The 1,153,433-nt window shown below is 43.7% G+C and overlaps 2 protein-coding genes and 1 long non-coding RNA gene across 4 annotated transcripts; 2 read left to right on the top strand and 1 right to left on the bottom strand.

Moving 5' to 3' along the window:
- Positions 1-218,302: 218,302 nt before the first annotated feature.
- LOC126195608 (two pore potassium channel protein sup-9-like) lies at positions 218,303-241,918 on the top strand. Its single transcript, XM_049934233.1, has 2 exons — positions 218,303-218,845; positions 241,625-241,918. Exons 1-2 carry the CDS (start codon positions 218,303-218,305, stop codon positions 241,916-241,918), a joined length of 837 nt encoding a protein of 278 aa, XP_049790190.1.
- A 112,949-nt stretch (positions 241,919-354,867) lies between these two features.
- LOC126194863 (histone acetyltransferase KAT7) lies at positions 354,868-958,866 on the top strand. Of its 2 annotated transcripts, XM_049933208.1 has the most exons (11): positions 354,868-354,985; positions 374,961-375,750; positions 387,256-387,516; positions 390,685-390,956; positions 393,554-393,835; positions 395,856-396,082; positions 396,771-396,957; positions 765,461-765,554; positions 943,325-943,471; positions 953,936-954,042; positions 955,998-958,866. In XM_049933208.1, the coding sequence occupies exons 1-11, from the start codon at positions 354,968-354,970 to the stop codon at positions 956,121-956,123; spliced, it is 2,511 nt and encodes an 836-aa protein (XP_049789165.1). In that variant the 5' UTR covers positions 354,868-354,967; the 3' UTR covers positions 956,124-958,866. The 2 variants fall into 2 exon arrangements, with proteins under 2 accessions (XP_049789165.1, XP_049789166.1); XM_049933209.1 differs by lacking the exons at positions 765,461-765,554; positions 943,325-943,471; positions 953,936-954,042; positions 955,998-958,866 and adding an exon at positions 412,896-413,011.
- LOC126194864 (uncharacterized) lies at positions 739,747-746,638 on the bottom strand. Its single transcript, XR_007538517.1, has 3 exons — positions 746,520-746,638; positions 741,139-741,288; positions 739,747-739,884 (listed from the first exon to the last, which is right to left on the bottom strand). It is a non-coding gene; the product is annotated as an uncharacterized LOC126194864 (long non-coding RNA).
- Positions 958,867-1,153,433: the final 194,567 nt, after the last annotated feature.

The raw sequence follows: 1,153,433 nt of genomic DNA, 5'->3' as shown, positions 1-1,153,433 counted from the left end.
GTAATGGATCCCCCACCTTCGGTGCGGATGCACAGTTACGTCCGACCTCCTTCCGGAACCCAGAACTAGCGAACACGGAGGAATTATACAGGGACTGCTTATATGTGGTGCTGGGTGCGAGTGTGAGTCGGCCGGGCGGAGTACCGAGGTGCACAGCGCGTTTGCGGTAAACGATGTGTCCGGATGGCGTAGTGGTTAACGCAACTGCGTAGTGCGCATGAGATCCCGGTTTCGAGTTACGGTCAAGTACACATTTTCACGCGTCGCTGCTGATTCCGCATAAAGTCTCGATCTAGCTGATATCATCAGCTTTCCTTTCCTTTCTCCCAATTCCACCTTTAATTTACATAAGCTTATAAAATTTCGCTAAATCGAACATACTCACTCGTGACAGAGAGCACACTTATATTTACTTATATCGAATATTACAGAAATCTCCTTCTATAAAAGACGCGAGATTAAAAAAAAAATACCAGGGTGGGACGCGAAATCAGCAGCGTTTACCCTCGTTCCGTAACACATCGCATCTGCTAACTATGCTACACTGAAAAACCTGTAATTAGCGACCTTGTATCAAATGTTACGGTTTTGTAAAGGTACTGATCACAGAAATAAATCCTAACAAGAACGACAGGTTTCCCATGAATCTTCAATGTGCCATTCCCTTAAAAGGCTTAATTTCATAGCACGCGAGTTATAACGCGAAAAATAAGTAAATACGAAAATTCTTTAGCTAGCCATACGTCGTTTCCTTTCATTTTATTATAACAAGTCGTGTCAATAATGATTCGTTCTGGTGCTTATAAACAGTACATATTCATAGGTTGTAACATAAAACGCACCGAACATGGATCCTGCTTCACACGACGTACACGCAGGTGACAAACGGCATGGGATAACGTTAAGTACATATACAGATAGTGGCAGTATCGCGTACACAAGGTATAAAACGGCAGTGCTCTGGCGGAACTGTCTTTTGTACTCGGGTGCTACATGTGAAAATGTTTCCGACATGATTATGGACGCATGGCGGAATTAACATACCTTTAACGCGAAGTGGTATCTGGAGCTAGACGGTTGGGCCATTCCTTTTCGGAAATCGTTAGGGAATTCAGTATTTAGAGACCCACAATCTCATGAGTGTACCGAGAATACCACATTTCAGGCATCACTTCTCACCATGAACAACGCAGTGACCGACGACCTGCACTCAACGATCGAGAGTGTAGAGTTGTCAGTGCTAACAGACAAGCAACACTGCATTAAATAATGGCAGAAATCAATGTGGGACTTACGACGAAATTTTCCGTTAGGATAATAAGTTGAAATTTCGTGTTAAGGGGCTATGGCATCAGGTAACCTAACAGAGTGTCTTTGCTAACAGGATGACAGGACCCTACACGACTGGAAAACCGTGACCTGATCAGATGAATCCCGATGAGCTGATGGCAGGGTTCGAGTGTGGCGCAGACCCCACGAAGTCATCGACCCAAGTTGTCAACAAGGCACTATCCAAGCTGGTGGTGGCTCCATAATGGTGTGCCCTGTGTTTATATGGGATGGTCCGGGTCCTCTGGTCCAACTGAGCCGACCGTTGGTGGGAAATCTTTATGTTCGGCCACTTGGAGGCCATTTGCAGCCATTGATTCACTTCATGTTCACAGACACCATGATATTTTTATTTATGACGATAGTCCATATCATCCGGCCTTAGTTGTTTGCGACTGGTTTTAAGACCGTTCTGGACAATTCGAGCGTATAATTTTTGTCACCCATCGAACATTTATGGGACATAATCGAGCAGTCTGTTCATGCACAAAATCCAACACTGGCCACATTTTAGCAGTTATGTACAGCTTTAGTGGTAATATGGCTCAGTACTTCTGCAGGAGACTTCCAGTGACTTGAGTCCATGCCACTTCGAGTTGCTCGTCCGACACGGTATTACGAGGTATCCCATGCCTTTTGTAACCTCATTGTACACAAAATGGCTTCTCGGTCTCCGCTTGTGACGTAGGCAGCCTTCTTGTTTCCTATTGATTCTGCTTTACTTACCATGTTGCCGAAAGATCGTAGAGCTCATTTTGTGTTTCATGCTTGCAGATATCATACGGGAAGATGGAGCTAGAAACATATTTTTTACGTTACTTTGAATCCGGATCCGCCATATTAGATGCCCCAAAACATTAGATGAAAACTGTTTACCAACGCTTCTTGTTCTTAATTTCTGTGATATGCCCACAACAATTGTTTGAAGTAGTAAATTTTACAGTCTTTTCGTGAATAACAGCTTCGGGAAGGAATTTTCATACGCCCTTCTGGTCTGAAATATGCGTTTGATCCACTAATACGACGCATTTAGTTTCGTTAATGTAACTTTGTTTTTTGGTATGTTTAGAATAACCAGTGCTTTTTTTCTAAAAAAAGTTTGAGGGTACTACGAGATTGGATATAATGCAGCGAAAATTACTTATAACTGAAGCATGCTTTTAGCCATGAAGTCATCAACATGTCGAACTCCAAAAAAGAAATGGTATCGGACTCTCCAGTTGACTCATCTCAAATGAAGCAGGTGATACCGAGAAACACCCAAACATACAAGAGAATGTGGTATCGCACACTTCAGTTTACATCACCTCAAATGAAGCACAGTTTGTTAGTTTTCTGCTCATCTCTCACGTCCAACTTAGCTTACAAGTTGCAACGAAAGACAGGGCACACTGTAAAACTTCGCGCAACCGACAAGAACGGAACAGCAAGCGCAAACGAATAAAGAACAACAAAACGAAGACGGCACTGAATCGCGAAGGATCATGGTAGCAGGACCGTAGAGACATCTATCGGTAGCTCGGCGTTTGAGCGTACGCATATCCGTTTAGGACTACCATCGCCCACTATTAGCGGGTGAGGACACTACACGCTTGTCGAACTGGCTGCCAGCGATTTTGATGTCGAGAACGGTTGCCGCAGCTTCGAAATTCTTGAAACAGTCAATGACATCGCTTTTCCCACCAAAAACTGCACTGGTATCGTTCCGTATTGCAATTACCAACACGAAAAAATGAAATAAAAAATTTACGTCCGTGAAATAAATCTTTGGCGCTCTTCCAAGTTTTAAACAACGTAAAAAATTACTTCGTCGACGAAAAAGTTTAGGGGTACGCATCCCCCAGCGTTCCCCCAGAAAAACAGCACTGAGAATAACCAAGAAGATGGGTATTTGATGTAAAAAGGCTGCTCACGTAATTCAGAATTTTTTTTTAATAACGGCTGACGACACTGATGTTCGGTCTGTCTTCTCTTCGGAAAATGCTGAGAACACGTTCTATTAAGTTTGGTAGGTTTCCAATTTTATTTTATTTTTTTCTTGACACGGCAATCACCCACAGAACTTTTCAAGTTGGACTAATAGGAAATTTAAAGTGAGATGACAAATAAAACGAGTACAACAAAAGTAAATAGCGGAACCAAACTTCTTGTACATAGAAGAAAATATTGCTTGAACAAGTCCACCTTTTCTGAAATACGATTCCTTTAAAATTTCACTATATTCAGAATGATAAGTTCTCCCGTAAATGACGTAAGCTGGCTTTTTTTATCAGAATCCTTCTGCCAGGAGCTAACGTTTAGGGTAACTAACATGCCAGGCTGTCGGCTTCAAATCTCCATTACTTGATGTTGAAATACTTCCATGGCAGAGGCAGGCGACGATTAAGATTTGACACAATTTCGAAATATAGAAAGGACTTGATGGCACAGTCGTTTATTAAGCGCTACGAGTTTCAAAATTTCATCGTCAGACTGAACCTGTGGAACGAAGTGTACAAGAAATAAGTTATAGAAGTATGCATAAGTGTCCATCTAAGTATTCCAATACACAGAAATTTCAAATAGTGTAATTATATAAAAACCAAACTTTAGTACAAAGCTCAGGAAAGTGAGTATATAAACTGAATACAATACAAATCTCATCTCATGTAGGTGTATTTGACAGTGCCGTCGTCTGTTCAAATAGAACCAGTGGCAAACTGAAGGTGGCGATTGAACTATCAGAGGTGTGCCAGTAGGTAGCACTGCCATTGACCACAGAGAGCAAATCAAGGAGTAGCTTTACAACCTTCATACACTGCGATACAGTACATGTCAGCAACTCGTGAACAAATTTGACAAAAACATTTATGCTTATGAAAGAGAAACTGATACTAACACGATGAAAGTGCATCATTAGGTAACACCGCAAAGAGCATTACAGAGATAGTCTTTAGTCAATAATCAAAACAGCCGGCCGGTGTGGCCGTCCGGTTGTAGGCGCTTCAGTCTGGAACCGCGTGACTTCTACGGTCTCAGGTTCGAATCCTGCCTCGGGCATGGATGTGTGTAATGTCCTTAGGTTAGTTAGGTTTAAGTAGCTCTAAGTTCTAGGGGACTGACGACCACAGATGTTAAGTCCCATAGTGCTCAGAGCCATTTGAGCCAATAATCAAAACACAAAACAATTGCAACCAATAACTGGTGTGGTACAGTATAAACAAAAAACTTATATGAAGAATAAGTAAAATACGACCATCAGAAAATAAAACATACATAAGTATCAGAATACGTATTCAAAGTACAATAGGAGAACATGTAATAAATGACATAACAGAAGCATTTAGATGACCCCAGATTGGTGACAACTTGAAATGAAAGAACTATTATACGATAATACGGGCATTGTTGTGGTCTTCAGTCTTGAGACTGGTTTGATGCAGCTTTCTATGCTACTCTATCCTGTGCAAGCTTCTTCATCTCCCAGTACCTACTGCAACCTACACCCTTCTGAATCTGCTTACTGTATTCATATCTTGGTCTCCATCTACGATTTTTACCCCCCACGCTGCTTCAGTACCTCCTCATTAGTTATGTCATCTACCCATCCAATCTTCAGCATTCTTCTGTAGCACCACATCTCGAAAGCTTCTATTCTCTTCTTGTCCAAACTATTTATCGTCCATGTTTCACTTCCATATATATATATATATATATATATATATATATATATATACTCTTTAACTAATTATTAGATTGTGTAACTCCCGAGCTGTTGTCAATTTATAACCATCACAGAAAGAAATGTTAAATGAGTATGACCAACTGTAATCATAACACCAGTACAAAAAACAATGGATGAGATACAGCATTACCGTTAACGTAAAGCTAAATGAGTGTTAACATTTTAAAATAAAATATGACAATTTTTCTTAATATGATATTAAAAACGTAAAGGTATAAAGCACTACTTGACAGTTCTGTATATTGGAATACTGCGCTGCACAATTAGGTGAAGTGTATGTACACTTCATTCCATAGCTTCAGTCTGATGATGAAATTTTGAAAGACGTAGCGCTTAGTAAAGGCTTCAAATCTGTGACGTCTTGAGAACTCCCCTTATTATATATCCATGGTTTCATGTAACGAAATGGCAAGTGAAACAGCAGGAAGTGACGTCACAAAACTCGCAGAGCGCCACGTGCACGGTGGCTAACTTGTGCCGTGTCACGGCGGTTTAACTGTCCTTTCCTCATTTAAAGTTCGCATCTTCAAGTATGGGGTCGGAGTGCCTTGTGAGGGTGTTGGTGGCGATGGTGGTGGTGCGTGCGGCGGGGGCTGCCCGGTGCGTGGTGTGCGTGACGTGCGGCGCGCGGCGCGGGGGCGTCGCCCGCATTGCGGCACCGCCGCACGGCTCGACCACTGCGGACCTGCGGCTGCCGCGTTACGATCAAACTTCCGCCGCTGCCACCGCCGCCGCCGCCGTTTATACGCTCCCGTGCTGCTGCCGGTGCCTCTTATTGCCGACTCGCGCAGATACGGAACCCACTTCAATCTCCAGCGACCGCCGCTCGAGCCACATCGTTTCTTGGGCTGGAGAAGTTACTCTCATTGTTTTTAAAGCCTACGGCGCTACCGCCCCCTCTTTAAACACTTTCCAGCAGTGGACGTCGGGGCAGTGTGTGTTCTCGAGCGAAAACTCTGGTCCGATCTCCGTCTTACGAGCGACCACTCACGCGTGTAGAATTTCACTGTATTGTGGAACAAATAAGTTTCAAAACACTGACTGGTTTCAGTTTTCTGTATTTATACTGAATAAACAGCCACGAGTTCTTAAGCATCCGTAATGGTTAAGCTTCATTTAAAGTAAAATTTGGGGAACTTAATGGATATATCCGTCTGCTGTCAATATAACATTTTTACTACTTTATAAGCTTCATCATCAGTACTTCTGTTGTTGTGTAAGGACCTTCACTGCAGTGTCAACACGCCAGAAACGCCTATCAGTCAATTACATTTGAATACATTATGGGAGTGGCAGTGATCAATGTGTTACAAGTATTTACTATTAAAAACAGTCTCGATGACGATTTATTTATCAAGGTGACCGTTTTCGACCACTGCTGTGGTCATCTTCAGACCATTGAGTAGGAACCTCTTTCTGTTGGAGAATCACTAGTGATAAATAAATCGTCATCAAGACTGTTTTTAATAGTAAATGCTTATCAGTCAGTTTTGTTTACTTGTTTTGCACCAGTGCATATTGTCCCCATCACGATTTTTTAACTCCTTGAGTCCCAAGAATACAAAAAATTATACAATTCTAAAATTTTTCACAAAATTAACCTTTATTATTATTGTAAGCAACAAATACAACAACCGATTGTTCACTTTGCAACCACTGGGACATACAGTTATCAACCTCCTATCATTTCCTATAGAAACAAACTCAGAAACATTTCCACGGGATATTCACAGCTTGCACCAGCGTTTGGGCTAACCTCTTGAGAGAAGTCATGCATAAATGCCAATTTGTACGATATAAACAATGTGATTTGTGAATTTGTCATAGCAGGCTCAGTTTCACTCTCGTCATCAGCATCGTCGTGAACTGCAAGCGGGCTGAAGTTCCGGATGTCCCTGCCTGATGGAGAGTACTCGCAGAAGCGTACTGATTAGATCAGATGCCTCTAAGCACTATGGGACTTTAACCTAACTAACCTAATGACACCACACACATCCATGCGCGAGGCAGGATTCGAAGCTGCGAACGTAGCACCAGCGCGGTTCCGGACTGAAGTGCCTAGAAGCGTACTCAGGTCACTTCATGCGTCAGATGTCTCTCAAACGCTTAGATCATGGGTGACCTCTCGAAACTTCCATGACCTCATAACGCTTAAAACAAATTCTAGTCCTAAATAAAAAGCTAAAAACGAGCCTAAAATTTAATAAACTTACGTCCAGTTACAAAATTAATTATAAGACTACGTACGGCTCCAGTGGTTTCATGTCGAAAGCAGTCATACAAGCTGTAGTACAAATTCATATTTATGTTACAGGAAACTTTAGATTTGCTTACTTTCACTATCAATGATCTCCTCAGTAGCATCACTATACAAAAACCACACGTCAAGTAAATTATGTAACAAAAATTAACAGGCACAAATCTCCTACAGTCACGTAGCAAACACTCCTCCCCAAGTGTTGCTTTGAATCCCCTAAGCGACTGTTGCATTACAAGACTTTCGTAGAAGTTCCTCAGTGTACTTCTCTGCCTTGAAGTAGCATCCGTGCTTTCGCGCGAAAGTCGCCAGTACTTACAAAAAGCGGTAATAAGATGCTGGTTTGAGGCAGAAACCACTGAGGCTCAAAGGGCTAAAGAATCGAACTTCCACGTATAAAACATCTCCAAACGTCCGATCACTTTACAGATGAGTTAATGAGTTAAATATTTGACATTAAGTATGTAGAACCTTGGTAGTTGAAAACGCAAAACCCTAATAGAAGACACTGGTGCAATGACCAGATATGGACACTATCGGCGGAAAATTAGATTTTTCTGGTCTGAACATTGCTCAGTCTTATGGTGCAAGAATGTGACTTGTCCATGGGACCAGTTCAGAATAATATAGCTAATGAATCTGACGACGTCGGCTATTTGGAGCCAGAACCAGACCTCAGATTTTCCGTCTCATGGAGAAGAACATATCGCAGCCGTCGTCACATCTCTGAGTACGGAAGATCATGCTTAAGCAAAAGTCATATATTTATTTTATTAAATTAAAGTAACATAGCTCTGGTTGATGTTACGCATGATCAATTTTTATACTTCTCGTTCCACTTAAAAGAAGCTCTTCGTTCTGACATTAAGAGTCCTGATAATGAGACGTTTACTAATCCAAAGTACGAAAATTTTACTGTCATAGGCGACTGGAATTCGATAGGAAAAGGAAGAGAAGGAAAACTAGTAGATGAGTATGGAATGGAGGTAAGGTACGAAAGAGGAAGCCGCCTGGTAGAATTTCACACAGAGCATAACTTAATCGTAGCTAACACTTGGTTTGAGAATCACGAAAGAAGTTTTTGTACGTGGAAGAGGCCTGGAGACACTGGAAGGTTTCAGAAAGATTATATAATGGTAAGCCAGAGATTTACGAACCATGTTTTAAATTGTAAGACATTATCAGATGAACATGTGGACTCTGACCACAATCTTTTGGTTATGAACTGTAGATTAAAACTGAAGAAACTGCAAAAAAAAGTGGGAATTTAAGGAGATGGGACCTGGATAAACTGACTAAACCAGAGGGTGTAGAGTGTCTCAGGGAGAGCATTAGGAAACAATCGACAAGAATTGGTAGCTCTGAGAGATGAAATAGAGAAGGCAGCAGAGGATCAAGTAGGTACAAAGATGAGGGCTAGTAGAAATCCTTGGGTAACAGAAGAGATATTGAAATGAGAAAATATAAAAATGCAGTTAATGAAGCAGGTAAAAAGAAATACAAACGTCTCAAAAATGAGATCGATAGGAAGTGCAAAATGGCTAAGCCGGGATGAATAGATATCAAATGTAAAGATGTAGAGGCATATATCACTATGGGTAAGATACACTCCTGGAAATGGAAAAAAGAACACATTGACACCGGTGTGTCAGACCCACCATACTTGCTCCGGACACTGCGAGAGGGCTGTACAAGCAATGATCACACGCACGGCACAGCGGACACACCAGGAACCGCGGTGTTGGCCGTCGAATGGCGCTAGCTGCGCAGCATTTGTGCACCGCCGCCGTCAGTGTCAGCCAGTTTGCCGTGGCATACGGAGCTCCATCGCAGTCTTTAACACTGGTAGCATGCCGCGACAGCGTGGACGTGAACCGTATGTGCAGTTGACGGACTTTGAGCGAGGGCGTATAGTGGGCATGCGAGAGGCCGGGTGGACGTACCGTCGAATTGCTCAACACGTGGGGCGTGAGGTCTCCACAGTACATCGATGTTGTCGCCAGTGGTCGGCGGAAGGTGCACGTGCCCGTCGACCTGGGACCGGACCGCAGCGACGCACGGATGCACGCCAAGACCGTAGGATCCTACGCAGTGCCGTAGGGGACCGCACCGCCACTTCCCAGCAAATTAGGGACACTGTTGCTCCTGGGGTATCGGCGAGGACCATTCGCAACCGTCTCCATGAAGCTGGGCTACGGTCCCGCACACCGTTAGGCCGTCTTCCGCTCACGCCCCAACATCGTGCAGCCCGCCTCCAGTGGTGTCGCGACAGGCGTGAATGGAGGGACGAATGGAGACGTGTCGTCTTCAGCGATGAGAGTCGCTTCTGCCTTGGTGCCAATGATGGTCGTATGCGTGTTTGGCGCCGTGCAGGTGAGCGCCACAATCAGGACTGCATACGACCGAGGCACACAGGGCCAACACCCGGCATCATGGTGTGGGGAGCGATCTCCTACACTGGCCGTACACCACTGGTGATCGTCGAGGGGACACTGAATAGTGCACGGTACATCCAAACCGTCATCGAACCCATCGTTCTACCATTCCTAGACCGGCAAGGGAACTTGCTGTTCCAACAGGACAATGCACGTCCGCATGTATCCCGTGCCACCCAACGTGCTCTAGAAGGTGTAAGTCAACTACCCTGGCCAGCAAGATCTCCGGATCTGTCCCCCATTGAGCATGTTTGGGACTGGATGAAGCGTCGTCTCACGCGGTCTGCACGTCCAGCACGAACGCTGGTCCAACTGAGGCGCCAGGTGGAAATGGCATGGCAAGCCGTTCCACAGGACTACATCCAGCATCTCTACGATCGTCTCCATGGGAGAATAGCAGCCTGCATTGCTGCGAAAGGTGGATATACACTGTACTAGTGCCGACATTGTGCATGCTCTGTTGCCTGTGTCTATGTGCCTGTGGTTCTGTCAGTGTGATCATGTGATGTATCTGACCCCAGGAATGTGTCAATAAAGTTTCCCCTTCCTGGGACAATGAATTCACGGTGTTCTTATTTCAATTTCCAGGAGTGTATATACTGCCTACAGGAAAATTAAAGAGGCCTTTCCAGAAAAGAGAACCACCTGTATGAATATGAAGAGCTCAGACTGAAAACCAGTTCTAAGCAAAGAAGGGAAGGCAGAAAGGTTAAAGCAGTATATAGAGGATCTATACAAAGGCGATGTACTTGAGGGTAATATTGTGGAAATCGAAGAGAACGTAGATGATGAAATGGGAGATATGATACTACGTGAAGAGTTTGACAGAGCACTGAAAGACCTAAGTCAAAACAAGGCCCCGGGAGTAGATAACATTCCGTCAGAACTACTGATAGCCTTGGGAGACAAAACTTTACCATCTGGTGAGCAACATGTATGAGACAGACGAAATACCCTCAGACTTCATGAAGAATATAATAATTCCAATCCCAAAGAAAGCAGGTGTTAATAGGTGTAAAAATTACCGAACTATCAGTTTAATAAGTCACAGCTGTAAAATACGAACACGAATTCTTTACAGATGATTGCAAAAACTGGTAGAAAGCGACCTCGGGGAAGATCAGTTTGGATTCCGTAGAAATGTTGGAACACGTGAGGCAATAGTGAGCCTACGACTTATCTTAGAAGATAGGTTAAGGAAAGGCAAACCTACGTATCTAGCATTTGTAGACTTAGAGAAAGCTTTTGACAGTGTTGACTATAATACTCTCTTTCAAATTCTAAAGGAGACAGGGGTCAAATACAAGGAGTGAAAGGCTATCCACAATTCATACAGAAACCAGACGGCAGATGTGAGAGTCGAGGGAGGAAAGCGAATCAGTGGTTGAGAAGGGAGTGAGACAGGGTTGTAGCCTATCTCCGATGTTATTTAAACTGTATTCTGAGCAGGCAGTAAAGGAAACAAAAGAAGAATTTGGAGTAGGAATTAAAACCCATGGAAAAGAAATAAAAATTTTGAGGCTTGCCGACGACATTGTAATTCTGTCAAAGACAGCGTAGGACCTGGAAGAGCAGTTGAACGGAATGGACTGTGTCTTGAAAGGAGGGTATAAGATAAAAATCAACGAAAGCAAAACGAGGATAATGGAATGTAGACGAATTAAATGAGTGATACTGAGGGAATAAGTTTAGAAAATGAGTCACTGAAAGAAGTAGATGAGTTTTACTATTTGGGGAGCAAAATAACTGATGAAGGCCACCATGAATCAAGAACTAAAGACGTTAGCTGCCAGTGAGCATTAATTTATATCGATGTGTCAAGTTGGAAACTTTTAACAGAGCAGGATTCGAACCCACATCTCCTGCTTACTGGGAGGGAGCGAGGTGGCGCCATGATTAGCACACTGGATTCACTTGCGGAAGGACGACGGTTCAAACCCACGTCAAGCCATCCAGATTTTGATTCTCCGTGATTTCCCTAAATCGCTCCAGGCAAATGCCGGGATGGTTTCTTTGTAAAGTCCAATTTCCTTCTCCATGCTTGACACAATCCCAGATTATACTCTCTAATGACCACGATGCTGACCGGATGTCAAACACAATCTTCCTTCCTTCTTACTAGGTAGATGCGCTTACCACTATGCCATGAATACACAGTGGTCACCACAAACGCATGGACTACACCAACACGCCTTCCGTCAGACCCAAATTCTCAACTTATACCACACACTTCTGATGTAATTCCCCTGCTCATTAGCCTCATTATTCTGGGCATCTTCCCGGTTCTCGTAATAGTTCGAGCTTGGCGTGCATCTGCACTGAAAAGTTCATTGGCCATCATCACATTAATTGATATACATGGTTTCTGTTCTTTTGGATATGCCCTACGGGTTCGGCGAGATGCTACGAGTAATTAATAAGCAGGGCCACTACATCAGAGGTGTGTCGTATAAGTTGAGAATTTGGGTCTGACGGAAGGCGATCTATGGTAGTTCGTACGGATGTGACTACTTCGTCCAGGCGGTGTAGGACAGCGCATCTGCCTAATAAGCAGGAGACTTGGGTTCGAATCTAGGTCCGGCATAAATTTTCAGCTAGCCCCATTGATATAAATCAATGCTCAGAGACATCTAACGTCTTTGATTTCCTCGTGTATTGAATATTATAAATGTTTTCCGGACCTGTTTTATTTTTCCCGTTCTGTATTACAGGTCACGCTCAGTTTAATTCTTATTCGGCTCGACTAAAAACAACCTGCTTGGTATCGTAATATAGGTAAGATTTCAGTAATCTGAATGATCCAACTTTTAGCGGCAGCATTTACGAAATGTGGCATCAGCAAATGATAATCAGTATGCTTGTCCATAGGAACATTGCATCGGAAAAACACAGCCACTGCAATATCGTATTTATCTGCCGACACTAGGAAAGCGACCTCCAAGTAAAATGTCTCGCTTCTGTGGGAATATACATAATGGATGTACGAGTACAGGCCGTAGACGTATGGCTGACAACATGTAGAAATTTGCTTCTGACCGTGAGTCGTGCTCGGATAGCCTAATGGTTTAATAGTTTTAGTTCTAGGTCTCTGTCTGGACTGAAGATGCTATTGTCAGTTTAAAATTTTTGTTATGTTTTATAAGCATAAAAATGGCACTTAGTATGTTGAAATGTGTTCTTAAGTCTATTGTGGGACATAATTTGTGTTGAAACAGTTGCAGTAATTCATTATTTGATTGTTTAAAAAAATGGTAAGGCGACCGCAGGCGATAAGTTGGAAATCCGGATTCGAGTTCCTATCCGTCAAAAATTTTCACCGACCTCATTCCATTATACAACTGATGATTGTCCATATTCGCAATTGCGAATACATTTAATGTATTCCATAACGGCTGCAGTCGCATACATATCCAAAGGAACGTCGCGCCGTAATTTGGAATAACACAGCCTCTGTAGTATCGTATTCTCTACCGTTACATCCTTGAATAGCACGCGGAATACCGAATACTTAAAAATAATGAACATTTAATCTTTCTTTTATTAGGATGATCATTTCACGCTATGTAGCTTGGCCTCAAAAAAATATTTTCGCAGTCGCAGAAGCAGGTTAATGATGGAAATTTTGTGAGAAGAACGCTCTTGTTTTAATGGTTGCGTATATTATGCGTGGCACACTCTCCCCTATTTCACAGTAATACGAAACGTGTTGCCCTACTTTGCAATTTTTCGATGTCCTCCGTTAATCCTATATTGTACAGATCCCATACGGTGCAGCAAGACCCCAGCAGACGATAGCTAAGAGCAATGAGGCAGTCTCTTTAATAGACCTGTTGCATTCTTTTCTGCCAACAAAACGCAGTCATTGGCTCGCCTTTTCCACAACGTGATCTATACTATGCGATCAAAAGTAACCGGACATCCCCAAAAACATACGTTTTTCATATTACGTGCATGCACTGCCACCTACTGATAGGTACTCCATATCAGCGAGCTCAGTAGTCATTAGAATCGTGAGAAAGCAGAATGGGGCGCTCCGCGGAACTCACGGACTTCGAACGTGGTCAAGTGATTGGGTGTCACTTGTGTCATACGTCTGTACGCGAGATTTCCACACTCCCAAACATCCCTAGGTCCACTGTTTCCGATGTGATAGTGAAGTGGAAACGTGAAGGGACACGCACAGCACAAAAGCGTACAGGCCGACCTCATCTGTTGACTGACAGAGACCGCCGACACTTGAAGAGGGTCGTAATGTGTAATAAGCAGACATCTATCCAGACCGTCACACAGGAATTCCAAACTGCATCAGGATCCACTGCAAGAACTATGACAGTTAGGCGGGAGGTGAGAAAACTTGCATTTCATTGTCGATCGGCTGTTTATAAGCCACACGTTACGCCGGTAAATGCCAAACTGACGCCTCGCTTGGTGTAAGGAGCGTAAACATTGGACTACTGAACAGTGTAAAAACGTTCTGTGGAGTGACGAATGACGGTACACAATGTGGCGATCCGATGGCAGGGTGTGAGTATGGCGAATGCCCGGTGAACGTCGCCAGCGTGTGTAGTGCCAACAGTAAAATTCGATGGCGGTGGCGTTATGGTGTGGTCGTGTTTTCCATGGACAGGGCTTGCACCCCTTGTTGTTATGCTTGGCACTATCACAGCACAGGCCTACATTGATGCTTTAAGCACCTTCTAGCTTCCCACTGTCAAAGAGCAATTCGCAGATTGTGACTGCATCTTTCAACACGATCGAGCACCTGTTCATAATGCACGGCCTATGGCGGAGTGGTTACATGACAATAACATCCCTGTAATGGACTGGCTTGCACAGAGTTCTGACCTGAATCGTATAAAACACCTTTGGGATGTTTTGGAACGCCGCGCCAGGCCTCACCGACAGACGTCCATACCTCTGCTCAGTACAGCACTCCGTGAAGAAGGCTGTCATTCCCCAAGAAACATTCCGCAGCTGATTGAACGTATGCCTGAGAGAGTGGAAGCTGTCATCAAGGCTAAGGGTAGGCCAACAACATATTGAATTTCAGCATTACCAGTCGAGGGAGCCACGAACTTCTAAGTCATTTTCAGCCAGGTATCCGGATACTTTTTATGTAATCGTTCGAATTTAAATTGTAATCACTATGCATTTAGTTGAATTAACAGCTTTTAAATTTTCGTGCAACCGCAATTCAACGAATTTCTTTTAGTTCTCCTGTTGATAATCTCACACTTTTGCCGCCATACAGATATCTTGTCTAAATAATTTTACAATTCATTTTGATCTTCCGATGACTTCATTAGACGGTAAACGACAGCGTAATGTGCAAACAATTTAAGAAGACTGCTCAGATTGTTTGTTAAATCGTTTATATAGATTACGTACAGTTGAGATCTTGGGGAACACCAGGTATGTCTTCTGTCTTACTCTGTGACTGTCCATCGGTTACTACGAACTGTGATTTTTCTCACAGAAAATCACGAATGCATTCGCACAACTGAGGCGATACGCCATAGGCACAAAGTTTGATTAGAAGCCGCTTGTGACAAACGGTGTCAAAAGCCTTTTGGAAATTTAGAAATGCGGCATCGGTTACAGACCTCCGCGTGACACCACTCATTACTTCGTGTGGATAAAGAGCTAGTAGTGTTTCACAAGAAAGATATATTCTGAATCCGTGCTTATTGTGTATGTCAATAGTCGTTATGTTCGAGCACACTACATGTTCCAAAATCGACGGCAGTGACATTGGACTGTAATTTAGCAAGTTATTCCTGTTCATTTCTTGAGTATTGATGTGACCTACAGAACTTTCCATTCTTTAAATACGGATCTTTCGTCGAGGGTGCGATTGTATATGATTGTTAAGTATGGAGCACTTAAATTAACATACTCTGAGAGGAACCTAATTGGTATATAATATGGATCGGAACACTTGCCATTGTTAAGTCATTTAAGATGCTTCGCTACACCGAGGATATATTCTTCTAAGTTACTCATGTTGGCGTTTGTTCTTGAATGGAATTCTGGAATATTTACTTAGTCTTCTTTGCTGATGGAATATCGGAAGACCGTGTTTAGTAAGTCCGCTTTAGTGGCACTGTCATCGAAACATTAGCATTGCTACCAAGTAGAGAAGGTATCTTACCGGTGATGCACTTTACATATGATCAGAATCTGTTTGGATTTTCTGCCAGATTTAGAGACCGAGTTTCACTGTGGAAACTGTTAAAAGCATCTCACATTGGAGTTCGCGATAAGTTTCGATTTTAAGTAAAACATCTCCAATCTTCGAAATCTTGCTTTCTTATAAATTTCAGATGCTTTTCTCCTTGCTTCTGCAACACTGCTCTGACCTTTTTTGTGTACCACGATGAATCTGTACCATCTCTTATTAATTTATTTGGTGTATACATGTCAACTGTCGTCGACACCGTTTATTTGAATTTAAACCGTGTCTGGTCTACTCTTACATAGCTGTTTGCAGATGATGCTGTCATTTACTGTCTTTGCTGATGGAATATCGGAAGACCGTGTTTAGTAAGTCCGCTATAGTGGCACTGTCATCGAAACAGAAAATTCATCAGAAGATCAAAACAAATTGTTAAATGAAACTTCCTGGCAGATTAAAACTGTGTGCCCGACCGAGACTCGAACTCGGGACCTGTGCCTTTCGCGGGCAAGTGCTCTACCAACTGAGCTACCGAAGCACGACTCACGCCCGGTACTCACAGCTTTACTTCTGCCAGTACCTCGTCTCCTACCTTCCAAACTTTACAGAAGCTCTCCTGCGAACCTTGCAGAACTAGCACTCCTGAAAGAAAGGATATTGCGGAGACATGGCTTAGCCACAGCCTGGGGGATGTTTCCAGAATGAGATTTTCACTCTGCAGCGGAGTTTGCGCTGATATGAAACTTCCTGGCAAAGGCAAAGGCAAAGGCAATGGTCCCGAGTTCGAGTCTCGGTCGGGCACACAGTTTTAATCTGCCAGGAAGTTTCATATCAGCGCACACTCCGCTGCAGAGTGAAAATCTCATTCTGGAAACATCCCCCAGGCTGTGGCTAAGCCATGTCTCCGCAATATCCTTTCTTTCAGGAGTGCTAGTTCTGCAAGGTTCGCAGTAGAGCTTCTGTAAAGTTTGGAAGGTAGGAGACGAGGTACTGGCAGAAGTAAAGCTGTGAGTACCGGGCGTGAGTCGTGCTTCGGTAGCTCAGTTGGTAGAGCACTTGCCCGCGAAAGGCAAAGGCCCGAGTTCGAGTCTCGGTCGGGCACACAGTTTTAATCTGCCAGGAAGTTTCATATCAGCGCACACTCCGCTGCAGAGTGAAAATCTCATTCTGGAAATTGTAAAATGATTTACACAAGATATCTGAATGGAGCAAAAAGTGAAGTTATCAACAGGAGCATTAAAAGAAATCCGTTAAATTTCGCTTATGCTATAAGTCACACAAATTTAAAGGCTGTTAATTCAACTAAATATACAGGGATTACAAATACGAACAACTTAAAAGCTAATGACTGTTCTTTCACGGAACAAGAGAATTAGGTTACGTGTCTATTGACACATCTCGTGTTCGCGGTGCTTAATGGAGCTTCTGAGGCCTCCTTGTTTCCAGATTTCTCCAACGAAATATTTCACGCAGCGTTAGAGTGACAACAGTCACTTTATACTTTAAAATTACGCGCCTCAGCCTGCACGAAAGCTGCCGTCTTTCTGGGCTGATGCGCGAACATTACTTCGAAAAAAGCTGGTTTTTCACTGACGAGCCTCTCAACGAAAGCGGGAAAAGCAGCGTATCCATTGTTATAATTAGCGACGACGAGTTTTGCTATACACTCGCTTGTTTCACAGCGTAGGTAATCTGCAGGCAGCTGGCTTTGCGAGAGGCAGCCACGATCATTACTCCCCATCCACACCACGACAGTGCAGCCGACGGCAAATACATCTCGTATGCAGTGTGCGGCTGGGCTGTCACGAGTGTTGTAAGCTGGCTGAGCCCTTGTGTATCTCGCAACACCTAGATCCAGACGTGCAGAAGAAAGAGTTATTTTCTCCACATTCTGTACTGTGTGACACTATAACAGGAGCGTGTACTATTCAGAGCACAGGAAAATTTAGACAGTATGTAACCACGTTATAGCCCTTTGCTTGGTAGAAAGCGACGGGATGGGAGTGTGTCCTATCCGCGGGAAATTTGATTATGATTTGAGGTCTCTGTCACGACATCGTCACGTAATCAAGTTTGTCGCTACTTGCAGGGGAGTTTTAAACTGAATAAATGAGAGACTGAGGTGGGCAGGGATTACAATACGCAAAGAAAAGAGTTATCATTAAAATATTCATACATTAGGAACATCACCTAAACGGAATGGATGGTGTCTTGAAAGGAGGATATAAGATGAACATCAACAAAAGCAAAACTAGGATAATGGAATGTAATCGAATTAAGTCGGGTGATGCTGAGGGAATTAGATTAGGAAATGAAACATTTAAAGTAGTAAAGGAGTTTTGATATTTGGGGAGCAAAATAACTGATGATAGTCGAAGTAGAGAGGATATAAAATGTAGACTGGCAATGACAAGGAAAGCGTTTCTGAAGAAGAGAAATTTGTTAACATCGAGTATAGGTTTAAGTGACAGGAAGTCGTTTCTGAAAATATTTGTATGGAGTGTGGCCATGTATGGAAGTAAAACATGGACGATATCTAGTTTGGACAAGGAGAGAATAGAAGCTTTCGAAATGTGGTGCTACAGAAGAATACTGAAGATTAGATGGGTAGATCACATAACTAATGAGGAGGTATTGCATAGAATTGGGGAGAAGAGAAGTTTGTGGCACAACTTAAGAAGGGATCGGTTGGTAGTACATGTTCTGAGGCATCAAGGGATCTCCAATTTAGTATTGGAGGGCAGCGTGGAGGGTAAAAATCGTAGAGGGAGACCAAGAGATGAATACACTAAACAGATACAGAAGGATGTAGGGTGCAGTAGGTACTGGGAGATGAAGAAGCTTGCACAGGATACAGTAGCATGGAGAGCTGCATCATACCAGTCTCAGGACTGAAGACCACAACAACAACAGGAACATCACCTCTCACAGTGTCGACTACAGCCTTTACAGAAGTACAGTTACACCCAAGAATTCACTGCAGACACCATAAAGTGAAATGCACGGTCCAGTCACATTAACATGACCTTCTCCTGAAACGCCGTGCTAAACCCGCAGGACAGGACAGGTAGTTTAAGTTGTGGAAAGGGGCCAAAATAAGCGACTATCAGTTACACTCGAATATACAACCTTTTATTTGATCAAATATTACAAGAGCTAAGAAAATTTTTTTTAAAAAAGAAACACAACTTTAGTTTTGGAACTTAATTAGCGGCTGAATGCGCCGTACAATCTCATGCCTTGTCCGCCCCTGGTAGCTGAGTGGTCAGCGCGAAGGAATGTCATACCTAACAGCCCGGGCTCGATTCCGGGCTGGGTCGGAGATTTTCTCCGCTCAAAAATTGTTCAAATGGCTCTGAACAGTATGGGACTTAACATCTGAGGTCATCAGTCCCCTAGAACTTAGAACTACGTAAATGTAACCAACCTAAGGACATCACACACATTCTTACCCGATGCAGGATTCGAACCTGCGACCGTAGCAGTCTCGCGGTTCCGGACTGAAGCGCGTAGAACCGCACGGCCACCGCGGCCGGCTTCTCTGCTCAGGGACTGGGTGTTGTGTTGTCCTTATCATCATCATTTCTTCCCCATCGACACGCAAGTCGCCGAAGTGGCATCAACTCGAAAGACTTGCACCAGGCGAACGGTCTATCCGACGGGAGGCTCTAGCCACACGGCATTTCCATCTCCATCTCATGCCTTAAGGGTAAGACCACTTTAATTTAAAAACGGCTGAGAGACAATAACTTAAAGGTCAACCGAAATCAGAAATTTAAAAGGCAAAGCCTTATCTTAAACAGTTCCTTAATTAGGCTGAAGGCCCAAAGAATCTGACACTTTAAGAGCAAACAAATTCAAAATCAGCTGAAGGCCCAACACTTAAGACGCGATAACATTAATTTTAAAAATGCAAAAGGCTTTACGTAAAGCAGTTCTTAAATTAAGCTGAAGGCCCAAACCATCTGACGCCTTAACGACAAAACAATCATAATCTAAAAATCGGTGAGAAGCCTTACAAGTACAAACAATAAGAAGAAACAAGAAAAAGCAGTACACCCAAGGGCGCTAAGAAGTTCCGAGGGTCAGCCTGGAATTCAAACACTAACGCTCGCTTAGGTGAGACAGGCAGTCGGCCCAACCAATGTCGATCCGACGACAACCCAACGGACAGACAGTCAACGGACCCACCGGCAAGATAACCTCCGCTCCATCCGACCAGCACACAACAGGGAGTTCAATGGAACAACGGAGAAGGTATCGGCGCCCACAACGAATTACAAACGTCACAATGTCAACAGTTGGGGCTGGCTGGTAGATTAAGTAAAGGCTCAACTTTCATGTCGGTGATCGGTGAGCCACGGACCTCGTAGCAATGGGAACAGCCCCTCGACTGTCACCGCGATTGGACGCCACAGGACCCCGGCCAGACACGCGCCACGGAGGCTTCCTCGCTGCTTCACACCAACCGACAAACTGCAGGCCCGGAAACCGTGAAAGGACCAAATATACGTCGGTCGATGAGACGACCAACAGAACGACCAACAGAACGACCAACCAACGGTCGTCCCGCTCCAGTCTCCCTCCGTCGGACAGTTCATGTGTGTCACCAGCGGTCGGTGAGCACTGGCTGTCGGCGCCTCACCGGCGCTCCGTCCCCGACTCCACTGCTGCTGCGTCCCGACTGCACAGCTGGCCCGTCTCCTACTGACTGCCAGACACACGACGACCCGGAAATACTATCAGTCGCTCCAGAGGTGGTACTACAGTACACTTATCGATACGCGCCGCTGCTGCCGCTCTCAGGCAAGTAAGGCAGGAAGTTAGTGACGCCAGTAAATAGAATAAGAAAACGAGGCGGCAGTACCGTATTAGAAGACGACAAACAATAAATGGGATAAACGCGAGCCGCGCACGACTCACCGCCCATGTACGACGTCATAGTGCAATGGTCACTCACAGACAGTAGGTGTCGGTATTGGCAGTGCAAAGTGTGTAAAACGTATCATGGATGGGGGCAGGGTGGAGAGGGGGGAAGCGGAAAATAGTACAGTCGTAATGCGTAAATAAGAGTGATTTATCTTAAGTCCAAAAAGGTTTGTTCATTGGCTTCGGGGCAAGGGTGGAAACATTTCCGAAGCGCCGCCATGGTTTAAGTTTACTGAGCATGGCAAAAAAGCGCCATGCAAAATCGGCGCCGAGGCAACTGTGGTTCACCACAGGCCATCGATGACAGGGGTGAACAACGGCTGTGGAGATATGTATGGGCGAAAAGATGTGCAACTGTGCAGCAGCTGACAGCCAGATGAACAAAGGGCCTACCAACAGTGTCACCTTGTAAGACGTCGTGGTCTCCTGACCTTCATTGCTTACATATTCCGCCCTCATATTCATATTCCGCACATCAAGACGCTTCATTCGAACCCGAACTCGATAAGATAAAGTCAGTGTTTATGAATTCGTGTAAACGACATGCAAACAACTAGTAAATCGCCAATGTGCACCGTGGTTGAAATACTCGAGGCTGGCGTACACACATACATTCCAGACACGACGGTCACAGGAGCTTTTAGTTCGAGAGAGGCAACCGCACGCCAGGAGGCCAGTCCCAACCCCTCTACGTCGGCCGGTGGCCGCCCGTGGAGCGGACAGCATTCGCCCGAGGGAAAGGAGGAACGACCCCGTGTTCGGCTTAAAAGCAAATTCCGCTACATTGTGTGGGAGCGGCCAGCCTACGCATTCTATACACATAGCACGCAGTTTCATAGATTTTCACAGGGAGACAGCAAACGCCAAATGCCGATACTACAGGTTTCCGGATTGGTCGCCTTAAACGACACGTCATTCTCCCGTTTTAGAAGAGCAATGCTGATTTGCAGACGATATTTCTGATGCCTCGAGCTGAAGGAGTAATGGAAGAGACCAAAAGAAATACCCCTTCACGTCTGGCGTGGAGAGGTGCCGTTGCGTTGTCGTTCTTGGAGCGAGGAACAAGTCTCTCCTCAGTACTTCACTGGGAGAGCACCTCTGTCGAGAGCGACTCTCTATATTGAGTCCTTGCGATTAAGCGTTGTTCACTGTGTTGGCCGACACACTTATTGTGCAGTGTGAATGGACAGAGTTATAGTTAAACGCCTGCGAGCGAATTTTTGAGTGGCATCGCGGTGGACTGGTTATGTGACCGGTGTACCACGCCAATAGTTAGACTAGGTGCGAATAGGAGTCCTTGACTTCATCAAGGCGTAGGGAGAGTTTGATGGGCGAAGGTGAGTCCAGATAGAACGAGAGTTATCTTATTTGTCAGCAGCGAGCGGCGCAGACAGCACTCATCGCATCTTACGGTATTGTGCGCTACAGCTCTTGCGAGCCCCATATTTCCTCCACAACAGTAAACTTCACTGCATTTCACATGCGACAGCCTCGACCATACCTAGCAACATTCTTACGGATAATTATTCAAGTTGAGTAGGCACGGCTCTCAGCCATTCTTCCAAGTCAATAATAATCTTAAACTTTGTATAGAAATTTCATGAGCGAATCCTATCCTTTAGAGGTAACTTAACATTCCGAAAAGAACCAGGATATAACTTGTTCAATTCATAACTAAAAGTGCCATTGTGATTTCTCAGAATTTTTGCAAAATAAATAATAATTTTCGTTAGTTTCATGTTTTTCTTACACTAACTAGCACTACTCCAGTACCCAAGTATCCCACTAGTTACGTAAGAAATTTTGTGAATTTTTGTGTTTCCTTACAGCGGACGACTCCAGAAGATATTTATTGCTGAAAGTTTTTCAGGCATTACTCTTTAAAGCGTTAGGAGCGTCTGTCTGACTTCTGCAGTAGTGTGGGGGTGGAAATTGCATCTTGCAGGAGCCACAGGGTAAAGGGTATATCTCAGATTAATCCGTTGCGCAAAATAACAGAATAGCCACCCCACGCTCACAACCTTGAAGACCATCAGCGATCGTTGTTTTATATGGGCCTCTGCAGCAGGCCTCTGTTTCATGCAACCATGCTGACCGCTGTTCATCGGCGTCGAAGGCTGGCTTTTGCATCCCAATTCCGCACCGCAGGTAGAAGTCCACTGGGTGGCGACAAGTGGCCTTTTTAGATGAATAACACTGTATGCCCCATCGGATAGATGGCTGTTGTCGTGTATGGTGCCATACTTATGAAAACAAGGACCCTGCAACAATTCTGGTCTGGGAGAAGTCTTCATGGCGTTCCCTCGGTAATCTCTTCATTCTGCAAAGCACAGTGGATGAACACAAGTGTGCATCTATCCTTGGGTAGCATTTCCACCCCTACATACAGTCTGTTTTCTCCTCGGCGTGATAGCGTCTACCAGCAGGACAGTGCAACCTGTCTCGCAGCTCGCGGTGTACGTGAGTGGTTCGAAGAGCACCATGATGACTTCTTTAATCTAAAGCTTTGGAAGCTGATGTCTGACGTGTAAAGAAGTATGTGTTAGGGGATGAAGGTTTCTGTGTAAATATCACTACAAGAACTCAAAACGGACGATTAACAAAGATTACATCTCCCAGAACTGCTTTTTGGCCAGTACTACATTCGGAAAATGCATGCTTCTATGGCCTTAGTCATCATGAAAAGTTTAGAAGATGTAGCAATTTGTAACAAAAATTCAATTAAAGAAAAGTAAAAATAATCTGTGCAGAGCACACAGTCTACACGAGCGAAGCAACGGACTCTAAGATAGTCAAGGGTATATTCCTCACAAGCCCTCAGTGGCTGTATCACCTGTAATCTCGGCTTTGACCACTAACAGTCTGTCGGTGACGTCATGTTTTCTGTTCGACTTCTTTGTGGGTGTGGGGAGGAGCTGGGAGAGGGTTCTCGGTCTCTGCACAGCCAGACAGCGGCGGCGGTGCGGGTAATCCTGCTCGGGCAAGTTTATCGCCGTCTGCGCCAGTTTCCGCCGGTCAGATAATGTGAATAAGTAAACGCCGCGGCTTGGCTGCCGCACCCCACTACCTCCCCCTCCTCTGTCACTCCCAACCCACCCACCCCCCCCACCCCCCGTCCCCACACTCCCTTATCCGATATACCGACCACCGTGTCAGGTCTGCTTCACAACTGCAGCGACAGATCTCTTCGCGAGTGGGAACTCGCCTTTCGCCATAGCCAGTCTTGTGACAGCAGGGACTGTGCAGCACCTGCAGGCTTTGCTGCGAGCGGTAACATCTACATACTGTAAGATTAAAGCTGAAAATTGACGTTGCTGTAGATCCCCTGGCAGCAACATCTGTACTGGATTCAGGTTATTGGGGAAATCTTGGGGGAAAGAAAACTCCCAAGGAACCAGCACTGAAGTTCAGTCTTCTTCTCCTTCACTTCATGTTTTAGGCGTATTGCCTATTACAGTATTCCGTCTCTTCTAGTGTTGCGCTCGACCAAAACTACGGTTCAGTAGTTTTGGCACACTGCATCAGTGACGTAGTAAGTTGAAGGATTACTAGTAACATAAGTGGCGTTGATAGGGAAAAAACACAAAAAAATTTGTAACAGAGAAACGACTTTTCTTTGTTTTTTTTTTTTTGTTGTTGTTTGTTTTACACATAATTAGAACCGCACATCATTCAGTGTTAGTTCATCGGGTATTTTATATATCATTACAGAACATAAATCGCATTTTTGTCAGTAATATAATTTATTTGATGGCAAAATTTCTAAATTTTCATGTAACCAAAGCAATTAATGTTGATGCAAGAACAGTTTACAAGCAAAAACATAAAATATATACATAATTATTGTTGTTATTTTGTATTCAATAGAACATTCTTTATCATGACCATAGGCAAGAATTTCCTGTTATTATTGATATCTGCGACATAGTTTAAGAATAATGTAACATAACGACGAACTATTGAAGCGATGTTTGATATATTAGTGTATTTTTATTTTACCTTTTGTTGAATAAATTGCTTTTTCTAGCGCTGTATGGTAAATCTCAATTCTTTTATTTATTTTTACTACAGCATCCCTCTGTTTCATGTTCCAAATCAACGTTTTTCGAATGAAACGTCAATTATACGTCGACAACTTCAGTTTCGCTATACTGTTTACTTTTAAGTAACAAACAGGAAAATAGCTATGGAAAACAAAAATGTTCTGTTGGTTACCCCAACATGCGGTTCACTACTTCCGGTTTTTAGAGGAATCGAGCAAAACATTGATTGCATATGTAAAGGATGTGATCGTTGTGAGGTAACACCCAGTGGATATGCAACACACCTAACTACAGGTAACACGGGTGCGGCGTTAACTGACCAAAGATACTAGGAAAACTACCGCTGTCTAATCTTACATATGATAGTCTACTATAGCTTACTGTAGTTTTACAACTTTAGTCCCTTGTATGGCTTCTGCCAGCGCATTTATAACTGAGAGCCTTTACCGGGAATCTTTCACCACCCACACCTACACGGTCACCCTGCAGGCCCGATATGTCCCGTCATTGGTTTCAATACGCCCAGCGGAAGAAATTCGTGGGAGTGAGTGTGACGCGCTCGCTTTGTACTCCGGCCGGGACGCATTTTTCGGATATTTTCGCCGACAGTTGACTCACCTCGGGTTTGCAATCATGCCGCAGCCCAGTGAAAGTTTTGCTTACTATACGCATGGGCAATGCCATTTCGCTACCGCTAGATTTGAACCACGAAGAAAAACTCGTTTTTAGTCTGAGATCTTAATTTATCCGGTGCAAGAGAAATAACGCAAGCCTACGCAGTCCGTCATGAGAATTATTTTTGGACAAATATTTAAAAATGCTTGCTAATACTGTTTGTGGGTGAGTAAACACTAAATCTCAAACACTCGAATGATCTTGCTGTGGCCAAAATACGCGGTTACTCCTAATGGCTTGTCTTCGCCGTATTTTGTTGTCGTATACTTTCTCTTACTAACATTAGTACATAATTTCGCGTTCGTTGAGAACGTATTAGAACACCACAACCGTTGAAATAGAAGGTGATCTATAAACACCACAAAATTGCTATTATCGGAACATAAAAAAGGAGAATATGTACTTGTTCATTTTAAAAACTCGGACTCAGAATGGAGGAGCTAGTACCCCACTTTTATGTCCGTCAGCACGTTTAAAAATTTCCCAATAATTTTGGAATGTAAGCATATTGGCGTACATTTTTTAAAATGTAGCTACTCTCGAACTCCCACAAGCTCCTCTAACTGTAACTCACTTACATCCGCTTGTCCATCGCTGTAAATCGTTCATACCCACCCACTACCAGTTTAGGGTGTAGAAAAATGTCCGCTCCCAGTCACAATAATTGTCACAGAGTTCAACAGCATCCACTATGGATAAAATTCAGTAGCAGTTTCCCTTTCTCACTCACTCATTGAGTCCAACTCATTGTCACTACCTCTTTGTATCTCTCTGTCACTGTGTCACAACCTCACAGCCATAGTTCCCTCTGTTCTGTCCTACTACTGCAGTCTCCTCTCATTGTCTGTCTCCCCCCCACCTTCTCTCTCTCTTTCTCTCTCTCACTGCTAATATCTCATCATTCCTTCCTTCATACTGCTGCCGTCTCTTCTCACTATCTCTCTCTCTCCCTCCCTCGTCGATATCGTTATATACCCTGTCTCTCATTATCAGTGGCTCTCACCCATTCCACTTTCTCTTCCTCTTTCTCTTTGTTCCTCCCCCTGGAACTGTTCCTTCACTCTTTTCCTAGCACTATTCTGTCACTGTAAACTACGTTCCACTTCCACTGTGTCCGTCTCTTTTTCTCACACTGAAGTTGTCTCCTTCCCTCTTCCCGTAATACAACCACTGTCCGCTGTCCTCCAGTATACATTACTATTCCGTCTATTTGCACTGCCACTGTAGTCTTCTCTTCCAGCATAAAAAAAGGCTAATATATTCTGGGCCAAACTTTTGGGAAAGCTTTTTAAAGGCCCCAAGGAATGTAGAATGAGGCAGCTGGTACCCCCCTTTTCAGTTAGTCTTTTAAATTAGCAGGACCGATAGGAGCATTTTGCCTGCAGTTCCCAGCTGCAGAAGGCCATATAACTCAGACAAAAAGAAATGTATTGGTCAGTAAAATTTAGATGAAACCGAAATAACGCACAACAAGCTTTATGTCTCAGACTGGATTTTATGTGCAAAGAAATTTGCATGAGGGCAGCACTATGACATGTGGTTCAAAGATGATAATGCAGACATTTTACTGTGTATTTCTCCGTGCTACGTCACTTTATAAACTATGGTTTTGCCTCACACCGGATTTTACCTGGTATTTTATGCGTAAAAGTAGGATGACTTTGAACCACTTTATCTTTGAAACAGATAAAGATATAAAAAAACGTTTTCTAGTTTATTCAAGATCGAAATCCTAGAAATACATTGTAAAAATCACAGCCTTTTTCAGTCAATAGGAGTCTCGGAATCTGCGGCTGGGTTTTGGTACGCATAAAACAAGTTTCCAGGATGTTTCTCGATAACGGCTCTTCTAGGTAAATGCTTAGAGAATACACCGTTAAAATTTGAGCAATTTCCTGTCGTTGTTTACCATTTACATTTCGCCTCATACCAGACTTTACGTGTAGAAGGATGACTTTGAATCTCTGTATCCTAGAAAGGGATAAAGATATGAAGAAAATTTTCAATGTTGCTCGTGGTCTGGGCCTCAGGAATATTTTGTAAAAATTTCAGCCTTTTGCTGTGCATAGCCGTCTTCAAATCCTCACTGGGTTTTGGTCCAAATATAGTAAAATGGCAACTTTTGGGGTGTTTTCCGTATAACAGCTGTCGCGTGCATACCGATGAACTAGCTGCAACCAGTTGCTTTTGTAGGCATTTTAAGAAAGTTATTTCAAAACTTCGAAAGTAAAGAAAATATGTTCAGAAAACGTAAAAATACGAACACGGGGTGAACATCAAATGAATGTACATTCAAAAAGGCGTGCTTTGAGGATTAATTAGTTGGAGTGGCAAATGAGGAACGGGTTAAATTTAATATAGGTACTTCACGACAAAAATATTGACGTCACGGACGCTATAATTTCATGCGCTAGGAGCGCAAATGTCGCGTTACGTGGCGAGGCGGCCCGCAAGATAAATAAGTATATGAAGCAGGCCCGCGGGTCACCAGTGGTTGCCCATGCCCGGTCTACAAGTTCCTTCCACTTTCTCCTATTCTCTTTTTTTTTGTTTAAATTGTATGTTTGTAAATCTTTGGATACATGCTTATTTCTTTTAAGTTCCTCTCTTGTAATTCATTTCTCGGGACTGTATTATACTTTTTTGTAGTGTTTTGGTCAGCCGTGCTTGACATCCACAAGTATGGACTTATACGGCAGTGGTTTTGTATAACTTCAGCTGGGTTTTTTCTTGGCTTTATTCTGCAAATTTTTTACTGTCGTTCCACATACTGGAAGTTAAATTATTTAATTTTTGGTACTCGTCATGGTTTTATTAACATGTGATATTAAATCATAAATATTTATGATAACCTTGCTCCAAGATTTTATTATTCAAGGGCGTTTTGATCTTACTGGTAGTATGCCCAGAAAGACCATCACCTTCGTCATATCTGGAGACGGTTGTAGGCTGTATTCGTTCCCTGCTGCAACTTACAGAGTCCCATTTGAAGATTATCTTCATTCTTACAATCAGTATTAGGTAATCTGCGTAAAGGATTGAATTTAATCATGATCTAAAAATTCTCATTTTATATTCACAATTCTCATTTATTGATCACTTCCTCTATGTGTATATTGAAGTGTGTCGGAGAAACACAGTATACGTCCAGAATTAGATTTTCACTCTGCAGTGTATTGTGCATTGATATGAAACTTCCTGGCAGATTAAATCTGTGTGCCAGACCGAGACTCGAACTCGGGACGTTTGCCTTTTCAAGTTCGGTGGTTGATCCTTCCACTCAGTTTTTTATTACAGGGGCCAACCGGCTCTCTGGCCAAACACGCTGAGCTACCGTGCCGGCGAGCCGTCCTCACAGCTTCAATTCTGCCAGTACCTCGTATCCCACATTCCAAACTTCACAGAAGCTCTTCTGCTCTTCAGATGAGGTCTTTGCTTGGTGTGATGATGGGATGGGCTGCACTCAGCCTCGTGGTGTCAATTGAGGCGCTACTTGACCGAACAGTAGTCGCTCCAGGTCACAAAAACTGACAACAGCTGGGAGAGTGGTGGTCAGACGCCAAGCCCCACCGTGTCACATCCAGTGACGCCATTGTCTGAGGATGACAAGGCGGTCGGTTGGTTCCGATAAGTCACCCAGAGACTGTGGACGGAGTTTGTGTTTACATTTGGTGCTATTTATTTCCATAAATGAACTGGGCACTTGTCAAATCCAAGCCACGCAGAATTACTGCTGCATTACTTTCCGTATATGGACCAACACGGTATTAAGCAAGTGGTCATAATCTTTTGGGTCATTAGTGCTTATTCTTTGAAGCAGACATGCAGATTTTCGCCAAACAGTACCTCATTTCTGACTTGTGAATCTGCTGGTCGTAATTGTCAGTTCCATTGTCATGGGTATTCAATGACCAATCTTTACATTGTCCGCCTCGGGAGCTGCAGCGTCTGTGTGACTGGATGCGAACCAAAGGGGCTCGGGTCCGACTCTCGGCCAGGCCGAGGATTTTCTCTGCTCGGGGACTAGGGCTTGTGTTGTCCCCATCATCTTTCATCATCGCTAACTAACAAGTCGCCTAAGTTGAGTCAACTAAAAGAACTTACACCCGGCAGCGACCAGCCGCCACAAGCTAGAGAGAGAATCTTCAGATTCGTTAACCTCCAAACATTGTAAAAATGGTTCAAATGGCTCTGAGCACTATGGGACTTAATATCTGAGGTCATCAGTCCCCTAGAACTTAAAACTACTTAAACCTAACTAACCTAAGGAAATCACACAGGCCGGCCGGAGTGGCCGAGCGGTTCTAGGCACTTCAGTCAGGAACCGCGCTACCGCTACGGTCGCAGGTTCGAATCCTGCCTCGGGCATGGATGTGTGTGATGTCCTTAGGTTGGTTAGATTTAACTAGTTCTAAGTTCTAGGGGACTGATGACCTCAGCTGTTAAGTCCCATAGTGCTCAGAGCCATTTTTTGACATCACCCACATCCATACCCGAGGCAGGATTCGAACCTACGACCGTAGCAGTCGCGCGGTTCCGGACTGAACCGCCTAGAACCGCTCGGCCACCGCGGTAAATGACCTGATGAGCTACAGAAAAAATATATATCCATTTTTTAAGATCATTTTTATTCCATTTAAGTGGGGGAGGGGTGTTGTTTACGAAAAACACACACTACAGTATTTAAGAGATGCATCAGATCCACAATTTTGAACATACGGCAATGATACCTTGCTTTATATTACATTCAGACGTTTAATCTTACGTTCCCTGGACTGTATGTATTTAACGTATTTTTATGGAATTTAAAAATTTTATTTTCAAAAAATTATATACGGACCTTTCTCTCAGAAACTTTTCAAGAGATTTCTATAAAATTTTCTCTGACCTCCTTGCATATAGTAAGCTTCTCTCGTGATTCTGTTTGAATATGTCGAATAGGAAAACTTTAATAATTTTTTTAATTTTAGTTTTGTAAGTATAATGTAAAGTTCATACAAAATTCCAAACACTTTGTCCATATCTTACTTTACACTAAGTATTCAAAATATACTCTTGAGACAACATGTATTGGGTATATAGAAATAAGTGTGCAAAATTTGATAATTCTAGTCTTCATAGATTAGGAGGGAAAAGATACATAAACTTTATAAAACATAATTTCCAGAAAATGCAATTTAAGGCTCAACGCTTTTTTCTAATTTGTACTTACGGTCATCTTTGCATACAAGACCTCTTCTGGTTCCCTGTTTTCTGCCTTCTTTGCTACACCAGATGTTGACTTTTTAACTGCAGAGAGCCGCAATAAAGCCATTTTTCTCAAGATGTCTTGAGTGAAATTTCCTACCTTGAAGCCAGTTCCCTCCAATACCTTCATCCTCCCTATGTCCCCATCATTAAATACAAAATTGCACCATCAGTTGGAATGCTGACAATTGTAGCGGATGAAAATGTGATTTTAGGGCAACGTTTCCATTAGAACGAATTTAGAGACTCATTTGGATTCTGGGTTTTGTCGTAAACAAGCCTCTTTAGAACCTGTAATTTGGTTTGACAACATCCAGGGTACAATTTGGAAGTCTCTCCTCGTGAATGTTGGCCTTGATCCCTCTGAACCTGTAGGTATTCAAGTTTTGCTGAGAAAAGTGGGCGTGGCAGAAGGGTCGCGCTAAACTTTTAGTTACTTTTTAGGCACTTCGGGCGCTATTTCATCAGTGAGGTTTTGGGAACATATTGTCCATGAGTTCCATTAATAAATAAAATGTAAACTGAGAACTGACGTTGTTCTATCGATAGTAACGATGCCACATAGTTTCTCAAGTTGGCACTACGAGGGACACAGACGACAGCGCCCTCTAACAGGTGCTGTCGAGGTCTACGAGCTCCGCGACTGCTTGAGCCCATTTCATCAGGTGCAGCCAGCCAGGACACTTCGCTTCAGCTTCGCCCCTCATTCCATGTTATGTATTCTTATTGCCTGAGTAAAGGGGATTTAAATTCATACAGCAGTACGGACGTGTTGTACCTCTTCCCGATCAACCCACGCGCCGCCTTCCAGGCGGGATACAAAAGACATTTTCTGTCACTTCACGAGCGTCCCCCTTAGGCCTTTCAACCTGGCGGACGTGTCGTGTTAGAGGACTGTGTTTCACTGTGCAGCACTTCATTTCAACGCCCACGAGCCTGAGAGCAACGTGTCCGCTGTTTTGCGACGGCAGCGACTGTGTCTCGCTCTTCTGAGAGGATACCCTCCAACGCAAGCAAGTCCCCACTTCGCTGAATTCTGAATGCGCCAGTAAACGCGCTCAACCGGCGCCCGAAGCGTCAGGATTACGACCGAGTGCTGTCTGAATAGTTGGCGAATGGCGGAAGCAGCTCCCGGCAGGACTCGATTATACACGTGCCGATGGCCGGCCCTCATCCCTTCGCAACTTAGCGACCGCTCGAGCTGCGTAATTTTCCACTTCCGCTTAAGCGCCCACCGGCGTCCCCAATCTGGCCATTAGCTGCCCATTCCGACTAAGGGCGTGTTCATCAGAGACAAGAACTGTTCCCCTCCACGCGATGAGTTCGCGTCAGTTTCGCTCGAAGCGACTTCGATATTAACAGTCCAGCCAGGCTACAAACTACCCGCTTTGCGGTATCACGTATAATCCCTGCAGCTTGACTGTGAACGTTATTTCATGAATTTCGTTACTGTTACTACGTTACCTACAAATCCCAGTATAAACTGGACGAGGACAACAAGTACTAGAATCGATTTCGCAGAAACTTCGCCCAGTGGAAGAGCAGCTAAAGTAAGCGAACAAGTGTCTCGACTTATCAGTAGATACTCGAACGTTCAGGAGAAAACGATCGAATGTTTCGACGTACTAGATATGCCTTTTAGAGAGCGATTATCTCTAACCAACTAGTGGTATAGTGGCTACAGTTTTGCGTCCCGTGTTCGAAACTCGATTATTGTATTCATTTATTTTCTTTCACTTTTTTAATCTTTCTACCATTTCCGTAGAATGTTACCACACGAATGTTTCTTATCAAGTTAGGGGATACAAGGGCGTTATATTAATTGTCTAATAACCGCTGGATTTCACAGTAAGTGTCATACATTTATTGTATAATACACGTGTTTATAGTATTTTAAATTCTTGTACTTTTCTAGTTTATTCTTATATCAATTTTTATAATTTATTCTTATTTTTGTTCTTCAGGAAGATTCGGTGCATTCCCTTGAATGATACCGATCGTAGAAACGTTCGAAACCTAGAAATTCCTAGCACCACGAGCATCGCGCGAAGGCACGTTTGCCACACAGTCATTTCTTCGTGTGAATCCCACTCGGGACACAAACGTCGTTAACATTGCTGAAGATTTCACACGTTGTCAGTAGCTTCGTGGCAAACCACGCATAACGGATCACTTTTCCGAAATTGGCGCTTGCATGTGATTATGAACCAAGATACACTACAGGAATGTCAGGAATTTCATCGAAAACAATTTCAAATAAATTTTCCATTCATTTATAGCTTTTTAATTTACCAGGTGCACAGTTAGTACACGTATGACAACTTTTTCCAGTATGCACTGGAAAACATTTGAGTAATGCTTTTTGGTAGGTAAAGGAAAAGCAAAAATAATAATAATAATAATAATAATAATAATGTTCTGCCAGTCGTAAAAGGCGACGAAAAGAACAAACGACTAATAGGGCTAACCCCCCTTTTAGTCTGATTACTTGGTTCAGGACAGAACTAAAGAAGCCTCGGACAAGCGCCGTCATGGTCGGGGACGACGCTTGAACCCTATGCCCGCCCACAATGGTAACGACACTGCTAGCCAACTGGAAAATGATTTAAATCCAAATAGAGGTGTTTTGCAGGATATGCTTCCTGCAACCACCCTAGAAGGAAAACAAAGACAGAGGATGAGATGGTCAGATGAAGTTAATCGACACCTCATGTTCTGTTATTACCAAGCAACAAACCTAGGAACCAACACAACTGGATACAGATCACAAGTATACACAACATTTATTACCAGATACCCAGAATTAAAATTTTTAACAGAACAACGACTAGCTGATCAGATCCGTGTAATAATCAAAAATAACAGGATACCCCATTCATAATTAGAAAACATCAAACAACAAGTACAACAAATACTGGAACAAAATAATGTGCAATCAGAAGAAGAAGAAAATACAGTAATGGACTCAAACATCCCAGAGCAAACAAACAAAGAACAACACGCACCAATTAAACAATCAGAGGAAAACGAAATCTTAAGACAGCCACCAGAACAAGTACAAATAGAACACGAAGTGACACACATGTTAGATATAGAAGAAAAATTTCAGCTGACATATATAGAATACAAAGACACAAATACAGACATTAGACCATGATTGCATAGACCGCCAAATAACCCACAAGTCGAAACAACAATAAAAACTATCAACACAATCATACACAACAAAATAAATGAAAACACAACTATGGAAGAGTTACAACTACTGATTTATATAGGAGCACTCAATACACTAAATATACACACTAGGCAGAGATCAGAACCAACCAACACACAGAAGAAACCCACAAAACCAGCATGGCAACACAGGCTACAGATCAGAATAGAAAAACTGAGAAAAGACATCAGACAGCTAACACAATTTATAAGAAATGAAATGTCAGAAAAAAAAGGTTAGGTAAAATCTCAAAATAAGAAGCGATAGAGCAATTAGATGAAAAGTATCAGAAATTACAAGCATTGCCCAAACGACTTAGAAGATACAAAAAAAGTGAAAATAGAAGGAAACAAAACCAAACATTCAACACAAACCAAAAGAAATTTTACCAGACAATAGATAACACACACATTAAAATAGACAATCCATCAAACATAACAGAAATGGAACACTTTTGGAGCACCATATGGTCAAACCCAGTACAACATAACAGTCATGCATGGTGGATACAAGCAGAAACAGGCACATACAAGTTGATACCACAAATGCCTGAAGCAAAAATTTTGCAACATGAAGTCACCCAAGCAATTAATTCTACTCACAATTGGAAAGCCCCTGGAAAAGATAAAATAGCAAATTTCTGGCTAAAGAAGTTCACCTCAACACATTCACGTCTAACTAAATTATTTAACAGTTACATTGCAGACCCATACACATTCCCTGATACACTTACACATGGAATAACTTATCCGAAACCTAAAGATGAAGCAGACACAGCAAACCCAGCTAAATATCACCCCATAACATGCCTACCAACAATATACAAAATATTAACTTCAGTCATTACACAGAAATTATTGACACATACAACACAGAACAAAATTATAAATGAAGAACAAAAAGACTGTGGCAAAGGAGCACGAGGATGTAAAGAGCAACTGATAATAGATGCAGAGGTGACATATCAAGCTAAAACTAAAGAATGGTCGCTACACTACGCATACATTGATTACCAAAAAGCTTTTGATAGTGTACCCCACTCATGGTTACTACAAATATTGGAAATATACAAAGTAGATCCTAAATTGATACAGTTCCTAAACATAGTAATGAAAAATTGGAAAACCACACTTAATATCCAAGCAAATTCAAATAGTATCACATCACAGCCAATACAGATTAAGCATGGAATATACCAAGGAGACTCATTAAGTCCCTTCTGGTTCTGCCTTGCTCTGAACCCACTATCCAACATGCTAAATAATACAAATTATGGATACAATATTTCTGGAACATACCAACACAAAATCACACATTTGCTATACATGGATGATATAAAACTACTGGCAGCAACAAATCAACAACTCAACCAATTACTAAAGATAACAGAAGTATTCAGCAATGATATAAATATGGCTTTTGGAACAGACAAATGTAAGAAAAATAGCACTGTCAAGGGAAAACACACTAAACAAGAAGATTACATATTGGATAACCACAGCGACTGCATAGAAGCGATGGAAAAAACAGATGCCTATAAATATCTAGGATACAGACAAAAAATAGGAATAGATAATACATATATTAAAGAAGAACTAAAAGAAAAATATAGACAAAGACTAACAAAAATACTGAAAACAGAATTGACAGCAAGACACAAGACAAAAGCTATAAATACTTATGCTATACCAATATTGACCTACTCATTTGGAGTAGTGAAATGGAGTAACACAGACCTAGAAGCACTCAATACACTTACACGATCACAATGCCACAAATATAGAATACATCACATACGTTCAGCAACAGAAAGATTCACATTAAGCAGAAAGGAAGGAAGAAGGGGATTTATCGATATAAAAAACCTACATTATGGACAGGTAGACAATTTAAGAAAATTCTTTCTAGAACGAGCAGAAACCAGCAAAATACACAAATCAATCACTCATATAAATACATCGGCTACACCACTGCAATTTCATAACCACTTCTACAACCCTTTAGATCACATAACATCAACAGATACGAAGAAAGTAAATTGGAAAAAGAAAACACTACATGGCAAGCACCCGTATCATCTAACACAGCCACACATCGATAAAGACACATCCAACACATGGCTAAGAAAAGGCAATATATACAGTGAGACGGAAGGATTCATGATTGCAATACAGGATCAAACAATAAACACCAGATATTACAGCAAGCATATTATTAAAGATCCCAATACCACAAGAGATAAATGCAGACTTTGCAAACAACAAATAGACAGTAGATCACACCACAAGCGGATGTACAATACTAGCAAATACCGAATACCCCAGAAGACATGACAATGTAGCAAAAATAATACATCAACAGCTTGCCTTACAACATAAACTTATAAAACAACACGTTCCCACATGCAAGTATGCACCACAAAATGTACTGGAGAATGATGAATACAAATTATACTGGAACAGAACCATTATAACAGATAAAATAACACCACATAACAAACCTGACATCATACTCACCAATAAAAAGAAGAAATTAACACAACTAATCGAAATATCCATACCCAATACAACGAATATACAAAAGAATACAGGAGAAAAAATTGAAAAATACATCCAACTGCCTGAGGAAGTCAAGGACATGTGGCATCAGGATAAAGTTGACATTATACCAATTATACTATCAACTACAGGAATCATACCACACAATATCCACCAGAACATCAATGCAATACAGCTACATCCAAACTTATATATACAACTACAGAAATCCGTAATTATTGATACATGTTCAATTACCCGAAAGTTCCTAAATGCAATATAACATATACCGTACAGTTAAAAGGAAGAAACGCTTGATCAAGGTCCGCGTCACTTTCCATTTTTGACCAGACATAACGTCTGGGAAAAGAAAGAAATAATAATAATAATCGGGTTTCGAACACGGAGTACAAAAGTCTGAAGCCGCAACGCTAGCCACTGTGCTCCGCTCCCGTAGATAAATTACTTCGAAACCTTTGATCGTCATTTTCTCGGAAACGGTTGAATATCTACGATTAAGCCGAGACATGTGTTAGATTATTTTCACCCTTCTACCGCTGAACTGTTTCTCGAAAGTCGGGTTATAGCACTTGCCGTTTCCTCCTCGTGAAACTTTTCCTGGATATGTTGCAACACACACAGTACAGAAACCTCAGTGAACGTTTTGTCTTGCGCTGACAAAGAAATACCGAATTATTCAATCAAAATATAGGCCAACTGCAGATTCGTATAGAACGGGGACGTAATGAATCCAGTGACCGCAACCGCAGGTCGATTACATCATATCGAATGAGTTGGTAACTTAAACATAAAAATTTTTCCTGTAAAATCAGTTTCACTCTTGATTCTGGACTCACCGATACGTTACTGTAGCACCATTGAACGATAACATCAAGATAATGTTGATACTCGTAAAGCGTAATATTAAAAAAAAAAGTCCAAGTTGGCGTGGAAAAGTGCCGTTTAATTCGAATTGGCCATGCTGGTGCAGGAATTCTGGCTCTCAAATCACCGCACGGGAAGGCAGCCCGCCAGGCAACCGAAAAGGTGAGTGCTGGTCAGTGTGTTGGAGCTCAGTTGAGAAAAACCTTGCTCGTTAATCATGAGCGGAGCCATTTCCATTGGTTGAAGCTCAAATGCACAGATTTTGTTTGGAGCAGAGATGAAATGTAGAATTTGCAGGACACTCTTGCTAAAGGTTGAGGGAGGGTTTTCAGTAGAGATGCAGAGGCGGAATTGCTGTCTACGTAGAGACATCTCCAAAAGAACAACCACCACTCGGAATCCGCAGCTGTGTTACATATTATGAAAATTAAAGGCGGAGGGGGGAGAAAGGAAAGGGAAGGGAGGGCATTAATGACATCAATGTTAATTATAGTCCGTCTTGATTGCAAAATGTTTATCCATATGACCGGTTTCGGTTCCTCTAGAACCATCTTCAGATCTGATACTTCGGTTACAGGAGTAACCCTTCCATACACAGCAACTTTCACATACTGCGTGTTAATTTATTTTTTATGTGACGTAGCATGCTGTGTTTGGACGGGCTACTCATTAACCGAAATATCAGATCTGAAGATGGTCCTAGAGGAACCGAAACCGATCATATGAATAAACATTTTGCAATCAAGACGGACTATAAGTAACATGGTAAACCACTGATTGCGGCTATGCTATCAGACGTTGTCTGTTTTTTGCAAAATTAATTATATCACCTGCATCAGGATTTTACGCAGAATCAGCGACAAGGTGTGAAAATGTGTGCTGGACCGGGATTTGAACCTGGGATCTCCTGCTTATAAGGCACTGCGCCACCCAGACACAGAGTTTATTGCAGATGGGCCTTTATTTCGGGACGCTGCTCATGAGGACATGAACGAGGACGGCGCATAGATGGCGCTAACTGAGAGCTTGGGTCGGCCTGGGAGCATGCAGATATGTCCGCGCATTTCCAATAAACACTGTGCAAGCAGGAGATCCCCCCACCCCCGGCATACGTTTTCTCTCGTCGCCGCTGATTCTGCGTAAAGTCCTGATGTAGCTGATATCATAATTTCCTTTCCTCCATTCCCTTTCCTTTCATTTCTCCCCTTTCCACCTTCAATTTACGTAATATGCATCACAGCTCCAGATTCCGAATGGTGTCTGTTCTTTCGCACATGTTCGAAAGAAGAGACACCACGCATCCATATAATTGATTTGTCTCAATGGGCAATGAATCTGAAACTAGCGAGCTTGGAGGACATTGACATGGACAGGGACTGTGGATAAATGGCGCAAACTGGGAGTGTGGATCGGGTGCAGCTGCAGTAAGCAACTCGTTCGTGTGGCGCAGTAGTTAATTCAACTCCATAGTAAGAAGGAGATCTCGGGTTCGAGTCGCAGTCGGACAAACATTTTCACTCATCCCCGCTGGATCTGCATAAAGTCGCGATACAGTTGATATCATTAATTCCTTCCGCTCCTTTCTTATTGATTGTGAAACTAACGTGAGAAGATTTGGGTCGCCACCGACGCTAACCATAAACCTAATCAAAGGTTTGGCCGAGCCGGAAAATAAATTGATTTGATCATGGACCAAAAACTCATAAAAGTGCACACGTTGTGATATCGCTCATAGGGGATGCGATGTAATTGACAGTATTGCCTGTGCACTGTTCACGAGAACCAAACATTCAAAATAAAATAGAAAGTACATGAACACTGTGCATAAGATCAGGTTCCAGCAACCCACATGATAATAAGGCTTAATGTAAAGCATTTGTTTTAAAATAAAAGGGGAAACTAATCACTGAACCTGTGCGTAAGGAAACGCGTTCGATGTGCTAACGGGAAAGCTAGGAGCTGAGTGGCTTAGGTGGAAAAAGGAAACCTCGGAATACAAGAGAAAATTTTGGATACAATCATTTATTTCTAAGACATGGATATGAAGCATGTACACAATTCCTGATAACATTGCCGGCCGAAGTGGCCGCGCGGTTCTGGCGCTGCAGTCTTGAACCGCGAGACCGCTACGGTCGCAGGTTCGAATCCTGCCTCGGGCATGGATGTATGTGATGTCCTTAGGTTAGTTAGGTTTAACTAGTTCTAAGTTCTAGGGGACTAATAACCTCAGCAGTTGAGTCCCATAGTGCTCAGAGCCATTTGAACCATTTTGGACCTGATAACATTAATTCTTAAAACATTAAAGAAAAGCATCGATAGATTCATCATCTATACCTAAAATCATTGGTGCAAAGGCTCGTGAAACAGTACACTTTCCGCAGTACACCCGCGTGCCCACGTGGTTTGTGGACACGCAATTCCTAGGTGTCGTGGCCAAGTTGCACCTATATCACATCACGCAATCATGAACAGTCAACATTCTTTAAAACACACATGAGATCGGACAGTTAGTGATGACGGTAGCCCAACAAACTCTGATGTTCAACCACGTGATTGGCTCCCCACTGATGAAAGATACATAAAGCAAGGAAAATTTACGAGAAGGCAAAGCTATTAATATTTAGAAAAATAAAAGCGTATCCAGGCACAGCTGAAGGCAAACAGACATTCATACAGAAGCGAGGGCTCACTTCTTATAGATGCGCCACTGTGTGGCGCTCTTCCAGTGGATCCAAGTCTGCTATAGAAATTTACTAAAAGAAAAATCTGCCAAAGTTCTGTATTCCTTGCTGCGACAAGGTAAAGCAGTCTTTCAGAATTGAAAAGTGAGACCAAAAGCTAACAGCTCTCCTCTCGCCAAGTAACAACGGGCCAAGGGGTCAGTGTAACTCACCCTTCTTCGACTGGAGCACAGCTGTGGACGCTTCTCGTACCTGCGGCAGACTGCCCCGCTTTTTCTACTCCAGCCTCTTCCACGTTCCGCGTGGCCCGGAAAACCCAAAGATGCCATTTTCGCCACCAACATAACGCAGGTAGATTTCTCACAAGTAGCGCAAACCTCTTTGCCTACTTGACCACTTTGAGACTTGGCTATTCTGTACAACTGCTGCTGAATCTGTATGACTATCGCAGACTTTCTGCAGCAGACTACGCCACTCCGTCTAGCAACGTGACACACGACCACATTCATTCAATCAGTTATGAAAAAAGAGAAACAAGGAAAAGAAAGAGAAATGCCACTGAAAGTGAGGTACTGGAGTAATGAAAGGTGGCTACAGGAACCTTTCAACGTGTCACATGAATCAGCTGAGGTCAAATTACAACTCCTGCAATGCACTGCCCTTTTATACGTTGTGTACGCGGTATGACTGCAATCTGTATATATGCATAGCGCTATGCCACGGCACATCAGTGTACATCAGCGCTGAAAGGTGGTGGAGCCGCTGGCACCAGTTCACACCAACTTCAGCGCTCCAAAGCAAACATTGCGCTCTTTGAACGTAGTGACTCTATTTCCGGTGAGTGTATTTCCTTCCCTCTTTTTGTGACAGTAAATTTGCTGAGGAAGTTGGTGCTTAGATAGAAAAATAAGTGAATCCGCTCTGTGGTTGTTTAACGGCCAACATAGGCCGCAGGAGTTCTCACATTGGGGAGGCAGTTCTCTGGCGTCTTTCTGCAGTTACGGCGGTCAATCACTGTGAGTGCTCTAACGCGGCCGTCTTCCGAGCGCTTTAGTACGTGTTCTGCGCTATTTCAGGAGGCTAGAAGTGTACTGGTGCTGCAGCACTGCCATAAAAGGACACTCTGGAAGCTTCCAGTGGCCGTCACAACAGCTACGGACGGGCGCGTCCAAAGCTGTTACTCGCCAAGCTAGATTTTACTATCTGTAACTTAACACTCAGTTCGTCATGCGTAAACTACTTCTGCAAGGGTTAAAGGTTTAGCTATCACCTCGGATACTTTATCTGCGACAGTTAAACATATCGATAGTGTCGCTTATTTACTTACACATCCTTCAGTATGATTCATTGTTCCCAACGGTGGATGACTTGGCGGAGTCCAAGGATGTAGAACTCTGCAGTTTGGCTCTTCAGGAAACGTTCAGCCTCGAAAGTCATCTCGTCGTCAATCTCGAAATGCTTGTCACGCAATCTTCGTCATAGAACATCTGCTTGCTACCACTACGCGGGACTGCTACGGTCGCAGGTTCGAATCCTGCCTCGGGCATGGGTGTATGTGATGTCCTTAGGTTAGTTAGGTTTAAGTAGTTCTAAGTTCTAGGGGACTTATGACCTAAGATGTTAAGTCCCATAGTGCTCAGAGCCATTTTTTTTTTTGCTACCACTACAAAATTACTGCACTGACGAAACAGAAATCACGAGAAAGCGGTAAGATGGAAGTAGCATCATATATTCAAGGTATAAAAGGGCTGTGCATTGGCGAAACTGTCGATTGTACTCAGGTGATTCATTTGAAAAGATGTCCGACACGATTAAGGCCGCACCACGAGAATTAACAGACTTTGAACGTGAAATGGTAGATGGAGGTAGACCCATGAGCCATTCCCTTTTCGAAATTGTTATGGAATTCAGTATTCCAAAATCAACAGCGTCAACAGTGTGCCGAGAATACCACATTTCAGGCATTACCTCTCGCCACGGACAACGCAGTGGCCGACGGCCTTCACTTAACGACATAGAGCAGCGGCGTTTGCTTAGAGTTTGTCATTGCTATCAGACAAGCAACACTGCTTTAATTAACGGCAGAAGTCAATGTGGAACATACGACGAACATACCCTCGACGAATGGAAAACTGTGGTCAGATGAGTCCCGATATCAGCTGGTAAGAGTCGATGGTAAGGTTCGAGTGTAGCGCAGGCGCCACGAAGCAATCAGCGCAAGTTGTCAACAAAGCACTGTGCAAGCTGGTGTTGACTACATAACGGTTGGGCTGTGTTTACATGGAATGACTGGGTCCTCCGGTGCAACTAAACCGATCATTGGCTGGAAATGGTTATGTTCGGCTGCTTAGGGAACTTTGCACTCATTTATTGATTTCATGTTATCAAACAGCGATGGAATTTTTGTGGATGACAATACGCCAAGTCACCGGGGAATTATTCACGAATGGGTTGAAGAACATTCTGGACAATTCAAGCGAATGATTTGGCCATCCAGATCGCCCGACATGAATCGAGTCGAATATTTATGGGATATAATCGAGAGGTCATTTTGTGGACAAAATCCTACACCGGCAATACTTCCTCAATCATGCTATAGAGGCAGCATGACTCAGAATTTCTGCAGGGGACTTCCAACGACTTGTTGAGTCCATGCCATGTCGAATTTCTGCACTACGCCTGCTAAAAGGAGGTCGGATGCGGTATTAGGAGATACTATGCGACATTCGTCACCTCGATGTATTGACCCATTAACACATTGTGGATGATGCCACTGCATTCGCAGTTAGTCAGGCTGACGGCGCCCGAGTCTTACTCGATCTGTGTGCAAAAATTAGTAGCTAACATTGCGCGTTTTACCCTTTATTCGTAGCCATGTAGACTGCGCAATAAACGGTCTCTGCATTGCCCTGCCAAGCAGTTTTCGATTTCTGAACTGTGTGAACTCCGCAAAAGCGCTGCGCTTTGAGGTGCCCGAGCGGTTCTAGGAGCTTCAGTCGGGAACCACCCGGCTGATACGGTCGCAGGTTCGAATCCTGCCTCGGGCATGGATGTTTGTGATGTCCTTGGGTTAGTTAGGTTTAAATAGTTCTAAGTCTAGGGTACTGATGACCTCAGATGTTAAGTTGGGGTTGGGGTTCTTTGGGGAAGGAGACCAGACAGCGAGGTCATCGGTCTCATCGGATTAGGGAAGGACGGGGAAGGAAGTCGGCCGTGCCCTTTCAAAGGAACCATCCCGGCATTTGCCTGGAGTGATTTAGGGAAATCACGGAAAACCTAAATCAGGATGGCCGAACGCGGGATTGAACCGTCGTCCCTCAGATGTTAAGTTCCATAGTTCTTAGAGCCATTTGAACCATTTGATTAATAGAGGGGATAAATAGAGTGGGTACCATGCGGCGCTCCCAGCAAGGTGACGTAAGGTCGTCGAAGGGCATTACGTTGCCAAAAAATTTTGTAGCCAAAAGAGTGCGAATAATGTTGGGTCTTGCCCATTCGTCTCTTACAGGCTGCGTAAGGGATGATGCATCCACGTATAGGCTGCCTAAGGGATGCTGCATCCACGTATAGGCTGCGTAAGGGATGATGCATCCACATATAGGCTGCCTAAGGGATGATGCATCCAGGAATAGGCTGCGTAAGGGATGCTGAATCCACGTATAGGCTGTGTAAGGGATGATGCATCCGCGTATAGGCTGCCTAAGGGATGCTGCATCCACGTATAGGCTGCGTAAGGGATGCTGCATCCACGTATAGGCTGCCTAAGGGATGCTGCATCCATGTATAGGCTGCGTAAGGGATGCTGCGTCCACGTATAGGCTGCCTAAGGGATGCTGCATCCACGTATAGGCTGCCTAAGGGATGCTGCATCCACGTATAGGCTGCCTAAGGGATGCTGCATCCACGTATAGGCTGTGTAAGGGATGCTGCATCCACGTATAGGCTGTGTAAGGGATGCTGCATCCACGTATAGGCTGCCTAAGGGATTATGCATCCACGGAATGCTATACAACAATTCAATCATATAACATTAGTTGTTTTATTTCTATAAAGCAGATTGACAATACTTAACTTTAATGTACAAAAGTGTCGCAAGTGATGGGCAACATGCAAGCAGTAAATGATCTTCGCTATAGACAAAGTCCAAGTGATCACTTGATACGGATCACTTCTAACAGTTCCTGTAGCACTCTCTTCTGGGCCGCGGTATGCTCCGCGAATATGTTTCACTAAAGTCCGGCCGAGGCTCGCAGGAGCGGCGCTTCTATTCACTTCTTGCAGGTGTCGCTCTTGTCGTGGCGCGGCCCTAACCATTGCACCATTGGCCAATGTTGTTTCACCGCCTTCTGTGGTCTTTCGTTCTTCGTTTTCGTTCCGGCGCTTGTGGTTACGCCAGAACAAATAGTATAATCTATTCTAATCCTGAAACTTCCTGGCAGATTAAAACTGTGCGCCCGACCGAAACTCGAACTTTGGACCTTTCCCTTTCGCGGGCAAGTGATCTACCATCTGAGCTACCCAAGTATGACTCACGACCCGTCCTCACAGCTTCAATTCTGCCAGTACCTCGTCTCCTACCTTCCACACTTCACAGAAGTTCTTCTGCGGACATTGCAGAACTAGCATTCCTGGAAGAAAGGACATTGCGGAGACATGGCTTAGCCACAGCCTGGGCGTGAGTCGTGCTTGGGTAGCTCATATTGTAAACCTGATTAAAATGAAACTGCTTTCAGTAAAAGATGTGTTGTTATACTTATTGAACACCCCTCATATATTTTGAGACTAAAGCTGTCGGAAACGAACAAAAATTCTCATTTTCTATAGAGTTAAAATTTTTGAAACATTAACGGAATTTAGTTAATTTGCAAAATCAATGTCATCATAGTAAAAGATCTCTTTTTGTTTCAAGGTACAAGATGATGCACGGCGAACGAAGCGTAACTACACTGAAGCGCCAAAGAAACTGGTACAGGCATTCGTATTCAGATACAGAGTTATGTAAACAGGCAGAATATGACCTTACGGTCGGCAACGCCTGTATATGACAAGTGTCTGGCGCAGTTGTTACATCAGTTAATGCTGCTACAATGGCAGGTTATCAAAATTTACGTGAGTTTGAACGTGGTATTACAGTTGCGCACGAGCGATGGGACACAGCATCTGCAAGGTGGCGATGAATTGGGGATTTTCCCGTACGACTATTTCACGAGTGTACCGTGAATATCAGGAATCCGGCAAAACATCAAATCTCTGACTTTTCTGCTGCCGGAAAAAGATCCTGCAAGAACGAGACCATCGACGACTGAAGAGAATCGTTCAACGTAACGGAGGTGCAACCCCTCCGGAAATTGTTGCATATTCCAATGCTGGACCACCAACAAGTGTTAGTTTGCGAATCATTCAACGAAACATCATCGATATTTGCTTCCAGACCCGAAGGCCAACTCGTGTTCCCTTGATGGCTGCAAGACACAAAGCTTCACGCCTCACCTGGGTCCGTCAACACCGACAATGGACTGTGGATGACTGGAAACATGTTGCCTGGTCGAACGAGTCTCGTTTCAAATTGTATCGAGCGGATGGACGCGTATGGGTATGGAGAAAACGTCATGAATCCTTGGACCCTACATGTCAGCAGGGGACTCTTCCGGCTGGTGGAGGCTCTGAAATGGTGTGGGGCGTGTGCAGTTGTAGTGATATCAGACCCATGATACGTCTAGGCACGTCTCTGACATGTAACACGTACGAAAGTATCCTGTCTGATTATCTGCACCCATTCATGTCCATTGTGCATTCCGACGGACTTGGGCAATTCCAGCAGGACAACACGACACCTACACGTCCAGAATTGGTACAGAAGGGGTTCAGGAACACTTAGTTTAGACACTTCCGCAGGCCGCCAAACTCCACAAACATGAACATTATTGAGCATATGTGGGATGCCTTGCAACGAACTGTTCAGAAGAGATCTCCAACCCGTCGTCCTTTTACGGATTTATGGACAGTCCCGCAGATTCATTGTCTCAGTTCCGTCCAGCAATACTTCAGACATTAGTGAAGTCCATGCCACGTCGTTTTGCGGTACTTCTGCGTGTTTGCCGGGGCCCTAAACGATATTAGGCTGGTATACCACTTACCTCGGCTCATCAGTGTATTGACATGCTATAAAAATTGTTATAAAAATATATTATATTTTACTCTCGCTAAAATTCTGTACCTGAAGAATTGACAATGTGTTACAAACAGCTTAAAATATGCTACGTTATATAAATGTACAGAACGCAAAATTTTTCAAAGGCTGCACAAAACATAACGTTACGTCTAACAGTAGATGATGACAGAAGCTGCTTAAGGAGATCTCTGGAGCTCATACCTTCTTGTGTTTATAAAGTCAGTAACTGGACTCAAGTACCGATGCGAAAACATCAAGTGTTCCTTGGTACATCATCCTTTAGGTACAACACCTTCTCGAAATAAAAAGTACAACTCGTACCGAGTCGTTTACTAATCGGGAATCGCACGACTAAATTACAATCCCGTCCCGACAGTTACGTCTCACCAGGCGGAAATGTAGACGAGGTATAGTGACAAAGAAAAAGATGTAAACACACCGAGAAAGTACACAGAGCGCTGCGGTAAGAAAACACCAAAGTTATCCCATTATTTAAACTGGAACGTCGCCGCTATTTAACTCCGAAAACATTTTAACACGCCTTAATGAAGTACAGTCGACGGGCAGAGTATCGCGAACAAATTGCGTTACGAAACACTAGAGCTCATCGGGAAGTTTTCCTGGCCTGGACGCTAGTCTTGAATTCGGTTCGGGTGAAGTTCCCCGGGAATGCGTCATTGTTCCCTGGAGAGGAGCGCTCCGCATTCCGATCTCGGGTATCAACCGCAACAGGTGTATATCTGCCAGCTCCTGGCTGTGCGAGACTGCGAAGAGCTCCTTTCAAACTAACCAGATACTCCTTACCTATCGCAGCCAGGTGACGAAGCTCCCTTACCAACTAACAACTTGGAACACGTCCGTCTTAACAAACTTCATTAAAATATTATATTCTCAAGAAGAGTAGCACTGCTAATCCGAAACAAGAGCACCCGAAAAGCAAAGACCACGACTTCGAGCGGAGTTTTAATCTGTCAGGAAGTTTCATACTTAATATAAGTGTGCGTTTCAAAAGGGTCTCCCCAAAGATCGTGCAATATTTCAGTTCACGAATCAGATTATAAAAAATTTAAATGTCAAAGTATGGCGACCTAATTTTTTTTCTGTGACTAGTCGAAAGCATTTGATTCTTCAGTTTACAGTATTCTCTTCTAGAAGTGCAAATATTACGGTATTCGAGATCGTGCTGGTGGCTGGCTTTAATCATAATTAACTAGAAGGCTGAAGACTGTCATGTTAAGTAAACCAGTAGTTTACTCAATGAAAACCATGTTACGAGTGAGGAATAGCCACCACAAGAGTACCACAGGCTCGATGTTAGGTCCAGTCTTATTCTTATTAAGTATGCTTGCGCAATGGCGAAAAAGAAATTAATGTAAAGCAATGAAGTTTCGGAAATACATTTGTCTAGTTAATATATGTAAGTGTTTACCATTTCAAGATCAGAGATTAATGTAAGTGGGAAATAAGCCATTGCGAATGTGAAATGCTGGTACATTAATAACCTGTGTGATGCAAGCATGCAAATGTGCATGCATAGTGTTATGCAGGTGCCGGATGTCAGTTTGTGGGATACAGTTACATGCCAGTTGCCCTTGGTCGGTCAATACAGAGACGAATAATGCTGTTTGTGGATGACGCTGGAGTTCTCGAAAATGGTTCAAATGGCTCTGAGCACTATGGGACTTACCTTCTGAGGTCATCAGTCTCCTACAACTTAGAACTACTTAAACCTCACTAACCTAAGGACGTCACACACATCCATGCCCGAGGCAGGATTCGAACCTGCGACCGTAGTGGTCGCGAGGTTCCAGACTGTAGCGCCTAGAACGCTCCGCGACACGGCCGGCTGTCTGATTCTGATCACCTGCATCAGTTCATGTCCATTGTGCATTCCGTTGGACTAGGGAAATTCCAGCAGGACAATGCCACATCCCACACGTCCAGAATTGCTCCAGAAACACTCTTCTGAGCTTAAACACTTCCACTGGCCACCAAACTCCGCAGACAAGAACATTATTGAGCATACCTGGGATGCCTTGCAACGTTCTGTTCAGGAAAGATGTCCACCCCCTTGTACTCTTATGAATTTATGGACAGCCCTGCAGGATTCATGGTGTCAATTACTTCCATCAATACTTCAGACATTATTCAAGTGCATGCCACGTCGTGTTGCGGCACTTCTGCGTGGTCCCGGGGGCCCTACAAGATATTATGCAGGTGTTCCAGTTTCTTTGGCTCTTCAGTAAATATCTGCTTCATGATGGAATGCCTGTCATTTCATTGATAATAATTAATCATTTACAATCATAGTTATTCTGATATATTCGTTTTAGTAAGACCAGTGCAAAATATGAAAAAGTTTGCGATGAAAAACAGGAATCGCTTTGACTTTGTGTTTGGTGCATATTGTATTATATGTTGCCGTGTATGGGATTTAACTAATGTACTGAATTTTTCTTTAAAATTGGTGGAGATCTCCAACCGGTCACCAAATTCATTTTATGTAGCACACTCATTTGAGATCACGAACGCCAGCGATAAATCGAGAATGAAATATCCATAACATTCCTAATATCTCACAACCAGTTTGAGATATCGGAACGAGATGCTGGCAAATGATAGCATGCAAAGAGGGGAGTATTATGCCATGTGGTTAATATGCGAAACTTCATTATCTACCGTGTTATTCCACTAACTTCAGACTTCTTCGATGAAACGATGAAATTTTTAACGGTCGTTGATAGATGGTGAAACGAAAATTGCTGTGGGTTTTGGAACAAAATAAAGGAAGAAATCACACATTTGTCTTTGTTCCGAGGATATGCTTTTTCATAATGTATTGACCTTACTTACTCTCAGTTCCTGACTTAATAAACTTGATAAACCACTGTTGAGGATTCTCCGGTAATTGCGCCTGCTCAGCATCTCAGTGAGATGACACGTTCAGACTCTTCTGTGCTTTGGGAAAAGAAGTAAATTTTAACATAGCAACAAGAGAAATGTAGATTTTGCTGAAATTTCGCCAATCATGATGCCTCTTCGAAAGTTGCAAATGATAAAAGTCAGGTGGAAATAAATTGCTGGTTTTGTTTCCTTATCAGCAGAATTTTTTTTAGATATCAACCAAAGCAGTGGTGACAGTATATCCCTTCAGATAGTTCACCATGCAATCTCCAAAAAAATATGAACATAGGCTTCAGTTTAGAATGGCAGTTCCCCTACACCGCATCGGCATTTCCTCTAAAGCACGTACCTGCAACCCCCAGCGCTACCACTTTCACCATGCCTGGTCAGCCGACTGCGTATCTAGAAGCCATATTATTCTGTGCACACTCTGCCTTCTGACTCTGTAGATCACTGAGCATCTCTGTGATGCTTTCCTGTCTGATTAACAAGCATTCCGACTTCAGGCCGCAAGTGGTCCATCGGGACCATCCTACCGCCGTATCATCCTCAGCTGAGGATGTGGATAGGAGGGGCCTGTGGTCAGCGCACCGTTCTCCCGGTCGTTATGATGGTTTTCTTTGACCGGAGCCGCTACTATTCAGTCGAGTAGCTTCTCAATTGGCATCACGGGGCTGAGTGCACCCCAAAAAATGGCAACAGCGCATGATGGCCCAGATGGTCACCCATCGAAGTGCTGGCCACGCCCGACAGCGCTTAACGTCGGTGATCTGACGGGTACCGTTGTATCCACTGCGGCAACGCCGTTGCTTCTAATTAACAAAATCTTCACAAAATGTCACTCCCTTCTCTGGGTCTTTCCAATTTCGTCAACTGACACACACAGCGATGGCCTCACAATGATGAACAGTATTCAAGATTCGACCAAAAGGTGATTTTGGAAGCTGCCCCTCTGTCGACGAATTCTATTTACTGTGGGTTTATCCATTAAATGTCAGTCTGGTATCTGACTTTCCGTAACTACTTTTACGTAGTAGTTCCACTTTCAGTGGTGCATGCGAAATGATGACTGCGGTGGAAACTCTGTGTCTAGGGGCTTCATAATACACCAGAATAAAACATGTTCCAAAACTTAACAATAGAATGACAACCTTGATACAGATCTAAAGCTACTTGCATTTGTTTGACGCGCCTTCTTAACTCTTTCAGACCCTTTGGTCTCTATTGTGTACATTAAATTTTACTGCCTCTTAGTTTCAACAGAAATATTCTTCCACAGTGGAAAGCTTATTTACACATTCGTGGTTGCCCCATCTTCTTATCATGTAAAAGTACTGCAAACTGTTGGGCTTCCCTGTAAAAATGTCAACAAATCATTGTAGCAGTGACTACCAGCTTGTGACCGCCAGAATACACGGAAGTGATTGCTTATTTATATTTCACTGTATAAATGAACATTATTAGTAATGTTATTTTGAATGGTGATTACTGAACGACCTCTGAATCATCAATTTACTTATTACAACAGCGAATATTTCAAAATTAGTTATTTTAATCCAGAAGAACAAGCCAAGTGTATGAAGTATATTTTGAAAACGCGTACATATTATTGTATACATCTTGCATTAAAAATCATTAAAAAATCACCTAATAGCATTACAGAATAAAGAAAAATTTTCCTTCCACCATAAATAACTCAGGTCTGAAAGGGTTAGAAACTGTGACGACCTGCACGTTTTCCGAATCGTTCAGAATACTCGTTACACCATTTACCATATTTGGTACCTACGCAGTTGCATTCCGTCACAACAAAGAACACCCCATTACAGTCTACCTCCAACAGTCAAAATAATCTTGAGGAAAAATCATAGAAGAGCGTGAAAGTTCCTTTCAAAAAATAGTTTAAATGGCTGTGAACACTATGGGACTTAACTGCTGTGGTCATCAGTCCCCTAGAACTTAGAACTACTTAAACCTAACCAACCTAAGGAAATCACACACATCCATGCCCGAGGCAGGATTCTAACCTGCGACCGTAGCGGACACGCGGTTCCAGACTGTAGCGCCTAGAACCGCACGGCCACTCCGGCAGGCCACAGTTCCTTTCAGTGTACCCCAAAAGCAATATATGATGGTTACTGTTTCCAACAAAGTATTTGATAAAAAGTATCTGGATAGCTATTAACACACATTAACTGAATTGACACTTGATTTGACATCTTAGATGATAATTGATTCGATTTTTTACTGAAGTTAGTTGGCTTCGAAAAATGCATGATACAAGCTGTGTTGTTTTACAGTACTTTTACTCACTACAGATTCAGTCATGGACCATCTTCCCAGCGTTAGCAGAAAATGTAAACAAAGTGAAAACTGTGAATCTCAACGCGAATTACATTTTCTTGACAATTATTAGTAAAAAAATTAAGTGAACTTAACAAAAATAGCTGTTGTGACAACTTCACACGGCACACATGCTATTTAACGGGAAAAATATACACTAATGTTGACCTGAAAAGGTAAAAAAAAATGATACTTAGTGCCGTAATACAGGCCTCACCAGTCAGAAAACGGCGTTGAAAACATGAAAGGATGTGAGAGCAGAAATTTCACAGCATCATTGCTCTGGAACAAAAAGAGCCCGTAGCCCAACACACAAGAGTTGACCAAAGAAGCTAAAAGCCAAATTCAAAGGTCATAGGTCACATGATGTTACGTAACATGATAAAAGAAACCAACCATTTGGCAAGAAAATATACATACACATGTTATGTCAAACAATTATATGAGACAATCCAACTACCACAAATCATTCAGACTAGCAGCAGCTAAACAACTAGAAAGTCAAAGCAATATCCGAGGTTTGAGGATACCAATAGTGAAGCCAAATGAGAAACTGCAGTCTGCATACAGTATTATGTAATGTAATAATCACATTATACTATTTAAAAATCCAGTGATACTACAATGTCGCATAATAACAACAACAAACCAACCATTCGATGAGAACTTCATCATAAGAAAAAGATAGATAGACACTTAATGTCGAAACACTAAAAGAGGCAATACCACTAGAAACAAAGTGCATAAAAACTAAATAACAGCCAAAAAATTTCTATGTCGAGTCCATATCAGAAGTTTGAGGATACATATAGTATAACCAGCTCGGACACCAAACCTATAATCACTTCTGATAGTCATACAGGAACTTTAATTATTCATATTACTACAACATGTATGATGCTACTATAAATCACTAACCAATTTTATTGAATTAATTTACCAGTAATCTGGACCTGGCATAGGCCCAATACTTCTTATATTATCTAGCAGCATCAGTATAAAAAAATCTAATAGGGAATTTAACTATCAGAAAATATGTGCACATTACATATGATCCCAGGTGTGAAATTATTCCTACATCATAAAAGTGTAAGAGTTTAAAAAGGAGGGTGGGGGAAACAGAGATGTGAGTAATATAATCTATGCCTCCAGGCCCTATCCCATGATATATATATTATTTAATATTCATACCATATGTGCTGATTCATTATAGTATTAGGTCTAATGACAATGAAAGATACACATTAAAAGCAGTTAAAAACATTCCTACATCATGGAAATGTAAAAGTTTAAAAAGAAGGGGGAGGGGGTAGAGGCGTGAGTAAAATAAACTCATGATATTCAAGGCATAACTAATGGTATATGTACTATTAAATATTTACAACAGGCGTGCAGAACCAGTCTAGAATCAGATTCCTAATAACAGAAAAGGTACACATTTAATGTGATGTATCTCACCCTGAATAAGATACAGTAAACAAACTCTCTCGTAACACATTATGTAGATACCAATGGGATCAGTAATGTGGCTAAATGCTGATACCAGCTTCTACCTGGATATTTTTTGGACATTTAGTCACGTTTTAATAATATTGAAATAGACACATATTATTCTATATTACTGATAAAACGAAATCCCTACTTTGTTGAATAAATATCACACTATTTGAAATTCCCAAATTGTTGTAAAAGTCAGGTGCAGAAGTCTTCTTTGGAAAGCAGAAAAGCCTGGTGATGCAGGACTGTTACAATTTAAAGGACAATGTAATAAATGTTTTGCATAATACTAGCAATGATAATAAGACCGTGTATAAAGAAAATTAGACTGCCGACTAATATGGCGAAAATGTGATGAAGTGCAAACATCACATCACCAGACCGACCACTTCCAATGGTTTGATTAGCTGCAAACATATAAATAGCTCACTAATAGTAGGACAGGTATACAGTAATTATGATAACGATTACCAGTTATTGCCGCGTGGTTAAAAGCGTCATATGACTGACTGCACGGCCCCTCCCACCGGAGGTTCGAGTCCTCCTTCGGGCATGTGTGTGTGTGTGTGTGTGTGTGTGTGTGTGTGTGTGTGTGTGTGTGTGTGTGTGGTGTTCCTAGTATAAGTTAGTTGAGGTTAGTTTAAATAGTGTGTAAGTCTAGGAACCGATGACCTCAGCAGTTTGGTCCCTTAGGATTTCACACACATTTAAACATTTTTTTTACCAATTATTAACTACGTCACAAATTAAATATAGAACGTCTTTCTCTGGACATCTATTTGAGAGAGTGAACAAGGAGCGAAAGACAGGAGTTGAAGCAAGAGTAAATCATGCTTCAATGTTTTTAAACTGATGATTCATGTATCTTACTCTGATTTTATCATGGTGATATACTATCTGGACATTATTTTGTCCTTTACTTTAAACAATTAATCATTATATAGTATGAGTGGATACTTCTAGATAAGCTCAAGTACTATGGTATGAATGGGACAGCGCTCAAATGGTTTAAGTCATACCTAACTGGAAGACAGCAGAAAGTTGAAATAAACAGTTCATATAATATGCAAAAAACTGGTGATTACTCAAACTGTGGAACAATCAAGAACGAGGTGCCGCAGGTTCGGTCCTGGATCCTCTGGTGTTCTTAATATATATTAATGACTTGCCATTCTACATTCACGAAGATGCAAAGCTGGTACTTTTTGCCGATGATACAAGTGTAGCTATCACACCCAACAGACAAGAATTAATTCATGAAATTGTAAAAGATGTTTTTCAGAAAATCATTAAGTGGTTCTCTGCAAATGGGCTCTCATTAAAGTTTGTCGAACTACAGTATATACAGTTCCACACGGTAAATGGAATGACACCATTAATAAATATAGACTTCAATCAGAAATCGGTAGTTAAGGTAGAATATTCAAAATTTCTAGGGGTATGCATTGATGAGGGGTTGAACTGGAAAAAACTCACTAAAGATCTGCTGAAACATTTGAATTCAGCTTCTTATGCTATTGGGGTCATTGCAAATTTTGGCGATATGCATTTCAGTAAATTAGCTTACCACGCCTATTTTTATTCTCTGCATTCGTATGGCATCATATTCTGGGGTAACTACTCATTGAATAAAAGAGTGTTCATTGCACAAAATCGTGTAATCAAAATAATTGCTGGAGCTCATCCAAGATCACCCTGCAGACACTTACTTAAAGATCTATGGATCTTCACTGTAGCCTCACAATATATATATTCACTTATTAAATTTATTATTAACAATCCGAACGAATTCAAAAGTAATAGCAGTGTACATGGATACAACACTAGAAGAAAGGATGATCTTCACTACTCAAGGTTAAATCTAACTTTGGCTCAGAAGGGGATATTTGTAATGCTCACTTACCTAATAGCATAAAAAGTCCGACAGGTAGCCATATAGCATTTAAAAGGAAATTAAAAGAATTTCTTAATGGCAAATCCTTCTAATCATTAGATGAATTATTGGATATAGTAAGTGGGTAATTTCCCCACCACCACCACCACCCCCCCCCACCCCCCACCCAAAAAAAATTGTCATGTAATATTTTTTGTAATGTAATATCTTGTATAGACACCTTTTATTAATCTGACACGTTCCACATCATTGCGAAGTGTCGTATTCAGCCGGCCGATGTGGCCGAGCGGTTCTAGACGCTTCAGTCTGGAACCGCGCGACCACTACGGTCGCAGGTTCGAATCCTGCCTCGGGCATGGATGTGTGTGATGTCCTTAGGTTAGTTAGGTTTAAGTAGTTATAAGTTCTAGGGGACTGATGACCTCAGCAGTTAAGTCTCATAGTGCTCAGAGCCATTTTTTGTCGTATTCATGATCTGTGGAACAAGTACTAATTTAATCTAATCCAATCTCTGTTGACCAGTGGAGTAGCCTGCCTGATAACTGTGGCAGCAGCCGCAGCCACTCAACTGCCTTCTTATGTACACATCACTCTGGCAGAGCAGTGTGTGTTGTCATGTTGGCAGGATGGTGGTAGTGTGAGCAGACAAATAGTGGGCAGTGAAGTGGGCAGCATGACAGCCATAGCAGTGGCAGCAGCATCACCGACTTAGCTGCCTCCCTACTAGCACACCACTCTAGCAGAGCCGTGTGCTGTCGTGTTGGCAGGATGGTGGTAGCGCGAGCGGACGGGTGGCGGGCGCCGGAGCGGCCGGCCTGATAGCCATGGCAGCAGCAGCAGCAGCAGCCGCCGCTCAGCCGCCAGCATGGTGCGCCCCGGACGATGAAGAAGCAAAACGTCCGGACACTCTCGCTGATCGTCTGCACGTTCACCTACCTCCTCGTCGGAGCTGCTGTCTTTGACGCCCTTGAGTCGGAGACTGAGAAGAAGCGTTGGGAAACTCTTGAAGGTTAGTGCCCCACCACTTCTTCCCACCTCTTGAGTTGGTCCTCATACAGTTAAAGTTCTCTCAATTACTTTATATACCTAAATACATTTTTCTCTCACAACTTTTGCACATCGCATGTTCTTCAAGATGGAGTCATAAAAAAAAATTATCCACTTCCATAGCTGTGTGGTCAGCATGTCTGACTGCCATTCAGAAGACCCAAGTTCAATTCCCAATACTGCTAAGGTATCCCATGGGGATGTAATTAAGTTGATATACAAACATGCTCATAAATTAAGGATAATTGCAGAATATGGTGCCACACAACTGGGCACTACACAAAACTGGCGCTAATATCATAGGCACATAGGGAACACACACGACACAGATCTGTAAGTCCACGGTATTGGTGATAAGTTGGGAAAACCGTCCCGTAACACATGTGCTACAAAACGCCCCTGTTTCCTATGCATGTATCCCGGCATCAATATGGGATATGATCACTATACACACGTTCACAAGCCGCACAACGGGTGGGCATACTCTGGATCAGGTGGTGAAGCAGCTGCTGTGGTATAGCCTCCCATTCTTGCACCAGTGCCTGTCGGAGCTACTGAAGTGTCGTAGGGGTTTGAAGACGTACAGCGATACGTCGACCGACAACATCCCAGACGTGCTCGATGGGGTTCAGGTCTGGAGAACAGGCAGGCCACTCCATTCGCCTGATATCTTGTTTCAAGGTACTCCTCCACGATGGCAGCTCGGTGGAGCGGTGCGTTATCATCCATCAGGAGGAAGGTGGGACCCACTGAACCTCTGAAAAGGCGGACATACTGGTGCAAATTGACGTCCCGATACACCTGACCTGTTACAGATCCTCTGTCAAAGACATGCAGGGGTGTACGTGCACCAATCATAATCCCACCCCACACCATCAAACCATGACCTCCAGGTCCCTTTCAAGGACAATTAGTGGTTGGTTTCTGGTTCCTGGTTCACGCCAGATGAAAACCCGGTGAGAATCACTGTTCAGACTATACCTGGACTCGTCCTTGAACATAGCCGGCGACCACTGTTCCAATGACGATATACTGTGTTCTTGGCACCAGACTTTACGGGCTCTCCTATGACCAGGGGTCAGTGGAATGCACCTTGCAGGTCTCCGGGCGAATAAGCCATGTCTCTTCAGTCGTTTGTAGACTGTGTGTCTGGAGACAACTTTTCCAATGACTGCGGTCAGGTCCCGAGCAAGGGTACCTGCAGTACTCCGTGGCCGTCTACGGGCACTGATGGTGAGATATGTCTTCTTGTGGTGTTGTACACTGGGGATGTCCCGTACTCTAGCGCCTGGACACGTTTCCTGTCTGCCGCAATCGTTGCCATAATCTTGAGATCACACTTTGTTGCACACGGAGGACCCGTGCTACGACCTGCTGTGTTTCACCAGCCTCCAGTCACCCTAGTATTCTACTCCCCATAACGTCATCAATATGTGTTCCTTGAGCCATTTTCAACACACAGTCACCATTAGCAGGTCTGAAAACGTCTGCCCACTTACTTGCTGCACCGTACTCTGACATGCACAAACACGTCTCTGCGTACGCGACTGCTGCCAGCGCCACCGCGCGATCGCATGGTCATAAAATTTACGATGTGTGTGAGAAAATGACCCAGATTCCTAGCGAGCAGCACCGTTCTACAATGAGGCAGTTAGCTAAGAGACAATTAGTAATGCAATAAGCGTTTAGAAGGGATATGATGCAATTACGGTGCTTTTAATGCTCCGAGGGACTCATTATTGTGAGGTAACAAAATGTTACAATGAAAGTTCATTTTATTATTTTTTAATTAAACAGTAATTTAGCTCATAAAATACAATGTGCACAACTTTGCGTTTGCCTTTTGCCGATAGGTGGCGACATGGGTAAGTAGCGGTCGAAAGAAACAGATCGCAGACGTCAGGCAGTTGACTTGGACCTCGGTCAACATAACCTCATTCAAACATTAGTCGATTTGTGTCTGCATCATAAAGTTGTTCTTGATTGAAAATGTCAGTTTACGAGCCTAGTTCTTGTCATTTGCGGGAGGTGTTACTGTTTTGTTTCAATATGAAGAAAACAGTGGATAAGTCTCGTCGAATGCTCTCAAGTACGTATGGTAAAGACGTTATTAGTGAAACTGTGGTGTCACCGCCAGACACCACACTTGCTAGGTGGTAGCTTAAATCGGCCGCGGTCCATTAGTACATGTCGGACCCGCGTGTCGCCACTGTCAGGATCGCAGACCGAGCGCCACCACAAGGCAGGTCTCGAGAGACGTACTAGCACTCGCCCCAGTTGTACGACGACGTTGCTAGCGACTACACTGACGAAGCCTTCCTCTCATTTGCCGAGAGACAGTTAGAATAGCCTTCAGCTAAGTTAATGGCTACGACCTAGCAAGGCGCCATTTGTACCATTGCATGTATCTCAAGATAGTCTCACTTGAATGCTGTATACCAAAGGACGATATAAAAGTTAAGTGTTCTAGTAGCTACGTTCTTTTCTTTATCACATTCATTACGAATCCTGTTCCAGACTTCGCGCCAGTCGGCGTGTGTGTACGTGTGCCCTTTCGGCTACCCGTCTCTGTGGACTGGCTGCCTTGTCAGTCCACTACAGAAACAACGTGTCGTGAGTGGTTTCAGCGCTTCAATAACGGTGATTTTAACGTCGTAGACCGGCATAGTGGTGGAAGAGAGAATGTTTTCGAATATGGAGAATTGGAGAGATTGCTGAGTGACGACTCGCGTCAAACTTAAGAAGAATTGGCACGATTAATAGGAGTGACACAGCAAGCTATTTCAACACGTCTCAGGACTATGGGCATGAATTAGAAAGGAGCTTTGGTTCCGCAAAAAACGGAAAGGATTTCTGCATCGCATTGTGACCGGGAACGAAAAATTGGTTCATTGCGATAACCCTAAATGCAAAAACTCAGGGGGGATATCCCGGCCATGCCTCCACATCGACGACGAAACCACATATTCACTGCTCCAAGATCATACTCTGCATTTGGTGGGACCAGCTCGGCGTCGTGTACTATGAGGTGTTAAATCAGGTGTAACAATCACAGGTGCTCATTATCAAACGCAATTAATGCTTTTGAGCAGAGCATTAAAAGACAAACGGCCGCAATACAGCGAGAGGCACGATAAAGTGATTTTGTAACACGACAACACTCTACCCCACGTTGCATAAGAGGTCAAAACGTACTTGGAAACGTTAAAATGGGAAGTCCTATCCCACCCGCCGTTTTCTCCAGACATTGCTCCCTCTGACTATCACCTGTTTAGATCAATGGCGCATGGCCTGGCTGACCTACACTTCCGATCTCATGAAGAAGTCACAAATTGGATCGATTCGTGTATCGCTTCAAAAGAGGGATAATGTTTTCAAAGCGGGATTCGTACACTACCATAAAGATGGGAGAAAGTAGTGGCCAGTGATTTAAAATACATGTGTAACCAATTTGCTTCATCAAACCCTCAAATGTTGGGAAAAAATCGGCGGAAGCAAAGTTGTACACCTTGTATAAGTTTATTTTAATGTTTATTCTAATTGAACTGAGAGTAAACAGCGATTTTGCGCATACGTGCTCATACATGTTTACCTTGGTAACATATAGACTGCTATTCTTAACATGGGTACGAAGTACACCGCGCACCCGCTCGTGTTACGAAAGTAGGCACTCGCGTACGTGTGTTAAATAAGTGTGTGTGTGTGTGTGTGTGTGTGTGTGTTTGTTTGTGTGTCACCGTCAGTACCATATGCTCCATGCCTGGGGATGGGCAGTATTATAACATGGGTTTACCCATTTGTACGGCAGACAGTCTAAGTAAGATGATCAGCCCGCATCTTTGTTTATGATAAATAATTTGATTGGAGGGATATGAGATTGGCTCTGACAATATAAGAGTTTTGATGTATTAGTGAAATTACAGTAATTGTAGCACACTTATGTTCAGAAAAAAAAACACATCAGCTTCAGTGACTAGAGATAGGACATTCACATTCACAGGACATTTACATTAGCATTTGAACTACGTCAGCCCGCGGGTTAAAGGTCGACATCGATATCGCGGCGCAACACCACTTACCGGTAAAATGTTCCTGCGACTCTTGTTGTCGCTATAAACCGAAGGTAATGTATCAGTGTGATTTGAGAAGATGTACAGGATCCCTGTCAGACCTATGCGCGAATCGTACCGTCAGATCAGTGAGTTTGAAAGGGGGAGCTTTATTGGCAAGAGAGAATGCGACGCATCCATTCGAGAAATTGCTGATCGTATGGGACGATGTGTTTCGGCAGTGCAACGGGTTTGTGCACAATGGTACACGAAAGGCTGTAGAACACAACCAGATGGGTCAAGTCGCTCCACCCCAGGCCGATAGCTTCATGTTTCTAAATCTCATGGGTAATTCTACATTTGTACCTTTTGTGATTTCAAGACCGATTCAGGTGCATTTTCATTTTAATGCTTTTTTTTTGTAATGAACTAAAGATTTCATTTAAATCTTGCTTTTATCGTCACTTTTAATATATTTTATGATAATATGCAAAGTCTGCACCTTAACATTCGTCCTAGTGCCACAATATTTCATAGCGTTAATCAATCTGTTTGTAGACAATAATGCAACATTGGTTCTCAGGGATATATCTGTCAAGATTAATTGATATTCAGTTATATTCATTTACACACACACACACACACACACACACACAGGGTTTTGATTGGTGACCTAGCCAGATAATAGCTGCAAGCGTCACTATGTATAAAGTTAGGCAAATAGAACTGTGCTACCGTATACAGACTAGTGTATTTGTAACCCACAACTGGTGATCCAGATGCTGAAATGAAAGCGTTACATGAGACAAGTACAGACCATCCACGAGACGTGAGTACAGACAATCTGCAATACGCGATGTTAGCACCTCTCGCATTTTATCAGTATAAATGTTTTATTTTCATTGTACACTTAAGAGCCAAAGGAACTGGTACACCTGCGTAATATCACGCAGAAGTGCCTGAACACGACGTGGCATGCACTAGGCTAATATCTGAAGTAGTGCTGGAGAGAACTGACACAGTTAATCCAGCAGGACTGTCCATAAATCCGTAAGAGTACAAGGGGGTGGGGATCTCTTCTGAACAGCAGATGACGAGGCGTCCTAGATATGCTCAATAATATTCATATCTGGGGAGTTTGGTGGCCAGCGAAAGTGTTTAAACTCCGAACAATGTTTCTGGAGCCACTCTGCAGTGTTTAAACTCCGAACAATGTTTCTGGAGCCACTCTGCAGCAATTCTGGACATGTGAGGTATCGCATTGTCTCGCTGGAACTGCCGTAGTCCGTCGGAATGCACAACGGACAGCCGGCCGGTGTGGCCGTGCGGTTCTAGGCGCTTTAGTCTGGAACCGCGTGACCGCTACGGTCGCAGGTTCGAATCCTGCCTCGGGCATGGATGTGTGTGATGTCCTTAGATTGGTTAGGTTTAAGTAGTTCTAAGTGTAGGGGACTGATGACCACAGATGTTAAGTCCCATAGTGCTCAGAGCCACTTGAACCAGCCACCAGCCTGTCAGAGTCGTATGTAGACGTATCAGGGGTCCCATATCACTCCAGCTGCACACGCCCCAAGCCATTACAGAGCCTCCACCAGCTTGCACAGTCCCCTGCTGACATGCAGCGTCCATGGATTCATGAGGTTGTCTCCATACCCGTACACGTCCATCCACTCGATACAATTTGAAAAGATACTCGTTCGACCAGGAAACATGTTTCCACACATCAACAATCCAAAGTCATTGTTGACGGGCCCAGGCGAGGCGTTAAGTTTCGTGTCGTGCACTCACCAAGGGTAGACGAGTGATCCTGCGGCTCCGAAAGCCCATATTGATGATGTTTAGTTGGATAGTTCGCACACTGACACTTTTTGATGGCCCAGCACTGAAGTCTGCAGCAATTTTCGGAAGGGTTGCACTTCTGTCACGTGGAACGATTCTCTTCAGTCGTCGTTGGTCCCGTTCTTGCAGGATATTTTTCCGGCCACAGCGCTGTAGGAGATTTGATTTTTAACGGATTTCTGATATTCACGGTATACTCTTGAAATGGTCGTACGGGAAAATTCCCACTTCATCGCTACCTCGGAGATGCTGTGCCTCATCGCTCGTGGCCGTCTATAAAACCATTGTAGCAGCAGTAAGCGATCTAACACCTGCGCCAGACACTTGTCTTATATAGGCGTTGTCGACCGCAGCGGCCTTATCTGCCTGTTTACATATCTCTGTATTTGAATACGCATATCTATACCAGTAGCTTTGGCGCTTCAGTGTAGTACTTGGCTGTGTTTGCTATGCCTATACATGACACACTAAGGAATTAAATATGCAGGGTGGATATTTTCACTGAAGTCAAATCAAAGCACGACTCCGTTTATATCAATCACTCATCTTTCAAATTTTATAGGCTGCAATTGTTTACCCCCTCTACAACACATCGTGTCTGAAACCGTTAAGCAGCAAGGAGAGTTCCGAATAATGTGTTACGGACTCGAAAATACGCTCGAGTATGTTGTGAAAATCTTAAATAGAAATAACAAATTGCACTCTACATTTAATATTATTAATCACACGTGCGTGATCAGAGCTAGCTCTTGATTGTAAGTACAGAATTTTTTTTTGCGACCAAGTACTGCAATAAAGTTTATAAGTATTGGTGTTGTATTGTCAGTAAACACGTCTGTACACAAGAAGTACACTTCTCTTTAGTAATGTTACTGATGTTTCTCAGTGATAAAGCCGCAGATATCTTGACATTAATTCATGTTAGCGCGTTTATTAACATTAACAGCTAAAACACTTCCCATATCTTAGCGGATGCAGTACACACCTACAAGAAAACTAGTAAAGCAAAGACTTTTTAAAGACATACAACATACGTGGCGGAGCCACAACGGGTTTCTAGTCCAGTCACTGTCACAAATGTCCGCCCCCGTTTGCTGAGTGAGTGGTTTAGCCGGCACGGTAGCTCAGCGTATTCGGTCAGAGGGTTTAGCTACCCTCTGTAACAAAAAAACTGAGTCAACGAATCAACGAACAACCTGAACGGGTGTCATCGGACGTCCGTCACGAACAAATTCAATGATCACTATAGAACAAAGAAAAAAAAAGTTGTCAGCGCGGCGGAATGACACGCCAAGGGACCCGGGTTCGATTCCCGGTTGTGGCAGGAGATTTTCTCCGCTCAGGGATTGGGGGTTGTCTTGTTCTCATCATCATTTCATCCATATCTCCAACGCGCAAGTCGCCCAATGTGGCGTCGAATGCAATAAGTACTTGCCCTCGGCGCCGAACTTCCCCGAATGGGGGACTCCCGTCCCACAATGCCGTACACTCATTTCATTTCCATTTCCATTACAAATAAAGAGAACCAAATACAGTGAATTTCGTAATTTCAACCACGGATTTTTGTTGCCTACATAATTCCCAATTCCTTGATAGTAATCGTAAATTTGTCTGCTAATTAATTAAAGCCATTCAAGAAAATCGGAACACATGTAGGATTAATATAAAAGGGGACACACGCTATGATATGGCACCCCAGTTTACAAAGGCACAAGGAGACTCGCCGAGCCAATTTTGTTAAGCCTATTTTGTTACAGATCCTGAATGTCTTCTCATCGCGGATAGTAGTAAGTTACTGCCATTTTGATTCACAAACTATGTCTTCCATTACCCTGGAAGCAGCCTTGTGCAAAGTCAGTCTGATTTAATTAGCATGTTTCGTAATAAGACTCTTGCAGCAACTACGTTGGTTGCTACCTGGCGATCATCGAGCATTACGACTCCACCGATGGAAATACAGTAAACTTCATCGTGCTGCCCCAAGTCGGATTCATGGCTGTCATCTTCCCTTTTCTTGGTTCATCTCGAATAAGCAATTTTCACTCTTTTTAGGGACTGAATGCATTCTTATTTAGTTCCTATTGTCTCTGGATGTATTATTTATCAACATATTGCGAGTTAAACTGCTGGCTAATGCAGTGTATAACGCTACTGGCGGCACGGGCGTTTGCTATCTGTGTCCTAATAACCGAACTTCTGTCACAGGAAAGCCCAGTACAACGCTACCGCTGAATGTAAAGTGCTAAATGTAACCTTAACATGCAGCGATACCCTCTGGGAGGAATTCTGAAAAATTTGACCGTACATTAACCTAACGGGTAGAGGGTATCGAACGTGAACTTCGTATATTGGTAATTAGTAGTAGCAGAAAGACTATAATTTAGTAAATAATGAAAATAGTGAAAATTTGCGTTAATGAAACAAGAAAAACTGTCGCCAGCCTAATTAGGCATAATAATGTTGAAACACGTATGTAATGTAGCAGCGATGGCGAGGCATGACAGAATCTCTGACCAGAGGGTTATTTATCGTTGCTAGTCTGCGCTTGACCGCGCGAGAGTTCTGTTGCATGTAGGGAGTCAGTAGTAGCAGTTGCTAGTAGCACTCAGTCAGTGCTAGTAGCGGGCGAGAGACAGTCGTGTTGTGTGTGAGGAGTCGGCGGGCGTCGACATGGGACTCTGGTCAAGATACAGGACGAGGTATATTTTTAAAATAAGGTAATGAAGCAGCATTGCGCTCATCTGATAATGTAATGCATCTTAAGTGTAATTAATTTGTCCAAGAATCGCCCCAATAATAATTTTGTTTTCAAAGCAATTTTTTAAGAAAACAACATTTTATTGAAAGAAAGTTTCCCATGTATTTCCTTAAAGAAAAAAATTTACTTAAGTTCAAAGAATTTTTACGATGCATTTCCTCCAAGCTATGGCGAAAAATAAGAGCAGATGCAGTTTTACTGAGGTAAGAATTTGAGTTTAATTAGGGCCTAAGATCGACATTTCGGTCTATTTGCGTTTTCATTGTCACTGAGATTTCATTTTTTATTGAATTGACTTTCATTTATATGGGGAGCTTACACATGGCTCAGATTGCTATTTATCATTTAATTGTCTTTGTCCATAAATTATTTTTATTGCTGGGAGGTTACACTTAGCTCGATGTCTATTCTCATTTAAAAATTATCTTTCATTTTTGCTAGAAAGTTACACTTGGGTCTATTCCCATTAACATTTAAAATATTGTCTTTCAAAATTTTGCGGGGAGGTTACACTTGGCGACATCCGGCCAGGATCGTATTTCTTCGGGAATCTTCTAAGAAACAGTCAGATATCTGCTCTTATTTGCTTAAATATAATTAGCATTTGGCGCAACGCTTTTACTAATTTTATGACTTTCTTTTCTCAGATCATCGGCAATTCGTTGCTCTGTTGTATTTGTGTGTTGTTTTTGCATTGTGCTTATTTGTTTTGTGAATAATTTGGACTATTGTAAAAATGCCGCGAAAGACTGAATAGTGTATCGCGAGGTATTATGAATGAAATTACCGACTTAAACAACGTGACCGATAGTAATTGTGACACGCAGTGTAATGATGACATTCCTGCGTTCACCGACAATCAGTGCGTTCCAACCTCTAATGATGCTTATTATCTTACTGATGAACAAACGAACTCAATTGTCTCCTCTGTTAATTTGACGACAATTGATGACGCGGGGCGTTCTGTTGGAATGAGCGCTGCCCAGCTTAATACACCCGGTTTGGAAAATTCAAATAATGTACAGACAAATTTTTCTAATGAAAATGGACAATGTACTGAAAGTACGACGGATTTATTTAATTCCGAAATAGTGTCTGACAGTGTACATCCGACTGATAAACCACACAAATGGTCACACAAAACGCGACAATTGCAAATACATCGTCAAACAGTACAGAGAATGGAGTAGGTAATGTTATTTTGGATCAAATTATGGCAATATTGCTACAAGATAGCGAAGATAACAAACAATTTAAAGAAAGTTTCAAACAACAGAGTGAAAATTCCAAACAAATTAAAGAAGATTTCAGACAACTTAGAGAACAGAACAAACAAGATAACGAAAATCTCAAACAACACTTAAATGAAAAATTAGACAACAATTCCAGACAGTTAAATGAAAAATTAGACAACAATTTCAGACAGCTTAGTGAACAAATTAGAGACGTTGCTGCGCAATGTCATGATACTAAGGAACAGTTGCGCGAGGAAATTGAGGCTTGTTCAAGAAAAAGTAGCGAAGAAATTAGGTCTGTTGCTCAGGAATTAAGGGAAACGCAAACAGCTGCAACAGAAACACTTAGAGAGGAAATTAGCTGAGTCGCTAAACAATGTTCTGAAAAAGCTACACAATTACGCGACGAGTTTAAAGCAATGACATGAGAACTTTCGCGGGCAATGGATGCTAAGATAGACGCGAAATTCGACCAACAGAACTCTCGCGCGGTCAAGCGCAGACTAGCAACGATAAATAACCCTCTGGTCAGAGATTCTGTCATGCCTCGCCATCGCTGCTACATAACATACGTGTTTCAATGTGCAAATATTATTCTCAGTGGATTTGTATATACTCTTGCAAAAGGAACTTTCATAACTTCTTTCTTAGTAAGATGCAATGAACACCTACAACAAACAGACGAACTACACAGTGGGTAGCAGTAGTTATCAACAGCATAGGCTAGCAATCACAGAATGTGAAAGAGACTTCACCCCTGTTAACTACAATCATCACCTCAACCTTTAACTAATTCAGCACAAAAAATGTTCCCAAAGACAACACGAGACAAAGTGGCACCTGACAAACGTTCAAGTTTGATTAACACACGTATACACATCACAGATGCAATAACACTAAAATAACACATTTCATATTCGTTCCACAGTGGTAATGTTTCAGATTCATGAACAAAAAAATCAGATTAAAATTTTCTCCTGTTGGCAAAAAATTAAAGTGGGGGCTCTTAAACTGTTCCTTCCTTTACCATCAACTATGCACACCTTACAGAAACACTTTTCATTACAACAATACTGATTTCCAGTCCCACTTGACCTTCATTATCTTGCAATGCTCCATAATCAATTGCACTGACAATATACTTAATTAACTTCAAAATGATTTCATCTAAGAGCTAAATTTCAAATAGATCAAAATTAAGTGCCTTATAACACCACTTGTGAAGCGAGTGATTTTAATTAACCACATTTATGTTCATTAGTACTAAAACTTTGGAATTTTCAAAGTAAAAGCAGTTCATAGCAAATTAAAGCTTTTCATTAGTTCAATAATATGTGCCTCTTTTATTACTTGTGAAGCAAGTAGTTTTAACTAACAACATTTAGGCTCTTTAGCACTGAAACTTAGGCACATATAAATTTAAAAAATAAATTATTATTTCTTCTCAAACAGGATACTCGGTCTTTAGAACTTTTAGGATAGGATCCTGCTTGCTACCATGAAAAGGACAAATTCAAAAGGACAAACACAGATTTTGCAACACTTGAATTATTACTGCAAAGACACACACACACACAGCACACTGGTTCATACTGGTATACATATCTGTTTTTCAAAGTAGTTGAAGCAGTGCCGCAATAGCGGTGGCATACACATGGCAGCCATCTGGTCTCTTCTCTGGCAACGCTCTATTTCATTTCTTCTTGGAGGCGAGTTAATCATTTTTTTAGAGCAATTCCAAATGCGACAGCACCATTTTACAGCCGGAACCACATCTTAGGCCATTCCATCATAGATTTGGTTACAGAATGCCTCACTTGGCACCTGCGGTGTTGACTAGGCGACTGCTGGCCACTGGCTGCCTCACGTGCTATCTCTCTTGCCGCCGAGATAGACCGCCACTTCCAGCTTTTCTTGCGCGCCAAGCCCCTTCCGTAGTGGAGAGGGTTCCCAACGCCTTTTAAGTTACATCATATAATTTCCCTAAGTATGAACCAGTTATTTAAATATAATTTTGTTTTAACAAACAGACATTTATGAAAATTCCATTGTTTAATTACACTGTTAAGTTAAACAAATTATACATCATAAAGTTCCATTTCCCTCCAACAATTCAAAGATCTTAACTAGTAAAGAATAAATACTCCATAGTTACATACAATTAATTACACTGTACCAATTACAATGGATAATGGTATTACAAGTGGTTAAGATAGTGTAAATCTCTGATTTTTCTTACTTCTATTCAGGGTAAAGGTTGGTAGATCGAAGTGAATCACATGCTTGGACGCTGAACTTCCTGAATTCGACTGTTTTACATTTTTTTTCTAGAGTCACGTGAGGAGCCTTCTTTAGGGAAACACGGCACACTGTTTGTATGCTAATGCGTGGATGAAGCCCAACTAGATTGGTACTGGAGCAGTTTCCGGATGAAACCGATCCTCAGGTCTGACTAATTACTGATTGTTGCCGTTTAATAAACAAAAACAATTTTCCGTCGTGGATTCTTCTTATTTACTATACTCTTTCCTATTGTATCATATGCGGAGCAGTCAAATGGAAATGAGACCAATGGAAAAAAGTAAGTAAACTGTTTATGCCCGCCCGGCTAGCCGTGCGATCTAACGCACTGATTTCCGGGCGGGAAAACATGCCGGTCTCCGGCACGAATCCGCCCCGCGGATTAGTGTCGAGGTCCGGTGTGCCGGCTAGTCTGTGAATGTTTTTTTAGGCGCTTTTCCATCTGCCTCGGCGAATGCCGGCTGGTTCCCCTTATTCCGCCTTAGTAACACTATGTCGGCGATTGCTGTTCAAACACCGCCTCCACATAAGCACGCACCATAATTACTCTTTACTCTACCACGAAAACATTTTCGGTTTCACTCGTCTGGTATGAGACGTTCCCGGATTGGGGGGGGGGGGGGGTCCACTGGGAGCCGAACCGCACAATAACCCTGGGTTCGGTGTGGTGCGGCGGTGGGGTGAGTGGACTGCTGTATCCTGTTCTGGGGTTGTGGACCACTGCGGGCTACGGCGGGGACGAAGCCTCTCCATCGTTTCTAGATCCCCAGTTTAATATGATACAATACAACAAACTCCAAAATGAGATTTTCACTCTGCAGCGGAGTGTGCGCTGATATGAAACTTCCTGGCAGATTAAAACTGTGCGCCGGACCGAGACTCGAACTCGGGACCATTGCCTTTCGCGGGCAAGTGCTCTACCATCTGAGCTACCCAAGCACGACTCACGCCCCGTCCTCACAGCTTTACTTCTGCCTGTACCTCGTCTCCTACCTTCCAAACTTTACAGAAGCTCTCCTGCGAACCTTAAAGACTCCTGAAAGTTCATGTCTCGGTCCGGCACACAGTTTTAATCTGCCAGGAAGTGTCACAATACAAACTGTTTATTATTCGAAAAGTAATCGGCATAAATGTTAATATACCTCGGTCGATGCCCTCTTGGAAAAATGTTTGCGATTGTCTACGGAACCGTGATTGTACACAGGCGTGCACCTCATCGTCCGAAGCAAATCGTCGGTCGCGAATGCCTTACTTCAGGCCTCCAGAATATGGCAATCGCGTGGTGAGAGATCAGGAGTATATGGAGGATGTGTAAGGGCTTCCCAGCGAAACTTCTGCAGCGTACTCGAAACACCCTCGGCAACACGTGGCCCGCTTTCTTCTGCTTTGATGCCTGCCCCAATTTACTGTCGTGGTCGATGTTCCCGCATGTGGGTTCCTGTCTTCGATTTATCACCAAATGGCTAATACAATTGCCCAGTCACCCAAATTCAACTGATTACTGACTTCCGAGGGGAAAAGAGTTTGATTTTAATAATTTCGTATAATTATTGACGCAATTTAAAAGTTTTAAATGTCATAATCTAGTCATTAAGAGGAATAACCTTACGCTCACCGTTTAACATAATAAGTTAAGTATTAAAGTTACATTGTGTATACGTCTTGAGGCTGTAACTCACAGTGTGGAAGTAACCCAGTCCGTAAAGGCACCTGAGAGGCAGTTCTGACGTTGCAGTTGATGGTGGGAGCAAGACTAAAGAAAAATCAAGACATGTTCATACGATTTGTCGACCTGAAAAAACATTCGAGAATATAAAATGGTACAAGATGTTCGAAATTCTTAGAAAAATAGGGGTAAGCTGCAGGGGGACATGCGTAATATACAATATGTACAAGAACCAAGAGGGAATAATAAAAGTGGACGACCAAAAAAGAAGTGCTCGGATAAAAAGGGTGTGAGATAGGGATGTAGTCTTTCGCCCCTACTGTTCAATTCATACATCAAAGAAGCAATGACGGAAATGAAAGAAAGTTTGAGCGAAATTAAAATTGAAGGTGAAATCATCTCAATGATACGATTCGATGACGACATTGCTATACTGAGTGAAATTGAAGAAGAAATACATGTTTGTTGAGTGGAATGAACTGTCTAATCAGTACTGAATATGGATTGAGAGTATATCGAAGAAAGACAAAAGTAATGAGAAGTAGCAGAAATGAGAATTGCGATAAACTTAACATCAAATTGATGGCCACGAAGTAGATGAAGTTAAGGAATTCTGCTACCTAGGCAGCAAACTAAGCAATGATTGACAGAGCAAGGAGGACATCAAAAGAAAACTAGCACTGGCAAAAAGGCTCTTCATGGCCAAGAGAAGTCTGCTATTATTAAGCATAGGCCTTAATTTGAGGAAAAAATTTCTGATAATGTAATTTTGGTACTTTTGGAAAACAGCATTGTGTGGTAGTGAAACATGGACTGTGGGAAAAGAGGAGCAGAGGAGAATCGAAGCATTTGAGATGTGGTACTGCAGACTAATGTTGAAAATTGGGTGGACTGAAAAGGTAAGGAGTTTCGGGGCAGAATCGGAGAGGAAAGGAATATGTGGAAAACACTGACAAGGAGAAGGACAGAATGATACGACATGTATCTAGACAACAGGGAGTAACTTTCATGGTACTAGAGGGAGCTGTAGAAGGCAAAAACTGTAGAGAAACACAGAGACTGCAGTACATCCAGCAACCAATTGAAGATGTAGCCTACAAGTGCTTCTCTGAGATGAAGAGATTGGCCCAGGAGAGGAATTCGTTGCGAGCCGTATCAAACTAGTCGGAAGACCGATAACATAGAAAAAAAGGAAGAGCTACTACCTCTATACGCTACCCAGTTTCCAGACAGAGTCCAATGTTGGACGCTATTTTTTTCATATGACCATAGCACATAGGCCTTCGATTACCGAAATAAAAAAAATTGATGAGAGTCTCTTGCAATTGACACTGGACTTCGTAAACAAAATGAAATACTATTGATGCATTTAGCAAAGAATTTACACAACCTATCGTTTGTAGCGGAACTGTTGTTAGTATTTCAGAATAATTCAGCGTCCATCGAATATTATTTTTTGTTACGGATTTTATGTTACTACTTCCGATTACTTTGTCCCCCCGAATACCGATAGCGACTAATCGTAATAACTAACACCCACATCGGTTCAAAAAAAAAAAATCAAATGTGTGTGACATCTTATGGGACTTAACTGCTAAGGTCATCAGTCCCTAAGCTTACACACTACTTAACCTGAAGTATGCTACGGACAAACACACACACCCATGCCCGAGGGAGGACTCGAACCTCCGCCGGGACCAGCCGCACAGTCCATGACTGCAGCGCCACAGACTGCTCGATTAATCCCGCGCGGCTCACATCGGTTCCTCACGATCATGAAAATCATATTAAAACCCATGTAATTAGAGTTTTGCGTCTTCAACCATACTTTACACAAAAAGTCACCTGTAAAGTAATCAGACGACTGGGGCTTTGGAGCTGTTTTAGGCCGCTACGGTCGCAGGTTCGAATCCTGCCTCGGGCATGGATGTGTGTGATGTCCTTAGGTTAGTTAAGTTTAAGTAGTTCTAAGTTCTAGGGGACTGATGACCTCAGCTGTTAAGTCCCATAGTGCTCAGAGTCATTTGAAGCATTTGAGCTGTTTTATGAGAGTTAGATTCGTTAAAGAATCAGGTTGGTGGGGGAGGGGGGGGGCTGGAGGAGGGGTAGGATGTTACCGGTTGTCAACTATTCTTTCAAACCTGATTCACTATTTCTCTACCTGGGCTTTCCTAGATGCAAATGTTTTGAGTCCCTCTACGAGATTTCTTACCTTGCTTACTTTCCTGCATGTAGAAAAGAGAATTGGCTCTGAGCACTATGGGACTCAACTGCTGAGGTCATTAGTCCCCTAGAACTTAGAACTAGTTAAACCTAACTAACCTAAGGACACCACAAACATCCATGCCCGAGGCAGGATTCGAACCTGCGACCGTAGCGGTCTTGCGGTTCCAGACTGCAGCGCCTTTAACCGCACGGCCACTTCGGCCGGCAAAAGAGAATTATGAAACCCCCAATATATTGGTGAAATGTGTTGGAGTGTCAGTATATCGTCAGTTTAATATCGATTTACGAATATTAACAGCCTTTCTGCAAAATATAAATATTTCCGATACAGTGGTATGTCATAGGCATTTCTACTTCCAGCCTCCAGTAGGAAGTGTCTAGTCTTGCCACGGTCCCCATGTGACATCGAATGGCTAGAGCAGCGGTACCGCCCCACTAGTTGGTTGGTTGGTTGGTTGGGTGGGTGGTTGATTTGGGGGATGGAACCAAACTGCGAAGTCATCGGTTCCATCGGATTACGGAAGGATGAGGAAGGAAGTCGGCCATGTCCCTTCAAAGGAAGGGATTTGGGGAAATCACGGAGAACCTAAATTAGGATGGCCGGACACGGGTTTGAATCGTCGTCCTCCCGAATGCGAGTGCAGTGTGCTAACCACTGCGCTACCTACCTCGGTCGCCACCAGTGGGAGCAGCACAGTGCTTTTGGACCAAAGTGGAAACACTCCACTAGGCTCCGGGAGTGCTGCGCGGGTTGTCGCCATGCAGGGCTCTGGCACGAGCAGCTTTTCCATTCGTGTAGCGTTAGCAGCCCTGCTGGCGGACAGCCGCTATCACCCTTTACACGACAGGAAAGCGTGCGGACGTCGTCCCTTCAGAGGGCCGGCCGGCACCTTTTCCTGATAGTGGGGGCCGGCTACATACGCCGCTTGGCCGGATACAGGGCGCCTTTCTCGGCAGCAGCGATCCGTCCAGCAACAGGTGGAGGTGCGGGTGCGGGGGAGGAACAGAGCAGCGACCGGCTGCCGGGTACATTCCCAACGCAGGCCACGTAATCGAGCAGGCCCGCTGTCGGCTGGAGTGTGCGCTACTGTACGTCTTCCTCCGCCGGTTGGCAACTCACTCCTGGAAACGAGCTAGGCTGCTTTACTCGTCTCCAACAAAGCACGCAATATAGGAATCTAAACAGTTTCGAGATGCTGTCTTCACAACAAATTACACACTACTGGACCGTAGTTATAATGTTCTTTTATTTATTTCACCAGGTAAGGTTCAGGCATTCAGATCCTTATTTCTAAACAGACGACCTTACGGAATCAACTTTGCAGTATCCTTAGCACATAGGTAGTACATACTACTACTACTACTACTACTACTACTACTGCTAATAATAATAATAATAATAATAATATAATAATTCCAATCCCAAAGAAAGCAGGTGTTGACAGATGTGAAAATTACCGAACTATCAGTTTAATAAGTCACGGCTGCAAAATACTAACGCGAATTCCTTACAGACGAATGGAAAAACTAGTAGAAGCCGATCTCGGGGAAGATCTTTTCGGATTCCGTAGAAATATCGGAACACGTAAGGCAATACTGACCCTACGACTTATCTTAGAAGCTAGATTAAGGAAAGACAAACCTACGTTTCTAGCATTTGTAGACTAAGAGAAAGCTTTTGACAGTGTTGACTGGAATACTCTCTTTCAAATTCTGAAGGTGGCAGGGGTCAAATACCGGGAGCGAAAGGCTATTTACAATTTGTACAGAAACCAGATGGCAGTTATAAGAGTCGAGGGACATCAAAGGGAAGCAGTGGTTGGGAAGGGAGTGAGACAGGGTTGTAGCCTCTCCCCGATGTTATTCAATCTCTATATTGAGCAAGCAGTAAAGGAAACAAAAGAAAAGTTCAGAGTAGGTATTAAAATCCATGGAGAAGAAATAAAAACTTTGAGGTTCGCCGATGACATTGTAATTCTGTCAGAGACAGCAAAGGACTTGGAAGAGCAGTTGAATGGAATGGACAGTGTCTTGAAAGGAGGGTATAAGATGAACATCAACAACAGCAAAACAAGAATAATGGAATGTAGTCGAATTAAGTCGGGTGATGCTGAAGCAATTAGATAAGGAAATGAGACACTTAAAGTAGTAAAGGAGTTTTGCTATTTGGGGATCAAAATAACTGAGGATGGTCGAAGTAGAAAGGATATAAAATGTAGACTGGCAATGGCAAGGAAAGCATTTCTGAAGAAGAGAAATTCTTTAATTCGAGTATAGGTTTAAGTTCAGGAAGTCGTTTCTGAAAGTACACTCCTGGAAATGGAAAAAAGGACACATTGACACCGGTGTGTCAGACCCACCATACTTGCTCCGGACACTGCGAGAGGGCTGTACAAGCAATGATCACACGCACGGCACAGCGGACACACCTGGAACCGCGGTGTTGGCCGTCGAATGGCGCTAGCTGCGCAGCATTTGTGCACCGCCGCCGTCAGTGTCAGCCAGTTTGCCGTGGCATACGGAGCTCCATCGCAGTCTTTAACACTGGTAGCATGCCGCGACAGCGTGGACGTGAACCGTATGTGCAGTTGACGGACTTTGAGCGAGGGCGTATAGCGGGCATGCGGGAGGCCGGGTGGACGTACCGCCGAATTGCTCAACACGTGGGGCGTGAGGTCTCCACAGTACATCGATGTTGTCGCCAGTGGTCGGCGGAAGGTGCACGTGCCCGTCGACCTGGGACCGGACCGCAGCGACGCACGGATGCACGCCAAGACCGTAGGATCCTACGCAGTGCCGTAGGGGACCGCACCGCCACTTCCCAGCAAATTAGGGACACTGTTGCTCCTGGGGTATCGGCGAGGACCATTCGCAACCGTCTCCATGAAGCTGGGCTACGGTCCCGCACACCGTTAGGCCGTCTTCCGCTCACGCCCCAACATCGTGCAGCCCGCCTCCAGTGGTGTCGCGACAGGCGTGAATGGAGGGACGAATGGAGACGTGTCGTCTTCAGCGATGAGAGTCGCTTCTGCCTTGGTGCCAATGATGGTCGTATGCGTGTTTGGCGCCGTGCAGGTGAGCGCCACAATCAGGACTGCATACGACCGAGGCACACAGGGCCAACACCCGGCATCATGGTGTGGGGAGCGATCTCCTACACTGGCCGTACACCACTGGTGATCGTCGAGGGGACACTGAATAGTGCACGGTACATCCAAACCGTCATCGAACCCATCGTTCTACCATTCCTAGACCGGCAAGGGAACTTGCTGTTCCAACAGGACAATGCACGTCCGCATGTATCCCGTGCCACCCAACGAGCTCTAGAAGGTGTAAGTCAACTACCCTGGCCAGCAAGATCTCCGGATCTGTCCCCCATTGAGCATGTTTGGGACTGGATGAAGCGTCGTCTCACGCAGTCTGCACGTCCAGCACGAACGCTGGTCCAACTGAGGCGCCAGGTGGAAATGGCATGGCAAGCCGTTCCACAGGACTACATCCAGCATCTCTACGATCGTCTCCATGGGAGAATAGCAGCCTGCATTGCTGCGAAAGGTGGATATACACTGTACTAGTGCCGACATTGTGCATGCTCTGTTGCCTGTGTCTATGTGCCTGTGGTTCTGTCAGTGTGATCATGTGATGTATCTGACCCCAGGAATGTGTCAATAAAGTTTCCCCTTCCTGGGACAATGAATTCACGGTGTTCTTATTTCAATTTCCAGGAGTGTAGTTGCTACCCCGAAGCAGCATGCCTCAAATCAGCCACTTAAGTGTGAATTGTATTTTAGTCATGTAGTTGTAGATATAGATGCAGATAACATGAAGAGCGTTCAGTCTACGTTACCAGAACATATAGGGTGGCGCAGAAACCACTCGACACTGTGCAATGATTTAAACAAAAGAATGAATTTATGTTTCATTACAAAAAAATTTACTATTATTTTTTACGTTCAAACTGTTTTCCTTCTTCAGTAACACATCTCTGAAGTGTTTTGGTAAACTGTTACATACTCCACGGCATAGTGTGGTACCGAGCGAGGTGTCCCAGTGGTTAGCACACTGGACTCGCATTCGGGAGGACGACGGTTCAAATCCGCGTCCAGCCATCCTGATTTAGGTTTTCCGTAATTTCCCCAAATTGCGTCAGGCAAATGCCGGTATGGTTCCTTTGAAAGGGCGCGGCTGATTTCCTTTCCCATCCTTCCCTAATCCGATGGGAAGTATAACCTCGCTGTTTGGTCTCCTCCCTCAAATCAACCAACAACCATTGTGTGGAATCATTGTCAGAATCATGAAATACATCGTGTATGTAGTCTTTTAATTTAGCAATGGTCTGACGATTTTGAGAATTAAGTCCTTGACGACACGCCATAGGAAAAAATCCGTGGGCGTGATACCTTTTCTTCGGAAAGTTTCGTCCAAATAATAGTGGAAGGCAGTGGCATAATGTGGTGAAGCACCTTCATGCTGAAAGTAAATTTCTTGAAAGTCACGTCATAAGTCCTGGTACCATTAATTCTGAAGCATATCCAAATAACTATCTCCTGTCGCTGTTCCTTCATAAAAATATGGTCCAAGTACACCAAATGGTAATATTGCCCGCTGCCCCCCCTCTAATACTCACACCAGGTTGATTTAGTGATATTGTCAGTATAGTGTGATTGTCAGTATACCATAAAGTGCAGTTATGTCGGTTAACTTTTCCGCTTGACTTAAAACTGGCCTCGTCAGACCACACAGCTTTATTCAGTAGTTTAGGATCATGTTTCTATTAGTCAAGCATCAATTTACAGAACTGAAGACGTCGGTCTGGATCATTTTCAAGTAACTCAAACGTGGAAAGTAAACTTTAAACTTCTGTTTGTGTAACGTTCTGTGAATTGGCCTTCGTGATAAATCCAGCTCAGCTGGGTAGATTATCGCTGACTTTGGATCACAGCTAAACACATCCGCAATTTTTTTCCTCAGTTGTGACTGTTGTTGGGCGGCCAGATCTTGGTACTTCCATAACAAATCCATGTTCTTCAAATCTATCTCGTATGTCGTACACTGTTTGTCTAGACAGTGGTTTTCATCTAAAGTGTCTTCTCCATTCATTAACAACTGCAGTAGCACCTCTTTTATAAACTGTTTTTGACGCAAATATCCTTTCTTCTTTCGGTAAGATCGTAAAATTCGGAAAACTACAGCTGCAAACACATCTCATAGATCACGCTTTCAACAATTCTCGATTTCGATTGTTGTGTTTATTTTGTTTGTCACTGCATTGTATGGCAACTTCATAAGGCGTGATTATCATCATTTGGAACAGCAACCAAACGGGTTAAAAGTTCCTACTGTATCACGTCCTACTGTTACTTTTGTTTTCTTTTAACCAACTGTCCAGTTACTTTTGCGCCACCCTGTATTTAACTCAGTGACATCTATGTACATTATAGATTAAAGTCATCACCGCTTTTAACACTCTGCATGTGAACGCTTATCTCAGGAACTACTGTAGGGATAGTGATACGGTTTTCAGCAATAGACTGATTCACGAAGAAGGTTTGTGTATGTAATTTATTACCATTACGCCAGACAAGTCATTCCGTCGGAGATACTTACCTACTTGTGCGGAGTCGGAACAGCTGGCTAGTTCGATACATGGTACTCACCTGAACCGCCCATATTTTGATTATTGTAAAATCACTTAATTCTCCACGTCTACTCCAGAGGAAGGTGGCAGGAAGGTATAGAAGACGTACCCTGTTCAACAGTGTAACCTTTTAAATAAAAAGTAAAGATAATAGTTGTTGCAATAATAATAATACATTAGAACGACGACAGATCCATTTTTGGGTCACTAGTATTCTTAATGGTTCGATGCGACTCGTCACGAGTTCCTCTCCTGTGACAACCTCTTCACCTCAGAGTAGCAGTTGCAATCTACGTCCTCATTTATTTGCTGAATGTATTCCAATCTCTGTCTTCTTCTACAGTTTTCACTCTCTACAGTTCCCTCTCGTACTATGGAAGTTATGCCGTGACGTCTTAACAGATGTCCTATCATCCTAACCCTCCTTCTTAACAGTGTCTTTCATACATTCCTTTCCTCGCCAATTCCGCTCTGTAGCACTATACCTCAAATGGTTCGTGTCTCTTCTTTTCCAGTTTTCCCAACGACCACGATTCATTGCTACCATGCTGAGCTCCAAACGTATACTCTCAGAAATTTCAGCCTCAGATTAAGGCCTATGTCTGGGTGTGCTAATCTGTTTTCTGTGATCTCCTTGCTTTATCGTCATGTTTTATTTCACTACCAAAATAGCAGAATTCTTTAACTTCTTCTACTTTGTGGACCCCACTTTTTACTTTACGTTTAGCGCTAATTTCATGTCTGCTGCTCCTTTTTAGTTTCGTCTTTCTTCTGTTTATAGTCGTTCCATACTGCATACGAGTAAGATTGTTCATTCTATTCAACATGTCCTGCAATTCACTTTCACTGAGGATAGCAATGTGATTGTCGAATCATATCTTTGGAATCCTAAATTTTAAACTCACTCTTGAATCTTTATCCCCGTCTTTGTTTCGTCAATGAATAGACTGAGCAATAGTGGCGAAAGACTACATCCCTTCTTAATCTGAACTTTTCATATTCTTGGTATTTCCTTATCATCGTTCTCTCTTGTCCCTTGTACGTATTGTATATTATCCGACCTTCCCTATAACACTCCCATTTGTCTCAAATTTCGAACATATGCATCATTTTACATCATCGCACGCTTTGTACAGCTCGACAAATCCTTTGAACGTGTCTTGTTTCTATTATAATCGCAATGTCAAAATTGCTTACCTTTTCCGAAAGTCGAACTGATCGTCATCTGCCAGTTCCTGAGTTTTCTTTTTCATTATGTTTCTATATCTTTCGACGTACCAGCTTTCATGTCTCCTCTGCAAATAAACTTCCGCCAGTCTGTCCCAGCCCCTAATGGCAGAGCGCAGCGGTTTCTTTCTTGCGGCGAAACGTCGTTCTCCCAGTCACTTCCTCATCTCCGGGAAAGGGTGGAAGTCGCTCGGGCCCAAATTTGGCCTGTGGGACGGTAGCAAAGTGATCGATTGCCTCCCATCTGCATCGACGTTGTTGCGTTGTTGAGCTGGTGCGGCATCGTGTTGTCTGGCATTGTCGTTCAGAAAGCAACAACTGGCAGCAGCCTGCATTTTCGTTTGCTTGCAGTTGGACCAGCTGTTGTGATGGGAGGGCTTCCTTATCAGTGACGTAATGTACCGCGTACCACATGATCAACCAGTAAACCACGATGTTTTGAACTGTCGAATTATAGCGCAAGTTGTCTATTTTTCGTCGTGTTACTTTAGATTTCTTTCTCTAATCGTTGTATGTCCTCTTTAAATTTTTTAAATGTGATAAGATGGACTGAAATTGGAGTTAAACAAGTCCCATTTGTTCACTGCGTTATTTCCGAGAAAGTCTGTGTGTTCATCTTTTGAAATGAAATGTTTTGGTGCGTTGTTATGCAGAGAAAGCTCCATATCGTTGCAACTCATCCAAATTTAGCCTGATAGGGCCAGTATCAGAATAATAAATGTAGTTAAATATATAAACATAGTTGGGCTCTTTTTTACAAAAATCACGTTCGCCGTTGAGTTTAAAAATTACACTCCTGGAAATTGAAATAAGAACACCGTGAATTCATTGTCCCAGGAAGGGGAAACTTTATTGACACATTCCTGGGGTCAGATACATCACATGATCACACTGACAGAACCACAGGCACATAGACACAGACAACAGAGCATGCACAATGTCGGCACTAGTACAGTGTATATCCACCTTTCGCAGCAATGCAGGCTGCTATTCTCCCATGGAGACGATCGTAGAGATGCTGGATGTAGTCCTGTGGAACGGCTTGCCATGCCATTTCCACCTGGCGCCTCAGTTGGACCAGCGTTCGTGCTGGACGTGCAGACCGCGTGAGACGACGCTTCATCCAGTCCCAAACATGCTCAATGGGGGACAGATCCGGAGATCTTGCTGGCCAGGGTAGTTGACTTACACCTTCTAGAGCACGTTGGGTGGCACGGGATACATGCGGACGTGCATTGTCCTGTTGGAACAGCAAGTTCCCTTGCCGGTCTAGGAATGGTAGAACGATGGGTTCGATGACGGTTTGGATGTACCGTGCACTATTCAGTGTCCCCTCGACGAACACCAGTGGTGTACGGCCAGTGTAGGAGATCGCTCCCCACACCATGATGCCGGGTGTTGGCCCCGTGTGCCTCGGTCGTATGCAGTCCTGATTGTGGCGCTCACCTGCACGGCGCCAAACACGCATACGACCATCATTGGCACCAAGGCAGAAGCGACTCTCATCGCTGAAGACGACACGTCTCCATTCGTCCCTCCATTCACGCCTGTCGCGACACCACTGGAGGCGGGCTGCACGATGTTGGGGCGTGAGCGGAAGACGGCCTAACGGTGTGCGGGACCGTAGCCCAGCTTCATGGAGACGGTTGCGAATGGTCCTCGCCGATACCCCAGGAGCAACAGTGTCCCTAATTTGCTGGGAAGTGGCGGTGCGGTCCCCTACGGCACTGCGTAGGATCCTACGGTCTTGGCGTGCATCCGTGCGTCGCTGCGGTCCGGTCCCAGGTCGACGGGCACGTGCACCTTCCGCCGACCACTGGCGACAACATCGATGTACTGTGGAGACCTCACGCCCCACGTGTTGAGCAATTCGGCGGTACGTCCACCCGGCCTCCCGCATGCCCACTATACGCCCTCGCTCAAAGTCCGTCAACTGCACATACGGTTCACGTCCACGCTGTCGCGGCATGCTACCAGTGTTAAAGACTGCGATGGAGCTCCGTATGCCACGGCAAACTGGCTGACACTGACGGCGGCGGTGCACAAATGCTGCGCAGCTAGCGCCATTCGACGGCCAACACCGCGGTTCCTGGTGTGTCCGCTGTGCCGTGCGTGTGATCATTGCTTCTACAGCCCTCTCGCAGTGTCCGGAGCAAGTATGGTGGGTCTGACACACCGGTGTCAATGTGTTCTTTTTTCCATTTCCAGGAGTGTATTTATTTCACTTCACTATTGCAATTTCGGTCTTTGGGCCATTACAAGTGATACTGCGAAAGCCAAAAAATATACAGAAAATGAAGAACAGAGTGTACGTATATACAGAGCCGCGCAAACAAACCGTTAGATAATATCATCTCACAAAAAAATTATGAAAATAACATCACTTACGTCTTTCCTCAGCACATATCAGACTTTTAAAATCTTCCGACACGTATACATGTCATCGTTCACTGTATGAATACAGTAATATCAAACAATTCCAAAGCTCTGTACATCGCGAAATGACGTAAATTACGTAAGCTGTTACCAATGTTAACTAACATACTTAACGCAAGTCGCCACAAATCAATGTTGTAACACACTGCTTACATGATTTGTGTTAAGGGTGTTAACGTTGATAACAGTTTACGTCATTTACTTCGTTTCAGGTTGTACAGAACATCGTGCTCGTTTGGTATTACTGTATTCCTGCAGTGAAAAGTCTTAGCTTTGACGATGACGGTGTACACGAGTCGGAAGTTTTTAAAAGTGTGATGTATGCTCAATAAAAATTTATTTTCATAATTTTTTGTAAGGCGCTACTGTTTAAGGGCATGTTTGTGCGGCTCTATACCTACAAACTGTGCTTCATTTTTTGTAATTTTTTAGCTTTTGCAGCACCAATTAACAATGGTCAAAAGGTCGAAATCGCAATAGTGGAGTGAAATAAATAATTTTCCACAGTCAACTCCGAACATAACGTCTTTCAAAAAATTTTACATGACTGTAAACCCCATACACGAAAAGTTAATCATAGTAGGACCCCTTTCCGTGCAGTCTCCTTCAGTTCTGCACAACTGCCGCAGCGTACGTCCACTGAACATGGTTACAGTGGTCACTACTTGGCGATTACCTTCCCCTCCCCCCTCCACCACAGTCACACAATTCCCTTCATCACCATAGCGGCAATTCGGTGATGTCTCAGGATGTGTCACATGAAGTTACTCCCTTTTAGTCAAACTGAGCCGCAATTTTCGTTTCGCCCCTGATAGTTTCAGAATTTCTTTCCAGTTCGATTCAGAACCTCACCATTACGACTGTAGCCGATCGGTTGCCGGCACGGTAGCTCAGCGCTAACGGTCGGAGGGCTGGCTGTCCTCTGCCATAAAAACTGTGAGAAGAAAAAAAAAAGTTTGCGTCGCTACCTGTAGTGCAGAAGGACCCGGGTTTGAGTCCTAGTATCTCCTCAGATTTTTCTGGTACAGGGCCCACTGAGCCACTGTGAGGCCAAATGATACTTAGAACTGGAGGCATTGTCGACATGCTGACCACCTGTCCCACGATCATAGATCGCTTCTCGTACTGTCTTGTAGGTAACAGTCGGCCCGTCGGAACAGACCTAACCTGTGAGTGATGTTTACGTTTCACATCTATATTACTAACCTGATCAAGCCCTCTGATCTTTAGCACTCTTCTGTAGCAGCACATTTCAAAATTTCTATTCTAGTTGTTCAAAGGTTTGGTTGGCCTTATCCACATATGGGCATTGAAATGTATCAACGGTAACAGTGTAAAGGGGTCATGTCATTTTGATTTTTGCATGTTATCCATGTGCACGTCCGAGAGAAAGAGCAAGGTCTTGTCTGGCACACTCTTTGCCTATGCGCAGTCTCATACATTCTTTGTTGAAGTGTGGTGGGTTATGGACGTATTCAGTAGTGCGATGTTGACTTGTGATTGTTTCTTTTAGATGAAGAAAGATTTATTGTTAAGGACACCAAGGATGAATATTATGTATATACTGAAAGGTGAAGGGAATTTGAAGAGAAGTAGTTTGAGATGAGATTGCAGCACTGTGCACCTCATTTTTAGAAATGATTTTTTCATTCGCTCAGAGTTTAGAAAAAGACCACCCAACTTCCCTGAATCTTGCTTAAGATATTATCTGATTAAAGCACTCACTCACTCCGTCATCAGGCCACAAGTGGCCCATCGGGACCATCCGACCGCCGTGTCATCCTCAGTTGAGGATGCGGATAGGAGGGGCGTGTGGTCAGCACACCGCTCTCCCAGTCGTTACGATGGTTTTCTTTGACCAGAGCCGCTACTATTCGCTCGAGTAGCTCCTCAGTTGGCATCACGAGGCTGAGTGCACCCCGAAAAAAACGCATGGCGGCCCTGATGGTCACCCATCCAAGTGCCGGACACGCCCGACAGCTCTTAACTTCGATGATCTGACGGGAACAGGTGTATCCATTGCGGTAAGGCCGTTGCCATTAACTGATTAAGCTGTTTGATTTTTATAGAAATTCTCAGCTAACATTGTACCTTAATCATTGTTCACTTTGTTAAGCATAGTATTGTTCAGATCAATGTTATGTGTGAAGATGACGCGAAATTTTATTCTGTCTTTTTGAAAACATACTTCATTCCAAAGTCGTTGTCTTGGAACATAATTTCATATGTATACATACTCTCCCAATCCCACGCACCGTATGGTATGCAAGAGTGTGAAAATTGTTTGGAAATTTTATTTAAAAATACAAATCTAGCTTAGCCGCTATCTGCTTGCTGTTTGCTGTTTGCTGTTGTGCTTTCGAGGAATCTGCAAGACGGGAGAGAAGTGGAAATTTTTATGAAGCACAGATAACTGTTTTGCTTAAGTTGCGCATTTAATAAGGACGAGTCGTATTCAGACCAGTTACAGTTCAATTCAAATTAGATTCTGTTTAGTCAAAGGTACGCAAACGAGTTTAAATTTGATAACAGTTTGTGGGTACATAGTTTCGGTAATACGTAGACTTTTATAGAATGGGAGGTGAATTTATTTGGGCTAAATTTCAAATAGACACAAATATATTGGGGATGTTACGTATGTAAAATGGCAATGTCATTTTGATTTTTGTATGTTCTCGATGAGCACGTCAGAGATACACTCCTGGAAATGGAAAAAAGAACACATTGACACCGGTGTGTCAGACCCACCATACTTGCTCCAGACACTGCGAGAGGGCTGTACAAGCAATGATCACACGCACGGCACAGCGGACACACCAGGAACCGCGGTGTTGGCCGTCGAATGGCGCTAGCTGCGCAGCATTTGTGCACCGCCGCCGTCAGTGTCAGCCAGTTTGCCGTGGCATACGGAGCTCCATCGCAGTCTTTAACACTGGTAGCATGCCGCGACAGCGTGGACGTGAACCGTATGTGCAGTTGACGGACTTTGAGCGAGGGCGTATAGTGGGCATGCGGGAGGCCGGGTGGACGTACCGCCGAATTGCTCAACACGTGGGGCGTGAGGTCTCCACAGTACATCGATGTTGTCGCCAGTGGTCGGCGGAAGGTGCACGTGCCCGTCGACCTGGGACCGGACCGCAGCGACGCACGGATGCACGCCAAGACCGTAGGATCTTACGCAGTGCCGTAGGGGAGCGCACCGCCACTTCCCAGCAAATTAGGGACACTGTTGCTCCTGGGGTATCGGCGAGGACCATTCGCAACCGTCTCCATGAAGCTGGGCTACGATCCCGCACACCGTTAGGCCGTCTTCCGCTCACGCCCCAACATCGTGCAGCCCGCCTCCAGTGGTGTTGCGACAGGCGTGAATGGAGGGACGAATGGAGACGTGTCGTCTTCAGCGATGAGAGTCGCTTCTTCCTTGGTGCCAATGATGGTCGTATGCGTGTTTGGCGCCGTGCAGGTGAGCGCCACAATCAGGACTGCATACGACCGAGGCACACAGGGCCAACACCCGGCATCATGGTGTGGGGAGCGATCTCCTACACTGGCCGTACACCACTGGTGATCGTCGAGGGGACACTGAATAGTGCACGGTACATCCAAACCGTCATCGAACCCATCGTTCTACCATTCCTAGACCGGCAAGGGAACTTGTTGTTCCAACAGGACAATGCACGTCCGCATGTATCCCGTGCCACCCAACGTGCTCTAGAAGGTGTAAGTCAACTACCCTGGCCAGCAAGATCTCCGGATCTGTCCCCCATTGAGCATGTTTGGGACTGGATGAAGCGTCGTCTCACGCAGTCTGCACGTCCAGCACGAACGCTGGTCCAACTGAGGCGCCAGGTGGAAATGGCATGGCAAGCCGTTCCACAGGACTACATCCAGCATCTCTACGATCGTCTCCATGGGAGAACAGCAGCCTGCATAGCTGCGAAAGGTGGATATACACTGTACTAGTGCCGACATTGTGCATGCTCTGTTGCCTGTGTCTATGTGCCTGTGGTTCTGTCAGTGTGATCATGTGATGTATCTGACCCCAGGAATGTGTCAATAAAGTTTCCCCTTCCTGGGACAATGAATTCACGGTGTTCTTATTTCAATTTCCAGGAGTGTAGATCAAGTTACGTTACTGTTAAACAGTCTTTGTTCTCGTTGTGGCAGTCTTTGGTAGGGACTGTGGTGCATGAGCGGACCCAACTCTTACTGAGCAAGTTCACTTCTAATTTCTGATAATTGTTAACTTCTATTATTAAAGATATATCTTACTGTTTGATGGGGCTCTTGATACTAGATATTTTATAAAAATCGACACGATTTGAAGTAATTAATTACCGATACAAAGTGAGTTTCACAATTTCAGCTGGTTCAAATGGTTCAAATGGCTCTGAGCACTAAGGGACTTAACAAAAAAAATGGTTCTGAGCACTATGGGACTTAACTTCTAAGGTCATCAGTCCCCTAGAACTTAGAACTACTTAAACCTAACTAACCTAAGGACATCACACACATCCATGCCCGAGGCAGGATTCGAACCTGCGACCGTAGCAGTCCCACGGTTCCGGAGTGCAGCGCCTAGAACCGTAAGACCACCGCGGCCGGCGTCAGCTAGTTAAATACGCTCCCTGAAGTTATTATGAACCAGCGGAATCAGTAAGAGGGGGTAGGCGTTTATTAATGTCCAAAACCTAATTACTACGATTCACGTTCCGTAATTACTCTGAATTAGATTTCTTTAACCTCTCAATTTATTCACTTCTCTCAACTGTTATTGATTATTGAAATTTTATGCACTGACTGGGAAGAAGGGGAGATTATTCTACCACTTCAATAGCAACACTTGATTCTTTGCCGACAAGCAAATTTTATTACAGCAGTAGCAATTTCTGTATCAGGTACATTTACACTTTCCGATGATTCATATATATCTGCAGAATTACCACCAGTGATTCCCAGTTGGAATTACTTGCGGTACGCTACGAATATAATAAATTGTGTCACACTACAAGATAGCGGAAATGTTTTACTGAATGTGATTTCGTATCTGGAAACAACATTGCATCCACATTGGGATGCCGAAATACGTACTGATCACCGTAACTACAGCATTGTATGAATGCATTAGAAAAGCAAAGCCTAATAGAGGCTATAAGATCAGCCTCGTGAAGTACGTTCATTTGCTTACTACTATTAATTGAAATTACCAAAATTGGCATGCCATATGGGGCTGATGAGTGTTAAGAATTTGGTGTTAAGAATTTACCGTGGCGCTCTGCAAAATTAATTAGCACAAGGCTGTGTTTCAGTTGAAATCAGATAAAGAGCCATCACATTGTCAAGATTTTACTGAGGTCCAAACCTATTAAAACTAAGTAAAATTCCTCACACAAAAATGACTTCATACCCAACTACAGCAGCTAAAAATCCATGAGTCAATTTATCACTTCTAAAGCCTCTCAGAGACGTATAATAGATCACATTCACACATGCTAGACAATGTGGCTCCCCCATCAGTCACCAAGAAATCAACTAAAATATTCATTATAAGTCAATAAAGCTACGCTCACCTTGCTTCCGTTTTCATTGGAAATTGTTTAACGGTGAGAAAACACCCACCAAATCCTTATTGCTAATCGCTACGTGCTACTCCAAAAAATTGGCAGATGAAGTACAAAGATAAAGACTCCAAATGCACAGCACACCACCTAAAAATTAATTTAAACCAGTCATTATTCCTGCAGCAAGTATTCAGAAATGATAGACCAGCGTAACAATCACACAATATGCGCGAACTTGTGTTCATCCTCAAACCGAAGGAAGACCAAAGAATTTCGAAAATGGTCGATAAAAGCATCCTAACTAGCTGTTTTTATTTGTAGCAATCTCTAAACATCGATAAACGTTCGTGAACTTTGAATTTACTTGCTTAAGGCTCACTTACACCTTTGGCGCGAACATGTGCTCGGCACCAAGACACAAAGAAATGGCCATTACAATTAAATAAAATTCATTTGAGTAGTTACTTTCACAAAAGAGGTGCTGAGCTAATGGCCAAAACAAGGTTCCTATGAATGTGACAGCATCTACAACAACCACTTAATTTGTCAGAACTAGGAGAATTACCACTTCTTCTAACATCTCCCTATCTGTGTTGACTTAAAACAATACATTTTGCACAGGATAGGCGAGCGTAGAGATGAATCAAACCAGTCCTCGGACTGAAGACCACCACAGGGTCTACGATAATGTAACTCATTTTACACCCGTTTTTCTTACCATACCAGAAATCCTGTCATGAAGACGTCCTGACGCCTGGTCCTCCTGCCGAATAATAACTAAGTACGACGCAACCAGGGACAGCTTCTCTCAGCTCAAACTACTGGGAAGGGGGAAGCCTCTTATTGGCTGAATCAACTGATGCCCCCTAAACTATCGACACCTTGTGAAAACCTCTGCAAATGAAGGAAGTGTGGCAGCTAAAAAGTAAAACACAGTTGTAAACATGCTTAGATCCAACAGCCATGGTATGTGAAAATTGAGTACTCTCTGTACTACATAAAACTCCGATGATCGACGCAGTGACCCTTTCATGATATTAGCCACTAGGGCTTCATTGGAGTGTACTAACAGTACCGCTTCATAATGACATACTCACAACTGCCATCCAAACTCAGTATGACTAGATACCCTGTTGGATATCTGAGCGGATTACGTTAGGATATGGGCACTGAGGATAGTTTTACTAATTGGGCAGCAAAATAACAGGTAGAAAGGATATAAAACACGGACTACCAGTAGTAAGAAAAGCGATTCTTAGAAAAAGGAATTTCTTGGTATCTAATATAGATTTATTGGGAAGTCTTTACCGAAGATAGCCGTGAGTATAGCCTTGCGGAAGTTAAACGTGGACGATAAGCAGTTGAGAAAAGATGAGAATAGAAGCTTTTGAAATGTGGTACTACAGAAAAATGTTTAAGATTAGATGGGCAGATAAAATAACTAATGAGGAGGCACTAAGTCGAACTGAGGAGGAAAGAAATTTGTGGCACAACTTGTGTCCTGTCAGTTGATGGGACACATCCCGACGCACGAGGAATAGTCAGTTTGGTAATGCGCGAAAGCTTAGTGGTAAATATTATAGAACTAGGCACGAATACAGTCGACAGGTTCAGATGGATGTAGCGTGCAGTAGTTATTCAGAGATGAAGAGGCTTGCACAGGATAGGCGAGCGTAGAGATGTATCAAACCAGTCTTCGGACTGAAGACCACCATAGCTGGGTCGCTATCGGGTTCCATCACCGCGTACGCAAATCAGCGTCCCGTTATTTACGCCAATTACGTGACCCGTGCGTAGACATCGAAAGCCACATACCTCCTGAAACCTACCAATAAACTGTCGGATCACTGATACGCAGAATCAACGATGTATTTCGTTCCGAAGACGGACAAACAAGCTATTAAGTAGGTGGTCATTATGTTTTGGCTGATCAGTCTAGATATGCAACATTTCTGGACTCAGCTCACCGTGCAAGATAATAGTCAAGGGGAAATCCCTTACCTTGATTAGCTGATTTCATTAGACGTGGCCCAAATTAGGTATGACATACAGAAAAAGATACGAACAATCCTCATTCTTATAAGCCGGCTACCTTCAGGTCGTTACTGCGTCGTCTTCCGTCTAGCCATGAAGCCTTCCATAGGGAATTAAAAGTCATTCAGTACACTGGCATAACAATAGTTACAAAGCCATTCTTGCAACATACTGGAAAAAAACTTTGTGTTCTGCCTTAAGGTAGGTCTTGACATGGGGTAAGCGTCGTCAGAAAGATCCACCGCATGAGCGTCTAGGGAAGTGATTCCAGTGGTGGTTTCCCGTTGCCTTCCACTGGTGATGATTAAATGATAATGAGGACAACACAACACCCAGTCCCTGAGCGGAGAAAGTATCCGACCCAGCCGGGAATCGAACCCGGGCCCCTTGGCGTAACAGACCGCTAGTTTCTGTTGTCTGTGCTATGGTGCCAGAAATAAATGACGTGCAGCAACATAAAAGCTCAACAAAACTTCCGACAATCTTTTCCTGTGTTAGTGGTGACACTCAACCTGTTACCTCCGCCGGTTTTTCAGCTGTTGTCATCAGTCTGTCCGTCTCAGCTAGTCGAGAAATCCAACGATACTCTCATGGTGCTTCCTTCTGGAATGCCGATGTCTACTCCTCTTGCTGCCCTGACTCCATCACACCACCACTCATTCTGCAGTCGTTGCACTAGTGTCTGTATGATCTGTTGGTATGATTATCTGAAGTTCCTCATATCAATGATTCGATCTTGAGTCGGAAACACGGCAAAAAGCTCTTCACTGTATTTATGGTCTGCACAATATATTGAAAAATCTGTTGTTGTTGTTGTGGTCTTCAGTCCTGAGACTGGTTTGATGCAGCTCTCCATGCTACTCTATCCTGTGCAAGCTTCTTCATCTCCCAGTACCTACTGCAACCTACATCCTTCTGAATCTGCTTGGTGTATTGATCTCTTGGTCTCCCTCTACGATTTTTACCCTCCACGCTGCCCTCCAATGCTAAATTTGTGATCCCTTGATGCCTCAAAACATATCCTACCAACCGATCCCTTCTTCTAGTGAAGTTGTGCCACAAACTTCTCTTCTCCCCAATCCTATTCAATACCTCCTCATTAGTTACGTGATCTACCCACCTTATCTTCAGCATTCTTCTGTAGCACCACATTTCGAAAGCTTCTATTCTCTTCTTGTCCAAACTGGTTATCGTCCATGTTTCACTTCCATACATGGCTACACTCCATACAAATACTTTCAGAAACGACTTCCTGACACTTAAATCTATACTAGATGTTAACAAATTTCTCTTCTTCAGAAACGCCATCTGGTTTCTGTACAAATTGTAAATAGCCTTTCGCTCCTTGTATTTTACCCCTGCCACCTTCAGAATTTGAAAGAGAGTATTCCAGTTAACGTTGTCAAAAGCTTTCTCTAAGTCTACAAATGCTAGAAACGTAGGTTTGCCTTTTCTTAATCTTTCTTCTAAGATAAGTCGTAAGGTTAGTATTGCCTCACGTGTTCCAACATTTCTACGGAATCCAAACTGATCTTCCCCGAGGTCCGCTTCTACCAGTTTTTCCATTCGTCTGTAAAGAATTCGCGTTAGTATTTTGCAGCTGTGACTTATTAAACTGATAGTTCGGTAATTTTCACATCTGTCAACACCTGCTTTCTTTGGGATTGGAATTATTATATTCTTCTTGAAGTCTGTGGGTATTTCGCCTGTCTCATACATCTTGCTCACCAGATGGTTGAGTTTTGTCACGACTGGCTCTCCCAAGGCCATCAGTAGTTCTAATGGAATGTTGTCTACTCCTGGGGCCTTGTTTCGACTCAGGTCTTTCAGTGCTCTGTCAAACTCTTCACGCAGTATCTTATCTCCCATTTTATCATCATCTACATCCTCTTCCATTTCCATAATATTGTCCTCAAGTACATCGCCCTTGTATAAACCCTCTATATACTCCTTCCACCTCTCTGCCTTCCCTTCTTTGCTTAGAACTGGGTTGCCATCTGAGCTCTTGATATTCATACAAGTGGTTCTCTTCTCTCCAAAGGTCTCTTTAATTTTCCTGTAGGCAGTATCTATCTTACCCCTAGTGAGACAAGCCTCTACATCCTTACATTTGTCCTCTAGCCATCCCTGCTTAGCCATTTTGCACTTCCTGTCGATCTCATTTTTGAGACGTTTGTATTCCTTTTTGCCTACTTCATTTACTGCATTTTAATATTTTCTCCTTTCATCAATTAAATTCAATATTTCTTCTGTTACCCAAGGATTTCTATTAGCCCTCGTCTTTTTACCTACTTGATCCTCTGCTGCCTTCACTACTTCTTCCCTCAGAGCTACCCATTCTTCTTCTACTGTATTTCTTTCCCCCATTCCTGTCAATTGTTCCCTTATGCTCTCCCTGAAACTCTGTACAACCTCTGGTTCTTTCAGTTTATCCAGGTCCCATCTCCTTAAATTCCCACCTTTTTGCAGTTTCTTCAGTTTCAATCTGCAGTTCATAACCAATAGATTGTGGTCAGAATCCACATCTGCCCCTGGAAATGTCTTACAATTTAAAACCTGGTTCCTAAATCTCTGTCTTACCATTATATAATCTATGGTTCAAATGGCTCTGAGCACTATGGGACTCAACTGCTGTGGTTATCAGTCCCCTAGAACTTAGAACTACTTAAACCTAACTAACCTAAAGACATCACACACATCCATGCCCGAGGCAGGATTCGAACCTGCGACCGTAGCAGTCCCATATATAATCTATCTGATACCTTTTAGTATCTCCAGGATTCTTCCAGGTATACAACCTTCTTTTATGATTCTTGAACCAAGTGTTAGCTATGATTAAGTTATGCTCTGTGCAAAATTCTACAAGGCGGCTTCCTCTTTCATTTCTTCCCCCCCAATCCATATTCACCTACTATGTTTCCTTCTCTCCCTTTTTCTACTGACGAATTCCAGTCACCCATGACTATTAAATTTTCGTCTCCCTTCACTACCTGAATAATTTCTTTTATCTCGTCATACATTTCATCAATTTCTTCATCATCTGCAGAGCTAGTTGGCATATAAACTTGTACTACTGTAGTAGGTGTGGGCTTTGTGTCTATCTTGGCCACAATAATGCGTTCACTATGCTGTTTGTAGTAGCTAACCCGCACTCCTATTTTTTTATTCATTATTAAACCTACTCCTGCATTACCCCTATTTGATTTTGTATTTATAACCCTGTAATCACCTGACCAAAAGTCTTGTTTGTCCTGCCACCGAACTTCACTAATTCCCACTATATCTAACTTTAACCTATCCATTTCCCTTTTTAAATTTTCTAACCTACCTGCCCGATTAAGGGATCTGACATTCCACGCTCCGATCCGTAGAATGCCAGTTTTCTTTCTCCTGATAACGACGTCCTCTTGAGTAGTCCCCGCCCGGAGATCCGAATGGGGGACTATTTTACCTCCGGAATATTTTACCCAAGAGGACGCCATCATCATTTAATCATACAGTAAAGCTGCATGTCCTCGGGAAAAATTACGGCTGTAGTTTCCCCTTGCTTTCAGCCGTTATCTGCAGACCTTAAAAATTATAGTCGCTCTCTCAGTATATGGTAAACGCCGCTTGAGTTTGAAACTGTGAACCTGACTCAGAAATTTAATTAGGAGACGTACACACCTTTAAGATTGTATCTGAAAAACTGTGCACAAACAGATTAACTAACGCAATGATGGTTAACGCCCTAGCTATGGATCATATAGTGCAAAACTGCGCGATATTGAAAATGAGATTAATGGAAGGTGTCAACAGAAACAACTTTTGAATCGACACATTAATTTATTCAAATAAAACACCAACATGAAACGCGTCTGTCCATTTGAAAATACCAAGTTAATATCACAAAACTACTCTATATGGTCTGCGCAACGCGAAGCCGCTGGTTCCCATAGTTACTTTAATGATGTGAGAACATGCCATAAAGACGCAGCTGATGTTCTGAAATGTAAAAGGAGTTTCTATCTGAAGGAATACAGTGACTGTGTCCCTGCCTGTTAGATTGAGAAACGCATGCATCTATAAATGCACTGGTAGACACAGGACAGATAACAGCAGTGATTCTGACCAAGGACCGTCCTAACGTGCCGGTGCTGTTAATGATTTTCATTGTAAATTATTACCAAGGGACGTGCAGTGTCGCCGTCTCGACTTGCTCTTTGAAGTACAGGGCGAGGGTCATGCTTCCGGTGACACCAACTCTTCATGCCCAACCAGCTGCTAGAGTGGTGAGCGCAGTCCACAGGCATGCCTTCAGTAGGAAGACCTACACCAAACTCCCAGTTTTCTAATCTGAATCATAATGCCTGCTCTTTCCTTCCAACAAAGCAATGCATGACTCCCAATCGTTGTTTAGGAAATCTCTGTTTGCCAATGGCATAACTGCATCTTCTGCAAAAACTCACCAAGAAAAACATATCACGTTAAAACTTCAATGACTTTTCGATTTACCCCTTTTACCAAAAACCTTCTCTCTCTGATTCATCCTCCTGACGTCACAAGCATTTTTACCAATAATACCTTTATCACCCAACAGCTAGCCTCGCATCACAGGTCCAAAGAAAGTAAAAATCTGCACTCGGGGTCGGTTTTTATTTTGCAGAATCCCATGCTTCTTTTGGAAAGCACGAGGCCGGCCGCGGTGGTCTCGCGGTTCTAGGCGCGCAGTCCGGAACCGTGCGACTGCTACGGTCGCAGGTTCGAATCCTGCCTCGGGCATGGATGTGTGTGATGTCCTTAGGTTAGTTAGGTTTAAGTAGTTCTAAGTTCTAGGGGACTTATGACCACAGCAGTTGAGTCCCATAGTGCTCAGAGCCATTTGAACCACCATTTGAAAGCACGAGATTATCTGCTGAGGACACAATTCTGAAAACGGGTGAGGGCAGGTCTCATATTGATAAAATTCTTTCCCTGGGCACTGCACGGCTGCTAGGCTGAAGACGTGTCGTAAGTGAAAAATTGAAAACTAGCCCCGCCCCCGATGACTCGCCCGGCAACACAGCTTTCACACACAACACCTCACACTACCTGCCCTGTTTTCTGAGTCCAGAGTCCGCGTTGGCTACTCAGGCCATTTATTTACGTCAGATACTACCTTGCCTGTCACAAATGTAGTGTCTGCTCTGTTGCCAGGCACTCTCATAAAGCAAAGGAAAATGAGACCTACACCATGTTGAATGTAATTAAGACATGAAGTGAATACATACAGTCACTGCAGCCCAATTTGCTTTTTTAAACTATTATTCTACCCCCTTATTTTCCTCCTAAGTGGATTTAATTATCATATTAAATGAAAAGCGACGCTCCAAATGGATTTCACCATGTAAGAGTAGTATTGCGCAATAAACAGCAGTTCCTGTAGAGACATTCAATTGAGAGAAATTCAATTCGCTCTGAACGCATTTTCGCAAAGAACTAAAAATGTTAATGAAAGAACATCATGTGGTATTTTGAGAAATGAAATTCCTGTAAGGAAACGCCAGATACCTCGTTCTGTACAACAGCAAGCATACAGAAGATCATGGTGTGATAACAGTAAACAGAAATGTTTATTTCTATTTGTAGCTGTTTTCAGAATTGGCAAATGAGGTCAGCGGTCCAGTGGCATATATGTTTTTTTGTTTTTTTTTTTTGCAACAGTTGTCAGTAACCAGTAAATAGTTTTTTTATTTCGTTTGGAACAGTTGCTACAGTAAAGATGTACACAGAAAAGAGCAAATTTACACTATAAATTACACAGTTAACTTGTTTAATTCGTAATTAGTTGTTGAGGTCTACGAATCTATGTTACAGTGAATGGGGCCTCAGCCCACTGAAATGTTTGCTGGAAGCTTTTTAGACTTGTTCTGCGTATTCTACATAATTTCTGTTTTGAAAGGCAAGTACCTCACTCACAATAAATACAGGTTTCACATTGTCAAGTGTCGATATGTTTGCTACAGAGGCAGAGGCTGATGTGTTCCAGGCATAATATTGCACAATAATATTGTGCCATTCTTCACCTCACATTTTCGTGGAATATATTGATACAATTAGCCCTTTCTTATTCGCTTCATCTGCAGATAAGTTCAACACATACATTGAATACACTTCCTCTTCTTCTCTGTGTTCACCTCTTCCTCTCTCTGTCTGTCCACCTCATCCTCTCACCTCTCTTTGAGACTCTCTCTGTCTCTTCATCTCTTCCACCCCCTCTCTTTGTTCATTTCCTCCTCCCCTTGCTCTGTCCATTCCCTCTTCACTCTGTCTCAAGCTGTCCCCAGCAATACTCATTGGCACTCATAGCTCCTGGAATACAGTTGTAGTTTGATGCTACCCCCACAACACACCTGTCATCCAAGGCAAGCTACACAAATCAGGGACTTTAAAATCATTTATTTGCCCCTGATATACAGGCCGCCATCTATAGCAGGTGGATAAAGCAGACTGATACTCTGCAATGTAACACACCCGTCATGCAGTGCAGCCTACATCTCATGGCATGAAAAACCATTTCCTGCCCCTGACATGTCGGCTGCTCTGCAAAGCAGGGTGATTCGATACTGTTTCCACACAAAATGTCTCTCTTGCAAGATAGTGTACATGCCAGGGACTGGAAAAACACTTCTTTGCCCATATCTCTGCTCCTATTGCAGCTGTTATAAGCCCCATTGTGCTGAAATTCGTAAGGGTTGCTGTTTCTGTGCAAAACATGCTGAAATAGATACATGGGTCTCAGAGGAGATCATAGACATTCACACATACATACATACTGCTTTATATATATAATTGTACAATACTGAGCTGTGAGAGCCTCTTAAGAAAAGAAATGTGGAGGTACAGAGAGGAAAGGCGATAGGAACTGTGAAAAGTTTTAATCAGACTTGCAGCTCTTGGATGCTCAGGGTAGAACCATAGTCCTGGCTTGACTAACCTGAGAACTATCCGAGTGCTACCAGAAAATCAGCAGCCAGACACCTGTGATTGACAGTTGTGTGATGTCAGTGCCTAATTGTTACAGATATGGAGCAGAAGGTGATCCGCAAGTACAACATCAGTGCGGACGACTTCCGCATCATGGAGGCGGTGGTGCTCAAGACAGAGCCCCACAAGGCCGGGAAGCAATGGAAATTCGCCGGGGCCTTCTACTACGCCACCACCGTCCTCACCACTATTGGTCAGTGTTTCTCATACATAATCTTCTGTCTCTTTTTCTTTCTCTCTCTCTCTCTCTCTCTCTCTCTCTCTCTCTCTCACTCACTTTTACCAGCAGAGTAGTCTTGAGGTTATGAAATCACGGACGTTTGTCATTAATGAGAAATAGAAACTTGTGAAACATGTAGTCACGTTAATGTCATTAACTAAGATGTGAATCCATCGACCCTGATCTGAAACTTCGGTGAGGGTTCTGCAGATTTATTAAGATCAGGGAGAGGATAAACCAGTTGTCACAGAGGCGAGCTCAGCTGGAAAAAATCCCATACTGCGACCTTACATCCTTGTTCAGTTATTACTTGCTCGCGAGCTTGAGGGCGAGGAACTGATTGCACGATGACTTTCGTTAGTCTGTGCCCCATTTATCTATCACACATCAGTGCAAAGCAGTTCCAATGCAATACATAGTTGATAAAGTTCACTACAGAATACTGACGGCATAAAAGTATGAAATTGTAGATGAAGTATTTTGGATTGATAACCACGCAATAACCAGAAGCAACAAAATAACTGGGTTCTGCAACCAGTAAGTGAGAGCTCATTTACTGTCTTATTATAGCTCAGAATTGATGCCCATTCCTAAGCCACTATACAGTCCTACAAGCAAGGTACCTAACTAAGACCATAACTGTGCTTCATTCCCAAAATTTCTGCGCATCGTAAATGTGTACACTTGCAACTTTATGCCGCCCAGAAAAAGTAACAATAAGTCCTAAATATCTTCAACGTATCGTGACCGTAACGAGACTCCTCCCACAAGGCATCTGAAACGCAACTCCCTACACTACACCTAGCCAAACATTGTCTCAGTGCACTCGCTTCTCATCGGTTGCAACTTCCACTGCTCCCCTCCTTAGCACTACAATCATCAGTGACGTCAGTCACTATAAATTATATGCAGTTCACAACTTTAAACAATATATCACTTTAAAATAATAAAGTGACGTTAGGTGTACGAACATTTGATATAAAACATGACATAGTTATCTTAATTCTTATTCTTGATGATAAATTTAATATTTACAATTTTGTGCATATTGAGTCGTCGAAGATAGCGTCTACAATAACGATCCCACAAGTACACACAACCTTTATTTTATATCTATTCGTCACTCTGTTTCGTCTGATGCTAGAAAAATTGCATCATCTTGCACCATTCGCTTCTTACTCAGTAAATTAAGATATTTGTATTGCACGACCAACTAATTGCAACAAGATTTAACTTGACCTGATTTCGACATCGACAGTGGGAGTCTTCATCATAACACTTTCTGATGAAGACACCTCTAGTCCGTGACGAAATTAGTTAAATTTTGTTGCAACCTGTTAGTTGTGTTGTACAAATCATATTCTTGTGCAGGTGCTGGCTCACAGCCATGTATAAAATTGTTAATTAAGGTAATTATATTAACTTCTAACATGGACTAGTCATTGGATGTCGCCGGAGTAAAGAATCCATCAGGAATATTTCAACTCTTCTAATGCTACCCAAGCCAACTGCTGGTGATGTGACTGTAGCGGAACGACCACAGTTAAACCAAGAGCAGACAGACCTCACGTACATACGGACAGCGACAGCCGAGCATCGCAGCGGGTGGTTGTAAAAAATCGCGTGAAATCAGCGAAAGGCATCACTAGTCAGTTCAAAAGTGCCATCAGGAGTCCAGCCAGCCCAATGACTACGCGTATGGAGTTAAAAAAAAAAGAGAGCAGGTTAAAATGGTCCAGCAGCTCCTCATCAGCCACACATTTGTGTAGCCAGTGCTAGGCGACGCTTGATGTGGTGCAATGAGTGACCCCACTGGACGATGGGCGAATGTAAAGAGTGATCTGTTGTAATGAATCACGCTATACTGTTTGGCAAACTCATGGAATCGTTTGGGTCTGCTGAAAACTTGGAAAGCGTTATCTTGTATCACGTGCAGTGCCAACAATGGAGCACAGAGGAGGTGATGTTACGGTACAGGACTGTTTTCGTGGTTACGGTGTGGTCCCCCTCATTGCATTTACGAAAACTGCGGAAGGATATAACACATTTTAAAGCACTGTGTTCTGCATATAATAGAGTAACAGTTCGAACAGTGACTGTATCAACATTGCAGTACATCGTAAGACAAAATAACATCTGAAAGGCAATAGTTTGTGTACAGTAATGAACTGGCCTCCTACAGTCTCAATCCAGCAAATTTGGTATAAGGTAGAACTTCGACGCTGTCGCTCCTGTGGCATAGGGGTAGCGTTTCTGATTAGTTATATAAATAGCAAGGGTCCACGTTAGAACACATCCATTCCTTAAGTGGCGCCCGAACACGTCCAGCATAAGACATACGATACTGTAGTGCGTGTGTTAATCTGAGTATGATGCAAAGTTGCTTTGGACATGCATGCATGCCCACAGGAACAGGCACTGTGGTGACTGCAGCCATTATGAAATACATTAAATGAGTTCTCAATTGCGAAGGAGGACAATCATCAGATGTAGAATGGAATGGCGAGAATGAAAATTTGTGCCGGACTGGGATTCAAACCCCGATTTCCGCTTATCCCGAAAGGTCGCCTTACCATTTCGCTATCCGTGTACAACCCACTGCCAGACCCAAAGTCCATTTTGCATCGTAATCAGATTAACACAGGCACTGCAGTATCGGATTTCTCTGCCGATAACAGGCAAGCGACTTTAAGGTGCAGTGTCTGACTTGTAAGGGAATATACATAATGCGTGTACAAGTCCACGTCGTAGACGCATGGTTGTCGATATATGAAAGTTTGGGTCTGGCATTGGGTCGTGCACGGATAGCCAAATGGTAAGGCGACCGTTCGGGATAAGCGGGAAATACGGGTTCGGGTCCAAGTCCAGCACAAATTTTCATTGTCATCATTCCATTCTACAGCTGATGGTTGTCATTAATCGCAACTGCCAATACACTCAATGTATTCCACCCTAAGAAGTTATCCTCGCTCGGCCTATGGCCTTGTCAAAGAGAGCGGAGGAGCAGACATACCAGTCTCTTGCTCTTAGGGTGTAAAACTGTCTCTAAAAGGCGGAAGAATCAGCAACGATCAACGGCATGAGTATGCAAAAGGCAATGCAAACTACTACATTAAAAACACATATTATGTATCCATAGGACATCTGACCTGTAATTGAGAAAGATCTTTCTATTAGCAAAAAATTCCTCGTTAGTTTCCCATTCGGATCTCAGAAAGGAAACTGCCAAAGGAGAGGTGACCATTAGTAAAAGATGAAATGACCAACGAAGGGATACCATTCAACGAGTCGGATCGTGGAATGCCAGAAGTTTAGAAGCTTGAACGTAGTAGGAGAGCTACAAAACCTAAAATGAAAAGTGCAAAGGCACAATCTAGATAAAGTGGAGGTCGATGAAGTGAAATAGAAAAAAGATAAGATATTTATAGTAATATCAATAGTATCAGAAAATGGTATAACAAAAATATGATTCGTTATGAATAAGTAGGTATGACGTAGGCTGTATTACTGTGAGCAGTTGAGTGATAGTTTTGTTCTCATTAGAATCAATAGTAAATAATTGCCGATAGCAATAGCTCAATTATACATGCCGATGTCGCAAGCAGAAGACGAAGAGACAAAGTATATGGGGATACTTAATGGATAACTCAATACGTAAAGGCAGATGAAAAATTAATAATCATGGGGAATTGAAAAGCGGCGGTAGGGGAAGAAACAGAAGAAAGAATTACGGGAGAATACGGGCTTGGCATTGGGAATGAGAGAGGAGAAAGACTGAGTTCTGCAATAAATTCCGGATGGTAACAGCAAATTTTCTGTTCAAGAAACATAAGAGGAGGAGGCATATTTGGAAAGGCCCGGGAACACGTGAAGATTACAGCTGGATACCTCATAGCCAGATAGAGATTCTGAAGAGAAACATTGGATTGTATGGCATGCACAGGAGCAGATGCAGCCTCAGATCAATGTCTTTGAGTCATCAATCTTGTGGCTGGTTTGATGCAACCCGCCGCAAATTCCTCTCCTGTGCCAACTATTTCACCTCAGAGTAGCACTTGCAACCTACGTCCTCAATTACTTGTTGGGTGTATCCATAATATGTATCTCAGTTGTCTTCTACATTTCGTGCCCTCTACAACTCCCTCTAGTAACATGGAAGTCATTCCCTGATGCCTTAACACATGCCCTATCATCCTGACCTTCATCCTGTTCTTTCTCCTTGTCAGTGTTTTCCACATATTCCTTTCCTCTCCAGTTCTGCGGAGAACCTCCTCATTCCTTACCTTGTCGGTCCACTTAATTTTCAAGATTCGTCTGTAGCACTACATCTCAAATGCTGCGATTCCATTCTGTTCCCGTTTTCCTATGTTTTTTCATGTTTGACTGTCACCCAAACCTGTCCACAAAATATACATTCTAAGGCATTTCTTCCTCAAATTAAAGCCTACTGTTGGCTGGGAATGCCTTCTTTTCCAGTGCTAGTCTGCTTTCTATGTTCTCCTTGCTCCGTCTGTCATGGGTTATTTTGCAGCCTACGTACCAAAATTCCTTAACTACTTCTACTTCTTGATCACCAGTCCTCACGTTTATTTTCTCGCTGTTCTCATTTCGGCTACTTTTCATTACTTTCGTCTCTCTTCGATTTACTCTCTATCCACAACCTGTACTCATTAGACAATTCATTCTATTCAGAATATCATATAGTTCTTCTTCACTTTTACTCAGAATAGCAACGTCATCACCCAATCGTATCATTGACATCCTTCCACTTTGAAATTTAATCAAACTCCTTAACGTTTTATTTTGTTTCTGTCATTGCTTCTTCGATGTACAGACTGAATAGTAGGAGCGAAAGACTCCTCTCTATCGTACACCCTTTTTAATTCCAGCACTTTGTTCTTGGTCTCCCAGTCTTATTTACCCTCTTTGTTCTTGTATATATTGTATATTACTCGACTCTCCCTATGGCTTATACATATTTTTCTCAGAATTTGGAACGTCTTACACCATTTTACAATGTCGAACGCTTCTTCGGAATTGTGTGGATGATGTTTTACCGGAAGTCTGATGGTATAACGCCAGTCTCATACATTCCACACAACAACGTGAATAGCCGGTTTGTTGCCACTTTCCACAATGATTTTAGAAATTCCGATGGAATGTTATCTATTCCTTCTACCGTATATGATCTTAAGTAATACAATTAAATTCTAATACCGAGTCCCCTACCTCTACCCTATCGACTACGTTTCTTCTTCTGTCACGTGTTCAGACAAGTCCTCCCCCTCATGGCGGTTTTCACTATTCTCTTTTCACCTGTCCACTCTCTCCTCTGCATTTAACAGCTGAACTTCCATTAGACTCATCTTCACTACTCTCTTTTCACCTGTCCACTCTCTCCTCTGCATTTAACAGCTAAATTTCCATTACACTCATAATGTTACCGTCTCTGCTTTTAATTTCCTCTAAGGTTGTTTTGACTTTTCTGTAGGTTCAGTCAGTCCTTCCGACAATCGTTCTTTTTCGATTTCCTCACGTTGCTCATGGAGCCACTTCGCCTTAGCTTCCCCGCACTTGCTGTTAACTTTAATCTTAAGTGACTTGTATTTCTGCATTACTGAATTTCCCTGGACTTTTTTGTACTTCCTTCTTCGTCAATCAATGGAAATATTTCTTTTGTTAGTCATAGTTTCTTCGAGGTAACCTTAGGGGCTGTACCAAACCATAACTTAGTAATAATGAAGAGTAGTCCAAGGTTTAAAAGATTCGTAGGGAAGTATGAGTGTGGACGGAAATGGGATATTGATGTACAGGGGACTTATGAGACGCGTTTGAAGATCGCTAAGGGTGTGGTTACTACGACAAGGAATATCACAGTAGGCAGATCACTTGAAGAGGAATGAACATGACTAAAAATGCCATTTACGGATGTTGGACATTCAGGCATAGGCAAAAGGAAGATAACCCTGATGAAAACTTGGATAACATAAAAAAATGCTACTGTTGATACACGAAATGATGAAAAGTAAAATGTTCAGGGAAAGACGGGAATACTACAATACAAATCCATTAAGAATGAAATAAATAGCAATTGTAGGGCATACAAGGCGAATTGGCTGCAGGAAAAATGTTAAAAAAAGCGAAAAATAAATTATAGTCAAAAGGAATAACTCACTATACATAAAAGTCAAAACCACCTTCAGTGAAATTAAAAGCAAGGATGGTAACATTAAGAGTGCTATGGGAATTCCACTGCTAAACGCAGTGGGAGTCCATATGGAAGAAGTGTAGTATTACAGTAAGAATTTAAAAGAGCTTTGATATACTTGAGATCAAATAAGGCAAAGGGAAAAGTAAACATTCTACCGCAATCTCTGAAATCATACTATTCAAATTGGTGTGTAAAGTATATGAGACTGGCGACGTAGGCCTACCACCAGACTTTCGGAAAAATACCGTCCACATAATTCAGAAGATAGAAAGGGAAAATAGGTGCAAAATCTGCTTGTCTCGTGCATCCAACCTACTTACTAGAGTAATATACAGATAGGAAAAGAAAACTGAAGATCTGTTACACGACAGTTTGAATTTAGGAAAGGTAAAGGTACCAGAGGCAGTTATGACTTTCCACTTGACAATGAAAGCAAGACTGAAGGAAAATTAGCATACGCTCATAGGATCTATAAACCTAGGAAGTCCGTTCGACAGTGTGGGATGGTGGAAGATGTTCGAAATTCTGAGCAAAATATAGGTAAACTGTAAGGAAAGACGGGTTTTATAGAATTTGTACAAGAACCAAGAGAGGACAATAAGATTGGAAGACCAAGAACGAAGTGCTCGGTTTAAAAATGATGTAAGACAGGGAGGTAGTTTTTCATACATACTGTTCAATCTGTACATCGAAGAAGCAATGACGTAAATAAAACAATGGTTGAAGAGTGAGATTAAAATTCGAGGTGAAAGAACATCAGTGATAAGATTCGCTGATGACATTGCTATCCTCAGTGAAGGTGAAGAAGAATTACAGGACCTGTTAAAACAATCTACTGGGTCCAGAATAAGGCTTGAGAGTAAACCGGTAAAAGACAAAAGAAATGAGGAGTAGCTGAAATGAGAAGAGCGAGAATAACAACATCAAAACTCGTGGTAAGCTTAGGAATTCTGGTATCTTAGATGCGAAATGAACCATAAACGACGAAGCAAGGAGGACACAGAAAACAGACTAGCGTAGCAAAGAGGGCATTCCTGACCAGGAGAAGTCTTCTGTTTTCAATTTGAGAAAGAAATTTCTGAGAATGTACGTTTGGAACATAGCATTGTATAGTAGTAAATCACGGACAGTTGAAAAACCGGAATCGAGGCGTTTAAGATGTGGTGCTACAGAAGAATTTTGATAATTAGGTGGAGTGATAACATAACGAATGCGGAGGCGAAGAAAGGGAATATGAAAAACAATGTAAAGAAGAAGGGACAGGATGGTAGGACTTGTGCTAAGGCATCAGGTAATAAACGCCGTGGTGTTAGTGGGAGTTGCAGAGAGTAAAAACTGTAGAGAGAGACTGGAATACATCCAGCAAATAATTGAAGACATAGTTCCAAGTGCTACTCTGAGATGTTGACGTAGGAGAGGAAATCGAAGCGGGCCGCATCAAATCGGGCAGTAGACTGATGACTGAAAGAGCCTCGATTTCGCCCCACACCACAGCTTTCCATATCACTGACTTCTCTGGTTTTTGCTATTGAGAAAGAGTGGGTTTAGATTCCTCCTGAGACAGTCAGACACCTCATTAAAAATGTCCAAAACAGAGATCAAGCCGGCATAAAGGTGAAGGGTAGACATATCCCATATTAATGTCAACTAAGAGGTGCCTGTAAACTTTTAATCATATAGTGTAGCTGTAAATGTAGTCTGTTGTATACTGCTTAAAGTAGCTACTATGAATGACATAAGACTTCTACAGAATTACGAGGCATATCTGCAGGTGTATATAAGGAGAACCTGAAGTGTTCATTGTGAAATTTCATAGTTTGGAGTATAAACCACATGTTTTATTCTCTTCCTGGCATATTTTCCGTTCTGATGAGATATTTTATTTCTTCGTAAACATGAGTTTCCTCTACTTCCGCCAACAGAATCGATATAACACGCTGATAAAACAACGTACAGCGATCGGAAGCACCGCTAGGTCATCATTGCTGGCGCGTAGCCAGTTAGAGATAGGAATCTACTCGGCCCGGAAATAATTTCAGGTACCGCCGCTGCAAGTCAAAACAGCGTAATTATCTGCCGGATTATATACAGAACTCGGTAGTAGATGTTCCAAAGCTGAACTGACGATAAACAAGCAATTGCCATTACGATAATTGGATGTACATTCGATGCTTGCATTTCTGTATTTTTAATTACTAATGGAACACAAAACACGTGGATTTTCTGTTGCAAAACATGCAAGTTATTTCTTCTACCAGCAAAAATACTCTTTTAAACACCTTTTTTTTATATTTCTGTAAATAAATTACAGTGTAACGCCAGTTACGTGGAATTTCTAGCTGATACTGGCGTCCATCTTCATGAAAGTAGACGAATCTGTTTGTGTGTTGTCATTATTTTGTAAATAAACTGACATGAAGCATTAACTATTAAATTGTTGAAGGTAGTTGAAATCCGTCTTAGCAACTTCAAGAAAATGCTTGTTTTTGTCGCCAAATGCGTTTTGTTTTATTTCAGTCAAATTATTTTGCAAAGACGGACCCAAAGTACCTTCAATAATTACACAGTCAGGAAAAAAAACAACACCCTCAAGGACTGCGTTCAGTGACACCGGAGTATAATATGTGCGCACTGACAAGGGATCCTCCCCATCGCACCCCCCTCAGATTTAGTTATAATTTGGCACAGTGGATAGGCCTTGAAAAACTGTCACAGATCAGTCGAGAAAACAGGAAGAAGTTGTGTAGAACTATGAAAAAATAAGCAAAATATACAAACTGAGTAGTCCATGGGCAACATATGCAACATCAAGGCATGTCTAGGCACAGGAGCGCCGTGGTCCCGTTGTTAGCGTGAGCAGCTGCGGACTGAAAGGTCCTTGGTTCAAGTCTACCCTTGGGCGAGAAATTTAATTACTTTGTTTTTGCAAGTTATTCTCTATCCGTTCGTTCATTGACGTCTCTATTCACTGTAATAAGTTTAGGGCCTGTGTTTTGCGACGGCACCGCAAGACCGTGCGATTAGTAGACGAAAGGACGTGCCTCTCCAATGGGAACCGAAAACATTTGATCCAGGAAAACACGTCTGATATATTCTATACAACACTGGCGACGGCATGTGCGTCACATGACAGGAATATGTTGCCGACCCACCTAACTTGCACACTTGGCGAATGGGTAAAAAGATTCTTCTACCTTGCCCGATTTAGGTTTTCTTGTGGATGTGATAATCACTCCCAAAAACGTGATGAAAACATAAGAGTGTGTCACATAAACTGCAACAAATGAATGCAACAGTTTCACAGTCGCACAGTTTTCTCTGTGCTCTATCAAAACATATGTTTTTAACGTTTTCAAATTTTTCCCTGTGTAGACCGTCAAATCCTGCATATGTCCAAGCAAATCTGAACACGTCCTGGAGGTTTGGAGAGCGAAATTGATTATGTGTGAGTGCCTGAACTCTGATAATTGTCTGGAAATAAAAATTAAAACTTTTTACTGGAGGGAAGACTTGAACGAAGGACCTCTAGGTCCGTAGCTGTTCACGCTAACCACGGGACCACGGTGCTGCTGGGCTCAAATTGTCCTTGATGTTGCATATGTTGCCCACGGACTACTCTGTTTGTATATTTTCCTTATTTTTTCATAGTTCCACACAACTTCTTCCTGTTTTCTCGATTGATCTGTGTTCAGTTTTTCAAGGCCTATCCACTGTGCCAACTTATAACTAAATCTGAGGGGGGTGCGATGGGGAGGTTCCCTTGTGAGGAGTTACAGTGTTAGTGACTCAGTTGACACGGTTAACAGTCAGACAGTGCTCGGGAGGCCTGTCTCTGCACCCTCAGCTTTGACCCTGCAGGCAGTCACTGTGCCGCGTTTAGAGGTCAAGAGTGTTTGCAACATCACTGTGTGGCACAATCACACCCTACCGACGAGTTTGTACTCCTGTTGAAAAGCCTCAGCCATTTGGATGGGCTCGCATTGTGGGTCTGCAGGAAACTGGATAGACGTATCGACGGATTGCTGAACTGGATGGGCACAATGCATGGGGTGATGCATCGCTGCTTTTAGCTGTGGTCTGTCGAACGTTTCCATACCTGTAGACCAGAGACCGGACGTCCGTGTAGTAGTACACCAACACATCAAATTTTGAAAATTTGTGGTAAGGTCTTATGGGACCAAACTGCTGAGGTATCGGTCCCAGAGTTTACACACTATTTATCTAACTTAAAATAACTTACGCTAAGGACGACGAGGGGGGGGGGGGGGGGACTCGAACCCCCGACGGAGGGAGCTGCGCGGACCGTGACAAGACGCCTGAGACTGCGCGGCTACCCCGCGCGGCAAACATGTCAAGATCGACGTATTGTGCTAGCAGTGGTGCTCGGCCGAACTTCATCCGGGGACAAAATCCGGTGATGTCTTGCACTTGCTATGTTCTCAGGGAATATTGGGAACCTACTGTTTGCAGCAGAATTAAGATCACATGTGCCTCTGGTTAGGGGACCACCGGCATCACGACACCGCCGAGCACGGGAACTGTGCTGCCGTGCAAGAGATGAGAGTAGGTTGTGTCTGTGTGCGAGTGATGGACTTGTACTCATATGGATAAAATCTGGTGATCTGCCTTTTCCAGAATGCTTTCACGCATGACACCCTGGTTCCATTCCACACTTCCTGTTGTGGAGGGGCCCGCATCTCGTGGTCGTGCGGTAGCGTTCTCGCTTCCCACGCCCGGGTTCCCGGGTTCGATTCCCGGCGGGGTCAGGGATTTTCTCTGCCTCGTGATGGCTGGGTGTTGTGTGCTGTCCTTAGGTTAGTTAGGTTTAAGTAGTTCTAAGTTCTAGGGGACTGATGACCATAGATGTTAAGTCCCATAGTGCTCAGAGCCATTTGCACCATTTTTGTTGTGGAGGGGACCCATCAGTTAGAAACCGCGGTCACGTTAGGTGTTTCTGAAGGGTGAAGTAACAAGTGCTCGCCAAATTTGGGCAGATTGTTATCTCCGTGCTACTGCCATTTCTTGGACAGGAGGGCCATGTGTTTTTCAGCAGGACAATGCAACTACGCATACGACTGCTGCGACGCAACGCGATCTCAGCCGTGTACAACAACTGACCTGGCGAGCAGCATTACCAGATATCTCGCCAATTCCATACGTATGGGACATGATAAAGCGGGAACTTACTCGTTCTCCTAGAACTGTAAAAACCATTGGCGAATTGCCACAGAATGCGCAAGATTCTTGGGGCAATCTTCAGCTTGATGCCGTTCGACACTTTTATGATCATTTGCATGTGGGGATACAAGCCTACATTGCCACTAGAGGTGGATGCACTATGTGCTGATATGATTGTTTGGGAACTCCTTCTCGTGACATGTATGTTTCTTTTGGTGTTTATTTGTCATAGACTCTTACAATGATGAACTATCTGTCACATCACTTTTCAGTAAAATTACCTTGCCATTGAAGGTGTAAAAAGTGTAAAAAGCAATTGCGGACAATATGGCCACACGAGTGAAGAACTATTAAATGAGTTTACTTCTGCAATTTGTCGTATGGTACGTATGTTGAAGCAAAAAGTTATTTTAAGCTATCTAGATAACATTTTGACTGACTGTTTATGAAAAAGGTGACCACAACACAAATTATTTTTTGTTCTTCCTTTCCATTCTACATCAGTTTCCAATTCTTGTTTTTGCGTAGACGTAATATCGTGTACGGCGATCCTACTCTTTCGCATATTGTCGATAGTCTTGTGCAAAGTATGTATGCCAGTAATACACACACATCAAAAAAAGTTTTGCAACACGCAGGTTCCCAGGACTCCTGAGGACAGACGTTGACTGTGGATATTCTATCACAGGCACAGTTCTTTGACTCTTGAAAGATGTCACTAAACCAGCCCAGATGTGTAAACAACCATCCTTGAGCAGCGCCTATTAGACGGAGAGGGTCAGACAGCCGATTAGTTCCAGTCATTCTCCCAGGAAGGAAGTACACGGCTCGTGTTGTCTGTAGCTCAACCGTGCCTAGACGGTCAGGACCGCGGTTCTGTCGCGTCCACATTGTTACTTTGTGCGAGGAACGACTCTACAAGGTAAGTGTCCAGGCGTCTCGGAGTGAACCAACGCGATGATCTTCGGACTTGTAGGAGATACAGAGACAGGAACTGTCGATCACATGCCTTGCTCAGACCGCCCAAAGGCTACTACTGCAGTGGATGACCGCTACTTACGGATAATGGGACGGAGCAATCCTGACAGCACCGCCACCATGTTGAATAATGGTTTTCGTGCAGCCACAGGACGTCGTGTTACGACTCAAACCGAGCGCAATAGGCTGCATGATGCGCAACTTCACTCCCGACGTCCATGGCGAGGTCCATTTGTGCAACCACGACACCATGCAGCGCGGTACAGATGGGCGCAACAACATTTCGAATGGACCACTCAGTATAGGCATCACGTTCTCTTCACCGATGAGTGTCGCATATGGCTTCGACCAGACAGTCATCGGAGACTTGTTTGGAGGCAACCCGGTCAGGATGAACGCCTTAGACACACTGTCCAGCGAGTGCTGGTGTTTTGGAGTGGCGTTATGTGGGGCCGACGTATGACGCTGGCGTTCAAGGAAGGCGCCGTAACGGCTGTACGATACTTGAATACCATCCTCCGACCGATGGTACAACAATATCGGCAGCATATTGGCGAGGCATTCGTCTTCATGGACGACAGTTCGCGCCTCCACCGTGCACATCTTGTGAATGACTTCTTTCAGGATAACGAGATCGCTCGACTAGAGTGGCCAGCTTGTTCTCCAGACAGGAACCCTATCGAACATGCCTGGGATCGATTGAAAATGGCTGTTTATGGACGACGTGACCCACCAACCACTCTGAGAAATCTATACCGAATCGTCGTTGAAGAGTGGAACAAAAAATGGCTCTGAGCACTATGGGACTTAACTACTGAGGTCATCAGTCCCCTAGAACTTAGAACTACTTAAACCTAACTAACCTAAGGACATCACACACATCCATGCCCGAGACAGGATTTGAACCTGCGACCGTAGCTGTCACGCGGTTCCAAACTGACGCGCTTAGAACCGCACGGCCACACCGGCCGGCCAAGAGTGGAACAATCTGGACCAACAGTGCCCTGGTGAACTTGTACATAGCATGCCACGACGAATACAGGCATGCGTCATTGCAAGAGGATGTGCTACTGGGTATTAGAGGTACCGGTGTGTAAAGCAATCTGGACCACCACCTCTGAAGGTCTCGCCGTATGGTGGTACAACATGCAATGTGTGGTTTTCGTAAGCAATAAAAAGGGCGGATATAATGTTTATGTTCATCTCTATTCCAATTTTCTGTACAGGTTCCGGAACTCTCAGAAACGAGGCGATGCAAAAACTATTTTTTATGTTTGTAAATTGTTAGATGTTCATTACCATCAAAGAGAGCCGGGAGATAAATTTCCCCCAAAATTAAGTCCACAGATGACTACTAAGAAAAATGATACTACACAGTTAGAATTATGATAAAGTAATCAATAACTGAAAAATTTAACTACGAGCTCATAGATGTTGTGAAACACACTAACGTGGTTAATAGATCATAATTCCAGTGACATTAATGTGACCACCACCTGTGTTCGACGTCAAAGTGGAAAGCCCGCTCACAGACGGTAGGTGGTAGCACTAGCTGTGCAGAGTACGTAAAGCCGGCCGGAGTGGCCGAGCGGTTCTAGGCGTTACAGTCTGGAACCGCGCGACCGCTACGGTCGCAGGTTCGAATCCTGCCTCGGGCATGGATGTGTGTGTTGTCCTTAGGTTAGTTAGGTTTAAGTATTTCTGAGTTCTAGGGGACTGATGATCTCAGAAGTTAAGTCCCATAGTGCTCAGAACCATTTGAAACATTTTTTGAGTACGTAAAGCTTGTCGTGGGGGGGGGGGGGGGAGGGGGGGGGCAAGGGTGGAAGCATTTACGAAATGGCTACGTTTCTAAACGGTTCATGTGCAGCCGTGGTTAAAGCATACCGTGTGTGGCAAAATGTTGTTGTTGTTGTTGTGGTCTTCAGTCCTGAGACTGGTTTGATGCAGCTCTCCATGCTACTCTATCCTGTGCAAGCCTCTTCATCTCCCAGTACCTACTGCAGCCTACATCCGGTGATCCCTTGATGCCTCAGAACATGTCCTACCAACCGATCCCTTCTTCTCGTCAAGTTGTGCCACAAACTTCTCTTCTCCCCAATTCTATTCAATACCTCCTCATTAGTTATGTGATCTACCCATCTAATCTTCAGCATTCTTCTGTAGCACCACATTTCGAAAGCATCTGTTCTCTTCTTGTCTAAACTATTTATTGTCCATGGCTACACTCCACACAAATACTTTCAGAAACGACTTCCTGACACTTAAATCAATAATCGATGTTAACAAATTTCTCTTCTTCGGAAACGCTTTCCTTGCCATTGCCAGTCTACATTTTATATCCTCTCTACTTCGACCATCATCAGTTATTTTGCTCCCCAAATAGCAAATCTCCTTTACCACTTTAAGTGTCTCATTTCCTAATCTAAATCCCGCAGCATCACCCGACTTAATTCGACTACATTCCATTATCCTCGTTTTGCTTTTGTTGATGTTCATCTTATATCCTCCTTTCAAGACTGTGTCCATTCCGTTCAACTGCTCTCCTCCAAGTCCTTTGCTGTCTTTGACAGAATTACAATGTCATCGGCGAACCTCAACATTTTTATTTCTTCTCCATGGATTTTAATACCTACTCCGAGCTTTTCTTTCGTTTCCTTTACTGCTTGCTCAATATACAGATTGAATAACATCGGGGAGAGGCTACAACCCTGTCCCACTCCTTTCCCAACCACTGCTTCCCTTTGATGCCCCTCGACTCTTATAACTGCCATCTGGTTTCTGTACAAATTGTAAATAGCCTTTCGCTCCCTGTATTTGACCCCTGCCACTTACAGAATTTGAATGAGAGTATTCCAGTCAACATTGTCAAAAGCTTTCTCTAAGTCTACAAATGCTAGAACGTAGGTTTGCCTTTCCTTAATCTTACTTCTAAGATAATTCGTAGGGTCAGTATTACCTCACGTGTTCCAACATTTCTACGGAATCCTAACTGATCTTCCCCGAGGTCGGCTTCTACCAGTTTTTCCATTCGTCTGTAAAGAATACGCGTTAGTATTTTGCAGCCGTGTTATTATTAAATTGGTAGTTCGGTAATTTTCACACCTTCTACACCTGCGTTCTTTGGGATTGGAATTATTATATTCTTCCTTAAGGCTGAGAGAATTTCGCCTGTCTCATAAATCTTGATCACCAGATGGTAGAGTTTTGTCAGGACTGGCTCTCCCAAGGATGTCAGTAGTTCTAATGGAACGTTTTCTACTCCCTGGGCCTTGTTTCGCCTCAGGTCTTTCAGTGCTCTGTCAAACTCTTCACGCAGTATCATATCTCCCATTTCATCTTCATCTACCTCCTCTTCCATTTCCATAATATTGTCCTCAAGAACAACACCCCTGTATAGACCCTCTATATACTCCTTCCACCTTTCTGCTTTCCCTTCTTTGCTTAGAACTGGGTCTCCATCTGAGCTCTTGATATTCATACAAGTGGTTCTCTTTTCTCCAAAGGTCTCTCTAATTTTCCTTTAGGCAGTTATCTATCCTACCCCTCATGAGATAAGCCTCTACATCCTTACATTTGTCCATTTGCTTAGCCATTTTTCACTTCCTGTCGATTTCATTTTTGAGACGTTTGTATTCCTTTTTGCCTGCTTCACTTGCTGCATTTTTATATTTTCTTCTTTCATCAATTAAATTCAATATTTCCTTTGTTACCCAAGGATTTCTACTAGCCCTCGTCTTTTTACCTAATTGATCCTCTGCTGCCTGCACTACTTCATCCCTCAAAGCTACCCATTCTTCTTCTACTGTATTTCTTTCACCCATTCCTGTCAATTGTTCCCTTATGCTCTCCCTGAAACTCTGTACAACCTTTGGTTCTTTCAGTTTATCCAGGTCCCATCTCCTTAAATTCCCACCTTTTTGCAGTTTATTCATTTTTAATCTACAGTTCATAACCAATAGATTGTGGTCAGAGTCCACATCTGCCCCTGGAAATGTCTTACAATTTAAAACGTGGTTCCTAAATCTCTGTCTTACCATTTTATGGTTCAAATGGCTCTGAGCACTATGGGACTTAAGATCTCAGGTCATCAGTCCCCTGAACTTAGAACTACTTAAACCTAACTAACCTAAGGACGTCACACACATCCATGCCCGATCAGGATTCGAACCTGCGACCGTAGAGGTCCCGCGGTTCCAGACTGAAGCGCCTAGAACCGCTCGGCCACAGCGGCCGGCTTACCATTATATAATCTATCTGAAACCTTCTAGTATCTCCAGGGTTCTTCCATGTATACAACCTTCTTTCATGATTCTTGAACCAAGTGTTAGCTATAATTAAGTTATGCTCTGTGCAAAATTCTACCAGGCGGCTTCCTCTTTCATTTCTTAGCCCCAATCCATATTCACCTACTACGTTTCCCTCTTTTCCTTTTCCTACTGTCGAATTCCAGTCATCCATGACTATTAAATTTTCGTCTCCCTTCGCTACCTGAATAATTTCTTTTATTTCATCATATATTTCATCAATTTCTTCATCATCTGCAGAGCTAGTTGGCATATAAACTTGTACTACTGTAGTAGGCGTGGGCTTCGTGTCTATCTTGACCACAATAATGCGTTCACTATGCTGTTTGTAGTAGCTTACCTGCACTCCTATTTTTTATTCATTACTAAACCTACTCCTGCATTACCCCTATTTGTATTTATAACCCTGTAGTCACCTGACCAGGAGTCTTGCTCCTCCTGCCACCGAACTTCACTAATTCCCACTATATCTAACTTTAACCTATTCATTTCCCTTTTTAAATTTTCTAACTTACCTGCCCGACTAAGGGATCTGACATTCCACTGTCCGATCCGTAGAACGCCAGATTTCTTTCTCCTGATAACGACGTCCTCTTGAGTAGTCTCCGCCCGGAGATCCGAAAGGGGGACTATTTTACCTCCGGAATATTTTACCCAAGAGGACGCCATCATCATTTAATCATACAGTATAGCTGCATGCCCTCGGGAAAAATTACGGCTGTAGTTTCCCCTTGCTTTCAGCCGTTCGGAGTATCACAACAGCAAGACCGTTTTGGTTAATGTTACAGGGCCAGATCAGTCAATCATCCAGACTGTTGCCCCTGCAACTACTGAAAAGGCTGCTGCCCCTCTTCAGGAACTACACGTTTGTCTGTCAACAGATACCCCTCCGTTGTGATTGCACCTACGGTACGGCTATCTGTATCGTTGAGGCATGCAAGCCTCCCCACCAACGGAGGGTCCATGGTTCATGAGGGGGGGGGGGTGAATTGTGAGTTTTAGATCTGACAAAAATCGTAACCTTTGCAAGGTGTAGCTCTTTAGGTTGCATTTTAGAGCCCATGTTTACCGGACATTTTTTTTCTTCTTTCGGTCAGTACTAATGCCTCTGAAAGTTTCCGATCCAACAATCTTAGCAACAACAGCTCCGATACATGTCAGTGTCAGAGGTTGCAGAACGATTTATCAGTTATAATTTCCGTCGCGATCGTTTCCGTACCAGTTTCTCTTACATCAATTTGATACATTTACCCATCTCCATCATCTCTGAAAGTTTGTAACGCCATGGAATCAACTTGCATAACCAATATATCAGTTTAAATCTCTATTTCAGGATATCAATAAATAAAATAGACGCAAAAAGCACCTATGTCAGATTGGATGGATGATGAAGTCCCATAGTCCGTAACAGAGCGTATGGGACAATGTGGGTGACCCGCACCACCGTACTAGGCAAGGTCCTAGTGGAGATGGTTTGCCATTGCCTTCCTCCGACCGTAATGGGGATGAATTATGATAATGAAGACGACACAACAACACCCAGTCATCTCAAGGCAGGTGAATATCCCTGACCCCGCCGGGAATCGAACGCGGGACCCCGTGCTCGGGAAGTGAGAACGTTACCGCGATACCACGACCTGCTGACTGTGTCACATTGATAAGGGCTAATTAAATAATCGAAAAAATTTACTAAATAAATAACTCCGTAATGTTACCATTGTTGTTGTGGTCTTCAGTCCTGAGACTGGTTTGATGCAGCTCTCCATGCTACTCTATCCTGTGCAAGCTTCTTCATCTCCCAGTACCTACTGCAACCTACATCCTTCTGAATCTGCTTAGTGTATTGATCTCTTGGTCTCCCTCTACGATTTTTACCCTCCACACTGCCCTCCAATGCTAAATTTGTGATCCCTTGATGCCTCAAAACATGTCCTACCAACCGATCCCTTCTTCTTGTCAAGTTGTGCCACAAACTTCTCTTCTCCCCAATCCTATTCAATACCTCCTCATTAGTTACGTGATCTACCCACCTTATCCTCAGCATTCTTCTGTAGCACCACATTTCGAAAGCTTCTATTCTCTTCTTGTCCAAACTGGTTATCGTCCATGTTTCACTTCCATACATGGCTACACTCCATACAAATACTTTCAAAAACGACTTCCTGACACTTAAATCTATACTCGATTTTAACAAATTTCTCTTCTTCAGAAACGATTTCCTTGCCATTGCCAGTCTACATTTTATATCCTCTCTACTTCGACCATCATCAGTTATTTTACTCCCTAAATAGCAAAACTCCTTCACTACTTTAAGTGTCTCATTTCCTAATCTAATCCCCTCAGCATCACCCGATTTAATTTGACTACATTCCATTATCCTCGTTTTGTTTTTGTTGATGTTCATCTTATATCCTCCTTTCAAGACACTATCCATTCCGTTCAACTGCTCTTCCAAGTCCTTTGCTGTCTCTGACAGAATTACAATGTCATCGGCGAACCTCAAAGTTTTTACTTCTTCTCCATGAATTTTAATACCTACTCCGAAGTTTTCTTTTGTTTCCTTTACTGCTTGCTCAATATACAGATTGAATAACATCGGGGAGAGGCTACAACCCTGTCTCACTCCTTTCCCAACCACTGCTTCCCTTTCATGCCCCTCGACTCTTATAACTGCCATCTGGTTTCTGTACAAATTGTAAATAGCTTTTCGCTCCCTGTATTTTACCCCTGCCACCATCAGAATTTGAAAGAGAGTATTCCAGTTAACATTGTCAAAAGCTTTCTCTAAGTCTACAAATGCTAGAAACGTAGGTTTGCCTTTTCTTAATCTTTCTTCTAAGATAAGTCGTAAGGTTAGTATTGCCTCACGTGTTCCAACATTTCTACGGAATCCAAACTGACCTTCCCCGAGGTCCGCTTCTACCAGTTTTTCCATTCGTCTGTAAAGAATTCGCGTTAGTATTTTGCAGCTGTGACTTATTAAACTGATAGTTCGGTAATTTTCACATCTGTCAACACCTGCTTTCTTTGGTATTGGAATTATTATATTCTTCTTGAAGTCTGTGGGTATTTCGCCTGTCTCATACATCTTAATCACCAGATGGTAGAGTTTTGTCATGACTGGCTCTCCCAAGGCCATCAGTAGTTCTAATGGAATGTTGTCTACTCCCGGGGCCTTGTTTCGACTCAGGTCTTTCAGTGCTCTGTCAAACTCTTCACGCAGTATCTTATCTCCCATTTCATCTTCATCTACATCCTCTTCCATTTCCATAATACTGTCCTCAAGTACATCGCCCTTGTATAAACCCTCTATATACTCCTTCCACCTTTCTGCCTTCCCTTCTTTGCTTAGAACTGGGTTGCCATCTGAGCTCTTGATATTCATACAAGTGGTTCTCTTCTCTCCAAATGTCTCTTTAATTTTCCTATAGGCAGTATCTATCTTACCCCTAGTGAGACAAGCCTCTACATCCTTACATTTGTCCTCTATCCATCCCTGCTTAGCCATTTTGCACTTTCTGTCGATCTCATTTTTGAGACGTTTGTATTCCTTTTTGCCTTCTTCATTTACTGCATTTTTATATTTTCTCCTTTCATCAATTAAATTCAATATTTCTTCTGCTACCCAAGGATTTCTATTAGCCCTCGTCTTTTTACCTACTTTATCCTCTGCTGCCTTCACTACTTCATCCCTCAGAGCTACCCATTCTTCTTCTACTGTATTTCTTTCCCCCATTCCTGTCAATTGTTCCCTTATGCTCTCCCTGAAACTCTCTACAACCTCTGGTTCTTTCAGTTTATCCAGGTCCCATCTCCTTAAATTCCCACCTTTTTGCAGTTTCTTCAGTTTCAATCTGCAATTCATAACCAATAGATTGTGGTCAGAATCCACATCTGCCCCTGGAAATGTCTTACAATTTAAAACCTGGTTCCTAAATCTCTGTCTTACCATTATGTAATCTATCTGATACCTATTAGTATCTCCAGGATTCTTCCAGGTATACAACCTTCTTTTATGATTCTTGAACCAAGTGTTAGCTATGATTAAGTTATGCTCTGTGCAAAATTCTACAAGGCGGCTTCCTCTTTCATTTCTTCCCCCCAATCCATATTCACCTACTATGTTTCCTTCTCTCCCTTTTCCTACTGACGAATTCCAGTCACCCATGACTATTAAATTTTCGTCTCCCTTCACTACCTGAATAATTTCTTTTATCTCGTCATACATTTCATCAATTTCTTCATCATCTGCAGAGCTAGTTGGCATATAAACTTGTACTACTGTAGTAGGCATGGGCTTTGTGTCTATCTTGGCCACAAAAATGCGTTCACTATGCTGTTTGTAGTAGCTAACCCGCACTCCTATTTTTTTATTCATTATTAAACCTACTCCTGCATTACCCCTATTTGATTTTGTATTTATAACCCTGTATTCACCTGACCAAAAGTCTTGTTCCTCCTGCCACCGAACTTCACTAATTCCCACTATATCTAACTTTAACCTATCCATTTCCCTTTTTAAATTTTCTAACCTACCTGCCCGATTAAGGGATCTGACATTCCACGCTCCGATCCGTAGAATGCCAGTTTTCTTTCTCCTGATAACGACGTCCTCTTGAGTAGTCCCCGCCCGGAGATCCGAATGGGGGACTATTTTACCTCCGGAATATTTTACCCAAGAGGACGCCATCATCATTTAATCATACAGTAAAGCTGCATGTCCTCGGGAAAAATTACGGCTGTAGTTTCCCCTTGCTTTCAGCCGTTCGCAGTACCAGCACAGCAAGGCCGTTTGGGTTAATGTTACAAGGCCAGATCAGTCAATCATCCAGACTGTTGCCCCTGCAACTACTGAAAAGGCTGCTGCCCCTCTTCAGGAACCACATGTTTGTCTGGCCTCTCAACAGATACCCCTCCGTTGTGGTTGCACCTACGGTACGGCCATCTGTATCGCTGAGGCACGCAAGCCTCCCCACCAACGGCAAGGTCCATGGTTCATGGGGGACGATGTTACCATTAGAACCCGATTATTTAAATGATACGCCGTCCACAGTGTGTGTCAGTGTCTGACTGCAAATCCAGCGTTTCGAGACCAAAACCCGAGTTCCTCCTTTGCTATCTTCTGTCTCTAATCGTATCTTTAACCTAAGGAAATAATTTGTCTTTGTGAAAAATGCCGAGTCTTCGTTGCTCGAAATTCACGATAAGCTACTGGTCCCCCCTTAACTGCGTACTAAGTCGGTTCAGAGTGTAAGTTTCCCACTCCTTTTGTAACTGTATCTGTGTGTTAGTGTAAGGTGATGAACCCGATTTATACCCTGGAATAAACCCCCAGACACTGAATCTGACGCAGACACTGAATCTGACCAATTAATAACGGAACCTGACTACGAAAACCTAGTTGGGATATGACAGAGCTTACGCACAGCGCAACGAATGAGGGATATTACTCGGAAGTAACACAACTAAGAACTGAACTCGAACATCAATTGTAAACCTCATTCGCTATTGCCTCAAGGTGTAGTAAATTGTGCTCTGCCGCCACGACGAATGTTTTCGCCATGTGTTGGCTACGCTATCTAATAAAAAAAAATGGTTCAAATGGCTCTGAGCACTATGGGACTCAACTGCTGAGGTCATTAGTCCCCTAGAACTTAGAACTAGTTAAACCTAACCAACCTAAGGACATCACAAACATCCATGCCCGAGGCAGGATTCGAACCCGCGACCGTAGCGGTCTCGCGGTTCCATACTGCAGCGCCTTTAACCGCACGGCCACTTCGGCCGGCGCGATCTAATAACCTGAAAATAGTGAAATCGTGTGGCGAAAGAAGCTGTTTACGATGACGCAGTCTCCACCGCTGCTATCACGTGAACTTACCTGGAATGCTGAAATTTCTTACGAAAAATAAATGCAAACGTGACAAGTATATATGTGACGTAGTCCCTGACCAAAATGCAACGTAAAGCTGCGTTTGCATCTCAAACTTTTCTTCTGAAATATATTTCGAGTGTCCGACAGAAAATCGTTTCGACTGTTCACATGCTGACATAAATCACCAGGAATTCGGGAAAAATTGACTACTGACGAAATGCTGTAATCTGTGATTAATGTACGGCCCGCTTGGATACGTTTTCAGCTGACAGGTATTCCATCACACCAGGGTTGACTGAAAAGTAATGCCTCTACCTTCGTTAATCTTGAACAGTTGACAGCATTGGTATGCGGCAGGTACTCGCTTGTTCCGTAGCCTCTTCCCTACAACTCCAGTTGTGTTGTTACAGTGTAAAGTATGGAACCCTGCGCAGACGGTCGGTCAGTGCGATTTAAGCAACGTGTAATCATTGAATTCTTGACAGCAGAAGGTGTCACCCCAAAGGAGATTCATCAAAGAATGAATACAGTTTATGGTGATTGTGTCGATGTGAATATTGTGCGTCGTTGGGCGAGTAAGTTTAAAGATGTTGAGGCGGGACCGTCTGACCTGCGTGACAAACAGAGTTGGACGTCCTGTGACAGCAGCCACCGAGTTTCACAAGCAAAATGTTGACAGATTGATTCAGGACTATCGTCGTATCACTCAGAGAGAAATTGCAACCCCAGTCGGCATTTTACAAGAACGTGTGGGTCACATGATTGCTTTGCTTGGTTATCGGTAGATTACACGATGGGTACCCCAGATGCTGACTCCAGAAATGAAATAAAAGCGCAGAGACTTGAATCTCACCACCGTGTGGCATTGTCCATACAGTCCAAATTTAGCACTGACTTCCATCTGGTCCCGATAATGAAATACGATCTGCGGAGACATCAGTATGCTTCTGACGAGGACGTTGAGGAATCTGTGAGACTGTGGTTGCGGAAATAGAGTGTCGACTTCTTGCGCGACGGCTTCAGAAAACTTGTTCATCACTGGCAGAAATGTATCCAGTTGGCTGTTGATTATGTGTAAAAGTGAATATTGGCAATTAAAGATCACAGATTTATTAAAATATTCCCATCCAAACTCATTTAACGAAGGTCGAGGGATTACTTTTCATTCAACCCTCGTACATACAAATTCTGCTTGCCATGACGAAACCATAGAAACGCAAAGTGGCAGTCTGTGTAATTACGTCAAGATGTTAGAGAAGAAGAGTAAACGTTCTGTGTGCGTTCGAGACTGGATTTTGAGACCTGAAAATTTCAGTGCCTGCGGTCAGTTTATGTCTGAGCTCCGTATTGAGGAACAAGCGCAGATTTCGAATTTTTTCAGAACAAAACCAGCTAAACTCGAAAAGTTTGCTTGTAAAATTGTTCCACTTATATCAAAGCAAGAGACCATGGGAAAATTTTCTTCTGCCGGTTTGCACGCTCAGCCTCCTTACGTTAATAACAGCGAATTATACCGCGGTCAATTTAATTCACGGAAGTGCTCTGTGCCCTGGCCGGATTTGATCTTTGCGCTTTTGTTAAATTTCTTTAGTCAGTACTGCCATTAGACTGTTTTTTATTTATTTATTTATTTATTTAAAAACAGTCTAATGGAGGTACTGACTTTAAAGAAATATATTATGACTGTGGCTACACATTATAAAATATTATTTGTAAATTTACTGTAAAATTGATTTCTTTAGTTACGAATTTTTCTTTGAACTATTTCTAAAGTTTTCTGTGGTACTTTTTAATCAATTCTTCAACTTCAACTTTTAACCACTGTTTGTTTTCAGCCATATTCACTTGACACTTGCTGCTCAGTGCCAGAAAAATAGACGAACAGCCCCTTGGGCTATATCTGTCGGACGTGTTTTATCTTGCAAGTAAATAGTGTTTACATCTGTTGGTATAGATGTGAAACAAATATCGCTGGCGGCAGAAATATATATCTCTGGCACAAATTCTTCACTGTTTACATTACACGCAATTGACTTCTGACATAAATATCCATGGAGGTATAGTAAGAGGAGGTGGCGCCACAGACTTACGCTGTACAGTGCATTGAAGTCGGCGCCTCCATATCAGCAGCCCCTAAGCATTAGCAGACCACTATAATAGCTTCTTGTAGTTAATTTCTGTTGTTTCCACGTAACAGCGGGCTAGTTTTAAACAGTAAACATTACAGCGCTTTCGTGAATAACATAGTGTCAAGAACGCATTTTCAAACGTTTTTCTGGTCGTAAAGGCATATTTGATCCAGTAATACAACGCATTTGGCTTTGTTAATGAAGCTTTCTTTTTGTGACACTTTTCGAAAAACCAAGAAGCGAAGATTGTGATGTGAAAAGACTGCTTCCGTAATCCAGCATTTTCTTTAACACTGAGTGGCGAAACTGATGTTCCTTCCATGTCCCTCTCCCGACAACTCTGAGAATATATTGAGCTATGTTTGGAGGGTATGTTCTATTTCCTTCTCACATCGTTCAACTAGAGCGATCTTCGAGTTGTGTCGATAGGAAATCTAAAGTCGAACTACAGAAGAAAAACCACCACAGTGTAAGTAACCAGCTCAGTAAAATTCATATAGGAAAGAATATTTTGCTTCAACGAGTCCGCTTACGAATGAAATGTGATTCCTTTACACTTTAGGTTATAATCAGAATGACCAGTACAACTGTACATAAAGCAAGCTGGCATTATTTTATCGAACACTTCCACCAGAAATTAATGTTTGTGGTTAGTAACATGGCGGACGTCGACTTCAAGTTTGTCACGTCGTGACAACTTCCCGTATTATACGTCCATCTAAATATGATGCAACAACTATCAGACGTAAACGTAACTTACGAGCCATGCGCACCGGCTCCGCGGCCAGGGTAGTGCCTCTCTGGTTATTGATGGTCGTCCGTGGTTCAGTCGTCCGATCAGAAACGCTGGTCTGTGGGTTTTTGGCTGGAAGACTACTTAAGCGCGCGCAGCCTGTCGGTTGCTGATGATGACTTTTGGTTTGTGGGGCTCTCAACAGCGTGGTTATCAGCGCCCGTACGAATTTCCAATCTTTGCACTTTCCAGTTCCGCCAATTTCAGAGCGATGATGAAGTGATCAGAACAACACAAACACCTAGTCCCAGGCCGGAAATCGATTCCGGGACCCCGTGATCCAGAGGCAGCAACACTAACCACTACACGACGAGCTGCGGACTGTCGGTTGCTCTCGAGTCCCTCAGGTTTGGTACTACGGTGATCCGAAGATACTCCTCTATGATTGTGAGGGAGCCGGCGTGGTCGCTGAGTACGAGTGCGACGAGAGTACTGTACTCGATTCTGAGGGTCCAATTTGCAAATGGTTCAAATGGCTCTGAGCACTATGGGAGTTAACATCTGAGGTCATCAGTCCCCTAGAACTTAGAACTACTTAAACCTAACTAACCTAAGGACATCACACACATCCATGCCCGAGGCAGGATTCGAACCTGCAACCGTAGCGGTAGCGCGGTTCCGGAATGAAGCGCCTAGAACCACTCGGCGCCAATTTGCACTGGTGTTCACAAACAGTGGTAACTGTTTATTGGTTTGATGGCTAAAGGTTGTTTAAAGCAATAGTGTGTCTCACAGCCCGATTACAGTAGACGTACGAGTACAGTTACGCTATTATATACCATTCCGTGACAGGATTGCACTACCGAGCGTATATGTTATGAAACAGCTGGTTTATATAAGTGATTTGATATTAGTTATTTGCCACATTGCACTGTTTAACTATCTTTCTCCCGTTAAGAAATGTCTTAACTTCTGTTGGCCGTAACTTAGTACGATGTTCGTATCTAAAGAGCTATCATGTGCTGCTGTTGTCTTACAGTACTTCAGATGTTTTGTGCCAGGAAGTTCCTTCTACTCGATCATTATGTTAAAATTAGCTGGGTGGATGATCACTGAATTGTTTATAATTCTAGTGCAATTACGTGGGATGAAACTGTTGTTTCTCGTAAACCGAGGAAATAGCTGTTGATTTACTGAGTGCGTATGCAATACTAGTGACTGGCTTAAACCGTTTACACTGCTGATGATCCGGAATTGTTTCATAAAGTCAAGTGATCTTGTTTGCATTGGTCAAACAGTTGCTTCTTATTGGTATGAGAGGGAGCAATAATCTTTTGGGTTGATCCACAGACGGCTAAATTAAAAGGCTAAAATTAAATAGGTTTGTGGTGTTTAATGCCAAGCGATAATTCTAATACTTGTAATTGCTTTTCATTGTAAATTTTGTTTGCGTGTGTGTGTCGGGGGTAGGGGGGCAGGGTTACGTACGTTCTTTGCCGTTATTAAACATCGTAACTGAGCGCTGTGACTTCTTGCCCATGCCTGGCGCTAATAGGTTTATTTTACAGATCTCATTAACTTATTCCAAGCAGAAGGACCAAGAAGCGGACTATTGTAAAGAGAAAGTCCAGCGAATTCACGGCCATAATTCCCCCCCCCCCCTTTTCCCAAGAGTTCAGTACTGTTGTTTACCCCTTGCTTGTCACTGGTTTCGCAAGTATTGTATCTGTTGTTTAGTTGACTGTCCAGACTGGCTTTTCGAGCCAGCCATTTGTTAAATTGTGAGTTGTAATTATTTGTTTTAAGAAGAAGAATTCATACTTGAAGATTCTTGGAATTCTTTGTACATATTATTTATTGTCAATATTCTTTCACTGTCATCAATCAGAGTTGTAAAGTAAATAATCTTATTTAATGCTGTTTATCAGGCTTTGTTTAAAGTTTTCTGAACTGACCACCCGTGTTCAAGTGTTCAAAAGATCTGAAGAGACTACCAATAAATTTGTTTTTAAGACGTGTTTGTAAAGTGGCATGGCACCTTGCCACTCCCCTCGCGCTCCTACCATTTCACCTGAAGCGAATGGAGTACGTTCTGCATGAAACAAAGATTAAGTATAGGTGGTAGAATTCATCAACAAAGGAAGAGGACCGAGTGGAGACACCTTTGTGTGAAGTCAGGATAGCTATTGGGAACCTGTGAAACGTCAACGACACTAATTATACATTATTAGAGGTAAGTCAGTCATTTATTCACGATGTTCACAAGTCGTCGTTCTTTCGCACCAGCCTCGGTTGTTGCTCCTACAGCTGCGACCGTCGACTCCTCAGCGGTTGGACGCCCTGGAGATGGTGTCAGCGACCCTGGTGCCACGGCGGGCTGACGGAACAGAGCGGCCGTTACCTAGCGCCAAGTGATTCTCGTGCTGACTGCTAGACCGTGTTTGCTCCCACTCCGAATTCTATGATGACTTTTGATGACCCATCCCTGTGTTCCTGCTGTCGATGGTCGTGTGGTCGGTTGATCTCCCTACCCCTAATAGGTGTCCGCAGCCGAAAGCGCCTGTGTGTTGGAATGTGGACTCCCAAGACGCCCTATTGCTGGCTTTCGTGTTGAAATCCACAAATAGCAACACACTGGGGTAATGTTGTCGGAAGACACTCAGTTTCTCCATCAGCAGATAGCAGGCAGCGAGCAGCACGATGTTCATCAGGTGAACGCCATCGTCTAAAGTACATCTTCAGCTAGTTCATAAAATGTACTGGAGCATCTAGAACAAATACTCACTACAATATGGTAATCATGGAATCTAGCGCTATTACTGTGAATCCATCACTCCCAATGATCAACTCACGACGAGAACTGAAATACACTACTGGCCATTAAAATTGATACACCACGAAGATGACGTGGTACAGGCGCGAAATTTAACCAACAGGAAGAAGATGCTGCGATATGCAAATGATAAGCTTTTCAGAGCATTCACACAAGGTTGACGCCGGTGGCGACACCCACAACGCGCTGACATGAGGAAAGTTTCCAACCGACTTCTCATACACAAACAGCAGTTGACCGGCGTTGCCTGGTGAAACGTTGTTGTGATGCCTCGTGTAAGGAGGAGAAATGCGTACCATTACATTTCCGGCTTTGATAAAGGTCGGGTTGTAGCCTAACGCGATTGCGGTTTATCGTATCGCGACATTGCTGCTCGCGTTGATCGAGATTCAATTACTGTTAGCAGAAAATGGAATCGGCGGGTTCAGGAGGGTAATACGGAACGCCATTCTGGATCCCTACTGCCTCGTATCACCAGCAATCGAGATGACAGGCATCTTATCCGCATGGCTGCAACGGATCGTGCAACCCGGTCTCGATCCTTGAGTCAACAGATGGGGACGTTTGCAAGACAACAACCATCTGCACGAACAGTTCCACGACGTTTGCAGCAGCATGGACTGCAGCTCGGAGACCATGGCTGCGGTTACCCTTGACGCTGCATCACAGACAGGAGCGCCTGCGATGGTGTACTCAACGACGGACCTGAGTGCACGAATGGCAAAACGTCATTTTTACTGATGAATGCAGGTTTTGTTTACATCATCATGATAGTCGCATCCGTGTATGGCGACATCGCGGTGAATGCACATTGGAAGCGTGTATTCGTCATCACCATACTGGCGTATCACCCGGCGTGATGGTATGGGGTGCCATTGGTTACACGTCTCGGTCACCTCTTGTTGGCATTGACGACGCTTTGAACAGTGGACGTTACATTTCAGGTGTGTTACGACCCGTGGCTCTACCCTTCATTCGATCCCTGCGAAACCCTACATTTCAGCAGGATAATGCACGACCGCATGTTGCAAGTCTTGTACGGGCGTTTCTGGATACAGAAAATGTTCGACTGCTGCCATGGCCAGCACTTTCTCGAGATCTCTCACCAATGGAAAACGTGTGTTGAATGGTGGCCGAGCAACTGGCTCGTCACAATACGCGGGTTACTACTTTTGATGAACTGTGGTATCGTGTTGATGCAGCATGGGCAGCTGTACCTGTACACGCCATCGAAGCTCTGTTTGACTCAATGCCCAGGCGTATCAAGGCCGTTATTAGGGCCAGAGGTGGTTGTTCTGGGTTTTGATTTCTCAGGATCTATGCACCCAAATTGCGTGAAAATGTAATCTCATGTCAGTTCTAGTATAATATATTTGACAATGAATACCCGTTTATCATCAGCATTTCTTCTTGTGTAGCAATTTTAATGGCCAGTAGTGTATTTAAAGGGATCTAGCCGTGAGGCTATGACGCAAGCCTCGGTTCATAATGTCAGAATGTTTCCTCCTTATTCTGCTATATTCATTTAACAGGCTGTTTGTTAACTTCTCTGTCGGTCTCTCGCTATGTGCTCGTATGAAAGAGACAGTCTCTTGCAAGATCTCACGAGCTAACGAATGTACTTGTCTCGCTTCCTTCGGTCCTCTGCCACAGTCTACTTTCTGCTGAATGCGTATCGTTACATGGTAGACGGTGTCGTAATGGGTTGTTGACCTGACCCACTTGCGGCTTGCTGGCTCGCGTCCTGCTTCCGCCTCGCTCCCTGACATGATAATTTTTTTCTAATTTCTACCCGTTGCTATTCTGTGCCGTAGCAGGTGTGTGTGTGTGTGTGTGTGTGTGTGTGTGTGTGTGTGTGTGTGTGTGAGTGAGTTCTTAAGGGACAAAACTGCTGAGGTCATCGGTCCCTAGAATGACGCACTACTTAAACTAACTTAAACGAACCTGTGCTAGGAACAACGCATACAACCCTGCCCCAGGGAGGACTCGAACCTCCGGCGGGAGGGGCCAAGCAGTCAGTGAGATGGAGCCTTTAACCGCGTGGCCACTCCGCTCGGCTAGCAGCTGTAAGGTAATGAATTTTCTATGCCCAAATGTGAGCCGTTCGGGAAAGGACTGGTTGCCGAATCCTAGGAAGTGTCGCTACAGGTGCTGTTGATGCAGAGGGTTCTCTTTGGACAACGAGGAAATGGACGGCCCCTTGCCTGGTACTTACAAGGGAACCTCCCCACCGCACCCCCTTCACATTTAGTTATAAGTTGGCTCAGTGGATAGGCCTTGAAAAACTGAACACAGATCATTCGAGAAAACAGGAAGAAGTTGTATGGAACAATGAAAAAATAAGCAAAATATACAAACTGAGTAGTCCATGCGCAAGATAGGAAACGACAAGGAGTACGTGAGTGAAGGAGTGCCGTGGTCTCGTGGTTAGTGTGAGCAGCTGCGGAACGAGAGGTTCTTGGTTCAAGTCTTCCCTCGAGTGAAAATTTTACTTTCTTTACTTCCTTTATTTTCGCAAAGTTATGATCTGTCCGTTCGTTCATTGACGTCTCTGTTCACTGTAATAAGTTTAGTGTCTGTGTTTTGCGACCGCACCGCAAAACCGTGCGGTTAGTAGACGAAAGGACATGCATCTCCAATGGGAACCGAAAACATTTGATCGTAAGGTCATAGGTCAACCGATTCCTCCACAGGAAAACACGTCTGATATATTCTATATGACACTGGTGACGGCATGTGCGTCACATGACAGGAATATGTTGTCGACCCACTTAACTTGTACACTTGGCGAATGGGTAAAACGATTTTTCTACCTTGCCCGATTTAGGTTTTCTTGTGGATGTGATAATCACTCCCAAAAAAGTGATGAAAACAAGAGTTTGTCACATAAACTGCAACGAATCAATGCAGGAATACTCTCTCTTCCGTGCGCTGTAGTCGACTGACGTCGGGTGTTTCGATGTTTGTTCATGTGTAGCGTCGCCATACTACTGCGCAGTTATCTCGCATCGGACGGACGGACGGACAGATAATGATTGTCTGAAAATAAAAAATTAAAAGTATTCACTCGAGAAGGCTTGAACCAAAGACCTCTCGATCCGCAGCCGCTCACGCTAACCACGGGACCACGGCGCTCCAGACGTGACATTATCCATGATGTGGCCTATGTTGCGCGAGGACTACTCAGTTTGCATATTTTGCTTATTGTTTTCGTAGTTCCACACAACTTCTTCCTGTTTTGTCGATTGATCTGTGTTCAGCTTTTCAAGGCCTATCCACTGTGCCAACTTATAACTAAATATGAGGGGGGTGCGATGGGGAGATTCCCTTGTTAGTGTCGGCTGTGGGTCAGGTGGTTGACGAGAACGCCAGAGGTGCAACCGCGAAGCGAGGCGAGAAAACAGCAGGGGCAGTCAGCAAGTGGCAGCTCTCTCTCTCTCTCTCTCTCTCTCGCTCGCTGCTGTGTACGGCGGACGGTGCGCTGCTGGTGCAAGCGAAGCATGTCACCTTCTGGTAAGGCTGTACGTGGAAGCGACGGTTATAGCTAGCGTGAGTTTCAGTTGGGCTTGAAAACGGAATTAGCACGCAAGAAGCTACGCAGTGGAATTTATTTGCTAGTTGGCGGTGTTCAACAATATTTGTATTACTGGTAAAAGCTATTCGCTATGTTTGTTGCTCCCGTGAGAGCATAGCAGTGCGACTGGAACGCTACGTTGTGCCTTATCGGGATTTGGGCGGTGTTTATGTTCAAGGAGTTGATTGCTTCGCGGCGTTGTTTTTCTTAGTTGTGGCTGGGTGGTGTCGTTTTTCCGTCTGGTATGAGACTGCCTCTTGCAGGAAAATAGTGTATCGTCAAGCTGTACAGTTTAGTGTATTTGCGTTTATTATAAGTTGAGAGGTTTTCTGGCTTAAGTAAAACTGAAGAATCTTCCTCATCCCCCTGTGCTTATCAATTAGTATTAAGCTTAGTGTTTTTGTAATAGCTACTTGTGTAGCTACGGTGTGCCTTTTGGGTAATATTGAAATAGTGTAATACTTCCCAAAAACATCGTATATTCGAAGTGTTTTTTTTAGTATTTCAAAACTAAATGTTAACACATTTATCCCATTGTCAGACAGGAGGCTCAATGCCTTCATGGTAAAACGCTTGCTGTTGCCTATGGAGTCGTGATAATATCCAGTCATCGTCTCTTAAGTGCTTCTGTTTCGAATTTTCTGAAGCAGTTATTGGAGACCAGCCCATTATTCGCTTAAACGAGTGTGGAAAAACGCCTGAAAACCAAAGACTTGTCTATGTACCAGGCCAGTGGTCGTTAATCCGCCATGTGGATTCTTTGTTTGTGGCTAACTTCCTTACATCTATATTCATTCCCTGGAAAACACCGTGAAGTTCATGGTAGAGGGTTCTTCCTATTGTACCAGTTATCCCGGCTTCAGCTATAGAACGCGGGAATAATGATTGCTTAAACGCGTCTGTGCGCACTGTTATTATTCTAACCTTCTCTTTACACTAGCTACATAAGTTATACATACGGAACTGTAGCGTATTCCTCGATTCATTTCTTAAGGTTGGTTCTTGAAACTTACTAATAGGCTTTCACAGGATAGGTTATGCCTTTCTTCAAATTTTTAAGTTCAGTTCTTTCAGCAAGTCTGCGACGCTCTCCCAGACGTCAGGCAGTCCTGTGAACTGAAATACTCTATCAACTGACGAACGGTAAAATTATAAAAATGCAACAAATAAAGCAGGCAGTGGGGAATACACATGCCTAAAAATGACATACATACAGGGTGTAAATGGCCTAAGCAGATTTGGCTAGAGGACAAACGAAATGAAGTAAAATCACGCGTAACTACGGGAAAGATATGTACTGCCTATAATTAAAGAGACCTTTGGAGGAAAACCGTATGTACGAACATCAATAGCTCAGATGGGAGGTCAGTACCGTAGAACTCGAATTATCCGAACTTCTCAGGACCGGACCTGATTAATAAACAAATATCTAAACTCCGCCCGAAGAGGCCATGAAGACCCAATGGATACCGACCGGCCGCCGTGTCATACTCATCCCACAAGAGTTACTGGATGCAGATGGGAGAGGCATGTGGTCAGCACACCGCTCTCCCGGCCGTGTGTTAGTTTACGAGACCAGAGCCGCTACTTCTCAATCAAATAGCTCCTCAGTATGCCTCACAAGGGCTGAGTGCATCCCGCTTGCCAGCAGTGCTCTGCAGACCAGATGGTCACCCATCTAAGTGCCAGCCCAGCCCGACCGCCCTTAACTTCGGTGATCTGACGGGAACCGGTGTTACCACTGCGGCAAGGCCATTGGCTACAACAATCGGAATAACTGAATAAAACAGGTCATTTACTTTTTTTAAAAAAAGCTAAATTTGTGGATACATACTACTGTAATATTATTTTAATGACTACTGAATTTAGAATTCGTACAGTACTGTACTTCCACACAGCGTCAGTTCTTGAACATATCAGTCACAGCCAGTTGTTTTGCTTTATCCAATCGTTTTCGTGCTGCCAAGTCTTGCCTCCGCTTGAGGGTGAGTATCTGTATATAGTCACAGGCTGCTGCTCCATACACGTTAGCGTAGTGTCAAGGCAAGCAAACGCCTCACTAGCTGACGGTCCCACATCTGGTTCAGCGACAATCTCATCCACCTGGCCATCAGTTTCTTCTCTCATACTGTGAATGATTTCATCGTCACTGAGAATTTGGCCTCGAGGTCCGAAGAATCAGAAGCAAGCCACTCACCTATATCCTTAGTCTGAACTTCCATGATATTTCAGAAGGATTTTTCTTATCTCTTCAAGTGCTATTTCATCCTCTGCTACTTTTCACGCTGTTTATTTTCTTCTTCATCTTTCTGTACCTCATCTTTAGCTGGAATGTCTTTCAGTTTATATCAAGCTCTTTTTAATGTGACTGTCTTCACAAAATCTCATGCTTCAGCCACCAAGTAAGAGATCTTTTAAATTCAGTGTCTGCTGGTGAGGCATAGTGCCTTCTTCATTTCCATCTTCTATCAAACGTTCCTCAACAGTTTTTTTGGAAAGTCGCTACATAATTTTGATAACCGATTGGTCCTCCGGCTGCAGCGAACTCGTTGCGTTTAGTGCCAGGAAGAGTGTTTAGAAACGTCCATCTTCCCTATCAAAAAGACTTTCTGTGGGGTGGGTGGGTGCACAGTCCAAAATTAACATCCCCTTACTATCTTTTTACCGACGGCCTTTTGGCACTTGGTTATTTCAGGTATGAAAATTGAAACGAACCATTCACAAACCAAAATAGCAGTCATCCAGGCCATTGGCTGATTCTTGATGGGAAGTTCTTTCACATTTTTGATAGCCTGGGTGTTTTTCGATTTTCCTATCAATAAAAGGGGTATTTTGTGGTCTCCGGTAGAATTAGCCCAGTTCAGAATGGTAACACGGTCTTTGCAAACCTTATGGCCAGGAGCGCTAATTTTCATTTTTGAAGCCAAAGTTGTTTCAAACAGAGCCTTCCAAATGACGCCTGTCCCGTCGTTGTCGTATAAAAATCCAGTGTCATAAGATTCTGCTCAATTTTGAATGTTTTAATAAACTTTTCTGCTGCTTTTGGGTCTGCTAATAGTTTTAGACCACTTACGTCCTCCTCACGAATACCATTCCTTGTCTTGAAATTCCGTAGACAGCCAATGCTCGCTTTAAATGAAGACAAACTGTCTATTTTTCTTGGCTAACTTCTCTTTTCGCGAACAATCGGCCCTGAAAAAGGGTATCCTAATGCTCGCTGCTGCAAAAACCACTTGAATACAGCCTCTTCGAGGTCTTTGTTTTCTGCTGTTTTCAGCGCTTTTTTCAATGAACTCCCGTCTTCATCCTCGAGGACAGACTCAAAGTTTAAAACTGATGACTCCTTTTTCTTTATTTCTGAGATTGTTGACGTCCCCATGCTAAACATCTCAGCTCAGTGCTTACCATCCACGCCTTTGTCTGATTGTTAAAGGACTTTTATTTTGTCTCCCGGCATAAGGCAACGCTGTTCCTATTAGAAGACATAAAGCAAACACCTTCCGAAAAGGCCGCCGTGTCATCCTTAGCCCTTAAGGCGTCACTGGATGCGGATGAGCATGTAGTCAGCACATCGCACTCCCGGCCGTAGTCAGTTTTCGTGGCCGGTGCCGTTGCTTCTCACTCCAGTAGCTCCTCATTTGGCATCACAAGGTCTGAGTTCACTCCACTTGCCAACAGCACTCTGCAAACCCAGACGGTTACCCACCCAAGTGCTAGCCAAGCCCGACTTCGATGATACGACGGGAAGCGGTGTTACCACTGCGGAAGGCCGCTGGCTTCTTAGAAGACATATGCCGCATAGCAAATTAAAACAATCGCGCAAAACGAAACAAAAGACATGGAAGGCAGAACGTAGAGCGACAAATCAGTGTATTTGTAAAGGTCACGACACAGACTGATGTAGGTTGCTCTGAATTACGGGCACCACACACAACAATAAGAGTATTGCGCATACGACAATGCGCGTACTGTATTCATTGTTCACGGGAGGATTTTGCCTTTTAATACATTCACTGTTGATTGATTTTAGAAGGCTAGAGAAACGTGTACTATAGTAACTCTCGGACAAAACCAACAATTTTAGTCATATAGTGCAAATTTCCTTTTCCTTGAAGCAATCCAGATAGTTGGTGATACGTGATCAATATTACGGAAAGGGAAAAGGAAGTAGATAAAGTTGAGATAGGGGAACGACGCTACGAGAAGAATTCAACAGAGAACGGAAAGACTTAGTGGAAACAAGACCCACAGAATTAGATCCTTGAGATAGCCAACTACGGACAGAGCCAATCAACCTGGTAAACAGGGTGGCTCTCCTAAGAGTCTCAGGCGCATTTCCTCTAATGTTTCAGAGATATTTGCAATTCTGATCTTGCTTATGTAGGTGGAGTCACTCCAAACAAATAGTGCTCATCAAGCATTTCATGTGGCACCTATTTTCGATGGAAGGCATCAGTTTCTTTCCAGTTACAAACAAAATTATTTCAAGCGTAATTTTACGTGCCAATTCGATAGAGCGGTCTCAGATTAGTCAAGTGGGATATTGGTTTCATTTGTACCTCATTAACAGAAACAGTAAAACAGAAGAATAGCCAGCGCTCCAGCAGCAATACCTGACTGCTACAGCCAAGCATGCAGAGTAGAACTGCTGATATTTTTTTAAAATATCGGGAATCCGATTTGTCGATATTTAGAGAAGTATTATTGTCAGCAATCAACATATCGAAAAACTATCGATGTACTGGCGGAAAAAATATCGGCGTACTGGAAAAAAAATCGGTTGCACAATCTAAATATACTGCCAGTTTTAAAGCTGTATATTTAAGTATTGATTTATTATTGTATATATTTTGTACATCAACGAGCTAGCAGCTAGTTTAACCCCCTTAGACCAAGAACTGATAGGAATACAATGCGCGTTCATGCTTGCTGATAACCACTTTGCTAACAATGGTAACTGCATGTAAGTAACACAATAAAAGATGTCCGACGGGTCTGTCGTTGATTTTCGTCACGTATCGATTTGTCTGGAACGCTTCGTGTCGTTTTTCCTGTTTTCATTTCTGCAAACGCCAGAGAATTAGCAGTCGTAATGTCAAAACTGTAGTGAAGTTAAGCCGTTGCAGTTTCTTATGGTAGCGCCGAGCGCCGATTACGTTAGCAATTCCCCTCAAACGTCTCCGCCAACTGCAAAACTTTGTTTATCAGTTTCAGCAACTGTTATTGAAGAATACTGATGTGAAGAATTAGCACAAAAAAATGGCTCTGAGCACTATGGGACTTAACATCTATGGTCATCAGTCCCCTAGAACTTAGAACTACGTAAACCTAACTAACCTAAGAAATAGCACACTCGTGTGCCATCTATATTTGTTTCACACAGTCAATGAGAAACACTGGACGCGATGTAACCTCAAGAAGTAGTAAGACTACTTAACACAATGAAAGTAAAATTATGTTCTTCTACAATTTCAAATATTTACCAAAAATTGAGAAAAAAATGTAACGTAAAATAAAAATATCGGCTCTTGATATCCCCATTTTGATATCGATATTTCGGTGGAATAAGTACAACCGATATGCAACGATATCTTTTGGTGTATACCGATTTATCGATATTGTATAACAGCCCTAATGGAGAGCTACTGTGTCCTGCTGGATTGCTGTTTATTCTTAGCGATTTTCTCTCCCTGCCATACATGTCGACAAAACAAATATCGAACTAGACTAATTTTGGAGCGCTCTATCGATTGGGCACGAAAAATTTCGATTTAAAAATAATCTTGTTTGTAATGGGAAAGCAACTGACGCTTTCTTTTGTCGCTGGGCGTCGTAAGAAATACGTGAGCAGCAGTAATTGTTTGGGATGACTACAGGTAGGCAATGCAAAAACGAAATTGCAAATAGCTGCCGAAACACCAGAGAAAATGGGCCTGACAACTGTTAGGAGAGACCCCTGGTATCATAAATAGGCGAAATAAACTCAGACTTAAAGAATATTTCAGTTGTTCCCTTTCCAAAGGAGACCGCTGCCATCAGGTGTGAAAATTAGCGAACAATCAGTTTAATAAGTCACAGCTGCAAAATATTGACATGAATTATGAATATTGGAAAAACTGGTAGTTGAACTCAGAGAAGATCAGTTTGGATTCGGGAGGACTGTCAGAACACGCACGGAAATACTGACCCTACGAATTAGAAGATATTTTGAAGGGGGGAAACCTACATTGAGAGCCTCTTTAGGTTTAGAGAAAGCTTTTCACAATATTCACTATAATACATTCTTTGAAATGGTGACGCAAGCAGGGACGATATACAAGTTACTCACAATCAGTACGAAAAACAGACTGCAGTTATGAAAGTCTAAGGACATGAAAAGTTAGCAGTGATTGAGAAGCGAATGAGACTGGGTTGTAGGCTATCCGTGATGGTTTTCAGTTTATCCATTGAGCGTACAGTAAACAGAAACCATGAAGAAATTTGGAAAGGGAATTAAAATTCAAAGAGAAGAAATAAAAATCTTTCGGTTTGCCAATGACACTGTAATTCTCTGAAACTGTAAGTGACTCGGAAGAGCAGTTGAATGAAATGCAGTGTGTCTTGAAAGACGAACATAAAAAAAAATAAAAGGACGACAATGGAGTGCAGCCGAGTCAAACCAAGTTAAGCTGAAGGACCTACGTTAGGAAATGAGAGGCTCAAAGAAGGAATTATGTTTTGTTATTTGGGCAGAAAAATAACTAATGAGGACCATAGTAAGGAGAATACAAAGTACAACCTGGTTGCAGCAAGAGATGCATTTTTCAGAAAAAGGAATTTGTTAACATCTGATATAAATTTAAGTGTTAGGTGGCGGTTTCTGAAGTTATATGTCTGAACTGTAGCTTTGTACTGATATGAAACGTGAATGACAAGCAGTTCAGACAAGAAGAGAAAAGATATCCGCGGATATTATTCCAATAGAAATAGGAAAATAAAGGTAGGATAACACTCGTGGGAGAAGTATCACCAAAGCTAAAAGTTACATGAATTCATGATTCCATTAATAGATGTGTAAAATTAAGAGAAATCTGGCATTACCAGTGCTCCTATGCCATCAGGAAATATCAACCACTAGGGAAGTCGAACGTAAAAATAAAAGTTATGTATCTGAAATATGGTCATGTAGGAGATTATAGTGAGTAATTAAAGCTTCAATATTAAAACCCTTACATGTAAAACGAGGTTGACCACAACATAGTACCAGAAATCTTCAAATTCCTTGAAAACATAGTTCCACGGCAAGAACTCAGGAAAGACTATCAATCATGGCCCAACACCACGAGTTAGACGTCCTGGAAGATGGATAGACCAAATTGAAAAGAAAACCAAATCAGCTATAGAATAACTGATTCGAGAGGAGCATCTGTGATCGTTGGAGAGAAAAATAAAACTCCTTAATGTGGTGCGCGACTTTTAATATCGAAAGGACGGATTGAAATAAATTTCGTTAAAGTGTTTAAGTATTGGATTAATGGGCAAATCCAATTCAGTCTGTTCTTGTGTTCGTTATTGCTTCAAGTTATCACAGTTTTAGTCTCGGCTTTCTAGATTACCTATTATGTTGTATGGCAACTGCAATTTCGAGGATCATTCAACTGTTGTATCTTTTGTTAATTAAGCGCTACCGAGTTAATCTGTTTGAAGAGGCGTCGAACTTTTAATCCGCGCGGGGAATAACAGGATTTATGCAACGCGCTGAGGCGGGCTTAATTAGTTTCGGATGCAAGCACGGCCTAGGTAAAGGGTAATTACGGAACAGAGCCCCAGAAACGTTACTGAGGTAAGAGTTTCAAATGGTATCGTGCACCTAAATTAAATTTGTAGTTCTTATTTGCACTAACGATTCAAAACTGTGCACACCTTGTTGTACATAAAATCTCAGTACAATAAAGAAATCAGAAAGACTGAATTTTCAGACTGATACGACCATCAGACCGTTAAATCAGTTTTTCAGAAGCGTCAACTAACTGTACTTATTTGTGCACAATTATGAATCAGTCTTATTTGACATGTTCCTGCTGCATCGTTCCACATCCTTTTAATCGTTGCTTTTTATGTTTAGATAACGGTTCCGCTAGCGAGGTAGTATTAACCCACAAACTGAATTATAGTTCAGTATCTGAGGCATCTCCGTGTATTTTGAGATGTCAAAAGTTGTGGGATAGCGATATGCGCATATACAGATGGCGGTAGAATCGCACACACAAGGTGTAAAAGGACAGTGCATTGGCAGAGCGGTAATTTCGAAGAATGATTGCCTATCGAAATCACGGAGTACAAACGATACGTATCGAACGTGTGATTGTAAGTCGATCATGAGACTCTGGTGGCGGGCGTTATGAGTGTGTTACGGTAGGCACTACAGCAACAATAAAAGAAGAGCGTTACAAAAATACTTGTAATTACAAAGGAGATGACTTACCTTACTCGGGTTCGATTCCCGGCGGGGTCAGGGATTTTCTCTGCTTCGTGATGGCTGGGTGTTGTGTGCTGTCCTTAGGTTAGTTAGGTTTAAGTAGTTCTAAGTTCTAGGGGACTGATGACCATAGATGTTAAGTCCCATAGTGCTCAGAGCCATTTGAACCATTTTTTGAACTTACCTTACTCGTCGTCGGTGTTGTCGTCATGTGAGAGTCCATGTGATGTGTACGCTTCAGGGAAATTCCCTTTTTGCCGTAGTCTGGGTAAACTCTGGCAATATCACGCAAGAATATTGGCAGTCAAATGCGTTAACTTTTCCCTGAAAACGTAAGTTGTGGAAATAGAGGTACTGAAATGAGTACAGTTCGTCTCTTTGTCATGGACGTCCTTCTCTTTTAATGGAAGATTTCACAGATTTCCATAGCCGCTCGATGTTCTGCGTGTGCACACTGGGGTCATCCGAAGACACGAACTCCACACAGTGGTTGACGAACTCGTGGTCGAATCCTTCAGCTTTCAGAGTCTTGTAGGACTGAAATCTGTCTGTAATGTCGTTAGTACCAGGCAGTATGAAGTGCTTTATCAGACCCACCAAAATGACCTTGTCTCTGGACAATACTCTCACAATGAAACACTTCCGGGACTCTCTTTCTATTCCAACGAATACCCAAATATGATCGATTTCACTCTTTGAAGGTCGTCCTCTCTGGTTCCTCCTTCTAGCTATTAAGATTCGTCCACTTCCACAATTTTACTCGGTCCATCAATTGGTATACTGTCATTTGTCACTACCACATAACAAACTTCTGCGCTAAACCCGAAATAGTCACACATGGTATTAGCAGAGAAGTCAGTTTCCGATGCTGTTGCTTGCAAGGTCTCGAATTCAGCAAGATAGAAGAATTACGCTGGTGTGGATGGATAATTTGGAAGAGTCGAACCTCGTATTCTTCCTGATACTCGTTCGTTCACCCCACTGCCGCAATGAAATCGTAACGGTAATTCAGCATCTAAACTCCTCTTACGAAGTTTTACACACTTCACACCACCACAATCTACATAGTCCCTCCTTTCCTTGTCCGGTAGTACTCCATATTTGTGACAAAAAGTTCAACAAAAAATGGTTCAATTGGCTCTGAGCCTTCACAGCGGAGGTCATCAGTCCTCTAGAACTTAGAACTACTTAAACCTAACTAACCTAAGGACATCACACACATCCATGCCCGAGGCAGGATTCAAACCTGCGACCGTAGCAGTCGCGCGGTTCCAGACTGAAGCGCCTAGAACCACTCGGCCACTCCGGCCGGCAAAAGTAAACAATTTTCTATGTTGTATAAGCACGGAATCATATTTTTCCACGTGTGAGAATGCGCCGAAGAAATGTCAGGAACACCAGACATCCCACTCACTATTTGGTTTCCCAAGCAACCCACAAATAATTCGCGGAGGTATGTAATTTAAAGCAACTAAAGGAACGACGGAAAACAGATAAAAATGACGATCACAAATAATTGATCATAACACCCGCCACCAGTGACATATGATCGATTTACAATCGCATGATCGATATGTACCGTTTGGACCACGCGACTTCGATAGCCAATCATTTTTGCCGTGTTTACAATGGAATTGACTAGGTTCTCCTGTCCAACTATACCTATTATTGACTAGAACAGGTTATATTTGGGTACACGGAGGCCACTTCCAGACTTCATCGACTTCGTGTTCCCATAACAATGCGACATGTTACTGGGCCACAATTGTTCGCGATTGGTTTCAAGAACATTCTGGACAATTCGAGCTAATTATTTGGTCACCCAGATTGCCCGACATTAATCCCATCGAACATTTATTGGGCATAATGGAGAGGTCAGCTTGTACACAAAATCCTGCATCGGCAACACTTTCGCTATTATCGACGGCTCTATAGGCAGTACGGCTCAATATTTCTGCAGGGCACTGCCACCGTCTAGTTGTCCTTGCCAAGTCGCGTTGCTGCACTACGCCGGGAAAAAGAAGGTCCGACACGATGACTTTTTGTCGCGTCAGTGTATACAGAAGTTTTGGTTTCATGTTAAATCAGTCCAAAGATCAACCCTATCTGTGAGGACGCTCTGGCCGTAATAGGATAACAGCATAACACTGTCTAGTGTTTCGGCCCCCTCTCTGTCATATTCCTTTTTCCAAAAGAGATTCAGTAAAGAAGATCGTATTATACTCATGCTCATAAAATAAGGATACATAGTGAAACAACGCTCTGGTGGGCGGTTTGGGGATTTAAATCACCTCGGGGTATGACCATGCGGTGCTTTTAACCTCCGGCCGTCGCACGGTGGCGTTGGCAGCAGTCCACATACGCAGAGGTGTGTTGGTGCATGTCAGAGGACGGTGCAGCGAGTAAGTGTGCAGACGTTTTCAGACGTGCTAATGGTGACTGTGTGTTGAAACTGGCACAAAGAACACATATTGATGATGTTATGAGGGGAAGAATACTAGGGCGACTGGAGGCTGGTCAAACACAGCAGGTCATAGCACGGGCCCTCCGTTTGCCACAAAGTGTGATCTCAAGATTATGGCAACGATTCCAGCAGACGGGAAACGTGTCCAGGCGCTACAGTACTGGACGTCCACAGTGTACAACACCACAAGAAGGCCGATATCTCACGATCAGTGCTCGCAGATGGCCACGGAGTACTGCCAGTAGCCTTGCTTGGGACCTTACCACAGCCACTGGAACACTTGTCTCCAGATACAAAGTCCACAGACGACTGGAGACATGATTTATTCGCCCGGAGACCTGCAAGGTGCATCCAAATGACTGTAAAACCTGGTGTCAAGAACACAGTACATGGTTATTGGAAGAGTGGTCCCAGGTTATGTTCACGGACGAGTCCAGGAATAGTCTGAACAGTGATGATTCTCGCCGAGTTTTCATCTAGCGTGAACCAGGAACCAGATACCAACCCCTTAATGTCCTTGAAAGACACCTGTATGTAGGTCGTGGTTTGATGATGTGGGGTGGGATTATGATTGGCGCACGTACACCCCTGCACGTCTTTGACAGAGCTACTGTAACAGGGCAGGTGCATCGGAACGTCATTTCTCACCAGTATGTCCATCTTTTCAGAGGTTCAGTGGGTCCCACCTTTCACGTGATGGATGATAACGCACGGCCCAACCGAGCTGCCATCGTGGAGGAGTACCTTGAAACAGAAGATATCAGGCGAATGGAGTGGCCTGCCTGTTCTCTAGACTTAAACCCAATCGAGCACGTCTCGGATGCTCTCGGTCGACGTACCGCTGCACGTCTTCAAACGGCTAGGACACTTCAGGAGCTCCAACAGGCACTGGTGCAAGAATTGGAGGCTATACTCCAGCAGCTGCTTCACCACCTGATCCAGAGTATGCCACTCTGTTGTGCAGCTTGTGGCCCAGAGCCAGAATGAGATCTCAAAGTGCTCCTCCAGGGCATCTAAAACTCCCCTGCTTCCATGGTATCGAGCTCCATCTTATATGAACCACATGTAAGGATGAGCCAGACAGTAGAGGATTTTACCTTATTTTATTAACTTTCAAAAGGTAACTTTATTTTTCTTGTCACGGACAAGCCTCTTCCGGCAGTGTCAGCTGCCTGTAAATTTTCTCGTCCCACAGTCTGGGAACAGAAAAGCCAGCACCAAGGAAGGCTACTTCGATCACGTGCCTCTCTCATGTGCTGACGAACCGTTTGTGTGACGCTGACCAGGTCACGCTCTGGAAATTTCCATGAAGCCCCCACGGGTTCGTCTCCTTCTGACCAATCAGGGCGGAGGAAGCCACGTGGCCGTACTGGATGTACCCTGCCGCCCGCTACCGGGCCTATCTCTCTTGGACGCACTCTCTGTAGCAGTGAAATCTCCCGCTTCTCCAACTGCTGCGGCACTGTGGACTTTGTTTCGCAGCCGGCATGCCACTCGAACTTGCCCGATTGGCAGACGCAACTTTCGTTAGCTTTGCGAACTATGTTTCGCCAAACTCTACACTCTGGCTCACCCTCGCCTCCCTAGGTCTAACTATGTGACCCTTTATAAGGTAAAAGTGGTCAATGAAAGACGTATTACTTGAACTCTTTTAATGAATCCTTCACGCCCACCGCCTTCCCATCCGACCATTTGCATACTCATCTTGTCGAAATCAGGCTCACTTTGGATAATGGGGATGAAACATCTTCCAAAACCTTCACGTACCGCTGGGTTATCACTGTGCCATCAAGGAATATCGCACCTATTAATCCGTGACTGGACATTGCATAACAGACAGTCATCCCTTGAAGGTTAAGAGACTCTCCATCGTGAAATGCGGATTCTCAGTACCCCTAAATGAGCCAGTTTGGCTTATTGACGAACCTATCCAAATGTAAGTGGGCTTTGTCGCTAAACCAAACCATACAGCGCATACTAATTCCCAGCATGCCCCGCGGCCAACCGTGCAGTTTGAACGTCGTAACGCAAACCGTTCGGAAGTTATGACGATTTTATTTCATGTAGTCCAGCCTGTATCATACTACATACCCTCCGCTGCTGGCGCAGTCCACTGCCGTCTGTGAATGATTATTGCACAGTCACTTTTCTTGACGTGTAACAGTTTTGTGTGGAGTCTAATGATTCGGTCTTTCTTACTCTCCACTCGTCTTTCTAATAAGCGAATACTTTTTGCAAATGTGATACCTTTATCTCAAAAAGCGAATGTACAGAAGAATCTTGCCGTTTGTGTCTCAGACGTAACAACAGATGTGAAACTGTTTTCTCCTGCGTTAACAAACAGTTTTCTTGCTTCTGAGTTTTACTATTACGTCTGTGTGGCTTTCCCTTCTGCTATAGTTGTCGTAGCTTACTTGGGACAATAAATAACGTAGGTACTGCGTCCACAGAAGTTTCCTACGTTCCACATTCACTAATTTGACTGAAGGTGTACAGTAGTTAAGAAAACTTCATTTTTTTAGCAGATACGCAACGTCTTTCAGCAAAAGTCTGTTCTTCTGCTGTTCACTAGCCGTCTTTTTTTTTATCTTAAAAGAAAATGACATTCTTCAGTAATTACCTGTATATTACGAGAGAATCGTAAATAATTTTTCGTGTAATGTACCGCTTCGTACCTTCCAGGGTGCTTAGGAAACTACAGAAAGACACATGTAGTGTCAGTTTTTTAGTTTGTGCCAATTTTTATGGCACTGCATGCGCTTCCTATTGTAAAAAGAATGTCACGAATCAAAATAAGCGCTAGTACTCACGCTCATCCGATATCGTATTCAGAATAGTAGCATTCTGTCCGCTTAGGACGCTGCTGTTACAGTGTAGAACAATCATCATCAATACTGTCGTGACTGTATGAGTTAGACTGTGTTTTTACATGTTGAGTTCAGCTGTTCTGCCCGTAGAGGTGGGACATTTTTTTAATGCAGGCAGATGATAAATCTAGAGCCTCAGGTATATTTTACACTGGAAACTTAAATTTTCCAGGGATTTTATTATTTTACCCACCGCATTGAGGTGGTTCACCTGAGATAAACAATAAGAACTAAATTATTACTGAACTTCAGTTTTTGGGATCTGAGCGACAACTACAAAGTTTTATACGCAATTATGTTTTGCGAAGCCATAAAACGCTCATTACGGAATTTTTTTTTAAAGAATTTGAATGGCTGCGTTTCAGCAAGTGTGCACGCAAGAGCTTCAATAGATTTGAAATAACAGCCAACCAGTTGTAAAATACAGGTTTTTTAAACCATGACTATGGCCTCGACCGTTTTAAAACCGTATTCTTCAGAAGATGTTGTTTATTTAATCATATTATCTATAGCCAATGTGGGAGTCGTTGACTCTGTCTAGTCATATAGTCCTCTTAATCACCATTTAAAATACATTAATAAAAGTAGTAGCCGTCTACTGTAGGGATTCTCGTCATAAAACTTTTTAAAATATCGCATATTTGTAACGCTGGATGAAACAACATATAGTACGCCACTTGAAAGATTTTAATAGAAACTGACATTTAAATATGAAACGTGTGATCGGATCCTATAGAGCATAAATAAGAGGGTTGCCTAGAAAGTAATGCACCGCATTTTTTTCTCAGCCCAAAACAATGCGAAACGTTACGTACGTATTACTTCAAGTCTCCTGAGTGAGTGCGCCAAGTTTCCGTCACTTCCGACACGCAGTGTAGCTGCGGGACAGTTTCAGAATAGCGTCGGTAGGTGATGTAAGTTACAAGCAACGTGCCGTAATTGAATTTTTCACTGGAGAAAAAGAAACTGTGGGGAATATTCACAAACGCTCGTGCCAAGTCTGTGGAGCATCTGCTGTCGACAGAAGTACAGTTATGAAATGACAATTAAATCAAGACCCTAAGTTGTCGACAGGCGTTGATACGCATCAATGGGGACAGTTGAAAATGTATGCCCTAACCGGGACTCGAACCCGGGATCTCCAGCTTACATGGCAGACGCCCTATCCATCTGAGCCACTGAAGGCACAAATGATAGTGCGAATGCAGGGATTTATCCCTTGCACGCTCCCCTTGAGACCCACACTCCCAACTTAATGTCCACACACTACATTCGTAGTGCCCCTGCCCATTACACTCATTACTCGCGGCAGACAATCTTACCGAGTTCCGTAAGAGTTCGAGCTATGCATGTGCATCCAGCACAGAAGAAGAAGGTCGATGCCCGGTTAGCCTTAACTACATGAAGATGGTATCTGTTCTTTCGGACATGTCCGAAGAACAGATACCATCTTCATATATGAAGTACAGTTAGTCGCTGGGCAAGGAGCGTGAGGCCATAAGAAGGCAGTTTGGCGGAGCTCCACGATTTGCAGCGGTCTAGGAGACCAGCCAAGGCTGTCACGCCTGACACATCTCACCTAGCCGCCTCGGAGTTCCACTTGTTTGGGCCATTAAAGGATGCCATTCGTGGAAGACATTTTGAGGATGATGAGGAGGTGATTCACACAGTAAAGCACCAGCTCCGCCACCAGGACAAGGATTGGTACCGACAAGGCACACACGCCCTCGTTTCACGCTGGAGGAAGGCCGTAGAACTGGATGGATATTGCGTGGAAAAATAGGGTGTGTGTATAAAACACCATTCTTTCGTGTGTATGATTCTCATTACGTTCAGTAAAGAACCGTTGAAGAAAAAATGCGATGCATTACTTTCTGGGCAACCCTCGTATGTCTACATCTACATCTACATCCATACTCCGCAAGCCACCTGACGGTGTGTGGCGGAGGGTACCCTGAGTACCTCTATCAGTTCTCCCTTCTATTCCAGTCTCGTATTGTTCGTGGAAAGAAGGATTGTCGGTATGCTTCTGTGTGGGCTCTAATCTCTCTGATTTTATGGTCTCTTCGCGAGATATACGTAGGAGGGAGCAATATACTCCTTGACTCCTGGGTGAAGGTATGTTCTCGAAACTTTAACAAAAGCCCGTACCGAGCTACTGAGCGTCTCTCCTGCAGAGTCTTCCACTGGAGTTTATCATCTCCGAAACGCTTTCGCGATTACTAAATGATCCTGTAACGAAGCGCGCTGCTCTCCGTTGGATCTTCTCTATCTCTTCTATCAACCCTATATGGTACGGATCCCACACTGCTGAGCAGTATTCAAGCAGTAGGCGAACAAGCGTACTGTAACCTATTTCCTTTGTTTTCGGATTGCATTTCCTTAGGATTCTTCCAATGAATCTCAGTCTGGCATCTGCTTTACCGACGATCAACTTTATATGATCATTCCATTTTAAATCACTCCTAAAGCGAACTCCCAGATAATTTATGGAATTAACTGCTTCCAGTTGCTGACCTGCTATTTTGTAGCTAAATGATAAGGGATCTATCTTTTTATGTATTCGCAGCACATTACACTTGTCTACATTGAGATTCAATTGCCATTCCCTGCACCATGCGTCAATTCGCTGCAGATCCTCCTGCATTTCAGTACAATTTTCCATTGTTTCAACCTCTCGATACACCACAGCATCATCTGCAAAAAGCCTCAGTGAACTTCCGATGTCATCCACAAGGTCATTTATGTATACTGTGAATAGCAACGGTCCTATGACACTCCCCTGCGGCACACCTGAAATCACTCTTACTTTGGAAGACTTCTCTCCATTGAGAATGGCATGCTGCGTTCTGTTATCTAGGAACTCCTCAATCCAATCACACAATTGGTCTGATAGTCCATATGCTCTTACATTGTTCATTAAACGACTGTGGGGAACTGTATCGAACGCCTTGCGGAAGTCAAGAAACACGGCATCTACCTGTGAACCCGTGCTTATGGCCCTCTGAGTCTCGTGGACGAATAGCGCGAGCTGGGTTTCACACGACCGTCTTTTTCGAAACCCATGCTAATTCCTACAGAGTAGTTTTCTAGTCTCCAGAATAGTCATTATACTCGAACATAATGCGTGTTCCAAAATTCTACAACTGATCGACGTTAGAGATATAGGTCTATAGTTCTGCACATCTGTTCGACGTCCCTTCTTGAAAACGGGGATGACCTGTGCCCTTTTCCAATCCTTTGGAACGCTACGCTCTTCTAGAGACCTACGATACACCGCTGCAAGAAGGGGGGCAAGTTCCTTCGCGTACTCTGTGAAAAATCGAACTGGTATCCCATCAGGTCCAGCGCCCTTCCGTCTTTTGAACGATTTTAATTGTTTCTCCATCCCTCTGTCGTCTCCTCCTCAGGGGACACCGCCTTAACGTAGCACTGTCCGTGTGGGCGAGGAGGTTTGCGTGCTCCGGATCCGGAGGGCTATGCCGGCGGTAGCGTAGCTACCAGCAGGGTCACCCATGCCGGACAGGCCAAAGGGGAGAAGCCAGATAAAGTGTGTCCCACAACGATCTATCGCTCCCCTTTCCTATCCCAAACCTGTCCTCACCATTTCCTTTTCCTGTCATTCACTGGTATATGTACAAAAGGGCAGAAAGGCCTCTATAGGCGTGGAGAAGCCAATCTTTCTACGGGAGAAAACCCCGAATGAAAAATCCTGGTCCTCCAGGTTGGGGGTTGGCGACGGGCTACCAACCCGTCCTGGAAAAAATAATCACCGGTACTAGCATCACAGAAGAGCCTCGGATAGGACTGATCTCTGTAAAACGACCTAAGCAAGAACAAGGACTACGGAAGGAAATACAACTAGGGACCTGGAATGTCAGAAGCCTATACCAACCTGGGGCAGCAAAATGTGTAGTAAGGGAGGCAGATAAGTATCAAATTGATCTATTGGCCCTGCAAGAAACAAGGTGGACAGAAACCGGAGCTACAGAAATGGAAAACTATGTAATATTCCATGGAGCCTCAGAAACAAACCACTCACTAGGAACTGGTTTTGCAGTGAAGAAATCACTCAGTACCACTCTCATAGATTTTAAATCAATCAACCCCAGAATCTCACTCCTAACCATAGACACGGGAAAACACAAACTCACATATATAAATTGTCATGCCCCAACCGAAGAAAGAGCTGACATCAAAAAAGATATTTGCTACGAGGAATTAGAAACGGTTTTAGACAATGTACCAAGTGAACATTACAAAATTATCGTTGGAGATTTTAATGCGAAAATAGGGAAAGAAGCAGCCTTCATGGGGACCATCGGAAAGCACAGTTTACATGATGTGAGCATTGATAACGGCACTAGGCTGGTTAGCTTTGCGACTGCAAAAGGCTTGTTTATAAGTAGTACTGATTTCGACAGGAAGAGAATATATAAAGGAACCTGGGTGTCTCCAGATGGGAAAACAGTGAACCAAATTGACCACCTAATTGTGGAGAAGAGAATAAAGAAGTGGATACAAAATGTTAGAACGGCAAGAGGTGCGGAATGTGGATCAGACCACTTCCTTGTCAGAGGAAGGATGAAAACAATATGGAGAGCCAGGAAGCACAAAAGAATGCAGAGAGTCACTCGATATGACCATGAGAGTCTGACTGAAGATAATATAAGAAGAACTTTCAAGATAGCACTAACAAACCGTTTTGAGGCTTTGAATGAAGAGGAAGGAGATACTGTGGTAGATCAGAACTGGAAGGCGATTGCAGAGACCATTAAAGAAACAGCCCAAGAAGTAATCCCAAAGCGAACTAGGGGGAAAAGAGTGTGGTTCAATGAGGAGTGTGAGGGAGCTATCAGGGAGAGACAACGGGCCAAACTACTGTGGATACAAAGCAATATGCAAGAAGAAGAAAAATCGAAGTTTGAAGAAACACGACGGCAGACCCAAGCCACATTGAGGAAAGCAAAGAGAAAATATGTTAAAAGTATCATGGAGGAAGCTGAACAAGACTCTCATGGAAATAGGTATAAATAACTTTATAGAAAAGTGAAAAGTTTTAAAGGAGGGACATACCATCAACACAGATTTATAAAAGATGCCAATGGAAGAATGTTAACAGAAGATCAAAAAATTGGAAGAAGATGGATGGAATACTTCAGAGAATTACTAAACTCTGATTAACCAACCGAACTACTTGAGTTTGATGAACCAGTAACAGTAGACCCAGAATATCCTCCACCCACCATTGAAGAGATAAGGAACCAGATTAAAAACCTTAAGAATGGTAAAAGTCCAGGTGAGGACGGTATTCCTGCTGAACTTCTCAAGGCTGGAGACGAAATCCTCTGTTTTAAAATCCACAAGCTAATCGAGCAAATTTGGGTAAAACATGAAATACCAGAGGAATGGAAGGTAGCTGTGATATGCCCCATATATAAAAAGAAAGACAAATCCGTATGTGACAACTACAGGGGCATAGCGCTACTCAACACCTGTTATAAGATCTTCTCCAACTGCCTATTAGAACGAATAAAACATATAGCAACAGACATAATTGGAGAATACCAAGGAGGTTTCCAGTCAGGGCGATCACCCACGGACCAGATTTTTGTCCTAAAACAGGTCTGTGAAAAAATGTACGAATACGGACGAGAGATACATCTCCTGTTTGTAGACTTCAAGAAGGCTTACGACAGTATACATAGACCTAGCCTGATTAGAACTATGACAGAGTTTGGTATACCAAAGAAGTTGGTCAAACTGGTAGAGGTATGCCTAAATGACACAAAACTTAAGGTTAAGGTAGGCAATCAAATGACAGAAAGCTTCCAAGTTGTAACAGGATTACGCCAAAGGGGCTATCACCTGTCCTCTTCAACCTGGCACTTGAGAAGGTAATGCGGAATTTCAACAAAGAAAACATCAAGGGCATTCAAATTGGTAATGAACACATTACATATCTGGCCTATGCAGACGACATTGCACTATTAGCATGCACACAAGAAGATCTGAAGAGAAGTATCCGGACCTTGGAGTTATTGGCAGCTAGGATCGGTCTACAAATTAGCTCTGAAAAGACAGAGTATATGACCATAGGAAGAAAGATCCAGAACTCTCAAGATTTAATTGTGAACAACACCAGGTATAAGAGTTAAAATACACTCCTGGAAATTGAAATAAGAACACCGTGAATTCATTGTCCCAGGAAGGGGAAACTTTATTGACACATTCCTGGGGTCAGATACATCACATGATCACACTGACACAACCACAGGCACATAGACACAGGCAACAGAGCATGCACAATGTCGGCACTAGTACAGTGTATATCCACCTTTCGCAGCAATGCAGGCTGCTATTCTCCCATGGAGACGATCGTAGAGATGCTGGATGTAGTCCTGTGGAACGGCTTGCCATGCCATTTCCACCTGGCGCCTCAGTTGGACCAGCGTTCGTGCTGGACGTGCAGACCGCGTGAGACGACGCTTCATCCAGTCCCAAACATGCTCAATGGGGGACAGATCCGGAGATCTTGCTGGCCAGGGTAGTTGACGTGCATTGTCCTGTTGGAACAGCAAGTTCCCTTGCCGGTCTAGGAATGGTAGAACGACGGCTTCGATGACGGTTTGGATGTACCGTGCACTATTCAGTGTCCCCTCGACGATCACCAGTGGTGTACGGCCAGTGTAGGAGATCGCTCCCCACACCATGATGCCGGGTGTTGGCCCTGTGTGCCTCGGTCGTATGCAGTCCTGATTGTGGCGCTCACCTGCACGGCGCCAAACACGCATACGACCATCATTGGCACCAAGGCAGGAGCGACTCTCATCGCTGAAGACGACACGTCTCCATTCGTCCCTCCATTCACGCCTGTCGCGACACCACTGGAGGCGGGCTGCACGATGTTGGGGCGTGAGCGGAAGACGGCCTAACGGTGTGCGGGACCGTAGCCCAGCTTCATGGAGACGGTTGCGAATGGTCCTCGCCGATACCCCAGGAGCAACAGTGTCCCTAATTTGCTGGGAAGTGGCGGTGCGGTCCCCTACGGCACTGCGTAGGATCCTACGGTCTTGGCGTGCATCCGTGCGTCGCTGCGGTCCGGCCCCAGGTCGACGGGCACGTGCACCTTCCGCCGACCACTGGCGACAACATCGATGTACTGTGGAGACCTCACGCCCCACGTGTTGAGCAATTCGGCGGTACGTCCACCCGGCCTCCCGCATGCCCACTATACACCCTCGCTCAAAGTCCGTCAACTGCACATACGGTTCACGTCCACGCTGTCACGGCATGCTACCAGTGTTAAAGACTGCGATGGAGCTCCGTATGCCACGGCAAACTGGCTGACACTGACGGCGGCGGTGCACAAATGCTGCGCAGCTAGCGCCATTCGACGGCCAACACCGCGGTTCCTGGTGTGTCCGCTGTGCCGTGCGTGTAATCATTGCTTGTACAGCCCTGTCGCAGTGTCCGGAGCAAGTATGGTGGGTCTGACACACCGGTGTCAACGTGTTCTTTTTTCCATTTCCAGGAGTGTACCTTGGATCATTTTTTACAGAAGTAACATCAACTGAAGCAGAGATAAAAGCACGACTGCAGGAGGGAAACAGATACTATTACTCTCTAGACCCTATATTAAAATGTAGAAGTGTCTCGCAACAACTAAAGCTACGGTTGTATAAGACATTAATAATGCCAGTAGTACTTTATGGTTCTCAAACCTGGAGCACTCGAAAACAAGACCTTAAGCGACTGCTAACATTTGAAAGGAAAGTCCTCAGGAAAATAATTGGACCAGTCAGAGATCAGACTACTGGAGAATGGAGAAGACGCCATAACACTGAATTAGAAGAGCTGTACAAGGAGCCTAACATCTTGGGAGTGATGAGAAGCAAAAGACTGCCATGGGCTGGACATGTTGTTAGAATGGAGGCAACAAGATGGCCCAAAATCACAATGGACTGGATCCCGTCAGGCAGCAGACCAGTGGGAAGACCTAGAAAGAGGTGGATCGATGGAGTGAGAGAAGACCTGTTGCAGCTGGGAGTCAAGGAAAACTGGAGACAGATAGCAGAAGACAGAGACGGATGGAGAGCTCTAACTGTGGTGGCGCGCGGTCCTCTGGGCCTGATCGCGTGAAGAATGAAGAAGATCCCTCTGTCGTCTATTTCGATATCTACCATTTTGTCATCTGTGCGACAATCTAGAGAAGGAACTACAGTGCAGTCTTCCTCTGTGAAACAGCTTTGGAAAAAGACATTTAGTATTTCGGCCTTTAGTTTGTCATCCTCTGTTTCAGTACCATTTTGGTCACAGAGTGTCTGGACATTTGTTTTGGTCCACCTACCGCTTTGACATAAGACCAAAATTTTTTAGGATTTTCTGCCAAGTCAGTACATAGAACTTTACTTTCGAATTCATTGAAGGCCTCTCGCATAGCCCTCCTCACACTACATTTCGCTTCGCGTAATTTTTGTTTGTCTGCAAGGCTTTGGCTATGTTTGTTTGCTGTGAAGTTCCCTTTGCTTCCGCAGCAGTTTTCTAACTCGGTTGTTGTACCACGGTGGCTCTTTTCCATCTCTTACGATCTTGCTTGGCACATACTCATCTAACGCATATCGTACGATGGTTTTGAACTTTGTCCACTGATCCTCAACACTATCTGTACTTCAGACAAAACTTTTGTGTTGAGCCGTCAGGTACTCTGTAATCTGCTTTTTGTCACTTTTGCTAAACAGAAAAATCTTCCTACCTTTTTTAATATTTCTATTTACGGCTGAAATCGTCGATGCAGTAACCGCTTTATGATCGCTGATTCCCTGTTCTGCAGTAACTGTTTCAAATAGTTCGGATCTCTTTGTCACCAGAAGGTCTAATATGTTATCGCCACGAGTCGGTTCTTTGTTTAACTGCTCAAGGTAGTTTTCAGATAAAGCACTTAAAAAAATTTCACTGAATTCTTTGTCCCTGCCACCCGTTACGAACGTTTGAGTCTCCCAGTCTATATCCGCAAATTAAAATCTCCACCCAGAACTATAACATGGTGGGGAAATCTACTCGAAATATTTTCCAAATTATCATCAGCTCTGAACGTGGCATATTTACGAGCTGTACGATCCAATGCCATGTTTTATATTTAAGTGTCAGTTTTTAAAAAAATCTTTCAAGTGGCATACTATATATTGTTTCATCCAGCATTTCATATGTGATATTTTAAAAAGTATTTGGACAAAGACAATAGTAGACAGCTAGTACTTTTGTAATAATGATAAAGTGGATGTCACGTACTAGACAATGTCTCCGACTTTCTTCTCAAGAAGACAGTTTTAAAAGGGTCGAAACCATTGCCATTGTCTAGGTTAGTAAACCTGTATCTTGCAACTGGTTGGCTGTTATTGCCAGTCCACTGAAAAATGTTTTTCTCTTGTTGTTTTTGTGATAACTCAAACGCGGCCCTGGGAGAAAGTGGCCTGTAAGTTTCCGCGTATATCAGCTGTGCGCCACGTAGCCTGTTGTTGGCTCGGCTCAGGCGCCGGAGGTGAAGCAGTAGCAGTGCTAAGACATCGCCGGCGGCAAACCACTGCCAAAATCTGGGTCGGCTCGCCTGCACTCACACAGATGACGCCGCTCTGAAGATTACTCCACCTAGCTTCTTCCTATCTACAGCCGTGGATGAAGATATTTTTGGTCTTCCAAAGAGCCCACAAAAGCAACTCAGAGTTGACGTAACGCAGTTATACATTCCTTGCACGTATAACATTTACATCTTCGAGAATCGTAATAAAGATCACGACGGCTGTATTTTACAGTCGGCGAGTCACATTGCGGTACGTGCCAGAGAGTACGTCAGGTACAGCTGTCTTTCCACCACTCCTAACCCGCCCTCCCCACAACAGCAACCCCCCCTCCCCCCCCCCCCCCCCCCCCAATCGTCACCAGTCGGAAATGGTATGAGGTAAGAACGACTCTCATTTCTGTGACTTTTCTCGTCGTGCTCATTTCTCGAGACATATCGAAGAAGCAGTGAAGGAAATGAGACGAAAGTAATGAGGAGTACCACGAAGCAGACACAGTTAAATAATTATGCTGCCATAGAAGTAAATTAAAACAGGAAGAACACAAAAAGCAGATTAGTACAGGCAAAAAGAGTATTTCTACCCAAGAGGAGACTGTTAGCATGGCGTTGTATGGTACTAAATCATGGATTGTTGAACAATCGGAACTCAAGAGAATCGAAGCGTTTGAGATCTGATGCTATTGAGGGAGGCTGAAAATTACGTGGACTCATTAGGTAAGGAATGCGGTTCTCCGGAGAATCGGCGAGGAAGGAGCATTTTGAAAACAGTGACAAGAAGAAGGGAGAGGATCATAGGACTTGAGACATCAGGCAATAAAATGCATAGTACTAGAGGGAGCTATAGAGGGTTAGGACTGTAAGGGAACAGAGATTAGAGTATATCCAACAATAATTAAGGACGAACTGTCCAAGTGCTTCTCTGAGATAAAGAGAGGAATTCGTGGCGGTCCGCATGAATCCAGTCAGAGTTATAAGATGACTCGTCTTACCCCTCTCCCCCCGCCCCAAATAAATAAATAAATAAATAAAATACGGCTCTAATTGGAACGTATGCTCTCAGAATTTCGATATTAACCCTCTCCATGATGCAGGACGCCTCTCTTGTAGTGTGTGCCACTGGAGTACATTGAGCATCTACGTAACGATCTCGCGCTTATTAAAAGGTCTCCCAACAAAACGCGCTGCTCTTCGGTGTGCCGTTTCCAACCTAGTAATGATCCCAGACTGATGGCCAATACTCCAGAATCGGTGCTACACGAGTTTTGTAAAATACTTCTTTCGAGGATGAACCAAATTTCCTTAAGATTCTTCCAGTGACTTTCAGTCTGGCATCTGCTTTTCGTAGAATTAGTCACCGCGCTGGATTATCCGAGCGGTCTGGGGCGCTGCAGTCATGGCCTGTGCGGCTGGTCCCGGCGGAGGTTCGAGTCCTCCCTCGTGTGTGTTTGTCCTTAGGATAATTTAAGTTAAGTAGTGTGTAAGCTTAGGGACTGATGACCTTAGCAGTTAAGTCCCATAAGATTTCACACACATTTGAACATTTGAACGGAATTAGTTAATGTGGTCATTTGACTTTAGGTCGCTCACGACGGTTACTCCGAGGCATTTTACGATTGTTACTGTTGTAGTGATATATCGCCAGTGGCGCAATCGAACGGTATTAGATCTAATAGAAGAATACATTGTCCGTTGTAGACTGTAGTGTGCACATTAAAATAGTGCTGTTAGCCGATTTCGACTGTGAGCCATTATCAGGCACATTTGGTATGTCATATATTACATATCATGCTTGATAATAGGTCAAGGCCGAAATTAGCAAATAGCACCATTTTAATGAGCACAATACAGCCTACGACGGACACTGTATTCTATTCTTTTATTGTACTTTTGGTTGCCGTCGATCCCGTCAGAAGCAAAAAGTAATGGATCGCTTCCGTTGTTTATGCACAATAGTGTAAGTTTATTGCCAACGTCCTTCCCGCCAGATCACAGTAGTTAAGCGCTGTCGGGCTTGGCTAGCACTTGGAAGGGTGACCGTCCAGGTCTGCCGAGTGATGTGGGAAAGGTGCTGCACTCAGCCCTTGGGAGGCCAATTGAAAAGGCAATTAATTGAGAAGTAGCGGCACCGATCATGAAAGCTGTCAAAGTCCGCGAGAGCAGTGTGAGGACCACATGGCCCTCTGTATCCGCATCCTGTGACGCCTATCGGCTGAGGATGACATGGCGATTGGTCGGTGCCGTTTTCTTTTTCTTTTTTTTTTAGGTTAAGTTCATTTACATTCAAGGTTAACTGACGGTCACTGCACCAGTCTTCGATGCCCCACGCATATTCCCTACCTTCGCTGCTGTTTTTTTGGCGTTATTCCATTGTTGTGGGCAACAGCCTCATGCCTCCCGGGGAATCAAAAACTCAACACCAACCTGGTAGGAGAAGGAGAAGGAGGAGATTAATGTTCAACATTCCGTCGACAACGAGGCCATTAGAGACGAAACACAAGCTGGGATTAGGGAAGGATGGGGAAGGAAATCTGGCGTGCCCTTCGAAGGAACCATCTCGACATTTTCCTTAAGCGATTTAGGGATACCAAGGAAAACCTAAAGCAGGATGGCCGGACGCGGGTCTGAATCGTCGTCCTCCCGAATGCGAGTCCAGTTTGCTAACCACTGCGGTACTCCGCTTGGTCAATCTGTAAGTCTTTGCCTGAGGTGCTCGAGATTTCATAGAAGACCAGAGCGAGCTGAGCTCCGTAATATCTCTGCTGACGGAATCCATGCTGATTTTTCTTAGAGAAGATTTTCGTTCCCAAAAAAAACAGCGTAATACGTGAACATAAAATGTAATTCTGCAGCAGATTGACGTCACGACGAACGACATAGGTGTATAGTTATGTACATCTGTCTGTCGACCCTTCTTGAAGATGGGAACGACCGGGCTTTTTTTTCCAGTCGCTTGGCACCGTGTGTTGCTCCAGTGAGCTCTGATACACTGCCGCTGCAAGTTCTCTCGCATAATCTCTGTAAAATGTCACAGGTATCTCACCTGGTTCAGATAACTTTCCACTGTTGACTGACTTTATTTGATTGATTTTCTATTCGCGATGGCTTATCCCAGTATCTGTCCTTTCTACGTTTGTGAAATGATTGAAAGGAGGAACCGTATTACGACCCTCTGAAGGGAAACGAAATCGGAAGATCAATTGCAAAAATTTCGAATTTCACTCTACCATCTTCCGCTTCGGTGCCAGTACGGCGAGTGAGCGACTGAATAGATGACTTCGATCCGCTTACTGTATTTTCTATGGACGAAACTTCTTAGGATTTTTAGTCAGAGCGTTTGGCAAAATTTTACTTCCAGTTTCATTGATAGCTTTTGTCATTCACCTTATTACCAATATTCTGGCTTCGTTCCGCTTTTGTTTGTCAACAACTTCGAGGAACTTGTGAGGCTGAATACTAATTTACCCATTTTACTGATTATTGAGCTCCGTGGTTGTAGATTGTATTACTTTAAGAAATACGGCAAGCATTCATTTTTTATGTAAGGTCATCCGGAGGAAAAATTTTTCACCCCAGTGTCTACGCATAAATGAATACTTAAGCCTCTACAACCGGTGCAGTTATCGAGCCATGTGCTCAGCCACGCGATCATTCCCTCTACATGACCACAAGCAAGTAGCGATCAGTGGGACATGAACGTCTCAAGCGGACATTGTTCGTAAACGTGGGTAATTGCAAAGACATGACAAAGTGGCGAAAAGGGGCAATCGCGTACGGCCGTACCGATGCCAGTACAGTGTGTAAAGTTCCTAGATTTGCTGGTGGTTCGCAGCGGACTGCTCAACGTCACTACCAGCATTGGCGTAACACACGTGGGCACGAAACACGTCGTCAGAACTGCACTCGAAGAAAGGTCGAGGAAAGCGTTTCACGGCTTGTGAATCGAAATCGCTCCCAAACACGACGGGAATTGTTGCAGGCACTGAACGGAGGACCTTCTCAACCTATTAGCGAGAGAACACTGTGACGGGAACTGCATGTAATGAACATTTGGAGTCGGTCACCTCACAAGAGGTCATTGATACCCCCTATTTTTCAAGACGCGAACAGCAACGTTTGAAAATTGAAATTTGTGGTAAGGTCTTATGGGACGAAACTGCTGAGGTCACCGGCCCCTAAGCCTACACACTACTTAATCTAACTTAAACTAACTTGCACTATGGACAACACACACACACCCATGCCCGATGGAGGATTCGAATCTCCGACGGGGGAGCCACACGGACCGTGAGAAGGCGCCACAGACAACGCGGCTACTCCGCGCGGCACAGCAACGTACATCGGGCTGGGAGAATGTGTAGCTCTGAACAGTTCCCCACCCTATTACATCTCGACTGGCTTCGAAAAATCACCTGACGTGAACCCCATGCAAAACCTGTGACACATGTTGGAACAGCGGGTAAAACTCCGACATTAGCATCACTGCAATCTCATGGAACTGCTCGATCAAACCCTCAGAGAGTGGCTAACCTGGATGCGACGTAACCGTACAGCCATATGGACTCACTTCCTAGCCGAATCTAGGCGGTTATCAAGTCCAGAAGCGAAATTACACGACATTAAACTATGCTCGTAATACTTTTCTATGGGTGACTAATTTTTCGTCTGGCGGGCTTATTTTTATTTATACTAATTGGCGTTTCGAGCTTTCGCCAATCTTGAAGTGACGCATTACATATGTAAATCGTCAAGAACTAGCACATCGCTGAAAACGTCGACTCCGATTAGGATGCCGTAGCTGCCTTACGGGAAATAGTTAAAAAAATATTACACTTCACGAGTTGTATATTTACAATATATTACTCGTTAGATGCGCTTACTTTTTATTCTACTTGCTATTGCTTGAATTTCCTGCATTTATAAAAATGGTTCAAATGGCTCTGAGCACTATGGGACTCAACTGCTGTGGTCATAAGTCCCCTAGAACTTAGAACTACTTAAACCTAACTAACCTAAGGACAGAACACAACACCCAGCCATCACGAGGCAGAGAAAATCCCTGACCCCGCCGGGAATCGAACCCGGGAACCCGGGCGTGGGAAGCGAGAACGCTACCGCACGACCACGAGATGCGGGCCTTGCATTTATAAGCTTGACACAAACCCATTTTCTTTTATCCGCCATGTTGCCGAATGATTTGTTTGTCTATATCGGGCCGGCCGCTGTGGCCGAGTGGTTCTAAGCGCTTCAGTCCGGAACCGCGCTGCTGCTACGGTCGCAGGTTCGAATCCTGTCTTGGGCATGGATGTGTGTGATGTTCTTAGGTTAGTTAGGTTTAAGTAGTTCTAAGTCTAGGGGACTGATGAACTCAGATGTTAAGTCCCATAGCGCTTAGAGCCATTTGAACCATTTTTGTCTATATCGGGCAATTATACCTGCTATAAAAGCTACATTTTCCCCTTTAAACAAACAAATAAATGGTTCATATGGCTCTGAACACTATAAGATTTAACATCTGAGGTCATCAGTCCCCTAGACTTAGAGCTACTGAAACCTAACTAACCTAACGACATCACACACATCCAAGCCCGAGGCAGGATTCGAACCTGCGACCGTAGCGGCCGCGCGGATCCGGACTGAAGCGCCTAGAACCGCTCGGCCACAACGGCCGGCCCTAAACAAACATGTCATTCGGCAACATTGCAGATACTTCGCTGTTTTTGTGCAACATACAAAGAAAACCTATTTGTGTCACGCTTATAAATGCGGAAAATTGGAGCAATGACAAGCAGAACAAAAAGTGCATCTAAGGGGTAATATATTGAAACATGCAACTCGAGAAGTGTAGTAGTTAAACAAAATGGTTATGTCTCACAGCGTAGCTGCAGCGTCCAAACTGTACCCTTCGTTTTTAATTCAAGTTTTAAACATGTACACTGACGTGCAAAACTTAAGAACGAAAGTAACTTTCACACTAGTTGTCACTGCGAAGTAACGTAACTCGATGAAACTTAGACCACACACGCAATGAGGCGAACAGAAATGACACTTTCATCCAAATACAATAATTACACTGAAATTTCCGTTATTTTTGATGGTCCTCTTGACTTTGCAAAAGGGTGTATGATCACCACGGACGGCAATATATGATCCGCAACGTGTCCCCATGGTTACCATAAGGTTGGTAAGTTCTTCTGGTATTGTGTTCTGTCACAGTAATTGACAGTTGCTGGATGGTTATTGGCGCTTGCGGACGTGATACAGAACGCCTCCTCAACACATACCACATGTGCTCCATGGTACAAATCGGTGGGAATGGGCACTCCATACGCCAAATATCCTCTTACTGCAAGAGCTGCTACGAAGAACAGTCACCTTCCTTACCTCCTCACCACATTTCAAACGCTTCCATTCTCTTCTGTTCCGATTTTCTTAAAATTCACGATTCACTATCATACTATTCTGTACACCAAACGTACATTCTCAGAAATTTCTTCTTCAAATTAACGGCAATGTATTTCACGAGTAGACTTCTCTTGCTCAGAAATGCTCTATTTCCTTGTGGTAGTCTGCTTCTTATGTCATCCTTGCTTTCTCCATTCTTCCAAGTGAGTAGAATTCCTTTAGTTTCATCTACTTCGTGACAATCAATTTTTATGTCAAGTTTCTCGTTATCCAATTTCTGCTACTTCTCATTACTTTCATGTTTTCTTGATTTAGTCTCAATCCATGCCTTGTACTCATTAGACTCCATTCAACAGATCTTGTAATTCTTCTTCACCCTCGGTGAGAATAGCAATGTCATCAGCGAATCTTGTCATTGATACCCCTTCACTCTGAAATTTAATCCCATTCTTTTATTTCCGACGTTACTTCTTCTACGTATACAGGGTGAAAAGTATTTAAACCGACAAACTCTGGGAGGTTGTAGGGGACATCAAAACAAATATTTTTCCCTAATGCCATTTTTTCCTATGAGGAGTATTTAAACCGGTAGAAGATGATTTCTCTGGCTGCAAATTAATTACACCAACAAACACTTTTCCATTTTTTATGACCAAGAGACAACACATTAACACAACCCAATTTCAATTACAGTAGATTTTCAAAAATGCCTCCATTGACACGTAAACAAAGGTTACACCGTCGGATCGTGTTCTGTCTGACACGGGCAAAAACCCCAGGAGTACCCCGAATTGTTCCTGCTGCTGCTGCTACTATCCGGGCAACCAGATCCTCTTCTGATGCAACAGGAGTTGTGTAAACAAGGTTGCGCATCTCTCCCCACACAAAAAAGTCCAGAGGGGACATATCTGGGGACCGAACAGGCCATGGTACAGGACCACCTCTGCCAATCCATGTTTCTGGGAACCCTTCGCTCCAGGAATCGATGCACACGACGACTGAAATGTGCCGGCGCCCCGTCATGTTGGAACCACATGCATTGTCTTGTAGGGAGCGGGACGTCTTCCAGCAATTCTGGCAATGCTCTGGCGAGAAAATTGTAATAGTGCCTGCCATTTAATGGCATAGGTAGCAGATACGGCCCAATTAAACAGTCCCCAACAACACCGACCCCCACATTAACCAAGAACCGCATTTGATGAGCGCTGGTAACTGTGGCATGTGGGTTATCCTCACTCCAAACATGCGAATTGTGCATTTTGAAGATCACGCCCGAACGTTGCTTCATCGGTAAACAACACAGAGGATGGAAATGTAGGATGCATTTCCCACTGTTCCAGGTACCACTACGAAAACTGTGCTCTGGGTGGATAATCAACTGGTTCCAGGTTGTGGACACGCTGTAAGTGAAATGGACGTAAAAATTGCTCTCGAAGGACTGTTCTTACATTCGTCTAATTCGTCCCCATGTTACGTGCAATTGCACGAATGCTGATTGAAGTATCCCGCTCCACATGCTGCAAGACAGCTTCCTCAAATTGCAGCGTTCTGACCGTGCGACGGCGCCCCTGTCCAGGTAATCTGCTAAATGACCCGGTATCACACAGCAGCAAAGGTCGTATGATGCGGGAAAAGGCGATTAGGATATTGTTGTTGATAAACGCTATGCAGCTCGTCCGTTGTGGTGCGCTACGTAGTACGCACCAACCATATCAGTCTGCTCACTCCAGGTGTATCGCTCCATTAGTAAACAGAGATAATGCACTAGTACATTGGTGGACAACAGTTGCCTAACACTGAAGAGCGTAATACGCCCTCTAACAACTGAAGATCTTAATACGGCCTCTAACAACTGAGGAGCATAATACGGCCTCCACCGGTTTAAATAATCCTCATAGGAAAAAATGACATTAGGGAAAAATATTTGTTTTGATGTCCCCTACAACCTCCCAGAGTTTGTCGGTTTAAATACTTTTCACCCTGTAGACTGAAAGTTAAGGGCAGAGGAATGCATCACTGCCGTATACCATTTTTACTCTGAGCACTTCGTTCTTTGTCTTCCAGTCTTATTGTTTCCTATTTGTTCTCGTACATATTGAATGTTATTTGCCTTTCCCTATGGCATAATCCTATTTTTCTCAGGATTTCGAACACCTCGCTCGATTATACATCATTGAAGACTTTTTCTAGATCGACAGATCTCATGAGCGTATGTTGATTTTTCTTCAGGCTTGCTACCATTATCAAGAGCAAAGCCAGAACTGCCTCTCTGGTGCCTTTACTTTCCCGAAAGTCAAGCCGATTGTCGTCTAACTGATCCTTGATTTTGTTTTCCGTTGTTCTACACAGTATTCTTGTCAGCAGTTTGGCTCCATGGGATATTAAGCTGATTATGCGATATTTTTCGCACCTATCTGCCATTTCTGTGGACTATATGAACGTTATTGTGAAAGCCCTGCATTGCTTCATGTTTGACGTCATCCACAACGGCCTTGGGATCTTCCAGGTAACTGCAGCAGAAAGATAGATTCAGATAAATTCCTTCGCAGGACATGATAGTCGACTCAAGTCAATATTTTTGGAAATTTAGGGTAAATTCCTAAGGGACCAAACTGCTGAAGTCATCGGTCCCTAGGCTTACACACTGCTTAATCTAACTTAAACACACACCACACACACACACACACACACACACACACACACCCATGCCCAAGGTAAGACTCGAACCTCCGACGGGGGATCCCATGCGAACCGTGTCAAGACGCCCTAGATCGCGTGGCTCTCGTTAATATCTCTGCTCCAAGATGCACATGGTCTGAAGCTGATGCAGCACATGTGGGATGCTATTGGGAGCCAGTTTGCACCCACAATGCACCAGCTATTGTTACAGGATAAATCCAGTGCCATATACCTTTGCAAACCCATCAACGGCCTATAGAATCTGTGGCATGCAGAATCGCTAATTGCTAATGATACAACCCCTACTGGTTTTCTTTTCACTTGAAACCTACATCCTCAATTAATTGCTATGTGTATTCTAATATCTGTCTTCCTTTGCAGTTTTTACCCTCTACAGCTCCCTCTAGGGCCATAGGCGATATTCTGTGATGTCTTAACTGATTTCCTATCATCCTGTTCCTTCTTCTTGGTGCTTTTCATTCTGCAGAGAACCTCCTCATTCCTTACGTTTGCAGTCGACCTAATTTTTATCATCTTTCTGTAGCACCACATCTCAAATGCTTCAGTTCTCTTCTTTACCAGTTTTTCACAGTCCACTACCATAGAATGCTGTGCTCCAAATGTACTATATCATGAAACAAAAGTGGCGCAATATGCTATTACGCACACATGTCGGGGCCTGGGAAATCGCTGACATGTATGCTGCTTTGCAACACAGATAGACATGGCAGGGTGATACTGTTCCATCACAACATGCCTGTCGCGCAGGGAAGCCTATATCCCAACGTTATAATATTCTGGACCAGAGTATATGTCAAGTTTGTGTCTTTAACAGCTGGGCGTTCGCCAGAGTGCGGCAGCCCCCAGTGGGCAGCGCGGTGCAGCGCAGCGCAGGTTTCATTACAGCCTTTCACAGGGTGCGGCGCTGCCAGAATGAGGCCCCGCCGGCATTAGCTGCGGGACTACAATTAGCGGCGCTTCATCGCAGCCGACCCTCCGAGGAGTGGAGCGGCCAGAAAAAGACGGCTCGTTACCGATTCTCGGCGCGGCCAGACTGCGCTTCTAGCACCTGTCCTTCTAGCACCGCCTCCGGACCAGCCACATAGCTCTGCACTCGAAAAAACTCGCTCACCGCAGCGCTACACCACCGTAATACCGCCCCCACACCGTGAGTGGAAGGTCAACACTCGGTTATGCCCCACGAGTCCAAATGTGGTCCCCACCCCATACTGTCATGTCACATTATTAGGGGGGCGGGGGGGGGGGGGGGTGACAGTAATATATCCGCCGTCCGCAGATAGGAAAATCTCAGAGTGTGAGTTGAAGCGGTTTTATTTAAACTAAAGTCTTTCTTCAAAATTTACAAAACAATATTCGTGAGTTAGGACTGATCCTCCAAGCCTACCAATAACTAAATCAGAGACTATTCCGAACATAAACAGTCTGTAGTAACCACACAACTTCACCAAACCAAGCCCCGGGCGTCTCGTGAAGAGCGGCGCGGAGTCCACGTTGCCGTCACCTGAGTCCGAGGACGAGTAGAGGCCCTGCGAGGATGGCTCCGGTACGCTGGCGGTGGTGGATGATGACGCGGCGGCTAGGATGACACCAGTGGGCTCGCTCGGCGGTAACTGCCTCTCCAGGTTTTTTATTGAGTTTCGATTCCCACTGAAGGGGGCGGGCTGGCAGCAGCTTACTACGCCGCTCTTCAGCCTACAGAATTTGTTTTAAAAAGAGGAAGATAATAAAAAATAACAGTTGGCGATAAAATCGGCGACTTAAAGGTAAAATGGCAGAAAATTCTGGAACTTAAAACATAAAACACAGGGTTGATGATGCTAAGAAAATACTCAGGAAGCAGGAAAATAACAGACAGACAATTAAAAAACACGGCGACAGTCTGGTTTCTGTTCGCAAGAGATATAAAATGCACACCCAGCGATAGCATGATTTCTGTTCGCAACACTGTGGAAAGACACACAACACTGAACACTTACTTAAACACTGCACTAAAAAGTTGGCACAAATATGACATACCACAGCCGAGAACAGGTGGGGGGGGAAACTGGACAGATGATGAGAAAATAAAAAAGGGGGGGAATGAGTGGAAAAGTGAAGGGGGGAGGGGGGAAAGGAGCCAATGGAGAATGAGGACCCATAAGAGGGGTGGGGGGTACTGAGCAGACGTGCCAGGGAGGGGGTGAGAAGGGAGATAGGGAGAGGTTGGGCGGGGAAAAAAAAGGACGGAAGGGGGGAGGAAGAGGGAGCCCAGGGAAAGGACGTAGGAAAGGAGGGGGGTGAGGATCAGAGTTGATAGGAAGGATAAATGGAGGGAGAGAGGGCATCATCCGGGATGGGGAGTTGATGGAAGCCACCTTGGGAAAGGAGATGTAGGGTGTAGAAATGGAGGGTAGGGGGGATACAACAGTGAAGACGTGGCAGGGGGCGGGGATGGGAGAGGAGAGGACAAACCAGGGGGTGAGGGGGTTCAAGGCGGCGGGAGGTGTAGAGGATGCGGATATGTTCGAGGAATAGGAGCAGATGGGGGAAAGGAATGAGATCATAGAGGATCCGCGTGGGAGACGGGAGGTGTATACGGAAGGCGAGGCGGAATGCAAGACGCTCAAGGATCTGGAGGGACATAGAATTTGGGGGGGGGGGGGGGGGGCAAATATCCAGGCAGGACTGGCATAACAGAGGATGGGCCTCTCCAGGCTCCTGCGCCAGCCTAAATACTGCTTGGCGCATGGATATGGCTGGCTCTATTTGCAGTGTCGAGCGGAAGGAAAGAGGTCCGCGGCTGTAGCGACCACTGGCGGCGCTGTGGACGCCTCCTGGTGGTCTCTGGGAAGCGTCTGTGTTTGCGGGACGACCGGCCAGGCTGACCCCTACTCGGTCCGGGGCCCGCTATACCGGTCTGCTTCGCGGGAAGCGAGAGTTGCAGTGTGCACAAAACCGGCGCAGGCAGGAGGAGGGACAACAGTATTTTCGGGGCCTACGCCGTGAACGGCCACCACGCAGCAAGGGATGTGCAGTTCGACAGCTAAGACCTATGCACAAACGTAGGATAGGCGTTCAACTTTTTTTCTCTGCCAGCTTTGGTCTAAAAAAATGCCGAATTTGCTGTGGGACATCGTGGAATATTCCTGCTTCAGCTCTTATAGCTTCACGATTTTCCGATAGGTGTGGCGCTATTGTGTGTCTAACGGAGTTTCATTGCAGAGAGCTTTCAATGAGTTTCCTTTGGCAGAAAACCAGAGCATCGCAGATATTCATAGGCGCTAGCCGAATATCTGTGGAGAGATGGCAATGAACAAAAGCACAGTGAGTCGTTGGGCTAGATGTCTGTCATTATCAAAGCCATGTTGTAAAAACCGGTCTGATCACCAGTATGCTGGGCAGCCATACACACAGCTGGGACTCCTGCAATGTTGGAACGTGCGGACACTCTCATTTCAGGTGAACGGTGTGTCACAACCAAACACCTCTCTCCTCAAATGGACGTCTCTCTTCGTACTGCTGACATACTCGTTGTGGTACTCAAAGGTGTGTGCCCACTGTGTTCATCGCCGCCTAACAGAATGCCATAAAGAGCAACAAAGGATCATCTATGCTGGACTGCTTGCAGGTTACGAGACTGATCGTGGCAATTTTTTGTCGAACATCGTCACAGGTAAAGAAACATGGGTTCGTCACTTCGAATCAGAAACAAAACAGCAGCCCACAAGATGACGCGATACCACTACTCTTCAGAAGAAAAAGCACCCTCAGCCAGTTAAGTCATGGCAACGGTCTTTGGGACTCTGAAGGGGTTATTCTTTTAATGTCGTCCCTCATGCTGCAACGATCAACTCTGAAGAGTATTGTGATACCGTCAGGAAATTGAAGAAACAACTTTAGCATGTTCGTCGCCACAAAAATTCAAACGAAACTCTTCTTCGTGACAACGCACCCAAGACGAGCTTACAAAACATCATTGGACAGTTCTTCTCCCTCCTTCCCCCTACAGCTCGTCGGATCTCGCATCTGTCGACTTCCATCTGTTTGACCCAGCGAAGGCTGCACTCCACAGTAAACAGTACGTGGATGATGGGGAGGTTATTGACGCAGCAAGACATTGGCTCTGACGTCGACCAGTACAGTGCTACCGTGCGAGCAAACAGGCCCTCCCGGAAATGTGGACTAAGGCCGTCGCATTGAACGGAGATTATGTTGAAAAATACGACTTCGTATCCAAAATAATGGGCAATAATATCGTGTATTGGAATGCTGAATAGAACCAACCTGCCTTCAGAAAAAGAATGTGTTGCATTACTTACTGAACGCTCCTCGTGTATCACGCATAACTTCCAAGCCACAGCCAGCTGGTCTTAAAACTATCGGATTAACAGGTTATGCCAGTAGGACGAATATGGTGGCGTTGCTGTCAGGGTTCCTCCGAGCGACAATCCGCAAGTAGTGGTCATCCACTGCAGTAGTAGCCCTTGGGTGGCCTCAGCGAGGCGTGTCATCGACAGTTCCTGTCTCTCTGTCTCTCCTCCATGTCCGAACAACATTGCTTATCTACACTCCGAGACGCCTGGACACGTCCCTTGTTGAGAGCCCTTCCTGGCAAAAAGTAACAATGCGGACGCGATCGAACCGCGATATTGACGGTCTAGGCATGAATGAACTACAGACAACACGAGCCGTGTAGCTCCTTCCTAGTGGAATGACTGGAACTTCAAAAAATGGTTCAAATGGCTCTGAGCACTATGGGACTTAACATCTGTGGTCATCAGTCCCCTAGAACTTAGAACTACTTAAACCTAACTAACCTAAGGACATCACACACATCCATGCCCGAGGCAGGATTCGAACCTGCGACCGTAGCAGTCGCGCGGAATGACTGGAACTGATCGGCTGTCGGACCCCCTCCGTCTAATAAGCGCTGCTCATGCCTGGTGGTTTACATCTTTGAGTGGATTTAGTGACATCTCTAAACAGTCAAAGGCACTATGTTTGTGATACAATGTCTACGGACAACGTCTATCTTCAGGGGTTCTGGGAACAGGGGTGACGTATTTTTTTTTTTTTTTTTTTTTTTTTTTTGACGTGTGTATATGTGGCGGCTTCGGACAAACTTCACACATAATTTGAAATCATTTCGGAGCTGCTTCTCTCTGACGTCTCTTCAAAACAAAAGACAAGTTTATCGCTTACTACATTTTCGCTGTTCATACAGCAAAACTTCAGATACAGGTATAACGGTTTAGTTTATCATTTCTTTAGTACTATCTCTACTCAAATAATTAACACATTAAGTCATTTGTAATCAGGTATTTGAAGCTGTTTTATACAGGGTGTTACAAAAAGGTACGGCCAAATTTTCAGGAAACATTCCTCACACACAAATAAAGAAAAGATGTTGTATGGAGATGTGTCCGGAAACGCTTACTTTCCATGTTAGAGCTAATTGTATGGAGAGTGCTACGGGAGAACCAGTTGTTTCCGTACCATGTCCAGTGTGTGCAGGCACTATCAGTAGCTGATTGGCCTCCACGGGTACACTTCTGCGAATGGTTCATCCAACAATGTGTCAATCCTCATTTCAGAGCAAATGTTCTCTTTACGGATGAGGCTTCATTCCAACGTGATAAAATTGTAAATTTTCACAATCAACATGTATGGGCTGACGAGAATCCGCACGCAATTGTGCAATCACGTCATCAACACAGATTTTCTGTGAACGTTTGGGCAGGCATTGTTGGTGAGGTCTTGACTGGGCCCCATGTTCTTCCACCTACGCTCAATGGAGCACGTTATCATGATTTCATACGGGATACTCTGCCTGTGCTGCTAGAATATGTGCCTTTACAAGTACGACGCATGTGGTTCATGCACGATGGAGCTCCTGCACATTTCAGTCGAAGTGTTCGTACGCTTCTCAACATCAGATTCGGTGACCGATGGATTGGCAGAGGCGGACCAATTCCATGGCCTCCACGCTCTCCTGACCTCAACCCTCTTGACTTTCATTTATGGGGGCATTTGAAAGCTCTTGTCTACGCAACCCCGGTACCAAATGTAGAGACTCTTCGTGCTCGTATTGTGGACGGCTGTGATACAATACGCCATTCTCCAGGGCTGCATCAGCGCATCAGGGATTCCATGCGACGGAGGGTGGATGCATGTATCCTCGCTAACGGAGGACATTTTGAACATTTCCTGTAACAAAGTGTTTGAAGTCACGCTGGTACGTTCTGTGGCTGTGTGTTCCCATTCCATGATTAATGTGATTTGAAGAGAAGTAATAAAATGAGCTCTAACATGGAAAGTAAGCGTTTCCGGACACATGACCATATAACATATTTTCTTTCTTTGTGTGTGGGGAATGTTTCCTGAAAGTTTGGCCGTACCTTTTTGTAACACCCTGTATAAGGGAGTTCGATTGTTTAAACAGTCGGTGAAGGAGGATGGGAGGGGAGATTTTAGCATAACAAGAGAGCCAGTTAGTTAAAGAGATTTCTTCTTTCACCTGTTTCCTGTCAGATTGTACAGTCTTAGACAGAGAGCTTTCGATCTTTGACATCAATACCACACGCCCTCTTCACGTACGTTATCTCCCAAGGATGTCCAAGTGTTTACTGAGAATAATCTCTAATAAAATATTTCCAAGCATTAATTACATTGGAGACGTACACGTAAAACTTAAAATAAAACTTTTTCTTGTAGTTTCGAAAGGATATGACGTAAAGGTGAGAGTACGGAGTCCACAGAAAAAAAGTTAAAGAAGTTTTTGTTTCCGTCTTTGGAGGTGTATTGTAACTCTGCCGACAGTAAGCTCTTGCAGCCCTGTTTCCCCTGCAGGCGAGATTGGGTTATACTGTATTCACTGAAGCCTGACAGGAGAAAGCTGTCCCGTCGGCACAAAGGCCAGGACGACTGCAGTACAGGAGTGCGGGCCACATACGGAAACGAAATAAATTGCCGACTTCAAGGGACGGAAAATAAGCTGTGTCAGGTTGCTAACACAGAACAAAGAGAAAAAGCGAGTGAATAAAACTCCAGAGCCCTATTGCCGGCTTACAGTGCAGATCCGCTGAAGCTACGGCTGTATGGCAGTCGCGTTTTTCCCACATATCGAACCGTACTACACTCACAGTATTGCCCCAGACCAATAGGGAACTACAGCGAGGTGTTCAAGCGATGTAACGTGCAGAGTTCTAAAGAAAATCACATTTTAAAGAAACATGCGCATGTTTGTCTCTGTTTGAAATTTACCTGTGTTGATTTGAAAACGCATGAATACGTGCCCCCATTAATAATTTAGAAACCCAAATCCACAACTCCCTTGGATATAAAGTTTTTTGACATTGTCATTGAGTAGGTCCGTCGTCTGTTGCAATTTATTTATTTAAGTTAGGGATTGAAAACGTATAAAGTGAAGATCGCACAAGAAACATTCTTTATTTGGAGTGATTACTAGTTTCGGCTAACAGACATTCTTGATTAGTGTTCGCGGCCTCACGGCTTCACACATCGTTAAAATCTTTGTTAAAATGACAACGTCCATGCATGACATTATTAAAAACAGCTTTTGATTGTTCATGGCCAGTGTAATCAGTGGCGGATTTACATACAGGTCTACTAGGCACAGTCCTAGGGGAGGCACCTTAAGGGAGGCGACATCTTTTGCTCTGTACTCATTTTAACTTTTTACGTTTTAAAATAACTGCGCTTACATACGACAAAAATTTTTAATACTGTTAAACAACTTGCTTGTTTAAATAAGCCTTAAGAACGAAATTCGACAATACAAGCTCGTAAATATACATAGTTTACTTGGTGATTGATTAGAAAATTAACATTGGGTTTCTGTCTCGTATCATTTCATGATTGTTCAAAATATTTGATGTAAGCTGTCAGGACGCCATTCTGCAATACAATGTTTGAAACGTTATTATTCCGAGAATGTTGTCGGCTTCTACTTAACCCTACCATATTTTCCCCGTGAAAATACCGGGACCCCTGAAAAGCTTTGATAAACTAATCAGCAGTTTTTTAAACACTGTAACATGTGTGGTCCTCAGTATGTAAAACCGGACTATACTTAAGTTTCTTGTAGACATTACGGGGAAGTATCAGTCAGCCCTCCATTACCGTGATTAACGTGCAGGCTCTGTGGTCTTCAATATCTGAGCTTTGATTTAATGAAACCGTTTAACAAAACCTCTTGATATCTAATAATGTGTGAAATACACTTCACAACAGTTTAAAAATTTCATTTAGTTATTTACTTACCTACAATTTTGGCGAAAAAAGAAGACGAGAACAAGCCTGCACGGTATCAAAGTTCCCACTCTGTGCAATCGAATAGTACTTGGCATTGCAAATTTTATAATTAAACTTCTTAAATAAGCTTTTTTTTCTTCGAGGAAAAATTATTTTTATTTTATGCTGGAACAAAAGGTGCATTTGCGTATACAGGGTGTTACAAAAAGGTACGGCCAAACTTTCAGGAAACATTCCCCACACACAAAGAAAGAAAATATGTTATGTGCACATGTGTCCGGAAACGCTTACTTTCCATGTTAGAGCTCATTTTATTACTTCTCTTCAAATCACATTAATCATGGAATGGAAACACACAGCAACAGAACGTACCAGCGTGGCTTCAAACACTTTGTTACAGGAAATGTTCAAAATGTCCTCCGTTAGCGAGGATACATGCATCCACCCTCCGTCGCATGGAATCCCTGATGCGCTGATGCAGCCCTGGAGAATGGCGTATTGTATCACAGCCGTCCACAATACGAGCACGAAGAGTCTCTACATTTGAGACCGGGGTTGCGTAGACAAGAGCTTTCAAATGCCCCCATAAATGAAAGTCAAGAGGGTTGAGGTCAGGAGAGCGTCGAGGCCATGGAATTGGTCCGCCTCTACCAATCCATCGGTCACCGAATCTGCTGTTGAGAAGCGTACGAACACTTCGACTGAAATGTTCAGGAGCTGCATGAACCACATGTTGTGTCGTACTTGTAAAGGCGCGTGTTCTAGCAGCACAGGTAGAGTATCCCGTATGAAATCATGATAACGTGCTCCATTGAGCGTAGGTGGAAGAACATGTGGCCCAATCAAGACATCACCAACAATGCCTGCCCAAACGTTCACAGAAAATCTGTGTTGATGACGTGATTGCACAATTGCGTGCGGATTCTCGTCAGCCCACACATGTTGACTGTAAAAATTTACAATTTGATCACGTTGGAATGAAGCCTCATCCGTATGGAGAACATTTGCACTCAAATGAGGATTGACACATTGTTGGATGAACCATTCGCAGAAGTGTACCCGTGGAGGCCAATCAGTTGCTGATAGTGCCTGCACACGCTGGACATGGTACGGAAACAACTGGTTCTCCCGTAGCACTCTCCATACAGTGACGTGGTCAACGTTACCTTGTACAGCAGCAACTTCTCTAACGCTTACATTAGGGTTATCGTCAACTGCACGAAGAGTTGCCTCGTCCATTGCAGGTGTCCTCGTCGTTCTAGGCCTTCCCCAGTCGCGAGTCATAGGGTGGAATGTTCCGTGCTCCCTAAGACGCCGATCAACTGCTTCGAACCTGTCGGGACACCTTCGTTCTAGAAATCTGTTTCGATACAAACGTACCGCGCCACCGCTATTGCCCCGTGCTAATCCATACATCAAATGGGCATCTGCCATCTCCGCGTTTGTAAACACTGCACTGACTGCAAAACCACGTTCGTGATGAACACTAACCTGTTGATGCTACGTACTAATGTGCTTGATGCAAGTACTGGAGAGCAATGAGTCGCATGTCAACACAAGCACCGAAGTAAACTTTACCTTCCTTCAATTGGGCCAACTGGTGGTGAATCGAGGAAGTACAGTACATACTGACGAAACTAAAATGAGCTCTAACATGGAAATTAAGCGTTTCCGGACACATGTCCACATAACATCTTTTCTTTATTTGTGGGTGAGGAATGTTTCCTGAAAGTTTGGCCGTACCTTTTTGTATCACACTGTAGATACAACAGCAGTATTCACACAAATGACAACACACCACATCAACTACTAACAAGACTAGTTAAAGTTTGTAGTCTGTCTTCTCTACCCACAGAAATCGCTAAAATGTTATAAGAATAAGTGTGATAAGAGTCGATCGAGCACACCTCACTGCAAGAAATTGCAAAACTTATTCGCTTTTAAAATTAGAAAGACAGTGTCAAGAATATTCAGCACATATTTGCATCTCAACTAAAATTCTGGCGACGTGGAAAACAGAAGCCAGAAAAGGGACTGTCGCGTTTTCTTTACGAGACTAATTCCAGCCGGAAGGTGTGCATCTACTGTTCACTGACAACAGATAAACAGGCGACAATGAAATTAAATTATTCTGCATTGCCATTCTTTCAAAACTGTTACGTCCAGTAATCCGAATTGGTCAGTTCATCGACCTGTATTTAAAGTAAAAATCTTTGTGCTCGTGTGGCGTGTTTAAAGGAAAAAGCTTTGTGCTCATGTGAGGTGTAGTGCGATTGGAACTGGATACAGTCTTTCTTTCCTTTCTTTTACAATTTTTTTTCTTTTGTTTTGACTGTTGGTTGACAATTTTGTAAGTGCCTTAACATGAATAACAGCGAAAAAAGCAAACGTGGAAAATTATGTGTGGCGGCATTTTGGAAATCATCGAATAAAAGGCGAGAACGAGAAGCCAATGTTCTAAAGACGCTTCGCAGAGTAGATAAATTTTTCGCAAAAAAAAGTTGCTGGTTCTACTTCGAGTTGAAGTAATACGGACGATATTTCTGGCACTGCAGCTGTTGTAAAAGAAGTAAATACAGGCGAAACGGAAGTTAAAAATGAAGAAAAGAAAATTATTCCTGATTTCGAGTTTTAAGAAAAATTACGTCTCGAGTCAGACATTACAAAAAGAAATAACATCGTTAGTGATGATCTTGCAGAATGGTATGTCAATGAATCAACAATCGATCTTCTCTTACAAGATGGCATAAATCAAAATTGTAACGGTGATTTTTCTAATTCAAGAAGATCAGTGGGCGATAAAACCAGATATTTGAACAAAATGTATTTTACCTTAAACTTTTAAATGGTGAATCAACTTTGCTTGATTTTCTAGTATACTCCTTGTAGCATCGGTGCTGTTTTCTGTGCACTATGTAAATTGTTCGAAGGTAAGGCCGCGATTGCTACTAATGGTAGTGCAGATTGGAAAAATATATCTAACATTTTATCCCATCATAAGAATTCACTTGAACACAAAAATTCTGAGTTATCACTCTTAAAAGAAAAAAGTCAATTGGAACAATAGATAACCATTTGGAGACATATGCTGAGACAAAAAATGTACTGGCGCAGTATGTTGCAAAGGGTGTTTGCAGTAGTGAAGAAGCTAACAAGTTGTGGACTTCCCCTACGTGGACACAGTGAAAGATTCCATTCATTACATAATGGTCAATTTATGATGTCTCTTGAACTTATTGCCGAGTCTGATCCTTTTCTCACAGAGCTCATTGAACAATATGGAGGGAAGGGATATAACAAATTATCTTTCTTCAACAATTTGTGATGAAATAATACAGCTTCTCTCTGAACGAATAAAAAGAATCATCATAAGTGAAATAAAAGAGGCCAAATTTTTCTCTATAATAGTAGATTCTACTGCGGACATTTCACTTATTGATCAATTATCTTTTGTATTAAGATATATGAACGAGAATGGTGAACTGTTAAACGTTTCCTTCTGTTTCTACCAAACCCAAGACACAAGTCCGTAAACTTAGCTGAGGCTGTACTAGAAGTCCTGTCTACAAACTCCATTGATATTATTGACTGTAGAGGCCAGTCATATGACAACGCAAGCAATATGTCAGGAACCTACACTGTGCAGCAGTCGGTACAAGTGCTGCAAGCTGTTGTCGAGAAGCATGTTCATTTTTCAGTGTTGTGCAAAACCTTTATAATTTTTTCTCTGATCCTACACAGCTCTGGGATAAACTTCTTTCTTTCATGAAACCAGGAAGCAAACGGTAAAAGTTTTATTAGAAACACGTTGGTCAGCAAGAGAGGAAGTGTGTGTAGGTCTGTATGAAAACTGGGAGGGCGTTATAAATGCCATCACACATATTGTGAAAAACCTCTTGTGTGAAATGAGGCTTCAGCTTTATTGGATCAACTCAACAGACCAGAAACAGATTCATGATGACAGTTTGGAAGGACATACTCCATAGATTTAACAGCGTAAATCTCAAATTGTAAAGTGTAAATATTAATACTATAATAGTGCATGAATTACATGAATCACTTGTAGGATTTATTGCATCCATTCGTGGCATGTTCGACTGTTACGAAAATAAATCCATGGAGATTGTGGTTTATATAGACTATGAATGCAACTATAAAAGATCACGAAAACCCCCACTTCATGATGACGGAGGAAGTTTTTCTGACTGGAAGGGAAAAATTTAGAGTCGAAACATTTCTCCTAGTACTCGACAACTTGAACGCCGAATTAGTGAGGAGGAAGGAAAGTTATAGAACACTGTTGGACTCCTTCACAGTTTTCAGTAACCTTAGGAACAGTTCATCTGACGATACTGCTGAACGTGCAGCAAAACAAGCGTCATATGACACAGATTTAGAACCTTCCTTCCCTAGTGAATGTGTACATTTCGCTGAACTTTTGAAATTTTCTGGGATTAGTGATATACCAGTCGAAATGAGTAAATTTTTACGAAAAGAGAGGTTACAGTCCGTGTTTCCGAATGTTGACATTGCTCTTAGAATATTTCTATGTATGGCACTTACAAATTGTTCAGCAGAACGCTTACGCTTCTTTTCGGCTCGTAAAAAATTGAAATTTTATTTATGTTCTACGTTGTCTGAGGAGAGATTGAACGCCTTGTCCATTCTTCACACCGAAGCCGACCTTCTACCTGATAACCGTCTGAACTATGAAGATATGATCAACGAGTTTTCTGCCATCAAAGCCAGACGCAAACTTTGCTGACTGGTGAGTTTGTTCATTTATTCATATTAGTTTTAAAAATTTAAGATTATAATTGTTGGGTTGGCAGAAGTGCCAACACCGTGTTACTAGAGGAGGCCGAAATGCACGCATTTTAGCTCACGCAGGCTGGCATGAGGAGGGAAGAACTATACTGATGTGAGGTCTGGAACATGACAAAGAATTAGAATTCAGAAAGCGCACACACCCCCAGGGGGTCCACAGCTCTTTTGTGGATACGTGCGTAGCGAGCACGGGACCCCGAGCTAATGTGGCCCTCCTTCCTTTCTGGGCTGCATACCTTCATATTCCGCATCCTTCCCTATCCCCCATCTTCGCCCCCCTTCCCTCACCTCTGGCTCTTTCATTCCCTTTCTCCCCCTCTGGGAGTATGGTTTGTGCCTACATCTGGAGACGGACGCTCGTAAATGTAACACATTCTTCACCTGCTTTGCTTGCATTTTTTCATCCTTCCTTTGTCCTTCTCTTTTCCTTACCTCTTTATTCTTCTCTCCGCTGCTGCGTTTGATACCTCTCTTCTTTCCTTTCCCTTTCTTTGTTTTTCCCTTTCTCATTCTTCCTCCCTGTGCGTGTCTGAAGGCCGACCCACGCATTTTCATGCGTAGCCAGTGACGGGGTAACGCGTAATTCCCCGCCCCAGGTAGACAGGTAGGACACGTACGTACCCCCTGGTAACGGCCAGGCCCAGGGAGGGGTGATTACCCGAGCTGATACCTTCCGAAAGTGCCGATTGGTCACTCCGTCCGTTTCTCAGGAGGTGTGACCTGAGGTGTGAACAATCACCTAAGGCGGGAGTGCCCTCAGAGAGGGCCCCCACAAGGGAGGAGCGCGCCATCGGAGACGCCGGTAATCATGGGGGATTCTTCCGCAATGGTTTCCTCATCTTCCACTACGTCTGCTCACAAGCGTAAGTTCACTGAGCCACAGACAGTTCTTCCATCGTTGCCACAGTTCCTTGTTGTTTCTCAGTCTGACGAAGGTCACGACTCCTCCACGGTCAACCCTTTCATTATTCAGAAAGGTGTCGACGCAATTGCAGGTCCTGTAAAGTCTTGTTCCAGATTACGAAATGGCACCTTGTTGTTAGAAACAGTCAGTGCCCTCCAGGCACAAAAATTGCTGCGTACTTCACTGCTCCACACCTTCCCTGTCTGGGTGGAAGCGCACCGCACTTTAAATTCCTCACGTGGAGTCGTTTATACACGCTCCCTCGACGGATTGTCTGACGAGGAAATTCAGCACTTCCTGTCTGACCAGGGCGTAACGGCTGTTCATAGAGTTATGAATAGGGTTGACATGAACATCATTCCAACCCATACAGTCTTCTTGACATTTGACAGTTCAACTCCCATCGAAAATAAAAGCGGGCTATGAGATAATTTCCGTTCACCCCTACGTCCCAAACCCTATGCGTTGCTAACGATGCCAGCGGTTCAGTCATACCAGCCAGTCCTGTTCCAACCTGGCCAAATGTGTTACGTGTGGCAAGGATGCCCATGAGGGTGCTTGTCCACCTCCATCCCCTCGTTGCATCAACTGTATGGGTGACCACGCTGCTTCCTCTCGAGATTGCCCCATTTTTAAAGACAAAAAGCTCATTCAGGAAATCAGAGTGAAGGAAAAGGTGTCGATCTTGGCTGTTCGAAAATTATTCGCCATTCGAAAGCCCATGTGCCTCAGACAGGAAAATACAGCACTGTCCTTGCCTCTCCTCAGCCAACAAAGGAGGCGGCCACACAGACTTGTGATCTCACCTTTAGTGCCACAGTCGTCAGATTGGCCAGCGCAAAGATCGCCCGTTCAACCTCCACACTTTCTCCTGCCCTATCAATGGCTCACCCTTCATCGGGTTCTGCTAAATCTCGATCCCAAAAGTCAGACACCCGGACTTCCAAAAAAAAGCATACTCGTGAAGATTTTTTACGTACCCCAACTTCACAACCAGTGGTTCCTCCTTTATCGAAATATGTTTCCAAGAAGGCTAATAAGAAACCCAGTTCCTCTCCTTCTCCGCCACGGCGTGTCTCATCTACAACACCACCTGGCGGTAACCCCCCTCGGCCGTCTTCTGTGTCGCCGAGGCGCACTGCTGGCGGCCGATCAACCGGCCGATCGCTGGTGGCAGGAGCTGCTCCTGAACAATCGATGGATCAGGATCTTCTGCCTTCGGCTGAGTGCCGTTCCACGCAGTCGGTCGCAAGCTCTGAGCAGTTGTTGAGTTGACGGCAACCTTGGTCACATTCTTGCATTTTCTGTCCACCCTATGTCCATTATCCATTGGAATATCCGCAGCATTCGAGCCAATCGGTATGAATTGACGATCCTCTTACGATCCTATTCGCCGGTCATCTTCTGTCTTCAGGAAACAAAGCTGCGTCCCCACGACCGCTTTGTCTTCCACCACCATTTTCAGTCAGTCCGATTTGATCTCCCCTCTGTTGAAGGCACTCCAGCACATGGAGGACTCATGATTCTTCTCCATAATACTCTCCATTATCACCCAATCCCCTTAAACCCTTCCTTCCAAGCAGTCGCTGTCTGTCTTTCCATTTCTGGATACACCTTCTCTCTTTGTACTGTATACATTCCATCGTCCACATCAATGGCACGAGCTGATCTCCTTCATCTTCTTGGTCAGCTTCCACCCCCCTATTTGCTGGTTGGGGACTTCAATGCCCACCACCCAATTTGGGGATCTCCACATCCTTGTCCGCGTGGCTCACTATTGCTAGACGTCTTCCACCAAACGTACCTTGTTTGCCTCAACACTGGGGACCCTACATTTTTGTCTGCCTCCACGACAAATTTCTCTCATTTGGACCTTTCGGTCGGTACTGTTCCGCTAGCTCGGCGCTTCGAATGGTTCGCCCTTGCTGATACACATTCGAGTGACCACTTTCCATTTGTCCTTCGATTGCAGCCACAACTGCCATATATGCGCCCGAGACGCTGGAAGTTTGCCCAAGCTGATTGGACACTTTTTTCGTCTCTAGCGACATTCGATGACCGTCACTTTCCTAGCGTCGGTGATGAGGTAACTCATATTACAGACGTTATTCTTACAGCTGCGGAACGTTCAATACCTCGCACTTCCGACTTGCCCCGGCGCCCCCCAGTTCCTTGGTGGAACGAGGCATGCCGTTACGCAATACGTGAGCGGCGACGTGCTCTTCGCGTTTTCAGACACCATCCTACATTGGCCAACTGTATCCCCTATAAGAAGTTCCGTGCGCGATGTCGTCGCGTCATCCGCGATAGCAAGAAGGCAAGCTGGGACTTCTTTACTAGCTCATTTAACACCTTCACTCCCTCCTCGGAAGTTTGGAGTCTGATTCGACAGTTATCAGGCGCGCCTAGTTTCTCCCCGGTCTCTGGGCTCACTGTCGCGCATGATACATTAGTGGACCACGTCGCAATTTCTAACTCATTGGGTCAACACTTTGCTGAGATTTCGAGCTCTTCAAATTACCCGCCAGCGTTTCTCCCGAAGAAACGTGCAGCGGAAGTACAACCTCTTGCTTTCTTCTCTCAAAATCACGAAAGCTATAATACTGTTTTCTCCATGCGGGAACTCCAACATGTACTCTCTTCTTCTCGCTCCCCCGCCCCAGGACCGGATGGTATCCACATCCAAATGTTGCTGCATTTATCAACCCATAGTCTGCGTTACCTCCTTCGCCTTTATAATCGAATTTGGACCGACAATACTTTTCCCAGACGATGGCGGGAAGCTATCGTCGTTCCTGTTCCGAAACCTGGAAAGGACAAACGTCTTCCCTCTAGCTATCGCCCCACTTCTCTCACGAGTAGTGTATGTAAGGTTTTGGAGCATATGATGAATTGCCGTTTAGCTTGGTGGCTGGAGTCCCGGAGTCTTTTAACACCTGCCCAATGCGGTTTCCGAAAGCATCGTTCTGCAGTTGACCATCTTGTTGCTCTCTCCGTTTATATCGTGAACAATTTTATCCGGAAACGCCAAACAGTAGCAATATTTTTTTTATCTGGAGAGAGCATACGATACCTGTTGGAGGACAGGCATCCTCCGCTCACTGTTCTCTTGGGGCTTTCGCGGTCGGTTGCCCCTTTTTCTTCGCGAATTTATGGCAGAGCGCACATTTAAAGTGCGGGTGAACACTACTCTCTCCCGTACTTTCTCCCAAGAAAACGGGGTACCCCAGGGCTCCGTGCTAAGTGTTGTACTGTTTACCATTGCCATAAATCCTATTATGGATTGTCTCCTTCCTGATGTCTCGGACTCCCTCTTTGTGGACGATTTTGCGATCTACTACAGCTCTCAACAGACCAGCCTTCTTGAACGACGTCTTCAAGGCTGTCTCGATCGCCTCCACTCTCGGAGCATCGAAACAGGCTTCCGCTTTTCTCCCAGTAAGACCGTTTGTGTTAATTTTTGCCGTCGTACGGAGTTTCTTCCACCTTCCTTACATCTAGGACCTGTCAACCTTCCGTTTTCGGACGTCGCTAAATTCTTGGGTATTATGTTTGACAGAAAACTGTGCTGGTCCTCCCACGTTTCCTATCTTTCGGCTCGCTGTCTGCGATACCTCAACACCCTCCATGTCCTGAGTGGTACCTCCTGGGGAGCAGACCGAGTGGTCCTTCTCCGCCTCTATCGCGCCTTAGTGTGCTCGAAATTGGACTATGGAAGCATAGTTTACTCCTCTGCTCGGCCGTCTATTCTTCGTCGTCTCGACTCTATCCAACACCGTGGATTACGTTTAGTGTCTGGAGGTTTTTACACCAGCCCTGTTGAAAGCCTTTATGCTGAGACTGCTGAACCTCCGCTGTCCAATCGGCGAGCTGTCCTTCTGAGTCGTTATGCTAGCCATTTGTCTTCCATGCCTGCTAATCCGGCCCATGACATTTTTTTCGACGCCTCCTTGGATTTAGGGTATGCAGGCCGCCCTTCCTCCCTACTACCACCAGGGGTCCGCTTCCGCCAACTGCTCCATTCTCTTTCCTTCCGCTTTCCTAAAACTTTTTTGACACCTTGGGGTACAGCACCGCCTTGGCTCCGTCCGCAGACCTGCCTGCTCCGTGACCTTTGTCAGTTTCCCAAGGATGGTACCCCTTTACTTGTTTATCGTCGGGCATTTTCTGCTCCATGTGCAGAAATGAAGAAAGCCACATTTATTTACACTGACGACTCAAAAACATCGTTTGGTGTAGGGAGTGCCTATATTGTTGGCGACACCCCAAATCGATTTCGGCTTTCCAACCAGTGTTCGGTTTATGCTGCGGAGCTTTACGCTGTTCTCCAGGCTGTCCAATACATCCGTCGCCATCAGCGGATACAGTATGTTATCTGTTCAGATTCTCTTAGCTCTCTCGTCTCCAAGCTCTCTACCCTGTCCACTGTCTGGTCCATCGGATTCAGGACTGCCTCCACTTGCTCCTCTTGCTCCACTTGGGGGGCGTCTCGGTGGCGTTCCTCTGGATCCCAGGACACGTTGGTATCTGTGGAAATGAGACGGCCGATATAGCGGCCAAGGCTGCAGTCTCTCTTCTTCGGCCAGCTATTCGCACGATTCCCTTCGCCGATCTACGGAGTGTTTTATGTCGTCGTGTTGTTCTTTTATGGCATGCACATTGGTCGACACTTCCCCATAATAAATTGCGGGACGTGAAAGCTCTTCCCTGTGATTGGATCTCTTCCTCCCGAACGCGTCGACGGGAGGAGGTAATTTTAACTAGACTCCGGATAGGGCACTGTCTTTTTAGCCATCGACATCTTTTAAGCGGCGATCCTCCCCCACTCTGTCCCCACGGACCGTGACAAGGTGCCTTATTCCTCAAGAAAGCGAAACACCTGTTCGTCTGGCTCCATATTACAAGATCCACTTCGCACCTGATCGATCATCCAAAGCTGTGTGGCGACAATTTGTTTCAAAATTGCAACCCACCGTTCAATAATGATCTTTTCTCGCATAAAAAAGGGCCAGTAATGCCTCTGTTGCATACCGCAGCCCAAACAGTAAGTTTGGGAGAATACAGTGGTTTCGCTTCACACAAGCAGGGAGTTTCGCAACCCCAAAATCGCCAATTTTGTTTATTCACGCGGCCAACATCAAATCCCTTACTATCAGTCATTGTGAGAATCTGATTCGCAAAGTCAGCTCTCCGTTGCACAGTTAGTGGGTCTGGAATTTCAATGGAAACAAACGTAGGATCTGTCTCACGAGAGAAACGCCCCATCGCATTCCCCACTGGTTTAGTAGTAATATGGCCGTCAAAAACTGAACACAGATCAAGTATGAAACCAGGAAGATGGTGTACTGCACTGTGAAAAAAGAAGCAAAATAGAAACAGTAATTAGTCCAAACTCAAGGTGTGTAACATCGAACGAATTTGAATAGCCATGGTGCCGTGGTTATATAGTCACGGTGTTAGACTGCGAAGGGGCAGATCCGTGTTCAAATCTCCCTAAAATTATGAACTGTCTGTCATCGACGTGTCTGTTTGCTGTATCCAAAGTTGTGTCTGTGTCGTGGTGTAACGTCCGTTTTCAACGGAAGGAACCTCCAGACGTACTCACCTTCTATTTGTTCTGCACGAGTACCACATGTTGTGACTCTTGGGTTTTGTTTTGTAAGTTATGACTCTTGAATTCCTTTGTTTTAACATAGTTCACACCAGTTTGTTTGTTGTTTTCATTTCTGTGAGAGCTGTATGTGGCATCTCACCTGCTCTCACTACTCATCACATTTATTTCCTTCGATAATATCTTCTTACCAAATAACTCATATTCTATAACCAGTGTGTGGTATGACAATTGCCAAGAATACAGAAGATGAAGACACGTCAATGACTGGACGGACAGTTCATAAATTTGTGAAAAAAATGTAGCACGAGGAAGATTTGAACACGCTTTGCAGTCCATCACCATGACCACACAACCACGACGTCGTGGTTCTGGCAATTCTCTCGATGTTGCACATCTTGAGCTTAGATCGTTCACTGTTTCTATTTTGTTCCTTTCTTTAAAGTTCAGTACACCTTCCTCTTGTCTTGTTTTCATGCTTGATGTGCGTTCAGTTTTTGACAGGATATCCACTGCGCCATTTTACCACTAAATATGAGGGGAAGGAGGGGGGGAGGGCGATGGAAAGTTTCCCTTGTCGGTATTTTCTGCGTGCTGGAACACGTAAAATCAGTGTTTGCCGCAATTCTTCGGACAGAATTCGTTGAATTTTGGTGAATAAGTCCAGAACCGTGGCGACATTTTCAGGATTAACTATGGTTTGCCTGGGACCAACATTCCCAGCTAGGTCATCAGAAATGTTGCCTGTCCATTGGAAGTTGGCGTCGAGCTTGTGAATGGTCTTCGCATAGCGTCCTTTTGGAACATAAAATTGTGTTTGAAAACTGCGCCTTGTTGTCGTAGGACTGTGTTCTAACTTCTGGTGTTCCAGCATCAGAAAAACACGTTGTTCAACAAAACACATGATTTCAACCTCTTCCTTTGGTAGGCTAACCTCCTTTTACGTTTCAGCAGTGGAGATAATCGCCCTGGGCTTCAGAGTACTATCTAACGGCATAAAGTATTGCGATGATAGCGCCATCTGTTCACGGCTATTGCTTCGAAATTTCTGTATAAAATTCTTACTACGTTCACAATTAACATAGCCATTTGGTGCAATCGTCAATCGCTCTTAGTTTTCGAAATATTTTAATTTTAAATCAGGAACTACTTTCGTGGATACCCTGTATTTGTTCTCTGACCTGATTTTATCTACATAAATAACGAACTTTGAGTAATATTTGTGTATCGTTGTTCAGTACAATAAAAATACCACAAGGTAGATCCACCTTCACAAAAAGCAAAAACAGTGCGGTGTCATCGTAAAAAATGTGTATACCTGCAACCGTCAAAGCGTCTGCTTGATAACCCTGTCGATATCATGCCACCAACTACGTCACATCTCCCACCATTAGCTGAGGCCGCTTCTTTTATTCTGCGTCAAACAAGCCCTACGTCAGAATTACGACGTATCTCATGAATGCGCTGATAACTATACGGATAATTCAGAGCATCTAAACGACATTCTCAGTCCGTTACAGATTTCGGTAATTTCTGTTAAATTCACATTCAAATCAAACTTATATTGGGTGTTGGAAATGCTGGAAACATACAGCAGCAAAAATCACCAGATAAATTTCAAAATAAAACTCAAAGAAAATGTTACCGCAGGGAAAATGCTGCTGTATGAGCAACAAGACGCCAATGTGTTCCTTTTTAAAAGACTCTGACGGAAAAGTGGGGAACGAGCTGCCGCAATCCTCATTTCGCTTTCCTCGCCAAACATTTTGTCATGTGAACATATTCGCACACTTTTAACACATAACATTCTAAATCTTCTTACCCAGTCTCTATTTGCAGTTAAGCCATCATACTCAGCATCTCCCACTCACTGACACTGTCTATATTTGTCTCTCCCCGTCTCCTTTCTCCCACTGTCTCCTCTCTCACTTACCCTGCCTCCTTTTGTCTTTCTTCCCCACTATCACTATCTCCACCATACCTCGGGAGATCAAAACTTCTTGGTGTCCGCACTTCTTAGTCAAGTGGCTTCACAACTGGCCTCAGAAGGGCTGAGTGCAGCCCGCTTGCCAACAGCGCTCGGCAGATCCGGACGTCACCCTTCCAAGTGCTCGTCAAGCCAAACAGCGCTTAACTTCGGTGATCTGACGGGAACCGGTGTTGCCACTGCGGCAAGGCCGTTGGCAGGCGTAATAAAAGGCTAACACACAATCGTTTAGTTTACATTTTTTCTGGATACTTTGCTCATCGATTGCAATTCATCGACATCGCACGGCTTATGATTGTCTAAATGAACAAAAATATTATTGCAAATATTTTACCGAATTTGCGGTCTTTCAGTTTTACATGGTTTTGGGAAATCACTTTAAGTTCCTTCACGCATGTTAAGACCCTTTCCAGCCGATTTTTGGTCACTGCAGTACCACTTTGGACATATTTGTATGGGCGTGAAGTGTCCATATACACAGACTGCGCTTCATAGCGTTTTATAGGTGAAAAAATGCTGACTGAAAACATAGCAGGTGATCTCAGAACACTTTCAATTGCCCTAGACCCTTGCCATGTGTTGACTACGTCGATTAAAAATTGGGCATGTTTTACGTGCATAAGAATGGTAACTCTGAGTCTCGGTAACGGATAATGATACTGAAGAAAGTTTCAAGCTTCCTCAAGATCGTCATCTTAAATTTTGACGACCTGCCTTGATTGGAAACTATAGAAGTGACAATTCCCACAATAAGTACTTTTCGAACCCAAGGAACGTATTGGTCGCCCAGGGACTGTTTTTGATGTAACTTAAATCAAACGATTGCACTTCAGCAGAGGATTATGAGGGTGTAACTGAATACTGTCTATGTACGATATTACGAGACTTACCGAAGTTCCTTTATGAATGCTTTTATAAATTGATAGCTGTTAAAACATTGACTTTTAAGTAAAACTAGTTATCAGAATCTAGATAGCGCTGGCCTCGTGCTTCGGCTGAAATACATCAACTTCTTTAAAAGGCTTTTCTTTTTAAAACAGGTGTCAAAATTAAGATGGAAAGCGCTCTTCTGTCAGACTCTGCAAGATTAGTTCGTGGAAGCTATCTCCTACAATACCGATAATGTTTATACGAATAAGAGGTGCTTCTGACATCCAACACATGTTAGTAAATCAGGGAATAATTTCTAAAAGATAAAATCAAATACGAAACCTTGAACTACGGAAAGGAAGGTGTGAAAGTGAAAGAATCCGTATGGAAAGTGACGGATAATTTCAAACAACTTTATGTACGAGTAGTGGCCGAAAACGTCTGTTTTGTTAAATTGGACTGGACTTTTGTTACGTAAAGTTGTAGGCTACACTTTACAGAGGAGATCTCATCTGAAATAATAGATATGGAATAGGTCAAGTGGTTACAAACGATCCCAGATATATGAAAACAGAGGCGATTCAATACGGTTATTGGGTGTCGCGTATATTTAGTGTCCTAATGTGTACATGGTTACACATTGCCCCGACCACTGGGTTTATGCAACCTGCAATGCCTTCAAATACCACATGCGAGAGTTTCAACTCCCTCGCTCGTTGTGTAGAAACTATTAGTCCTACAGAAAAAATTCTTTGGACGTTTTTGTAGGAAATTTAATGTAGCTAAATTTTTTACTGACATATATTTTGGCTGGAGGCAAAAGTTTTCGAGTCACTCAACAAAATCGCGTTTAGAGATCACTTTTGTATGTGTCTCTGGAATAATTCGAAAACTATGTCCTCTAGCGAAAACGAACCCCGTACAAAATTTAACTACATTAAATTTCCTTCAGAAAGGTCCTGTTCATTTACACTACTGGCCATTGAATTTGCTACACCACGAAGATGAAGTGCTACAGACGCGAAATTTAACCGACAGGAAGAAGATGCTGTGATATGCAAATGATTAGCTTTTCAGAGCATTCACACAAGGTTGGCGCCGGTGGCGACACCTACAACGTGCTGACATGAGGAAAGTTTCCAACCGATTTCTCATACACAAACAGCAGTTGACCGATTTTGCCTGGTGAAAAGTTGTTGTGATGCCTCGTGTAAGGAGGAAAAATGCGTACCATCACGTTTCCGACTTTGATAAAGGTCGGATTGTAGCCTATCGCGATTGCGGTGTATCGTATCGCTACATTGCTGCTCGCGTTGGTCGAGCTCCAATGACTGTTGGCAGAATATGGAATCGGTGGGTTCAGGAGGGTAATACGGAACGCCGTGCTGGATCCCAACGGCCTCGCATCACCAGCAGTCGAGATGACAGGCTTCTTATTCGCATGGCTGTAACGGATCGTGCAGCCACGTCTCGATCCCTGAGTCAACAGATGGGGACGTTTGCAAGACAACAACCATCTGCACGAACAGTTCGACGACGTTTGCAGCAGCATGGACTATCAGCTCGGAGACCATGACTGGGGTTACCCCTGACGCTGCATCACAGACAGGAGCGCCTGCGATGGTGTACTCAACGACGAACCTGGGTGCACGAATGGCAAAACGTCATTTTTTCGGATGAATCCAGGGTCTGTTTACAGCATCATTATGGTCGCATCGCCCGCATCTCGTGGTCGTGCGGTAGCGTTCTCGCTTCCCACGCCCGGGTTCCCGGGTTCGATTCCCGGCGGGGTCAGGGATTTTCTCTGCTTCGTGATGGCTGGGTGTTGTGTGATGTCCTTAGGGTAGTTAGGTTTCAGTAGTTCTAAGTTCTAGGGGACTGATGACCATAGATGTTAAGTCCCATAGTGCTCAGAGCCTATGGTCGCATCCGTGTTTGGCGACATCGCGGTGAACGCACATTGGAAGCGTGTATTCGCCATCGCCATACTGGCATATCACCCGACATGATAGTATGGGGCGCCATTGGTTACACGCTCGGTCACCTCTTGTTCGCATTGACGGCAATTTGAACAGTGGACGTTACTCACCAATTGAAAACGTCTGATCAATGGTGGCCGAGCAACTGTCTCGTCACAATACGCCAGTCACTACTCTTGATGAACTGTGGTATCGTGTTGAAGCTGCATGGGCAGCTGTACCTGTACACGTCATCCAAACTTTGTTTGACTCAATGCCCAGGCGTATCAAGGCCGTTATTACGGCCAGAGGTGGTTGTTCTGGGTACTAATTTCTCGAGATCTATGCACCCAAATTGCGTGAAAATGTAATCACATGTCAGTTCTAGTATAATATATTTGTCCAATGAATACCAGTTTATCATCTGTATTTCTTCTTGGTGTAGCAATTTTAATGGCCAGTAGTGTATCTGCATGACTAATAGTTTGCACATAGCGAGTGTTGCAGGTTGCATAAAATCCAGATGTTGGGGCAGGTGAATCATCCTGCATATCTAGCACTGTTCAATAAGTCGCAGTATGGGGGGTGAAGGAGTGTGTACGCAAAATGTGGGGAGGGAGGGAGATGGGGAGGGGGATGGGGAGGGCAATAGCGAGCACCTATACTCTCTTGTACAATGGAAACACAGATATTTCATTTGTTGCAAAATACTCCTTTATTTCTGTAAACGACTGTCTGTGGGCAGAAAAGATCAAACAATTGAGAAAGACGTAATCTTGATGTTATTACTAACCACCACTTACACACTTTGTTCAATATGAGCACTGGAGACGTGAACGAGATGCTGTACAGCGCCAGATTCGCAAATGGGGTCAAAATTGGAACTGATTTTGTTCCCAATTTAAATCAGTTCTGCATTAACGCATTATAATATCTACCAACTTTCATTGCCATACCATGATTACAGCTCAACTGAACCTCTACCGTAGCCGCACTTTAATTAGAACTACCTGCTATAAACGAAGGTTTGTGTTTTTTCAACCTGTCTCGTAGAATAAGTCAAAGGTTCAGAACTGCCTCGTGTGTTCCTACATTTCTTCGGGCAATATTATAAAATTATCACATGCGATAACGCTAAATGTTTTTGTTAGCTGTTCTAAGCGTCATAAATCCCTGCAGGCCTAATCATTCACATATCCACCGATACTACAAAGAATGAACTCCCAAACTGCAATTATGGTTGATCATTAGTTGTAGAATATTTCAGAACAAATGAAAATTTGTGCCAGACCGAATTTCCCGCGAGTGGATGCCTTAACCACTTCGGCTGTTCGAGCACACTTCCAGTAGCGGCCCATACCTCAACTTGTGATGGGTACACTCCTTTGTGATCGCACTATTGTAAATGTACATGAAATGAGCGTTTGGCGTCATTGGCCGGGAGGCCCATTGCGGGGCAGGTCCGGCCGTCTTGGTGCAGGTCTTATTACATTCGATGCCACATTGGACGACCTGCGCGCCGAATGGGGATGAATTGATGATGAATAAAGCACAACACCCAGTCCCTGAGTGGAGAAAATCCCCGACCCAGCTGGGAATTGAACCCGGGCGCGTAGGACGGCAATCCGTCTAGCTCACCACTCAGCACTTCTGGTACCAATAGTAAAAGTATACAGGGTTTGGGAAAGGGGAGAGGCGGTTGTTACATATGCCTCGTGACGACAGGGTGCAGGAGGTCAGGATCTCAGAGTGGGCATCCAGGGCTGCCGTTAAATGACAAAACAGGAAATCAGGTACAATGAAGAGGATGTATTTCAATGTACGGTGTACAAGGGGCGCGCCTAAGGTCGGAAGTTACCAGGTTTAGGCCAGTCTAGGAGGTCGAACAATTAATTGAAATGGGCAACGGAAGGGGAAGCTGTTCTTGTTAACATGCCTTGGTGGCCGGTCCTGAAAAGCAGAGCCAGAGGCTCTGCCTTCCAAAATGACGTCTGTTGTGCTCGAGGCCTGGAATACGAGAGAGAGAAGCAAGTGTGTTCTGCACCGCAGACCACTCCACCGTTCCACACACTTGATCGGTATCCCGCGCACGCTATTGGCTACACCCAATGGCGTGAATTCGCTAGCAGTTTCAGTAGAGGGCTCAAGGAGTCTCTTGTCAGCAGCTTTAACTGGACAGAGCTGCCTCTGTTTTGAAGGACAAGCGACTTGGGTCACGTAGGCACGCCGTAAGTTACTCGGGGAGAACACTTGTAAATATTTGACTTTGAAATAAATTTTTTAAACTAATTCCCTAAAATATTCCTTGACTGGCTGTCACCATATACACTATATTCACGATACCCGCACAGGTTGAGACATTGTTTTCTCTCGTTATATTCCCTTGCCATGGCATGAAATACTTTAGAGCAGTGTCTGTATTCTATTACACAGTGCGAAGCAATGTTTCTTCATACATGTACGCATGTTCGAAACACCAGACACCGCACCGACGATCAACAGCCGGATTCCATCGAGAACGAACTAGCAAATTTTGATTATGGTTCAGCATCATCTGTATAATAATTAAGGTGGGAAACCAGAGTTAGAATACGGGTCCGGTTGTTAAGAATATTCTACAGCTGATGCTGAACCATAATCGCATTTTGCGAGTTCATCCTTGACTGAATGCGGCAGTTGACCCTCGACGCGGTGTCTTTTGGACGTACATGAATGTCCGAAGGAACACTGCTTCGCACTATAATGAGGTGACAAAAGTCATGGGGGAGCGATACGCACATATACAGACAGAGGCAGTATCGCGTACACAAGGTATAAAAGTCCGCCCGGGTAGCTGAATGGTCAGCGTGCCGGATACCCGTCCTAAGGGGACCGGGGATTTTCTCCGCTCAGGGCCTGGGTGTGCGTTGTCTTCATCATCATTCCAACCCCATCCGACGCGCAGGTCGTCCAGTGTGGCGTCGAATGTACACTATTAGCCATTAAAATTGCTACACTAAGAACAAATGCAGATGATAAACGGGTATTCATTGGACAAATATATTATACTAGAACTAACATGTGATTACATTTTCACGCAATTTAGGTGCATAGATCCTGAGAAATAAGTACCCAGAACAACCACCTCTGGCCGTAATAACGGCCTTGATACGCCTGGGCATTGAGTCAAACAGAGCTTGGACGGCGTGTACAGGTACAGCTGCCCATGAAGCTTCAACACGATACCACAGTTAATCAAGAGTAGTTCAAAATGGTTCAAATGGCTCTGAGCACTATGGGACTCAACATCTTAGGTCATAAGTCCCCTAGAACTTAGAACTACTTAAACCTAACTAACCTAAGGACATCACACACACCCATGCCCGAGGCAGGATTCGAACCTGAGACCGTAGCAGTCCCGCGGTTCCGGACTGCAGCGCCAGAACCGCTAGACCACCGCGGCCGGCAATCAAGAGTAGTGACTGGCGTATTGTGACGAGCCAGTTGCTCGTCCACCATTGACCAGACGTTTTCAAGTGGTGAGAGATCTGGAGAATGTGCTGGCCAGGACAGCAGTCGAACATTTTCTGTACCCAGAAAGGCCCGTACGGGACCTGCAACATGCGGTCGTGCATTATCCTGATGAAATGTAGGGTTTCGCAGGGATCGAATGAAGGGTAGAGCCACGGGTCGTAATTCATCTGAAATGTAACGTCCACTGTTCACAGTGCCGTCAATGCGAACAAGAGGTGACCGAGACGTGTAACCAATAGCACCCCATACTATCACGCCTGGTGATACGCCAGTATGGCGATGATGAGTACACGCTTCCAATGTGAGTTTACCGCGATGTCGCCAAACACGGATGCGACCATCATGATGCTGTAAAAAGAACCTGAATTCATCCGAAAAAATGACGGTTTGCCATTCGTGCACTCAGGTTCGTCGTTGAGTACACCATCGCAGGTGCTCCTGACAGTGATGCAGCATCAAGGGTGACCGCAGCAATGGTCTCCAAGCTGATAGTCCATGCTGCTGGAAACGTCGTCGAAATGTTCGTGCAGATGGTTGTAGTGTTTCAAACGTCCCCATATGTTGACTCAGGGATCGAGACGTGGCTGCGCGATCCGTTAAAACCATGCAGATAAGATCCCCGTCATCTCGACTGCTGGTGATACGAGGCCGTTGGGATCCAGCATGGCGTTCCGTATCACTCTCCTGAACCCACCGATTCAATGTTCTGCTAACAGTCATTGCATCTCGACCAACGCGAGCAGCAACGTCACGGTACGATAAACCGCAATCGCGATAGGCTACAATCCGACCTTTATCAAAGTCGGAAATTACACGAGGTATCACAACAACGTTTCAACAGGCAACGCCGGTCAACTGCTGTTTGTGTATGAGAAGTCGGTTGGAACCTTTCCTCATGTCAGCACGTTGCAGGTGTCGCCACCGGCGCCAACCTTGTGTGAATGCTCTAAAAAGCTAATCATTTGCATATCACAGAATCTTCTTCCTGTCGGTTAAGTTTCCCGTCTGTAGCACGTCATCTTAGTAGTGTAGTAATTTTAATGGCCAGTAGTGTAATGAGACATGCACCAATGCGGCTGGACCTGCCCCGTAAGGGGCCTCCCGGCCAATGACTCCAAACGCTCATTTCCATTTCAAGGTGTAAAACAGTCGTGCATTGGCGAAGCTCTCATTTCTACTCAGGTGATTCGCGTGAAGAGGTCCCCATCGTAATTATGGCCGCACGACGGGAATTAAGACTTTGAACGCAGGACGGTAGTTGGAACTAGACGCATGGGAGATTCAGTTTCGGAAATCGTTAGGGAATATATTATTCTGTGATCCACAGTGTCCAGTGTGTGCCGATAATGCAGTATTTCAGGCATTACCTCTTACCACGGACAACACAGAGGCCGACGGCCATCACTTAACTACCGAGAGCAGCGGATCTTGCGTAGAGTTGTCAGTGCTAACAGCGAAGCAACACTGTGTGTAATAACAGCAGGATACAATATGGGACATGCTACGAACACATCCGTTAGGACAATGCGAAATTAAGCGTTAATGAGCTATGGCAGCAGACGATCGACGAGAGTGCCTTTGCTTAGAGCACGACGTCGCCTGCAGTGCCTCTCCTAGGCTCGTGGCCATGTCGGTTGAGCTCTAGGTGGTTGGAAAACCGTGGTCTGGTCAGATGAGTGCCGATTTCAGTTGGTAAGAGCTGATGGTAGGGTTCGAGTCTGGCGCAGACCCCACGAAGCCGTGGACCCAAGTTGTCAACCAGGCACTGTGCAAGATGGTGATGGCTCCGTAATGGTGGGGCTGTGTTTACATGGTTCATTGACTGGAAATGTCCGCCCCAGTAGCTGAGTGGTCGGATTGCCGTCCTACGGGTCCGGGTTCGATTCCCGGCTGGGTCGGGGAGTTTCTCCGCCCAGGGACTGGGTGTTGTGTTGTCTTCACCATAATTTCATCCCCATCCGCCGCGCAGGTCGCCCAGTGTGGCGTCGAATGTTGAGACCTGCACCAAGGCGGCCGGACCTGCCCCTTTAGGACCTCCCGGCCAATAGCGCCAAACGTTCATTTCCATTTTCCATTGACTTGAAATGATTATATTCGGCTTTTTGAATACCATTTGCAGAAATTCATGGACTTCGTGTTCCCAAACAATGGTGGAATTTTTATGGCTGTCAATGTGCCATTACAACCGTGCCACAATTGTTTGCGACAGATTAGAACAACATTTTCGACAGTTCGAGCAAATAATTTGGCCACCCATCGAGTATTTATAGGACATAATTGAGAGGTCAGTTCGTGCACAGAATGTTGCACCTGCAACACTTTCGCATTGGCAGGCTAAAGAGGTAGCGTGACTCAATATTGATGCAGGGGACTTCCAACGACTTGATTCCGTGCCACGACGAGGTGCTGTATTGTGTCCGGCAAAAGGAGGTCCGATACGATTCCATGACTTTTGTCACCTCAGTATGGATAGTGCAGCATAGACACTGCACTACGGCACTGATAGTATGTACAGCCACGAAGCAGTATCTACACTCACGCTCATAAATTAAGGATAATGCAAATACATGGTGAAACAACGATCTGGTGGGCAGTTTGTGGGTTTAAATCTCCTGGGGGTATGACCATGCGGTGCATTTGACCTGCGGTTGACGCACGGTGGCGCTGGCAGCAGTCCACATATGCAGAGGTGTGTTGGTGCATGTCCGAGTACGATGCAGCGAGTAAGAGTGCAGACGTTTTCAGACGTGCTTATGGTGACTGTGTGTTGAAAATGTCTCAAAGAACACATATTGATAACGCTATGAGGAGCAGAATACGAGGGTGACTGGAGTCTGGTCAAACACAGCAGGTCATAGCACGGGCCCTCCGTTTGCCACAAAGTGTGATCTCAAGATTGTGGCAACGATTCCACCAGACAGGAAACGTGTCCAGGCGCTACAGTACAGGACGTCCACAAGAAGACCGATATTTCACCATCAGTACCCGCAGACGGCCACGGAGTACTGCTGGTAGCCTTGCTCGCCACCTTACTGCAGCCACTGGAACAGTTGTCTCCAGACACACAGTCTACAGACGACTGAACAGACACGGTTTATTCGCCCAGAGACATGCAAGGTGTGTCCAACTGACCCCTGGTCACAGAAGAGCCCGTAAAGCCTGGTGTCAAGAACACAGTATATAGTCATTGGAACAGTGGTCCCAAGTAATGTTCACGGATGAGTCCAGGTATAGTCTGAACAGTGATTCTCGACGGGTTTTCATTTGGCGTGAACCAGGAATCAGATACCAACCTCTTAATGTCCTTGAAAGGGACCTCTATGGAGGTTAGGGTTTGATGGTGTGGGGTGGGATTATGATTGGTGCACGTACACCCCTGCATGTCTTTGACAGAGGAACTGTAACAGGTCAGGTGTATCGGGACATCATTTTGCACCAGTATGTCCGCCTTTTCAGAGGTGCAGTGGGTCCCACCTTCCTCCCGATGGATGATAACGCACGGCCCCACCGAGCTGCCATCGTGGAGGAGTACCTCGAAACAGATCGGGCGAATGTAGTGGCCTGCCTGTTCTCCAGACCTAAACCCCAGGGCCGGCCGAAGTGGCCGTGCGGTTAAAGGCGCTCCAGTCTGGAGCCGCAAGACCGCTACGGTCGCAGGTTCGAATCCTGCCTCGGGCATGGATGTTTGTGATGTCCTTAGGTTAGTTAGGTTTAACTAGTTCTAAGTTCTAGGGGACTAATGACCTCAGCAGTTGAGTCCCATAGTGCTCAGAGCCTAAACCCCATCGAGCATGTCTGGAATGCTCTCGGTCGACGTGTCGCTGCACGTCTTCAAACCCCTACGACACTTCAGGAGCTCCGACAGGCACTGGTGCAAGAATGGGAGGCAATACCCCAGCAGCTGCTCGACCACCTGATCCAGAGTATGCCAATTCATTGTGCGGCCTGTGTACGTGCGCATGGTGATCATATCCCATATTGATGTCGGGGTACATGCGCAGGAAACAGTGGCGTTTTGTAGCACATGTGCTTGTTGTTGTTGTTGTGGTCTTCAGTCCTGAGACTGGTTTGATGCAGCTCTCCATGCTACTCTATCCTGTGCAAGCTTCTTCATCTCCCAGTACCTACTGCAACCTACATCCTTCTGAATCTGCTTAGGGTATTGATCTCTTGGTCTCCCTCTACGATTTTTACCCTCGACGCTGCCCTCCAATGCTAAATTTGTGATCCCTTGATGCCGCAAAACATGTCCTACCAACCGATCCCTTCTTCTAGTCAAGTTGTGCCACAAACTTCTCTTCTCCCCAATCCTATTCAATACCTCCTCATTAGTTATGTGATCTACCCACCTTATCTTCAGCATTCTTCTGTAGCTCCACATTTCGAAAGCTTCTATTCGATTCTTGTCCAAACTGGTTATCGTCCATGTTTCACTTCCATACATGGCTACACTCCATACAAATACTTTCAGAAACGACTTCCTGACACCTAAATCTATACTCGATGTTAACAAATTTCTCTTCTTGAGAAACGCTTTCCTTGCCATTGCCAGTCTACATTTTATATCCTCTCTACTTCGACCATCATCGGTTATTTTACTCCCTAAATAGCAAAACTCCTTTACTACTTTAAGTGTCTCATTTCCTAATCTAATTCCCTCAGCATCACCCGACTTAATTTGACTACATTCCATTATCCTCGTTTTGCTTTTGTTGATGTTCATCTTATATCCTCCTTTCAAGACACTGTCCATTCCGTTCAACTGCTCTTCCAAGTCCTTTGCTGTCTCTGACAGAATTACAATGTCATCGGCAAACCTCAAAGTTTTTACTTCTTCTCCATGAATTTTAATACCTACTCCGAATTTTTCTTTTGTTTCCTTTACTGCTTGCTCAATATACAGATTGAATAACATCGGGGAGAGGCTACAACCCTGTCTCACTCCCTTCCCAACCACTGCTTCCCTTTCATGCCCCTCGACTCTTATAACTGCCATCTGGTTTCTGTACAAATTGTAAATAGCCTTTCGCTCCCTGTATTTTACCCCTGCCACCTTCAGAATTTGAAAGAGAGTATTCCAGTCAACGTTGTCAAAAGATTTCTCTAAGTCTACAAATGCTAGAAACGTAGGTTTGCCTTTTCTTAATCTTTCTTCCAAGATAAGTCGTAAGGTCAGTATTGCCTCGCGTGTTCCAACATTTCTACGGAATCCAAACTGATCATCCCCGAGGTCGGCTTCTACCAGTTTTTCCATTCGTCTGTAAAGAATTCGCGTTAGTATTTTGCAGCTGTGACTTATTAAACTGATAGTTCGGTAATTTTCACATCTGCCAACACTTGCTTTCTTTGGGATTGGAATTATTATATTCTTCTTGAAGTCTGAGGGTATTTCGCCTGTCTCATACATCTTGCTCACCAGATGGTAGAGTTTTGTCAGGACTGGCTCTCCCAAGGCTGTCAGTAGTTCTAATGGAATGTTGTCTACTCCCGGGGCCTTGTTTCGACTCAGGTCTTTCAGTGCTCTGTCAAACTCTTCACGCAGTATCTTATCTCCCATTTCATCTTCATCTACATCCTCTTCCATTTCCATAATATTTTCCTCAAGTACATCTCCCTTGTATAAACCCTCTATATACTCCTTCCACCTTTCTGCCTTCCCTTCTTTGCTTAGAACTGGGTTTCCATCTGAGCTCTTGATATTCATACAAGTGGTTCTCTTCTCTCCAAAGGTCTCTTTAATTTTCCTGTAGGCAGTATCTATCTTACCCCTAGTGAGACAAGCCTCTACATCCTTACATTTGTCCACATGTGCTTAGGGACGGTTTTCTCAAGTTATCGCCAATACCGTGGACTTACAGATCTGTGTCGTGTGTGTTCCCTATGTGTCTATGCTATAAGCGCCAGTTTTGTGTAGCGCCACGTTGTGTGGCACCACATTCTGCAATTATCCTTAATTTATGAGCATGAGTGTACATCCGACGAATCCGTCCAGATACTTAGCGTTTTTTGTCACTGAGTGCATATCGAACCAATTTTTTTCTCCTGATCTCACACACAGCCGACATCGCATGTATGCCGATACGGGTAAGGCGAGAGTACCTGCAGCCGCTGGCTCCGTGGGGAATTCTCATCGTCGATCGGTGGACGGTTAGCCGCTGATGGCTGGCCGCCAACCTCCGGCTTCATTTGAATAGGCCCACAGTTTAAATTGCGGCGCTCATGAATTGTAAATGTCCCCGAAGCGCAGTCGTCTTCCATTAGTGCCTCGTTAGTGAGGAACTTCTATAATGGTGGCTGTACTGCTGCAGAAGACTGTCTATGACGAGCATCGAAGGGTTTGAATAATGCGGCAAGACACTAAGTAGCCCAAACTGATGGTGCGATGGAAAATTCAAAAAAAAAAAAAAAAAAATCAAACCTGATCCATGTTTTCGATGTTTTAACGTCACATCATTAGCGGTTCGTTCTCTGTGTCAGTGGCATATAATGAAGGCTTTCTAAGTTTTTACGAAAATATTAAAGAAAATCATATGTTTCGCACAAATCGTTGGGTCTCCAGTCATCTGCACTTTTCATTTCCACTGTCTTCTCTCCTGCGCCTTTGCTTCTGTCTCCAGACACCTTCTTTCACCTTTTTCTCTTCCACAGTCATTGTTGCCTCTCTGTTTCTCTTCCACTTGCACTTTCTCCTCTCTCTTTCACCGTCACTGTCTCTCTGCTAATCTCTCTCAGCACAAAAAATCGTGAATGTGTTCGAATCCCAAAATTTAAAGAGGGACATATTCACCTTTTTTATTCTCGGGTGGGAGCATTTTCCAGCAGGTCCCCTTGTTTCTCTTCTGCAGCATGGCATAATGCTTATACAGAACGAATTCTGTAGGTTAGTAGAGTTTTGACTTTTTGACTTTTTGTTTATATACTTTGACACATATAAACTACAAGTAAGTATACATAGTATAAGGTTAACACAAAATCGTCATTCCGTCCATTCATCATCATTTCATCCACATTCACTCGCAAGTCGCCGTAGTGGCGTTAGAGAACTTGTGGAGAGGCGGCCGAACCGCCCCGCGAGGGGTCTCCCGGCCACCAATGCCGTACGCTCATTATTATTATCATTATGCAAAATCCATCCTCAACAGTATCGCGCAGCTGTTCGTTTGTAGCGTAACGACATGCAGATACATGCGCCTTAATGACTCCCCAGAACGAGTTGTCAGATATGGTGAGGTCAGGATGTCTTGGTTACCATTTCGAGGGAGCTGGTGTTGCTGATGAACCACGACCGAGCCACCGTCCTCGAAAATGTTCATTTAGAAACTCGCGCGGTACAAGATGCTACAGGAGGCGCTCGATCTTGCTGCAACCACATGCGTTCTGTGAGGCTCCTTTCCTCGAGCTGATGTGTTATCCATATTTGTAGCATGTGCAAATAACCTGCGCCACTCACAATGCCTTCAAAGAAAGTACGGTTCACACAGATGTGATGTCATCACTGCCCGTATTATTACGTAAGACGGGTTCCTTTCTAACTCGGCTGTCTATATTTTATGGAGTATAAGGCACTGCAGACTATAAAACGCACCTTAATTACTACGCAATTTTTTAAAAAAATGTTTTTACCATTTTTTTATTAAACTGCAAAGCCAGACTAATCAACATTCTTAGCTTATAAAACTTAACTGACTAAATCCCTGAAAATCGTCATCTGAACTTCCTTCTTCTTCTTCTTCTTCTTCTTCTTCTTCTTCCTCTTCGTCGTCATTGTTATCTTCTTCATATACAAGTTGGCCTTCACTGCCATCGAATGCTTTACTTACGCTGCACTTCTCGAAAGATGTAACAATAATGTCCTCTCCCACTCTAGATGACTACTGTTTTATTCATTTACACAGTTAAGTGATTTTACGACATTTTAAAGCTCCTTCGGCGTGAATTCATGTTGGATTTCACCCGACATCCACTTATCTCCAATCCTCTCTCATACTCTCTTTAAATGGTCTATTTATCGAGACATCAAGAGGTGCAATTTTGAAGTAAGTCCTCCTGGAATAACAGAAAGCTCTGCGTTTCCCTGTGTCAGTTTCTCTTTCACAGCATTTTTCAAATGACTGCTAAACTGATTAGTACAAGAAGAGAACTCTTCTTCAATAAAGCACCTTTCCTTATCTCCCACACACTGTTAATCCATAATTTCATGTCAGCCTCGTCCATCCAAGCCTTTTCATGTACGTGAACAAAACCTGGTGGTATTTCAGAACGTTTCGACATTGCTTTGCGCTTGAAAATGATCATCGGATTTCGTTCACCACCGTTAGCATAATATAAAAGGACAACAGTGTAGTGCATTTTTTCATGTCCATTTCTTTTTGAGTTTAGAGTCTTTCATGGCAACTGTTCTGTTACTCGGCACATCAAATGTCAAAGGAGTTTCGTCCATATTCGCTGTTTGGCTCATTTCCACACTGGTTTTCTTTCGACGTTGAATGATAAAGCGATGGAAACAGAATATTTTCTCTTCATTCTCTCGTGGCTTTTTCTGAGACATTTTCCGTGACGCTTCATGGCGCTTCATAAACCTGCAGCACCAATCAATTCCATCCTTAAAGTCTGTTAAGTTCCTCTGTAGCGTTAGCTTACTTGCGTGTATTTGAACCATTTTTGTATTAATTCCAGTGCCATTTTGACTGTTTCCTTGAATCCATTTCAATACTGTCATCCTCTACTTTTGGTCAGTTTTCGTTCAGTGCTCTATTTGCACATTTAGTCTTCCTCATTTTTTTTTCAGTTTTTCTTTACTAGCCCGCCAATCGCGAATGGTTCTTTCTGTTGGTGGAGGGCCGAAATGCCGCTCATCTGCTCTGTTTCTATGTTCTTCTGGGTATGCTATTACTTTCAATTTATAGCCCGGATCATATAAATACCTCTTATTTTTCTATTACGAAACTAATTATTAACAAAAATATTGTACCGTTACCGATAACACAGATCACTGTCAATTCAAATTCACTGGCAGCGTACACTGTAATGACGTGTCATATGGTAGACAGTGTTCTGGGTGTGCGATAGTAGGTCGGGAGGGAGACAGTGCTAGACGGCTTGTGAATCCCCGAGCTCACGTTCGTCGCATCAGTGCACTGCTTCTGCCAGTTGAATCTAAAGTTGCCAGATAGCGGTAGGTAACTCGCAGTATCGAATTTATGGACATTTTTACATTAATTTCTAGTATAAGACGCGCCTAAATGTTGGAAGCATTTTTTCGAAGAAAAAAGTGCATCTTATAATCCGTAAAATACGGTAATGAGGATTCTCTTTGGCACAGACGACAATATTTCTAGCACGTTAACCGCGATATATGGCACATTCATCTGAAAACATATTAGCCTGAAAACATGTTTGGCACGGTTCACCGCATTTGGAAACTGATTTAACGAAGAACGCCATCTGTATCCGATAACTCGTTTACGAACGCCGGTCGGAAAGTCTGACTTTTTGGACTTTTTTCATGTGATCTCACATTGTTGCCCTCCATACACCGAGTTCGGAAGCCTGTTTACGTGTCGACTTCATATGAGATTGTTCAGTCAAAGCAGAGACTCCGACTCACGTTTCCTCTGCGTCCTGTCTTTAACACTGCCAAAATCAAAACCACGTTTTTCCCATTCCATAAGTGTTGCGTTTCGAGATGGAGCCTTTTTAAATCCTTCTTGGAATGCTCCCATAAGCTGTCTCATTGTTCGTCCTGTGTGTTGTGGTTCGTGCACCCACCCTCTTTTCACTAAGCGCTTCTCAATAGTGGAGCTATGAGCGCTCACACCTGTCATCGCTAAAAGTTAAAACTCGACTGCGACTGCGAAAACATGTAAACATTAATTTCAGCAACTGATTCCAGCATTTGAGAAGAAGCAATGTAGCGACCAACCTGCATAACAACATTTGATACTACACAGGGATTGCGGGGGTAAGGGGACGTCTCGCCCACTCTGTAATAAGCGATAAAGCATTTTCCTTCCATTATTTTATTGGTGGTGTGAGGGAGAAAAAGTTTCATAAACGTCTGAAGCTATGTGTAGAGTTTGTTATAAAACGCTAATTTTCTCCTTCTGGAATACTGGATGAATATAGCCTGGGCATTTTCGCGCCTTGAGTTAGTTTGCCTCAATACATAAACGCAGTTTCTAACTTTATTGTGTTAAACCTCTGACTCAATGCCTAGATTTTGCCAGAATTTTAATTTTTTAAATCTGTCAATAATTAAGCGAAATACTGAAAATCAATTTTTTGTTGCCCTTAGAAGCTGCATCTATATTAAGCGCTGTCGGGCGTGGTCCGCACTTGGATAGGTGACCATCCATGCCGCCATGAACTGTTGCCATTTTTCGGGGTGCACTCAGCCTCGTGATGCCAATTGAGGAGCTACTCAACCGAATAGTAGCGGTTTCGGTCAAGAATACCGTCATTACGACCGGGAGAGCGGTGTGCTGACCCCACGCCCCTCCCTTCCGCATCCACCACTGAGTGGTCCCGGTAGGCCACTCGTGGCCTGAAGACGGAGTGTTTTTTTTTTTTTTTTTTTTTTTTGAAGCTGCATCTGGATATTTTTAGTCATTTAGTGATATAGAATTGCCTTTAAAATCTACATGCTTCTGCATTTTTTGTAGGACTCAGCAACTTCTTGAGGCCGCTGTCCACGTGTTGTTCGATATGAGGGAGGAGAGAGATAAACCAGGTGAAAACTGACAATGAGACTATGTTTTTCTCCATCAATAACTAATTGTTTGACGTGATATGTGACAGTGGACATTGTCATGATGAAAGTGATTTGATTGTTTTCCTTGATCGATGACTTGTGCCAAGGTAATTGCTGTGTACCATTCTGCATTAATCGTTGTTCATTGATTCTCTGAACCGTGGCTCCGACGTGTCCAGCGTGACCAAAAAGGCAAGTGATCATTTTCGTCAAAATACTTCGCGAGCGAACGAGTTAGTCGCCTTCACCTCACTTTCAAACACTGAAACAGTTGATTGCTTCTCAGCTTTCGGCTCGTACGAACATATCCAAGTTCCTTCTCCTGTTACGTTGTTATATGGTGATATTGCGTTTCCTCGATTGCATGTTGACATCTCTCCAATAGATTGGCACGCAGAGCCCTTGATGTCTGTTTTGAGGGAGACAAACGTCGTGATGACATGCATCGAAAATACCTTGGTATCACGTTAGGCAGCTCAAAAGCAGAAACGACGTTCTCCATCAGTTTTGTGGCAATAGTGTCGGTCCGTCAGCAGACACTCCTTCAGCATCATCACTCGGTTTGGTATACTCAGCAGCGGAGTACTGTTCATCTGTCTGCTTAATAGTGCTTAATACTGGATTTACATGTAAATAACTTGAAATTAAACAAATATCCTATGGCTGAACCATAAACACACTCTAACACACTATTAGATACATAAACAAATTAAATAAACATATATCAAAGGAATAGCAAGCAAAAGTAGGCCAGTAGCCTAATGTCTCTGTGCTTTCTAAAACACAGTAAATATTTGACCAATTTCTCCATGAACAGTATATATCGGATATAAACAAAGACACATGGCTCTGAGCACTATGGGACTCAACTGCTGTGGTCATAAGTCCCCTAGAACTTAGAACTACTTAAACCTAACTAACCTAAGGACAGCACACAACACCCAGCCATCACGAGGCAGAGAAAATCCCTTACCCCGCCGGGAATCGAACCCGGGAACCCGGGCGTGGGAAGCGAGAACGCTACCGCACGACCACGAGATGCGGGCTAAACAAAGACATAGATGAATAAATATATTTATAAGCATGCTGCTACCGTTTTTTCGTGTAACTGTGAAGTGATTCGGCCTGACGCGATCGATACTAATCGGCCACTTTGACCTCCAATAACCCATGTACCATTCAAGTTACATGCCTGTAATTTATACCAATTTAGGTTTACACTAATAGCTTTCTAAAGCCACGTCGATCACGAAATCGGATGAACCGTTTAGATTTTGGAAATTTGTTGCTGGGTGTTACTTGTATGCTAAACTTTAAACTAATAAAGATATTGAAAATCTGACTATACCATAAGAATCGTCGTGCAAATAATGGTGAAGTACATGTTTCTTTTTAAGGTGTAATGATTCCTCTGGCTACTATTAATTTCTATACGAACTGTGAAATGTCTGCCATGATGGTTTCGCAAAGTCCGCCATCTTTGGCACTCTCGGCATACAAGTCTCTTTCATCGACACAGCGTCACCAAGGAATCCCCAGCCACGTGCTCGGCCTGGACCACGCGCTGGGGCTACCCCTCTTGTCCGGCTAACGTTTGACACCACGTGTTTGCTGCCGGGCCCCGATTTGCCGAGCGACCCGTGCGGCCATGCCAACTCCAAACTTAGAATATTTCCGGGGCGCCACAACTCGCCCGCTACCTAACAACATATTCCTATAACACATTCTGATGACTCAGGATACGTCTCCCAGTAAGACGGTTATCTAAAATAACTGGAACCATGAGTTGGTCGTCAATAATACCACATCACACGGTGACCAAGTACGTCGTTGAAAATTCGTTTCCCCAATAGCGTGCACATTTTTATTTGCTCATACATGAGAGGTGCGCGTGTTGTTGATTCCATTGCAGGTAAATGTTGACTCATCAGCGAACAGAATACGTAGAATTAATCGCCCATTGGCAATGATCCACTGACAGAATTCTTACCTGGCGGCAGCATCTCTTTCATGCAGATGTTGTACACTCTTCCAATGAAATGAATACAGACCGTGCTCATGAACTGTGCGTATCACTCGTGTTTGTGGAATACCACGGTCGGCAGAAACTCTACTAAAGCTAGTAGCAGGGCTGCGTCCCACTACTTGAAGAATGTTCTCAACTTCATTAAGAGTTTGTTCAGAGACAACATTTTCCCTGGGAAGCGTACCGCATTCACGCAATCCGTCAGACACCCTGCTAAACACCCTGCTGTCTGACACTCTGCGATTCGGAAATCGTTGTTGGTATTATCGCACAGCAGCTCTGGAATCCCTATTGACAAACCATAGACAAACACCATGTCACCATACTCTGCAGGTGTGAAGATCCTTGGCGTTTCCACTACACAAAACTGTATTCGTTGATCACGTAACAACACTGTAGTACCGTGCACTACGACAACCACTGTCGGACTGAGACTGTAAACAACTGCACCATGCGCAAGTGAACAGCCTACTGACACGGTTAGTAAGGACGACGCTACACGTTTCCCGTTCCTAGTTGTTTTAATTGGTTTACCCGGAAACGGTTATGTTTATTAGGAGTTTTTTGTTCAGGATCACCGCTAGTATGACCCCTCAAAACAAGTACCTTTCGCCGCTCGGGGTAGCCGCGCGGTCTTAGGCCTCTTGTCGCGGTCCGCTCGGCTGCCCCCGTCGGTCGTTCGAGTCCTCCCTCAGGCATGGGTGTGTGTGTCGTCCATAGCGTAAGTTACTTTAAGTTAGATTAAGTAGTGTGTAAGCTTCTGCAGCGATGACCTCAGCAGTTTGGTCCCATAACACATTACCACCTATCATGTACCTATCATCCTGACTCAGACTCTATACAGGGTGTTACAAAAAGGTACGGCCAAACTTTCAGGAAACATTCCCCACACACAAAGAAAGAAAATATGTTATGTGGACATGTGTCCGGAAACGCTTAATTTCCATGTTTGAGCTCATTTTAGTTTCGTCAGTATGTACTGTACTTCCTCGATGAGGCTTCATTCCAACGTGATCAAATTGTAAATTTTCACAGTCAACATGTGTGGGCTGACGAGAATCCGCACACAATTGTGCAATCATGTCATCAACACAGATTTTCTGTGAACGTTTGGGCAGGCATTGTTGGTGATGTCTTGATTGGGCCCCGTGTTCTTCCACCTACGCTCAATGGAGCACGTTATCATGATTCCATACGGGATACTCTACCTGTGCTGCTAGAACATGTGCCTTTACAAGTACGACACAACATGTGGTTCATGCACGATGGAGCTCCTGCACATTTCAGTCGAAGTGTTCGTACGCTTCTCAACAACAGATTCGGTGACCGATGGATTGGTAGAGGCGGACCAATTCCATGGCCTCCACGCGCTCCTGACCTCAACCCTCTTGACTTTCATTTATGGGGGCATTTGAAAGCTCTTGTCTACGCAACCCCGGTACCAAATGTAGAGACTCTTCGTGCTCGTATTGTGGACGGCTGTGATACAATACGCCATTCTCCAGGGCTGCATCAGCGCATCAGGGATTCCATGCGACGGAGGGTGGATGCATGTATCCTCGCTAACGGAGGACATTTTGAACATTTCCTGTAACAAAGTGTTTGAAGTCACGCTGGTACGTTCTGTGGCTGTGTGTTCCCATTCCATGATTAATCATGATTAATGTGACTTGAAGAGAAGTAATAAAATGAGCTCTAACATGGAAAGTAAGCGTTTCCGGACACATGCCCACATAACATATTTTCTTTCATTGTGTGTGGGGAATGTTTCCTGAAAGTTTGGCCGTACCTTTTTGTAACACCATATATATTGTATATATATATCACGACGGGCCTGTTTCGGCTTGTTGCCGTTATCAAGTGACGTCTAATTGGAAATGACGACCAGACGACCATATTGCATCTACACTAATTTTTTTTTCCGTCATGTCTTGACAAGTACATCACTTTTGTTGTTACGAAACGTAAAACTACGTTTTCGTCAAATAGTTTGACAGTTCAATTTTGATAAAACATTCCACTCTTGTCACAGCCTGGATTCTTACTGAAAACTGTCCTCCACAATGCCCGAAAACATCCAGGAGAAGCCCCTTGGATATGACCAGCTTCGGGCAGTTTGGACTACCGTGGATTGCATACGAAGTGTCATGGAAGACGTGCAGACACACTCCACGAGTTGGTCTAATTTTCATCACTATCTTCTCACTGCGATGCGGAACGACGGACGGTTGCTCATGCTGTATCATGTCTCCCCCTGCCCCTCAGCCCCACCCTTCCGTGCCAGAACAAGTCGTTGACCCGAATATTCTTCTGATTCAAAAACTTTTAATGAATGCCATACGATAAATAAATAAGAAGGTGTTTCAGAGCGCTGGTTAATACTTGTCCCTCATATAACTAGTAGTGGCAAGTTAGCAACTCCGTGAGATTTTGTGAAGTCTATGAAATTCTGTTTTAAAAGGTGTGGAAATAAACCAGTCATTTTTTGAAAAAGAAGAAGGCATGTTATACGGCATACCTTCGACTTCAGGAGGAGTAAATTGTATTATAACAAAGAAAAAATACTTTCCTGAATAAAAAAAGCATTACTCCAGTCTCCTCCTCCCACTCTCTCTCCTGTTTCTCCATCTCCCTAAAAACTGGAAACGCTACGAAATGTGGCTCTCTTTGGTTTCAACCATTTAAACTCGTGGTTTGGAGGGAAGACGAAGGACTTAGAAATGTTGGAAGGAGCATGGTTTGAATGCTACACTTCTGTGCTGTGATTAGAGGAGCCTAATACAGTTTTTTAATTTTTAATTTTCTGTAGTTTTCATATAACGTAATTGTCTTAAATTTCTTGAATTTTATTCCACTATTTTTAATCGAAAGCGACAAGAATATTTCTAACATATTATTACGTCATGTGACGTGATTGGAAATAAAGTCGTTTGACAAAGGACGAAATATTTTGGAAACTTTCTCTCACTGGATACAAAACCTGGACTCTTCAACAGAAAGCGGAAATCGAGGAGTTTGCCAAAGTCACCATTGTTTTCGTGTTGCCTACATTAAAGAATACGGCACTTTCTAACTTATTCCAGTTTGCAGTCTGTTGATGTTCCCCCCTGTTCCTTGATACGCCCGTTTTGGCTGAAATATTCTTAATTATACAAGTACTCATTTCATAATTCTTCCTCTTTAGGTGTTTATTCCTACAATGCGTTTTATTCCACATAAAAAATTTTAAACGATTGTGTTCCAGGGCTGATGGAGCAGCACTTGCGCTAAATTGCTGTAGAACTGAGAACGAACATAAAAAAAAAGCTAAGTGAAGCGCGGAACAAACTCAAAAGAGATTCAGCAGAAGCAGTTAAGGAAGTCTTAATGGCAGCCTGCTAATGGTTTTACGACTTTGAGAATGACTCTGAGACCCTCTTTTGAAGTAAAAACCGTTAGCAGTTACATTGATAGTGGTAACTAATTTCCCGTCTCACTGGCAGAAAAGAACATGCAGTCGAGCCGAAATTTTCCAAACTAAACACCATTTTAATTCCCAAAAACTAATTATACAACAGAATAAATAAACAAAAATGGTATGCCTGTATATCATATTCCTCGACCGTAATATATACCTTATATTAATGAGAGGAATGAAAGTGAATTATTTTTAATAGCAAAGACTAGATGCAGTTATTAGCAAACAGTGGGGTATACAAAATCATCTGTTCTGATTGTGACAAATTTTACATTGGCCAGTCAGGCAGAGACAAATCGACTAGGTTGGCTGAACATGAACGCAGCTGTAGGTTGCAGAATTCAGACTCTGCATTTGCTGAGCATGTACTGAGTGAGGGTCAGAACTACCAGCCAGTGTCCCATGTATTTCACTTAGCAAACAACGGTCATAAACTCAACCTGCTGGAAGCCCTGGAAATTAACCGACATCTTGCTCACAGTCCAGATCTCATCCTAAATGACCAGACACAGCTCAACACTTCCCATCTCCTAAAGTTTATATTATCATCTTTGTTGTTCATTACTTCCCACACTCTCTCTTCTAACATATTCCCATTTTCCTGTATTCATTAAGTTGTTTTGTTTTGTTGAAGTTGTCTTTGTATTCCACATAGACTGTAGTTTCAATATTTACGGCTTTCTTTTAACTGTTACTTGTATTACTGTCCATGTTTAACACCCCTTGTAGTTGTCTCATCAAATACTGTTCATATTTTACTTTGCTCATTTATTTAATATAAACTGTTACACAACCACTGCTTTGATTATAATGTTAATGTTAAAATGCAGTACCACCACACTCTCAAACTGTAGGTTCCTTCAAACACCTCCATTTTCGTACATTTATTTATTTCTGTTTATCTTATTGATATTGCTTAAGTTCCTTATGTATTCTGTAGTTACATTGATAACTGTCTCTTTAATTGGTTGTGTATCACTCTCCATGTTCCATACCTCCTAATGCAGCCTTGTCTAGTACTAATTTTATTTTATTTTATTAGTTTTGTTTATTAATAAAAACTGTTATGTAGGCGTGCTATTCCTATTTTGTGGTAAAGGTTTTCCTGTCTACTCCATTGTTATTTATGTACTGTTCAGTTTTTACTTTTTCATTTCAAAGACGTTACTTACTGTATGTTTCTACTTCAGTCTAGATGTGTTACTTCTCTTCCAATGTTGTTTGCTAACATTTAACTTCTTTGGTGATAATACTCAGTAAATGTCTGAAGATGGCCTACTACGCCGAAAACCGGTTAACAGTAAAAGTAATGTTGTAGAGCAAAAGCAAACTGGTGCTTTTCATTTATTATGATGATGTTCTACCAAGAACCGACGGAAGATTCTGTTAATATTCCAAATGCCTTGTTCTGTAGCTACATTTGTACTCCACAAATACCTTTTCGGGTATGTAGCGGAGAGTAATTTACGGAACTATTAAGCTTAACTCCCTTGTGTTGTTCCACTCGTGAATGGCACCATTCACGCACTCAAAATGAATAACTGTCGACATGCCTCATACGACGTAGAATTTCTTTGATTTTTTCGACAAGATAATTTCGCGAGATATATGTATGAGAGGAAGTAATAATGTGGACCATGACTCTTCTTGGAACGTCCGCTCTCAGAATTTTAAAAGCAAAACCTCTTCACGGTAGCTAACGCCTTCCTGTAGCGTCTGCCACTGAAGTTTCATATCCATCTCCATAATGCTCTCTCACTTACTAAATGTAATATGGTTCCAGCTCACGAACAATACTCAAGAATCAATCGAACGAATGATGAATTACATCTCTTTATGGTTCTTCCAAAGCATTTGTGTGACAGTGGCATTTCATTTTTATGTGCCCGTTCCGTTCCAGGTTGCTCCCAAACGTTTTACGGTTGTTACTGTTTGCAGAGACTTATTGCTAATCGTGTACCCGAACAATTATAGGCCTCTCCGTCAGTTATGCTGAATATATTATACAGGCTGGTCAGAAACAGTCTCAAAAGCTTGCAAAGTTGTTGCAGTGTACAATGTGCTGGGAAACAGCTGTTAAGAAATAAATTTGATACGTTGTGCAGATTTAAGAGGCCCGCCAGACACGCTGTCGCCAAATGTGTACTTCGATACGTTTCCTAAAACTAAGCGATACAAAAATTGGAAATTAGACGGTAGCAAGAGTAGAACCAGACCAAAAGACGGAGCAGTCTCGTGCGCTATCATCTACGCTATGAGAACAGCTAATACTAATTGTATCACAGGCCGCTTGAATTTGCGTTCGCAGCAGTCTGATTGGTTAACTGCTATGCATATTAACTCGGAAACGGAGTGACGTATCGAATTTTTTTCTTAACAATTATTTCTCGACACAACCTACACTGCAACTCCCTTACAAGTTTTTCACACTGTTTCTGACTACCTTGTGTTCATTTGCACAGAGGTGCCCAAAGTTATGGAATAGCGATATCTACATACACAGATGGCGGTAGTATCGAGTAGCGGCCGGCCGGGGTGGTTCAAATGGCTCTGAGCACTATGGGACTTAACATCTATGGTCATCAGTCCCCTAGAACTTAGAACTACTTAAACCTAACTAACCTAAGGACAGCACACAACACCCAGTCATCACGAGGCAGAGAAAATCCCGGACCCCGCCGGGAATCGAACCCGGGAACCCGGGCGTGGGAAGCGAGAACGCTACCGCACGACCACGAGATGCGGACCCGGCCTGGGTGGCTGAGCGGTTCTAGGCACTACAGTCTGGAACCGCGCAACGGTCGCAGGTTCGAATCCTACCTCGGGCATGGATGTGTGTGATGTCCTTAGGTTAGTTAGGTTTAAGTAGTTCTAAGTTCTAGGGGACTGATGACCTCAGCAGTTAAATCCCATAGTACTCAGGGCCATTTTTGAAGTATCGAGTACACAAGGTATAAGAGGGCAGTGTATCGGCGGAGATGTCATTTGTACTCAGGTGGTTCATGTGAAAAGGCTTGCGACGAGATTATAGCCGCACGACAGAAATTAACAGACTTAGAACGGGGAGTAGTAATTGGAACTAGAGGCATGGAACATTCCATTTCGGAAATCGTTAGGGAATTCAATATTCCGAGATCAACAGCGTTAAGAGTGTGCCGAGAATATCACATTTCAGGCATTAGCTCTCACCGCGGACTGCGCAGTGGCCGTCGGCTTCCATTCAACGAAGGAGAGCAGCGGCGTTTGCGTAGAGTTGTCGGTGTTAACAGATAAGCAACACTGACTGAAATCGCCGCCGAAATCAATGTGGGGCGTACGACGTACGCATCTGCAAGGACTGGGGCCGTAATTTGGAGTTAATGAGTTCTGGCAGCAGACTACCGACGCGAACACTTTTGCTGACAACAAGACATCGCCTACAGCGCCTCTCCTAGGCTCGTGATCATATCGGTTGGACCCTAGTTCCGATTTCATATGGTAAGAGCTGATGGTAGGGTTCGAGTGTGGCGCATACCCAACGAAGCCATAGCCGCAAGTTGTGAACAAGGCGCTGTGCAAGCTGGTGGTGGCTCCATAATAGTGTGGACTGTGTATACATGGAATGAACTTGGTAGTTTGCTCCAAGTGAATCGACAATTAACTGGAAATTACTTGGAGACCATTTGCAGCCATTCATACCACGTCATCAGACCGCAACTGTTCGCGATTGGTTTGAAGAACATTCTCGACAATTCCAGAGAATGATTTGGCCGACTAGACCGCCCGAAAAGAATTCCATTCAACAATTACGGGACATAACCAACAGGTCACTTTGTGCACAGCATCTTGCACCGGCAACACTTTCGCAATTCTGGACGGCTACAATGGCAGCTTGGCTCAGTATTTCTGCAGCGAAATTCCTATATCTACAGCTATATCTACGTAATTACTCTGCTATTCACAATAAAGTGCCTGGCAGAGGGTTCAATGAACCACCTTCAAGCTGTCTCTCTACCGTTCCACTCTCGAACGGCGCGCGGGAAAAACGAACACTTAAATTCTTTTGTGCGAGCCTAGATTGCTCTTATTTTATCATGATGATCATTTCTCCCTATGTAGGTGGGTGCCAGGAGAATGTTTTCGCAATCGTAGGAGAAAAATGGTGATTGAAATTTCATGAGAAGATCCCGACGCAACGAAAAACGCCTTTGTTTTAATGATTGCCACTCCAATTCACGTATCATGTCTGTGGCACTATCTCCCCTACTTCACGATAATACAAAACGAGCTGCCCTTCCTTGTACTTTTTCGATGTCATCCGTCAGTCCCACCTGATGCGGATCTCACACCGCACAGCAATACTACAGAATTGGGAGGATAGCCGGCCGCGGTGGCCGTGCGGTTCTAGGCGCTCCACTCCGGAGCCGCGCTGCTGCTACGGTCGCAGGTTTGAATCCTGCCTAGGGCATGGGTGTGTGTGATGTCCTTAGGTTAGTTAGGTTTAAGTAGTTCTAAGTTCTAGGGGACTAATGACCACAACAGTTGAGTCCCATAGTACTCAGAGCCATTTGAACCATTTGAACCCAATTGGGAGGACAAGCGTGGTGTAAGCTGTCTCTTTAGTAGACCTGTTGCACCTTCTAAGTGTTCTGCCAATGAATCGCGGTCTTTAGTTGGCTCTACCCACAACATTATCTATATGATCGTTCCATAGGATATTTGTAATTGTAATCCCTATTTTGTTGAATTTGTGTGACTTATCGCGTAATCGAAATTTAGATGATTTCTTTTAGTACTCATGTGAATAACGTCACACTTTTCAGGGTCAATTGTCGCATTTCTCACCATACAGATATCTTATCTAAATCGTTTTTCAAGTCGTGTTGATCATCTGATGACTTTACAAGACGGTAAATGACAGCATCATCTGCAAACAGTCTAAGACGGGTACTCAGATTGTCTCCTATGTCGTTAATATGGATCAGGAACAATAGAGGGCCTATGACACTTCCTTGGGGAACGCCGGATATTACTTTTGTTTTACTCGATGACTTTCTGCCTATTACTACGAACTGTGACCTTCCTGATAGGAAATCACGAATTCAGTCGCGCAACTGAGGCGATATTTCGTAGGTACGCAGTTTGGCTAGAAGACGCTTGTGAGGAACAGTGTCGAAAGGCTTCTGGAAATCTAAAAATATGGAATCAATTTGACATCCCCTGTCGATAGCACTTATTAGTTCATGAGTATAAAGAGGTAGTTGTGTTTCACAAGAACGATATTTTCTGAATCCGTGCTGACTACGTGTCAATGAATCGTTTTCTTCGAGGCACTTCCTACGAGTTGTTGAGTCTATGCCACGTCGAGTTGATGCCCCACGCCCGATAAAAGAAGCTCCGACGCGATATTAGGAGGTATCCCACGACTTTTTTCACATCAGTGTATGTGAGGGTCAACCAACAGTCCTTGCCTCTGAAGGACCTCCTTCATTACGCTGTAGTATTATGACCTTATATTTTTCTACATCTACATTTATACTCCGCAAGCCACCCAACGGTGTGTGGCGGAGGGCACTTTACGTGCCACTGTCATTGCCTATCTTCCCTGTTTCAGTCGCGTATGGTTCGCGGGAAGAACGACTGCCGGAAAGCCTCCGTGCGCGCTCGAATCCCTCTAATTTTACATTCGTGATCTCCTTGGGAGTTGTAAGTAGGGGGAAACAATATATTCGATACCTCGTCCAGAAACGCACCGTCTCGAAACCTCTCTTGCAGAGTGTGCCACTTGAGTTTGCTAAACATCTCCGTAACGCTATCACGCTTACCAAATAACCCTGTGACGAAACGCACCGCTCTTCTTTGGATCTTCTCTATCTCCTCCGTCAACCCGACCTGGTACGGATCCCACACTGATGAGCAATACTCAAGCATAGGTCGAACGAGTGTTTTGTGACCCACCTCCTTTGTTGATGGATAACATTTTCTAAGGACTCTCCCAATGAATCTCAACCTGGCACCCGCCTTACCAACAATTAATTTTATATGATCATTCCACTTCAAATCGTTCCGCACGCATACTCCCAGATATTTTACAGAAGTAACTGCTATCATTGTTTGTTCCGCTATCATATAATCATACAATAAAGGATCCTTCTTTCTCTGTATTCGCAATACATTACATTTGTCTATGTTAAGGGTCAGTTGCCAGTCCCTGCACCAAGTGCCTATCCGCTGCAGATCTTCCTGCATTTGGCTGCAATATTCTAATGCTGCAACTTCTCTGTATGCTACAGCATCATCCGCGAAAAGCCGCGTGGAACTTCCGACACTATCTACTAGGTCTTTATAACAGCATCATCCACCTACGACACTCCAAAGTGTCGGAGGTTATCCGACAGATAATTTAGTTAGTAATATGTTCGATTGATCAAAATTTGCAGCTTCTCGGTATGATTTGGAACGGGTCAGTTAATTTACAACCAGTAACCCCCTCCACCCCGATCCTTTAAGAGCCGATCTCCCATGTATAAAGTAGATTGGATATCCCTTAAGAAAGGCTAGTTTTTCGCGCATCTCAATATTTATGACGCTATATCTCCTTAACTATATTCCGCAAAGTGATGTGATTTTGTAAGTGTAAATGGAATATGCGGATACTCTGTTTCAAATATGTGTGAACTGAGGTAGTGGCCGGCTACAGTGGCCGAGCGGTTCTAGGCGCTACAGTCTGGAACCGCGCGACCGCTACGGTCGCAGGTTCGAATCCTGCCTCGGGCATGGATGTGTGTGATGTCCTTAGGTTAGGTTTAAGTAGTTCTAAGTTCTAGGGGACTGATAACCTCAGATGTTAAGTCCCATAGTTCTCAGAGACATTTCAACCATCATCAGTCCCCTAGACTTAGAACTACTTAAACCTAACCAATCTAAGGACATCAACACATCCACGCCCGAGGCAGGATTCGAACCTGCGATCGCAGCAGCAGCGCGGTTCCGGACTGAAGCGCCTAGATCCGCTCGGTCACAGCGGCCGGCGTACCAAAGACTTACCGACAGTGTCTCCTCAAAGACAGTTTATTGAATGTTGCTGCTTAGAGGTCTCCACTTCAGGCGCCTGGTTGATGCACCCAAGCTATCTGCTGTTCATAGGAAACAAAGGCTCGAATTTACACGCCAATACTGCAACCGGACGTCCACTGAGTGGTGACAGCTGACCTTCTCAGATGAATCATTTTTTATGTTCCGTCGAACTGATGGCCATTGGCGTTTACGGTCCTGCAACAATCTTCGAAAGGGTCCAGGCCGGAGGAGGGAGGTTTATGGTCTGGGGAATGTTGTCGTTGCATTCCCTGGAAGACCTCGTCATTCTAGAAGACACAATAGATCAACAAAATGCACAATATTCCTGGGGACCATGTCCACCCCTACATGCACTTTGTTCTTTGTTTACCTCAGTATAATAGCATGTACCAGTACTACAATGCGTAGTGGCCGTGCGGTTCTAGGCGCTACAGTCTGGAGCCGAGCGACCGCTACGGTTGCAGGTTCGAATCCTGCCTCGGGCATGGATGTGTGTGATGACCTTAGGTTAGTTAGGTTTAATTAGTTCTAAGTTCTAGGCGACTGATGACCTCAGACGTTAAATCGCATAGTGCTCAGAGCCATTTGAGCCAGTACTACAATTCGATTTGTCACACAGCTCGCAGTCAACGTCCGTCGCTAGAAGGACAGAGAATGAGTCTACCGCATTCCATTCGCCACCACCCTCCTCAGATCTAAACCGTATCGAGAATATACAGGACTATCTTAGAGCCCGCTGTTTCGCTCTTGTAGTCTGTATGCCCAGCATAGAATTTTTGTTTTTCTTTAATTGAATTTTTACGTTATTCACGAATTTCAACACCTTCTAAACTTTGCACGTTAAGGCCGTGGAAGTATGGCCTTTTCCCGATGTACTTCTGACTAAAAAGCGATTCTACACTCCTGGAAATTGAAATAAGAACACCGTGAATTCATTGTCCCAGGAAGGGGAAACTTTATTGACACATTCCTGGGGTCAGATACATCACATGATCACACTGACAGAACCACAGGCACATAGACACAGGCAACAGAGCATGCACAATGTCGGCACTAGTACAGTGTATATCCACCTTTCGCAGCAATGCAGGCTGCTATTCTCCCATGGAGACGATCGTAGAGATGCTGGATGTAGTCCTGTGGAACGGCTTGCCATGCCATTTCCACCTGGCGCCTCAGTTGGACCAGCGTTCGTGCTGGACGTGCAGACCGCGTGAGACGACGCTTCATCCAGTCCCAAACATGCTCAATGGGGGACAGATCCGGAGATCTTGCTGGCCAGGGTAGTTGACTTACACCTTCTAGAGCACGTTGGGTGGCACGGGATACATGTGGACGTGCATTGTCCTGTTGGAACAGCAAGTTCCCTTGCCGGTCTAGGAATGGTAGAACGATGGGTTCGATGACGGTTTGGATGTACCGTGCACTATTCAGTGTCCCCTCGACGATCACCAGTGGTGTACGGCCAGTGTAGGAGATCGCTCCCCACACCATGATGCCGGGTGTTGGCCCTGTGTGCCTCGGTCGTATGCAGTCCTGATTGTGGCGCTCACCTGCACGGCGCCAAACACGCATACGACCATCATTGGCACCAAGGCAGAAGCGACTCTCATCGCTGAAGACGACACGTCTCCATTCGTCCCTCCATTCACGCCTGTCGCGACACCACTGGAGGCGGGCTGCACGATGTTGGGGCGTGAGCGGAAGACGGCCTAACGGTGTGCGGGACCGTAGCCCAGCTTCATGGAGACGGTTGCGAATGGTCCTCGCCGATACCCCAGGAGCAACAGTGTCCCTAATTTGCTGGGAAGTGGCGGTGCGGTCCCCTACGGCACTGCGTAGGATCCTACGGTCTTGGCGTGCATCCGTGCGTCGCTGCGGTCCGGTCCCAGGTCGACGGGCACGTGCACCTTCCGCCGACCACTGGCGACAACATCGATGTACTGTGGAGACCTCACGCCCCACGTGTTGAGCAATTCGGCGGTACGTCCACCCGGCCTCCCGCATGCCCGCTATACGCCCTCGCTCAAAGTCCGTCAAGTGCACATACGGTTCACGTCCACGCTGTCGCGGCATGCTACCAGTGTTAAAGACTGCGATGGAGCTCCGTATGCCACGGCAAACTGGCTGACACTGACGGCGGCGGTGCACAAATGCTGCGCAGCTAGCGCCATTCGACGGCCAACACCGCGGTTCCTGGTGTGTCCGCTGTGCCGTGCGTGTGATCATTGCTTGTACAGCCCTCTCGCAGTGTCCGGAGCAAGTATGGTGGGTCTGACACACCGGTGTCAATGTGTTCTTTTTTCCATTTCCAGGAGTGTATTAGCTGGAGACCATATTCCTTGTTCATCATGTCTCTTGTGTTCTTGTGGAGATATTTCCACAGAAACTGTCATCCCATAATACGTACATATTTCTTTAAATGTAACTGAGAAGTGAAATACCAATTGTCATCACGAGGCAGAGAAAATCCCTGACCCCGACGGGAATCGAACCCGGGAACCCGGGCGTGGGAAGCGAGAACGCTACCGCACGACCACGAGCTGCGGACAAGAGACTGGTTTGATGCAGCTCTCCATGCTACTCTATCCTGTGCAAGCTTCTTCATCTCCCAGTACCTACTGCAACCTACATCCTTCTGAATCTGCTTAGTGTATTCATCTCTTGGTCTCCATCTACGATTTTTACCCTCCACGCTGCCCTCCAATGCTAAATTTGTGATCCCTTGATGCCTCAAAACATGTCCTACCAACCGATCCCTTCTTCTAGTCAAGTTGTGCCACAAAATTCTCTTCTCCCCAATCCTATTCAATTCCTCCTCATTAGTTACGTGATCTACCAACCTTATCTTCAGCATTCTTCTGTAGCACCACATTTCGAAAGCTTCTATTCTCTTCTTGTCCAAACTAGTTATCGTCCATGTTTCACTTCCATACATGGCTACACTCCAGACAAATACTTTCAGAAACGACTTCCTGACATTTAAATCTATACTCGATGTTAACAAATTTCTCTTCTTCAGAAACGATTTTCTTGCCATTGCCAGTCTACATTTTATATCCTCTCTACTTCGACCATCATCAGTTATTTTACTCCCTAAATAGCAAAACTCCTTTACTACTTTAAGTGTCTCATTTCCTAATCTAATTCCCACAGCATCACCCGATTTCATTTGAGTACATTCCATTATCCTCGTTTTGCTTTTGTTGGTGTTCATCTTATATCCTCCTTTCAAGACATTGTCCATTCCGTTCAACTGCTCTTCCAAGTCCTTTGCTGTCTCTGACAGAATTACAATGTCATCGGCGAACCTCAAAGTTTTTACTTCTTCTCCATGAATTTTAATACCTACTCCGAATTTTTCTTTTGTTTCCTTTACTGCTTGCTCAATATACAGATTGAATAACATCGGGGAGAGGCTACAACCCTGTCTCACTCCTTTCCCAACCACTGCTTCCCTTTCATGCCCCTCGACTCTTATAACTGCCATCTGGTTTCTGTACAAATTGTAAATAGCCTTTCGCTCCCTGTATTTTACCCCAGCCACCTTCAGAATTTGAAGGAGAGGATTCCAGTTAACATTGTCAAAAGCTTTCTCTAAGTCTACAAATGCTAGAAACATAGGTATGCCTTTTCTTAATCTTTCTTCCAAGATAAGTCGTAAGGTTAGTATTGCCTCACGTGTTCCAACATTTCTACGGAATCCAAACTGATCTTCCCCGAGGTCGGCTTCTACCAGTTTTTCCATTCGTATGTAAAGAATTTTAACGTTACTGAAGTCACCCTGACACTTATACGTCCCCCAGTTGGAATACGTTATTCTCATTAATTATGTAAATTGTCATGTGATAACCTACCCGTTTCCTAATCTTCTCCTGTGGATACGATAGTATGTCAGGATCAGCCGACAAAATCCAGTTTCCCTTTTAATGAATAAGTTATAAAATGTACACAAGAGACAAGATTAATTGGTACAGGAAAATACTACCTTCTAAAGAATAAATGCCGCAATTTCAACAGATTTATTCATCATAAGAAACAATTTAACGAAACTAAATAATGATTACAAATCTCAGGTTCTCCCTGTATTAATACTGGCCCTTAAACTGTCTGACTCTGCCCTATAATGTACTCGCGATCTGTGATCAGGCTTGGAGTAGCTGACATCCCCCTTTGTACTAAATAGCAAGAAGGAACTACTATCTCAATGAGCAGTGTGAAACCTCAGTGCAGAACGGAGTGGAACACGTGATTCACCAACGTAAATTCTCTTTCCTACACGCCAGTGCATAAGCAAGATAACAGTAATGGTTCAAATGGCTCTAAGCACTATGGGACTTAACATCTGAGGTCATCAGTCCCCTAGACTTAGAACTACTTAAACCTAACTAACCTAAGGACATCACACACATCCATGCCCGAGGCAGGATTCGAACCTGCGACCGTAGCAGGCGCACGGTTCCGTACTGAAGCGCCTAGAACCGCTCGGCTACAACGGCTGGCTTAACAGTAATGATCAGAAGCTACAACCGCAGAATTTCTTGCCTCGGCGAAATAATAGCAAAATTTTACTTCACCAGAATTACAGCCGAAGACGTCCGTCGACTGCCGTGGACCTCCAAGACGACTCTCCAGCTCCACGACCCCGCAACAACTCCCCATTTTACTTCTCTCCTTTTTTCGCTACTCAAAGTCAATGGTGGCCGAGCAACTGACTCGTCACAATAGGCCATTCACTACTCTTGATGAACTGTGGTATCGTGTTGAAGCTGCATGGGCACCTGTACCTGTACACGCCATCCAAGCTCTGTTTGACTCAATGCCCAGGCGTATCAAGGCCGTTATTACGGCCAGAGCTGGTTGTTCTGGGTACTGATTTCTCTGGATCTCCGCACCCAAATTGTGTGAAAATGTAATCACATGTCAGTTCTAGTATAATATATTTGTCCAATGAATACCTGTTTATCATTTGCATTTCTTCTTGGTGTAGCAATTTTAATGGCCAGTAGTGTACATGTTTTTAATGAACGAGCACACACCTGCCCGCATCTCGTGGTCGTGCGGTAGCGTTCTCGCTTCCCACGCCAGGGTTCCCGGGTTCGATTCCCGGCGGGGTCAGGGATTTTCTCTGCCTCGTGATGGCTGGGTGTTGTGTGATGTCCTTGGGTTAGTTAGGTTTAAGTAGTTCTAAGTTCTAGGGGACTGATGACCATAGATGTTAAGTCCCATAGTGCTCAGAGCCATTTGAACCATTTTTTTAGCACACACCTCCTTTTCTATCATTGAAGGGGCTTACTTATGTCGTTTTGGAACCACGGATGAACCATGCGAACCGTGGATGAAGGGTATCAGACGGATGCCATATTCCTTGACTTCCGGAAAGCGTTTGACTCGGTGCCCCACTGCAGACTCCTAACTAAGGTACGAACATATCAAATTGGTTTCCAAATATGTGAATGGCTCGAGTAAGAGACCCAGTACGTTGTCCTCGATGGTGAGTGTTCATCGGAGGTTAGGGTATCATCTGGAGTGCCCCAGGGAAGCGTGGTAGGTCCGCTGTTGTTGTCTATCCACATAAATGATCTTTTGGATTGGGTGGATAGCAATGTGCGCTGTTTGCTGATGATGCTGTGGTGTACGGGAAGGTGTCGTCGTTGAGTGACTGTAGGAGGATACAAGATGACTTGGACAGGATTTCTGATTGGTGTAAAGAATGGCAGCTAACTCTAAATATAGATAAATGTAAATTAATGCAGATGAATAGGAAAAAGAATCCTTTAATGTTTGAATACTCCACTAGTAGTGTAGCGCTTGACACAGTCACGTCGATTAAATATTTGGGCGTAACACTGCAAAGCGATATGAAGTGGGACAAGCATGTAATGGCAGTTGTGGGGAAGGCGGATACTCGTCTTCGGTTCATTGGTAGAATTTTGGGAAGATGTGGTTCATCTGTGAAGGAGACCACTTATAAAACACTTATACGACCTATTCTCGAGTACTGCTCGAGCGTTTGGGATCCCTATCACGTCGGATTGAGGGAGGACATAGAAGCAATTCAGAGGCGGGCTGCTAGATTTGTTACTGGTAGGTTTGATCATCACGCGAGTGTTACGGAAATGCTTCAGGAACTCGGGTGGGAGTCTCTGGAAGAAAGGAGGCGTTCTTTTCGTTAATCGCTACTGAGGAAATTTACAGAACCAGCATTTGAGGCTGACGGCAGTACAATTTTACTGCCGCCAACTTATATTTCGCAGAAAGACCACAAAGATAAGATAAGAGAGATTAGGGCTCGTACAGAGGCATATAGGTAGTCATTTTTCCCTCGTTTGTTTGGGAGTGGAACAGGGAGAGAAGATGCTAGTTGTGGTACGAGGTACCCTCCGTCACGCACCTTGTGGTGGATTGCGGAGTATGTATGTAGATGGAAACGCGGTTTGTAATTTGTGAAATAACGCCACCTTACATGGTGTATCGTGGTTGTAATTAATCAGACTATAAAGCTTTTGGATTCTCTACTTTGAGTTGAAAGCTTAGGTTGATTAAAAATGTGATGTATTATATAAAAATAATCACTTTAGAGTTTGTCCTTAGAGTTTCAGAGCCAGCCTCCAGATGTCTCACATTTTGTTTGGTTGCGTTCTGTTGACAGGTTACGGCCACTCTACGCCCAACACGGTGGGCGGCAAACTGTTCACCATGTGCTACGCCATCGTCGGCATCCCGCTGGGACTCGTCATGTTCCAGAGCATCGGCGAGCGCCTCAACAAGTTCTCTTCGGTGGTGATCCGCAACGTGAAGCGGATGCTGCACTGCAAGAACGAGGAGGCGTCCGAGATCAACCTCATCTTCGTGGTGACGACGCTCAGCAGCCTCACGATCGCGGGCGGCGCGGCCGCCTTCAGCCGCTACGAGGGCTGGACGTACTTCGACTCGGTGTACTACTGCTTCATCACGCTCACCACCATCGGCTTCGGCGACATGGTGGCGCTGCAGAAGGACAAGGCGCTCGAGCGCAAACCCGAGTACGTCGCGTTCGCACTCATCTTCATCCTGTTCGGGCTCGCCATTGTGGCCGCCTCGCTCAACCTGCTCGTGCTGCGGTTCGTCACGATGAACACCGAGGACGAGCGGCGCGACGAGGCGGAAGCTCTGCAGGTAAGGTGCTGTGGCGTTGGGAACGCTGCCGTCTCCACTTACTATGAGGGGCAGGTACCCATCACAACGGGTCCATGAAACTGTTCCATTTAGTGGTAGTCACCACATTTTAAAGCATTTATTCCACTGGGAGACGAGATGATCAGTTCCTGTTTCATGGAACGTGGTCGTCCACTGACGAATCCACAACAGCACCTGTTCTTGCACTTCCTCATCCGACTGAAAGTCACGTCCAAACACGTCTTTCATCAAGTCACCAAATATGTGAAAATCACACGGTGGAAGATCCGGACTGAACGGAGGATGTTGCGGTGTTTCCCAACCAAATCGCTGAAGCGTAGCCTTCGTCCGATTGGCAGTATAGTGGCGGGCGTTACTGGCAACAGGATGATTCCGTCCGACAGTACTCCTGGGCGTTTCGACTTCATGGCGTATCTTCACAGCATTGCACACTTATTGCGATTTCACGCTAGAGGAACTGGACGAGCAGAGGAGCCATCGTGTTGTACGATAACCCTTGCCACCACACTGTCAATTCAACGACACCTATGCTTCCTCTGCTCGTTCAGTTCGTCGAGCGTGAGACCGCAGTCAATGTGCAGAGTTATGCAGTCACTTTGCAGCAACTGCGATGCACCACAAAGTCAAAACACCCAGGAGTGCTATCGGACGGAATTATGCTGTTGCACAATAACGCTCGCCCACCCGCCAGGTTAGCCGAGACCACCAATGCGCTGCTCCCTGGACTCGAGTAGGCCCACCGGCCCCGGATCGAATCCGCCCGGCGGATTAACGACGACGTTCGGTGCCCTGGCCAGCCTGGATGTCGTTTTTAGGCGGTTTTCCACATCCGACTCGGTGAATATCGGACTCGTCCCCACGTCCCGCCTCAGTTACAAAGCTCGCACACATTTGATGAAACTTATTCGTACTATTTCATGATTTACACTCGACACAGACAGTTGGGGTACACTGTTTCCGTCCCGGGGGATATAGGGTGGCGGTAGGAAGGGCATACGGCCACCCCTTCAAATTAATCATGCCACATCCGATTGTAACAATGCCGACCCTGCGAAAACTGCAGGACCAAGGCACAAGCGAAAGCGAAACAATAACGCTCGCCCCCACACCGCCTAGTGGACGAAGGCTACGCTTTGGCGATTTGGTATCTGCTACTTGGTCCCGAATCTTTCACCGTGTGATTTTTACACGTTTGGCGACCTGACGAAAGAAATTCGTAGACGTCGATTTCAGTCGGACAAGAAAGTGCGGTTGTGGATCTGTCAGTAGCCAATCGCATTCTATGAAACAGCAGTGGATCGTCTCGTCTGCCAGTGAAATAAATGTCTTCACGTGTGTGGCGATTAATTTTGAATGGAACCATTCCATGCTCCCATTGTGGCGGCTGTTGAGTTTTCATTATCATATTTAAATACCTCTCCTAATTAGGAGCAATGTCCGTGAGCGTAACGAACTACCCCAACGCCATGTTACAGCAAAAATTTTATAAGCACACATAGTATCAGTACTTTACTTCGATGTGCACAATTTTGAATGCAAAATTAGACCAAAAAAATATTTGGTTCATACGATAACTGGACGGTTGACATAGGCAAAGTCGATGTTTTAGTATACCATAGCATTTCATTTACGTAATAACAATTTTTAAATATGAGTAGAAAATCATTACACACGCTGTCATACAAACCGCAAAATCAATCGTCCAAAAAATAGCACTGAAGGAATATTAAAATAGATTGTGCAATATGCAACTAGTAAGATCCTATGACGTGACAGTAATAGCTTTAAATAAAGAATTTTGTCACGACGAATTTCTGAAGAAAATTAAAATAAATCTTAGTGCCAAATAACATTACTGAAACAAGTTTATCTCTACATTTCAATAGAATAACTAACATTTTCTTATTATGATGAATTTAAAAACGATTAAAAAAGGCAAATTTGCTGAAACCACTTTTAACTTATGGAAGTCGAAAGGTTCAAAAAGAAATTCTTGAGAGCTGCAAAGTTTACTGGTATTTATCTGTGTTGTTGTTGTTGTTGTTGTTGTCTTCAATCCTAAGACTGTTTTGATGCCAAGTTATCTGAGTAGGCGCATTGTTGAATTCGGGGTCATGACTTCAGTCGCATTTGTACCTTTCTTTCTCTATTTCATCGTCTCTGTAACAATTTTATGTAACAGTCCATGACGATAAATATCTTCCTCTGTCATCGCATTACATCAACACCAATCACATATCACGCCACATATTTTCCTGCAGACACCACAAGCGCACACAACCATATTCAACGCGCCTTTACTAACTCGCTGCCAGTAGCAGACTCAACCGTTCGACTCTTTCAATAACAAATAATGTCTTTGAACTATCTACTGCAATTCTCTTTCAAACGTTAACAAAATTTTGCATATATTTTATTATATACTACACATTTTGCTATTTGCAAATTATTTAAGCCTTTAAGAAAACGTATAAAAAATTAAAAATAAAATTACGAGCTTGCATGGACGAAATAAAAGTACTTACGCAAATAGTTTCCCATAGCATTAACAGGTGGCATTACATCACATTACAGAACGCACGTGTATACAGGGTGAATCCGCGATAATGACACAAACTTTTGCGGGTGGTGGAGAAGGGTATATGTATGAATTTGAGGTAATAACCCTGTGTCGGAAACGACAGAGTCGAAAGTTATAAGCGAAAATCGTTATGATACCCCTGACAGTCGAATACATGTAGTGGTACTACTAGCGCACAAGTCGTCGAAGTGGCGCCAACTCAAAAGACTTGCACCAGGCGAACGGTCTACCCGACGAAGGCCCTAGCCACACGGCATTTTCATTGTTGCTAATATTGTTACCATACCTTAAGTTGTTCAGTGGCAGAGATGTGTTTTACAATATAGAAGATAAACAAGTGCTCATAGCTCTTAAGGTATGCATTTTACATCTCATATTCACTACAATTTTTTTCTTGTTTTAATCCATAATTCAGCATCTGAAAGTTGGATAGCTGAAGCTGTGGTCACCAGTCTTCTGCTTTGTTTCATATGGCCGCCAAAATGTCTTCGACAGTACCAGTCTCTTTATCTTAGCAATACTGAGAATATTCAGCCCAGTTGTCAATCGTGTAATTATTGTTAGAACATGTTTCAGGGCAACAGTATCCCATTTTCACGTGCTAAAATGAAGGAAACCAAATAAAACAGTCCTTCTTTTACCGACAGGCATATAAGGATTACAGACTTGAGTCAAAACCAACATTAAATTTTTTTATGCTATTAGGCCTCGTCAGAACTTAAAAACAAAGTGCGAATGTGCATTGTCAATTCAAACCATAAAACATCACGAGCCGGTGCATCCACCGTTCCCCAGGTACAGTTGCTAATTGAAAGCCGCTGCCATCACCTACAAACGATGATGTTTACTTAAAGCCTAATGCTCAGCACCAACAATACTACTGTCTCTGTCGTGGAATCTTTGAGAAATGCCTATCTGGTCCTAGCCCATTCTAACATAAAACTACCTCTACACTGCAATCTAAAAGGAAATAACATGGGTAAATCCTCCTATAATGACTACTGCTTCATCTGGTTTCCTTGTTTTAGCGCTTGAAAATGGGATAATGTTGTCTCGAAAAATGTTGTAGAAATAGTTACACGATTGGCAATTGGACTAGACGCCTTCAATATTGCTTGAATTACAGTTGTGTGATGGCTTCACATCAGTTACCTTCATGTTAGAGTAAAACCTACGCCCACTGTCCTCAATTAGCCGTAGTTGCTGTATGTTTTACAATCCTGTCTTCCTCTACAATTCTTTCACTCCAAGACGCCCTGTAGTACCATGTAAGTTACGACGTGATGTCTTAACACGTCATTCCTTTCTTCTGTACTTGTCCTTTACTACATTTCCTTTCCCTACTGATTTTAATGAGAACCTTATCGTTTCTTATCCTATCAGTTTCAGTCTTAATATTCATTATGTTTCTGTAACACCGTATCATAAACCACTCGAGTCTCCTCTGTTTCCTCACAATCCACCAGCCACTTTCAAAGAATACTATGGTCCAGATGAACATCATCAGAATTTTATCTTTCAGATTGAGGCCTATGTTTGATACTAGTAGAGTTCTTCTGGCGAGAAGTACTCTCTTTGCCTGTGTTAGTCAGTTTCTTCTGCCCTCCTAGCTTTGCTCATCGTGCATTATTTTGCTTCCAAGGCACAGCAGAATTTCTACACTAGATCTACTACTTCGGTCCAGATTTTTCCGTTACGTGCGCCACAAATTTCATTTATGTTGTCCGACCAAAAAGATTTGTGCCTTCGCATGCGGAAAGTTTCAGTGTCCTGTATCTGCAGGAGCGAGTCTGAAGACGTCTGATAGATATAAAAGGCGTGTTTTTAGGGTTCCATACCACAGTCGGTAAAAATAGAACCTTAAAGGATCACTTTGTTGTCTGCCTTTCTGTCTGACCTCTCTTTCTCAGGAACGAGTAGAGGTATCAAATTGAAAGTTATGTCGCGTACTAATGCCTACGATCCCTTGGCGGTGTGAAATTTAAGCTTCTAAGTCAGTGGAATCAAAAGATACTGCAATTTGTGTCACATATTTCAGTATTCGCAAACTCACTTTCAAAGCCTATAGGGTACTTGCCGTTGACATAGAGTCGTGGAATTTGAAAACAAGCAGTTTCACAGTACAAGTAAGTGAAAAATCCTGAAATTGTTAATTTGTAATTATATCAAATAAAAATATTTTTTGCTATTTGTTGTCTGTCTATCTCTCTGTCAAAACTCCCTTTTCTCAGGGATGGGTATACATATCACGTTGAAATTTAGATCAGATACTAAGGTATACAGTTCCTTGTCAGTGTAAAAATTTAAGATTCTAAGTTACTGCAATCAAAGGATTCGGCTATTTATGTCACATATTTTGATACTCGTAAACTAAGTCAGCAAAGCCAATGGCTGAACTACCTATATACGAGGTGCGACAATAAAGTAATGAGACTGATGTGAAAAAAATGTTGCTTACTGTTTTAGTCAAGTTTATTGTTGTCTCCTTCAAAGTAGTTCCCTTCTGTTTGCACACACTTTTTCCAGCGCTTCTGCCATTGATGGTAACATTTCTCGGACTCACCTTCTGTAATATCATCCAAGACCCTCGTCACAGTGTTTTGGACATCTTGTGTTGTTAGAAGATGGTGTCCCTTGACCGCCGTTTTGACTCTTGGAAATAGGAAAAAGTCGCACGGACCGATATCTGGTGAATAAGGTGGCTGTGGTAGTACTGAAATTTGTTTTGAGGTTAAAAATTGCTGTACTGACAGAGCAGTACGAGATGGCACATTATCGTGATGCAGAATCCAGTTATCTGCAATATTGGCACGGACACAAAGAACTCTTTTTATGAAGTCTTTCTAAAATTTCTTTGTAGTAATATTGGTTAACTGTTTGTCCAGGAGGCACCCACTCTTTATGAACAATTCCCTTGGAATCAAAGAAGCACACAAGCATGCATTTCACTTTTGACTTTGACATGCGAGCTTTGTCGTTCTGCCTTCACTAAACTTTTTTTGCCAATGAAAAACTTGAGCTCTTGACATAACCTTCTCTCCAAAAGCCTTCTGAAGCTTACCGTAAGTTGTCGTCGCGTTTTCACCCAATTTAAGGCAAAAAGAAATGGCATACTGTTGCGCAATATTATGCGGTTTCATTTCCGTGACAAGAGACACAAACATGTGTTAACTTATTACAGCACAACTGACGACTCAGTAATTGCATCGATGTGCCGCTTGGACTAGAAGCAGCTTATAGACCAAGGTCAAAGATATTGTGCTTACGCAAGCCTGCAAAGTTGCCACATCTTGCAAAGAAAATCAGTCTCATTACTTTATTGTCGCACCTTGTACATGTCGGGACGGGCGGTCCAACAATGCCGGCTCGGAAGCTCAGCGTATATAGTCAGAGAGCTACCATGGGTAAAACAAAGAAAAATTGAGTGAAGTAGTCAGTGATCAACTTTAACATGCGTCATGTAACGTCCGCCCCGATCAAATGCCGAGAGCCATAATGATCAAAATGAAGAAATGAAAATAGCAAAGCGAGAGCCTGGAAACCGAGAGGTCGTGAGATCGAATATCGGTCGGACTATGAATTATTCAGTTTTCTTTTAACCTAGCTTTCACTTCTCAACAATGTGAGGAGTCGCCGGAAACACCACCTAGTTCGGATTCCACACGAAACTGTAGGTCTGCTTTCCCCGGTTGGATAACTAGGGGTAGGTGAAGGTCACGGAAGTCGCTTGGCGTCTGAAGCAGGTATTACCAACACCGACTCAAAGGAAGGCCTCGGCGCTTGTTGGTGACGTCACGTCAGCTAGGCATGGCAAACGCCAGGTCTTTTGCAGGCAGAAACGCCTGGGAGTGTTTATCACTATAAATCTCTTATTTTTGGACAAAATGTTTGGTATTGTTTTGGATTCTGCAGTTTTATTTAGATGAAAGATTTTCTTACTATCGTAAAGCTACAAATAAAGATCATAGTTCTGTATTACTGAAACGTAGATCAATATGAGAAGATGCTTTGCCCCATTGCAAGATTCGGTAATTTTACATTCAAATAACTATATTTACTTGATCCATTTTGCTATCGAAACTTACCCCAACTCCCTTACAATTAACTCGTTTCTTTTATTTATTTATTTATTTTCGTTTGACATCGTCACTGGAAATATGAACTAATTTATATGTGTAAATGTCCAACTGTTGCCAGTCATTAGATTACAATCGTTTTCAACGAAAGGAATTCTAAACAGGAAACAAAATAGCTTCATACTCGAAAATACTGCTGAGCTTAAACTTCTATAAACATGCACATTAGAAAAGATAAATATTCCCCTCTTGCAACTGAAAGGAGAAACTTTATAAGATAAAAACAATTTATTTGATAAAGCAAGTATCTCTCTTTTGCCTCTTCTTCTGTCCCCTCCCCCCTCCCCCAACGTGTACAATCGCAAGATATTTTATTAACATTCAGTGCTCCTCACCCCATAGTCAACCAAGATACCTAAAGAAGAACACCAATATGTTTACAGTTTCTTGTAAAAGCGACCCAGTACAAACGTAACTGCCTCAGATTTACAAATAAGGTAAAGGAGCACGAATTCTGTTGCTGCTGGACCATGAAGTTATTTTTGTATGTCAGTCCTTAAAACAGGTGGAAATTTAAGCTCAGGAGTATACTATTTGTTAAGAAGTGTAATGAATTGCACAATTAATTGATTGCAGAAACCTCTCACAACAATGTGTGTTGGTCAACTACCGCCAATAGTTTCACATTTTCCTGTGTCAGAGAGGGAGACACCACCATTATGAGTATGCCTGCAACAGACCTAGCGTTCGCAGTGCCTAGCTGACGTGACGTCATAAACAAGTGCCGAGGCCCTCCTTTGAGTCGGTGTTGGTATTACACGACGATTCGCGGCGAATGGTATTGGTCTAGCGCGACAGCCATCTAACGGTACAAAGGGTGAAACTAAGAAAATTAGCAGACACATTATCCGCTCGCCAGAATATAGAGCAGTTCTAAATTGCCGTCAATCCGCGCCTGCGCAGTAGCCAGCGGTAACTCGTGCATGCGCAGAAGGGTGTACCATAGTGCTTTCTGCTTGTTGTTTGGTTACTGTTAGGCGGCTAGTAGCTAATTTCAGATCTTTGTGTTGGGGATTTTTCGCGTTGGGAATCTTCCGCATTTTTTTTTTTCAGTAAGCAGGTTTCATGAATCCAGAAAAGAAACTTTGTAGTAGATTCTTTTAAAATAACTGTTTGTGAAAGGATTTTTTCTGTCGATAGCTTCGTATTCTAGAAACGAAATGGAGCAAAGAGGCGTTAAGCGTCTTAACTCAGGCATACAGCGAGGAAAGGTGTACATGTGACTCGCTTTATCAAGATACGATACATCGCCAATTGTTTCTTTCTGAGTGATAAGCATATAACGCCACACGGTGATTTTAGATTTGTATCGTAATGCCTTAGCTTACGAAAGTTCCATGTCTTGTTTATTTCAGCATGCCAGAAAAGAAACTGGCAGTGATTGGCGACAAAGTCCGTGCAGTTTCGATTCAGATGACTCTAAGCACTATGGGACTTAACATCTGAGGTAATCAGTCCTCTAGACTTAAACCTAACGACATCACACACATCCATGCCCGAGGTAGGATTCGAACCTGCGACCGTAACAGCAGCGCGGTTCCGGACCGAAGAGCCTAGAACCGCTAGACCACAGCGGCCGGCCGTGCAGTTTCGCCCAATGCGATAGACGAGGACTGAAAAACTCGGAGTAGCACTTATATACCGTATATTCAAAACTTGGAAAAATAACACAAGTGCACGTTGAAGTATTGGGCCTTTCAAGTGCTGCAAATTGCAGTGCATACATCCACAACAACTTTTGAAATGGTGGGCTGTGCCAGACTCTTAAAAGATTCCCTATTCGCCAGGAAACGTAATGTTACAACCAGCCTGCAACATAACAGGGCGTTTACCGGTATTTCATCAGTAATCTTGGCTGGTATGATCACAAAACATATAAACATGTAATTCTTACCTTCAAGAAGGTGAGGTAGCCTCCCTCATGACTGTGTCACACTTTCTGATTCCATCTTCTATCATAGACAGCAGCTTCTAGAAACAGTCCATGTCCATCCTAACGATGTTCCGAAATTCTTGCGGATTTCGGACCTCAGTTCTTTCATTAACAGTGAATATATTCCCCTGCCTTTGTCCCTTCTTTTCAGCCAGGGTCGAACCCAGCAACAACTAACTTTTCGTTTTCGTCGCCGTTTTGCTCTAATCCGAAGATTTACTGTCACTGCGAGGGCGATAGCTCCAAAAACAAGTGGATCCTCCATGTGCAATATGCTGTATAAATGTAAATTTCGATACACATATACCTGTGTAACCAAGTGTCGTAATACAAAGCTGTTGAGTCTATAATTCAGAAGAGTATTAACCTACATAACAGAAAAACAATTACTTAATAAATAATGGTAGTTTTTCTGGTTCCGTAGCAGCAGCGTGGTTCATCACTGAAGCGCGTAGAACAGCTCGGCCACAGCGGCCGGCGTCTGAATTCTCTCCACACAAATATCTACTGCCTGAATTGGGCCATTTGCACGAGATGCTCACCTCTGAAATGTTATTTCGTCTTGAGGTAACTCGTTAGATAAGAACGAAATCGTCAAACGTCTGCTTTCTTGAGCTTGTGCATAAATTTTGTGGACCAAATCTTCAGTGATGGTGGATGGACGCCCACTCTACACTTCATCATAAACATTAACACTGCTATCTTTAAATGTTCTAACCCATTTTCTTAGCATTCCATCAACCACAGAATTTTTTTCAAAAAACTTCACTATCCCACTTATCAATTTCAAACGCTTTCAAGTCTTTTACACACAGCAAACGAATCACTGTGCGTATTTTGCACTTGTGTTATTTTTCCAAGTTTTGAATATACGGTATATAAGTGCTACTCCGAGTTTTTCAGTCCTCGTCTATCGCATTGGGCGAAACTGCACGGCCGGCCGCTGTGGTCTAGCGGTTCTAGGCTCTTCAGTCCGGAACCGCGCTGCTGTTACGGTCGCAGGTTCGAATCCTACCTCGGGCATGGATGTGTGTGATGTCGTTAGGTTTAAGTCTAGAGGACTGATTACCTCAGATGTTAAGTCCCATAGTGCTTAGAGCCATCTGAATCGAAAGCACGTTGAAGTATTGGGCCTTTCAAGTGCTGCAAATTGCAGTGCATACATCCACAACAACTTTTGAAATGGTGGGCTGTGCCAGACTCTTAAAAGATTCCCTATTCGCCAGGAAACGTAATGTTACAACCAGCCTGCAACATAACAGGGCGTTTACCGGTATTTCATCAGTGATCTTGGCTGGTATGATCACAAAACATATAAACATGTAATTCTTACCTTCAAGAAGGTGAGGTAGCCTCCCTCATGAGTGTGTCACACTTTCTGATTCCATCTTCTATCATAGACAGCAGCTTCTAGAAACAGTCCATGTCCATCCTAACGATGTTCCGAAATTCTTGCGGATTTCGGACCTCAATTCTTTCATTAACAGTGAATATATTCCCCTGCCTTTGTCCCTTCTTTTCAGCCAGGGTCGAACCCAGCAACAACTAACTTTTCGTTTTCGTCGCCGTTTTGCTCTAATCCGAAGATTTACTGTCACTGCGAGGGCGATAGCTCCAAAAACAATAGGAACCTTGAGCTCACAGAAATAATTGGGATGTATGACGTTCCAGTATATCGTACTGTCACCCTTGAGTTGCGCGCGGTAGAACATCAAGAACTTTACAAGACATCAGACAGTTCTATTTTGTTTTCGCGCGTATCGTCTGCTGCTGCGCATGGGCGCTAGGTATATCTCTCGTGGATGGTGTAAAATAGGTCGAAAGTGAACCAGTCTGTAGTTACAGGTATGCATGTTAGGTGCGCTGGTGCATAGGTGTACGGTTTAGGCGCATCGTGTAATACGGGCTTAATAGAACCAGGGCCTTGAGCGACAAGAAATTATTGTTATTGTCTGGATGATGATGATGATGATGATGATGATGATGATGATGTTTGGTTTGTGGGGCGCTCAACTGCGCGGTCATCAGCGCCCGTACAAAGTCTCAATTTTTACACAATCCAATTTTTTTTACAACGCTACCCCCCAGACCACGAGCTGCGGACTTTATTGCCTGGATAAGTACTTAAGTTTGTACGGAACCCTCCGAGTGCGAAACCTATTCGCATTTGCCCGGTTTTTTAAGAAAGTCTCGTTTTTACTAAGCTAACTCGCATTTTGGCATAAATCTCTTTTTCAACACACTTTCCATCAATATTAAGTTTCTCGAGCAAGTCCCTATCACCGCTTTTAGGCCGCTGATAGCAAAAGCCGAAAAGCGGTTAGTAGGAAGGGCTCGGTATTGACACAGTGGTCGCAGAACCCCGCGCTAATCAAAATAAATTAAAACACTTAACGAAAAATCAGTGTCTGAATTCTAAAAATGGTTCAAATGGCTCTAAGCACTATGGGGCTTAGCATCTGAGGTCATCAGTCCTGGCCGGCCGGTTTGGCCGAGCGGTTCTAGGCGCTATAGCCTGGAACTGCGAGACCGCAACGGTCGCAGGTTCAAATCCTGCCTCGGGCATGGATGTGTGTGATGTCCCTAGGTTAGTTAGGTTTAAGTATTTCTAAGTTCTAGGGGACTGATGACCTCCGAAGTTAAGTGCCATAGTGCTCAGAGCCATTTGAAACATTTTTGAATCATCAGTCCTCTAGACTTAGAACTACTTAAACCTAACTAACCTAAGGACATAACAAACATCCATGGCCGAGGGAGGATTTGAACCTTGCGACCGTAGCAGCAGCGTGGTTCATCACTGAAGCGCCTAGAACAGCTCGGCCACAGCGGCCGGCGTCTGAATTCTCTCCACACAAATATCTACTGCCTGAATTGGGCCATTTGCACGAGATGCTCACCTCTGAAATGTTATTTCGTCTTGAGGTAACTCGTTAGATAAGAACGAAATCGTCAAACGTCTGCTTTCTTGAGCTTGTGCATAAATTTTGTGGACCAAATCTTCAGTGATGGTGGATGGACGCCCACTCTACACTTCATCATAAACATTAACACTGCTATCTTTAAATGTTCTAACCCATTTTCTTAGCATTCCATCAACCACAGAATTTTTTTCAAAAAACTTCACTATCCCACTTATCAATTTCAAACGCTTTCAAGTCTTTTACACACAGCAAACGAATCACTGTGCGTATTTTGCGCTCGGAGGGATTTTCAGTTAACTGAGGCGTTTTAAATAAGGAAATGTAAACTCGGACCAATGAATCCGTTACGGTACTTGTGCTTAACCACAGGCACACCCATGCGAGAATAAACGCGACAGGAATGCGGCAGCGAATCGGTTGTGCATTGTGCTCTGCTCCGCAGCGGAATACTATGCGCTGTTCAATACATTCTTTCATGTCTCCAATTACGTCAGCCTTGTAAGTGTGACTGACTCGGTTAGGGGCAAGTCATGTAAATTACTCCACCTTTTAGGCGTACTTACACTCCATCTACACCTGGGTCCATTTTCTGCAAACAAATGTGAAGGCATGGCAGAAGGAACTTCTCATTGTACCATTTATTATGACTTCTTGTTCCGTTCATGAATGAAGAGTAGGAAGAATGACTGTTTGAATTCCTATGTGTGCCCTGTGATTAATTTAATCTTGTCCTCACTATCCCTACGGGATCGATACGTAGGGACTTACAGTCTATTCCTACATACATCATTTAAAGCTGTGTAAATGGGCTTTCTCGGGACAGTATGCGTCTATCTTTAAGTGACTGCCAGTTCACTTCCTTCAGCATCTCTGGGACACTCTCCCATAGGTCAAACGAACCTGTGACGTTTCGTGCTACCCTCCTTTGTATATGTTCAATGTCCTCCGTTAGGTCTATTTGGAATGCGTCCCACACTCTTAAGTAATACTGTAGGGTGCGTCGCACGAGTGTTTTGTAAGCAATGTCCTTTGTAAACGGAGTGCATTTTCCCAATACTCTACCAGCAAACCGAAGTCAGCCACCTACTTGATCTACGGCTGAGCCTTTGTGATCGTTTCCTTTCATATTCCTACAAAACTGACACAGCACTGTATATATACAGCTGACAGATTCCAGTTATTACTCGTTGATAATGTAGTCAGAGCGTACTAAGTCGGTTTTTTTCTGAATATTTAAACCAGTTGTCGATCTTTACACCAATTTGAAACCTTATCAAGATCCGAGTGAATATTTATGCAGCTTCTTCAGAATGTACTTCATTATAGAGACTCTGTTGTCTGGGAGAATTGTGAGGTTAATTGTAAATTGAAGGGGATCACTGCTGTCAGCTGCAGCGGGACATTACACGGAATCAGTGGCGATGAGTGAAAATTTGTACGGAACCGGGATTCGAACCCACGATCTCCTGCTTAGTGCGCGTTAACCACTGCGCCATCCGGGACAGCGTTATCACAACTGCGCGGACTTTCTCAACACACCTCACGACCAATCCACACTCCCACCGAGTGCCACCTGTAAGCAGTCCCTGCCCATTGACTCCCGTACCGGATAAACTCTCTCCAGGAAGAAATTTGAATTAAGTTCTGAAAACAACAGTTATCACAAGCAGTCCATACAAACAGAGACTGGAAAATGCGGAAAACAAAAGAGCGTAAAAACGAAACAATAATTAGGCCTAAAAGACGTATACAGAATCATGCAACCAAGGAGTCAATTACAGATCAACTCTCGTTTCCTTTAGATGTTTCAGAGGTTCCCAGGCCTTGGTCTTGGTAGGAGTCATGTTTCTGTGGCAGTGATATAAAAGACGACTTGACTCACTGTTTGTTATGTAAAAAGTGGGTTCATGACAAATATGCTAGCGTCAGGAAGTGTTCTTTTGTGAAGCGTCAGGAAGTGTTCTTTTGTGAAAACTTTAATTAAAGTCCGTGTGACCAACGTAAAAAAGTGTAGGACTGTCAAAGTTTTGCTGTGTGTAAACTTAGGCTTAAGTAGACGACTACCAATAAAATTTCAGTAATGGTTTTCATTATATGTTTTCGAATACTTTGTATGTGTCGTGATTTTTTTTTTTTTTATTTACCTACTGTTCCTACGTTTAGCCTGCTACGGTTTGAATACATGTCATTTGGCTTCATATCCGAACTGTTAAAAATAGTATGAAATGTAATTGACAGATCGAGATGTTTATTGCAGCTTACAGCGCTATTGCACAGTAGTCCATTCATGGAAAATACCTGGCCCAATCAAGGAAACACTTCTGTGTCTACTATAGTGAAATGCAAGAGATAATAACTACTTACGCTTAAATGGCTAAAATTCGTCTGGGTATTGTACTGCGTCACTGTATAAAATACTATAACTAAAGAAATTAAAACCAACGTTTCGATCATATTACAGCGGACTTCTTCAGGATAAGACTGGTTTCGATGGCAGAGAGGTGGCTCTATTTACTGCAGATAAGCCATGTCATTACGTCATTTTTTGAAACTTTATTGACCTTAGACTGTAGCGGGCTAATCATGACGGAAGGGGGAGTGTAGGGAAGAAGCTATTCGTGCGCTAGCCGGCTTGTCAGTGATTTGTGACAGTCTGCAAATCAGCGCTTGGCTTTGCTTCTGGCAGAGGTGTGCACATTCCGCTCTTAATCTGCCCATGCTTGTGTGTTAGCCAGGCAAATTATCAGCAGAACGGGCAGGCTGCTTTTCTCGCATCCAATGCAAGCTGTGCCCAACCCCAGCAGGCTACAGGAGTGTTGGTTTCCTGCCCCTCTCCCCGCTGTGCTCCGCTACGTGGCAGTTTATTCTGTATGGTTTCATCGTAGTGTTACAATAGGGTTCGGAAATTGAAGTAAATACCCGAGTATCACAAGACAACGCTCTATAAAACATATATCCATTTTGGATCATTGTAGACCAGAAAATGGTGGATTTTATTTGTTTTTTCGGCGTATTTCGGGCTTATTTTAATTTCGATACGAACAGTTTTCTCTGCAATTTCTCTCTCTTTCGAACAGTATTGGCTGTTCTCAATTCGAACCATCATCAGTTCACGTGTAATACATGATTCCTGTAGTAATGAGAACCATCTCTTAAGCTCGAGAATCTTTGTACCTAAGAACCTGAACATGCCTATTATTCTGCAACACCAATTAAAGAAATATTTTGGGCGGTTGATTCCTATAAATTTAGGGAGTTCCAGTCAAATATGACCCCAGTTACACCAATTTTTAATACTTTTTCCAGGATGTGTAGTACGGGTTTGCTGAATTCAGCTAGCAAAAACGAACGTCGTTTTTCATGTTATGATAATCAAAAAAAGAAGAACATGTTTGAAAGAAGAAGCTTTTCTTTCATACTAAGCTTTTTTCGCACTACGTTGTATACCACCAGAATGTGGTTTTTAATATCCACTGAGCCAAGTTTGATTCCAATTTCAATCAATGTCTGGCCTAAATGTAGAAAGCCTATATACCATTAAATGGCTTCAACTCCTTAGCACACATTTCCATACAGTTGTCAACCAATACGACTATGTTTCCTTTCAAAACATTTATGGAGCGAGGAAACTTCTGATCAAATTTACAAACATGTCAAAAAAAATGTTCAAATGTGTGTGAAATCTTATGGGACTTAACTGATAAGGTCATCAGTCCCTAAGCTTACACACTACTTAACCTAAATTATCCTAAGGACAAACACACAGGCGGCCGGAGTGGACGTGCGGTTCTAGGCGACTGTGCGACTGGTCCCGGCGGAGGTTCGAGTCCTCCCTCGGGTATGGGTGTGTGTGTTTGTCTTTAGGATAATTTAGGTTAAGTAGTGTGTAAGCTTAGGGACTGATGACCTTAGCAGTTAAGTCCCATAAGATTTCGCACACATTTGAAATTTTTGGTTCTAGGCGCTACAGTCTGGAGCCGAGCGACCGCTACGGTCGCAGGTTCGAATCCTGCCTCGGTCATGGATGTGTGTGATGTCCTTAGGTTAGTTAGGTTTAATTAGTTCTAAGTGCTAGGCGACTGATGACCTCAGAAGCTAAGTCGCATAGTGCTCAGAGCCATTGGAACCATTTTTGACAAACACACAACCATGCCCGAGGGAGGACTCGAAGCTCCACCGGGACCAGCCGCACAGTCCACGACTGCAGCGCCTTAGACCGCTTGGCTAATCCCACGCGGCACAAACATGTCGAAACATATTCGAAGTACCCTAATAAATGTACAGAACTTGCTTTCCGAGACGCCTACATATTTGTTTGAAGCTGCCTCATAAACACACGACAGCTTTTCCCCTTCTGGATTTGCGCTCTGTTTCGTGACTGGTACAGTATATATTGCTCAATTCTTAATTTCTCCTCAAGCTCCTTTATGTTTGGTTTGTTCATTTTGCTGCTCCCACAGTAATGGTAAATGAGCAGCAGTGAATGTCCCTAGGCAAACATATTGTATGTATTGTATGTTAACTGGGGGCCTAGAAACGAAGGAGAGGCTCCGTCCCCGCCGCAGCCGCAGTGGTCCACAACCCCACGACGACTACCGCAGTCCACTTCACCCCTCCGCCGCCCCATACCGAACCCAGGTTTACTGTGCAGTTCGGCCCCCGGTGGACCCCCCACCCCCCAGGGAACGTCTCACACCAGATGAGTGTAACCCCTATGTTTGCGTGGTAGAGTAATGTTGGTGTACGCGTATGTGGAGAACTTGTTTGCGCAACAATCGCTGCCATAGTGTAGCTGAGGTGGAATAAGGGGAACCAGCCCGTATTCGGCGAGGCAGATGGAAAACCGCCTAAAAACCATCCACAGACTGGCCGGCTCACCGGACCTCGACACAAGTCCGCCGGGTGGATTCGTGCCGGGGACCTGACACTCCTTCCCGCCCGGAAAGCCGTGCGTAGACCGCACGGCCAACCGGGGAGGCAGGCAAACAAATACTTGATTTGTGACATCGGATGACGAAAATATTCCTCAAATTCAGGATTTTTTTCTCCATACTGGAACGTAAACAAATGGAGTTTGCTGAAATGAATAAAGCATACATTGAAGTTTTTACTGGCATTTTTTATTGAGAAATATTAATATCTTCACTGAGTATTGGGATCGGATAGGAGGTAGATTCACAGTTGTCACTGCAACTCCGATGGCGGTTATCTGAAATATGAAATTAACATACCACCCTAATCCTTACAGACGTAATTTTAGTTCATCGTATCGATTTTTTGGCGCGATTATAGATATTTGAAACAAATGGCCATTTTTGGACCCCTCATTTTTGGCCGAAAAAAATACTAAATATCAACATAAAAAAATTGACTACGATAACAGAAGAGAATTCAATTTGTTTTAAGGGAGACCAAAAATCATTTAAATCGGACGAAAAATTGTAGCGTGGGTGACGACAACTATGCCGAAACACATGGTTTTCAGAAAAACTCGTTTAAAGTTTGACAAGTATTTATGGTACAAAAAAAGGAACAAGGTTTGAAACTTACGGAATATCGTCGATACCTGGTCCTATCGCGCCGATTAGTGAATGGCTGCTTTCTGCCACTTTGGGCTAATAAGCCCTCATTCTCATCCTCAAAGCCATTTTCGTCGCTAAGCTCATCGCCTCTAGCGTCTCTATCTTCACAGAATCGGCGCATTTCATCGCCGATTTTCATTTGAAGGGCATTTGCCACGTGCATTAATGCACTATGCCCTACACTAAATAGCCATACGGCCAAATTTGAAACAATGTTGACAATTTCGCTTCTGCTGGATGTTATTTTTGAAGTGTATCTCCAAATTAGACTATTGAAACTTTCGATCACATTTTGAGTAAAACTGCCCGAACAAAGCTCCAGTAAATCAGATTTACTCAGATCGGTATACATAGGGGTGATGCCATCGATAATGAATTGTGGCAACCGGTTCTCTAAGGCTGAGGCGCGCCATGCACGCTTGGCTTCAAACTGCTCACAGTATCGTCGCGCATAATATTTTGGGGAATAATTCTTCAATGCATTTACGACGGTGAGTCAAATGAAAACCTTAAATATTTTTTTTAAATTTTATTTATTGTGCAGGAGTGGTACAAAGCTGTATCACTTTTCAACATAATCTCCCCCACGCTCAATGCAAGTCCTCCAGTGCTTTTTAAAGTGCATAAATTCGTTTGGAAAAAAATTCCTTTGGCAGTCTATGCAACCACTCATGCACCGATTGGCATACCTCTTCATTATAACAGAACTTCTTTCCTCACACTGAGGCTTTGAATGGTCCAAACATTTGGAAATCTCTTGGGGCAAGGTCTGGTGAGTATGGTGGATGAGGAAGACACTCAAAATGCAGGTCTGTGCCTGATGAAACTGTTGTACGGGCAGTGTGGGGCCTTGCATTGTCATGTTGCAAAAGGACACCTTCTGACAGCAATCCACCTCGCTTAGATTTGATTGCTGGCCGCAGATGATTTTTTAGGAAAAAAATGGTTCAAATGGCTCTGAGCACTATGGGACTCAACTGCTGAGGTCATTAGTCCCCTAGAACTTAGAACTAGTTAAACCTAACTAACCTAAGGACATCACACACATCCATGCCCGAGGCAGGATTCGAACCGGCGACCGTAGCGGTCTCGCGGTTCCAGACTGCAGCGCCAGAACCGCGCGGCCACTTCGGCCGGCTGCTTTTTTAGGAGATCTGTGTATGATGCACGGGTGACAGTGGTCCCTCTAGGCATGTAATGCTCCAAAATGACGCCTTTTTCGTCCCAAAAGAGAGTCAGCATAACCTTCCCTGCTGATACTTCTGTTCGAAACTTCTTTGGTTTTGGTGATGAGGAATGGCGCCATTCCTTGCTCCTTCTCTTCGTCTCCGGTTGGTGGAAGTGAAGCCAGGTTTCGTCCCCAGTAACGATTATTGCAAGGAAGCCATCACCTTCCCGTTCAAAGCGCCGAAAAAATTCTTCACAAGCACCAACACGTCGTTCTCTCATTTCAGGAGTCAGCTGCCTTGGCACCCATCTTGCAGACACTTTGCGAAACTGGAGCACATCATGCACAATGTGGTGTGCTGACCCATGACTAATCTTTAAACATGCTGCAACGTGATTCAGTGTCACTCGGCGGTTTTCCTTCACTATGGCTTCAATTGCTGCAATGTTCTGTGGAGTCACAACTCGTTGTGCCTGACCTGGACGAGGAGCATCTTCCACTGAAGTCACACCATTTGCGACCCTCCTACTCCATTCGTAGACTTGCTGCTGCGACAAACATGCATCACCGTACTGAACCTTCATTCGTCGATGAATTTCAATAGGTTTCACACCTTCCCTATGCAAAAACCGAATAGCAGAACGCTGCTCTTCTCTGGTGCAAGTCACAAGTGGGGCGGCCATCTTTATAGTGATACTACGACGGTATGTGTGCATTTGCACTATGCTGCCACCTACAGGCCATTCTGCACGCTGTTTGTAGCACGCTTACCAACTTACAGGATAACGGCGCGAAATTCCGATTTGTTATTACAAATTTAACGTTTTCATTCGACTCGCCCTCATAGATTCGAACTCCGCCTGTCTCGGGCGGGGAGCAAGTAACTATTTCAGATGAATTTAGTAATTCTTGATTGCTTTTTCAAATAGTTGGAAGTTCTCAATAGCATAACACAAAATTAAGACCTTCATTTAGCACCTTTCCATTCAAATATTGATTTCCTGTGGGTCTTGCACGAGCCGAGCGGTCACGAAGTGTGGCGGACAAGTCGGCTAGTGTGACGTCACAAGTGCGTTGCAGGGCCCTATATGTCGTAGCCCTTATTCCGCAATCACAACATAGTACTATACTCTTGCATTGTGATACGGTCGAAATGTTGGTAGGTTTTTAATTGAAGTTTTTATACAATGACGTGGTACAACACCCAAATAATTTTAACCAGCAAGAGAGAATGTATAACTTACACTCAAAGTACACTACTGGCCATTAAAATTGCTACACCCAGAAGAAATGCAGACGATAAATGGGTAGTCATTGGACAAATATATTACAATAGAACTGACATGTTATTACATTTTCACGCAGTTTGGGTTTGGGTGCATACATCTTGAGAAATCTGTACCCACAACAACCACCTCTGGCCGTAATAACGGCCTTGATACGCCTGGGCATTGAGTCAAACAGAGCTTGGATGGCGTGTACAGGTACAGCTGCTCATGCAGCTCAACACGATACCACAATTCATCAAGAGTAGTGACTGGCGTATTGTGACGAGCCAGTTGCTCGGCCACCATTGACCAGACGTTTTCAGTTGGTGAGAGATCTGGAGAATGTGCTGGCCAGGGCAACAGTCAAACGTTTTCTGTATCCAGAAAGGTCCGTACAGGGCCTGCAACATGCGGTCGTGCATTATCCTGCTGAAATGTAGGGTTTCGCAGGGATCGAATGAAGGGTAGAGCCACGGGTCGTAACACATCTGAAATGTAACGTCCACTGTTCAAACTGCCGTCAATGCCAACAAGAGGTGACCGAGACGTGTAAACAATGGCACCCCATACCATCACGCGGGGTGATACGCCAGTATGGCGATGACGAATATGCGCTTCCAATGTGCGTTCACCGCGATGTTGCCAAACACCGATGCGACCATCATGATTCTACAAACAGAACCTGGAATCATCCGAAAAAATGACGTTTTGCCATTGGTGCACCCAGGTTCGTCGTTGAGTACACCATCGCAGGCGCTCCTGTCTGTGATGGAGCGTCAAGGGTAACCGCAGCCACGGTCTCCAAACTGATAGTCGATGCTGCTGCAAACGTCGTCGAAACTGTTCGTGCAGATGGTTGTTGTCTTGCAAACGTCCCTATCTGTTGACTCAGGGATCGAGATGTGGCTGCACGGTCCGTTACAGCCATGCAGATAAGATGCCTGTCATCTCGACTGCTAGTGATACGAGGCCGTTGGGATCCAGCGCGGCGTTCCTTATTACCCTCCTGAACCCATCGATTCCATATTCTGCTAACACTCATTGGATCTCGACCAACGCGAGCAGCAGCGATACGACAGACCGCAATCGCGAAAGGCTACAATCCGACCTTTATCAAAGTCGGAAACGTGATGGTACGCATTTCTCCTCCTTACACGAGGCATCACAACATTTCACCAGGCAACGCCGGCCAACTGCTGTTTGTGTATGAGAAATCCGTTGGAAACTTTTCTGGTGTCAGCACGTTGTAGGTGTCGCCACCGGCGCCAACCTTGTGTAAATGCTCTGAAAAGCTAATCATTTGCAAATCACAGCATCTTCTTCCTGTCGTTTAAATTTCGCGTCTGTAGCACGTCATCGTCGTGGTGTAGCAATTTTAATAGCCAGTAGTGTAAAATATTTCGTACAAAATCCGAGGATTTTGTTACACATTTTGTTCAGGTGCCCGATCTACATCTACATCTACATAATTACTCTGCAATTCACATTTAAGTGCTTGGCAGAGAATTCATCGAATCACAGTCATACCATCTCTCTACCATTCCACTCCCGAACAGTGCGCGGGAAAAACGAACACCTAAACCTTTCTGTTCGAGCTCTGATTTCTCTTATTTTATTTTGTTGATCATTCCTACCTATGTAGGTTGGTGTCAACAAAATATTTTCGCATTCGGAAGAGAAAGTTGGTGACTGAAATTTCGTAAATAGATCTCGCCGCGACGAAAAACGTCTTTGCTTTAATGATTTCCATCCGAACTCGCGTATCATATCTGCCACACTCTCTCCCCTATTAGTGATAAACCCTTTAGATGTCCTCCGTCAATCCCACCTGGTAAGGATCCCATACCGCGCAGCAATATTCTAACAGGGACGAACGAGTGTAGTGTAAGCTGTCTCTTTAATGGACTTGTTGCATCTTCCAAGTGTCCTGTCAATGAAACGCAACCTTTGGCTCGCCTTCCCCACAATATTATGTATGTGGTCTTTTCGACTGAGTCCGCAGCTCGTGGTCGTGCGGTAGCGTTCTCGCTTCCCACGCCCGGGTTCCCGGGTTCGATTCACAGCGGGGTCAGGGATTTTCTCTGCCTCGTGATGACTGGGTGTTGTGTGATGTCCTTAGGTTAGTTAGGTTTAAGTAGTTCTAAGTTCTAGGGGACTGATGACCATAGATGTTAAGTCCCATAGTGCTCAGAGCCATTTGAACCATTTTTCTTTCCAACTGAAGTTGTTCGTAATTTTAACACCCAGGTACTTAGTTGAATTGACAGCCTTGAGAATTGTACTATTTATCGAGTAATCGAATTCCAACGGATTTCTTTTGGAACTCATATGGATCACCTCACACTTTTCGTTATTTAGCGTCAACTGCCACCTGCCACACCATACAGCAATCTTTTCTAAATCGCTTTGCAACTGATACTGGTCTTCGGATGACCCTACTAGACGGTAAATTACAGCATCATCTGCGAACAACCTAAGAGAACTGCTCAGATTGTCACCCAGGTCAGGAACAGCAGAGGTCCCAGGACGCTTCCCTGGGGAACACCTGATATCACTTCAGTTTTACTCGATGATTTGCCGTCTATTACTACGAACTGCGACCTTCCTGACAGGAAATCACGAATCCAGTCGCACAACTGAGACGATACCCCATAGGCCCGCAGCTTGATTAGAAGTCGCTTGTGAGGAACGGTGTCAAAAGCTTTCCGGAAATCTAGAAATAGGGAATCAACTTGAGATCCCCTGTCGGAAGCGACCATTACTTCGTGCGAATAAAGAGCTAGCTGCGTTGCACAAGAACGATGTTTTCTGAAACCGTGCTGATTACGTATCAATAGATCGTTCCCTTCGAGGTGATTCATAATGTTTGAATACAGTATATGCTCCAAAACCCTATTGCAAACCGACGTCAATGATATAGGTCTGTAGTTCGATGGATTACTCCTACTACCCTTCTTAAACACTGGTGCGATCTGCGCAATTTTCCAATCTGTAGGTACAGATCTATCGGTGAGCGAGCGGTTTTATATGATAGCTAAGTAGGGAGCTATTTTACCAGCGTAATCGATAGCCACCTTCCCTTAACTGTGGTCCCTGAAATCGGAACAGACTTGCGACTTGCGGCGTCAGATCAGCATTTTGACGGCAACCTCGCCCGGTGACTGTGCAGGCGGCGCAAGGCGCGGTGCGGCTGGAGGGCGACGTCATCACGGCGAACGGGTCCATCCTGAGCGGGCAGCTGGGCGGCGGCGGCGACGACTCGAGCTCGGGCGGCGGCGACGCGGCGTCCGTCTGCAGCTGCTCGTGCTACCCGCGCGCCGCGGCGGCGCAGCCCCGCTACACGGTGCGCCGCGCGCCCGGCCGCATCCAGCACCTGCTGCCGCTGCAGCCGCTCGCGCTGGCCACGGGCGCCGTGACGCGCGGCGACCTGCCGCCGCTGCACCCGCACCGCGCCTCTATCTGACAGCCGCCCGCCGACGCCGGCTCCTGGTGCTACCAGCGCGTCAAGAGCCTGTCGCGCCGACGCTGGAACTCGGTGCGCTAGCGCATCTGGCGGCTTCCGTCGGACTCTGGACTGCGCCACTGTCGCTGCGGTTCCGAAGCGAATGAATACGGCGAAATCGGTTACATCTGCTCTCTGTTCGATACTGACAAACCTCAGCAGTTCCGTTGACGCGGAACCGTACGCGTACGTCTCGACTGCAGAGCTATCACTATTTTAGTGGGATGACACCACTTCCGTAAATGGCAACTACAGTTCGGCCAGAATGAAAGAACACTGTTGCCACGCTTATACTGAATAGCTTTACACGAGAGCTTACCCACAAGATCTGAGATATTCGGGAGGATCTCTCATTAATTTCACAGGGAACGGCAAAACGGTTTCGATATTTCGTGACAATTAGTTCTGCGAACACTCGCTACTAGTCGGTAAGCGTTACACGTTCCACTTTTCTTCCAACTGATACCGAATAGTGATTCTTGAAATTTTCCCAGCATAAAGAGTATTCCGTGAAGTTTCGGGACTGCAGCTATACCACGTCAACCTCTTGTCACAGTATTTTGCCTGACAACCGTCCGGCCATCTTCGGGTGCATATTTTGCACTGGAGATTGCCAGTTCACATCGGTAACCTTATAACAAAATTTTGTGCAGAGACGTACGTGCAGATGCAGCTGCTGCACTTGTGACCTCTATCTAGTTTCGTACCCTCTTCAAATATTGCTCCATCTATGGCACGCGGGCACGTGCTTAACGGTACTACTTTGTGCGCCCTCTCCGTCAGAATGCATATTTGTGGAATTGAAATTCAGATGTCGGATTAATAAATTTAAATGTCGCTGCATTGGTCACTACTCGTAAAATGTTTCCTTTCTGTAGATATTAAAGAAATCACTGAATCCTACGCCTTATCCAGCTGAAAACTGCCACCACAATTAATAACATCTTCCGCTAAACGTATTTCCACCAATTCCTTAATAGCTGAGCATTGCATTTTTGCAGGACATTCACATTATTCCGCCACGGAAATCTTGGACTCGACAAGGTCCTTTTCAGATTCGGTGGAAATATGTTTGATGGAAGATTTTATTAATAGTGATGGCAGCTTTCAACTGGTTAAGGTATGTGACCCAGTCATTTCTTTAATATGTACAGAAAGAACACATTTTGTTAGTACTGAGCTATCTAATGACAATTAATTTCATGAATTTGACATCTAAATTTTATCTCAACAAGCCCGCATTTCAGCAGAGAGTGTGCATGCAGTACCAGCACCATTCACGCGCCTGGCACCATAGAAGGAGCAATATCTGAAGAGGACACAAAGCTCGACAGAGGTTGCCCGTGTAGCAGCTGCCTTCACACATGTGTCTCCGCGCCAAGTTTTGGTACAAAGTAAACTAGCAATCTCCAGTGCAAAACACTCTCCTTAAGATGGCTGAATGGTTGTCAACCAAAAAATAATCACAAGAAGTCAACAACATCCAGCTGCAATCCTGAAACTTCATGTTATACTTAACTGAGATGACCAGCTGTAGGGTGGTGGAGGATTTGAGCTTTATTTGTGAATATCATTTTTCCACAGGGGCAGGTGGGGGGAGGGGGGGCAGACCCTCCATGGCTTTATGGCATCATCTGTAATCTGATGTAAATTGCTCGTTACTACGTTAGTTTACACTGAACACAGCAGCAGCTGAGCAGTCAGCGCATCTGGCTGCCATGTGGAGTATGATTTGTGATCAGTTCTTGGTACTTCCACAGATTTTTTGCTTGTTCTTTGGTGGGAGGACCGGACTCAGATGTACACAGCCTTGTCAGGCCAATTAGTATACAGCAAGCTCCTGATACCCATACATCTCTCAAACATTTTCTGAAAAAAATAAAAAAACAAAGTCTGAAATGTAATCAGAACGAATATTTTCATTTAGACTACACTAATCTCCCATGTGACTCACATTTCACTTCCAGAATATGTTGCAAGGTCCAGAAATATTTTTCCATTGTTTCTCATTTCTTTTTCTGTTAAATCAGGTTACTCTGCCCTTATGACATATTTCCAGCTAATTTTCTGTCTGAATGATTGCCTAACAATTCCCCTAGAAACTGAAGGTTGATAATTTCCAACCTGTTGTTTCTGGTGTGTAACACAGAACCACTACAGTGTACTTTCAACTGCGAAATATGGCTTGTTTTGTAAAAACATTAAACAGCAGTTTCTGATAAAAACATGTGTAAATTGGATTATCCAGGTTTTTAGGCTATCCTGCAGCCTTGTGTCCATATTAACATGTATTAACATGGATAATTGGTAACTTGACATACTTGAATGATAAGTAGTGGCTCCAAGGTCTGGAGAGTTTACAATGGATGGGGAGTAGTGTGCTGACACAATACCTCTCCACACCATATCCAAATAATACTTTGTAACAAGGGATGACACAACAGCCAGTCAGCTTCGCATGGTCTGTTGTGCCTGACCATAGAGCCACTTTTTTTAGTTGTCACTGGTTCCTCCAATCAGAGCTCTCAGCATGACAGACAATCTGTTCACCATTGCCAGTTCACCTTACCAGAGCATCAGTTCACTTGCAATGTTTAAGTAATACTGTCTAAACACATAATCCACTATCTGGTATTACCGACACACATTTTTGCTTTTTCACGCTCTGTACAATTATGTATAAGAATCTACAGCTCAATCATTATGGGTTTCCTCATATTTTATGTGTGTGTGCACTTTGTTCCACATTATGTCATAGCTGACAGACTCGGCAAAAATTGCAGAACCAGTTATCCCACCTTCTAAACCATATTCACCATGACTCAACACCTGACAAACTGTTATCTTTCAGGTAGGATGGGACCATTTCCACATGAGTCAACTACTACAGTTTGAGAATACATTGAATGTGATGCTAGTCTCTAAATTAACACTCAATACTACCTCTGTCCTCTATGCCATGTTCAACATTAGTTTATAATCAACATGTCATTACCATTCAGATGCAATGATACCATTTCCATACATGTCAATGAAGTTGCTAGAATGGAAAAGATGTTACTTTTAACTTGTCTGTCTATCTCAAAGTAACTCCAGCAAGTTGCAAATAAGATGTGGAACACCTCAGAAGTGTGATATTGTCAGCACCGTACAGTGTATTAGCTGTTATCTATCTACACTGCCACAAAAATCTGAAACAATGCCTATGAGCTTCTTACTGCACACCTTTGTTTACTGAAAAAAATATGTTTGTGAAAGATGATACCCAAAATTAATTTTAAATTGTTTCAAACTGCAAGAATTGGTATTTTCTTCTGAACTTTCACATTTTTATTTTTATTCTCTTCTTTATAATAAATTACTTACTGTCAGATAAACTAAAATATTATTGCATAGGCACTAAAAGCATTCATTAGTCATATAATGGACACAGTTACTACAACACAAATATCTTGCATTCACATACACTTATTGTTTGGGAGCAGTAGTAGGATCTGAAAAGTATTTTTACATAAGTTCTCACTTCTTCCTGTTGTGCTTCTAGCCGTTTCATATGCTATTAGCTGGTCTTTATCATTTAAGGAAGTACTTATTGAGCATTTTGCAGGTAGAGTGAGAAGTTGATTTTGTAAGTGAACATGCAGGACTGATATAAAACAAAGCTCACCATTTGTCCAAAATAAAAACTTTCACATAGTCTTTATTAATAAATCTCCAAAACTAATCTTTAGTAAAGCTTTTGGTTGTTATTTCTACCTTTTTTTTTTTAAATATTGTCTTCAAGTACGATGGTCTTGTGACAGTTTGAAATCAAACCATTTTAAGAATGTCATCCATTAGGAAAAGTCCAACAACTGAAACTGTGAAGACAACATTTTACTTCCTATTCCCTCACTACTAGTAATGTATTTTTTTCCAAACATAGTTTTCTTCAGTCATGAAACACCATTAATACGCTTTGTTCATAACAAATGTAGCCACCATAAAAAGTGAAACACAAGACTATTCATAACTAAAAACACTTTTATGCCACTGCAGAATTTCATTTATTATTCTCTAAATTGAATCTATGCTCCACTGCTGATTCATTTAAAGTGTAGCAGGAACATCTCTCCGGCAGGATACAACATCATAGTAAGTTACAATATTAAACACACTGAACCCACAGAATAAGCCATAAGGGGATAGCATGTAAAAGTAGTTCCTTCTTCTATATGACTCCAATGCAATGAGTACCTTGTGCTTTTGACAGTATTTATAACTACTCTTATGGTTTGAAAACCAGTACTTACAAGTAGCAGATAAAAATCAAGGCTTTTTACTGTCCTTAAAATTATAACACTGATTTACCTCAGACATTATAAATAACAGGAAGATAGTCAATTTAATGAAAATGTCCACTTTTGAGTACCTAATAGACAAAAGTGATAAGCATCAATACAACTTTTAAGAAATGTTGAGAGTATTACAAATCTACCTTTATCTGAACTAGTAGCTTCACATCTCTTGAAATGAATATTTAAGCTTTTGATTTTGGAGAACAAATCATCTTGTCACCATAAAACATAGTTTGGGACACATACATTAAACTCAGTCATCCCACAAGAAAAAGTATCTTCTCACTTTCTCTTAATGAACACCATAATGTGTGTTCTGGATTGCCATAGCTGTGCCAATGTGCCAAGGATAAGATTTGCATGTATCATGTTTCACAATATTTTCAGTCTTTTGTGATGCAATATCAGTTCTTCAGTTGGCCAATCTATATTAATTTCTGAGAGAGTTTTGTCTGATGTTTCTCAGTTGCTGCATAAGTACTTTCTCACCAACAGTGAAGAAGTGTAAAAATAAATCATTCTTACCATAATGTAAACAAAACTGGTCCTTAGATACTATGAATAACACATTGTTGAAAACCAATTTATGCTGGTGCAAAAGTATGTGGACATTCTTCTGCTAATATCTATTTAGTAACTCAAAAACTCCCTGCTATTATCATTACATAGATACTGCTGTGACATGCACATCCACAGCGAACATGTTTTATCTGTTTTAAGCCCAGTATAAAACACTGAAATGATACATACAGTAAACTACTTTAATTGCACTGTCTACATATTTTTCTTTCTTTTCTTGTATTATTTTTCCTTAGATACAGAGAAGAGTGTAAAGCTTCCTGAACAAATGTAAATTTCTTTAGCTTATTGTTTCCCTAATACCTGGGTAGCTCACAGTAACATTTCAAACACAATCAGATTACTGGAAATTCATTTGCCCTGTGTAAAACATAAACTAGGCTTAACAGTTTATTCATTTCTTATCAGTGACAATAAAAATAAAGAACATGAATGGATTTGTGGAATCAATAATACTAAATGTGTAACATAATAAGTGTTTTACTTCTGTTGTGATACAAGTTTAAAGTGGAGTGGTAACTTTGACCAGTGTTTAATGACTCAGAGCCAGTCTCTGTTTCTGACAGATAATGAACTCCATCATTATGAGTAACATTGAGAGTGAAGTTGATTGTGATTCTTTTTATTGTGAAACTAGGGACTAATTTCTTTATATACGCATCAAACACAACATGCAGGAAGTGTCAGTAGATGTATTTTTTGAGGCTGTGTTGTAAATGAGGTACAACTACTGGTGGCCTTTAATTTGGTGGCATCTGTGACTTTAAATAAAGTGGTGTGTGTGTGTGTGTGTGTGTGTGTGTGTGTGTGTCCTTCTTTGTAATGAAGACTTGTCTGTCTGTGGGAATTTTCAGCTATGATTACTCTTCTTTTTTTCTTTTTGAGGGGTGATGCTGCTTGCATTTGTAAATAAGAATTGTTCCACTGACTCTCTACTCTTGTAATTTTAATATAGACAATTACTTGTTTAATATTTCACATAAATCACTACCTTACTTATTTCTAAGTAAATACTCCATTTAATTTAAATTAATTTATAATGTTTTACATGGCCCTGACCAGTAACAGAATCTGTACCTGCCTAGGAATGCAAAATCTCAATACATAAATAAATCACAACTGTTGTGATAACAGAGTACAGTGATGATTAACATTCATCATCTAATACCTGAATAGATAACAGTAGCTGACAAGATTTGCAATTTTAAACATTGTGTACACAGGTGCACTTTTTTAAGACCATATTTTTCAAAAACAGATACAGTTGATGCTACATGTTAGTGAATTTGTGGCAAGTTTGAGAAATCTTTTCATACAGCTCATGTTTTTGACAATATTTACAATTTCTCAATCAGGAAACACCTGCCAATATAGAGTATAAATGTAGGTGCTCTGGCTTCACATCAATCCCAAAATATCACTAGTATTTTTCAGCAATTAAAAGATGTAAAGCCATGTTTAGTAATAAACACTTTTAATGGTGTTCCACCTGAAATTGTGGCACAATCTGTTAATCCTTTCTTCAGTTCTTAAAACTATCACTTTATTCTATGATTAATACAGTTACTGAAATTTATTTTAATTGTAAACAATTGTTTTTAATATAGCACTTGTAAAAAGAAAATACAACCAGCACCACTTCTGTGTGATTACTGCCTCAGATTTTTCTTTCCTAATGAACCAACAATGACAAAGTAAGTTATTTTATTGGAGATAATTGTCTTAAATTGATTTTTAAAACCATTAAAAAATTTAATTTAATAAACATTGTACTATAACATAAATGGATGTATAAAGACTCAGTGGTCAGCAGGTTTCTTTCAGTTTATTTTTTGACAAAAAATATAAAGTCTTGTCACTTTGGATAAGCTAAATGTGTAATTATTCATAACAGTGTTTCCCCTGCTCTTTAATTTAGTTCTTTCACTTTAAAAAATTCACATTGTGTTTGTCCTCTTTGATTGTGTGCTATGTATTTACATTGATAAATGAAATGAGACTAGAAATTTTGTGATGATACATACTCCCATCCAAAATCACAAAAGTTAAAGGTAAAGATAAGATTTTTAACAATGCACTTAAGACATCAACAGCCTTTCCTTTCTGTTGGAAACATCTTGCTCCTATTCAAGCATCTATTGATGGATTACCAGTGAGAAGATGAAGCAGTGAGCTAAAAATGCAAAGAAAGTACCAGTGCTGAGCATCTGACTCCACAGCATCAGATAAAAATGTCACAGATCCACTGAATAATGAATTTGCTATTACAGGAAGAAATAGCAGAATATTTTATAACTAACTCTAATGTTCTGTTCAAATAGTCACTGCACACTGCTTCACTATCTTCTCCCTGAAGTGTTTTGAATTTTGCATTGTAGGTCGGCTATGTAATTTAAAACTGTTCTCTGTGAAGTTGTGCAGTCCCATCTTCACAAAAATTTGAGTATTTCTCTCTCCTAGCCTCTCTGCATTTTTGTTCCATCTGTGGCTGGAAATTTCACATGAGAAAAGAAAAACATTTCATCATAACAATAAAATACACATGTTATTCTCACAAAATATTCATTCATACAGTCCACAGAACCTGTGTGTCACAAAAATTCAACACATTTGAGTCCTGCTTGCTCATTTAATAGTAATTTGTTACTATTTTTATTGAGGCTTTTGTAAAGTGCAAGAGGTGTTAATATACTTTATCAATGGAATGGAAATTACATTAAAATGGAAAATAATTCCTGTTTTTCATGGTTATAGAACTTTGTTACATTTTCATTACATGCAATGAATAACAGATATTTCCACAATTCTTTATTTTTCAGATATTAATTTTGTATCACTGCACATACAGTACTTAAGAATATTTTCTCAGAAATTCATTCTAAGATCTAAGGAATTTTCAAAGGCATTCTACATAATGCTTAAGTGATGCTCTACATCAAAGTGTTACTTGAAGCTAAGGAAATAAAAATCTTACAAAGTTTCATATCCTACATTTAATTTTTCTGTTATGTTGTGAATTGTGTTTCCTCCTTTTCCATCAAATTCAACTGTGTTTAAACCTAGCTGTTGACTGTCTTTTTGGTGTGCTTCTATGAGTCTGTCAATATATGAGCTTTAAATGATTGAATGACAACTACTTGAACATTCCAATAGGAGCAAACAAGAAATATAAAATATGCTGGCAGAACATATGCATATTGTTTCTTCACAATAATTTCCATTGTTGCTGAGGTATAACACGAAGAAAACAATTCTACAATTGTCACAAGGGAGAAGCTCAGGGACAGAGAAAATAACAATTTATCTTAAAAACAATATGTTCAACAAAGAACTGAAAATGTAAAGCTCATATAGTTGTTAGAATGTTTCTGGCAGTGGAGTTACTTTTTATGAATTGGTAAGTCTCACCTCTATCATGTTTCAACAGTTGTGCATCATTATGCTTTCATATTGCTACTGCTCCAACAAAAATTTGTAGAAGCCCTACCTTATGCTTCAAATTGCTGATTGTCACTTCATTGAGCTTATTATTCTAGAGGGCAACATTTTATCATTTGCCTATGAAGGATTTTGTAGCATGTTAATGCAGTAATATCTTCACAGGTTTCTCATTTGATATGACTGTAGTGAGTGGATGGTTGTATGGTGATGGCCAAATGCCAATTTAAAAAAAAAAAAAATACTACGTCACAATTTGCACAATTTGTCAGTTTGTTTTCCTTATATATGTTACATGTCAGAAGCTGGCATTTAAATCTCACAAAGGCCAGTCCACAACAATGTAAGATCTTCAAAGTTCAATACAATTGGTGATAGAGGTGAGCCAATCAAAGCCCCACCAGGCATTAATTATGATCCTTAACAGTACACCATCCTAATGCTCTTTAGGGATGCTATACAAATGACATGGTGAAGATGCTTCTGTTTTCAATCACTTCATGATGATTTGTGGCAACCTCATGGCACCCAGATTTGTAGCTTTCTTCCTTGTGATGGCAGATCGTAAGCTGGATCATTTGGAGGTTGAGTGGTAGCAAAAATGTGGAATGGTGCCCAACAGATTTCCTCAGCTGCTTCATGTGAAAGTCACCTGATGGCCTGTTCTACTGCACTGATGTTATCTCATTTTGTCAGTGTCCTACGTGTTCAAACAATGTTTATACCTTCGGCAAGAATCAAAGTTGTTGCTGCATTAATTTCTCTTGCATTCAAGTTGACAAGAGCTCCTGATAATTATGATCCTATGGTGCATTGCGTCATAGGGTGCAACATCTGAAACATTCCAAAATGTAAAGCCATTGCTCTCCTCCATTACAGATGGGTTTGTGACATGGTCATTGCAGCACCAGAATGCTGTAGAGGAATGGATGGTGAGACAGGAAGTGCATAGTTGTTTTAGCCACTTCTCTGCAAGTATCTCAGATACATCTCCTAAAGTGAGCCTCACTGGTATCGTAGAAGATGCACTGAGAAGCAGTGGTGTTTTCTGCATGGTGGATCTCAGCAAAGCATCAAATTATATCCCGTCCATGGAAACATTGAAGCAAAGCCACTGTGGAAAGCAATATGGCTTCCTTTATTTGCAGTTTCTCCAGATGATGTAACAAGTTGATGGTGTCCTTCCTATGGAGGTGATTGATGTGTCTCTGAAGATTTTTGAGGGGTGTCAATGCAATAGAATCTTCTAAAGTTTCTTGCTTCACAAGATCACAGTGTGAGTGCAATGTTTAGGAAACACTACTCTCTCTTTCCATCTTCTGGCAAAGTGCCAGTGCATCAATCACCTTCCACTGAGGAGCCAAAACATTATGACCATCTGCTTAATAGCACGTTTCTCCATCTTTGGAATGAAATACATCACTAATTCTATGATCAGGGCTCTGACAGTTTGTTGGTAGATTTTTGGGGTATATGGCATTAGAAGTCTATGCACAGGTTATATAATTCACATAAACAATGGGCCACTGATTTACGTACATGATGATGCCACCCAATAGTGACCCAGATGGGTTCCATAGGATTTACTTCAGGCAAATTTGGTTGTCAAGACATGAACGTTAGTTTACTATAAGCTCCTCTAACCACTATAGCATAGTTAGCACAGGTTATATAATGGACAATTATACTGCTGGAAGATGACAATGACGTAGGGAAAGACATCGTGCATGAAGGGGTGCCGGTCATTTGCAACTGTCGGTGTGAGTTTGATTTCTACCACAGGTCCTATGCAAGTGCAGGAGAATGTCTCCCACAGCATAATACTGCTCCCATCAGCCTGCATCCCTGGCAAACTGCAAGTTTTGAGCCGCTGTTCACCTTGATGACAGCATTTGTGGAGACGACCATCAACCTTGTGTAGCAAAAATGAGATACACCTGAAGAACCAACATATTTCCATTGATCAATGGTCAAATCCCAATGGTCTCATGTCCACTGCAACAGTTGATGATGACACTGGGTCAACATGTGAACACACAGGTGTGGCTTGCTGTGGAGCTCTGTTTTCAACAATGTATGATGAAGGGTATGCTTCAAAACACTTGTGGTTGCACCATTCTCTTTTGACAGAGATGCCAAATTTTATCCCAATTTGCAGAGCAGACAAGCCTCCACCTACATTCTGTGAAGAGCCATGGGCATCCAACCACTCAGTGCCCAGTGGTAGTTCCACTGTCCTTCTACCTCTTTCTGTAGATGCTCTTGGCAGTAGCATGTCAACATTCAACCAGCTCCATTATCTTCAAGATACTCATTCACAGGCTCTGTGCAATAATAATCTGCCCTTTGTCAAAGTCACTTATCTCAATGGATTTCCTCATTTGCAGCACATATCTTCGCTAGGGTGACCCCTGTTCATGTTTGCTACCCTTACATACCTTTGGTACTCTGTTGAGTGTCCACAAGCAACCAGGTGACATACAACATCATGGTGGGCAGTCATGATGTTTTGGATTATCACTGTATATGCCATAGGTTACCAGTTACATAAACAGTTGGTCGGGCCACAGTTAAAATGTTGTACAAGGCTATTATGTGATTCAAATGTCCACCGCTGATACCAAATGCATATAAGGAGATAAAATGTGACACATCAGCATTGCACCATAAGATGAAAGGGTGAGAGTAGTCTTTTCAAAACATCATGCTCACAGTGTGATCTCGTGTAGTTAACTACCCATGAAGATTTTAGAGAATTATCATCTGATTGACATCTGTGTTAATGCATCAACACTGCTAGATATTATTTTAAGTCAAATGTAGATTGAAATATGTTTCACCTCAATGTCAATAGAGATTATCATCATCTTGGACAGTTTCCAGCCTCTGGTCGGGTCTGTTTGGAACATAGGCCACTCCATCATCTGTCTTGCCACCATCTCTCTGTCTTCACCTTGGTCTAATCTTCTCCTTTCTTTTGGATTCATTCCTCCACTTCTTTCAGCCATCTGTCTCTTGGTCTTCCTCTTGGCCTCTTTCCTTCCAGTTTCATCTCGTGTACCCTCCTGGGTATCCTCTTCTCCTCCATTTGCTTAACATGCCCATACCATCTCAGCCTTGGTTTCTCTATCTCCTCCTGCAACAGTTTCACCTTCATTAACTCTCTGATCCTCTCAGTTCTTAACCTGTCTATCTTTGTCACTCCAATACTTTTCCTCAAGAATTTCATCTCACCAGCTTGTACTTTGCTTTTTCTCTTCCTTTCATACCCCAGGTTTTGGATGCATATGTCAGGACTGGGACATAGTGTGACCAGTATATAAGATTTATACTAATTTGGGGTACATCCTTGCTCCATATCAGGCTTCTGACACTCTTCTGAAATGCTTCTGCTTTTCTCCCCTGCACATTTATTTCTCTGTCGTTTTTCCCATCTTCCTGTATCAGGCTTCCTAGGCACTTGATACTCCCCACTCTCCTCAATCATTCCCCACAGTTGTTCCTCTCTCCTCCGTTCTTGTTGTGATAATCATCTCACTCTTACCTATACTACATTTCATCCCATATTCTTGTATTCTTTGTTCCACATACGTCCAACTGCTCTTGTACTTCCTCCTCCTTATTCCCCCCAAATCATCAGATCATCTGCAAGCACCATAGCTTTCATCTTTCCTCCACCAATTACTTGTGCTACTGTATTCATTATATCCTCCAACACTACAATGAAGAGTCATGGTGAAACTGTGCTTCCCTGCCTCAAGCCATTCTTCTATTCAATCTAAGCTGAGCTCTCTGCTCCCACTTTCACACAGCTCACACTTGCATGGCACATTTTCCTTATCTCCCAAATAATCTGTTTTGCAACTCCTCTGTTCTCCAGGACTTTGCACACTTTGCTTTTACGTGCACTATCATACGCTTTTTCAGTGTGCAGGAAGGTCATTAGTAGATCTATTCTATATCCATAGTGCTGTTCTTGCAGTTGTCTTACAGCAAAAATTACATCCACCATGGACCTTCCTGTTCTGAAGCCATGTTGCTCTTATCTCATCCCTCCTTCTAATTTTGCCCATATTCTTCCTTCCAAAATTTTCTCCAAAATCTTTGCACAGTGATTCATCAATGTTATCCAACTATCGTTCTTTCACTCTTTTCTATTGCCCTCCTTAGAGATCGGGACAATTATTCCCTTCTTCCGGTCTTCTTAGATCATCTTCTGTCTCCACACAATTTTCATTACTCAATATAGCCATTGTATCCCCACCTCTCCTGCTGCTCTTGCCATCTGTACACTTAGCTCATCCAGACATGAAGACTTCCGTCCCTTCATCTTGCCCAATGCCTCTTCCACTTCTCCCTGTGTAAGGTCTTTTTTATTTTCTGTTCCTCCTCTTTTTTTCTCCGTGGCTTGTCCCTCCTCATCCAGGAATCCATTTGGGTTCAGGGGTTCCTCAAAATGCTCCTTCCACATATTCTTGAGTTCCTCCTTATTCTCAACATCTTGGCCACTTTTGTTCACCATTCAGGCGTAACCAGTCATACCATTCTTCCTCTTCCTTTTAATCATGCCATATAACACCTTTTTTTGAACCTTCACTATCCTCCTCCATCATTCTGGTCCACTGTTCCATCCACTTTCTTCTCTCCTCCGCCATCACTCTGTTTGCTTCTATCTTTCTTGCTTTATACTCTTCTCTTGTCTCTACTGTTCTCTTCTGGAACCATACCCTAAAGGCTCTATTCTTCTATACCACATCCTTTGTTTTATCATACCACCAGGGTATTTTTTTCTATCTCTTTTTGCTGCTTTCCTCCCACATACTGCTTACACTGCACTTACTAAAGTCCCCTTGAATCTAGCCCATTCCTCTTCTACCATTTTTGGTTTGTCCTTTGGGATGCTTTCCTTTACTACTTGTGGGTACTGTAGCCTGCTTTTGTCCTGATTCAATTTCCATACCCTTATAAGTCTTTCCTGGTTTTCTGTCCCTTTATTATCCTTAGTCCCTCTCAGGTTCATTACGAGCAAATGGTGGTCGCTATCCAAGGCATCTGATGGGATGTTCCTGTTCATCTCACTATCGAACAGGAAGTGGTCAGCTATCAACTTTCTCTTTAAGTCTTGACTGTACAAGGTAATCTTAAGGCTTTCTCTTTTCCTGAACCAAGAGTTCCCAACCAGCAATCATTCCTTTGACAGAACTCCAATAGCCTTTCACCTTCCTCATTTTGGCAGCCCCAATCCTCTGGTCGAAGCACACTTTCACAGCCTTGTCTTTCTCTTCCAATGTGCATGTTTAAATCCCCCATTACTATCATATTTGATGAAAAATATTATTTTAAAGGCAAGAAAACATTTTATCAACTTTATAATTACACCCTGGATACGAAAAAAAACACACATTTACTGAAAAAAAAAACACGGAAGTTACACAAAAGCAAAGAATAAAGATATTGACAGCAGAGTCATGGAGCAGCACATAAACATAGACCTCAAGGAATTTTTTTTCTTTTCTTTTAACACTTCCTCCGAAAGAAAAAAAAATCATGAAATTATTGCTTTCTGAATACAGTCTTTTGCAACCAATCTGGCTTTAAAGCGAGTACCTCCATTGACTGCGACCTTTCACCGTCGAACCCAGTGGTTTTGCAATACTCTGTTGTTCTTCGGATGGTCAACTAGCACCCAGGTATTGTTTTTCTTTAGTGAATGAAGCTCTTCACTGATAGCTTGAATCCATTCTTCCTTCTCGTTTGACTGCAATATTTCTCAAAAACAGTTTAGATCTTTGTATTCAAGTGCATCAACTTTTGTTGCCATACAAAATTCACCACTTTCCATCCAGGTTGGTTTCCTCGTTGTCTTTTATTCTTCTGTTTCTTTTCATTAGAAGATTCAGCAGCTTCTGCTTTTAGAAATTTTGTTAATTCCTTATTTTCATCGGATTCACTCGACTCTTGACTTTCTCTAGAATCGAGAGTGCCAATTTTTTCTTGAGTTCGACTTCCTCCAGAAGTGTACAGCCTAGATTAGATTAGATTAGATTTACTTTCATTCCAATTGATCTGTAGTGAGGAGGTCCTCCAGGATGTGGAACATGTCAGAAAAACAACAATACATGACAAATATTTACAACTAAAACAAATAAGCTAATGTACCATTCCACAGGACCCAAGTGGAATGATCGTCATTTTTTAATGAACACTAAGAGTCATTTTACAAATACTAATGCACTGAATTTAAAATAAAAAAGTTTTTTATTTATTTATAAGGTAATAAACATGTAATACAACTACTGTAATACTTATTTACAATGAACACATTACTGCACTGAAATGGTGCAGAAGTTAGATTATACTTACTCACACACACACATTTTCAATGAACACATTACTGCACTGAAATTGTGCAGAAGATATGTTGTACTTATATACAAATCAGTTGGTTTTACTAAGAAATTCATCAATGGAGTAGAAGGAGTTGGCCACCAATAAATCCTTTAGGCTTTTCTTAAACTGAATTTCATTGGTTGTTAAGCTTTTTATGGCTGCTGGCAAGTTATTGAAAATGTGTGTTCCTGAATAATGCACACCTTTTTGTACAAGACTAAGTGACTTTAAATCCTTGTGAAGATTATTCTTACTTCTAGTATTGATTCCATGAATTGAGCTGTTGGTTTGAAAAAGTGATATATTTTTAATGACACATTTCATTAAGGAATAAATATATTGGGAAGCAGTAGTTAGTATCCCTAGTTCCCTAAACAGGCTTCTGCAGCATTTTCTTGAGTTCACACCACATATAACTCTTACTGCACGTATTTGTGCCCGGAAAACTTTAGCTTGGCTTGATGAATTACCCCAAAAAATAATCCCATATGACATTATGGAATGAAAGTAAGCATAGTATGCCAGCTTTTTCATTTTTATATCCCCTATGTCTGACAAAATTCGCATTGCAAACAGAGATTTGTTAAGACGCTTCAGCAGTTCTGTGGTGTGCTCCTCCCAGTTGAATTTATTATCAAGCTGTAATCCCAAGAATTTAACGCTGTCCACTTCTTCTATCTTCTTGTCATCGTATGTTAGACATATACTCTTGGGACACTCCTTACAAGTTCTGAACTGCATGTAGTGTGTTTTTTCAAAGTTTAGTGACAAAGAATTGGCTAGGAACCAGTGATTAATGTCCACAAATATTTTATTGGCTGATCTTTCTAAGACTACACTTGATTTGCTATTTATTGCAATGTTTGTATCATCGGCAAACAAAACAAACTTGGCATCTGGTAATGTTACTGATGAAAGGTCATTGATATACATAACAAAAAGTAAGGGCCCCAAAATGGAACCTTGTGGGACCCCACATGTAATTAGTTCCCAGTTGGATGATGCCTGATAGCTTGATACATGTCTCTTTCCTAATAACACCCTTTGTTTCCTGCCAGAGATATAAGATTTGAACCATTTTGCAGCATTTCCTGTTACACTATAATATTCTAGTTTACTTAAAAGGATATTGTGATTTACACAGTCAAATGCCTTTGACAGATCACAAAATATACCAGTTGCCTGCAATTTTTTGTCTAATGAATTAAGCACATTTTCACTGTAAGTGTAGATAGCCTTCTCAATATCAGAACCTTTTAGAAATCCAAACTGTGACTTTGACAGTATGTTATTTGAGATAAGATGGTTATAAAGACGACTGTAAATTACTTTTTCGAAAATTTTTGAGAATGCTGGCAACAGTGAAATTGGATGGAAATTTGATGCTATTTCTTTATCTCCCTTCTTAAACAGTGGCTTAACTTCAGCATATTTCAGCCATTCAGGAAATATTCCACTGATAAACGACTGGTTACACAGATAGCTTAATATGTTACTTAGCTCAGAATCACATTCTTTAATTAACTTTGTTGATATTTCATCATATCCACTAGATGTTTTTGATTTTAAAGATTTTATGATGGACATTATTTCTGTTGGGGTAGTGAGGGTCAAATTCATATTATGGAAGTTACTTGAAATGTCTGGTCTAAGGTAATCCATAGCAGCATCTACCGAACCTGACAACCCCATCTTTTCAGTAACAGTTATAAAATGTTTGTTAAAAAGTTCTGCAACACTATACACATCTGTAACCAATGTATCATTTACTCTTAATGCTATTTGTTTCTCTTCTGTCTGGTTCTACCGGTCTCCTCCTTCACTATATCCCATATTGTCTTTATTTTGTTATCTGATATGACTATCTTTTCCTTGTAATATATTTGCTTTGACATCCGTATTACAGTCTTTAATATTTTGCAGTATTTCTTATAATGTGCTATAGCATCAACATTGGAAATGTTTCGGATTGACAGATACAGTTTTCTTTTTGTTTTACAAGATACCTCTATTCCTCGAGTAATCCATGGCTTCTTTGTAGACTTTGCTCTAACCTTGGTAAGTTTTGGGGGAAAGCAGTGTTCGAATAAGGTAAGCACTTTATTAGCAAAAATGTTATATTTTTCGTTCATGCCATGAGCACTGTAAACATCAGTCCAGTGAATGTCTCTGAGGAGTGTCCTAAAATAATCAATTTTTGGCTTACTGATTACCCTCTTGAGCTCAGATTTAACAGATTTTATATCCTGTTCAGTATTAACATTTAACAGAAGGAACTGCATGTCATGGTCTGAGAGGCCATTGACTATTGGTTTTGTAATATAATTTTGTTCATTGGACTTTTCTATAAAGATATTATCAATGGCTGTTTGTGAGCAAGTGGCTATCCTAGTGGGGAACTTTACAGTGGGAATTAAGTTGAATGATAGTGTTACTAACTCAAATAAGTTCTTATTGGGAGAGTCTTTAAGGAAATCTACATTGAAATCACCAGCAACCACTATTTCTTTGTTTTTGGTTGTTAAATGGGCCAGTACAGCTTCAAGGTGGTTTACAAACAGATTAAAGTTACCTGCAGGTGCTCAATATACACTTAATATTATGAAGGATTTTTTGTGAAATTCTAATTCTGTTGCACATGCTTCCATATGCTGTTCTAGGCAAAATTTATGAATGTCTATGTTCTTAAATTTATGACAGTTCCTGATGAATGTGGCAACTCCTCCTTTCTCCATTTCTGATCTACAAAAGTGAGATGCTAACCTAAACCCTGTAACACTTAAAAGTTCTATACCAGTGGTCACATGATGTTCAGAGAGGCAGATTATGTCAGCTGGGTTTGAAGACTCTAATTCATCTATGCAGATAGTTAATTCATTAATTTCATTTCTCAGTCCTCGAATATTTTGATGCAATAAAGATAGCTGACATTTCACATTGACTGAGTTAAAATTGGGTGGAGTTAAAATATCTGCTGACAGTTGAAAATTCTTAACCAATGGCTGTTTATGCTGATGTAATAAGCTGGAATTATGTTTTTTGATTTCTTTCTCAAACTGAAGGTTTGTCTCAGTTCTAACCTCTCTTAAAATTTGCTTTCTTTCTGTCCTCCCTACCCTAAAAAAGGGTCTTTTCTGAATCCTATAACCACTGGTATTTTACCACTCATGACAGTGCCTCCCCCCTTTAACTTTCCTGCTATTTCCCCAGCCAATTTACCCTTCCCCTTCCTGTTGAGGTGAAGGCCATGCCTAGTATAATCCCACCTACTGAGAGAATCAACATGAACCACACCAATGTGTGACCCCGCACCCGACATGAGCAGCCGTTCCAGCTCCAAATTAACTCTCTTGACAGAAGAGTTCAAATGAGGTCGGTCATGGCGCCCAAGAACAGATACAAACTCAACACTAGTATGCTTCGATGCTGATGCAATCTTTGCCAGGTCACACTCTATACTGTACCCAGGATCTCTGTCACTACTGTTACCTGCCCCACCCACTATAACCACAGTGTCTTCCTTAGTGAAATCTTTGCAAAGTGATCCTAAATCCTCTGTCACCTGCTCCAGACCAGCACTAGGTTTAAAAAAATTGGTGACCTGGTATTCTGATCCTAGTTCATCCTGCAAAAGTTGGCCAACACCTCTTCCATGGGAACTACCTAACAACAACACTTTCCTTCTCTTTTACTGATTTCCCTACATTCTTACTTTTCAATTTTCTGCTGAAAGTTTGTTGTGCCCTGTCTACACCTGCAACTGCTTGAGGCTCACCAGCTTCTAACTGAAGCAACAGGTCAAATCTATTTTCCACATTCACCATAAAGCTGTCAGACAAAGTTCTAGGCCTGTTCCTCCTGTTGCCTGTTGCCACTTCCCACTTCTCATTACCCTTCTCCCTCCTTAACCTGTCAAGATCTCCCCTGGCCTTGTCTAACTCAGCCTGAAGGGTGGCAATTTTCCCCTCCTGTTCTAGTATCTTCCTAACTCTACTACAAATCCTACAAAACCACTGATGAGTCTCATTTACTTCCCCTATTCCCACGCCACTACAGTCACCCACATGCAAAAAACTACAGCACCCATCACACCAAAGCCCCGACCTAACAATTCTACGGCAAGTCAAGCACTTTTCACTCATGATAAACGTAATAGTTTATTAAGAATAAGTCAGTTAAATTACAGATAAACACGAAAATATGGTTACACAAATTTGGCCTATACGCAACTGTGTGTAAACAAAAACAAAAGTGCAAACTTTCTGAAACAACAACTTAAACTTTACGCTACTTTCCGGAAATGCTAGTTAAATAATGAAGAGGTACGCTAAGTTAAATTGCTGGAGAGAGCAAGGAACAACTAAACGAAATTCTATAGATTTGCTGCAGCAGAACGTAAACAGAAAATACGACTGTACGGTCTTTTCGTGTTTTCTGCTATATTACGTAAAGAAAAATGAAACCTTTATTGGTACACTTAAACGGCACACTAATACACTTATTTACCACGTAATCAGTACTAATCTGTATGTTTTATAATCTAAAATGACTTATCTTTACAAGAACACCAAAACTCGCGCTAGTTGCCTGGCTGCTAGGAGATTTACATTGGTCATCTTTAGATGAATTCGGATCATTAAATTCTTCCTGAGGGACTTCGAATTCAACATGATCACTATGTAAATCACAAACAATTTCTGGCTTAAATTTCACATCGTGACTCAACACCACTTTTCTTTTAGATGGAATCCAAACTCTAAACCCATCCTTGTCATTAATATATCCAGCAAGTCGTCCAAAAACTGCCTTATCATGAAACTTGGAATGGAATTGTTTGTTAATGTGAACATAGCAGCCTGTGCCAAAAATTCTGAGATGATCAAGTCGTCCTACTGGTCAATTAAACCATAGTTCATAATAGGTTTTATTTTCAATTGAAGATTTTCCAGTATGATTTATTAGGTAGACTGCTCTGTTACATGCCTCTGCCCACAACCCTTTAGGTAATTTACTCAGATTTAGCATTGACCAGGCAGCTTCAACAATGGTCCTATTTTCCCATTCAGCCACACCATTTTGTTCAGGAGTGTAGGGAGGAGGAATCAGAAGCTCTATTCTACTGTCTGCAAGCAGTTCGCTGACATTCTTATTGTTAAATTCTTTGCCACCATCACATGTAAATTGTTTGACAACATGTCCATTAGTTTGTGCTTCATTTAAAAACTGCTTAAGCACAGTACACACTTCACTTTTGTGTCTTAAAAAGAAAATTCAACGAAATTTACTAAAATCGTCTTTGAAACATACATAATAATGATTACCTCCCAAAGATTTCATGCTCATTGGTCCATTGACATCCTCATGGATTAATTCACCAGTACTGGCAGAGCGTATTGTTCATGTTTTGAATGGCAGCCTATGCATCTTTCCAACCACACAGCCATCACAAAATTCACTCTTGTCATCTTCCACATTAATGTTCATTCCTTTTAAAATATTCTTCACATGTTGTTTATTTTGATGACCAGATCTTTCATGGTACACTTGCAATGCTTCGGATGAAGTCATCAAGTCACATGATTCATTTTTGCATTTCTAACACGCATGTTCAACACATAAAGTCAATTTTTCACATAACCAGTCATAACAATATTACCATTGACTTGTTTTTGAACACAGACATTATTATAACTAAAATTAGTACTGTAGCCTCTGCAGTCAATGGCTCTCACAGAGAACAGATTAGCACTTGCATCAGGGACGTACAAAACATTGTCCATTCTAGCATTGTACCATTTATTGTTTCTTCGAATTTGGATGTAAACTGTTCCTTGACCATACGCATACATTTTGACATATTGTTTTCCCAATGAAATTACTTGAGGAGCATCAAATTCACTATACGAAACAAAATGCTGTTTGTTGGGAGTGATATGATTTGTAGCGCCACTGTCACAATACCATTTATTTGGGTCACTGTGATTACTGGTACACACACCCATAAAGTATGAAGTAAATGCAGCGTGTTCACTTTCTTGCTTCTTCTCTTTTCTTTTATTGCTGTCGCGAGTGTTGTGTGGACACTGCTGCCCAGTGACCTAATTTTTTGCATATATTACTCGGAAACTTTTGTTTTAATTGTGACTTCGTCATCTTTACTTGCTGATTACTTGTTTGCCATTTTCTTGTTTCAGAAACGACAAAAGCTGCACTTCCATTAATGTCTTGTTCATGCAGTTCAATAGTTCAGAGTTTTTCAATCAATAAATTCAAGCTTTGCTTTTCTGTCGGTATCGTATCCCAGAGATCCTTAAAATTGTCGTAGTCTTTTCCCAGTGTAGACAAAATTCGACCAGTTAAGATTCTTTCAGATAGCATATTTTCTTATGTTTTGCTACTTCATCGTTCAGGTCCACAAATAACTTTTGCAGTTTGGTCACAGGTGCACTAATATCTTCCATTTCATCACGTTTAACATGGAAAAATATTTCAATCAACATATTGAAATGCTGAGTACTGCTACGTCCAAATCGGGCGCGTTGCTTGTCCCAGATTTCTTTAGCATTCTTGCACATTAAGACGAGTTCTGCAACAGGTTTACTTGCTATAAGACTTGCTGCCTTTGCATCGTCCTTGCGCCATTCCACATACGCTTCTTTTTGTGCACTTGTCGCATATTGCGGCAACTCTACACGTTCATGCGTACCGTTGATAATATCTTCTAGTCCATATGAACGCAGCACCATAGAAATATACCATTTCCATTTGGCCCAGTCCTCAGGTCCTTCAAGCTTATCAATGCTGACCTTATAATCGCCGCTAGCAATCACGTTCCTTTACAGACATAGGCTCAATTCAAATATTGTTTTAGTTAAACTATGTTGTTTGCCTTTACACGTGTACTGGTCCCATAACCTGATGAAAAATATTATTTTAAAGGCAAAAAAACATTTTATTAACTTTATAATTACACCCTGGATATGAAAAAAAAAACACATTTCTTCCTTCCCAACTGCTTCTGCATTTCCTCCTCAAACTCTTGCTTCTCCTCAGAAGTGCCTCCCACTCATGGTGCATACCCTTGTATTACCTGTATGGTCGTCCCCTTGAGCGATATTTTGATCTTCATCATCCTATAACTTATTCTCCTCACTTCCTCTTTTAACCCATCTCTTACTACTATTTCCACTCCATTTATCCTTCCCTCCTCATTTCCACTCCAGTACAGTTGGTAGCCTTTCCTCAGTTCTCTCCTTCCTTCTCCTTTCCATCTCGTTTCAGCTAACCCCAATAGGTCTAACTTCCTTCTTTCTACATCTACATCCATACTCCGCAAGCCACCTGACGGTGTGTGGCGGAGGGTACCTTGAGTACCTCTATCAGTTCTCCCTTCTATTCCAGTCTTGTATTGTTCGTGGAAAGAAGGATTGTCGGTATGCCTCTGTGTGGGCTCTAATCTCTCTGATTTTATCCTCATGGTCTCTTCGCGAGATATACGTAGGAGGGAGCAATATACTGCTTGACTCCTCGGTGAAGGTATGTTCTCAAAACTTCAACAAAAGCCCGTACCGAGCTACTGAGCATATATTATGAATCCCACAAGCTAGGTCTGAGTCTCAACAGATTGCAGCGTGGCAACTGCTTTACGGAGTACAACACCCCACCCGGTACCTAAGTCATCTACAGACGATTCCGAGTCCCGACATTATAATATAGACACCCATGGTCGACCGGCAGAGGCAGGGCAGCACCGGGAACAGATCCCAGACAGATTCCATCATGTCTACCATCTCCTCCACCTTTCCAGTCAATGTTTTGTATATTTAATGCTCCAAATCATAGTCCTTGTTTATAGACAGTTCGTCGTCGATTAAATCCATCCTTTCTGAGGCCTGTTCTATTTTTGGATAGCAGAAATCGTAATCTTCTATTGGCTTGCTGGGCCTATCATAGTTTCACCAGAGCCCCATTAGCCATCACTTTTCAGGGTTCCTGTAGGAACTTCACAGCTACCGTAGTGGTCCCAGGGCACACAAAGTCCCCACTGTACCTTATCTCAAAACTTCAACAAAAGCCCGTACCGAGCTACTGAGCATATATTATGAATCCCACAAGCTAGGGCTGAGTCTCAACAGATTGAATTAGTTGCTGTCACCCAACACAGGTTATATCCACATACAAAGAATATTTTCAGAGAACGTGTTTTTGCAACACAGATATGGTAAAGATCATTGAAATTTTGAAGGACTTCTAAACTTTGATACTTCAGGGACAGTATAGCAGCTGTAGAAGTAATACCTAATTCTAATTTTAATTTTAGAGAATTTACAGCTGCAGAAGTGTCATAATGCACATTTCAGCAGTAATTAAGTGTCAAATAGTTACACTGAATATTGTTACCAAAGACAAACATGTTAAGTACTATAGAGCTACGATGAAACAGCCAGCATTTTTAAAGAACAGTTACCAATTTTTTGTCAATTTATAAGATACAAAATAGTCAAATATGTTCCTTTATTTTACTTCAAAATTTCTGTTCTCGTTATGTAACAAAGTGAAATATGTATGATAAACAGTTCAGCCCAGAAGAGAATAAAAGTTATAGAACAGGAAAGCTGTTATAACCTTTAATCACCAATAATTGCATGGATATTCAAACACACTCACTTAGAAACAATAGCTGGTTACATGATAACAACTCAGTATCTCTCATTCGACTGCCGTACCGTGACATGCGGCTGGCGCCGTTCGTAGCTAGGTGGCGCTCCCGCGCTCAGCCGAGTTGCGGAGCGCCTCTATCGCTGTTTGCACGTACTGTCGTGGCGGCACTGTTAAATGTCGTGGCACTGTCACAACACTTTTCCCCCCTTGAAAAAAAAACACTCACTTCCTTGGAGACACGGACAGTGCGGAGACATCCATGGCCTCTTGTGAGGCCCCGAGAAGATCCCGCGGAGAGACATGAGAGTATGGTCGAAAATGTCCAGCACAGAAGCTCGTGTGTGGAACGTGCCTCCTGGACGAGATGATGGGTGAAAACTCCGGAGCAGCATCCGTAGGTGTCGTAGACCTGGGGATGTGCTCCAGCGAGATGGGTCCCCGAGTACTCGGAAGCGGTAGCGACGTCGGCTGCATCAACACATACGGTAGATCGGCAGCAGCGACAGGACTGGCTTCTCGGGCTGGTGGAGGCGAAGGAAGGGGCGGAGGCACCGGCATGGCCACCACTTGTGGGCACATCTGGTCGTAATGGCGAACAACCATGCCGTCGTCCGTACGTATTTCACAAAGCCGGCGGCCGCAAAGAGCCTTGACCACCCCTGGAATCCATTTAGGGCGAGATCCATACCCTCGTGCCCACACGTCAGCACCCACCGAGCATTTTCCCGCACTAGGGAACACAGCACAAGGCCTGACAGGGTGAAGCAGGTGCAGTAGGGTGCGCGGTTGGCGGCCATGCAAGAGTTCAACAGGGCTGCGATCACCCAGAGGCGTGAAGCGATAAGAACTGAGAAACTGCAGCAGAGCGTCATCTGTGGAAAAATCACTAGGTAATTTTTTCATCTGGCTTTTGAAAGTGCGGACAAGGTGCTCGACCTCCCCATTCGATTGTGGATGGAAGGGCGGTGCTGTAACATGATGAATCCCTTGTCCAGTACAAAAATCACGGAAGGCCTGCGAAGAGAACTGAGGGCCATTGTCTGTGATGATCGTGGATGGAAGACCTTCTAGCGCAAAGATTTTGGACAAAGCCAGTGTCGTCACCACAGTGGTGGGCAACGGACATCGAACAACAAACAGAAACTTTGAGAAGGCGTCAATCAACAGTAGCCAATAAGTACCGAGGAAGGGGCCGGCAAAGTCAGCGTGCACCCGTTCCCATGGCTGTGCTGGATCAGGCCACAGAGAGGGCATTGTACGAGGTGCGGCCCTGTTGTTGAGCACACTGCCACACGCAGCAACAATGTGGGCGATGTCCGAATCAATACCGGGCCAATAAACGTGCCTGCGGGCCAGGGACTTAGTCTGAGAAATCCCCCAATGGCCTTCATGCAACAGTTTGAGGACATCTTTGCGAAGAGAGGCTCGCACCACAACCCGTGGAGATGCGCCATCCGTGGCCAGAAGAACAACACCATCATGAACAGACAGACAGAGGTGCAAGGCATGGTAGTTGCGAAGGGGATCCAATGCCCGGCCCTTGGTCCTGTCCGACCAACCCCGTTGAACAAAACCGATCACCTGACGCAGGACCGGGTCCCGCGCAGTAGCCGACGCAACCTGCGAACCTGTAAGCGGAAAACCCTCGACCGCACGACGTTCTTCCTCATCAATGTGGAAACAGAGTAGTTCATCACAATCGAAAACCAGGTCGGGGCCCATCAGCAATCACGACAATGCGTCAGCGTTGGCGTGCTGGGCCTTGGGGCGATAGTGAATCTCATAGTGAAAACGAGACAAGTATAAGGCCCAACGTTGCAGGCAGTGAGCTGCATTATCCGGAAGCGACGCCGATGGGCTGAACAGAGAGACCAGTGGCTTGTGGTCGGTGATGAGGTGAAACTTAGAACCATACAAAAAAACGCTGAACGTTTCTTCCTTTTCGATTTGAGAGTAACGCCGTTGCGCATCGTTGAGGGTCTTGGAAGCATAGGCGATGGGTCGTTCCGACCCATCCCCATACCGATGGGCGAGAACAGCCCCTAGGCCATACTGTGACGCATCAGTCACCAGAACCAAGTGCTGACCCGGACAGAATTTGGCAAGACAAGGTGCCGACTGCAAATGAGCCTTCAGGCAGACAAAAGCCTGCTCACACTCGTCGGACCAACAGAAAGGGACATTTTTGCGTAACAGCTGATGCAGAGGATGAGCTACCACTGCCGTGGATGGAATGAATATGTGATAATAAGCAATCTTGCCTAGAAACGCCTGAAGTTCTTTGACCGTAGACGGCCGGGGTAGAGCGTTAAAAGCCATAACGTGCTGACGTAGAGGATGTATACCTTCACGGGATAAGTGGAAACCAAGATACACAATGGAGGGTTGGAAGAACTGTGACTTGTCCAGATTGCACTTCAACCCAGCCGAATGCAAAACCCGAAACAGTGAACGCAAATTGCGAAGGTGCTCCTCAGTGGAGGCCCCCGTGACAACAATGTCATCCAGATAGTTGATGCAGCTGGGTACGGAAGCCGTGAGCTGTTCCAAAAACCACTGAAAAATGGCCGGCACGCTAGCGACGCCAAATGGTAACCGCTGGTACTGATACAACCCACAAGGAGTGTTGATGACAAGAAATTCCTTGGAAGAAGCATCCAACGGCAACTGATGGTACGCCTCCGATAAGTCAAGTTTGGAAAAGAACTGACCCCTAGCGAGCTTGGTAAATAACTCCTCAGGATGGGGAAGAGGATAACTGTCAATGAGGCTCTGAGCGTTGACGGTGGCTTTAAAATCACCACACAATCACAGACTTCTGTTTGGTTTAGAAACCACCATGATTGGCGATGCCCATTCACTGGAAGTAACAGGAAGGAGAATCCCTGAAGCTGTTAACCTGTCTATCTCAGCCTTGACAGGTGCACGCAACGCCACTGGAATAGGGCGTGCCCGGAAAAACTTAGGGCGAGCTGTAGGTTTAAGAGTAATGTGGGCTTCAAAATCCTTGGCACGACCCAGACCAGCAGAGAACATGGACGAAAATTCAGAACACAATCCATCCAGCTGTTGATACGGAATATCCTCACATATGAGGTGCACATCATCATCAATGGAGAACCCGAACAACTGGAAAGCATCATAACTGAACAGGTTTTCAGTGCCCGCATGATCCACCACATAAAACGTGAGGGGCCTAACAACAGACTTGTAGGCAGTGGAAGCATCAAACTGGCCAATGATAGGAATTTTCTGTTTATTATAAGTTCTCAGATTTTGCGTGGAGACAAGGGAGGGGAGCCCAACTCCAAATACATGCGAGAATTAATGAGAGTTATTGCAGAGCCAGTGTCCACTTGCATGCGAATGTCTTTATCCAGAATACGAACAGTAACAAACAACTTATTTGTTTGAGAAAGCACACAGTTAACATCCATGTCCGATGCCTCGTCCTCGTCAACAGGAACTTTAGGGGACTGACACACAGAAGCAATGTGGCCTTTTTTCCTACATAAATTACACGTGGCCCAACATTTTAGACACACAGCCCTGTGATGCTGTACGAAACAATGTGGACAAGAAGGAAGTGTGTAACTAACCTGCTTCTGTGGTTGCTGTTTTCGCTGCGAGCGTTGCGGCCCAATGCGACATTGTTTACATGAATGCACGAATGAACCACCACCACATCTTCATTCTCCTGTGAAACAGGCAAATTGTCCATGTCGAAAGCTGACTGTACAGTGCCTACATCACACCACGCATCTATTTGTGCACCAGCAGCGTGAGACACTTCAAAGGATTGAGCGATGCTTATAACTACCGACAACGACAGGTTTGGCAGTTGTAGGGCACGTTGCCGAACTTCTTTATCAGGAGCAAGCCATAGAATAGCATCCCTAACCATTGAATCAGCATAAGACTCATGATGAGTGTCCATGACAAACTGACATTCCCTACTCAGACTGTGTAGTTCCGCTGCCCAAGCCCGGTAAGATTGATGGGGCTGTTTATGACACTGGTAGAACGCCACGCGGGTGGCAATGATCTGGGTGTTTTTGCAGTAATAGTTAGACAATAAGTCACACATTTCTTGGAAGGACAGGGAGGCAGGTTCCCGCAGAGGGGCTAACTGAGATAGCAGCTGATAGATCCGTGGGGAAATCCAAGATAGAAATAATGACTTACACATAGGAGCGTCGACAATGCCAAAAGCCAAGAAGTGTTGCCGCAAACGCTTCTCATAATCCTCCCAGTCTTCAGCGGCCTCGTCGTAAGGAGGGAATGGAGGCGGAGAAGAGGAAGACAGACGATGAGTAAGCAACGTCGACAATGCCTGAATAGCAGCCGTCAGCTGTGTTTGTTGTTCAATGAGCGCTTGCATAAGCTGTTCCATGTGTGCCCTGTCACGAGCACACAAATCCACAACGCAGTGAAAATATCCGACCTCGTCGCCAAAAAGTGTTATAATCTTTAATCACCAATAATTGCGTGAATATTCAAACACACTCACTTAGAAACAATAGCTGGTTACATGATAACAACTCAGTATCTCTCATTCGACTGCCATGCCGTGACATGCGGCCAGCACTGTTCACAGCTAGGTGGCGCTTCCATGCTCAGCTGAGTTAAGGAGCGCCTCTATCGCCGTTTGCGCATACTGTCGTGGCGGCACTGTTAAATGTCGTGGCACTGTCACAACAAAAGCTATACTAGGAGAATGCTGAAAATTAGAGGGGTAGATAAGATAAGTAATAAAAAGCTACTGGTGTGAATGGGAGAGAAGAGAAATTCGTAGTACAATCTGGTTAAAAGAAGGGATCAGATAACAGAACATATCCATGCTGCATTAAGGAACCATCAGTTTGGTAATGGATTGACCTGTGTTCAGTAAAAACTTGTGAGAGGATACCAAGACATGAATACAGTAAACAGTTTAAAGTGGATGTAGATTACAATAGTTGTGCAGAGATGATGAGGCTCACACATGACAAACTAATGTAGAGAGCTACAGCAAATCAGTCTTTGGACTGAAGGGCACAACAGTAGTACATGACACTTAACCTAATTTCAGTATCTGTTGTAGTACCAGTTACACAGAGCACAGAGAAAATATATTTTATAGAAAAAATTTTAGTTCTCAAATATTTAGTTAACTAAGTAATTTTTATAACTCATATGAAGAACACACTGAAAGCTGTGACAACCCATAGTTACAAATATTAATTTTTATTTTTGACAAACTCAATCAATATACCTCTACTGTGTTGTCATTTTACATTGTAGTCCCCATTTCTTTCCATATATTTTTCTATCTATTCTATAAATGTCCTGCAACGTCTCACATTGTTGACCTCACATCTTTTCTTTTACAGAAACTAAAAGACTGTAGATTAAGGGAGCCAAAATAACCTATTTTATCCCAAAGTGACACAAGAACCGGTAAGCCAAATGTTATTTTGCTATAGGATGAATTTCTTCCCAGGGTGGTGCAGTACACTACATAGCTTCAAAAGTGTCTTCAGGATTTGGAGAGGATTTGTGGTTTTTCAAGGCTAAAGAAAATCAACCAGAATACAAGCCTCTGCATCCCACCAAATGTGATCTTTGGTCAAAAAACATGGGCCAAATAGGCACAAACATTTTAATAACCCAAGCTTTAAATCTTTTTTATGCAGTGATGTACATTTTATTGCAAGTTTTGTTATGATTTCATTTACAGGGAGATGCCTGTATCCTCTAATGAAATCATAAGATTTTTCCTTGTTATGTACCATATTTGAGTGCAGTTACTACAAGGCATATTTTGAATGTGCACACTCCCATCTTTAATATGTTTCACCTACCACCTAGCACATATGGTGACCATGCTCACATCTCTATACAACAGTGAAGTCTGACATGAATTTCAGCAGATTTTTCTTTTTTAACAAAGAATTAAAGAGGCTGCATACTGTCAAAACAAAACATCAGTGACAGCCAGTTTGTAAAGATAGCATGCGATCAAATAATAGAATTTAATGAAGTCACAATGAGTCAACACATATTGCAAGATATGTAGATTATGATAATTCAATCATATGATCACACTGCCTGAATTTCAGTTGTTACAAAGGACTGTTCATAACTTTCATGCATGGCTGTCTTCACTTAACCGCTGCAGCTACGAAAGGCGGGTGACCTTGAACGAACTTCGCCTGGCTGCCGCCAGAGCTGGAGGATCGCGCTTAGTTCTAACAGAGCACGATCCGCTGAGAAAAATACATCCGGTGCAGCCAACGCCCATCCGGCCTGCTCTCTGATTGGCTGGCGTGTTCTTATCAGCAGCGGCGTCAGCCGCTGCTGCTACAGAGGCAGCAGAATGCTCATTCGACTCGAGGCAGCCACACAGTACAGACAGCCATGCCTTACCAAAGGAGAAGATATCCAAGAAGAACGAGACTACACATGTTTCTCCCAATTAGTATCACAAGTCAGCCATTTTTGGTTAAATAAAATGGCAAGATGTCACTTAATTGCAATTTTCCATTGAACAGCTATAATTAAATAATCTATCTAGGTTTAACAGCCAGCTGCTGTGGCCAAGCAGTTCTAGGTGCTTCAGTCTGGAACCACATGCCTGCTACGGTTGTAGGTTCGAATCCTGCCTCGGGCATGGATGTGTGTGATGTCCTTAGGTTACTTAGGTTTAAGTAGTTCTACGTCTAGGGGGCTGATGACCTCAGATGTTAAGTCCCATAGTGCATGAGCCATTTAGGCTTAATAAACATGGACATGTGTGGGAACTGCTGCAGAGCACTGAAAAATAGTCGAGAGCATATAGACAGCCAACACTTGTTCATGCAGGCTGTTGTGAAGCAACTTTCCTGCAAGGAGATGTGGTCTGTCTTTGGTACTATAGTAGTTGTGCTTACAGAAGATTTTCCTACTTGGTGTAAGTTCCAGTAATGAAGACAAGACAGCTGTGAATAAAAAATACTTTATGATCTAATGATACAAAGGCATGACTTCACAGTCTTTCTTTATTGCACAAGATATTCATGTTCAGCATCTCTGCTCTCTCTGTCCAGTGACACCTGTGCCTCCAAGCAGTGCCACTGATGTTGATATCCCCACATGCATGTCTTATTGTTAAGAAGGAACAGCTAATCTTTCAAAGTTTCAATGTCAGTAGCACAAACACAATTAAAATAGTTAAAAGCTGCAGTTTGAAGCAGTAAGGTAAGGAATAAAGTAATGACTGGACTGTTGACAAACTTGTCAAATGAGGCAATTGGTTTAAAAACTGCTGAAAATCTGCTAGCCTCATTCTATACATCTCCAACAGATTCACTTAACTAGAGACTGTGGACAGAAGTGTGCAGGGAACGCAGGTATACAGGGACATTACTACAGGTTAAGTGTAAACAGTGTACATTCAGGCAACTAGTAGTCAGAGGATTAAAGTGACCAAGAAGGTCCTTCTGCTAGGCAGCTATGGAGTAGTCATGGGAGGGAAACATCAAAATTAGTTAGAACTCCCTGGGAAGTAGGTACTTGTAACTTCTACTTTTCAGTGAAGAGTGGGGCTCTGTGAAGTCACTGACAATTCAGTTAAAGGTCTGTCTGTACATCTATACCATGATAATGAAGTGCATTACAGAGAGTACATTTTATTCTATAATGTATTAAAGTTTCTCCTCATTCCATTCATAGATGAAGCATGGGAAAAATAATAGCCTGTATGCCTCTGCAAAAGTCGTTATTCATGCAATTTTATCTGCAAGATCTCTATAGGGTAGACAGTATATGGCTGAAAAATACTGACAGATGGTTCTTGATGTTTTCCCAGAATGTTATTGCATAGTATATGGCATTTCCCTTCATGTGTTTATCATTGAAGATTTTTCAACATTCCTGTTACATTCTCTTGTCAAACATGCCTGTGGCTATTAACACCACTCTTCCTTATACATACTCCATATCTCCCTTTAATCTGACCTGACAGGGTTCCAATACAATTGAACATGATTTAAGTAATAGCTACATAAGTGTTTTTGATACAATCTCTTTTATTGACAAATTGCAGTTCTGAATGAATCATAGGCTACAAATTGCTTTAGTTGTAACTGAGCTTTTGTAGCCATTCTCCTTCATATCACTACATTGCTACTCTCAAATATTTGTCTGGACTTGGCAGCCAGAGACTGTGATCATGTGTCTGTGAGTTTCATTTGTGTGTGTGTGTGTGTGTGTGTGTGTGTGTGTGTGATGAAGGCTGTTTCGTCGAAAGCTTATTTGTTTGACAGCCTTTCTGTTGTGCATATCTGTGACTCAGCATCTCCACTCAATAGAGAATACTAATCTATCAATGTCATAACATTGTCAAATGTTTGTATGACATGTCTGAATCTAGTTGTCATGCATCAAACCTGCAGTAAAAGGATATCATGGTTTTATGTTTCATGAAGTGGACAACACTGCATATCTCTGCATTAAGGCACAGGTTCCAGAGTTTTCAGTGGACTGATATTTTGTTGGAATCTAACTGGATGTTAGCGAAATTTTTAGCAGATAGAATTTCATCATAGATAACTATATCATCTTTGAAAAGCCTGGAATTACAACTAATGCTATCCATTAGGTCATTAATATGTAATATGAACAGATGCAGTCCCATACATTTCCTTGGGGTTACCAGATATTACTTCAGTGTCTGTAGATGACTTAGAATCCAGGACAATGTGATGCTTCCTGGCTGTTTGATTTAGTCCTAGTAAGCCTAGTTAAATATTCCATAGGAAAGTATTTTCCTTTGAGTATCTCACTATGGTACTGAATAAAATGTGTTTCAAAAATCTAGTAACACCAAAGCAGCTAGGGCATTCAGAATATTCTGTGTGATAAGCCTGAGTTCACTTCCTCATAATCGATGTTTTTGAAACCCACGCTGATTTTCATGGAGATGGTTAGTATCTTCTAGATACATCAAAATGTTTGAACTCAGAATGTGTCCTAACACACTGCTACAAATAGATGCAAGTGATATAGGATGGTAGTTATGTGAATAAGTTCAATTTCCCTTTTTATAAAGTATATCACCTGCATTCTTTTCCTATCATAGTGAACATATCTCTGCTCAAATGATCTACAGTAAATTACAGTCAAGAGTGGAATTAATCCACTTGGAAAATTTTTTCAAAACCTAACATAGTCTCCACTGGGTCCTAATGTTTCATTGGAATTTAGTAAACTTAACATGCATTTTAACACCACCAGTACTAATCATTATGTCACACTTTTTTAACAGAGATACGACTATGAAATGTAGGCAAAATTCCTTTTTTTTTTTCTTTGTGGAGAAGCATTTGAAGACTGAATTCAACATTTTGGGTTTTATTTTGCTAGCCTATTATAGTTGCTGCCTTATCATACATGTCTGAATATTGATTTTCATGCCACTGACAACCTAGAATTTCTTGGAGTTTTTGCACAGGCCTTGTGATAATATTTTTCTGTAGTAGTTACTGAAGGCACACTTATAGCCTCCCAGGAGCCTTCACCAGCTACATAATAGGATGCACTTTTATGGTTCAACAAGTAGACAATGAAGCAGGATTAGGATTACCACAGGTATCAGTTATGGGAACCATCCCCTACAGTACATACACTGTGGACCTGTCTGCAACATCATGGATATGTCTTGCTATATATATAGATGACACTGTATTCATCTCAAGAAGTAGATGGTGTGAAATATTACAAAGAAGACTACAAGAATTCTGCACTGAGCTGGAGAAGTAGAGAATGCCACCAAATATCAGATATACTACTGTCCAAGAGGTAAGCTTAACATCACCGCAGTCAACTCTTCAACACAAACATAGCTAAATATTAGGAGCCAACAAATGAAAACAAGACAAATGAAAAAGAAGTAAGTAAACTTTATTATTTAAAAAGTAATCACCAAAACTGTTAATAAACTTATCCCAGTGTGAGACAAGATAGTCCATATCTTCATGGAAAAATGTGTGCAGTTGCCTTTAGACCTATGATTGTACCAAGATGTACACCTCTTCATCTGAAGCAAATTAACAGCCACAAATGCCTTTCTTCAGGGATCCAAAAATATGGAAATCATGTGGAAAGAGATCAGGACTGATGTTTATAGGCTTCCATGTGAAACTTCTGCGGCATAGTTGAAACAACCTTGGTAACATGTGGGCCCACCCAATTATCAATCTGTCTTTTGAACAGGGATGCTGTCCTTGTGTGGAAGTCAGACAATGAAGCTCATGATTCAGAAAAAGTCCGAACTCTATTTTAAACACATTTACACCCTAGAGAACTGGTTCCAGTCAAACGGGTTGAAACTGATCCTTGGCAAAGCCCATGTGGTACATTTCAAAACTAAACATTCAAAATATGTGGAGCTTAAAGTAAAACACAACAATCAATTTATGGAAGAAGTTAACATGACTAAATTACTTGAATTAAACAGGGGCAATAACGTAAGGCAGAATACAAATATTGGCATCATATCAATTAAATTAAGCAATTTTGCATTTTGAGTTCAAATACTTATACATGCTACTGACATTACACACAAAAATAGCGTATCATAGTTAATTTGAATATGTTATTAGGTATAGTATAATTATCTGAGGGAGTTCAAATAGCATATCTTGGCTACTGAAACTGTAGAAGAAAATAATCAGTTACACATGCACTGCACAGCTAATAGAATCTTCTTGTCCATTATTTGAGAAACTACAAGCCCTAAGTGTTCCTTCCCTATACATTCACAAAATAATCATCTTCTTACACAGGAGACAAATATTATTTGAGAAGAATTATTTTAGCCACACACACACACACACACACACACACACACACACATATATACATTGTAAGAAAAAAATTTGTGTGTCCCACACACCACTTGACACTATACACAAAGACTCCACTGTATATGGGGAAGAAAATAGATAATGACTTAATAGGCAAATATGTACCTAATATGAAGCTAGATACTTAAAAATACAGATGCAACAAATTCTGTGGGAGAAATGCTACTATTCAGTAGCAGAATTGAGAGAATAAAATGATAATTTAAGCAAGAGGTAATGGAGTATTATATTCATTTATTGTCTTAAATGATGTTTTACTTCAAATTTTTTGGTGTTTTCTGTAATCTTAATCAAATCATTTAGATTATGCATGTTATGAAACTAATAAATCAAAACATAAAAAACATCCTACTCTATGAAAGATTCCATATCATCAGATGCGGATCATGCCTCCTCCACTGCAAGTTTCATTTACACCTCCTGAAGTCAGAGGGTCAGCTGACCAAGCACAGTTACTAACACAGAATATGCTGCCCACCAACCTGAGCTCAATGAGTAGTAGCACTCGGCAATCTGTGGCGGCATGGTACACATTTTGATGTAGGTAAAATTGATTGTTGCAAATCTAGGCTGGTTGTTTATAGTTGTTCCTAATGTAAAAGGTTTGAATGCAAATAAATGGAAAAAATCTCTTGAGTCAAGATTAGAAACTCTGAGAATATTGCCTGTCATTAATGTAGTTCAGTTATCTGCATGATCCATGGTTCATAGCTGCATCACTCATTATGTTGTGGAATGACTCAGTTTACACTCATAACACATTTTCTCAGTAAAATACTTGGCCTCATGCTGCCAATTTAATTGGCTGTCTTTTACTTTAATGTTAAGTAACCCTTTTTTATGTGTTACGTTAATTTATACTTAACTCTACAACCAATATCTTCCCCTCCCCCCCTCTCTCTCTCTCTCCCCCCCCTCTCCCCCTCTACTATCCCTCCCCCCTCTCCCCCCTCCCTCCCCCTCTCTCTGCCCCCAACCCCTCTCTCTCCCCCCCCCACCCCTCTCCCTCTCCTTCTCTTGCCCCAAAGTCCAACACACACAAACAAAACATATTAAAAAATTCTGCTATGGAGCAAGAGTTCTGAACCAGATATGATTTCAGTTTGTGTTTGAAGTCAATGGATTCCACGAAAAAATGACTGAAAACCAACTAAATGTAATAGATGCTTTCCTTCACAAAAATTTAGATGATGGAAGATGAAGAACTTTTCTTTTTGCAAATATTCTATTGCGATCATGCAGAAGAGGTAAGATAAAAAAAATTTGATGAGTTTGTTTACAATTTTAGCATTAAAGGGGATATAGGGGATGGTTGAATAATTTCTACGTCAATATTTTTTACAAAACTTGTGAAAAGATTTGGCCTGAATGAATGTGAGCCAATAAGCACCCCTATGAAATTCAATTTTAAAAAAGCTGACAATGATAACAGACTGCATCGGAAAATGCCTTGCAGAGAATTAATAGTATGCCTGTTTTATGTGACACAAACAACACACCCTAAGCCAGCAATAGATGATAATCAATAGTTGTTTATAGCTTAAATTTTGCTAGTGTGGGCCCACTGAATGAAACTATATCAAAAGCTATGCAGACTCAACTAATACTATGCACAATACAATACTATGCACAATACCTTATAGATTTGATAACCCTGGTGAAAACCACAAGATATTTAAGAGGGACAAATATTTAATGAAAGGAGTTATAGTGACAAACCACATCAAAGTAATCAACGTAAACAGCTTCAATAAAGAGATTTTTCAAGACATGGATTTCACATGGAAAAGATAGAAAAAACTAAGCTCTGTGCAAATTTATTGAAGGTGCTAGCAAACAACAGACCTACTATCAAATGTCTGACCCCTTCCCATCAACATATTCTGTCTCCATGTGCCAATAAATAGAACCATAACCAAAAAAAGATGGGAGCCTCAACAGTTGCTGCAAAACCAAGAGAAGCTGCAGAAGCGTAAATACAGCTGCACTCTCCAAGAAGACATGACTACCACATGCAGAAAAGAAGAAAGTAGTCACAGTAATTACAGAATTTACGTCATCTCTTGCTGAAGTGATACCAAGTGCTTCAAAACAGTGTACTCACATAAATCCTGCAGAAAGTCGTGTAAAGCACATTGCTATCTGTGTCTCAGACAGACCCAAAAATGCCACAGAGAAGTGGCAGGTTTTTTTATAGGGTGCTTCAAGGAAGTCCAATCGAAAACTAACTTAGGATCCAGTGCCACATAAACAATTCTGTGTTCTTTCAAATTGCCCCATAGCATACTAAATCTTCCTCCTTTTAATAATTTCTTCATTTCATTTTTACACTTAAATATTAGGTTCCTAAAATATAAGACTGATGAACTTGGTATTCTTTTGAAAGATAATAGAAGAATGGTATTATGCTGAAATGAACATAGCCTAAAAGAAGAAGACATAAAACTGCATGTTCCACCAGGTTTTCATCTAATTACAAGTTACTGTAGACACAATGAAGGTTATGGGGGTTATGTACAGAAATATACCAAATACATCATGCTAATTTTTGATAATTTAAATACTGATGTTAGAAAAAATACAGTTAAAAATAATAACTCAGCAAATAAATTAATGCTTTGATAACTTCATAGCAAATGTACATAAAAGTGATTTGGAACTAGGACATTTAATATTGGTCACTTATCAGACCATAAATGTGTACTAGGGAAATTGATTACTGAGAAATTAAATGTAGACCAAGAACAAATTCAGTACTGGGATGTTAGATTATTAACTGATAAGAATGTTAACACTCACAGAGAGGAAGACTTCAGCAGAGCCATGAACATTATCTCTAAAAGTTTTAATATCTGTTGCCCAAAGATCTAAAAACGATACAGTAATAAAGTCAGAAGACTCAAGCACCTGACACAAAACAAATCATATATGTCTGACTTAACAGAAACTAAAGCTGCTTCTTCTAGTCTCTCTGAAATTGAATGTGATGAAAGATTACCTTCCTTTGATACTGAAGTTTATATATTTACTGGCAGGGATAAACAAACAAAATGAATGAATACTGATACACATAAAAAGGCATCACAAGTACCAGCAAAAAATATTTTCAAGATTTCTCCAGGCCCTAATATGGTACCAGAAGGTACTGTAGAGGAAATTGAATTGTTCCATAAAATCATCAGTACTGATGTGATAAATGAAACTGTGCATTTTACAAATGTATACATTCACAGAAAAAGCAAGAAGGGACCGTTCCTAGAGGTAAGGATGCTAAGTTGATAGAACGTAATGAAATATGTACAGTATTAGGAATTCTTTATTTGAATGGCCTCACAGATGGATACAGTATAAATGTATATGAACTTTGGTCAAACTATGGAACAGGAGTGACTGTTTCAAGGTACTGCCTGAGTTATAAGAGATTTTTATTCCTTTTCAGGTGTATTAGATTTGATGGTAAAGAAACTAGGATATGAGAGGTGAAACAGACAAGTTTGCTACTACTAGGAGCTTAAGGAGTGAATTTATGAAAAACTGTATGAATTGTTACAATCTTTGAAAATTTGTTACTATTAATGAGAAACTAGAAGCATTCAGAAGTCTTTGCAGCTTCACACAATACATTCCCAACAAACCACCTAAATATGGCATCAAAATATTTGTTCTGTGTGATGCTAAGTTATTCTATACTAGCTTGTTGGAAATTTATTGTGACAAACAGGCAGAAGGATTGTTTTGTGTTTCTAATAAGCCATTTCATGTTGTGTGTAGAATAAATGAGCCAAGGAACAAATAGAAATTTGACAACAGATAACTAATATAATACTCATAGTTATCCAATGGCTCTTTCTCTGCTGCAAAACAAAATCACTTGTATAGGAACCCTAAGTAAGGATAAAAAAATTTCTACCGAAAAGGAAAAGAGAAATTGCTTTGGCAGATTTTGCATACTCGAAAGACATTACCGTGTTATCATATGTAAGTAAATGTAACAAATCTGTTATACTCATTTCCCCAATGCACAACAAAGGAGCCATACATGAGGCCACTAAGAAACCTCATATTATACTACATTATAATAAGACAAATGAGAGGGTTGATACTGTTGACCGAATGCACAATAAATATTCAGCAACCCGAATGACAAGAAGATGGACAATGGCTATATGGCACACATTGTTCAGTGAGGCTATTATCAATGTGCAGGTGTTATTTCAGGCAAATGGAAAGAGTGAGAAACATAAACATCATGTTTTTCTATATAACCTTTCATTTCAGCTTATGAAACCATATCAAATGAAATGTGAAACTGAGTTTACCAGCTGATGTTAGCATGTAGCTGTGTCATTACAAGGTTCAAGAGATGTATGTACAAGCAGGACTAATTAAGAAGAGAGGTGAGTTGGAGAAGAGCAAAAAATAGCTCCACAACAATAAGATGTAGCTCTTATAATAATTTTGTCTGCAACAGTCATTCTCAAACAACAATTCTCTATGAAAAATGCAGAGTTTGTTCACCAGAGGTTGAAGACAATTAATTTGCATGTAATTTTTTCCACTGTAACAAAGTAGCATCTATAACATGTATGGAATTATTGTTAAGTATAAGTTTAAATATCACCTACAATTGCTGATGATGTAATGTAAATTACTGCATTAAATGATAAAGCAAAGGCCACTTATCGTCATTGTGTACATAATACACCACAAACCTGCTCCTGTAATGTTATAGAATGAACCTGCTCTAGAGTTGAAAATCTCAAAATCTATAAAAAAAAATATGCCAGGCTGGCACTGTGTGGTACTGATATTGAGTTACAAGGAGATTTTTTCAGCCTGATACTGTGTTTGTGAATATCACAGTTTCTTTGTAGTCTTCTCCTTCATCAGTGTAACATGCTTTAAAGAATAGGGATGTTAATTTGATACATTAACATGGTGAAGGAAATACATTAAATGATTTGGAAACAGCTTTGATGATTCCCTTATTTCAAGTGCTTTCATTTATTTACATGACACTGTTACATTCTAAAAATGCTGTATGAATTTGTTTGGTAAGCAATATAGATGCTAAATAATTTGCTACATAGAAAACAGATAACTGATACCTTTACAAAAAAAGTCCCCAAACAAAAGTTTTAATTATCCTCTAAAAGATTAGGAATGTGCAAAACTACAGCAAGGTTATGATTTATGGACATGGGGCTGAGTGTTTGAAGTAATAATTCTGTATTATGCATGTTAATGATGTGAGCCAGTAACCATTATTGAGCCATGTTGCAGCTCATGTTGGTGCCGCTGGTAGGATGGCATCGTGTAATAGGGATAGTGGCGTCTCATTTTCTTCTTTTGTTTACTGGCGCCACTACGTTTGGTAGCACTGTCTGTCCACAAGTGGTAGCAGCAACAGTTATCGATATCTAGTACAGTGGTACTATCTTTGGAAGGATGTCAAGTGGGTTTTCCAGGTTGGAGTGTGTCGGGGAATTCAGTTGGGACGGAGCAGCAGTGAGGTCTGGCAGCGCGAGGACATGCCGGGACCACTGGCGGCACACAAGCACTGCTGGATCTAGGGGCTGTATTTGTGAGGACCACAACCTCGTTGTCCACCGGGCCCAGGACGTTTGAGTTGAGTGAACATTAACCCAGTAGTGAAACCTCCACTATTTTGAGATCACGCCATTTGTTCGCACGTTGCTGCTTGCAGGGTCGCTGAGATGAAGAGCAACAAGTGGAGTGTTTAGAGTTGGTGAAATTAATTAGCCATTCTCCACTTCTTATTATTAGTCATTGAATTTTTTGTGTTATTTTGGTGAAGTTCAACCAGCGATATTTTTCTGCCTGGTGGCCGCTAATGCCCCAGTTACCTGCCCTGGAGGTTAGCGTATTTTCGCGGCAGTGTACCTTTCCTCGCCTTGCCGCTGCTGTCCGGTAAGGCATGTAGTTAGACAGCCTCCTTGATTGTGGTTCGGATATTTGTTTCTTTTGGACTACTTTGGTCATAGTGGTCCCTTCTGCTTCTGGATGTTCTAAACACCGGATTCTGAAGACGCAGTGCTGTCCGCCTGTTCTGCCTTGCCTGGGTTATTTCATCATTGCATTGGTTATCAGACATTAGGAAGATTCTGCAAGAGTTTTGGTCTGCATATAAATTGTCACTAGTTTGAGTTGTCATCCAGTTAAGTGAATACAACTCTTGGGTGCTTGTCTCATCGTTTACAAAGTTGAGAAACTTTCCTAGGTCGATCCTTGGAGCACTGTCTGAGGTCCACTTCTCTCTTGATTTGGTCAGATTGTGATTTTTTTTTTAAAATTATTACTGTTTGGGCTTTCAGCTGACAAAAAGTTTGAATTTCTTGTTAATAATGCCTTCATCTTTTGTGTAACTTGTCTTAAGAAATTTTTATAAGACAAAATATCTTAACATTGAAATGTTGAGGATTGTTCTTTAAGTATCTCTCTAATAAGCTTAATTGCTTCTCAAAAATTTGCTATCCAGGTCTTCAGCCATCAAACTGTTTTTTTTTTTAGTTATTACTATTGGGGCCTTCAGCTGACAAATAATTTGAATTTCTTGTCAGTGAGGCCTTCAGCCATGAATGCAATTGGTCTTAAGAATTCTTAATTAGATATTGTCTCTTAATAGGGAAATTTCAATGATTGTCTTTTTTAAAAGATATTTTAGTATCTCTTGAAGAATGTGCTATCCAGGCCTTCAGTCATCAAATTGTGTTTTGAATTATTATTATTGGGGCCTTCAGCTGACAAATAATTTTAATTTCTGGTCAATAAGGCCTTCAGCTGTGAGCGCAATTTGCTTAAGATTTTTTTTTAAATTAGACATTGTGTCTTAACAGTCAAATTGAATAATTGTTCCTTATTGTTAACTTTATTTGCAATTGTTTCCAAACAAAGCGTATGTGACTAAAAAAAGATAAAAAAGAAAAACTGAGCAACAAATGGTAACTGATTACAGCCCTGTCCACACTGAATCCTGCCTTTCCCTAAGTACCGGGTCTCAGTGGTAGCAGAGCATGGTTACGATTGTAATATTGCCATTACAGTTACCGTTGGTTCGAATTGTAACTTTGTCAGTGTTACACGATATTTGTCTTTGCTATTTTGTTGTTTCAGGTGACTAATTCTAATGGTGGTCAGGTAGTGCCCCAGGATTGGCCTGTTGAGGAAGGACCACCTCATTTATGAGCTGGCAATAATGCACCAGCCTATTGAGGGTAGTGTCCCGGACTTAGCTGCCCATTTGATGCTACCATTCTTCAGCCAGTTGATGCCATGCCGGATGTTGTGGGTGAGACAGGAGCAGCCACTGAGATTTTGTTTGAGGCTGTTAGGGGTCTTGAGGACTCCATGGGCTTTTTGGAGGGCACTCAACCCAGTGGCATTCAGTTAGACAGGGTGCGGGCACAGTTAAAACATTTAACCAACCACATAGCAGGTTTAAGGACGTTGGTCTGCAGCTCATGGTCTTGCGGTAGCGTTCTCGCTTCCTGCACACAGGTTCCCAGATTCGATTTCCGGCGGGGTTAGGGATTTTTCCTGCCTCGAGATGACTGGGTGTTTTTGTGTCATCTTCACCTTCATCATTCATTCTCATTATGGTTGGAGGAAAGCAATGACAAACCACCTCCGCTAGGACTGTGCCTAGTACGGCGGTGAGGGTCTCTTGCATCGTCCCCTACGCTCCTCAGAGTGTGGGACCTTATCACCATCATCATCAAAGTTAGAGGATCATTATAGTTGCAAGAAATCAACCGCTGAATTGGGGTCCTTGATTAATGAATTGCAGTTTAAGATTACATGTTTAGAGCTTGATGGGAAGAGGACTGGGGAGCAAGACTTGCTGTCTTCAAGGTGGTGTGCAAGCCAGCCCGGGAATAATGCACTTATATCTCCCAAGAGGTTAGACGCAGCATTTGCTAAATTGCCTAATCCTCTGGTGCATTTCTTTCAGGACATCACAGAATTAGTTATAGACCAATTCAAGCAAATTGAAAGGTTATTATGGTTGTTGGTTCACCTTGAGCAATACACTGATTCCTTTGGCATTTCGCATCAAGTAGTTTTGTCGCTATTGTATCCATTAGCTAGAGGCAAATTGAGGATCCTCGTATCCAGAGCCATGGCAGAGGGGTGTTCCTTGCAGTGGTTGAGGGAGCTTCTAATTAACGAAAGATTGACCATGAGAGTTCGCAAACAGCTTGAGTGACACTACATTTGGCAGGTGCAGCAAGGTAAAGAGGAGTTACATCAATATGTGGAGAGTCAAGAAGGCGTGCTTGGCCTTTTTAGTTGACTTGTGAGAATGGGAGTTAGTTTCTATTGTCCTGATGGGAATGCAAGTGGTGGACAAGTCGCACTTTGTTTTTCGTGGGCGTCCCTCCACCTGGGAAGAACTTTGTGCCACAACTGTAGCGATATCTGCGTTGCCACTCACAGACGATCCATGCTGTGAAGTTAAAGTTCAGCCCGCAGGCATTATGAAGGAGAACTCTGGATTATCTACATTGGCTGAGTCTGCTAAAAGGGAAATGCGGTGTTGCTTCAGGTGTGGTTGGACAGGTCATTTAGTTCGTTCTTGTGTTCAACCATGCCAATAAATGACGCAGGACTGGGCAGCGACCTTGGGACCAAGCCTTTAAACCTTGGTGTGCCTGTGTCACTGATCAATCATCACCTCCCCTGCCTTATATTTGTTCTTGAGTAGGTGGCGAACCTATCTGTGCCCTTTTGGATTCTTGTAGCTCCTTTTCATCATTGAGCTTGGAATCGTTTCTTGAATTTGGTCATCTTCAGTGCAGAGATGTCCAGATGCCAGTGGGCAGGTGTTGCCTCCGCATGGTTGGATCCAAGGGAGTATCTTGGTTGGGGATTTCTCCTGGCCCGTGTCTTTGGCCTTGGTTAAGAAGCTGCCAGTCAATTTGATTTTGGGATGTGATTTTATCAGTAAAACTGGTCTTGTCTTGGATTATTCTGGGTACACCTTCTTCTTTAAGTTTGTTTCTGCTCAGAAGTTTGGGTTCTGTGACTGTGCTAAGCATAAGGCGCATCGAATTGCTGGCATGCTGGCTGTTGATACTAAGGTTAACGAGTTTGATCTCACCCATCTGTCTTCGCAGCAGGCCTCTGAGCTTGGCGATTTGTTGTAGAGGGTCCCCGAGCTTCTCTGTGATAGACCGGGGGTTATTAATGCTCTTGACTACCATATTCGCCTATCTGACCATATTCCCGTCACCACGAAAGATGAAGATACTAAGAGGAAAGATCTCTAAAATGCTCATGCAAGGGGTTATTAGGCCTTCTACATCTGCTTATATTGCCCGCAAATTCCTCCTTCCTAAGGATCAGGGGCGGGATTTTCGGCCTGTTGTTGACTACCGGTGCCTGATAACCAAAGTTGTCCTCAAATCAGTTCCTTCACCTGATCTTCATAACTCTTTTTATTTTGCTTGCCGGCGCTAATTGGTTCACTGTGCTTGATCTGAATCAATCCTGTTATCAGATTCCCTTAGCCGAAGAAAGTAAACACGTTACAGCATTTTGTACTAACTGGAATCTGGTTGAGTTTAACAGGGTTCCCTTTGGTTTGGCAACTGGAGCAGCCATTCTTACTCATTTGTTGGATATTATTCTTGGAGACTTGAAATTGGTCTGTGTTTATAATTGCTTGAACAACTAGGTGATTTATAGCCGTTCGTTTCAAGAGCATTTGGAACATATCCAGCAAGTTTTTGCTAGGTCGCAGGGGGCCAGTTTGACTGTTAAACCCAGTAAGATGACATTAGCCAGGCAGCAGGTATCCTTCTTGGTAACCTAGTATCAGGTGAGAGCATTCACATTGATCAGGAGTGGACTAACGCATTGAGAGCTCTCCCACCACCTGCTGATAAATGCGGGATTGCCAGATTCATAGGCATGGCGAATTATTTTAGGTGTTTTGTCCCTAATTTTGCACAGTTGGCGGCTCCTTTAAATGAATTGTGTTGAAAAGGGGTGCGTTCTGAATGGGGTCCTGCCCAGGGGGCCACGTTTGAACACATTGAAGCAGCTATAGCCAACCCTCCGGTTCTTAGAGTGCCTGATTTTAATAAAAAAATTTAGGAATGGAGCAACCAATGGTACAGCCCCATCCACACTGAATCCTACCTTTCCCTAAGAACCAGGTCTCAATTATATTCCAAGGAGTCAAATGTTACATCCTTGCTGCTAACAATAAATGGTGTAATGTGGCCAAAGGAGCTGCCACCGAGTAATCTGGACAGGCAAGCAAAAGATTAGTTGCCGTCAGTGTGCTTTAAATAAATATAAATTACTCAACTTGTCCAAAATAATTGCTACACTGTTGACAACTTGTGGTAGCAGAGGCCCAACATGGGCATGCATCTACACTATTTGATCAAAAGTATCCAGACACTTAGCTGAAAATGACTTACAACTTCATAGTGCCCTCCATCGGTAATGCTGGAAATCAATGGAGTTGGTCCATCCTTAGCCGTGATGACAGCTTCCACTCTCACAGGCATATGTTCAATCAGGTGCTGGAAGATTTCTTGGGGAATGGCAGCCCATTGTTGACAGAGTGCTGCACTGATGAGAGGTATCAATGTCAGTCGGTGAGGCCTGGTATGAAGTCGGCATTCCCCAAAACATCCAAAAGGTGTTCTGTAGGGTTCAGGTCAGGACTCTGTGCAGGCCAGTCCATTACAGGGATATTATTGTCATGGAACCACCCCACCACAGGCCGTGTGTTATGAACAGGTGCTCGATCGGGTTGAAAGATGTAATCACCATCCCTGAATTACTCTTCAACAGTGGGAAGCAACAAGGTACTTAAAACATCAATGTATGCCTATGATGTGATAGTGTTATGCAAATCAACAAGGGGTGCAAGCTTCCTCCATGAAAAACATAATCACAGCATAACACCACCACCTCCAAATTTTACTGTTGGCACTACACACGCTGGCAGATGATTTTCACCGGGCATTCGTGCATACCCACACCTTGCCATCAGATTTCCACATTGTGTACCATGATTTGTCACTCCACACAATGTTTTTCTGCTGTTCAGTCATCTAATGTTTATGCTCCTTACAGCAAGCAAGGCATTGTTTGGCATTTACCGGCATGATGTTTGAATTACGAGCAGCTGCTAGACCATCCAAGACATTTTTGCTTGTGTCTGTGTATGTGCGGATGGATATGTGTGTGTGTGCGAGTGTATACCTGTCCTTTTTTCCCCCTAAGGTAAGTCTTTCCGCTCCCAGGATTGGAATGACTCCTTACCCTCTCCCTTAAAACCCACATCCTTTCGTCTTTCCCTCTCCTTCCATCTTTCCTGATGAAGTAACTGTTGGTTGCAAAAGCTTGAATTTTGTGTGTATGTTTGTGTTTGTTTGTGTGTCTATCAACCTGCCAGCGCTTTCGTTTGCTAAGTCACATCATCTTTGTTTTTAGATATATTTTTCCCACGTGGAATGTTTCCTTCTATTATACCCCCCAAAGGCCTCACACTTAAAGTTCCCATCTCTGGCTGTAACCCTTCTTTCCATCACTCCCTATACCAGTTCCAAACTGAACAATTCATTGCCCTCACCCACCTAATCCTTCACCTACACATCAACTCAGCCAATGAACACACCCGTCAACTCCTATCCTTAATAAAAGTCCTCAATATTTCCTCTCCCACATCCACACCGGCTGTTCAGAGCATCCTCCTACAGGCCAACTGCAAATTAGAACAGCATGCCACCCTCAAACTCAAAAAACTATCCAATCTCCTGGTTTCCCACCTCCGTAAAGGCAACTCACTCACCCTTCACAACCTTTCCAGCAAACCTCAACCTCCTCTCATTGCACACCAACCCAGTCTCTCCCATCTACTCAATCTCCCACTCCCCCCAAAACATCAAAATTCTAATCAACACAATCTGTAACCACAACACCCTAATTCAGTAATTAACCTTTCCTCCAAACCTCTCTCCCAATCCGAAACCTCTGTCCTATCCAAAGGCCTCACCTTCAGCCCTACTCCTAGATTCAACCAAACAGCTCTTGTCAAATATTTACTGTCCTACACTCGTACTCTCTGCTGGAAATATCACTTTGCCACGAAGAAAAATGATCCTAATCCTACTCCTAATGATCCACCTCCCCAAGACACTATCCAAAATGAACCCTGCCTGAAACAGTTCCATCCTCCGTCACAGTGGGATCCACCTCCTCTTCCTCAAAATCACCCCCTCCAAACCTTCCAGGAATTTCTGACTTCCAGCCTTGCTTCTCAATCCTTCTTAAAAAACCTTAATCCTACTCCCAACATCACCACTGCTGAAGCCCAGGCTATCCGTGATCTGAAGGCTGACCGATCCATCGTCATTCTTCCGGCGGACAAGGGTTCCATGAGCGTGGTACTTGATCATCAGGAGTATGTGGCTGAGGGACTGCGTCAGCATTCGGACAACACTACATACAAAATTTGCCAAGGTAATCCCATTCCTGATGTCCAGGTGGAGCTTCACGGAATCCTCAGAACCTTAGGCCCCCTGCAAAACCTTTCACCTGACTCCATCAACCTCCTGACCCCACCGACACCCCGCACCCCTACCTTCTTCCTAAAATTCACAAACCCAATCATCCCGGCCGCCCCATTGTAGCTGGTTACCAAGCCCCCACAGAACGTATCTCTGCCTACGTAGATCAACACCTTCAACCCATTACATGCAGTCTCCCATCCTTCATCAAAGACACCAACCACTTTCTCGAATGCCTGGAATCCTTACCCAATCTGTTACCCCCGGAAACCATCCTTGTAACCATTGATGCCACTTCCTTATACACACATATTCCACATGTCCAGGGCCTCGCTGCAATGGAGCACTTCCTTTCATGCCGATCACCTGCCACCCTACCTAAAACCTCTTTCCTCATTACCTTAGCCAGCTTCATCCTGACCCACAACTTCTTCACTTTCGAAGGCCAGACATACCAACAATTAAAGGGAACAGCCATGGGTACCAGGATGGCCCCCTCGTACGCCAACCTATTTATGGGTTGCTTAGAGGAAGCCTTCTTGGTTACCCAGGCCTGCCAACCCAAAGTTTGGTACAGATTTATTGATGACATCTTCATGATCTGGGCTCACAGTGAAGAAGAACTCCAGAATTTCCTCTCCAACCTCAACTCCTTTGGATCCTTCAGAGTCACCTGGTCATACTCCAAATCCCATGCCACTTTCCTTGACGTTGACCTCCATCTGTCCAATGGCCAGCTTCACACATCCGTCCACATCAAACCCACCAACAAGCAACAGTACCTCCATTATGACAGCTGCCACCCATTCCACATCAAACGGCCCCTTCCCTACAGCCTAGGTCTTCGTGGCAAACGAATCTGCTCCAGTCCGGAATCCCTGAACCATTACACCAACAACCTGAAAACAGCTTTCGCATCCCACAACTACCCTCCTGACCTGGTACAGAAGCAAATTACCAGAGCCACTTCCTCATCCCCTCAAACCCAGAACCTCCCACAGAAGAACCCCAAAAGTGCCCCACTTGTGACAGGATACTTTCTGGGACTGGATCAGACTCTGAATGTGGCTCTCCAGCAGGGATACGACTTCCTCAAATCCTGCCCTGAAATGAGATCCATCCTTCATGAAATCCTCCCCACTCCACCAAGAGTGTCTTTCCGCCGTCCACCTAACCTTTGTAACCTCTTGGTTCATCCCTATTAAATCCCCAAACCACCTTCCCTACCCTCTGGCTCCTACCCTTGTAACCACCCCCGGTGTAAAACCTGTCCCATGCATTCTCCCACCACCACTTACTCCAGTCCTGTAACCCGGAAGGTGTACACGATCAAAGGCAGAGCCACGTGTGAAAGCACCCACGTGATTTACCAACTGACCTGCCTACACTGTGGAGCTTTCTACGTGAGAATGACCAGTAACAAACTGTCCATTCGCATGAATGGACACAGGCAGACAGTGTTTGTTGGTAACGAGGATCACCCTGTGGCTAAACATGCCTTGGTGCACGGCCAGCACATCTTGGCAGTGTTACACCGTCTGGGTTATCTGGATACTTCCCACTAACACCAACCTGTCAGAACTCCGGAGATGGGAACTTGCCCTTCAGTATATCCTCTATTCCCGTTACCCACCAGGCCTCAACCTCCGCTAATTTCAAGTTGCCGCCGCTCATACCTCACCTGTCATTCAACAACATCTTCGCCTCTGTACTTCCGCCTCGACTGACATCTCTGCCCAAACTCTTTGACTTTACAAATGTCTGCTTGTGTCTGTGTACGATCAGATGGATATGTGTGTGTGTGCGAGTGTATACCTGTCCTTTTTTCCCCCTAAGGTAAGTCTTTCCGCTCCCGGGATTGGAATGACTCCTTACCCTCCCCCTTAAAACCCACATCCTTTTGTCTTTCCCTCTCCTTCCCTCTTTCCTGACAAAGCAACTGTTGGTTGTGAAAGCTTGAATTTTGTGTGTATGTTTGTGTTTGTTTGTGTGTCTATCAACATGCCAGCACTTTCGTTTGGTAAGTTACATCATCCTTGTTTTTGGATATAATTTTCCCACGTGGAATGTTTCCCTCTATTATATAAAACATTAGTGACCTTCACTTGACTTGCATTGGTTTCCTTCATTTCTGTTCCATACTCTTAGGTGCACTGTCTTCAACTCATCTCTGTCTGCAGTTTTATCATTTCAGTAGACTCAGACATCAGTTTCTGAAATTAGATTCATCCTAAGATTAGTTTAGTAGAAAGGTATGACATAATAAAAGGAAAAAATGTCCATAAAAAGAGTGATTTTAAAGAAGATGTGAATTCCAGCAATTATGAAATTAATTACAGATAATTGAGGAAAAGTCTCTGCGTGTAAAAAGTATTGTCTTTACACAGAGCATATTATTTGTAAACATCTCAAAGTGAAGACAATAGGATTTTCTGTTAACTATAAAACTCGTATCATGTTCAAAGGATCCAGGCAATTTCATTTTTGCTTTAGTGGTTCACAGGCATCGCATTGGATAATGTTGTGAAAGTTCCACAACATTTCAATGAGACATGATGTGTTACTGTTGCTGCAGTGGCTCACCAATGTACATCCTGGCTCACTAGAGAAATGCAGGTTCCTGGGTGTCGAGCTATAACATCATCATAGACAAATCATAGAGAATGATGAAAGACAGAGCCCCCTGTGGAGCAGTCAGGCCATGTCTTCACACGCACAATGTGGCAAGAGTGTGGCCACAAATCACAGTCCAGTGTGCAATGGGGCGGCATGTTGGCATCCAATTTAAGTGTGCATACCCTGAGTCCCTATCTGAGTTGACTCTGATTTGTTCATCAGTATCCAACAATGTCTTAGTACCACAAACACGGGTTCCCCTTAAGGTGGTTGCTCGGGTGAGATACACCAAACTACACCTTATAATCAGGAGTTCATTTATTAACGTCTTCATACAAGTAACACTTACACAGAACTGCATGGCAGAACTACACAAAGATAATGTTTTGCTTAGTGCAAAGATGATACTAAGATCGATACTGGTGTCGATCTCATTGGCGCCACATAGCCCGCCCCCCCCCCCTCCTCAGTGCGTAGTACTTCTGAGAGGCTGGGGGGGGGGGGGAGAATGACTAAGGCATCGGCAGAGGAGGTCGCGGGAGCTGGAACACGGTCAGCTCGACAGCGTCGTCGGGGAGCTGTGTGGGTAGCTATCATGAAGGAAGGTCTGACCACCGAACCTGGAAGTCATTGAAGTGCGCCAGGCATCGTACTGGGCATACTGGTCGTGCGGCGACAGGTAGGCCGGCGGTTTGCAGGAGGAACGGAGTGATGACAACAATGCCTCTGGTGGGCGTGGCGAACACACGAAGCATGTCCAGGTCAACGTCGTGTGAGAGGGGAACACATTTCACCCGGTGGCAGGGAATGGCGGAGGTTGTGTCATGAGCACTGGATGAAGGGAAACACACGATAAACAGTGTGTCACCACATATTATTATAGAGATCTCATGGATTATGTCCGGGGAGACAGGCACAAACACCTCAAGCAAAGGCACGTTCAAGATGGGGCGGGAGGGTGGGGAGGGGGGGGCATGAGATACCTCAACAGGCCAAGGCAGGCGACTGGGGAGAGCTTGAAGGGACTGGAGAAGGGCCGGCGGCAAAGGCGTGATCGTAGGGAAGCTCAACGTGGGGAGCATGTGATCACTCGACGGAGTGCGTGAGACCAGAGTAGAGGGCGAGGTCAAAGAAGAGCTCGATGATTGGAGCTGGAAGTCACTCGACTGAGTGAATAAGTCCAACATGGAGGGAGTGGTCAGAGCATTGTGAGCCATGACCTGGCCTGAAGCGGGGTAGAAGCGGGCTCGACATGAGCAGGCTTAAGTCTGTTGAGAGAGACTGTCACAGATGCATCTTTTATCTGGATGTCATAGATGTTGGCTGAGCGGCGGAGAACTTGGTATGGACCGGTATATGGGGGTTGGAGGGGAGCACGGACAGTGTCATCTCGGAGCATGACTTACTCGCAATTGTTCAGAGATTTTGGGACGTGAACCTTAGGGCGGGAATGGCTGGTGGGCGGAAGGATGTGGATGTTGATGAAGTGGTGTCTGACGCGGTCCACAAAGGACTGAGGGAGAGAAGCGACCATCACAAGTTCACCATGGAGAACAATGTTCTGGCCATATACGAACTCGGCTATTGTGCCTTTGAGGTCTTCCTTACAGATCGCACGAATGCCGAGTAGCACAAGGGGAAGGGCCTCCATCCAAAGAGAGTCGTGGCATCAAAGAGCCGCCTTGAAAGTGCGGTTCCAGCGCTCAACTAGCCCGTTAGCTTGCGGGTGATATGCTGTGGTATGGAGGTGCCGGATGCCACAAATGTTACAAATCTCGTTGAACAGGGCTGACTCAAATTGTCTGCCCTGGTCAGTTGTGATGATAGCTGGACATCCGAAACGCGATACCCATGACGCGACGAATGCTCGATCAACAGTTTCTGCCGTGATATTGGGGAGGGGGACCACCTTGACCCAGCGAGTTGTTCAGTCAATAGACGAGAGAACATAAAGAAAGCCGTTAGAGGGGGCGAGAGGGCTGACAATGTCAATGTGAATATGCTGGAAACGCCCAGGAGGGATCGAAAAGGCGCCGAGGGGGGGGGGGGGTTAAGTGTGCTTGTGTACTTTGCAGCATTGGCACACGACACAGGAGCATGCCTATTCCTGACAGTCCCTGTTGACATTTCTCCACACAAAGTGCTCCGCTACGAGGCGGGCGGACGCACGAACACCGGGGTGGGCTAAATTATGCAGTGCGTTGAAGACAGCTCAACGGAGCATGGTTGGGATGAGGAGGTGTAACGTGTCTGTACTGTCGTCACACCAAATCTCACCAGAAATGCCAGGGAAGGTGGTGCGGATGAAGTGTAGTGAAGAGGTAGAGTCTGAAATCAGGTTTTGTGTGTCCTCGTCAGCGGGTTGGAGGTTAGGCAGTTCAGAGAGGTCTAACAGCAAATGAAAGGCGTCGACTCATGAAAGGAAACCAGCAACTATATTGTTGGCACCCTTTATGTGTCTGACATCGGTGGTGAACTGAGATATAAAGTCCATGTATCTGAAGCAGCGAGGAGGCGGGTCAGCTGGCAGGTTTGAAATGGCGGCAGCCAGGAGCTTGTGGTCTGTTAAAACATAGAAAGGGCATCCCTCAACGTCAGTCTTAAAATTCTTGATCGCTTCATAGACAGTGAGCAACTCCCTGTCAAATGCAGAATATTTCCATTGTGCATTGGTGAGCTTGCGCGAGAAGAACTGCAGAGGCAAAGTTTGGCCGTCGACTGTCTGGCTAAGGACAACGCCGATAGCGGTATTGCTCGCGTCTGTGTTGATTAAAAGCTGCGCATTGCAATGAGGATGCGCAATGGTGCAGGCCTCGGCATGAAGATTTTTGAGGGCAGTGAAAGAATCAGTCATAGCAGGGGTCCATGGAACAGGCCGAGATCCAGAAGTCTTGGTGCCTGCCAAGGCATCCGTCAGTGGAGCCTGAATCTCCGCAGCCTGAGGTAGATGACGGCGATATTAATTAACTGTCCCCAGAAACCGCCGGAGCTCTTTGAATGACGAAGGTCTGGGTAGGTTTAGTATTGTTTGTGCTTTGTCAGGGGGCGGTGAAATGCCATCAGCAGAGACCCAAAAACCAAGAAAAGTGACAGCGGGTTGATGTAGCTGCAATTTGTCCTGGTTGGTCTTGATGCCTGCTGCCATGAGTAGTGTCCATAACAGTTTGCACATGTCAAATGTTGTCCTCGATGGAGGAGCTGAACACAATAACGTCATCAAGATATGCAAACAGAATTTTAGTTCGACTAGCACTTCGTTGATGAAGCGTTGCCAGGTATGGGTTGCGTTTTTCACACCGAAGGGCATGAATTGAAATTGAAATAACCTGATTGGGGTGGTGATTGCTGTCTTCTCGATGTCTTCAGGAGCCATGGGGATCTGGTGGTAGGCCCGTTTGCAATCAATGACAGAGAACGTGGTCGCACCTGCGAGGGAACTGGTAAAGTCGGCAATGTTGGGTATGGGGTAGGTGTCCATGATTGTTCATGCGTTTAGTAAACAGTAGTCTCTGCACATGCACCAGGACCCATCTTTCTTGGGTGTCACATGAATGGGCATAGACCAGCTGCTGGCAGAGGGTTTGATGATGCCGGAGCTTAGAAGTTCAGAAATCTGCATTTTAAGGTCGGAAAGGCGCTCGGGACAAAGTCGACGTGGGTTACTGGAGATCAGGGAGCCTGGCGTGAGGCGAAACTTGTGAACCATGCCATTGGTGGCGACAGAAATGTTGCCGGTGGCATGGGAGGCAGTTTGTTTACGAAGTGCGGCGGGCGGGGCAGGTGAGGCGAGGTCGCGGTGTTTGGAGCCACTAGGCGGATCCGACGGGAGCTGAGGCAGCAAAGTGTCCCAGGAGTAAACGTGACAAGATAGCCGCCAGCCCAAAGCAGTGGCACCATGGTCAGGTGAGCTTGGTAGAGCTCGTGAAGCGTTAGTGAGTCCATTGTCTGAGGGCACGGCCTGTGGCAGCATAGTTGCAGGCGAAGTGCTAGGTGCGAGTGCACTGCTTGTGTTGTCTGTGGCGGTCGCACGGCGGTGCACAGGAGCCGAAGTTGCATAGTTTGAGGTGCTGCCCATGAGGGGAGGGGTAGGAGCTGTCAGTTTGGGAACACGTGGCGCTCGTCGCGCATGCGCACTCGTGTCCGGCCGAGTGTCAAATGCTGCCGTGTTAGGGGGATGTGGTCCTGTGGTACTGTCAGTACACGTTTTGGTAGACTTGATAGTACAGTTGTGAGGGGTAGCAGGAGGTAAGCACATGGAGGCTCGATTGCTGGGACTACAAGCAGATTCGGCGCACTTACTGATCTTGCTTTTTCCTTGCTGCAGTGCCTGTAATTCCTTTGCTGCGTCGGATAGCTGGAGCCAAGTATCGTAGAGCTGGATGGAGAGCTCAAAGTTTTCCTTGCATAGGCGAGCGACGTTTTCAAGCTCAACAAGGCACTTGTGCGTTGTTTCTTGTAACGTCATCGACAGAGCCGAGCATGTACGGATGAGATGAGCCCGGACCGACGTGTCACGGGGGGGTTTGCTCAACGGAGCACAGGGGAAGTGAGTTTTGGATGGGTGATGAAACACCATGTTTCACACTAGGTCCAGTGAAAGTTTGTGGTGTCGCAACAAGTCAATGCCTAGTATAGGTTCCTCAATATTGCACACTAAGAAAGTCCACTCAAGTTTGCAGTTTGAGGAGAGTGAGACAACGTGGGAGGTTGAACCCGAGCATTGTAGTTTAGTAGAATTCACAGCTTGCAGTGAAGTATGATAAGGGCAGATGTTCAACGACACTAAGGACGTAGGCAGCAGCGAAACATCGGCACCTGTGTCCACTAGGAAAAAGTGTCCCGACGAAATGTCTTTGATATAAAGTTGTCCGTAATTATCCAATTGTTTCCAGACAGAATGAAGCACTGGGAGGTGCCTGTCATGTTGTGCGCAGGAGGCGGCACCCGAACCTACGTGCAATTGGTGTTTGGGAAGCAGCAGGGTGGTCTGCAGTTCTGTGCCGCCTCACCAAACCTTGTGTGGAAGTAACAGTATGGGTAGTGTGGTTGCATTTCCTGCAGAAAGTTTGTTGCCAGAGGCGGTGGTTGAGGTTCGGTGGCTGCAGCCAGATTGGTTGCAGGAGGGGGTGTGACTGAGGGCAGAGCCGGTGACGTCCCAGTTGGTTGTTTACTGTGTCCCGGAGTGAGAGGAACGGTCAGTACAGTGCGGTCCCGGCCGCATCCGGCCATGGGATGAGGAGCCTATCAGTACAGTGCGGTCCCGGCCGCATCCGGCCATGGGATGAGGAGCCTAAACCTGAGACTTGCCAGGTACGCAGTGGCTGACGAAATAGAGCAGTGAAGCATCATGTAGTTTGTCAGCAATTGTGATTCATTGCTCGACAGGTTCAGGAAACCTCTGAGCCAGAGCAAAGCGGATGTGGAGAGGTAGTTTATCTGTCCAGATGACAAGGAGAGCTGTGTCAGAGAGTAGATCGTCCCTGACCAGGGCCTGTAGCCATCTCCAGAGTTGTGAAGGTTTGTCATTACCTAGTTGCTTGACGTGGAGCACTTGCCATATTGCTGTGTCAGTTGAGCATGCAAGCCGACGTAGAATTGTCTTTTTGGTTAGAATGTGCTGGGTAGCAGAGTCCGGGATGTCAACCAGGTCAGCAATCAAGTCCTCCTGGTCGTGCAGGTGGGTGATAAGGCACAGAAATCTGGTTGATTCGTCGAGTTTGAAATGGTCGAACACTTCGTCCATGATTTTGAACCAGGTTGTTGCCCTGTCAGGATTGAACGGCGGCAGCATCGGTAAGCGTTGTAGGACGTTTGGAAGAACAGGTCGAGTCAAATTCGTCGGGGCGCTGCCTGCCACGAGCTGTTATTGCTGCAGTATTCCAGGAAGTGTGTCTCCAGGGTATGTGGTGATGACGGCTGGTCAGGTGGCAGCGTGGAGGTGACGCGTTGTGGTTGAGCATGATCTGTCATGACACAGAAGGCCGATGAGGGTGAGACACCGTAATGTGTCAATTGCGGTTGCAGAAGTTTGAGTGGAGCCAGCGCGGGAGCAACAGGTGAGAAAAAGTTCAAAGTTTGAAAACGTGTGCCAGTCCACGGAAAACTCGACATGCGGTCAGAGTTGGAGCCACCTGTGTTACAGGGAGGCTGCGGAGCTGTGGTTTGTCCAGAAGCACTGTGAGGAAAATGATGTCGAACGTCGGGCAGAATGTGTGAATGTTCACTGTTCATAGTCACTCCACTCAAAACGGTGTGCGGATAAGGTGAATGTCGTGGCACAAAACACTGAGGCATAGCAGTATGATGGAGATGGATGTCAGGCACAGATAACAAGCCATTGTTCCTGTTGCAGGCCAAGGTATTGAAGCAGGAAGGCATGTGCTGATGCTGAACCGAGGCAGGCACGGGCATGGTCAGATGCTGAGGAGGTGGACCTGTGAACAAAGCAGTTCCGGCCATGTGGCAGGAATCCATGTGGTACTGCATGGATTGTGGCATGGCAAACTGTTGTCCTGGTGGTGGTAGGTTATCCAACGAAGCATTTGCAAAAATCGGTATTGATCCCGACTGCATGGAGATCTGTAAGAGGTAGCTGCACTATCGATGAGGGAGGGCACATGTGGGGGGAACAAAGGCGTCTGATAGCCGGAGTCATGCACACTCCTAACCTCACTTATTGTTGCAGGCATGAAAACATCCGGCGAAATTGGCGTACTCGATGAGTGAGAGGCATCGTGTTGCAGTCCTGGTGGGTGTACATCGCCCGCAACATGATGCATGTCGATCACAAAATCCAGCATTAGGCGTTGGGCCGAAGCCATTGTTCAAATGTTTTGTTGATGTAATACACATGAAAATAACCAACGCGGAGGCTGCGGACACAGTAAAATGGCGAAAACGGAAGACACAACTCGGGGTCACCAGTGAGGTGGTTGCTCGGGTGAGATACACCAAACTACACCCTATAATCAGGAGTTTATTTATTAACGTCTTCACACAAGTAATGCTTGCACAGAACTGCATGGCAGAACTACACAAAGATAATGTTTTGCTTAGTCCAAAGATGATACTAAGATTGATAATGGTATCGAGCTCATCGGCGCAACACCCTATTTGCTACATTGAAATCCTAGTTCTTGATTAATCAGGTAATTACTTATATGTATTTCAACTACTTCTTTGGAGTCCCAGTACATGGCAACAGATGAGAGAGTCATTGTCTCTTCATAGTTCATGCTATGTTCCATGTCAAGACAGCGTTCAGCAACAGCAGACTAGTGTGACATCTCATGTTCAGAGCATCTATCTCTGAGAGTGGAACACATCTGGCCAATATATGATTTCCCATGCTGGCACAGGATTTTATACATCCCCCGTCTCCTCAGTCCTTGGTTTTAACTAACTGAACAAAAAATCATTGTTTTAATGTAATTTTTACAAATTCTAACCGTCCCCCCTCCCCCAGTCTGATGTACACTAGTGTACAGTGTTGCCATGGTACATAACAATAATAAAAGAATGGATACCAAGAAATCCTAAATATGAAACATCTGTTTGTGGCAATCTGCTTTCAATCCTTACATCAAAAATGCTTATTATAAAACATATAAGTATATTTATATAGAATGCTCTCTCTCTCTCTCTCTCCTTTCAGTGTGCATTTATGCTTAAGATTCACTTAATTATCCAAGTATACTGACAAATCATACATGGAGTTTTGTTAAGACAGTAAGAAAATTTCTTCAACCTTTCCAGGATAGAAATGATTTTCAGTAATGTAATTATGCACACAAATCTCGAATTCAAAGGAATTAGCTTAATCCTCTAGCCTATATCAAATGGATACACTGTACAGACAACAAAATATTCTTACACTAAATTGAAAAAAAAAGTAACCTCACTGTGTTGTACCAATATTTTGCCATGCATATTAATTATCTTGTAATCATCAATAATTATTATTGGTTTTTCTTCAGTTACAATTCCTTGTTTTTGTTAGAGCTCAATGTTTTAATTAATGAGTCAGTCAGTTCCCAAGATTTATGCTCTGATGTTAATTATTCATAATCTGCTACACTGTTATAATCATCATTTCATCTTTATCATTCTAGTTATTTTAATAATGACATCACTATATCATTTCTGCAATCTATTCAACCACCATGAGGGGTAGCTGCACAGTCTGAGACACCTTGCCATGGTGCGCGACCGATGACCTCAGCAGTTTGGTCCCATAGGAACTTACCGCAGATTTTCAAATCTATTCAACCACAATCTACATATCACAAATATGTCAGACTATCAGCAGAGAGTAAATGCTGAAAGAAAATCCTCACCTGTTTTAGGTCTAGTAAATCAGCAGCTGAGCAAATATAAACTGCTTTCAAACCTAAACCAAGCCTCAGATGGAAGAATGAATTAAACAGAAGACATGACAGTTCTTCTAGTACCACTTGAAGTAATGTTGGACAAATGCCTGATGCTCACCAAATATACCAGAAGACACTAAATCCTCCCAAAAAGGAACAGCTGAAAATTGGAACACTCAATATCTTCACTCTCACCAACAAATGTGAAGAACTAGTAGAGCTTATGGACAGGAATCAGCTCAGGATATTGGGGTTGAGTGAGACAAAGAGGGAAATCTGTGGGAAGAAACCACTGAGAAATGGATATGCGCTATACTAGAGTGGTAAAAGCAGTGAATCCAAAAATGGAGTTGGCCTTATCCTCCATAAAGATAAGGACGTACAGACAGATGAGTTACAGGATCTTCCAGATGAGACTAAGGGCTGCTAATATACAGCATACTGTTTTGCAAGTATATACACCACCGAAAGAATGCACCGGGGAGGAGAAGGAGCATTTCCTTAATGAACTTGAAGAACAAATAACAGAGGAGAACATGATCTTTATGGATGATCTGAATGCTCAAGTTGGTAAAGAAAGACTATGGTGTGAAAACATCATTGGTCCTCATGGTTATGGGAACATAAACCCAAAAGGAGAGAATCTAATTGATTTCTGTGTGCAAAACAACTTAGCCATAAAGAACATATGGTATCAGAAGAGGGAAAGTCGTAAAAAAAAACGAGATACAGCTGAGATGGTAAGCACAAAACTATGATAGGCTTCATCATCACTGATAGAAAAGCTGGTCAGTATGTTACAGATGTTAAAGTCATACACAGCGAGTGACTAGATAGTGACCACTGCCTATTAACTGCTGACCTAAAAGATGTTCGAGTGCCAAAATTTAAACAAAAGAGAATTCCAAAGATTAAGACTTGGTTGTTGAAGGACATGGAAAAGAAAAGAAAGTATAAAACACAAATAGCAGGCAGATTACCCAAAACAGAGGAAGGGGGAGTACAAGAAGAATGGTCCTTATTCAAAGAAACCATTGTTAGAGAAACCAGAACAAGTGCCACACCAAAAGAGAAGGAAACACCTTGGTGGAATAACTGGATAAAGACAGCAGTAAAACATAGAAATGTACTAAAAAGAAAATTAGATCATGAAAAACAGAAAAGATATGATAGACAAAATGAATTAGCAATTGAACATCTGTCTCAGGAATACTGTAGAAAGAAACTAGCTATGAAAATACTGATCCGGAAAGAAAAGGAAAGGTGCTGGAGACACTTTACTACAAGGCTGAAGAAAGACTGACAGGGAAGTAGGATTGGTTGTTTTGGGGGAAGAGACCAGACAGCGAGGTCATTGGTGTCATCAGATTAGGGAAGGAAGTTGGCCGTGCCCTTTGAAAGGAACCATCCCAGCATTTGCCTGGAGTGATTTAGGGAAATCACGGAAAAACTAAATCAGGATGGCCGGACGTGGGATTGAACCGTCGTCCTCCCGAATGTGAGTCCAGTGTGCTACCACTGCGCCACCTCGCTTGGTTAGGGAAGTAGGAAATTATTATACAAAGTACTAAAAAGTAAATGAAATGAATATGTAAATACCCTTGCACTGGACCCAGATGACGGAAACTTAATGCAAACAGACGAAATGGTCAGGGATGAAATGAAAAAGTACTTCAACATGCTGCTAAATGGAGATGGGGACAACACAACCATCAACAACTGTAGAGTAATTAATGAAGTCCAAACCAACGGACATCCATTAAAATAGCATAAGGTAGAAACAGCATTAAAGAGCTTGTGGAATGGAAAGTCCATAGGCTTTGATGATCTCAGCTCAGACATGATAAAGACAGCTGGAATATTAGGCTTAAATTGGTTATATAGTGTGTTATCAGTGGTTTGGAAAGAAAACAATATCCCAGAAGATTGGAGTAAAGGAGTCATCATCCCTCTGTTCAAAAAAGGAAATGGATGAAAATGTGGAAATTACAGAGGCATCACACTGCTGTCACACACTCTAAAGTTGTTAGGAATGATCATAGAAATAACAATTAAAAAGATAGTAGAACCTTTGCTTGAGGAAGAACAATATGGATTCAGGAAAGACCAAGGTACTATGGATGTTATTTTTGCAGTGAGAATGCTGACAGAAAAGTACTGGTAATATAGAAGAAATCTTGTGATTGTATTTGTGGACATTGAAAAAGCATATGACCGAGTTCCTCAAAACAAGATATGGAAACGTTTGGAAGACCTAAAGGTGCCAGAGTATCTAATCAATAAAGTCAAGATGCTTTACCAAAAGTGTTACAGCTGCATGCAGATAGGCAATGGATGATCAGAATAGTTTGAAACAAAGGGAGGTGTCCAACATGGAAGTGCCCTGTCATCACTCCTGTTTGTAATAGGAATGGACAAGATCATAAAATCTATCAACAAAATAGACAGTAAACCAAATGCCCTGGTTTTTGTTGATGATTTGATAGTATGGGGAGGAACAGAAACTGAAGCAGAGAAGAAACTTAATGACTGGAACAACACATTCAAAAATTTCAGACTAAAAATAAGTAAAACAAACACAGTAGAAATGGCCATCAACAGGCAAGGAACAACATCAAACATATTTCAAGAAGAAGTCAAAGTAGAATATGTTTCACATTTCAAGTACCTAGGAAGCATGATCTCAAAAGACACCACCATTCAGCAGGCAACACTCAGCAGGACACAGAAAACATCCCAATTCTACAGCCAAATCTATGGAATCATAAAATGCCACAAAAAGCAAAAGTTGTTGAATTTTGTATAAATACTATTTAACAATATTAAAGAAAAAATACTTATACTAAGACAAAATTATAAAGCAAATATTAATGCATTATGGGTAACTAGACTAAAACTAACATTCAACAAACAGTAAATTTTAACTTGGATGCAGAAAATGATAAGATAAATGATTGTTCTCTTATACACTTGACTTCCTAAAGTTACTCAATTTTTTGAGAAGTCAATACTACTTTGAAAACAATCTTTTCTGTTTCTTTCATCATAACTGTAAAATACAGTACCACTTGCAATAATATAGATTATGATACCAATTTCACTACCGAAAAATGTGATACCATATCTCAGAAGCAAGTTCTCAGTGCCTTTTTGGCACTACCATGGCTTACAATACCATTTTACATTTTCAATAGTTCATGAAATACTGTGTGCAGCATAGACACTACTAAAACATCAAAGCATTTTATAGAGTTATGTGTGCTACATAAGCACTACTCAGTTCCAGGATACTAGATTATGTGTATAGTAGTTTCAAATATAAGTCTGATGTGCTAACATGGCACAACTTCAGTTGAGGATACCATGTATTGTGTATAAACACACAGCTAAGTTCATTATCAATTTGGTTCAACACATGGCTGAGAATACTATACAACATAAATGAAATAACTTATATTTATAAGCACTATGTTGAAAGTCCACAGAACATGTCATGTAACTAACAATTAAAGTTCAAAAATGAAAATGTCCTTCCCAGATCATGGGGTTCTCTGAAATTTACATACCATTTCTGGTTGAAAATTCACTTAAAACTAGATAGAACTGAAAAATGTCTACTTAGGTAATACACAAAATTATGTGCTGTACACTGATGATATTATGTATCAAAGTTTGGGTAACAAGTGTCCACATATTTCAATAACTCTCTTAATATGTTTTACACACTTTGATGAAGATAGGATTTGTTTGTTGCAGAGCTTTGCATCATAGACATCTACACAAAATTGCATGGTACCATCTGCACTGTTTACAAGTAGTTCAAGGACAAAGAATAGTATACACATATTACTAGTTATCAGGCAGAACCTTCAAGGTATTTACTGAAATGATAAAATATTATGCAGTTTCTCTCTCTCTCTCTCTCTCTCTCTCTCTCTCTCTCTCTCTCTCTCTTTTGTGGGGTGTGGGTATAGTATTCAATGGCAAAGTAGTCTTGTACTGTTAGCATAATTCAAGAATCACTCCACTACTCATAGTTGGTTAAGTAAATAACAAAATATCAAAGAAAAATGCAATAGCACTAAGATATTTACAAGTCATTGTGTGGAATATGGTTGTGTTAAAACACTTAATACCTAGAATTTCTGTACAGATAATTGTTGATCATTACATGTTTCACTAAGTCACTATATGGTTTTAACACTTCATGCACATCAAGCACAAGACAAATTCAGTATAGAGCCTCCCATCTGGAGTAAAATGTTTCAAAAACTTAATACATACCTCATCGTGTATTCAGAAAAGTAACAAAATAACTCTCATCTCTCATTATACTTTCAGAAACAGTAACAAAACAGTTATATGTTTCAAGTATATTGTCTGATACAATAAGAAGTTCAATTCATATAGCCTTTTGAGTACTGAATACGTCAACCATCAAGTGTTCAGATGCATCATCCTGACTTACCTTATATGAATCAAATGAAAGTATAAAAAATTTTGTATGTTCAGAAATAAACAGTTTTCACTTCTCATTACCTTTCAACAGTGTACAAGTACTCGTATGTAGTGGTGTATAGGTATAGTTGATAATTCACTAAAAATATTCTCCAGTTTACTTCTTATTTTCAAGGGTCATGCTCTTCACATTAATTAACAACACTTTTCAGTGTACAGATTACTGATCTGTTTCCTAATTTCAAAAGATGTCACACTCCACATAAAATCAACCTTTCTGCATGAATATAACTGAGTATTTACTTGCATCTGTTACTTCAAATCAAAAACAACTTGCATTACAAACCTTGCTGACTATGTGTGTCTTTCATAAACTTCCTCCACAGTAAGAAAAAAGAGGTTCCCTAACCAGTCCCTAACTAACATCATTCTCCTCATTACATCAAGAATATATCAGTACTTCATTAAATACACCGAATATCTCCTCAGTGCATCAACATAATAACTCCACCTCATATCCTCATAATATCACCTCATTACTCCCCTAAATACTCCATAACAATAATTGCCTACGAAAAATCACCTGCTTCATCTCACACAATTTATCAACCTCACAAAATAGCATCACATAGCAGCAGACCTCACAACTGGTATAGCTTTTCTTCTAAGAATAGAAACAGACAATGCACTATTTACATGTTTTATTATTTTACTGTATGTAATAATCACTGCATTGCTTGCACAACTCATTATTATATATATTCATATTACTTTAACTTAAGAGTCAGAAAGGTAACAATCCCTACAATCACTTCATTACTTTCAAATATGCTTCACTAGGCAACTGTACTTTCACTTGTTACAATTTACAAACACTCTGAAAACTAATGCATGACACTAAATATCTCAGGTGTACTCTTCTACTAATAGCTATATATACCATATACTTCCTCAAAACTTAACAAAAATTGTGTATACACTGTGTACTAATCTCATTACTCCTGCAATTATACAACCTTTTACACTTACATGTTTACTGGTTACTTAGAGTGTTCAACATAATTTGATACACTTGCACATTTTGTAAAATTCCATTACCTTACCTTTTTGGTATAATCAATAAACTTTTTTTTCACTACCTAACTTTTTACAAACTAATGGCAGGATAGGAAGAAGAATAAGTGACATCACCACTGAAGTGCCCCAGACAGATCTTGGGACCCCCTACTTGTCTTCTGCAAATTTTGAAAATTTTGCAAACATAGGAGTTTTCTAGAATTAGGGTATACCAGTCTGTATGCATTGGGGTGAGGATTTCAGGTACTTCAAAGGGCCCATTGTACATATTGAAGAATTTCTTAAGTTCGCAAGTGAGTAATTTTGATTGTTCGTGAGTCTGAACAAGGATCAAGTCACCAAGATTTGTCTGAGTCATTTTTACTTTGTTTTCATATCTCTTTTTTTCTAGCATCACCTTGTTTCTTCATAATGTTTCTAACAATTTCATCTCTTTCCTGGGCCAAAATGGGTGTACAAATTGGGAAATCTATGGATTCATTTATGAAATTTGGTGGCTTCCTATTAAACATAACTCCAAAAGGACAAAAACCTGTACTTGAGTGTTGTAAACTATTTATAACATCTTCAAATTCTGCAATGTGCTCAAACCAAGATGTATGGCTACAGTACGTTCTATACAATCTCCCAATCTCTCGCATGCTTCCCTCTGCTGGGTTACTGGACGGATTATATGCTTACGCTTACGCTTATGCTAACGCTTTACAAACGGGCCTGCCTTGGCCCGAGGTAGCGGAGTTTAAGCTGTTTGAGCTGTTCCTCCTGAAGTCCTCTCGGTTTGGAATGGTTTTCTTCGCATGTTGGTCTGTCCTCTGGTTTCTCTGGATGCAGCAGCTTATCTGCCGGCTGATTCTGGCGGCTTCTTGTTCTTCTTCTTCTTATTACTGCTTCCTGACTGCCCGAATTCTCCGAATTCTATTCTCTTCAGGCGGGACCAGTCAACTGGCGGCGTCTGTGTCCGGATATACTTGACTGCTTCCTCAGTCATGTATTTCCAGTCCTCGTCCGTGAAGATCGGGTGCTTGTTTATGAGCTCCAGATCTCCACGGCTGACGATTGCCCTCCCGCGCAGCTTCTGGTTTAAGGGTTCGCACCCCCAGTGGAAATCGTAAGGTTTGTGAGGAAGGGGAGGGATGTTGTCTACCGTGAACCGGTAGGGATGGTCATGATGGGGGTATCTACCATCTCGCAGGGAATCGGCGATCTTGGTGAGCACCTCCCTCACACAGTTCTTGTTGGGGAGGGGGAGGCACTCGAACGGCTCGTCTTCTTCTTCTCCCTCGGTCTCCATCGGAACTTCATGTGTCGTCTGCGTTTCCGCAGAGACAGGAGTGACGACTGCTTCAGAGGGGGCCGTCTCCTTGTTGTCGGTGGTCTTCCCCGACTGTATGACCACCTCCCTAGCAACCTGCGTTGCCGCGTCGGCCAGGGAGGCGGTCGTTTGTGTTGCCGCGTCTACCCCAATACAGGTGGGGGTCGGTGCCATGCCCGTCTTCGTGCAGGACGCGAGGTGCACGGTGTGCCTTAGTTGAGTCAGCTCCTCGCGAATCTCTTCGAGTTCCGCTCTCAGGGCCGCTCTCTCCTCCGCCATGGCGGATTTGAGCACGGTGATTGCGTCCTCGTTGGCTTCCCGCAGTTCTTGGCGGAAGGCGTCCGCGTCGTCTTGGTGGCGCAGCCCGCTTCCCCTACCAAGGCAGGGGGGTGGGGTGACCACCATTTCTTCTTCTTGGGCCACCTCTCCGTGCGTGGTGGCCAACTTCCGCTGCTTCCATGTCTTCAGGTAACTGCAGCTGCACGCGTTTGCGGCGTGCGAGCCACCGCAGTTTACACACAGCGCTGCAGTACCTCTTGGTTTTGTGCAATTGCGCGTGTCGTGCGGTTTCCTGCACTTAACACACGCAACCACACCGTCGCATTCTTTGGCTATGTGTCCAAGCTTTTGACACTTATAGCACTGTAATTGTGCCACAGGCTTCCGCTTCTTCTTCTTGTTGCCGCAGCTGTTACTCCCGACTGCATTTAGCAGGAGCTCCACAGCAGCAGCAATCTTGCCTCTTCCTCCATTCCTACTTCTCGGCATGGCGATGGGCTAGTGGCGTTGGCGTGTGCGGGCGACGGTAACGATGCGAGCCGCAGCGAGTCGAGCAGCGGAGTGGTGCCGCGTGCGTGTGTGGATGGATTATATGCAGATATTAGAATGTGTTTAATTTTTGTTCTTTGAATCATATATCTACAATTATTTTCAATGAATTGTGACCCATTATCTGATAATATGGCTTCAGGTTTACCTACTGGAGGGATATATTTGTTTTCATCTATTGGTGCAATTGCATGGCTATTGGCTTTCCTAATAGGGTAGAGGTTAATAAATTTTGAGAAGATGTTTACTATCACCATAATGTAGCTATGTCCTCTTTTGATGTGGGAAGGGGTCCATAAAGATTGACAGCCACAAGACTTAATGGTTTTTCAGGTAAAATATTTTGCATCAAACCTCTACTAGTTTGATTACTCACCTTTACACTTTGGAATTTATCATAACTAGCAGTAATTTTCTTAACATGTTTTGACATACTATAAAAATGAACATTTTCCTGTAATTTTTGTAAACATTTTTGTACACCAAAATGTCCATAGCTTTCATGAGTATAACTAACTAATTTTTCAAAAAATTGTTCTGGCCAGCATAATTTCCAAACATCTGAGTCTTCTTTGGTTCTACAAAATAGTATACCTTTGTGTACTTCATAAAATTTTGCTACTTTATCTTCACCTGGCTTTCCTAATAGGCTCTTAACTAGTCTCCAATTGTTATCATGATTTTGGTTCCTTATGATGTCATCACCAATGGTCTCACCTTTTACTCCTTTCATATACATAAGTGTAAACTCTTTCTCTTTCTCTTGGTAATGAATTATTTGGTCATTACCTACAGGTAATCGAGATAATGCATCTTAAATTTTGTTATCTGAACCTTTGATGTACCTAATTTCATAATCAGATTCCCCATCTGGCTAACCGCCTGTGGTACAATCTACATTCCTGCAAGTGACTCAGTGACTTATGGTGAGAAAATACTATTTCTTTGTGGTATAGAATGTAAGTCTTAAATTTTGTAAAAGCCCAATTTATGGCACCAAGTTCCTTTTCAGTCATTGTGTATTTATGCTCATGTTTTAGTAGGATTCTACTCGCAAATGCTATTGCACAACACTTCCTTACTCCATTTTCTTCATGTATTTGAAATAAATGATCTCCTAAGCCATAGTCACTTGAGTCACAATATAAACAAAATGGTAGAGAAAAGCCCAGTCTAAATAGAATTCTACCATTGCATAGGGTTTGTTTGATCTTTTCAAAAGCTTCCTGGAATTCTGATCCCATTTCCAAATTATGTTTTCTTAAGAAGGTTACTGAACATTGTGCATTTAATACTTGGCTGTCTAAAAATTTTTGGTAAAATCCTACCAAACCAAAAAACGATTTCAACTGCTTCCTATTCTGTGGGGCTGGTAACTTAGCAATGGCTTCTATCTTTTCAGCAACAAGCAAAATACCTTCTTCCGAAATGTAATAATCTAAAAATTTTATTCCTTTCATTCCAAAATTACACTTTTCTTGTTTTAAAGTCATACACTCTTCCCTTAATTTTGAAAAAATTTCCTTCAACAACCAGTAATGATCATCCTGATTTGAGTTTCACACCAAAATTTCATCTACATAGATAGCTAATTTAGATCTGAGTTCTTCATCCAGTACACTGTCCAATGCCCTAATGAATTCAGCCAATGACAGTTAAACCACATGATACAATCCAGTACTCATAACACTTACCATTGTACAAGAAGGCAGTATATTTTCTAAATTCTGGTGACACAGGTATTTGATGAAAACCTGATGTTAAATCTAGGGTACTTATTAGCTTTACTCTCATGAATTTATGTAAGAGTTCATCCATATTTTCAGGGTGGTAATTTTCTCTTTGTACATATCTGTTCAGCAGCTGAGAGTCCAGAATAATTCTAATACACCAACATCATTTAGAAATAAGGACTATTGGGTTGTTGTATTCACTCTTACTCCTTTTTATAATCCCAAATCTTTCAAGTTTTTGAAACTCTTTTTCTACTCCTTCTCTCTTAGAAACTGGAACATCATCTGGATTTTTAAAAAATGGGGTATGAGGTTTCATCCTAAGTTCACATTCAAAATTCTAATTTATGCCTGGTACATAACTAAAAATATCACAATACTCATAAAGTAAGGACTTAAGTTCACTTTTCTGCCCATCATCTAGACCATTTGCATTTGTGACTTTTTCATTAACAGTCTGTCTGAAGTCATCATATATACCTCCCTCCCCCACACAGTCTGTTGTAAAAACTTTGTCTTCAATGTAAATTAATTTATTTGCCTTACCTTCCAATGGTGTGTCCTCTTCCTGCAAGAATGGTGCTTGTATAATTTTATCATTATGGCCTAAAATAAACATATATTTTTCTTTCCAGTTAACTACTGCATTTGTTTTATGTAGCCAATCAACCCCCAAAATTACATGCTCATTCAAATCCTGTATGACAAGAAACCTGTGGGTAAATGTAGTGTCACTAATTTGGAAAGATATGTAAGCCTGGACTTTAATTTGTTTACTGCGTCTGCCAGTTGCCCCTCTAACCTTGACTCCCACAACAGGTGCTTCTAAATACTTCGGATTTTGTCCAAGTTCTTCACTCAAAGTTTCTGAAATGCCTGAGAGCTAACTACCATTATCCAAAAGGCATCTTCCTTCTCAGTTCCAAATTTTTAGATTACTGTAAGGAATTTTGATCTGATCATGCATATTATGGTAAGCAGGTTCAGTAGGTAAGCCTTGTTCTATTTTATCAAAGTTATTTAGGTAACCTCCTTATTTATTATCTGTATAGCTGTCAGATTGCTAAGTTTACTTACTTTTTTACTGTTACTATCTAGTTCACATAAATCTAGGATCCCCTCTCTAGCTTCCTTATCATAACATTCTGAGTTTTGTTCTGTACTTTTGCTGTATTTTCCCTCAACATCACTTATGCCTTGAGCACAGCATAACTTGAATGTTCTGCAAAAATCCCCTTTGTACCATTAAGTTCAATTAATTCTGACAATTCTCCATCATTATTATCCCAACACAACTTCACTTCTTCCCTTAAACCAACAAAATATTTCACATCTCTAGCACTACCATCATTAACTTTTGACTCATTATAATCACTAATAGTACAATCAGCATTATCAACATCTGCATCATTCACGTCATTGTCAATAATACTATCATTTACAGAACTGCAAGTTACACCATTACCCTTGGTATTATTATTCTCTTTCAATTCAAATAGATTTTCAAGAATATTATTTTCAGTACAGCTTGAAGGGTCATTCACAAGCTCCTGATTAAACAGATTTTCTAAATCTCCACTCTCTAGACAAAATTCATCGTTTACTTCCTTTGAATTACTCTGATTTATTTTGTGTCCATGCCAAAACTTGTACCAATACTACTCATTTACTGATAATTTATTTACCTGAAAATTATTCCTATTCTGAATCTGTCTTATTTTTTGTCTATTTTCACACTGATATATGAAAGAACGAAATTAGAATTAGATATTAATACCTTCAGCAGCTGATGGGCGTTGATATATATCAACGGGGACAGGTGACAATGTGTGCCCCGACTGGAACTCAAACCCGGGATCTCCTGCTTACATGGCAGATGCTCTAGCCATCTGAGCCACCGAGGGCACAGAGGATAGTGCAACAGCAGGCACTATCTTGCGCATGCCTCATGCAAGAACCACATTCTCACCTTAGATGTCCACACACTACATTCACAGTGTCCTTACCCAACACACTCATTATTCGTGGAAGACATTCTTACCAAGTCCCATAAGAGTTCAGGTAATATTTGTGCATCCACACAGAAGAAGGCAGTCATGGCCGGTATTGCCAGAACTATATATTTATATGGATCTGGTGTCTGTTCTTGTGTTTGGTGGGACCAGAGGAGCACGGTTTATTATGAGCTGTTAAATCCTGGGGAAACAGTTAATACTAAACACTACCAACAACAATTGACTGATTTGAACTATTTGCTGCTAGAGTCAACATAAAGTCATTTTGCTTCATGACAATGCTCCTTCACATAAGGCAAAACCTATCCGTGACACACTGGACGCACTTGGCTGGGAAGTTCTACCCTGTGCAGCTTACTCACCAGACTTTGTTTCTTCCACTTACCACTTCTTTACACCGATAGGTCACACACTTGCTGAGCAGCACATTGGTTTGTATGAAGATGCGAAAAAATGGCTCAATGAATGGTCTGTAGCAAAACGGGAAAATATTTTCTGGCATGTACTCACAAATTACCTTAAAGGTGGGAAAAATATATAACAAACAATGGAGCATACTTTGAATAAAGACTATTTATCATCCTTCTGAATTTAACCATTTTTTTTTAATTAAAAAAATTTGCATTTCATACTTGTATACCGGGTACATTTGTTAGTCAAAATAACATTCTTGATTTTGGATGAATTATTCTCCATTATTTCAAATGGATCAATATAAATGTCCAAAAATTTGCTAATTTCTCCATTAATTGCCCAAGATTTTTCATAGTTTTCATAATAACCAGATCTGCCACATTAAATTCTGCTATTTTCACCCTCCCATCATGTCTCTGCTTCCTAAAATTACACTGTTCCTCCACGTTTTGGCTAACTATCTCTCCTCTTCATTGTACAGTGAGACTTTTGCATGTGCAGAATTCTATCATTTGACTTATTAAATTAGCATGTATCCTCAAAACTATGTATATGTTCAATCCAATATTTGAAAGCTCTTTACTGCAATCAGTTCAACATGGTCTACCAGATTCCCTCAAACATCTTTCAGTTGGGTTGCTTGATGGATTATATGCTGATATTAATATATGCTTTATATATTCCTCCTTTATAAAAATCTTTATGATTTAGAAGGAATCTGAACTCCAAGTTTTATGTCCCAATAAATTGTTTCTTAAGTTACTAAAAGCCAAAAGTACTGCCAACAACTCCTTTTCACTCGCAGTGTACTACTACTCCTGCTTTTGTAATGTTCTGCTTGCAAATGCTATATAATGATGCTCTGTCTAACATTTACTGTTTTCTGTTGAAAACAGTGAATTCCCATTCCACTGTCACTGCATTTCATACTTGTATACCGGGTACATTTGTTAGTCAAAATAACATTCTTGATTTTGGATGAATTATTCTTCATTATTTCAAATGGATCAATATAAATGTCCAAAAATTTGCTAATTTCTCCATTAATTGCCCAAGATAATGCCCAATGATAATGTCAAATCTGGTCTATGTAAAATTGTGGTATCATTTAACTGCCTCTATTTCATCAGAAGCTTGTTGGCATTCTTACTCCATTCCCATATTACATTTTTCTTTAAAATAATATACAAACAAGATGCATCCAAAGCCTAATTCCTTACATATTTCTATAAACACCAGTTAACCCAAAGAATGATTTTCTCTGTTTTTTTTCTTTTATTGACTATGGGGCAAAGAAATTTTGATATGGCTAGAATCTTTTGGTTGTTAGGCAAACTGCCTTCCTCAGTAATGCTGTGAAAAAGAAATTTCAACTGTTTCATGGCAAATTTACAATTTTCAGCTTTAACGGCATACTACATCTTTTAATTTTCTCACCGCTTTTTTCAGTAGTTCTAAATGAAGAAATATTTTTGTAAGCCCCCAATTTCCCATCCTCTGTAATTCTTTTTCTACAGCCTCTCTTCTACAGATGGGTATTCCATAAGATTTAATGAAAATGGATCGTGGTCTTAATTTGAGTTTACACTGGTAACTCCTTACTCTTCCCAGTATCTCAATGGAAACATCCCAACACTCCCATTACATTTCATTAACTCGTATTTGTGACTCTTGTTAAGTTTGTCTGCACCTTCTATGTTGTTTCAACTAAATTATGATAATATTCTAAATCTTCCATCTCAGTTAAACTACATTCTTCTTCAATGTATCCTCTATCATCTATACTCTTTATCCCCTTACTTGAGTACTGCTATTTATGCCTTTCATAATGAACAGTCTTCTTAGAGAAAAAATTCCACTTCTTGGTTCCATAAAGTAGAGTTTCTTATTTGTCCAATGAAATCCTACTTCAGTTTGTACAGTCCAATTCATGCTAAAAATAATTTTCTCACTAAAATCAGGAATAAATAATATGCTATTAATTCTAAATGAAAACATTTATTTATTCACTATTTTACTATGTCTTCCTGTGGCTCCTCTTATCTTAACTCCTATCATACTTAATTCAACAAAATTTGGACTGTGTTTTATTCTATCCTTTTTCAGACACACTATAAACTTTATTCCTTGTATCAATTAGGAAGTTACCTTCCCAATTACAGTTTCAGTCTGAATGTACAGACTTCCCTGTAGATTACTATCATCTTTCTTCTCTGGTTCATCTAAAGCACCACTCTCAATTCCTCTGAGCCCCAAATCTTTTATTTCATCTTTGTTTATTTCTGTTTTTACTATCGGTTGCATGGCACTCATAGGTGTATCAGTTTCTTTCCAAGTTCTCTACATTATTTCTTCTCTCTTCCCACAGCTCTGGATACAGGCTTTCATATACCTTTTCCAGTGTATCTTTCATTCCACAATCACTGCTAAAATGATGCCAGGCTCCCTTTAAAATTTCAATATTTATGCACTTTCCTTTCTCCCACAAGTCCAACCCCTCGTCCAAGTCATGGGAGATGGGCAACGGCACGAAGTAGGGTATTGCCTGTAGGAACAAGGTACAGTGGGGACTGTGTGTGCCCGGGACCGCTACGGTGGCTGTACAGGTACTACAGGAACCCTGGTGAAGCTATGATAGGCCCAGAAAGCCAGTAGTGGATTATGATTTCTGCTTTCAAAAATAGAATGGGCCTCAGAAAGGACAGATTTAATCGACGACGAACTGGCTATAAACAAGGACTAAGATTTAGAGCATTAAATATACAAACATTGACTGGAAAGGTGGAGGAGATGGTAGACATGATGGAAAGAAGGAAGTTAGACTTATTGGGGTTAGCTGAAATGAGATGGAAATGAGGAGGGAAGGAGAGAACTGAGGAAAGGCTACCGACTGTACTGGAGTGGAAATGAGGAGGGAAGGAGAAATGGAGTGGGAATAGTAGTAAGAGACAGATTAAAAGAGGAAGTGAAGAGAATAAGTGATAGGATGATGAAGACCAAAATTTCAGTCAAGGCGATGACCATAGAGGTAATACAAGTGTATGCAACGCAGGTGGGTTGCACTTCTGAGGAGAGGCAAGAGTTTGGGGAGGAAATGCAGAAGCAGATGGGAAGGAAGAATATGATAGTAATGGGGGATTTGAACATGCACATTGGAAGAGAAAGACAAGACTGTGAAAGTGTGCTTGGACCAGAGGGTTGAGGCTGCCAATATGAGGAAGGCGAAAGACTATTGGAGTTCTGTCAAAGGAATGGCTTGCTGGTTGGGAACTCTTGGTTCAGGAAAAGGGAAAGCCACAAGATTACCTGGTACAGTCAAGACTTAAAGAAAAGTCGATAGTGAGATGAATAGGAACATCATTGACATTAAGGTATTACCATCAGAGGCCTTGCATAGCGACCACCATTTGCTGGTAATAAACCTGAGAAGGACTAAGGATAATAAAGGGACAGAAAACCAGGAAAGAAGTATAAGGGCTTGGAAGCTGAAGGAGGAAGAAAGCAGGCTACAGTACCTACAAGCACTAAAGGAAAGCATCCCAAAGAATGAATCAAAAATAGTAGAAGAGGAATGGGTTAGATTCGAGGGAACATTAGTGAGTGCGGCAGAAGCAACATGTGGGAGGACAAGCAACAAAAAGAAATGGAAAGAAACACCCTGGTAGAATGATAAAACGAAGGATATAGTACAAAAGAAGAATAGAGCCTTTAGGGTATGGTTCCAGAAGAGAACAGTAGAGACAAGGAAAGAGTATCAGGCAAGAAAGAAAGAAGCAAAAAGAGTGGTGGTGGAGGAAAGAAGAAAGTGGATGGAACAGTGGACCAGAATGATGGAGGAGCATAGTGAAGGTTCAAAAGAGGTGTTATATGAGATGATTAAAAGTAAGAGGAAGAGCGGTATGACATATTATGCTCGAATAGTGAACAAAAGTGGACAAGATGTAGAGAATAAGGAGGAAATCAAGAATTTGTGGAAGGAGTATTCTGAAGAACTCCTGAACCCGAATGATGACCTGGATGAGGAGGAACAAGCCGAGGAGCAAAAAAAAAGGAGGAACAGCAAATAGAAAAAGACCTTACATGGGGAGAAGTGGAAGACACATTGGGCAAGATGAAGGGAGGGAAGTCACCAGGTCTGGATGAGCTAAGTGTAAAGATGGTGAGAGCAGCAGGAGAGGTGGTGACACAATGGCTATATCGAGTAATGAAAATTGTGTGGAGACAGAAGATGATCCCAGAAGACTGGAAGAAGGGAATAATAGTCCCGATCTTTAAGAAGGGAAACAGAAAAGACTTCAAGAGCTGTTGGGGGATAACACTGATGAGTCATTGTGCAAAGATTTTTGAGAAAATTTTGGAAGCACAAATTCTGGCAAAATTAAAAGGAAGAATGAGGGAAGAGCAATGCAGCTTCAGAAAAAGGAAGGTCCATGGTGGATCTAACATTTGCTGTAATGCAACAGCAGGAAGAGCACTATGAAAATGGAATAGATCTACTAATAACCTTCTTGCACATTGAAAAAGCATATGATAGTGTACGTAGAAGCAAAGTGTGGAAAGCCCTGGAGAACAGAGGAGTAGCAAAGCAGGTTATTTGGAGGATAAGGGAAATGTACCATGGAAATGTGAGCTGTGTGAAAGTGGGAGGAGAGCGATCAGCTTGGATTGAACAGAAGAGTGGCTTGAGGCAGGGAGGTGCACTTTCACCATTACTCTTCACTGTAGTGATGGATGATATAATGAGTACAGTAGCACAAGTAATTGGTGGAACGGAGGTGAAAGCTATGGTGTTTGCACAGGATCTAATGATTTGGGGGAATAAGGAGGATGAAGTACAAGAGTAGTTGGACATATGGGAATGAACAGTAAAAGAATATGGGATGAAATTTAATATAAGTAAGAGTGAAAGGATTATCATAACAAGAAAGAAGGAGAGAGGAACAACTGGAATAACAATTGGTAAGAAATGATTGAGGAGAGTGGTGAGTTTCAAGTAACTAGTAATCCTGATACAGGAAGATGGAGAAAACAACAGAGAAATAAATGAATGGGGAAGAAAATCAGAAGCATTTTGGAAGAGTGTCAGAAGTCTGATATCGAGCAAGGATGTACCCCAAATCAGTAAAAAGGTTATATACTAGTCATTCTATGTCCCAATCCTGACATATGCATCAGAAACCTGGGTTATGAAAAGAAGAGAGAAAAGCAAAGTACAAGCTAGTGAGATGAAATTCTTGAGAAACAGTATTGGAGTGACAAAGATAGACAGGTTAATAAATGAGAGGATCAGAGAGTTAATGAAGGTGGAACCATTACAGGAGGAGATAGAGAAATCAAGGCTGAGATGGTATTGACACGTTAAGAGAATGGAGGAGAAGAGGACACCCAGGAGGATACACAAGATGGAACTGGAAGGAAAGATACCAAGAGGAATACCGAGAGACAGATGGCTGAAAGGAGTAGAGGAACGCATCCAGAAGAAAGGAGAAGACTGGGCCAAGATGATGACGGAGAGATGGTGGCGAGACAGAAGACGATGGAGAGGCCTATGTTCAATACAGACCTAGCCAGAGACTGGAGACTGTCCACGATGATGATGATATACTTTCCGTATTCCCTTTCATCCTCACAATCATTTACTGATTTACTGATATCAGCTGGTAAAACTTCACCCACACAACTCCCTATCACAGTTCTGGATTTCTTAAATATATTCATTACTATCATCAGAAATATCTTCCTCTAACACTTCTACATATATCACCCATCTAAGTCCATCTCACTTCCTATTTTCTCTTCAAAATCTTGTACAATATCTTCACTATTCTCACTATGATTAACAATTACAGCTTCCTTACTAACCTCATTATAATCATCTACTATACCCTCTTCACTATCTTACTACTACTATGTAATATACTTTCTCCACCCTAGGTACTTGATTGACAGTTTCATCAGCTTCAATATTAAAAACAAAAACATTCAACTTTTGTGTCTGCTACATCTTCATTAATTAAGCCAAATTCATCAAAATCATCATTCACTTAATACACTGAAAAGATTTGTTAGATATTGTGCATCTGATTCTACATACTTCCACATTATGAGTAAACTTTCTTTTTTTCACACATACCTAGGTTCACTGCCTCCCAAAAACTCCTATCAAAATTTAATCTATTCAGTCTATTCTGACCATATTTTCGTTTTGTTGCCAATATGGTTCAAAGTTTCTCCATCTCTCATTTTTGTTGAGATAGTTAGTCTAAACTGTCCTGTTTCTCCCCACTCTAAAATGACAGGCTCGCAATAAGGTGATCTTTAAATTACTGGATCATTGCCTTTATTTTCATACAGATTGTGCTTTAATCATCTGTGGTTTCCTTCCCATGGACTCTTTCTATTTTCATGTCTCCTAATTTCTGAAAATTGTTCTGTAATTTCTTCCCTTTATTCTTCCATAACTACCTGCATTATTTTAATTTTGATTCCTTCCCCCCATGCTGCTTCCCACCATTCTCATTCTGATTAAAATTATATCTTTCACTTCTCTCTAATGTCCATCTAGTTTATCAGCATATTTAATAAATTGCTCAGCAGAATCATCTCACCCATAAACGAAACCCCATTTCACGTTCCCTGATAATCTTTAATTCATCTATTTGGGTAAGCTCATCAAATGGTTTATCTGAATGGGTTAACCATCTCAGTTGATTCTCACACAACTTTCCTACTACTATTCCTTCCTCTACAATGTGGCCCATTTAAGAATTCAGTTTTGATTCTAGCTTGTTCAGTTTCTGACCAAAATTTATTTAGAAAGGTTTGGCTCTGTATTAGCATATTGATTAACCTAAGAGAGTGCTTCTCCAACCAGAAACCTTTACAAACTTTATTTCATGCAAATCAGTCATATCACCAAATTATCATGACAGTGTTGTAGAAAATCAACTGAGTGAAGTTTATCATCTCCCGGAAAACTTTTAATTGTTACATTGTCCCACATAACACTATTGTTACTATTGAAATTTTTAGTGGCAAATCTTTCTTCCAACTCAGCTAGTTCTTTTTCCCAAACATTACCTAAATGGCTATTACATGCAGCCACATTGCTATTTACAACTTTTTTCTACCTCAATAATAACAAAGAGTTGGTTTTCTGTTTTGTTTCCAAATTATTAATTTTACATTCAAGATTTTGATTGTTTTGTCCCATCTCTGACCTAAATAAATGGATTTCTTGTTTTGTTACATTGTACATTGTTTCAAAACTTTTACCCAATGTTCTCAATTTTTTCAGTGAAATTTGTTTTATATTCAGTTGCTTCATCTTCCACAGTATCAATCAGTGCATTGTAAGCTGGAACAGGCAGAAGACGTGCTTTGTTGGTGGTGCACATTTTAGTAATTTTGATTGATATAAACTCTCACTGCAATGTTGTTCTTCAGCACACCAGTCCAGAAGCGTGCGCAGAATCAGCGAAGTGAATAATCCATGCAATACACACGTTTATTTATGTATAAAAGCCGACTTAGGAATTTCCATTTGTGCAAGACCACTCATACAAGGTCATGTACCAATTTACAGTTCTAGATTCACAATTTTACTGTTCACATCGTTTCCGCATAATCTCTCATTGGTTGTATCAATATCTGTTTGTATTGTGATATATTGTGAAATTTCAAACATTCATGAATGCCCCAATAAACTCTTACTGTTGTCGTCAATTTTGGCCTTAACTAAATTGTACTCTTTTAAAATTTTTGAGAACAGGCCTCTTCTTATTCAAAACAATCGTTCTCTAATTTCGTTGCACAATTACATGAGAAATAGATTAGTTTCAGATTTTCAGGTGCTTAAAAACTATTTTTGTAACTTACTGGAATGAGTGCTTTGGATTCATAATTTACTTTGTAGTGAATCAGCATTTGTGGTTCACAGTTCTCCCAAAGAATACATTACCCCTGAACTTCATTATATATAAACACGAAAAATGTGCATTTTTTGAGAATTTTCTTAATTGTTGTTTGCATAATCTATGAGTTATTTGTAGCAAATTGGTATTTATGATTTGGTTACTGTAGCAGATTTTCGAACTAAAATACTGTGTTACATCTAGTTGTCTCTTCAAGAGGAGTACCCCTATGTATCACCTGCAATAACTCTGTTTTTGAGTTTGCAAACAACTATAGTTAATAATAAGGTGTTTTAGGAAACTAGTAATTTTTACCACAGCTTTTTGTGTTGCGTTTAGATAAATTTCATTTTGTGTATTTGCTTCCCTTCTTATAGGGAGGTAGAAACTTCTTAACTCAACAAATTAAAAGATAATCTGTGGGCTTAATTTAAAGTTATTTGTTCACTGCCTTGTAATACATTAAACCAGCCAAAATGCAGCCTCCTGTTCCCTCTGCAGAAAGTACATGATCTGACCTTACCCATCTACCTGACTGCAAGTGGCATGTCAATGGTAGATCTAGGCATCATGTACAGAGTAGCCAGGGACCAGGAAGGACTCAGGGTGCTGTACCGATCCACCCAACCAACAAGTTTGAGGTGCTATCTTTCACTTAACTAAAACTGAGCCAGTGGGATTCAATTCACCTGTTTTGGTAAATTTGTTTTGTTCAGTGTCACAGTGTCAGGAGGAGATAAATACAAAAAGAAAGTGGTCTATTTATCATTGGCTAATGATGGTGCCCCTTAGAGAAATGACAGCAAGGGACGGGAAAGGATACCAAGTGCAATCAGTGTGTGTGTCTGGGGGGGGGGGGGGGGGGGGGCTCATTCAACATGTTGAAGAGGCTATTCCGGCAACCACTGAGGGAACAGGGTACAACCAAATGCAGATTGTGGCACATGTTGGGACAAATGATGCCTGTTGTTTGGACTCTGAGGTCATTCTTGGGTCATTCCAGTGACTGGCACAGAAGGTTGAGAGGACCAGCCTTGCATATGTATTCAATGAGGTTCATAATTTACAACATTGTCCCCAAACCTGAGAAGAGTGTAATGACTGAACTAGAGACTTTGAAGGTTCTGTGACAAGCCAGGCTGTGACTTCCTGGACTTGCGCCATAGGATTGAGAACTGTAGGGCCCCCTATATAGGTCAGGTGTGCACTACACATCAGAAGCTGCTACTCAGGAAGCTGACTGTGTGCAGGGCGCACCCAAGGGTTTTTTAGATTAGGTTACTCTCCACCGAATCCAGATAACGACAGCTGCAGGAAACCCAGAAGTATCAGTGTAAGACGGAAAGAAGTGCCTCCCACAGATGAGAGTATTAAAATCTTAATGGTAAACTGCCGAAGTATTTGCAACAAAGTGCTAGAGTTTGAAGTGCTCATGAAAAGCAGTGAAGTTCATATAATACTTCACACAGAAGTTGGTTGAAACCTGAAATTGATAGCATTGGGATTTTTTGGGGAAAATTTAAGTGTGTATCAAAAGGTTAGGCAAATGGGAAATGGAGGTGATTTATTTGTCACAGTAGACAAGAAACTCAAATCCACTGAGATAGAAATTGAAGCTGCATGTAAGAGTGTTTGGGCAAGACTCAGTGTCACGGATGGGCATAAAATGACAATTCAGTCCTTGCATCACCCACCAGGCTCATCTCCTGATGTAACCAAAAATTTATAGAAAACCTCACTTCACTGGAACATAAGATCGCTAGTCATACTTCAAGCACTGGTGGAGACTGAGTAACAGACAGGCACTTTGAAAAAAAGCCTGTTAGATATTGTTAGATATTGGATTAAGTCCTTCATCAGACATAGACAAAACAAAAAACAGACACATTCACATACGCATAACTTACACAAACTTGGCCACTGTTGGCTTCAGGTGCTAAGGGCCACAGCAACTGGGTGATCTAGCTGTCTCCCTGGCCACAACTTGGCGGTGCTCATTTATGTGGACAGAAAGCTTGTTAGTGATCATACCCACATAGAAAGTGGCATAGTGGCTGCAGTTCAGCTGGAAGATCACTTGGCAGCTTTCATAGGTGGTCCTGTCTTTGATGGGGAATGATATGCTTGTGACGGGACTGGAGTGGGTGTTAGTCAAAGAATATACAAGACATGTCGTGCATCTAAGTCTACCACAGAGAAATCTGCTAAGGGTTAAGGGATTGAAGGCAGAGATGGAATAGGGACAGATATGGATATTGTGTGGGTTGGAGAGATGGTAGAATACTTCTGTAGGAGGGATGTGAAGGATATCTCTCATTCCAGGGAACAGCAAGAGGTGGTCAAAACCCTAGCCCAGAATGGGATTCAGTTGCCCCAGTCCTCTGTGGTATTGAGTCACGAGTGGGTTGTTCCTTCAAGCCAAACAATGGGAATTTGGGGAACGGCATGTGACTAGGGAGATATGGGATGGGAGATCTGTTTCTGGCATCATATTCAAAGAGAATTTTGAGAGTTTGTCTTTCAGGTATCAATTGCTACATATTATTATATCAATTTTCTTAAAATGTTTTGTGAACTTTATTATTTACCTGTATTATTTACTAAAGATGTAGTATTGAATATGATGATTCAATTATTGTTAGGAATTTTTATGCAACATAACTGGTTTTGTTCATAAAATCATATGTGAATGAATATGTAACAAAAATTCTATGATTTGTGAAGGTAATTTAAAGTTTTACTAATGAAAAAAAAAAAAAATTATATCGAATGATTATGTTTACTCAGTTCTCTGAATTGGGAAGTGTAGAAATGTTTGAATCATTCTGTAAACTTACATTTAAGCTAAATTATTATGGATAAAAATATAACACATATTAACGGAACTGTTAACAGAAGGGCAATGTCATTAACGCCTGCTGCAATAAGAGCTATACTCAACCCTGCACAAATAAATCCTGACAGTAACAATTGGTAAAGAGCCACAGACAATTTGATTAAGAAAACTGAATAGTCACCATATGGAGAACCCTCATAAAAGAAATGAAATTATGTAAATAACATTATTGTTACTGCCATTTTTACAGCTTTTCATAACTTGCAAACAGTGACAATATATTGTCATTTGTGAAATAGGTCACCTTGTTTTACTCAATGTGCCAAAGGTTGGGGTAATCACTGAAGGAGAGATGCTGAATGGGTCATATGTTTGGAATGGACAAGTGTGTGGAGGGAGCAGAAAAGGAGTTACTTCGAAGAGGTCAGAGGATATGGTTGATGCTCTTGACTGTGGCTGCTGGGCAGCTGTTTATATGAGTTGCATGTGTTTCAGAAGTCACTGCATGGCACAAAGTGTGAGTTCTTCTGAAAGGAAGCAGTATGACAGACACAGTGCTAAGAGTGTTTACCTTTGTGTGGAGCCTTAAGAGCCTCCGTTGAGCATTAACTGATGTGTCCATCATCATCTGATGGATGTGGATATAGGGGCATTGCTTCACTCCTTACCAACATGTTATAGTGAAGTGCACTCCATGCGACTCCACATTTTCAAGGTTTAGTCTGCATATTAAACATTGGTAGTAGTTTATGGGAGTATGTAGGGTACTGAGAGTTGTGGATTCTTTCTATATTGATGCTATCTTGTTACACTAGAATAACTGACTGTTTCACAAATGTCTGCCTTTGCTCTCGCAATGGCGAGCCATTAGTGAGGTACGATATCTTGTCTGAGAGTAGGGGTTGTGAATTTGTGTTGTGAATTAGTGTTGTGAATGCGTGTAAATCAATCATATGAATTGTTCCTAAAGTACTTATGTTCTGCACATGAGTAAGAAAACAATGTTGTTCATGTGTCAAAGGGAGATGGCCATGGATCTGACTTCCTGTCTGTGTGGATAACTGGAAGTAGTAGATCCTGAGCTGTAAACCTTCCAAAGGAAATTCAGAGTAATTTCAGTAAAAGAGAGCTACTACAGATTTGATGCTGATTTGGTTAATCCTTTCAGGGGGTGGAGGGTTTGATTTATAATTAAAAGATAATTCAGAGGCATTGGTCACCATAAATAGTATCTTGATTGTATTGCTTGTATGCGGCTAGCTTACCTTGTTCACTTAAAAAAAAAGAAACATTCTGGTAAATTGGTGATTATAAAGATCTCATCTGTTAACATAACAGGGTAAAATTTCAGCACATTTCTTTATCTTTTTAAAAGTAATTCTGGCAAATTTGTGATAATAAGGAGTGTCAATATTAAAAGAAAAATTAAATATATTGTAATATCTGTGCAGTCTGGGCTTTTCATATCTTAGTCATATGTGTGCAATTGAATCTTTGGACAGTAGAACAGAGGGTGCTCATTTTTGTCACCTGTTGTGTGTGTGTGTGTGTCATTCTCCGAATTGCACTGTTAAACCACTGTGGGTCTTTTCCGTCCGTAACCCACTTTTTCGGCACATACTTGTCCAATGCGTGATTTACAATGTGTTTCAAATTTGCCCATAATTCTTCCACGTCCATCGTACCGGAAGTAAATGAAGTCGATTCATTTACTTAGCGAGATGCTAACAACTGCTTATCTGCTCTTTCTAGTAAGAATACTCTCCTAGCCTTCTTGACCAACTTTTTAACTTTCGTAACCATAGTCGTAATGACATCATCATGATCACTAATCCCTGTCTCAACACTGACACTGTCGATGAGGTCTGGTCTGTTCGTGGCTGCCAGATCTAAAATATTTCCATTACGCATTGGCCGTTGATTTAGCTGCTCAAGACAGTTTCCGGATAATGTGTTCAAAAGTAATCCACACGACGGCTTGTCTGTACCACCTATAATGAATCCATAGACATCCCAGTCTATACTAGTTATGTTGAAGTCGCCTCTGACTAATATAGCGTGATCCGGGTACTTCTGCGATACAGAATGCAGACTCCCTTTGAATGTTTCTAGAACCTGGTGGTCGGTAATAACACCCAACAATTAAATTTATTTCCCCTAGCCCTGTTAAACATGTCCAGATAACTTCACAATCACACTCTACTTCCACCAGCGTCCAGTTAGCCCTGCTGACCAACCATTTCGGTGGCTGCTCTTCACGTATGGCTCAGTAAAATAGGTGAATGCAGAGCGGGAAGTGGTCACTGGATTGGAGGTCGGCACTGACCGCCCACTGAACAGAGTCTCCGAGGGCTGGCGAACAGAAAGAGAGGTCGATGGTGGAGAAGGACCCAGTAGCAGTACAAAAATGAGTGTGAGTACCTGTGTTTAGAATGCACAACTCATGAGATGTCATTGGGCTCTAGCAAAATTCGACCAAGAGGGCAAGTAGAGGTCGAGCCCCACAAAACATGGTGAGCATTGAAATCTCCCAGGAGAAGAAAAGATCAAGGTAGTTGTTCCATGAGAGCTGTAAGAGCCCCAGAGTCAATCACACCTTGTGGAGGGAGATACAGTGGGCAAACAGTGATCATCCGACACCTATAAATTTCGACAGCAACTGCTCACAGGTTGGTAGCCAGGAGGAGAACAGAGGAGTGATGCACTTCATTGACAAACACAGCAACACCACCCTCCGCCCTGTCGTCGGTCAGGTCATCCTTCTGGTAAAGGGTATAGCCATGTAGCACAGGGGAGTCAGTGGCTTTAAAATGTGTTTCTTGGAAACACAGGCACAGAGGGCGTTCCTCTCCTAGGATTTTCAGTTCCTCCACATGTGTCCTGAGCCCATTAATATTCCATTGTAACATGGAAGCCATCTATCATGGGTGTTCTCCTTTGCGGAGGGGCGGGGAGCACTAATGGGTGGAGGCTCAGTCTTTGGGCAAAATGATTGCCCCTGTCTGACATCAAGTTCCATTATTTCTACCGATGAGTGAAGAGAGACGTCAGAGAGGAAGACATCCACATCAGTGGACTGTTTACATCCAAACTCCGGCAGTGGTGGACGCTTGGCTTTTGATTTTTTGCCCTGGGTAGGCTTTAGGCCCAAAATCGTGGCGAGGGTAGTGGCAGCGCTGGACGGTGGCCCAGACTGAGCCTTTGAGGGAATAGGGAGCTCTGCAGTGTCAGCAACAACAGACTTGTCCAATGTTTCGGGAGTGGACTTTGAGGGAATTGCAGCAGCACAAGTACACTGGCAAATGCAGGTGCTAGTGCTGACACTAGCAACCTCTGTTTGGGTAACAGTTTCAGTCTTCACATCTGGTTGTTTCAGAGCAGACACAAAGGATGTAACAAATGCTGGGGGCTGCATGGCCTTATAGATCTTTTTGGCCTCTCCATATGAAATACGTCAAGTCATTTTGATTTCCTGTATCTTCCTTTCTTCAAGGAAGACACAGCAGTCCCTACTCCAGACACGGTGATCACCAAAGCAGTTGACACACTTTGGAGGAGATGCACAACCAACACCATCATGGATGGCCTTACCACATTTGCCACATGTGGCAGCCCCCTTATAACATGAGGTGGTGTGCCCAAAGCGTCGGCAGGTAAAACAGCGCATCGAGCTAGGGAAATAAGGCCACACACCGAGACGGGAGAAACCAGCCGTAATGTACTTACGAAGTTTTGTGCTCCTGAAAGTCAGTATCAATGAGTCCAACTTCACAAGGTCACCATTCACCCATTTCATAATGTTCTGGACATCAACGATTCCTTCCTGATACCAATCAGCTTTCAGTTCTTTTTGGGGAATGTCAACCAGATCCCTGCAAGTCACAACACCTTTGCTGTAGTGTTGTGCAGTTCACTTTCAATTGCATACTCCCCGAGGCACTGAGCTTTCTGGATGTTCTTGACCCATTGAGAATTGGACATTTCGATCAACAGGTTCCCATTCCACAAGCGCTTGACAGTTTTCAGAGTGCCAGCGATTCCCTCTAACCCTTTTTGAATGTAAAAATGTGAAATTTTCTGAAAGCTCCCGTCTCTCTGTTTAATTATAAGAAACACATTCTGGCCACCAGCAGTAGTTCTGTTACTCATGCCTGAAAGAGTCTGTGTAAACTCCAAGTCTGGAGGACTGGCTAAACAAGCCCTCTTGTTTGTTTGGGTATTGGTACCTACCAGCAGCCCACCCTTTCCGCTGGGAAGAGGAAGAGAAGATTTCGAAGGTTCCATCTCAGTCCCACGGCCAGCTAGGGAACTACAAGTCCTCCTAGACAGAGCCCTGTGTGCCTAGGTAATCCTTATACAACTGAGGTCGCTGAAGCATGCCAACAGCTTACGGTGACAGAGGACTGGCAGCGCTTACCAGTCCCCAGCTCAGGAACCTCAGGATTGCCAACCCTGTATCCAACAAATCAAAGCTGAGCCCCTGAGGCGCAGCAGACAAACAGAGAGCCCCCATCGATGGCGATGTGTAGGCGTACTGCCCACATCTCCCCAACCTGCGTCAATTCCAACACCATGGTTTTGCAGTGCACCTCGTCCAGGCCTCCATCGTCTATGGCTGGCCCCATCTTCCTCAGCGCCAGGGGATGAGAGTGTCGGGAGGATTGGCCCCATCCAGTGCCACGATGGAATGCCAAGTCCTCCCTGGCCCAAAGGAGCTGTAAGTAGCCCAGAGGAGTGTCCGCCGGGAGTCGGAACCATCTGCTGATGGCAGTTTGGATGACGATGTCCGCCCACTTCAGAGCAGCAACCCAGGTGCAGCTGAGGGCCAGCTCATGGTACAGGCCAAGCAGAAGCACATTGATGAGCACATAGAGGCACTGTTGCAGCTTCAGTGGAGCTCAGGAGATGATATCCAGCTACTCCTCCAGATGTCATGGAGGGTTCAACAGGCACTGACCCAACATTGATAACTGCAGATCCAGATAGTGGAAGGTCTCATCCACACATAAGGCCAGCACAGTGGTGTTGCCAGCCTTGAAGATGATGTCACCAACCACATTCACTTTCTTGTTGTGGCCCAAAGCAACCGAAACATTTGTGCAGATTGATGTGCAAGCCCCAGATGTGTGAGGGCTGTCACAGCTGCTTCAATGAGGAACAGCTGGCCCCTCTTGGTCGATGAAAACAGCAGAATGTCATCTGCAAAGGCCGCTGCATTGACTCTGCAGCTCGTGATCTGAGCTCCGATATGGGAGAGAAGTTGTTCTAGAACTGGGGGGAGAAAGGGTCCCCATGACATACAACCCAAGACGGCTGTACAAGCACACTCATGCCAGCGCTGCCCGTTATCACAGTCGTGCTGCCCCTGTAGCATCTCTCCAAGTATTCTGTAAATTTATCTGGCAGTCCATTCGCCCTCAGCACAGGACAGAGGGCAGCACGATCTACTGAATCAAACGCCTTAGAAACGTCGATCAAGACGACAAAGACAGAGATTACAGTGTCAAAGAGAGATTGATCAAGGATGAAAGTGTTTTCCAACATCACATCCCGAGAATGAACACCCGCTGATGTTCATCCACCACACACCACACATCAAGTGTGAGGCGAGAACCTTGTGAAAGGATCATGCCAGCACAAAGCAACAGTGAAGGGGGAAAAATCGGCAGGGGATGTTGGTGCAACCGTCTTGGGAAGAAGACAGGTGCATGCACGAAGGAGGTGCTCAGGAAGGGTCCTTGCCAGGAGGAGAAGATTAAGCAGTTTCACTACAACCTCATGCGGCAGGCACCGCAGCTCAATGGGAGTTAGACCATCAAGGCCCGCTGCCAAAACCCAGGGCAGCAAATCGGCTGTGATCACCTCGGCAATGACCAGCCCCCACAAGCACTCCAGAGTGACAGGTTCCAAGTGCGGCAGGAGGCAGTCACGGAAAGCCTGTGATGGAGATGGACTTCCTCATGAAGATATCAGTGCAGAAGTTCAGCAGGCGTTGGCTGATGGCTGCAGGAGGGTGCCGTCCAGGAGGCAACACACGCAATGCATGCACAACCACTGGAAAGCTTTCTGTGTCCGTGTGTACATCCATCGGTGTGTTTGCGCTGCTGCTGTGGTGGCCCTGCAGGCAGCCACTTGGGTGGCGGGCGCAGTTTCTGCTTCCTCAGCTCCTTCTCCTCTCTGGAACCAGCCGATACATACCAAATGTGACATCGGGCTATGTCCCTGGCCCCAGACTGATGGTGTGGTCCAGGGCTGAGAACTGCTGGGCAGAAGTGAGTAGCCCCACCAGGTGTTCCCAGACGGCACCATTGATCAGCTCCCCTGACAGCGACTTGGTGTTGGTAGTCGTGCTGTCCCTTGCAACTTAGTCGACCTGGGTGGCAGTGTCGCCCGCATTGAGCGGGGGTCTTTTCGCCCCCCCAAGTCAGACACCGGCTCTTCTCCCCGACTGTTGTTAAGTGCCTCCATGAATTCATGGGCCCTCTGTTTGCGGACAGGTTTCCGTCTCTGGCACTTAATTGATTAGAGTGTGTGATCAGGGATCATCCTAATTAGTTCTTGATTAACAAAAAAGAACTTGATGTCCCTCTTGAGGAACAGTTCGGCCTCCACATGGGCAAGTGACAGGACTTCCTCTTCTGTCCACCCCATGCAATGTGTATCTGTGACAATCTCTTCATTTGTGGCCACAAGGTGTTGGCGGCGGCAGTGGACCCCGAGACAGTTCTTCATTGTGAATGTGCGGCCGCACTCACTGCAGGTGAGGATCCTCGACTAGGCCGGTTGGCTGAGTGGGTGTTGGGGTGGCACCTTCAGCGGAAGGGTTGTGCTGCTCCCAACTATCTATGTCCATAATGCGGGTACTGTGACGTCATACACTCAAAGATTCTGAACGATGCGCAACATGAAGACAGCACTCTGGACGAGATGATTGCGAGGTCCTACACCTTGAAGCCCAGATTCAGGAGGTCATTCGCGGACTGTGAAGACCACGTTCCACTCCAGTTCAATGTGGTCAATGAATAGCAGACACTCTGGATGCCGGGAAGCAGGTAGAGGACGGCATGCCTGATGGACGGCATGTTTTATTTCATCACCTTCTGCTTGTGGCACCAGCCGAGCCGAAAGTGGTCACCGACTATCTGGGAATTGACTATGTGGGTTGGTCAACTTTGACCATAACGATGTCAGGCTTGTGGAGTCTTTCCGATGTTCAAAGGTGGGACTCTACAGAGACAAAAAGCCCCTTTGCGCGAGTCCACGCGCAAGATACTTCACATGGGACCTGTGCATTTTTCTGCAAACCTGGTTGATGTGGTTGGCAGTTTCAACAGCACTGCAGCCTGCGCAGCATCACTTTTCAGTCACCCACTCCTGACTGCTCCGCACCTTGAAGGGCATGGCATTTACCCGGGTGCAGAGGGCATTGATGTAGTTGCACCCAGACAGGAGTAGAATGGTGTCGGTGACCCACTGATGCTGCCCCAGATGGCGGCAGACTCGGAGAGGGCTACACCATCAAAGGTGACATGTAGGCGAGCCACCCACATTTCCCCAAGTTGCTCCAACATCGTAAGGAGGTGGCCTTCCCACGTCAAGTGCCACTCAAGCACCACAACCTCATGCTGCACCTTGCACAAGTCCGCATCATTCACAGCTGACCCCATCCTATGCAGTGTCAGGAGTCGGGCCCACCATAGGGTAGAGCCCCTAAAGAGGGCAGATGACTGCCGAGTCATCCATGAGTGTAGGAGAGTGGATGTAGCCCAAGGGGGTGTCCACCAGGAAGCGGAACCACCTCTGACACCTGCTGCTTCCACCACCATGTCCGCGGCATTCAGGACACCCATCCGGGTGCGACTGAGGGTCAGCCCATGGAACAGACCTGGCAGCAGCATGTTCACGAGGGCACAGAGGTGCAGCTGTGGCTTCAGGGGAGCCTGGATGATGATGCCCAGCTGCTTCTGCGAGGATGGAACAGGCGCCGACCAGAAGAGAACTGCAGCCCCAGGTAGCAGGTCTCACCCATACATAGCATCGGCATGGTGGCGTTTCCTGCTGTGAAGGTGATCGAGCCGTCCACCTTCACCAACTCCACCTTCAGCCCGAGCATAGAGCAGCATGGTGTAGTGAGTCGAATGCCTTAGACTTGTTGACAGACACAACAAAGATAGAACGGCAGGAGTGGACTGCGTCGAGGGCCTGGCCTAAGATGAATGCGTTTTCCAGCATCCCATCCCGAGGGATGACTGCCCACTAATATTCATCCACAGCACACAGACACATCGGGCACAATGCTAGAACCTTGTGGAAGGTCCTCACAAGTACCGAGCATATGGTGATGGGACGAGTCAGTGGGGGATGATGATGCAGCCATTTTGGGGAGCAAAGTAGTCTGAGCACAGAGGAGGCGACCAGGGAGTGATCACGCAAGGAGGAGGAGATTCATAATCTTGACCACGACGTTGCATGGAAGGCACTGCACCATGGCAGGACAGGCCATTTGGGCCTGGAGCAGAGCTCCTGTGCAGCAGGGAAACAGTGACTTCTTCGGCTGTGACCGGCCTCCACAGGCACTCAAAGTCGACAGGCTGCGAGTGCAGCAGCAGGCAGTCACTAATGTTGCCAACGGTGGACGGCAGCTGCTGCTGCTGGAAGTGGTCAGCCAGGAAGTTGTGCAGGCCAAGATGGTGGCTGGTTGTGTCCCAGGCTTCAAACCAATGATGTGGTCCAGGGCCAAGAATCGCTGTGCAGATGCAGGAAGCCCCGCGAGATGCTTTCAGATGGCTGCGCCAACACCGGCATCTGGCGGCAGTGGCCCTGGTGGTGTCGTGCTGTCTTCTTCCCCATTCAGTGGCGGCAACCTCGCCAACCCTGGGCTGGACCCCAGTCCCTCCTCAACCCTCTCCCGCAGGATGGCCAGAAACTCCTGCACACGCTGACTGTGTGCAGGCTTACACCTCTGGCCCTCGATGGTGGTAAGTGTCCTGTCAGAGGAGCTCCTGCTTGGCGAAGAACCACCGTGCGTCCCTCTGGTTATGAGCTCCCTAATAAGGAACTGGAGGAGATGCAAACGGCTCCATATACTCTAATTACAGAGTGCCCAAGTACCCCATGTGCCAACAACAGGTGGCATAATATCTGGCGGGCAGCTTAGAATCTACTTCCCCTGCAGAATGCTGAGAACACTTGGCTGTTCATATTTCTGCCTTTTAAAAACTTCAGCACGATTGAGGCTCCCAGTATATTCATATGCTATAGTTGTCTGTAGCACTATCCCTTGCCCAGTTCCCGACTTGCCCTCAGTGTCATGTATAACAAGGTCTGAGTGACAGATGGATTGTAATAACCTTGTAATAGCCACTATCCTCTATTTCCTTTCTGACAGCACTACCTACTCGATCGTGCCTATCTATTCTCGCGAAGTAAGTGGGCAACATTGAAGAACATGCTGTAGACTCTCCTGCAAGAACCTCCTGCTCTGCAACTGGCAGCAGAACCTGCAAGAGCCTCTCACTTCTAAACTGATACTCTCATTACTCAGTTTAGCTGCGAGTCCATAGAGGGTGGTGTATGTGATGTACAGTATAACTGGTCAGCATTTCCACCCGGAATTTGCGAGTTTAAGTTGGACCTTCCTTGATCCGCCTTGGTGGGTCGTGTCGTCGGATTTCCTCCTACCTGCGCATGTTGCAGCTCTCGTAAATGTTGTCCTGTACAGAGTCTTCATTGGCGCATTGGATGTCTTTGGCAGTGGAAGCTAATTATCCGAAATTGATGTCACTCAACTTTGGGGTATCTATTTACTCGAAATTAACATTCAGAATGCCGTAATATCACATTTATTCCTATTAGAACAATAATGAAACACTCATAGACAGGAAGAGCTCTTAACACCAACTGCCGACTTTGGCGCGCAGTCCATATCTCTTACTAGTTTCGTCACAGTTCGTGGATTTCCGATCAAGTTCTTACTTATTAAGATATGCATTTGTTAATGAACGGGTGTGAATTTTAATGAGGCAAAATTTGGATAAACAGTTTTAAACATCCAGAGGCTCCTCCTAGTATTCATGTTGTCATAAATGACTTTAATTATTAAATATAAATAAACAAAATCGGTGACTTTGGCGCCAAGATGGCGGTTCTTCCCGTCATGTATATTTCCCAGGCTGACTTTCGTTGCTACGGTCCAGCGCCGAGCCCCACCCCACTACACGCAACACATGGACGCTTCGTCACCTAGCCAGCCAGCATGGAAAATGCTCTCTGACTCATGGCCGGCTATGGACTACAGCACTTCCTGACCATCATGAATACATCAATAAGAGACAATAATTTATTAAAACTGGTAAAAATGTCTTCCTCACGTAAGAGGCACCTTACAAACCTCATATATTTATTACACTTGGAGGCATGCTGACAATACTCCAAGCCGTGGCCTAGTGCAGTATTGTGAAACCGTGTTCACCAATAGCTTGTAACCCAGTCAATTGCTGGGATGACCTCTCCACCTTTCACCCTTAAAATTTTCTTAAGCCTGGCTACAAGCTTGGCCATGGTTCCTGTTTTAGTTATGGCTTGCTGATGTGTGTCATTAATAGAAGGCAGCTGCTGAATTCTTCTGTAGAACACTGAACCAATCAGCAGCCTTAACGCAAGTACTCCCAAGCCACCACCGCACTGCTTAGAGTGGAGGAATTGCATTGGAGTTGTCCTAGGCAGATGGAGAGTTGCCTTGACATACTGAATGATCAGGCGATCCAAGTAACCCAGCTTCTTGGCTATACTATTGCTATTCTGAAGAACATAAACAATCCTGTGTATTAAGTACGTGTGGAGAACAGTTATTTTATGCCATGGCTTAAGAGCTGCTCATATAAGGCAGTCCTACAAGCATGAAAAAAATAGATGGAGGAGGAGTCTGAATTACTTGTTGCTCAAACATGTAGCCAAGGTAGTGCAGCTGCTCCTGTACATTCAAGGCAGGTATTTTTACACCTGGTAACTTAAACAGACTCCTTGTTTCAACTGCACATCACTTGGAGTGTTCCTCTCTAATAAATTAGAAAGCCTTGCTTTTTGAGGGGTTTAATTCATGCACTGTGCTCTCTGTAAATCTCTCAACACAGATTTTGCTGCATACCCTCTTTAGTTGACGAGAGAAGAACAATATCATTGGCGAAGCCAAGAACTGCAAATTTTTCGCAGTTAACCTACACCCCATAGGACTGGTTTACAAGATCCCATAAGCCCATCCATCACCATATTAAAGATAACAGGGCTTAGTGGATCCTCTTGCTTGACTCCCCTATGAAATTCAACTTCACCAAAGCTGTCTTTACCTAGCTGGTAGTTTGTCCTTTATAAGATGATAATATGTAATCCAGAGTCAGCTCATCCACTCCATGCAACCACAGTGCATGAAGGACGGCACTCCAAGATACCTGGTCAAAGGCTTTTGTTAAGTTAAGGGCTACGACAAAAATCGGCTTTCCATGTTCCCTATGCTCTTTGATTATAACACTGAGATACAGTGAGTCACGCCATCAGGACCAGCTGCTGTTCACTTTAACTAATGCATCCATCTCCTCGATTCACTCAAGGAGAAAGGCATGCTCGTCTCCCTGATGGTGTTGGGATTCCTGGGCATCAGTGCAGTCTTCAGGCCATGTTCCTCCTTTGCATAGCAGCTCCTGAAATAATCTACAAGCAGGCTTATATCAGGTCTCATGGTTGTTTCATTGCCTTCAACGCCGTTGAGAATTTCTTTAATTAAATTAGTCCTGCAATTTAACCACTGATACTGGGCATCATGAGATCTATCTTGCTGCCTCACCTTCCGCTGTTCATTCTTGCCACCCTTCCGTAGCATATTGGCAGCTGGCCGTCTCCACACTCTCTTAGGTCTTGAATGTGGCGATGTACTCAATCCTTGAATAATTTCCATGACCTGCTCATTGATGGAGGACCAAGATGATGCACTGTCAAGAACCAAAACAACCAATAATTTCCTGTAAGTGGGAAATAATGTACTCATTGTTTATCCAGCATTGTTGTTCTACTGGAGTGGCAGAAGTAGCAGATTCTATATCCACATCAGGGACCTCAGGAAGGACATCCTCCAACTTGCTTCTCAGATTTCCCAGGATCTGCTTATATTCTGCCAATGCCCTCCGTTTCTTAATACCTTCAGCTGTTCTTCCTAACTGTCTACCAAGATATGAATTTAATTGTACTTGAGTAGACCACTTGCCCTCATATTCCACTTCTAACACCACCATTTCCTCCACCTCAGGGCTACTCCAATTCCCTTTCCACTTACCAGGGGCTTGCACTAGGTTAGCAGCATTAAACTGAACAGGATGTGCTTGTTTCTCATGCAACCGATGGTCAGTCAAGGTCATAAATTCTCGTTCACGGAAGGCACATTTGTGCAAGCCATCCTTGTTGGGTGCATGTATCATGCTGCTACACCTACAGATATTCTGTTTGGGGAGGGGGCGGGGGGCGCATGTTTGCCTACTAATATCCAATCCACATTTAGGACATGTTACGCTATCTGAACTTGGAGAATTAACATTCCTGCCAAGTCTTGTGCCTGTGGTAGCCATATTTGAAAGTTGAGCATCCTGTACATTAGGACCCTCCATACAAGACACCATTGAATTTGATGTCACAATTAAGGCTCTCCCTAGGGAAGAGGGGAGGTAGGCTGGGAACCCAACTCTCCTGCAGCTAATAGGCTTATGAAACCAAGGACTCATCTCGGATACTAGGACAGAGAGATCTGCCCTGACACCTCAAATGACAGCCCTGGAACAGGGACTCATCTTGGATACTAGAACAGAAAGACCTGCCCCGACACCTCAAATGATGGCCCTGTGGCCCTGCCCATTAGCTGCAAACAGGTGTCCCCTTAACTTGCCTCGGCTCCCCAAGAGGCAGCCCATTTGCACCTGACTCACGTCCCGATTAGGCTAGTGCTTGGACTTCACTGGAGAAAGGCTTAAGGCACCACACACCGATTGCAGCCACACGGACATGGGGCACAGTGGGGCTACCTTATATTACGCGTCATGCGGGCAAGAGAGTCATAGTTGTTCTCACCATTAAGAGTGTCACAGTTACTCTTGCCATCCAAGCTGTCAAATTCACACATGTGCAGAGTAGTCTGAGGTGTAGTGGAAAGGGGGGTTCTCTCCACATGACCCGTGTTTACGTTTAATGATTTTTGCAATTTCCTCTTTGTTTACAGCTCTCACATCAAATAAAACCAAAACTGATTTCTGTGGTCAGAAGCTATCAAGTGAATTAAACCTACATAATTATGAAAGGCTAAAATATTTTATTAGTTTCTGTTTTATAATTTTATGTTATTTTCTTGTTTTTGGCAGTTCCAGCCTTTTTGTTGGTTTGCTAAAGAAATTTGGTTTTCATTAACCATTTCCGCAGAGGCAATCAATATATTTGAAACGAAGTGTTTCATTCCACACTATTGGTTGGTTTCAACTGTTCGTTGAATTTCAAGTAGACGTTTTCATCTTCTGTGCAAGTATGGCATTATGCCATAATAAAGAACCAAACATGAAATTATACAGTACCGGTACTCCAAGAAAATTTACATCCCAAAAACCACACTGAAAAGCTTAATATCAGGTAGGGGCCTACTTCATTGTGAATCTGGACATATAAATGTGCACTTTTAGCCGAATTATACGTTTTAGTATTGTTTACGAAATTCCAATGCTCTTTGAGTACCCTCTGATGTCCTGTTTCTTTAATAAGGTAATGTAAGATCTATTAACACCATATACAAAAAAACATACATGCTTCCTACATCATCATAGCTGCGGATGTGCAGTAACCTCTGTTCTCTGGCACTCTCTCATAATTGGTGAAATGAACCTGCTTCTAATAGGTTGTGAGAAAATATTGAGAATGGTGGTTTGACAAAGGTTACTTTGAAAGTAAATTTCCTTTTATGCAAGATGAATTATATTACATCTGAGAATGTGCAATGAATCACAGAGTGTTTTACTGTCATTTCTTTAAAACTTAAACTTTGAGGACCAGTCACTTAGACGAATACACCAGACATTTATATCGTTATTTAAAATTTTACTGGCATATTTGTGATGTAACACAGCAAAAAAGGACCAATATTATATGTGAAAGCTTAGCTTTTTCTGTAGCCAGAGTATGTATATTAATTTAAACCATCAACTTTTTCTATTTGTGTGTTTACGCTACTGAACAGTGATGTTGCTATTGGCTGACTACATCACATGTCCTATGCTCTGAATATCTGCTGTCATCGGCTGCCGAGATCACATGACATGAACTCTAATCAGCTTATAAAAGCACGTCGTAATCTCAATTATAATGCTTCAGAAAGTAATGTGCTGTGTTTGGTGGAATTCAAATTTATACCTTTGTAATATGAAAATGTGCAGCATACATGTTGCGCATCAAAGATTTTTCCAAAATACTGTCACTTAGCAAGGGAAAAGAATATTTTCATCGGGGAAAAAGTGTAATTTTTTTTTTTTAATCGTAAATTTGTGGTAAGGTTCTATGGGACCAAACTGCTGAGGTCATTGGTCCCTAGGCTTACACACTAATTAAACTAACTTATGCTAAGGACAACACACACACCAATGCTTAAGGGAGGACTCGAACCTCCGGCAGGGGCAGCCACGAAAAACCGTGACAAGGCGCCTCACACTGCACGGCTACCCCACGCGGCAGAGTATTTTTAATCGGGAAATCTGGGAATTCTTTTCCTTGTCTGCATATTCACCCTGTTAATGCAAAAAATACTTGGAACTGGTCAAGTTGCCGCTATAAATTACAGCAGAGGTTAATGTATTTCAAAAGAATAAATGAAAATTTTATTTTTTTTAACTAAATTCAATGAGACATTAGCTGTTATGTCCATATTTTACCTTAATCAGCTACTGCCAATAAGGTTTGGTTTCATGATCTCCACACCAAATTGGTCTCTTCCAGAACTGAAGTCATGATTGAGGTACTACACTATTTAACTAACATGTTTGTTATTCATAATTGATGCTATGTAATAGGAACCATAACCCTTTTGTTATAATGAGTAAACAAACACTGTCTGGATCAAAACTGTGTATTTACCAACTACTGTTTTCAACCTGTGATGCAGATTATGTTCAAGTCTAAGTCAGGAAAAAAGGCAATAACAATAATTGTTTTACAGATGTATGATATTACAAACACTTGTCGTATGATCTGTAAAAATAGCAACAAAATATTCAAATATACACTTGCAGTGCAGTGCAGTTGTCAACAGCTGTGTGAAACTAACACAAAAAATGAGGATATGGTGAGGGGAAATAAATTTTGCACAGCCACATAACAAGACCGCAAGTCATAGATAAGTATATTAAAACAATGTAAAGAAATTTTGTCATACATAATTAAAGAAAAAATTGTTATTAATTCATACTGTTTAGGTCAAGGTAAATGAGAGTATTACCTTCCTTTGTTTCTAAAGTAAACTGTATTTTAGGATATATGGTACACATTTCAGTAGGTACTTGCTTCATGTCTTTCTCATTCCCATAAAAAAGAAAAATTATTGTCTCATTGACATACCTCTTATAGTAAAGAATTTGATGTTTAACCATTCATGTTTTTGGAAAAAGTTAATATCAACATCACTGAAAAAGAAATTCTGCAAAATTGCCTGCCAGACTGTTGCCCACAGCCAGACCCTCAATCTCCTGGTATATTTTATCATTAAACACGAAAAAATGGAAGAAAAGTGTTAGCGCCACAAACTCTATCAGTTCGGTAATTTCGCTTCAGTTGGCTTTTTAACATTTTAATTAGTGCAATAATTTCTTTAATTGATACATTTTACACAAACTTTTAACATCAAGTTAAGGTAGTATTGTGTCATGAGGTACATCAAGGTGTTTTAAGTTGATTAAAGAGTTCAAAGCTGTTCTTAACGCAAAATGTTTCAGGGAAAGTGTTCAAAGCACTAAGTTTTTTTGTTCAGCTTTTTATTGAGGAAGTAACAGAGGAATATTACTGAATGTAGGGCAGATACTCTTTTCCATTTTGTGTAGTGTAACTTAGAACTTATAATTCCCGAAAGGCAGGATTCATAACTTTGAAGAGAAACAAAGTCATCTATTTTCTTTCTTCTTTCAGTTTGAAATTCTTTTTGCAGGTCCTTACTTACCTCCGCAACAATATTTTCTGCAAAGAAATTCTCTCTTTTTTCTATTTAATCCCCATTATGGATCAGGACAGCTGTAGTTTCCTTATCAGCTTTGTCCACAATAGCTTGTTGTTCTGTATGTTATTTAAGGGTGTTTTTTTCTTTTTTTAAAATTGCCTGATTCATTGGGTCTACATTTGTGGATGCTCTTTCAAGTTCTAAGAATTTTTAATTTCTACAGCACCAATGAATCATTCAAGCCTGCTACATTTAGTACTGCTACATGCAAATTTTACTTGAGCGATTGTTTCTTTTTCCTGCTTACTGATCAACACAGGTCTTAATAATAAATGAGAAGCATCAGTTTGCTTTTGTTCTACAATTTTACTTTTATTGTGTTAACCGGTTTTCGGCTTACAAGGCCATAGTCAGATGTTCACTGAGTATTGTCAACAAAGAAGTTACAATGTTTGCAAACAACATTGGAAGAGAAGTAACACGTCTAGACTGAAGGACAAACATACAGTAACAAATATCTTTGACAGTGTGGTGGTAGTGCAATGAAAAAGTAAAAAATTGAACAGTAAATAAATAAAAATGGAGTAGACAGAAAAAACTTTAACACGAAATAGGAACAGCATGCCTACATGACAGTTTCTAATAATAAACAAATCTAATAAAAGAAAGTAAAATCAGTTGAAACTAGTCTATATGGAATACACAGACAACATCAATAAAACAAAAGAACTAAATGAATACAGGAAAATAGGAATATGTAGAGACAGACAGTGTGGGAAGTAATGAACAACAGAGATGATTATATGAAGTTTAGGAGAGGGAAAGTGTTGAGCTGTGACTGGTCATTTAGGATTAGATCTGGACAAAAGCAAACTGGTGCTTTTCATTTGTTATAATGTTGTTCTACCAAGAACCAACGGAAGATTCTGTTAATAGGTTTTAAATTATATTATGAGCAGGAAAGTTGCTACTCACCATATAGCAGAGATGCTGAGTTGCAGACTGGCACCACAAAAACTCTTGCAGTTTAAGCTTTTGGCCATTAAAGCCTTCATCATCAACACACACACACAACTGCAGTCTCAGGCAACTGAAACTACACTGCGAGCAGCTGGACCAGTGCACGATGGGAGTGGCGACTGGGTGGAGTAAGGATGAGGCTGGAGTGCGGAGGGGGAGGGATAGTGTGGTGGGGGTGGCGGACACTGAAGTGCTGCAGGTTAGATGGAGGGCAAATGAGAGGTGGGAAGGAGGTGCAGGAAGTAGTGGAAAAAAGAGAGAAATAAAAGGAGAGAAATAAAAAGACTGGGTGTGGTCATGGAATGATGGCTGTCTCATTCACTAGGGACTGAACACTAACTTGGGTGCCACTGACAGCCTTTACATATGACCAGAATTTCTTTGGGTTTTGTGAAAGATCATTTGACAATGTTCTGCCTATTCTGCTAGGGTAGTCATTGAAGGTTTTATACATTGCTCTAACGACAGCCAAATGCATTTCATTCAGTAACATTCTATGTATATTCCTATCTTTGTTTTACACCTATTGTGCAATAATCTTTATTTCCTTATAAATTTCTTTAAAGCGACTGTATAGCACGGAGGGTCCCTCCCATTATGAACTGTTCTACTGGGTACATGTCTGCCCAGTGCATTGTCAGCTATTCTTTTCAACTTGAGCCATAGTTCCTCTACACACTCCTGCCATGTGCTGAAAGTTTCAAGTTCCTTACTGTGATATGAAACTAGTTATTTTTTTAAATATATTTTTAATGAACATATATATCTTTGAGCTTGTTTTAGTTGCCCTTTGTAGTTTGGCAATCACTGTTGCCACAATCACGTCATGATCACCAATACCAATTTTGATGTGGACATTCTCAAATAGGTCAGGTCTATTTGCTGCCATTAGATCTAACATATTTCCATAATGAGTGGGAGTCGAAACTATTTGTTCTAGGTAGTTTTCAGAGAAGGCATTTAGTTATGTTTCACAGGATGTCTTGCCATGCCCACCACTAACAAAACTGTAATTTCCCTAATTGATTATTGTATAATTATGGTCTCCACCAATGATTACAGTATGACTGGGGAACTTATGTACAAGCAAAACGAGGTTTTCTCTAAAGTTTTCAGTTACATCAGGAGATGAGTCTGGTGGACGATAGAAGGATTCAATTAGAGTTTTATGGCCATGTGTGGTACTGAGTCTTGCCCAAGCAATTTCCCATGCAACTTCACTTTCTATATCAGCGGATTTGAGTTTCTTGTCTACTGTGACAAACATACTGCCTCCATTTCCCATTCTTTTGATATGCACTTACATTGTCTCCAAAAAAAACTCACTGCTATCAATTCCAGGTTTCAACCAGCTCCTGCACCTAGTATTATGTGAGCTTCACTGCTTTTCTGGAGTGCTTCGAACTCTGGAACTTTGTTTAAAATGCTTCGGTAGTTAATCACTAGGATTTTAATACTCTCATCTGTGAGAGGCACTTCTTATGATCTTACACTGATACTTCTGGGTTTGCTACAGATTTTGGTATCTGGATTGGACAGAGAGTTATCCAAACTACACAGTACACTACCTGGACAGCAGCCTCTGATGTGTAGTGTACACCTGACCCAAGGAGGGGCAAACTACAGTTCTCAACCCTGTGGTACAAGTCCAGGAAGTTACAGCCTCTCTTGTCACAGAACTTGCGAACTCTTTGGCTCAGTCCTTCCACTTGGTTTAAAACCATGAGAGCATGGCCAATTCTGGGGACAATGCTACAACTTGTGAGCTTCATTGAAACTCTGGCAGAGGAGGAGGAGAAGACCAGTCTTGTGCCCAGCCCCTGGAATAATCCCAAGTATGACCTTGGAGCCCAGATAACATGCATCATTTGTTCCAATGTGCACCGCAATCAGCAGATGCTTGCACCCTGTTCCCTCAATGGCTGCCAAAATAGCCTGTTCAACATGCTGAATGAGGCCCCCAGGCACACACACTGAGTGCACCTGGTGACCTTACCTGTCTCTTGGTGCCATTTTTCTGATGGATTTCATCATTTGCTCTATGTTTGAGCTGCCAGTGATTAGTAGACTCCAACTTTTTTGCATTTGTCTCCCCCCGACACTGGAAAAACAGGTTTCCCCAAAACAGCTGAAGTGAGTCTCACTGGCTCAGTTTTAGTTTAAGTGAAAGACAGCACTTCAAACTTGGGGCATCGGTATAATACCCTGAGGCCTAACCGGCCCCGAACACAATGTACAGGATGCCTAGATCTACCACTGAAACACCACTCGCCCTCAGGTGGACGAGTAATGATATATCCTGTACTTTCTGCAGAGGAGACAGGATCCACAGGAGAGGATGGTACTTGAGGTACCTTTGGTACCGGTACTACAGGTATATGACTCATGGGAGCTTTTCCAACTCACCAATTTCCAGTAGCTGCCAATCATTTGATAGTAATCAGGGCAAGAACAGCATTCCCAGGTTACACATTGCCATGATGATAGTAATAAACAGTGAGGTAAAAGTTCTGTATCATTCTGCTACAATAATATTAGTATTATTGTAAAATACTTCATTTCAAAATATTCAATTTGAAGTGATACACAAATTACTGATTTTTACATGTACTAATGCACAATTGATAGTAGTACAAATGCAATAACTTGATAAGAGCAAATTTTCTTATCTCATAAAGGATGTCAATTTATTTCTTACATTACATTAAAAGATGGGCTCCACATCATTACTGATTCTCCTTGCTTCTTAATTCCCTTAACAATCTAATGGTTTAAAGCCATGAAAACTTCCAGTCCTAGGAAGTGCTTGAAGTTCTGCAAAGTGTTCTGCAAGGTCAGAATGCATGTGATTCACAGACACTTCAGAAATAAAACTTAAGTTCATTGATGTTAACATTACAAAACTGAAAAACACTGATGCCGGTTATATTTGATTTCATTACTCTGTAAACTCTCCTTTCATGCTTATCTTTAACTGTTCTACCTATCTGTCATACCGAGTTTTCCCATGGTTAGTCCCAAAAAAGGAACTGTTCTGACGTGGACAAGGGATTATAAAATAAAATTTATTTTGTTTTGGCCTCCACAGCTATCACTAAAATAATGAAGCTCTTTTAATATTGTATGTAAATATGTTTCTTTGCTGGATTCAATTACAGCTTCTTGAATTATGTGGAGCGTACAAACATGATGTCTCATGTGATCAGATATAACACAAAGAATTTAATTCTTCTTTCACCGTCACAGGTTTTTTTATATTATTATTATTATTATTATTATTTCACTTAAGTAAATTTATACTGAGAAAACTTTACATCAAATGTTTCTTTAAGTATCTTACAATATTTTGATTGTGAGTGTGAAAGTATTTCTTTCCAATTTTGATGAAAGGTCCTCATTGAAGTAAGCAACATTTGCAATACAAGTGATCATTTTTATTTATGAAAAAGGTTTTATATTCATTACAGTTTTCAATTTTTTTTTTTTTTATTCTAAGAAACATTATACAGGTAGTTTCATTTTGGAGGGCATTCATTGTAGTGTCACAGCACACATGCAGAGCAACAGGTTTTCACATAATAGCATTTTTGTGAGATCTTTATAGTTTTCTTCACATGGTACTGTGTCATTAGCAAAATTATGTTCTAATGAATTATGAATTGTGCAATACCAAATGGGTTCTATTAGAACTTACTGAAACAGTACTGAAAAGACTTTAGAAAAACCTACTTTTGCTTCTTGATATTTGCTTTTAAAAATTAAATAAATTTCATGTAAATAGACTTAATTTTTTTAGTTGAGTGACTACAAATTTACATCTAAAAATTCATCTATTGAATAGGAGGCTTTGTCATTCAGAAATACTTTTAATTTGTTTTTGACTGCTGGTTGGCTACATGTCAGACTTTCGATGCTATTCGGCAAGTAACCAAAGACTTTTGTGGCAGCATAATTCACACTCTTCTGTGCCAAAGCTAGATTTAAGCCAGAACAGTGAAGATCAACTTTACTCCTAGTGTTGTGGTGAAGCACATTTCTATTACTTTTGAAGTGGGATGGGTTATTAAGAACAAATTTCACAATGGAATATATGTATTGTGAAGCTACTGGGAATAACCCTAGTTCCTTAAACAAACAGACTGTTCATCACTTTCATAAAAATTTATTAATAATGCAATTACCTCAAGTTTTAGTTCCTTCCCTCAGGTTTGGCACTGCCAAGAAACTTTGCTATGCTGAGTATGTGCGAACTTTGAAAATATTTATACTTTTTTACTGAGACCAGCTCAATGATGCAGGATTAGTCAGCAACTGAATTTGTTGCTTCTTTATAGCTTGCTGTGTAAACTGCTCCGTATCAGCAGCTTTTCATTCTACTGTCTTTTCCAATGTACTTTCTACTTTCTGACACTTCAACATCTAAATCAATTTTCTTTCATAGACTTACCCCTAATATTTGAAGATAAACTTCTGTATCAAATAACTCATGAGGAGGTACTGAATAGAATTGGAGAGAAGAGAAGCTTGTGGCACAACTTGACTAGAAGAAGAGATTGGTCGGTAGGACATGTTCTGAGACATCGAGGGATCACCAATTTAGTATTGGAGGGCAGTGTGGAGGGTAAAAATCGTAGAGGGAGACCAAGAGATGAATACATTAAGCAGATTCAGAAGGATGTAGGCTGCAGTAGGTACTGGGAGATGAAGAAGCTTGCACAGGATAGAATAGCATGGAGAGCTGCATCAAACCAGTCTCAGGACTGAAGACCACAACAACAACAACAACAACAACAACTCTCTTTTGAAGTTCTCACTACAACTAGATCTGTGAAACTAGTATTTACAGACTTCTTTGCTGTTTCTTTTTATAATTCTGTTATTTCTGTGTTCACTCAGCTCGAAGTATTTATCAATAACATCACTGTCATCACTGGTATTAAACCATGTTTTATGATGGAATGCACATAACTTTTCTCTTGGATTAATTTTAATCTTTCTGAAAGAGACACATTAAAAAAAAAAAATGTTTTGAATCACCCCCGTTCCCAGAACTCCCAAAGATAGACATTGAGTGTGGATACTGCATCACAGACACAGTCCCTCTGACTATTCAGAGATGTAGACAATCATGCATGAGCAGCGCCCATCAGATGGAAGGGGTCCGACAGCTGTTCAGTTCCACTCATTCCACCAGGTGTTGTCTGTAGTTCAGCCATACCTAGACAGTCAATACTGCGGTTCGATCGTCTCCGCATTGTCACTTTGTGCCTGGAAGGGCTCTCAACAAGGGAAGTGTCCAGGCATCTCGGAGTGAAACAAAGCGATGTTGTTCGGACATGGAGGAGATACAGAGAGACAGGAACTGTTGATGACATGCCTCGCTCTTGCTGCTCAAGGGCTACTACAGCAGTGGATGACCGCTACCTAAAGATTATGGCTCGGAGGAAACCTGACAGCAATGCCACCATGTTGAATTATGTTTTCGTGCAGCCACAGGACATCGTGTTACAACTAAAACTGTGCGCAATATGCTGCATGATGTGCAACTTCACTTCCAACGTCCACGGCGAGGTCCATCTTTGCAACCAAGACATCATGCAGTGTGGTACAGATGGACCCAAAACATGCCGAAGGGACTGCTTAGCACTGGCATCATGTTCTCTTCACCGACGAATGTCGCATATGCCTTCAACCAGACAATCGTTGGAGACATGTTTTGAGGTGACCCGGTCAGGCTGAATGCTTCATACACACTGTTCAGTGAATGCAGCAAAGTGGAAGTACCCTGCTGTTTTGGGGTGGCATTATGTGGGGCCGACGTACGCCGCTGGTGGTCATGGAAGGCACCATAACGGCTGTATGATACATGAATGCAACCCTCCGACTGATAGTGCAACCATTTCAGCAGCATATTGGCAAGGCATTTGTCTTCATGGACGACAATTCACGCCCCCATTGCGAACATCTTGTGAATGACTTCCTTCGGGATAACGACATCGCTCAACTAGAGTGGCCAGCATGTTCTCCAGACATGAACCCTATCGAACATGCCTGGGATAGATTGGAAAGGGCTGTTTATGGATGATGTGACCCACCAACCACTCTGAGGGATCTACGCCGAATCGCCATTGAGAAGCGGAACAATCTGAATCAACAGTGCCTTGATGAACTTGTGGATAGTACGCTACGAATATAGGCATGCATCAATGCAAAGGGGACATGCTACTGGGTATCAGAGGTAACAGTGAGTACAGCAATCTGCACCACCACTTCTGAAGGTCTCGCTGTATGTAGTACAATATGCAATGTGTGGTCTTCATAAGCAATTAAAAAGGCAGAAATGATTTTTATTTTGATCCCTTCTCTGGTAATGTGTCGCACTCTAAGGTCAAGATGAAGACACCGGTGGCAACCTGATCATCCATCGGACCCTGGTGAATGCACTGGATGAAATGGAACATCTCGCTGCTCTAAACCGGCGCGCGGCTCACCGTCAGACTGCAAAAGAAGGTCCCTGTGAAATATGATACCCTGGACCATATTTAAGCTCTTAAGGGGTGTGATGGAAACAGAAACATCACCCAGCTTCGCACAGGCGAGTAATGCCCATGATTGGGCAGAGGATGCTGTTTTGATCAAGACCGGCCCTGGCCGCATTTTGGACAAGCCCACACCTTCCCAAACTTGTAATCTAAATGCTCCACAAAAAACCGAGGTTTCATTGACATACGAGGTACCAGGGTGAATAAGCTTCACTGCCATCCTTAGCCTGGTGTTCCTCCCATTGTGTGGCCGAGAGGTCGTATTTCTTAGCATTGAGCATTGAAGTTAGACCTTGACCACTCAGAGACTGCTGGTGTTTGACCACCAGCAAGAGATGATGGTGTGTCATCTGCCCTGATACCACTCACTCCAACCAGGGGCCCTCCCCACAGGCGGCATCCTGCTGCGACAAAGGCTACCTGACAGGATGGCCATTGCCAGGAGTCCCGATGCCCCAGGGTGACGGGCATTTACTCCTTGGCGTACACAGGGAGTTAACAGTACAGGCATCAGCAGAGAGATCCCTGTGTGGTTAGGGGGCTATGACCAACAGGGTACATGGTGGCCCCACCATAATGGACTGGCTACCATGCTGGATATCAAGCGCAAATGAGCTAAGAAGTCCATTATCGTCAACAGTACAGAAAGTGATAGTGCACAGAGGATGGATGAAAATGCACCCAGGAGGATGACCTCACCCAAGAGCTGGAGTATGAGCGAAAGTGCAGATCCATGTCAACGAAGGATGCAAGAGGTTTCAGCGCATGATGGACACTATGCGCCACGTAAGGCGCCCTTCCCCAATTGGCTCACCCTTAGGGAAAATTTTGAAAAATGGAGGTCAAACCCTACAGAGGACTATCAAATAAAGGCCAAAACATGTGAGACTCCAATTAGTCGCCTCTTACAACAGGCAGGAATTCCTCAGGCCTATTCTAACCCCCAGATCTGCAGGGGTGTTCTATTTTTAATGATAATTTATTTTCAAAACGTTATCAAGTGTCACTTGGTCACACTGTTAAAAATAACAAAACTTGAAAACTTTGAAGAGCCATGAAATGGAAACAGAAAGAGATAAAATCTTACAATTTATGATGGTTACTTATGATAATAGGGAAAAACAAGTCGGTCTAAAAAAAATTTTCATCAACAATCTCAGATGGTGGAGGGTGGATGACTTAACAAGGTATGATGAGCTGCTGCAATTTGTTTTGTTAGCTTTTTGATATTTAGTGACCAAGAATATTGATGTTTTACAAAACATAGATATGGGTTATCCTCTCATAACCAGATGGCTGTGTCAATGGTGTGGAAGAGGCTGGCTGAACAAGAGGAGCTGACAAATGCAAACCTTCGACCATAGATATTTAGTAGACTGAGCAAGCAACACAGCAGCTATACAACTGCCCTTGTTGTGACACAGAACAATGTGACTGTTGGCAAATCATCAGCAGGTATAAACAACACTTCAGCAGTTTTCAATAAATGTCATTAAAATAAACTAATAATACTTCAAATTAATCATGCCCTGTCTACCAGTACCTAAGGTTGGAAGTTAGCAATTAGAATAAACAGTGCTGTCAGGCTGACACGACATGAAGCCTGGGAACATTGCTGAATTGGTGACTATCAGATCACCTTCCACTAGTCTGTTGCACTCTGATTCCCAATTGATTTAATAGTTTCTGGAGCTTTGGAATACAAGCATTTTGCTGAAATACAGACTTGGGTTATTTAGTGCAGCAAGTACATAATGAGCTTTCTAAAAGCTCATAACATTGTGTGATGTGGACAAGTACTGTAAGTATGTGCATTCAACAGGTTACACCATCTAATTTCTCTTTTTATCCTTTCAACTAAACAATGAACGGCTGTGTCACGACTTGTATTTTAACTATGTACTACTGATATGTACTGCATGCACTCGAGAATCACTACATGGCTAAAACTATGTAGTTTGCGAATGATATGAAATAAAAGGAAGGTTTTATCCTAAAAATAACAACAAATGCAGCAAGCTAATATAATTCAAGAAACACACCGATAAGTTCGTGAATGCTCAAGTGTGGGGAATGGTTTTAAGTTGACCAATACACATATCAGCTATGTAGGCATATACACAGTGAACATAAAACGACTGGCAAGAAAGCCAAGCATCAGGCTGACCTCACTTATGTTGTATGATGATATGCTGATACCATTGCAGTTGTTATTTTTGGTTCTGGTCATGCTGCAACTTACTTTCCAAATAAGCTAATCAAAAGGGCACTAAATAGCAATGTAAAAAGCCATGGAACACTCGAGGGATCGAAGCATATTGTGAAAGGAGAAGAACTGTGACTGATGCTCGAAGAACAGGGAACTAACGTGCATCGAGATTAAAAAATAATGCATTTATAGTGGATAGGCACTAGCCGAAATCTGGATTTATGTAATAAAACCTGCAAGAAAGAAAGGACGACTGATTGCTGTGTTCTATAATTTATAAATCACATAACAGTTGCTGAGTGCACTCACTTTCCTAATGGAAGGTAACCTGAGAAAAAGGGATATGTATCTTTTGGCAAGAACAAATACAGATCTGCAGTAGCTGCACATTATAAAAACTACTCAAAATTATTAAGGAAGGTTATTAAAATATCAAATAACATGCACATAATGTCAGAAATTAGTACTTCCAATGACAGACTTGAGGCTATATGCAATGTAATGAAACAAGAGACAGGAGAACCAGCCACAAAACAAGATAAAATCACTACTGAACAAACTGGAAGGACAATAAATGATGAGTCACATGGAGAAAATGCATTTTATAATCATTTCTAAAATATGATAAAAAGCATAGGGACACAAAATTGCAGTAGTATGTTGAAAACGTAACTTTCATAAAATTCAGTCATATGAATGTATCACCCCCTCCCAGGGGACGCCGCCTTATCGGTGGCACCTTCAGTGCCAGGCGGGAGGGTTTGCATGCTCCGATGAAGTCAAGAGCTGCATCGGCAGTAGCGTAGCCACTGGCAGGGTCACCAAGCCGGCCGGAGTGGTCTTGACAAAGGAGCCACACAAAGTGTGCCCTACAAGAAATGCAATGGATTGGACATGGAGTGCTTGATATGGGAAGCTGTATAATTTTCTACCATGGTTCAGAGAGCCACCATGAATTTGGTACAGGGTTCATGGTAAGACAAAATTTAAGCACCTAGTGAGTGGATTCAGTGAAATAACATCTAGAATCTCACATATGAGATGGAAAACCCGATTCTCAAACTACTCATTGATCAATGTACGTGCATCCACAGAAGTATCAGATGACCAGGATAAAGACACTTTCTGCGAGAATCTCGAGAGAACTTATGACAGATGCCCTGCGTATGACATTAAAATAATTACTGGAGACCTTAATGCACAGATTGGTAAAGAAGACCATTACCTCCAAGCAACAGGAAAGCACAGCCTCCTTGAATACACAAATGACAATGGCCACAGAGTCATAACATGGCTGTAGGTAGAGCCATGTTCCCACACAAAAGGATTCATTACGCAACATGGTGCAGCCCTGATAAGTGTACCTTCAACCAAATTGATCAGGTAATTATTGATGGCAGGCATTCCTCAAACTTACTAGATGTACGTACTTACATAGGAATTAATGTAGATTCAGACCACTACCGTGTAATTGTGAAACTAAGAGTTCGAATATCCAATGCAAGAAAAGTCAAAGGAATACCTCAACATAAGTGTATGGTATCGAAGCTAAGAAATGAAGACATCTCCAAAATGCACTCTGAGAAGGTTGCTGAGAATCTTGCATTATACACCCCCTAGTGTAAGTGATAATCTGGATCAGGAATGGATTGCTTGCAGGGATGCAGTCATTAAGGCAGCAGAACAAGTACTAGGTAAAGAAGGAAGACAACCGAGGAATTCCTTGTTTGATGTAAATGTAAGAGAATAAGTCAGGAGAAAAATCTGGCATACAGGAAAATGCTTGAGAAATCATATACTCATCTAGCAGTAATAAATTATCAAGGTAAAAGGAAAGAAGAGAAGAAACTACATCAGAGAAAGAGAAGGGAATGGGAAAGAAAGCAGATTGAAGAACTGGAGATAATGGGAAAAACAAATTATGTTAGAAAATTTTATCAGAAAATTAATAGTGAAAGAAGAGCATTTATGCCGCATATCAATCTATGTGAACGTAAAAATAGGACACTACTAGCCAATGATCAAGAGGTAATGGAGTGCTGGGTAGAGCATTTCAGTGAACTGTTGGATGCTTCAGAGTCCTCTATTGAAGATATCCCAGTCTCGTCAGAAGATGATGCCATAGTACCTCCCCCTTCCCAAGGGGAACGAACAAAACAATTGCCCGACTGAAGAACAATAAAGCACCAGGGACTGACAATATAACATCTGAACAATTGAAAGCTGGAGGAGTTAAGCTAAAGCTTAGTATCTACAAGACTGTGTGCCTCATCGGAGAAAAGGAAGAGTAGCCAGAAAAATGGAATGTAGGGATAGTGTGTCTGGTGCATAAGAAAGGAGATCTATTTGAATACAGCAATTACAGAGGCATAACACTCTTAAATATTATGTATAAAGTCCTATCAAATATCCTGTTTAGTACACTTTCACCTATAGCAGAAGGCATTATTGGAAGCTATCAACGCGGGTTCAGACCAACTGTAAACCAGATATTTACTATCCGACAAATGGTAGAAAAGTCCAATGGATTCAATGTTGGTGTGCATCATCTTTTCTGGACTTTAAATCTGCATACGACACAATACACTGGGCCAAACTTTATGAGGCAATGCGGGAATTTCGAGTGCCTGTAAAACGTGGGTTTAATAGGTCACCCCGAAGTACCCCCAGTGTACCGTACCATTCGAGTGCAGTCCAGGCTATCACCTCAATTTCCCACTTGAACTGGGCTAAGGCAAGGAGATGGGCTTTCCTGCCTATTTTACAACCTGGCACTTGAAAAAGTGGTACGCAAATCGGGTATTCAGACAAGAGGTACTATCTAATATAGGTCTGTACAATTGCTGGGACATGCAGATAACTTGGATTTAATGAGCAGAACACACAGAGATCTACAAGGCACAAGTTCAGCTCTACAGAGCACAGAGAAGATGGGCCTGAAAATTAATGAAGGAAAGATGAAGTATATGTATAATGGCACTATCCAACCTTTACAGGCCACAATAACCCTTGATGGAATGACATTTGAGAGAGTGAAATGTTTCACCTGTCTGGGATCAAAGATAAAAGCAAATGGCACCACCTTTACTGAAATTATGGCTCGCAGAAGTGCTTCTAACAAATGCTACTTTGGAATGTTGCGACATTTTAAATCCAAGCTTCTATCACGAGGGACTAAGTGCCAACTTTACAAAACACTGATATACCCAGTACTTACTTATGGCTCAGAAACGTGAACAATTACAATGCAGGGCAAAAAGAAACTGAGATCACATGAAAGTAGTATATTGAGGAGGATTTTTGAACCTGTATATGAAAATGGGACCAGGAGAAGGCGAAGGAATCAAGAACTTTATGACTACTATAAGGAGGATGATGTGGTCAAGTTCATAAAGCTGTGTAGACTGAGATGGGCTGGACATATAATGCAACTCGATTAGACAGATCCCGCAAGGAAAGCCTGCTGCAGTGAACCTAGAGGAAGAAGGGCAAGAGGATGACCTCGGTTGAGATGGAGCGATGAGGTTGGACAGGACGCTGCCCGAGTCGGTTACCGTAACTGGAGGTCCACAGCGAAGTCCAGAAAGTAATGGCAGAAAATTATTGAGAACGCCAAATCCCACCCCGGGATGTAGTGCCAATGGAATAAAAGAAGAATGTATCACCAGCTTCTCCTTCTGAAATTAAGAAAATTATACATTCTCTCGAAAATAAAAGCTCACCTGGTTTTGATGGTGCTTCCAATAGAGTACTGAAAAATTGGTCTCATATAATAAACCCAGTCTTATCTGAATCACTCAAAGCATTTTTCCAGAGACTGAAATATGCCACTGCGAAACCCCCCTTTAAGAAAGGTGACGAAGAGGAATGTCAATAACTACTGACCTGTTTAAGCCCGACATCATTCTCCAAAATTCGAGAATGGTATCTCATCTTAGGAACAATAGTATCCTTAGCGAATCACAGTTTGGGTTTCAGAAGGGTTGCTCTGCTGAGAATGCCATTTACACATTCGCTCACCAGTTTTTTCAAGTATTAAATAATAAAATAGTGTCGGTTGGTATTTTCTGCGCCTTTTCCATGGCATTTAACTGTATGAATCACAGTATTCTCCTAGATAATTTAACATTTTGTGGGATTGATGATACGGGCAACCAATGGCTAATGCCACATCTAACCAAAAGAATGCAGGGAGTTGTAGCTAGCCATTCAAGCCATATAGTCCAGGGACAGAATTTTGACTGGAGAGACATCACGTAGGCCTATGGGGTTCCCCAATGTTCACTCTTAGGTCCACTACTGTTATTCATATATGCCAACAATCTTCTGCCTATTATACAACAACCAGAATTTTTTGCAGATGATACTAGTATTGTAATCAATCCAAACATATGTACAGAAACAGAATACATGATAAATAAAGTTCTTAAAAGTATCATTAACAAGTTGTCTGCAAATGGTCTTGCCCTCAATTTTAAAAAGACACAACATGTTCAGTTCTGCACTTCTAGAGGTGCCATAACAAATAATGTGTAGTACATGGTGAGGAAATGATAAATAGGTTGGAGACCACAAAATTCTTAGGAGTCCATACTCATGACAATTTAAATTGGAGAAAAAAAAAAAAAAAAAAAAAAAAAAAAAAAAAAAAAACCTCTTGAGGAGAGGCACATTAGAAAGCTAACATATTTTGTGTATTTTCATTCAGTAATATCGTATGGAATATTGTTCAGGGGTAACTCATCTGTAAGACAGAAAGACTTCATTGTGCAAATGTGCTTTAAGAATAATATGTGGTGCTCACACACAGTAACCTTGTAGACATATGTTTAAGAGATTTGGCATTCTGGCTGCTGCTTCACAGTGTATTTATTCCTCAGGCAGCCTGTTGTAAATAAACCACTGCAGTTCAAAAGGAACAATGAAGCTCATAATTACAATACCAGACGAAAAAGTGACATTCATTACTCCATATTAAGGTTGTCTTTGGCACAAGAAAGGGTGCACAATGCCGCTACAAAATTTTTTGATCCCTTACGTAGTGACATAAAATGACCGACAGATGGAAAGGTAAAATTTGATAACAAACTGAGATACTTTCTCTTTGAGAACTGGCCTATGAGTAAAAAAAAATTAAAAAGGTTCAGAATGTAACTGTATGTACAAATTAATTTGCAATGTGAATGTACGATGACTCGTTCACATCGCTATGATCCATGGCACTTGTAACTAACTAGTAACAGCCTATTGGAATTTGGTCAATAATAATCAAAACAATCAATATTATCAGCTATCAGTATTTGTAATTGTTAAAATATATATTTCTGCTTTATCAATAAAAGTGGAATGTGTGTGCTGAACCTTCCAGACAGGCAAAAATCAAAACAACACACCAACCTGAGTATGGGGTGTAGTTTTTATGCGCCGCCTGTTGTCGGCACAGTTTCCCTTAACATAGTTCTTGACTGTTTCGTACTACTGACGTCTCTGAGCTATCAGAATAGTTGGCAGGAAACAGTGGTACGTTAAATTCACTTCTACCATTGACTGAAAATAGCTCAGGCGACGACATTAATTCTTATTTCATCTGCTGACGATACACAGAATCAAACGCGTTGACTTCTGTTGCTGTCTTGTGCAATCCATAAAGTTAATGTGGACTAACAGAGGATATTCACCTTCTTGGCAGCACATTGCTCACAATAATAATTAGACAAATAACACAATCATGGAGGTCATGAGTCTTTATAAAAATCTGCTGGAAAGTGCTGTAATTATCCAGATTTTGTTCATCCTTTTGTTGTTGGCAGCAAGACATTATTTGTGCTATTTAAAGACATGCTCAGCAGTGTGTAAGTAATATTATCACCTCAGTCGTGGCATCTCGCATGCGTGTTTGAGTATCACGTTGATGAAGAAATACGGGTCAGAATGAATTCAAAGTTAGTTTTCCTAAATTGAAAATAATATTCGAACAACACTTCCACCGGTGACGCTTTCATTGGTGTGTTTGATACCACAAATGTTTCCATGATAAATGCCTTCTTGTACGTAATATTTTTGGGATTGTTTTCTTTCCGTTGACATTTCTGTACACTCTTCAGCTAATTGCACTGCTACAATTAACGACATACGACTTTTGTCAGTTGCCGCCATGTTGAAGAAACAAACAAAACACCGGAAATTACGGCCATGCATGCGCTTTTGTTTACGTTTAGTGGACTCCAAAGGCGATGGTTGGTGGATGTATGTATTAATTTTTCACTGCGTGTGGAAACCCAGTTAAAAAGTTGTTTGACGTTTATGACTTTCACCTCAATATGCCAACAGAAGGTTTCCACAGACAAATTGGTTCACATGAGAGTTTCTACACGTATGCATGTGCAGGCTTTCGGCGTATATGGAAACGTACATATTAATCGTTTGAAATGATTTTGGAACATCGACTATCAATATATCGATAGTCAAAATGGATTTCGTAGAATGGAGTATCTTTGACGAGTAGGTGTTTGCGCGGTTTAATGTGTTGATTGTAGATGTTTTAATGTTTTGACAGATACGCGCTGTTATTGATCATTTGGTGTCGGGTAGGCTGCGGTGAGACATGATTTCAAAAGAAAAGGTAATGTTATGCTGAGCTTGAATACTAATAGAAAATACGCTGACTTAATCGTAACTATGTGTTTATTGACTGTTGTAACGAGCACAGCATCAGTATAAGCTTTAATTTTCAGTCAAAAGTGTAACTTTCAGTAAATCCTTAAGCGAAATATAACAGTTCATGAGCTGCACAGTACAACTAGACATCGAATTTTATACAAAACAATGACTGCCAATCCGGATTTGCTTACAGCTGACTATCTACGCTTCCTGTTTTGTGAAAGTTTGTGTGTATCTAAATGACATTGCTACATTTAGTGGATTAGTTTACGTTTATTGTCGATGCAATATAAAGTGTTTCTTATTAATGTTACTGTGCGTGTAAAATGTAGCTAATACTAAGTATGCTTGCCTTTGTTTACGTATTACGAGGGAGTATGGAAGTAAACATTTGTAGCTTACTGACACACACTGTAGTTCGCTCATTAAAACGTGCTGTTATTGCTTTTGACACATTCATCGTGTTATTGTTTTTGTTTACACCTCATATTTAGTATTCGATTTGCTACTATCAATAGTAAAACATCGAAGGTAAAGTGCGTTGTGTTTTATCTTACTTGTTTACTATCCGAAATCGTGATTAACTGATAGCTGGCTTCTAGCTCCTCAAACTACATTGAAGTCAGTTGGCACTAACCATACGAAACTCGAAATGTGCCAATCATTTTACAAGTTCGTGGTAAACGCCCGTTCAATAATTTTGAATCATTGGATTATCTTTTTCCTAGAATTAGCAAACACTTTCATCAGTTTCATTTCGATAACTGCTGAAGTATCCTGTATTATGTCATATAGCTTCGATGGCATTTTTATCGGCAAAGGCATGTATCACACTGTTGCACAGTTACAACGATATAATCTGAGATACTTGTCCTATGCATTAAGAAGTATTCATCGGTAATACTTCGTTCTTTTGCCCTGTTAGTGAAGGTGTTAATGCATTTTTTTTACGAAGTATCAAGTGTCATGTGGATGACTGTGATGATTGCATGTGCAGCATAATGTTGGATTTGTTATGGATGAAACCTAGCCCCAGCAGGTAGTCAGTGTCTCTTGAATAGCACCAAGGCAGTCGCTGAGCTTATCATCCCCATCCTACAGGCCTATCATCATCAGCAGTGTCACATACCCTCAGTTCGTGATATACTCTAGAGAGGTTTGGAATTTAATCTAGAACGTGCCACTACTTTTCCCCATTTTGCTGGACAAATACTGGTAGTGAAAATTTTCCGCCATGGGGATTTGGACAAGCTTACCTCAAAGTTGAGTGCTACTGTGTATGCTTGCTTTAGTGACTTTCTCTACAGAGCCAGTTGAGCCTAGGTATAGAGGTCCATTTTATACAATGTCATCAGTTTGTTTGTTTATTGTGGTAGGAGATGTTTCATATGAAATGTGAAAACTCTATGATAATGATGATAATCTAAAAGGCTTGTGCCAAAACCATGGCAAGCGACATTTAAAAAGGATTCGAAAGTTTCACTTCTTTGTCAGATTTAGTATCTATGCAGCTCAAATGACTTCACAGTAGGCCTATTAATTGAACATGAAACAATTATAATAAAAAAATAACAAGACAGTTACAACTCAAGATCTCTGTCGTTATGTGTGCCTAACCCACCATCCCCCAAAATATAATATTCACAAATAAACCAAATAACACATCAGTGATATGAATGTAAAAGAAATCCCTAATATCAACTAAACACACATTAGTACATTCACAGTAAAACCCAAAAACAGGATAAGTGCATATTAACAACATGCTTACTACTCAAAAAACAAAATTGTACAAAAATAACTGCTATAGTCTATTGAAAAACAAAACACTGTAATACACTCTTTTTTATCATATGAACTAAGAAATGAATATAACTAAATAATTTCTACCACACCCCCTGTCCTCTGTCAATCCCGTCTGCATACCCCTATGAAATACTCCATGAGAAAAAAGCCCTTGCAAACAGAAAGAAGCATATGAAAGTTAAGTAAATAAGCAAGCTTTCAGAGCCAGTGGCCCCTTCTTCTGGCAGAAGGGTTGAAGGGGAAGGAAGAGGGATGAAGGAAAAAAACGGACATGGTTTATGAAATGGGGAGAGTTTGGAAAAGTCATGTGGAACGCTGGGTCGCGGGAGACTTACCAGACAGAATGAGGAGGACAGACTGATTCTTGGGGACTGCACTTGTCCTGTAAGTCTCCCCTGACATGGGACTTTCCTTAACTCTCCCCATTTCCTAAACTTTGCCAGCCCTTTTCCTTCATTCCTTTTCCTTCCCCAACAACCCTTCTACCAGAGGACAGAGCCACTGGCTCTCTTGCACATTTACTTTATGTTTCTGTACATTTTCTCCTGCTGCTGCTTGGTGAGTAGATTTTTTGTCTAACCAGTTAGATTATATTTTAAAGAATTGATTATTTTTGTTGAAGAAACTTTAAAATATACAGCTCCCCACTCTCGTTTCTGCAAACAATCAATAAATAAATAATTACTCATGGGCATAAATACATACAGCTGATTGACACCAAACATAATAAATAAAATGTATGATATTGTAGATCACCTTGCTAGATTTTATGAACCAAGTTTCCTGTTGAATCAGTTTTCACTTAACAGCTCCCCATAAAAATGGGTTGAAATCATTTTGATAGGCTTTCCACGGTTATGGGATTTTATATGACCCACCAACGGGCCTGTACCAGACTCTGAAGGAAGTCTATAATGCTTGAAATATCATACAATTCTTCTGTCAATGTATGCATGTTGAACTTCACGGTTGAATCCATCACACACAACAAACTCATCCACTTCGCTGCAAGAGAATGCCGTATCAAGCAGCCTACCTATTTCATAATGCTCTCTTCTCACAGGCCGACTTTCAAATACACTGTCCATGTTTGACATTGTAACGTCTAAGTTCAAAAGCCAACAACCAGTCCCAAATGCTTCTGTTGACCCCTGCTCAATGTGCTTGGTGCATTTACTTTGCTTTTCACTCCAGAAAATCTGTTTTAAAGTTTTGCAGCTCAATATTGAGCTACGTCCAGTGTTTCTTGTTGAGCCATATGTCATTAGGGGAACAGCTCATGGGGCAGTTGGAACATTGTAAATTTTCCAAATCCTGGACTTCACCTCAGTCATGTTTGTTGTCTGCTTCAACTTTGAAGCCTCATTTAATGACATATGTTTTGACTGGTGCTACACCGTTCTGTTGTGATTCAATGTTCTCCAAATCTTCCAGCATGATGTTTTGCCTTGGGGCATCTCTTGTGAGGCAGGATTGGCTTTTGGGGGCTTATTTAGCTCATTGCTAAAGAATCTCTTGTGTGAAAAAAGTCTCTCATGTCCATATGAAGCAACATGTAGAGCATTTATGTTAAAATGAATGGTCGAGATCGCAATAATATTTGTTTATTTACTGGTTTTGGCTTATGTTAAACTCATCTTCAGAATTTTGGCTCTCTATGGCTAGTGCTGGTGGCTCTGTGGTTTTCTTGTGATACCACGATTGTACACCGTGCATGATCATGGTATTACTAGAAAACCAAGGAGCTGCCAGTACCTGCCGTAAGGGGGTAAAAAATTCTGAAGATAGCTTTAACGGGAGCCGAAACTGGTAAATAAACAAATATTATTGCAATCTTGACTGATAATTTTAATATAAATATAGCATCAGGTCGCTGCTCTCCATAGACAATGTTGTCTAAATTTATAATGTAGAGCATGGCACTCATCGAAAGTCTGTTGAAATATTTGTGTGTGATCATATACAATTGTTGGGAATTTGGGTCTAAGAATCTGGCCAGTTTGTATAGATTCCCAAGTGGTGTAGGTTTCATGCATCCTGTTCTAACCTGCTTGTGTCATTTAGGCTTGTATTGCTACATTTGTGAAAAGATACTTGATATTAGGTGATTTAAATTAAAACGATATGATATATTCAGTATTATTTGTCTACTTACTACCACATCTTTCATATTGTAACAGTAAGTTTTGTTAAATATTAGCATATCTTATGGTTGCAGGGGCCAGTACTATTGGTAGGTATGTGTAAACTGCAAAAGATAAAAATATTCATAATCCAATCTAAACACCATAACAGCAGCTTATCTCTAAATTTCTGGATTAAATTGCAGTTGTCTAGCCTCTGTAGTGATTTAAGGTGGATAATACTAGCTCAGAGAAAGGCAGAGACCAGATTAGATCATTGGAAGAATGCTAATGAAGTGTAATTCAGCCACAAATGCATTCAGAAACATTTTTATGATGGTTCTGAATGTAAACACTGAAATGAATAAAGATACCAAATTGCCATACAAGGTATCCTAAAATCATTGCAACAATGCTTGAGGGGCTGTATAGGATGTCTTGAGGAGCAAATTAAGTATAGGAACCCATATCTATAAACATCGTCCAATGATGCTACCGAGCATCAAAGTTATGGATGCCAGGTCATGCCACTAGGCCACCCCTTTCTCAGCAAATATTATTTTGTACCCTGACGGACTGTAGGTAGAATGTTTCACGATGTTGTTTGTTATTCAGTGATTGCAGCTGCTTGTCACGATCGCCAATAGAGAAGATTGAGCTAGCAGCTACATAGAAAAACAAGCTTTGTCTCCTGGGAATGAGATGTTCTGTTACCTTGGATGATGGTTTTGGACATGGGTTTCCCATCTACAGTTTATTTTTCTTCTGAAACCCTCTAAAATCTGCAATATTTTTTGGAGTAAAGGAGGAAACTGCAGATGGAAACCTGTGTCAGAAACCATCATCCACCAAGGCAACAGAGCATCGCATTCATAGGAGATGAGGCTTGTCTATGCAGCAGCTAGCTCCATCTTCTGCACTGGCGATCATAGCAATCAGTAATGATCACTGAATAACAAACAACATTGTGGGATGTTCTGCCTCCAATCTGTCAGCATACAAAGTCACATTTCTTGCCAAAGGCTGGACTAGTAGTAGGTACCGGCATCTATAATGTCAACACTCAGTAGCGTTATTGGATGATGTTTCCAGAAACAGGTTCCTAGCCTCGATTTGTTCCTCGAGACAACCTCTACAAACCCTCAAAGTTTGTCGCAACACTTCTGGGACATAGCTGAGCGTACAAACTTGCTTTCTTGTTAAGAGCTCACACAGAGCTACTGTGTCTTGGCTCTGTAGCCAGTGTGATAGTCACATGTCATCCGTCTTACGTGCTTGAAGCAAAAACAATGTCAATTTGAAGAGAGCTAGTGTCCAGAGATTGGAAAATAAAATTCTAATACAAACAGTAATTAAAAATATGCAGTATGTGGCGTACTTCAGACTTCTGTAGGTAGTTATCAACAATAATTAAAAAATTTCATACACATTATTTGCCATGGACATTCATCTCCCTATATTTGCCAAGAACATTTAGGCACCATTGTACTTCAGAAACAGATTAAGTGATACCATCTTGTCTCATGTGGCTGTTTGTTGATTTGATGAGTCTAAATACTCATTCTGACATTCTTTGTTTAAGTATTTAACAGTTAACATTTTACTTACTTTTGAAAATGATTGTTCTCTCCACTTCGTGCATTGGACACAGAAGTACCATTTCTTGCATTGTCTGAATGACAATTATTTCTCAAGTGTGAAAATCTAATAACCATTGGCAGCTTTTTACATTCAGCTGAGTAATTGTTGCTCACCATTTGAGCACTAGAAGCATTGTACGAGCTACACTAGGTGAGTCTCTGCATCATCTCAGTGAATCTACATCTATACTCTGCAAACCACCATGAGCTGCATGGCGGAGGGTACATTCCATTGTACGTCTTATTAGATTTTCTTCCTGTTCCATTCACGTATGCAGTGTGGGAAGAATGATTGTTTGAATGCCTCTGTGTGTGCAGTAATTATCCTAGGAAAATTAAAGAGACCTTTGGAGAAAAGAGAACCACTTGCATGAATATCAAGAGCTCAGATGGAAACCCAGTTCTAAGCAAAGAAGAGAAAGCAGAAAGGTGGAAGGAGTATATAGAGGGTCTATACGAGGGCGATGTACTCGAGGACAATATTATGGAAATGGAAGAGGATGTAGATGAAGATGAAATGGGAGATATGATACTGCGTGAAGAGTTTGACAGAGCACTGAAAGACCTGAGTCGAAACAAGGCCTCCGGAGTAGACAACATTCCACTAGAACTACTGACAGCCTTGGGACAGCCAGTCCTGACAAACCTCTACCATTTGGTGAGCAAGATGTAGGAGACAGGCGAAGTACCGTCAGACTTCAAGAAAAATATAATAATTCCAATCCCAAAGAAAGCAGGTGTTGACAGATGTGAAAATTACCAAACTATCAGTTTAATAAGTCACAGCTGCAAAATACTAACGCGAATTCTTTACAGGCGAATGGAAAAACTGATAGAAGCCGACCTCGGGGAAGATCAGTTTGGATTCCGTAGAAATGTTGGAACACATGAGGCAATATTGACCCTGCGACTTATTTTAGAAGAAAGATTAAGGAAAGGCAAACCTACGTTTCTAGCATTTGTAGACTTAGAGAAAACTTTTGACAATATTGACTGGAATACTCTCTTTCAAATTCTAAAGGTGGCAGGGGTAAAATACAGGGAGCGAAAGGCTATTTACAATTTGTACAGAAAGCAGATGGCAGAGTTCGGAGTAGGTATTAAAATCCATGGAGAAGAAATAAAAACTTTGAGGTTCGCCGATGACATTGTAATTCTGTCAGAGACAGCAAAGGACTTGGAAGAGCAGTTAAATGGAATGGACAGTGTCTTGAAAGGAGGATATAAGATGAACATCAACAAAAGCAAAACGAGGATAATGTAATGTAGTCGAATTAAGTCGGGTGATGCTGAGGGAATTAGATTAGGAAATGAGACACTTAATGTAGTAAAGGACTTTTGCTATTTGGGGAGCAAAATAACTGATGATGGTCAAAGTAGAGAGGATATAAAATGTAGCCTGGCAGTGGCAAGGAAAGCGTTTCTGAAGAAGAGAAATTTGTTAACATCGAGTATAGATTTAAATGTCAGGAAGTCGTTTCTGAAAGTATTTGTATGGAGTGTAGCCATGTATGGAAGTGAAACGTGGACGATAAATAGTTTAGACAAGAAGAGAATAGAAGCTTTTGAAATGTGGTGCTACAGAAGAATGCTGAAGATTAGATGGGTAGACCACATAACTAATGAGGAGGTATTGAATAGAATTGGGGAGAGGAGCAGCTTGTGGCACAACTTGACTAGAAGAAGGGATCGGTTGGTAGGACATGTTCTGAGACATCGAGAGATCACCAATTTAGTATTGGAGGGCAGCGTGGAGGGTAAAAATCGTAGAGGGAGACCAAGAGATGAATACACTAAGCAGATTCAGAAGGATGTAGGCTGCAGTAGGTACTGGGAGATGAAGAAGCTTGCACAGGATAGAGTAGCATGGAGAGCTGCATCAAACCAGTCTCAGGACTGAAGACCACAACAACAACAACAACAACAACATCCTCACAATCCCTATGTTAGCGGTTGTAGGTGGTTGTAGTATTTCCCTAGAGTAATCATTTAAAGCCGGTTCTTGAATCTTTGTTAATAGACGTTCTTGGGATAGTTTACGTATGTCTTCAAGAATCCGCCATTTCAGTTCCTTTAGTATCTCAGTGACACACCCCCGTAGATTAAGCAAATCTGTGACCATTCGTGCTGCTGTCCTTCTCTGCATACTTTCAATATCTCCTGTTAGTCCTGTGTGATACGGGTCCCAAATACCTGAGCAATATTCTAGAACTGGTTGCACAAGTGATTTGCAAGCAATCTCTTTTGTAGACTGATTGCACTTACCCAGTATTCTACCAGTAAACTGAAGTCTACCACCTGCTTTACCCATGACTTGAACCTATGTGGTCATTCCATTTCATGTACCTACGAAGTGTTACACCCAGGTATTTGTATGAGTTGGCAGATTCCAACAGTCACTCATTGATATTATATTAATAGGATACTATGTTTTTTCGTTTTGTGATGTACACAATTTCACATTTCTGAGTATATGGAGCAAGTTGACAATCTCTGCACCATGTTGAAATCTTGTCAAGATCTGACTGAATATTTATGCAGCTTCCCTCAGATAGTACTTCATTATAGATAACTGTATCATCTGCAAAAAGCCTAATTTTACTATTAATACTGTCTGCAAGGTCATTAATATACAACATGAACAGCAAGGGTCCCAACACATTTCTCTGGGGCACACCCAAAGTTACTTTTTCATCTGATGCTCACTCTCCATCCAAGATAACATGCTGCGTCCTCCCTGCCAAAAAGTCCTCAATCCAGTCAGAAATTTCACTTCATATCCCATACGACTGTACTTTTGAGAATAAGTGTAGGTGCAGTACTGAGTCAGATGTTTTTTTAGGAAATCAAGGAACACTGCATCTACCTGGTGGCCTTGATCCAATGCTTTCTGTATGTCATATGAGAAAAGTGCGAGTTGGGTTTCACATGATCGATGTTTTCGGACTCCGTGTTGGTTGGCATTGAGGAGGTCATTCTGTTCAAGATACCTCATTATGTTTGAGCTCAGAATATGTTCTAAGATTCTACAACAAATCAATGTCATGGATATTAGACAGTAGTTTTATGGATCACTTTTACTACTCCTCTTGTAGATGGCTGTGACCTGTGCTTTTTCCAAGAACTGGGCACAATTTATTGTTCTAGGATCTACGATAGAGTATAGCAAGAAGCAGGGCTAACTGAGCCACAAATTGAGTGTAGAATCTGACAGGGATTCCATCAGAGCCTGCAGCTTTGTTAAATTTTTTAACGATTTCAGCTGTTTCTCGATGCCACTGGTGCTAATAATTATTTCATTCCTCTTTTCAGTCATACAAGGATTAAATTGGGGCAATTCTCCTATGTTTTCCTTTGGTAAAGGAACATTTTAAAACAGAGTTAAGCATTTCAGCTTTTGCTTCATTACCCTCAATTTCAGTTCCTGTCTCTTTCGCTAGGGCTCAGACACTATCTTTGGTGTCACAAACAGCCACTACATACAACAATAATTTCATTGGATTTTGTGAAATGTCATTTGACAATATTCTGCTACTGTAGTTATTGAAGGCATCGCTTGCGCCACAGCCTGCAGTTGGTTGCACCCTGTTCCCTCAATGGCTGCCAGGATAGCTCCCAGGCATACACACAGAGTGCACACTTTCCTGTCCCTTGGCACTCAAACGTGTTTCGTTCAGCATCTCTCTGTCTATAGCCACACTCTTTGTTTTATGTGTATTATGCAGTAATCTCTGTTTCTTTAGAAGCTTCTTTACTGTGAATATATACCATGGAGGTTCCCTACCATTATGAACTGTTCTGTCCAGTGCATATTCGACTATTCTTTTAAACTCAAGCTAAGGTTCCTCCACACTGATTTTTTTAAAATCTAGTTTACTGAATATATGTCTCTTTCTGCTTTTTTTAGTTGTCCATTGTACTTTGGTAATCATTGTTGTCTCAACTGCATCATGGTTACTGATACCAGTTTCAAAGTGTACATCCTCAAAAAGGTCAGGTCTATTTGATGCCATTAGATCCAATATATTTCCATCATCCTCTGCGCGCCTGACCTATTTAGTGGGACCGTACAGTTCTCAACCCTATTGTGCAAGTCCAGGAAGTCGCAGCCTATCTTGTCAGAGAACTTTCAATGTCTCTGGTTCAGTCCTTCCACTCAACTCAGAACCATAGGGCCATGATCAGTTCTGGGGACAATTCTGCAAATTGTGAGCTTCATTGAAACTCCACACACAAAGCTGACCTCCTCCATCTTCTCTGCCAGTTGCTGGAATGAACAAAGAATGACTCTGGACCCCAGAAGACAGTTGTCATTTGTTCGAGCTTGCGCCATAGTCTGCAGTTGGTTGCACCCTGTTCCTTCAATGGCTGCCGGGATAACTCCCAGGCATACACACAGAGTGCACACTTTCCTGCCCCTTGCTTCCATTTCGCTAAGGGGTACTATCATTTGCCATACGTTTGAACTGCCGACAATTAATAGACCCCTACCCTTTTGCATTTGCTTCCTTCTGACACCGGACAGAACAGGTTCCCCCACAACAGGTGAAGTGAGTACCATTGGGTCAGTTTCAGTCAAAGACAGCATCTCAAACTTGTTGGTTAGGTGGATCGGTACAACATGCTGAGTGCTCCCTAATCCCCCATCCTCTCTGTACAGGATATCTAGGTCTACCATTGACACACCACTCACAGTCAAGTGAGCAGGTAATGACAGATCCTATACTTTCTGCAGAGGAGACAGGATCCACAGGAGACGATAGAGGGATAGAGAAACAATTAAAATCGCTCAAAAGAGGAAAGGCCGCTGGACCTGATGGGATATCAGTTCAATTTTACACAGAGTACGCGAAGGAACTTGCCCCCCTTCTTGCAGCGGTGTACCATAGGTCTCTAGAAGAGCGTAGCGTTCCAAAGGATTGGAAAAGGGCACAGGTCATCCCCGTTTTCAAGAAGGGACTTCGAACAGATGTGCAGAGCTATAGACCTATATCTCTAACGTCGATCAGTTGTAGAATTTTGGAACACGTATTATGTTCGAGTATAATGACTTTTCTGGAGACTAGAAATCTACTCTGTAGGAATCAGCATGAGTTTCGAAAAAGACGGTCGTGTGAAACCCAGCTTGTGCTATTCGTCCACGAGACTCAGAGGGCCATAGACACGGGTTCACAGGTAGATGCCGTGTTTCTTGACTTCCACAAGGCATTCGATACAGTTCCCCACAGTCGTTTAATGAACAAAGTAAGAGCATATGGACTATCAGACCAATTGTGTGAGTGGATTGAGGAGTTCCTAGATAACAGAACGCAGCATGTCATTCTCAATGGAGTGAAGTCTTCCGAAGTAAGAGTGACTTCAGGTGTGCCGCAGGGGAGTGTCATAGGACCGTTGCTATTCACAATATACATAAATGACCTGGTGGATGACATCAGAAGTTCACTGAGGCCTTTTTGCAGATTATGCTGTGGTGTATCGAGAGGCTGTAACAATGGAAAATTGTACTGAAATGCAGGAGGATCTGCAGCGAATTGACGCATGGTGCAGGGAATGGCAATTGAATCTCAATGTAGACACGTGTAATGTGCTGCGAATACATAGAAAGATAGATACCTTATCATTTAGCTACAAAATATCAGGTCAGCAACTGGAAGCAGTTAATTCCATAAATTATCTGGGAGTACGCATTAGGAGTGATTTAAAATGGAATGATCATATAAAGTTGATCGTCGGTAAAGCAGATGCCAGACAGATTCATTGGAAGGATCCTAAGGAAATGCAATCAGAAAACAAAGGAAGTAGGTTACAGTATGCTTGTTCGCCCACTGCTTGAATACTGCTCAGCAGTGTGGGATCCGTACCAGATAGGGTTGATAGAAGAGATAGAGAAGATCCAACGGAGAGCAGCGCGCTTCGTTACAGGATCATTTAGTAATCGCGAAAGCGTTACAGAGATGATAGATAAACTCCAGTGGAAGACTCTGCTGGAGAGATGCTCAGTAGCTCGGTACGGGCTTTTGTTAAAGTTTCGAGAACATACCTTCACCGAAGAGTCAAGCAGTATATTGCTCCCTCCTACGTATATCTCGCGAAGAGACCATGAGGATAAAATCAGAGAGATTAGAGCCCACGCAGATGCATACCGACAATCCTTCTTTCCACGAACAATACGAGACTGGAATAGAAGGGAGAACCGATAGAGGTACTCAGGGTACCCTCCGCCACACACCGTCAGGTGGCTTGCGGAGTATGGATGTAGATGAAGATGTAGATGTAGATGTAGAGAGGATAGTACTTGAGGCACCTCTGGTACTGGTATCACAGGTTCACAACTGCAATTATATAGCTGTACAAGGTCTGTGAGCAAATGTTCTGTACATTCTGGGTGACTCTCACAATATTGTTCTAATGATCTGACATCTTACAGAAATAAAGCACAATTAATCCTGTAACCTTCCACTCAAATTAAATGAATCAAATCAGAAACCAGCAGACTGATCTATGATTGTATGGTTGATTTGTGTTTGCCTCCCAAAATACCATGATTAGTGAGTGGGTGATAAAAAGCCTCACACAGCTAATTCCAGCAAATGCTAGTGATGGTGGCTTGTCATTGCTTGTCTTTTGCTATAACGTCAACTTAAAAACAAATGGCACTGGATACATAAGCTATCTGGATGGAGGCAAAGTTCAATAAAAGTGAGTGCATGTGGTGTACGATTTAAATAGTCTTCACTTCTTATAACTCTTGTGTGCATAAAAAAGTAAGACACAGTTTAGATTTCTGACCAATTGCTGGTTGAGACAATTACGGCCCTGTATAAAGAAAAACGTGTGCCATATCTACTCGGGCAGACATTATTAAAAAAGAGTACTTGCAACCAGTGTTCCCATTGAGACTTAATTTACTGCTACTACATTTTTTTCCCATTTGTTCCTTTTTCTTTCCTTATTTTCTCACTGAACCAAATCAGAGCAGCTAATATAAGAGTACCTCTTGCCATTGCATTTGGTACTTGCTTTAGCGATGGTATTCACAGTTTCTTTATTAAACCTTGTTGCTGTGGAAATTTTTCTTGTGTGATCTGCAAAATACTAGACTAATCTGTGACAGTTGTAAAACAAAACTGGTTTATGCAAACATGATGAGGTACTGGGTAGCAGCCATTACTGAAAATATCTGCCGATATCTCTGCACCAGTTTTTAGTGGGCATTGTTAATTGTAATTTAGTTTCTGATTGTTGTTGTTGTTGATGGTCGTGGGGGGGGGGGGGGGCTAGAGGTAGTTTTCAAAAGCTGAAGTGCCATCTTTGGTTCCATAAAACTGTTAATATTTTGCACCATGTAGGTCTACAACCTAGTAAATCTTCCTAACAAGTCATCATTGTATAACACACATTTTAACTGCTCTGTTTGCCATTGTGACACATAAATATTATCATTTATTGCTTTCAAACCTTTATTAAAAATGTCAGTTGAAAATGTGTATTAATTAGTGTAGCTGTCAACTTATTATTTATTTATTTATTTATTGAACCTGTAATGCAAATGTGAAGTACTATGTTAATACAAATTGCTCTTAAAACACATCTGTCTTTGGCTAAATTAGCTTGTTACTTAATGTAGTATTTTACACCATTCATTTTTATGTCCTTGAGAATAAGAAATTTGTGTTTTTTGTAATGTACTTGTTGCAGTAATGCCAAATGATGATGTTGGTGTGTGGTGTGCTGTTTTGCATCTTGTCTTATCTATTCCCCTTAACTTGTTGCTGCCTACTGTAATTGCATCTGTGAGATGTTAGAGCAGTTGGTAGGAAAATACAGAGTCACCATTTAATATGACTGACAAACTGCAGGCAAGATTTCCTGACTGGAAAGGAAGGAAAAAAGGTCCAATATACATGTGTCTGAAAGTATATCTTTGCCACATCAGATGGCAGTGATAAGTGAAAGTTCCTCTAACCATGTGCTGTGTTTTCCATGTGTGTTGCAGGCTGTGTGATCTATGCAGCGCACTGTAAGCAGCAGAATGGTCCGGTATTAAGTCGGAAACAAGTCAAGATTGTGGATGGCCAAGCAGATGGAAACGATCATGAGGCAGCAAAACAAGTATACTCATAGACACCAACCACATCACACAACATTTCAAGGCCTCTTCTCATGTAGGACACACATAATCGTATTTTAGTTTACGCCTTGTTGGCGGGCCACTTGCCTGCGTATTGTATTAAGGTTCGTCTCAGTATCCTGTAGAACCTGGTCCTCGAAATCTGGTGTATGCACAGTCTGCCACTTCTCTTCATATCCATGTGTCTGAAAGGACCCATAACCACAGAAATACCCAAAAATGGCTTGAAATATTGTGTGATGTGATCGGAGCCTGTAAGAGTACTTCTTTTGGTATAACCGTGCTGTCTCTTGATCATTTCAATCTGCTCGGGAACACAAAAACAACACTCAGCTTGTTCCCAACATGAATACCAGCCCATTCTGCTGCTTACAGTATGCTGCATCAGTTGCACAGCCTGCAGCTCACAAGGAACACACGTCATGTTGTCGGAGGAAATTTCATTCGTGAGAGCCATCTTCTGTGGCAACAGTTTATTTCCAGACACATGTTCATATGACCTTTTTTCCTCCATTTCCAGTCAGGAATCAGACCCTGCAGTTTTTTTGGTTTTGTTAATATTCACCCTGTATAAGCAGGTACAACTTTATAGCATTAACGTTTCACTTGTGTTATCTATTGAAGATAGTTTTGTGGAATCATTGTTAAACACTTTGACACTCTTGTCTTCAATACAGAAAATAAGAATGCTTTCATTTCCTCAAAAATAATTTCTCCAAAACCATTCTTGCCTTTAAGATAAGATGTAAGTTATATTGGGGGGGGGGGGGGGGGGGGGCTGTGAATGACTGAATCATTGACATCATATTACTACACTGTAGTATTTTGTGTTGCCTTTGCTCTTCTAAGTATTTGACATACACACCAACATATTAGATTCCAAATCCAAATTATTTGAGGTAAGTGCATATTTGAGAAGGCACTCCATATTTTCACGTCTTTGTCATTGGCAGGGTTGTGGTATTCAACCATTTTAGACACCAAAGAATTCAGTCAGCATTTGCCTGATTGCCCACAGCCACAATTTGCATTATATCATGCACGAAAGCAAACTACTCTGTTTGACATGAGTCATGCTTCCTAAATCCACTCTGATTTTTGGAGATACGTTTTTGTCTCTCTAGAAATGACAATGTATTCAAGACCCCAATGGGATCAGTAGTAGCAAGGCAGTATATTTTGTGAAATCAAAGGTTTTCTGTGACATATCTCCTTTGTGCATATTCAGCAATTCGTACTAAGCAATGAAACAACTGTGTTTGATTTCTTATGAACTACTTGATTTAATAGAGTATTGTGAATTTGATATTTTATTTGGCCATACATTGTGAGCCATTGGATTAGAAGCTGCTGCTATGTGGTGTGAGAGATGTGCTACTGATGTGGAGGATGGAATTATGCAGCATGTCTCATGATTAGAGTAATGTTAAACCTTATGCTGTCCATTAGTATATCAGTCAAGCACTCAGGTAGGTAATACACATGGTGTCAATGCATTTGGTCGAGGCTGTGTCATGAATGCCCAATAAATGGATTACTCCACCTCCAAGGTTGTGCTACAACTGGTATTTTCAAATGCCATTGTGTCAGGAGTTTACTATGAATACCTTGATTCAGGGAAAAATACCACTGCCAGAGAAAACATTGTGTTGGGGACTTGCACTTCTCTTGACTGTCTTAGATTGTGGATGGTGTGATTCTTCAACACACTAAGCAATCTTCACCAATGAGAGACTGCTTGATGCAGTGTACTTTTATTTCCTTTCCCTGAAGCTAGTAAGAACCAGTGTTCATATTGAGAGTTATGTAATGATGATAGCATTAATATGCTCGGTACTTCCTCAGTTTACACTTCTTAAAAAAAAAAAAAAAAATGAGTTGCTGCCGTCTGGTGGATGATAAATCACTCTGATATCAAAATTTTGTACAGTTGTAAAAACAATTACATGACAGAACTACTGGCTAGTATTCACATTCAGAATGTGAAATATTCAGTACTGCAGAGAGCCACATATAAAAATACACAATAGGCTATCTTTCAGAAGAAAGCGAGGATGGTGTATGTCCTTTTATGTGTGTCAATTGGCAGTACGTAATTTTTCACTCCATGAAGGGCTGTCTCATAACCATTTTTCCCACAGATGAATTTTCCTTTTGTGCAATTCTTTCACATGTGTATTTCACCATCAGTAGCAAACACACACATTTTTGTGAGATACTATTAGACCCTCTTGGCAGAGGAATTGTAAAACATTTGGTGAACCCACGATGAAGAATTAAGTACAGCAAAGAGCAAATCTATCAGAATTGATTTGTAGATCATTTTAATGTTCATTTTAAAGGCTTATAACTAATTTCTGTAAGTTAAGATTTAAAAGATGATGATTCTCTTTATTTGTCTCTTTTCTGTCACAGGCTGCTTTTGTACACAAGTGTAAATGTAAGTAAGCCCATTTTACTATGGTGTTTAAAAATTAAGATCTCGGCTAGATGAAGGGTCTCTGTTGTAGTTTAGTACTTTTTCTTTTCTAAAACCTGCTGCAATGTCAGAGGCTCCACTGCTCCTTTTGCTATAACTTGGAATGCTGTCAGAGCAGTACTGGTCAATAGTCTGATGTGTGATGATAAAATAAGTTAGTTTTAACATAATATTTTGCTTTATTTTTCTTATGTGAGTTTATCCAACTACTTCAACATAATCCATTAAATATTATATTCAATTCTATATTCTTCCTGTAATACAATTTCTTGTATACAACATGATTTGTTAGGCCACAGTTGTTTATGTGCCCTTATCTGCATTTTTCAGTTATATAGATTTATTTGCAACCAGGTTTGAAGACAGTTTGTGTCATCGTGATTTTTTTCTTTAAGTTCTAAAATGTGCAAGTCAGCCCCCTTCAGTATTACATCAGATATTATGAGAAAAGTGTAAATTGTGACTTGGACATGGATAATGTGCCAAAGACTTTTTTTTTAATATTTGCCCCATAGCAATGTAACAAAGCCAATACAAAGTTTTTTTTCTTAAAAAGACAATCAGCATTAATTTTATAAAACCCTATGATGAAAGACTGTTGTAAGATCCCAATGTAATATATTTGGTAGTGTCGCCCATTGGAAAGCACATCTTTATGTAACATTGATGTGTCACTTGTAATTTTTACACATGTAGGTGAACATCTTATTTTTGTGTGGATGCTTTCAATGAACATATCAAAATTTTGACTTATTAGTGTGAAATGTTGATAGAAATGGCATCATTAACAGTTTTATTATTGTATGCTCAGTTTTCATATTTCACACTGCTAGTTTCTGTTTGCAGATACACCAGTTTTGAAGTATTAACTGTCTTATCCAGTTTGGTTTCATTGTTAAGTTGATATCTACACACACATTTTAATTACTGTTGAGTTCATCTTTCTTGTAGTAGTATAGACAAAGATTATATGGCTATCAGTCACGACACTCTAGGTATTATCCAGTTGCAAAGATATCCCACCTGTAAATATGAGTGAATTAGCAGCTCATAACACATACAAGGCGAGTGGGGTAATTTTTAATGGAGTATGTGTCCATTTCCATTAAGTTTAATGCAAGAGGCCAAAGAAATCTATTAATACCTGCTGGATTCGTTTATGTAGGCCTAGACAGGATAGGGTACACATTTTATTGTTTTCCCAATTGTGTTAGTCATTTACTACCAGTATACTTATAACCCAAACTGTGTGTTTGTGTGTGTGTGTGTGTGTGTGTGTGTGTGTGTGTTTTTTTTCTTGTGGAGACAGTGACATTTCATGTATTTGGATTTAATTAAAAATGGGATTCTGATCTTTTAAAGCTTATATTATTCTCCCCTGAGCAGCAGAAATACAAAAGAATGAGGAACAAATGCGACCCAAACATAAATCACAAATAATTCCAAAATGTAATACTGTCATTTCAAGAACACTCGTTACTGATTAGGTTATGAATTACATTCTTATTTGTAGTGAGGCATAAATACAAAATGTTTTTTACAAATTCTCTCAAGAGGAAATGAATATGAGTTTTAGCTGAATGATTTTTTTGTTACTTGAATGCCTTTGTTTAGCCGCTTATTATTTCAAGTTGACACTGATAACTAATGCACAAGTCAAGTACTTAGACCCATGTGTAAAGAAACATTGCAAGCATTTGAAACTTCCTGGCAGATCAAAACTGTGTGCCGGAATGGTACTTGAACCCAGGGCCTTTACCTTTATTATGAAGCCATCCTCATGGCCTTATTTCCGCCAGTACCCCATCACCTACCTTCAAGACTCTTAATTGAAATTGTATGTTTTAGAAAATCTTGTGCTCTGTAAAAAACATATTTACAACTCTATACATGCACTATACTGAAAAGTTAATAATTTTAATCACATGTTAAAATTATGGACTCAATATCAGTCCTTGGTACTACCAATAAACAGTACTCATTCTCAGTTCTATTCATCCTTATTTTTATTGACCTGGCACAGTCTTTTCGCTTTTTCTCACTCTGCATCTGCATTTATTCTTTTAACTAGTTAACTTACAAATTTGTAAAACCATTGATGTACAATTAAAATAAGTCACTGAGGAGAAACTTTTGTGATGTGTGTTTGATCGAATCTATTTTCTTAGTAACTTGTAGTGCTTTCTATTTTTTTTGTCAGAAGGTTGATATAGAAATCTTTAAAAACAATGTTTTACAACTTAAGTCATTGCTCTGTGAACTGCATAGAGAATTTCTGAATGTAATAATATCAACTTAATCAACTGAAGTATGGTTAACAACATGGTAACAGTATTTTATGATGACATAATAGTTTCACTTTCATTCATTTTGAATCTGAAGCCCTAATTTCTACTTTTACCAGATACAGTTGTACATGCTGCTGTGAAATACCTTGTTGACTGAGTCAGTATTATGTTTCAAATATAAGTATGTATTCACCCAGAATGATTTTTTTATGAATACTGACAAAAAAGAATTTTTAAAAAAGTTAAATGTGGTGGTGATTTCTGCATTTTCCTTCTTTCAAGAGCTCATAAACTTACTATTTTAATGTCTCTCTGTTGCAAAGAAAAATACTGTCGTTACCCAGTGACTCATTTTATCATATCTCAATTTATTTACACCAAGTGTTGGAACATTCCAGTATTTGCCCTGCTTGCAAGCCATCTGAGAAAGTTTAGCCTTGTAGTGGAATCACTGCAACTATGAGTGTAAACTCAAACAGTTTGTTAGCTGTTGCTTGCCACATATTTGCCTTGCAAACAAATTTTTTTCTTCACTTTTTATGACAACTGTAGATATTAAGAGTTTTACAGTATTATACACTTACCAAGAAGAAATATTTCCTGAGATCTCTAGGCTGGCAACATTTCACATCACTTTGCTTACATACTGCATAATCAGTTTTAGTGAATGTGACTCTATTTATCACATAATTAATGTTGTAGCATTAATTTTCAGCTTGACTCTAATTAACATCTGAAAATTGCTTTTAAATTGCATTGCTAGAATTCAGAACTGAGGCCTCCCATTATGTACACATTCTGTCTTAAACTCAGTAGAAGAGCAGTATTTCTGTACTCATTACTCATTAATCTAGTGGTGATACGAACTTAGATAACAAAGAGAGAAATCCCATGTAAAGCATTTTACTTTATGTAGGACTCAAAAAAATTTACCCTTTCCTAGGTTAGTTATTTTTCACATTTACAACAGCTAAGTACATTCAATATTTCTTTCCTTTTCAGCATGCTCTCTAACCAGAGAATAACCCATAAAACTAACAGTTCCAATGAACCTCTGATGTTTTCATTGTAAATGGTAAAAACTTACAAAACAAATTAGAGACATGCTTCATAATGTCAGGTCAGCGTTTGGGTTATTACGGTCTACTGTTATAACAAAACTAATTTTATCAGTCCTGTAAGGTATGTTATTAAGTGTTACTAGTGTGTATTGCTTTTGCATGGCAACACTCGTGTTTGTATAAAACTTCATTTTCTTATCAGCGTTGTTTATGTGACTTTGTTTGTTTCTTTTCTATGTGTATCTGCTTTCAAGACAGTTTACAAATGTCTGTGTAAGTCAGATTTTTGTTTGTATATCTTTCACACACTTCTGTTGTTTAGATTACATTTTTGATAATTTGTGATTGTGATTTTATAATGTGTTGTGTTGTGTCTTTGTGCATAAACCTGATTATGTCTTGCTTTCAGGAAGCAGCATCAAGCTCTGAGGCGTCTAGTTCAAGTAACAGCTCCTCCTCATCTTCGAGTTCATCTTCTTCTAGTGGTTCTGATTCAAGTTCTTCAGACACGGAGAATACGTCGACATCACAGGGTAGTGCGGAGAAGAGTGCAAATGGGTCGACCGATTCGGACACTAGAAAAGTGGCAAAAAAGAAAAACTCACCTGTCAAGAGTAGTAAAAGTGCAACAGTTTCAAATGATACCGAGACTACAAAACCTAAAGAGAAGTCGCAGGTTCCAAATTCAAAAACTAGGCAATCTAAAGCTAATGCCACGGCTGCATGTTCATCAGAATCTGAAGAGTCACCTGTGAAGCCAACTGTGAAGCGGAAAGCTTCAACAAAACCAAAAGCAACTGCCACTGTTACTCCAATTCAGAAGCCTTCTAGAGTTAACACAACAAAAAACAATGCTGGATCAGGACCAAGGGGAGTAAAAGAATCTGGCTCAAATGCCAATGCTAAGTCGGCAGCCGAAAAACCCACTACAAAGTCTGCTGCTGCAAGTAAACAGGCAGATTCCACAACACAGAGGAAACTAAAAACTAAAAGCATATTTAGTCCTGAGAACAGTAGTGAAAGTGATGATCAAGCAACACAGCCACCAAAGTTAAGCCCAGTGAAAAATTCTGCATCAAAAGCAATTGCCCAGACAAGAACTCGGAAAGCTGTTGCTAAACCAGAACCACTGCAGTCACCACCAAGCAAATCTGGCGCAAGCACAGAGACCTCAACAACAGCATCCTCAGCTTCCTCAGGTAAATCAGTTGCATTTTTCAAATATGTGAGCTATATAAAATTGTCTATTTTCCTGTCTTACCAATAGGGAGTTCCATTTATTTTCCTTTAAAAACAGGGAGGGGGGGGGGGGGGGGGGAGAATGTGACTACCATAAGACAATGAATCTTTATGGTACTGTGGTGTTAACAGGCATATCTTTCCTGTTGTATATACTCATGAGGTTCTGGTATTTTCTGTGTGCAACACAGAAACATGCTTGTAGCAAAGCAAAGGGTACCATTATATCAAGGAAACATGCAACAGGAGGTTGTTCTCTAGGGTCAGCAACAGCATAAATTTTTAACTCTATAAGTTGCCTGAAGCAAGGGAAGTGGTGGTGTGTGCATAACGGAATATTATGTTCATTATGCACTGATTCTCTTCATACATATAATCAGACTGTTACTAGACAGAATAAAAACAAGAACTGCTATCTACAGATGATGTGTGTGGCTTTGTGAAAAATTTGAATGAGTTAGTGGAGTAAGTTATGTGACTTGCAGCATGCACATTTTCTCTAAACATCAATAAAACACAGTGCATACAATGTCTGGCAGAGAATTGTCATTAAAGTGACATAATCAAATACACAGTAAAATCAAACATTATAAATACCTGGGACTGAAAGTAGGTAATTATCCACATTATGAATCTTGTGCAGAAACGGGGTGGTTCCAGTTTTTTTATCAGGCCACTTTCCACTATTACTAATAAAATTACAGAATTCAGTTGATACCATTATAAGAAAAGCAGTTTGAAGTTTGATATAGTTTCATTAGCTATTTGGGCAAAAAGATGTGTACTGCACCTAAATTTTGTTTTGATATGACTTCCAGAAAAAAAAAAAACAGACAAATTGAGCAGTAATACTCAGATTTCTGATCTGAGCCAAAAGACTATAGCTGTGTTGTTTAGCATTCCTGGATTTTTCTGTTCAACAAATAGCAGTTGCTTGCATAATAATAATAATAATAATAATAATAATAATAATAATAATAATAATAATAATAATAATAATGTTTGAGAGTTTCATATTAATAAGTGTTTGCAATTTTTAATTACTACTATAACGAAGCTTTCACCAACCATCGGTGAGAGCAGATTGGCTATAGTGGCAGAAAACAGCATATTTTATGAAGCTGAACACCAAAACATTATAGTTCTTGTAGTTCACTTAGCTCTATCTATTTCCACTGAGAGCATGGGAGTCTTCTTACGTGCTATGTGGAACTTTGGAGTAAAAGTTTTATGGTAAACTCTTACATATCACTCTTCATATGCTCAAATCTCTGCCCCTCCCCCTCCCCCCAACCCACTCTTCCCTAGTAAGTTTGACTTTCTTTTCTCTGGTGTTGTTGTATTTCTGTATACATTCAGGTTCACTATTCCCAACATTTGCTCTATACAGTGACAGACAGTTATTTTTTATTTATTTATTTATTGTTCCATGGGACCAAATTAAGGACAAGTCTCCATGGTCATGGAACGAGTCAATACATGAAATTATAACACAATATTAGAAACAGATAAAATTAAATATAAAAAAACATATTCAGGTGACAAGTCGTAAGTTTAAATAAAGAAAATCAACAATGTAACACTGGAATTTCATTACATATTTTTATTGCTGTTATATTACATTTTCTGTCTGACACTGATACAATGCTTAACTGAAGTCATTGAAGCCACCACAAACTACACTGGGCTTAATTTTATTAGGGAACTAAGGTAGTAAGGTTGTTTTGGGTGTTTGTGGGTGCTTGTGTATGTCTGCAGATCTTATCCAGTACCTGCTATTGGGCACTGATGAACCATTTAAGACAATGTCTTTGTACTAGATCGTGAATGGGTAAATAATGGAAGTTGTTGAAAAGCACATTACATGAAAGTAAATCAGTATCTTCATTCTAATTGCATGTAAGTTGGCAGGGTGGCTAAGACCATTCCCTAGCCATTGGATGGTACCATTCTCTTTACTAGTGGCATCTTTTGGCCTTGTCACATCAGTTCACTTTACATTCATCCAACATACATATGGCTGCACCATTCTCTGTTTCAATCAGTAAAGAATGGTATTCTATAATCAGTTTTTGTGATCTGAAGGTGTGCCAGTGGTTCAAATCCACAGAAAGCTTTCAGCATACTACAGGGAGGGTATTTTATCATGACAGTGTTTACTGCTTGATCGGACTAGTCAAAAGTAGCTGAACAATAAAGAAGATCGAGGAAAGAGTTGAATGTCCAGTCACACCCATTACTGATGGTAACACTGGAAAAGTCTGTGACCTGATTTTGAATAACTAAGGAGCAATTTTTGATGAAGTGGCAAACCATAAGCACATTAATCATGTGGTTATACATATGATATCATCCATAACACATCCAACTTTCGCAGTTTGTGTGAGATGGAGGTCAACAAAACACATTGAAGAGCACAAGCACAATGTGTGAGAATCTGTTAGCAGCTGCTGGACTGTCAGGCTAATGAAGAGGAAATGTTTTCGAAATGACACGTCACCACACATGAAAAAATGTTCATGAAGAGTGATACATAAGAGATTGTCATAAAATTTTGGAGTGAAAGTTACCATGTGGCATGTAAGAAGACTCCCATACTCTCAGTGGAAGTAACTAGAGCTAAGTGAATTGCAAGAACTACAATGTTTTGATGTACAGCTTCATAAAAGGTACTGTTGTTTTAATTAATCTGAAAAATGTAGTGCAGTCACGTTCTGACGTACCATCATCTACTCCAAGCCAAAAAGGTTATGCTCACAGGACACTGCTAATGGTTTATAACTTTTAGGAAGTGAATGTTTCTGGGGTATTTACAGTTTACAGCGGTTGAGTTTGTCACAAACGTCTCTGCTCAATAACATTCATCATTTTTCAATTAAAACATGTTGAAATGTATATTGCCTCATTCCTTCAAATCACTGATGATGCTGCAGTCTAAAATGTACTTACGGTCTTCATCTGGATTGGTAACACATTGGTTTTGTTAGCAAGTACTCATTCATGAAGATGATAGTGATGGTGTTGGTATTATAGTACACATTTATGACCATTGATGGACAGAAAGTGTGCATAGTATTGACGATCTCAAGTCATATGAGCTATGGACACTTACAGTAAGAACTGGTGTGGCAGGGACATTGCCATCTACAATGTCAAAACTTGTCTAGTAATAGGCTGTACTCAAATTGGAATGAGCACTTGTTTGTCTTATCACTAACAATTTGTTACAGTAATAACTGCTATCCTTTTAAGCTCAAACTATCAGAAATAATACAGGGTTAATGCTGTATTATTTCTGATTGTCTGAGCTTTCTTAAAAGGATGGCAGTTATTACTGTTAGTGATAAGACAAACAAGTGCTGCCGATACCTTGTCTGTAGTGCTGGTTCTCACATGCACATTAGTGTAAGGTATTTCATATAGCCTTCATCATGTACACTATCAGTCATCCATTGAGTGAAGCTGGACACTTTTGTTTCATACTGGCATCGAATTGTTTCACAAGTATGTATTATCTAATTGATTTGCATTTGTGTACAAACAAGGGTATACATTGTGTCACTGTAAACATAATGCTGGTCGTGTGTGAGATGCTGCATTGTTTTCAGACTTCAGGAATTTATAGTGTCATTTCTGTGCAAGTACATACACACTAATCATCACTTACACGGTTTGCTATGCATACAGAATCAGAAACAACTGAATAAATAAAAGTTATGACTGATAGTCAGTGTTTCAGTTTTAAAATATTGTTTCCTCTGTCTTGTTTTTATTTTATGTATTTAACAATTGTAATGGATAGTGTAGAATTTCTCCCTTCTGTTGTGTTTATTTCCCTTTCACTTCTACTCGGAGATGTGTGATCATATGTAATTCTGCCTGCAATCACTAGCTTGTATCTCTGTCCTTTGCTGTGTTATTGTGTTATGCTTGTATTTTTGGATGTTAAATAGGCTTGTGGTATGTATCTAATAGTATATTTATGTTGTAGATTGAAATTGGAATTTTGCACACAATTTGTAGTAATTGTTAGAATGTGACTCTGACTATTATTAGTATTGTGTTTTGTGTTAAAATATAAATCACTACAAAGTGACTGAATATGATGTAATATTACAGAATTAAGCTATCTTAGCACGAGGCTCACATTAAAGAGTCAGGTTTCACACTTAATCTCTAGGTTATACAAGGAAGTCTTTTGATGAGCAGGAAGGTATTTCAGATAAGTGGTACAATCCATATGCTCCCCCCTTGGTATTTGTGGATTTTGTGCGTCTTAAATACATTATAAATGACAATAAGCACACTAATAGCATTACTATATCTTTAATTTAAACGTTTCACCATTACTGAGAAGGCAGGTTTAGTAACATTTTCTGAAGTCTTAGATATCAGAAATTGACTTCTGTGAGAAACTGCTGCCGCCTCACATGTTATTTCTGCTTTAAAGTGAATTTCATGCTGATTGGTGAGTAATTCCCCATATAATTTTAACTTTTGTGTGAAGGAAGACACTTGGGCATTTAGGTGCTTTGAGTTTGGCAGAATGGTGTTCTCTTTTAATGCTTTCACTATCTCACTTAATGTTGACACAGAAAGTTCACACAAACAGTTACCATATGTATTACTGTTTTCATTTGTTATCATGATGTTGAATAATGGGCTCAACTCTGAAGCTAGTCACATAGTGTTCTTCAGAAACAAAAAATCTGATTGTTTCTCAAGATTACTACATGAATCTAATATTCATAAGACTATTTGTTACAAACCCCCCAAGACTGCTAAGTGCTGTGACATGCACACGGGCACAAGACCGAAAATTAAAACAGGATGAATTGGGTAGTAATCCATAAGTAATAAATCTGGTGACAGACTCAGGAGACCTTGATGATGAACAACTGACCTGTCTCATACATACAATTTTACAGTCACAAATGAAACCACTGAAAAGAGTTCAGGGAGAAAGAAAGATTTGTGATAATGATTCCTGACATACTGAGGAAGCAAAATCTGGAAACTTATATTGGCTTTCGTCATTTTGAGGGGAGTTAATTTATTCTAGTTGGCATCAACCACTAACAATGCTTAAAGTTTTAAACAAGAGTTCCTTGCTCATGTGGCATGTGTCAGAAAAACCCATCATTTAGACAGCTGACACTGCACTTGTTTAGGAGATGAAAAGAAAGTGCTTAGTTTCTATGTCCCAGCAGGCACACTCCAGCCACTTCCCATCCCTCATTGTTCTTCATGTTTATTCTTAGGTTGTGTAACTCCGTTTTTAGTACTTCAGAACCTTTTTCCTATATTACAAATTTGTGCCACCTTTCTCCAGTATCCAAATGGATCGGGGACCCCCTCTGCTTGTGGGAATGTTATCGATGCCTCACACAGTCAGATAATGGATAGCAAACCAAAATAAAATCCCAGTGACCAGTTTATGTTTCTCTAGTCAGAAAACTGTGGGAAGTTCTTTTCATTTATGTCACCTGGGATTATGAGGTCTGTGCCATATGCCTAGGGTGTGGTAGTTCATACTATTTCCATTTACAACAGTATTATGAAAAAGATTGATTCCTACTCGCCGTACAGAGATGATGTTGAGTCAAAGACAGGCACAATGAAAAGACTGCTATATATTTAAGCTTTCATCCAAAAGGTCTTCTTCTGAAATAGAAAATGCACACACATTCGAACAGCTACAACTTTACACACTCGACAACTGTCTGAGGCCATTGTGCCTGGACTGCAGATTGCAACTGCACCTGATGGGAGCAGCAAATTGGCGTGGATAGTGGGAATGAGGAAGAGGCAGAGGGTGCGGAGAGAGAGGGATAGCAGGGTAGGGGTGGGGAGAGATGTAGTCCTGCTTGTGGAACACTAAGGAGAAAACGTACAGCAGCTAGGTGCAGTTGGGAAGCTTGAGAAAAAAGGGGGGGGGGGGGGAGAAGTAGAGAAGGGGAAAAAGAATGTGTGTGTGTGTTGGTGGAATACAAGTGTCTAGTGGAAGGGAAGGAAATAGGTAGGCGCAGGACAGGGACTAGGGAAGTTTTTGTATGTCTATCCTTGTGATTGGAGGTCTGATGAACTTCAGCTGTTCCCTTATGTAATAAAATGGAACATCTACAACTGTCCTTAAGATGTCATTTATTATATGGCTACCAGTTTCAGTTCTTCTTTGCACCCTCTTCAGGCTTTAACTGACACTGAAGGGGTCAATACCATTCGTATACACAATTCATCAGTGGCCAACATTTATAACTGGTTTCTGCAGACTGTAACAGCAGTGTTGTCTCTCCAACCATCAGCTATCAACTAGGAAAGATGGAGCCCAGAAATGTTACAGGAACATAGGATACAGTATATTGCAGGGAGAGCTCCCACCTACGCAATTCAGAAAACCTGGAGTTGCATGAAAGGGCCCAGGTGGCACAAGCCATGAAGCTGTCATTGGAATGAAGCACATCATGTTGGGCAGCATTTTCAGCAGCTGGATGATCCAGCTGTCTCTTGACCACAGTTTGGCAGTAGCCATCCAGGTGGACATCAGCTCGTTTGTTGTCATGCCCACATAATATGCAGCACAGCGGTTGCAGCTTAGTTTGTAGATCACATGGCTTCTTTGAAAGGTATTCCTGCCTTTGACGGGATAAGAGATGGCTGTGACCAGACTAAAGTAGATGGTGGTAGGAGGATGCATGGGACAGGCCTTGTAGGTCTGTTGCAGGGATACTGACCATGAAGCACGGGATTGGGAGCAGGAGTGGAGTAGGAATGGACAAGGATATTGCATAAGTTCGGTGGGCGGCAGAATATCATTGTGAGAGGGGTGGGAAGCACATGGTGAGAGGTAGTCAGATTCCTGGTGGAGGATATGATTCAGTTGCTCCAGTTCTGGGTGGTACTGAGTCACACGAGGAGTGCTGTTTTGTGACTGGACAGTGGGTTTGTGGTAGGTAGTAGAAGGAAGGTGACTGGAGAGACAAAGCATGCGAGATCCGTTTCTGTACAACATGCATGGCTGTGTTCAATTAGCCGTTGCAGCTACGTAAAGCGCGTGACCTTGAACGAGGTTCGCTTGGCTGCCGCTAGAGCCCGCAGGACCGTGCTATAGTTCTAACTAAGCACGGTCCGCTGCGAAAGCTTATTTCCGGCCGCCATGACGGTTTTTCTGCGCGCTACTTCCTGCCGCGCCCAGCTAGCTTCTCATTATCTGCAGGAAGGGTGACGTATGGCGTAGCTCTTATCAGTACTTGCAGGCAGCTGAGCTATGTTTTGACGACTTCTAGTGCCTGTATATTACGAGGCAGCAGCATTTAATTTAACTCGAGGCAACTGCATGTTTTAGACAGCCATTTTATTATTTGCAGTGAGACGCTTGGTACATTGGTTGCTCATCACTACACATGTGATGACCCTCAAGTGTATGAGTTGTATGGAGAAGGACTTCTTGATATGGAATGGGTGGCAGCTGTTGAAATGCAGGAATTTCTGGTGGTTGGCAGGTTTTATATGGATGGAGGTTCCAATGTAATCATCCCAGAGATAGTCTAGTCTCTGTCCTCCATATATTTGTCCCCTTCCCAGCTTCAACTCCAGCACTTCTCTTCTCTTCTCTCTCTCTCTCTCTCTCTCTCTCTCTCTCTCTCTCTCTCTCTCCGTGTGTGTGTCTGTCTCTCTTTCTTTCTTTCCTAGCTTTTGAAACAATTATTTTCTCGGAAAGGAAAGAGGGATAGGGGCGTAAATGTATAGAATGGAGCGATAGGTCACTCAGACCTTAGGGTGACAGGAACCTACAGGTTGTGAGATTGACAGGAAACAAAAATATTTGTAGTTTTATGTGTGCCTTTCATCAGTCCACAGAATCTGGCTTCCCAAATGTAAATAGTGGCCAGCTATTCTGTCTCCTTGTAATATTCTAGTTTTCTCAAGTGAGTTGTACATCGGAGCATTCTAAATACCATTTTATTTAATTAAAGACAAAAGAAATTATCTTCTTCTTCTTCTTCTTCTTCTTCTTCTCCTTCTGTGGCTCTACAGCTCACTGTGGACCTTGACCTCTTTGGGTTTCACGACACATGGTCTGCACCTCAATAGGTCTGGCAAGGGGAAGCTGGCAAAAGCTTATGGGTAACAGTGTAGTGGGTGGTGGTGGGATCACTCACAGAAAAATCCCTGTAGTAGTTGGTGTTACAGCTGCACCTTTTTTTAAGGAATCAGCATATTTCATCAAAATATAGGAGGTATTAGAGACAAAGTTAGTGAACTGCTTATAGATGTTGACTCTGAAATTATTGATATATCAGAGCACCATTTAAATAATTTGACAATTCATAGGTTTCCTTTACCAGGATGCAGATTAGCTGGTGGTTTTGCAAAGAGTTCCTTGCGGGGAGGGGGAGTGGCTATGTACGTAAAAACAGTATTCCATTTGAGTCCATAGACATATCATGGCACTGCACTGAACAGATATTTGAATGTTGTGCAGGGACAGTTGAATTTAGTGAAACAAAACTTCTAATTGTTGTTGTTTATAGGTCCCATAACTCTTGACTTCAGAGTATTTCTGCTCAAGCTAGAGAGGGTTCTTGATTCACTTTGTAGGAAGTACCAGAAATTAGTTATATGTGGTGTCTTCAATATAAATTTTGTATATGATGGTTCAAGAAAAAGGATCCTGGTAGACGTCCTAAATTCATATAATCTGAAGCGGACTGTGTTTTTTCCAATCAGGGTGAAGGGGAAAGTAGCACAGCCATAGACAATATTTTTATTCATTATTAGATGGGCATTCTGTTAGTAAAAGGGTGAATGGCCTTTCAGACCAGGATGCACAAATTTTAACACTAAAAGGCTTCTGTCCTAAAATAAATGTCATGTATAATTACTGACTATGTAGGAAGGTTAATCCAACAGCAATATAGAGATTTTTAAACCTTGTCAAGAAACAAGAGTGCAGGATGTTTATAGTGCTGACAACAAAGATGACAAATACAGGGTGTTTATAAATGAATATCAGTATTTTAACACTTTATAATTTTATTACATTAAACTTACAGTTATAAACGATACGTCAAATGAAAGAGCAGCTCAAACAGATTTACCAAGAACCTTATAAATGTTCAATGCGAGCACCATTTGTCACACGACACACATCAAGTCTATAGCCAAGTGCTGGATAGGCCGCAAGGGGCCTAATGACAGGGCTTGCTTTGCATGGCCTCCAAGTTCAGCCGACCTAACGCCATGCGATTTTTCCTGTGGGGCTTCATCAAGGATCGTGTGTACATGTCTCCGCTACCAGCAGATCTCCCTGAATTAAGAAATTGGATTGAAGCACCTGTTGCTACAATCACTGAAGACACACTTATCAATGTTTGGGAAGAACTCGGCTATAGACTTGATGTGTGCCTTGTGACAAATGGTGCTCACATTGAACATTTATAAGGTTCTTGGTAATACTGTTTGAGTTGCTCTTTCATTTGACCTATCATTTATAAAAGTTAACATAATAAATATTATAAAGCATTAAAACCTCAATATTCATTTATAAACACCCTGTATAATGCTTTGCTGAACACATTTCTCATGCTCTCCGATAGTTGCTTTCCATTAGAACATTCTGAACGGGTTACTAGCAGTAATAGCCAGCCCAGGTGGCTGACTACTGGGATAAGGGTATTATGTAGAATAAAGTGGGAATTATATCAAAATGTTAGAATTAGTCACAATCAAACTGCAGTAGCCCATTACAAACAGTATTGTAAGGTGCTTAAGAATGCTATTAGGAAGGCAAAGAGTATGTGGTATGTAAATAGAATAGCTAATTCACAGAATAAAATTAAAACTATATGGTCAGTTGTGAAAGAAGTGTCTGGTCAGCAGCACAAGGTCAACGATATAAAGTCAGTTCGTAGTAAAAATATTTCTGTTACTGATACATCAGATATATGTACTGTATTTAACAATCATTTTCTGAGCATTGCTGTTGAATTAAATAAAAATTTAGTTTCCACAGGGAATCATAACTTTCATGGCAAATGCCTTTCCGAGATTGATGTCTGAAATACTCCTCTGTGATACAGACGAGAGGGAGATTGAGTCAATAATCAAATCACTGAAGACTAAGGACTCTCATGGATATGATGGAGTGCCTAGCAGAATATTAAAGTACTGTGCTGCACATGTTAGCCCTGTATTTAGCCATATTTGCAATTTTTCCTTTAGGAATGGTCAGTTTCCTGTACAGTTAGTGTATTTAGTAGTAAAGCTGCTTTATAAAAAGGGAGGAAGGAATAATGTAGACAATTTTAGACCTATTTCTATACCATCAGTGTCTGCTAAAGTTATTGGAAAGGCTGCTTAGAAGTCAGCAACTGAAAATGCTATATTCTCTTTTCTCTGTGAGGTGCTGGATGGGTTAAACACAAGGTTTCAAACGCTAGGCATATTTTTTTAATTAGCTAAGGCATTTGATTGCGTTGATAACAAACTATAGCTCCAGAAGTTAAACCATTACGGAATACGGGAAGTAGCTCACAATTGGTTCACCTCTTACTTTAGCAACAGACAGCAAAAGGTCATTATTCACAATGTTTAGAACGACTGTTATGTGGTGTCTGAGTGGGGTACAGTCAAGTGGGGGGTGCCCGAGGAATCTGTGTTGGGGCCACTCCTGTTCCTTATTTATATAAATGATATGCCCTCCAGTATTACGGGTAACTCTAAAATATTTCTGTTTGTTGGTGACACTAGCTTGGCAGTAAAGGATGTTGCGTGCAACATTGGCCCAGTTTCAAATAGTGCAGTTCTTGACCTAAGTTCACGGCTTGTAGAAAATAAACTAGCGCTAAATCACAGTTAGACTCAGTTTTTACAGATTTTCTGCCTTGTGGTTGTCTTTAACAACAACATTGAGAAAAGAATTTTGAATTTTATGTTGAGATAGTTCAGTGAAAAGTTTTGTATTTATTTAAAATTTATATTGTATAACTGATTCACCTAGCCACACTAACCCTTCAATGTATTTTCTTAAATAAAGATATTTATGTATAATAGTGGAGGATAGCTAGAGCCGTTGTTGCATATGAAACCTGTTTCCACACTGAAACATTTTACCGTGTGTATCCAATTAGCAGGCCTTTATCCCAATCATTTAAAACATCTCTGTATTTCATTTTACTTGATTCTTAACTAATAAAATATACTCTTGTCTACATTTCTGTTTAGTATATAGCACTTCATACTAAAGGGGAGATAGGATAGGGCGTAATTCAGAAACACACAGAAATGAAATGAACCTTCATTAGACCTCAAAATTATAAATTGCTGGCTTCTGTCAAAATTATATACAAGAAAATTGAAGAAACATGCAGTCAGTTTATTTTCTTAATTTTTAATGTGCCCTTTCATTAGTCACAATCCTTAAGTTGTTTGTACCTTCTAAACCAGTAATGTTTTCCATACAGATAGCAGTTCAGACAGTGAGTCTTCAGCTGATTCCTCAGCTGCACCAGCTAAAGCTCCACAGAAACGTGGGAATGCTGCAAAGAAGAGAGTAAGACCTCGGCCTCGGGGTCCAACACCTTCTCAGACAAAACCAGCTCAGTCTGAAAGTGATGGAGAGGGGCCAAAGCCAAGTGTAGTCACTCGCAAACAGACTAGGTCGTCTAGTGCCCGGCGAAGTAAACATGTTGTTGCAAAAGCAACTGATACAGAGTCAGAAGCAGGTAAGTATTTTATTCCTGATGTTTGCTAAATACTAAATATGGTGGCTACTTACCTTAATTTTTCAGTGTAACATCTTATAATGGTCATCCACTGCTTTGACAGAATACCCCTCCCCTTTGAGGTCAGCAGGCAATTAATATCATGCACTGATCATTCAACTACAGATTAACCAAATTGTTGACATACAGGATTGCCACATACTACTCGTATTTCATGTGTCTGATGTTGTAGTTATTTAACTGATGTAGTACGTTAATGCCTGCATTGAGGAAAGTATGAATTAGAATTGCTTTTGGGTGTGAATGTTGTCTGATTTGAGTATTCTGTTGTATTGCTTCTGAGGGATTTAAAACTAGACAGAATAGTGTGAGTAGTCATCTTGATCACAGATCGTGTTGCTTACATAGCAGCCATAGCAGGAGTTCCATGATGGTTATTATGTGAACTGTGTCTATCAGTGTCTTCCCCTTACAGCTGTGTTTATCACTTGCCTTCATATTTTGTAGTCAAATTTCATCCAATGGAGCAGTTAAATTTAAACATTGTATATCATTTTACTGTATGTATGTATTTTATTTTAGTTGTTTGTGTTTGGAATGTAATCTGTGAATGTATTCTAAGTCATTTAGCATATGCCATAATGCCATGCACTCTAATTTAGATACAGTAGAAAGACAATTAATAATGCTTTATTAAATGCATGTTTGTGATTATTATTGATATTATGTGAACAGACTATTCTGTTTTCTGATGAGTGTGTGTATATGCTCTGTTACATTGTTTAAACTGTGTTTGGTGTTTGAAACACAGTCATCATCAGTTTCAGTAGGTATATTAAATATTTCAATAATGGTAAACTATCCTATGATTTGTATAATTATATATTCTTTATTACTGATTAGAAGGTGGTGTTATATACTGATGAGCCCAAACATAATGACAACTGAACATTGCAATTTTAGTTGTAAATGTCAGCGACGGAATTAATGCAAACAGCACATCTCACAGAATGTGGCTGTGGAAACAGATGGGAGGATGGTACAGTTATGCCCTGAGGAATTAAACCATTAAGAGAAATCTATTGAGTGATCAGGAGATGTAAAAAGCAAAGATATTTATTCTGCCTGACAAAAAAAGTGAAGCACACAGAAAGGAAGGAAGAAACAAAATGAAATTTCACAAATTCAGAGGTTATGTGATGTTATGTTAGTGATAACATGATTGAGTCAAATGTACAAAACACATTTCAATATGAACCATTGCACTCCCCTCTGGCCTGGATGCACACACTGATTCAGTTGGCAGGGGAGGTCATAAACAGGTTGCATCATCTCCTTAGGCAAGCTGGCTCACCACAGTTGTAGGTAGTCCATGATATCATGGGTGCTGGCACTAAGATGGAGCTGATGTCCTAGCTGGGCCCACACATTTTATCAGTCACAGATCTGCGGATATTGCTGGTCACAGGAGTATCTTGACATAACACAGACAGTTCATAGAGGCACGTGTCCTGTGTGAGTGATAATTCTCCTGTTGGAAAATGTCACCACAACACTGTTATAAGAGGGATAATACAGGACATGACATTGAAGTTCCCTTAGTCACCACCAGCCATGACCTGAAGTCATACCTGATAGCTCCCCACACCACGACAGCAGAAGTAACATCACTCTATCTCTGCAAAACTTTGGAAGGATGGGATCTTTCCCTAGATGCCACCATACTCACCAACAATGGTCATCCAGGGTAGTATTGTACCACAATTCATCAATGGCAGTTATCAACAGGCTATACTTCCCAATTACAGCACCACTATACATGCAGCCAATTGTGTTACGATGTTAAGGGCAGCTCACTCGTGGGACGGTAATTCCCTAGTCTGGCTGCTGCTAATCTCTAACCAATGATGCAAAATCACATAGAATGTTGCAGGGAGTCCATTACTAGTTCTCGAATGACAGGCACAAATGTGAAGCCAGTACAAAGCGTTTGACGCGCAATATGGCGATCCTCCCTTGTAATTGTAAGGCATGATCAACCAGAACCTTGATGATGAGTGTGCCTCCCTGATGTTCCCATGCAATCTGACATCGAGCCACTGTCAATTCCAAATGCTACACAAGTCTGGATATTACTCAATTCAATTAGCCAGCAAAATGGAGATCCCCAGTGAGGCTCCTTTCAGATTGTGTCAGGTGCTGAAAATGCTGTCTCATACAGGCATGTGACATCTCCATGTTCTTCACAGTTATCACTCAATGTCTGGCGATGTTCACACCCCTTGTATACGTACCAGGCCAGGCAACAGCACTACACATGAACATTGCAAACACACTCTTTTGGCCATTCCACCTGTCTCGATGGATTCCAGTTGTGTCAGGCAGTGTATATTCCATAAGGAACAAAACCATTAAGAGAACTGTTTTCAGTGATCAGAGTATGTAAAAAGCAAAGGTATATTCTTACGGAGCCTTTTACATTTATTTGATTGTTGCGAGCTTTATATGTACAGTGTCAACAGAGTAGTTGAGAATCCCGAGTTCTGGGGAATATCACTGGTACAATATTTTGAGGTTATAGTTGTGTCATTTTGAAATAATGTTCCATCAAGTTTCCACGTGTTCAAACATTGCTTCAAAGCTCACTGCTACTTGGTTGCTAACTCAGGAGGCTTTCAGTGACAGAAAAATTACAGAGGGTGGACGAAAGTATGGAAACACCAGAAATGCCTAATATGGCATAGGAAAATTGTTTGCATCCAAAACAGCTTCCAGTAGTCTTGCAGAGGTACCGTTCATGGTCAACAGTGCCACATACTGGCTTGGCTAGAATCTGCATTTATTCGTGAGCAAACATTTCTCATGGTGTTCTCATATTTTAATCCAACCCCTGTATTTGTCAGTTAGTCCTCTATAATAATACTGTCTGCAACAATATAACTAGTTCTGCATTGTTTCTACATACAAAGGAACATCTGGATCTCCTTTGACAGAACATACAATACTCGCACACAGTACTAATGACCAACTTAAAGAGGTGGTTCTTACAGCTGTGGTATTGTTTGCTGTAGTGTGCACATCTGTTTAGACAATCTAAATAAATAATGAAACTGGTTTTTATTTGTTTAATGTCTTCCTAATGTACAAAGTGTCTTTTGTATCTTGCAGAGAGTAAAATGAGCACTGCCAGTAGCAAGTCTCCTGTGAAGAAGCCAGCAGGACCGAAAGCCCCACCAGCTCAACAGCGCAACAAGTCTAAACCGCGAGGCTCTGGAGGGAGTGGTCGTGGTGATGGGGAAACTGGCTCCTTGCAGGAGGAAGAGCGGCAGTGTCCTCTAGAGGGCTGCGACTCTGTGGGTCACCTGGGTGGTCGTCTCGAGAGACATTTTACGATTGAGGCCTGTCCGATGTATCACAATAAGACTGTGCAAGAATGCAAGGTATGTTGTTAACCACGATTTGTAAATAACTCATAAATATAAAACACTATGTTGTCAAGTATTTAACAGACTATTACTGTTTGAGAACATTGCAGCACCCTAGTGAATCTTGGCCATGCATCAAACATTTTTGGTATAAAACTAAGATTTTTTTATGATTCATAGCTTGGTTATAATTAAATTTTTGCTACTTGAGCCATTGTAGACAGGAAACTGTTTACCTTATGGGACCTTAATATATAGGGATGATGTTGAGGCTGTGTGCTGCAGCATTTGCTTTGTTAGTAGTATTAGTGTCACAACTTGCCTTTAGGCACCAGTACTCATACGACAACGTAGGGTTAAACACAAGCATCAGTGTGGACTACAGTTGCAGACAATCAACACAGATCTAGAAAGGTGAGTAGGGTTTTACTTGCAAAGCTGTTTTATCAAACTGAGATCAGTGCTGCTGCTCATTGCAAGTATTGACACACTAAAGAAATCCACACTGATGATGGACATGATTCAAAAGTTCAAATTAACTGACATTTTGGGAATTGCTCGTGATAGAGGCCAACAGCCAATTGTGCCACAAATTGTTGAAAAAGTTACTGTTGCTGTGGCTGAGGGTGCTGTATGCAGTGTGCGATTTTCAAGCTGTGCACGAGCTGTGTCACGGCACTGAACATTCCATGGTCCACCGTGACCGAGCGAGGTGGCGCAGTGGTTAGCACACTGGACTCGCATTCGGGAGGACGACGGTTCAATCCTGTCTCCGGCCATCCTGATTTAGGTTTTCCGTGATTTCCCTAAATCGCTTCAGGCAAATGCCGGGATGGTTCCTTTGAAAGGGCATGGCCGATTTCCTTCCCCATCCTTCCCTCACCCGAGCTTCTGCTCCGTCTCTAATGACCTCGTTGTCGACGGGACGTTAAACACTAATCTCCTCCTCCTCCTCCTCCTCCATGGTCCACGTGCCACAGGAGATGTTTCAGACTTCATTAGAGTTATCTATAGTGTGGTTCCAGGCTGTTGTGGATGCAGATGGTCATCACATATGTAATCTGGAATGTAAACATGGTATGCAATTAACAAATGTTACCCTCCCATGTGGAAATTAAAATATGTTGCTTCAGTAGTTTATTCAGTATTTCTCTTCTGCAAACCCTTAAAAATGTTTCCACAATGTTTCATTGTGCTGTTTTTCATAGGGGCCCTCTCAAGTAATGAAAGTTTGATTATAACACCATCTGTTAAACTCCATTTAATACTATCAAAGCTGTAGGCTTCACTGTGATGAACTGAATGAATTTTCAGGTTTAAAGATAGAGGATTATTTAGTTATCAGATGTATTGGCTGAGTGTTCACTGTCATTGTGCAGCAGCGCAAACGTGGACAGCACAAACGCACTCACAAAATCACAACTGTATGTGGAATAAGACAGATACTATTGTTGTGAAGCTATGACAAATTTTAAAGCACAGTATTCTGTATATGGCAGTGATGCTCTATAAGAAGTAGTGTTGTTGAGCAGTTATTCTGGCATGCATAGAGAATTGTGCAGCTTATTTGTTTACTGTTAGTAAAATCATTGCTTAGCCTCAAGAACAGCTGGAACAAGCTGCAGCAACAAATTTAATAAGTTTGCAGTATGAATTGGTTAATATTGTCTTTTGTTTAAGGTCTGGAAGATTATCAGTATCTTTTAGTGAAGTCAAAGTAAGCACTTCCAGTTTAAAGTAATTGTATAATTAAATTTCAAAGTAATATATCACTTTGTTTTGGCAATGAAAGTTTTTTCGTAGTTCTCTTATTAACAACAATCACATGTAAGATATTTAACTCATTTTTTTATCAGGCTACCATGTTCAGGAAAAATATTGTTATGTGGTTTGATCTCAGAAGCCCCACAGTAAATAAATAATCAGCTTTAGATTCCCCTCAGAGTATCTTGGCAGTCTCTTAACGCAGTGTTTGTAAACAAATTAGTGATAACTTCATCACTAGAGTTTGTGGAAAGGCATCACCTGTACTTGTGTTGGTGTTTCCTTGTTAATCCGTGCAGTGCTATAAAGTATGCCCTTAATACAGCTCTGATGTCCAGAACCAAACATTTCCTGTGTTAATAACCTCTATAGTGTCCATCACTTGTTAGTAATGGGTATAGAATAAGTTACAGTATTAAATATGGTGTCTATAGTTACTGCAGTTTTCTCATCCAAAGCTTAAGTCTTAATGTCACCGAGGTAACGTTATAGGATTTTAATCACTTCTATAACCAAATTTATGTTTGTCACAAATGCTGCTTTAATCAAGCTAACATTTAATGTGTGTGAGTTTTGCGAATGACATCCAAAAAATGATAATACGTCTCTAGTATTATCATTTTTTGGATGTCATTCGCAAAACACACACATTTCATCATCACATTTTATGGAAAAATCATCTAACCTGTTTCTGACATTTCATTTTGGCTGTCCAAAAATAATTATATTCACCAGATTTTGGTACCCCTACTTTTTATTCTTAGCGACAGAATACACCCACCAGTTTGGGAGAAGCATGCATTTTATTTTGTGCATTCAGTATCTGTTTCTCTTGGGTCTCAATGCAGGAAGCATATTTGGAACACCGTAAACGGGAAGAAGAACGGCGCAAGGCACTGGCAGTTCTAGCACGTCGCCCATCGAAAGCACCACCCACAGCAGAGCAGCGACAGTATCAGATGAAAATTCGAGAAATGCGTCGCTCTGGAGAAAAGGATGATGACAAAGGACCCTCAGCCAATAGTAATGGGACTGCAGACGAAAAAGAAAGGGAACCACATCTCACAGGGGTTCCTGAATATGACTTGCGTCTTTTCCATGAGGCCCAAGCCATTGCCAGTGAAAAAATTGTGAGTGTCAGCTTTCTGTAGCAAAAAATGTAAATTTATAACAGAAGTAGCTCTGGATGTATTAAGTAAAACTACCAAAATATAGACTGACTTAGTAAATCAATTACCGTTACATATGTAACTTAATTACGTATTAGATATGTAAAGAGTGTAATAAACACTCAAAGCTTTGCTTCTTCTGCATATGCCAAAACTTGCTTTATCATTCTCATACTGTGTTGAGGTTCCTGCTGATACAGATTGTTTGATGTGCACGACATGCAGACACAAAATCTTCTTTCTTCAGGTGTTTTCAGAATATTACTTGTACTTGCAGCTACTGTATTTACTCGAATCTAAGCCGCACTTTTTTTCCGGTTTTTGTAATCCAAAAAACCGCCTGCGCCTTAGAATCGAGTGCAAAGCAAGCGGAAGTTCTGAAAAATGTTGGTAGGTGCCACTACAACTAACTTCTGCTGTCGAATATATGTAGTGCTACACAGGTATGCTTTGTAGGCACAAAGATAAATACTGCCTCTGCGTCAGTAAATAAATTAAAAAAAAAAAAAAAGGTGGAAGACGAGCTTTTTTTCTCCGCCCCGAGTTTCGACCACTGCATTTTCATACATTATCCAACGAAGTAAATACAAATTCCGTATTGTTCATCTTCGAATGTAGCAGAATTTCAATGTACTACGAAAATCCGACTAGCAAGACTGTTTAGGATGTTTGTCAATATGGCCAACTCTAGGTTCTGAATTTTTTCCTACCTGTGAGAAGAGATGGTTGCTAATAGGAACCTGATGAAATGTGAATCACCTGCAGTATTCTCTTCACCATAAGAATAATACGAATATAAACATTTTGCCATGTATTCTTTCGCGTTTGCTGCTATCTCATTTAAATCCTGTCTGCCTAATAAACTACGAAACTAGAGTGAGACAACAGCAAACGCGGAAGAATATACGTATCGTGTCATGTTTATATTCGTATTATTCTTATGCCTATTAGTGAAACAGTCAGAAATGAAGCACAGCAACTGACTAGATTTTTAAATCTAAGCTGACTCTAATTTCTGTTCAGAATTTGATGTACTAAAGAAGCGGCCGCAAAGATTTTGAAACGGAGAAAAATTTACGCCTAACTCTCGTTCAGAACATGTTCTATCATACACAGTCTATTATTTGGTTCTTGTTGATCATTATCAAAGAAAGCAACAGTGTAAGTAACAACAAATAGCAGTCTCTTGCCATTGTTACAGTAATGCATTTACAGCTTAGAGTGACGTGAACACCTATAACAAAGAAAACAGCACTTATCAGATCAAAGCAAAATAAGCAATCGATTCAAACCAGATGGAGGACGTGAAAAAGGAAGGGTACTCATATAAATACAGACGGAGCGCCTGACGCATAGCAATGGCTACCTGGTAAAGCTTAACTGCTAAGCTTACGACTCGAACCAAACTACTGTCGCTGTATCGTCATTAATTCGACATAAATTGTGTCTCATATTACAATGGAACAACTTTGTTTCGATATGGAGGTGCGGCCTAAAACTTTTCTCTCCCCTTGAATTTCGAGTCGCAAATTTCAGGTGCGGCTTAGATTCGGGAAATTTTTTTTTTCCCTTTATTTCGAGTCTCATTTTTCATGTGCGGCTTAGATTCGAGTGCGGCTTAGATTCGAGTAAATACTTTTCCCACGTAAAATATGGACAGTTGTCATGTACATACCTTAAACATATTATTTTGTATTTTAAATTTTCATTCCATTTCTTTCAGTTTTAATGCAGAAGTTCACTACAACTAAATGAACAAATGCCTTACTTTTAAAATATGCAGTGTACAGAGCAGTCGAGTTTAATATGTTTCAGACAGCTGTTCTGAAAGAATGTGGCATTCTTTTATTTGATTATTTAAGCTTCTTTGTAAAATAACACCCGGTTACATCCATATGTGAGCAACATTATGACATGACATATTCATAATTTTATCAAACAAATGTACTATTTATGTAACAAATAAAAACATTTTTGGCAGGAAGAAGAACTGAGCAACCTCCCTCATGTGAAGGGTACAAAGTATGTAGAAATGGGTAAACATGAAATGGAAGTGTGGTACCAAAGTCCGTACCCTGATGATTATGCTAGAGTACCGAAGCTATACCTTTGTGAATACTGTTTGCGTTATATGAAGACTCGAACGATACTTAAAAGACACATGGTGAAGTGTGTGTGGAGGCATCCACCAGGTGAAGAAGTCTATAGGTATGTCAACAAATGAGCTTATTCTGTTTGTTTGGATACACAACATTTCCATTAGGCCTACTGATATGTAAATTTCAGGTCTAGTATAATGAATGTAGGAGTAAAATGAGTAATCTTTCCACAGTTACCTTAAATTATTTACATTAAATGAAGTAATAAACTCATTCTAGTACACTTCTGGTTTGAATGCCTAGCGTTTATGGAGATTTATTAGTAGTTTATATACACTAAGCATTGAATAATTATTCTTGTGCCAGTCCCCACCCCCAATCCTGAAGAAAAAGCCATTTACCAAAAAGTCATGGCCACACTTGATCTCATTGAAATAATCGAATTTGAGTTACAGTCACAGAAAAGAAATGAATGGATGGTGGAGTTAGTCTCAGTCTGGTACACATTTTGATCAGTCACTACAGAAATAAATAACCATAATATTATCATAAGATACCATGAGTGTCCTATCACCAATTATCAACAAGCATCTGTATACATGCCTATGCCAAAAATATGTATTTAGTTTCCAGCGCTTCTGTGTCCCCCACCCCTTCTCCTCCTCCACACTGTAGGCCATGTGTGTTTTTTCATTCAGTGTATCATTACATTGAATACTTGTGTGAACTATATATTTATTGCAATTGCTTTGAAAACAAGTTCTTATATACTCCACTTATTACTTTTTCATGCACAGGAAGGACAGACTCTCAGTGTGGGAAGTGGACGGCAAGAGATATAAACAATATTGTCAAAATCTCTGCCTATTGGCGAAGTTTTTTCTTGACCATAAAACACTGTACTATGATGTAGAACCATTTCTGTTTTATGTTATGACAATCTGTGACTCTGAAGGCTGCCATACAGTTGGTTACTTCAGTAAGGTAAGTCTCTTATCACTTTATATGTTATTTATTGCCTGTATTACAATGCTACTGGACTTTAGTAAATTTCTTATAGTTGTTAGTATATTGCCTGTTTTACAAATTTAAATAGGAAATTTCTGAATATAAAAATTAATGATGTGTTGTGTTGCACCGAACACAAAATGCAAAATTCTGTAAACATTAACTAACTAAATTGGCCTTCTAACAATTTTATTGATGAGCAATCTTTTGCTGAATACTTACATATGTTCACACATTACTGTGAGGAAGAAGAATGCAAAATGTAGTTGCTATTTTAATTTTTTGCTTACATAAAATAAGTAAGTAAAATATGCTGTGAAATATTGTTGTACAAATCATTACAAAGGTAAGCAGTAGTAGCCTTAATGTTTCATTGTTATACCTATGTATTAATCGATAATGATGTGCCATTCATTAATAAATTTAAAACAAAATCATTTCAGTTATTATCCTAGAACATCAGAGACTTAAGCAGCAAATGTACTGTCAAACCTTGAAATATAAAATTGCCAGAAATGCAGCTGTATAAATAAGTGCTAGATTCCATTTAAAACTGTTATAACCAATTTAATGCAAAGGAGACCATGCGGTGTGCCTATATAGCTTGCTTTACATGTGCACTGCTCACAAAAGTAAAGGATTGCGAATTGAGTCCTATTCCAGTGTACAGCTTCAGTCTGTCAAGAAATTTCATTGTGGCACACTCTGCTGCAGATTAAAGATTCATTCTGGAACCATGCAGCTTATCAGATCATTCGATTGTTAGATCAGTTTACAGCCACTTTGTTTTTCATGTAACTTTGTCCATGTAAAAATTTCTCAGGTTGTCAAATGTTTTCCTGTAGTGCTACCCAGGAGATTGCGAGCTAAGTGCACTTATCCTTCACAATTGTAAAATGTTTATAGATTGTAACTATGCTGTACTAACCATATTTCCACATATTTAGAAGCTAATCGCTTCAGATGCATTTTAACTGCATTTGCATGTTTACGGAGAGTACTGTATTTTGGCTAATGTTCCGGAAGTGATGGGGTGTCTTGCCATATTTTTTAGACCCTTAACAGTTCAGTCTGTTGTTTAATGTGTAACAAGATGCTGCAGTACAGATTTCAGAATAGATTTTTTTTGTTTGGAAGAAATTACTAGTTAGCAACTCTATACAGTATTTTCGTTTGTGGTTTACTGTGTTCAACAAAGTTTGTAGTGATTAATAATACATTATTCTTCACTTTCATTACAGCAAAATGTCCTTGTAACACAGTTTAGGCTTGTTCTTAGCATCTATATCACATACTCTCTGACAGCCAATGAGCATTCAGAAGTGTTCTGAGCACTCTGCTGTGAATGCCGCAGTTAATGCAAGCATTAAACATGATCGTAGTGAGTTGTTCAGAGAATTTCTATACCATTTGTTGGGAGTTATCACTGGTGGCAAGTGATAAATTCTACATGAGCACCCGAGACATAATTTGCAGAAAATGTTTTCTTCAAGCAGAAAGCACGACCTTCCGTGTACCGCCATTGTTCATGGATCGGACTATAGTGAATCCCTTTTTTAACTTAAGCATGTGCCTTTAACTCTTTATGTGAATTGTTCTTGTTTCTATAACTGATTTTTTTTAACTGAGCTTTTTGTTGGAAAAAGGCATACATTATTTACAACAAACTTCACTAAGCAACAAATATGCTGAGAAGCAATAGTTGGTATACCCACTTCCATAAACAGGCCTCTGTAGGGTATCTGTGAATTCACACCATAAATAATGCATATTTCACGATTTTGGATTCTGAAACCATGTGTTTCACTTTAAAATATCATAGCATAAGACATTATGAATGAAAGCAAGCAAAGTATGTCAGCCTTTTTATTTTTGTGTCACCTATGTCTGATAACATGCACATCGCAAGTAAACATTTGTTTAGGCATTTCAGTAGTTCCATGGTATACATTTACCAACTGAATGTATTATCAAGTTGTAATTGCAGAAATTTAGTACTCTGAACCTCTTCTATCTTCAGTTCTTCATGCTGTATGCATTTGCTGAATGGAAACATCTTACATGTTATGAACTGTATTGGTGAGTTTTTCAAAGTTTATTGACTTTGAGCTGGCTATGAACCATTTATTAATGTACATGAAAATGTCATTAGCAGTCGGTTGTAAAACTGTGGCCAACTTGCTGTTATTGCAATACTTATACCACCTGCAAGCGAAATAAACACTGTATCTGGCAATGTAATTAACAAGAGGTCATTCATGTACACAAAAAAAAGCATTGGCCCTAAGATGGATCCTTGTGGAACACTACACATAATTATTTCCAAATCTGGTGATGACTGACAGCTTAATTCTCTGGTCACCACTTGTTTCTTGCTTGAGATATGTCTTGAACCATATTGTTGTATTGCCAGTAACACCATAGTATTCCAAATTAACTTAAAATGATGTGGTTCACACAGTCAAATGTCTTCGACAAATCACAGAAAATACCTCATGGCTTCTAAATTGGAACCTACAAAGTAAGGGATATTTGCTGCAGTTGTTTCCAGAGCTGTTTTAACCCTCAAGTGAACATGCTGTTTTTTCATAAGACAAGCGGGCACGCAGTATGTTTTGCGCAAAAGCAAATAATAGCTGCCTTTTTGTTACCAAGGTAAATATGTATGACAAAGGGCACTACATCAGTAGTGTGTGGATAAATTGAGAATTTGGGGCTGATGGGAGGTGTTCTTGGCTAATTGGTGCAGCTGTGATTACCACTGTGTCCAGATGGCACAGTGGCGGTGCATCTGCTTCGTAACCAGGAGGACAGGGTTTGAATCCCAGTGTCGCACAAATTTTCGATTTTCTCCATTGATTTAAATCAGTGCCTACAGCTGATGTCAGTAATTTCTTTGTTTCTTCATCACATTGTAGGTCCTTGAATACACTGACATTTATCATTGTGGATTAATTTGTTTAAGCAGTCTTCATCAAACCACATCATGAATGTGATGAATCACTAATGGCAAAACCATCCTCCTTAAAACAAGAGAACCATTTTCTTGCCATGCTCCTACCAGAGGTATTATCTCCATACATGACGCCAATCTTCGTGGCTGCCTCTGCTGCTGTTGCCCCCTCTGTTGAACTCAAACAGAAGAATATATTGGAAATGTTCTGATTTCTCCATGTGGCTCTCCATTTTCTAGTGTCCACAATTCCACTTACTATATCAAAATAACAATATGTAAACTCAAATAGCAACATGAGCTACAGATAAAAAATGACAATTGATAAATAAACCCTTAGTAATCGGATTACCAATATGAAAAACAAAAAATCTGTGAATGTCTGCACTAACTTAATAATTCAGTCAGCATCACATGATTTTAATTGACTGTATTTCATAAGTCTTGTTTTACTGTTTCACTTTTGTTGATGTTAATACTACTTTGATGCCTCTGACAAAAAGTTGCATTGTCACTGGAAAAAAATCAGTTTTAATTTCTTCTCCTGTGATTTTCTACACAGTTTTCTCACTTTACAGATTGAAAAATTTTATAGGTAGGGTACAACTCTGTCTCACTCCCTTTTCAACTACAGCTTCACTTCCATTTCCATTGATTGTTAAAACTGCAATGAGGTTTCTGTTTAAGTTTAAGGTAACCATATTTGCTCTCTGTTGCTTTCAGAATTCTGAAGACTGTGTTTCAATTAACATTCTCTAAAGCTGTCTCTAAGTCTATTAATGCTATAAATTTAGGTAAACCTGTCTCGAATCTGTCTTCTGAGCTAAGTCATATGGTCAGTAGCCTCTACCAGTCGTTCCATTCTTTCGTAAATAATTCATGTCAGAATGTTTATTCTAAAAATTAAAAAATCTGGTGGGACAAATGACTCTAATTGACGGTGATAGCACAGTCTAACATACAGTTGTGACAGTCACTGCTGTGAAAGTTGTTACCGTCTCATAGTTGGTACAACAGTAGTGCTCCAAGCAGTGAGAAAGCAGCACTAAGATTAATGTTTTTTTTTTAATAACTTTCCTACATAATTAATGAAATGACCCAAATCTCACAGATTTGGTGACATAAGCTACAACTTATTCATAAACAAAATACGTATAAATGTGCATACAATTGGAGCTTACGCCACTGAAAGCAAAAGAATATAAAAACATACTTCATGCTCGAGCAGCATGTATTTCTGTAGTCCATTTATACTGTGATAGCCACTGTCCTTGACACACAATAGTGTTGTATGAAGTGAAGTGTAATGACTCATACATTTTACGCTTCACTCAACTTTCTGATACATGAATATTTTGTAAGTTTAATTACTTTTGCTTCTAAAATGAATGTTTTGAAAATACTTGCCGTTGTATTCAGTGCATTGAATAATGCAAGCATTGCGTTCAGTACAAGTTTCCTACATTCCACATTCACTGATTTGGCTGGAAGTGTAGAGAAGAAAAACTTCTCGTTACTGAGCATATATACGATGTCGTCCTGCAAAATGTCAAATCTTCCGCCATTTACTAGCAATCCCGAGGTCCTGAGGAAATGTAAAAAAAAATGGCGAATTGGGTGTCTTCTTCTTGTCACTGCAATTTATTGCACTGCTGCTACTTCTGTTCGTAAATAATAATAATAATGATTGTAATAGTAATTCCACAGACCAATATAACAATTAACAGTTGTATTCACTTTCGTAACATCACTTCGAACTCATCATAAGTACAGCTTCCTAACCGCTTGGCGCGCTGCCATCGCAATTGTTTAACAAAAACGAGACTGAGTCACTACGTTTATACTTAACAAAACTTCCGAAAGACGATAACCAAATTTTGGAAACCCCTTTTCCGCCGTCGTGTTTACATGTGAAGGTCTGAAGCGGATTTGCTAGCGCAGTTAAATATGGCGCCTGGAAAACAGCTGTGCCAGTTTCGGATTTAGTCGGTCTTTATATACTCTTAAATGTTAGAGGTAGGCAGTTTTATGCCGAGTGTAATATTTTTGCTTCTCGTTCACTGCACAGTAAGTTATCCCGCCCATATTAGGCGAATATTTTGAAACCAAGAAGCAAGCTGATAATCCAGACACGTTTCAGAAACTGTTGTGCGTTTACATGTGAGCGAAAATCGATTGGGAAGCGGAATCGAATTTACAGAATCGATTTTGGAGAGTGTATGTGACCATCCTGTAATAGTATTGTAAAATCGATTTAGGAAACTCGGGTTTGGGAGCTGATGTAAACATTATGTCTGTTACGTTAGACGTATTCTAGTGGTTCGATCTTTTCCCGCGCAGCTGGCTGAAAGGAAATCGCGCCGCTTTGCGTGAGCGGCCCGCAGTTGACGTGTTGGGCTGGGGCAGGTGAGGTGGCGTAATTAGGCAGACCCGCCGGCCGGCAGATGTTTATCTCGGCAGTTGAGGGGGTCAGGAGCCGCGGGCGTGAGTAATGGCACCCGCGCAGGTCAGTTTGCCCAGACTGCGCCTTCCTGGCGAATAGGGTTTCGGCCGCCCTCAAACGGGTCGCGAAAGCGAGCGTGGGCGTGGTGGTGGACGAGTTGTCACCTCACGACGCAGAAGGGCGGGAGGGCAGGCATGGGCGTACCCAGCGAGGGGAAGGGGTGGGGGGCAGCTGCCCCCCCCCCCCCCTAGAAGATATTCGCAGTGTTTCACTAGTGTACTGTTTTATTTAATAAAAAATGCTGCATGTTTTCTCGGATTGTACAAGTGCATTCTTGTATTTAAAATGTTTATTAAAAGCAGTTTTTCACTGGTTTACTGTTTTATTTAATAAGAAGTGCTGTATGTTGTCTTGAGTCCTTGTTTCCTGAGACTAGTATGACCTCCCCCCCCCCCCCCCAGTTCAGATCCTGGGTACGCCCTTGAGGGGAGGGGAGGCGAAGGCAACGCTGACTCCTTCCTGCAGTGTTGGCACAGTTAGCCATGTTTTGTGCTTATGCGAAAGCAGAGATGACACGCGAGGAAATACTGGCAGCGCTCGGAACCAAATGAATATCTTACAAAAAGTGCTGGCAGTGCCAGTACAAGGAAACATCACCAACTCTATCTCACATTTTAAGGAGGAAAAAAATAAGCACACTTGCAAGATATTAGCCCCAGAAATTCGTCCGCTCAAAAAACTGGACCATAATGCTGAAAGTATGCAGTTATGGCATTTGAATGTACAGCTATTAAATTACGCGTCACTCGCTCCGCCCTTTGCAGCCGGGGGTATTTATTGATTTCCGAAAAGCATTTGACTCAGTACCGCACCTGTGGTTATTGTCGGAAGTACGATCATATGCGGGTGTTAGGTGAAATTTGTGACTGGATTGAGGACTTCTTGGTAGAGAGGGCGCAGCATGCCATCTTGCATGAAGAGTCATTGTCAGATGGTAGAAGTTACTTTGGGTGTACCCCAGGGAAGTGTGTTGGGATCCTTGCTGTTCATGTTATATATTAATGAGCATGTAGACAATATTAGTAGTAACCTCAGACTTTTTGCAGATGATGCAGTTGCCTATAATGAACTACTGTCTGAAAAAGCGGAATAAATATTCAGTCAGATCTCGATAAGTGGTACAAAGATTGGCAACTTACTGTAAATGTTCGAAAATGTAAAATTGTGCACGTCACAAAACGAAAAAACACAGTATCCTATGACTATCACATTAGTCAGTCACTGTTGGAATCGGCCAACCCATACAAATACCTAAGTGTAACTCTTTATAGGGGTATGAAAGGGAATAATCATGTAAGTTCAGTCGTGGGTAAAGTGGGAGGTAGACTTCGCTTTATTTGCAGAATACTGGGGATGTGCCGTCAGTCTACAAATGAGATTGCTTACATGCTTATATATCACTCACGTGACCGGTTGTAGAATATTACTCAAGTGTTTGGAACCCGTATCAGATAGGACTAACAGGGGATACTGAACGTTTGCAGAGAAGGGCAGCACGAATGGCCACAGGTTTGTTTGATCTCTGAGAATGTGTCACTGAAATGTTGAAAGGACTGAACTGGCAGACTTGAAGATAGACGTAAAGTCTTCTAAAACAGTTTCAGGAACCGTCTTTAAATGATGACTCTAGGAACATACTGCAACTCCCTACGTATCAGTCACATGGGGATCGTGAGGATAAGATTAGAATGATTACAGATTCTTCGGTTGCTTAGAATTATTAATTTTGATTTTCAGGCAGATACAGGGTGAATCAGGAGGAATGTTATATAATTTGTGAGGTGATTCTCCATGTGAAAATAAACAATTTCCTATGAACATGTGCCCGATTTTGGATCATACGGAACTGCAACGGTCTGAAGATTACACACGTCCCTGAATGGATATGAAGACAAGTGTGAATATTACTCACCGAAATGCTGCGACAAGCGCTGTAGTGGACTGAATAAAGGTGGGACAGATGACTGATCCATCCGACAAGAGATGTTCAATCTCGTCCCCCACCCATTTCAATGCACTTGCCAACGAGTTGGAGGTTGTGTTGTGTTGCACATCGATCTTCATCTCGCCAGGCTTTAATGTGGACAACAGTATCGGTGATGCCTCGTTAAAAGTTCTTTAAGTGTATCCACCGTTGTAGCGTACACATCCTTCTGTAACCAGCCCCATATACGGACTGATGATCTCAACAGTTTGGTCCCATAGGAACTTGCAACCACCAGCCCCATTTACAGAAGTCCAATGGGGTTTCTATAAGGAAATATGCGCATGCTGCCCCTGTCACGCAGTTTGTCAGAAACACGGGCCCTATCACCTGGTCATCAATCATACCACACAAGACTTTCGCTGGGAACCAAATTTGGAATCTTGTTTCCTTAGTGTTATGTGGGGTCGCCATCGCCCATGTTTGAGAATTGCAGATGTTCGTGATACCATTGCGTGTAAATGTAGACTTTTCTGTAAATAAAGTTTATTGCGCGACGTCTCTTTGTACAGCCAACCATTCGCAAAATTGTTGTCTGCTTACTGAATCATGTGGATGCAGATGTTACACTACCAAAGAAGACGAAGCAAATATTTCGGAATACAAATCAAGTACAAGTAACTCAGAAGTATACAAGGTGGATAGAAACAGCCTGAAAAGCTTGTAAGGGTGTAGCAGGGTAGTGGACGTGTGGCGGTTGTAAGGATCGAACTCGTGCCAAAGGCTGACCAGCCTCGTGCACCATCATTTGCGCTATCACAACATTGTCCCAAGTCATCGACCATTGTGGGACGTCATCTTGTAGGCTACTGGATGCGTCGAATGTTATAGCAGCGCACGGTAATCGCGGGTCGTCGATTTTTTTAAGAACTTCTTCGTCAATACGAAGGCTGTTCTGGAGAAGTGACGCCCCCTTCTTCCCATGCCGTCAACTTCCCGCTGTAACAGTGGTTAGCGCTCAGGCGCTAGCCGGCTGCTGTGGGGCAGAACGAGGGACAACCGGCGTGCGCAAAGTTTGAAATCGTTACACCCAGAGGTCGTAATTGCTTCCTGTTACAACTGTGGCCTAACGTTTCGCCCGAGATCGATTGCTGGTGCTGATATCTTAAACTGTGTCATTTTCTCGTTCAAATACGAGGTCGAGTTAGTGATGTTTCATTTTAACCAAGTCTGCGAGTTCTCTGATAGTGATTCGTCTATACTGCATTACCAGTATTCTCACGCAGTCAGCCTCACCTGCGGGTGCTGAGGGCCTACTTGAACGTGAATCGCTCTCCATTCGTGAGCGGCTATGTTTGAGGCGGTTGTGCCGCTGATTTATCTGCGGGGTACTGATTGCTTCGTCCCCAAAGATTTGTCGAATCTTATGAGTTGTTTCAATTTGAGAATCGCCAGGCTTAAAACAAAATTCGATGCAATAACTTTTTTTGTAATTCTGCCCACAACACAAAATCCGATGACTACCACTTACACGTATTCACATGACAACTGCTAGGTAGCGAGGGATTGTTTCTGCAGTCATGAAAACAATCAGGCATACGCAATACTAATGATCCTGTGGTTTTGCAGTTCTTATGTCCGTGCTTGCTATGAAAATAGAACGAGGAATTGCGCCTTATGTAAGACACCATTTCAGTTTCGTTTTACTCAGACATGTTTCAGCACGTTTTGTGCTATCTCCAGTGGGTTATTTTATTTCCTTACTTACATGAAGCTAATTGGTATTTATGTTGGTAGCTAGTGTGCTACACAATCTACAACTTGTCATGGCTTTGATGCTGTAGTGTTTTCTCATACGTTTTGGCGAAGTGAATACGCTGCTTTCTGTGGTTTATGGTCTGCACATGTTTGAAAATTCGCAGAAAGTGCGTTGTCAAACGACCGTAAATCACAGAAGTCAGCGTATTCACCTCGCCAAAACATACGAGAAAACACAACATCAAAGCCAAGACAAGTTGTAGATTGCGTAGCAGACTAACTACCAACATAAATACCCAATAGCTTCATGTAAGTAATATAAAATACAATAACCCAAAATAAAATAACCCACTGAAGATTAGCACAAAAAGTGCTGAAACATGTCTGGGTAAAACGAAACTGGACTGGATTAGATTGTTAGGTAGAAGAGACAAAACAGCAAGGTCATCGGTCTCATCGGATTAGGGAAGGACGGAAAAGGAAGTCGTCCGTGCCCTTTCAAAGGAATCATCGCAGCATTTACCTGGAGCGATTTAGGGAAATCACGGAAAACCTGAATCAGGATGGCCGGAAAAACGAAACTGAAAAGGTGTCTTTGCATAAGGCGGAAATCCTCGTCCCACGTTCGCAACACGTATGCCTGCAGACATAGAGAGAGCGCGTACCAATACCATTTTTGGTTGCAGACATAGAGAGAGCGCGTACCAATACCATTTTTGGTTGCAGACATAGAGAGAGCGCGTACCAATACCATTTTTGGTTTCATCATTAAAAATTAAGGGATACTTTTTGAAGAACTAAAAAAGGTAATATAAGTCGATATAATTTTTACGAACCATCTTATAGGGCAAAGATTAATCGGTGGCATCATACTCGGCTGTTGGAAAGACAGAAAAAATCGCTGAGTCATACTGCCATTCTCGACAGCCAGAAACCTACTCGTCCGTATTAGAGATATGGCTTTGCATTGAAGTTGTGGGTGTGACACCTCAGCCTCCTTGACTATAGTTGCGGTGTTAATGAAAGGCTCCTCCAAGGGTCCAAGCAGTTACGCAACACGAGCACCGACTCAGATTCTTCATGCAAAACTTAGCATGTGCCGGATCGGGACTCGCCGGGCAGAAGAGAGCAGTCAAAAGAGCTTGCTTCCCCATGCGCCACGCAGTGTTGGGACGTTTACAGACCGCGCGCTGCGTAGCGTGCATTGAACAGGTTCTTGAAGCAGCTCGACCAAACATGCTTTTGAAGAACTTCGTGGAACTGACTCCGGATCCAAACGGAAAGGCAGTTACTGAACCGTTTCCTATAAACTCTGATATCAAAACGAATTCACCATGAGTTTTTTTCTCGGTCGCGTATCCGCTTTTTCATTCTTATCTCTTCAATTCTGGTGTTTCATATAATTTCTCCAGCATGTCAGTTTCCTCATCAGAATACGACTCTGAACTGAGATCCGTGAGTCCAGAAAGAAATGCTGGGCGCCACAGGCTAACAGACTGTGGTCCAGTGACCGAGCGAGGTGGCGCAGTGGTTAGACACTGGACTCGCATTCGGGAGGACGACGGTTCAATCCCGCGTCCGGCCAACCTGATTTAGGTTTTCCGTGATTTCCCTAAATCGCTCCAGGCAAATGCCGGGATGGTTCCTTTCAAAGGGCACGGCCGACTTCCTTCCCCGTCCTTCCCTAATCCGATGAGACCGATGACCTCGCTGTCTGGTCTCCTTCCCCAAAACCAACCAACCAACTGTGGTCCAGTGTGCGCTCATACGTGTCAGGTAGCTTTTCCTGCGCTGCGTCTCGGAGAAAATTGCGATTCACTGTTACATGTTCCCTTTAAGATTCACAAAATCGAACAAACTCGCCCTTGGACGTAAATTGCTTTTATTTAAACATAAAATTAAATACTCCTTTAAGTTAATAAGAAACATCCAGGATCTTTTAGAAAACATGAAACTGGATAAACAAAAATCGTAGAAGCAGCACGCGAACCAGCAACCTTTCAATTCAAAATCCCTGTTTCAGTCCATACCAGAACAATAGACAGATGTTATGCGGTAAAGAACCACACTTTTCTTTCTTTTTTTACACTAATTATTATACGAGGGACGTTCAATAAGTAATGCAACACTTGTTTTCTTCTTAGATTTCGTTGAAAAGATGTGGATTTTGTGTGGGACATAATGAAATATTCCTGCTTCAGCCCGTCCAGTTTCATTAAGTTCTGATATGTGGCGGAGATATACTAGCCTTCAAACTGGCGTGTGTAACGCAAGTGCGTTCCATACAGAGAGCCGGCAATGAGTGTGTTTTGGCGGAAAACCAGAGCATCGCAGATATTCGTAGGCGCTTGCAGTATGTCTACGGAGACCTAGCAGTGAACAAAAGAACGGTGAATGGTAGGGCGGGAGGTATGTCGTCATCGCAGCCAGGTCGCGAAAACTTGTCCGATCTCCAGCATGCCGACAAGCTGCACACACCTGTGATTCCTGCAACATTGGAACGTGAGGACACTCTCATTCGAGGTGATCGATGGATCACAAACACCTCGCTGCTCAAATGGACGTCACAGTTGGTAGTGCTGACACACCATCTGCGCACCCGGGAAGAACTCACAGAACTTCATTCGATTGCTCTTCCTCGTCCACCCTACACCTTGGATCTCGCACCTGCCAACTTTCATCTTTTTGGCCCAATGAAGGATGCCTCCGCATGAAGCAGTACGTGGATGATGGAGAGGTTATTGACGCAGCAACCTGGTCTCCCAGTAGCATGGTCCCGTGCGGGCAAATAGGCTGTCCCAGTAAGGTCATGTTAGACTATCGCATTGAACTGAGATTATGTTGAAAAATTGAGTTTTGTAGCCAGAATTGTGAAGAATAATATGGTGTATTGAAATACCGAACAAAGCGAACCAGCTTTCTGAAAAAAGAGTTGCATTACTTTTTGAACGCCCCTCTCATAAAAAAGAATATAATAATTCCAATCCCAAAGAAAGCAGGTGTTGACAGATGTGAAAATTACCGAACTATCAGTTTAATAAGTCACAGCTGCAAAATACTAACACGAATTCTTTACAGACGAATGGAAAAACTAGTAGAAGCCAACCTCGGGGGAAGATCAGTTTGGATTCCGTAGAAACACTGGAACACGTGAGGCAATAATGACCTTACGACTTATCTTAGAAGAAAGATTAAGGAAAGGCAAACCTACGTTTCTAGCATTTGTAGACTTAGAGAAAGCTTTTGACAATGTTGACTGGAATACTCTCTTTCAAATTCTAAAGGTGGCAGGGGTAAAATACAGGGAGCGAAAGGCTATTTACAATTTGTACAGAAACCAGATGGCAGTTATAAGAGTCGAGGGACATGAAAGGGAAGCAGTGGTTGGGAAGGGAGTAAGACAGTGTTGTAGCCTCTCCCCGATGTTGTTCAATCTGTATATTGAGCAAGCAGTAAAGGAAACAAAAGAAAAATTCGGAGTAGGTATTAAAATTCATGGAGAAGAAATAAAAACTTTGAGGTTCGCCGATGACATTGTAATTCTGTCAGAGACAGCAAAGGACTTCGAAGAGCAGTTGAATGGAATGGACAGTGTCTTGAAAGGAGGATATAAGATGAATATCAACAAAAGCTAAACGAGGATAATGATTCGGGTGATGCTGAGGGAATTAGATTAGGAAATGAGACACTTAAAGTAGTAAAGGAGTTTTGCTATTTGGGGAGCAAAATAACTGATGATGGTCGAAGTAGAGGGATATAAAATGTAGACTGGCAATGGCAAGGAAAGCGTTTCTGAAGAAGAGAAATTTGTTAACATCGAGTATAGATTTAAGTGTCAGGAAATCATTTCTGAAAGTATTTGTATGGAGTGTAGCCATGTATGGAAGTGAAACATGGACGGTAAATAGTTTGGACAAGAAGAGAATAGAAGCTTTCGAAATGTGGTGCTACAGAAGAATGCTGAAGATTAGATGGGTAGATCACATAACTAACGAGGAAGTATTGAATAGGATTGGGGAGAAGAGAAGTTTGTGGCACAACTTGACCAGAAGAAGGGATCTGTTGGTAGGACAGGGGCATCAAGGGATCACCAATTTAGTATTGGAGGGCAGCGTGGAGGGTAAAAATCGTAGAGGGAGACCAAGAGATGAATACACTAAGCAGATTCAGAAGGATGTAGATTGCAGTAGGTACTGGGAGATGAAAAAGCTTGCACAGGATAGAGTAGCATGGAGAGCTGCATCAAACCAGTCTCAGGACTGAAGACCACAACAACAACAACTCTCATAAAAATCATCAAAAATGGTCCTCAACTTCATACGATGTAATCCAGTATGATCTGTAACAAGGAACCGTTCGATCCATTAATTCCATTTTAACGGAACATTTTGACCTCAGGAGGATCTCGGCAAAATTTGTCCCAGATTTGCTAGCATCTGAGCAGAAACAACATCGTTCGGTGATCACAAAAGACGTGGTTGGATTCTGTGAACAGTAGTCCCAACTATCTTAACACAGTGACCACCGGTGATGAGTCCTGGGTTCACGGGCACGACCCAGAATCAAAGTTCCAGTCATCGCAATGGAAGCCTCCGTCGTCCCCGATACCCAAAAGAGCGAGGCACGATCGCGGAACTACGGAAGTCAAGCGGACCGTCATTTTTGGCTCCAATGACATGGTCCATCATGAGTACGTCCTAGAAGGTACTAATGTCAATAAGGAGTCTACCAACAGCTTCTGCGTCGCCTTCGTCGAGCAGTGAGGCGCAAACGGCAGACTTGTGGGCAGCGTGTAGTTGGCAGATTCCCCACGTTCACGCACCCGCTCATCGTTCTCAATTAATTCAGTTTTTATGGCCAAACGCAATACGGCTGTGGTTTGTCAGCCTTCCTGTTACCCTGACCTAACACCGAGTGACTTCTGGCTTTTACATAAATTGAAAAAGGCTCTGAAAGGGAACAAATTCCAAATCAGGGAAGACATAATACAGAATTCGATGGAGCAACTGCACACCGTACCAAAAGAGGCTTAGCGATGCTGCAGTAATGGCAGCAGCGTTGGGAGAGGTGTGTAGAAGTTGGTCTGCTTTGAAGGTGACTGGTGTCAAACAGTTATTGTATGTGAAAGAAGATTGATTTTATAAATGAAAGTGGGGTATTTTTTTTGAACAGCCTTGTTTTGGCGAAGAAGTTCTTTAAAAAAATCGACGACCTGCGATTACTGTGCGCTACAACATCCGACGCATCCAGTAGTGTACAAGATGACGTCCCATATTGGTCGATGAATTGGGACAATGTGCGTAGTAAATGCTCCATGCTAATTACTGAAACTGCCTCCAAGAATGAGAAAACACGCTAGATCAACTTCTGACCAAGGCTATATTGTGAACATCCCCATCGAATCAATAGTAGGTTTCTGTGCAAAAGGCAAATAATCACGTGGAACTGAACAAGTAAGAATCTGGTGCTCATGAATCGTACGGCATCACGTACGTTCGGAGTAATGCACATTTTAAAGCTGAGCTGGTGACATTTCCCAAAACGGACAGCCTTTAACTACGTGAGGCGGTTATCCTTAAAATTTGAACCGACTCCTGATCCCAATTGGTGAGATGTGATGGTGACTCCCCCCCCCCCCCCCCTCACGTGAGATGTAACCCGTAGTCGGGTAAAGATACGTAAAAATGGAAAAATAATTTCTCCTAAACATCTATTAAAACATTTTAATAAAATCAAGTTTTATTTATAAAGTGTATTAAATTGTGTTTTTAACACGTGACTAGTAACACTTTACGTAAAACATGCCAACCCTAAGTAGGGTTCGGCTGGACAGACAGAGGGAAACGGACAAAAAGGCTCGATGAAAATAATAATAATAATAATAATAACCGTTTTGACGGATCCCAAAAAATTTGAACAATTATTGGTAAGTTATGCACAAGAGCCGGCCGCGGTGGTCTCGCGATTCTAGGCCCTCAGTCCGGAGTCGCGCGCCTGCTACGGTCGCAGTTTCGAATCCTGCCTCGGGCATGGATGTGTGTGATATCCTTAGGTTAGTTAGGTTTAAGTAGTTCTAAGTACTAGGAGACTGATAATCACAGATGTTAAGTCCCATAGTGCTCAGATCCATTTGAGCCAATTTTTTTATGCACAAGAACTAAACATTGTACAGACGTCATACATATTGCATTTTGAAGAGAAACTCTGAAAGTTTTTTTACTATCGTTCGATATGCGATCCCTGAATGACCCGGCAGACGTCAATACGGTAATCTAATTCTTGCCATACCCGTCCCAGCATGGCATCGTCGACTGTGACAGTCGCTTCCCGTATTCTCTCCCGGAGCTCTGTGGTAGAGGCGGTGCATAGACCATATTTTTTTAATGTGTCCCCACAGAAAAACGTCACACGGGGTAATATCTGTTGAGGGGGGCCATTTCATGAAACAGCTGTCCCCTTCTGTAGCACGCCCATGTTTGCGACTAGCGCTGACTATCGGCATATTACCAAACTACTATGTGGCGGTATACATGAAAAAAAGAAACTTTCAGGGTTTCTCTTCAAAATGACATATGCATGATATCTCTACAATGTTTGGTTCTTGTACAGTAAATAATTGAAAGTTCTCCCGGACTTCATGTACGCCCCATATATATCTCCCTCAACACTGCCAACCCACACATCCAAGATTTTGTTTTATACATTTCTCGATATAGCATTGGCAAATCATGGCATTCCAGGCAGATTCTAGAATTTGTGTGTTCATTTTTCGGTAGTTCGGCCTCGGAGGTTCCTGAAACAGACGATAGTGTGTTACAAAGATTGCACGTGGCTCAAAGTGCTGGAGCAGCCGTGGAAAGGAGGCGGCTTCATAGCCAGGGCGCGGCCGTACGACAAGATGGCGGCGGTCGCTGCAGCAGGCGGTCAATGGGGGCGCAGCGTACGGCGGGTCGACGACCTCCACGGCTGCTGGCCGCGGCGCCGGCGTCGCGTCGGCGTCGTGAGAGTAGTACGGGAGCAGGGAGGGGGGTGGCGGCAGCGGCGCCGCCGCGATCGATGTGCGGCGTCTGCGTCTGCGGCGAGCGGGCCGCCGGGCGCTGCCATTCATCTGCTGCGCGGGCACCGCACTCGCGCCGATATTGCGGCACGGCCGGCGCACGCACCTCCCCCACCCCCTGCGCCGCCCCCTCCCCTCCCCTGCCACCCTGCCGCCCAGCCCCATCACGCCGCAGCATCTCGGCGCTGTCTGCACCTGCCGCGGGCGCGTCAGCTGCTAAGCGCTGCGGTTCGCCGTGCCTGGCCCTCCGAGCGCAACCGCACCGCTCCACGACGGGGTGACCCGTCGTGCCGTATTTCAGTGGTCGTTCCTTATGTAGCTAAGCCCTGCAGTAGTCCCGTGAATTTCTGTTAGATTATTGCCGCGTGGGTGACAGCTGTCACCAACCATTGTTTTCAATGTTATTTTAACAATGATATCGAATTTAATTATACAGGGTGTTACAAAAAGGTACGGCCAAACTTTCAGGAAACATTCCTCACACACAAAGAAAGAAAATATGTTTATGTGGACATGTGTCCGGAAACGCTTACTTTCCATGTTAGAGCTCATTTTATTACTTCTCTTCAAATCACATTAATCATGGAATGGGAACACACAGCAACAGAACGTACCAGCGTGACTTCAAACACTTTGTTACAGGAAATGTTCAAAATGTCCTCCGTTAGCGAGGATACATGCATTCACCCTTCGTCGGATGGAATCCCTGATGCGCTGATGCAGCCCTGGAGAATGGCGTATTGTATCACAGCCGTCCACAATACGAGCACGAAGAGTCTCTACATTTGGTACCGGGGTTGCGTAGACAAGAGCTTTCAAATGCCCCCATAAATGAAAGTCAAGAGGGTTGAGGTCAGGAGAGCGTGGAGGCCATGGAATTGGTCCGCCTCTACCAATCCATCGGTCACCGAATCTGTTGTTGAGAAGCGTACGAACACTTCGACTGAAATGTGCTGGAGCTGCATGAACTACATGTTGTGTCGTACTTGTAAAGGCACATGTTCTAGCAGCACAGGTAGAGTATCCCGCATGAAATCATGATAACGTGCTCCATTGAGCGTAGGTGGAAGAAGATACTGACGAAACTAAAATGAGCTCTAACATGGAAATTAAGCGTTTCCGGACACATGTCCACATAACATCTTTTCTTTATTTGTGTGTGAGGAATGTTTCCTGAAAGTTTGTCTGTACCTTTTTGTAACACCCTGTATACTCTGCTCCGCACGTGAACACGCTATACTGGGTGCGGCGCTTAAATGTGGACAAATTTCAGTTTGGATTTCCGCCATATCGTAGTTCTGCCAGAGGTAGCGATTGGCGTTCTTGAAATCCATAGGCATCTAGTAGTCGGTCAGAACCTCAAAATGTTACGGGCTAGTGCAGAGTACAACCGAAGAGTCACGATTATCGAAAGTCTTCCCGTGGGGCGTTCGCCCACTAAAATAGTTCGATTCTTCGGATAACCGAGATCATCTGTTTACGATATTGTGGCCAAGTAAAATGCTTCGGAGACGTTTGCGTAAAGTTCCGCTAACCCTGCGAGGAAATCTCATTCGAGGAAATGAGTGTCACGAACTGCAGCAGTCATCGAAAAGGCTCAGGCGCCATTTCGGAGGACCGGACAATCGCTGAGGAAATTGGCAACAGTATTGAATGTCAGAGAGCGAGCAATGCGTCGTATGGCAGAGGACGACGTCATACGAGCCATTTAGTCTAAAGCTGGCTCTCGGATAACATTCTGGCCCCCAAATAGCCCGGATTTGAACCCCCTCGACTACCATGTTTGGAACGTATCCTCTATCGAAGTAAAATTCGCGAATATGGACAGCGCTGTTTTAAAAAGTGGCTGCGATCGCTGCAGGACAAGATTAGAGGCGGTCATTGCGGGTGATGGGGATACATCGAGTAATGTTACTCTTGAAAGATACCACTACTTGTATTTAAAAGGATTTTCATTTGTATTTTGTTTTAATAAATTTGCTTTTAATAAAAGTTTCATTACCCTGGTGTCAGCGCCACACTCTGCATATATCATAAATCCACACATAACCTATTTTAATCCTATTTTAATGAAAACAAACAAAAGTGAACTAATGTTGCTGTAAAAATGAATAAGTGCAGTTAGTGAACCATACGCTTACGTGTAGTGTAAGGTCGGTCAATAGTATGCGTCTGGTAAGAGTTCGCAGTACCATTTTCTCTACATTGGCAACACTGACACATAATGGAGAACTACATTTAGTTGTTGCTTCTACAGCGACGTCATCACATGTAATGTTGAAGAGCTCCGCCAGATTTATTGGTTATAGCAGGTAAATATAAATTTTTTTCGTAAATTATGTAATCTTTAAATTCTTTATCGTAATCAACAAGCAAGGTCGTCACTAGAAAATGAATTGCCGTTCTGTGAGGAACAAACCTCTGCACCAAGTTTGTTTTTAACTGTGTGGCGCATCGGTTAAGAGTATGCTGTTAGATAGCGGGAAGGACTACGCGCGTACCGTACTCTCAATTGCCCCCATCTCCAACCCACCCCCTTCTCCCTCTTCGTTTCTAACGTTTACTAATTCAGAGCCGGCCGGGGTGGCCGAGCGGTTCTAGGGGCTACAGTCTAGAACCGCGCGACTGCTACGGTCGCAGGTTCGAATCCTACCTCGGGCATGGATGTGTGTGGTGTCCTTAGGTTAGTTAGGTTTAAGTAGTTCTCAGTTCCAGGGGACTGATGACCTCAGCAGTTAAGTTTCATAGTGCTCAGAGCCATTTGAACCATTTGAACTAATTCAGAAATACCAATGAGGAAGAGATATGTGAGTGATTCATTTCGAGCTTCATATTCTAAAGTAGCTGCAATCCACACAGCTCAGAAATTCTTCGAGTCAGTGGGAATCTTCCCGTTCAGTCCGCATGTCTTCACAGCAGCAGAAATCACTGAGAGAGCCGAATTTCCAACAGGTGAAGAAGGCAAAGGAGTTAAAGAGGAACCTACGGACAGATGCTGCTCCTCACTGGCTGATGATTTGTCTGTCTGTCAAAAGACAAGACCAAGAACGTGACACAAACGAAGTTAACAGTGTTGATGTACGAGCAGGTGTAGGCCTATCCAGTATTTATACACTGCCAAAACATGATGCACCCACGGCACAGAAGAACATGGCAAAAAAAATCAGAGATTTTGTGTAGGTCTCCGGAACCAGACAAACCCTAGAAGAGACAAAATACGAGTAATGAACAACGCAGTATCGCTAGGGCTAATCTGGACTTAACCGCGCCATCGTCTTCAGGAACAACCAGGTCCAAATCCGAGGTGGGATCTGATGTTTTGAATTGCCCAGGGTGTGGTGAAGTATACAAGGAGCCTATCACGGAAGACTGGATTAAGCGTGATAATTGCTCCCAATGGTGGCATGAAGGATCCGCAGGTTATGAAGAACATGGTGAATTTTCTTATGATTTGTGTTCATACGTGTGTGCGTACTCTTTGATTGCGTGTCGTATGCTCTGTACGATGCGGCTAAGAGTACGAACGAGCGATGTTTTACGTATGTTAACATTTAAGGCTTGTGTTAAAAGTTACGCAGCTGTAACTGATACATGTTGTTCCTAAATAGACCAGCAATATTTTGTTAAAAGAAAAGTTTTTTTAACCCTGTCATCTACAAGATATTAGCGGTTAAATACTGCTCATTTTTCGTTTCTTTTCTCTTGCGGCCTGATTACAGTCTCTTCCATTCCACGCAGTGGAAATCCACGCCTCCTGATCACCTTCGGTGCTTCGCATGTTTCTGTTTGGACCTTTATAAGTTCCCATGCAATATTGTTTGGGAAAGTAGTTATTTTCAGTGCTTTACCTTCATTGTTATTGAATTAAATCCTGAAAAATAAATAACTTATCTATCGAAATGGAAACTTAAATGGCGACACCAATCGTCGCTTGGATGACAATTGTCAACCAGAACACACAATGTGTATAAACCTACTTTTTATATTCCCTAACAATAGTCACATTGAAATAACAGTGATGAAATACTGACCTTTAAAGTTGACCTCGAAGCTATACAAATTCACGTCTGTGGACAACCCGTGTGGGAGACAACATAACCAAAAACAAAATGGGTGTGTGACACATGTCCCCCACGAGACTACTCAAGTGTTAACTCTTGACGGTTATCATACGATTTTGAAACATAACTGATATCATAGTATCTGTCACACTCTAGACGTTTTGTACAATTTGTACAGTATTACCTTATTAATTGCCGGCCGGAGTGGCCGTGCAGTTCTAGGCACTACAGTCTGGAACCGCGTGACCGCTACGGTCGCAGGTTCGAATCCTGCCTCGGGCATGGGTGTGTGTGTTGTCCTTAGGTTAGTTAGGCTTAAGTAGTTCTAAGTTCTAGGGGACTGATGACCTCAGCAGTTGAGTCCCATAGTGCTCAGAGCCATTTGAACCATTTTTGAACCTTATTAATTGTTTATTGACCTCAACTAGCGACAGCATTTGTTTTCCAACATATGACACTGAAATAATACAAAACATATTAATAAGCAAGGAGAAAATACAGAGGAAAGCCCAAGTGATGTCTCGAGAAAGGGGACTCCCCTACTTTTCTTTCCTCAAATATATAGAAATAAAACTTCTAGTTATTAATCCTATTCTATACCAGTCTTTCTTAAATGACCAAGCATCAGAAACAGTTGATGGAAAATTTCAAGGGTAAATTCACATTTTAATGTTAACGTTAGAATTTTTTAGAGGCCATATTGCATGCGTTGTGTAAGTACAATCTGTAACCATATTCCGCCGGTTTTCTTGTCAGGTACATCGTAAATCGACATCAGCCGTGGAAACGCACGAGCATTTCATCAGCGCCCCCTCAGGGGACTCAGCATTTATTTGCTGGGTACGGGCTTGGCGAACCCGGGGTCCCCGAGCTGTGGACTGGTGTGCGCCGCCAGTCCTCTGACACCGTAAGCTCTGGGCATGCTTCAGCGACCACCGTGTGGCGCAACGGTGGAACGTTGTGTGTCGCAGGGACCGGGGATCTTGGCTTGATTGCCTGGATCGCGAGGATGGTGCATACCTCTATAAAAAACCCTTCACTCTTAAGGTGTGCTGCGCGCCGATAAGATGCATGGCTGTTGAGGTGGAACAGTCGCTAGCGGGCGACCTCTGAGGAACCTGCCGCACCTCAGTTGTATAAGGCTTACCCAGGCACGCGGGGCTCTGTCTGGGCTGACGTTTCGTTCCCTAGCTGCTCGTGGGACGCACATGGCAACCACGTATTTTCCTTCACCAACTTCGCAATCAGTCAAGCGCATGAGGGAGGCTAGTCCTCCCGATATGCAGATGGAAAAGAGTAACAGGGCTCTTGGAGTCGTTAATGACAATGTTTTCATCGTGATTAAGAGGAAGGAGGGCTCATTTGAAAAAGTGTCTCCTTTCTACATACATAAAGGTTTAGAAGGACTCGCAGGTACACTGAAATCTATCAAACGCCTGAGGAATGGTACCCTGTTAGTTGAGACTACTAGGGCAAAGCAAGTGGAGCTGCTTCGAAAGTCAACCAAGTTAGGCGAGTATGATATTACTGTCGAGTTGCACAATTCCCTCAACTCCAGTAAAGGCGTTGTCACCTGCCGTGATTTAATGGATATCGGTGTCGACGAGCTGAAGCAAGAATGGGCAACGCAGGGGATTGTAGCCGTGGAACAAAGGACACGTAGGAATAATGGAGTTCTTGAGAAATCTGCCACCTTCATTGTGACTTTCAATTCGCCTGTCTTACCTGAATACGTTCTGGCTGGTTTTCTCCGACTTAGGGTTCGGCCTTATATACCTAACCCTATGCGCTGTTTCAAATGTCAGCGATTTGGCCATACGACATTGAGTTGTGGGGGTGAACCGACCTGCGGTATATGTGGCAAGGCAGCCCATGAAGCTGGGACCAACTGCACATCTCCAGCGCTGTGTATCAACTGCTCTGGGAGCCATCCCGTCTGGAGCAGAGACTGCCCCGTCTTTGCGGAAGAACGCAAAATTCAGGAGATCAAGGTGACAAAGAGGCTACCTTATGTGGAAGCCAAAAAAGAGTATCGGGCTACAAAACCCCCTGTCTTTGCCACATCCTATGCCTCCTTGGTGCAGAACCGTGCGTCGAAAGTGGACGCTTCGACGCAGACCATGTCCAGCGTCGCAGTATCTTCCACCAATACCTGTACCTGCGTTTGTACCTGCCAGAGCACTCCCACTAACGATATAGCTCTTCAGGCTGCTCCACCTGCACCAACTGCTATTGCTGAGAAAACTCCAGTGAAGCCTTCGAAGGCCCTCCAGAAACAGAGTGCCTCTCCACTTCCCCCATCCCCGACTTCCACAAGGAAAACGGGACCAGGGAAAGGGGCACGGCGTTTGACGTCAAACCTGCCGCAGGCGCCATCGGATGTCGTCATGGCATCCCTGACTGATGAGGAGGAAATCGTCATGGATTTTGATACCTCTTCCCCAGCACCTGGCAGCCCCTCTGCTGCCACTCGCTCTACAAGTGCCTCACCAGCGCGGCGCAAAGACAGGGGGAAATCTAAACCGAAACGCTGATATGGCTCCCATACTTCAGTGGAATCTGAATGGAGTCAGACCTCACTTTGCAGAATTGCGGCTGTTAGTACAGGCAAACCCCTTTTGCATCTCTTTGCAAGAGACGCATTTTAAAGAGACCGATACGCCTGTACTTCCAGGATATCGCGTGTACAGGAAAGACGACCTGACTGGTAATAGGGCTCAGGGTGGGGTGGCCGTGTTCATTAAGGACACGTTCCACTCCTCACCTGTGACCTTAACCACAACGCTACAAGCGGTTGCAGCTCGGATCCTGGCCCAGGTTGATGTCACAGTGTGCTCCCTGTATCTACCACCTGCTGAGCACATTGACAGTGAAGCCCTCGCACGGCTCATTGCTCAGCTACCCCGACCCTTTCTCATTTTAGGAGACTTTAATGCTCATCATGCATTATGGGGTTCCAACAAAACCTGCCCCAGAGGCCAGATGATTGAGCAGTTGCTCAGGACTTCCGACGTCATACTGCTGAACACAGGTCAGGCCACGCATTTTAGCACCGCTTCAGGTTCGTCTTCTGCCATAGACCTCTCTATTTGTTCGCCTGTGCTTGCGGACATTGTTCAGTGGGTCGTAGACGACGACCTTCATGGCAGCGACCATTTTCCTATCTGGCTTCATCTGCCAGTTGAAATGGGTCGTGTCGCACAGCCGCCGAAATGGTTGTTCCGGAAAGGAAACTGGACGCTCTACCGGCAGTTGGCTGTTTTTGAACGGTGTGAAGGCGTCCAGGATTGGGTGGATCACATTACGGCGGTGATGCACCATGCCGCTGATGTATCCATACCAAAGTCACGGGGAACACCTTTGAGGCAGCCTGTCCCTTGGTGGAATGACGACTGTCGTACCGCCATCAGAGATAGACGGGCGGCTTTGAGAAGATTCCGTCGGTGCCCCACTGCAGCGCATCTGACAACTTTCCGGATAGCACGGGCGCGGGCGAGACAAATCGTTAGGGAGAGTAAACGGAGGTCTTGGCGTGAGTTCCTGAACTCCATCAATAGGTCCACGTCTTCAAGCAAAGTATGGGCAGCCATTAGGAGGATCTCAAGGCGATACTCTCGACCGCCAATAGCAGCTATACGTGAGCGGGGGTGTCTCCTAACATCTCCGAGGGACATCGCCCGGGCGTTGGCAGAATCTTTCCAAACTATTACGGCCGATTCTAGCCAGGACCCGGAATTTCTGCGCTATCGGGGTACACAGGAGAGGGCTGGTTTTGATTTCCGTTCAAAGAACGCTGAGGAATACAACCAGCCTTTCTCTTTGTGGGAGTTGGACTCTGCTCTGTCCGTATCTCGGGATACCGCACCTGGTCCAGACCTGATATCGTATAGCATGCTGCAGCAGTTGGATCTGCGGTCGAAGGAAGTCCTCCTCCAACTTTTTAATGAAATTTGGAAGACAGGCGACTTTCCTAGTTCGTGGAAAGAATCGATTTTAATTCCCCTTTTAAAACCAGGGAAGGATCGGACCGAACCCAGTAGCTATCGTAGCATTAGTCTCACGAGCTGCGTAGGAAAGACATTTGAGCGTATGGTCAATCGGCGCCTGGTGTGGGTTCTCGAATCCAGATCCTTACTTACCCGCTGCCAGTGTGGGTTCAGGAGGTATCATTCCACCCTCGATAACCTGATCCTACTCGAAACAGCGATACAAGATGCTTTCCTACGTAAGCAACACCTTATCGGGGTTTTCTTCGACCTGGAGAAGGCATACGATACTACCTGGAGGCACACCATTTTGCGGCAGCTTTATGAGTGGGGTTTCCGTGGGCGTCTACCCACACTCATCCGATCCTTCCTGTCGGACAGATATTTTCAGTATAGGGTTGGGAATGTCCTGTCTGACCGTTTTAAGCAGGAGAACGGTGTCCCTCAAGGAAGTGTCCTCAGTGTGACAGCTTTCGCAATTGCCATCAATAGTATTGCGTCCACAGTACGACGGCCCGTGCAGTGCTCCTTGTTTGTGGACGATTTCTCCATTTTCTGTGCGTCTTCCTCCCTCACAGCTGCTACACGCCAATTACAGCTGACACTCGTGCGATTGGAGGAATGGTCTAAGACCACAGGCTTTAAATTCTCTTTGGAGAAGACCGTTTGTGTAGATTTTAACCGTTCCCGTTCTCTTTTTAATCTCCCTGTTTTAAAACTAGGCGACACTGTTCTCCCCTTTATGGGACAAGTGAAATATCTCGGGCTTATTTTTGATGAGAAGCTCACATGGTTGCCACACTTAAAGGATCTAAAGGTCCGCTGTTTAAAGGCATTAAACGTCCTTAAATGCGTCAGTCATAGATCCTGGGGCGCTGACAGGGCACGTCTGCTCCAACTTTATAAGGCCTTTGTGCGACCTCGACTGGAATACGGATGTCAAGCTTATGGCTCTGCCAGACCTTCCTACCTCAAAATGTTGGACGTGATTCACCATGAGGGTATTAGGCTTTCAACGGGGGCTTATCGCACGAGTCCGGTTGCTAGTCTGTGTGTCGAGGCGGGAGAGCCTCCGCTGTCCATTCGGCGTCTTCTCCTCGTGGTACGGCACGCGTACAGGGCAAAGTCCACTCCTCTTTCATTGGCGTCCAACACCTTTTCCCAGCCGGCACTGGAACGTCTCTTCCGCCACCGTCCGAAGGCAACAAAGCCGTTTGGCATCCGTGCGAAGGAGAGTCTCGAGTTAGTACACCTGGAGGGCATTAAGGTACTCCACCAGGGTTGGAGTAGGGGATCTCCCTGGCGACTACAAAGGCCAAGATTACTTCTTGATCTGGCTGCTTACAGGAAGTATTGTACCCCAGACCACCTTTTTAAAATTAAACTTACTGAGATTTTAGAACGCCATTCCGATTTTATTACTGTTTACACGGATGGGTCTAAACAGGGTGATTTTATGGGCTGCTCTGCTGTGTTTCCCGATACTGTCCATCGGATAGGGCTCCCGGAGCAGTTCTCAGTTTACTATGCAGAACTGTTTGCCATTCTGCAAGCATTAGAGCATATGCGCCGACATCGTGGCACGAAATTCATCATCTGCTCCGATTCCCAAAGTGCTCTACACGCTCTTGAACAGATGTACCCAGCAGATCGGATGGTGCAAGAGGTGCAGGACGCACTCCTGCTCTTGCAACAGCAGGGTAAGGATGTAATTTTCTGCTGGGTTCCAGGGCACATAGGGATTCCTGGCAATGAACTTGCAGATGCGGCTGCCAAGGAGGCTTGCTCCATCCCACCTTCTGCTCGCTGTTCCGTCCCCCTGCAGGCCATTACGTCTTTCGTGACTCGGAAGGTCATGCGTTGGTGGGAGGCTCAGTGGCTGGACGTGAGGGATAATAAGTTGCGAGCGGTGAAGGATTCTGTCCGACCGTGGCTCACCTCCTTCCGCCACCGACGCGCTGAGGAAGTAGCCCTTACACGGCTTCGAATAGGACATTGTCCTTTGACACATGGTTTTCTGTTACGTCGTGAGGAGCCACCAACGTGTCAGACATGTGGGACACAGCTGTCGATACGACATATTTTAACTGAGTGTGTTTTATATGCGGGTTTGAGGGAAGATTTCAGTTTTCCACCAGACCTACCCTCTCTTTTAACTAATAATGAGGCGAGTGTCGCTAGGGTTTTACGTTTTTGTGTGATGTCTGGCCTTCTTCCCAAAATATTGGGATTGCAGTCTTAATGTGCTGTCCGGTGGTTTGGTCACCCATTATTTGTAAGTGGTCACTCAGCCACCGTTAATTCCTTTTTTACCCGTTTGTACTGCTATTTTATTTTTAGTTTTATCACCCTGTCTTGCTGTGCTGTGTCCAATCTTGCAATTTGAACAATAACATTTCTCTCACAATTCGGCTCTGAATTGAACTTTTGGGAACGGGCGCTGATAACCTCGCTGTTGTGCGCCCTAAAACACTAATCATCATCACTAATCATCTTCATCAGCGCACATAGTGCAACGTGGAGACTGTAGTCCCTACATTTCACAATAAATCTGTAAAATATGTTCGACATAGTGACAGTTGTACCTTTTTCTCCCTTTCTCCTCTGTCATCTGGGTTCTGAAATAGAGGAGCTGGCCGGCCGTTGTGTACCAACGGTTCTAGGCGCTTCAGCCTGGAACCGCGCTGCTGCTGCGGTCGCAGGTTCGGTTCCTGCCTCGGGCATGAATGTGTATGTTGTCCTTAGGTTAGTTGGGTTTAAGTAGTTCTAAGTCTAGGGGACTGATGACCTCAGATGTTAAGTCCCATAGTGCTCAGAGCAATTTGAAACATTTTTTAGAGGACCTGTCGTTATGAACAAAAGCTACTTCATAAATTACTGCGAAAAATAACCATTGAAAAAAAATTATCTATGGATTTACGTCATGAGTTTGAACGGGCCTTTGTTATGCGTTCAGTACATCGTCGAAAAAAAGCCTGACAGGCCGGACTTGTATATACGAGGTGTGAGAAAAGAAATGAGAATGGTTTTTGTCTATCAAAGCTTTCTATTTTTTAACACTTATATTGTCCCCATCAAAGTATTTCTCTCCGGCAGCTGTACACCGGCGGTGGAGTCGTCCCCAGTCTTGGTAGCAGCGCTGAAAGGCTACAATTGGTAGGCACTTAGGTCAGATAAATAGGGGGGGGGGGTGTTGTGGAACAACAGGACTGCCTTTTTAGGTCAAAAATTCCGTGATGGAAGTGGCCGGGTGCCATGGGGCGTTGTCATGATTCAGCAGTCACTTGGCTGCAACGTCCGGTCTCACTCGGTCCACCATTTTCCCGAGCCTTTCGTGGGCGTCTTTGTAAAACACTTGGTTGACAGTTTGTCCTGGAGAAACAATTTCATAAGAGCACGCACACGTTAGGCGATTCTGTCGGATTTTGAATTTGAAGGTCTCCGTGGGCGAGGTTTATCTTGAACGTGTTCTCAGCCTTCCAAAAAATGATCTTTGCCAGCGAAAAACTTGTGCTCATAATAAGGAAGGTTCCCCATAAGCCTGGTTCAAGTTTTTCAGATGTCACACTCACGGATTCCTAAAATGTAACACAAAACCTGATTGCATACCGTTGTTCCAGTTTCGTAACACAAAAATCACGTGATGACTGTACGGAGTTCAAACTCGGACTGAGCACCTGGAAGAGATTAAAACAAAGGTCTACACAAGCAGAACGACACATTACTTCCAGATCGCCCGCAATGTTGTCAGTCGAATAACTTCTCTCACACACCTCTTACTGGCCGCAAACGACCGTAAAAAGTGGACACCTGCAATCCTAGCCAGACATGCAACGCCAATAATCCGCAGCCAAATTGGTGTTCCCACCATTCCCCTGCGGGCAAAACTGTGACAACCTCAAAGTGTTTGTACAACATGCACACAAAAAACTTTGCTGAGGAATAATAACGACATGCTGTTACCATTTCGCCTGCACTTCTGCTGGGTTTCAGCATTCGCAGACGGCGACGACGACAAGAATAGCGTACCCACATGTGTTCGAAATCTGTTTTTTCCACAATTCCGAGAACAGGCCGAAAATTTCCTTTTCAACAGGACGGTGTACCTGCGTGAGCATTTCTTGACAGTGAGCAGCGTCAGCAATATATGGGCTGTAAGGGACGTACGGATCTCGCATGGCACAACTGGCCTTTCAAGGTCGCACTATCCCTCGTTATTTGATTTTTTGAGGGAAGTTTGCGAAATATTCTGTTTATTTGCCTCCCTTCCAACAACTCTGGCGATTTCCCGACACCGCATAGCAGCAGGAGTGAAAACAGTAGCTTCAGAAAATCTCGCTGGAGTGTGGAACGATTTTGGCTACCATCTGGGTGTTTCTAGTGCGTTCGGTGAAGTTTCATTGAACGCTTGTGGTAGATATATGATAACTTTGGTCCTAAACGTAATTGTAAAAAGTACATCATGGCTGTAATTGCAAATGTGTAAAAGATAAAGGCTTGTAAAATTGGATGGTTCTTTCACAGATAAAAACTTCGTAGCCCTGTGCGTAAATTACAATGTACTACACCAAGTTCTATCTCCACTACTGTGGAAGATGCATTCATGTGAAATCGTATAAATCGTTCTGAAACTCCATGGGCAACAGGGGGAGGGGGGGTCTTACTCGTTCGCCAAAGCGAGTCGTGTAAAGTGCGTTCCTTCTATTTTGGCTTTTCACCTGTCTCTTTTTCCACGATGAAGGCTGTTTCCAGCTGCCAATATATTTATTAACGGCGACTGCAATTTCTATGGTTCGTGGTTTACAAGCATACATATCGAAAGTCGTGGCAACCAAAATACACTCGGTCCAGTCGCATTAATACGATGACCGCGTATGTTAGACTTCAGCGTACAATAACCGTTCACGGAAGGCACTTTGCAACATTAGCAGTGGAGGAAACGGAGCTATCTGACGCGCAAAAGGGCATGATTATTCTATTTCCGGCCAAGGGTGGAAGCATTTCAGAAACGGCGAATTTTGTAAACGGTGCCTTACAAGGGGATTCTCCATACTGTAAATCACGGATTTTGATGTGCTTCAAATATGTTGTAGAGGCACTTACCCCGAGTACCTGGCTACCCGGTTTTTTAGCGACGGGCCTTGATTTGTGAGAAAATCGATTTTGAATTTCATTGCGTGCTTTGTATACCCGTAAGATTACACATATTCCGAGCAACTGAGCGTAGCGCAGCGGTAAAGGTTCACAGCTACCGTGCTGGAGGTACCGTGGTCGAACACTGCTGGTGTACTTTTTTTTTCAAAATCGAGCGAATTTTTCAATTTTGTTTCAAAGAATATCAACAAACAGTGTAAGGTGTGTGAAATTATAAAGATATATTCAGTTATTAATTTTTTCTGTCATACAATATTACAAAATCTTATTTTTCATCGCCCACATTGCTTGATGTGCCAGCACAATATTGTGGGTGATACTTATCATAGAAACAACCGAAGCACACATTTTCGCAGCACCACGCGCATCTTATGAAAGCAACCGTCTTGGTTCAAATGGCTCTGAGCACTATGGGACTTAACTTCTAAGGTCATGAGTCCCCTAGAACTTCACACACATCCATGCCCAAGGCAGGATTCGAACCTGCGACCGTAGCCGTCACGCGGTTCCAGACTGTAGCGCCTAGAACCGCACGGCCACTTCGGCCGGCAACCGTCTTGCAGGCGCACGGTTTCTTCATGAGCGATACCGGGAAACACAATTCTTTTGCATTGAAAAAGATTTATCTTTCATCCGCTAATTTCGATGCGAACCATGCATAATTAATCATGCTTTCAAAATTAGGTGCGCGGAATTGATGTAGGATTAGCGAATGTAATTTTATCGAATCTTCCCTAGAAGCGATCTCTCTGTTGTCTTTCATCAAGTCGGGAGCATTCTGAATAATTTTCGTCACCATTTTCACCTATCGGTAAAAATAAACATCGCAGGGCTGGCAATAAGAAGTGCACTTTGGTGTGACCACTTTTAGGGTGCAGGTGCTCGCTTTCCTTTCATGAGTGAATAGATGATCGTATAAAGTTTAATCGGTTTGCCCTCCCCTCGAATTGATAATGCAGAAACAATTTTTCTGTCCCACGTTCGGAAGGATTAACGCAAAAATTACTCGTACACCAGTTTCGCGAACTTCCCGGATTTCGTGCAAACACGACTACTGTAATTTTTCCTCCTATCTATGTAATTATGTAGTTATGTAGTTCTCAATTCGTTCGAGCAATCAATCATTCATAATAGGAAACACAATCATAGTCACTCAAAATGATTCAGAAATTTTACTTGTTAGAATGAAATCAGGCAATGATTCTTCTTCTCTGCAGGCTCGTGCTTTGCGGCAGTCTGCTAATCTGTACAAATAAAATGCCTCGTATTTTTGGGAGCGTTGTGTAATCAGTTGGGAAACCTCATATCAAGCGGATATTTGGCTTTGATGAAGTTTAACCTTCCGAAGAAGTAATGGAGCTCTTGGATTATTAAATGCAGGTTCGTATCCAGTCTTTCGGAAGTTCCCTTCTGATTAACAACTACGCAATATATCGATGAATATCATTAATTCTCAAATGTCAAATACACACCTTTTGTATATATATATATATATATATATATATATATATATATATATATATATATATATATCCCTTTTAATCATACAATTTCGTATCAGTTAACTTTTGTCATAAATCTCAATGTTCAGATTACAATTCTTCAAACAATGCTCAGGCTAATCGGCACGAAGACAATCTCGGAAGCTTTTTTGTAACAACCACCAGAGAGAGTACTACAAAGAATAATTATGCGCTCATGGCATAGCTATTGTATGAAACTACTTTGCGCATGGATTCTGCGAATATGAAGATAGAAAATTAGTAAACGTCATTCAAGGGTAGAATTGTATCAGAATAATTCATCGAATATAAAGAGATATTACACTACATTTCTGTATTTCCCAGTTAATTTGTCTACTCGTTTTTGAACGTTAGGACCAAATTTTCCTGACTGTTCTTGCATACATAAAAAACCCTATGGGAGCAGGATTCGAACACGCTATCTCTAGCGCGGTAGCCGTGAACCTTCACCACTGAGCTACGCTGATTTGCTCGGAATTGTATGTACTGTTACGGGTATGAAATTCAAAATCGATTTTCTCAAAAACCAAGGCCCGTCGCTAAAAACCGTATAGCCAGGTACTCGGGGTAAGTATCTCTACAACATATTTGAAGCGCATCAAAATCCGTGATTTACAGTATGGAGGGTCCCCTTGTTAGTTAAAGTATACCACGCATGGCGAAAATTGCGCCATCCAAAACCGCCGGCGAGGCAACTCTGGTGCACCAAGGGCTATAGATGACAGGCGAACGACACGGCGATTGCGGATATACGTATGGGCGAATAGACAAGGAACTGTTGAGCTGGTGACCGCCCAGACGATCGGCTGGGCTACCAACAGTGTCTCCTCAACGGCCATTGCTTTGTTTGGACCTCCGCAGCAGGCAAACGGGGTCATGCAATCACGGTGACTGCTGTTCATCGGCGACGAAGACCGGAAGCCGGCCGGGGTGACCGAGCGGTTCTAGGCGCTACAGTCTGGAACCGCGCGACCGCTACGGTCGCGGGTTAGAATCCTTCCTCGGGCATGGATGTGTGTGATGTCCTTAGGTTAGTTAAGTTTAAGTTGTTCTAGGGGACTGATGACCTCAGATGTTAAGTCCCATAGTGCTCAGAGCCATTGGAACCATTTGAAGACCGGAACTTACACGTCAGTACCAAAACTGAACGTCCACTGAGGGGCGGAACGTGACTTTTTGATTCTCAATCGGAGAGATGGCCGTTGGCGTGAACGGCGTGAAAGTAAACACCCTGCGACAACCGTCGGAAGGATCCAGGCCGGAGGATGGAGCGTTATAGTCTGGGGAATGGTTTCGTGACATTCCATGGGTGATCACGTCATTCTGCGAGTCACAGTGGATCAATACAATTATGACTCTATCCTTGGGGACCGTGTCCACCCCTACATGCAGTTTGTTTTTCCTTGGCACTGGCATCGACCAGCAGGACAATGTAACGTGTCGCACAGCTTGCAGTGTACGTGCGTGTTCCGAAGAGCACCAGGATTTTACCGTACTCCTGGTCCACCAAACTCATCGGATTTAAACCCAGTTGAGAATCTGTGGGACCATCTCGGTCGGGGTGTTCGCGCCATCGGCCCTCAACCGAGAAACAGCGCAGCTGCCCGCGGCACTGCGGTCGGCATAGCTCAGCATCCCTGTCTGTACCTTCCAGAACCTCACTCACACTCTCGCTGCACGTCCGGCAGCGATCCACACTGCAAAAGGTGATTATTCAGGCTTTTGACAGGTTGTCACATTAATGTGGCTGTGCAATGTATTACAAGCGAACAAAATCTACCGGACCCTTTTCCAACATGTTAACGAGGCCAAGTCAAAAAGTGTATGCAAGTTTCTTTTCAAAAGAATATATTTATCCGACAAACACCATTTCAAGTACCGTAACGTCGTTTCTCTACATAATGTCCTTCTGTTTCTGTGCACTTGTTCAGTCTGGTTGACAAGATTCCTTATACCGTACTGGAAGAATCTTTGTGCCGTTATGCAGATACGTTCTTGCACCGACTGCACAACCTTGAAATCCGACAGGAGATTACACGTATTAATGAGTACATTATAACAGCATTTTAAAAAATTTTTACAGTTCGTCAGTAATCATCTGAAATAGTTAAAATCAAATTTTTGTTTGCTGTAGAAGCCCTATAGAGGCATCCCGCAACTGAGACTGAGTGCTCACTTTAGCCATTTAGTGATATTATAGATACCCTTTCTTCCAGGAGTGCATATCCTCGCTGGCCGCGGTGGCCGTGCGGTTCTAGGCACTGCAGTCCGGAGCCGCGGGACTGCTACGGTCGCAGGTTCGAATCCTGCCTCGGGCATGGATGTGTGTGATGTCCTTAGGTTAGTTAGGCTTAAGTAGTTCTAAGTTCTAGGGGACTGATGACCTAAGATGTTAAGTCCCATTGTGCTCAGAGCCATTTGAACCTCTTTGCATATCCTGTAACGACTCGTGCGATGTTCCGAAGCTGAAGATAAAGTGTGAGCTGTGAGGACGAGCCCTGTATCGTGCTTGAATAAGTCAGTCTGTAGAGCTCTTGCCCGCGAAAGTAAGGTCGCACGTTCGACTCGCTGTTATGCACACAGTTTCGAACTGCCAGCGAGTTTCAAGAAAACTGTGTTTGCTCAACGCAGAACTCGGGTACGAGGTTCATTCCAAAAGAGATGCACACTATTTTTTTTAATTCATCTGTTATTCTACATGTTTGAAAGTTTTACTGTGTGTAGATACATCCTTTAGGAACAATATTTTCATTTCTCCACATAATTTCCATCCCCCTCAACTGCCTAACGCCATCTTGGAAACAGCGCCAGCATACGCTCACGGTAAAATTCTGGACCAACCTGTTGGAGCCACTGTTTGGCTGCGTGCACAAGGGAGTCATCTTCTTCAAACCTTGTTTCACGAAGAGAGTCTTTCAGTTTCCCAAAGAGATGATAGTCACATGGAGCCAGGTCAGGACTGTAAGGCGGGTGTTTCAGTGTTGTCCATCCGAGTTTTGTGATCGCTTCCATGTGTTTTTGACTGACGTGGCCGTGCATCGCGTGCAACAGCAAAACATCCTGCTTTTGCCGATGTGGTCGAACACGACTCAGTCGAACTTGAAGATTCTTCAGTGTCGTCACATATGCATCAGAATTCATGGTGGTTCCACTTGGCATGATGTCCACAAGCAAGAGTCCTTCGGAATCGAAAAAAACCGTAGCCATAACTTTTCCAGCAGAAGGTGTGGTTTTGAATTTTTTTTTTCCCCTTGGGTGAATTTGCATGTGCCAGTCCACTGATTGCCTCTTCGTCTCTGGTGAAAAATGATGGAGCCATGTTTCATCACCCCTCACAATTCTTCCAAGAAATTCATCTCCACCATTCTCGTACTGTTCCAGAAGTTCGCTGCATACCGTTTTTCTCGTTTCTTGTTTCTTTGTGAGCCACTGTCCACATCCTGAGAACCCACCTGGCACAAACCTTCCCCTATCCCAACGTAGCGTGACAATTTGTTCACTGTGATGCGTCTGTCAGCAGTCAGTAATTCGTTAACTCTCTGCACATTGTCTGGAGTGTGTGCAGTACGAGGCCTGCCGCTGCGAGGACAATCCTCAATATTGTCGTGCCCGCTTTCATCACGTAACCTGCTTGCCCACCGACTAACTGTACTGCGATCGACAGCAGCATCTCCATACACCTTTTTCAACCTCTTGTGAATGTTTCCCACTGTCTCGTTTTCACAGCACAGGATTTCTGTGACAGCACGTTGCTTCTGACGAACCTCAAGTGTAGTAGCTATCTTGAAGACACGCTGTGACGGCGCCACTCACGGGAACAGGTTGAACTAAGGTTGAAAAGAAGCGGGAAGGATGTATCTACACACTGTAAAACTTTCACACAAGCAGAATGAAAAGTGAAACTTCCTGGCAGATTAAAACTGTGTGCCGGACCGAGACTCGAACTCGGGACCTTTGCCTTTCGCGGGCAAGTGCTCTACCAACTGAGCACACAAGCACGACTCACGCCCCGTCCTCACAGCTTTACTTCTGCCAGTATTGTGATTGGGTAGCTCAGTTGGTAGTGCACTTTCCCGCAAAAGGCAAAGGTCCCGAGTTCGAGCCTTGGTCCGGCACACAGTTTTAATCTGCCAGGAAGTTTCATATCAGCGCACACTCCGCTGCAGAGTGAAAATCTCATTCTAGAATGAAAGCTGTATTTTTAAAAAAATAGAGTGCCTTTCTTTTGGAGTGACGCTCGTAGTAGAAAATCGCAGGTCCGCTGCTAGTTGCCGATTTGGTGTACTGCCAGTAAAGAACAGGTCTGGGCAAGTTGGGGTGTGGAGCAGGTAAGAGTTTGGGAGTCGGTGCGGGCCGCAGCGCCGCCTGCCGCTGGTTCCAGGGGAATACCCTCGCGGCCAGCGACGTCCCGACGCGTTGGCGAATTGTGCGAGACGCGCACACCTGTCCCTCGGCAGTGGCGGCAGCTGCCTGCGATTATGCGCCGCTGCGCGGGCCTCCTTGGGCCCCGGATTGAATTGTAAAGCCAGCCGACCAAAGCCGGCAGCTGCGCGCCCAGCCGCCTTGTGTAGCGGCGTTTTTATAACTTTCCTAGGCCGCGCCGCGAGTCGGGCCATTGTGCTCGCTTGCTACTGGCCCCAGATAGGTAGGGGCGCAGCGCCTTCGCCGAACCAGCGGTACAGCCGAAGTTGGCAGTGTAAACTACAGGGGTTCGACAAAAATATGGAATCACCGCGAGAAATGCATGCTTCAACATAAATGCAGGTGCTAGCCAAGGATGGCAGGTTGCGCTGGTGTATTTGACTGCGAACGGCAGCTATGCGATATCCTCAATGCGTAGCAAGTGTCACTTGTGATCAAAAGAGTTCTGTGTAGTTGTGAGTGCATTATGTCGGAGCTAAGTGAATTCGAACGTGGGCGAATTGTTGGTGCTGGTATGGTTGCTACTTCCATAACCAAGGGAGCCGTAGAATTTGGGGTTTCAAAAAAAAAAAAAAAAGTGTTCAAATGTGTGTGAAATCTTATGGGACTTAACTGCTAAGGTCATCAGTTCCTAAGCTTACACACTACTTAAACTTAATTATCCTAAGGACAAACACACACAGCCGGCCGCTGGTGGCCGAGCGGTTCTGGCGCTACAGTCTGGAACCGCGCGACCGCTACGGTCGCAGGTTCGAATCCTGCCTCGGGCATGGATGTGTGTGTTGTCCTTAGGTTAGTTAGGTTTAAGTAGTTCTACGTTCTAGGGGACTTATGACCTCAGCAGTTGAGTCCCATAGTGCTCAGAGCCATTTGAACCATTTGAACAAACACACACACACACACACACACACACACACACACCCATGCCCGAGGGAGGACTCGAACCTCCGCCGGGACCAGCCGCACAGTCCATGACTGCAGCGGCTCAGACCGCTCGGCTAATCCCGCGCGGCTTTTGGGTTTCAAGAGGCAATATAAGGAAGATTTATAACTTATACAGGGAAAGCTACCGACCGAGTTAGTGAAGTGATAAGCACACTGGACTCGTATTCGGGAAGGTGACGGTTCAAACCCGCGTCCGACCATTCTGATTTGGGTTCTCCGTGATTTCCCTCAAACGCTTCAGGCAAATCACGGGATGGTTCCTTTGAATGAGCACGGCCGACTTACTCCCCCAGCCTTCCCTAATCCGATGGGACCGATGACCTCGCTGTTTGCTCCTGTTCCCTGAATCAACCAACCAGGGAAAGTGGAAAAAACATTATCTGCTAAGTTACAACGCGGACATAAGTGTGTGTTGAGTGATCGTGACAGGCGGTGATTGAAGAAGGTTGTGACGATAAATAAGGGGACGACTGCTGCAAAAGACATTCCAGAACTGATAGTCGCACATGCGAACTGTGTCACCGCCAAAAACAAGAAGAACAGAGCAACACAAGTAGGCAACTGCAGGGCGAGTGGAATTATAAAACCACTCATCAGTGATGCAAATGGTCGTAACAGGAAAACATGGTGCCGAAAGCTTAAAACATGGAGTGCGCAGTATTGTGAGAGTGACATTTGATCGGATGAGTCTTGTTCCACACTATTTCCGCCTTCTGACCAAGTTTCGTGCCAACATCGAAACGCGGCCGGGGTTCGGTGACGATTTGGGCGGCCATATCGTGGTCCCCATGGGTATTCCGGAAGGGCCCAATGCTGTCTAAAATTATGTGCCCAATTACTGGCTGATCAGGTTTATCCCATGGTACAATGTTCGTTCCCCAGTATTATTGCTGTGTACCAAGACGACAGGGCCCTTTCTTACACAACTTGCATCGCCCAGGACTGGTTTTGTGAGCACGATGATAAATTGTCATACCTCCCATGGTCACCGCAGCCTCCAGGTCTCATTATTATTGAGCCCATGTGAACTATTTTGGAGAGACGGTAGCGCAGGAAGCATGGTATAAGATTCCGGTCAAAACCGTACCGAGCTCTGTTTACCCATTCAGAGACGGTTGGAAGCTGTTTTCAATCCCAATGTTTTTCGTACACAATATCAAGCATGGCAATTTGTTGCGCTTATGTTGTTCCATATTTTTGTCCACTCCCATTTTCACAGTTCTGGGTCAAAAAGTGACCTTTTCACCATTCTGCATCGGACGGATCGTAACAGCCAAATACGATGGGAGGAAAGACAGCACCGATGACAGACACACACTTTATTGGCATTGAGCTGGTGTTCAGCGTCTTTGCAGCAAGAAAAGCTTCATATCAATCACCGCTCCCCTAGTGAAGCCAGAGGCAAGAGGAGACTTCAACGCTGGCAGGGCAGTGTTAAACATTATTGGATATCAGCAAGCGAGGAACTACAATCCACGAAACAGCCTGACTTGGCCGACATGGAGATATCTACACCGTACTCGTTTCGGAATTGGCAGAAGTACCATTTTAAAATTGCGACTGAATCATAACCAAGATGTCTCATGTACGTGTGATGCTTAGCAGACGGTGGTCTATCTCCCTTCACTCTACCATTTACGTCATCTCTTCAGGCATCGTGACGCATCTACGTTATACTCCGCACGCCACCTAACGTTATGTGGCAGTGGCTGGTGCCGCTAACCTGTCCCTGCTACCCAGTGTCATTCGCGAATGGCGCGCAGGAATAATGTTTCCTGAATTTTCCCGTCGTGGTCATTTCAGGAGATGTATGTGAGAGGAAGTAATCTGTTGTCTGACTCTTCCCGAAAAGTACTTACTCGTAATTTCAGCAGTAAACCTCTCCGTGATGTACAACGCCTGTCTGCCACTGAAGTTTTTCGAGCGTCTCTGTAACACTCTCACGCTGACTAAATAACCCCGTGACGAAACACGCCGCTCTTCGCTCGATCTTTTCTGTCTATCGAACTGAGACCCAGACCACATGGTGCCAGAAAAAAGTTAAAATTAGTTTAGACTTACCGGTTCTGATCAAAGTTGTCAAGGCGTTTCCCTTGATGGTCATGCGAATGCCAGTAGTGGCAATCCCGGTCAAAGTATCCACTATTAGAAACACTCTTGCCCCACTTGCAACTTGTTAATATTTGGTTGAAAAGAACGCTGATTCACTTGAAAATTAAAAAAGTGTGTGTGTGTGTGTTTGTTCATATGACCACGACTGCCATGTATATCAGACCGGTATTTTGGGAGAGCGAGGCATTAAAATGAGTAACGCCTAGTATAGTGAGACATATCTTCTTCCTTCTAATGGGAAGTAATAATTTGGAGCGAAGGCACTTGCTATCCATATTGCGCTATTACTTGCGGTGCGTCAAACGCCAGCTAAGTTGTATATTTCTTTGCTCATACTGTATTACTCTACCATTGTACTGGAACACCGTTTAAATAAGTTACACTTTAATTATTTGTACATGCGCGTAAGTTACTACACTTCGAGCACCCTGTCCCAGTACACAACAAGGTTTTCAGTCAAAAGACTGCGTATATATTCGTATAGTACGACAACATCGGAGCCTTTCCACGCGTGCTGTGTAATACTAATCTACCTCCTAGAGCCAAGCACCGAGATTTTGCATCTGGTGAGGAGAAAGATACGATAAATGCTGTATAAGATTTTGCGGTAGCCGCCAGCATTCCACAGGAAGACGGCTCTGCGGTTACAATTTTTTTTTTTTCTCCTGAGAATATGTTAGTCTGCCTTTAGCATTTAACACCAGGCTCCATTTGCTGTCGCAATCTGTCGCGTCGCTTGGAACGAAAACAAGTGTCAGAAAACTCCACAACAGTTCTTCAACAAATGCGGATGTAATGTTGTTTGCCATGCGACGAGAAGCACCGAACTGCGTCTTTAGACTATCTTCTATTACGTGATATTGTTACAATCGTGTTGCAAAATGTTCACTTTCGTAGTGTAAGGTAAATAGGCAAAGCCGCACCGTACCTCGGGCGTGGTGTCGGAAATTAAACCAGTCATGAACTCCTCGATCAGTCGTAAAAATCATCAGATAATATTTCCACCATGATGATCGATAGTTGAATAATGTGCTGATTATTCCCGGACAATACTTTCTCATATTAAGTATGTGAATGAATTCAACAAGAGTAAGTTCATCGAAGAAGCGTTTACGATGTATACAAATGAGCTAGTAGGAAGCGAGAAAACTCTTCAAGACTACATAAAATAAGGAGCACTAAAAGTAGGTGCCAGACAAGATATTTTTTTAAAGTTGTTGTTGTTTTTGTTGTGGTCTTCAGTCCTGAGACTAGCCCGATGCAGCTCTCCATGCTACTCTACCCTGTGCAAGCTTCTTCATCTCCCAGTACCTACTGCAACCTACTTCCTTCCGAATCTGTTTAGTGTATTCATCTCTTGGCTCCCTCTACGATTTTTACCCTCCACGCTGCCCTCCAATACTAAATTGGAGATCCCTTGATGCCTCAGAATATGCCCTACTAACCGATCCCTTCTTCTAGTCAAGTTGTGCCACAAATTTCTCTTCTCTCCAATTCTATTCAATACCTCCTCATTAGTTATGTGATCTACCCATCTAATCTTCAGCATTCTTCTGTAGCACCACATTTCGAAAGCTTCTATTCTCTTCTTGTCCAAACTATTTATCGTCCACGTTTCATTTCCATACATGGCTACACTCCATACAAATACTTTCAGACACGACTTCCTGACACTTAAATCTATACTCGATTTTAACAAATTTCTCTTCTTCAGAAAGGCTTTCCTTGCCATTGCCAGTCTGCATTTTATATCCTCTATACTTCGACCATCATCAGTCATTTTGCTCCCCAAAGAGCAAAACTCCTTTACTACTTTAAGCCTCTCATTTCCTAATCTAATTCCCTCAGCATCACCAGACTTAATTCGACTACATTCCATTATCCTAGTTTTGCTTTTGTTGATGTTCATCTTATACCCTCCTTTCAAGACACTGTCCTTTCCGTTCAACTGCTCTTCCAAGCCCTTTGCTGTCTCTCACAGAATTACAATGTCATCGGCGAACCTCAAAGTTTTTATTTCTTCTCCATTGATTTTAATACCTACTGCGAATTTTTCTTTTGTTTCCTTTACTGCTTGCTGAATATACAGATTGAATAACATCGGGGAGAGGCTACAACCCTGTCTCACTCCCTTCCCAACCACTGCTTCCCTTTCGTGCCCCTCGACTCTTATAACTGCTCTCTGGTTTCTGTAGAAATTGTAAATAGCCTTTCGCTCCCTGTATTTTACCCCTGCCACCTTCAGAATGGAGCAGGAAAAGGGAATCAATTAGTGGCACCAGAAGTTCTCCGCGCCACACGCCCGTAGATGGCGAGCGGAGTATGGTGTACTGGAGATGTTTACAGTCATATGTGAGATTAGGGGCAAGTCGTCGTCATTAAAATCTTGTAAGAAATAAGTTGCCATTTCCCCGTTCTGCCCTCTGACGCGAAAAGGTACAGATAATTGTAATCAGTTTAATATGTTGAGTGTGATGGTCGGATTTTTAGGAGTCAGGGAATGAACTGGAAAAAGATTAAACCCAAAGTGGACACAGAGTCTGCTCTTGAGTATTGTCGGACGATCTGAGACACTTACAAGTTCATCTGTCAGAAGTGATTGATAACATTCCGGAACAGAGGCTTATTTCTCGGTATTGGCATAAATTAACCGTCTCAAAGTAGAATTTCTGACAGTAAAAAAAGACTTGAAAGATAGAAAATTTTTCAATCTTGTGCATAAGATTTTTTTAAAGACGCATGTAAGTGTAGGAATCTGTTTCGCTTTTTCGTACAGACTCTGTAACAGTGAACAGTGTACCGCTTTGGATTTGTTTTCTGGAGAGTCGGCATTCGATTCTCACTGATCGTACGTATTTCACCGAAGTTTAATTTATGGTAGGTGCTGTGGATATTATCCCTGAAACAGTGCAGTCAATTTCTCCCTTTTTCTATGACAACTGGCTAGAGAGAGCACCCGTATGAGTTTTACTTTTAGGAAATTTGAAAAAAAAAAAATGGCTCAAATGGTTCTGAGCACTATGGGACTTAACATCTGAGGTCATCAGTCCTCTAGAACTTAGAACTACTTAAACCTAACTGACCTAAGAACATCACACACATCCATGCCCCAGGCAGGACTCGAACCTGCGACCGTATCGGTCGCGCGGTTCCAGACTGAAGCGCCTAGAACCGTTCGGTCACACCGGCCGGCGAAATTTGAAGCTTTGAAAATTCACCGTTTCTATCGTGTAGAGATAGTATTACAGGAAAAGTACCAAGACTTCGTCCGAGTTAGGCAACGTAGTATGTAAAATTGAAAAATATAACCGGTGGATTCACACCCTACCAAAATAAGTTCTAATTACAAATTCTGAACGAGGGACACTGTACGAGGTGTGGCTATAAAATAACGGGAGTGATTCTGTCGCATAGTACGTACGCATGCGCCAAAGATGAACAAGCCTTCTCAGTTGAATGCGGCATCTCTAGTGTCTGTAGACAAATCAGTGTGGTCGTCACCTTCGTTTCTGTTAGAGCTGTTATTTTGCCGAAAAAAATATATTTGTAATAACAGAGCAACGAATTGCCGTGAAGTTTCCTACGAAACTTCGAAAAACTGCTACTGAAACCTATCTGTTACTAAAATAAGTGTATGACGAAGACTGTTTATCACGTTCGCGAGTTTTTGAGTGGTTCAAGCGTTTCCAAGATGGCCGGGAAGGCTACCTACAATATCTAAAACGGGCGAAAATACTGAAAAAGTAGGTAATCCGATTCGATCAGACAGACGGTTGAGTATTCGATCGATTGCTGAAACTGTAGGAACTGACAAAGAATGCGTAAGGCAAATTTTACATAACCATTTTAAGGTGAGAAAAGTATGTGCGAAATTATTGTCGAAAATTCTCACAATCGAATAGAAAGAAATTCGTTAAAATGTTTGTACTCACAGGTTGAATACCATTGAAAACGATCGTAATTTCTTGGGCAGAGCATTAACATGTGACCAATCTTGCTTTTTCACTTGTGTCCTGAAACAAATTGCCAATCCCTGCACTGGAACGGCCCAACTTCGGCCCAACTACATCAAGAGCGACAAAAAGCTGGAATGAGCAAATCAAGATTCAAAGCGATGACGCTTGTTTTTTGATATTCATGGAATTATGTATCTTCACTGGTTCATAAAGGTCAGACTGTTAATCAGCATTACTCCTTGAAGGTTCTCGCTCAACTCCGTGAGAAAATAAGAAAAAAAGTACCGGAGTTGTGGAAGAAAAAGTCACGGGCTCTGCATCAAGAAAACACACCCGCTCATGCCGCATTGTCTGTTAAGATGTTTCTAGCGAAGTGCGGCATACCAATGTCAGATCACCCACATATTCGCATGACCTATCGCCATGTGTCTTATGTATTTCCCAAGGTCAAATCTGCAGGAACATGATTTCAGTCCGTTGAAGCGGTGAAAGGAAAAGTGGCACGCGTCTCTAGGGGCTCACAGAGGAAAACTTCCAGCTCTTGTATCAATCATTTGAGCGTTTTAGGTATGGAAGAGGGGAGTGTATTGAGGATGACAATAAATATGTGTTTTTGAAACAAAATGTTTACAGCAATAGTCCCATTATCTTATAGACATACATCGTATGCAATGCGTATTGCTGATCTTGTTATTTTAAATCTGCATACTGGTGTGATACAGTTTTCCACACTAGGCTATCCCGTGCAACCCCCTCCATTACCAATCTGACGATTGCTTGGTGCCTCAGGAAGTGCCCCAAGTTGTCCCACAATTCCCCCCCTCCCCCACGTCTCACCCCCACTCCCCCTTTAAAAGCAAGCTGCGAAATTTCAAAAACTGTCAAATGGTCCATGGAATCCGCTCATTAGTTAAGAATACTATTTTCAAACGCAAAAGACAAAATTACGCGTATTGTTCAAAATGTAACTGAAGGAGCTGTCAGTAATGTTGCCAACATCCTTCATGTCCCACTGGATGGTTCTTCCAGCAGTCACAGACTGTGTAAAAATTGGGACTTGTACGGCCCTGATAACCGCGTAGTTGAACGCCCCACAAACCAAACATCAAACAGAATTCGAACGCTTTCAGCTGCGATACAACTTAAAACACGTGAAAGACACAGATGATGTCTTGGTTTCTATGAAGAAAGAAGTTCTAGAATTATTTTCTAATGTTGAAGCATTGGTAAGAGGTATGCCGGCGAGCTCAGCTTCAAGCTGCGAAGCAGAAAGTTTTACTGCTTTGCGACGACTTAAGAACTCTCTCTGCTCAACTATAACGTATGACTGAGCAGCTGTTCAACCACGTAGCAGTTTGCAGTGTGCGCAAGCTGCTGTTGGACCAAACAGGCTTCTGAAATGTTGGTGAAATATTTGTGTTCAATTTTGACAACAGGAGAAATGTATGAGATTGCTACAGGATTTTTATCTTACGTTTTTGACACAGTATTTAATTACCGTTTCCGACTTTTTAAGTTCTTACATTTTTGTTACTAATTTTCCGTTTGCGTTTTTAAATGTGTTTTTAACGTGTTAAAAATAAACTAAATAAAATCGAATGTGCAATAGGCTATTTATTTACATCTCCAATAAAAACCAAGCAGATTTTATTTCGAAAAACTATTCATTTTTAAGTAGATTCCAGTGGTGTTAAGGACATGCTGCGTAATAATCAGATACACACTGTCGATAAATTAAAATGCTAATATCATAAAACTTTTTAATGCTTGGTAATCGCAAATACATTTTATTGCAGGCATTACGGGGTTTTAAGTGCCATTGAAATATATTGTGTGTGGCATCCAGAATACTTCAATCCAGAGTGCCCGAAAAAGCAGTTTTAGATCCTAGTTCTCTGTTCTAACCCGCTTGTGATCTATAACCTAGTTATTGAATCCCCCCTTCCCTCCAATTGCCTCTTACATTTCAGTTTCACCACGTGAAAATTTGTCCCTTTTCAGATGTAAATTGATCGCGAAGTAGAAAGCGCAGAATTTTCCCAGCGTCATCGCCATTCCGCAAGTTCCACGGACTGCGAGGGTCGATGTCGTACGTAGTTGCGCCGGTGCCGCCAGATGGCAGGAGCGGCTGCACCGTAGACAGCCGCCGTCCGGCCGCAGTATCCGGCCGCGGAGACCGACAGATATAGTGACGTAAAAACCAGACAAGGCGGGGAAGGACCGCGCTGCCCCAGACGCCTTGCAGCAGCCGTGAAGCTCTGTCTGTTCCATTCCATTCCATCCTCTCTCTCTCTCTCTCTCTCTCTCTCTCTCTCTCTCTCGCGGGGTGCTTAAGGGCTATATAGTTGCGTATTTCATCGCAATCGTATTCGATACAACAGAAGGACACTGTTTAATTCTACAATAATAATTCATTCCACTGCAGTAACTTCTCACAAGGGAACCTCCCATCGCACCCCCCCCCCCCTCATATTTAGTTATAAGTTGGCACAGTGGATAGGCCTTGAAAAACTGAACACAGACCAATCGAGAAAACAGGGAGGAGTAGTGTGGAACTATGAAAAAAATAAGCAAAATATACAAACTGAGTAGTCCATGCGCAAGATAGGCAACGTCTAGGAGAACGCGAGCTCAGGAGCGCCGTGGTCCCGTGGTTAGCGTGAGCAACTGCGGAACGAGAGGTCCTGGGTTCAAGTCTCCCCTCGAGTGAAAAGTTTACTATGTTTATTTTTGCAAAGTTATGATCTGTCCGTTCGCTCATTGACGTCTCTGTTCACTGTAATAAGTTTAGTGTCTGTGTTTTGAGACCGCACCGCAAAACCGTGCGATTAGTAAAGGACTTGCCTCTCCGATGGGAACCGAAAACATTTGATCGCAAGGTCATAGGTCAACCGATTCCTCCACAGAAAAACACGTCTGATATATTCTATATGACACTGGTGACGGCATGTGCGTCACATGACAGGAATATGTTGTCGACCCACCTAACTTGTACACGTAGCGAATGGGTAAAAAGATTCTTCTGCCTTGTCCGATTTAGGTTTTCTTATGGATGTGATAATCACTCCCAAAAACGTGATGAAAACGTAAGAGTTTGTTACATGAACTGCAACAAATGAATGCAACATTTTCACAGTCGCACAGTTTTCCCTGTGCTCTGTCATAACATATGTTTTTAACGTTTTCAAATTTTTCCGTGTGTAGACCGTCAAATCCTGCATATGTCCAAGCAAATCTGAACATGTCCTAGAATTTTGGAGAGGGAAGTTGATTATGTGTGAGTGCCTGAACTGAAAATTGTCTGAAAATAAAAAATTAAAACTTTTCACTCGAGGAAAGATTTGAACCAAGGACTTCTCCTTCCGCACCTGCTCACGCTAACCGCGGGACCACGGCACTCCTGAGCTCATATTATCATTGATGTTGCCTATCTTGCGCATGGACTACTCAGTTTGTATATTTTGCTTATTTTTTTCATAGTTCCATACAACTTCTTCCTGTTTTCTCGATTGATCTGTGTTCAGTTTTTCAAGGACTATCCACTGTGCCAACTTATAAGTAAATCTGAGGGGGGTGCGATGGGGAGGTTCCCTTGTCAGATACGTTACAGGTTCTGTGAGTGTCAACCACTTCCATCGTCATTGCAATCTAGAATGAGTCATCTTTGAATGTTATCGCTACACGATTTCCACAGTTTTTGCGACACTCCTTTGTTTTGTCAACAGTGCGTAACTCGCCACAGAATGCAAGTCGGTTGCAAAAATTGGTCAAAATAAGCGAATTATTGAGCTCGTGAAATGTTTAGTGAAAAAAATGGCTGTAATGAAAGGTTTCGGGGTTTCGTCACACACACACTGTAGGCAGTGCTGAAGCCGAAAGATAGGTTGCTGAAAAGTATCGTTCCGAGGCGGTAAGTGGACACTGCGAGGTGAATTTTCGCCTGTTGATGAATGCTTGCCATATTCAGTGTCTAGGACAAATCATACCTATAAGAAGCAATGTCCTCTTTTTATTCATTTCATCGGCCTTCTGTCTGGTTTGATGCGGTCCATCACGAATTCCTTATCTGTGCCAACCTCTACATCTCAGAGGATCACTTAACCGAACGTCGTCTATTATTTGTTGGATATATTGCACTCTCTGCCGCACAGCAGCTTTTTACCCTTTACAGCCGCCTCCAATTCCGTGAAAACTATTCCCTGCTGAATTAAGACACGTCCTATCTTTTATTATTTTATCAGCCCACAAATTTTTTATATCTTTTAAAAGCACTACATTACACACACTTCGTTTCCCGTTTTTCTCACGGTCTATGTGTCACTTCTGTGCAATGCTGTGCACCAACCGCCAGTTCTCAGAAATTTGTCCCTCGAATTAAGACCGATATTTGATACTTGTATTCTGCTTTCGTGTTTGATACTTGTATTCTGCTTTCGGCCAGGAATAGATGGTTAAGCAAAAGCCTGCACCATACACTGTTGGTGTGGACTTTGGAGGGTTCGCAGCAAATAAAGAGTGGCTTACTGACTTTGAAAACAGACATAACTTCGGTTATAAGGTGATTTGTGGAGGAAATGCGAGCGTCAGTTACATCGTCTGTCCACCGTGGGAAAGTGGTGAAACTGAAGCGTTCTTGTGTTGCCTTTCGGTGGAATTATCGAAATAAATAAAAATTAATGAAACTAGTAAAAAATACATTATTTTTAGTTCTAGTTCTTATTTTCTGTCTCCCTTTGTAAAGAAATATACGGTATATTGTACTGAGACTACAGTACTGTTTTTTAGTTAAATTCTAATTTCGACAATTACCTGATCCAATATTGATGTGTCATATTTGCGTTTAATCTGCTGCTGCTGCTGCTGCTGCTGCTGCTGCTGCTGCTGCTTACGACCAGGGTTTCCCCTCTTTGCGTCATTCCGTGGATGTTAGTGGTCGTCCGGGTAATCGTTTCCACTGCCTTAACTCGGGTTTTATATCTTTCGTTCCAGCTCTACTTTCTGCTGGATATGTCCCAACAGGATGCATCATTTTTATATATTTTTATTTTCCGATCAGTTGTCATAAATTTGTTTCTCCATACAGTATTTTGCAAGCATCCGGATAGCCTTACTGCCTTATCACTTGGTTCTTCAGTTCATAGTTGGTGATAACAGTCCCTACATAATAAAACTCACCTCTTGTTCACTTGACACCATCTACTTCTAATTTACGTCGTGCAGGTGTTTTTGTTATTATCGTACACTTCGATCCTTAGACGAGATTTCCATGTTATATTGCTTAACTCTTATATTAAATTGGTGAAGTAACCTTTTGTAAATTATTCTGATTATTTGCTATCAGTACAGAATTATCAGCATAACAGACAATATTTATCACTTTATTTCCAAAAAAAATGGTTCAAATGGCTCTGAGCACTATGGGACTCAACTGCTGTGGTCATAAGTCCCCTAGAACTTAGAACTACTTAAACCTAACTAACCTAAGGACATCACACACATCCATGCCCGAGGCAGGATTCGAACCTGCGACCGTAGCAGTCGCACGGTTCCGGACTGCGCGCCTAGAACCGCGAGACCACCGCGGCCGGCACTTTATTTCCAATTTTATAGCATGGTTGCTTTGTAATGGCATCAGTGATGTGGTCCATTATTAAGATGAACAGGAGTGCACTTCATGAGTCTTATTCCTTTATCTATTATAATTGCATCTGTGAATCCTTCGTGTGTTTTAACTCTTTGTATTACCTGTATATATAACTAGTATGATTTTCAGTAAACCCATTGGCACTCTCTTGTCGATTAAGGTTTGCATTATATCGTTTTATCTAATCTCATAAAAGGCTCTTGAGAAGTCAACGAAACACAGATGGGCTGAGTTATTAAATTCTACGAACTGTCAAATATTCACATTTTTATTAGATCCCTTGAACCTCGAATTATCGAGAATCAAATGTATTCCATTAACTCGTTTTCCTCATTTAAGTACTTGGAAAATCTGTATAGGAGCGCCAAGAATACTTGCGGTGATAACGGAATCTCGTTGCCCATCTCCTATCTCAGTCCTGAATTTCTAAGTAGCTAGATGAAGCGTAATCGGAGATCTTTCACTGACGCATGTGATCTACAGGACGCTAACCTAGGTTGTATCAGTGCTTTTTTTCTCAGTGTCTGTAGGTAAAGTTTTGGTTTGATTGAGAAGAACTTTTCTCAAAATCTGCGGATTCCCCATCAATCATAATTGTAGACGTAGCTCAGGGGCCAGCGTATTTGGATGAGAATTAGCGGCTTCCACATCAAAAGGCGGGTCCACACTGAGCGCGCCGCGCCGCGCCGCGCCGCGCCGCGCTGCGCAAAACGGTTGTGCGCGCCTCTGCGCGCTCAGTGTGGAAGGCGAACAGAGCTGCGCCGCGTCGTGCAGTTTTCCATCTGTTGTCGGTACATCAAAGGCCGTGGCGTGTTTGCGCGCGCTCAGTTTAGACGGGGCTTCGCTCGCTCCATCTTCACACTTTGTGCGCGCTCCAACTGGAACACAGTGCGCGCCTCGGAGCGGCGCTCTCCTCTCTGCTACAGCTGTGCGCGGGCTGCAGCAGCGCGGCGCGGCGCAGTGCGCTCAGTGATGGACCCGCCTAAATGGTTCAAATGGCTCTGAGTACTATGCGACTCAACTTCTGAGGTCATCAGTCGCCTAGAACTTAGAACTAATTAAACCTAACTAACCTAAGGACATCACACATATCCATGCCCGAGGCAGGATTGGAACCTGCGGCCGTAGCGGTCGCTCGGCTCCAGAGTGTAGCGCCTAGAACCGCACGGCCACTCCGGCCGGCGCTTCCACATCAAGAAAGCTGATAACGGCCGGTAGAACGGTATGTTGACCCAACGCCACTCCATATTGCAACGGAATTACGCCAATGGCAGAGGATGAAACGGCGGTCGGTCGGCCCCGATTGGCTCCAGCGGGACAGAACACGAATCTATGGTTGGCTTTTGAAAATTCTTACTCAAGTAATGAGTCTATAATTTTCTTCGCGATTTGCAAATTGTCTGTTGTGCTATATCCAGCTGTGGAAACGAAGCAGGATAGTGCAATGGTTAGCTCACAGGACTCGAGTTAGGGAGGACAGCAGTTCAAACCCCCGTTAGGCCGTTCTGAGTTAGGTTTTCCGCGATTTCCGTAAATCGCTTAAGACAAGTGTCGGAACGGTTTCTTTGAAAGGGCAAGACCACTTCCCTTCTCCATCCTTTCCTAATCCGGGTTTGTGCTCCGTCTCTAATGACCTAGTTATCGACGGGATATTCAACGTTAATCTCCTTCTCTCCTTCAGTTCTAGAGCTAGATTGTTCTTTTGCTTCATTAAAATTCAGTCCGTCTTTTACGGTCTCCGACCTCGATCGGTTAAAACGGAATCATTGGATCACTTTGTTGTCTGTCTGTCTGTACAATTATTAAGAAGCCGTTTTCTTAGGAATGGGTCGGGTGGCCATATCTAGTTGAAATTTATGTCATTTGCTAAGGTTTACGGTCCCTTGGTGGAATGAAAAATTTAAGCTTCCATGTCGATGCAGTTAAAAGACACTGCCTTTTATGTAACATATTTTGATACCCACAAACACATTCATGAAAACCTGTAGGTACTTCCCGTTGACAAAGACTCATGAAATTTGACAAGAAGAGGAAGGTTTCGTAGCACAAGCAAAGAAAAAAAATGGCTCTGAGCACTATGGGACTCAACTGCTGAGGTCATTAGTCCCCTAGAACTTAGAACTAGTTAAACCTAACTAACCTAAGGACATCACAAACATCCATGCCCGAGGCAGGATTCGAACCTGCGACCGTAGCGGTCTTGCAGTTCCAGACTGCAGCGCCTTTAACCGCACGGCCACTTAGTAAAGAAAAAATCCGAAAATTATGAGATTGTGATTATATCCCATAAAAAAACGAAGGATGATTCACAGTTTGCTCCATATCGTCTGACTAAATAGGTAAACTGTATAATTTGAAAATATCAGAAAATAGCACCAAAGTTATGGCTTTTACGTACTAAAATAATGCTAAATGGAAAAGCAGATGAACAGGTGTTACAATTTCAGCTATTAGTAAATGATGGAAGTTATGAATGTGATAATGGCATCTCCAACAAGTTAAATAAGTTTCAAATGATAGGTGGCATCATACAACATTAGCCAATAAAAAAAAACTCGAAGACAAAACTATAAAGCTATGGCTACACCTGGTCTCATATATGAAAGTCAGAGCTGGACAGTAACTAAGAAAGGCCAAAGAAGGTTAAAGCGAGCCGAAAAGAAATTTTTGAGGAAAGTAAAAGTATGTACTCTGAGAGATCAAATACAGAATTCTGAAATAAGGAAAGAATTAAATACATTTTGCGTGAAAGAAAGAATGGAAAACGAGGTAACAGTTCAGGAGAAGCATGTTGAAAGAATGGGAACAGAAAAAATAGTCGGACACGAAGAAGACTACATACTTGTTGGAAAGATAGGTACAAGAAGACCCAGGAAAGGGTGTATTTTGAGAAAACGGAGCAGGCGATAAGCCTCTCCTTGAAGTGAAGGAGAAGAAGAAGAAATTTACTGCCATTTTTAAATAAATAAAAGTAATTTATTAAATCTTCTCTCTCTCTCTCTCTCTCTCTCTCTCTCTCTCTCTCTCTCTCTCTCTCAACTTACAGAAACTGAGGTCCCCCACTCCTTTCTGTTTGTATATCAGGGCTGGTCTCTGGAAGTGCTATAGAGAGAATGTTACTATCTTAATTCCCGGGAGTGATTTTTTTCCCCTGGTTGGTGATAGTTTTAGTGAGGTAACCTGTACATTACGGATAGGTACGAGGAGGGTTGCTCTGTAATATTATACAGTGGGTAACAATTTATAAATTTCTACTGATTCGGCGCAGTAATTGGCATGCTTAATTGTTTTGTGGTGTGAGAAGATACCTGGGAGGGACAGAAAGGAGTTGGTAATCCTGCCAAGTATGGCGTGATTGGCGGGGAGGAGGAGGAGGAGGAGGAGGGGTGGGGGCGCTGGACGACATCGCCAGCATCGGCGACGGCGGAAGGAAGCTGTGCGGAGCTGGCGAGCACATTCCTACATGCACGGGCAGCGCGCCAGCAGCTGGGGCCTGCTGCGAAAGCCGGGGAGGGCAGAGCAGGTTACCGAGTATCAGGCGGTGGCCTAGGTCTAGGCGCCGCCGACAGATCGCGGGCAAGCATTAATCAAAAGATTATCTGTCACTGTCTCTTCACTATGTTTGCCAAATATCTGACTGTGTACGTTGTTGCTTGACGTGTTTGTCAAACATAGTGTTATTGACGCGTGTGATAGAAATTTTGACACACGGAAAATTTGACCAGATGGCGGGCGTTGTTTATATTAACGTTTCGCTTCATATGCGTAGTAAAAAGAGTTTTAGCACAGTTTCCACATCTATGGAAACTACGATCAAGGATAAAAACGAAATAACACTGGCAGTTATGAAAATGGTGAAGGTCTTTCATCTTTCCCACCTGTATATTACGCAGGAAGAAGTTAAGAAGCAAATCAATGTTCTATGAACACCACACAAGCGGAGTCCAATTAAAAAAAAAAAAATAGTTCACCGGTTCTTCCACGGACGATACGTGTTCCCACGTTGTGGGATTTCAGTGAACTGTCATTAGAGGCTCAAGTAGAACAGAATAAATTTTCGCGTACCTATGTATTCTGTTTGAATAAAGGGGCAAAGTAACTCCAACCAGGTTAATGTCTCTGAGCACTGTGGGACTTAACAGCTATGGTCATCAGTCCCCTAGAACCCTAACTAACCTAAGGACATCACACAACACCCAGTCATCACGCGGCAGAGAAAATCCCTGACCCCGCCGGGAATCGAACCCGGGCGCGGGAAGCGAGAACGCTACCGCACGACCACGAGCTGTGGACCTCTAACCAGGTTATTAAAAATTCCTTTAAACAGGTTTTCATATGTATACTTCTCTCGTTTCACTCATATTTTATAAGGGGGCAATCAAAAAGTTTTCGTTTGAGGGCGTTGCTGCAGCGTATATGCAACGTAGCGCGACTTCGATGCGGGTATATACGCTCCGACGTGTAGACAACAGATTAGTATGACATCTGTTCCTTTCTGACACATGTGCGGTAAATGCGGAAACATGAACTATGGGGACGTTATTAGCAAATCTATCCAAGCAGGACCAACGTGCTGTTATTCCTTTCTTGGCTGCCGAAGGACAGAAGACGTCCTTTGGAGACTGAAGAATGTGCATTGGGCAGCATGTCTGCATAAAAACATCTGTGCGCGACAAGGGTGCTCCTGCTTCATGGTGACTCACGCCCCCATGTTGCCAGTGTCGTAATGGAGAAGTTCTGCCAACTCAAGTGGGAAAGACACTCGCGCACTCACCCTTTACTCCTCATCTCCCCCCATCCGAGTATCACGCCTTCGGTCCCTTTAAAATAAAATAAATAAATAAAAAACAACCTTGAAGGGTCAACGATTCCTGTCGGACGAGGATGTGCATCAGACAGTTACGGACTTCGTCACGCACCAGGACACGGTGTTTTTCCAAACGAGTGTCTTCAAACTGGTGTGTCGGTGGGGTGATTGCCTCAGTGCTCACGCTGGTTTTACCTAATTAGCATTCTGATGCCGGAATGCACGTCCTTCGAACGGAAACTTTTTGATCGCCCCTTATAAACCGTTCCCTGAATCAGTGACTTCTTCTTCTTCTTCTCCTCCTCCTCCATCTTCATGAAACACATTGCTAGAGTCAGTGTTAGAAACACTGTATCTGTATTTGTTGTCATTCTGAGCACTGAAAGACCTAAGTCGAAACAAGGCCCCGGTAGTAGACAGCTTTCCATTAGAATTACTGACAGCCTTGGGAGAGCCAGTCCAGACAAAACTGTACCATCTGCTGACCAAGATGTGTGTGCGGTAGCGTTCTCGCTTCCCGCGCCCGGTTTCCCGGGTTCGATTCCCGGCGGGGCCAGGAATTTTCTCCGCCTCGTGATGACTGGGTGTTGTGTGCTGTCCTTAGGTTAGTTAGGTTTAAGTAGTTCTAAGTTCTAGGGGACTGATGACCATAGATGTTAAGTCCCATAGTGCTCAGAGCCATTTGAGCAAGATGTGTGAGACAGGCGAAATACCCTCAGACTTCAAGAAGAATATACTAACTCCAATCCCCAAGAAAGCAGGTCTTGATAGAAGTGAAAATTACCGAACTATCACTTTAATAAGTCACAGCTGTAAAATACCAACGCGAATTCTTTACAGACGAATGGAAAAACTGGCAGAAGCCGACGTCGGGGAAGATCCGTTTGGATTCCGTAGAAATATTGAAACGCGTGAGGCATTTCTGACCCTAAGACTTATCTTAGGAAATAGATTAAGCGAAAGGCACACCTACGTTTCTTGCATTTGTAGACTTATGTTGACTGGAATACTCTCTTTCAAATTTTGAAGGAGGAAGGGGTAAAATACAGGGAGGGAAAGGCTATTTACAATTTGTACAGAAACCAGATGGCAGTTATAAGAGTGTAGGGACATGAAAGGGAAGCAGTGGCTGGGAAGGGAGTGAGACAGGGTTGTAGCCTAACCCCGATGTTATTCAATCTGTATATTGAGCAAACAGTAAAGGAAACAAAAGAAAAATTCGCAGTAGGTATTAAAATCCATGGAGAAGAAATTAAAACTTTGAGGTTCGCCGATGACGTAATTCTGTGAGAGACAGCAAAGGACTTGGAAGAGCAGTTGAACGGAAAGGACAGTGTCTTGAAAGGAGGCTATAAGATGAACATCAACAAAAGCAAAACGAGGATAATGGTATGTAGTCGAATTAAGTCGGGTGATGCTGAGGGAATTAGATTAGGAAATGAGATACTTAGAGTAGTAAAGGAGTTTTGCTCTTTGGGGAGCAAAATGACTGATGATGGTCGAAGTATAGAGGATATAAAATGTAGACTGGCAACGGCAAGGAAAGTGTTTCTGAAGAAGAGAAATTTCTTAACATCGAGTATAGATTTAAATGTCAGGAAGTCGTTTCTGAAAGTATTTGTATGGAGTGTAGCCATGTATGGAAGTGAAACGTGGACGATAAATAGTTTAGACAAGAAGAGAATAGAAGCTTTCGAAATGTGGTGCTACAGAAGAATGCTGAAAATTAGATGGGTAGATCACATAACTAATGAGGAGGTATCGAATAGAATTCGGGAGGAGTTTGTGGCACAACTTGACTAGAAGAAGGGATCGGTTGGTAGGACATGTTCTGAGGCATAAAGGGATCACCAGTTTAGTATTGGAGGACAGCGTGGAGGGTAAAAATCGTAGAGGGAGACCAAGAGATGAATACACTAAGCAGGTTCAGAAGGATGTAGGTTGCAGTAGGTACTGGGAGATGAAGCTTGCACAGGATAGAGTAGCATGGAGAGCTGCATCGGGCCAGTCTCAGGACTGAAGACCACAACAACAACAACAACAGTCATTCTCAACAGCGTCAAATACGGCATACACAAAAAGCGTGTGCTCCGAAAGTGACGTTAAGTTGACAAACTTGTTGAATCGTGTACGGACTTGTTTGACAAATTCTTGCACAGATCAGAGCGAATTTGACAAATAAGTCTCATCGTTTACGGAGTCTTTTAGCGTGCGGCGCAAGCGGCATGCCACACAAAGACTCTCCGAAAGAGCATCGCAACTCTTTTATCGTGTCAGAAACAAACGGCATGTAACTGGTATGAAAGATCTTTTTTAAAAAAGTACCAAATTCTTATAGAAGGTACTGTTGGTCAAAACTGGGAAGAAAGTCCTATAAGAATTTGTCCGAAAGCAATTACTTGTTGAGATATTGGCTGATAGCCATCTACAGTGACGAGTCAAAAAATAATGGCCACCTCCTTGACGAAGCGTTGGTGTGCCTGTTGAACGCAACAGAAAGTGATTCAACGCGATGATTCCGTGGTAGGTTTCCAGAAGTATGTGGCACCAGATATCCACGCATAGGTTACGCCCAATAGCATCCCAGATGTGTTCCACCGGTTTCAGATCAGGCGAGTTTGGTGGCCAAGGTATCAACGTGAGTTCACAATCAAGTTCGTCAAATCACTGTAGCAAGATTCAGACCAGCCAACCTGTAAGGTATTTATTCTACTTGAACTTTAACTCATTTTCCAAATAGCACCACTTAAGTTACTTTTACTGCTTGCTCAGTGTACAGATTGCATCACATCGGAGATACTTAGCAACTCTGTCTCTCTCCCTTCTCGACCAACAACTATCATCTGTATAAGAGAATGACGACAATGAAAATTTTTGCCGGACCGGGATTCGAACGCGGATGTCCCTCTTATCGTGACCTGTCGCCTTACTACTTTACTACTAGGCTATCCTAGCAAACTTCCATGTGTCGTCAGCCATGTGTACACCAACTGCACTCATATACATTCTGTAATTCCCGCACAGGGAGTGAGCCATTGTAATTGAATGTCGCTGCCTGGTATTATGCGTGCATGTCCCAAAGAACATTGCATCGTACTTCTGAAAAACACTGCAATATCGTATATGTTTAATTAATGGTTCGGTAATATCCACACATGCCTGTACGTGCCTGCAATATCTCTGGAGCCGGCCGATGTGGCCGAGTGGTTCTAGGCGCTTCAGTCTGGTTAGTTAGGTTTAAGTAGTTCTAAGTTCTATGGGAGTGATGACGTTAGATGTAGCGCTCAGAGCCATTGAACCATTTGAATATCTCTGGAGACGAAAAGATAAAAATATTACCAATATAAGACAGTACTTGGCCCTTTGCGTACTGTCATTTACCAGAATTTCGTTTCGACACTTAGAATCGTTTGCCAAATATTCATTGTGTCCCAAATTACGTGTTTCATTCTACATATGTAGATGTAGAAATTTCTCAATCATTACTTTCGACTGACTACAGTGGAAAAATCTGCTTTAGCTTACAATGGCGTTTACAACAAATCAACCACCCAATTTAAAGAGCACGCTGGTTGTTAGGCAGCGCTGTAGAAGATGCAGATGTCCGTGTGTCAGTTCACCACTGACATAAATCATGGCAATGACGTGAGGCCTATATACAGGGTGTTTCAAAAATGACCGGTATATTTGAAACGGCAATAAAAACTAAACGAGCAGCGATAGAAATACACCGTTCGTTGCAATATGCTTGGGACAACAGTACATTTTCAGGCAGACAAACTTTCGAAATTACAGTAGTTACAATTTTCAACAACAGATGGCGCTGCAAGTGATGTGAAAGATATAGAAGACAACGCAGTCTGTGGGTGCGCCATTCTGTACGTCGTCTTTCTGCTGTAAGCGTGTGCTGTTCACAACGTGCAAGTGTGCTGTAGACAACATGGATTATTCCTTAGAACAGAGGATTTTTCTGGTGTTGGAATTCCACCGCCTAGAACACAGTGTTGTTGCAACAAGACGAAGTTTTCAACGGAGGTTTAATGTAACCAAAGGACCGAAAAGCGATACAATAAAGGATCTGTTTGAAAAATTTCAACGGACTGGGAACGTGACGGATGAACGTGCTGGAAAGGTAGGGCGACCGCGTACGGCAACCACAGAGGGCAACGCGCAGCTAGTGCAGCAGGTGATCCAACAGCGGCCTCGGGTTTCCGTTCGCCGTGTTGCACTTGCGGTCCAAATGACGCCAACGTCCACGTATCGTCTCATGCGCCAGGGTTTACACCTCTATCCATACAAAATTCAAACGCGGCAACCCCTCAGCGCCGCTACCATTGCTGCACGAGAGACATTCGCTAACGATATAGTGCACAGGACTGATGACGGCGATATGCATGTGGGCAGCATTTGGTTTACTGACGAAGCTTATTTTTACCTGGACGGCTTCGTCAATAAACAGAACTGGCGCATATGGGGAACCGAAAAGCCCCATGTTGCAGTCCCATCGTCCCTGCGTCCTCAAAAAGTACTGGTCTGGGCCGCCATTTCGTCCAAAGGAATCATTGGCCCATTTTTCAGATCCGAAACGATTACTGCATCACGCTATCTGGACATTCTTCGTGAATTTGTGGCGGTACAAACTGCCTTAGACGACACTGCGAACACCTCGTGGTTTATGCAAGATGGTGCCCGGCCACATCGCGCGGCCGACGTCTTTAATTTCCTGAATGAATATTTCGATGATCGTGTGATTGCTTTGGGCTATCCGAAACATACAGGAGGCGGCGTGGATTGGCCTCCCTATTCGCCAGACATGAACCCCTGTGACTTCTTTCTGTGGGGACACTTGAAAGACCAGGTGTACCGCCAGAATCCAGAAACAATTGAACAGCTGAAGCAGTACATCTCATCTGCATGTGAAGCCATTCCGCCAGACACGTTGTCAAAGGTTTCGGATAATTTCATTCAGAGACTACGCCATATTATTGCTACGCATGGTGGATATGTGGACAATATCGTACTATAGTGTTTCCCAGACCGCAGCGCCATCTGTTGTTGAAAATTGTAACTACTGTAATTTCGAAAGTTTGTCTGCCTGAAAATGTACTGTTGTCCCAAGCATATTGCAACAAACGGTGTATTTCTATCGCTGCTCGTTTAGTTTTTATTGCCGTTTCAAATATACCGGTCATTTTTGAAACACCCTGTACGTTTAAAAGCAAAGTAAGAGCACAGTCCGATACTACCCGTGTGTCATGCCCCATGACGTCTGGAGTTTACGTTGCGAAGAATGTAAGCGGCCTGTTATTAAAAGTCTGTTGTGGTTGTCTTTCTTACTAGTGTAATAGTGTAATCTATGAAGTTTGTAAACCGTGCTGTTTGTTCCAAATATTCCGTGGCGTACGACGGTGTGCTATGGATAGACCCCGAGAGCAAAGCTTAAATTGTCGATGAGGTAACTATGAGAGTAGCGATATATATATATATATATATATATATATATATATATATATATATATATATATATATATATATATATATATATATATATAAACCTAACAAGTATTTGGCTTTTTCTTTCTGCATTTAGCACGATTTCAGAGGGTAAGATTAGGCAGGAACTTCGAGCAAAAGTTGCGAGTGAAACGATTAGTGATCATAATTATGTCTTTATTGTTTCTTACAATTATTTGACTGGGTTTTGTAACATGGCAAGTTTGTCGAGAATGAGGCTAGCCAGAAACATAAGTGCATAATTCAAGAGGTGAGTGTGGAACTAGTAGTAATGTTAGTCCATGAAATTTCGGGCATTCAGTCGCGCAAATAAAATTTCTTCCACGGATATTTTGGCCGCGTATTGTCCGGCCGTCCTCAGAGTAAGTCGACTTACTCATAGTAGTAATTTTATTTATAGTTTTGATTTCAAAAAATATTTGGCTTTTTTCCGAATGTGATGTCGTGGAGGCGCTGTGTACATGAAATCGATTGTCCTTATAGGGGTTGCGTTATTATTAGTGGTGGCTCACTGTTGTGGTGGATGCTTGTTTTTGTCATGTGCTTTGTAATAATAGTTCAGTTGAATGAGATCGAGTCTTTGGTATTTATTTGTTTTCAGTTTTTGACCTGTTCATTTTCGTTTGTAGTGCAATTCCAAATTTGTAGATGTATTTTCTTTCGATTTGTTCTATAGGAAATTTTGTTTGTTATTTTTCGATGAAATTGTTGTTTTGTGAGGGTATGTCTAGTATCCCTGTCTTCGTTATAGCTATATAGGTAGAGTGTACTCTGCGATTCTACTTGCTTCTGCTTTTTTCTGGACGAATTTGTGTGTGTGTTGTTTTTAGAATATGTCGTCGTTTGCTGGGGTTGTGCCTGGTATCCCTGTCTTAGTTTGATCTGTATAGGTGAAGCGCAAAATTATATTCCAGTAGTGCGAATTTTGTGGTTCTGTTGTTCGGTTTATTGTAGAGAAATTCGTGTGCATGATATTTCGATTTGTTGACTCATTTGGAATGATCTTAGTTTTATTAATCCCTTTTGAGGCCCCCCCCCCTAAAACCACTCATTCCCGCGGTTGTCACGTTAATTTCATTTTAATACCTGACTGAAGCAATTCGCGTGTTTCGTATGTTTACTTTCAATCTTAATGGTCTATCTTGTGGTCACCATATTGAAGAATGTAATCGGATTATTATTAAATGTTATATGTGGTGGTCTTAGCAACTCGTGTCAAAGCAGACGCGTGGACCCGGACCTAACTATTCCCGTGTGTGCTAGTCGGTTGTTTCGAATCACCCCAGTAACACAAGTAACATGGGAAAGCGAGAGCATGGTAGAAAGGAGATAACGTATGTGGACGTTCCCATGACCACACGGTGAGTGAATTTAACCTTTTTGTTGGTGTGTCCAACGCGACTACCCAACGTGTCCATAAGGAACGGTTTTTCTCTCGCAGCGTTGCAACACGCCATAAAACGAGTGATCGTAAAAACATCCTAACCGATAGCGACCGGAGGTGAGTGTCACTCGTCGACAGCGGCGGTCGGTTTCAAGTGCTACAGGAACCGTTGCTGTCAGTGAGTGCAGATTCGTCTCAGTAGTTTCCGAGCGAAGATTACGAAAGTCACTGCTCGCAGTGGACATTTGGGGTCGAGTTCCCGGCAAAAGCCCATTGCTCGTAGCAACAAAAGAAGTGGGCCGAAACAACATGAAAACCTGAACAGCAGCTCACCAGAGGCGTCTAATGTGGTCACATTTCGCCTCTTGTGAAATGATTCACGGCGTCCAGTATGTCGAAGGCCCAATGGGACGTTCAACCTGCAGTCTGAGGAAGGTTTACTTCGGGCTGGACGTGGTTGTGTGGTGTTTTTGGAGGGGGGGGGGGTAGTTTTCGTGTCATTACTCAGGCTCACTAATTCAGGTTACTGTGAACTTGAACCACCCTATCAATTTCGACATACTCGGTGTCAAATTTGTTGCCCTTTCTTCTACATCTTCATAATGAATATGCTGTGGATGCTCCCGCTGGCGCAGCGGAAAGAGTAGAGACCGTTAATCCGAGGAATGTGGGGTCCGATAATTATGTACTCCGTCTTCAGGCCACGAGTGGCCTACCGGGACCATCCGACCGCCGTGTCATCCTCATGGAGGATGCGGATAGGAAAGGCGTGGGGTCAGCACACCGCTCTCCCGGTCGTTATGATGGTATTCTTGACCGAAGCCACTACTATTCGTTCGAGTAGCTCCTCAATTGGCATCGCGAGGCTGAGTGCACCCCGAAAAATGGCAACAGCGCATGGCGGCCTGGATGGTCACCCATCCAAGTGCCGACCACCCTGACAGCGCTTAACTTCGATGATCTCACGGGAACCGGTGTAGCCACTGCGGCAAGGCCGTTGCCTGCCGATAATTATGTGTAATCCTTTTTTTTATTTTCTTATTTTCAGCTTTTAAGTTTGTTACGGTGCAAATACACCGAAATAATGCTCACTATGCTGTACCGTGTGTATTAAAATTTTCATGGAAGGCATGACAAGGAAAGCCAAAGGAGAATTTGGGATTACAAATAAATTTTCAAGAAAGGATTGTATTTACGGCGTACACGAGAACTCCGTAAATATATTTCCAAGAAGCTGTTGCGATTGAAGCGTGCAGGATTTCGTATTCCGTTAGTTCCATTTTGACCTTCGAACAGCCCGCGGCAGCTGCACACGAACAATACATTTCCGGTGCAGGCAAATACAGCCCATCTCCTTTTGGGGATAACACTAAATACGGCTGCAGGCCTTCTTCGGTTACTAGCTCTCTTCGGAGTAACGTGAATTTTACGGAAAAATTGTGACAACACAGTGAGAATATTATGAAAAATATCGATTTTCCTCTGTCTGTAGTAGTGTTGGGTGTTGTCTTCGCGTGTCTGTGAGGCAGAGTAGTGCCTCTGGCACGTTCGGTGTCATAGTTATCAAAATATTAACCCTTTTCAGACCCTCTGGATACAATTCTGTACTTTTTTGCTGTGTACCAGTATTAGCTGCAACATAAATATTTTTCCTCAATGGAAACCTCATGTACACATTTTTGAATGTTCAATCTTTTAGCCGGCCGAAGTGGCCGTGCGGTTAAAGGCGCTGCAGTCTGGAACCGCAAGACCGCTACGGTCGCAGGTTCGAATCCTGCCTCGGGCATGGATGTGTGTGATGTCCTTAGGTTAGTTAGGTTTAACTAGTTCTAAGTTCTAGGGGACTAATGACCTCAGCAGTTGAGTCCCATAGTGCTCAGAGCCATTTGAACCATTTTTTTCAATCTTTTCACCATACAAAAGTGCTGACACCTGTTGGCATAAGTATAAAAATACCAACACCTGACTGCAGCAGTACGGAGCAGCTTATGGCCGCCAGAATACAAGGAAGTGGTTGGTTAGTTATATTCCACTGAATAAATGAATATTGTTATTTTGCAGGGTAATTGTATCTCTTACGATGGTGAATATTTCAAAATTAATTATTTTAATCCATAAAAATAAGCCAAGTGTACGAAGTATGTTTTGAAAACGGGTACATATATGTACATAAATCTTGCATTTAAAATCATTAAAAGAAATCACCTGCGAACGTTACAGCATAAAGAAAAATTGTCCTGTCTCAAGAAGAAATTCAGGTCCGAAAGGGTTAATCAGAAACGTGAGTCACTACAAACAAATGCTGCGTTGTTATGCGCCAGCGGCAATGACTTAAATATAAAAAAAGTCTCTAATTTCCCAAATGGGCAGGATTATTATCTGATTTTGGGAAAATTTGTGGTCAGCAAGTTATGTGAAGAAGGAAAAAAAGAAAAGCGTCGCTTTCTATTAAACAGGAGGCGGTAATAATCGTAGATGTGGCAGGGGGATTATCAGCTGCAGGTTCTCCATCACTTTCATCGGAAGTGTGACATTGAAATTGAAAACGTTTTCTTTATAGAAAATGATAATACGGATTAATTTTAATATGAGGAAATAAATGTATGCTCAGTTAAATGTATCTTCATTATTTAGCGTCGGAGAAGTCTGACATTCGATGTTTAAAACACCTAAATCAGGCTACTAATTTTTAAAAATTATTGACAGCCTCTTCTCAAGGTTGGCAGCTATGTAGTTGAACAACAGCAGGAACCACACGATGATTACATCAACAGCGAGGTGTCGAAGCACCGATTGAAGACGGTGATGTATTACAGCGTTCTTCTTTTGGCCGATAACGATCTGATCACGTGAGAAAGTTCCACGGTAGTAACTGAAGGACACATTCAGATTTGAAGTAAAATACACAAGAAGACAGTGTAACTTTATCGTTGTATACGTTTGTGTGCGACTATGAGTCGGCCTGCCGGAGTGGCCGTGCGGTTCTAGGCGCTACAGTCCGGAACCGCGTGACCGCTACGGTCGCAGGTTCGAATCCTGCCTCGGGCATGGATGTGTGTGACGTCCTTAGGTTAGTTAGGTTAAGTAGTTCTACGTTCTAGGGGACTGATGACCACAGCAGTTAAGTCCCATAGTGCTCAGAGCCATTTTTGACTATGAGTCGATGATCGAGGAGATAATGAAGAAGTGGAGAATGACTCTTCGCGTAAAGTAAAAATAAAAAAAATAGTTTCCCCATGGCAGCTTGATCCCACAACACTCGAATTACCGTTCTGTACTCCTTCCGTGGCGCCAGCCGCTGCCTGGAAACTACAGCAATATAAAAAAAACCTTATGCCTCGCCCTACGTGCGCCAAAACCGCTATTTTTCCTAAGCACTTGGCCGTCTGTAGCTGCCAGTTCTGTCACTTTAATTTCTGGCCAAGTCCGGCATATACCATAAATTTGAACGTAATCGATGTTGATGAGTGTACGTGGACCCCTTGTAAATAAAAGACAAATATAAAATTGATACGGGAATTTAGAAGCTAAAAACCTAGCAGCCAGACTGGTATGCTAAAGATTATTCAGGTTTCTGTAGAGACGCTGGAGCGAATATAACGCCACTAACACGGATGAACCTCTCTGCATATTCCATTCGTGTTTCCATGTACTGATACTGCTCTTCATTTCCCGTAATATACAACTGAACGTAAACAACGCTTATAAAATGTGAAACAGATTCTCATTGCACGCAGATGTAATTGGGTTAATTTCGTGGCACCCGCTATCTGTTTAATAATGAAGCTTTCTCGGAAATGAGTTGCAAGCACAAAATACGGCCCGCTGTACTTCAAAAGAGCAATCGGGTCGCCGTCAGTAATATATCATCCATGATCTGTAACTTCCCTCAGGGAAATGTCTAGCAGCGGTTGTTTACACCGGATGACGCGAAACAGCTCGCCACCAAAATTGGCACAGCCGGGCACAAAAAATGACGAGAACCATTTTGGGACTTCTAGTGATGCCCTAGGGAACAACGAAAGTGGCCGCTCAAGTGGCAAGTGTAGGAGGTATCCCCACCAACCTCTGCGCTAACTACGCCCACTACTGTCTCGTAGTCGTCACGAGTCGAAAGCCTTTGGCTCGCGCGGTTCGATTCGAACCCGGCGAACTAGGGGTTGACATATTTCTGCGGAGCCACGTGATACTGCTGGAAAAGCGGCTTTTTGCAGGTATCATGCAGGCACACTAAGAATTTTGTTTCCTGTCCGGAAGTGTAGCTCAGTCTAGTAACACAAGTTACTGGGAATTAGTTTTAAAACCTGTTGAAAGTTTGAAAAATACAAACAGTCACATTTTTATTATGATTTACAGGATGTGGACAATTGTATGGACACACCACCAACGCAACACATTACCATGCCTAATACGGTGCAGGAAAACTTCAAAACCGCTTCCTGTATGGATATACACTACTGGCCATTAAAATTGCTACACCAAGAAGAAATGCAGATGATCAACGGATATTCATTGGACAAATATATTATACTAGAACTGGCATGTGAATACATTTTCACGTAATTTGGGTGCATAGATCCTGAGAAATCAGTACCCAGAACAACCACTTCTGGCGTTGATACGACAAACAGAACTTGGATGGCGTGTACAGGTACAGCTGCCCATTCTGTTTCAACACAATACCACAGTTCATCACGAGTAGAGACTGGCGTATTTTGACGAGCCAGTTGCTCGGCCACCATTGACCACACGTTTTCATTTGGTGAGAGATCTGGAAAATGTGCTGGCCAGGGCAGCAGTCGAACATTTTCTGTATCCAGAAAGGCCCGTACAGGACCTGCAACATGCGGTCGTGCATTATCCTTCTGAAATGTAGGGTTTCGCAGGGATCGAATGCGGGGTAGAACCACGGGTCGTAACACATCTGAAATGTAACGTCCACTGTTGAAAGTGAAGTCAATGCTAACAAGAAGTGACCGAGACGTGTAACCAGTGGCTCCCCAAACCATCACGCCAGGTGATACGCCAGTATGGCGATGACGAATACTCGCTTCCAATATGCGTTCGAAGCGATGTCGCCAAACACGTATGCGACCATCATGATGCTGTAAACAGAACCTGGATTCATTCGAAAAAATGACGTTTTGCCGTTCGTCCGCCCAGGTTCGTCGTTGATCACATCGCAGGTGCTCCTGTCTGTGATGCAGCGTCAAGGGTAATCGCAGCCATGGTCTCCGAGCTGATGGTCCATGCTGCTGCAAACGTCGTCGATCTGTTCGTGCAGATGGTTGTCGTCTTGCAAACGTCCCCATCTGTGAAGTCAGGAATCGAGACGTGGCTGCACGATCCGTCACAGCCATGCGGATAAGATGCCTCTCATCTCGACTACTAGTGGTACGAGGCCGTTGGGATCCAGCACGGCGTTCCGTATTTCCCTCCTGAACCCACCGATTCCATATTCTGCTAACAGTAATTGGATCTCGACCAACGCGAGCAGCAATGTCGCGATACGATAAACCGCAATCGCGATAGGCTACAATCCGACCTTTATCAAAGTCGGAATCGTGATTGTAAGCATTTTTCCTCCTTACACGAGGCATCAAAACAACGTTTCACCAGGCAACGCCGATCAACTGCTGTTTGTGTATGAGAAATCGGTTGGAAACTTTCCTCATGTCAGCACGTTGTAGTTGTCGCCACCGCCGGCAACGTTGTGTGAATGCTCTGAAAAGCATCTTCTTCCTGTCGGTTAAATTTCGCGTCTGTAGCACGTCATCTTCGTGGTGTAGCAATTTTAATGGCCAGTAGTGTATACAAGTCCTGTGTGGTTCTTAAGGGAACCTTGTACTATTCTTCGTGCAAAGTATTCATATGTGTGTGAATTTCTAAGTACCAAACTGCTGAGGTCATCGGTCCCTAGACTTACACACTACTTTAACTTATACAACACACACGCGCCCGAGGTATTGGAAGACGGGCTAGAGGTGTGCGTGCCCATAGTCTCACTGCTAATAACGGGTTCGCAGCAGTTCATGCTGACACGTGTGGGCTCACAATCCTGCTGCCTTACAAGCACTATGTCTGCATGTGGCACATCTTTCGAAAGGCGTAAACCGGATTTCAGAAACCGTTTTTCGCAGTCGTGTTCATACCGGGTGATCAAAAAGTCAGTATAAATTTGAAAACTTAATAAACAACGGAATAATGTAGATAGAGAGGTAAAAATTGACACACATGCTCGGAATGACATGGGGTTTTATTAGAACAAAAAAAGCACAAAGTTCACAAAATGTCCGGCAGATGGCGCTGGACAACAAAACGTCAGTGACTGCGCATGACAATCGGCTATAAAAGGAGCGGTAATGAGAGAGAGAATCAGATACGCCAGCAGTCGCAGCATGTTGACATTACCTGAAAAGGCGCTTTTAGTGAAGCTGTATTATCAGAATGGGGAATGTGCTAGTTCAGCGTTACGATCCTATCGCCATTGGAAGGGGATTCGAACGGGTAAAGGTCCGTCGACAAATGCAGCTGTGGCGAGAATGATTTCGAAGTTCGAAACCACGGGTTGTTTAGACGATAGATCCCGTAGTGACCGACCAAGCACAAGGCGTAATGTTGCTGAGGCAGTTCAGGAAGAAATGGAGACTGTAGCGGGTTCGTCTATGCACGTAGAAGTCAGCGCTCGTGCAGTCTCACGTCGCACCGGCATTCCATACACTACTCTTTGGTTGGCACTGAGGCGTACCCTCCGATGCTATTCGTACAAAATCCATCGGTATCATGAACTGTTACCTGGCGATTTAGTGAAGCGGAGGGCATTTGCGGTGTGGGCGTTTCAAAAGATGGCGGAAGATGACGATTGGCTGAGTAACGTGTTGTCGACCGACGAAGCTCATTTCACGCTCCGAGGGTCTGTCAACGCCCACAACTGCAGAATTTGGGCTACCGAAAATAGTTGAGCTGTCGTGGAAACTCCATTGCACGACGAGAAAGTCACGGTATGGGATTTACCACATCTACCGTTATCGGGCCTTTTTTCTTCGAGGAAATGCGTGATTCTGGTTTTGTAACTGCTACCGTGACGGGTGAGAGGTACGCCGATATGTTACAGAATAGCATCATCCCCAGCCTGGCTGATAAACGTCTGCTGGAACGTACGATGTTTATGCAGGATGGCGCTCCACCCCATATTGCTAGACGCGTGAAAGATCTCTTGCGCGCGTCGTTTGGTGATGATCGTGTACTCAGCCGCCACTTTCGTCGTGCTTGGCCTCCCAGGTCCCCAGACCTCAGTCAGTGCGATTATTGGCTTTGGGGTTACCTGAAGTCGCAAGTGTACCGTGATCGACCGACATCTCTGGGGATGCTGAAAGACAACATCAGACGCCAATGCCTCACCATAACTCCGGACATGCTTTACAGTGCGGTTTACAACATTTTTCCTCGACTGCAGATGTTGTTGAGGAATGATGGTGGACATATTGAGCATTTCCTGTAAAGAACATCATCTTTGCTTTGTCTTACTTTGTTATACTAATTATTCCTATTCTGATCAGATGAAGCGCCATCTGTCGGACATTTTTTGAAATTTTGTATTGTTTTGGTTCTCATAAAACCCCATGTCATTCCAAGCATGTGTGTCAATTTGTACCTCTCTATCCACATTATTCCGTGATTTATTCAGTTTTGAAATTTATACTGACTTTTTGATCATCCAGTACATGTAAAGGTTGTACGGATTGGCTAGCCCAGTTAAATGCGGCGTCTGGAAAACAGCTGATCCAGTTTCTCGTTTAGTCAACACAATCGTTATTTCTGTTCATTTAAATATTAGAGGTAGACACCTTTATGCCAGTCCCCGCCATTCAGATGGCCACAGTTTGACTCTTTTCAAACCGACTCAGCTTGCTGTAGCGAGCACGAGTGCGTCTCCGTAGCATAGTTGTCTGCTTGCTTCAGACTTTTGCACCACACTGAACCTTCTGGTTGTGAGTATTCCCTATTTAAAGGGTAGACATAGGTCTGGCAGCTATGCCACTACATTGAAACGATTATCAGTATATGCACTATCCGCCAGGTGGCATATGCCGTCATCGTATGAAAATCGTTTTTACTGGTACGCTAATTTGTCCGGCAGTGTGGTCAGCTCTGTACTTTCGTTCGCTGTATCCGATAGAAACAGCGAGGAAAGTCCACGCATTGGCAACCGCTGGAATGCCCCTGCGCCTGTGGGAAGTTTCGGCGTTATCAGTATGTAGTCCCCGCGGAGAGAAGAGACCGGGGTGGCGGCAAGTAGGCGACTAGACGGTGTGGCGCGAAGGAGTTGTGTAGTGGGAGCGAGCGCGGGCTAAGTGCTCTGCCATTAGCATTTATATTGGGCCTGGCCTGCCCGAGAGCGGCGGGCGGACTGCTCGCGCCCCCTCCGACCCCTGGCCCACCCGCCGCCGCCGCCGCCGACGACGACGACGCGTTATTGCTCTGCCGTGATATTGGCCCGGCAGCGTGCTGACGCTGCGGACAGCATACTGTACAGCGCCGCGCAGCACAGCACACATCCCGCCCACAAATCCCCGCAGAGCCGGACCGAGGGCCGGCGCTGCCACACAAAAACCTCTCGCGGCTCACCGGCCTACAGCGGTGGGGCAGTCATAAGAACATGCCGCAAAACACACCTCGCCTCTGCGGCTTGGTTCAAACTTAGCCGTAAAGCCGTCATCACTCGGAACGTGTTTCTCTCCGTGAAGCATGCAAGATGGGGTGTTCGTCGTGGTTGGCTCTGAGCACTATGGGACTTAACTTCTAAGGTCATCAGTCCCCTAGAACTTACAACTACTTAAACCTAACTAACCTAAGGACATCACACACATCCATGCCCGAGGCAAGATTCGAACCTGCGACCGCAGTTCCAGACTGTAGCGCCTAGAACCGCTTGGCCACCCCGGCCAGCCCGTCGTGATTGCTGCGCGCTATGAAACGACCAGCTACATCTCACGGGACGTGCTCCTCGTCGTGATTTGCGACCGGAGCGCTCTCCAGCGGCAGCTCTTGGCTGCATCTGGTCCACAGATCACACAGTTTCTTTAAGAAAACAGACGTGCCTAAAATAGCTGGGTTAATTCCGTTACCGATTGTCGAAGAAGAGCAGAGAAAATCGCGGAGAAGATTTTAGACTCGTCGATGGTGTGAACAGCGAGTTGCTGGTACAGGAACATTAGACAGTGCGGCTCAACTATCTCCTGGTACAGCAACGTTCATAATGCTGCACAGCTATCTTTGATACCTACTAGTCGAAGTTCGCCTTCCACTCACCAAATTCTCGATGTTGTATTGGCTACCATTACTCTCAAGTAATATACACTAAGGCGACAAAACTCATGAGGTATCTCTTAATGTCGTGTCAAACCTACTGTTGCCTGGCATAGTGCAGCAGTTCGACTTAGCATGTATTGCATGTATTAAACAATAGCTGCAAGTCCCCTGCGGAAATACTGTGCAATGCTGTCTCTCTGGCCGCCCATGATTTCGAAACTGTTGTAGGTGCAGAACTTTCTGCACGAACTGACCTCTCGATTATGCTCCATAGATCCAGAATGAGACTTTCGCTCTGCAGCGGAGTGCGCTGATATGAAACTTCCTGGCAGATTAAAACTGTGTGCCGGACCGGGGCTCGAACTCCGCACCTTTGCCTTTCGCGGGCAAATACTGGCAGAAGTAAAGCTGTTAGGACGGGTCGTGAGTCGTGTTTGCGTAGGTCAGTTGGTAGAGCACTTGCCCGCGAAAGGCAAAGGTCCCGATTTCGAGTCTCGGTCCGGCACACAGTTTTAATCTGCCAGGAAGTTTCATGTTCCATAGACTTTCGATGGGTTTCATGTCGTGCGATCTGGCGGGCTAGATCATTCGCTCGAATGGTCCAGAATGTTCTTCAAACCAATCGCGAACTATTGTGGCACGCTGACATGGCGCACCGTCGTTGGGAACTTGATGTCGCCGGCCGGAGTGGCCGAACGGTTCTAGGCGCTACAGTGCGCGACCGCTGCGGTCGCAGGTTCGAATCCTGTCTCGGGCATGGATGTGTGTGATGTCCTTAGGTTAGTTAGGTTTAAGTAGTTCTAAGTTCTAGGGGACTGATGACCACAGATGTTAAGTCCCATAGTGCTCAGAGCCATTTGAATCATTTTTTGAACTTGATATCCTTGAATGGCTACAAATAGTCTCCAGGTAGCCAAACATAACCATTTCCAGTCAATGATCGGTTCAGTTGGACCAGAGGATCCACTCCGTTTCATGTAAACACAGCCCACACTATGATGGAGCCACCACCAGCTTGCATAGTGTCTTGTTGACTTGGGTCGATGGCTTCATGGGGTCTGCACCACGCTCGAACTCTGCCGTCAGCTCTTACCAGTTGAAATCGGGACACATGTGACGAGGTCACGATTTTCCAGTCGTCTAGTGTCCAACCGATATCGTCACGGGCCCAGGAGAGGCACTGCAGGCGACGATGTGCTGTTAGCACAGGGACTCGAGTCGTTCGTCTACTGCCATAGCCCGGTAACGCCTCATTTCACCGCACTGTCCTAACGGATACGCACAACCCACATTGATTTCTGCGGTTATTTCACGCAGCGTTGCTTGTCTGTTAGCGCTGACAACTCTACACAAACTCCGCTGCTCTTGGTCGTTAGCCGGCCGAAGTGGCCGTGCGGTTAAAGGCGCTGCAGTCTGGAACCGCAAGACCGCTACGGTCGCAGGTTAGAATCCTGCCTCGGGCATGGATGTTTGTGATGTCCTTAGGTTAGTTAGGTTTAACTAGTTCTAAGTTCTAGGGGACTAATGACCTCAGCAGTTGAGTCCCATAGTGCTCAGAGCCATTTTTTTCTTGGTCGTTAGTGGAGGTCTTCCGCCACTGCGTTGTCTGTTGTGGCAGATCATGCTTGCAATTTGGTATTCTCAACGCTCTCTTGACACAGGATCGCGAAATATTGAATTCCCTAACAATTCCGAAATGGAATGTCCTGTGCGTCTAGCTCCAGCCACCATTGCTTGTTCAAAGTATGTTCATTCCCGCCGTGGTGCCATAATCGCGTCGGAAACATTTTCACATGAATCACCTGAGTACAAATAACAGCCGGCCGCTGTGACCGAGCGGTTCTAGGCGCTTCAGTCCAGAACCGTGCTGCCGGCCGGTTCTAGGCGCTACAGTCTGGAACCGCGCGACCGCTACGGTCGCAGGTTCGAATCCTGCCTCGGGCATGGATGTGTGTGATGTCCTTAGGTTATTTAGGTTTAAGTAGTTCTAAGTTCTAGGGGACTGATGAACACAGATGTTAAGTCCCATAGTGCTTAGAGCCATTTTTTTTAACTACGTTGTATAATGGCTGTATCCAAAAATGTCATTATTTGATATTTGTCTGTGACAAACTGAACCAAAAACGACGCGCTTCTGATGGGTCATCATTGTTTCGTTGCATAAAAACGGAATAGTTTCGTAGCACACAAGTTCCAACATTAAAAGCGTCAAATACTGGAACCATTTAACTACCAGTATTTAGTTTCCTGCCATTTTTTTTATGACTAATCGTACCTAAAACGATGCGTTTTCGAGATATCCTCAGTGTGCTGATGATTAAACACTGTATTATTACATTACCAAATAATGACATTAACTCCATAGAATGTGGACGTCTCGTAAGTTCTACTTGTGACGTAAAAGCGATGACACATGTCATTGGCTGTGTTCCTTTCCACCACGGAAAATTGTGATACGCCGTGTCGCTTATTTCACGCCTCGCATTCTAGTAGAAAGTGAGATTCCACGCCTTGACGTCAACAGTTCCTCGCCCACGTACGTTTCCGTATCCCGTGAGAGGACGGCTTAACACACTTCGTCCACTGGCGCAACGCAACCGCAGCCGAAGTGCGACGAGACCGCAGCGCAACTTGGCTACAGCTGCATGAAAGGCGCGTTTCTCGTTCTTCGTCCTCTTATTCACTCTTTTTGTGACTGGCTATGAACTTTTTTTTCCACAGTAGCAAGCCATGCGGCTTTCCGAACTGGTACTCGAGGAAGCTTCAAAGAAATAGCAAATTTTCAGTTGATCCTTTTCAGTCGTGATAATCAGACACGTTTAGCTTTCCTATTAGCGCGAGCACTAAAAAGAGACGAAGGTATAGTCCAAAGGAATTCATAGGATGTCGAAGAAACTGCTCGGGAAACTGGCTGGCAATCTTCTTCGTAGCATTACGAAAAGGAAACAAACTGGAGGAAAAGTATATCAGTTCAAAGAAGTCTACTGCATACTTCGAGATAAGATGCATTTTTTGATCATCATAAACAACAAAATAAATGGGAAATACAGAAAAAAATAGTGTCCCATATAGACTCATTGAACAGTCTGCATTGATACACCAACCAATCGGGAAAAAGTCCTGGTACACCCTAAGCGTCCCCGGGGGTTATAAACATGCTGGGTGGGTTATCCTGCGCCGACAGATCAGAGTCCGACACGCAGCTAATGATAAAGGCTTGTGACTCGGAATATTTAACGACTATGTGGCCAGAGCGCGCATATTTCTATTTCTCCTCGGTTCCTGTCTTCTCACTGCTGCGACAACCGACGACAATTTAATCCTGTAATCGTTTGTTTAATTAGCTGGAGGTTGGAAATGCGTGCACATAATGAGGACCATAAATACCTGCTAAAGACTGATGTATGACACATTAATGTGCATACACTGTTTGAATTATACAATAGACACAGCCACAGTGGTCTATTTGCGATGCAGTACAACCGGCTGTAGGCTGCTCGGTAACATTGTTCGTTTACTAGCGTCTCGTGACTGAGCAGTTATTTAGATCCGCTTTTTGTGGTCGGCATAGTTTCTAGTAATTAACATAAGTTAATTCCAGTGACGCTACCAGTTACTTTATCGAGAGTACGCGTGACCGTTCAGCGAGAGCGGCTGGCTCTTGATCTCACGACACAATATGCGAACGAATGTATCTACACTCGTGAATTACAATTACACACTTTGCGTTTCTCTCAAGTGGAATTTTCAGAGTATTGTGATCAAATCCATGTTCGTTGATTCCTTAATTGCTACGTCGTGGCTGATTTTTATCTCGATGACACGACACACGAATGCGGAAAATTCATTTTTCATAATAATAACAGATACGTTTGTTGTTGAACATTGACATATACTAATAATAATCGTGTCTGTCTGTTTGAACACGCTAATCTCCAAAACTACTGCACAAGTTTTCATGCAGTTTCCACAGGTAACTTGACCATAGGTTGGGGCACTGTATAGGCTTTATTCCGTCAAAATAGGATCACGGACGAAAAGATACAGCAATTGAAAATTTGTCGATACTAAGGTTACAAATGCGAAAGTAATTTTGCCCGTTACATTCTCACTACTAACCCGCTAAACCAATTTCGATGACATTTCATATGGAGATAGCCTGAACTCTGTGGAAAAAAATAGGCTACGCTAAAAGGGTGTAGTACAAAATAATTATTGATTTGTAGAATATTACGTGAACTAGGTAAAAAAAATCTCTGTTTGAAAAAGCAATTCACTCGATGACTTTTGATCCTTATTATATTTGTGAAAATGCTTTTATTGGTTGATCTTGCTACGCGAAACGGTTAAAAGGAATGAATTTGATGCTTATACAATCCTCACTGTGTTTAGCCCACGGTTCCACACTATTTGTTGCGTAATGTACCCTTTGTGTAATGTCGGCAGCTCGTGATCTCGCGGTCGCGTTCTCGCTTCCCGAGCACGGGGTCCGGGGTTCGATTCCCGGCGGGGTCAGGGATTTTCACCTGCCTCGAGATGGCTGGGTGTTTGTGTTGTCCTCATCATTTCATTATCATCATGAAAGTGGCGAGATTGGACGAGCAAAGGTTCGGAATTTGTATGGGCACTGATAACCGCGCAGTTGAGCGCCCCAGAAACCAAACATCATCATCATGTTTGTGTAATGTATACCTAGTTCAGTAGCACGTGCATAGAGATGCGCTCCTACCCACGTCTTTTGTACGCGACGCGCATCGTTCGTTCGGACAGCTTGGGAGTGGGATGAGCGGGACACACATCACGAGCTATGCTTACCTGAACAGACAGACATGTGAGGACAGCTGATGTTGTTGCGCGTATAGTAGCTTACTTACTCACCATCACACATCATAACGAAACTACTGCTACACGAGCGCATACACGGGTAACACACAGTATAATATATAAACCTATGGTGAAGGTTTTAATCGTTTTTGTCACCGCAACTGTAGGCATTTCTCGTAGCCCACACGTCCGGCCACGCAAGCAACTAAGACGCCGGCTCGACTCACTATCAGACGGCGCGCTCTCGAGAGAGGCACGTATCGAGTTTGAGGCGGTCACGTATCCTATAGAAAACTTACAACACGTCTAAATGCGACGGCTCCTTCGTGCCATTCTGTCGCCACTCCAGGCGACCCACATTTCTGGTACAAACCACACCACTTCTCTGACATGACCTACACTAGATGTGGAGAGTCACATGACTGCCTGCGACGAGTTCTGTACCATGGGTGGATGTCTTTTATAGTGGAGCGTAATACACTACTGGCCATTAAAATTGCTACACCAAGTAGATGACGTGCTACAGACGCGAAATTTAACCGACAGGAAGAAGATACGACGATATGCAAATGATTAGCTTTTGAGAGCATTCACAAAAGGTTTGCGCCGGTGGCGACACCTACGTTGTGCTGACATGAGGAAAGTTTCCAAACGATTTCTCATACACAAACAGCAGTTGACCGGCGTTGCCTGATGAAACGTTGTTGTGATGCTTCGTGTAAGAGCAGAAATGCGTACCATCACGTTTCCGTCTTTGATAAAGGTCGGATTGTAGCCTATCGCGATTGTGGTTTATCGTATCACGACATTGCTGCTCGCGTTGGTCGAGATCCAATGACTGTTAGCAGAATATGGAATCGGTGGGTTCAGGAGGGTAATACGGAACGCAGTGCTGGATCCCAACGGCCTCGTATGACAGGGATCTTATCCACATGGCAGTAACGGATCGTGCAGTCACGTCTCGATCCCTGAGTCAACAGATGGGGACGTTTGCAAGACAACAACCGTCTGCACGAACAGTTCGACGAAGTTTGCAGCAGCATGGACTTTCAGCTCGGAGACCATGGCTGCGGTTACCCTTGACGCTGCATCACAGACAGGAGCGCCTGCGATGATATACTCAACGACGAACCTGGGCGGACGAACGGCAAAACGTCATTTTTTCGGATGAATCCAGGTTCTGTTTACAGCATCATGATGGTCGCATACGTGTTTGGCGATATCGCTTCGAACGCATATTGGAAGCGAGTATTCGTCATCGCCATACTGGCGTATCACCTGGCGTGATGGTTTGGGGAGCCACTGGTTACACGTCTCGGTCACTTCTTGTTAGCATTGACTTCACTTTCAACAGTGGACGTTACATTTCAGATGTGTTACGACCCGTGGCTCTACCCTGCATTCGATCCCTGCGAAACCCTACATTTCAGCAGGATAATGCACGACCGCATGTTGCAGGTCCTGTACGGGCCTTTCTGGATACAGAAAATGTTCGACTGCTGCCCTGGCCAGCATATTTTCCAGATCTCTCACCAAATGAAAACGTGTGGTCAATGGTGGCCGAGCAACTGGCTCGTCAAAATACGCCAGTCTCTACTCTTGATGAACTGTGGTATCGTGTTGAAACAGCATGGGCAGCTTTACCTGTACACGCCATCCAAGCTCTTTTTGACTCAATGCCCAGGCGTATCAAGGCCGTTATTACGGCCTGAGGTGGTTGTTCTGGGTACTGATTTCTCAGGATCCGTGCACCCAAATTGCGTGAAAATGTAATCACATGTCAGTTCTAGTATATTTGTCCAATGAATACCCGTTTATCATCTGCATTTCTTCTTGGTTTAGCAATTTTAATGGCCAGTATCCCATTTTGTCCGCTTAGCTTACTTGGAAGGACCTTTCTGGCCTGACATACCCCTGATGACCAAAGAAAACTTCCAGAAATCCATGTGTGGAACTGGTGGATTGGAATTATTGTATTTTATTTCTGGGACAATATTCCCCGCTGCCCTTGCGTGTATGTGGGGGAGGGGTTTGGCGGGGGAGGATGGATCACAACTGCAAATGGTGCTGCGGCAAGGCAGGCAGCAGTAGCGGAGCTTCCAGCGGCAGTGGCCTGGCTGTGCCGTGAGCAATTACGCCGTTGTGGCGCCGGCGCCTCTTTACGGCTGTGTTAACAGCGACGCCGTGGCCTCCCTAAATAACCTTCACAGTCCGCTGCCAATGCACTGCTCTCCTGCCTTTCCGTCAGCATTCTCGCGCTCTGAAAGCCCAAGATTACAACTCGAACGGACTACAATAGCAAAACTGACTGCTGAGACTTGCAGAAGCTACTGAAGCTATGTGCATTCTAACCTGACTTACACTATTAAGCTCAAAAAACGCACGACGATGGGAATATCCCACGAATGAGACGGTAATCGGTAGCTGTGACTTACATCTGGAGACAAATGATTTGAGGAAAATTGGAAGACATATGCCGCAGGTTAGTGTGGGAAGAACACACTGTTCGAAAACAACCTTTTTTTAAGTTTGTTGGCTCATTAGATATACACTACTGTCCATTGAAATTGCTACACCACGTAGAAATGCAGATGATAAACGGGTATTCATTGGACAAATATACTAGAACTGACGTGATTGCATTTTCACGCAATTTGGGTGCATAGATTCTGAGAAATCAGTACCCAGAACAACCACCTCTGGCCGTAATAACGGCCTTGACATGCCTGGGCATTGAGTCAAACAGAGCTTCGACGGCGAGTACAGGTACAGCTGTCCATGCAGCTTCGACACGATACCACAGTTCATCAAGAGTAATGACTGGCGTATTGTGACGAGCCAGTTGCTCGGCCACCATTGACCAGACGTTTTCAATTGGTGAGACACATGGTGAATGTGCTTGCCAGGTCAGCAGTCGAACATTTTCTGTATCCAGAAAGGCTCGTACAGGACCTGCAACATGCGGTCGTGCATTATCCTGCTGAAATGCAGAGTTTCGCAGGGACCGAATGAAGGGCAGAGCCACGGGTCGTAACACATCTGAAATGTAACGTCCACTGTTCAAAGTGCCGTCAATGCGAACAAGAGGTGACCGAGACGTGTAACCAATGGCACCCCATACCATCACGCGGGGTGATACGCCAGTATGGCGATGACGAATATACGCTTCCAATGTGCGATCACCGCGATGTCGCCAAACACGGATGCGACCATCATGATGATGCTGTAAACAGAACCTGGATTCATCCGAAAAAATGACGTTTTGCCGTTCGTCCGCCCAGGTTCGTCGTTGAGTACACCATCGCAGGCCCTCCTATCTGTGATGTAGCGTCAAGGGTAACCGCAGCCATGGTCTCCGAGCTGATAGTCCATGCTGCTGCAAACGTCGTCGAACTGTTCGTGCAGATGGTTGTTGTCCTGCAAACGTCCCCATCTGTTGACTTAAGGATCGAGACGTGGCTGCACAATCCGTTACAGCCATGCGGTTAAGATGCCTGTCATCTCGACTGCTAGTGATACGAGGCCGTTGGGATCCAGCATGGCGTTCGGTATTGCCCTCCTGAACCCACCGATTCCATACTCTGCTAACAGTCATTGGATCTCGACCAACGCGATACGATAAACCGCGATTTCTCCTCCTTACACAAGGCATGACAACAATGTCTCACCAGGCAACGCCGGTCAACTGCTGTTTGTATATGAGAAATCGGTTGGAAACTTTCCTCATGTCAGCACGTTGTAGGTGTCGGCATCGGCGCTAATCTTGTGTGAATGCTCTGAAAAGCTAATCATTTGCGTATCACAGCATCTTCTTCCTGTCGGTTAAATTTCGCGTCTGTAGAACGTCATCTTCGTGGTGTAGCAATTTTAATGGCCAGTAGTGTAAAAACGGTTTCATTTCTTCCATTAACTTCCAAGCCTATATTAACTTGGCGAAAAATTTCGGGTTGTAAGTCTTCTTAGTATTAATTAATTGTTCCAGATAAATGTACCTGTTAACATTTGTAGACAGGTTTTGTTCAGTGTTATTTGACCCCCAGGATACGCCGCTTAAATCCGGACAAACTTCTGTTTTTATTTCCCTCAAAATGGCCGAGATGTTACGGACAAGTGTGGAGTACAACTGAAGAACCGCGATTATGGAAAGTCTTCGCGATGGCCGTTCGCCCACTAAAATAGTTCGATTCTTCGGGTACCCGAGATCAACTGTTTGTGATACTGTGGCCAGGTATAATGCATCGGAGAAGTCTGGTGAAGGTTCCGCCAACCCGGCAGGAAACCTCATTCGAGGAAACCCAAGTCACGAACTGCGGCAGCCATCGAGAAGGCTCAGGCGCTGATTTCGAAGGACCCGGGGGCAACCGCTGAGGAAATTGGCGTCAGTACTGAATGTCAGCGAGCGATAAATGCGTCGGTTGCTCAGAGGAGGACCTCATACGAACCATTTAGTCCAAACTGGCTCTCTGATAACGATGTTCTGGTCAAAGGAGTTCTGGCTCCGGAACAGCCTGGATTTGAAACCCCTCGATTGCTATATTTGGAGCGTAGTTGGAAGATTTACGCACCGCAATCGAAAAGGCGTTGCTTTAAAGATTGCGTGCGTTCGCTTCAGAACAACATTGGATGCGGTCATTGTGACTGAAGGGGATTACATCGAGTAATGTTACTCTTGAAAGATATTACTGCTTATATGTAAAAGGATTTTCATTTGTATTTTGTTTTAATAAATTTTCTTTTTAAAAAATGTTTCATTTGTCTGGATTTAAAAGCCGCAGCCCGTACACTTACCTATTTGTTGTGCATAGTTTTTGTTTTGGACATATTTATCTGAAGACACCCTTCTTCGCAGTTATCTGATAAATCCCTTACAGAAGATTTCTGTTGTACCGTATTGTTGGCTGGGACTGCCATAGCCTCTGCATATCGCACGGTAGAGTGTCTTTTTTCATTTATTCTAATTTCCCTTCCTTTCCAATCAATTTCGCACATGGCCAACTGAAGATCTGATGTAAATTATTAAACTCCAGGAAATACACGAAGAACATGGTTGTTGTTGTTGTTGTTGTTGTTGTTGTTGTTGGTAGTGGTGGTGGTTGTTTACAGTCCGAAGACTGGTTTCATACACCTCTGCACCTTAGTCTATCCTCTGCAACCTCCTCATATCTGCACTCCAACTGCAACGTACATCCATTTGGACTAGTTTCCTGTGGTCTATGTTTAGTGTCCCCGTACAAACATCCCCCTTCCCCTCCCTCGCCCCTCCCAGCCCACACATTTCCTCGATTATCAAACCAACATTTGCCTGATGCCTCTGCATGTAGCATACCACTCAATTCCTCTTGCGCCACAAATCTATTTTCTTCCCAGCTATATTCATTGAATCCTCACTAGTTACCCAATTTATTCAGCTAATATTCAACATTCTCCTGTATCGCCACATTCTAGAAGATAAAGTTCTCATCTTTTCTGGACAGATTGTCGTCAGCGTTTCACTTAAATACAAGGCTACAGTCCATTCAAATACTTAACGCCGGCCGGAGTGGCCGAACGGTTTTAGACGCTACAGTCTGGAGCTGCGCGACCGCTACGGTCGTAGGTTCGAATCCTGCTTCGGGCATGGATGTGTGTGATGTCCTTAGGTTAGTTCAGTGTAAGTAGTTCTAAGTTCTAGGGGTCTGACGACCTCAGATGTTAAACCCCATAGTGCCCAGAGACATTTGAAATACCTAACGCTTAAATTTCTATTCGATGCCAACAACTTCTCTATCTCAGAAACGATTTTCTTGTTTCTTTCAGTCTCCATTTTACATCCTGTCTGCTTCGCCCATTGTCTTGTCATTTTGATGTCCAAATAGGAAAACTCACTTGATACTTTTAGTGCCTCATCACCTGATAACTTGAATGCATTGCCTCGCTCTTCTTTTACCTGTGCTGATTTTCATGTTATAACCTCTTTCCAAGGCATTATCCATTCTGTTCATGTGATCTTCCAAGTTCTTTTTAACGCGTTTTTATTAGGTCGCTTTCTTGTCTGTTTGTTCGGTACAAATTTTGCGATTTAAACTAACTTCCCGATGAGCTAGAGACTTGAAACTTTCAACACAGCTCAGAAGTCGATGACAATCCAGTATTAACCCGCTTTCATGTCTGGTGTGTGGCGGAGGGTGCTTTGTGTACCGCGGTTATTTCTCACTTTTCCTGATGCACTAGCAAATGTTTCACGGTAAGAACGGTTGTTGATAAGTGCGCGTGTGAGCGCGATTCTCTCTCATCTTCATCTTCGAGGTGTTCGCGTGATATACCCGAAGGAGGAAGCAGTGTATTGGTTGACTCAGGTGAAGAGAAACTGAAATAATCCTGGAATTTACCGCATGTCTCTGTTACAGTCTCATCTAAATGTTTGAAATCGATCGAAGAATTTAACTCGCACAAGACTAAAAACTAGGAAGTAATTATTTAAATAAATAAGTTTTTAGTCAGTTTTTAAGAACGTATAATATTAAAAAGTATAAAATAACAATCTCCAAGCCCCGTGTAGATAGTTTCGTAAATTTTTCCTTGTGAGTTTTTGATAGCTGTGAATATACTTCTGGAATTAGAAACGAAAAACGTGGGGCGCATGCAATACATAATTGATACATGAACAGTTCACCTGCTTACTGATATCTGTTGCATCCGCATCACGGTTTTCATTTTAAATTCGACAAGTATTTTCATAGCTGTTAAAAATACACAAGCACAAATTATAGGAGTGTCTGTCTGACGTCGGGAATCTCTATGGGGCTATGAGAAGTTATTTTATACTTTTTAATCCGTTGTAAAAATTAATACAGTGTGTATCAAAAAGAATCATCCGATTTAAAAAATCATAACAGCAGCAGAGTGTGCCCACTGCAGTTTTAGTACAAATGGTGTCAGGACAACAGAAAGCGTATTGTGTTCCACGTTTTGCGCAGTGCGGGTCAGTAAAAACTGTTCAGTTACACTTTCGTACTAGCTAATGTATGGGTCCTCCTAAAGCACAGAGCATTAGACGACGACATGAACAGTTCCGAGAAACCGGTTGTTTGTGTAAAGGCAAATCGACGGGCCGTCACCGAGTGTCTGAGACAGACGTCGAACGCTTCCGCCATAGTTTCACAGGAAGTCCGCAGAAATGCGTTCGCCGTGCAGCTCGGCAGCTGGACATGCCCACGATGTCCGTCTGACGTGTGTTGCGTCGACGTTTACACATGAAACCACACAAAATGCAGCCACTGCAGGCTCTTTGTGAAGATGACAAACAACAACGTGTGGAATTATGTAATTTCATTCTTGTCAAGATGGAGGATGACAGTTTTCTTCCACTCTCAGTGTTTAGTGACGAGGCAACATTCTATTTAAATGGAAAGGTGGATCCGTCATAATGTGAGAATGTGGGACACGGAACAACCACATGAATTTGTACAACATGAAAGGGAGTGTCCAAAATATAATGTGTTTTGTGCAGGTTCACGGGAAAAGGTGTATGGTCCATTTTTCTCTGCCGAAAACGCTGTTACAGGAATCACATATCTCGATATGCTTGAGAACTTCATTTTCCCACAGTTGGAGACTGATTCGAAAGACTTCATTTACCATTAGGATGGGGCATCGCCACACTGGCATCTGGACCTGACTATGTGATTATTTCTTGTGTGGGTTTATAAAAGACTATGTTTATGTGCCTCCGTTACCAACAACAATGAATGAACTGAGACATCACATAACAGCGGCTATGGAAGCTGTAATTCAAGACATGCTCGTTGCAGTGTGGGAACATTTTCGATACCGCATTGACATACGTCATGCATCTCAAGAAGGGTGTATTGTGCACTTATGAAAAGGCGTGAACAAATCATTTTGAGTTTCCCGTTCATCAAAAAACAGAACTAATTGTATATGTTTATTAGTTTCAGAAATATAGACGTGCCAAATCGGATGATTCTTTTTGATAGATCCTGTATATTAAAAAGATTTTTACTTAAATTACTTTCTAGAGTACATGTAAATAGAAAGCAGTCAGGATGGAACGTTGATTTTTGGCGTTATTGTGTTCGCGGACTCAGTTGCGAATTTCACGTTCTTTGATGACAAAACTTTCCAACTTCACGTACTTTGAAACTTCCTGGCAGATTAAAACTGTGTTCCGGACCGAGACTCGAACTAGGGACCTTTGCCTTTCGCGAGCAAGTGCTCTACCAATTGAGCTACCCAAGCATGTCTCACGCCCCGTCCTCACAGCTTTACTTCTGCCAGTATCTCGTCTCCTACCTTCCAAACTTTACAGAAGCTCTCCTGCGAACCCTGCAGAACTAGCACTACTGGCAGAAGTAAAGCTGTGAGGACGGGGCGTGAGCCGTGCTTGGGTAGCTCAGTTGGTAGAGCACTTGCCCGCGAAAGGCAAAGGTCCCGAGTTCGAGTCTCGGTCCGGAACACAGTTTTAATCTGCCAGGAAGTTTCATATGAGCGCACACTCCGCTGCAGAGTGAAAATCTCATTCTGGTTCACGCACTTTGAGAAAAATTTTTTAAAAAGAAAAGAGAAACAGTTTCGACTCTTGTAGTGGAAAGGGGGCGAGGTTGTCGCAGTAATCCCGCAAATAATGTCTGGCTGGGCCCAAAAAGAATCCAGTTCTATATTTTGTGGATGACAGTCGTAAATGACGGCGAGGAACAGGAGGGCTTGGAAATAAGTCAGAAAGGATTTGGATACCGCGAAAGCCTCGCACGCTTTATGGGGGTCAGTTTCTGGCTAAGCAGTTAACCTCGGCACAAACGGCTGCGACCACCGGTGTCCTGGGAACGGGTTTCCCTCCGGCACAAAGGCGGCTCCTGCGACATGCGTGATCTTGGCGACCGGACCGGACTGGACGCGTCGGGCAGCGCCGGGCTATTTGGACAGAGGGGACGTCAGAGCTCATTACGGGGGTGTGGGGGCGCGCGCGCGTGCGCGCATTCCGGGCTGGAGCAACGGGGCGCGGGTTATGTGGGACAGAGCGTGATTTACTGGCTAGACCGGGAGGCTAGGCGCAGAGCGCGCCGTGTTCAAAGTGTTTACGGCGACCCGCCGGCCGGCGCTCATCATGCGACGTCTAATTGGAAACGCGGCGTGCCGTGTTGCTGTAAATTACGCGTTTGTTCCGCTTACGGCGCGTTAAGGCAATTGGGACAGTAAAACGGTGATTTATGCGCCCGCGCCGTCGCGGAATTGTCGGGCCATCGTTCTCACCGGCTGGTGCGCGCTTTGTCCTCGCACTCGTTCGCGCCGCCGCGACGCTCCGCTTCCAGTGTCAGCGTGCGGGCGTAAAAGAAAAAGAATAGCCTCCGGCTCGCCACCCGCCCGTCGTCGGTCACGAGAGAGCGGATTGCGAAAGCACGCGTTGCCGCTCCGAGGCAGAACAGCCCTTTCGTTGCTGTGGGCGTGGACACTCGCCCTGCTGTACCGCTTTGCTGAGCTGTGGGCGTGTGTACGCGAGCCACTTTCATTTGTCTACAGTGCTATGTACCGGGTGATAAAAAAGTCAGTATAAATTTGAAAACTTAATAAACCACGGAATAATGTAGATAGAAAGGTAAAAAGTGACACACATGCTCGGATGACATGGGGTTTTATTAGAATAAAAAAAGCACAAAGTTCACAAAATGTCCGGCAGATGGCGCTGAACAACAAAACGTCAGTGACTGCGCATGACAATCGGCTATAAAAGGAGCGGTAATGAGAGAGAGAATCAGATGCGCCAGCAGTCGCAGCATGTTGACGTTACCTGAAAAGGCGCTTTTAGTGAAGCTGTATTATCAGAATGGGGGATGTGCTAGTTCAGCGTTACGATCCTATCGCCATTGGAAGGGGATTCGAACGGGTAAAGGTCCGTTGACAAATGCAGCTGTGGCGAGAATGATTTCGAAGTTCGAAGCCACGGGTTGTTTAGATGATAGAACCCGTAGTGGCCGACCGAGCACAAGGCGTAATGTTGCTGACACAGTTCAGGAAGAAATGGAGACTGTAGCGGGTTCGTCTATGCACGGGGAAGTCAACGCTCGTGCAATCGCACGTCGCACCGGCATTCCATACACTACTGTTAGGTTGGCACTCAGGCGTACCCTCCGATGCTATCCGTACAAAATCCATCGGCATCATGAACTGTTACCTTGTGATTTAGTGAAGCGGAGGGCATTTGCGGTGTGGGCGTTTCAAAAGATGGCGGAAGATGACGATTTATTGAGTAACGTGTTGTGGACCGACGAAGCTCATTTCACGCTCCGAGGGTGTGTCAGTGCCCACAACTGCAGAATTTGGGCTACCGAAAATAGTTGAGCTGTCGTGGAAACTCCATTGCACGACGAGAAAGTCACGGTATGGGATTTACCACATCTACCGTTATCGGGCTTTTTTTCTTCGAGGAAATGCGTGATTCTGGTTTTGTAACTGCTACCGTGACGGGTGAGAGGTACGCCGATATGTTACAGAATCGCATCGTCCCCAGCCTGGCGATAAACACCTGCTGGAACTTAACATGTTTTTATGGATAGCGCTCCACCCCATGTTGCTAGACGCGTGAAAGATCTCTTTCGCGCGTCGTTTGGTGATGATCGTGTGCTCAGCCGCCACTTTCGTCATGCTAGGCCTCCCAGGTCCCCAGGCATCAGACCGTGCGATTATTGGCTTTGGGGTTACCTGAAGTCGCAAGTGTATCGTGATCGACCGACATCTCTAGGAATGCTGAAAGACAACATCAGACGCCAATGCCCCACCATAACTCCGGACATACTTTACACTGCAGTTCACAACATTATTCCTCGACTACAGCTATTGATGAGGAATGATGGTGGACATATTGTGCATTTCCTGTAAAGAACATCATCTTTGCTTTGTCTTACTTTGTTATGCTGATTATTGCTATTCTGATCAGATGAAGCGCCATCTGTCGGACATTTTTTGAACTTTTATATTTTTTTGGTTCTAATAAAACACCATGCCATTCGAACCATGTGTGTCATTTTGTACCTCTCTATCTACATTATTCCGTGATTTATTCAGTTTTCAAATTTATACTGACCTCTTGATCACCCGGTACTTAGGTACGCGTCCTGAACCGCTCAACTCTCATCTCCGTGAACGAGTTAATTCTGTATCTCGGTCAGAAAACACTTTCGAGTCTTTATCATACAACCTATGTGCCTCATTGCCTGCTATCATTTGCAAAACAATCTCGTTTCGATATCTTGTATCGTTTATGAGATATGACGACTGTTATATCCACATGATTCGCGATGCGCGGGAATCTGAACATCACGCACGACCGTACGTTGGATATCAAATCCAATAAATCGAGATCAAAGTGAGATATCGTCCTACCGCGCGGGATTAGCCGAGCGGTCTCGGGCGCTGCAGTCATGGACTGAGCGGCTGGTTCCGGCGGTGGTTCGTGTCCTCCCTTGGACATGGGTGTGTGTGTTTGTCATTAGGATAATTTAGGTTAAGTAGTGTGTAACCTTAGGGACTGATGACCTTAGCAGTTGAGTCCCATAAGATTTCACACACATTTGAACATTTTCAGATATCATCCTGCTCGCAATTTTAAATAATAATTGGATATTTTTTCCACATGTCATTCACTGCAGTGTATGAGCTAAAATCAACCACAAGCAAAGTCAGCGCAGTGTAACGAAAAGAAATTCGTTTCTGTGTCGAGTGAAGGTATCGGACTGTAAGATGTGCAAAGAAATCAATTTTTTGCACCTAATATTTTTCGAAAAATCGGATGAAAAATTTTTCACATCGGCCGGAACGCAGTTCTCAGCAAATGCAACAGCATCTGACGAACAGTACAGCCATAACAATAGCCGCACTCACCACGAAATGCGGAGAGCACGTTTGTAGCAGCGAAAAGGATGATAGTGCGGAGGTACCTCATGCACTGTTCAGTCACATTGCCGGCCGGAGTGGCCGAGCGGTTCTAGGCGCTTCAGTCTGGAACCGCGCGACCGCTACGGTCGCAGGTTCGAATCCTGCCTCGGGCACGGATGTGTGTGATGTCATTAGGTTAGTTAGGTTTAAGTAATTCTAAGTCTAGGGGACTGATGACCGCAGAGGACTGATTACCTCAGATGTTAAGTCCCATTGTGCGCAGAGCCATTTCATCCATTTTCAGTCACATTAGTCTGACTACGTGGCAATAGGCAGAATAACACATTTTTCAACGTGGGCTGGTAGGAGAGGTGCAGGAAGAGAGTCAGTGAGATTATTGAAGGTACTGTCAGGGACGTGGAGCCATCCCCGACTGCTGTTCCGTGGCCAGATGCGCCAGGTTTCTCGGTTGACCATCCATGGCGCGAACAGCCCGATCGAGGTACTCCATTGTCTTTAAATCCGTGCAGTTTGGTGTCCAGAACAGTACGGTAAACTCACCCCGATGACAGGAATGGGAAAAACCGACCTGTGTTTTAGTACCCCATAATCGATATTTTTCTGTATTTGATTTGGGTTGTAAGAGGTTTTTAAAATTTTTTTCCAGTAACCTGAGAAAACCAGCGTATGAATTTGCCGTAGCAGAAGTGCTAGTTCTTAGGGTTTTTTTTTTTTTTTTTTTTTTTTGCAAAGGGGTAATGTTTATTAGAACTTCGTAAAATTTTCACTGCTCTGAATTACTGCGTTATTATAGAAAATGGAAAACGCGATCAGTGCTATTTTAATAATAGTGCCAACAGTTGGAAATCAGCAACAAACACATCACGTAAAACTCGGGGCAGCATAGCTGAGACACTAACGTAACTCCAGAATGAAATTTTCATTCTGCAGCGACGTATGCGCTGATTCCTGGCAGATTAAAACTGTGTGCCGAACCGAGACTCGAACTCGGGACGTCTGCCTTTCGCGGGCAAGTGCTCTACCGAATGAAGTACCCCAGGACGACTCACAGAATTAATTTCGCCAATACCTTACCTGCTACCTTCCAAACTTCACAAAAGCTCTCTTGGGAAACTTTCTAGACTAGCACACCTGGAAGAAAGGATATTTTCTCTCCACCGTAGTGTCCGTCGATTTGAAACTTCCTGGCAGATGAAATCTGTCTCGCAAGTTTCGCAGGAGAGCATGTGTGAAGTTCGGAAGGCGGAAGACGAGGTACTGACGGAAGTAAAGCTGTGAGGGCGGATCGTGCGTCGCGCTTGGATAGCTCTGTCGGTAGGGCCATTCTCCGCGAAAGGCAAAGTACTCGAGTTCGTGTGTCGGTCCGGCACACAGTTTTAATCTTCCAGGAATCAGCGCATACGTCGCTGCAGAATGAAAATTTCATTCTGGAGTAATGCAACTGGTGCCCTTTGGTATAGCCGTGCCGCGTGGACGTGCAGTGTGCAAAACTTACCCCACCCGTTCTATACGGCTGTTTATCGTTCTATACGGCAGTTTATCGCTGTCGTCCTCGGAAATCGATTGTATTGCAGAATGGCACTATGTGGGAGAAGATATAATAAACTTGCGACATCGTGCAAGAATAAAATACTGTGTCGCTTGGAAGAGATGGTAAATGTGATTGATTGACCTGTAATTTTACTAACGTGCTATAAACTTGGGATAATGTCTGAACTCGTGGTTCATGGTGTAAAATTGGTACCATCCAAAACTGACGATGCAGGAAAGCCATTACCATGCGACCTTTCCGTCTCACTGTCACTGCGTCCGTCTCCTCCTTCGCCATCTCTACTGGAGAAAGTGAAGCCGATGTCCGACACAGCATCAACCTTATACCGATCGAGATCTGCTAGAACTTCATCTTCATTAGAATTTTTCAAGCTTTGTTCAAATTCCGTGTTCATTGCTAGAAATAATAGCAATAAAAAATTCGAAACTCTGTTATTTCAGCCGCTGATCATTTGGAGCGGTTTTAACAATCAGATTGGCCCGCCCGGTTAGCCGAGCGGTCAAACGCAGGGCTTCCCGGAGCGGGAAGGAGCGCCTGGTCCCCGGCACGAATCCGCCCGGCGGACTTGTGTCGAGGTCCGGTGAGCCGGCCAGTCTGTGGATGGTTTTTAGGCGATTTTCCATCTGCCTCGGCGAATGCGGGCTGGTTCCCCTTATTCCACCTCAGCTACACTATGTCGGCGATTGCTGCGAAAACAAGTTCTCCACAAACGCGTACACCACCATTACTCTACCACGCAAACATAGGGCTGGGCTTACACTCGTCTGGTGTGAGACGTTCCAGTGGGGGGGGGGGGGGGGGGGTTGCAACCGCACACAATAACCCTGGGTTAGGTGTGGGGCGGCGCGGAGAGGTGAACTGGACTGCGGTGGTCGTCGTGTGGTTGTGGACTACTACGGCTGCGGCGGGGACGGAGCCTCTCCGTCGTTTCTAGGTCCCCGGTTAACATACAACAGTCAGATTAAACTAGAGACACCAAAACCCTATGTAACCGAACAGCGGTGCTCTTCGAACGACACACGTACACTGCGAGCTGTGCGACGTGTTGCGTTGTCCTGCTGGAAGATGCAATCGTGCCGAGAAGAAACGAAAGCCAGAAGGGGTGGGCATGATCCACAAGGACACACGCATACTTTTGTTGATCCATTGTGCCTTCCAAAATAACGAGCTCACCCAGGGAATGCCACGAAAACATTCCCCAGTCCATAACGCTCCCTCCTCAGGCTTGGACCCTTCCGATGATTGTTGCAGGGCGTTGTTTCCAGACGTTTCACACCCTACGCAGCCATCTGTCTCATGGCGAACGTCGCGGGTGGTCACGTTAATGTTACTATACCGTGTAATTGCCAGCTGCAAAAGAATAGTGTGACAGTAAGACAGCCATATTATTCTATGGTTGAGGATGGCGTGAAAAGTTGTGACATAAAAGCATAAGTCAGGTGTGTTTGGAGCAATTTTGACGAAGTCTGGAATATACCTGTCTTTTACAATTAGTCCCGAACTCATGTCCCTGCGACGAAGAAAATTGAAAAGTAATAAAGAATGCGCTTGAATGTAAGGAAATGAGATGAAATACTTACCCCATCACAGATGTAAAATATGTTTGTTCCAGCTTCACACCTAAAAAGTTTAACTATTGTCCACAACTTTTTCGGCACTTCTTATCCAGGCAGAATTACTAATTACCTCAGTATTCAGATGAAACTGCAGGGAGAAATTGGCTACACATATCAAATATGTGTACTAATATGTGAGAAGGTGTCAAGATCATTAAGACAAGCACAGAACCTTTACCAACCAGCAGATGGATTTAATTTCGAGACACGTGCTGTAGTGGTTGATAATTCTAAGACATTAAACAAAGCAAGTTAGGCTGTGAGAGAAGCTGGGATATGAAGATTTACCAGGACTTCCGATGCTAGTTTTGAAGTGATGTACAAATAGGTCTGTGTTTTGTTGTCTAATTTCAAGGACTGGTTTCTAAGGTATAGAATAAACAGTCAAGGCGCTAGAAACGGGTGTCGCAAGCCACCCACCGCATAGATATATTCATTTTGTATTAAGCAACGTCGGATGCTCTAGACATAAGAATCGTTCAGAGTCAACAACATACAGCAATCTTTGCGTTAACACCATGTTATCGGCTCCTCTGAAGATAACTTACGAAAAACAGTTCTACTGTTATGCAACGTAGAAAGAAAATTGTGAAATCGCGGAAAACGGGACTAAACTAATGGTCTGTACGGAAGCAGTAATGGTATAAAAAAAGGTTCCCCTGTCCGCCTGCCTCAAGTAAATACCAAGCTATAATTTGTTGATCTTTACTGCCATGTATAACGTAACGTCGAGAACAAGTTAGCTAACTTCTGAATGTCGTGTGGCACAGTCAGAATTCTGGCAGAAGGCCACCATATGTAAGATCAGTCGCTCTTTGTTTATACACATCCGCAGTGTTTCATGGAAGTCTTGTAGTATCCGGCGCATTACATAACTGTGTTCCATGTAATACAGCCTAACCCTGTCCAAGACATGACTGGTACGAGATATATTAGCTGGTGAGCTCAGGCTTTGTGGTCGCACATACACCAATTTCAGAATCGCAGCTCCAGAGCATTCGGTGATACTTTTACTTCCACCCGAGACGTATACAAAGGTGAGGCTCACATCCCACAGTCCTAAACCTACGTGAGTCTGGTAAAGCAGAAGGGGACGTTTGAAACTTGAAATAATATACTGTCAAATAAACGAGACTTTTCGAGATTTCAAATTATTGAGGATTTGTGTCGGTACAGGTGTTGTGTGTGCCACACATCGTATTTAAAAAAAATTATGATTTTCCAAAAGTTCGGAAGGTAGAAGACGAGGTACTGGCGGAAGTGAAGCTGTGAGGTCAAATGGTCAAATGTGTGTGAATTCCTAAGGAACCAAACTGCTGAAGTCATCGCTCCTTAGACTTACGCACTACTTAAACTAACTTATACTAAGAACAACACACACACCCATGCCCGAGGGAAGACTCGAACCTCCGGCGGGAGGGGCCTACCAATCCGTGACATGGCGCCTCAAACCACGCGGCTACTCCGCGCGGAAAGCTGTGAGGACATCTGTATACATAAACATACAGTTATAAATGTCCCAGTTCGAAGTCGCTAATTATAACAATATGTTTACTTTTGTGCTGTAACATATAGCTATAATCAGCGGTGGAAATATATTTGCGAACGCCGACGTGTGCGGCTGTTTCTTGTTGGATCGTCTGATCAGTCGGAAGTTGCATTGCAGAGGAGAGTAAATGCCTATTCAAAATATAATTATTTTTGGATAGCTCAACATGAATTTCCTAAGGGACCGTAGTTTATCATGCATTTACCAGTAGAATATGGCGTGGAGAAAATATTTCGCCGCATACAACTTCCGTCCGATTTCGACGAAAGAATTCGTGACTGTGAACACTCTATTTGGCAGAAACATAAAGAAAATTAAATAACTTCATGAAGGAGTGAGGCATAGATACTATATTAAATAAATAGTCCATACACCAATTCCATTTAAATCTGAATTTATGGCAATTAATAGATGAACTTACACTGCAATGAAAGATTTAACATGGATGCCGTTTTGACTGGCACTTCTCTTCTCGTAATAAAAATAATTCCTTTGACGTTTTCACATACACGTCGCACAATAAATCTAGTACTATGCAGTATTGTACTTTTACTTTACACTAAAATAATATTATTTTTAACGATAATAATACGGCGGCAAGACATGCGCGTCCGACACAAGTTACAAGAGACAAGAGAAGAATGAGTAACTGTTCATCGAGAATATCTCGTACATAAAAAAAAAATGTGTAAAAGTGTTCTTCTTCTGTCCGTTTTTCGCGCCACGGTTTTCAAAGTCAATAACTCACTGCATCTCTGACGGCGCTTCGACAATAAACAAGTTACGTCAAAGGTCGTTCACCTTTTACATTCTCGCAACATTATTTGCTAACTGTAGCTGTTGCCGAGCGACTGCTCGATTAGTGAATGATTTAAAATGATAAGGCAATCACATAATGTTACAAGGTCGTGAATCGTGCTTGGGTAGCTCTGATGGTAGAGCACTTGGCCGCGAAAGGCAAAGGTCCCGAGTTCGAGTCTCGGTCCAGGGCACAGTTTTAATCTGCCAGGAATTTTCAAAATGATGGTTGTTAACAACCTTAAACATTTGCAAAGGCTTCATATATTCTCTAATAAATTTTAATACCATTGTTAAGCTACGGCAGCCATTTAGAAGTTGTTATACATGTCTGTACTAGTATTTTTTCCTCTCTCTGCCTCTGGCCCCTGAAATCCATGATTGTTAGTTACCCCTATTCCTCTATGTCGCGCATTATCATACGGTTTGTACGGCCGCGATAAAAACGTTTGACGAAGATGAGCTCAGACTTAAAAGATCCGACAAGAATGCAGCTCCCACTTCATGTGCGTCCTTTATCAAAGAATGATAGTTTTTTGCATTATTTCCGGTACAACTATCGTCTGCATCTGCAGCGGCCTCACTAGTTCCTTTTGCTTGCTTCGTCCTCTTGGCCAGTGCGTCTGCTGCCAGTGCTTACCTATTATTTGATCTCTCCACCTCTCTCTTGGTTTGTCTATTTGTATTTTCCGTATTAATCGAAAATGCATTATTATTTTAGGTATTCTTGTAACATCACTTTGCATTTGTTTTTATACTTCTTGATCTGTTCAGTTATGCTTTTAAGTCGTAATTCTTGCCTGGTCGTTGTATCCCTTAACAGATAGTTTATATGCAGCTGTTATTCTGTAAAATTTTATTTCCACAGCTTGTATTCTTCGTTCATTTCCAGCTGTTATTGCCCAAGTCTCACTGCCATATGGTCATACAACCACTGTTTCGTAGAACTGCACCAGCGTTCCTTTTCGCGCCATTCTATTCAGTTCTTCGTATATGGGCTCATTAATATAATCTAATGTTTTAATTTTTTCGGAAATTGTTTTTCGTTTATGAAGGAGGTTGTATTTACCAAGAAGTTGAATTCATTCGCTTTTCCATTTTCTGGTCGTTTATTACAGTTTTGCGAGGGCCAGTCTTGACCTTCAAAAGTCATTGTATTTCGGCCAGATAGTTAAATAATAGCTTTTTACAGTGTACTGAATTTCATAAATGCCTTTTTAAAGATGAGTATATAAGGAGCTGTTCATCAGCAAAGAGTGTTGTCATTGGATAATTACTTTGGTTAAAGTTAGCTGCAGAATTGTTACTTATGTCAACCAATGTCTGTACATTCCATCAAAATTGATGTTAAAAATGCTATTTTCTCAAATAAAGACATGGTTGGAGACCGTGGGTGTTATACGAAACACATTGTTGATGGTGTACGTCAACCAGGCACAAATTGGTTTTAGGTTACTTCAGTCAGAAAGTACCGTTACCTAGTTCGAATTTATGCGATTCGTCTAATTATTAACTATAGCAAGAAGTGAAGCATGATGTAAACTTTTCCAAGGCCCATACAGTAAATCAGGAATATACAAGCTGCAATGTGATTTGTTCTCAAAATTCTACAATGGTTACTCATGCAGAAGTTTTGAGATTAGGTGCAAAGGGCACTTTGATGCTTTAAGGCCCGGCGATGTGAAAAAATGTACATTTTCAGCCAACATTGCTGAAGGAATCCATTCCGTGAGAAAAATTGAGGGTAATATGGAAATACTTAATTTAGCAGAAAGAGGAGCGACTTGAACCCTTCAGAAAAAAGAGAAATACACACACAAATGCTCCAGGCGGCCATTCCACTTAAGTTGCATTCCAACACAAGTCTGTAGCACAACCATCTTTATTAAACGTTTGTAACTGTGGATTGTTGTTCAGCCTAGGGCGAGTCGCCAGTACAGCAATAAATCGTATGTTTTGACAAAAGCCGTCTCTTGATTAACGATACGGTAACGGCACTTCTTGAATAAAGCAACCTACAGCCAAATTGTGGCTGGTTGCTGTACACCATCCTCAATTATTCAAATACAGATATATGTAAACAGGCAGAATACAACGCTGCGGTCTGCAACTTCTATATAAGTCTGGTTCAAATGGCTCTGAGCACTATGTGACTTAAATTCTGAGGTCATCAGTCCCCTAGAACTTAGAAGTACTTAAACCTAACTAAGGACAACACACACATCCATGACCGAGGCAGGATTCGAACCTGCGACCGTAGCGGTCGCGCGGTTCCAGACTGTAGCGCCTAGAACCGCTCGGCCACCACGGCCGGCATATAAGTCTGGCGCAGTTGTTAGATGGATTACTGCTGCTACAATGGCAGGTTATCAAGATTTAAGTGAGTTTGAACGTGGTGTTGTAATCGGCGCACAAGCGATGGGACCCAGCATCTCCGAGGTAGTGGGGATTTTCCCGTACGACCGTCTCAAGAGTGTATCTTGAATATCAGGAATTCGGTAAAACATCAATTCTCCGACGTCGCCGCGGCCAGAAAAAGATCCTGCAAGAACGGGACCAACGACGACTGAAGAGAATCGTTCAACGTGACGGAAGTGCAATCCTTTCGCAAATTGCTGCAGAGTTCAATGCTGGGCCATCAACAAGTGTCAGCGTGCGAACCATTCAACGAATCATCGTCGATACGGGCTTTCGGACCCGAAGGCCCACTCGTGTACCCTTGATGACTGGACGAGACAAAGCTTTACGCCTCGCCTGAGCCCGTCATCACCAACACTGGACTGTTGATGACTGGAACCATGTTGCCTGGTCGGACAAGTCTCGTTTCGAATTGTATCGAGCGGATGGAAGTGTAGGGTTGTGGAGACAACCTCATGAATCCATGGACCCTTCATGTCATCAGGGGACTGTTCAAGCTGGTGGGGGCACTGTAATGGTGTAGGGCGTGTACATTTGGTGTGGTGTGGGACCCCTTATACGTCTAGATAAGACTCTGACAGGTGACACGTACGCAAGCATCCTATGTAATCACTTTCCTCCATTCACGTCCATTCTGCGTTGGGCAATTCCAGCGGGACAATGCGGCATCCCACATGTCCAGACTTGCTACAGAGTTTCTCCAGGAACACTCTTCTGAGTTTGGATCTGAGCAGTATGGGACTTCATCAGACCCCTAGACTTAGAACTACTTAAAGCTGACTAACCTATGGAATCAAACACATCAGTGCCCGAGGTAGGACTCGAACCTGCGACCGTAGCAGCCGCGTGGTTTCGGACTGAAGCGCTTAGATCCGCTCGGTCACAGCGGCCGGCCTTGTCTGAGTTTAAACACTCCCGCTGCCCACCAAACTCCCCAGACGTGAACATTATTGAGCATATCTCGGATGCCCTGCAACGTGCTGTTGAGAAGACATCTTCTCCCCCCTCGTACTCTTACTGATTTATGGACAGCCCTGCAGGATGGAAGGTCTCAGGTCCCTCCAGCACTAATTCAGACATTAATCGAGTCCATGCAACGTCGTGTTGCGGCATGTATACGTGCTGGCTGGGGCCCTACACGATATTAGGTATGTGTACCAGTTTCTTTGGCTCTTCAGTGTATCAGAGATAAAATGTATTCTTGTCGTAAGCGTAAGTTTGTTGATACCTTAACATTTTCTTGTGTGGCGCTGGCAATGTTGTAGTCTTGATAGATTTGTGGGGTTACTGTTGGAAAGTGTTGTGATAGTCTTTGCTTTTCTAGTAATTCCCGCTGTACTCGCGCAAGTTTAGCAGTGTGACAAGTTTAGCAGTGGAATACCAGTAGCTGTCGAGAGATAAGAAGCAAACACTTAAGTCGGTGGGGAGTACACGTGGTGCCAGAGCGAACGATCGCGCTGTGGAGACAGCGGTGGCTGGTGGGTGTCGGGCGGCGCGTGCGTCGCCGGTACCGGAAGCTGCGAGCAGGCCGCTTCCGGGCCACGCCCTGCCGCCGCCGGCTTCCTGGTGAGTGGCGTGGACGCTGCGGCGACACTGGCGGCCAAGTTGGTAAGCCTGCTCCCGGGGCAATCGATAGCCGCCGCTGGCGCGCCACCCAGACACACGTGTCCTGCCCAAGGGCACCACGCAGCGCCTTGCGGCCCGCCACGTGGAGACCACCCCGGCCCCCACCCCCACCCCTTCCCCCACTGCAGATAACGGAGCAGACCTCTCGGCGCGTCCGCCAGGGCACAGCTAGCCGCGCCGCGACGCAGACCGACTGTGCAGTGGCCGCCACGGCGGCGCTTGAGGAGCCTACACACGTTCAGTATTTACTGACAAGTAGTAGTCTGTCAAACCTTCAGTTTATGGAAGCGGCCTCACACTATCAGTAACAGTGACAAAAACTGTCAGTTAACAACGCGATTTTATAAGGTTAAGATGTCGAAAACCCAAATGAAAGCGTGTGCTACAGCTTGCAAGCAACAGAAAACAACGAAAAAGAGAATATGGGTCCGAGGTTGGTTGGAAAAAAGGAGCAACTGATCACATGTTAATTTAGTTACTGAATTCAGAATCAGGAACACAAGAGATTATTTCCTATGAGTTCTGCATCGTACGACAAGTTATTACTATTGATACGAGATCGAATAGAGAAACAAAATACTTTAGTGAGGGAGGAAATCGCATTAGGTAAGAGATGAGGAGCAACTTCGAGATGTATGGCAACAGAACGGTCATTCTAGTGCTCGAAGTTTAGTTCTAAATTCAGCAAACACAATTAGTAAAATTCGATGGAAACCTGCGAACTAATCAGCTTTCTTCGCAAAGACTTGTTCAGGCAATTAACGTAAAAACGTTTTTGCGCTTTGTGATAATTTAGTGAAGTTCACACGCGTTTGGAGACCTCTTTTTAATAATCCATATATGACGTGAAACTTCCTGGCAGATTAAAACTGTATGCCGGACCGAGACTCGAACTCGGGACCTTCGCCTTTCGCGGGCAAGTGCTCTACCAACTGAGCTACCCAAGCACGACTCACGCCCCGTCCTCACAGCCTTACTTCTGCCAGTACCTCGTCGCCTACCTTGGTAGAGCACTTGCCCGCGAAAGGCAAAGGTCCCGAGTTCGAGTCTCGGTCCGGCACACAGTTTTTATCTGCCAGGAAGTTTCATATCAGCGCACACTCCGCTGCAGAGTGTAAATCTCATTCTGGGCATATATGACGTATTTTTCGAAATGGGGGCGTTTTTCAAAAATACTATGTAACACAACAATCTATACTATATTTTCAAATTAATAAGCAGACAGTGCCGTAGAGAATCCTCCGTTAATGATCCTGAAGTGGCATATCCAATGATTACCTTTGCATAAGGCTGTTAAAAATTCTTTTGAGTTAAAACACTCCTTAAAAATCGAACCTGAGATATGATTTACATAACGGTGAATTAAACAACAGTGCGCACTAACACCGCGTGGACTGGTTCCTGTAACTCTGTCAACATCTGAATGGAGAATATTGTCAAACCGTTCGTATATGATCTCACACGTTCAGTATGTATTGACAATACTTTAGAATATTTTGAGGTCCATCAATACTGCTCATCAGTATTTCTGGTATTGACTGTACGTCAGTACGCGTCCTCAGATGGTCAACATATTGACAGTTTGACAGTATTACGCAACGTGCGAGGGCCCTTTTAAGGCCGTATTACACTGTCAGCTCTTTGATCTAAGATTTCTGTCGAAGTCTTCTTCAAATTTCTTTGACCAAGTACGTCACTGTAGCCATTACCTACTTGTTTGGGAATTGATGCTGAACAGTTAATCGTCCATGAGGGAACATTACCGTTCGCGTCGAGTGCATTGCAGAGGAAGAAAAAGAAACGGAAGCGATTTTGGGTGAAACGGTGGATAGCGAGAAGGGAGGCTCGAATCAGCTTCAGTACGAGAACATTAAGAGCCACAAAATTATTATTTGAGAACGCGTTAACACGCGTTTCAATTTGAAATCACCCACAGTGCAGCCCCTTCGAAAAGCTTAGGAAGTTTGCAGTTCGTGAACAACATAAAAATTCGACTAAATAAATGTGAAAAAATCCCTGCAGGCCGTACAGTCTACGCGTTTCGTAGTTGGTAGAGGCGCTGAGTTAAGCCACGAGGGGCTTTCAGTAAGTAATGCAACGCTTTCCTGAAAGCGGGATGGCCCAGTATATGATGTTACACCCCAGCCTTATGGCTGCAAAACTTTATTTTCAACATAATTTCCGTTGAATGCGACGGCGTTACGCCACCTTCTTGGGAAGGTCTTGATGACAGCATTCGTAGCAGCTAGCGGTCGACGTCGGAGCCAGCGTCTAGCCGCATCAATCTACGCATCATCCACGTACTGCTTCCCGTGGATTGCGTCCTTTACTCGGCCTAACTGATGCAGGAGAGGCGGTATGGCGCCACTCCGTGGACTGCTGTTTTCTTTCCGGTTTCTAGTGATGAACCCATTTCTCGTCGTCCGTGACGATGTTCGATTAAAAGTTGATACGATCAGCGGGAATATTCCACGATCTCGCACAAAAAATTAAGTATTTTTTAACCGAAATTGGACGAGAAAGAAGTGTTGCCTTACTTAGTGAACTCCCATGGAACAATATGTATCGAGTACGCATCTTCCTTCACGTTTTCTAAAAAGTCTGTGTGACTTCCTTATTAAATTAATAGCACTATATTCTGTAGTTTTCGATGTTACGTAAATATATGTGCATTGTGTCTCTCAGGAGCTAGTTTGTCCGATATTGGGAAGTTTTATAGGCTGATGTCCTTGCTGACTGGACATGCAGCTTGAATTTTAGTGTGTATTCTACAGACAGAACAACGTGACTAACATATGGACAAGGAAAGAACCGTGCGTTGTAATAGAGGTAGCAAAGGAATTTCACACAGCCAGGTACAGCCGACAATTGCCTGTTTAGAACGCTGCGTTCCCAAATGACGTTAACTAGCACGTGCATTGTGATGAGTGTGCTGTGTCTGGTGTGGCTGGATTTCGCGTCCGCGTTCACCTCAACATTAGTTTCGTCGCTTGAGACAACGGCTTTATAGTCCGATCCACGAACGATGGCGGTTCGCGCAGGTCGAGAAACGTACAGAGATGGTGTTGTCGCTCCCAATCGACTGTTGGGGTATGCGCATAGACTTGATTTGCGGTTGATGTAAGCTTATATCCTGCAAATTACGGCTCTTGCTTGCTTGAATTGTCGCTTTCCACCACCATCAGCGATGGCACCTCGCAAAAAGTGAAATAAAAATTCACAAAATAAGTCGCTACAATCAAGTTTAATGCTCGCATTGGGTACTATATTTACTGCAGAGCTCTCAGAACACTATTAAACGCTTATCGGCTGCCGGAGAATGCGTTAAGTAGGTTGGCACAAGGACCGTAAATACGAACGCCATCGTTTCTGACTGCGACTATAGTGTGGTAAGTGGGCCAATGTCGGTAGTCTGGGCTGTGAGATCGGTGCGGCGGCGACTTGGCGGGGATACTAGTTACCGTGCGGTCGCGCGGTGATGCGCCAGCGCCGCAGCTGGCCGAAGAGGCGCAGAAATGCGGGGTCGCTGGGTGGTCCGACCTTGACACGTGCAAAGGACGCCCCGCAAGTGCGGCCGCACGGCTCGATACTCGGGCCAGCTGCACCCTGCCCGGCCCCTACACCCTCCCCCACCTCCACCCCCAAAAAGGAATACTCACCCCAAGCTGCAAAGCTGACCTCCAGTCCTAAGCCGACACCTGCGATCCAGAGCTGCACCCATGCCGGTTATGTGAAAGTGCGATTGGTGGATGAAAGGTCACCTAGGAACACAACATGGAACCGACTTAAAAAAAAGGGGGAAACTCATTTACAAAGAGTTGAAAAATATGAAAGGCGGACAGTATTTCCGAAGGAGCTGAGATCGTCTTGTAGCCTATCCCCACCATGTTACCTCTAAAGGCCCGTCCACACGCAACGATCTGTCTGCGCAAATGTCTGCGCACATCACGTCGCTGCAGACAGATCGTTGCGTGTGGACAGAAGATTTGGACCAACCTGAGGTGTGTGCAAACCTGGAAGTTGGAGTTGGAGGTTTGAGCGAAACCTCTCACATCTGCGCAGACAAGTTGGAGCGTGTGGACAGGAGATCGCCGCAAATCTGGCGCGAAACAGCTTTTTGATCAGTCTAGTGTTTGTGTTTGTGCGCACAGGGCATTAAAATGGTTGATACTCGTCAGTGTTCTCGAGAGTTTGTAAGTGAATTCATTGAAATGTATAGAAACCACCCATGTTTGTGGAAGATTAAAAGTAAAGAATATAGTGACCGAGACAAAAAGACAGCAGCATACAATGCTCTAATTGAAAAATTGCGGGCAGTTGACGCCATGGCAAACAGAGAAACGGTAATATAAAATAAAAAATTCGTTGCGAACTGCCGAAATTATTTGCGGATGGATGTCGAAACTTATAATTACCTCTTAAAGCTTGTAACCCCTCATATTATGAGAAAAAATACTTGTATGACAAGGGCAATTCCTCCTCATGAACGACTGGGTGTTGTGTGATGTCCTTAGGTTAGTTAGGTTTAAGTAGTTCTAAGTTCTAGCGGACTAATGACCATAGATGTTAAGTCCCATAGTGCTCAGAGCCATTTGAACCATTTGAACCTCCTCATGAACGGCTGGCGGTAACATTAAAATTCCTAGCAACAGGAAGGAGCTACAAGGATTTGGAATTTTCAACTGCAATATCGAAACAAGCGTTGAGTAAAATAATACCCAACACATGTGAAACTATTTACGCTGTCTTGAAGGATGAGTTCATGAAGGCAAGTCAAGTAAATTAAGTCTGCCAGCGAACTATTTACCGAAAAGAGTTATCCAAAGTTCAGAAATCTAGATCATCTGGTGTAAGAGTAGATCAAGTATACCAGCCAATGTTATGGTATTTTGATCTGCTTGGCTTTGTTAGTGATCAAGAAACGCCAAGACCAAGCAGGAGTACAATTGAAGATGAAATTGGAGTGTCAATGTGCCAGGAAATGGAACAAGCGGTAATGTAAAACAAAACAGGTTCGCACTGCAACTCTCGCAGTAAATGTTCGTGAGAAAACTGCTTTCGCTTTAGCAGCCACTGTCTACACCATTTTGACCGCTTTCTCTGTTTCCTGTGGTTGGTCTGAATGTTTTTTGCAACACAAGTTGGGAACACAGACCACAACAGAACTTCCTCAATTTCTGTATTTCAAATAACTGAATTAAATTTTTGACGTTTACGGGGAGCGTAGTCGCTTGCCACTGATATTTCTTTTCTACACCGACAGATGGCGGGCGAGTAGTAGACTGGGATTTGTGTCGTGTGAACACACCTCATTTGCAGCGATCTTTTGCATGTACAGACATTGCGCCGATGTCTGCGCAGACAGATCGTTGCGTGTGGACCGGGCTTAAGACAAAAGATACTACGCGTCACGAAGAAATTATCCGAATGTGACGGAAAACGGTAGATTTGGTGTACATGTGTTTGTTGTTGTGGTCACAACAACAACATGTACAGACAAAGAAATCACCAAAATTCCAGAAAAATTGATTATTTATTCAGGAGAAAGCAAGTCAATAACGTGTTGGTCAACTTCTGGCTGTTAAACAAGCTGTTCTTCTGTTTTTATGGATTAGCAGACGTGTTGGACGTCCTTGTGAGGGACATCCTGTCAAATTCTATCCAGCTGGTCCGTTAGATCGTCAAAGTTCCGAGATAGTTGAAGAACCATGCCCATAATGCTCCAAACGTTCTCAGATTGGGAGAGACCCGGCGGCAAAGGTATAGTTTAGCAAGCAGTATAATCTCTCGTCGTATCCGAGCGGACATTACCTTGCTAAAATGTAAGCCCCGGATGGCTTGCCATGAAGGACAACAAAACGGGGTGTAGAAAATCGTCTACGTACCTTTGTGTTGCAAGAGTGCCATGGATGGCAACCAAAGTGGTCGTGCTAAGAGACGAAATGGCGCCCAAGACCGTGACTACTGGCTGTCGGGCCGCATGGCGGATGAAAGTCAGGTTTGTATCCCACCGCTGTCCAGGGCATGTCCTGACCTGCTGTCTCATTGAGTGGAATGGAATTATCTCCAGTGATGATTACCGCATCGATTTGAGACACAGTGACCAGCGAAGACGTTTCTGGAGACGACCCCGACTGTGGTGAGATATCATCTGACAGTCACCCCTCGTACAACACGACAACCAGGAGTGGTGGTCTCGGATGCCCTTTCTTTACATAGCAGCGACCCTTTGGCTGCCGTTCACTTCACCCTTAGAGCATAGCGGTACGTCGACGATACTCTACATCCCGTTTTGTTGTCCTTCATGGTACGCCATCATGGGTTGACAGTTTAGCAAGATAATGTCCGCCCGCACACGATGAGAGTTTCTACTGCTTGTCTTCCTACTTGCCCAACCATATCTTGGCCAGCAAGATCGCCGGCTCTCTCTCTCTCTCTCTCTCTCTCTCTCTCTCTCTCTCTCTCTCTAGTTGAGAGAGTTTGGAGCATTTCTCCAGCTGAGAGAGACTGGAGCATTATGGACGGGGTCCTCCAACCATTCTGGATTCTGATGATCTAACGCACCAGTTGGGCATAATTTGGGACGATATCGCTCAGCAGGACATGCATCAACTCTATCAGTCAATGCCAAATTAAATAACTCCTTGAATAAGGATCAGAGGTGGACCAACGCGTTATTGGCTTGCTCAGTTTGTGAAGCTCTCCCCCTTGAATAAAGCTCTCCCCCTTGAATAAATCATCCAATTCTTCTGCAATTGTAATCATTCGCCCGTGTGTACATTTACATCGCATCTACCTATTTTGGTCGGTAATTACTTCGTGGCGTGTTTTTTGTACTCAGCATATACAAAGAGCATCCAATACAGGAATCCAAAGAGAAATTTAGACAGGGAATTAGATTTAATGAGAATAAATAAAGACTTTGAGCTTTGAAGATGCCTTTTGGTGCCACATCTGTGCCACATCTGTGCCATATCTGTGCTGTCAGTGATTCGTCCATCATCTTTTAGGTGGCCCATCGGGCGTACAGCTGCCAGCGACTGTCCAAACTTCAGATGCATGTTCTGTATTTGCTCTCAGTAACCATTGCATTGAAGAGATTGGTAATTAAATTGCAAATTGGCACGATACACGTGTAATGATTTTATCGCATGTTTCCACGAAACCAGTGCGGCGGTCACCCAAACGACACACAGAGAACTTTTTTTTATTTCGCGAGGATCGCCGTTAATGACATTCAGAATCTAAAATAACGGTAACGAATAGTTGATAACGGGTATGTGCTTCTAGAAAAGCGAATAAATACTGTGTAAAATTCAGTCGTTACTGACACAGCCGCAGTCCGTAATGTTTCCTTGTGAGGTTGAGACAACCGGGAACGGCGAGCGCACTGCTGGAACAACGGACGAGCGCGCATTGTTTTGCGTTGCGGTGCGCCTAGGCGGCGTGCAGTCGGCCCTCTCCCGTCGCGTCGGTGCGAGGCCGGCGGAGAAAAGTGTGACCCTGGCACGTGTGCGCTCATGCCTTCTCCGGCGTCCCTGCCGGCCGCAGCCTCAGCACGTGCAACCGGACCAGCTGCTGAGGCTGAGCGAGTGGTCCGCCGCCGTCTCTCAGTGCCGTAGTCGAGTCCCGCCCGTGGCGCAGCAGTCGTCGTCCTGGCAGAGTGCACACAAAATTAGTCGGGCCCGGACCTACGCAGAGAGCACGACAGGACGGAGGTAACCGTACTACTGGGCGACGCCGTTGTGAGAACGGTTTTACACTATCAAATTTCATCGACAAAGTTGCTTTGTCAAAAACACTAAAAAAAGTAGAAAAAGGACCAAGCACCACGAAGGAATCATCCGAATGGGACGGAAATCGGTAGATATGGTACACACATACGAATGATTATATATTCAAAAAAATTGGATGACGTACTCTATAGAAAAAGCTTCACAAATTGAGCAAATCAGTAACGCGTTGATCCACTTCCGATCCTTATACGCGCAGCTATCCAGTTTGCCATTGATTGATAGTTGGATGTCTCCCTGGGGGATATCGTGACAAATTCTGCCCAATTGGCGCAGATCGTCAAAATCCCGAGTTAGTTGGAGGGTCCTGCCCATAATGCATCAAACGTTCTCAGTTGGGAAGAGATCCGGCGACCTTCCTGGCCAAGGTATTGTTTGGCGACGACGAAGACAACCAGATGCCTTTTCATAAAGGCCAACAGAACGGAGCGTAGAATATCGTCGAACGACCGCTGTGGTGTAAGAGTGCTGCGGATGACAGCCAAAGGTGACGGTCAGGTTGGTATCCCACCACTGTCTGGCGTGTCTCCAGACACGTCTTCGGCCTGGAATCTCATTGATTGGAGTAGAATTCTCTTCAGTGAAATGTTCCCCTTCGAATTGAGCCTCGATCGCCAGTCAGGATGTGTCTGCAGACGCCACGGACAGCGGTGGGATCCTGAACTGACTGTTTTTCTCTGTACGGACCAACAACCCAGAGTGCTGATCTGGGGTGCCAATTCTTTTCATGCCAAAACCCTCTTGTTTGTCAACTGGAGCACCCTTACAGCTCAGCGGCGTTATGTCATCGAGGTGCTGCTTTGTTGCTCTCTGTGACAAGCCGGAGGTCTTATATTTCAGCAAGATAACGTCTGTCCGCACACGACGAGAGATTATACTGCTTGTCTTCGTGCTTGCCAAACCATATATTGGCCAGCAAGATCGCCGGATCTCTCTCCATTTGAGAACGTACGGAGCATTACGGGCAACCAGTACGGTATTAAGATGATCTAACGCACTGGTTGGACAGAATTTGGCACGATCACACTTCGGAGGACGTCCAAAAACACTATCAATCAGCCGGCAGAATTTGGGATTTTCTCTGTTCGGCGACTTCGTGTTTGTGTCGTCCTCATCATTCCCTCATCATTCCATCATCATTTCGTGAAAGTGGCTAGATTGGACTGTGTACAATTTGGGAATTTGTACGGGCGCTGATGAGCGTCCCCACAAACCAATCATCATCATCATCATCTATCACTCAATGCTAAACAGACTAACTACTTCCCGAAGTGGCAGAGGTAGACGTACATGTTGCGGTTTTGCTCAATTTCTCAGGGTCTTTCTTTAGAATAAAACAATTTCTTTGGGTTGGTAATCAAGTGTTTGTACATGTTCGTCACATCTATCGATTTCCTCACCATTCGGATAATTTCTGCGTTTTTCCTTTGTCGTGGAGCTTATAACGATTTTGCACTATGTTCGTGCAATTTCAGTCACTTAACTCGGCCATTCGGTGATAATATTCCCTCCAAAAACTTGCCAGTATGCCCACAATCTCCCTAGAATATAAAGTACGCCTCCCCTGACTAGTGCTGCCACAATCCACAAGTATGAAAATGGAAAGTACGTCTTCTTCCCTACACGCGTCATATCTACTACCTTTACCCTAATTGTTTCCGTTAGGGCGGGACGGGGGTAGCAGCCCGATGTTATTCTAGTTAGACTATATCTATGCTGGCTGGCTCACCAGCCCTCGTCGTCAGTCCGCGAGGCGAATTCGATCCAGGGTTGGATCTCTCATCAGTGTCCCAGAAATGCGCAAATTAGCACTCTCGGCTATCTGGGCGAGTTATTACAGTGCCCCAATTTTCCGACAAATATACCGTACAAGTTCAAAGTCAGTAGCGTCTCAGTAGAGTACTGAAAACTAAATAGTCGCGTAAACAAAGAATCAACCAAAGCAAAACAGGACCAATAATGCAATGTCAGAAGGAAATCTCATATTACAAAAGAGGGACAAAAAATGCTGCTTAGCAAACAACGTTGTGGCAGAAGCCGACAAGGCTGCCTTCAGGGTTTGTAATTTCCCATTGTGACTAGTGTTTTACATTGACAGTTGGGAAGAACCTTCAGAAATTCCTATCTGGAGAGCAAAGTACCAGGAGCAACAGCATCGAAAAGGGCAAGATTTGTGGGGCATGTATCCGGATGAATATCGATAGAATGACCTAAAAAGTATCGGTAACAATGGGCTGGCAAGAGGAGAGACAGGAAGCAAGCGGCTTGTTGACTTCAGGAAGAACTGCTTGGAAAAAAATGGCTCAAATGGCTCTGAGCACTATGGGACTTAACTTCTGAGGTCATCAGTCTCCTAGAACTTAGAACTACTTAAACCTAACTAACCTAAGGACATCACACACATCCATGTCCGAGGCAGGATTCGAACCTGCGACCGTACCGGTCGCACGGTTCCAGACTGTAGCGCCTAGAACCGCTCGGCCACTCCGACCGGCACATGCTTGGAAATGGGGATGAAGGTAGCACAGAAAGAAAACTGAAGAAACAGTACACACCGATCATTAGGACAGACGAGCACAAGGGTGGAGACACACCGTACGAACAGACAAGAGAAAAGATTCTTAAGATATGTGGAGAAGAGCAAAAGAAAAGTTAGGTAAGGAGATTGTAATAGGCATAAAGAAAACGCAATCCATGAAGTCGCTACCGGTGGTCCTACATCGTCCGCAACGAAAGACATGTGAAAATACAGGATCCAGTCACAACAATGTGACCACCTCGTATGTTCGATGTCAAGGTGCAGTAAACACTTACAGACGGCAGGTGGCAGCAGTAGCAGTGGAGAAAATATAAAGCATGTCGAGGGGGGGGGGGGGGGGTACATAATACATGGCAGTCGTTGCCGTAATGTGGAAACGGCACGATTTGTCTCAGGTCGAAAAGGGCATGATAATTGGCTTGCAGGCTAAGGCTGGAAGCATTTTCGAAACGCCTAAGATGTAAACTGTTCGCGTACTGCCGTGATTAAAGTACATAGTGCACGGCAAAATGGCGAAGCAACTGTGGTGCACCACGGGCCGTAGATGAGAGTGGTGAACGATGGCTGTGGAGGTGTGTACGGGCGGATAGACGTGCAACTGTTAAGCAACTGACCGCGCAGATAAACGGAGGGGCCAGCAACAGTGTCTCCTCAACGACCGTTCAGGGAATGTTGCTGCATATGGGCCTCCGCAGCAAGCGCCTGGTTCATGCTCCACTGCGGACTGCTGTTGAACGGCGACAAAGGTTGAAATCTGCACGCTAGTACCGCAACTGAGCGTCCACTGAGTGGCGACAGGGGGCTTTTTCAGATGAATCACGTTTTATGCTCCATCGGACAGAAGGCCTTTGGCGTGTACGATGCTAAATGTCTCAAAGAAAAATCCCAGCGTGGGTTATGGTCTGGGCAATGCTTTCGTGGCATGCCCCAGGTGATCTCGTCCTATTGGAAGGCACAACTAATCAGCACGAGTATGTATTTATCCTTGGTGACCATGCCACTCGTACGTGCTGTTCGTTTTTTCTCTGCACTATGGCATCTATCAACAGGACAATGCAATGTGCATCACAACTCACAGGGTACGTTCATGCACCAGGATTTAAACACAATCGAGAATCCATGGTACTAGGTCAGTCGGACTGTTCTTATCATGGGTCCTCAACAGAGGAACTAAGCGCAGCTCACCACAGCAGTGGAGTCGGCATGGTTCTACATCCCTGCGGGTACCGTACGGAAGCTGATTGACTCCACAGATGCTAACGAAGATGGTTACTCAGGCTTTTGACAGGTAGTCACATTAACGTGACTGCACATTGTATGTTTGATTATTATTCATTTCTAATTTCTGCTACCAGTCACTTTTTTTATTTTAGGTTCAATCTAACATAATACAACGCCTTTCGAACATATTCTGTTCATCTTCAGGCGTTTGTACATGCATGCATACATGCATGCATACATACAGAGAAATGTTACTTAAAAATAAACAAACTACATTAATGTAGAACTCTTTCTCCATTGTTTGCTACTGTAGCGGCTGGTGTGGCATTTAGGGGGTTTGGGGGGGGGGGGGGGGGAGCGGGGCGTGGATGGCTAGAAATCGAAATCAGTGGTGTCTTCTGCTGCTTTTCTTCCTTGACTGTGTATGATATCACAGCCTGTATAGGATGCAGATGGATTTGCATCAGTTCTGTGTTGGTGTGGTGTGAAAGGCTTTTATATGACAGTTGATCACTTACGGTTTCATCATCTTGCTGCTACACTTGCATCACTGTTGATTGCCATTACACTATTGCACATTGTATTTTGTCACTGATTGCCAACGTAATTCACTGCACAAATTGCTTCGACATACCTGTAAACATTATGCACACAACACAAGATGGCGGACTGTACCATGTGAGTCTGTATCGATCAGTCAGTGACAAAATACAATGTTCAGTAATATAATGTCAATCAACAACTCCGCCATTACACCAGTGATGCAAGTGAAGCAGCAAGACGATGAAATCGTAAGTGATGAAATGTCATATAAAAGCCTTTCACACTATTTTTGTAACACGCAACTGATGCAAATCGATCTGCATCCTATACAGGCTGTGATATCATACATAGTCAACCACAAGGAAAAAAACCAGCAGAAGACACCACTGATTTCGATTTCTAGCCATCCACTGCCCCCTCCTCCCCCTCCCCCTCCCTCTCCCCAAATGCCACACCAGCCGCAACGGTAACAAACAATGGACAAAGAGTTCTAGATTAATCTAGTTTAAGACTGTTTATTTTTAAGTAACATTTCTCTGTTTGTATGTATAAACGCCTGAAGATCAACAGAGCATGTCCGAAATGCGTTGTATTATATGAGATTAAAGATAAAATAAAATAAGTGACTGGTAGCAGAAATTAGAAATCAACAATTATCCCACACAGTTACGGTTCACAAACATAGCCATTATGGCCGAGAATAATGTTTGATTGTGACTGAGTGTACAGCCGGATCCGAATATCGGGATGGTCCTTCTCTGAGAGAGTTGAACGCACTTGTGCGCGCGCGCGCGCGCGCGCACACACACACACACACACACACACACACACACACACACACACACACACTAACTCACTCACTCACTCACTCACTCACTCACTCTCACTTATGTTCTCATGTAGTCTGTTACGCTTTTCATCGAGATTTAATGGTGGTGGTTCGTGGTTTATCGTGAATGCAGGGTTCAGCGAAGTGAGTGGACGTGACGCTACAGATATCGTACCGTCGCCTTTAGCTCCCGCGTATAATCCCGGAAGGTGGCCTGCGAGGCAGTTTTTGGCCGTAATCGAGATACGGCCCGCCGTTAGGCGCGGGGTTTTCTGTGAAGTGCTGTTCCGCCGGCAGCCATAAAGGTTCGGAATCGCCATCCCGCGCTCGGCGGCACGCCGCGGCTGTCTGCAGTTTTCCGCTCGGCTAGCTTTAATCATAAGCGCCGGCGAATATTTAATTAAACGTGAATGTATCACCGGCGGTGCTCCCTTTGATGCCGCTGTCGCCGGCTGCTCTGCCAAACTCTCTGAGCTGTCGCGCCACAGATGTGTAGTCGGGCCAGTCGCTCCTCTGGACTGCCTGTAATCTACAAAACAGTACTACGTAAAAGGACCTGCTACTATGTAGCTGGTTGTTTTTTTTCTGTCATTTTAAAAGGTTTTTGGTTGGTTCGTACCGGTCTGCATCTGGACTCTGAACAACCCGTTGTCAAAAAGTGTCTGGCAGTTGGCAGTCAGGTGTGGCGAAAACTATACCTAGGTCGTCATAAGAACAAACCTGATGTAAATAAACAGAAACATGTTGCTTGGTCAGCAGTCGTAGCATACATGTACACTTCCGTTGTTATGCTCTTGGAAGAAGGCCGTACTTATGCATTAGGTATCGTATTACTGTGTTACTGTAAATAAACTTCAAGATATTCTAATGTATTAACAGCCTTTTAAGCCATCCGTAATCTCGCTCTAGCAATGAATTTTGTGTTTCCAAAATCGTGTACAGTCTATACCAGGGGTTCCCAACAAAATTTTCTCGAGGACCCCCTCACCGAGCATGATTGGTACCTTGTCATATCACAGTATCAAATACCTAAAAAAAAAAACAAATTAAGAGTCTTTTTATACGTTTTCTATTTTCGGTACTTAGAAAAGACATTGACATATTCATTATTGAAAAAATATTGAGCTTAAAACTTTCTCAATTTAGCCATCATTGTTATTGGTAAATTTTTGATTATTGCTCAAAATCTTTGCCTTCAAATCTGGGTGTTTAGCATAAGAAACTCCTTAAAAAATAAAAATTGAGTATTAACTGAAAATGACAGGAAAAAATTAAAACTGAGTGTATTGGTCTTTTAAGTGTACTACATTTGAGATTGCATTGAGTAGACATTCATTCGAAAGGCTTTCATAGCAAATTACACATTGAGGTTTAGGCTGTTGCTCAGGTCCAGTGAACGTAAAACCGATTTCTAGGTAATCAGAGTTATAGTTTCTATGTGTCAGTTGGCTCAGGAAGACGCTATACGCAGAAGTTAGCGTTCACTAAAGCTCTGCTCATGCAGGAAGCGGCCAAAACAAAAAATCTGTCATCATACGAAATATATCTAATGTATTTTTTACTCTAATAGCATCTTGCGGACCCCTCTGGCATAGCTGGCGGACCACTGGGGGTCCGCGGACCACCTGTTGGGAACCACCGCTCTATACTGTTTTACTCTGATTGTCGAGCTGTTAAAATGCCGAGAAACAGGTTGTGCTTAATGTTTTTAACAAGTTTAGAGAGAAAAACAGCTTTGAAGTTTTCCGAGAAACAGTGTTCACTTAAGTCAAGGAATTTTTGTTATTGAGACTCGTAGCGTTGGAAGATCATAATCAGCTGTTCTGAGGTTAGCAGCTTCGAATCTCCCTGTATACGTATTATATTTTTTCGTTCAGTTACAATATGCACATCATTTAAATATATTAAATCCATCAAATATAGGCCTATGCTAATTAACATATTCCTAGTAATCATTTTTATGAAAAATGCTCTTCTTCTTGTGCTTGATTGTATATCGCACACAAAATTCCAGGTAAATTCTCAACTATCGATATTTTATAAACGATTGTTTAAATTAACCCTAGGACTCACTCTGCTAAAATTTCCCTAGTACTCCATCTGGGGTCATACATGACCCCAATCAATATATAATTGACTGTGTGTACTAATCATTCAGAGAACAACGTACTGTCGTTTAATACTGTTTGTTTACATTTTATTTATTATTTAGACACATTTCACAGCTTTTTAACAGGTATGTACATAGTAGAATTAAATTACATATGGCAGAGTAATTACATATCAGAAGTTACAATATTACTCTAAGTCATAATTTGTTTCACTCATAAATGTTTCACAATGGCTTCAAATTTGCAGAAAATGTGATGAACAACTCAACAGGAAACATAATTCTAACCGGAATCCGTACCATAGTCATCTGCACATATTTTGCAAGTAGTAACTATTTCAGAATGTTCCTTGCAAACAAATTTGTTACACTTTTTGCATGTTGAACTGTATTTTGTGTCCTTTGATCGGAGGCAAATGGAGCATCTGCCTCGCTTTCTCTTCTGATTGTCGGGTATTACGTCTGGATGTCCATTGTCTAACAGATCATCAAATCCACGCCGTTTGATACTGCTAATAATATCCTTGTTCCTTGCTTGTGGTAAACTCAAACGACGTTCCACTTGGGGTTTTGCCATTTCTTTGGCCAACTTCATTAGAAAAAGACGTCTCTCTGTTTTTTCAACAGCAACACAGAAGAGTCTGTAGGCATTGAGTGCAGCTAGATCGACAAGATCATAAAATACTGCTAATGGCCAACGTTTTGTACCCTTTTTCACAGAATAGTAAGAGCTCATTTGATCTAGCGTATCAACACCTGATTTTGTTGAGTTGTAATACGACACTACTTCTGGTTTTCGTTTCAAGTTGTTTTCGTTGGGCACTTCAAATGATTGATGTTGTGTTGATAGGAGTAGCACAGCCTTATTTCTTTTTGGAACATACGAAACTAATAGGGTTTTACCACTGTATGCAAATCTGGTAGTGCATTCTTCCCTAGTTTTCGGAGGCAAAAACTCTTTTGGGACATCTTTTCTTGTAGAACGTAGAGTACCTACAAGTGTCAACTTCATTTTCAACAATTCTTGGCCAAGGTCATAGCTCGTGAAAAAATTGTCAGTGGTAATATTCCTACCACTGCCAGCCAGATGACGCACTAAATCTAAGACCACTCTCTTGCCTTGATTCACTTCTCTCACGTCACCACTCCTTCCAGTGTACATTTGAAGATTTGTCAGATAACCATGTTCACAGTCTACTGCGCACCATATCTTGATGCCATACTTTCCTGGCTTTGAAGGAATGTAGACCTTGAAACTGCACCGACCTCTGTATACGCAAAGATGTTCATCAACAGTAATGTTGCTGGAAGGTATAAATGATGTTTGACATTGCACGGCAAACAAATCAAATATTTCCTGTACAGCTTCAGCCTTATTTCCAGTCCTCTCTTTCCTTTCAAGTCTTGTGATGCGGTCGTCAAAACGAAGTGAACGCAGAATGTCCTGATATCGCCTCCTCGACATAGTAGCACGGAATAGAGGAGTGCCTTATTCAGAGTCCCAAAATTCGTCAATAGGTTTCCCCCGGCTCTTCTGTACTCCATACAGAATCAGCAAGCCTAAAAATGAAAGAAGCTCGCATCTGTCTGTATCACGCCAGTCAACTAATTTTCCAACACTTTCAATTCATTTCCTCGTTGATTTGTGAACTGACCTATTATATCCAGCAATTCATTAGTAATAAACTGCCTGAAACAGCCAACAGCTGAGCTAACACTAACTGTACTACGAATACCTGCTGAAAATGGTTGTATGTTGCGGATTGGAAATCTACGAATTGATGGTGCTTTTGTACTCCATGCAATATCACGACCCCTGCTTACCAGTATTGCACTTTCATCTTCTCCACTGTTATCATTTTCAGCAAGAATATCATTTCCTTCTAATTCATGTAAACAAATTTCATCACTTTGGTCTACCTGTGTCTCTAAAAAAAATGGCTCTGAGCACTATGGGACTTAACATCTATGGTCATCAGTCCCCTAGAACTTAGAACTACTTAAACCTAACAAACCTAAGGACAGCACACAATACCCAGTCATCACGAGGCAGAGAAAATCCCTGACCCCGCCGGGAATCGAACCCGGGAACCCGGGCGTGGGAAGCGAGAACGCTACCGCACGACCACGAGATGCGGACCCCTGTGTCTCTGTTCCATCATCTTCGGCGTCACTACCTTCTGAATCACTACTGCTACGAAATAAGTCTTCCATAGCTTGTTCTACACTATAGCCAGGAGCAAAACGTATTCCATCCATGCTGAAATTACACTGCAACAACAAACGTACAAACGAACTTCCAGTTTGAGGTTAGTTCTGAGTAACACCTGAATTCAGTGTTACGAACTCAAAATACCTAAGAATGAGATTGATAGTTGATAATCTATACATTCTATGAATGTTACATATAATCTATCTGGGGTCATAATTGACCCCAACAGTAGTTTTTGTTAATTATTGATTTAAATGTTGCGTCAGACGCTCTAAAAATTTTTGTGAGAGAACTACAATACTGTGTGGTAAAAGTCATAAAATTCTGGATTTTTACAAGAAATAGAAATATTATTTTATCCATAGTAAAGATGATTGGGGTCACCTATGACCCCAGATTGAGTCCTAGGGTTAAGATAACATTATAAATTACATTTTTGATACAAAATAAAGAATCAAACACTCTTTATTTGGACTAGTCCATTATTTTATACCACATATATGGTCTCACACGAGGTAGAATGATAAGCGTCGTAGAAACATGGAAAACAGTAATTTTTGCGGCATCGAGCGCGCCGTACGACAAATGCTTTATTTTCACATTTGCTGCCGTATACAATTTATCTGAAGCCAAATTAAGGCATTTGTCGCGAAAAGTAACAACAGATGTAAGCTGCCAGACATACTGCATTTAACTCACGAAGCTTTGTCACACGTCACCGCCGAACACTGGCAGGATGCAGAATAGCACATCATAAAAGAAGACGAGAAAATGTGACGCTTCGATGGCTTCGTAGACGCTGTTGTTGATCGCCTCGTTGTCGGTGTCGCAGATGCCAGTTCCAGTACTCAAATGTATTCTTCGGAATCTGATATGGAAGTAGTTCAGACATTACCAGACGACGGACTGTAAGCGATACTTCAGTGGCTTCAGTATTTAACTCGACGATGTAATCCCTGCAATCCGCTTTTATGTCACACATAGCGCACATAGAGGGATTACGATGTGTTTAAGTCAAGAATTTTCATCACTCTTGTTTTCAATTACAATACTGTGTAAACTCAGAACGAGAGCACGGTATGTTTTACGTCTGGTCCCGTAAGAAGGTTGGTATCAGAGTTTCGCAGTAGATTATTTCATTCCGTTTACGGTTCAAAAGTCCAGCCTATATTGTTTTTCTGCTCGTCTCCTTCTTTTTTACGTCTTAGCTGCGACCGTTCAGCTCACTGCAGCTTAGGTAGACCAAATGGCTGACCAGTGCTGTCCAAGTTAAAAGCGCCGGTAAAGCTGCCGTTCCGTATTATCGCTGAGTCGATGTGCCAGTAACACGCAGCGTAAAAAGTATCCTTATTGTCGTACACGACTGTACTGAAGACGGCTTGGCTTCCGCTCCACGTGAAACGAAATCTGATAAGGTTCCAGCAAACTTGGAAGAATAAGTGTTGTAATAGTTAAATTAGGTTTATTCTTATGTGGTGTGTGCTTAAGGCAAGGAAGGCGCCCACTGGAATGACGTGGTAAGCGATACGGCGTATGTCTCGTACCAGACTTGCACTGAGATTGCACTTCAGATGGAACAAACAGTCTTAACTGTTAGATGAATGCGGCGTGCTCCACTTAAGCCAAATGCCACGTCTGTGCTAGTGACAGTTCACAAAAGTTTCTCCTTTGGTTGTGCTATACTCACTGTACTCAGCAAAATGATAGACGACCCTGAGTACAACATTCACTTTGTTGTTGTGGAGAAATATCGATGTATTTACGAACACAGCAGTGCTGAATACAGCAACAGGCGCACTCAAGATAAAGCGTCGGAAAGGATTTCAAGTGAGATGTCACAGAGAGGTGCAATAGTGGAATTTCGTTTAATTAATCTGCCCTCACAAAAAGAAATCCGTAGGATGTTAGTCACACACCAGTTTGTGAACACCCATCTCTGAGCATCACTAAAGTCAAACCTACGTGGACTCCTAGTGGGGAAGTGGTACAACTGTGATATTGTGTCTCAAAAAAAGTGTTGCTTCTTTTTATCTAATCTAAACACTCCAGAATTTTATATACATAGCTTTCACACCCTGTATTAATTGATGATACAGAGTGTAAAGCTGTGAATGTATGCATATGTGAATGCCATTAAAAATAATAAGTTAGGAAGAGAGGTAAATATCATTCAAGGGGAAAAACTTTAAAGGAAACATTAAATGCTGTAAAAGTTTGCAAGGAAGTTTAGTGATAGGGCATCCCATGGGTAAGGAATATCCACTAAGCCATTAAGCGGAGAGAATAAATATCCTGCAGTGGACTTCATGGACTTAACAGCGTGCTGAGAAGTATATTGATTTTTAAAACTTTTCGAAATTATGTGCCTGAGTAAGTATTTCGGGCAGACTAAGCAATTAACATTGCAAAATGGCTTTGTGCGTGGGGCATGTTATAAGAATGGAAAAGATAGCGTTGAAGAATTTTGCCTCAGTGACTTAAATAAATAAATATATTTCGACATACCAGCCGCTTACATAAATTAAGCTTGAAGAGGAGACTTCCAGAAACTTGCAAAGGAATCATATCCTCAGTCTTGCAGATTCTGTGCAGGGACTTCTAAATTTTATTGAGAAGGAGAACAGGACTCTTTGTTATAGACAAAGATTTGCAAAACGTAGAGAAAACAGTAGGAATCAGGACAGGGGTAATAATAATAGCTTTAGTGGGAATCAGCGTAATAGATGGAGAGACGATAGGAATGGGAACAGTAACCAGAACTCAGTCTGGAGAAACAGGCAGCAGGTAGAAAATAGAAATTGTGGGATAAGAAGAGAGAATTTTTAACCGAGAAGAGAAGATGATAGGGAATGGCCTAGGCAAGGAGGTCCACAAAGCCGAAGTTTTCTAGGCAAACAGTCAGGAAACTAACTGGTGTCACTTAAGGTCTGGAGGGAGGGAGGGAGGAAGCTGATTTATTGGAAGAAACTTAGTTACAGGGGTTCAGCTATTGAAAAGATTCAGCCACTTACATTGATGTAAAAGTGGGGAACGTAGAGAACATCACACTATTGTATTCTGTGTCTAGTGTGTCAGCTGTATCTGAATCACTTTTTGACATGTGCAACTTTTCGATTACCGTGTACAGCATGTGAAAATTATCTTTACTTTTTAACACACCTCGTGCTCTACGATTGGTATTTACACGGGCCAGTCACATTAAGGTGTCCATCTGTCAAAAGCCTGAATAACCACCGTTTGCAACGCTGTCGTGCACGAAGAGTCAGTGAGGTTCTGGAAAGTGCTGGCAGGGACATACAGCCATGCCAACTCCAGAGCTGTGGGCAACTGCGCAAGGTTTCTCAGTGTAGGATCCATGGCACAAACAGTCCGATCGAGTTGGTCCCACAGATTGTCCATTTGGTTTAAGTCCGTGAAGTTGGTTGGCCAGGGGCGTAGGGTCTACTGATTCTGGTAGTCTTCGTACCATGCAGCTACACTGCGAGCTGTGTTGTTCTATCGGTAGATGCCTTCGTGTCGAGGAAAAACAAACTGCTTCTAGGAATGGACAGGATACCAAAGGATAGAGGCAAACTTGTGCTGATCCATTGTGCCGTCGACAATGACGAGACACCCAGGGAAGGCCACGAAAACATTCCCCAGACCATAACACTCCCTCCTACGGCCTGGACGCTTCCGGCGATTGCTGCGGGAACATACAGGGTGAAAAGTATTTAAACCGACAAATTCTAGGAGGTTGTAGGGGACATCAAAACAAATATTTTTCCCTAATGTCATTTTTTCCTGTGAGGATTATTTAAACCGGTAGAGGCTGCATTACGCACTTCAGTTGTTAGAGGGCCTATTACGCTCTTCAGCTGTAGGCAACTGCTGTCCACCAGTGTAGTAGTGCATTGTCTCTGTTTACTAATGGAGCGATACACCTGGAGTGAGCAGACTGATATGGTTGGTGCGTACTACGTAGCGCACCACAACGGACGAGCTGCATAGCGAGTTTATCAACAACAATATCCTAATCGCCGTATCCCGCATCATACGACCTTTGCTGCAGTATGCCAACGTGTGCGTGAGACCGGGTCTTTTTGCAGATTACCTGGACAGGGACGCCGTCGCACGGTAAGAACGCTGCAATTTGAGGAAGCTGTCTTGCAGCATGCGGAGCGGGATCCTTCAATCAGCACTCGTGCAATTGCACGTAACATGGGGACGAATCAGACGAATGTAAGAACAGTCCTTCGAGAGCAGTTGTTACGTCCATTTCACATACAGCGTGTGCACAACCTTGAACCAGTTGATTATCCACCCAGAGCACATTTTCGCAGTGATACCTGGAACAGTGTGAAATGCATCCTACATTTCCATCCTCTGTGTTGTTTACCGATGAAGCAACGTTCGGGTGTGATGGAGTCTTCAACATGCACAAATCGCATGTTTGGAGTGAGGATAACCCACATGCCACAGTTACTAGCGCTCATCAAATGCGGTTCTTCGTTAATGTGTGGGTCGGTGTTGTTCGGGACTGTTTAATTGGGCCGTATCTGCTACCTAGGCCATTAAATGGCAGGCAATATTACAATTTTCTCGCCAGAGCATTGCCAGAATTGCTGGAAGACGTCCCACTCCCTACAAGACAACGCATGTGGTTCCAGCATGACAGGGCGCCGGCACATTTCAGTCGTCGTGTGCGTCGATTCCTGGACCGACGGTTCCCAGAAACGTGGATTGACAGAGGTGGTCCTGTACCATGGCCTGTTCGATCCCCAGAAATGTCCCCTCTGGGCTTTTTTGTATGGGGACTGTTGCATCAGAAGAGGATCTGGTTGCCTGGATAGTAGCAGCAGCAGGAACAATTCAGGGTACTCCTGGGGTTTTTGCCCGTGGTGAGACAGAACATGATCCGACGGTGTAACCTTCTTTTACGTGTCAATGGAGGTATTTCTGAAAATCTACTGTAATTGACATTGGGTTTTGTTAATATGTTGTCTCTAGGTCATAAAAAAATGGAAAAGTGATTGTTGGTTTAATTAATTTGCCGCCAAAGAAATCTTCCTCTACCGGTTTTTAAATACTTCTCATAGGGAAAAATGACATTAGGGAAAAGTATTTGTTTTGATGTCCCCTACAACCTCCCAGAGTTTGTTGGTTTAAATACTTTTCACCCTGTACACGCCAACGGTCATCTATCCGATGGAGGATGAAATGTGATTCATCGGCCGCCTGTACCCCGTCAGTTGACTTTCACTAGTACTGGCGTGCAAATTCCAACCTTCGTCGCCAGTGAACGGTAGTCAGCATGGGAGCATGAACCAGGCGCCTGCAGCAGACGCCCGTACGCAGCCCCGTTTGCAGAACGGTCGTCGAGGAGACTGTTGGTAGGCCATCTGGGCCGTCAGCTCCTCAACAATTGCACATCTATCCGCCCGTACACATTTCCCCAGCGTCATTCACCCCCGTCATCTGTGACCCGTAGTGCACCACAGTCGCTAGTTTCGGATAGTGCATTTCCCAAGAACGGTATACCTTAATCGCGGCGGCAGGTGAACACTTAACAAACATAGCCGTTACGGAAATGGATCCACCTTTGTCCCCAAAGCCAGTAATCATGACCTTTTAGATGTCAGATAAATCCCTCCGTTCCCGGATTACGTCAACAAGTGTACCCCCTTCCATGTTTCCCACACACTTTATATACTCCCACTGCTAGTGCTGCCACCTGCTGTCTGTGAGCCGTTGTCGCACGTTGACGTCGGAGATATGTGGTGGTCACATTAATGTGACTGGACCGTGTAGACAGTTCAGGTGGTATTTCTTGGAGTTTATATTTTATGAAATTTTCTTACGTTGAGCTTTTTTCCTTTCTGCAGATGTAATCGCGCTGGTAGTATCTGAAGGTCTTCCGCGACGGCATGGCTGAGTGAAATTCTGTCCTTTTCGAGCAGCGTCAGGTGGAATCAAATCCTGAACCTCCGGTTAGGAGTCGGGACTGGGAGCGAGTCAGTGCTCTGTTTTTGCGGCTGTGGTAGCCGTGTCGGGCTGCCGCTTCTGCGGTCTGCGTAATTGATGCCGGAATGTGTCGGACAGACCACACGCGCCACGTACGCCGCCCGCCGTCCGCTTGCTGGCATCCCGCGTCCCGCCCTATATCCGCCTCGTCTCGGACGGTTTCCCCACCACCGCCGTCTGAAAGTATCCAATCGCAGTGAAATCGCGTGTGATTAAAAAAAAAAAAGAAAAAACAGAAAAATTGGTAAGGGGCGACTTGAACTCGTGCTGTGAGGATTCCGTACAAACTTAATTATGTATACATCGAGACTCTCGACAATTTTTGCTTGTTATTGACGTTGAGACTGGCAAGGTATCGGTCCAACGATTTCAGAGACTTAGAGGAACGTTTTAATTTAAGTATGGAGTGATATAACAAATGACAGAAGACATATAATCGTATTATTGTGTGATGTAATTACCAACTTTCTGTTTCCCTTCACTTGTACGGTTGAAAAATGTTTCTGTGTCCAAATTTAATGATTCTAGGTCTACGGGAAGTACTCTACAGGTTATGATGATCGAGTTCACGTGCATCAAAATATATGACATAAATGGCCGTGTCTTTTTATTGGATCGACTTACAAGCATAATTTTTTTTACATCGCCAAAGGATCACAGACCTTAGTATGTCACATAAATGTCAACGTCATACGTCCACCCGTTTTTGAGAAAATGGGATCTTAACAGACGGACGGTCGGACAGACAAGAGGACAGCAAAGTGATCCTACAATTGTTGCGATTTGCCAAGTGAGGTACACAACCCTAAAAACGCGAAATTACATGATAAGTAGCGAAGACTTATTAAGCTGTACGTTTGATTACGTAACGCATTATTGACAGCAGTCACTAATTATTGGTGGTTGCATTTTGCTAAATGAGACTTTGCTGCATGCCTGTCAGAATTACTCTCTCAATCTGGCGCATATATTTCAAGCTTATTGCTGTATGCAAATTTCAGGAAGCACTACAAATCTCTGTACGCTACGTATGCTCTCGTGCTTGTGGTCCACCTCCAAGATGAATGTTTCTTGAAGTGTGTTGTAGCCGGCCGAAGTGGCCGTGCGGTTAAAGGCGCTGCAGTCTGGAACCGCAAGACCGCTATGGTCGCAGGTTCGAATCCTGCCTCGGGCATGGATGTTTGTGATGTCTTTAGGTTAGTTAGGTTTAACTAGTTCTAAGTTCTAGGGGACTAATGACCTCAGCAGTTGAGTCCCATAGTGCTCAGAGCCATTTGAAGTGTGTTGTAGTTCCGTCGTTGATTGTAATGTTTCATTTTTCAGTGCTCGACAGCAATTTCGGCACATAGGTTATTATCATGTTCTTCTGCAACGTAACGACAATTGTTAATTCTTTCATAATATGTTACATTGAAAACGTCCTTCGTAATGCTCCAACCAACATGTCAGTATTAACAAATCAGTGCCTTAGCATAAGTCAAAAAATTCAGCCATTGTACACAAATCGAGACATTCGAGGCCGTTTTCAAGAGAGCGTGGGTGGCATCTGCATATAAATGCCAAGATGCAGCAACCGGAAAAAATTTATTGTTAGACAATTACATTGGAAGCCTTTCCTTACCATAATCTGACTGTAAATGAAAATCTTACCTAACAGGTTTCTCTGCGTTTGATCACCACCATATCAGAACATAAAATACACAATCGGCGGGATCTGTTTCTCAACGATCCTTCTTTACTAGCTACCATTTTTACAGATGGCATATTGCACAGCCTGGCAACAACAGTAAAGGAACCCAGAACACATTATTAGACATTAATATACGTTCATACACGTATACACCAACGGCGGGTATGTAAATGATCAAGTTCCAGTTTCGTGTGACATGTAGGACGAGTACCAGAGTGCGTTAATGTTGCTCGTGTTCAGAGCTATTACCATACCTGGTAGGGTATATAAAAGTCGTGAAAAGCGTCAGATGTTAAGTGATCATTGTGAAGAAGACTGAGATATCGCATACTCGTGTGAGACAGCGTTATCAGTACCTGTGGCCGGTTGATCGACTCGTATAATATCCAGAACGCGCGGGGCATTCGGATGTGACAGTGGCCGACGGTGGACTTCATGGGTATGTAAAGGCAGACATACTTGACGTCAAGCTTCTGGTCGACCACATCTGTCTACTACAAGGTAAAATCGCCGTATTGCGCACCAAGCACATCGTAAGCGCTGCATATGTACACCTGCCATCCGTGAACAAGTAATGGACTCAGCCTCGCACCATTGACCAGAGACAATGAGCAGCCGGACTAGGGAATTACCGTCACATAGGTAGGCTGCCGTTAGCACCACAACACAAACGGCTGCGTTTGGAATGGTGTCATGAATGGGTATCAAGGACTGCTGATTAATGACTTCACATTGTGTTCAGCGATGAAACGCGGTCCTGCGCTACTCCGGATGATAATCGTCGGTCGGTATCGCGGTGACCTTGGCAGAGTTCCCATTGTTTGCAGAGCCACGGCGATGTTATTTGTGGCGTCGTTGCGTGGGGAGCCATTGGGTATTACTTCAAGTCACAGCTAGCACTGAATGATGAAACTGACGGCACAACTGTTCTTTCTCATGTGTTACCCCTCATGTGACTGCATTTTGGTGTTATCATTCAATAGGACTGGCTACACAGGATAACTGAAATGGCCTGGGAGTCGGGACAGGTTCCATCAGACTGGACAAAAGCAGTAATCACACCAATCTTTAAACATGGAAACAGAAAAGAGTGTAACAACTACAGATGTATCTCTTTAATCAGCGTTGTGGGTAAAGTCTTCTCAGGTATTGTTGAAAGGAAAGTGCGAGTATTAGTTGAGGACCAATTGGATGAAAATCAGTGTGGGTTTAGGCCTCTTAGAGGTTGTCAGGACCAGATGTTTAGCTTACGGCAAATAATGAAGTGTTACGAGTGGAACAGGGAAGTGTATCTATGCTTTATAGATCCAGAAAAGGCATATGACCGGGTTCCTAGGAGGAAGTTATTGTCCTACGAGATTATGGAATAGGAGGCAAACTTGTGCAAGCAATTAAAGGTCTGTACATGGATAGTCAGGCAGCAGTTAGAGTTGACGGTAAATTGAGTTCATGGTTCAGAGTAGTTTCAGGGGTAAGACAAGGCTGCAACCTGTCTCCACTGTTGTTTATATTATTTATGGATCATATGTTGAAAACAATAGACTGGCTGGGTGAGATTAAGATATGTGAACACAAAATAAGCAGTCTTGCATATGCGGATTAGTTATGATGGCAGATTCGATTGAAAGTTTGCAAAGTAATATTTCAGAGCTAGATCAGAAATGTAAGGACTATGGTATGAAGATTAGCATCTCCAAAACGAAAGTAATGTCAGTGGGAAAGAAATATAAACGGATTGAGTGCCAAATAGGAGGAACAAAGTTAGAGCAGGTGGACGGTTTCAAGTACTTACGATGCATATTCTCACAGGATGGCAACATAGTGAAAGAACTGGAAACGAGGTGTAGCAAAGCTAATGCAGTGAGCGCTCAGCTACGATCTACTCTCTTCTGCAAGAAGGAAGTCAGTACCAAGACTAAGTTATCTGTGCACCGTTCAATCTTTCGACCAACTTTGTTGTATGGGAGCGAAAGCTGGGTGGATTCAGGTTACCTTATCAACAAGGTTGAGGTTACGGATATGAAAGTAGCTAGGATGATTGCAGGTACTAGCAGATGGGAACAATGGCAGGAGGGTGTCCACAATGAGGAAATCAAAGAAAAACTGGGAATGAACTCTATAGATGTAGCAGTCAGGGCGAACAGGCTTAGATGGTGGGGTCATGTTACACGCATGGGAGAAGCAAGGTTACCCAAGAGACTCATGTGTTCAGCAGTAGAGGGTAGGAGGAGTCGGGGCAGACCAAGGAGAAGGTACCTGGATTCGGTTAAGAATGATTTTGAAGTAATAGGTTTAACATCAGAAGAGACACTAATGTTAGCACTGAATAGGGGATCATGGAGGAATTTTATAAGGGGGCTATGCTCCAGACTGAACGCTGAAAGGATGATGTTTCAATAGGACAATGCACGACCACACATTGTGCGTCTCTCTGTGAACTGTAGGCAGGACGATGAGGTACTCGTGCGGCCAGCAAGATCCCCAGATGTGTCCCCGATTGAACCTGCGTGGTATCAGTTCCGACGTCAACTCCGTCTCGCTGCCAGTATCCAGGATGTCAGCGACCAGTTACGCCAGCTTGTCGCAGGGAAGGATGCAACGGTTTTATGACACCCTTCCCACTGGAATCAGTGCATCGATCGAGGCCATAAGGGATGCTACGCCGTTCTGATAATTGGGCTCATACTGACAAGCTGTTTATAAATTTGACTTGATTTTGTAATCACCAAAATACTCGTAACATCACCTAAACTCTTATCCTCTGAATATACATATCGTTGCGTCTACCCTTCTGGGCATTTCGTTTGTTTTGTCTGGCAGTAACCAAAAGTGGTACTCTTCAGGTAACTTTACATTTAGAACCGGGTAGAAGGGAAGCAAGCTTGCATTTTGTTCTTAATTGCCAAATTACACGTTAAAGTTACAAATAACATCTGTATACCGCGTAAGCTTAACGAAGTGATTAACAGTATCTGGACGCCTGGTTGAAAATGACTTTAAAGTTTGTGGTGCTCTCCATCGGTAATGCTGAAATTAAATATGGTGTTGGCCCACCTTGGCCTTAATGACAGCTTCCTCTCTCGCAGGCACACGTTCAGTCAGGTGCTGGAAGCTTTCATGTGGAATGGCAGCCCATTCTTCAGCGAGTGCCGCACTGAGGAGAGCTATCGATGTCTGTCGGTGAGGCCTGGCACGAAGTTGGCGTTCCAAAACATCCCAAAGGCGTTCTATAGGATTCAGGTCAGGACTCTGTGCAGGCCAGTCCATTACAGGGATGTTATTGTCGTGTAACCACTCCGCCATAGGCCGTGCGTTGTGCACAGGTGCTCGATCGTGTTGAAAGATGCAATCGCCATCCCCGAATTGCTCTTCAACAGTGGGAAGCAAGAAGGTGCTTAAAACATCAATGTAGGCCTCTGCTGTGATAGTGCCATGCAAAACAACAAGGGATGAAAGGCCCCTCCATGAAAAACACGGCCACACCATAACACCACCGCCTCCGAATTTTACTGTTGGCATTAAACACGCTGGCAGATGACATTCAACGGGCATTCGCCATTCCCACACCCTGCCATCGGATCGCCACATCGTGTACCGTGATTCGCACTCCACACAAAGTTTTTCCACTGTTCAGTCGTCCAGTGTTTACGCTCCTTACACCAAGCGAGGCGTCGTTTGCATTTACCGTCGTGATGTGTTGCTTATGAGCAGCCGCTCGACCACCTGCCTGACTGTCATAGTACTTTGAGTGGATCCTGTGTGATGATCTGGATAGATGTCTGCCTATTACACATTTCGACCCTCTTCAACTGTCGGTGGTCTCTGTCAGTCAACACACGAGGTCGGCCTGTATGCTTTTGTGCTGTATGTGTCCCTTCACGTTTCCACTTCACTACCGCTTCGGAAACTGTAGACCTATGGATGTTTAAGCGTGTGGAAATCTCGCGTACGGATGTATGACACAAGTGATACCCAATCACCTAACCACGTTCGAAGTCCCTGAGTTCCGCGGTGGGCTCCATTCTGCTCTCTCACGATGTCTACTGACTACCGAGGGCGATGAGGTGGAGTACCTGACAGTAGATGGCAGTGCAATGCACCTAATATGAAAAACTGGGAATGAACTCTATAGATGTAGCAGTCAGGGCGAACAGGCTTAGATGGTGGGGTCATGTTACATGCATGGGAGAAGCAAGGTTACCCAAGTGCCCGGATACTTTTGATCACATAGTGTTATGTACAGTAGTTACCAGTGTAAAACATATATTCTTCAGCTATCCACATTTGCGATAATGCATATGTCGACTTCGCCGTCATAGACTGACAATAATTTCTCACAGTTGTAAGGATGGTCACACACCAAAGGTACACCGTAATTTGTCTTGCAGCCTCAGTAGCACACAAAGCATTTCGCCTTCAGGCCACAAGTGGCCCGACCGTCGTGGCATCCTCGGTTGAGGATGCGGATAGGAGGGGCGTGTGGTCAGCACACCGCTCTCCCGGTCGTTACGATGGTTTTCTTTGACCGGAGCCGCTACTATTCGGTCGAGTAGCTCCTCAATTGTTATCACGAGGCTGAGTGTACCCCGAAAAATGGCAACAGCGCATGGAGGCTGGATGATCACCCATCCAAGTGCCGGCCACGCCCGTCAGCGCTTAACTTCGGTGATCTCACGGGAACCGGTGTATCCACTGCGGCAAGGCCGTTGCCCTTGCAGCCTCAGTAGCGAAACGAAATTGTCAAGAACTTTTCTGTTAACCTAGTGTGTGTGTTCGTTCCGAATACCATCAGACTGGCTTTTGAGGTGACTGTATATTTTCAATTTCTCTGATTGGCCGCTGCGCGTTCTTATCAGCAGCGGCGTCAGCCGCTGCGTCATAGCAGTAATGGAGGGGGCCCAGACTCTGTGCTGAGGCAGCAGCACGCTCATTCTACTCGATGCAGCCGCACAGTACAGACAGCCATGCCTTACCGAAGGAGAAGATATGCAAGAAGAGGGAGACTACCTATCTACAAGAATGTTGATACATTTGATCTTAAACCGAAGCAGACTGCACAACAGCAACTACTTGGAGGACCTATTACTTTTGTAGGGTGTAAGATTAATTTTTCTTGCACTACTACAGAGGTAGTGAGTGGTAATTCGTGGTTTACAATCGCTATTCTACGAGGAGGTGATTCAGCACTTGGAGGATTGGAGAACTATAACGAGAGAGATATTATTAGCTTTCGTACGTTTTCAATTGGAGTTATTCCAAATAAGAATTATGGCACTGCTGTTGTAACAACGGACAAGCCATTTTCATTGTATACCAGGAACAGGAGGAAGATTAACGCGAATGAGAGGCTTAATGTATGGTGTATATTCATTTTCTTCTCCTTTTGCAATAAAGTGCTGATTCATAGTCTGCTACTTCGTTTTTGTCTACTGTTATGTTGAAGTATTATCAAGCGGCCTAGTGTGTTCTTTAAAACTTGTCTCGAATACCCGCCCAATTTGCCCAATCGGATATTGAACAATAAAACATTACAGTCAAGGGCGGAGAGATTTTCTCCTATAAGTAATCTCAGTTGATGAATCTATAGTCCTAAGGTGTCGCAGCAATGAAAGATTGCAAACACTAATTTTCCACGGTTTTATTTCGTCTCACCACATTCCGAGTGTGCCACCCATAATACTCAGTTCGTTTTCTATTTTTAGATCCTTGGAAACGTGAAGCGATGATCTATTGTGGTTCTTGCGTGTTGCTACAATATGTACACACGCTTAGCATGCGTAATATTCTGATAATTATTGTGTGCTGGATGTAAAAATTGGCTTCAAACATACCTTTCTGCGCCGTACACTTGTGAGTGCCATAAGATCTTATGTTTCCTTACCACATAAATGCAGTGAACTCGAATTAGTTAGATCATGATCGGGATATTGTTACTGGAAATGAGACACTAAAAGAAGAAGATGAGTTTCGTTATATGAGCAGCAAAATAACTCAATATGGCCGCCGATGTAAGAATGATATAAAATGCAAACTGGCAATAGCAAGAAAATTTTTCAGGGTGATCAAAAAGTTTGCGTTCGAAGGGCGTACAATGCAGAATTGGTATTCAACCTGACAAAATCTCTCTGAGCATTGAGGCAATCTTCCCACCAACGCACAAGGTTGAAGATACCCGTTTGGTAAAACACAGTGCCCTACTGCGTGACAAAATCCGTAAATGTCTGTTGCACGTCCTTGTCCGACAGGAATCGTCGACCCTTCAAGGCCTCCTCCGAGGGACCGAAGGCGTGATAATCGGATGGGGAGAGATCAGGACAATTGGGGCGGGGGGCACTAGACTGTTCCCCACTTTAGTTGCGTTGACGGCTTTGTTAAGAGTAGCTATATGAGGATGTGCATTATAATGAATCAGCAGCACGCCTTGTGAAGCACCATTCCGCAGAGTTGGTTTTCGGCGTAAGTGTTGTTCGATACATTCTTCATTCTCCCTTGGATGTCTAAGAGCGTTTGCCCTTCGTTAGCCAAGAAAAGAGTAACAGCCCTGTTTGGAGGCATTTGGTTATAACGTCGCCATAGTTCACGTTTCCGCGTTTGCTGCACTCACGTCGGAAAGAGACGAATGCGACAGTAATCGCTTGCCTACATGTATGTGCTTATACGTATACCTGCATCGGAGTCGCGCTATGTTGCATATACGCTGCAGCATATCCCGCAAACGGAAACTTTTTGATCGCTCCTTGCATGTTAATAAGGAATACAAAATTTAAGCTTTTGGCAGTCTTTTATCAAAGCATTCATCAGAATTGAAGAAATATAAGGAAGTGAAACGTGGGCAATAAGCAGTATAAGGAAGAATAGAATAGAAGCGGTTTAAATGTGGTGCTACAGAAGATTTCTTAAGGTTAGATGGGTAAATAGCCTAACTAATGAAGATATACTCAAGCGTGGAGGCTAAAAACTGTAAAGGGAGCCCAAGGCGACATCTATGAAAAAAGGAGGACTCTTCCTAGGGAACACTCAACAGGACGAGGAAAGAATTTAGTGGGACACATACTAAGGGCAGTCAAGATTTTTCATCTCTTAATGGAAGAAACAGAGTGCATTGTTTCGTTTGTGTATAGAGGTGTGAACCAGACGAAAAGAAATAAAAGACAGATGATACTATTGTAGTTATTTATGTGCTAGTATCGCTATTGATCTCCATGCAAGTCGCAGAAAAATTGGATTTTGTTGTTCACACCTTCAATACACAAAAAACTTTTTATTGATACAAAACTCCCACACAATTGAGAAACATGTCCAGGTATCATCAGTATACGTTTTTTTAACAGTGACACGAAAAGTTACTTAGTGCAGGCCTTCACGTGAAGATATTGGGGGAACTAGCAAAAATGACCAACTGTGAAACAACACAACTTACTCACTGGTCATACCGGACTCGAGAGTCCATTACCGCAGCAACATATTTTCGCCATCTGTCCCTGTCTTGGGCTATTTCCTTCCATTCACCTTCAATACCTAGGCTCCTGAAATCAGCCTTCACATTGTCCTCCCATCTACGCCTCGGTCTCCCCATAGGATGTTTTCCTTCTGGGTGCCGTACCAGCACTCTGCGCGCTGCCCTGCCCTCATCCATTCGAGCTACGTGACCCGCCCATCGCAGCCTACGTGATTTAATAATACTGATTATGTCAGGGCTTGAATAGAGTTCGTGAATCTCTTCGTTATGCAGTTTTGGCCACTCCGCTAATGTCATCCCTTTTTGCTCCGAAAATTTTCCTCAAAATTTTGTTTTCAAATACTCGAAACGGCTTTTCATTTTGCACAGTGAGAGACCAAGTCTCACACCCATACAGCATAACTGGTAGAATAATAGTTTTGTATATTCTAATCTTTAAATTCCTAGACAATATCCGTGATGAAAGTAATCTATTCAGTGAGAAGTAGCACGCATTTCCCGCCCGTAATCTCTTCTTCAGATCGGATTCAATCTCATTTCTCGAAGTGATGTCCACGCCTATGTACTTAAATATGTTCACTTTTTCAAACTGCAAGTCTCCAACTCTTAACATTTCCTGATCTACTGCTGTTGGCATTCTAGTAGTAACCAGGTATTTAGTTTTGTCTTCACTTATCCTTAGACCTACATCTTCACTAGCCTTGATTAACGCATTCGCATTTGCTGTTACAGACTGCATTAAATTATATAAAATCCAAGAAATCCACAACATATGGTAACAACAAGATAACATATAACCCACTGATGATGCTGTAACTTCAGCGCAACCTATCTTTGAAGGGGGGAGGATAAAAAGAAAAGTAAGAGATTGTGTTTTGCTCAAGGCGGACTCTCTCCAAAAACAAACATATGTCCAATTCCGCTTCTTGGCTTGGAATCACCAGCAAGAAGAGGGATGTAATGTTGTTATAGCTGCAGACACCGAGAGAGATACATTTTTTTTTTTCGGTTGCCTGCAGATAGGTGATCACAGCACAAATCTGTGTGGAGCATCAGGTTGTATACGGACACTTGCAAAATACCAGGTGGTCCACATTATCTCGCCCTGTCGCATTACAGAACCGCACACGATCAGGAGTTCTCGGAAGTGGGTCCCAGCCGAGAACAAACGTGTTATTTTCAGCCGGTTGACAGATGCCACATTTAAATTTTAATACTGGGAACAGGTGACATCTCCAAGGATAAGCTGCAGTGGGTGTTCCTGCGTCTCTCCTTAGAGGTGACTTCGGTTTCCCCCGGAAACTGTTCTTTCGAGAAAGTATGAGTTTACGATGAGAATGTATGTAAGAGGATTTGCAGTCTTAACAACGTTCTGGCTGGCGCATAATGAAATGAAATACTGTCGCTGTAAGAGAAACAATCAGTGTAAACCAAAGTTTCCGCAGAATCTGCCAAACTTACACACATATATTGCAACGGCAGGTAATGACGTTAGTCATAGTCAGAGAGTAATGTTTTGACTGAAAGAGATGTGCTGTTCAAGACCTCGGACTCTTAATCTGAGGGAAAGTAGTCCGCACTATGATTTGATCATTCTCATTTATGTTTTCCGTGGTGTCTATTCATAACCTCAGTGGAATTCTAGGCTGATTCCTGCGAGTCCACGGCCTGTTTGATTGTACAATTGAACCTGCCCTCCGTCTGCGATGGTCTGTATGTCATTGGGACGCTGAACTGTAAGCAACCGTTGCACCTTCAGTAGCATTATCAGCTACCGAATGTATAGGATTAAGATGAGTAATGCGCAGTGCTTGAGTAACAATGTCACACAGCTGGATACGTGTCAGAGTAGTAGGCTCGCTGATACGCCACGCTGATGCCTGGATCGTTATTTAGAACCCAGAAGTTATGACACTGGATCCTCTCGTATAGCAGCAAAGACTGCCGACGAATTTAACGTCTACATTTTCATGTGCTGTACTGAATGGCAAGTCTCTTTAAACAAATGCGAGATGGTCCCTATAACAAATAAAAACAATCCGATATTGTGATACTACAGGGTTAGAGGTGAACATCTGTTGCCCCCTCACAGTGTTTAAATATTACGGGATGAAATGGGAAGAACTTGTTATATCTGTAACAGTAACACCCCGTGTTCGACTTTTGGCTACTTTCGGGCTGTACGACCACTGTAGCTACATTAGAGAGTGAAACAGCATTATGTGGTCAGTTCCAGACACGCCGTTCGAACCGAAACAGAAGGAACCATTCATGGAGCGGTACGGCAGCCCGCTGTTCGCCGGTGAAATGTCGTGACGAAAGTTGACCCGGTGAATGTGGATCGAGTTCCGTCGTTGAAAAGTTGTCGCCACTGGCGACCCAGTCACCATGACGAAGGCGTCGGATTCAGTAGCCAGTGAGATCAGTCGTCACCTTCTCCTCCCCCCCCCCCCTCTTCTCTCTCTCTCTCTCTCTCTCTCTCTCTCTCTCTCTCTCGCTCTCGCCGCTTTTCCTATTTGGTCCATCGGTAATTGGGTTTCCTTAAAGGGAGCAATTAGGACTGCACAGGGTGTTGATAGATTTCCTTAATAGTGCTGAGCTGACGGGCTATTAATCTGTACAGGATATTAATCTGTAGTTGTGGATATAGGAGAAGAAACATCAAACGATTTATGTGACCAGCACTTAGGCCCTATACTGCGTGATTTTTTAAACGAGTACGAATACACAAAGTGTTTACGTCAGCCCTAGCTTTACAGTTCGGTACAATCTACCACTACATCGCGCACTGTTTGTATTCGAAGCTTGCTTCGCATTAAACGTATCCAGGTTCCGTTCAATTCATTTGTATTTCATTGTAACATCAGAACTATTTTTGCACACAGAAGTCTGCTGAATTCTCTTCTCGTAATTATGTCATCAGTGTGCAACATTAGTTATTATATTAGGCGAGTGTGGCGTGTAGCACTGCTTTTCTTGTTAAAAAAAAAAAAAAAACGTTTATGAAGTTGTCTTCTCTATCCGTTTTTATTTTTGTTATTTGTTTATTTTTTTTAAAGGAAAACTATGCATCAGTAGTGAAATATGATGCAACAGATACAACAACACACCTTTATATAGAAAGCACCACCAAAACAACGAGCGAATGAAGCAGTAGTTCGCTATGAAGTAGTAGTTCGCTTTCAGTAGGAACGGCGGACGATTCCCTGTCGGACCATCTAGATGTAGATTTTTTTTACGGCTATTCTCCATTACCTCGGGCGCATATAGAAAAGGGTTCTGTAAGTATCCCATCCTTACCCAAGTCGCCCTTCTTTATGACCACACCGTTGATGGGATCTTCAATCCTAACCTCCTTCCTTTACTATAACAAACAAGTTGTCATTAATTGTAGAAGTGTTGCTCGCATGATCAAGTTAACATTTAGAAATAAAATTAGTTATTAACACCTGGCTACAAAATAAAGAAATTCAGCTATACATTCCATTAAAAGAGTATGACTTGCACACAACTGAGACGCAGAAAAGAGAGTGAGTGGAACCAGAAGATAAATGGGTATAGCAGACACCCACAAAGACTTCCAGGGTTAAAATGAAATCCTATGAACAAGTACCAACAACAGCTAATGAAGAACTATGGTCGCCCGTTGAAAGGCAGCACCAAAGTAATCGAGCACATCTTTCGCCATAAAGAGACCGCTAAGTCAGTATACATGGGAGAAATCCTTGCGAAAACATTTGTGCATTGCACCAGAACCGTGTAATGTAGAACGTGATTGCTGGAAAGAACGGTGGTCATAATATTAAGATGATAAAGGTTATTCAAATATTTTCTACAGTTTCGCATTAGGAGAGCGTCATGTCTTGAGCAAGTGGGACTTTCGTTGGCAAAGGCGATCATGAAATAGAGAAATTCTAATGGGTTGGCCCATGCATTCTGACATTTTTTGTTTCCACAAAACTAAACAAGAAATGTATAAATAACGTATTCTCCGCTGTTGTTTACAACTTCTTCCCAACGTTCAACGTTCGAAATACTTAGGCCCAGCCAAACCTTCAGTTCCAATGTTGAATGAAACGTCATGCAATGCATTCGAGAGGGACCGGTACAGATACATATCCGAAGTCCCCAAGTCGGAAGATTACGGAGGATGTGGAGCAGCCGGCCGAAGTGGCCGTGCGGTTAAAGGCGCTGCAGTCTGGAACCGCAAGACCGCTACGGTCGCAGGTTCGAATCCTGCCTCGGGCATGGATGTTTGTGATGTCCTTAGGTTAGTTAGGTTTAACTAGTTGTAAGTTCTAGGGGACTAATGACCTCGGCAGTTGAGTCCCATAGTGCTCAGAGCCATTTGAATCATTTTGATATGGAGCACTCCCCAGTCAAGCGTTCGAGTGGCGTCCTTGGTCATATTGGTGGTGCGAGGGCGGGCATTGTGTTGCAGAACAACGCCATGTCGCCGATCAGACCGTTCTTGCTGGATAGCGTTGTTGAGTCGTTGCATTTGTGAGACGTTAAGTACCGCATTCATTGTTTGGTTCCGACCTAGCAGTTCGTGGTGGCTCACGCGTTCCCTGTCCCCTGATACGCACAACATAATTTAGCACGGGTGAAGGTAATGTTTTGCTCGCGGTTTCGCCCGTTTGTCGGGGCTAAGCCATTATTTGCGCTGCTTTGTACTGATTTACAGGCACCATTTTTCATCGCCGGTAACAGTTCAGTTGCAGAATCGTTGCTTGTGGCCATAAGATGGCCGATGACGTGCAAGCAAAGAGCCGGATATCGTGGCTCGTGGTTTTGTGTTGTTGTTAGTTAGAGCAGGCGGAACTCGTACACCCAACGTTTGAACGTTCCCCATCGACCCATGGTACTGTGAGGGCTTCCATTGTCTCCTCTAATTCCCTCGTTGTCTGGCGTGAGTCTTCGTGAATAAGCTGATTCGGAGGCTCCTCATCGAACTGAATGCGACGCCCGCTGCGATGCTTTTCTTAGAGGTCGAAACTGCCGGATTTGACTCGCTTAAAAGCAATTGTGAGCCATCCTAAGAGGCATCGATTTTCGCCATACGCTTCACATATCTCTCGAGCAGCTTCTGTGAATTTGTCACCTTGATTAAGCGCAAAAACCAGGTGTCGATAATGCTCTTTTTTCTAGACTCGACACTCCACTCTGTGACCTGAAAAAATAGAAAGTATATCAAAATAAAAAATTTAACACTCTATTTTGTAGAGCACATAATTCTGTGTCGAATACTATAAAACGCATTGCCAAAATATTTCATTTTTCGCGGAAAAATTTCAGTTAAAAGAACCGCCAGGAGTTACGGGCCATCCCTATAGTTGGAACCTTTTCGCTCGTGGTACCACGGCAGGTCGTCACGGAATCGTGTAGTAAGCGCGAGAACTTTACGAGGATTCTGAATAAATTCTAACGGCAGACGCTACAAGAGAGGCGATGTGCGTCACCGAGAAGTTAACAAATAAAATTCTTAGAGTGTACGTTTCTAAAAGAGCCTGCAACGTAGGGCCTATAACTTCCCGTCACATTCATTTTGTGAAATTGCCACTCCGAAAAAAATCAGCAATTCGAGCTCATACTGAGGCTTGACGACAGTCTTCTTCCCCACTTGCCATTCGCAAACATTACAGGGACGAAATGATAGTGGTTCCTGGAAGTAACACTGCCACACACCATAAAGGTGGTTTGCAGAGTGTAGATGTACACCAGCTAATGTCCCTGCCATCAGCTGTCGCTCGGTGTCTACTTCCCAGGTGGAGTATTAACTGGCAGTGTTCTTAAAGTCGTACATGTTTCGATTAGTTGCAAACCTACTGGTGCATAATTATTGTTGTGCACTGAAGAAAAAAGCGGCGCCCTCGAGGGCTGTTTGAGTGGGTGAAACCTAGCTCGGCGGCGTAAGATCACATTGATATTCTATAGAGTTGGACCTACTTCGGGACGACGCAAACTACGACCTCATTTTGCAGTTGGTAAGCGCTACGCACGTCGCATGAAGGCTGCACGGCGTGTCGAGTGTGCTTGAAGAGGGATATGTGCTTCAGTGCTTCGGGTAACTACTATGTCAAGCACTTAGGGCGACAGGAAACAGCCTGATTTTGAACTCACATCCGCATCCGCATTCGCATTCTGCAAACCGTGGGGTCCTGCTACGTAGTTTACAGTCTCTCTCTCTCTCTCTCTCTCTCTCTCATTCCTTTGTCTTTACCAGTAGCACAACGCATTCATTCAACTTAATGAAGTATGTGAAAGGGAATTGTAACTTGTCTACACAGGCACGTCGTGTATGACTTCATTCATTGCACGACGACGCTACGCTATCTATTCACACAGAGGCGGCAGCCACGTCACATTACTTTTGCATCTTTATTATTTTCAGGCATAATGGCTATGTTTGTAACCGTGACTGTGTGGGAAAATTATTTATTTCAGTTTCTGCTACCAGTCTCTTTTTATTTTATGCTTAATATAACATAATGCAACGCGTTTCGAACATGTTTTGTTCATTTTCAAGCGTTTGAACATACATACATACATACATCGAGAAATGTTACTTAAAAATGAAAAGTTTTAATCTAGATTAATCTGGAACACTTTGTTTTTTACTGTAGCTGCTGGTGTGGCATTTGGGGGGGAAGGAGGAGGGCAGTGTATATCTAGAAATCGAAGTCAGTGATGTCTTATGCCGGTTTTCTTCTTTGTTGTTGACTATGTGTATCACAGCCTGTATCGGATGCAGATAGATTTAGATCAGTTATGTGTTACGAAAATAGTGTGAAAGGTTTTTATATGACAGTTGATCACTTACAGTTACATCTTCTTGCTGCTTCACTTGTATCATTGGTGTAATGGCGGAGCTGTTGATTGACATTACACTATTGCACATTATATTTTTTCACTTAATGTCACTGCACAAATTGCTTCGATGTTATACACACAACACAAGATGGCTGACTGTAGCATGCGAGTCTGTATCGATTATTGAGGCTTTGTATCGATACTCTTGGTTCTAGTCGATTATTTACATTGACATTTCGTGAATCTATTGAATTAGAACTGGCTTAAGACTGTTGAAGAATTCTGAGTTTTTGAATACGGTTATTTCATTAAGTAACATTTCTCTATGTATGTATGTACAAACGCTTGAAAATGAACAAAACATGTTCGAAACGCGTTGCATTATGTTAGATTAAGCATAAAATAAAAAATGACTGGTAGCAGAAACTGAAATAAATAACTTTTTCATCTGTCTGAAGGTTTTTACATTACCTCAGGCTTTGTGTTGTGCGTTTTGATGACCGCTTGTGTTACAGGCTTTCAAATGTTTTGAAGGTTTTTCGCAGAAACAAAGCCATTTGTCACAACGAATTAAGTGTAACTGTATTGTTTCTCTGTAACAATCCATCAGGGACCAAAATATTCAGAAAGTATCGCAGAACGAGATCCGAAATTTTCTCTTTGGAGTTCTGGTTCACGTGTATGTAGTCTAAGTAACCGCCCTGTAACTGTTCCTTGCGGTACACTGGAAATTAATTTCACTTTTTCCTTTTTGTCCCCTATTACGACTCGCTTGCTCAGTTCTGTCTGGTAGGATGGGCTCAATTCAATCACAGAATTGGCCCGGTAGTCCTCAAGTTTACATTTTTAAAGTGCGTGTCAGACCCTACCTTATGCCTTCCAGTTCACAAATGGGTGCAACGCTTTGTAATTCCCCTGACCACTAGCAACAAACCTATCTTCATTCGCCATTCGTACTGATTGCTTCACATATTTGTCGCATTTCCCATTTCATAACTCCTTTTAATTATTCGTTATTCCTAGATATTCAAATGATATAACAAGACTCTGTATGTTTCCCACGAAAACGGTAGCCTGATACAATCGGTTCTTTGTCTTTCCTGTGGGCATTAATGCTGACTGGGTGTAGCAAGGGAAGTATTTATTAAAAAAAATTCGTTAACATCTAATGTAAATTTAAGTGTTTGACTGTTGGTGTGTTCAGTGGTGCAAAAAATGTTAATAGACTATCAATCCAAATTTCTATCACCAATCAGTCCAAGAATTTTTTGTGTGACTTATCGCTTATTTCTCCTCTGCTTATGATCCAGTTATTGTCAGAAACATCAAATGTGGTTCACAATCCACGTTCAATAATAGGTGACTTACTAATTGGCTGATGAGTCAGTTGAAAGCTCGGAGAAAGGCAAGAGTACACCACATCCAATAGGAGAAGACTGAGTAAAGCACAAAGCTATGCGATATTCAATCCAGACTTTTGATTGTAAGTGATGATCTGCATATATGTGATATTCTGCGTGATAGAGGAGGCACTATACCTTCCAACCGCAAATAGACGCGAGAGAGGAGGGAAGTCACACGGAAAAGCAATCAGCAAACATTATCATGTAAACAAATGCACTTGAAAATGAGGATAAATTCTCGAAACGCGTTGTTCTAAGCATCAAAACATAAGTAACTCGTGCAGTTCTCATTATTTAAATCATGAATGATGCAGTTGCAGACGTCCCTGAAACATAATATGATGAACGGAAAAAATAAAGCTCTGTTTATCTGGCAGTTGCCCACATTTATAGAGTGCTTCAATTCAGTGCAGTCTATCATCTTGAGCATCTGGTCTAATTCTTGTTAAGATTAATAAAACAACGAGTTGTATTGATACAGATTTAATATATTAGGGCCAGTTTAATTCAAAGAACATCACGTTACACGCAATTAACCAAAACAAGAATTAGACTAAAAGCTACAGATGGCACAAGTCTTCATAAACAAGCCTCACAGATTTCTGTCAATATTATGGCTTACAGAGTCTAAAATCTTACATAACGTTTCAAGACAAATTATGGAACATGGCCATCATACAAGGTGTGTTCCATCACGCATCGATACTACCCTACCGGCGCATCACAGAAGGCAGCTGAATTGCAAGTTTCCATGAGACACAGATAGTTGTCATGCGAGATCCTGCAGACCCAATGGAGCCCGCCGACAGAGCTGCACCTCCAGGGCTCTGGACTAAGAGCGACCTCTGCCGCTACGATATAAGATGGCCGGCGGCAGCGACTCAACCTCATCCTTCTGATGTCGATAGCTGGACACTCTTTCTTGCAGCATCATTTGTAATGAGAAATACAGGTTAACCAAATAGTGTTTGTTGTGTTACCTTGTTCGCTAATCATTTCTGCTCCTGTCCAGCTTTACTACAACGACAGTTGGCACACCACTCTGTAATCCACCTCTCCTTCCCATTGTGTGCCTCGTACTAAAGAAGGTGCGTTTGAAACGTTCGGTGAATGATGTCCGAACGTAAGGGAAACAAACCTTCGAAGTAATCACCATTCGCTACAACTGACTTTTGACTTAAGTTAAAAAGCTGTTGGAGACTGACAGCAAACGCTGCTTGTGGAATCGCTCGAAGCACCATGGTCACACATTGTTGGATATCCGTATCATAACAGCAGATGACACCTGCTGCTATTTGTACAATGCGGTTACCAAGCGGCAGCCAGTGGCATGGTGTCATCGTCTTCCCCGCCTTCGTAAAAAAGTCGGTTGACGCAATCCAAAATGAGGACATTGTTGATAGCCTTCATCAACAGCAAGTGCTCGATCCATCATGAAATTTTATTCGAGGATGTAGGGTTGACGGTAGACACCATGCCACTGACTGCCTCTTGGTCACCGGATCGTATTGATAACATAAGGTCTCATCTCCTGTAATGATGCCGATGTCTCACAACGCGTTACCGTAGTGCTTCGAGCAATTACACGAATGGTTCAACTGGCACTGAGCACTATGGGACTTAACATCTGAGGTTATCAGTCCTCTAGAACTTAGGACTATTTAAACCTAACAAACCTAAGGACATCACACACATCCATGCCCGAGGCAGGATTCGTACCTGCGACCGTAGCGGTCGCTCGGTTCCAGACTGAAGCGCCTAGAACAGCTCGGCCACACTGGCCAGCGAGCAGTTACACAAGAACCGTATGTTGACAGATCCCAGCAGCTTTACAACCGATGTCACAAATGTATTCTAGCGTATGTTGATTACTTCAAAGGCCAGTAAAAGTATTTTTGTTACAACTGTTGTTTCCTTTATTCTGTCACACCATTCACCGAAATTTTCAGACGCACCTTGTATAGACACTCCGTCGGCCACCTGGAAGGAACACGACGAGCAGTGAGCGAAAACAAAATGGCATGCTGTATTCTGGACTGCCCAGACATGACCGCTCCACGAGAGATGTAAACACATAAACATAGTGGCTTCTATCGAGTGCGGTTTATCGACTATGGAATATCATTACCATTACAAATAAAGACACTACCTTAACTGCGGCACGTCTTATCATTTAAAAATGGCCGGTGACGACGGAACCGCGTAATTCCTTATTGAAATCATGTGTGAGTGTGCCGGAAAAACACAATTTTCAAAACAAACTATTATGCACTCTTTACCTATGTGCATGCAAGGGGCGATCAAAAAGTTTCCATTCGAAGGAAGTACAGTCCAGAATCGCTATGCTAATCAGGAAAAATCGCCGTGGGCATGCAGGTAGTCATCTCAACGACACAACAGGATTAAGATACTCGTTTGGTAAAACACCGTAACTGCCTGCTGCGCTTCCTCGTTCGACAGGAACCGTCGATCGCTCAAAGCCTCTTTTAAGGTACTGAAGGTGTGATCATCGCATGGGGAGAGATCACGACCATACGATAGCTGCTCGAGTGTCTCCTAGTCGAGTAGGCGTAGCCTCTGTTTTACGACATTTGCGAGATGGGGAGGTGCATTATCATGAAGCAGCAACAACCTGTGTCGCGGTTGGTGGTTTTCGACAGAGATGCCGCGCCACATACATTCACTATTGTCCGATGGATATCTGCCACTGTTGTACTTCGCTAGCCAAGAAAAGAATAACTGTATGTTGGCCGTTTTTGGAGCTTTTTGGTGACCTGAATACCAAGCTAATCCCTTCCGTGCATGGCGGTGCTTATGTATATACCGGCATCAGACCCGCGCTGCGCTGAATATACGCTGTAGCAACGACCTTAAACGGAAACATTTGATCGCCCCTTATATTTTCTCTAACAAATAAATGTCGATGTTTTGGAATGTCAGGACGACGGCTGTCCTATTGTGTCGCTTCTTAGCAGTTTACCTCACATTTATCAAGAATATCCCTTATGACATCTAGGCCAAGTAAGCGAGGTGGCACAGTTCTGACATTGGACGCGTGTTCCGGATGTAAAGTAGATGTTGCAATAGTTACTTTGAAAAGGTCACAGTTGGTTTCCTTCCCCGTCCGTCGTCAGACCTAGCTTGTGGTCAGTCTTTAACGACCTGCTTTCCGCTGATAAAATGTATCATTGATAGTTCCTACATTCCTGCTTCTTGTATCGCCGATGTTGTCCATAGTCTCACTTTCACCGTACAGTACTGAGCTTAGCAAAATGAGTTCTGTTCACGTTGCGTCTAGCAGGAGCAAAGCAAAGCAATGTTCGACGCCGACGCGGTACCGTTGCTTTGTCGCCCAGTGTGTCTCGGCGTCAAGTCTTTAACCATTTCCTTACATGGTGCCCGGCGTTCTGCCGACTGCACGTGTACTTTGGCTGACGTCACCAGGTTCGGTAGCCCTGTGCGGGCAGCGGTCGTTTCGAGACGGAGGAGGCGTTACGTAAGTGTCGGCGCACAAACAGGTCAGCCGGCCGCGGAAACCCAGATTACTGGCCGCGGCTGTTTGCATAACAGGCACTCCGAGCCGCGCAGCGAGGAATGCTTCACGGGATCGCCGCTCAAAATATGAACACAAACCGTTTACGGCGGCCGCACGGGGCTTCGCCGACGCCGCCTATGTCTACGGGTTACCTGTTGCCGACACGCCAAATCTGGGGCGCACACTGCCGACCGGGCGATCCTCTGTCGCTGCCTCGATTGCCAAAAGGTAGATCTTGGCCTGCGTACATACTGCGTGCTTTAATAGAGGCACTCGCACATTGGCAGCTCAGACATTAGAGACTGGCCCTCTTCGAATTTCTTCATTCACAAATTGAAGCCAGGTGCCCAGACATACATCACCAGAAGCTATAAAATGCGATCTCGCAAAAACTAAAAAAAAAAAAAGGCTTTTGAAGATCACATTATTTCATAGTTAAGTAAGCTCACCGGACAAAAACTTAATCACCTGTAGAAAAGTCATTATGAGCATCATTAAATACCGTGTGATCCGCCCGTGGACTTGATAACCGCTTGGATTCGGTTAGGAAGTGAGTCCAGAAAGTTGTGCAGGACCGTTCCAGGTTAAGCACTCGCTAAGAATTTGATCGCGCAATTCCACCACTGCAGATGACGCTGTAGTTTCTCCTTTAATCGTCGCACGAACGATATAATGATATCGACGTAAGTTACCGAGGGAGAGAAAAGTAACTGAAATCGTCCAACAGAAGAAAGGCAAAGCGACCCGGCGGAATACCAATTCGATCCTAACAGAGTATGCGAAAGAACTTGGCCCCCTCCTAACAGTATTGTACCGCAGGTCTCTTGAGAAGTGAAGCGTTCGTAATGAATGGAGAAAAGCCAGGTCATTCCCGCGTTCAGGAACGTTTGTTGAACTGTCACACAAAATGGCTCTGAGCACTATGGGACTTGACATCTGAGGTCATCATTCCCATAGAACTTAGAACTACTTAAACCTAACGAACCTAAGGACATCACACACATCCATGCCCGACGCAGGATTCGAACCTGCGACCGTAGCAATCGCGAGGTTCCGTACTGAAGTGCCTAGAATTGCTCGGACACCGCAGTCGCACAAAACTATGGGCCTACATTACTGAGGGACCGATGGCCCTTGTAGTGTGGTCCCTTCAATCCCATAAACCAACTTACATCACTGACGTCGATCTGCTGTAGAATTTTGGAACATGTTTTATGCTCGCGTAATTGTGATGTTTCCGGAGACCGAAAATCTGCTATGTAAGCACTAACATGGGTTCCGGGAACAATGATCGTGTGAACGCCAACTCTGTTCGTCCACGAGACAGAAAGCAATAGATAGAGGCGCCCAGGTAGATGCCGTGATACTTTACTTCCGTAAGGCATTCGATACAGTTTCGCACGGCCGCCTGGTCAACAAAATACCAGCATATGGGCTAGCAGACCAAATTGTCCCTGGACTGAAGAGTTTCTAGCGAACACGACGGAGCATGTCGGTCTTCAGACGTAGAAGTAACTTCAGGCATCTCCCAGGCGATTGTAATAGAACTGTTACTTTCCACAGTATATTCGTATATAAATAGCCTAATAGAAATTCTATGAGGTTTTTAGCTGGAAATGCCGTTACATACTGAGAAATCGCGCTGCTAAAAAATGGTAGCGAAATGGAAGAAGACCTGTAGAGGATCGAGGATCGATGCTTGGTGCAAGACTAGCATCAACAAACCGAAGAGCTTTGCTGTTGTCTTGAAAAATAGGGGTATCAATTGCACACTCATCACGCAGATATGACTGAAAGGTAGCATCTGGTCAATGTAAATGTTTAAATAGAATTGTTGATTCTTGTTAGTTGTCACCTCAGTGAGCGGACCCAATCCATAGTAAGGAAGACATCCCCAACACATCACCGCCCCATTTCTGGCTTCAACCTGACCATGCACACATTCAGGATGAAATGCTTTATTTGGCCTTTGGTGCACTCGACTACGTGCTTCATTTGCATATAGGCAAAAAACATGATTAGTCAGACCACATTCCGTTCCGCCAGGCAGCTGCTGTCTACGTTCGATGATTTGCAGGCCATTGAAGACGGACAGCTTGGTGTGCCTTTGTGGGTAATGCCCTCTTCCGAAGTGACGGATTCCAAATGTTTATTACATCCAGCTCCGTCGCAGTCTTCTTTCGCTGACAGATGGGGATGGACCGTTATTCACTGCCTGCGGCAATTCCTGACGGGATTGGAAGCGATTTTGAATCATAAGACATGAAACGCACATATTTTCGCGACCACAGAACTGAAATAGTGTTAAGTGGCCACGTGTATTTCACCTCTAGTTGTAGGCGTGTTGAACCGTCCGACATATCGTATGACTATGGGCACGGCCAAACACGATTACCGCTTTGTGCCACTCTGTCACATCCTTACACTTAGCCATGTTAACGTATAATGTTCGCATGAAACATAAATGTCTCACTGATTGCTACTACCTTATGCTCACGTAGAAGCAGTACACACGCGCTTGAGCACGTGACTCTGTCGCTGCGCCATCTGTAAAGGCTTAAGAATTCATCTGTGCGTGTGCACTGGGATGACTGATTTTTTGTCCGGTGGGCTTATAAAACATTTCCAGCTAACTAGCAGAATCGCTGTTAATGGCTGGTAGTATTACATTGTAAACTGTTTAATCAATGGCGCCGGAACTTCTGTTAACTTTACATCGTCACCTGGGGCCTCTGTCGGCTATAGCTCGTGTTGCATAAGTGTAGGATGCCCACAGACCATCGCCATTAATTCACTATGTAACTGCATGTACAAAACATCTTGACACACTTAATGGTAGGTTGTAGCTGTCAGGCATGTTATCCTTATTATGTTCTCTTAGATTCTTTTTCTGTAGGCTTGACCTTTAGCTGATAGAACCTGTTAGTGTTACATTAGTGTAGTTTCAGTTTTCTTTTAACGCAGCTGATGATTACACTAAACCGGTCATAGTATGAATTGTACAATGAAGTGGGATCGAGATGGACAGCATAGAATAATGTAACGTAACGGTTACAATAACGAGTTGTTCATAATTCACTGTTACCTTTATAAAAAGTTATCAGAATCTGGCTGTGATTTCAGTAATGGCCGAAAGTGCGTGCAGTCTCTTTACGGTATTCATAGTGCCACGGCATGAGGCGTTATTTGGAATGTTCTCCAGAACAGTATAACAGCTAACAGCAACATCAAAACATCGAAACCTGTGCGCCATCTGTTCGACGAAGTTCGCACTTCTACGAACCTTGAGTCTCACACAGTCAACGTATAACCTATCTAAAGCTGAAGAAATGGACCACTGCCGCCTGCATCATGGGAGACGCTGAATGAGCGCATTGTGCATACGTCATTTGGGACTCGCCAGGATATTTCAAAATGCAAGGAATGAAAGTGTTTCAAACATTTTGTCCTTTCCTGTTGTCCGGCGGTTGATTTCTTGTTGCTGCCGACATGAAGCGACACCCAACGAACGAAGTGTGGTGTTATTTCGCAATTATTGATAAACACTGTGCGAAATGCAGTTTGTGCGGAAAAGAAGTTTTCGTGTAGTTCAGGGTCGAGGAACTTGAGAATTCAAAGGTCGCGCCTATCGGAGAGCTTTGCGACAAATTAGATATCAAGATACGTGGGTGTCCCTGCTACCAGAGCTACTAGGGTTTATGCTACACGTATTTATTTTTGTTTTCTACACCCTCTTTAAAAACAGCGGTAGATATGCCAAAGGAACAGCACACTAGGCAGTATGATGTTTCGTGAAGTCAATATGGCTAAAGTTACTCGTATGTCTGGGATTGTTCTTTTATTCATTTTCTCTGTCCAGTCTGCGTTCCAAAGTGCAACACTCCCATCGGGCTAAACTGAACGAGGGATTCCCACCGCCCGTGACACCTGAGCTGTGCACGCCACTGCTGTGTTGTAATGCCACGTGACAGCCAATGAGAGTCCGACGTCGACGCTGGCAGAAGCCGTTACCAACGTGCGAGCACGAACATCGGGTGACCGACTCGTGGAAATCCTCGTTCAGTCATTCGCCATGGTAACAGAGCACTTGTAGCTCAAATATTTATAAAACATTAATTGTTTCACAATGAGATCGTGCCTACTGGTCATCACCGATTCCGTCCATACTTATGGTATATGCAGGGCTTGGTCAGAAATGCTAGTGACAGAAGTGGAAGAGTCAGATTGCCGAACGTTTAGAAAAAAAGAAAAACAGCAATTTTGGTGCGGGTTGGGCGAGAGATGAGCGATGTACGTTAGCATAATTTGCAGTCAGCTACTGGTGCTACAGAAGGAATACAGAACGGTAATCCGAGGGTCGTGGGTTCGAATTTCTATGCGAAGACTTTTTTATCTTCAATTTTTATGTTACTTACACTGCAAATAAACAGAAATAATGCTCAATATATTGTATTTATTGAATTTTCGTAATAGGCTTGAAAAGGAAGGGCAAAGGAAAATCAGGGATTACAAGTAAATTTCCGGGAAGGGATTGTAAGGCGGTCACGAGAACTTAGTACAGAAAATTAGATACTTTTATTATTTTATAATTGATTTACGCATGATAGGGTGATATTTATCGTAGAAAGAGGGGAAGCAGTAATTTTCTCGGCGTCTATCACAGGTTATAAATGGCACCTTCTGACATTTAGGTGGTTGTTTTTAAAGTTTCTATATAAAAAACAAATCTGGCTTTCTTTCATAAAAGTTTCTCTCTCTCTCATCGCACAGTTTGGCGACTAACCACACGTAACGAACTCTTTTGGAAAGTTAGAGTCCTCGTTGGCTTTGTATGTACAATTCCTTCCTGGAATTTTATTTCAGTACCAAGTTTCGCTTTGTCTTTCCTTTTCATGCCTTTTACGAAAATAATAATAAATACAATATACTGAGCATTACTTTCGTTTGTATGTGGTGCAGGTAACGTAAAAACTGAACAAAAAAACTAGAACAAAAGAAACGTTTCCACATAAGGACTCGACCCCACGACCTCACCTTATAATCTGAGGATTCTGCAATCTTCCTGCTGAACCAACCGCTATCTGGAAACTACACTGACATAAATGACTCAAGCCTCGCCCGATCGGCGCCAAAATGCTATTTTTTTCTGAGCGCTTGGCCATCTCGCGCTCACTCTTCTGTCACTTTCATTTTTGGCCAAGCCCTGCATATTCCATAAATTAGAATGGAGTCGTTGATAACGAGTAGCAGCAGTCCCCTTGTCAGTTGTCGTAGAGATCTCAACTACTGCAGGGTGGGGTAAATAAAAGTAGCGCGGACGAGTGGATACGGTTGGACGTGAATGCCCCGTACAACCTCACCCCAAGACACGCACATCACGTGTACGCCGGTTCGGAGCGTAGTGCGGGTGGTATCAGCGTGAATGCTGTAATGCAAAGGGGAGATGGTACAGATGGTTAACTGTAAGACGGCAGAGTTGTGGGGGGAGTACGGTGAGAGGAGGAAGCAAGCAATGGCTGGCGAGGGGTGAGGAGCTGTTTGGGGGGGGGGGGACAAGGCACGCCTACCAGTTGCAGTGCTGGCACTACACAAATTGCGCGTCATGCTTACACGAAAGCAGAAGAAAGGCTTGGAAGTAAAACTCGCTTTAAATGTTGTTCGTGTGCATTAATATATATATATATATATATATATATATATATATGTTTGTCTACTATGCGCTCACAAACCATTCATCCGATTGCAATGAAACTTTGGTGAGTTGTTCTCAGAACGCCCGAAAAGAGTAATGGACAATGTTCCAATGACACGCTGGTTGAAATCATCGATCATTACTTCGATTTCTCCACTTATTTTCCTAAGTTAAAAGAGAGAGAAAGATTTATAAGAAAATGCCTTCTGCACTGCATGTATTTTTTTGAATTTGGAAATGTACTGTAATATGAATGTGTTTCGAAATAATACAGTAACCAGTGGTGTTTCCATACAAAGCAATACGGTAGCAAGGAAAACTGAAATATAAGGTAATTCGGACGAAATAGGGGGCTCCTTCAAAGTGATCGCGAACAAAATATTTGAAATGGAAACTCACCGTTTCTTGCGAGGCGTTTGTGGTGATACGCCAGGATGATTCTTGGAAAACTGTTCGAATCTTCCAATGCTACGCATGCTTTGTCCTGTGTATGTAGCAGCTCTCACTGAAGATTTGTAAATGGGGTGAAGCAATTTTTTCTGCTCCCTTTCCCTTTCGCAGCATTCAATCACACGCAATATAATTTTGCGAGCATCGCTACGTAATACTGGTTTCCTTCTAACCGTAGGCCTACCGGCAGGGGTTGTTGGCGACTCCCGAGATGGGCCAGCAACTGCCTCTTCACTCATTTTGATAATGCTTAGCACAACTGCACAATAAAAACACGCAGAACAGTACAGCGCAAAACAATAACGAAGCAGGCGACAATGGCTACCTTGTACAACACAGCCACGTAATGTTGGCAGCAGTCGAAACTGCGTGCCTACCGAAGCCTCCCGACGTTTACCGACTTCTACCGATTCAGGACTAGGGAGAGGTCTGCCATCTAAAAGTTTACACACTGTACTCACATTGGAGCAGCTGGTGTTTGTTGTGAAAAGTTACGTGACAACTAAGTCGTGGAAGCGGTGTGGTCAGCTGTTTGCTGAGATGTTAAATGGTGTCAAAGTACAAGCAAAGAGTGTCATACCACGTTTAGTCCTAAAATGGCGTCAGACAGGATCTGTTTTGAGCAAGTCAAAAGACATTCCGAAACAAACCCTCAAACCAGAAAATGTGGCTGCAGTTCACCAGAAAATGCTTCAAGCCCTACCAAATCAACCCGACGCCTGTCGCAGGAGACCGGCATATCACGTTTATCATGCAGACGAATACTCTGCCTGGATCTGCACATGCGTCCCTACGGAGTATCTGTTGTTCGTGCATTAAAACTAGCAGATGTTCCTAAGCGCCTCCTGTTGTGTGAGTAGCTGTTCAGTGAAATAACAATGAACGTTTTGAACATATATCTCTTCTTGATTTGTGATGAAACTTGGTTCCACCTCAGTGATTATGTCAACTCACAGATTCTGGGCAGTGGGTAATCCGCATATCTCCTACGAAACACCATTGCATGAACAGAAGGTTAAGGTTTGGTATGCAATTTCTGCACGCCTCTTTATTGGTCCCATCTTATTCCATCAGACGCTGACTTCGGCCCGTTACATTGCAACATTTTGAAACCATTTGTGGCAGCATTAACGGAGGGGGAAAGACCTGCAGTTAGTTCCAACACGATGGAGCAATTGCCCATACAGCCGGCCGAACCTTGGAGCACATTTTCACAATCTTCACGCCTGAAAGAATTATTAGCAGAGGGCAGTCTGATCGCGGCCCTCGCTGGCCACCCAGATGACCTGATCTGTCAGTGTGAAATTGCTTTGTGTGAGGAGCCCTGAGGTCTGAAGTCTTCAAAAGCTGCAGCAGACCATTTAGGATGAGACTGCAGAAGTTCCAGCAGTCCAGCTTTGACCCACCATCGACAGGTTGCTGACGAGGGCCCAAAAGTACCAAGAGATGAATGGTTGTCACTTAACATCTGCTGTAGCCAGGTCAGTACTTTATTTCCTTTCCTCTGCTGTGTTTCTCTGTACCCTGGAACTCTGTTCTCCAGGCCACTTTTGTTTGCCACAGCCTGTACTTTCATCTGTATGTATAAAATTTGACGAACAGTATGTGTGTCCAATCACATTGTCACGTGATAACAACAGGGACAGTAATAACGTTGGTTATTACAAGTGTGGAAGAAAACATGTTGTGAATACGGCCCGGGTTCCCGGGTTCGATTCCCGGCGGGGTCAGGGATTTTCTCTGCCTCGTGATGACTGGGTGTTGTGTGATGTCCTTAGGTTAGTTAGGTTTAAGTAGTTCTAAGCTGTAGGGGACTGATGACCATAGATGTTAAGTCCCATAGTGCCCAGAGCCATTTGAACCATTTTTTGTGAATACGGAAGATACTGCAGGATTTTAAACTGTTGTAAACCACAGCCAAAACTGCCAGGTACCGTAAAGCAGCTTCAACCCATACACGCCCAACACATTTTTTACCAGGTAGTTCTATGACTTTCTCATATGTCATTTATTAGTGACCACAGACAACACCTGTAACAGTAATTTGTAGCTGTGAGTTTTGAAAGAAGTTTGTATTTATTTATTTATTTATTTTCAGTACGTTATCAATGGCGCAACGGGCACATGAGGTCGTACGCTACTGTATAACAGGAATAATAAAAAAACACGTTTTTCGTTAATCATTGTTTATTATTAGGAATTTGAGAATCAGTCTTTATTATTACCAATTATAAACTGTTCAGTAATCATATCAGATAGGTAAGAAACATAAAACATAATACCATTATGCATAATTTCTGCTAACTATTTTTCATGCAAATTTACTTCATATTTGCGGCACATTTTGATAGACTTTTACAAAGTGCACGTCTGGTTCTGACCTGACCAGTGACAATAATATGTTGACCTTGTAGGGTCGCTGCGGGGTCGTTATCGATCCTGTGGGCATGGATAGGTTAACCGCGATAACTGTTATCGGAAAGTAACAACTGAGAGTCTCTAGCCCCAACTTCGTCGGGTACTGTTACCGAACTGCATCCATTTGCATAAAGCCGGCTCGTTTCGAGCACTTCGGCCCGCGTGTACGAGAGGCAGTCGCTTCCAGTCTGGGACACGGTGTTTGGGAAAAGGGGCGGGGGGCGGTAGAGGGGAGGGGGGGGAGACGTGTGCGCCTGCGTGCAGCGCCAGAAGCGCGTGGTGGGGGCGGCCTCGTCTGGGTCACGCGCCGTCTGGGTCAGGGCGTCCCGCCGCCCCAAACTGCTGGGCCCGCAGCGCCGCCAATCATTAGCGTCGCGACGCCGACGCCTCTTGCATTGCAGTCTCCTAGCATACCCTCCCATGTTGTTGTCTGAAGTACATGGCACCTGACGCCATCAATACAGTGCAGTGGGTACAGATCTGCGGGTGTTTTAACACAGCTTGCTTCATTCATAAACGACATCTTAACCCACGGATAAACAGAAGTCGACAACATCAGGATGAATGAGGCCGATATAGGTAAATAATAGAGGCCGGTGAAGAGGTAGGATGCGTCTTCCTACACTAGTGGCCATTAAAATTGCTACACCACGAAGATGACCTGCTCCAGACGCGAAATTTAACCGACAGGAAGAAGATGCTGTGATCAGCTTTTCAGAGCATTCACACAAGGTTGGCGCCGGTGGCGACACCTACAACGTGCTGACATGAAGAAAGTTTCCAACCGATTTCTCATACACAAACAGCAGTTGACCGGCGTTGCCTGGTGAAACGTTGTTGTGATGCCTCGTGTAAGGAGGAGAAATGCGTACCATCACGTTTCCGACTTTGATAAAGGTCTGATTGTTACCTATCGTGATTACGGATTATCGTGCTGCTCGCGTTGGTCGAGATCCAATGACTGTTAGCAGAATATGGAATCGGTGGTTTCAGGAGGTTAATACGGAACGCCGTGCTGGATCCCAACGGCCTCGTATCACGAGCAGTCGAGATGACAGGCATCTTAACCGCATGGCTGTAACGGATCGTGCAGCCACGTCTCGATCCCTGAGTCAACAGATGGTGACGTTTGCAAGATAACAACCATCTGCAAGAACAGTTCGACGACGTTTGCAGCAGCATGGACTATCAGCTCGGAGACCATGGCTGCTGTTACCCTTGACACTGCATCACAGACAGGAGCTCCGGCGATGGTGCACTCAACGACAAATCTGGGTGCACGAATGGCAAAACGTCATTTTTTCGGATGAATTTTGGTTCTTTTTACAGCATCATGATGATCGCATCCGTGTTTGGCAACATCGCGGTGAACGCACATTGGAAGCATGTATCGTCACCGCCATACTGTCGTATCACGTGGCGTGATGGTGTGGGGTGCCATTGGTTACACGTCTCGGTCACCTCTTGTTCGCATTGACGGCACTTTGAACAGTGGACGTTACATTTCAGATGTGTTAAGACCCGTGGCTCTACCCTCCATTCGATCATTGCGAAAACCTACATTTGTGCAGGATAATGTACGACCGCATGTTGCAGGCCCTGTACGGGCCTTTCTGGATATAGAAAATGTTCGACTGCTGTCCTGGCCAGCACATTCTCCAGATCTCTCACCAATTGTAATCGTCTGGTCAATGGTGGCCGAGCAAATGGCTCGTCACAATACGCCAGTCACTGCTCTTGACGAACTGTGACATCGTGTTGAAGCTGCATAAGCAGCTGTACCTGTAGACGCCATTCAAGCTCTGTTTGACTCAATGCCCAGGCGTATCAAGGCCGTTATTATGGCCAGAGGTGGTTGTTCTGGGTACTGATTTCTCAGGATCCGTGTACCCAAATTGCGTGTAATCACACGTCAATTCTAGGATAATATATTTGTCCAATGAATACCCGTTTATCATCTGCAATTCTTCTTGGTGTAGCAATTGTAATGACCAATAGTGTATAACGAGTCGCCCGACACCCTCGTACGAAAATACTCAGCATATATTCCAGTACAATATCGGAAAGTTTTTCTGCGGCGCCGGGACTCACCTTGTACAGCGCCGGCCCACAGGAGCAGTTCGGCCGCTGGCGCAGGCGGCGGCCTATCGACCCGGAGGCTGTACCGCGCCAGAGCCTGCTGCTGCAGCGCCGATAGCGCCTGGCCCATCACACCACGGACCACACCTTGCTTCTTCCTGGCCGCACTGCCTGCTGGCTCCACGTCGCTGCCAGATAATACGCCACCGTGTGCGGCGCTATGACTGTTGCTTTTCTCCCAGGAAACTCTTTAAAAGAGAAGGACTGTTACAAGGGCGCCACTGTGTAACAATACACTGAGGTGACAAGGGTCATTGGATAACGATACGCACATATACGATGGCAGTAGTACCGCGCACACGACGTATAAAAGGGCAGTGAATTGGCGAGCTGTCATGTGTACTCAGATACTCGTGACACTTCGTCTTTCTTCCAGTTCCCTGATGTTCTTGTGAAATGGTTCCCGAGTGATGATAACAGCACGACGGGAATCAACAAACATTAAATTCAGAATGGTAGTTGGAGCTAGACGCATGGGACATTCCATTTTGGAAATAGTTATGAAATTCTGTATCACGAGATCTACAGTGTCAATTGTGTTCCGAGAATACGCAATTTCAAGCAATACCTCTCACCACGAACAACGCAGTTCACGTAACGACCGAGAGCAGCGGCGTTTGCGTAGAGTTGTCGGTGGTAATAGACAAGCAGCGCTGTGTGAAGTAACCGCAGGGATCAATGTGGGACAGTGCGGCGAAAATTGGCATTAATGGGCTATGTCAGCACGACCGGTGCGAGTGCCTTTGCTAACAGCAAATCGCATGCAGCGTCTCTGTTGGGCTGGTGACGGTATCAGTTGGACGCTAGATGACTGGAAAACCGTGACATGGTCAGGTGAGTCCTGATTTCCGTTGGTAAGAGTTCACGGTAGGATTGCAGTGAGGCGCAAATCCCACGAAGCCATGGACCCAAGTTGTCAACAAGACACTGCGAAAGCTGTTGGTGGTTCCATAATGGTGTGGGCTGTGTTTAGATCGAATTGACTGGGTCCTCTGGTACAACTGAACCGATCATTGACTGGAAATTGTTAAATTCGGCTACTTGGAGACCATTTGCGTTCATTCGTGGACCGCCTGTTCCCAACACGTCATCTGTTCATGATTGGTTTCGAGAATATTATAGACAGTTCAAGCGAATAGTTTGCACATTCTGATGGCCCGACATGAATCGCATCGAACATTTAATCGACATAATCGAGAGATCAACTCATTCACAAAATCCTGCACGGGCAACACTTTCCTAATTACGCACCGCTATAGGGGCAACATGGCTCATTATTTACGCAGGTGACTTCCAACGAAGTGTTGAGTCCATGCCACATCGAGTTAATGCACTACGTCGGGCATAGGGAGAGCCTACACTATACTAGGTGAAATTCCATAACCTTTGTCGTCTCAGTATATACGAGGGTTGGAACTTAAATAGTGGCAACTATTTATTCACAACCGATACAAAAGAGTTGCTTGTTTGCACCTGTTACTGTCGCTCAAAGCAGTCATCAGCGTTGTCTAGAAGTCGTTGACAGCGATGTGGAAGTCGTAGTATACCGTTAGCAGAGCCTGTTCCGTTGATGGTGCGAATGGAGCGGTCTACTGCGTGTGCAATCTCTAGACCAGTTCTGAAGCGAATGCCACGAAGTGGTTCGTTCATCTTCGGAATCAAATCAGAGTCACAAGGACTTAGTCATATTGCTGTTCGTTTTTGGAGCATCACCTGCGACCAGCTTTGCGAAAGAAGCGGCGACACTTTCTGCGCAAGCCGCCCATCATTTTCCACGACTACGCGCGGGCGCACACAGCGCAAGTTGTGGCTGCTGTGTTCGGTCGATGGGACTGGGAAGTACAGTACCATCCACCATACTGCCCGTACTTACGTCCTTGTGACTCTGATTTGATCCCCAGAGGTGACCCAGTTGCGCACAGAAAGCTGGACGTCACGTGCCAAATGAGTCTGGCCTCGCAACACGAGGCAGTTGAAGGTACGGGAAAAGGCAGTGTGCGTCAATCGGTGAGCACTTACGGTGCACTGTGGTGGTGGTGGTGGTGGTGGTGGTGGTCTTCATTACAGCACGGCCGGGTGACAAAATTTTGATGACTTCTCACGGGTAAGAATCATCAGGGAACTGGAAGGAGGACGAAGTGTGACGAGGTTAGCCCATGAGTTTGGTAGTGCTCACAGCAGTGTTTCACGTGTTTGGGGAGCCTTCAGAACCACAGGCACCGCTGCCCGGAGGAAGTTGGTTGACCACGGTCAGCTACAGCAGCAGCACAATAAGTAAATATTCGTTAATTCCTATGCGTCCTGGCATTGCAATGTTCGTACGAAACACTTCTTTTGGCTTAGATTGCTTTTATCATCCGTACTTCGTGTTAGTTCATCTTGCAAATCATCAGTTGTAAGTTTGTTGAAAATAAAATGACGTATTTCCTTGTTCACGTCATGACTGAACTTTGGCTTGTGTTATGGCGTAAGTTCGTCGTTGCGACACCTCGCAGGGATTTTTTGTTAACTCACTCGGCAGCGGAGTTTGAAAACAGTACACGTATATTTTCCGGTGTAGTGAACAGTGCAGAGGCCACGTATACACTCACTAGAGAGTGACACTACTACGAGACAGACGGTAACAGCTGTTGTTTATATTAAATCTTGCGTTTTTATTGCTTCGATTATAGGAAATTATGTTTTTAAAACGCTTTTCAGAACAATATTCTATGTAAAAGTGTAGGCTATCAGCAAATGATCTTGCGATACGGTCGAAGGTGAAGACCTCCGCATGCGACGCCACTCAAACGTGATACGGCGGAGGCTGAGTGCGTCTCTGTTTGTGTTGGACTCGGCGGAGATTTCGTCAAGTTTGTGGAAGGGACCGAAAACAAGCGACTCTTGGAATCTCCCGGATTTTCGAAGGATTGGAACTCTAAGCCACAGCAAGGGAGGAGTTCGCAGAATGGTCTGAGGCTACTAGGGAAGCGTTCTTGTAGATGCACAACACTATTGGCTTGGGCTACTAGGGAAGCGTACTTTTAGATGCACAACATTACTAGCTTTATCATACTCGTATCTCGATTTTGTATCATGAGTTGAGAAGTATTATTAACGCCCCACCTCTTCAGATTAAAAATTGCAACCTATTTTTATTTATATGTAACTGTGGTAATTTCTCGGACGATTCCTGTGTCCTCTATGGCACGTCCCTTCCGGACAAAGGTGCAGTGTAATCGGAGAATTGCGACGATTAGGAAGTTGACGTGTCTTAAAGCGCAGACAGTATTCATTATCTGCAGGAGCACCGCCATTGCAGAGCTTATGAACGTACACCACATCCTGTACATTCTGTATTTGAAAAAGTATCGCACATTTAACCGCCACTTGTGCAATTATAGCGTTGCCTAATGCTTCACTTTTATGCATTTGCAATCGCTCGCCCTCATACAGTCGCAACAAACAAACAACGCGAATTAGCGATGCAGTTGCTTCACAATGAAAACATTAAGACCAAAGATGTTCTGAGCAAGAACATAGATGGCGAAGATAGAGAAAATGGCGTTGATTTACAGTGTGAACCAGAATTCCACCGACGGACTTCCAGAAGCGGTAGTATGGACCGAAACAAGCAAACAAGTCAAGCAATCATGGGAAGAATTACAGGATTTGTTGAATGGAATGAACAGTTTAATGAGACTACAATATGGACTGAGAGTAAACTGAAGAAAGACGAAAGAAATGAATAGTAGCAGAAATGAGAACAGCGAGAAACTTAACATCAGAATTAGGTTCAAAAATGGTTCAAATGGCTCTGAGCACTATGGGACTAGAACTTAGAAAAACTTAAACCTAACCAACCTAAGGACATCACACACATCCATGCTCGAGGCAGCATTCGAACCTGCGCTGTAGCGCCTAGAACCGCTCGGCCACTCCGGCTGGCTTCAGAATTAGGGATCACAAAGTAGATGAAGTTACGGAATTCTGCTACCGAGACAGCAAAGTAACCCATGATGGACGCAGCAGGTAGAACATAAAAAGCAGAACAGCACTCGCAGAAACTGCATTCCTGACCAAGAGAAGTGTACTAGTCTCAAACATACGGCTCAATTTGAGAAACAAATTTCTGAGAATGCACGTTTGGAGCACAGCTTGTGTGGTAGTGAACCATGGACTGTGGGAAAAACAGGTGCGGAAAAGAATGGAAGCATTTGGGATATGGTGATACAGAAGCATGTTGAAAGTTAGATGGCTTGATAAAGTAAGAAATGGGGACGTTCTCCGCAGAAATAGTGTGTCAAAGTACCTGAAGATGAGCCCAAGCCCTAGGGCTCTGAATGCATCATGCATTAAAAAAAAAAAAAAATCACGATTGTGACTAGAAGCGGTTGTTCTTTATTTTACGGAAGCAGTACAGTCACGGAAGTAACACTGCAGCAATGGATTAAATAAAAAAATATAAAAACAAAACTTTCTCTTATTTTCATTATTGCTTCTTCGGTCTATAAATTGAACAGCAGGGATGAAAGACTACAACCCTGCCTTACACCCTTTCTAATTCCATCACTTCGCTCTTGGTCTACCAGTTTTTATTTAATCCCTCTTGTTTCTTGTTTCTGTAGGACTATGACAGTGCAGTTACGAAGTATTCGCCAACCAGCATCATTTCTTTTCTTAGTTTTCATAATAATTTTTCGATGCACAGTTCTTGTTTGTTTGACAAGTGAACAGTTAAAAGCTGTTCACCTAATTGCGATAGTGCCGGCCGGTGTGGCCGTGCGGTTCTAGGCACTTCAGTCTGGAACCGCGTGACTGCTACGGTCGCAGGTTCGAATCCTGCCTCGGGCATGGATGTGTGTGGTGTCCTTAGGTTAGTTAGGTTTAAGTAGTTTTAAGTTCTAGGGGACTGATGACCAAAGATGTTAAATCCCATAGTGCTCAGAGCCATTTGAACCATTTTTTAATTGCGATAGTAAGAGCCAATTGAAAAACGAGAACTAACCAGTAGGTTTTAGGAGACGAACTAACAAGCGTTCTTGTTGTGATTACGAATGCTACCGATTTGAGCTGAGGCGTAACGTAAAACGTATGTGATATTGGAATACCAGGGTTGTTCCTAACTACCTCAGGAGTTCCAGAAGACGACTACACTCTAAGTACAAGACACAGGAAAATGACGTGTGTCAGTGGATAGAGCTTCCATCCAAGTTTTTAACTCTAATTACAGTTGCTCAATGGGCAACGACTGTGACGTGGCAGACATGAATACTTGCGTGGAATTTTTTCAAGTCGCTGACATAAATTACGCAGGAAGCCTCAACGACAGCAGCCCGCTTTTGAAATATGGTCATTGGGCTGCCTATCTGCAGGCGGGAACTAATTCGGTGCGACAATACGGAGCGGGTTATTTTTGTACGTGCATGTTCCGACACGCCTGCCCCTTAGTCGAACTATACCACAGGGTATATTACCAATCCTAACTTTCAGAAATGCTCTGTGGACTGGTACGTATTTATTTTGCACATATCTTTAGAGTTTTCGTGCTGTAGTCTTGTGATATGTCGGAGGCACTTCGGAATAACCCCATACTGTAGAATCGAGCTAGTTAGTTACTAGTTACTATATGTATTATTGATCATTTGAATGATTTTTCTGTGGATCTGATGTATAATGATTCAATTTGCAGAATATCTATACATGATTAGTGTTATCATTAATGAACACATTATTATTTTAATCTTACTCATGCAACCATACTTCAAAAAGCTTTTTTATTTTTCATTTATTCTTTTATTGTTTACTGGATACCATCTTTTCAGTAGAAATTCATCAGTGAAGTAGGAGGAGTTGTACAAGAGAAATAATTTTGAGTTAGATTTAAAACTTGCATCGTTACGTGTCAGACATTTTATATTATTTGGCAATGATCGAAGATGTTTGTTGCTGAATATTGAGCTCCCTTCTGAGCCACTGCCAGGTTTGAAAATTGAAAATAAAGGGCAATTTTCCCCTGTAATGTTGGAGGTGTGGATATCACCGTTCTTCTCAAATTGTGATGAATTATTTATAACGAATTTCATTAGCGAATATATCCGTGGGTGAACACATGTTAGTCTTACTGCGCGCTTTTGTGCAGTCAGTACATTCTTTCTAAGTGATGAGTTACTCCAACAAACAATTCCACAAGACCTTATTGAGTGGAAATATGCAAAATATGTGAGGAGATTGATTCGTTTGTTGCCAAGATTAGCAATAATCGGAAGAGCAAACGTAGCTGAACGTAATTGTTTGAGGAGCTCAGTAATATGCTTCTTCCATTCAAGTTTTCATCAGTATGTCCCCCCAAAAATTTGGAGCATTGTGCCCTGTTTACTGATTCCTGCTCATGTGTTGTAGCAATTGTTTGTATGACTCCATATGTTGTACAGAATTGAATATAGCGGTTTAAAAAAAAAAGGAAGAGTCCATTTTATGACAACCATTTTACAATTATTTGCAAAATATCATTTATCATCTGCAAAAACTACGAATTCTGGTTGTTGAATCTCAACATGTCATAACATGTCAATGTGTGTGTGTATGAGTAGGAACTGACCCAAAATTGAACCCTGTGGGACTCCTCGTGTGATTTCTCCCCACTCACTTTAGTGTTCTACTCTTCCGACAAATGTTGAGGTTTTCTAAAGGAGTAACATGATCTACACAGTCAGACGCCTTGAAAAGATCACAGAAAATACTAGCTGTCGAAGTTTTAGTATTTAAGGCTTGTACTATGTGATGACTGAACGTATAAATAGCGTTCTCAGTCCAGCAACCCTTCTGGAATCCAAACTGTGATATGCTAAGTAAATTATTTCAACTCAAGTATGGGACTACTCATGTGAAAACCTCGGTTTTGGATTCCCGGAATGCACAGGCCTTGTGATGGCCATTGTGAGACATTGTCGAACGGCAGACTTCTCGGAGGGAAGTGTAATGGCGAGAGGCCAGCAAGCTGCCGCAAATTGGCCGCGTCCTGTTGCGCACATCCGCCTGCGTCCGGACGCAGCCGCTTCTGCTTCTGACTCCGGCTCTGGTGTAGCGCCCGCCGTCTTTGGCCCAGTGAGATGCGTTGTCGCATCCGCGTGAAGTGCTCGGAAATAAGAAGAGACACTTAGGGTCATCTGTCGCCATGGAATTAGCTGGAAGTACCTACCATCATTAGCGACTTCGTGAGGAAACTAGTGGAAACATATGATTGGCCCCGCCAAGAAGTGCTCGAGGAAGGCGCTTGATAGCTCTCGTGGACGAAGAGACCCTAAACGCCACTTTGATGGGAATAGATTTAAGATTGATAAAGTGATACGACGTTGATGCCAGCCCTCTTGCTAAATGGTGACACACGGGTAACTATTTCATGTGACGGAGAAACAGCAACTAGGAAGGATCTTGCCAAGGAGTTCCGACTGACACGAAAAAAATTTATCCATCAGGTAGAAGACCCAGAATTGGAGCTGTTCTACGGTCGACGTCCCAAAAGAAATTTCGCCGTTGTTTCAAACAACGCTCTCAAAAACAAATACACAGCATCACGAACTGTAGGCCTACATCTTGCACTATTTTTTGACATAGTCGCACCAACGTGGAGACATTTATCGCAGCGTGCAATCAGTTTGAAGCAACCACTGTTCTAAAACGGTGTCCTGCGATGCAAGGAATTGTCACGCATCCTGCCCCACCGCAGCTTTGGTTTGCAAGTGACGTTCCGAGAGTGCGGCTTTCATGCAGGGAACAGGTGGCAGTCTGATGAAGCAAGATCGGGGCTGTAGAGTGTTCTAATGTTTCCAATCCGAAGCGACGATCTGAACCTGTGTGGATCACCCAGCCTACAGTCCCTGTCTTCCCCAGTCGGACTTTCACCTGCGTTGCCTGCATTGAATGCCGCACCCTCTGGACGCCACTTCCAAAGCAATGCTGACGTAGCGCTTTCTGTACGACACAATAGTGCTAAGTGTATAGTTCATGACGCCATGTCGTAGTTGTTCCTGGCACTATGTTTCTGTGTGAAAAACAGTGACGAAACTTACTTTTGGAACTTCCCTCGTATTTCAGCAGGACGACAAACCACGACACTCGTGGAAGAGAGCAGTGGTGGAAGAGGTTCGGCTTGGCAAAGGCAACAGAATAAAGCTGGGTATACACGTGACAATTTTCAACTCTCAGAGGGCTTTTGAGACTAATAAGTGCCGTGTAAACTGCACGGAGAGTTAACTCGCAGAGTTCGCCGGCAGTATCCTAGAGGGTAACCAAGATCTCAGTCGCGCTCTGCGAGTTTAGACCTGTCGTGCAGACGGCAACCCTCATCTGCCGAGAGCTGCTCGGTTTAGCTCTCAGGCGGAAAAAAAAGGACTGACGAATATGCGTGTTTTGAACCATTAATTCGTGGATGTGACGCGTTTCTGAGCGGAGAAATCGCCCGTTTTACCTCCTACACATACATTACGAGTAGTTAGCCTTTTAGAAAGTTACAAACAACGCAGTGCAACAAGTAATTTATAAAACCATCATAGACGTATATAAAGTATAACACTAATAAACGAAAAAATTCACTCTCCAATCCTACACGAACGCGGCTGTTTACGTTTTTTCTTTCCCACTAAAAGTATTAAAAGTGCAACTGAAGTCCGACGCTCTTCCATTGCAACGTCTTCCTTCACGCACGGAACTGCGAAGGTGAGCCAATAAATAAGTTGGAAACTCCAGAATACAACATATCCTGCACCCGTATGTATCTACAAGGTGGGAGCACATGTCGCATAGAAGGTAGCCAATTCAACAGTATTCCCCATCCAATGGTTAATGATCTGCAGTCAGATGAAGATAGCAGGGGTGCTGTGAGTGTAACCGAGTAGAACAACACGGTTGTTGTGAGCCGGAGGACTGTCCGCAGAACAAGTCCATAGCGAAATTGTTGCTGTATATGGTTATAACTTTATTTCGTGAAAATTTTTGTTCAGTAGGATACAGGAATTCGTCAAAGGACCAAAAAAAAAAATCATTAACAAGGAGCGTCCTGGCATCCTCCCCCCCCCCCCCCCCCTCCGTTCCCCCAAGACACATCGGTTTTATGAGTTGCAGCAATATAAGGAACCAAATATACTTACTTTATCCCGAGAGGTCGCTCATTAGAAGCGAACGCTGCCACAAGGATTCTATGCTGCAGGCTTTTAACGCTTTGTAAAGTGATGGGATAAGTGTTTAAGTTGACAAGGTGAGTATGTTGAAAAGGTATATAAATTTAAAGCTGCTACAAGCGACTTTGACGTCTCTCTCCCAGTTTGTTACTTATTTATTGACGACTGAAAACTCTCGCTGATAGCGATCTCTCAGCTCTCACAGGCACTCTCAGCGTGCTATGTGTAAACGCTTTCGGCATCTATTCTCGCAAGACTCTTACAGAAAGTAACTGTCAGCGAAAATTCGCCCATAGAATAAACAATTCTGCGATTACTATCTTAGAGTACCCTACTGTGTAACCCGCCCGGCTAGCCGCGCGGTCTAACGCGCTGCTTCCCGAGCGGGAAGGTATGCCGGTCCCCGGCACGAATCCGGTCATCGGATTAGTGTCGAGGTCCGGTGTGCCGGCCAGTCTGTGGATGGTTCTTAAGGCGGTTTTCCATCTGCCTCGGCGAATGCGGGCTGGTTCCCCTTATTCCGCCTGAGTTACTCTACGTCAGCGATTGCTGCGCAAACAATCTCCACTTAGGCGTACACCATAATTACTCTACCATGCAAAAATTTCGGGTTACACTCGTCTGGTATGAAACGTTCCCTTGGGATTGCGGGGGAGGGGGGGCGTCATCAGTCCCCTAGAACTTAGAACTAGTTAAACATAACTAACCTAAGGACATCACACACATCCATGCCCGAGGCAGGATTCGAACCTGCGACCGTAGCGGTCACGTGGTTCCAGAGTACCAGACTGAAGCGCCTAGAACCGCTCGTCCACAACGGCCGGCCCCGAATCTACGAAAACTAACCTGTGAAAAAAATTGTTGTTTGGACAGCCTACTGTCTAAGACCTTCGCTCGATAAACGACTGAATTTCTTTCCGTTACTCGCCATAGTTACTGTGCTGCATCAAATTAAGTAAAGCACTGCACCAAATTTTAGAGTTTGCAGAGGTAAAAACGCATTACGTAAACTTAGCGTATGGTTGATTTGAACTCATACGTTGCTGTGTATGAAATGTTGATAAGATACCGAAATTTTATGTAAAACTAAGAGCAGGGCGTTATCTCATTTCGTTCTCGGAGGTTTTTTATGTTCGACGGATGTTCGGTCTCAGCGCGCCCAGCTCCGTGCTTATGCCTAGGGGAATTATGTGGTCGTAACAATAGACGTATATGATAAACAGCTAAAGCGACATATATGATAAACAGCTCAAGATATCGAAACGAGTATTTTGCAAATGATAGCAAGCGTATGTTAAATGATAAATACCTGAAACTTTTTTATTAACTGAGATACGGAACTTTTTCGTCTGCAACAGCGAAAGGATCAGCGGAACGGGACGCGTGACCCCGTCAGTAGAGCTTAATGTAAACCTAGAGGTCGCATTTAAACACATCCTCAGTACGTGGGGCGCGGCGGAGGATGACTTGTTGTTCGATCCTCGAACGATGGCAGTTCGCGCAGGTCGAGAAACGGACGGGGATCGCATTGCTGCCGGTTCCAAGTGACAGTTGCGATACGCGCTTGATGGAAGCATGTTTCGTGCAAATTATGTCTCATTTCTATAGAATTTGTCGCTTACCACCACAGTTAGCCACGACAACTCGCAACAAATGAAATACAAATGTACTAAATAACTCGTTACTATCAGTTCAATGCTCGCAGAAGAGCGCTCAGAACACTACTCAACGCTCATTGGCTGTCGGAGAACGCGTGACGTAGTTGCACAGAAACTTGACCGCTATATGTGGCGCTAACTATAGTTAGTTTGTCCACAGCGGTCACAGGGTTAATCTGACTGCACTCCAGTACCTTCCTTTCCCTACTGTTTACGCTGATGTTATGAGCTATTTTCAAGAAACCTACGTTTCTAGCATTTGTAGACTTAGAGAAAGCTTTCGACAATGTTCACTGGAATACTCTCTTTCAAATTCTGTAAGTGGCAGGGGTAAAATACAGGGACCGAAAGGCTATATACAATTTGTACAAAAACCAGACGGCAGTTATAAGAGTCGCGGGACATGAAAGGGAAGCAGTGGTTGGGAAGGGAGTGAGACAGGGTTGTAGCCTATCCCCGATGTTATTCAATCTGTATATTGAGCAAGCAGTAAAGGAAACAAAAGAAGAATTCGGAGTAGGAATTAAAATCCATGGAGAAGAAATAAAAACTTTGAGGTTCGCCGATGACATTGTAATTCCGTCAGAGACAGAAAAGGACTTGGAAGAACAGTTGAACAGAATGGACAGTGTCTCGAAAGGAGGATATAATATTAACATCAACAAAAGCAAAACTAGGATAATGGAATGTAGTCGAATTTCCTGGAATTAGATTAGGAAATGAGAAACTTAAAGTAGTAAAGGAGTTTTGCTATTTGGGCAGCAAAATAGCGATGATGTTCGAAGTAGAGAGGATATAAAATGTAGACTGGCAATGGCAAGGAAAGCGTTTCTGAAGAAGAGAAATTCGTTAACATCGTGTGTAGATGTGTCAGGTAGTCGTTTCTGAAAGTATTTGTATGGAGTGTAGCTATGTATGGAAGTGAAACATGGACGATAAATAGTTTGGACAAGAAGAGAATAGAAGCTTTCGAAATGTGGTGCTACAGAAGAATGCTCAAGATTAGATGGGTAGATCACATAACTAATGAGGAGGTACTGAATAGAATTGGGGAGAGGAGGAGTTTGTGGGACAACTTGACAAGAAGAAGGGATCGGTTGGTAGGTCATGTTCTGAGGCACCAGGGGATCACAAATTTAGCATTGGAGGGCATCGTGGAGGGTAACAATCGTAGAGGGAGACCAAGAGATGAATACACTAAGCAGATTCAAAAGGATGTAGGTTGCAGTAGGTACTGGGAGATGAAGAAGCTTCCACAGGATAGAGTAGCATGGAGAGCTGCATCAAACCAGTCTCAGGATTGAAGACAACAACAACAACAACAACAACATCTACTCCGCTCAGTCGCACTTCCAAGTCCTTTGCCGTCGACAAAATTTAAATGTCGGCAGGAAACCTTGAAAATTTTTATTTCGACTCTCTGAACTTTAGATCTGTTTCCAGGTTTCTCCTAGATTTCCTTAACTGCGTACTGTATTACAGACTGCGTGACATGGGGAACAGGCAACAGCACTACCGCGCTCCTTTCTTAACTCTGCCCTCCTTCCACGCCCTTGGACTCGTGTAAACAACAAAACTAGCTATAACACGCGAGATTCTGACGTATTACAGGTCGCCGGGCGAGGAGAGGTCAGGCCCCAACGCGAAGGCGAACCGTTCAAGCAGTCTGGAAAACTAATGGGATCCGGGACGCGGCGTGCCTTCATATCGGTCTCGCCTGCCGAGGCATCCATTCCCCGGGAGGCGACGCTTATAAAACACGTGGGGCGGGTGACATTTAAGCGCTCGCTCGACCTCTGACTTACGCACCATAAATTTCCCGCCGAGCCGGTGACTCCAATCCTTCGGGGTCGGCCGACTGGCGACTGGCCGGCAGACAGCGAGGGCCATCCTGCGACGGCAAACAGAAAGGAGAGGAAGAAAAAAGGGGCGGAGGGGGGCAGAGCGGGACCGGACGGAACCGAGACCGATTCAGAGGAGTGGCTTTTATTTACGGGCCCATTTATCCTTTGTCGCGCAGTAACAGATATTGAATATGACCGCCAGCCTTTGACACGGCGACAAAGACTCTCGGGGGGAGCGTAAAGTGGCGGCGGTGGCGTGATGCGACGCGAGGTCGCCACGGGACCCGACCTGGCAACCCGTCCAGCGCTCCGAACTACCGGCAGACGCCGCCTTGCGTCGCAGAAAGAGACTTCCGTCCATTCCAGATATGAGATTTTTGTGCTTGCTGTGTTATGGACAGTGCGCCCGAGACGATCGCCCGAACATGATGGCGATAACGACGATCATGAGAAGTTCAGGCTGTTTAAATTGTGAACTGGGGCGGGACTCGAACCCGGACCGTTCGCTTTCGCGTGTAATGCTGTTACAGACTGAGCAACGCAAGTTCACCTTACAGATCTTCCTTTCCAATATCTGTCTCCACACGACGGAAGAGGAATTCTCACGTGAGCTGCAATAGCACAGTGAAATAAATACAATGGCGACAAATGAAAATTTGTGCCGGAACGATACTCGAAACTGGATTTCCCGCTTATCGCGAGCGATCCGGGAGAACGTTCAAGAAAAAGACGCTATTTAAAAGATTCACCAAATCCACAATTCCGAAAATACGGCAATAAAATTTTGTATCACACTTTACATTAAATTAACTTATTTACTAATAACTTCATTGGATTACACACTGTGTGATCAAAAGTATCCGGACACCCTCAGACATACGTTTTTCATATTAGGTGCACTGTGCTGCCACCTACTGCCAGGTACTCCATACCAGTGACCTCAGCAGTCACTAGACATCGTGAGAGAGCATAATGAGGCGCTCCGCTGAACGCACGGACTTCGAACGTGGTCAGGTGGTTGGGTGTCACTTGTCATACGTCTTTACGCCATATTTCCGCACTCCTAAACATGCCTAGATCAACTTCTTCCTAAGCGATAGTGAAGTGGAAACGTGAAGGGACGCGTACAGTACGAAAGCGTACAGGACAACCTCGTCTGTTGACTGACAGAGACCGCCGACAGTTGAACAGGGTGGTACTGCGTCCAGACCATCACACAGGAATTCAAAACTGTATCAGGATCCAATGCAAGTACTATGACATTTGGGCGGGAGGTGAGAAAACTTCGATTTCATAGTCGAGCGGCTGCTCACAAGCCACACATCACACCGGTAAATGCCAAACGACGACTCACTTGGTGTAAGGAGCGTAAACATTGGATGATTGAACGTTGTGTGGAGTGACGAATCACGGTACACAATGTAGCGATCCGATGGCAGGGTGTGGGTATGGCGAATGCCCGGTGAACGTCATCTGACAGCGATTGGGGTGACAACAATGAAATTCGGAGGCGGTGGTGTTATGGTGTGGCCATGTTTTTCATGGAGGGGCCTTTCATCCCTTGTTGTTTTGCATGGCACTATCACAGCAGAGGCCTACATTGATGTTTTAGGCGCCTTCTTGCTTCCCACTGTTGAATAGCATTTCGGGGATGCCGATTGCATCTTTCAACACGATCGAACACCTGTTCATAATGCACGCCCTTTGTCGGAGTGGTTACACGACAATAACATTCCTGTAATGGACTGGCCTGCACAAAGTCCAGACCTGAATCCTATAGAACACCTTTGGGAAGTTTTGGAACCCTGACTTCGTGCCAGGCCTCACCAACCGACGTCGATACCTCTCGTCAGCGCAGCATTCCATAAAGAAAGGGGTGCCATTCCCCAAGTAACCTTCCAGCACCTGATTGAACATATACCTACGAGAGTGTAAGCTCTCATCATGGCTAAGGGTGGGCCAACACCATATTGAATTCCATCATTACCGATGGGTGGCGCCACGAACATGTAACTCATTTTCAGCCAGGTGTCCGGATACTTTTGATCCCATAGTGTAAATGGCGCGAAGGTTCCTTCGAAAGCGCATGGTCGATTTCCTTGTCCAACCATTCCTAATCGGAGCTTGTGCTCCTCCAATGGCCTCGTTGTCGACGAGACGTTAAACACTAATCCCCTCTCTTCCCTTTTTACGATGCAGTGTTACAAACCAATGCCGAAGATTAGATGGGTAGTGCAGTTTTCTAACGAGGAGATGCTGCATCGAATCTGGGTATATGACACGACTTGAAGAGGGTTAGTTAGGTATGTGGCATTCTAAGATATCTAGGTATATTTTATTTGCTAATGGTGAAGTGCCGGCCGCGGTGGTCTAGCGGTTCTGGCGCTGCAGTCCGGAACCGCGGGACTGCTACGGCTGGCGCTGCAGTCCGGAACCGCGGGACTGCTACGGTCGCAGGTTCGAATCCTGCCTCGGGCATGGGTGTGTGTGATGTCCTTAGGTTAGTTAGGTTTAAGTAGTTCTAAGTTCTAGGGGACTTATGACCTAAGATGTTGAGTCCCATAGTGCTCAGAGCCATTTGAACCATTTGCTAATGGTGAAGTGTGGGCGGAACGTTGAAAAGTGCAGATAAAGGCTCGAATACAGTAAGAAGGTTAAAATGGATGTAGGTTGCAGTAGCTACGCAGAGGTGAAGAGACCAGGACAGGATAGACCAACGTGGAGAGCTCCATCACACCAGTCTTCAGCCTGAATACTACAGTAACATGGAAGAGCGACCTTGGTTTCCGTAAGGGGGCTGTATATCTTTTGTTGTTTGAGGGAGAATCTTTTTTCTGCTAATTTTTTCCCTCCTGGTTTTCTAGGAAAGTGTATCGGCTCTCCAAAAAGTACCGAGACTTTATCCCTGGCGTATAAAGCGATGTTAGCGCAGTAACTACGGTGATACCTTGAGTGTAAACACCGGACGTGCATTCGACCAGTCAGTTGTTAGCAGGCAGTGTTAAGTAGTGGACGCACGACTGTAGAGTATGACATTGTCCAGAATATTCTGAAAAAGTGTGTGCAAAGTTCGTTCCAAATACCTTGGTTCAAATGACTCTAAGCACTATGAGATTAACATCTGAGGTCATCAGTCCCCTAGAACTTGGAACTACTTAAACCTAATTAACCTAAGGACATCACACACATCCATTCCCGAGGCAAGATTTGAACCTGCGACCGTAGTGGTCGCGCGGTTCCAAACTGAAGCGCCTAGAACCGGTCGGCCACACCGGTCGGCCCGAATACCTTGACTTCCGAAGAAAGACGACGACGAGGGGTGGACCCTTGGAAAGGAAGAAATCATCGCGGGCGATGAGACTTCGTGTATATTATCAATACAAACCTACCACAAAACGACAAAGTGCAGATTTTCCCATCCAGGGGCAACGCTCTGGCGATATAACCGGCAGTAATGCCACTGTGACGAGCAAGTTGAACAATTAACAACATCCCAAAGGAGGATCTTTCTGACCGTTCCACATAGTTGCATGACCTTTCTGTGCTTGGTTCTGTAGTAGGGGATGGACTATGTAGAACACCTGAAGCGTTAAAACCGCCGTCTTAACGTTTCTCTATTTTTTTTTTCAGTCCAGTCTCGAAACTTTTTGATGTGACGGGTATATGAACAGCGTCAGCTGGTATGCAGCTTGTTTGATTTTTTTTCCCTATCCTGAACAGACACTAAATCATTTCTGGTACATGTATTGCACGATAGACGCCCTGGGTAGAAGAACGTGCTGCAGCGGTGAGACATGCTGCCTCGCGTTGCTCGTGTCGCCGTGGAGAACATCAGGCTATTGACGTGGAAAAGCCTTTCTCATTGTACCCTCGACCTGTCTTATCCTTGGTCATGTGGAAGAAAAAAGTTGCGAGGGCAATTTAACGAGCTGCTGAAGGACATCCAGAAAGCAATGAATCAGCTGTCTGACTAAACCGAATCATCAGACTGCAATGTACTGATGTATTTTATTGCACGCCGTCGATTTCGGCGAATGCTGCCCTATCATGGGACGTGCCTCAGCACTTGAATACATCAGTCGAAAGTACCTGCAAAGCTCTTAATCTCTTCTGCAGCCTACATCTACACGAAACTAATCATGGTATTCAAGCCGAGCTCTCCCTCTACCGCTTGCGCTTCCTTGACGAGTCCTTGATGCCTCAGGGTCTGTCCCATCATGCGATTCTTTCTTTTAATGAAGGTTTGCCATAAATTTCTGTCAAAGTGTAAACTAATATAGTTCGTGTGAAAGTGTTCTGGATATCAAAATGGAGGCAGACAGATACGAAAAAAGCTGCCTATACTGTCGCAGTAAGTAAAAACTAAATTTACATCCATATCGACACATAAGCTATAGCCATGGCGATACATTAAAGTGTGACCCATCTTTCTGCCATAGAACCAGCACCCAGCATTATGCTACTACCAGTAATGATGTAACTTCCCGGATCCTCCCAAAATCATCTGAAGATAACCTGAAAGGGTTCGAAACCCGGTTCATGTAATAAAGCATTATTATTGAAAAAAGTGACTGGTTGCAGTTGTGTATAACTTATTTACATAAATTTCTTTGTTTCTCAATTCGATTCAATAGCAACTCATTTCTTATTCGGTCTGTTCATCTAATCTTCGGCATTTCAGAATGTTCGTGTCTATTCTTGTGTCAACTGTTATTGTTCAAGTTCTACTTACGGGAGGGCCATACTCGAGACAAACGCCTTCAAAAGACTCTTCCTCGCCTTTAAATTGGTATTCAATGTTGACAAATTACTGTTTTTCAGAAATACTTTTTTTTCCTCTTGCCAGTGTGCGTTCTATATACCCGCTGCTTTGCCCATTATCAGTTATTTTGCTGTCTAAATAGCAGGACTCACATGCTGCTTTTACTGTGCCTTTCCAGTTGTTTTCAAGACAGTATACATTACGTTCAACTGCTTCTACATCATGTGCCACAGGTAACATAGTTACGATGTTGTCGGCAAACCACAAAGTTTTTATTTTTCTTCTGCGAACTCTAATTTTTTATCCAAATTTACCTCTGCGTTCCTTTACTGTTTGTTTAATGCATATATTGAATAAGTTGGGGGATAGGGTGCAACCATGTCTCACTTCCTTTTCAGTCAGTGCTTTCATTATCATGTCCTCCGACTATTACACGGTCCAGTCACATTAATGTGACCACCGCCTATGTTGGACATCAACGTACAATAATCACTAACAGGCAGCAGATGGCAGCACTAGTAGTGGAAGGTATATAAAGCGTGCCTAGGGGACGCGGAAAACAGTGCTGTCGTTGTCGTAATGCGCAAACGGATCGATGTACCTGACGTCGAAAGGGCCTGACCGTTGCCTTTCGGGAAGTTTGTAAACTGTTCACGTGCCACCGTGCATGGCAAAATGGCGCTATCCAAAACAGGCGCCGAGGCAACTGTGGTGCGCCACTGTCCATACATGACATGGGTGAACGAATAGACGTGCGGCTATTGAGTAACTGACCACCCAGATGAAAAAAATGGTTCAAGTGGCTCTGAGCACTATGGGACTCAACTTCTGAGGTCATCAGTCCCCTAGAACTTAGAACTACTTAAACCTAACTAACCTAAGGACATCACACACATCCATGCCCGAGATAGGATTCGAACCTGCGACCGTAGCGGTCTCGCGGTGCCGGACTGTAGCGCCTAGAACCGCACGGCCACTCCGGCCGGCCACCCAGATGAAGCAAAGGGCTGCAAATAGTGTCTTCTCAACGACCGTCCAGTGAACTTTGTTGCATATGGACTACCTGAGCAGACGCCAGGTTCATACACCCATGCAGACTGCTGTTCATCGGTCACGAAGGCTGGAATTTGCTCGCCGATACCACAACTGGACGTCCACTGAGTGGCGACAAGTGGCCTTTTCATATCAATGAAGTTTTATGCTTCGTGCGACTGATAGCAAACACCTAGAGGCAATCGTCGGGAGTGTCCAGGACGGAAGAGGAAGCCTTATGGTGTGGGGAATGTTTTCGTGCCATTCCCTACGTGTTCTCGTCTTTCTGGAAAGCAAAATGCATAGACAGAAGTCTGCGGGGACCATGTTAACCCCTACATGCAGTTTTTTTCCTCAGCACGATGACGTCTAGCAGCAGGAAAAACCAACGTGTCACGCATCTTGCCGTGGACTCGTACGTGCATGGTTCGAAGAGCGCCAATATGAGTTTACCGTTCTGCCCTGCCCTGCCCATCTTTGAACCCAATCGAGTATCTGTGGACAACCTCGATCAGACTGGTCGTGCCGCGGGTCCTAAAGCGTGAAACGTAGCGCAGTTCGCCACTGCAGTGGGCCTCGCTCCACATCCCCGTCGGTGCCTTCCAGAACATCATTGAGTCTCTTCCTGAACATCTCGCAGCGCTCCACACTGCAAAAGTTGGTTATTGAGGCTTATGGCAGATGGTCACATTAACGTCACTGGACGGTATGTATGTAACTGCAGTCTGGTTTATGTACACTTCTGGCCGTTAAAATTGCTACACCACGAAGATGACGTGCTGCAGACGCGATATTGAACCGACAGGAATAAGATGCTGTGATATGCAAATTATTAGCTTTTCAGAGCGTTCACACAAGATTGGCGCCGGTGGCGACACCTACAACGTGCTGACATGAGGAAAGTTTCCAACCGATATCGATATCTCATACTCAAACAGCAGTTGATCGGCGTTGCCTGGTGAAACGTTGTTGTGATGCCTCGTGTAAGGAGGAGAAATGCGTACCATCACGTTTCCGACTTTGATAAAGGTCGGATTGTAGCCTATCGCGATTGCGGTTTATCATATCGCGACATTGCTGCCCGTGTTGGTCGAGATCCAATGACTGTTAGCAGAATATGGAATCGCTGGGTTCAGGAGGGTAATACGGATCGCCGTACTGGATCCCAACGGCCTCGTATCACTAGCAGTCGAGATGACAGCCATCTTATCCGCATGGCTGTAACGCATCGTGCAGCCACGTCTCGATTCCTGAGCCAGCAGATGGGTTCGTTTGCAAGACTACAACCATATGCAGGAACAGTTCGACGACGTTTGCAGCAGCATGGACTATCAGCTGGGAGACCATGGCTGCGGTTACCCTTGACGCTGCATCACAGACAGGAGCGCCTGCGATGGTGTACTCAACGACGAATCTGGCTGCACGAATGGCAAAACGTCATTTTTTCGAGTGAATCCAGGTTCTGTTTACAGCATCATGATGGTCGCATCCATGTTTGGCGACATCGCGGTGAACGCACATTGGAAGCGTGTATTCGTCATCGCCATACTGTCGTATCACCCGGCGTGATGGTATGGGGTGCCATTGGTTACACGTCTCGGTCACCTCTTGTTCGCACTGACGGCACTTTGAACAGTGGACGTTACATTTCAGATGTGTTACGACCCGTGGCTCTACCCTTCATTTGATCCCTGCGAAACCCCACATTTCAGCAGGATAATGCACGACCGCATGTTGCAGGTCCTGTACGGGCCTTTCTGGATACAGAATATGTTCGACTGCTGCCCTGGCCAGCACATTCTGCAGATCTCTCATCAATTGAAAACGTCTGGTCAATGGTGGCCGAGCAACTGGCTCGTCACAATACGTCAGTCACTACTCTTGATAAACTGTGGTATCTTGTTGTAGCTGCATGGGCAGCTGTACCTGTACGCGCCATCCAAGCTCTGTTTGACCCAATGCCCAGGCGTATCAAGGCCGTTACTACGACCAGAGGTGGTTGTTTTGGGTACTGATTGCGTGAAAATGTAATCACATGTCAGCTCTAGTGTAATATATTTCTCTAATGAATACCCGTTTATCATCTGCATTTCTTCGTGGTATAGCAATTTTAATGGCCAGTAGTGTACGTGTTGTAGTAACCTTTCGCTCTTAGTATTTTACCCCTGTTACCTTCAGGATTTTAACGAGTTTATTCTAATCAGCGTTGTCAAAAACTTTTGCTGACTCTACAAGTGCTATTAACGTAAGGTTGCGTTTCTGTAACTTTTTTTTGCCTGTGGTAACTGTAGCCTCGTTTGTGCTCAGTTGCTACGAGCTGTGAATGATCTCTGGTTGATAACACCGAGATAGTCTGCCTGAACTAACGACCAAGGTCTGTATTTCCTGCTCTCCGGTAGTAGCCAGTGAAGAGCCCGGAGAGCGGCTCTGCCCCCGTGTCGTGCATTCCTCTAGCTGCCTGTGCCCAAAGAAGGCGTCTCGGCGTGACGTGGCGCGCGCTTCTGCGCTGATTCACCGCGCGGTGGAACGGAGCACAGCCGAGCGAGGCGTCGGCAGGAATGCGAGCGGCCGCGCGGTTTCCGGCCAGCAGTGGCAGCGGCGGCGGCGGCGGCGGCGGCGGCGGCACCGTGACGTCATTGCCGGCGTGGGCGCCGCCGTTGGTTGGCTACTCGGAAAGGAAACACCGGCACTTGCAGCGCCGCTCGCAGCTGCGTCCGCCCGGCAGGTGTAATCTCGCGAGTCAGTGCAGACGCAGGGGAACACAACACATTATCGTGCCCAGTACGTTTTAGGAAATTCGTTGGCATTTAAAAACAGCTTCCAATCGTCTCGGTATGGTTTTAAAGGGTATCTTTTTTTTCTGCCAAATAGTGTCGATTTCAGGTAACAATAATGGGAGTGGATAGCGATCACTGACGCTTCTCTCCAAAGTAGACGTCGAGGTTGGAGCAGATATCCACCTTGGCTCCTTCATAGGCCCAGACTGATTTTAGATTCGTCAAATTTTAAGAAAGACAGTACATCTGAGTTTACTTTCAAATCTTTGTTTTTTAATACTTTAGATAGGCATCATGATTTTACAATAGTCTACACTGATGGATCCCAACAGGGGGATTTTCTTGGCTGCTCAGTAGTGTTCCCCGAACGTGTCATCAGGATTCTCCTTCTCCAGGAATACACTGTTTTTTCCGCAGAACTTCACGCGATCCTGATGGCATTGGAGCAGATACGGTGTACTCAGGACAAACACTTTCTAATTTGCTCTGACTCACTGAGCGCATTACAGTCACTGCAGAACCTGTACCCAGCGGAGAAGTTGGAACAGCTGATTTACGACCAACTGTACATCCTCCAACGACAGGGCAAGCAAGTGTCCTTTTGCTGGGTGCCAGTGCATGTGGGCATACGAGGAAATGAACAAGCTGATCGAGCTGCCAAGGACGCCTGCAGATTACCGGAGGTGACACAATGTTCTATTCCTTTGCACGGTGTTTCTGTGCTGCGGCGGAAGTCCATGCAATTGTGGGAGGATTAATGGCTGGCGGTGAGGGAAAATAAGCTGCGGTTGGTGAAACCCACCATCCAGCCGTGGCGTTCCTCCTGCCGGTCACCTAGGCGGGACGAAGTGACCCTTACACGTCTTCGCATAGGGCACTGTCCTCTTACGCATGCCTTCTTACTACGGCGAGAGGACCCCCCGCTGTGTGATGCCTGTGGCGTACGAATCACTGTACGCCACATTTTAGTTAAGTGTGATTTATATCGTTCTGTCAGGGCGGCAGTTAATATTAATGGGGCTCTGCCCTCGATTTTAGCCGATGACGAGGCGAGTGTCAAGAAAGTTCTAAGGTACTGTGATATTTCTGGGCTTCAGCCTAAAATTTTAGGTTGGAATTTTTAGTGTGTTGCCGAGTGGCTGATCACTCCTTTTTATTCTTGTAATAGCCCAGTTCCAAACATGTGCTATGTGTTTCATTTTAACCCTTTCCCCTACGTTCTCTTGCAGTTCTCCTCTTTACATGCTGCTTTCCACTTTGCTACTGTTGACGTGCAAACTGCCTCTGTGGACTTTCACCTATAATTTTAATCCTATTTCTGCACTTGCTGCATTTAAGTGACACTCGTCCGTTATTGTTTCCGTTCGGGCGCTAAAGACTACACTGCTGAGCGCCCATAACACCATATCCATATCCGAAGTGGACCTCAAGGCCTCAATAATTCACTCTCGTGCTCACAGATCCAATCCCAGTCGATGCGAGTTGTGTGAACAGGGGGCCCGTAGTAACTGAACACAGACAGCATCACGATTGCGGAAGAAACATTTTTCCATGCGATGGATCTGATGAGTCAAAATAATACGAACTTGCAGAGTAACCATTGGACGCATGGAATTACGCCATAAGTTGTCCAAATCACCACCAACCTCCGCCATGTCTCACTTTTGGGACGCAATGTCAGCCACAAGTTGAAAATAGTGTGAAACAAGACTCATCCGACGCTGGCTCCCTATTCCACGTTTTATCACTTCAGTACTACGTTTCCTTGTTACGAGGGGCGTTTCAAAAGTCCGTGCAAAAATAAAAACTACTTACGTGTTTGGGGTAATCTTTTTTTATTTTTCGACATAGTCTCCTTTTAGCCTTATACACTTCGTCTAACGCTGTTCTAATTTGTTGATCCACTCCGAATAATACGAATTATCCAAGTCTGCAAAATGGCTATTAGTTGCTGCAATCACCTCCTCGTCTGAATAAAAGCTTTGTTTCGCCAGCCATTTCTTCAAATTGGGGAACAAATAGTAGTCCGAGGGAGCCAAGTGTGGAGAATAGGGGGGGGGGGGGTGTAAAACTAGTTGGAATCCTATTTCCATAAATTTTGCGACCACAACTGCTGAGGTGTGTGCTGGTGCATTGGCGTGATGGAAAAGGATTTTTTTGCGGTCCAATCGCCGACGTTTTTCTTCCAGCTCGGTTTTCAAACGGTCCAATAACGATGAATAATATTCACCTGTAATAGTTTTACACTTTTCCGATAGTCGATGAGGATTATCCCTTGCGAATCGGAAAAGACAGTCGCCATTACCTTTCCGACCGAAGGAAGTCTTTGCCTTTTTTGGTGCAGAGTCTCCCTTTGTAACCCATTGTTTAGACTGTTGTTTGGTCTCAGGAGTATAGTAATGTATCCATGTATCATCCCCAGTGACGCACCGACGCTTAAAGTCCTGCGGATGCTTCCTGAACAGCTGCAAAGCATCCTTGAAACACTTCACACGATTCCGTTTTTGGTCAAGCGTGAGCAATCGCGGAACCCATCTTGCGGATAGCTTTCTCATGTGCAAATGTTTATGCAAAATTTTATGTACCCGTTCATTCGAGATGCCCACAGCACTAGCAATCTCATGCACCTTAACTCTTCTGTCATCCATCACCATATCATGGATTTTATCAATGATATCTGGAGTCGTAACCTCTACAGGGCGTCCAGAACTTTCAGCATCACTTGTGCCGATATGGCCACTACCAAAATTTTGAAGCCACTTATAAACTGTTCTAATCGAAGGCTCAGAGTCACCGTAATGTTTATCAAGGTTCTCTTTAGTCTTCTGAGCCGTTTCACCTTTCATAAAGTAATGTCCATTTTTTGACAATCACTCGACTTCCTTGATTCACACGAATGCCAAACACAAATAAATAGACCATTATGGCTGAAACATGCTGTGCACTCTTTGCAAAGATGCTACTAAGTAAACATGACCTTCGATACGCGCCGGTGGTGCCATCTCTCGCACTTTGCACGGACTTTCCAAACGCCCCTCGTACGTGTGTTTGCCTCTCTGATGTGTGATTTTGAAACTCCAGCTAGCCCGGCAATTCCCTGCTTATGGAGCTCCTTTCATTCTGAAAGTGTTAGCGAGTACGACATTCAGTTCTGCAGTGAATTTTGCAGCCGTCGAAATCCTCTTCAATCACTACCTGTCACGATCACTCAAACGCACACTCCCGTCCGCATGGTGACGTAGCGGATAATTTCCGCTTTCCTTCTTTGCGGTATAAATCTTCGCTAAGCTGTCCCTTGAAGCACCAAACAATTTGTCTACCTTGGTTACGGAAGCACTTACCTTACGTGCGGCAACAACTTACCCACGTTCGAAGTCACTATTTGATCACAACAGAACGCTGTTCTGGCCACGGCTGATACTTGCAACGTATTGAAAACCTTGCACAGGTGCCGTTCGTGCTCAAATACAAAAGAACAACCTTCAGTCTCGGATAGGATCTGCATTTTAGTTCAAGGGTACATTTCTCGCTATGTTTCCATATTTTTCTATAACCCTTGTAAGTCAGTACGATCACATTTCTCTCAACACGTGGACACGTCTACGGGGTGGCATCCGGGAAGTGTAGCTTTTCATTTGCTTAATATGAAGTTTAGCGTATATTTACATTAATCTTAACTTACAGGCAACACATTGCTATTACTGAAGAGCCAAACACACATTCATTTCTTAAAAAGTCCATGTCACGAACGGTTTCTGTCATTAGCGATGCATTGGTGAAGACGTTCACAGTAACTGGTTATCGCATTTTAGGGAATGGCCTCCATCTCTTCCCTGATTCTTGTTACCAACTCTTCATTATTGGTCTTGACGACTCCACAGAAATAAATCGGGGGCTGAAACATCTGGTGATCTCGCTTACTGAGGCGTATCACCAAATCGCGGGAGTAATCGGCGTGGAAACTGGTGCCTTAGCGTTGTCTCAGAATAACGCACTGTACGGATCATAGCCCGATCTTGCTAAAGCCATATCGCATTTGGAAGGTGTTGTGTTCGTCAGTGGTAAATGTCCAACATGAAAGTAGCAAGATGCGAGCCACCAGCTAAAAAATTCAGTGGCTGTAGGAAAGTTGTCTACTGCACGCTTACCAAATGGTTCAAATGGCCCTGAGCACTATGGGACTAAACTTCTGAGGTCATCAGTCCTCTAGAACTTAGAACTACTTAAACCTAACTAACCTAAGGACATCACACACATCCATGCCCGAGGCAGGATTCGAACCTGCGACCGTAGCGGTCGCGCGGTTCCAGACTGTAGCGCCTAGAACCGCTTGGCCACCCCGGCCGGTGCACACGTATCACAATTACGCCAAAGAGTAATATATCTTTAAGAGAATAAGTATGGCAACACTTGAGTAAGAAGAACAATCATTTATTTAAAAAATCTGCATCAATAAAATCGTCAGCTTTTGCGTGCACAGTGCTCTCGACAGATCAGACGTACTATATATAAGCCATTCTAAAAACATTTTCGTAAATGGCAGTTATGCCAGCTTTGTAACTGTGACTGACTTGAAGAGAATGGAGCGATGTATACAGGCGCAGATTCGCTGGATGGACGGAGGTGGGGATGTGAGGGAGAGGGGGAGTCTTGACCCCTCAAAAAATTTTTAGTTAAAGTATTTATGTTATTACATAAAGGGTGATCCAGCTGCCTCTACCTGAGGGTTTTCTGCAACCCGCAATGCCTTCAAAAACTATGCATGAAATTCCCGTATTCTCCCGTCTACTGCGCGCAGACGGTAAGTCCTACAGAAAAAAATTTTAATGGGGCATTTTTCTGGAAAGTTTAATTAAGTTAAATTTTGTACTGGGATACTATGTCGCCGGAGGTCACAATTTTTAAGAAAACGCGATTGAAGGTCGCTTCTCTACATTTTTCGAGAATAATTCGAAAACTACAGCGTGTAGCGAAAACGTTTCCCAGTAGGAAATATAACTACATTAAATTTCGTACAGTAAGGTCTTGCTCTTTTTTTCTGTAGGTCTAACAGTTTTCGTATAGCGAGTGAGAGGACACGAAAATTTGGACGTGGTATTTGAAGGCGTTGCGGGTTGCATAAAACTCATAGGCAGTGGCAGCTGAATCACCGTGTATATGAATTTCCAAGTTTCGCAACTGACTCTAGCAGAATAAAGCACCACGAAAACTAAGCTTCTCGAAAATGGCAAGGTATTCGACAAAATTAATAGCGACGTTAACACAGGATACTCGACCTATGTGGTCGTCAAATTATGGCAGAAATATCGCGTCGTAGTGCAGGTGCGCTGAGGTGTAGAGTGCGTTGCGGAGCAGCCGGGAGAACCGCGGCGTGGCGGTCGGTCGCGCCGGCGGCGATCGCAGGCCGGACTCTCGGTCCGCGTGCATTATAGATGAGGCGGCGCTGCGGCCACAATGTCTGCCCCTGCAGTATTGAGCGCGCCGAATTCCGGCCCGGCCCTCGCTCTGCTCCACTCCACCAGGCGGAAAGACGAGTCGGGCCGATGTTGGCCAAGCCACGTCTGCATTTGCGGTCTGCTGCTGCGGCTCGCGGCATATTGATGGCCGAGGTGATATGAGACCGGCGCACTTCTTGCCGGGCATATCCCCGCTATACTTACGTTGACGGACCGATTTACTTTGCCGCTCCGCTCCATTAGTCTATTGTACCCGTCAGGAACCTTCGTGTGCACATGCATACTGCAGGGGGGCGAACGACTGTTTCAAATACAGCGGTCGCATTACAGAGTTATGAAGCGCCCTACGCAGCCTCTATGATATGAGACGGTGAAACAAGACAGCGTACTGCCGGCCGGAGTGGCCGTGCGGTTCTAGGCGCTACAGTCTGGAGCCGAGCGACCGCTACGGTCGCAGGTTCGAATCCTGCCTCGGGCATGGATGTGTGTGATGTCCTTAGTTTGGTTAGGTTTAAGTAGTTGTAAGTTCTAGGTGACTGATGACCTCAGAAGTTAAGTCGCATAGTGCTCAGAGCCATTTGAACCAAGACAGCGAACTGTCCAGCTACTAAAAAAAAAAAAAAAAAAAAAAAAAAGGTTCAAATGGCTCTGAGCACTATGGGACTTAACAGCTATGGTCATCAGTCCCCTAGAACTTAGAACTACTTAAACCTAACTAACCTAAGAACATTACACAACACCCAGCACCACGTGTCCAGCTTCTAGATAAAGTCAAATATGTCCAGAATGAATCTTTCACTCTGGCGCAGACATATTAAAACTTTGTGCCGCACTGGAGCTCGAACCCAGGAACTTGTGTTACGCAGTGCAATGGTCGTGCTGAGTGAGCTGACCAGACGGGACAGAAGACCTGCTGTCACAGTTCTATTGAAACTATCCTTTCGCCCGCGCCTCAGAGACTACACAGCGACACGCGAAATTAACATCGCGGTCGCGGCCCCAACCCACATTCCTCCAGTTTCTCTGTAGTTAAAAGTTTCAGAGAGGCGATTATATTGAATTAATTATATGGTATCACGTATCGATACCACCCTACGGGCGTTCTACATTTGGCAACAGAGTAGCAAGTTTTGGAGCCGGCCGCTGTTGCCGAACGGTTATAGGAGCTTCATTCCGGGACAGCGCTGCTACTACAGTCGCAGGTTCGAATCCTGCCTCGGGCATTGATGTGTGTGAAGTCCTTAGGTTAGTTAGGTTTCAGTCGTTCTAAATTCTAGGGGACTGATGACCTCAGATGTTAAGTCCCATAGTGCTCAGAGCCATTTGAACCATTTTAGCAAGTTTCGGTCTGCCGCCAATAGCAGTCGCGCGGAGTGTGGTGGTCCCAGTGGTGCGCACCCGCTGGGCCACGCCTCTAGCAGCTATGGGCTACGAACGCCCTCTGCTGCCACGATATAGCACGGCCGGCCATAACCACTCACCCCATTTGCACTTGGAGCCTCTTCCCTATGACTTCGTCATTCGTGCTTAGCAAGGCGACCCTCATCGTAGTTGACATTGTAACTGTTGGACTTTGTTTCTAGCTGCATTTTTTGTAATGAATCTTTGTACCCTTGGAGAAATACATAGGTTAAGTAAATCTTCTTTGTACTGTTTTATATTCCTCGTCAATCATTTCTGCTCCTGTCCAGCTTTGCTACAACTACTGCCACACCACTCTCCTTGCCATTGTGTACAAAGTGACAGAGTCGTACACGACAAATTAAATTAATTGACAGGTATGTAATACATGGAGACAACAATCGTCTCAGGAGAACAACAGTTCATTTGATGGTGGTAAGTGATTCTGTTATCGTATGAGGCTAGTGCTCCGAAAAGAAACTACGTCAGTTCAGTACAGAGTGATGTATGAGAACAATAGACCTTTTCTTACAGCCATCGGTTAAAAACAGCACATTGGGGCCTGTGTCTGACTGATATTCAAGATCGACAATAAGAGTAATGAGAAAATCATTCACAGCATACTCTACACTAAAATTACTGCAAGATATTTTCAGTGACAGGTAATGTATCACCTGGTCGCTATGTACAGGGTGTATCAAAAAGAATCATCCGATTTGGCACGGCTATATTTCTGAAACTAATAAACATACACAATGAATTTTTTTTTGTGAACGGAAAATTCAAAACGTTTTTTCATACCTTTTCGTAAGTGTTCAATATACTCCCCTTGAGATGCACGGCGTATGTCAATGCGGTATTCAAATTGTTCCCACACAGCAACGAACATGTCTTGTGTTAACAGCTTCCACAGCTGTTGTTTCAGTTCCTTCATCGTTGTTGGTATCGGAGGCACATAAATATAGTCCTTTATAAACCCCCACAATAAATAATCACATACAGTAAGGTCCGGTGACCGTGGAGGCCAGAAATGTAATGTTGAATCATTAGGTCCACTGCTACCGAACCCTCGTTAAGTAATCCTTTGATTTCAAAATTCCTGCACTTCCAGATACCAGTGTGGCGGTACCCCGTCCTGTTGGTAAACGAAGCCGTTCGAATCAGTCTCCAACTGTGGGAAAAGGGAAGTTCCCAAGCATACCGAGATATGTGCTTCCTGTAACTGTGTTCTCGCCAAAGAAAAATGGTTCAAATGGCTCTGAGCACTGTGAGACTTAACATCTGAGGTCATCAGTCCCCTAGAACTTAGAACTACTTAAACCTTACTAACCTGAGTACATCACACACATCTATGCCCGAGGCAGGATTCGAACCTGCGACCGTAGCGGTCGCGCGGTTCCAGACTGAAGCGCCAGAACCGCTCGGCCACACCGGCCGATCAACAAAAATGGACCATAGACCTTTTTCCATGAAACTGCACAAAACACAGTAAATTTTGGAGAGTCCCTGTCATGTTGTACAACTTCCTGTGGTTGTTCCGTAACCCAGATTCTCACATTATGACGCTTCACATTTCCATTTAAATGGAATGTTGCCTCGCACTAAACACTAAGCGTGGAGAAAAACTCTCATGCTCCATCTTACCAAGAACGAAATTACAGAACTCCACACGTTGTTGTTTGTTACCTGCAACGAAGAGCTTGCAGTGGCTGGATTTTGTATGGTTTCGCGTGTAAACGTCGACGCAACACACGCCAGGCGGACATCGGGATATGTTGAGCTGTCGGGCTGCACGGCGAACGGATTTCTCTGGTCTCCCTGTGAAACCATGGCGGATGGGTTCGACGTCTGTGTCAGCCACTTGGGGACGGCCCGGCGATTAGCCTTTACACAAACAACCTGTTTCTCGGAATTGTTCATGTCATCGTCTAATGCCCTGTGCAGTAGGGGGTGCCACACCATACCTAGAGCCAAAGTCACGCTGAACAGTCATTACTGACCCGGACGGCGCAAAACATTTAACACCAAACGTTGTTTTTTTTTTTTTCGATACCATTTTTAGTAGAAATGAAGTCGGCGCACACTGCCGCTGACTAGCGGGAAACATGTAAAACTCGAGTCGAGAGTTTCGTTCCAGTAGTACGTGGTTCGCGCACATACCTCAAAAAACATAATGGTTACGATTTTTTAAAATCAGATGATTCTTTTGGTACACCTTTATTTTGTTCAAAGTCAAAGTAATGGCTGAACACCGTACACTAAAGTAAATCATAAACAAGTCTGATCTTATTAAAACCCAGCGGAAAATACGTACACGGGCAGAAACTTACGGAGTTACTCAACACTGAAGCGCAGAAGATGTAAGACAAGACATAAGTGAGTTAGCGCTCATAAAACAAAATAATTACCATTCTACTTTCTTGTCTTAGGAAACGAATGCCACATGTCTGATTGTCTAGAAATTTCTGATTTGAAGCATAAATCGCTGGTATCTTTCATTGGATGTCTGCATTGTACAATATCTTTTTAAACGATATTTGTGCCTACGTAATTAAAGAAAGAAAACCGCACATACGTACTAGCGCTAGGCTCTACCCTTAATATCAATAAGGAAAACATGTACATTGTACAAAGAAACGTCTCGGCGGTGTCCGGTTCGCGACACAAAGAACACCTCGCACTGCTGCGCGGATTAAATTGGAAACGTGTGTTGGCGGGTCCGCATTAGTTCTCTGCTATGCTCCACTGACATTGTAATTCTGTCACAGACAGCAAAGGACATGGAAGAGCAGTTGAGCGGGATGGACGGTGTCTTGAAAGGAGGATATAAATGAACATCAACAAAAGCAAAACGAGGATAATGGAATGTAGTCGAATTAAATCAGATGATGCTGAGGGAATTAGATTTGGAAATGACACTTAACGCTGATGATGGTCGAAGTAGAAAGGATATAAAATGCCAATTGCAAGGAAAGCGTTTCTGAAGAAGAGAAATTTGTTAACATCGAGTAGAGATTTGTCAGGAAGTCTTTTCTGAAAGTATTAGTATGGAGTGTAGCCATGTATCGGAGTGAAACATGGACGATAAATAGTTTAGACAAGAAGAGAGTAGAAGCTTTCGAAATGTCGTGCTGCGGAAGAATGCTGAAGATTTGATGGGTAGATCATGTAACTAATGAGGAGGTACTAAAAAGAATTGAGGAGAAGTGGAATTTGTGGCACAACTTGACTATAAGAAGGGATCGGTTGGTAGGGCATGTTCTGTGGCATCAAGGGATCACCAATTTAGTATTGGAGGGCAGCGTGGAGGGTAAAAATCGAAGAGGGAGACCAAGAGATGAATACACCAAGCAGATTCAGAAGGATGTAGGCTGCTGTACGTACTGGGAGATGAAGAAGCTTGCACATGATAGAGTAGCATGGAGAGCTGCATCAAACCAGTCTCAGGACTGAAGACCACAACAACAACAACAACAACATGCTGCACTACCAGTCTCAGTACGTAAAGGTCGCCAACATCGCTTTGACACGCGAGCCAGGATTAATATTCTCACAACGGAAAAGTCAATAGTTAAAAGCCTTGTAGCTGTCTAACTACTTTCAGGAAAAATTCCGCGATCCGACGACAGCACTCGAATGTTTTCGCTGCTAACTGTTCAGTGTAACCGCCTCCAACTGTATACTAGCAACTCCCACCGATAATTACCACAACCGCGAACGGCTAATTCAGTTGTAGGTCAACGGGGAAAAATCGGAAGCAAAAACGCCACACTCAAATTAGCACGAAACAAATGAAATGTATTGATAGCAATGAACCGCAGACGAGTCCGCCAATTTTATCAAATACCACTTCCACCTAGCAGCCAGCTAATGGCGCGACGCTCTGCCCTGCGGCCTCTTTTTACCGAACTATTCGGTGCTTGCTAAACACCAAGCACTTGGTGAGATAAACAGGAAAGTACCTAACCCGAAATTGACTCCCCACGTGGAAACGCACTTCCGAATGCTGTGTAAACTTTCCATATCTGAAAAGTAATCTCGATGCTCACGGAAGGTTGCTGACGCCTGAAATCCGAAACGATAACCACTTTAAAACACCAACACCGTACCCAGAGAATCCACGACGAGCCACCTTAATCCCACACTAGCTGTAGGCTGGCTCCACGATTTCGTGGGTTCCAAACTGTTCGACGAATTTATTTAACAAATGGGCCTTTCAGCCAGTTAGAATCAGGAGCACAATTACACTGGGCATTTCCTTTTCCTGCTTAAAGCGATTCTGTAAGACGATGCTTCGTTGTAGGGCATTGGGAACTATTTCTGCAATGGAGGTTGGAAAGACCGGCCGTCATGGGGAATCTACTCGCCCTTAAAAATCGCGTAGTCGGCTGAGACCACCACCCACACGCTCCAGTCACACTGATGTGATCACCGCCTATGTTCGACGTAAACTTACAATAACCACTCAGAAAAAGCAAGGCCGCGCTGGATTAGCCGAGCGGTCTAGGCGCTGCAGTCATGGACTGTACGGCTGATCCCGGCGGAGGTTCGAGTCTTCCTTGGGGCATGGGTGTGTGTGTTTGTCCTTAGGCTAATTTAGGTTAAGTAGTGTGTAAGCTTAGGGACTGATGACCTTAGCAGTTAAGTCCCATAAGATTTTTTTTAAAAAAAGAAGAATAAGCAGGAGGCAGCACTAATAGTAGAAGATATATACACTGAGGTAACAGAAGTTATGGGATAGCGATATGCAAACACACAGGTGGCGGTAGTATCGCGTACACAAGGTATAAAAGGACAGTGCATTGGCGGAGCTATCATTTGTACTCAGATCATTCATTTGAAAAGATGTCCGACATGATTATGGCCGCACCACGAGAATTAACAGACTTCGAACGTGGAATGGCAGATGGAGCTAAACGCGTGGGGCATTCCATTTCGGGAGTCGTTAGGGAATTCAGTATTGCGAGATCTACAGCGTCAAGAGCGTACCAGGAATACCAAATTACAGGCATTAGTTCTCACAACGGACAACGCAGTGGCAGACGTCGTTCACTGAACGACCGAGGACAGCGGCGTTTGCGTAGAGTTTCCAGTCCTAACAGAGAAGCAGCACTCCGTGAATCAATGTGGGAGGCACGACGAACGTTTCCATTAGGACAGTGAGGCGAAATTTGTCGTTAATGAGCTTGGCAGCGGACCACCGACGGTAGTGCCTTCGCCAGCAGCACGACATCGCCCGCAACGCCTCTCCTGGGCTTGTGATCATATCGGTTGGGCGCTAGACGAGTGGAAAAACGTAGCCTGGTCAGATGAGTCACGATTTCAGTTGGTAAAAGCTGATGGTAGGGTTCGAGTGTGGCGCAGACCCCACTAAACCATGTGAGCCGTGGCAAAAATTGCTGTCTTGAAGAGCGCGCCGCAGCGCGTAGTGTGAAGCAGTCGCCCTCCGTTTCTGGCGGTGGCGCCGCAGTCGCAGCTTTGGTGTCTCCCTCTGGTGGTAAAGGGGAAAGGTTACGTGTTCACGTGCATTTAAGGGGAGCTATGATCTCGCCATTCGGTCAGTCTCTCGTCCCCAGCTTGCTAGTCTGTCTCTCGTCCGCATTTGTTAGGCAGTTAGTGTCTGTCTGTCGTTCGGATCAACCTTGAAAGCCGGCAAAATGAGAATCTTTCCACTCCACCAGTAAGAGAACTGAGCGAGTGGTCGCCCGGTCGGGGCTTAGTTCCTGCATCTGAGTCTGCGCGTTAGGCCACCAGTCTGCTCGAGTTCGCTCAGGCAATGGTCATTGGCGGTTGGATCGATCGGTTGGTCGGTCGCGCACTGAGACACAAGATGACTTGTCTGTCTTGAGCGTCGGCGCATGTGAGGTCGCCACGTGAGTCCAGTGAGCCGCGGCGTATAGCGAAGGGTAGTGACTTCGCGGTCAACACGAGAGCAACAGGAGTCAAAACATCAGTCTGGCCGGTGCGAGCTGCGACGCCGTGAGACGGGAGATCGGCGCGCCTTCCTGCGTCCGTTGAAGCGGCTGGCAGCGGACGGTTGGGGACAGCGATTTGATGGTTCTGCGGCAGGTCTTCTCGAGAAATCGCAGTTTATTATAAGTTAAGTGATTGGTGATATGTTGTTTGATTTACTCTTGTTAAATTCTTGGTGAGGTCACCAGCCGTTTAGCTTTGGGGTCGTCCCACCATCTGGTCCGTTTTTCCCTTGTGGAGTAGGGGCGGGTTGGAGCAACCTGCAGTTCCGGTTGTTCGGTAATCTCCCTATCAATCTGCCGTACGTTAATAACTGCCTCTGTCATGTTTGACGGATTTGGTGTGTTAACGAATTTATTGCTTGGAGTGTAACGGCTTAATACCTGAAATATATTTTGATCTTAGGAAACTGCGATGATATTGCCCATGATGTTGAGAGTCGATATCTGTGTACTGTAGAACATCCCCGGCACTATATTAGGAGGTAGCCTCTGACTTTTGTCACCTCTGTGTACATCTGATATTTAGTTACCATTTACAAATCAGGTCCTTTTGCGTAAAGTTGGGAGGTTCTCATTTTCAAAGAAGAGTATCTTGCAAGATTCGAATGAATATATCAGTTGAATATGTAATGAGCTGTTCCTGTAATTCGTCGACAAGAATGGGTACCGCAGATTCCAGTGTTGAACGATCACAAAAGTCTATATACGCCCTCTTCGATGCATGGTGTAAAATCGTAATGAGGCCACGCTTGACTTTATCGATGTGCAGACAGACTCGCCCAACTTGGCCGACTGTATCCTTACTACCGTCCATCAGATTAGCACAGATCCTGCGCGTTTCAGAATCACATTCTGTGTTTTGCTGTCGAAAGCTTGCGAGAAAATCTGCGGACCTATACTCGAAATCGAGGGGAGAGGTGTTGTAGAGGCCGTAGCGTTGGACGCAGGACAAGAGCGAGAGCCGGGCCGGCCGGCGAGCGGTTGCAGTGGCGGCGGGGCGCCGTGGGAGCGGCGACACTTGCACATCCGGCTGCCGCGGCGTGCAGGCGGCGGAGGCTGTCTGCGTCTGCGTCCGCGGCAGTCTGGAGGCTCACCTTGGACGCAATTGGCCAGCCGGCCCAACTCGGGGCCCCGGGCCGGGGTCTACGGTTGGCGCCTGGGGCACCGGCCGGTGACGGAACCTGGCGCTCCACTCGCTCGCCAACTCGCTCTCGCTCTCTCTCTCTCTCTCTCTCTCTCTCTCTCTCTCGCTCTGTATCAGCTTCTTGGTGCGAACCATACGTGTATTTAATGACAAGGCTTCTCAGCAGTGGCGTGGCTAGGGTATGGCAGTCGGAGGGCATGCCCTAGGCGGCGTTTCCTTGCGGGCGCGGTTTCCTGATGGCCGAAAAAAATGAGGCAGAAGGAGGTAGGAGGAGATCATCAACAACAACAACAACAACATGGAATGAAAAATATGAAAGGCAATCAAATTAACATTCGGACTGAATTGTGTAGAGCAGCAGTTCCATAAAGCCTGTCTTTGCGTGTCTTTTTCTTTTAAATCTTTATCCAATCCAATAATATCATACATAATAACCCACCACCTTATACATTAGTGGGTCTTAACATCTGCAATACAATTCAGTGATGTTAACAGCATTTTCTAATTCTAGTTTTAATCTACTTACATGCTACAGGAAATGATGAGTTAGTTTAATGGGTAAGAACTAATCTCTACTTTAATCTAACTATTCTTGAAGCTACTTCCTGCAGCATTAGAGGCGTGCCAGTTATTGTATAAACCTAATATGTGGTCGTGCCCACCTAGCTAATCCCAGTGGGCGTGCCCCTGGCACCGGTCTAGCCCTTAGAAAACCGCTGCAGGTTCTGTTTGGGGTATCCTATGTACTTCCTACTGAGAATTATCTATCTACTAGGTCACTATCGGTGTGCAGTTGTCGAGTTCGGGTGTTAGCGCACCTTCCCCCTGTTGCAGGACGTGGCGGATTCCTACCGTCACGGCGATTGGCCAATCCACGCCCTGGCGGAATGGGATAGGTCGCATTGAGTCATGTCGTGATCAATTGCTCATGTGTTTTCACTACGATATTCTCGCAGGGCTTTTGCCGATACCTCGCTGGCAAGGCGGTTTATGATGTCAAATGTGGTCGGGTTTCTGATTGATAGGTGTCATTGTTTGGTAACTGGTTTCTTAGGTCGCTGGCTACGTCATCGAAGATAGGGCACTCGTAGATCACGTGATCCGGAGTACCCTGTTCGGCTCCGCAGTCACACGAGGGGGTAGCCCTTTTCCCCAACCGGCAAAGATATGCCGGGTACGGTCCATGACCTGTGAGGAAGTGCAGCAGCCCCTTACTTGGTTGGAACTGCGAGAGTTGGAGACGTTCTTTGATGTTTGGGAGCAGTTGGTAAGTCCTTCTGCCTGTTTCCTCTCTGTCCCAGAGTTCTTACCATAGTTCTTCTCCTCTTCTTTTAATTGCAAACTTATCCCCCACCCGCACCCCCAAAATGCTCTCAGCTTTTTCTATATCTCACCTTTTTACCCAGTACCAGGCCGCCTGTCCCAAATTTTAATATCCAGGGGACACACCCCCATGAGTATTAGTAGTGCCCCTCCCGGAGATGTTCTGTATGCTCCGATGGAACGTAGAAGCATGTTGCGCTGCACCCTCCTCACGGCCATAGCAGGCACGACCCTCGTGAGCCTCCAGATCCGTAACCCACGATGGAAGCAAGAATGGTGTTATGGTATAACTTTGAGTTCTGGTGGAAGGTGAAATCTGCTGTGTCCTATCATGATGAGGTTGTTCAGAGCTTCTAATGATCTTTGAGTTGCCGTTTCGATGTGCTTGGCAAAACTCCATCTTTCATCACTTATCACTCCCAGATACCAGGCCTGTATTACAGGAACGACTTTCTGGGCAGAACCAACGACTCATTGTGAGTGCGCGTCATGTGCTTGCGTGTGAATCAGCAGCGAACGACGTCGCGACTGGGACAGTGATGTCAGTGATCAATTGCCTGTACGGAATGTAGATTCCTGAAGTCTTCAGTAAGTTTCAGACTGCGCATGCGCAGTAATAGGGGGTTGGGGCTTCGTTCGCTAACGTCAGATACGAGGCCTATCCAGAAAGTACTTTGCGTTCTCCCTTACAGCAACAGTGGACGGGCTAGAGCAGCGTTTGTTCGTTCAGTCGGCATCCAGTCGTGCCATCCTGACGTTCGTGTCGTTTCCCGTTATTTCACAATGAAAGCTACAAATGTGCGCCGCAGTTGAAAATTCCCCGAACTGTGCAGTTCAGTCGTAATAAGATTTTTGTTAGCAAAAAACCAAATTCAGCTGAAATTTAACAGCAACTGTGTGAAGTTTACGAAAACAACGTAGTCACCGAAGGTGGGTGGGGTGCGCCGATATTTCCAGCCTTCTGCCGCTAAAGGGCTCCGAATCGTATCTTGTAACAGGGTGGTGTGTAACGTAAATGTCGGTGCATAAGGAGCTGCATGCTGTAATCGACCACACACGAGCGCAGCGACATCTGCAACAATCCGACACCTTCGGTTCACTGCCGTCGATCACCGTCCATACTGTCCCCACTTGACCCCATCCGATTTTAGTCCGTTTCCCCAATGAAATAACACTTTCGATGACTTCACTTTGATAATAATGAAGCATTGCAGACGAAGGGGAGGTTGTGACTTCGTGAAAGAAGTCAAACATCCTACAGTAACGCTGCCACTGCTCTCTCGTCGGGAGAATGTGTTCGGCATCAGACTATTCTGAGAAATAAATATTTAGACATGACGAAGAAAGATGCAGAACGTTAATGACCTTCGTTTTATTTAAAGAGTTTCAAGAGTTTGCACAAAAAAATTTAGAGTTATTACTTTTCAGCACACTCTCATACGCACTATTCAATCTATTTTCTCGAGATTTGAGATAGATATTGATCTCCTCCCAAATTAAAGAAGTAATTCAGTAAGATAGCTACATATCGAACACAGAAATGTATCATCCAACATGCATCAAACACAAACTCTTAGCGACGTCCATTTTTCATTGCAAAGTATTCGAATATCGTCCTGCTTGTTACTTAAATTCGACATATCCCAGTCACTATGGCCATTACGGAAACGATAGGCACTTCACTATCAAGTTAAATTAGGTGACTAATCGAACAGCTTCTGTAAAATCGTTTGTGGAAGATTGCAGGGCAGCCAGCTTCCGCTCACTGCCGTTGATGCACTCTAGCGAGCCTACCACCTCCGGTGGAAATATTACACTGAAGTTAGAAAAGTCATCATATACCTCGTAATATCGTTTCGGGCCTCATTTTGCCCGGCGTAGTTCAGCAACTCGACATGACATGGACTCAGCCAGTCGTTGGAAGTCCCATGCAAAAATATTCAGCCATGCTACCTCTACAGCACTCCATAATTGTGAACGGATTTTGTGCACGAGCTGACCTCTCGAGTATGTCCCATAAATGTTGATGGGATTCATGTTGGGCGATGTGGATGGCCAAATCATTCAAACTGTCCACTTCAAACCAGTTGCAAATAAGTGTAGTCTGGTCACACGATATCATTGTTTGGAAGCATGAAGTCCACGAACGGTTGCAAATGGTCAACCAGTAGTGGAACGTAACTGTTTTCAATCAGTGATCGGTTCAGTTGGAGCAGAGACCCAGCCCATTCCAAAAAATACAGACGATAGCATTATGTACCCACCACCACGTCACACAGTGCCTTGTTGACAACTTGGGTCCATGGCTTCGTGAGGTCTGAGCCACACTCGAAACCTACCATCAGCTCTTACCAACTGAAATCGGGACTCATCTCACCAGACCGTGGTTTTCCAGTCATCTAGCCCAGGAGGGAGGCCACAGAATATGTCGCGCGTTAGCAAGGGCGCTCGTGTCCATCGTCTGCTGCCCTAGCGCACTAACGCAAAAATTCACCGCACTGTTGTTACGGATACGTTCGTCGTGCGTCCCATTTCTGCCGTTACTTTACGCATTGTTGCTCTACGCAAACGCCGCTGCACTCGGCGTTAAGTGAAGGCCGTCGGCCACAGCGTTGTCCATTGTGAGAGGTAATCCTTGAAATTTGGTATTCTCGGTACAGTCTTGACGTTATTGTAATTTCGAATTCCGTAACTATTTCCGAAATGGTGGTTCCTATACGTGTAGCTCCAACCACCATTTGGCTTTCAAAGACTGTTGACTCCCACCGTGCGGCCATAATCACGTCGGAAACCTTTCCACATGAATCACTTCGTCATGGAGGAAAACAGAAGTGATTTCTGCTGTTCCTGATCTATATAAACGATTTGGGAGACAATCTGAGCAGCCGTCTTCGGTTGTCTGCAGATGACGCTGTCGTTTATTGACTAATAAAGTCATTAGCGGATCAAAACAAACTGCAAAAGCCGAGCGAGGTGGCGCAGTGGTTAGACACTGGACTCGCATTCGGGAGGACGATGGTTCAATCCCGCGTCTGGCCATCCTGATTTAGGTTTTCCGTGATTTCCCTAAATCGCTCCAGGCAAATGCCGGGATGGTTCCTTTCAAAGGGCACGGCCGACTTCCTTCCCCATCCTTCCCTAATACGATGAGACCGATGACCTAGCTGTCTGGTCTCCTTCCCGAAAACAACCCAACCCAAACTGCAAAACGATTTAGAAGAAATATCGGAATGGTGCGAAAAGTGGCAGTTGACCGTAAATAATGAAAATTGTGAGGTCATCCCCATGAGTGTTAAAAGGAACGCGTTAAACTTCGGTTACAAGATAAATCAGTCTAATCTGAAAGCCGTAAATTCAACTAAATACCTAGGTATTAAAATTACGAACAATTTAAATTTGAAGGAACACACAGAAAATGTTGTGATGAAGGCTAACCAAAGACTACGTGTCATTGGCAGGACACTTAGAAAATGTAACAGACCTACTAAGGAGACTGCCTACACTACGCTTGTCCGTCCTATTTTAGTATACTGCTGCGCGGTGTGGGATCCTTACCAGATAGGAATGACGGAGTAGATCGAAAAAGTTCAAAGAAAGGCAGGACGTTTTGTATTATCGCGAAATATGGGAGAGAGTGTCACAGAAATGATACAGGATTTGGGCTGGAAATCGTTGAAAGAAAGGCGTCTTTCATTGCGACGGAATCTTCTCACGAAATGCCAATCACCAACTTTCTCCTCCGAATGCGAAAATATTTTGTTGACACCGACCTACATAGGGAACAACGATCACCACGGTAAAATAAGGGAAATCAGAGCTCGTACAGAAAGATATAGGTGTTCATTCTTTCCGCGTGCTGTACGAGATTGGAATAATAGAGAATTGTGAAAGTGGTTCAGTGAACCTCTGCTAGGCACTTAAATGTGATTTGCAGAGTATACATGTAGATGTAGACCTGCGTGCAAGTCACAGCTCCTACAATGCATTGCCTTTTATAACCTGTGTACGCGATACTACCGCTATATGTGTATGTGAATGTCGCTATCCCGCAACGTTTGTCACCTCAGTGCGTGTGAGTGCTTCGTCATGCGAGCCAGCTACTGTCTCTCCCTCATAGCTAACCCCCAAACGCGCCACATGACATCTTATTCCGTGTGAGATGGCTTGAATGCCTTTCTCCGTCGGTGTAGAACGAAAATACTGAGTAGTAAAATAATAGCGAGACCTTTTCGCATAAAACAAGCTCCTTGCCTAGCACTGCTCGTGGCACGGCCGGGATGTGGTGGCGCCGGCGAGCCGCCGGTGGCGAGGCGCGGCGACGGCGGAGACCTCGTTCGTGGCCCGCCGGCGGCATTGAGCGGCGCGCCGTTCGCCGTGACCTAGATACCGGCGTCGAAATAGACGCCGACGCCCCGGCGCCGCCGTTCGCCACGCTCGCCAATCGCGGCGCTGCCAGGGGCGCCCGGGGTGCGCCCGAGCAGCCCGCGGGCGCGTCGCTACAGTTGGTAAACACTGGGTGTTCACTGGGACTGTTGTTACAGGTCGCCTGCATTCACTACCGAGTAACGGCTATTCCACGAGTCTCAAAAGTACCCTTCCGTTAATACCCGATACGTTTCGTTAATCGGATGTTTTCTCCGCGCACGCGTTTCGTTCCCGACTCTGTATTTATATGCTATTTCATTTTAGCCTTCTATCTACAAGGCGGTATCAAAAAGTTTCTATTTCAGGGCGTTGCTGCAGCGTAGACACAAGCAATATAGCGCGACTCTTATGCGGGTACGTAAACACATACACTACTGGCCATTAAAATTGCTACACCACGAAGATGATGTGCTACAGACGCGAAATTTAACCGACAGGAAGAAGATGCTGTGATATGCAAATGATAATCTTTCACAGCATTCACACAAGGTTGGTGCCGGTGGCGACGCCTACAACGTGTTGACATGAGGAAAGTTTCCAACCGATTTCTCATACACAAACAGCAGTTGACCGGCGTTGCCTGGTGAAACGTTGTTGTGATGCCTCGTGTAAGGAGGAGAAATGCGTACCATCACGTTTCCGACTTTGATAATGGTCGGGTTGTAGCCTATCGCGATTGCGGCTTATCGTATCGCGACATTCCTGCTCGCGCTGGTCGAGATCCAATGACTGTTAGAAGAATATGGAATCGGTGGGTTCAGGAGGGTAATACGGAACTCCGTGCTGGATCCCAACGGCCTCATATCAGTAGCAGTCGAGATGACAGGCATCTTATCCGCATGGCTGTAACGGATCGTGCAGCCACGTCTCGATCCCTGAGTCAACAGATGGGGACGTTTGCAAGACAACAACCATATGCACGAACAGTTCGACGACGTTTGCAGCAGCATGGACTATCAGCTCGGAGACCATGGCTGCGGTTACCCTTGACGCTTCATCACAGACAGGAGCGCCTGCGATGGTGTACTCAGCGACGAACCTGGGTGCACGAATGGCAAAACGTCATTTTTTCGGATGAATCCAGGTTCTGTTTACAGCATCATGATGATCGCATCCGTGTTTGGCGACATCGCGGTGAACGGACATTGGAAGCGTGTATTCGTCATCGCCATACTGGTGTATCAGCCGGTGTGATGGTATGGGGTGCCATTGATTACTCGTCTCGGTCACCTCTCTTGTTCGCATTGACGGCACTTTGAACAGTGGTGCTTACATTTCAGGTTTGTTACGACGTGTGGCTCTACCCTTCATTCGATCCCTGCGAAACCCTACATTTCCGCAGGATAATGCACGACCGCATGTTGCAGGTCTTGGACGGACCTTTCTGTATACAGAAAATGTTCGACTGCTGCCCTGGCCAGCACATTCTCCAGGTCTCTCGCTATTGAAAACGTGTGGTCAATGGTGGCCGAGCAACTGGCTCGTCACAATACGTCAGTGACTACTCTTGATGAACTGTGGTATCGTATTGAAGCAGCATGGGCAGCTGTACCTGTACACGCCATCCAAGCTCTGTTTGACTCAATGGCCAGGCATATCTAGGCCGTTAGTACGGCCAGAGGCGGTTGTCCTGGGTACTTATTTCTCAGGATCTATGCACCCAAATTGCGTGAAAATGCAATCAGATGTCAGTTCTAGTATAATATATTTGTCCAATGAATACCTGCGTTTTTTGTTGGTGCAGCAATTTTAATGGCCAGTAGTGTACATGTAGGTTAGGGATTTATGTGGCATTCGTGTATTTCCCACCAGCGTGCGGTAAATGCGGAAAAGTGAACTGCGGAGACGTTACTACCAAATGCGTCCAAACAGGACCAACATGCTGTTACTCTTATCTCGGCTGCCGAAGGACAAGCGCCGGTAGACATCCAATGCAGCATGAAGAATATGTATGGCGCGGCATGTCTGTCGAAAACCACCGTTGTGGAATGGTGCGCCAGAGGGTGCTGATGCTTCATGATAGGGCACGTCCCCATACAGCAAATGTCCTACAGTAGAAGCGGCGCCAGCTAAAGTTCGAGACGCTCGCCCCCTCCGTTCTATAGTCCTGGCCTCTACCCATGCGATCGTCACGCCTTCGGTCCCTTAAAAAAACTCCTTGACGGGCCGACTATTCCTGTCAGACGGGGAAGTACAGCAGGCAGTCAGGGACGTGTTCACGCAGAGGGACACTCTGTTGTACCTAACGGGTATCTTCAACCGGCGTGCCTCAGTGACGACGACGATTTTTCCACATTGGCGTACCGTTTCTGGACTTCGAACGGAAACAGTTTTTGATCACCTGTTATAGGTAGGAGTACAGACCAAATGTTGCACATAAATTGGCATAGACTAGTACAACACACAATATTTTAACTTAAAATTTCAAATGTGTTAGTGTAACACAGCATGATGGTGTCTGAGGAAAAAATTGTACACGAAACAATTGCTCAAAATAAAAAAATTTAAAAATCTACATACGAACTCGCAGCCTTAACGCGTACAGATATACACCAGAATGCAAAACATAAGGGCGGTACTAAATTTTGCATGATGCGCCACTGCCAAGTAACATAGCTTGATGAAACATGGGTCATACCTAGAAACAACTGCTACACTTTCCTACTTAAGGTAACTGAATAATAGTCTCATTTCTGTTTGCCTGACTGCGTGCCTCCTTCAGTTAGGTACCTTCCGTACTATGCTGCAGCAGTTCTTTCTACACATGGTCCATGTTGCATTAAGCTATGTTATTGGCAGTGATTCATCATGCAAAAGTTACTCTGTTCCTTAACGTTGCTCACCAGAAGTATTCGATGGTTGTCGTACTCGTCCAGTTTGTTATTCACAGAGGTGCCAAGACGTTAGTGACACACAGTACCAAAAACATTGTGTCACTTGCCACGTCTTCATTCCCCGCGTCCATTTCGTGGTTCACTCGGGCGGAGTCGGCGGTCTTCGCAGACAACACGCCGCCGTCGCATGACATTGTAGAGGCCTGTCGCCGAACGCAGGATTGCTCTCTCTTTCTGCAGAAGTGGCCTATGTGAGGCAGTGACATGGCGGTTCGATGTGCAATTTTTTGATATGACGAGGTACTCTTGCAACTCCAGCTTTTAAAAAAATGGTTCAAATGGCTCTGAGCACTATGGGACTTAACTTCTAAGGTCATCAGTCCCCTAGAACTTAGAACTACTTAAACCTAAATAACCTAAGGACATCACACACATCCATGCACGAGGCAGGATTCGAACCTGCGACGGTTGCGGTCGCTCGATTCCCGACTGTAGCGCCTAGAACCGCTCGGCCACCACGGCCGGCTCCAGCTTTTACTAATAACACTTTAACCATGGTGAATGACCATCAGTATGTGGAAGAAAGAAACATCATCATCATCATCATCATCATCATTTAAGACTGATTATGCCTTTCAGCGTTCAGTCTGGAGCATAGCCCCCCTTATACAGTTCCTCCATGATCCCCTACTCAGTGCTAACATTTGTGCCTCTTCTGATGTTAAACCTATTACTTCAAAATCATTCTTAACCGAATCCAGGTACCTTCTCCTCGGTCTGCCCCGACTCCTCCTACCCTCTACTGCTGAATCCATGAGTCTCTTGGGTAACCTTGCTTCTCCCATGCGCGTAACATGACCCCACCATCTAAGCCTGTTCGCCCTGACTGCTACATCTATAGAGTTAATTCCCAGTTTTTCTTTGATTTCCTCATTGTGGACACCCTCCTGCCATTGTTCCCATGTACTAGTACCTGCAATCATCCTAGCTACTTTCATATCCGTAACCTCAACCTTGTTGATAAGGTAACCTGAATCCACCCAGCTTTCGCTCCCATACAACAAAGTTGGTCGAAAGATTGAACGGTGCACAGATAACTTAGTCTTGGTGCTGACTTCCTTCTTGCAGAAGAGAGTAGATCGTAGCTGAGCACTCACTGCATTAGCTTTGCTACACCTCGCTTCCAGTTCTTTCACTATGTTGCCATCCTGTGAGAATATGCATCCTAAGTACTTGAAACCGTCCACCTGTTCTAGCTTTGTTCCTCCTATTTGGCACTCAATCCGTTTATATTTCTTTCCCACTGACATTACTTTCGTTTTGGAGTTGCTAATCTTCATACCATAGTCTTTACATTTCTGATCTAGCTCTGAAATATTACTTTGCAAACTTTCAATCGAATCTGCCATCACAACTAAGTCATCCGCATATGCGAGACTGCTTATTTTGTGTTCACACAAAGAAACATGTTAGCAAAAAGTAAATAGTTACGCTCGCCCGTGTGTGTGTGTGTGTGTGTGTGTGTGTGTGTGTGTGTGTGTGTTGACATACTTTATTTCGTAATAGCAGACGTTCTTTGTCCTTAAGTAAGATGGGTCTTCTACACACAGTTCCAACTGTCCTTAACAAATGATAGGAATGTCTTCACACGGGAAAGACATTCTGGTCAGGAATGAACGCGGTGTGCGGAACAGTTAGTTTGTTGTGGGAAATGCATTAGTGCGCTGAGACTGAAATAAAAGTACATTACGGTAAGTGGTTCAAGTAATTAGCCAGACACCTAGGCCTATATGCAGTTGTAGTAGCAGCGAAAAATACTTTATAATCTTAATCATAATTGGATTGAAATGCCTTATTATTGAATCGTTCGTTCGTTCGGGAAATCGAAAAGCTTTAAAGTTTTGTGCCCATTTCAGAAACAATGGCTCTTTTTCTAAACAAATGTGCGAAGAACGAGAAGTCAAAAAATGGTTTGTGTGCGTTAGAGAAGACAGTCCTTTTCAATTGACGACGTTCGTGGAGAATTTCATAAGGTTTAGGAAGAAAAGTGGTCGATATACAAAACTGCTATATATTTCGCCATTCGATGGAGTACTTTCCAAGTGATGGTGACAGCAAAGACAGTGCGATCGTTGGCAAAATGAGTAGACCATTTGCCCTTACGAGTGAACTGGAAGTTAGTTAATTTAATTATACAAATACAGGAAATAAGGTTTGACCTGAACGTTAACCGAGTGCTGCTCTGAAATCTGATGCAGATATGTGGTATAATGTCCACACTTTGTCTCACTGTTTAAGCAATCCACTTGTTGGCACATGATCCTTATTGATACACTCTGTGTTTAAATTTCATAACCAGAAACTTAACATTGCAAGGAATAAAATATAACTTAAAAAATTGTGGTAGCAGCAGTAATGGAATAAAATACAACTTTAAAAAATTGTGGTAGCAACAGTAATTGAATCAGAGCCAATGAATTGTCAATCAGCATGCTGACGTGGGCTACGAGGCTGTTACGTCAGCTGCTCCTCAAAAATCCCTCATACTTCCCGCTTGTACAGTACATTACACGCATTTTTAGAGAAAATTGCTGATCTGGTGCTGTGAGCAACGTAGCACCAACGCTGTCGAAAGGGGTGACGTCACGTCAGAGCATGCGCAGTGGGAAACACAGTGCGTCCCTTCTCTGAGTTGATCGTAGCGCGACTAACCATCATTTCAGCATTCGACTCTGGTTTCTCGTTATGGTAGAGGGAGCTCTACAGAACATGATTTCGTCCGTTTTATTTGCAGAAATTCGACCTATCGACAACAATCATGAGTGTCTTCGCCTGGAAAGCAACTGGCTGACACTTCGTCTACAACACAGTTGCTTTCCTGGTAAACACCGTGGCGATTATTGTCGAAAGGTCAAGTTTCCATAGAGATTCAACGCGACTAATGCTCCGGTTCATGCGTCCACATGTATTGTACGTGTATACACACAGAAGGAAAGCTGGTTCAAATGGCTCTGAGCACTATGCGACTTAACTTCTGAGGTCATCAGTCGCCTAGAACTTAGAACTAACTAACCTAAGGACATCACACACATCCATGCCCGAGGCAGGATTCGAACCTGCGACCGTGGCGGTCGCTCGGCTCCAGCCTAGAGCCGCACGGCCACTCCGGCCGGCACAGAAGGAAAGCAACTGCTCAGGAAAAAGAAGGGATAGCGCTGCTTCTTCTCATATACTACTCGGCGGCTGTTTGAACTATTAAATAAAAACTACCTTTTTATGTAATCTATATGGTTAACATAGTTATTCCATACCTAGGAAATACAGGGGGGGGGGGGGGGAGCGGGTTACCCTGCTACGACAGATAAAAAGTGCTGTCGAATATAGATTTTCAGATCAGACAAGAATACTTTGGATATTCCGTTTAGAAACATAAGAATGTTCATCCATATGCAGTAAAGCCGTCCTCACTTGGGACGTGTTTCTCGCCGCGAAGCACGCCAGACGTGATGTCCGATGTGATTGTTCATTGCTCTGAAACGGCCTGCTACATCTCACAGAACGTGCTCCTGATCGTGATGTGCCACTTCAGCGCTCTCCACCGGCAGTGTTGGGCTTCTGGCGCGTATATCAGACAGTTCCTTTACGAAACTGGGCACTGCGATAACTCTGTTATTGGTTTTCCGAGAAAGGCGGAGGAAATCGCGAACAAAATTCTGGACACGCCGATGCCTTGAACAGTGAAAATGATGTACAATGATCTGACATACTTAATAGTACAAGTTAATCGTTAATGGAATGTTCATCCCGTGTTTCGGTTTTAAATTGATTATAGTTCACATTGTAGCGTTTAATGTCAGTTTCCGCATGCATAATATCCATATTCTGGATGTTGCATTGAGTACCGTCACTCTGATGTAACGTACTTCATCGCATAGATTTCAAGACCGACATTGTTTTCATAATTTCATATGAACGAAAGACGAGATTTTTTCGAAGTTGCTCACCATCGTAGAAAAATATATTGACGGACATCAGACAAATGCGAGGCATTCCATAAAGCGAAGATATAGTTACATATATTTTACACAAGTTTCACAATAACAAAAACCTCTAGTGTGTAACTTGTGTTTACACTCTGTCATAGACTGGCAGTCACATTAAGATTTCTGACAACTGTACAAACATTCCATTCGCCGGCCTGTGCAACAAGAATTGCAGCAAATACTTTATTTATAATAAATAACATCGACTACTGCAGTAAATACGTCTATTAAATATATAAGGAAGACTCAGAAAGCAAAAGGTAAAAACAATGCAAGGAGGTGAACACAAACCTCCTATCCTTCTCTTCACACCTAACCTCTTGCCTCATGGCAGCCAGACCTCCATGTATGTATCTACAAATGACATTATTTGATATTTAACTATGACAAATTGCATAAGAACGACGCTCTTTGGATAGATCATATTTTTTCCATAGCATTGCAGTGGTATCCTTTCATAGCACAGAAGATACAACACTAAAAATATCGAATACAGGAAGCCTTTATCTACCGTATGTGGTTTTCTGTCGCAGCTAAAATGACGCGTATTCAAGAGATCCTCAATTTGCTGGTTCTTTGAAAAAGCTTAGATTCATACCACGTACTCTGTGGTAAAGGAAACCCACTAAATACATAGTTTAACCTAAGTTCTGCTTGTGATGTAAAAATGACGTAGCATCTCGCTGATCACATTCCCCTCCACGAGGCAGAAATCTGAGATGCCGAATTCTTCATCTCGAAGTCCGCAGGGTAATGGAACGTGGAATTCCGCTCTGTGACGTCACTAGCTCGTCGTCCACTTGCGTTTTCACGTCTCGTGAGAGGACGGTCTTAATGAAGAATGCAGTAACTGCAAAGATAAGGTCGCAGTAAGATTCCTACATGTGGCTACTCAAGTCCGCAGTCCAGAAGAAGCCATTTCTGTGATTTTTCCTGAAACTGCAGAATAGATAAGGGACATTTCTCCTGACTATGCGAGAGTACTTACATTTTGTTACGGTTACGGGGGAAACATGCAGCCCATATGCGCATGCCAAGTTCAACATGGACATAGCTTTGGGGGGGGGGGGGGGCGGCAAGGAGTCGCAGTTTGTTACTTTCTCATCCCCTCCCCCTATGCAACATTCTCTGCCTTTCACTTATAACAAATCTCGGTTCCCTAGGATCTTAATAATTACGTCGATTTAGCATAGCTTGCAAGAAATTGTAACTCGGAAAAATAAATGATGTTAAGAGCTTACGTTAGTAAAATTTGAGAATCTCATGTGTCATGTAATTGATGCAAGAACTAAAATAGGCACATACTATCGCAATTATGACAACGACCTAATTTACGCGATTTAAAACGGAATTGTGCACTCAGCATTATCAGTATTTCCCAGAACAGTACGACTGTTCTGCACACTGAGGGTGTGCGGACGTGTAAATGGGGAGAACTTTGCTGCTTTCTGTCTCCAATGACCCCATACCCCTCTGCAGGTAGGAATTCACAGATATTTGCCAGCAGAAAAAACTGCAGGAAATTGTACACCAGCTTTCTGTACTACGACTGCTCTTGCCCGCATTCTGTTATTAGTTAAGACAGGATCCCAACTTTAGAACAGTGTGGGATTTATAGGCTTTCCAGCAATTTGTGTGGCAAATCATACCACCATGTAGGTCACACCTGTGCTGAACACGCTCTTAGTGAATCTCATACTTATGACATTAAATGTGATGATGTACATAGAGCAAATAAAGTGAGAAAACTGACGTTATTTGAAAATCGCTAAATAATAACGTTTGGACCTCCTGAGTAGGCATGTGCCTTGCTTCGTATTAGATAATACAAGTATAATAGAATAACATGAGACCAACATGAGACTTTCATAATTTAATCCTTATTTGTCATATATAGCTCCATTTTTCACCTTCGCTAATGTAGTAGCAGCAGTTTGTTTATATTTTCCTAACCATGATATAGTATGCTTGTGGCAAATAGTTTAACTGTTCCAGACACACATTCCACTAAGCCCTTCGTTCTTTCCTCCTTTTTCCGTTTTTATCACCTTCAACAATTGTTTTGTCTGTGTGACATAGTATTCTCTGCCAGTACGCACTTGCATAGTGTTTTAGCTTTTACGTTCTTTTACTTGTAACGTTTGAGTATAATGTAATATAAGGTTTATTTATTCTTAGGTTCTTGGTGTATTTGAATAAGCGTGTTCTTTTCGTGTGTAGACTATATTCTCTTGGTCTCTCTGAGTATATGTCACCATCATATGCACAGCTCTCCTGGCTGCGTCCAGACAAGCGCACAGATTTCCACACCCTCTGTCTCCTCTAAAGTCTTAGCAACGTACACTGTTCCCCGTATCTTTCGTCGACCTTAACGCCTTGTGTGGACACCAAGGCAGAATCACCCGTTCCCGTAATCGTCCCACTCCACCATTCAGCCACTTTCGCGAAGTCCTTCCGAGTAACAATAATCCGACTCTGGAATAATCTCCGGTATTATATTAGAGAACTGAATAACATCTACAGCTTCAGAAGAGAGTTAATAACATGTCTACTAAAGCAACAGTAATGATTACCATTGTCCCGGAACGCACACGTTACCCTTGAACATCCTTCTTTCCAACCAGATCTTTTCCAACCAGGTCTTCATCATTTCCCAGTATTCTCAGTCTCCTCAAATTTCCTTTCCCCAGAATTCGCAGTATTAGGATACATCTATTTTGTAAATCTATAAATTCTTTTTTTACCTGCCACTGTAATTATTTTGCTAATTGTCATTATCATTACTAGTATTATCATTTGTGGAAGCAGCAGTAGTAGTTCTGCCAGTATTAACTTTATTAGTTCGTAGCCAGTGTTATTTATTCACGTTGTCACTATAGACACTTACATAATTTTAATACTATTTGTCATATTAAAATTGTTATTTCTTTGGTAACTATGATGTGAAAATGGTACTGTACGTGTGAAACCCCGATCCGACGCAAGAGAAGGCCTAATGGCCGGAATCAGATAAGGTTAAATAAATAAAGAAATAAACATAAAAGTTCACATATCTTTGAAAAACAAAACTGTTTGTAAATCTATAATCCCTCGCTGATGCGTGAACTATCAATATTGTCTGACAGTATCCTAGAACTGCGTTTCTCAACCTTTGTTTTTTTATTTTATTTTTTTCTTTAGGTCACACCAGAAAACGCGTCAAACTTTGGCGACACCTCTGCTTATGATTTATTTTTCCCTGGATGCAGAAAAGCAAACACACAAAGCACATACAACACATTTTCTCATTATTATGCGTATACTCACGTATAATGATGGACGATTTCTTGCAAATTGGGCTACTCAAAGAAACAATTTGGCGATAATTCTTTTACATTCGAGATATTTTATCGGAAGATAAGGACGAATTAAAAATCTCGCGACACACCTGATATTCACAGTAGACCAGACAGAGGCTCGAGACATGGCGGTTTAGAAACTCTGGCGTAGAAAGCCGAAAGCCGCTTCGCATCGGACTACAAAATAAATATTATTGTGAAAAATCAGTATTGTGAACTTTAATTCTTTTTGTGAGAAGTGCGTTTACTGTGATATGTAAGCCTAATGATGTTACAGCGATAACGTTACTTTATGTCCCAACTACACAGAGGAGCATTACAGCTAGGAGGTAGTTAGCAAGATACGTAGATAACAGTAAGCACCCAGCAAGACTAGAGCGCCAAGGAGCTCTGTGTGTGTGACACACTTTGCGAGGAATGCTATAGTCCTCCCGACACGAATAGCCCGTGACTCACCGGCTGGCGCACCGCTGTACCCCGGAACAATGTCGCGCAACTATAAATGAATCCGCCGGTATACGAGTACATGGCAGGGACAGACGAGTCGCCGTAATTTAATTCTTAGCATGGCGCGCGTAGGCGTCAGGTCCGCCTACACAGGTGTTCGCGCCAAGACACTATTATAAAATACATTTTTCATCATAAGTGCAGTAGTAGTGAGTCAACACGTTAGACATAAATGCTGCGAATTCCCCGTGATAAAATTTTGTGTTCTTAATTTTGTTCTTTTTTGTTCCTTTCAGGTAAGTGTGAAGATAGGCAGTAGTAAATTGCAAGCAGCTGCCTCTTCCAAACGGTAAGAATTCAACATTCGTCCTGCACCCTTTACCTTCTTCTCTTTCGCCTTCTTATTATGTATTTTTTTTTAAATATTTGTTGGTCCACTCACTTTTACGCGGTATTGACACAAGGATCAAGATTTAAACAGCAAGTTATCAATAACCTGCTTCTCAGAGAACGCGACTAACTGTCTTGCGGACAACTGCCTGGTGGATTAAAAACCAATGTCGTTGTCTTCAGTTAGTTGTTGCTGTGGAGATACAGCTTGTTGTGTAGATTAACATTTTATGTGGACTGAGAACCGATTCAGGCAACTTAAAAGGGAATGCAACCGGGTAATGTAGGTAGTGTTACAAACAGAATTGGTCGTACTCCGAGAAAACACGGATGAAGTGTGTATTTCAACCATTCTCTAGGATTCTTTCAGAACACTAGTGTTCAACTTTTTAGCTTAACGGGGCCACGAGAGAGAGAGAGAGAGAGAGAGACGGTTGGAGGTATGGCGGAGGTGTGCCTGGAGTTTGAAATTGAAAATATTCATTTTATTGTAACTTTATTAAAACGGAATTTAATGGATTTTTTTAATATCGATTGTGTGATAGACGCTCAAAAAAATCAAATGGCTCTGAGCACTATGGGACTTGACATCTGATGTCATCAGTCCCCTAGAACTTAGAACTACTTAAACGTAACTAACCTAAGGACATCACACACATCCATGCCCGAGGCAGGATTCGAACCTGCGACCGCAGCGGTCGCGCGGTTCCAGACTGAAGCGCCTAGAACCGCTCGGCCACAACGGCCGGCGATAGACGCTCACTTCATGGGCCGCATTTATATTTGCTTTGGGCCGCATGCGGTTTGTTTTAGTGTGTGTAAATTCTGTACATTGAGCAAGCAGTAAAGGTAACTAAAGAAAAATTTGGAGAAGGAATAAAGGTCCGGGAGAAAAATGAAAATTTTGAGGTTTGCCGATGACATTGGAATTCTGTCAGACACAGCAAAGGACTTTGTGGAGCAGTTGCACGGCAGTGATGGTGTCTTGAAAAGAGGTTATAAGGTGAGCGTCAACGATAATGGAATGTGGCCGTATTAAATCGGGCGGTGCTGAGGTACAGCGGTTGAACATAAATATGAAAATACCGCCAGAAATGCACGCTTCAAGATACGTGCAGATGCTGTCCAAGCCTGCAGGTTGCGCGGTGTTGTATTTGACCACGAACGGCACCTGTGCAGTATCCTCAACACGTTACAAGTGTCACTCGGGGTCATAACAGTGTTCTGTGCAGTTGTGAGTGAATGATGTCGGAGCTAAGTGATATCGAACGCGGCAGAATCATTTGTGTTCGCATGGCGAGTGCTTCCGTAACCTGTACCTGTTCTTCGCCTCCCCATAGTTCTGCGAAAGTGGCTCGTTTCGCCTGGTCTCGCTGCAAGTCGCCTGTTTCATATTAACAGTACTCCTCACTTCAGAAGCTCGCCGATAAAGCAACATAGTAAAAAAAGGCGAATTTGCCATGGGTAGAGTTAGTGGTGTGCGTAAAAGATGGGAACTAGCTTATCGAAATATCTGACAGCATCAGAGGCTTTTAAATCACACCATCTTGACATATTCGCGCTTTTTTCTTGTTAGTGTTAATACATAATATAATGCATCGTGTCAAGTAAAATAACATGATAAGTTTCATGATGTCATTTCGTATAACATGACACACGTCATCCAACATATCATCTGTCATGTCGTGCAAAGTGACACATCGTGTCGCTGAAGTTTACGTTACATGCATCCTCCACTTTGGGATACTTCCTATTATAGATGCATCCCCACTCTCAACTACTTCCTATTGTAAATGCTTCCCACCCTCTAAAAAAACATAAATTTATTTTTTGCTCCACTTCTCACCACGCATGTAACAAGGTGCGCTGCGGAAGTATGTTTAACCCGTAAAATAAGCGCAAACAGGTCAACATGTTTTGATTTGAATGTCTTTGAAGCTGCCAGATAAGTTGAAAAGTTAGTACCTTTCTTTTACACATCCCTGACTCTGCCCAGGACATTTTCGCTTTTTTTGTGTTGCGACAGAAGTATTTTTCATTCTGGTTCACAACTTTTGCTCTACCATAAGCTTGACATTTGACTGCCATAGCTTAGCAATAGATGCATATTTTTGTAGACTTAGGCGAAAAAATGCGAGGACTCATCTGGTATAGATTTTTTTGTCTTCCGAATCATGTTTTTTCCATCGCGGCAACGGATAAAGCATTCACAAAATAATACGAGGCCATCAATTACATGTATTTGTCTACCTTCTTAGAAAAATTTAACCGACTAGCACAAGTTCGAAATTCAGAAGGGGTACACTTCAGAAACCTCCCAGAAAAATCCAAATGAAGCACGATTTTCTTTTCATATGGTTAAAGCTTATCTTAGACCAAAGCCCAGTACACCGCTGGACCAAATTTGAACCAACGGTCTCGCTTCAGTCCCGAATTATTTAAGGGTGACTGTTTTTGCACAATAATCCGAACGGCGCACGTACAAATGGTGCCATGAGCTGAGAATTAATTTCAGCCCAGTTAACATCTTTTGTAAAAGGAATTAATCTATTCGTAAAATTTTTGTGGACACCAGGTCCGATTCGTCGTTCAAACATAGTTTAGTTTACTGTAACATAGCTACAGTATGACAGACGTGGCTATACAAATGTGCTAGCTCAAATAGGAACAGAGCACCCAAACAGCGCTTCTGTGCGGGGTCTTCTAAGACAAAATTGTTACAGTGCTTCCGCGCTGAAGGATATACCCAATACATGTTAGGTTAGAGAAGGTTAAGAAGAGGAAATGAAATCAACTCATACAGTCACTGTGACCTCATGACTCCCGGTTAACTATTAAACTCCCCTTCACTTGCGTCGTTAAAGGTAAATGAATGAAAAGATACGAGAAGAAGTGCTTGCCGCCTTTCAGTTTTTAATAACTTTTCGTGCGCCAGTGCCTTGGAAGACGAAATGTGACATCACAGAATTTTTAATATTAAAACGACCAGATACGAAAAACACTTTACAACCCGTACGTCGTATCCCTTCATTTTATTGTAACAGTTTGTATCAAGGTGGTTTCCCACGCCCCCCCCCCCCCCCTCCCCAGAGATCGGGAATGTGCTGGTGCTTTGAAACAACGTATGTTCGTAAATGTCAGTTATGATACGAACTCTGTAAAATAAGGGATTGTACTATAAAAGACATAATACTAAATTCTGCTTGTGACAAAAAGGCGACTTCGCATCTCATTGGCCACGATCCTGTCCACGAAACAAAGATCTGATGTGACTGGTTCTGCGTTTTGGACCTGAAAATGCTCCGGAACGCGAAATTGCACGTTCTGGCGTCACAAAATTCGCCGAGCGCCTCGTCCACGCTGCCTTTCACGTGGCGTGTGAGGACGGCATCGGGGCGGTGCGCTGGCTCGCCCTCTGTGTATTTTTAGCCCGTGCGCCGTGGGTGGTCAGCGTTTCCCGTTTTTCGGCGCCCAGGCTGCGGTGCCGTAGTTGGCGCACGCCGCTGGAAACCGATGCGCCCCTAATTACCACTTAGCGGGCGCCACAGGTGCTGCTCGGCCGCCTGCACGCCCAAGAACTCGCCGAGGATCCCCGCGCACCAAGACCACCATTCCGCCGGTGCTAATAGTCGCGCTAATGGCGCGTTAATCGTTAACCTGCCCCTCCTCGTCCTCAATTCTACTCTGCCTCTACAGCGTCCGTCTTTTGGTGCTTGATGGTAATATCGAGCAAACACAACATTCAAAACAGATAGTCGCGGCGTTTCAGTGAAGAGTATTGAGTCAAGGAATCATCTTGCTAGCGTTAGAACCACCTCTCGGCATCATTGCATGTATCCGGATTAATTTCTCATTTTTTGTTCCTTACTCAAATGTTTTCGTCATCTGTGTGTTATATCAAATTGTAAAATACTATACAAAACTCATGCAAGTCATCTACAAATAAGTCCGAAGAATACCTTCTTTTGTTCAAAGAATAGTTATTTTTTTATACTTTTACCAAGCGTAACAACGGTCAATGTCGTGGGCTTTTTTTCCGTTTTTGGCTCTGATCATTACGGGACTTAACATCTGAGATCATCAGTCCCCTAGAACTTAGAACTACTTAAACCTAACTAGTCTAAGGCCATCACACACATCCAGGATTCGAACCTGCGACCGTAGTAGTCGCGCGGTTCCAAACTGAAGCGCCTAGAACCGCTCGGTCACCGCGGCCGGCTTTTCCGTTTTTCATCTTACCATACGGGTGCAGGGTGATTCTTACTAACGTTTAAAACCAACCGAAGCGACATAGATGACGTTGAGATAAGTTATTTAATAACACACATGGGGCCGAAAATGTCGAGAATCATCCCAAAAGTGGATGAAAATGTGGCAGCGGCGGCAGTGGTGGTGGTGGTGGTGGTGGTGGTGGTGGTGGTGGTGGTAATTTCCTATGGGACCAAACTGCCGAGGTGATCGGTCCCTAGGCTTGCACACCATTTAATCTAACTTAAACTGACTTACGCTAAAGACAAAACACACACACACACACACACACACACACACACACACACACACACCCGAGGGAGGACTCGAACCTCGACCATAGGGGGGGGGGGCCTCTGAGGCGCAGCATGGTTTGTAAAATGTCGAACATGTGACGTCACCAGAAAACGTACCGCGCCGCGCGGGCAGCGATTGTGCTTCTCGATCGTACCCTCACCAGTTGGCGCCAGTGCTACACTTCGTTCCTCTAAGCTACTGTTTATGAACAGCTTTTGTAAACGTGATCTGTTGTAAAGGTAGAAGCTACAAAATTATTGTCCACACGTTGTACCCTGCAAAAGCTGTTATTATTTTGTGTTCCTTTTCCTTTTATCTCCTTTTTTTTGACAAAGTTTATTTACTGAAGAACATGTCGGCCTTTCACTTGTAGCGGTGCAATTCGGAAGCTTATACTTTTTTTTATTTGTGACACAGTACGTTAGGTTGCTGCAATTAACCGGTGGAGACCGCGAGGTCGGTAAATAAAATAATAATTCTTACCTCAGTATAAGCACACAACTCTCAAACACAGTGGGAAAAAAAATGCCTGCCAGGCGCAACACTCGAACACTGAGCCCCACGCGGTAAAGTCGCGCACGTAGGCCCAGAGCCACACCGATGTGAATACTTTAGTCAGATTGAGATGATCAGGTGCGACAGAGCGATAGGCACCACCGCTGCGCGTGCAGCGAGATACGTCATCTGGTGACGTCACATGTTCAACATTTGTCATTCATTTGTGAGGCATTTCTCGACCTTTGCGGCCCCCTGTGTCTTATATAACTTGTCTCATCGCCACCTACGTCACTTCGCGGTTTTTTAACCTTATTACAATAATTCAGTATAAGGGGCGATCACAAAGTTTCCGTTCGAAGGCCGTACAGTCCACAATCAGTATGCAGATCAGGCAAAATCGCGCTGAGCATTGAGGCAATCATCCCATCAACGCAGCAGGTTTTAACGTTTCGTAAAACAGCGTGCCTGCTGCGTCAAGAACTCCGTAGCTGCCTGGCGCTCATCTTCGTCTTGAAAGGAGTCGTCGACCCTTCAACGATTTTTTCAAAGGACTCAAGGCGTGGTAATGCCATGGGGAGAGGTCAGGGTGCACGATTCGTCAGCGGTAGTTTTGGACAGACATGCTGCGCCAAACATATTCTTCATTCTGCGATGGATGTCTACCGGTATTTTTCCTTCGGCAGCTAAGGAAAGAAGAACAGCAAAAAGGTCCCGTTTGGACGAATTTGGTAATAACGTCACCGTAGTTCGTTTCCGCATTTACCGCACGCAAGTCAGAAAAGATAAAAGTGCCCAACTAATCCCGTGTGTAGATACCCGTGCTTATATACCGGCATTGGAAACGCGTTGCACTGCATATACGCCGCCGTAACGCCCTCAAACGCAAACTTGTATATCGTCTGTTATATGTCTTTTCTATATATCTCGAACATATGTACGCTGTCTACTGTATATAAATCAGAGCCCTTGTTTCAGGTGTTGCGTTTGTGTGTGTGTGTGTGTGTGTGTGTGTGTGTGTGTGTGTGTGTGTGTGTGTGTGTCGTGATCAGTGACTAATTTTATTCCCTATTCCGAAAATGTTTTGCTGTCCCTAATGGGAGGCGAAATTATGCAGTAAAGCAACAGTTCAGGTAAAGCGTTAGTTTGCTTAACTTTCTTACGATGGAGATATGTTGGAAACAGCGACATACATTGTGTTATCTGTTAGAGCATAACCGGTTCCGGCCCAAGTAGTTACATTATCAAACGCGCAACATTAGGTTTAAAGTAGCATAAGAAACATGGAGCCAAAAGACAATGTTAGTCTCGATTCATAGGTCATCGCCGTGTCGTCTCTTATTGCATACATGTTGCAAGTTACTATATGCAACTTGCGTATGAATGTTAACAGTCCATCTTCCAGGATGTATCAAAACGAATGTGTCAATATCCCCCCCCTCCTTGAGATGCACGGTAGATGTCAATGCGGTATTCAAGTTGTCCCCACACTTGCAGTGAGCATGTATTGCGTTACAGCTCCCACAGCTGCTGTTATGCGAGGTTTCAGTTCATTCAATGTTGTTGGCAACGAAGGCACATAAATAGTCTTTTTATAAACCCCATAAGAAATACATAGTCAGATCCGATGACCTTGGAGGCCTTGGCGGATGCGTTCGAAGTCCGTGTCAATCACGCGGGGACGGCCCGGCTATTTGCCTTTACACAAACAACCTATTTCTCGGAATTGTTCATGCCATCGTCTAATGCTCCGTGAAGCAGGATCCACGTTATACCTAGTACGAAAGTCACGATCAACAGTTCTTACTGACCCGCACTGTGCAAAACGTAGAACACAAAACGCTTTCTATTGTCCCGACACCATTTTTACTAGATCTGAAGTCAGCGCACAGTGCTGTTACCTAGCGGGAACCGTGTAGAACTCGAGAGTTTGCTCTTTCCAACAGCAGATACTTCACGAACTACTTAAACCTAACTAACCAAAGGACATCACACACATCCATGCCCGAGGCACGATTCGAACCTGCGCCTAGAACCGCTCGGACACAACGGCCGGCTGTTCACAGCACTCCTGAGCAACATCAATACGTTGTGCAACGTCTCCTTGCTCTTTATGCAGGCTTGCATCCATGTTCCAAATCGTCCCATTCTTCAGTAGTAATTCAGCGTAAGTCGCGCAGACTACGAGGTCATTGTTGACGTCCAAAAACAGCTCGTGTCAATCGATCCCACACAGTTCGATTGGGTTCATGTCCGGGAAATTGGCATGCCACTGCATTCTGGTGATCCTAGCAAGCTGAAGGAACGTGCTCACGAGAACAACACGATGAGCATACGAGTTACCATAAAGATGGACTTGTCACCAAAATGTTGGTGACACCGTCTCACTATTGACTGCAAATCTCGTGCCTGTTCTGTAGAACATTTAGATTGTACCCTCGTGTAGTGCCACCCCATATCATCGCTTCACCACTACCTTGTTGCATATGTATAACACAGTGTCGGACGCATTCGGTATTACTGGGTTGCCTCCAAACGCCAGTCGGGGTGGCCGAGCGGTTCTTGGCGCTACAGTTTGGAACCGCTACGGTCGCAGGTTCGAATCCTGCCTATGGCATGGATGTGTGTGATGTCCTTAGGTTAGGTAGATTTAAGTAGTTCTAAGTTTTTGGGGACTGATGACCTTAGAAGTTAAGTCCCATAGTGCTCAGAGCCATTTTAGCCTCCAAACAAGTTGCCTGCGATTATCGGGGTGCAAACAGATCAAAGTTTCTTGCGTAAACAACACCCAGTGCTAATCCTGGGGCGCCCACTCTGCATGATTTCTTGCCCTTCTGTAAACGAGTCCATGGTAGTGGTGTGTACGACGCAGTGCTCGCCCTGGTCGTCGGGAATGGAGACTAGCATAATACAGTCGCCTTCTAAGGGTATGATCGATACATCGCACAGTACATTTTCGCTGTTCCTGTAGCAAAACTTCAGCATCGGGTACGGTGTTTTCATTTATTACGTCTTTACTACCGACTCTATTCGCAAGACGGTTTGCAGACAGTTTTTACGTGCAAAATTTTATCATTTGTATCTGATGTTTGAAATTATATTATGCATGGGAGCATGATTCCATAAAATACAGGGGAACGGATGGTTAGCAGTGTTTATTATTATTATTATTATTATTATTATTATTATTATTATCACTATTGTTATTTTATGGCCTTCATTGGACCACTCTAGTGAGCTACTCAAAGATTTATACAAGTTGATGTTACTAAATAATACAATTCAGTTCAATAATAATTCAGTAAGACAGTTCAATAATATAGTGGTTTTGCAAGGATTATTATTGTTTGTTATTATATGAAGGGTGTTTTGTTCTTCTGTCTGCCCAGTATTTCTTCATTGTTTCAGGTGTTTCATTTCTTTCCTCGTCTGAGGTCACTCTTCCTGTAGTCGTTTGATTGATCTTTACTTGCACTCTGATTTGTGTGTTTTGAAGTATCCTCGTTTTCTCTGTTTTGTATCTAACATCGCCTACTGCAATTTGGAGTTCTTTTGAATCTTCCTTAATTTCTGCGGTCCGTTTAATGTTGTTGGTAGTATTCCACAATTTTTCCTTTATTCTCTTACTAATAATGTTTTCTGGTGTTCTCATAAGATGTCCAAAGAACAAGATGCGTTTCTTACTAATGGCGCTCAGCATTACTGGTTCTATTTTCTTGTATACTGTTTCATTTGAACCTATTTTCCAATGCCCATTTGCTTGATATTGTTCATTTATGAACGTCCTATTATATTTCTTTCTTCTTCTTCTGCTTTTACGGCCTCATTGGACCACTTCAGTCAATCATTTCTGGTCCTCTTCTTTGGTATTTTCCCCTTCCGAGTGGCCCAGTATCTCTTCATTCGTTCCGATGCTTTTCGTCGTTCCTCATCTGTAAATACCCTTTTCATTGTATGTCGTTTGTCAATTTTTGGTTTAAATCTTATTTCTGTGTCCCTCAACTTCTTTAAATTTGGTGTTTTGTTCTGCAAATCATCCAGGGTTATTTCCAGTTCTTCCATATCCTCTCTTATTTCCTTAAGCCATCCTCCTTGTTGTTTCAACTTCCAGAGTTTCTCAATAATTTTCCTTGATAATCTGGTTTCTGGTGTCCTCAGAATGTGACCACAAAAAGAGATCCTTTTCTTTCGTATAGTATCAGTGATGGGCTCCAGTTCTCTGTATACCACTTCATTTGGAACTATCCGCCATTGCCCAGCTTTTTGATATTTCTTATTTATGCATGTTCTAGCAATTCTTCTCTCTACTTTTAAAATTTTGTCAATTCTGTTTTTCTGGGTGACTTTAAAAAGAGTTTCACTTCCGTATGTAACCTCTGGTTGAACCACCGTCTTGTAATGTTTTAATTTTGTTTTAATTGATAGACATTTTTTATTGTACGTAGACCACGTTAGTTTTTGAGCTTTTATCATTTTATTAGTTCTTGCTCGCCATGCAGGTTTCTCGTCCAATTTATGTGTTATAATTTCACCCAGGTATTTAAATTGTTTCACTATTTTAATTTCCCTATTATTCACTGTGATGTGATCTATTACAAGTGGATCCGTTACCATTATTTCAGTCTTTTCAAATGATATTTGGAGTCCTAATTTTTGTGCTATATTTTGTAAGCTTGTTATTTGTTTCGTGGCTTCCTGAATATTATTAGCTAGTAATGCTAGGTCATCAGCAAATCCCAAGCAATTTAGGTTTATTTTATCTTTCTTAGTTCCAATTTTAATATTCATAGGATTTTCCTTGTACCATTCTCTCATTACATATTCAAGAGCACAATTGAATAGCAATGGTGATAAACAATCTCCCTGTCTCAACCCTGTTTTAATCGTAAATGGTTCAGATATTTCTCCTCTAAATTTTACTTTGGATTTGGTGTTTGTTAAGGTTAACTGTATCATTTTTATTAATTTAGGATGAAGTCCAAAATTCCTTAATATTTTCATCATTGAAGATCTATGGATGCAATCATACGCCTTTTTGAAATCTACAAAGGTTATGACTAGTTGTTTTTGCCTTCTTTTGTAGACATCCATAACTAACTTCAGGGTGATTATCTGTTCTGGGCAGCTTCTCCAGGATCTAAATCCTCCTTGATATTCTCCCAGTTCCAGTTCTAGTTGATCTTTACAGCGGTTGTATAGTATTCTTGACATGATCTTATACGTGCAGTCCAAAAGGGAAATTCCTCTATAGTTGTCTGGATTTGATTTTTCTCCTTTCTTATGTAATGGATGTATTATAGCAGTAGTCCAATTTTCTGGTAATTTCTCTTCATTCCAGATTTTTACTATGTATTTGTGTAATGCTATCTTTACTGGTTCTGCTGCATATTTCCAAAGTTCAGCAAACGTTTGATCTTCTCCACTTGCTTTGTAGTTTTTGAGTTCTTTCAAAGCTCTGTAGACCTCATTAATTGTAGGTGGATTTATATTTTCTGCTGGTGTTTTATTTGGGGTTTCTGTGTTTATCTGAAGAAGTTCTGGGGGATCTTCACAATTTAGTAACTTGTTAAATGTTTCTGCTAGAATTTCTGTATTTTTACTATTGCTATGGGCTAGGCTATTATCTTTATCTTTTAACATTAATGTTGGAGGATCATATCTTTGTAATTGTCTGCCAAATATTTTGTAATAGTCTCTTGAGTTTGTTTTTTCACTATTTGTTTCTATCATTAGAAGTATATCTTTTTGGTACTGACGTTTAACTCTCCTTATTATTTTTTGTGTTGTCTTCCTTTGTTTTGTGAGTTCCAAATATGATTTTTCTGTTTTTTCATTTTGATGCCTTAACCAGGCTTGGTGTCGATCCAACACTGCTTCATCACATTCATCGTTCCACCACTGGTGTTTTTTCCTTGGATTTATAGGGGCAACTTGTTCAGCTATTTGTTTCAATTTGGGAATTATTTCTTCCAGATCATCTGTTATTTTTATATCCCTGGTTTGTGCTTCATAATCCTCATTTTGTATCAGTTTATGAGGGTCATAGGTTCTCTTCTTCTTCTGGTGGGATTTTTTCTTTGCTAATGGGGTTAATTTAATTTTAATTTTTATCATGTAATGATCTGATCCGGTATCTGTCCCTCTCAGTACTTTCACATTGTAAATTTCCTTGTGGTAATTCTTATCCATGCAGACATGGTCCAGTTGCCATTCTCCTTTTTTCCAGTCTGGATGTTTCCAAGTTTTAAGTTTACTTGGTCTTCTCTTAAAATACGTCGACTTTGAGATCATGTCATGGTTTCTGCAAAATTCCACTAGTCTTATGCCATTTTTGTTTGTTCTTCTTTGTGCTGTCCATTTCCCTATTATGTCTCTATATCTCTTTTCCCTTCCTAACTGGGCATTGAAGTCTCCAATTAAAATTTTGATGTGATTTTTATTAATGTTATTCGTCGTTTGATCTAAGAGCTCCCAAAATTTTTCTACCTCTTCTCTGTGTTCTTTTTTATTATTTTTATCATTTGTCGGGGCATGGGCATTTATTATTGTGTACATTTTATTTGCAGCTTTTAGAGTTAATGTTGAGAGCCTGGGAGATTGTGCTTTAAATTCTATTATGGACTCTATTATTTTCAGACTCACCACGAATCCTGTTCCAAATTGTGGACACTGTTTCATGACTCTTTTTCCTGGTATTCCCTTATAAATCCTATATCCTTGTGATTCTATCGGCTCCTGATCAGTATTTCTCATTTCTTGAAGTCCGGTTATGAGAATCCCCTTGCGATCCATTTCATCCGTCAGAATTTTGAGTTTGCCTGGTTGTATGAGGGAATTTATATTGTGTGTCGCAATGTAGTTTATTTGTCTTGTCTTGAGTTTTGGTCGTCTGTCCGTTTTGGGTATTTTCAGATGCTCCGACTCATCCAAGTTATCTTTCAGGTGACTGCCCACCGTATCCGAGTGCAGTCTTCCTTGGTTATTGCCAAGCGGTGGATTATTCCTTGAAAGATTTCCTTCCATGTTTGACTTTCAAAGGTAGTCAACCTTGTATGGAGCAAGCTCCGAGTTACAACTGCGGTTGTTAGCCGTAGAGGTTGTTTAGTGTTTGGTCCGCGAGAGCTATTTTATTTCGCTCAAGTCCGCCGGTAAACCGGTGAGGACCCCCCTATCCGCCACCTGGGACGCGCCACGTCGGAGTATCACCTCTCCGCCTGCTACGACACCGTAGTAGGTTCGTAGATATTTCTTTCTATCTTTAATATTTTTATCAATTTCTGCTGCATTAGTTGTTTTGAAGATGGCTTCAGCTGTGTATATTATTTCTGTTTCTGTAACTTCTTTTCTTTTTAATTTTGCAGCTATAGATAGTTTTTTGGCTGTATGTGTTTTTGGTGATATCACTTGTTTTGTTCAGTTTTTGCTCTTTTTGCCATGTTGGATTCTCATTTAGATTTTATGTTACGGTTTCACCCAAAAATTTAAATTTATCTTTTGTTGTAATTTCCTGCTCTATTGTTATTTTGTTTTAAAGTGCGTGGTCAGCTGTCTTAATCTGTGGTTTTTTTTCCTTCAAATGATACGCTAAAGCCAATTTTCTGTGCTATTTCTTGTAGTGATTTAACTTGTCTGGTTACGTGAACTTTGTTGGTCAGGAGAGAAATATCGATATCAAATCCCAAGAAGTGTAAACTTACATCGTTATAGGGATTTAAAATTCTTACGTTCCTTGTACCATTCTCTCACTGGGTATTCCAGTGCGCAGGTGGACGCTTGGTGATAGTCAGTCACCTTGTCTTAATCCTGTTTTTATGAGGAATGGTTCAGAAATTTCTTCTCTAAACCTCACCTTAGGTTTGGTGTTGGTTAGAGTAAGCTGCATTAGTCAGTTAGGTTAGGATGGAGTCCCTGGTTGTTTAAAATATTTAATAATGGAGACAGTCATATGCCATCTTAAAATCTGCAAATGCTACTGCTGGAGGGTTGTTCCGTTTCCTGTAGTATGGCGTAAACAATTTTAAACTAATGATCTGCTCTGCAAAACTTTTCCATGGTTTTACACCTCCCCGGTGCCCCTCTCCTAGTTGTTCAATGATTCTTTCGTATAAAATCTCGGATAAAGTCTTGTTTGTGCGGTCCAGGAGAGAAATTGCGCTGCAGTTGTCAGGAATGCTCTTATTCCGCTTCTTGTGCAGTGAGAGGGTGACGGCCGTGGTCCACTGTTCAGGGAATTGTTACGTTATCCCAATTTTTGTTAGAGCCATGCGTAAGGAGGTCTTGACTGTGTCACTTGAATATTTCCACATTTCAACAAAACATGCATTATAATTTTTATCTTTTTTGCCCTTTCAGTGTTTCTTCTACTTCTTGAAAAGTTGGAGGGTCTAATTAGTTATTTTTACTAGCACAACAACAAAGAGATCGCGTGAATCGGGCTAGTACGGTGCCGCTGCTTTTTGAACACACCTCGCATGTCTCTGTTGCTCGGCATCAGGTCTCCGGCTCAGATGGTGTGGCACGTGTTGACAGCGTGCAGGGGCGGTTGCCCTGTCCTCGGGGCTGCAGTGCGTCGTGGCGGGCCGCGTAGAAAGTGGACGTAGCAGCGCCGCGCCGCCACGTTGTGTAAGAACGGGTTTCTCCTCGCGCGAGAAACCCAAGCCGCGCCACCGTCTGCTCTCCATCCGGCGGCCCAGGGAGGCCCTCTGCTGCGAATTAACAACGGCACCGAGCGAGCTGCTGCTGCATCTCCCCTGATCACAAAAAGCTACCACTATTACCAATATTAGTCCTACGAAACAGCGTGTACCAGAATACTGGCCGTACGAGACCTGACTTGTTATTAACACGAACCTTCCACAAAACGACGATGTGGGGAAATTCACGAGTAGGGTCAGCGCTTCGACGACGTAACAGACATCCGAGCCACTGTGACGCGTGAACTGAACGACATCACAAAGAAGGACTTTACAGAGGGTTTCACATGGTTCTGTGCACGTTTTCTGCGGTCACTCATGTGGGGCTGAGGGGAGAGGGGAGTATAGAGATAATTATAATATTTAAAAAAACTCAGTATTATTAACGATCCTGAACAAAAAACGTCGTATGGACATACGACCTATTTCGAATGGTTTGCGAGACAGAACACATTTAACGTACACTGTTGTTTGTTTTCTGTATTATTCAGAACTGGAAAAACTAGTAGAAGCCGACCTGAGGGAGGATCAGTGAGGAGTCCATACAAATGTTGGATCACGTGAGGTAATACTGAGCCTACGACTTATCTTAGAAGATAGTTAAGGAAAGGCAAACCTACGTTTCTAACATTTGCAGTCTTAGAGAAGGCTTTTGACAATGTTGATTGGAATACTCTCTTTCAAGTTCTGAAGGTGGCAGGGGTAAAATAAAGCGAGGGAAAGGCTATTTACAATTTGTACAGAAACCAAATGGCAGTTATAAGAGTCGAGGGGCATGAAAGGGAAGCAGTGCTTGGGAAGGGAGTGGACAGGGTTGTAACCTATTCAGCGTGTATATTGAGCAACCAGTAAAGGAAACAAAAGAAAAATTCGGAGTAGGTATTAAAATCCATGGAGAAGAAATAAAAGCTTTGAGGTTCGCCGATGACATTGTAATTCTGTCAGAGACAGCAAAGGACTTGGAAGAGCAGTTGAACGGAATGGACGGTGTCTTGAAAGGAGGGTATAAGATGAACATCAACAAAAGCAGAACGAGGACAATGGAATGTAGTCGAATTAAGTCGGGTGATGCTGAGGGAATTAGATTAGGAAATAAGACACTTAAAGTAGTAAAGGAGTTTTGCTATAAAGTAGTAAAGGAGTTTTGCTATTTGGGGAGCAAAATAACTGATGATGCTCGAAGTAGAGAGGATATAAAATGTGGACTGGCAATGCCAAGGAAAGCGTTTTTGAAGAAGAGAAATTTGTTAACATCGGGTATAGATTTAAGTGTAAGGAAGTCGTTTCTGAAAGTGTTTGTATGGAGTGTAGCCATGTATGGAAGTGAAACATGGACGATAACTAGTTAAGACAAGAAGAGAATAGAAGCTTTCGAAATGAGGTACTACACAAGAATGCTGAAGATTAGATGGGTAGATCACGTAACTAATGTGGAGGTACTGAATAGAATTGGGGAGAAGTAGAATTTGTGGCTCAACTTAACTAGAAGAAGGGATCGGTTGGTAGGACATGTTCTGAGGCATCAAGGGATCAACAATTTAGTATTGGACGGCAGCACGGAGGGTAAAAATCGTAGAGGGAGAGCAAGAGATGAATACACTAAGCAGATTCAGAAGGATGTAGGTTGCAGTAGGTACTGGGAGATGAAGAAGCTCTCACAGGATAGAGTAGCATGGAGAGCTGCATCAAACCAGTCTCAGGACTGAAGACCACAACGCACCCTACATTATTCACACATTGTCATTGTTTACAGCGTACCACAGTTGAGTAGAGGAAATTGAGAGTAACAATTTGGCACAGGACAATTTTGATCCATCACGTTGGGAAACCATCTCACATTGGCCTACAAAAACTACCTAAGCTATAGCGCACGCGTGACGCGGGAGATTTCCACTGTTCCTTCACACTCTTCGCGCATACTATTAGTCGTAGAGAAAAATGAATCAGACCTTTCTGCAGGATATTTAATGTAGTTTAATTTTGAACTGTAACATGTTTCCGCTGGAGAGTCCATTTTTTCGAGTTATTAAAGAAAAACGTACATAAGTGATGATAAACGTGTTCAGTCTAAGAAAACCATTCGAAATGGGGTACATGTCCCCATGAAGTTTTTGACTTATAAAAATAAGTTACGATACTGTGATACTCCGGAAGTTTTTTAAATTTAAACGTTTTGAGATGTTATTTTAACGCTTTTTGTTCGTCAGAAGGACGGGTACAGCGTACCGTCTCAAATCAAGCTCTGGTACAGAATACTACAACCCGTCAGAGCATGTATCTTCCCTTCTGAGTCTCCCTGTATTTTTTGAATGTAAAAGGTAGAGAAGCCCTTTGCTCCAGTGCTAGTGCAGCTACGTACGTGAAAAAGAACTGACAGTTAAGTAACAAATGAAAGAAAACAACGCTTCCCCTTTAAGAATGAAGAAAAACCGAAAACTAGATAAGCCCTGCGAGTAATGACCAGTGTTACCAATGTTGAAGTAGCGGCTCGGGAAAGCGCAAAGGACCGGGGTAGAGGGTTGCTTACCACGTGCTCCTCCATACGGCAGTCACGCTGTTGATTGATTATGCCTAGTCGGCATCGCGGAGTTAATCTTCTCTTTATTCCAATTTGCTGTACCTTGTCTCTTAACTGTTCAATAAACGCCTTCTAGCGAATTAACAACAGAGCTCGCTGAAACAGTTAAGTTCAGCCACTTTTGCATCTCGTGTAATTGCCACCTTTGCAAAACAGACGAAGGAATCTCGTAACAGGCTTTAGATATTTGCTGTCAATATCCTACAGAATAATTTTTTTTTGCGAACTTGTCACTTACAAAGTATTGATTGCATAAAAGCGAGCAGTAAGAATAATATGTAGTGTTCACTCAGAATGATCTTGCTGATACCTCTTCAACGAGAAACGCATCTTAACAGCGCATTCGCAATACACGATACATAACAGCAGAAGAAGTAATATCCGTTTTTGCTCATTATTAAAGCTTACAATTGCTCGGGAGAAGTATTCGAGTTGGACCAACAAAAATTTTTGATCAGTCGTCCAACAACATAACTTCGGACAGATAGTAAGGCAAGTTTTAAATCGAATCTGAAATCATTCCTTCTTGACAACTTCTCCTATTCCATATCCTAATTTTCATTTAAAAGCTGGTCACCGGTATAAAAAGGAGGACCTAGTTTTTAGTTATCTGTATGGACTGTAAATGTTCATTGCACATTTTAGACATCTTCGGAAATGCAGTTTTCGACTATGTTATGATTTGAAAATGGGGCTCGGCCCGAAACTAGTCATCGAATGAATAAAAAGTAAAAATTTGCAAATTCTGGTTTTTCGTTCTACTGGTAAACCAAAGTTGGTGGCCCAAACTACTCCAGGATGCTGTAAGTTCGTAGTTCTTAGGGTTCCATGACTCAGTCGGTAAAAACGGAACCTTTGCAAGAACATTTTTTGTCCGTCTGTCTCTGTGTGTCAGACAGTTAAAAATCCTTTTTCTCAGGAACGGGTAGGCGCATCAAGTTGAGATATACTGAGTTCTATGGTCGCTTGGTGGTGTGAAACACTGAAGCATCTAAGACAATGCAATCGAAAGATACGGCCATTTATGTCGCATCTTCAGTACTCGCAGACTAACGACGCAAAACCAAGAAACAAATTTTACAGTAAAATACAAGTAAAGAAGAAAATTCGAAAACTGTTAATTTGTAATTATATCACAAGAAAAAATATTTCTTTCGCCGTTCGTTGTCCTGCGTGGAACTTGATATTCAAACAGTCGGTAGTTCTGCATGCAAGCTGACTTGGTCGCAGTGGTCAAACATCACACAAGGAATGACTTTATTGTTCCTGTGACAGCGGCTCGGAATTTGTCCATAATCAGATATACAGGATGTGGCGTTTCAAATTGTACGTGAAACAAAAATTCGTAAATCTCATTAATATTAAAATTAATCGTGTATACGTTTACTGTAAACTGACCCGTTCGACACCATTCCGATAAAATAATCCTTCAAACGGTCTGTGGAACATGGAACTCACTTGAAACAGCAACAAAAATTGTCATATTCTTTTCACTATGTTGTGTCGACGAGGTAGTAAAGTAGAAAACAACAAATCCAGAGCTCTTACTACTTGGTGTAACTCGGGAAGGAAAATATTTAGCGGATACTAGCGTTGTATGCACATTTAGCCCTCCTATTGAAGCTGGGGTGGTGCGGAATGTGCGTCCCATCTGTGATTTAAGTTGATAGCATCGGTACCCAGTTGATTATGCTGTACAGGCAATGCAGTGCGGCTCGGAGGGATGGTTTATTGACGCGCAGTGCAGGCCTGCAAACGGCGCAGTGTCGAGTGCTCTTTGCGAACAGAAGAGCGAGAGATCGATAAGGCCGGCAGGCGGCGTTCACTGACAGGAGATGAGTCCACTGCGACGGCGGCAGCGACCGGGCACCGTGTAACGAGCTTTGTCGGCGAGGCGGGCCTAGCAGTTAAGCTTTTTATCCTATTAACGCGCAGGCAACCCCGCGCGCGGCTAGGCGAGGGGGCCCGCACAGCGGCGCGGCGAGCTGTACTGAGTGCGGCGGGTGTGGAGGGGGTGAGGGGGGGGGGGGGGGTAGTAGAAGCGGCTGCGGAACGGGGCCGCCAGACGGTGTGACCTACATCTGCCGCCGGCGTCTGGCGCGCGCCGCGCATGCGCCCCGAAGCACCGCCGGCGCCGGGCAGCGACCGCTGCGCGTTAATTACGACACGGCGCCGGTGGCCAAGAAGTGCCGGCCAGTTCTTCGTCCTTCTGTTTGGTTTTGGGTGTGTTCAGCAAATATATGAGTGTGTTGGCAGGGCCGTTTTAAGAACCAGGCGCTCGTGGCGCCAAGCTCAGAGGGCTACCAGAGGCGCCACAACTGTAAAGATTTCTGTGCACGACGGTATCACGATTAGTACCGTTCAGTATTTGTTCATAATGCGTATCACAATAGTTGCGGAAACTGGCACAGGTGAAGCTGTAGAAGGGCAAAAGAGTGGAGGGGAATGCGGGCAAATAAGAAGTCGCTTGTATGGAAAATTGCTCTCGAATCGACCCTCAGAATGGGGACCCTTGCTGTTCACGTTGCATACAACTCATTATCAAAGTTGCCAGATCTTTTTCTCAACGAAATTTGGATTTTTTTGCGAAACATACACAAACCACACAAGGGCGTAAAATATAAAATACAGTACAGAAAAGGACTGCGTTTTACGTCATTGATATTTCCGCCAGCTCCTCAGTAAGACCTTCCTTTCGTCACCATCGAGAAAACGACAAAACTGTAGGTACGTAAATGAGCAATTCATCATCACTATTAATTCAGCTTCTCGCGTACCATTGGCAAAAGGTTTCTCTCAACACTTCAAGTGTTCCTCATGGCCGGCCGAGGTGGCCGAGCGGTTCTAGGCGCTACATTATGGAACCGCGCGACCGCAACGGTCGCAGGTTCGAATCCTGCTTCGGGCATGGATGTGTGTGATGTCCTTAGGTTAGTTAGGTTTAAGTAGTTCTAAGTTCTAGGGGACTGATGACCTCAGAAGTTAAGTCCCATAGTGCTCAGAGCCATTTGAACCATTTGTTCCTCATGACACTGCAAATTATTTGTGGAGCAGCATTGGAGTGAGATACTGAGAACTCGAAGCAGACAACTTTGAACAAGTTTTCACCGTTTTCATAACCACGAAAAAATTTCATCCTCTTATAACCAAACTTCAGATTAAAAAATTTCTCCTCCTCTTCTTCCTTGAGAAAGGTGTTTCATTGCACACATTCTTCGAACATCAAAGCCTTGTCTACCCAAAGCTCGTATCGAGAACTCATTTGTATGAATTCTAAAATGGAGCACTGTTCGCCTGCCGGTCGGTGTGGCCGAGCGGTTCTAGGCGCTTCAGTCCGGGACCACGTGGCTGCTACGGTCGCAGGTTCGAATCCTGCCTCGGGCATGGATGTGTGTGATGTCCTAGTTTAGTTAGGTTTACGTACTTTTAAGTCTAAGGCACTGATGACATCAAATGTTAAGTCCCATAGTGCTTAGAGCCATTTGAACTGTGCGCCTATTAATGAAAATGGGCTAAAAGCTTTGTACACGTTCTCTTCATTGTCAAATCGATCGCTTCTGTTTTGAATGATGAAACACGAACATCATTTACTGACGACCGAGGATGTCACTTAGGAATGGAACTGCACAACACACAAAATTTTATGTGACGTAGCATGTGAAAGTAGCTGGATTTGGACGGGTTACTCCTGTAACTGAAATATCAGATCTGAAGATGGTTCTGAATGAACCGAAACCGGTCATATCGATAAAAAAATTTTCAATCAAGACGTATTTTAAGTAACATTATAAAATCACTGATTGCTGTTATCCCATAAGACATTATGTCTGTTTTTGCAAAATGATTAAGCAGTGTTCTGACCGAATTCCGACTGCTACTCGAAAACAACAGCTGTTGACTCACGTTTCCCAACGTAATGTCTCCGACTGAAACTAAAAGCGGAATTTTAAATTTGAGTAACTTTTACAAGACTGTCTCTCAGTTTCAAACCCACAATGAATAATTTATAGTGGTGACCATATTGTTACATGAAGAATTGTCCGTTTTTTGGGTGATTGGGGTTTTCACCTACCCCTACAAGTTTAAATCGGAAGTCGGGTTTTCAGCTGGAAATACAGCGTACTCCCATCTAAATCGAGATACCTGGCTGGTCGGACAAGGATTTGAACCGTCGTTCTCCTGAATGCGAGTCCAGTGTGCTAACCATTGCGCCAGCTCGCTCAGTGTGAATGAAATAAAGACTGATAGTGACTACAACTGCAACGATGATTTAGATCTGGACTCGATTTATAGAAGGTCATTGTAAAGTCCTAATTCAGCTTATTTAAAGTATTTTCAGCTTGAAATACTTATGACTCTTCAGATTAAGTTGGTTATATGAATGTGTTTTAGTTTCATTCCTCAATTTCTAAATAAAAAAAGAGAGATTCCAATGACTATATCATACCACTAGTGCATCAATAACTTTGCCACACTAGTTATGGGCTAATGATATTGCAGTTAGTCTTAATAGTAACGTCAGACGTTTACAGCTAATGGATCAGATTTCCAAGTGGTATAAGGACAAAATTGTGCACTTCACACAACGAAAACAAAAAAGGCACTGTCTTATGATTGCAATATCAACGAGTCACATTTGGAATCGGTCAGCTCATACAAATATCTCAGTTAACAATTTGTAGGGATATCAGATGCAACCATCACGCAGAGTCATAGTTAAAGCAGGTGGCACACTTCGATTTATTCGTATAATACTACGGGGATGCAATCATTCACAGGACACTGGTGCGACCAATCGTAGAATATTGTTCAAGTGTGTGGGACCCCACACACTAATAGATGATGTTGAGCGTACACGGAAAAGGGCAACGTGAATAGTAACAGATTTGTTTGCCTCGTCAGACAGTGTCACGGAGGTGTTGAAGAAAACGACGTGGCAAACACCTGAAGACGACGCAGATTATTATGCAAAAGACAACTTACAAAGTTTGAGGAGCCAGCTTTGAAAGATGATATATAGGACACTATCATCCTCGATTGCGGTAATGAAACCAACCTTTACCTAGGTTTCAGCGCAAATAATTGGACGTTCTTCAAAATATATATCTGAAGCTATAATTTGTCTAAGGGGGCATGGTCTGGAAATAAAACTAAAACAGCCTGAATAGGCGTAGTCACATTTTAAAAATGCGGTACATAAGTACTAAGTCAACACCGGGACGTAATCTAAGCTCTGGTGTGCGCCTCGTCTCAATGGACGCCGTGCGGTGGGCCTTAGGAGCTCACGTGAAGGATGAATCTACCCTACGTATCGCTCCCTACGTGTTGTTTTCTGCTGACAAGGATCGCGATTGCGACATTCAGTTCTGCGATGATATTTGTGACTGTCGTCCTGTTGTTTTTCGTCACAATCGTCTTCAATGGCCGTCTCTGCACCATCACTCAACGCACATTTTCGTCCGCGTTGTATTTAGCAGGTGGTATTTTTTCGCTTTTCCTGTATGCGATATAAATCTTCGATACGATGCCTTTTGAAACACCAAAGACTTGGGCTTGGGCTACCTTGCATACGGAAGCACTCACCATACAAGCAAGCACGGACAGTTCGGACACGTTCGAATTAAATTAGCTCTGACAAAGTGGACTGACAACCACACAGAACACTGTTTGACCACGACTGACACTTGGAACGTACCGAGGACATTGCACAGCTGCCTTCGTGGTCAAATACAACCTGCTGACTTGGCTGGAATTCATACTTAGGTTTAAGCGCACCGAGCTTAACATTTCTACCCGTGGCGCGCTCACCTCAGTGTAATATGTTCTTCTCACTCCCGAGACACTGGGAAGGAGTGGGATATTTAATACATGCCGCTGACGCCAAGTCTGGTGATAAGTGATTGTACGCGCCACCTCTCTTCCCATTGCCGCCCGGATACTAGCGATCACAGTTCTTCCTCCATTAGTACTCGAAGCGAATACAGCCGAATCGCTCGCCGCCATACAAGAGCGCGTTAGTAGTTCGGCTTCGGCGACAGAGGCAGATTCGGAATGAGAAAATGAACCAGCGGGCCTCCGCAGGTACCCTGACGCCTGGATTCGTGACGAATGGGAAGATCCGCCGCCGCCGTGTTCCATCGATCCCCGCCGACGACCTCTGTCTCGGTTGGGATCGCGTGTCTCGGTCACCTCCGCCTTTTCGTGCCGCCTTTTCCTGAGAAACCGTGTCTATCCCACAGGCGTTGACATCTGAGAGACACAACTTCTACTTCGCCACGGAAACTTTTCATCTGCTGGTGCCAGTTAATATTTGGGACTGAGAAGTCCATGACGTCGCCATGTGCCGTTCTGATACTGAGTTTAGTTATAAAGTTTTTATTACCTCCTTTAAAAAACTGCAGACGTCATCTTGTAACTTGGGTATCGCGACAGTACTCCTGTACATATTCCGTGTCTACAGTGAGACACTTTTTTACCAACAATGCATGACTAGGCGGAGACCGTGTTTGTACAAAACTGCATTTTGTCTGTCCAGGGAACTTTTCACCTCGCAAAACCACGACGTCGTGCTCCTGGAAATGCTTCCAGTGCGATAGCGTCTTCATCCGTGTTAAGAGAAAGACGTCACTGTGGGCCAGATAATGAGAATACTGCAATGAGTCAAAATTGGTTGGTTGGTTGATTTTGGGGGAGGGAACCAAGCAGCGAGGTCATCGGTCCCATAGAATTAAGGAAGGATGGGGAAGGAAGGCGGCTGTGCCCTTTCGTTGGAATGATCCTGGCATTTGCCCGAAGCGATTTAGGGGAATCACGGAAAACCTATATTAGGATGACCAGACGCGAGTTTGAAACGTCGTCCTTCCCCTGAATAGGAGTCCAGTGTGCTAACTACTGCGCCACCCCGCTCGGTGATGAGGGAAAATCTGATTGCCCAAACAACTAACATGCGTGAGTGCTTCACCAAGTGAACTGTTGCCAGACATTTTGTTTCAAGTGCACAGTGCACTAACAGTGACCTCTTACAGTCAGCCGGCCGGAGTGGCCGAGCGGTTCTAGGCGCTACAGTCTGGAACCGCACGACCGCTACGGTCGCAGGTTCGAATCCTGCCTCGGGCATGGATGTGTGTGGTGTCCTTAGGTTAGTTAGGTTTAAGTAGTTCTAAGTTCTAGGGGACTGATGACCACAGCTGTTAAGTCCCATAGTGTTCAGAGCCATTTGAACCATCTTACAGTCAGCTGTCTGTGTCTTGGCAATGCGTTACATTTGTCTATGTTGAAGGTCAATTGCCGCTCCCTGCACAAAGTGTGGATCCTCCCCAAGTCTTCAGCATTTTTCCACATATTTATAGCGTTGTGGCTTCTCCGTATACAACAGCATCAACCGCTCAAAGCCTCATTTTCTACTAGGTCATGTATATGTAACGGGTGATCAAAAGTGTACACCCGAAAGCCGTGTCGTCGAGAAAGGGATGCCGATCGGGCAAAATCACCGTGAGCATTGAGGAAATCACACTACCGATGCACAACCTGTTTGAAGATTTCGTTTCTGGTGAAACACAGTGTCCGATTGTGTGAAGGAGCCCGTAACTGACTGCTGCATATCCTCGTCCGACAATAATCATCGACGCTTCAAAGCCTTTTTTAGGGGACCCAAATCATGACAATCGCATTTTGAGATATCAGGGCTACAGGGCGGGTGCCCGAGAGTCTCACATTTGAACTGGCATAACTTTTGCGTTTTGACATGTTCGATATGGGGCCGTGTGTTATCGTGAACATGGTGAACCATTCTGGTTTTCGACAGACATGCCGCCCCATTACACGATCTTCATTCTCCGATGGATGTCTACCAGTGTTTGTTCTTCGGTTGCCAAGTAAAGAATAACTGTACGTTGGTCTTGTTTGGACGCATTTAGTAATAACGACGCGATAGTCGACGTTGCCGCATTTACCGCACGTACGTAAGAACACACGAATGCCATACTAATTCCTCACCTGTATGTCGGTGCTTATATACCCGCATGGGAGTCGCCCTACGTTGCATATAGGCTGCAGCAACGCCCTCAAACGGAAACGTTTTGATCGCACCATATACAGTATATCATGAAGTCATGTTTCCACAAAACTCCCCTGGGGCACACCTGAAGTTACTTTTACTTCCGAAGAATTCTCCTCTAGAATGACATTCTGTGTCCTGTTTGCTAGAAACTCTTCACTTCAGTCGCACAGTTCGTCTGATATTCTGTTCGCTCGTATTGTGTTCATTACGCAGCTCTGCGGAAGTGTATCGGACGCTTCGGAAATCGAGGAAAGAGGCATCTACATGGGTCTCGTGGACGAACAGAACGAGCAGGTTTCACACGGTCGTTGTTTTCGAAACGGAGGTTGATTCCTGTAGAGGTGGTTTTCGGCGTCCAGAAATTTCATAATACAACATGTTCCAAAATTCTACAACAGACCGAAGTAAGAGATATGGGACTGTAAGTTCGTGCATCTGTACGACGACCAGTCTTGAAAACGAGAGTGACCTGTGCGTTTTTCAAACCTCGATAAGTTTGGGAAGCCGCGATGTGAGGCTGTGGGTCACGAAGCGCCATAGCGCGGCGGTGTTGGTACAGGGACGGAGCGAGCTAAACGGTAGGCGCCGCGATTCGCTGAACACGAGAATCACGCGATTTAATGCAGGCCCGCAGCGCAGCGCCTGCAGCCGTTAGTTAATTGGCTGCCACAGCGAACAGGGTCCTAATTGGCCACAGCGGGCGACCTTACCACGGCGAGCGGCGGCGGCCAAGCCGACTGTGAAGGGCGGAAGGGGAAGAAAAGGCCTACCTGCTGCCTCTTCTCTCGCGGAGGCGCATGTGCCCCAGGAACCTGTTCCTCACCTGCCTAGCTACACCTGAAAACGGCCAGACGGCTCCTGGCATCGCATTCGAGGTGTAGCTCGAAGCCGTTGTCACACGGCGCGTGGATTCTAACCTCAACGTTGAGCGTGCTGAGTTTTAACGTCACTGCGCGGGAAAAGCACGATAGGGAATTTTCCCGAATGTTTAAAGCAGTATCAAGCAGTAGCAAAAAATGACTCTAAGCACAATGGGATTTAACATCTGACATCATCAGTCCCCTAGACTTAGAGCTACTTAAACCTAACTAACCTAAGGACATCACACACATCCATGCCTGAGGCAGGATTCGAATCTGCGACCGTAGCGGTCGCGCGGTTCAAGACTGAAGCGCCTAGTACCGTTCGACCACTTCGGCCGGCGCAGCAGCAGCAGTAGTAGTAGTAGTAGTAGTAGTAGTAGTATTTATCTGGAGTTCTCTTTTACGAAGTTATTGGTCGTGTCTTGGTATTAAAATTTAACAACAACAAAAGTAAATCAATTCCCATACACACGGTGCGGCGTGGGAACTTCCCTTTTCTTTAATAATAATAAAACAGAAAGTGCTGAATATCTGAATGTAATTCTATTTTCTTTATATGCCGGTAAATTTAACAATTTCTTCATTAGGGTTTGAAAATGTTGTAGTGAAGGTAGCCTCCCGTCTCCTCAGTGCATTTGCAGAGTCGAAATCAGAAGCTTGGGCCCACTTTGTCCAGCACGCTTCTGTTATGTTGGCACAAATATAGTTCCGCATCTCACCGGGGGTCCATCGAAGATTGGTATACACCAAGGATTTTAGGTAGTCCCATAATAAAAAGTCACAAATGGCTATATCTGGCGAGCGTGCTGGCCGCTGAAGATCGCCCCTCAAAGAGATGAGGCGGCCGGGAAAGTGTTCGCGGAAGAGCGTCTTGGACGTCCGTGCCGTGAGAGCAGTGGGGCCGTCTTTTTGGAACCAGAGGTCCCCCAAATCCATTTCTTCGAGTTCGCGAAGGAAATATCTCCTCACTCATCTGGATATAACACTCAGAAGTGACCATAACTGCCTTGTAGCTCTCTTCACACACACATAAGAATGTGCCTCGTCGCTGAAGAATACAAAGGCGCCATGAACCAGATTTTCTATCTGGCCTTTGTATATAGTGTTTCGTGATCACATATGTGTGCACCATTGCCAGTTTGTATAGACGAAATTTGCGGGGTTAGATCCATGTTTGCGCGCAGATCTGTATACATTGAATATGTATGTCTTCATCGGTCTGTAAGAATGTGTGTCTGGTTTTTTGAACGCTTCCCTACCTTATTACATCTCGATTGGCCAGCAAAATTATATGACTTGAAACTCAGAGTGGACCTGTGGGACGTGTTGGATCAGCGAGTAAAACGCCGACATCAGCATCCCCGCAAGTTCATGAATTGTGCGATAAGATTCGTCGAGAATGGCTTAAACTAGGTACGAATTACCTCGGTTATCAAGTCCAGGAGCGGGACTACACAGTATTAAATGATGCTTGTAATAATTTTTCTAGAGCCGACTAATTTTTAGTCGGCTGGGGATATTTTTCGGATGTACAATAACCGCGACCACGGAGAGTTTCGGAGCGGAAGGGAGTGAAGAGAAGACTGTTTCCGCGCTCCCCCCTTCAGCCCTCACAGGCATTCTTCTGGACGGTCCAATATACACTCCTGGAAATTGAAATAAGAACACCGTGAATTCATTGTCCCAGGAAGGGGAAACTTTATTGACACATTCCTGGGGTCAGATACATCACATGATCACACTGACAGAACCACAGGCACATAGACACAGGCAACAGAGCATGCACAATGTCGGCACTAGTACAGTGTATATCCACCTTTCGCAGCAATGCAGGCTGCTATTCTCCCATGGAGACGATCGTAGAGATGCTGGATGTAGTCCTGTGGAACGGCTTGCCATGCCATTTCCACCTGGCGCCTCAGTTGGACCAGCGTTCGTGCTGGACGTGCAGACCGCGTGAGACGACGCTTCATCCAGTCCCAAACATGCTCAATGGGGGACAGATCCGGAGATCTTGCTGGCCAGGGTAGTTGACTTACACCTTCTAGAGCACGTTGGGTGGCACGGGATACATGCGGACGTGCATTGTCCTGTTGGAACAGCAAGTTCCCTTGCCGGTCTAGGAATGGTAGAACGATGGGTTCGATGACGGTTTGGATGTACCGTGCACTATTCAGTGTCCCCTCGACGATCACCAGTGGTGTACGGCCAGTGTAGGAGATCGCTCCCCACACCATGATGCTGGGTGTTGGCCCTGTGTGCCTCGGTCGTATGCAGTCCTGATTGTGGCGCTCACCTGCACGGCGCCAAACATGCATACGACCATCATTGGCACCAAGGCAGAAGCGACTCTCATCGCTGAAGACGACACGTCTCCATTCGTCCCTCCATTCACGCCTGTCGCGACACCACTGGAGGCGGGCTGCACGACGTTGGGGCGTGAGTGGAAGACGGCCTAACTGTGTGCGGGACCGTAGCCCAGCTTCATGGAGACGGTTGCGAATGGTCCTCGCCGATACCCCAGGAGCAACAGTGTCCCTAATTTGCTGGGAAGTGGCGGTGCTGTCCCCTACGGCACTGCGTAGGATCCTACGGTCTTGACGTGCATCCGTGCGTCGCTGCGGTCCGGTCCCAGGTCGACGGGCACGTGCACCTTCCGCCGACCACTGGCGACAACATCGATGTACTGTGGAGACCTCACGCCCCACGTGTTGAGCAATTCGGCGGTACGTCCACCCGGCCTCCCGCATGCCCACTATACGCCCTCGCTCAAAGTCCGTCAACTGCACATACGGTTCACGTCCACGCTGTCGCGGCATGCTACCAGTGTTAAAGACTGCGATGGAGCTCCGTATGCCACGGCAAACTGGCTGACACTGACGGCGGCGGTGCACAAATGCTGCGCAGCTAGCGCCATTCGACGGCCAACACCGCGGTTCCTGGTGTGTCCGCTGTGCCGTGCGTGTGATCATTGCTTGTACAGCCCTCTCGCAGTGTCCGGAGCAAGTATGGTGGGTCTGACACACCGGTGTCAATGTGTTCTTTTTTCCATTTCCAGGAGTGTATTTGGAGTACGAAGATCCATAGACAAGCAAGTCGTGTTACTGTGCACCGTTGGTGGAAACTAGCGAGAGTGAAGCAACCGAGGCGCGGCCGCGTGCCGTAGTCAGGACGGGGCGATGAGCGCACGCTGCTGCTCGGGGGTCGAACCCAGGACCGGCGGTTGGCCCCTATTGATTTATGGCGGCCCTACGCTAGCCGCTGCCACCGCCCCGCGCAGCGTACTCTCCGTGCGCTCTCCCTGCCGCGCGTGCGCACGAGGCGGGCGATCCACCAGATACGGCACAGTGCGCGCGCCGCGCCGCCCGCGTAATCTCTTACGCGCGAGTGTCGACTGCACAAGTGAGCTCGCGAGACGTTTCCCATTCTTGACGCCTCACACGCTGCAGTGTCAGACTGGGTGAAGAGCGAGGGCCGGCACCTCCAGTCGTCGGTTTCAGCGTTGAGAGAAAACCGACCCAGGAACTGAGAGGAATAATACTTCACAACGCATTTTGTCCATAACTGCAGCGACGAGCCAAAACATTTCGACCACCACTTTAATGTCGCATTGGTTCTTTTCAATGTCATGTTCACACCCAGGGGGTTCCAGCACCTCCGAACGTTTTTTAACTCAGTGGAACAACTCAGCACCGGAGCTTTAAAATGGTACACGTGTATTAAATCACGAGAAAATTATAATTCGCCCTAGCGGTGGCACCAGTGAAAGTGATGCAATGGGCACGGGCGTCAACTGTTTTTTGTTTACGACTGCCAGGAACCTCAGAGATCTCCAGTATAATCAAACCAAGACGAGTTGAGCTTAGTTCCGAAGTCCTGATTGGCGCCTTTTGTGTACGACTGTCACCAACTTCAGCGATCTAGTAGCACCTTAAGTGTGTCCATGAGAAATAAATAACGTAAGGATCATTTGAACATGAGCGTCGGTATAATGTGCTTTCACGAAGTTTTATTTCCTCCATATTGCAATTTGTGACTTACCTGCTGACAAAGTGCGCGGGGCGCGCTCATGGTTAAAAGTTGGCAGCCTTTCGTGTAACGCTTCTACGGGGACAGACGACAGCACCCGTTAGTTGTATTAAATCTTCTCGTTTTATTGTTCTGATTACTAAGAAGTGGTGTTTTGAACTTGTCCGAAAGAACACACACTATTTTTTATCCTGCAGCCAATAAGAATCAAGACGCAAAAGAATTAAAGACATTTTCGCTGTAGTGGTCAGCGCATCCGCCTAGTAAACAGGAAACCTCTGTTCGAATCCCGATCCGGCACAGATTTTCAACTTGCCCTATTGATATAAATTAGTGCACAGTAGCAGCTAATGTCTTTCATAACTTCGCGACAAGAAATTATGTTTTAAAAACCTGAATTCAGAACAGTATTTTGTAAAACAATGAGTTCTCTTTGAAAGTTATATCATAAGTTCTAAAACATCGAAACTTACGATTGTTTGGGTGGAGAGGGAGGGGGGGGGGTGTCGAAAGAGGTGCGATATGGCACGTAACATTTTAGAAATTAAGCATTGTTCACAACTATGCTCTTTTCAAAAATATTCTGCGACTGCTGTTACCTGACAAATCGTGGTAAACCCTGTAAAGAATATTCTGGGTTGCGATCAGTCTGTTATCGTTCATACTTAGCAATGTATTCTGATAACGTGGGAGCAAGGAAAAGTACGCGCGAACAAATTTCTTAATGTATGTAATATAATACCGAAAAATCCTGATTAATTGTAATTGACAAATTGTAGTAAAATATCAGGTGTACCGCAAATTACAGATGGCTACATGAGCATCAATATTTAATTTAAAGGTGTATGTTTTGTTAATAATGTTGTGAAAATAAATACGATAAACGCAAAACTGCGGATGTTATCATGCAAATAGTTACCTGTTTCGGAGAAAATAAACCCACCGGCGGTGGTGAAGCTTCATCGAATCATGTATGGATGTAGACAGTGAAACAAGCAAATAAGTCTAATAAAGATAGGCCCAGGAAACCAGTGACTTACCCGATACGGCGTATGCACAAGCTAATCGAATATTTGGATGAAGAAAGGATGCCTACGTGGTACACGCATCAGGGTGGACCGGCACACTTTCACGTGGCTCTTCAGGAATACGTAGCACGAATCAAGATACTAAGTGTATCGGTCATGGTTCGCCAATGCCATAGCTTCGCAGGTCCCCGGCTTGAACCTGCTAGACTTTTTTGTGTGAGGATATTTAAAAGCTTTTCTGTATTCGAGCCCAGCTGATAATGATGAACTCCTGGAACTCGTTTTGCGTCGTTGTGGATGCATGTGGAAAACGCCTCGCATTTTTGAACGTGTACGGGCGTCGAAGAGGAGATGTACTGAAAGTCATTTTTTCTGTTTTCCGTCTTTTCCTTAATAGCTTTAAATTCGTGGAGGTATGCACTGAAGCCTGCCTTCGGGTGGCAGTGTGAAACACGTTTTGTTATGTGTTTGTCCTCAAGTGCACATCGTCGGGGAATCTGTTAATATGGAGTTCGTGTATTCAGTCGTAATACTTGGTATCGGGGAAGTCCTTGATTTCCGGGCGTACGTTTATTAGAATTACTTTCTTGTTTCATTGTCCTGTACTTTGCCCATTTCGTTCGTTCTTTACAGCGGCAGAATACGACAGGACACGTTGTGTTTTGAAAATAATTAACTTTACAATCGGATGGCAACAAAAGTCAATAATCAGTGCGACTAATGTCACGTGTATTCCGTACTCTGCGTGTTCAGAACGTACGATGGGCCCACTTGTCCCCCTCCGCATAAACGCAGGAGTTTTTAAAATTGCCCACCTACTTGGTGTCTTCTACAAATGACTCTGAAGCAGCATACGGACGGAGTTCATGGTTTCGTGTTTCTTAATGTGAGGCTATAAGAGACTTCCAGCGAGTAGGTGATAATGAGAAGTCATATAGTCATATATGAAAGAGGGACGCCAACGTTTTTTTTGTAAGTGAACCGCGTAGCAGACGAAACCGTGAACTGGTAACGAATGATATAATCAATACTCGACTACAGTGTGACACCTAATACAGTTCCAACAATTAATAATGATAATCTTCGGTAGGAAAGTATTTGACACGATTTACAATCACACATAAGAATAAACGTCCTCTTTACACCGTCCACTCTGCATTGCTCGCAGAGACGCAATTCGTTACAATATTTAGAAACACAGCGCGCAAATGGAATGTTACAATGTATTGCCTCCGGGCCCACACGCGCGCTGTACAGCTGCTGGATCCATTGACTCTCAAAAGTCGAATGCTGTCGTCCCAAATGATATCGGGCGGACATTAAACCATGATCTTCCTTCCTTTCTTTCTTTGACTGGCCAGTACGTAATACCTCACTCGGAGCGTATTGTTGACGCGAGCCGAAGGCTCTCGGAAGTGCTTCATCTGCATTTTGTAATACTAAGGTTATTAAAAAAATGACTATGAAAAGAATGTGGATATTGCGTATGACAACTTACTACTTACGCAATAACGATTGTTAGTAAAGTCAGAATTAATGGAAACATTAAACAGTAAAAACGTGTGGTCGGCATTGTCATAGCTTCAACCCCCATTACCAGCCAGCGACGAAAGCCGTAACAATTTTGAATAACTACTTCGTCATTTGTCCACGTATTGTGAGAGTACGATCGACATTAATTTTGTCTGATGGTTTCACAAACGTTTCTTTATACACCGAAGAGCCAAATAAACTGGTACACCTGCCTAAATATCGTGAACTCGCAGAAGTGCCGCAACACGACGTGGCATGGACTCGACTAATGTCTGAAATAGTGCCGTAGGGAACTGACACCATGAATCCTGCAGGGCTGCCCACAAATCCGTAAGAGTACGAGGTGGTGGAGATCTCTTCTGAACAGCACGTTGCAATGCATCCCAGCTACGCTCAATAACGTTCACGTCTGTGGAGTTTGGCGGCCAGCGGAAATATTCAAATTCAGAGGAGTGTTCCTGGAGCCACTCTGTAACCATTCTGGACGTTTGAGTTGTCGGATTGTCATGTTCGAATTGGCCAAGTCCGTCGGAATGCACATGAATGGATGCAGGTGATCAGATAGCATGCTTACGTACGTGTCACATGCCAGAGTCGTACGTAGAAGTATCACGGGTCCCATATCACTCCAGCTGCACACGCCCCACACCATTATAGCGCCTCCACCAGCTTGAACAGTCCCCTGCTGACATGTGGGGTCCATGCATTCATAAGGTTGTCTCCATACCCGCTTGATACAATTTGAAACGAGACTGGTGGATACAATTTGAAACGAGACTGGTGTTGATGGCCCCAGGCGAGGCGTAAAGCTTTGTGTCGTGAAGTCATCAAGGGTACACGAATGGTCCTTCGGCTTCGAAAGCCCATTCGATAATGTTTCGTTGAATGAAACTTCCTGGCATATTAAAACTGTGCGCCGGACCGAGACTCGAACTCGGGACCTTTGCTTTTCGCGGGCAAGTGTTCTACCAACTGAGCTACCCAAGCACGACTCACGCCCCGTCCTCACAGCTTTACTTCCGCCAGTACCTCGTCTGCTACCTTCCAAACTTTACAGAAGCTCTCCTGCGAACGTTGCAGAAGTAGCTGAATGAGCTTCTGTAAAGTTTGGAACGTAGGAGACGAGGTAATGGCGGAAGTAAAGCTGCGAGGACGGGGCGTGAGTCGTGCTTGGGTAGCACAGTTGGTAGAGCACTTGCCCGCAAAAGGCAAAGGTCCCGAGTTCGAGCCTCGGGCCGGCGCACAGTTTTAATCTGCCAGGAAGTTTCATATCAGCGCACACTCCGCTGCAGAGTAAAACTCTCATTCTGGAAAGTTTGGTTTGAATGGTTCGCACGCTGACAATTGTTGATGCCCCAGCATTGAAATCTGCATCAGTTTGTGGAAGGGTTGCACTTCTGTCACATTGAACGATTCTCTTCAGTCGTCGTTGGCCCCGTTTTTGCAGGATCTTTTACCGGCCGCAGTGATGTCGGAGATTTGATATTTTACCGGATTCCTGATATTCACGGTACACTCGTGAAGTGGTCGTAAGGGAAAATCCCCACTTCATCTCTACCTCGGAGGTGCTGTGTCCCATTGCTCGTGCGCCAACAATAACACCACGTTCAAACTCACTTAAATGTTGATAACCTTTCATCGTAGCAGAAGTAACCGTTGTAACAACTGCTCCAGACACTTGTTGTCATACATAGGCGTTGCCGACCGCAGCGCCGGATTCTGCCGTATTTGAATACGCATGCCTATACCAGTTTCTTTCCCGCGTCAGTGGTAAGAAAACAGGCAGAAGAATAGGCAGTTGCAAAGTTGTCCCAGTTTGCGGTACTTCGTGTAACGTGGTCGGTCGGGTAAGGGTAGGGGGCACTCTGGAACGCGCCGTTCAGTCTATAGCGACAGAGTATAACTGGCGTGGGGGGTGGCGGTGCAGGTGTGACGGGCAGGCAGTGCGGTGTGGCGTGGTGACGAGCGTGTGACGGGCCGCTTTTAGGCGGGCAGCCCTCCTGCGTGGGCGGCGTGTGGATCGGAGCGGCCGCTGGCGGAGCGGCCCCGCGGAGTCACCTTCACGGTCTGTGTGGCGGCTGGCGGCTGCTGGCCTGGCTCTCGCCGCCGTTCGCACGCCGCGCCGCTGTTGGCAGCCGCCGGCGGCGCCACCCGACGCCACACTCTCTCTCCCACGCCGTCTTTCCACGTACACGCACAAGTTACGGCCACATCCAGAAATCGTACGTTGACCGCCCGAGTACCGTATGAAAGCACCAGTTCCTTCCTCAGAAGCACCGAGAGCAGTAGCAACGTCGTCCGCTTGTAAATTAACTCCGAGGTGACAAAGTTCATGGGATAGCCATGTGCACATATACAGATGTCGGTAGTATCGCGTACACAATGTATAAAAGGGCAGTGCATTGGCGGAGCTGTCATTTGTAATGACGTGATTATGGCCGCACGACGCGAACTAGCAGACTTTGAAGTTGGGATGGCAGTTGGACCTAGACGCATTGGGCATTCTATTTCGCAAATCGTTAGGGAGTACAATATTCCGAGATCCACATTAACAAGAGTGTGTCGATAATTCCAAATTTCAGGCATTACCCTTCACCACGAACATCGCAGTCGTCGACGGCCTTCCCTCGAGACCGAGAGCAGCGGCATTTTCGTAGAGTTGCCAGTGCTAACAGACAAGTAAAAGTGAGTGAATAACCGCAGAAATCAATGTGGGACGTACCACGGACGTATCCGTTACGACAGGACGGCGCGATTTGGCGCTAATGAGCTGTGGCAGCGGACGACCAATGCGGGTGCCTTTGCTATCAGAACGATATTGCCTGCAGCGCCTTTCCTAGGCTCGTGACCGTATCGGCTGGACCGCAGACGACTGGAAAACGGTGGCCTCGTCAGATGAGTCCCACTTTCAGGCCGGCCGAAGTGGACGAGCGGTTCTAGGCGCTACAGTCTGGAACCGCGCGACCGCAAGTTCGAATCCTGCCTCGGGCATGGATGTGTGTGATGTCCTTAGGTTAGTTAGGTTTAAGAATTTGTAAGTTCTAGGGGACTGATAACCTCAGAAGTTAAGTCCCATAGTGCTCAGAGCCATTTGATTTTTTTGAACCCAGTTTCAGTTGGTAAAAGGTTTCGAATGTGACAGAAGCTCCACGAAGCTATGGGCCCAAGTTGTCAAAAAGGTACTGTGCATTCTGGTGGTGGCTCCGTAATGATGTGGGATGTGAAACTTTCTGGCACATAACAACTGTGTGCCAGGCCGAGACTCGAACTCGGGACCTTGGCCTTTCATACTGGATGCGGGATGTTTGTACGTGGAGTGGACCGAGTGCTCTGGCGCAACTGAACCAAAAATTGACCGGAAATGGCCATGTTCCCGCTACTCGGAGGCCAAGAACTTCATGTTCCTAAACATCGATGGAATTTTTATGGATGACTATGCCTCATGTCACTGGGTAACAGTGTTCGCGATCGCTCCAAAGTACATCCTGGACAATTCGAGCGATTGATCTGGCCACCCACATCGTCCGACACGAATCGTATCGAACATTTATTGGACATAATCGAGAGGTCAATTCGTGCACAAAATGCGGCAATTATGGACGGCTATAGAGGCAGCGTTGCTCAGTATTTCTGCATGGGACTTCAGAACTTGTTGAGTTCATGCCACGTCGAGTTGCTGCACTAAGCCCGGTATAAAAAAGCCAGACACGATGTTATAAGGTATCCCATGACTTTCGTCACCTCAGTGTAAATACCAACTACGAGCTTTCTGAAATATTTTCTCATGACAGCCGGTGCTTCCAACAGCTCTTGTAAAGAAACTTCTAAAGGTCCTGGCGGGCAGCAGTGTGAGCAGGAACGTCCACTGAAAATGCCAACTTTCTGCGTCTGATTCGCTCGAGCGTTACATCTATACGAATATACATGCTGTAACAAAAACTTAAGACCAGTCTTTCAGGAAACATCCCACACAAATAGAAGAATAAACTCTCTTGTATAAACATGGTTCCGGAAACACTTTGTTTCCATGTTAGGCCTGGGTTTCTACCATATTAATCATCTACTTTTAAACGAAACCTCGTCCGTAAACAGCTCATTTGCATTAAGGTGAGGGATGAGGTGTTGTGGAATGAACTATAAACTATTCTCAGAAGTGTACCCGTGCAGGAAAATCGGATGTAGCAAGTTCTCACGTAGCACTCTTGTGACGCTCGTGTGGTTAACATTACTTTTCGCTGCTAATTGCCGTGTGCTGATGCTAGGATTGTAGTCGGCTGCATGAAGATGTTGCTCTACTTGAGATGCCGACCTCCTAGGCCTCCCCCAGTCACGAGTCGTAGGCTTAAACTTCCAGTACTCTCTAAGACGACGATCAGTTGAATCAAACGTCTTCGTGTCGGGGCACCACTCTTCCGATGCAAGCGTTGAGCGCCATGGCTATTAACGTTTGCTTATCCGTACAGCAAATGGTTATCTGCCAACTCGGCATTTGAACACATTTCCGTTGTAGTGTACCGCAAACCAAGACCTTGACGAACATTAAACAGTTGATTACCAGATGCCACTAGATCAATGAAGTGAGTCATTTGTCAACATTACCTACAACCAATTTAAACAACAAACACTCCCGGTGAATCTAAGAATTACAACACATTGTACACACTAACCAAACGTACCCATGAGGATACTTCAGCGTTTCATGTAAGAAAATGTTAGTAAAGCCAGTACTCCCTGTTTCTGTTTGTTTCCCATTATTAATGTGATTATCAAGGGAAATAGAAAATGTGCTCTAACATGAAAATAGAGCGTTTCATGATCCATATCCACACAACACATTTTATTCGACTGTGTGTGAGAATTGTTTGCTAAAAGTTTGGCAGTAAGTTTTTTTTATACCCTGTGTAACGGGGAAACGTTGTTTCCCAAAATTTACTTGAAATGTCTACATTATACTCGCTAATACATATTCGCACGAACATACATTATGTTTTTCTTTGAACAACAATGTCCAAGTTTTGTATTGAAACGACTTCGACAAAGAAAATGCTGTGCCGTGCTGTGAAAATGTGCGATTTCGTTTTCTTTCTTGCAGATTAAGTGTGATAGCAGGCAATTTAAACTTTAGACAAATTGTTTCTCCCATGTATGTTTTTTGTCTGTAAATGTAATTTTAAACCAAAATTGTATACAAAACAAGGAAAGATAAATGAAAAGCACCAGTTTGCTTTTGTTCTACAATATATATTTTGTATTATGTTCTACCAAGAATCCGACTGAAGATTCTGTTAAAACAAGGAATGGTCAGTATTCAGTCACGTGATGGGAACGATCGTTCGAAGCAAAAATGGCTGCTAAACATGGGCTCTGACATGCATACCCTAAGACAGTGATCATCAAACTTTTTTGTTAAAGAGCCAATACTGATTTTGTGGGGCAGCACCTCGGACCACATGTGTTAGGATCTTGTTTTTAATTGCTAACCTACATAAATTAGCATGTTATAAGCCTCCTGTACACTAGCTGTAGTAAGGGTGCGGTACGTTTTCCGCCCGTCCCCAAGTTGTTAAACGTTTGGAGCGCATTGAGTCGACTTTTCCCTGTTTCAGACCTTCACCGATCCCACAATTGTGACTCTGTATTGGCGTGACCATGCTTTGTTGTGTTGTCTGTGAGAACGGATGATCAATTGATTAATAATAGTAAGAGTATACAATAAAACTTCATTTATACGTTTTTCTCACTTATACGTTTTTCTCACTTATACTTTTTTTTTTCGTGCCCCGGCGAAATATCGACAATGTGCACAAGTTATGATGCAGTGTTTCAGGGTGGGTTTCCGGGAAGTGGATTGGTAAGGCCGATATTAGAGTATAATAAAATTTTATAGTGTAATAAGGAACTTTGTCAAAGTTAGGCATTGGTCAAATTTTCTTTGATCAAATCTAGCGCCTCGCCTTAGATTTGATCAAAGGAAGCGTTCGTCTTACGTTTACTGCATTGAGTAATCAGTCGCTTGGAGCGTTAGCATTACTGCAGCTGTCTGACACACAATGTTTATCAATATGACTCCCAAATTTATATGGTGCGCCGCGTATATAACGAAATTGATAGAAATATTCGAGACAGATGAAGCACTATGTACCTTACGACATCCCGAATACAAAAACAGAATAAGAAGCATTCCTCCGCGAAGTTTAACGATGTAGTAAATGCGTTAGAAATAATTAAACAATTTGTGACGCACCACAATGTTTCTGACGAAATAATGACAGAGTTATCCCGTTTTGAGGGTACAGTGTACGCTATTGCCGCATCAAAGAAGAAACAAGCAAAAATTACGGACTTTTTTACGAAATGACGTATTCTTCTATTTAGAGGTTTACATTTTTCTTTGTATCTTTGTTAAATATGGTACCTAGTGAGCTTATATAATGTTTTGTAGAATGTAATTTTTTATTTGCTGAATTTTTCATTTGTGTTTACCAATTAATTTGATAGTATGGTGCCATATTTCATATATACATTTTTCACACTTATACCTTTTTTCTGTAGTCCGTTCAAAAACGTATAAACGAAATTTTACCGTATTTAAATCCGTGAGACAAGATCAGAATGTTTACTAAAAGTTCTGAATGTCACTTTTCGTCAACTCGTTGCATTGTGTTACAGCATCTGTAATTCAGTTTCCTGTTTCCTGCCACGTATGTACTGCGTTTGAAGATAGTCGTCTCTATAATGAGCAGTCGCGAATCCATGTTACTTCGGCGTCAAAATGTATACCATAGCGGCTACTCCATACAAGTTGCGCACACCCTAAGTTGTCAGTGCGGGAAGGCAAACAATAAAGCCTCCCCCCTCTAACATCGAGTGGCCGTGGCACTTAACCCTGTGCCCCTGAGGTAAGCGGTCAGTTGTACTTAGCTCACGGACGAATTCATCTACATTAAAAATATTAAGCCCAGCTGAAAATATTATTGTCTCTGTAATTATGTTTGTTTGTTACCGAGCAGGAAAACTTCTGTGAAGAAGCTCTTAACGTTAGATGACGTTTCTGGACTCGGCTGTTAGTTATTAGACGCATATTACTATAAAATACCGCAGAGGCTCGCGGGCCGCAGTTTGACACGAAGCTGTTAAGCGCATGTTCACCTTCACTACTGTGAAACACATATCTTCTATTGAACAAGTGCGTAATTTTTGTGTTTACGTGAAAAATAACTTCTGTCTTCATGAAATTTCACTAGTCTGATTATCCTTTTTCTTCTCTCCTGCAAATCCAGACACTCCAGACTTTCGGTAATGCGGATGACCTATGATCACATCTAGTCCAGACAAACGAGATCCACTGCAGTGCGTCATAGGAAGAAAATAACGAGATGGCTGCTTTACAAGCTTACCTCCAAGAAGTGGTGCGTGCCATACAACGTTGAAACCACTTCTCAGATGTATGTAATTACCCATTACCGTTTAAGCTTGACGATAACAATGACCAGACGTCAAAATTCCTTCCTCCAGAACATTGCTAACAGCAAAACTGTTACCTCAACGCTTGTTGTGTAATGTTTCACTGTTTCAAAGAAAATTAGGTCAGCCATCCCGACTGGTATGGCGACTTCGGCAGTATTTCTGAGCCGTTAGCAGCAGTGAACAAATATTTTCCGTTTGTCAGACTCCGGAGAAGTCATCTGGCGTGGAATGCGCGGTCGTGAACGACCGGGGCTGCTGTTACGAGCTTCCTTATGCTTATCGCCAACCTGTTTGTGTGCTTTCAAACTTTATGACGTTCGTATTGGGTAGGGGGCCGCGGCCTTATCTCAAGACATTGTTCTTAAGATTGAGAGAGCTGGGTAGGTGGATGGTTGGAGGGAGGGGGGGGGGGGGGCGGAGTGCAGCCGACGGAAGAGCGGACGGCCCGTCTGTTTGTGTTTTATCTGGCTGGCGTCTTCGAGCGCTCACATGCCGACGAGTTGAGTGTAAATATCTTTCTTCGCCCAGCACGTCGGAAACAGTGGCGTGTAAGAATGTTAGTTTCACAGAGCGAGATAAGTGGCATCTGCTGATGGACTTGTCGGGAATTCAGAGGCGGGAGACAGCCAGGCATATCTGAATGGCTGTAGAGCTCGTGGCCTTCAGTCGTAGGAAATTTGCCACTTGTGTGTGTGTGTGTGTGTGTGTGTGTGTGTGTGAGAGAGAGAGAGAGAGAGAGAGAGAGAGAGAGAGGGAGAGAGCGCAAAAACACGTGGATACAAGCTGCACTGGTAACGTATGGAGTGGTAGAAGCCGACCTCAGGAACCTCCAAAAAAATGTAGGAACACGCTAGGAAATACTGACATTATCTCTTACCTTAGAAAGTAGGCTGAAAAAAGGCATGGCTACGTCTACAGTATTTGTAGATTTAGAGGAAGGTTTTGACAACGTCTGGTTTAACAGATTGACATTCTGGAGGTAGCAAGAGTAAAATACGGAGTGCTAAAGGTTGCCAACCACTTGCACAGAAACCAGATGGCAGTTCTACGAGTAGAAGGACATGTGACGGAAGCAGTAATTGAGAGGCGAATGAGATCACGGAATTGGTAGTGGCTTGAAAATAAAATTAACATCAACAGCTGCCAAAATCAAAACCCAAAATAGTATTCTCCAGAAAGTCCGTGGCACATCGGTTCCTCTTCATTGACACTCTGTGCGTCAGCTCTGGGATGGGTCTGGCCTGCTGCGGAACATTGCTCCTCATTGTGGATGAATATTACCCACACAAAACTTGGTTATGCACAGCTCAACTATGCCATGCATCTTGTAACCGTCACTATCAGATTTACACCTACTTTCTGGCTACCCGTAGTTGCTCACTTCCGCAACTGCGGCGGGAGTACGAAAAAAGCTATAGAATAATTCTCACCTCCCTGTTCACGCGGTCATTCCAGCCACAAATACAGGAATGCTTCGCTCTCGGCCAACACTCCTCGAAACTGCAAGAATGATTGTTGACAAAGGTTTTACTTTTTTTACTTAAGATTCCGTGCGTTCCGACCAAACCGCCTGGCTTCGAATTTCCACCCAAGATATGGTCGTTTTTACAGGATAAGAAGAGACACTGGCTGGTGTAACGATGCTCTACGCTTGTGGAAGAAAATAACTGTCGCAAGTTGTGACTGTGGCGCGGAAAAGTAGAACGTTCACCGTGTGGTTCAAGAATGTCCACTGAGAGCTTTCCCCGGCGATCCAGCAGAGTTCCTGATGATAACAGAAGCATCCTTGGCCAATAATCGCGACCCAGATGGTAGTTTATAATCTGAGATAATTGTAAATAATAATTTTTACTGAAGTAGTGAAATATAATCAAAATAAGTCAGATTATGCTGATAGAATTAGATTAGAAAATGACACAGTAAAAGTAGTCGATGAATTTCTTCTATTTGGGCAGCAAAATAGCTGATGAATGCGAAGTAGATAATACAAAATCCAGTCTGAAATAATGAGGAAAATGTTTCTGAAAAAGAAAAATGGTTCTGAGCACTATGGGACTTAACATCTGAGGTCATCAGTCCCCTAGAACTTAGAACTACTTAAACCTAACTAACCTAAGGACATCACACACACATTTATGCCCGAAGCAGGATTCGAACCTGCGACCGTAGCAGCAGCGCGGTTCCGGACTGAAGCGCCTAGAACCGCTCGGCCACCGCGGCCGGCTGGCAGGAACTAGTAGGCATGTTAGCTTTTTCTGACGCTACTGTCTGAACTACCAAACTACCAACATTGTCCCACGCTAACACTCAGACAGCTACAGGTTACCCCCAGGACTTGCCTACTCTCGTTGTGCAAGCGCACGGGGCATTTTCCTCTTACCGTGCATGCGTGACGGCGGACATCTCACTACGTGACCGTAGCGGGATTCGAACCGGCCAGCCCGAAGTGGGGCAGCACCGACACAGTCGTGTATTAGCGAGCTCGGCTGCAGGGAGTGGTGGCCGTCGGTGAGTGGGAGTGTCGTCGGTGGGAAAGCGGACACGGCCCGGGGGCCGAGAGGGCGTGGGCGGCCGTATCTAGGCTAGGCAAGGGCGGAGTAGGGCGGGGGCCTCGCCTAGGCGACGCGACACACTTGGCATCGCGTGGCACTGCGCGGCGCGAGCCGAACAGCCGCCAGTGAAACCCGTGTGGCGGAGCGCGTGGACAGCTCGACTCGAGCTTTTTCCAAATGACAGCCTTAAAACCATTTGTCTAGGCAGTATTTTTTGACTTTCGAAAGGCATGTGACTCAGTACCACACCTGCGCTAGTTATCGAAAGTAATGGTTTGCTGTATCAAGCGGAGTTTGTGACTAGGTTGGGGGTGTGTTGGTAAGAACGTACTATGTTACCTTGGATGGAAAGTTACTGATGGATGTGGAAATAACTTAAGATGTGTCGCAGGAAAGTGTGTTGGGGCCCTTCATGTCGTACAAGGGGGAGTCAAATGAAAACCATAAAAATGAAATTAAAAATCGTAATTTCGCGCTGTTGTGCTGTTAGTTGGCGGTTCCATTGCCGGTGATGCAAAGGCAGCAGCATATTACAGACAAACCAAACGCGGTCACAGTGGCAGTCCAAAATGGTTGCCATTGTTAGCATATTATGGAAATAATTTATTGTCCGGCACATTCACAACAATTTCAATCCGAAATTACTGGTCTCGGTCGCCACCAGTCATCGTCATAACTACAAATCAGTAAGTTTTAAAGTTAATAGAGGAGTTATACAGATTACGTCAAAATTAAAATTCAGGAGCTAGAAGAATATTATCTTAACAATCCAAAATTGAATTGTGCCCATCTACACAGACAGACGTGTCAGTTCAGTATCTGTATGGAGGTAGGTGGAGGAAGTAGTGGATAGTGACTGGTAGCAGTTATATCCTGAACTGTTTATTGTGAAATCAGAAAACTGTTTCGCCATTCACCATAAAACAAGTGCAAGTTGTCCCCCCTCTGCCACCCTGCCGGCCGGAGTGGCCGAGCGGTTCTAGGCGCTACAGTCTGGAACCGCGCGACCGCTACGGTCGCAGGTTTGAATCCTGCCTCGGACATGGATGTGTGTGATGTCCTTAGGTTAGTTAGGTTTAAGTAGTTCTAAGTTCTAGGGGACTGATGACCTCAGGTGTCAAGTCCCATAGTGCTCAGAGCCATTTAAACCATTTTGAACCTCTGCCACCCTCTATCCCCCACCTACACACACACACACACACACACACACACACCATCTCTCTCTCTCTCTCTCTCTCTCTCTATCTCTCTCTCTACCACCAGAATCCAACAGTTCATGACTACCATCAGAATCCAAAACAGGTTAATCCCCCTGTAAAGGACCGCTCCAGAGGCGGCCAAAACGTCAGTTTTGTTTTAAAGCTGTTTATAGTGTTACAAAATGCCACGGTTTTATACCCGAAATAATTTCCCTGAAAACGCGGTAGTTACCTAGCGAGTGTTAGTCGTAAATTTATAATGGAGAAAGCATCGCGCTGTGTATTTGCTGGGCCGCTGGGAAGTCGTACACGCCTTTCCTGATTAGAACTGCCCACCGGATATTAAAAATTGCCTGCCGAGCTCTCAGCTGCTCATAAATCAAACGGTGGACGCTGAAGAAGGCGACTGTTTGGGTACAGTGGGGCTTTGTTCTGCGCCCGCATCGAGTTCAGCAGCCTGGCTGGCTTTGTTGCCGGTTAAGCGGCTTGTATGGGACCGCCGCCAGTGGAGCGAGTCGGTGCGTGAGAAAGTGTCGCTCGGCTGTTGTCCACCGGTCCAGAGTTCATTGCCTCCTGCACTGTGTCACAATCTTCTAAGGTGGTCCTTTTTCTTCATTTTATTGATATTAAACCTAGAGTCTTGTCCGTAAAACTACGCTGTACATATTATACGCAGCTTGCCAGAAGAAATGCGCAATTATTTTCAACTTTCTAAATGCATTCAGCAAGGACGGTAACCAGTCGTCAGACGTTTGGCAGAGCTTCTAGCTTCCCATAGCATTTTCAAGAAGCCTAGCGATTCATTGTCAGATGGTTCCGTTCTTAGTGATACTTCATTGCACAGTGGGGATCGTTGTGTAGAGTTATTTGATTCCTTTGGATTAACCCTGGTGCAAAAATCACTTTCACTTTCAGAAACGTTATATGTGATCTCCAGTTCTGTTAATTACACAATACCACACACACTTTGCCACAGGGACCCATGACCTCGCTGTTTGGTCCCCTCCCACAAATCAACCAACCACAGGTATCAACTCCAGTGTACTTTACAGGAGATAAACAAACCAGAGTGTGTGTAACCAAATGTTCCACCATTATCTCAGTTACTTAGTCTATAGAAGAAATATAGAGTTCGTAAATAACATTTATTCAACCTCTTTTGAACCTAAACTGTACCTCGTGCTTCGATACAGATCAGTATGTCACAGCATTTTTCATGATGTGTTCAAATTCGCTGGCTTCGCCAGCTCACAACCTAAGTGTCATCTTTCAGTATAACATAGATTTTGGACTCCGCTACAATCAAGCAGTTACGTTCCTTCCTAACCTAGACTTTGAACTCAGCTACAGGTCAGTAAGCCACCACAATCTACATTTCACAAACTAATACAGACGCGAAATAAATATTCACAGCGTTCTGTTCTCTTTCTGTTGAAGCACTTATGGTGTCACACGGCGGTATCGTCATTACGGACGAAGTCCTCCGTCGTATTGACCAAGGTTCAGATCACCAGCCAGACGTGTTTATAGACGAAGACAATCCATCTGGCAACACACTAATTTCGATGGCAAGACGGAGTGATGAATGTACATCAGCTGGAAGCGGAGGAAGACAAAGGAAGGTGGAGGAAACTGGAGAGTGGGTCTATGAACCGCCTTAGATACGAACGGTCCAATAAGTAGGTATTGTAATGTGTACGTCGAGTCAGGTCGAACAAAAAAAATGGCTCTGAGCACTATGGGACTTAACTTCTGAGGTCATCAGTCCCCTAGAACTCAGAACTACTCAAACCTAACTAACCTAAGGACATCACACACATCCATGCCCGAGGCAGGATTCGAACCTGCGACCCTAGCGCCTAGAACCGCACGTCCACCCCGGACGGCTCAGGTCGAACAAATACTGTTCATAAACTGTTTCCGGGAATATACTCTGGAGCAGCATTTCTTAACCTATTAATATTTGCGACCCAATTTTGATCGCATCCCTTCCCCTCCCACCTCTTCCTCATACGATAATGCGAATATTTCGACGCTAGAGCTGCAAATGTTAGAAAGCGTAGAAATTACCAAGAATAAGTAAATTTATTGCTATTCGCTACACCAAGTAGCAAATACACATATGCTAGAAACGAGTGCTAAAGTAATGCTTATTGTAGAAAACTGGAATTTTGAAGCAGAAATTTAAAGTAAAAAAACTAGAAACATTCACAAATAAAGATGATTGTATTAGGACATTTTTGTAACCACTGAAAACCATTTAACGATACTGCAAAAGAATTTGCAAGTATTTACTCTCTGACGAAAACTTGGTAGTGGGTTACGAGTGGGTTAGAGATCCATATCAAAATACCCTACTCCCCAAGGTCTCTCAACTGCTGAAGAAGAAATCTTCATAGAGTTAAACGGCACGTGGTGAAATGAAACGACGACCTATTAATAGGCTGATGATGAGTTTTTTTCCGCTGAACAGGATGATTTCGTATAATATTACCATTTTCAACATTCCTACTTTTGCTAAACGGGATTTTCTGCATTGGTTGCCTTGAAGACAAAACATTGATCTCAGTTAAACACAGAAAAAGAACATGGTGGGTATTTTTACAATTTTAATCTCCTTCGAAAAACTTTGCTCTACAGTCCAGGCCCCAGTGAGTCAGTAATACTTACGAAATTTGCTTTTAATGTAATATTGAAAAGTTAATTATGAAATGCATTGTGCAGTACCTTTGCAGTCCTAATTGTAAGTCTATCACGTTACTGTAAATGTGAATTTTTATTTTTCATGATGTCAGAATGTATTTTGCTTTGCTTTCGTTTCAGTAATTTGATCAGTTTTTTTATTTTTTTCAACAAGCTCCCGCGCCCCATTTTGTATTGTCACGGGCGCCTAGGCGGGCACGCCCCACACCTTGAGAATCGCTTCTGTGGAGAAATATCACAGGGCAACTGTTACTTAATACGAGGGCCTACTAATGTTAGGCACGAAAGCGGGTTACGCAGAAGTGCAGCGGTAGCAATAAAACAAAGAAATGGAGAGGAAAACTAAATACAGCAGTCGGAGTGCGCGCCGCTCGACAAGGCGCTTCATTAGTGAGCTGTAAAAGAGCGCTCCATTAGGTGGTGGTGGGGCTGTGGGCGGTAGCCAGCTGCACTGTCGGTGCACAAAACCCCGGCCAGCCGCCCGCTATCTCCGGAGCCGTTATGCGCCGAGGATCCGTCTGCCACCCCCCACCCCCACCCGTCGAACCAACCAACCAACATCGCCCGACAAGCAGCTCCAAAAAACCCCGCGCCAGGTAGGGTGGAAGAAACGAAAGCTAATGTCCGTTAATGAGCCTGTTTCCCTGCACCGCACCGCTTCGTAATTGGGTGCCGGGTTGCGGCGACACGCCTTTTGGCTTTTAGCGCTGACAGATGTTACACACGTGGCCGCCGCAGCCGACACACAAGCAGCGCGCGCTGTGCGTGTGCGTGGCAGCTGGCACGTGCGGGCCACGGCAGCTGCGTGCCGCCCGGGGCCGCTTCTCTTCAGATTGTTTCTTGCACCAGCCGCCCTCCGACTCTCACTGGGCTCGTGACACCATTACGTCTCATTTCACGCCTAGTGCTGTCTGTGCCACGCTCCCTTACGAAAAGTAATTTCGAAATTTTAATTACGCATTTCAGTCTTTCTCTGCATAACACCAATTCGACGCGTTTTCCCCAACAATGGATGTCCGGGCGGAGACCTTAAACTTTTCGTGGTTGATGGGACACAATTCTTACACCAAAGTTGACCCAGTTTTGGGCGTTGTGACGTCTTCACTGAGCTGACAAACGTTATGGGGTAGCGATATGCACATACACAGACGGTATACACAAGGTATAAAACGGCAGTGCATTGGCGGAGCTGTCTTTTGTACTCAGATGAGTGGTTCAAATGACTCTAAGCACTATGGGACTTAACATCTGAGGTCATCGGTCCCCTAGAATTTAGAACTACTGAAACCTAACCTAAGGACATCACACACACCCATGCCCGAGGCAGGATTCGAACTTGCGCCCGTAGCAGCCGCGTGGTTCCGGACTCAATCGTCTAGAACCGCTCGACCACAGCTACTCAAATGATACGTGTGATAAGGTTTCCGAATGATTATAGGTGCGCGACGGGCATTAAGACCTTGAACGCCGAATGGTAGTTGGAGCTAGCCGCATGGTAAATCGCTAGGGAATTCAATATTCCGAGATCGACAGTATCAAGAGTGTGCGGCGAATATCAAATTTCAAACATTACCTCTCCCCACGGACAACGCTGTAGCCGGTGGCGTTCACTTGACGACCGAGAGCAGCGCCGTTTGCCTATGGTCGTCAGCCCTAACTGACAAGCCACACTGCGAGACATAAACGCAGGTATGAGTGTGGGACATACGACGAACGAATCCATTGGGACAGTGCGGCGAAATTTGGCGTTAATGGGCTATGGCAGCAGACTACCGACGCTAGTGCTTTTCCTAACAGCACGACGTCGCGTGCAGCGCCGCTCCACGGCTCGTAACGATATCGGTTGGACCCTAGACAGTTAGCCGGCCGGAGTGGCTAGCGGTTCTAGGCGCTATAGTCTGGAACCGCGCAACCGCTACGGTCGCAGGTTCGAATCCTGCTTCAGGCACGGATGTATGTGATGTCCTTAGGTTAGTTGTGTTTAAGTAGTTCTAAGTTCCAGGGGACTGATGACCTCAGATGTGAAGTCCCATAGTGCTTAGAACCATTGTTTGATAGTTGCGAGCGAATGATTTGGGCACCCAGATTGCACGACGTGAATGCCGTCGAACATTTGTGGGACTTAATCGAGAGGTCAGTTCGTGTACAAAATCCTGCAACAGTAACTCTTTCGCAATTTTGGACAGCTGTAGAGGCAGCGTAGCGTAATATTTATGCAGAGCACTTCCAACGACTTGTTCAGTCCATGCCACGTCGAGTTGCTGTACTATGCCGGGCAAAAGGTGGTCCAGCACCATTTTAGGGGGTGCCTCATGACTCATATCACGCCATTTGTATATTTCATATCCGTTTAATCCTAGCATGTAGCGAGGTTCGTACAAAAATACTGCTGACCACGGGATGGATATATAGAAGGGTGTGAGCGATGAAGTGGGGCGGCGTGTGTTAATATGTGGCACGGTGCGTCGGTTTCACGAAAATCAGACCAAATCACCATCTTGTCCCTTTCAAGAATGTGTGATGTAACTGATTGTGTTTTCTTATATATCGTAGAAAATATTTTGAATCATTACTGCACACCTCAGCAGTTGTGTTGGTTTGTAGACAATTTGTTTGTAGGGGGACCTACTTGCCCTAGAAAACTTCATGCAATGTAGAAAACATTGGTGTGTGTGGTATGTTAAAGCCATCTTCAAATGTTATGTTGAGAACTTGTGTGCGATATTTTATGCTCTTCACTGTCAGGAGAATAATCGGTTAAAGGCGCTGCAGTCTGGAACCGCAAGACCGCTACGGTCGCAGGTTCGAATCCTGCCTCGGGCATGGATGTTTGTGATGTCCTTAGGTTAGTTAGGTTTAACTAGTTCTAAGTTCTAGGGGACTAATGACCTCAGCAGTTGAGTCCCATAGTGCTCAGAACCATTTGAACCATTTTTTGAGAATAAATATGTTTTGGTACTGGTTTGTTACGCTTCTCTCTATAATTGCCACCCCAATAAAATTATTCAAAAATTACAAATTTAACCCGAAAAATCCTAGGTTCACCAATTTTCAAAATAGGTCAGCTTAAAATTTTGTTGTACTGAAAGTGTGTTATGTATCGCAAAGGCATACAGTTTTCGACCTTTTATTTTTCAAATACATGCAAAATACATTTTAACGATGAAAGTGTTAATGGCAGAAGTCTACATACTGGCTGATCTAGGAAACGTGTTACCTCGAAAATCACCTCTGAAAATGCCTACCACGCAGTGTTATCTTTATCCGAGGCAACAGGAAGAAGTCATTGGGTGCTATAATAAGAGATTATCGGTAGGTGAGGCAAAAATTGCTTTATGCTATCCATTCTGGGTCCTGTTAAGCTCCACGGCCGTTAGTGATTGTCGGCGACGGTGGAATTTTGACAACGCACCCGATATAGCCCTCACATTGCAGTATGTGCCTGTAGCGGACAAATTAAAATTTCCCCGGAAAATAACTGGAGCGTCAACGAAACGGGCAATTTTGAAACCTCCACCAGCGGTAAATTTATTCCCAGTGATTTAAAAGAAATACAACATGAATTTACAATGCTTGCAGTTTAGAGTGACCATCACTTGGAAATGGCATCACGTACGTGGCCGCCATTTCCCTTCACACACATTTCAAATCATTTGCGGGAGTTAGACATCACATCGTGCGAGAATAGCATTGGAATTCGACTAACTTCCTCCCGAGTTAGACCCTCACTCCCTGGATGGTATGTGGTGGGTCACACACTCGACCGAATAGTAGCGGCTTCGGTCAAGAATACCATCATAACGCTCGGGAGAGCGGTGTGCTGACCCCACGCCCCTCCTATCCGCGTCCTCCTCTGAGGATGACACGGCGGTCGGACGGTAACGGTAGGCCACTCGTGGCCTGAAGACGGAGTGCTTTTGTAAAGGAAGAAATCACACGCTGAAAGATCGGGGGATTTTGGAGGCCAAGAAACGTCCTCGTTTTTGGAGATGATATGACCAGCAAAGATGTTCTGAAGCGCGTGAGTGGAATGCCACGAGGTATGGCATATGGCCCCGTCTTGTTGGAAGAACGTGTTCGCAGTTAGAGGAAGATCAGTAAACTAACGCACTAGGAAATGGTTCATCCTGTCATCCGGACTGCTTTGGCCACACTGGAAATGTCTGCGCCACCTTATTGTGTTTCGAACGATGGTGTATTGTTGGTATGTACGTTCACCACCTTAACATGGATTGTTGCAACGAATTACCGCACGATACTCCTATTTATGAATGGACTGCAACCATTTTGAGTTGGTCGCCCTAGCGGCATGCTGTGGTTCTCTGGCCCGGGGATCTGAACGTGGACCAAGATTGCTGACATGTATCTACAAACAAACAAAATATTAATAGGTAACTTTATTTTTGACACATCATACGTATATACTACTATCCTATTATACGAGTACAACCGGAAACTTAACATCCATGAAGTCTGTGATAGTCAGCTTGGTCCCTATGCCCACTAACAGGAGTTCTAGGTTTCACAGTGGGCGGTAGGCTGTTGGGGGTTATGGATATTTTCATTAGGTAAGTAATTGTCATTATATGCTTAAACTTGCTGCAAATCTTCTTTATAAATTTTATAACTTAAATTACCTCCCTAGTTTATAAATCGGTATTACTGTGGAACTGACGGGCGGTTAGAAAATTTTACTACTAACAGAGGTATAACAGTGGGCGGTAGGTAAAAAGAGGTTGATTACCACTGCTTTAGGCTATAAATAAAATTCTGCTGTTAGAGCAACGACTTTCCTCTCTTACGCTAGGCTGACAGTTATTTTGGCCACAGAAAAGACATCCAACCACGAAATAAAATGAAAGCCGGCCGTTGGTGGCTGAGCGGTTCTAGGCGCTTCAGTCCGGAACCACGCGACTGCTACGGTCCCAGGTTCGAATCCTGCCTTGGGCATGGATGTATGTGATATCCTTAGGTTAGTTAGGTTTACGTAGTTCTAAGTTCTAGGGGACTGATGACCTCAGACGTTAAGTCCCATAGTGTTCAGAGCCATTTGAACCCAATAAACTGAAAAACAAAATTACCAAATCATGAAAAAGGCAGAATGTGTACGAGTGGATAAGTGCTAGGAAGGCGAAGTGAGAGGGGCGGGAGAGGGAGAGATATCTGCTATATGAAGAAATAGAATTTTGTCGCTGCGACTTGTGTAACACTTTACATATGCTGGCAGAGTTTGTAAATGCAGAGTTTGGTAGTTCCTGTAGGTAGGTTCCTACGCTGCTGTGCAAACTAACTGCCCGTTTTTACTTATGAATGACCGACACATGCTGTGAAAGTTCTACTGAGTTTATTTTTTCTTGTTAACAAGTTTTCGGCTTCAAGGCCATCATCCATCAACAGCTGTTTTCTGACGATGGCCTTGTAGCCGAAAACCGGTTAACGTGAAAAATAAACGACTTCCAACATTCACAGGGTCTGTTTTCATTGGCAGGAATGGAATTGCTCTGCCGACAAGCGACGGAAAAGTCATTAATACAAAGAAGAAACATTATAATGACTGATTATGAACTGAAAAGGTAAGGAAGTCTAACTAGGAGATGCTGGGAGAATTTGTTTCACTGTTTAACAGAGGGAAAACTAGTTAATGTTGATACGTTGATTTACAGGGAAACGTTATGGGGATGGCAGAATAAAAAAACTTTAGCTCAGAGAGCATATCATTGCACGCAGAGTGTAGGGTAGCTTGTCCCAGGGGCGGGTAGCTTTAAAAGAGAAACAGTCTGCGATTGCTTGTGTTGTATGGATGGACACAGCTAGCGTACTACGACAGGGGGACCATGTATTTATGATACGACATTGCAGATTGTTAACCTCTGAAACGAGGTAGAGGAGGAGGGGGGCGCGAGTTGGATGCGCACTGAGGAGCCGATGAAATAGATGTAGCTTATGGCAGTCACATAACTCCTCTGGTTGCAAACATTCTAACTGGACGTATGAATAACTCTGTGACGCTCTCGCGCCGACTAAACGATCCTGTGACGAAACGCGCCTTTCGGCGTTAGATGATATCTCTCTCTCTCTCTCTCTCTCTCTCTCTCTCTCTCTCTCTCTAGCTCGCTCGCTCCCTCCCTCCCTCCCTCCCTCCCTCCCTCCCTCCCTCCCTCCCTCTCCTATCAGTCCTACCTGGTAAGGGTCCCATATTGATAAACAGGACTCAAGAACGGTAGAAGAAGCGCCTTGTAAGCGATTTCTTTCACGGATGAATCACATGAAGTAAGATTCCTCCTATGAATCGCAGTCTGGCATCTGCTTTTCCTACTGTTTGTTTATGTGATCAATCCACTTAACATCGGTTCGGCTTTATACTTTTAGATATTTTACGGCAGTCACTGTTTCCAGCAAGTTGTCATCAATATTGCAGTTGTAGTGTATTTCTTTTCCTGTGTTTGCGCAGTATGTTACATTTATTTGTGTTCAGGGTCAACTGCCAATCCGTGCACTACTCATCAATCCTCTATAAGTCTTTCCTCCGGCGTTGCTGCCTTCTTACAGACAACCGCTTCATCTGCGTATAGCCCTAAAAGGGGGGAGGACGTCAAACCGGCCGACTGGGAGCAGGTGCGGCACCATAGGACATTTCAGTTTCCACTGCCAATACTTTTCCAAATAAATTCGTAAAACTTTTTCGGCACGACCAGGAAGGATTCAGGATTCACACTCGTAATAGTGGAAGTTCCAGAACATAACACAATAAGTTTTCTGCGTGTAAAATCTCTTCATTTTTCACTTACGTGTAGAAGCACCTGTTGGTGTAGGTATACTATTCTTCATAAGTAAAAGAGATTCTTCGATGAATTTTACAGATCATACTAACAAATGTTTGAAACTCTGGAATTTACTTAAATAATGATAAAAATGAATGAGCAATTCATGTTTGGAAAAAAACCTAAATTTCTGCTTAATTATCTTATTTGTACTACATTTTTAATAAATTTGGAATATCTGTTTGCATTAAGGAAGTTGTGTTTTATAAACATACCAAGTTTGAAAGTAATAGGACTTCTACTTTGCGTATTATATGTATCTATGTAAACGAATTTGTATTGTGCAGGAAATGTCCTGCTTGTATTTAGAATTGTCCAGCGCCATAAGCAGGTTAATTTTGACGTTCTTTATCAGTTTGCTTCCTTTTCACATTCCTGTGATGCACTCTTCTTGATTTTGTAACTTCTGAAAACGGTTTATCTGCTTTCACAACACGGCTATGTCTGTCGCATACAAAGCTTTCTTGCAGTTCATTCCGGGCTTAGTTTCTCTAAAACATATTTCCTGATTTTCACGCCATCATTAAAACATGAAACTGCCTCATAATCACCAATAGTTAGTGCATTTCTTCCCACAAATGTGGCGTTTCGCACATTAGTTAAAACTCTCATTTGGGATTTGGGTACCGCCATGAAGAGTTTTCTTCAGTACCTTCACTAATATCCATAGCCCTTTGTTTCAGGTATAACAATCCCTGGCGAAAATATATACGTTTGAATTCCACATTCTGCTAGGTCATTTATATACATTGTAAACAGTAACGGCCCTTTCACACTTGTTTGTGGTACTCCCGAAATTACCTGTACATCTGTAGATTCTGTTTCGTTAAGAGCGACGTACTGAGTTCTATCTGCAAGGAAGTCTTGAATCCAGTCGAGAATGTGGTCCGGTAGTCGATAACCTCCTTTTTTTAAAAATTTCTCTAACATGCAGTGCGGGACGGTGTAAGATGCTTTCTCGAAGTCAAGGAACACAGCATCTACGTGGGTGCCGGCCGGTGCGGCCGAGCGGTCCTAGGCGCTTCAGTCTGGAACCGCGCGACTGCTACGGTCGCAGGTTCGAATCCTGCCTCGGGCATGGATGTGTGTGATGTCCTTATGTAACTTAGGTTTACGTAGTTCTAAGTCTAGGGGACTGATGACCTCAGAAGTTAAGTCCCATAGTGCTCAGAGCCATTTACGTGGGCGCCGATGTGTACAGCGTTTTAGATCTCGTGGAGGGACAGAGCGAACTTAGTTTTGTAAAATTTCTGTGTGCGGAATCCACGTTGATTTTTATAGAGGAAATTTTCGTTTTCCAAAAACGTCATGATAATTCTAACCGTGCAGAGTCTTCACTACTCGCACAATGTTGGATGACGTCACAATAGTAGAGTTTCGGCAGGAAGCGTGATTCGACGAGTTTACGTTTCACTTCCTTCATAAATATGTTTCGGAACTTGTGGAGAGCGTATAAGCCAGCGGAAGTCCTCGTGCATGTGGCGACAGTATTGAGAAAGGAAGAAAGAAAGAAAGAAAGAAAAAGAGAGAGAGAGAGAGAGAGAGAGTAGTGGAACAAGAGGTAAGTTAAAGGCAGATCCCGAAGAGTTCGACTTCATCGACATAATGATGCTGTAGAAGCATTAGGCAACATGTTAATGAACTAGTGCCTGGAAATCAACTTTTTAAAGCCATATGTGAGACAGATATTGGTTGCGGCGTTCTTTGTGCCACTTGCGATCACAGGGGGAAAAAAACATGTTTCAGATGTGATATTTACTGTATCTCTACGTTGTGTCATTTTACCTTCCATGCTGTCTCATCACGAGTCGAATAACACCGAAATGTACGCTGCAGTATTCGCTTATGCGAAGCCACATCTGATAAAATATCTGTGAACCAGTAACTGTACTGCAGTAATTGAAAGATGATATCCCAGACGCATTATGCAAATGGATATTGCTTCTCATTTGCATAAAAATTTCGGCTCTGGCGCAGGTGGGAGGTTTTATGAGGGCCAGCGCCAAGTGTTCAACTCTGATACGACGTTGTACACTGGTAAAAAAAAAAGGAAAACAAGGATTTTGGTAGGGGGGAGGGCTGTTTCTTTTCTTCTACAACCTCTCGACAGCTCCGCTCGAATACTGCGGGTTTATTGGTATAATGATCGTGGAGGTGCGGTAGATTCATAAGATTCCGAAACATGTTAATCGACCAAAAAGCGAAATAAAAAAGTCAGCGTTACTGTCAAGCGGCTGTAAAAGCAGACAACTCTAATCTGATATCAACGTGCAGAATTGGATACTTCTTACTCTTCTCTACAGCGTCGTGTACGCTTCAATACACACGATAGTAACTGCAAAAGGCCTCAAGGATCTCGTGTAACGACGTTAGAAGACACTAAACTGGTCTGTCCGCCTCTAATCATTATTGCTTTTTCACTAGGTTAGCTCCAATTTGATAAGGTTGCCAAGTAATTTTGTAGGATGGATTTTTGATTGTGAATTTAAATTAAGTCAGATCTGAAACAACCTGTTTATTTTCGATATCTCTGAGTAGGACAAACACTCACGAAACATCAATAACTTCAGAAAGAGAATCGGTCATAGTGCAGCATCCCAGCACAGGACAAAGAAAACTTTGGAATTATGTTTACTATCCAAGCTATAGTCCAGTGTCCAAAAGCAGATACTGTCAGCTACTGTTTCGTGTCGAAATCTGTAATGAAATGAAATACTTGATGCATATTTGTGTCGAGCCTTCTGTGTGACAACGTGTGTTCGCTCCACCGGATAAGAGTGTAGTATTAATGGCGCAACAGCCGGCCGGAGTGGCCGTGCGGTTCTAGGCGCTACAGTCTGGAACCGAGCGACCGATACGGTCGCAGGTTCGAATCCTGCCTCGGGCATGGATGTGTGTGATGTCCTCAGGTTAGTTAGGTTTAATTAGTTCTAAGTTCTAGGCGACTGATGACCTCTGAAGTTAAGTCACATAGTGCTCAGAGCCATTTTTGAACCATAATGGCGCAACATGTTCGTCAACGGTAGTTAACCATTGATTACAGTTACGTAAATTCGTTTTTACGTTTCATTTGCAACGAAAGTGTAAAAGGTGACAAAATGTACCCACTAATTGGCAAGGAAAACGTCTGTAGATTTGAAAAAATTAAATTTGGGTGTTATGGGTTATTGCTACAGTAGTAGTAGTAGTAGTAGTAGTATGTAGTGAAACTCTTTTCGTTTATCCACACATGTTTAGGCACCTTCTCTTGGTTTCACTGTAGTACTGCAGTAATTGAGTACAATGTAAAAAATGGCTGTCATTATTACAAGTACATCAGGTTTTTTTTATAACTGCCTATCTGTAATGACAGTGCAAGAACCCAGCTACCACTACTATAAGCAGACCTTCATCTGCTTAGATTAGTGAGCGGTGGATACAACAAAATAGGGTGCTTTTCCCAACAATCCTTTTTTAACTCCTGAACGCTAGCGTAAGGGGAGCCGATCCCCATTTCCCCATCGACTCTACCACTCTAATGGGACTCCTTTACAAAATCTGATGGTCAACCCGTAAGTGTTTTTATCATTAAGCCGTTTGTTTGGTTGGCTCGAATCTCATTGCTTCCTCAGTCTGTCCCTATTCTTTGCTAGCTTAATTTCTCACACGACTATGTTTGCTCAGTCTATCACCACACCTTCGATTGTTCTGCCTGCACCCATCCCTTTGCCTACCTGCTCAGTTGGTGCCTACCCCCTTTTCTTATCGTTCCGTCTGTATCAATCCCGTTTACTGGCCAAGCGAGGTGGCGCCGTGGTTAGGACACTGGACGGGAAGATGATGGTTCATATCCTCGTCTGGCCATCGAGATTTACGTTTTCCGCAGTTTCCGTAAATCGCAAATGCTGAGATGGTGGCTTTGAAAATGGCGCTAAAGATTGTCGTCTCCATCGCCCTTAATCGTAGCTTGTGCTCAATATCTAATGACCTCTTCGTCGACAGGACGTTAAACTCCTTCCGTCAGCCCTTTCCCATTTATTGCTTGCTTGGTCATACCCCACTCAATTTCTTTTATCTTGGTAAGTCCCCACTACTTTTCCTTCTGGCATGAACAACCGCCAGTCGTTTGGCTGCTTGCAAGGTGGACCTCCTTCACCCATCCACTCTCCCTTATCTTGCTTGCTGGTCGATCCCCATCCATTAGCTTGCGTGTTCCAGCAACCTCCACTCCTGAGCTTCGTTGACCAGTCCTCTTCCTCCTCCCTCCCCTCCCTCCCCTCCCCCCTACCCCCCCCCCCCCACGCAGCCTATTATTGCGCTTATTCAGTCGACACCCACCTCTTAGCTTGCTTGTTCAAGGGACCGCCATTGCTTAACTTCCTTCCTCAGCCGACCCCCAATCCATAGGTTCCCTGCTCGTTCGTCCCCTTGCACTCCCTTCTCCCCCCTTTCCCCGCCCACCAACCTATCTTCCTTGCCTGTTCGTCCCTGACTCTCAGCTAGCCTGCTCTGTCCATTCCCATCACTTAGCTTTCTCCATCATTCTGCCAAACCATTGGTTGGTTCGCCCCACTCCTGCTGCGTTGCCCTATGGGATGCATCGTTTTGCTTCACAACGTGTTCCCCACCTGTCCGTCATATTGTTTGAGCCAATCTTAAGTGAGGACGCTGCCAGAGCGGCTGAACGCTTTTGCCAGCCCGCTGAACATGTTTACTACGAGCCCAGGTCCTGTCGGCTGGGGGGAGGGGGGGGGGAGACGCTAAGAGGATTTTCCGTTGCTAATGGCGTAATTAACGCCGCGGCGCTGCTCGCCGCCGGGTGGCAACGTACTCGCTGGCTCTCCGCCAGGACCCACTGCAGTAGCGGTCTGCGTCTCAGCTGACTGGCCCCCATCCCTTCCGTATGCGGTGCCTAGTCCATAAAGGCTGTAGTCACAATTGCATCAATATCGGTAGATTCCGCCGCCGACCGACTGACATCGGCCGATCCTTTCAAATCCGTACCCCAATACGTGCGCCATCACAGTGTAGCTGATCTAATCGTCCGAACTTACAGGCTTCGGACGACAATCGGCAAAATTCAGATCAGTTTGTATTCTTCGCTCAAGTCGGCCGATGTCTCGCACGAAATATTTATTGGTCCCACAAATTACCTTTTGTACAGGTATGTACATGTGACACAGGACGCGTCGTTATGTTTACATTTTAGACAATATACATATCGCAATCGAAGGTTTATTGCAAACCACAAGTAGGCAAAATTTTTATCGGAAATTTTAAGCGTTAATTATAACCACAGGAAAATAGTTTGTTCAAGTGAGGATGGCGTATCTTATGCTTATAGTTATTGTAGTTGATCTTGGTTGTGATAGATTGGTATTAGCTGTCTACAAACTATTATAACTGCTTATTGGTGTTTTTACGCCAGTAGTCTGGTGATTCTGTTTTATGAAGTAGTTAGCAAATGCAACTTACGGTATGTATTTCCACTTTTCAGTGCTTCAGGTTTGCAGAATATCTTGAGGAGGGAGATTAGGGTTTAACGTTCCGTCGACATCGAGGTCATTAGAGACGGAGCACAAGCTCGGAGTGTTTCAATGTCGGGGAAGGAAATAGGCCGTGCTCTTTCAGAGGAACCATCCCGGTATTTGCCTGGAGCGATTTAGGGAAATCACGGAAAACCCAAATCAGAATGGTCAGACGCGGGTTTGAACCGTCGTCCTCCCGAATGCGAGTCCAATGTGCTAACCACTGCGCCACCTCGCTCGGTACCAGAGTGTCTTATGCTATACTTTATGCTTGTCTTTTACGCGTACCGGTATGCTGAATAACAGTCAGTCAAGGTTAATTAACGTATGCCTGCGCAGTTTTAAATAAATACAGGAAAACAGTCTTAGTAATGTTGCCTTTCAAAGTCGCTACGAATCATCTCGAGTTTATAACAGAACGTTTCTCCCGTCATGTCACATATTTGTCAAACTTGTCTGCTTATTCATACACCTGAGGACAGAGTCTACAGTACTCGATGTAGCTCATTCACGTGCATACGGTGCATTTTTAATAGCAAAAGCAGAATACAGCACTCTTCTCCAAGCACAGAGGAATCGTGGTATCCCGTAACAGATTAAATCTAACCTACTTCATACACAGAATACATTCTAACATAACCTAACCACCTTGTCCACGCCAAAAACTGACGTAGCTCGGACACGTTGTGACCAAAAGGTCGGCAGATGTTATTCATTCCTAACCACGGTGTCAGTGTGACCGCGGCCTAAACACAACAAAGCAACTCTCTTTGCCTCACTTCCGTCACTAGCAACCGGGGTATAAATCCGTCATCCTACATTGATTCCAGTACACACTGAGATACAATCTTAATTCCATAGCTGTTCCACCACCGTCCTGATTTCCATCACGCAGTATTTAATCTCAGCTGACAAATCGACGTTCTATTACTTGAATGTACGGTATCCGTTCCTTCGAAAGAACAAACACTGCTATCAGCCGCAGCGGCATATTAAGCGGAATCAGCGACGACGAGTGAAAATGTGTACCGGACCGGGATTCGAACCCGGGATCTCCTGCGTTCTAGGCGGGGACTGCAGATACGTGGCGCTCGATGGGAGTGTGATCGGCCCTTAGGCGTACCGTTGCGGTAGCGCTGTGTCCCGGATGACGCAGTGGTTACCGCACCTATCCGCAGTAAACAGGAGATCCCGGGTTCGAATCCCGGACCGGTACACATTTTCGCTCGTTGCCGCTGATTCTGCTTAATGTCCCGCTGCGGCTGATAGTATTTCAAATGTGTGCAAATTCCTAAGGAACAAAACTGCTGAGGTCATCGGTCTTTAGACTTACACACTACATTAACTTACACTAATAAAACACACACACACACACATGCACGAGGGGGGAGGGGCCGCTCAATGCGTGACATGACGCCTGAGACCGCGCGACCACTCCGGGCGGATGATAGCAGTGATCCCCCTTCAATTTACAAATAAAATCGACATTTGTCTAGCGCGGCACAAAATGCCAGTCGTCGGAGAACGCTTTCCGCCGTAGCGCAGGCACGCAAATGCAGATGCTAGGCAAGCGTACAGGTTGCACTGTTGAATGTGACCGCTCGCAATGTCATCAGTAGGTTGCAGGTGAGAGTCGTGGTCAGAACAATGTTCTGTGTAATTGCGAGTGCATAATGTCGGAGCTAAGTGGATTCGAACTGGGCAATGCCGGCCGCGGTGGTCTCGCGGTTCTAGGCGCGCAGTCCGGACCCGTGCGACTGCTGCGGTCGCAGGTTCGAATCCTGCCTCGGGCATGGATGTGTGTGATGTCCTTAGGTTAGTTAGGTTTAAGTAGTTCTAAGTTCTAGGGGACTTATGACCACAGCAGTTGAGTCCCATAGTGCTCGGAGCCATTTGAACCATTTTTCGAACTGGGCAAATTGTTGCTGCTCCGTAATCAGGATAGCAGGAGTGTTTAGCCATACAGTGTAAGTTTTCACGGATGATACTGACAGCACTTAAAACTTCCGGGCTAATAGGCCGTGGTCGACGTGTAAAACTTTCTCCTACGCGTTTCATCTCCGAATGCGGGAGACATCTTCAGAGGTAGTTTGCCATCTTCAGATGTCTCCCACAGTCGGAGAGGAAACGTTTAGGAAAAAATTTTATTTATCAACTACGGCCAATTAGTTGGGAAGTTTGAAGTGATAGAAGTGTTTGATGCCTCAAGAGGCATCGATCGAAGATTTATACCTCATACAGGGAAAGCGGACAAACGTCTTCCAGTAAGTCATAGGACGGTCGAAAGTGTGTATTGAGTGAAGGCGCTCATTGAGGAAGATTGTGACGAAAAATAAGTTATGCAGAAATGAATGCCGCACTGGAGAACACTGTCAGCACCAAAACAACACGAAGAAGCCCCATAAGCAGGTAAGTGCAGGGCGAGCTGGAATTGCAAACCCACACATCAGTGATGCAAATTCCCGTAAGAGGAAAACGTGGTGCGGAAGCTATACAACCTGGACTTCGGAACAGCGGAAGAATTTAGTTTCCTCGAATGAGCCTTGTTTCACACAATGGGCGAATTTACGTCCCAGGAGTGGCGTGAGTTCGGCTCTGATGTGAGCAGTCCTATCGTTGTATTCCACGAGCACCATGGTTACTGATTGGCGACTCCATGGAGTGCTGTGTGCACAACGACCATATACGTGAAATTAGAAGGAAGGTCAGTGTTGGCCGTAATGTTGATGGTTTATTGATAGCAAAATCGATTTTCAATCACATAGTGTTCATCTTCAGTGCTGTGGTGTACAAATTAAACTCATAGGAACATATTGTGATCGTTTCTTAGCTTTGGTTACCGATAATAACTTGATACCAGTGCCTATGAGTTTAATTTGTACACCACAGCACTGAAGATGATCACTATGTGACTGAAAATCGGTTTTGCTATCAATAAAGCATCAATATTACGGCCAACGCTGACCTTCCTTCTAATGTCACCATGGTTACTCCTCTGCAAGGTTGCATTACGGCCAAGTTTTATGTTACCACTTTGGTTAATCAGGTCCATCTGATGGTACAGTGTTTGTTCCTGAGCGACGATGCTTTATTTTGTGAGCTCGGATTTTGAGCAGGAGGATGAATTTCCACATCTTCCTTGGCCCTCACAGTGACCATATACCATAGTATTGAGCCTCTGCGGTGTGTTTTGGAGAGAAGGATGCGTGATCGTTATCTCGCCTCCATCATCGTTACGTGAGCTTACCAATGTTTTTCGGGAAGAATGCTAGAAGAGCGCCTTAAAAACCATACTAGTATATAATGCCTGAGTGTTTCCTACGCCGTATTAGGCATGGTAATGTGATTTTCGTGTTTCCATATTTTTGCTGACCCGCTGTACATCCATCTGCTTCGGAGCCTAGACCGCAAAAAGGAATATTTTCAGGGCCATCAGTAGTGCTTTCTGGTAATGACAATACCTCAGTGCGCGCTCTCAAACGGTCAGCGTATTGACTGTTTGGCAGTATTATTGAACACGCGAGGGCCGCTTTGTATCTGTTGAGCAGGAGTCACACGAGACTGCGCAGGGTCCAACCAACGCCGACTCAAAGGAAGGCCTTGGCGCTTGTTCCTGATGTCACATCAGCTAGGCAAAGCGAACGCCAGGTCTGTTGCAGGCATACTCATAATGGTGCTGTGTCCCTCTCTGACACAGGAAAATGTGAAACTATTGGCGGTAGTTGACTAACATACATTGTTCTGAGAGATTTCTGCAATCAATTAATTGTGCAATTCATTACACTTCTTAACAAATAGTGTACTCCTGAACTTAAATTTCCACCTGTTTTAAGGATTGACATACAAAAACAACTTCATGGTCCAGCAGAAACAGACTTCGTGCTTCTTTACCTTATTTGTAAATCTGAGGAAGTTAGGTTTGTACTGGGTTGCTTTTACAAGAAACAGTGAATATATTGGTGCTCTTCTTTAGGTATCTTGGTTGACTATGGGGTGAGGAGCACTGAATGTTAATGAAATATCTTGCGATTGTACACGTTTGGGGATGGGGTGGGGGACAGAAGAAGGGTCAAAAGAGAGATACCTGTTTATATCAAATAAATTTTTTTTATCTTATAAAGTTTCTCCTTTCAGTTGCAAGAGGGGAATATTTATCTTTTCCAATGTGCATGTTTAAAAAAGTTTAAGCTCAGCAGTATTTTCGATGTATGAAGCTATTTTGTTTTCTGTTTATAATTCCTTGCGTTGAAAACGACTGTAATCTAATGAGTGGCAACAGTTGGACATTTACACATGTAAATTAGTTCACATTTCCAGTGACGATGTCAAACGAAAATAAACAAATAAATAAAAGAAACGAGTTCATTGTAAGGGGGTTGGGGTAAGTTTCGGTAACAAAATGGATCGAGTAAATATAGTTACTTGAATCTAAAATTTCCGAAGCTTGCAATGGCGCAAAGCATCTTCTCATATTGATCTACGTTTGTTTCGACAGGATTCAGTAATACAGAGCTATGATCTTCATTTGTAGCCATACGATAGTAAGAAAATCTTTCATCTAAATAAAACTGCAGAATCCAAAACAATACCAGTTTGTCCAAAAATAAGAGATTTATAGTGATAAGCACGCCCAGGCGTTTCTGCCTGCAACAGACCTGGCCTTCCTTTGAGTCGGTGTTGGTCCCACCCGCTGTGGGTACACATCTATTCAGTGCGTAGTGATTACAAGTGACGAATACGAGCAGATAGATAAACCAGTATACGGAACGACAAGAAGTGATGTTTGAATCGGTAACGATGAGTTCAGCAGAAGTAGGAAAGTGGTGTGTCGCAAGGTTGCGTTGCGGGCAGCCGAGATGCCGGAGGCAGCGGAGCCTGCAGGTGGTGGGACGAGACCCAGCGCTAGCGGCTAGCCGCTACCTGCAGCAACAGAGCCGGCCCCTGCCCGGCTATTCCGAGAAACGGCGTTCGCATGCCGCGGGCACAGCCTGTCCCGCAAATGGCGCGCCAATCTCCGCTACCTGCCAGCGCGCCGCGCATAACCAATTACTCGCAGCCTGGTACCTACATGTTCATTTGGTCAGTTTTTATCGAAATGGTGTGCCACGAGTCGGTTTGCAGGCTGTTTGTGAGCGTGACTACATGTTGTCTATTTACAGATAAGTAAGGAGTGAAGGAATTTTGCTATCTCGAAAGTACAACAGATAAAGACATAAGAAAGATGTAGTAAAGCAGCCCATAGGAAGTCTGTATTATTGCCGTTCCCCGTAGAATGCTCCGTAAAAACGTGCAGTATTTAGTCAGGTTCGAAATTCACGACGCTACTGCTGTGAGAATTGCTCTACATTCTTTCAAGCAGAAGAAAAAGATGAACGAGAAATTGTTATTCCTAACGGCCACCACGGGTCACGATCCCACTTGCAGCTTGCCCATCAAACGGCTTCCAGTGGCGCAAAAATTTAGAAATTCTTCCAATCTATTTGTGTCATACAGCAAACCAGTGCTTAACAGTATTGGTTAAAAACAGTCTTGGTTGCAATTTTATTTTTTTTTTTATTTTTTCAACTACACGTTTCGCCTTATTTAGGCAGCTTCAGGTTGATCTTAATTTGGTATTTCTTAAAATGATCCTTTAGACTGTGCAGCCAGAGGGCATCGTCGAATACATCAGGCCAACATCGCTTTCGTAAACTCAGCAATTAAGATCAACTCAGTAATTAAGATCAACTTGAAGAAGCCTAAATAAGGCGAAACGCGTAGTTGAAAAAATAAAAAAATAAATAAAATTGCAACCAACACTATTATTAACCAATACAGACAAAAATTTAATTTGTAATATTTCATACAGTGACCAGCGGAAAAATGCTTCTCTCAGAGCACAAAAGAGGCAAATGTGCTCCTGTTTATCAAGAGACTCTGAAAAGTGGAGTACCAGCTGCCTCAATCTACCTTCCTCAGTACCCTTAACAATTTTCGCAAAAATTTTGGGATACTCTTATTAACAAGAAACTCGCCTCTCACACCCACAAGCTCCACTAAATGTAACTCGCTCACACTCACTAATCCATTCACTCATTCTTTCAGCCCAGCTTACTGTCATCTCTTTGCGTCTCTCGAAATGTCACTGCCCTCCTGTTACTATCTCACTGTATTTGTCTCCCTCTTGCTCTCTCTCTTCTCACTGTCTCTCTCGTTCACGCTGTCATTGCCATAGGCTCTGCGTCTCATTATCATTGGCTCTCACCCACTAACGCGTTTTTCTGTATTCCTCCTCTCTCGCCGCCCCCGCCCCCCTCCCCCCATTCCACGCACTGTCTCCTTCACTCTTGTTCCTAGCACTGTTCACTGTCAACTATGTTCCATTGCCATCGTCTCCCTCTCTTTCACCACACTACCTTTCTCTCCGTCGCTCTTTCTATGCCACAACGCTGGTGACTACTCTGAAGGACAGTAACAGGTGCAAACATGTAACTCTTTCGTATCGGTTGTGAATAAATACACTACTGGCCATTAAAATTGCTACACCAAGAACAAATGCAGATGATAAACGGGTATTCATTGGACAACTATATTATACTAGAACTGACATGTCATTACATTTTCACGCAATTTGGGTGCACGGATCCTGAGAAATCAGTACCAAGAACAACCACCTCTGGCCGTAATAACAGCCTTGATAAGCGTGGGCATTGAGTCAAACAGAGCTTGGATGGTGTGTACAGGTACAGCTGTCCATGCAGCTTCAACATGATACCACAGTTCATCAAGAGTAGTGACGCGTATTGTGACGAGCCAGTTGCTCGGCCACCATCGACCAGATGTTTTCAATTGGTGAGAGATCTGGAGAATGTGCTGGCCAGGTCAGCAGTCTAACATTTTCTGTATCCAGAAAGGCCCGTACAGGACCTGCAACATGCGGTCGTGCATTATCCTGCTGAAATGTAGGGTTTCGCAGGGACCGACTGAAGTATAGATTCAAATGGCTCTGAGCTATGGGACTTAACTTCTGGGGCCATCAGTCCCCTAGAACTTAGAACTACTTAAACCTAACTAACCTAAGGACATCACACACATCCATGCCCGAGGCAGGATTCGAACCTGCGACTGTAGCGGTCGCGCGGTTCCAGACTGTAGCACCTAGAACCGCTCGGCCACCCTGGCCGGCTGAAGGGTAGAGCCACAGGTCGTAAAACATATGAAATGTAATATCCACTGTTCAAAGTGCCGTAAATGCGAGCATGAGGTGACCGAGACGTGTAACCAATGGCATCCCATACCATCACGCCGGGTGATACGACAGTATGGCAATGACGAATACACGCTTCCAATGTGCGTTCACCGTGATGTCGCCAAACACGGATGTGACCATCACGATGCTGTAAACAGTACCTGGATTCAACCGAAAAAAATTAACGTTTCGCCATTCGTGCACCCAGGTTCGTCGTTGAGTAGACCATCGCAGGCGCTGCTTTCTGTGATGCAGCGTCAAGGGTAACCGCAGCATGGTCTCCGAGCTGATAGTCCATGCTGCTGCAAACGTCGTCGAACTATTCGTGCAGATGGTTGTTGTCTTGCAAACGTCCCCATCTGTTGACTCAGGGATCGAAACGTGACTGCACGATCCGTTACTGCCATGCGGATAAGATCCCTGTCATACGAGGCCGTTGGGCTCCAGCACTGTGTTCCGTATTACCCTCCTGAACCCACCGATTCCATATTCTGCTAACAGTCATTGGATCTCGACCAACGCGAGCAGCAATGTCGTGATACTATAAACCACAATCGCGATAGGCTACAATCCGACCTTTATCAAAGACGGAAACGATGGTACGCATTTCTCCTCCTTACACGAAGCATCACAACAACGTTTCATCAGGCAACGCCGGTCAACTGCTGTTTGTGTATGAGAAATCGGTTGGAAACTTTCCTCATGTCATCAAGTTGTAGGTGTCGCCACCGGCGCCAACCTTGTGTGAATGCTCTGAAAAGCTAATCACAGCATCTTCTTCCTGTCGGTTAAATTTCGCGTCTATAGCACGTCATCTTCGTGGTGTAGCAGTTTTAATGGCTAGTAGTGTATTTATTCCCCGACTTTTTTCAGCGACAAATATCGCCATCATGAGTGGGTTCTTTGATTCTAAAACATGAAGAAATAGCATACTTATAAAACATTGTAGTATATTATTACATGTGTACTGGTTGGTCCCAGATATTGTTCTCTGTGAATAATTTCATTATACAATAATTAATATAAGTCACAGCATGGTTTTACGATGGTCGTCGCTATTTCCGGCATATTTTCAGCGGTTTTCTTTTTCCGGTATCATCATGTCACCTGTGACAGTATGAGTGGCTGTTAGTAAACAAATACGAAAAGGTGTACTTACAGGGTGTTTCAAAAATGATCGGTATATAAAAACTAAACGAGCAGCGATCGAAATACACCGTTTGTTGCAATATGCTTGGGACAACAGTACATTTTCAGGCAGACAAACTTTCTAAATTACAGTAGTTACAATTTTAAACAACAGATGGCGCTGCGGTCTGGGAAACTATAGTACGATATTTTCCACATATCCACCATGCGTTAGCAATAATATGGCGTAGTCTCTGAATGAAATTACCCGAAACCTTTGACAACGTGTCTGGCGGAATGGCTTCACATGCAGATGAGATGTACTGCTTCAGCTGTTCAATTGTTTCTGGATTCTGGCGGTACACCTGGTCTTTAAAGTGTCCCCACAGAAAGAAGTCACAGGGGTTCATGTCTGGCGAATAGGGAGGCCAATCGACGCCGCCTCCTGTATGTTTCGGATAGCCCAAAGCAATCACACGATCATCGAAATATTCATTCAGGAAATGAAAGACGTCGGCCGTGCGATGTGGCCGGGCACCATCTTGTATAAACCACGAGGTGTTCGCAGTGTCGTCTAAGGCAGTTTGTACCGCCACAAATTCACGAAGAATGTCCAGATAGCGTGATGCAGTAATCGTTTCGGATCTGAAAAATGGGCCAATGATTCCTTTGGAAGAAATGGCGGCCCAGACCAGTACTTTTTGAGGATGCAGGGACGATGGGACTGCAACATGGGGCTTTTCGGTTCCACATATGCGCCAGTTCTGTTTATTGACGAAGCCGTCCAGGTAAAAATAAGCTTCGTCAGTAAACCAAATGCTGCCCACATGCATATCGCCGTCATCAATCCTGTGCACTATATCGTTAGCGAATGTCTCTCGTGCAGCAATGGTAGCGGCGCTGAGGGGTTGCCGCGTTTGAATTTTGTATCGATAGAGGTGTAAACTCTGGCGCATGAGACGATACGTGGACGTTGGCGTCATTTGGACCGCAGCTGCAACACGGCGAATGGAAACCCGAGGCCGCTGTTGGATCACCTGCTGCACTAGCTGCGCGTTGCCCTCTGTGGTTGCCGTACGCGGTCGCCCTACCTTTCCAGCACGTTCATCCGTCACGTTCCCAGTCCGTTGAAATTTTTCAAACAGATCCTTTATTGTATCGCTTTTCGGTCCTTGGTTACATTAAACCTCCGTTGAAAACTTCGTCTTGTTGCAACAACACTGTGTTCTAGGCGGTGGAATTCCAACACCAGAAAAATCCTCTGTTCTAAGGAATAAACCATGTTGTCTACAGCACACTTGCACGTTGTGAACAGCACACGCTTACAGCAGAAAGACGACGTACAGAATGGCGCACCCACAGACTGCGTTGTCTTCTATATCTTTCACATCACTTGCAGCGCCATCTGTTGTTGAAAATTGTAACTACTGTAATTTCGAAAGTTTGTCCGCCTGAAAATGTACTGTTGTCCCAAGCATATTGCAACAAACGGTGTATTTCGATCGCTGCTCGTTTAGTTTTTATTGCCGTTTCAAATATACCGGTCATTTTTGAAACACCCTGTATGTATGTTAGCGTTATACACTTAGAATTGCGGTAGTGTTTTGTATACAGTTTTGGTGTGTTCTAGGTTGTTACGTAGTTTGTCATGTACTCACGTGTTTTGGACAGCTTGCGGCCACTTTTCGACACAGAAAAATGTAATGTTTTTCTGATCATTTCCGAGCCGCGACGTTCGGCTAGTCCCTTAACCTGGCTGACGGGTGCTTGTCTGGTCCGACTGGGTGGTCTTCAAAGGCGAGTGTATTTCCAAAACAATGGCTAGCTTTCTCTGTGGGAAGAAACTACTGAAAGCATCGGCAGGCAGCGGTACTACACAACAGTATTGTGAGCGTTTGAAGGAAATGGCCAATCGCAGTGCCACCTTCTGCTCCAGAGGCTGATTGGCCGAAACGTTTGCCTGTCAACAGAATGTCGTGAAACTGTGGATGAAATCGAGGAGTCTGTGCGTCGCCCTGGTAGGGTACAGGAGGCAAGTTTGAACCCTCTGGTGTGGAGGCGTACTTCAGGAGTTTGTAGACTGAGGACAGTAAGGTTGTTTCCGTGTATGGAAGATTCGGAAAGTGTTAGGGAGAGCGTTCCGTTTCGCGTGTAGGAAACGTCTTAACCTATTGCTGGGTTACGATGTGGGTGTTGATATTAGTGAGCGTACACCGACTGTTTAAGTAAGGGGCCGCCCAACATTGTGTGGAGGAATTGTGTAACGAACGAAGCCGCATTGGCGAGGGCTGTTAGAAAAAGAATGAATTGAGTTTTGCTCCAATAGAAATTTGAAGTGTGAGTTGTCGTGTATGTCCTTATACCGTCTTTGACTGTGCACCTGTGTTTACAGGAGAGATATTAGAAACCGGCTGGTGAAGGTGAGGTGACTGCGGTGTTTGTTTGTCCAGTCCAGTGGTCAGATTAGAGAGCTTTTGAAGGTAGATGTTCAAATGGCTTTGAGCACTATGGGACTTAACTTCTGAGGTCATCAGTCTCCCAGAACTTAGAACTACTTAAACCTAACTAACCTAAGGACATCACATACATCGATGATCGAGGCAGGATTCGAACCTGCGACCGTAGGAGTCGCGCGGTTACGGACTGAAGCGCCTCGAACCGTTCGGCCCCACCGGCTGGCTACGGTAGTCAGATAACTTCAGGGCACTGAATAGTAGTATAGTGGCAGTGACTGTTTTAACCATGCGTCACAGGTCCGAGCGAGGCTGCCGATCTTTATTCGGCTCTGTAGCATAGCTATACAAACGTTTGGGAGATAGCCTACGGAGCAATACGTGGCGGGATTTGTCTCGCGCATCGCGTCGCACTGCATGGCGCTAAGAGTTCGTAGACCCGCCAACACTACTTCACCAGATGCCACAGGAGCTCCAAGGCAACCGCCTGGGAGAACATTTCAAACATCTGATGTACAGGAGAAAAATATTTACACAACAAACAGTAATTAGAAGGCTGTGATTTTAGTGTTATTGCTTTGTCGTTTGCATCTTATTTACCCTCTAATTGTAATAACGGTAACCACAAAAAAGAAAAAAATCTCGTTCTCTGACAGTGTAGCAGACTCTCTTACTGTCGAGTTTTCATTGGAAAAAGGAAACTTTTTCCCATGTTTCTTCTTATTTATACACAGTGTAGCATTTTTCCGTTGTCCAGTTACTGTAAAAATTTCTGCACCTTTAGTGGACAACACGGCAACCCCTCGGCAATCCGTGGACAACTACCTGCAACAGCCGACAGCTTCAGCAGTAGTGCCCATCCATACGGCAAAATTGCCGTCTGTTACACTAATATTGCAGCAATGTTGACAGCAGCGCTATTTCCGTAAAATGTGGCCCATGAAAATGCATCTTTAGGTGATGGTGTTCTGTGCGCGTGTGCGGATGGGTGGGGTGTGGTGGGGGGAGAGGGGGGCGCTTGAGGCCGTTGTTGGTGCTCATTGGCAGTCAGGCGGCGCGACATAAGGCTCGCGTGCAGCGCGGCCGTGTAGCGGAGCCGCTGGTGTCTGCTGCAGGCTGCAGCTGCAGCGGCGGCGACATTCCAGGGTGTACGTCGAACCCTGGCCGCCGCCGCCGCCGCCGCCGCCGCCGCCGCCGCCGCCGCCCCCGTTGCCCCCGCCTAGCACCAGCTTAGGCCGTCAGCAGCACCCACAGATGCACCTCCAGCGCTGGCCTCCGAGCCACAATGCACGGTAGTAGAAAATCCTCCTCATTCTGGTTGCAGGGATCCAATCATTAAAGTTTCCCTATAACCTGGAATAAAAATCTAACTGCGACAATAAAACCGTGATGCCGTTAGTTCTTTTCCACATATTCTAACGTTTCTGGTCGGTGACCCTACTTCTACCACGAACAGGAACACGTCATATACACGCACTCGTATTGCCCAATACACTCTGACAACCAGATTATATGAATGAAACTTCCTGGCAGATTAAAACTGTGTGCCAGGCCGAGACACGAACTCGGGACCTTTGCCTTTCGCGGGCAAGTGCTCTACCAACTGAGCTATCCAAGCACGACTCACGCCCCGTCATCACAGCTTTACTTCTGCCAGTACCTCGTCTCCTATCTTCCAAACTTAACAGAAGCTCTCCTGCGAACCTTGCAGAACTAGCACTCCTGAAAGAAAGGATATTGCGGAGACATGGCTTAGCTACAGCCTGGAGGATATTTCCAGAGTGAGATTTTCACTCTGCAGCGGAGTGTGCGCCGTTATGAAACTTCCTGGCAGATTCTGCAAGGTTCGCAGGAGAGCTTCTGTAAAGTTTGGAAGATAGGAGACGAAGTACTGGCAGAAGTAAACCTGTGAGGACGGGGCGTGAGTCGTGCTTGGGTAGCTCAGTTGGTAGAGCACTTGCCCGCGAAAGGCAAAGGTCGCGAGTTCGAGTCTCGGCCTGGCAAACAGTTTTAATCTGCCAGGAAGTTTCATAACAGCGCACACTCCGCTGCAGAGTGAAAATCTCATTCTAGATTATATGAATGCCTGGTGTCTGTTTTTTCGAACGTGTCCGAAAGAACAGTCAGCACACATTTATATAGATGATTCGCGTAGATGGGTAATGCATCCACCTTTTCCAATGCGGATGCACAGTTACGTCCGACACGCCGGCAATCTGACTAGCGAGCATGCAGGGCATGGATAGGTGACGCTAGGTGGGAATGTAGGTCGGCCGTAAGGCGTGTCGCGATAGTCCGCGCAGTTGCGATTCACACTGTGTCTGGGTGGCGCAGTGCTTAATGCAACTTCCAAGTAAACAGAAAATCCCGGGTTCGAATCCCGGTCCGGCACACATTTTCACTCGTTGGCGGTGATGCCGCACAAAGTTCTGTTGCAATTCATATCAATAATTCCTTCCCTTTCCGTCCTTCCCCCCCCCCCCCACTCCCACCCCACACCCCCTCCTGCTTCAGTTTAAACAACCAGATTGCCCGACCGAATAAACATCAGTAATCATATAACTTTTGGTTTGTTTGTTAGATAAATAACTTCTTTCACTTGGATGCAAATATATTATAATTTATAATAACAAACTATTTCAAAATGTTAATGTTATTTTCAGTTTAATTTTGAGGGAAACTTTTGAAATGATTCAAATCTGATTTGATGTATCAGAAATGATTTATACCTGCGACTGTGAAAGGGATGGGGATTTATAAATAACTTTTCTGCTACCAATCGCGATTTTCTTTTATTTACATTTTACACGACGGGAAACGGTTCCCATTTTCAAATGCGTTTTTCTCTACGTGCTGTGCCATTTTTACGTAGTGTTTCTTGATGTGTGAGTTTCTGCATTGTTCTGTTGCTTTTACTGCAATAATTGATTTGATTATCGATCTTTATATATAGTTAGTGGCGAAATTTGGATGAACATGTTCATACCGCTTTCTTGTGGTCTTTTTGTAGAATCTCATACATATTAAACATGATACACAATTTCTTGTGTGCTGTGGAAGATTAGAGCAAAATGTCAAAAGTACTCCATGGACCAAATAAAGGGAATACAGTGGATCTTTTATAAGAACTGGAGATACATTCACATTACACAAAATATGAATAAAAAAAACGAAGAACTAGAAAGCGAATCTTTGAATTGCTTGAGATGCTTCGACAGTATACTCAATAAAAATAGTAACAGCAGTAAGCTCCATTGTAAATAGATATAGGCAATTTATGGTCCAGATTGTTAACATAAATACCCTCTGTACGCAAGTATATCATACTCTGTGGAAGACATATAGCATCATCTCTGCTGACTATACCTAAATACATCTTTGTAAAGGCTTGTTTATGTAAGTTTGTTATTCTTGATGTGTGCTGTGAACATAAAACTGTGTGTAATGTTTAATATGTGTGAGACTGCACAGATGCACCCCAAGAAAACTAAGTACAACTTCCTCAAAATTTCACCACTAACTGTATGTAAAGACTGATAACCAAGTAAAAATTGCGCTTTTTTATGTATTGCAGTTAAGTCAAAAGAATAATGCAAAATCTCACACATCAAAAACATCACGCAGAAATGGGATACTACACTGAGAAAATTCACTTGAAAATGGGTATCACTTCCCGAAACGCGTCGTGTAAAATACAAATAAAAGAAAATCGTGACTGGTAGTGTAACGAACTTGCGGGGGAGACTGCAATTGTAGCAAAAATTAAACAGAAATAATCATTGAAAGATAATTTGATTAAACATAGCATTTGAAAAGTTTGTGGTTATAGTTTTGTTCCAATAGCATCAATAACGTGTGAGTATGGGTGTGTCTTTGTTACTAATCACTCTGGCCTCCAGCACTCAAAAATAACTTTGAGACAAAGACATATATGTTTACTGATAGAACAGTTTCCAAACATTAGACTTTAGTAATTAGTTCTGCAGTGACACATAAAGTTTTGTTCATTGCTTATACATACCTTAGTTCGGTTAACTCGGAGTCATCTGCTTCCTTCCGCTGCTGCTGATGTCGTCTCGGTCCATTTCTTCTGCAAGCTGGATCAAGTTACGTGAATTCCATGAAATAATCCCTGTTGCAAATCGTTTCATAATGAAAGCTCCACCACTTCTTCTTGGTGGGAACCCATTCGACATAACAGGCTACATTGTCATAAAACCGTAGTAAAACAATTAGATAATTACACTGACGTGCGACAAGGTGTTCGCGTCTGTGAACTGTCTCCAACTGAGCCTCCCCTGAGCCTTCTGCTTCCCCTATTTATATGTTTTTAACAATGGAATTAACAAAACTATAGCCGGCCGGGGTGGCCGAGCGGTTCTAGGTGCTACAGTCTGGAACCGCGCGACCGCTACGGTCGCAGGTTCGAATCCTGCCTCGATCATCGATGTATGTGATGTCCTTAGGTTAGTTAGGTTTAAGTAGTTCTAAGTTCTAGGGGACTGATGACCTCAGAAGTTAAGTCCCATAGTGCTCAGAGCCATTTGAACCATTTGAACAAAAATATAGTGTAAATTTATTAAATCAACAATTAAAAGTTCGAAGTTATTATGAATGATTATACGCAAAACCTTTCGAATTTTATGCCGAATCTGGCGTATACAACATAAAATATTTTTACATAAGATACATATCACATTATGCAAAATAGTGAAAAACAACAATGCCTGCCTAATTTTTCTTAGTTATGGAATAATTAGTGAATGTAAAATATTGCTAGCATATATTGGACAGACATGACATACAAGTAAACAAATGAAATAATAAATTTTATGAATTTAATGTACTATACGAAACCACTTGTTTTGTGCAGGTATACTAAATACAATTGGAATTACGAAACTTTCAATAAATTGCCTCTTCGGAGAATTTTTCATTAGGGTATCGAAAGAGGAAAGTAAAACAAGGGGTTGTTTTATTTCAGTAGCAGAAAAGTTATTTATAAACATACCCATGATTGAAATCTATTATTATTACTATTTAAATAAGTATTCGATTCTAATTTGAAGAAATTCTTCAGTATAAATATCATAAAATAATACTGAGCTATAAATTGTATCTTTGTATCTGAAAAGTCGAAGTGTAATTGTACTTTTTGAATTACGATGAGACATGAATATCGCTGGTCACTTCGTATTTGAATTTTTTTGGCGCGAAGTAACGTCGGCAGTAGCTTGGACTGTGTCCTGTTAAAGTTATAAAAGGCACCAGGTTATTGTTTCACTTACTAGTGTATGGCTGAAAATAAACGCATGTGGAACATCTGTGACTTTTAATCCAAAAACTAATATTCAGCACAGAAAATAAACCTGTTTAGCCCTACTGCAACCAAACCGAAGAATGATAACTGTTTATCTTAGACCATCGAGGCGACTTGTAGAAGAGACTACATTGGATTACGACATAAAAGATAACTTGCTCTTAACAGTCTTGACAGTTATTATCTCAGTGATATATACACAATAATGTTGCCAGAATTTTGTTTTTGTGGGGATCCACAGCCTCCTTGTGTTTTAAGAAAAAAAGTTCCAAAAAGTCTGTAATATAGTCATTGCTGTTAGCAGTATTTATTGCTATTAACTAATTTCGACTGTTAGTAATTTTCGAACAATTATTACAAGCCTCAAGCTTAACATCATTAATACGTTACCTTTAGAATATTCTCAAACACATTCCATCTGAACTCGAGAGTATTTGCAACTACTGTTCCTCATTATGTCTGTCTCAGATATCTTCACGTCACAAGTAGCATAATACTGCACATAAACATTCAGTCCATATAGATATTATTTTCAAAGATACGACAACTCGTTGCAGTCTACATCAGACTAAACATCGTTTCCGGCAATATATTTCCGTAGAAAAATTCACCTCTTTCATTCAAATAAAATCTTGGGAAAAAAACTTCCAACACAGTTCTATCTTTTTTTCAATAACAGCTCTCCCAAATTACTTTAGTGCGTATCAGTCGTATGCCATTACGTATAAACACTGATATACATAATTGTTGTATTCATGTCAAGGTACAAACATGACCTGTCATAAACCATACATGATATTTTCTCGTTAAATGAAAACAAAATCGATACGTATTTGGTAAATAGTCGCAGGAGATGATGAAGATGCCGACGGTAGCTTCACCTAGTGCGTGTCTGTCGGTAGCGTAACACTTGCCACAAGTTTCTTAGCTCCAGGAATTCCGTCGCCCTTGCGTATGTCTCCTTACGACCACGAAGTAGATAAAAGACAAACAAACAAACGTAGTATTTCGTAATAAACGGTGTCTTAATCCTAACAGCAGTTACCGTGTATCGCAGTGCGAATGATTCACGGCGTGCTGATCACGTGAATAAATATCAGCACGAGTGGAAGTGTCTGCGCCACGTAACCACTATGTCATATTATTGTTGCCGTACATTTCTACTGAATCATCATTGATTGCTGCAGAGTTGTTCGCCTTCAAATGTACAAGACTAACGGGTCAGCTGTAGAGTCCATTCGTGAGCTTTAGCCAGTGACATCCTTTGTGACGTCATGAGTTTACGATGCGAAGGATGTAAGCGGCCTTTTGTCGAATGTTGTCTGTGGTTGTCTTATTGACAAGCGTAAACTATGCTGTATATTCCAGATATTTCACAGTGTCCGAGGGTGTGATTAGACAAACACATAAGAGGAAAACTTCAATTGCTCTGAGTTAAACGGGTAGCGATCATATTTATAATCTTGGTTCTCACAAGTATTCAGCTGTTTCTTTTCGAATGTGGCACGATATTCGATGATGAGGTTAGGAAGGAACCTAAGCGGGCATGTAGATACCAGAATTGAAAATCCTAAAAGAAAGCTCACAGAAAATTCTAAAACAAAGCACAATACTTTCGAAAAGTGAAAAATAATAAATCTTGGAATCGAGAATTAGAACTGACATGTATAATGAATTCTACTTGCCGATTCCACGCTTCGGTATTTTTCGTGAATTTTCCTAACGTTTGCAGAATGTTTTCTTTTGTAGTGCACCTTAAATATTGTCTGTGGTGCTTTTACGTACTCGCGTAAAGTATTACTACACTTTATTTCACGTATGTGTAATTTCATTTTTTTTCTTTATATTAACTCGTTTATTACTATATAATTCGTGGCTAAGTAGATGATCACCAGAACTGTGATTGCTAATTATGGTAAATATGTGTGTTATTTTTTCTTTGCTACATTCGTTTGTTTAGGAATAAGCGTTATTGTTTTAATATAGGAGTATAGCTCTGTAGCATTTTTGAGGTGGGTATGACGTCATTGGACAAATTGTGCCGCGGTAGTGTGGCGCACGGATTTCAATGTGTACCAGGACTCGGATTACGTATCTGCAAACAAACAAAAAATTAAATACGTAATCTTATTTTTTTCCGAAATAGTAATTGAAACATTGTGACTCTAACGTAGGTATACGCAAAATTCTATTGTGAAAACACAGTTACGTTCTTGTGAAAATTTGGACGCATAAGAGGCATATCATTTAACGAAGGAAAAAAATTGCAATTTTCACTAGAATTACCTCCAAAAAAATCAAAAAATCGCCAGCTTCATTCCGCTACAAAGGAGTAGAAAGAGACTAAATGAAACGTCGCGATCGCTTGACTGTATGCAGACGCGTGCAAGTTAACAACGAAGGACTGAGGTCGTGACTAAAGAGGGAAAGGTTCCGAGGAGATCGAAGGTCTATGAACATGAAAAACTATTCAAATTCAGCAGTGATGGGGAGAGATCCACCCATGACCTTTCACCTTGAGCCGACCCGTTATTCACCACGAATGATTTAGAACTACGGAAGATCGGAATCGGTATCTGCGGACGAGACGGTGATTCAAACTGCGCTAGTCTAGAGTGTCATTGTCCTCAGCTGCAATTCTCCTGACAACCCAGAAAGGATAAAAATAACGCTCTCTAACTCGCACTCGGTAAATGTGAGAGTCTGTGACGCTACGCCGTCCACACTTGAATCAACGGAGGGACAGGGTCTATTTTTAATTAGGCCGGCCGCGAGAGAGAAATCGGCGGAGTGGAGTGAAGCGGTGCATTGTAACGGAGTTGCCCAGTTGAAGAATGCGGGACCCGTACACTACTAACGGTAGCAGTGGAATGAAACGAGAAGACTGCCCGCAGCTGGCTTCGTTACCGTGTGGAGGCTGCGTGCCTGCGGGCGCGCTACGAACTATCTGAATGACCTTCGAGGGTTTACGATTACACTTCCATGTGAAACGTAACGCACCAAACTGGAAGTTACTCATCCTCAGCAGACATAACACTAATACCGTGTAGAAGCGCCTTTAGATCATCATATTCTCTTCCTCTTCCTCTTCTTCTTGTTCTTCCTGTAATGTTTCTGCTTACGCATATAGTTCATCTAGCTTAGGTAATGGCCATAAGTTGGCGAAGAAGACATTCAAAGTTTTCTTCAGATACGGACGTTTTGACAAATGGCGAATGACAGTACGCAAATAGGAAAGAATTTGGCTTAGTGTCAGTATGTGAAACTTCCCTATCTAGCGCGATGTTGAAGCGACTACTGGGTTTTTTATGTAATTTTTAACGGGCATTGATAACTGGTCAAATGAGAATTGCTGTTGCTTTGGAACAATACATGTGAAGAAATTACACTTTATTTTTATAACGAGAATGGATATGTTCATAATCTGTTGACTTGTCTTTCACTCGGTTTGCTAGTTTAGTAAAACACCGTTTCAGGATTCTGTCGCTATTTCAACTACATGAAAATGCTAGTGAGATGACTATAAACTTTGCTGTGTTTTTTCAAAAGAGGCAGGTTTTAAACCGAGTGAGATGGCGCAGTGGCTAGTACACTGGGCTCGCATTCGGGAGGACGACGGTTCAATCCCGCGTCCGGCCATCATGATTTAGGTTTTCCTTGATTTCCCCAAATCGCTCCAGGCAAATGCCGGGATGGTTCCTTTGAAAGGGCACGGCCGACTTCCTTCCCCGTCCTTTCTTAATCCGATGAGACCGATGACCTCGCTGTCTGGTCTCCTCCCCCAAACAACCCAATCCAACCCAGGTTTTAATGTGGCAACAAAGAAACTAAAGTATTACTCAAAACCCGACACTGATGACGTTTCTTTGAAGAAAATTAAAGGGAATTAGAAGTCTCGGAAAAATAAATCGCTACTTCTGTTGAAATTTCAAAGGAATCATATGCCCCAGTCTATTTTTAATGGCGAATGATGTGGATTGAAAGTGGCCAACGGACGTTTTCCTTCATACGTACGCCAACAGTTAAAATATGATGAACTTTTCATGATCGTGATTCACAACCATCGAGAATATTTTAAAGGAATTATATACGCCGCTGACTGTGGAAATTATTTAATTCACAATTGCAGTCTCGGCCTTTGAGCCATTTTCAAGTGGAAGCGCAAAAGATTTTGCTTCAGCACGTGTCAGACTTAATCCTCCAACTTGTATACATGTCAGAGGACTTGAAAATGGCACAGAGGCCGAAATTGCAATTGTGAATTAAGTAATTTCACAGTGAGCGACGAATATGACGGCATTTTGAAAAGAAAACGTTAAAGCACGATCACACACGCAATAAAGTTTACGCGATTCACAGACCCGGCGTGCTCGACTTTAAGGTTATCTTGACGACTGCGGCGTGTGGAGAGACACGGAGTTAAATAATAAAATAAAATCTGGCAAATCCTGAGAAAGCGGACCCCGTACTGTACGGGGTAAACGCTTCAGGAAAGAAGAACAAACAAACAGGATCGTTTGTGAACGTGTAGCAGCATGGCGAAGACAACGTGAGCGCATTGCACGAGTGCCACGTTCCGTGTGAAGGCGACTTGATGGAGGGAAGCCCTGTGCACCGTCGCTTCGTAAATCGTACATGTGTGTTCATTGCGGGACCAGCCGAGCATTTGTGTAGAGAAGCGCGGAAAACTACCGAAAAACCACACGCTGGCTGCCCGTTCCGTGAGTTCTGTCTGGCAGGCTAGTGGGCTGCTCGTTAAGCTAAGCAACCAAATACCACGGATTTCACTTACGAAATTTCTGACTTCGTTTATAATTTTTTCTGATTTTGCTATCGATTTTATGAAATAACAGGAAAGCACTATTTTTCGTTTTTTAAAATTCGCAATTATTATTATTAATCCTTGGGTCTATAAATCTTTATATAAATAATTATTTTCAGAAAATGATATAAAAATTAAATCTAAAGAGAGTTCCAGTTAAGACAGTCGTGTTGTTGCTGGTTTGGACTATATCCTATTGTAGAAGGTACTGGAAGCTGAACTCGTCATGTATGTAGTTTAACAGTTTTGGCGACCGCTACGGTCGCAGATTCGAATCCTGCCTCGGGCTTGGATGTGTGTGATGTCCTCTGGTTAGTTAGGTTCAAGTAGTTCTAAGTTCCAGTGGACTGACGACCTCGGACATTAAGTCAGATAGTGCTCGGAGCCATTTCTTGAATAGTTTTAGCGCCAAGTTCATCAGAGCTGCTTTAGATATCGTCAACACAGCGTCAGAGTGGTTTTAGCATCTGTTGAGTTTGATAATAGTTGTTCTCTGATCGATTACGTTCTTTGTATGGTTCAAGCAATTTGCGCAATGTATATTTGAGAAATGTCAAATATGTGGTGGTAAATTACGTTTTAAAAACATGTAAATAAAAGAATAAAATGGTTAAAAATAATGTTTAAGCGACTCGTTATTTAAATGATCCGGTACAAAATCTTTTCACTAGGTTGTACAGGAACAAAGGACCCAGCCCTGACACTGAGACCACCTTTGCAATATAATTGCCATTTATCTGCAAATATAATGCGTTTCCTCTTACTCTCTATATTATAACGTTGTTTAATCTATGAGAGAGTTATTACAACATAATAATTATTCTTCGTAATACATGGACAATATGTAAAGGGGTGTATTAAAAAGGCAAAGGACGCTTTTAATGATTTTGCTTAAAAGCGGCGGCTGCCTTGTAGTGTATTACGAGTAAAAGGGAAGATCACCTAAACTTTTCTGTATTAGATATCGGCTTCGCCCAGAGATGTAATGACGTCATGGCGTTTGACGTCATACATTCTTAATCAATAAGAGGACAGAACACTGACAGTTTTCTTTGCGTCTGTATAGCAGAAGTGTGTGCCCTAAGAACAAGGCAGTAATCTGACTAGATAAGACAATTTCAAGATCTTTTGAACCATGTGAAGGAGTTACACAGATGCGCAATCTATGACCAGCTCTATTTAGCATCTATGGAGAATATGGAATGTGAACTGGTAGTACCCGAATTTTAAGTAGAGGACGTAAAATCAGTAATTCATGATTCCTTGATGAAACTGTGTTCTACACCGAATCACTGAATAAAATTAAGGAACTACTGGATAGAGATAATAGACAGAGGTGAGTCACTACCAGCTACTGAAGAATGTGGAAGTTGATCTCTTTGCGTACCTGTGCTCTGTGGTTCAGAAAGAGGGTGGTTCTATAGATATAATATGGCTCAGAATTGTTCTGGGGTGGGATGCTGCATCGAAGCTGATACTAATTCAGAAAGACCGAAACCTAACCAGACTTAGTAAATTCAAGAGTGCTGAAATCTCTGTTTCCAGTTTTCCTGTAAGTGGATGAATGTAATAACTGAAGGGGGCTACAGAAAAATATCTTTTGAGATTCGGACGTAACTGGTAGTTGCTGAGAATAACATGGCCGAGAAACGAACAAAAATAAGCCCTTCAGGGATTCAGAATGGAGAAGAGGTTGTCTTAGTTGCTGAGAATAACATGGCCGAGAAACGAACAAAAATAAGCCCTTCAAGAATTCAGAATGGAGAAGAGGTTGTCTGGTGTATGTTTCCAACGTATCCTACAGTTCTTTGGTCACGTAACTCGAAGACTGGTAATAACTTCGAAGTATGAAATATGGTCCAACTCAAATTGAAGGGAAAATATTGCAGGGAAGACCACCGAGACCATAGACAGACCAGATAAAGAATAAGGTTTGTGTGTGTGTGTGTGTGTGTGTGTGTGTGTGTGTGTGTGTGTGTGTGTGTGTGTGTGTGTGTGTGTGTAGTAAAGACAGCCCACTGGCTGCAATCGATTTCATAGTCGAATTGGCCAAGCAGCCCTTAGCGGTAGTCTTTAATTTTTAACTAGAAATGACAGTAAAACTGTTACGTAGGATGTTTTATTATGTGACGTAGACTGTTTGGTGTTAAAATTGTCTGACGAGAGCTGCAATGCTCAACGTTCTACGTATGTAATCTAAATTCTGATGAAGACTCCCTTAGTTTATGAGTCGAATCCATGGTCAATTCGACTATAAAATCCATTGCAACTAGTGTGCTGTCTTTACTACAAAAAAAAATCACTGTTGCTGCACACAGCTATTTTTAAAGTTATAAAGATTAAGATTTAAAAAATGTTAGGCCAGCTACTCCAAGATGCAGGAGACTGGGTAGTTGAGGTAGATTGTTCAGAGGATTAGAGTTGTGAGTCACCTACTTTCAAATATGAAAGACGGATTATTGATGATTATGGTAGTGGTGGTGATATTTCTTACAGCAGTTGGACAAGAATGTGCAAAAATGGCGAAAATGCATGCCTGAACATAAATGCAGATGCTAGCCAGCCTCCAGGTGGTACTGATGTATGTGACCGCGTACGGCACTTGTGCAGTGTTCTTAATCCGTTCCAAAGTGTCAGTCGTGGTCAGTGCATTATGTCAGAGCTAAGGGAATTCGGACGTGGGCAAACTGCTGGTGCTCGTATGGTGGGTGGTTAACCAAGGGAGCCGAAATGGTTGGTCCTTCACGAGGCACCGTATTGAAGATTTATGTCACATACAAGGAAAGTGGTGAACATCATCCACTAAGTTACAAAGCGGACGAAAGCGTGTGTTGAGTGATCGTGACAGGCGGTCATTGAAAAAGGTTGTAACGAAAAATAAGAGGACGACAGCCACAAAAGTCACTGCAGAACTGAAAGTCGCACTCGCGAACCGTGTCAGCAGAGCACCCGAAGGGAGGTCGATAAGCAGGTAACTGCTGGCGAGATGGAATTTCAGAACCACCCAACAATTGATGCAAATACCCATAACAGGAAAACGCTGTGCCGAAGCCACAAGACCTGAGATATGGCGGGTGTTTGGTGATAATTTGAGCAACCATATCGTGGTATTCCACGGGCCCCATGGACACATTGCTGCCAAAGATTATGTGAACAGTTTGGCTGATAGACCATCTCGTGGTACAGTGTTGTTTTCCAAAGGTGATGCTGTGGTCCACGTCGACAGGGCGCCTGTTCATTCAACTCGCGTAGTCCAGGACTGGTTGTGTGACCACAAGGATGAATTGTGGCATTTCCCCTAGGCTCCACAGTCACCAGATCTCAGCCGTTCAGACTTTGTGATGTACTTTGGAGAGAAGGGTGCGCGTCGCTGTCCATCTCCATCGTCGTTACCTGAACTTGCCACTACTCTGCTGGAAGAATGCTATAAGACTCCCGTAAAAACCACACAGGACCAGTAATAATCTATTTGGAGACGACTAGATTCTGTTGTGAATGCCATCGGGTTTCCTACACAGTGTTAGACATGGCAAAGTGTTTTTGGTGTTTCCACAGTTTTGAGCAGCTTTAAGCTGTGATGACAGACTGATCCGTAGCGTAGGTACAGGTTAGGTTGAAAGGTAGCAATTTGGTTTTCAGTTCAGGAAGCCAACGAACTCGAATACGAAATCTTAATTGTGTTGGTGTAACGTAGTCGGAGCGTTAGGTTAAGTTGAAAGCTGACAACTTGGTTGTGAGTTGGCGAAGTGGTATCGAAAGCTTCAGTTATTGCGAAAAAAGGCCCCGAAAAGAGGAGCCTGGCGCTCGGCGTCCACTAATTTCGCCGGAGTAGCCGGACGGCGGCAGCGTGGGCAGGAACCCTGAGTCACGGCAGGTGGCGGCGCCGAGTTGGGCCGTGTTGGCTCTGCCGCTGCCTCTGCGGTCGCCGTTACTCACCGGCGGCGGGCTTCAGCTCCAACACGCCGCCGTTTTCCTTTTGCCCAAACAAGTAGCCGTAGCGGCCGCTGCGGAGGCGCCTCTCCACTCCGCCAACACACTCTCTGCGAGCGAAAGTTTCTTGCTGTGAAGGAAACCACTACTCTATCGACATCCCACATGACCTGCTCGGTGGCAACCGCCAGGCCGCCTGAAAAATACCTATCGTGCTAAACTCTCTTCCCACACTAAATTACGACAACCATCGTAACAAGTAGCCAGGCAGTTAGGACTGTTGATAAAATACCGATATAGTTATTTTCGAAAAGCATCGATATATATCGACGATGTTCCTTCACTCTACATGTTGATATAGCGCTATCAGTGTGGCAATATCGAGTGCCGATATTTTTATTTTGTTATTTTTTTCACAATTTTCGGTACATAATCGAAGTTGTTCTTTCGAAATTGTAGTAGAACATAATTTTACTTACACTGTGCCAAGCAGTCTTTAGTACTTTCTTGAGTTTTTATCACGTCCAGTCTTTCTCTTTGTGTGAAGGCGAGTATATGTGGCACAAAAAAAGAACCACCTCGATACCACGGGGGGCGATGTGAATGGAATAACAAGATTTCCGTTGTGAAGTAGTAGTACACCAGTTGCTGAAAAAAAAAAATCTAAATGACAAGATTGGTCCTTGCGGTGGGCGGAGACGTGTGAGAAGGTCCAAAGAAGAGCGGCAAGATTCGAGACTGGCACATTTAGCCATCGCGAGAGCGTTACAAATCTTATAGAAAGTTTGAAGTGGAACACACTTGCAGATAGACGACGCGCTAAACGGAAGGGGCTGCTCACTAAATTCCAAAATCCGATCTTCGCCGAGGATGTAGAGCATATATTATGACCACCAACCTTCAAATCGCGGAATGATCACTTTTAAACATAAGGCAAATTAGAGCTCGTATTGAGGCGTTCAGTCGTTTTTCCCGCGGGCGATCCCCGAGTGGAACAGAGGAGGGGGGGGGGGGGGAAGGGGGGAATATGACTTTGGCGCGAATAGTGCCCTCCGCCACACACCGCTTGGTGTCCAGAGGAGTATATATGTAGATGGGACCGAAGTGTCGCAAACCAACTTCAGTTTTATCGAATTGTACGGCCTGGATCACACATTCCTAAAAGGTAAAGCCAACGTAGAGTTTGTAGTGGGAGCCTGACTGAAATCGGAGTAAATTCTTTCTTCGTCGCGGCAGTAGGAAGAGTGGGGTAGAGGGTCTCTCGCGCCGGCCGCCTTTCGCCCTCCGAAAGAGATACCCAGCACTCATTTTGACAGGAGGCTGATTGGAGCTGGGACCTTCGTGGAGGAACTGGAACTAGGAAAAATCTCTGCCCCTGTTCGAGATGGAACACGGTATCGCCAACACCGGAGTGTACTGCTCAACCCCCTAGACCACCAGGGCCACCTTAAATATAAAACACCGTTAAAGGAATTACGACTGTCCTTTCACATTAAAAATGACTCAGACGCATTTTTACTGTAGCGGGCTCATAAACCTGGCAGCAAAAGACGTCAGGAAAGAGTAATAGTTCCTTAGGCGGACCTCGTTGTTCCGAGTGGGGTACGTTGGCCGAGAACGCCTCGTATCGCACACGTTTGAGTATCAGGTCAGCGCCGTTGTGCCCGTGTAACTCGGTACGCATTGGGGAAGGCTACTGGATGCGCGTACGCAGAGCTTCCTAAATGCAGTGTCCTGGCGGGCAAGGGCAGGCGCGGGTATCGATCGGACTGCGTGGCTGTCTCGTTCCCTCTTCCCCCCACCCCCTCTCCCTACTCTTCCGTCTCCTTGCCTGCCGTCCGCAGACTCCTGCCGTTTGCAGATTCCCACCAGTCACGGCGTATCGGGTCTACCTCCAGCAGACCAGCCTAGGGATGGTGGTTATAGCTGAAACAATTGGTTTTCGGTTATACCGATTTTGTTTGCCTCCAGTTTAACCTGACTATTAAAACTGCTCTCAATTATTGGTTTCTGAAATAACCTATGTTTTTTATTTTTATTTATTTATTTTTTTAATTATTTCCAGCAATAAACGGGACTTCGAACGAAAGATTGAAAAGTTCTAATGAAGGTGACGGAGAACAAGATCTTTACCGATATGAGGTTAAAGCCGTCGGCACACGGACCGTGCATCCGAACGTTGAGCGTGCCGAGTTTCTGACGTCATAGCGTGGAATAGCACGTTCGGGAGTCTTTCCGAACGTGCAGAGCAATATCTGGCATGTCAGATATTCGGAGCCTGCATCTGAGCGTTGACCAATGAGGTGGAACAACGCCACCTACGTCACACGTACGCCGTCTCCCTTCAGTACAGAGTTGTGAGGCGCCATATTGGCATTCATTTCAAGCCTATATGTATACATGCCGTTTCTGAGCACCAGCAAATTGAGAATCACTGGAAAACCGGTTGTTAGTTGTGTGATGCGATCCAATAAAATAATGAGAAACATCATATTCGAAGCCAAAGAATTATTGTAACTTACGTATTATGAGAGTAGGCTATTTGAAGGCAGCGACACACTGAAGATCCACCCAAAACGCATTGATCTTGGTACATTTTGTTATAATTAAATTTCAGTTAGTAACATAATTATCTACGATTAACGTTTTTAGCAAGGGTAAGACAATATGATTAAATGATGGGAGCCTTTTGTCGGTATTGAGTAGTGAGTAGCATGTCTGTCCGACAATGAGATTTTGATGGGGCGGTGGTTCGCGTCGTAACACTTCCATACTTTTTTCCCCCTAACATTCGCGTTTTTATTACGTTCCGATTCTTTATTATTAGTTTAATTTAAGTATATACTATAATATTTGATGTTATGTAAATATAAGTTCACCTCATTCACGGGTTTCGGTGTGAAAATTAAGAAGACTTGTGGAACTAAATGGTCTGAAGAGAGAAAAGCCGCCTTCAGCGCAAGAATGAAAGAAGTGTGGACTGAGAGGAAGAAGACTTCCCAGAAGCGCAAGAAATAACTGTTTTCACGGTCTTTAACGGCCAAATTTGTATAATAATAATAATAATAATAATAATAATAATAATAATAATAAGTTCACCTTTTTTTGAGGGGTGACTTTGTTCGGTTGGCTTAATCTACAGGACAGTTTGCGCTACTTGTATAAAGATATTTTGCTCCTTTTTCTTTTAAGCTTCGTAATTCACATGTTGCAAAGATTCTGCTACTGAGTAGGAACAGTGATCAAGTAAGGCTGACCTTGGAGTTTTACTAAAATGTGGGAATGGTGAAATAATGTTTATCTTATGCGGAGAAGTATTCCAAATTTGTATCGCACTGTTTGTAATGGAACTTTTATAAGCCTGTGTCCTTATTGATTGGACACGGTACTTTCCTTTTCGGGACGATGAAGGAAATGTGCGTTTTAATAGAGCTAACGTGGGAATTTTACGCGCGCCCGTTGAGTAAAGTGTGATTTACGAACTAGAAACAACCTCAACTGCCGCTAGAGTGCGTTGCGATCGCGTATACCACGTTGGGGCCCACGTACCGTGTGCCCAAGTCGCATGGTTCCTGAGCGTTCAGCAGCACGTTGAACTTGGCACGCTCAACGTTAACGTTCGACAGCACGGCCCGTGTGTCGACGGCTTAAGGCTACGGCAGAAATCGGTTTCAGTGTCTCTAGTAAAGACAGCAAAGGTGGGGGAGACGGGCGCAGCGAGAACGAAAAGTTCACAAGGTGATGACTTTCCTGCATCATCACTTTTGGATGGCAGATATTTTTCACCCTGCAGCAACAACAAAATTAAGGTTTCAATAATTATCGCAGTTTATTGGACATCAATAAAATCATAGGTACAAAATTACCTTCTCTTCTAAGGGACATTGTTTGTGTCTCCTTATACGCTGATGCAAGTTTGTTGTGCCTCCTACCGTTTTTCTTCTTTCAAAGCACATGAAGTATTTTACTTCATTCGTGCTACAATTCGTAAAATACTTCGAAAGAATAGACGGTGCATTCTGCTCTGCAACCGATGCCCAAGGACGACAACGAGAAATTACCGTATACGGCTGATTGGTGGCAAGTCTTGTACTCGCTACCGTCTACTCTAAATGGGCCGTGCCACACGGTAACAGGTACATTACTGTCTCAGCCTTGCTGTACCGATTCTGATGTCATGCGTCTGTTGCTGTTTTCTAGCTGTTGGTGGTACTATTAAAATGGCACTGGTGGGTTTTCCTTTCTCATCTAACAACCTAACATTTCAAAGCAGTGGACGTTTTACGAGTAAACAAAAATTAGAAAACTGTCGTAACCAAGACCGATAAATACCTGTTATTCAGAAATAAAATATCTGTATCGGTTTTAACGTGTCGGTTTTTCCCATCGCTAGACCAGTAGCGAACCTGTCGCTTACGCTACGTCTTCCAAGCGCCTCTACACGCGTGTTTATTGCGAATCTCTCTCCGAAAGTAATGCCTCTTCTTACTTTGTGTTGGCTTTAAGCGTCCCACCCATATTAAGTTGGTGTGGTAGTAATTTTTAATCTACCCGCGAGTGTCCTGTTACTTTAGTTGTCAGAGCAATCAGCAGCAACAGCAGGGGAGCATTTCATAATGGCGTCTGAGGCCGAGGAGAGTATAAAACAGGAATGTGTCATTGAACGTCTGACTGCTGAACAAATTCCGCCAGCTGAAATTCATCGCTCTTACTAAAAGTGTATGAAGGCAATAAAGTAGACGTGAGTAACGTGACGTTGTTGTACTCCGTTTAAATAACTGTGAAAAGGAAGTGCACGACATGTCTGTCCACCCTGCTTAGTTGCCATTCCTCATAATGGACCGAATCCTCATTAGCTCATGTCTGATAATCGGAAATCGTAACCAAGGTATTGTATGCACACTCCAGTGTTTTAAATAATCGAACAGCTTCAAACGTCTGATTACTTGAGAAACTAGTTAATGTGTTAAGGATACTAAGCGTGTACATCGGTAAATCGGATAACTAATGACAGTGAACTAGACTAGGGAGAATGCCAAAAGAAGGTGTCGGTTGGTAGGACAGATACTGCAGTATCAAGGAATCGTCAGTTTGGCAATAGAGGGAGTCGAAACCAATGTAGGCTGCAAAAGTTAAGCGAAATGGAAAATCTTGCACAGGATAGGCAAGAGTGCATCCAGACAGTCACTCGACAGAATTCTACTCTAAAAGCATGGGAACACCGTCATATATGGACTCCAGTACACGGAAGATCTCATCTGGATGTTTGCTGCGTAAAGTGACAAGTAAAAGACAGTATGGGATGAGACTGCTGGACATTTCACTGATACCTGCGGTAAAGATACATCTCTTCTGTAAACCGTCATAACAATTTATGAATCATATTACCATCGCAGAAGATTAGGCGTGTACGTTGGTGGCAGTGCATTGCTGTTTGCACTACTTGTCGATGGAACTTGAGAGAGTGGTGATGTTAATGCTTCGATCTATTTCAGAAGTCTTCGCGGGCAGTTTTCAACAACTGTTTAACCGTTGTCAAAAATGTATTGTGCCTATTGAATATTACTTTGAAAGCATATACACAAGTAGGTAATTTGTTCGTAACTTCTTTTTCCATTCTGGTGTATAAATACAAGCGATTTTTTAACTATGATTTGATCCCCATACTGTTATCATGATTTCCAACGACGTAATTAGCACCAATGCAAAAATCATGTTCACCCGCAAAAATTATCTGTGTAAGAAAATACATAGATGGCTGTATGCTCGACTAGTGGATTCACGACAGCACTGGAATGATTCAGCGTCGACGACTTGCCGTACACTCAGTAAGGCTACTACTGCAGCCAGAGAGAAGGCGTTGGAGAGGCTACTGCTTTTATTAATTGGTGTACGCATCTAATGGCCTAATTAATTCTGTCCGTAACGTGAGGCGTTCTGTAAAGATCCTGGGCGGTCTCGATAGCCACCAGCACCCAATTAGCAGCCACGATTATTGCGGGTATCCAATTACAGAACTCGTACCACTTCCGCCTTAGCTACTCCACAACCCACTCCCAAACCCTCTTGTCATTTGCATGAAATTCTTTCTAGTGGTCTAGTCTTTGCAGATGTTGGTTCGTAGTTGCCTTTCCCCATAATTGAAGTGAGTGCCGCAACGAATCCAACAGTTCGTGCCAATACTAGTTATCCTTATTCATCTGGACCAGTTTCGCTACTTTCGTTATTGTGTTGTTAATTTCCAGGTCACGATCTCTTGTTGATCATATTATATATGGCACCAGTCACCGTAACTACTCTATGAAGGAGACATTCTTCTCTGTGGTGCTGGTCCGCTGGTTTGGTTCTTTCCGTAAGACCTTGTACGGTCCTGTAAATTCAAATAATTTCTCACAGGGAGTCCAACAAGTTTTGTAAACTCATTCCCTGTGTTTTCGAGATTATATTGTCATCACTTTCTTCACCTCTTGGGGCTCTTGTCTTTTTAAACACGGATGTTCTTACTTACAGTTTCATTTCTGTATGGGCCCATTTTCTTTTATTTTCGTTCCTATTATTGCTTTTGCTTTCATCCTCCTTGATGTTGTTACGAAAATCCTTTGCATAAGTGGGCAGTTAACTAATTAAGACTTTAATTAAATGACCTGCACTGACGTAATCAGTTAATCATTTCATCTGTGTTACATAACACTCAGAATACGTTCGGTACAGTTTATACTTTATAGCTCCAAAATTAATTTTTGCCCTTCCCACTTTAATCAGAGCCTTATCTTTAAAGCCTCTTTCTAAATCTTCATAGTTCTTAAATTTGTGAGCATGTAATACATCCCTTTCTCCACCCTCTCCTACGATATTTGATCAACTCATGTGTGTTAGCCTACTGGGTCTTGTGCTTGAGCACTGGTGATGTACACCTACTTCTCTTTACATGTTTTCATGTTTTCAACATTGTTTTCTGCTTGGTTAAGCCTGTATTGCGGCGTTACGTATCAGTTTTCTCACATTTTTAAGACAGCAATGGCGTATACCTTGCAGGTTAAATAGCATTTATACCGTGTGAAGTTGTTGCAATAGATATTTTCCGTAAGTACACTTACTTTTTCGACGAATAATTCTCATGAAAATGTAATGTGTTTGAGATTCACGGTTTTGACTTTGTTTCCATTTTTGTGCTAGCACTGTGAAGATGGTCCATGATCGAAACCGGTAGAGAATAAAAGTGCTGTGAGACATGACAGACTGTGTCATTCATTTATGTAAGTATATCGATTCTGTTGCCAGTTGCCTGAAAAAAAAAAAAAAACTTGTTGTGGAGCTTTTGAAGAGCGTTTCAAACAGTTTGCAATTGTAGGATGTCGCGGTCAGGAGTGTAACTCCGTCCGCCTGCTGGACGAAAACAGCTAGGCTGCCGGGGCAGGTAACTTGTAGGTCTGCGTTGTGCATGCGCCGGGCTGCGAAGCTCAGCCCGGTCTTTACGTAACGGCCGGTACATTTCCAGGCGGAGCGGGTTGCTGGGGCAAAGGCCTGCGCGCCACCATTACACAATCTGTCCTCCCAAACATATTTCAGCAGCAACCGGTCATCCGTACGTCACGTGTCGCACGGTTTGTGTTATACGGACGTTTACCAACAAAAGCACTCTTTGTTACGTGCGGTATCAAACAAATTTGTGACTGGCTTGAGGATTTCTTGGTGGTCAGAATGCAGTCCGTTATCTTTGACTGAGAGTCATCGACAAATGTAGAAGTGACCTGGCAGTTTGCGTAGGTATAGTATGCAACTAGTCGTTTTTTGCGTAGGTATAATATGCAACTAGTCGTTTTTTAAATTTGATACAATGTATTGTACCATGAATTAGTGTTCAAGGCAATGCAGACTCATCGTCATGTGGAGTTGTTACATGAAAATTATTTTCTGGACGATGTGTAACTGAAAGTTACAACTCCGTAAGTGACTGCTGTACTTCCTGATCCGAGAGGAATCGTCGACCCTCAAGGCCTTTTTTAAGGGACTGAAGGCGTGCTAATTCCATGGGGAGAGAGCAGGACTATAGGGCGGGTGCTTGAAAGGTTCCCATTTTAGCTGACGTAACTTCCGCGTTACAACAGTTGCGATATGGAGACGTGCGTTTATCATAAAACAGCAGCACCCGTTGCCGCAGTTTCCATTGCATAACGATCGTTTTCCGAAGACATGCTGCCGTACACACATTCTTCATCCTCCCATGAATGTCTACCGGTGTTTGCCCTTCGGTGCCCAAAAAAAGAAAAAAAACAGCACGTTCGTCCTGATAGGGCGCATGTGACAGTAACGTCGCTGTAGTTCACCTTTCCTTATTCACTGCACGCACATAGCGAAGACACGAATGTCGCATTAATTTCTGGTCTACATTTTAGTCCTCACATATCCTTATCTGAGTCGCGCTACGTTGCATATACGCTGCAGCAACGCCCTCAAAAGGGAAGGTTTTGATCGCCCTTATACACTCCAGTGCTGCGTGGTATCTGCGACGGATTCATTACGATAATGTATCTTTTAGCCAGCTCTCTCTCTCTCTCTCTCTCTCTCTCTCTCTCTCTCTCTCTCTCTCTCTCTCTCTCTACTCGCGCGCGCGCGCACTATTTGGCTACATTTGGATTGACATCAAACAAACACTGACCTTAAGTCCAAAAAGTATGAAGATACTGCGTATCACAGTTCTTCTTATCGTGATGTTTGGCTGGAGATGCGTTACAAAAACTGGTTCAAATGGCTCTGAGCACTATGCGACTTAACTTCTGAGGTCATCAGTCGCCTAGAACTTAGAACTAATTAAACCTAACTAACATAAGAACATCACACACATCCATGCCCGAGGCAGGATTCGAACCTGCGACCGTAGCGGTCGCTCGGCTCCAGACTGTAGCGCCTAGAACCGCACGGCCACTCCGGCCGGCTGCGTTACAGAATAAAATATTAAGATGCGTAGATAATGCACGCAAGTGAACGCGGAAAACTCAAAGTGTTTACGTACGTGGGCAGTACTCACATAATATGGACCAAAAAGTTGCAGATAAACGAATAGAGTGAGATATTTACTACATAATAAAGAGTGACTGATCATGGAAAGCTGAAGATGTGCACATGAGTGGGGCTCTTTTTTGTGGAACCATGGCAATATAAAATAACAGAGGAAAATATTTGTAACTGAACTAAGAGCATGAATGTCTGTTGTATAAATAAATGACGGAAATAGTGTCATACATACACGACAGATACAAATGAACATTGAAAGCTGCAGGTGCGCACGTGTATATCTACATCATTCTCCACAAGCGCCCACTAGCTTTTGGCACATGGGCAGAGTGACTGGTGGTAAGTCTCTGTATTGACTCTAAATTCTCAAATTTCGCCTTCGTGATCATTTCGCGGAAGTAATATGTTGTCCGACTCTTCCTAGAAAAGGTTCTCCAGAAATTTCAAAAGTAAACGTTTCCGTGATGCACAACGCATCTTTTCTAACGTCTGCCACTGGAGTTTTTGACCAGTACTCAAGAACCTGTCGAGCAAGCGCCTTGTAAACTACTTCCTTCGTGGATGAGTTACTTTTATTTCAGGTTATAGCTATGAATTACAATCGGCTTATACTTCTACTACTTGTTTTATGTTGTCATGCCAATTAAGATCCCTCGGAATGGCTACTCCTAGATATTTCACTGTAGTTAGTGTTTCCAGCAATTTGTCATCAACGTTTGTAGTTGTACAGTAGTCGATTTCTTTTCCTATGTATGCGCAATATATTACATTTATTTACGTTCAGCGTCAGCTGGCAGTGTCTGCACCATTCATCAATCCCCTGGAGGTCATGAGTTGATTTACTGGTTGTGTACTAGTTACAACATGAGGCGCGCCGCAGGGAGGCCTGTCGGGATACGTGTTGTCCACGTTGTATATTTATCACATGGCGGACAATATCAATAGCAAGTCCGACTGCAGGATTTGAAGACGGTTGTGAGAAAATAAAGTTTTGTAGGCTGTTAGACCGCATCATATTGCTGTGCAGTTTTTATATTCGCAATCGAAGTTTCGATGCCTTTACTGGGATCTTCTTGAAGATCTTCTGGTGACCCAGGTCAGCAGTATTGCTGAAGAATATACACATATTCTTCAGGCTCATACGTATCGTTCCCGCGGGGTGGTTAGGCTAATTACAGCACACATATAGCCGATAAAGCAGTCACTCCGGCCTCACTCAGCCGGCCCCGGTGGCCGAGCGGTTCTAGACGCTTCAGACCGGAACCGCGCGACTGCTACGGTCGCAGGTTCGAATCCTGCCTCGGGCATGGATGTGTGTGACGTCCTTAGGTTAGTTAGGTTTTAAGTAGTTCTAAGTTCTAGGGGACTGATGAACTCAGATGTTGAGTCCCATAGTGCTCAGAGACAGCCGGCCTCACTCAGTTCACAATCGGCACCGGACGAACCCTTGAGACGCAGTGCCGTGCTACATACCACCTGCCACGCACTTCACAGTGCTTTGTACGAGGGCAGTTCAATAAGTAATGCAACACATTTTTTTTTCTCGGCCAATTTTGGTTGAAAAAACCGGAAATTTCTTGTGGAATATTTTCAAACATTCCCGCTTCATCTCGTATAGTTTCATTGACTTCCGACAGGTGGCAGCGCTGTAGGGAGCTGTTAAAATGGCGTCTGTAACGGATGTGCGTTGCAAACAATGGGCACTGATCGAGTTTCTTTTGGCGGAAAACCAGGGCATCTCAGATATTCATAGGCGCTTGCAGAATGTCTACGGTGATCTGGCAGTTGACAAAAGCACGGTGAGTCGTTGGGCAAAGCGTGTGTCACCATCGCTGCAAGGTCAAGCAAGACTGTCTGATCTCCCGCGTGCGGGCCGGCCGTGCACAGCTGTGACTCCTGCAATGGCGGAGCGTGCGAACACACTCGTTCGAGATGATCGACGGATCACCATCAAACAACTCAGTGCTCAACTTGACATCTCTGTTGGTAGTGCTGTCACAATTGTTCACCAGTTGGGATATTCAAAGGTTTGTTCCCACTGGGTCCCTCGTTGTCTAACCGAACACCATAAAGAGCAAAGGAGAACCATCTGTGCGGAATTGCTTGCTCGTCATGTGGCTGAGGGTGACAATTTCTTGTCAAAGATTGTTACAGGCGATGAAACATGGGCTCATCACTTCGAACCTGAAACAAAACGGCAATCAATGGAGTGGCGCCACACCCACTCCCCTAACAAGAAAAAGTTTAAAGCCATACCCTCAGCCGGTAAAGTCATGGTTACAGTCTTCTGGGACACTGAAGGGGTTATTCTGTTTGATGTCCTTCCCCATGGTCAAACGATCAACTCTGAAGTGTATTGTGCTACTCTTCAGAAATTGAAGAAACGACTTCAGCGTGTTCGTAGGCACAAAAATCTGAACGAACTTCTCCTTCTTCATGACAACGCAAGACCTCACACAAGTCTTCGCACCCGAGAGGAGCTCACAAAACTTCAGTGGACTGTTTGTTCTTCCTCATGCACCCTACAGCCCCGATCTCGCACCGTCGGATTTCCATATGTTTGGCCCAATGAAGGACGCAATCCGTGGGAGGCACTACGCGGATGATGAAGTTATTGATGCAGTACGACGTTGGCTCCGACATCGACCAGTGGAATGGTACCGTGCAGGCATACAGGCCCTCATTTCAAGGTGGCGTAAGGCCGTAGCATTGAATGGAGATTACGTTGATAAATAGTGTTGTGTAGCTAAAACATTGGGGAATAACCTGGTGTATTTCAATGCTGAATAAAACAACCCCTGTTTCAGAAAAAAAATGTGTTGCATTACTTATTGAACTGCCCTCGTAGAATATGGATGTAGATGTAGATAAAAAAAGCATCAAATCTTTCCAACTGGTACAGCCATACCGTTGTAACTGGTTACCAATTCTTCACAAACAGGAAATTCGTAGTCAGTTACTTTTGTTAGTTGTGAACGTTAGAAATATTTGGTGTTTCACACCCGTATAATAAGACCACCAGACAAAAAATTATTCACCCTTAGAGTAATCGTTACAGGCACCATTTAACTCTGTGTAATTCCGCCCTTTGACTTGGTAAACGCGTGGATTTCGGAAGTGAGTCCGCGAGACTGCTCTGCAGGTGCCTCACATCCTGATTAAACCACTCGCTGAGGATTTTATCGCGCAGTTCCACCAAATTTCGGGGATGCCGATGTCGGCATTTTACGCCCGTGCCAACATGTACCACTGATTTTCTATAACGCGTAAGTCATATGATTTTGCAGGCCAGTCGAGCTGTAATATAGCGCGAGAATATTGAAGAAAACCAAACCAGTCTCATAAACCTTGCTGTTGTCTGTATGTGCCTGTGGTGAGCAATGGGCTCTTGTGAGACGACCGACTCCAAATGTTCACTGTATGCAGTTCCCATCGCAGTAATCTCTCGCTAAGGCCGGTATTACACTATCAAATTTCTTTGTCCAATATCTTTGTGAAAGATATTTGATGGTGTAATAGGGAACTTTGTTAAATGTCGTCCAATATTTGATCAAATCTAGGGCCTCGCTGTAGATTTGATCAAAGAAGTCGCTTGTCTTCTGTTCACTGCAATGTGACATGTTACCACCTGGAGCGCTAGCATCGCTGCAGCATTCTGTCGTCTGTAGTGTTTTAATAAACATTGCTGGTAAATAGAATTGGTGTGTGCCGACAACTACAAAATTAATAGAGATGTATAAAGCTTATAAGGCGCTTTACAACGTGAGGCCACGCTGAATACAAAAATAGATTAAGAAGATTGGAGACCTGACCTGACCTAACCTAACCCTCTCCTGTAGCAAGGAATCAATTGTTGTGTTACAGTGAGCCTGTCTTCTGCAGATGTAGCAGTTCTTATGTGAATATTGTGCTTTGTGATATGAGGATACACTTCACTGAGGACATACAGAAATGTATGCTCATCGATTCTTAAGTAATTGATGTACGACTTGACGTCCTCCACTATAAGCTCACGTAACAAGTTTTGTTGAATGCTTTTATCGTGTTGTCGTTCAACCCACGGCTTCACCCAGGTATGTTTCCTGTTTGTCCCCCACTTCTCTTCCGCATGTGGACACAGTGCAATTGTGGTACATGCAACTGCTGCGGTTAATAACAAGTTGTTGTTGTCGGCCATCTTGAACTTTGACGAAAAATATGATGACAGTGTAATATCCCTTCTAGCGCTACGTCAAAGATCTTTGTCAAATATATTTGACGGAGTATTTGATCACATCTTTGATCAAATCTTTGACAAAGAAATTTGATAGTGTAATAACGGCCTAACCGATTGGGATGCACCTTCATTCACTGCCTGCAGCAGTTCCTGTCGTGTTTGAGAGCGATTTCATTCACAAGGCGCGAAATGCATCTGCGGTCCCTCTCCGTCAGGATCTTTTTCCGACAATAATGGGTTAGGCCACTGCACGTAGACAGATTGGGCAGTCCGCCGCGAAGCACCGACAAATCTCGCTAATTCACACACTATATGGCCATAGGCACTGCCAAACACGATTGCCTCTTTTTGCCGCCCTGTCACGTCCTTACGTTTACCCATGTTTACGTACAATGTCCGCTTGAAACATAGGTGCCTCACTGATCACTACTGCCTTATTCTCACGTAGAGGCAGTACGCACGCGATTGAACGCTTGACTCGATCGCTGCGCCATCTCTAAAGGCTTACCGATTCATCTGTGTGTGCGCATTGGGATGGCATTTTTCATACCGTGAGGTTCTGTAGTGTGTAGCGTACATAACGCTAAGAAATTCTTGTGAATCGCATTTATTAATAGTGTGTAATGAAGGGAATGGAAGGTGCAGAGTAGTTACCTACTTAATCTAGAGCACAGGGGCAGAAACTCTTGATAGGAACTATGGCTGTCGCGTCTCAATCCAGGGAGTTGATAGTAGGTGTTCCTGGAGCTAACGCAACAGATACCACATTTAGGCTACCACGTCAGCGGCTGAAAATCTTGCAGTGATATTCCAGCAGCATTCTTTCACACGATGATGGCGAATAAAATGAGGATGATCTATGGAGAATTTAGCTGTACAATACCGTGACATTTGCCTCATAATTTCGAGAACAGTAGGTATAAGACATGAGAAAAAGCCACACATTGTGCGGGAAAGGAACAAACGAATCTCACCAACAGATAGGACTGCCACACTTTTAGCTAATGTTCGACGTAACGTAATTTTCTTGCCCGCTCGGCTGCTGTAAAATTATCGACTTTGTCATTAATGCTGTCAGGTGAACAATCTCTTATCTTAATTTGTGTCTCTTATATACTCAGTGACAAAGCAATTTGAATGAAAAGTCCAACATAGACAGTGATATTGGTCCAATGTTGGACTGAATGGATACATGAGGTCAACAAGGTATAACCACACAAAAGAGTGTGCATCAAACTTATTGTAACCGCCACACATCTGTGCGTGCCATCCGGACACAAGGAACGGACTAACTAGATAACACCCATCTCATCACGCATAACTTTGGTTGGATAGTATCGGAAGCTGTCTACAAAAGATGCAACATTGTACTGTATTCATGTTAACCTGTGTTTGCCACCACTGACAAAAAGCAACACAACCTCTCAATGCATAAAGTTTCATTTTGCTTCCACGTCTCCTAGGTGTTAATGTGTCTTTTTGTGAGCGCAGTATCCGCCCTGTACCAATAAATGTTTGCGATACTGCAGTGTCTGCCTGTTGCGTTCAGAAATACGACGCAGTGTGCCTCCGGACACGCATGCATGTCCGAGGGATCAGGCGCTGCGGCTATTACAGCCATTACGAAACATGGAATATTTTGGCAGATATGAATAGCAACCATCAGCTGTATAATGGAATGACGACAGTGAAAACTTGTGCAGGTCCGAGAATCGAACCCGGATCTGCCGCTTAACGCGAACGGTCGCCTTACAACTGTTCCGTATGTCGTCAACCATGTGTCCACAACTTGCACTCGAACATTCGTTATGGTTATTCCAGTACAGGGCAGGTTGTAGACACATGGTTGAAGACATATGGAAGTTTGGGTCTAGCCGTGTACCGCGCTCATATAGCCAGATGATAAGGTGACCGCTCACGATCAGCGGCTACGGTCGCAGGTTCGAATCCTGCCTCGGGCATGGATGTTTGTGATGTCCTTAGGTTAGTTAGGTTTAACTAGTTCTAAGTTCTAGGGGACTAATGACCTCAGCAGTTGAGTCCCATAGTGCTCAGAGCCATTTGAACCATTTTGAACCACGATCAGCGCGAAATCCGGGTTCGAGTCCCAGCCTGGCACAAATTTTCACTGTCGTCATTCCATTACACAGCAGATGGTTGTCCATATTCAAGAATGCGAAAACATTTCATCTAATAAAATTTATCCAAGAAGCAAAAATACTTATGTGTGAAATCTTATGCGCAATTGTGATTGGTTCCTGTTGGTCGAACTCCGTAGCACTGGAGTATGATTATTATTTTTCCCCCTTCTCCTATGGAGTCGAGTTCTTTGGATAACTGCAACAATGTGGGTGTAACGTACGAATATCCTGATGGAAATTTGATGCTGACTTAGAAACCGATCTCGAATTAGGTCTTCAGTACTAATTCTGTGATGTCCCTTGAAACGCCATTCCTCGGGAAACTTTTCACCACTGTTGACGAATATAAATATTACAGAGGAAGCTGTCATAAAGGCAACAGGTTCTAGATGCCAGTTACAGACTACACCTTGGGAACGTTCGATTACAGTGTACAGAGCTGGGACGGTGTTGTGGACCGGAAGCATGGTTGCGCCGTGGCTCGTCTGGAGACGGCCGAGGTGGTGGCGGCTGGCGGGCGGAGCGCCGCCACGCCTCGGCGGTGCTGCCCGCTCAATACCGCCCTTGTTGCCGGCGACTCTGCCGGACTCTAAATAATGCAGCGCCCTCTGCAGCTCCGCCGCACCCGCCACAGCTGCTCCTGCGGCCAGACCTCCTCCTCCTCCAAAGGCGTTGATGCGCCGCTCGCAGTTGCTTTCTTCAATTCTCAAACTGCCAGCCGGTTCCAGCCTCTGATATCTAAGCTTGCAGGATACAATACATAATTTTTGGGTCTGATTATCTTAGAAGCCTTTTCCACAATCTTTTCTCTCTAGATTTTTTATACACCACTTTTCACTCTTTGACCCTTTTGTGTAGCTCTTCATACCATTTTGCCGGCCGCGGTGGCCATGCGGTTCTAGGCGCTGTAGTCCGGAACCGCGCGACTGCTACGGTCGCAGGTTCGAATCCTGCCTCGGGCATGGATGTGTGTCATGTCCTTAGGTTAGTTAGGTTTAAGTAGTTCTAAGTTCTAGGGGACTGATGACCTCAGATGTTAAGTCCCATAGTGCTCAGAGCCATTTGAACCATTTCATACCATTTTCTCTGTTTTTTTCCCCGCTTTTTCTTCTCACTATTCACCCTCTTTCTTGCTCTGTTTCGGCCCCTCTTCCCCTCTGTCTTCGGCCCCTCTTCCCCTCTGTCTTCGGCCCCTCTTCCCCTCTGTCTTCGGCCCCTCTTCCCCTCTGTCTTCGGCCCCTCTTCCCCTCTGTCTTCGGCCCCTCTTCCCCTCTGTCTTCGGCCCCTCTTCCCCTTTGTCTTTGGCCCCTCTTCCCCTCTGTCTTCGGCCCCTCTTCCCCTCTGTCTTCGGCCCCTATTCCCCTCTGTCTTCGGCCCCTATTCCCTCTTCGGCCCTTTTTCTCCTGTATCTATGGCCCATTCTTTCCTTGAACTTCTTTGTTTTCAGGTGTTCTCTCTATTGTTAGCCCCTTTTTCTCTATCTTCAACCCTTTTTTTATCTGTCTTCAGCCTCTTTTGTGTCTGTTGTCAACTAATATAATTGCGTAGGCTTTTGCAGCCAGTGTCAATCGACATAAAAGATTTCTGGGTATGGTACCGCGTCATGATGCTTACAACTACCGCTGCTGGAGAAAAAACCAACGTCTCGGTCTAACCCAGAAGAAGGCCGCTGCAATTGTGGCCGAAATGTTGGTTTTTCTCCAGCAGTAATAGTTTTAGGCATTATGTCGTGGTACCATACCCAGAAAATATTTATGTCGACTGTTGTCAACTAATTGTTTTTATCATACCTGTTAATGTCTTCACTCTTAGCATGCAAATTCTTCCCTCTTAGCCTCAAGTGTCTTCACTCTTAGGCTCCAAATTCTTCGTTGTTTCCCCCAATTTCTTCGCTCCAAACCCCCAATTTCTTTCCTTTCAGGGTCTGGTTTCTTTACTCTTAGTTTCCTTTCTTTCTGACTGTTTGTTTCCGTTTCTTCCTCACTGTTTGTTTCCGTTTCTTCCTCACTGTTTGTCTCCATTTTTCCTCACTGTTTGTCCCTTTTTTCCTCACTGTCCCTTTTTTCCTCACTTTTTTCCTCACTGTTTCTCCCTCTTTTCTTACTGTTTATCCCTTTTTTGTACTATTTGTCCCCCTTTCCTCATGCCTTTGTGTATATTGTTTGTTCATTTTGTGTCTGTTTTTGGTTCATTTTCAATCATCTTTGCTCTCTTTCTTTCACTTCCATTATCTTTTCTCGTGTTGCCACTCTCCGCCCTCTCTCTCTCTCTCTCTCTCTCTCTCTCTCTCTCTCTCTCTCTGCGCTCCCGTCCACCTGCGCCCACGGCGGTGGCCGTTCGTCGCGCGGCTGAGCCGTGGAGTGCTGTATGTAGGCCAGCTGCGGCTGCGGCTGCGGCAGGCGGGGGCCGGAGCGGTGACTCACCGTCTGGCCACGCCGAGGCTGACCTCGCGCCCGCCGGCTCGCGGACAGCGGCTGGGCTGGCCCACCTCGCTCCCACACCGCGCTAATTACCCTCAGCACTCGCCACAGGTAGCGCCAGCGCGCCTCTTCCCTCGCTCGTTCTCCCCTGCCGTGCCGCGTTTCATTCATTCAAACAGGAGCAACGCATGGAGCGTGCCATCACGTCGTAAGACGAGCGTATCTCATTTTCTCAGGACTGTCTGCTGCCTCAGTCTTTGCCACCGAAAAGATAGCTTGGCTGTCTCATATACGGAGGAAGCAGAATTATGAGCAAAGAACTCAGTGGTCAGAATGAGATTTTGACTCTGCAGCGGAGTGTGCGCTGATACGAAACTTCCTGGCAGATTAAAACCGTGTGCCCGACTCGGGTTGCTCAGATGGTAGAGCGCTTGTCCGCGAAAGGCGAAGGTCCCGAGTTCGAGTCTCGGTCCGCGACACAGTTTTAACCTTCCGGGAAGTTTGAACTCAGTGGTCAGGTGGCCACTCTACAGGCAAAAAGCGGGAAGGATGTACACGTAAATAAGCAGTCTCATGCCGATCTTTGTCGATCGTGTCCTCTGTGTAATAATGCATCGGATGACTGACTAAAGCAAATTTACAAACATTTATTCGGTGTAGTGACTGACAAGTGAGGAAAGTGCTTCTGCCACATGGATTAGACCTTCGAGTTCCAGTGGATTCTGCCGCAACCCACCATTTTATTCATTTTGTTTTGAAATACGAGTCCCTTTAGCATGAGACGACCGAAAAAGCTTAATAGGCTAAAAAGTCAGATCGCATCACAACGAAGCAATATCATTTGAGACAAACATGTGAGATACAGTGAAGGGGGAAGTTACGCTCTCAATACATTTCCTGATTACCTCCGTTGCTGATTTGCTACTCCAAACAGATATTCAGAACTTCTTTACAGCATCGGGCCTCAAAACCGGAACCGCTTCTGGGAGTAGTTCCTATGTTGTGGCTGAGCCATTTCTTCGCTTTCTACAGCTCCTGGCTAAGTAAATTTGTTCATGTGTTCTTGATTGCTTAGTCTTAAAAACATAATTGGGATTTCATCAGAGTTTAGTTTTAAGCCATTTGTATCAAACCATGTACCTAAATTACTTAGTGTGCCGATGTTGTTTGGTGGGACTAGTTTCATGCTATCTGTTTCTATGAGCAGTGTGTATCACATGCAAATATTGAGCTGGTGCGTAAGTTCGTAGCGTTTTTCCGTAAGTGAAACATAACACAGAGTGTACTCATCAATAATTTATTCTCCTTCGCTATTTATAACGGGCTGCTATCCCTGGGGTAACTTTTCGATTCCAAGACTAGAAATCACATGGGTTTGGGCGAGTCGTGTTCGAAGCGCATTTTCATTCTAAAAGGAAGCTCCTTGAAGGTTGTTAGATGTTGTTGTTGTCTTCAGTCCAGAGACTGGTTTGATGCAGCTCTCCATGCTGCTCTATCCTGTGCAAGCTTCATCACCTCCCAGTACCTACTGCAACCTACATCCTTCTGAATCTGCTTAGTGTATTCATCTCTTGGTCTTCTACAATATTTACCCTTCACGCTGCCCTCCATTACTAAATTGGTGATCACTTGATGCCTCAGAACATGTCCTACCAACCGATCCCTTCTTCTAGTCAAGTTGTGTCACAAACTCCTCTTCTCCCCAATTCTATTCAATACCTCCTCATTAGTTATGTGATCTACCCATCTAATCTTCAGCATTCTTCTGTAGCACCCCATTTCGAAAGCCTCTATTCTCTTCTTGTCTAAACTATTTATCGTCCATGTTTCACTTCCATACATGGCTACACACCATACAAATACTTTCAGAAACGACTTCCTGACACTTAAGTTTATAATCGATATCAACAAATTTCTCTTCTTCAGAAACGCTTCCCTTGCCATTGCCAGTCTACATTTTATATGCTCTCTACTTCGACCATCATCAGTTATTTTTCTCCCCAAATATCAAAACTCATTTACTACTTTAAGCGTCTCATATCCTAATCTAATTCGCTCAGCATCACCCGATTTAATTCGACTACATTCCATTATCCTCGTTTTGCTTTTGTTGATATTCATCTTGTATCCTCCTTTTAAGACACTGTCTATTCCGTTCATCTGCTCTTCCAAGTCCTTTGCTGTCTCTGACATAATTACAATGTCATCGGCGAACCTCAGATTTTTTTTTTTATTTCTTCCCCGTGGATTTTAGTTCCAACTCCAAATTTTTCTTTTGCTTCCTCTACTGCTTGCTCAATGTGCAGATTGAATAACTTCGGGGATAGGCTACAACCATGTCTCACTCCCTTCCCATTGTTAGGTACAGAACGGAAAAGGTGAAAATCTGCTGATCGCAAGATCATGTGAATAAGGTGAGTGCGGAATGACTTCTAAACTCAACTCCTGTATAGTGTTTTATGTCGGCTTAGCAGAATGCCGACAGTTGTTATCGTGTAGTAGCATCACTTCACGCAGTCTTATTGCTCGTTGTGCTTGGCTTGCGTCCGCAGAACGTCTCAGTTATTGACAATAAATGACATACACCACACAGCCACTCTTCTACCAGCTACTTGCACAGGGAGTTGCTGCTATGTTTGTGCTCAACCATTCCTATTCTTCCTTTCTATTAAGATAAAGACACCATTTCCCGTCACCAATAAAGATTCAGGATAGGAATGGTCGGTGTTGTTCATGAGTCAATTGATGAAGAGCAAGCTCAGATGCACATACGGCTACCCGCTGATTTTTGTGATTTTTTTACTTAGAGCATGAGTTACCAATCTTCCCTATTGCAATAAAATGGCACACGATAGTGGAATGGTTACAGTTAAACACATTTGCCAGTCACGAGTACACTGACGTGGATCAGTATGGATTAATGCGTGTAAAAGATCTTCATCAAATTCCGACGGTCTTACTGAAGGTGGAGAGTCACTAATGTCGAAACGATCCTCCTCAAAACGAGAAACCAATTTTCTTGCCGTGCTGTCTCCAGTGACATTATCCCCATACACGTAGTAAATGTTTCTGGCTGCCTATGCTGCTGTCGCCCCCTCTGTCTCTATTGGAAGAATATGTCTGGAACCATCCGATTTCTCCACTTGGCACTCCATTTTCTAGCCTTCACAGCTCCAGTCACTGTCTCCAAATGGTAAAATGAAAGTATGTAAACTCAAATAGCAACAGTGAACACAAAAAATAACACTCAATAAATAAACCCGTAGCAAATGGAATACCAACATGCAAAACAAAAACGCTACGAACTTACGCATCAACCTAATAGTATTGCATGACAATTTAAATTTCCTTCCAGGTGGAAGGAGTATATAGAGGGTTTATACAAGGGCGATATACTTGAGGATAATATTATGGAAATGGAAGAGGGTGTAGATGAAGATGAAATGGGAGATAAGATACTGCGTGAAGAGGTTGACAGAGCACTGAACGACCTGAGTCGACAGAAGGCCTCGGGAGTAGACAACATTCCATTAGAACTACTGATGGCCTTGGGAGAGCCAGTCATGACAAAACTCTACCATCTGGTGAGCAAGATGTATGAGACAGGCGAAATACCCACAGACTTCAAGAAGAATATAATAATTCCAATCCCAAAGAACGCAGGTGTTGACAGATGTGAAAATTACCGAACTATCAGTTTAATAAGTCACAGCTGCAAAATACTAACACGAATTCTTTACAGACGAATGGAAAAACTGGTAGAAGCGGACCTCGGGGAAGATCAGTTTGGATTCCGTAGAAATGTTGGAACACGTGATGCAATACTAACCTTACGACTTATCTTAGAAGAAAGATTAAGAAAAGGCAAACCTACGTTTCTAGCATTTGTAGACTTAGAGAAAGCTTTTGACAACGTTAACTGGAATACTCTCTTTCAAATTCTGAAGGTGGCAGGGGTAAAATACAGGGAGCGAAAGGCTATTTACAATTTGTACAGAAACCAGATGGCAGTTATAAGAGTCGAGGGGCATGAAAGGGAAGCAGTGGTTGGGAAAGGAGTGAGACAGGGTTGTAACATCTCCCCGATGTTATTCAATCTGTATATTGAGCAAGCAGTAAAGGAAACAAAAGAAAAATTCGGAGTAGGTATTAAAATTCATGGAGAAGAAGTAAAAACTTTGAGGTTCGCCGATGACATTGTAATTCTGTCAGAGACAGCAAAGGACTTGGAAGAGCAGTTGAACGGAATGGACAGTGTCTTGAAAGGAGGATATAAGATGAACATCAACAAAAGCAAAACGAGGATAATGGAATGCAGTCAAATCGGGTGATGCTGAGGGGATTAGATTAGGAAATGAGACACTTAAAGTATTAAAGGAGTTTTGCTATTTAGGGAGTAAAATAACTGATGATGGTCGAAGTAGAGAGGATATAAAATGTAGACTGGCAATGGCAAGGAAATCGTTTCTGAAGAAGAGAAATTTGTTAACATCGGGGTATAGATTTAAGTGTCAGGAAGTCGTTTCTGAAAGTATTTGTATGGAGTGTAGCCATGTATGGAAGTGAAACATGGACGATAACCAGTTTGGACAAGAAGAGAATAGAAGCTTTCGAAATGTGGTGCTACAGAAGAATGCTGAAGATAAGGTGGGTAGATCACGTAACTAATGAGGAGGTATTGAATAGGATTGGGGAGAAGAGAAGTTTGTGGCACAACTTGACTATAAGAAGGGATCGGTTGGTAGGACATGTTTTGAGGCATCAAGGGATCACAAATTTAGCATTGGAGGGCAGCGTGGAGGGTAAAAATCGTAGAGGGAGACCAAGAGATGAATACACTAAGCAGATTCAGAAGGATGTAGGTTGCAGTAGGTACTGGGAGATGAAGAAGCTTGCACAGGATAGAGTAGCATGGAGAGCTGCATCAAACCAGTCTCAGGACTGAAGACCACAACAACAACAACAACAACGGAAATTATATCGACAAACAAAAAAAAGAATGAGACTCAAAACTGAGCCTTGTGGAATGGTGTGTCAAGTTTTTTTCCATTGTGACAAATGAGTCATGAATTCTGTAAGCTATGGCAACCCTTTGTTTTCTTTTGGACGGATATGACCTGATTCTCCAAAGCATTTTCTCTGATCCCATGTGTCCTAGATGAAGGCGATTTGGTTTTTTTATATACTTGGAAGGAGAAACAGCATTGGTCGTATTTTTTTGTTTTATTATCCGCAAAATCGATTTTCGGTCACTTAGTGACCATCCTCAGTGCTGTAATATACAATTTAAATTGGTGGGCACTGGTGTCAACAAGCTTAGAGCGATCATATAAACCAGGGCCGCACAAACACGGAAAACCGCACGTGTGCAAAGCGAGGTGCAGCGAGTGCCTGCACAGTGCATCGGTTCAACTCGGCATACTTCGCCTCCACTCGGCTTGGTAGGTGCGGCCGACGCTGTGCGCTGCCGAATGCGCTGCCAGACGGCTTCGTCAACATTGGAATACGTAAGCGCAAGACAATTGCCGGAAGAATGGAACCATCTGCTCCAAAAAAAGGGAAAATTGCCGAAAGTCAGTTTAAACCGGAATGGGATCTCTCCTACTTTTTTGTGCGTTGAGACGATAAAGCCAAATGTCTAATCTCCGGTACACTAATTACGTGTCAGAAAATCGTCTATTGAAAGGCACTACAGCAAATTGCATTCAGAAAAGTATAGTGATATAACAGGGGATGCCAGAGAGGAAGAATTACGGAAGTTGCAAACTCTTGCAGAAGATAATTCTGTATTTACAAACGAGGTTTGTTGCAAGTACTTTAGCGTGTATATTTTGGTTAAAGGTCATGCGAAACGAAATAGCATTTGTTTATATTCCTTAGTTTTCGCATTAATTATTTCTAACATATCTTTTTTTTCTCTACATTAGGGTGAAGAAGATGAGGGGTGTTGCGAAAGGACTCTCAGAGCTAGTTACAAAGTTGCTCTACGTTTAGCAAGAGCTGGGAGGCCATTTATGGACGGGCCATTAATAAAAAACATTACGTTGGACGTAGTAGAGGCAATGAATCCCACATTAGCTCCCGCGTACAGCAGAATACCACTTTCCAGAATGACAATACATCGGAGAATCAATGACATTGCTGAGAATTTGCATTAACAACTGGCAGCCAAAATTGAAAACTTTCTAGCGTACTCCATCGCACTTGATGAGTCCACGGATATCAACGACACGGCTCAGTTAGCAATATTTTTGCTTGGCGTGGAAGAGCTCCTGGATATGATTTCGTTGAAGGACACTGTTGCAGGGGCGGATATTTTAGCAGCTGAAACTACCAGGAAGTTTCATATCTGCGCACACTCCGCTGCAGAGTGAAAATCTCATTCTGGAAACATTCCCCAGGCTGTGGCTAAGCCATGTCTCCGCAATATCCTTTCTTTCAGGAGTGCTAGTTCTGCTAGGTTCGCAGGAGAGCTTCTGTAAAGTTTGGAAGGTAGGAGACGAGGTACTGGCAGAAGTAAAGCTGTGAGTACCGGGCGTGAGTCGTGCTTCGGTAGCTCAGTTGGTAGAGCACTTGCCCGCGAAAGGCAGAGGTCCCGAGTTCGAGTCTCGGTCGGGCACACAGTTTTAATCTGCCAGGAAGTTTCATATCAGCGCACACTCCGCTGCAGAGTGAAAATCTCATTCTGGAAACATTTTAGCAGCTGTTGAAATGGCAGCTGAAGGAATAGGACTCCCTTGAGAAAAGCTGTTTTCCGTAACCACAGACGAGGCACCAGCAATGTGCGGCAAAGCAAAAGGGTTTATTGGCCTACTGCGGAAAAAACTTAATGCCGAATTTACCTTCCGTTCATTGTTTTGCACAGCAAGAGGCTCTTTGTGCGAAAGTTATCGGTCTTCAAGATGTGATGAAGGTAGTGGTGCGTTTCGTGAACTACATTCGTTCTCATGGACTCACTCATCATCAATTCAAAGAATTTTTGATTTCCTTTGAAGAGGAGTATCCAGATATTCCCTACCACGCTGAGGTGCGCTGGCTGAGCAAAGGGAAAGTGATTTTCCGAATTTTTCGACTACACCACAATATGGCTCAGTTTTTGGAGAGCAAAGGACGTCCGGAGTCACTTTTTCATGACCCTGAATGGGTAGCTAATTTAGGATTTTTAGCAGAAATTATGGCTCTCCTAAATGATTTAAGTCTGAAACTCCAAAAAGAAAACGATCTCATCAACTATATGATAAGCAAAATAAACGTTTTCCAGTATAAACTGAAGCTCCTCAAGAACAACCTTTCAGAGAAAAAAATACGCAACACTTTCCTGAACTAGGTAAGCGAAATATAAATTGTACCTTTATTAAAACAGCCTGATTTTTATAACCGCCCTAATCAAAACGGCACTATGTTGTTGTTTGACAGCATGTGTGCAGGAAGGATCGCGCTTTGAAAAATACGTCGAGGTGCTACAATCCCTTGAAAATGCGTTTAACAACCGATTCCAGGTAATGTGCCGGTATATGACATACAGCTAAATAAAGGAGATTGCGTTACATATGCAAGTGTAACATTACATTAAAACCAATAGTACACATTACACGTTTATTAATATCTATCGCATTTTAGTACTTCGAAACAATGGCTTACATTACTTTCATTTGCCGAAGGAAGAATGTCCCAAGTTACACAGAGAAGCAGCGAAGATTATTTCTATGTTTGGTTCCACTTGTGTATGTGAAAGGTTCTTTTCTTTTTTTTTTTTGTACAAAAACTAGATTGCGTGCGAGTATTTCTAATTGTAATTTAAAAAATTCTCTCAGTATTGCTGTCAGCCAATCTCTTGTTCCAGATCTTAGTAACATAATTGCAAATAAAATAAAGAGCACATAGGAAGATACATTTGTGTTGAAACCAAATTTAAAATTGTTACCATTACAGTTATTATATAAATCTCTTTTGTACCGGTAGACCAAACTAAGATCTCCACCTAGTGTACATTAGTATTTGGCAATGACGAAGACAACAGGGTAAAAGCTTTGAAACAGGTGGAGACAGGCGGCGCGAGCGACACAAGCTGAGGAAGTGAGAGGCAAAGCCGAGGAGTGGGGGGTGTGCACCGTCGTCAACATAGCGCAGCCGTCTTCCGCACTCTGCACTGTGCGATGCACCGGTGCATGCACCTTGTGCGGCCCTGATATAAACGCATCTACTATTCTGTTGTTGGTGTTGGGAGTTTCGGGGCAAGGAGAGGTGTGCTACTTCGGACTGTAGCGGGAACAGATTTGGCTGCGCGCCGATGGCCCACTTGGAGAGTATAAACGACGGCGAAGGACGCCGGGTAGGTTAGCGTGAGGCCGGAAGTCCCCGGCAGCGGTTGAGGTCTTTGTTCGGTCGGAGACCCGCGCTGGCGGTTGCTCCACGGGCGACCTTCTTGCCTGTGGCTCTCACTCAGCCCATTCGTATGTCTGTTCCGAATCGTCCTCCTTCCGTAAATCGATAAACTTTTTTTCCCTTTCTGCGTGGGTTTTTTTGGGGGAGGAGGGGGGGCGGTCAACGAGAAAAAGTTTTATAAAGGTTTGAAATTACATGTAAAGTTTGTTGCAAGTTACGAAGTGAACTCATTCTGAAATCCTGGATGAATAAAGTATGGGTGTTTTAGCGTCGAAGTGAATGCGGGGCTCAAAATCCGTCGTTCCCAGTGCTTGTACAAGTTCTTTTTGATAAGGTTGTCATACCTATTCCACCAGTACTCTCCACGCTGTATCATTCGAACCGTGCGTTTCACGGGCAAACTGACGGGTGATTATCGTTGGGTGGTCGGCCACACGATCCAACACCATCTCCTCAGACTCTTGTGTTCTGACATGTCTTTGGCGAGAACTTTGCCCGGATCTCTGTGGTATTAAACAACCCAGTCTCTCGAAGATGGTATCAACGAAGATAAACTTCTTCCAGTTAGGACAGCGCCTGTCGGGAAAGCTTACTCTGTACGTTTGTGCTGCCTTACGAACACTGCACCGTGCCGCACCGTACATTAAACGCATGTCTGACAACCTCGTGACGAGAAACTTCCCGTCCTGGAATACGCGTCATGCACTGTACACAGTAACACACCTCACAAGCTATCTGATACAATAGACAACTTACACCAGGAATAGTGATGTGCACGCCGCACAGGTCAGTAAGTCGGCGCGATGCACGCTGTCGTCACGTGACAAAAGTACTGCAGGCTAAGTTGTGTACAGTACTGTATGTCTGTCTGGTGTTCAAGGGTGTACGCTGTTTATCACCCGCTGTCTGTTCCAGTGTACAACAGACACCCGTGATCTTTGCTAGAGTGCGGCATAAATGCATGCCCCATTGCAGTACATGCATTGAGGCTGGTGATCGTCGATTTCAATCATTGCTGTGACCTACGTTGTTTTAAAGCAGTGTATGCTATGTGTGCCCATAACAGAAAAAAATATGCATTTCCGACTGTTGGTTCCCTATCTCAATATAATCGCATGTGGACACCTGTTGCAACTTGACCCAAAAGGTTTGGGACACACTATATGTACCAAGTTTGATTCAGATCGAGCCAGTAGTTTAGGAGGCTTTGTGAAATGTGAATATATACCAGCATCAAAAAAGGTTTTGCATCACCTCGGTTCCGTGAGTTCCCGAACCTGTGCAGAAAATTGGAATAGAGATCAGCATAAACATCGTTTCCGCCATTTTTATTGCTTATGAAAACTGCACATTGCGTGTTGTACCGCCACACATTGAGACCTTCAGAGATGGTGGTCGAGATTTCTGTACACACCGGTACCTTTAATACCCAGTAGCACGTCCTCTTACCTTGATGCACGCCTGTATTCGTCACATTATCCACAAGTTCATCAAGGCAGTGTTGTTCTAGACTGTCCCACTCCTCAACGACGGTTCGGCGTAGATCCCTCAGAGTGGTTGGTGGCTCACGTCGTTCATAAACAGTCCTTTTTAAACCCAGGCGCGTTCGATAGGGTTCATGTCTGGAGAACATATTGGCCACTCTAGTCGAGCGATGTCGTTATCCTGAAGGAAGTCATTCACAAGATGTGGACTATAAGGGCGCGAGATGTCGTCCATGAAGACGAATGCCTCGCCAATATGCTGACGATACGGTTGCACTATCGGTCGGAGGATGGCATTCACGTATCGTATAGCCGTTACGGCACCTTCCAAGACCACCAGCGGCGTACGTCGGCTCCACATAATGCTACCCCAAAACAGCAGGGAACCATCACCTTGCTGCACTCGTGGACGGTGTGTCTAAGGCGTTCAGCCTGATCGCGTTGCCTACAGACACGTCTCCGACGATTGCATATGCGACACTCATCGGTGAAGAGAACGTGATGCCAACCCTGAGCGGGACATTCGGCGTTGGGCCCATCTGTACCGCGCTGCATGGTGTCGTGGTTGCAAAGTGGACCTCGACATGGACGTCGGGAGTGAAGTTGCTCATCATGCAGCCTATTGCGCGCAGTTTGAGTCGTAACACGACGTCCTGTGGCTGCACGAAAAGCATTATTCGACATGGTGGCGTTGCTGTCAGCGATGCCCTTGGGCATCCTGAGCGAGGCATGTCATCGACAGTTCCTGTCTCTCTGTATCTCCTCCATGTCCGAACATCACTTTGGTTCACTCTGAGACGCCTGGACACTTCCCTTGTTGAGAGCTCTTCCTGGCACAAAGTAACATTGCGGACGCGATCGAACCGCACTATTGACCGTCTAGGCATGGTTGAACTACAGACAACATGAGCCGTGTACCTCCATCTTGGTGGAATGACTATAACTGATCGGCTGTCGGACTCACTCCGTCTAATAGGCGCTGCTCATGCATGGTTGTTTACACCTTTGGGTGGGTTTAGTGACATCTGTGAACCGTCAAAGAACTGTGTGTGTGATACAATATCCACAATCAACGTCTATCTTCAGGAGCTCTGGGACCCGGGGTGATGCATAACTTTTTTGATGTGTGTACATACATACATACATACATGTATTTATATATTAGGTTCCTTGGGGTAATGGGACCCAGAACTACTACCTTATTGTTTGTTGTTGTTGTTGTTGTGACCTTCAGTCTGTAGAGCGATTTGGTGGAGCTCTCATTGCTACTCTATCCTGTGCAGCCTCTTCATCTCCAGATGACTGCTGCAACATATATCCTTCTGAAGCTGCTTAATGTATTCATGCCTTAGTCTACAATTTTTATCCCCTACACTTCCTCAAGTATTAAACTGACGAATCTTTTATGTCTCAGAATGTGTCAACCGACCCGTTCTTCGCGTCAGGTAATGTCACGCATGTCTTTTCTCCCCATTTATGTTCAGTACCTCCTCATTAGTTACGCGATCTACCCATCTAATATTCATCGTTCTTCTGTATCATCACTTTCAAAAACTTGTAGCCTCTTCTTGTCTAAATTGTTTGTCGTTCGTGTTTCATTCCATACATGGCTACTCCCCATAGAAATACCTTTAGAGAAGACTTTCTAACATTTGAATCTACTTTCGATGTTAACAGATTTCTCTTCTTGAGAAACGCATTTCTTGCCATTGCTAGTCTACATTTTATATCCTCTGTGCTTCAGCTGATATCATTTATTTTACTGACCATATAGCGAAACTCCTCTACCACTTTTGGTGTCTCTTTTCCTAATCTGTTTACCTCAACATCGCCTGATTTAATCCGACTACATTCAGTTGTCCTTGTTTTGCTTTTCTTGATATTGATCTTTATCGCCGCGCGCAGTGGCCTCGCGGTTTGAGGCGCCATGTGACGGATTGCGCGTGCCCCCTCCCGCGGAATGTTCGAGTCCTCCCTCGGGCATGGGTGTGTGTGTGTGTTGTTCTTAGCATAAGTTAGTTAAGTAGTGTGTAAGTCTAGGGATCGATGACCTCAGCAATTTAGTTCCTTAGGAATTCACACACATTTGAACATTTGATCTTACATCCTCCTTTCAAGACACTGTCATTCCATTCAACTGTTCTTCCAAGTCCTTTGCTGTCTCTGATAGAATTTCAATTTCGTGGGCAAACATCAAAGTTTTCATTTTTTTTCTTCCTGAACTTTTATAATCCTATTGAAAATTTTTCTTTGGTTTTCTTTACTAGTCGGTCACAGTACAGATTGAATAATATCGGCGATAGGCTACAGCCCTGTCTCACTCCCTTCTCAATCACTGCTCCCCTTTCATGCCCCTCGACACTTATAAGTACCGACTGCTTTCTCTTCAAGTACTAAACAGCCTTTGGCTTCCTGTATTTTACTCCTGTTACCTTAAGAAGTTCCTGAAAAGTATTCCAATCAACACCGTCATAAGCCTATACTAAGTCTACAAGTGCTATAAACGTAGATTTGCCTTTCCATAAGCTATCTAGTAAGAGAAGTCATAGGGTCGGTATTGGCTCACGTGTTCCTACATTGCTCCGGAAATCAAACTGATCTTCCCCGAGATCGACTTCTACTACTTTTTTAATTCTTCTCTAAAGAATTTACAGAATGTTGCAACCATTACTTATTAAACTGATAATTCGGTACGTCTACATCTATCTCTATACCCCCCCAAGCCACCTTACGATGTGTGAGGGTACTTTCTGTACCTATATCCTTTCCCTTTTTCCTGTTCCAGTCGCTTACGGGGAAAAACGAATCCTGGTAAACTTCCGTTTGGGCGCGAATCTCTCTTATTTTATCTTCATGGTCTTTTCACGAGATATACGTAGAAGGAAGCAATATATTGGTTGTCATTTCTAGGAATGTACGCTCTCGGAAGTTTAAGAGTAGACCTCTGTTCAAAAAATGGTTCAAATGGCTCTGAGCACTATGGGACTTAACAGCTCAGGTCATCAGTCCCCTAGAACTTAGAACTACTTAAATCTAACTAACCTAAGGACATCACACACATCCATGTCCGAGGCAGGATTCGAACCTGCGACCGCAGCTGTCGCGCGGTTCCAGACAGTAGCGCCTAGAACCGCTCGGCATAACCTCTGTCTTGCAGAGTCTGCCACTGTAGTTGACTGAGCATCTCTGTGATGCTTTTGCGCTTACTAAATTAATCTGTAACGAAACGTGCTGCTCTTATTTGGATATTCTCCATTTTTCATATCTGTCTGGTATGGATCCGATACTGACGAGAAACGTTGTAATCTAGAAAAAAGACTCTTTCTGTCTATGTATTCGCAATACAGTACAAGTACATTTCTTTATGTTGGGGGTCAGTTGCCGCTCCTTGCACCAAGCGTCGATCCTTTGCAGGTGTTCCTGGTTTTCACTAAAATTTTCTAGCATCACGACTTCCCTGGTTCATTTGCGAAGCACCTAACGGAACTTGAGACTTTATCTGCTAGGTCATTTATGCACTAATAAGCTAAAACATAATGACCACTGTCCACCGCGACGTTATATGCCGCCTAGTGGTAGTGCGGGCACGTGAAGCGGTAGCAAAAATATGTAAGCGGAGAAAGAGCAGACACGGAAGGGTGTCACCCTAGCGAAGATATTGGCTAAAAATTGGGAAATTCACAGAGATAAGGGACTCTGACGAAGGGCAGATTGTTATCATGCATAAGCTGTGAAAAACGGCGAAATTGGTGGAATGTTCACATGCTACTGTCGTGAGCATCTATGGAAAGTGGTACAAGGACAGTGAAACTACCACTAGGCGCTATATGGTTGGACGTCCACGAATGTTCACAAAACGCGGCGTTCGGAGGCATGTCTGCTCAAGTAGGATAGATGGTGGGCCGGCCAATGTGGCCGAGCGCTTCTAGGCGCTACAGTCTGGAACCGAGCGACTGCTACGGTCGCAGGTTCGAATCCTGCCTCGGGCATGGATGTGTGTGATGTCCTTAGGTTAGTTAGGTTTAATTAGTTCTAAGTTCTAGGCGACTGATGACCTCAGATGTTAAGTTCCATAGTGCTTACAGCCATTTGAACCATTTTGATAGATGGTGATGTGCGGCAACTCTGCCGAAAGAGCGCAATATTGGTGCACGCACAAATGTTTCGGAGCACAACGTCCATCGTTAATTGTTGAACGTGGAGCTTCGCAGCAGACCACGCGTACGTGTTCATATGTTGACCCAACGACATCGTCAATTACGATTATAGTGTGGTCACGGGACCATCGGGATTCGACTGTCGCTGAATGGAAACCTGTCGGCTCTTCGGGTGAATCGCAGTTTTTCAACACCGATCGTCTCCACAAAAGCCGTCATTAAGTGAATGGCGGCTCGAACGCAGGCTGGTGGGTGCAGTATTATGCTATGGGAGACATTTTCCTGCTCTTTAAACGGGGCTTTTGGTCGTAATCGAAGGCATGCTGACAGCTGCGTAGCTCCTGCATCCCTTCGTGCTTGATGTCTTCACTGACGGTCATGTCATCTTTCACCATTATAGTTGCTTGTGTCTCTGAACTAGAACCGTGCCATAGTGGTTTGAGAAGCATTATAGTGAACTCACGTTGATGTCTCGGCCACCAAATTCGCCTCATGTAGATCCTATGGAACCCATCTGGGTCGCTATCGGGCGCCATTACCGCATTCGCAAGCCTGTGGCCGGTTATTTACAGGAACCACATGATGTGTGCGTAGACATCTAATGCCATATACCTCCACTAACCCACTAGCAAAATGTCGGATCCCTGATACGCAGAATCACCGATGTATTTCGTTCCAAAGACGGACAAACAAGCTGTTAAGCAGGTGGTCATAATGTTTTGTGTCATCATTGTATACAATGTGATTCAGCTGCCCCTACAAATGGGTTTTATGCAACCTGCAACGTCTTCAAATGTTCTCTCGCTTGCAACGTCAAACTGTTAGTCCTACAGAAAAAATAAACAGGACGTTGTTGTAGCAAATTTTATGTAGTTAAATTTTGTACTGGATAAGTTTTCGCTGGAGGCCACAGTCTTCGATTCATTCACGAAACACTGATTTGAACGTCACTTCTGTTCGTTTTTGTTGAATAACTAAAGCCTCTAACGAAAGCATACCCCATTACAAAATTCAACTACTTTAAATTTCCTAGAAACAGGTACACTTCACTTTTTTTGTAGGACAGTTAATTTTCAGGTAGCGAGCGAGAGAATATGGAAATCTCGGGTGTGGTTTTTGATGACGTGGCTTGCATAAAACCCGTCGGTAGGTGCATCTGAATCAGCCAGTGTATTGTGAAAAGAAGTGGTCTTATAACACTGCCCTGTGACACGCCCAGTGTTACTTTCATTCACGCCTGTCAGCACCTGCTTTCTTTGTGCTCTGGATTATTACATTCTTCTTGAAGCCTGGGTGTATTTCGCCTGTGGTGCTGAGTGGAACTGTTTTCGGAAGTGCATAAATACCTCATCTACGTGACTACCTTCATCTGTCGATTAACGCGAACCGTAGTGCACCGGACTTAGGAGTAAAGGTGGCGCGTTCTGCGGCGAGGTGGTGGTACTGGCTGAGCCTGCGGTTCTGCGATGCAGAGGCGGCGGCATTTCCGGAGCTGGACGACCACCGGAAACGGCCGGGCTGCACGGCGCTCGGGCTTCCCAGAAGGCGGCTGCACTGATACACGTCACGACCGCGGCCCGGCTGCCGCTCCTAGCTTCCCCTTATCTGCTCTCGCCGCCTCCACTAAAGTTTCCACAACCTGGCCCCAAAGGCAGGCATATTAGTCGTGTTTCTCGTCAGCTGCTAGTCACGACTTCCGGTACACTGCGCGAAGTTTTCTACACATACGCTACTGGCCATTAATATTGCTACACCACGAAGATGACGTGCTACAGACGCGAAATTTAACCGACAGGAAGAAGATGCCGTGATATGCAAATGATTAGCTTTTCAGAATATTCACACAAGGTTGGCGCCGGTGGCGGCACCTACAACGTGCTGACATGAGGAAATTTTCCAACCGATTTCTCATACACAAACAGCAGTTGACCTGCGTTGCCTGGTGAAACGTTGTTGTGATGCCTCGTTTAAGGAGGAGAAATGCGTACCATCACGTTTCTGACTTTGATAAAGGTCGGATTGTAGCCTATCCCGATTGCGGTTTATCGTATCGCGACTTTGCTGCTCGCGTTACTCGAGATCCAATGACTGTTAGCAGAATATGGAATCGGTGGGTTCAGGAGGGTAATACGGAACGCAGTGCTGGATCCCAAGCAGCCTCGTATCACTAGCAGTCGACAGGCATCTTATCCTCATGGCTGTAACGAATCGTGCAGCCACGTCTCGATCCCTGAGTCAGCAGATGGAGACGTTTGCAAGACAACAACCATCTGCACGAACAGTTCGACGACGTTTGCAGCAGCATGGACGACCACCTCGGAGACCATGGCCGCGGTTACCCTTGACGCTGCATCACAGACATGAGCGCCTGCGATGGAGTACTCAACGACGAACCTGGTTGCACAAATGGCAAAACGTCATTTCTTCGGATGAATCCAGGTTCTGTTTACAGCATCATGATGGTCGCATCCGTGTTCGGCGACATCGCGGGGAACGCACATTGGAAGCGTGTATTCGTCATCACCATACTGGCGTATCACCTGGCGTGTTGGTATGGGGTGCCATTAGTTACAAGTCGCGGTCACCTCTTGTTCGCATTGACGGCAATTTGAACACTGGACGTTAAATTTCAGACGTGTTACGACTCGTGGCTCTACCCTTCATTCGATCCCTGCGAAACCCTACATTTCAGCAGGATAATGCGCGACCGCATGTTGCAGGTCCTGTACGGGCCTTTCTGGATACAGAAAATGTTCGACTGCTGCCCTGGCCAGCACATTCTCCAGATCGCACACCAATTGAAAACGGCTGGTCAGTGGTGGCCGAGCAACTGGCTCGTCACAATACGCCAGTCACTACTCTTGAAGAACTGTGGTATCGTGTTGAAGCTGCATGGGCAGCTGTACCTGTACACGCCATCCAAGCTCTGTTCGACTCAATGCCCAGGCGTATCAAGGCCGTTATTACGGCCAGAGGTGGTTGTTCTGGGTACTGATTTGTCAGGATCTATGCACCCAAATTGCGTCAAAATGTAATCACATGTCAGTTCTAGTATAATATATTTGTCCAATGAATACTCGTTTATCATCTGCATTTCTTCTTGGTGTAGCAATTTTAATGGCCATTAGTGTATATGTTACTAACAAAAGTGACTATCTCGGGGCACAGAACCAGAATCGAGCTGCAGCTTTCCCATGTAACGGCTTTCAGTATCTTTATGTATAAAAATTCGCCCGCATATGTTTGTGTTTGGATTGACTTGAATTCTTCACAGACAGTTGCATTCAAATACGTGAGCGTTTTATATACCTGTTTTGAATATATGTAGTATATTAATAAATACGTAATATATCAAGGGAAAACGTTACTATCAAAAACCTCTAAAAGTTCTTGGCCTATTTACTTCAAATTTTACGCGGTACTCCAATGAACATCCGGACGGACGTAGGCTGTATATTTCAATATAAATAGTATATAACTGAACGAGATTTTCACTCTGCAGCGGAGTGTGCGCTGATATGAAACTTCCTGGGAGATTAAAACTGTGTGCCGGACCGAGACTCGAACTCGGGACCTTTGCCTTTCGCGGTCATATTTGGAAGGTAGGAGACGAGGTACTGGCAGATGTAAAGCTGTGAGGACGGGGCATGAGTCGTGCTTGGGTAGCTCAATTGGTAGAGCACTTGTCCGCGAAAGGCAAAGGTCCCGAGTTCGAGTCTCGGTCCGGCACACAGTTTTAATCTGCCGGGAAGTTTCAATATATAACTGAAAGCATGAATTCCTGACTGGAAGTGGAACATAATGTGTCCGGAAATGGAACAGAATGCAGAGCTGCATCGTATCCACGTCGCGACATAAGTTAACACGGGCCTCCGTGGGATTGCAGGATGATAGACATAGTAGCGGTTGTCATGCAGGATACACATAATCGTACTTTGGTTTACGCTATGTTGACTGGCACGTGCCTAGAGCTTGTACTAGGTTTGTCTCAATACCCTGTAGAACCCAGTCCTCCAACTCTAGTGTACGCACAGTCCGCCGCTTCGCACCACTTTCGTCTGTCTGAAAGGATATGATCATACAGACGGGCAAAAAGTGCCTGAAATGTTGTGTGATGTGGCTGGTGTGTGTGAACGTAGTTGTTTTGGTGCAGCCGTGCTGACTCTCGACCGTTTCCACCCGCTTCGCCATACACAAACACCATCTCGGCTTATTCCCGTCATGGATACTGGGCCATTCTACTGCTTACAATACACTGCGTCGATCACACAGCCTGCAACACACAAGGAACACACGGCACGTCGTCAGATGAACTCTCATTCGTCACCGCCATCTACCATGGCAACGATGCATTTCCGGACACACGTTTATTGGACGGCTTTTCCTCCTTTTCCAGTCAGCAATCCGTTGCTGCAGTTTGTCGGTTGTATTAATGTTCACTCTGTATATCTTTAATACAGAGTGACCTTTAATTATATATGGTGAGACACGAACTATTGCCACGAAGAATAACTCCGAAAGTATGACAGGAGCTGAATAGTCCGTCGGGCAAAAGTTGCATGGGACAACGGGACCATAATATGACGTTGGTTTCTTGTTGCTAGGTGGGGTCGTTTCAGAGATATGAAGGTCAACTTTGTTTTTTGAAATGGGATGCTGTAGTTTGCTGCTTATTTTCTGATAGCGGCTATCGAGACGAATCCAGTGATGTATAACGGTAAGCTCTTTGAAGGTCACCGAAGGTCAAAAAGGCACGAACGTCCATTTACAGAAGGTGTTAGAAGTGATCACCATTGGTATAAATTCAGTGCTGCAATCTTCTTGTCATGGATTGAGTGATATTCCCTATCACATCGGAACTTATCGAAGCACATGCTCTGACAATTCACCGAAACATGGAAGTTACTCGCCGGCAGCAGTGAGAGGTAAGATGCACAGAACGCATACAGACGTCCAAAGGACTATAGGAAGACACAAGCGACACACGTTCACAACGCACGGGGAAACGGCGGAACAGGACGTGTGTACACGTCCACAGCTAGGAACAGGCTGATCTAAATACTACTTATTCCTTCTTTGTAAGGAACTGAATTTCACAGCCGCTGAAGCCTCTCCACGTGTACGTGATACATTGCGGTCAAGTCTCTGGTTTACAAGTGTAAAATAACTGCCAACAACCGAAATCCATATCGGGTAATTGTTCTTCCGAACAATGGTCGAGCCAGTACAAGTGGCGCCGCTGAGTCGCTGGCTGGCGTTGCAGCAGCTGCCGCCCCCGCCGCGGTCTATTTCTGCGAGTGCGTGAGCAGCAGTGTCCGTAGCGGCGCCACGTGGCCGGACTGCAGTAAAACTGCACGCGCCGCGCCGGCCTTGGTCGCTGCAGACAGTAATAGACGCCGCCGCCGCCACCGCCGCCTGACGCAAGCGCCGCTCCGCTTTCCCTGGCCGCCGCCGCCGCCTCCTCCTCCGCCGCCGCCGCCCCCGCGCCTTGCCGCCGAGCCACCAGTCCCCGCCTGCGCACTGGTGCATTGCGTGCTGGGGTCAGCTCGTCTTGCCACCGTACACCTGCAGTGGCGCTACGCTCTTCCTATCCCATCACGAAATCCCGAAAGCCACGAGCTGGATGCAGTGCTTTCTCTCTCTTCCAGCCACTTTCCTGTATCGTTTCCCAGGCTTAGGTAAGATACACTGCTGACCACTGAAACTGCCTCAAGAACGAAAGGAACTTCCGCATGTATGTCAATGCCAAATAACATAGCTCGATGAAACGTGACCCATACGTGGAAAGAAATCCTACAGTATAATACGAAAGGTAACTCGGAAAAATATGCAACGAGGCGAACGGAAATGGCACTTTTATTTAAAGACAATAATGATACTCAAGTCACCACGATGTATTATGGTTTCATGGACATTAAAAAAGGCAGGACATGGTTCTTAACGTAGGTTCTTGTTCCCGAAAGAACGGATACCACGCATTCATATAATTCAATCGTTTACATTGTTTCCCACATACGGCCGCTTTTATGTATGGAGAACCCTGAAAGAAGCCTAAGATCTGGCGTGCCTGCTTCTAGAGTCGATCATGGGGGAGGTTCCGTTATGATTTACGTTACTATATTGTGGTATTCAGATAGTCCTGTCATTACTCACACGGGCCAGATTACTGCGAATTAATATCTCGACATCCTGGACAATAAACTGCTTATTATAACTGACATATTGCTGCCAACATTTCCATATTACAAGATGATAATAGGCCCATACACGGAGACAAAAACGTTCAGACGTCGTTTGTGGAACATCAGAGCCGGCCGCGGTGGCCGAGCGGTTCTAGGCGCTACACTCCGGAACTACGCGGCTTCTGCGGTGCTAGGTTCGAATCTGCCTCGGGCATGGATGTATGTGATGAACTTAGTTTGGTTAGCTTTAAGTAGTTCTAAGCCTAGGGGACTGATGACCTCAGATGTTCAGTCCCATAGTGCTAAGAGCCATTTGAACCATTTTTGGAGCATCAGAATATAGTCAAACATCGTCCCTGGCCAGTACAATCGCCAGACCTCAACGTCACTGAAATGTTACGGGGAATTTTAGAGTGTGAGGTGCGGATGTCCAGCTCCAACATCGCTCAAGCAGTTGGTGGATGTTTTGGGACAAGAATGGGATAACATTCCGTTGGAAAGAGTTCAAATGCTCTACGAATCTGTTCCGCGAAGAACTGCAACTGTTTTGTAAGCCCTTGGGGACCCACCTCTCTATATATAAATATTGTGTATTTGTGACGTATTCATATTATTTTCTCCCCACCGAGCTGTATTTGTAGAGCAGACTCTGGGAAGAAGGTAGAGCTGGCAGAGGCTGCAAGTAAGATGGGGTTGGACGTTTTAGCTGTTAGTGACATTCGGGTAAGGGGTGAGAAAGAAGAGGAAGTGGGAGAATACAAGATCTACCTGTCAGGAGTCAAAGCAGGAATAGCACAATGGGGTGTAGGGCTTTTCATCAGGAAAGAAATGGAACCCAGCGTAGTTGCAATAAGGTATGTAAACGAACGACTGATGTGGATGGATTTGACAGTGTCGAGCAAGAAAATTAGGATTGTGTCAGTATATTCGCATTGTGAAGGGACAGATCAAGATAAGATGGACAGTTTTTATCACGCACTTAGTGATACAGTTGTTAGAGTAAAGGACAAGGACAGTGTTCTGCTCATGGGTGATTTTAATGCCAGGATTGGAAATCGAACAGAAGGGTATGAAAAGGTTATGGGTAAATGTGGAGAGTATATGGAGGCCAACAGGAACGGGAAACAACTCTTGGATTTCTGTGCCAGTATGGGCTTAGTAATCACAAACTCCTTTTTTAAACATACGAACATTCACCCGTATACTTGGGAAGGCAGGGGAACCAGATCTGTCATTGACTATATAATAACAGATCAGGAAATCAGGAAGGCTGTGAGGGACATACGCGTATTCAGGGGATTCTTTGATGACACTGATCACTATTTAATCTGCAGTGAAATTGGTATTGTGAGGCCGAAAGTGCAGGAGGTCAGGTCCATGTGTAGGAGGAAAAGAGTGGAGAAACTTCAGGATAAGGAAGTACATAACAGTGATCTCAGAAAGGTACCAGTTAGTTGAATGTAGTATATTGCAGTCACTGGAAAAGGAATGAACAAGGTACAGGGACACAGTACTAGAAGTGGACAAAGTATGTCTTGGAACAGTAGTGTGTAAAGGTAGGATGAAGCAAACAGCTTGGTGGAATGACACAGTCAAGGCAGCCTGTAAAAGGAAAAAGAAGGCATATCAAAAATGGCTACATACTAGAACTCAGGTAGACAGAGAAATTTATGTTGAAGAAAGAAACAAAGCCAAACAGATAATTACAGCATCCAAGAAGAAATCTTGGGAAGACTTTGGAAACAGGTTGGAGACTTTGGGTCAAGCTGTTGGAAAACCATTCTGGGGTGTAATTAGCAGTCTTCGAAAGGGAGGTAAGAAGGAAATGACAAGTATTTTGGACAGGTCAGGAAAACTGCTGGTGAATCCTGTTGATGCCTTGGGCAGATGGAGGGAATATTTTGAAGAGTTGCTCAATGTAGGTGAAAATACGATCAGTAATGTTTCAGATTTCGATGTGCAATGGGACAGGAATGATGATGGAAATAGGATCACATTTGAGGAAGTGGAGAAAATGGTCAATAGGTTGCAGTGCAATAAAGCGGCTGGGGTGGATGAAATTAAGTCGGAACTCTTCAAATACAGTGGAATGTCAGGTCTTAAATGGCTACACAGGATAATTTAAATGGCGTGGGAGTCGGGACAGGTTCCATCAGACTGGAAGAAAGCAGTAATCACACCAATCTTTAAACATGGAAACAGAAAAGATTGTAACAACTACAGAGGTATCTCTTTGATCAGCGTTGTGGGTAAAATCTTCTCAGGTATTGTTGAAAGGAAAGTGCGAGTATTGGTTGAGAACAAATTGGATGAAAATCAGTGTGGGTTTAGGCATCTTAGAGGTTGTCAGGACCAGATCTTTAGCTTACGGAAAATAATGGAGAGGTGTTACGAGTGGAACAGGGAATTGTATCTATGTTTTATAGATCTAGAAAAGGCATATGACCGGGATCCTAGGAGGAAGTTATTGTCTGTTCAACGTGATTATGGAATGGGAGGCAAACTTTTGCAAGCAATTAAAGGTCTTTACATAGATAGTGAGGCAACAGTTAGAGTTGACGGTAAATTGAGTTCATGGTTCAGAGTAGTTTCAGGGGTAAGACAAGGCTGCAACCTGTCTCCACTGTTGTTCATATTATTTATGGATCATATGTTGAAAACAATAGACTGGCTGGGTGAGATTAAGATATGTGACCACAAAATAAGCAGTCTTGCATATGCGGATGACTTAGTTGTGATGGCAGATTCGATTGATTGTTTGCAAAGTAATATTTCAGAGCTAGATCAGAAATGTAAGTACTATGGTATGAAGATTAGCATCTCCAAAACGAAAGTAATGTCAGTGGGAAAGAAATACAAACGAATTGAGTGCCAAATAGGAGGAACAAAGTTAGAACAGGTGGACGGTTTCAAGTACTTAGGTTGCATATTCTCACAGGATGGCAGCATAGTGAAAGAACTGAAAGCGAGGTGTAGCAAAGCTAATGCAGTGAGCGCTCAGCTACGATCTACTCTCTTCTGCAAGAAGGAAGTCAGTACCAAGACTAAGTTATATGTGCACCGTTCAATCTTTCGACCAACTTTGTTGTATGGGAGCGAAAGCTGGGTGGATTCAAGTTACCTTATCAATAAGGTTGAGGTTACGGATATGAAAGTAGCTAGGATGATTGCAGGTACTAGTAGATGGGAACAATGGCAGGAGGGTGTGCACAATGAGGAAATCAAAGAAAAACTGGGAATGAACTCCATAGATGTAGCAGTCAGGACGAACAGGCTTAGATGGTGGGGTCATGTTACACGCATGGGAGAAGCAAGGTTACCCAAGAGACTCATGGGTTCAGCAGTAGATGGTAGGAGTAGTCGGGGCAGACCAAGGAGAAGGTACCTGGATTCGGTTAAGAATGATTTTGAAGTAATAGGTTTAACTTCAGAAGAGGCACCGATGTTAGCACTGAATAGGGGATCATGGAGGAATTTTATAAGGGGGGCTATGCTCCAGACTGAACGCTGAAAGGCATAATCAGTCTTAAATGATGATGATGATGATGAAGATGAAGATGACTAGCAAGTACAGCCTGAAAGTTGGACTGGAGGCGCAGGTTGCCGTGAGGGTTGCAGGGTCTAGAGGCCAGCGGATACGGCAGCAGCTGCAACGCAACAGCTCCTCGCCTGGCCGGTGCAACCACAGTAAGGGAAGGCACCGGAAGTGCAACAGACGCTGCGGCGCCTATCGCTCCTCCATCGCGGCCCGCGCCCTCATGAATGAACACCAGCCGGCCTCGGGACGGCCGCACGTGTAGGCCTGGCCAAAATGGACCAGTCGGCGGGCTCCCACTGCACCTGCCGCCCTCGCGCACGCGTGCGGCGCCGTAAATCGCACGTCCGCTGCTCCACTGTGGTCCGGAGATACTCAGTCGAGCATGTTTTCACTGGAGCGAACGCAAAAACGGCAAAAGTAACGACTAAATTTTGCATGTTATGTAGTCATCACCAGCGACACACACACCCGTTATATGTATCTCTTGCCATGTTCCCATATTTCCGTACAACCCCTCACCAGACAGTTAGTCCTAGGTATTTCACAATTCTTAAGGTGTACATTTTCCAGTGATTTATCCAGAATAGCGCCGCCGAGCAGTAATAGGGCCATTCGCTTGTTTATTAACAATACATTACGTCTATTTAAGTTCAGAGTCAGGCCTTCTGGCGTTGCAGCCCTGCTGCTTATAAAGGGGGACCGAAAAGTTTCCGTTTGATGGTGTTCCTACAGGTTAAACGTAACATAGCTCGACTCTACTGCGGGTTATAAGCACCATCACAAATGCAAGGGATTAGTGTGGCATTCGTGTCTTTCCAACGCGTGTGACGTAAAGTGCGGCAACGCCAACTACGGCGGCGTTATTACCAGGCAGCATAGCTGTCGAAAACACCGTTGTGGAATGCTGCGCCAAGGGGTGCTGCTGCTTCACGATGACGCACGTCCCCATATTGCAACTCAACTGAGAGACACTCGAGCAACCGTCCTGTAGTTCAAAATGGTTCAGATGGCTCTGAGCACTATGGGACTTAACATCTGAGGTCATCAGGCCCCGTAGCGGTCGCGCGGTTCCAGACTGAAGCGCCTGTAACCACTCGGCCACACCGGCCGGCGTCCTGTAGTCCTGATCGTCCCCCATGCGATTGTCACACCTTCGGTCCCGCTTAAAATGCCCTTGAATGGCCTACGATACCTGTCCGACGAGGATGTGCAGCAGGCAGTTACCGACTCCTTCACGGAGTAGGACGCAGTGCTTTCCGAAACGGATACCTTCAACGTTGTGCGTGGATGGGATGATCTTCTCAATGCTGACGCTGATTTTGCCAGATTGGCGTACCGATTCTGGACTGTGAGGGCTTCGAACGGAAACTGTTTGATTGCCCCTCATACATAAGAAATTGAGTACGATCTATTGTATGAAAAGCCATATTTTAATGTTCTTTAAAATCATTACCTGTGTTTTGTGTGGTCCGCTCGTGTTACGGTAGTCAAAGTCGACCCATACACATTCGTGCACGACCCTTCCGCGCGGACTAGGGCTTCTTGTCACGGTTCGCGCGGCTACCCCCGTCGGAGGTTCGAGTCCTCCCTCGGGCATGGGTGTGTGTGTGTGTGTGTGTGTGTGTGTGTGTGTGTGTGTGTGTGTGTGTGTGTGTCGTCAGCGTAAGTTAGGTTAAGTAGTTTGTAAGCTTAGGGACCGATGACCTCAGCAGTATGGTTCCATAAGACCTTACCACAAATTTCCAATTTGCACGACCCTATGCACAGCAATAAGGAATAGCGCAGTAGGCAGTACAGTTGAAGAGGAATGGACATCTCTAAAAAGGGCCATCACGGAAGTTGGGAAGGAAAACATAGGTTCAAAGAAGGTAGCTGCGAAGAAACCATGGGTAACAGAAGAAATACTTCAGTTGATTGATGAAAGGAGGAAGTACAAACATGTTCCGGGAAAATCAGGCCATCACAGAAGTTGGGAAGGAAAACATAGGTTCAAAGAAGGTAGCTGCGAAGAAACCATGGGTAACAGAAGAAATACTTCAGTTGATTGATGAAAGGAGGAAGTACAAACATGTTCCGGGAAAATCAGGAATACAGAAATACAAGTCGCTGAGGAATGAAATAAATAGGAAGTGCAGGGAAGCTAAGACGAAATGGCTGCAGGAAAAATGTGAAGACTTCGAAAAAGATATGATTGTCGGAAGGGCAGACTCAGTATACAGGAAAGTCAAAACAACCTTTGGTGACATTAAAAGCAACGGTGGTAACATTAAGAGTGCAACGGGAATTCCACTGTTAAATGCAGAGGAGAGAGCAGATAGGTGGAAAGAATACATTGAAAGCCTCTATGAGGGTGAAGATTTGTCTGATGTGATAGAAGAAGAAACAGGAGTCGATTTAGAAGAGATAGGGGATCCAGTATTAGAATCGGAATTTAAAAGAGCTTCGGAGGACTTACGGTCAAATAAGGCAGAAGGGATAGATAACATTCCATCAGAATTTCTAAAATCATTGGGGGAAGTGGCAACAAAACGACTATTCACGTTGGTGTGTAGAATATATGAGTCTGGCGGCATACCATCTGACTTTCGGAAAAGCATCATTCACACAATTCCGAAGACGGCAAGAGCTGACAAGTGCGAGAATTATCGCACAATCAGCTTAACAGCTCATGCCTCGAAGCTGCTTACAAGAATAATATACAGAAGATTGGAAAAGAAAATTGAGAATGCGCTAGGTGACGATCAGTTTGTCTTTAGGAAAAGTAAAGGGACGAGAGAGGCAATTCTGACGTTACGGCTAATAATGGAAGCAAGGCTAAAGAAAAATCAAGACACTTTCATAGGATTTGTCAACCTGGAAAAAGCGTTCGACAATATAAAATGGTGAAAGCTGATCGAGATTCTGAAAAAAGTAGGGGTATGCTATAGGGAGAGACGGGTCATATACAATATGTACAACAACCAAGAGGGAATAATAAGAGTGGACGATCAAGAACGAAGTGCTCGTATTAAGAAGGGTGTAAGACAAGGCTGTAGCCTTTCGCTCCTACTCTTCAATCTGTACATCGAGGAAGCAATGATGGAAATAAAAGAAAGGTTCAGGAGTGGAATTAAAATACAAGGTGAAAGGATATCAATGATACGATTCGATGATGACATTTCTATCCTGAGTGAAAGTGAAGAAGAATTAAATGATCTGCTGAACGGAATGAACAGTCTAATGAGTACAGAGTATGGATTGAGAGTAAACCGAAGGAAGACGAAGGTAATGAGAAGTAACAGAAATGAGAACAGCGAGAAACTTAGCATCAGGATTGATGGTCACGAAGTCAATGAAGTTAAGGAATTCTGCTACCTAATCAGTAAAATAACCAATGACGGACGGAGCAAGGAGGACATCAAAAGCAGACTCGCAATGGCAAAAAAGGCATTTCTGACCAAGAGAAGTCTACTAATATCAAATACCGGCCTTAATTTGAGGAAGAAATTTCTGAGGATGTACGTCTGGAGTACAGCATTGTATGGTAGTGAAACATGGACTGTGGGAAAACCGGACCAGAAGAGAATCGAAGCATTTGAGATGTGGTGCTATAGACGAATGTTGAAAATTAGGTGGACTGATAAGGTAAGGAATGAGGAGGTTCTACGCAGAATCGGAGAGGAAAGGAATATGTGGAAAACACTGATAAGGAGAAGGGACAGGATGATAGGACATCTGCTAAGACATGAGGGAATGACTTCCATGGTACTAGAGGGAGCTGTAGATGGCAAAAACTGTAGAGGAAGACAGAGATTGGAATACGTCAAGCAAATAATTGAGGACGTAGGTTGCAAGTGCTACTCTGAGATGAAGAGGTTGGCACAGGAAAGGAATTCGCGGCGGGCCGCATCAAACCAGTCAGTAGACTGATGACCACAAAAAAATGTCGGTTCACCAGCACAACACTGATGCGATACTGGAGTTCATTCGATGTTGTAGGCAAAGATGGTACGTGAACATTCTTTCACGTATCTCCAAAGAAAGAAGAATCACAAGCCGCATGGTCAGAAGACTTTGGGGCCGCCTAAAGTATTGCACATAATCCTGAGCGCAGCGCCCAATTCACCGATTTTGAAACTGCGCGCTCACACGGCGATGCATTACTGTATGCCGGCGTTTCTCGACCCATTTTCGATCGTAATTTTCATCGCATCTCCCCCCATCTGACTCCTCTCCTCCCCACTTCTTCCTCATACGATAACTGTATATATAGACTCATAATCGAGGGTCGTCTCTTGCTCTCTGTCATACTTCCAGCGCGAAAGTTTATGGATTACCTCAGAGGAGTATTGGGTGTAGAGAGGAAGTAACATGACCGCTGCATTCGAGAAACTTTGCTCCGTAAGCCAGGCCCTTGGGAGTCTGTAATAATTACTAATGTTGTTTTTAACTTAGCATTGAAACGTTAATCAGTAAGTGCATTATATCAGGGTAAATGTGAATTTTAATCATTTATTGCCGGCCGAAGTGGCCGTGCGGTTAAAGGCGCTGCAGTCTGGAACCGCAAGACCGCTACGGTCGCAGGTTCGAATCCTGCCTCGGGCATGGATGTTTGTGATGTCCTTAGGTTAGTTGGGTTTAACTAGTTCTAAGTTCTAGGGGACTAATGACCTCAGCAGTTGAGTCCCATAGTGCTCAGAGCCATTTGAACCATTTAATCATTTATTATTTCAGAATGTATTTCAGGCTTTGCTTTCCTTTCAGTAAATCAGTCAATGTTTGTCCTCTCTTTTTTTGCCAGTAAGATCGTGCACTCATTTGGTGTCGTAGTGCTCCACAGGTTGAGAATCGCGGCTCTGTGCAAATGACACGGAGCTCCGTGTTGATACGAAGTTCGGGATATGGTCTATCACTTTAGGACACGACCATCTCTATAAAAGTGGATTTTGTCATGTCCCATATAAGGACTTAGTGACGATTCACGTGACAGCTTATTTGGAACATGGCCTCATCACTCAACGCGTGTCGGGGGGAAGGGCCACACAGTTGGCCACCCTCCAATGTTTGAACTGCAGCCGCGCGGTTTCACTTGCCCTGTCACGGATTGCGCGGCCCCTCCCGCCGGAGGTTCGAGTCCTCCCTCAGGCATGGATGTGTGTGTTGTTCTTAGCATAAGTTAGTTTAAGTAGTGTGTAAGTCTAGGGACCGATGACCCCAGCAGTTAGATCCCTTAGGCATTCACACATTTTTTGAACTGCAATACCTCGTCGCCTGGAGCTTTTGCCTTGTACATTTTACTAACTTATCAAGGTATGTGTGTGTACAGTTGTGCCCGTAAACGCGCCATTTGTATGGGTTCTCTTTCGTGAACCGATTTTCCCCTCTGTATACTGACAGTCACCATGGCTATGCTGGCGTTAATGGTAACAGCTGAATTTACAATGATTGAACTATTTGTGATATGAAAATAATTTCAAACTGACTCACCTCACCACTGCCTCACGTAAGCACTAATCCAGAGAGAGCAATTGTGCAGTAACACGGCCGGCATCTTCAAGATTGCGACACACGATCGCTGGACGACAGTAGTGTGTATCGATCACTAGGTGTACCTGTGAAAATCTTCGTTTAAAACATCGTTGGCGCTCGAATAGCCGGCGATGGGCATACGGTGCAAAACAAAGGATTACGACAGGCGTTCCCAAACTTTCCATCTGACGGAGGACCTCGATAATCTTGTTACTTTAATGGACCATCTTGTTTATTCGCTGTTTACTTCAGTTTTAAGTCATAACTAATGACACATCATATTTAAAAAAAAAAAACAAAAAAACGAAGAAATGCTGGAAAAGGCCACCAAGTCATTAACAGTTTTTCGCGGAGCACGTATTCGCTTCCTGCGGAAACATAGTTTTTGGAAAACCCTGGATTACGAAAACTGTCGATTACGCCCATCGCAGACAAGAATTGCATGCGTGGAAAGCAAACATGGCGAGTAGCAAATGCGGCACTTCGTGTCAATAACGACTTGCTTCCCTGAGAATAAGAAATCAAAGAAATACGAAAACTACCGATTCGAGCAAGAAGTGCGTGCGGGGAAGAAAACATGCGAGTAACGAAATGTGTGATACAGTAACGGAACGGTACTTCTAGTCTCCTGGAGTTCTTGTTGCTCAGTAACGAACACATACGTTATGATACAGCCGAACGCGAGCAAACAGAACTCGATGGTGTTTTGTTCGCATTCGCGGGTGTTCGCTCGTGTTCCGCTGGTTGTCTGATAGGCAACTTTCTGGCAGATTAAAACTGTGTAACAGGTCTAGACTCAAACTTGGGACTTTTGCTTTTCGCGAGCAAATGCTCTACCGACTGAGCTATCCAAGCACAACTTACGATGCGTCCTCGTAACTTTACTTCCCCCACTTCCTTATCTCCTTCCTTCTAAACTTCAGACTAGTTCTGGAAAAAGGATATTGCGGAGATAAGGCTTAACCATAGTCTGGGAAGGTTTCCAGTTTGAAATTTTCACTCTGCTGCGGACTGTGCGGTAATACGAAAGTTCTTGGCAGTCTGAAAGTGTGTGTCGGATCGGGACTCGAAGTCGGGTCTTTTGCCTTTAGCAGATTAGGAAGGAAGGAGGGGGATAAGATGCTGGTCGAAGTAAAGATGTGAGGAGCGGTCGTGAGTGTCGCTTGGGTAGCTCAGCTGGTAGAGCACTTGCCCGCGAAATGTAAACGTCCCGAGTTCGCGTCTCGGTCCGGCACAGAGTTTTAATCTGGGAGACCCATCGGTATCACTCGAAGTACGCCCGATGAAGAACGACATAAGCGCTGTCTCTTGGAATTACTCCGAAATCATTAACATAGCAAAGAAAGGGACGAGAGCGAAGTCTTGAAGAGTTTGGCGGAGCTGAGACGGGCAGGTGCTGGGGAAGCGGCTCCGTTATCTGGCGACAAACATGTTTACTGCCGCATAGCTGCCCGCTCCCTGTCCTTCCACCCCGCCAGCTGCCGACAGGAAGTGCAGCGCCGGCCAGCAGCATTCGCAGGGCTGCGGTACAAAAGCAAAGGGCTACGATATCACCTCTGTTACAGGTGAGTACAACGGAACTCCGCTATTCAACGCGTCTCTGTATTCTTAAACTTTAGTGAGTATATTTTGTATTCAACCTTATTATAATTCATGTGTACGCTATTAGTGTTTATTACAGCCGGCCGGGATGGCCGAGCGGTTCTAGGCGCTACAGTCTGGAACTGCACGACCGCTACGGTCGCAGGTTCGAATCCTGCCACGGGCATGGATGTGTGTGATGTCCTTCGGTTAGTTAGGTTCAAGTAGCTCTAAGTTCTATGGGACTGATGACCTCGGCACTTAAGTCCCATAGTGCTCAGAGCCATTTGATTTTTTGTTTATTACACTGTGTAGTTAGATTGATATTGGCCAGTGAATAAACATCCTGAGCATTGGGCAAAGGTGCTTGTAACGAGACTACTTCATGTCCAATTTTTGTATCGCTCTCTTCTTCGGTTTTAGGAAACCAGACGAAGAACACATTTGGCGACACTTTCTCTGACGGACCGCTTGAATCTGCGTACGGAACAACCCGATCGGCCAACTTCAATACTAATTAACACAGGAACGGTGCAACGTATCGAATTTTTTCTTAGCAGTTATTTCTTAGCACTATTCATATCTACCCTCCAACACCGTTACAAGCTTCTCAGACTGTTCCTGACCCTGACCATCCCATATACAGGGTGGTCCATTGATCGTGACCGGGCCAAATATCTCACGAAATAAGCGTCAAACGAAAAAACTACAAAGAACGAAACTTGTCTAGCTTCAAGGGGGAAACCAGATGGCGCTATGGTTGGCCCGCTAGATGGCGCCGCCATAGGTCAAACGGATATCAACTGTTATTTTTTTTAATATGAACCCCTATTTTTTATTACATATTCGTGTAGTACGGTACGTAAAGAAATACGAATGTTTTAGTTGGATCACTTTTTTCGCTTTCTGATAGATGGCGCTGTAATAGTCACAAACATATGGGTCGCAATTTTAGACGAACATTTGGTAACAGATAGGTTTATTAAATTAAAATACAGAACGTAGGTACCTTTGTGAACATTTCTAAGAACACATGCTGTTACAGCGTGATTACCTATAAATACCACATTAATGCAATAACTGCTCAAAATGATGTCCGTCAACCTCAATGCATTTGGCAATACGTGTAACGACATTCCTCTCAACAGCGAGTAGTTCGCCTTCCGTAATGTTCGCACATGCATTGACAATGCGCTGACGTATGTTGTCAGGCGTTGTTTGTGGATCACGATAGCAAATATCCTTCAACTTCCCCCACAGAAAGAAATCCGGGGACATCAGATCCAGTGAACGTGCGGGCCATGGTATGGTGCTTCGACGACCAATCCACCTGTCATGAAACATGCTATTCAATACCGCTTCAACCGCACGCGAGCTATATGCTGGACATCCATCATGTTGGAAGTACATCGCCATTCTGTCATGCAGTGCAACATCTTGTAGTAACATCGGTAGGAAATCAGCATATATTGCACGACTTAGATTGTCATCGATAAAATGGGGGCCAATTATCCTTCCTCCCATAATGCCGCACCATACATTAACCCGCCAAGGTCGCTGATGTTCCACTTGTCGCAGGCATCGTGGATTTTCCGTTGCCCGATAGTGCATATTATGCTGGTTTGCGTTACCGCTGTTGGTGAATGACGCTTCGTCGCTAAATAGAACGCATGCAAAAAAATCTGTCATCTTCCTGTAATTTCTCTTGTGCCCAGTGGCAGAACTGTACGCGACGTTCAAAGTCATCGCCATGCAGTTCTTGGTGCGTAGAAATATGGTACGGGAGCAAACGACGTAGCAGTTTAGAAAGTGATGTTGAATCAGATAGTGACAACGAAATTGAAACTGAACAAATTACTGTATAGAAGCAGTGCGAAAGTCAAGATACATTTATTTTGCCACTTGTGAATTCCTTGAAGTAAACAAGTGGCCAAAGTAATGAAGACGGAACTATAGAGATTGAAACTTCAGCTAGAGCTTCTGCTGGACACACATTGGGTCGAAACAAATATCGCTGCTCGCTGAAGCCTCTTCCAACGACGACCAATGGCACTATTTTTCGGATTGTTGCACATAATTGGGGTGAATGCGCTTGTCCTACACAATTCCTAGAAAGACAATATTCAGGTGAACCGTTTCAATTTACAAAAAAACTTGTTAAATCGTTTGTGATACCACAGATAAAAATCGAGTCAGAAAGTATCACATATCCCGTGAACTTCGTGTACCCTTCACCGTATTTTGGGTTTAGCAGAACGAAGAGTAGAAGTCGCTGCACAACGATTTGAAGTACGCAAAACTTCCTCCACCTGTGACCCGAAAAAGAAGAGAAAGACACCTTATATTTCTGTTGTTGCAAGAAACCAATGTGACATGAAATCTCTACAAAAATCTCCAGCGAGGCAAATAAAACCTCTGACAAGGAAACAACACCTGAAAAGTACTAGTGCAATTGTAGTTTTCTGAGGGTTTTTAGGGAGAGTTACACTTTAGTTATTATTGTGTAATAAAGAATAAAAATTGGAGTGCAGGGTATTTGAGTTTTTGTAGCATTAACATTTTAATGTAAATTTATACTCGTTTTGAATATTTTTCTTTTTAAATGCGTTTTTTTCGTAAAAATAAACTTTAAAAACTATTTGAATATATATTTTCTTGTTTGATATTAATGTAACCTTTTACATGAAAACTGGATTGTTATATTGAAATTACTGAATTCAGTTTTCGAAAAATGACCTGGGACGCCAAGGGTTAAGGTATGCATTTTGGAGCCCAGTTTATCAGACTTTTTTCCTTGTTTTGGTCCATACTGCCATCTCTGAAAGTTCCCTACTCTACAATCTTAGTAACAACAGTGCTGGCACATCTATTCCACTGTCAGAGATATCAGATAGTTATAGCTTATAAATTTCAACTCTTTCGTTTCCGATGCTGGGAGCCTCAAGTCATGTTGATACATTTATACTTCACCATTATCCTTGAAAGTTTGTAAAATCATCACGGAATCACCCTGTATATACATACATTTAGAGGCGCCGGCGCCTATACCTCTGCAGCGTCGGTGGGTGACGTTTCCGGGTTGCTATGTAAAACTTGATTTACTAAGCACCCTCTACAACCCCTAGAATCCTACAACATGAATTGTGAAATACCCTGTACATCCTTTTACTTTATCAGCACACGAACTTAGATAGCTGCAAAATTGCGACTGCAAGGTGCAGTGCATATTTTTGGGTCTGGCAAGTCTTACAGAGTACTTTTTGCTGAACTGTACGCGACGTTCAAAGTCGTCGCCATGCAATTCTTGGTACGTAGAAATATGGTACGGGTGCAATCGATGTAGCATTCTCAACACCGACGTTTTTGAGATTCCCGATTCTCGCGCAATTTGTCTGCTACTGATGTGCGGATTAGCCGCGACAGCACCTAAAGCACCTACTTGGGCATCATCATTTGTTGCAGGTCGTGGTTGACGTTTCACATGTGGCTGAACGCTTCCTGTTTCCTTAAACAACGTAACTATCCGGCGAACGGTCCAGACACTTGGATGATGTTGTCTAGGGTACCGAGCAGCATACATAGCACATGCCCGTTGTGCATTTTGATCACATTAGCCATACATGAACACGATATCGACCTTTTCCGCAATTGGTAAACGGTCCATTTTAACACGGGTAATGTATCACGAAGCAAATAGCGGCTGCTCTGGCGGAATGTTACGTGATACCACGTACTTATACGTTTGTGACTATTACAGCGCCATCTGTCACAAAGCGAAAAACGTGGTCCAACTGAAACATTCGTATTTCTTTACGTACTACACGAATATGTAATAAAAAATGGGGGTTCCTATTTTAAAAAACGTAGTTGGTATCCGTTTGACCTGTGGCAGCGCCATCTAGCGGGCCAACCATAGCGCCATCTGGTTTCCCTCTTCAAGCTAGACGAGTTTCGTTCTTCGTAGTTTTTTCGTTTGATGCTTATTTCGTTAGACATTTGGCACGGTCACTATCAGATGATGATGTTCAGATGTGTGTGAAATCTTATGGGACTTAACTGCTAAGGTCATCAGTCCCTAAGGACAAACACACACACCCCTGCCCGAGGGAGGACTCGGAACCTCCGCCGGGACCAGCCGCACAGTCCATAACTGAAGCGCCCAAGACCGCTCGGCTAATCCCGCGCGGAGGTCACTATCAATGGACCACCCTGTATATAGGAGAACAGTACACGCCGATTGTACAAAAGTGCAATCCAGAATATAAAAACAGTAACATTTCAGAAACATAAATGAGAAATGTGAAAAAATAATCATATACAGGGTGATTGAGCTGCCTCTACTTTTATGCAACCTGCATTGCCTTTAGAAACCACATACGAGATCTTCGTATTCTCTCACTTGCTGCGTGCAAACTATTATTCCTAAAGAAAAAGATGAACATGACTTTTTGTAGGAAGTTGAATGTAGTTAATTTTTTACTGGAATAGGTTATCACCAGAGGCTGTCGTTTTCTAATTATTAAAGACAAATGTTCAAAAGCTACTTTCAAACGAGTTTTTATTGAATAACTGGAGAACTGTGACTTTGAGCGAAAACGTATTTCAGTACGAAATCTAACTACATTAAATTTTTTACAAAACGGTCCTGTGCATCTTTTGTCTGTGGTGCTAATTGTGTGTACCGAGGGAGATGATATGAAAAATCTTGCTGATGCTATATGTAGATTGTTTGGATTGCATAAAACCTGAATCAGCTTGTATGTTGGTATAAAAGTGTTGTGGCGTAACAAGCTAGTCACGCCACACTGAGGAGGAAGCCGAAAGGCACGCGTACACACACGCCGACTGGCGTCAAGTCTGCTATAAAGAAAATACGTAGCTTTGGAATATACTTAACTTTTAATGCTTCCTTTGGTACATCTCTCTTGACTATACAAATGAGACTCGTAAGATACATGCACTGATACAATTGGCGCCTTGCTAAGTCGTAGCCATTAACTTAGCTGAAGGCTATTCTAACTGTCTCTCGGCAAATGAGAGCAAAGGCTTCATCCGTGTAGTCGCTAGCAACGTCGTCGTACAACTGGGGCGAGTTCTCGTACGTCTCTCGAGACCTGCCGTGTGGTGGCGCTCGGTCTGCGATCACACAGTGGCGACACGCGGGTCCGACATGTACTAATGGACCGCGGCCGATTTAAGCTACCACCTAGCAAGTGTGGTGTCTGGCAGTGACACCACAAAAAGTACAGAAATTAAAACTGTTGAGGGCATGAGTAGCAACTTTACGCGATGATGTTACACTTAAACTACTGTCCACACATACAGACAGACATACGTTGGTGACACATCGTATTACCATTCGTTTTGTTGTGAGTACTGCTAAGTGGAGCGGTCTAAACTGTCTCGTGAAATATAAAAAATACGATGATATATATATGTTACGCTAATATATAAAAAAATTAAAATTGTCACGGTGCCTTATCTAATGTGTAATGTGCAGTATCTAGCACAGTTGTGGGTTGGAGCCGAGATGTATGTGCCCAAGAGAACGGTGTTGACAACTGTCTTGTGTTAAATACGTCTAACATCAAGCCCTGTAGCAGGCTGGATCCATGATGGAAGTAAATGTAGGTAGGTTCTCCTTATGTGCTACCTAAAAATAAAAAAAAGGTCGGAGTGTGTGTGGGAAACACGAATTGACACATCCCCCGCCGTTCAGGATATAACTTCGCCGCCGCGGCTGATTTACGTACACAAATCTGAGCTCATTAGCCTTGGACCTGTAGGCGCGGCTGCGGAGCAGTTTGTCTCTGGCGTGACGTGGTTGCAGGCCAACCTGTAGGGTGACGTCACGATGACGCACAAAAGCCTGAACGACTACGTGCGAAATCATGAAAAACTGCACAATCAGTCCGGGAAACAGCTAGCGTCATATCGCTTTGGCGCAGTATAACATCCCGACTCGTTAGAACCCAGACTTTAGATAAGTGAACTGGTTTCTACGAATCTACAACTACGTCTATACTGTGCAAACCACTGTGAGAAGTGCATGGCAGAGGGTACGTCTCACTTTACCAGTTATCAGGGTTTGTTCCCGTTCCAGTTACGTATGGGGCGCGGGAAGAATGATTGTTTCTCTGTCTCTGTGCGTGCTGTAATTAATCTAATCCTGTCGTCGCTATCGCTATGGGGCCGATACATGGGGGATTGTAGTATTTTCCTAGAGTCGTAATTCAAAGCCGGTTTCTGAGACTTTGTATGTAAGCTTTCTCCGGATAGCTGTCCGCAGCTCGTGGTCTAGTGGCTAGCGTTGATGCCTCTGGATTACAGGATCCCGGGTTCGATTCTCGGCCGAGTTGGGGATTTTCTCTGCCCGGGGACTGGGTGTTTGTGTTATCATCATTCCGTCCTCATCATCATAATTCGTGACGTTGGCTAAGATTGGATTGTGTAAAAATTGGACTATGTAAAACTCAGGACTTCGTAAGGCAGTGATGACCGTGCAGTTGAGCGCTTCACAAACAATCCTCAAGCTTTAATCTATCATCATAAGTCTGGCTGGTTCAAGTAGCTCTGAGCACTATGGGACTTAACATCCGTGGTCATCAGTCCCCTAGAACTTATAACTACTTAAACCTAACTAACCTAAGGACATCACACACATCCATGCCCGAGGCAGGATTCGAACCTGCGACCGTAGCAGTCGCGCGGTCCCGGACTGAAGCGCCTAGATCCGCTCGGCCACCAGCGGCCGGCTCATCATAAGTTTGCCAGCTCAGTTTCTTTAGAAGCACTGTGACACTCTCCTACAAGTCAAACAAAACTGTGACAATTTGTGCTTCCCTTCTCTGTATATCTCCCGTTAGTCCTATTCGCTACGGGCCAAACACACTCCATGAGTGTTCTAGTACGCGTCGCACGAGTGATTCGTAAGCAGTCTCCTTTCCAGACTGGTTGTACTTCCCCAGCATTCTATCAACAAACCGAAGTCTGCCACCTGCTTTACCCAAGTCTGAGCCTATATGATCATTCCATTTCATATCCCTACACAGTGTTACCCCCAGGCATTTGTATGAGTTGACCGATTCCAGCTGTGACTCATTGATGTTATGGGATACTATGTTTTTTCGGTTTATGAAGTGCACAGTTTTACGTTTCTGAACATTTAAATCAAGTTGCCAATCATCGCAACACTTTGAAATCTTACCAAAGTCTGCCTGAATATTTATGCAGCTTCTTTCAGGCAGTACTTCGTCACAGAACAGATATAGAAATAGATGCCCGTTTATCAAAAGCAAACAGGACACTTTTTCGTTTCATCAAAATTCTAAGAAAAAGATCACTTAGCAGTAACTTCTGAATCCGCTTATATCAATCGACCATTACACCTGTGATGTTATGTGGATGTGAAACCATTAATATTTAGAAAGAACGATGAAGAAAAACTGTTAATATTCGAAAGAAAAGTACTAAGGAAAATTTTTGGACCTGTATACGACGAAATTAAGATGAAATGGAGAATAAGAAGAAATGAAGAATTAAGAGGGCTGTACAAACACCGTAACATCGTTGAAGTGCTCAAGAGGAGAAGGTTGAATTGGGCAGGCCATATAGCAAGAATGACAGAGAATAGACTACCTAGAATGGCATTCAGCAGAGCAATAGATGGAACGAGAGGAAGAGGGAGACCCGGAATCAGATAGCGGGATAAAATTCGGGACGACACAACTAGGATGAACAGCAACAGCAACTGGACAAACAGCGCATTGGACAGGCAGAAGTGGAAGAGGCTCTTAGAGAAGGTGTATGGTCGATAAGGCCCTTGCCATATGTAAAGTAAAGTAAATTAATATTGTTCGGAAGGTCACAAATATACAACATGAACTGCAAGAGTCCCAACACAGTATCCTGTGACCCACCCGAAGTTACTTTCACATCAAAAAATCGGCAATCCAGTCACAAATTTTGCTTGATACCCCCATATGACCGTAGTTTTGACAATAATTGTAAATGTGCTACTTAGTCAAATGGTTTTCGGAAATCAAGAAATACACATGGAAAAAAGCATAAAAATAACAATAACTTAAAAAAGTTTTAATATGTCCACTGCGTTTACTATCGGATAACGTATAGGGAAACTTTAATTCTTGATTTAAAAAAAATGAGTCAAATGGCTCTGAGCACTATGGGACTTGACATCTGAGGTCATCAGTCCCCTAGACTTAGAACTATTTAAACCTAACTAACCTAAGGACATCAAGGACATCCATGGCCGAAGCAGGATTCGAACCTGCGACCGTAGCTGTCGCGCGGTTCCGGACTGAAGCACCTAGAACCGCTCGGCCACCATGGACGGCCTCTTGATCAAATAAACCGTTCTTATTTTCTCCCTCACTCACTGAAGCGAGCTAAGCCCTGCAAGTTATACAAATTGCATTTTTTCTTTTTTTTCTTTTTTTACATTTAGTCAACATCTCTCATGTCGTAAATATCTTAAGATAGCGTTGAACAATGGTTGAGACGGCGTTACCGAGAGCAGCTGCGTCCGCTGCTTTTGTTGTCGGTTATCACCGCAGTAAACATGCAACCGCGCGAGATGCATTTGCACGTGTCGACTGTGACTCGCTCCGCCTGATAACACTCCTGCCAGCCGTCCGTTATTCTGCTTGTATATCTTCATAGGTGGCGCCCACCGAGTGCAGGAAGCTGTGGCGGTGCGTGCACTAAGAGTGACAACGCACTTCTCCTCATCTCGTCGTCCTCGACAGCTGCGTCGGCTGTCTCGTGCCATTAGACACTACCGCTAACGTAACTTGCATCTCCTCACGTGCGCACAGCAGTACAACTTACTCTCGGCGAATGGGCTGTCCCGGTCCTCATAAATTATTTAACTGCGTCAAAAAAATACGTTATAGAAGGTGAATCATCAGGTTTTTGGGTACCTTCAGGGGTAACACTAGTATAACGGTCTGAAAAAAACGTTTTTTGACAATTTTTTGGGCAGAAAGAAAAGTGATAGAGAAATAATACTTGCGTTATTTATTGAGCATATATTTAAGTATGTTACAACAAATTGTTGACGGAAAATATTACAGAACGGCGACACTGCAGCAATTCTCCAGAGGTGTGTTGAATTTGAAGCGATCTCCAGCACTCACTATATCCGCTACCAATTTGAATCTGGAAAAAAATGAAAAAAAGTACATACTCTACATGAGTGTAGCTAGTGAATCAGTTAGGGGATTTTAAAAATTTTTATTTTTGTATAATTGGCGAGTCTTTGAATAAAGTCGATCAGTTCTCACCAGAAAAGGACAGCAGTTTGTTAATAAATGGTGTTCAAAATACGTAATCGGAAAGCCCCTTCGTGGTTCACTTTGAAATGTTAAAATTCCAAACGTGCATTGTTAGAGCTTTGCTACTTGCCGTTTTGAAAAATCATATTGCGAGAGAAACGCGTTTGAAGTTTGGAGATGAGTTATATATATATATATATATATATATATATATATATATATATATATATATATGAAAAATTTAAAAAAATCTATTTTTAGAACTCTTACCATTAACCTATAGACATATTCAAATAATTAGACCAAACGATTATTTTTGATACTCTTTAAGTTTTCTGGTGTAAAAATAGGAGAGAAGAGTGTAATAATTGATTTGTTTCAATGGTTTGATTGATGCCACGAAATTTCCCTTCCAGGCAACTCACAGATCACTGAATTTTTCACAATTGGTATCATTTGTTCAAAAAATGGTTCAAATGGCTCTGAGCACTATGGGATTTAACATCTCAGGTCATCAGTCCCCTAGAACTTAGAACTACTTAAACCTAACTAACCTAAGGACATCACACCCATCCATGCCCGAGGCAGGATTCGAACCTGCGACCGTAGCGGTCACGCGGTTCCAGACTGAAGCGCCTAGAACCGCACGGCCACAACGGCCGGCGGTAACATTTGTCATTTTCCCTCTAAATGGTGTTAGTTGTATGTTACATGCTTTGAAACCGTGTTTACAGTAATGTTTTACGATTCTGTGATGTGCTTCAGCTTGTCATTTATTCTGTCAACTTCTTACTACATTAACAAGACATTATACAGCTTTCGAACTTTGCATGTTTTTAGCTATAGGAATAAATCTTGGAGTTTCCAAAGAAAGTGAGGTTATGGGCAAGGCAAAAGATGTTTTACCTCGGAAAGTTTCGGTTGTGGTATCACTTCCTGCTGAAAATCGTTATACACAGCAAGAAATTCCTGAGAGAATGAGAACATCACAGAAAAATTTCAGCAGAATCAAACTTTCAGTGCGAAAAGGTGGTGAATACAAGCCAAACAGGAAAGGAAAATGTGGACATAAAAGAAAAATCAGTCCTAGAATAATGAGAAGACTTATAAACATGGCAACAGTGAGCCGTGAACTTACTTCTACAGACATGAGCCATCAGCTGACGAGCTTCACCATTTCCGAGATGCTCCTTTCCAGGCACCAATGTCCCTTTTGTCATAGTCGCTTTTGTCATTGAAGTTCCCCAATTGCGGCCGTATCGTCGTTAACCAATTAAGTACCAATGTCCTATTTTGAGGACAGAGCACATATTTATGTGTAAATAGACAATAAATTATTACTTGGCATCTATTACTATTCTACGTCATTTGCTGATGCTTTTTATAAGAAATGTATGCTTAGAGGAAATTAAAAGCAATAAATCCTACCAGTAATTGATTATTGAATACTAAGACACAGTTTTCTTTATTACAGGTATTTACTTTATCGACAATTTAGTAATATTTGAAATATGTGGCAAAGATCTTTTTGCGATTATTTATAGTCAACAGTGAGTCTTTTAAACTATTTGCATTGTTAGCTCAATTGGAGGTATATTCATTGTTTTCCATTCTTATAAAATTTGGTGTACTCGAAATAGGACACTGGGACTTGGTGTTATCATTTCAGTTATTTGTATTGCTGCACCTTTGAACATGAAACTCTGCTACTGCTGATGTATTTTCTTTTTAGAACGTGGTAATTTTACCAGATTTTGTCGCTGAGCTAAGTAACGACCCCTCTTTTATATATAAATTACAGGATATGAAGTTACTTTGAAATTTGCAGTGTATTATGTAAGTATATTTATGAATATCTCACCCATTAGTAAATAATACAGTTCCAGATGGACAGTTTATCAGAGGTAAGCCTATTAGATTTGGCTATAAGTTGTGGTCTCTTTGTGGAGCAAGTGGCTACTGTTTCAAATTTGATTTATATTGGTTTCCCGTTGCATTTATCTCTTACACATCTTCTTTGCGTACTTCTTTTGTCAATCATATGACCAATTCCATCAAACCTGATGGGATCAAGAGTAGTCCTAAACATGTTGGACTGCATTGAAAAACCCGAGAATCATTGTGTGTATTTTGACAATTTCTTCACTAATAGAGATCTTCTGATTCATATGAGAAATTTGGGTTTTCGAGCAACTGGGACTGTCAGAGAGGATCGAGTCGGTGACTGCCCACTACTGAGCAGCAACGAACTGAAAAAGACAGTTCGAGGAAACTATGACTACCAGTTCGACAGGAATGGTGAAGTCTTATTTGTTCGATGGCACGACAACAGATGCGTTACAATTGATACAAATTTTGACCAAGTTGAACCTTTGGGAGCAGCTACGCGGTACAGTAGACAAGCAGGTAAGAAGACGCATGTGCAACAACCTGCCGTTTTGAAGTCGTATAACTCGTACATGTGAGGTGTTGACCACCATGACTGGTTAGTTGGAAAGTATGCGACGGTAATTAGAGGGAAAATGGTACTGGGTCCTATTACACGTTTGCTGGAAGTGGCCCTCGTAAATGCCTGACTCTTCTACAGACTACTACATGGGGAAAATGTACAGGATTTACTGGATTTCAGACGTGCTGTTACAGTTACATACCTGAAATTGGACACTAGAAGACCGAATATTTGACGTCCAATGGAATACCCATCAGGTCAGTTGAGAATGATACCAGACATCAGGTTTGATGGAATTGGTCATATGATTGACAAAAGAAGTACGCAAAGAAGATGTGTAAGAGATAAATGCAACGGGAAACCAAAAATATATTGTGTTAAATGCCGTGTAACACTGTGTGTGAAGTGGATTGTACCATTTCACAAGAAATAAATAGTTGAGACTAGAATACAGTTTAGTATGCTATACGATACTGTTAGATCCCAGTGTCCTATTTTGAGGACGGCCATTATATCAGCATGTATAAATATTCTTTGGCCTGTTTTTGTACTTATTGTGGTTCATACACTATCTACATTATAATTAAGGAATAAAAAATTCAAGTAAAAAAAAATAATTTGGGACTTAATGGGTTAATGAAAATCGACTCTCCTTACCACGTCACGCGCTCGTAACGCCATATGGCGGCAATGATTCTCGCGGTGTACAGTTGTCATCATGTCTGTATTTATGCTCAGATTTTGTGCAGGTAGACGAAATGCATTCAGTAGTTGGAATAAAGATTTAAACTAGGGTCCAGACATTCTGGTGTATTATGCTAACAACGAGTAACTCCGCCCTGTGGTCTCACCCCTGGTTAAACAATTATTCATTAAAAAAATGCCTGCCTAAGTATTTATTCCAGTCTACTGTTTTCCATCTCATCCGTCCACGTCTCTGTCGATCTTCTCCACCCCCCTTAGTCCACCTCCTCCATCTTGATCCACCTCCACCAGTTCCCTCCCGTCTCCCTCACTCTCTATCGATCTCCTCCTCTCCCATCTCCCTGCCCTTTTCATGCTCCCCTCTCAATCATCGTCGCTTCTCCCTCTGTGCATCTCCTCCTCTGTCCTTTATCTATCCACCTGCACCTCTCCCCTCTCCCTGCCCATCTCCCCCTCTTCCTGTCCATCTTCCTCCCTATCTCTGTCTGTTCACATTTTCCTCCTCTTCCCACTCTCTCTGATCTCCTCCTCTGACTCAACCTCTTCCTCTTCTCTTTCCATTACCTTCTCCCCTCTCTCTCTTTCCACGAACTCCTCTCCCCTGTGTGTGTCCATCTCCTCCTTCCCCTTTTCTGTCTGTGGATCACCTCCTCCCCTCCCTTCTCTCCTCACGTTATAGTATCCGCCCCCAGCAAGAGGTTGGTGTTTATAACCCTCACAGCATTTCCTTTCAGATCGTAACTAATATGTTTACAAAATTTGGTTCAAATCTTTCCAGCTGTTTGAGGTGAGCTGCTTAGCCATGGCGTTTCCTGCGTACGTACCGGTCAAATACACACACGTCAAAAAAAAGTTTTGCATCACCTCGGTTCGGAGAGTTCCGGAACCAGGACAGAAAATTGGAACAGAGATCAACATGAACATCATTTCCGCCCATTTTATTTCTCATGAAATCCACACATTAAATGTTGTACCACCATACAGCGAAACCTTCCGAGGTGGTGGTCCAGATTGCTCTACACACAGGTACCTCTAATATCTAGTAGCACGCTCTCTTGCATTGATGCATGCCTGTTTTCTTTGGGAGATACTATCTGTTGGTCCAGATTATCCCACTCCTCAACGGCGATTGGGCGTAGATCCCACAGAGTGGTTGGTGGGTCACATCGTCCATAAGCAGCCCTTTCTAATATATCCCAGGCATGTTCGATAGGGTTCATGTCTGAAGAGCATGCTGGCCACTCTAGTTGAGCGATGTCGGTATCGTGAAGGAAATCATTCACAACATGTGCACTATGCGGACACGAATTGTCGTCCATGAAGACGAATGCCTCGCCAATATGCTGCCGATATGGTTGCACTATCAGTCGGAGGATGGCATTCACGTATCGGTTAGGTGTTACAGCGCCTTCCACGACCATCAGCGGCGTACGTCGGCCCCACATAATGCCACTCCAAAACAGCAGGGAACATCCACCTTGCTGCATTCGCTGGACAGTGTGTCTAAGGCCTTCAGCCTGACCGGGTTGCCTCCAAACACGTCTCCGACGATTGTCTGGTTGAAGGAATACGCGACACTCATCGGTGAAGAGAACGTGATGCCAATCCTGAGCGGTCCATTCGGCATGTTGTGGGGTCCATCTGTACCGCGCTGCATGGTGTCGTGGTTGCGAAGATGGACCTCGCCATGGACGTTATGAGTGAAGTTGCGCATCATGCAGCCTATTGCGCATAGTTTGAGTCTTAACACGACGTCCTGCGGCTGCACGAAAAGCATTATTCAACATGGTGGTGTTGCTGTCAGGGTTCCTCCGAGCCATAATCCGTAGGTAGCAGTCATCCACTGCAGTAGTAGCCCTTGAGAGGCCTGAGCGAAGAATGTCATCGACAGTTCCTGTGTCTCTGTCTCTCCTCCAGTCCAAGCAACATCGCTTTGGTTCACTCCGAGATGCCTGGGCACTTCCCTTCTTGAGAGCCCTTCCTGGTACAAAGTAACAATGAGAACGCGATCGAACCGCAGTACTGACCGTTTAGACATGGTTGAACTACAGACAACACGACTCGTGTGCCTCCTTCCTGGTAGAATGACTGGAAATGATCGGCTGTCGGACCCCGTCCGTCTAATAGGCGCTGCTCTTGAATGGTTTTTACGTCTTTTGGGCGGGTTCAGTGACAACTCTGAACAGTCAAAGAGACTGTGTCTGTGATACAATATCCACAGTCAAGGTCTATCTTCAGGATTTCTGGGAACCGGGGTGATGCAAAACTTTTTTTGATGTGTGTATTTCACATGTGTTTAACATATTTCCGCGTATTTGTAGACATATCTCACCTGCATCTTTAGCGAATGTCGTCTTGCAGATTGATTTTACGCAGTTCCATGTTTATGACATCGTATGTGCTGAACCATGTGTCGTACAATGGGATAATTTTACTGGTACATTCAGCAATGTATTGTGAATACTGACTGCAAAATGTGTCGCGAATACAGTTTGTAATAAAGAAAGCTGGCCGGTGTGGCCGAGCGGCTCTAGGCGCTTCAGTCTGGAACCGCGCGGTCACAGGTTCGAATCCTGCCTTGGGCATGGATGTGTGTGATGTCCTTAGGTTAGTTAGGTCTAAGTAGTTCTAAGTTCTAGGTGACTGATGACCTCAGATGGTAAGTCCCATAGTGCTCAGAGCTATATGAAATTTTTTTTTGTAATAAAAGAGTAATAAATTAAAACATCGTGCCTGATGCGGTTGTTTTACTGCATGAACAGGGAAAATGCAGGAAGCACAGTACTTTTTTCCTTTTATTTTTTGTGGGAGTTGTTAGCGAGGAAAAAAATACCATGTATGTTTGAGGTTGCGTGTAAAGTTTGTTGCAAGTAACTAAAGGTTGTCATTCTCAAATACTGGATGAATGAAGTGCGGGTATTGTCACGTCATGGGCTGCACTTCCTTTTCATCGCCACCCCTTTCATAGGTAGGTGTATTCAACGTAATCTTCGTGATACTTCTGGGTATACGCTATCTCCATTCTGAATTTCATCGTAATCCGTCCAGCAGTTTCAGCGTGAATGAAAAAAAACGTATTAAGTATATATGTATGTTATATATGTCACACACACACACACACACACACACACACACACACACTCTTTCGCATTGGTAAGACGAATATATATAAGATAAAAAATAAGACATCCTGCTATCTTCTCCTCTTTCGTAGTAATTGATTTTAAAAAAGTTGTGGCAGGCTCGGCGCTTAATAAAAATGCGCACTGGAAAAATAGTTGAGATTTAGCTTACACCATTTTCGTGAAACTGCAGACAGGGAATATAGAGATTAAGCATTCATTATAAAGCACAACCGTTCTTACCCAAATCTTGATGATGGCAGCAGGTAGCCGCTAGTGGTAGGTAGGAGCAGCAACAAGAAGTACAGAGAGAATCTCAGATTTTGCGGGGAAGTGTACGGCTACCGTCGCTGCTGCGTAGCACGGACTGCCGCTTTCTAAATGGGTATTGGGATCCAGCCGCAGCTTCCAAACTCCTGACTCAGAGCCGGCGTCGATACTTGTGCGGCGTCCAGCTGGCACACTGGTCGAGCGATTAAAGCCATCTGTTGCAAGTGAGTTCGCTGTCTCTCTATTGTCAGATGCCCCGGAATCCTGCAGGATGACTTCGCACTGCCGTTGGCTCGCCTTCCTTAGCGCCGTACTTCTATGAGTTCATTATCGGCATCTGTACGGTTTGCGACATTATGTCGCAAAAAATGAGATTTAATGAAAATAGCGACGTATTTAACCTATTAACTCATTCCATACGTAACGGCCGGCCGAAGTGGCCGTGCGGTTAAAGGCGCTGCAGTCTGGAACCGCAAGACCGCTACGGTCGCAGGTTCGAATCCTGCCTCGGGCATGGATGTTTGTGATGTCCTTAGGTTAGTTAGGTTTAACTAGTTCTAAGTTCTAGGGGACTAATGACCTCAGCAGTTGAGTCCCATAGTGCTCAGAGCCATACGTAACGAAAAATGACGTTCGGCTGTGTGACTCAGTAAACACTGACAAAGGAACGTTTTCTGACTGCGAAGAAATCAGGAATGGGTACAGTTTTGAAGTCGACCTCGGGGGAGATCAGTTTGAATTCCGTAGAAATGTTGGAACACGTGAGGCAATACTGACCCTAAGGCTTTTCTTAGAAAATAGATTAAGGAAAGGCAAACCTACGTTTCTAGCATTTGTAGACTTAGAGAAAGCTTTTGACAATATTGACTGGAATACTGTCTTTCAAATTCTGAAGGTGGCAGGGGTAAATACAGGGAGCGAAAGGCTATTTACAATTTCTACAGAAAGCAGGTGGCAGTTATAAGAGTCGAGGGGCACGAAAGGGAAGCAGTGGTTGGGAAGGGAGTGAGGCAGTGTTGTACCCTTTCTCCGATGTTATTCACTCTGTATATTGAGCAAGCAGTAAAGGAAACAAAAGAAAAATTCGGAGTACGTATTAAAATCCATGGAGAAGAAATAAAAACTTTGAGGTTCGCCGATGACATTGTAATTCTGTCAGAGACAGCAAAGGACATGGAAGAGCAGTTGAACGGAATGGACAGTGTCTTGAAAGGATATAAGATGAACATCAACAAAAGCAAAACGAGGATAATGGAATGTAGTCGAATTAAATCGGGTAATGTTGAGGGAGTGATGCTGAGGGAATTAGATTAGGAAATGAGAAACTTCAAGTAGTAAAGGAGTTTTGCTATTTGGGGAGCAAAATAACTGATGATGGTCGAAGTAGAGAGGATATAAAATGTAGACTAGCAATGGCACGGAAAGCGTTTCTGAAGAAGAGAAATTTGTTAACATCGAGTATAGCTTTAAATGTCAGGTAGTCGTTTCTGGAAGTATTTGTATGGAGTGTAGCCATGTATTGAAGTGAAATGTGGACGATAAATAGTTTAGACAAGAAGACAATAGAAGCTTTCGAAATGTGGTGCTACAGAAGAATGTTGAAGATTAGATTGGTAGATCACATAACTAATGAGGAGGTACTGAATAGAATTGGAGAGAAGAGAAATCTGTGGCACAACTTGACTAGATGAAGGGATCGGTTGGTAGGGCATATTCTGAACCATCAAGGGATCACCAATTTAGCATTGGAGGCAGCGTGGAGGGTGAAAATCGTAGAGGGAGACCAAGAGATGAATGCACTAAGCAGATTCAGAAGGATGTAGGCTATCGTAGGTACTGGGAGATGAAGAAGCTTGCACAGGATAGAGTAGCATGGAGAGCTGCATCAAACCAGTTTCAGGACTGAAGACCGCAACAACTACAACTTTCCATTTCAAAGACATGGATCAGAATTATTTCTTTTTCGGGCTACATAACAGTGATGATCAATTGGCATGCACAAACTACTGCTACAGTTTGTCTCAAAGAGTTAATGACTGCTATTAAAAGTTAATAAGGAGCTCACAACCTTCGGAATTTTTGGTGGAACTTGAATTCAACGACGCTTGTTAAAGACTCATTTCAGTCTTTTTTGTACTTGCTGCTATTTGAAGTCGTAAAAAAACAAATAATCCTACGAGTTAACATTGGCTAGCTATAGGATTATATTCTGCCATACCCCATATCGTCCTGTATACGACCGTTTAATGACTGAAATACTTTAACTCCCTGATGATGTTTATTGTAGATAATCGAATATAGCTCAGAACGAGCAACAGTTTTGCGGGGTTGCCTTACTAGAATAAACATAACCTTCATTATGTTTCCTTTTAATTGACTTTAGTTGCCAAAGAAGTTATCACTCACCTAACGACATAAAATGCGCAAATGCCGGCCGCGGTGGTCTCGCGGTTCTAGGCGCGCAGTCCGGAACCGTGCGACTGCTACGGTCGCAGGTTCGAATCCTGCCTCGGGCATGGATGTGTGTGATGTCCCTAGGTTAGTTAGGTTTAAGTAGTTCTAAGTTCTAGGGGACTTATGACCACAGCAGTTGAGTCCCATAGTGCTCAGAGCCATTTGAACCAAAATGCGCAATATATAGCGTAGCTGAATTGGAAAGAGAGCTGAAAACCTTCATTCTGTTCAACACCATCAATTGCAAAGACGAATTTTAATTTAGAAACATGGACATATACACAGTTGTATTTCTCCTCTCAAGACATCTCGTTTTTTGTATATAATTTGAAACTCTTGCTTTTTTTCTGCAAGTATTTAACTGTAGTTTTCTGGCATACTGGTTTCCAAACTAACGTTGATATCTGTTTCAACGGACATGGGAATCTCTTCATATCCAACCGAGAAGTGAAATACTTTTTTTTCTTAAATTTAGCTTTACAATTTTTTGTGATGTAACGAAATATTTGCTTAAAAATTTTCATCCACTATTGTACTCCATTAGGGGTTGAATTTCCAAGAAAAATTGAAACAGGTATTTTTTTCATCTCTAGTTGACAAGCCAAACATCAGTATTCAGAGATCTAGCTTTAAAGATGCATTCGCAGTGATATACTTTCAGAAAACGTTTCACCCTCTACTTTATCCCTGTAAGGGTTGAATTTCCAAAAACAGTGACATGAGTATGTTCTATTTCTAACAGAGAAGCCAAATACAAATTTCCATAGCTTTAGCTTCCATAAAAACTTTCATCCTCCGGTTCACCGCTGTATGGGTTGAATTTCCAAAAACAGTGAAACACGTAGGCTATTTTTTTTATTTGTAATTGAGAAGCGAAATGTTTATGTTTATAGATTGAGCTTTAAAAATGCTTTCACAATAAAATGTATTCATAAAAAATATCCTCTATCTGACTCCCTTAGGGGCTCAATTTCGAAAAGCAAACACATTTTTTTAATTTGTAGCCGAGAAGTTAAATACCAGTGTTCATAGAAGTAGCTTTAAAAATACGTTAGTAGTTCTTTAATAATGACATGCTTTCAGAAAAAGCTTTCAGCCACTGTTTTACCCATATAGGGTTACATTTCCAAAAATTTCTTTATTTCTGACGAACAAACCAAATACCAATTTTCATATGTCTAGCATCAAAATTGCGTTGTAGTGAATTTTTTTTAATGCCCTTCATCCCATACGAGGTGCATTCAATCTCTAAGGACTCCGATTTTTTTTCTCCGGACTGGAAAGAGATATAAACACGCATATTGTTTTAAAATGAGGCCGCGTTCATTGTCAATACGTCCCAGAGATGGCAGCACCGTACGGCAGATGGAAATTTACCACCAGCGGCGAGAATGAGAACTGTTTTAAATACTTAAAATGGCGACGTTTTCCTTACTTGAACAGTGTGCAATCATTCGTTTTCTAAATTTTTCGTTGTGTGAAATCAATTGAAATTCATCGACAGTTGAAGGAGACGTGGTGATGAAGTTATCGATGTGTCGAAAGTGCGTTCGTGGGTGCAACAGTTTAATGAAGGCAGAACATCGTGTGACAACAAACCGAAACAACCTCGGGCTTGCACAAGCCGGTCTGACGACATGATCGAGAAAGTGGAGAGAATTGTTTTGGGGGATCGTCGAATGACTGTTGAACAGATCGCCTCCAGAGTTGGCATTTCTGTAGGTTCTGTGCACACAGTCCTGCATCACGACCTGAAAATGCGAAAAGTGTCATCCAGGTGGGTGCCACGAATGCTGACGGACGACCACACGGCTGCCCGTGTGGCACGTTGCCAAGCAATGTTGACGCGCAACGACAGCATGAATGGGACTTTCTTTTCGTCGGTTGTGACAATGGATGAGACGTGGATGCCATTTTTCAATCCAGAAACAAAGCGCCAGTCAGTTCAATGGAAGCACACAGATTCACCGCCACCAAAAAAATTTCGGGTAACCGCCAGTGCAGAAAAAATGATGGTGTCATGTTCTGGGACAGCGAGGGCGTAATCCTTACCCATTGCGTTCCAAAGGGCAGTACGGTAAAAAGTGCACCCTACGAAAATGTTTTGAAGAACAAATTCCTTCCTGCACTGTAACAAAAACGTCCAGGAAGGGCTCCGCGTGTGCTGTTTCACCAAGACAACGCACCCGCACATCGAGCTAACGTTACGCAACAGTTTCTTCGTGATAACAACTTTGAAGTGATTCCTCATGCTCCCTACTCACCTGACCTGGCTCCTAGTGACTTTTGGCTTTTTCCAACAATGAAAGACACTCTCCGAGGCCGCACATTCACCAGCCGTGCTGCTATTGCCTCAGCGATTTTCCAGTGGTCAAAACAGACTCCTAAAGAAGCCTTCGCCGCTGCCATGGAATCATGGCGTCAGCGTTGAGAAAAATGTGTACGTCTGCAGGGCGATTACGTCGAGAAGTAACGCCTGTTTCATCTATTTCGGGTGAGTAGTTAATTAGAAAAAAATCGGAGGCCTTAGAACTTCAATGCACCTCGTATTTCACCCACTTAGGGATGGAATTTCGAAGAATGTCTTCTGAAACGTCGCCTACAGTATTAAATTCACACCTTCTCCATATTTCAAGTTTCTATCCTTAGTAGTTTCGCCTGGGCGACGATGAGTCAGTAAGTGTGTCAAGACATAGCTTTTTATATAAAGAGATTACGCAAGTCTCATCTCGCAAACGGAACATGACGCGACGACATTATAAGTGCTCCGAAAGTGCAAAGCTCGATGGCGGACGATGGCGCTCTGTCCTTGAACTTAGGCCTATTTGCTGGTAATAAATGCACTGTAGGTCAGACTTGCAAGATCAGGGTTTTAGGAAACCATGTCGCCATTGATTGCGCAAATAACAAACAGCTCGTGTCGTCGATATCTTAACTAACTTGCATAATACACAAAGGAATGTGTTTCGTAATGAATCAGGACATTGCAGTCTGGCGGCATAAAACACACCACTAGTATTTTTTCAGCTGCTTGTAGGTGTAGAAACGAAAATTCATTTTTTTCTGGTGTTTTTCTGTGCGTCTAGTCGCTGGTGCGTCACGGAGGAATGCTCTAGAATGTTGTCGTACATGCATTTAAAATACACTGAGAACGAATTTTCTGTAGCTCCGTAGCAAATCTTCCGGGTATAAATATGGAGAATTTACTTAATCCAAGAAATTCTAGTGTGAGTTAATGACTCGCATCGATGAAACGCGGGATTTCTGACTTCAAATCCTGCCCCATGACGTCTACAGTGCTGGCTTTTCGAAGTCAGCAAAAGATTTGTTTCCCAGCACATATTTCACAAACAACGTTGCAACAAGGTAAGCGCGTTTCCTACTGACGCTAATTATATCTGTCTTGAATTCGTGCGCGCGACGATCTGACTGACTGTCAGTGTTAGTCAACTCTGAAACGACGCAACGTATCGAATTTTTCTTCTTAACAATTATTTCACAGTACAACCTACCTTTCAACACCATTAAAGCTTTTCAGGCTGTTTCCGCCTTGTACACGTCCACAACATTGTCACGCGTCGCAGGAACGTATGTTTCGGAATTTGGACAGTAATGTATACCATAATCCTTAATGCCTCTCTCCATACGCGACTGGAACAGGAAAGGGAGGTAATAACAGTGGCACGTAAAGTGCCCTCCGCCACACACCGTTGGGTGGCTTGCGGAGTATAAATGTAGATGTAGATGTAGATGTACCGTGTGGCACAGATATTGGATGTTCGTGTCCGTCACATTTTTGCAGTTACTACATGAAGCTGTGATGAAACACGTTACTCGTCTTTGGATCTTCTCTGTTTCATCTGTCATCCTTTCTGACAATGATCCCAGACTGATAAGTAGTATTAAAGCACTGGTCGGAAGAGGGGTTTGTAAATTACCTTCTTCTGGCTGACCAAATCTTACTCTTAGTTTACTATTTTCTGCTGCTATTAATATTATTGTATACCCGTCTGAGAAGAAGTCCGTGTCTCCTTTCTATTTCGCTTCACTGACCCCGAATATATCTAGATTGAGCCTTTGTATTTTCGTTATGAGAGTTTGTAACTTCCTTTCCACATCCCAACTTCTGACATTCCACTCTCCGTCTCATAGAATGTCACCCTTTCCTTTATTGTTCAGTTTTTCTCTCATGGTAATTCATCCCTTGGCAGTGTCCTCCCGGAGATCTTAATTAGGGACTAGTTCTGAATCCTTTGCCAAGGGAGAGATCATCGTGACACTTTTTCAGTTAGAGGCCACATGTCCTGTAGGTACAAATTGGGTGTCATTAATGCACTGGTTTCCATTGTCTTCTACACCCTCATGCTGCTCGTCATGACTGATTTTCCGCCTTTTAGGGATTGTTTCCCGTTCCAAGTGCAACAGGATGACCCGAACCCCTGTCCGCTTGTCCGCCCACTTTGACGAGGCGGTCGGCAGAATGAGGGTGACTGCGTATGCCAGAAATCTTCGATCGCCATTAATGATAATTTTTATTCGACTTTAAACTGTGGCTGGCATCGAACCCAAGAACCAGGATGGTTAGATCAGTAGTCAAAGACACTTCTCAAAATCACGTGTATTGCGATAAAATGGCAAAAATACCCATTACTGTATGATCAAACGATTGCAAAGCAGTCACCGGAAGCAATAACATGCAAGTATCTGGGAGTAAGCGTAAGTAGCGATTTAAGGTGGAACGACCACATAAAAGTAATCACACGTAAAGACAAATGTCGGACTGAGATTCAAAGGAGGTAGCTTACAAAACCCTCATTCGACAAATAAATGATTATAAATCAGTGAAGCGATTTCATAAATTCATTTTAGTGACCTTAATTGTCATATTGTCACAAAACTCAGCACTCCTACTGAAAAAGTTTTATATTGTTGTGGCCGTATTTCAGATTTATGCCACGAGACCGCAGCTGTGAGCAGTTAGGCAAGATGGCGACAGGTGCCGAGAAAGCGTTATGTTGTGCTTGACATGCATTCATATCAGTCTGCTGTAACAGGGGAACGACACTCCAGAACTACTAACTTCCAACTCTATTTGGTGACGGCATGCGCAGTTTAAAGTTTCAGTGGTCGGCCTGCACTCAGTGTAGAAACGATTGACCGAAACCGGGCGAATTTCGCTCGTTACCCACAGAAGTAGACTAACAGAGCTAGCAGAGAGCTGAACACACCTGACCCATTGGAACATCTTACGGAAACGACTGAAGTTGTAACCTTACCGCTTGCAACTGCTACAAGCCTTTTCTCCCTATGAGAGACTCAGACACTGAATTTCTGGCGCAGTTGCAACCTCGCAACATTTTTCTGTGAAAGGTACAGCGAACAGGCACACTGTATGAACCTGGTGGACAGAGAATCCCCACGCTATCGTGCAGCACATTGGATGTTCACAAAAAGTTAATGTGTTTTGTGCAGTCTCACGATTGAAAGTTTACGGTCCCTTTCTCTTCTGCGAACAGAACGTTACAGAACAAGTGTATCTGAACATGTTAGAAAATTCAATCTTCGTTGATCCATTATGGACCATGGGACAACGGCTGGCATTTATTTCTTGATGCAATAATTTAGCAACGTATATATTGTAGAAATTTATTTTATGAACTTCTTATGTGTCGCCTGGCCACCAAGACCTGTTGCATAATGATTTGATTCACGGATCCAGTTATATGGCTCCTTCCGTATATAGCGATTTTACGACTATGACGTCTGGGATCTGAAGAGGGCTTCAATGTAATGCCGAAACTGGTAGCACATAAGAAGTTCATAAAATAAATATCTACAATACATACGGCTGTTGGTAAATTATTGCATCAAGAAATGTTAGAAAATTGGTTCATACTGCAACTGGAAAGCGACAGCGTGGACTTTATCTACCAATAGGTTAAAGCTCCATCCTTTCGTCAATTCTCAAACAGGAAGTTGAGAATGCGATGAATCGGTCGTGGTGGAGTTGACGACCAGCAGTTCATGTCATGGCCTCCACGCTCTGCCGACCTTACCCCATGCGATTTGTTTTATGTGGGGTAGTGGGAAAGATTCAGTGTTTACGCCTCCTCCACCAACAGACCTGCCACACCTCCGAGCTCGCTTCAACAGTGCTTTTGAACAGAATGATAGGGGCATGCTGCGCCGAACGCGGTAAGAATTTGACCACCGACTCGATATCTGCAGAATCACTAGGGGAGCACTTATGGAACAGTTGCAGTATGTTTAAAAATTGCCCAGATAGGAATAAGAGTTGTTCTTTGTGGTTTACGTACAAACTAAATCACGTATAGACAGCGCGTCCATTCTATGAATCGAGACTCTCGACGATTTTGTGCCTATTATCAGACTGATACTGGGAAGACATCGGTCCTGGGAATACCAAGACTTTCGAGAATATTTTAAGTTTAAAGTCGGATAACAAGTACAAAAAAAAAAAAAGAAATATTTTCTGTGTGATATAATGAATCATTTTAAAGTTTTTTTTTTCTTGTGCTGTGAAACTTTGGTTGGTTCCCGCCAAATTTCATGATTCTAGGTCAACGGTAAGCACCCTATGAGTTTTGATGAGTGAGTTTGCGAGTATGAAAATATGTGACATAAATGACCATATCTTTTGATTGCATCAACTCAGAAGGTTACATTTACTACACCGTCAAGGAATCGTAAACCTTACTATCGTATATAAATTTCAACTTGATGCGTAGCCGTTGCAGAGAAAGAGTTTTTAACAGAGCAAATACGGAGACTTACAAGCAGTCGTTCTTCCCACGCACAATTCGTGAATGGAACAGGGAAGGGGGGATCAGATAGTGGTACAATAAGTACCCTCCGCCACACACCGTAAGGTGGCTCGCGGAGTATAGATGTAGATGTAGACGGACGAATGAGAGTCACCCTATAAGGATTCCGTTTTTACCGATTGCGGCACGAAATCATAAACATTTGTTTTGAGCTTTTATGTGTGTGTGCAAAGCCCCGTGACAATATGTCAAATAATAGCTATAGCAAACCTGTAAAATTGCTTCAGCCATTTATTATAATCTAGTACTTGAATATAGCTGGTCAGTCTTTCATTCCTAGTAGACAGGACTGATAGAGATCGAGAAGGTACAAAGAAGAACAACGCGTTTTGTCATAGGTTGATTTACTAATCGGGAAAGCGTCAAGGAGATGCTCAGCCAACTACAGTGGCAGACGGTGCAAGAGAGGCGTTGTGAACTACGGTGCGGTTTACTGTTGAAATTCCGGGACTGTACGTTGTAGAAGAGTCAACCAGCTATAATGTCCCCCCCCCCCTCAAATTGTATCTCGTGGAAACACCGTAAAGTGAAAACTGAAGAGATTCGAGCTCACTCGATAGTGGGGAGGGGGGCGGGCGACTTACCAGCAACGGCTCTTCTCGCGGACCCTTCGTGACTGCTGGAAAGGGTTAAGTGGAAGTGATGGTGGACGTACCCTCCGCCACACACCGTAAAGTGACTCGCAGAGTGTAGGTGTGGGTGTGAAGGTGCCCTTTAGTGCCCTGCGCTGTGTCGGCGGGGTGCCACCCCGGACGCGGTCGTGCCCTGTGACTGGCAGAGTATTTCGGGCAGGAGCAGTTGCCACCCGGATGCCCCGATGCTCGCCGCCTGCTCGAGTGTTTGCACTCGTGTCGATAAGCGCCAGACTTTGAATGTCAACAGCGCGCCTGTTGGTAGATCCCAAGTTCACGGATAGTGCTCGCCTCCCGCATTTTGTGCCGCGTATCGCGTGCCTTCCTCGCTTTTCCTGCTGGCAGCCTGTGCCTTCCGTAAACTTTAGAGCTCACCACCCTGTCTAAACACTGCCGCTATACTAGGTCTGTGTCTGTACTGTACAGTTAAGCGTTTAGTGCTAGCGCTCTAAAACTTCAATGAAAACTGAAATTCCTCGCCTGCAGCCAATATCATCATCTCGGAGCAACTGCTGCAACTGACATGCATTTGAACCTGCTGGCCTTGCTTTACGTTTTTCCACTACTTCACCCCCCCCTCCCCCCCGCCTTCCGCCCATTACCAAATTAATTATTATTTCAGTATGCGCTGTATCAATAGATAGTGAAAATATGCCTTAAAGTTCTATTCTTCGCAGTTATGTTCAGAACCTCTCCATTATTTACTCGAATTTATCCGTATAATTTTCAGCCCGCGCCTGCAATACATTTCAAAAGTTTCGACTGCCTTCTTGTCTGTGCTGTTCCTCTGTTGTTTACGTTTCACTCCAACAGCGGGTGTCCTTGGCGGATGGTCAAGGATATGAGAGGAGGAAATCACCAAACCAAGAAAGTCTCGTAACACGGATTCTAAAGTGCATATTTTAAGAGATACGGCAATTCATCTTCGCTGCTGTAAAACACATCTCTTCTACTGAACGCGAGCTTATTGATCTTAAGGTAGCCATTTTAGAGATCATGTTTACCAGACTTTTTTTGCTTCGAATGATGGTTCCTCTCACCTCATTTAACTGAGTAATGACCATTCCTCCTGGTACACAATGTACAAGTCTATACTCCAAACATAAACTACTACATATTTATATTTTTCACGGAAGTTTTTAATGCTATTATCAGCCTACATTATACAATGCTGCGCAAAACTGATGGACGAAAATACGAGGGTAATCCCAAAAGTAAGGTCTCGTATTTTTTTATAAGTACATAGACCTGTTTATTTCTACAGTGGTTTACATCAATTTACAGCTTGAACATTTAGCTATTTTTCGACATAATCACCATTTCTTCGATTAACTTTTGCAGACGATGTGGCAGTTTTTGTATGCCCATGTCATACCAGTTCGCCGCCATGCTGCTCAGAAAGTTGTGAACCTCTTCTTTCACCTCGTCGACGGAGCTGAATCGCTGGGACCACAATTAACACTGACAGGTACTGTGAGACTCTGAAAAAGCTCAAACGGGCAATTGGGAACCGGAGAAGAGGAATGCTGAGCAAGGGCGTACACATTTTCCACGACAACGCCCGCCCACACATCGCTCGGCAAACCGTTGCTCTCCTGCAACAGTTTCAGTGGAACATAATCACCCGCCGGCCGTGGTGGCCAAGCGGTTAAAGGCGCTACAGTCTGGAACCGCGCGGCCGCTACGGTCGCAGGTTCGAATCCTGCCTCGGGCATGGATGTGTGTGATGTCCTTAGGTTAGTTAGGTTTAATTAGTTCTAAGTTCTAGGCGACTCATGACCGCAGAAGTTAAGTCGCATAGTGCTCAGAGCCATAATCACCCACCCACCCTATAGTCCTGACTTGGCACCCAGTGACTATCATTTGTTCCCTAGGTTAAAAGAACATTTGGCCGGAAAACGATTCAGCTCCTACGACGAGGTGAAAGAAGAGGTTCATAAGTTTCTGAACAGCATGGCGGCGAGCTGGTATGACATGGGCATACAAAAACTGCCACAGCGTCTACAAAAATTCATCGACAGAAATGGTGATTATGTCGAAAAATAGCTAAATGTTCAAGCTGTAAACTGATGTAAACCATTGTAGAAATAAACATGTCTATGTAATTATAAAAAAATAGGAGACCTAACTTTTGGTATTACCCTCGTAATTCACACATGATGTATCACTACCAAGTAAAGTATGTCGATGAAACTTGGACCATGCATAGAAAGAATTTCGGTAGTATTGCATAGAATGTAACTGAAAGAAATACGTAGTGAGACGAACAGAAATGATACTTTTATTTGAAGTCACCGCGATTTATGATGCGCCCCTGGACATTAAAAACCCCAGGACTTGATGATTAATATGATGTGTGATGCCCACGGACTGCAGTACACGCTGTGCAGTGTGTTGCAACGGTGGTTACAAGGGCGGTAAAGAGTTCTAGTCGCAACACCTTCCATTCCTTCACCAGTGCAGCTGAAAATTGCTGGGTGATCATTGGTGCATGTGAGGCGTGCGGCAGTATGTCTCCTCAAGCATGCCACATATGAATTGTTGAATTGTGGGATTTAAATGGGGGGGGGGGAGGAGGATTTGCAGGCCGGTCCGTTCGCTGAACATCCTCTCGTTGCAAGTGTTCTTCCACCTGCGCTGTTACATGCGGTCGCTCACTGCCATCCACAAAATTAAGTCAGGCTCGTCCAATGTATCCCTGAAAAGACTCAAATGAGGAAGGAATCCATTCTCGAGTAACGTTGACCAGTGAGTGTACAGTGTTCAAGGATTTATAACACCGGGACCACCAAACGCCTAGCTCACGAAAGCGATCATGTTCCACAGTGGTGGACGTACCCTCATATGGCGGGATATGGAACACGCAGTACATCTAGATACATAGTTCTCTCTCTCTCTCTCTCTCTCTCTCTCTCTCTCTCTCTCTCTCCCTCCCTCTCCCCCTCCCCCTCCCCTCTTTTTCACACACACACACACACACACACACACACACACACACACACACAAAGCCAAACTTAAGATTGCGTGTCATGCACGGTGTCCTCCGACCGGAAGTTCACTGAGGCAACGCCTAACTATTACTGGGGGCAGGAGTTTGTCTCGCATAGTTTTCTCGCAGCAGAGTTCATCACAGCTGTTTCGATGCTGTAACTGCGTTTCAGATCGCGTAGATTTCACACATGTTTCAAAGCCAGCACTTGACCCGTCACAGTTGTGACCTTCAGAACAGTTCCTGTGTTTGAACTTCTGCTCCGGAAATGTGGGGCTTGTCTGGCGCTAAAAGGGATGGCCTCTGTGCCCGAAGTGTGCCACATACGGCGCTACTTCCGGCTTGCCGGAGGTCCATTCCCACCTTTCTTACCAAAAATGAGGGCTTCTGGTGGTGACACTACACGAGGCGATCGGTAATCGTGCGTCGCTGCAGACTGCTTTCCCTGTAAATGTTGCAACCTACATAGTGAGTAACAGCCGCATGCCGCCTCCTTACGGTGAGTGGAGATTTATTTCATCGTGGAAGCAGCGTGCGCATAAATGGCTGATAATGACCAAGCCACGACACATGCACCGTCATAATAATCGTACGATACGACTTGGGGTAAACTTAGGTCATGTGTTAAACTTGCATACTTTCGTCTATGAAGCGAAATCCATTCACTTTGAAAACATCCTGAATTATAATAGAATACGTACGCGTCCTTTTGGTTTCGTAGGCTATCGAACATTGTAACTGGCGGTTAACTTATAGAGTAAAGGTTTCCAGACTTCACCATCTTGCTCAGTGCTGACAATACATGTACGTATTTTGCGTCGTGCTGATCAACTACTATGTATTACAGAAACGTTTCACACACAAATAATAAAGATTCATGGAAGCACTTTTTACAGTCACTCATATTCACAGATGGTGGGTCTACTTATTTGTAGCAAATAGTGTGAAATTAAATTAGGGCCGTTCTGATAAAAATATTCGATGTGTAAAAGAAGAATGATATTTAAAATATTTATCAAACTTTTATATCACAAATAATACAAACCACTTCTGCAAAAGCGTAATAAACTGAACGTGGAATATGACGAGTTAGTCAAAAAAACAAAAAGCATAAGAGAATAACTTTACTTTTATCAGTACGTGTTTTGTTTACTTGTACACTTACCACCTCATATGTCCTTTAGTACCATCGTCTGGGAACCCATGTTCTCGAGGAATGACAAATAGGATGAGAATTACTTCGCTTCGCTCGGTATTTCGTAATATGAGAAGAGTCCTTTGAGGAACAGGCGAAACAAATTTTAAACCATTATAAGTCGGTGCTCTACTACATCGCCTTTAAGTACATCCTATGGAATGGGTGGATGGATAGCTTCCGTTGAGTTGGCAGTTGGCTTAGTAGGAAGAATGTGCTGTGAATTGAACCAAGGAGTTGGATAGAAATTACGGTGTGTGGCATGGTCATCTCTCTCTCTCTCTCTCTCTCTCTCTCATGTGTGTATCAAAGTTCCTCCCATGAAAGTCATTTGGAAGATAAGAATATATACTTGTGTGACGCCCACATAGTAGATAGGCCAAAGGATGGTTTGTGTTGCGTGGAGTACTGGGCACACATCCGATCCGTTCATAGTCCACAGGTCATAGGTTGAACACACACAGTCCACTCATTGTGCTGCTTCTACGAAGTTACGCGCGGTGCGTACAAAGAAAACAAAGAAAGGTCCAGGTTTCTCCATTCTTGGTCCTTGGATTCGCACTTACATTCCGTATTTCTTGTGCATAAAGTAACCACAATTTAATTTTTCGTAGCGTCTCTGAATCTTATAATTGGGTATATGGGCCAATGTCCGAACCCAATCGGAATAAAATGAATATATAAATTTCATGGATAGGGCAACACTACTGTTCTCTAAATACAACCAACACTAATTATTTCCGTGATACAATTCTTATTCTACGAGTATCACACATGTCAGTCCTCAGTTACAAAACACTGTAAAACATTTTGTGCGCATCTTACCTTCCAATATACGCCCATTTAGTCTATGTTAAGCACGGGGGAAGACATGTCTGTACCGTTATTGTAGCAGTTTCATTCTACCTTTAACACTCTGTGAATGAAAATTTAAGAGACGCTGTTAACCTTGACCAGCGTATACATGCCTATATTTGTTGTGAATGTGCTTCATAATTATTAGAATGGCAGATAGGGAGTATTTTTCAGAGCCAGACTCTGTATTGACAGACACCATCGCATACTCTGTACAGGTCCGACAACGAGGTGAAACGAAAAAAAGTGGTCACTCAGCTCATAGCAGGTTCTTGGAATACGATGATTTGCACGTTTGGATACTTCCTGGAAGATTAAATCTTTGCGCTGACCAGGACTCTAGTACAGAAACTCGCTTTTTGAATCTGGAAATTAGGGTAGAGGTAGCGGCGGAAATAAAGCTTTGAGGGCGTTTCGAGAGTCTTTTGGGTAGCTCAATCTGTGGAGCATTGTCCACCAAAGGTGAGGTTCCGGTTTTGAGTCCCGATCCGGCATCCACATCCAGTCTGCCAGGACGTTTCAAAATAGCGCCCATTCCACGGATGAGTGTGGGATTCATTCTGGACTGACCCGATGTCTGTGATCCGGAACTCTAGAATCCATCAATTGGTATACGCTACATGGTTTCCAGCGAAGGAGTCCCTGATGTCAAATTTAAATATTTCGAAAACTAAGACTGACAGATAAATGCGACAAAAGGTAGGTTTATTGTGAAAGCCGTAAGAATTGTGCCGAAGTTCCGAAATGGTTCGAAAAATTACTAACAGTTGGCGCTTTACGCTGTGCAGCTCGTACAGTATCAGCGTGCATCATTAAACTCGTCCTATGTAAGCAGTCTTTGCAATCTCATCACAATGTTTTCGAAATACGCACTGACTCCGTCCCCGAAGTATTCATCAAGAAAGCGAAACACCTTTTCTGTACGATGTGGTCCGGCCCCATCTTGCATGAACCACTCGGTGCCTGTGTGGCAACAAATGGATCCAAAACTGCAACGTAACGTTCACGAGTGATCTTTTCTCGGTTGAAAAAAGAGCATTAATGTCTCTGCTACATACCAAAGCCCAAACAGTACCTTTGGGAAAATACAGTGGTCTCGCTTCACGCACATGGAGATTTTCGGAACCCTTAAATTGGCGTTTTGTTTCATCACAACCCCATTCAGGTGGAAGTGTGCTTCATCGGTGCTTCATCGGTAAATAAGTTGCAGCCAAAATGAAACTCTTCGTGGAAGTGTGCTTCATCGGTAAATCAGTTGCAGCCAAAATGAAACTCTTCGTTATCATCCATTGTGAGAATCTCGTTCGGAAAGGTCGCACAGCTCGTATAGGTATGGCCTGGTCGCTTTGGATTTTGAACGGAAACTTGTGTAGGCGTTGTCTCAGTATGTTCTGCGTGCTGAAACGCTTCTAACCTATCTCTGCCGTAATTTTTCTGACGGATTTGCCTGGATTTTGCTGAATAATTCCAGAAACCGTGGCGACATTTTCAGGAGTAACTACAGTTTGCCTGGGACCAACATTCCGCCCTAGATCGTAAGCACCGTTGCCTGTCCGTTGAAATTTGACGAAGAGCTTGCGAGTGGTTTTCGCGTCGAGAACTTTTGGAACATTATATCGTGTTTGTGAACAACGCCTTATTGCCTTGGGACTGTAGTATAACCTGTGGTACTCTAGTATCAGAGGAACTCTTTGCTCGATGGGATACGTGATTTAAACCTTTTCCTTCGGCTTGCTATCCTCTTTCGCGTTTCAGCAGTGGAACTGTTGAGCTGTGGCGCACTATTTAAAGGCACTACGCTTGCGATTACAGCGTCACCTGTTAGCAGTTTTTCGAATCATTTCGAAACTTCTGTATAATTTCCGTATAAAATTCTTAAGCGTTCACAGTAAACATAGCGTTTATTGCCCTCGTCTATCGATCGTTGTTTTCGAGCTTTTTAACTTGAAATCAGGGACTCTTTTCCTGGACACCCTGTATCTACATCCACATTCATGCTCTGGAAAACACTATGAACTGAGCGGCAGAGAATACCTCGCATTGTACCACGGATAAGGGCTTCACCCCGTTCGAGTCACTATCTTGTGCGGGAAGAATGAGAAGGGCATAATTATCGGATTATTTGCCAATGTCAAAAATAAGTAGATGTATGCAGCATATTGCAGTGGTCATGTGGATCAGCCACTATGATCCACATGATCACATCAATACACTGCATACTTGCACTCATTTTGACACTCGCAAATAATGCGATAATTATGCCCTTCTGAAGAAAGCGACCAAGTGCATGAAAGCGGTAAAGGAGTAAAATTTATTTTCTGCAACTGGTTGCTGATTATTTCAACAAATTGAAATACATGGACATCATACGTTACATTATGAGACCAAGACCCAGATGAGTACAAATAGAAATACAGTTGCTGAAGGTGGATAAACTAAAAGATTCCTGCAATGGACGCAGACGGATTTACTTTTCAATAAATTACATATATAAATTTCAGAGCCCAATCACACGTACCTTCTTAAGCAACTTCTGATGTTACCTACAGGAAGAGGAAGGCCACGCTTCCGAATCTTTTGTTTTACAAAAAAATTGAATCAAGTTTACAGATTTCCTTTAACATTTCTCGTATACACTGTTGTAACGAAACTTCTTTGTTACGTTACGTGGGGAGGCAGTGAAATTTTGCTGGGGCGAAATTTTGAACATCGAAAAGAGATTATTTGATTTAACCACTAAAACCTGAAAAATTATTCCTGTGTTCCATAGACATTCAAGAAACGTGTGATCATGGGGGTCTTTCTTACTGATCACATTGACCTCCACCACTCAAAGACTTAGTTTGAGACAAATGTAAATGTTTACTGCTAGAACAGTTTCCAAAACATTACACTTCAGTAATTAGTTCTGCAGTGACACATATATAGTTCAGTTGATTTCTTATACGTATCTTAGTTCTGTGTAACTCGGAGTAATCTGCTTCCTGCCGCCGCTGCTGTTGTTGCTGCTGGAATAGTCGTTGCCTCGGTCCATTTCATCTGCTAACTGGATCAAGTTGTGTGAATTCCATGAAATAATTCAGGCACCAAATCGTTTTATATTCGTTTATTTATGACAAACTGCACCACTACTTCTTAGTGGGAGCCACTCCACATAACAGGCTACATAGTCGCAATACTGTATTACAATAATTAGAGTATTGCACAGACGTAGAATACAGTGGTTGCGTCTCAAAACTGTGTCCTATTATTTACATCTTTCTTAACAATCAAGTCAACAAAGCTACAGTGCAAATTTATTAAGTTAACAATTAAAAGTTTAACAATTTTATGAGTAACTATCCACAAAACCGTGCTTATTTTATGCTGACACTGGCGTATACGATAAAAAAAAAATACTTTTACATAGGATATACATCATATTATATAAAATACTGAAAGATAACAATGCTAACCCAAATTTTCTTAATTATGGCTTCATTTGTAAATGCAAAATATTGCGAACATATATTGGACAAGCTTGACCCACTAGTACACAAATGGAATCATAAATTTTATGAGATTTAATATATTACACGAAATCAGTTATTAGATACCATTGGAATTACAGAACTTTCAAAACAGAAATGTAAAACCAAAATGGCTGTTTTATTTCACTGTTCGTGAATTACAACAAATTTTCTTTCTCTAGTCCTTGGCGTTATAGATACATTTCGTGACTGATTCGCTTGCAGAGTAATTATTTCACCCTAAGAATTTACAAATATGAAAAACAATACATTTTTTACAAGGGACGTTTCATTGGTTTTCCATCCGATGCGGGAGTAGTTTCACAAGTTTACTGTTACTCAGAAGGGGAAAAAAAATTGAAATTGTTTTCCTATGTGCTAATGACACATACGAGGCACTGTGTTACAGCCCCCTTTCTTTCCTCGTTGTTGCAGGAGAAGAATTCGTTCCTGAATTACAACGTGTCCTGCATCCTGACGCTGCCGCCGTACCAACGACAGGGTTACGGCCGCCTGCTGATCGACTTCAGTGAGTACCGCACCGCCAGATTACTGTGCCGTCTGCCCTTTGATCGTATATTAACAGGTATTGACCCGCTGCTCGAGTCTGCCCGCTGGAAAATAATGCAAGGACTGCTTCTGAGGGGAGGGATGGCGTGCCTCGCCGGAAAACGCTGACAAGATACATTTACCTTGAGCCAATATAAACTGTTCTCGTGGCGGTCACGTGTCAGCTCGAAAGCAGCCGATCAATTGTGTGTATACATACATATCCATAGATTGTGCAGAAAGAGGACATCGACATATTTAGACTGCGGCGGTAGCACGCTTTGGATATCCGTCTTTATCGTTCTCTGGAATACACAATTTGTTTCGAAGTTACCGGGGATAGAATGCAGGGTACGATGTGGAGCGTCCCCCGCTCTGCGAGTTTCCAGTGTAGACCGTGTGGCGTGAGACAGAGATAAGGGCGACATTTGAAGGCGTCGCAATGTTCTGGATGCTTCGAAAAGATTCTTCTCTGTTCTAACAAATTTCTCCCGTTCATGAAAGTTTCCGTGCCATTCCCAGTCTCCGTATTATTAGTCTCCTCTACCTCGGAAACGGTCAGTTATTTTGCTACCCAAAAAGCAAAACTCATTTACTATTTTGCAGTGAACACATGGTGTGTCGGGGGCGAACACTCTGGTTTTAAAATAATTGAAAAGCCACGATCGCTTCAATCGTTTATTAGATGATCGGTTTCAGCACTCTGAAGGTGCCATCATCAGATCTGTGAAGGTATAACACAACAGGTTTGAGGGAGGCCTTACATGAGTTAACTATATACATTACAATTATTACAGAACCACAAACCTGAAACGTGGATTAACATTTATAAAACGATATGGACATCGTGGCATATGAGGCAGACCATCTGACAAAATCATTGTCACAACCAATAAAAAATAATAAAAAACTGCTCTCATGGTCGTTCTTTCCATAAAATATAAAACTGAAGTCACCAGATGAAACTACCACTGCTCGCCTAACACCGGTCGGCATCATCACTGCCCTATTCCTTTTTTATGGAAAGAACGACCATGAGAGCAGTTTTTTATTATTTTTTATTGGTTGTGACAATGATTTTATCAGACGGTCTGTCTCATATGCCATGATGTCCATATGGTTTTATAAATGTTAATCCACGTTTCAGGTATGTTGTTCTGTAATAACTGTAATGTATATAGTTAACTGGCAACGGCCTTGCCGCAGTGGATACACCGGTTCCCGTGAGATCACCGAAGTTAAGCGCCGTCGGGCGTGGCCGCCACTTGGATGGGTGACCATCCAGCCGCCATGTGCTGTTGCCATTTTCCGGGGTGCACTCAGCCTCGTGATGCCAATGGAGGAGCTACTCGACCGAATAGTAGCGGCTCCGGTCACAGAAAACCATCATAACGACCGGGAGAGCGGTGTGCTGACCACACGCCCCTCCTATCCGCATCCTCTCTGAAGATGACACGGCGGTCGGATGGCCCCGATGGGCCACTTGTGGCCTGAAGACGGAGTGCACACATATAGTTAACTCATGTAAGGCCTCCCTCAAACCTGTTATGTTATACCTTCACAGATCTGATGATGGCACCTTCAGAGTGCTGATACCGGTCATCTAATAAACGATTGAAGCGATCGTGGCTTTTCAATTACTTTAAAATCATTTACTATTATTACTGTCTCATTTCTTCATCTAATTTCCTGAGCACCACCTGATATTATTCGAATGCATTCCATTTGTCGCTACCCTATATCTACCGCAACATACTGCGTCAGAAGCTCACGCTCAGATCAAAAGTGATGCAGGATTTTAGATCATCCGTTTCTTGATACACGAGCGGCTGCGTACATGAGTGTAAAGGCGACGGGATGAAGCTGTCAGTTTTCAGGTGTTTCTGGTTGGAAACAGTACAGAATGACTCGGATGTTACGGTAAGGAGGCAAAGATGCTAATGATAGGGTAATGCAACTCTGGGTTGACTTGCTGACCTGCATTTTATTGCTTCTTCGCGTATCTGCAAGAAGAGCACAGCCACTAGTTTATAAAAATATAGATGCGCCTTACTAGAACCTCCAGTTAATTACCAGAACAAACGGTTATCCCGGCCTGTAAGTTTGAAGATTCGGGTATACAGGGTGTTACAAAAAGGGACGGCCAAACTTTCACGAAACATTCCTCACACACAAATAAAGAAAAGATGTTATGTGGACATGTGTCCGGAAACGCTTAATTTCCATGTTAGAGCTCATTTTAGTTTCGTTCCACCTACGCTCAATGGAGCACGTTATCATGATTTCATACGGGATACTCTACCTGTGCTGCTAGAACATGTGCCTTTACAAGTACGACACAACATGTGGTTCATGCACGATGGAGCTCCTGCACATTTCAGTCGAAGTGTTCGTACGCTTCTCAACAACAGATTCGGTGACCGATGGATTGGTAGAGGCGGACCAATTCCATGGCCTCCACGCTCTCCTGACCTCAACCCTCTTGACTTTCATTTATGGGGGCATTTGAAAACTCTTGTCTACGCAACCCCGGTACCAAATGTAGAGACTCTTCGTGCTCGTATTGTGGACGGCTGTGATACATTACGCCATTCTCCAGGGCTGCATCAGCGCATCCATGCGGCGGAGGGTGGATGCATGTATCCTCGCTAACGGAGGACATTTTGAACATTTCCTGTAACAAAGTGTTTGAAGTCACGCTGGTACGTTCTGTTGCTGTGTGTTTCCATTCCATGATTAATGTGATTTGAAGAGAAGTAATAAAATGAGCTCTAACATGGAAAGTAAGCGTTTCCGGACACATGTCCACATAACATATTTTCTTTCTTTGTGTGTGAGGAATGTTTCCTGAAAGTTTGGCCGTACCTTTTTGTAACACCCTGTACATAGTAACTTACGGCATTACAGACCAAGAACATGGAAGTGTCAGATTTTGTTGTCTAATCGAACCCGTAGGTTCAAGTACTCGTCACATAGAAAGTGACGTACAAGTAGAGAGAGGTACGACGGAAACCAATAACCCTACTCCAGAGGCATATACAGGCAAGCTTTGTAAGTCCTTAATAGTGTACAGGCTTAATTGAAGATTGTGATCAGGTACATACGATTTGCTGTATGCTGTTGGTCATCCGAGGCTGATCGTTCTGGAATTCCGCTGTTCCGTGGAACTTTGCCTTGCTTTACGTTTGATGACATGTATATGTGGCATATAGGACTGCTTCGTTACGGATGGGACGTGATGAGTCGTTTCTTACGACCCAATCGGCAATTACAGAGAGTGAAATCAGCGGTTTCTCAGTGCGTAGGATCCCTTGTTGGACAGATGAAGACGCCTTGCACTCTACGTCTCTACCTAATACTAATAGTCATACTAACATGTTTCTTCTATTCTTCTGGCAACCCTTCAAGTTTCGGTTATTGCGCATTACCCTTGCATTACTTTTGTAGATATTCATGTGGTGTCTGTTCTTTTGGACATGACCGAAAGAACAGACACAATTTTATTCCTGCATCCGCTATGAATCAGGACACAAAGGAATTAAAGTCACTAGCTGTCAGTGACCATTGATTTATATTAATGTGTCTAGTTACAAATTTGTGCCGGATCGGGATTAGAACCCGTGTCTCCGGGTTACTAGGCAGGCGCGCTGACCACTACACCATCTGGTCACAGTAGTCACCCGAACCTCATGGACTACATTAGCATCCCTCCCATCAGACGCAGCTTCTCAGCTTCAACCAAACACCACTGATGTAGTGCCCATGCTCATTAGCCTCCGATTCCCGTACGAGTTCCGAGCGTAGTGCACATCTGCACTGAAGGATTCAATGGCTGCCATCACCATAATTACGGGAATCGACGAGATGTCGCGAGTAATGAGGCTAATGTGCAGGGGCAATACATCAGTAGTGTTTGGTTTAACCTGAGAAGTTGCGTGTGTTGGGGGGGGGGGGGGGGGGGCGATGCTAGTGTAGTCCGTGAGGGAGAGGTGACCTCTGTGCCCAGATGGCGTAGTGGTCAGCGCATCTGCCTAGTAACCAGGAGAGTGTGAAATGTGTGAAAATGAAACTGCAGGGGTAAAATTCACCAGAGATACGGCAAAATATGAGTACAGATACGTGTGAAATGTGGTTAACATGTGTGAAACATAGACCCATGTGTGTAGGCAGGTAAAGCTCTAGGTAAAATGCACCACCTAAACCCGGGAATCTATTTCAAGGAACATTATTTATAGTCTGGAAAGAAAAACTGTGGGGGTAAGAACGACCAGCTCCTATTGGGGCATAAGCGGTAACGTGGAGAGAGAAGCAGGAAGGAGGAGGTGGACAGAGAGAGGGGGAATTAGGAGATGGGCACAGGTAGGAAGATAAGGAGATTGACAGGTGGAGGAAAGAGGAGGGGATGGATAGTGTCAGGGGGAAGAAGAGAGAGAAATAAGGGGGAGTAGGAGATGAACAGGGAGAGGAGGAGGAAATTGACAGAGGGGGAGGAGATGGTCAGAGATGGGTGTGGAGGAAATGGAAAGAGTGGGGGATGGAGGAGGTGGGCAGGGAGAGGGATGGAGGAGATGGACAGAGAGACGAGTGGAGGAGATGGACAGAGAGACGAGTGGAGGAGATGGACAGAGAGACGAGTGGAGGAGATGGACAGAGAGACGAGTGGAGGAGATGAACTAATAGAAGATTAGAACATGTACACATATACATACATGGGCAAAACTGGGTAATCAGGTAGTGTGTAATAATACAGAAGAGACACTTTTCATTAATCTTTAAAATTAGTGTCAATTCATCTGTGTTGCTCAGTATGACCAAGGTTACCAACTGCAATTGTAATCATTTACATACCTGCTGGTTTTGTGTACGTGTACGAAGTTAAGTTTGTCATTCGACTGTGTCTTGTGAGTGCTTCACGTTTTTTGTCGGGGAAGTGTATACTATCTAGTGTATGTCATCGGTCGCAGGAGCATTCCTGTCGCGCAGATTCTCCTGGGTTGCGCGCAGTAAACGTATCCGAATCAGTTTCCTTTGCAACTGGCCTTCCGGAAACTACAGGCTGGGCGTATCTGCGGCTTGCCGGAGCTGACAACGAGGAGGTCGGAGGGAGGAGGCCCAGTGTGGGCTGGCTGTATTTGCGGGGCCATTAGCCGCGGCCGGGCGGGGAGGCGGGCGGCGACGTCGCTTTGATCTCGGGCGGCTTCTGGCCGCGACAGGCGCTGCCCGCTGCGCTGCAAGTCCTGCGTGCGTGCGCGGGAGGGGGGGGGAGGGGAACCCATTCTGGCCGCGCGGGCCGATGGTGCGTGGCGCCGCTCCTAAACAAGGTACGCCACACACGTCCAAGTGCGCGGCAGGCCACTTCCGTCGCCCCCTCGTTACCATTCACATTTGTTTATTTGGAAGAGCCCCGCGAGCGGGCGCGCGTGCGCTTGCGTGTGTTTCTGGTCGTGTAGGAGGACCGGGAGGGGCACGGGACTGGAATCCCTAACCCTGCCCCTTACCCTCCCCTCGCCCCCCACCCCACACACACGCGCCCTTACTCAGGCCTTCCCCTCCCTTCTTCCGTCTCCCCTCCCGCTATCGTCGTGTCCCCCTCTCCCGCCCCTATCTCCCACCCGTCTTCATCTCTCTCTCTCTCTCTCTCTCTCTCTCTCTCTCTGTGTGTGTGTGTGTGTGTGTGTGTGTGTGTGTGTTTCTTTCACACGACACGATATGAACATGCACCCTGTTTTTGTAGCCTTTCGACCCGTTTGACCCACCTTCCGTTTCCTGATCTTCCGTGGCTGTCAGTGCAACTCCTTCTTTTAATTTATTATTATAATTATTGGCCTTTATCTTTCAGAGGCCTTCAAGATTAAAATCGGAATGAGACAGGATAACGTACTCTACCCCCTTCGCTCTTCAACTCTGTACCTGATAAGGTGATCTGGGAGTGGTGACGAGAAATGAAAGGCATGGAATTATTTGTAGTTCCAAATATGGGCTTCCATCAGCTGCATAATGGAATGACGGCAGTGAAAATTTGTGCCCGACCGAGACTCGGTCACTTTACCGTTACGTCATCCATCTGTCTACTCATGCATCCATTATGTACTAGCTGACGAAAAAGTCAGCGTAAATTTGAAAACTGAATAAATCACGGAATAATGTAGATAGAGAGGTACAAATTGACACACATGCTTGGAATGACATGGGGTTTTATTAGAACCCAAAAAAAATACAAAAGTTCAAAAAATGTCCGACAGATGGCGCTTCATCTGATCAGTATAGCAATAATTAGCATAACAAAGTAAGACAAAGCAAAGATGATGTTCTTTACAGGAAGTGTTCAATATGTCCTCCATCATTCCTCAACAATAGTTGTAGTCAAGGAATAATGTTGTGAACAACACTGTAAAGCATGTCCGGAGTTATGGTGAGGCATTGGCGTCTGATGTTGTCTTTCAGCATACCTAGAGATGTCGGTCCATCACGATACACTTGCGACTTCAGGTAACCCCAAAGCCGATAATCGCAACGACTGAAGTCTGGGGACCTGGGAGGCCAAGCATGACGAAAGTGGCGGCTGAGCACTCGATCATCACCAAACGACGCGCGCAAGAGATCTTTCACGCTTCTAGCTTTTTTTTTTTTTTTGTCGCGCGGATAAATACGATATTGCAATGCCTGTATTGTTTGGAAGTACTATGCAGTGTTACCCGCCGACACGGGCTATCAACTTCCAAGTATAATGTCTCCCATGTAGGGGAATAAACATAACCGATCTACGAGTACACGTTGTAGACACATGGCTGACACATTCGTGCACGGATAGCCGAAGCGGTTAATTCGACGGCGCGCACAAAGCGGTTCGAATCCCGTCCGGCACAGTTTTCACTGTCGCCATTCCAAATATGGCCGATGGTGGTTCATGTCGTAACTGTGAATACATTTCGTGTTTTTCTTGAAGGCGGCAGTCGCTGCGTTGCCACGGACGAATGTCCGAAGGAACATTCCACCGTACTTCTTACTAACACGAGCACTGGTATTTCGTATTCCTTCCTTCATTTTTTGTGCAGTTTCACAAGTGTGGCCCGTACAAGTGTTGTATGTAGTTTGTTCAGTTTCCCAGTATCGCACCAGTGAATGCCTTTTTCTCGACCTGCACGAGTGGGCCAGTGCGGCCGTTCCGCTGTCCGCTCAGGATGAGGAGCCGATCGCCTGGGGAGGCAGCTAGGCGGCTAGTGCGCCGGCGCATGGTAACTAGCCTCTAGCCTGGTTGGTGGCCGCATTCCGCTGCACTCCCAGCTTCCGGGGCCGTGACTCATGGCCTGCTCGCCCGTAGCTGGTACCGCCATCCACACGCCTCGGCAGCGCGGCCGCGCGCACCAGCATTCGTGCCATCTCAATACTCCTTTTGACCAGCTATGTACACGTGAAGCGTTTATTACCAGCCAGATCCAACTCCGTGTTGACCTCTTCCAAAGAAGACTGTTTCTGTTATTTATTCTCACATCAGAAACGTACATATTATATACAGTTGTGAATGTATTACCCTTGCCCAAAACTTGGCGACTTCCTGCTCCTTCATGTTCATCTTTTGTGCAGGAGTCTGGATGCCGTCGGCATTGAAGCATATAATGAACAATCTGGTCTTCTCCGCAGTCACACTTCGTATCTTCTTCGTCACTGTAGCCTTCCCCACTTTGGAGACGCTACTTCTGACTAAAATAGCACCACATCTGGCATCACGAGGCTACTGCAACCCGTTCCAGACCTCCCACCGGGGAAATATTCCTGGCAGAGTTGGGGAACTGAACCTGGGTCCTTTGTGTGGCAGTCAGACAGTGACCAATCACCAAGGCAGCTGGATTTTTGTCGTTTAGCTAACATGAAATTATTTACTCATACATATAAGTTGGCAGTGTTGTCACTAAAAATAACATTTGCAGCATGGTTGCCAGGTTTCTCTGAACAAATTTGGGATTTTTTTTTACGAAACCTAGACAACACATACAAGCCTAAAATTTTTTAAAAAAATGTTCAAATGTGTGTGAAATCTTATGGGACTTAACTGCTAAGGTCATCAGTCCCTAAGCTTACACACTACTTCACCTAAATTCTCCTAAGGACAAACACACACAGCCATGCCCCAGAGAGGACTCGAACGTCCGCCGGGACCAGCCGCACAGTCCATGAATGCAGCGCCTTACACCGCTCGGCTAATCGGGCGCGGCTAAAATTCAAAATACAGTATAACAAAGTACTGCATTTTACCATATTGATATTTCTGGTCGCTTTTGAACCTGCTTAGTAAGATCTTCCCTTCTTCCCAGTTGAAAAAACGACGAAACTGCAGGCACGTCAATGAGTAATTCATCTTTACCGTTAATTCAGTTTCTAATGTAGCCGTTGTTAAACAGTTTGTCTCATCTCACCAAGTGTTCCTCAGGAAGCTAAAACTCCTTTCTGGAGCAGCGTTGGAATGAGTTATAGAAAACACGAAACAGACAACTGTGAACAGCGTGTAATTGTCACTATGACGATGCGCGCTAAGTGGAAGCGTAGTTGCGCGACTTTCTCGACCGAAGTCGCACGGCATCACGTCATCAGTACCAATGCTGATCGCATCCTGCTAGATTTCAGACTCACGAGGGTACCACGCCTACGCGTCACCAGCAGTTTCGTCCAGATTTACATAAAGTGCAAGGATTGGGGAGATATAAAAACGACAGAAGTGGGAATTCCACATGGTAAAGCGTTTAGGGAAAAAAAGCCTTTTTGGCACGGGTCAGGGGAGGTGTGGGCCATTTATGATATCGTAGTTTCCAGGCATTGGTTGGCGCAGCGTAAAGAGTACAGAACGCTAATGCGAGGGTGGCGTAATCGATTCCCAGTTTTTCTTTTCACTACTAGCGCTACGTATCGATCCTCTTGCGGTGTGGTCGACCAGTCTGCGACCACCGGCATGCTTTGACATACCATTTACACCTTCAGCGGCCATTTTTAGTCGTAAGATGACACTTTTAGTCACATGCATTGCTGTGGCCACAGTAGTGACACTTTGAACTCTTTCGAGCGGTCGAACTGCTTGTGAAGGAGGAGCAGGAAGAGGAAATGATTAGTGTTTAACGTGTCGTTGACAATTAGGTGATTAGAAACAGAGCACAAGCTCGGATTAGGGAAGGACGGAGGAGGAAAGCGATCGTGCCCTTTCGAAGGAACCATCCCGCATTTGCCTAAAGCGATTTAGGGAAGTACCCGACAAATCTCGATAGTTGCTTTCAAGTTTATTGGATGACGGACGCGGGTTTGAACCGTCGTCCTCCCGGATGCGGGTCCAGTGTGCTAACCACTAGGTTCGAAATGCTCGTCCACGATCGTAAACAGTCAAATAATGTGTCGAAGACATGTTGCCGTACCACAGGGAATGTCGCACTAATAAATTCCATAGCAACCTTCGTCAGATACCGTACTGGACTAAATGTCGAACGCAAGTAGAGCGTTCGAGGACAATCTTGGCTGCACTTTACACGTCCCGCCCTCTACATTTTCTTTTGTTATGATTGATCGGTTGTTCCTTAGCAATAGGCAGCTGTTACGTAGCGACTGTCAGTAGTTCCTTAGCAGTTGTCGAGCAGTGTACTTCACTTCTACCCGTTTCTTCCTCCGTTTGCGCTGCCTTAGTCTTCGCCTCAGGCAAAGAAAATTGACACAAAGGCATAAATTCATAACCTCAAGTGCTAAGCATGCAGCAGTCTGAGGAATACGTGAGTAGCGTGCTAGCTTAGGATACACGGCTCAGGTCGTACGAAGTCGTGCGATGGTTTAGTGATGATACTTCGCTTCCAGTGTGCTCGCACCTTAAAGTTTCTGCTTCACATTATGCATAAAGCAGACAAAACACCGGTATAATATTCTGCAATTTTCATTCATAATGTGTAAAATATTTCACCAAGAACTGACGGAATAGCCAATGGACGCAGTTTCTGCTCTAGTTACCCTTTTGGTACTATGGGCCTAATGGGAGATTATATGTCCAGTAACTCTAATTTGGGAGCGTCTGTTGCGAAATTATATCTTCTCTCTCCTGTGCTTCAGTTTTACTTACAACTGGAGTGAAATGTGAGGGGCAGTGGAGAGCGCGTTGGCGGCGGGCGGGTTATTGCATGGCGGGGCGATCGCTGACCGCGAGGAATTCGCGAGAGAGCGACGTCCGCCGAAGTGCTGACGGCGCGGCGCAAAGGCGGTCGCATTACTTGCTGCACTTGCATTCCCGGCGCTGTTGCCGGACCGGCGAGTGCCAGAAGGGCCGCTGCAGCGATACAGGGGCTACCCAGCACGGAGTGCACAGCGTGACGGGCTTCTCATTCACAGGCAATGGGCGGCGGGTACCAGGTAGAGGACTCGCCTCCCGCCTGAAATACGCTGATAAGCCGAAACACTACGATCACCCGATAAAAGGATGTTCTATGTTTACATCTGTAATTCGCAAGCCATCTTACGGTGTATGGCGGACACTACTCTGTGTACCAGACTTGCACCAGGCGAGCGGTCTACCCGACGGGCGACCCTCGTCACACGACATTATTATTATTGCCATGTCCCCCTTTTCCAGTTCCAGGGGACACTGTCGGTAGCCCCTTGGTTCCCGTGAACGATCAGCAGCGCAACAGTAGCACGTCTATTCGCCCGTACACATCTTCAGAGCCGTCGTTCACCGCTGTCATATGCGGCCCGTGGTGCACCACAGTTGCTTCGGCGCCGGTTTTGCATTGTACCATTCGGCCGTGCACGATATACACTGAAGAGCCAAAGAAACTGTTACACCTGCCGAACATCGTGTAGGACCCCGAGAGTACGCAGAAGTGTCGCAACACGTCGTTGCATGGACTCTACTAATGTTTGAAGTATTGCTGGAGGGAATTAACATCATGAATCCTGCAGTGCTGTCCAAAATCCGTAAGATGTACGAGGGGGTGGAGATTCTTCTGAACAGCACGTTGCAGGGCATCCCAGATAGGCTCAATAATGTACATCTTGGGGAGTTTGGTGGCCAGCGGAACTGTTTAAACTCAGAAGAGTGTTCGTAGAGTCACTCTGTAGTAATTCTGGACGTGTGGGGTGTCGCATTGTCCTGCTGGAATTTCCCAAGTCCGTTGAAACGCACAATGGACATGAGTGGATGCAGCTAATGAGACAGGATGCTTACATATGTATCACCAGTTCACATGGTTCAAATGGCTCTGAGCGCGTGCTTCCAGACTGAACTGTTACCAGTCAAGAGTCGTATGTAGACGTGTCAGGAGTCCCACATCACTCCAACTGCACACGCCCCACTCCAGTAAAGAGCTTCCACCAGCTTGAACAGTGCCCTGCTGACATGCATGGACCATAGATTCGTGAAGTTGTCTCCATACCGCCGGCGGTGGCCGAGCGGTTCTAGGCGCTTCAGTCTGGAACCGCGCGACCTCTGCGGTCGCAGGTTCGAATCCTCCCTCGGGCATGGATGTGTGTTATGTCCTTAGGTTAGTTAGGTTTAGGTAGTTCTAAGTTCTAGGGGACCGATGACCTCAGCTGTTAAGTCACAAAGTGCTCACAGCCATTTGAACCATTTGTCTCCATACCCGTACACGTCCATCCGCTCGATACAATTTAAAACGAGACCCGTCCGACCAGGCAACATGTTTCCAGTCATCAACGGTCCAACGTCGTTGTTGATAGGCTCAGGCGAGGCGTTAAGCTTTGTGTCGTGCAGTCATCAAGGGTACACGGCTGGGCCTTAGGCTCCGAAAGCCCACATCTATGATGTTTCGTTGAATGGTTCGCACTCTGACACTTGTTGGTGGCCCAGCATCGAAATCTGCAGGAATTTGCGAAAGGGTTGCACTTCTCTCACATTGAACGATTCTCTTCAGTCGTCGTTTGTCCCGCTCTTGCACGATCTTTTTCCGGCCGCAGCGTGCCGGAGATTTGGTGTTTTACTATATTCCTGACATTCACGGTACACTCGTGAAATGGTCGCACGGGAAAATTCCCATTCCGTCGCTACCTCGGAGATGCTGTAACCCATCGCTCGTGCTCCGACTAGAACACCACGTTCAAACTCACGTAAATCTTGATAACGTGCCATTGTAGCATCATTAACCGATCGAACAACTGCGCCAGAGCTTGTCGTCTTATATGACCGAAGCGCCTCATTCTGCCAGTTAACATATTTCTAAATTATTTAAACATGGTAGGCATTCCCGATTTTCGAGCTAACCTCTTTAGGACCGCGTGGGTTTTGGTTGGATTGAGCTTTTTAACCCTGTATTCTGTCCCCATTTTGATAGTACACACATGCCATTATAGAAATTCTGGATAGCTGTTTCCAAGTTTATTGGTCTTGCACGTGGGTATAGCTGAAGGTCGGCAGCAGATATATATTATGTACAATAGGACGACACTGAAGAAACAAATCCTAACAAAACTACCAGCACCACGATGAACCTTAACAATAGAGATAGAAATAAGAAACTACAACTGTCTATGAACGGCAAACGCGTCAGGCATGAGAAGCAGCGAAAACACTTCGCAGTGAAATTAGATCGCACTCTAACGTGCTACTCACGGCTAGAAGATACAAACTAGAAACTAAGATGTCGTAATGCTGCCCTGCCGAAACTATCTGGAACGACACTGGACTGTGGACAGAGCACAATGAAGACTTCAGCACTAGACTTTGTCTACATCGCGGCTGAACACTGTTAGGCATTCTGGATGAGAACTGCACACGTAGCTAAAGTGGACGTCCAATTGAAGGAGACAATGCGTATACTCGCTGGAACACCCAGGACCACCCCATGTGTCAGGCTTCCCACCCTAACAAACATAGAGCCCCCTGAAGTTCGGCGATCACGGGTAGCCAGAAGATCATGCAGAAAAATCCTAGATAACTCAGAACGTGCTATACCCCAAGACCTAGCACCTGCAAACAGTCTTAAATCCGGGTAATCTTTATGGAAAATGTGCGAAGAATTGCTAGGATTCGACTGTCAGACAGCTTGGATAGAGCGATGGGCTGTAAGTGGACATAAGAACCGGAACTTGGTGAACGACACCAGCAAGTAGCTCGATGGATTCTACCTCTTCAGGAAAGTTTGAACAACTCTGAACCGTGGCAGGACGAGTGTAGGTAGACGTAAACAACTTATGAATAAATGGGGCATATTGGACAATCCTGAAAGTGACTGCTGAAAAATCCATTCCGTGGACCATTTACTTATGCGTGAAATGAAAGGCTATGAGGGTGATCTGAAGGATTAGAGTGGCTGAAGAATATTTGTAATTTTGTAAAGCATTGTAAGAACTTGTAATATGACCCTCAGTCTAAAGACTGTATTGATGCAGCTCTTCATGCTACTCTATTTTGCGCAAGCCTCATCATCTCCGAATAACTACGACAACCTACATCCTTCGAAATCTGGATACTGTCTCCCCCCCTCCCAACACACACACACACACACACACACTCTCTCTCTCTCTCTCTCTCTCTCTCTCTCTCTCTCTCTCTCTCTCACACTTTTCTCTCCAGTACTAAACCCGTGATCCCTTGATGTCTCAAAATGTGTTCTGTCAACCGAAATCTGCTTTTAGTTAGGTTGTAGTATAAATTTCTTGTCTCCCCAATTCTATTCAGTACCTCCTCATTAGTAACGTGATCTACCCATATAATCTGCAGTATTCTTCTGTAGCACCACATTCCAAAAGCTTCTTTTCTCTTGTTGTCTAAACTGTTTAGCGACCATGTTTTACTCTCATACATGCCTACACCACATTCAGAAAAGACTTCCCAACACTTAAGTCTATTCGATGTTAACAAATTTCTTTTCTTCAGAAACGGTTTTGTTGCCATTGCCAATCTACGTTTTATATCCTCTCTACTTCAGCCATCATCAGTTGCTGTGCTGCCCAAATAACAAAACTCATCTACTATTTTTAGTGTCTCGTTTCTTAACCTAATTCCCTCATCACCACCTGATTTAATTCTACTACAGTCCATTATCGTTGATTTGCTTTCGTAGTGGCCGAGCGGTTCTAGACGCTGCAGTCTGGAACCGCGCGACCGCTACGGTCGCAGGTTCGAATCTTGTCCCAGGCATGGATGTGTGTAATGTCCTTAGGTTAGTTAGGTTTAAGTAGTTCTACGTTCTAGGGGACTGATGACCTCAGAAGTTAAGTCCCTTAGTGCTCAGAGCCATTTGAACCATTTTTGATTTGCTTTCGTTGATGTTCATATCATATCCTCCTTTCAAGACGCTGTCAATTCCGTTCAAACTGCTATTCCAAGCCCTTTCCCGTCTCTGACAGAGTTACAATGTCATCGGTAAACTTCAAAGTTTTTACTTCTTCTCCCTGAACATGAATTCCCAGTCCAAATATGCTTTTGGTTCCTTTAATGTTTGCTCAGTGCACAATTTGAATAACATCGGTGATACGCTACTCCTGCCTCACTCCCTTCTCAACCACTGCTTTCGTTTAGAGCCCATCGACTCTTATAAGTCCTGTCTGCTTTCTGTACAAATTGTTAACAGCCTTTCGCTCCCTGTATTTTACTCCTGCTGTCTTCAGACGTTCAAAGAAACCATTCCAGTTAACACTGTCTAAAGCTTGCTCTAAGTCTGCTACGTAGGTTTGCCTTTCCTTATGCCATCTTCTAAGATAGTCCATAGGGTCAGTATTGCTTCGCGTGTTCCCACATTTCTCCGAAATCCAAACACTTCCCGATTCTCCATTCTTCTATAAATAAAATGGGTGTCAGTATCTTGCAATGATGACTTATTAAACTGATTGTTCGGTAATTTTCACACATGTCAGCAACTGCATTTGGAATTGGGGTTATTACTTTCTGCTTGACGTCTAAGAGTATTTCGTCTGTTTCATACATCTTCCACACGAGATGGAGGGTTTTGTCATGGCTGGCTCTCCCAAGGCTATCAGTAGTTCTGATACAATGTCGTCTGTTGCCTGGGCCTTGTTTCGACTTAACGTCTTTCAGTGCTCTGTCCAATTGTCCTCGCAGTATGTCTCCCATCTGATATGCATGTACGTCCACTTCCGTTTCTGTAGCATTGCCTTCAAGTTTATCTTCGTTGTGTAGACGCTGTAAATATTCCTTCTACCTTTCAGCTTTCTCTTCTTTGCTTAGTGCTGGTTACCTACGTAAAAAATATTGTAACTGAGTATAACACTGTCAGAATAACATTACTGTTATGAATGTCTTTGCAAATGCCGAACCAGTATGTAAAGAAATGATTGACGAACTATGAAAAGTGTATAGTATCTTTATCGGGCCGCTACTGATACTGAGGAGGCTATGACGGAGGGGCCGCCGACGAGAGTCGTAATTTTAAGGGCTGCGGATGATTCCGGGTGTGGCGTTCGGTCAAGGTTGGAGCCCCCTGAATTCCAAGCGGTTGCATCACGGCTATAAAGCCGGCCGGCATGAATGGCGGTGCGGCGCGTGTCGGGTCTTTACTGCGCCTGCGTGTGAGTCGCCGCCCGAAGCGGCTGTGACTTCATTGCGTGTGCCTCTACTGGACCCATCCCCCCACCTCCGCCAGCTTCCGTATGCGCCTGCACCTGCGTCCACTGGCCGCGAGTGGGCTGTCCGGTCCTCTCGAGGTTCGTTCGAGTAACCATCACACCAGTCATGATCACGCGAATGCGTGTGGTCCGAACACTCTGCCGGCTACAGTGGGTTATGACTGGCCGAAAGCTGTTCGATCGCTGGCCAATAGATGGTCGTTACTAGTCTGGACTGGCCACAAGAATTTCTTCTGGCGATTCAACCTTTCTTCAAAGAGAGAATCCTTCGCATGCGCATAGACTTATTCGTTAACTGTCTTAGCCTTCTCGTTGAAGAAAGAACTGCTATGTTACGTTGTAGGAAATATGCAACCATCTACAAGTTTTTTTTTAAATGATTTTGTTGCACCATTACTAATTTGGAGACTGGGTCCAATATCAGATGGTAGCGTTGGCTTCTTTGCAAGCTTTGCAATTTTGTATTCCAAAGAAGTCAATTACTATAGTGTAATTTACGAAAATAGTTGCAATGTTCTCTAACCAAACTGGAGAAAATAACAACTACTAGGTTCCTGCTACGAGGGACGTTTGAAAAGTCCGTGCCAAGTCCGAGAGATGGCACCACCAGCGCGTATCGAGGTCATGTTTAGTTAGTAGCACCTTTGGAAAAAAACGCACACAGGTTTCAGCCATATTGGTCTATTTCTTTGTGTTTGGCATTCATGTGAATCAGCCGGCCGGAGTGGCCGTGCGGTTCTAGGCGCTACAGTCTGGAGCCGAGCGACCGCTCCGGTCGCAGGTTCGAATCCTGCCTCGGGCATGGATGTGTGTGCAGTCCTTAGGTTATTAGGTTAGTTAGGTTTAATTAGTTCTAAGTTCTAGGCGACTGATGACCTCGGAAGTTAAGTCGCATAGTGCTCATAATCAACCCATTCATGTGAATCAAGGAAGTCGACTGATTGTCAAAAAATGGTCGAAAAAGAATTTCGTGTGGTGATTAAACATTACTTTATGAAAGGTGAAACGGCTCAGCTAAAGAGAACCTTGATAAACATTACGGTGACTGAGCCTTCGATTAGAACAGTTTATAAGTGGCTTCAAAATTTTCGGAGAGGCCATATTGGCACAAGTGATGCTGAATGTTCTGGGCGCCCTATGGAGGTTACGACTCCAGAAATCGTTAATAAAATCCTTGATATGGTGATGGATGACTGATGAGTTAAGGTGCGTGAGATTGCTAGTGCTGTGGGCATCTCGAATGAACGGGTACATAATATTCTGCATAAACATTTCGACATGAGAAAGCTATCAGCAAGATGGGTTCTGCGATTGCTCACACTTGCCGAAAAACGGAATCGTGTGAAGTGTTGCAACGATGGATTGCAGCTGTTCAGGAAGAATCCGCAGGAAGCGTTGTTTCCTCACTGTGTATGAAACATGGATACATTACTGTACTCCTGATACCAAACAACAGTCTAATCAATGGGTTACCAAGTGAGAATCTGCACCAATAAAGGCGAAGACCAGTCCTTCGGCCGGAAAGGTTATGGTGACTGTCTTTTGGGATTAGCAAGGGATAATCCTCGACTATCTGGTAAAGGGTAAAAAAGGTTTCCCCCAAACACGTAAGTAGTTCTTATTTTTTGCGCGGACTTTTCAAACGCCCCTCGTAGCTCTTCTATAAACAGACGGTACAACCCAGGCTTTCCCCGCGCGGGCTAGCCGTGCGGTCTAGGGCGCCTTGACACGGTTCACGCGGCTCTCCCCGTCGGAGGCTCGAGTCCTCCCTTGGACATGGATGTGTGTGTTGTCCTTACCGTAAGTTAGTTTAAGTTAGATTAAGTAGTGTGTAAGCCTAGGGACCGATGACCTTAGCAGTTTGGTCGCATAGAACTTACCACAAATTTCCAAATTTTTCCAGGCTTTCCCTCTTCCAAGCAAGGGTGGGTTTACGAGATCCGACATCGGTCACATACTATGCTCGTTATAAATGGCATGCACATTTTAACTTGGTTCACTTTAGAGGGGAACTGGCATAGGTAGCAATAAGCTTGCGATCTGTTACACATATGCCGCGCGGGATTAGCCGAGCGGTCAAGGCGCTGCAGTCATAGACTGTGCGGCTGGTCCCGGCGAAGGTTCGAGCCCTCCCTCGGGCATGGATGTGTGTGTGTTTGTTCTTAGGATAATTTAGGTTAAGTAGTGTGTAAGCTTAGGGACTGATGACCTTAGCAGTTAAGTCCCATAAGATTTCACACACATTTGATCATTTTTTTGTTACACATATATTGGTGAAATTAATCTGTATACCAGATTCAGAACCACTGATGACAGTGACCCCACAAAGCATTATCTGCTCAATATGTTCGGTACCGTAAATGTGCACGTTTAATATCCACTTCGAAAGGAAAAAAATGCGCGCAAAAACGAAATACTTGCTAAACGTTTTGCTCAGAATTATAATCATACTATTTTTGTTTTACCTGCTATAAAATACGTATCATATAAGACTACAACCCACACAAAACCTCCCAGGAAACTGTGGCAGTGATAATCAATATATTTCATTTTTAGGAACGCTTTTCATCCCATTGCCAATCTACTTCTTATATTCTCTTTACTTCAGGCATTCGTTTATTTTCGTACACAAATAGCAAATTTTTTTTGTAACTTATGGCGCCTCGTTTACTAATCTAACTCAGTCTGCATCGCTTGATTCAATTTAACTACACACCAAGTCTTCTGCCTTACTTTTATTGATGTTCGTCTTATAGTTTGTTTTCAACACACTGTCGATTCCGTTCACCTGATGTTGCAAGTCGTTTGCCTTGTGTAACAGAATTACCATGCCGTCGTCAAGCCTCAAAATTTTTTATTCTTCTCCCTACAACTCACTCTCCAGATTTCTCCTCAGTTTCCATCGCTGTTTCCTCTGCGCTCATGATGAATAGCACGGGAAACGGCGTAATACCGTGTTTCATTCCCGTATCAACTATTGCCGCCCTTTCATGTCATTTGACTTAACGCAGTCTGATTTCTGTACAGGTGGTACAAACCTTTTCACTCGCTGTACTGCATCCCTGATTATTTCAGAACTGATTAAAACATTTCTTCTCAACTTTTGTGAGGCCATTACCCCTGAGTGCAGTAACAACCTTTTGTTATACCATAATGAAGCCATTTTCAGTGCATTACTAGTGTTCTCTACAACTCTCACAAAAGAAAGTCAAGTCCACAGTGAGGTAAGACACTTGTTACAAAACATGGTTCCTCTGCAGTACTCCCCTCTCTCTAGCGACACTTCCTTCACTCACACCCTGCACCCATATATAAAATCAATTAAATTGAAATGCCTGCACTATCGGTCGCAGGTTCGAATCCTGCCTCGGGCATGGATATGTGTGTGATGTCCTTAGGTTAGTTAGGTTTAAGTAGTTCCAAGGGACTGATGACCTCAGATGTTAAGTCCCATAGTGCTCAGAGCCATTTGAACCATTTGCCTGCACTATATTTGGGCCTATTCGTGATAAATCACATGATGGCCGGAAGTTGCAGAGATTGTAAGACCTCAGACTGCCAATACTTTGTGTGACCACTGCCACATAATAATAATAACAACACGCAGTTAGTTCGCTTAATTTTAAAATATGAGTAACGAAGCTGTTTGTAGTCTAATGTTGGAAGTAGATGTAACTCTTAGAAGGCATTTTCATGAGGTATTTCGACATGTGTGATGTGTTAAGTCTCAGTTCTATTGCTTCAGATGACTGATATAAAGTACGCGTATAGTGGGTACACCATATAAGGTAGATGATGATCATAATTTCTTTTCCCAAGCTGTAACCGCCACCACGTCATGACGTAATGACGCTAGTATCTGAAATAAAAACAATTTTGTAATTATTGGTAATTTATGTAATCAGTGTTACTGTATTACGAACTGTCATAAGAGTAATGCTCTTTTAAGAATATACAGGGAAGTGGGAAAGAAAATTGAGGATCAGTGTGGCTTTGGGAAGGGTAAAGGCACCAGAGAGGCAGTTGTGACGTTGTGGTTGATAATGGAAGCAAGAAAAATTCGTAGGATTTATCGACCGGGAAAAAGCGTTCGACAGTGTGAAGTGGTGTAAGGTGTTCGAAATTCTGTGAAAAATATGGGTAAAATGTAGGGATAGACGGGTATTATACAATATGTACAAGAATCAAGAGGGAACAATAAGACCAGAAGACCAAGAAAGAAGTGATCGGATTAAAAAGGGTGTAAGACAGGGATGTAGTCTTTCACCTCTCCTATTCAATTTACACGTCAGAGAAGCAATGAGGGAAATAAAAGCAGAGTTCAAGAGTGGAATTAAAATTCAAGGTAAACAGACATCAGTGCTAAGTTTCCCTGATAACATTGCTATATTCCGTGAAAGTGAAGAAGAATTACAGGATCTGTTGAATGGAATGAACAATCTGATTGAGTACAGAATATGGATTGAGAGTAAATCGAGGAAAGATGAAAGTAATTAGGAGTAGCAGAAATGAGAACAGCAAGCAAGTTAACATCAGGATTAGTGATGAGGAAGTAGATGAAATTAAGAAATTAGAATTACAGGGTTATTACAAATGATTGAAGCGATTTCATAGCTCTACAATAACTTTATTATTTGAGATATTTTCACAATGCTTTGCACACACATACAAAAACTCAAAGTTTTTTTAGGCATTCACAAATGTTCGATATGTGCCCCTTTAGTGATTCGGCAGACATCAAGCCGATAATCAAGTTCCTCCCACACTCGGCGCAGCATGTCCCCATCAATGAGTTAGAAAGCATCGTTGATGCGAGCTCGCAGTTCTGGCACGTTTCTTGGTAGAGGAGGTTTAAACACTGAATCTTTCACATAACCACACAGAAAGAAATCGCATGGGGTTAAGTCGGGAGAGCGTGGAGGCCATGACATGAATTGCTGATCATGATCTCCACCACGACCGATCCATCGGTTTTCCAATCTCCTGTTTAAGAAATGCCGAACATCATGATGGAAGTGCAGTGGAGCACCATCCTGTTGAAAGATGAAGTCGGCGCTGTCGGTCTCCAGTTGTGGCATGAGCCAATTTTCCAGCATGTCCAGATACACGTGTCCTGTAAAGTTTTTTTCGCAGAAGAAAAAGGGGCCGTAAACTTTTAAACCGTGAGATTGCACAAAACACGTTAACTTTTGGTGAATTGCTAATTTGCTGCACGAATGCGTGAGGATTCTCTACCGCCCAGATTCGCACATTGTGTCTGTTCACTTCACCATTAAGAAAAAATGTTGCTTCATCACTGAAAACAAGTTTCGCACTGAAAGCATCCTCTTCCATGAGCTGTTGCAACCGCGCCGAAAATTCAAAGCGTTTGACTTTGTCATCGGGTGTCAGGGCTTGTAGCAATTGTAAACGGTAAGGCTTCTGCTTTCGCCTTTTCCGTAAGATTTTCCAAACCGTCGGCTGTGGTACGTTTAGCTCCCTGCTTGCTTTATTCGTCGACTTCCGCGGGCTACGCGTGAAACTTGCCCGCACGCGTTCAACCGTTTCTTCGCTCTGCAGGCCGACCCGTTGATTTCCCCTTACAGAGGCATCCAGAAGCTTTAAACTGCGCATACCATCGCCGAATGGAGTTAGCCGTTGGTGGATCGTTGTTGAACTTCGTCCTGAAGTGTCGTTGCACTGTTATGACTGACTGATGTGAGTGCATTTCAAGCACGACATACGCTTTCTCGGCTCCTGTCGCCATTTTGTTTCACTGCCCTCTCGAGCGCTCTGGCGGCAGAAACCTGAAGTGCGGCTTCAGCCGAACAAAACTTGGAGTTTTTCTACGTATCTGTAGTGTGTCGTGACCATATGTCAATGAATGGAGCTACAGTGAATTTATGAAATCGCTTCAATCATTTGTAATAGCCCTGTATATTAATACCTTCAGCTACTAAGGGGCGTTGACATATACAGGGTGAGTCACCTAACGTTACAGCTGGATATATTTCGTAAACCACATCAAATACTGACGAACCGTTTCCACAGACCGAACGTGAGGAGAGGGGCTAGTGTTATTGTTTAATACCAACCATACAAAAATGCCGGAAGTATGTTTTTCAACACAAGCATACGTTTTTTAAATGGAACCACGTTAGTTTTGTTAGCACATCTGAACATATAAACAAATACGTAATCAGTGCCGTTTGTTGGCTGGCTCTGAGCACTATGGGACTCAACTGCTAAGGTCATTAGTCCCCTAGAACTTAGAACTAGTTAAACCTAACTAACCTAAGGACATCACAAACATCCATGCCCGAGGCAGGATTCGAACCTGCGACCGTAGCGGTCTTGCGGTTCCAGACTGCAGCGCCTTTAACCGCACGGCCACTTCGGCCGGCTGCCGTTTGTTGCATTGTAAAATGTTAATTACATCCGGAGATATTGTAACCTAAAGTTGACGCTTGAAACCTCCGACGTTCAGTTGCGTGTTGTAACAAACACGGGCCACGGTCGGCGAGCAGCATCTGCAGGGACATGTTTACGATGACGACCGTGTTTACGAGTGTTGCTGTAGTGCACTGTTGTGGTTTGGCCTAGCTGTCGCAGTGTCCGCATGTAGCGCTTGCTGCTATTGTTATTGATTGGCGACTCCATGTTGTCTTGTGCACTACGACCAAATAATAGGTGTACTTGAAAAAAGAGACAGCATTGGTCGTATATTTTTTACTATTGCAAAATCGATTTTCTGTCACTGAGTGACCATCTTCAGTGCTATATTGTATAACTTAAATTGGGATGCACTGTTGTCACTAAGCTTACGGCAATCACATAGACTGACAATGTGATTGCCGTAAGCTTAGTGACAACAGTGCATCCCAATTTAAGTTATACAATATAGCACTGAAGATGGTCACTCAGTGACAGAAAATCGATTTTGCTATAGTAAAAAATATACGACCAATGCTGTCTCTTTTTTCAAGTATACCTGCTATTGTTATTCTGCATTCGTCTCCGCACGCAGACCAACTGTAGTACACCGTGTTACCAGACGTCTGTGATAGTGTAGTGTTGTAGGAACTGTGACCATGGTGTATTCGAACTCTGAAAAGGCGGAGATGATACTCATCTATGGCGAGTGTCGACGAAATGCAGCTGAAGCCTGCAGGGTCTATGCAGAACGGTACCCGGACACCGAGCATCCAACGTGCCGCACATTGCAAAACATCTACCGCCAACTGTATGCAACAGGTATGGTCGTAGCACGCAAACGGGTCCGTAACAGGCCCGTCACAGGAGAAGCGGGTGCAGTTGGTGTGTTAGCTGCTGTTGCCATGAACCCACACATGAGTACACGGGACATTGCGAGAGCCGGTGGACTGAGTCAAAGTAGTGTCATGCGCATACTGCATCGTCACCGCTTTCACCCGTTTCGTGTGTCGCTACATCAGCAATTACTTGGTGATGAGTTTAACGAGTGCAATTCTGTCAATGGGCATTAACAGAGAATGCGTTGCAGTTCCACCTGTTTACCGATGAAGCAGGTTTCACAAACCACGGGGCAGTGAATCTACAGAACATGGATTACTGGCCCGTGGACAATCCTCGCTGGCTCAGACAGGTAGAGCGACAGCGACCGTGGACTGTAAATGTGTGGTGCGGAATCATTGGCGCTCATTGGTCCTCACTTCATTGCAGGGGCCCAAACAGCTGCAACATACATCGCGTTTCTACAGAATGATCTGCCAACGTTGCTCGAAAATGTCCCACTGGAAACGCGTCGACGCATGTGGTATCAGCGTGATGGTGCACCTGCACATTCCGCAATTAACACTAGGCTGACCCTTGACAGGATGTTCGACGGGCGTTTCATAGGACGTGGAGGACGCATAAATTGGCCAGCCCGTTCTCCTGATCTTCACCGCTGGACTTCTTTCTGTGGGGTACGTTAAAGGAGAATGTATACCGTGATGTGCCTACAACCCCAGGGGATATGAAACTACGTATTGTGGCAGCCTGCGGCGACATTACACCAGATTTACTGCGGCGTGTACGACATTCATTACGCCAGAGATTGCAATTGTGGGCAGCAAATGATGGCCACCACATTGAACATCTATTGGCCTGACATGTCGGGACACACACTATTCCACTCCGTAATTGAAAACGGAAACCACGTGTGTACGTGTCCCTCACCCCTCATGGTAATGTACATGTGCGTCAGTGAAAAAGACCAATAAAAAGGTGTTAGCATGTGGACGTAATGTGGTGTTCCAGTCTCTTCTGTACCTAAGGTCCATCACCGTTCCCTTTGGATCCCTACGGAATTCGGTGCTCTCCGATACACACGATCGAACAGCGGAGGAGTGGTACTCAAGAGTCAACTTTAGGTTACAATATCTCCGGATGTAATTAACGTTTTACAATCCAACAAACGGCACTGATTACGTATTTGTTTATATGTTCAGATGTGCTAACAAAACTAACGTGGTTCCATTTAAAAAAAAGTCGGTTTATGTTAAAAAACATACTTCCGTGCATTTTTGTATGGTTTGTTTTAAACAATTACACTAGCCCCTCTCCTCACGTTCGGTCTGTGGAACTGGTTCGTCAGTATTTTATGTGGTTTACGAAATATATCCAGCGGTAACGTTAGGTGACTCACCCTGTATATCAACGGGGACAGGTGAAAATGTGTGCTCCGACCGGGATTCGAACCCGGGATCTCCTAGTTACATGGCAGACGTTCTATCCATCTGAGCCACCGAGGGCACAGAGAATAACGCGTCTGCAGGGACTATCTCGCGCACGCCTCCCGCGAGACCAACATTCTCACCTTGTATGACCACACACTACATTCGTAGTGTCCCACCCCAAGACTTTACCCGTGGAAGACATTCTTACCAAGTCCCGTAAGAGTTCGTGGAATATGTGTGCATCCGCACAGAAGAAGGAGGTCATGGTCGGTGTTGCCAGAACTATATACTTATATGGATTGGTGTCTGTTCTTTCGGACATGTCCGAAAGAACAGACACCATATCCATGTAAGTATATGAAATTAAGAAATTCTGCTAACTAGGCGGCAAAGTGACCCAAGACGGCGGAGCAAGGATGGCATAGAAAGCAGACTAACGCTGGCAACAAAGTATCAAACATAGTCCTTAATTTGAGGAAGAAATTTCTGAGAATGTCCGTTTTGAGCTCAGCATTGTATGGTACTGGCAGTGAATGTGGGAAAACGGTAACAGATGAGAATCGAAGCACTTGAGATGTGGTGCAACAGAAGAATGTTGAAAATTAGGTGGACTGACAGGGTAAGGAACGAGGAGGTGCTTCGCAGAATCGGTGAGGAAAGGAATATATGGAAAACACTGACAAGAAGAAGGGACAGGATGATAGGACATCTGTTAAGACATCTGCGTATGACATCCGTGGTGGTAAAGAAAGACTGAGATTGGAATACATCCAGCATATAATTGAGAATGTAGGTTGCAGTTGCTACTCTGAGTTGAAAAGCTTGATACAGGAGGGGAATTCGTAGCCGGCCACATCAAAACAGTCAGAAGACTGAGGACTCGAGGTAAGATGATTGATAGCAGGTATTTCCTTTCAGAACAAGCTGGATGAGACGACCCTTCTGCAGAGATACTTCGCTCACCTGTTAGCTCGCCCTCCGCCGCGTGCTGGAGACGGACGTGATCGCTCTCTGAAGCGGTAGCGCCAGTGCTGGCGCCATTGTGGGTCTGGGAGGCCATTAATGGCATTTCCGCCCGGCCGCCCGTGGCGCTGTCTGCGCGACCTTTCTTAACCCCCGGTCTGGCTGGCTGCGGCCGCGAGTCTGTCCTGTTACCAAGCGGGGGAGGAAGCGGCACGCCGCCTCCCGCCTGGCTTTCTTCACAAAGCCCGCGGTACACGCCGCCCTGCAAACCGTAGTCGCAATTGAGCTGCTAGCTACCAACTTCCTAGATCTCCAGAACACATTCCAGAATTACCACAGCGTCGGCTAACAACCTAGAGACGATCGTACGGGCCATCTTCACACACATCTTTGTGGCTCGGTGAATATTTGACGATGAATATTTGACGATGAATATTTGACGACTGAATGCTCAGCAGAAAGTAATTTCGCGTGTGCGCGAAGGAAGCATAGCAGGATCTCTTACCCTTTTACTGCTGTGAACTAATTAACTCGTCATGATCCGCCGGTGCGCAGCTGCTGAGAACTTAACTCTTAGCGACTTTGGATGTTGACAGGAACGCAGTTACTATGGAGGGGTCTCTCAGACCGCCTTTTTATTTTTTATGTATAAAACCACTATTTTGGTGAATATATATTTCCATGACTTCCTGTTATTAGTTACACTTCTTGGAAACAGATTTTATGGAAATGTGCTTTTTTTTAAACAATCAAGAATTTAAAACAGATTCGAAACTAAAACACAGCAAAATTTGCTGTTTATTTTTATTATGTATTCTCGTATATTATGTATTTGCTGATGATATTGCCTTACTGGCCAAGGACTTCGCAGAGCTCCAAAACTTAGTTACAGATCTTGCATCGGAATGTCAGCTGGTTGGCTTGAACATGAACCTTTCCAAAACAAAAGTAATGTCCAAAAAATGGGTCCCAGCTGGAGATGTAAAAGTCAAGGACAGTCTATTAGAAGAGGTCAGTGAATATGTCTACCTTGGCCAGGTTGTAAATATGAAGGGAGACATAAGGTCAGAAATCTATCGACGCATCAAGCTTGGCTGGCAAGCATTTGTGAAAAATTCAACAGTATTCAAATCAAAAATGCCAGTAAATCGGAAGAAAGCAGTATTTGATCAATGCAGTCTTCCTGTGATCACGTATGGCTGCGGGACATGGACACTGAACTCATTTACAAAAGGGAAACTTAGGACAGCACAGAGAGCCATGGAGAGATCAATGCTGGGCTATACAAGAAAGGATAGGAAAAGGGCAGATGACATCCGGTCTGTGACAGAGACAGTAGGTTCCTTGAAATGGCAGTGGCCTGGCCACGTCGCAATAAGAAAAGACAACAGATGGACGAAGCTAGTACTGGAGTCCGAGAGATCACCGGAGGCCTAGAGGAAGACCACCGGACAGATGGGACAAAGACATCAAGAAGATCGCTGGTAACACCTGGCAGAGAACTGCCCAAGACCGTCCCACTTGGAGAAAGCCTACCTGAATCCACGACTCGAAGAGGCCACACCATTTAATGATTGAATTGGCTGATGATGATGATGATGATTACTAAAGTAACAGGACATAGTTACCTCCCTACTCATTCGCAGATTATCACCAGGGAGATGGAATTACAGATTCGCAACATAACTGTATGGAAATACATATTTCAGTTATGACAAATTGAATTTGGACTCAGCTTTGAGTTTACTACTCGTCGTTTCAGCCTTAGGTCTGTTATTTCACCCCATGATTCTGTCAAAGGAGAAATTTCGCCAAATTATTATTTTAAAAATCAAAAAGAAAGTAATTACCTTATGTATTCTTCTGACGCCTGAAAAAAATTTAAATTGATTTCAGCCTGCGTGTGTTTCACACAGACCCACCTACAGTTCTCCAACCAAATCGGAATACCACACTGTTGACACAGATCTTGTTTTCCGCTTCAAACAAGGACAAAAAAAGCCTGATATTCGTTTTTCAAAAAAACTGCTTCTGTAGTTGAGGCTCTTGCCTCCAAAGCAGAAAGTTTTCTCCGAGACTTTTCGGAATCTGTTGCAGTCCAGGCAGCTGCAAGACAATGTTGAGTTGCCTTGTTCTCACATTAGTTAGCAGCTTCTGTTACCTCCATCGAAAACATATTTCCGTTCTTACCGAAGAAATACGCTTCTCCATCGTCATTACCTGTCACATCTTCATCACTTTCAGTTCCCATCGCCGAAATAGTATAGTGATCACCAAATACTCGAAATCCGGGTCATTGTCACTGTCATGAAAGTCTTCATCTGAGAATCCACTAAGGCGTTCTTGAACACCCACATCAGTCAAGCACAGAAAACGTTGCATAGATCATCAAGCCCTCCCCACTACGGAGAAACGGTAACGTTAAACCAAAACATGACAAGCAAACTCTATGGCACGGCTGAGAGACCTCTCAAAGCCCAAATATAAGGAACAAATTGCAACAACAACGCCAGATTTCTGGCACCTGTAGCTTGCCGTCCAATAGAAAGGTGCACAAAAGAGCCTACTTCACCACACAGGGGTGTAGAAAATATGACACGACAAAAAACTGTAGCGATCTGAGAGACCATCCATAGTAGTTAAGGGTTAAAAACGTGGCCTCTGGATTTTCCTTATGCGCTGTTGACGTGTTTCTGCGCCCTGTTCTGCCGATCCTCTCAGTGCTGCAGGCGAGTTATTTCCATATCTCGTTGTATAAAAAAGTTTCGAGTATTTATCATAAAACATTCGTGACTCATTCATTTCCTGTGATCGTTTGCAAGAAACCTCGTTTCGATATCTTGAACTGCTTATGAAATACGATGAATGCTATAACCACACAATTCACGATGCGCATTGAAGTAACTAGGCTGCGGTCACAGATATCGGTGGATTCCGCCGATGACCGCTGCAGAGTGAAAATTTAATTCTGGAAACATCCCCCAGGCTGTGGCTAAGCCATGTCTCCGCAATATCCTTTCTTCTAGGAGTGATAGTTCTGCAAGTTTCGCAGGAGAGCTACTGCGAGGTTTGGAAAGTAGGGAACGAGGTACTGCGGAAGTAAAGCTGTGGGGACGGGTCGTGGTTCAAATGGCTCTGAGCACTATGGGACTTAACATCTATGGTCATCAGTCCCCTAGAACTTAGAACTACTTAAACCTAACTAACCTAAGGACAGCACACAACACCCAGCCATCACAAGGCAGAGAAAATCCCTGACCCCGCCGGGAATCGAACCCGGGAACCCGGGCGTGGAAAGCGAGAACGCTACCGCACGGGACGGGTCGTGAATCGTACTTGGGTAGCTCAGTTGGTAGAGCACTTTTGCCTCCAAAGGCAAAGGTCCCGAGTTCGAGTCTCGGTCCGGCACACAGTTTTAATCTGCCAGGAAGTTTCAGATCAGCGCACACTCCGCTGCAGAGTGAAAATTTCATTCTGGAATGCGTTTTTACCTGTGCAAACTCTTTAAAATTTCGTGCAGTGTCTTACGTAATTTTGGTTAGTACAGTAACAATAACGAGTAAGGAACAGAATTTCAGTACTTTATCGAGCGAAGATGTCGGACGGTAAGTTGTGCAAAAACAAATTTTTTCATCGAACGGCTTCCTTAAAATAGGATGGTAAGTATCTCGTAGCGGCCGGAGCATTGTGTCTCAGCACAGGTAGCAGCAGTAGGAGAGCAGTGCAGAGAGACAAAGCCGAGCTCGGCATGAAACGCAGAACGCATGTCTGTTCCAGTCAGAGGACTAATGTTCTCAGTATGCATGTAAACAGTTTTCTGCGAAACTCACAGTAAAGCTAAAATTCAGACAGTAAGATGGATCGGTGCACAAAAAGAAGGCGTGAAGGAAGCAGGAATAACACAGCTTGATACACGAGACGCAAATGTTTTAGACAGAAAATTAACGACGTGCCACCTGGCCTGGCAGAAAAAGCCAAGAAGACAGGAACAGTTGCTTCTGACAGACAAAAAACAGCCCATTCTGGTAGACACGCCTCCAAAAATTGGTTCAAATGGCTCTGAGCACTATGGGACTCAACTGCTGAGGTCATTAGTCCCCTAGAACTTAGAACTAGTTAAACCTAACTAACCTAAGGACATCACACACATCCATGCCCGAGGCAGGATTCGAACCTGCGACCGTAGCGGTCTCGCGGTTCCAGACTGCAACGCCAGAACCGCGCGGCCACTTCGGCCGGCAGACACGCCTCCTCTCGATCCCCCAGTATCGATACTTTAAAAGGGTGGAACTCCCCAGTATGAAACAGCTTCAAACCTTTTCTAAATTCTGAAGCATTATTTATAAAGGTTTTTAGAAGTCACTAAGTTCTCCCATTTTCAAACACGGAATGGGTACAGTCTAGATAATTTTCGCACCATTTGAAGAAGGATTAGATTAATTCTCTCATCTCCATGTTTATGACATATCTTCTGAGCTGTGTGTCATACGGATATACGTGCATATTGTCTGCAATGTGAGTGCAAATACAGTGATTAGTAAATAAGTAATAAATTAAATCGTTGTGCCTGATGCTAAAGTTTTATTTCATGAACAGTGAAAATGTAGTAAGCCAAAAACTTTTTTTATTTCATTATTTTGTCTATGTTGCGGGCAAGGCAGTCAGCGAGAAACAGTTTCAGTAAGGTTTCAAATTATGTGTAAAGTTTGTTGGAAGTCGCCAAGTGGTGTCATTCTCAATCACTGGGTGAATATACTCTGGGTAATTTGCCCGCCGTGTGTGACGCTTCCGCAAGAGATATAGTGTGTTCCTATCGTTAGTACTTGATTCATTGTGTGAAGCCTTCAACAATGTCTTATAACTTTGGTTAAGTAAAATATGACAACATTTTAAATGTTTAAATCCCGGCAATAATTATATTATAAAATGTAGAAAATGAGATTTTGGTTGGCCCAGTAAGCCGGTAGATAGGAAACTTGTAATTGGGACCAGATGACCGTTTTACTTAGTGATATGAGATTTTTTCAACCTTTGCATTCCTTACGAAATGGTGAAGACAACAGATACCAAACGGATTCACTGACACAGTGCTAGGTTTGTACCATGTCGGATCTACCTCTTCCGAAAGCGTTAAGGAGGTGTTCAGGTAATACATACGAAGAAATACGTATTTGGACGACAGGTGCCCTTGCGAAATCCAGCTGGCAAAATTTATTGAATCGGTATGCAAGGAATACTGTGCGACAGTGATGTTAGCACCGTCGTATATTTCTTGAAAGAATGACGAGAATAAGAAGAGAGCTCAGGGTGCGTGCAGACGCATGCAGTTCGTCATTTTCCGACGCTGAGAAACGCGAATGGAGAGTGACAGAAAATCAATAGTATTGGTACGGAGCATAATCCACCGCTGATGTACGATGGCTTGCTGAGTTTACAGGTTGGTCGTAAACAGTCTGAAAAGCTTCTAAGAGCGTTGCAGGGGAGGATGTGCTGAGGAATTACTCTTAACAAAAAGGACAATACATTCTGCCTTTTCAGTGTTAATTACCATTGCAGTCGCGAGCGCGAATTCAAGGAGCCCCCCCCCCCCCCCCCAGGTGATGTCCCCAAACGTGTTCTTCGTTTGTTTTCCTAAAGCCGAAGAAGAAGCGATGCAAAAACTGGACTTGGGATAGTGGTCCGAGTAAGGCTCGAGCCCCAGCCAAAGGCTGAGCAGTCGCGTGCGCTATCTTCTGCGCTATGGGAACAGTTGACACTGATTTTATCCGTCAGGCCGTTTGAATTTGCTCGCGCAAAGGCCTGATTGGCTAACTTCTGTGCTAATTAACACGGAAACGGCGCAACACTTCGAACTTTTTTTTAACAATTATTTTCCAGCACAACCTACCCTGCAACACCCTTGCAAGCTTTTCGGACTGCTTCAGACCGCCCTGTAGATCTCCACAGCGTTGTCATACGTTGTAGGAACGCACGCTCTTGGAATGTGAAGAGTAAAATACACCATAATGCCCAACACGCCTCTCTTGTAGCGTGTGCCACTCGTGTTGAATATTCGTCTATGTGACGTTTTTGCACTTACCAAATGAAGCTGTAATGAAACTAGCTGCTCCTCTTTGGATCTTCTCTATTTCATCCTATCTAGCACTGATCCCACACTGACAAGCAGTATTCAAATATTGGTCGAAGCAGGGATTTGTAAACTACCTCCTTGGTGGATGCACTAAACCTACTTCCTTGATACTCTTTTCTGCTGTTATTGAGAAATCCTTATCTTCTTTAGATTTCGCTTCGCTGACCCCGACTATATCGAGATTGAGGTTTGCATTTCCCTTATCAGATTTTCTACCTGCCCTACTACATCCAAACTTCCGACATTCCACATTCCTACATTCGTAGAATTCACTCTTTCCTTCGTTATTCAATGTTTCACTCGTAGTTACTGACCTCCTGGCAGTGTCTCCCCCGAGATCTGAATGGGGTGCTAGTCCGGAATCGTTTGTCAGTGGAGAGATCATCATAACATTCTCCAGGTCACATGTCCTATGGGAATACCTTGTGTGTCTAATACTCTGGTTTCAATCGCCTTCTGCATCCTCATGCTGTCGATCACATTTAATTATATATATGAAGATGGTATCTGTTCTTTCGGACATGAAATTGCAATGAAATGACTACCCCTAGCTGCTTACAGGCATTATTATAAAACGGCGACAGTTGAAAATGTGTGCTCCGACCGGGACTCGAACCCGGGATCTCCTGTGCTTACATGGTAAACGCTCGATCCATCTTTTTTTAAAAAAAAAAGAAAAAAAAACGAGATAAATATGATACTGGGGAGATTTGAACCAACGCACGAATAACATCCGAGCCACCGAGGACACAGAGCAATAGTGCGACTGCAGGGACGTATCTCTGGCATGCCTCCCGTGAGACCCACTTTCGCAACTTATTGTCCCGCACTATATTCATAGTGTCCCTGTCCATTATACTCATTAAAGAACAGATACCATCTTCATATATAGTTAAGGCTCACCGGCCGTTTGACCATCTTTTTCTGTGCGGATGCACAAACAGAGCCCGAACTCTTACGGGAATCGGCATTAAAGCCGCGAGTTATAAGTATAATGGGCAAGGACACTATGAATATAGAGCGGGACAGTAAGTTGCGAATGTGGGTCTCACTGGAGACGTGCCGGAGATAAGTCCCTGCAGTCGCACTATTCCTCTTCTGTCCTCGGCGGCTCAGATGGTCACCGGCACAGTAGCTCAGTGTGTTCGGTCAGAGGGCTGCATGGTCTCTGTAATAAAAAAAAAAAAAAACTGAGTCAAGGAATCAACGATCAACTTGAACGGATGTCTTGTGACGTCCGCCCAGACCAAACGCAACGAACTACACTCCTGGAAATTGAAATAAGAACACCGTGACTTCATTGTCCCAGGAAGGGGAAACTTTATTGACACATTCCTGGGGTCAGATACATCACATGATCACACTGACAGAACCACAGGCACATAGACACAGGCAACAGAGCATGCACAATGTCGGCACTAGTACAGTGTATATCCACCTTTCGCAGCAATGCAGGCTGCTATTCTCCCATGGAGACGATCGTAGAGATGCTGGATGTAGTCCTGTGGAACGGCTTGCCATGCCATTTCCACCTGGCGCCTCAGTTGGACCAGCGTTCGTGCTGGACGTGCAGACCGCGTGAGACGACGCTTCATCCAGTCCCAAACATGCTCAATGGGGGACAGATCCGGAGATCTTGCTGGCCAGGATAGTTGACTTACACCTTCTAGAGCACGTTGGATGGCACGGGATACGTGCGGACGTGCATTGTCCTGTTGGAACAGCAAGTTCCCTTGCCGGTCTAGGAATGGTAAAACGATGGGTTCGATGACGGTTTGGATGTACCGTGCACTATTCAGTGTCCCCTCGACGATCACCAGTGGTGTACGGCCAGTGTAGGAGATCGCTCCCCACACCATGATGCCGGGTGTTGGCCCTGTGTGCCTCGGTCGTATGCAGTCCTGATTGTGGCGCTCACCTGCACGGCGCCAAACACGCATACGACCATCATTGGCACCAAGGCAGAAGCGACTCTCATCGCTGAAGACGACACGTCTCCATTCGTCCCTCCATTCACGCCTGTCGCGACACCACTGGAGGCGGGCTGCACGATGTTGGGGCGTGAGCGGAAGACGGCCTAACGGTGTGCGGGACCGTAGCCCAGCTTCATGGAGACGGTTGCGAATGGTCCTCGCCGATACCCCAGGAGCAACAGTGTCCCTAATTTGCTGGGAAGTGGCGGTGCGGTCCCCTACGGCACTGCGTAGGATCCTACGGTCTTGGCGTGCATCCGTGCGTCGCTGCGGTCCGGTCCCAGGTCGACGGGCACGTGCACCTTCCGCCGACCACTGGCGACAACATCGATGTACTGTGGAGACCTCACGCCCCACGTGTTGAGCAATTCGGCGGTACGTCCACCCGGCCTCCCGCATGCCCACTATACGCCCTCGCTCAAAGTCCGTCAACTGCACATACGGTTCACGTCCACGCTGTCGCGGCATGCTACCAGTGTTAAAGACTGCGATGGAGCTCCGTATGCCACGGCAAACTGGCTGACACTGACGGCGGCGGTGCACAAATGCTGCGTAGCTAGCGCCATTCGACGGCCAACACCGCGGTTCCTGGTGTGTCCGCTGTGCCGTGCGTGTGATCATTGCTTGTACAGCCCTCTCGCAGTGTCCGGAGCAAGTATGGTGGGTCTGACACACCGGTGTCAATGTGTTCTTTTTTCCATTTCCAGGAGTGTATATCGAAAAAAAATATGGATAGAGCGTCTGCCATGTAAGCAGAAGATCCCGGGTTCGAGTCCCGGTCGGGGCACACATTTTCAGCTGTCCCCGTTGACTTATATCAACGCTTGTAAGCAGCTAGGGGTATTCATTTCATTGTAATATTTGATTATTCCGGCTTTAGAAGCTGTTCACTGCACCAAGGGCAATAGGATACCCTGTATGTACTCGTATTTAACGTCCATGTGTTCTTGCTTGCAGCTACCAACAATCACCAACAAAAGAGAGCTATGTTTGCTAGGCTGACAATGACACACAGAGCAACTCACTTTGTCGCGTCATGAGCTCAAGAGCGCAGTCTAGGGTCAGATTCTTTCGAGTTATCTTCCTAAAGCAACAGTGCCCTTCTGCAATGCGATTTCCAGTGTTAAACTTCAAGGACAACCATGAAAATGGAGTTGAAATTTTGCTTTGCACATCTCAAAAAAAACGCCATGAAGGGTTAAATGCACCTCCTAGTACCTGAAGTAAACCCCACCAGCCGCCGTAAAATGCCTTTCATAGTGTAGAAGTTGATGTCATGTAAGTAGGTGAGCAATTTCGCGAGATTTTTCGCATCTGCGGCGTGGTCCGGGACAGGAGGTTGCAGTTTTTCGAGGTTGGCAGCAGCGCGGCGTCGGTTACCTGTTCCGCTAGCCATTGTTCGCAGCGCGCTGGGATTTCCGTTAGTGCGGTGGCGGCGCTGGCGGCGGCGGAGCTATAGGCGAGGAGGAGCAGGTTGGCCCCCGACCCTCGGCGCGGCGGCGGCGGCGGCGGCGGCGCGCAGGTGGTGTGGTGTAGGGCGGACGCCGCCTTCCCCACGCCGCCGCCACTTGCGCGCTGCCCACGAGCGACAGATGGCAGGCACCACGACACGCTGTATCCACCACGTCGCGCCTCGCACTTCTCACTCCCCCTACCACGGCGTTTTGTGCCTCGTCTGCTCTTGGAATGGCTCATCGGGTACGAGGATAGACGGCAACTGTAGTCCGATTACAACTGCTTGTTGCTCCACACATTGGAGCTGGTTTCCTCCAATTGCAGCGCTCAGCTTCGCGGCCGAACTGTTCGTCGTTGCCAATATGCACGACAACTGGTCACTGGTCCATCCACTTCCAATTCCTCGCCCGGCTTTCTTTCTCGATGACTTTCTTATTTTCGATCCCGATTCCTGGGCTTTCCACTTTTATTCCGCATTCCATCAGACACGATCTCTCTCTCTCTCTCTCTCTCTCTCTCACACACACACACACACACCAGTGCTAACGAAATACGTTGTTTTCATACACAACACTAACCCGGTCGCGTTCTCGCTTCCCGAGCACGATTCCCGGTGGGGTCAGGGATTTTCACCTTCCTCGAGACGACGGCGTGTTTGTGATGTCCTTATCATGTCATCACCATTCCTGAAAGTGGCGAGATTGGGCTGAGCAAGGGTTGGGAATTTGTACGGGCGCTGATAACCGCACAGTTGAGCACCCCACAAACCAAAAATTATCCTCATCATCAACAACACTAACCAAGCACTACTGTATCTTTTGGCACAAGAATGGTGCACAGTGGAGCGCTACAGAAGCGATGTCCGGCGATTTGGGATTTGGGTTGGAAGGCAGGCGCGTTCGGATAGCCAAAAGCGATTACGGCCACCGCTCGTCTAAAACGGGAAAACGTAGTTCTTTTTCCGATCCGGCACAAATTTTCTCTTGCCACCGTTGAACTACACTCCTGGAAATGGAAAAAAGAACACATTGACACCGGTGTGTCAGACCCACCATACTTGCTCCGGACACTGCGAGAGGGCTGTACAAGCAATGATCACACGCACGGCACAGCGGACACACCAGGAACCGCGGTGTTGGCCGTCGAATGGCGCTAGCTGCGCAGCATTTGTGCACCGCCGCCGTCAGTGTCAGCCAGTTTGCCGTGGCATACGGAGCTCCATCACAGTCTTTAACACTGGTAGCATGCCGCGACAGCGTGGACGTGAACCGTATGTGCAGTTGACGGACTTTGAGCGAGGGCGTATAGTGGGCATGCGGGAGGCCGGGTGGACGTACCGCCGAATTGCTCAACACGTGGGGCGTGAGGTCTCCACAGTACATCGATGTTGTCGCCAGTGGTCGGCGGAAGGTGCACGTGCCCGTCGACCTGGGACCGGACCGCAGCGACGCACGGATGCACGCCAAGACCGTAGGATCCTACGCAGTGCCGTAGGGGACCGCACCGCCACTTCCCAGCAAATTAGGGACACTGTTGCTCCTGGGGTATCGGCGAGGACCATTCGCAACCGTCTCCATGAAGCTGGGCTACGGTCCCGCACACCGTTAGGCCGTCTTCCGCTCACGCCCCAACATCGTGCAGCCCGCCTCCAGTGGTGTCGCGACAGGCGTGAATGGAGGGACGAATGGAGACGTGTCGTCTTCAGCGATGAGAGTCGCTTCTGCCTTGGTGCCAATGATGGTCGTATGCGTGTTTGGCGCCGTGCAGGTGAGCGCCACAATCAGGACTGCATACGACCGAGGCACACAGGGCCAACACCCGGCATCATGGTGTGGGGAGCGATCTCCTACACTGGCCGTACACCACTGGTGATCGTCGAGGGGACACTGAATAGTGCACGGTACATCCAAACCGTCATCGAACCCATCGTTCTACCATTCCTAGACCGGCAAGGGAACTTGCTGTTGCAACAGGACAATGCACGTCCGCACGTATCCCGTGCCACCCAACGTGCTCTAGAAGGTGTAAGTCAACTACCCTGGCCAGCAAGATCTCCGGATCTGTCCCCCATTGAGCATGTTTGGGACTGGATGAAGCGTCGTCTCACGCGGTCTGCACGTCCAGCACGAACGCTGGTCCAACTGAGGCGCCAGGTGGAAATGGCATGGCAAGCCGTTCCACAGGACTACATCCAGCATCTCTACGATCGTCTCCATGGGAGAATAGCAGCCTGCATTGCTGCGAAAGGTGGATATACACTGTACTAGTGCCGACATTGTGCATGCTCTGTTGCCTGTGTCTATGTGCCTGTGGTTCTGTCAGTGTGATCATGTGATGTATCTGACCCCAGAAATGTGTCAATAAAGTTTCCCCTTCCTGGGACAATGAATTCACGGTGTTCTTATTTCAATTTCCAGGAGTGTATTTCAGTACCCTCATGCGACTGACGTTGGTACTATATACGGCCGTCGAATCATGAATATGTGGTGTCTGTTCTTTCGGACATGGCCGCCCGTAGTGACCGAGCGGTTCTAGGCGCTTCAGTACAGAACCACGCTGCTGCTACGGTCGCAGGTTCGAATCCTGCCTCGGGCATGGATGTGTGTGATGTCCTTAGGTTAGTTAGGTTTCAGTAGTTCTAAGTCTAGGGGACTGATGACCTCAGATGTTGAGTGTCATATTGTTTAGAGCCATTTGAACCTTTTGGAGAGGGCCGGAAGAACAGGCACTATACATATAATACGAGGGTTGACTGAAAAGTAATGCCTAAACTTTCTAACTCTTCAACAGTTGGTAGCATTCGTATGCGGCAGGTACTGGCTTGTTCCGTAGCCTCTTCTCTATAGCTCCAGTTGGCGGGAAGCCTTAGCATTGAACGGTTGTGTCGTTACAGTGTAAAGTATGGAATGCTGCGCAGACGGTCAGTCAATGCGATTTAAGCAACGTGTAGTAGTTGAATTCTTGACAGCAGAAGGTGCCACCCCAAAGGAGATTCATCAGAGAGTAAAAGCAGTTTATGGTGACGATGTTGTGAGAACTGTGTGTGGTTGGGCTAGTAAGTTTAAAGATGTTGAGGCGGGAACATCTGACCTGCGAACAAAGAATTGGACGTACTGTGACAGCAACCACCGAGTTTCAAAAGCAAAATTTTGACAGATTGGTTCAGGACGATCGTCGTATCACTCAGAGAGAAATTGCAAGCACAATTGGCATTTCACAAGAGCGTGTGGCTCACATTATTGCTTTGCTTGGCTATCGGAAGATCTGTGCACGATGGGTACCCCGGATGCTGACTCCTGAAATGAAATCGCACAGAGGAAATTTGCCAGGAACTCCTCTCGTGTTACGAGAATGAAAGTGACGCCTTTCTCCATTCAATTGTGACAGGAGACGAAACGTGTGTACACCATTACGACTCAGAAACGTTGAGAGAACCGTGGGACTGTGGTTGCGGCTTCAGAAAAGTTGCTCATCGTTTGCAGAAATGTATCCAGTTGGCTGGTGATTACGTGAAAAAGTTAATATCGGTAATTAAAGATCAGATTATAAGGATTATTTCTGAGTTTGATTTATTAAAATATTCCCATCCCAACCCAGTTAACGAAGGCGGAGGCATTACTTTTCATTCAACCGTCGTGGTAATATATGCACTGACGAGCCAAAACTTGATGACCACCTACTTAAAAGCGCGTTGGTCCACTTCTGGCATGCAATTTAGCAGTGATCGTGCGCGCCATGGATTCGACAAGTACTAATAGGTTACCTTCCATTCGGAAAGTGAGTATGCATAGAACTGTGACGGACGCCCGAACAACAGGGACTTACATGCATTGAGAATAGAAAATAGTGCATTGAGAATGGCTAGCTACTAGCCAAAATCTGGATTTGGGTAGTAAAATCTAAAAAAGGACGACTGATTGCTGCACTCTATAATTTATAGGTACTCGATAGGTTTGTGGCACCGAATGCTATGCGCAAGTCACAAACTTCGCGAAATTTACAGGTAGTTGGTTTGTTGGCGCGGAGCTGGCGCCCATACGTTCCCAGTTGGGTTTCATCGGATTCAGATAAGCCGAAATTGATGGTTGACATCAGCGTGAGTTCACTATAACGCTCCTCAAACCATAGCATCGTGATTCTGGTGGTCTTATGGCACGGACAGTTATCCTGCTGGAAGATGCTAACGCTGTTGAGCAAGACATCAAGCATCCCTAATGTTGTGCACGTAGTCCACAGCTGTCGTGGTGCCTTCTATTGCTACCGTAGATCCCACGGAAGTCCAGGTGAATGTCTCCCCATAACATAATACTGCTCCCATCGGCCTGCATCCGTGGCGCGCTACTTCAGCCGTTCCCCTCGATGACGGCGTATCTGCACACGACCAACCGACCTGGTTTAACAATAGACTGGATTCATCCGATCAGGCGACACGATTCCATTGATCCGTGGTCCATTCTCGATAATCCTGTGTCCACTGTAATCATAATTAACGATGTTGTCGGGTCAACATGGGAACACGTAGGGGGCCTCTTGCTGCCAAACACCTTCTTCAACTCTGTGCGCTGAGCGCAGACCTGTCACAGTTTGCCTCCTACCCTGCTTTAGAGGGCGGGCAAGCGTCCGGTCCCTACAATCTGTGAAGAGGTATGGACGTCCAACTTACTGTCGTCTACTCGTGGTTTCAGCGTTTTGCGTCCAGTTTCCACAGATGCTCACGACAGTAGCACGCGAACAGCGGACCAGCTTCGCCGTTTGCGAGATGCTCGCTTTCAGGCACTGGGCCACTTCCTTCACCGCCACCGCCACCGGGCAGCGTACAACTTCGCAGTGGGCAGTGGTCATGTTTTGGTTCGTCAGTGTACTCCTGAAAAGCATTTCATGAAATCTTCAGTGTGGATTCATCCTAGGTGCGACCTCTTGCGGGAACCATGGCTGCAATAATAAGGATGGGGGACAGGGGTTGGGGGTGGGGGGTGGGGGGGGGGGGATGGTGTCGCTACGAATGTAGTGTGCGGCAAGTTCGGAATTTGGTTTGGACGGTAAGCGTGCTCGGATAATCGAAACGAAAAGGGTGAATGTGAGTGCTCGTGTAAAGCGGAAAAGTAGAGTTCCAATCCCCATCCAGCACGTATTTGTTACCATTGAATTGTTAAAATGCCCTCATCTGGCTGACGTCGGTATTTTCCTTTCATCACACAAATGTAATTATTATCATCACAGAGACCACCCTACATTAGATAAGCCTCATACGCGAAGCCTTTTTTAACGCAGCAAATCATCGTTGCGACTGGCACTGGAAAGTCAAATCAAATATAACGTCTAACTCGGGACGGTGGTGTGGCGTTGTGGTTAATATACATTCCTGACGTGTAGAAGGTCGCGGGGTCGTATCTCGACACATGCTTGCAATTTTTTTATTTCCAAGTGTTATCAGTCGGACTTTAATATTTTTATTTAGCAAGTTTGTTTAAATGTAGTTTTTTTATTTCTAACTATTTCCCGAGTCATTTTTATCGTCGTTTATTTCTTCCCGTCATTCTTTTTTCGTTTGGATTCTACGTGTGTTGTCTGTAATCTGTAACCAGGACTGCTCATCGATTGGTAACGTGGAACCTCATGTACCCAGTATGAGGATAATTTCGGGTAACCCATGAATTCGAGAAATTACAATTTGTTTTTACAGCTGCAACAAAAATTTTTTCGTCTTGAGTTTGCTCGTAGAGGTTACCTTTAAGCGAGCTTGTTTAATACACTGTGTAACAAAAAAGAAGGATCGGTTTCCGAAAACCCGTAATTGTCTCCCATTCCTACGCATAAGTTTGAAATTTAACTCAGGGTTCCTACAGCCCTCCTCTGTAACGGTGCGAAAGCGTGACACCCAGAAATGTCACCCTCGGGTTCGGCGGTGCTTCAGACAGCTAAGTGTCGACAGATGCAAATAAATAAATAAAAATAAAGTTCACAGTTCAGAAGTCCGTGTGAGCTGTAAGGCGGGTTAATTATGTTACATTGACACCAGATTTTACCACAATTGCGCCCCCCGTTCGGCAACACCCCTCGATGCTACTTTTGTTGAGCGTACCTGTCAGAAATTTCAACGAATGTTCAGCCCCGCCGCTGCTCTAGCGGTAAAGGGTTAGGCAACCCCTTCAACACCCCTGAGGTGGTGTTTGCCTTACTTTTGTTGCGGGAATCGCACTGCTGTTCATCTGTCAGTCCGATTGTGAAGTCCCCTTTCTCTCAGGAACGGGTAAACGTATCCATTTGAAATTTATGTCAAATACCACAGTCTGCGGTGTCTCGGCTCCTAATTTTTCTTATCCATTCACGAATACAAACACGTCTCTTATTCAAGCCCTTATGCAGCATTTTCATGCTGGCTAACGTTACCGTGTCACTACTCGCGGAGCTGCCGAAACTTTGGTACGTCACCCCGGCACACAGAAAATGATGAAAGTCAAGTGCGCACCAGTGTCGCTGTGTCTACAGTCATATACGAAACGATTTTCTCGGAAGCGGTTTCACGAGAGTCTTTCGCAACCTAATGTCGTCGTATGAGCAAGCTTTAACCTGGAGTATCAAACACGACAGCTGGTGGGCGTCGTGAAGTGGCGGCTGGCGCATGGGATGCAGCGGCTGTCGTGGGCGACGCATTTAAAAATACGGGCCTCGCGGCTCGGCGCCTGCGCGCACATAATCGCCCCGCGGAGGCAGAATTCCCAGAATAGCGCCACATCCGGCCGGGCGCCGCGCGCGCCACCCTCTTGCCGGAAGCGGCCGTCTGGCGCGGCGTGACGTCACGGGCCCCAGCCGCCAAAATGGCCGCGGCGCGCCGCTCAAAGCATTTCCGTTTCTTTGTAGCCTGCGTCTCCGGCGGGGCGGCGAGTCCAAAGGCGCGCGCGGCAAGTGGCTGTCAGATCATCTGGTGGCCCTGGCAGTGGTCGTTGCGCCCGATTTCTGTCATGTCATTCGAGCACTATTTCGCACGATTAGTAAAGCCATCTATATTACTAAGTGACTATCCCGGAACCCGATACCAGTTGCAGGTTGCCTATCTAACGGCCTTCAGGGACAACAAAAATCTGAGTTCCTATATTTCGCTTAAAATTATTGATCGAATTAAAAAAAATTAATATGCTGTCATAATCTACTCATTAAGAGGTATAACCTTGCGTTAAAAAATGGACACAATAAGACAAATACTATCGTGGAAAACCGTTTATTAGTCTCGACACTCCGGAACTGACGACGCTCAAATTCACTGACTTCATTCATCCAATATTTGAGAATGAGAAGAGCACTTAGCCACTTCCAACAAACTGTGCACCTACTTTCAAACCTTTACGAAAGTTTTTCTCGGTAGCATCTCCAGAAATGGTGAAACAAAAAAAGTTGACGCTTATTTTATTTTTCGCTGTTCATGCAGTAAAACATCAGCATCAGACGTTACGTTCTAATTTATTACTTCTTTACTAGCGATTGTATTCGTAACACAGTTTGCATACGAGTATGATACCCACATATACCACTGAATGTACGTGCATAATTACGTTACTGTACCAACGTACTTTATGAGATATGACGTCATTAACATTCAGATGCCTGAAAAACTTGCTTTAGCTTTAATGGAGCGCAAATTAGCGACACTATATTCATCCAGTGTTTCGTAATAAAAACACGTAGCGATTTCCGACGAAGATTAAGTGTAATTTCAAACCTTTTCTAAAGTTTTTCTCAAGTTTTCAAGCTTAAAGTAAAATATTTAATAGGTAACTCAATAGTGATGTAATAAAACGTTTAAAGCCGTTTTACTCATGCTATTTCGATTCCTTAAAGAGTAGGTCGTTGGTCGGTGGTTTCCTCAAACCCTACTTTGATACAGCAAGCTCCAGATTATCTAGGTTAATGCAGACCGGAGACTGCACGGATAAGCGAAACACATGGATGATGCAAAATACACGTATTTTTACCGGAAGTTCCTATTCGCTGTGTTGACAAAGCATGCTACAAGGCACATTTGAAAGTCCACACCATTGCTAACGCATTCCTCTACGTCTGTACTCCACAAGCCAACTTGTGGTGTGTGGCGGAGGGGTGCCTCTTCTACCACTACTTGTTACCCTGCACTGGTCCCTTCACGAATGGTGCATAAAAACAGTTATTTTAGGTAAATTTGCGTTGTTGTTGTTGTGGTCTTCAGTCCGGAGACTGGTTTGATGGAGCTCTCCATGCTACTCTGCAAGCTTCATCATCTCCCATTACCTACTGCAACCTACATCCCTCTGAATCTGCTTAGGGTATTCATCTCTTGGTCTTCCTCTACGATTTTTACCCTCCGCGCTGCCCTGCAGTACCAAATTGGTGATCCCTTGATGCCTCAGAACATGTCCTGCCAACCGATCCGTGCTTGTGGTAAAGTTGTGCCACAAATTTCTCTTCTCCCCAATTCTGTTCAATACCTCCTCATTAGTTATGTGATTAAATTTGCGTATTAGCTGTAATTTTTCGGAATTTCGTGTTGTGCCCATTTCATGAGACGTGCTTGGGAGGATTATGTGTAGTGTCTGTTCTTTCGGACATGTCCGAAAAAAAAAGACACATAGACAGCGGTACACACAAAATGAAATAAATTCTAACACCGGCCGCAAATGGGCATTGAAAGTATTATGTTATGAGAGACATGGACCTGGGCTTCCATGGGACCTGCGGTTGTGATTGAAGGCACCGTGACGTCTGTGGACTACGTGAACAACATTAGGGATGTTTGATGTCTTGCTCAACAGCGATAGCATCTTCTTGCAGGATAATTGTCCCTGCCGTAAAGCAAGAATTGTGTTGCAGTGGTTTGAGGAGCGTGTTGGTGAACTCATCCTGATGTCTTGACCATCAATTTCGGCTTGTCTGAATCCGATGAAGCCCAGTTGAGAAGCTATGGGCGCCTTTATAAATGGCTCTAAGCACTAAGGGACTTAACATCTGAGGCCAAGAGTCCCCCTAGACTTAGTACTACTTAAACCTAACTAACCTAAGGACATCACACACATCTATGCCCGAGGCAGGATTCGAGCCCGCGACCGTAGCAGCAGCAGCAGCTCGGTTCCGGACTGAAGCGCCTAGAACCGCTCGGTCATATCGGCCGGCGTCCTATTTATACGCATCGATAAAACGAATATCGCGCTAGACTAGTCTGAGACCGCTCTGTTGAGTGGGCACGTAAAATTCCCCTTTAAAAATCATATTTTCTGTAACAAGAGACAAAACCGACGCTTTCCTTCGATACTGGGTGTCGCATGTAAGACTTGATGAGCAGACTTCAGGTACATATTCCACAGACAAAATTCCAAAAATCTGGTCAAAGACCACGGAAAATACGCCTGAGAGGTACACCCTGTATATCATACTTGAATGTCAGTGGCGCAGCTGCCCCGGATTACCATTTTGGTCTAACCGCATGACGAAACCGAGAGGTCACGGGATCGAATCCCAGTCGAGCCAATATATTTTGCGTTCTTCGTTTGACCTAGCCTCCATCTCTCAAAAACGTGAAGATTGATCATGAACGACACTTTCTCATTTAAACCTTATATCCCCTTGCTCCGCAAGGGTTACTGTGGTGGGATGTGGCTATTGAAACATGCATTAGTCCGTTGACACATGTCAACAGACTCGGGGCATTGCGCTGCGGCCGCTAGAGAACACTGTGAGACGCGGGAAGGGCTCCGCACGCCTGCGTGTGGTACCTCGTCAGTTGGCGGACGTAATGAGTCTCCTGTGTAATGACGCCAACAGTTTAGGGGCCCTAAAGCTTAACCGCCGCGCCGCGCCGCGCCGCACTGTAACAGCCGCCGGAACAAAGGGCGGTCATTGATACCTGTCGAAGATAGCAAGTGCGGAAGCAGATTCCTGCCACGCTCGTTAGCCCTGCATTTTTCAGGCGGCTGTCGTTTCAAACTAAACTGGGGGAGGCGTCGGCCGACCGTGACCACGCGACCTACGCCCAGGGCGGCATAGGCTGTGTTGTGCTGGCTGGCAATTGTGCACAGTACGAGCCAGGTCAGTAGAAACTCATTGCAACCTGCTCCCACGATGAAAAGTAGCTTGGCAGTGTTGTGTGGTACTGACACGTCGCTAAACCTGCTTTTCCTGTCCGCTTCCTGCTATTAGGAATTACGTGAGGTTTTTTATTATTTTTTTAAAATTTATATGACTTCTCCGCCCCCCTCCCCTCCGTGGTATTTCCTGAAATGTGATGGGAACACACTCCCCCTCACGTGACATTTATACTATAGTTTTTATGTTTATGTTTTTGCTTTATACCATTAAAATGTCTAAAGCATATCTTCTATGTATTAAGGTAAGTCCGGGAGAGTTGTACCACTTTTTTTTTCTTCACCAATTTGTGAGTTTTCAACTTCCTTTGACTTCTGGCATAGAGTATATTATAAACTTAACTATACTATATTACTGAGGCGCTACCACTTAAAATACAAGATAGATGTTAAAATGAAAATATACATGAGTGGTCCATCTCACCCGTAGGTGTATGGGTGAGATGGACCAGTGTACTGGGAGAGAGGGACCGTATAAAAATGATTATACATTTTGAAAAGAGTAAATTAAAATTACATCCTTTTATTTGGAATCAGGTGTAATGATTGGAAAATTAAGCTATTAAATATTTTAGTCCAAAACAAATTTATTGGTTTATTATAAATGTTGATTCAACATTGGCTTTTCTAAGGAGTTGTAGATTTTGTTCAAGCGCCAGCCTATCTTTCCCTAACCGCAGGAGTTACCCTTATTACCAAATGTTGAACAACCTTCGTGTGACCATCATGAGCAGGAAACACATGAATCCAATTGTCTTTTTTATTATTTTCGTGATAGATTTCACCACACCCAACACATTCGTCTTCATCCCAATCATGAAAGTTACTTCAGTGTTATAGCTTTCTGATATTTGATATTTTTTGTGCGTTTTGTATATTTCATTTCCTTTCGTGTACCTATTTTCGTTCACAGTTTCAGTAATTTCAGCAGAGTTTAGCACTTCGGAGACAGTTGGTGCTTTCCTCTTACAATTCATGTTTTCATCAACAGAAGGAACAGGTAATATTCTTCCAAAATTTTTGTCTGTGTTGGCTAGGGAGCAGTCAGTTTTGAAGTGGCAATCTTGGAACTCTTAGGTCTAGTAGCAGTGAAATCCGAAGTTGTGTCACTGAAAGAATTCGACTTGTGCAGATAACTCTGCTCAATTGATGTGCTTGGAATCAGTGGGTCTTTCAATGAGCTTTGAAGTGGTTGTGAGATTCTGCTCTTCCATTTGTTGGCAGAGACGTATGTTCCAACAAATAAGCATAGTCTGGGGCTGCGGCCTTGCTCAGTGGAATTATTCCAAATTCCTTGAAGTTAAATTGAATTGTGGTCCCTCTCTCCCACATTGAAACATGCGGTCGATCTCTTCCAAATAACACTGATCAATCTCTCCCTATTGGCAGCGAGAGGTGGACCACCCCGACTTATACTTGCAAATAGCGAACTCTGAGGCCGTTGTAGGTTAGTTTCATATCTACAGATTTGAAAACTGCATCAATATTGTGCAAACTAAGCCTTAATTCTAAGGTTATATAACTACTAACTTACCAGAACAGAGAATGTGATTTCTCTCTAGAACTGACACGAAAACAAGAGCAACACTTTTGCAACATATTTGTTCATCAAAGAGCTTCCTCGCAAGTGGTGGGAGCTGCTCTATAGCGGTTCATTTGTGAAATACGCCACTCACACAGTGTTGCAATTCTCCCGGAGTTGCGGTGAAATTCGAGGTGAAAATGGTAACTACGTTTAAGGTGCACTGCAACGACTTTAATTGGTTAACAGTCGTGAATGCTGTCAAACGGCTCTCTACATATCGTGGTTTTTACAAATAATTTTCTCAAATAAGCAAATATAAAATAGGCTGCGACGCCACCTTCCCAAATTCTTCACTCACTCATGAGTGTTCGCAGCTCGTGGTCTAGCGGAGCCGGCACGGTAGCTCAGCGTGTTCGGTCAGAGGGTTGAATTGCCCTCTGTAACAAAAAAACTGAGTCAACGGCTCAACACTGAACTTGAACGGGTGTCATGGGGCATCCGCACCGAAAAAATTCAACGAACAAAATCGAACATAATGAGAACAATAAAAAAAGCGGCTAGCGTTGCTGCCTCTGGATCACGGGGTCCCGGTTTCGATTCCCGGCCGGGTTGGGTATTTTCTCTGCCCGGGGACTTGGTGTGTTTTCCTCCTCCTCCTCATCATCATCATCATTTATTACAGTGACTAGATTGGATTCTGAAAACAAAATGGACGGTGTACAAATTGGGACTTTGTACGGGCGCTGATGACCGCGCAGTTGAGCGCCCCACAAATTAAACATCATCATCACTTATGGGCCCTCATGTGTTTCCTCTATTGTATTGCACAGGAAGAAAGTCACCAGACGTATTTACAGCTGCCACCCTAGTCTAGGCGCACAGCAGCTGCTCAGTCCGAGCGATGACTGCAAGCGCCAATATAACCTCGACGATGTTGCATGTTGCATGCAGCGCCGACCTGTGTTTCTCCACCTTGAAACACTAAGCGAAGCAGATACTTCATGACTTGCAGTGTCTGTCACTGATAATTTTATCATTCGTCAAAAGAGATGGCCAGTTATAATGACACGGCATTTGGGAATAGCCTACAGAGACAGACGGACAAAATGGTTTCGCAAAAATAATATTAAATGTTTTATATTAATTAGACCGTCCTTATTGCGTACTCTTTGCGTTAACTTCCTTGGTCAACGTCTTCTTTCGCTATTTATAAGAGCATTTCTTTCTCTAAAGCACGATATTATTTATGGAGTACATAGTTGCCCGGCTTCTTCCTATCAAATCAACTATTTCCGAAAATGATTTTTGCTTTTCGTATTTGAAGATAACTATTTGCCTTGCCTCTACTGTTGTTTTCTTCCCTTGGCGGTCCATTTGGTGTTTCTTCATGGCATTCACCGCGTATCAGAACCAATTTGCACGAGGTGCACCTTGACACTGAAGGCGTTCCTCGGTGCAAGCCGTTCGTTAGTCGTTCATATGTTTACTTTTCTCGTAGTGTATGAATACTTTTTTCTCTTCTGCGTCAAGCGAGCTGGAACAGAATTTTTATTTACTTTTTCAGAAGGCCAATTGAGTTAATTCTTTTACATGTACACATTAGGGAGTAAAGCGCGTACTGTTAGTTTACCAAATAACATCTTTGGCTGTGATCCTTAGTTCTAATAAATACGAGGGTGAGTCAGATGAAAACCTTAAATGTTTTTTTTAAATATTATTTATTCTGCAGAAGCGGTACAAAGCTGTATCATTTTTCAACATAATCTGACCCACGCTCAATGCAAGTCCTCAGCGCTTACAAAGTGCATAAATTCCTTTAGAAAAAAAAAATTCGTTTGGTAGTCCGCGCAACCACTCATGCACCGCGTGGCGTACCTGTTCATGAGAACGGAACTTCTTTCCTCCCGTTGCGTCTTTGAGTGGTCCAAACATGGAAATCACTTGGTGATGAGGAATGGCGCCATTCCTTGCTCGCTGTCTTCGTTTCCGGTTGGTGGAAGTGAACCCAGGTTTCGTCGCCAGTAACGATTCTTGCGAGGAAGCCATCACTTTCTCGTTCAAAGCGCCGAAAAAGTTCTCCACAAGCATCAACCAGTCGTTCTCTCATTTCAGGAGTCAGCTGCCGTGGCACCCATCTTGCAGACACTTTGTGAAACTGGAGCACATCATGCACAACGTGGTATGCTGACCCGTGACTAATCTGTAAACATGCTGCAATGTCATTCAGTGTCACTCGGCGGTTTTCTTTCACTATGGCTTCAACTGCTGCAATGTCCTGTGGAGTCACAACTCGTTGTGCCTGACCTGGATGAGGAGCATCTTCCACTGAAGTCACACCATTTACGAACTTCCTACCCCATTCGTAGACTTGCTGCTGTGACAAACATGCATCACCGTACTGAACCTTCATTCGTCGATGAATTTCAATAGGTTTCACACCTTCCCTATGCAAAAACCGAATAACAGAACGCTGCTCTTCTCTGGTGCAAGTCACAAGTAGGGCGGCCATCTTTATACTGACACTGCGACAGTATGTGTGCATCTGCACTATGCTGCCACCTACAGGCCATTCTGCACGCTGTTTGTAGCATGCTTACCAACTTACAGGATAACGGCGCGAAATTTCGATTTGTTATTACAAATTTAAGGTTTTCATTTGACTCACCCTCGTATTCTGCATGAACCATGGCGTATGAATACTTCTTTGCATGACTAAATGTTCAAATGGCTCTGAGCACTATGGGACTTAACTTCTCAGGTCACCAGTCCCCTAGAACTTAGAACTACGTAAACCTAACTAAGGACATCACACACATCCATGCCCGAGGCAGGATTCGAACCTGCGACCGTAGCGGTCGCGCGGTTCCAGACTGTAGCGCCTAGAACCGCTTGGCCACTCCGGCCGGCGACTATATGTTAGCTACTAGCTCCGCAGATGATGAGACTGAAACAATGCATGCCATGATAATTTTCAGAAAGGTACTGAATGAAACTGACTGAAGATAGCGTAGAAATAGCTCAGACCTCTTTTGGCATAACAGAACCAACCAAACAGTGTCTTGCGTGAGGGAGAATTTCTCTCCATTAGTTTGTGATATTTGGCGCGACGGATTTAGCTGGTTTCCGCGCGTGAGCTTTCGCAAAAGTAGTCGGAGGGGGTGCGCATTGTGCGAAACGGACGGTTGGCCGGGTCGGCGCCGCCGGCTTCCGGCCGGCTTCCAGGAAACAATTAGAGGGAATTATTCGCGGAGCCAGCTGGCGTTTTGGCACACGCTGCGCGTCGCGCCGCCGCTGCGCTCCTGGTACTCCGGCGGCGAGTTTAGCCGGCGCCGTCGCTCGGGACGTAAGTCGCCACGTCGCCGAACTGCCGCGAAACGGTTCACTCGTCTGGGAGCTAGCTGCCGTCCCAGAAAAACGGTTGTCAGAGTTGCAACACCCGCATGGACACTGCCAACACTAGCAAAATACAGAACAATACACACAAGATCGGTTTGTCAAAACTGCACACGACCTCTTCTTACTCTGAGAATTCAATGGTTCAGATAGCTCTAAGCACTATGGGACTTAACATCTGAGGTCATCAGTCCCATAGACTTAGAACTACTTAAACATACCTAACCTAAGGACATCACACACAACCATGCCCAAGGCAGGATTGGAACCTGCGACCGTAGCAGCAGCGCGGCTCCGGACTGAAGCGTCTAGAACCGCTCGACCACAGCAGCCGGCTCGGAGAATTCGCTAGTTTATTTGTCGTATGGCAAATCAAGATCTGCATGAATATTTTGGGGGCGAAAGGAATTTAAATGAAACGAGATGGCAAAGGGTAAGGAAGGAAATTATGACTTTCAGTCGCACGGGGCATTGCGGCAAAGCAACGGCGAGAATTGAAAATTTGTGCCTGGTCGGGACTCAGACCAGGATGCTCTGCTTCTCTGGAACGGTTGCCTTGACCGCCTCGGCCATCCGGACACGCTTTGCGTCGCACCCAAATCCCCGACTTCTCGTTCGCCGCACAGTAGCTACCTCCGCCCGTTAACCTCGTACTGGCAGATACCTGATGTCTGCAGGAGTTTTATTAATGCACACACTGAATAACATCGGGAAGAGTTTACATCCCATACTCCATTTCCAGCTACTGGTTCCCTTTCACTTTTTTTCCGACTCCCTGCAATCGCAGACTGCTTTCTGTGCAAGTTGTAAATCACGTGTCGATACCATACGTCATATCCACTTCCTTCAGAATTACGAAAAGTGTGTATCAGCCAAAGTTGTCAAAAGCTTCTTCTAACTCCATAAATGCTATAAACATAACGTTGTCTTTTAATCTTCTAAGGTAAGCACACACGGATCAAGAGTTCGTTTGGGGTTGGTGGAGTGTTACTGCCCATCCCTAACCCCTCAACCCGATTATATCTTGCTGTTAGGTCCGTTTTTAACGTGCCACAGATGCCTACTGTTTTAATAATGATTTGTTTACGTTCGTGCCTAGTACACCGATTGAACATAACTGAAGTTGCAGTTGAGAGAAAGAATGTTCTTCGTGAGGTTGGAGAGTGGTCATGACCCACATGAACACGCTCTTACTCCTCCTCCTCCTCCCCCTCCCCTTCCCCTTGCCCCACCCTCCCCGCCACCCTCTCCCTGCGCCTCCGCCCCCCCCCCCCCCCCTGGTAACAAGCTACGAAATACAAGGAAGCCAAACTACGAAAACAAATTTCCTATGAAAAATTTGTGGCTCACAGGGTTCGTGTTCCAATCTGGTACAACTTTGGAGCTGTCATTACTTACTCCGAATGTCTAGTGTCTGGTATCATTTTAAACAATTGCCTGTTGTTACATCCCCACGATCTTTTAATTTCATTTGAGTGGATTCTGTGCACTTATGCAGCTGATTTCCATCCCGTATCCTTTGCTGCGCCTTCTATCCTGGCGCCGTGTTAGGCGTTAAACCCAAACCTGCTTTCGTAACTGGTCAGTTCTTTAGAATCCGTATTATGTAATTGTAGACTTGCTACAAAATTTACGATGGTTATTGTTAAATTATATACTGGTTATAAAATATATGAAAAATTTCGTTAGTTATTTCTTAAGCGAATAGAACAATGAATTACACCAACAGCCTCTTATATAAGTTTGGAACTAAAATCTAGGCAGGAAGAAAGTGGACCGTTTTCCCCATGCGTGTCACGAGGTGTTTGATAACCATGCAAGCACGAGGAATGTCCGGAAAGTAAGTACCATTTCGTTCTGCTGCCACAGTAGCGCTAGTGTCGCAGTTCCGCACATTCGCAATCGTGTGGCTAATTCTTTCCACTGACGCCATTACAGCCGGATTGCGTAGTGTTTACATTTGTTAGTGATTGTTAAAAATGTTTAAGACAGTAATTGGACCCGCCGACTGTGAAGTGCGTTCTAATACGGTTTTTGAACGCAAGGAATATTAAGCCAGTTGAAACTGATAGTCAACTTGTGGAGGTTTATTGTGAAATTGTAATGACTGACGAAATGGTGAGAAAGCGGGTCAGACAATTCAATGATAGACCAACCAGTGTTCATGATGAAGCGTGCAGTGCACAGCCCTCTTTTGTCAATGAGGGTTTGGTTGGGACAGTGAATGAGAAAATTCGTAAACACAGGCGGACCAGAATAAGAATGGTTTGCGATGACTTTCCACAAACTTCAAACACTTCAGTGCCTGAGATTGTCAAACATCGCTTAAATTTTCGCAAATTGTGCTCCCATTTGGTTCGGAAAGTACTTACGAATGTCCCCAAAACTGAGCGACTTGGCAGGGCTTTGACTTTTCTTACGCGTACAGTGATGGGTGATGAAACTTCGTCCCAACAGGCTTGCCACAGTGGTAACACCGGTTCCCTTCAGATCACCTAAGTTACGCGCTGTCGGGCTTGGCCAGCACTTGGGTGGGTCACCGTCCGGGTTTGCCGAGTGCTAAGTGGGGTGCATTCAGCAATTCTGAGGCCATTTGATTGAGAAGTAGCGGGACCGGTCATGAAAACTGACAACGATTGGGAGAACGGTGTTCTGACCACATGCCCCTCCGAATCGGCATCTGGGGATGCCTACTGTTGAGGATGACACGGCGGTCGGTCGTTACCTTTGGGCTTTCAAGGCATGTTCGAACAGTGGAGTCGATGGAGTGGAGGCACTCACAACCCCCAGAAAAATGAAAATTCAACGTTCTCAGCATAAAAAAAACCATGTGCATTGTGTTCTGTGACAGACAGGGCGTTTCGCTTATTGAGATCCGACCCAGAGGTGAAACTGTCAATGCGGTACGATACTGTGAAACATTTAGAAAACTTCGCCGCGCTATTCAAAACAAAAGGCGTGGAATGCTCAAAGAGAGTATTGTGTTGCTTCAACGCATGTCCCCATCCATCTGGTGTCACACAAAACCTTACTCTGCAGTTCGGTTGGGAGCAACTCGACCAGACGCGGACAGCCTTGATGTCGCACCTTGTAACTATCGCTTGTTCTTGAACAAGAAGCGTGATTTTGGAGAAGGGCTCTTTGACAGCGATGACGACGCAAAAAGAACATCGTTCAGCCGTGGCTGTCTTCAATGACGGCATCCTTCAGTGAAGAGGCTGTAGAAAAATTGGTTTCCCTTAGTGACAGATATTTGAACAATGATGACAACTATGTAGAAAAACGGTTCAACAGGTGCTCCGTGTTGTAAAAGTAAACATGAGTTTGAAAATAATAATTTTATATTTTTTTTTTCAAAACGGTATTTAGTTTCCGAACATGTCATCGGTCAGATCATTAATTACACCACCTATCCGACGAAATGTATTTGTGAAATTTTTTCGACGGTTGCCGAAATGTCACGCGGCATTGGACGAACGCAGTAGCTACTGGTCCGCTTACTCTCTCTTACAAAGGTTTTGTATTCAATAGCGTGAACCGATACCTGTAATTTTAAAATGTTAAGCTACAAATTAGTCTACCGCAACTGGCTTTTCGTGCGCTGTCATGTTAAGTGACAAGCCATTCGCTCCAACATATGTGAAAGCCTTCTGGGAAACGCCAGGTGGTCAAAGAGGAGGCCGTTTCCACGAATTTGCCACACACTGATCGCCTGTACCCATTCTAGTGGTCACGAAGGCTTAGAGCCTTCCACCACGACAGACCTTGTAGCGCTTGTATGTGTGTGTGTGTGTGTGTGTGTGTGTGTGTGTGTGTGTGTGTGTGTGTGTGTGTGTGTACGGATTTAGAGCATTCAACGACGAGGTTATTAGCACGCTCTGTAGCCATATACATCCATATACCGTAAGCCACGTCACAGTGTGTGGCGGAGGGTATTTCTGACCACCGTCTGATCCCTCCTTCCATGTTGCTTTCGCGAATGGCGTGTGAGAAGAATAGTTATCGGCGAACCTACGTATTAGCTCTAATTTCTCGAATTTTCTCGTTGTAATCGTTTCACGAGATGTTCGTTGGAGGAAGTAATTTGTTTTCTCGTCTCTTCCTGGAACGTACTCTCACGGAAATTCGACAGTAAGCTTCGCCGCTCTTGTAGCGTCTGCCACTTGAGTTCGTTGAATATCTCCGTAATTCCCCCACACCGACTAAACGGTCACGTGAAAAAACACTCCATTCATCCCATCCATCATCTCTTCTATTAATCCAAACCGGTAAACCTGTTCTCTTACGGGACGTGAAAACGTACGTGGACGAGAAGCTGGTGACTTTACAGCGTGGAATTCCACGTTCCACGACACTTCGGAGCGTCAAACGAAGACTCTGTCTTGTTAGATTTTTGCGTCGTGGGGAGGAACGTGTTCTTGGCCTCCTGCAGGCGTACATCGATCTTAGATATATATGAGCTGTTTTCCCATGCAGGGGATCAGTATTTAACAGCTGAATACACAACTGAAAATACAGCATTGTATAGCGCATCTGCGCTTGCTCCACAGCTGTTTCCGATTATGTTGTGTAGATTTGCTCCGGGGCCAACCTTCTTTGACAAGTCTCTACCATGCTGCAAGAAAGGGAGCGTGTGGACCTAACCAGGACACAGAATGGCAGCAGTGACGGTAGAGAAATTAAAACGTTATACATTGATACAGGAACAGAAGATGAGACAAAGACAAATGAACCCAAAACCCAAAAGTAGCTACAAAACTACATAAATACACATAAAAAATTTTGAGATAGAAATAACTACAAATACAGCTACATAGAAACTTTCAAATAAAGAAAACACTGATCGGAAATTCATAACTCAATGACCCCGTTCCGACATCTGAGTTCCTGTTAGACGCCATAAAACATTGACAGGAATAACTGATAAAATAATTTTCCTTGAAGTGTATTTCGTAATAGTCTGTGAACAATGACTGGCTGTTGTTGCGTAAGGGCCGCTTAATAAATAATATGCAGTCAAATTATAAATAAAACCTGTAATGTCTAATCGGTACGAAAAGGCTGGATGCAATTTCGAGGCTTTCCCTTCCGGTCGTTGACGGTGGCGGGCAAACGTCTCATCTACCCTTTCCTCATTCTCTTAGTGTCTTGTAAATTGCTAATAGTTTTCTTCCTTTAACTAATTTGCAGTTTCGATTTTGCTGAATTTTCTTTCTAATTCCTTATTATTACAAGGATTATTCTTTGCAAGTATTAAAAACAATATTTTCTTGTAATATGGAAAAGTTTATGTTATAACATGATAAAAATTCTGAAATGTACAAACTCTTTTAAAATACTTGGTAAAAGATCTTTAAACAGGCAATAAATGGACTGAAACAAAAAGTGCTGCTGAAATAACAGTGCCTAATCCAGGGTGACACCTAGATATTTAGGGATGTAGTTACAGGAAGCTTCGATACCATCAAATAACACTTCCAACGTAATCTGTGAGTTTTTATTATGAAGATGGGACGCTGTGCCCTCTGTTTTTTTTTTTTTTTTTTTTTTTTTTTTTTTGGTTTGGTTGGAGTCCCCATGGGCAAAAGTGCTCCATTAGTTTGGTGAGATCGCCTGAATGTGTAGTTTCACAATGCTTGATGTATTTGTCCTCACATATTAGTGCCGTATAATCGGCATACCGGATGTTCTTGGAATTAGTTGCTGGAATGTCATCAACATATACTTAAATAGAATGGGAGCCACAACTGACCCTTGAAGCAATCTCTATCTGCGGACTTTTCTATTTAGAAAAACTGAAGACCTTCGGTCATAGAGCATGGTGTCGGGTAAACGTGCTAGCTCTGACATGGAAATGCGTCGACCACATCAACCCGTACTCTCCATTGTCGTAAACTGCCGTCAAGTCGACGGAAACTGCTGCGATTTGAAGCCTCTTAGCAAGATCTTTGAAAGAGTCGTATTCAAACGCTATAACACCAGAAGAAAGGATGATCTTCACTATGCAGGGTTAAATCTGACTTTGGCACGGAAAGGGGTAAATTATGCTGCCACAAAAGTCTTTGGTCACCTACCAAACAGCATCAAAAGCCTGACAGATAGCCAGCTAACATTTAAAAATAAATTAAAAGAATTTCTAGATGACAACTCCTCCTACTCATTGGCTGAATTTTTAGATATAAATTAATGGAAAAAAACTTAAACATTAGTGTCACGCAATATTTTGTGTAATGTAATATCTTGTACAGACATCATTTATTAACCTGACACGTTCCACATCATTACGAAGTGTCGTATTCAAGATCTGTGGAACAAGTATTAATCTAATCCAATCTAATCATACAGCAGCCGGCGCCGGAGAAAGGTACTATTCGCCCCCTAGCAGTTTGGATTCCACCGGAAACTGTCGGGGGAAATGCAGTTGCAGAACACATAGCCAGGCATTTCAATGTCTCTAACGCCACCGCTACGGCCTTCCTGATCTCGGACTGGACGTATGTGACCGCGTATGGCGAGCGATAATGCTTCATAAGCTGTCAACTGCTACTACAGCATATTGATGACTAACAGATCGCCGAATCATGGTCATACTCGTAGGACAGGTGTGCAGCCTGAAGACCCTTGCCACCAGAATCCCATAGGGGTCGATTCTGTCTCCGACGTTACTAACATATTCATAAACGATCTCCCCAGAGCAGACGATGTCCACCTGACGCAGTTCGCCGCCGACACGGCGCTGTTCACGTGCGACCGTCAGCACTTCGGGAATTCAGCCGCCTGCAACGACAAGTGGAGAGGATGGTTGGTGTCTTGGTGTCGTCTTGATAGATTTGTCCTGAACCCTGACAAGACAAAGATGGTCTCCTTTTGCGAGCCGACGATGGAATCCGTGCGAGTACCGCGCCGCGGGCTTCTTCCGTGGTCTCTCAATATCCGGTATTTCGGAGTAGAACTGAACATCAGCCATTCCTCCGCACAAACATCCAGGGGAAGAAGCGGAAATGTCTTCAGATGGGCTAAGCACTGACACTATTCTTCTGTGACGGGTCGTAGCCTATATTTACACAGTGGCGAAAAAAAAAATCGCAACACCAAGAAGTTCTGACATACACGAAAGTTGGTAGTCGAATTTCTACAGCTGAAAGATGATGTCGCTTCATATTTCGCGCCAGACGCATAATAGTTGCTCTGATAGCGCCACTTTGAGGATGCAAAAAAATGGTTCAAATGGCTCTGAGCACTATGGGACTCAACTGCTGAGGTCATTAATCCCCTAGAACTTAGAACTAGTTAAACCTAACTAACCTAAGGACATCACAAACATCCATGCCCGAGGCAGGATTCGAACCTGCGACCGTAGCGGTCTTGCGGCTCCAGACTGCAGCACGGCCACTTCGGCCGGCTTTGAGGATGCAAATCAGGTTTGCTTTAAGTTCATGGTTTAACGGTCGTGAGCGTTAATTACATTTTTGGTTGGACGTGGTGAGCTGATGTTAGTCAAGAATGCCATTAAGGCGACGCAGACGCTATTATTAGCACTTAACTGAGTTTGAACGAGGTGCTGTAGTAGGGCTACGGGAAGCTGGATGTATCTTCTGCGATAGTGCAGAAACATTTGCAGTGTAGCCACTGTACGTGATTGCTGGCAGCTGTGGTCACGAGAATGTACGATCGCAAGGAGACCGGGCTGCAGACGGCCACATGAGGGGAAAAGTATCGTGTTCGGCGTATGGCTCTGGCGCAAGGTACTGATTATACGAGGGTCCAAAAGAAATGCACACTATTTTTGTAAAAAATGCAGTTTTCATTCTGCATGTATGAAAGTTTTACAGAATTCAACCTGTTCCCGTGAGTGGCGCCGTCACAGCATGTCTTCAAGATGGCTGCTACACTTGACGTTCGTCGGAAGCAACGTGCTGTCATAGAATTCCTGTGCTGTGAAAACGAGACAGTGGGAAATATCCACAAGTGGTTGAAAAAGGTGTATGGAAATGCTGCTGTCGATCGGAGTACAGTTGGTGGGCAAGCAGGTTACGTGATGAAAGCGGGCACGGCAATATTGAGGACTGTCCTCGCAGCGGCAGGCCTCGTACTGCACACACTCCAGACAATGTGCAGAGAGTTAACGAATTGGTGACTGCTGACAGACGCATCACAGTGAACTGATTGTCACGCTACGTTGGGATAGGGGAAGGAAGTGTTTGCAGAATACTGAAAGTGTTGGCGTTAAAAAAGGATTGTGCCAGGTGGGTTCCCAGGATGTTGACAGTGGCTCACAAAGAAACAAGAAAAATGGTATGCAGCGAACTTTTGGGAGACTGAAAGACTCTCTTCGTGGAACAAGGTTTGAAGATGATGACTCCCTTGTGCACGCTGTCAAACAGTGGCTCCAACAGGTTGGTCCAGAATTTTACCGTGCGGGTATACAGGCGCTGGTTCCAAGATGCCGTAAGGCAGTTGAGAGGGATGGAAATTATGTGGAGAAACGAAAGTATTGTTCCTAAAGGATGTATCTACACACTGTAAAACTTTCAAACATGTAGAATAAAAGATGGATTAAAAAAAATAGTGTGCATTTCTTTTGGGGTGACCCTCATACAACAGCAATTTGAGGAGCAGTTGGTACCACAGTGACACAAGGAAGTGTTACAAATCGGTTACTTCACGGACAGCTCTGAGCCAGACGCCCTGTAGCGTGCATTGCACTGACCCCAAACCACCGCCATTTGCCACTTCATTGGTGTCAAGCCATAGCTCGCTGGAGGACAGGGTGAGGCATGTTGTGTTTTCTGATGGCAGCTGGTTCTGCCTGGGTGCCAGGGATGGCCGTGTGCTAGTTAGGAGAGGCCAGGTAAGCGCCTGCAACCAACCGCTCTGCGTGCTAGACACACTGGACCAACTCTCTTGGTTATCTCACACACCCTGACTGCAAATTTGTACGTCAGGCTGGTGATTACAACTGTTGTGCTGCCTTTCATGAACAGAATTCCAGGAAGTGTTTGCCAGCAGGTAACGCTCGCTTACATACCGCTGCTGTAACCCTACATGATCCACAATGTGTCGTGATGTCGCCCATGCCTGCTCGATCACCAAATCTGTCTGCACTCGGGCACAATGGAACACCATCGGACGACAGCTCCAGCGTCGTCCGTCCCGTATAGATCGACCAAGAGGAAGATGCACGGAATTTCATCCCATAAAATGACATCCGGCATCTGTACAACATAATGCTTTCAGGGTTACATGCCTTCATTTAACACTCTGCGGATTACACCATTATTAATGCACCAACATTTTCACATTCGCAATGGCTTATCTTGCGCTCACATTAATCAGTGATCGTGCGATGTTTATCGCTAAATATGTTACTTAGGCAAATGCATTCGAAAAATTTTGTTACGTTAATCATTTTTTCGTGTTGAAATTTGCCGGCCGCTGTGGCCGAGCGGTTCTAGGCGATTCAGTCCGGAACCGCGCTGCTGCTACGGTCGCAGCTTCGAATCCTGCCTCGGGCATGGATGTGTGTGCTGTCCTTAAGTTAGTTAGGTGTAAGTAGTTCGAAGTCTAGGGGACTGATGACCTCAGATGTTAAGTCCCGTAGTGCTTACAGCCATTCATAAAAAGGACGAGTGCACTGATGAGCCAAAAAATTATGACCACCTGCTTAGTGCTTAGGCCGGTATTGCACTACCAAATTTCTATGTCAAAGATTTGATCAAATATTCCGTAAAATATATTTGACAAAGATCTTTGCCGTAGCGCTAGAAGGGGTATTACACTGTCATCATATTTTTCGTCAAAGTTCAAGATGGCTGACAACAACAACTTGTTATTAACCGCAGCAGTTGCATGTACCACAATTTCACTGTGTGCACATGCGGAAGAGAAGCGGGGGGGAAAAAGTAAACATAGCTGGGTGAAGCCGTGGGTTTTACGACGACACGATAAAACCCCTAGCCCCCATGAACCATGGACCTTGCCGTTGGTGGGGAGGCTTGCGTGCCTCAGCGATACAGATGGCCGTACCGTAGGTGCAACCACAGCGGAGGGGTATCTGTTGAGAGGCCAGACAAACATGTGGTTCCTGAAGAGGGGCAGCAGCCTTTTCAGTAGTTGCAGGGGCAACAGTCTGGATGTTTGACTGATCTGGCCTTGTAACATTAACCAAAACGGCCTTGCTGTGCTGGTACTGTGAACGGCTGAAAGCAAGGGGAAACTACAGCCGTAATTTTTCCCGAGGACATGCAGCTTTACTGTATGATTAAATGATGATGGCGTCCTCTTGGGTAAAATATTCCGGAGGTAAAATAGTCCCCCATTCGGATCTCCGGGCGGGGACTACTCAAGAGGATGTCGTTATCAGGAGAAAGAAAACTGGCGTTCTACGGATCGGAGCGTGGAATGTCAGATCCCTTAATCGGGCAGGTAGGTTAGAAAATTTAAAAAGGGAAATGGATAGGTTAAAGTTAGATATAGTGGGAATTAGTGAAGTTCGGTGGCAGGAGGAACAAGACTTTTGGTCAGGTGATTACAGGGTTATAAATACAAAATCAAATAGGGGTAACGCAGGAGTAGGTTTAATAATGAATAAAAAAGTAGGAGTGCGGGTTAGCTACTACAAACAGCATAGTGAACGCATTATTGTGGCCAAGATAGACACAAAGCCCATGCCTACTACAGTAGTACAAGTTTATATGCCAACTAGCTCTGCAGATGATGAAGAAATTGATGAAATGTATGACGAGATAAAAGAAATTATTCAGGTAGTGAAGGGAGACGAAAATTTAATAGTCATGGGTGACTGGAATTCGTCAGTAGGAAAAGGGAGAGAAGGAAACATAGTAGGTGAATATGGATTGGGGGGAAGAAATGAAAGAGGAAGCCGCCTTGTAGAATTTTGCACAGAGCATAACTTAATCATAGCTAACACTTGGTTCAAGAATCATAAAAGAAGGTTGTATACATGGAAGAATCCTGGAGATACTAATAGGTATCAGATAGATTATATAATGGTAAGACAGAGATTTAGGAACCAGGTTTTAAATTGTAAGACATTTCCAGGGGCAGATGTGGATTCTGACCACAATCTATTGGTTATGAACTGCAGATTGAAACTGAAGAAACTGCAAAAAGGTGGGAATTTAAGGAGATGGGACCTGGATAAACTGAAAGAACCAGAGGTTGTAGAGAGTTTCAGGGAGGGCATAAGGGAACAATTGACAGGGATGGGGGAAAGAAATACAGTAGAAGAAGAATGGGTAGCTCTGAGGGATGAAGTAGTGAAGGCAGCAGAGGATCAAGTAGGTAAAAAGACGAGGGCTTATAGAAATCCTTGGGTAACAGAAGAAATATTGAATTTAATTGATGAAAGGAGGAAATATAAAAATGTAGTAAATGAAGCAGGGAAAAGGGAATACAAACGTCTCAAAAATGAGATCGACAGAAAGTGCAAAATGGCTAAGCAGGGATGGCTAGAGGACAAATGTAAGGATGTAGAGGCTTGTCTCACTAGGGGTAAGATAGATACTGCCTACAGGAAAATTAAAGAGACCTTTGGAGAGAAGAGAACCACTTGTATGAATATCAAGAGCTCAGATGGCAACCCAGTTCTAAGCAAAGAAGGCAAGGCAGAAAGGTGGAAGGAGTATATAGAGGGTTTATACAAGGGCGATGTACTTGAGGACAGTATTATGGAAATGGAAGAGGATGTAGATGAAGATGAAATGGGAGATAAGATACTGCGTGAAGAGTTTGACAGAGCACTGAAAGACCTGAGTCGAAACAAGGCCCCGGGAGTAGACAACATTCCATTAGAACTACTGATGGCCTTGGGAGAGCCAGTCATGACAAAACTCTACCATCTGGTGAGCAAGATGTATGAGACAGGCGAAATACCCACAGACTTCAAGAAGAATATAATAATTCCAATCCCAAAGAAAGCAGGTGTTGACAGATGTGAAAATTACCGAACTATCAGTTTAATAAGTCACAGCTGCAAAATACTAACGCGAATTCTTTACAGACGAATGGAAAAACTGGTAGAAGCGGACCTCGGGGAAGATCAGTTTGGATTCCGTAGAAATGTTGGAACACGTGAGGCAATACTAACCTTACGACTTATCTTAGAAGAAAGATTAAGAAAAGGCAAACCTACGTTTCTAGCATTTGTAGACTTAGAGAAAGCTTTTGACAACGTTAACTGGAATACTCTCTTTCAAATTCTAAAGGTGGCAGGGGTAAAATACAGGGAGCGAAAGGCTATTTACAATTTGTACAGAAACCAGATGGCAGTTATAAGAGTCGAGGGACATGAAAGGGAAGCAGCGGTTGGGAAGGGAGTAAGACAGGGTTGTAGCCTCTCCCCGATGTTATTCAATCTGTATATTGAGCAAGCAGTAAAGGAAACAAAAGAAAAATTCGGAGTAGGTATTAAAATTCATGGAGAAGAAGTAAAAACTTTGAGGTTCGCCGATGACATTGTAATTCTGTCAGAGACAGCAAAGGACTTGGAAGAGCAGTTGAACGGAATGGACAGTGTCTTGAAAGGAGGATATAAGATGAACATCAACAAAAGCAAAACGAGGATAATGGAATGTAGTCAAATCGGGTGATGCTGAGGGGATTAGATTAGGAAATGAGACACTTAAAGTAGTAAAGGAGTTTTGCTATTTAGGGAGTAAAATAACTGATGATGGTCGAAGTAGAGAGGATATAAAATGTAGACTGGCAATGGCAAGGAAATCGTTTCTGAAGAAGAGAAATTTGTTAACATCGAGTATAGATTTAAGTGTCAGGAAGTCGTTTCTGAAAGTATTTGTATGGAGTGTAGCCATGTATGGAAGTGAAACATGGACGATAACCAGTTTGGACAAGAAGAGAATAGAAGCTTTCGAAATGTGGTGCTACAGAAGAACGCTGAAGATAAGGTGGGTAGATCACATAACTAATGAGGAGGTATTGAATAGGATTGGGGAGAAGAGAAGTTTGTGTCACAACTTGACTAGAAGAAGGGATCGGTTGGTAGGACATGTTTTGAGGCATCAAGGGATCACAAATTTAGCATTGGAGGGCAGCGTGGAGGGTAAAAATCGTAGAGGGAGACCAAGAGATGAATACACTAAGCAGATTCAGAAGGATGTAGGTTGCAGTAGGTACTGGGAGATGAAGAAGCTTGCACAGGATAGAGTAGCATGGAGAGCTGCATCAAACCAGTCTCAGGACTGAAGACCACAACAACAACAACACGATAAAACCATTCAACAAAACTTGTTACGTGAGCTTATAGTGGAGGACGTCAAGTCGTACATCAGTTACTTAAGAATCGATGAGCATACATCTCTGTATGTGCTCAGTGAAGTGTATCCTCATATCACAAAGCACTATATTCACTAAAGAACTGCTACATCTGCAGAAGACAGTCTTACTGTGACACACCGATTCCTTGCTACAGGAGAGGGTTGGGTTGGGCGTGTCTCACGTTGTAAAGCGCCTCATCGGCTTCATACATCTGTATTAATTTTGTAGTTGTCGGCACACACGGATTGTATTTACCGGCAATGTTTATTAAAACACTACAGACGACAGAATGCTGCAGCGATGCTAGCGCTCCATGTGGTAACATGTCACTTTGCAGTGAACAGAAGACAAGCGACTTCTTTGATCAAATCTACAGCGAGGCCCTAGATTTGATGAAATATATTGGACGACATTTGACAAAGTTCCCTATTACACCATCAAATATCTTTGACAAAGTTATTGGACAAAGACATTTGACAAAGAAATTTGATAGTGTAATACCGCCTTTAGAGCCATTTGAACCATTTTTTTGTTGCGATTTTTTTCCATCATTGTAGATTGAGGTCGGTGATTTTGGGCTGCAGTTGGTCGATTACTGCAGACCGCACGACAACTCGGCGCTTGCGGCGGCGAAGGAGGTGAGAGACGGAATGTGACGGTGTAGGCAGGCAGGAGGAGCCTCAGAGCGCACGCCCACGGTGACGCGGCCCGCGGATGCCGGGCGCCAGCGCGCTGATTGCAGACACGGAAATAGCCGCGGCCGGTCGCCGTCCCTGGAAGACCTACTTCCAAGAGCCTTGCTCAACCCACCCTTCGCGTTTCACTTATTTGTCGCCCGTTCCGCCGACAGTTACGCGCCGCATTCCCAGAGGCGGTCGTTCGCCGAACGGGACCTCACTGTGACACCCCCGCGGGCGTATCCCGAGGGACGTCACTGCCGTTTCGGACGCGTCAAATTCCATCTGCAGTAAATGCCGTATGCAGAGAGAGAGAACGCAGTTCGTTTTCCTTCTTCTCTCTTTACCCATACGTGTTACTATGATGATTGCTGTGAAACAAGAGCTAATGTTGGATGAGAACACGTACAAAGCCAGCCGCTGTGGCCGAGCGCTTCTGGACGCTTCAGTCCGGTACCGCGCTGCTGCTACGCTCGCAGTTTCTAATCCTGCCTCGGGCATGCATGTGTGTGAGGTTAGTTAGGTTTAAGTAGTTCTAAGTTCTACGGGACTGATGACCTCAGTAGTTAAGTCCCATAGTGCTCAGAGCTATTTCAACCATTTGAATTTGATCCTATTGACGAAAAGAAACAGAAGTCTAACTCCTAGGCAGATCGTTACAGTCCTTGCAACGGCTACGGGTATACGTGTCTGTGCCAGAACCATTTCGCGGTGGTTAAAGGTGGAGACGTATGCGATGTTGCAATACTTTGAGTAAACCTTGCCGGCCGCTGAGGCTGAGCGTTTCTAGGCGCTTCAAAATGGTTCAAATGGCTCTGAGCACTATGGGACTTAACATCTGAGGTCATCAGTCCCCTAGAACTTAGAACTACTTAAACCTAACTAACCTAAGGAGATCACACACATTCATGCCCGAGGCAGGATTCGAACCTGCGACCGTAGCAGCAGCAGCGCGGTACCGGACTGAAGGACCTAGAACCGCTCGGCCACAGCGGCCGGCCGCTGACCTATCGGACATACTGAAAAGTGAAGATATTGAACGTATGGAATGGCCTGCATACTTCCCGGACCCAAACTCCTTAAGAGCATGCTTGGAATGCTCTTAGCAGACGTGTTTCACAAAGAACATCCTTTCACCGAACCATGCAAGAATTGAAAACCGTGAAGAGAAAGGAATGGGACAATATCTTCTAAGAACTCCTCAACACTTTGGTAGCCAGCACGAATAACAGGTGCAAAATATGTTTTAGTGACCGAGGAGGACATCTTCGTTGTTGAGAGTCCGATATTGACCTTTATTTTGGGACTCTGACCTGTGTCAAACTTGAACGCATTTATGTCTGTTACCTTGCTTTCCCATGTTGTGAAATCTGTACCATTTCGTTATAATGCACCACTCCACCTCTATTACGTATGTACTCTGTTCCGTGTTGTCCACCATTGCCTTTAATTCTGCCTATCCAACGATGTGTCTCGTTTCTTAGCAACTGTCATTCAATGTATAATAAGGGCAAAAGAACGGGTCTGCAAGAGTGCAGACCTGTATCCTTAAGATCGGTTCGCTGCAGAATTCTTCTGACTTCCAGTATAATAAATTTCCTTGAGACAGTAAAGCTTCTGTCCTCCGAAAACCTGCACGTATTTAGAAAGCATCGCTCGTGCGAACTCGGCTTGCTCTTTGCTCGCACGATATCCTGCGAACCTTGGATGAAAGTCAACAGGCGTATTCCTTATTCGTATATTTCCTAAAAGCGTTTGACACTGCAGGAGTAGGTTCTCAGATATGTCAGTGGCTCGAAGACTTCTGAAGTAACAGAACTCAGTACGTTGTCCTGCACGACGAGAGTTCAGCAGTGCGCCAAGGAACTGTGATAGGTCCGCTTATGTTCTCTTTATACTAGTGAGCGGGAAGTTTGTAGCCGTTGGGTGAGTGTAGGAGAATGTGTGGTGTCACATGTCTATTCTCCGGAATAACTTGTTCCAATTCTGACAACTCAGTCCGACGAAAGATGTTCGTGCAAACCGGAACCGTTGCTCAGGTAGCTGTTAAGTGTGGAACATCCTACTGTGCGCGCTGTAGTTTGTCGTATGTGTAGGACGGTGTAAAAGACGGCAGCTCAGAACATCGACAACGCGGGACTGCGTGTGACCGTCTCCACCTGTTGTGCAGACCCGCTTATCCTTTGGCGTCGCGCCTTGGAGTGCCTTGGATGTTACGGATCAAAGGGCGCGCGCGATATGTTAACGCCAGTACAATTGAAGGAATGCCGGACATTGGCCACGCCGGACATTTGCCACACTTGCCCCTTCGCCAGGTAGCTTGAGTAGCGATCCCTCAGGTAAGGGACGCCCTTCCCCGCACTACCTCTGTCCGCTTTCAAACCGCCGTCTCCACATCTTACTCGATACAGCCAGTACGTAAGGGACCTTCTTCTTCGACATCTTGGCCAAATACAGAGCTTCTTTCCCGAAATCGAAATATTTATAACTTTTGGGAAACGAAAGCAATACCGACGATTATGTCAGTATGTAATTAGTTCTGCCAAGTATAAATATAGATTCCTCTGTCTGTACGGTAGCTTCCTTTCACGCTTACTGATTGCGATAGAAACACTCCATCGGCATGGGAGCAACAAGAAAGGAACGATGAAACGAGAATGCAAATGTACGCTAATCATTTCTTTTTTTATCACTGCATTTGTGCCTACTTTAATTACTACAACTGCATACTCAAAAGACAATAGGGAAAGAATAAATGGGTTTGTGAACGTTTGAAAAGAAGAACGACATACTCCATATTAATTTACTCTCTAAAAACATTAGTTAATAAAGTCTAGCGGGACAATGTTCACAACATAACTGAAAACACGTTCACTAAATAGAGATAAGAACATTTATGATTGACATGTCATCTAAAGTCGACTTACAATTTAAAAATGTTAGAAATAAGGAAATGAAGTAATACAGAATGCTACGCTTGTAACGTACGTTGTTGTTCTACATTGTTTAGCTCTGGTATTTACAGGGTCACAGAGAAAGCATCTTAGGTTCTCGAGAGAAAAGCCGTAATTGTAATTATCTGCACTAGAACAGAAACAAGAAGGACAACTTAAGGAAAAATAATGTAAGCTCACTATCGACTTTGAAGCAGATAGTTCCTGTGACTTAGTATGGGCAGAGGTTATATTCGACAACCGGAATAAATTAATAACTGGCTCCTTTTACCGACCCCCTGTCTCAGATGAAACAGTTGCTGAACAGTTCAAAGAAAAGAAAACTTGAGTCTCATCACAAATAGGTACCCTACTCATACAATTATAGTTGGCAGTTACTTCAATCTGCCTTCCGCATGTTGACAAAAATACGTTTTCATATCCTATTGTAAAAAGGAAACAACTTCCGTAACTGTTCTAAATGTTTTTTTAAATTATTTTTAACAGTTAGTTGACGAGGCCATTCAAATTGTAAATGGTTACGAAAACACACTTGACCTCTTAGCCACAAATAATCCTGAGCATCACGACGGATACAGGGACTAGTGAACACGCAGTCGTAGAGAGGCTCACTTCCGTAACAAAGAAATTCACCAAAACTAAACACGAAATATATCTATTTATAAAAGCAGCTAAAAATTCGGCTGGCGTCTTTCTAAGAGATAGTTTCCAATCCTTCCAAACTATGTAAATGACCATAAGCCACATATGTGACCGTATGAAATAGTATCAACAGCACTCGAGATATTCATACCAAATACATTAATAAGAGACGGAACTGATCCCCCATGGTACACGAAACACAACAGAAAGCTTTTGCAGGAACACCGAAAAAGGCACGTATAATTTAGACGAACGCAAAATCTCCAAGATTGGTGAAGTTTTACTGAGGCTCGAAATCTGGTGCGGATTTCAATGCGAGATGCATTTAATAGTTTCCACAACGAAACTCACTCTAGAAATGTGGCGGAAAATCCAGAGAGATACTGGTCCAATGTTAAGTAAACCAGCGGAAAGGCTAAAAATGGTTCAAATGGCTCTGAGCACTATGGGACTCAACATCTCAGGTCATAAGTCCCCTAGAACTTAGAACTACTTAAACCTAACTAACCTAAGGACATCACACACACCCATGCCCGAGGCAGGATTCGAACCTGCGACCGTAGCAGTCCCGCGGTTCCGGACTGCAGCGCCAGAACCGCTAGACCACCGCGGCCGGCCCAGCGGAAAGGCTCAGTAAGTACCTTTACCGCGCGACAGCGACGGTAATGTTACTGATGACAGTGCGACTAAAGTGGAGTGAGTAAATGCATTTTCCGAAATTCCTCCACCAAAGAAGACGAAGTAAATATTCCACAATTCGAAATGAGAACAACTGCAAATATAATTTAGAAATAGATATCCCTGGTGTTGCAAAGCAACTGAAATTACACTGTCAGTGAGAGAGGAAATGATCAAATATCTTTTCAAAAAGTCTCTAATGTACAAGAAAAGTAGGTCTAATACATTTGTTTCTGATGTTCTTTAGTAACAATTAATTTTCAGTAGTAAGCTCCTTGCTTTTACTGACCTGTTTAAAGATAATCAACAATTTAGTAAGAAATTTTAATTTTTAAAGGACTAGATCTAAATGTACTTAAGTAGATTTACATCTACTATAAATGTTTGCAGCTGAACGTAAATAAAAAATATTTGAGTTGCCGAAATTGTCAACCTTAGCATCAGATCAGTTTTGGGATGTCAATTTTAGGTGCAATTCAAAGGTTCAGTTCCCATTTTCTTTTACGAAAGCGTATACTATCAGTTTAACAAACCATGATATTTTAGGTGATAGTTGCGATTCTGAAGCTTCAGAAAATTATTTTAGAACTCACAATTATTTAATAGTATGGCCATAATATTGGAAGGTAGAAAAAGTGTATCTTAACGTGACAACAATAGGGATACTTTTGTGAGGCTTGAAACACTTTTTAATTTTTACATTAAAGGCTGATTCACATCACACTTTGCACAGGCTTTGGACCGTGAAAATGATAAATGACCATCTACCATTCTGGCGTGTGTAAAATCAGCCTAGACACGCAGAACTAATGTACACTCTATTTACAATTACAACTTAATATTAGCTCCGATAATTCTGCTTCAATCTTTTAATAATTTTATCTCAATAACCTGCGAGGACTCAGTGGTCTTCATAGTTTTTAATACATCATTTTTAACGTATTTTAGTCCAGTTTCTAAATATGGGCAATGGCTTTCAAGCAAGGCCTAATGTTGCCAGTCCCTTCATAATTCTTTACGATTCTCTCTATCCTGTCGTCCAGCTTCAAGTACTTCTTCTTCCTCTTCTTACCTTCAAGATTCATTTGCAATTTCATGTACATGCAGTTTGTGAGCTCTGCTTCCTTTTTCAAGCACTCCACCAAATAGTTGATTTTAGGGTGAGGGTTTCCAATAATACTATTTGTTTTTTAATGAAAGGAGAAAATATAAAAATGCAGTAAATGAAGCAGGCAAAAAGGAATACAAACGTCTCAAAAATGAGATCGACAGGAAGTGCAAAATGGCTAAGCAGGGATGGCTAGAGGACAAATGTAAGGATATAGAGGCTCATCTCACTAGGGATAAGATAGATACTGCCTACAGGAAAATTAAAGAGACCTTTGGAGATAAGAGAACGACTTGTATGAATATCACGAGCTCAGATGGAAACCCAGTTCTAAGCAAGAAAGGGAAAGCAGAAAGGTGGAAGGAGTATAAAGAGGCTCTATACAAGGGCGATGTACTTGAGGACAGTATTATGGAAATGGAAGAGGATGTAGATGAAGATGAAATGGGAGATACGATACTGCGTGAAGAGTTTGACAGAGCACTGAAAGACCTGAGTCGAAACAAGGCCCCCGGAGTAGACAACATTCCAATGGAACTACTGACGGCTTTGGGAGAGCCAGTCCTGACAAAACTCTACCATCTGGTGAGTAAGATGTATGAAACAGCCGAAATACCCTCAGACTTCAAGAAGAATATAATAATTCCAATCCCAAAGAAAGCAGGTGTTGACAGATGTGAGAATTACCGAACAATCAGTTTAATAAGCCACAGCTGCAAAATACTAACACGAATTCTTTACAGACGAATGGAAAAACTAGTAGAAGCCGACCTCGGGGAAGATCAGTTTGGATTCCGTAGAAATACTGGAACACGTGAGGCAATACTGACCTTACGACTTATCTTAGAAGAAAGATTAAGGAAAGGCAAACCTACGTTTCTAGCATTTGTAGACTTAGAGAAAGCTTTTAACAATGTTGACTGGAATACTCTCTTTCAAATTCTAAAGGTGGCAGGGGTAAAATACAGGGAGCGAAAGGCTATTTACAATTTGTACAGAAACCAGATGGCAGTTATAAGAGTCGAAGGACATGAAAGGGAAGCAGTGGTTGGGAAGGGAGTAAGACAGGGTTGTAGCCTCTCCCCGATGTTATTCAATCTGTATATTGAGCAAGCAGTAAAGGAAACAAAAGAAAAATTCGGAGTAGGTATTAAAATCCATGGAGAAGAAATAAAAACTTTGAGGTTCGCCGATGACATTGTAATTCTGTCAGACAGCAAAGGACTTGGAAGAGCAGTTGAACGGAATGGATGGTGTCTTGAAGGGAGGATATAAGATGAACATCAACAAAAGCAAAACGAGGATAATGGAATGTAGTCGAATTAAGTCGGGTGATGTTGAGGGTATTAGATTGGGAAATGAGACACTTAAAGTAGTAAAGGAGTTTTTCTATTTGGGGAGCAAAATAACTGATGATGGTCGAAGTAGAGAGGATATAAAATGTAGACTGGCAATGGCAAGGAAAGCGTTTCTGAAGAAGAGAAATTTGTTAACATCGAGTATAGATTTAAGTGTCAGGAAGTCTTTTCTGAAAGTATTTGTATGGAGTGTAGCCATGTATGGAAGTGAAACATGGACGATAAATAGTTTGGACAAGAAGAGAATAGAAGCTTTCGAAATGTGGTGCTACAGAAGAATGCTGAAGATTAGATGGGTAGATCACATAACTAATGAGAAGGTACTGAATAGGATTGGGGAGAAGAGGAGTTTGTGGCACAACTTGACCAGAAGAAGGGATCGGTTGGTAGGACATGTTCTGAGGCATCAAGGGATCACCAATTTAGTATTGGAGGGCAGCGTGGAGGGTAAAAATCGTGGAGGGAGACCAAGAGATGCATACACTAAACAGATTCAGAAGGATGTAGGTTGCAGTAGGTACTGGGAGATGAAGAAGCTTGCACAGGATAGAGTAGCATGGAGAGCTGCATCAAACCAGTCTCAGGACTGAAGACCACAACAACAACAACAACAACATGCCACCCTTCAACAGCATTCGTCGCTCGGTGCCTTTTTCCGTAACAGTCCCACATTTCTATTGCGATATCATCATTTTCTAGTCAGTTATCCACAAAGTAGTCAAAAAATTGAGAGAACCTTCCGTTATCAGGAGCTTCTGCATGAATCTCAATCCATCCATTGCTTACGTCCTCCAGTTTTAGAACCGCCAGCGCTGCACACATGCTGATGTGAAGTCTTAAATCCTCGTTCTAGCGGTACTCCCCAGTTAGACCGAAAACTCGAGTTCTTCTCCATAAACTCTTCTTCATATGGAAACAGAATCCATTTATTTCAGTTGTGGGAAAAACTTGACGAATGGCCGATATCGCAGCTGCCTCAAAGTCCACCTTTACTTGTTTAGGACACCACTCAGACACTGCCTGTTTTATCAGACGAAACAAACGAACATATGTGTCTTTCTTCTTATTAGGGAGCAGTGCAAATACAGTAGGAAGAATGTTTGTTTCTTTAATCGGGCCTCCTAAGTCTACGTGTATGGTGTAGATCTGTGCAAACTGCTTGCTGCATCTCTTAAATGTTCCATCCATAAAAAAATGGGAACATGTTTTTATACATTCTTTTCCTTTGCTTCCACTAAAAATCATTATTCTCACCTCTAATCTATCGTCTTCCAGAAGAAAACTACTGCCATCTCCCATTTTAATCTTCATGAAGATCAATTTCATAAGAGTTCTTAGGCTATTGTTGGTTCCCCTGCTCTTGATTCCATCGACGACGATTGTTTCTTTTCATAGATTCTGAATTAGGCATCACTGTAACAAAGTCATAAACTTTATTATGTAGATTTCCCATTTCATCCGCGTATATCTCCGATAACTGTGTAGTTTCTTCTCGAGACCTTCTCTTCGCTCTTTCCACTTGCTTTCTCACTTTCAGAGCTGCATCGTCAGGTGGTCCACAGAGATGTTCTAATACGCTCAACACTTCTGCGTTCCTCGAAAGCAGCTTTCCCTTGCAATGATCCGCTTTTCGGGGTAAACACATCCATGTAACAACACCTTCTTTAGATTCCCTCTGTTTAAGATACGCGTAACCTTTGTAATGAGCAGGAGGCCTGCACTTGTTTGTTGTAATATAATCCATACTGATGTCACGTTCGGAACTTCGAAAGCAAACTGGGCGGCCGGGTGAGGAGGAGGAGGAGGAGGAGGAGGAGGAGTAGGAGGGGCGGGGGGGGGGGGGGGACAAGGGACCGAACCCTTCGAAGCAGGTAAAACCGTGGCAAATGTCCGGACACTCAATTGAAGATTATATTTGAGAACTGTCATCCTGTAACGTCGTATCAGTACATGAATACGTGTTGTGATCTGTTTTGAGCTACAGAGTAAGAGAGATACACAGTTGTAAATGAAGTTGTACAGCGGAAAGATTGCGTTTGAATGCAGAAGAGTTATCGCGAAAGTGAGTACGTTATTTTAGTAGGCTGAATAAATAGTAGCTCTCTTTCAGCATTTGCCCCTGCGAAATGTGAAGAATTCCATTGTTAACGGTGCACGTCACTGCCTAATGACACTGCATAGCAGGTTAAATACAGTGAATAACATCAAGAACTTCGGCAACAAGATATTTATAAGGTGAAAGTTGGTACACATACCAGGTGGGTGACACGTCGTGTGTAGTGTGGAACACGTCGTACCGTAAGTCCATTTGTTTCACTCCAAATACAAAGAATATTTGTTTGGTGTGATGAATAGTAGCTTGTCCCGAATGCAGAAAAATGGAAATTGATGCAGATCGGTACGAAAAACAACTCTGTAATATTCGAATGCAGTATTAGTTGTGTGCTACGCGACACAGTCACGCCGATTAAATATCAGCGTTGCAAAGCGATATGAAATGGAACGAGCACGGTAGTAGGGAAGGCGAATAGTTGATTTCGATTGATTGGGAGAATTCTAGGAAAGTGTAAATCATCTATAGTGGAGAGCGTATAGGGCGCTAGCTCGATCCATTCTTTAGTAGTGCTCGAGTGTTTGAAACCTCCCAAGGTCGGATTAAAGCAAGACAAGACGCGAGCAACATGGAAGTGCTCCGTGAATTCAAAAGGCACACCGTGGAGGGAAGACGGCGCTCGTTTATTGAAGCACCATTGAGAAAATTGTAGAGAACCGCATCTTCGGCTGCCTGCTGATCAATTCTACGAGGATGGTTTGAGAAGCCCGGTAGCAAAATAAGAAAAAACTCTTTGTTTTGTAAACAACTCACCTTCCTTCTCGACAAAGCCGCCTTTGAGGTATATACACCTCGTCCAGCGATTCTCCAGCTTTTTCATCCCGTCGGAAAAATAGGTTTCGTCAAACTCTGCAAAATGCTCGTTGACTGGCAACTATCACTTGCTCATGTGAAGAAAATTTCTTCCCTGCAAGCCAGAGTTTCAAGTTAGCGAACAGGAAGAATCACTTTGGGGCTACGTCTGGTGAATAGAGTAGACGGGGAATCAATTCAAAGCCCCATTATTGCACTTTCGCCGTCGTTCTCGCTGATGTGCAGGGTGGTGCATTTTCCTGGTGGAAGAGCACATTTTTGCTTGCCAACCTTGACTTTGTTTTAGGCGACGCAAGATTTTAAATTATCCAGCAATGAAGTTCAATAGTGTGGAGTTATGGTTCTGCTTATTTCCAAGTAAACTTTGAGGATTCGTCCGTGTGAATCCCGAAAACAGTGCTCATCACTTACCAGCTGACAAAATGGGGATCTAGGTTTCATCAACAGTCACAGATCGGCGCATGAAGTGTTGCGAATTTGGTTAAACATTGTCATACATTGTAGTGTAATGTTTCGGCGGATACGCTTTTAGTCGACTGTGAGCGGTAGCGGCATCCATCTCGCACACAATTTCTTCATAGCTAATTCTCCACGCAGAATGTTATGCACTTGCTCAGTTGAGATGACTACAGTCTTAGCAGTTTACCAAAATATTATTCGGCGGTCTCGGTTTACCATGCAATTGATTTTGTCAGTAGTTTCCTCAATTGGACGACCAGAGCGCTCTCCGTCTTCGGTGCTTGTCCAGCCACTTGTAGATCCATTAATCCGAAAGTAAGTGGTATTCAATAATGGCGCAGAGTCTGAGTGAACTTCATTAAAATTTTTTTTTATTTGTGCGGCACTCCAACACTTCTAATGAAAATGTGTAATAACAGCACGAAACTCGATTTTCTCCATGTTAATCACAGACGACGTCCGCCCCTGGTAGCTGAGTGGTCAGCGCGACAGACTGTCAGTCCAAAGGGCCCGGGTTCGATTCCTGTCTGGGTCGGAGATTTTCTCCGCTCAGGGACTGGGTGTTGTGTTGTCCTAATCATCATCGTTTCATCCCCATCGACGTGCAAGTCGCCGAAGTGGCTTCAAATCGAAAGACTTGCACCAAGCGAACGGTCTCCCCGACAGGAGGCCCTCGTCACTCGACATTTCATTTCATTTCATCGCAGACGACACACTGGCCAATTGAGGTGACTGCCAACAATGTACTGTACACTGTACATCGTTGAAATTGTTTATACTATCCTTGGAATAATCAAGCTTTACAACTATGAAGGCGCAACAAAAATGCTCTATTTTTCGTGAAAATTTGCTAGACTTAACTAAACCATCATCGTACTGCCGCCAAGTATATTTCACGTAAGAATTGCAAAGACGCGATAAGAGAAATTAGGACTCGTGCCGAGGCATATAGACAGTAGTACGTATGTAAATGCAGGTGTTTCGGTAGTTACGCCATTTCTTCAGCCCGATTATGGAACGTTTACATTGTTGTATTTCTTTGTGATATACATATGCTTTTGTCTGTTCGGCAGACAGCGCTGTGGCAAGAAGGCTACCGTATGTGCCGTCTTGCACTGGGAGAGAAACATCAGCAGTTTTTTTTTACTGCACTTGAAACAATTTGCACACTTTTGTACATGTATGTTGAAGCTGTACTTACTCCATACCTGGGCGATATGTTTCCTGTATGTTGCCGTAGCGAACGACACGTGTTTGGCACTGCACCCTTTTCAGGGTTCCACTATTTAAGAGTTTTACGGTTGAAAGACGTTTGCTTTCACAAAGAGTTTGCTCATATGGCAAGAGTTGCTTCAGAGATACGGAGGTAAATTAATGATACGGAAAAACACAGCGAAGAACTCCACACTAAAAATTCCCATTGAAACAAAACATAATTTATTATCTTCCAAGTCTGGCTTATTCTCTCCACGCTCTGCTACGTGTTCTCTTCCTACAGAGTTCGTCTGTACACCCCCCCCCCCCACCCCCACCCCCCAAAAAAGAAGCCACAGCTGCCACCTTGAAAACAGGCAACATACTAAGGAGATTCCCGCACTCACGAACGCACTTGCGAACTCCTTAGGAACTTTAGAAACACCCTTTCTCACTACCTCCGTCCCAGGAGGCATACAACAGTTAACTGCACAATCGTGAGGCCTGACGGCCGACTCCCAGTTTCGTGAGCTCCAAACAGTTCGACGATAATATTTTAAGATGCTGGTCTTTCGGCCACTCGGCAGTCGAGAGCTGATGTAGCCACTTCAACTCGTTTCCTGAGACTAGCGTTGCGACAGTAGTTTCGTAAATGATTTTGTACACGGTGACATCGGCATACACTGCGGTTTCGACATTTTTTGAGTACCGAAGCATTGTTTTCGTCTCTGAAATAGCAGTTAAGTCCCATAAGATTTCACACACATTTGAAACAAAGTTCAGGATGCTATAAAGAAGGAAGATAGGCCTACACTAATGTGTAAACCAGTGTCGTCCGAACTGAAACTGAAAAACATACAGCGTTCTTCGAATGAAACTACATGGTTCCAGAGATCGTTTCAGGTTTCGACCATGTATGATGTACGAGGTGCATTCAAGTTCTAAGGCCTCCGATTTTTTTCTAATTAACTACTCACCCGAAATCGATGAAACAGGCGTTACTTCTCGACGTAATCGCCCTGCAGACGTACACATTTTTCACAACGCTGACGCCATGATTCCATGCCAGCGGCGAAGGCTTCTTTAGGAGTCTGTTTTGACCACTGGAAAATTGCTGAGGCAATAGCAGCACGGCTGGTGAATGTGCGGCCACGGAGAGTGTCTTTCATTGTTGGAAAAAGCCAAAAGTCACTAGGAGCCAGGTCAGGTGAGTAGGGAGCATGAGGAATCACTTCAAAGTTGTTATCACGAAGAAACTGTTGCGTAACGTTAGCTCTATGTGCGGGTACGTTGTCTTGGTGAAACAGCACACGCACAGCCCTTCCTGGACGTTTTTGTTACAGTGCAGGAAGGAATTTGTTCTTCAAAACATTTTCGTAGGATGCACTTTTTACCGTAGTGGCCTTTGGAACGCAATGGGTAAGGATTACGCCCTCACTGTCCCAGAACATGGACACCATCATTTTTTCAGCACTGGCGGTTACCCGAAATTTTTTTGGTGGCGGTGAATCTGTGTGCTTCTATTGAGCTGACTGGCGATTTGTTTCTGGATTGATAAATGGCATCCACGTCTCATCCATTGTCACAACCGACGAAAAGAAAGTCCCATTCATGCTGTCGTTGCGCGTCAACATTGCTTGGCAACATGCCACACGGGCAGCCATGTGGTCGTCCGTCACCATTCGTGGTACCCACCTTGATGACACTTTTCGCATTTTCAGGTCGTGATGCAAGATTGTGTGCACAGAACCCACAGAAATGCCAACTCTGGAGGCGATCTGTTCAACAGTCATTCGGCGATCCCCCAAAATAATTCTCTCCACTTTCTCGCTCATGTCGTCAGACCGGCTTGTGCGAGCCCGAGGTTGTTTCGGTTTGTTGTCACACGATGTTTTGCCTTCATTAAACTGTCACACCCACGAACGCACTTTTGACACATCCATAACTCCATCACCAGATGTCTCCTTCAACTGTCGATGAATTTCAATTGGTTTCACACCACGCAAATTCAGAAAACGAATGATTGCACGCTGTTCAAGTAAGGAAAACGTCGCCATTTTAAGTATTTAAAACAGTTCTCATTCTCGCCGCTGGCGGTAAATTTCCATCTGCCGTACGGTGTTGCCATCTCTGGGACGTATTGACAATGAACGCGGCCTCATTTTAAAACAATGCGCATGTTTCTATCTCTTTCCAGTCCGGAGAAAAAAAAATCGGAGGCCTTAGAACTTGAATGCACCTCGTATATATGCCAACTGAAGCGACAAATGAGAACTTGTACCGAGATTGGGATTTGAGTGTGGGTGTGCTGCTGGCAGGGAAGATACGCTAATCGCTACGCTGGCTTGGCCCAGTGGCTTTGCGCAGCTGCGCAGACTACTCCAGCGCTTTTACCTCCCGGACCTAAATTCCCATTCACGCCCCAGCCCACTTGGCACTCCTTCTAAACTCGAACAGCGTTGCAAAGACTCTGCAGCTGTATTGGAATAGCACATCAGCACGGTGGATATGCTTGAATGAGTTTAGGGGGAGTACCAAGTGGACTGACGCGTGAATGGGAATTTGGGTCGAGAAGGGAGACGCTCTAGAGTACTCCGTGCAGTTTTGGAAAGCCACTGTGCCAGGGTGACGTAGTGATTAGCGCATCTGCCTAGTGAGCGGAAGACCCGGGTTCGAATCCCGACCCTGGTAGAAATTTGCATTTGTCACTTCAGTGTGCATATATACAACATAACATTCTATTTGGAAAGTGAAGATATTTGTTTGTCGTCTCTGTGGTATAGTAATTTTTCCTCCTATCTATGTAATGATGTAGTTATGTAGTTATCAGTTCGTTCGAGCAATCAATCATTCATAATAGGAAACACAGTCATAACTCAGTCACTCAGAGTGATTCAGAAATGTTACTTGTTAGAATGAAATCAGGCGATGATTCTTCTTCTCTGCAGGCTCGTGCTTTGCGGCAGTCTGCTAATCTGTACAACTAAAATGCATCGTAATTTTGGGAGCCTTGTATAATCCGTCGGGAAACCTAAGATCAAGCGGATATTTGGCTTTGATGAAGTTTAACCTTCCGAAGAAGTAATGGAGCTCTTGGATTATTAAATGCAGGTTCGTGTCTAGTCTTTCGGAAGTTCCCCTCTGATTAACAACTACGCAATATATCGATGAATATCATTAATTCTCAAATTTCAAATAGTGTAAATTGTTACCACCTTTTTATGTAAGAGCAATAATATATATATTCATTCCCTTTTAATCCTACACTTTCGTATCAGTTATCTTTTGTCACAAATCTCTATATTCAGATTACAATTCTTCAAACAATGCTCAGGCTAATCGGCACGAAGACAATCTAGGAAGCTTTTGTCTTACAACCACCAGAGTGAGTACTACAAAGAATAATTATACGCTCATGGCATAGCTATTGTATGAAACTACTTTGTGCATGGATTCTGCGAATATGAAGATAGAAAATCAGTAAACGTCATTCAAGGGTAGAATTGTATCAGAATAATTCATCGAATATAAAGAGATATTACAGTATTCATATCGCATTTCAAAGTCTACAGATTGTTTCACACGTATTTTGATGCCGCCACCTATTGGGAAGCTTCTTATCTCTGACTTCCGGACGTCAAGCCTTGCGGTCCGTACATACCAGATTTTCTATCCCCACCCTTTGCTCAACTTTTTATTCTTCTGATAGTTCCCGCATTTGTGCAGTCGTGCTTTTAGTGAAGTCATCATTCTGATAATGGCTTCATATTGACGCAAGAACATCTACAGAAACTTCCAAACGCATAAAAAGGATCTTCGTTAATCATATATATGGTTATGTTATTATTTCTTACAGAATGTACTTCGGTCAGTTAATCTGATACCGTCAAACTTTCGATGCTCATATTCGGAGGAATTGTTTCCGAGTGCCAGTTAAAATGGTTCAAATGGCTCTAAGCACTATGGAACTTAACATCTAAGGTCATCAGTCCCCAAGACTTACAACTAATTAAACCTAACTAACCCAAGGACAACAAACACATCCATGCACGAGGCAGGATTCGAACCTGCGACCGTAGCAGCAGCGCGGTTTCGGACTAAGGGCATAGAACCGCTCGGCCACAGCAGCAGGCCGAGTAGCACTACGCCGCACTTTGCTCTTGTACTCACTGTGATTACCGAAACTGTCCCTGAACACCACATAACCTAAAAATACCTGCAACTGTAGTTCCGTACCGTAGAACTTAGAACGCTCCGAAACTGAATTATTTTGTCAACTAGTTTCGTCGCTGCGGTCCGCGCATGCGCAGTGGCTAGCAGCACGCTTTCGAAAGCCGGCCGGAGTGGCCGAGCGGTTCTAGGCGCTTCAGTCTGGAACCGCGCGACCGCTACGGTCGCAGGTTCGAATCCTGCCTCGGGCACGGATGTGTGTGATGTCCTTAGGTTAGTTAGGTTTCAGTAGTTCTAAGTTATAGGGGACTGATGGCCTCAGAAGTTAAGTCCCATAGTGCTCAGAGCCATCTGAACCATTTGAACCACGCTTTCGAAACGTACAATTAGTTCCATAACGTGTCCTCGTGTAAACTTGGTTTTACAGACTGATTTGCAATTTCATTTTCAGTGGCCACATCATCGCAACCCCGTGTATAGCACGCAGTAACGAGGTCCCGATTTGCTCGCCACTGTGTTCTCAATGTTGCAGCGTGCCGCGAGGTTGCCGATGCCCAGCGAAACAGGTATACTGCGGCCGCCGTCACTGGCTGGCGGCGTATGCGCACTCGTAAACGTCGCGTTTAATTGCGACCGTAAAGAACAGGCCGCACGTGTCGGCGCCGTCGTCCGCGTGTCAGAGCCGCGCACAACACTTGTACGCTCTCATAAAAATTCATGGCCACTCCGAGGCGGCGCAGTGCGGCGCGGCGCGGACCTAAAAAGCGCGCCTCGTGCGGAACCGAGCAGTGTGTGTACGGAAGTCACGCACCGCGCATGCGCCAGCACTGGCCGACAGGGCGGCGTCACGTGTGTGATGGCTCAGGGGAGGGGTACACAAGAGCGAGGACATGCCACGTCCACAGGGGATACACAGTAGCGCCAACAAAAGACCACTCACTTTGCGGCGTCTGTTAGCACATTGTTCACCTTCAGTTCATTCTCATCTGGCAAAGAAGACTGCAGTGCAACGAAATAAGATTCCAAGGAATAGGAAAGCAACTGAAATCACTCAACAGAGGAAAGTCCACTGGACCTGACGGGATACCAATTCGATTCTACAGAGAGTACGCGAAAGAACTTGCCCCCCTTCTAACAGCCGTGCACCGCAAGTATCTAGAGGAACGGAAGGTTCCAAATGATTGTAAAAGAGTACAGATAGTTCCAGTTTTCAAGAAGGGTCGTCGAGCAGATGCGCAAAACTATCTCTGACATCGATCTGTTGTAGAATTTTAGAACATGTTTTTTGCTCGCGTATCATGTCATTTCTGGAAACCCAGAATCTACTCTGTAGGAATCAACATGGATTTCCGAAACAGCGACTGTGTGAGACCCAACTCGCTTTATTTGTTCATGAGACTGAGAGACCGAGCGAGGTGGCGCAGTGGTTAGCACACTGCAGTAGCATCCGGGAGGACGACGGTTCAATCCCGTCTCCGGCCATCCTGATTTAGGTTTTCCGTGATTTCCCTAAATCGCTTCAGGCAAATGCCGGGATGGTTCCTTTGAAAGGGCACGGCCGATTTCCTTCCCCATCCTTCCCTAACCCGAGCTTGCGCTCCGCCTCTAATGACCTCGTTGTCGACGGGACGTTAAACACTAATCTCCTCCTCCTCCTCCTCCTGAGACTCAGAAAATACACTCCTGGAAATGGAAAAAAGAACACATTGACACCGGTGTGTCAGACCCACCACACTTGCTCCGGACACTGCGAGAGGGCTGTACAAGCAATGATCACACGCACGGCACAGCGGACACACCAGGAACCGCGGTGTTGGCCGTCGAATGGCGCTAGCTGCGCAGCATTTGTGCACCGCCGCCGTCAGTGTCAGCCAGTTTGCCGTGGCATACGGAGCTCCATCGCAGTCTTTAACACTGGTAGCATGCCACGACAGCGTGGACGTGAACCGTATGTGCAGTTGACGGACTTTGAGCGAGGGCGTATAGTGGGCATGCGGGAGGCCGGGTGGACGTACCGCCGAATTGCTCAACACGTGGGGCGTGAGGTCTCCACAGTACATCGATGTTGTCGCCAGTGGTCGGCGGAAGGTGCACGTGCCCGTCGACCTGGGACCGGACCGCAGCGACGCACGGATGCACGCCAAGACCGTAGGATCCTACGCAGTGCCGTAGGGGACCGCACCGCCACTTCCCAGCAAATTAGGGACACTGTTGCTCCTGGGGTATCGGCGAGGACCATTCTCAACCGTCTCCATGAAGCTGGGCTACGGTTCCGCACACCGTTAGGCCGTCTTCCGCTCACGCCCCAACATCGTGCAGCCCGCCTCCAGTGGTGTCGCGACAGGCGTGAATGGAGGGACGAATGGAGACGTGTCGTCTTCAGCGATGAGAGTCGCTTCTGCCTTGGTGCCAATGATGGTCGTATGCGTGTTTGGCACCGTGCAGGTGAGCGCCACAATCAGGACTGCATACGACCGAGGCACACAGGGCCAACACCCGGCATCATGGTGTGGGGAGCGATCTCCTACACTGGCCGTACACCACTGGTGATCGTCGACGGGACACTGAATAGTGCACGGTACATCCAAACCGTCATCGAACCCATCGTTCTACCATTCCTAGACCGGCAAGGGAACGTGCTGTTCCAACAGGACAATGCACGTCCGCATGTATCCCGTGCCACCCAACGTGCTCTAGAAGGTGTAAGTCAACTACCCTGGCCAGCAAGATCTCCGGATCTGTCCCCCATTGAGCATGTTTGGGACTGGATGAAGCGTCGTCTCAAGCGGTCTGCACGTCCAGCGCGAACGCTGGTCCATCTGAGGCGCCAGGTGGAAATGGCATGGCAAGCCGTTCCACAGGACTACATCCAGCATCTCTACGATCGTCTCCATGGGAGAATAGCAGCCTGCATTGCTGCGAAAGGTGGATATACACTGTATTAGTGCCGACATTGTGCATGCTCTGTTGCCTGTGTCTATGTGCCTGTGGTTCTGTCAGTGTGATTATGTGATGTATCTGACCCCAGGAATGTGTCAATAAAGTTTCCCCTTCCTGGGACAATGAATTCACGATGTTCTTATTTCAATTTCCAGGAGTGTATTAGATACAGGTTCCCAGGTAGATACCATTTTCCTTGACTTCCGGAAGGCGTTCGGTACAGTTCTGCACTGTCGCCTGATAAACCAAATAAGAGCCTACGGAATATCAGACCAGCTGTGTGGCTGGATTGAAGAGTTTTTAGCAAACAGAACACAGCATGTTGTTCTCAATGGAGAGACATCTACAGACGTTAAAGTAACCTCTGGCGTGCCACAGGGGAGTGTTATGGGACCATTGCTTTTCACAATATATATAAATGACCTAGTAGATAGTGTCGGACGTTCCATGCGGCTTCTTGCAGATGATGCTGTAGTATACAGAGAAGTTGCAGCACTAGAAAATTGCAGCGAAATGCAGGAAGATCTGCAGCGGATAGGCTCTTGGTGCAGGGAGTGGCAACTGACCCCTTAATATACACAAATGTAATGTATTGCGAATACATAGAAAGAGGGATCCTTCATTGTATGATTATATGATAGCGGAACAAACACTGGTAACAGTTACTTCTGTAAAATATCTGGGAGTATGCGTGCGGAACGATTTGAAGTGGAATGATCATATAAAATTAATTGTTGGTAAAGCGGGTGCCAGGTTGAGATTCATTGGGAGAGTCCTTAGACAATGCAGTCCATCAACAAAGGAGGTGGCTTACAAAACACTCGTTCGACCTATACTTCAGTAGTGTGGGATCCGTACCAGGTCGGGTTGACACAGGAGATAGAGAAGATCCAAAGAAGAGCGACGCGTTTCGTCACAGGGTTATTTGGTAAGCGTGATAGCAGTACGGAGATGTTTAGCAAGAGAGGCGCTCTGTATCGCGGTGTAGCTTGCTGTCCAGGTTTCCAGAGGGTGCGTTTCCGGATGAGGTATCGAATATATTGCTTCCCCTTACTTATACCTCCCGAGGAGATCACGAATGTAAAATTAGAGAGATTAGAGCGCTCACGGAGGCTTTCCGGCAGTCGTTCTTCCCGCGAACCCTACGCGGTTGGAACAGGAAAGGGAGGTAATGACAGTGGCACGTAAAGTGCCCTCCGCCACACACCGTTGGGTGGCTTGCGAAGTATAAATGTATATGTAGATGTAGAAGTTGGAAGAGGATGGAAAAATAAATCAGTAGTGCCGTATTCAAAAATTCACATCAATGAAACCACCTGTCAAAAGCCTGCATAGCCACCTTTTTCTGCGAGACGTGCCGGAAGAGTGTCGCTGAGCTTCTGTAAGGTACCGACAGGGATGAGGAGCTATGCCGACTCCAATGCCGTGTCCATCTGCGCTAGGTTTCTCAGTTGAGGATCCATGGCGCAAACAGCTGGGTCGAGGTGGTCACATATTCTCGATTGGGTTTAAATATGGGGTGTTCGGTGGCCAGAAAGTACGGTAAACTCAGCCTGTGCTCTTCGAACCAGGCGCGTACAGTGCCAACTGTGGGGACTGTTGAATTGAGCTGCCAGTAGATGCATTCGTACCAAAAGAAACAAACTGCATGTAGGATGGACATGGTCCCCAACGATAGATGCATACTTGTGTTGATAAATTGTACCTTCCAGAGTGACGACATCATCCAGGGAATGTCACGAAAACACCTCCCAGACCACAATGCTCTCTCCTCCGGCGTGGACCCTTCCGGCGATTGTTGTAGGGTGTTTGCTTTGAGTTGTTTCACGCTTACACGCCAACGGCCATCTGTCCGATGGAACATAAAACGTGGTTCATCTGGAAAGAGTATTTGTCGGCACTCATTGGACGTCCAGTTGCGGTACTGGAATGCAAATTCTAGACTTCGTCGCCGATGAACAGCGTGGCTGCGTGAATCAGGCACCTGCTGCGGAGGTCCTTACGCAGCAGCATTCGCTGAACGGCCGTTGCGAAGACAATGTTGGTAGCCCCTGGGTTCATCTGGGCGGTCAGTTACTCAACAATTGCACGTCTATTCGGGTACACATCTTCGCAGATGTCGTTCACCCCTGCCACCTATGGCCCGTGTTGAACTACAGTTGCCATGGTGCCGGTTTTTCATAGCTCCCACCGAGCCAGGGGGCGCAGTGGTTAGCACACTGGACTCGCATTCGGGAGGACGACTGTTCAAACCCGTCTCCGGCTATCCTGATTTAGGTTTTCCGTCATTTCCCTAAATCGTTTGAGGCAAACGCCCGGATGGTTCCTTTGAAAGAGCACGGCCGATTTTCGTGCAAATCCTTCCCTAATCCGAGCTTGTGCTCCGTTTGACCTCGTTGTCGTCGGGACGTTGAACACTAATCTTCTCTTCGTCCTCCTTGACAGCTCCATTTTGCAATACATTACACTTCCAGCACGGCGGCACGCGAGGTTTACCAACTTAGATGTTTCTGAAATGCTCCGGCCTTTACTCGAAAGCCAATGATCATGTCCTTTCGCACGTGAGATAAATCGCTCCATTTCCGCTGTACGACGACTGCACTGTTTTCCACTTCCCCCCGACACACCGTATATTCTCTACACTACTAGAGGGGGGGGGGGGGGTTCCCTTTGCAGTTATTATTTTCAGAGTCTAGGGGAGAGAAGATATGTGCCAACACAGAAATACGTACTAGAAGTATGGATGTAATGGCTGGATGCCTCGCAAGAAATCTGGGGTCATTGGAAGACACGTCTTAGCATAGGGGCATAGAGGCACGTTTACTGTCATAGAGGACGGAATTTTGTCCAATTCTTCTCAAGAACGTGTTTTAAGTCATTCTTGTTTGAAATTTGCCTTCTTCTGACGTTATCTTCCACCACTTTCCGAAGGTGTTCAATGGGATTGATATCTGGGCTCTCAGCAGGGTGCTAAGCCATTTTTTTAGCCGAATGCTTCGCGTCGTTGTCCTGTTGAAAGAGGTAATTTCCTTGTAGATTTAACTTTTCGCCATTGGCATTTAAATTTTCCTTTAGGATGTTGATACACATTGTCTGATCTATCGTACCCTCTGTTAAATACAGTTTTGCAATACCTACAGCACTCATGAAACCCCCCCCCCCCCCTCACCACCACCACCACCACCAACCACCATCAGGAGACACAAGCAGTGTTTCACCGGTGCGAAAGGTTCCGCAGCACGCCTTTCGCCTGCCATCCGAGCCGAATATGTTACATGTACTTTCATCAGAAAATACATTCAAAACAGAACACTTCTGGAATAGAATTCTATGTTCTTTGGCAAAATCAAGGCGTGTCTTCCAATGACCCCAGATTTCTTGCAAGGCATCCGGCTATACTTCTTGTACGTATTTCTGTGTTGGCACATATCTTCTCTCCCCTCGACTCTTCCACACCACGCAAGTTAGATAGCGTTGATTTTACTATTTTTCTTGATTTCCTTCAGGATAACCATCACGTCTGAATCGTCAGTGAACGGACCTAGGGCCTCTGGTCTGTCCCTAGTTTCTCAACGCTTTGGTTACGCAGGTTCGAATCCTGCCTCGGGCATGGATGTGTGTGATGTCCGTAGGTTAGTTAGGTTTAAGTAGTTCAAATGGTTCAAATGGCTCTGAGCACTATGGGACTCAACTGCTGAGGTCATTAGTCCCCTAGAACTTAGAACTAGTTAAACCTAACTAACCTAAGGACATCACAAACATCCATGCCCGAGGCAGGATTCGAACCAGCGACCGTAGTGGTCTTGCGGTTCCAGACTGCAGCGCCTTTAACCGCACGGCCACTTCGGCCGGCGGTTTAAGTACTTCTAAGTTCTAGGGGACTGATGACCACAGATGTTGTCCCGTAGTGCTCAGATCCATTTGAACCATTTGGAAGCGTAGAATAAGGTCTCTTTGAGACAGCGTCGTCTCACTGCCGTTACGGCCCATCATGCAAAGTGCGGCTATCAAAACAACAGTTGGTTGATTGATTGCTAGAGTGTGGGTGGGTCAGCATTAAAGTTTCGTCCCTTGAAGTGAATTTTAGACACATTTAGGTGGTGGACCACGTATACTTTATGAAGTAGCTTTTGTATGAAATTTTCTATTTTGTCAATCCTGTTATCACTGTGAATATTTTTTCTTGTTTTTCAATAAAAATGATTTACCGAAGTATTTTCCACAGAATTGACTCTTCGCATGTCGTATTCGCTTCTTTTAACATGCCACAGACTTAGTTTTTTTGAAAATACGCGGCCAGACGAATACTTTTTGAACTCAGTGTACATGCACATGAAGTTGTGCTCTTAGCACTCGCCACGTCTTGTGTTGGCTGAGGGCAAGGCAGCGACGCGTCGGTGCCGGAGAAGGGGATGTGCGGCTGGCTGGAGCAGCAGCGGCAGCAGGTGTGTGCAGCTGCAGCTGCCGCCATGGCAGGCGCAAGGCGCCCAGCACAGCGCGGCGCGGCGGCCGCTGGCCAAGGTGAGGCGCCGGCGGCGGGCGGCCGCTTCTGGGAAGTGCGCGGACGTCAGCCCCTGCCCTGCCCCCCTGGCTGCCCTGCGCGGCCTTGTTGGGCGTTTCGCGAAGCCCGGCAACGGCTGCTAGAACGCCGGCTCGCCGCCGTCTCCTGCTCCTCACACACAACACCCGAACTGATAATTCTTAGACGTGGCTCTGAATTCAGCAGGTGTGAGACAGTAAACTGGCAGAGGTTGAAAGAATCAGCGAACCAGCTGCATGCGAAGTCTGTTGGAGAGAGAGAGAGAGAGAGAGAGAGAGAGAGAGAGAGAGAGAGATTGATACGGGTGTAAAAGACCAAATATTTATAATTTTCAAAACCAACAGAAGTAGTTTATTATGCGGTTCCTGTTGTAAGAAAATGGTATGGATGTACCAGTTGAAAAATGCTTTCTGAACCTAGTGACATATACAGGGTGGTCCATTGATCGTGACCGGACCAAATATCTCACGAAATAAGCGTCAAACGAAAAAACTACAAAGAACGAAACTTGTCTAGCTTCAAGGGGGAAACCAGATGGCGTTATGGTTGGCCCGCTGGATGGCGCTACCATACGTCAAACGGATATCAACTGCGTTCTTTTAAATAGGAACCCCCATTTTTTATTACATATTGTGTAGTACGTAAAGAAATATGAATATTTTAGTTGGACCACGTTTTTCGCTTTGTGATAGATGGCGCTGTAATAGTCACAAACATATGGCTCACAGTTTTAGACGAACAGTTGGTAACAGGTAGATTTTTTAAATTAAAATACAGTATTTAGGTACGTTTGAACATTTTATTTCGGTTGTCCCCATGTGATACATGTACCTTTGTGAACTTATCATTTCTGAGAACGCATACGCTACAGCGTGATTACCTGTAAATACCACATTAATGCAATAAATGCTCAAAATGATGTCCGTCAACCTCAATGCAATTGGCAATACGTGTAACGACATTCCTCTCAACAGCGACTAGTTCGCTTTCCGTAATGTTCGCACGTGCATTGACAATGCGCTGACGCATGTCGTCAGACGTTGTCGGTGGATCACGATAGCAAATATTCTTCAACTTTCCCCACAGAAAGAAATCCGGGGACGTCAGATTCGGCGAACGTGCGGGCCATGGTATGGTGCTTCGACGACCAATCCACATGTCATGAAATATGCTATTCAATACAGCGTCAACCGCACGCGAGCTATGTGCCGGACATCCATCATGTTGGAAGTACATCGCCATTCTGTCATGCAGTGAAACATCTTGTAGTAACACCGATAGAACATTACGTAGGAAATCAGCATACATTGCACCGTTTAGATTGCCATCGATAAAATGGGGGTCAATGATCCTTCCTCCCATAATGCCGCACCATACATTAACCCGCCAAGGTCGCTGATGTTCCACTTGTCGCAGCCATCGTGGAGTTTCTGTTGCCCAATAGTACATATTATGCCGGTTTACGTTACCGCTGTTGGTGAATGACGCTTCGTCGCTAAATAGAACGCATGCAAAAAGTCTGTCACCGTCCCGTAATTTCTCTAGTGCCCAGTGCCAGAACTGTACATGACGTTCAAAGTCGTCGCCATGCAATTCCTGGTGCATAGATATATGGTACGTGTGCAATCGATGTTGATGTGGCATTCTCAACACTGACGTTTTTGAGATTCTCGATTCGCGCGCAATTTGTCTGCTACCGATGTGCGGATTAGCCGCGACAGCAGCTAAAACACCTTCTTGGGCATCATCATTTGTTGCAGGTCGTGGTTGATGTTTCACATGTGGCTGAACCCTTCCTGTTTCCTTAAATAACGTAACTATCCGGCGAACGGTCCGGGCACTTGGATGATGTCGTCCAGGATACCGAGCAGCATACATAACACAGGCCTGTTGGGCATTTTGATCACAATAGCCATACATGAACACGATATCGATCTTTTCCGCAATTGGTAAACGGTCCACTTTAACACGGGTATTGTATCACGAAGCCAATACAGTCCGCACTGGCTGAATGTTAGGTGATACCACGTACTTACACGTTTGTGACTTTCGCAGTGCCATCTATCACAAAGCGAAAAACGTGGTCCAACTAAAATATTCATATTTCTTTACGTACTACACAATATGTAATAAAAAATGGGGGTTCCTATTTAAAAGAACGCAGTTGATATCCGTTTGACGTATGGTAGCGCCATCCAGCGGGCCAACCATAACGCCATCTGGTACCCCCCTTGAAGCTAGACAAGTTTCGTTCTTTGTAGTTTTTTCGTTTGACGCTTATTTCGTGAGATATTTGGCCCGGTCACTATCAATGGACTACCCTGTATATACACTTACACACACAGTGTGTAGAAGTATATGGCAGAGGGTATTCAGTGCGATACCGTATTTTAGGGTTTCTTACTGCACCAATCGTGGATCGAACTGAGGAAGAGTGACTGTTTAAATACCTTTGTGCGTGCTGTAACTAAGCAAATCATAATTGCGTAGGCTTCCGCAACCAGAGTCAGTCGACGTTAAAGTTTTCTGGGTATGGTACCGCGTCATATTGTATAAAACTACTGCTGGAGAAAACCAACGTTTCGGCCACGGTTAGCTGCCTTTTTCCGGGTCTACTGGTCAATTTTTATACAATATGACGCGGTACCGTACTCGGAAAACTTTTATGTAGTCTAATCGTGTCCTCACTGTCCCTGCGGCAACCATAGCCATTACCGACGCGTTTCAAAAGTATAAACTCGGTCAACGATCCAAGACACTTTGGCAATGTTGGTGCAACTTAGCGTTGTGGAGTTTGGAGCTACATCATCGCATAGCGGATATGTAACGGGATTGCTTCCGTTGTACACGTTTGGTGACGTCTTCGGCCTACCCGTTAGTTGACGTGGTGTGTGCGACAACAATCTTACACAATGTAAATTAGAGTATCTTCCGGGCTGAAGACCCGTATTTCGCTACTCAGAGATAATATAAGTAGTGAAGAAATGTTCGTAGATTCTCGAAGTGCAGCTGCCTGAACAATGCTAGACTCTTTACGCCATGTATACTCGCGAACAAAATCACATTACATGTCTTGAGCGCAACAGGCATGCAAGTCTGTCCACCTGGAAAAAATGGACTGTTTCACCTCCAGCGCTAGGAGGAGGATGTGTGATCATTGTGTCGTTTACCTGAGACTTTTCAACCTAAAGATAATTCGCACTATGTTGTCACTTAAGTATTTGTTAACTTCAAGCGCCCAGTTGATTTATGAGGTTCTCTTAACGCACTCATTTCAATCAGTAGTGTGAATTAATCTTGGGAATTACTTGACGCCTAACTAGTCCTCATTCTATGCTGGATATAGTGCGCATCACGTTTTTCATGCGACGTCCTCTGTCGACGGAAAGCGTCGGTCTATTTCCCATTACAAATGAAACTATCTTTTAAGCGGAATTGTACGTGTCCATTGGATAGAGCGGTCCCAAATTAGTCTAGTGTGTCATTTGCTTTATCGATATGTATTACCAGAGATAGTAAAACACGAAGAATAACCTGTACTACAGCAGCGACTGAGCAGCGCCACTGTTCGGCGGTAGCAGTCAGCGCGAGCCGGTACGGTGCTACACTGGTTATTCTTCTTCTTTTGCTGTCCCTGCTTATCGATAAAACGAATGTCGCACTTAACTAATCCGGAAGCACTCTATCGAATGGGCGCGTAAAATTTCGCTTTGAAAATCAGTTTGTCCTTAACGGGAAGCAAACGGAACTTTCCGTCTACACCATGTGTTCGATAGAACAGACTCCATTTTGATACTACAGCCATAATCAATCAAGGCACCAAGGAATTACGATGAACAGGGGCACTACCTCACTATTGTGCGGGTAAGTTGAGAACCTGCGTGTGACGGGAGGCTTACTCGGTTATTTCGTGCAGTAGCAATGAGCACTTCGTCCGTATGGTTCAGTGGTCAGAATATCTGCCTCGTGAGCAGGAGAGCCGGGTTCGGATCCCGGCACAGATTTTCAACTTTCCGCGCTGATGTAAACCAGCTCCTACTAACAGCTACATGTCATAATTACTTTGTGTCCAAATTGTAAATATCTGCCGAAAAACACCTGAGGAAATGCGCCCTTAAAACTGTTAGGAGGGACACTGTGTCTATGCAAACGATTAGGTGCTAGTATGGCGGAGGCTGAGCTGTAATCCGAAATATTGGACGAGTTGGTCATGCTGTCTCTGGGTATTGCTACGAGCCGTGAGATTAGGATAAGAGAGTGTAGGAGAAACATACAGTCAGTCATTTTCTTCTCACTCAGAATGCGAATGTAGGACGACAGAAAATCGGTAATATTGTTACGATGAACCCTCCGCCATGCACTGTACAGTGGCTAACGTAGTTTACAGGAGAACGAGACAAATGAAGAACTTCATTATTTTTTTTTTTTTTTTTACAAAAAGCTTATTGAACAACAATTGAACACAAGTCTATCATTTTTCGACATAATCTTCTTGACGTTCAGTATGCTTCCTGCCATACACAGTAATTGTACGGATTTATTTCGGGGAAAAAGCTATTGTGGCACTGTGTGCAGCCACTCACAAATCGCCTGGTGCATCTCTTCATCGGAACGAAATTTGTTTTTCTCGTTGCCTCACTGAGTGGTCCAAACGCGTGGTAATCCCTCGGGGGTGATGTCTGGATACTACGGCGGACGTGGAAGAGTACTTATAAAAGTGAAGGTCAGTGGTGGTTGCATGTGTTGCACTCCTAGTATCAGATGGAGCACTGTCACACTCCAAGATGACGCCGGAAGTCAAACGACCACGTCGGTTTGATCTGACTGCTGTCCGAGTATGGTTTTTCAAGACTAAAGTATAAAGTCCCAAACGAGGATCAGTATAAAATTCCCTGCAGTTGGATGATCCCGGAACTCCTTGGGTTTTGGTGATGAGGACTGGCGCCTTTCCTTATTTCCTCTCTTTTTTTCGTGGTGGTGGTACTGCACCCAGGTTTCATTTCATACAACCATTCCCAGAGGGAAACAATGATCTGCTGCTTCAAAGTGTCGCGGAAGTTCTTCATAGACATCAAGACGTCGCTTTTTCAGTTCTGGAGTGAGAAACCCCTGCAATAATGTGATGCGGTGAGCCGTGAGGAATGTTCATATTTCATATTCGTATTTCCGACCGTTTTGTCCACCATCACACAGAAATAGCCCATCACGATGACTTCACCTTGTGGAACAACTAGGATGCCTGACCGTGATTGGGAGCGTCTTGTCAGAGTAGTCACGCCGTTTATGAACTTTGTATTACAGTCGCATATATGCTGCAGTGGTAAACATGCCTCACCGTATTGGAGTTTCATTCGCTGATAGACTTGAATAGGTGTTGCACATTCACTTCCAGCAATAAGTATGACAGACAGTTGCATCTGTTGGTGCTTGTCATGAGCCAGTATGAAGAAAGAATAAATAAAAGACCACTCGATAAGTTTCAGAATTGTGTTCTTTACTTTCAGTTTATATCTTACATTATGCATTCCCGCTTCCGCTGCTTCCGCATGGGCGCGACGTCGGTCGGCCGCGGATATAGCTGGCCGCTCGGAATGAAAGTGGGTCGTTTCTGGCCGCCAGGCGACCGTTAGAGTCAGTAGACTGCAGGGGCATTACGGCTCGAGTGTGTTTATATAGCATGGTATGAATGAAATTATGTAAACTGACTGGACTGTGTTCGAACGTTCATCACCTGCTCAACCTAGGAACGTCACCACCGTCGTGGACCAGAAACCTTTATGTATAATTACTTTGCAGTTCACAACTGAGTCCGGCGCGAACGTAAATCCGCATGTCTGGAAACGACAAAAAATATAAATTATAGTTACTTATTTGCTTACGTTTATTTCGGATGTATATATAAATTAGGCGCATATACACACACGATTACTGAATTTACACACGTATACAGACATACTTATGTAAAATTAGTGTTTCAATTGAATTTCTGCACTTAACATACCTATCTAGTGATAGAAGACTGACTAAACTTCAGCATTTTCTAAAAAAAATTCCAGATGGCCACATTAAAAGATTCCAACCCCTCCCTCAATTTTAAACATTTTCGGTTCAAACATTTTTTGTTATTACATTGATAAGCAACAACTCCACTTACGGGTTTGAATAAATAATGATTTTTTTTCAAAATTCAAAAATGATGAAACAAATTTATGTAGGAAGATGGATTTACCCACTGAATTCAACATGCCAAGATAAGCTACAAAACAAATTTTCAGCCACCTGCGATTTTTTTATGGTCGGGATTAAATCTCATCGGCACTTCCCCTTAAAAAGAAAAGTTGCTAAAATTGGGTTTTATGAGTTTTATTGTTTTCTAATTTTGTCGTATTGACTGTTAAATAGTTCAGTTTAAACTCCTACGGTTAATTTATTCAAAACACTAACCCATTCTTACAACTATTTTATTACTGCCTCTCTTCTTGCGTTGTCACCACTACATTTATTGAGAGAATCTTCTCCACCGACGGCCTTGCTTGGTGAAAATTAAGAAATACTTCAGGAGAGAGAAGTCCCGAGGAATTATTGAAGATCTGTAAGCTTTTGCATGCTTCCAAAAGCTGTAAATTGTGTTTTACAGTCATTACTATTCTACATCAAATTAGATTCTTTTCTGGAAGTGCAGATGTTATTTAATTGTTTTTCTTGTACTGCAAGAAATGTTAAAAACACAAATTAATAAAATAATTTCTTGTGAGAATAAATAGTAGTCTTCAATAAATATGATGGCTCCGTTTAATTAGTGAAAGGCCAAGTATGTAACAGTTTGTATGTTAAGTATTCGTAATTAACTATAGTTTGGTTTCATTGGTTTTTTTGGGGGGTTTTTAAATTAAAAGAGAACGCGTGGTTTTTGGACCGGGTTAAATTACAGCCATCGACAGGATGGTAGGATTTGTTTTAGGACATAAGGCAATAACTTCCCTGATTTTGAGTTGCGGGCAACCGCAGCCAAAGGTTCACATTTTTAGGAGAACGAAGCATACATAGATTTCAGTTATCGGGTGTTTACTGCATCTCTTGTCAGTACTGTCACGCCAAATATACAGGCCATACAAGCAGACGTTTTTCGACTAGGTTTAAAGAGCATACCAATTGAGCGAATTCGGGATCAGCACTGAATGCGCGTTTACACGACACAGGACATGAGATCACAAGTGTACGCCATAAAATGGAGATCATATATTTGGAGAATAGTGGTAAGAACGTTAGTATTTCAGAAGAGAGAGCGATTTTCCGAGCAGTACGGATATGTCCTGAGCTCACCTTAACCACCCAGAAGACAGAACTGAGGCAAACAGATATTTTAGAAAATTAGAGCCCATTCTTATTTTCCGACAATGTATTTTGCTGCATGTAAAAACTTGTAAATATATACAAATTCTCCATTGGTTTTCAGACTGAGTTGAATAATATCCATTATAAATCTTAGTAACCTGCAACATACAGGTTTCACCGCGTTTGTTTTCTGCCCATTTGCTTCGTCGTTCGGTGCTCGAACACCATTTTCTCTAGCGCCATCTCGCTGGGTTTTCGGGTACCACGGCCAACGCAGTTTTCTCGTGGCTGCTTCGATGGAACTCCGTCTAGTTCAGTGTTCCTTATGGCTGTGCCCGCATCGCTTCCAACTGACACTTTTTTTTTGTTTTTTTTTTAAATAATTGGTGATTATATACATTTTCGCACGCTCCGCAGGGCCAGCTTTATTCACTGCGCACCAAATACTCGTTTCATTTTCTTTTAGGGAGATCCCTTTTTATCAGTTTGACTAACGCGTCTAGCAGATTTTAATTGACCGGTGGCTTGAAGGACGGGGAAAGGCTTCAGGATAGCGTCAAATAATGGCGTAGACATCATTTATGTAAGTACCTAATGTACAGCACTCCATATAATATTTACTAGTGTTAAAAATTGTAAAATACTTCCTTTAGAATCCATGTTTAGATCAGGTGAGGATGTGAAACCAATCGTAGTTTTAATAAAAAAACTGTCTACAGGCAGAGCGGTGTTTTTCGCCATTTTGTAAAAACTTCCGTGGTGCTAGAGCGTTCCTTGTAGTATGTAGTAGATGGGCTAACTGCCATCTTGCAAGGGGCGAGGAAAGTGCTCGGAGCGCTGGTTGTTGCACACGCGGGCGGCTGTGCCGGTCTGTAGCTGCAGCGAGGCTGCGACAAGAAGTGCACGGCGGGCGGAGGAGTCGCGGCGAAGGCCGCGCAGACGGTGCGCGCCGCGGGAACTGACCTTCGACAAGTAGCGGCTACGTCACCGGCGCTGGCCGAGGGCACTCCCTTTTTCTTCTTTTCTGGGAGCTTGCTTTGACTAAATATAGACGGCAGCAGCAGCGGCGGCGGCGGCGGCGGCGGGCCACCGCGCCGCCCTCCGGGGTCCGGGACGCTCAGCTGAAACACTCCGTATCTGCTCCCCGCTGGCCGTTGTGCAACATCCATCTGCCGACTGGCGCCGCCACAGATAAAACCCGGCGCCCGACGCCACTCCACCATCGCCAGAAGATACGAATACGGAGAAAACTCGAGTACGCTCGTTCCCAGGACAGTTCCTACCTAGGCGACGGAATTTCTGTTCCTCTAAAATGCTGCTCCCCCCGCTTCGTCGATAGAGCCTGACGGATGACATCGGTGCCTTGGCACGGCCATGTGCGACACACGCCGTTCTACGACCCCAGTGAAGGCCGACTCACACCGAACGTCAGCGGAACCGGACGGCAGACGACGTCACCTCAAAGGGCGCAATGCAACTAGAGTTTCTGCCGCCGAGCTAAATGTTCAAGTAACATATGTGAATACAGCCGGTTGCGTCTTCTACGAGGGTCATTCAATAATTAGAGACAAATTGGCCTGGGGAAAAAATGTTAGTAGGGCAAGTTTGGTTCTTTTATGGCTTTAAGTTGGCATCACTCGGATGAGCCCTGATCAGCTGATGTATCAACATTGTATTTTTTTTATACAACCTCAAAAATAGATTTCAAGATGGCGAGTCCGCTTGAAACGTCCACATTAGTTGAACAACGTTCTGTTATCCGTTTTTTACTTGCTGAAGGCGAGAAACCAGTGAATATTTTTAAAAAAAATTCTTTATTTGCAGTACATAATAATTATACAATATAACCCACTAGCTGATACAATATTGTATGTTATTTGCAGCTGTTACAGTTAATTTGTAAACTACAGACAGTGTAAACAGTACAGGTTAATCGGCAAACTTACGATTTTTTGTTAAACTATACACTACTACCGACTTATTAGTAATCCTAACTGCCTGCAGTGAATATTTACTCTAGAATATCTAAAGCTCCTGGTGAAGGTTGTATGAATCGTGCAAATTTTTACAAGTGGGTAGAGCAGTTCAAAAATGGTCGCGACTCAGTGACACACGAACATCGTTCTGGCCGCCCAGTTGCAATTTCAACTCCCCCACTTACAAGTCGAACTGATGACATTATTCGTGCCGTGACTGCGGAAATGATAGTTGATAAGGTTCAAGTTAGTACTGGTACGGTTCATAATATTATTTGTAACAAGCTGAAGTACCGCAAAACATGTGCAAGATGGGTCTCAAAGGAGTTGACGCGGCTACACAAGGGAAGAAGGCTTAGTGTGTGCACAGAGCTAAAGGACCGTTATGAAAGAGAAGGTGAGCACTTCCTCAACAAAATTTTAACTTGTGATGAAATTTGGATTCACTATTATGAGCCAGAATCAAAAAGACAAAGCATGGAGTGGAAGCACACCAACTCATCAGTCAAGAAAAAATTCAAAACCCAAGCATCACCAGTAAAAGCCATGTTGACGGTGTTTTGGAATGCTGAAGGTCCAGTTTTTTGTGATTATCTCGAAGAGCAGGGTACACTGAACAGCCAACACTACTCAGATTTGCTTTTAAACAAGGTGAAGCCAGCCATGAGAGAGAGAGGTCGTGGATCTCAGAGGTGAAGTGTGATTCTCCAGCAAGACAACGCACGTCCTCATATTGTTCAACTAACCCGTGAAACCATCGACAAAATGGGATGGGAAGTACTGCCTCATCCCCCTTAAAGTCCTGATTTAGCGCCTAGCGATTTCCATTTGTTTGGTAGACTGAAGGAGGCATTACGTGGGAAGACGTACCAGGACAACGAGGACGTGAAAAAGTTTGTGGGAAATTGGTTCAAACATCGAGATAAAGAGTCCTTTGCAGCAGGAATTAAAAAGCTAGCAGCCCCTTGGAACAAGTGCATAAATGTTCAAGTGGGTCGTTTGGAAAAGTAGAAAATGTATTGTTCAAAAACAAATAACGCTTTTGTCTCCAGACCAATTTGTCTCCTCAATTATTGAGTGACCCTCGTACACCCGTTGATATTCCGACAGCTGCGCAGCCTGTCACTTTCAGGCTTATATTCGACGCGATAGCGCTGGGCTAGGAAATTTAAAACCTTTTAGGACCTCGTGATACTTTGTTTTGTCTGAGTCCTTAGCCTTCTGACTGGTTTCATGCGGCTCACGTCCTCAATTATTTGCTGCATTTATTCCAGTTTCTGTCCTCTACAGTTTTTACCCTCTACAGCCCCCTGAAGTACAATAGGAGTTATTCCCTGATATCTTAAGAGATAACCTGTTATCCTGTTCTTTGTTCTTCTTAGTGTTTTCCACATATTCCTTCCTTCGCCGGTTCTGCGGAGAGCTTCGATATTCCTTATCTTATCAGTCCATCTGATTTTCAGCATCTTTCTGTAGCACCATGTCTCAAACGCTTCGATTCTCTTCTGTCCCGTATTTATCACTGTCCCTAATTCACAACCATAGTGCTGTGCTCCAAACGTACATTCTCAGAAATTCATTCCTCAAACTAAGGCCAATGTTCGATACCATTAGATTTCTCGTGGACAGGAAAGCCCTCTTTGCCTTTGATAGTACGCTTTTTATTACATTCTTGTTTCATCAGTCATGAATAATTTGGCTTCCAAGGTGGTAGAATTTCTTAACTTCGTCTTCTTTGTGATCACCAACTTTGATGTTAAATTTCTCGCTGTTCTTATTTATGCCACTTCTCTCATTTCTTTCGTCGTCCTTTCATTCACTCTCAATCCATATTCTGCAGGTCACTCGTTAGAGTGTCCACTTCATTCTAGAGGTCCTGTAATTCTTCTTTACTTTCACTGAAGATAGCAATGTCATCAGCGAATCTTATCGTTGCTATCATTTCACCTTGAATTTTAACGCTACTCTTGAACCATTCTTTTATTTCAGTCACTGCTGCTTCGATGAATAGATTGAACAGCAGGGGCGAAAGACTGCAGCCCTGCCTCACACCTTTTTCATCCGAGCTCCTTGCTCTTTATATTCCAGTCTTACTGTTACCTGTTGGTTCTTGCACAAGTTGTAAATTACCCGTCTATAGCTTACTCCTATTTTTCTCAGAATTTCGAACATCTTGCACTGTTTTACAATGTCGAATGCCATTTATAGGACGTTGAATGCTATGAGCGTGTCTTGGTTGTTCATCAACCTTGCTTATCAAGCTCAGCGTGAGAACCGCCTCCCTGGTGCCTTTACCTTAACTAAAGCAAACTGATCGTCATCTAACAGATCCTCGATTTTCTTTTCCAGCCTTTTGTATATTATTCTTGTCAGCAGCTTGGATGCACGTGATGTAAAGGTTTGTGTGCGATAGTTTTCGCACTTATTTTACACCATAAAACCATAGAAACACAAATTCGTTTGCCAACTACTGTTACGAGAAACCTTCCGATAACCGAGACCTGAAAGTAGTGTAAATGTTTTCATATTCCAGAGGACTTGACATTTGAAATGACAGCTACGCACTGGAACCTGTCCAGATTTCAACTAATCACAATACGCATTGCGTGAGAAGCGGCTGTGGAAAGGATCCGAAATAATGGCTACTGCAGGGAGAGGATTTTTAAGAAGTATTGCCTGTTGGATTTTTTGTTGGGACCTTCGGCCGATGTTCGTTTAGTGATTTTTCTTACGTTTCGCTAGCACGAGTGGTTCGCGTTGTTAAGATTTCCCTCCATTGTAGATGGGGAACAGCGTGGAGGGTAAACGTTTGACAATGCCAGTTGACGAAAAATCACTAAACGAACATCTGCCGAAGATACCGAGACGTCAAAAGGTGCCCACGAAGGCCTCACCAGCTTTGTAGACAATTTTATATTTCTGATAAAATTTAGTAGTAAGTGTCTGCTGTGAGACTTCCGATGGACGTATTATTCATTAGTCAGCGATGAACCGTGCGCAGTAAGAGCAGCTTCCCGTTTGCCCTGTCATGATGCGCAAGGGATTTCATTGCATTTCAGGAAGTACTCTTATGTGAGTGAGGAAAAGCCAGTATTTTTTAAATTTTTTGTGTTGGTGATGCAAAACAGATGAGGTCAACTTTATGCTGCATGTAACATTCTCAGTCAGCGTCATAGCTACAATCCTGTTTTTTTTGGCTGCTGGCGCTTTTACGCGCGCTCGACTCGCAGCTTATTAATTAAAGTAATGGATTCTCTCCAAACATTCACATATAGTATGTACGCGATCCTTTTTTAGCAGTATGTTGAAGCTACTGCTGTGACGCCGGCGATTAAAAATTGAATGGAAAAGAGGTGGGCCATTTTTTGCGGGTAAGAGTTTTTTTAATTTGTTGGAGCACTCACAAGGGACGCAGCACGCTACCAAATCCACTCGATGGCGTAGCTCATTGCGGCTCGTCGCAGAAAATAGTACTGGCAACTGATATTGCCGCCATACGCAGTTATTTGGCACTCAAACGAAGTGCTTAGTTAATTACTTATTGTAGTGGAAAAGATTAGCTTAACAGTTCGTTGAAATTGTATGTAGACGCGTGGATGAAAGAGCCGTATTCATACGAAAAATCCTTAGCTTGCAGTTTACTGAGCCTCAGTGAATAACGCGTTTCATAAACTCGCAACACAATGGTTCGAACTGCTTGCTTTGTGCGGTATACGCAGAACTCTGCCGTGTTTGAAAGCTATTACTTCCTCCAACCTCGTGTACAAGAATTCTTACGTGCGACGCGTTACGAGGTCGTAGTTCGTTGATTTGCGCAGAGACCTATTCGACGTTCATAGCATACGTAGGTTTGTGGATTTGTTCACAGAGGAACAGAACGGGAACAAAGAATAACTGAGAAGACAGCAGGGGAAAGGAAAATCGTGTGAAAGCAGGAAATGTATTTAGAAAAATGCGAAAGTAGTAGGTAGGTAGGTTTTATTGTTGCCGACAACTTAAATAGCCAACAGTTAGTGGTTACATGTGTGTTTTATAGTTGTCACTCTACAGCATTACAGAACAGACACACATACGTTATACGTACACTGTCTGTTTACAGGCTAATGTTCACATTATACATCCAGTCTATTCGCAGATTAATATTTAGATTTGACAATCACGTCGCAGCACAGTTGCGTATTCGTGCAGATCTTTGAGTCGGCTTTTGAAAGAGTGGAGCGGGCACTTCACATGTTGTTCCGCCGCTCCACAGTCACTCGCAGGACTTGCACAAGAATCCCACGTCTTCAGTATGTGACCACTTGTCCCTTTTTCAGTTCGGATGCGGTGGAGTCCCGTCCGCTCACGAAGGGGAGAATCAAACCGCGCACCCTTCGTCGGTGCGTTTTAAGTTAGGTGGGCGTTTTGGTGTGGATGTTTATTCCAGCGTTCTTTTCACTTTTTGATGACATCGAAAACGTCTGTGATCCAAGGTGGCTTGCTTGACTTCAGTCGTAGACGTAGTGAATTCTGAAAAGCACTCTTGACTTTCTGTGAGAGTCTAGCTTCTTCAGAATTTACACCTTGCCAGTTTTTCTTCTAAGATTCGGAGTCGCACTGTAGGAAAGAACAGACTGCCACTGAATCCGAGTTGAACTGACAGTGCCGCGGTGTGGTCCTCACGGCCGCAACCAGACATAGATCCATCTTATTTGTATCTGTACTGTTTTCCCATGCAGGGGAAAGACAGGTGTGAAAACATCAAACAGAAAACACCAACGAAGCTCAACATCACATAAAACATGACATGCTGTAACATTACATGACGTCTTGCTATGAAGATTATACCAAAAATATTAAGAGAATCTCCGAAGATAGCGTGTAGTTATCGAAAATGTACAGGTAAAGAAAAGGGGAAAAAAACCATTTCGCGCTTCCCAGAAGGCGAAGTTACAAAAACCATAACCAGGCTCTTCAGTGCTGCGTCTACATTATTAATCTGTAACATAATCGTATTATCATTTTTAATTGATAAAACGGTATTTAAATCTGTGTGTATCCTGTAACCCACACAAGGGCCAATCGCTCAAAAACGTGAACGAAAAACTTTAAACAGGTAATGGCTCATGGTGTCCAACATGCATAATGTCAATTTTCATTATTTGACCTTAATGGAACAATGTCAGTGGAGGCTGTGCACTAGCATCGATATTTTAAACAGCCCGTACATAGATCTTGCAGCTGCTGAACATTCGTATCGGGTGCAACAGGCTTCATCTCAGAAAACTATGGGTCAGCTATACTGCGCTAAGGTAACCATTGCCTCAAAACGGTGCGAGGTCCGAAATCAACAAGTATTAAAACTTGCACTTTCTGCAAATATTGTGGGCGTTTCCCTATTACTTCGTAGACGTGACTTGTGTGTGAAACATTTTACTTGAGGTAGTGTTGTACGCAGGCAAGCGCTGCTTCTTCCACGTAGTCAGTCAATACAGTTCTTTGTATTGTGGTACCACTTGACCCATTTGAGCACTCTCACAAACAGGTACATGGTGTGCGTCGGGAGTGTCCCATGTGGATACCTGTCCCCATGCGGTTTGTCAGCTTCCTTTCTTTTGTTTGCACATGGAACAAAATTCTTTTTCATCCTAAAATTTAGTTAAGCTCTAACGTTGATGATGCGGCAGGGGTTTCTCAGAAATTTTGGGAACCACTGGTCAACAGTGATAGTGCCCAAACATTCCACGCAACCAACGAAGAAACAGCTTAACTGTGGACTCTTGCTTATACAGACCCACGAATATCTCGCGCAACACGACACAACGTGGAAGTTTGTATCTCCGCGTGGGGCGTGGTAGGAAAGACGTATGGCAACCCATAAGAGGTCTCCAAAAAGAACTCGGACGCACGAGCACGGACGAGCAAGGGCTAAATATTGAGCTCGTGAATACTGAAAACGCGCCCAACTCTATAGCAAGAGCCCAAAAAGGAGGCGAAATGCTATCCCCCGCGCATCTCCTCGCGGGGAAGAGGAGAGATTCGTGACATTACCAACAAAAGCAGAGCCATCAATTGTACGTACTGGCAGTACGTCTACTACTGTTCCTGCCACTAACAATGATGGTGATAATAATAAAGTCAATAATTTTTATTTATTTACACGTCAAGTTCCGTAGGACCAAATTGAGGAGCAAATCTCCCAGGTCATGGGAGTGTCAGTACATGAAATTACAACATAAAAGTGATAAAAATAAAATGTTTATGAATCCGAAAAAAAGTCAAGCTATAAGTTTAAGTAAACGCAATCAACAATACAATAATAATCAGCTTAATTTTTCTGGGAACTCCTCGACAGAATAAGAGTGACCCATGAGAAAACTCTTCAGTTTCGATTTGAAAGCGCGTGCATTATTGCTAAGATTTTTGAATGCTTGTAGTAGCTTATTGAAAATGGATGCAGTCGTATAGTGCAGACCTTTCTGCGTAAGAGTTACGGATGTCCGATCCAAATGCAGGTTGGATTTCTGCCGAGTATTAACTGAGTGAAAGCTGCTTATTCTTACGAATAACCTGATACTGTTGACAGGGAACGACAGTAAAGAATATATGTATATATATTGACAGGCCAATGTCGTAGTGCCCAGACTAGTGAACAGGGGTCGACAAGAGGTTCGCGAACTTACACCACTTATTGCCCGAACCAACCGTTTCCGAGCCAAAAATATCCTTTTAGAATGGGAAGAGTTACCTCAAAATATAATACCATACGTATTCGTCGATCGATCACTTACGTCAGAGACCGTTCGAATAGAAAAAAAAAGGTAGCATTAAGTTTCTGAACAAGATCCTGAACTTGGGCTTTCCACGACGATCCGAACACGTAGAAATTTGAACTGTTCAGTTTCACTAATCATATGCCCATTCTGCAAAAAACTCTATCAGTTTATCCTCTCCGTGGGGCCACACTATGAAAGTGTCATCCACGTATCTCCAGAAGACCGTCGGTTTTAATGCTGCTGAGTTGAGGGCCTTCTCTTCAAAATCCTCCATAAACAAATTAGCCACCAGGGGAGAGAGAGGGCTCCCCATAGCGACACCGTCAATTTGTTCGTAATATTGTTCATCAAATAAAAAAATAAGTGGAGGTTAATGCATGCTTAAACAAAGCTGTTATATGATCCTCAAACTTGCTGCTAATGAGATACAGGGAGTCAGCCAGAGGTACTTTGGTGAACGAGACAAGGTCAAAACTAACTAATAAATCTGTGCTATTGAGCTTCAGACCTTTCAACCTACTGATAAAATCCGACGAGTTGCGGATATGATGTTCACATTTACCCACAAACGGTCTCAACAGAGAGGCTCAATATTTTGCCAATGAGTACGTTGGTGCACCTATATTGCTAACTATTGGTCGAAAAGTCAGCACTTTTAAAATCTGCTCCAAACTTGGATTAAGAGTTTCAGTTTCTTCTGAACTGGACGTTCGTAGAACTTTGTGTACCTTGGGAAGGCCATATAATCTGGGGGGCACAGAGCTGTGTCCCTTCAGTTTGTTGGCGACTTCTTTAGGCAGAGAACTGGAGTTCAGAAGCGATGCAGTTTTCCTCTCAACCCGAGATGTGGGGTCCTTGTCAATCTTACGGTATGCAGACTCATCCAGTAAGTTGTGCATCTTCTCAATATAGACGTCTCTCGGAAGCAAAACTGTGGCATTACCCTTGTCTGCAGGAAGGACCAAAGACTGGGAATCATTCCGGAGATTACGGAGTGCAGCTCTCTCAGCTGAGTATAAGTTGCTTTTTTTGTGGACGAGATCTTGTAAGAGTTCGGCACACTTCACGTCTTATTTCTTCGGCGGAATCACCAGGTAACTTTCGGACAGCTTCTTCAATACCTGAGATAAAAGGTGTTAACGGCAGGAGTTTTGGCGTGGGAGCGAATTTCAGACCCTTTTCTAAAACTGACATAGTTCAACCTGTTCCCGTGAGTGGCGCCGTCACAATATGTCTTCAAGATAGCTGCTACACTTGACGTTCGTCAGAAGGAACGCGCTGTCATAGAATTCCTGAGCTGTGAAAATGAGGCAGTGGGAAACATCCACAAGAGATTGAAAAGGTGTATGGAGATGCTGCTGTCGATCGCAGTACAGTTAGTCGGTGGGCAAGCAGGGTACGTGATGAAAGCGGGCACGGCAATATTGAGGATTGTCCTCGCAACGGCAGGCCTCGTACTGCACACACTCCAGACAATGTGCAGAGAGTTAACGAATTGGTGATTGCTGACAGACGCATCACAGTGGACGAATAGTCACGCTACGTTGGGATACGGGAAGGAAGTGTTTGCAGAATACTGAAAGTGTTGGCGTTAAAAAAGGTTTGTGCAAGGTGGGTTCGCAGGATGTTGACAGTGGCTCTAAAAGAAACAAGAAAAACGGTATGCAGCGAACTTTTGGTACAGTACGAGAATGGTGAATTTCTTGGAGGAACTGTGACAGGTGATGAAACATGGCTCCATCATTTTTCACCAGAGACGAAGAGGCAATCAATGGAGTGGCATCATGCAAATTCACCCAAGAAAAAAAATTCAAAACCAAACTTTCTGCTGGAAAAGTTATGGCTACGGTGTTTTTCTATTCCGAAGGACTCTTGCTTGTGGACATCATGCCAAGTGGAACCACCATATTTTCTGATGCATATGTGAGGACACTTTAGGAACTTCAAGCTCGACTGAGTCGTGTTGGATCACATCGGCAAAAGCCGGATGTTTTGCTGTTGCACGACAATGCACGGCCACATGTCAGTCAAAAAACCATGGAAGCGATCACAAAACTCGGATGGACAAGAGTGAAAACCCCGTCTTACCGCCCTGACCTGGCTCCATGTGACTATCATCTCTTTGGGAAACCGAAAGACTCTTTTCATGGAACAAGGTTTGAAGATGATGCCAAACAGTGGCTCCAACGGGTTGGTGTAGAATTTTACCGTGGGGGTATACAGGCGCTGGTTCCAAGATGGCTTAAGGCAGATGAGAGGGATGGAAATTATGTGGAGAAATGAAACTATTGTTCCTAAAGAATGTATCTACACCATGTAAAACTTTCAGACATGCAGAATACAAGATGTATTTTAAAAAAATAGTGTGCATTTCTTTTGGAGTGACCCTCGTATGATGAAAGAGACGAACATCAGAGATGTAACGAACACAGCCATTCATAACCAGTTCCAGGCGCCGTAAGCTTTCGTGAGAAAGCCCTTGCAGGGTAACATCGCTGTAATCAATTATTGGAAATATATGTGTGTATACCAGCGTCTATTTCACATTAAGGGGAAATAGCTTTTTTATGTTTTGTAGGGGACGGAGATATCCTGATGCCATCTTGTACTCGGCAGTTACGCGCTCAGTCCAATTCAGATTGCCGTCCATTACTACGCCTAAAACTCTTTGCGGAGGAATAGAAGTTGATATTGCCCGATTTAAGAGTAAACGTGATAGGGATTCCCTATATTTCGGGCTAATGAGCCTAGAATGACCAGCCAGTACTGCTTGCTTTTTGGGGAGATTGAGCTTACATAAGACGTTCTGTGCCCATTTTGATAGTGCACACAGATCAGACTGAGATTCTCGAAAGCTGCCTTCAGGTTTCTTAGTTTTGCACTTAGATAGAACTGGAGGTAATCAGCGTATGTGTGTTATTTGCAGCGGGACAAAACTGACACATCAATGACATACAGTCAAAAGTCTATAAGACGTTGTAGAAAAATATCCGCTACCAGTCACAATAAAAGGTTGTTTATTCGTCACACGACCGGTTTCGGGCTTGCGCCCATCTTCAGGTGTTTATACATTCATTTACATATTTGTACTGTTGGAGATCACTGTATAAATACAAAAAAATTATTTGCTGGTGACTACACAAATACAAGTGGGACAATTGTAAGTGGTAAGACAGCATTTGACGAAAATATATCTGTACTTACAAAAAGATGAAGCACCACTATTACAGTTATGCAGCCGCTGTAATAATGACGCTGTAATAATGGTGCTTCATCTTTTTGTAAGTACATATATATTTTCGTCAAATGCTGCCTTACCACTTCAAATTGTCCCACTTGTATTTGTGTAGGCACCAGCAAATAATTTTTTTTTATTTATACAGTGATCTCCAACAGTACAAACATGTAAATGAATGTATAAACACCTGAAGATGGGCGCAAGCCCGAAACCGGTCGTGTGACGAATAAACAAACTTTTATTGTGACTGGTAGCGGATATTTTTCTACAACCCCATAAAGGAACAGTCACGGAGTTCGACAGCATCCACTATGGATAAAATTCAAAAGTGTATAAGACCTAATACCGAGCCCTGGGGGACGCCTTATACTACCTGCCTCGTCTGTGATTTTATGGCGCCGGACTTGACGCATTGGCTACGAAGATGGAGATGTGCCCTTCTCTGCCATTGCCCCTCGGGAAGGTGTGACGGCGGCTGGCGCTGAGAAGTGAGGATGTCGGGCAGGGCGCTTGCAGCGGCTGGCAACCGCACATCCCGCCGCCTCAGGCCGCGTCAGCGGATTCCATCGCAGCGCAGCGTCCGCTGTGTGCGGCCGGAGCGGCGGCGGCCCACGGTTCAGCGACCCAGACCGGCGGGGCGGGACGGCGCTGGCTGGAATGCCGCCGCCGCCGCCGCCGCCGCCGCCTCCACTGCGCCTGCGCCGGAAGGTCGCGGCGCGTCCCTCCTACCAACCAGGCGGTCTCAGCTGCTGCCGCCGGTCACTGCAGCTGCGTCTCGCCGGCAGGACTCAACTGCAGTGCTTTGCCCGTGACCAGCAGACTCGAGTGTTGCCGGTACACAGCCTGTTTCATGAGGAATAGCAAATACACTGCGCAACACATTTGAAACCCCACGATTGTCTGTCGTTGCGACGTATAAGTCTGATGTTTGGCTCAAAGGTACCTACAACCTTCCTCTGTACTGGTGCAAAATCATGACGCCCTGCGACGTTACCTTTGGGTTCGGCAACGCTTCAAACAGCAAAGAGTTCCTAGATAACAGAACGAAGCATGTCATTCTCGGTGGAAAGAAGTCTTCCGAAGTAAGAGAGATTTCGCCGGCCGGTGTGGCCGTGCCGTTCTAGGCGCTCCAGTCTGGAACCGCGTGACCGCTGCAGTCGCAGGTTCGAATCCTGCCTCGGGCATGGATGTGTGTGATGTCCTTAGGTTAGTTAGATTTAGGTAGTTCTAAGTTCTAGGGGACTGATGACCTCAGATGTTAAGTCCCATAGTGCTCAGAGCCATTTGAACCATTTTTTAAGAGTGATTTCAGGTGTGCCGCAGGGGAGTCTCGTAGGACCGTTGCTATTCATAATATATATGAATGACCTTGTGGGTAACATCGGAAGTTCACTGAGGCTTTTTCAGATGATGCTTTAGTATATCGAGAGGTTGTAACAGTGGAAAATTGTACTGAAATGCAGGAGGATCTGCAACGAATTGACATATGGTGCAGGGAATGGCAATTGAATTTGAGTGTAGACAAGTGTAATGTGCTGCGAATACATAGAAAGAAAGATCCTTTATCATTCAGCTACAGTATATCAGGTCAGCAACTGGAAGTAGTTAATTCCATAAATTATCTGGGAGTAGGCATTAGGAGTGATTTAAAATGGAATGACCATATAAAATTAATCGTCGGTAAAGCAGATGCCAGACTGATTCATTGGAAGAATCCTAAGGAAATGCAGTCCGAAAACAAAGTAAGTAGGTTACAGTACACTTGTTCGCGCACTGCTTGAATACTGCTCACCGGTGTGGGATCCATACTAGTTAGCGTTGGTAGAAGAGATAGTGAAGATCCAACGGAGAGCAGCGCGCTTCGTTACAGGATCATTTAGTAATCGTGAAAGCGTTTCGGAGATGATAGATAAACTCCAGTGGAAGACTCTGCAAGAGAGACGCTCAGTAGCTCGGTACGGGCTTTTGTTGAAGTTTCGAGAACATACCTTCACCGAGGAGTCAAGCGGGATATTGCTCCCTCTTATGTATATCTCGCGAAGAGGCCATGTGGATAAAATCAGAGAGATTAGAGACCAGACAGAGGCATACCGACAATCTTTCTTACCACGAACAATACGAGACTGGAATAGAAGGAGAACCTCCGCCACACACCGTCAGGTGGCTTGAGGAGTATGGATGCAGATGAAGAAAGTGTCGACACGTGCATAAAAGAGGCCAGCCAGAAGAAGTTCATGTGAGGTGTAAGGTAAGCTGATGTCACATTGGCGCCAAATTTCACCACATTTCTGCCTAACGCCACAATGGACGTGTCACACGAGGGAAAGGTTCTTACACCCACTCTTACCCACATTCAGCCCTTCTTTTGACACCTCTGAGATGGAGGACATAACCGCGACGCCCAGCGTTGAAATAACGCGGTTTACTTATGGATGGAACCCCACGGACGATTTAACACTACGTTAAGGACATTGTGTTCCTGCAACCCCACTGAAACGCATTACAACAATTTTTGCTGTGGTATACAATCTGGGACCACTAGAGATCGTTCAACACCGTGGTCGGAAGCAGAGACTATTTTTTATGCTTTTTCAATCCCCCTTTTTGCACCATCGATTGGCCTGACAACGGTGAACTGCGACATTGACAGATGCAGAAATAAAACTGCAAAGGGTACATGTAATACCACCCACTGCTACAACGCCCTAAGTGCGACCTTTTCATCTTTGTTGAGCACCTTATCAGTGTGCCTGTGCAGAGATAACTTGTGCTTGAGTCCTAAGCGCCTGTAGGCTGGCAACCCCACGACACCAGAGCAGTAGCATAGCCTGCCTGCAGGTGCTTAGGACTTCATCACAAGTTATCTCTGTACAGGCTCACTAATAAAGTGCTCAACAAAGATGAGCAGGTCGCACTGAGGGTGTTGCCGAATTGGGTGTTATTACAGGAACCATTTGCCATTTTATTCCCGTATCTGTCAATGTCGCAGCCCATGATGATCGCACCACAGCAGGACGTGAAAATGAAGGAATGAAAAAGCATAAAAACTCTTTTCTGCTTCCGATCACGTTCAAATTTTGTCGAATGGTTTTGAACGGTCCATAATGGTCCCACCTGTAGGCCACAGTAAAAATGCCTGTTAACGCAACACTTCAAAACGGGTGAGACTATGATTAATGGGGTTGCAGCCTCACAGTATCCTTAGAGTAGGACTGACACGTCTTGGGTATCAGCGGTATCGAAGGTTGTCAAGAACGTCGTGTTGTAGCTCACTGCACTGCAAATTTTCATTTTCGACAGAAAAATAGGTGGGATTTCACACCCCAAGGAAAGGGGTGGTTTCATTGACACCCTTTATGTGAAGCACAGTGGCCTTCCGTCTCCATGCTGAGTGGTGGTGTATCTTGTTTTGCTCGGCCACCCATAAGAAAATGTTGAGCATCGCGGTTCCGACCTCCATCGCAAAGACGTCGAAGGAAGAGACGAAATATGAGTGAGGGAGGGTGTGGCGACCTTCCCATCGTGTAACACGTCTATGTGGTGCTAATGTCACATCGTTAACCTTCCTTACACCTCACCTGAATTTCTGAGCCATGGGACTTTTTCGCACGTGTCGACACCTTGCTGTTCGAAGCGTTGCCGAACCCAAAGGTAACGTCGCAGGGCGCCAAGATTTTGCACCAGTACAGAGGAAGGCTGTAGGTACCTTTGAGCCAAACATCAGACTTAAACGTCACAACAGGAGAGAATCGCGGCGTTTCGAAAAAGTTATCCTGTAATTTTGTTGCGCAGTGTATTTTAGCAGATGACAGTATGGACTAAGTCGAATAAAACATTCCATACGACGTGTGCCCAAGGCGACTGCCCCAGGCGGGGGGAGGGGGGGGGGCAGGAAGTTTCAGAGTTGATTTTCATAGATTCCACCCCCAACTTCAATAAATAATTCTCTTCACAATACTACACGTTGGTGTTCGTTCATCACCAGTCATACTCCCAACTATCTATTCGCCTCTTGAGTTTCCTTTTTTTAGATATCGCCTTCCAGTCATGATCACGAGTACACAAAGCTTATATTTCGTAATAAGTAATCGGAAGTCTCGAGTGAAATAGTAGTGATAACTAGTGTTCCACAAGGAAGCGTTACAGGCTCTCCACGATTCGTAATCAGCGATTTAGGAGAAAATCTGAGCATCCCTTTTAGATTGCTTGCAGATGATGATGCCGTTTACAGAGTAGTAAACTCATCAGAAGATCGTAATCATTTGTAATATTATTCGAAAAAGATGTCTGTATGGTGCGAAAAGTGACAGTTGACCCTAAACATGACATAATTCCACCAGGCTGTGTTTTCAGAAATGGTTCAAATGTCTCTGAGCACTATGGGGCTTAACATCTAAGGTCATCAGTCCCCTAGAATCTAGAAGTACTTAAACCTAACTGACCTAAGGACATCACACACATCCATGCCCGAGGCAGGATTCGAACCTGCGACCGTAGCAGTCACGCGGTTCCGGACTGAAGTGGCCACCGCGGCCGGCTACAACTTATTAGCAGTAAGTTTGAGGAAAAAGTTGTAGCTCTATTTAAACATGTAATAGCGTCAAAATATTTCAGTTTAGTAAGCAGTAGTTTGCAAAGGCGGACGGTGTCGCCAAGGCAAATCTTTTTGTCTTAGGTGGTAGTCCACCATTTTATGGAAGACTCCGAGGAAAAATTACTGGTATCGGCAGCTCTCAAACCTTCCTGCTTCTGGTGGTATGTTTACAGCACGGTGCGCTGATATTTCAGGCTTTGCCCAGTGCCAGGCAGCGGACAACGTACTGACATGTCAACGCACCATCATTAAAATGATACCCTTGAAAATGGACAGTGTCTGAAACTAGTAGTGCAAAAGAAGTAATTTGAAACGCAGTCTCGTGGAATCACCTCATTTTTCAAATTTACTGTGGCTGTGGGTCCTACCCCCAGAAGAAAATAATGATTCTCAATAATAAAAAGTACGTCGTCCCCCACATGAGTATTGAAAGGAATCTGTTAAACGTCGGTTACACAATAAATTACAGAAATTTAAGTGTTAGCGATTCAGCTAAATGCCGAAGGATAACAGTAACGAACAACTTGAACTGGAACGATAACATAGAAAATGTGTGAGGAAGAAGAACAAGAGACTTTATTTTAGGGCAGAACACTCATAAAATACAACAGGTCTGACTAAACTACGCATGTCCGTCCTCATTTGGAATATTGCTGTGCAGTATGGGATCCTTACCAGATCGGATTGATGATGACGTGGGAAAAGTTCAAAGAAGGGCAGCTTGTTTTGTGTTATGACGAAAGAGGGGAGGTAGTATCATGGCTATAACATGAGAACTGTGGTGACAGTCAGTCAAACAAAGGCGTTTCACGTTGTGGCGAGTTGTTCTGAAGAAATTTCAAACACAAACTTTCTGCTAAGAATGCGCCAATACTTTGTCGCTCACTTACGTAGGGAGACATGACCAGCTTAGTAAAATAATAGATATCGGAGATCACACGGAAAGATATAAGTGTTCATTGTTTCCGAAGTGCTATTCCACAGAGCAGTGATAGAGAAATAGCGTGAAAATGGTTCGATGAACGCTCTCCCAAGTACTTCTGTGTGAATAGCAGAGTAGTGATGTAGATATAGACGAAAGATCTAAAGGGGGACGTTGGTGGCCAAGAAACGTGACCGATTCTGCCGATCCATCTGTCGGGGAATGTCAGGTTTAGATGATGTGTCACCTGACAACTAGAACGTGTAGGAGCCTGTCATGCTAGAAGAGCATACCCATTCTTGTAGCCAGTAACGCTGGTAGGTCTCCATAACGGGGAAAGGGGGGGGGGGTCATATAAGACGGCGCGGCAACACAACACGCCCAGTCAACAGATTGTCTATCACATCATATGACGGCACGCCACAGTTGAGAAAGAAACGTTCCTGAAAATCTTTCTCCACTAAGGCATGTGAGTTTCCTGGGAGCCACCCACGACTTTCATTGACACCGTCACGAGTGTAAAGGGCTTGTTCAGGAAACAGTATTAATTGCATTAGTCGACGATTTGCGAGTGGCCTACGACAAAATTCTAAGCGTCTACCTTCATCTCCTTCTCTATGATGATCGAGTGAGGTAGCGCAGTGGTTAGCACACAGGACTCGCATTCGGGTGGACGACGGTTCAAACCCGCTTCCGGCCATGCTGGTTTAGATTTTCCGTGATTTCCCTAAATCGCTTAAGGCAAATGTTGCGATGGTTCTTTCGAAAGGGCACTGCTACATTCCTTCTACATCATTCTATAATCCGAATTTGTGATCCGTCTCTAATGACCTAGTTATCGACAGGACGTTAAACGCTAATCTCCTCCTCCTCCTCCTCCTCCTCCTCCTCCTCCCCCCCTCTCCCCTCTACGATGTTGAATTCGCAATAAATTATAAGGATAGAGGCTGTGCGCACGTAATGGCTGCCATACTCCTGTATGTGTAACATCGATACGAGTAGCAGTTGCACTTGTGCTTTTGGAAGGACTGCGTTATGACTGATGTGTTCTGCTTCATCCACAATCTTTATACGTGATACGACTGCTGGGCATTCCACCGGTCTCTCCCAGCTTTGTCAGAACACGAGGATACACTCTTCGATCTGACACTCTGCTGTTATAAATTTTTTTACCGTATCCACAACAGCCACTAACAGCGTCTGCATTACAGAACCGTGTAAACAAATACCGTATTGCCATACACAGTATTTGTAAAGATGTGCGTCATGCCTAAACGATACATTGCGATTGGCCACCAAATGACAATGTTACGCAAACTTGAATACAACTTCACAACCTGAACTTAAAAAGAGAATGACAATCGATAAATAATCACGTAGCAACCGGAGTACCAACACGCGAATTGAAAACTTATCTCTGTTATGAGCTGTATCTTCTTGTCCAGTAAAACCTGGACACACGTTATGTGGAATCTTGTATTCTAATTAGTCTATAGCCTATAAAATCATTTCCAAAAATATTTACTGTTCCTCCTCAAACGCCTTGCTTAGTTAATATTCAGGGGCACGGATACATCCGCAAGTAGATACAGTCAAAGAATCAGCTCGGATTCGGTTTACACCAGCTTCTCTATTCCCAGACCACATGTTGCAAACAGTGGCAGCAGCTGAAGAGGTATGTTCCGTACTTGTACGCTGAGTTGGCAATACCTGGGCAGAATTGAGGCAAATGGCCAAAGACAGAGACGGATGGCGAGTTCTCCTGGATGCCCTATACCCCCATAGGGCCAAAGGAATTAAGTCAAGTTTATGATGTAAACTGCAGTGTGGGACCTTGCGTTGTCGTGCTCGAATATCCAATTTTGTAAATTGTTTATGAACGTTATAACAGCGGGGATTACAGTTCTTGCCACATACTGCCGAGCATTCAGCATCCTTTCAACAATTACCGAATCAGTCGTGTTGTCCTATCCAGTAGCCTCTCTCACCATAATTTCCATTAGTGATATGGGTCTCAAGAATCACTGCACCCGGTGACATTTCATCAGATTGCCCATGTACAATTAGACGTTGATCGGACTTCTGGAAACAGAAGAGCGTCATGTCCTTGAACACCAGAAATGCCATGTCCCAGTCGACTCTGGTAAGTCTGTGTTTTCTGTGGTTTGGTGTCAGTGGTAAGTGACGTTTGGCAATTCGATATCTGAATCCATCTTCCAGTAATCTCTTCCCAAAATTTCAGCTCTTGTCACCTGTCTATTTGTCAGAACCAGTCGAATGATCCTATGATCTTCTCATGGTGCAGTCCTTCTGGAAGGATACGCCCGTGCCTACTCTTGGTGGTACACTGTTAAGTCCTTCTCGTCACCACTCTTTCTGCAGTCATTACACTAAAGTCGGCTGTCTGTCTGATCTGTCAATTGATGTTCCAACCTTTTGCCAATTGTTTGATCTTTCTCAAATTCCAAGAGATGTTGATAACCTGCAAGTGCACGTCATTTGAAAATGCTGTGCTATCATGTCCATCTGGAAAGTTCCAGTAATGTTAGAAACACCTAACAGCCATGGTGTACGCAATCCATTCTTCATATATAGCAGTGACTTTTGGTCGAGATGTTTATGTTGTGACAGTTTCCATTAGTGTAGTATTCCAAAAGACATTTGACTCTGCACTACATCTTTGATTAATAATCAAGATAAAATCATACTGAATATCTCTCTTGTTCTATTATTCACTCAGTGAATATTTGACTAAAGAACACAGTATCAATATTTGTGTGTCCAGATTCTTCTCCCATATTCATGGATCACTTACAGCCAAATTTGGCACAGAAACAGCAGACCTAACGGTGATAAGTACTGCGGATCTTTTAACATCCTAGCTCTAATAGGATCGAAGATAAGGGCAAAAACGTGTTTCTTCGAGACCCTGGCATACAGGCTGCCCTGCAGAACAGAATGTTTTGTTATAGTAGTATCGGCCTGCTTTATCGACCTACTTCGCACGACAACATGTATGTCCGGAGCAAAGAAATGATTTTTGAGCCAATATATGCAGGGTACCCTGCTGGAGAGGCATGTTGTAGGAGTAGTATCGGCCTACTTTAGTGAACTGTATTGTAGGGCCGTTTAGCATGGCTGGGAACAAGAGGAGGTGGATGGAGCAGGGTATGGACAGAGCAAGGTGAAGGAGGAAATGGACAGAGAGAGGAGATGCATGAGTGGGAGGCGGAGATGGAAAGAGGGAGGGGAAGGAAGATATGGCCAGAAGGAGGGGGAGGAAGTTATGGTGGGAGAGGGGTGGAGAAAACGGACTAAGAGAGAGGGAGGAGGAGGTGAAGTGATAGAGAGTGGAGAGGACGAGATAGATTGAGGTATGATGATGAGTTGACGGACAGAGGGAGGAAGGGGCGGATGCAGATTTGAGGGGCAGTGTTTAGTATAATATGTGTCGAATGCATAGTGGACATAGCTGTAGGGAAAGGGCTAGTAACATAAATATGCGTAATTGCGTCAATTCGGCGAGCGAGATTGTGCAGAAGTTTCTTCAGGTGTGCCATATTCTGATGAATCCACTGCTTGATGATTAGATACCACTTTCCCCTTTTATTTCCAATAGTCCCAGACCGTCTATTTGATATTACAATCTGGTGATGTAGTGAGACCATCGAGTAGTTATTTGACTCTTTGAACAAAGAAAAATATTACTCCGACTGCTTTGCAGATGAGACGTTGCCACTGTGTAAAAGCAGGCCAACCTGTGCAATCCCATGTTTAGAGTGATTGCAGTTTCAGGTGGACAGTCACAACAATATTAATATGCATATGCCGTAGTTTTTAGGCCTAAAACAGGAAACCGATCAAACGAATGGTTCGAATGGCTCTGAGCACTATGAGATTTTACATCTGAGGTCATCAGTCCCCTAGAACGTAGAACTACTTAAACCAGACTAACCTAACGACATCACACACATCCATGCCCGAGGCAGGGTTCGAACCTGCGAACGTAGCGATCGCGCGGTTCCAGACTGAAGCGCCTAGAACCACGCGGCCACACCAGCCGGCCACCAATCAAACGTTTTGTACAATGTTTGACATATATACAATGAGATACACTGAAAATGCCAGGTGCCAAAACAGGTGTGGGTAACTTATAAAAAAACGGTAAACGCGTTTTGTAGAAGGCGTAATTTCAAATGGCAAAGTGGAGTTTTGAAACTTAAGTGTTTTAAAATAAATCAGATACGCGTGAGTTTCCCAACTTACAACTAATATGAGGGTCCAAAATCACCATGCACACTACAGGACCGGTCGGATGGAAAATTAAATAACATGTTAGAACAGGTACATTACAACGGCATATCTTATTCGTTACTTTACATTTCGGAGTCATAACTTCATCAGATTTTTTACCCTAATAACCCATACAAATTAAGAGACGTAGTCTATATTTATATATCTACATCTACATTTATACTCCGCAACGGTGAGTGGCGGAGGGCACTTTACTTGCCACTGTCATTACCTCCCTTTCCTGTTCCGTCGCGTATGGTTCGCGGGAAGAACGCCTCCGTGCGCGCTCGAATCTCTCTAATTTTACATTCGTGATCCCATCGGTAGGTATAAGTAGGGGGAAGCAATATATTCGATACCTCATCCAGAAACGCTCCCTGTCGAAACCTGGACAGCAAGCGACACCGCGATGCAGAGCGCCTCTCCTGCAGAGTCTGCCACTTGAGTTTGCTAAACATCTCCGTAAAGCTATCACGCTTACCAAATAACCCTGTGACGAAACGCGCCGCTTTTCTTTGGATCTTCTCTATCTGCTCTGTCAACCGGATCTGGTACGGATCCCACACTGATGAGCAATACTCAAGTACAGATCGAACGAGTGTTTTGTAAGCCACCTCCTTTGTTGATGGACTACATTTTCTAAGGACTCTCCCAATGAATCTCAACCTGGCACCCGTCTTACCAACAATTAATTTTATATCATCATTCCACTTCAAATCGTTCCGTACGCGTACTCCCAGATATTTTACAGAAGTAACTGCTACCAGTGTTTGTTCCGCTATCGTATAATCATACAATAAAGGATACTTCTTTCTATGTATTCGGAATACATTACATTTGTCTATGTTAAGGGACAGTTGCCACTCCCTGCACCAAGTGCCTATCCGCTGCAGATCTTCCTGCATTTCGCTGCAATTTTCTAATGCTGCGCCGGCCGCTGGTGGCCGAGCGGTTCTGGCGCTACAGTCTGGAACCGCGCGACCGCTACGGTCGCAGGTTAGAATCCTGCCTCGGGCATGGATGTGTGTGTTGTCCTTAGGTTAGTTAGGTTTAAGTAGTTCTAAGTTCTAGGGGACTTACGACCTCAGCAGTTGAGTCCCAGAGTGCTCAGAGCCATTTGAACCATTTTTTTTTTTTTTTCTAATGCTGCAACTTCTCTGTATACCTACAGCTTCATCCGGGAAAAACATGGAACTTCCGACACTATCTACTAGGTCATTTATATATAGTAAAAAGCAATGGTCCCATAACACTCCCCTGTGGCACTTCTGTAGACGTCTCTCCATTGAGAACAACATGCTGTGGCGACAGTACGGAACTGTATCGAACGCCTTCCGGAAATCAAGGAAAATGGCATCTACCTGGGAGCCTGTATCTAATATTTCCTGGGCCTTATGAACAAATAAAGCGAGTTGGGTCTCACACGATCGCTGTTTCCGGAATCCATGTTGATTCCTACTGAGTAGATTCTGGGTTTCCAGAAATGTCATGATACGCGAGCAAAAAACGTGTTCTAAAATTCTACAGGCAAGTAGAAAATGAGACCACCTTGTAATTTGCATTGGTCTGGAAAGAAGTCAGCCTGTATCATGAGCCTGTGCTAGTTTTTGCCCCCTCCCCCTGTTCCCGCAGCTCGGTTATCTCGCAGCCAGTTAACTGCGCCGCCACGGCGGAAAAGTGTGCAGCGCGGCGTTGGTACGCTGGCGGGGTTTGGGGTGTCACTGGCGGCCCTGAGGCCGGGGGGGGGAGGGGGGGGGAAAGGGGAGGTGCGCTTCCGGCCGTACCTCAGGGCGCTATCTGTGCGCCCGTTATCTGCCAGGAAGCGACCCGCCCCCTCCCCTCCACCCACCCCGCCGCCGTCCAACCAGCACAGCAAGCCACTCTATTGTCAATGGCTGCAGCCACGCCGGTACTTCCCCGTAATGACGTCAACAGCTCTCCAGCTATAATAGTTGCTACCGAGAATGAGCCCCAGTAAAAAAAGGGCTACGTCAATGCCTACCTGGAGTTTTGCCGTTACCGCTCAGTAGAGAAATTTATTGACAGTGAAAACTGACTAAACATTCCACGGTGGCAGACTTTTCCGCTGAGTTTTCATCATCTCCGTTCCGTGAGGACCGTGCTGTCGAACGTTAACGTCGAGCGTGCCAAGTTCAACGTTCTGCTGAACACTCAGGAACGATGCGACTTGAGCATACGGTACGTGGGCCCCAACGTGGTATACGCGATCGCAACGCACTCCAGTGACAATTGAGGGATGTTTCTAGTACGTAAATCACACTGTTTACTCAAAGGGCGCGCGTAAAATTCCCGCGTTTGCTCTATTAAAACGCACATTTCTTCCATCGTCCACGAAAAGGAAAGTACCATGTCCAATCAACAAGGACACATGCTTATAAAAGTTCCATTGCAAATAGTGCGTTACAAATTTGGAATACTTCTCCGCATAAGATAAACATTATTTCATCATTCCCAAATTTTAGTAAAACCCCCAAGGTCAGTGTTACTTGATCACTGTTCCTACCCGGTAGCAGAATCTTTGCGACATGTAAATTACGAAGCGTAAAAGAAGAAGGAGCAAAATATCTTTATACAAGTAGCGCAAGCTGTCCTGTACATTAAGCCAATCGGACAAAGTCACCCCTCAAAAAAAGGTGAAATTGTATTTACATAACATCGAATATTATAGTCTATACTTATATTAAACTAATAATAAAGTATCAGAACCTAATAAAAACGCGAATGTTAAGACAAAAAAAATTGGTTGTGTCAGGACGCGAACCACTGCCCCAACAAAAAAAACTCAGCATAGGACAGTAACGCTATTCATTACGCTAAATCAACATCAGGCCTTTCGTATATAATCACAGTATCTTACCGCTTGCTAAAAACCTTAATCGTAGATATGTTGCTAACTAAAATTTAATTATAACAGCCGGCCGCAGTGGTCTCGCGGTTCTAGGCGCGCAGTCCGGAACCGCGCGACTGCTACGGTCGCAGGTTCGAATCCTGCCTCGGGCATGGTTGTGTGTGATGTCCTTAGGTTAGTCAGGTTTAAGTAGTTCTAAGTTCTAGGGTACTGATGACCACAGCTGTTAAGTCCCATAGTGCTCAGAGCCATTTTTTGCTACAATCCGACCTTTATCAAAGTCGGAAACGTGATGGTACGCATTTCTCCTGCTTACACCAGGCATCACAACAACGTTTCACCAGGCAACGCCGGTCAACTGCTGTTGGTGAATGAGAAATCGGTTGGAAACTTTCCTCATGGCAGCACGTTGTAGGTGTCGCCACCGGCGCCAACCATGTGTGAATGCTCTGAAAAGCTAATCATGTGCATATCACAGCATCTTCTTCGTGTCGGTTAAATTTCGCGTCTGTAGCACGTCATCTTCGTGGTGTAGCAATTTTAATGGCCGGTAGTGTAATTGCCACTATTTAAGTTCCAACCCTCGTAATATGTCGCGAGACTCTTCTTGGAACGCATAGAGTTATTGTAGAAAGAAACAAATTCTATATTGTAGACCACTCGGGATGCTCGACGAAGGGAAAGGCGTCTGGCAATCAACTGCCGTGTTGGGATTTATAACCCAACAAGACATCAGCATCATTATATATTTGAAATTCGCTGTGCCACGATTCAGAGCCCCGTGGAGCAGTTGGCTATCGTGGTGGTATACAGCGAGAATCGGCCAGCAGATGGCCGGGAGGAGGGCCAGTGATTTCTCGGCGCTCGGCTTTCGGGGAAAATCCTGGAGCAGTGTCCGTGTCAGCCAGCAGGCGCTGACTCACTCCGTCCCTGCATCTCCTGAGTCATGCCAGGCCGCCGCGCCGCCTGTTGCTCACCCAGATCGCCTCCCTGTGGGGCGCTACCTCGTCCGTGGCTCGACTCCTCCTTATCTCACATTTCCCCCTCCTCCTCCTCGTATTTCTCTATAGTAACTTCCTCTTCCTATTTTTTCTCTACCTAGTATTGTTGAAGAGTGACAACTTCATCCTGTCACCTCGATTAACGAAGCCAGTCGCTACCCTGAATAATGCATAAATACGAAACTCGAAATCTAAATATTTACGTGAAAACGTTTACGTGCCACAGTGACCACATTAGTACACATTTGAAGTGACGTAGGCTATCCAAGCACGACTGATGTTTAATGCACTAGGATTAAAAATAAATAAATAAATTGTAAAACATGTTTCGAAGAACAACTCGCGTCCGGCCATCCTGATTTCGTTTTTCCGTGATTTTCCTAAATCGATTAGAAAGGAGACGGCCAAGTCCCCCCCCCCCCCCCTCCTTTCTTAATCCGAGTTTCTGCTCCGTCTCTAATGACCTCGTTGCCTACTGGACGTTAAACACTGATCTCCTCCTCCTCCTCTTGCAAGAACAAATTGAGGGCAGTAACCAACGCCTGGAAACGTCATTCAACGATGCTACCAACCAGTTTCATTATATGGTTTCATGTACGAACGGTTTCGTGCGTCGGGGCTCAGTTCGAAGCGGGGCTCATCACTGAAGACAGTGCTGCTCTAGTCAGTGGGATTCCAGGCCAAACACGTGTTTGGAGACGCTCCGGACAGCGCTGGGATACCAAACGTGACTGTCGCGCGCCATACGGCCCGACAACCAGGAGTAAGTTCTCGGGTGCCACTTCTTTTCATCGCAAGACTCTTTGGTTGTCATCCGCGGCACCCTTACAGCGCAATGGTGCGTCGACGATATTCTATGCCCCGTTTTGTTGCCCTTCATGACAAGGCATCATCAGCTTACATTTCAGAAAGGTAACGGTCGCCCGCATGCGGCGAGAGTTTCTTCTGCTTGTCTTCGTCCCTCCCAAACCCCACCTTGGCCAGCAAGGTCGCCGGATCTCTCCAAATTGAGAACGTTTGGAGCATTATGGCACTGCCCTCCAACCAGCTCGGGATTTTGACTATCTAACGCTTCATTTGGACAGGATTTGGCACGATATCCCTCAGGATTACGTCCAACAACTCTATCAGTCAATACAAAGCCGAATAATGCTTGCATAAGGGCCAGAGATGGACCAACACATTATTGACTCGCTCAATTTGTGAAGCTCTTTTACAGTCTGGAACCGTGCCACCGCTACGGTCGCAGGTTCGAATCCTGCCTCGGGCATGGATGTGTGTGATGTCCTTAGGTTAGTAAGGTTTAAGTAATTCTAAGTTCTAGGGGACTGATGACCTCAGAAGTTAAGTCCCATAGTGCTCAGAGCCATTTTGTGAAGCCCTTTCTTTTGAGTAAATCATCAAATAGTAATCATTTCTTTGTCTGTACATGTATATCTAGCTACCGATTTCCATTCCCTTCGGATAATTCCCGCGAGGATAGACTGACCGTTTTTGAGGTCGTGGAACGATTTAGAGGTTTTGCCTGGGTGCTGTCTTTGAGCGTCGCCACGTAGCATCGAGTGCTACTGCGTCCCGCTAGAGAGCGGAGCAGGCTTCTCCTGCCGGAGTTACGAGCGCTCTGTCCGATCTCGGGCGCTCAGTGTGTTCCTGGAAGCTGCTCGGACTCTTTTAACTGACAGCCGGGTTTCTAGTGTGCCATCGCATATAGTAGCGTTTGGAGGCGAATAGTGTTGTACTGTTTCTCTTGTATCAACTTGAGGCACCATGTGATATTGCAACTGAGGAAACCGCAGCCCGATCATCTTGTAGTCTGAAGGGTCAGGTTGGTCGCACGCTGACGGCAGGTTTAAAAGCGATCCTGGCGACCGTTAGGGCATCTGGCCACATTGTTTGCGGTAGAGTTCTAATTGCTTCTCTCCAGTACCACCCGCAGTCTAGTATTCGAAGTGTCTCTCACAGGAATTCCTACGGGCTCTTTTTCATTAATCTTCTCCCAGACAATCCAGCAGCATATTCTCATGTTCTGTTGGACAAACTTCTCTTTGTGGAAAAGCTGCCTGATTCAGTTAGCACTATTTATCATACCGTATAATGCAGACTTTGGCCAGATATCTTGTATTATTTTAGTCTGTCTGGGCCCTTTACAACAATTAATATCGAAAAGAAGCTTCGATCTACACATTTCTTATCTGATGTATAAGCGCCCCTTTCAGTGTTATTATATATGGATATGCGAACATCGTTTGTAGTTTAATCCAGTTGCCTGTCATATCACAATTTTTTTTTAACAATTTTGTTTGAGTCTGTTCCTTATCCCGTTACGTATAGAAGTACGAGGGTCGTTCGATAGTAGTGCAGCACTTTTATATTTTTTGAGATAGTATGGCTTTAAACTAAATTATCCAACATGTTATCTAAGCCGTATCAACAGTAAGTGCAGATGAGTAATTCGTTACCACAATGAATACAACGCTAATTACAGAATGTAGCTGACGTCAGAGAGTAGGACACATTATTTTAATATTATTTATTTCTCACATGGATATACGTATACAATTGACACAAAATTTACGCAATAAAATACAAAAGGTATATGCAAGAGCTCTGGTGTCAATGATATTAGGAGAGCCTATCCATTGCAGTGTTTTTGGAGAAGCATTGATATCCTTCCAGTCGTCGCTGAAACATGTCTTGGGACATTCCTCTACAATGTAGTCAATGGTCTGCTCCGCATAGCTTCACAGTCTCACAATGGGGAGTCTGAGAGACCCCATTTGTTCATGAAGGAGTTGCTTCTTCCGTGACAACACCGAATTCTGTTCAGTTGACATCAGGTTCTTCTAAGCCGTTGCAAACCTGATATACGTGTGGGATCTTTGTGGCCATGACGACGAATGATGGTGGTGTTTTTTCATGTCTCCTTCCACACATCTTCAGTCTTGACCTTTTCGATGTCAGGAGCTGTCCAGTATGGTTTACTTGACTCGAAGCACATGCTGGATGGACTGATCATAATTCCTGGACAGGTAGCCTTCGGGAAAACTGTAAGTTATTAATCTTTTTCTCATTGACTGGGTCACTACCTCTTTGAAGTGCGCTCGAGCAATGCTGTTGAGAGCAGCCGACGCTCATAGTAGCGTCGAAACCAGGTCAATTTTGACTTAATATTTGTGACCGAGGGCTTATTTGTTACAATATAATTCTCTAGAAGTTCTGGATCGTTGTCGACTCCATTGAGCAATTCCTGAACGATGTCTACGCGTCGTCATTTTTGATTGAAATTCAACGCCGGCCGGAGTGGCCATGCGGTTCTAGGCGCTACAGTCTGGAACGGAGCGACCGCTACGGTCGCAGTTTCGAATCCTGCCTCGGGCATAGATGTGTGTGATGGCCTTAGGTTAGTTAGGTTTAATTAGTTCTAAGTTCTAGGCGACTGATGACCTCAGAAGTTAAGTCGCTCAGAGCTTTTTTTTTTTTTAAATTCGACGATTTCGAAACAAACTGTGCTACTACACGTGTCATGCCCAAAACATCCGAAAAAATTGCTTGGTATAAGCCAAAGGATATACCAATGTCATCAGCAACCAGCAACCTCTCTGACGGTGATTCGGCGATTTTCCAGAATCATTTTCTTTACTTGATACCATTTTTTCAAGCATCTTTTTTTGAAAGTAAAAATTAGCCGAGCAGCCGAAAAGAGGTGTAATATTTTCGACTGTCAACTATAAATTAAATATTCAAAACAATTGTAAATGCAAACGTACATCACAAATATTTGCACCAACAAGATAAAAAAAATTGATAATCGGATGTATAAATTCCGTGTAATTAAAGGATTCCCGTTACTTTTTTGATCACACCTCGTGTGGCTGCAGTAATGCCCCCTATATATTTCTCTGGGGCACAGATTATCGGTATTGGGAGATATCACGTTCCCAGTTTCCTTCGTTCCCGGGTTCGATTCCCGGCGGGGTCAGGGATTTTCTCTGCCTCGTGATGGCTGGGTGTTGTGTGCTGTCCTTAGGTTAGTTAGGTTTAAGTAGTTCTAAGTTCTAGGGGACTTATGACCACAGCAGTTGAGTCCCATAGTGCTCAGAGCCATTTGAACCATTTGAACCAGTTTCCTTCAGATAATGTAAAGTTAGCGGGCGACGGACGACAGCTTTCCGTGTACGTAAGGTTCCTCGAATCAGACGTCAGCACAGTACCCAGCAGATATCGCCGTCATATCGCGTAAGAAATGCGAGGCACACCGCAACGCCGTTGTCGCAGAGAGACTGTAAAGGCCTTTTGTGTGCGCCGGATGGCGGCGCGGCCCGTTACTGGAGAGCGCGTTCGCCGTAGCCGCGGCGGGCGTGCGCGCTAGCGGAAACGGCTTCGATAACTGTGCACAGGCAGGCGGGCTCTCTGGCTCATTCATCCGGGCAGCGAGCGACGCCGCGCTCCGTGGACACTTGCCAAGCACGTAGCGAACCGGAATTAGCTGCCACAGCGGCGAACACGCTACAGTGTTGCTGGCACATCTGACGCCCAGTAGCACGCTGTGTGTCGCTGTAAAGTGCGCCCTCAGCACCGATTTACGGAGCTGATGGGTCCTTTCGTACGGAGCGGGTGAGGTGTGTGTGTGTGTGTGTGTGTGAGAGAGAGAGAGAGAGAGAGAGAGAGAGAGAGAGAGAGAGAGAGAGAGAGGGGGGGAGGCGGGGGAGGGGTGTGGATTTTGGGCGCTTACTAGCGGGCGCCCTTGCTAAAATAGTTCGCGGCTAATGTGGTTGAAGCAGTAGGCTGGTGCGTTAAGTTCGTAGCGTTTTTGTTTCACAAGTTGGTATTCCACTTGTTGTGGGTTTATTTATCGATTGTCATCTTTTATTTGTAGCTCCCTATTGCTATTTGAGTTTAGATAGTCTTAATTTTTCTATAAATCCGCCAGGGTAGCCGAGAGCGCTAACGCGCTGCTTCCTGGACTCGGGTAGGTGCGCCGGCCCCGGACAACACCGACTCAAAGGAAGGCCTCGGCGCTTGTTGGTGACGTCACGTCAGCTAGGCACGGCGAACGCCAGGTCTGTTGCAGGCAGAAACGCCTAGGCGTGCTTATCACTATAAATCTCCTATTTTTGGACAAAATGTTTGGTATTGTTTTGGATTCTGCAGTTTTATTTAGATGAGAGATTTTCTTACTGCCGTAAAGCTACAAATGAAGATCATAGTTCTGTATTACTGAATCCTGTCGAAACAAACGTAGATCAATATGAAAAGATGCCTTGCCCCATTGCAAGCTTCGGAAATTTTACATTTGAGTAACTATATTTACTTGACCCATTTTGTTATCGAAACTTACCCCAACCCCCTTACAACGAACTCGTTTCTTTTATTTATTTATTTATTTTCGTTTGACATCGTCACTGGAAATGTGAACTAATTTATATATGTAAATCTCCAACTGTTGCCAGTCATTAGATTACTGTCGTTTTCAACGAAAAGAATTTTAAACAGGAAACAAAATAGCTTCATACATCGAAAATACTGCTGAGCTTAAACTTTTTTAAACATGCACATTAGAAAAGATAAATATTCCCCTCTTGCAACTGAAAGGAGAAACTTTATAAGATAAAAAAAATTTATTTGATATAAACAGGTATCTCTCTTTTGCCCCTTCTTCTGTCCCCCACCCCATCCCCAAACGTGTACAATCGCAAGATATTTCATTAACATTCAGTGCTCCTCACCCCATAGTCAACCAAGATACCTAAAGAAGAGCACCAATATGTTCACAGTTTCTTGTAAAAGCAACCCAGTACAAACGTAACTTCCTCAGATTTACAAATAAGGTAAAGAAGCACGAATTCTGTTGCTGCTGGACCATGAAGTTGTTTTTGTATGTCAATCCTTAAAACAGGTGGAAATTTAATTGATTGCAGAAATCTCTCAGAACAATGTGTGTTGGTCAACTACCGCCAATACTTTCACATTTTCCTGTGTCAGAGAGGGAGACACCACCATTATGAGTATGCCTGCAACAGACCTGGCGTTGGCCGTGCCTAGCTGACGTGACGTCACGAACAAGCGCTGAGGCCTTCCTTTGAGTCGGTGTTGCCCCGGATCGAATCCGCCCGGCGGATTAACGACGAGGGCCGGTGTGCCGGCCGGCCTGGATGTGGTTTTTAGGCGGTTTTCCACATCTCGCTAGATGAATACCAGGCTGGTCCCCACGTTCCGCCTCAGTTACACGCGTCACAGACATTTGAAACACGTCCGCACTATTTCACGATTTACACTCGACGCAGACAGTTGCGGTACACTGATTCCGTCCTGGGGGGTACGGGGTGGCGGCAGGAAGGGCATCCGGCCATCCCTAACACTAACCTTGCCAAATCCGTTGTAACCAGGCCGACCCTGCAATCGCTACGGGACTATGGCGTAAGCGAAAGAAGAAGTAGTCTTATTTTTGCTAGAAACTTTCTAAAGCCAGGATCACGTAAATATTTATTTTAAACAACCGGTTTCGACGGACTTTGCTGTCATCTTCAGGTCTTAAAAAATCTCTTTGTTACGAAAGGTGTTCATTTTAAGTTGCACCCCACGCTAAGTTGTCACGTACATAAATGAACACATTTCGGGATTAGCCGAACGGTCCAAGGCGCTGCAATCATGGCCTGTGCGGCTGGACCCAACGGAGGTCGAGTCCTCCCTCGGGAATGGGTGTGTGAGATTGTCAAAATGGTTCAGACGGTTCTGAGCACTATGCGACTTAGCTTCTGAGGTCATCAGTCGCCTAGAACTTAGAACTAATTAAACCTAACTAAACTAAGGACATCACACACCTCCATGCCCGATGCAGGATTCGAACCTGCGACCGTAGCGGTCGCTCGATTCCAGACTTCAGCGCCTAGAACCGCACGGCCACTCCGGCCGGCTGTGTGTTTGTCCTTAGGATAATTTAGGTTAAGTAGTGTGTAAGCTTAGGGACTGATGACCTTATCAGTTAAGTCCTATAAGATTTCACATACATTTGAACAATTTTTGAACAAATTTCATAACAAAAATATTTTTTAAAACCAGGAGATGACGGCAAAGTCTGTCGAAACCGGCTGTTTTAAATGAAGAAATATTTATGCGATCTTGGCTTTAGAAAGTTTTTAACAAAATTACAAAATTCACACTGTAATTTTGTCATCTGGGCATAGAGGAGCTGTGAACGCTAGAGACGGAGTAGCAAGTGCAGAAATAGGAACATTTCCGACATATTGTTGTGTTTGAGTTAAATAGAGGGGTGACGGCATTCGCGTCTTGTATGGTTGTAATGTCATTTGACAGAACACGGCAAGAAAATGTTTTCTCGTTTTAAGGAGAATTGCTTTGACATTAGTAACTGTTCACTTTTGATAAAGATCGTTTAAAAGCATCAGTCCACAGCCATCCACGTCAATGTAACTCGAGAACTGGAGAATGTGATGAAATGTGATCATTCCGCTATCATGTAAAATTTACATGCTATGGAGAAGATACAAAAATCGGGTGGTCATATGTGTATCTCTGCTTGTTGTCATCAGTTGGCTCGTGAACAACACCGACCATTCCCATCCTCTATCGTTACTGGTGACGAGAAATGATATATTTGTGCTAATACAAGGAAAAGAAAAGAATGGTTCAATCCAAACAACGCAGCATCTCCTCGTACTAAGACGTGCGTCCATCCTCAAAAGATAATGTTATGCATCTGGTGGGACAGCGGCTGTGTGGGTACTATGAATTTCTTCCCCGAGGTGTAACCATCACTGCTGACATTTACGATCAACTTGTGAGACGTCTTGCAGACTCGATCCAAGAACAACGACCTGGAACACAGCGTAAAGAGGTGCTACTTCACGATAACGCCCGCTTGCATTCTCCTATACTGACAGAAAACACTGTACTGGAGTTGGATTGAGATGTCATTCCGCACCCACCTTATTCACCTGATCTTGCGCCCTCGGATTTTCACAATTTGCGCTGTCTATCGAACACCCTTCAAGGAACTTCCTTTATGGATGAAACTGCTCCGAACATGGCTAGGTGAATTCTTCCCCTCAAAACCTCAAGAGTTCTGCGGTCGCGGAATCGAAAAATTACCCCAGATTTGGCAGACTGTTGTAAATAGTGAAGCAAAATACATTATTGATGACTAAAGTCCGTTACGAGTGTTTATTAAATTTACAAAAATGGTTCAAATGGCTCTGAGTTCTATGGGACTTAACATCTTAGGTCATCAGTCCCCTAGAACTTAGAACTACTTAAACCTAACTAACCTAGGGACATCACACACATCCATGCCCGAGGCAGGATTCGAACCTGCGACCGTAGAGGTCGCGCGGTTCCAGGTTGTAGCGCCTAGAACCGCTCGGCCACTCTGACCAGCTTAAATTTACAGAAAAAAGCTACGAACTTATGCACCAACTCATAAAAATGCTTTCACTTACATTCGCCTACCCACATACCCAGTCAGGAAGAATGAAAAATTTTGTCACTGTCAAATATAATTAAACTTCTGCTGCTTGAGAGGCCCCATAAAAAATGTGGGATGGCAGGACAGTGAAACTTTGCGGAAACATTTCTAAGGACATGCGGAAGAGAAAGACCGAATAAAGACGGAAAGGAACACACTTTAATTTTCGCGTGAGAGGGTAACATTTATTAAATTCCAGGTTACAGACGTTGCTCAGTGTCAAGACTATCTGCATCGACGACGTCGTGGAACCGCACTAGAAATGGCGGTACTGCTGCCCCAAACAACGGTGGACCATGAAATGCTGAACTGTCCTGTCACATGTGTAATGTGAACGCTCACTTCCGCGGCCGTTGACACAGTCAGTAAAATTCTTCTGGTCTGGGACCGCATTGTCAACTATAAAATTCCGACGTTTCTGCGACTATTGTAAGACGCCTTCCTCAGGATGTATTGCTAATACAGTCCGTTAATTCGAACTTCCGAATCACAGACTTCAACCCCGGTTCGAGAAGAGGACCTGTCTGTATTCGCTTAATGCGTCGATATTCGCGAAGAGCTGTTGTTTCGATAAAATAGCTTCATGAGTAAAGCCCTGCTCACATTGTCCAGACGCATGCTGACTGCCTGCAACTGTAATGCAAGTTGCCTCGGACGAAGCGGTGAAAGAAGCGATGCGTTCTTGGCTCGCAGTTTAACCGAGAACCTTCTTTTATGAGGGCATCAGAAAGCTTGTACAACGATGGACCAAGTGCGTTGAAATGCAAGGAGACTATGTCGAAAAATGATGTTCTTGTATGTTTCCTAGTTGATTACAATAAAATTTTGTAACTACTTCGCTGATAATAAGGCAAGGGGCCTACCCTACGATCAGTCGCTTTTCATGGGGCGCCGGAAGCGCTGGCCGAGCGGTTCTAGGCACTTCAGTCCGGGACCACGCGGCTACTACGGTCGCAGGTTCGAATCCTGCCTCGGGCATGGATGTGTGTGATGTCCTTAGGTTAGTTAGGTTTAAGTAGCTCCAAGTCTAGGGAACTGATGATCTCAGATGTTAAGTCCCACGGTGCTCAGAGCCTTGTTATTTTTTTTTTTGTTTTTTTTTTCCATGGGGCGCTTCTCAAGTAGCGAAATTTTAATTACAACCACCCTGTAAGTTTTAACAATAACAAAATTACAGATTTTTCGTTCGTCCTGAGTGGATGAGGTAATGAGAGAGGAAATGGGAGAGTGTGACTGTAAATTTAATTCACGTTATTGTCTTGGCATTTGTAGTTTGACGGTAATGATAGTGATTTAACCATCACATGAAAAAATAAATGTAAGTAAGTATTTTTACGTTTGTTTGCAAGTATATGTCTAGTACACTCTAAATTCCCCGCACCAACAGTACAACAGCATGCCTGTAGAGAGGGAGGGGAAAAAGAGCAGGCTGTTGATGAGTTGAAGTGTCGTGCTGTAATTAGCTTTCCCCAGCAGCGGGAATACGACAGCTGTGTCAGGGCGATCCAGACGGTAAAGAAGTCATCTAGATTGGCTTGACGCAGCTGTTACATTCCCGCTGTTGGCGAAAACTAGTTATAGCACGACAGTCGAGCTCATCGATGCGCTGCGCTGTTTTGTTTTGGCAGTACTGTGGGTCTGCGACGCGGGAAATTCTGTGTGTGCCAGACATGTACCTGCAAACAAACAGACAAGTATTAATTACTTACCTTTTTTTTCAGTGTGATAGTTGACACTTTATGACTACCGCCATACGTATAACCTTTGCCTGAGGTGATTATTCTGGTGACGCTTTTGCCAACACGGCGTAAACTGTTAGCTTTGCCGACAGCCGTTTACGTGCGAGCTCGCTCACTCACTCACTCACAAGTTTTCTCTACGCCCTTTCATAAAGTTCTCACATGAGGCGAGTTACCTAACGTTGAGGTGAGCTCTACGAGTTTTGTGACGTCACTTGCTGCTATTCGAGGCCTACGAGAAAGGCAGGCCGCGGCGCGAACGTCACGAAGTGTAGGCCAGAGCTCGGTCGCTCGCTTAACTCAGCAGACAAAATTCGTTTCTAAACCTGTTAACTCGCAACTGGGTGAGCACGTACCAACGAGAACTGCATCTTCTACTGGAATCTGGTATTATAAGATCTTGCTGATTACCGCTCGTACATCAAAATTTAAAATCAATTCTCGACATAAATGATATAACGGCTTATTTGTAGCATTTAGTCTCTTCTGCGCAACAGTTCTCATTTCATACAAGATGTGGTGCCTTATGCAAATGATAATCATTTTGACATGATTTAATTTTATTGTACTCCAGTACATCCGTAACAAATTATTACTAGACCTTTGCACTTTCTATCATTGGAGGACTAATAACAGTAAGATTCCATAATAGCGGATTCCAGTAAAAGATGCAATCCTTGCATGTACATACACACCCAGTTACGAGTTAACAGGTGTAGAAACGCAGCATTTCTGCTGAGTTGAGCGAGCGAGCGAGCGAGTTAGCTCGGCCTATCTTCGTGACTTGCGCGTCGCGGCCTGTTTATCTCGTAGGCCTCGCTTTTATTCGAGGACCGCTAGAAAGACACGTCAAGGCACGTGGCACTGTAGGTCTTACGAGTGCCAAAAGCCGTCTCCGATGGGAAGCTAGCACATATTTCAGACGAGTTTAATAATTCTTAATTGCACTTTTAATGGCATGCAAGCTCCTTTATTAGATATGTTTTCATTGACGTACTGATTTCCCGTAGATCTTGCACAGAGCCAAGCGTTCACGAAGTGTGGCGCATAAGCCTCCAAGTGTGACGTCACAAGTTCGTTGCGGGGCCCGTATTTCTCGTGGGCCCCACTGCTATTTCACATGAAGGAGCAATTTCATCACGTGAAACACAAAATCAATTCTGCGATATTTCGACAACGTGCCACGTATAGTAGGAAACAGGAAGCTAGAACACTCACTGCGTCACTAGCAGGAAACGAGACGCCATATTGTAATTGCCATTTTCCGTAAAGTACATGTTCGGTGGGCTTTATGTTACACCTTACGCCCTATGAATATATGCTGTTTGTAAGGAACACCACAGTTCATGTGTCGAGAACGAATCGTTACTAGTATAATTTGTTGTAACAAAATGACAGGAAACGTCATTTTGGTAGTTAAAGAATTTTCCAGTTTAGTTGTTAAGAAAAGTAAGCCGTTTTAAGGCAATGACACATTGAAGAGTCATGAAAAACTTGTCGTTCTCATTAGGATTTGCTATAATTAAATCTCATTTAATATTTCGCCGATTAAAGCGCTTGGAAGAGCTAACAAAAAATACAGTGTCAGCCATTGCTGAGTTTCAGGATAGCGTAGCTAGTAGAGGTGCCACGTTACAGAATAAGAGGTAGAGGGTTGGCATTTTAGTATTTTATTTTTTTCACTTCCGCGTTTTCTAAAAGGCTATGTGTCATATGGAATTATACTTATGGAATTAACAGAAGTAATATCTGTAACATTCTATTTTATGTAAATATAAGTGCACTGTCAGGAGTGAGTGTGTTCGATGTGGTGAAGTTTTACAACCTGATGTCCTTAATGAGTGGACATGTATCTGTCCTTTATGTCTTATTACGTGTTCAGCAAATATTGCAGATTTTATATGTGGGTACAACAGATAAAAAACATCATACCTAGCATGTGACCGAGCGAGGTGGCGCAGTGGTTAGCACACTGGACTCGCATTCGGGAGGACGACGGTTCAATCCCGCGCCCGGCCATCCGGATTTAGGTTTCCCGTGATTTCCCTAAATCGCTTCAGGCAAATGCTGGGATGGTTCCTTTGAAAGGGCACGGCCGAAAATGGTTCAAATGGCTCTGAGCACTATGAGACTTAACATCTATGGTCATCAGTCCCCTAGAACTTAGAACTACTTAAACCTAACTAACCTAAGGACATCACACAACACCCAGTCATCACGAGGCAGAGAAAATCCCTGACCCCGCCGGGAATCGAACCCGGGAACCCGGGCGCGGGAAGCGAGAACGCTACCGCACGACCACGAGCTGCGGACTGGGCACGGCCGACTTCCTTCCCTAATCCACTGAGACCCCCTACATCAACCTCAGCCCCACTAGCTTGTGGACAAGGGAGGAAACATACATTTTAATGAAGCTAATATAGGAATTTTGCACACTTATATTTGCGTGAACGTACTTTATGGTTTGCGAGCCAAATAAAGCCGACAACTGCCGCTAGAGAGCGCTGAGAGCGCAAACCCACGTCAACCAGGCCATCCCTTGTGCCGCCGGCGCTCTCTCTCTCGACGTATATGCAGTCTGCGTGCACGTTAACATTTTACCTTCCTCGTCCCGTGCGCCGACAGCTTGAATCTCGCTTTACCAAGGGGAGACGCGGGTCTCTTTATGCCCACCTTTTGCAAAATGTTGTCATCATATTTTAAAATTTAAAAACTATATTTATTCTTTTTAGTCATTTCTTATACCATATTCCGTAATTGTTTCAAATTTTTCAGTTGAACTTAACCCAGGAATTTAAGTATTTGACTTTTAGCAACAAATATTATACTCGTATTTTTAGTTTCACTGCACTTATTACACACCTACGTGTATTTAAAAAAAAATAATTGTGAATGCAAGTCAACGACGCCTAATACAATTCAATTAAAAGAAAAAACATTTTGTTGCGATAATATAGTCCCTTTCCCATATTGTATGCACCACGAAAACGCGTTGGCAATGCTAATATTATGCTAAAAATATTTTCAGGTTTTGGACCCTATATGTACATCAGTACCTGTTTAAAAAGTATGTTGTTATTAAAATTTAATAACAGTTACCGAAATTGCTTTTTTATTTTTTTGTGGTGGATATAGAGTGCACCCCCCCCCCCCACCCCCCACCCCCCACCTCGTATCAGACGCGTTCGTATTTCTAGGTTAACTCGAGCTCGGTGAGGCCCGTGACGAGGTGGCGTCAAAAGGTGGTGCGTGCCCGCGCCGCGGCGTGACCTGTTGGCTCGCCGATCTGCGTTGACTCGACGCGGGGGGCCGTCCCGGGCCTTGGCGGACGAATATTTACTCGCCACCCAACCAAGGCGACGCACGCACGCGCAACGCACCGAGTAAACAGAACCTCTCTTTTTGCCTGGCTGGCAGTGAATGTCACGGAAAGCCATCGTAAATTGAGCTCGGCGCACACGCGCAACCGCTTTGGTGCCCTATTTCAATGAGAAAAACGGTCTTGTTTACTAGCTATAAAAATATGAGCTCTGCTGCCGTGGGCGGAGGACTGTTTTATTAAAGGCAAGTATCGATATCGATGTAGTGGCTTCCATTTCTAGCGGTTTAACCACCTAGCTAAATTGAGCACAGCTGCAGGGTACAAGCTTCTTAGTCCTTTATAATAAACAACATTTTGAAGACATCGATTTCGATGCTCCGATACTAATAATTAGGCGGAAGAAGGAAGAAGGACGTAATGCACACGCAGGACAGTGACGAACAGTAAGAGAATAGAATCCTTTTAAATGTAGCGTTGCCGAACAATGTTGAACTAGTGTAGAAGTACATTAAATGTTTGCAGTTGCGAATAAGGACAACCATCAGCTGTAGAATGGAATGACGACAATGATAGTTTGTGCCGGACCGGTACGCGAACTCGTATTTCCCGCCTATTGCGTGCGGTCGCCTTACCATTTGCCTATTCCTGCACTTTCATATGTCGTCAACCGTGCCTCTACGAACTGTACTCGTACGCACATTATGTATATTCCCGTACATGTCAGACATTGTACTTGAAAGTCGATTGCCCGGTATCGGCAGGTAAATACGATTTTTCAGTGCGTGTGTTATTCTGATTACCATGCAAAGTTCCTTCGAACGTGCATACATGTCCAAAGGAACTTTGCGTCGTGATCAGAATAGCACACGCACTGCAATATCGTAGTATAGAAGCGTTGCTTCGAAAAGTGAACGTCACACATTTATTTTTCAGGTACTATGGACGCTGCTTCATGATTGAAATTTTGGAAAGTTATTGCCCATGAGTTCTACTAATACGAGGGCTGTTCACTGAAGATAGATCATAATTTTTTATGGTCGTAATTTCTCGCGCTATTATTTAATCTTATTCTGTTAACTTAATGTCAACAAACAAGTCGTAGTAGTTCCATTATTGAGACTCATGGTTCCCGCCTGTGAGAGGCAGGCAAGGTCAGACATGTTCAGTATCGCCTACCGCTGCAATGTAGGTAACATGCGAGAAACAATATGCGACTTTCAAATTCAGCTTTCGTCTCAATAAATCTTCAGCTGAGACCTATAGAATGTTACAGGAGGCCTATGGAGCACAGCTCGAAGGTGGTTTAAAACGTTTAAAAAGTGGAGACAATCAATTTCAAAGGAAGGTGGACCCGGTGCTCCAATTACTACTGCTGTCATTGTGAGAGAGGATTGACGAATTACCTTAAGATCACTTTCTGAAACCGAACATTTCATTGAGTGCTACCCTCACGTTGATGACAGAAAAATTACACGTCACTTATTTGTGCGTGATGGATTCCCGAACTAAGTAATAGGGGAGAGAGTGTGGCAGATATGATACGCGAATTGGGATGGAAGTCATTAAAGCAAAGACGTTTTTCGTCGCGGCGAGATCTACTTACGAAATTTCAGTCACCAACTTTCTCTTCCGAATGCGAAAATATTTTGTTGAGCCCAACCTACATAGGTAGGAATGATCATCAAAATAAAATAAGATAAATCAGAGCTCGAACAGAAAGGTTTAGGTGTTCGTTTTTCCCACGCGCTGTTCGGGAGTGGATTGGTAGAGAGATAGTATGATTGTGGTTCGACGAACCCTCTGCCAAGCACTTAAATGTGAATTGCAGAGTAGTGATGTAGATGTAGATGTAGACATTCGCGTACAGGCCTGCATGCAGTTAAAGTTGATGTTAGAGGAAGATCCGGAGACTGTGCGGCTGGTCCCTTTGGAGGTTCGGGTCCTCCCTCGGGCGTGTGTGTGTGTGTGTGTGTGTGTGTGTGTGTGTGTGTGTGTGTGTGTGTGTTTGTCCTTAGGATAATTTAGGTTAAGTAGTGTGTAAGCTTAGGGGCTGATAACCTTAGCAGTTAAGTCCCTTAATATTTCACACACATTTGAACATTTTGAAGGTCCGGAGTTTCTTTGAAATGTAATCACTGCTGATGAAACTTGACTACATCATTTTGATCCTGAGAGCAAACAGCAAAGCTCAATGTGGAAATCTCCTTCATCACCAACCCCCAAGAAAGCAAAAGTGGTCAACTTCTGCTGGGAAAGTGATCATCGTCTCATTCTTTGATATTCATGGAATGGTTTATCGGCATGTTGTACCTGCACACACATCAGTAACTGGACAATACTACAGGGATGTCCTGAAAACATTGCAAGTCCATATCAGGCCCTAAAGACCACATATCCGTGAAGCAGGCTGGATGCTGCACCACGATAATGCGCGGCCGCATATTTCCAATGTTGTTGCTGAATATCTTGCAGAAATCAACGTGAATTACATCCCTCTCCCTCCCTATAGTCCGGATTTAGATCCCTGTGAATTTTCTTCTATTCCGTAACATGAAGAAACGCCTTCGTGGATGGCAATCAGAAGCAGTGGTGAAGGCTGCGAGGCGATTTTGAAGGACCTCTCAAAAAATGGTCTCCAGCATGTATTTGAAGACTGTCAGAAACGCTGGGACAAGTGCATCGCATTCATGGGAGAGTACTTTGAGAAGGACAATCAAAATTATTCTATCGCTTGCGCCTTGTCCCGCGGTTGCGAAGGGTCGGCCATGGTTAATCGGATTTGGCATGTTAATTTTAAGGGATGGCCGGATGCCCTTCCTGCCGCCACCCCGTACCCCCTAGGACGGAATTAGTGTACCCCAAATGTCTGTGTCTAGTGGAATCCATGAAATATTGTGAATGTGTTCAGATGTCTGCGAGCTGTGTAACTGAGGCGGAACGTGGGGACCAGCCCGGTATTCACCTAGCGGGATGTGGAAAACCAGTACCATCAAAATTATGAGGATGAGTAAAGGTATGTTGTCAAAAAAAAATATGATCAGTCTTTACTGAACAACCCTCGTAAATAAAAAAAATAAATTGATAGTTAACATTCTCGGTCAGTTTCATGAACATCCCCCCTTAAAATACGAGATCAAATTGGGGATGTTCAAAATGGTTCAAATGGCTCTGAGCACTATGGGACTTAACTTCTGAGGTGATCAGTCCCCTAGAACTTAGAACTACTTAAACCTAACTAACCTAAGGACTTCACACACATCCATGCCCGAGGCAGAATTCGAACCTGCGACCGTAGCGGTCACGCGGTTCCAGACTGTAGCGCCTAGAACAGCTCGTCCACTCCGGCCGGCTTGCGGATGTTTCCTTGCAAATAAGTGTAGCACGATCAAAAGGATCATATTGCAAGCTACACAGGAATGAGTGCCAGATTATTGGGAAGACGCCAGGGATTTCGCGAACGGAGAGTTGGGTGTATCCGTCACCGGGAAGACGACGGTCGTGAAGCCTGTTCCGGGGCTGCGCGCGGAGCCGGCCCTGCGTAATTGTCGCGCCGCGGTGCGGGTGGTGGCGGCGGCGGCGGCGGCGGCGGCGGCGGCGGCGGCTGCGCGCCTGGGCGTGGGCGTCGCGTGACGTCACGCCATTGACGTGGCGGCCGGCGCGCCGTATCGACCGGGCGGCGGGCAACGCCCTCTGCGCCGCTGCTCGCCCGTCCCGCGCCGTACCGTAGCGTCTCGTCTGGGCGGCCCAGACCTCCGCGCCGCCTCGCCGTCCTAAAAATACGCTGCCCGCCGTGAAGGCTGTCGCTCTCGCACCGCCGCCGCCGCTGGCACCTCAGTCCCCACACCTACACCCACCCCGTGCCCACGAGTCGGGAAGCGCGAGCCCCAAGTCCAGCCCCGGAGGCATCTCCTAGTCCAACACAGAGTTGGGCTGGGCTGTTTTGGAGAAGGAGACCAGACAGCGAGGTCATCGGTCTCATCGGATTAGGGAAGGATGGGGAAGAAAGTCGGCCGTGCCCTTTCAAAGGAACCATCCCGACATTTGCCTGGAGCGATTTAGGGAAATCACGGAAAACCTAAATCAGGATGGCCGGACGTGGGATTGAACCGTCGTCCTCCCGAATGCGAGTCCAGTGTCTAACCACTGCGCCACCTCGCTCGGTCCAACACAGAGTTACTTCACGCGTGCCACAAGGAAGTTCCTCGACACCCTTTCTGTTCATTTTGCATGGGAACATTCAAGAATTAAAGAGACAAATTGACTCGACTAATCTCTGAAATAGTGCTGGAGGGAACTGACACCATGAATCCTGTGGGGTGAAGATCTCTTTTGAACAGCACGTTGCAAAGCATCCCACTTACGCTCAGTAATGTCCATGTCTGGCGAATTTGGTGGCCAGCGGAAGTGTCTAAACACAGCTCCTGTAGCAATTCTGGATGCATGGGGGCCGGCCGAAGTGGCCGAGCGGTTCTAGGCGCTACAGTCTGGAACTGCGCGACCGCTACGGTCGCAGGTTCGAATCCTGCCTCTGGCATGGTTGTGTGTGATGTCGTTAGGTTAGTTAGGTTTAAGTAGTTCTAAGTTCTAAGAGACTGATGACAGCAGTTAAGTCCCATAGTGCTCAGAGCCAATTTGATGTATGGGGTGTTCCCTCGTCCTGCTGCAATTCCCCGAGTCTGTCGAATGCACAGTGGACACGAATGGATGCAGGTGATCAGACACGATGCTTACGTACGTCTCACCTGTCAGAGTCATATCTAGACGTATCAGGGGTCCCATATCACTCCTACTGCACACGCCCCAAACCATTACAGAGCCCCCCAACAGTTTGAACAGTCCCCTGCTGACGTGCAGGGTCCATGGATTCATGAGATTGTCTCCATACTCGCACAAGTCCATCCGCTCGATACAATTTAATAAAACGAGCCTCGTCCAACTAGGCATTATGTTTCCAGTCATCAGCAGCCCAGTGTCCGTGTTGACGGTCCCAGGCGAGACGCAGGGCTTTGTGTCGTGCAGTCATCAAGTGTACACGAGTGGGCCTTCCGCTTCGAAAGCCGATATCGATGATGTTTGGTCCAATGGTTCGCACGCTGACACTTGCTGATCGCCCAGCATTGAAATCTTCAGCAATTTGCGGAAGTGTACTGTGAATATCAGCAATCCGGTAAAACATGAAATCACCGACGTCGGTGCGGCCGGAAAAAGATCCTGCACGAAACGGACCAACGGACGACCGAAGAGAAGATTTCACGTGTCTCTGAAATTCTGCATCTGCATACATACTCCACAAGCCATTACACAGCGATGGCAGAGAGTACTTCTTACCAACAGTATCCGTTTTGTGTCCTATTCCTTTCGCCTGTTGAGCGAGAGAAAAATTTTCCGTATACATCAGTATGTGCCGAAATCTCTTTTATGTTGTTCCCATTATCTCTACACACCACAAGTCTTCTTATACTACAAGCTCTCGAACTGAACCCAATAAACTTTCGGGCGAATGACGTTGATCGTCGGCAGCTGACTCTTTTATTCGAATTTACGTGCCTGATATAAATAAGAGTACGCTGAAAGCAGATTGGGACGAGGCGACAGGGCCGAGCACAGTTATGTTGTTCAGCATCCTTGGAGCGCTTCTCGGAAGAGTGCTGAGAGGCGCGCAGGTCAGTGGCTCGCAGGCCACCGGGCAGTCTTTTGTAGTGCAGCCGTTGGCAAACACAGATGAGACCTCCTGTGGTAAGTAACCCAGCCGCTACCGCTTCTACAACCCAGAATTGGTATCAACTAAGTTTTTAACTAAGTCCAAGAAGGCAGTATTGTGCACAAAACGTAGAAAGCTGTGTTTTCTCCGGAAGCGCCGAACGCTATTGATTCTATCTCGAAACTGGAGTGGGAACCCATTGTTTTGGTACACTTTCAAGGCGTGAGACGCTGCTGGATGTTGACGTGACAAAAATCAAATGTTTACGCCACATAAGAACTGCCAGGATTGGCTAAAGTGAATTAATTGTAGGTTAGACAGAGAATCTCGACTATGCCGACAGAGACTCACTTCAGTGGTCACAGAGAGAGAGAGAGAGATGAAAATATGCTGAGATGACATTTTTCAGTGTCAAATGGTAGGAAAAACGTTGCACGTTAACCGCCAACAGGGTAGCCTAGAAAGGGGGAGCAGGACCATTTTTACTAGTTGGTACTCGGAAAATTCGAAGCCGAGCTAATCCGGATAGGGTAACGAGCGAAAACGCGGAAATGCGAGTTTCATTCTTGTGAACGCTCGCTACGAATTTACTACTACTTACGTCTTTTTAAAAGAGTATGTTAACCTCCGTGATCCACCGTCAGAGCAGATATATCGACGGACTTCCAGAGATTTCTGAGGTATCCGCACTTAAACGTTGGCGAGGCGCGATGATGTACCGCCAGTGACTGATCCTGCTGCCACTTCAGTCTCCACCTATAATTTACTACGGTGAAATCGACCAGCAACCACAACACAGTGTGTAGGGACATTAAATCCATTTTATAGGATTTCATAACTTCAAGTTTCACTTTGAAGACATACATACATAATCCAATGACGAGCTTGCGTTCAACTCTGACTACACGTTCAACGCATTCCCTCCCGAAATACTAAGTGTCTTTTCTATTAGCATCACGACAATCACAGTACAACTTTGTGATTGCAGTTGTTTCATTTACGGGATTATTAGAATCTTACCCCAGACCCTTTATCAGACGTGCCAATTTACTGGAAAAGATTATCATTGCTCGTCAAATGACGTCTTTAACGGAATAAATCGAATTAAGTGTGATTCTTGTTTCATGTACTAGTCATTTAATTTCTAATTCGTTATTTTGAAAGGCGATTAATTGACTTAAGTCAGGTACTGGTGTCAGCTACCACAACTCCACTTTGAATCGTGTGTTCGTATACCTATCACAAATGAGTTCTGATCATATTCTATGCATGTGCAGTATCGTCTGAATTGTGAAACTGGATTCGTGATATCTGGCGTTCCCCAAAAAGCGTTAATAGGCCATCTACTGTTCCTGATCTATATAAACGATGTAAAATACAATATGAGCAGACGTATTAAATCGTTGCAAATGATGCTGTTGTTCAATATCTAGTAAAGTCATCCGAACATCAAAACCAATTGCAAATTAGCGTGGTGCGAAAAGTGGCAGTTGATCCTAAACAATAAAAAAACATGACGTCCCCACGTGAGTGCTAAGAAAATCTGTTAAATTTCGGTTACACGACAAGAAATACAGATTTAAAAATATATTTACCTATTTCGATTATAAACAACTTACGCTGGATCCGTCAGATAGGAAACGTTGTGGGGAAAGGAAACTTAGTCTGCGTTTGTTGGAAGAATCATCAGAGACGCAAAAGGTCTACTAAAAAGACTACCTACACCACGCTTGTCCTCACTTTTCTGGACATTGATCCACGGTATGGGATCCTTACCAGATAGGATTGATGGAGGACACCAAAAGAAGAAGGTTGGTTGATTTTGTATTGTCGCGTAATAGGTGAGAGGGTGTCACTGATATAATACGTGAGTTGGGCCAGCAGTCAGTAAAATAAAGGCATTTTTCGTTGCGACGAGCAGCTTCATAGGGACAAATGACCATCGTAATGAAATAAGAGAAATAAGAGCTCGCAGGAAAGGTTTGGTTGTTCTTTCTCCGACGCACTATTCGAGAGTTCGACGGTCATAAAATAGCCTGAAAGTTGTTATTTATTTATTTATACGTCAAGTTCCGTAGGACCAAATTGAGGAGCAAATCTCCAAGGTCATAGAACGTGCCAGTACATGAAATTACAACATAAAAGTGATAAAAATAAAAAGTTAATGAATCCGAAAAAAGTCAAGCCATAAGTTTAACTAAACGCAATCAACAATACAATAAGAATCAGCTTGATTTTTCAGGGAACTCCTCGACAGAACGGAAGGACTGCCCCATGAGGAAACTCGTCAGTTTCGATTTGAAAGCGCGTGGATTACAGCTAAGATTTTTTTAATTCTTGTGGTAGCTTATTGAAAATGGATGCAGCAGTATACTGGACACCTTTCTGCACAAGAGTTAAGGAAGTCCGATCCAAATGCAGGTTTGATTTCTGCCGACTGTAAACTGAGTAAAATCTGCTTATTCATTGGGATAAGCGAATATTGTTAACAAGAAATGAGTAAGGAATATCAGAATGGCCCGTTTCTAAGCCAAAAATATCCTTTCGGAATGGGAAGAGAACCCATTGCCAAATATTTAAGTGTGAATTGTAGATGAGTCATGTAGACTTATCTTCTAAACTACTTAAACCTAACTAAACTGAGGACATGACACACATCCATGGCCGAGGCAGGATTCGAGCCTGCGACCGTAGCAGTCGCGCGGAGCGTGTAACATGGCGAGTGTAGCGTAACTACACTACTGGCCATTAAAATTGCTACACCACGAAGATGACGTGCTACAGACGCGAAATTTAACCGATAGGAAGAAGATGCTGTGATATGCAAATGATTAGCTTTTCAGAGCATTCACACAAGGTTGGCGCCGGTGGCGACACCTACAACGTGCTGACATGAGGAAAGTTTCCAACCGATTTCTCATATACGAACAGCAGTTGACCGGCGTTGCCTGGTGAAACGTTGTTAGGATGCCTCGTGTAAGGAGGAGAAATGCGTACCGTCACGTTTCCGACTTTGATAAAGGTCGGATTGTAGCCTATCGCGATTGCGGTTTATCGTATCGCGACATTGTTGCTCGCGTTGGTCGAGATCCAATGACTGTTAGCAGAATATGGTATCGGTGGGTTCAGGAGGGTAATAAGGAACGCCGTGCTGGATCCCAACGACCTCGTATCACTAGCAGTCAAGATGACAGGCATCTTATCCGCATGGCTGTAACGGATCGTGCAGCCACGTCTCGATCCCTGAGTCAACAGATGGGGACGTTTGCAAGACGACAACCGTCTGCACGAACAGTTCGACGACGTTTGCAGCAGCATGGACTATCAGTTCGGAGACCATGGCTACGGTTACCCTTTACGCTGCATCACAGACAGGAGCGCCTGCGATGGTGTACTCAACGACGATACTGGGTGCACGAATGGCAAAACGTCATTTTTTCGGACGAATACAGGTTCTGTTTACAGAATCATGATGGTCGCATCCGTGTTTGGCGACATCGCGGTGAACGCACATTGGAAGCGTGTATTCATCATCGCCATACTGGCGTATCACCCGGCGTGATTGTATGGGGTGCCATTGGTTACACTTCTCGGTCACCTCTTGTTAGCATTGACGGCACTTTGAACAGTGGACGTTACATTTCAGATGTGTTACGACCCGTGGCTCTACCCTTCATTCGATCCCTGAGAAACCCTACATTTCAGCAGGATAATGCACGACTGCATGTTGCAGGTCCTGTACGGGCCTTTTCTGGATACAGAAAATGTTCGACTGCTGCCCTGGCCAGCACATTCTCCAGATCTCTCACCAATTGAAAACGTTTGGTCAGTGGTGGGCGAGCAACTGGCTCGTCATAATACACCAGTCACTACTCTTGATGAACTGTGGTATCGTGTTGAAGCTGCATGGGCAGCTGTACCTGTACACGCCATCCAAGCTCTGTTTGACTCAATGCTCAGGCGTATCAAGGCCGTTATTACGGCCAGAGGTTGTTGTTCTGGGTACTGATTTCTCAGGATCTGTGCACCCAAATTGCGTGAAAATGTAATCACATGTCAGTTCAAGTATAATATATTTGTCCAATGAATACACGTTTATCATCTGCATTTCTTCTTGGTGTAGCAATTTTAATGGCCAGTAGTGTATGTCGGTACCTGAAAAGCAGCGTGCTGTAATTGAGTTTCGAATTCGAGCACTCCGTCCACAGAGGAGCACTCTCTTCTTGAGTATGACAATACCAGACCACACACGGGCGCTGCAACGATCAGACGCCTCGGATTCTCTGTCATCCGTCGTCATCCGCACGTCCCGACATGGCGGCATCCAATGTTTGCACAGCTCAAAGAACACCTTCAAAGATTTCGCTTTGATAATATGAAGTGGTGCAAGCGCAGGCGAGGTTGTGGCTCCGTCAACAAAGTCAAACATTCTAGAGCGACGATGGTGACTATGTCGAGAAACAAATATGTAGACATGAAGAATAAAAATATAGAATGCTAATGGCATTTGTTTTATTTAAAAAGCTTTGAGAGCTCTAAGAAAACTTCGTAGGCATTACTTTTCTGCTAGCCCTTTTTCTTGCCTCGCAGATAATAATCCTGTAGCACTAAACACGAAAAGTGGTCGGCGTGAAATTACTTGTACGCACTAAGTCAGCCTTGAAACCTGTCTGGGTCTAGTCGGCGTGCATTCTACCGGTGGTCGAGGTCAGCTGCTGCTGCTGCTATGAACTAGTTTCCTTACGCAGTTCAGTTTTGAACGAGGTTTCGGTTTTCACGATGTAGGTAGAAAGCCAATTCCTGGCAAGGAAAGTACGTCGTATCTATTTGTACCGGGGCCGTGGTGGTACCTTGCGAGCATACAAAAGAAGTTCCGCAGCTAGAGTGGCTAAAAGTGAATAAATATGGTTTTAAAGTACAGAGATGTATCTGTACTACCACCAGTCGAAATCATTTGTCTGTACATCGCCGCAGTATTTGTTTGCAATCTGTGTTTGAAGGTTAACACACCCAAGGTTCTACAGAAGCTCAAGTCGCTAAGAAACAAGTCCGTGTAACTGACAGTTGTATGGCCACCATGTCTTGGTTCTGGATATTGCTCCTTTAGCTTGCTGTTGTATTATTTAGGCATCGGACTCTTGTGACAGCATTGATGGATAGCTTTACTCCCAAGGTAAATATATCACAGTAATAAATTTCTCAACCGCCAGCCCAAGTGACGCAAGCCATGTCAAACTTTTACTGTCACTGTTTCACGTAAATAGTTCAAATTATGAGAAATGTCCCTTCAAATCGAAACCAGTTTATGCCAGACATTGATGTCTGAAGTTCATTTGCATCACACTGACGTTAAAGCTAGTGCGTGTAGATGTCCCTCTTTTCAAACATACATACACCATTCCGCTGTGTTTTAATCGCTTCATTGAAACTCCACGTTTGGACGTGAATGACAAATGAGGGAAGAACGGACTACAACTTAGTAACTTCAATTCTTGGAAACGACTATGTAAGTGCTGCATGTGTTATAATACGTATTATTTCAAGAAAATGTGTAGTCTTTAGCCATAAATAACTCATTTACTTATCTTGACAAATCAGCTTGTTATGATTAGGAATTATATGGTATTCTTTTTTCGGGGACTAGTGGTTCGATTGATTAACTTTCAAACATCGATTGGACTCAGCTGTCAAGTTTTAGAAATGATTTTAATCGATGACATAGCAGAAAAATCTTCGTATTTTGAAATAATTTTATTCGGTTTTAGCAGTTAGAGCTGCTAAGGGGTCCCTGTATCAGTCTACTTCAACTTGCTCAAATACTTTTCTCAAGCCCAAATATTTTTCTCAAAAGTCTCCTACTGCCCTGCGGCTGTCGACCCATGAAAAGCTCGTTAACTGAATATACGAAACGCGTCATCGGCTTCTGCTTTCTCTGCATCTGAGAGTTCTCGATGCCTGCTGTGTGCAGTTGCGACGTTGGACAGATCGACTGGACGGTTCCCATTCATTTGTGACGTCAGGGTGCAGTATAAAGCTTCGTGAGATCCATGTCACGCGACGTCCTCCTTCCCTCTCTGCCTTTTTCCAGCGTCAGTTATAAAGATGCGGCTGATTCGGAATGACAGTACCACAGTCGTAACATGGAAAAGTCTACCATAGTCTCGATAGTAGAAATGTATTGTGCATCAAAGATTTACGTTTACTTAAACTGTCGAGCAAATGATGGGTGTTTCATATACGACTCAGCACAGTGTCTGGCGGTTTGCAACAACATAGACACTATATGAACAAAAGCATCCGGACACCATTATGTAATGCGGATTTGACCACCAGATGTCACGAGAGCTGGATCCGGCACTATAAAGGAGGCGAGAGTATAGTGCTGCTGTCAGTAGACAAGCAGTAGCAGCGAAATGAGAGCTCAGTGACTTGGAACGTGGGCCAGCCATTGGAGGTCACCTGAGTAACAAATCCATCAGGGACATTTCAGCCCAATTGAAATTGCAAAAGTCGACTGTTAGTAGTGTGTGTGATGTGGAAACGCGAAGGAAGACAACTTGGTTTCCACTTCTTTTATTAGAGAAACAGCGATGATGCCCGCTGAAAGCTTGACCACCCTATGTTGCAGAGGAGCCTGGGGATGATACACTGTATCCTCGAAACCGGTTGCAATTAAATAAAACTAATACATACAGGTGATAGTGTTGTTGATACACGCTCATTGGCGGCACATAGTATACTAGTTTATGTAAGTTGCCAGTTAATAATTAGGTCGGGACATGAGCGGCTCGAGCTGCATCCGTACATTGGCAGTATTGGCTTTTGAGGAAAAAAGTTTGATGACCAGTGGGTAAGATTTTGACGAATGCCTGGAGAACCTTACCTGCCATGATGTGTATTGCGCTTAAGAAAGCGCTAAATGCGGAAGGATATGAATACATTTTCCATAATAGTATACTGCGTAGTGTAGAGGAACTGTTCGGAGACTATGATTATTTTTTTCTTTCTTTTTTTTTCTTTAGCGTGACACCGCAATGCACCGTGTCGTGAAGCAATGGTTTGTGAACAATAACATTGCAGAAATGGATTGGCGCGTCCAGAGCCACAGAAACGCCGATTTCGCTACACACCCCAGCGTCGACCTTCACAGCCTTGCCTGGTGACGGTTCTTCCGTAGGAATAGGGTGCCATCCCTCCACAGACATTGGGATACCTCACTGAAAGTGTCCCCAGCAGAGTTACAGTCGTTATAAAGGCGGCGAAGAGTAGACACGCTCTACATTTATGTCCACTAATAGATGTCCGGACACGTTTCATCAGATCGTGTATAAAATGGCTCTGAGCACTATGGGACTTAACATCTATGGTCATCAGGCCCCTAGAACTTAGAACTACTTAAACCTAACTAACCTAAGGACATCACACAACACCCAGTCATCACGAGGCAGAGAAAATCCCTGACCCCGCCTGACCCCCGCCCGGGAACCCGAGCGTGGGAAGCGAGAACGCTACCGCACGACCACGAGCTGCGGACATATCGTGTATAACCATCACACCTAACTTTTATGACAGTACACGACGTCGGTGTGAGTACGCATCAGACGATTTGTACGAGGGGCGTTCAGTAAGTAACGCGACACATGGTTTTTTTTCTGAAAGCAGATTTGTTTTATCCAGAATACCAATACATCATCATAATCTCCACTCTTTTGGCTACAAACTCCTATTTTTCAACATAATCTCCATTCAGTTAGACGCTCTTCCGCCACGGTACTGGAAAGGCCTGTATGCCCGCTCTGTAACACTCGACGTCGGAGCCAACGTCTTGCTCCAGCAGTTAACACACACCCCCCCCCCCCTCCTCTCCAATCATCCACGTACTGGTTCCCGCGGAATGCGTCCTTCGTCTGGCCAGACAGATGGAAGACGGGAAGTGCGAGATCCTGGCTGTAGGATGGATGAGTAAGAACAGTCAAATGAAGTTTTGCGAGCTCCTCTCGGATGCGCAGATTTGTGCGGCGCCTTGCGTTATCATGGAGAAAGAGAAGTTCGTTTGAAATTTTGGCGACGAACACGCTGAAGTCGTTCTTCAATTTCCTGATGGTAGCACAATACACTATAGAGATGATAGTTGCACGAGGAGCGAAGGCAACAAACAGAACATCCCCTACAGAGTCCGAAAAGACCGTCGTCATGATTTCAGCGGCTGAGGAGGCGGATTTGAACTTTTTCTTTGTAGGAGGGGTGGTGTGGCGCCACTCCATGTACATCTACATCTACGCGATTACTCTGCTATTCACAATAAAGTGCCTTGCAGAGGGTTCAATGAACCACCTTAAAGCTGTCTGTCTACCGTTCCACTCTCGAACGCCAAGCGGGAAAAACGAGCACTTAAAATTTTCTGTGCGAGCCCTGATTTCTCTTATTTTATCGTGATTATCATTTCTCCCTATGTAGGTGGATTGCAAAAGAATGTTTTCACAATCGGAGGAGAAAACTCGTGATTGAAATTACATGAGAAGATCCCGTCCCAACGAAAAACGCCTTTGTTTTAATGATTACCACTCCAATTCACGTATCAAGTCTGTGACACTATCTCCCCTATTTCGTGATAATACAAAACGAACTGCCCTTCTTTGTACTTTTTCGATGTCATCTGTCAGTTCCACCTGATGGGGATCCCACACCGCACAGCAATACTCCAGAATAGGGCGGATAAGCGTGGTGTAAGCAGTCTTTTTAGGAGACCTGTTGCAACTTCTAAGTATTCTCCAATGAATTCCAGCCTTTGGTTTGTTGTACCCACAATATTATCTATGTGATCGTTCCAATTCAGGTTATTTGTAATGGTAATCCCTAAGTATTTAGTTGAATTTACAGACTTCAGATTTGTGTGACTTATCGCGTAATCGAAATTTAGCTGATTTCTTTTAGTACTCGTGTGAATAACGTTACACTTTTCTTTATTCGGGGTCAATTGCTACTTTCCGCACCATACAGATATCTTATCTACATTACTTTTCAAGTCGTTTTGGTCATCTGATGACTTGTTTTGTTTTCGGTTTTATGTGATGAACCCATGTTTCATCGTCGGTGACGTTATTCTGCAAAAAATTACCACGATCAGCCTCGTAAAGGGCAAGGAGTTTCACACAAATGGATCTTCGTTGGTCTTTATGGTCTTCTGTTCGGCGGCGACTTGCCGAGCGGGCACACACCTTTGAGTACGCCAACTGGTGGACTAGTGTATCAACGCTACCAACAGAGACGTCCAGCTGTGCAGCAAGGCGTTTGTGATCCGTCGATCACGAATGAGAGTGTCCGCACTTTCGAACATTGCAGTAGTCACAACTGTGTGCGGCCGGCCGGCACGTAGAAAATCGGACAAGTTTGCGCGACCTTGTTGCGATGATGATAGACACCTTGCCTGGCGACTCTCCGGGCTTTTGTTTACTGCCAGGTCTCCGTAGACATTCTTCAAGAGCCGATCAGTATCAGCGAAGCTCTAGATTTCCGCCGTAAGCTCTCAGCTTGGAACGCACCTCCGTGACAGACATCATTTTGAAAGTGCTGCCGCCCATCGGAATTTCATGAAACTATAGGGGCTGAAGCGGGAATATTCCACGATGTGCCACAACAAATTCCGCACTTTTTAACCGAAATTGTTGCATTACTTATTGAACGCGCGTCGTAGTGGGATACTGTAGTCTCTTCCTCTAACAGGAACAGCCGAAGCTGGAGCCGCGACGTCGCCCACAGAGGCTGGTGGCGGTACTAATAGAGCAGCAATTAAGGGGTTTCGCGGCGGCGGCGCTCGGCTGCCGGCGGGCCCGTTAGGCGGACGCAGCCGCGGCCCCTTAGCGGAGTCTCATTCTCTCTTCTCTGGACCAGACGCGACTCGGCTCTCTGGTCGCTGCCATCCCGTCCCGTCACGCCACGCACTCGAGCCTCGAGAACGGCGCGAGTAACGAGCGAGCGAGCGAGAGAGAAAGAGCGATCGATGTGTGGCGTCGGAGAGGAGAAGAGAAGAGAGGTTCATCTTGCATGTAGCCGGAGCGCGCACGCCCACCGCCCGTGTGTGGCCAGGCGAGCTAGACGCCTCCAGATCAATACTCCCTGCGGAACACTGCCGCTGGCGGTGCCATTCTTGCCGAGCCGACGCAGCCGCTACCTCCCAGACACCTCTCTCTCTCTCTCCCCCTCTCCCTCCCCCCCCCCCCCCCCCCCACCCGTCTGCTGGTCTACACCAGTTGCGACGAGTAGTTCATGACGCGAATTGTCGCGTCTTGGCCTAGGTGCCAGCAGACGCAGATCCACGGTTGGGGTTTGGGCGGAAAGGGGGGTGAGGAGGCAGGCAGATACGCTACTACTGGTTGGGACATGTGATAATCAACTAGCTTTTGCGTACTTTCAACTCCAGATAGAAGACTTCGAAATTCATGTGACGTCGACCCTTGTTTCTGGTGTCTTCTTCATTTCGTGGTGTGACGGAAATTAATGCCTCACCCTCAGGTTGTGACGGATCACCGGTATTGACTGTGATGATTTATTTCTAATATTTCAGTATGTTATCTTTAAGGGACGATCAAAAAGGTTTCGTTCAAAGGCCGTACTGTCCAGAGTCGGCATGCTAGCCGGGCAAAATCGCCGTGAGCATTGAGGAGGCGTCCCACCAACGCACCAGGTTGAAGATACCCATGATGTAAAAGTAACGTATACTGCTGCGTGAAGGATTCCGTAACTGCCTCCTGCGCGTCTCCATCCGACAGGTACAAATGGTTCAAATGGCTCTGAGCACTATGGGACTTAACATCTGAGGTCAACAGTCCCCTAGACTTACAAGGAGACGGCACGACCGTGGGGTCGGGGATTTGCCCGAAATTTTGTGTGGTGAAAGACGACCCCTAACACCTCACGTGGTTAAAGTATTAGGACGCACTACTCGGAAAATCCCGGGAAAATATCGATCCAAAGTTTCTTAGGTGCCATATGAGTTTAAAATGTTAGTGAATTGCCGAGCCGCCGTCTGCCCTAGATGTTTAGGGCTCGGACCCTTACGCCAGAGGTCTCGGCTTCGATTCCTCCTCTGGTACTTTTTTTTTCTTCTGTTTCATTTTCTTTTGTTATTCCACCAATTATTCCGAAAGTTTCCCAAACCTACATTATCTTTAACAAATTAGTTACATTATTGAATAAAAATTATTTTCTTTATGTTCAACAACACAGTTCATGGCGGTGGGTTTTACATTTTTCATTGTAAAGTATATGAGGAAAAAACATTAGGTTTTTAATCAGACTAACAAAGTCGATTGGGAAACATTCAGTTTTTATACATATAATAATTATAAACAAGAACCACAGTGGTAATTATCGTAAAAACAAACAAAGCAATAATTTTTGCGACATCTTGCACAGCATATAAAAGCGGATTTTTTACAATCGCAGGGCGTTTGCAATAAATCTGTACAAAAACATGCCCCATTAACATTTACGAAAATGTTTTGAGTTTCTGATAATTTTGAGGCAAACCGGGAATATTGAATAATGTCTCGGAATATTGGTGACGATAATTGATGGTGAATTATAGAATGAATTTTATACAATCTTCCCGGGAATCAATTTCACGATTCTCCTGTAACAATGCACTGCAATTTTGCAAGCAACAGACGAAAAAAAAGTGGGGGAAGAGGAATCGAACCCGAGACCTCTGGCGTAAGGGTCCGAGCGCTAACCATGTAGGCCAAACGGCGACTCGGGAATGGACTAACATTTTCTACTCATACTGCATGTAAGAAATTTTTGATCGATTTTTCCCGGGTAGTGCGTACCAATATTTTAACCACGTGCGGTGTTAGGGGTCGTCTTTCACCACACAAAATTTCGGACAAATCCCCGACCCCACGGTCGTACCGTCTCCTTGTTAGAACTACTTAAACCTGAGTAACCTAAGGTCATCACACACATCCATGCCCGAGGCAGAGACGTCAAAAGAGGGGGTGAAATGTCGACGGTGGCGCTGGTCAGAATTGTGGTGAAATTTGGTGCCAATGAGACGTCATTAAACCAACCGTAGCGGTCGCGCGGTTCCAGACTGAAGCGCCTAGAACGGCCGGCTCACCATTGGGCTCGACGAGCTTCAAATAGCAACGTGTGGCCAGAGTTCACAAGTTCATGCGAGGTGCAAAGTAGTTTAAGGACGTCACATTGGCGCCAAAGTTCACCTCAATTCTGCCGAAAGCCACCGTGGACCTGCCACGCGATGGGAAGTTCGTCGCAGTCCCCGTTACGACATTTCACCCCATTCATCCATTTCGCTGCCGGGAACAACTCGCAGTGCGGTGAATAACACGAAGATGTTCTTGACAACTTTTGACACTATTGACACCCTCGGAGGTTTCAGCCATTCTCCTAGGATATTGTGGGGCTACTTCGTCTAAGGATATTGTGCGACTGCTTCCCATTCAACGTGATCGCACCCTCTGGACTGCGTCGCGGTCGTAGTTTTTGCTCTCGTGTACAGGCTGCAACCACAAGGACAGTTCAAAACCATTCGACGAAATGTGAACGTAATCCGAAGCATCAAAGGGTACTAATCCCTTTTCAACACTTCTGTTTCCCGCTCCTGTGGCGTGACTACAACGTTAACGTGTGCGAGAATAAAACGGAAAAGGGTTCTGCAACATCTTCGGTGCCACCGACGAAGATTTGATGAGCTCGTTAGAAATGTACCTTCAGAAATTTCGACACTAAATCAGCGTGACGGCTGCTCTAGCGGCTGAGAGTTAGGCGACCCCTTCGACACCCCTTTGGTGCGGTTTGCCTACATTCAACGGGGATTCTGCCCTACAGTGTCCTTAGAGAAGGGCTGAAATGTCCGATTGTGTCGGCAGTGTCAAAGATTGTCAAGAACATCTTCCTGCTGCTCATCGGACTGCAAACTGTCGCTTTCAACCGCAAAATGTTTGGGACCAACGCACCAAGGAATGGGGCGGTTTCATTAACGCCCTTCGTGTCACGCCCTGAGGCTTTTTCGCGTCGATAATGAGCGTCGGTGTGTCTGATATGTCTTCCTTGGCCACCCTTAATAAAACCGCATGATTTCTACGCTGGATATCGCGGTTCTTACTTCCACCGCAGCCGGCCGGAGTGGCCGAGCGGTTCCAAGCGCTACAGTCTGGAACCGCGTGACCGCTAAGGTCGCAAGTTCGAATCCTGCCTCGGGCATGGATTTGTGTATGTCCTTAGGTTAGTTAGGTTTAAGTAGTTCTAAGTTCTAGGGGACTGATGACCACAGCAGTTAAGTCCCATAGTGCTCAGAGCCATTTGAACCATTTTGAACCTCCACCGCAGAGACGTCAAAAGAGGGGGTGAAATGTCGACGGTGGCGCTGGTCAGAATTGTGGTGAAATTTGGTGCCAATGAGACGTCATTAAACCAACTTACGCGTCACATGAACTTCCGCAGTGCCCTTCCTTCACTTGTGTCTACGCCTTGCTGCTCCAAGCATTGCCTAACCCGACCATGATGTCGCAGAGCTCCACGCTTTTGCAGACGAACGCTGTAGGTACCTTAGCGACAAATTTCAACCTTATACGCTGCAATGGGAGACATTTAATGGGGTTTCTGAAAAGAGATCCTTTGATTTTGCTGCGCAAAGTAGTTCCAAAGTCGGATTTCCCGGTTGGAAAAGAATGAAAAAAATTCGTTGCAACACATGTCCAGATATGGATGGTGAGTCTGCAGTAAAGTGATTCAGTCTTAATTAATATCAGTTAGGTCAGTTTAATTCTGGAGACTGACCTAATGGCGATTATAGACCCATTTGTCTGCGCTTCTCTGCAAAGGCAGAATAATAGATACCTATCATCTTCTACGAAAAAAAAAGGCACGGAGACACGTGCATTTGCTCCTTGTCTATGACTTTACATAAATTCAGATCGAGGTTACTCATTGAATCACTATTTAACATTTTACCATAATTTCCAACCTCGGTTCAAGGTGGAAATCCCACCTGGGTAGAAAAATAATGAACTGTTGAGTCAGTTGCTACTCCGATGACGTGCCGAGCTAGCCAGTGGAGAGTGATACACACTGCTGGGACACCGCCCGTTGACTTCAGAGTACGGAGAACTGCGCCGTGACGGCGGCAAACGGGGACAGCCAGAGATTAAGGTCGTGCGGTCGAGGAAGCCGAATCACGTCATGTCATCTCAGAGGTGTGTGGTGTGTCAGCGCCGCTCTGACTGCAGACCGTGTGATAGTGCACTGTGAGATCCATTGCTCTTCACAGAGGAAGCAGCGTGTCATAATATTCGAGAAAGTCCTCCCTGCGAAAACCTCGCGCACTGCTGGCATATTTCGAGGTAACAGAGTGACACCTCCCCTTATGCATATTGATGTTCGCCTCTTTTGGCGTCGTTCTGCGCCGCTAGGTGGCGACACCACTTCTCGGACTGGCTGCGAGACAGATTATGCCTTCGTAGAACAAATTAAATCGTGTTCCGTATGACTACCTGAAACCCCTCCACCCTTCTCTTGGGAATTCTTGTATGTCCTCACGTCGATTCCTTGAAGCTATTTACCGACTGCACGTTAAAATTGCCGTTACTGAGTTCTATTAACAGAGGATAATACGAACTTCAAAGAAAATCAAAGCCGCTGTGGGTCTTGTTGAATCAACGACATCGTATTCTTGTTGTGAACAAAGCACACTCTGGAGCAAATACCCTTATTGCAGTGGCTTGTTTCGGCCGCACTAAGCAGCCTTCAAATCTCAAATATGGAGTGGGTGATATGGTTATCACGGGAATCAGTTGCTACGCGTCGTTAAAACTTGAAGATGGGCAATTCGGTCGAAACAGGTCACTACAATAACAAAAGCTGCTTTGTTCATGAAATTAAAATCAATATCGGTGTATTCTCCTGCCAGACCCACACGAATAGCCGCGCGCGTTAACACGCTACTTCTTGGATTCGGGAAAGCACGGCATCCCGGGTTTGAATCGTCCCGGCTGATAATCGATGAGGGCCGATGTGCCGGCAAGACTGGACATGTATGTGGCTTTTAGGCGCTTTTCCTCATCCGACTAGGTGAATGCGGGTCTGGTACCCACACCCCGCCTCAGTTACACGATTCGCAAAGGTCTAGAATGGGTAAACTCCGTCCACAGGCCCTGGCGTGCCCAATTGTACCGACCGACCGCCATGTCGTCCTCTGCCTACGGCACCGTTCGATGCGGTATGGAGGAGCATGAGGTCAACACACCACTCTCCGCAGGCCATTGTCAGTTTTCGTGACCTGGAGTCGCTACTGCTCGGTCACGTAGCTCTCGAGTTCGCTTCAAGAGGGTGAGTTCACCCTGGTTCACTCCTCTCAACAAAGAAAGGCTTTGGCAGTACAGCGAATCGAACCCAGCTCCTCCGCACGTCAGTCAGCCGCGCTAACGATTCAGCTACGGACGCGAACAGCCATTTTCTAGCGTTTACGTAAATTATAGGGAAATATCACATAAATGACAAGTTTAAAATCCACTGTGTTACTGGAACATCAAAAGTTCAAGTGTCAATGCACTGCATTGTATGGTAGTGAAACATGGATTGTGAGAAAACCGGAACAGAAGAGAATCGAAGCATTTGAGATGTGGTGCTACAGACGAATGTTTAAAATTAGGTGGACTGATAAGGTAAGGAATGAGGAGATCCTGTGTAGAATCGTAGAGGAAAGGAATATGTGGTAAACACTAAAGAAGAAGGTTCAGGATGAAAGGACATTTGTTAAGGCTTGACTTCCATGGTACTAGAGGGAGCTGTAGAGGGCAAAACTGTAGATGAAGACAGAGATTGGAATACATCCAGCAACTGTTTGGGGACGTAGGTTGAAAAGGCTGAATTTTTAAAATTTAGTCATATAATTTCAGAAACAGATGTTGAACATTCAGTTTGTAATGGTGAGTCTAAAAGTTACTTGCAGTTCGTTTCATCTCACCAGAATTTTAGCAAAATACCTCACATTTTAAAGACATAAGTGACTGCTGCGCAAGTTTTAAAATGAAGTTTCGATCAAGGTCTATATCTTTGTAACTACTATTTTATTTTTTAGTCATATACTAAAATACTATAACGAGTTCTCTTAGCGGCATTTAATTTTCAAAGTTTCTCTTTTTTGATTTCTCGCAGAACTGTCATCCTTACTTCTCTCTTCAAGGTGCGACAGTAATCGGCCATTATAACCTCCCTCGAATCATCTTCCTTGATACCGCCTCTCCATACCTTTACTGTCCCAAATTTTCAGGGAAATAGTCAACTTGTGAGTGTAGGAACTGTACATTTAAACTTGTGTTACAGACGAACTTCCTGAATTTTTCCAACTTAGTTTTGACAACGTTCAAATAAACTGGAAGTTTGTATTCCCTAAAACCTTTTCAGTGGCGTACCTGAAGGCATTTCATGCGCGTCTTTTTCTCTGGCATTAATTGTATTGTCAAATTCCGGATTCTTCATCAGTTTGTATCAATTTGAGGACCAACAAAAATTTCAGTTTATTGTGTTTGTTGACGAAGGAAAACACATAAAAATACTTAACTCATGACGCATCTTGTGCTAGAGCCCTTACAAACTGCTTTAGCCTGCGCAGTTTAGTGTGTGGTGGTGGAAAAAGTTTGTTTTGTGGTCTACAAGTTATCCATGCAAGATTTTTTAGTCTCAGGCATAGAATGTCTTCGATTTGACCTAAATTTTACACTACATTGCCTTTGTTTTGCCTGGTTACACCATTCTTACAAAAATAGGGCATTTTCGTTTACCCCCTTTGCCCTAAAAATGGCTCCAAGCACTATGAGACTTAACATCTGAGATCATCAGTCCCCTAGACTTAGAGTTACTTAGACCTAACTAACCTAAGGACGTCACACACATCCATGCCAGAGGCAGGATTCGAACCTGCGACCGTTGCAGCCGCATGGTTCCAGACTGAAGCGTCTAGAATCGCTCGAACACAGCGGCCAGCGCACCCCCTTTGCTGTCCTAATAAAATGGATATAACGAGAAGTAGAATAAATGTCATCCTATTATTAAAAATTTTATGTGATAGGACACTGACAAATCTTGACATCAGTCAGCATAAAAAAGTCAGTTATGAAGAGATATTTGTTTTTAGTCACCCGATATCATCCAGAGTGGTGTCATAACTGTTCAGAAGAATGTATTGTGTTTGCTGCCTGTAGCGATGAATGAAAATAGTCCCTGAGCATCCTAGGGATCCTGCCTGAAACCGAGGCATAGGTGCTTTCATCATTCATCGTTTCATTCTGCGTATAAACATCATAGATGTTTGACACTGGAGGAGCCCTATGGAACCACACAGTGTCATTTGATTAAGCCCCTTTGCATGAGTTCCAGGCAGGATCCCTCGTTTCGTCCGATGCTGAGGTGCTGTTCCAATAAAGTTGGAGAACTTCTGTAATACTGTTAGAGTTTGTGAGGAATACCAAGTGGCCAGAGACGCGAATGGGAATTTGGATTGAGGAGGTGGGTGTGCTTGGGTTGTCCGTGCAGTTGTGCAGAGCCACTGTGTCAGGCTGGCGTAGTAGTTCGTGCACCTACCTAGTGAGCAAGAGACCTGGGTTCGAATCTTCGCCGTGATACAAATTACAATTCATCATAAATGTTTGAGACTCGAAAAGTCTGTAGAAGTATATAGTTTCATCTGTTCAGAATGTATTGCTGAGGGAACGCATAGTTCTGAAATAGGCATAACGCGGTTTATTTTGCACGTACAACACACACACATACACACACACGTGTCCATGCCGTTAAACACGGGAACTGTACAGGATCGAAAAACATGGATATCCTATTACCCTCCCTGTGTAATAATTTCGGATGCACACACACACACACACACAGCAGGGCTCTTAAATGAAGCCGCAGAGTGTAGGATGGCGTGTGCAGGTGGAAGGAACGTGTTCCCTCTCCGTGCGGCGGCGTGGAGCAGCGCCCGTGACTCGGGTGCGGTGACGCTGCATCTGCTGACGTGTGAGTGAGTCAGTGCAGCGTGCCTCTAACTCAAACGTCGTGATTCACGAGGCCGGCGCCCTGACTTCATCAGTAGCTGACCTCAGCCGGATCGTACCAGGATCACGTTCCGTGGCTTGTCCTCACCTCGTTCCTTGTCGGGTCTCTTAGTCTAGCGGTAAAGCTCGTGCCTGGAAGCCGAATGTCGCGGGATCGAATCCTTGTCAGTCCTTGGAAATTTTCAGTCTGCCCGTAATCGTCTGCCTCATCTCTCAGCAATGTGAAGAGTCACCAGGAACGACACATAGTTCTGATTCTACGTTAAACTGTAGGTACTCTTTCCTCTGTTGGATAACCAGTAGGGACACGCAAGTCGTCGAAGCGACGTCCAATTTTCAGTATGTCACCCGGTTGTTGAACCACATGAATTTGTTATACTCTAACAGACGCTCAGTGAGAAAATAGCCTGCTGTGACTCAGTTGTCAACACTGTAATACTGAAGCTGAATGGTGCAGTTCAAGCACTGCAGGCCCATCAATAATTAAAAGCATGATTTTAACGTAGTAGGTTGTTATATTTACTGTACCTTTTCTTCGTACTTTCGACCTTGGAGATGCAGTGTGATCGGGCACGTGAAATGTTCTTCAAGGCTGAAACTCTACTACGTTAAATTTGCCCGAAAAAGAGTATCCAACATTTACAAGAAATTTGTCGTAATTAATAACTAGGATAATCCTTTTCTGTTCTATGAGAGACGATCAAAAAGTTTCCAGCCGAATGCCGTGCAGTCCAGAATCGGTATGCCAACCAGGTAAAATCGCCGTGAGCCTTCAGCAACCATCCCACAGACGCACCAGGTTGGAGATACCAGCCTGATCAAATACCGTTTCCTGCTGCGAGAAGTATTCCAGAACTGCTGCTGCACAGCCTCGCCCGACAAGAATTGTCGACCCTTCAAGGCTTTTTTTTTTTAGGGACCGAAGCCATGATAATCGAATCAGGAGAGATCAGGACTATAGGGTGCTCGAGTGTCTCTCACTTGAGCTGACGCAACTTCTGCGTTGCGACATTCGCGATATGGGGACCTGCGTTATCATGAAGCAGTAGGACCGAACCGGGCACACCATTCCTCAGCGGTGGTTTTTGACGGACATGCCGCCCCCATACGCATTCTTCATTCTCCGATGTACCTCTGCAAGAGTTTGTCCTTCTGCAGCCAAGAAGAGAATAACAGCACGTTGGTCCTGTTTGGACGCATTTGGTAATGACGTCGTCACAGTTCACGCATTTACTACACGTACGTCGGAAAGACACGAATGCCACACTCGTCCCTTTCCTAAATGTCGATGCTTATATACCCTCATCGGAGTCGCGCTACCATGCATATACGCTGCAGCAAAGACATCAGACGGAATCCTTTCCACTTTATCATCATTTTTATTACTCTCCAAGACATCCCATTTTCCACTCGTTCCGATTCGTGACGAAATAGACTGCAGGACAGAAGCAAGAATTAATTAAATTCCGTCTAATTACAAAATTTGTTACGTCATGACTGACAGGCTGGACAGGTTTTACACTTCACGTAATGAGTGACACCTTTCTTCCATTGTGGATACTTATAAGATAATGTGAAATCTAAAGGGGTCCACATTTTCTTATGATTCATCGGTCTTATGACTGGTTTGATGCTATTCGACAACCTCTTCTTCTCAGAGTAGTACTTGCACCCAACTTCCTCAGTTAGTTGTTGAATACATTCCAATCTTCGTGTTCCGCTGCAGGTTTTACACTCTCAGCTCTCTCATGTACCTTGGAAGCTCTTGATGTCTTCACACATGCCCTATCATCCTGCTCATTCTTCTTGTAGGTGTTTTCCCTGTGATCCTAACTGATTCTGCAAAGAGCCTCTTCATTCCTTATCTTTTAACTCCAACTGATTTTCAGTATCCTTCTGTAGCACCAGACTTCAAACGCTTCAATTCTCTTCTTCCCCAGTTTTCCCACAGTTCATGATTCACTACCATACAATGCTGTACTCCAAATGTATTTTGCACAAAGGCCATAGTTCTTGTTTTTTTCGGTGTTGATGTCAATGCTGTATTTATCAGACATAATCTGTAATTTGTGTACAGAACGCTGTAGGTCACCCTCTGAAGATGGTACAAGAGCTAAATCATCTACTGAATGTGAAGCACCCAGCTTTGTGTTTCTGTTGATTTGAATGAACCCGTTTGACATTTGTCTCCATTTTTGGATGATTTTATTCATATAAATAATAAACATGAGTGGCGAAAGGCCACATCCTTGTCGTACTCCTGCCTATATTCTGCACCACTCGGATGAGTTGACCTCTCTCTTGACGATGTTTAAATTCGTTCTGTAAATTTTGTATATACGGGGTGCCCCAGGAGGAGTCTTTAGTATTCGGAGGTTCTGACAGAAACGATCTTTTGAAGCAAAAGTCTAGTAAATATGGGTTCTAAAATACATACCTTCTGTCAGCACTTATTCATCTTGGTAGTGTGAAACGCATCTCGTCTACTGAAGAAGTGTTCATATCTCTTAAGGTTAGCGTTTCAGAGCGCATATTTACTAGACTTCTCCTGATTCGAACTATCGTTCCTGAATATTGTCCATTCCTCCTGACACTCCGCGTATTATCGATGCAGGAAAACATGATTTAATGACGTTTGTATTGTAACTACTGTTGAAGAGAACTTTGTCTCGTGATATACGTAGCTCTATTGCGTGAAGTGGCATTAAAGTTATTGGATGTAAATAATTATTTCTTAAAAGTGTAATAACCACTACCTCACATCATGAAAGTGACCGAGCGGGGTGGCGCAGTGATCAGCACACTGGACTCGCGGGACGACGGTTCAAACCCGCGTCCAGCCACCCTGATTTTGGTTTTCCGTGATTTCCCGATATAGCTTCAGGCAAATACCGGGATGGTTCCTTTGAAAGGGCACGGCCGGCTGCCTTCCCCAATCCGATGGGACCGATGATCTCGCTCTTTGTTGCCCTCCTCCCCCAAAATAAATCAATCACTCAGTCAGTCATAAAAATGGATAACACACTGCTTGACGTCTGCTGAGGTACAGCTGACACTTGCTAAGGAACAACTGCTAATTGCTACGGAACAACCTACAATTACTACAGAACACCCGACCAGTGATAGTAAAACGAAATGTGGAAGGCGTGACGAATTAACTGCAGCGAAGACTGTGCACGAACGCTGTGTATGCCTTCGACAGTTCGTGCACTACGGTGTTTGACGAAGGTCGTTGTGGAACCGATTAGTGTGACATGGTGCGTGGTATGCCAGCACATCCGCAGGACACATTTGAGTGCTTACTGTCGTGGACGAGCAATCTGACAGCTCGAAGCCGATCAAAGTGTCACTGCTGTGGCCACAGTAACGTGTGTGACCGAAGGTGTCGTATCGCAATGGAAGAAGTCCGCTGAATGTAGAAATGCTGTGCGGAATCATGCCGTTGGTCGTAGATGAACCACAGCACCGCAAGAGAATCGATACGCAGCCGTAGTGGCGACAAGGGGCAGACACTTCACTACTAGGCAGGTCGCTGCCAACCTTGCAACCGCTACCGGTACGCTTGAGTCTGCCAGTACCACTTTGCGGTAAGTAAATTAGGCTGATTTATATGCTCAGAAGTCTAACAAATGCATCCCACTTCACACCATCGTCAAGAGAGAGACTTGGTTGGGTTAGGCCAGCAACGGTGGTCCAGAGTGAAGTTCTCCGACGAATCCCGCTTCACTGTAGCGAGTGATTCTGGGCACGAGTTAGTGCGTAGAGAGAGGGGAAACATGTTACACACCACACAATGTTCGTGAACGTCATCGGTATGACCTAGGCGTTATGGTGTGGGTGTTCATGGTCGAACACCGCTGCATACCTGTGCCCGAGGTACCGTTACAGCACAACATAGGGCAGAGAGATTGTTCTGGGTCACGCACGTGCGTTTAGCTGTGCAGTAGGTCTCGAATGTTTATTTCTGGATGACAATGCTCGCCCACGCAGGACCGCTGAGGTCTCGGACACGCTGGAGAGTGGAGGTATTGAAAGTATGGAATGGGCTGCGCACTGCCGGACCTAAACGTTATAGATTACACCTGTGATACTCTTCGCAGACGTGTTTCTCAACGAACACCACCTCTCCGAACTGTGCGAGAACTGGAAACGGTCTCGAGAGTGGAGTAGGACAATATATCCCAACGACACCTCAACAGTTTGGTAGGCAGCGTGAATAACTGGTGAAAAAATGTACATTAATGCCGGGGGGAAGGCATTACTGGGAGCCCAATATCGACTTTTATGTTTGGAGTCTGACCTTTGTCAAACATGAACGTTGCTTAAGTCTGTTATCCTGCTTTCCCAATTGACGTAACCTATACCAGTTCTCGATATAAACATACCACTCCACCTCTATTGCATATGAACTGTGTTTCATGCCCTCCATCATTGCCTGTGATTGTTGCTATCCAACTAATGTCCCAGTTCCTTAGCTATTGTTGAGAATGTAGTAAAGCGTTGTCGCGGAGTGTACGTGTTGTGGAATGCGGCACGGACGGCCAGAAGACAGCAGTTAGTCACGGACGCCGTGGCAGGTGCCACACGGCGCTCACGTCCGAGTGGTGTCGTCACAGAACCCGGAACTGCGAGCGCCTCCCGCTGGCTGCGGTCGTTCGTAACAGTCCACTTGACACCTCGCATGCGTCACCAGTGATGCGCTGCTGACTGGACGGTTTCACATTCTGTCCCGATGACGTGGCCGTAAAGACCTATACTGCTTACCGAGGACCCACGACGAATGTAGGATATTCCAGGAGAAATAATAAGAGGTTGTAGTATATAGGAATTCCAGTAAAACATTTCATGCCAGCCGGGGTGGCCGAGCGGTTCTAGGCGCTACAGTCTGGATCCGCGCGACTGCTACGGTCGCAGGTTCGAATCCTGCCTCGGGCATGGATGTGTGTGATGTCCTTAGGTTAGTTAGGTTTAAGTAGTTCTAAGTTCTAGGGGACTGACGACCTCAGAAGTTAAGTCCCATAGTGCTCAGAGCCAATTGAACCAAAACATTTCACACACGGTCCAGTCACATACGTTTGACCACCACCTATGTTAGGCTTCAACGTGCAGTAACCACTCACAGGCGGCAGGTAACTAGCAGATGGTATATTAAGCGCGTTGGGGGGACGCAGGAAACAGTGCAAGTAAAAACTGTAAGATTGAGACCCAAACTCGGCTGCAGTAAGTTGTTCAGATGGATGGAGCCTGTAGTAACTATTCACAGACGAATAGACTTGTGACGGGATAGACTAACGTGCAGAGAGCTACATCAGACCAGTAACAGGCAACAAGAACAATAGATTTTCTCTTGTATGTACAGTGAATAACCATAATATTCGGACACTAAGAGATGTTTACTTTGCTGCATCATAACTGTATTCTGAATAATAGAAAAATGTAATATATCCACGTATTATATGAAGGTAGATGTCTAGTAAATAATATTATGATTGATGTTTACACAACGTATACCACTTGTTAAATAATACGATTTAAATGAAGCACTCTTCGATGGCCACATTAATATCCGGACAGATGGCAGTGCCGCACTTGTTTTCGACGTTCACACTGGGGTAAATGCTTCGAGTATAAAGGCATGTGGCCGAGCTGTTCTAGGCGCTCCTGGCTTGGGCATGGATGTGTGTGACGTCCTTAGTTAGGTTTAAGTAGTTCTAAGTCTAGGGGACTGACAAGTGTCTTTTTACAAGCACGGTCGACTGTCCAGGCGGTACGATGCCACGCAAATCTTATACTAGTTTTGAGATACGACAGCTTGTGATTTTTCACAACGCGAAAGGTAAATGATATAGACAAATTGCTGCCACGCTCAACATAAGTATGAATACTGTGGCAGATATCGTCAAACTATACCAACATAAGGGCCGTATCGACTCTATACCGCAAAAGGTCCAGCCACCGAAGCTGGATGCACGTGACAAGAGGCAGCTGATACGGAAAATAAAGAAGGATCTTACACACAGAGCTCCCAGGATAGCACGTGAGCTGCTAAACGAGACTGGAAAGAAGGTACATCCTCAAAAGATTCGCAGAGCGTTCAATGGAAGTGGCTACAATTGAAGAGTGGCCAGGAACAAACCGTATGTGAATGAACAGAATCGAGAGATGAGATTGTACTTTGTCAGGGGAGTTTATTGCGAAGGGTAAAATATGGTGGAACGACGTCATTTTTGCCGACGAAAGTGAATTTAACGTTTTTGGGTCTGATGGACGACGCATGGCGTGGCGGAAAGAGGACGAAGATATCACAAATATTTAACCTACTGTAAAGCATGGAGGTGGCAGCGTTCTTGTCTGGGGCTGTATATCGATATCTGGACCGCGCGAATTGGTGTTTATCGACAGTATTGTGGACAAATATATCTATCTGAACATATTAAAGAACAATGTACGGAAAAGTGCTGAAACGATGGGGATACCTAACACGTTCAAGTTTTACCAGGACAATGACCCGAAACATAGGGCTCGCATTGTGCAGGATACTTGTTGCACAGTTGCCCCAAAGTCTTACAACCAACCAGCTCAATCACCAGGTCTCAACCCCATTGAGAATGTGTGGGGAGAGCTGAAGCGACGTATTAGAAAACCACCAGTATCAAAGTGTCGATTAAAAGAAGAATGGGACAGTCTAGATGCCGAATATTTAAAAACAATCATTTGCAGTATGCCGCAGCGTTTGAAAGAAGTGATGAAACAGAATTGCTACCCGACAGGATATTGAAACATTTAATGTTCCACAAAATCTTGTCGTGAAATGATTAGTTCTGCAAAGTATCCGAATATTAAAGTAACGTGAATATAGGACCGAATTGTATTTCAATAATATTATAAAAGAGCCTATGTACGTTATCTTAATAAAGTTTATGCTGTTATTTACAAGACACATCATGGAATATAATAATTGATTACATGCTTCGTTTGTTTTGTTACGAATAAAGTTATGATGCTACAAGGTTAACTTATCATAGTGTCCGAATATTAAAGTGATTCAAGGTACATACTGTAGATTGATGATCTATACACGTATATTATTGTCTTGTGGGAAAACATATGTTTTTATTTTTTTGTAGTGCATTAATTTATCCATGTATATAAGGCGAAAAAAGGAGCTGCAAGCTACAGAAGACCATTAAGTGTGCAACCATTAACTAGTAGTAAATATGTGGTAACCAAAGGAATTATAATTTTGCACAGGTCAACAGCAGCGTTCAAAATTCAGCGGAGACAACTTTGTGTTAGTGAAGATATAAATGTGTTACGTCAATCCAATATAGGCGATAGCCATCTTGACATAAGTAAAGATAAATGTTGGACAAATTTTTCGGTGCCGTCCATCATTTTATTCATTTCGTTACACGAATGCAATTTTAAATCGCTGCACAAACTTACATTCAGGAGTTTCAGCATTTCTATTGTAGTGTGGATGGGAACTTCAAACTTAATATCATTGTTAATTTCCGTGTTCCGTACTGTATGAAATCTCACATTACTTTGTCGGGACCGCAGTATTAGACCATTGCGATATTTTGAGCCCTGAACGATCTCCTAAATGTCTCTGCCTCTCTTAATCTATTATCACTGTCAGCATCACCTTCAACTGCAACAAGTTCATCCCGTGATGATGTAGGGCAGGCTAATGATGTGTTTCCAATTTATCTGCCATTGCTCATACAGAAATAAAGTTACAGTCCCCTACCACGAATTGCGAAACTAACTGAACTGTTTCGACAGTGACAGTACTCAAAGAGAAGCGGTAATATATCAGCAATAGCATCACGATTTACTTCGTTTGGTGTGACGAGAAAAAAAAGTTCGGAGAGACATGGAGACTGCAGAAAGCCGGTTTATTTGCTGGCGCGAGAAGCAAAAACTTTTGGTTTAAGCTATTTTTATTTCATAGTAAAAAACGTATAAAATCAGACAGAACTTTGCCGGGACCGCAGTACTCTTCCGTGTTAACCGATTATTCATGCTAACCGTTATCGTGTCAAATTTTTTTCAAAGTTTTTTTATCATATTCATTTAAATAGTTGGTGAAAGCCTGCAAGTTTTGCTAGTTAATAAATAATTTTTCCCGCTGTCAGTCACGATTCTCTTTTATTTATTTTTGCGCGTCGTGCTTCGGGAAATGATTCCTAGTTGCAGCTGCGGGTTTGGTTCATATAGCTCTGAGCACAATTGGACTTAACTTCTGAGGTCATCAGACCCCTAGAACTTAGAACTACTTCAACCTAACGAACCTAAGGACATCATACACATTCATGCCCGAGGCAGGATTTTAGTCTGTTTTCTTTACGATTAAAAGACACCTAAAGGCAACAGAATAACGCAGCATCTTATACAATGCAAATGCCGAAAAATGCAGACACACACGAAAAAATCCCTTGAATTAGGAATGATTTTCAGAAAAGCGTCGTGCAAGAAATAAGTAGGAGAAAATCTTGACTGGCAGCAGCAAGTAATTTAAAGAAATACTATGTTTCACAGTGTATAATGAAGTTTAGATGCTAGTTTGTTATTCCATTGCTCCCTGGGAGCGCACGCTCCAGTTAGCGTAGAGCAGCCGGCGACTAACGCGTGAGGTAGTCTCGCCTCCCCCTCCCCTTCTTCCCACTCCTTCCTGGGAATGCGGGAAATGCCGCCGCCATTTGGTGGGCTGCGCGCGCGGCCGCGCCGCCATTTTGCCCTCCAGAAATACCGCGCGGGCTGCTAAGTCGCAAGAATTCCAATTTTAGACAGGCGCTCGCTCTCTCTTCCCCCTCCGACTGGGAGACGTAGCACAGCGCAGCGCGGCAGATCGCGTCGCCTTCGCACGGCACGGCGAGGCCGGGAGCACGTGGAGAACACGTGACGCGCGCCTGGCCGGCGGCAGCGCGAGCGCTGTTGGCCAACTTCCGCGGCTCTTTCCCCCTCCCCGCTGGCCAACGCTCGGCGTTCGGGTAGCGTTCGGCCGGCGTCGGCCGCTCTCGGCGCGGCAGCGGCTTCCGCGACCTGCCCCGCGCGCCGGCGCCGCGACGGGTCCGTCCTGTCCACACGGGCAAGGTTAGCCTGGTGCGCAGTGGCCGCTATGCGCGCCGCCGCCGGCCGCCCGCACGGCGCGTGGCCAAATTTTCCCATCACGGAAGCTTCGCAAGGCACACACGCCTCACTGCATCCTGATCACGCGCGCCACTCTAACGACCATTACGTAGTCCCACTTTGTTTGCCTACCAGACGAAACGTCTGAAGTCCCATTTACACGAACTACTTTCTAGTTCCAATCAACGAACGTGGCAAGTGATTCTACTGCAGCGTCCGTGACGTGTTGGTGTTCTACCGATGCTCACCTGACACGAGTGGTCTTCGTCTGCTGTACAGTTAAACAATTGAACGAAGGAAGTGTGTTTACGAAAACTACCCTTTTTACGAAAAAAAATCAGAATAAATCACATGAAAGTAAAAACAAGTAATAATACACACATACGTCTTGGAAAAAATTAAATACACGCCGTTGTTAGCGTAGAATAACTGTATATGTATTAGATCTAAAGATCAGAACCAGAGAAGTTATTTGGCAAACTAACAGTAGGGGATTTCGTTCCTAATCTGTATGTATAAAAGGATCAACTAAACGAGTCTTCTGCAAAAAGTAGTTAAATATTTACCACTGTGCGGCGGAGGTTCGAGTCCTCCCTCGGGCATGGGTGTGTGTGTTTGTTTGTCCTTAGGATAATTTAGGTTAAGTAGTGTGTAAGCTTAGGGACTGATGATCTTAGCAGTTAAGTCCCATAAGATTTCACACACATTTGAAATATTTACCGGATGGTAATATTTACATAGAGGAGAAAAAAGTATTCATACGTTCAAAGAAAATCACAGGCTACATAAATAAAATTATAATGTTAGTACTGGAATGCAGTTCATATTCCATGAAGAAGCCAGAAAATCAGTCCATTAATGACCAAAGAAAATCGCGAAAGTGGTAAATTTGTACAGTGTTGCCTAGACTTATAACACAAATATATGCCGATTTTACACACAAACAAAAGTGGGGAGAAATATGCTGGGTAGAAAACCTGGAAGTTTTTTTTGCAGCTGTTTCCAAATGACCAGACCCTGTATAAACCAACTAAATACCCCACCAGAGAATTAACGTTAGTGCATTTGCAGTCTTTCTTGTATTGGGTGATTATACTTTAAGTGTAGCCAATCACAGAGGTCCAGTGTGGGCTGTAATTATCGTATAACAGCGAAACTTGCTAGATTTCCAATGCGTTAAAGCTAAAACAATTGACGCCACCAGGTGCAAATCTGACGCTGTCAATGCGAGAAAGACGTATAGAAATGTTTCCATATGTAATAGATTAGGAAGAGGTTGTAGCCTATGTCAGACAAGTGAGACACGCATAATGTTGGTTTTATTATTAACTGCAGCATACACAATACGTTCAATATGAGCATCGGAGACGTCAACGGCAACTGTACAGTGCGAGATTTGAACGTGGTGGACAAAACTGGGCCCGCATCTCGTGGTCGTGCGGTAGCGTTCTCGCTTCCCACGCCCGGGTTCCCGGGTTCGATTCTCGGCGGCGTCAGGGATTTTCTCTGCTTCGTGATGGCTGGGTGTTGTGTGCTGTCCTTAGGTTAGTTAGGTTTAAGTAGTTCTAAGTTCTAGGGGACTGATGACCATAGATGTTAAGTCCCATAGTGCTCAGAGCCATTTGAACCATTTGACAAAACTGGAACTATTTTTTTTTCAGCATAAATCGGTTCCAAGTTAACGCATTAGCATATGTACCATGTTTCGCTGCCATATGATAATTACAGCCCACACTGGACCTCTGTTAGTATTTGCACTCTAACTATAACCACCCAGTATTTCTGCAAAATGTCTCTGAGCACTATGGGACTTATCGGGAGGACGACGGTTCAATCCCGCGTCCGGCCATCCTGATTTGGGTTTTCCGTGATTTCCCTAAATCGCTCTAGGCAAATGCCGGGATGGTTCCTTTCAAAGGGCACGGCCGACTTCCTTCCCCATCCTTCCCTAATCCGATGAGACCGATGACCTCGCTGGGACTTAACTTCTGAGGTCATCAGTCCCCTAGAACTTAGAACTACTTAAACCTAACTAACCTAAGGACATCACACACATCCATGCCTGGGGCAGGATTCGAACCTGCGACCGTAGCGTTCGCGCGGTTCCAGACTGAAGCGCCTAGAACCGCTCGGCCACTCCGGCCGGCAGTATTTCTGCAAACCCGGAATTTGTGATATTTGTTGTCTCTCTTGAAGAGTGTCAACCTGTTGAGACTTTACGTGTTTTTGTTACACTGCGCCGAAAGGCAGATAGGCCCTTATTTTTATATACTCCATATCCCCTATTATTTCGTCCTCTATGGACTGTACAAGTTATCTGTATCATTGGCAGATTGTAGTTCCCCACTACCAAACTAACGAATCGAAGACTTGCCATGCACTGTTCCTAAAATTAAGCTGCGTGATGGTTTCACTAGAAAACCACCGCATTGACATGGCCACGTGTTTGACAATACTGTGACTCATCAATCTCCCAGCCAAGTGCTGCTTATTACATTCTTCGAAAGTGCGCAGAATTTTATATTACTCTGCGTTAAGAGAGAATTAGCTGTGGTTGCACGATGTTGATACTTTACCAAGATCTGCAATCTTTATTTAATAACTCCACCTCAGAGATACCATATTTGTGATCGAAAAGTCGAGTGGCAGCCTTCTTGATAAATCGCACACCTTGATCTATCTCACAGTGACATTGAAATTTTTTATCGCATATCACTAAGTGGATAGCGGTGTATAATGTCCATTCCATTCATGTTCAGGGCGTGATAAAATGAGTTACATCATAGCAGAAATCGAAACGCAAGGAGAAATGATGTCAATGCCGAGGTTCGAGTGTTGCGGTTGCTAACAGTGATCGGCGCGAAATAGGATCTGTTCTGTGGAATGCATCGCGGGCGTGTTTATAGAGAGAGTTCAGATAAAGGTTCAACAAAATGAAACTATGATAAGGAGCAATAGAAAAGAGATCAAACACAAGTCAAGCTTCAAGCCAGGATTAATTATATGTGCAGGAAGCGATATTACGCTAGATAACGAAGAATAAAATTCGTAGAAAGAACCATATTATCGTCTGTACGTATTAGAATTTGCCTGTTACACCCACTTATAGAGATTAATCCAAGTCCTCATACTGGTTTTGGGTCGTCTTATGTTTTTCATCCTTTTAGTTTCCTGTATAGTATTTTTAGCAGTCTGTCATCTTCAGTCCTGCTGATACGCCATTGCTTTTTATGCAGTATTTAAAATTTATTATCTGTTTTGCCGTCTGAGTTGGACATAAATTTCTATGGTATGACTATTTTCTATCAAAGCTCATCGTCTTCAAATCCACGTAGTTTGTAGGTAATCTGTCTTATCTATGTTGAACTACAAATCAGAATGGAAACGACAGGCAACTTACGCAGTTAGACACATCTGAAGATGATCAGCTGTGACTGTAACTAATTATACCTTAAAAATAAACGTGTAATTAAGACGGCACAGTGAACAATAAATATTAAATTTCAACATATTTGTGAGGTCTCTGGTGACGAATATGGCGGTACTACTCCTACATTGTTCTTTGTTTTGTTTCCGGTTACAGACATTAAAACTAAATCTACTATTACTTACGGTTTTCTCTTCTGATCTTGTCCTGAATATTGCGGTAGCTGTCTGAAAATTCTTACATCCGCATCAAGTGCTTTATGGTTCATATTTTTCCTGGTTTCACTTCCATACTTCAGAATTGGGAGTAACAGTGTTGTAAAATTTCAGATGTCTCACTTTCCTTACTTTCCTTTGTATGGTTCGCCATTAAGTTACACTTTTCTACTGGTTACTGAAAATGAGTATCTTCTTCATGTGATACATTACGTAGTAAATATTTAAAATTTATTAGTTGCTTTACTGTTTTCCTATTTATTACAACTGGACTAATTTTGTCTTTCGAATACGATGCTGTCACTTTCGTTTTGTTGCCAAATACATGGAAGTCGTTTGCAGCACAGATTATTTGTACAGCCGGCCGGGGTGGCTAAGCGGTTAAAGGCGCTACAGTCTGGAACCGCGCGACCGCTCAGATTTAGTTATAAATTGACACAGTGGATAGGCCTTGAAAAACTGAACACAGATCAATCGAGAAAACAGGAAGAAGTTGTGTGGAACTATGAAAAAATAAGCAAAATATACAAACTGAGTAGTCCATGTGCAAGATAGGCAACATAAAGGACAATTTTAGCTGATGAGTGCCGTGGTCTCGTGGTTAGAGTGAGCAACTGCGAAACGAAAGGTCCTTGGTTCGAGTCCTCCCTCGAGTGAAAATTTTACTTTCTTTATTTTCGCAAAGTTACGATCTGTCCGTTCATTCATTGACGTCTCTGTTCACTGTAATAAGTGTAGTGTCTGTGTTTTGCGACCGCACCGCAAAACCGTGCGATTAGTAGACGAAAGGACGTGCCTCTCCAATAGGAACCGAAAACATTTGATCGCAAGGTCATAGGTCAACCGATTCCTCCACAGGAAAACACGTCTGATATATTCTTTACGACACTGGTGACGGCATGTGCGTCACATGACAGGAATATGTTGTCGACCCACCTAACTTGCACACTTGGCGAATGGGTAAAAAGATTATTCTACCTTGCCCGATTTAGGTTTTCTTGTGGATGTGATAATCACTCCAAAAAAAGTGATGAAAACATAAGAGTTTATCACATAAACTGCATCAAATGAATGCAACAGTTTCAGAGTCGCACAGTTTTCCCTGTGCTCTGTCAAAACATATGTTTTTTACGTTTTCAAATGTTTCCGTGCGTAGACCGTCAAATTCTGTATATGTTCAAGCAAATTTGAACATGTCCTGGAATTTTGGAAAGCGAAGTTGATTATGTGTGAGTGCCTGAACTTTGATAATTATCTGAAAATAAAAAATTAAAATTTTCATCCGAGAGAAGATTTGAACCAAGGACCTGTCATTTCACAGCTGCTCACGCTAACCACGGGACCACGGCGCTCATAAGCTAACACACTCCTTGTTGTTGCCTACGTTGCGCATGGACTACTCAGTTTGTATATTTTGCTTATTTTTTTTCATAGTTCCACACAACTTCTTCCTGTTTTCTTGATTGATCTGTGTTCAGTGTTTCAAGGCCTATCCCTGTGCCAACTTATAAGTAAATCTGAGGGGGGTGCGATGGGGAGGCTCCCTTGTTAGAAGTTAAGTCCCATAGTGCTCAGAGCCATTATTTGTACATATTTCATACGCCGCCCTTAGTAGATTATTTACTCCGTTCGCAACAATAAACCTGGTCATCTGCAAATAACATCGTCAGTGTATAATCGGAGTTTTTAAGACTGAAAAAATAAAATTGTTAATTTATCCGTTCTAAAAGAATTTCGTTTGTATAGATATTAAAAAGCACAGGTCATAAACTGCAGCCTAACATAAACCTATGTTGTGTGCTCCATGTTTTAATTAAGTTTGCCTGCGTTTGTATCACGTATCTCGTACTGCGGAATTCTGTAAAGTTATACGTTCGGAGCATAACACGGCATTAAAATTAAAAATGGTCGATAATAAAGTCTGAAAGTAGGAAGGTGGTAGTTTTTCAAAAGTGTTATTGCAGAAGAACTCTTCAGCATTAACGCCAACATTAAACACAAAGCAACAGAGACCGTGATGGAAACGGGTGGTTGATGCTTGTGACAAGAAGAAGCATGTTCGAGGACCAGGTTCTGAAGCATCTGGTTTAGTGAATGCAAAATGCGGGGTAGTGTGGGCGGTAATAATTGAAGACATGCGTGGACAAACTGGCTAACCCTCAAATGTAAAAGCTTAGAGATAAGTGTTGCCATCTGTTGCCGGGTACGAGAACTATCAAAATTGACATGGTGTCACCCAAGTGATATTTAGGGGTGAGACCAATGTCAATTTTTATATTTCCCGTACCCAGCAACAGATGGTAACACTTATTTCTAAGTTTTTACATTTTAGGGTTAGCTAGTTTTTCCGCCCATGTCTTCAATTCTAGCTGAAGGCATTACCTGATTGACTTCTGCCATAGTGGGTAAACAGAGATGAAGAACTCAAGGTAGGATCGATCATACGAAATGGGGAATTGCTTCAGGCTTGCCACACGGAGGCATTTACTGGAGATATCTTTAGCATTATCTAATATTATCCATCCGCCATCTATTAGGGCGACGCCTACGTCCCTTTTAATCTCAAGGATTCCAAAAAAGAACCTGACTGGTCCATCTACCATTCAGTTTCGTATTTGTATGTCCCGCCCATATCTGTTTCATTTTCATTTCCGTCATATTTCTGTCCTTCACTTCAGTTTGTTCCCCGATCCATTTATTTATTTTCCTGTCTATACCAATAACTCCCGACATACAGCTCTCTCGCTCTGCGAACAACTCTCAGATTCCGAATAGTTTTCGCATGAAAAGTTGATTCACTTTCGCAAGCCCAAAAACCGGCAATAATCACCGATTGGGAGTTTCCTTTTCTAACTCATCGGAAGCTTAGTTTCGAAAACCTAGTTTACCAAAAGCTGACGAAACCTATTTTACTGATTTACAGGACCGATGACTTTAGGAATTCACACACACACACTAATTTACATCTTTTTATGTCCATCCAGTAGGCTTCTTCGACGACGTACGTAATTTGTACTATTTTCATTTCGATACATTAATTTTTGTTTTAGGATAATTGGTATTCAACCTAATATCATGCTTGTCCTATTAATTTCTTCCATTACGTGTTGAAATTTATCTACACAGAAGGCAAACTGCGCATTGTAATAAGCAAAATTGTGATTTTTGTATCTGACACTCCTCGATGCAGACTGGCTGTTTGAATCTTTTGCTTATCTGCGTGAAATTAAAGTTTTTTTTTTACCAGTAAATAATAATAATACAGAATAAATAACCGGTTGAACGCTTTCGTAATAGAACCAAGTAGTTGCACAACGTAGACAACACCGCGCTGAGGTGGTGTGGTGCAGACAATTGTACTCCGTAAAGTGTGTCTGGTTTTTTCTTGCACATCAGCGCTCAAAACTCGCATTATTCTATTTTTTTATTGTTTTGTACGCTCTGAATGCCATTGTATAATAGGCAGAGGCTTCACATACTGTTTAAAACAGTTTCTGTTGGAAAAAAGAAATTTCGCAACTTTTGAAATGAAATTTGTGTAAGGACAGAACGAAATAGGTAGGTGTATCTTAAAGAGATGCTCAGAGAGCAAATAAACGGCAAAGTTACTTACCAGTCATCCGAAGTAAAAAAGAGAAGAAGAATATATCATCCATTAAGCCACAGGTAAGAATAATGAAGGCAGGAGCAAATATCAATAATAAAACAAGTTTTTTCGTCCTGTTCACTCGATGAGCCGCAATCGCTAAAATGATGCATCCGCACGAGTATGTCAATTCTTGATCATTCCAAGAGCGATTGGAACGAGTTATTTCTCGACACTTTCAGAGGATAAATGGCATCTTAGTCCATGCGGTAGAGAGTCTCATCTAGCAGCTTCGAAAAATAGTTTAAAACTTTAACAGGTGGCTTTTAAGCCCGAAAAATAGAGAAAATAATATCTGAATGGGATATCGACGTTCGCTGATTTCTTGTATGTACTCTTGAAGCACTCCCCTTAGGGATGTCGTATGTCTCACGATATACTTTAACGAAGTGAAGTAGCTGCTTGAAACTGCGTTGGTAGTTAACTGTCGTTATATTGTTGTAAACCTTATATATTTATGTAGCGAAATTAAACTACAAAAATGAACAGGAATGTCGCTCCTTTGGGGAAAAAAAATGGGCTGCTGCTTCCTGTGTTGTACTAAATACGTATCTGACTGGTACATCACATACTGTTTGAGCGGAAATAGCCAAGCAGCAAACTGCGTTTCTTTTTGTCGAAAGCGGTCAAACAGGAAAACCGGAAAAGTCGTAGCAGCGTTTTATCGTATGATTGCCCTTGGGAATTGCCGGAAATGACGAGATTAGTATTTCTGGATGTTGGAAAATTGCCTCTGTGAATGTTGCACTTGATCCGATTAAACAAGTCCTTTCCTTCTATATTTAATGCCTTAGCGTGGGAGGCTATAATTATTGTAGTTTTCCGTTCGTAAATATTAACGGAGTAATTGTGTTTCAAGTGCAATGTTTTTGTGCCAAGGTTGGAATGACTTTCTATTTATCGTCCTTTGTGGTGCATTTACGCGTGCAAGTTTTTCCATATAAAAGTTACCTCGTAGACAGATTTGTGTTATTTAATTATTATATGAGTTTTAAAAGTCTCCACATCATGTAAAGAGTTGGCACGAAATTGTTTCTAATTTGTTTGTAGTTGTTCACAGAGATTGCCTGTGAGTAGTTTCGTTTCCTCGAAACGAGGATCAGACGTTAAAATTGACTGGAGAAGAACATCATTGAGTAACGACATGCGTAATTGCTACAATGAAAACATGTTATTTCTCGAGAACCTGTACGAATAAAGGAAGCTAAGATTCAGTTACGTTTGACTGCTTTCCGCTCGCTGCCAACTTTAACTCACAGACGACGCTGTATTGAATGCGTCTTACGTGGTATAAGCGAGATGATTTCAAACTCGGTTGCATAAAACAGTTGAGCGATGTGTAACTCGGCATGTACTTAAACTTTTGTATCTTTAGATGCACTGTTAGCTAAGGTTGACAACGACCAGAAATTGATCGGTATCGTCTGTGTCTAAAACAACATATGCTATCTTACGGTGTACGGCTGAGTGTACTTTTGATACCATTGACTTTGCTGTTTCGTTCGCGAATTTTGGGAGGCTTTAGAGTGAGCTCTAATTATTCTGATTCGTCGTACTCATTTCGTGAAACCTACAGGCTAAGACTTCTCTTTGAACGTACGCTGTCAGCATCCTAACTGTAAACGTCTCCGAGATGCACTTTGCCTCTCTTGTAGCGTGTATAACAGCAGTTTGCTGAGAATCTGCATAACTCGCTCGTGCTTTTTAAATGAACGCCGCTGTTCGCTGGATCTTTACTTCACCTGTTAATCCAAGCTGGTAATGGACACAGACCGGAGCAATACTCCACAACGATCGAGCAAATATTTCGAAAGGTGCTTCTCTCGTGGATGAACTGCATATTCTTGACATGCTCCCAATGTATCTCTATCCTTTTCCTACAACCAGTTTAATGTGGTCATCCTACAGGGGTCGACAAAAATATGGAAACACAGAAAGAAACAACATATTTCCTTGACCAGTACGGTGTAGAAATAACGTTGGATTTTAAACAGTCGTCTCGAAATGGGTAAATACGGGTTCTGTGTGGCTTTCAATGGACTCTTATACCATTTTTCTGTAAAATAGAGACCAGGTCAGGTAACGGTAATAATAATGACGTGTGATTAGGGCCTCCCGTCTGGTAGACCTTTCGCCTGGTGCAAGTCTTTCGATTTGACGCCACTTCGGCGACTTGCGCGTCGATGGGGATGAATTGATGATGATTAGGACAACACATCACCCAGTCCCCGAGCGGAGAAAATCTCCGACCCAGCCGGGAATCGAACCCGGGCCCTTAGGATTGACATTCCGTCACTCTGACCACTCAGCTACCAGGGACGGACCAGGTAACGATGATACAAGTAGAAAGTGTTCACTCATCCTGTGGTATCAATAGCTAGTGCCACAACGTAGATGCGTTCTACTAGGTTGGCACTACGACAGACGCCGACGACAGCGCACTCTAGCCGGAGCGGGAGAGCTCTACGACCTCCGCTCCAGATTTTGCCCATTTGATCAAGAGCAGACGGCCGGGAGACTTCGCGTGCTATTGAGACTATGTACTACTTACGACGGGTCTAAGGCTTCGCACCTCAGTGCAAAGTTATGTATTCAGTTAATATTGTGATATAGTAAAAGCATTTCTAAGAGCAGTACCGAGAATCTTACCTCACTTGCTCCTACTCACTTCCTACATTCGGCCTACCCATTCAGTTTACAGGAGCAGACCCACGCGCCGCCTTCCAGGTGGGATACAAAACATCCTTCCCTCAAAAGAAACCCAAAGCTTCACATCTGGCGAGTGTGGTGGCCACGGGAGACGCGTCACGTCATCCTCGTGCTCCCAGAACCAGTCCTCAACGATGGGGTCTGCGTGAACGGGTGTCCTTTCGTCACACTGGGGAACAAACACTGTACCATGGGATGGACCTGACCAGCCAGAGTAGTCACATAATATTTGGCAGGAATGCGACGTTGCAGAGTAACCTTGGGGCCCGTGGAATACGTGGAATACCACTGTACGGCTGCCCAAATCATCATCGAACCCACGGCGCGTTTCACTATTGGACGTTAACTCGGTCAGAAGTTGAAAACAGAGTGAAGCAGGTCTCACCCGACCGAATGGATTTCTTCTATTGCTCTATAGTCCCGTTTTTATGGCTTTGGCGCGCGTGTTAGGGAAATTAGAATCACAGAAGAGTGATTTTGGAGTTCCGTTTCGCCCTGCAATTCCCCGCTTTAGGAACTCCCTTTCGCGAGTGCGACATTCAGTGGCTTCTTCAGCCGTCGTCCTCTTATTTTTGTCACAATCTTCACAAATGACCGCCTGTAACGATTCCTCAACATACACTTTCGCCGCGGTGTGACTTATCGGATGACGTATTTCCGCATTCCCTGTATGCGGTATAAATCTTTAAATCTTCGATACTGTACGTCTTGAAGCATTTAACACTTTGGCTGCCTTGGTTAGGGAAACACCCACAATTCGAACACAAATTTGCCCGTGTTCTAATTCACTTAGCCTGCCGTTGTGGCCGAGCGGTTCTAGGCGCTTCAGTACGGAGCCACGCTGCTGCTACGGTCGCAGGTTCGAATCCTGCCTCGGGCATGGATGCGTGTTATGTCCTTAGGTTAGTCAGGTTTAAGTAGTTCTAAATCTAGGTGACTTATGACCTCGGATGTGTAGTCCCATAGTGCTTAAAGCCATTTGATCCATTTAATTCACTTAACTCCGACATAAAGCATTGACAACTGCACAGAACACCGTTATGACCACGACTGACACTTGCAACGTATTGAAGATATCGCACAGGCGCCGTCTGTGGTGAAATACAACAGCGCAACTTGCAGTCGTGGACAGCATCTGCATCTGTGTTCAAACATGCATTTTTTGCGATGTTTCCATATTTTTGTACAACCTGTATAGTTTATGTCGAACCGGACGGTTAGTCCTAGGTGTTTTACAATTCTTAGCCCAACTGTTTCCAGTGATTTATCCTGAAGAGTGCAATCGAGATGTAATAGGATCCTTCACCTGTTCATCAACATACACTATATTTATTTGAGTTTAGAGTAAACTTCCAGCCTCTACGATAATCGCGCGCTACAGTCTTCTGGCATTTCAGCTCTGGTACACATCAGCATCGTTTTGAAGCGCCTCTATGGTCGTAGAATACAATCTTTGGAGTGATTCTGAACTACTTTTACGCATGTCGATTTCGTCACTCTAAGAATTATCTGTTGAGTTGTAGTGTAACGGGTGTTTATTTATCTTGACGGGATGTCTAATGGGTTTGCTCATTGGTTGTTTGCGCAGGCTACCTGCTGACGCGCGTCGAGGGCAAGATCGGCTCCCCAGAGAAGCCGCTGTCCGACCTGGGCCTCATCTCGTACCGCAGCTACTGGAAGGACGTCCTGCTGCAATACCTCTGCAACTTCGGCGGCAAGGAGCTCTCCATCAAAGGTACGGCGTTTCCCGCAACCAGTCCAGCTATCGCGGCCTGTCTTGCCGCCCAGGCGCCGAGTCTTCTTCTTTGGTGTCACTACTGTAGTATCGGTCGTTTATTTTAAACACAACTGCGAGAGTGATTCGAATGGAAACGTTAAAGTGCAACAAAATTTTTGTAAGCTTTACTGGCAATTTGGTACATGGCAGGAGCTGTCCTTGTATGTTAACAAATGGTCAACGGTACAACAAAAAACTAGACAAAGTTGGAAATTTTACTATTTTTATTGAATCGATCACTAGTTTCGGGGCAGAACCCATGTTCAGATCATCGTAACATAGTCAAAACTGTTATTTTTGAAAATACAAAAGCCATGTCAAAAATGTGCAAAGGAACAGTTACAGCGCATACATTCATTCTTGAAATGGTTTTTGCATTTTCAGAAATGCTATTTTTGACTACGTTACGATGATTTGAAAATGGGTCCCGGTTCGAAACTCTTCATCGAGTCAATAGAAATAGTGAAATTTCCAACTTTGGCTCGTTTTTCGTTGTACTGGTATTAGAAATTGCTGACCTAGAAGTAATTATTCCAGTATGCTGGAAGTTCGTAAGTGGTTCAACAGTTTGTGATACTACATTTTTTCATAGCAGAATTAAGCTGTAAATTAAAATTAAGAATCTGACTACCGGTTTTTTATACGTCCCTGGCACGAGACTGAGACAGAAATTGCTCACCATTATTCTCTCTGTGCAGGAGTTACTTTGGGCCACGTTAATTTTAACACAACACCTTTCCCTTTTTCCTGTGGTTTTTCTCCAGCTGTCGTCGCATTCCACATACGAGTATCTGTCGCCATCGGGTTATATCTTGTCATGCTTTTTTATCCTCCTTTGTTTCTCTTTTGCTCATGGCCCTCTTTACCGCATACAACCAGAGAACTTTCGGTCCTACTGTTCTTCTTCCTTGAGGGCGGTACATCAAAATCTGTGGCCATCTCTCATCTGTTATTCGCATTGAATGCCCATACCAGAGGAGGTGCTCGTCTTCTATTCTATGTATTTCTTACGTTGTCTCGCCGGGATATTCTACATGATCTGAAATAGTCCATTTCTACAACTCTCGATTTGTTTTCAGTCACATCTCTACGCTGTTATAGACCTTACAGTAGTCATATAGAACATCTTCCTTACTTTACAACTGATTTTGGAAGACCATAACATAGGATTTAGCTTCTGGATTTCTGTTTTCACATGGGCTACTCTTTGCTGCATTCCAAATTGAATCTTGCAATATGATGATACTCAAATATTAAAATTTCTTACATACCATGATGTGTTGGCGATCTACTGTTACTTTTCCTACACTTTCTCCACTTGTCTTGTGAAAATTTACTTTCAGTGCCCAATTGTCGTATTCTTCTAATAATTTTCTTAGCATATAGTAGATATCCTCCTCTTCACTAGCCGCCGTTAACTTATAATATGGGAAGAACAGTGGGCACATACATTGATCCTTAGTTATCTGAATGCCTAATCCTGCACATTTTCTTCTCCACATGTCTAAGGCTTTCTGGGTGTGTATTGTAAACAACGTAAGAGACAAGCGGCGTCCCTGTTTTAATCATCTTGTACTTTTGAAAAGATGTGGCAAAATTTTATTCCCCACTGTGATTACACTTCCAGCAAACTTAAATAGGTTGCACGTATAAGTGGCAGTCAAATGAGAACCGAGCATAGGCCACAATGGGACAATGGAATGGTTCCTTTCAAAAGTAATCACCACACGCGTTAAGATATTTATCCCACTGGGAGATGAGACTATCAGTTCCTGTTTCGTATAACGTGCTCGGCCTCTTGACAGATCCACAACCGAACCTACTGTTCCTCTTCGTCGCCAGACTGAAATCGACGTCCACCCACGTCTTTCTTCAGCTCGCCAAAGATGTGAAAAACATACGGTGAACGATGATGGCCGTACGTAGGATGTCGCAGCGGTTTCCCAACTAAATCGTTAAAGCTTAGCCTCCATCCGATTGGCAGTATGGCGACGGGCGTTATCGTCAACAAGATTTTTCCGACCGACAGCATTCGTGGGTGTCTTGACTTTATGGTACGCCGCAGTTCTACAAAGTTTCTCCATAGCGCTGCTGACTGTTTGTTATTTCATACCGGAGGAACTCGACGAATAGTGGGCCCTTGTAGTCGAAGGAGGAAGTCTTCTTGACCGCCGGCCGTTGTGGCCGAGCGGTTCTAGGCGCTTCAGTCCGGAACCGCGCGACCGCTACGGTCGCAGGTTCGAATCCTGCCTCGGACATGGATGTCTATGGTATCCTTAGCTTAGTTAGATTTAAGTAGTTCTAAGTTCTAGGGGACTGATGACCTCAGATGTTAAGTCCCATGGTGCTCAGTGCCATTTGAACCATTCTCTTCTTGACCTTAGGTGGTGCCTCCATTTCGAGCCCGAGGGCAAACGGCACACGATGACCTCCTCCTTCAATGGCAGAGGCCCTCTGCTCGTAGAGTTCATCGAGTGTGGAACCACAATCAGTGTCAGCCCTGTGAAGACATTTTGCAGATAGTGCGACACGCCATAAAGTCAAAACGCCCATAAATGCTGTCGGACGGAATCATCCTGTTGCACGATAACGCCCTCTCACACGCTGCCGTCCGTTTTCTGCGAAAAAGAAATTTGTCGTCTCGTTTCCCAGAGAGATAAATGTCTTAACACGTGTGGTGATTACTTTCGACTGGAACCATTCTACGCTCTCGCTGTGGCGGTTTTCATTTGACTGCTTCTTATACATGCAGAGTCAATATTGCCGATCCTATGGCGAAGATACATGACGTAGCATTAATATTTCTAGGATACACGAAGGGAGCTCCCCTGTGTAAAAAGTTCTGGGTGCTGTACGCGTCTTCTACGCGGTGTTCGCGGACCACTAAATGAGGACTGTGCAACGTCTAGCGCCAGTGCGAGACACGAAGGGCGTGGGGAGGGCGTGAGGGCGTAACCAGCGGCCTCAGCGGATACTTTTACAGGCCGCGAGCCCGGCAGGGCGAACCGGTTCCCGTGAGCCAGTGCGTTGCCCGGAAGACGGGGTCGCGGAGGACGCGACACCTCGCCGGCTTCGGCGCTGCAGCGGAAACTCGCCTTCCACAGAATGGCCGCTCCCGTCTAGGAAGACAGGCGCTACACTCACGCGATTCTTCGCTTCCCAGTACAGCGCGGCGCCATTTACCGCCTACTGCCGGAATGTTCTATATCTACATACATACTCCACAATCCACCATACGGTGCATGGCGGAGGGTACCTCGTACCACAACTAGCATCTTCTTTCCCTGTTCCAAACAGAACGAGAGAAAAATGACTACCTGTATGCCTCTGTACGAGCCAGAATCTCTCTTATCTTTGTGGTCTTTCCGCGAAATGTAAGTTGGCGGCAGTAAAATTGTACTGCAGTCAGCCTCAAATGCTGGTTCTCTAAATTTCCTCAGTAGCGATTCACGAAAAGAACGCCTCCTTTCCTCTACAGACTCCCACCCGAGTTCCTGAAGCATTTCCGTAACACTCGCGTGATGACCAAACCTACCAGTAACAAATCTAGCAGCCCGCCTCTGAATTGCTTCTATGTCCTCCCTCAATCCTACCTGATAGGGATCCCAAACGCTCGAGCAGTACTCAAGAATAGGTCGTATTAGTGTTTTATAAGCGGTCTCCTTTACAGATGAACCACATCTTCCCAAAATTCTACCAATGAACCGAAGACGACTATCCACCTTCGCCGCAACTGCCATTACATGCTTGTCCCACTTCATATCGCCCTGCAATGCTACGCCCAAATATTTAATCGACGTGACTGTGTCAAGCGCTACACAACTAATGGAGTATTCAAACATTACAGGATTCTTTTTCCTATTCATCTGCATTAATTTACATTTATCTGTATTTAGAGTTAGCTGCCAACCTTTACACGAATCACAAATCCTGTCCAAGTCATCTTGTATCCTCCTACAGTCACTCAACGACGACACCTTCCCGTACACCACAGCATCATCAGCAAACTGCCGCACACTGCTATCCACCCTATCCAAAAGATCATTTATGTAGATAGAAAACAACAGCGGACCTACCGCACGTCCCTGGGGCACTCCAGATGATACCCTCACCTCCCATGAACACCCACCATCGAGGACAACGTACAGGGTTCTATTACTTAAGAAGTCTTCAAGCCACTCACATATTTGGGAACCAATCCCATATGCTCCTACCTTAGTTAGGAGTCTGCAGTGGGGCACCGAGTCAAACGCTTTCCGGAAGTCAAGGAATATGTCGTCCGTCTGATACCCTTCATCCATGGTTCACAAGATATCATGTGAAAAAAGGGCGAATTGCGTTTCGCAGGAGCGATGCTTTCTAAAGCCGTGCTGATGCATGGACATCAACTTCTCTGTCTCAAGGAAATTCATTATATTCGAACTGAGAATATGTTCGAGAATCCTGCAACAAACCGATGTTAAGGATATTGGTCTGTAATTTTGAGGATCCGTCCTTGTACCCTTCTTATATACAGGCGTCACCTGCGCTTTTTTCCAGTCGCTCGGGACTTTACGTTTGTGTGCGCTATCCTGCGATGATGGGCATTAAAGGGCAGCCGCTGTGCAGTCCAGTTTGTAGAAAAAAAGACGACTGGGTCAGCCGGCCAAGATTTTCTTAAAGGTATCAAAAAGATTACGCGTGTAAACTTGTTACCGCACATTTGTGTCATGATCAGTAGGTTCTTATTACAATGAAATCTTGAAACATAACAAATTAGTATAAGGGGAAATCAAAAAGTTTCCTTTCGAAGGCCGTGGAGTCCAGAATCTGTATTCCAAGCAGTCAAAATCGCCATGAGCATTGAGACAATCATCCCAGGTTGAAGATACCCTATTGGTAAAACACAGTGTCCTGCTGCCTGAAGAAGTCCATAGCTGCCTCCTGCACACCCTTCGAGACTTTTTTTAAGGGATCGAAGGCGTGACAATCGCATGGGGAGAGAACGGGACTGTAGAGCGAGTGCTCGAGAGTCTCCCACTTGAGTTGCTGTAACTTCTGCTTTACGATATTTCCCATGTGAGCACGTGCGTTATCATGAAGTAGCAGCACCGATCTTGGCGTACCGTTCCACAACGGTAGTTCTCTACGGACATTCTCCATTCTCCGATGGATGTATACCGGTATTTGGCCTTCGGCAGCCAAGAAGAGAGTAACAGCACGTCGGTCTTGTTTGGACGCATTTGGTAATGACATCGACATATTTCACGTTTCCGCATTTACCGCACTTAAAAGGAATAGACACAAATGCCACACTAATCCCTTGCCTGCATCGGAGTCACGCTACGTTGCATATACGCCGCAGCAACGCCCTCAAACGGAAACTTTTTGATCGCCCCTTACAATTGAGAGGTCAACACAGTAAGAACCCATTGATGATGGTATAAATGTGCTGAAAAATGCGTGGGCAAGAAAAGAAAAAGAAAAATTCACATTTCCATAAACAGGCCGAAATTTTTTTTCCCCCCAGGACGGCCCTGTATATCGCTTAGTATGTTTTCATGCGTTACGACGTTTGGGCTACTGCCGTTATCAGAATAAAACTTAGTAACCGTACGACAAAACTGACCATCCTCTTATGTGTAGATTTTATTGTTTTGATCTGATGGTGGTAATAATCGAAATTTCTCGATAAAGGAAACTACATACATCAACCTAGCTGGCTTTAATGAAAAAGAAAATATATAATGATCACAGTTTCATTTAAGGAATTTATTTCCTTTATTAATACGACTGTTACTGGAGCATAGGAAAGGCAAAGGATGATTAAACTAAAAAGAACCTACATCAAGAAAACTGGCTGGGCTTTTGAATTCAGTGTGTTTCACAAAGGTGGCAGGGATAAAATAGAGGAAGCGAAAGATTAGTTGCATCTTCCACGGAAATCAGATATGAAAGAGAAGCCGAATATATATATTTTTAACGTGCCCTGACAGTCGTCTCAACACTAGAAATGATTGCATTATAGTTTGTTGCGACGATTCAGGGTAGACATTACTTTCAGTCGTACCCTACTACGAAGTTACATAGGCTTAACAAAGGCTGATGCGAACATAAAACAAATCTTACAACCACAGTGCACTGAGACGTGAAAACAAGACGAAAATGTAACACAGAACACACAGAGATGGTATACTATAAAAATCCTACTGGTAACACTATATGAAATGATGAGTCGCCGCTGTAACACATTTGGGATATTTCTATTATAATCCATATTAATGACTATGTATTTAAATTTACAATAAAATGTTCTTCTTTATGTCCGGTAAGAATTGTTTCTAAATTTGTGGGTAGGGAACAGCATAGTTGTGCAGATCTAAAGTGCTGTCTAGACCGATCATGAGCCGCCGCGCGGAGTGGCCGCGCGGTTTAAGGCGCCATGAAACGGATTGCGCGGACTCTCCCACCGGAGGGTCGAATCCTCCCTCCAGCATGTCAGCATGTGTGTGTGTGTGTGTGTGTGTGTGTGTGTGTGTGTGTGTGTGTGTGTGTTGTTGTTGTTGTTAGCATAAGTTAGTTCAAGCAGTGTGTAAGTCTAGGGACCGATGACCTCAGCAGTTTGATCCTGTAGGAATACACACACACACACACACAGAGAGAGAGAGAGAGAGAGAGAGAGAGAGAGAGAGAGAGAGAAATCACAACAGTACAGTGAGGAGACAAAAGCGATATTAACATGTACAAATGGAGGTAGTATCGCGAACACAAGGTATATAAGGTCAGTGCATTGTCAGATCTGTCATTTGTACTCCGGTCATTGACGTGTATGGCCGCACGACGGATTTAACAGAGTTTTTTGAACGCGGCGTGGTTGTATGAGCTAGAAGCATGAAGCATTCCATTTCAGAATTCGTTATGGAGTTCAAAATTTCGAGATCCATTTGAACAGCGCGCGGAATTTGGCGGAAATGGGCTATGGCGGCAGAAGACCAACGCGAGTGCCTTTGGTAACAGCGTTTCTTCTTGCCCTGTGACCGTAAGAAAATTATGGTGAAGTGAAAGTATGCTATTGTATGTAAGATAACCTAATGCAGGATGGACCGTGGGCGATTAGGAGTTCAGACAAGAAGAGAATAGAAGCTTTTGAAATCCGGTGCTATAGAAGAATGTTGTTGATTTGAAGAGTAGATCGAATAACTAACCAACAAATGTCGTGCGACTAGGGCCTCCCGTCGGGTAGACCGTTCGCCGGGTGCAAGTCTTTCGATTTGACGCCACTTTGGCGACATGCGCGTGGATAGGGATGAAATGATGATGATTAGGACAACACAACCAGTCAAGAAAAAGGTTCTGAGCACTATCGGACTTAACTGCTGTGGTCATCAGTCCCCTAGAACTTAGAACTACTTAAACCTAACTAACCTAAGGACATCACACACACCCATGCCCGATGCAGGATTCGAACCTGCAACCGTAGCGGTCACCCGGTTCCAGACTGTATCGCCTAGAACCGCAAGGCCACTCCGGCCGGCAACACCCAGTCCCTGAGCGGAGAAAATCTCTGACCCAGCCGGGAATCGAACCCGGGCCCTTACTATTAACATTCTGTCGTACTGACCACTCAGCTGCCGGGGGCGGACATCGAATAACTAATAAGGAGGTAATGAATTTAAATGGGGGAAAAACTTATCTAAAAAAAGGGATCGTTTAAAACGGACGTTCTTAGGCGCCAAGGAATTGTCACGCTTGTAGCTGAGGGAAGTACAGGGGTTAAATGTTGTAGAGGGAGACCAAGGAGTGGTTGCAGTAAACAGGTTCGGGTGGGTAGAGGTTGCAGCAGTTATTCAGAGATGGTGGTTTTTGCGCAGGGCAGACTTGCATGAAGAGCTTTGTCCACCGGTCTTTGAACTGAAGACCGTAACACAAACATCCATCACAAAAATTAATGCTCACTCGGTCAGTAAGCACTAAATTCTGAAACAGAGAAGATTTGATAAATTAATTCCAGAAATTAGGGGTTAATAAAGCGGTTTTTTTACGCTTCCATACTATTTGCTCTCCTATATTAATGCCAGTTTTACGCGGCAAGTGTCAAAATGTCCCTAGCATCTTTTTTTTCGGTTTCCGTACCTCAGTCAGTAAGAAGCGATACCCTTATAGAATCACTTTGCTGTTCATCTTTCTGTCTGTCCGCCCTTCCGCTTATAGAGACCACTTTTTTTTCTTGGGAACGGGTAGACGAATCAAGGTGAAATTTATGTCAAGTAGTGAGGTCTACGGTCCCTTGGCGGTGTAAATAGATTAAGCTCGTAAGTCAAAGCAGTCAAAAATCTTATCATATATGTCACATATTTTGATATTCGCAATTTACCCATCAAAACCTGTATACATGTTTGGCCTGGCATAGTGGTAAAGCGTGTGCGTGGAAACCGAGAGATCGGGGTCGCGAATCTCGAACGAACCATGGATTTTTCACTCTTCGTTTTAACCTAGCCATAACGTCTCAGTGATGTGAGGGGTTACCAGAAAGAACATGTCGTTTGGATTCCGCGTTAAACTTTAGGTTCCCTTTACCCAGTTAAATAAGTGGAGTTGTAAGTGGTGTAGGTTAGGCACGTGCAAATTGCTGAAGTGGCCTGCAATACAAAGGCTTCCATCAGCCCACTGAGCCACACAAAATTGCTATCTACACTCCTGGAAATTGAAATAAGAACACCGTGAATTCATTGTCCCAGGAAGGGGAAACTTTATTGACACATTCCTGGGGTCAGATACATCACATGATCACACTGACAGAACCACAGGCACATAGACACAGGCAACAGAGCATGCACAATGTCGGCACTAGTACAGTGTATATCCACCTTTCGCAGCAATGCAGGCTGCTATTCTCCCATGGAGACGATCGTAGAGATGCTGGATGTAGTCCTGTGGAACGGCTTGCCATGCCATTTCCACCTGGCGCCTCAGTTGGACCAGCGTTCGTGCTGGACGTGCAGACCGCATATGAGACGACGCTTCATCCAGTCCCAAACATGCTCAATGGGGGACAGATCCGGAGATCTTGCTGGCAAGGAATAGTTGACTTACACCTTCTAGAGCACGTTGGGTGGCACGGGATACATGCGGACGTGCATTGTCCTGTTGGAACAGCAAGTTCCCTTGCCGGTCTAGGAATGGTAGAACGATGGGTTCGATGACGGTTCGGATGTACCGTGCACTATTCAGTGTCCCCTCGACGATCACCAGTGGTGTACGGCCAGTGTAGGAGATCGCTCCCCACACCATGATGCCGGGTGTTGGCCCTGTGTGCCTCGGTCGTATGCAGTCCTGATTGTGGCGCTCACCTGCACGGCGCCAAACACGCATACGACCATCATTGGCACCAAGGCAGAAGCGACTCTCATCGCTGAAGACGACACGTCTCCATTCGTCCCTCCATTCACGCCTGTCGCGACACCACTGGAGGCGGGCTGCACGATGTTGGGGCGTGAGCGGAAGACGGCCTAACGGTGTGCGGGACCGTAGCCCAGCTTCATGGAGACGGTTGCGAATGGTCCTCGCCGATACCCCAGGAGCAACAGTGTCCCTAATTTGCTGGGAAGTGGCGGTGCGGTCCCCTACGGCACTGCGTAGGACCCTACGGTCTTGGCGTGCATCCGTGCGTCGCTGCGGTCCGGTCCCAGGTCGACGGGCACGTGCACCTTCCGCCGACCACTGGCGACAACATCGATGTACTGTGGAGACCTCACGCCCCACGTGTTGAGCAATTCGGCGGTACGTCCACCCGGCCTCCCGCATGCCCACTATACGCCCTCGCTCAAAGTCCGTCAACTGCACATACGGTTCACGTCCACGCTGTCGCGGCATGCTACCAGTGTTAAAGACTGCGATGGAGCTCCGTATGCCACGGCAAACTGGCTGACACTGACGGCGGCGGTGCACAAATGCGCAGCTAGCGCCATTCGACGGCCAACACCGCGGTTCCTGGTGTGTCCGCTGTGCCGTGCGTGTGATCATTGCTTGTACAGCCCTCTCGCAGTGTCCGGAGCAAGTATGGTGGGTCTGACACACCGGTGTCAATGTGTTCTTTTTTCCATTTCCAGGAGTGTATATACACACAATTACGTTTGTACGGAGCACTTAGAACGCAACGCTCACTCGAATTTTTTTTTAATTTTTTTATTTTTATTTAGATCGCTGCCACTACTTATTGATGCTGGGAGCTTGTTAATCAACCTTTTATCTCTAGTTTTTAAAATGACTCAGTTTCCCGATATGGGACTTTGCTGTTTTACTTTTCTATGTCTTATCTGAAAAAAACTATTGTAAACATAAGTTGCAGTATTCCTCTCAACTATGGAATAAGGCTTGTAGGAAATGAGAAGGCAAGTAGGGGAGTCCCACGTCTCAAGTTACGGCGTTTTTCTCGTGTTGCAGACATCAGCCAGGAGATGGCCATCAACTCGTACGACATCGTCAGCACGCTGCAGGCCCTCGGCATGATGAAGTACTGGAAGGGCAAGCACATCATCCTCAAGAAACAGGTGAGCTCCGCGTCTAATACTAGCATACTTTCACTTCACCATGATTTTCTTACTGTCAGTACGTTTTGTATATTTTCTTTCTAGTTTCATGTATCTCTTTCTCAGAAGAACTTAAAGAAGAAACGTCATTTCAAAACTTGTAACACAGCGACAGGAGAAAAAAAACTGGCGTTTGCAGAGCAGGAAAGAGGTACCGAGAGACTGGAGTTCTTAGTTGGGTCGTGACGTGTGCCATGTAGCTGATCCACTAAGAACTTTATCCGTGAAATTCCACGTTTCGGCACACAACGTCAATCTTTAACGAAGTTACATTCATAACATTTCGCTGCAGAGTGAAAAATTCATTTCGGAACCATCGGTCTACAGTTTTGATAGGTTTTCTTCAGAAAAAAATTTCCACTGTCCGTGAGCATGCAAACAGTTGAAAGAGATGTATTTGATATTCCAAAAATCGACATGCGTTGCTTAATCAACGTTACACTGTGAGGAAAATTGTTACTGCATCACTTATCGTAGTTTTCAGTCGTGTGTCCCGTTATAATTTATTTAAAGCGACAGTGCCTTTTATAGTTTACGAGCTTCGGATAGCTTGTAACTGTTAGGTGGCTCAGTAGAATACAAATGATTCGAAATCTATGGTTTGAGTGTATTGCAGAGTGACTGGCTCCTCCCTTTTTTCCTTGTGGTCAGCCAGCCACTTCCATCTGCTATATTGTTTTAGATCCCTCTACCACTTTCTTCCTGTGTTGTCCATGTTTTACTTCGGGCATGGATGTGTGTGATGTCCTTAAGTTAGGTAGATTTAAGTAGTTCTAAGTTCTAGGGGGACTGATGACCACAGACGTTAAGTCCCATAGTGCTCAGAGGCATGTTTTATTGCTGACGACATGCTTCGTCCCACACTTCGGTGTGGGTAGGCGCATATTTTTCAAACCTTGTTACCTGTGAATCTTTTTGGCAGATTAAAACTGTGTGCTGGACCGAGACTCGAACTCGGGACCTTTGCCTTTCGTGGGCAAGTGCTCTACCAACTGAGCTACCCAAGCACGACTCACGCCCCATCCTCACAGCTATAATTCCGCCAGTACCTCGTCTCCTACCTTCCAAACTTCACAGAAGCTCTCCTTGGTAGAACACTTGCCCGCAAAAGGCATAGGTCCCGATTTTGAGTCTCGGTCCGGCACACAGTTTTAATCTTCCAGGAAGTTTCATATCAGCTGCAGAGTGAAAATCTCATTCTGCAAACATCCCCCAGGCTGTGGCTAAGCCATGTCTCCGCAATATCCTTTCTTCCAGGAGTGCTAGTTCTGCAAGGTTCGCAGGACAGCTTCTGTGAAGTTTGGAAGGTAGGAGACGAGGTACTGGCGGAATTAAAGCTGTGAGGATGGGGCGTGAGTCGTGTTTGGGTAGCTCAGATGGTAGAGCACTTGCCTGCAAAAGGCAAAGGTCCCGAGTTCGAGTCTCTGTGCGGCACACAGTTTTAATCTGCCAGGAAGTTTCATATCAGCGCACACTCCGCTGCAGAGTGAAACTCTCATACTTGTTACCTGTGTTGTACGTTCTGTTTTATTTTACTGTTCTGAGTATTTTCTTGACACCCGTCTCAATCTGTTCCTGCGCGGGCGCTGAAGACCTCGCTGTCGTGCTCCCAAAAAACCCTCTACTACTACTACTACTACTGCTACTACTTCACTGTCCCCCCTCTCACTCCACAAATCCTCACACACCCTTTCACACTCCTCCTCCCTCTCACACTCTTCCTCCCCTCTTGCTCCCTTTTGCCCTCTCGCTTCTTCTCCCCCTTTCATCCCCCTCCCCTCACTCTCTCCTTCCCTCCGTCCTTTCCTCCCTCTCCATCTCCTCACCCTTTCCACCTCCCTCTCCACCTCTACCTCCCACACACAGGGAGTGGGAGATGTGCACAGACGGCATAACCAGGCAATTTCTCGTTGCAGGACGTGATCGACGAGTACGTGGAGCGCACGAAGCGCCGCGGCGGCGCGCACCGCCAGCTGGACCGCGAGTGCCTCAAGTGGACGCCGTTCGCGGCGGGCCCCGCGCAGCCGGCCGGCGCCACCTGATACTCCGCCGCTGCGGGGGCCGCCGCCGCCTCCGCCCCCGACGCCGCCCCCACCAGCGAGCTGTGCAAGTAGCTCCGGCCACACACTGCGACGTCGGCTGCTCTCCCAGTGAATGCTTACTCTTTCACCGCGGCAGCCCGTCTTCCCATCTTAACCTCCTTCTTTCGGAGATACCGTCTCTGAAATGAAGACTATGTCAGTTGCTTCAGAAATCGCCAAAAAATTAATCTAATATAATATGGCCTTTCCTGAACAGCCCCAACAAGAAGGCCATGTAGAAAACAATAATTTTATTTCGAGTGACACCGAAAGCTGTTTGAAAGCACAGACGACTGGGCTTCAGACTTCGTGAAGCCTAACTACACAACTCGGAAACAGATCGTACTGAAGCTAAAATTTTAAAATATGCGTCTTCGCAGCAAATACTCAAAATCTGTATGTGGAGACGTCTGACTCGTGGCCTGGAACGCATGAAAGTTCTCTTCTTCCCCCGATGCTTCGTCGAAAATTAGTTACAAAATATGTGTAGCTGCTTCTGCACACTACAAACAAAATATTTATTTCTAGATTAGTTTTCTTAGCAGAAGTGGCTACCACAAATTCTTTTTCACGATTCCCTTCAAAGTGTTTCAGGTCATTTTGTTATGTAAACTGATCTATGCTCTCTATCCGTTAGCGTGATTAGTAGTTTTGTACAGGTATTAAATTTAGTTATGACAAGCCCCCGTCTTCAGCGCAAAACATAGTATGCGAGGATGAAAAGATTTTACCCCCATAGACAAATTACTGTACTTTTGTAACGAGACGTAGTTGCATCTCTCATACTTCGCAGGTCGAGGTGTTGCGTTTTTCACGTCATTTCTGGACATATATTACGCATTATATGTACGATCTCCAACAAATTTATAGTAAATTACGCTTTACAAAAATAATCTGATCACACAACACATTGACGATAATACAACTGTAGTCAGTAATTCATGTAAAGTATATAAAATATTGAAGGACAAAAAAATTTATGTCTCTGTGGACCCGTAAGGACTTCATTGACAAAATATCACAAAATGATACGTAAACCGTGATATATTATGTAGACATAAGGCACAATATGATTGCTGATTCAGTTTGACCTTAGCAAGAAAAAGTAGACTTGGTTTTTTCATAACTTTTTACTGCCGCGAACAACTTGCTTTGCATTATTATTTTCAATCCTCAAAATTAATGCACAGTGTTGCACAGACAAGGTATTCGCATCCTCTCTTCAGTTAATCACGTTTTCGAACACGTCTCACATTAAAAAAGAACGAAACGAAATGCCTTTAGAAGTTTATGTGCAAGTAATCGTTTCCTATTTCCTGTTGGTCGTTGTGAAATTTGGTGCTGTGTCCTCAGTCCTTACGAAAATTTCCACTGTGTTTCAGATCTTTCTGTTCATGAAATAGTTGAGTTTTGCAGTTGGTTACAAGTGAGGGAACTTGTTGTTTGTGTTACCAGAAATGAAAATAGCTCACACCTCATAGGAATTATTTTGGATGTGAATCTAATGGTAAAATATTATATAGAAATTATATATTATTAAATGACAATCAGATCAAGTGAGAGCTGAGTCAGTGACCTTGCCCTGTGTTCCAAATATTCTCCTAATATACTTCCAGCAAACAACGTATATTTCATTCAGTGTTGCCTTGATACCAAGGCATCGTTACACCTCTTGGTGGTGATTGTTCACCAAGCGATTTCAAATTTGCTTTGTCGTCGAATAATTCACATACTTTTATTTTACATAAGTGTGCTGAATACTGAAGAATACGAAGTGCTTTTGGCGAAAAAAAGCTCACAACGAAGAGCGAAATATGCAGCGTATGTTATTTTTCGGATTAGTATAGCCACTTTTAAATATCGGACTAGCTGAATGTCTTTTTAGTACATTATTGTTTAATTACTTCCCAAACCGAAAAGCAGCACTAACTACAGATGACAATTCATCAGTTTTCGGTGAGGGGTTAGGAAGGGAGTTATTGGAATTACCAAACCATTTACAATTAATTTAGAGAAGTAAATAATGGAGGATCTCGTATTCTTTTCTTCAAAAAAGTCCCATCAACTGTTTTGTCGTAACACCACTGCTTTTGTACACAATATGTTAAATACAGACATACATTTAAAGATTTTTCGATCGTGATTTTTCGACATATCTATATTTAAACCTGTACAAACTTTAAACAGATATTCAATGTGAATTTTGAAACGTGAAGCATTCACTGGGAGTGTGGTTTTCTTTGCGGATAGCGACCTCCAGAAATGGATTGGGAGCTATGCGTTCTTCTGTTTGTTTCAAATCATCTGTGACCAAATAAATGTAATTGAAGGAAGAACGACTGAAAAAAAGAGTAATTTTTATCTCCCATTAAGGATAATGTGAATGTCTGAAACATTAAGTTCTGTGATAAAATTGTTATTCATGTAACTGTTGTTAAACATACTGTTTCAGACACGTGGAATCTCTATTAAAATGTTATTGGAAACTGTTTATTATTAACTTCCTTGCAAAATTATGTACTTCAAATTCTAGAGTAAACTTATACAAGGTTTAAGAAGTGGGATTTTAAAAGAAAAATCTGTTGTGATACTTTTGTACTTTCGAATCCTCATGTACCATTCTAGCCATAATAAAGTGTCCAGTGTGTTGGCAAAATGTTTGTATGCTCAATGTTAATAAAGATACAGTCTTGTACATCCTTTATATTTATGAACTGTCTAGCCACAAATCGGCTTACCACAATTTCCCTAACCCATTACAAGAACACAAAATTAATTCCACAATGTAACATAATGTAAAATATTTAAGGTAATAAGGGTTCGAATGCTCAAGGTAATCAAGACCTCAGAGAGAAATAAAAAAACTAGGATTACTACATGTTGTTTGGCATTCATCCATGACTTGGAAATCTCTTCTAACGTGACACAGCAAGAAATATACTTCTTTGGAAGAACTTGATCCAATTTTACCAAACACTCAACTACAAATCTCAAATGTAGAAACCCAGTGCATGGAATATTCTTGACTATACCTATATGACCAGTTTTTGGTAAGCACAATTGGACAACTGAAGTACTTAAAGTCAAACAAGTTGGTTGAGAAAACAACCCTCAGAATTAAAATGTGAAGTAGGTAGAGAGAGATCGTCTAAATGATAAAAACTGCAATGAACTGTTCAAGTGACTACAATAACAAAGGCAATGTCCTGAAATGCAAAATCGAGACGTTACAAGCCTTAACTGAAAAAGAAGCAGAATAAAGTAGGTTATCTTCATTACGTGAGACACCGCTAATCACATACATTCGAAACTGTAACAACATTCTAAGAAAATCGTAAACTATTACAGGAAGAGGTGATTGAAGCTGTACTGCCACTTTCTCTTAATGAAGAATTCCGAACCGACAAAAAGAATTCCGAGATTTTCAACTTCCATGAGAACAACAACTGTCTGCTTGAAATCAAAAGAGGAGGCATCAGAAGAATGTTATACTAGATGAAAATAAGTTCAGACTCTTAATTGATGATTATCAGTAAATATAAACTGACAAAACAAATGAATTATTTTCGTGTGTGTAGATTTCACATGAAATTTCGCCCGGTATGTTGAGTTTTACGTTCTGATCCAAGTGTAAGCATGAACATAATTGGCCAACATTTTGAGTGAAACATGTAGAAGTGAATATCTACACCCATTCTTTGAAATTGTGTCTAATAATGTAATATCATTGGGTACTCTAAATCTCAGACATCAGACCTAATCAAGAACTACTAGCAAAACAGGTGATTGAATTAGTTGAGAGCCTGTCAACATAGACCCCGAGCATTTGGGTCAACTACAGCAAGTCTCGCAAACAGCATGGCAGCATAAGATAATCTCATACTGTCTTCATTAACACACCTTGAGTGTTCATTGGCCAGTGAGATATTTCCTGTCTTCGGCACAATACATCACTGTCGAAAGGTGTTGAGTGGCATAACAATGTGGATGAAGCCACACCAAATAAATCCCTACTCTAATCTGACCAGTTGTGATTAAGTGATGAAACTGGAAACAAAAGCATTTGATTCTGACTTCGGAGAGTGAATAACTTCAAACAGTAGATGTATCCACGCAATATCTCAGTGCTCCAGCGATGGGACTGATGCTTCAGACAGCAGTGACCTTGGGTGAGTGCATATGCATCCATATTATTGCTGGATTTGCTCTCGCTCGAGACTTCTCGTGAACACGTTGTCATTTATGCACTGTCTAAACAATTCCATGAAACGACTACACATGGAGTCATATTACAAAGAGAGAAAAATAGTGCATGATAAATATGTTTCCAATGGTTTCTTTTGAATATTTAAATTACTACAAGGGCTTTTAAAAGCACCATACCACAGTTCAGTTGAAATGAAGAAAAAATTTTATAAGTTACTAAATATAATAAGACGAATTCTATCAAAGACGTGGGAATTTCACAGAGATGTTCATTGTGTTGCTGTGGACATGCAAAAGCATATGATAGTGTAAACAGGCAACCAATATTGTAGGCACTTGAAAGGGCCTATGTTCCCAGAAAACTAGTAAAACTAACACAAGCATGTATACAAGAATCAACATGCACAGCGAAAGTGAATGGAAAGATGTGAGAGAGATTCAAGGTGAAGATGGAGTACGACAGGGAGACTATCTCTCCCCCCTTTTGTTTAATCTGGTTCTGGAAAGAACACTGAGAAAAGTAACAAGCCTGGAGACAGGAATATCACTGTGTAGAATGATCAGCACTCTGTCCGAGTCAGATGATGTACTTTTAATGGAACAGAACGAGCAAGATCTAGTTCAGATGGCAAGTGTGTTAATGGAAGACAAAATAAGAGCAGGATTGAAGATAATGAGGGTAAGACCAAATACCTCATGTGTAGATGGTGACAGAACTTTGGATGTAGATGGTAAAATGTTTGAGAGGGTAAAAGAGTTCAAATATCTTCGGGTAGTACTCAGTGAAAGGAATAAGACAGATTAGGAAATAAAGGCAGGAAACAAGTCAAAATTTGCACTCTGAAAGTTACTGAAGCCCGGCTTCTGTTGAGGTCTACAAAGATCAGGATCTACAGGACAGTAATAAAACCTGTAGTCCTATACAGAGCAGAAACCTGCACTGTGATGCAAAACATAGAAAGAAAAATCCTGACAATTCAGAACGCTATTCTAAGACAGATTTTTGGGTCAGTGAAGGATGTAGATGACTGGAGGAAGAGGAAAAACCGTGAATTGTAGGAGTTGTACAAGTCGCTGGAGATTGTGACTGTGATTACAGAGAGGAGAATGATGCCTAAAGAAGGCCAGACCACCAGGCAGGTGGTGAAAGAAGACGTCGGAGCCAACAGACCGAGGGGAAAATCATGGCTGAGGTGGGCTAACGGGATTAGAGAGGATATGTGTATGATGGGACTAACTGGATAAGACTACATAGACTGAAGAAAATGGAGGAGCCTGATTGTCAAGGCCAAAAACTGACTGCAGTTGGTGTGGCAAACCTAGTAAATAAGTAAGTTACTGTGCATTTAAAAATGATTTTGTCATGTGATACACAATATAACAGGCTGTGGTTTCATCCAGTCGACTGCAATGAAAATGAAGACTGTTCCATTTGCAACTCTGAATTTTCGAAGGCTGGCGTGTAAGACTATGACAATCGACATTAGTGCTGGATCGAATTTTTACTGCTGCTGATTGCATCTTTCTGAAATGGAAAACAACAGTTATAGTAATTTGCTCCACAAAGTTTGCACTGTTTTCTATTTATGGATGGTGATCCTTCATTGCTCACTACAACGTGTGTAATGAAGTGGCAGATCATGTTCTTAATATTTTCTGGATCACTGAAGAAGCTATCACTGGAGACATGCAATATCTCCATATTCGGAAAAATATTGCCAGCTCCACAACTTTTCTTTAGTGTGTCTATGTGGATTTGACAATAATATGTAAACACCAAAAACACAACTTATTACCATGATACGGTGTAGGAATCCCTTTGGCATTCAAAACAGCTTCTATTCATCTCAGGATGGATACATACAGGGTCTGTATGGTTTTCAAGGGAATATTATACCCTATTTCCTCCAATATAGTTGAACAGGTAATGACGATGGAGATGTATAGCAATCACGCAGCCTTCTCTCAAAACAAAACCACAAGCGCTCAATAACATTGAGATCTGGTGACTGCAGTGGCCAGGAGAGAGACATCAATTCATCCTCTTGCTCACAAAATCACTCCTTGAGTGTGTGCAGGGGCCATGCCATCTTGGAACACAGCGTCTTATTGGAGAACAAATATTTTAGCATGAGACAGAAATGATCAGCCGAAACGGTCACATAATCCTTGGCAATGTTGCAACGTTGCAGAGTAGCCACGGGGCTGTGGAATACCACAATATAACTGCCCAAATCATCATCGAACCTGCGCCTTATTGCAGTCTTGGGATGTGAACTTGGCCAGGAGGTCGGACCAGTGTGAAACAAGACTCAACTGACGAAAAGACTTTCTTTTGTTGTTCCATAGTCCAGGTTTTATGGCTTCGTCGGCACCATGTTTTCCTGTTACGAGCATTTGCATCACTGACGTGTGATTTTGGAATTCTAACTTGCCCTTCAAATCACAGCTTACAGAGCTCCCTTCACGTTATTTTGGTGGTTACAGGGTTTGCATGCAAGTGCGACATTCAGTTCTGCAGTGACTTTTGCATCTGATGTCCTCTTATTTTTCGTCCCAATCGTCTTCAATGACCGTCCATCACGATCACTCCTCACACTGTTCCGTCGGCGTTGTTACTCAACGGATGTATTTCTGCTGTCTCTGTATGTGGTATCAGTCTTCAATATGGTGCCTCACAAAGCACCAAACACTTTGGCTCCCTTGGTTACGGAAATTGCCACCATATGAGCACCAACAATTGGTCGAAGTTACATTTCACTTAGCTCCGATATAATGCACTGACAACTACACAGAAAGAGTTCTGACCAGGACTGTTACTTGCAACGTATTGAGAACATCACACAGGTGCCGTTGATAGTGAAATACAAAGTGCAACCTGCAGGCTTGGCTAGCATAGTTGTTTATGTTCAAGCATGCGTTTCTCGCGCTGTTCCCGTATTTTTATCCAATCACCCATACAGTGTGACTATCATTATGGAATTTAAGTGGAGTCTGAGAATTTTTGTGTGTGTTCATCAAGAGATGAAATAATCGAAATGGGTGCAAATAATATCAGTCTGCAATAATTCAAAAAAGGCCGAAGCCACAGACTTCTATGTTGCCAACAAATCCAATATAGCAGCAAAAACTGTTATCGCCTGTAGCTCTGTCTGGACCAGTGGTCGTAAAACTGCAGCTCGCGGGTTGCATGCAACCCTAATCAAGTACACATGTGGCCCACGTTTCTCAGCCATATTGGTATTTTATGAGATCGCATCTAGCAGCTTTTCTTTTTCTTCAGTCTTCTGACTGGTTTGATGTGGCCCGCCATGAATTACTCTCCTGTGCTAACCTCTTCATCTCAGAGTAGCACTAGCAACCTATGTCCTCAATTATTAGCTGGATGTATTCCAATCTCTTTCTTCCTCTGCATTTTTGCCCCCTTCCTCTAGTACCATGGAAGTCATTCCCTCATGTCTTAACAGATGTCCTATCTTCCTGTCCCTTCTCCTTATCAGTGTTTTCCACATGTTTCTTTCCTCTCCAATTCTGTGCAGAACTCCCTCATTCCTTACCTGATCAGTCCACCTAATTTTCAACATCCATATGTAGCACGAGATCTCAAATGCTCCAATTCTCTTCTGTTCTGGTTTTTCCACAGTCCATGTTTCACTACCATAGAATGCTGTACTCCAGACATACATTCTCAGTATTTCTTCCTCAAATTAAGGCCAATATGTGATATTAGTAGACTTATCTTGACCAGGAATAGTCTTTTTGCCATTGCTAGTCTGCTTTCGATGTCCTCCTTGCTCCATCTGTCATTGGTTATTTTACTGCCTAGGTAGAAGAATTCCTTAACTTCATATACTTTGTGACCATCAATCCTGATGTTGGTTTTCTCACTGTTCCCATTTCTACTACTTCTCATTACCTTTGTCTTTCTTCTATTTACTCTCAGTCCATACTCTGTACCCATTAGACTGTTCATTCTGTTCAGCAGATCATGTAATTCTTCTTCACTTTCACTCAAGTTAGCAATGTGATCAGCGAATCGTATCATTGATATCCTTTCACTTTGAATTTTAATTCCACTCCTGAACTTTTCTTTTACTTCCAACAGTGCTTCCTTGATGTGCAGATTGAACAGTATTGGCGAAAGGCCTCATCCTTGTTTTACACCCTTTTTAATACAATCATTTCGCTCTTGGTCGTCCACTCTTATTAGTCCCTCTTGGCTCTTGTACATATTGTATGTGACCCGTCTCTCCCTATAGCTTACCCCTACTTTTTTCAGAATTTCGAACATCTTACACAATTTTACATTGTCGAATGCTTTTTCCCAGAATCAAATCCTATGAACGTGTCTTGATTTTTCTTTAGTTTTGCTTTCCATTATTAACCACAACATCAGAATTGCCTCTCTCGTGCCTTTACCTTTCCTAAAGCCAAACTGATCGTCATGTAGCGCATCCTCAATTTTATTTTCCATTCTTCTGTGTACTATTCTTGTGAGCAACTTGGATGCATGAGCTGTTAAGCTGGCTGTGCAATAATTCTCGCACTTGTCAGGTAGGGGACTAATGACCTCAGCAGTTGAGTCCCATAGTGCTCAGAGCCATTTGAACCATTTTGAACTTGTCAGCTCTTGCCGTCTTCGGAATTGTGTGGATAATGCTTTTCCGAAAGTCACTTGCTATGTCGCCAGACTCATACATTCTACACACCAACGTGAACTGTCGTTTTGTTGCCACTTCCCCGAATGATTTTAGAAATTCTGATGGAATGTTATATATCCCTTCCGCCTTATTTGATATTAAGTCCTCCAAAGCTCTTTTAAATTCTGATTCTAATACTGGATCCCCTCTCTCTTCTAAATCGACTCCTGCATCTTCTTCTATCACATCAGACAAATCTTCCCCCTCATAGAGGCTTTCAATGTATTCTTTCTACCTATCCACCTTCTCCTCTGCATTTAACAGTGGAATTCCCGTTGCACTCTTAATGTGATTATCCATGCTTTTAATGGCACCGAAGGTTGTTTTGACTTACCTGTATGTTGAGCCTGTCCTTCCAACAATTATTTCTTTTTCAATGTCTTCACATTTTCCTGCACTTTCTATTTATTTATTTCCTCAGCGACTTGTATTTCTGTATTCCTGAGTTTCCCGGAACATTTTTGTACTTCCTCCTTTCATCAATCAATTGAAGCATTTCTTTTGTTAGCCGGCCGTGGTGGCCGAGCAGTTCTAGGCGCTTCAGTCCGGAACCGCGCTGCTGTCACGGTCGCAGGTTCGAATCCTGCCTTGGGCATGGACGTGTGTGATGGCCTTAGGTTAATTAGGTTTAAGTAGTTCCAAGTCTAGGGGACTGATGACCTCAGATGCCAAGTCCCATAGTGCTTAGAGCCATTTGAACCTTTGAATTTCTTTTGTTACCCTTGGTTTCTTTGCAATTACTTTGTTTGTACCTATGTTTTCATTCCCTACTTCTGTGATGGTCCTTTTTAGAGATGTACATTCTTCTTCAACTGTACTGTCTGCTGAGCTATTCCTTATTGTTGTATCTATAGCCTCAGAGAACTTCAACCATATCTCATCATTCCTTAGTACTTCTGTATCCCACTTCTTTGCGTATTGATCCATCCTGACTAATGTCTTAAACTTCAGTCTAGTCTTCATCACTACTATATTGTGATCTGAGTCTATATCTGCTCCTGGATACACGTTATGATCCAGTATCTGGTTTTGGAGCCTGTGTCTGACCATGATATTATCTAACTGAAATCTTCTCATATCACCCAGCCTTTTCCAAGTATACCTCCTCCTATTGTGATTCTTGAACAGAGTATTCGTTATTACTAGCTGAAACTTGTTACAGAACTCCATTAGTCTTTCTTCTCTCTCATTCCCTGTCCCAAGACCATATTCTCCTGTAACTTTTTCTTCCACTCTTTCCTCTACAACTACATTCCAGTCCCGCATGACTATTAGATTTTCATCCCCCTTTACATACTGTTCAGAATCCCCATAAACTTTCTCTCTTCATCTTCAGCTTGTGACATCGACATGTATACCTGAACTCTCGTTGTCAGTGTTGGTTTGTTGTCGATTCTGATAAGAACAACCCTGTCACTGAAGTATTCACAGTAACACACTCTCTGCCCTACCTTCCTATTCATAACGAATCCTACTCCCATTATACCATTTTCTGCTGCTGTTGATTTTACTCTATACTCTTCTGACCAGAACTCCTTGTGTTCTTTTCACTTCACTTCACTGACCCCTACTATATCTAGATTGAGCCTTTGCATTTCCCTTTTCAGATTTTCTAGTTTCCCTATTACGTTTAAGCTTCTGACATTCCACACCCCAATTCCTATAATGTTATGCTTTCATTGGTTATCTTGAATAGGACGAAACTCTGTTGGCCTGCGACGTCCCTTGTTTTGAAACCTCTCGGTTTCTTTCCTTGGAGTGTACTGGAGGGTGCAGCCTATGTGTCGTCGAATCGCCAGCGCATGCTCAGACATGTCATCCATTGTAACTATATCTACTCATCGTTCCTTCGAATGGCGACTGCAGACGTGGCTTTCAGTCCATGGCGAACAGTTTGAACACATGCTTCAATAAAGGATGAAGTTATTTTTTTGGAACCAAAATTTATGTCATGTGCTTTGGGTGGTTACCAAATCATTGTTAGTAAACTATTTGTTTCGCTTACATGTGCACGATATTGCATTGCAGTGTCAAATACGTCGACGGTATGTATTGCACGTAACTGATAACACCTTCATCACGCTCTTACGTTCGGCATGAAAGGACGTTTCGTTAAGAAGAATATATATTTTGCGGTGTTCAGGTGGTCGCCATAGCATTTTTCATAAAATGTTTAGTTCAACAAAGGTATCCCGTGTGATACAATTACAGCAATGTAGATAGAGGCAGTTGTCCGACAGCATGTATTTTACCTCTAAGAAGCACATAGCCAGTAGTTCCTTTTTGCAACGTATAAGACCTATTTATTTTTGAAGGACGAACAGTTGATTTCCCTGTTTCAGCTCACGTAAATCTGGGAGGAAACACAAATGTGAAACAGTTTCCCTAAGCCATTTGTGATACGCTAGATTCTAGCCTATGTCATTTTTTATTTCCATATACAGCATTCGTTGGTGAACCTGCAACTAGGTCGTAAGTTGGTTTAAGGGGAAATAAAGGTTTATTCTCGTAGAGCAGGCCTATCTCAAGGGATACAACCACGCAGCTTGGTCCAAGACGCCTGCTTGGCGGTGTTTACACAGCAAATGCCGTTTCCGGCCAGTCTGATCTCATATTCTAGGACATTTCTCGAATTTTTTTAAGACAGGCTTCAACGTCAACATTAACAAACGCTCTATAATGTAACTGTCTTCTCAAGAGATATCAAAAATGGTTCAAAATGGCTCTGAGCACTATGGGACTCAACTGCTGAGGTCATTAGTCCCCTAGAACTTAGAACTAGTTAAACCTAACTAACCTAAGGACAACACAAACATCCATGCCCGAGGCAGGATTCGAACCTGCGACCGTAGCGGTCTTGCGGTTCCAGACTGCAGCGCCTTTAACCGCACGGCCACTTCGGCCGGCCAAGAGATATCGAATGCAGTTATAAACAGTATACAGTTCTGTTTAAAAAACGTACTTGCTTCAGTATCTCCGTTTATACCAGCGCTAAAAACATTAGCCAGATAAAAACATATGTGCCCGTTGACGTTCTAACATCTGCAGAAAGCAGCGATTCGATATGTGTAACCGTTCACGAAATAAAAGGGGTGTTACATCTTACATGACTCACCTTAAGGCAAGTGGTATTTCAACGTTATTACCAAATATCTCGAGAAGTTCTTGACTAATTTACTTCAGATTTTCCACGACAATCTAATAATAAACCTACAAACGGACATACGGTACTTTAATATATATATATATATATATATATATATATATATATATATATCGTATATAAACACATACACTATGTAATCAAAATATCCGGACACCCCAAAAACATACGTTTTTCATATTAGGTGCATTGTGCTGCCACCTACTGCCAGGTACTCCATATCAGCGAACTCTGTAGTCACTAGACATCGTGAGAGAGCAGAATGGGACGCTCTGCGGAACTCATGGACTTCGAACGTGGTTAGGTGATTGGGTGTCACTTGTGTCAGACGTCTACACGCGAGATTTCAACACTCCTAAGCGTACAGGCCGACCTCGTCTGTTCACTGACAAGAGGCCGCCGACAGTTGAAAAGCGTCGTAATATGTAATAGGCAGACATCTACACTCCTGGAAATTGAAATAAGAACACCGTGAATTCATTGTCCCAGGAAGGGGAAACTTTATTGACACATTCCTGGGGGCAGATACATCACATGATCACACTGACAGAACCACAGGCACATAGACACAGGCAACAGAGCATGCACAATGTTGGCACTAGTACAGTGTATATTCACCTTTCGCAGCAATGCAGGCTGCTATTCTCCCATGGAGACGATCGTAGAGATGCTGGATGTAGTCCTGTGGAACGGCTTGCCATGCCATTTCCACCTGGCGCCTCAGTTGGACCAGCGTTCGTGCTGGACGTGCAGACCGCGTGAGACGACGCTTCATCCAGTCCCAAACATGCTCAATGGGGGACAGATCCGGAGATCTTGCTGGCCAGGGTAGTTGACTTACATCTTCTAGAGCACGTTGGGTGGCACGGGATACATGCGGACGTGCATTGTCCTGTTGGAACAGCAAGTTCCCTTGCCGGTCTAGGAATGGTAGAACGATGCGTTCGATGACGGTTTGGATGTACCGTGCACTATTCAGTGTCCCCTCGACGATCACCAGTGGTGTACGGCCAGTGTAGGAGATCGCTCCCCACACCATGATGCCGGGTGTTGGCCCTGTGTGCCTCGGTCGTATGCAGTCCTGATTGTGGCGCTCACCTGCACGGCGCCAAACACGCATACGACCATCATTGTCACCAAGGCAGAAGCGACTCTCATCGCTGAAGACGACACGTCTCCATTCGTCCCTCCATTCACGCCTGTCGCGACACCACTGGAGGCGGGCTGCACGATGTTGGGGCGTGAGCGGAAGACGGCCTAACGGTATGCGGGACCGTAGCCCAGCTTCATGGAGACGGTTGCGAATGGTCCTCGCCGATACCCCAGGAGCAACAGTGTCCCTAATTTGCTGGGAAGTGGCGGTGCGGTCCCCTACGGCACTGCGTAGGATCCTACAGTCTTGGCGTGCATCCGTGCGTCGCTGCGGTCCGGTCCCAGGTCGACGGGCACGTGCACCTTCCGCCGACCACTGGCGACAACATCGATGTACTGTGGAGACCTCACGCCCCACGTGTTGAGCAATTCGGCGGTACGTCCACCCGGCCTCCCGCATGCCCACTATACGCCCTCGCTCAAAGTCCGTCAACTACGCATACGGTTCACGTCCACGCTGTCGCGGCATGCTACCAGTGTTAAAGACTGCGATGGAGCTCCGTATGCCACGGCAAACTGGCTGACACTGACGGCGGCGGTGCACAAATGCTGCGCAGCTAGCGCCATTCGACGGCCAACACCGCGGTTCCTGGTGTGTCCGCTGTGCCGTGCGTGTGATCATTGCTTGTACAGCCCTCTCGCAGTGTCCGGAGCAAGTATGGTGGGTCTGACACACCGGTGTCAATGTGTTCTTTTTTCCATTTCCAGGAGTGTATTCAGACCATCACACAAGAATTTCACATTCCATCAGGATCCACGGCAAGTACTATGACATTTAGGCGGGAGGTGAGACAACTTGGATTTCATGGCAGAGCGGCTGCTCATAAGCCACATATCACGTCGGTAAATGCCAAACGGCGACTCGCTTGGTGTAAGGAGCGTAAACATTGGAAGATTGAACAGTGGAAATAAGTTGTGTGGAGTGACGAATCATGGTACTCAATGTGGCGATCCGATGGCAGGATGTGGGTATGGCGAATGCCTGGTGAACGTCATCTGCCAGCGTGTGTAGTGCCAACAGCAAAATTCGGAGGCGGTAGTGTTATGGTGTGGTCGTGTTTTTCATACGAACCCCTTGTTGTTTTGCGTGGCACTATCACAGCGCAGGCCTACATTGATGTTTTAAGCACCTTCTTGCTTCCCATTGTTGAAGAGCAATTCGGGGATGGCGACTGCATCTTTCAACACGACAGTACCTGTCCATAGTGCACGGCCTGTGGCAGAGTGGTTACACTACAATAACATCCCTGTAATGGACTGGCCTGCACAGAGTTCTGATCTGAATCCTGTAGAACACGTTTGGGATGGTTTGGAATGCCAATTTTGTGCCAGGCCTCACCGACCGACATCGATACCTCTCCTCATTACAGCACTCCGTGAAGAATGGGCTGCCATTCCCCAAGAAATCTTCCAGCACCTGATTGAACGTATGCCTGCGAGAGTGGAAACTGTCATGAAGGTTACGGGTGGGAGAACACCATATGGACGAAATTAGAATTATATATTAATACCGCCAGCTGCTGACGGGTGTTGGTATATATCAGCGGGGACAGGTGAAAATGTGTGCTCCGACCGGGACTGGAACCCGGGATCTCCTGCTTCCATGACAAACGCTCTATCCATAGGAGCCACCGATAGCACAGATGATAGTGCGACTGCACGGACTATCTCGCGCACGCCTCCCGCGAGACCCACATTCTCACCTTATATGTCCACACACTACATTCGTACTGTCCCTACGCAAAACACTCATTACTCGTGGAAGACATTCTTACCAAGTCCCATAAGAGTTCGGGTAATATGTGTGCATCCGCACAGAAGGAGGAGGTCATGGCCGGTATTGCCAGAACTACATACATATATGGATATGGTATCTGTTCCTCTATTTATCTTCTACTTCCCTCTCTTTCTGTCCACTACATCCCCTCACCTTTGTGTAAATCCCCTCTTTCCCTCTATCTCTGATCTCGACCCTTTTTGTTGTTTTTACAAACGAAACCTAGACTGGGAAAATAAGTCAGTTAAAATGAATAGGTAATTCAGTTGGATTCATTAATATCAGGGATAGAGGAAAGACGTTTCCAGCATCTCTTTCCTCTTAAACAAATCAGCACACAGCTGTGTGTATAGTTTTTGTTTACAATCATACATAAGGAGAACGATTATATGTAGGAGAAAAAAATTGTCTAATGGTTTGAAAGACCTCATATATACGTTAAAACCGCCTGCGAGAAAGAAAATGAAATCACACAGCACAGCATAGAACGTTCTTCCATGCAGTTGGTCTTCATAAAAAAATCTGTACACAATTGTTTAAAAAAATGTATAGTTTTTGCCTATCTGAATGTTTACTAGAGCACTGCGTAATAATGTGAAATACAGCGGTCAAGAAACTTTCCGAGATTTTTGCTAATAGCATTTCCCCTTTAGGTATTATGTTTATATTTATTTACCACACATGTTTATAGATATATATGCTTCGTCAATCCAAACGTTTATTACAGTATTGTGTAAAAATAGGTAATAAATCGTGAAGAACTTTTAGAAATTTTGGCTAACAATTTTTTCACTTCCTATATAATATACATATTTTTGTACCATATATACTTAAAAATATGTAACCTTTATCCATCTGAAAGTATATTAGAGATCATGTAAGCATCTGAATTAAACTGGTCAAGAACTTTTCGAGATTTTGCCAACCTAAATTTTGTCTTTATGTATTATATCTATTTTTATATACTATATATGTTTCAAAAGTATGCTTCCTAAGATGGTCCATTTTTATTAGAGCATTGTGTAAAAATAACAAATAAACTGGTCAAGAAGTTCTCGAGATTTTTTTCTACCAACATTGAAGTTTTATTCGTTACATATATATTTACATACCATACATATTTAAAAAGTATGTAGCCAGTGTCCATGCAAACGTTTACTGGAGTGTAGTGTAAAAACAAGAAAAAAATCGATCAAGAACTTTTCGAGATATTTACTAACATTTCCGCTTTATGTATTACGTTCAAATTTATTTACAAAATATGACAGCATACATGTGATGTGTTACGACAATGAAAGGACCACTGGAGACAGTGCCACAAGTTTCTCCAAAACATCGTAACACAACACACACACAAATGCCATATTAACAAATGTAAATCCACCTGATGATAGAGGTTTAAACCTTTGAAACGCTTCGTGGAGGTAAATAAATAGTGACTGACAACAGTAAACGTGTTGTTTCATTTAATGTCAATAACAGTCACGGTAAAGCCTAACCTAAAATGTTCGCATTTAAAGTATTTTACGATGTTTCTTCGCGTAAGAAAGACTGTAATTTCATTTACTGCCAACAAAATGTATTTTGAAAAGTTTAGTGGTGTGTTTTGTTTACTCATTAAAGTGTTCTATGATATGCATAAAATGGTTCAAATGGCTCTGAGCACTATGGGACTTAACTTCTGAGGTCATCAGTCACCTAGAACTTAGAACTACTTAAACCGAACTAACCTATGGACATCACACACATCCATGCCCGAGGCAGGATTCGAACCTGCGACCACAGCGGTCGCGCGGTTCCAGACTGTAGCGCTCGGCCACTCCGGCCGGCCGATAAGCATAAACATGCATCCATAGGTGCATAAACCTGACCCATACCTGGGGCACATTTATGCACTTGACTTTTTTTACCAAAATTACACTTTTTTAAATGTAACAATGCCTGTTGACATTAACAATCTAAAAGTAGGGTAAATTAGAATGTCATGGTGTTCGTTGCAGGAGTCTAGTGCGAGTCGTATGCGAGATATCGTTGTGTGCAAAGTTTCTACACTGACACTTGTTTGCGCCATTCAGCTATTCATTATATACGATAGTGTTGTGATTGCTTACAGTGTGCTTGTGTGTTCCTTGAGTGCACTGTGACTTGCTAGTCAGTTAGTGTGTGACAGTCCTAGCACACGATGGGATTTGCCGATGCAGAAAAACTAGACATGTTTGTGGTGTATGGAGAGTGTAGGAAGAACGTAGCTCGTTCTCGTGCCGTGTTTGCGACAAGAAATTCCAACAGACGTCAATCATCTCGGCAGTTATTTATCAACCTCTTCAACCAGTTACGTGAAAGTGACTGTAACATCTAGACAACGTAACAACGTAACGGAAGGAAACAAGTGACGACAAAAGAGGGGGAAATTAATGTTCTTGCTGCTGTTCTAGTTGATCCGCAAGTTAGCTCCTGCACAATCGCCCGAGGAAGTGGCATGAATGAGACAAGTGTCACAGGCACTCTTCATCGACGTAGGTTCCATCCCTATCACATCTATCTCCATCAAGAGTTGTATGGAAACATTACGAGAATTGTCGTAACTTCTTTACATGGGAATTAAGATTACAACAACAACAACTTCTGATGCAGCATGCATCTTGTTCAGTGATGAAGCCATATTTACCAATTACGGACACGTAAATTACCGAAACATGCGCTTATGGTCTGTTGACAATCCCCATTGGCTTCCTCAGGATGGAACATCATCGTCCAATGAGTGTAAATATATGTTGTGGGATAGTGAACCACTATCTTATATGCCCATTTCTCAGACAGAACACAGAACGCGCGCAAGTATCGCAGCCTCCCACCAAACCATCTTTCACGAATTCTAGAAGACGTTCCTCTGCAGATTATGAGGACTCTATCATATCAACATAATGGCTGTCCAGCCCGTAGTGCACGAACTACTATAGCATGTCTTCACGAATAATTTCCAAACCGTTAGATAGCCAGAGGATCTGTACCTTGGCCAGCCCGTTCCTCAGATCTGACGGCTGTAGACTTTTTTCTGTGGGAAAGCTGAAAGATGCTACAAGGATATTTATTTCTGATGACATGCAGCGACGTATTTCTGCAGCCTGCTCGGACTTTTCCGCTGAAATGCTAGCACGTCTGCAACAGTCGCTTCATGGTCAGAATGCACATGACCAGTGTATGAACTTTTGTAGTTCTTTAGTGTGGTCTACCAAAAGTATTGCACAAGTGTCAGTGTCGGAACTTTTCAAAATACCAAATCTCGTAAACGACTCGAACTAGATTCCTGCAACAAACACCACTCACATTATGTCCTATCTTTAGTTCTTATGTCAATAATAGTTGTTCGATTTAAAAAAAGTGTATGTTTGCACAAAAAACACAGTTTCTAAGTATTATTACAATCTTTTTATTGTCTAACAATACGAGCGCCTGACTACTTATGCGGACAGTATATCGTGGCAGTCGGCCGCGATCGTAAACAAATGATAACTTAAGACTGCCCGAGGGGGGAGGAGCGGTGTGGGGGAAATAAGCCCCGCCTCCCTCTCGCAGGGCTGCCATCCTACGGCCGCGTTCTGTGCTTCCATGAAAGCAGAACTGACATAACGGTCGTAGGGGTCATCGATTCCTTTTGTTGTGGTGAGTGTCACATTCAAACCCCTTTATGCTCCAGGATTAGTTTCTTCATTCATTTAAAAATAAGAGGAAAACAAGCAGTGCACAATAGAAAGCAAATTGGAGTGCACAAAGCATTTGGTAGTGACTACAGAGAATTGTTTGCTACGGTTGGCAGTAGTAGTTCAGGCCCGACCTCTACCGGTATCTTACGCGACTACAATTCAAACCACTCCCCACCTAAAACTGTCCTAATAATACCAATCCATTCTGCGGAAACCGCACATCAATAGCATTTTCCATTTCCGCAATACCTGCAGTGCAAATTTTAGGTGATTCACCTTGTATATGCCAAGTTATAATTTAATAACCATGTTATAAGACTTGACAACATTAAACATAGTAAAGCTAATCAAAGATTTTTTTAAAAATTCCGAAAATAATTCCGCGTATATATGGCCCGGTCCACCCTATGTCTAAATGAAAATGATGCATTGGAAGAAGGAAAGTTCCATTTCCGGTCAGCAAGGATATCAGTTTTTAAAGCTTTCGTTACAAATAGTAGAATATAAATTTACAATAGTTTTCCACAAAATACAAAAATCATCGTTCTCATTTTTTAGTAAAACCCTAAGATCATTCTCATTAGCACGCTCCTTTGATGTTATGTGTCCTGAAGACTGTAACAGCCGATATATCATTACGTGACATTTAATCATAACAAATCGCTCCAGGAACGCGTTTTTTTTTTATCTTCAATGTGCCGTTGCCTTGTAAAATTATACTTTCATGAGACAGATGCGAGGTACACCGTGAAAAAAAAAAAAAAATACGGAAAACCTTTAACCACCCTTACGACGTTTACCATCATTTTATTACGAAACTATTCCAAGAAATCTCCAATGTCCTGGTGCTTTGAATCAGCATGTATCCATAGAGCGTCAGTAATAATATAAAAACCACCCAATAGAGGCATCAACTGCAAATAACATAATCCAGTACGACATCTCCTGTGTTCTGCTTATGCCGTAAGAGCGATCTCGCATCTCGTCGGCCACATTTCTCTCCACAAAGCAAAAATCAGACGTGTCTGATTCCGTCTTTCACGTTTCGTAATGCTGTGGAACGCGAAATTACACTTTGTTACATTGCAAATCCAGAGCAGTTCCTCATCAACGGACGCTTTCACGCCCCATGTGAGGTCGGTTTTAGTTACATTGGCATAACCAGAAGTACCAGAGCAGACTTGGGTGTAATGATGACGGTGATGATGATGATGATATCATACTTCGTGCCATTGTGGTTGTATGGGCAAACCCATGGGAGCGCGTGATTTGTGTAACAGATGTCTGTGAAGTTTCAGTTAAGGGCGCTAAACACGCGACATCGACAAATTTGATGTGTGCAAGCGTTTTGACCAACCGATAGATCTACTTTTCTTGTCGGGCTGCCGGTTGGGTATCACTACACGAAAGCCGACCCCACCCCTTTTCAGCCCCTCCCGCAATTTCTTTCAAATGGCTCTGAGCACTATGGGACTTAACATCTGAGGTCATCAGTCCCCTAGAACTTAGAACTACTTAAACCTGACTAACCTAAGGACATCATACACATCCATGCCCGAGGCATGATTCGAACCTGCGACCGTAGCAGCAGCGCGGTTCCGGACTGAAGCGCCTAGAACCGCTCGGTCACAAGGCCGGCCGCCATTTCTTTCGATAAATTGTGCCGCGTGTAGCGCTGTCGTGGCAACTGACCGACAAAAGTTCATCTTTGGCCACTGCGCGCGAGATGCTATGCTGTTCTATACGTGACAGAGTTTGTGGTGGACAAAACCTTAATTACAGTTTCTGGAGAAATTTAAAGACTGCAGATGTTTCTGGAACACGTCATGTGAGGAGTATACCAACAGAGATGCTAGAAATGAGGCACTTCTTTCATTTTTTAACGAATCCACTATTGTTTCATGTGGCACATAGAAAGAGTAAAGGGTAAATATATTACGAATAATTGTCCGCCAACCTACTGTATTTCGGTTTTTAAGTTTTATTTCTGATACTTAACAGAAATGAAATCTAAAAACAGAAATGTAGATACATTTGATCAAATTGCATTTTCGGTACCTGCCGGAAATAAAATTTAAAGACCGAAATATAGAAAGTTGATGGACTTTTATTCGTGATATATTGTTGTTACATTGTTAGAAGAGGTAAAAAAATCGAGCCTATATCCAAGACTTCTGCTATGAAGAGCAAAGTGCAGGACTTTTATACAGTTTCAACACTTGCTAAATGCTTCATTTCTTATTTATCTACTGTATTTATTAGATGATGTGCGCCACCACCATTTGTAGAGTTTCTTCTTCTAATTTTAAATGAATTTGTTAAAGATACAGGGAACAGATTTTATTGTACATACATAAATAAATTAACGTTTACACGAAGATCTTTTATTTTATTTATTTTGCTTTACCATAATGTATTTCCTGAAGCAACTATAAATCATGTTGCAGGTTTCAGGTACCATTTTAGGTAATAGTTGTGGGGATACAACTGCACTGAATCTGTGGTCCTCAACTTCCGCCAGTGGCTAGAAACCGTACTGCAGCGTCTCCTCGCAGCTTATAGCCTCTCTCATGTCTGTACTCTTTTTCGTTAAGAGCGGTTTGACCATGTTTAATAGCTCCAAAAAGCATGTTCCGTCCTTTCTTAAATAATTACGGAAATGATCGTCTTCCAGAGCGTTGGTGAATTTCTTTTTCTGCATTTGCCAGTAATTTGTCTACAGCTTTCTTGGCAATATTACGTCTAAAACGGCCAGTTTTTGTTTCAAATTACAATTAAATCAACACCATTAGCTGCTAACGGTCGTTGATATACATCAACGGGGACAGCTGAAAATGTGTTCCAGACCGGGACTCGAACCCGGGATCTCCTGCTTACGTGGCAGAAGCTCTATCCATCTGAGCCACCGAGGGCACAGAGGGTAGTGCGACTGCAGTGATTTATCGCTGGCACGCTCCCCGTGAGACCCACATTCTCAGCTTATACTCCACACACTACGTTCGTAGTGCCCCTGCCATTAATACCATTACTCGCGGCATACAGTCCACCGAGTCGCGTAAGAGTTCAGGCAAATCGTGTGCATCCGCACTGAAGAAGGTCATCAGCCGGTTATCCTTAAACGATATGAAGATGGCATCTGGTCTTTCGGGAGCTCCCGAGGCCCACCGCACGGCGTCCGTGGAGACGAGGCGCACGCCAGAGCTTAAGTCTTGGTGTTGACTTAGAACGTATGTACCGCAGTTTTGAAATGTGACTACGCCTATTCAGACTGTTTTAGTTTTATTTGTAGACCATGCCCTTGTAAACATTACAGATTCAGGTATATCTTCTGAAGAAGTCTCAATTGTTCAAAAAAAATGTTCAAATGTGTGTGAATTCTTATGGGACTTAACTGCTAAGGTCATCATTCCCTAAGCTTACACACTACTTAACCTAAATTATCCTAAGGACAAACACACACACCCATGCCCCAGGGAGGACTCGAACCTCCGCCGGGACCACCCGCATAGTCCATCACTGCAGCGCCTTAGATCGCTTTTTTTTAATCTCATTTTTTGTTCGCTTTCGTTCGTTGCATCTGCTCGGGGCGGACGTCGTAAGACATCCGTTCGTTGTTGATCAATTAAGTCAGTTTTCTTATTACAGAGGGCTGCTAACCCTCTGACCGAACACGCTGAGCTACCGTGCCGGCTTTGAAATGATGATGATTAGGACAACACAACACCCAGTCCCTGAGCGGAGAGAATCTCCGACCCAGCCGGGAATCGAACCCGGGCCCTTAGGATTGACATTCCGCCGCGCTGACCACTCAGCTACCGGGGGCGGACGACCGCTCGGCTAATCCTGCGCGGCAAGTCTTCAATTACTTGGGCTGTAACCTAGGTAAAGGTTGTTTCCATTACCACAATCGAGGCTGATAGTTTCGTGTGTATTAGATCAGGGGTCTCCAAACTACGGCCCGCGGGCCGAAACCGGCCCGCGAGAGCCGGCAAACCGGCCCGCGTTAGCTGGCCGGACATCCCCGGTATCCGGCCCGCCAAATATTTGAGGTCCTACCTACACTGCCAACAATTGAGTTTCGAAGCCTATCGCAACCAATACCCTGCGACATTGGCTCTGCTACTCGCTACAAGACTACATAACTAATTGTTGCGCCGCTTCAAATAACAATGCATTGACATACTCTACCTCTGTTACGTCTTGCAGTAATAGTGTTGCTAACAGTGATTTTGAGATTTCTTGAACTTTGCAGGACACTTTCGTGAAGAATGTGCAGTGAAATGTCGGTGAAATTCGCCAGAATAAAATACGTCAGAATTTCGGTCAGGTACGTACACCAATCAAAATTATGTAATTAAATAAAAATCGTAGTTCGTTTCAGTGCTAGCTATTCCCACGACCTTAGATTTTTGCGATTTCATCTTTCCTTTAGCCTTACATTACGGTGATCATGGAGTGCTAGGGTGCTTTAATCCCACTAGGTAGATCTTGGCCCTTATGACTTCGTGGAGGAGTCAATGTGGCCCGCGGACTAAAAAGTTTGGAGACCCCTGTATTAGATTATCACGATTGCTGACCGTGCTGCAATGTTGAAAATACAAAAATTATGTAAACAGTTCACTACCAGCGATGAGAACAGGCCGTCGCTGAAATCGCCGATAGCAGTCGGTCGGGACGTGTGTAGATTGCCACGACATCGGTCGGTCGGTCGGTCGGCCGATAAACTGGCGCGTGAGTAGGGGATTTTACAAATCCCAGTTGCGGTAGCTGTGGTGTATGTACGTATTTTCGAGGGCTATCCGCATAAGAAGCTGGTAGCTGCCACGTGTAATACATCGGGAAGCCAGCCCTTCCGTTGGACAGGCGCTAGGAGGACACACTTCCCACGGCTGTTAGAGAATAAAGTGAAGCCCTCAGCAGGACGGGGTGCATCTGCTTACGGCCGCGGAGCAACCCCGTCCCGCCCCGGCGGAGCAACGACCGCTCCACGTGGCACTTCAGCTCGCCGGACTGGTCCTCAGCTGCTATGCAGATCGCGACGCAAGTAGCGTGCAGCGCAGCGGCAGCACGAAGCGTGCACTGCTCTCTCCTCTGTACCGTCACTGGAGGTCCTGCTAGGGTCGTGACTGCCTGTTTACCGGCTGGGTTACTTATTCTACATCTACATCCACCTCTACACGGTTACTCTGCAGTTCACACTTAAGTGCCTGGCAGAGGGTTCATCGAACCATTTTCATACTAGTTCTCTACCACTCCATTCTCGAACAGCACGTGGGAAAAAGGAACACGTAAATCTTTCCGTTCGAGCTATGATTTTTATTATTTTATTATGATGATCATTTCTCCCCATGTAGGTGGGTGTCAACAAAATATTTTCGCATTTGGAAGAGAAAGTTGGTGGCTGAAATTTCGTAAATAGATCTCGCCGGAAAGAAAGCTGCCTTTGTTTCAGAGACTGCCACCCCAACTCGCGTATCGTATCAGTGACACTCTCACCCCTATTGCATGATAACTCGAAATGAGCTGCCCTTCTTTGCACTTTTTCAATGTCCTCTGTCAATCCTACCTGGTAAGGCTCCCACACTGCACCGCAATATTCCAGCAGAGGACGGACAAGTGTAATATAGGCTGTCTCTTTAGTGGGTTTGTCATATCTTCTAAGTGTTCTGCCAACAAAGCGCAGTCTTTGTTTCGCCTTCCCCACAATATTATCAATGTGGTCTTTCCAGTTTAAGTTGCTCGTAATTGTAATTTTTAGATATTGAGTCAAATTGACAGCCCTTAGATTTGTGCAATTTATCGTATACCCAAAATTTATGGGATTTCTTTTAGTATCCCATGTGGATGACCTCGCACTTTTCTTTGTTTAGTGCCAATTGCCACTTTTCGCACCATACAGCAATTCTCTCTAGATCATTTTGTAATTGGAATTGATTGTCTGATGATTTTACTAGACAGTAAATTACAGCGTCATCTGCAAACAATCTAAGGGGGCTGCTCAGATTATCACCTAGATCATTTATGTAAATCAGGAACAGCAGAGGGCCCATGACATTACCTTGCTGAACACCAGATATCACTTCTGTTCTATTCGATGATTTACCATCTATCACTACAAACTGTGACCTCTCTGAGAGGAAATCATGAATCCAGTCACACAACTGAGACGATACTCCATATGCACGCAATTTGATTAATAGTCGCTTGTGAGGAACGGTATCAAATCCTTCTGGAAATCTAGAAATATCGAATCAATCTGAGATCCCTTGTCGACAGCACTCATTACTTCATAGAAATACAGAGCTAGCTGTGTTGCACAAAAATGATATTTTCTGAATCCGTATTGGTTATGTATCAATAAGTCATTTTCTTCGAGGTGATTCATAATGTTCGAGTACAGTATATGCTCCAAAATCCTACTGCACATTGAGGTCAGTGATATGGGTCTGTAATTCAACGGGTTACTCCTGCAGTCTGGCTATCAGAGTCGAACTGTTGTGGTCCTACAACCCTGGTAGAACTGCCAAAGCTGCGCCACCCACATCCGTATTTTCCCCCCTGTAGATACAATTCTACAATTCTCTCTACAGAAATTTTATGATTTTGAAAGTAATTTAAAAGAAATGAAGCATTACTAAAATGTTACTCAAGTAAACTGCAATGATGGAGAACAATACGAACCACAAATTAAGTGTATCATCGTACTAAACATACACTAAAGAGCTAAAGTAGCTGACTGGTATACCTGCCTAATATCGTGTAGGACCGTCGCGAGCACAGACGTGAAGCAGCACTACGTAGCATGGGCTCGACTAACGTCTGAAGCAGTGGTTCAAAATGGTTCAAATGGCTCTGAGCACTATGGGACTCAACTGCTGAGGTCATAAGTCCCCTAGAACTTAGAACTACTTAAACCTAACTAACCTAAGGACAACACACACATCCATGCCCGAGGCAGGATTCGAACCTGCGACCGTAGCGGTCGCGCGGTTCCAGACTGTAGCGCCAGAACCGCTCGGCCACCAGCGGCCGGCTGAAGCAGTGCTCGAGGGAACTGACACCATGAATCCTGCAGGACTGTCCATACATCCGTAAGAGTACGAGGGATTGGAGATCTCTTCTGAACAGCATGTTGCAAGGCATCCCGGATATGCTCAATAACGTTCATGTCTGGAGAGTTTGGTGGCCAGCGGAAGTGTATCAGCTCAGAAGAGTGTTCCAGGAGCCACTCTGTAGCAATTCTTGACGTATGTGGTGTCGCATTGTCCTGCTGGAATTGCCCAAGTTCGTCGGAATACACAATGGACATGAATGGATGCAGGTGGTCAGCAGGATGCCTACGTACGTGTCACCTGTCAGAGTCGTAACTGCACGTATGAGGGATCCCATATCACTTTTGCAATCAGAATAATTGCAAATTTTGAGGATATAGAAATTAGTAAGCTAACATACTTTGCATACTTTCACTCTCTCATGTCATACGGAATAATATTTTGGGGTAACTCAACATTTAGACATAAAGTATTCACTGCTCAAAAGAAAGTGGTTCGAATAATGTGTGGGGTTCATAGTCGCACATCTTGTAGGCATATTTTTAAAAGATTGGGAATTCTTAGAACAGACTCACAGTACATATACTCACTAATGAAATTTGTTCTCAACAACATGGGCCAGTTTAAAAATAACAGTGACATTCGTGATTATAATACTAGAAAAAAGAAAGACTTAAACTATCCTTTACTCAACCTATCTTTGGCACAGAAAGTGGTAAAATATGCTACTATAAAAATTTTCGACAAATTACCAGATAAAATAAAATGTCTGACAGACAGCAGTAATAGCTTCAAAAATAAATTGAAATCATATCTCCTTGACAACTCCTTCTATACCATAGATGAATTCTTCTATAGGAATAAATAAATCTATAAATATAGTATACGCATTTTGTGCAATTTAAGGGAATGGGGTAAATAATAGAAATGTTAATCTTTAACTCTGTATTGTAATATATATACCGTACCGTGCGACTGATCAATGGAACACGCAACAAACTAACTCCAACTGCACACGCCCCACACCATTACGACGCCTCCACCAGCTTGAACAGTCCCCTATTGACATCAAGGGTCCATGGACTCAGGTGATTGTCTCCATACCTGTACTCATCCATCCGCTCCATACAATTTCAAACAAGACTCGTCCGACCAGGCAACATATTTCCTTTCATCAACAGTCCAGTGTTGTTGTTGACGGGCCCAGGCGAGGCGTAAAGCTTTGTGTCGTGCAGTTATCAAGGGTACACGAGTGGGCCTTCAGCTCCGAAAGCCCATATCGATGATATTTCGTTGAATGGTTCGCACACTGACACTTGCTGAGGACCCAGCATTGAAATCTGCAGCAATTTGCGGAAGGGTTACACTTCTGTCACGTTGAACGATTCTCTTCAGTCCTCGTTGGCCCCGTTCTTGCAAGATCTTTTTCCGGCCGCTGCGATGTCCGAGATATGGTGTTTTACTGCATTCTTGATATTCTCGGTCCATTCGTGACATGGTCGTACGGGAAAATCCTCACTTCATCGCTGCCTTGGATATACTGTGACCCATCGCTTGTGCGCCGCCTATGACACCACGTTGAAACTCACTTAAATCTTGCTGACCTGCCATTGCAGCAGCAGTAAGCGAGCCAACAACTGGGCCAGACATTTGTTGTCGTATTACAGGGTGGAGAAAAATTGTGTCACGAATTTTTAACCCTTGATAGCTGATGCCAATTAGAACCAAAATTACTAATGTTGTGTAGGTCGACAACGCACAGTTTTTAAACTAAGGGAACTTGACGCCACGCGCTCCGACATTGTAACGTTGCCCGTGAACCGACGAACAGCAACAGGGCAATCCCACAGCCAATCGGAGCGCGTGGCGGGGCGCCAAGTTTCCGTAGTTTAAAAGTTAGTAATTTCAGTTCCCACTGGCATTAGCTATCCAGGGTTAAAATTTTGTAACAATTTTTCTCCACGCTGTATAGGTGTTGCCGATCGCAGCGCCATATTCTGCCTGTTTACATATCTCTGTATTTGAATACGCTTTCCTATGCCAGTTTGTTTCGCGCTTCAGTGAATTAAAAATTGTGTAAATGTCTGAAACAATTTAAAGTGAAACAAAATTTGTAGCTTATTGTGTATTGCAGCTACTGTACGTTGGTTTTAGAGTGATGAATGAACAAATTTTAGTTGCTCCTCATAAATTATTAACAGTGTACAGACAGTTAATCTCTTTAGAAGATGCTCAGAAACAGTCTGAAAAGATTGTAAGGTAGACTGTGCTGACAAATAGCTGTTAAGAAAAAAAGTCTATTCTCTGCGCCGTTTCCGAGTTAATTGGCATCGAAGTTAGCCAATCAGGACGTGGCGCGCGCAGATTCCAGCGGCCCATGAGAGACGGTCTCGCCTGACCTCTTCTTCATTTCAGTTTAAAAAAAAAAAATAAAAATAAAAACTGGAAATGGGACGGTAATAGGGTATCCACGCTTTGAGAACAGCTAACACTAACTGAGGACCTTATTAACAAAACTCAACACACGCAATAATTTTACAAACGTTTTTTAGCGGATTCTGGAACTTTATTATGAGCCGCACGAAACTGCTAAAGGAAAATACGACAAAAAATGAATATTTGCTGTTGTAAAATGCGCCTGAATGTAGTAATTTTTCACAAAACTCAACATCTCCATTTTTCAAGATTCCAATAAACTGCAGTAATACCTCTTTTATAAACGCTGGTTGAAACTTAGAACATAAATTTAAAAGTTAAATTTAATAGTCTTTACACTCGCTTGTGTTTGTTGTTAGCCGGTCATTCAACATTCTACTGTAAGAGTTTAAAAAGTTTTCGAAGATGCTGAGCCACAGTGATACAGTACTGTTATGAAAGAATACACCGACATTTGATTGTATATTGTATTGTATTGTATGTTAACTGGGGGCCTAGAAACGACGGAGAGGCTCCGTCCCCGCCGCAGCCGCAGTGGTCCATAACCCCACTTCACCCCTCCGCCGCCCCACACCGAACCACTCTTATAGTGTTACTGTGCGGTTCGGCCCCCGGTGGAACCCCCCAACCCCAGGGAACGTCTCACACCAGCCGAGTGTAATCACTATGTTTGCGTGGTAGAGTAATGGTGGTGTACGCGTACGTGGAGAACTTGTTTGTGCAGCAATCGCCGACATAGTGTAGCTGAGGCGGAATAAGGGGGAACCAGCCCGCATTCGCCGAGGCAGATGGAAAACCGCCTAAAAACCATCCACAGACTGGTCGACTCATCGGACCTCGACACAAGTCCGCCGGGCGGATTCGTGCCGGGGACCAGGCGCTCCTTCCCTTTCCGGAAAGCCGTGCGTTAGACCGCACGGCTAACCGGGCGGGCTTGCCTGTATATTACTTTCATTTTTACCAATGTACAGTCAAATGGCGGTGTATTCGCAAGAAAAAGCTACGCGTTTGTTGGACAACAAGACATATTGTCCTGCTTAATTCTTTTTCATCATCAGTCAGTTTTTACTACAAGATTAATGGCTGTTGTAGTACACTCTTGTTGGAACATCATTATTAAGATGTTATAAGAACCAGAATATTCCTAAACAGTTCAGCAGGTGAAACATACAAGATGAAGCAATAGCCGTCAACGTCAAAAGACTGCACGACTGCATCATCTGATGAAGATATACACGCCGACTGTAACCATACTGAACAAATAAGAAAACAACATGCAAAGCACGATGTTTTTGTTCCAATGATTTTATTCGTTTTACATACAGCCTGTATAGAAATAAACCAAAATTGAACAGTATGATCTCTTACTACGCTTAGTGTAGACCCATTAGACTTTTCTCGGCCAATAAATACGCACAAATAATTTTAATCGACGTTGGGGATCCCAAATAAGAATTAAATGAGTTTGTGACGATTTCTGACTTGTGCTAAGCATTTGAGGATTGAAAAACCACGGATTTTTTTGACTTTTTTTCAATTTTTCGGTTATAGATCGAAAGCGACACATCTTGCAAAAAAATTCCTAAATACCAGACCCAAATAACAATAATACGAGTGAAAATCGGTTCAACCGTTTGCCACAATCAGTCATCAAATATCGGCAATTTTCACCAATTTGAAATAACGCATTTCAAACCACCAGCTGAACCAACACAACTTCATTCTTCTACCGGTGTCGGTTCATAAAACTATCATCACTGAAGGGAAACTGGACATCGGTCATTTAACCATACATATCGGTACAACGGCACTTCAGTTTAAACTTTCCTCTGTTGTAGCTCATACAGTATTATTACGGGAACTTGATCTCAATAACAAACTTGAAATATTTCAAATAGATTCGAGAAAGGCAAAGTTCTGTTTATAGCATTTGAAGATGTAGAGAAAGTTTTTCGTAGTGATGGCTAGAATACAGTCTTTGAAGTTTTGAACGTCGCAGGGATAAAACCCAGGTACAAACATCGGACCGCACTTATAAGAGTTGAAAGATACGGAGGGAGAGCAGCAGATTAGAAGAGACTGAGACAGCATTTTACTCTTTCCCTGATGCTATTCAATCGATATAGCGAGCTCTAAAGGAAACAAAAGAAAAATTATGGAAGGAAATTAAGTTTTAGGGAAAAGAAATAAAAACGTTTCGCTTTGTCAGCGACACCGTAATTTTGTCAGAGGAGAACTTGGAAGATCAGTAATGGTAGAATTTTACTAAAGGATGGGGTTAACAGACCTCATCCTGAGGCTTTAAGGAATCGTCAATCTGGTAATGGAAGGCAGCGTGGGGCGTAAAAATTGTAGAGGCAGAAAGAGGCTTGACTGCAGTAAGCGGCTTCCCGTGGATGTAGGTTGCAGTAGTTATGCAGAGATGAAGAAGCGTTTGCAGGATAAGCTAGCATGGGGAACGAACCAGTTTTCGGACAGAAGACCACAATAACATTAGTGATTCAGGAAAATATTGGTCATGAAACTTGTTAAAGGCTAAATTCGTGGTTTTGTATAATCTGTAAGATTTTGTCATAAATGAAAATGCCTCACGACTGGCTAGTTTCTTTTTTCTTTTTTTTTTTTTTGTGGGACGAGTTCTGATGTACAAGTAAGTTTTAATTTCTGACAGAACATTACATTGGGATAATGGTTTAATCCATTAGCAAGATCGTAGTGGCTTTGGCGCAGGAAGAAAAAAAAAAAACACAGGAAGAATGCTCCTTGTGGAGCACAAAAAAGACGAATATAGCGAATATCCCCCTGTTTAAAAGGATCTGACTGCAAAGTGGGATACTAGCTGCTTCATTCTACGTTCCTTGACACCTTCAAAACCTTTTGCACCGAGTGAGGTGGCGCAATGGTTAGCACAATGGACTTGCATTCGGGAGGACGGCGGTTCAATCCCGCGTACCGCCATCCTGATTCAGGTTTTCCGTCATGTACCGAGATCGCTTCAGGAAAATGCAGGACGGTTCCTTTGAAAGGGCACGGCCGACTTCCTTCCTTAATCCGATGAGACCGATGAACTCACAGTTTGGTCTCTCCTCCAAATCAACTTCAACTCAAAAATTTTCCCAAAAATTTTGACGTTCAGATATATTCTCGCTCGCTCTTTTTAACTCATCTCACTCCTACAAGCTCTCACATCCACTAGACCATCTACTCCTACTTGCCCATTCTCACTCATTTATTCAGCTCAACTAATTGTCATCATCTCTTTGTATCTCTCAGCCACTGTCTCATGTCTCACAGCCATAGCTCGCTTTGTTCTGGCTTACTACTAATGACTCCTCTCACTGTTATTACTCTATGTGATCAAAGTATCTGGACACCTGGATGACAGTGTCTTACAAGTTTTTGGCGCCCTTCATCGGTAATGCTGGAATTCAATATGGTGTTGGCCCACCTAGACTTGATGACAGCTTCCACTCTCGCAGGCATACATTCAGTCAGGTGCTGGAAGGTTTCTTGGGGAACGGCAGCCCAGTCTTCACGGCGTGCTGTACTGAGGAGAGGTATCGATGTGGGTCAGTGAGGCCTGGCACGTAGCCGGCGTTCCAAAACAAACCAAAGGTGTTCTACAGGATCTACAGGATTCAGGTCAGGAGTCTGTGGAGGCCAATCCATTACAGGGATGTTATTGTGTAGCTAACGGCCTTGCCGCCGTTGTAACACCCGTTCCCGTCAGATCACCGAACTTAAGCGCTCTCGGACTGGGGTAGCACTTGGATGGATGACCATCCGGTCTGCCGAGCACTGTTGGCAAGAGGGATGCACTCAGCCCTTGTAACGCAAACTGAGGAGTTACTTGATTGAGACGTATCGGCTCCAGTCTCGGAAACTGACCTACGGCCAAGAGAGTGGTGTGCTGACCACATGCCCCTCCATATCCGCATGCAGTGACGCCTGTGGGCTGAGGATGACACGGCGGTCGGTCAGTACCTTTGGGCCTTCGTGGCCTGTTCGGGAAAAGTTAAGTTATTGCCGTGTACCCACTCCGCCAAGCGTCGTGCATTATGAACAGGTGCTCGATCGTGTTGAAAGATGCATTCACTACCCCCAAATTATTCAACAGTGGGAAGCTAGAAGGTGCTTAAAACATCAATGTAGGCCTGTGTTGTGATAGTGCCACGCAAAACAACAAGGGCTGCAAGGCCCCTCCAAGTAAAACACGACTACACCATAAAACCACCGCCTCCGAATTTTACTGTTGGCACTACACACCATTTGCGGCCTGAAGACGGAGTGCTTCACTACACACACTGGCAGATGACGTACACTGGGCATTCGCCATACCCACACCATACCATCGGATCGCCACATTGTGTACCGTAATTCATCACTCCACACAACGTTTTTCCATTGTTCAACACTCCAATGGTCACGCTCCCCATACCAAGTGAAGCGTCGTTTGGCAGTTGCCGGCGTGATGTGTGGCTTATGATCAGTCGCTCGACTATGAAATCCAAGTTTTCCCACCTCCCGACTGTCACAGTGCTTGCAGTGGATCCTGATGAAGTTTGAAATTCCTGTGTCATGGTCTGGATAGATTACACATTACGACCCTCTTCAACTGTCGGCGGTCTCTATCAGTGAACAGACGAGGTCGGCCAGTACTCTTTTGTGCTGTACGTGTCTCTTCACATTTCCACTTCACTATCACATCAGAGACAGTGGACCTAGGGATGTTTAGGAGTGTGGCAATCTCGCGTACAGACGTACGACACAAGAAACATCCAGTCACCTGACCACGTTCGAGGCCGTGAGTTCCGCGGGGCGCCCTATTCTGCTCTCTCACGATGTCTAATGACTACTGAGGTCGCTGATATGGAGTAGCTGTCAGTAGGTGGCAGCATAATGCACCTAGTAAGAAAAAGGTATGTTTTTTTTGGGGTGTCGGGATACTTTTGATCATATAGTGTATCTCCCTCTTGCTTCCTCATACTGCTACTATTTCATTCAACCTTTCCCACTGCTGTCACTATCTGCCTCCTCTTCATTGTCATTGCCATGGACTCTGTTCCTCATTAACACCAGCTCTCACCCACTTCCCAATGGCATTGTCTCCTTCACTGTTTTCCTAGCACTGTTCTGTCACTGTCAATTACGTGTCATTGCCACTGTGTCCCTCTCTTTCGCAATGCCATTGTTACCTTCACTCTCTCTATACCACAACCACTGTCTACTATCGTCCAGGATTTATAACTTTTCCGTCTCTTTCCCACTGCCATTGCCTCCTTCTCAGTCAGCTTAAAAAGTGCAAATCTATTCACATGTCAACGTTTTTGGGAAAAATTTTAAACTTGCAAAGGGAGGTAGAGTAGGGTAACTGGTACCCCATTTTTCAGTCAGTCTTTTAAACAAGGCCGCTTGGAGTAACTGCGCTGTCTGAGGTGTCTTTTCACGGTCTGGGGAGCTCCCCCCGTCGGAGGTTCGAGTGTTCCCTCGGGTATGAGTGTGTGTGTTGTCCATAGCGTAAGTTAGTTTAAGTTAGATTAAGTAGGGTGTAGGCTTGTAATTGAAGAAGTGTCATGATGATCTCTCCATTGGCAAAAGATTCCGGAATAGTCCCCCATTCGGATCTCTGGGAGGGGACTGCCAAGGGGGAGGTTACCATGAGAAAAAGATTGAATAATCAACGAAAGGATAACGTTCTACGAGTCGGGGCGTGGAATGTCAGAAGCTTGAACGTGGTAGGGAAACTAGAAAATCTGAAAAGGGAAATGCAAAGGCTCAATCTAGATATAGTAGGGGTCAGTGAAGTGAAGTGGAAGGAAGACAAGGATTTCTGGTCAGATGAGTATCGGGTAATACCAACAGCAGCAGAAAATGGTATAACAGGTGTAGGATTCGTTATGAATAGGAGGGTAGGGCAGAGGGAGTGTTACTGTGAACAGTTCAGTGACCGGGTTGCTCTAATCAGAATCGACAGCAGACCAACACCGACAACGATAGTTCAGTTATACATGCCGACGTCGCAAGCTGAAGATGAACAGATAGAGAAAGTGTATGAGGATACTGAAAGGGTAATGCAGTATGTAAAGGGGGATGAAAATCTAATAGTCATGGGTGACTGGCATGCAGTTGTAGGGGAAGGAGTAGAAGAAAAGGTTACAGGAGAATATGGGCTTGGGACAAGGAATGAAAGAGGAGAAAGACCAATTGATTTCTGTAACAAGTTTCAGCTAGTAATAGCGAATACCCTGTTCAAGAATCACAAGAGGAGGAGGTATACTTGGAAAAGGCCTGGAGATAAGGGAAGATTTCAATTAGATTACATCATGGTCAGACAGAGATTCCGAAATCAGATACTGGATTATAAGGGGCAGATATAGACTCAGATCACAATGTAGTAGTGATGAAGAGTAGGCTGAAGTTCAAGACATTAGTCAGGAAGAATCAATACGCAAAGAAGTGGGATACGGAAGTACTAAGGAATGCCGAGATACGTTTGAAGTTCTCTAACGCTATGGATACAGCAATAAGGAATAGCGCAGTAGGCAGTACAGTTGAAGAGGAATGGACATCTCTAAAAAGGGCCATCACGGAAGTTGGGAAGGAAAACATAGGTACAAAGAAGGTAGCTGCGAAGAAACCATGGGTAACAGAAGAAATTCTCCAGTTGATTGATGAAAGGAGGAAGTACAAACATATTCCGGGAAAATCAGGAATACAGAAATACAAGTCGCTGAGGAATGAAACAAATAGGAAGTGCAGGGAAGCTAAGACGAAATGGCTGCAGGAAAAATGTGAAGACATCGAAAAAGATATGATTGTCGGAGGGACAGACTCAGCATACAGGAAAGTCAAAACAACCTTTGATGACATTAAAAGCAACGGTGGTAACATTAAGAGTGCAACGGGAATTCCACTGTTAAATGCAGAGGAGAGAGCAGATAGGTGGAAAGAATACATTGAAAGCCTCTATGAGGGTGAAGATTTGTCTGATGTGATAGAAGAAGAAACAGGAGTCGATTTAGAAGAGATAGGGGATCCAGTATTAGAATCGGAATTTAAAAGAGCTTTGGAGGACTTACGGTCAAATAAGGCAGAAGGGATAGATAACATTCCATCAGAATTTCTAAAATCATTCGGGGAAGTGGCAACAAAACGACTATTCACGTTGGTGTGTAGAATATATGAGTCTGGCGACATACCACCTGACTTTCGGAAAAGCATCAGCCACACAATTCCGAAGACGGCAAGAGCTGACAAGTGCGAGAATTATCGCACAATCAGCTTAGCAGCTCATGCATCGAAGCTGCTTACAAGAATAATATACAGAAGAATGGAAAAGAAAATTGAGAATGTGCTAGGTGACGATCAGTTTGGCTTTAGGAAAAGTAAAGGGACGAGAGAGGCAATTCTGACATTACGGCTAATAATGAAAGCAAGGCTAAAGAAAAATCAAGACACTTTCATAGGATTTGTCGACCTGGAAAAAGCGTTCGACAATATCAAATGGTGCAAGCTGTTCGAGATTCTGAAAAAAGTAGGGGTAAGCTATAGGGAGAGACGGGTCATATACAATATGTACAACAAACAAGAGGGAATAATAAGAGTGGACGATCAAGAACGAAGTGCTCGTATTAAGAAGGGTGTAAGACAAGGCTGTAGCCTTTCGCCCCTACTCTTCAATCTGTACATCGAGGAAGCAATGATGGAAATAAAAGAAAGGTTCAGGAGTGGAATTAAAATACAAGGTGAAAGGATATCAATGGTACGATTTGCTGATGACTTTGCTATCCTGAGTGAAAGTGAAGAAGAATTAAATGATCTGCTGAACGGAATGAACAGTCTAATGAGTACACAGTATGGTTTGAGAGTAAATCGGAGAAAGACGAAGGTAATGAGAAGTAGTAGAAATGAGAACAGCGAGAAACTTAACATCAGGATTGATGGTCACGAAGTCAATGAAGTTAAGGAATTCTGCTACCTAGGCAGTAAAATAACCAATGACGGACGGAGCAAGGAGCACATCAAAAGCAGACTCGCTGTGGCAAAAAAGGAATTTCTGGCCAAGATAAGTCTACTAATATCAAATACCGGCCTTAATTTGAGGAAGAAATTTCTGAGGATGTACGTCTGGAGTACAGCATTGTATGGTAGTGAAACATGGACTGTGGGAAAACCGGAACAGAAGAGAATCGAAGCATTTGAGATGTGGTGTTATAGACGAATGTTGAAAATTAGGTGGACCGATAAGGTAAGGAATGAGGAGGTTCTACGCAGAATCGGAGAGGAAAGGAATATGTGGAAAACACTGATAAGGAGAAGGGACAGGATGATAGGACATCTGCTAAGACATGAGGGAATGACTTCCATGGTACTAGAGGAAGCTGTAGAGGGCAAAAACTGTAGAGGAAGACAGAGATTGGAATACGTGAAGCAAATAATTGAGGACGTAGGTTGCAAGTGATACTCTGAGATGAAGAGGTTAGCTTATGGACTGATGACCTCAGCTGTTTCGTCCCATAAGACCTTAAAACAAATTTCCGAATTTCCTTTAAACAGAAGCACATTCGCCTTTTTTGTGATCCGATGGGGGCATATTTCCGCTGGTTGCCTTCTCTACCCTACTGCGGCAGTGCATGTCACTCATGTGAAACGAACCTCATGAGTCAGTTCTGACACTCCACTCCTTTTCTCTTTCGTCAGACATCCGCATAAAGCCCTGTGAGTGTGTTAGCGTTTATAGAATAATTAACGGGAGTAAAGAGTGGACCCTAATTCTATGACAGAGAATAATGGTGTTTAAGCTGTACACAAATTGTTTTTAATTCAGAATTATTATCAAAGAAATACACGAATTTACATAGGTTGTAATATGACAATGTTAGGACAGTTGTCAAGATAACGCATTTCGTCCCGATTAATCGAAATAACTCTAAACATAACAATATCTAATTTTAACCAGAAGGTTCTCTACAAAATTATTCTTATTACTAAATTGTAAAGTTGTTCAATATTACGACAAATCATCCGATTCCGATTCTAAGTTTGGTACTATTTGGGATGACAATCAAGTCTATGAAGGATGGTTACTTTTTGGGACAATCTGAGCAAAAGATTACTCAAGGTTGCTCGAGTTCACAGTGGACACAAGCTGGTGAACCAACAAGTTTACGCCTCTGCTCACGACATTTACCTTAGATGCGATGAGCTGAAGGCTGCGTGGCTGCTCTCGTCCTCTGAAAGTATTATAAAAGCTAATCAAAACCTTTGCTGGTTTTTTCAGCCGAACCTCTCCTACGTTTCTCCCTAGTCAAGAAAACATGCACTCATCCCTAGTCTTGAAATATGGCGATATGCACGTGCATGGATGGAGCAGTGTGCATATTACAATGCCCTCGCAGTTCTTGCAAGAACAATTAGCTATATGGCTGTTTCATTTCTCTGCTGTTGGAGCTCAACGATGCTACAGCCGAAGTGAACGCAGTGTTCACTCAAAATTCCTCCTTTGAGTTGTACAGAGCATGATGCGCCCTATTTTGCACTTGACGCTGGTTCAGAGGAGAGTCCCCGAAGTTTTCGGTCTTGAGTCTCTCGTACCAAAACTGTCCCCCACCTGGGTCCTTACATGCTCCACGTCACGGCTTTTTCCTTTTATTCCTATCTCTGCCAATCGCTAAGGGCCTACCATCAAACTGCGTCGAAATTTCGGCACTTTCCTCCTTCCTAGTTCATGTCAGCCCATCAGACATTTTGTGCCCACTCCAGACACCTAAAAGTTACACACGTACATCATGAGCGTACCATGCAGAGTTCACATGATCGACTGCATCACTGGTTTGTTCGTATCCATCTCGAAATTCCCCAATTCAGTTTTCTAAGGATTTTTTCCGTAGCTCTCTGGTGACCTGCTACTTGCCGTCCTGGGTGAGTCACCTGGCCCGTTCATTGTCCTCAACCGCGGTGTGCTTTAAGAGCTTTCCATTGTACTTGGCCCATGACGTCGCGACCTTGCATCTGCTTCCAAATCAAATGTTTCCTCTAGCAGCTTGTTTCGCCAAAGTATCTGGCAACCTTTAACACAAAATAATGTGCCCACTTCCCACATCTGTCATACCCACATGTTAAAGTTTCCTAGTTGAGGGATCAAAATCACAAGCAAACCATTCCCAAGGATACGTGTGGAGAGGAAAAATGGTGGTCAGAGAGGTAGACTGCAAACGGTAAACGAGGAAGAGATGGTGCCAATATCAGAGAAAAAGAATGAGCCAAAGACTATGGCAAAGGGTCAGAGAGAGACAGTGAAAGTGGCAGAAAAGGACACAGCAGCAATGAAGGGCGAGAGAAAGGAATAAAGACAGTGATAGTGGGAGACAAAGAGAAAATACCAATAGTCAAAGTGATAAGGAGGTGCTGAGTTAAGTGTGTTATAAGAGTGTGAATATGTTCCTATAATAAAATTTTTAGTAAGGAAGGCAGAATGAGGATTGAGGCAGATGGTCCCCCACTCTTCCGTCACTGTCTTTCAAAGAGAATCATATTCGTCTTTTTGTGCTCTGACAGGAGCATTTTTCAGCTGTTTCATGATGTTTATTTTCATTAAGTTATGGCGCGTTGGGTCGTTGTATCTTGTGAATTAATGATAGGGATGCTGAATGTATTGCAATACATTAAACTTTCTGACACAGTGATTCATTTAAATGAATTCGTACCGTGATTCTCTTTCATACATATAAATTTATAATGTGCTCCACTATTTTCATTTCTCGTATTTATTGAGTAAACAGTAGATGTTGGTCCAGTTGCGAATTTCCTTTCATTCAATAACGTTAACAAATTTGAATTATAAGCAGTCATTAAATTATGCAACCTCTCTCTGAGAAATCATCTGACATAAATAAATATAAAAGGTTTAATGTAAGACTGTGCCCTCTGTAGTAAGCTGCCAAGGAATCTACTGAATTTGGTGACTGTCTCAGGCTGCCATATCAGCCCCGTGCTCAGCTGGTTGCCACGCACGGTGTGCCCCGTCAGACGTTGTGCCCGAAGATGGCGGTGACCAGGATGTACACTGATAAGGCAAAACTTTATGACCACTGCCCTCTGCGATGGTGGATACCGCCCGGTGGTGCTGCGGGCACGTGCCGCTGTAACAACAATATGTAGATGAAGCAGACACGGTCGGAGAACACCCTAGCGAAGAGTTGTTGTTGTTGTGGTCTTCAGTCCTGAGACTGGTTTGATGCAGCTCTCCATGCTACTCTATCCTGTTCAAGCTTCTTCATCTCACAGTACCTACTGCAACCTACATCCTTCTGAATCTGTTTAGTGTATTCATCTCTTGGTCTCCCTCTACGATTTTTCCCCTCCACGCTGCCCTCCAATACTAAATTGGTGATCCCTTGATGCCCCAGAACATGTCCTACCATCCGATCCCTTCTTATAGTCAAGTTGTGCCACAAGCTCCTCTTCTCCGCAATTCTATTAAATATCTCCTCGTTAGTTATGTGATCTACCTATCTAATCTTCAGCATTCTTCTGTAGCACCACATTTCGAAAGTTTCTATTCTCTTCTTGTCCAAACTATTCCTCGTCCACGTTTCACTTCCACACATGGCTACGCTCCATACTAATACTTTCAGAAACGACTTCCTGACACTTAAATCTATACTCGATGTTAACAAATTTTTCTTCTTCAGAAACGCTTTTCTCGCCATTGCCAGTCTACATTTGATATCCTCTCTACTTCGACCATCATCAGTTATTTTGCTTCCCAAATAGCAAAACTCATTTACTACTTTAAGTGTCTCATTTCCTAATCTAATTCCCTCAGCATCACCCGACTTAATTCGTCTACATTCCATTATCCTTGTTTTGCTTTTGTTGATGTTCATTTTATATCCACCTTTCAAGACACTGTCCATTCCGTTCAACTGCTCTTCCAAGTCCTTTGCTGACAGAATTACAATGTCATCGGCGAACCTCAAAGTTTTTATTTCTTCTCCATGGATTTTAATACCTACTTCGAATTTTTCTTTTGTTTCCTTCACTGCTTGATCAATATACAGATTGAATAGTATCGGGGATAGGCGACAACCCTGTCTCATTCCCTTCCCAACCACTGCTTCCCTTTCGTGCCCCTCGACTCTTATAACTGCCATCTGCTTTCTGTACAAATTGTAAATAGCCTTTCGCTCCCTGTATTTTACCCCTGCCACCTTCAGAATTTGAGAGTATTCCAGTCAACATTGTCAAAAGCTTTCTCTAAGTCTACAAATGCTAGAAACATAGGTTTGCCTTTCCTTAATCTAGCTTCTAAGATAAGTCGTAAGGTCAGTATTGCCTCACGTGTTCCAACATTTCTACGGAATCCAAACTGATCTTCCCCGAGGTCGGCTTCTACCAGTTTTTCCATTCGTCCGTAAAGAATTCGCGTTAGTATTTTGCAGCCGTGACTTATTAAACTGATAGTTCGGTAATTTTCACATCTGTCAACACCTGCTTTCTTTGGGATTGGAATTATTATATTGAAGTCTGAGGGTATTTCTCCTGTCTCATACATCTTACTCACCAGATGGTACAGTTTTGTCAGGACTGGCCCTCCCAAGGCCGTCAGTAGTTCTAATGGAATGTTGTCTACTCCCGGGGTCTTGTTTCGACTCAGGTCTTTCAATGCTCTGTCAAACTCTTCACGCAGTATCTTATCTCCCATTTCATCTTCATCTACATCCTCTTCCATTTCCATAACATTGTCCTCAAGTACATTGCCCTTGTATAGACCTTCTATATACTCCTTCCACCTTTCTGCTTTCCCTTCTTTGCTTAGAACTGGGTTTCCATCTGAGCTCTTGATATTCATACAAGTGGTTCTCTTTTCTCCAAAGGTCTCTTTAATTTTCCTGTAGGCAGTATCTATCTTACGCCTAGTGAAATAAGCCTCTACATCCTTACATTTGTCCTCTAGCCATCCCTGCTTAGCCATTTTGCACTTCCTGTCGATCTCATTTTTGAGACGTTTGTATTCCTTTTTGCCTGCTTCACACTGCATTTTTATATTTTCTCCTTTCATCAATTAAATTCAATATTTCTTTTGTTACCCAAGGATTTCTACTAGCCCTCGTCTTTTTACCTACTAGAGCCTCTGCTGCCTTCACTACTTCATCTCTCAAAGCTACCCATTCTTCTTCTACTGTATTTCTTTCCCTCATTCCTGTCAATTGTTCCCTTATGCTCTCCCTGAAACTCTGTACAACCTCTGGTTTAGTCAGTTTAGCCAGGTCCCATCTCCTTAAATTCCCACCTAGATGGTCTGAAAATGGGTAACTCCATTAAGATAAGCTACTTTGACGAAGGCTACATTATTATAACGCAGAGCCCGTGAAAGAGTATCTCTAAAACGGCAAAGCTGGTCCAATGTTCACATGCTTCTGTCGTGAGCATCCATGGAAGGAGGTAGAGGGACAGTGAATCCACCACTAGATGCTAAATGGTTAGACGTCCACGACCCTTTGCAGAACGTGGGGTTTGGAGGCTTGTCTGCTCCTTGAAGCAAGATGTACGAAAGAGGAGACAAGCCGAAAGAGCACAATGCTGGTGCACACACAAGCGTTTTAGAGCACACTATTCATCGTGTATTGTTGAACATGGAGCTCCACAGCAGACAACCGCTACGTGTTCATATGTTGACCCAATGATATTGTCAGTTACGATTGCAGTGGGAACGAGACCGTCGGGATTCGACTAGAGACGGGTAGTTCGCGAACGAACGGGTGCAAAGGAACGGTTCACCAAGATGAACGAAAGGACCGAGGAACCAATTCCAAGGAACGATCGGTTCATAGTTCACTTCGGTCGCGGCGGTCTACTTATAGTTCCCGGGAACGAGGAACGATCGGTTCATAGTTCATTTCGGTCGCGGCGGTCTACTTATAGTTCCCGAGAACGAGGAACGATCGGTTCAAAGTTCACTAGTTCACTTCCGTCGCGGCGGTCACTTCGGCAGTTCTCGTTGCAGCCTCGGTCGCGTCCTCGTCTCAGTCTCGGTCTCCCTCGGCCGCACTCGTCGTTCTTCGCATGACCACCTGTCTCAAAAAAATGGCTCTGAGCACTATGGACTTAACAGCTATGGTCATCAGTCCGCTAGAACTTAGAACTACTTAACCTAACTAGCCTAAGGACAGCACACAACACCCAGTCATCACGAGGCAGAGAAAATCCCTGGCCCCGCCGGGAATCGAACCCGGGAACCCGGGCGTGGGAAGCGAGAACACTACCGCACGACCACGATCTGCGGACTACCATCTGTCTCAGTTCCACTGCCGACTGCTCCTAGTTAGTTCAGTATCCAGTTGTTCGTTTCGTTCACTTCGCTCGCCTATTTTACATGTGTTACAAACTGTTCTTGCACTTGGTTCTGGCTATTCAGCGTCCACGACCGGCAATCAAAAAGTATTTTATAGTTACGTAAATTACATAAAAATTACGTTGTATGTAATAGGTACGTCAGGTAACAAAAGGGCATATCAGCTCACTTCGATGAGCAGCAGAAGACATACTTATAACAAGGCAAGGTTTTTTTTATTATTATTCATATATTTTTTGGTTTCATGGACTTGATTTAGCAGCTAACTTTCAATAATTTGCTTAATTTTTAGTGTCAGAAAATTCATATAAAGCGATTTTCGTGTATCTTTCATATACAAAACATTACATTTAGGAAGTCTCTCATTATTTTTAAGTTTGGTTGTTTCCAATTTGCGTTACCTGCTAATTTGGTTTCTTTGAAAAAAAAAAAGAAAAAAGAAAAAACAAGTGGGTTGTGGGTCATTTTGGCTCAGTAGGAAAAGCGGTGCCTCTCCATTTGAAAACACATAGATTGCCATAAAATCGTATTTACTTATTATCTCAAAAACATTTGTTCAGAAGGAGCTTTCAAACCAAAACCTTTCTTTCTGCGAACTTTATTATTATTATTATTGCTGCATTAACTCTAATAATGCAACATAAAAACCTAATTTTTACTAAGCGTTGACGAAATTATGAGAAAACCACCTTTTATTTTATGCTTCCATAAAGTCTCTGCTTCGCCTACGAACTCAGAGACAACGTGAAGCATATATAGGGTGTAAACGATTATTGTGTACAACGTAGCATAGCTATGTAGTGGAAGTCGAAACGAAGAATTTTATACAAGACACTTGTGGTCTATTAAGTTGGGAAACAGCCACCAACAGGTTTACAAGACAACATGAGCTATAGCCCATGCGCGTCGCGTTAGATTTTCATGTTCTCTTCTCCAGCTCTCTACACATCGTCATCGATTGTTTCGCAGTTGTTTGCATTAGCTTGTAATTTCTTCACTGCCTAATTATTACGTGTTTGTCTGTTTGTTGTATCTGCTCGTAATGGGCAACACATCGTACGTAATTGACGAGTAGTCTGTACTCGGGGCCGGTTTTCCGTGCGCCACCCTGGCTAAACGACAGGTTCTGCAGAATCACAGAAATTACTTCTAAAAGTGTGTAAGAATTCTGTAATGAATAAAAACTCCAGGGGGAGCTACGGTTGGCTAAACGACAGGTGCTGCAGAATCACAGAAATTACTTCTAAAAGTGTGTAAGAATTCTGTAATGAATAAAAACTCTATACTCCAGTGGGAGGCAAGTGCCCCCTCTTGGTGCCCTCCATCCTTCAGTCACTTACACTACTAGTTTTCAGTTTTTCATAACAACCATGTACTAAGCACAAATGAACGGTGAACGAGTAAAAATGAACGGTTCCCAAAAAATGACGATCAGCAGTGAACTAGTTCCCAAGGATGAACGAGTTTGCCCATCTCTAGATTCGACCGTCGATCAATGTAAACGTGCCAGTTCCTTGGACGAATCACATTTTTGCTGCACTAGGTCGATGGGATCCGCAAAGGTGAACAACGGCTCGAAAGGCGTAGCGCGCACGGTCGCAGGCTGGTGGGAGCAGTATTACGCTATGGAAGAAATTCTCCTCCGCTTGCATAGGCCCTGTGGTAGTAATCGAAGTCATGCTGACAGCTGCAAACCACGTGCATCCCTTCATGCTTGATGACTTCCCTGTCGGCCTGGCTGAGCGAGGTGGCGCAATGGTTAGCACACTGGACACGCATTCGGGAGGACGACGGTTCAGACCTGCGACCCGCCATTCAGGTTTAGGTTTTCTGTGAGTTCCCTAAATCGCTGCAGGCAAATGACGGGATGGTTGTTCCTTTGGAAGGCAATGTCCAATTTCCTTCCCCATCCTTGACACAATCCGGGCTTGTGATCCATCTCTAACGACCTCAATATCGGTGGGACGTTAAACCCAATCTTCCTGCCTTCCTTCTGTCATATTTCAGTAGTATAACTCTCCGTGTCTCGGAGCCAGAACTGTGCTACAGTTTTTTGAGGAGAATTTGTGACACCCCACCCGTCACTTACCTGGTTTTGGCGTGTTCACCCCAACTAATTGGCTAACAGATCAACAGAGAGTGCAAAACTGCCGCAATATCGGATAACGCAATGGCAATGGCAAGGAAAGCGTTTCTGAAGAAGAAAAATTTATTAACATCGAGTATAGATTTAAGTGTCAGGATGTCGTTTCTGAAAGTATTCAAATGGTTCAAATGGCTCTGAGCACTATGGGACTCAACTGCTGAGGTCATTAGTCCCCTAGAACTTAGAACTAGTTAAACCTAACTAACCTAAGGACATCACAAACATCCATGCCCGAGGCAGGATTCGAACCTGCGACCGTAGCGGTCTTGCGGTTCCAGACTGCAGCGCCTTTAACCGCACGGCCACTTCGGCCGGCTCTGAAAGTATTTGTGTGGAGTGTAGCCATGTATGGAAGTGAAACATGGACTATAAACAGTTTAGACAAGAAGAGAGTAGAGGCTTTCGAAACGTGCTACAGAAGAATGCTGAAGATTAGATGGGTAGATCACGTAACTACTGACGAGGTATTGAACGGAATTGGGCAGAAGAGTAATTTGTGGCACAACTTGACTAGAAGAAGGGATCGATTGGTAGGGCACGTTCTTAGGCATCAAGGGATGTCAGATTTAGTATTGGAGGTAAGCGTGGAGGGTTAAAATCATAGAGGGAGACCAAGAGTTGAAAAAGCTAAGCAGATAGAGAAAGATGTAGGGTACAGTAGTTACTCTGAGACAAAGAGGTAGCCGGCCGAAGTGGCCGTGCGGTTAAAGGCGCTGCAGTCTGGAACCGCAAGACCGCTACGGTCGCAGGTTCGAATCCTGCCTCGGGCATGGATGTTTGTGATGTCCTTAGGTTAGTTAGGTTTAACTAGTTCTAAGTTCTAGGGGACTAATGACCTCAGCAGTTGAGTCCCATAGTGCTCAGAGCCATTTGAACCATTTGAACAAAGAGGCTTCTGCAGGATAGAGTATCATGGAGAGCTGCATCAAACCAGTCTTTGGACTGAAGACCACAAAAACAACAACAAAGCAGCATTCAATTAAAGTTTATTGGTCTTCCATAATGATGTATGACTTACTTTTTGGAGCCTTTCCCCGTATATAGCGTAGATGATACGACGCATTATATTTGTAGAGTGGTCGAATACGTTTGGAAATCCTCAGTGTTGAAAATGAAGAATATCTATCGATACTCCACGGTGTTTGCCAACGAACCATAGTTTGAACGGTGATTGCAGACACTGACATGCTATAAAGCCCGAGAAAAATACGAAAAATATTTGTAACGTAAGTACATACAACAACAAGCGAAAACAAGTGTGTGCCTCCAGCCTAGTGTATGCAGAAGGCAGCAAGGCGAGGGTACTTCCCTCTGTATCCTGGGAGCGTGTTGTTAGCCTCACGACTCGGAATGCGGACGGCTTCACGCTAATAGCATGTTTTTCGACTTACGCAATGCTTGCCGGGTGTCTCACCGTAGCTGCATGGTTGACAAAGACTCTGAAACCGGCACAGCATTAATAAGGTTAACTGACATCTGATCTGAAAACCTCCTTGAGAGAGTATTGGGACAATATCCCCAAGGACTCCTCAACACGCGCAAAATGGGCGTCAGTGCCGGAGGCATATCCTTCCTGAGAGTCCGATATCAACCTTTGTATTGCAAATATGATCTGTGTCAAACAGATTTATTATGTCATCTTCAACTTTTGTAGTCCTGTCTTCCTCAGTTGCGTGTAATATTACGGTATATTGATAATTTTTTACTTATGGACCGTTTGACAGCAACTGAATAATTTATTATGTCTTTCATACTGCTTTGCGAAGTCGTGAAATCTGTACCTCTTTCCGTTAAAACATACCAGCCCAACTCTGTTACATAGGTACGACGTTTCATTTCGTCCATCATTGCGTGTGATTACTCCTTTCCAATAGTGGTCTCTGTTATTTAGCAACCGTCAAGCAGTGTATGTAGGTTACGTTTGGCATGTCCACATTAATTAGTTTATCTCGTATTTTTGACCTATCGTAGGTAATTTATTCTTTAGCGATTAATATTCTTCATTAATTTTCCTACATATCTGCTAAATAACTTGTGTTATAAACAACTGTACTTGTAAGATATGTATAGTTCAAGAAATAGTTTATGCTACACAATAATTAGATAGATCAGCGCTAGAAAATAACATAAAAGTAACACCTAGACCCGATACTGAACTCTATAACTCGAATACTCTAATGCAAAATTCCTCCCAGTACACTAACTATTTTCTAGAGACCTACAAAGAATTGTTGCTGTATCAGGTTCCAAACATGGACCAGTTTGCTAGTGAGCAATTGGTCATAATGGTTTCGCTCATCGGCGTACATTACCAACAACTCTAGTGTCTCAACCTCTCCTTTGCGCCAGTAAGCAGAAACGCAAATTTGTCTTGAATTATAACTAATGGTAATTATGATTAGTCACTTAAGGTATATTGATTCATTTTTAAAAAAAATGTTTTCAGGTGACTGTCAACAGTATTGACATACTTCGAGAAATGCTTGGTAAATACTGAGCTATGCTTTGAATAAATATGTTGTAAGACAACACAGTGTTTACCATGCATTGTTTTATTTTAATTAAGTATATATGATAAGTTATATTAGTTTGTTTTCGTTCAATAGTTCTCGAGCCATTTCAGGCTCATTCTCACGTGAAGTGTGCAGAAATTTACATAACCGTTTGCTGAGCGGATAAAATATTAATCTTCCCTTTTCAAAGAGTACAGTCATGCTTTGGAGCAGTTTAAGTGGTGTAGAACTGGTATTACACACTCACGTGACCGCACACCGACGACGTAAGCCAAGGCAATGAAGTGGTGTGTACGTGCCAGTCGTCTGTATGGAATCAGCGTATTGTTACGCATCAAGAAAGTGATGGCACAAGAGGGTGAATTTTTTAAGTTCGAAGAGAACGGTCAACACGAGCCAGTCGCTGAACGTAAACATTACGACACGGTTATTCGTTCACCAAGAGTGCGACATCAACATGTGTGAGTGTGAGCGATCTCAGAGAAAAAGGGTTTGACGAGTGCAGACCAACCTGCCTCCATTACTCTCATAACATTATATACAGAACACTAAGGTGCTGCAACAACACCCACCACGGATTTGAGAAAGCAGTTCAGACACAAATAAATTGGTACATCAAATGTAGCAGAACAGAAAACCACTGAAAAGCTGTAAAGAGAAGGACCGATTCGGTCACGATGAATGATGTCAAAAAGCAAAGCCTCACCTCGACGCCATAAACACTTCACCTTTCTTGGTTGGAGTCAGTCGATCAGTGGTCTAGATGGCATTCATCTTTTTTTCACTCAGTGCTCTGATTATTGAATTTTAACATCTCGTGTATGAAACTGTTCCAGAACTGATCGTACTCCTGCTGCCTGACGAGATAACCGTACTTTAGCCACAGATGACAGAAGGCAGCCTCCAGTACCAGCCGCCGCAGATGAGTAGTGCAGGAGGCTAGCAACACCGTTCCACCCTGGGGCAGAAACTTCAGCATCGCATGGGTCATACAGTCTACAGAACTGGCAGGCCAGGGTCAGCATTCAGCACGACCTTGCAGCACCCGACATAGCAGTCCAGCTGACGTGACAATACGGACAGTGACACGGGGGAGACAGAGTACTCTAAGAGCGACATGTGAGACATGGACGAGCCAAAACATTGTGACCACTTGCTTAACAGCTTGTTTGTCCATGTCTGGGACGTAATACACCACGGATTCTGCGTTGCAGCGATCTGACAGTTTGTTGCTAGGTTTGTGGAAGTATGTTTCATTAGATGCCTACCCACAGGTCATGTAAATGGGTTCCATAGTATTACATCAGGCGAATTTGGTTTCTGAGACATCAACGTGAGTTCAGTATAATTTTAAGATGGCGAGAACTATTCCCCTTACATTGAAGTCATTAAACATGATCGAACTCACGTTGAGCGAACAGTAGGGCTCAACAAAAATGACTAACAAGGCACAATCCATCTTGTAGAGGGTATAGTATGGACGTATTGGAATAATTAATGTTGGGTGATGGCTTTAAAGTAATTCACGCGACATGAAAACTTTGTGGAAATGCTAGTTTATCCCAGGGAAGTATTCAGAGTTGACCGCAGCCAGGTGGCGGCTGGGGAGTGGCGAAGGGAAGTAACAATAGGCATCTTAGGGCGGCTCAAACCCTGAGAAAGCGGTAACAGGGCGCGGCCTCCAGCGCCTTAAGATGAGTGACAGTGAGGGGGTGGTTGACACCATGCTGGTGTACCAGGAAGCAGACGGAGAACTTGTACGCCTGTTGATAAATGTCCGTCATCCCGTTTTCAGTGAAACATGCGAGAAAGCCGCGCAAAGCTACGGTGGAGCGGTCAACAGAGGCCAAAATATGCGTATTCGTGACTATAACAACTTCATGCTGAATTCACGGTCTGAAGAGTCTGAAGTAAATCAGGTGAAGAGCGGCAGAATGAAATATGCCGGCCTCCGATGGGAATGTAGGACCAAGGAATTTGAAGTATTCTCCTGCGAGTCAGAATTTCGGAAAAATTGGTGTTTTATGCAGATGCTAACCTTGATGGGTGGCCTGGGAGGAGCTAAATAGCAGAAGTTGAGAGGAAGGGAAATTTTGTGGGAATTTGTTCACTTCCCAGAGCAGGCTTTGGTCGGCGCTGGGAAGCAACGCCTAATTAACGCGACTTGCGTTGCAATTGGCATAAGTGATTTTGCTGGAGGGGAAACCGAGGCGAAGAGCGGACTGGCAGAAGACTCGGTAGAGGTCTTCCGTTCCCAGCTTGCCTAGAGTGCAGACGTGGCGTTCTTTACTCAGCATGCCTGAGAGAGAGTGAGCATCTCTGCAGTTTAGGACTTAGCAAACGGACCGATTGAGCTTGGAGATAGAAAGTTTTGGTTCAGCTATGTACTAGGCAAGATAGCTAGGAGTGAATAGACGAGTGCAGCCTTGCAGCACCACGAGGTCGGCCGACGTCCGCACAACGACGCCTCCTCGCCACGCTGAATTCGGTGATATTGCGCCCGCTCCGGCTTGAGTTAGGCCACTGATTAATTTGTTGGATCACATGGGCAAAGTTTCCACGAGGGTTCCATGGGCCGTGTACTGTACAAGTCTTCTCGCACTTCGCATTACGCCTGGGTCAGTCGATAGGAATTAATTTTGATTTATCGCGCTTTACTCCACGTAAACGCAATTTATTCCCACTGCCTGTTAGGAGAATCAAGTGATGTGATGATTGAAGGTCGTGAGTTAAAATAAATTTGTGCTAATCGACTGCATCTGTTTTCAATCAAGTAGTTGAAATCCCAAGTCACTTTCTTAATTAATTTTATGTTCAACATTTGCATCTGGTGTTCAATAGCTGAATATAACAGCAATGTGCACTCCTTTTTAATTAAAAGGGATAATTTCTGGATCAATGAATGTCAACACTGCCACCTCAGTTCCGTGCCATTGCCAGTATACATTTTATATCCTCTCTACTTCGAACATCATCGCTATTTTGCTGCACAAATATGAAAACCCATCTATTACTTTAAATGTATTATTGCCTAATCTAATTCCCCATCATCAGCTGATTTAGTTCGACTACAGTCCATTATCCTCGTTTTGCTTTTATTGATGTTCATCTTATATCCTCCGTTCAAACTACTGTCTATTCCATTCAACTGCCCTTCCAAGTCCTTTACTGTCTGTGACAGAATTTCAATATCATTGGCAAACCTCAAGGTTTTTATTTCTTCTCCGTGGACTTTAATTCCTACTCCAAATCTTCCGCTGGTTTCCTTTACTGCTTGGTCAATGTACAGATTAAATAACGACGGGGATGGGCTACGACCGTGTCTCACCCCCTTCTCAGTCACTGATACCCTTTCGTGCCCCTCAACTCTTATAACCGATATTTAGCTTCTGTACACTTTGTAAATAGCCTATCGCTCCCTGTATTTTACCCCTGCCACGCTGAGAATTTGAAAGAGAGTATTCCAGTCAACGTTGTCAAAAGCTCACTCTCAGTCTACAAATGCTAGAAACGTAAGTTTGCCTTTTCTTCACCTACCTCCTAAGGTGAGTCCTATGGTCAGTATTGCTTCGCGTGTTCCAACATTTCTACGGTTCAAATGGCTCTGAGCTCTATGGGACTTAACATCTGAGGTCATCAGTCCTCTAGAACTTAGAACTACTTAAACCTAACTAACCTAAGGACATCACACACATCCACGCCCGAAGCAGGATTCGAACCTGCGACCGTGGCGGTAGCGCGGTTCCAGACTGAAGCGCCTAGAACCGCTTGGCCACTCCGGCCGGCCATTTCTACGGAATCCTAACTGATCTTCCCCGGTGTCGGCTTTTACCAATTTTCCCATTCGTCTGGAAAGAATTCGTGTTAGTGTTTTGCAGCCGTGACTTATTAAACTGATAGTTCGGTAATTTTCACGCCTATCAACATCTGCTTCCTTTGGGATTGGAATTATTATATTCCTCTTGAAGTCTGAGGGCATTTCGCCTGTCTCATACATCTTGCTCACCAAATGGAAGAGTTTTGCCATGGCTGACTCTCCCAAACCTGTCAGTAGTTGTAACAGAATATTGCCTACTCCCGGGGTCTTGTTTCGACTTAGGTCTCTCAGTGCTCTGTCAAATTCTTCACGCAGTATTATATCTTCAATCTCATCTTCATCTATGTCCTCTTCCATTTCCGTAATGTTGCCCTCGAGTACATTTCCCTTTTATAGACCCTCTACATACTCCTTCCACCTTTCTGCTTTCCCTTCTTTGCTTAGGATTGGTTTTTCATCTGAGCTCTTGATATTCATACCGTGTGCTCTCTTTTCTCCAAAGGCCTCTTTAATTTTCCTCTAGGCGCCATCTGTCTTACCCCTGTTGACATATGCTTCTACATCCTTATATTTGTCACCTATCCATTCCTGCTTAGCCATTTTGCACTTCCTGTCGATCTAATTTTTGAGACGTTTGTATTCCTTTTCGCCTGCTTCATTTGCTGCATTTTTATATTTTCATGAATTTAGTTCAATATCTCTTGCGCTACACAAGGATATCTACTGGCCCTCGTCTTTTTATCTACTTGATCCTCTACTACTGCTGAGGCTCTCAAAGCTACCCACGCTTCTTGTACTGTATTCCTTTCTCCTTTTCTTGCCAATCGTTCCCTAATGCTGTCTGTGAAACTCTCTACAACCTCTTGTTCTTTCAGTTTATCCAGGTCCCATCTACTTAAATTCCTACCTTTTTTTAGTTTCTTCAGTTTTAATCTACAGTTCATAAACGATAATTTGTGGTCAGAGTCCACATCTGACCCTGGGAATATCTAACAGTTTAATACTTGCTTCCTAAATCTCTGTCTTACCATTACATCATTTATCTGAAACCTTCTGGGATCTCCAGCTCTCTTCCATGTATATAACCTTCTTTCATGATTCTTAAATCAGGTGTTAGCTTTGATTAAGTTATGCTGTGTGCAAAAGTTTACCAGGAGGCTTCCTCTTTCATTCCTTACCCCCAGTCCATATTCACCAACTATTTTTCCTTCTCTTCCTTTTCCTACTACCGAATTCCAGTTCCTCATGACTATTAAATTTTCGTCTCGCTTTACTATCTGAATAATTTCTTTTATCTCATCATACATTTCTTTAATCTCTTCATCATCTGCGGAACTAGTTGCCATATAAAATTGTACTACCGTGGTAGGCGTGGGCTTCGTGTTCATCTCGGTTAAAATAATGCGTACACTATGCTGTTCATAGTAGCTAATCCGCGTTCCTATTTTTTTATTCATTATTGTCTTGTTTCTCCTGCCACCGAACTTCACTAATTACCAGTATATCTAACTCTAAGCTATCCATTTCCCTACTTAAATTTTCTAACCTACCTGCCCTATTAAGGGATCTGACATACCACGCTCCGACCCGTAGAACGCCAGTTTTGTTTCTCCTTATAACGACGTCCTCCTGAGTAGGTGCATGGAAATCCGAATGAGGGATTATTTTACCTGCGGAATATTTTATCAAGAGGACGCCGTCATCATTTAACAATACAGTAAAGGTGCATGTCGTCGGGAAAAATTATGGTTGTAGTTTCCCATTGCTTTCAGCCGTTCGCCGTACCAGCACAGCAATGCTGTTCTGGTTGATGTTGCAAGACCAGTTCAATCAATCATCCAGACTGTTGCCCCTGCAACTACTGAAAAGGCTGCTGTCCCTCTTCAGGAACCACACGTTTGTCTGACCTCTCAACAGATATCCCTTCGTTGTGGTTGCACCTACGGTACAGCTATCTCTATCACTACATTACACGTCAAAACACAGATGTTGTTTCAGCTCGCCGAAACAATGGAATTCTCATGGCGTAAGATCTGGATTTCCCGAACAGCATCGCCCACGTCTGTGAGGGCTTGGTGAAAGTGTTGGGACCATTTCACTACAGCTGGACACACCATTGCATTCGGTCCATGCACCGCTAGAATTTCAAGGTGAATCTTTCTGCAATTTAGACGTTTTGTCCACAAGAATCGTATTGTCTGCTATACTTCAGCTTTGAAGCACGTTTTAAGTTTCTGCATCGTTTCAGTCTCACTGAATCACTGTCATACACCTTGTAAGGTGTATGCTTCGCCGGCGATGGGCGAGGCATGACAGAATCTCTGACCAGAGAGTAGTTTATCGTTAGTTGTTGCTTGTCGCGAGTCGACAGTAGAAGTCAGTCTGCGCTAGTCTGCGCGAGTTTGCAGTAGTAGTCAGTCGGATACGGTAGTCGGCGGGAGTCGGCGTGTGTCGGCTGTGTGCTCTGGTCGCGACTCTGGTCAGGACTCTGGAGGATGAGTATTGTTGTAGAAGGTAAAGAAGCAGCATTGCGCATATTTAATAATGTATGTTAATTGTAATTTAATTTGTTCAGAAAAAATTCCCTAATAATAATTTTTTTATAAAGTAACTCTTTTAAAGAAAAGTAATCATTTCAATTTAAACAATTTTTCCACTCTTTTGAAGAAAAAGCATTCATTTCAATTTAAAGAATTTTTCCTATGCATTCCTTCCAAGAATCAAAAAAATATATATATACGCCAGCATTGCACGAAGCTGTGTCGATAAATAAGAGCAGATATAGATGCAGTTTTTATTGAGGTAAGAATTTTTGCTTTTTTATTCAGAATACAGGGCCGAAGGTCAGCGCTGCTGTCCTTATAAAATTTACCAGATATTATTATTTCTGTTAGGAGGTTACATTTCGTTCATGGTTCATTATTTAATTGATATTATTGTGGGTTTTTGGTCAATTTTCATTCCTTAATTTTTGTGGGGAGTTTACGCATGGTTCCATTTTTGCATTATTATTAAACATTATTTTGTTGGGAGGTTACACTTGGCTCCATTTCAAATTAACATTTATTAAAATTTCCTGCGGAGAGGTTACAACCTGTTGTGTGGTCTTTACTCCGTGACGCATAGTGTCCACTACAGTGGGTATCTGTTAATGGTAGCTTCTTTGGCGTTTTCAGTTAGTCCTGAGGTTACACATGCACAGAGTCCCCTGCATTGGGTTCTCCGTGCAGGTGTTGTGCCCTGCATGCATTTGCAGTATCATGATTGATTGAAAACGCCCGAGAAGCGGCCATTAGAAGCTGTCCACTGCAATGACAATCATGCTCCACACGGTTAAAGTGGAACGACATACACTAAGAGAGCCAAAGAAACTGGTACACCTGCCTAATATCGTGCCGCAACACGACGTGACATGGACTCGAGTAATGTCTGAAGTAGTGCTGGAGGGAACTGACATTATGAATCCTGCGGGTTTGTCCATAAATCCGTAAGAGTACGAGGGGGTGGAGATCTCTTGTAAACAGCACGTTGCAAGGCATCCCAGATATGCTCAACAGTGTTCATGTCTGTGGAGTTTGGTGGCCAGCGGAAGTGTTTCAACTCAGAAGAGCGTTCCTGGAGCCACCCTGTAGCAATTCTCGACGTATAGAGAGTCGCTTTATCCTGGAGGAATTGCCCAAGTCCGTCGGAATGCACAATGGACATGAATGGATGCAGGTGATCAGACAGGATGCTTACGTACGTGTCACCTGTCAGAGTCGTATATAGACGTATCAGGGTCTCGTATCAATCCAACTGGACACACCTCAAACCATTGCAGAGCCTCCATTAGCTTGAACAGTCCCTGCTGACATGAAGAGTCCATGGATTCATGAGGTTGTCTCCATATCCGTACATGTCATCCGCTCGTTACAATTTGAAACGAGACTCGTCCGACGAGGCAACACGTTTCCAGTGTTCAACAGGCCAATGTCAATGTTGACGGGCCCAGGCGAGGCGTTAAACTTCGTGTCGTGCAGTCATCAAGGGTACACGAGTGGGCATTCAGCTCCGAAAGCCCATATCGAAGATGTTTCGTTGTATGGGTCGCACGCTGCCACTTGTTGATGGACCATCACTCAAATCTGCAACAGTCTGCGGAAGGGTTGCACTTCTGTCGTGTTGAACGATTATCTTCACTCGTCGTTGATCCAGTTCTTGCAGGATTTGTTCCGGCCGCAGCGATGTCGGAGATTTGATTCCTGATATTCACGGTACACTCGTGGAATGGTCGTAAGGGAAAATCCCCACTTCGTCGCTACCTCGGAGATTCTGTGTCCCGTAGCTCGTGCGCCAACTATAACATCATGTTCAAACTCAATTAAATCTTGATAACCTGCTATTTTAGCAGCAGTAACTGATCCAACAATTGCGCCAGATACTTTTCGTCCCATATAAGCGTTGGCGACAGCACCGTCGTATTCTGCCTGTTTACATATCTGTGTATTTGAATACGCATGCCTATTCCAGTTTCTTTGGAGCGTTAGTGTATGTAACTTTCATCACTTTATGGTGAAATTATTCCGTGTTTGAGGCAAGCGACCATTCAGATTTGGCACAGGGTGAAATCCTGGAAATGTCTCGGTCGCTAACTAATTTATTCACTTTTGCGCGTTCAAGTACATTATTAGCAGAATACAGAATAAAATACAGAGCAAAGCTCATGAAAACGAGTACACAAGTCATTGAAAATCATATTCCTACTTGTAGAGTCAAGTGTAAAACTGTCTACTGCTTTGTGTTTTATTTTGTGTACTGATGATGACGTATCGAAACGCGCAACGGTGAATAAATTAATTTGCAATCAAGACATTTTCAAAATTATATCTTGTATCATATGTAACTTATATTCTGCAGACCTTACGTGTTTTTTCCAAGACGATAGCCAGACAGTTATTAGCACTGCGAAACAGTTCCATTCAGTACGACTCTGTCTTACAAGCTAATACGTTGACCTTTTCACAGCCTCGAATGACAAGCATCAGCGAAATATGTTAGGGCGCGACGGTCTGGTTCAAGTGTTCGTAATTGGACGCAACTTTGGCGACTTGTGTATCCCTAACCTGCCCCAGTAATCCAATCGGGGAAAGGGAACCTACAGTTTAACGTGGAGTTCGAGCCTCGAGTCGTTTCTCGCAACTCCTCACATCGTTGAGAGATAAAGGCTAGGTTAAAACAAAGAATGAAAAATCCGTGATTCGATCGAGATTCTATCCCGCAACCTCTCGGTTTCCAACCACGCACTTCATTACTCCACATTAGCACAAAAAGGGGGTACACAGTGCTGCAAGTAAATTTTTGATCACTTACCTAGTGACATATCTGACAGACAGCAAAGTAAAATTTGAAAACAAACTGAAAAGTTTCTACTTGACAACACCTCCTGTTCCGTAGAAGAATTTCTGTCACTCTAAGGTGTAAAAGGTGGTGGGCAGGAATTATTGACTCACTTTTGCATACTTTTTTAATTAAATGAAGACGAGCGCCTGACGATCGTTCAGCATGTAGTCATATTTACGAACAAATTTGCGATAAGAATTTAAAATGACTCGTTCTACATCGTTACGATTCACTGTGCAAAATGAACAATGGGAATGCAACTGACTAAGTACCAGGACCGACATGTCGATAAACAGTTCATTTATTGCAATAAGGCCTTGGTAGGTCGCTGGATGGAGCTGGAACCACATATGTATACAGAAGTCACCTAATTCCTGTTAATTCCGGGGAGGGAGGCAATGAGCTCTGACGCCATGTTCAACTGCATCTCAGATGTGCTCGATCCGATTCATATTTGGCGAGTTGGGGGTCAGAACGTCAATTGGAAATCGCCGCTGTGTTCCTTGAACCACTCCATCACTCTCCTGGTCTTATGACATGGCGCATTATCTTGTTGAAAAATATCACTGCCATCGGGAAACATGATCGTCACGAAGGGAATAGGTGGTCTGCAACCAGTGTACAATACCAGTGTACAATATTCCTTGGCCGTGATGGTGTCTTGCACGACTTCTGCTTGACCCATGGTTGCCCATGTGAATGTTTCCCAGCACATAATGGAGCTGTAACAGTTCTGGTACTAAATGTAGCACTTCTGCTACTAAATGTAACTGGGTTTTCTCTTTTGATGCTGTCAATTGTCAGGATGAGCATTCTAAAGCATTCTGTCAGGGTGAAAATATTAAATAAATTAACTTTTCTCTCTTAACAACATGTGGGCAGGGTGGGTTCTTCCTTGGCTCGGGTATGAGGTCCAATGAAACATCATTTTTACGTAAGATAACTTTTATTGAAGATTTGTACAACTGTATCTTACGGAATGTTCTGGTTCGGAGAGCGGCAGCTGTGTCGTTTGTGAAGTCTTCTGCTGCGGCAGCGGCGGCGGCGGCGGCGGCGGCGTCTGATTACGCGTAGCGGTGTGTATCTCGTGTCGCCGTCTCGCCCAGTTGACTGGAGACGCGCAGCGCGAGGTGGCCCGTTTAATTATTGCGAGCGAAATCGTGCATCGGATGATACCTTGGGTGTCGCGTCCCAGTGTTTCTCTTCTCTACGCGGCCGCGTGTGTTCTGGGTCGGCCAGCGGAGCGGCGCGGCGGGGGAAGGCCAGTGTGGCGGACTCGAACCACGGACTCCCGCTTGCCAGTCTTCGGCTGTCAGGTCTTCATCCCAGCTCACAGGTGACTGCTGATGTGAGGCCGTCTCCTTCCCGTCCTCACGAGTCACCCGGGTATGTAAAAATCCGACTTCAAATACCTTTTAACTTCTGTCTTCTGGCGCCGCGGCTGCTGCTTGCTATTCCATTACAGCGGCGGACTTGGTTCGTCTGTGCATGATGCAGACTCTTCTTGCATCACGGTCTTCAGCACCGAAACTGACTGAAAACTACTGCCGGCCGCGGTGGTCTCGCGGTTCTAGGCGCGCAGTCCGGAACCGTGCGACTGCTACGGTTGCAGGTTCGAATCCTGCCTCGGGCATGGATGTGTGTGATGTCCTTAGGTTAGTTAGGTATAAGTAGTTCTAAGTTCTAGGGGACTTATGACCACAGCAGTTGAGTCCCATAGTGCTCAGAGCCATTTGAACCCTTTTTGAAAACTACTGCTACTCTTCTTTTCTTCCTTCTTCGTCTCTCGTCTCGTCTCCGTCCCCGTCTCCGTCTTCGTCTCCGTCTCCATCTTCATCTGTCTGGCCCACTGCGTCTCGCGTATTTATTCACTTCAGTTTACTGGAGGTGAACGACTTCACGGTCATTGCCTCTTCTGTTACGTTGAGAAGCTCCTCGAAGAATCTTCTTAACGTCGGTCATTGGCTCTTGGAATGTAGGCGAGGGCTTTTGATCCCATGTGACGACTGAGAAACATGTGAGCCGGGTATTGCCTCTTCTGTCACGTTGAATAGCTTCTCGAAGAATCTTCTTTACGTCGGTCATTGGCTCTTGGGATGTAGGCAAGGGCCTTTGCTCACATACGACAACTGAGAAACACATGAGCCGGTTGGGCGATGCCCTGACGGCTGAATCGACAGCGCCCGCTTATGTGGAACTTGCTGACTTCACGGTCATTGTCTCTTCTGTTCTGCTGTTCGGCCCGCTGTTTGCGAGTATGTAACTCTCTAAACTAAACCAAGTTTTTCATTTATATTCTAATTTCTAGTTCACTTTGATTTCACTAATTTATTTACTTAAGTACCACTCAACAGAGCTGCTGCCATCTTTTTCCCATCCCACAGTACAGGTGTCAAGGAATTGTCCACCGGGAAGGCGACGGATTCGCGCCCTCCCATCGGAATGATGAAAAAGTATTAGGATTCATCAGACCATGCAACACTCCACCACTGAGCCAATGTCCAGTGCCGATAGTCATGTGCCCATTACAGTCATAGTTACCGATGTCATACAGTTAACATTAGCACACGCATGGGTCATCGGCAGCGAAGGCTCCTCATTAAGTTCTCCATCATCATTTAACATAAGTCTTAAAGTCAAAAACAGATAAGTCTCAAATTTAAAAATTTAGAAATGGTTCAAATTTATAGAGAAGCTCTGAGTTACTTGAACTATAATTAAAATTAAAACATATACAGCCATAAAATAGAAAGAAAAGACTTCAGATTAGTTAAATAATTGTATTAAATCAGAAAATTTGAAAGAACATGTTAAATTTTGCAAAAACGTTACTTTAGTGCTCAAATCAGTAATATACACTCCTGGAAATTGAAATAAGAACACCGTGAATTCATTGTCCCAGGAAGGGGAAACTTTATTGACACATTCCTGGGGTCAGATACATCACATGATCACACTGACAGAACCACAGGCACATAGACACAGGCAACAGAGCATGCACAATGTCGGCACTAGTACAGTGTATATCCACCTTTCGCAGCAATGCAGGCTGCTATTCTCCCATGGAGACGATCGTAGAGATGCTGGATGTAGTCCTGTGGAACGGCTTGCCATGCCATTTCCACCTGGCGCCTCAGTTGGACCAGCGTTCGTGCTGGACGTGCAGACCGCGTGAGACGACGCTTCATCCAGTCCCAAACATGCTCAATGGGGGACAGATCCGGAGATCTTGCTGGCCAGGGTAGTTGACGTACACCTTCTAGAGCACGTTGGGTGGCACGGGATACATGCGGACGTGCATTGTCCTGTTGGAACAGCAAGTTCCCTTGCCGGTCTAGGAATGGTAGAACGATGGGTTCGATGACGGTTTGGATGTACTGTGCACTATTCAGTGTCCCCTCGACGATCACCAGTGGTGTACGGCCAGTGTAGGAGATCGCTCCCCACACCATGATGCTGGGTGTTGGCCCTGTGTGCCTCGGTCGTATGCAGTCCTGATTGTGGCGCTCACCTGCACGGCGCCAAACACGCATACGACCATCATTGGCACCAAGGCAGAAGCGACTCTCATCGCTGAAGATGACACGTCTCCATTCGTCCCTCCATTCACGCCTGTCGCGACACCACTGGAGGCGGGCTGCACGATGTTGGGGCGTGAGCGGAAGACGGCCTAACGGTGTGCGGGACCGTAGCCCAGCTTCATGGAGACGGTTGCGAATGGTCCTCGCCGATACCCCAGGAGCAACAGTGTCCCTAATTTGCTGGGAAGTGGCGGTGCGGTCCCCTACGGCACTGCGTAGGATCCTACGGTCTTGGCGTGCATCCGTGCGTCGCTGCGGTCCGGTCCCAGGTCGACGGGCACGTGCACCTTCCGCCGACCACTGGCGACAACATCGATGTACTGTGGAGACCTCACGCCCCACGTGTTGAGCAATTCGGCGGTACGTCCACCCGGCCTCCCGCATGCCCACTATACGCCCTCGCTCAAAGTCCGTCAACTGCACATACGGTTCACGTCCACGCTGTCGCGGCATGCTACCAGTGTTAAAGACTGCGATGGAGCTCCGTATGCCACGGCAAACTGGCTGACACTGACGGCGGCGGTGCACAAATGCTGCGCAGCTAGCGCCATTCGACGGCCAACACCGCGGTTCCTGGTGTGTCCGCTGTGCCGTGCGTGTGATCATTGCTTGTACAGCCCTCTCGCAGTGTCCGGAGCAAGTATGGTGGGTCTGACACACCGGTGTCAATGTGTTCTTTTTTCCATTTCCAGGAGTGTACATGAAATCAATTGCACTGTAAAATAATGATAAGAAAACTAGAATGAACCATGGTTTAATTATGCCATATATTAAAATAGAAAGTTGGTCAATAAATATGTCAGTCGCTACAGTCAGCAGTTGAAAACAATTTTGCACAGTTTTGCACTGACTTCAGTCAATTTCTCAACCACTGATTGACCTAGCGCAAAATTGAACACAGAAGGAAGAGGATATGTAATGTGACAGATTAAATGAATGTCAGTTTAGCACCTTACAGGAGAGTTTTTATACATTGTAACAGGAAGGTGAATATGTCAATATTCATATCAATACAACTGCACATGCCTCACACCATTGCAGAGCCTCCATCAAATTGAACAATCCCTGCTGACGTGCAGAGTCCATGGATTCTTGAGGTTGTCTCCATATCAGTACATGTCATCCACTTGACAGAATTTGAAATGAGACTCGTCCGATGAGGCAACATGTTTCCAGTCATCAACAGTCCAATGTCGGTGTTGATTGGCCCAGGCGAGGCGTAAAGCTTTGTGTCGTGCAGTAATCAAGGGTACACGAGAGTAGTGGGGCTAGGAGAGTGTCAGCACATTTCGTTAGTCGGGGTTGCCTACATCAGGGGCAGGTATGCACTCGGAGGCAAACCTATTGTTCTCCTTTGATTGACAGGTTCTTAACCTAATGTTCTTCTTTGAGTGAGAGGTACTTAACTTATTGTTCTGTAAGTGGTTTTCCATGTCACCCCCATTTCCTTTTGATTGACAAGCACTTATCCTATTGTCCCACCACCTCCTCCCCTCCACCAACCCACCTCCCCCATGACTGCTACAGGCACACTTTCAGGTCTGAGTTATTTGAATAGCTCCTCTCACCCTAATCAATTTGATTGACTACTTAATCAAATTGATCAATTAATTAACCTCTCACCCACTGGTTAATCCCCTCCTCTGCCCCTCCACTCTCCTCCCCCAGAAAATGGCGGGAAGTTCAGCTTCCAATGCAACATACCACAGCTACCTATGGCTGGAGAAATGGGCACTTGGGCTACCTCCACTAACCTAAGTTATCCGACTGCCACCTCTTCCTAGGAATTGGCTGGAAAGGACTCAGCCTGTGCTGGATAGGATGGACATAAGTCTGTTAACTGGTTTTCCATGTCACCCCCATTTCCTTAAACTATAGTACTGCCTTTGATGCAAAAATAAGTAATTCCTTATGTCCTCCCACTATTTTCTGGTACACTTTTCGAATTTCACATACCTATGAATGACATTTCTGGCGCATTTTTCTTTGTCACCCACCCCCTTAAACTATTGTACTGCGTTTTACATAAAAATTATGCAAATTAACCAGTGTTCTGCACTTAACCTGCTGTTCTGCTCCATGTCACCCACTCACACACACCCTCCCCTTAACTATTGTACTGCTAACACTACATTGATATAAAAACATTAACCAAATTAATTAAATCGATATTCTTCACATGCATGGGCTAGTTTTTTTAATTTTTCAGCATCCTATTGGTCGGTGAAGTCGATGGAATATAGTTTAAACAAAATATCACTAGTAAAAGAACACATCCCACCCCTCAACGCCCGATGCTGACGCCAGAGTCCAGGTGCATTGGTAGGCCCTGTGAAGTGGTGATGCGGCTGTCAGCTGGCCAGCGACACACAGGTGTCCGTTCAGGACCTGCAAGCATGAGGTGGCGGCATCCCTTTCATACTTGAAACCTGAGAAATTCCTGTCAAAATACGTGTTCATGTAGGCACCATTGCTGGTGCGATGATGCATTGCTGTCGGTTGAGCGTTGACAGATGTTGCGATGCTTCCCAGAATAGCACAGGGTGCATTCTTCCTAGTGATCATCACTGAATTTACCTGTCAAACTGCTGCTGCTCCTGCCAGTGTGGGAGCACCATCTCAAATGACATGAGTTTTTGCTGAAGATGACTGCTATAATGGAGGTGAAGTTTAAGATGGGAGATAACAAAATATATATAATGTTTGTTTGTATTTACATCTACCATGCAGCACGAATTGGGTTACGGGAGCAGGAGGCACATGACCGTGTCCACTTCCAAAGATGTATAGCAGACATGTCTAAAATTATATCCCCTGTACTTGAAGAAACCACAGACATAGCATGTGGTTAAAAAACTGTACACTGTCACAGCAGGAGCAGGGTTGAGAAAAAAGAACATAGAGGTTGTGAGGTAAAAATTCATTTATTTCTGATCCAACTTAAAAGTAATTTTACATTTTCATAAGCAGATACCGCAACAGTTTTTTCATACATGTTCTTGAGTCGATGGAGAGAAGGACACCTGTAGAAGAATTCCAGGTCTTGAGTAGCAGCAAACTTAAAGATTTTATGCATCCATGAAATCTTCTCCTTCCCTTTCACATAGACGATGGTATCTGTCTGATCGAATAATTTAAGTGCCATCACCATATCTTTATAGGGTATACCAGGGTCATCCCAGTGATTTTCATGGTAGAAATGTGTTAACCAATTTCTTCCATGTCTTAGCACACTTCGTGTACCTGAAAGACCTTGGTGATGCAATATTTGCTGGAATGTCTCTATTATTACAGCATCTTGTGTGTATGCCACAAATGCAACATCTTTAAATATGAGCTGTCTATACTCTCCATCACAGAAACCCTCAGTGTCTGCAAAGATGTTCACACCCTGAGATGCCATTGTGGAATGCTCTAGGTATGGTGCAGCACCTATTCATTTACACAGCTCGTTGCACAAGACCGGTGAGTGGGCAGTAGTCGATCACACGGTCATGTAGAACTAGAGCATACACAGCAGTGTGTTCTGGGAAATTTGTTGAAAATTCAAATTCAGTTCGCACATCTATAGGTCCAGACTTAATTATCTCGTTCTGTTTCGAGCAGTCTATTATGATGATCGGTGAAAGCTCCTTAAACTTACATGGACTGAGTAGACACCCACCTCCCTCTCCTTCAGCAGTTTCACAGCAAGAAGCACGAAACCTTGCATACGTGTCATAAGCCAGACTGCATACATTTTTATTCCACTGCAGATGGAAACTGTCATATGGGTAGAATTCTGAATTGAGGTAGACTTTGGAATTAGTTAACTTGCAGTTGTCGAACACGGTGGAGTCATTTGCTATATTACATCTTCTATCAGTCTGAAACGCAAGTTTGATGACTCTAGGTGTCTCTAGTTGCGAAGAGGTTTTAATAGCCCATGTTTGTCTGTTCACAGTAAGTAACACTGGGTACTCGAAAACCTCCCACGAACGAAATATCAGTGATAGAATTGTACCGGAATTCAGGACTTTTAAAAGCTTCAAATGCTCCTCGTCGAATACACTGATGTGAGGCATTTTCTATATTATCTGGCTGATTGTGATCATATTCTCCTCTTGAGCTCCTTGAATGCATGAGCAATACAATTAATCGACCTCTTCTTCGAAACTCCGTAATTGTCTCCCATTGCAACGCAGGAGTTTGAAATTTGGATTAACCGTACCTACAACCTTTCTCTGTAACAGTGCAAAAGCGTGGCGCCCTGCGACGTCACCCTAGCGCTCAACGACGCTTCAAATAGCGCAGTGTCGACCCTTGCGAAAACATGCCAGAGCTCAGAAGTTCATGTGACGTATAAGGTGCGTTAATGATGTCGCGATGACACCACATTTCACCACAATACTGCCCAGCGCCACACAGAACCCGTCGCACTATTGGAAAACCGTCACAGCCCCTCTTACCCACATTTCATCCCATCTTTTGACGTTTCTCTGATGGAAGTCACAACCTCGACTCCCATCGTTGAAATCATGCGTTTTTCTTATGGATGGTAAAGTTAAACACTTCAGACACACTGCCGCTCAGAATCGACACAATGCCTCAGGAGGTGACATAAAGTGTGCCAATGAAACCACCGCTTTCCTTTGGGCATTGATTTCCATACATTTCGCAGTAGGAAACGGTAATTCGCAATGTGATGAAGGATAGGGTGACATTCATGCTCACGACCCCCACACGTTTCAAACGTTCTCTAAGGACATGTTAGGACTGCATTCCCCTTGAATGTGATCGCTACCCTTTGATATCCAGTGCAACAGGTTGGAACCACTAAGGACTGTTCAAAACCATTTGACAAAATTTGAACGTGATCCGAAGCAGCAGAGGATCCTTATACATTTTCAGTCTTCCTTTTTCCCGCTCCTTGTAGTGTGATAATGGGAGCTTCGGGGGGGGGGGGGGAGGAGGGGGAAGGGGGAATGCGACACTGACACTCGCGTGAATAAAGTGGCAAAGAGTGTCTGCAAGACCTCCCAGATCTGCAAGCCCCTCATTGGCGCCCAATAACGACGAGGGTAGTTTGAAAAGTTCTTGGATTCGCCACGAGAGGTCAGCGCTAGCGCAACGAGGTGTCCACGTGATATTCATGGATTTTTGCCTGTAAACACGTGCCACTTCAGCGCTGTTGGAAGAGAGCAGTGGCGGTGACGTGGCTGCGTTGTGGTTCCCGCTCTGTGATTTGTGAAGATGGAAAAAAATCGAGATTCGAGCAGTGATTAAGTACTTCGTAAAGAAAGCAAAGGACATTCATTCCGATTTCCAGAATACACTGGGGGACTCTGCTCCTTCATATTCAACTGTTGCAAGTGGACAAATGATGATCCGCGCAGTGGTCGGCCAAGATGTGTCACTACTCCAGAAATCACTGGAAAAGTGCACAAAATGGTCGTGGAGGGTCGCCGATTGAAAGTGAGTGAAATTGCTCACGCCTGCCAGATGTCATCTGAAAGGTTGTATCACATTTTATCTGAAGAATTAGAAATGAAAAAAATTATCTGCAAGATGGGTACCTCGACTCTTGACGCAGGATCAAAAACGCATGAGAATGGACATATCGGGGCAATTTTTGGCCCGTTTTAGGAGAAACGAACAAGATTTTTTGCGCCAGTTTGTGATCACAGATGAAACTTGGATGCACTACTATACCCCAGAGACAAAACAACAGTTAAAGCAGTGGAAACATGCTGATTCTCCGCCACCGAAGGAGCAAAGACAATTCCTTCGGCGGGAAAGGTCATGGCAACAGTGTTCTGGGATGCGAAGGGGATTCTGTTTGTGGATTATCTCCCCACTGCTCAAAAAATTTGTGTAGAATACTATGCTAACTTTCTGGACAAATTGCAACAAAAGATACGCGAAAAAAGACCAGGTTTACCGTGGAAGAATGTCATCTTCCATCAAGACAATGCGCGCCCGCACACATGTGCCGTCGCCATAGCAAAATTACACGAATTAAGGTATGAATTGTTGCCACACCCACATTATTCACCTGATATTGTGCCATAGACGTCCATCTCTTCCCAAAACTGAATTTTTTTTTTTTTTTTGGTGGACGAAGATTCACTTCAAACGAAGAATTGATAGCCAGAGTTGACAACTATTTTGTAAGCCTGGAGGAAACTCATTTTCGCGATGCGATCAAGACACTGGAACATCATTGAACCAAGTGCATTAATCTACAGGGACCGATGACCGTAGCAGTGTGGTCCCTTTAATCTCACAAACCAACCAACCATTAATCTACAGGGAGACTACATTGAAAAATAAAAAAGTTTCAATGATGTAAGTACTTTTTTTCTATTCTGTTCCAAGAACTTTTCATACGACCCTTGTAATACTAAGAATTTTAAAAATGTGCCTTTACAGAGACAACCTGCGAAGTAATCCTAGGCACATGCATGTAGGCGTTTGGAATTGGTGCTGTGTCAAGGGGTTGCCTGCCTGCAGGTGCCTAGGAATACTTTGCAGGTTGTATTTGTAAAAGCACATTTTTAAAATTCTCGGTAAACGTGGGCAGGTGCCTTCGTATTTCGGACCTCCATCGGAGAGGCGTCAAAAGAAGGAGTTATATGTGGTTAAGAGAGACCTTGGCGAAATTTGGTGCCAATGTGACATCATTAACCTACTTTACAGCTCACATGAACTTTTCACCTCTGGTCTTTTCTTCCCATGTATCGACACCTTGCTGTTTGAAACGCCGTCGAGTGCAAGGTTGACGTCGCAGGGCTCACACTTTCGCGCCGTTACAGAGAAAGGTTGTAGGCACCTTTTAGCCAAATTTGAAACTTCAGTGGGAGACAATTACTGGCTTGCGAAAAAGTGGTCTTTTAATTGTGTACATACTTCAAAACATGCATCGTTAGAAGCTGGTCACTCACCAACATTTCAAATCTACATAATGTACATGAAATTTAAAGAAGCTTAAAAAGTCTAAATCCTACGAAAGACACAAAAATACAAATAATAATTCAAACAAAATTATTACCACATACCTACCTACGAATTTATGTGTTTCCTTGCGCCGCACCCGCTCACGCCATCTTTACTATTCTAAGTGGCACCAGATGTGAATTACATACAGTTTTGGGTTCGGGTGGGAGTGGGGGGGGGGGGGGAGATAGGAATTAGACAGAGGTCGTTACAGATCTTCTTCTAATATGTACTGATCATTGCACCGGATGGTTATAATTAAACTTTCTCTATTTATCACGTTATAACACGGGAACTAATTACCGTACGAGGACCAAATTTGGTAGCAGTAATGTCAAGCACATGGGGAAGAAGAATAATCCAGAAACAGTTCAACTGAAACACTTTTAATTTGCTGCTACGGTACACCATACCATTACATACCGGCACCATTACTGCTACGAAAGGGGTTCATTGTGGTGCCCATCAGTGATGTGAAGAGTCTGAAAGCGCAGGATTGCATTCTGCACAGCAGAACGAAGCATGTCCGTAGGCATGCTGGCTGCCTCTCTTGATATGCTGCACTTCAGATCAGCACACGTGTGAATGTTCCCTGGTAAACCCTGTCCTTCGGGTAGCCCCACAACCAGAAATCACAGGGAGTGAGATCAGGTGATCTTGCCAGCCAAGCATTTGGAAACGATCGACTGATAATTCGATCGTTTCCAAATGTGTTTTGGAGAAGCAGATGAACTTCACGAGCTATGTGCATGAAAACTGTTGAGTTCAATGCATGTCTCTCCTGTAGGGCGGATATGACAAGCTGGCAGTAACGCTGGCCAGTCACAATGCATGTCTTTGGTCCTTGAGCGCCAACCTGTTCAAAACAAAATAAGCCAATGATGAACGTAGCCGTGAAGAAACACCATATGGTGACACGTTCACCATACAGAGGAACTTCATGCACAGTGACTGAAGGTGAAAATCCCAACACTCGGAAATTCTGTGTGTTCACCACACCTCTCAGAGAAAAATGAGCTTCGTCTGTCTATAGGATGGTCCATTGCCAGCCCTCGTCAACTTCAATCCTTGCGAGAAAGTGGAGAGGGAAGTCAATAAATCGTTCTGCATCCTGTGGTGCAAGCTGCTGTACGATATGGATCTTGTACAGATAGCATTTGGGATTGGTTCCAAACACCTTCCGTACACAGGACCACGGGATATTCAACTCTCGTGACACAGCACGCGCACTACCTGATGATCAGGAACTTCGCGCAGCGTTGTCTGTCATAGCAACAGCGATTTCATCAACCACCTGTGGTGCAATCGGTCGTCGGCCTGTTCCCGGAGCGACGCCCAGTTGTCCAGTTGATTCGAACTTCCTCATCATGCTCCGCACAGCAGGTGGAGAAAAAGGACCCTTCCGTAAGCCTTTCAGCCGGCGGTGTTCTCGAAGTGCAGCTGCAGCATTACTGTCGTTTTGATAATAGAGCTTCACCCTACTCCTTTTGTCCTAGCTCAGGTTGACACGTCAACAAATGCACTGTAGGTGTGTGAGACTATGACTCACAATGACTGATAACAGCACCTGGTGGCCATAGTTGGAACTGGACGGTGGCGCTGTGACGTGTGGAAATCATGCACCCCATACTCTGACAATAATGCTACGAAGTTCGGAACTCGTACGGTAATTAGTTTCCGTTTTATAACAAGTTTAACAGTTGTTGTTGTTGTTGTCTTCAGTCCTGAGACTGGTTTGATGCAGCTCTCCATGTTACTCTATCCTGTGCAAGCTTCTTCATCTCCCAGTACTTACTGCAACCTACATCCTTCTGAATCTGCTTAGTGTATTCATCTCTTGGCCTCCCTCTACGATTTTTGCCCACCACGCTGCGCTCCAATGCTAAATTTGTGATCCCTTGATGCCTCAGAACATGTCCTACCAACCGGCCCTTTCTTCTAGTTAAGTTGTGCGACAAACTCCTCTTCTCCCCAATTCTATTCAATACCTCCTCATTAGTTATGTGATCTACACATCTAATCTTCAGCATTCTTCTGTAGCACCACATTTCAAAAGCTTCTATTCTCTTCTTGTCTAAGCTATTTATCGTCCATGTTTCACTTCCATACATGGCTACACTCCATACAAATACTTGCAGAAGCGACTTCCTGACACTTAAATATATACTCGATGTTAACAAATTTCTCTTCTTCAGAAACGCTTCCCTTGTCAGTGCCAGTCTACATTTTATATCCTCTCTACTTCGACCATCATCAGTTATTTTGCTCCCCAAATAGCAAAACTCCTTTAGTACTTTAAGTGTCTCATTTCCTAATCTAATTCCCTCAGCATCACCCGACTTAATTCGACTACATTCCATTATCCTCGTTTTGCTTTTGTTGATGTTCATCTTATATCCTCCTTACAAGACACTATCCATTCCGTTCAACTGCTCTTGCAAGTCCTTTGCTGTCTCTGACAGAATTACAATGTCATCGGCGAACCTCAACATATTTATTTTTTCTCCATGGATTTTAATTATAACCAACCGGTATATGTGTCCTCATATTTGACAGATTGCTACCGAGGTAGTTAAAATGGTTTTTACGCGGGATACAAATATGTAACTTCTATCAGGACTGATCGAATTATCTGCTACCACTCCCCGTTCGAATGTTGTTCATTGATATACCCGTTTGCACACAGCAATGCTTTAGATGTTTTTAAGTAATTTCAGGAACCGACAAATTTGCTCACAAAGGCGAACTTGAAGGTGCGATGAATTCGTCTCGCCACTGCAGAGAGTCTGCAATTCTTAGTTTTAATGTAAGTCGTTGAGAACATGTAGATTAACTTCGTAGCCGTTATTCTGCAGTTCGTACACAACTGGTGGAAGGTGTTCTCGAAATGGGTGGACGCTCCCACAACCAGCTAGTAACGGCTAAGCTTTCCAAGGTCCCGTTTGAATACGTGTCCCGTAAACTGCGCGCAGAAAATTTGCAGCCACTGAAGTTAGCGCCAAGAAAAAGTCGTGGGTCCACTAATCACCCTGTTCGAACTCCACAACTCTCCTGACACGCAGAAGAGCCGAGGGCTCTTACGTGGTGTTTCAGCTTGTTATAACCATTGAAGAAGAAGACAGGAGATGCTTGAAGAAGAACTACGATGCCAGAGCAGCAAACATGCTAATTTGCAGCCATATTTCTTCTCTTTCTCTGTATTCACGGGTTAAGTCCCAAATCTCGCATATCTACATCTACGTCTACATCCATACTCCGCAAGCCACCTGACGGTGTGTGGCGGAGGGTACTTTGAGTACCTCTATCGGTTCTCCCTTCTATTCCAGTCTCGTATTGTTCGTGGAAAGAAAGATTGTCGGTATGTCTCTGTATGGGAAAATCTCTCTGATTTTATCCTCATGGTCTCTTCGCGAGATATACGTAGGAGGGAGCAATGTACTGTTTGACTCCTCGGTGAAGGTATGTTCTCGAAACTTCAACAAAAGCCCCTACCGAGGTACTGAGCGTCTCTCCTGGAGAGCCTTCCACTGGAGTTTATCTATCATCTCCGTAACGCTTTCGCTATTACTAAATGATCCTGTAACGAAGCGCGCTGCTCTCCGTTGGATCTTCTCTATCTCTTCTATCAACCCTATCTGGTACGGATCCCACACTGCTGAGCAATATTCAAGCAGTGGGCGAACAAGTGTACTGTAACCTACTTCCTTTGTTTTCGGATTGCATTTCCTTAGGATTCTTCCAGTGATCTCAGTCTGGCATCTGCTTTACCGACGATCAACTTTACATGATCATTCCATTTTAAATTAAAAAAAAATGGTTCAAATGGCTCTGAGCACTATGGGACTTAACTACTGTGGTCATCAGTCCCCTAGAACTTAGAACTACTTAAACCTAACTAACCTAAGGACATCACACACATCCATGCCCGAGGCAGGATTCGAACCTGCGACCGTAGCAGTCGCGCGGTTCCGGACTGCGCGCCTAGAACCGCTAGACCACCGCGGCCGGCCATTTTAAATCACTCCTAATGGCTACTCCCAGATAGTTTATGGAATTAAATGCTTCCAGTTGCTGACCTGCTATATTGTAGCTAAATGATACAGGATCTTTCTTTCTATGTATTCGCAGCACATTACACTTGTCTACATTGAGATTCAATTGCCATTCCCTGCACCATGCGTCAATTCGTTGCAGATCCTCCTGCATTTCAGTACAATTTTCCATTGTTACAACCTCTCGATATACTACAGCATCATGTTCATATTCCGCCAGAGAGATTTCTTCATGTACACTTCAACCGCTGGGAGCACAACTTTCAGCGCAGAAACTGCTGCTGATTCAATATCAGCTATGACACTTCTAGGATTGTCTTCTGGTATGTTACCGGGCACACTGTCGAAAAGATGGAGGTATGTCTGTTTCTGGTTATTTGATAAGAATACGAATACAACTGGACAAATGTTTGTTTCGTTCTCTGAACTTTCAAATTCTGCATGGCTTGTAGGATAAGGTAAGATAGGGTAGGGGTAAATGAATCATTTCAACTCTTTGGGCCACAGATGAGTACAAAATACAGTATTCTATTACTCATGTTTACTTGTAATGGTGAATAGATCAAATTACAAGTTTTGTGTGATAATAGTACATTCATTCAAGATCTATTCTTCTTCATTGAAAACAGCGAAATTTAAAATGTTGAAATAATGGAAAAATTATATATATGGCATGGCAAAATGCTGCTATATTCATAAACGTTTTATTAAGACATTATTTTCTGGTGCTATTGGCTTTTGTCAGCTGCATGGCCATTATCAAGCTATCTGCAAACATATGGAGTTGTGAATCCATATATCTATGTCTGTTCGTGACTAGTAACAATTCTGTATGTATCTTTTGGAAGAGCAGTTGAACGGAATGGACAGTGTCTTGAAAGGAGGATATAAGATGAACATCAACAAAAGCAAAACGAGGATAATGGAATGTAGTCAAATTAAATCGGGTGATGCTGATGGGATTAGATTAGGAAATGAGACACTTAAAGTACTAAAGGAGTTTTGCTATTTGGGGAGCAAAATAACTGATGATGGTCGAAGTAGAGAGGATATAAAATGTAGACTGGCAATGGCAAGGAAAGCGTTTCTGAAGAAGAGAAATTTGTTAACATCGAGTATAGATTTAAGTGTCAGGAAGTCGCTTCTGCAAGTATTTGTATGGAGTGTAGCCATGTATGGAAGTGAAACATGGACGATAAATAGCTTAGACAAGAAGAGAATAGAAGCTTTCGAAATGTGGTGCTACAGAAGAATGCTGAAGATAAGGTGGGTAGATCACGTAACTAATGAGGAGGTACTGAATAGGATTGGGGAGAAGAGAAGTTTGTGGCACAACTTGACTAGAAGAAGGGATCGCTTGGTAGGACATGTTTTGAGGCATCAAGGGATCACAAATTTAGCATTGGAGGGCAGCGTGGAGGGTAAAAATCGTAGAGGGAGACCAAGAGATCAATACACTAAGCAGATTCAGAAGGATGTAGGTTGCAGTAGGTACTGGGAGATGAAGAAGCTTGCGCAGGATAGAGTAGCATGGAGAGCTGCATCAAACCAGTCTCAGGACTAAAGACCACAACAACAACAACATGTATCTTTTGTTGCACATACTTCGATACACATCGTTACGCTGTCCCTGTCTAATACCTTGCATTGCTATCTATAGTAGGTGTAGCACAGACGAAATGTTATTCTCTAGATATCTAATATCTATACACTTGATGTCCTTCCAAGACACCCATAACGCTGCATGCCCAAAAGAATGTAAAACGGAAAAATTAAAAATTTGTGGGGCTACCTGTAAAGTAAATCGGGCTATGTGAATCACTGTAAAATGTCATACAGTTATACAGAATATGGAAATTACATTTTTTAACTGCTTCAGTAGTTGTTACATGCATTTTCCACAACGGAATTGGTTATGACAAGCAGCTTTTACTGCACACCTTGCCCGTATCACACTCCAGTGATTCCCCTTTCTTCTTAATATTTAATGTTGGAGAAACCACATGGTATGTTTTATTCCTGCGACTCATTCTCAGCTGATGGTGAAGATGAATCCTCTTCTGGATTTGAAGGTTTCTCTGGAACATCCAGCGTATTTCTGCAACCCTTGAACTTCATCTTTGAGAGTTTTCAAAACGCAATTTTCTCTTCTTTCATGCAAGATTAGATGAACTTGTGAAGTGAGATGGCAAGCTGAATTTTTCTCGCTCCTCGGACATATGGCACTGGTGACGTTTGTTAGAGCTGGCAAAGCAGATGTAAATGATGACGATGATGCTGAGCTCTGACTTTCCGAATTTCTTGGAGGACTGGGGTTACTTGTAATTCTGTGGGAACACAGCGTGACTCATCATTCAGAAATGACGAAGGAAGGAATTTGTATAATGATATTTTGTTGCGCAGAAGGGTAAAAATTCTTTGGACTCGAATTCCTTCACAGTATTTCTTATATTAGTTCAACCTCTCCATGCGACGTCGACAATGTTACCAAAAACTAATTTTGTACTAGAGGCTGAGTGATTATTGTGTATAATTAGGCTACAAGAATTCTTTAGTACAGAAGAAATAATACATATTCAGTGATCTCCACGAAGACTGATTCACATTGCCTCATTCCCCTATTATTGTTTGAATGTATTCAGTTGCTCAGATTTATAACAGAGTCGCTACTTGTTTTGTTGACGGACCTGGTTGGTGCTATACAGCTGGTATCAGAAAGATTTATAACTAGCTTCCATGTATTTCAACAATAGACCTTATTTTAAACAGATTCAATGTTGCATGGGGGTAGTTATAAGCAATACTGTCTTCCCTCTTTATCTCCTGCTGGATAGTTGCCATCCGGATTAAATATCCAAGGGACGTTCAGGAAGCAATGCAACACATTTTTTTCTCGGAGATGTGGAGTTTGTTGTGGGACATTGTCGAACATTTCCACTTCAGCCACCACAGTTTCATGAAGCTCCAATACGTAGCGGCGCTATAACTAGCGTACAAAATGGCGTCTTTAACGGAAGTGCGTTCCAAGCAGAGAGCTTTCGGCGGAAATCTAGAGCATCGCGGATATTCATATGCACTTGCAGAATGTCTACGGATACGTTGCAGTGAACAAAAGCATGGTGAGTCGTTGGACGGGGCATCTGTCATCATAGCAACAAGATCATGCAAGCCTGTCCGATCTCCTGCACCCCGGCCAGCCATACACAGCTGTGACTCCGGCAGTGTTGCAGCGTACAGACACTCTCATTCGAGGTGACCAATGGATCACAAACACCTCCATGGCAATGCAAGACCTCACACAAGTTTGCACACTCAAGAAGAGCTCACAAAACTTACTTGGAGTGCTCTTCCACATCCATCCTACAGCCCAGGCCTCCAACTTCAATCTGTTTGGCCCAAGGAAGGATGCACGCCATGGGAAGCAATAGTTGGATGATAGGGTGGTTACTGAAGCAGCAGGACTTTGGTTCTGACGTCAACCAGTAGAGTGGTACAATGCTGGCATACAGGCCCCCAGTAAGCTGGTGTATGGCAGTCACAATGATCGGAGATTATGTTGAAAAGAGGGTTCTCTAGCTAAAACGGTGTGGAATAATATGGCATATTGGAATCCTGAACAAAATCAAGTTGCTTGCAGAAAAATTTGTTGCATTAGTTACTGAACACCCCTTGTATTGGGAAAAAGCTTCTTGCTGCTTGTGCACGACTTGCCTATCAACGGTTCTGTAACATAATGGCGTTCCAGCTGCGACACGGGCTGACCAGTAGAGTATTTTCTTACTTCCATACAGATACGCCACGATTCAGAAAGCCCCACCCTACCCTGGGCTATATATTTGAGAAAACTGCTTGCTACGGCATCCGTAAAAGAGTCTAATTTACTCTTTAGAGCGTTTCTTCCTGCTGTTCCTGTTCCCCAAATTTCCAAAATTTCCGTCACTCATAATCTGCCACCTGCCTGAAGATCAACTTCTTGCTACGATTCTGGTCCTGTCTGATTTCCTCACGATTTGACCTGGTAACTGTATAAGCTCCTCTTCGTTGCTGTTCTGACATTTCAGTAACTAATTGGTACCCTTGACTGTGCAGGTCACCTAAGTCGTTGCAATGTATATGAGAAATCGAATTTTCTTCTGCTCGTCTCATCTTTTCTGCCTGATTCAGAGTAATTCTCGGCAATAGTCTGATTTAGAACAGCGTCAAATCACAGTCCTACATACTTTGGATCTCTTTATGATATACGAGTAAACCTCATAGTGGCCATATGACTTACCATTGACGGTTTATGACGCCGCAGATATCGAAACTACAAGCACACAGATGCGTAAGTCATTGAAAATGAACACTATGGAAGTTAGAGCCGAACTGAAAGTGACTGTCCAAGTTCCAGAATGAGATTTTCACTCTGCAGCGGAGTATGCGCTGATATGAAACTTCCTGGCAGATTAAAACTGTGTGCCGGACCGAGACTCGAACTCGGGACCTTTGCCTTTCGCAGGCAAGTGCTCTAACAACTGAGCTACCCAAGCACGACTCACGCCCCCTCCTCACAGCTTTACTTCTGCCAGTATCTCGTCTCCTACCTTCCAAACTTTACAGAAGCTCTCCTGCGAACCTTGCAGAACTAACACTCCTGAAAGAAAGGATATTGCGGAGAAATGGCTTAGCCAGAGTTGGTAGAGCACTTGCCCACGAATTCCTCCCACCTGTGCCAGTCTATTCATCTCAGAGCAGCACATTCAGCCTACATTCTGAATTATGTGTTGGATGTATTCCAGTCTCTATCTTTCCCTACAGTTCTTACCATATATAAGCTCCCTCTAGTACCACAGAGGTTACTTACTCCCTGTCCAATCATCCTGCCCCTTCCTCATGTCAATGTGTTCTATGTGTTTCTTCCTTCGCCGATTCTGCAGAGAACCTCCTCATTCCTTATCAGCCCATTTAATTTTCAACATTTTTCCATGCCACCACATCTCAAACGCTTCGATTCTCTCTGTTTCGGCTTTCCCACAGTCCATGAGTCATTACCATACAACGGTGTCCTCCATACACACATTCTCAGAAATTTCTTCCTGAAATTAAGGCCAACGTTTGATACCAGTAAACGTCTCTTGGCCAGGAATGCGCTCTTTGGCTGTGATAGTCGGCTTTTTATGTTCTTTTTGCTTCATCCGAGATCAGTTATTTTGCTTCCAAGGAAGCAGAATTCCTTAACTTTGTGATCATCAATTTTGATGTCAAGTTTCTTGCTGTTCTCGTTTCTGACAGTTATTACTTTATCTTTCTTCGATTTACTGTCGATCTGTATTCTATACTCATTAGACTGTTCATTTCAGTCGACAGATCCTGTAATTCTTTTTCACTTTAACTGAAGATAATAACGTCATCAGCGGATCTTATCACTGATACCCTTCCACTGTGAATTTTAATTCCAGTCTTGAACCCCTCTGTAGGGACAAAAGGTAGCATCCCTATCTTACATCCTTTTTAATCTGAGCACTTCATTCTTAGTCTTCCAGTCTTACTGTTCCCTCTTGGATCTTGTACATATTGTATATTACTTGAAAAAAAGAGACAGCATTGGTCGTATATTTTTTACTATTGCAAAATCGATTTTCTGTCACTGAGTGACCATCTTCAGTGCTATATTGTATAACTTAAATTGGGATGCACTGTTGTCACTAAGCTTACGGCGATCTATGTGATCGCCGTAAACTTAGTGACAACAGTGCATCCCAATTTAAGTTATACAATATAGCACTGAAGATGGTCACTCAGTGACAGAAAATCGATTTTGCAATAGTAAAAAAAAAAAAAAAATATACGACCAATGCTGTCTCTTTTTTTCAAGTAAACCTGTTATCTGGTCGTGGTGCACAGGACAACATGGAGTCGCCAATCAATATTGTATATTATCCGTCTTTCCCTCTAGCTTACTCCTATTGTTCTCAGAATGCCGAACATCCTGCACCATTTTACACTGTCGAACGCATTTTCTAGGTCGACCAATACTATAGCGTGTATTGACTTTTCTTCAATCTTGCTTTCATTGTCAATTGCAACGTAAGAACAGCATCTTGGTGCCTCTATCTTTCCTAAAGCCAAACTGATCGCCATCTAACACATCCTCAATTTTCTTTTCCAGTCTTCTGTATATTATTCTTGTAAGAAGCTTGCTTGCATGAGCTGTTAATCTGATTGTGCGATAGTTCTCACGCTTTTAGTCTGATTGTACGACGCCAGTCTCATAGATCCTAAACATCAACTTGAATATTCGTTTGGTTGCCACTTCTCCCAATGATTTTGGAAGTTTCCACAGAATGTAATCTGTCCCTTCTGTCTTATTTGTGTAAGTAGGCTGTTTAGGTTTTTATGTCGGTAACGCCACGTATCGCTCTGCATGAAAGTCACTGACTGTGCTGTGTGCAGTCTGTGGCTGGTTGGCATTGTTGGAATATTCGCTATTGCAGTGTTGAGCAGTTGGTATTTGAATAGCGCATAGCGTTGCGCAGTTGGAGGTGAACAGCCAGCAGTGGTGGATGTGGTGAAAGAGATGGCAGAGTTTTTAGAGCGGACGATCTGGATGTGTGTCCGCCAGAAAAAGGAAATTTGTAAGACTGGATGTCATGACTTTTGAACACTATTAAGGTAACTACATTGTTTGTTCTCCATCAAAATCTTTCATTTACTAACTATGCCTATGCCTTCAGTAGTTAGAATCTTTTATTTAGCTGGCAGTATTGGCGCACGCTGTATTGCAGTAGTTTGAGTAACGAAGATTTTTGTAAGGTAAGTGATTCATGAAAGGTATAGGTTATTATTAGTCAGGGCCATTCTTTTGTAGGGATTATTGAAAGTCAGATTGCGTTGAGCTAAAAAAAATGTTGTGTCAGTTTACTGTTGATCAGAATAAGTAAAAAGAGAAATGTCTGAGTACGTTCAGTTTTGCTCAGCTGTTTGAAAATCAAATAACGTAAGACGTTTTCCAGCAGTGTCATTTATAAATTTTTTCGAAGGGGATGGTTCATTTGATCTCAAGTCTTCCAGAGCTCTCTGAAATTCTAATACTGGATTCCCTATGTCCTTCACGTAGACTCCATTTTTTTCTTTCACATCACCAGACAAGTCATCCTCCCCACAGAGGTCTTCGTTGTACTCTTCCCGCCTATTCACTCTCTGCTCTGCTTTTGACAGTCAAAGTCCCAATGCATTCTTAATGTTACCACCCTTGCTTTTAATTTTATCGAAGATCGTTTTGACTTTTCTGTATGCTTGTAAGGTGGCAGTTTGAATGAATGTTAATTTCGCATCTTACATGAGAGATTTTATACGTCGTAACAAGGAGATGTATATGTCACCTGACACTCCGGTGATAGTGAGCAGATTTGCCTATCAAAATGTACAGTATATAATGCAAAGGAATGGCACTCAATTCGACGGTATTAACACACCGAACCCAAATCCTGCATGTCAATGAGCAAAAGGTGAAAAAAGCAGCTGGAGGAAACGTTTTAGTTTAGGGGCAGACACGAGTTGCGCCGTCGCAGCCCGAATACAATGGAATGCTTCTAGAAAGGGGTTGGTGACCCGTGGCGAGAGGGACAACGAAGGAGCTGGGCAATACATCGAGAAGAGCGGTTAGTGGGCCAGAACTGCTTGCGATGGAGAAATTTTTTAGAAAACTGTGATGGGGGATTTTCAGATGGATACAAACAGACCAGCGACACAGTTGAAATGCTCGTGATGTATGTGTGTAACTTTTGGGCGCCAGGGATGGCACAAAATGTCCGATTGGCTGAAATAAACTTGGAACGAGTAAAAGTGGCGATATTTCGATGCAATTTAAAGGTAGGCCTTTGCGACTGTCAGGGGTAGTTTCCACAAGATGAAACGAAGGCTCCCATTGGTCTGAAAATCCGTGAGGTGAAGCATGAGAAGACACAGGTGGGGGACACTTTGCTACGGAAGACACAACACCGAAAACTTCGTGGACTCTCCTCTGAACCAGTGTCAAGTGTAGAACAGGGAGCATCACGCTTTGTACAACGCCAAAAGAGGAATTTTGTGTGAACACTGCATTCACTATGGCTCACATTCAGCTAGAAATTAGCTGAAGAATCGTTGAGCTCCGATAGCGGAGAAACGAAACAGTCACATTGTTAATTGTTCTTGCAAGAACTGAGAGGGCGTTGAAGTATACACACTGCACCATCTATGCACGTGTATATCGCCATATTTTCCAGACTAGAGATGAGTGCATTTTTTTTTCGCTTAACGAGTAACATAGGACAGTTTCAGCTTTTTATAGGATTTTCAGTGCTCGGGAACAGCCATGCAGCTGACAGCACATCGCAACTAAAACGTTGCCACTGGCAGAGGCGTAAGCTTGTTGGTTCACCAGCTTGCGCCCACTGTGGACTCGAGCAACCTTGAGTAACCTTTTCTTCAGCTTGTCACAAAAACTAACCATCCTACGAAGACTTGATAGTCATCCTAAATAGTACCGAAGTTAGAATCGGATGATTCGTCTTAATATTGGCCAACTTCACGGTGTAGTAGTAAGAATAATCTTGCAGAGAGCCTTCTATTTAAATTTGATATTGTTGTGTTCAGTGTTGTTTCTGCTAAACAGGAAGTAATGCGTTATATTGACAGCTGTCCTGTAAGTGTCATGTCACAATCTATGTAAATTCGTGTACTTCTTTGACAATAATTCTGAAAGTAAACAAATTGTGTACGGCTAAACACAGATGTGCTCTGTCATAGAATAAGGGTCCACTCCTAAGCCCAGTCATTTATTCTATAGACGCTAACGCCGGCCATAGTGGCCGAGCGGTTCTAGGCGCTTCAGTCTGGAACCATGCCTCGGGCATGGATGTGTGTGATGTCCTTAGGTTTAAGTAGTTCTAAGTTTTAGGGGACTGATGACCTCAGATGTTAAGTCCCATAGTGCTCAGAGCCATTTGAACCACTTTTTTTTATAGACGCTAACGCTCGCACAGGGTGTTGCTGCTGATGTCTGACGAATGTAAAAGGGAGTGGAGTGTCAGATGCTGAGTCTGTCCTCAGACAATAATTTGTTCACATCTTTCCTTAGTTCGCCTTGGCTGCACTGCACTTCCTGTTTACTTCATTCCTAAGTGCTTTATAAAAATCGCTCTGAGCACTGTGGGAATTAACATCTGAGCTCATTAGTCCCCTAGAGTTAGAACTACTTAAACGTAACTAACCTAAGGACATCACACACATCCATGGCCGCGGCAGGATTCGAACCTGTGACCGTAGCAGCCGCGCGGTTCCGGACTGAAGCGCATAGAACCGCCTGTCCACCGCGGCCGCCCAGGTGATTTATATTCCTGTCTTCCCCTGAACCTCTGTGACTTCTTTCTTTCGTCAATAGACTGACGTATTTCTTCTGTTACCCAGGGTTTCATCGCAGTGCCTTCTTTGTACCTATGTTCGTTAGTCCAACATCTGTGAGTGCCTGTTTTACAGATGTCCACTCTTCTTCAGCTTAACTGCCTGCTCTGCTACTCCTCGTCGCAATACACACATCCTCACGTATTTCAAACACTCCTCATCACTCCTCCGTACTTCAGTACCTCGCTTCCTTCCACAACGATTCTTCTTGCCGATTTCCTTAAATCTGCTCTACACCATTAACAAATTGTGAACTGAGTCTATATCGACACCTGATCTGGGAATTTCTGTCTTATTATCATGATGTAATCCAGTTGGAATCTTCCCATTTCTCTAGTTCGTGTCCATGCATATCTCCTCCTGTCGTGATTCTGTTACGCAGTACCCGCGTCGCCGGCCGGGGTGGCCAAGCGGTTCTAGGCGCTACAGTCTGGAACCGTGCGACCGCTTCGGTCGCAGGTTCGAATCCTGCCTCGGGCATGGATGTGTGTGATGTCCTTAGGTTAGTTAGGTTTAAGTAGTTTAAGTTCTAGGGGACTGATGACCTCAGAAGTTAAGTCCCATAGTGCTCAGAGCCATTTGAACCAAGTACCCGCGTCAGGATGTGTGTGGTAGGAAGGATAAGGCTAAAAGGAGACTGAACATCATTCGTGTTGCGAACTTTCTCTTTATTTTAACAGAACACAGTAAGTTACATTTATTAAACATCTATTGGAAAAACGCCTCCAGTTGCATTGACTAGTAAGAAACAATAATGTACAATCATAAAACTGTACCAGATTGATTAATAGCAGACAGATTAAATACAATTATAAAAACTACAGCAGTACAGTAAAAAAAGCTAAAACTTACTTTCTCGAAAGAAACTTTAAGATTTATATTCCGTAATAGAAATACACTCCGAAAATAAACACCATATAAGAAATTTACTATAACCGCCAGAGCGCGGAAGTGCTCAATACACGCAAAAGAAATAACCATACAAAATTGGCGTTAAATATTGTGTGCTGATTGGTGCAATTGACAGTAACATATTTTAAATCTCCTACGGTTTGGCCAGTTCAAAAACCAACAGTGCATGCAAGGAGTAAGATTAATAACTATTCAGTTCATCGAGCCATACTTGCATAAACACATTTAAGTAAATAAATCTAGTAATTATTCAATTGGCATATTAGCCAGTTAACACTTAAAAATTTACACGAGCTAGAAATAAAACGTTTTAAACTAGAGCTGCAGTAGGCACGTAGTGATTAAGACACAAATAAATACATCGGCGTGCTGTACAACTCCGTCTTGGCAAGGTGTAGTGAGGTCGGAAAGTTTAAGTGGTGTGGGACCACCTGCAACCGGCTGGCCGTTCGGTTTGCTTCTCTTTCGGACGCTGCCCCTGTTCTATCAACCAGGCAGATTTCACCAAAGTCCCACAAAATAAAATAAAAAATCACGAAAGATAGCCTAACTAACATAGAAATACAGTATGTTGTGCAGGAATTGGGCCTGGTGTCTACTATAGACCGAACGCCGCCACACGACAGTCAAAATAACAGCAAAAACAGTAATAAGTTAACAACTTGTCAGTCACTTAAGACGACCAAAATCTAAGTACAGTTACTGAGCAAAAGTTCGACTGCCAACCACAGATCGTACCAAGCTTGCGCCGCGTGGGCGAGGGGTAAACAAGTAACCGCCAAGCGGAGCGGAGCATTAAATCCCAAGCTAACACGTTCGGTTAGCTAATGAACCCCTGACTAACAGCACGTAGAACATAATCTGTTGAATAACATTACAGTCACTTATAAGATAGTAGTAACAAACGCAAAATAGAGTCCTCACAGACAGGGAGCTAACAATTGATAATAAGAGGCATAATAAGAGGCTCCACCCTTACAAACAATAGACAAACACAGTCAAACTTGGTAGTATAAACACCCAATGGAATAACAGATGAAATTATGCGCTACAGTAATAGTGCATACAGGGCGTGACACATGAAATAAATTTACTTAACATACACTGAAGCGCCAAAGAAACTGGCATAGGCTATGCGTATTCAAATACAGAGATATGTAAATAGGCAGAATACGGCGCTGCGGCGGCAACGCCTAAATAAGACAAGTGTCTGGCGTAGTTGTTAGATCGGTCACTGCTGCCATAATGGCAGGTTATCAAGATTTGAGTCAGTTTGAACGTGGTGTTATAGTCGGCGCGCGAGCGATGGGTTACAGCATCTCCGAGGTACCGATGAAGTGGGGATTTTGCCTTACGACCATTACGCGATTGTACTGTGAATATCAGGAATCCGGCAAAACATCAAACCTCCGACACTGCTGTCGCCGGAAAAAGTCCTGTAAGAACGGGACCAACCACGACTGAAGAGAATCGTTGAACGTCACAAATTGCAACCCTTCCCAATTGTTGCAGATTTCAGTGCTAGGCTATCAACAAGTGTCAGCGTGCGAACCATTTAACGAAACATCATCGATATGGGCATCTGTAGCCGAACGCCCACTCGTGTACCCTTGATGACTGCACGACCAAAGCTTTACGCCTCTCCTGGACCCGTCAACGCTGACAGTGGAGTGTTGATAACTGGAAACGTCGCCTGGTCGGACGAGTCTCGTTTCAAATTGTATCGAGCGGATGGACGTGTATGAGTATGGAGACAACCTCATGAATCCATGGACTCTGCATGTCAGCAGGGGGCTGTTCAAGCTGGTGGAGGCTTTGTAATGGTGTGGGGCGTGCGCTGTTGGACCCCTGACACGTGTAGATACGACTCTGACAGGTCACACGTACATAAGCATCCTGTCTGATCACCTACATTCATTGATGTCCATTGTGCAAAAGGGGCAATTCCAGGAGGACAAAGCGACACCCCACACGTTCAGAATTGTTACAGAATGGATCCAGGAACACTCTTCTGAGTTTAAACACTTCCGTTGGCCGCCAAACACCCCAGACATAAACGTTATTGAGCATATCTGGGATATCTTGCAAGGTGCTGTTCAGAAGAGATCCCCATCCATTTGTACTCTTACACATTTATGGACAGCCCTGCAGGATTCATGGTGTCAGTTTTCTCCAGCAATACTTTAGATATTAGTCGAGTCCATGTCACGTCGTGTTACGGCACTTCCGCGTGCTCGCTGGGGCCCTACACGATATTATGCAGGTTCACCAGTTTCTTTGGCTCTTCAGTGTAAATGCGCGCCTCCACTAATTCGACTCCTTACAGCAGATAATACTCAGACTGGAGCATCAAATAAAGGGACAAATTCAGTAGTTTTATAGGAGTGCACATACAACTTTGCTACCTAGACACAGAAGCGTGATCAATAACCATAAATCTGATATGGAACAGGCGTGAACCTCGAACAAACAACCAGACAACCAACGAACTAACTGGCACAAAGCAAACCAGAAGCTCACCAGACTTATCCGTACAACGATCCAGGAATGACAGCTTGGAGTCGACATACAGTTTCTGCACAGCGGTGGTCCGCCGTCTATCTTCAGGTCCGACAGGTCGCTGAATCACAAAACACACTCCTTACCCTGGTACACGCCCCACATGTGCAAATGTTTGCAGCCAGCAGCAACCGAGGTAATAATGGTTGGCAATGCAGGAACCCGGCCGAATGTCTCTTCCTGGTACCGCTGCTACGCTCATAGCCTGTGACTGTTAACTGCTGAAATTGTGCTACCCATCAACTGCCGGCACACACTTCACCCCTTCGCCAGGTTCCACTTGGGCCGCCTCAATCCGAACGAATTCTTTTCGCCATTCCAGTCTCACTGTCACTGCCCTCGCGCCTCCGATTTGCGTGCAAACCACGCCCTCCCTAGGCAAAGATGTTCTACTGGAGAAAATCCGACTGCGCGACTGTTCCGATTCTTAAATCGAGTATTCGCTACATTAGCTACATTTTTTTTTTTTTTGCAGAACTCAATTAGTCTTTCTCTTCTCTCATTCCTACTGCCAAACCCATACTCCTCCGTGACTCTTTCCTCTATTCATTACGCTACAACCGCGTTTCAAACCGCCATAATTATTAAATTTTCATCTAATTTGTCCGTTCAGTGCCTTCATACTTTTCTCTATCTCTTCGTTCAAAAATGTGTGTGAAATCTTATGGGACTTAACTGCTAAGGTCATCAGTCCCTAAGCTTACACACGACTTAACCTAAATTATCCTAAGGACAAACGCACACACCCATGCCTGAGGGAGGACTCGAATCTCCGCCGGGACCAGCCGCACAGTCCATGACTGCAGCGCCTCAGACCGCTCGGCTAATCCCGCGGAGCTATCTCTTCGTCTTCAGCTTGCAACGTCGGCATGTACACTTGAATATTATTGTGGGTATCGGTTTGTTGTCGATTCTGACGAGGACAACCGTGTCTCTGAACTGTTCACAGTAACTCACTCTCTGCCCTACTGAACTGTGTACGCTCGTTTTCCAATTTGTTACATCATTGCTTACTGCCGCAATTCGTTTTCTTGTCACGCCACCGGGAGACGCTTCGCTCGTCTCGTGGTTGGCTCTTTGGTTGGAGGAAGTTGGAGGCACGTTGTTGACGGACGGTGGGGCAGTGAGAGAGAGGAACGGGTGGCGTACGGTGAACGTGCGATTACGGGGCCTTATCGGCGGACGCTCGTCCAAGTGGGCGGCTACTTGTACTCGGCTCTGTTGATGTGGAGTGTTGGGCGCTACGCTGTTGCGCCACATTGACTATCCGGGTTTGCGAGTGACCGTGTGCTGATGCGAGCGTCGAGATCACGTTTGTATTCCCTGGCAACCACCCGTCCTACCTTGTTTTTTGGGTAAGGTACTTCTGTTTGTGGATTCTGGCGCCTGTGCTCCGATTCTGGACAAGCTCATGTTAGGCTGGTTTGCCCACTGCTCTCCGTCACTCCGTACTCAAGCTACTAAATTTGCCCTCTCCCTCTCTGTGTGAACGTCCCCCCCCCCTCCATGTATCATATACTTGAAAGTATTTACGCTGTGTTTTCCTTTTATTGCAATTTTTTCAGCATTTCAGTTGAAACTTCCCCTTAGAAAAATTATGCAAGACTGTGCTTAAACTGACACACAATATTTTTAGCGCAACGCAATCTGACTTTCAAAAATACCTACAAAAGAATGGCCCTGACTAACATTAACCTATACGTTTCACAAATCACTTACCTCACAAAAATCTTGGTTACTCGAACTACTGCAATACAGCAAGCGCCACTACTGCCAGCTAAATAAAAGATTCAAACTACTGAAGGCACTAACTACTGATAGGCATAGTTATCAAATGAAAGATTTTCATAGAGAACAAACAATGTATTTACCTTAATAGTGTTGAAAAATCATAATATACATAGCAGTTCAGGACATCCAGTCTTACAAATTTCAAAACTCCGCCATCTCTCTCCGCAGATCCACCACTGCTGGCGGCTCACCTCCAACTGCTCAACGCTACGCGCTGTTCACATCCAGCTGCCCAACACTACAATGGCAGACAACAATGCAAACTAGCCACAGACTGCACACAGCACAGCCAGTGATTTTGAAACAGAGCGCTACGTAACGTTGCCAATAAGAAAACATAAACAGCCTACTTACACAGTGATCTTGTCATTATTGCTTGTGCGTGAAATTAATTTGGTTGTAATATCTTCTAGGGCATATATTAGTGACCACTGAGGTCGATTATTGAGTTTGACCTTTAAGGTGGCAAGCTCTTGCTTCCCCGACTTGTGTATGAGTTTTAACATCGAGCGTGGTTGTGACAAGCAAACGACAGCGGCCCGATGAATGTTGGCTCGTTTCCTGTGCTCACGTTGGAAGCTCTCGATGAGAGCCAGCACTTCTCTTAAAAGAAGGGATTTATTGATTTACTGTTGTATAATTTACTACTACTGTGATTTAATGCTCTGGTATTAGCGCTTAGCTGGCCGGTGTAGCCGAGCGGTTCTAGGCGCTTCAGTCCGGAACCGCGCGACTGCTCCGGTCGCAGGTCCGAATCCTGCCTCGGGCATGGATGTGTGTGATGTCCTTAGGTTGGTTAGGTTTAAGTAGTTCTAAGTTCTAGGGAACTGATGACCTCAGATGTTGAGTCCCATAGTGCTCAGAGCCATTTTTTTTACTAGCGCTTAATCATTTCTTCTTATTTTTAAGCTTACTTAAATGTTGTTTTTGCCCTTGTTAATAGTTGGCTGCTTAATCAGATCATTTGCATTTAGTCATTACTATTACACCGTTAACAGGTTAATCTTGCTTTAACTATGCAGTCAATGTAACATTTAATTTTGATCGGTGTCTGGGATAGGGTTTGCATTTGGTATTCTTATGTGAGACCGTGGGAATTTCCTTACTTTGATGCTCAGTCTTGCTCGAACTATATGCCTGTTCGTTTGCCCTAGGCTTCCCGAGGTGATTGCAGCGTTGGAGCCGTTGGCCCCGGGGGGTTTGTTATCCAAAACCCGCCGATTCACTGGGCGTGGCTACTCCACGTCGGCTGTGTACGTGTGTGCGGAGTGGTGCTCAGCCCACTGTCTTGCGGTAGCCACTGAGACGGCGCGGCCTCCTCGCTTGCCACGGCGTTTGTCTATAAGTTAAGTTCCTAATCAAGGTGTCCGCTTCCTTCAGCCATGCTATTGATCTTGATTTAAAGATCTTTCAATTTTTAACTCTGCATTGCTGTAAATTTTAAAAATCGTTGTTACCTTCTGTTCCAAAATTGTTAGTGCCAAAAGGGCGTTCCTAGTCTCTGCTGTAGTGCCGGACGTGTAAATTTTAAAATATTCTTTAATGATTAACTTGTAAAATTTTGAATATTGTTACTTTCCTGTTTGAAAAGTTACTAAATTGCTAGCGCCAAAAGCGCCCTCAAGTTCTTTTAATGGTAATCATGAACTTGTACAAATTTTAATAAATAACGGCCACCTTCTTTGTTTCAAGTTAACTACCTAAAGAGTGGTTTTCAAATTGTTATGCTAAAGCTCTTTCTACACTAGTGGCCATTAAAATTGCTACACCACGAAGATGAAATTTAACCGACAGGAAGAAGATGCTTTGATATGCAAATGATTAGCTTTTCAGAGTGTTCACACAAGGTTGGCGCCGGTGGCGACACCTACAACGTGCTGACATGAGGAAAGTTTACAACCCATTTCTCATACACAAACAGCAGTTGACCGGCGCTGCCTGGTGAAACGTTCGGATACATCGTGTAAGGAGGAGAAATGCGTACCATCGCGTTTCCGACTTTGATAAAGGTCGGACTGTAGCATATCGCGATTGCGGTTTATAGTATCGCGACATTGCTGCTCGCGTTGGTCGAAATCCAATGACTGTTAGCAGAATATGGAATCGGTGGGTTCAGGAGGGTAATACGGAACGCCGTGCAGGATCCCAACCGCCTCGTATCACTAGCAGTCGAGATGACAGGCATCTTATTCGCACGGCTGAAACGGATCGTGTAGCCACGTCTCGATCCCTGAGTCAACAGATGGGGACGTTTGCAAGACGACGACCATCTGCACGAACAGTTCGACGACGTTTGCAGCAGCATGGACTATCAGCTCGGAGACCGTGGCTGCGGTTACCCTTGACGCTGCACCACAGAGAGGAGCGCCTGCGATGATGTACTCAACGACGAACCTGGGTGCACGAATGGCAAAACGCCATTTTTTCGGATGAATCCAGGTTCTGTTTACAGCATCATGATGGTCGCATCCGTGTTTGGCGACATCGCGGTGAACGCACATTGGAAGCGTGTATTCGTCATCGCCATACTGGTGTATCTCCCAGCGTGATGGTATGGGGTGCCATTGGTTACACATCTTGGTCACTTCTTGTTCGCATTGACGGCACTTTGAACAGTGGACGTTACATTTCAGATGTGTTACGACCCATGGGTCTACCCTTCATTAGATCCCCGCGAAACCCTACATTTCAGCAGGATAATATACGACCGCATGTTGCAGGTCCTGTACGGGCCTTTCTGGATACAGAAAATATTCGACTGCTGCCCTGACCAGCACATTCTCCAGATCTTTCACCAATTGAAAACGTCTGGTCAATGGTGGCCGAGCAACTGGCTCGTCACAATACGCCAGTCACTACTCTTGATGAACTGTGGTATCGTGTTGAAGCTGCATGGGCAGCTGTTCCTGTACACGCCATCCATGCTCTGTTTGAGAATGCCCAGGCGTATCAAGGCCGTTATGACGGCCAGAGGTGGTTGTTCTGGGTACTGATTTCTCAGTATCTATGCACCCAAATTGCGTGAAAATGTAATCATATGTCAGTTCTAGCGTAATATATTTGTCCAATGAATATCCGTTTATCATCTGCATTTCTTCTTGGTGTAGTAATTTTAATGGCCAGTACCGTATAATTGTGGTGAAGTCAGATTCGCCTGGTTGAAATCTTATTGATGCCTAAAGGGCTTTCGAGCTATATTTGTATGAATGTTAAACTTGTTGTTTTAAAGAGAAATTACGTAGTCGGAAAAAGAAAAAAAAAATAGTTGTCGGGTTGGTCCTTTTGCTTCGCCGTCCTGAAATCTATCTGACAGTTACTAGTCACTTGTATGTTATTGCCGTTTTTAGGTATATCTTATTAAGTAAAGGATTACCAACTATTGTGAAGCAACAAATGGCCTTCCCTAAAGTCAACCTACTTGGGTGTCCACTGAGATGTCATCTACCTTTCTATTCATAACAAATCCCCTTACTGTTACACCATTTGCTGCTGATGCTGTATTACTCGATACTCGTCTGACCAGAAATTCTTGCCTTCTTTCCATTTCACTTCACTGACTCCCCACTATATCTAGACTGAGCCTTAGCATTACCATATTCAGATTTCTAGCTTGCCTTCCACGTTTAAACTCCTTACATTCCACCTCTTAACTCGTAAAACGTTATCCTTTCGTTGCTTATTCAATCTTTTTCTCATCGTCACCTCCCTCTTGACAGTCCCGTCTTGGAGATCCGAATGGGGGACTATTCCGGAATCTTTTACCAATGGAGAGACCATCATGACACTTTTTCAATTACAGGACACATGTGCTGTGGATACAAATTATGTGTCTATAATGCAGTGGTTTCCATTGCCTTTTGCATCCTCGTGCCGTTGATCACTGCCGATTCTTCCGCCTTTAGGGACTGTTTCCGACCCCGAGGGCAAGAGAGTGCCCTGAATCTCTGTCTGCTCCTCCACCCTCACATTACTCATAACATCATGTAAAGGTTCTCTCTCCTATGAGTCCAACAACACATAAGCTGCCCAATAGCTGGCTGGAGGCTAACAATATCGTCCAGTGACTCAAGATTTTGTCTCTTTTTCAAATGATGCGAGGTATCGAGTCCGTTGAGACCCTGACACACAGTGTGCGGATGGTGTAGTTCATGTTCCAGGAGATCCCATGAGGTTTTAGAGATCTTTCTCATCCAGTGACTTGGACGTATTAATTCAGGTCAACCAGAATTTTTACATCAGAATACTCGATAACGGAGTGTAAGCTTCTCTTAGACATCAGAGCCGGCCACGGCGCGCGAAACGGCTCGCGAACCAGCTGTGCGGGCCGAGGCTCGGCCTGCCTCCCGGCTTTCAAATGGCTCAAATGGCTCTGAGCACTATGGGACTTAACATCTGAGGTCATCAGTCCCCTACAACTTAGAACTACTTAAACCTAACTAACCTAAGGACATCACACACATCCATGCCCGAGGCAGGATTCGAACCTGCGACCGTAGCAGCAGCGCGGTTCCGGAATGAAGCGCCTAGAGCCGCTCGGCTATAGAGGCCGGCTCTCCCGGCTTTGCTCGGTCCTTCTTGGAAGTGTCCTGTACAGCACATTTGATTTAGTACTGCGGTGTGGCATTTTTGGTGGACACAACTTCCTTCAGTTTGGCAGAATCAACGCTATTTACCCTTTACTATTCGTTCATCGTAAGAAGGACGTTCACAGGTCCACTGGCTTTTCACACAAAAAGAGGCAGGCTAGCGATCTATTGGCACAAGCCTTGAAAACTGAATGGGAACGGCAGAAGACAGGGATGAGAATTCTCGGTGGCGCAGTGGTTAGCACACTGGACTCGCATTCGGGACGACGACGGATCAAACCCGCATCTGGCCATCCTGATTAGGGTTTCCATGATTTCCCTAAATCGCTTCAGGCAAATGCCGGGATGTTTCCTTTGAAAGGGCACGGCCGGCTTGCTTCCCCATCCTTCCCTAATTCGAAGGGACCGATGACCTCTCTGTCTGGTCCCCTCCCCCAAATCAACCAACCAACCAATTACGACAGTTTCACTCCAGGATCGTACATAGTCCCACACTCAGTATCTATTATGCAGTCGCAGAATCTACGGATACTGCAAATTTGCTATGAAACGACATTAAAATACCATGCAGAAAGAATTTAAAGATGTAGTTAACAATGAAAGAGCAAACAAATACAGCAGTCGCTGGACGGGATTCATTGTTCTGTACATCAAGAAGCACTTTGTGCTAAATTTGCTGGCATGGAGCACGTGATGAAATTGGTGGTACGAGTAGTACAATTATTGAAGTCCCACACATTATTGCACTGTAGGTTGCAACAGTTTACGAAAACCTGAACGAAGATTATGAATGCTTTATGTACATACGGTATTGAAAAGTACGTTCGTCACGTCAAGGGAACGCCCGGATGGATTTTTCGATTCAAAACCAGCTACTGTTGAGTTTATGAAGGAGAAATGAGTGCAGGAACGATAATTAGAACATCCGAAATGGATGTCCACAGTAACACACTGCAAAATGAAAAACAAGTAATTTCTGATTTGGTGGAACTGAATTTAAAAAGAAATCGGATTGCAAAGGGACGAATTCTGACAAAAAAATACCCTCCATTTCCCTAAGCTCACTGGTGTTAAAGAAAACGCGACTTGGTCTTGAAACAATTCCAAGTATAGTTTTCTAAACGTTTTGAGAACACTGCCACTCTTACATCTGTTTCGAAATCGTTCGCCGTTTCAGTTGAAAGCACCGCTGCGTATGTCAGATGTAACTGACTGATCTACGATGTTATTCCCGTTTAAAGACAAATCCTTTTACGACAAAATTGTCCAAGACATCTCCATTGTTTTCCTCAGGTGGAGCTTCCAAGTCTCCATAATGAAGCTACAATGGTACTAGAATATTTCTATCAAACATACGTGGGCGAAAGATTTTTTTTTCGATAATAAAACTAAATAAGTCACGATTACATGACATCCTGAAGGTGAAAGTCTGTTAAATATTCTGCGTTTTCCTCTGAGAGACTGTAGCAAATGAAAATTATATTATGCCTTAAGCACGCCATAACTAATTAAATTAATTAAATGATACTGAAAATTTGTTTTGTTTGAGATCTGCATTGTCGAGAAATTTGAAATACAGAACCAAGTGGTATGCAGTGTGACTGCGTTGACATTTAAATGCAGTGCATTCACAGCTCTACCTTCCTCATGCTCAGACAGCGTGTTGTGGCCGTGGGGGAAGGATGCAGCTAGGCCGAGCCCTATAGCACTCGTGCCAGGCCTCAAGAGCCGAATTCTTGGCCACCACTGTTCTACTTCTTTATGATAAGGACGCTGTCGTCTTACTCATCTTTCAAAATAAGGACAACAGCCGTATTCATAGGGCTGCTAGCAAACGTTCTGCTTTCCCTAGGACTCAATCCTCCTTCAGCACCTCAACTGGCACACTAATCAGTAGCAATCACTTAGAAAAGTCTAGGATTATTTGGAACAGTGGATGAAGCGTAGCAATCGAGATCTCTGCAGTATGGTAGCTCTACAGGATTAGATGGATGTGGCATACCTGAAGAAATGTCTAGACTCTCTTCCTCGCTGAACTGAGAAGATTAGGTTAGATGATATTGATGATGATGATGATAGGTTTGTGGGAGCTCAACCGCGTGGTTATCAGCGCCCGTACTAATTCCCAACCGTTAGTCCAATCTCGCCACTTTCCTGAATGACGATGAAACGATGAGGAAAACAGAAACACTGAGTCATGTTATATTACATGTTATATTTGTGATGTTTCCTGGGAGGTGACTAGCTTTCTAGTCTGGTGGGATTAATTTTTTCAGGTTATTTTGAAACTTGAACTTACTTGTCTGTATAAAATACTTTTAGTCGGAAATCCAGAACTGTTGCTGAAGCTTTTCATAACTCCGCTCCAGTTGACTTTACAAATGCTTTACCTCGATAAAATCGCACACATGACCCGGGTTTCAGGATGTAATTCTTATCTTCAGGCGCTACAAAGAACAAACGAAGCTATGAGCGACATCATATAAAATTAATCAAAATTAAAGGGGTCCATACACATTCTGAATCAGGAGAACGAAAACTGGCGTACTACGGATCGGAGGGTGGAATGTCAGATCCCTTAATCGGGCACGTAGGTTAGAAAATTTAAAAAGGGAACTGGATAGGTTAAAGTTAGATATAGTGGGAATTAGTGAAGTTCGGTGGCTGGAGGACCAGGCCTTTTGGTCAGATGCCTACAGGATTATAAACACAAAATCAAATTGGGGTAATGCAGGAGTAGGTTTAATAATGAACAGGAAAATTGGAATGCGGGTAAGCTACCACAAACAGCATAGTGAACGCATTATTGTGGCCAAGATAGATATGAAACCCGAAATGTATCATGAAATAAAAGAAATTATTGAAGGGAGATGAAAATTTAATAGCCATGGCTGACTGGAATTCGACAGTAGGAAAAGGGAGAGAAGGAAACGTAGTAGGTGAATATGGATTGGGGGTAAGAAATGAAAGACGAAGCCGCCTGGTAGAATTTTGCACAGAGCACAACTTAATCATAGCTAACACTTGGTTCAAGAATCATAAAAGAAGGTTGTATACATGGAAGAAGCCTGGAGATACTGACAGGTTTCAGATAGATTATATAATGGTAAGACAGAGATTTAGGAACCAGGTTTTAAACTGTAAGACATTTCCAGGTGCAGATGTTGACTCTGACCACAATCTATTGGTTATGAACTGTAGATTAAAGCTGACGAAACTACAAAAAGGTGGGAATTTAAGGAGATGGGACCTGGATAAACTGACCAAACCAGAGGTTGTACAGAGTTTCGGGAGAGCATAAGGGAACAATTTACAGGAATGGGGGAAAGAAATACAGTAGAAGAAGAATGGGTAGCTTTGAGAGATGAAATAGTGAAGGTAGCAGAGCATCATGTAGGTAAAAAGACGAGGGCTAATAGAAATCATTGGGTAACAGAAGAGATACTGAATTTAATTGATGAAAGGAGAAAATACAAAAATGCAGTAAATGAAGCAGGCAAAAAGGAATACAAGCGTCTCAAAAATGTGATCAACAGGAAGTGCAAAATGGCTAAGCAGGGATGGAAGAGGACAAATGTAAGAATGTAGAGGCGTATATCACTAGGGGTAAAACAGATACTGCCTACAGGAAAATTAAAGAGACCTTTGAACAAAAGAGAACCACTTGTATGAATATCAAGAGCTCAGATGGAAACCAAGTTCTAAGCAAAGAAGGGAAAGCAGAAAGGTGGAAGGAGTATATAGAGGGTCTATACAACGACGATGTACTTCAGGACATTATTATGAAAATAGAAGAGAATGTAGATGAAGATGAAATGAGAGATATAATATATTGCGTGAAGAGTTTGACAGAGCACTGATAGACCTAAGCCGAAACAAGGCCCCCGGGAGTAGACAACATTCCATTAGAACTACTGACAGCCTTGGGAGAGCCAATCCTGACAAAACTCTACCATCTGGTGAGCAAAATGTATGTTGTTGTTGTTGTTGTGGTCTTCAGTCCTGAGACTGGTTTGATGCAGCTCTCCATGCTAATCTATCCTGTACAAGCTTCTTCATCTCCCAGTACCTACTGCAACCTACATCCTTCTGAATCTGCTTAGTGTATTCATCTCTTGGTCTCCCTCTACGATTTTTACCCTCCACGCTGCCCTCCAATACTAAATTGGTGATCCCTTGATGCCTCAGGACATGTCCTACCAACCGATCCCTTCCTCTAGTCAAGCAACATGTATGAGACAGGCGAAATTCCCTCAGACTTCAAGAAGAATATAAAAATTCCAATCCCAAAGAAAGCGGGTGTTGACAGATGTGAAAATGACCGAACTATCAGTTTAATAAGTCACAGCTGCAAAATACTAACGCGAATTCTTTACAGACGAATGAAAAAACAGGTAGAAGCCGACATCGGGGAAGAACAGCTTGGATTCCGTAGAAATATCGGAACACGTGAAGCAATACTGGTCCTACGACTTATCTTAGAAGCTAGATTAAGGAAAGGCAAACCTATGTTTCTAGCATTTGGAGACTTAGAGAAAGCTTTTGACAATGTCTCTTTCAAATTCTGAAGGTGGAAGGGGTAAAATACAGGGAGAGAAAGGCTATTTACAATTTGTACAGAAACCAGATGCCAGTTATAGGAGTCGAGGGGCATGAAAGGGAAGCAGTGGTTGGGAAGGGAGTGAGACAGGGTTGTAGCCTCTCCCCAATGTTATTCAATCTGTATATTGAGCAAGCTGTGAAGGAAACAAAAGAAAAATTCGGAGTAGGTATTAAAATCCATGGAGAAGAAATAAAAACTTTGAGGTTCGCCGATGACATTGTAATTATGTCAGAGACAGCAAAGGACTTGCAAGAGCAGTTGAACGGAATGGATAGTGTCATAAAGGGAGGATATAAGATGAACATCAACTAAAGCAAAACGAGGATAATGGAATGTAGTCGAATTAAGTCGGGTGATGCTGAGGGATTTAGATTAGGAAATAGCCGGCCGCTGGTGGCCGAGCGGTTCTGGGCGCTTCAGTCTGGAACCGCGCGACCGATACGGTCGCAGGTTCGAATCCTGCCTCGGGCATGGATGTGTGTGATGTCCTTAGGTTAGTTAGGTTTAAGTTCTAGGGGACTAATGACCTGAGATGTTAAGTCCCATAGTGCTCAGAGCCATTTGAACCATTTTTTTTATTAGGAAATGACGCACTTAAGGTAGTAAAGGAGTTTTGCTATTTGGGGAGAAGAATAACTGATGATGGTCGAAGTAGAGAGGATATAAAACGTAGACTGGTAATGGTAAGGAAAGCATTTGTGAAGAAGAGAAATTTGTTAACATCGAGTATAGATTTAAGTGTCAGGAAATCGTTTCTGAAAGTATTTGTATGGAGTGTAGCCATGTATGGAAGTGAAACATGGATGATAGATAGTTCGGACAAGAAGAGAATAGAAGTTTTCGAAGTGTGGTGCTACAGAAGATTGCTGAGGATTAGATGGGTAGATCACATAACTAATGATGAGGTATTGAATAGGATTGGGGGAAGAGGAGTTTGTGGCACAACCTGACTAGAAGAAGGGCTCGGTTGGTAAGACATGTTCTGAGGCATCAAGGATCACCAATTTAGTATTGGAGGGCAGCCTGGAGGGTAAAAATCGTAGAGAGAGACCAAGAGATGAATACACTAAGCAGATTCAGAAGGATGTAGGTTGCAGTAGGTACTGGGAGATGAAGCAGCTTGAACAGGATAGAGTAGCATGGAGAGCTGCATCAAACCAGTCTCAGGACTGAAGACCACAACAACAACAACAGCAACACATGAACATCACGTCATTCGGTACTTGTATTAGAAAATCGTACCAGTCATGTAAAAAATCCAGAAAATTTATCAAGTAGGATGCGAGATGCCGTGTGGGCAACGCATGAGAAGATTCTTTGAGTCAACCAGTGCCACATCAGTTAAAGGGAGCCTAACTGATAAAACTAGGAATGAATCAACAAATAATCACTCATTACCATACTAATGTAACCTACGAAAGAATTTTGAATAGCCCAACATGTGGCATGGAGGTAAAACCGAACACATAAATGCACAATAATAAAAATTTGTGAACCTCAAAAGTAGCTAGACATATAAGTGCCGAGCCCGCCGTATGTCACGGACGCCCAGTAAGACCTGTCAACTGACTGCCACGTGAATCGCAGTGTGGGCCTCAGTACACATGCACAGTACGTCATAGAGCGGCTGCCGACGGAACTACATTGTCCAGTCACATTAGTTTGACCACTCATCAAAAGCCTGAATAACCACCTTTTGCACTATGAGACGTGTAGGAAGAGAGTCAATGAACTTCTGGAACGTATGGACAAGGATGTGGAGCTATGCCGACCTCAGCGCTGGAACCAGCAGGGCTAACTTTCTCCGTTGAGGATCCATGAGGCGACAGTCCGATCAAGGCGGTCCCACAGACTCTTGATTGGTTTCAAATCCGGGTAGTTTGGTGGCGAGGGGAGTACGGTAAACTCGCTGGTACTCTTCACACCACGCATGTACACTGCGAGCTGTTTGCCTCGTTGCACTGTCCTGCTGGTAGCTGTCATCATGCCGAGGAAAAACAAACTGCATGTAGAGGTGAATATGGTCCCAAACTGTAGATTCATACATGTGTTGATCCACTCTGCCTTCCATCATGAGTACTACGAAAAAATTTCCCTTCCGACGACTGTTGCAGGGTGTTTGGTTTCAGATGTTTCACGCCGTACACGCCAACGGCCATCTGTCCAACGGAAGTAAAGTGTGATTCACCTGAGAAGGCCAGCTGTCGCCGGTCAGTGGACGTTAAGTTGCGTTACTGGCGTGCAGATTCCAGCTTTCGTAGCTGATGAATAGCAGTACACAAACAAGGCCCCTACTGCAAGGCTCATACGCAGCGTTTGCTGAACAGTCATTGTGGGGAATTTGTTGGTTCATTTGGGCGGTCAGTTGCTCAACCGTTGTACGTCTATTCGTTAGGGTACACGTCTCTGCAGCCATCCCCACCCATGTGATCTATGGCCCATGGTGCCTTTCTGCCATGCACGGTATACATGGTGACAAAAATGGTTCAATGTCTCTGAGCATTATGGGACTTAAGATCTGAGGTCATCAGTCCCCTAGACTTAGAACTACTTAAACCTAACTAACCTACGGACATCATACACATCCATGCCCGAGGCAGGATTCGAACCTGCGACCGTAGCAGCAGAGCTGTTCTGGACTGAAGCGCCTAGAACCGCTCGGCCACAGCGGCCGGCATACGAGGTGACAATTATAGAACTATATGAAATAAAATCGTCATAACTTCTGAACGATTTGCGTTAAGACGTTCAAACTGCACGGTTGGTCGCGGGGCATGATGGGAATTAGTATGTGCATGCATGGTTTGGTTTAGCGACGAAGCCAACTTTCATTTGGATGGGTTCATCAATAAGCAAAATTGGCGCATTTGGGGAAGTGAGAATCCGTATTTTGCGATCGGGAAGCCTCTTCACCCTCAACGGGTGACTGTGTGTTGCGCTATGTCCAATCACGGAATAATCGGTGCGATATTCCTTGGGGCACGGTGAGTACCGAATGGTATGAGAAGCTTTTGGAAGATGATTTCGTCCCCATTATCCAAAGTGACCTTGATTTCGACAAGATGTGGTTCGTGCAAGACGGAGCTCGACCCCATCGAAGCCGGAGAGTGATGTCCTGGAGCAGCACTTTGGGGACTGCATTCTGGCTCTGGGGCACCACTGGTATAGGTCTCGATTGGCTGCCATATTCTCCGGATCCGAACACATGCAACTCCTTTTTGTGGGCTATATTAAAGACAAGGTGTATAGCAATAACCCCAAAACCACTGCCGAACTGAAAACAGTCATTCAGGAGGTTATCTACAGCATCTATGTTCAGACACTTCAGCGGGTCATGTACCAGGTGATCAAAAAGTCAGTATAAATTTGAAAACTTAATAAACCATTGAATAATGAAGATAGAGAGGTAAAAATTGACACACGTTCTTGGAATTACGTTGGGTTTTATTAGAGCAAAGAAAAAAAACAAAGTTCACAAAATGTCCCGACGGATGGCGCTTCATCTGATCAGAATAGCAATAATTATCATAACAAAGTAAGACAAATCAAAGATGATGTTCTTTACAGGAAATGCTCAATATGTCCACCACCATTCCTCAACAATAGCTGTAGTCGAGAAATAATGTTGTGAATAACACTGTAAAGCATGTCCGGAGTTACGGTGAGGCATTGGCGTCGGATGTTGTCTTTCAGCATCCCTAGAGATGTCGGTCGATCACGATACACTTGCGACTTCAGGTAACCTCAAAGCCAATAATCGCACGGATTGAGGTATGGGGACCTGGGAGGTCAAACATGACGAAAGTGGCGGCTGAGCATACGATCATCACCAAACGACGCGCGCAAGAGATCTTTCACGCGTCTAGCAATATGGGGTGGAGCGCCATCCTGCATAAACATCGTACGTTCCAGCAGGTATTTATCAGCCAGGCTGGGGATGATGCGATTCTGTAACATATTGGCGTACCTCTCACTCGCCACGGTAGCAGTCACTGACGTTTTGCTGTCCAGCGCCATCTGTCGGACATTTTGTGAACTTTGTTTTTTTTTCTAATAAAACCCCATGTCTTTCCAAGCACGTGTGTCAATTTTTACCTCTCTATCTACATTAGTCCGTGGTTTATTAAGTTTTCAAATTTATGCTGACTTTTTGATCACCCGCTAGAATTTCGCTATTCGTCTGCTCTGCATTACCGCCAGTGATGGGCAGACATATGGAACTTTTCGTATCCTAAATTCGAATATCTGTAGTGATATTTACAAGCTGAATAAAGTGTGTGCACGCCGTAGTTTGTAACTAATTTACGTTTTCTCCCTATAGTTCAAGAACTGCCACCCTGCATTTTAACCATGGCGGCACGCAAAGAGTTTACAAACTTAGCCGTTTCGGAAATGCTTCCATCCTGGGTCTAAAAGCCAACGATCATGCCCTTTCGAACATAAGGTAAATCATTCCGTTTCCGTATTACAGCAATGACTACACTCTTTTCAGCATCCCCCCGCCACTCTCTGTACCCTCCACCACTAGTGTCGGCACATGCCGTCTGTGAGTAGTTATTGCACGTTGACATGGAATATAGGCCGTGGTCACATTAATGTGACTGAACCGTATAGATGATGATGATGATGATGATGATGATAAGGTCCCATACTCTGAGGAGCGTAGGGGACGATGCGGGAGACCCGCACCGCCGTACTAGACGAAGTCCTAGCGGAAGTGGTTTGCCATTCCCTTCCTCCGACCGTAATGAGGATGAATGATAATGATGAAGACGACACAACACCAGCCAGTCATCTCGAAGCAGGAAAAATCCCTGACCCCGCCGTAAATCGAACCCGGGACCCCGTGCGCCGGAAGCGAGAACGCTACCGCAATACCATGAGATGCGGGCAACCGTATAGAAACACCGGTAATTTATGCAAGTTATGTCGAAATTGTATTTACTTTTTCAACTCCGTGAATGTGTAGTAAATGGTATAAAAACTCCGCTGTATATTGCGCCAATATACACTTAGTGTTTAAAAAAAAAAGATAAAATAATAGAAAAATATTCCATTATAGAGCATAGTGTTTAAGTCTGTACTTAAAACCAAATGAAAATGGGAGCTGTCAGTAGGCTCTCTCTGGAAATTTCACTTATCTGTCACATTTTCGAACATTTGAGAAGATACATATTTATTATCTGCAAATTTATTCTGTTGAGGAAAATACTTTTTTAAAAAATCAAGAAAAACGCCGGGATGGCTACTTTTTAGCCGACCTGTGACGCTTGAACTGTGTCAAGAGTTTTTATAGATCCAATATTCACATCAAGTGAAATTCCTTTCAGTTGTGCTGATCAAGAATCGTAGAATCACAATGTCAAGAGTACTTCGGTCCTCTCCGATCTACTCGCTAAAAATGTTACTGCATTGCTAAATATTTTCTTCATTAAGAAAAGATTGCACGACTGTACTAGCATTTCTGTGAAACCTGGCTTCATGGTGTTGCCAATATTGTTCTAAACATTCAATTTACTGTTTCCATATGACTTCTGGATCTCCCGCTGCGTCTGAGTTACGACTCTTCTGCGTTCACAGACGTTCAAATGTGAATTCATGGTATTGTATCTCAGTCGTCTTTGTGTTTAGTCTCTCTGAAGGCAGGAGGAGGGAAGCTTCGATCGCCACCGCTCTGCCATGAATAGCGCTCACAAAATCAAGACATTAGGAGGGCGGCGGCAGCGTAATTTGTCACCGGAATTGCTTACATGGCGCGCCCAGGGGAAATCAGCCGTATTGTTGGCCCAAGCAAAAGGAGGCGGCTTTCCTGGCCAAGGAAACGGTTTCCCAAGGTGCACACGTGGCTGCAGATGAATTTTCGTCCTCGTCAAAGAGACAAGTAACCGGCTGGGAGGGACTACCTCGATAAACTGTACCGTTCCCCGATACTTCAGTGCTCGACGTAACGTACTGATGCTCAATATAACGAGCAATTCGTTACTAGCATTCTTACAAAGCGTTACCGACAGAATACATTTGTTGCGGTTGTGAGCAATGTCTTTGGTACGGCGTCCATCGACCTAGTCGAACTGAGAGATTCCTGAAGCCACACATACAGTGTGTAAGTATCAATTATAAAGGGCGAAGGGCTCAACTTTTCACCTTAAGTACCTTTTGACATGTGCAAAGAATTGACCATGTGGTTTCAACGATGCCAGAGTTTCTTATACCATGTTACACGAAAGCCTGGCGTTCCGCGTAAGTCACTGAAGGCTTCAGCATACCTTCAGCAACTGAAAAAAGCAATACACTGAACACCCCAAAGAAAACCTGAAAGGTTTGAATGAAGTTTTTATATTTTCCAAATTAACTGAAAATTAAATATCCAAATGTATTATGAATTAGAACCCTACAACCATTTGCAGCTGTATAGGGTGGTTAGAAAGTCTGAAAAGCTTGTAAGGGTAGGTTGTGCTGCAATATAATTATTAAGAAAAAATTCGGGTAAGTTTGGCGGTTTCCGAATAAATTATCACTGAAGTTAGCCAATCAAGCCGTTGCACGTGCAAATTCAAGCGGCCCACCACATACAGTTAGTGTCAGTTGCTCTCAGCATAGATGACAGCACACACATAACTACTCAGTCTTTGGCATGGGTTCGATCCTTACTGGTGTCCCATGTCGAAGTTTTGTATCCCTCTCTTATTCGATTTTAGAAAATCAAACAAGGATCACATTTGGAGACATTGGCTCAGAGGGGGCGCTTGCATCTGGGAGCGCAACGCCATGATTGGCCAACTTCAATGGTAAATGACCTGCACACGCAGCATAGTTACTGAATTTCTTTCCTAACAATTATTTCTCAACTTAATCTAGCATTTAGCGCCCTTGCAAACTTTTTAGACTACCTCACATCGCCCGGCACATATGTGGGAAACAGGTTTCTCAACTTGTGGGTCGCCAAAAAATAAATACCACAGCAAACTCGATACCCAACCTGTTCTGAGAATTCATCTTTCATCCATAGAGCCTAACATCTGCGAAAATAAGTACCATATCATTAAAACTTAACTATAAAAGTCATATCTGATTACATTATTTTATATCTACGTTACTTTAAGAACATTCTGGTTAATATTGAAATTAATTTTAGAAGCATATAAATACTATTTAGCATAATTGTGATTTTTGTTCCAAATAATCTATTTATAGAAAGCTCCACTAAAATATAGTATAGAAATAAACCAGAGATTTCACAATAAAAGTGGACTTTGTTGTTGTTGTTGTTGTTGTTGTGGTCTTCAGTCCTGAGACTGGTTTGATGCAGCTCTCCATGCTACCCTATCCTGTGCAAGCTTCTTCATCTCCCAGTACTTACTGCGACCTACATCCTTCTGAATCTGCTTAGTGTATTCATCTCTTGGTCTCCCTCTACGATTCTTGCCCTCCACGCTGCCCTCCAATGCTAAATTTGTGATCGCTTGATGCCTCAGAACATATCCTACTAACCGGTCCCTTCTTTTTGTCAAGTTGTGCCACAAACTCCTCTTCTCCCCAATTCTATTCAGTACTTCCTCATTAGTTATGTGATCTACCCATCTAATCTTCAGCATTCTTCTGTAGCACCACATTTCGAAAGCTTCTATTCTCGTCTAAACTATTTATCGTCCATGTCTCACTTCCATACATGGCTACACTCCATACAAACACTTTCAGAAACGACTTCCTGACACTTAAATCTGTACTTGATGTTAACAAATTTCTCTTCTTCAGAAATGCTTTCCTTGCCATTGCCAGTCTACATTTTATATCTTCTCTACTTCGACCATTATCAGTTATTTTGCTCCCCAAATAGCAAAACTCCTTTACTACTTTAAGTGCCTCATTTCCTAATCTAATTCCCTCAGCACTCAGGACTTTGAATAGAACCCTATTTATCGGAAATATTTAGAAAAGTTGACCTAGACAAATAGCTGTTGTGAATTCACGAAATAGGACCTGCGTGTTCTCGTAACTTCGTGCAGTGTGTAACGGATGTAAGTGGAGTTATTTCTATTGCTGGCTGAGGATGGCGTTCTGAACAACATTACATCAGTATTTACTTCATTTGCAAACTAATTATAGCTATTAGTAGTAGTATGTTTTCAGGTTGGTTAGTAACTCCAAGTGCATGTGGCAAGGGCAAGCCATTAATGCTTGTTTTCCCATGGGCAGCAGATCAGGTGCTGGAGTGTGAACATAAGCACACCAAACGGTTAGTCTATACTAACAGGTGTAGTCCACTTAGTGGTGCAGTTACAGCCTGTCTGTGGGAAGACAGTTCGACGCAGAGAAAAAAACAACCATACGCTGTACATGTTAAGGTAGCACATTTATCTCCACTTATACCCGTTACACTCTAAATATCACAAAGATGAAAAACTTAATATTATTTTCAAATGGAAATACTAGTTCTCTATGAGACAAATTCAGTGGTATAAAGCAGTTTTTTTGAAGTAATTATGGCTTTGTAGTTTATATTTTCTGCTAGTCCTTTGAACTGTAGAATGACACATCCCTTGGAAATTTAAGACACCGTAAAATGTATCATGTTTCACTGATAGGGGCCCATTCCTGACAGGTTAGATATCGATCAGACGTGTTCTGATACATTTATATTGTAGATTCTTTCGGCATTACATAAAACTGCTTGGCATTTTGCAGCCCTTTCCATATCAATATTTTTGCCTGTGTTTACTTTATCAACTTCCTGTGTGTGGTTCAAGCTTCTGTATTTGGTTTCTCTTTTAAAAATTATCGCCAGCTTTAGCAACATGTATTGAAAGTCAGAACCATCTCTTATTCAAAGTGACATAACAGATTTTGTGAGGCAAGGTTTAGATGGACTAATGCTGCAAGGCGTAATATGAGAGCAACCCTCATCTTAATTTTGATACCTTTTTAAAAACGTTTTGAAGCAATTTAGTTGTTTCATTTGAATCATAAAGTCGCTCTAAATCGTTTTTTATAACTAGGTTTACTTAAAAGTTGATGGTTTAATTACTATTAATTAATTAAAACATTAATAAAGATATATCCATAGCAGTTTCGAAATCCTCTGATGAAACGGAATCATTTCATATACACTCCTGGAAATTGAAATAAGAACACCGTGAATTCATTGTCCCAGGAAGGGGAAACTTTATTGACACATTCCTGGGGTCAGATACATCACATGATCACACTGACAGAACCACAGGCACATAGACACAGGCAACAGAGCATGCACAATGTCGGCACTAGTACAGTGTATATCCACCTTTCGCAGCAATGCAGGCTGCTATTCTCCCATGGAGACGATCGTAGAGATGCTGGATGTAGTCCTGTGGAACGGCTTGCCATGCCATTTCCACCTGGCGCCTCAGTTGGACCAGCGTTCGTGCTGGACGTGCAGACCGCGTGAGACGACGCTTCATCCAGTCCCAAACATGCTCAATGGGGGACAGATCCGGAGATCTTGCTGGCCAGGCTAGTTGACTTACACCTTCTAGAGCACGTTGGGTGGCACGGGATACATGCGGACGTGCATTGTCCTGTTGGAACAGCAAGTTCCCTTGCCGGTCTAGGAATGGTAGAACGATGGGTTCGATGACGGTTTGGATGTACCGTGCACTATTCAGTGTCCCCTCGACGATCACCAGTGGTGTACGGCCAGTGTAGGAGATCGCTCCCCACACCATGATGCCGGGTGTTGGCCCTGTGTGCCTCTGTCGTATGCAGTCCTGATTGTGGCGCTCACCTGCACGGCGCCAAACACGCATACGACCATCATTGGCACCAAGGCAGAAGCGACTCTCATCGCTGAAGACGACACGTCTCCATTCGTCCCTCCATTCACGCCTGTCGCGACACCACTGGAGGCGGGCTGCACGATGTTGGGGCGTGAGCGGAAGACGGCCTAACGGTGTGCGGGACCGTAGCCCAGCTTCATGGAGACGGTTGCGAATGGTCCTCGCCGATACCCCAGGAGCAATAGTGTCCCTAATTTGCTGGGAAGTGGCGGTGCGGTCCCCTACGGCACTGCGTAGGATCCTACGGTCTTGGCGTGCAACCGTGCGTCGCTGCGGTCCGGTCCCAGGTCGACGGGCACGTGCACCTTCCGCCGACCACTGGCGACAACATCGATGTACTGTGGAGACCTCACGCCCCACGTGTTGAGCAATTCGGCGGTACGTCCACCCGGCCTCCCGCATGCCCACTATACGCCCTCGCTCAAAGTCCGTCAACTGCACATACGGTTCACGTCCACGCTGTCGCGGCATGCTACCAGTGTTAAAGACTGCGATGGATCTCCGTATGCCACGGCAAACTGGCTGACACTGACGGCGGCGGTGCACAAATGCTGCGCAGCTAGCGCCATTCGACGGCCAACACCGCGGTTCCTGGTGTGTCCGCTGTGCCGTGCGTGTGATCATTGCTTGTACAGCCCTCTCGCAGTGTCCGGAGCAAGTATGGTGGGTCTGACACACCGGTGTCAATGTGTTCTTTTTTCCATTTCCAGGAGTGTACATCACAATAACATTTTGTTCGGTTCTGATCGGCAGTTTTCTAATGTCCTTTGTTTTTGTATATTTTTGGACCTTTCAGTACGTTTCAATGTGCTTCAAGTAATATATTACAAATACAATTTGCGTGCGATTAGAACTAACAATTTGGATCTCTCAGTGTCATTTGGATGTACTGAATTATCTGTGTAATTAGCCATGAACTTAAATTTATATGATACTTAATTTGATTCATAAAACATGGGTAATTCTGAGGTAGGGCTTGCCTGATGGGATGGGAATGTTGTAATTAGCTGATTAAATAAAAGAAGCAGCCTGAGTTTCTACATATTTTTTTACTAACGTTTATACTTCTATCTCTACGTATTATCGTCTGATCATCCACCAGTTTTACTGTGTAAAATATCTCTTTTGTTATTAATGTATGTCCTGTTACGAACTGTAGAACTGTATTCTGTTTTTCACATATATAAATATTGTCTAGCTTGTATTTATAATATGGTGCGAAAATATTATTCTGTGCGTAAGGTTACGCGGTGGCCTAGTTAGAGATACGTTTTATCTACGTAAAATGTTGTCGAGACTGAGAAGATTTTGAGTCTGAAACAAGAGAATGGAGTTTCCAGGTCGAGTGAGATGCAGTACTGCAGACGCGCTATGTCCAAATTTTAATTTGATAACGAATTTGATTTCAGGCTGTCTATTTTCAGAAGTAGTTCCTTTTGGTTGCACTTGGCTAAGTGAAGACGACATGGACTCTGTGGAATAGCAATTTACACTATTGTCCACATGTAAGTTACTGCTGTGTTCAACCTGAAGATTATTAAAATAATGCACATGTGGATTTGAACTGTGAGAATTCCTGCTAAAAAGTGTGAACTATATTAACTAGATGCTGAAATATGTCGAATTGTGATGTTTTATTCAGGCTGCATTAAGGAGAGACAAAGCTTTTAAACAATCGACTTGCTATGGACCAGAAACGACATTACAGACCGACAGCTGTTACCAACTGTATGAGCCATTTGCGCATTTTACGCGTGGTGCGTGTGTGGACCATAATAAATATGCGCGCTCCCGTAGAGTTGGAATGCGTGTGTACTCTTAGCTGTATTAACCGTGTTTTGCCTTACTGGACATCAACCTCCTATCATAGGATCTGTCTCCGATTGTTGAGACTTCCAGCATGTTGCTAACTGTCGAACGGTGGACTGTCATAACCGAAATTTCCATCCTAAACTTTAATGTCCTATTTACTGAAATTTAATATTGGAAGTATGTTATTACCAAGAGGTCCATTTTGTCTTGGTGTAGTGCCAGTTCCAGATGTCACTGCAGTATCTGCAAGGCTACGTCATGCAAGGGTCTCGTTCTGATATCTCTCTCCTTTGACGAAACTCAGCGATGATAAGGAAGGTGCAGCTAGGAATTTGCATGTAACGTAAGCAATGAAATATTGCAAGATTCGGAGTATCTGACTGACAATTTGAGAATGACATTCGAGAAACGGAAAATTTGGAAATTTGTGGTAAGGTCTTATGTGACCAAACTGGTGAGGTCATCGGTCCCTAGGCCTACACAGTACTTAATCTAACTTAAGCTAACTTACGCTATGAACAAAACACACACACACACACACACACACACACACACACACACACACACACACATGCCCGAGGGAGGACTCGAACCTCCGACAGGGGGAACAGCACGGACCGTGACAAGGCGCCCCAGACCGCGCGGCTACCCTGCGCGGCTATTCGACAAACCATTTAAACTGAATAGCACTGAAAAATCATTTATTATTTCATACAGACAGCAAAAATAGATCAGAAAACAGTTAATATTAATCAAGTAGTTCTGAAGCGACACGCAGTAAATGTCTTAGAAATTATTTCTGGCAAGTTCATTATACAAGGAAAACGGATTTACGCTCACTGCAGAATACTGTGCATATTTTGGTTGTTCACATACCATACTTCAGACAATGTTCAAAGTGCCTTCTGGGCGGTTATTTTGTCTACACTCTTATTCTCTAACAAGAAATGTTTGTTCATCTGAGCATGTCACAGCTTACATTACTCATCTTTATTTACCTGTTACTTTAAACTTGTGGCATGCTGTTTGAATATGTTATTGTGAACTGAGAGTATATGCATAGCGCGCGCGCGCGTGTGTGTGTGTGTGTGTGTGTGTGTGTGTGTGTGTGTGTGTGTGTGTGTGTGTGTGTAATTACGGTTACCTCTGACAGACAGGGAGCCAATACAGCAATTTTGAAGCAAACCTATGTAGTAGGGACAGCATCCTTTCTGACAGTTACTAATATAATGTTCTGCTATCCAAGAACACACAAGTTGGGGTAGGCATTACTTTAGCTGTCACAACAGATAGTAGCCGGCCTCGGTGGTCGCGCGGTTCTAGGCGCGCAGTCCGGAACCGTGCGACTGCTACGGTCGCAGGTTCGAATCCTGCCTCGGGCATGGATGTGTGTGATGTCCTTAGGTTAGTTAGGTTTAAGTAGTTCTAAGTTCTAGGGGACTGACGACCACAGCAATTGAGTCCCATAGTGCTCAGAGCCATTTGAACCATTTGAACAACAGATAGTACCCAGGCAAATATAGTGGTGTGCACAACTGACGGACGAAAGTAACTTACGACTGCCACGTAACGTAGTTCGATGAAACTTGGACCATACGTAGAAACAGCTCATGCTCATAAATTAAGGATAATGCTAATACATGGTGAAACAACGCTCTGGTGGGCGGTTTGCGGGTTTAAATCACCTCGGGGTATGACCATGAGGTGCATCTGACCTACGGTCGTCGCACGGTGTGGCAGCAGTCCACATACGCAGAGGTGTGTTGGTGCATGTCAGAGTACGATGCAGCGAGTAAGTGTGCAGACGTTTTCAGAGGTGCTAATGGTGACTGTGTGTTGAAAATGACTCAAAGAACACATATTGATGACTCTATGAGGGGTAGAATACTAGGGCGACTGGAGGCTGGTCAAACACAGCAGGTCATAGCACGGGCCCTCCGTTTGCCACAAAGTGTGATCTCAAGATTATGGCAACGATTCCAGCAGACAGGAAACGTGTCCAGGCGCTACAGTACGGGACGTCTACAGTGTACAACACCACAAGAAGACCGATGTCTCACATCAGTGCGCGCAGACAGCCACGGGGTACTGCAGTTAGCCTTGCTCGGGGCCTTACCGCAGCCACTGGAACAGCTGTCTCCAGATGCACAGTCTACAGACGACTGAACCGACATGGTTTATTCGCCCGGAGACCTGCAAGGTGCATTCCACTGACTCCTGGTCACCGGAGAGCCCTTAAAGCCTGGTGTCAAGAACACAATACATGGTCACTGGGACAGTGGTCCCAGGTTATGTTCACGGACGAGTCCAGGTATAGTATGAACAGTGATTCTCGCCGGGTTTTCATCTGGCGTGAACCAGGAACCAGATACCAAACCCTTAATGTCCTTCAAAGGGACCTGTATGGAGGTCGTGGTGGGGTGGGATTATGATTGGTGCACGTACACCCCTGCATGTATTGGACAGAGGAACCGTAACAGGTCAGTTGTATCGGGATGTCATTTTGCACCAGTATGTCCGCCTTGGGGGTGCACGTACACACCTGCGTGTCTTGGACAGAGGAACTGTAACAGGTCAGTTGTATAGGGATGTCATTTTGCACCAGTATGTCCGCCTTCTCAGGGGTGCAGTGGGTGCCACCTTTCTCCTGATGGATGATAATGCACGGCCCCACCGAACTGCCATCGTGGAGGAGTACCTTGAAACAAAAGATATCAGGCGAATGGAGTGGCCTGCCTGTTCTCCAGACCTAAACCCCATCGAGCACGTCTGGTATGCTCTCGGTCGACGTATCGCTGCACGTCTTCAAACCCCTACGATACTTCAGGAGCTTCGACAGGCACTGGTGCAAAAATGGGAGGCTGTACACCAGCAGCTGCTCGACCACCTGATCCAGAGTATGCCAACACGTTGTGCGGCCTGTGTACGTGTGCAGGGCGATCATATCCCATATTGATGTTGGGGTATATGCGCAGGAAACAGTGGCGTTTTGTAGCACATATGTTTCGGTACGTTTTTCTCAAATTATCACCAATACCGTGGACCTACAGATCTGTGTCTTGTGTGTTTCCTATGTGCCTACGCTATTAGCGCCAGTTTTGTGTAGTGCCACGTTGTGTGGCACCACATTCTGCAGTAATCAGTTTATGAGCATGAGTGTAGTACAGAAGGTAACTGAAAGAAATATGCAATGAGACGAGCAGAGATGATACTTTTACTCGGTGACGATAATTGCACTGTAGTCAGAGTCTTGGCATTAAAAAAGGCAGGACTTGATTCTTAATAGGGTTTATGATCACAACGGATGGCAGTGCGTGCCATGTAACATGTTCCCATGCTGGTCACAAGGTTGTTAATAAGTTGTTTTGGTAGGGCGTTCCATTCCTCCACCAGCGTGGGCGACAACTGCTGGAAGCAGGAGGACGTGCTGTCCTAACATCTCCCCAATGCATCCCACGCTCAGTGGGATTTAAGTTGGGTGGAAACGCTGGCCAGTCCATTCGTCAAATATCCTCTCTCACTCAAAGCGTTCGTACACCTGCGCTATTCGATGTGGTCACGCACTGTTATCCATAACAGGGGATGAACGCACCCCTCAAAGATGCACATGGAGGAGTACAGTGTCACAAAGTTGACCAGTGAGTGTTGTAGCAGCCCTTTTTCTGTTTTCGCTTTTTCGTCTAATAGGTGAAAGTTTGATTTAATTTTTTACACATTGACTGTCTTTGAAGGGTTTTACTTTTATTTAATACTGTCCCGGCTAAGTATCAGTTTGATTACTTTTAAAACCCAATGTTAAACGTGGGTTACTACAGGTAGTCTTCCCAACTCTGAGAGAAAAAATCTTTAGTAGCTTTACTACCAATGTTTACAGACGACGATACTTTAACCTTTCGTTCAATTGTTTTAGTTACGAATCGCTAGTTTGTTCTTGGCATAGATCACGTAACCTTAACGTTTATTAATCTAAGTTAAATTAATGTTCAAGACTTGTATTATGTTTCAAATTAACAATGTCAGTTCATTGACAAGAATTATTAATAAATAGGTTCACTCATACGATCTCATTCAGAGAAGTTCTTTAATTAGATGTCTAATTAGGATTCCCGCTAGCATCAGAGATGTTAGATAATATCCTGTCACTTTCGGTAAATAAGTTATTTCTATTTAATATCCGCAAACTGTCATTAACTATGATCACTAGTCGCGCGAAGTTAAAGTTTCCCACTAACACAATTCAAAGTTCGAATCCGGTTAAAATCCTCAATTCAGTAAAGCGTTTAAATATTCACACGAATTGACATTAAAGCCAAAGAGATTACTATTCACCTTCCCGTTTATCTAATCTGATAAATATCCAAATTAAAGTCTTGAATTGACAATCCTCAAAAACAATCTCGTCACGATCTATTCTTGATCCCCGTTTAATAAAGTTCCAATTGTTGTTCTCTAAAGCTGTACGTCATAAATAACTTCCGAACTAGAACAGAATAGAGACTGGAGTATCGTAATTACAACGTACGGCTATTTATATTTTAATAAACGCTATCTTTGGTGTCCCAGACCTACGCTCTATGACGATAATATTGATTTTCTTACGTATTGGAATAACTAATATTTTAATATTTTCTACTGCTTTTCCCCCTTCCCATGTTTCTAAAATTTACAATTAAATTTTCCATTTCTTTTCTTTTGCTTTCTATACTAGATATTTCCCTCTATTTGTTTTTTATTTATTTTTCGTAATTACTACTTGTGGAGAGACTTGGGTCATTTTGTGAATTTATATTTCAAGGACATGGGAGCTAATTTGGGAGCTGTTTTTGTTTTGTCAACACCGAGAGGCGCTGTAAGTGTTACAGTGTACACAAACCACAAGCATTTTTAGTTTCGCCCATTCTGTCCACAAAACACAACACACATTGAGGTTGACAACGTCGCGTTAGGCTGTAACTACGTCAGTAGCATGCACCAAATAGACGCATTTAAACTCTGTGGTACGCAAAATATTGTACCACAAGACATAATATGTGCGAAGAGTCATTTGTGTTGGGGAATTATTCCTGTTAGGTCTGTTGCAGCTTATCTAGGACGAGCTGAGGTCCGAGTACAGCGTCTCATCGACGAAGAGCTAACAGTAGACAATATATCACTGTGCAGGATTGAGATTCAGACACAAGCCATTGTTGTTCCCATCTTTCAGGCGGGAATCCAAGTGAAAGGTCCCATCAAATCTGACAATTTGTGGTGAGGAGTGGGTTCAGGATCACATATTGTTACTCTCTTCTTCCCCCCCCCCCCCCTCCCCCTCCCCTTTCACCACCCCTAAAATATAATTTGTCGTTAGACCCTCTTTATTGTGACAACACATGCATTTACGATTTTAATAACAACAATTATAACTTATTTAATTATCATAAAATGTATAAAATACAGGGTGATTCAAAAAGAATACCACAACTTTAGGAATTTAAAACTCTGCAACGACAAAAGGCAGAGCTAAGCACCATCTGTCGGCAAATTAAGGGAGCTATAAAGTTTCATTTAGTTGTACATTTGTTCGCTTGAGGCGCTGTTGACTAGGCGTCAGCGTCAGTTGATGCTAAGATGGCCACCGCTCAACAGAAAGATTTCCACACTAACGGGAAAGTCAACCGTCACAATGTCTGTATATGGGGCACTGAGAATCCGTGGGAAACAACTCAGTATGAACGTGACTTGCCTAAGGTGAACGTTTTCTGTGCCATTTCAGCCAATAAAGTTTTTGTTCCCTTTTTCTTCGAAGGTGCTACTGTAACTGGACTATAGTATCTGGAGATGTTAGAGAATTGGCTGTTCCCTCAGCTCGAACAAGAAGCACAACAATTCATATTTCAGCAGGATGGAGCGCCACCACATTGGCACTTATCTGTCCGTAACTACCTGAACGTCAACTACCCGAGGCGATGGATCGGCCGCCAGGCAGCCCGTGACAGAGCACTTCATCACTGGCCTCCAAGAAGCCCTGATCTTACCCCCTGCGATTTTTTCTTATGGGGGTATGTTAAGGATATGGTGTTTCGGCCACCTCTCCCAGCCACCATTGACGATTTGAAACGAGAAATAACAGCAGCTATCCAAACTGATACGCCTGATATGCTACAGAGAGTGTGGAACGAGTTGGAGTATCGGGTTGATATTGCTCGAGTGTCTGGAGGGGGCCATATTGAACATCTCTGAACTTGTTTTTGAGTGAAAAAAAAACCTTTTTAAATACTCTTTGTAATGATGTATAACAGAAGGTTATATTATGTTTCTTTCATTAAATACACATTTTTAAAGTTGTGGTATTCTTTTTGAATCACCTTGTATTTTAATGTCATAATAGTAATATGCTTACATTAGCAAATACCACACTGTTTTAGCATAATATCCAAGAAATTGCAGTTCAAAAAAATATAGCCTTTGAAAATCGTAGGTCCAAAAGTTTTAGCACATGTGTGCGATAACTGATTTAAGAACTACACTGTCCAGTCATAACAATGTGGCCACCTGACAAAAGCCTAAATAACCACCTTGTGCAGTACAGACCGCTGTGATACGCCCAGGAATAGTGTCAATGAGGCCCTGGAAGGTACTGAGAGAGATGTGGAGCCATGTGTACTCCAGTGCTGAGCCAAAAGCGCTAGCTTCCTCGGTTGTGGATCCATGATGCGAATAGTCCGATCGAGATGGTCCGACTGATTCTCGATTGGTTTTAAAACCGGGAAGTCTGGTGGCCAGCACAGTACAGTAAACTCATCCTGGTGTTCTTCGACCCACGCACATACACTGAAAACTGCGCCAGACGTTGCATTTTCCTGCTTGTATACTATGTGATCAAAAGTATCCGGACACCCCCAAAAACATACGTTTTTCGTATTAGGTGCACTGTGCTGCCACCTACTGCCAGGTACTCCATATCAGAGAGCTCGTGAGAGAGCAGAAGGGGCGCTCCGCAGAACTGACGGACTTTGAACGTGGTCAGGTGATTGGGAGTCACTTGCGTCATACGTCTGTACGCTAGATTTCCACACTCCTAAACATTCCTAGGTCCACTGTTTCCGATGTGATAATGAAGTGGAAATGTCAAGGGACACGTACAGCACAAAAGCGTACAGGCCGACCTCGTCTGTTGACTGACAGATACCACCGACAGTTGAAAGAGGGTCGTAATGTGTAATAGGCAGACATCTATCCGGACCATCACACAGGAATTCCAAACTGCATCAGGATCCAGTACTATGACATTTAGGGGGAGTTGAGACAACTTGGATTTCATGGTCAAGTGGCTGCTCATAAGCCACACATCACGCCGGTAAAAGCCAAACGACGACTCGCTTGGTGTAAAGAGCGTAAACATTGGTCGATTGAACAGTGTAAAAACGTTGTGTGGAGTGACGAATCACGGTACACGGTGTAGCGATCCGATGGCAGGATGTGGGTATGTCGAATGCCCGGTGAACGTCATCTGCCAGCGTGTTTAGTGCCATCAGTAAAATTCGGAGGCGGTGGTGTTAAGGTGTGGATGTGTTTTTTATGGAGTTGTTTTGTGTGGAACTATCACAACACAGGCCTACATTGATGTTTTAAGCACATTCTTGTTTCACACTGTTGAAGATAATTCGGGGATGGGGATTGCATCTTTCAACACGATCGAGCACTTGTTCATAATGCACGGCCTGTGGCGGAGTGGTTACATGACAATAACATCCATGTAATAGACTGGCCTGCACAGAGCCTTGACCTGAATCCTACAGAACACCTTTGGGATGTTTCGGAACGCCGACTTCGTGCCAGGCCTCACCGAACGACATCGATACCTCTCCTCAGTGCAGCACTCCGTGAAGAATGGGCTGCCATTTCCCAAGAAACCTTGCAGCACCTGATTGAACGTATGCTTGCGAGAGTGGAAGCTGTCATCAAGGCTAAGGGTGGGCCAACACCACATTGAATTCCAGCAATACCGGTGGAGGGCGCCACGAACTTGTAAGTCATTTTCAGCCAGTGGTCCGGATACTTTTGATCACATAGTGTAGATGCCACTCAGCCGAGAAAAAGCAACAAACTTCATGTAGGGGTGAACATGGACGCCAAGGATATAAGCATACTCGTGTTGATGCACTGTGCCTTCCAGAATGACGACATAAACCAGGGAATGCCATAAAAACGTTCCCCAGACAATAATGCTGCTCGTCCGTCCTGGACGTTTCCGACGGTTAAGCAGATGTTTCACGCCAAATAGAATATAAAACGTGATTCATCTGAAAAGGCAACCTGCCGCCATTCACTGAACGTCCAGTCGTGGTACTAACGCTCAAAATCCAGCCTTCGTCGGCGAAGAACAGCAGTCACCATGGATGGAGGAAACAGACGCCTGCTGCGGAGCCCCATAAGCAACAACGTTCGGTGAACAGTCATTGAGAAGACACTTTTGGTAGCCCCATGGTTCATCTGGACGCCGTTGCTCAACAGTGTCACGTCTAATTCGCCCGTACACATCTACGCAGCCCTCTTTCACCCCTGTCACCTACAGCCCGTGATGCAACACAGTCGTCTCGGCGCCGGTTTGGATAGTGTCATTTTGCCATACTTTAACCATAGCGACACAATAACAATTTACAAACTTATTACTTTCGGAAATGCTTTCAGCCTTGGCTTGAAAGCCAAGTCAAAAGTAGCTTCTAGGTTATAGAATTCTGTACCATTTTCGGCGTGTTGATAATTTTCTAACTACTTCATTCTCCAAATATTTGCTGTGAAATCTGGAAATGATATATGTAATAACGTTAACACTTCAACAAAAGCACCTTTTTTGCGTGTAGGGGGGGGGGCATGTCATGGAGACCCCCCTCACTCCATCCACCATCCTTGCATCCATGCCTGTGTGGGTACACACGGATTTGCAAGGAAGTCTGGCACAGTCTTGATAAAGTAACCATGTGGCATTCTGCTGAAATGATTTACACAAACCAAGAAAGTCACAAATGCTGACTAGGTTAGTAGAACAGAAATTTAGACCTCACCACCCCAAAACAGAAGACCAATCTCTCACCACTGCACAGCCTTGATGCGAATCGTTCACTGTCTCTTCCAAACGACGACACGTTCAGCTGCAACTCCATATCTGGTTTTTCGCAGATAGATTACACAGCTCTACAAAATAAAATTTTTTTTTCGTTGCCAGGGAAGTTTGAACGAAAATGGGATATTGTTATGATACTCATTCCTAGTATATTTGTACTTTTTCCAAATTGGCTCTGGTTTTTGAGATATAGGTTATTTGTGGAAATGAGAGTTTCATGTGGATAATATCGACTGCAGGGTCCATATATGGTGTAATGTATTTGCTACCTGTTTTTTAATTAGTGATATTGTACTATCTTTATTAAACAATTGTGCTCAGGGAGTGCATCTGTGTGGTTGAGGATTACATCATGCAAACATCACACTGTCAGCATGTGTTCAGTCCTGTTGTGCGGTGCGTGTGTTGAAGATATTGAGGGTTGTGCAGATTTGAATTCGGCGGTACTCGACATTCATTTGTTGGCCGAGGTAATCCCCGCAACAGCCGATAGGTAGCGTTCAGTGTAAACAAGAAAAATGGCGATGGTCGAAAGTCACACACATGTGCAGTGCAGCTTCAAGGAGATAGAACCTTTTCATCGTGACGTAGCAAATAAGAGGTGAGTATTCATTTCACACAAAACAATTAATGATGTTTGTTGGATGTGATTGACATGCAAATACAAGAAAGTTCTGCATAATATGTAGTATTTGTGCAATTTTGTTTTAGGAAAACATGAGTTCTTCACGCCGTCTTTGCGTGAACCATCCAGATGAGTTCTGCTACATTTGTGGTGAATACGTTCTTCAAAAGAACAGGAAGAATATCACTCCTTTTGTGAAGGAAGCGTATCTGGCATATTTCGGAATTAAACTTGGAGATCAAGACAAGGCGTGAGCACCCCATAAAGTTAGTAAATGCTGTGTGGAGTGCTTACGGCAGTGGACAAAACAAAAAAGGAAAAGCTTAAACTTCGGAGTGCCTATGGTATGGTGAGAGCAGAAGAACCATACAGATGATTGCTATTTTTGCATTGTTAATGTGAAAGGTTTTAATAGGTTCAAAAAACGAAAGTGGGAATATCCCGATTTGGTGTCAGCAAGAAGACCGGTGGTGCACAGCAACGAAGTTCCTGTACCAACGTTCACAACATTACCCACGCTAACATCATCAGATGACGATGTACAAGTAGGGGTTCGGAATACGAAGGACGTGAGACACAACCCCAGCAGTTCGACCAGAAGGAGCTCAGTGACTTGATACGAGAACTCAATCTTTCAAAGCAAGCATCAGAACTCTTAGCATCCAGGCTTAAGGAAAAGAACTGTCTTCATCCAAGTGTTAAAATAACAGCTTACCGGACGAGAGAAGAAAACCTTCTTCCATACTTCAACCAAGAAGAGGTTATAGTGTATTGCAGCAATATACCTGGACTTTTACTTGAATTGGGGCTGCCGGAATATAGACCAGAGGACTGGCGTCTCTTCATAGACAGTTCCACTAGAAGTTTAAAATGTGTTCTCCTACACAATGGCAATCGTTACGCATCTATTCCAATTACCCACTCAACAAAACTTTGTGAAGCATATGCTAACATCAAGATGGTTCTGCACAAAATTCAGTATATGCAGCACCAGTGGTTGATTTGTGTTGATTTGAAAATGGTGAACTTCTTGCTTGGACAACAAAGTGGATACACAAAGCACCCATGTTTTATCTGCATGTGGGATAGTAGGGCAAAGCACGAACATTGGAAGCAGAAAACATGGCCTCCAAGGGAACATATGGCTGTTGGTGAAGCAAACATCATTAATGAACCTCTGGTTAGTAGGGACAAGATTGTTCTTCCACCATTACATATTAAGTTAGGACTAATGAATCAATTCACCAAAGCTTTAGACAGAAATGGTAATTGCTTCACATACGTCTGCAATACGTTCCCTGGACTCAGTAGTGGAAAACTTAAGGCAGGAATATTTGATGGTCCTCAAATTCGCAGGCTCATCAACGATACCAATTTTACAAGTGTCATGACTGTCACTGAAGCATCGGCCTGGAACAGTTTTGTCGCTGTTGTAAAATGTTTTTTGGGCAATCATAAAGCTCCCAATTACGAGGAACTGGTCAAAAACATGCTCACTAACTTTCAAAACTTAGGAGCTAACATGAGCTTAAAATTGCACTTCCTTCACAGCCACTTGGATCGATTTCCTCGTAATCTAGGTGATTTCAGTGAGGAACAAGGAGAGCGGTTCCATCAAGATATGAAAGGAATAGAGGAAAGATATAAAGGAAGATGGGACAGGCATATGATGGCAGATTATTGCTAGAATCTGCAACATGACTGTTCTGAAGAGACCTATAAAAGGAAAGCGTGCAGGAAGCGGTTCGTCATGGACGGAAAATGATATACGTATAGAGAAACTTTTCAATTATGTTTTATACGTGGAAAAATGCCTATCAGGTTTTCATAGAAGCTATTTATAAAGATTATTTTCTTTTTTCCTTGTAGTTTGTAGCGCTCGAGTTCAGTATTAGCAATTTTTTCTAATTTTTTGAATAAATCATGCATTACCTCAAAAACTAGAGCCAAACTGCATAAATGGTTGCTATATTCGTCCTCAGCACCACTAACCCATCCTAAAGTCACTCAAATATCCTTGGCAAGAAAATGAGTGTTGACCAGTGTTATCGATTGCATGTTCAGATAGATACGACTGTGGTAAACGAACGTAGTTAAGACAACGACATCTGCCTGGCTTACTGGTGTAGAACTACGAGTACGCTGTGATGCTATATGCTCAGTGGTATCCAGATTCCATTGTGTCTGGTATAATTCCCCAATTTCATTGTGATTCGAAGTCCAAAATAACAAACAAATAGATACATCACTCGCACATGTAGCTCACAGTTGGTATTCCATCGTCAACATGCGCACCTTTAGTTGCACAAATTTGTTCAATATATTAGTTTTTACCCCCATATTTCTAAAGATCATGCACTTTATTGGCAAAAATATGACTTTTAATGTCTCCCCAGAAGGAGTTATCTGAAGGTATTGGAAAATTTTCATCAGTAACATCCCATCACTTCACCACTGTGCTGAAATGAACCATATATACCAAGTATGTAATGGCAGGCCCGCCCGGTTGGCCGTGCAGTCTACGCACGGCTTTCCGGACTGGGAAGGAGCGCCTGGTCCCCGACACGAATCCGCCCGGCGGATTTGTGTCGAGGTCCGGTGAACCGACCAGTCTGTGGATGGTTTTTAGGTGGTTTTCCATCTGCCTCGCCGAATGCGGGCTGGTTCCCCTTATTCCACCTCAGTTACACTATGGCGGCGATTGCTGCGCAAACAAGTTCTCCACGTACGTTTACACCACCATTACTCTCCCACGCAAACATAGGGGTTACACTCGTCTGGTGTGAGACGTTCGCTGGGGGTCCACCGGGGCCGAACCACACAATAACCCTGGGTTCGGTGTGGGGCTGCGGAGGGGTGAAGTGGACTGCGGTAGTCGTCGTGGGGTTGTGGAGCACTGCGGCTGCGGCGGGGACGGAGCCTCTCCGTCGTTTCTAGGTCCCCGGTTAACATACAATACAATGAAACGGCACATTCGGCCACCATAGTTTAAGCACATTAATGGTGCTCCATCATTCGCCTATACTGAAGGTTAAACGGCAGCTGCTGTATGGCACACAGTGCACCATGGTGGTGGATTTCATGTCATTTCAGAGACAATGAACGTCTCAGTATTCTGTTCCATATGAATGATAGTGCTGGCATGCTGCGAGGCCAAAAGTAATCTTTTCGAACGAGACCTTCAATACATAGATACTTGCATACATCTTAGGGACTGTTGTTGTTACCACAGCCTTACTTTGTTGCACGGCATAGCAGGCAAACGCCAGGTGTCATGTTTTCGGGCACCTTTGGATACAGCACAGAACTTCCATGCTATGAACTGAAAGTAATCTGCATAGTATTCTTTACATCCATATGGTTTTAGTACTGCAGGTGCTGCCCCATTTGTAGGTAATATAACCTGCCATGTTTTAACAGGAGAATGTGCAGTTCCCAGTGGTATGGTATGTGCAAGGCTTAATCCCTAGACAGCATGTTTATCTCATATGTTGCTCATCAAACATGTCTTGATTGCAAACATTTTCGTTATGATCATTTAGCACTCACGAATTATGCTAATGGACTAATTTGTTTCGAAGTTTTCCACAAACAAACTCAGGCTCTCTTCTGTGAGATGCATCACTTTTAAAAGCTGCGATTGCGGCACATGAGGACGTCAAAATTATAGATCATGTACATTTGAATAATCTCATTCATTTGCGTATTATCATGTGCCTAATCTGTTGCATAAATCACCCTGATATTGCAGTTACCAAAAATGTTAGTATATTTATGAACAACATTGTTTTGTACATGAAAGAAGCATAGTGAAGTTACAAAATTGATATACAACAAAGTAACTGTTAATAAAGTCAGGCTGTTGTGGACACTTTTTCCCACTCAGACTGATTTGCACTTACTAATTATTTAGTTTATACATACTATATGTAGTATACTTTCTTCCATCTGAATTCATGCATTTCTAAAACCTTCACTACAAAACACTGTCAGATGAACTACAATGTGCGCTCTCACCACTGGGCTGCAGCAGGTCAATTACGCCAGGATTGGTCATCACTGGAATGTGCTACCGCAATTTGGGTTCTTCCAGTTCACACCAATTTGAAATGTACGATAATTTATTCATCACACCTTTTGATATACATATAAAAATGAGAATGCAAGCTTATTACTACTATTGTTTTACTGTTCATTAGCCCTAATTTCTATTAATGCTACGCAGCTCCGAGCCATTAGCGTGATAATACATGAATCTGTTGGATATGCCACGCTGAAGTCTGCATCCCTATGTGACGTGTATTTCAAACTATGGCACATTAATAACTAACAATAAGTATACCTAAATTAAAAGTTATGCATATATTATTTTGCAGTTGCCATCAGCAATTGAGACTGCAGCTGCAAACTGCTTCGTATATCAACAAGTTCTGTTTAAGGTTTATTAATTAGGGTGTGGCGTTAGGTATCATATGATTCACATCACCCATTTATGATGTCATTGATTACTAGTGAACACGACAAATCTTCGCAATAGCCAAATAAGCAAGGGAATCGGCTAAAAGTACTAATCAGCTCGTCCTCTCCCCCCTCCCTCTCTCTGTCCATCTCCTCTACTCCCCCCGCTCCCGCTCCTCTCTCTCTCTCTCTCTCTCTCTCTCTCTCTGACCATCCTTTTTTATTGTTATTGTCAACGAAATCTCGATTAGGAATTGAGTTTGCTTAAAATAAGTGGGTAAATCATTAAGAATCATTGGCATATGGAGTATGAGAGACCTGTCCTGCTACTGCATCTGTAAGGATAGCAGCTTCAGTGAAAGTATTTTACATGGTTTTAATCTGCAAACAGGTAGGATTACAAAGTTTCGGACGATTCAGATTCTGTAGTAGTATTCTAATCAAAAGCCAATAAGCTATAAATATAACTTGTCTGTGTTCTCTTAAAACCGACAGTGAGGAAGAAAACAGAACAGTATAGTTGTGTATACAAGTTTATATGTATGCCGTATGACTGTCCAAATGTTTATTAGAGTATTTATAAGAATTTAAAGTAAATTTGTCAAGAACTTTTCAAGATTTTTGCTAACAACCTTAAACAACAACGTGTCTTAAATAGTAGCGCAGATATATAGTAGCATATATAAACTTCCAGATCAGAAACTGAGCAAGGTGGCGCAGTGGTTAGGACATTGGACTCGCATTCGGGAGGAAAACGGTTCAAACCCACGTCTGGCCATTCATATTTAGGTTTTCCGTGATTTCCATAAATCGCTTCAGGCCGATGCCAGGTTGGTTCCTCTGAAAGGGTGAGAGGTGGCATGAGCCCCCTCTCATATTTCTATCTTACGATTCTCCTCTCTAGTTGCATGCGGTGGAGGGTTGCTTTTCCTTAACACGCGTACTTCCCACGCAGCGTCTCTCGTCACCCGGGTGGGCCGGTGACAGGCGGGCTCTGTGGAACTGGAGAGAGTTAAGCCGACGTGTGTGAGGCAGTCGAGTGAATGCTTTTCAGACGCCGACATTGTCAAGAGACACGCCCGCTGGGGTGTGAAGTAGCGGCTGGGCTAGAGGTTCCGTTACTTCAGAGAAACTTTGCGAAAACACTTTCTGGCGGGCTACCAGCGAGGCGTGGGAATGACTTGTGTACCCACGCAGTTGTGGCGGGAAAATTCCCGCACTTTCTGCAAAATCAGCACAGAAATTGGCGCCAAGAATCTCCATTGGTGGAATGGTAGTGCTCCGGCAATGGAGTGGAATTTCCGCCGGTTTTCGAGTTGCTGATTGGAACGTAACCACGGCCACTGTCGTGGGGGCGGGAATGTTCGGTGTTCGGCCTGTACGGGTGCTCTGGGTAGTCGGCAGTCGCCTTTCGGTCGAGGACGTCGGAGCAACCAGCCCTCGCCTGCGGTACGCCAGATCGTGTTCTGGGAGATAAGAAGACTGTTGGTAATGTACGTCCGCAGCACCGGCAGATAGGGATTTTCCTAGGTGATAATCAGAGCTCAGCAGAGCGCGCCTGTTCATCCTTTTCTAACTTTGTTCAGTTTCGAGTAGCAGCAATTACTATTGGGTTAGCTGTGTGTCTCTCTTGAGATTTGAGCGGAAAGGAATTGGCTCCACATACCACTTCGTCTTAAACCTCACGATCTAAGTTAGGGACAACTTCACCTTTACTGTGTTTGTATGAATCTCCAATTTTAGCCAATTTGATGTTTTATATTTCCTGTGTCTCTTTTACTATTCTGCGTTTAATCTTAATAAATCATATTGTTATTTTGGACAGAACTTTCTTTCTGTTAATCAATAGAGCAACCCTATCATTCCTCACTATGCTAATGAAACCTTTGTTTATTTAACTTATTTATCAAATTAAATTATTGCAGGTGCCAAACTCTCTTCTACTCCACTAGCAGGGTTGATTAGAGTCAGTTCGCGTATTTGTTTTATCCTTGTGCAACAGCAAAAGTCGGAGTTAGAATAGGGGGGGCTTAGAGCATGATTTACACATGTGGATTCTAGTAGAATTTAGTGATAAATACACTACTAGCCCCGGCACCTCGCATAATATGGCGACCCTTGGCCTCGGATCTTTCCTGTGAATCTCTGATAAACAAACAGGATTCTTAGTAGGAACATTCAATTTTTTTTCTCTCTATTTTTTTTAATGATTAATACCCAAGTTTTTTTTGGTAGTTCCGCGTTTAGTTTTAAGTAGCGGCGCATGACTACAGTTTTTGTTTTCAGTGTATATATTTTTTTGTTCATTGTTTTTTTGTGTTTCGCTGATGTGGTGTCTGTACCGCATCGCACTTTGTCGGATTTGTGTGCGGTTTCTGTACCACATCAAATTGTGTTTGTGATTACAGCGTTGGAACAGCGTTGTTGAAATTTTATGTTTATGTGTAAAAAATATATGGAGTAGATTAATTTTTATTGTGCATTTTAGATGAATTTGTTTTTATGAATGATAACGAGAAGTAAGGCACGACTATTATCGGGCGAAGCTAAAACAAAAGAGGATAGCATAATGGATAAGGGGCAGTTTACTGACGGGAATAGGTTCGGAGATGAGATGGGCACATTTTTAGCAGGACAGGACGCCAGGGGCATTGATGAGGAAGGTGATTTGGACGCGATCTCAGAGCAGCGTTGCGGCCGTGATTATGATAGTGAAGTAGAGGATGAAACAGAGACAGGCACACAGGTCGAGACGGTAGCAGAAGTTTATAGTCAAACGAACGAGTGCAGACAGAGGCCAGCTCGGTCACGTCAGAGCTCTAGCGCCCAGGTGTCCAGAGTTACATCGCCCATGTTTGAAGAGGATCAAGAAGATGACGTAAACCCAATACTGAGCTTCCTACGATCAATGAAAGAAGAAGCTGACGAACAGCGTAAGAAGCAGGAAGAAGCTGACGAACAGCGTAAGAGGGAGAAGGAAGAAGAGGAGAAACAACGTAAGAAGGAGAAGGAAGAAGCTGACGAACAGCGTAAGAAGGAGAAGGAAGAAGAGGAGAAACAACGTAAGAAGGAGAAGGAAGAAGAGGAGAAACAACGTAAGAAGGAGAAGGAAGAAGCTGACGAACAGCGTAAGAAGGAGAAGGAAGAAGAGGAGAAACAACGTAAGAAGGAGAAGGAAGAAGAGGAGAAACAACGTAAGAAGGAGAAGGAAGAAGCTGACGAACAGCGTAAGAGGGACACTGAGGCAATAATCTCGCATATAGGGGCAATTCGTGGGGAATTATTAACAATAAAGAAAGAATGTGGAGAAGCAAAACAAATGTCAATGGTAGCACAAAAAGTAGCAGGCCTAGCCAAAACTGCAGCAACAGGGGCAATGAAAATCGCAAGAGTAACTCTTAAACTCGCAGGGCGCTTGCGACGTGCGACACAAGTCCACTCGAAATCCCTAGCGGCCTTAAAGACTCAAGGTAATATTGCGGTTACGAACATCACGAAACGAATGAAAGAAGTAGAGAGTCGGATAGCAAAACTAGAGCGAAATGGGCACACGAGCACTGCGCGTTCGGATACCAATGATGGAGCACACAGGATTGTGTCTCCGAGGAAAAGCCCGCCGTGCTCTAGCCCAGTGACAGCGTGCGGAACAAACAATGCACACGCAGAAACAGCGAGTAATAGCTCCAATAATTGCAGCCCACTTAGAAGAGTGAATGCTGAATGCCACTTCCACTGTGATACAGACGTAGCACATCACAGTTATCAGCAAGATAGGTCAGGACACTCCGCAGACGTGCAAGTATCGGAAACGTCTGACAACACCAGTGCGAGGATCGGACAGAATTTTGATCACAATCACTTCCTGTCGATACTCAAATTCCAGAAGTTCAAAGATAATGGAGGGTCGATGCATCCGAAGAGCTGGGTGATGCAATTTACTAATTCATTACCGTCGTCATGGCCAACCCAGGCCAAATTAGAATTCATGTGTGGACACATCGAAGGCCAAGCCGCGGAAAAGATGCGGGGTGTGGCAGCGACGTGTCGGACTTATCAGGAATTTGTTGGTGCATTCCTGCGGACCTACTGGTCAAAGGAAACGCAAGACAGGATTAAAGAGGAAATAATATTTTGTCCTGAACTGGAAGTGTCCGGGCATAAGAGCGCAACCAAATTTTTTGATGACTTACTCAAGAAGAATCAGTTTTTAGATAGTCCATACAGCAACGGAGAAATTATTAAATTTTGCTTTTCGAAATTGCCAGTTAGGTATCAACAGACACTTGTCGGGAAGTGTGGATCTGACATAGATGCATTCAAGAGTCTACTGCGCGAACTCGAAGTAGTCTTCGATAAACAAGACGCAAAGGACAGGAAGAAGGCGCAAAATAACAAATACCACGGGCCAGCAAGGGAAGACGACAACAGATCGCATAATCGCACTGGTCAGTTAGGAAACCAGGGTTACCGAGATCAAGGTTACGCTATTCAAGGTTATGGAAACCAGAGACACGGAAACCAGAACGTCAGGGAACAGGGTCAATCCAGACAAGCAATCTGGGACAGGAGGAATGACGAACGGCAAAGCGACCGTAATTGGAGGGAGCGAAATCAAGGACAACAGGAGAACCAGGAGATTGAAATTAGACCTCCAAATCCTAATGCACGTCAGAGGAGGGGGAGTCTAAGAAGGGATTGACGCTAGTCCATAGGACTCCACCACTTCTCTCACATAAAGGAGTTCGTAGAATAGTAGTAGTGTAAGAAATGTACATAGTAGAATAGGCAAAGATATGAACCTTTTTTCGGGGAACAATAATCGTTACATTAATAGATTAAGATTGCTAAAGTATTAACACGCTGCGTTGTCTTGCATAAGAATTTACTGCTGCTATCCTCTTTTTGTTTATGTTCGCGATCTCCAATGTCGATGGAGTAGGAGACACTACCTTTTCATGAGCAATGTTTTTGTCCTTTCCTATCTGGTGTCCATGTTGAGGGATAAGGATGAGTGACGAGACGTCGCACAAACGGGCGCATACAAGAACGTGCTCTTAGAAGCGTTCTGAGAGGTCGTGATACGCTCCATAGCGGCCACAACCAGTTCGTGAGACGTTCATACCAATGCTTGCAGGCACGCGTCAGTGCACTGCACGATTGTGGTATATTGCGCGATTTCGAGGGTGAATATGGGCAGTATAGTTTTTGCAGAGCTGCGCCGGTATCGTTGTCTTGCAAGTCGGGGTGAACCTGTGAGCATTTGACTCTAATGGTGCCCTAGACGAGAGAAATGAGGGCATAAAAGCCTACCATGCTAATGTGCTGGTTGGGGATTTAGCGTGCTGCTCGTTTTTGTCACAGATGAATCACCAAGGAATTGTACTTGGATATTCGTGACATACTGTGTAGCTGGCGTGTGTTGGGTGTCTGAATCCTCAACAGGAACCAGTCCTGGCTTGGTCATATTACATTGCTTCTGGAAAGGTGTACTTCGATCGCGAAAACCGCTTCACATAGAGAAGGAAGTTGCAACTATAAATTTATTGTCGTGTATAGCCATGGCTAACCCAGTCTCTGGAGTTTCAGTGAGGCGTAATGAAAACTCGGAGGTCATGTCGTACGGCGCGCACATCACTGTCGTCAATAGCGGCGAGCAGCAAGACATCTCAGCGTAACAGGAACTATGTAAGGGTATTGTATAAAAAAAAAAAATAAATAAATAAATAAATAAATAAATAAATAAATAAAATAAATAAATAAATAAATAAAAGGGAAAGTACGATACTAGGATAAGTTAAACTGTAGGATTTAACAATAACTAGATTAATATTGTGGGGGTTTTCTACCACAAGTGTGGCGCGCGCCTGTTGAGTTGCTATTTTTCAGGTCACCAAACCACAGACCCGAGATGGAGGGACGACGGGCGAGCGAAAGTAGCGTAGTTGCATGTTCTTTATAGCACAGTAAAACTTAGACCTGCATAACAACATAATTTAATTAAAAGACGTAGAATGTAGATCGTTGGGATATGGTAGTTAATTCTTGAAGCATGTCTACTGTCGATCTATATAATTAATAGTAATATTAGTGCGGGCCCGCACATTTAGTTGTTCATCCATTACAAAGCATCAGTTATAACACACCATGTACTTACTGAGATCGGTCTCTACACGTATATCAAAATAAATTATTTCCATGTCTAGATTAGATGTTATAATGATTGCCATAGATTAATAACTATAAAAGTAAAATAAGAGTGTCTGAAATGACAGACCATCAATGTTTCATTAGGTAAATTTATTATAACATAGAAGGTCATGGGAAAAAGTTAGGCATAAGACTTTTGTAAGAATTGTACAGATGACGAGGAACGTGGCAATGCAGAGGCCAGCCAGAGCAAAAACAAGAGGTCTTCGGCTACCTGCTAGAGGGCGAGCGTCCCGTCCTACACGCTGACAGTCACCCGGCTGCCTACCTGAGGGATTACACGGGACCCTTGCCCCGCCACAAGCGAAAGTGGGGCTGGACGTTGACCCTGACACGCGACAGCCTGCTAGCTCTCCGGACGCGGCAGCCGCTTGGAGGGATTCCCTGCGGCAGACCACGTTGTCGTGAGTACACGAAGAAGATCACATATCGTGTCAGAACCTGCGCCTCATGTGCCTCAGGACAGAAAGGGACGCTCTATACTCACCTGTTTGGGTTTTTACAACTCACTAGCATTGGCCGATCTGCATACACAAAGCAGTATCGTGCCACACTAACAAATGTATGGTCTCATGTCTTACTTCTCCTCTCTATTAGAGAGCAGTTTTTAACAATAGTCGCTCCTAGTTCGATCCTGTATGGATGACCTCACACACTTGTGGAGTCACTCCACGTGCCATCATCCCTCGTCGAACTGCAATATTGGGAAACATAAAGTTCTGTCCAGCGAGAGAAGAGACCTAGACTAGTGATGTATCCCAACGAGTAGACCTCAGAGACAATTAATCGACGTGAGGAGAGCCTATCACTGTGTCTTCCTACCATACGGCCGTGATCATATGCGTGGGTCTGACTACAATCTCAACAGCGTACTGCAGACACTCCAGAACTCCCTATTGCTGTTGCCACAACGTAGCAACTACAACCGACGTTTAGCCTTATGTGATGTCAGTACAGTGGAATCAGTGAAGTGCCACGGATATTTCTAACAATGTGATTTAGTGCCTCATTCTCAGCACAGTCGTGAACTTTGTGCAATGTGCACGCACAATTTGATGCCCCATGAACCTTGTTTTTTTTGTTTTTCTTAAATTTCTTTCTCTTATGTTGTTTCTGTAATGTATGTTATACCTTGTATGCGTTTGTGTTTTACACTGTAATTCTTATTACAGATTACTGTATTGTTCTCCACATCATGTTTTTTTTGTATTTTGTGTTTATTGTTGTGTGTATGCTAACAGTGTGCCTGAAGTCCCCATAAACTGAAGCAGATACCACCACTGTCATTGTGAATGGACCATCAGTTCAGGGAACATTTTGTAAAGGTTATTCTTGCTGCAGGGAGACAGAATGAATCGGAGGTTGTAACTAGATTCTGAAAACTCACAAAGAGATTGTTAACTTAAATATTATCAGGTGTGAGTGAGGTCAGGTTAGTTTAATGATTAAAATTGTTGTAACATCTTGGGCATTTAATTGCGGAGCACTCCAACTCTGATTGTAAAGAATAAACTGCTCCATATTTGGCTCAGATGCCCGGGCCATGTTTAGAGCGTGAATGTCTGCGTGAATCGGTGTTTGGAAGGGGCTCCCTGGGTATGGATGTGTGATGTGAGTGTTAGTGTTCCATATTAAGAAGGTGAAGTTGGCTACATCATAAATAATCCTCCCTCTATGAGTTGCATTTTTCAGTTGCAATGATCTTTTTTATAGAGTGCGGTATGTGGAGTCACTTTGTAAGATTGTTCTTGGGCGATTGACTCACTACCTTGCTCCTAAGTGAGCCAACCGCTCACCAATTACAATCTAAAATGGCGTAGGGGCAATGAGAGGTGGCATGAGCCCCCTCTCATATTTCTATCTTACGATTCTCCTCTCTAGTTGCATGCGGTGGAGGGTTGCTTTTCCTTAACACGCGTACTTCCCACGCAGCGTCTCTCGTCACCCGGGTGGGCCGGTGACAGGCGGGCTCTGTGGAACTGGAGAGAGTTAAGCCGACGTGTGTGAGGCAGTCGAGTGAATGCTTTTCAGACGCCGACATTGTCAAGAGACACGCCCGCTGGGGTGTGAAGTAGCGGCTGGGCTAGAGGTTCCGTTACTTCAGAGAAACTTTGCGAAAACACTTTCTGGCGGGCTACCAGCGAGGCGTGGGAATGACTTGTGTACCCACGCAGTTGTGGCGGGAAAATTCCCGCACTTTCTGCAAAATCAGCACAGAAATTGGCGCCAAGAATCTCCATTGGTGGAATGGTAGTGCTCCGGCAATGGAGTGGAATTTCCGCCGGTTTTCGAGTTGCTGATTGGAACGTAACCACGGCCACTGTCGTGGGGGCGGGAATGTTCGGTGTTCGGCCTGTACGGGTGCTCTGGGTAGTCGGCAGTCGCCTTTCGGTCGAGGACGTCGGAGCAACCAGCCCTCGCCTGCGGTACGCCAGATCGTGTTCTGGGAGATAAGAAGACTGTTGGTAATGTACGTCCGCAGCACCGGCAGATAGGGATTTTCCTAGGTGATAATCAGAGCTCAGCAGAGCGCGCCTGTTCATCCTTTTCTAACTTTGTTCAGTTTCGAGTAGCAGCAATTACTATTGGGTTAGCTGTGTGTCTCTCTTGAGATTTGAGCGGAAAGGAATTGGCTCCACATACCACTTCGTCTTAAACCTCACGATCTAAGTTAGGGACAACTTCACCTTTACTGTGTTTGTATGAATCTCCAATTTTAGCCAATTTGATGTTTTATATTTCCTGTGTCTCTTTTACTATTCTGCGTTTAATCTTAATAAATCATATTGTTATTTTGGACAGAACTTTCTTTCTGTTAATCAATAGAGCAACCCTATCATTCCTCACTATGCTAATGAAACCTTTGTTTATTTAACTTATTTATCAAATTAAATTATTGCAGGTGCCAAACTCTCTTCTACTCCACTAGCAGGGTTGATTAGAGTCAGTTCGCGTATTTGTTTTATCCTTGTGCAACAGCAAAAGTCGGAGTTAGAATAGGGGGGGCTTAGAGCATGATTTACACATGTGGATTCTAGTAGAATTTAGTGATAAATACACTACTAGCCCCGGCACCTCGCAAGGGCACAGCCAACTTCCTTCCCTAATCCAATGGGACTGATGACATCGCAGTTTGGTCCCCTCCCCTCAACCAACCAAGCAGATAAAAATATTCTCTACAAATATATAGAAATAATTATTGGAATTAATATGCTTCATGCCAGATATCTGTGACCCAGAAAGTCCAAAAGCAATAAAATACAAAACCCTAGTTCATTGCAAAAACATTTAATTTCTAGTTATTGAATAATGATTTCATTTGTGTACAGATTTTCAATGCCACAGTATTCTTACATCCCATTACATTAGTCATATTCTATAGATTCTGCTGAGAGGGGTCTCTGGTTTGCACAAAGAAATCAAGAATGTACATTTAATTTAAGTGTAATATAATTAAACTGTATTAAAATTATGAAATATTATATGAAAACACTAATATCAGCTACAAATAATCTAAACATTAATTTTTCTGTGAAGATATCTTTTAATGAAGTAATAGTAACCCAACAAAGATTTTTCTTTTTCTTGTAAAATTTAGTCTTCAGGTTCATCACATTATCCAAAAGACATGTTGTTGATAAAGTTGTAAACATGTATCTGAATCCATTCTGTACCTTTCTTTAAGATTTTCATTTAAGTTTTTATAGAGCCTGATTTCGATTGGAGTACTGTAGTCATGCTTTGCATGATAATGTCAGAAGACATTATTATATACTAATGTAACAGCTGGCAAAGATGTTCTAGAATTCGCACCATATATAATTTGTATAACATACAGCTGTAATATCCAAATACTATATTGGTAAGTAGGTTTCCACAAAAATTAATTCTTAAGATCATTGAAGAATGGAACACCAAGAATAAACTAGTTTCCCCATTTTCAAATAACAAGTACCAATAATTATATGTGTCAAATGCAGCTGAACTAACTTGGAGAAGTCTCCAGTGGTGCAATTGACTTTTTTGAAACCAAATACCCATTTATGTAGGTTACGATCTCAGTTATGTTATGCAGCCATTCACCCTGGTGGCCTATCGTTTGCCAGTAACTGACGAAAAAAATTTCGTAATCTTGTGTGACACTCAATAGCATTAAAAAAGCTAGCTCTAATAGTTGGGGTGTGTGGTATAATCAGTATGATAAAAGCTCCACAATTCTTGGTCGTGGGTTTGAATCTTGTCAGCTCCATTAACTTTATTTTTAAATCTTTATCAAAATGACTTTGGTCATTATTTTTATTCTGTTAACTGGTTTAAAAGTAATTTTATTTCTATTCCTTTGTCACATTATTTTAATCAACAAATGAACGTTTTCATTTCTTGAGTTTTTCATTTCTATCATTCTTCTTCCAATCAGAATTATTGTGAATCTGAATCTAATTATGTTTATCTATTGCAATATTCAATTATTTTAAATTCTGATCTGTTAGTGAAAAACAAAAGACCAAATGATATATATATATTGACTGTGCAGTAGTGTGAAAAAGTATTTTTCGGTGCCAAATCTGCAATTTTTTGCGTCGTAATGGTCATACAGACATTTAAAACATAACCTAAATACTTATTACACTGTGGAAAAAATAATGCAGATGAAAATTTAAATCAGAGAAGGGGTTATAAGTATAAATAAATTCAAACAATGCCCGCATCTCGTGGTCGTGCGGTAGCGTTCTCGCTTCCCACGCCCGGGTTCCCTGGTTCGATTCCCGCCAGGGTCAGGGAACTCTGCCTCGTGATGGCTGGGTGTTGTGTGCTGTCCTTAGGTTAGTTAGGTTTAAGTAGTTCTAAGTTCTAGGGGACTTATGACCACAGCAGTTGAGTCCCATAGTGCTCAGAGCCATTTGAACCATTTTTGAAATTCAAACAAAATGAGACATAGATATAATGAATGCAGTAATGTGGACGAAAAAATAGAGTGATAAAACAAAAGCTATTAAATCAAAATTAATACATAAAATGAATAAAAAACACATGAACAATGATTTAAAGTGGAAAAAGAATTATAGGAAGAAAAATGAGAGCAAATAACCTAGTTGATATTACGATTTAAGTGATGTGACAAAGGAATAGAAATAAAAAAATACATTTAAATCATGTAATTGAATAAAAATGTTGATCAAGTCATTTCGGTAAAGACATTTAAAAAAGGAAACTTCACTGGACCTGGCGAGATTCAAACCCACAATCTCTTGCATGTGAAGCTATTATCTTCCTAATTACACTACACAGCCAAACTATTTGAAGCAGATTTTTTAATGGTGTTGAGTGTCAGACAAATTTCCTAAATTGTTTTTGTCAGTTACTCCCAAATGAGGGATCACCAGGGAGAATGGCTGCAGTGTGTGGTACCTGGGGTCTTAGCCTACATAACTGTATAGATGGTTTCAAAAAGTCGACCACACCACTGGAGACCTCTCCTTTGTAAGGCAGTTCACCGAGCGAGATGGCGCAGTGGTTAGACACTGGACTCGCATTCGGGAGGACGACGGTTCAATCCAGCGTCCGGCCATTTTCCGTGATTTCCCTAAATCACTCTGAAAGGGCACGGCCGACTTCCTTCCCCATCCTTCCCTAATCCGATGAGACTGATGACCTCGCTGTTTGGTCTCCTTCCCCAAACAACCCAACCTAAGGCAGTTCATATTGTTTAAAGGTCGTGGCAATCTTCTGTCAGGTACTGTAGCATCATCTGATAATTAACTGTCATCACTAATTATGTATCTTATTCTTATCACCACACTCTTGCTTACCATGATTCAATGGAGATACATATACAATAAGAAATTGCCTAGAAAGCTCCTACTAGATTAATCACTTCTGGGCAGTGGACTAAACTATGCACACATTTATGGATGTATGAATACTGCCATACTACTGTAGATGCTTTTGTAAAATGAGAATTGATTATTTCAATCTTGCCAAAGGCCATAGTCATGAAATTTCTATCTGGTGGCTGTCATCTAACCCCATGGTTGACCACTATTCCTCTGCACCCTCTGAGTTATGGTTTGTGGGAATGGTGTGTAGTTGCATTTGCTACACTGTTGGTGAAATGGACTGAGGGCACCTGAGAACAGTGTGGCAATTGCTTCGAAGATTGTTGAGGATGAAACTTCCTGGCAGATTAAAACTGTGTGCCCGACCGAGACTCGAACTCGGGACCCTTGCCTTTCGCGGGCAAGTGCTCTACCAACGCGAAAGGCAAGGGTCCCGAGTTCGAGTCTCGGTCGGGCACACAGTTTTAATCTGCCAGGAAGTTTCCTATCAGCGCACACTCCGCTGCAGAGTGAAAATCTCATTCTGGAATTGTTGAGGATACTGCAGAGAAAATTCACACTACACAAGAATGGTGACAGAATAGTAATTGCTGACTTCTCTGAATAGACGCCTCAATATTAGGTGTCACATAACATACGAAACAGAAACAGTGATGGTAGTACACCGCCCAGGGGACATCTGAAGACAGTGTCCTTTGTGAACAAATTATTTGTGCCAGCCTGCTGTCTGTATTTTTCATCGATCATCATAAAGGCATTACACACCTCTGGAATTCACAAAAATAAAAGTGTTGTATATAACATTGCTAAAATCATCATCAACAGTCACTGAAATAACTAAAAATCATCATTTATACATATGGAACACTAATTCACTGTACACATGCTCACTTAAAAGCTTCTAGGAAGTTATCTGTAATTAGAAAACATTATTACTACGTATCAGTTACGATCAATATGCCATTTATACAGTTCTGTAATAGTTTTTCCCATAACAGCCCATCTAATGGCACATAAATACTGACATTGAACATTCATTCGTATAGGTGACAACTGATAATATTGATCAATGTATAAAAACTCATATTTCCTGCTTTCTTTTCTCAAATTCAACTACCAACAACTACTTGTTAGGCTAAGTTATGCCTTTGTATTTCTGCATCACCTCTGCTACCTTTTCTGGTCTTTTTCTCTGTGGCGATATAAGACAACTGATCTGCTTTACATTTATGGTGAATACTGGGTAGATTCCTTTGGAAGGGCATAGCCAGGGTTTCCCTCCCCAGTCTGACTTTGCACTCCATCTCTAATGACCTCATCCTTGATGACAACCACTAATCTTCCTTTGATCAATGTAGCATTAGTGACTTAACTAACATACACACCCCTTTTCCTCTTGACGCATGAAGGGTGTTACTGTTGTATCCAATCAGTCCAGAGATTGTGGAATGGAAGAAGTATCAATATTTGGTTCACAAGAGTGGCATTCCTGAGCACTCTAGGCCAGAACTATAGTGCAGCTCGCAAGTCCACACCTCCTGCTATAGCCAATCATTAGGCTCATAAAACCAGCTGTCTCACCCCCCCCCCCCCCCGAATATCTGCTAGCAAGGCTTATGCTGAAGCTCTTATATTTTCAGTAGATGTTGTCCGGAGTTCGTAGTATGCCATCTGCAATCACTACCCACGACTTGTTTATATACTCCACCTTTGAACTACACAATGAACTTAGTGCCTACTTCTTGGTGTTAGCTCTAACGTTCTTGCACTAGCAGAGAGTAGACTTCTATTATTAGTAGAACTGTTTAGTAGAACTGTTTTACTGTTCTCATGTCTGATTCATAGAGTGTGCCAGTAAAGTGAACACCAACATTGGAGACAAGGACTGTTAGATCAGCATATTATTTATGATGGACAGATCACTTAAGCTGCTCTGATGGCAGCTTGAAGAACAGTAAAAGGGCCAACAGAGAAAGAGAGAAAATCCAGAGTTCTCACTAACTGGTTCAGCTACTTCTGTGGCATCTTGCTTGATCAACACCCCTAGCGAGATCTGTTGTTTGGAGTGTTTGAGAAAATTGGGGCATCTTAGAAGTTTATTTTTATACTTGCATTTTAACTTTTTGGCTTCGTGATGTCACAAGAGGAAACCGCTCTTTTTTTTATCTCATGGTGCCCCCTGAGAGAGAGTCTATTCTACAAATTACTTTCACTGTTGGAACCTAGCGAGTTGTCTTTTAAGGAAATGTTGGCCTTGTTACCCGCAAACAATGCGAAATTTTGCATTTAGTTCTTACAAGGTTAGAATTCAGGGTTTCGCAAGATCCAGCAAAAATCGTGAGGCGATTGGGCAGCAGATTTGAAAGGGATGGGGTGGCTTTCTCAGTATAAATATCCCACTTCTGCTTGCTAGCAGTCCTATACGTATTATTTACTGAAAATACAGTAAAGCAAAATGAATTCTGATTTGATAAAATGTTAAAATGCACATGTACAGTGATATAAATCACTTATAAATGGGACTGTATCAGTGCTCCACAATGCATTTCATTGAAGTCAACTCCTGACTAGACTTTTTGACTTGGTTTCATTGAAACATTAAATTTCCTTCGGAAGTAATACTTATGAATGTGTATTACAATACAGTGGAAGCAGGCAGCATTCAAATACAGCTGTTTGTTTTAACGATAGGACCCAGCCTGTAAACAAATAAAAGAAGATCTTGGCGCTCGATAGGTTGCGGAATAGTGTTTTTTCTCATTATCAATTTCGAGGAAATCGGTTCGGCCTCGAGTCAACAAGCTCCGCCGTTCGTACGCAGCGCAGGCATCCGACAGACGCACGAGATCTATGGTTATATAAAAGCAGAAGTGATCAGAGAAGTTAGGATGGCGTCGAAGTTTATATCTACTACGTGTGTTGTATAAACAGGTACATTTAAGTGCCACTTTGAGGAAGGTTGCCTCAATAATATGCACTCACGTTGCTTGTGTGTGTGTGTGTGTGTGTGTGTGTGTGTGTGTGTGTGTGTCATTTTCGCCATTGGAGCTGATCGGTACAAGGCACGGACGCCAACAGTTGTCAAGTTCTCGCACCCCAAGACGGCTGTTCTACTTTCCGTCTCTATCCCGCACTCTATCTTTCGCGCGCTGCCTGTTAGGCAGGTAGCGATAGAGGGCCATCGATTCTGGTTTTGTCGATGTAGCCGATTAGTGTTGTGAAATAGCAATAAACTTAATTATTCTTGCTAATTACGAAGGTTCGTAACTTTCTCAAAAATGGCTTTGAGCACTATGGGACTTAGCATCTGAGGTCATCAGTCCCCTAGAACTTAGAACTACATGCACATGCCTGAGGCAGGCTTCGAACCTGCGCCCGTAGCGGTCGCGCGGTTCCAGACTGAAGTGCCTAGAACCGATCGGTCACACCGGCCTGCTCGTAACTTTCTAGTTTTAGCGTCAAAGTACTCATATAAGTCACGCAAGCTGCAGCACCTTTTATTTCGTAAACGTTTACACATATTGTAACGCTGTTTTCGGCAAATGTTATAGTGTGGGTGGCACGTATGTTTTTGCTTGATTAATTGTTTTAGCGCTGATATAAACTGAGCTATTGAAGTAAGTAAGTTTTCTTTAATTTAACCGTATATTTTTAAACTGCATTCGATAGCTCTTGAGAAGACAATTACAGTGATATAGCGTTTGTTAATGTTGACGTTGAAAACAGCCGCAAAAAAAAAGTTCGAGAAATGTCCTAGAATGTGAGAGCACGGTGGCCAGAAACGACGTGAGCTGTGCGAACACTGCCAAGCAAGAGTCACGGATCAAGCTGTGTAATTGTATACCTTAAGATAGGCCTGCGCTATGAGAATACAGCTTTATTCCCCTTTAACAAACTTACGACCTAGATACAGGTTAACCTAAGAATGTTGTATATGGAAATACGACATAGGCTAGAAGCTAGCGTATCACAAAGGGCTTAGGAAAAATATTTCACCCTTGTGTATCCTCCCAGACTTACGTTAGCTGAAACAGAGATATTAACTATTCATTCTTCAAAAATAGCGAGGTCTTATACGCTGCAAAAAGCAACTACTGTATTAAATATCTAAATGTTAGGAGGAAGAGTTGACCTACATTTTCTTGTACGTGGCTTTGTACTTCTTAGAGGTAAAACAGACGCTGCTAAACAGCTGTTTCTATCTACACTGCTCTAACTTATATAATATGGGATACATTCGTTGAAATAAACATTTAATTAAAACGTCGTTTCATGCTGAAAGTAAACGCGCAGTCGTAGCCAGAACAGCTTCTTCGTATTCTGTCAGCTTCAGTCTTCTTTCTTGTCCTATTTTTGACGTTGAAGCAGCCTGTCCGCTCTAGCGTCTTAATTCGTGTAATTGCCTGGTGCGTCGAACATTGGCTATCCGGACAGATAGCCCTGTACCACTGTACTGTTTTTACGTCATTTCTTTCACATTCAACATATAAAAGTGGTAACTTCTACTCGTTGGTGTACATGTCTTGAAACTTCCCCTTTGTATGTAAAGAATGACAGTGTTGGAAAAACTCTTACGTTATTTGACTTTCAAACAGCTGAGCAAAACTGAACGTTCTCAGACAGTTCTCTCTTTACTTATTCTGATCATCACTAAACTGACACACAAAATTTTTAGCGCAACGCATCTGACTTTCAAAAATCCCTACAAAAGAATGGCCCTGACTAACAATAACCTATACCTTTCGTGAATCACTTACCTCACAAAAATCTTCGTTACTCGAACTACTGCAATAAAGCGAGCGCCAATACTGCCAGCTAAATAAAAGATTCTAACTAATGAAGGCACTAACTACTGGTAGGCATAGTTAGCAAATGAAAGATTTTGATAGGGAACAAACAATTTATTTACCTTAAAAAGTGTTCAAAAGTCATATATATCAGTTCATGATATCCAGTCTTACAAATTTCGTTTTTCTGACATCACACGTTCATATCGTCCGCTCTCAAACTCTGGCATCTCTCTCCCCACATCCACCACTGCTGGCGGCTCATCTCCAACCAGTGTTGCCAACTCTAAAAAACCTATGTCGCTAGATTCAATATCAAAAGTCGCTAGAAAGTCGCTAAAACAGGTTTTACTAGGGGTGTGCTGAAAATTTCGTGCTGTGAATGGTGCAATAAGCCAGTGTGTGTGTGTGTGGGGGGGGGGGGGTAATAAAATATTAATAAAAAATCTCATACGTAATTGCTATATTGTCTTAATTAAATGACGCATCGCTTGCAACAACATACATATAAAATACGCTAACGTTTAATTAAACATGGTATCATAATTGACGCAACACATAAATATACTAGAAATATACAACTATATTTGTAACAAAAGAAAGTAAGAACTCAAATTAGGTTACAAAATATATACATACCGGTATGTGTGCTATTCATCTCGTCACTCAGAAGATCGAATGACTCTTCTGTTTCATGCTCTGACAGAACTGTAGTTCATGTAGAGGGTTGAACGTCGATCAAAAGATGATGTTGCAGTTCGACTGGTTTTGTCGCAAAAGAATAACTTTTGTTCGTTCCAATAAGCTCCAATACGTCTGACGGTATGTCAGAAGATGCACAATCTTTATTTTGTTTCTTCAGCTGGTCTCTCAATATGATCAAAGCATTAATTGTCTTTAACGATAATCTGTTACGTTGTTTAGTTTTTATAATTTTCATAGAACTGAATATTCTTTCCACTTCTGCATTTGAATGCGGTAGGCATAGAAAAGTCATTGCCAGCTGTGAAATCAAAGAAAAAGGATTCTCCCCTGCGGCATTTTTATATTGCACAACCTCACTCCAAAATCGAACAGTTTAGTAGTCTTATTCCACCTAATGAAGTTGATATTATGCCATTCTTGCAGCATACCGTCTATGAAATCGCCACTAAAACCCAATTCTTTGGCTTCATCCGCTACAGCTTTATTTTTATTCACTTTTAGTGTTTCTTCAACATTCAGCATTGACATTTTTTCCAGGATCGTAACGTTACTTGGCAGTCTTTGTTGAATTTCTTTTATGCTATTTGTACGTCTTTTAAAGCATGTTTAAGGTAAATCATGTAAAGATGACTTGAGTCGTCACAATACATCTTGTACAAAAGATCGGCAGTGTAACAATTGTCTTGAACCATGGCAAGTGATAAATGTAGCTTTAGTTCTTCCCACTGCTCCAGAATTCTTGGTATTGCTGGTTCAATTGAAAGCCAACATGTTGCGCAGACCTTCAAAATTTTTAGTGGCTGTTTTCCACAATTTATTGTCTCATAAACCTTTTTATATTCCTCTTGTCTTTTGGGTGAAATGGAGAACCAATTGTAGGTTTCCCGTACAAGAAACTATGTTTCTAGGTATGGTATTCACTGAGGCGTGCGAAACTGCAAGCTGAAGAGTGACAAATGCAACGGATCAATACCAAATGCTTCAAACCATATTCTCTCTTGAGTTGTTCGAAAAGCTCATTGTTTATTCCAACCATTGCAGAAGCATTATCTGTGCCAATTCCTACCATATTAGCGATTGGAAGTTTGAGATCTTTCAAAGAATTCACAAGAACAGCAACCAGATTTCTTGCATCTGCAGTTTCTACTACAGCGAGTTTGAGAAATGCTGATCAAATGGTTTGGTTGTTTGCACTATAGTACCGTATAACGGTACCTAGAATTTTAGATATTGATACATCTGTGAATTCATCTATTAGTAAACTGTATTTTTGGTTACCTATATCTTCAACCAATAATTGTGTAAAATATGGAGCCAAAATTTACGTTATACTGTTTGTGCACTTTGTACGATGTAATTGCATGTTTTTAGCGCCCTCATCACCGGAAAACACCTTCTTGCACAGTATTCCTAAATGATCTACAGCTAAAATAGAACAATTTTCAGCAATAAATAAAGAAAGGGCGCCTTTCGCTCTGCTTGCTATTCTAACTGTAGTTTTCGGAACAATTTTTACAGGTAACGTGGTTTGTGTTACTTTTTAAATCAATTTTTTGTTTATGCTTAATAGTTTTCGAATGCTTTCTAATATCACACAATTTAGCGTAAAACTCTGTTGCACATACTTGACATCTTGCCTTGGATAAGTCTCCAACGACTGGTTTCAGCCATCCATTGAAATCAGGTTCTGCTTCCCACGCACCCCGATATTTTTGAGCGTACTGCTTCTTCTTCTGCGGTAAATCCATTATGTAAGCCACCACAACATAAGTTTCACCAATTTATAATCACTGAAAATACATTAAAACTCAGGCGAAATAGAGGTCAGGAAACAATCTTCTCACTCGGTAACTCGATATCAGTCCTATTGTTCATTGTTTAAAACGTAATAATGTCTGAGATACCCCCACCGAATTATTCTTGCGTTACCACTGTGCATGTGGTAATAATTTGACTGCGAGTTAACATTTCGAAAAATTAGAGGTTGCTGGACAGAAATGTATTTTAGTGTACTCAATATTACGTATGTATTTTGTCAATTCGAAAAATAAAGGGAGTTCAAAAGTTGAAGAATTATAGATCGATACGCTATCGACGATAACAGGCTAGTGGGTAATGAATTGTTCTATAGTCAAGGTTTTCTTACTCTTTAGGCAATTCCCACATTCAGATTTACTAAATGCTGAACAGTGCTACATGATCTGCTAAGAACTTAATTTAACTTAGTAAATCTAGAACAAAGTCAGTGTAGTACCCATTCTACCGTTAAAATCTTAGTTTTGTTAATGAAAATACTGGCCCAAAATAGTTTTGATTTGTGCTTCAAAAGTCGTCAGTACTCCAAAAGTCGCCAGATTAGTCGCTAAATAATTTTTGTCGCTAAAAAGTTTTCTTTTGTCGCTAAGACGAAGGCAAAAGTCGCCATTTCTAGCGACAAAGTCGCTAAATTGGTAACACTGCCTCCAACAGCCCAACGCTACGCGCTGTTCACATCCAACAGCCCAACACTACACAAACGAATATTCCAACAATGGCAACCAGCCACAGACTGCCCACAGCGCAGAGATTTTCATACAGAGCACTAGGTGGCGTTACCAACATAAAAACCTAAACAGCCTACTTACAGTCTGCACGCAACGAATGTTGAAGCAGAAATGAGCGGCCTGCGGTACAGACAAGTAAACAGGCAAATGTGTTGACATTCTGACAGCGTAGCACGAGGGCTCTGCTTGGCGATGTTTGCACCACTAATGCTGATTCCGGCCGCTATGCTCTCACATTCTAGGACAGTTTTTCGAATTCTTTTACGACAGGCTTCAACGTCTGCATTAACAAACCGTATATCGCTGTAACTGTCTCCTCAAGAGCTATCGAATGCAGTTATAAAAAGTATACAGATCCATTAAAATCCGTGCTTGCTTTAATATCTCTGTTGATACCAGGGCTAAAAACATTAACCAAACAAAAAAATACGTGCCCCTCGACGCTCTAATACTTGCCGAAACCCTCGCTTCGATATGTGTAACGGTTCACGAAATAAAAGGGGAGTTATATACAGTGTGATGAATAGACGGGGAGCGATGAAACTTATGGCTGAAATAATCTGAAGTCATATTGACTATTAAACGACTTTACTGTTTCAAAAACATGAAAAAGTTTTCAAATACTGCTACCAGTCACAAAATTTGTTGACAAATAAAATATTTATTTAGCGACATGTCTCGAGGTGTCATCAGGCTGTAGTGGGCTTACAAAAACATTTAACGTAAGTGTATACACACATTAAAGTTCCTTTGCAAGACTGCTGTGATCATCTTTGTTACTGTGGCGTGGCAGTTTTTCCTGCGATGTGTTGAGGTATCGCTATTTCCATGGCTCTCTTGAACTTCTTCACCATTATTCACACAAACTTCACAAGGTTGTCTTTAAAACATGAGACTGAAAACAAATCAGCAATGCAGAAAAAAAAGACGGTCATCTTGTTTTCTGCAATGCTGATTTGTTTTCAGTCTCGTGATCTTTGTGAACATAGTGAAGTAGTTCAAGAGAGCCATGGAAATAGTGATACCTCAGCAGATCACAAGAAAACTACCATGGCACAAGAAACAAGAACAAAGATGATCACAGCAGTCATGTAAAGAAACTTCAGTATCTGTATACACTTATGTTAAACGTATCTGTAACGCCACTACACCCTGATGGGTTATCAGCTCGAAGCATGCAGCTAAATAAAAGATTTAGTTGTCAACAAATTTTGTGTCTGGTAAGCGTTATTTGAAAACCTTTTCATATTACGGTTGAAAGTTGAGTCGCGAATACTGAAAGGTTGAGAAACGCTTATATAGGATATCAGCAGCCACTGAGTGTAATTTGCAGGACAGGCAGTAGAGTTGAACTCATCTCTGAATTTGTTCACACGGTTTTGAACCACATTTTGGCCTCATATCCCGCATGATGTTAGTAGTCACACAACATCAAAATAAGAAAATTCTTCTGAATCAACTAAGAAAGGTGGATAAACACGATACTATTCATATTACCTGGCACTGACATCATCTCCTGGGTCAGATCTGTGGCTAAGGACCCAACAGCAACTGCCATCACATCACAGTTGTTTTCACGAACATGCTTGGATGGAGTGCCCATACAAAACAGCTGAGTTTCGCTAGTGTCTTAGAACAGGGCGCACGTAGAAAAAAGAAAGGTGCCAACTCATTGAAGAGGCCACCACGGCTAAGTGGAACAGAGAAGAGCATGGAAAATGAGTGTTAGGTTGGGAGACGGTCGCAGAGAGCGTTTGTTCTGAATCCAACGCCCTGCTCTCGTCTACCGGGACACCACGCAATCTTTCTCCACACTTCCCACTGGTCGAGAGCCGTACATGGCGTTGGCAAGGTGCCTCTCGTCACAAATCGTCAACCGTGAGAACTACGCTTGGCCTGTAGCATGGGCAGGCTACGGAGTGTAAGCTGTGGAAGCGGTCCCTAGGTTAGGCAACAACTCTTGGCTGGAGAGAAGAAACATTTTCCAGTCCAAAGCTCGCAATAAAATATTTCGAAATGGCTTCAAGCAGGTGGACACCTACATAGAGAATATGTAAATGTTAATCTTTTGTTTGAAGCGGCTGAGTGGTGTCGTATGGTGGTGTTCTGCCTGTAACCTTTCCATCTCAGACAAGACGTTATACTCTGCTGCAGATATGCGGTCCCTGGACCATAACAGTGTTTCGTCCTTCAATCGATAGCTTCATTTAATCACAAAGGGGCAATTGGAAAGTTACACAACATGATGGGCAGCAGATATGATTAAAACTGGCATATACATACCGCAGTAACACACACGAATGTGACGTATCTCTGTCAAAAGTATTCTAGCATGCGTTCATACCTCTGAGTGACGTTGCTGTAGGGCAAGAAATTAAAACAAGAAAATATATCGAAATGCAGGGTGTACATTTTAAGTTGACAAACCAAAATAAATCTAAAAATAAGCTTCACACGAAAATAATGTGTAGAATCCAAAGATGATTATTTTCGAGAGGCAGATCTCCTGGTGCTAAAATTAGCCCGCCACCCCAGCCTCCTGGTGATGGGGCGGGAGGCAACTTTAAAATTTCAAATGGGAACCGCCATTTTTTTACTGCAGAATCAGATTCTACATAAAAATCTACGTATATTTTGTCTTAAACATTTGCTTTGATTCTTGTAGTTGGCGCTGTAATTCAAGAAAATCCATGTTCTCATTTTTGCATGGAAAATGGTTATGGATAAATAAAAAAATACTTAAATAAGTAAGTAGGATGTTTGATTAGTTAGTTAGCTAGTCAGATGATTTATTTGATAATTAAAAGTTGTGTGGCCTCATAACCAAGAAACAAACAAAACTTATCCGAATCCGCTGAAGTAATTAATATTTGGGTCAACATTTGTAAAACTAATTCCTCTCTCTCAAACCCCACCCAATGGGGAGAGAGGGGGAGTTTTAGCAAATCAAAATTTACGAGGTAAAGAAGTATTTTTTATTTATCCGTGACCATTCTCCACGCAAAAATGGGAACATGGATTTTCTTGAATTACAGCGCCAACTGCCAATAATTAAGACAAAATATAAGTAATTTTTATGTAGAATGATTCTACAATTTGAAATTTTAAGGCTGCCATCCGCCCCACCCCCAGGGGGTGGGGGTGGGGGGGGGGGTGGCGGGCTAATTTTAGCACCAGCAGATTTCCCCCTCGAAACTAATCAACTTTGCATTCTACACATCTTTTCGTGTGAAGCTTATTTTTCGAGTTATTCTGGTTTGTCAACTTAAAATTTACAGCCTGTGAGGTTAAACGAGATTCCTGTACTCCGCATAAATTCATGGCCTTGACGCTGAACCTACTGACAGTGTTCTAGGCGAATTTGAAAGTCGTTGCCACGAAGACCTTGCTGCAGTGGACATCTGGTAGAGGTGATATTTACGCCTATTAAGAACGCGCATTACGATTGAGGGGTTCCCACCAATCTCTCCATTTCACGAGAACTGGCATCAGGGTTTTTCGCAGCGGCCGCCAGGCCAGCTACATTGCTGCTTCCTATGTCAAATGTCCGGTACCGCGTTCGTGGAGACATGCATCCTATCGCTCGAAGACTTCTAACAATATTAGTGAAGGTCGGGCGGTCCGGGTGGCTTCGTTGTGGTAACGCTGGGCACACAATTATGCCCCTCGTGCGCCATTTTGATGACATCCTCCGTAAGGTAATAACATGTCAACTACTTCCTCGTTTGTGAAAATGCCTACCTAGAACGGATGGACAGGTAAATTAATATCACGTTTACAACATTGATACCATTTACAGCGTACGGTACACCAGTGCCGTTTACCTGTACGTACCTCCACACGATCAACCTGCTTCGCAGTGAGTTGTTCCGACACACGGCACCTATTGTGGTCCGTTCCAGTACTCAACTGCAGAGACGATGGGTTCGACTGGGCAGTGTAACGGGTGGGTGTACATTGACCGGTACTGTTACGTAGTGTGTAAGTAAATAGATAAAACACGCAAGACGGAAACCGTTGTGTAGAAGGCAGCAGAGGGAGAACTGGCTGAGCGAGAGAACGACAACATACTAGCCTTAAGATCCGCGTAAGGAAAATAGGAGCAGGGGCCGGGGCCGACCGACAAAGCTCATCTCATTCTGATTTATGAGATCGCGGTGCAAGGTACTCGCCATGCAAGCGGTGTAATTGAGAAAACAGGAAGAAGTTGTGTGGAACTGTGAAAAAATAAGCAAAATATACAAACTGAGTAGTTCAAGGGAAGATAGGCAACATTAAGGAGATTGGGATCGCAGGAGCGCCGTGGTCTCGTGGTAACGTGAGCAGCTGCGGAACGAAAGGTTCTTGGTTCAAATCTTCCATCGAGTGAAAGGTTTAATTTTTTATTTTCAGTTTATGTGACAAACTCTTATGTTTTCATCACTTTTTTGGGAGCAATTATCACATCCACAAACTAAATCGGGCAAGGCAGAAGAATCTTTTTACCCATTTGCCAAGTGTACAAGTTACTTGGGTTGACAACATATTCCTGTCACGTGACACACACATGCAGTCACCAGTGTCGTATAGAATATATCAGATGTGTTTTCCTGTGGAGGAATCGGTTGAGCTATGACCTTGCGATCAAATGTTTTCTGTTCCCATTGGAGAGGCACGTCCTTTCGTCTACTAATCGCACGGTTTTGCGGTGCGGTCGCAAAACACAGACACTAAACTTATTATAGTGAACAGAGATGTCAATGAACGGACAGATAATAACTATGCAAAAATAACAGCTGCTCACTATGCAAAAATAAAGAAAGTAAAATTTTCAGTGGAGGGAAGACTTGAACCAAGGACATCTCGTTCCGCAGCTGCTCACTTTACCACGAGACCACGGCTCTCGAGCGTCCCCATTGTCCTTAATGTTGTCTATCCTCCCTTGAACTACTCAATTGATCTGTGTTCAGTTTATCAAGGCCTATCCACTGTGCCAACTTATAAATAAATCTGAGGGGGGGAGCGATGGGGAGGTTCCCTTGTCAGTAGCAACCAACTGGACCGGTGCAAGCTTCTGAATGCAAATCATGCTGATTTACACGGACGGCCCTAACACATGGCCGTTACCAAGGTGATGAGGTGATGTGCGCGAACACTTGAATAACAAATGGCCGTAACTGCGCAGTACTATTGTCCGAGAACTGAAGGCGTCCGAAAGCAACAACGGAGTGTGGCTCTCGGCGCTGTTTGTAAACTCTGGCATCGCACCGCAGTGTGCGTCTGTAATTGCCAAGTAGGTCCCGCCAACCGACATGATGGCGGGAGGGTACGAACTGTTGGTACAGACTGGTCCCAGAGGGCGGATCTGTCTCTTTGCTTCTTACGTTGTGATACCTATTTGTGCGCGAATTCTTCGGACGAGGGAAAACTGGTATGCCTACGCCGCCCCCCCCCCCTCCCAAGTTCCACCTTACATCCAAACGTAATGGCCAGGAACTGTTAAGAAAAGGCCCCATTTCGAACATTTTCTACGTTAATCACATGGAGAATGTGAAAATCACTCTGCCCTGTTCATCTGATGGTCCACATAAGCAATCATTCAGTGATAATCGTTGGGTGGGGAAAATGACTAGATCCACAAAATTGTTAATTAACGATCCGTCCGCTCTAAGATTATCAATGTTCGAAATTTTGTAGGCAACTTGGATCTATGGGTTTTTATTTAGCTTTCTTTTTTTGTGATGGGAAATGGCTAGTACAACCGTTGTGGCCGCGCCCTGGGCGTTGTGTACCCTCAAAAAGTGTCTGCGTTATAAGCAGAAAAGAAGAGGACTAAGATGCACACAACTGAAATAGATCGAGCTTCCTACAAAGGCTGGTAACCAGAATCAATTGACTGCACTGCTGCTCTTTCTAAATAGTCTTAAAACGACACTGATGAAGCTTATAATCCATGTGAAAGTAAATTTAATACGTTCTGTCTAAGTGCGACTAGAGATCCCCAGATTCGACCAATGGGTCGGGTAACTTACACTGGTCCAGAAATAACTGAAAGTTTAACATTCAGGTCTTTTAGCCAACCAGTATCAGGAACAGAAATGCAGGCATTTGCAGTTGCCTTTTATGATCCCGCTAATAACTTTCTACCGGAAATTACTGCTTCCTGCCAGGTCTTTCAGCAACTTTATTCCCTAGGCTGGAGCACTGGACTGCCTGGCGCCAACGCAGCAAAACACGGAGTGGGGTGTCGCCATTGCGCATTGTGAAGTAACAAGACATTCAGAGTGCAGTAGTACTTATTCAGCAAGCCAACGCTGCAAAGTAACCTCGCCAACGCTTCTGGAAGGCAAAGCTGAGACACCTTTCGGCTACGACAGTGTGTCCAGAGAAGCTGACGGAACGAGAAAAACAGGCAAGGTGAAGTCACTATTGCTTCATGGACCAACAAGCGAACTAACTTGTTTGGTTTCCGGGATAAAGCGTTGCCGAGAGGAAACAGTAGCTGAGTTGGTTCGCATAGGCGGTACTTGTCTCAGACCCCCCCCCCCCCCCCCACTTTCCCTCTCTCGCGCGCGCTCTCGTATGTTCTCAGACGGTATCAACGTGCAATGACCAGCCTTTAACTTATTGACGGAGGCCTTTCGCAGTACACGATGTTGAAACCAGTCACCTACTCTAAAGTTAGGCTCCAGAAGCTACAGGCATCCGCCTCCTCAAGAGACCGTGTGCAGGCTACCAGGTGTCTTCACACTGCCGGGACACCTGTTGGGCCACTATCTGCTGAGGGCATTATCTTGCTGTTGGGACGTGTGTTCGAGCCTTTAGTTCCCTATCACTGCACTCCAGTCCTCGTGGACCACCTTGTCACTGACCACTGGGGCCTAACGTTAGAGTCTCGCCTTTCTCTGTGCTGTATTCCGCGGCTACAGGTGGTCAAACAGCCTGGCTGTAGCTGCCACTCAACTGCCGCAGCGCGCGGTCTCTGTCGGCTGCAGACGTCATGCTGACGCTGGCCATGCACGCCACTGACGGTTCTCCTGCTGACGGCGGCTCGCCCAGTTCCTAATGCCCACTACGTCATCCGGGGGCCAACGGCCTCTACTGCAGCGCTAACCACATCGCTGTTCCGAACATGAATAGAAGTATGAGATATAAGTTTAATGGACTGCCTCGTGTTTCGTATATTATCGGAAAATATCTTTTTCATTTACGGTGACGGGCTTTGAATAATCTCTTCTCCTCAAATGAAATCACGGAACGAATCTCGAACTTGAGATATAGACATGAAGTAGGTTACTTCAGAGTGAAGACAGACAATGCTACATCGAGAATATGGATATTATGCATACACAAATTGACATTAGACTCTGTGCTTCAGCTGTATTAAATTTAAAACCGAGAATGGGGTGAAGTTTCAATTGTGTTCGAATAGCTTCTACTAATATCCACCGTTGTACAGCATTATTCATTGTTCAAGTCATCTAAGGGTGCACAATATTATTCGCAGTTTCCTCCGCTTTTCTTCGACAGTGGATAACAGAGATGATGCAGCTATTTTACGCGCGTCCAGTTTCGTAAAGAAACGGTGTGATCTACGCGCCAGATACCGCAGACTGCAGTTGGAGAGCGCTGAGGTCGCAAATCACGATGAGGAGCATGTTCCGTCAGATGAAGCAGGTCGTTTCGGAGCGAAGAGCAATCACGACGGACAACACGTCTGGCGTGCTTCGCGAGGAGAAACACGTCCCGTCTAATGGCAGCGTTAGAGAAACACAATCTGCCAGCTGCAGGCTAGAAAAGCCCCTTTCCACCAGATGAGATGCTACCCAACATTTCCGAGAATTTGACTACTGCATTCAAACAATCAGCAGTACAAATTTCCGTCGCTGGGCGCCACTAGTAGCAGTTATTTTTCAACAGTCAGCTATTTTTCGACAGTCAGCCATTTTTCGACAGTCAGCCATTTTTCGACAGTCAGCCATTTTTCGACAGTCAGCCATTTTTCGACAGTCAGCCATTTTTCGACAGTCAGCCATTTTTCGACAGTCAGCCATTTTTCGACACTCAGCCATTTTTCGACAGTCAGCCATTTTTCGACAGTCAGCCATTTTTCGACAGTCAGCCATTTTTCGACAGTCAGCCATTTTTCGACAGTCAGCCATTTTTCGACAGTCAGCCATTTTTCGACAGTCAGCCATTTTTCGACAGTCAGCCATTTTTCGACAGTCAGCCATTTTTCGACAGTCAGCCATTTTTCGACACTCAGCCATTTTTCGACACTCAGCCATTTTTCGACACTCAGCCATTTTTCGACACTCAGCCATTTTTCGACACTCAGCCATTTTTCGACACTCAGCCATTTTTCGACACTCAGCCATTTTTCGACACTCAGCCATTTTTCGACACTCAGCCATTTTTCGACAGTCAGCCATTTTTCGACAGTCAGCCATTTTTCGACAGTCAGCCATTTTTCGACACTCAGCCATTTTTCGACACTCAGCCATTTTTCGACACTCAGCCATTTTTCGACAGTCAGCCATTTTTCGACAGTCAGCCATTTTTCGACAGTCAGCCATTTTTCGACAGTCAGCCATTTTTCGACAGTCAGCCATTTTTCGACAGTCAGCCATTTTTCGACAGTCAGCCATTTTTCGACAGTCAGCCATTTTTCGACACTCAGCCATTTTTCGACACTCAGCCATTTTTCGACACTCAGCCATTTTTCGACACTCAGCCATTTTTCGACACTCAGCCATTTTTCGACACTCAGCCATTTTTCGACACTCAGCCATTTTTCGACACTCAGCCATTTTTCGACACTCAGCCATTTTTCGACAGTCAGCCATTTTTCGACAGTCAGCCATTTTTCGACAGTCAGCCATTTTTCGACACTCAGCCATTTTTCGACACTCAGCCATTTTTCGACACTCAGCCATTTTTCGACACTCAGCCATTTTTCGACACTCAGCCATTTTTCGACACTCAGCCATTTTTCGACACTCAGCCATTTTTCGACACTCAGCCATTTTTCGACACTCAGCCATTTTTCGACACTCAGCCATTTTTCGACACTCAGCCATTTTTCGACACTCAGCCATTTTTCGACACTCAGCCATTTTTCGACACTCAGCCATTTTTCGACACTCAGCCATTTTTCGACACTCAGCCATTTTTCGACACTCAGCCATTTTTCGACACTCAGCCATTTTTCGACACTCAGCCATTTTTCGACACTCAGCCATTTTTCGACACTCAGCCATTTTTCGACACTCAGCCATTTTTCGACACTCAGCCATTTTTCGACACTCAGCCATTTTTCGACACTCAGCCATTTTTCGACACTCAGCCATTTTTCGACACTCAGCCATTTTTCGACACTCAGCCATTTTTCGACACTCAGCCATTTTTCGACACTCAGCCATTTTTCGACACTCAGCCATTTTTCGACACTCAGCCATTTTTCGACACTCAGCCATTTTTCGACACTCAGCCATTTTTCGACACTCAGCCATTTTTCGACACTCAGCCATTTTTCGACACTCAGCCATTTTTCGACACTCAGCCATTTTTCGACACTCAGCCATTTTTCGACACTCAGCCATTTTTCGACACTCAGCCATTTTTCGACACTCAGCCATTTTTCGACACTCAGCCATTTTTCGACACTCAGCCATTTTTCGACACTCAGCCATTTTTCGACACTCAGCCATTTTTCGACACTCAGCCATTTTTCGACACTCAGCCATTTTTCGACACTCAGCCATTTTTCGACACTCAGCCATTTTTCGACACTCAGCCATTTTTCGACACTCAGCCATTTTTCGACACTCAGCCATTTTTCGACACTCAGCCATTTTTCGACACTCAGCCATTTTTCGACACTCAGCCATTTTTCGACACTCAGCCATTTTTCGACACTCAGCCATTTTTCGACACTCAGCCATTTTTCGACACTCAGCCATTTTTCGACACTCAGCCATTTTTCGACACTCAGCCATTTTTCGACACTCAGCCATTTTTCGACACTCAGCCATTTTTCGACACTCAGCCATTTTTCGACACTCAGCCATTTTTCGACACTCAGCCATTTTTCGACACTCAGCCATTTTTCGACACTCAGCCATTTTTCGACACTCAGCCATTTTTCGACACTCAGCCATTTTTCGACACTCAGCCATTTTTCGACACTCAGCCATTTTTCGACACTCAGCCATTTTTCGACACTCAGCCATTTTTCGACACTCAGCCATTTTTCGACACTCAGCCATTTTTCGACACTCAGCCATTTTTCGACACTCAGCCATTTTTCGACACTCAGCCATTTTTCGACACTCAGCCATTTTTCGACACTCAGCCATTTTTCGACACTCAGCCATTTTTCGACACTCAGCTATTTTTCGACACTCAGCTATTTTTCGACACTCAGCTATTTTTCGACACTCAGCTATTTTTCGACACTCAGCTATTTTTCGACACTCAGCTATTTTTCGACACTCAGCTATTTTTCAACACTCAGCTATTTTTCAACACTCAGCTATTTTTCAACACTCAGCTATTTTTCAACACTCAGCTATTTTTCAACACTCAGCTATTTTTCAACACTCAGCTATTTTTCAACACTCAGCTATTTTTCAACACTCAGCTATTTTTCAACACTCAGCTATTTTTCAACACTCAGCTATTTTTCAACACTCAGCTATTTTTCAACACTCAGCTATTTTTCAACACTCAGCTATTTTTCAACACTCAGCTATTTTTCAACACTCAGCTATTTTTCAACACTCAGCTATTTTTCAACACTCAGCTATTTTTCAACACTCAGCTATTTTTCAACAGTCAGCTAGCCATCTGGCAACATTGGGTGCATCGTGCGAACGCTGTTGCTTATTTCTTGACACCGTGTTCAACTGTGTCATGAATTTCGAAATGGGCGACTTGGAGGAACAAAGAATTTACAGAAAGTTTCGTTTTAAATTCCACGAATTTGCAGCTGAAACCCACTGCGAGCTAAGGGACGCTCTTGGTGAGCGTGAATTGTATCAAGCAAGACCATTTGAATAGTTTAAGCAATTTAAAGACGATACGGAGTCTTTGGGAATTGACAACCAATCGGACCGACCGCCGTCAGGTACAACGATCGCGATCCGAAAGGACGAGGGGCAAACAATTGAACATATTCGTAAAATCGTTGGTATTTTACAAGGGACTCTGCATTGTAATCCTAAACAACACAATCTCTGAAATATCATGTTTATTCGCTGACACCGAGCAAGCGATATTCAATTAAAATGTCTCCCCTGTACGGGAATATACCGGGTGATCAAAAAGTCAGTATAAATTTGAAAACTGAATTAATCACGGAATAATGTGGATAGAGAGGTACAAATTTACACACATGCTTGGAATGACATGGGGTTTTATTAGAACAAAAAAAAAAAAAACACAGAAGTTCAAAAAATGTCCGACAGATGGCGCTTCATCAATCAGAATAGCAATAATTAGCATAATAAAGGAAGACAAAGCAAAGATGATGTTCTTTACAGGAAATGCTCAATATGTCCACCATCATTCCTCAACAGTAGCTGTAGTCAAGGAATAATGTTGTAAACAGCACTGTAAAGCATGTCCGGAGTTATGGTGAGGCATTGGCGTCGGATGTTGTCTTTCAACATCCCTAGAGATGTCGGTCGATCACGATACACTTGCGACTTCAGGTAACCCCAAAGCCAATAATAGCACGGACTGAGGTCTGGGGGCCTGGGAGGCGAAGCATGACGAAAGTGACGGCTGAGCACACGATCATCACCTAACGACGCGCGCAAGAGATCTTTCACGCGCCATCTGTCGGACATTTTGTGAACTTTGTTTTTTGGTTCTAATAATATCCCATGTCATTCCAAGCATGTGTGTCAATTTTTACCTCTCTATCTACATTATTCCGTGATTTATTAAGTTTTCAAATTTATACTGACTTTTTGATCACCCTGTATATTGGATGTACAAGTACAGGTTGTAGACACATGTTTGACTAAATATGGAAGTTTGGGTGTGGTCGTGGAGCGCGCTCAGATAGCCCGATGGCAAGGCGACAACTCAAGATAAGTCCCGGTCCGGCAAAAAGGTTCATTGTCATTCAGTTATACAGCTGATGGTTGTCCGTATTCGCAACTAGGAATATACAGGGTTATTACAAATGATTGAAGCGATTTCACAGCTCTACAATAACTTTATTATTTGAGATATTTTCACAATGCTTTGCACACACACAAAAACTCAAAAAGTTTTTTTAGGCATTCACAAATGTTCGATATGTGCCCCTTTAGTGATTCGGCAGACATCAAGCCGATAATCAAGTTCCTCCCACACTCGGCGCAGCATGTCCCCATCAATGAGTTAGAAAGCATCGTTGATGCGAGCTCGCAGTTCTGGCACGTTTCTTGGTAGAGGAGGTTAATCACTGAATCTTTCACATAACCCCACAGAAAGAAATCGCATGGGGTTAAGTCGGGAGAGCGTGGAGGCCATGACATGAATTGCTGATCATGATCTCCACCACGACCGATCCATCAGTTTTCCAATCTCCATTTCTTAAGAAATGCCGAACATCATGATGGAAGTGCGGTGGAGCACCATCCTGTTGAAAGATGAAGTCGGCGCTGTCGGTCTCCAGTTGTGGCATGAGCCAATTTTCCAGCATGTCCAGATACACGTGTCCTGCAACGTTTTTTTCGCATTAGAAAAAGGGGCCGTAAACTTTAAACTGTGAGATTGCACAAAACACGTTAACTTTTGGTGAATTGCAAATTTGCTGCAAGAATGCGTGAGGATTCTCTACCGCCCAGATTCGCACATTGTGTCTGTTCACTTCACCATTAAGAAAAAATGTTGCTTCATCAATGAAAACAAGTTTCGCACTGAACGCATCCTCTTCCATGAGCTGTTGCAAACGCGCCGAAAATTCAAAGCCTTTGACTTTGTCATCCGGTTGTAACCTCCCCCTCACTTATCGACCTTAATGACTGTGAAAAATTAAACCGCGTGTACCTAATGGAAATTTGGGAAAAGCAATCGTCACCGAAGTTAATCTGTCGGTAAAGAGGGAGGAAAGGGTTACATCTAAATGAAAGGAAAAATGCAAATGAAACTGGTGGAAATTAATTTTGAAAAGGGGTAAAGTTAATAAAGAAAGTAAATGTGCGGCCGTTACGTTAACAATTAACTAGCGGAAATTAGATATTTGAGATTTGGGGTAATTACGGTCGCCAGTCCTATGGACAATTACTATAGTAACTGAAAAAGAAAGGTTATTACACATATAATTAGCACTAGAAGCGTGGCAACTGAAGGTTGACACGTGTAGTGTGAAAACTGAAAGTTTGTTAGAAGTTATAAATTTCGCTACACTCTGACTTAATTTAGCAAAAGAATTAATAAAACCGGAAAATTAAAAGTTAATTTAGTGACTGAAATTAATAGTGAGCTTTGTTTCTGAAGCACATCGAAATTCAGTAAAATGCGGTTAGTCTTGGGCTACCTCAACAATCATTTCAAAAGCTACTTGAATCCGCGTAATTTAGAAATAAGAGATTTTACTTTGAACTTGAACTAAATGATTCTGAACAATTAACAATAGTAAAATTTAGTACGTACCAAGCTGAGCTGTAGTCACAGGTAAGCTAAAATATGCTAACAAAACTAGCACTCTTAATTTGTGCTTGTGTAATCTAAATATTGTAGCCGGCTATGAATACTTTAACTGAACTTTGAAATTAAAGCAGTGGAATCGAATTATATTACTTTAATGCTGGCGTTTGAATTTCAACGACACTCGGGTTCATTTCGGAAAAGGAAGGGACCCTGCTTGGCAATGCAATTGGGACAATGAGCAACAAAGGTTCATGCTAAGTTGCTGTAATTTTGTGATGCAACAATTTTAAAAGCTGAGGTCTGCCATACAGTTCTGAAACTTTACGTGCTTTCAGTCTTCCTTGTTGGTTGATTGAAGGTTTGAAGTCGTCGATCGAGGAGGTGGCGACAGTCACTCATTGTCGGCCGTCGCTGTTGCAGAAGCTGGATGCTGGCGCGCCTTCTTCTCGACACGGTCACCAGGCCAAACGGGCACTTGATGTGCGCCAGCTAATGCTCCCCGACCGCGACACCGTGCTAGAAACTACACTCCTGGAAATTGAAATAAGAACACCGTGAATTCATTGTCCCAGGAAGGGGAAACTTTATTGACACATTCCTGGGGTCAGATACATCACATGATCACACTGACAGAACCACAGGCACATAGACACAGGCAACAGAGCATGCACAATGTCGGCACTAGTACAGTGTATATCCACCTTTCGCAGCAATGCAGGCTGCTATTCTCCCATGGAGACGATCGTAGAGATGCTGGATGTAGTCCTGTGGAACGGCTTGCCATGCCATTTCCACCTGGCGCCTCAGGTGGACCAGCGTTCGTGCTGGACGTGCAGACCGCGTGAGGCGACGCTTCATCCAGTCCCAAACATGCTCAATGGGGGACAGATCCGGAGATCTTGCTGGCCAGGGTAGTTGACTCACACCTTCTAGAGCACGTTGGGTGGCACGGGATACATGCGGACGTGCATTGTCCTGTTGGAACAGCAAGTTCCCTTGCCGGTCTAGGAATGGTAGAACGATGGGTTCGATGACGGTTTGGATGTACCGTGCACTATTCAGTGTCCCCTCGACGATCACCAGTGGTGTACGGCCAGTGTAGGAGATCGCTCCCCACACCATGATGCCGGGTGTTTGCCCTGTGTGCCTCGGTCGTATGCAGTCCTGATTGTGGCGCTCACCTGCACGGCGCCAAACACGCGTACGACCATCATTGGCACCAAGGCAGAAGCGACTCTCATCGCTGAAGACGACACGTCTCCATTCGTCCCTCCATTCACGCCTGTCGCGACACTACTGGAGGCGGGCTGCACGATGTTGGGGCGTGAGCGGAAGACGGCCTAACGGTGTGCGGGACCGTAGCCCAGCTTCATGGAGACGGTTGCGAATGGTCCTCGCCGATACCCCAGGAGCAACAGTGTCCCTAATTTGCTGGGAAGTGGCGGTGCGGTCCCCTACGGCACTGCGTAGGATCCTACGGTCTTGGCGTGCATCCGTGCGTCGCTGCGGTCCGGTCCCAGGTCGACGGGCACGTGCACCTTCCGCCGACCACTGGCGACAACATCGATGTACTGTGGAGACCTCACGCCCCACGTGTTGAGCAATTCGGCGGTACGTCCACCCGGCCTCCCGCATGCCCACTATACGCCCTCGCTCAAAGTCCGTCAACTGCACATACGGTTCACGTCCACGCTGTCGCGGCATGCTACCAGTGTTAAAGACTGCGATGGATCTCCGTATGCCACGGCAAACTGGCTGACACTGACGGCGGCGGTGCACAAATGCTGCGCAGCTAGCGCCATTCGACGGCCAACACCGCGGTTCCTGGTGTGTCCGCTGTGCCGTGCGTGTGATCATTGCTTGTACAGCCCTCTCGCAGTGTCCGGAGCAAGTATGGTGGGTCTGACACACCGGTGTCAATGTGTTCTTTTTTCCATTTCCAGGAGTGTATTATAGCCAGTCGAGCGCAATTACATGCTGCCAAACCCCGAACGCGCGGCAACTCGTGGGAGCGTCACACAACACACTTGCTCAACCGCACTACTCCAGCCAGACTCTCTCTGCCGCGCTCCACGCGGCAGAGTTAACACTCCCAAAGATCCTAAACACTTTCGTTCTTCACACGACCTATCGATGTATTCGTTCGATAGCATAGTTTTCCCTAGGCAAGACCTAGCGTAAAAATACAAATAATATTTACAAAACAAACCAATTATACATCGACATAAATGCGCATATATATAAAACAATTACAATATATAAAGACACAGAAATGTCATATCTTGAGGTAACAAAACAAGGAAAAAAATTATAGAACAATAGATGGAAATAGAAGGATATGCATTTCCGGCATTACAGGGTGTCAGGGCTTGTAGCAATTGTAAACGGTAAGGCTTCTGCTTTAGCCTTTTCCGTAAGATTTTCCTGACCGTCGGCTGTGGTAAGTTTAGCTCCATGCTTGCTTTATTCGTCGACTTCCGCGGGCTACGCGTGAAACTTGCCCGCACGCGTTCAACCGTTTCTTCGCTCACTGCAGGCCGACCCGTTGATTTCCCCTTACAGAGGCATCCAGAAGCTTTAAACTGCGCGTACCATCGCCGAATGGAGTTAGCCGTTGGTGGATCGTTGTTGAACTTCGTCTTGAAGTGTCGTTGCACTGTTATGACTGACTGATGTGAGTGCATTTCAAGCACGACATACGCTTTCTCGGCTCCTGTCGCCATTTTGTCTCACTGCGCTCTCAAGCGCTCTGGCGGCAGAAACCTGAAGTGCGGCTTCAGCCGAAAAAAACTGAGTTTTTCTACGTATCCATAGTGTGTCGTGACCATATGTCAATGAATGGAGCTACAGTGAATTTATGAAATCGCTTCAATCATTTGTAATAGCCCTGTATTTCAGGGAATACATTTTTGTCCTTTGTTGTCCTGCGGATGCAGTTTTTGCACACAGGGCATTTTTCATCACCACCGACGTTACAAACTACGTCATCAGAATTTGAATCCAAATCCTTGGCATCAGAATCTTCAGGAGAAGAAACTTTTCTTTCCCCCTTCGGTTTTTATAGCCGGTCTTCTTTCTTATTCCTCCTTGCCTTGCTTCATCTGATGCTCAACAGTATTATTTTTGTGAGGTGAGCCCTGTGATCTGAATCTCGTCGAGTGCTTGGTTCTATGGCAAGATCGAATTTCTTGAGGTGATATGCATAGATTATTAACCTCAGGAGCCAGTTCAGGTTGCATAAAATTTGTATCGAACCTTTTTCATCCAAGAGGAAAATTGCCGTGGATCTAAACCCATTGATGGCTGTTGACGTATTTGCAGCTCTTGTGTAAGAATGACACATCCCAGAGCCTATCTGATGGTGAGTAATAACTATTTTCGTGCGCGGCCAACCATTTTACAGTTTCTTGGGCGTAATATGATTGTGGTGGGAACGTAAAAGATACGTCCAATGGTTGATTTCATCAGTGCAGCGAGCAGGCAGACGAACTATGGAAACACAATTATATCGGCTATGCTCAATAACGTCGATGTTGCGGGTGTGTGACATGTGGCCATCTAAAATCAGGAGCACTGGATTGTGGTTGGATGGTTTGACAATGTTGTCATATGAACCAGTTCATGTGAAGTCCAGCTGTATCCACCCAGAAGGATGAGGTACTGTGGTTATACCTGGAGGAGTTCCGTCGTGTAATTCAGCCTTGAGGTTGTTTGCATGGATAAATAAACTGTCCGAATGCGCACATGCACGTTACAAGAGTCAGAAGAGAATCACGTTCACGCAGAAGACAACTTGATGTTTGCTTTTTACAGCAACAACTTTTCTGCATGTATGCTAAACTATTGTCAAGCCAGTTTCATTAAACTTTAACGTGTTCATACGGTTGTATTTAATTTTCTCCATTTCCGCTTGTGGAATCGCAAAAAAATATTCCACGTTCTCCTTTGAGAATTCTTGCATTCTAGATTTAGAGAGCAGCTGCGGTGTTCCCTAAGAGAGATCAAAATGGCGTCTTCGGAACACGTGCAATGGTTCTTACTTGCGAGTCCTTGTTGAGACTTAGAAGGATGCTCATTATCATCTCTAAGACTAGCTGAGAAGCTATACTTTTAACGTAATCGGCACCTAAACCGTAATAATTTTTCTCCATTGCTTTAGAATACTCGACGAGCCTGCCTATCTCTCTCTTTCTCTCTCTCTCTCTCTCTCTCTCTCTCTCGGTAAAATGGTTTTACGACTCAGTGCAACAATCAAAAATCTCTACAAACTCGGTATTTTGCGACTTTGTAGTCTTCACATATATCCTCAGTGTTGTTTTCGCTATCCTAAATTCACGTATCGCTTATTTAACGGGTGTATGTTCCTCTTGGACAGCTTTAATCGAACGAAACGCAGCATTTTTATCTCAGTTTCTTCGTGTCATCTGAAAAAATTAAGAACTATTTAAAGATATTTACGCAAATTTGTCACAAGGGTCATAATTAGATCCGGCGTGGGTGCCGTATTAGAACGGCTTGCACTGCAAATGGCGCGTGATTTCAATATGTAAAATATATTCAACAAGCCCAAGACATAGCAAAGAATGCGGACTACTTGTTAAAAACTGGTTTTTTAGTGCTTATATTTATTCTGTGACTACAACTTACCAAAAACTCATCTTTTCTCTGAAAAGAAAACAAGATTCAGGCCTCTGACAGAGGAAGCCGCTTCTTTCACACACTCTACGTGACTCACCAGCGCCTCTGAAGAAGTTCATGCGAGTACAGAAAGAGTGGGCCACTTACTGGACATGGTGGAGGATGGTCGTATTAGATACGGACTATATTTGGGTACTTTTACCTTGACATATGTATGTATGTACGTATGCATGTTTGTTTCACATCTCCTGTGGGGCTAAAAACCGCCTCTCTCAAAGGGGTGGGGGTGAAAACGAAGCGTAGTAGCTCATGACGCGTACATAGCCAGACTATATTCATTCGTTATTTGAGAATGCGAGCAGTTTGTGACCTGCAACAGTTTACACGTAACTTCAAAACCTTACCAGACTTTTTCTCGCAGACACGTCCAACGAAATGCTGCAAGGAAGAAAGTTTATCACTTACTACATTTTCGCTGTTCAGGCAGTAACACTGCCACATCAGGCATGACCGTTAATTCTATTCGCAACACATATTGCAGACAACACCTACATACACCTCTGTATGCGCTTACAAAATTGTATCACTGTACGACACAACTTACGAGATATGACGTCATAAATTGACCTGCGTACAAACGAAACTCCAGAGTACAGTACATCCATTATTATGTTTGTGCATATTGTTGTATGTACTGTATGTGCGGATGTATTGTACTGAAAGTGCAATTAATCGTGAAAACAAACTTGAAGTAATTATAGCTTGTAGCTAATAGAGATGAACCAATGTCTGAATCTGTGTATACTGCTCTGGGCTGAGAAAGTTTGTGTTGTGAATACGCAAAAACTCTTGTTAATCCTTGGAAGTCTCAGCTACTACAGAACGAATTACTGTTCTCATTGTACCTCGCACAGTCTTACAGAACGTGAGAATCTATCATGCAGTCTTCGTCAAAAAATGTCCGGCAATAATATTTTAACGTAGAAAGAATATTAAATCTGTAGTGGTGAAACCTCGTTGGTCTCTTAGAGCAGAAGCAACTGCCGATATACTCCGGTAGCCTGTAAAACTTTTACCGATAGGAACTTTTATAGGATCCTCTGATTCTAATTCTGTACGACGCAGTCCACATTTGGTTATAAGATGCGTAGCCGTTCGCTTATTAGCACTAATAAAAGGAAACACTTTAAATTCTTTCGACTGTGCTTGCAAATCCACCGGAAAACATCATCAACCAAACGTCCAAGGTGCCTAAAGAAGCTTAGAACATTTTACTTACGCAAAATTCACATCACAAAATAACGGAGATCGATTTAAGTATCTTTCATAACGACAAAATCACAGACCTCTCTCTCCTTTATACTATTCTGTACCAGTTTATTTTCTACAAAGTAGTGTTTAGCAATCGACAATCATGCGCATTTGAGTCCCATAGGTTCATACATTAACACTTCTCTACAGAGTGTCCTTTTTCCGATTGCAAATTTGTTTCTGTAACCGACCGCGCGCCAATGAGTAACTATTTCTCGGTGGAAAAGCATCCCTCCCGCAGGCGAAATGCGCTGATTCGACGTATTTTAACCAATTTTAGCTACAACAGCAAAAGATTAATTTACCCATAGGTCGATCAGGCCAATAGTACAATAATTGAACGAATAAAATATTTCGAATTATCCCACAGTAGGTCGAGATATTGTAAGAGCGAAATTCGCTAGTGATACATGTGAAATGTGTGTACAAACAAATGTGAAAAATGTAACGTGCGTACGCAGGTAAAAGTATTGGTAAAACCTCAAGACTGATTTCAACAAAATTTGGTACAATTACTAATTATTATCTGGAAAGAAATAATGTGGGGTAAGAACCAGCTATCTCCAATTGGGTTGGGAGTGCTAACGTGGAAAATGAGAGGAAGGAGGAGATGATGGACTAATAGAAAATTGAAATAAATGCAGACCCTGGCAACCCTACGTGCTCTTCTAGTAATCAATATAAAGTAGCCTGGTGGCAGCGAAAATTTGTCTGTAACAAAAATTGTTCCCCGTGACGTGACCTATCACCCCTGCACGTTTGATGCAAAGACTCTTAAACACCCTATCCGTAGGAACTATTGCTCAAAGTTTGAACTACTATCGAAGATACCCAAACTGGGAAAACTCATCCATCCTCGGTCAAGCTACGCAAGTCCAGGCAGTTTACAATAAAGGAGATATGGTGTTATCTATGGAGAGCATAGACATCAGGTGAAACCTGTCCCCCCCCATCTTGGCGAGTCTTAGAAGTGTTTCTCCATTAAAGCCCTGTGTTAAATTAGTTCTGAGTACGTACTTCGGAACAATATAGATTCGTGGGTGAACATTCAGCATCAGACAGTTGAAATCATTTTTTTATCGACAGCTGGACGTTTTATTCCTGTTTTAAGTAAAATCGAAGCGCAGTACTGCAATACGAACACTGCATTAAGGCTCATCAATATGGCGGCGGCTGGGTTCCCTTTTTAGGCGTAAGGGTGTCTCCCTATGTTCTAACCTGCTTGGGTGTAACTAACAGTAAGTGCCTGTAACCCGTAAAAAAAAAAAAAAAGTAGGCGCTCAGTAGGTGCTACTGTTGAGGAGGAAAGCTTTGCGAAGGCAGCCGCGCCGGGAGACAACGAGGTGGTGCATCCGCCGCACTCCGTAGTTCCTAGAGGTAAACACCCGTGGCCAAGAAGGCTGAATGATTGTACATAATAAACACCAAAGGGCATTTGTATCGGTGGACAGAGTTCTGATGCACCCACGTCCATCTACGGTAGAAAATCCCTCCCTCTCCAAGTCATCCACATACCCCGTCACACAAATATCAGTATCATGTCTCACTGAACTGTTAATGTTATGTATGAGGCGGAACTATGGGCCTCATGGAAAAAGGGTGTCCCGGCTGAGTCATGCAATTTGACTCAGTCTGATCATGAGGTGTGGCCATTGCACGCGTTGATCATGTAGGCTTACGTGAGGATCAATAAACTATACTTGAAGGAATGTATCTGGAACATCTTAGGTGATTAGAAAGTTAGTAGACAGGAATACAATTAAATACTTAGCTTTAATTCAGCATCAGCGATGAACGTCGATCTTGACTTTGTACAATAATATTTGCAAGTGCAGTTATAGACTGAACTGCGGATACTTATTTACAATTCTGATTGCTTCACACATATAGATCAATTGTCAATGTATGTGGCGCCTGGCTAGGTCGTAGCTACTGACTTAGCTGAAGGCTATGCTAACTAGCGTCTCTGCAAATGAGATCTCTGAAGCTATAACAAGTGAATCATTCCTATTAAAGTCGGCTGTAGAACTGGCCAGTGCGCTAGCTTGTCTCGTAAGACCAGCCGAGTGGCGGCGCTCGGTCTGCTAGCGTCGACAGTGGCGACTCGCGGGTCCGGTGTGTACTGACGGACCGCGGCCGATTTGAATCCTACAACCCAGCAAGTGTGGTGCCTTGCGGTAACACCACAGTTAAGTCTGACTGAAGATTACGTGCTGCGGGCTACTTGTTAATGACTTATGAACTCTCGCCCTAGATGCGGTACCGCATAAACACCATTGTCAATTTACGTCGTTTGTGTAATAGGTACCTCCTCCCATACTCAAAAAAACTTTTTTCCGCCGCAGAGAGCAATATGGCTGGTACAGACTGGAAAGTGGAATGGAGATGTTTCAGTAGCAGCTCAATAAAGAAGATACAGACAGTTCTTTCTGAAACGATATTACCCCTGTGCCCCTAAACCACCCAATGTAGCGCATACAGTGCAATGAGTAGAGATTAAACTTACAAAGAACGTTGCAAACCTTCACAGAAACTTTCAGACACAGCTGTTTAACATGCTACATATGAAGCCCTCACTATTTTTTCCTCAGTATGTTTAAGTCAGCTCTAAAAGACGAGTAGTGCTATGGATTTGTGTAACATTATTTGCCCCGCACTCTGCTCCGATTTCGCTGTCGTTTAGTGTCCATGAGGCACCAAGACTCTAGCTAGGGTCCGCTCTTGAAGGCGCCACCAGGCTGGCCAGACGTGATCTTTGCCACAAGAAAAAGATTTAGGCCAGCCGAGAGGCACAGGCACAGAAAAATATATGGGTTCCCTACCCAAAAATGGAGAAGAATACTTCCTGTAAAACACATTTTCGAATACATAAAAACTGAGGGGTGCAGAGTACAATTGAGTCAAATGTTTGCTTAAGCAAACTGTGTAAAGTTAAATGGCTACTTACAAGTTACTAGAGTTCCTGTCGAGACACTAGATCTTTTTCCTAATGGTCACTTAGCCCGTGATATCGGTAGGTATCGTTAGAGAATGTAGTGTTCGTGCATTTTTTGTGATGTATTAAAAATACTTTTACTCCTTGCATCTTAAAACTTTTCAAAGTAAAACGGGTGGTAGTGCAAAAATGTTCTCTTTGCTGTGCTTTATTCTGAAGTTTGTTTTGTACAACACACATGATACTCAGAGTACAAGATATGTTCGTTATAAAACAACATGTGAGATTAATGCAAAACAGGTAAATAGCAAATTAAAAAGAATATCGAAACGAAAATTTACTGGTGTAGTTCCAACGCTACGAGAGAACTCATTGTCAATTTCTATAATCCTGTCACAGTCTTTAATATAGAACCAGAACCATTACCTTCCGTGATATATCTTGAAGAATGTCCTTCCTGGTCAACACTCGTGAAGATGTACCATTGCGTTATGCAGTTTTTAGCCACCCTTGTCACCTCCTTTGACCATGTCCTCTCTCCACTCCCTTTTCTTACAGCCATGATAACAACTGTCTGAGAATGTGATGTATTGAAAAGATGATAAAGTGGAGGGATGTAGTTCTTTGTTTCCTGAAGATTTTTCCACTTCTGAACTTTTATTTCATACTCTCTTGATGCAAAGGCTGCAGAAGAGGTACTGATGGGCGACCAATATTATGCCTCCCAAAATGAATTTAAGATCAAGTATCAGTTAATACTCTAACTACACTGTTATAGGATTTTCTTTCTTGATTGTGACATCACTAATATTCCTCCACAATACTCTGTTACCTTGAGTGTCTTTAGCAACTTTGTCCTTTGCTATCGCATCCATGGCCTTAAGTGGAATAAAGTTGTGTGTTTCCATTTCCACTATGGAAAACTTAAGGCTGACCTTCACTGCTCCCGTATGAGAACAAATACATATTTCAAATGTTTCTTTCACTTCCACATTCCATGTACGTATGGTTAGCTTCAAGCAAAGTTGGTCTATTGTGTGAATAAACTATTATGTCTACAACTTTGCTTCCGCCGTTTTGCAATAGACGGCAGTAGCGGCAAGTGGGGTTCGGGTGGTTGGCCATAAGTGTAATACAATAAGCTTAGGTATCTATAAACACAATGCCATAAAAATATTAGTCGCTTTTTCATTGCATCATAAGATTATTCTCGATTAAGTAAGTCAACTTACGAACCCATTTATCACCATTTGCGGGAAGTTTTAATTTTCTGCTTTAACATGAAGAAATCTGCGGCTGTGGCTCTTACAATGCTGGGGAAGACCAATGGTGAGGGAACTATTTGTGGAAGAACGTGCAGAGATTGTTTTCAACGCCTTAAGAACGCTGATTTTGACGTCTAAGAACGGCATGGCGGGGGAAGACAACGTTTTCGTAGCTACTGAAACAGACGAAGACAGTCACAGGACATCATTATCGAAAGCAACTGATGCGTTCGAGCCCAGCACTCAAACACAAACGGCCACAATACAGCGGTAGACACGTAAAGGTCAGTGATCGGCCCCATGTCGCAAAACCCGTCAAAATATACATGGGAACGTTGAAATGAGAGGTTCTATCCCTACCGCCGTATTCTCCATACGTTGCTCTCTCTGACTACCACCTTTTTCGATCAGTGGCAAACAGTCTGGCTGACCAGCACTTCCGATCATATGAACAAGTGCAAAATTGAATCGACGCCCAGTTCTTCCGTCACGGATTCGTATGCTATCCGAAAGATAGGAGAATGTAGTGGCCAGCGATGGGCAATACTATGAATAATAATTTTTTTGGTAAGTTTTTCTCAAAGTCCCGAACTTCGAGAAAAAACGGCGGAAGCAAAGTTGTAGACCTAGTAGTTTTGTGTCAAGTTCGCACTCACCATTCAAACATGCATTAAATGTTACTGTAAGTAATCTTAAAAGCATTACTTTTAAAAAATGCATACCTGAAGCTTCATTAACGATTCCACTTTCGTTCGCCTTATCACCTGTACTATGAGGTTCATTGAAATGAAACTTTGTCAGTGCGCCTACCTTTGCCTTACACGTAAGGTGGCACCATCTACTGATAAAGCGACTAACGAGTGCGCACCGTTTGATGTTGCATAACGCCAGTGTGGTTTCACGCCGAAGAGAAGGTCGTCACACGAGTTATCGTCCACTGCCAAACATGCAGGCGACTAAGCAGGAACAACGAAGAGTGATTCGATTTTTGGCGGCGGAGGGAGCTGAGGCCGTGAAATGTATCGACAGATGAAGGCTGTGTACGGTGAGTGCAGTCTGAGTCGTTCAAGTGTTGTGGAATGGCGCAAACGACTCCTTGAGGAGCGCGAGTCACTGGAAGACGATGCTCGTCCTGGACAGGCTCATCGTGTCATCACACCGGAAATGGTTGCAGAAATGAATCATTTAGTCTTGGACAACCGCAGAATCACCGTGGACGAGATCCATCAGTTACTGGGTATTAGCATGAACACAGCCCACTCCATAATGCATCAACACTTGAACTTTCGAAAAATCTGAGCGCAGTGGGTTCCCCACCAACTGACCACCGAACAGCGCAGTAGTCGAATCACGCTGTCTGGGTCATCTGCGGCGTTATCATGAGGAGCAATACTGCTTTCTGTTGCGTATTGTCACAGGTGACGAAACATGGTGTCACCATTTTGAACCGGAAAGCAAGCGTCAGAGCAAACAGTGGAAATATGCGACATCACCACCTCCAAAGAAATCAAAGGGCCTGCACACCAGTTCTGGTAAGGTCACGATGTCATTGGTTTATGACCACAAGGGCCCACAGCTTGCCGAGTTCCTGCAAGGGGAACCACCATCAATGCCCAGCGTTATCAGGCCTCTTTATAGAACCCTAGACGAGCCATCAAGTCGAAACGCCGTGGCATGTTGTCCAATGGCGTTATCCTCCTGCATGATAATGCCCGCCCACACATGCCCAAGGAGGTGAAGACGACATTGCAGCAGTTTCGGTGGGAAACGCTGTAACATCGACGGTACACTCCCAACCTTTCACCGTGTGACTGTGTTTGGACCTCTAAACCCAGCTATTTGCGGACATCGATTCGCAACGGACGACGAAGTGTGTGACTGGGTCCAGGCCTGGATCCGACAGTAGCCTACTAGCTTCAAGGATGGAATCGACCGGCTAGTGTCGCAATGGGATAAATGTGACAACAGTTTTGGCGACTATTTTTGAGTATGTGTACTGTGTATAACTACATTTTTGAGTTAATAAAATCGTTACCGTTACTTTACACCAGTGACCGTGTTTCATTTTAATGCCTCTTATAGTTATATTCTAAACGCAGTCTAGGCATTGACAGAGGGTAAACTATCATCACAGAGTTTACAATTATGCAGGGAATCGCTTCGAGTTCTTTTACTCTAAAGAGATCCACACTATAGCGTAACAAATGTGTGCTTAGATCTTTTCCTGTGAAATGTCACTTGTACCACTTGTACTCTGTCTCATAGTTGTTATATGGTACTTACGTTTTATGACCAATAAAATGTGCATAAGCTATGAGTAAAATTTTCTTTTCCTTCTGAGTGTTTGTCACACTTCATGGCAAAATCTTTCTTATAAATTAGCTTTCGTTCTGCACGATCTATGTTTCTTGAAAGCACGTCGCATTGAGAACATATCATTCCAGTCCATAGTGTGTGGGAGCCCGCACTTCCTTAATGTAACTACTGGTAATCACACAGAGAGAGAGAGAGAGAGAGAGAGAGAGAGAGAGAGAGAGAGAGAAATAGTTAATCATAAATGCAGTGGATTCCAAAATCCATCAATTACCCCTGTCCTGAAACTTGATGTCTGAATTTGTGTGTGTGTGTGTGTGTGTGTGTGTGTGTGTGTGTGTGTGTGTGTGTGTGTGTCACTGCACTGTTTGTAACAAAAAAAAATTACCGAACCCATTTATCCCCATTAAGACGTAGTACGAAGTCTGGTGAAGTACCAAAGCACAGCCAATCCTAAAGTAACGTTCGTAAACACTTGACTTACACGTGCTTGTATTACTTATACTGGAATATTTGTCAAACAGTCGTTGTGAGGAGAATATTCACGTAATGTTTATGAAGTTCGGAGCTCGCTGTGTATTCTTCGAAGTTGTCCGCAATACTATTCCTGATCATTTTGCGGCAATTTCTCACACGCACCTTTCCGTAAGGCGTATCAGCGTGGTTCTGAAGTACTGTAAAAGAGCGCACATTCTTCTAATATGTAAAAAGCAAGAGTGCTGGAAATAGCCACGGCGGTGGCAGATAAGGTTTTATCCCACCAAAGCTGCATTTAGACTACTAGGGCCCGACGTCTCTTACATTGTGTAGACCACTCACAGTCCACTTAGCCAACACTCACGATCCCCAACGCGCAGCGAAATTTGACTTCACAGCTTTGTCTTGTTTTATGTAAAGTATAGTCTTGAATACTTCTTGAAATATAATACGTGCAATTTCAAAATTGAAAATTTAATTTTTTTCAGAAGCAGAAATTTTGCCCTCAGGGAGGTGATCTCGGAGGGGTCTGCTCGAGCGCATCGTCCCTCTTAAATGCATCTCAGTTAGTTACACGAGACACTTCAAGTCTCTGATGTCACGAGTCGATCCATCTCTCGCACAACTGCTCTAATATCTAAGTTTCATTAGCGGTTTTATACTGTATGTGTGTAAAGCTAGATTACTCTTATTACAGTATTTTACGTTAATGTAGTCCGATTGCAGGTTTAACGTGGCGCCTGGTACATTAAGGGACACGAACTATCCTACTTAATAGGCTATTCTGATCTTTCTGTGTGTTGCTACTTCATCACTAATGTCATGTACATGTTATGTACATGTTATTCTGTCTCGTCTGCAACACAGCAGGAGTTACGACGCCACGGCCGCTAGCCTTGGAATCATTGCCCGACTGGCTGAGGCGCCACTTAAAAAAATGGTCGTTTCAGATCCTGAGCTTCAAATCTCAACATGGTCGGTATATGATTTGTACCACGTGTGTAATTTTGATCCAAAAAGATTGGACACAATTCTTATATATTTCTCAACGGCAACGCACAGAAACATCACAGGTGCAAAAGTGTAGCTCTGCTGATCTTTAAATGTTGCTATTATTACGGACATCGACATTTCAGGCAATTCAGTGGAAGCCGCCTCCAATTACACATCGTGATTTGTTTTTCCTTCAGTACCACCCTCAATCATATAAGAGGTGCCCACCGTTTACTGAGTTGTCAAAGGCATGAAGCAGGCTGATGATGAGTTAGCTGGTGCTGTCTCAGAATGATCAGTTTATTCCTATTGATTTCACCAGATGGATAAGGCAAATGTGCATACCATGTTGATTTTTGTACTTCGGATTAGCATCTCAAAGAAAGTGTACTACTATTTATTTCTGATTGAGATAAATTTTCTGGGAAAATCAATTTTTGTCATGATACCCACTACAAGCCCATTGCCACACCTACTTCAGAAAGGAGTAATTTAAAAATTGGTGTTTTGTTTGCAACGCGTGCAAGTCCATATTTCTTAACTTATTTCCAACCAAATTTGTACTCCTTCGCTTTTAGCTCAAAAGTAAGTTTCTGTACACGCCGTGAGACAAAGTTCTTAAATTTTCGCGCTGAATTTAGGTACCTGAGTCAGAATCTACAATTCCTAAGCACTAGAATCACAACAAACAACTGTTCAGACGCCCGTAGGCAAATGGCTTTTTAACAGACAAATCAGCAGTTTTTTATATCAAGGTAGACAAAGCTGCCGTAGAACGAACAAAAAATGAAGCACGCATGGCAGATTTGGTAACTCAAACATTTTTAGATAGTAAGCTGTACTTCAAGATAGCGTGGGCACTGGAAACGTTCCACGTCTACCAAATCCAAGAACAAAGAATGTTAGAGGGAAATTGAGTGATACCCTTGCCTCACAGTGGCAGTTTCTGAAAGACTTATCGAGGAGCATTTTGGAACACCAAAAACAATCGAGCATGTGTTTCCGATGTAGCATTTGAATTAACTGAATGACTGCACAGTTTGCATGTGCTGTCACGTGACGAAAAATCTTGTGACAGGAAATTTCAAAATACATATAGCAGTCCACCTAGAATGCTGATTTTAACCAAATCCATTGCAAAATTACTTGTGTGAAACTAGGCTCTTTGAGTTCTAAATTACACACTTTAAAAAACTAACAGCATTCCACAATCACATATCTATATCAGCATTAGATATCCATTAGCAGCTTCAGATGTAGCTTCCAGACGTTCCTACTTCGCAGATTATCTTCTCTTACTGCGCTGTTGGACGACGTGTTCTGCTGCTTCAGTCACATCTAGGACTACTGACGATGCACCCCATTTGTGGAGGGTATTCCTACTTCTGTCGTGGTCTGTGTCCATAATGTTTAGGCAGCACCGACTCATGTGTAGTAGTAGCTCGGAGGATGCCTCTTATATTGGAGTCTTCGTAGCAATAACTATGCATACCATTGTTGGACTTACATCTTTTCCTGCATCCCCCAGAAGAAAGGAATGACGCTGCAGAGCTCTAAGGGATTCTGAGAGTTTTATGCAGTACATTGTGAACTGAAAAGAATCTAGGGAGTACGGGAACAGGACATTCTTCTATTCACTGACAGTGGTCTTGTGTCGCTTCCCGCCTGTTGGAATTACTTCTGCAAGGCCATGGATCTAGTGTGCGTCGATTTAAACGTTCCAGTCACTAAGTCCATTTGGTGGGCCTACCACTACGTGTTATGAGTGCGTTATGGTCAACAGTCGCGTACGGTAGGGCTTGTGCAGCTATTTGTAGTTCATCTGCCAGCACCAAGTGTGTTCCTCCCAACTTCACGTTTTCTCTGACGTTTAGTTTTTATCCACTTGTGATTCCAGAGTATTTTAGGTAATGATTATGCTTATTAGTTTTTTTCTAATGATAGATTTGAGCGGAAAAAAATCTAGTCCGTAATGAGAAGCCTTGGACCCGACATCTCCATACGACATCAAACTAAAAATATACTCATCGTAAACAGCATACCTTATTAAACGACATTTAGAAAAAGTTCTATTCGATCAATAATGTACGAAAATTGTTAGGTATAAAATGGTAACACAGATAGTATCCTCCCTGAAAACACTATTTTATTTGCACCCTTTACTAAGAAAGAAATCAACAAGGCAACAGATCCACCGATAACTAGACAGTTAGCCGGGCTGGATGACGTATTTCGTGAATTTATACATCTGGGAAGACAACCTTGAAACAGGCTTAAATGTTTCTACGGTGACATTCTAAGATCGGAACAAATGCCAGTCCAGTATAAAATACAAATTATTGCCATGCTAAATCCAGAGAACCAGCTGTTAAAGTGCCCGTTAAGATGGAAATCTTTGTTGAACTTCCACCTTTTCATGCACTCTCCAGGAACAACAGCTGAGCTCTCAGTCTATGTGGGCAAGATTTGTAGAATTCCATCAGACACAGACAGTGAAGTCCTTTTCAGGGTGTAGAGTTATGGATTTGTGTTAGGGCAGCCATTTGCATTTAGCAGTTGGATATTACCAACAGCCTTAATACCAGTCAGGGATCTTATTTCGACGGATGGAATCCAGTTGCAAAGTACTTCTAGGTATGCTTAATTCCGAACTAAATTGTAGGTAAAGTTCCTTTCGCATCAATGGACAATGTCTAATCAATTATGATTAATAAATTTAGAACAAATTTTTTCTAAGATGATAATTTTAAGTTTTTACGTCCCTGTTTTGAAAAAAAATCACCTTAAACACCGCCTTCAATTTTCCAGTTTTAAAACAGCAATCTTGTTTCGGAACGTCTCAAGAAATTTCACTGTAAATGTGATGAGATCACTACTGGCTGTGTTCGCGATGCCTCTAAGGTTCCATAAGTTTTCAAAACACGAGAAGACTAGTTTACACTTTTCCAGCAATCTAGATGGTTAATAGTTTAATGGAGCCTGAAGTTAACTGTAAATAGTCATGCGCCTGTTTAATACCAGAAACGCGCATAAAATAGTAATTAACGGAAGAACTGCACGAAAAGAGCAGAACTTGCAAAACATTATATTTAGTGCAGTATGAGAAAAAAAAAAACGTGGTGGTTTGAAATCCATGCAATTATCACAGTCAGTGCTCAGATCTGTGCGGTAAACTGTTAGCAACTGTGGTTGCAAAGTGTAAAAATAAGGAAGTAGCGAAATCCTAAAAGTTTAGAGTAATGAAATGGGTACATAATGTTTGCTGGGGGTTGACCACTATCAGTTGTGGGAGGGGCGAATGGAAAGACGAATGGTGCCCTGCACTATTTTAAACTATGACTAGTGGCTGAAGCGTCGACAGTCCTCCAAAACCAGTAATCAAACCACTTTGACGCAGCACATCTACATATCGAAAATGTAACATCGGTGGCCCTCATTGAGTTGTTCTAGACTCAAAACGAGAGCGGCAGCATTTATGTTGCCCGTAGACATTTCTTCCCAGCATTTCTTTTGACAATGTAAGTGGAGCAATCTAATTTACGTGTAATCTCTCGAACCTGTCCGCTCATGCCTTTTCCTAACTCTTTCTCGTAACGAGTAAATGGCATGTGAGTTTAATGCATTTTGGTATCACATATGAACTGAAGAGCCAAAGAAACTGGTACGTGTTTAACATCGTTTAGGGCCCTTGCGGGCGCGCGGAAGTGCGCAACACGACGTGGCATGGACTAGATTTATGTCTCAAGTAGTGCTGGAGGGAAGTGACACCATGAATCTTGCAGGGCTGTCCATAAATCAGTATGAGTACGAGGGGGTGGAGAACTCTTCTGAACAACACGTTGCAAGGCATCCCAGATATACTCAATGTTCATGCCTGGGGAGTTTGACGGCCAGCGGAAGTTTTTAAACTCAGAAGAGTTTTCCTGGAGCCACTAGCAATTCTGGACGCGCACGCGCGTGTGCTTGTGTCATTGTACTGCTGGAATTGCCCAAGTCCGCCGGAATGCATAATGGACATGAATGAATGCAGGTGATCACACAGGATGCTTACGCACGTGTCAACTGTCAGGGTCTTATCTGGACGTATCATGAGTCCCATATCATCCCAACTGCACACTAACCACACCATTACAGAGCCTCCACCAGATTGAACAGTCCCCTGCTGACATGCAGGATTCATGGATTTATGAGGCTGTTTCCATACCCGTACACGTCCACCCGCTCGATACAATTTGAAACGAGATTCTTCCAACCAGGCAACATGTTTCCAGTCATCAACAGTCCATTCTCGGTGTTGGTGGGTCCAGGCGAGGCGTAAAACATTGTCGTGCTGTCATCAAGGGTACACGACGGGCCTTCGGCCCGGAAAACCCATGCCGATGTTTTGTTGAATGGTTTGCACGCTGACACTTTATAGCCCAGCACTGAAATCAGCAGCAATTTGCGGAAGGGTTGCACTTCTCACGCTGAACGATTCTTTTCAGTCGTCGTTGGCTCCGTTCTTGCAGGATCCTTTTCCGGCCGCAGCGATGTCGGAGATTTTGTGCATCACCAGATTCTTGGCATTCACGATACACTGGTGAAATGGTGGTACTGGAAAATCTCCCAGAGGGACCACGGAGAACGGTGGATAGATTCCTAGGATGTAAGTTGGATCCTTTTGTAACATTAACCTTTTCTTGACGTACGTGTACCATATACAAAAACACTTCACTTAGTTCACAAGGATATGGAAGTCTCACATCTGTTTGGTGCTGCGATCTAGCGTATTCAACGCTATATCAGCTGTTTGGAGCCAACAGGCTCATTGTTTGGCACCTAATGTGCGAAATATCGCTACATTGTTTCAGTTATGCATTGTGTCACTTATGCTTTATCGGTTTGTGTAATTTTTCCTGTCCGCAATAATAAGCTCAGTTGTTGTTGTTGTTGTTGTTGTGGTCTTCAGTCCTGAGACTGGTTTGATGCAGCTCTCGATGCTACTCTATCCTGTGCAAGCTTCTTCAACTCCCAATACGTACTGCAGCCTACATCCTTCTGAATCTGTTTAGTGTATTCATCTCTTGGTCTCCCTCTATGATTTTTACCCTCCACGCTGCCCTCCAATACTAAATAGGTGATCCCTTGATGCCTCAGAACATGTCCTACCATCCCTCCTTGTCAAGTTGTGCCGCAAACTCCTCTTCTCCCCAATCCTATTCAATACTTCCTCATTAGTTACGTGATCTACCCATCTAATCTTCAGCATTCTTCTGTAGCACCACATTATCAAAGGCTTCTATTCTCTTCTTGTCTAAACTATTTATCGTCCATGTATCACTTCCATACATGGCTACACTCCATACAAATACTTTCAGAAACGACTTCCTGACATTTAAATCTATACTCTGTGTTAACAAATTTCTCTTCAGAAACGCTTTCCTTGCCATTGCCAGTCTACATTTTATATCCTCTCTACTTTGACCATCATCAGTTACTTTGCTCCCCAAATAGCAAAACTCCTTTACTACTTTAAGTGTCTCATTTCCAAATTAATTCCCTCAGCATCACCTGACTTAATTCGACTACATTCCATTATCCTCGTTTTGCTTTTTTTGATGTTCATCTTATACCTTCCTTTCAAGACACTGTCCATTCTGTTCAACAGCTCTTCCAAGTCCTTTGCTGTCTCTGACAGAATTACAATGTCATCGGCGAACCTCAAAGTTTTTATTTCTTCTCCATGGATTTTAATACGTACTCCGAATTTTTCTTTTGTTTCCTTTACTGCTTGCTCAATATACAGAGTGAATAACATCGGAGAGAGGCTAAACACTGCCTCCCTCCCCAACCACTGCTTCCCTTTCGTGCCCCTCGACTCTTAACTGCCATCTGGTTTCTATACAAATTGTAAACAGCCTTTCGCTCCCTGTATTTTATCCCTGCCACCTTCAGAATTTGAAAGAGATTATTCCAGTGAACATTGTCAAAAGCTTTCTCCAAATCTACAAATGCTAGAAACGTAGGTTTGCCTTTTCTTAATCGAGCTTCTGAAATAAGTCAGTAAAGGTATTTATTGTCTTTTTTTACAGTGTTTGCTAGAAACATACAGATTTGTGCACTTATGTGTCGGTAAAACAAATTCAATTAGTGGTTTTGCCTTGTGTGTAAGCAAGTGTATGTGCCTGCTTTTCATATTTGTGTCTCAATTTCCACATTCATATGTTTTGTTCGACCCTTTAATGTTATTTTAAAACGTAACACACCACAAACTCAGTTTCTTTTGCGACGAATGCTTGCCTTCCCGTTCTCTTTGTATTCTCCCCGTTGAAAGCTGTCTTACATAAGCTCGGTTACAGGTGTGAGACAAACACGGTGGGTAACTTCACGAATACTGTTAATGCGCAACGCAGAGCAATGTTGGAAGCAGCGGCCGCAAGGTATGACGGACGAAAGTGGGATATGCTGTGTCGACAGGTGATTTTAAGTGACTTTTCTGCACTATTACACCTCCAGATGATTAATCTGTTTACTATTGCTACGTACAGAAGGAAATAACACAATGGCACAATTTGAGTGGCCTATTGCCAAAAGCATATCTTTACCTCCGCTAGTCAAACCAGTCTACAGCTCCCATTACAGCAAGCTGACGTACCATCTCAATTGTTTTCTTGTGACGAATCTACCTTTTGGTGACGAGCAGTTATGGAAACTGTAACGGTGTTATCACACTAGACTCTTGCTAAGCCGGACATTTCTCTCACATACGAGTGCCGGATTGTTGAGAGTGCCAAATTTAGTACAAACACAAAGGGATTATACTTTATCAAATCGGAAGATACATTCATTTTTACAGAAAACAGTCTTTTAGAGTGTACATGCATATTAGCATCACTCTACATTCATTATTAAACATGTCCCAAAGTTGTCACCATTAATGATAAGCGACGGTGGAATGCTTTATCACACAATGGCTTTACAGACTTTTCATAGGTCCTGCCATGTTTCTGATTGTTGCATAATGTACTCCAGGAAGACTTCTCCAGCGATTTGAGATACCCTCTTGTTCTCTCCTATGTCCTATTCACCAGTTTAACTTTCCTGTTTAGTTATGGTTACCTCTTTTCTGCTGAAGTTTGGTCATAAATAGTTGCTCATCCAACACCGTTGCCAGAAACAGTGGTTTTCTGCGAAGTAGTTCAGTTTATATCTAATTTCGAGTTTCTGCATGAGGTCTAGCATAACGTATATCCCTTTAGAAGCCACGATAATGATCCGCCAGGAAATCCACAATTTCAAAGCGTACAGGATTATTGACCATTGTAATTAACACCATTGTTTCACACGAAATTTCATTATTGTAGGCGACTAGAAGCTGGAAGTGTGCCAGATTACTAAGAGACCGGACTACAGAGGGCTGTATTAGCGAGAGTTAAGTGTATCTGAACTGTTTGACGTAATGGTATTTACTTTATTCTCTTTACAGTTCGTAATACCTCCTAAAAATTATTTTGAATGGGACATACGAGTCGCTGGACTCAAGGAGGAATAGACTTAGATACCCATTTATTCCTCTCCGAGTCCAGTGCGACGTACACGTCCTATTTAATTATAGAACTATTAGAATGGAAATTTAGAAACAGGGAATAAGTGTTAACTCCAAAATCAGAAAATTTTTTACAATAATTTTATAGTAATTTGCGAAATTTTTATTAATTCTGTCATGGAACGGTTAATACACAACTGGCCATTAAAATTGCTACACCACGAAGATGACGCGCTACAGACGCGTAATTTAACCGACAGAAAGAAGATGCTGTGATTTGCAAATGATTAGCTTTTCAGAGCATTCACACAAGGTTGGCGCCAGTGGCGACACCTACAACGTGCCGACATGAGAAAAGTTTCCAACCGATTTCTCATGAACAAACAGCAGTTCATCGGCGTTGCCTAGTGAAACGTTGTGATACCTCGTATAAGTAGGAAAAATGCTTACAATCACGTTTCCGACTTTGATAAAGGTCGGATTGTAGCCTATCGCGATTGCGGTTTATCGCATCGCGACATTGCTGCTCGCGTTGGTCGAGATCCAATGACTGTTAGCAGAATATGGAATCGGTGGGTTTAGGAGGGTAATACGGAACGCCGTACTGGATCCCAACGGCCTCGCATCACTAGCAGTCGAGATGACAGGCATCTTATTCGCACGGCTGTAACGGATCGTGCAGCCACGTCTCGATCCCCGAGTCACCAGGTGGGGGCGTTTGCAAGACAACCGTCTGCACGAACAGTTCGACGTCGTTTTCAGCAGCATGGACTATCAGCTCGGAGACCCTGGCTGCGGTTACCCTTGACGCTGCATCACGGACAGGAGCGCCTGCGATGGTGTACTCAACGACGAACCGGGGTGCACAAATGGCAAATCCAGGTTCTGTCTACAGCATCATGATGGTGGCATCCGTGTTTGGCGACATCGCGGTGAACGCACATTGGAAGCATGTATTCGTCATCGCCGTACTGACGTATAACCCAGCGAGATGGTATGGGGTTACACGTCCCGGTCACCTCTTGTTCGCGTTGATGGCACTTTGAACAGTGGACGTTACATTTCAAATGTGTTACGACCCGTGGCTCTACCCTTCATTAGATCCCTGCGAAACCCTACATTTCAGCAGGATAATGGACGATCGCATGTTGCAGGTCCTGTACGGTCCTTTCTCGATAGAGAAAATGTTCGACTGCTGCCCTCGCCACCACATTCTCCACATCTCTCCCCAATTGAAAACGTCTGGTCAGTGGTGGCCGAGCAACTGGCTCGTCACAATATGCCAGTCACTACTCTTCATGAACTGTGGTATCGTGTTGAAGCTGCATGGGCAGCTGTGCCTGTACACCCCATCCAAGGTATGTTTGCCCTGGCGTATCAAAGCCGTTATTAAGGCTGGGTACTGATTTCTCAGGATCTATGCACCCAAATTGCGTGAACATGTAATGAGATGTCAGTTCTAGTATAATATATTTGTCCAATTAATACCCGTTTATCATCTGCATTTCTTCTTGGTGTAGCAATTTTAATGGCCAGTAGTGTAGTAGCAACAAGTAACGCTTACTGCTGAATAAATCAGATGTGATTTGAGTACTTATCCAGATCACAGATTTCTTAGCTTCACAGTAATTCGAAGGCACATTTTTACTTGTAGTAAGTGAGTACACAAGGATAAGATAATTCTAAAGCGAAACAGTAATGAGACTGGTTTGACACGCTCATGTATAACATTTGGTTGCACCGTGTGTAAACAGTTTATCAAAGGATATGAGAAACACTGATAAGCGGCCGGCCGAAGTGGCCGTGCGGTTCTAGGCGCTACAGTCTGGAACCGAGCTACCGCTACGGTCGCAGGTTCGAATCCTGCCTCGGGCATGGATGTGTGTGATGCCCTTAGGTTAGTTAGGTTTAATTAGTTCTAAGTTCTAGGCGACTGATGACCTCCGAAGTTAAGTCGCATAGTGCTCAGAGACATTTGAACCATTTGAACTGATATGCGAAAACATTACATCCACTTACCGCCAGACGGAATTGCGCCTTGTGCGATGCGGGCACGGGCTGCAAGTACATAAGCGGAGCAGAGAAGAATGGGGTATCATTCTAGCGACGATGTCAACCTTAAATGAGGAAAGCCACTGACGTAAGAGACTTAAACAACAGATTATAGCCCGTGCCTGAGAAATTTTATCTCCGAAACTTTGAAGGTGGTCGGTTGTCCGAGATCTACTGTTGAGCATGCAAAATGGTTGAAAGACCGTAAAACCGTGGGTAAGCGACAAGGTAGTTGGACGTCCACGCTCGTCACAGAACTTAGAAGTCTGAGACTTTGCCGCTCTGTAAACACACACCACTCAGCAAACATTACTGAACATGAGCCTCCGTCGAAGAATATCTTACATGTTCCCATGTTGAACCACCGACAAATTACATCTGCGGTGGGCACAGCTAATCGAGATTGGACCGTGGATAAGTGGACACTTGTCGCCTGGTCGGCTTTATCAGGTGTCTTGTAATTTCAGAGCGACGGTCTTAGCCAGAAACAGTGTCGAATGGTGGGCTCCATGTGGTTCCTAAGTTGTGCAGCGACCGTAAACCATAAAATTCCCAAATAAGCAGCAACCAGTCGCAAAATCATGTTTTATTTATTTACTTTTGCAAATTGATTCAACTGATTAACAACATACTGTCATCCAGGCGAATTGCTACTCAGAATATGTACCTCAGGTCGGTTGCGTTGGTATTATGCTGTGGTGGTCTTCTAACAGTGGCGGCCTGTTATGTGCTGATGTGCTACAGCACACGAAATATCGCACTAAAATTATGCCCCTTCACTACGAATGCGGGCCGGAAATAGCACTAAAATTACGCCATTCCTCTTAGAATGTGCGCTGGTTTGCAAATAAAACAGACTAAAACACGTTTCGTACAGTTTCCCCACGGCAAGTAGAAACTATAGTCCGATTAAAATTACTTGATAGTTTACTTCTTTCACTTGTCGCTGAAGTGTTGCCACAACCGCTGCGTTACAGGCGACCCGCAAACACGGTGGGTAACTTCACGTATGCTGTTAATTTGTAACGCAGAGCAATGTTGGAAGCGGCAGCCGCGAGGTATGACGGACGAAAACGGGATTTCCTCTGTTGACATCAGATTTTAAGTAACCCTTGACTGAACAGCTGCCCCGAATTTAAACTCGTGTCCTAAAATCTAACCACAATCACGTGACGTGCAATATACTAATATCCGAGAAAATAGCGATTAGCCGTTTGTAGCACATTAATCGCTTCTTGTGCGGAATAATCCATTATGGATCCAGACACCAATACGCAGCCGGACAATGATATAGAAGTGAAATGACTAATTTTTGCGCCAATTTGACAACGGTGAATGGTTAGGTCGTTACGTTGAGCGCTCTGATTGGAGGAAACCAGTTCCAACGCGAGAAATGTCACCTGTGAAGTGATTCTAACCGGACTGTAATGCCGAGTGCTGAAGTGGTTAGCCGCGCTTCCGATTGAACATGCTCTGATGTGACATCATCCTGTCTGGCCCTGCGCTGGGTGCTACGATGCTCACAGCGCTCAGTATTTATCTCTGGAAGTGTGTGCAACTTACTGTGTATGCTTGGAGTATGAGGGACCTTTGAGCAGCGGTTAACAAAACGTTGTCCTGGCCCCGGTGGTCTATCGCAATGGCTGACAACTGGCTTAGGATCGATTCCCACTGCTAACATTTTTCCCTCATTTCATTTTTCCCTCATTTCATTTTATTCTTCGCAATATTGAACAGTTAATCAAATTCAAAAATATTTAAACATACCAATTTATATACGTAAAATCAACATATTCAGTTCGGTTAAAGTTACTACCCTTTTAAGTCTAAAGGGTAAATTTTGCACAAGCCGCCACTGTGCGATAATCTAAGCCACCACGTCCGCGAATCACTGCGTGATCCTCATTCCTAACTGCACCTCTTCTAGCTTAATGCCTTCCTCCACACTGTTGGCGTCTTATAGCAGGACATCTGTATCACGAGGCGAGAACAGTGCTTTAGTGGTATAGTGGTTTGAGATGCATTATTGTAAACTCGCGTTGTTCTCTTGGCCACCAAGTTCGCCCAGTGAGCAAAAACATCTGGGACGCTAGCCGACGGCACCACTGTGCCCACACACCACGGCTCCTAATTTAACGGCAATTTCGTGAGCTGTGCTTTGTAATCCGGTGCCATATACCTCAGGAAACATACCAAGGAGTTGTCCGTGTCAAGCAGAATCACTGCTTCCGAAAGTGGACCAACAGGGTGCCATTAAGCAGATGATCATAATGGTTTGACCCATCAGCATAATTATGTATATTTTACGTGGATCAATATTTTAGAACTATAAAAACTGTAGAAGAAAAATGAAAACTTCTGTAATTTTTAGGAGAAATTTAGCAAGAAGTCACAGCAGAATTATCCATTTAATCAAAAGTTTCTCTATCTGTTCAAATAGGGCAACGTTATCTGTAATGTTTGGTTTAAATGGGATGCATTAGATGTTTGTCCCGATGCCGCGTAGAATCTATTTCCTATTTCGAAAGACCTGGTTTAGGTCTTTTCCACTGTTTTCAGTGTATCACTTGCTTCCAGTTGCAGGAATTACGATTACTGTACTGTATGTGCTAAAAGCTCTTAATTATGCCAATTATTTTGTGCTGCTTACATTGCCGAAACACTTTTTAATAATATATTTTTACTGTGTGCTTTCCTCTAAGGCATTTAATTTTATCATTTGTCCGATACGTACGAGTGAACGTCACAAAGAACGACAAATTTCATAATACCAATTTAGTTTTTTATGTTATACCCGTGTACACTAACACTTGCGAGACGCTCAAGTAACTTCTGCAAACCATTCAAATAAAATGTATTCGATTTCGAGACCAACCAAGCGTTCACAGCATCAATCACTGCATCATTGTCAAATCATCGTCCTTTGAGGATTTTAGGTTTGGGAAAAGAAAAGTCTTACTGGGCCAAATCTGGAGAATATGGCGGATGACTTAATTCGAACCCGCAGTCAGTTTGCAGTGTTGCGAGGACTTCGTGCGTTGGTGCGTTCTCCTGATGCAAAACAACTCCGCGCACCAATTTTCCGCGCCTTTTTTCTTCCTCTCCTCTCAAACGGCACAGGTGGGCGCAATAATGTGATACATTGACAGTTACGCCCTTTTGCTAGTAATCCACCGTTATTATACCTTCTGCATTCCAGAAGACCAATGCCCTCACCTTACCGGCTGATTTTTGCACCCGGATTTTTTGGGGATGTTTACATTGTCGTGACTTGTTTCGTCTCAGGATCAACGTCAGGACCCATCGTCACACCCCCTGCAAGAAAGCTGTCTTCCTCCGCTTCATACTGACGGACGATTTCTTCGAAACATTGCACACACTTCCGTCTCTGATCCGCATTCAAGTCTTTCGGGACCCACCGAGATGAAATTTTCCGCATTCCCGAAGTATGCCGACACGCCCATGGGAGATTCCAAATGTATTTTCAATGTGCTACAACGTTCGACGAATCTACAAAATCGTTTCGTGGATTGCAGTCACTGTTTCATAAGTGGCAAAGGTGACAAGCCTTCCGCTCCTTGGCCCGTCTTCCACTTTTGAAGTCTGAGATCCAGTTTTTCATTGTTGCATAAGACGGAGCACTGTCCTTGAGTATATGTCCTCCACAATTTCCTTGGGCGTCGTTCCCTTCAAATGAACAAAATTTTATCACAGCACGGCTCTTGATTCTCTCGATATTGGCCATTTTGCTTACACTACAGTACACAACGCATCCTAGCAGCAAAACTAACTACACTAGAGCCGCGAAATCTGACTTTAATACACCACAGAGAGCCACTATGTAAGTAACTATCTGACCAGAAACTTTTCGACCATCCTCTTAATAGGCTTATCTACTTTTTGTTAGAACTAGAAGAGACACGAAAAATTTAGCACACAAGCGTACTCTCTTCAGTAAAAATTTTCACAGCATCACTGAATATCAGGAATCGATTTGAAGGATTTCGACTGCCGCTATTGCACTCTTAGTTAAATCTCACTTCAGAATGTGAAATTCCTTTTGATACGTGTGTGATATTTCAATGGAATGATAAAGAACGCAAATGCAAAAGGATTATTAGTCCAACTGATTTGTTTTGTGACCAAAAACTCAATGTTAGAATTTTCGGACTGGGGTACAGAAAACTGAGCACCGTGATTGACCTCGACAGACTTGCGAAGCTGGCGCATTGAACCTACTCTAACAGCGCGGAATCTCTTGCTCTACTGGCTACAAACATCACGTTTTGAAGACCTCATCGATCCACTGAAAGATACGTTGCCGGTATTATCTTGGGTCTACACCAAATGAGCGATCTAATCAGACGGAAGTAGATGTCGCCACAGCACCTGCCGGGAACAATCCTCGGCCAGACCTGGATGGAATGTTCCCTGCGACGTGCTTGCCATGGGGATGGCAGCGCGCTGGCGGGGTGGCCTTGGCACGACCTTGAGCGCCGACCTCGCGCCGACCGCCTCCGCCAATCAGAATGGAGCTCGGCCACCGCCCAAGGACGGAGCGCGGCACGAGCCTGCCCGAGCTTGTACCGTAACCGCCGCGGGGTCGCCGCACTGCACTGCCCTGCCCCAGCCATTCATTCGCTCAGCTTCCGATAACGTTCGTGCATAAACCAACAATGAATTTGAGAACCTGTAACTATTCGTCCAATACCTTCACGACCTTCCCGAAGACACTTGCGAATTCAGTATGCCTAGGTGGCTCAGTGGTAGTATTTCAGACTAAGAATCTGAAAGTACCTGGTTTGATCCTGGTCAGTCTTAGGGTTTTTATCCCTCTATGGTAACTTCATATCTGGTACTGTTTGTCAAGGAGAAAAATAGGGCGTTGCACCTTGCTTCAAGCGAGTCCACCTTACGCCTGCCTATAACTGGGTGCGTAAATCAGTTCAAGGATTGGAAGGAGACGGCATACAAATGCCAACTCAACCATGCCTAGTCAAACACTAGTGTTCACCCCAACCTCCGGGTAGATGACCTGTTTATTATACCAAAGGTTTAAGTAAAGCAGTCGTAAATCCGAAGATTGTTTTGAACATCACAATAGTTCACTAGCCATGGTCCTATTAAAGGTATGCCTTGCCTTCCTCCGACCTTTGAAGTGACAGCCAGTTAGAGAGGACATACAGTTAAATCACGGTGAAACTCGGCAGTTTTCACAACAAACACTGTCAGAGGTGAAACACGTGGTGACAAAATTAGGATTGACCGCGGATCAAACCAGAGCTCCTTGGATTTGTAGTCTGACACTACCACTGAGCCACCGAGCTTAAAAATTTCAAAATCTGTCACTAGATTGGTTTCCAGTAGTCAGGAATTACCTGTACAGAGTGCTCAAGTATTGCGTGAGAAAGGCATACCATTGGAAACCAAGCTCGTCTACATCAGAAGCGTTAAAAGGGAGTAGCTGTCAACCCCAGCTCCTATGGAGAAGAAAAACTCGGCAGAAATTGTGAGTCTTCACGTGATAACGACAAATATCTTCCCCGGCATATCTCGGTCAGGCGTTTCCCCATTTCAGTCTTGGTAGTGGAAATAAATACCAGAGTAGCTCCAAAAGGATATACGAAGTGTAGTCAAGTAGCATCTCAAAAAATAACCTGTGGTCCATTTTTTAATTGTTTGTACGTACATGCCCGAGTCCTGGTAAACAACTCCGAACGGAAAATACAGAATCTGTATTTTTGGTTCCTCTAGCAGTCACCTAAGGTACTTTGGTGTGGTGTTTTAAATTTATACCAAGACCGCAGATTTGTACCTTCTGAGGAACTTAAAATTACGGAATTAGTTTGTCCGGTGTAAAAATAGTCCACCCATTGTGCACCATCACCCACAGACGTTTTAAGTGGACCAAATGCACTTCGGAAAAGGCACACACGTGATTGCACTTCCTCCGAACACTGACGGAAGTATCAGGTTCCGTACGCTAATTCCAACAAGAGAGCTTCCAGCCAAGACTTCCACTCTTGTTAACCTCTCCATCTCAGTACCATTTACACTTCACATCTTTTACAATTTCTTGGCTACATTCCAATCTGTCTCCTTACTGTGTTTGCCCTCTAGAGCTCTTAGTACTATGGTAATCATCCTATGACGTCTTAAAATGTCCCACCCTCGTATCAGGTTTTTTCACACATTTATTTCCCTACCAGCTCTATACACGGGACCTAATTTATTATCAGGGCAGTTTTCATTATCCTCTTGTAACACCGTATCTCAGATGTTTCAATTCTATTTTCAGATTTCTCCCACCGTCCATGATTCACCCTGCTCCATAAAAACAGAAATTTTCATCTCAAAAACCCACAATCAAAACGTCTTTCCACAACGTCTCCGATTGTATCGGTTTCGATCTTCCAGACGAATGTAAAACGACAGTCTTGCTTACCGAATCGGGATTTGTCAGCGAAAAGCTCATGTCCGCCTTCCACGGTCCAACCTCCATACTACCGGTGTTAAATGGTCCTATGCAGCAAGCAGGGAACATTTATGCACATCGGCCTTCAAATTACAATGTTCTTTGGAACGACGTCATAAGCGAGTGACTGCGTGTGAGATCGCTCTCCAAGTTTTTATATATTTTTGGGTTTCAGATACATATTTTAACGGTTTTTGTGATAATATTTACTATATAAGTAACATATTAGTGGTTTCTTCATTCACCCTGCCTGTGTGTTGTGACCTGATATTTGTGAGTGTTTCGTATCGAGCGACGTAACCTCTTACCTGTGTTTACATTCCGCGCTGACCAGTTGCAGCTGTAGCGGCGCATCGAAAGCTAAGTACTAATTAATTGTTTGTGTATAGTGGTTTATTTAGGAACTTTAGTAGTCTTCAACCGGTGTTTTTTCTGTTTTCTGGTGAAATAATTTCAGAAGAACCTTTTGGGAACTGTTTTCAGCTTCGTTACTATGTCATTAGACGTTTGATTCTCTTTCTGTATTAGTCTTTTGTTATATTCACATTTGTTGTTTATTAATACCGTTAATAATAGTAGTTACTTCCCTTGTAGATTAAGTTTGTGATTATTGTCAGGTTAACATCTTATTGTAGAAGCGGAACTTAGAAAAAGTAAAATTTTACCGTGAGTGAGAAGTGTGGGCTTTGCCGTAGGTTCGTGAGTAGTGGATTGCGGTGTGAGACTTGTTCGAAGTATTTTCACTGGAGGGAATGCAGTGGGGAAGCTAGTGGGCATTCTGGTGAGATCCTCTCCTGGAACTGCAGGTTATGTAGCAAGAGTAAGTTGATAGAGGAGCAGGAGCGTAAGATCTGTGCCCTTCAGGTGCAGTTGAAAAACGCACAGCAGGAGCTAGATAGGATGAGGGAGAAGGGGGTTGGGGAATGGGAGCTGGCTGTTGGCAAGAGATCTGCTAGGAGAAGAAGATTTTCAGATAGTTTTACTATTGGTGTTTACAATAGATATGACCAACTGTCAGTCTAGTGGAGAGGAATCTCTAGTAGCTGTAGATGTAGGAAGTATGCAGCAGACCTCAGTAGTTACGGTGGCTAGAACAGTTGCAAAGTCGAAGAGGAAGAAGAAGGTTCTGCTGTTAGGTAGTTCTCATGGCAGAGGTGTAGGCCAACAGTTGCAGGAAGTGCTGGGAAGTGAGTACCACGTCACCAGCATTGTGAAGCCTAATGCAGGATTGGCTCAGTTGACTTAACATAGGGGGGTTATGTAGGGATTTTACTAAAGAGGATCAGGTAGTGATTGTGGGTGGGGCTGGTAATAGTATTGATAGGGATGGGGAGTATGACAGATGGTGACCTGGAGAAGATAGCCACTCAGACTGGCAACACTAATGTGCATTTCGTGCAACTGTTTCAGCGTCACGATCGGCCTCATCTTAATACAGCCGTCAGGCGTAATAACATGAGACTTGGGGGTGCGCTGATGACAAAGCATGGGTCACATTTCAGTGGTGCCGGTGGAGTCTATCAGCAGGACGGGTTTCACTAGACATGGCCTGCACCTCAACAGGTATGGGAAGGGGAGGTTGGCAAAGCTTATAGGTGACAGCATAGGTGGGGTTGGTGGGATCACTCATGGGAAAATTCCTGCAGTAGTGGGTGTTAGAGCTGTACCTTTTTTAGATTGAAGTCCCAGCTGATAGGTATTCCTGCTTAAGGGAAGTATCTCTAACAAAGGAACCACTTTTGACAAAGCTTAGGTATCCGAGTAATGAGGGAATTAGTATATTTCATCAACATATACAAGGTATTAGAGATAAAGTTAGTGAACTGCTTATAGATGTTGACTCTGAAATTATTGGTATATCTGAACACTTCTTAAATAAGGAGATAATTCAGAGGCTTCCTTCACCAGGATACAGGTTGGCTGGCAGCTTTTCGAGGAGCTCTTTGCGGTGTGGGGGAGTAGCCAAGTATGTGAAAAACTGCATCCCATTTGAGTCGATATTTCAAAGTACTGCACTGAAAAGGTGTTTGAATGTTGTGCATGTGTGGTTAAATTTAATGGAGGTAAAAAAGCTAAAGCTAGAGGAGGTTCTTGGTTCACTTTATAGGAAATACAAAAGTTAGTTGTGTATGGTGACTTCAATATTAATTGTATAAGTGATTGTGCAAGGAAGAGGATGCTGGTAGACCTTAATTCATATAATCTTATGCAAACCGTATTCTTTCCAACGAGAGTGCAAGGGAACAGTAGAACAACCATAGACAACATTTTTGTTCATTCCTCATTACTAGAAGGGCATTCTGTTAGCAAAAAGGTGAATGGCCTTTCAGATCATGATGCACAAATTTTAACTCAGATTTTTGTGCTGCAACACGTGTTAAATATAGTCATCAGCTGTTTAGGAAAGCTGATCGAGTTGCTGTAGAGACCTTTGTAAACCTTATCGAGGAACAAGTGTGGCAAGATGTTTATAGCGCTGATACAGTAGACGATAAATATAACGCTTTTCTCAAGACTTTTCTCGTGCTCTTTGAAAGTTGCTTTCCGTTAGAACGTTCAAAACAGGGTACTAGCACAAACAGGCAGCCTGTGTGGCTGACTAGGGGGGATAAGAATATCTTTTAGAACAAAGTGGCAATTAAATCAAAACGTTAGAAACAGTCAAAATATAAATGCAGCAGCCCATTACAAACAGTACTGTAAGGTGCTTAAAAATGTTATTAGGAAGGCAAAAGTATGTGGTATGCAGTAGCTAAGTCTCAGGATAAAATTAAAACCATATGGTCAAAGGAAGTGGCTGTCTGCAGAGACAGGTCGAGGATATAGAATCAGTGCGTAGTGGGAATGTCCGTGTTACTGATAAGTCGCATATATGTACAGTATTTAATAATCACTTTCTGAATATAGCAGGTGAACTAAATAGAAACCTAGTCCCAACAGGGAATCATATAGCGCTCTTAGAAAAAAGAGTTCCGAGACTTACCTGAAATGCTCCATGATACTGACAAGAGGGAGATTGAGTTAATAATTAAATCACTAAAAACCAAGAATTCTTATGGATATGAAGGTGTATCTAGCAGAATACTGAAGTATTGTTCTTAGCCATATCTGTAACTTTTCCTTTAGGAGTGGTCGGCTTCCTGAACGATTAAAGTACTCGGTAGTGAAGCCACTTTATAAAAAGGGAAACATTGATAATGTTGACAATTTTAGACCTATTTCTATGCCATCGGTGTTTGCTAAAGTTATCGAGAAGGTTGTATATACAAGGTTACTGGAGAATTTAAATTCACAATTTGCTGTCAAATGTTCGGTGTGATTTTAGAAATGGTGCAACAACTGAAAATGCTATATTCTCTTTTCTCTGTGAGGTTTTGGACGGATTAAATAAAAGTTTGCGAACGCTATGTTTTTTCTTTGATTTAACGAAGGCTTTTGACTGTGTTGACCACAAAATATTACTGCAGAAGTTGCACCATTATGGAGTAAGGGGAGTAGCTTACAATTGGTTTGCCTCTTACTTTAAGAACAGAAAGCAGAAGGTAATTCTCCGCAATATTGAGAGTGGTAGTGATGTTCAGTCCCAATGGGGCACTGTTAAGTGGGGCGTTCCCCAAGGGTCGGTGCTGGGGCCACTACTGTTTCTTGTTTATATAAATGATATGCCTTCTAGTATTACAGGTGATTCAAAAATATTTCTGTTTGCTGATGACACCAGCTTGATAGTGAAGGATCTTGTGTCTAATATTGAAACAGTATCAAATAATGTAGTTCATGAAATAAGTTCTTGGCTTGTGGAAAATAATTTGGTGCTAAATCACAGTAAGACTCAGTTTTTACAGTTTCTAACTCACAATTCAACAAGAACCGATATTTTGATCAGACAGAATGGGCATATTATAAGAGAGACGGAACAGTTCAAGTTCCTAGGCGTTCGGATAGATAGTAAGCTGTTGGGGAAAGTATGTCCATGATCTTGTTCAGAAACTAAATGCTGCTTTATTTACCATTAGAACAGTATCTTAAATAAGTGACACTTCAACACGAAAAGTAGTCTACTTCGCATATTTTCATACGCTTATGTCGTACGGTATTTTTTGGGGTAATTCTGATTCAAAAAGGGTATGTGGCTAAAAAAACGGGCTGTTCGAGCTATATGTGGTGCAAGTTCGAGAACCTCTTGTCGACCCCTATTCAATAGTATGGGAATTCTGACATTGCCCTCACAGTATATATTTTCTTTAATGTCGTTTGTTCTTAGCAATATTAGCCTATTCCCAAGAGTTAGCAGCTTTCACTAAGTTAATACTAGGCAGAAATCAAATCTGCATGTGGAAAGCACTTCCTTGACTTGTTCAGAAAGGAGTGCATTTTCAATAAGCTACCACAAGAACTCAATCTTAGCAGTAGCCCAACCTTAAGTCTAAACTGAAGAGTTTCCTCATGGCTCACTCCTATTTTGTCGAGGAGCTCCTGGAAGAGCTAGAAAATTAAGCAAATTCCAGTGTTACATTGTTGATTTTCTTTATTTAACCTTACAACTTGTCACCTGAATATGTTTTTTTATATTTCATTTTATCTGTTTCTAATATCGTGTTATAATTTCATGCATTGACTAGCTCCATGACCATGGAGACTACTACTTAATTTGGGCATGTTGTGGGTGCTCTGTTTATGCAGTATGAAAAAATAATGCCCATACTGCTCTCCTCGTATGCTCAATGCTTCTTGTATTTTGCCTAATTGCACACCCATGATACCTCTGCAATCTATCAACTGCATCTGTCAATCTTCCTCTTCCTCCAAGGGTCTTACCATCACTAAGTTTCTGGGATCCTAATGTCTCCTTTAGTTTGCGCAAGCAAGCCCCCCATGCGCTTCTGCACATGTCCAATGCACTCTTGTTTTTTAACGTGAATTTCATTGTCATAAGGTTTGATTTCCTCTATAGCTTTATATGCCTTAGAATCACCATCTCCTAGATAGTACATCTTACATTGTACCACTCCTGTGATCTGGAAAAAATTGCTTTCACTCCCTCTACTTCCATCACTCCACTCGTGCCGTGAAAATTTGCTTCAGAACTTTCACAATGTTCGTCATTGGTATTGCCATCTACAATGTTTCGAGAGAATAGCAAAATCAATTACTTTGCAACTGTCTCCACTGGTAGCTGTCAACTCCATTTAGAGATTTAGGACCTCAACGTTGCCATGATTCATCTAAAGCAACAGTTAAATCTCTACAAATTCCATTATCTGTCCCAGATTTTTCAGCTTCTTTCGTCATTGTTGCTTGAGCAACATCTTCAGCAGAAGATCCACCAATTCTTTATAAAATCCAAATTGGTTGGTGGTTTTGGCAAGTTCATAATTCCACGTTACTGTCCCTGCAGCACTGCCCTTGCCAATGCAACATAAGCCATACACTAGCTTAACATTTGTATCTTACAGCTTTCTACTGTTACCACTACGAGAAATACTGTTAGAATTAGAAAACGAAACTTCTGCAGCACATTTGTTACACTTCAATAACTCCAAACCAATGTGTGACGTTATTTTCAATTCCAGTCCTTTGTCTGCAACCTTGGCATAATACTTTGTCTCAAAATATTAGAGCAAGGAAATGTTAATTATTTCATTCACATCATTGTAATTTCTATAGTTTTCAAATTTTTCTTCGCTGTCAAAGTTTCTTGCTGGAAGAAGTTCTATCACATTCATTTGTGAGTACTCAGTGAAGCAGTATGAGCAGCATCTCCGTAACAGAAGATTCTTCTTCCACTCATTGTGCCTTTTCTTAAACACTCGATTGCTGAAACGGGCCATTTTGATATCCACAAACCAAATACGTAAAACAGGTACGAACAAAATTCGTCAAATAAGCAAATAAACTCTACAAGTCAACACACAAGGTCTAGCATTTATGTTTACCGATATGGACAGTCACCTGTCACAGAGATAAAGCCACACAATGTTGGAAAACACTAATTCCGCAAAGATACCCTACTTGCATCCAGCGAGCGCGGCCGTCAGAGGTGACACACTAAGTCGCTACAACCGCTTACGCGGCGCGTCAACTTCGCAGCGATAAAAACCACAGAATTCACTTCAAAAAACTCCAAATAATTGTCATTTTCATCGTTCCGGGAGCACACACAAGCACCGCAACACGACTCTGCTGTCTGAAGTACTGCTGGAGGGAATTGATACCATGAATGCTGGAGGGCTCCCCATAAATCCGGTAGAGTACCAGGGGATGGAGATCTCTTCTGAACAGCACGTTGCAAGGCATCCCAGATAGTCAATCTTCATGTCTGGGGAGTTTGGTGTCCAGTGGATGTGTAGACTGGAAAGAGTTTTGGATTCACTCCCTAGCAATTCTGTACCTGTGGGGTATCTGATTGTCCTGCTGGAATTGGCCAAGTCCGTCTGAATGCACATGAATGGATGCAGGCGATCATACATGATACATACGTGTCATCCGTGAGTTATCTAGACGTATCAGGGGTATCTTATCAATCCAACTGCTCACGTCCCACACCATTACAGCGTCTCCACCAGCTTGAACAGTCTCCCGCTGACATGCAGGGTCCATGAATTCATGAGGTTTTCTCTAACCGTACACGTCCATCAGCTCGATACAATTTGAGACTCGTCCGACCAGGCAACATGTTTCCAAACAACAGTCCAATGTCGGTGTTGAAGGGCCCAGGCGAGCTTGTCATCTGCAGTCAAGGGTATACGAGTGTTCCTTCGGTTCCGAAAGCCCATGTATGTTTCGTTGAATAGTTCGCACGCTGACACCTGATGACCCAGCATTGAAATCTGCAGCAATTTCCAGAAAGTTTGCGTTTCTGTCACGTAGAAAGATTCTTTTCAGTCGTCGCTGGTCCCCTTCTTGCAGGATCTTTTTGTGGCCGCAGCAACGTCGGAGATTTGACGTTTTACCGGCTTCCTGATATTCATGAAATGGTCGTACGGGAAAATCCCCACTTCATCGCTACCTCGGAGATGCTGCGTCCCATCGCTCGTGCGCTGACTAACACCACGTAAAAATGAACTTACTTGCATGCCTATGCCAGTTATTTTGGCGCTTTCCTTACCGTGTCACCTTCCTCCAACACCACCGGGCGACTTTCAACCTCGCGATGAGTAGTGGGCATAATGTTCTGAGTTGCCAGTGTGTAACGTACAGGCAAGACTAGGCGCTCTTCGTTAAAACTCTAGCACTGCTTTAATCCGTTCGACACTGAAAAAGCTACATGAAACCATGTATGGATTCCTATTTTTTCTTCTAACGCTGATACTTTTGAACTTCAAAACTTCGTTGCTTCGAAAAAAATCACTAACAATTAGCATTATTTAACTAACGCTACGTTTTCTTGGGCTTTGAAATATAGCGATAACCACAGAACACTACCTTCAGCTTAAAATATTGCCATCCCCTTCTTAAATACGTCCAAATTCAGTTATAATCTCAACAGCTAAGCACATGTAGTGAATTGTCTTGACCCACCTAAGATGAAAAACCTATTGATGTCTAAGGACGTCTAAGTATCTCATTCGACAACCAATAGCTACCTCCATTCGGAACAGTTTGGAAGCAGGAATAAATCACTAATGGTCTGAACACTGTCAAATGCAGTGGAGTGGAATGAAAATTTCCAGGCAGCAAGGTATTTTACCTATCTGTGCAGCGTTTTCTGTATTAACCGAATTCAACAGTTCGCAGAGGTGAAATACGGCAGAGGAAAGATTAGAAAAAATTACTGAAAGACGCCAGTTTTAAGAGGGGCAAGAAAGTAAGTTCTGTTTCAGATTATTTCCGTATTCGATCTAGATGCATATAAAAAGCAGTAATGGAAATTTCCTCTCGTTTTACATTATTTCCCTTTCCAAATTTCTCCTTTGTAGATATGCTGATCACATTTTAATTCTGGCAAAAACGGCAGAGGACTCTGAAAACCAGTCGACGGAAAGAGGTGACGTATGTTACAATGTAACTAATAATTTAACAGGGGAAAACGATTGTAGACTAATTAGGTAATGCCATTCAGAGGAACTAGGGTAGGAAATCAGAAACTGAAAGAAGTCTAGTTTTCCTGTTTGGACAGCAAAATAAATGACTTCAAGACGAAAGAGGATATAAAATACAGGTAGCAGCAAGGAGAACAGAACGTTTCAAAATGTGATACTGCAGGAGATAGCTCAATATTAGACGCATACATCGGATAATTAAGATGTACTGAATCGACGAGAGTAAAAAGCTTTTTATTGTCACGTCCTTAGGCCCCAATTATGAGCGAATTTGGTACAAGGGGGAGGGTGTGGGTGTCAGGCTCCGTAACACTTGCCATTCCAAGTGCCATCTAGCGGTATTTTGCAAACCGGACAGGTCAGTGTACCATAATCCACTCCTTGTCGGGAAATAACTACGCGCGTGCCCGTGCGAAAGTGGACTCTACAGGTCCTCTGTTCACGCCGGTACCCGCAAGCATCCGTTGAGAATGTGTGCCTCATAGCCTGGAGACACTGCAGCAAGCAGACGTATGTGTCGACTAGCCGATGGCCGCAGCTCGCGGGCACCTTATAAAGTATTACTCAGTATCACTGTGCACCGTTGAAGTAATACGAAATGGAGTATTTTCACGTAAGGATTGTGTTCAGTTTCATTGTGGTGTGGAAATAAGGGAAGGCATTGAGCCATCTCGTACTGCACACTTCGAACTTTAATGTACCAGTGCGGTACCTGCAAGCGAACTACGTACAGGGGTGTATCAAAATTTTCGGCGTTTGAACAGGGCAGTATACAGACTGGAATAGACGTAGGGGGTGCAGAGTAATGCAACCATTTTAACACTTGCTGTTTGCGTACGCAGAAAGCACTCTTAGGAATACAGTGAATCATTAACACACAGCCTGCCCATTCATCAGGACATACAGCTACGACCCGCAGACCACCCTGGCTTCTTTCGCATCAGCTCAATGTTGACAGCTTTAAACTCCGTAGCAAATATGTAGAATTTTGGAATGAGAGCTCATTGCTACACCGTGGTTTACTAGATCAGAAATTACTGGTTTTGAACTATCACATGACGGAGTGGTTAGCACACTGGGAAGTAGACATTCAAATACGCGTTCGACAGTCCAGATTTAATTTTTCTCTCGTTTTCCTAAATCGTTCCGGGCAAATCCTCACCCACATGCTTCACTGGATGAGTATATGGAGGGGCATGTTTTCAGCACACCGCTCTCCCAACCGTATGTCAGTTTACGAGACCGGAGCCGCTACTTCTCAATCAAGTAGCTCCTCTGTTTGCCTCACAAGGGGTGAGTGCAATCCGCTTGCCAACAGCGCTCGGCAGACCGGATGGTCACCCATCCAAGTGCTATCCCAGTCAGACAGTTCTTAACTTTGTTGATCTGACGGGAACCGGTGTTACCACTGCGGCAAGGACGTTGGCAATCCGAACTTATGCTCTGACTAACGATCGCGATATCGACGGAACACTGAGCCTTCCGTCACATACGAAACGTATCTTCTGGTAAACCTTTCGTGATGTAAGGTCGTGGTCCATGAAACTACTGATCGTAACGTCTCGTCCAGAGCTGCGCTGGACATCTTCAGAGGGGTATTTCTCCTCCGATGAGTCTTGCCGACTGACCCCTCTGAAGATGTCCAGCGCAGCTCTGGACGAAACGTTAGGAGCTGAAGAGTTTCATGGACCACGACCTTACATCACGGAAGGTTTACCAGAAGATATGTCATCCGGTCGTGAAAGCCTTCATACCTACGAAACAGTTTAAACAAATTCTCATGGATTGCGATATTATATTGAAGTGTGGGAAATATAACACCAAACTGAAGCTGCAAGGGAAATTCATCCGTCGTCACCCTGTCAACGAATTTGGGCTAGGAGCATACCCTGGTGGTCCAACGAAGCTCTTGCGACTGAGTGGATAGCTGTAGTTATTAGATTAGAAATTTTACAGTATGTTTCTTTCTTTCTTTCTTGAAGTATCTTGCAACCATTTATGCCATAAGCTAAATAATATTACTAATACTATGACTTATTCCGAGCTAAGGTAGGTAACACGTTACGTCACTGGGCTCTGTCGCGAAATCTGTAACAGAAGCTGCGCTGTTAGAAAGTAGAGATGGGGGATCCGCTCTTGAACTAATTCATAGAGTTCAATCTTTCAAAGGAGTGAACAATCAGTGATTCAGAAAAAAAGAACGGTAGCTCCAAACGTTTCCCAGGCAGAGAGAGAGAGAGAGAGAGAGAGAGACGGAGCATATCAGCAGCGCCTCTGCTGGTCAGAGCACAGTGCACGCCACACAACACAGCCAGCGCCGGCCTCTGCCCTGCTTCTACCTTGGCTGCCTGCATTGTGCAGTGCCCCATTGGATTTTGTGTTTCACATATGCCGGGCCGTCTCTGTGCGTCGTCTGCCGTGTGCACTGTGCAGTGTCTGGCGCAGCTTAACTTCGCATCGCACTCTGTCGGCGATCGTTTCAGTCGCACGTCCTGCCCTCTGGGCAGTTGATGCCAGCAACAGGACAGAGAGCCACCTAGCGGATAACATAGGAACTACTTGCAAAAACCTGCTCGCAAGGGAGCGGACGATTAATTTTTGTCTCGGAGCGGGTGAGCTCCCCCCACCCTCGGAACTCGCCCGCTCAACGCTCACCCCACCGTCTCGACTCTAGCCAGAGCGTCGAGCAAAGCGACTCTGGTGTCACTCTGGTCTCTGCGGTCTCAGCTCACGCAGTAATACAGCTCGCGGCTCGACCTGCTCGACTCAGCGCCTCTGCATCGGAGTTTGCCCCCACTGGATATTGTTCTTCATAGTAATACCGCTATGTATATTACATTATTATGTTATGTATACATCAATTGTTTTTATTTTATTTTTATTTGTTTAAACTGATTAGATTAGGTTCCTGATGACTACTCTTACTATAGGATTTTTATTATGGACACTCGAATTTACGCTTTAATTACGAGCGAACCGATAAACGTATCGCAAAATGTGATACACCAATATTTTCCTTGTTTTATTCTGCGTAAGGCTATATGCAGCACTTTCGTTTTACAGTCAAATTTATATTTTTTTTTCTTATTCTGGTACGGATTTTGCGATTTTAGGCGTCTTCGAAAGGAAAAATATATGGCTTGCGATGTATTTGTATGAGGTTAATGAAATTTTAATACATTATAGCCAAATATATTGTTAATGTAAATCTCAAGTTACAACATTTTCCGATCACCCAAAAAACCACGCTAGTGCAAAATAAATCAATAATCAAAAACTTTGTCATATCGTGGAAATTTCAATAAACAATACAAAATTCTTACTCATTATCTATGTTACTTCAAAATAGGATCAAATAAGATCAAAATACAGGTATAGTACTGGAATAAACCAAGTTTAAAGGGCAATGTGCCTTTCATTTATTTTCTTTTGTAAATGAGTGGTGAGTCATGAAAAACAGCTAATTCATTTCAGGGAGTGAACAGTTCTGATCCAATCTCTGAAAAGAACAGTTTTGCCCATCTCTATTAGAAAGTGTCGATGGGCGCCTTCCTATCAATTGCACTCCAACAGGTGCCGGGTTACCTCACACCAGAGCACCTGATGAAGTACAATGAACACGAGGCGCGGCACTGTTACACATGGCTGGTCCAGCAGAGCGGCCCACGCTGCAATCCCTCGCCTCTCCGCGCGCTACTTCAGGTACCTGACTGACCATTACATCACAGTCACTAGCACCTGATGCAGCACGTGCGAATGACGAGGACAATAAACAAGAAGCCGGCCGGTGGAACTCCGTACTCCATCCGAGATCACCTGTCTTCTGGCAGCAACTCCAAACCACCCTCTGATGCGCAAGATTAACTCCGGTTATAATGGTGTGCAAGCGAGGAAGCAGCGGCGAGCACCAGCCAGCTTTCTGCCGTGTTGTCCAGCGAGCGCTTTGGAGTGCGCCGAAGGCCTTTAGCGTGTACCTAAGTTGTCAGTTTCGGTACTATGATGACACTTCGCCACTGCAGTGTTGACTGTGGGTGGCGTAAATATTCCATGAAGTAAAAGCGATTATTTCTTTCAGAGCATCTAAATTTTCCTAGACAGAGCTAAAAACAGTGGAATAGCTTGGTACTTAGGCAACTGGCGTGGGACGAAGCACAGTGGCGATGTTACGTAAAGCATTCGCCGTGTATCTGCGCAGGACGCATCGCGCAACTGCCTTCCTCTATGCACACCACTATAGGATCGTAAGTACGAATTTAACAGTGATACTCACCTGATCTAGTGGTTGATTCATCGCGTGCAAACTTCAGGTTCTCTTCCAGGCAACTGCTCTAATCGTAATGGACTCTAGGAAACGTATTTAACGAAGTAAACAGGATTGAACAGAAATTACGAGTAACAGAACTAGAAATAAAATTTAATTGAACTGATTTACATCATGATAACCAAGCATGAGGAAGGTGCAGCCGCACGTCCCTATGGGTAGCAATGCTACAGTGGATGTCTGATCACATAGATGATACTGAAGCCGTCACGATTTGATGAAAAGAGAAGAAACTCTGAGGACGTTCAGCCGAGCCATCGACATTACTGGATACTGCAATACATGAAGGTAACATGGGAGATCATTCAAATACCTATCGAAACTGAAGTAAGCAAATCAAAATTCATCAGAACTCTATAGAAAGAGAAAATGGACCAACAGACACATCGAGAGCAGTTTCCAACAAACTTACGATTTCCTCCAAGAAATGCTGTAATGTGGAACAAAAATTTATTGTCACGAAGATCACACATGCCACTGCCCATCTTAATATCGAGAAAGGTGACAATGTATCTTAGCATCATTTGTT

The sequence above is a fragment of the Schistocerca nitens genome, chromosome 7 (assembly GCF_023898315.1).
Source record: "Schistocerca nitens isolate TAMUIC-IGC-003100 chromosome 7, iqSchNite1.1, whole genome shotgun sequence".
Classification (NCBI taxonomy): Eukaryota; Metazoa; Arthropoda; class Insecta; order Orthoptera; family Acrididae; genus Schistocerca; species Schistocerca nitens.
Note: the sequence above shows the minus strand (reverse complement) of the source record. Positions and strands in the feature narration are given on the sequence as shown.

Bases quoted from the DNA above. Each gene is read 5' to 3' on its own strand.
- LOC126195608 (XM_049934233.1), top strand. From the start codon at position 218,303: ATGTCTCACATTTTGTTTGGTTGCGTTCTGTTGACAGGTTACGGCCAC. The intron at 218,846-241,624 runs GTAAGGTGCTGT...GTGACTGTGCAG, and splicing joins ACGAGGCGGAAGCTCTGCAG to GCGGCGCAAGGCGCGGTGCG.
- LOC126194863 (XM_049933208.1), top strand. The intron at 396,083-396,770 runs GTATGTCAACAA...TTTCATGCACAG, and splicing joins CCAGGTGAAGAAGTCTATAG to GAAGGACAGACTCTCAGTGT. The intron at 396,958-765,460 runs GTAAGTCTCTTA...TCGTTGTTGCAG, and splicing joins CAGTTGGTTACTTCAGTAAG to GAGAAGAATTCGTTCCTGAA.